The following is a 1,129,393-nucleotide window of genomic DNA, read 5'->3' as shown; positions in this document are numbered from 1 at the left end:
ACTACAATTCCTTTTTAACCCTTTTTGTTCCTCAAATCCGTCTGCCCCTTTTTCGTCTATCGGCCTTCCCCTTCGCCTCCCGTATTCTTTCACGCCAGCTTTCTCTCCTCTTCCCCTCCTTTTTCTCACCTCTCCGTTCTTCTTAGACACCCTTTACTTCTCCGATCGTCTCCTTTTCCCCATTCTCTTTTCTTTTTTTTTTTTTCGTCCAGCACTCCCGGCCAACCAGCGATCCCATCGTTCGACATCGATTCATTCGTTCCGTTTCCAAGCAGGCGCATCCTGCTCCTCTTCTTTCGACGTCGCGGTCAAATCTTGCGCCCAAAGTGGTTGCAGGGCATCGGTCGATCGTTCCAACACCGCGTCTCGGAGGAACGTCAGCCTCTCTCGATAAACGAATACATTGTGCGAGGCCGCGTCGTTTGTTATTCGGCTGTCAATTAAAGATAACGGTAACCGCGCAAAGGGCCGCCCTACAGACTCTGCGGTTCCCGGTAGATGCCGTGAAACCGGCAACCTGCAGATGCAACGTCCTCGCCAAAGATCGTCGAGTCGGTTTCCCAGTCCGACCATTGGCAAACACTCGAGCTCGCTAATTTAATAAATAATTCTCTCGTGGATCGATCGACACGTTCGTTACGGAGCAACCGATACAACGATCGACCGGTGCAAACGAGGTCCCATAACCGTTTTAGTACGGCGACTCGAAAGAAATAGCGGCGACGATCGCTTCGAGGAAGTAATTAACGCTGCTAGTGGCCAGCAGTCCGTAAAAATCTCGTCTCATCGAGGCGCGCTACATTTTTTTACCGAAGTAAAAAGAACAAACAGGCCGATCGTTTGTTTCGCGATCGCGGCAATGGCGGTGACGGCGACCTTCTCTCTAGACCGTTTTAGAAAATTGAATGTTATCCGGCTGCCCCGTTGACGATGAACGCTCTCTCTCCCTCTCTCTCTCTCTCTCTCACACACACACTTTCTTTCTTTCTTTCTTTCCTTCCCTCTCGTTCAGTTTGAATAGGAAGAAAATGTAACGATACGCGCGCGTCGGTAAGGGCATGAACCCTTGCCTCGGCGTAGCAACGATCTCGGTCTGGGAAAAAAAAAGGACGTTTCAGAGCAGGAACTAAAGGAGGATGGATAATCGCGATTCCCGTTTGAATTTATTTACCCTACAAACGCTACCTCTTCAAGAAGAAAAACACGCGCTCCTCGAGGAACGAAAGGTGGAAGGGAAAGGGCTCGAGTGTAAGGGGCGCCCGGCCGCGCGTTTCAAAGACAACTCGATCGCTCGGCGATAAAACCGAATTTGAAATTTTCCAATGAATTATGTCGGTCCTTTTCTCATAGGGTAGTCGACGTGAAAGCAGCCCCTTCTGGCCAGGGTGCATTCAGAGGACCATAAAAGTACGGAACCAATGCGTGCACGCACGCACTCACGCACGCACGCACGCACGCACCTATGCACGCACTCTTTCACTCTTTCCCTCTCTCTTTACTCCTCTCTTCGCTGCTCTTCTCGCCTTTTTCTGTTTCTTTCTCTTTCTCGCGATAAACATCTCGCTTCATCTGTAACCGGTGACTCGATTGCTCGCACCCGCTCGCACCCGCTCGTCCCGAGTATCTTTCTTTGTCCGGCAAAGGCGCGGAAAGGGCAGAGAACGTAGCGAACGATCAAATAAAAGCCCGTGTTTTCCCCGATATTGAACCCTAAGCTAAGCCTAACCTGCCCCAACCTTCGCCTACCGCAACGTGGCCTGGCGTACAGCGCGTAGGGCAGAGTGTAGAAGGTGGAAGAGAGGGGCTTGCAGAAAGAGGAACGGCCCGAGGAGGAGGGAGGAGGAGGTGTACAGGGTGGCAGGTAGGGGGAAGCCACCCCAACTGCGGTCGTTGACCCCACGCACACCCCCAGTCCAGCCCGAACCCACCCCTCAGGGCCGACGACACTGGTGCCGTCTCACGGAAAAGTATTGCACTCGCATTGCACCCCCCTTTCAGAAAGTCCCTCTGTCTCCTCGCAATCTGCCGTTGCCCTTCTCCGTTCTTCTTTCCGCCTCTTCCTCTTTTTCTCCTTCTCGCTCGTTCCTACCACTGCATGCATCCTCTTTTCTCTGACGGGAATCGCCAGGATTTTCCCTCCTTCGTTGCTCCGTTTCACGTGCCTCGTTTTCCGTCTTTCTTCGACGAGGTCCACCCCGAATCTTCGTCGATGCAGTCTCACTTGTCGGTCACAGGAAACGAACAACTCTATCGATCCATCGATTTTTCGATCCACGGCCGGTAGAGTGGAGAGCAGAAAGGAAACCACTTCGATCCAGGATAAATTTATAGGGACGAGCAATCGATCAATTTTTATATTTCGATCTTGCGCTAATCTTAACATTCAACGAGGAATTGCGACGATGTGCTAAGATATCTAACGCGATGTTGAAACGGCAAACGTACCATCAACGAGTTTTTCATACTTTGTTCGAACTTGAGATATTTTTTAACGGTAAAAAAGTGCAACTCAATTGAAAATGACTGAAAGAGAGTTGGGGTTAATTAAAACGACAAACAGAGATCACGTCGGGTTAAAAGGGTTGAAGAGTTAAGTAAGTTGGAAAGTTAAGGAATACGCGTGACTGTTGGGTCGCCGCTTTCCATCTACAAACGGAAGAATCTTTGTTCGATCTATCTGTATAACGGGTATTTATCGCTGAGGCAGAACGCTACGGGGGTGTCGTGGAGGCTGCTAGTCTCCATTAACGCAACAGTTTATGTCGGCGGCTACAAACGCCGCTGCGTCCGGGATTTTTTATGGGGAGATCGGAAAAAGTTGAATGAACGATATCAAAGGACGCCGTTACGAAAATTCACGAGCGAAGCGCCGCTGCAGGGAGAAAAAAATGTTGCTCGTCGATGCGCGTGCATTTACGTCGCGTAATAAAGTGAAACCTAGCGATTCAATGACCATCGGGCCGCGTATTGAAAAAAAAGAGGGTATTATTCGAAACCTTAAAAAATGAGAATTTACGTTCACCCCGTAAAAATCTTGCGCGATGCCACCGCTCGTAAAACCGCGGATCAAAGCTTTGTCCAGATAACCGGGAAGCGAAGAAAATCTTTCCAGTCGTGGGAAAGTGTCGCGTTCAGTCGCAAATCTTCTTTCGACTTCGCCTTTTTCACCATTTCCCTTCTGTTTTTCTTTCCATACATTTCCCTCCATTTCGTTCTATTCCCTTCTATCTTCTTCCCTCTCTTACCCTCTTACGGATGACCGTGTGCGTGGTCAATTTGCAGATACATGGAAGCGTCGCGTGTGACAAATCGTTGGTTTCTATCAGCGAAATTAACGTTAAACATCGGCCGTTAGCCGCGCTATCGATCCCGAACGTAAAAGTCGTGTCTCCAAGCAGGCCGAGTCGCGTTCTTCCAGCTGTCGGAACGCGTTAAACGTCTTTCGTCCAAAAGTTTGCCGCGGTGATCGAGAGCGAGCGGAGGGGGCGATCTTCGATCGAATTTCCCGCGATCGTTTGAAAGAGAAGGCGTCGTCGACGGTGATGAGAACGCGCGGCGCGGCGTGGCGCGGGTGGCGGCGTCGGTGGCGATGAACAAAGCGTGCTGCGGTCGGCTCACGGAGAGAGGATTATCAATGACGTACTAGAAAAGTTGCGAGGAAAAGTTTTATTGTCTAGAGCCATGGCCGATTTGTTATCCAACCGTGCGGATGCGTACGCGCGCTTTTACTTCCGGGTTAGGGCTCTGCAGGGTGTTGTTCAACGACCTGTATCGGTACACCTTTTTTTCTCCACGGCATCGACGCGCAGCGGGGACGTTCTTTTTCTTCGTCGGCAATCAAGAACTCATCCGGAGCGAGCCGGCTCTTCGAGATTGCAGGTGGCACACGCCAGGTGCATATTTTTCTATGCCGTCATCGTAATCGTCGTAGCCGGCGGGCGCGCGCGCTCGTTTCGCCGTGTCGAAAAATAAAAAATAAAAAAGGCAGCCGCCACACTCTCGTTGCATCGTTGGAGGACAAAACCCGACACCAAAATTGCTATCCTCGTAGCGTTCTCCGTTGCTCGATTGTTCGCGATCTGAAAACACGCCGAACTACTATCTATGTCGATCTCCGCGCGAAACACTTTTGTTCGAAGGAAGGAAGTTATTCGATTTCGAATGCACCCTCCGCGGCGGCCCTCGTTTTCATCGACAGCGTGAATCAGGAGCGTTCTGCGTGACGGTCTAACCGGTGGTTAAAAATCGATTACGATCTCGAAAATCCAAGTTTCCGCCCCTTTCGCCCGGGAAAACAAGCAAACGCGAGGGTTAAGATGGCATCGGGGATATCTAAACTCGTCGGCGTTCCAACTTCTGCGAGATCGAAAGTTGACACCGATAGAACCGATAGAATCGTCTTTCGAGTAAAATTGATGCCAGTGAAGCGAACAAACGAGTGACGAAAAACTATGACGGCTAAACGTACGTATAATGATTTTTTCCCTCGCTTTCTGTTTTTTTTTTCTTTTTTTTCTTTTTTTGTCGTACGTACCACTGCCGGACGCGTTTTAAAGGCGCGTACAAGCCAGAGAAATTCACGCGAAACGTGCGCGGTTTACGAAGGGACGACCCACCCTAAATTTGCGTGTCTCGAGCGGTGCGGGTCGCCTCCTTCTCCCCTGAAACTTTCAACCCTCCGAGGATAACCCGCACTGACCTACCCCTACTACGTGATTTATGTACGAGCGGTGTACGTAGACGTAGGGGCGTCGAGACCCCTCTTTCCTTCTTAGCCCTTTCGAGAACCACTTGTCCCGCCGAAGAGAGGGTTGAAAAATTTCTCCCGCGATTATAGCCAAGCCGCGACGACACATATTTTTTGGCTGCGAATCTTCCTTCGTCTCGACTGCTTCCCAAGTATTCCTTAATTTTTCCTTTCCCTTTCGCACTCTTCTTTACATCGTATCGCGAACAAAGGACGATATACGAACAACCAAAATCGTTGCGTCCATCGACCAATGAAATGCAACATGTATGCATATGCTTATAAGGGTATGGTTACAGTGGGTGCGTGTGACGAATAAAACATCCAAAGATCAAAATGCATGCTCTCGTAAGAATCTATACATATGTATACGAGTCGTCCCTCGATTTATGTCATTTCGCACTTACGTCGTTTCGATGACAGCATTGACTATACAACGATAGTAATATCAAATACCTATGCATTTTAATCACTTTTATGGTAATCAAAGGTAAAGCTGCAGTGGTTGCTCCAATGAGGCGGGGTTTTTTTTTTTTATCAGATTCTAGATTTCGTTTACATAGTAGATATGACATTTTTGCAATCACACGAAAGTACCACTAATTAATTAATATGCAAATGGTATAATAAATACCATGGTGCGCAAATATTCGTATAGCCATTGTACGTTTCAATACAATGTACATCCACTATATGCGTGTAGCAAAAACATCCATATACAATATATTAAATATTAATTTAGCCGTATAACCGTGATACCGGGTGTTCTAATATTTATGAAGAGGAACGTATTCGTGAGAACGCGCTAATCACGTCCGACCAAGACGTGCATACGACGCGTCTGTAGCTTCATTAGAAAAAGGTAGGAACGTCGACGTTACCGCAAGATGGGCCATTTCGTCGCGACGAAATCTATTAATTTCATTTCGCAGGCGTGGCGTGCAAACTCGCGGGCTGCGACGTCGAGATCGCAACGGCACGGTGTCTCGGCTGCGCCCCTTTCCCCGAGAGTTTCGGTATAATTACCGACACTGCCGTAGCAATCCCAGGTGATCTAAAATATCCTTCTCTTAACTTTCCCGCTAGGTCCACTTAATTCCGCGGAAGTTAATTAAGAACGCGGCTTCCGCTTTAAAGTAGCCAATTTAAATTACTTTTACGAGTCCTTGGGCGCGCGCTGCGTTCGCCCCGAAATCTATCGAGCGGCTCCAGGCCCCTCCAGAGGGAGAGGAGGCATCCTTCGAGCTCGAGGTTGCGCGCCGGAAAGGAGAATCTTTCGAAGGACTCGTATTCCCACCCTCCCCCCGGAACGATCGATCTACTCGAAATTTCAACTTGCAGCGCACGCGATACCCTGCCGTACAATTGTCCCAGGTAATCAATTCCCCCGACGTCCTCTCTTCTCAACGTCAACTAAATCGAATCCCCCTTTGGGGTGCACCGGGTTCGTGCACCGACCCTCTTCCCGGCCAGACGTTCGACCCTGCTGTGCAACTGAAAAAGTGCACCGCGATCGAGTGCTTTTTTCTTAAAGCGTGCACACTTTTGGATCTCGAGAGAAGCGAGAATATAGCGAGAACATAGCCAGACAGCAACGCGCGCATCCGCGTTCAATTCGAAACGTACGTGCCGCTAAATTCGAATCGAGGCGAGAGTATGGACAACTCGATACAGCCGTCCACTCAATGATCGCGTTATTTCACTGTTTTACACGCTGATCGAAATACTTTCGTGTCTGTGTTGATTTTTTCCATTCGATATCTATTTGGTTTGCTATCGATATATCTAAATTGATGGATTCGTCCCGCCGTCTCCTCTCGTTAAATTACCAGCGACGGTCAGCGAAATTGCTTTCGTCGGTGAAAGAAAACCGTGGTCCGGCCCTTACGGTCGATACAGAGCCGAAAAAGAAGGTCGCATGCGTCTACGTACGTACGTACACCTCGTTGCTCGTTCGTTACACAACGTGCGCCAACTTACGAAGCCGCGTCCCCTTTTTTTAAAGCCAATGTCGGGAAAGATGTTGTGGAGTCACCTGCGCGTGAGCTTCCGTCGAATTTTTCCGTCCGTTACGGAATTAGTAGAATAAGGTGGCGTAAAATAGTGGAACACCTGGAAACCGCGGTACACACGCTCGTAAGAATCTACGCATATGTGAGTCCTTCAGAAGCCAAGCTGATCAATTCCACTTTTCATAGATATCTTAATTTCATTATGCGTATACGGGATTGACGCGCAATTAACGAATTCCGAAAAACAAATAACTACTTCTGTCATTTTGCACATGGCGAGAAGATCGCTGTAAACAATTGCAAGTTGTGAAAAATCTTCACAAAGATGACGAATAATACGATCATCGCTACGTTATTTTGTAATTTATACGGTTGATTCGCGAACGGCTTGCGTCGTTCATGTCTGATTGCTTTGACGTATAAACGGCGCACAACGACAGCCGGCGTGCACAGCCTAAAAGGAAGAGCAGCATCCTTGGAGGAAAACGAGATCCTAGGGATAAGCGAACAGAGAGTGGACGCTGGATCGTTTAGCGGCAGATTCACGTACTATCGGCATTAACCGCGATTGCATCGTTAGAAGTAACGCGGAGGGTCGGGCGGAACCCGTTCGCCGCTTTAATTATCCCCGGTCGTTCGCTCGCGCGCTCGTGCGCGAACCGCGAGAGCAGCAGCCGCCACGGACAATCTCGCCCAGCCTGGAATTACTTGGGATTAGCGAATTTTTCCGGCGGCTCGTAAACCAAGATACATTTTTGAGCAGCGTGAGGACGTCGGTCCTCATTAAAAGTCCCTTAACAAAACTCATTAGCGAAAATTCGCTTCAGGGAATGGGTTACGACAACGACGCTCGTCGCAGCACCGCACCCCGTAAGTTTGTTCGAAAAGCTCGCCAGGTTATATACGCGTGTTTTTGTTTTTCGAATCGTCGGATGGCAAAAAACGACTCGCAGTCCGATCCGCGCCTAAACGACCGCCACTCGTGAATTATATAATACGCAATCGCGAGTTGCTGGCGCGCTCGTTGCAACTTTGTTCTCCGCTCCCTTCGATGTCTCTCCAACCGTAACGTGCTTCACAAAGGGACTGTAAGTACTTGTTGCTCTCGAAATACACGGAATCGTAATTCCCTCTCTCGTCTTTGCCTCTGTCCCTCTCGCCGACAGGAACGCGGTCCACGAAACGTGGCCTGCAACCGACCACAACTATAATACGCGAAATCGTTCAACGTTCGACTATCGATCGGTCGATCGATCGATATTGCCAGTTTGAAGTTTCTCGTGGTTTCAGGTGAATTTCGGAAGCTGGATTGTCGCGTTGCGAAACAACAGTCGACAGGGGAGGAGCAAGACATGGGGAAGCTTTATGAAAAATGTTTCGGCTCCGCAGATGCATCTTCGTGTTAGCCTGTATGGCGAGACGCGTATGCGTTACACTTCAAAGACAGCCGGCAAAAAGTTGTCGAACAACCGAACCGAGTTCTCTCGGTCTCTTTCTTGCCAAGTTCGTCCGGCTCGTCCTCCTTCTTCCGTGCGTCCGGCGGTACAGGGATTCCCGTGTCCGGGGCATTTGCTCGCCCACGAACAACACCAGCCGCACCTAGACGCATCTCCATCGCGAAATTGATCAACCCCTCTTCGGCGTTCCCCGGAGGACATCCCGGAAACTTTGCGTATTCCGGAAGCGAACTATCCTGGCTACTATCCTCTCTTCGTTTCCTCATCTCCAGAGAACAGTACGACGAAGAGAAAGGGAAGGGAAATCGAGAGAGGTGAAAAAAGAGGGAGAGAAAGAAAAGGGAAAAAAGAAGGAGAAAAAGGGAAAAGAAAATGAGTCGTAGCGCGGCGCGGCAGAGGGAGAATGGATGAGAGACGGGGGTGGTCGGTGGCGCTGATGGCAACGGGCAGCATAGCCGTGGCAGTCCTCGCGGAAAATTCATCCCTTAAGAAAATACAGGCAATAACCTCCGGATCCTCATCGGTGGCGCACGGAGGAGGAGGGGGGCGGCGAAGGGAAAGAAGGGATGGGATGAGAGAAGGCAAGGGGGCGGCGTGTGCACGGAGTCGAAGGCAAAGGTGGATGTGTCGGTAGGACAAGGAGGTAGGTGGTGTCGGAGGGGGTTGGGGGATGATGGTTCGGGGGGTGGCAGCAAGGCACGGCAAAGAAGTTGCTGCGTAGGAGATCGGAGTGTTGCGGGAGCGCAGAGGGCGGCGGTGGGTTGCAGAGCGGTAGGAGGGGAGGGGGTTGGAAGGGGCAGCGAAGGAAAGAGAGCGGGCGAAGCAGTCGCGGCGACGGCCTGAGCGGTGGCGCGCGGAGGCGGTGTCGAGGGACGGGGCCGCGCGGCGGAGGAAAAGGTGAAGGTGGAGAACTCGGAAGGGGCGGTGGGTTAAAGGTAGCGGGCCAGAGCCTCACTTTATTTTTATGCAGTTATTGATCTCCGTAGAACCCGACACCCGCCGTACCCACCCTTCTTTCTCCACCTCCTCCTCCTCCTCCTCCTCCTCCTCCTACGCCATCTCCTCGGCCTCAACCTCCTGCCACCGCGCCTCTTACCGCCTTCTGCCGAGCCACCCTCCCGCCCTTCGCGAGAGAGCTAGCCTGCCGGCGGGTAACTAGCTTATCAAAAAATGGGCGTTGCCGCCTCTCACTGTCTCGTTCGTTCTCCTTCTCTCGCCACCATCTTCCACCTTTCTCCCTACCGACACCCTCTCTCCGTCTAGTTCTCTATCACGAGCCAACTTCGTCTTCCCCGTGGTCTCGGCACGCGTGCTCTCTCCTTCCCTCCACTTTTCTCTTTCTTCGTTTCCATCGGTCGTTTCCTCGGTTCTCGCGTTCTCTCGCCTCTCCTCTCTTTCCGGCTTTCTCCGTTCACGTAGCAGCCGTGCGCGCGTTCCCTCTCGAGACCAGGGCCCTTTCTCTTTCTCCATGGTTCTGCTCCTCGTCCGCCTCCGGATCGCGCGCGCCTTCCATTGTGGCCCGAACACACCTGCCTCGTCGCAGGGTGACCCTCGTTGCCTCGCCGACGACACCGATGAGCGTATCGATGGCCCCGCAAGGCTATCGAAAAGGGGTGCACGGGCAGCGGAAGCGCGTAAAGGCCCTCGCGTTATTTACTCTTTTTCCTCTTTCTCTCCTTTTCTTAGTTTCTCCGCACGAGGGATAGGTTTCGCGCTTACTCCGACACCGAGGCAACGAAATAAGATATCGGAGGGTGTAGGCGGCAGTCGGGAGAAGAGCCAGCCACCGGTGAGCAACGGGAAAGAGACGAGACGTGGGACTGGCTAAGAGAGAACCGGCCGAGAACCTGAGAGAGGATAGCGGCATCCCGTGTTACCCAGCCAGCGGTCCACCGAACCAACTGCTTTCCATTTTCTTCCAGGGTGTGTCCTCGTGCTTCTTCGATTTAGGACAGGTTCGCAACTGACCAAACCTTCTTGCTGTCCTCTCGTTATACCGCTCGGTTCTCGCATTTCGCGCCTTCGTCTATCATCCTTCTTCCCTTCGTTCCTCCCTTCGCTTATTTTTTCTTCACCACTCGGTTGGCGAGACCTCTCTACCACCCTCTTGCCCCCTCTCTGTCATTGCCCTCTCGTTATTCCGCGAAGGCTAGCCACGTGCGCGCGTGTTCAGCCGTACATGTGTTCACGCTCGAACGTGCGTTACACGAGATACTGGCCGGCTGCGCGTTTATACGCGACGAATCCGATCGATGTCTGCCCCATCCACCGGAGAGCCGCGCTCCAACCCTCTTGGTCCTTAATTACGCGAGGGGGACGTTACTCTTTTCTCCCTTTCTAGTTCCCGGCTAGAGCCGGCAGCTTCGACTTTTACCAAACCAAAACGACCTCGATCTTTGTCCGGCGTCCTAGGTTCAGCACGTATCCAACTTCTTCGACGATTGTACTTTCCGCACCCTCTCTTCGAAAGATAACAAGACACGCACCCCTGTCCATAAATATTAGGACGCCATGCCGTTCTTCTATAAGACGAGATAATTGCTTCAAATTGATTTACGGGGACTATTAATCGGTCAGAATTTCGCGTTATTGTAGAATAATCCAGAAATTTTCAAGAGTGAAACTTAATATTACGGAAATTAGTACCGTAAAAGGTTCGTGATGAATTGACAGTTATATTGGCCTTTGCAGTCCCCTGATACAAGTTCAAATCGACATTAGGTTGTATCTGAATCGACGATCTAACGTACCATTGTTTCGCAAAATTTTCCTCCAAAAGATAAAAGAAATTACTACTAACTTTAGTAATGGAAAATCTCAAATATTTTCGCGAGCTATGATGCATTCATCGCGATGAATTTTCGTCGGTTTCATTGTGTATTTAATTAAATCGTACGCAATGTCCGATATGTCGCGTCATATTGCTGTGAACGGGACGAATGATACCGCCTGGAGAAGAGAATCGCGAGAGCGCGCGCGGTTCAAACGTATGTAAATGGTTCGATCGAGTGTGTTACGGGAGAGAGAGCGAAGAGAAGAGGAGTGTCCCGCAATCTGAAAGTAACGGTACGCGCAATCGATAAAAAGGAACGCGAAACATCCGTCTCGTCCCTTCTCGTTGTAGACCCCGTGTTTTCCACCCCTCGGCTACGCCGGCGAAGGGTCAATGTCCGATCACGTGGTAAAAAGGGCGAAAAGCGTTTCCCGAAGAGAAAGAAGCCGAGAGAGACTGGAGAAAAAGAGCGAACTTGAACCTGCCAGCCGAAAACGTGGAGCAGCATCCGCCGGGCCGCGTAGCAACAGGCATCTGTTGCGATAGAAGATACGATAGATACACCCCGACACGCGTGCTTCATCCCCCTCTGCCATATCTATTACTGTAACTCTGTCCACTAGCTTAAAAGATACTGCTACTTATTCGAATCCTACTACGTAGCATTATTTCTTTTAATCTTCTTTCAGATCGTCTTCGATCGAATCGTATTCTTCTATCGTTACAACATTTTTTATATTTGAGAAAAATACGAAAGAGTCGTTATTGGTACGCGTAATGTTGCATTATTGATTGCAACGCCGCGTTAAACGACTGTTGTAAAATTAACTACGTGAAATCAAGGTCTGATTTGGTTAACGGCTGATTCAACGGTACTTCCACTCTCTTGTCTCGTGGACGTTGTCTCAGAGGAGAGCAAGCGATACGCGTCGTACATTCACGAAAAATAATCGAAGCACTGACGAGTCTTTATTTCAAGTGAAATTCGCCGCCTTCTTTACCCGGGCCAACGAGATTCAAAGCAAGACTATCTTTGAAAGATGGGAAAGCGCTGGGTAGGACACTTTTAGCTGAGGAAAATATTACAAGATCGTCGTATGAAAGTTCCAAAGTTAGAAAGAACGACAGATACCTGGAACCGTTAAGCTGGAAACGACTAACGATACTCGTGTTACGGTATACTATTGGTTACGTCAGTTTCGAGTTATAATCGAAATACACGGGTATGGACGCAACGATAAAGCAAAATATTTACGAAGCGGCGCGGAGAAAGAGGTAATTAAATAGAGCAAGATTTACGTGCAGGGCTGATGTTCTCGCGTGGTTTTTCACAAACATAAAATCGAGCGGTGTCAAAGCGCGCAACGCATCGCGCCGCTACACCTTTCGTTTAATTAAATCGTACGGCGTCCGAGACGCGTAAAAATAAATTACGCGCGCTACGTGCTCGTCGTATCTCCTCTCCGCTTCTGGCTAGCTTTCGATCCTCGCGCGGCTGTGTCCTGCAAACAGAATCGGCATCGTAGCTTCTAATCGGTAGACGGAACGTAATTCAGTCGCGTATCGGTTTGGACGACGCGCGTGTCATCGGACGCGTCGCGCGGCGGGCGAAATCCCGGCGCGCTTCGCCGAATCGTCCACCGGAAAATAGGCGTGGACGCGGCGAAAAAACGTGCCAGCCCATGCATGGAAAATTGTCCGAGTGGAATTGTCTCTGCGCGAACAAAGAAGGGAAGTGTGGTCCGAGGAGAGCGACAGAGTTGAAAGAGCGACCGAGACCAGCGAACGGAGGGAGGGACGAGCAAAACGGAGAACGGAAGAACGGGAGAGAGGGAGAGGGATAGTGAGAGAAATAGCAGGAGAAACAAGCAACGAACATGACAAACAGACTGACGTGGACTCGCTGAAAGCATGAAAGGATAAACGAATAAAACTAGTATATTAAGGACGATAAATCTGTTTTTCTTCTCTTTTTTCCCCGACATCGAGTAATTAAAAGTGCTCGTCCGGCGGGATTAAACGCAAACCGTACCAAGTCCTGTAACAGCGCTGATAGAAAAACTGGCTTTGTTTCGCTAAAATGGTAATTAATCCGTGCTCCATGGACAAATGAGCCGGCGAAACGTCGAACAGTATCGTTTCGCTGGCGTTTCCCGCGATTCAACCGCCAAGAACATCTTTTCGAAAAGATGTCACGATTATGCGATCTTTCCCATCACTTTCGACTTATAAATTATTTGTAAATCACTCGTAAATAAGTATCGAAAGATCTATCGATTCGATATACTCGCAGTTACTCGCGCAACTCGTCAAATATTCCGTATATTCAAATCCGTAACAGGACATGGTTTTATCTACTTATCTATATATCCAGTTTTATCTACATATATTTTATCTAAGACGTGTAATTATTTGTATTACGAAAGCACGGTGTACATCACGGTAAGAAATCAGTTAATTATTGATATCTGGTTATTCACGCAGCGATAGTGCGAAGGAGATTAAAAAAAAATGTTAAGGGATTTTGTTAAAAAGCCTATAGTAAAATTACCTAAAGTAAAATTATCTTCGATCAGAAAAGAATTAATAAATTAATTGGTACAACGTAATGGCAACATTGATCGTGCAGTGAAAACGAAATTGCCTCTTAAAAGTACAAATCAGAAATTACGAAAATTTTACAAACGCTAATCGAATAAAATAAAATTATCTTCTCCGTTGTTATTGGAAGAATGTTCACGTTAAGAAAATATTTGATCGATTTTCTGAGCCACTGTATATCGGGTTAGAAAATATAGCGGTAAAGTCAAAACGAAGCGGAGGTTCGCTTCGAAAGGTAACCGAGGAGTTGTACTGGGCCGCAAACCCTTTCGAGTTTACACTTTATGCTCCTGAAAATCTGCTCTATGCATTATGTAGAGCGCTATACACCTGTTGTGCCGGTATTCCTTCGAGGACGAGATCTATTCGACGAGCTAAGTAAGCACAACATTCCTGCCGCGCGCTTCTTGGGGTAACGAAAGCGCGGCGGAAACGCAGAATGCCAAGTAGCTGGGATAGAACGAGACCGATTCGGCTGGAAAGTTACGGGGTTGCATCAAATTACGGCGATAATTACCTGTATTAAAATTCATTGCTTGTTAGAGTACGTTTTCTGCAATTTATGCGAGCCCTCTTGGATCCGTTTGTTTTTCCACGCTATTCCAGCGATATCGATTCTATCATATTGCCTTTTCTTAATTCCATCTAGCTACGAACAAATTAACTTCCCCGAGTATAGTAACGACTGTTCTAGCCAAATCCTTCGTCATATTTATTTTATATCGAATGCTCGGCGGATTACTTAATCTTTAATTTGATAACCAAAAGTTTTCGCTCGGATACGCTCAACATATTTCTTCCATACTTCAAATAAAATAGGACGATCATTTCATTTTCATACTTCTGTAAAAACGGTTAACTTTCCGTTTCTGTGATCCACTAGGAACAGTCATAAACAATTCCTGCCAAAGATTATACGAAACTACGTAATATATGGCGGCTACAAAAAGTATTTGCATACCATTGTATTTATCATAGCATTAAACCCAAGTATATTAAATTTCGTATCATTTAACGCTACTTTCATACGGCATACAATACAATTTCATACAATAGCAAAAACTTTGACGCTATAAAAGTGAAACGTAGAACCAGATAAAAATGCGCTTTATTGAAATATAAGAGAATATGGAAATAATACTTTTGCCCCATGTACACGTGACTCTTCTACCAAGATTCTCAACTTTTCGTCTCTATACGTACTCGTGAAAGATAATTGCTTTTGTTTCTCATCCTCCTTATGATTTTGATTAAGAACTTGTCTATGCGTCTGTTCATAAACCATCTAATTACTGCGTCTCACACATATGGATAGCCCCGTGATCGAATCAACTCATAAATATATTTAAAACTTCCTCTTTCGCAATTTCATTTTCAAAATGTAAATCGACGTAAGAATAGCCGAGAAACGTATCTTGCCGTGTGTTAAGAAGAACATAAAGGAACACACAAAATTTCGGCAATAACACAAAGACTTTTATAACGTAGCAAGGCTTAAATAGCATAATCCTTTCGCTGATTATGATTTTGCCGATAAGAAAAGGCGAACTGTGTGACAAAGAAAGAAGCGAGAGTCGATTTTGTCTCGGACGACGGGAGAATTCCCCGGAAGTAAGATTGCACAGCGCGAATTCACCCTGTCCCTATGTGCTACCTAAGACACACGACCATCGTCGACACGATGGAGTGTTATCATAACCTAGTAACGCCAAATATTGATTTTGACACGTACACGTGACGAGCCGCTAGACGACGTTCGTATATAATGCGGAGGGTAGGAGAGACACACGCCTACATTTAAGCATACATATTGGTGTGTGCACGCGTCTTCGGCGCCTCTGTCGTGTCTCCGTGTACGTAGGTGTGCGTGGTACGCACAACCACGTGGAGACAGCACACACACCAATCACGTATCGTCGTATTCGTCGTACACACGTGGCGCGAGAAATCATTCCAATGTCCGTTCGATTCATGCACGCTGTCGTATGTGCGGTGCGCGCGTCAAATTCATGTACCTACACATTGTTAAGACGAAAATTCCCGCTCCCCTTGTGCCTCTGTCCTACGCGACGCCATTTGAGACGCGTATCGAGTGTTACAGAACAGCGATACGCCCGTCCGTATGCATTCGCAAGAGAAACAATACCGATTCCCACTACCGTAAACTCGAGTAATTGCAGGCATTTCGAAAAAATACGATATAAACGAATGATGTCGTTTTCCAAGATAAAATTGAATTCACCGAGCGTTTTGGCCATTATCTTTGTAATTTTTGCAATCTGTGAAGAAAGGATATATCGATATGATATCCTTGCGAATGGTGAAAATGTTTGAAACATCACCGTCGCTAATAAATTTATAATCAATCATCCGAAATTAAATCATTATCATTTGGTTTTCGAGGCGATGTTTTCATAGGCGGTTAGTATAACTGCATATGCGCCATGTAAAAGGAGGTCATGGTACAACCAAATAGCAATAATAATGCAACTATAAGTTCCGTCCCACCACACGACATTCTAAAACGTAAAATTCATAGAAAATGAATTGTTCGCATTCGAGCGACATCTATTCGTCCTTCATCGAGTGGACAACTGTGCGATTGCAGGTTTCTGCATTTTTTATCCCACGTATTGGGGGCTCCACAGTCTCCATACCATTTTAGCGTAATTTTCAGCATTACCGATTCGCCATAAGACAAGACTGGTTTACCTGTTTTGTACTTGACCGATTGGCGCGCTTCTCTACTATACCGACTATCAACTTTATCCCAGAACCGATTTATCCTAAAGGCAGGAAAACATCAAACGAATATTTTAGTATATTATATATATGCGTATATAGTATATTACATATATAATACTATATATATTACTAATATAGTATTATATATACTATACTATATATACTATATAATACTATATATATTACTAATATAGTATTATATATATATAGTATATTATATTATATTATTCATACAGAAGAATTACAATATTAATCGTGGTCGGAATTAAAATTAAATCTTGTAACTAATATATATGTGACGATATCAATAAAATCTCTACAAGATTTGTTCATCCTAACACAGACTTAGATGTAGAATTTAATACATATACAATGTACTGTAGGTTGAACTTCAAGAAACCTTTTAAATTTCTGAGCGCGATACTTTATTCAAACGATTATGAAATAAAAATTAATATTTATGCAGAAATCAATGAAACTATTCGATAAACTTTCTAATCATATAATACAATCGCGATCGCAGCCAATTAACTCGTACTATTTGTTATATAATTAATAATTGTATCACGTACAGTAATGTGATTAGTAATTATATATAAAATAATGCCGATTACCCGAGTCTCGCCGCGTGAAGTTTGCTGCGAGTAGAAACTCTCCCTATGCACGATCCCATCCACCACTCCTATTGACTAATTTTGCATTAGAAAGTTTAAGGAAATTCTCTTTTTGATGTGCGTTTACAAAACGTTCAAACCTTTGACCGTTGTGCAAAAGGAACATCAAAAAAAAAAAAAACATTTAAAGAACCGACGCGAATAACTAAACCTGACAGTAAAAAATATAAAACTTAAATACTATTACTACTACCACTACTACTACTACTACTACTACTACTACTACTATTATTATTTTAACTACTATTATTTATTAATTTTGAACGTTTTACCTTTTGCTTTAAAAAGCTGATATATACACATAAACGAACGATTCCTTGGAAAAGCATTAAGTGATATGAGAGAAAAGAAGAGAAAAGGAAGAAGAGAAAACAAATGAAAGGGAAAGGAAAAAATGAGAGGGGATATAAGGAGAGATGGAGGAAAATAAAGTGAACATATCCAAACCTATATTATACTAACGTCGATAAGGTTGCACGTGATGTGAAAATGGTGAAGAGAACAGGTAACCTTTAAAACGTGGGACACGAAGAAGTATTGTATGTCACGCCGTTATCCCATCCTATATCTTGTTTGTGGTCCAGCAACATGTATATTTATATCCGAATATAAAAGAGAATCCTCTTACATCTAACATTACTAACTTCGGTGGTTAAATTGGATATAAATTTCTAAACACATCGCTCTAGAGCATTTAACATAGACTTCGCATGTGTTTTTGATTTTTTGCGCAGTCGATATTTCAGAGGATTGGGTACGAGGAGCTATAAAGAATTGTATATATTCTAAATCTCAAATATCCAACAGTGATATATCAGATCGCTATTTATAGAATTGATAAGATAAAAAATATTAAAATATATTTTGTGTACATGGAAAAATATACGCAACTTACGTTCAATTTTCCCGCTACTTCTCACTAGAGTCTACAGTATCTTTATCTGCTAATAGGGCTGAAGTGCATAATACGACGCTAGATGGCGAAGCAAACTTATCTGTAGCTTGAAAATATCAATATTTTCGAGACAATTCTGCAATCGTAACCTGAGTTGCATGTAAAACAAACAGACGGCAAGATATTTGTTTGTTTATCAAAACTCATTTTTATAATACATCATTAAATATTTGATGAGCATTTATAAGTAACAAACGAAAAATTTCTCATAATAAAAACAATATTGTTGTTGTACCGGAAATGACAGAGATTAGGAGGGAAAACAATATATTTTTGGCGAAAGTTCATAATTTTATCAATTCCTGTACAAATAGTTAAAGTTGTTATGGAAAATATGATCAGAAATTTATTATAAGGTTGCACAGCAGAACGAAATGACTCATTACTATAGAACAATTAAACCAGTGAATAATGATAAATCGTATTCTCGAAATGATTCCGCGAAAAATGAAACCGCCATTTTAAAGCGTTCAAACACCCGTGGCGGCATTAAGTTTCGACGTGTCATCAGTAAATATATAATCTAGGCTAAAATAAAAGAACTTAAACGCATAGAACGTTTAAAAAAAAAATTCAATTTATTTTGATGATGTTTCTGAAACAAATTTATATGGAATTTTATCGAGAAATTCGTCTTTCAACGAACCTGCCAGATAGGGTATAGTCGCCTTCAAAAGTATTTACGTCATAGCTGCCATAAACTCTAGGTACATGTGTTAGATGATAAAATCGAGCAAGGCGCTTCCTAAGAAATATTTTCCTCGTAAAAAACTGATACGATTTTGTAAATACAACGTCCTTCTAGGATCAACGGTTTTAAAGTTATGAATTTTCCAAGATCATTTATTCGATGCATCCTTTCGAACGTGTTGGTAGTTACTGTACCACTAAAGCGAGGAAGAAACCGAGTGGTCGCTTCGACAGTCGCGGCCTATTAAAATATCGCACTGATTGGATGCAATTACACGTGAATGTATCAATTTTTAGAGATGATAAATACACATTTGTTATATAAACTTATTACATATGTAATATAGTACAGATCACTTCATATCGTTAAATATATCAATATATAAAATTCCTTGTTTCGTAAACAAAATGTTAGTATTGTTATAGATAAAGATAATGAAGTTCACGATATAGATGATACGAAATATGCAAAAAAAAAAATAAATTTCCATTTACAACAGCCATTGTTCATATTTAGTTTAGCCTAATGAAACTGGAATCGAAACTGATATTCATAGAACTACTAGTTTTTATGACATATCGGTAGAATGTATACTGATTGTCATATGATGCGACTATATGCCTGACGCTATGAATCTCGAAGTGGTCGCTTTGTACAGTCCATTTCGATAAAACAGTCCGAAGGATTGAGAAAAATCATATTTCGGTGTATTAATTTATATACATTATTAGCCATTGGCTGTTATAAGAAATTATAAAGAGAAAAAAATTGACCCAGTTTGATATACATAATATCTTCCCGAAATTTTAGGTACCATTGTTATAGGTTATTGAGAATATATTTTCTGGAAGTGAAATAGTACTAGGTATACGAGTCGACTGTACTGTAGACGCCACCGGCAGCCACGAGCGGTCGCTTGAAGTATAGTTACAACCAAAATGTTTTTACGAACGTATTGGCGGAACGTCAAAATAGGATCATTCGATCGCAAAATTACGAGTGGGGCGTCATGAGAAACTTGTAGCTCGCAAAAAACTAACACGATTTGGTGTATATAGTATTCGTTTTTAACGTATCCCTGCCGAGATATCTGTTTTTGAAGTTTTGCAAAGGTAACGTATTTTCGACTCACTGTATAGGGTGACTGTACCAACGGACGCTACGGGAGTCCGCAGCCGGCAGAGGTTCAGTTGGCAGCAGTACGCACAGCGAGAAGGTTTACCATGGCTGATATTTCGAACGAAGAGCTTCGTAAAGAAATCACCGGTAAGTGGCAATATCCTTTGATTTACCATATTCTGATCTACGAATATGATAAAACTAAGTTAGTAATCATTCGTGGTGCAAGTTATTGGTACGTTTGCGACTAGGAATATGTAGAAAATCGGGCTCTTTGCTCTTGCGACGTGACGACTTTAGCGCGCACGATGTGACGAAGTGGCGTGCCCCACGCCGGCCATTACAACCACGATTCATCGTATTTCCACTTACGCACAGCTTTATTAGAATATTGCATCTCGGAACCGTTTCGTGTAATCTACTATTAAGATTTTTCTAAAATTTTTCGATGTCTTGGGAAAATTTGGATTCTTCCTTGGTTTTCTAGAAAATGATAGCTTTCCCTATTCTATCCTATAGTATACTGTATGACGCGTCTGACTGTGGTGGCGCGCGCCTGAAGCCATCGCATGCTTCATATCTCGCTCTTTCTCTTGTCTCAACGTCTTTTGCACCGTGAAAAGCGATCTCAGCATGGACCGTGCCCTCATTTTCTAGAATATTTCAACGGATCCTGCTTTTATTTTTTATTTTGCCAGGCCAAATATAGCCTCGTTCCTCGAATTTTACTCGCTTGTTATAGTTGCTGTTACAACGTATTTCGTTGTCATATTTACTCGATAGCTTTTACCTTTTCCCGCCGCCTCAAAATGGACACAATGTCCATCGATATTTGTTAATGCCTTTTTTTTTTACTTTGAATCTCTTTTACTTTAGCTGTTTATCGCCTTAAGTTTCAGCTAATAAATTTCCGCCGGAATTGTGAATCACGCCACCGATACGCTCGAACCTTTTAGCTATTTTCCATTATTCCAAGGTCCAATGTATTCTACGATCGATCAGCCGATGTAATGAAAGCAGTTTTAGAAATACAACCGATTTATTACATTTTCGTAGTAAAGTTAACTTTCAGAAATTTTTTTTCTCTATGATATAGAGAAGTCAGCAACCGGCACAATGAATGGTTGCCATTTTCGTTCAATATTTACTAGCACTCTGACGCGGGAAACTACAATACGTTACACTAACTTTCATGAAATATGCCACATTAAAAATTTTTAGGTTACTTAAATAATTTAATAGTATTACGATAATTGATCTTCTATTGATAAAACTATTTTTTGTTATATTTCATAAAATTTCACATACTTAACTGTTCATGAATAATGTACAGAATATGAAGAGTAGATTGAGAGTAAAGTCTGCATAAATAAATTTGCCTACCTTTTATCAAATTTTGAATATTTGAGTTATCAAAACAATTTTTTACGTACAATACAACGTTTGCATTTTTATGTTTAGCTATCCTTAAGGATGCGGATCTTACCACCATGTCTGCTAAAAAAGTAAGGCTACAGATTGAAGGAAAACTTGACATAGATCTTACTGAAAGGTAAGAACTCGTTTAAAATGTATCGTCATTATTTAACATATACATGTCTTTTATAGTTGCATTTATAACAAAGGAATCAAATTTTCAAAGATATTTATTAAAATTTATAAATATATACATATATTGTTTGGATACCACAGGCACTCTTGCAATTAAAATAATTCAAGTGTGAGCTTATGTGTATCCTAAATAAAAAGAAGGGTCTCTGTGTAAAACTGTTTTCTTAAGTTTCTACCTCGTTCCTCCTTCAACATTCTCTTTGAAATTAAATATATTTTTATTAGCAAGTTTTATTTTGTGTTTAATGTGGATTGTGTAACAACTTCATTTATAGGAAAAAGGAAGTAGATACTTTAGTTATGGAGTGTTTGCAAGAAAAACAAGATGGAGCAAAGAAAAAGAAGAAGACTGCTAGCGAAGAATCCGAAGATGGAGAGGAAGAGGAAGAAGAAGGCTCAGAGGAAGAAGAGGAGGAGGAAGAAAAGAAACCAGCCAAAAGAAGTCCTGCAAAGAAAGCAATGAATAAGCGTAAAAAAGGATCTTCTGATGATGAAGAGAGTGCAAGCGATGATGATGCCAGCGATGAGGAATACAATCCAAAAAAACCAAAAGCTACCCCTAAAAAAAGTAGGTAAATCAGGAAAATTTTTGCATATGTACATGTTCATTGTTCTATAGTTATAACTTGCTATATTTTTGATAGATAAACCTGGTAAGAAAGGAAAGAAGAAGGGTAGTGATAGTGATAGTGATGAAGATTGGGGTAAGGTTAAGAAAGCCCAAGGTGGAGGAGCGAAGAAAGGTGGCGGTGGTGGTAAAGGTGTTGGAGGTAAGGGTGGTTATACTCGTGCTATCACACTATCGCCTGAGCTTTCTGCAGTTGTTGGTGCTGAACAAATGGCTCGACACGAAGTCGTAAAGAAGATCTGGAGTATCATCAAAGAAAGGAATCTTTATGTAAGTGTTACTTCTTATATGGTCTTTTTTATGACATACTTTGTTTCTAGTATTCTAATAAATTTTCTTCTTTTATAGGATCCTAAGAATAAGCAATACGCAATTTGCGATGATGAATTATTGAAAGTAATTGGAGTAAAACGTTTTAGAACTTTTGGTATGATGAAGTACCTTAAAAATCACTTTGTAGATTAAATCATCCTTGAACCACAAAATCTGACAGGTTATAAACATTGTATAACGTATTCCAGGATGCAAAGTGCATCTCTCCATCTTTCTCACACGATACATACATAAATATACATACATACAAACACAAACATATTTCTTGCGACTTAAGACTTTAGCCATGTTTACATCATTCCGATGAATTCTGTTGTCCATGGTAGCTGCTTTGTCTTATTGAATGTTCGCAATGTAGCATCTTAATTTATGGGCATTATTAAAGATGTGGCTCGTTAACATTGTTAAAAGCTGCCCAAAATGTGTATGCAAATGATGACTCACAGGTAGGAATCCAAGTAGATTTGGTCAATGATATAACGGTATAAAAAGGAGGAAGGGTCAGTACCATGGACGCGCGGATGATTTCGAAATGTGGAAAACATTAAAATGGCCGATAGTCAATAAGCTGGTTTTAAGTCAATGTATTCAGAGTTAATGTTCTATCGTTTACCTGGTGGTTCTTGTAAACAGTCCCTTTCACCAAGTATGAAAATACGGTGTGCCATTGTGGCAGTGAAAATAAAGTAGGGAGAACGACTTCAAATTTTTTTTAACAATAAATTCTTTTTTATTTTATTACGTGACAGTCAATATCTGAAGAAAATTAAATACAAAGGATTACAATAGCAATTATTGCGTTTATATTTATTTGGATTTTCTTTTAATCGAAAATTTCCGCCCGAGTATCACACAATATTTTCATCTTTTTATTTTTAACGTTGATTACTTTTCTGCAATGGATGTAACAGAGAGATAAACAGTTTTGTCAACAAAAAGAGAGAGAGAGAGAAAGAGGAGGAGTAATGACATGTGGTAAGGCTAAAAAAAAAAGTGCGACAAAAATTAAGAGAAAGATAATGCAAAAAAATAAACATCCTCTTCTGTATAATTGTTATATTATACACTGAAATTATTACTAAGCGAAATTTAATTGTATTATCATGTAATTAATAATTATTGTCGTAATATAGGTTTCTTGGTGTAAAAAATTGACCTAACTCTTAAGATTTAATGGTAAAATAATGTATTCAGTCAAGGTACAATGTATGCATATTAAAAGTCACAATATGTGCAGCATTATGCAATGTTGAATTGTAGAAAATAAGATAGGTTGATGATACGAGGTATAGAATTAATCCTAGTGCGGATATTCACACCTCGTTGTATGGAAAAATTTGTGTATTTTGAATATAAATTAATGAATGCTGGCCTAAATTAATGGAAGCCACAAAGAAATCATTGCAAACATTTGACGATAATGAAAACACTACATTGAAGATAAAGATGAACGTGTACACAGAATAACAAGTTATAATATCAGTTTGTTTTTTAAATGAAGAAAAGTACAGGTTATGCCCTGATATTTCGTGAATGTATTTGAAAACGTCATTAAAAGATATTGCTTTCATTTTTTTTTAGAGTGCCCTTTGTAGCTTCATTCTATCGTAGATGTCCTCGGACAATCCTATCCAATTCGTCCTTTAAACTAATATAAAATTGAATACATATCTATAAATGTTCGAGTTCGTCTTCTAAGAAAGATAGTACGTGCTGATTATCATCGCGCCTCCCCCGCAAGCCAAAGATATAAGTTAAGAGTTTCTTTGTGTTCATATAATTATCTCTCCTCGTTTGAACTTCTTTATTTCGGGGCGGAGCTGCTTGTACGTAAATACCGTATCGGAAGTTGGATTTATATGTTTGCGTACTGCGTGTTGTGCATCGGCTTATAGTTGCCTAGAAAGAAGAGAATGAAATCTTCCCCTCTGCTTTATACTGTTTATTAACAGTACTTACTAAGTGCAATGCTCTGTTTCTTAGTTCCCAAAGATTCGAAGAATAATTTTTGTCAATGGAAGGTGGAAGTATATGCAAATCTGTTTGAACCATTTGATGTTGACAAGTTTTTAATTGAGGTCCTTCTTCCGACAACCTTGTTAATTAATATTTATGTTTTAATAATTTCAATATGTTTCTTTTTAACTATTTTAAATACTAACACTTCTTGTGTTTGTAGAGCTCGAACATCATCGTGTACTTGAAACAAATACACATATTCAACGTGATTGCGTATGTAATCAAGAGCCTCATAAATGTACCTGTGAAAACTTATTATTTATCCATTTATTTATTTCGATACATTTATGTTCTTATATTTTGATGAAAATACCTATCAGGATCTTGTCCGAATTGTTGGGCTGCTAAAATCGAGCAAAATACGTAATATTTTCCTCTCCATTTAACGATACCGTTATTCGGATTTCCCGGGATCAATGCTCCGTGTTGACTAACGAACTTCCATGCGCAAAATCCTAGAAACTGATGATGAATTTATTAACCTAGGAAATGTTGTTTTGTACAATCTGTCACTTAGCATATCTAGTTTACATAGTATATCTTACGCATAATTTTACCTCTAAATTTATATTTTCAAAATCCTTAGTTTCATTAGGGTGATAGATAGTGCACTCGCCGCATTCCCCTGAAAAAGAAATTTATAATTTAATTTGTAGCTTTCTATGTCTAACCAATGTTACAATGTTAATTTGCAATTCATCTTATTACTTATTGGTTCACCCATTGATTGCTCTAGTCTTTCAGCATCCGTGAGGACTTCTTCGTTAGACAGCATATCGGTCAATAGCGGTTCGTTGTATACATCCACGGTCTATTGAATGTTTGGTTCGTTGCAGCTCATATACATACATAATTATATATATATATATATATAACAATTACCTTTGCACTCAGAGCTTGAAGTTCCCAGAAAAAGTTATTTATGCCACTTAATATAATCACCTCATCTTGAAGTCCCATCCATATATCTGCCAAGTCGATAAACTGTGGCTGAAAAATTCAGGCATAAGACGTAACGTTTTTAAAATGAAAAATCATACAAAAGACGTATTCTTACATATACTTGAACAGTAGGAATAGCAGTCCTATATCTCACGGTATCGTGAAGCTTAAACAGACGTCCTTGAAGACGTTCCATATAATTTTGTATCTCTGTTTCGCTTCGCTCTACATCGCTTAACAGTTTCCTATAACAAACAGGTTAGTTTTCGAAATTATCATCAAATTAATGTTAACAAATCTTAAACGACACACCTGACGTAAATTTCTTGTTGCCGACATGCAGTTAACATTTCGGCTGCCCAGTTTACATTCTCAATTGTATAAACGCCAAATGGTATTAATTCTCTAATGAAACATATTTTTTCGATGGTTGCAGTGAATTTATATATTTTTGTCATTAGACGTTCCAAAAATTCCATAATACAGTCGCGCGTTCTTTTAGTAGCTTTTTGCAAAATAGCTGGCACTAAACAGATGTTTTACATTAATGATCTGTTTCTCCATAATGTAACAATCGTTCTATTAGTCGCCAAGGACTCACAATCGTCGATGCCTTCGCCTCCGCGTTGGTTATCTCTATTAAATAAACGTATTCCTGCAACTATGCACATTAATTCCATTAGCTGTTCTTCCTTCTCACGTTTAGACATCTTTACATACTGTTCTAATTCCGAAGGTTGAAAAACGCTTTGCAGTGCCACCGATACTTCCCTAAAAAGGTAAACTTTTACCTCCAATTAATAATAACCAGTATCATGAGAACGTGTTTTAATATTGTTACTTGAGCACAGAAGATACAGTAGGATTTCCAAGACCACTTAAGAAAGTAATAACCACCAACATCTTATGGTATAACTTTTCTGACTCCTGTTTATTCGCAAGTTTTTCAGTCTGACAAATTTCCGCCACTAATGGTCCAGTTTTTTGATGTAATCGCAACCTATGGCGCTTAACAGTCTCGTCTATACAGATTAAACATACACATATTTCATTGTCCTATATTGATCATTTTGCATTCTCAAAAATTATGTTCACCTCTATCATGATAGTGCTTCGCAAAATATAATTGACTTTTCAATATCGTTAAACTTGGTTTTTCTTGATCGCATATTTTGTCAACTATCGCTTGAATAATTTTTTCATTGTTTTCCTCATCGTCTACCTTAATTTCGTATATAGGATTTAATTGAAACAAAGTGAGCTGTAAACATGTAAGAAAAAAAGCCATGTCTTGTGTCAAATTAATAATTATTTAGGTTAATTTAATATTGAAAGTTCTCGCATAAAAGATACATACCAAAAAGGAAATAAAATCTTCAGTCACGTCTACCTCGCGTTCTTGACACGCGATCATTATACTACATATTAATTCCCTTCGCAAATTTTCCATGATTAAAATCTAAATACAATGATGATCACATGAATTAATATTTTAAGTTGTCGTCGACCGACTGTATTGGTTTGCTTTCTAAAGTTTGATCGATATCCCAAACACGACCTTTTACATTCAAAGCTTAGTGCACGATTACTATTTTGTCTATAAAAAGAAATGTCTTTCTTTTTTTAGAAATTTCATATCGAAGAACTGAATTTCTGTTTAGCTTTTCTATCCTAATCATTGGACTGAAGATAAAACGACTTTTATTATATTTTTGTGATTTATAATAGTTTATTAGTTCCTGCGTATTTCTGTCGTTAATTGATTGGCAATTCATATCTGCAAAGGTCAAAAGAAAGAACTCGTGAATAATAATTATTAAAGCGGAAAAGGAGAGAAAAAAATACAATGAAAAACATACTGAAAGTAATAGACGATTTAAATGTGGCTGTAATCGGCGCGTTTCGAGTTCGGTAAAGTTCGTAGACGTTCGTAAACTTCGATGGCTCGATAAACGGACGAGGTGGGGGCCGAAGCTCCGTCAGAGGTGTCGCAACAGTCCAAACCGACGGAGCAGTCGGGTTGGGTGGCCAGTACGGTGTGGTGTGTGCGTCACGAAAGCAGATAGAGCACGGAACGCAAAAACGTGATTACCGGTTGTCATGACGTTCGCGTAAGCATTGTGCATTGCGATTCGCTGCCCAAGAAACATGTTGAGTGATATCCGGTGGTCGAATTCGCTATGTACCGTCAGTGGTGCGACGGTGCAGTGCAAATTAGTGCTGGTTTTGGTACTACTCGCGATTCTACCTGACGTATACACCGAGAGCCATGGTAAGTCGTCAAAATTCTCTCATCTTTGTAAAAAAAAAAAACAAACAAAACAAACAGTCAGTCGAAGTAACCGTCGTGTGTCTTGTTTTCAATGGCGCGATTATTCCAACCTCCCTCTAGCTTTGTTTGTTTGGATTACTTTACGTCTTTGAGAGTCAAAGTTATCACGTTTTTGCCTGTAGCTACTCACTAAATCTTGTAAACATTTGTATCTGAATTGTAATTAAGCATGCAAATTGTACATGATATGTGTTTGTAATATTTTTATGTGACAGTAGCGTACCGTTTACTTCGATTGATTATCATATATGCACGTTTATGCCTATACATAGACATACCTATATGTATCGAAGTTACACTGCTTCGATACACACGTTTCATTGTGGATCAGACAAATGTTTCTTCTAGTTCGTATCGTTGAGACAAAAGCTATCGAAGTAAAATACGAAAGGTAGGTCGAGAATTGTTTCGATCGTCGAATGTTTGGTTTAGTCGAAGTTGACGTTTATTTTTTAAATAAAGTCGATGGAGAGGCTTGTGTATATTCAACGTATGCGCATATTGTAAAGCGCGCAGGGGGGTAGCTTTCGAATGGCCAAACAATGCAAACCTTGCTAATGCGAATATAGTGTATTTTAACGCATACATTAATGCGAACGCGTTATTCGATATTCCCCCGATAAAATACAACCAACTTAACGCATTATCGTATTATATATTATAATAATTGACATTAGCAACAAAGAAACGTACAAAGTTATAGCGGCCAGAAAAACAGGTGAAGAAAATCTTCGTTGTGTTTCGGAAGAAGGATGAGCTGGGTGACGTTAGACGGATCGATGAAGATTTACGAGCAAACCATACACCTAAACAGCTAATACTCGCGATCGTACCGACAATTTATAGGATATTCGGTTTAATTATTTATCGGGATAAGATGCATATAATAATATATAGTATATACATACCTCTGTATAACACAATATGAGACGTCTAATTTTCTTCTCCGATTCGCTATCTAGCACGGGTTGAAATATTATAAATATTAATATTCGTATTAGTCTAACGTTAGATTCCACATTCGAAATCTAAAGAATCAATATTTGAGAGTTTGAAATCTCGAAAGTTGGACTGGAAGATTTGGTCATTATTATCGATAGTTTAACAAACGTAAGTGGATTAAATCTTTCAGTTGCAACCGACCGATTTAAGAAGCATTTCGCGTTATATTAGGATAAAAAACGAACGCTATGAAATGCACCGTCGCGTCGAGGCCATATATAAGAGAGTAAACGGTTGACTCGTTGCAAGAGGTTGTTACAGGCTCGCTGCTTCCGTGAAACAATGTACGCTAACGAATCTGCCGAGCCCTCTCGAAAAACCTCGTCCTGGTTTTCCTAGCAAAACAATATTTTTCGCGTTACGTTTCCTAAACACAAACGGTACAGAAAACAGGCTGCGGATAGGCGAAGAAAGCAGTAGCACTAACAACGGTTTAATTATTCGTGGCGGCGCACGATCTTGCGTCGTGTGTTCGTTATTTTCTCGTCCTTCTCGGAACGCTCACTAGTCCGTGAAGGTACTCGTAGAAAATCCTTGAAAGCGTGCCTATAGTCGGTCGGCTCATCAGCCGCCGTAGACTTTCCGCGGTAATCCTGTCCATTCGTGAAACGTTTATCGATCTGTAGCCTGTTGTTTTCATTCTCTTACATTCATACGGTATGTGTTATAAAATAGTTTTTTGAAATTTCATTAACACCGTAATGAGACGCGACTGTCATAATTGTATCGGCGAAAATTGAAACCAATGTAAAAATGTACATGTATACTATTATTGCAGAACGTTTACAGCATCAAACGAGATTAACGAAGATTGAACGTACATATTACTTTGTTTATACGTCGTGAAACGTTAAACAACATACATCCCTCTTTTACGTAGTTACGTTCATAATTGCTCTTTAACGTAGGCTAATTAACCGAGTACCATCAATAAGTATAGTATTACGAAGCTTGTTCGTCGAATGTTGGAATAAAATAACTGCTGTATAGTAGAATATCGATGCAAATGATAAGCATGGAACATTGACTCGAATGAAAAGTCAATAAAGACAGAGAAAGTTCGTAGGCAGTGGACGGATGTCTGGGACGTCCGGTGTGCTCGTATGATTCATTGGACGAGACGAGCTTCAGCTACACTCAAAGTCAACCCGATCGTTTGCCTCTAATCGATGATTAATCCATCCTCCTTCAAGGCGTCGACATGGTCGAGTGGTTCTTCGAGTTGACGAGGTGTGTACGTGTATACCATCTCGTACTATTTGGCTTGCGTTGCCCACGTTATCTGCAAGAAGTTCGAATCACCGTGATTTTCGTTTCTCCTAACGCGAAAATATTTTTGAGCGTCGGTTTCGAAAATAACAACTTGCAGTATAAACTCTCTCTTTCTGTTGCACTGTCGTTTAAAGGTATCCGCACACTGTGCCTCTCTTTGACAAGTTTATGGAAAAAAGATTTACTTAATTATTTACATAATTTACTTGATTCATGTATAATATTCTAATCTTTGTTATTGCTACAGTTATGCATGATAGAATACTATAGCGCAATGGAATTGATTTTTATCGTAATTTTTAATACTAAATATGGTATTTTGTTCGAAAAACTCCTTACCTGTAGATGGCTCGATTTTTCAAACTGCGAATTAGACGAAGAAGATTCTCTTTCCCATAACAAGCAATCATTTAATTGGAAATTTATAGGAAATCTCGTTATACACCTTTTTGATTTGAAGATTTGAAAAAATTCAATACTACTCAAAACTAATACAAACCTACCAAATCTACTCAGGAATGGTAGTCGAAATAATTATGCGTTTCTGCGGTAATGGTCAGATTTCAGAGATTAGCGATGCGTGACAAATAACAGAAAGAACGTCTCATCGTCTGTTTCTCAATCCATCGTTCCGCTTTCCAATCGAAGTGATTCGAACGAGTTTGAGAAACTCATTGAATCGTATTTGCGAATCCGTGATCTTCTACTGATTAATCTCTCCTTTCCGTTCGATTTTCGATCACGTTTAATCAGAAGTCGCTTGTCTTTGCTCTTGTCTTTGCTCTTGTCTTTGTTCATTCTCAGAGAACTTGCTGCGATTCAAAAACGCGAGAGTCAGGGGTTAAGTAGAACGAACGATTACCATGACCACAACGCTGCGATCGAGTCAAGCGAGAATGATTCATGAATAGAATCATTCTATATTTACTTGGAACGAATTAACGCAATTTCCATGATCGTCAAACGACACAGTATATGCATACGAATTGTATCGGTGCGGCGCGACGTTCATTTAAGTGGTTGATCATAAATATAAGCGGCGTCTAACGGGGAAGGTCGATTCACCGCGACTTCCGCTTATCGGTGACTCCGCTTACTCTCCAACCAGTCGATTTATGGGCTCTCTCGTACTCTCGCCACTCGCGACGTATACTACTGTTCATAAATATGTAGAAACTTTGGTCGATTTGGATTAACGATATATGAATGTTACTAAAACATATGGTAATTATGCGGTTTAATGGTTTTTCCCAATTTTCGTTATTTGACTCGCGTCTTCTCTTTAAAAGCTCTACTTAGTTATTTAAACAAGAAATTAATCGAGGCAATACGAGAAACTAACGTACCTCTTATTATTGTTATTATCAAGAAAGCGGCAGATTGTAAAATTGTCTTCTTAAGTGACAAAGGTGGTTCAGTCTGACACTTGCAATTTTTGTAACTTTCCGTTGGTAACTTTTTCTTTTTATATTTTACGACGACTCCAATAGAGTGAAAATCGTTCTGCGACTTTCTTACACTCTGTCAAAAAATAAGCGTCTATATACTTTTGAACAGCACTGTAGAATTCCGAAATCGTTTTTCGTATGCCGATCGTGCGTTTCCTGTTCCCGGCGACCGATATTAGGATCCATACCGGTTTACACGTACCAGAGTTAATCAACGCCGATGATTAACTGTGATATGCGAAAAAAGCAATGTCGTCTAACTGTAAACCACGAACACGAGTTTCTCCGTTATATCGAGAAACATTCGCGCACGTGTTCTCTGGGTGGAAAGAAGGAAAAGACTCGCAATTGCGTAGTTCCATTGTCGTTGTTCTCTTGCCTTTGTTAACAGACACGTATCTGCCAATTTGCAAGAAGACTGTAATTAAGAATGAGTTTACGGTTGGTACAGTTGGTGATTAGGAAGTCTTATCTCTGCCGGGTCAGCGTTCATTCAAGATCGCCATAGCTTTTACATTCTGTTTGAAAGAAGAACACTCGAGATGTCGAAATTAAAACGACATGATAATTTCTCTTTATGGATTAATTCCCATAACCAATAATTTGTGAAATTTCTTTGTAAAATTCATTCGTTTTATTTTCAATTTTATAATTCTGCTATTTATATACAAAGACTTTAATCAAGATTTTATTAGCGTTAATAACTTCTGTCTTGTAAAATATTACTAGAAATATTAATTTACATATGCAAGACAGCGTATGAAATTAGCTGAATGTAATTAACCCGTAGTGTTTATCTGATAGGTATTGTCATTTGGCTTTGAATGTTTGCAGTGGATAAATAATTTGTTTACTCGTTTCCACGAAATCGGAGAGAATACAGCATTGAAAGCACGTTGATAATCGATGTGTGTATCAACGAATGCGAAAACCGTGAATAAATAGGAGAACAATACCGAATTCTTGCTTCTACGCGCAGTAATAATTAATCATGCGTTCTCGCCGGGGAAAATGAGTATATCGGGCCATGTCGATGATTCACTTTGTGTAAAAACATATTACCTGGATTTAATGACACGGCACTCGACATTGCAAATTAGCGATATGTATGTTGCGCAATTCGGGATTACTTGTCGTGAATTCTACGAAAATGTTCATCCATTCTCTCTACTGAAAATAATTGAATCGAATCGAGCCCCGATAATCCGATCCAGTTCTCTTCGTTTATTTGAAAGTCCAACGATCTCGTCGCGTGGATCGAAGCGAGACGATGTTAAAGAGTCGCGTGGAGCGTCCAACAACGATCGAAAATCGTTAGAATGAAATACCGACGATTCATTGGACAGGGGTGATCGACGATTTTCATTTGCACGAGTCTTGATTAAACGTTCCCCGGAGCGTCTGTGACGGGGCAACAATGCGGCTGCGAGAAAGGCAATGGAACCTCGCCGCGCCACTTTACATTCTTCTTCATTGTCTGGCCGTTAAAACGAGCCGCGCCGCGCCACGTCGAGATCACCTTTGGGCAAGGAAAAAACTGTCGCGGCGTCCGTGACGAGGGTGCGACACCCCTTTACCCTATCCGGAGCCCGAAGGAGAAACGCGTCTCCACAAAAACCACACGCTTTGGATGTTCCATTTTTTGACATATATTGCCACAAGTATTAGAATATCTCTTTGTTACATACTTCAATCATACACAAACCAAACTGATCAACTCCATCAGATTTCATCGTTTGATTCTTCAGAATCGAACGATGATACTAATAATTATTAGTATAATATATGGGCTATCCCCCCGGGGTTTGATAGAGAAATATGTTCTATGAATTCTAAGAAAAAGATATTGTATCAATATCGGTCAAAGTCTTATTTTAAAAAATTTGTAACAAAAATACGAAGAGAAGGAGGTAGCAAACTTGCAGTTACTACGCTATGGGACAAAAATAGGCTTAAAATTAACATAATCATAGCTGTGTTAAAAAATATTCCTCGCTCCTATCTATACGAAAATGACTTCATCATCTAACTATCGCCATGAAGCTCGTACTGATTTTATTTTCCCTTACTGAATTAGTCAACCTTTATACTCAACTCAACACATGTATCGATATTTTGTGTTTGATACGTTTTTCTTGTTGAACTTATCGACATAAAATCCAATGACGCGTTCTAGTACTTATGGTCGACAGTCTATGTCGCAAATGGAGATTCTATACGTTTTCGATCGAGTCACTGCTGGACATTGCGGCTGAAGGCTTAAAACTTCGTCGGACAAGGCTTTTAGATAACGTTGGAAAGTTTTACTTCGTGTCCTGTGCTCCGCAACTCTTCTGCTCCTTTTTTAAGGAAATCCGGTCCGAGAATCGATGTTCCGTGGAGGCGGAAATCCGATTAATTAATCCCGGCCGAAATCGTCTTAGATTTTTTTTTTACAAAGTTCAATGCCTCTCCGAGGGATTCAGTTCTGTCAAAGATCGCAAACTTTAGTCACAGTTTTTAGTCACAGCGTATTTATTTGTTCTGCTTGGATCGATGATCCGGTCGTGCTTTCACGAGCAAACTTATTCTATAACTGTGTATGTACATTCCATAACTGTTAGTTCTTTCACAGAACATGATGAATTTGTCATCTATCAGTGAAAGTCTTATATCTTTGCATCGAATAGGTTTTTTCCATTTTTCACTCGATAATATTAGGTCGTGCGGAAAGTTTCTTTCGTTTTATAAGGAAATAATGGACGCACAACGTTTTTCCTTTCACGTTATTTTGTCGAATTACGTATGATCCATTTTGTTCTATCAAAATAAAGATCACAACGTTCGACAAATTAGATTTCATGTTTGTATAAAGATGCGTGGTTGTAAAAGACGTGTCTGTAAAAGAAAGACACTTTTCGGACAACCTAATATTAAAGTACAAATTGTATTTCTCGTATCTTTTCCCTGAAATCTTCATTTGTGAATGAAAATTCAAGTTTTCATGACTATACACAATTAAGACAAGTAACAATTTTACCTACCAAGTATCGCCAGATTAGACTAGATATTCCTTATATTCTCGCGTATTATGAACATTCCGTGTATTTTCGCACTTTCAAATGTCCCATAATTGCATAAATAACATCAGTCTATTTATCGTAAAATGTTTGCCAACACCGTACTGACACCGTATTCAGAAACATGTTTTACGTCTACGTGCTTTAACAAGTCTACTATATAAAAACATATTCATCTTTATAATACGTACAACTACGTGCGACGACACGATAATTTCCGCTATAAACGTCTCGTTAATTGTGCGGCAAGCGTAGTTAGTAAGAAAGGATAAGTCGATTGTATTTAAATTGCCGCTGCTGTATTTTATTCGTTGATTTTCTATCGATATGGCGCGTCAGTGTCTGCCACGATCTGCACAGAAATAATCACGCAGCGAAACCTGGCGTATGGAAATTATTCACGGGACGATCGTAGGAAATCTCAATTGCTAGACGAGGATTTAAAGCAACGGGACGGGCGTAGGAAAGGCAAGCCGTTAAGGCAGGGCTCGGCAACGGGTCAAGAGCGTTAAGCTCAATGAGACGACGATCGAGGCGACGAAGAGGCTCGTGCCACGTGTGGGCAGAATTTTATAAACGATACGTGCCAGCCGTGGGCGAGCCGTACCAGCCGACGCATCGTTCGCAACATCCGCAGATTATCGCGATTTCAGTTGTTCGAAAAACCCCACGCTTCTTTTCGAACTATTCTGTCCACGATTTCTCCACGTTCAAACTAACTTTTATAGTTTCATCTTGAAAAAAACTTTGCTCGAGATCTCTCGAATCTCGGAGAAATCTCAGGGAAGCGCTACAAACTGCTTTCGTCCTGTTCAAGTTGATTAATGCCACTATCTGTAGTTCGCAACTCTTAGAATTCATGCTTCTACAAAAGTATTTAGATTCGAGTAGATTCTTATAATCTATCCTCCCGCATTGTTACGCGTAGCATGCTATTTGATCGCCTAACGTAGTTTAATATTACTTTGTCATGTTCTATGCTTAATTACGTTTGGGTCCCGGGGGTCATTGGAAAAACAGAGTCGAAATATCCCGAACAGCGCGATAGCGCTTGCCGTAATCGATTGCGCAGAGAAACAAGCGGCGCGATAGCGCTCGTCATATTTGTTACTTTATGAAATACGTCTATATTATTATATATGCGTACTATTAATTTATAAATATCTCAAGTTTTGTTCAATAAAAATTACTGAGAAGATAACAATGAAGTACAAAATACCGTCAGTCGTCCGTAGCGTTCAAATGTACCGCGACTTTTCCACACAAAATCTAAACAGCGAAATCGCACTGCTTGGCACTCAAACGGTTAAATCTACATTCGCGGATCTCATCATTTATCATCAACAGAGAACATGTATTAAATAAGTAAATAATAATAATAATAATTTTAGACTATGAGAAAGCGGAAATGAAGTTCGTCCTTAGTCTATCTTGTGATTCAGACAAGTAGTCGACGTTATTTTTGCAATCGTTAAAATCGTGCCACATTCGATCGGTTCGCTCGATTCGCCGACGATGAAAGTTTCATCGATCGACCTTCGAGACTCCGGCAATGGGCAGAGTCCTAGATTCCTCCGCGGTGTTGGTGTTGCCAATGTCGGAATTGATTTTGAAACGGGCGTTCTTGAAGGAAAACGGGATCCGGTCTGCGAACGAAACGGTGTCTCTTAATCTCACTGTGTTTAAAAGCGCGTTTCTCTACGTAACATACGGACGCGGACGTTTACTGCGAGAGACGATCGTAAAGCTTTCCGCTGGCGAAGCGTTGAACGGATAGAACTAAAATAAAAGTCCAGCTGTGGCATATGGGCGCCACTATCACGGTTTAAATTACCATCAGTTTACTCTTTCACCCTTTCTCCATGGCTGGAGTTCCCGCGAACCGAACCGGTTCGACGCCCAAGTAACCCCGTCACGCACATTTGAAATTTAAAACGAGTTACGCGAACGTTTAAACGTACACGGTCGAGGACGATTCTACTTTCAATTGTGACGAAAATACCGCTTCTTTTCCTTCTTTTCTTATTCTGTTAACCATGGCAACAAGATCTCGACCAAATGCAATACCGCTAAGTTAACTAAGAAGGCTGAAACTTATCGCCAAAAATACATTGTACACCTTTTTGTCGATTCTGTTCTTCTCGTTGGCGAGTGGTTACATTTTCATCCGAGGCTAAGAAATAAGTTTTCTTCAAAGTCCCATTGTGGCCTGATTTCTAGAGTCGGGAGTTCGTCCCGGCATCTCAAACGTTGCACGTTGTATTTCGGACAGTAGGTCGTGGCAATTGACACGAGGGACTCTCCTTGACTCCAGCCCTGTTTAACCATCCAGCCATATTTTAAGGAAAAACAAGTCGGACAAAGCGAATCGCGATGAAATGTCTGATTTATTATTAGAAGTTTAATTATCCGATTTCTCGAGCGTTGTTATTGCAATTTTTACATTGCTTATTTATTCGCCACAGTCCTTTTATATTTGCATTGAGATATAAAATTAATTCATTTCACTTTATATTTTTCTAAAAATATATTAAAATTTTGCCACAAACCGAACAGGCAGTTTCTTTCATTCAATGGTTTCGTTTTCGAAATTGATTCGAAGTGTGGCTTCTAAACAATTCATATGTACTCTATAATTATTACTGTCCACGAAGTATGAAATTATGTGTCGATTAATTAGACACGATACAGAGGGTGGTGTAAACAAGCAAGCGAAATTATACAGATGGGGAGAGAGAGGCACGAAGGTAATGTTGACGATGCAACAACGTGGCCAGGCGGCAATCATCGAATCCCCTTAGCGAGTGGCGTTCATTGTACTTCCGAGTCTCATTGAAGCCCGGCTATTTCCGTCGAGGCTTTCCAAACACGCCGACCATTGGAACGAAATTATGCGACGCGTGCCAGCGGCCGCCATATGCTCTCGAATTAAGCTCGCTTTGCGAACTCGTGGCTTGGACCCGTGAATGCCCAGGAAACCGACGACCCCCCCTGTTCCAATTCCACCTAGAGGATAATTGCGCGAGGAGACAATGGCCTGGTTCACAAACTTGACGACTCGTTTCGAGTTTCGAGTCGGTTTACGACTCGACCGTTTAATCGCTGCTCCCAACCGATTCGCGCCGATGTCACGTAGCGTTACAGATGTTCTTCGCGTCGACAAACGTTCGTGTCCTTCGGCAACCCGTTATTTCACGCTCCTTGTTCACACTTGTTGCTCGTCGGATGATCGTCATTCGGAGTGGACCAATGTTGCTGAAACACACATTCCATCTTTCCTCTTCCATGTCTATTTATCTCTTTTCTAACATTCTCCATGCTTTGTGGATTATTTTCGGTCGAGTAGTGTCTTTTCATCGTCAGAAAATCCTTCGGCTTATACTTGTTTGCGACTTTTGTACTTTGAGGAAACAGTATGCTATAAAGAGTCATGAAAGTATCCGCATTATCCTCCCTCAATTAACAACTTTGAATAATTCATACGTTTTCGCGAAACAAGTTTCATCATTTTGAACAACGAGAATGTTAATTAATTAAGCTCCATTATTCCAACATCCGCATCATTGAGGAGAATTTTGAAATTAGCGCACGAATGTCTATGATTCATTGCATTTTCAGGGACGTTATACATTTAATTATTATTACATAACTTTGGCGTATTATTTGATTGTTCGATCCTCTGTGAGGTAAATCTGTTCTATAAAAATGGAAAATTATCTTCCTTCGCTACAAGCTTCGTTCTAAAATGTCAAGAAAGTAGGTACAACACAGATTGCGCTACAATAATCACGAAGTTAGCAAGGCGCGACGTCACGTTTCACGTTCATCACATTGCGGTTTGAAATAATTGTATCCTATTGCGTAATCTCATTTGCATTCGAGTCGACTGCTCTCCAGTTTTGCGGTGACGCTTCTTATTTCCGGTCGAGTCTCCTGCATATTCCTTCAAGGTGACATTACCAGTCATCGTGATCGTTCGAATGTTTGATTGGTTGTTTGCAAGCGTTGCATCCAGGCCGCGGATTTTCTTCTCGTTGAACGATTCAGCGGTCAATTCGGATCGAGCCACCGGAACAGAGTCAATCTGGACCAATTATGCAAATGGCCGTGTTACCGTTAAATTGCATCCGCCGAGTGCGACATTAACGTCGGACTTTTCATCGCGAACGCGAAAATTATAGGACACGTTGATTTTTCTCTCGCGTTGTCCCACGCTTCAAAGTTCCCTCGGCAAAAATGGATATCGTGGAATCCGTTTTTGGTCGAGTTCGTTCAGAAAATCTGACCACCTCGAAGACATTTCCTTTGAGTTCTGGTTCGCGCCTCTGTCGAGATAAACGCAGGGAAGAATTTTTACGAGAAGAGCGTTTCACACGTTTATGAGAATGTAGCGCGGTTCGATTTGTCGTAAGAATCAAATCTTACTCGGTATAGTAGCATAGGGTTATTTAAGCTGCTCAGAAACCCATACTGCTCTAACGCCATAAATCGAAAAGTATAGAGAATAAGGATTATGTTATAAATATTAGTTCGTAGAATTTATTTATTATTTGGAATTTACCGTTCTTTATACCATTTCCTTCTGATAAATATAAACTTGTGAAATCAAGTAATATTCATCCTTAAGAAACCAGACAAACAGGTAAACCGCTTTTTGACAGTTTTGTCCCACTTTTTTGAATTTCTTTAAAAATTGAAGGAAATGTTTGCGACGAATCATACGAAGTTACTGTACTATTAAATCGACAAAATACGTAAAAACAGGCCACCCGTCACTTTATAAACGATTTACTAAGTACGTCTAAAAAAGATTCGTGCGTTTAATCTATTTAGCACGACTAGTCGAATATTCAGTTACAATTTGACTCAAATAACTTCAGTAATTTAAGAGAAAATAGGTCATTGAGCTCGGCAACTTTTAGGTATAGGTAGAATTTGGTTGAGAATTCTCTTAAGATCACGAAAAGACGTTACTACAGAGAGATAGCTACCAGAGAACAGTGAAAGATACGATCAAAAACGATCGAATTGCACCATTTCGTATATTAGCTAGAATTCCGAAAAGCTGGATTGTTGAAATCTGTCAGAATCACAAGTAGCAATCTTTATACTTTGAGTCGAGTCAATGCGAGAGAGCTGGCTTTTCAAAGCGTTCTTTATACTTTAGCAACACCACTTCTTTTAGATTCTCGTATTCATCGTTGAAACTTTACCAGCCAAACATCGACCAGATTCCACGAATCTTTCTCCTCATCAGAAGTCTATCTTTACTCCGTCTTTATAGCTCTCGTAAAGTCGAACCAGTGGTCGATGTATTTGTTTTCAAAAAGATCGCCTTTCCTAGTGAAAAAGTTGTCCCTTGAACTCTCTATAAGTATCATTGCTCTCGACGATGCATTGAATACATTTGAGATACTTTCAACTCTCCGACTATTAACGAGCTGCATGTTTGATCAATTTCTTAATTTCATTAAACAAGTACACGGCTAATGTTCAATTTAAAAAAAAATCAAATTGCCTACCTCCGTGAGTTGATTTATTACAAAAAGATTACGATTACGTACGATGGTAGCAAACTACGAGACAAACTTCTAATTAATTAAAAACGTATATTAAACTTTGTACCATTTAATAATATTTTCGCATCGATACGAAAATTTGATACCATAAAAATAGAATGTAGGACTTGATACAGAGTCTATATTTAATCACTCCGCTTTGCTTGATTCTGGTTCATCAAACGATGATAATGCTAAAGCTTGAGGCTCCTCGACAGTGTTGTTTAATTTCTATGACCGTGACAAACTGAAAGATATCGAAATCGTAAACATAGGGGTTACGGTCTGCAACCCCTACAATCTTACTTCGTCAATGAATGTTAGTATCGCGTAATGATAAAAATTCTTCAACTCTTCGCCTTATCCATCGAGTAAAATATCGAACACTCGTGACGATGATGAGCAGAACCTGTGCCAGATGAGAGTGAAATAGCTTTCTGACGTGCTATCTCTGATTAGGGAATTCCAGTAGCGTTCTATGTTTCAAGATCGTCCGTTAGTCCGGAACTCGAAGCCGTGTTGCGGATGTCCGATGTCTCGAGTAGTTCTCGGAAAGATTCTGAATTACATATTCTTCTTCCTCTCTCGACCACAGTTCTGCTCATCACGCGTGACTAAAGATACAATAAGTTTCACGTTGCGTGAATCATCGCACCAGAGGTCACGTTCTTTCTTCCCAGAATCATTTTACGGTTCGAATAGTACTTACATCGTCAAATGCGTCGGAACACCTCGATGTGTCATAGAAAAAAGGAAAGAACGAACGTTCAAAGAGGAAACAGCGTTTGTCAGGAGGACGAGCGTTTTTAAGACGCGTGGAAACCCTCGTTACTTTTCACGTTACTTTCGCTTCGCTGTCGCTTAATTCGAGAAAAAAGTAAAATAACCAAGATGTTTATGCGTTTTTGAGAACTTTGCAGGTGCGTTAGTGCATAAAATTCACTAGTAAAATTTACATATTTAATTCGGTATATTTATTATATTGTTAAAATGTCGCTGTATTAAATATACGACCCACCTTGGCTAAAACGTTTTACCTACCATTTCGAAACTTTTTATCATCTGTTTTTCCTGCTTCTCAATTACGTGAATTCTGTGCATTTTTGCAGCTTTGGAATTTTCCAAAAATGCATAAATTTTCCCCGTGTAATATTATACTTTCCTCGCAGATGACAACGCAATTTTCTCTGTTGCCCAGCTTTCGATTCATATCGTCGGATAAAATGAAAAGGACTTTGCTACCAAGAACGTCGAATGACTTCTATGACTCACACAATATGTCGTCGGATCGTTCGACGTCGGATCTTCGTATCGATCGATCGATCGAGATAGTTTTTGTAATCCCACCGTCGTGCTCATCCGTTTGTGGTAGCCACGTGTCCTCCCTTGGTTTCCCGATTACTCCTCAGTTCTTCACAAAGAAAAGAACTGTAGAAGGGTGTGGCGTAGCCTGAGAGGAAGACTGGCGTCGCCACGTGATCCAAATCTATTCTCGGCTTAACAATGGATCACATTCTTAAGGCGACTGCTAGTCTAGACTGTATCTTGGAAATCGTACTACCGAAACGTCTCTTCTTTTTTCGTTTCACCAAGGTATCCGACTGCAAGTCTTCCATCCAAGCGTGATTCAATGTCATAAATCGAATCACTCTATTTGTTAGCTAGACTATTTGCTGAAGACTATTTGGATGTTCGATTCGATTTTCCGCGTTCGCCGTGTTTATAGAAATTGCGCAGGATTGTGTTCCTTGATTCAGAAAATTGGGAAATCTATTGGAAAGCAATCGAATGCAACCTTGAATCTGGTGTGACACTATTGTTATATACACGTGTATAGTGGTTATACATACATGTATATACACTATGTTTCTCGTCTAATTCATATAAAACATTCTCGGTGAAGTTCGTGCTAGAAGATTTCTCAGACTAACGCGTATCGTTCTTAAGTACAAATGGTTATTTTACGAAATAATGCAAAACCGTGATCGATTAATCGTTTCTTTGGTACTTTAAATAATTATCATATTTTATACGAAACTAAAAGACGTCGTAATACTTATGAATTGAGATTTACGTATCACCTCCGGTATCCATTAAGAGCTCGTTTCAATTCATATCAGATATGCGCACTATTGACGTCGATATGTTGGTTGCACGCTGTACAGCATCAAAGGATGTACGACGAAACGTTGCTGGTTCGATGGCTTGCTGTTGAGTGGGCGATAATTTTTATTCGTTTTCGATGATAAATGAAACGACGAGTATCTATGCTCTCATTCGAGCATAGATACTCGTCGTGTCGCAAGAATAGTAAGTAGAACATCGAACTAGAATAGGGGTCGATGAATCGCGAACGAACGCTTTTCCATAGATCCGTGGCCAGAGCATCGTCGCGTCTGTTTCTTCTGTCAAGTTATTCCCGTCGTGACAACGATCGTAGTATTTCTCGCGGGGTTGTTCGCCTAAAAGTAGATTCAGTAGGACGCTTTTAAATTCAACCGACTGGATTCTAACCGCTGCAGGATGTCTCGTGGTTCGAAAGCTTCCGTTTTCCGCTCTCCGATACCACCTTTTCCTTAAGAAAATTTTCTCCAAAGGATCCGGATGATTCAGCGAGCCATAGGTTTCTGAGTATAGAAAGCGTTTGATCGAAAGCTGCCGCTCTATTTTCATGTATATCGTAACTCATCGAGTTACAGTAGAATCTGAATACGAAAATATTAACGCGATATTAACTTATCTTCCTAAATGAACGCGTTATACGTAATGTATCAATTGTATTAGAAATTACACTCAAACATTGAAATTGTAACAATTAAAACATATTGTATAAGTTAATAATAAATGTTGAAAAGGCTAGCGAGGATCATCGTTTTCACCCGTTAGATTGTATTCTCTGAACGAAAGATGATAGTCCGCTTGAAGGCAGCTTACGAGGAACGAGAGAGGGCAGATGTTTCGGAATCAAATGGCTGGCGATCGAATTAATACGAGTTGAATTTTAGCTCTTCTTCTAAAATGTATCTTCGATAACGATATTTTCTGTCGCGTTGGCCTCGTACCAACTTGATCGATTTTTGCTGAATTCTTTTCAAACGTTTCACTGCGTTCCATGGAAACTTCCCTCCGGGGTTTACGGATTCGCACCTGGACTCCTTCATTTTCAACGAATTGTTCGGTTTTACCTGCATCCCTAGCCGCCCTCGATCACTCGTAGCCCATCTGTCGATCTTAATCGGAACGCACGTTTAGAAAAATGGTTCTCAACTCGCTGTCCCCTACAGAAGTTGTCCCGAAAAAAAAACCAAATAGCTTTAGCGGTATTGTTTGATAGAATATTATAAGGAATAGCCAAAAAATCTCATTTTTTTTTTTTTTTCAAGTACATTCCTTTTAGCGACGATTAAATGAAACCTTCGTATAAAAAAATTTGATTCCTCTAAATCAATAGAAGCGCAAATTGAAACGAAAAGTTGATCTTACGTTCTTATAATTGCCATAGTCCTCGTGTGTGGTGAATCAGTCATTCTCGTAACAGCATGGCAAGAGGAAATGGGAATAGTGTATCACGGATGACGAGGGAGTAAATTTTCGTGGCACGAGCCTGATGGCCGACAGCTGGACAAATTATGTAGATCATTTTTCGAAAAGTCGAAGGCTGGTGGCTTGATCTGACACGCTTCTAATGTAAAACTGTATCTTTTTCTTTCGTTAACGTGATCGTTAAAATTTTACGACCAACACCGACTAGACTTTTTATTCACGTGTTAGTAGGTCACGCACTACTTTTATACTCCCAAACAAGAAAATCATTAGGTACCTAGAAATAAATCCAAAATCTTCTCAAATATAATGCTATATAAATAAAATCTTGTAACAGTGTAATAATTAATTGCAAAACCCTCTTATCGTCAATGAAGGTTTTCTTTTCAGTTTTAATCCTCTGCTATTTCTGCATGTTTGCAGTGTACGACGAATTTTGTTAACATCGTTTTCAACCTCGATTTTCTACCTGAGCAATTTCACGTGATGCAAAGTACTTGGATGATAGTTGAATGCGGAGAATAGAAACTCTTTTATGGATAGAGACTGTGGAAAGTCGTACAAGCAGTTCATTTTCACATCATAATTACAAATAATCTTTCAATAGATTCCAAATAATTTTTCTTCACAGATTTTGCAATTTTTTAAATTCATTAGCTTCATTCTTCCAACTTACTCTTCATTCGATTTTTTTCTTATACAGAACACAAGAGAAAGTACGTACGGCGAGCAACGTCGCGGAGAATAACGAGAGAAAATGAATAGTAGAAGAAAGTGGAAAGGAAGATTATTATTAATCGCAACGTCTGTAACGGTTGTCAGAGGCGAGCTTTGCCAAGCCTCTCCTCGAGTCGCTTTCAATTTGCCCGAATTTTAAGGGAAGCAAAGGGAATCGCGGGCTTTGCGTTTCCATTCGCCGAAGCTGCAATATTCCCTGAAACGGTGAACCGGTTAAATCGCGAAATTCATTGCTATTGCCCGGCAACAGTTGAACGAAGCCTGTTATCGTTTATTGCGCTATAAATCAGGACGACGGTAACAATAATTGAATCGTTTCTTCGCGTCGATATTTCACATTTTCCTATGTCATTTCCGGTTTCATTTGTTTCACAGTATAGCTCTGCTTATTAATAATTCGTTTCTCGAATTGATAGAAAAAGAATAATTTTCTAAATAGCTAGAGCTTTTCCTATTTTACATGTATATCGCCATATAAGTCATGCTTGTTGCCGACAAAGTTATTGTTAAAACGATCGATAGACACGATTTTCTCGATTAATTTTATTGTTTATCCGTAAGTTACGCAGTCGAATTAAAATATGTACAATTCTATAGTATGCGATAAAGTTAGTTTAGCGAGGTGATATTAAAATTATGTACGTTCCAATGATCATTTCGCCCAAAGTAGGCAAACGTTCGCTCACTTATGAACCTTCAAAACTATCAACTCTGTTTCTGGCGATAATACGAAATTGATACTTTTCCGTGTGGATCGTACGTCCCGGAAGCTTCAACCGTTTTATAACGTCACGTTGTTCTCTTTTTTCTTTTTCTTTTTTTCTCGTTTTCTTCCACGTTATCGTAAAAAGCAGATGCGGCTTGGCTGCTTTTTCCCGGATTTCTGTTCTCTGCTATCTAGCCCGGACACACTCCGACCGGCTGAAATAATAGGAAAAGGTCGTGGCTTTACGGAAGCGCAGAGTAGCTGCGAGCTTTTCGTCAAAAAATTCACATTTTAATCTTATTCCTTTCTTTCCTCGTTTTATCTCTTTCCTTTTGATAAGAGGAACAGACTCTGGTCGAAAAAATCCGACTAATACGGACAATCGTTCGGGGGGCCGTTGTAGAAGCGTGAAATCGCTCGTTAATCTCGTTTCTCGATTAAACTCGCAGCCGGTTTTTCATACTTTCGCAGATGAAAGTTCTGTTGTTTCGAGACGGTCTGGCGAAACTTGCTGACAAAAGCGGGGCCAATTAACTCGAAATTAACAGCGCCGCGATGAATTTAATGGGAAAAAGACTAGCTGAACCGTTAAACTTTTTACCTATCGCGAGTTCTGTTCTCTTTTTAACACGTTTTATCGTTCGCCGCTCCCTCTAGCATTTCCTCCCATTCACTTCAGAACATCTCAAATAAAGTTCAATTATTTCGCGTTGCTGACTTTGTTAACAGCAAGCGCACGGTTCTTACTGCCATGAAATTCCAATTGAATTTCGAAGATGCTGAAGACAATACGAGGTCGTGAAATTGGTCAGTAGTTGAAGTTTACAAGCATCGTGGCCGAAAGAGATAATAATTTGACACGTTTAGGAAGGAAAGTATTTACGCTTGTAAATACCTTCAATGAATATAGTACGTGCATCATACGAAACATTTTGACATTTCATCAGCACTGTCGTGACGCTCGACTATCATGATGATATCGATAAAGTTTGAAACGAACGTGGAAACGTACGTAGAAGCTGCAAGATATTGAGCGCAAGTACAGTGGCGGAAGAAAGTTTAAAATATGTGAAACTGTACCTACATGAGTATAAGTAAAACTTGTATTAAACATCTTTTTCGTGCTAAACGCTCATCTATCACAGAACTATATCGCAGTACATTCATTTCTCTCGTCAATTATAGTTCAGTTTTGTGAAATTATATCGTTTCTACCGTTTTATTCTTTAAACTGTAAACTTTCTTTTCGCCATCGCTGTACATATTTCTGAACGATCGTAAAGGTATTTTTAAACGGGCAAAATATTTAACGAGATCCCCTTTAACGCTTATTACGTATATGTTTTAAGGTGACTATTCATTCACGCTGTATAGAAAAAGTCTTGAAACATTCTGTACTTTTGTCCATTCCAATCCAAATTGTCACATCGTCTGGCTTATGAGCCAATGTACGATTTAATTTCGGGCAAACGACCGGTCAAAATCCACTGGCCACGCTATGAGCGGCCGATTTAACCGGGCTCTCGGTTAGGTGCGAGACGACGATGACTCACGTGCCAGGTTCGTTGGCTTCGCCGACGTTTTATCGACTTTCCATCGTCGACTGGATGTGCACGCAGGCGGCGCACGGTTTGTTGTTCCGCTAATACACAGGAGGCGCATTTAGGAACGAGAAATAGTGACTGGCAAGTGCCAGGTTCGCCGAACGACATCGATTACACACACGCGCTTCTGCTAACGGTACACGATCGCAATAAAACGAGAGTAAACGTTACGAGCGGTTTGGAGCCAAGAGTATCGACGCGTCACGCGTGACTCGCTGATAGTCTGCGGGAGAATGTCAGGAACCACGGAATGCAAAGTAAAAGGAGTACAATTGTTCTCGCTAACGACAATTGCTCGAACACGCTCGCTTCACGTTCTCGCTAGTACCTTCTCCTCCCTTTCTTTCTCTCTCTCTCTCTCTCTCTCTTTTTCTCTATCGTTCTCTGCGATTTACGTTATGAGATTAAAGTAGGAAACTTGGCAAAGCGGTGGCTGGTGGTTTCACCACGATAGTGGGATCGAAAATGGCCCTCGACTATTAGAATCTGTAACTGCGCGAAGATCAAAAGCAAACGAGATTACGAAGACTGATGGATGTGGTGCTTTATAGTCTCTGGTCATCGAACTACACACGAAAGATTACAGGAGAAAATCTTGATAAATGTCTTTACTATTTGTATTGATTTCTTTGATTTAATGGCGCTTTATGACAATGTGACACGGTTAAAAATGGAAAGAAATAGAAAGACGTACCTATATGTTGTACATTGTCGAAGCTTTGCAGAATCAAAGATACAACTACATTCTCCAAACTGTGTTTTAAAATTGCGAGTATGGTGGAAAAATACACCGTTCGCTCTCAAAGCCATGTAGCAAGATAATTTTGATAACATGCTATCCCACGAAAGGTAGAAAATGTGGTTTATCGATTTCTTCTGTATCTTCGCAATTTCATTTCTTTAACTACTAAGTATATATACTAAGCATCGTTAAATACGTTCTACAAAAATACACGAAACAAAACACGATTTCCAGCGGTCGTTTAATTCTACTTCTACTGTGGTAGCGAACGTGGATCAAAATTGTAATTTTTTCGCTATCGAACAGCTACTTTAAAACGCTATGCGTCATGCCCAATAACCGTCGCAATCATCACCGTATGTAGATCCCTAAAGCGAACACGAGAAAGGCGTCGTAAGTCGGAGGGCTTCGTAATATCTTGGTCGACATCGGTCGACCGGCTTACGTGTGCGTCTTACCTGCGTCGTGAGTGTGCTTTTGTTTGACCTCTTGGCCGCTCCATGCTGCAACTTCCCGTTAACCTCGTCCAATCGTCGACTCGTTCCTTCGAACGAAACTTTCCACGCGATTTTTCAACACACATAATATCGTTTCGAACGAACAGAACGAGTTGTTCGCGACGAGGATTTAAAATATTCGAATAAGACGTTATTTCCGGTGGGAACAAGACGATAAAAGGCAGCGTAATCTCGGGTCAACGATATCGTGTTTGCATGAGTGTCGTATTTTTTACCGACCTGTTCTATCGACGTAGTAAAGAGGAAGACTTACGGCAAGCGGCAAATACGTGATCGGAAGTTCTCGAACCGAGTCGCGGTTACATCCTCCAGAATCTTGGGAAACCAACCACGTGATCGACCGGAAGCGCGCCTAAGAATTGACAGTGAGATAAATCGTTGTACGTAATTCGATAAGTTTCTAAGCTGACGTTAATTATGGCAAAATTTTACGCCTATGTAAAGTCATATTGTTTAACGAATCGTTGACGGAGGACAAAAATCAACGTCCTTACTTTTTTGTAAATCGAGGGGGCGGGAGATCCGAATCGACGTTTTTCGTTTCACCTAATTCGACGTATTTTCCAAAAATGTACGAGAACTGAGGTAAAATTTATTTTACGGTACACTGTCAACGATGCGTTCAAATAGAATACGACCATTGGAACGTGAATTTAGCGATATTTTTGGTTACGAATTTACGTACAGCTAACTAATCATGCATTCTCGCGTTTGTTCCTGCATAATGGTCGATATCTCCCATCCTTCTCGTTTGGACACTCTACGTAAATGGTGAAAACGCAGCTATACGAATATTATCCAGAGAATACATATATATGTAGAAAAAATGGAACTTTAAACAATGGAATGTTATTCATATGTAAAATTTGTCTATAAGTAGCATCGGTCCGAAAACTTGCCGAACTTGTCGGTGTCCACAAGTGACCCGATCGTTGGGACAAACTTCAGAACGATGCAAAACTTCGATGGCCAAAAGCTTACATAGTGCAGCGTGCCAAGTTCTGATTGGCCTTCGAGTTAACCACGTAATCTCTTTGTTCGATACAAAGTTGTCGAAGAGCACCTGCTCGAGGAAAGAAGCTCGAACGTCACAGCGAGTATTATCTTTGCGTGACTCGAAGAATTTTATCTTTTCTTAGCTTAAGCGCCGATAGCGTGGAGATTTGGTTAATGTAGTGCATCGATTATTCAATTATCACGCGAATGTCGCGCGCGGTGAAGTATTTTTGCTGGCGACGCGACGCGTGGACATCGGGTTCGCCAGCGTTGTCATAATTACGCGCTGCGTCGTCATTAAGGGACATTCGCAAGAAGCGCGGTTTAATTAAAGTCGTCGTAAATAGGCGGGCTCGCGACTGTGTCTCACAGACGTGCGCCATCCTCGCTGCAAAACTCTGTCGGGACTTTCGTTGATTAACATGCAAGTAACGCGTCGCGACGACTCGCGTTCCTTAATTATCGCGTTCGAACCGATGTTCCGACGTCTCAGAGACCTTCGCCATTCGTACGCCAAGTACGTACTTGTACACAATTTCCCGACTGCGTTTTCGGCTGCGTGAAAACGCGAAGGCGGAAATCACCTGTAAAGAGGATCGTCAAGAGTCGGAGAGAATTGCCGGCAAACGAGACGATCGGCCTTAAGTCTCCTTCGGATTAGACAAGTTACGCGAGTTCGATTCATTCGAGTCAAAGTAACGTTCGAGCGTCGATGTTTAATGGAAAACGATATTAGGACACCTGCTCGTTGTATTTATCGGAAAACTATATAGCAGGTTTCAGTTTATGTAGAGTTTTATTACGAGATGCGGATATTTTATTATCATGCAAATAGAGTAACAGATTTATAAAAAAAAGAACAATTAAAGATTGAAATGTATAAATATATTAATCGTCGTTTTTAATAATATTTAGTAACTTTATCTAATATTTACTATCAGTGTATGTGAGATATTAATTACGACGTTGATTATAATTAAGAATATTATGTAAATGAAGATTGAAAGGAGAAGAGCATGGATATTTTTAGAGGAAAGCAGTTTTAGAATTCGCCACGGTGTCAATCAACTGCATTGTCTTTTTATTTGATTTCGAAGCTAAATATGTTTCTCCATATTAGTATTCACGTCCTTCTTTTAATTCTGACGAAATGATATATATAGCTAATTTATTTTACTTATATTTGTCAGTCATGTCGAGTTTATCCAACTTGCACGGCTTATTTGATTGCTTGGTTCTTAATAGATGAACCGCGGATTTTTATGCATTTATGGTACGTTGTAAAGGTACAAAAATATACAGAGTTATATAATATTCAAGAATACATCAAATATTCAGTGTGCAGCGATCTTTGTCATTTTTACTAAGCGAAATAAATCTCTACACACGTTGCTTTCATTTCCTTCGTTTCGCTTTTAAAAATACGAAATTTACATAAAAAACCGCAGTTTATCAATAGATTAATTCGAGCGGTGCTCGTTAAAGGGACGTGTGGCAATTTCTGCTTGCAATCGACATCTCTTTTCCCCGGTGTTTCGTTAATTGCGTCAATTCCATATATCGTTCATTCCTTGCCAATTCCATATTTCGTTGCTCGCGATGGTTCGATGGGGAATTTCGTAACTTTCAGGGGTCAGCAGTTTTTAAAATCTCGACCGTACGTTTTCAATATCGGTCGATCGATCGATCGGCCGGAGGAAATTTCGGATCACGTGCCGAGTGTACGTGCTCAAAAATACGGCGCGTGAAAGATCGTACATCTAATGGAAGCGCTTCCAAATCCTTTTTACGACGATTTCCACGGAAAAACCGAGATGGAAACTTGACGAGCTGTTTTGAATGTTGCCGTGTATAAAAGCTGAGAGGAAATCGAATTGAATTGAATCGTGGAACGCTAATAAAATTCAAACCGGCGATGGGATATTAATTTCATCTTTGTTTTGTACGCGAACGAAGTTTGTTTAATTAAACGGACGTAAAAGTACGCGGTACGGCGATCCTTGGAGAAATTGCAGCATGAGTCAGAGAAATCCCGAGCGAGTGTGTTTCGGATCGATACTCGCGGATACGGAAAAGTTGCGAGAGGGAGTGGACACCGTTGTGTCTTTCAACGGTTCTTCGAAACTTGAAAATGCTTGTCCCGGTCGAAAGTTAAGAAGAAAGTTTCTCGTGCGACGCTTGTTTTAACAGGAAGTATTTGCGCTTACGTTTGAATTCGTTGGTATTGCGTAGCTGGTGTTTCAGTATTCTCCGAAGTAATCCCTGTTTCTTAACTATGGTCCTCAAGTTTATTTCTATTACAAATTCATCGTTTAAATACTTAGAAAACTATCTGCCCGGATGTTGAATGAAAATTGAATATCTGATATCATATGTCGTGTATTCTTTATTCTTACTACGAGTTACAAATCCTTTTGCTATATTTAGTTATTTTAATGTAAGGTAAGAGAATTTAGCTTCGCACTAAGAAAACAATTGGAAAATGAACTTTGCGAGTAAAGTTAGCAATTAATATTATTGAACATTCATAGATAGAGGACTGCATAGAGTACACCAGAGCATATACAAACTGTTAATTTGTTCATGTTGAAAATAAACGAAAGGTGTATACATACATATAGATGCCTATGGGAAGTGGAGGATTAAAGATGGCTGAATTCCGTGCTTTCTTTTCATGTATGCGCAACATGCATCGTTACATCTAAATACGCTTTTGTCTTTTTCTTCTTTTTTCTTCTTCCGGTTTAGTATGCGAGAATGATTCAGTTGACGCGTGATGTTGAACGGTTTTTCTTTCCTTTGTGCCTTTTATTAACACGTTAAGTGCCGTATCACTCACCAGCGAGCAACAGTCAACTTTCCATGCAGGCTATGGTTTGTTAGTAATCAGATTCCGATTTCTTTTTCGGCAACGTACATAAATTCATTCATACGCTGTTCGTTTTACATATCAAATAATTCTTCGCTAACAACATAATTCTCTATCAACCAACGTATAGTGTAAAGAAAAAATCATCGATATCATCGAAAATTAAATATAATAAAATTATATAATAAGCAATATATAATGTATAATAATCGCAAATCCATGTTAATTATCGTCGACCATAATGATAACGAATTATTATTAAGTTATATTGTAAAAGTTACATCAAAGAAGGATCATTGATCGTCGTTCTGCCATGATTCTCTGCACATCCGTCTTCGGTGGGACATCAAGAGGCACCTATTAGTAATTTAGCTGCAAGTTAGCCCGCATCGCGTGTAATTGATCATGATTCATGACTGCCAGCCAAGGCCTCTGCTTTTTCGCCTCTCCGTTTGAAATCGGTCTTACTTCGGAATACTTTTTCACATTCGATTCCTCTTCTCCTTTACTTACGATTTCTCCGTTTTCTAGGATTTAACGAGGAATATATGTCAGATAGCCAGTAAATAACGAGAAATAAAGTACGTTAAACATTTGACAAATCGTATACCGTGTTAGGATACTGGAACACGTCATTCGATAATTTCTCGTACCTGATACACCGCATATCCTAGACTCCTGCACACTGTAACAATATATTACTTTATGATACGATAAGGTTACTAATTACTACTAGCTTGTACCATCGGATTTTAGTTCAGTATTATATCAAAGTAGTTACATCAAAGATTAATTACTTCTGGAGCAGATCGTATGCGATCATGGGCGAGGCCAAAGAACGTGTAATTCCATTCATAACGTCACAAGTTCTCGTGACAGAGTCACAAAATCTAAGGCCGTTTTTAGTACTGTCGACGTGAAAACTTGAGTGGCAGCGTGGTGGCCTACTAACATCGACAAGACGAAGGAAGGGAGAAGCATCATAATGTGATCGTTAATGGTGTTACACGTATATCTGCAATCCTATTTATCCTACGTATAGAAGCGAATCAGTGGTCATACCGAATTTCGTTGAAATCCTTAGCGAAGGTCACGTCTGACGTAGCCCTTGTAAGGAAGGAAGTCTCCCTGGAGAATCGGAAGAAAAGGGAAAAAGGGAGGACACGGTGCGTAACGGGACTCGCGGGAAAGCGGGTAGTTTCCGGTGAATTGCATGCAGAGAAAGAGAGAGCGAGAGATCGATACAAGTCGCGTTCCGGCCGATTCGAATCCCCGAAATTGTCGGCGGCGCGGCGCCGGGTTGGGGCCGGTCCCCATTCGGTAACCTCGAGCTTCCACGAAGTGTAACGCACTGCGTGCATCGACACGTAGAAAAAGAGAGCCAGGCCAACGACTAAAGAAAGAGGGAGCAATACGGAGGGATGCCGGCTGCTTGGCTACTTGCGTAGGTGTGCGTGAAAGTGCGTGCTCGCACGTACACCATCACGTTTTATATTGGGCGTGTGTCATCGCCCCGCTCTCGCTACTACGCGTCCTGAACGCATAAGAGCTCTTTTCAAGAATCCTGGAGCACTTTCCTTCGAGCACCGTTTCGCGTTTCCCTCCCCTCCCCTCGCTTTTTGCTAATTAGCTTTTTTAGCGTCCTTGCGTCGTCCGCCAACTGTTTCTTAATCTCGTGAACGGCGTCCTAACCGTAGCTTTAAAACCGCCCTTCCAGACACCGCCGGCTCTTTCATCTCGTCCTCCCGCATTATTTCTCCTCTTTTATTATTGCCGTTTTGTACTTTTTCGTTCTCTCTCCCTTTTGATCTATCGCAGGGTAAAATTCAAACGAAAAATCACAGCTCCCGTCCTATTAACGTTATCAAAGGCGTGTAGAACGCGTCGCTTGTTTAATCAAGCACGGTTTCCGTGATCATACACCGTACCGAGTTTAAAACACGCGTGCCTTTGTCCGGTGAAAAACAACGCGAAAAAATATAAGGTTAAATATAAAGTTACCCGAGTTTGATTATTCGATCATATCAAAGCACTGGTTGGCGGACCTTTCGTACCACGAATTTAGCCAGGATGTTTCTATTCCGATAAAGTGTCCCTCGACAGACCTCGGTTCATAAGCGTCAGCAGATTACTTTACGGAAAGTCATTAAAAATTCATTAAAATATTTCTGATTATACATCTGCTTTGGAAACGCGTGGGCTGCGCAGAAACTTGATATATCATATCATAACAATTTGAGCTTCACGCGGTATCCTATAAAAATGTTAACTACTGTTAGATAAAACATTAAAGAAAGGCAACAGATGCTGTGAAGAAAATGTTACGAATGTGTTTTCACGTTACATGCTTGAACAATACGAAACCGTTTTCAATATATTAGATATAATATCGGTGGCTTTGAATCTTTTCAATCACCGAGAAAATACACAGCAATTCAGACTATATGCTTGTCACAGCATATGTCGCGATAATAAAGATCTGGTGATTGATTAATTCAATTAAATATTTTTTCTCGATCCATAAAAGCTATCGTTAAAGAAGATGATATTTATGTTATTATAAAATGACACTACATGTCGTTTCAATACATTTTTCTTCATTTTAAACAGATAGACGAAGGTAAATTAATTTCTATTCGGTCGAATTTATTTCTTACCAGTGTAAATACGATATCATTTATTTTTGAGAGAAGACTAAAAGTAGAACGTTAATAGAACATTAGAAATAATTGTATCTAAAAGATTATTAATCCAAAAGAAGAGTTCACTCGTTTTCCCCGGTAAACAAGTCAGTTTGTAGTCGTAAGAATATGAATTTGTATGAACATCCGCAGTCTTCATTATATATTGGTTCGGTTCTGGCGCGTTTCTTTTTTCCAATAAACCCACCGTTAACCATTTTACCGTGGATTAAAACGACGATGCATCGCGATAACCATGTTGCAAAGTTAAAAAAAAAAAAAGAAAAAGAAAAGAAGAGGTTGTTTCATCTGCATATTTCAGATATAATTATTTACCTAATTGGATAATATGCAATCTCTATATGGGAGATTTTAAAGTAGCATACACATAATGATTAGTGTATCGTCGTAATAAGTATAAATCGTAACAATTTATAGCTTTTCTTTTCTTTCCTCCACGATGGATGGATTAGAATCGTCGCCCATCTTCCAATGGAACGAGGCGTGACAGCGCATCGATACGATCGAAATTAATAAAATCGAAAATAATTATACCGCGACACTGAGAAACGAAGAGCGATGATTCTGGTCTTGTTATCGGAAAGCCATTACTCGAGCGGAAGCACCGCGTTTCTCGATCGCTCTCATCCCGCTAATGGCTGCTAGCCGCATCCTCGAAACTTTACTATTCCATCGTCGATCGGTGTCGTCGACTATCCGTCGCGAGGCTTAACACCGCCTAATTACCATCTCGATTAATCACTCGCTTGGGCCATTCACGATCGTCGGACAGCTTCTGGCGCACAGAGTTTCTCAAACAGCGAATCATTTTCGTAAGAAACGTTGCTGCAAGACCGGAAGCGTTCATCGGTCGATATACAAACAGACACGGCAATAACGAAGATACGTTATCCGAGGTAAAGTAGATACGAGAGACGAGAAGATAATGACGAGGACAGTCCACCCACGATTTTCCTGAACGTGAAATCCGCTTGAACTCTGTTTTCAACTTCAACTCTATCTTCGAGGTTCGTCGTCTTTGTTTCTCGTTAATTCGTTGGTGAAACGAGATCGAACAACTGACCGCATTGTCGTTTAACTAGAAACTTGTAGATAATTATGAAATTAACGAAATCTCGTGCCTCATCTAACGACAATCTTAATTTAGAACGCTCGACGACGTTGCATGAATTTTAACAGTTGTTCGTAAAGACCGTTATTCGATGAAAATCGTGCAAAATACGAAGTTACGTTTGTACTTTAAGTAAAGACGTTTACGCGGTAAGAGCTAATAATACTAAAGACAGACGAATCTCACTTGAAACAATCGAAGCGTGTTAAATCAGTAACATACGTGTATTGCCAATATATTTCAAGAAGCGAAGAGAGAGCTTCCTTTAAAATTGAAATTAATCGCACAATGTAAGAGTTAAACGACCCGGAGGCAACGAGTCGAAGTCTCAGCGTGGCTCGAAGGTTACGTGCAAGCGATGGAACGCTCGTCGAATTTGCCAAGAACGGTCGAACGCGCGAATTCAACGTGGAATCGCGGCAGACGCGGAAATAATTAATCACGGGCGTTGCTCGTCCGGTATCTGAGAGAATTTTCAGCGAGTCGATAGTACAAACGGCCAGAGAATTATTATCCGTGGCAGTCCATTAATACACAACCGAATTAGTCGGATCCTTTCGTTCGAGGTGCTCCAGATCGAACGAGTTGCGCGTCTTCGGATAGCTTTCCTTATTATTTCATTCGTCTCATTAAGAAATCTGCTTCCGTTGACGCGCGCCGTTGAGTAGAAAGTGAGAATTAACGGGGACCAGAAACCGGCACGGAAATAAAGGGAAAACGACGAATAAAAAGAGAGAGGAAGAAAAAAAAGGGAAAAAGGGAACGTCGAGGAGTAGAGACGAGAAACGCGACGTTATTTCTGGAGTAGGAAAACACCGCGTCTGCCCTGCTCCCGTCGAGCATCAGAAATATCGACGCAGCCTCTGTGTATGCGTGCCGACCCGATTCTGAATATTTCGTGGATATAGGAGAACTCCGCTGCTATATATCGTCGGGAAACAAGCAATTTATATAACTAGAAATCGTACGGGGTATTTGAGTATGGGACAACCTGGTGGTACAACTGGAAAAGAGATCACGAATGTAAGTATATTAGCCGATAGCCAAACCTTTCCATGATACGAGTCATATACAATGGCAGTGAGAAGCAAGTTGATAAAGTAAGAGATATAAAAAGACACTTTAATTTCACGAAATGGATTTATATTTAACAAGTACGGTGAAAAGTATGTAATATAGGACAGGAAAGGGATGTTCGTTACCAACATGGCGAAAAATCTTTAGTAATAATAATCTATTTTTATTTCGGTCTATAGACGAATTTGCCTTCTTTATACTCATCCGTCCGTATTTTGTATATTTACATAAATCATTTATACGCTGACCTAGCCATAAATTTACTTGACCTATTCTTTGCTTAAATATACTAATACGATCTATTCTCTTAACGCGAGAAATGTTTACTGGTAAAAGTTGTTAAAATTCATCGTGTATCGATAATAAACCTTCTTTTATTCACCACCGTATTTGCAATCATTTGGAAGAGTCCAAGTACTTACGGACGATAGTTTATATCCACAAAACACGAAGGGATTTTGATTGAAAAAGATCTTTATACGGAAGCTTTCCGATTCCTTCTACGGCTTCCACCCTCTTCTACTCGGCGGTATTACACGCTCGAGTGAATACAGCATATAGAGGATTCGAAAGCCCAACATTTACGTCCCGTTCCTATTGCATTTGAATTTTTTCTCCTTTCCAACATGGTGTATCGATTCATAGGAAACTTTCTGCTTGATCTTGGAACACAGAGAGCTTTGAAAATCCCACAGTATGATTTCGTTCGTCGAATATTCGATCTCGTTTCACTTTGTTCACCTGTGACCGGTATATGTCGCAAACCGATTCGTTTCCTTTTTCCTTTTATCCGTCTCATTCTCTTTCGCCAGCGAAATTGCAGTCTTCGATAGGCGTTTGGGAAAAAAGAGTGCGTCCGATTGCGCGGTAGTACATGTTCGTATAAATCCACGTGCCAAGATTAATCGCGTGTTCGGTCGGCCAGATTTACGCGCGCTTTGACAGAGATTCGTTCGACTGTTGAACGAACAAGGGGATTCGTTGAAAATTGATTTCACCGAAATCAACCTCTTTGTAACTCGGCAATCAAATGAAAGGGCTTTCGCGATAAGAAATAAAGTAACAAAAATTAATTAAAAGTACGGCACTTTTTCCAACGTGTTCTTTTAAATATTAATGCTGAAGATGATCTCTCTATATATCGCAGATTATTAATACAACGAATAATTGATTATTCTTTGCGCGCTTTTAGTAAATATCTCTTAACTGTTATATAAATATATTTTCAGGCTCGTTTCAAATTTGACCTATATTATATTCGCGATAACCGTGGCTCGTTAGTGCTAATGAGATTTCAGAATGTTTTTTATCATGTATACGTAGAAGATTTGTAAAAGCGTTGGAACACTGTAGAAGTATGTCATTCTAAATTTTAAATAATACTCTTTTATCTTTAATTTACGCTGCTTATCTTATCTTAGGAAATTTTCTAAATTTGGAAAAAATCCTGCTTATCTGATCTGTATCTTAAAGGCTAGGTAATCTGTGAATAGAGAACTTTCCAGGAATCTTGTTTTCGAAACGTCGTTGTAATATCGTAATTACGTTATTTATGTCTATCCGGACTGCGGATTTTTATTAACATACGTAAAGAAGCGGAATCTGTATAACAATTTATTTCACTCGTCAAGTCTCATAACGAGTACTTCGTTTCGAATATTTTACATATTTTAGCATATTGCGTGCGTTTCATACGTTTTTGCTTATCCTTTAACATTTCCCATAAATGCATGAATATCTGCACTGGTCTGCGTATTTCGCTTTTGTACATACACGCGGATGCCGGTCTTTTAAAATCGATTCACCGTGTAATCACGATAGGAAAAGAAAGTCGAGAGAAAGAGCAAGAACACGAAACATTGACCAAACATCGTTAGCGAACTAATTTCTGTATCCAGAGGGTGGTAAAGAAAGGAAGCAAAAACGAAGTATACAGAAGGGATCTCGATGTTGTAGGAGATTTCCAGTGGAGGAGAAAAACCTGACAAAGGGGATTACGGAACAAAGGAATTAGCGAATTAAAAACGGTGAAAACAGGAAAGGACGAAGCGCGCCTCGGCCATTGAGATTCCATCCGCGAGCGCATTAGCCGTAGTTGCGCCAGCGGGAAAGATGCGCCGAAGCTGAAGGAGAATCGTTGGTTGCAGACGGAGGCCGATAGGGGAGAATGGGTCTGATAAATCGATTTCACGCTCGCGTTGCTCGGGCGCAAATTAATCCGGTGAATGCGACTGAATCGTCCCCGGAAAACGCTTCGACTCGCGCGAAGAGAACCAAAGATCTATGAGATTCAACGTCAGCATCAAAGAAGCTTGACTCACACGAAAACAAATACGTGATTCGTTTATATAGTGTAATATATAATATATAAAATTGTGTGTCATAAATATTTCTTTATAAATATTAGTGTCAATGCCACTGATAATTAATGTCAATAAATCGGCGAAACGAGCACACGCTATCACGACACGCAGATACGCACGAACGTTTCACACGAGACACAATAACCCCTTATCTCGTTTGATATAACGAGACGCAAATAACAAAAGCGTGCGGGATGCGGATTTAATTTTGATTTATCGATGCGAGGGGCAAGTGAATGCAGGCGAATACTATAAACTCCCATTCATAAGCGAGTCGTGCAAAAGCTACGCTGATCAACTCCATAAATTGAGATATACTGGAAAGTAAGTTAAGTGGAATTAGTGTAAACTGGAACGGTTAACTTTGCATTTTGATAAGGAAAGTCAGAAAGCGAGAAAATCGCTCGACTCCACCGACAGGTATCATAGATAGACTTTAAAGTATAAGAAAGTGAGACCTTCTGTCGAGAACAGGATTTGACTACTAAGGAAAATATAATCGATAATATCCTTCCGTTATAACATCACGCTCGAAGGTTCGTTGTAGCCTTTTGATTTTATTAGCAAGGCTCGTTCGTTATAACTTTCATAACGTTTCAGAATTGTTTGTTAGAATGAAATCCCATTTATCTGGATTTGTCTGGGGACAAACAGTTTATATAATTGGAGTTTATACAATAAGAGTTTATCAATCTTCTCCGCTACCTATTATTTTTTGTTCTCGTAACAGGAGCTAGCGTTCAGATAAACGAACTCAATCGACGAAAGTTGGTTTAATACGAGCATTAACTAAACTTTCGTTGCAATAAGTTCCAATAACTGTACTCCACTGTACAGCAGAAAAAGCATAAAAGACGTAATAATTTTACAAAACGCATTTATATTTAACAAGAGCGACGAATAAATATAATACACGCGACAGATTAGACGACGGTTACCAATGTGTGGTAAACAAATTTCAGTGCAAACGTTAGTTTAATAACGTTCTTTTATCCGCCACTGTACTTGGAAGAGGCATTGTATTAATATGAACATGAACGATAGGATTAACAGTGGATATTTGCGTAAAATATCCAGCAGTTTGTAACATCCGTCGTGAGTCATACTACGTCACATGCCTTTGCCAGTCCCGCCGAACCTCCGTACCAACTATAATTACGAAGTTTAATTGACTAACGAGTGCAGACGGGGATCGGCGAACCAGTGCAGAAATGGAGCTCTGATTGGTCCATTCACTAAACCCGACTTCGTTCATTCACGTAGCAATTAATTCGAAAGCGTCTAGCTGCGGGAGTCGAGTATAATGTTCCTCGTAGAAACTTCTCTTGCCGCAATAAAAAAAAAAGAAAAAAAAAAGAAGAAGAAGAAGAAGGAAGGAACGAGCCAGAGAACGTATCGATATCGGCAGTTTCACGACCGAATCTGCAAGTCGACCCGGCTCTACCAACGATATTCCACGGTATATTTCGATCAGTTGGCGTAACTCGCCTGCAACGAGAAAAGAAACCTCACGAATTGAAACCACTGTATAGACACTTTATTTCTTTCGTTTGAATTATTATTCAGCAATGAAACGTTGGGATAATACAATCCTTTATCGATTATCGAATTAGAAGCACTTGAAACTTTTAACATTCGTTACTTCTTCTTTTTTCTTTTTTTTTTTTTTTTTTTTAAGAAAATTAAAAAACGTAAGTGAATTCTATTAGCAAAGTTTATCAATTATTGAAGTATATTTGATATATATATATATAAGGACGTTTATGGAGAAAGTTCATGAAATAAAATGATAAATCGAGCAAATTGTTGGTCGATGAATTGAGAGTTTTAATTCCATTTTTTAGTACTAGTTACGTTTGTATCGATAACCATAGTTTCAGAAAGCTTTGTTCTGAGAAACACTGTGTTTATGATCGTCTACGTTTCTATTTATACATATAATAAAACGCCAGAAGTATCGTGTCTGTGCATTCAACAAAGAGGATAAAACAGTCATCCAGGAACAGCTCATAAGCCACGGAATCGAAAGATCCAATCTTTGGAATTTTTGCCTGCCCGTTTGTTCCTCTATTTCTTCTCGCATCACGTACAAACTGCCGAACGAATTTTTAATCTTATTTTCTCCTTCTTCTTGTGCGTGTGTAGCTCAGCGTCCGGACAAGGAAATCAGAGTTACGTTTCATCTCGATCTCGTTTTGCAGAAGCCGGCAAGCTGCTTCAGCAATAATTTGAACAATCAAGAACAATTTACCATCTATCCAATAACAATACGCGCGCGTATATAACCCATTCTTCTAATCCTGTCTGCACAACCAATTCACTTACGAAACTGAATTTTCCGCGTCCTAATTCGATTCAACCAAGAACTATACCGAGACGACCGAAACCATCGAAGCACCAGCTTTGCATTGTCGCTCGGTCAAATCGCCTGTATGTTTGTCAAATATCTACAATTGCTCGATTTATGATGAAATTTAACAGCGGTTTAGTCGGCACCTGATAAAGTTGATAATTTCACGAGGTCGTTGAACGAACGGATCGTCGAATTCAGTGGAATCTTCTCAGGCTGGCGCAAGGTTTCCCTCGCTAACGGACATATCCCGGTGCCACGGGACACATGTGAAATCGGGATAGTGGGCATGGGAACACACGAAATGCAGATCCGCCTTCGCATATGCCTTAACGCACGCACGTATGCGCGCCGTACACCGAATTAACAACGACCTAATTGACCGTCGCTAATTCCCTCGCTCTCAACGCCTGGCCTCCCCCTCGTCGGTTGCGTCCACGTCGCGTTTTACGACGGACATCGTTAACGCCGACAGCGTCTCTCAAACTTTCTTCCCGTCTCTACTCGATCAACACCGAGAGAGCTGCAACTAGAAACTTGGTCGATGCAAGTTTTCTACTCGACACCGTTCTTTTCTATCGCGTGTTTTTGCGACCGCGAACCCAATTTCTCGGGGCTCCACTTTCCCACTAAAGTATTGCACGTCGATCATTATGTATCGTAATTTCATAATGAAACCGTGTCGTTTTTCGAATATGCCTGCCATATTATGAACGTGTCGCTTCTTCGAATAATTTTCAACGCGCAGTGACTCACGAAAGTATTCGAACGCTCTTAGGAACTTTCTATGTACGTTCTCGCACGAAAGTTTGGAAAGTTAATTATATCGGCTCGTTAGTGGAAAAAATTGAATAGCTAAGAAAAGAAATTACGCAATAGAGACATGGACGAATAATAACTATACAACGAAGAAATTGTATACTAGTGATATATTAATGGTTTTATTAAAACTCGCGTGCAATTTAGAACTCAATTTAGAAAATTGTATCAAGATCGGAAGATGCCCTAATTATTTCATCGTGATTATATCGAGGATATTTGAAACGAGTCTGAAAGAGTACATGAAAGTTACAAAATATTTATTGGAAGCGCATACACTTTGCAAAAGGTCGAAGATATTTGTACACTCAATTATTCGCTACGTAGCGAGACTATCGTTAGCACTAATTGTATATTCGTTCAACACTGTTTACTATTTTTACTGTCTTCCAATCTTTTGCTAGGTGTGTATGTTTGCAGCGTACGTCTCGTAGCTTCTATATACATTTCTGAATTCGTTTCAAATGTTGTTATTATAATCGCGGCAATCGTGTTCCGTTACAGTGCCAACAAAATTTCGAAAATTTCCATGCGATGCGATTAATATATTGATAAAATAATTCCGTGATAAGCGTCCGGATGCTTTCGGCCGAGCAAGCTGTTTTCCTGAAAAGCTTGACGAAGTTGTATCACTTTTACACACACACACACGTGCAATGTCATGGACGTATCGCATCTTCAACGGGTTTTCAAACTAATTCCCGTCGTGCAGCGTCGATGCTGATATTTTCGTCCCGTGTTCTTGCAACTTTGACCACCGCGATGGCATTAAAGATAAGCTTCCTCTTTAAACGGAAGCTCGAATCCCGTACACAGAGTCGCGAACTAAAAATATCGTCGGGAAGCATCGATCAGAGGGAACCGGATTCGGACGCCAAAGTATTCGGCCTTGATCAAGTCGACCTGCGTTCAATTCGTCTCGATCGGGCTTCGTTTCCTCCGAAAGGGTCGGAAAAAAATTTGCGCCTCAAAGCCAACGAAGTTGTGCGTCCCAAATAGAAGAGGGGCTTGGCTCGCGATTCGTCATTCTGCTGAGTACGAGCGTTGGAGCGTGGGTCGCCCGAGCGTAGGTATTAAATGAACTGTAATTATCATTTATGCTTTGGCAGACTTCACGCTTCGTGTTTTGTTCGTTCCCGGTGAACGATACGTGAAAAACCCGAGCGAGAAACAGCGCCGAGAACGCGACGATGGCTACAGACTTGCCCTCTTTTGTCTGCTTTTCACGCAGGATACGTATTTCGCAAAGATAGTGAAAGTATTTAAGGAGTAAATTATCCATCGTATCGGCCAGCCAAGATATTCAATGGAGCTGTATTTGACACTTGTTATATAACACTACTAGTTTTCTGTTAAATATATGTTTGCCGTAAATAACTTCTATATTTAGACTGGTTTCAAATTTTTGATTACTATACTCGTGACGATTGTGTCTCGTTATAGTAGATGAAACTTCAAAATGCATACGGTATACCGTTAAATACTTGGCATAAATGTTCGCACACTTTGCAATGTTAAATTCAATGATTTCCACGGTATTTGCTTTTTCAATTACTTTATTATAAATCTCTTAATTCGCCCGTATCATACACGTGTCTTACAAAGTAAAATAATAAAGTAAGATTCGTTAGACTTTCATGATAATCGCAATAGGTAGATATTCTGGTAATTGTAGCAGTGTAATACATTATACAAAAGTTTTTCTTTTTACTGGAAAGTGTTGGAATAATTCCGTGCGCGAATAACCCTGTAAATGATACGACATTAAACTTCGGTTTAAAAAAAATGGATGCGCCCCTTATTTTTGCCGCAACAAACGTCAAGCGAAAATATCGCTTTCGACGGGGAATTCGCGAAGAACATCGACAAACCCTCGGTGAAACTGGGCTCGCGCAAATAACTCACGTTTCCTCGCCAGACAAAGTTTCCTCGATGGTTGGAATTTATCAAGGAATTCAGTTAGCTCGGATTTAACCGAGCAACCGTAATTTCCATCCCCCGAGGAGAGAAAGAGTTGGTCGAATTACCCGACAGTCGAAGACATTCTACTATTCCTACTGGGTACTGGAGAGGCGAGACGAGGTCTTTTTTCAAGTACGGTTTACCGAGATTAAATATTTTCAGATTACCGAATGACGAGCCTTCCACGCCACCGTGAACACAGGTCGATTAAAACCATGAACCATTGCTTTCTTATAACACAAATTTAAAAAGTCGTAGAGTACGAATTCGTTGGTCAATTTAAATGATTTCGATTGCGGATAATCATTATATGTGATTAAAATCTGTTTGGCTGTTGGTGGTTATCGACGAGGAAGATTTGTTTGGTTACCAATAACCATTATGGATGGTGAAAATATCGTGTGATTTACTAGCGACCATTATCGACACCGATAAACTTCTTTTTTTATCGCTTTCCATCATCTTCAATCTCACAATGCTATTAGTAACATTGAAACTATCAATAATATTGATCAAAATATTCGACGATGATCGACAATAACTAAGACGATAGATCGTCATCGATAGTACTCATCAAAAAATGTTCTCATCATCAATAATGATTACTCGTAACTAAAACCGATTTCCATCGTCGAGATAATGATTACCAACAACCAAACAGACACGAATCATCTGTAATGGTTATTCGTAATTAGGTGCAACATGAAAAATCGATATTTTCTAATAATTTCACGTCTTCGAACATTTGTTATAAGACGCGGTATTATCAACGATAATATTGACAATAATATTAAGGTTATCGAACTTGAGGTTCTCAACAGAAACCCTCAAAGAGACGCTCTAGACGATCAATATGTTGCAAATACAACGTTGAAGCCCTTAAATATTAGCGATAATACTGATCGTCTGCGCGCTCCTCAATGATCACCGCCTTGGATTCATCTCTCCCGTAGAAATTTTAAACAAATGACCATTATTTTTGGTGTCTGATTGAAACGGAAAGGTGACGAAGCAGGCAATCGATGTAACGAGGTGTCCTGTAGAAGCTGGATTATCATTGATGGAGAAAAATGTGGGTCATCGTGGAATTTTGATCGGCCGTTTAAACCGCGTAGAGTCGTGGCGATGCCGCGAACGGAACCGTCATAAACATGCGCACATGTGCGCTGTTTATGGGAACGAGATTGACGTCAAGGGTGACCAAAGGAAAAAAGGACGGCTCGCAAAAAGATCGGCCAAATGTACGCGCGAACAAGGTCCCTTCGATAGACCGAACGGCCAACTTTATCCCTTGACGCAAACGATGCTCGAAGAACTTCCAACTTTCCTCCCCTCCTTTTTTTTTTTTCAGTTTTTCCGCTTAACGCTCGTTTAATCGCGTCTCAGAGGCGTCTTGCGCTATTAGTTGGCAACTAATAACGTTAGCGAACTCGCAACAAATCGTAGTTCGTAAAGTTCACTTGCGCAAACAGTTTTTACAATTTTGCGAGTTAGGTAACTGATACGTCGCTTGCCAAAATAAGCAAAACCTTAAATACGTGAAATCGCAAAAGAAGTGTTGCAATTTCCTCCGCGAGCACCATATTATTAGTGCGTTTTACAAATATTTGTAGCAATATATTATTGTGCAAGCTACGGCTTGTGACTTGACTCGATCGATAACAAAATTAATAATATTATTCACGTACATATGAAATTTCTCGTATAATTATTTATGACTCGCGTTATCTAAAAGCGTCGAATATGAGAAATATTACCATCAACTGACATTTAATCCGTACAATTTACTCGCGGCATTTTATCCATTCTATTGATTCTATCGCGCAAGAAATGATATTAGTGTCGGTAATTTGTAACTTTCAAAATTTCACTAATAATTGGTTAGATCGTGCGGCATCTTTTTTTTTTTTTTTTTTTGCAAACGAGAGCCTGCGTAGGGTAAAGCGTGCACGTGCACGCAGCAGAGGAGATTAATAATGGAGCAAAACGAGATTTCCACAAATCAGTTGGACATGGCGTAATAAACGTTTTCGCATTAGCGATAATTATATCGTACATGGACGTTCAGTAGCGGATTGGCCGCATCATTTTGCGAACGCTCGTGTAACGCATCGGCTCGTGACGAATATTAAATTCTGGTGGCACTGGTCTGTCGCAAATATTTCGTGCCGAGGCTGCACCTTGTGGCCGTAATTGAATTCATATAACGCGGATTATGGCACGTAATGCGGCCTGAAAATCATCCCGACCGAGAGCTTTGTAACTCGTGCGAGTATTGTAATAACTATGCTGCGTCACATGCTATCAAATTTTCAATTGCTTATAGATAGATTTTATTAAAATATATTATACTATAATATAATATAAATTTCACTAACACTCTTATGTGACACATTTATCACGATTTTATCGTTGCAGTTTGAAACAAACTTGAAAATATATATAAAAACCGCAAGACGTTTATTGAAAACATTCGCTTCGTAGAAATTCGCAAGGTATTTAAACGGTCGATTATCCATTAATAGTTAATAAAAAGTTAATAAATTTCGATATTCGATGGGGCTATATTTAACGCTTATTATATATTTGGTGTATGACTATTTATAAATAATTCTCGTCTTGCCTTAAACCCAATTAGAATCTTGATATCGATCAATAACGACAGCCACGTGCCGTGAAGTTTTCGTCTCGCCGTCTATCGACGTGACAGCTGTTTTTAAAGGATTAAAGTACGACTTATCGAAAGAAAGCAAGCGTTTGATCGCAGAACGAGTACGCGATAGCACATGAACGGCAGCGTAATCGCAAAAAGACGTGACACAATAACAATGAGATTACATGGAAAAGAGAGCCTGTAGCGCGTCAACGTCGGAATGATTCATTCGATGCGATTATAGTCTTGTCAGAATTCGCACGATTCGGCCAGCAACGTCGTAACCGGTTTTGATTTCCGGCTAGAACGTCAACAGGAAATTAATGACAAATCGAATGCCGTAACAGTCAGGTGGATAGCTTTAAATCCGTTAGACAATGGGGAAGTAATTATGGCTTTGAATTTGCGTCGCGTCGACCCAATTAGACTAGCCTGAATTAAATGCATTTTCCGATCAATTCGCAATCTACCGTGGAATTCATCGGCCATTGCGATGCGCGCACGGAAGGAGAAGGTAATCGTGAAAGTATAGCACAGAACCGGTTGCAATGGAAACGTAACGAAATTACGTTGATTCGCGTGCGTCCACTGAAATCGTCTGTCTGTAAAACGTACGTATTACAGACGGTACAATACCTATCTCGTAGCTACGAAGCCAGTGAAAAATTTTCAACGATAGAAGCCCCTTAAAAAGCAAATTGATCGACTCCACTTTCTAGAAAATTATTAATTTCACACAGGTACTCGCCATTATCTAGGTACATAGATGTCTATACTACATACAGTGGCGGATAAAGGAAAGTTTGAAATTGATAGATTTCGTACTAAAGATTGTTTACTATATTGATAACAGTCGTTTATTCGTTATCTCTTATTAGGTATGATTTTGCGAAATTATGGTGTTTTTCTTATACTTCTTATTTTATACACTTTCCTCTGTCCGTCACTGTAATTACTATCCAACATCACGAAAAAGAAATGTTCATCAAGCTGAGAGTAATTAGTTTTAGCGAATAGACTTAGGTTTCTAGATTTTGTAGCTTACGTCTCTGGACATTCGCATCTTCCGTCATCGAAGAAGCGATACAACGTTGTTGGTTACTCGATACATTCAACCTTTGAGAGGCTAGACGTTTTAGCAATTTCTTTATAAGTTAAAACTTATAACTAAAGATTCTAACAGCTACTTGCCTACCTGTTGTAGCAAGTAGAACAAAAGTATCCATGAATTCTGTCGAGTAGCGGGATGGACATTACGGTTGGGACGGTCGATAGTTGGGAAAACGGAGGCAGGAAGCAAAGTTGGTGGCGTTTGTGAAAATTGAACTAGAGTTGGCCCTAGAGGCAGCGAGCTTGCTCATTGTTCGACTGGATGTCAAGGACCTCTCATTCTCTCTGTCTCTCGATGTAATTAGCATCGAAGCACGAGAAACGCGGACCGCTGTTTGTCGGACGCGTTTCCCGCGGGCAAATTTCGGAACAAGGGCATTCTCGCGGGACTCTTGCCAGCAAACTATAATCCTCTGCTCACCACCGCACAGAGGGATCGATTTTCCTTTCGAACGCCGCCCGCTCGTTAAAATATGCGCAACAAAGGGAAGAGAATATTTCTCTAACGATTTCCACTGGTCGACTCTGTTGCAGGACCGTCCCCAGATTTCAGCAGGCACACGCTGGTTAGACCGCGAGTCTATCACGGCAGGACCAGGCGGCACATCTCCTCCACCAAAGAGAACGTAAGTTGCATTTCTCGATGCTTCGTCACTCTCTTCTTATATACGCGATATATCTACGTTTATCGTATCTTCTAATACAATATATAATGTAATATATATTATATTTAATCCTTCGTATACTCGGAATTTGCCATGACACGTTGTGGCATGAGTTTCGCAGGCGTATTCAGTTGTCGTTTATTAAATTATCGAACATAAAATTCGCATTCAAAGATATTGTCTTTCTTCTGATTAGAAGATAGTCTAATTCGTGCGACCATTTGAAGCATTTTAGAAAAAAATAAAACAGCGGTTATTTTGATTTCGTTGAGAAAATATTCATAAATTATCTCATCCTAGAGACAGACTCGTTTTTAGATATTTTAGAACTTTTTTTTAGTTATCGATTTAACGCAGTCTACAGTACATTCGAAAAGGATGAGCTTCTTTGGATAATTACTTCTTTCAGCAATTATTCGCACGATCATGTTTTAAACGTTAACATCGACGTATAGATAACAAGCAGGGACTATCGTTTTTTAATAACTACACTTACCATGTACATCGTTCGAGTAATTAAAATTCCAGGCACGTACAATTTCTAAACTAACGACACAATTAAAACAGCGTTCATGGTTCGATTGTTGTTAACAATAGCAACGGTTCCTTATTTAGATCTTACAGTAAAAGCGCAGTATATCGTTCGAATAATTATGAGCGATAATCGCTCATGTATTTATATCACTTCCTTATCAATTCTATCACGATTGCGAAGTCGTCTTATTTGCATTTCTATTACACGCTTTACGCACATTACACACTTATTACCAAGTATCGACAACCATCGTTATTTCGCCGTTACCTATAACAGCAGCTACAAAAAGTATCAACGATACCATAAATTTTCCAATAGAGAGTTTTTTTAACTCAACATTTCACTTACATGGCAAGAAATTTCTGTAGTCGTACGAAGCACCGCTAAATCATACAAAGATTTAACTGAATCTGATTAATTGCTTATACAAATGCCATGAAAAGTACAACAGCGGGTCGATAGCTTCCGTAGCCACTGTATATTCCCATTTAGAGACACTTGGTTGCAGGAAAAAAGTGGCTCGTCCGCATCGAACCTTACCATCGCGGCGAGATTTCTCGTGAATTATCTTATGCGCGGGGAAGAACAAAAATCGATGAGTAATTAGCAAACGCTGCGACTGTCTCGGGCACATGTCTGCATTTACGCAGCCGACTTGGAACGCTAGATACGAACCGCCGCGTCGACGCTGCAACAATTTCGATGCAAATGTCGCGCCGCACTGCGAATACGTAATCCAGAATAGCAGCATTAACTGTGACCTACCTGTCGCACAGAGACGAGAGGTCGCGGCAGAAATTTCATCGATGACACACCAGGGCGAGGATATTCGACCGCGACGAAGCCGAGCCTGGAGCTTCCATCGCGTCGTAAGCTCCATCACGGACTTCATCACGGTTTTCGTTCGCGCATCATGTTCGCTCCGAAGCTGTTCCGGAGATGTGTTTTGTGCCGAGCTATTTTTAAGCCGATGAATCCTCTTAACGCGAGATGCGTTGAAAACAAAATAAACGAAGCGGCTCCGTAGTATTTTCGACGCGAGGTAGATGAACGAGGATAGTCCGTGGTTGAAACCGAGCGAAGTATCGTCGAATCCCTATCAAACACTATAAAAATACTTGCAGCTACTAATTATCAGAGTGCAGCAGGTATTTGCGTATTTAGGAGAATTTTGACGGTACAAAGAACGCGTAGAATGCAATTGACAGGCAAAAGTGCGAAGGGTACGCGGGAGAAAGTAATGTGAAATTTTAATATTTCTCAGAGAACGAACATTTATTCTTCGGTATAAGTACAATGTGGCAAGTTCGTATTTTCTCGTAGATATTGCGTGAAAATGAAACGTTTTATCCTTCGTTTTGTTGTTCCGTATCATCCTCAACTCTTGTAATTTTAGATAATATATGGCACGTTAAACCGAAATGTGAAATGAAAAACGCCGTGTGCAACTCAATTTCTTATAATTATTGTAAAGCTGGGAAAATTAATGCGATATAACCAGCGGTGAAGAGCACACACACAGGAGCATATGGAAATATGTCGAACTCAAAATGCATTAAAATTCCTCGGTTTTTCCCTGGACCCTTCGTATATAAAATATTCAAAGTAAATTCTTTACAAGACCGACAGTTTACAATTTACTTAACAATTAAGTATTTATAACGTATCAACGGATTAAACATTTTTGTATCTGCATTTTGTAAATTACAATTACAAAAATACGAATTTGCATAAATACCTACGGTCGACTAATGATCGATGCAAATTTTATGCAAATTTATACTTTTACGAATATACTTAATTACGAAAGTAGATCCTCGATAGAAAATTATTTTATCCATCAAATATTATATTACAGAAAAGACACTGTCCTTTGGATATTTTATCGACGCTTTGGCGTCGTCAAATTTTTCACTGTCAAATTTCCAATAATTATTTCAAAATCCACTGCCTGCCAATGATGTTTGAACGCTCGATTACGAATACCGATACTGATTTTAACGAATACTACGTGGTACCGAAATTTGACCTTTCGGACCTGTTACGCGAAAGCTGCTTAATCGGTAGGAAAAAGCTCGTGGCGCGGAAGTTGCAAAACGGTTGGAAGGAGAGAGAACAAAGATAAACTGTGTGGCTATACGGATGGTGAAAGCCAGAGTCGGGTGTCTGGTTGATCGAAACATCCACGTGCACCGCACAGTTCGAGAGTTACAGCGATTTCACGTTACACGCGATTCCGGTGCTTCTCGTCGAGCAAAACGATACGCGCGGCTGCAGGTAAACACAGCCAATAGAAGCGAGAAGCAAAGTTTGTCCGATGTTCCGCCGGAGAGAGAGAACTACTTGGATGCGCGTGCACGTTGCCTCGCTGTTTGCCACCAGTTTGAAAACATTAGCATAGACAGCCGAGATAAATAAATCGCCCGGTGCTCAAACATGGCACGCTCTTAGCCGCTTCCGTTTAATCCTTGTGCGCTATGAATCGGTTTGAAAGGATCGCGGAATGCCACGATCCGATGAAAAAGTAGAAGATACAGTCGCGTAAAAGTAGGCACCGATTTTATCTATGGAGTTTATGAATCCGCGAAACACGAATGAAAGGCAGATTGAAGAAGTGGACAGGAAGGAAATTGATTTCGAATTTATTCGCTCGTTAAATCTTTATTTGCGCGTTGAAATATGTTAAACGTAGTAGACCGTACGTTTCTTGTTACGTGTTATCGGTGTCTAGGACAGAAAACGAAACGTTGGAATTATACGAGAATTTTGTTAGCACAATATACGAGGATGCTACGGCAGTAAAAATAATTAAAATTCCGAACGCTCGTTGGTGGTCTCGCGATTTCGTTTCCAATATAACGAGTAGAACGTTCTTCTTAATATTACGATTAATGCCGATTTTACGGCCGCGCTATATCGTGTTCATCGACGATACGATATAGACAATTGCCATGGGAAAACCGTTGAAACAGTTTCGGACCGTAACGGGAATACATTTGTAACGGGAGTGGTTGTTTGAAACGGCAATCGAAAAGGCGAAGTGTTAGGATTACTCGAACGGAATCAAAGTAGCCGAAAGTCGTCTTGCTTTAATTCGATCAGAAAGAGAGAGAGAGAGAGAGTATAAGAAAGGGGGAGAGAAGCGAAGAAACGCGTAGAAATTGAGAACAAGGAAACAATCGTAGAATCGATTCGTGTATAGCGGCCGAGGCATTAGAAGAATCGCTTCGTTGCCTAATGCTACAGACACTAAAGTAACAGCGATCTCGCGGCGTCAACGAAGTAAGGCAATTGACCTCGTTTCTCGTTATCACGGGGAAGAATGAACGCTATCAGCGCGTCTGTCCGCCGCGACGAATCTAATTTCCTGCTACGTAGGGTCGCTTACCATACGTCGCAACTCGCAGCTGATCTCTTCGCGCCAGCATCATTCGATTCACTGATTACACGCGATCTCGATTTTTCAATGATTCCCTGGAGAAAACGATCGGATGCGCGAGACTAATTCGTAACGGCTTGTTGATTATGCGGCCCAGCGTAATAGAGAAACCCGGTGACTATTTCTATTCTGCTTTCACCGTGGCAATTTCGTTTTAATGCTGTCGATAATAAAGCTATCGATATTCGTGGTAACATTTATTAGGTTGTCCGAAAAGTGTCTTTCTTCTACAGACACGTCTTTTACAACGACTCATCTTTATACAAACATGAAATCTGAAACCTGTCGAACGTTGTGATCTTTAGTTTGATAGAACAAAACCGACCATACGTAATTCGATAAAATAATATAAAACAAATGAAAATGTTGTGCATCCATTATCTCCTTATAAAACGAAAGAAACTTTTCGGACGATCTAATATTTTCTGTCAGAAGTTGAAGGTCTGTTTCGTTTCGCGTTTTTGACACTGGAAAAGCAGAAACCCCCAAGGACGACGATATCATTATTTTCCAAACTTATTGCCGATGTTCTTCTAATTTTATAAGACTATCGAGGCATCAATACGTATTCCTATAAAAGGTTTATATCTCTTGCCTGAACAGCGAGAGGCAGATGTATCGGAGGATTATTGTCGCCAACTCCGTGGTCGTTGCAAATTGCAGCGAAAATTGCCCTTCGATAGAAAATTCTTCGATAAACTCTTCAACCGTTTTCGTATTCTTTATCGTTTTAACTGTGTGCATGGTTCGACCGAATTATTAATGCGATCGAATAGATTTTGAAATGTTTTTTATCATTTAATTTCTCTTATCGCCGTAATCCGTTAACTTGATTGTCGCGCCGCGTATAGTGTTGCTAAATAAAAAGTATTGCAAATACTTAAGGATAAGAAGCAGCGCAAAGATAATAGGCGATGGAAAGAAATTTCCGGTCGAACGTAATATACAAAAATGTATTCATAGCCATAGAATGGAGGACGCTCTTCGGTTAACTGTCGGTGAATTCTGTTGGTTTATCGAGCTTCGATGATCTCATCGACGATGCAACATGCCAAGAAGAAAGGCGAAAGAGAGAGGCAAACAGAGGTAAAGGGAGATCGTGTATATACTTAGATTCCCTTTATGCGGTTCGTGAGTTTGCAACCGCAAAGGAAAATAGAGTGGTTGCTGTGCCGTAGCGTGTACACTGAAAGCAACTAAACTCTTCGACTAAAAAGTGCATCGATAGGGGAAATTCGCCGTGCTGATCTCGTACGAGTCGCGATCATCGATCAAGATTATCTGGAAAATCCTTTCAATTTATCGAATAACGCACACAATATATACATATCGAACACTTTCGTAAAGTTAAAGATCCATTGGCAAGCTAAGGCGATCCAAGGGCATTTGCTTCGATGCATTTATACGGAACCATTTCCGTTGGCAAGCTAAACTAGTCCAATCACTTGAAAAATTGATTCTCTACAAATATATAGAAGCGTTTTCACCGAAGCCAAGTTCAAGTGCCTCGAAGGTCCATTTAGCTTGGCCTAGCGCGAGATTGCCTCGTGAACAATTTTTCGCAGATCTTAGGCGCATCGTGCAGCACCAGGTCCTCGGGGAGTTCTACCGCGTCCTTCTCAACATCCTTTTCTCGCCTGCCGTCACAAACGAAAGAACGCCGCTCCCAATCAGCTGTATATCGTAAAATCGACGACGCGACTTTTGAAACGGATACGTAGAAAGAGTCTGCGTGTCAAGAACTTTTACGATTTACCGTGGCGCAGTTTGGATTAACTTAGTCTCAGTGAATCTCCAGCTTAATCCACTACACACACGTCAGGGTATTTTCTTTATAGGTTTATCTAAACTACACACACGGGCCTTGATATTCACGAACAAGGGTGTCTGTGTTCATCCATCCTAAAGGAATAACGATAAACTGGTTCGAAGCTATCTCTACAGTCGTGGTTTATAGTTATCGATGATTACGAGTCATTGTATCGTAAATGCAAACAACTCGTTGGCAACCTATTGGCGCGATAATTATCTGCCACCATATAACAACCAGAGGAACAGGTTCGCCTGCAGCGGAACCGGTGAACTATCGGCTAGCTTGCAACTGCGATAAAGAAAAGTGTACAAAGTGACCGACGGAAAAACCGAGAACGTTTGCTAGATCACAATGGAAATTTCTTTGTGGATTACGTTAATGATTAGCGGAAGCGTAGAGCGGTCCCTTTGCCCCGGTCTCAGGAGCCTCTAGGACACGGAAACGCCAGTTCCTTCATCCTCTATGTTCTTCTAACCGTCGACCTAGTCGCCGAGGCGAGATTAAAAGATGCCTTTCATCCTATACAGCACCTACAAAGAGCCCCTCTGTACGTTACGTACATTGTGCACGCTCGCTACGAGCTCGTTAACCAACCGAATTTCCAAGAAACCCGTCAGTTCGAATAATTAACGCGTCTTTCGCGTGGCTTATCGCCGTAACAATTAGCAAGCGCCGGCCACGATTCACCTTCGAATTATTTTCGTTAATCCTAACGTTAACTCTCCTCCCTAATTCTTCTCTCGCGTTTAACCACTACGGTAACCGCATTCGGGATTACCCACGCTAATTGCAATTCCTCTCGCTACCAGGTGTTTATTTCAAAATTAACGCGATAAATCCGCTTTGGTTATGGCGTGCTTCCTGCCATCGCGGTATCGAATAACGTGCGTTAATATCGACGTTTTTCAGTGGTACGATGAAAAATTGCATATTTCGGATTTCCAGGTTTCGTATCGGTAGATCGCGCGCGTTAACGAAACCACGTTCTGCGAATATCTCAGTTCGCTTGTTCAGGCCAGGCCTGAGAAAAGAATTGAAAGGTTCGCCGAGGGAAAAACCGAGGAAAACGTAACGTACTGATATAAACGCGATTGAAATTCGAAGAATCGCAAACAACGGCGTCTAATCATCGTGGAAAGTGATTAGAATTTATCGTCATTCGTTGATGATTTTCGAGAGTAACGTTCTCCTTCTTCTTCCCGTTTGTTCAAACTAGCTTGTTAAACGACAAAGCCTCGATTTTAAGTATAAATCATCATGGTCATATATGATCGACCAGGGTTTCTCCTGTGACGCCACGGTGGTCATTGGTGACCGAAGCGCTTGAACTTCTTAGAATTGTAAAAATTGTATGAAAATTGACAGTTGGGGCATTTTGAGTATAACCGATAAATAGAAGAGAACAAATCTTGCATCCAACGGTGCACTGTGTTAAAACACTTTAAACATAAATATAGCTCATCGATACAATCTGGACAATAGGTGGTCACCTATTTGGTCCGATTCTTAGCAATTTTTGATCCTAACTGTTTAACATTTTTTTTATACCACGCTCTGCAAAATTTTCGTGCCAGGTACGTTTGCCCTTCTTTCTTCTGCATTTCGTGTCGCGATCTTTGTCGAATAAGTATATTTGGCGGCTCTGGTGGATAGCACTGTGTAAGGTGCCATTCTAAAATCTGGTACCTTGATTTTTGTTCTTGTCGCTTGTTTATAGAGTATCATCGCGTTTGAAATTGATGTATTTAACAATAACTGTAAAACTAATTTTATATACCACTCGACGGTTCTTCTATATGGTGTAGAATATGCTATCATTTGATCTGATAAATCTACAGCACATTTTCCTCTCTTGTAATCTACCACTACCGTTGGTTTATCACGAACATAATTTTCTTTGTGGACCTCTACCATTTCAGCCTAATATCTTCTACACGTTTCAACAATATATTCTGCACGTTTTGCTTACGACGAAATAACAAATACGAATGGTTTGTTGAAATAAACGAAGTCTTGCTATAATATGTTGCTATCAACTGTTACCAAAGCTCACCAAAAGGTCACCGGTGACCACCAATAAGATAAACGGTGCATCGGGGAAGAATGTTGTCTTACATCGTCAATTTATTATTATTTTGCCATTATACGCTCCGAATAATAAAAATACTCCCGTGGCGTCCTGAGCGAAACATGCGATTTCGGCGTGGCAGTCAAAGTGTTAAATTATTGCATTACGATTAAGACGTACAATTTGACGTTTTACACGTTTCTAGATTACGTTCAGCCTTAGTTTTCAATTAGGCTCGGCTCTTCGCGAATTTCTAAATAATAGTTACGAAACTGTTGGAATACTTGCGGTGCAAATATAGCTTCATAATGTAATAAAGGTAAAATACGCGCATGAAACAGAATCGATCCAGTCTTTGGCTTCCAAAGGTTAACTGTCGATAAAGCAAGTCGCACGATAAAATAATGAGACATTTTTCCTCGAGCTTAGTTCCAGACGATCGATAAACAGATAAAGACTATCGGTTAACGCTTGCACCACGGTAATCGAAGAAACGAGACGTCGCGTGATTAAAATCACATTGCGAGTCATTAACGTGTTTCAATGACCACACGCTGACTCTGCTGCATATTACACTGTCCACTGTCGCAGTTACGATCGTTATACTCTATTTGAAAAATGTTACACAGCCAACGATTAAAGAAGGTTTTTATAAAAATTACGTAACAGAAAATTAACAAGAATTTACGCATCGGTAGATAGAGTTCGCGCGAGAGTACGGACGCAAAGTCAACTTGTTGGTTTGGCAGTTGAACGCTAGATAGTTGAAAGAAGAATCTCGTGGAACCACGTCCTTTGAGGCGGAAACGCTGGAAACAATGGGACGGAACGGCGCTCCTCGTGGCAAAAATACTTTGGCAAAAGGATCGGTCACGAGACCTTCCGTGTTCCCGGCTCGTTTCCTGCAAAACGAGAACGCAATCAAGGACAGCGTTATGGAGGACATTTCGTGGAAACACAGTTCCATGACAATAGTTGGGTGGGCGCGGTGGACGAGACGCGAGGATCAATTTTATGAGAATCTCCACGAAATCTCTCTCTTTAACCAGCTTTTGCGATTTCTCCCTAGGGACTCCTTTTTCCTGCTCCAATAATACAAGTTACCAAGAGGGTTCCCCTTGGTAATTTCGAAAGAGCTATTTCATTTCTTTCTTTCAAATTTTTTGCTGTATAAAATATCGTGCCAACTATTTTCACGATCTTCTATTTTCTCTCAGAAAGACCTTTCTCTATCCCAGTAATACGTGCTGCTAAGGGAATACGCGCCGATGGTTTCAACGAATCCAATTCCTTTCTTTTTTAAAGCTTTAAGTATTTTACTAGAGTATCATACTTAATCTTTATGACTTTTTAGCTTCCTACTTGCCGTTTGTTCAAAATTCCTTTCTATATTGTTTTGACGCTGCGTGATGTCTGCAGGTATTTGCTTCATGTACACGCACATGCGTTAACTTCCTGTGTATAGGTCAGTCGCATGTATTCGAATACATCGAAGAGCATAGAAAATGACAATTTCTGCGATAAACCAACCGTACGAATATTTTCGTCTCCTGCACTGCCTTTTCCTTCTTCGGGTTTCGTTACATTTTTATTCCTCTTTAAAGTTATGTTATTCAAACTCTTAGCGACTTGAATTCGAATAAATCGGCCAGCCTGAATGAGGCATAGCAGCGTAAAGAGATATTGAGAAAATCGATCCGAGCATTGTTAGTTTTACTTGCTAATGGACCGGTTAAAAACGACCTGCGCCGGCGAGAATCGTGGAAAAGGCCTGACCCGTTTGCACATTAGTTTCTCGATATCGACAGGGAACGAGCACGGGTCATGGCGGTAGAGCAATTGGAATATCGAGAAATGTTTCCCAGATTGGCAATCGGCCAGGTATGGATTGCTAACTGTCCAACGACGATGATAGAATCCACGCCGGTAGAATTCCGTGGATCATCTATCTTCGATCCAGGCTGCATCCTCCGACCGTGCCCGGAATATCTGAAACCTGAATAGCCTGACCTGGGAAAGGGTTTTCATTGCGCTCCATGTTGCAAAAAAGAGCACACAAAAAATGAGCATTAAAATACGGAGAAAAATGTAAGAAATCATTTTCGGACCATTTTTATTTTCCGATTTTTCCAAGCATCCATTATAATTATCCAAGTTGTCCTGTTTTTTAAACTCGGGTTTAAAGCACGTTTCCTTAACGCGTTCTTCAATACCATCAAGTGTGCTAACAAGTTGATTTATTCAACATCGTATTCACGATCAGTTCGATGTAACACGTATTGAAGCACACACCTGTATTTGTGGATAATTTATTCCCGAACATAAATTTACTATTCGACTTCAATAGAACAAAATGAATTCTTGAATGAAAAACCGCGAGTCATAATAATTTATTTAAATTTTATACGTTACATCCATTCGTATATATATTGTATACAGTGCATAATTTCCCACTGTTTTAGCTTCCTAATTTAAGACCTCTTCGCGTCGCTCGTAGCATCTTTGTTCGTCGTGGTATTCTCATTTTGTTTATAAAATTTATTCATATTCGTTGCAATATCTTGGGAAATTGAAATGTAAATATAAACGTTCGTACGTTGTATTTTCACTGTGTCTTCCGTGATATCGATCGTCGTAATCGTGGCATTGCTCGTTTCCGAAACACGTGCGCTGTATCAGATATCATATCTAAATATTCCCTTGGCAATTACCAAGCGAAACAAACAAAAGTACGTAGAATAATTTATCTCGCTTTTCTTGCCACTTCTTTTTTAAATCGTTTTGATTTTCGTAAGACTACTTCCGTCCCATCAGCATGTCAACAATGATAATGCGCGTGCCTTCGATACGAAGATAGGATATTTCCTGTTCGTGGAAAAGTGAGCTGTCACGCATTTCCTATGAATTAAACATGGGATGGATTGGAGCGAGGCACGGTGCAAACAAGATTCGTAAATTCATTTGCCTAGTCGACGCGCGCGTAAACACTCGCCGGAAAAAGCTCGACGCGCCTAACCCCGTCCAGTCGACTTCGAGCCCCATCGCTGCAGAGAATATAAACTTTTTTAACCGGTCGACTTTTCGCCCCACCTTCAACCGCGAATTGGTCACAAAAAAAAAAGAAAAAAAAAAAGAAAGAAAGTTCGAGCATGCAACGGAGATCCGACATTTGACGCTGGTGAATAAAAATCAATTTTTAGTCAGCCGAGGGTCAACTGCGGAATTACGTTGCGTTAAAAGTATAGGATATTCAGATATTGAAACTTGACAATTTCCGTCATCTCTATTTCGATGAATAAAATTTAATACGAGAAGAGCGATCCTTCTATTAGTTTGTCCGAAAAGTGTCTCTTTTACAGACACGTCTTTTACAACGACGCATCTTTATACAAACATTTCTTTTTTTCTTTTTTTTTACTAGACTTTTTACAATCGATTCTCATTGAGAATTGTAAGTAAATTATTTTGGCGTGGTACTGTAACTTGTATTGTAAGAGTTTATAGTACGTTCGACTCTAGTTGAATGTAATGCTTAAATCTAAAGGGTATTGTCTTTTTAGTCTGCGGATCTGATCCGTCGTGTCAAGTGGTTGTTAACTCTTATATCATATCTGTTACTAAATTTGGATATTTCTTCTTTAACTGTGGGTATCTTAAAGTCGGGATGTTTCGTTGGTAACATACCAAGCTGCATCTATTAAGGATCTTGGAGTTTTTGATTGGTTTATACAAACATGAAACCTAATCTGTTGAACGTTACGATCTTTATTTTGGTAAAGCAAAATGGACCATACGTAATTCGATAAAATAATATAAAACGGAAAATGTTGCGCATCTACTGTTTCCATATGAAACGAAAGAAACTTTTCGGACCACCTAATACTATTCGAAAATTCCGTTATCTGCGTATTTTTGCCTGCTCGTTAGATCGGATATAGGAAGCTGTGTGTTATATTCTCGCGTGCCACGAGAGGAAGTTTCACAGTTTGAAAAAATTGCCTAAATTAGCATGAATTACGCGAACTGTTTCTGTTGCGTACAGATATAAATAACGGAAAATGTTAATAGCAAGAAAGAGTAATTTATGCGAGATCGTGGCGAATTGAGCTGTTTGTCGTATAGGCCGGGGGAAATCTGGCTTTTAGAAAGCAAAGTGGCGCGTGCAACGTCGAAATAATAGCTTTTTATCGTCGGATCGTTGAATCTAGAGATCGTTAACGGGGGAAAAGCATTTTCCGGCTAGGTAAACCGGTCGGTCAGCGATCGAAGCTAATTGGCCCGTTGGCTCGGTTTTCCGGCGGATTCCATTTCCACGCGATCGCGATGTGTTTCTTCTTTTATCTCGATCCCGGTAGCTCTCGACGTCGTGCCGCGCAACAGGTGCATAATGTCGAACTTTGAAGCGATTATAATGCGTTCGAATAAGTTCGATTCGAAGAAGTTTTATCGCGTGTTCGCGCGGAAACGCGCGGTTTCGCGATAGGAAAATGCGCTCTGCCATTACGCTAACTTGTCCTTGCCGCTTTGCTTCCAGGATGTCGAACACGCTGACGTGCTGACGGTGGCTTTCGAACTAGACGGTGTGCAACGTGTCCTAGACCTGAGATTGAACACCGATCTAGTACCGGTTGGATATCAGCAGCGTCATCAGCATCGAGGCACGTACGTGGTGCACACACCCTCCAAAGTGGTAAGTGTAGTTCTCCCATGTTTCACGCTTTTCCATACGGTTCCAGGATCATCGTAGCTCCATCGAACACTTTTGATATCTCAGTTTCCTTTCTTCTTTTTTATTAAACTTGAAAGGCGTGAAATGTAATAATGGAGTTCATCTAATTGCTACGTTGATTCGTGTCCCTTTTCTTTGCCTTCCACTTCACCTTGTATCGTCGCAATTTTCTTCGTATACACTACCGTGTCATATATTTCGCGTTCCCATTATTTCGCTAAACATTCTGAATTCTTATCTGGAAATCGGTTAATGTGGTGCTCGAGGATAATTGCACGGCTGATGTTATCAGGCTGCAGATACTTTCGACAATATCCAAGCCAGGTGAATCTACTAAACCACAGGCAACATATATAATATCCTTGGATGTTATATAATGATAATTATATACAAGTAATAATCTTTGAACGACTAAGAACAATTTGCGACATACGTGACATAGTAAAAGTAAGCAGAATCTCGAAAAGTATCCCGTTGGAGCTTACGAATCACAGATTCAGCGTCCATTCATCCGCAAAAAGTAGTTTCTGTCGAATGGAAAGCAGACACGATTAATCAGCTCTTCGATACGTTGAATCAGCTCGAGAGGATCGGAAGAGATAATTAAGGGCGAACTATGTACAACCGAATTTCAAGGAATGTTGCTGGAAACGAGATCGTTGGCCAAGTATACAGGTGCAAAGAATGTTGGAATCGATAACGTTGACTCACTGTCCAACCATACGGGACGCCCTGCTATAGACGGACACGGTTTCGAGAGTATCGATCACTCTTAAATAACGTTGACGAGTAGCGTACACGGCATAAGCGAATCCAAACACTGTTGACGCTTGTCCTTTCTTTAAACATTGCCGATTTTAACTAATCTTCACGACGGAGCTGTCTACTCGACGATCGTGTTCGTTTAGGGGCAAATGCTCGGGACGATGCTGTATTTTACGATGTTTCGATATGAAATCAACCTTTTTATCGTTTATCAGCGAAGCGCGTATTTCTATGGAAATTTATATTTTTATGGGCGCAATAAAAGAAGATAAATAGAAGTTAAAGATTCGTTTTACTTGTTAGAAATCGTAACGAATATTCTACTGTAGGTATGTGATATAGTTTTGTCGTATATTGTATGCATTTTTGCTTCTTTGGATTTTTCACGAATGCGTAAAAATCTACGGTTCATCTGTCGGCCTTTGATACGATCGATCTCGTCGGCAAACATTCACCGTGGCCATTGCCTGAGCGTAAAAAGTTTTTATCTAATGTTTCGTTACAAAGATCGGTTAAAATAGTTCGGTTGCTTTTATAACGGTTTTAACGGCGCATTATCAAAAATCGTAAAAAGAAAGGAACGTTTTCTCGAGGTAAACGTTTTCCTATTCGTTCGTTTCGAAGAGAGCCGTAACTCTGCCAGTTCCGTTAGGATCGCGTTCGCCTCGTGAATCACGCGAGGAAAATAACGGCCTTTCCTCGATATACGATGCGCGGAAAGGAAGAAAAATGGCTGTCGACATTTTTTAACGATTCAAACACCCGACATTGATATAAATTTTTTACCGTGTCACGTTATTTACGGTTAATGAACGAGAATAAAACATCGGTCGGCCGCGTATCGTCGAGTTCGTTGCGCTGCGTGTTTTCGTCCGTTCCACGTTTTATGCAATTGAATAAATGAATTGGCACGTCCAGTTGCCTCCCTCCCTCCCTCTCTCTCTCTTTCTCTCTTTCTCTCTCTTGCACTATATGGTTTTATTTGCCCTCGCAGTCGCAGCCAAACGGACGAGCTAATTTCGGTCGTTTAAATGGGGGAAATTCTGCGAATTCAACTAGTTAGAACGCTCTTCAGAGGTTTCGCACTCGAAACGCCAGTAATTATAGCCCTTTGTTCTTGTCTCGCTTCTCCACCCCCTCTCGCGTTGCAAAAAGAAACTTTGGCGAAATTACGTTTGCACTGGATAAAATTTCGCTTTTCAGAAATCCAGCTTTTCTCTCGAAAGAGGAGACGCCAGTCAACCTACGCTACTCTACCTAAGAATCTAGAGGCTTTGATCGATTTTTAGCAATAGTACACCCGTCTCTCAATTTACCCGCAGTATCCGTTCCACGTGGATTCGTTTTACGCGAATGAAAATCGCGCAAATATCGCCTGTCAGCGCGAAAGAAAAGATAGCGCAACGTAATATACTTTTACCCTTATCGCATACAGCACTGACGTGACTAACCGCGTAAATTAAGATCGCGCGTAAAAACTGCCGCGTAAAGAAAAGACTGGCGTAAATGAAGCGCCGCGTTAATCAAAGGACCGGTGTATGTGTATTTCCGATGTGTACGAGTGAAGGATAAATTGGTATTTGCAAGCTACACCTGCGATCTTTGTATCGTGAGATCTGCGTACCATGAACCTAAATTTTCTTTTAAAAGACGATATATTTTACTATTTATTATATCTAGTGCCACATTCGTAGCAGATGTATATTAAGTCATTTAAATATCACTGATCGTGCTGACGCTTCCTAATCCCACTTACAATACAATGAAAAAATGACAAAATCTGAGGATAAATAGTTTATCGAGCGAGAAAATAATTCACTGGCCTGGCAGTTGCGCACGCCAGTTTTATTATTCCGTGTGGATTTTCAAAAACCAATTAACGCTATTATACGTAGCTGTGACGATTATAAGAAGTAAAATGATCGCAATTATATTATCTGCGCAATTTTGTAATTGAAATACGACTGGTCGGAAATAGGCAAACATCCGGATGCTTTTGCACGATAACAGCTCGATAATTTCATGATAATCGTCCGATAAATCACTTTTCCGCGAGAGGCATGTTCCCGATGACGCTTGCTCTTGGAATCGCGCGCGCGCGGCGAATTCTTGTTTGGAAAGTGGAGATACAAAAGGAAAAGGAAAAAATGGCTGGTCCAATGGGAATCTGGGCCAACTATATTTGTACCGGTCGGACGCACGGCTGAACACCGCACGTCCGGGATATTCGTCCGGACCGACGAATGAGAATCCTTCTTAGGCGACGGTCTAACTTTTCGCCTTTACTTCCTGCATCGCTAAAATGTAACGCCCGCGTCAACTTCCATTCCTTTCTTCAGCCCCTTTCTAGTCCCAGCCTCTTCCCCGTCGTCGTTGACAAAACTTTGACTGAAATTCTTACCCGTTCGCATTTGCATCGCAGATCTTTTTATCGCGACGATCCTTTGTAAACGGTAGCCGGAAGTTGCCAGCTAACTCTGGGCCGTTCGTGCCAATTCGAGAATTTGAACAGTCGCGGACAATCGACGAGGGCCAACGCTAACGAAATCGATGTTCCATTGAAATTCGCAGGAACTGTGCCACTATCAAGGTAGCGTTCGTGACGTTCCTGGCTCTTGGGTAGCGGTGTCTACGTGCAGAGGGCTGCGCGGTGTCGTTTTCGATGGCGAGAACCTGCACCACATCCACCCGGAACAGGAATCCTTGGACTCGCAGCATTACGTCTACAAGCACAGCGATCTGGTTGCCAATCATACTTGTGGTAATTATCGCAATCTTAATGCAATTTTAATGGTAGATGAAAATGATGGATGATAGGCGAATGATGAAATTCATGTCCATTATGTACATTCTCGTTCGCAAGTACTAAGACACCTATAGGGAAAAGGGGACAAACCTGGCAAACTATTAGGGATGCATGTACGTATGTAAACACACACACATATATATATATGCTACCGCACGTGTATAAGTACTTGCACGTTCTCAAATAATAGGAAATGTTTAAAGCTCACTTCGAATAAAGCTGTTTAATCTGACGATCGCCTCTGGTCTTAGCTCAGGCAACGATATGTAGTTGGTCGATAATGCCAAAAACAATAGTTGACGTTAATTAGTTTAAACAAAGGAGCTATAATCGAAGATGGATGAAAATCGTTCGTACGGAAACGCCTTAAAGTTAAATGACTCGAATCGTCCATCCAGTGTTAAAGGATCTTAGAATGTTCGGAACGTACGTTTCCAATCGCCCTCTAAAAGTTTATATAAATTTCAGCTATTTATTAGAAATAACTATGAAATATTCTATCGATACAGGTATATTCCCTTCAGTTTCAAGTTTCAGTTTCAATTTAGCTGAACGTTTGATCGCAGTTAGAACGAGAAACAGACAATTGACAATAGAAAAACATTTTTCTATCGTAACGTCGAAAATGTAAGAGAAACGTGAACGCTTTGATCGAGTTGCACCAGGTGTACAAATACTTACGCACGGTAGTGTACGTGTACGTACACGTACGTCACCGAACAGACAGTATGTTGAACATTTCGGTTCTACATAACAGTTAATCAGAGTAAAGGTTCTTCGTAACCGTTTTAAAGTCCAACACGTCGATATTGCGACACTTTCCAAGTCCTCTGGTTTAAGCCTGCTCGCGATATATTTCAGCTCGTCGCTAATCGACGACAAGGAATTCTCGCGAGAATTTCGCGAATTCGTAACACGGATATCTTAAACTCGCTCCATACCCATATCCTCGTATCCTTCGATGCTTGTCCTTCCTAGCTCTCGATAGGAAGTCTCATGGATGATGAGACCGGTTCGATCTAGAGCTACGTTAGCCTGGTTCGTTGCAGCGCACGCGCTCCTTTCCTGGCCTGGAGGACCTGTCTCGCTAAGACTGGTCTCTCCTTAACTGTCTTAACGAATGTAGGAGCAAGATTCTGCCGGCTCCCTCCTCTCTTTGTCCTTAACTTTACCGAGAATCCGACCGAGACGATGATCTTAGTTTTTTGTTCGGTACAGGTTACGAAGGAACGCCGCACCATGTTCTCGGCTATGAACACCGCGGGATCGTCAACAGAGCCACGAGGGTAAGATATGTTGTTCTAAGTTCCGTTGTTCTAATCGTAGGATTACTTTGGTTTTTTTTTTTAAACTGCGAAACGTTCGTGAATACTCTTGATCTTCGCACGCTCGTGTCCAATTGATTCTTCTTCTTCTTCTTCTTCTTCTTCTTCTTCTCTGTTTTTCTTTCATTTTCTTTTTGCCTTTTTTTCAAGTGTACAAGTAGCTTTATTGGCGATCGTAAATTGTTAGGATATTAACGGTTTCCACTGTTTTTATTTTCTATTTATTTTATTATAAATCTATCGTCATAGCTTGTAACGCGTAAAATAGTAAATAAATTACAATTTGTTAAAGTTTTCCAATAGATGTAACCAACAATGTTCCAATAGTTAGGTCAGCGTAGTTTAACTGTTAGACGCTCGATCAATGTAACTTCCTGGGTAATTGGCCATTTTCACTGGAAGATTGCTTGTTTGTACTATCATTGCGAATGAGCCTTTTTTCTTTCTTACCAAATCGTATTTCTCTTTCATTAGAAAATTTCCGAAGATACGTAACTTTGTGTTGATAGTATCCTTGAAACATTGAAAATTCCTCTCTCGATAGAAGCGAATGAAAGTTCGATCGGAGGATAAAAGATTCGAAGGAGTGCAGCTGCAAGATCGGCTGAATCGTTGTACTCTCGTTTAATATCTCGAATTGAATTTTTTTTCTTCCAGCACAAGAGAGCGGCTGAAGCGATTCGAGGACCCTACAACGCTAACAGGCATTCCCGATACGTAGAGTTGGTCCTCGTAATCGATAAAAAGGAATACATTGCTCTCGACGAGAACGTGGACAAAGTTTATCAACATTGCAAGGATATCGCGAACATTATCAATGCAGTTAGTACACTTTTTGAATATACTACTTCTTGATACTATACTATACTATATACTATACTATATAGGTACTATATTATATAATACTTTCTGAATATTTGAATTTTTTGAATGAATAGATGAACGTTGTCAGGCACATACCTACGTACAGGCGATAGTATAGATTTTCGCTAAAATAACGCGTCGATTATAAAACGAGAATCCATCGTGTTTCAGTTGTACATGCCACTGAACATATTCATCGCGTTAGTCGGCGTACAAGTTTGGTCTGACGCGGATGAAATAGCGCTGTCTCCGAACGGGGACACCACCCTCTCGAATTTCCTTCGGTACAGAAGGGAGAAGCTAGTCCAGGACATGCCGAACGATAACGCCCAGCTGTTGACGTAAGCCAGAAACGAAAATATTTTCTAACGACATGCTTCGAAAGCTGCTGTGAAAAATATAAAATAAGGCACTAGCTGTACATGCGTATCGTATATTTGTCAAAATATAAAATATATTTTTAGCCGAATCACTTTCGAAGGAGGCGTGGTTGGAAAAGCGCTTAAGGGACCAATATGTACGTACGAATTCTCCGGTGGTGTCTCGATGGATCACTCGAACGTCGTGGGATTAGTAGCAGCTACGGTCGCTCATGAAATGGGTCACAATTTCGGTATGGAACACGACTCGGCTGATTGCGAGTGTCCCGAAGAAAAGTGAGTTCATTTCGGTTGTTATTTACCGTTTGGTATTCTTTAAACATCTACTTTGTATATTTTGTTTATCTTCGCATACCGTCAACTTACGTTCCACGTATTCTTGTAGCTTTAAATTTCCTACGAAACACAAACATCGACAACCTGTTACTGCTGCGCAAGAGGAGTTGTCTTCTCCTTGTTCTTTGAACTCAGAAGCCGCAAATTCGCTTTTCATTTCTTTAGCTTCATCAGATAAATACACGATCAGAATGAGATTCTATTTCGTTTTCGAGAAACAAACGACCTACTCTTAAGACGACGTAAATAATAGTAAATTCCAAAGTAAATTTTCAAGTGTTCGCAACACTGTTCGTAACATCGCTCTCTGTACTTTTCAATTTACGCGGTTGACCAGTGGCTCGTATGTTGAAACGTGGCCAATTTTCTTTTATTCCGCGAACTATACGTTAGAGCGAGTAACGTGGCAACGACGCCAATGGATCTCAACAGCGATAGAAAAAGTTTAAATAAAAAGGAACGAGTCAATCGGGCAACGAGTATGGTATAGTTGGTGTTCGAATCTCGTGATCCCACGGTCCTTCGTCGGTCCTCTGTGAAACAAGGCCATCGATCTGCATTCGCAGGATGGCGTCATTACGATTACCGTCATTTTCGCTAGAGTAACATCGGGGTCTAAACACGCTCGATTGCATCTGATTACAGATGCATCATGGCATCGTCGAGCGGCTCGTCGGGACCAACGCACTGGTCCACTTGTTCTCTGGAGCATCTGGCTCTGGCGTTCGAGCACGGCATGGATTATTGTTTGAGGAACAAACCGCAGAAGCTGTTCGATAGCCCGATTTGTGGTAACGGGTTCGTGGAACCCGGGGAACAGTGCGACTGTGGCCTGAAAGAGAACTGCGACAATCCCTGTTGCAACGTAACCACCTGCATGTTGCATAGTAATGCGAGCTGCGCCACCGGCGAATGTTGCGATTTAAAAACTTGCAGACCGAAATCAGCGGGCACCGAATGCAGAAGCGCCGAGCACGAATGCGATTTGCCGGAATATTGTACTGGCCAGAGCGAATATTGTCCGGTGGACGTGTTTAAGATGGACGGTGAACCATGCAGCATGGGAAAAGCGTTCTGCTACCAAGGCTCTTGCAGAACTCATAATGACCAATGTAAGCTGCTATGGGGACCTACTGGAACCTCTTCCGACGCACAGTGCTATGACATGAACAATAAAGGCACGAAGCATGGCAATTGTGGCTACAATCGAATCGAGTCTAGCTACGTCAAGTGTACCGACGAGTAAGACAAGATGATTTTTCTTTCCTCCAGTTTTTCGTAGAATTATGTTACGTTCTTCGTTAAAATGTCTTATCTGTTTCGTTCGGAGATGAAAGGAAAGCGAGGTCCGTTCTCTTTTAAAACACAAGTGGCACGGAAAAGGAAAAAGAAAAATATAATAGGACCACGCTTTTCTTGCGACTCGAAACGAAATAAATAAGATATCTCTGTAGAATGCCTGTAAGCAAGGAAGAGAGTATGGACTGTATCGGTAATAATGAAACTTGGTTTCTCCTTTATTTTAGAAACCTTTTGTGTGGAATGCTACATTGTAAGCACCTGAACGAAAGACTAGAATTCGGTATGGAATCCGTGGCGATTCTCAGCCATTCGTTTATCAACACCGGAGGCAAGATCATACCCTGTCGTTCGGCTATTGTGGACCTAGGATTGAATCAGGTGGATCCTGGTCTCTCTCCTGATGGCGCAAAGTGTGCACCTGGAAAGGTAATAGAGAACTTATAATACGACAAGCAATTTTATGTAAAAGTAACGGAATAACTGATATTATGAAAATGAAAATACCTTCGAAATATTTAGGGACGTATAGACAGCAAAGGCATACATTTAAGCCCTAAATCAAAGAATGTTTCTCCCCTCTATTTCTCATATATAAGAACACGTCTCATACATGTGATAACAATATTTGTAATTACAAGAGCATTGCAAAATGGTGTCTGTTGCTAGCAGACGTTCAGTCCAGATAAAAGAAAGTTCGAATAGCAGAAGATTGGAACATTGGAGCGTAGTGAAAGTTTGGCTTACCGAAGACTATATTATAAAATATTTTCCAACGTGAATTGTAACGCTGAAATTTCGTGATTTCGATTTAGATGTGCGTGAACCAGAAATGTATGCCGGTAGCCGATTTGCGTGCTTCCGTATCCGGAGGGAAAGCATGTCCTAATAACTGCGGAGGCAACGGAGTGTGCAATAGTCTCGGCCATTGTCATTGCAATCGTGGCTTCCGGCCACCTGATTGCACTCAACCTGGCGTGGGTGGCTCCGAGGACAGCGGTCCGGCGGAGGATCCGAATGGTGAATCAATTTTATTCAATTTATCGCAACCGAGTACAATATCATCGACCTTGCCAGCCATGAAAACTAATTTGTTTCGTATCGTGTATTTGTTACAGCGAGAAACGACTTCATAATGGCCCTGTACATTATCTTTTTGGGGATCGTACCGATGATCGCTCTGTCCTCGTTCGGTGTATGGTACGTGAGAAATCCTGGCCAGCACTGGAAGAAGAGCATGATGTCAACGTACGTATCTAGTCTCGACCGTGTTACAGAGAAATGCAAACCGCATGCCTTTTCGTCGCGCGGTGCTCGCAGGGCGAATTCGAGTCACAGGCTCGGTAAAAACTTTTACGAAAGGGTGGTCATTTTCTTTTCGCCTCGACAAGAGAATTCTCGTAACTCAGATAGAATATTTACGATCAGCGACAATCTGCCGCCGAAAGAGAAGCTTCAGATAACTAAAACCGATCTGATATCAACTACTAACCCAGACGCTATTAACTGCAGCAACAGCATCGCGAAGAGAAAGTCGATGTTGCTTAGCAATATGGATCAGAGTGTGAGTAATAAGAAACCTGACATCTCTGAATCCGATCAATCTGCTCAGCCTTCGTCTGTAGAAGGTCAGGCAAGGAAAAATTCCATTAGGACGGAATTAGGCACGAAAATAGCGGAACGTATTCAGCAGATGCAGAAAAAGCCCACGAAGAATATCAAAGGGCTCACGCTTAAAACGGAAGTAAAGTTCGAGCATTTAAACGAAAGCTCGAGCGGTAGTGTTGGCGTTACGCCAAAGACAGGTGAACCGTTGCTGCCCGATGGGAAACCATATTCGAAGGCACCTGCACCCTTCTATAACAAAAAACCGCCACCCCCACCGGCCCCAGCACAAAGTTTAAAGCCAAAGATCTGATCTTTTTCCTATATTTCGCGGACACCCGTTGAAAATCTTCTCTCAATTTTTCTTAAACCTTATTACCGTAGGTATAGCCCCTTATATTTTTTTTCTCCCCCACTTTACTATATTCACGCATAGTATAGAATATATTTTTTAGTGCGAAGGTCGCAGCAAAATTTTCTCATAAAAGCTATGACCTTTGCATTATGCAGTACAGGGTTGAGAATAGCGGTGGCGGTTAATGCAATTTCATTCTTATCGTTGTCAAAACGACTTTAAGAAGTACGCTGTGATTTTTATGTTGTAACAATTCTGTTGTGGCAAACAACGAATACTCTATTCTACTCGCAGAGCTTCTTCCTTTAAGGATTCATTATGTATTTAATTTGTCAAATCTCCGGGCACCGCGCAACTCGTAAGGAAAAGTCCTGCCGTAGCACGTTTGCAGTGCACCTTTTAAACGTTATTCCAATTATATTTTTATAAATAATATAGTCGAACGAAAGGATATAATTTTTTTATTTGTAACGTAAATATCGAAGCGAATAGATATTTCGCGTGTAAGTGATTTATTTATTCATTTGGAGACTATAGAGGAAGAACACGATAAGACAAAAGAATGTCGTCAAACAATACCAAATTATCTTTTCCTTTGGTTCTCCAATTAGACATTTTTCCATCCGGTTTTTCGTACATTTCAACATTTACATGATATTGCTCCTTACACCATTCAAATATTAAAGACGTTAAAATATTTAAAATATTATTTGCCTGACCAAGTAGGCGTCTGATTTTCATAAAACTTTTGATCAGTTTCACAATTATTTTAAGATATTCCTTACACGTACATGTTCGAATCTAATAAGGTTGATTTCATTTTCAATTAGTCATTATCACAAGGTAACGTAAAAATCGGAGAATCAGAGAGGTATACTTATCGTGTTTTTCTTTTCTGTAATCTTCGCTTACTATCGTTATTTCATGCTCAAGCAATGATATATACATAAGTTAATAAATAAAAGTATATATGACGTAATATAATTTTCAACTATTATATGTAAATGCATTTAAAGGACGCATATTACGTCATGTGGTAGTATTACCAAAAACTGGGTGATAATAAAATAGAACGAAAACGGCTCTCTACTGACTCGATCAACGTGAATAAGGATCTATGGCTAGTCGTTGGCCTAATTATTTATTCGATTAATACCTCGACGAATGGAAAATAACACGTTCCAGGGAAAAGTTGAGAACCGTGATTTAGAGCATGCATAGAAAATGAATGTTAAACGAGCATGAGCATGTGTGAGTTTCTTTTCGATGGCTTTTGCATTTTAAGATTACTGAACGGCTCACTTACAATGGAGTCGATAAATCAGTATTAACGGGGTGACTCGACGTTCATAACGACTCTCGATTGAATAACTTACGTATAACAGAGCTGGACGTTTGATTAATTTTTAAAAATCATTCAAATCATTCAGGTATATTTTCAATATCCCAAAAATAAAAATCACACGGGGAAAACACGAGAAGCTGTTTTTCGTTGACTTTCTGATTTTCATGCCGCTTGACGACTGAGAGATAATATTTGAACGTGATGCATATAATATCGAGATGGAACATCTGTCGAATGTAAAGACATAAGAGACTTTTAAGACGAGGTAATAAATATAGGAAATTTTGTAAAAAAAAAAAAAAAAGAAGAAAGAAATTCGAGAGCATATCTAAACAAAATATTAAATTTAAAGACGAACACATATCTAATCCAAAAACGAAGAAAAAAGATAGGCTGTGGGTTGATTGGAGAATGCAATGAATCTTAAAATGGCTCTCATTGTAAAAAGCAGAAAGTATGACTTAAAATACTCTTCCCTCGTCGTCCTCGCATCGAAATTGCTCATACTTGAAACGGATCAATTGTATAAGTTTATTGAATAAACGTAGTGTTTCATACAAAATCTACAGAATTTTCTTATGTAATCAAGAATTTCCTTCCTCCAGAGGGCTTGCTACTAACACTTTAATCTTTGACTAACTTTCCCTGCAACTTTCTCGCGGTTTGCATGCGTTCGAAAGATTTCTGAATCTGAATGACTGCGTTTGTCGCGCACGAGTTTGTTTCCTTCTCTAAAGCTGCATGCGTCGATTGCATCGTTCCGCGATCAGGCTACGACATTTCTAAGAAATCGGAACCTTGGTTTGGTTGCTGTAGCATGTGCTTTGAACACCTCGATTCCCTCCAGCTTACGATTGTGCTTAAAATTTCAGGACCGATCGTGGCCACAACGGACTGTCCATCAAAACGATCGATCGTTCCAGTCCCTTGCCTCGTAACATCGAAACGATCGATTCTAGTCTCAGTCAGGATCCAGCGTGCGCGAGTTTGTTGCCGAAAGCGGATACCGACGAGCGTTACAACAATAATTTGTTCGGCCAGTTCAAAGGTTTCACGATCACGCCGATAAAAAATCAACCGAAGAGCCCCGAGCCGACTAAGCCAGCACCTCCTCCGCCCACGATTCCAACTGTAGCTATTAAGACTAACATCAAGACAGTTCCCAAGTGCAATCCAGCGCGCAGTTCGCTGCTCAGTTCCACTACCAGTTTCAACGAGGTGCAGTCAACCGCACCAATTCTGCCTCCACTGAATCCAGGATGTACAGCTCGTCCTCTGATCAGCAGCCCGGTATTGGCTGCGACTACGTGCACATCGGTGGAGCTAGTGGCTCCTAAAATTTCTAACAAGTCCACTATAGACGGTCCAACGAGACCAGCACCGGCCCCGCCGATCTCCGCCGACATTCAAAAGCCACAGAGACCAAGCAGTACACCTTTAACCAATCTACTGGTGCCAGAGGCTGAAAAGAAGCCAGAGAAGGGCAGCACTTTAAATAGAATCGCCTCGATGCTTCGACCCAATTCCGGTATCATGAAAGGTAGCCTACAGATGTCACAGAAGGACGAGAAGACAACGAATTCTCTGCCCAGAATACACCATCATAAAGCGAACAAAGTGATAGATAAAGAAATTTTGAGAAACTTGGAGATTTCCAATCCGATCCCTCAAAAAGAGATTGAAATTCCTACACCAGCGATTCCTGTGATCCCCGCGGCCGATGCAGAGAAAAAGAACGTCGTGTTGCGCGCCCAGTCCATGAGAGACAGCAAGATCACTCCGAGACCCGCGATTCAGACGTTCGGATCGATGCGACAGACGACACCGGTTAAAAGACCCACCAGCATCCCTGCGAGCACGAGGCCTACGGCTCCTCCACCGGGACCCCCTGTTCCTACAACGACGGACAAGATGAACGAGAGTGGAAAGATCCCTGGACTGCCTGGATACCAGACACCGCAAGTGAAGAACCCGCAGAAGGTCGTGGACAACGCGTACGACGATTGCATGAACCTCGTCAGCGAGTCGTCGCTGACCAAAATAACGGAAGAGTCACCCACCAACGACAATATATACGCGGTCATAGAGGAGACTCTGCCTGAGAAGAGCAGGAAGAACATGGAATCGGAGAAGCAGGTCGACAACGAATACAAATTACCGAAACGCGTCGATCCCACGGCCAATTCCGGCGGATTGGAAACGATGGGCCTGTTATCGGAGATCGTATCGGAGATATCAAACAGAAACTTCGACTCCATATATTCCACCGCTACTTTGGCCAGAAAAGCGCAAGAGAACGAGGGCGCGTCGAAAAATACCGAGGACTTGGGATACAACAATTCTCTTGGCACTTACATGAACTCGAGTCACTACAAATCGCCGGGCAGCATTTATTCCAATTCCGCGTCTGGGAAGTTTAACTCGTCCAGTTCCACGACGAGCTCGGGTTACCTGAATCCGTCAGCGTTAAACGTGCCGCAACAGGAGCCCGAGAAGATCGCCGACGCCAACAAGCCTAACAAAGGGAAACTGTTGTCGCTGAATCTAGCGAATCCGAATCTAAACGACGAGATTTCGAAGGAACTGGGGATGAAAAGCACAGCAGAGGACGCGGGGCCTCGGAAACCGATCATGTCGATGAAGAGTCGACCGACTCAACGCGCTGTTACTCACTCGAAAAACGACGAAGGGACAAACGACAGCAAAGAGCCGTTGAAACCGCCTCTTGGAAGAACGAAGACTCCGCCGAACATCGCGAAAGGTTCGATCACGAAGGACGCGAACTCTGGCGCCAGGCAAGCTCTGGACACCGCGTCCAAGTCTAAACAGTATTCTGACAGTAGTTTAAAGAAGCAGGGTTCGAATGCGAGCGTGGACTCAACCGGGCAAAATTCGGATACGAAGGGTGGCAATGCGAATCAGTCGAACGGTAGCCTAGAGAAGCAGGATTCTCACACGAACGTTAATAGATTATCTCTGAAAACTGTGCCTTGTAGTCCTAAGGATAACGGGGGAAAGTTTAACAGTCCGGACCTAGTGTCGAGCTGTTCAAATTCTAATCAAATCAGTACAAAGTCGCCGGACGTTGTAGGAAACAATGCAAAGCTTAACTTTCAGTCGAAAAACGTTCAGAAAACGCCGACATTGTCACGAGGCAGCACTACGAAAGCGCCCGCCACCCCGATTAAGCCATTGAACATTGCGTCCAAAGGAACTAATCTCGCGGAGAAAAAGAAGTCTCCAACTGGTAACACGAGCGTGACTAAATCGTTATCCGCTAAGGAATCGGCTACCAAAAGCGCACAGTCAAAGCCGAGTCAAAAGACGGAGACGAAAGATTCAGGGGCGAAGACGAACCCGGTGCAAAGAGCAGCGAGCAGTAAATCGAACGTGGCCTCCCTTCAACAGAAGTTCGAGGCAAATAAGAACGTTAACGCGCCAAGAACGATACCCAATGTACATAAAACGCAACGTACAGTCGGCAAGACTGAAACCTCGGGTGTTAAGAAATGAGCGATCAGAGCACACTTGCACAGTAATATACCGATTAATGATATTAGTAAATTGACAAGTCACACGTTATAGGATGTAAACTTATCTTGTATCGTTTTATAATTCTCCATCAAATAAGGTAATCAGATATTTTGTAATCGAAGACTGCAGAGAACAAACATGATAAATCTATAGGAAATCTGTATGTTATCACGACTAATCCTATATTACCTAAACTGTCTTTTTTCATTTAGAGATTGTATGTGTCGATTCTGGAATATTTGTCATTACATTAGTTATTCGTTTGATTTTCTACCAAACTTGTTGGTTCTTTTCGTTACCTTTAAGAGATAATATGTAATGATATGGCGTTTCTAAGTCGTGTTAAGATACCACCAAGTGATGTTAAAATAGGCTTATCATGTTCTCCCGTGTTGTGGTCTTTGACTTGTCAGATTTATTTGGAAAATTTCATTCGTTCCATTAGCAACTTGTTAATATCATTCAAGCGTATTTATTGGCAGTGACAGCTTGTAACTTGTAGCTTGTAAAATTGCACTAATGGTTTAATTGTGCAAGACAGCTCGGATGGACGAATAGGTGGCCAATCATAAAAAAAGAAGTATGTAGGATTTATTTAAAATATTCTAGTCTATCGATCATTCGGATGAGAACTTACGAATACTTCTGTTCAAATATTTCTACGATATTATTTTATTTAAATGACCAGCCACGAAGAAGTGGAGTCGTAATAGTACAATGATCAACTGTTCGTTCGGGAAACCGAATGAAAGAATTGGTTGATCGAAAGCCACGCTAACTTGTATTTACTGTCAGAATACTGAAATTAGGTTGTACCGACCGCGAGACGCGCGACGCAATATTATCGCTGTAAATAGTAGTTACTTAAAAATTCTAATATTTTTTGTAGAAATTATCCATTATATCGTAATATTCGGATGTACGCGAAACATTAACGATCGTCGAGGATATTTATCTTAAGAGCATTTTGTAAAACGAGATGAACAGAATAAGCAACAATTATTTTCAAAAGTTTCGCTCGATGCCGCAAAAGGAACGCGTAAGAAATTATATTGAACTCTGTGATATACATGTAACGAGAGGTAATACAGTAACATCGTATCGTACATTATTATAAGTAGCAGATTATAGATGCGACCAAATCTATCATTTTATAATATCGTCTCACGCGAAGAAAAAGAAAACATTGTGAAACTTCGAGAATATAAGAAATTTTCAAGAGGACAAAGATTAGTTTCGAAAGGAAAACCATATCCAAGAGAGATAAAAAAAGAAAAAAAAAAGAAAATGGAAGAAGAAACTCTATGGAACAGTAGCTCTTTCCAAAGACTAACTAAGCGTCGTCGTTAAAGTCCGTTTTCGCGAATGCGATCGTACCTTCGAGATTCTAATGCGAATCAAAATTTAGGCGCGATTTAGCTAAGAGAGCTTAAACGGTAGTGTCTGCTAGGGTTTTAACGCTGTGTTCGAAAACGAGGCAGAATTTCTTCTACGATAAGAAAAGTACATTAGGGTACAATGGTAGAGATATTTCGTTCAATGCATCAGCGCCACTACGATTGTTCTTTTACTTTCGCACGAATTCTTTGCATATTATAGTAAGATACTAAGAAATTCGGACGTTGCCGTTCGATCGCTAATTACTTAGCATCGTTAAATACGCAAAGACTAAGAGGAAATATTTATTTGACTGATCGATGTAAATATGTTTATAATGTAATAGGTATAAGTAACATTTTGTACAATGTACCTTCGTGCTCGCTAAGTTATAATTCGCGAACTATCTTTAAACGCATACATGCGACTTCAGCATTTAGCTTCTTCACGGTGTCTCGTTCGATCTGCTGTAAAGCGTAAAAAAGTTCTCCTGTATAAAGAAGAACCAAAAAAAAAAAAAAAAAATAAATAAATAAAACGACGAGAGAAAAGGTTTTATTGAACGATATGGTTGTAGCGTGTTTGTGCATTTATTATTTCAACAAAGCTATCTTTCGCTATGTACGTTTCTCGTGTATAAGGTTGTTCGCTTGTACGTCGCTTGCGATGTTTTAATTTATACAGTTCCTATGTACAGTCGCCTCGATGTATTAATTAAAGCATTTTAGGGACCGCAACTTAAGTTCAATAAAGCTTTTCAATGACTATTATTCGTTCGGACATCGTTTATAGTCGTTTATCGCTTTTCTTTTTCTTTCCACGCAATGATGTCGTATGTATGGCTCCAGTGTAAAGACAATCAGACGTTTTGCACGGCATACGACTGTAAAATAGAAAATAACGCCCTTCGACAGAAACTTGGCCATAACTGATAGATAAGATTATCATATTTAGGCGTACGATTCCTTTTTTACATACAACGTTTAGATATGTTAAACGAAATTGTTTACTAAAGATGACTTGCAGCTAGAGTTAACAGACATCGTTGCATTATCCGTTCAATACCAAAGATAAGTTACGTTCCACGTGTTAAAGGGCCAAGATGTACGTTATCGTAACTACTTAAACGTTGTCTCATAACTTGTACATTTCCTAATGCATAGTAACGTTACAATAAATTCTTTATTCCATGCATGCGTTTTATCTGTCATTAACGACGGACCAATAAAGAGGTAGGTGATTATACTATAATAATAAACTCGCACAACCTGTGTATGCCTACAAGCGTTATAACATGGGCTAAAGAATTTTCGATACAAAAGATTTACTATTATCTATCTAATTATGTTTATATTTCGTATTCATTCATAGATAGAAACACTGAATAGATAATAGTGAGTTTTATGTCGCTATTTATTATTTACTTTAATGCAAGGGGTACGGAGCAATATGCTTCTATTATTAACGGTGCAAATAAAATTCAAATCTTTCGATCAATTAAAAATGAAAGATAAAGGAGTTAAATAATTATATATTGTCAAAACTGAACTTTCGGTTTTTATTAGCGTAAAACAGATAGTAGATAATGGACATAAAAAAAGATATAAATGTCAAAAAATCAAAGTATCTCGAGTGAGAGGCATCTTCCCCTTGTATCGTTTCCCTCCAATAGGAATCGTTTGTGCAGACCCGTAGTTTACAAAGAAATGAATTTTGTCAATAAGTTTCACTATAATGTTGTAAACATCATTGTCCTTGGAAAACTCTAAACGTACCGTTTTCTTCGTTATCGTGGTCGTTCAGGCAAAATATGTTTATTATATGCACCAAGATTGGCACTGTATAAAAAAAAATTAAGTTTCTCTATATTCAATGTGTCACGATGAAACATTCGATTTCACGCGATTATAAATTTATGAGTCGCGGGAGTGTTGAATTACTCGTTTATTGATCGCTGTCAGTGACAATAATCTAAGAAACTTGTGAGTGTTTCGTTGCCAAATGTTATCGTACTATTCCAAACATTATGTACTTCTCTATATTAAAGTACGCTATTGTGATTTGTCGAGGAACCGATAACCTAACAACTATATCGAAAAGTTAGAAAAATTTCGCATAACATTTCACACATGAAATTGTAACGACATTTAATGTTTGGCAGCTTATTTCGAGTTTCGCGTGTGTATTACAAAACAAAGTGTACACGTATGTGACGCAATGTTGTAATTCAAATATTTACGGAATTGTTACACGACGAGAGGAATTAATCGTACTTTACAGAAGATTGCAAAATTGTATATTTTTATATAGTGAAAATGGCCCATGCCTCGTTACCGAAGCTTATTTGCACTCCGATAAATACGTCAAGAATGTGTCCATCAGATTTCACTACTACTCTATCTGATGTAAGTTTGACATTTACGATATTTGTGTATTTTTGTTACGTTATATTTTCATTTTATTATTTTGCAATAGGTGTTACAATCGGATCCAGTAAAAAGGTTACTCAATCAACCAAATATTATTGTTAAAAGGATACCTTTAAAAATAAATGCAACATCTGTCTCCAACGATAATGTTTTAACAAACAAAATACATGATGTAGATTCAAATGTAAATAGAACAAAACAGTCAGAGTTGTCAGTAATACCTTTACAGACAAATCAAGAGGAAGATACAGAAGATAAAAATTTCCTACCTTCTAAGAAGCATGGTAAATCAGAAATTACATTAGTTCCTGTTACAAGAGAAAGAAAACCTTGTGGTCATTACGAACCTTGTGAAAATATTATATGCGATGTGATAGTACAACAATATGTAGATCGTGATGGATCATCGCCTATGTTAGCCATTAATATAGAGGAAAGTGAAATAGATGCACCTGTTTCAAAACATTGTGCAAATGAAATGTGTGATGCATTAAGTATTGATCATGATCGTTGTCGCAGAGCTATAATTAAACTAAATAGATGTAATCAATCAATAGCTTGTGATATTTGTGGTGTTACATTACAAACACAAAGATCTCGTATATGTCACAAGAATTGTATAAGAAAAAACGAATACAGGCATAATGAAACAAGCAGTGCCAAAATATTAAAAGAAAGAATGAGAGAACGAGAAGTTCAAATAATTGAAGCTTCTAAAATGAAGAGAAATGATTATACAGATCCTATTACAGGGTATAGCCTTGCAATGGAAACTTTAAAAAATAACAAAGAATTAATTATTATTCCGAAATCAGTTCCCTTACAGCAACAACAACCACCTCCTTCACAACCACCACCACCACCATCACCACCACCACCACCACCACCACCACCACCACCACCACCACCAACACCACCACCAACAACAACAACAACAATTACTATAAATCCTATGTCCACAAAACAATCTACTTCACAAATAAATAATGTAAATAATGTTTTTGGAAAACTTTTATCCAGTATACCAATTGTATTACCACAACAAAGTATAGTCCTCGGCAAAACACAGTGTTCTAATGAAAATAGTATATCTAATCCCATACAATTAGCTGTATCAGAAGCCTTAACTAGGTCATTCGTAACAACAACCAGTACAGTTTCTTTACCTCAAAATCATTATATTACATTTACAACACAAGCTAATACACATCCGATACCAATAAATGAATTACTCTTGCCACACTCACAAATTGTCACAACACCCATTCAGCCTAAACCATTGTTAACACCTATACGCGTTGTACCTATAACTAACTTAATAACAGAACCATCCTTACTGCACCAAACACAGGGTATACCAAAGTTTTGTATCATGCCAGATGATACAGCACCATCATTAACTATAACGAATTCACAATCTATTCAACATTTAGCACTTGTGCCAAAAGTTGAAATATCAACTAATTCAAAAGCAGCATCACGGAAAAAGAAAAAAATAGTAAAGAAGAAACGAAAAAAGAAAGTTTTCAAATGTGACTATTGCCTTAAAAACTTCAGTACAGATTGGTATTTCAAAATGCATGTTGCTATGCATACAGGTGAAAATCGGTTCACCTGCAAAATATGTAAACGATTATTTAGTAATCGATACGATATGAAGAAACATATATCGAATGATCATAAGAGTCAAAGCATTAGTCCTAGTATATGTAATCAGCAAATTACTGAAGATTCACGTAAGTATTTAGATTATATGTACACATGTAGTGTATATGCATTTGCTGATCACTTAAAATATCACAGACAAAAATATAATGAAGATATAAGAACAGATATTGTAAAAATTCCTTCTAATGTTATAGAGACAAGCAACCTTGACATACAGCAAGAAGTAAGAAAAGAAGATAAAACAAATGGATACATTATTATGCCTACTCAAGATATTGTCAAAAATGTCAAAACAGAACTGCGTCATGAAGTATAAATCATTCCAGATTAGCAACTCATTGAAACAAAGAAACAATTGTCTAGATTAAAAATACGTCTGTTATAAATTTCGAGTAAGTTAATTTGTAAAAATATGCATAAAACGTGCTTAAATACTATAGTTAATCAAATGTTAATCTTTTAGGAGAAAATTTTATGTTACGCTGTACAAGCATACATGTGTTTCATGTAATTGTTTATTTTAATTTCTGAAGAAATTATTGCAATATTCTTAAATTCTATAAAACAAACGGTAAAGAAAAATTGCTTGATATATATTTGGTTTATTTATAAAAATATATTTACTTTATTTATGAAACGATTCTAAATATTTTAATGAATATTATAGAAAAATGTATTATATGACTGAACAAATTTAATATTTTTTAAATGAGAACAATTACAAAAGTCGATGAAGATTATATATATAATATTATGAAATTTTTCAAACTGTGATATATGGCCATCTTTCCACTATAACTTCTTTTCAAATTATCTAAAAATGTATCGTCCTTGATTGCATATTTAATATAACTTTAAGCACAATAATAACTTTTTATACACTGAAATAAAACTATGATTATGCACGTGGACGAAAATAAAATAGACATATCTTAAAACGCACAAAAGAATAATTCAACAGAAAAGAGCTACGTGTATATTTTAGAACTAGAAAATTTGTTATTAAATGTAAGAATATTTTATATGGAAAGAAAGTTAAATGCCATTTCTAATACGTAGATACATGTAAGTTATGTTGTGTTCCTTTTATTTTCAAATAAGTTGTTTAGTTGAAAGTATTCATTCACATAGACTAAAATTAATATACGATGTATATTTATCTATACTTTTTTTTATTAAATTATTTTTCACTTTTACTATTTCCCAACGAGAACTATGGTAACTTTTACAGAAAATTAAACGCGTAAATATTTCCTTGCTATTGAATAAACTTAGTATTTAGAATAGGATATCAATATGAAAGAATTTAAGATTTTTATATCGTTATAGAAGCTAATTTGAGCTTCGTAATTTATGTTGAGATTTTAGTAAATGTTAACAGAAGAATAGACGAAATATTTTGCAAAGATATAGTTCCTTGGTAATAAAAATGAATAACATGTGCCTTCAAAATTTTAATGTTCCTTATATAAATAAGACAGTTAATTCAGAAAAATAAATGTTGATTATAAACAACATTAATTTAATTAATTCGTTCTATTACCTTTAACTGACAATAAAAAATACAATTTGAATACAATCGTGTAGTTAAACAGAACACTTTTACTTCAATATAAGTGTAATAAAGAAAAATATATGTGTATTTAATATTCATAATACTCAGTGTACAAAATTCAATGTAATAGTGAAAATAGAATTTAAATGTTTCACAATTATGCAAAGAAATGATGTTATTAATGAAGGATATTAAGCAAATTATTTTTGAAATCATAAAAATCACTGAAATGGTACATTACATAAAATATATTCTGAGCAAAATGTCATAAAAAATTGCCTGTTGTATTGTATTTATATAAAAGGTTTTAAAAGAATAAATCACTATTTAATATGAAAACTATTTATTCAAAATAATTGTCTTTTCAAACTGAAAATACTGATCAAGAATTATATTTCAAAGGCTGAATAAATATGATATTAATATTGTGTATGATATAAGAAGTTATTTAGTTATTTCCTTAAGAATACATATTACATTTTTATATTTTTAATATTTCGATTCATATCCTGTCTAAAGCCTCTAACATTATTACACTATTTCCACGTATTACCTAAAATGATAAGATGAATTCATTAATTCAACAGAAATTCATTTGTCACCGCAAAGAGAATCCACTAACTTACCACCATTCCAATATTGTTCTTTGTACCATCTTTGCATTCTTCGACACTTTCATCTATAACCATGTTCATAAACGGATCAAAGCCACGTAAAATTCCAATAACATGCCTTCCTCCATTGAGTTTTACTAATAAAAAGGATACATTTTGAAGAAATAACATCAATAAATATAATATACGATATTATGATTCCAATAAAAAAATATTGCGTATAAACATAACTGCATAACCAATAATATTTAAGATATACTTATATACTCACATGATAATCTTTTATCCATGTATCTAAAAAATAAAAATAAAATTTTGTTACACTTTGTTACATTTACAATGTACAAGAATTGAAATTCAAATAATTTTAAAAATTAAGAAAGAAAATTAAAATTTTTATAACCTTTATACATATACTACTTGGAGATTTATACATTACACCTACTTTTTAAGCTCTGGAGGATGCGCCTTACTCATTTTTAAATTGGTTTTTCTTTTAAAGAATACTAATTATAAATTACTCCCGCAATTATGGATATGTACTTCTTCCCGGCTTTTGTCTTCCTTCACACTATATGATATCAAAATCAGCGGCGTGCCAACTATAGCCAATGCATGCACATTTACATCGTTTTTAGGTTACATGAATTGAGGTACCAACCTTAAAAGAACAATTAAATGCTTTGTTGTGTCAATTTAAACAAATATATAATTATGGTACATTACGGAGTTGAAATGAGGTGCAAATAAATTTATGTGAATGAATTCTGAAATATAAAAAAATATAGAATATATTTTTTGCTTTAACAAATCCTATCCTATTCTGAATCGACTGAATCGATTACTTTAATGTACTTTGCAAGCCATACATATTATTTTAAAAAGGAAAATTCGTGTGTACGCACATATTGTAGAACGATAATTTTATTTTTCTTTTTCTATACTAATACATGAAGTAAATGTGACAATATAATATACATTTGACTCAACAAAACAACATAACCATCATTTAATTTTGTCAGTAGATTTTGGTCACTTTTCAAGTCAGAAGTATTCCTATTATATAACGTTTATTCGTAACGTACATCATACATGCACATGTAATCTCATTATTTAACATATTATATTTTTGCAAGGTACTGTCAGTACAAAATATAAGTACATTCATATTTATAAAAGTACAACGTTTACTCGCCGTCGGAAGACGGAAGAAATAATGTTTCTCTTAAAACATCTCATAAAACATCAGAGCAAGCAAGAATTTCGATAGCGTACTTTGCATTTCAATCTAATCTCAATTATCATTTGTTGACTTTAACTTTTTATCTATTTATTACTTTTGCCATTTCAATTACTCAAACTCTTTCTTTTATTTACCGGCTTGTAAACAACTAGCTTGTAAACTATGAAGATATAGAAAAGCATTAATCATCGATTTTTATCGATGACAAGGTAATTAAACGTATGTGACAATTCTTTTAAAAATCTTCTCGAAAAACTTGCCCGCGCGGAAGATCCTAAAACCAGTCTGGTAAAAGCGTCAAATCCTTAATCTTACATACATGTTTATACGTACATCCAGTTAAATTACTGCGTTACAGATAAAGTGTACAATTCGACGTTTTATGCATTTCCAGGTATTGCACAGAGTAGAATACAATATTGTTTAATTAAGATCGTATCGAGCATTTCATTAACTTAGGAAATACCCAGAAATCCTCCATAATAGATACGAGAATTGCAGTGTACTTTATACGTTGGTCAAAACAGATCAGGTACCTCATTAAGTTTCCAATCGACGAATTGTACGTTTTACCTTTAATTATCTTACGTCTATTTCTCAAGGAATGGCTTACGATTATCATTGACATACACTTCGAAAACAGACATTTCAAATACCAATCGCCACAACAATCAAGAAAATGTAGCATAACCATCTAATTCCCATAAGCATCAACAAGTGTCATCTTCTATTTATTCTACAGTATAAGCAAATTAGTAATTTGCATATTCAGATGACCTGTAAAAATTCTAGTGAGCAGTTTAGCATCTATTTCAGTGTGTTGATTCATAACAATTTTCTATCTACGTTCCATCCTTTTGATTATTTTTATGAAAATATGAATTTGAATGAACATAGTCCATAGTCTAATAATGAAATATGGTAAGAAATTAGTAACTTTAAATAAAAATAGCAACTTCTTGAAATCTGTTATTTCATCCACCAATAGAGATAAAAATTAGTAAAATTTAGCATGTTCTGCATCGTAACCTGAGCGATGGGAATTGGAGGGTTACAACAGTAATTGAGTGCATGTCATAGCTTTTCGTTAAATGAGCGCGAGGACTTACTCAAGGTACCGATTAGCTTCTACGATTCTTGCGATGGCTGCTCGTGCTTACTTTTATCACTATCGCTATACATGCGAAATTGTATGTAAGATGGAACGGATTTAAAAGCAGTCGTAGGTAAACGTCTCGACTTGTTCGAGATATAGTAAACCTTCATATAAAATAACTAACCTTCGCTTGCACCAAAGGCGAAGGCAATAATCAAGGGCCTCATGACAAAAACGATCCTTGTTCAATTTATCAATATTTTGCAATAATACTACGTGTATAATAATGCATTTTAATAGTCAGAAACAACACTCGCAACATGGAGGAATCGACATTATAAAAGATGATTTATATCTCGACTTATTGTCGAATGAAAATTGTTCTTCTATAATTTCATAATTTAGATTGTGTAATATAAGGAATATTTTGCTTGAAAAAATTGCTATATATTGAGCCAAAGTTAAAGATATTAAAATATTCAACATTTTTCTGCAGAGAGGACAAACATGGACAGTGATCGTTTTTGATAGTGTGAAATGAGAAGTGCGGTATTGGCGAGTTTTCATCGCAAGGAAGTATGGTATAACAATACAGCATCGCGTTTAAGTCATTCGAATCATCGCTTTCGCGTTATCGTATCTAGAGTATAACGGAAATCACAAACGAAACGAATAAACATAATCCATTATACTTTATGGACACTATGATGTTGGTACATCCTTATACATATTTCCATATAACATCAACAAATGTGAATTCAGTGACGTAACCAGGAGGCAGTGGAAGGATTTGAAGAATTTTTAAGTAGTGACAAACATCCGCAATGGGATTATAACGAGTGTACATTTATCGTACGCATGTCGATAGAGGAATATAGATATGTTTTGCGTGCAAATACATACGATCTACCACGTCTAAACTTTGTATTTCCTATATTAACGACGTTCGAGTACCTGCCAACAGTTTTCCAGAAGCTTTGAGTTCCCTAGCTAGTGGTTACGCTAATGGAATGTACCCGCAAATTTAGTCCAATTGGATCGGATTAAGATACTATCGTGAATCGAGTGCTTCAAGTAAATTCCATCAGAGATTAGTAATAGTTTGTTTGAGCGTCGAAAATAATGCACTTACTGCTATTCAACACAGTAGCGATAAAATAATATAAAAACAAAAAAAAAAAAAGAGAAGAGAAGAACGGCGATACATATTTCGACACGAGGAATTTTTCTCAGTGGAACTCGACGCCAATGTATGAGTAGAAAATGCCGTGCACATTATAGAGTTGCAATGGAATTATTACATACAAAATTTCAAATGGGAATAGGTATTTTTCATTTTTGTACGTAATTATTCTTTCGCAAATGATTCTCATTAACTCTTTGCAACGTAATTCAACGAGACAACGCGTATCAATTATAATTGAATCACATTGTAAAAAGTGAAGTCGAATTGATATTGGCAGCAATCGTAGCGCAATACTCTTCTTTCAGCTTTCGCGATCTCTAACAATGGAAACCAACAAAAGTGAGGTACCACGGTAATATCACATCAAACGATCTCTCATGGAAACGTTTTCTTTATCCTGAATCTCTGCTCGTCTAATTATACAAATCATTTGCAAGACTCGCAGTCTTGGGAAGAACTGTCTGAAAGAACGTAGCGTAGGAACACCAAGACACTTAACGAATAAAATGCAATAATCGTCATACACGCCATTGTATCAACGATTTCGTCACATTAACAATTCTCAAAAAGATCTCGTCTTTTTTTCTCTTCTAACATCTCTATTGTATAGTTTCAACAAGAAGTATTTCGAATTTAACACGTTCACTGCACACGATGCACATTCGAGTCGGCACATACTTTTGGATTATGTATCGTATCGACTTGAATGTGGCACATGAACTAAAAATCCCGAAATTATGAAAAGGTTTTTCGTAATAATTGGTATCTATTAAACATATATGTAATATAATGAGAATCAAATCCGCAGTGAATACATTAATAACTTCGAAATTACTAATAACGTATCGAGTTTCGTGTAAACATACCCAAAGCTTTTCGTATATGCGGGCAAACAGCAGTTCACACCGAGAGCACGCTCCAGTATTAGCGGCAATCGTCGCACGTCCGTCGTCGGCAAAACGGTTCGTAATTGCAGTATTTTGCTCTGATTCAATTTAACGAATCGCGCAACTTCATCCATACGCGAGTGCATGAGCGATCTGCGATTATCGATTGAATGATTGGACGTTACCAACACTCTAAAAATCGATAATCGAATAAAATTGAACATATTCGATTATCGGGACATTTCGAAAGAGTCGCGGCGAGATCTGCGCAATGATTAGTTTGCCGGTAAAACCGTTAAAATATCTCGCAACCATAAGCTTATGAAACGTTATTTCACGTAACGTGAAATAGTTAGCTGTAGATGGTAACCGTATACGAATAATAAATTCAATATCAGACGGTCGTTTCTCGAAAAATCTTAACCGACGAGTCTGCGTGTTTAATGTGAATATATCTCGTGATGGTAGTCGCGCCGTTGTTATTGTTGTTGCTGTGGTTGTCGTTATTATTGTTGAATATCTCACGACTGCTCAAGCTGGACATCGTACCCGATTCGGACGTCTCGTTCATCACGTCTGCAGTCAAGAATCAATCATTGACCAACTGTTTCGGAATCTTGGCAGAGCAGATGAAGGTAGTACATGTGTACGTGTATCTCTTATACATGTTTCTAATTGCTATAAAATATTAGTTGCATATAATATATCTCTTTCGTGGAAAAAAGTTCAAGTATTAGTTCAAAACTTTTTGTTTCAGTCTAACGGTTTATTTAAAAATAAAACTTCAAACTTACGGAGCCTCGTGAAGTTGGCTCTGGGAAAAGCAAATGGCGGGAGGTCATAATAATTCAAACAGATTAATTCCTGTCACGGTTCTTTCTATTGTTAAGCAATTACTGTTTCAGATTAGAAATTTTAAAAGTTTCTTCTTGATTTTACTTCGATCTGCTCTACCATATAAAATAAGGTATTAAGGGTGCATTACGGTGCAACGTGCAAATAACAATAACACGTAATCACGTAAATCAAAGGATATAAATAAAAAAAGCAACTGTTGGTTGTATTAAAAATAAATTTATATTTACAAGCGAGGAGAAAATAATAATTACTAATAAAACGCTTTATAAATCGTAAGCACAATGGGACCGGAAACAAATGCATGATAAATCGATTGTTCGAATCTGCGATATTTATTACGATCAGATTCAAAATGTGATCTGGAATACGTTTTGCAAAATAAACGTTATAAATTACCTTTTACTAAGTACCTATGAGCGTAACGTTTTGAACAGTAAACGGCCATTAGTATTGCCTGTTTCTCGTATTATGTGCAATTTCTTCTTCGGCAAGACACGGAACACAAGACATTTATTTGTATGCAAATTATTTTACGGTTAAACAGTATCGACTTGAATTGGCTTGAACCTTCCATGGGAACGTTAAGAACCTCATTGTCAATTTTTTACAAAATTGTACTTGTAGATACTGCCACAAAGAAAACTACTTGCAACTTGTAACGAAACGTATATAGGAAATTAGGAAAGATAGCATTAAATGTACAACGTAAAGACATATGACTAACAATTTTACCGTATAAGTTAATATCTTCCTTTCTATTAACTAAAACGAAACTAACTTTGGCAGTCGAGTCCAAATAATGGACTACGTGCGTGTCGCGTCTACACGTACGTTTCTAATAGTTTATCATATAGGACACAGTAAATTTGGCAAGGGTTACGATGCACATAGAAGCACGCGTGTTCTTGTACGCTGAAAATGCTGTGAATGGAATTCTTGCGATAGCAATAGAACGTAAACGTAAACAAAGAGATAAAATCGAGACGGTCGAAAATTAAGTCATTGTAACAAAAAAAAAAAAACATTGTAACAAAAGATTACGAAAAATTACAAGATAATAACTTTCTCGAGTGACGCCCGATACATACTTGACTGGAAAACATATTTAATAAATTAATAACAAAATGGGAAAACGTAATCGTTAGGGATTTTTACGTATCTATTACATATACTGGTAACACTGCTTAACAGATCGTACGTTGACACAGTCATCTGGATATTCCGACTCATTAAAACTCTACATCATATAACGTAACATATCACTACGTAACAATGATATACTGCTTATTCAACTGCGCATCTAGAATATGAAAATTTATAGTACGTAACTATATCGTTTGAATATACGCTAAAAAGATAGTTGTTGACGTGATACGATATTAGAGTATCATGCTCATGCAGAAGACACTTTGAACATGAAAACGTCTTGCAACATGCATGTACAATAGAAAATCGATGCTATCGAATAGAGCGTCAGCAGCATATTTTAAGTGTTCAAAAATATAGCCTTTTCCTTGCTTCTTATTTCTCATCTCTTATAAAGTAAATCTTAATAATTGATTTTTTCGACTTCGTTCTTGCGATAGTTTCTTATTTCGAGGAAAGCGAGAATCATGACTACAATATACGAAGGCTAAATAAGGAACGTGTGTGAAGATTTTACGTTTTCACAATATAACGCAGCAACACTTTTGACACTTACTTTCCTTTCCAATGATATTGTCCTTATAATTTTCTATATCAGAGTTACATGCTTTGAGTTTGAGTTTAATGTCCTCTGTATTATCATTGCTACTTTGATTTTGTACAAAATCACTTCTTGTAATTTGTTGTGTAATTATCATTTCATACTTGCTACAACATCTTGATATTTCTGTTTGCTTGCTACTTGCATCAAAATCTTCTACATTTATACATACATTTGTCTCATTACACTTGTTCTGTTTTGATTTTATGTTCTCCGCCTCCATATTCTGCGATCTGTCTTCTCTTTCACTCCTACGGTGAACTGTCCTTTGTTCTGTTTCTGCAATAACCTGTAATACTTCAGAAGTTCGTTCATCTGCTAAAGTCGTCTCCGAAATTATACTTCTACTTTTAATACTTGTCTTATCAACTAGTGCATCATCCGTGAGTGCATGTTGATTTTTACTATTATTATCCTCCGTGCTCTCTAATGTATTTATAATTTGATTTAAGCATTTCTCTCTATTTTCAAGCATTCGTTCCTCGCTCATTTTACTCTTCTTATCGTCAGTATTAAAGAGATTTGTACTAACCACCATTGCACAAGAATTCTTGTCTGGTTTCGTTATTAGCTCACTTATGTTTTGCAAATAAACGCTCTCGTTCATTCCTATTTTCTTCGTATTTAAACTCAGTCTGTTGCTCTCGTCGTCTGTTTTATCGCAAAGTTCATCCGACTTTCCTGAACTGAACGCCTCGCCGCTCAAGCTCTTTGTTCGGTCGTCCGAGTAAGTGCTTAATTTCTTATCCGAATAATCGCTATACTTGTCGTCGTGTAAGTACACGGAACTCTCGTTTGATTCGAAGTTACTAGCATTTATTATTGATATCCTTGGTATAATCAAATCGGAAGGCAAACCCTCAACACCGTTCGGCGGAGTTGAATCCAAGGACGATCGTTTGATGAAATCTCCAAACGAATGATATCCTTGTTGTCCTTTGCTCTGAACCCATGCTTCGGTTAAAAGATGCGATCTCTGCCAGGACAGGTCGCTGTTACATCTGTTCGTCCTTACAGACCATACGTTTTTACACTCTTCATCATTGGGCCACGAATGTAAGCAGCAGTCGCTAGGGCTTCTTTTGATATCAGCTGTATCTTGATCCGCGTCCATCGCCTCTTGTTTTTTGTTCCGAACGATCAGTTCTAACTTGGATTTTAAGAGAGCAGGCGACACAGCTGTGTCTAAACGTCTGGCGAAGTTCGACGTCTGTACAAACTGTGCCATGGACACGTTGTTCATGTTATCTATGTCTACGTCCGGGAGTTCACCCGTGGCTGATATTATAGCATTTGGACTCGGACTGTCCATGCTATCTGGGGTATAAGGATCATGCTTAATGGGTGCTGCGTGCAACAGATTAGTCGAACGGTCCGTGTAATTAACCTGTCCACTAGCGCAACTACTGTAATCAGGCAACATGGATAACAATTCCACATAATTGCTTGGCACTCGAAAGCAAAACTCAGGTGCACTCGGCAAGCTGCAGCAGTTTATCATACCTTCGTCCATGATGAGATTAGCCCTCAAGTAGACTGGCTGCAAACGGGAAAAAATGGACGATCCTTATGTAATATCGTGCATCTCTATGAAGAAATGGAGAGGGATATTCTTCGTATGGTAGGACTCTATAAAAAGTCTAACTAACATTAATGTAATTCAGGGAAACGATATGATAACAAAGTACTTTTGATACGATACTATAGAAACATGGTGCTAAACGTTTGGTAAAGTTCATCGAAAAGTATTTCACATTGGCTACAAAAATGGGTATCAAACTCTTTTCAATCTTATGCATGATCTTTCGAACGAAATTTCATAGTATTGGGGCATTATAGCGATAGAACGCATACCTGTGATGACCACACAAAATATACTTAACTCTTTCTGATGGCAACGTGTTCAAAATGCTATATACAATTATGAAATTGGGAATCATTAAATAAGTGATTTTCAAAAGTGTTACTATACTGAAACGAACTACACTGACAAGCCTCTATGTAGTCATAAATAGAGGAGTGAAAAATATCAGTAGAAGTAGAGGATATATGGAAAAACCAAGATAAAAACAGGCAGACAGTTGATAGATAGGTACCTTAGTGCTTAGAGATTCATTCGAAACTCCAGAAAAACAGGCTGCACCATAATTAAAAGAATGAATCATCAGAATAATAACTAGGAAGTGTGTAAATATATTCACCCAGCATAGTAATTAAAAGAACTAGTACCTTTCTTCTTACATTAGAAAAAAAAGACTCTCTCACCTTATGATCACCCATACAAGTTGTTGGCCCTATTATTCCATATTCCATGGCATCCGGCGATGATATCTGAAAAATGATAGTAACCGCGTTGCATAAAAGACTATTTGTCTGAAAGATACGCTTTTAGAAAAAATACCAATTATATTTCGTACATCTTGGACTAGCATTTTAGCGGTAGGACTCAGCAGAACACGATCGCACCAAGCCGGTACTCTTGTTTGCATATAATTTGATCCTTCATTGATATCTTCCTCAAATGGGTAACTGGGTACAAATTTAATCGGAAATTCAAATAATCTTCCATCAAAGTCTTCCAGCTCTCTGTCATATTCACGTAGCTACATAAATATTGGTAATTTCATTATGGTCTTCCTAATCGTCAATGCAATATTATAAGTAACGTTATACAAAGTAAAGTCCGAACAACGAATTACTTACCCATTGTCCACTATTTTGCACAAAAACATTCTGATGCTCGTAATAAGAAAATTCTTTTTTCCCTAATGTTAATATGAGATCATCGTCTTTATTATGAAACTGTAGCTTCGAAATACTTCCTTTGCTCGATAACCTTCTTTCTTGAGTATCTTCTGTAAGTTTCTGTGTAAAAGTGAGAGTACAGATTATTTTTATTCCTTTGTACTTCTACAAGAACAACACCATTGTCGAATTTTCTCGTACTTACTTTGATTACACCGGCTGTGTCCGTTCTAAAATTAAAGTCTCCAAATAAAAAGTATGGTGCATTTGAATATTTATCATTATGAAACCTATCTAATGTATGCTCGAGCGCTCTTCTACGCGTCTTACTGTATACGGATGGAAACTGAAAATATATTATCAGAATAGGTAAATCTAAATAAAGTTATCTCATAATATAAGGTAAAATCACTTACTGTTTCCATAGCAATGAAATTACTGGCATCATGAAATAAATGTATGTTTATGAGATCAAAAACTGTTCCACTAATACTCCATCGTGTTCTCAGAAATCCTTTTCTGGACCATTTACATTCTGGAAAGAATTCCTGAGGGAACTTTGCTTTTTCTTTGGTCGTGACTGCTTCTATATTACCAGAATGAATCTCCTTTCCATCCACTGGTATAAAAGTACATTCTAAAATTATAATAATAACTTGAGTTACTTTAATTCGCTCAGGCACTGTAATATTAATCTGTCAATCACTGTACCTTGGAAGTCCCATAATAAAACTTCTTTCAAAGATTCATGCACAAAGTACAAATTTCCAAGGGCCTGAAAAATTTTAATATTAACATAATTATGTATAATTACTACTAAGAACCATATATGATAATATATATTTGATAAATACATAGTCTTTGTATTTTACCTACCGTAAAATGTTCAGCAGATGAATAATCTTCATCCAAGAATACCCTAATTTTGTCAAACAGCCTTAATTCCTCCGATGACATTAGTAACCTGCAACAAATAGCTATATTAAACTAAATTAAGCTTTACAAGAAACACAGAGATCTCTCTATCCTGAACTTTTCATAGTAGCTTAAAGATCTGTTATATTTTCAAACACTTTTTTTACATTGCTCCCCTATGAATATCATTCGATAAATTCATCTTTTGAAGTAGCTCACTCAACCATAGAGTAACGCGTGATCATCTATTTTTATCCCTTTCTGCCACTTATGCGTTAAATCATTCAATATCGTGATCAGAAAAACCTATCAGTCTTGGTATAATTTTTAAAAGGCATGTCTCCTACTACATTTTACTCCATACATCATACTTCATAAATATTTCATATATAAGCCAAGCAATAATATTTAAACAAATATTATCGCATAGACTAGCAACTGTTATCTCATTAATCTGATTAAAGAGATCAGTCAATGGAAGCCTTTCAAGAGGCTTTACCTTAACAAGATTTTCTGGAATATCTTTAACATCCTTAATACAATATACGTAATCATTGCTGACTGTGCAGTAGACAAAGCTCTAAAAATACGAAAAGAGATAACAAATTACCTAACGAAGTCTTCCACCTGCCTGGTGCTGTGCTCATAATTTTTTCCACCTACTTCTTGGCAGTGCAGTGCAATAAATTTTGGATCCAACCTCAGTATAGTCTGAAAAGCATTCTCCGTGAATGTAAATACCCGTTATATTTACGCAATGACAACGCATGTTATCTGTAATACTTACAGATAAAAATTCTTCCGTCCAAATTTTCAACATCATGCTAGGCTGTAAAAAGGACACACTTTCGTAATCTCGACCAAAATTTCAATCAAACAAAGAGATGCTTATCATTTATCAATAAAAAAGATCGAAAGAAATTTAAAAACAAATCTTCATCCATATATCGCTTGTATATACGCGCAGAAGATCAACTTTAAATCTTAAGCAAAAACCCGTGTAGGGCTAATGTCATCGTTCTTATTATCGCTTAATGGAAAAACGTAATTCGGTTCGATCTACATTCACGCGACTAACAAGAATCTATTATTATGGAAAGTCGTTGATAATATCAACGCGATTCTGCGCGCGTTAGCATTACAATTAATACATGCGGGATTGCGGACAAAATCGTGAAGCTTTACGGAGCGAGAAAAACAAGGGAGAAAACTGATGAATGAAGGAAGAGTAGCTGTAAATAGCGAATAGGAATTAGTAGTGTATTATCATCTATTATCGTAGCGTCGTACGAAAGACGCGCGAAGCAGCTAACTTTGAACGGGCGAAAAAAAGACTGGAAAAAGAAAGAAAAGACGATGAAGGAAGGAGACAAACAGGCCGTGCCGCGTTTGAAGGTAAATCGCGGGGCACGATCGATCGATCGTTCAGGGTCGGTGGAACGGCGGAGAGGAACGCGAGAAAGGAGAATGCGAAAGAGTCCGGGAAACTCACCTCCTCGAAGATACTGCCGACGTTCGCAGTGACCAATAAGACAGGAACGCCGTTACCCGCCATTCTTCAATGTGTCAAGAAGGGAAAGTTTTGAATAAAGCTTCGCTGTTGCCCTTGAAGAGAAAGAAGACGGATGTCGGGTGGCGTAGGACGATCACGAGGAGAACGTAAACGTCGTAAAATAGATGTAAGATCGGTGCAAACGACTGTCAAAAAGAGATCGACACACGAGTCGAACACACTGCACTGCTTCGAGAGTGTCGCGAGACCGTCGAGCACGTCGATTTTGGGTTTCCCGTTGACACGAGCACTCTGATCGAGTAGTCAGGTTCGAAGAGAAGTCACCCCCGGCCAGGAAAGGTCCGCGTGTCCGGAGGAATCAACCCCTGTGCCGAGGAGTGGCCACGGTTTCGCGCCGTGCACCGGTCGCATCAAACCTCGCACTGCAAATACACATTATTAATCGAATAACGCGAGGCTCGTTCGCGCACCAGAGGGAAAAGTTGTGTGTGCGGTAAATATATCCCTCTATCGGCCAGAGCGAAACCACGCCTACTGCAGACGTCAATAGGCAGTGCCGTAACGTAAGTCACAAACGCCGGGCCCCGACGTCTAGGCGATGCAACCACGTTACTATTTCTTCGTCCGCACTTCCGCGATTCACTCTTGGTCTTCCCGTTCGTCAACACGCTGCTCTACGCTATGTTAAGCCTAATGCAGATTGAGAGACAGTTATCCATAAACACGCGTAGTATCTATCCACATGCGTTGAAAAATCTACAAAAAAGTGCATGTACATTGTGCCTGACGATATCGTCCGATCGTCAGCAGGCAATGTACATACATATTAGGCTTAACCATGAGTATCGAGACATTGATACTTGGTATAGATCGAATGCTATTCGGTATAATAATTTATTACAAATTCCTTATAATAAATTAAAATATTAGAAGTAGAATTTATTAGGTTTTCCCAACGAATGTAATCAGTAGGTGTCTTAATACTAGCAATCTGTCAATCTGGACTAGGCTTAACTCTACACCATATAACGCCTACGCTTATAAGAAATCACTCTTCCCTTTAGAAGCTTTCGAGAAACTGGTCGAACCTCGCCGTGTTTCCGGATCTCCGATTTCGTGAATCCGCCTGATCTAGATTACACGCGGATCGAGCAACCGGTTTATTCGAATATTTCCTCACGATTTAGCCGGAAGGAATTCCGTCATTCTCACGTATGATAGTATTTTTTCCTCAAGTGGCCTATTGATTCTTTAACGGAGAGAACCGTGATTTTCGTTTCGCACGGTAGAATAAACGATTGATTACGATCAGGCGATTACCGAATTAATCCGCGACCGAAAGCTTCGAAGAAGTAAATGATGTACAATTAGTCGAAACCAATCGGCGCGAGTTCCGCGCAATCGATAAATTTGTAATTGTTTCGCTTCGTTTTCTGGCAGTCCTTCGCTCTGTGGTGCGCGTGTTGAGTTATCGAGAATTGCTAAAAGCGTCGCGATAATCAACGGGACGGAAGTTCAGATAAGGGTACGCGTGCGCGCGACTCGATGCTGCAAGCTGTGAACGTCGCTGGAAACCTGTGATTCTATGATATCGCGCAGCTGGAAAGTCCCATTTCATTTATTCAAGCTTCTTAACGTTATCATGCAACAAATATAAAACTTTGGAAAGCGCGATATATCTGAAGAATCTCGCAGTAAGAAAATAAATCAAAGAACCGGGGGAAAAATTCGAGAGTTTGTGAGAGTGAAACGCAAAGCGATGCGCATTAGACTTGTACGCTCCTGAGAACGATTGTCGGAAACGATGTTCCAGCTGCGCATGAGAAGGGCGAAACGCACGCGCTCTTATGCTCCGTTTACGCTTACACCTTTTATTTTTTTTTTTTCTTCTTCTCAATTTTCTTCTCTTTTTAGGGATCTCGAATGCTGTTCGAATGCATGGATAGAACAGAGAACCGACGTCAGAAGACGAATCGAGGCGCGTTCGTCGGATCAACGAAGCGTGTGCGTTTAACTACGAAGAAGGGACGAAGTCAGGAGAACGGAGAAAGAGGAGACGTTCAGTTAATTACCGCTCGGCGTGTGGTGTTCTCAGCAATTATCATACGAACACAGAGTTAGAACAAACGCAGTGTGTCGCAGCGTACGATTCGGTTTTCGACCTGACGCTGCACTTGCATCGCGTTAACCTGCTCGTCGACAGTGCGTGACGCCCGCTCCGCTAGAGTATCAACACCGCGAGGCGGCAGCCAGTTTACGTCCCGTAAGCCGATCCGCCGCGCCGTCAGCGTGCTCCCCTCTTGTAAGATTCTTGCGATTCGTTTGTTGTCCACGGCCAGACCACGAAATTATCACGTCTATTTTCATCGCGAACGTCCGCGTCTCCCGAATCGACCAATTGTCGATAACGGGCACGATATTCTCGAGAAAGCGAAATCTCTGCTTTCCACGTTCTACCTTGGAAAATTCGTTGAACGTTGGGAAGAGGGAGGAACGCAGAGAGGATCGATGACACCATCGACGACCACAATTGCGCGTGATTATGAGAAAGATCGAGGGATAGACGGGGTTGTGGAATTCAGAGAATCGAGTATCGATATTTGATTTGACTGTCCATTGGTTGTTAACACGGTCAACGCGGTATCTGACACTGGTGATCGATAAAAGATTTTCCGTTCACGTGGTGTCACACACCGATGATCGTCGTATAGAGTATAAGAGGGCTGAGAATCATAGTAGCGTCAGGGTTTTGAAAATTTGAATGTACGTAATCACGTACAGCGACCCACAAAGGTATTTGAACGCTTATAGAAATCTTTTAACAATATGAGATAAGTTGCACAAAAAAGAAAAAAAAAAAATAATAGAACACGCAGATATATATTTGCTCTATTTATCGTTACGAGCTTGTAAAATTTTTATCTAAAACAATATGATCTGAGCGAATGGAAAGTCAGTCGAAATCGGTTTCGCGTTAGCGTTAACCCGCTGAGAGTCAGCTTTACATTAATGCAATATTTCATTTGTAATTTCCTCTTAGTCGTTTAACATTAGCGAATTCTATCGAATTCATATCGTGACTATGAAAAACAATTCCAAGAATTGCCTCGATATTTATTTCATTACATTCTTCCATTAGGTTCTAGAATTCTATGAAGCTTGAGGAAATTAATCAAGCATTTTATGACACTATGATAAGCTCTATATTTTGTTTTCTTATCAAAGAACTTTTTCTTACACCTCTGGTTTACGATGGACTTCTGTAACACGTCTGTTATTCTGACGCATCTTGCATAATTCTTTCACGAGACAGCTTTATTTACACGTAACTTTCACGCATTATTTAATTGCGTGGTTCTTAATGGATTAATAAGCGGGTGTCGTTTATTGTCACTTTTCAGATATGGCCATGGTCGTGCTATCGTTCGTAGTAGCGTTGTCGTTGATGACGGCCTTCGCGAACGCCGAGAGCATCTTAATGACAGAGGTGTTCGTCATTCCGATCAGACCGGAGACTTTCGACTGGAGCGGCGACGGTAAGAAGGTTACTCGATCGCGAACAACGACACCGATGAGAGTTTGCATAGCGTTTATATTGCGCTGTTACGGTTACGCGCAGGAACCGTGAAACGACGAGCATACAGAAATAACCGGCTCGAAGAGGGCCAAGCGAACAGAAAGCAGTTTTCGGTCGTACACCCGTTAACTTGGTTCATCAGCTGAAAGTTAACGCGCGCCATTCGTTTCCTGTTTCGAATAGCAATCGAATCACGGCCTCAGAAACGCCGAATATCGTGTTATGACCTCACAGCTGACGTTGTCACGTGTGTATCGGTACTTTTTAGCGCGACGTCATCGGAGAATCGCGACCTGTACGGAGCACACCAAGACAGAGACGAAATTTAGAGACTCAAGACATCCCTTGGTTTATCAGTGAAAATTATTAAATCTTTATAAGATACAAGTAAGAAAGAAGGACTTCAAAATGTTGAAGCTTAACCATAGTGAACTGTTAGCAAATTATGAGCATAAAAAGACAATTTTAATACATAACAAGAGAAAAACATGCCGATTTATTTAATTCTTTATTAAAATCACAAAAGAAACTTTATTCCATCAGCTCAAAAAGATAGTTGTAGTGTATCATGATAAATAAAGAATGTATTCGATGAAAGCCATCCCAGGCCATCAGAAATAATAGAGCTTTTCAAAGAGCAATATAAAAGTAGTACAAAGAGTGAAAGACAGTAGGTCATAATTTGCTGAAAAAAAAAATGGGCTATTGTATATCTAACGCAAATGGATATACAGTATGTATATATTGCATTAGACACATAATGAGATTCACAGTGAATTCAGAAAGTTTCTGGTAATAGTCCGTTAAAATATTTAGCTCTAAAACGTCGCGAAAATAATCAAACTTTGGAACTAAAAGAATCTTAAAACTACATTCTCAGAACCACATTAATAAGTTTAATGATTAAACTTATTGGGAAATCGGAATCTATAAATCAAAGATGCCTTCAGACAGTGAATAATATTGCGAATATTTCAAAGTTGGCAATGTCATTATAATATTAAGAATATTGTATTGACAATACACATTGATCCTTTTAAAAAACTTCGAAATATTGACAAATATTGGTAGCCCGAGTCATCCTAATGAGTCATTGTTTTACTAAATTGCCAAATTTAGTAAATTTCGTTTGTAGTCCATTTTTATGATTCACCATTTAGTCATACTATTCGTAAGAATCGAAGTGTTTCCCACGTCCCTTCCCGGAAAGTGCGATTTGTCCGATCGAGGATGAGCGCATCGTGCGCGTGATTACTCGGAATCGAATTATTCAGAGGCTATGAAAGCCGAGTAGGCACTTTAACCCACAGATATTTCCGAATGACTAAGAAATCGTACGATTCGTTTCAGCACGAACCGACCAGTTTTCGTATCAGCCCTCGTTGCTAAATGCGCCTGATCTTCCTTCCTGGATTCATTACACGTACAGCAAAAGGGATCATCACGGCTTCTTGTACGGTGTCGCACCCAAGGATCGTAAATACTTCCAGGTGATTCATCGCGGAGAAATGTCAGACACGTGTTTCAAACTTTCGCTGTTATTCAATCTAGTTACCTTCAACTTTAATATACCTTTCTTTCATCGAAATTTGCGCCTAATTTTATTACTAATCGTTGTCTGAATAAATTGATTTCAACTTGAGTAAGAATTTATTCGGATAAGCATTGATTTATGTTATATCAGATACATCGCACGAAGTAAGACTATGTGAATGTGAAATATGTTTTTAAGCTTCATTGTTCAATCGTTATCGCATGAACTTATGCTTCTTATTCCTTTTAGCTTATACTAGATAAATATTTAGTCGAAGAAATTCTATATACCGTTGGCCATAAAAGTATTACCGATGATTTTCAGCTGGAGATCGTAGGTCTGAACAAACACACCTACGAAACCAGGTATAAGGTTCTGGATATGAACGTCCTTGAAAAGGAAAACCTGACCAAGTACGAAGTCCATTTAAAGATCGATAATTTAAACGTGGAGGACATGTTCGACCGCAATAGAACCGAAGAGCTCCTCGATATATTTAGGTTTGTCGATAAAACTCAAGGAAAGACGAGCCTCGATACTATACTATTTCCAATACGTTCTATGAAGCGCCTGGTCAAGCTTTCCCTTCCCATTCTTTTTATTTACAGAAAGAGATTATGGAAAAACGCGATGGACTTGTACGTGACTTTTCTAGCGTCCGCCGTCGAACTCGGCGCTCGTTTGCCTCTGAAACCGAGCGAAGGTGAAGGGTGAGTTTTCTTTGAAAAGCGAACAATTTTCGATGAAGGAGAAACTAAAGCCAGATGCAGACGAACGATTTTTCCTCGCGCGTTTCCGCAGCGAGCATACAGCATTAGTTATTACATATGTAGTAAATCGCGGATTTCTATGGAGATTCGTATCTTTGAGAATATAACTAAAATGATCCTTGGTGGAAAATTTATTTTACCTGTCAAGTATTATATTATAAGAAGCACTATACTATGAATATTTTATATATTTTACAGCAAAATGTATCGGTACATAATCTTGTTTTTCAATAAAACGCTCTTAATTTATTTTTTATATTTATCTCATTACTTGACAATCTGCCAATATTTTTTCTAGCTATCGTATATATATTTTTCTACGATATCAGAAATTTAAAAAACGATTATTTACAAACTTTCATAGATTCGTCATTTATTTTATAAAGACACGTATCTTTGAAGGTGATAAAAATTGTCTTTGTGTATGTTAGCCACCAAGTGACATCAATGTCAGGAAATTAATAAAAATTAATAAAAATAGGCTTGTAATGTTTTCTGTGACCTTTGAATACTGAACCGCAACTTTTATTTCCACTAATACTAATACGAAATGCACGTACTTCCCTATATAATCCAGTGGACTGTTGAAACTCGCTCGTCTGCATCAAGCCGAATTGCAAGATTTCGTCACGAAACGTTTACGCGATTGCGTTACCGTCGCCATCATGATGATTATCGAACAAGTCAATGGGATTCAGCGTGCTCGCTTCGATATCGCTGACGTATAATCGGCCGATCAACGGAAAACAACATTGTGACGCGCGTCCCACACATCCTCCGATTTTTTTTCAAATGGGTAATTGCCACTTCCTTTGCCACTGCATATCGTTCAATGTTGTTATCGTGACGGCAAACATTATGCTCGATCCAAGGAAAATCTTTTATAGCCTGCCGCTATGAAAAATGCACGCGTCATTAGAGATACTCATCTATGGTAGCATTTGAAAGACCGTCCCATCAGATATTCGCATTTTCAGTAGGCTATTGCGTAACGACTTCAAATTGCAACTGATTTTGTTTGGCCAGTGCAATTCGTTTCATGATCTTTTGTCGTAAATACATACACTTCCATATATAAGTATTAGGACACATGCAGATCTTATAAAAAGACATGATAATTCATTCAAATTATTAGAGAGGCATGTGTTCGTGCAAGATTCGGCGTAGAAAAAAATTTGTCCAAGTTATTTGTAAGAGAATTATAGGAAAATAATGCATTAATAGCCATAATTCGTTGATTCTAAATTTTATTACGCCATTAAAATCCGACGTCTTATTAGCACAACGTTTCATTTGCAATGTTCTTTCAGTCAATTTACATAATATATTTCTGTTTTTTGATATCATAAGAAGATATTTCAAGGATTTGATGAATATTTTCCTTTTTATCGCTGCCCCTTTGTATATTCGTTCTTTTACACAACTTTAAGCTGGAAAAAATTGTTTATGACGTTTAGTCCGCGTTTATAGCCTTCTGATAAACTGTATCTTTTTTGAATATAGAAATATTTGTCCATTTCTGATTTCTGTAACAAGTTTCAAAATCCGAATCTATATATGCAACAATAACGCGCATGGTGTTGGAATATTGGTGCGAGTTACTATACGTGGAAAACTAAACGAGCTCGTTCGTTCGAATTAAAACGTGAATCGCGAGGAAGCGCCTTATCGCTATGACAATCGGCGATGATTTCCAAGAATTTTACATGTCACTGTCATCGTCTCTTTATTCTTTTCATCTTCTCGTTAAATCCTAATTATCTTGCACGTTGTCGCAAATAAATAACAACCGCTACTTACTTCGTCATCAAATAATCATTTATTTATTTCTAATCAATTACTCGAGTAACCGCTAAGCCTCTATCGCTTCTCGTTCATTGCGGTATCATTTCCGTATTTTTATCTCACGCAAACAAAGAGATTTTTGGTCATAATCGCGAGGCTACGTGCAATTATCCAAGGGACAACTTCCTACAACGTGTTAAAGGAAATGGATGATATTTGTAAGGTGTAACGTAAACATCAACTTAATTTTACGCCAAAAATACGCTAGTAACTTTTGAAATCAATACTTTTGACGTGAATATTTCTAAGAGAAAGACAGTTCTGACGGCAAATAATAAACACTATTCTGCTAGTAAATAAGATATTTCATAATTTTAAAGTAACTCTCATGTGAGGAACAAAAAGTGCGATGTGACATACCTTGTCCGCGTGTTCTTCGTTTGATTTCGTTCATTTACCTCATACTGAGAAACATCTGAGTGAAATGGAAAGGAATGTTTGTCAGCTGGTCGGCTGATCTGTATTTCTATATAGCTATCAGCGTATTTCCAGCGTATTTTAAATTGAAAGATAAGCCTGAAACGAGATTTTTCTACATAAACTCTCTTCATTGTCTTAATGTTCGGAATCACACCTTATAAATAATTTTCTCTCAACAGATCGTACACGTGACGCATCGAGATTCTCATAATATATCAGCAAACACTTACGAATCTTCAAATCGCATTCGAGGCTCGTGGAAGTGGAAAATGAATCGAGTTGGTTAATTGGGATCGCATCATAGATTCAACGTTGCATTTCGTCGATTCCCTGAAGCAGCCAGTCACTTACAAAACGTGTCCTTCCCGCGCTGCCAATCACTCGATCACTCGCTTATTCAATAACAGTACATACACACGTATACACATTTATGAAAGAACGTACGGATAAACGAACGTGGTTGGTGGAGGCTACGAAACGGCGTAGATTAATCGCGCGAGTTTAATGTTGTATCAGCTGTATACCCGTTTAAGTAGGTTGGTAACGTAAGTGCGCCGCGACATCGTTAGCGCGCTCGCTCGAGCTAACTGAATGGCTTCCGGCCTGCTTACTGCTCTCCTCCATCGTGCTCTCAAGTCTCAACCTTAACTTAGACGTCAACCGCGCCATGCCTCCCGCTGTATAATGCACCGCGGTGAAAGTTCGTCATTGACATCCTTCCTATAAGAGAATTATGTAAACGGATGCGGTCAAAGAATCATTCTGTATCGTTCTATCGTGTTTTGTAAAATACGAGCGCATCTTGTCACGCGTCGTACGTCGAGGTTGAGGAATCTAGTGCGTGTAGTTTTTATTAGATTGTACCATGTGAAGACCACAGAAGAGAAACACACATGTCCACGCTACTCCACAAAATTAGCTCCGTGCGGTCGGTATATTTTTCCGTTGGTACTACCAACCATCGAAGCAAGTTTATAGCAATACCTATATTAAATATCTCGAAACATTGTTGATTTTTGAGCTGCTGTAACTTTTTCGAAAAAGATCGTACAACAGGTCTATCTGGACTCGTTTCAGTCGACCGGATTCTTTTCGAACGCTCGTTTATATTAGATAGCACGATGTAAGTTCGTGCACGGTTACGTGCCGTGCAAAGGAAAAGAGAACATTTTCGAGAAAATCCTTCCTATAATATGCGACGTAAGGAAGTTGCAAACGATGATTCGATAAAATAGTTGGCAAAGGAAAATCTTTGTTTCATTGATTTTGAATCGTTAGCTTTCATCGATCGCGAGACGACCGAACGACGATTCGTGGAAAATAGTCTTTTAATTTAAATAGTAAACAGGAAATTTGATCTTAATTAAAAGCGTATTGCGGTGTCTTGGGGATCATCGGCCGATTGCGATGTATGGAAATTACTGCTGTTAGCAGGCGGGACTATCCCCGACTTTTGACCGAGATAACGGATAACGGGAAGCTATGCATAGCCAGGAAAGTCGTGACGCAATTTGAAACGCTAAGTGTACGACGTGTCGTGGAACACGTACACAAACCTCGCAGGTGGTTAACCGGGGAAATGTAAAAAGACTTAAAATCATCTTTGACGTCATATAGTTGCAGTGCGTTACAGTGGATGTGTGTTCCGATGACCTGTCGTTCTGACGAATGTGTCGGAGTAATCAGATAAACTAATTCACGAAAATATTTGGACATTTATTGTACATATGTTCTGTGTATGTGCCGTATGTGTTATATAAAACATTTTGACATTTCATTAGACGCTGTAACGAGACACGATTACATCAATAAGATTTGGAACCAATCTGACGATGTACATACGTTATGAGCTGTTCAAAAACCATATCGATCGAGTCTATAAATTAAAAAGTACAGAAAGCTGACGATGTTGATTGAAACACTAAACTTCCCTTGCAATTTACTATCTTCTAATTATTATTTACTTGATGTAAAATCATTGCGGTAGTAAAATTAAGAAATTAACAGAAAGTACAGTTGATTGTAAGTTTAAGACCGACAGACACAACGAAAGTAACAAATCTTTGCTTGTGGACGCTATGTGCAACTGAAAGCATCCAGACACGAATGTCTGACGCTCGTAGGAAATTCCATTTCAATCTGCAATAAAACGTGTACTCTTTTCTTCTGGTGTCAGAGTCGTCATAAGGCTAGGAAGTTCAATGCCATTCTCGCAAGAGCTAAACGAACTCCAGGAAGAAGTGAAACCTCTATGGAAATTACCGTTTTGTCCTCGAGATTTTAAGAGGACCAGCGTCGAGCGGCTTTTTAGAGAGGCGGAATTTGCGCTGGATTGGTGCTCGTTCAGACTGGTAAGTTTGGTTTATCGTAGTTGAATAAGTCACGTGACGCGTCAGAAATTCATGAGATGACGAACGTGTATCTCAGGTCGAGCAGGAACAACAGAGTTTGCAGCACGAAAGCGCGAGACGAGGACCGAGCATGAACGTATTGGATTTACCAGCGTCTGGTATTTCCGAGCACACGGAGTGGCGTTGGGCCAGGTCAACCAAAGCTAATATTCCCACGAGAAGCTACTTCGAAGAAATTGCAACCACGATCTTCGTCCCGGTGATCCTGCTCCTTGTATTGGCCGCTTTATTGAGCACGGTGTTGTGCCTCGACAGAGAAAAAATGTAAGATCTTCTCATTGTTGAAGGTGATAAGAAAATTTGGACCGCAAAAAGTATAAAAACTAAAAAATATTCTTTAGACGAGTATGAAAATAAATTTCTTATTTAAGAATGAATAAATCATTCAGATAAGCAGATACGGGAAAGAGGTGGTTAGGATCACCGGTTTTCCCCGTGAAAGCTACGTTCGAAATCTAGATAGTCAAATGCTCGATATTCATGCTCCTTCGTTTTTGACGAGATCGATGGAAACGCGGGCTGTATATCGGAGGAATGTCGGCTGAAATATTTGTAATTCTATACGAAGCACGTGCTCGAGGAATAAGTTCCGACGTATAGTTGTGCGAGCAACGAGCATAAGTGGTAGGGGCGCCAAGAGCAGTTAGAGGGGGCTGCTACTACGACTGGTTTCATTCATAAACAGCTACGATATCTGGTCAAGTAGTAACGTGCTGGACGGTACGATCGAAAATACGGCCACGGCGAATCGCGTGCCCGATAAGCACGAACCACGCGTGTACATTCGTATATTCCGTAAGTATCGTTTCTCATACACGAAGGTCAACCGATCAAATATATTTGAATAGCTATGTCAATTATCCCATCAATCATTAGTTACATTTTGCTCTAGATCCAAAGGTCGAAGGATAAAAAGTGAAAGAGACAGGGAAATTTTCAATGGAGGTGTACGCGAACATTTGCGCAACTGGTTCGATAAATAAGGAGAATTCGCGCGAGCCAGCGTTAACGAGATGTTTTTAAACAGAAAGAAACAAGCGATTTTTCGCTGGAGCGTGCACGTTGTAGCAGCGACGAGTATAAATAGAAAAAGGTTCAGTATATCGCGACCCGTGCTTCGTGGCGTACATCGATTATTATGTACACAGTTCACTTATCGTTGAAGTATACCAATGGCGCGTATCGTTGCTCCAACGAGCTCTCAGCCACGGTTAATCATTGTATGTCAAGCCACGGAATCATTCGGGGCAAGAAGAACACACGTACTTGGTACGTGATGTGCGTCGCTAATGCAATAAAAGCGACCAAGCTATATACATAGCAGGCTTGGGCAAATTCTATTTGAAATGAAGATGAAAAATAACGTTTAATCGTTTCAACTACGTACTTTAGAGACTTCAGGGAAAGTAAGTTTTCTGTTGACGCATTGTTGCCGGGACATGTTTTCTCCGATTTGGCCCTGTCACTACCTCACCATGTAGCGTTAAGATCGAACAAATCATTTTCAAATAATTGGACAGCGATAGAAACTTACCTTTCTGCAATGGCGTTCCACTTTCCGTTCGTTCGTTTTTCCTCGACATGTAAAAACTGTCCCTTACGAAGAATTCTTTCGACATAACGAAGAACTTTGAATATATCGCACTGATTCTATTTTCATGAGGAAGTCACGATGGACCTATTTTGCTCCAATTACGAGTATCGCGTGTTCTTAGATAAAGGGATGTGTTGCGCGGGTAAGTGATAGCACAAAAAAGGAAAGAGAGAAGGAGATCGTTCCTTACGCGACATCTACCATCTACCCGTGACGCAACGGAATTACGCGTTGAATCAGCTTTCATCGACCAGGAAATCGTCGACTAGATTGTTGTTAATTAGTTGCGCATCGCCTCGTTTAGTGGTGCGTTGATAACACTTCCGTTCGAAACTGAACGTGCTAATAGGCGAAAATCTAACGCCATAAAGACACAAACTAACGGGATCTATTTATAAGCGGATGACCCTGACGATCGCGTCACCGATTATTCGCGCTTCTTGCTGCAATTGCTCTCTCCCTATGACCTTTACTCGGCTGAATTTAGGTTTGGTAAAATACATTTCACGCACTTTATGTCCAATTGTATATCGTAGTTTCGAAGTTCCTAATGGCCACGCGATGATAAGGCAAATGATCAATCAGACTGGGCGAATGATGAAACATTGTATTCTTAGCAAACGATTATTGTTAAAATTGCTAATCATTCGCAATTATTATACCGCAGAGATGTACACAAGTTGATACTTTAATGAACACAACTGACGTAAGTCTCATACAAAGTGATTTGAAGTAATTTGAAATCCTTTTATTTATGGAAATCATTTTTAGTTGAAGAGATCGCAGCAACAAAGTGCTAGATCTAATCGTTAAATTGCATTTATTGAAAGAGAAAAGCTCTCAGTTGGTTTTCGTTGGTTTACTTAAATTAGTAAAAAGCGAAACTGCCTCCTTATTACATGCCACCGTCTCTTTGATTGATAACAAACGTGGCTTTCTTGAGGATTACCATTCTTCGTCCCACTTCTGATATATCTTTTGTAGTGTCGGGATATTGTCGTAAAAAATATCGTGCCTGGAATCGTAAAACATCTAAACTGCATATTAGTATTCAAGGGTGTCGCAGATCGCAGCTAGTGATCCACGCGCGTGATCAAGGTAATTGCCATCAAACTACAGATAATGCGGGTTATGTGAAAGCAGTAATAGGGCATGCACGTCATCGTAGATATGACTCACAAAAAAAAAAAAAATGCTCCGATAATCCGCGGAGTTTACTGAAAACGAACGTTAAATCAATTTGTTCGATGTCTACACGATTTTCATAGATCGCTGAAAAGCGTTCCTTCTCTTCTCTCAATATCATACACCGCTTCGTATCGATATTAGGCATTGGGTTGTAGCATAAATTTATTTTGTTCTTATATTTATTATATGAGCGGAGAAAACGTGACGAAATGTACGATAGCAAATAAAGTAAAATTTGTTAGAATCCTCGAGTAAACAGAACGATAAATTTTTTTATAGGCACGATCCTGAGTCAGAGCAATATTTTCACGAATTGTTTAACATCTTTCTTCTCAAAAAACAAAGAACCAGGTATCCCTACCTCAATTTCAGAAGGTTGATTCATACTAATGAACTCATACTAATGAACTTATCAGTCTTATTATAAAATTTCTTAGTAACGCTTGTCAACTATTTTCTAAAATAGTATTATCCTTAACGTAGCATACTTTAATAATCCATACTAACAGCTTATTCTTAACAACTGTTCGTTAAAATCGTATTACCTTCAATAAAAGATACTTTTTCATCTGCTCTAACGATTTCAAATACTCGACGCAGCTATTAATTAAAGTCGTAGTAGTTTGTACAAAGTATACTTTTATGATCCACGCTAACAATTTCAACTAACTATGTTAAACGCGCCTTTCCTTGATCTCATAACGCAGTATAAGAGTATATTAAAAACTCATTTAATGGATAAGTGAAACATTCCTCTTGTTTACTTTTCAGCGAAAAAAGGGAAACTTCGACGGGGGAAGGAGTTAGCAACAACAACATACAAATGGTCCAGTACGCTGCCATCGAAAGGGGTACCTTAAAATCGCTCTCTGCTCAACCATCCAGCCCTAATGATTCCTTGATACCAAGCCCCAGGTACTCGTTCATAATTTAAGATAAGAAATATAGTGACATGCGAGATAGATCTTTCATTGTATGTTTCAAAAGCAATATCTAGAAGAATTTTTTAACTAATATTGCGTATAAACGCACAACGAGTGAAAGAAAATGATACATTAAATAAACATTATTATATAGTTATGTAATATTAGTTAAAATTCTTTGAAATATTGGTTTTGGAATATAAAATGAAAAGTCTATTTGGCTGGAAACTCACATTTTAAGGTTGCCTCTCATATGTTAGCCCCAAATTCTATATTTTAGTCTTTGTTAGCCTTAAATCCTATCTTAAAATGGATATATATTTCCAGGATTTCCAACGAACGTTGCAATCCATACATTCGACCAAATCCACCACCTTATACTGGACCAAGTAATTTGTAAATATCGAATGCTTACTTTGATTCTTATTGATATTGATATATATATATAATTATATTAATTTTTCAGAGCGGGAATTCGGGCAGATTTCTGACTACACGAGGAGCCAGCAAAAACGTGGTTTTGCTGAATTAATAACGATTTACAGTCGTGACTACGAAGAAAATCGCAAAATCATTGAGACTGGCTCCGTATTATCTGTTGCTTCATAATTTGATATGGGTAACATGTATTACATATATTGGTTTAAAATTGCGTAGATTTGATAAATTGCACAAAATGACGATAGTAACAACATATCTTCTATTATATAAAGGAATCTCACTATTAGTATGGCACTAATTAGCACGTATGTAAACTTAATATTTATTTATGAGAAAGTAATGTATATATATATATATTTAATATTTATATTCAAAGTTTTAGCTAGTTTTCATGCTAATCATCTTAAGATACTTAAGTACAACGGTGCTACAAGCAATGTTAGTTGATGAAACATTTTATTAACATTTTATTTAATAACCCAGTCACAGAACTACGATATGTACTTTCATTCAAAATTTTCCATAAAATAAAAAGAATTTGCGAAAATTCATGCATTTCATTTACATACATTATGTTCCTATACAAAGTTTCTATGTAGCTGAAAATTTCAAGCAAGCTTCGTAACAGTAAGATTTAAAAATTCCGGGAAAATAGCGTCAAAATCCAAAATTTGTAAAATGGAAAGGAAAAGCACGGTATTTTATTAGATTAGAAAAGCAATATGCAGATTTTTAATTACTTAAAAATAAATTATGAAAGACTTTTAAAAGGCCTATAACGTTATTAGATAATATAAATACTTAATGATATTTCGATAATAAAATATAGATACATACATACATAAGGTATATTAAAATGCAATATGATAACCAGCTATGGGAGCTTGGTAATGTATAGAGGCAACTAATTGTTCTGACCCATTAATCATAGCTAGTAAACAGAGTATTGAATGCATCATTAAATCAAAGTTATTCTTATTTCTGTTATATACATATATTTGAATTATCCTTTACTCTTGACGAATTCAAAATTTTCGTTTGCTCTTGACGTTTGTTCAGCAACCTAACCTTAATAATCGCGCGTGCGCAATATGGAATCATGCCTCAATGCTAATTTTTTAACAGTCGCTTTGTCAAGAAATCTTGAATGTATATTGAGAAAGTAGTTTTTGATATTGGATAATTGATTCGCGTGGCACAACTAGTACGCAAAGCAAAAATATTTTAATAGTGATCCTCTCAATTTTTGGAGCTATGGCTGGCATTGTACCATTATCCGGAAGATCTGGTAGAAAACAATGGACATTGCATGGTAACGCAGCAATTTCACTTTCTATCTGTCGCTGAGATTTATGGTCTCTATTTTTTTTTTTTGCAATTCAATAGCGCTATAGACTGATTTGAATGAAATTATGGTATTTTCGTAACGATGATGAATAACGAATAATCTTTCAAATTTTTTGCAAAAATGTCAATTAAATGTTTTTGCTCTTTTACAAAAACAAAATTTGACAGTTGTCAAATCAGAATAAACAATGATTAATAATATGATTTCAATGTGCAATAATGTCAAATGATTAAAGTATGTAAGAACAAATGAGTAACACCCAATTGATTTCTTTTCACTATAAATAACAAAAGCATTTTTGTTTTATTAATTGAGTAGCAGAATTATAGTTCAATTGCATAATTTTAGATGGACCAAGAGGATCTCTTAGAAGATTACGGTCTCAGCTGGCTGAAGATGGTTGTCCGGAATCTCAAGTAGTTTTAGCAAAACAACTATTGGAAGAAAGATGTGGTAGCAATGCACATTCTTATTTGTATTTCATTGAATACATTAATGTGTACATTACTTCATAATGTGTTGCAATATAAATTATGCATTTAGATTTAGATGTTGACAAAGAAGAAAATGCAAAGTTGGGTGTATATTGGCTTACGAAAGCTTCAGAGCAAGGAAATTTGGAAGCAACAGATATTCTTAGAAAATGCTTAGCCACTGGTCGTGGTATCACACAACATAACTATTATGATGTCAAAAGTTGTCTTGATATGACCCAAGATGAAAAATTAGCCAGAAGAGCAGCAAGAGAAATGTTTACTAGGTATAAAGAATTGAATTATAGAATTTAATAAAGTAATATATTTATGTGTATACGTATAATGTATTTGATATTATACAGTTTGTCAAATGGTGAGGATTTTATTACAACAGAGCAGTTACAAAAACGTATGAAAGATATAGCATCAAATTCATCTAGTGATAATTATTCTTGCTCGAACAATATAATACATAATAACTTACAAAAAGATATAAATGACATTTCAACTGATAATTTCCCTAAAAATGGGCTTCCTGATGAATGTACACCTAAAAAAGATGAAGACAAAGAAAATGATGTTCATGGTAAGGAAATATCTACTATCTATAATATTTGATCTCTATTAATAATTTATTTATTTATGGGATTATATTTTCTAGATTGGATGGATCATCAAGGAGAGAAAATTACAGAGGCAGCTCTAGTCTCTGCTGCTGCTAGCTATGCTCGTGGTATGCTCCCAATAGTGTCACATGCACTGTGTATGGTAGATCCATCTCAAATGGCATTAGATACTATACCGTTACTACAAAGGCCTCTCATCCATCCCTTTGCATCTTTGAAACGTTTGTATGTGTGGTTAATTGAAACGTTAGGTCAAAGGGGAATGTCAATTAAGAAAATTTTTTTCACATCGAATATACACATACTATTACTTCTCTTACTGTACTCATTATTTGGTACAGAAAGTCTCATACTCTTTATACCAATGGCTCTATACTATTTATCTTTCGTCGTTATGGTTATCGCTACTTTTCAAATGTTACAGCGAAAACGCGAATTCAATAATTTTCGTATTTGGTCCGGGTTGTTTCTCAGTTATTCGGGCGGGAATTTAAACCCCGATGAAGCAGAGTACCAATTCTGCTGTAAGAATCTCAAGCCTTATGGCCATTTTTTCCTTGCTTTACTCTTAAATTTAATGATCTATCCTGTCATAGCTCATCAATGGACACCCCAGTCAGAATTCACTATCATAGCGGTTGCGTTAACATTGATTACATTGTTGAATTTTATATGGAAAGATTCATCCAAATTTCCGGATTTTTTAGCTCTCTTCAGTTTCGGTGTTCACGTCTTGGCAAAGTATCCATACGAAACAGATATCGTAGTTGCTCAGGGCTGGAGATTTCTAGATATAAGAGTCCCAACATTTGCTTCGTACGTTGTTGGTAACGGTATTGAATTTTGTTTGAATTTTCGTGCAGTTTTTTACCTCCTAATTCCAGCAGTTTTCGCAAAAATGGCTGCTCGGGATAATTGGCGAGGAACATATCAAACGTTAATACCCCATTGTGTTACTTTAAGTTGGTGGCAGATAGCAATCTTTAGCTCTCAGGGTGCAACATGGTACGGCTTAATTAGGGGTGCCTTAGCATTAGTTGGTATGGTTCTCTTCTTACCACTTGCTGGATTGGCTTCTATCATATTACCAATCGTAGCTGCTACTAAGTATTTGTCAGAAAGCGATTTGGCAATGAGAATAATTGTAACTACTTTACTGGGAGGAATGCCATTTCTTGCCTCTTGGTATTTAAGGAAAACTCGAACACCTAAACTTAATTGGGTAATTACTGTTGTTCAGGTAAGCATATCAACATCAAACAATCAAAGAAAAAACAACATACAGAAGTTTTATTTGCTATATACATTTTATAGTTGGTCATGGGTATTAGTGCTGGCATGTTCTTATCATGGCCAATGATAATGGAGTACAAACAAGAACCAGATACGTACGAAGGTGTTTCATCACTTTCATGGGAACAATATCAAAATCATTGTCATCAGCCTGCGTGGGAAGAGCTGTCGTCCAAGGCACAGGTGCAAGTTGAATGTGCTAATTTGGAAGGAATATTAGTTTCATGGGAAGGTTACGTAACAGATATTAAGTTAAAATCAATAAAAAATAATATTGCTGCAATATTTAACAAACTACCTAACAGCATTAGAGACACAGTTAGTTGCATGTATGGTGAACCGTACATAAACAGTTGCGATTCAAACGGCGAATTAAGACATGAAAAATGCAAACATTTTGCAAGTATTCAAAGACGACGAAACAAATGTCACTTCCCTGCCTGGAATAAGTATGAATTTGAGATCTCGGTTAAAATGAAGAGTGGTATGTGGGGAAGCAACGCGGTAATTTTATTGAACGCGGATCACTCCTTCGCTAATTTTAGTTTAAATATATATCCAGGCGATAAAATTTGGTTTTCTGGTACATTCCTGAACAATGGTTTAGAAGATGAATCGTTACTCGGCGGATCTGAGCCTCATATTGAATTAGAAGAGATTGGTTGTCTCGCATGTCATTCTATTGATTTAAAATCTTACAAACGTTATAAATATCATATAACAGTTAGTTCAATTTTAAGTGATCTTTGTTTAGGTGTAAAAACAACTTTGAACTTTTTGTTGAATCCTATCGTAATGTTTAAATAGTTGCATTTTATGCGATCTATAAAATATACAGTATCAAATGTTCTGTGAAGTGTTAAGATAAAGTTGTTTACAACGAGATAAATTTCGATAGTATCTTGAACTTCTTTTCAAAGTATTATTAAGAGCAGCTAAGACATATTACTTGAAAGACTTTATAAAGAAAGGAAACAAATACAGGAAAAAGACAAAGCTAAGAATGTAGAAGGAAAGAATTTACAGTGTTGTAAATATTAAGTCTCAGCATTTTTCCCCAAAAAGATGTGAAAGTTTGGTTAATTATATAAAAAGAATATTCTCTCTCTCTCTCTCTCTATAGTTATTTACTTTTCTATGATTAAATTTGAAATTATTGTTTAAATAGTACATTAGATTTTTAAAAATATATTTTTTAACTACTTTTATCTATTATCTATAAAAGAAAAAACATATTTTGATGTTACCAACACCTCAGGCATTAGAATTTCATTAAAAACTCATCAGGTATTTACGTCAAAGAGTACACTTATATGTATATACACGTATATTTTAAGATCGACATATTTTCATAAGTATTACTGCCAGTAATAGAGATAAATGCGCTTAATATTTTTCTATTCCGTTTTCGAAAAATCGAGAGGTGGAACCTTTTCGATTTTATTTTAACTTAATAGTAAATTATTGCAACTCTTTTTGTAATGCTAAATTTTTAATGGAAAATATCATCCGCATCTACATAATGAATTCTATCAACGTCTAAAAACGATACTATTAGTATAGTAGTATAACAAATGTGATACGTGTACCTATATTATTGTTTCATTTCTTAGAACTCAATACCTTCACATAGATTTATGAAACTCGACGATGTTTCGAAATCAATTTAGTTGTTGAAATATCTTTACTTGTGTAAATGCTATGTGAATATTAATATGTATTTGAAGAAGTAGTAAAGATATATACTTGTACGATGTGTAGGAGTTAAAGATTGTTGTTAAATTGATGTTAAGTGTCTAGACTTTAAAAACATAAATGGTTAAACAGTTTTATAACTGTCTAAAAAGAATGACAGTTACATTATATATCATATCAGGACAATAGTAAAAGATTGTAGCAGAAACAAAAGACAAATATAGATGTGCCTTGATGTTTTCTGTTCAAATAAATATGATTATTTATAATAAAATATATTTTAAGAAGCAAAAATATTGTCATATTAAATGTTTTGCTTGAGTCGCTTATAAACTTATAGGGAATATATTTTGATACGAAATACATATTTGTTTTTATTTATAATTTTTTATGTTTCTTCTAAGATAATTGTTTTTTTACACGACTTATTACGTATTTATTTTTCGTATTTGGCAACAAGTGAAGTACATTATTTTCACAAATAATAACATTACGTTTCTTAACAATTGTTTATTTGGAGATTTTGGTTCCCTTTATCTTTTGTATAAAACTGAGTTGTACGACACGAAATCACTCTAATCTCACATATTGATAATGTTGCTTTTTTATGTACAAATATAAAATCTACATCAATAAAGTCATTTCAATCATACCGAATCCACAGATATAAAGATAGGTCAAAGCGAGGAAGAACGCTTTTGTAGAAAGGAATAATTCTTTCAAAAATTCATTTTGCTATTCACAATATTGCAGTTATGTACGATGTTTCGCAGTAACGATGTGAATTGTGATATTACTTCAATGAATTTATTCTTTTAATTTCGTCTCCTGTGATTAAATTATTGTAATTACTGCATTTAAACTGCGAACTAAAATTCATTTGAAGTGTAAAATCGGTATGTTTAATTCTTACGCGAATAATTAAACTTATTTCTATAAAAAATGCATTGCAGCAACTGAGACAATGACATGAGAACTTTGGTAAAGGAACTTTGTATTGTTCATGATAAACATTATTGAAACTAGAATAGCGGATAGCATAATTCAACACGTCTTATGATTGCTGTAATCATTTATATATTATTACGATCCTTTGCTGTCGTTTTTTCATCAAAATACCTCTGGAACGATATTCTCAAAATCAGAGATAATATGTATGGATATTGTGTTTGTTATTCTAATATTAAGAGAAACAGTCTTATGAACACGTTATGACTACATCTTGTTTTTTTTATAGAAAGAATATCCGATAGAAACGAGAAATCCAAAAGTAGAATAGTTTATATATAACACACTGTGATTTAATAAAAACGTTTCCTACTGTTTTCTTGATGCTTCTGATACCACATTATACCTATTACTACACAGGCAATTAATGCGAGCGCTATTACGAGCATTAAAAGGAAAAACATTATTTTACTTAATGCAGATTGTTTTGGATCATCCACGTGTTCTGTAAAGAGAGAATTGTATGATTAAAATGAATACAAGAATATTTCATCAAGTACATTTTATACAACATTTATTACGTACCGCGGGGTGCATCAAAATACGCAGCCGATGGTAAAATATTGGATCTATCTTCTTGATCTCTTGGCTGGAATTGAAATGTGATGTATCGTCATAAATAATCATACACATTTAAGAATTGTTTAAAATACTTAAAGAATACCACTTACATCATCTGGTAAATCTAATTCAAATAAACGAATAGATAATATATCATGATTATCGGATAAGTCTCCGGTTGTTGCCGAAATTCCAAAATAATATCCTGTAGGCAGCTTTATATCTTTCACAGAAAAGCACTCCTTCCATGCAGCTTTGTTTGAAAAGTCTGTGGAAACTATAATAAAACAACATGTTGGAAAACATTTACCAAAATATTAGTATATATTATATTTTATATTTATTCTATGCATATTAAGCTGGTTTATTCCATGCTTATTATAAATAAGGAATGAAAATTATATAAATTTAACTAAATACATATAATATATAAGCAGATATTTTTTTATATATTTAGTTTATAAAACTTCATGCAAATTCGTCGCTAGTTTAAATATAGGTATTGCAGGTATAATGCATTTATTACATCTAATTATTTACTTGCAATATTTTCAATGATATGTGAAATGAAGTAAACTGAAAAGATGACAAATAATATATGAAAAGATGAAAATATCACTTGCTGAAGTGGAGGCACTCCATGATGTAAGCCACAAGGCTTCAGGGTAAGACCTTACTGTAATGTCAATTTGTAGAATACCACATAAAATGATAGAATACATAGAAAGCATAGCTATAAACATCTATTTTAAGAAGAGTAAGATGAATATTATTAACATTGAGGATATTAGTTGAGTACAAATGAATGAAAAGGTTCATTTATTAGTAAAATACAGTATTGAAATACTCTTTTACTTAATATATGTATAATGGGACGCTATACACAGTTACATGACAACATTTTTGTCATGCCCAAAAATATTTTATACTAATATGTACTTACCAGTTAATGTATCCCTTTCATATCTCATACTAATATGTGTATCATGTTCTAAATTTCGAAAGTTTGCTTCACAACCTGCAATTTGTGTATGTGTTCCATCACGATCGTGATCATAATGCAAAGAACCATTATTGACCATAGCAGAAATATAAGGATGTTGATGCTATAAAAACCAAAATAGTTATCATGATTTTGACATTTTTAATTTATAATGTAACTAATGTTATATCTTGTACATACATTGTGTGGGCCATTGTGATTGCTATATGTATCCAAAATTATAGCTAATCCTTGGAAATAATCTTGATTGCCAAAAACAGGACCCGTTTTCATCCTTTCTCTCGCATACCAAATCACAAAACCGTCACCAAATAAATCTTTTCCTTTTCCATGAACTTTAAAATGAACTTGGAGCTCCCAATTTCTTACATGACATGGCTAAATAAACAAATGTCAGGGAAGCATTTCTATTAGGCTTCAATTGCACCATCTTGATAGTTTTAACTAAATAAAATCTTGTATGAATTTAAAAATGTGTGGAAAAAAATTGAAGCACAATTTTCTACGATTTTGCTTTGTTAAATTACGAAAAAGCTTGAAACTTACAACAGAATTCCATATGGCACCCTGTTTACTTTGTGAGTCTGGAGTTAATCTTATATAGTTATTTGTAACCATTGTACTACCCATAAAATCCCAATAAGGTATTGTCATTCCAGATCCTAAATACGTAAAATATTTACATATATTAACATCAGGCTTTATCAATATAATAAAATTACATTTTGTCTTTGTTATTGTTTATTTTACTAATGTAACCTCAAGCTTGCTATTATTATAGCATACATGTACATTCGAATCATATTCATCTCATTATAAATACAAAAATATGCACGTCATGACACGTCGTACCACAAACCGTAATCTCAACAAAACTATTCAAAATTCACAAACCTTGATATGGTCTGATCAAACAATGTTCTCGTTTCATATAGTCTTTTGTGTTCCATTCTGCTGTTACTAATTCCAATACACTAATTAATATCCAACACGATAATACGTTCATTTTATACATTTCATACGAGCACAATAGTACTTCGAATACTAAACTTGCAGTTATACTCTTCGATAATTATGACGCGTAATCTGTAAAACCAACTATCGGGATCATCAATTCCATGATTTTCGATATCCTGAAATTAGTCACTGAAGCTATTTAGTTAACAGTCAAAGTTCAAATATTCCTTCACTATATCTAGATACTTTTATCGGTAAAAATCAGTGTTGCCATGTAATTCTAGTATCTAAAGGTACATGAAGACTATACCAGAAAAGCACATAGAGATTAGTATCATGTATTTTTGCATTTTTTGAGATTTGAATATCTTCATACATATCTCTTAAAAAACGTTGAAATTTACTGCTCATAATTATAAGTAATTATGAATAGAATGTATTTGAAAATAATAAAATTTGTTTACCTTCGGATAGACAGAATATTTCTGCATTTATGGGAAATTAAAAGGTGCAAATATTATATTTATTACATGAAACAAATCCTTATTTAAGTTTCACTTTTTAAATCATCTGATAAAAAAATAAATGGATGAACATCCACAGCCTAATAATCAAGTATCAATGAACATTCGAAATAAGCAAACGTAGTCAATTTTATCCTCTTATCAAGTTGTACTTTATGATCTGTATAGTCTTCGTTTTTCCTTATTTACATATTTATGTAGTTAAAATTAGAGAACAGTAATTATAAACATTATATATATTATATAGTTGTACAAACTTTTTCTTAATATTATAACATTTTTCTATTTACGTGTATTACTTTTTACCATCTACTATTTACATGATACGTTTTTATAGTAAGTATAGTTAATGGTTCTTAAATTAGTGTTTTTTTAACATATTATAAAATAATATTCAATATTCTAAACTATATATAATATAATATATAAATATAGAAAAACATACTACATATTATATATCAATCGATTAATTTTAACTGATAAATTACGATATATACTACGTAGAACTTCATGAAATATGACTTTGCCATGTGTCGTGTGCCAGAAATATGTCTAATCCTTTCATTCGATTGTATGTTTTATATAAAACGGTACCAACGCGGCAAACGACAGCAGCGCTGCGCCATACTCGTGTCGGATTGCGTTATTTGTCAACGGAATTTACCGCTAGTATCGAAGTAAGGAATAAAGTAGCCGGTCGTGAGTGTGTGCACGTGTATGGTTAGCGTACGGCGTTGACACTTTCCTCTGAATACGTATCTCCGCTGGATCAGTTACGTAAAATATCTTAATCCAATTAAGAAGATCCAGAGCGATAGTGACTCGAAAACTAGCGATAAATTTGTATTGGTTGTCGAGGTGGCTGTTTCGACGTGATCTTGGCGCGTACATTTACACGATCTCGAAATCAAGCGGCGTATTACATGGCGTCTGTGTGAATCATGTACGCTAATTCTTAAGTTACGATATATTATTGCGTCTTGCGATGTGCTTTCCGAATAATATTCTATACTCAAGTACGTAATGTTATAAGTGAACGGGGAACAAAACTAAAGACACAGAAATAGAAAAAAAAAAGCGATCGAGATATATATCTGTAGGTAAAAGGCAAAGTAAAGGCACAGTTAGATAAACTCGGTCTTCCGTAACTAAACGACGGGGGCTTGTTGCATTTACGTGGGTGAGGGTAGACCTACGAAAAAGGGCGTGGAAAGATTAAACGAGTTAAATAGCCAAGACGTAAACGTACGCTAACATTATGGGTAAGACGCCAAAGAAGGCGACACCTGGGGGCGATGAGAGGAATTTGTACAATCGGAGACTGAAGGCAACGACCGCGCCGCCAAATCCTTCTGAAACTAGCTTGCGCAAGAGACAGCGCAAATCCAAGATTTCGAACAGGTTTGTAAAACCAATCAGCCCAGCGAACAGCAAGTTTATCCATAGTTTCTCTGTTTAGTCTTCTCGCTTGTTAGTACCTTCTTTTTCTCATTCTGTCTCATTCGAGTTATTCGAGTTAAACGCGTCTCGAGTACAACAAATCTTTTTTTGATCGTCTTTCTACACACGTCGCCGGACACACTGCCGCCTGTGGATAATCTTTCTTTAATGCTACGTGTTTTTTTTTCTTTGAAATATCCGAGACAAGTGTTACTCAATTTTGTCAGAAGATAAACATTGATATCTTGCAAACGTTTCATAGATTGAGACTTTTTATATTTTCTCATATATTTTTTCGAATTTCTCAACTCTCACAATCAGTTGATTTACGTATTATGTAAATTAAAATACACAAATTGCGAACAAATTTATTGAGAAAATTAATGAAATATGTGTTGTATGACTATAAGCTAGAAATAATTGGGAATAAATGGGCAAATAGGCGAAAACGTATAGGTCCAAGGTTTGTTAAATAGATGCAGGGGAGAAACTTTGGTTTAGCTGCTTTGTCAAGTTTTTTTTTTTGGATCAGTACCTCTCATCACCTCCAGAATTTCTTGCTCTGTGGAGATTGATTATAAATATCCGTATAATTCTTTTCTAATGATTTTGAACATTGCAATACTTTTATTTCAGATCTAAATTGAGTACCTTAATAAAGAGAGTACCACATAATCAAAGGAAAAACTTTAAAGTGAGTTTAATCATTTTTTATCTTCTTTATATTCTATTATCTCATATCTAACATTATTTCTTTATATCTAATATCACTTTAAGCTTTATCATTAATCTTCTAATTTTTAATCATTTAAAAATCTTCAAACGTTAACTCGCTTGCTAAATATGTGGAATATTATGTTTGTTATAGAGCAAAATTCAGGAGCCAATGAAAGTTGAATTAGAGCGTTCTGCAAAACAGGGAACAGGAAATCCAGATAAAACAGCTGGAAGCTCTAAGGAAAAAAAATCCGTTGTTCCACAACAAAGTGAAGAATCAAACTCTGCAAAGATGCAGCCAGAATCAGAAGAAGCAGATCCAAAGCTAAATCCAACTGTACAGGTGGAATATACTAAAAACGATAGTTCTAAAGATACACAGGAATCTGATAAGGAGTATGCTAGTCATACTCCTTCTGAATCCATTTCAGTGTTGGAAACACAGGATGATTTGGAAAACGCAGAAGTAGTGGTTGAGAAAGAGCAATTGGAATGCCAGAAGGAAGCGAGCAATTCCGATAAAAATCAAGAAGATTGCCAAGAGAACAATCTAAATTTACATTTTGAAACAGAAAATAATATTGAAAACACAATTACAGAAAAGACAGACAATGTAGATTTAAAAAAGGAAAACAATGAAAAATGCCCTCCTGAACAGGAGATGACAAAAGACGATATACATGAGAAGGAAGATTTGCAAAGCGAATCTCAAACCGACACGGAAAGTAATTCGGCAGATGTTATAGAGTTCACAACGTCGGAAATATCTGAAGCATCTGAAATTTTATCACAGAATGATGTCGAGAAGGAAAAGGAAAAGGAAATGGAAATAGCTGAGGAAAGCATCGGCAAGAATATATCGTTCGTTTCGTACGATCCTTCGATAATGTTGAAGGACGTGCAGATTAAGTTGAACGATTGCTTGAAAGAGAATTCGAAGTTATTCGACACGAGTAACGCTAGTCACAGTATGTCGAGCCAGCCGTCGAAGGATATGTCCTTCGGGAAGACGCTGAGAAGCATTTCTGGCCGGCGTTCTCTCAGCAGAATGCGTCATGTGACTTTGCGTGAGTACAGGTACTCACCGAGCGATTCGATGTTCGTCAATACGTCGAGCACATCGTTGCCGCAGGACGAAGCAGTGGATTTTAAGATTCTTCGTTATAGTACCGATTTATCTGACACACTTTCTACCACAAATGGTAGTTCGACCGAAAGAAAACGAAAACTTGACACTGAAGACTGGAATTCTATGAAAAAGCAGAAAACGGAAACTGAGAACAGCTTGTTACATAGTCCTATCAGTTTATTGAAAGGGTTACGCAAGCCTATACAAGTCTCTACCCCGGTTTCCGACTTGAAATTTAAGACTGGTAGATTGGAACTGGACGAGAATAGTAAACCAGCAAACGAAGGTAGCAAAAAATGGTGCACTATCATGTAAATTACCATCGAATCGCACCATTGATGAAAAAGAGTTTTAAGAGTCTTTTCACGCGAAGGCAGCGGTTCGTGCCATCCCATGCGCCTTCACAAACATACTAGGTACATACATGCGTTAACATATTATCGAGTTATAACGCTGAATTATTTTTCTTCAATAGCGTAAAGAGAAATTTTTTTTCATTTATTCGTATCTGTTTCTATGTTTGTTCTTCTTCCTTTTTACGGAAATATATTTATAGCACCGTACTTTTTCTAAAGCATTTTTACTCTTCATACGAGTTACGTATAATAGACCGTGCAATTCTACACTTCAGAGGCTCATGAAAAGACATCGCGTTCTTAATGAATAACCTTTTAAACGTTGACTATATATATTATGTGTATATTATTAAGTCTTATATTTGTAACTAGCGGTCGAGTATATTTTATACAAACAACAGAATGTAATTATAGGAAATATGTAATGGTAGAATCCCCATTCTCGTCACTTGAAAAAGCTATTTCATCGAATAGGAAATTCACGGTATTACGGTATATAATCATACAATGGATAAGATATATTTTTCGAATATGCTATATATCGTTCGCGTGCATTAGTTTGATCGCATCGATCGATTCTCGTTTATGTACAAGATAACATTGTTCGCGAGTCAACGGAAAAATAAATCGCACTTTTTTTTTTTGTCCGTTTCGTCCGCTTCAGTTTACATATTATAAGAGATACGATGCAACAAATTATTTTACTTTTTGACCTTATAAAGTATATTTTCTCACAGTGTAGACGTAAGTCGATTAGCATCAGAGAATACACTTTTTAGAAGGAATAAGTTTACGTTTCGATGAACGAGGTAACTAAGTCAATTGGAAACTTGAGAGTATCGTATAAAATACGTTTACCTTGTGCGTCAGTTTGTCGAAGCAATTCTAGAGCTTACATACTTTTTATCGCGAAATTCACGAAAATCTCAAACTAACGAGATTGTAGTGGCAATTTTACATATTTATATAGGATAAATCATTGTTACGAGATAGCTCGTATTTTATGGACAGCGCTTGCCATGTTCAGCGATGAGGCTAAAAATATTTAAAAATATTAGATTTGTCAATCAACGTCGAATAAATTTCTCTATGAAGGCCACAATTGAAAACATCATAAGTCACGTAATTCCTTTCTTTTATGCAACAATTTTAGGACTCAATCTATCTTCAATCAATTCTATAGAAAGATTTACTTTTGCATTTGATTTTAGAATTAAATGTGTTCCTCTTTTGAACATGTAAAAAAGGTATCAACTATGTTAAGACACAACGGCTAAATCAAAGATGGAAATAATCTGATAGAAGATGAAACTAGATGATAAATCCATGATGTTTTTCGTAATACATGAATAATACTGAAGTATTCCATATCAAAATACTTTTTTTTTTATTTCACTAAATGGGATAGAAATCAGAAAATCAAGGAACATAGATTTACTATGTTTTTCCTGTGTGGTCTTCATTTGGTAGATCGAAAGTCATGGTAGTATAAGTCAAGATTTTGGAAATTTGGGCCTGTTTCAATCTTTAAAAGTGTCATTTCTCTAGCTTCATAATTAATTAAATATTAATTTTATTTTCTAGAGCGATGACTCGATACAATGTGAACCTCTTGCGAAAGATAAATGCGACACACGTTATTTTATTTGAAAAGTAGCAGTACATTGACTTATGCTGCGAAGGATTCGAAACGATTTGGAAGGAAATCGCGTGCGATTCCACAGCTCGTCGCTGTTCGTGAAGCGTGCTCGGTACTGTTCTTTGTTGAACGATTGATTGCCGATTGTTATGTAGATGGAACAACGTGAAACATTTGAGATCGAAAGTTTATTAAATTCGATGTAAATACTCGAGACTCGACAGAGCTCGCGTTATTACGTGTTGCGAGTATGAAACTGCCGAGTGTTTCGACCAAAGCCGTAAAGCTCACTTTTTACCATTACATGTACGGTAAACACACAGAAATACATAGATAGATACGTATGACGTATTTTTCAAACTGCTCTCCATGACATTTTTTTGATCGAATAACAGAGGCACATTCATCTTCTACGTAGAAATTCATATGCTCATACTTCAAGTGCAACTGTTAAAATTCATCAGGGCCAAACACGTAATCTCTCCATGCACTTTTCTACATGTTACATTAAGCGAGAACACAAACAGGAAAGATTGAAACCATGTATGAATAATGTATATAGAAAATGAGATTTATAATAAACCTTGGAAATCTGAGAGACTAGTCGTTACGGTACTTTAACCTCGGCTCTCTCCGTATACCATGTTTTCAAGTACACGCGTTAACTCGCGGGAATGCAACCTGACAGCTGCAATCGTGTCAGTTACTTCGATACTATACGCTTAACGCGTTCACTGCCACGCGAATTTCATATATTCTGTTCTGGCAGCCTCGATAGATCAAAATATGACAACTCCACTTCTTATTAATTTCTTTATTTCGTTACTTAAGTGAACGATTAATATGCAATTTTTAGGAAACGAACGATTAACTTCCATAAGCTCATTTATCGGAGAAACCGATAATGACAAATAGTGGTAAATTTCAATGTAAATTTCAAAAGACAGTCATTCATTATCACATAGGTATGGTCAGTATTTTGTACATTTCAATTTATAGAATCGATCAGCGTGGCTTGTGAACGACTCGTGTACTGCGCTGTGACATTGCATTTTTTCCAAAATTATTATTAATCATTGTATTTGCACCCCTTCTATCTAGCAATGTTATAAGTCATTCGCGTTGTTGATGTTGTATTTTTCGCACTGTGAGATTCATATTATTTTAATCGTTTTAAAAAGTTCAGAGAAGCAGGCGAGTCATCGATAACCACCGTGGCAGCCAATCTGTTAAAGGATAACTACGCTGAGCCTTAAACCAATTAGCTCGCATTCCTTGCGAGTTTGCTCGGGATAATTTCGAAATGTTTGAAACGCACGGGCCCTCGTATTTGTTCGAGAACTTATTGTACGTGCTTGCAGGCTCGTTAAGAATTTATCGCAGCTCGGCGTTAATCGTCGCGTTAATCGCCGACTTTTAGGGCCACCGTATATTTCTCCGGACTGCTTTCTGTTTCGTGCTAATCGTGTTTCAAACGAAACTTTCTTACGTAACTCTTAATCGCCAGGATCGTTTCCGGTTTTTAGTATTAGAATGGAGGACAAAGTATACCACCGTCCGTAAGTATTTCGACATTTGCTGCAATACAATCGAAAGATTTATATTTTTATTATGTTTCCGAAGTTACAATTAGATCGCCGATTTTTATAACGATTTTATAAATTCATAGGATTTTTCAAATTTCAAGAATGCACATAACACGCGTCGATATTCAAAGTATAATATTTTTGTATAATACTTGGTGGACGAGGTAAATTTATACGTAGATCCCATTTGTTTAATTAGGTTTATAAAAGTATGCATTTTCATAAAAATCCGCAGCCTAGTTATAACAGAAAAGACGACACTCTACTGTTAATTCTCTAATCCTTGTCATAATTAAGATTATAAATGTTCTATTGAATTTAATCCTTAGAACAATCGAAGGAAATTACGTTAATATTATTATTGCAATTTCACGACAGAGAGAGAGAGAGAGAGAGAGAGAAAATACGATATTTCTTACTTTAGAACTCAATAACGTTAAACAAATGTAATTAAAATTATTGACTGTATGAAATTATTATTTGCAATGATTACAAATAACTTTTTAATGGTTTTATTACAGAATAACGATATTAAAACAAAATTCCAGTGGAATGAAAACTAAAGTACACAATATCTGTATTTATTTATAATGAATGGATTCCCGAAGTCCACATAAACGTATAAAAATATATGCTCGTGGCGTTTCGAAACTGTTTTAAAATCGCTGAACTTACGCATCTGCACAGAATTACTTTTCATTCAATTACGCCTTTTTTCTTCTATTTATACTAATTAACATCAACTATCGTTTTCATCACTATCTACCAACTATATATATTTGACCGAGATAAGATGGTAGGCCAAGATTAGATTAAAGAGTTTTATTCGCAATAATGTGGAAGTTTCGAATACTTATGGACATCGAATTAGGCGATCGTTAAACGCTAATCCAATACAGCTTAAGTTTAAGCAATGGCGATATTCATTAAAAGGCAAAAGCATTAACTTTCTTATACGAGACGGCGTATTCATTTAAGTACATTAACCCACTAAGGGCAAACGTTTGCGTTAAGTTTTCATTTAGAACGCCTCTTCTGTCAATTTACGTTGTTGAAGTCTATTTTTCTATTCCTATTTCATTTTCTAGCTACATCCTAGAATCCTTTTGAATAAATCGAAGTACAGTACAAGTTTGAGTATCCGAACTCACGCTGTCCGAGTAACATTTTTCTCGTCTTTTCTATGAGAAAAGATTGCTTATTTTCGACGAATTTATTGCATAAAAAATAATACCAAAAGTTTGCCAGTATAAAAATGCAACAATTTCTTGCATTTAGAATTTTTATTTTTCAATCATCTTTACGAAGGATCCACATTGTTATACGCATATTCGAATGTTCCATTAATGATGTTCCAACAATTGATCGTTGTATAGATTTGCATAGCTCTGTACCTTTGTACATTCTTCAATAATATTCCGTATACGTAATTTTTACACTTTCTAATGGATTAAGTATCCCCAGAATTACTATGCTCGACGTATAACCACTCACGAAATGATTTATCGCGAGATTTAAAGCGCTTATACGATCTGGTTACTCTGGCAAAAAAATGGACTGCCCTACGCGAAGAGGATCGCAAGAGAGACATTTTTCCTCGAGTTTTCTCCGCATTATATCAACGACGAGGGGAAGATATCGTAGCGCGCTCGTGTAAAGAATTCGAAAGTCCAAGAACCGACAAGTTTCACCATATGTCTGCTACCGACTTGATACATCGATATTTCCAAAGCATCTGTGGCTACTATTCCTCGTCTAATACGAAATCTCAGCGATACCCCAGGGCAGTTACGATCTCTTTCGAAGGTGGAGCATCTGTCGCGAGAAAAGTTTTACGGACAGTTTTCTGGTAACTTCTGATTCTCGGTGGAAGTCACCGTGCAACACGACTCGATGTCGAAGTGCACGACAGATATTTTCGCGCGAAGTGTAATTATTTATGGACTCATCGACAACATTGACAAAGCCACGTTTCTTTTGGACGTAAGTTTGAGTTTTGAATTGAAACATACTCGTAGAGTAGTTCATAAAAATGTATAGGAAACGTTTTGAAATTTCATTAACACTGTGACACCTAACTGTGGCACGACGAATTTCCTTTGTGGGAAGTGTCAATTTTTTGTGGGCTCTTGTGGGAAATTGTGGGCAACGAACATCATTTTGTGAGCTGACGAATTTTGCTCGTGGGAAGCGCCAATTTCTTGTGGGTTTTGTGAGAAATTTGTGGGAAATGAATTTCGTTTTGTGGATAATTTGCGGGAACTCACTTTCATTTTGTGGGGATAATTTTTCTTTGTGGAAAATGATACGATGTTGCATGTAGGGTATAGAATATGTATGTATAATATCATGATAAGTTGCTATTTATGAGTGTACTTACCTTATTGGGTATGGAGAATGAAGTATTGGTTGCAGGATGTATGATATAGGATGTGAGATGAGATGTATGATGTATGGAATATAGGATAGAAATGTGAACTATAGAATGGGTTTGGGATAATGCATATGGGATAGTGAATATATGATACAGGATAAGTGTGTATAATAGTATGGAAAATTTCAACTTATGAATGTACTTACCTTATTGGGTATGGAGAATAAAGTATTGGTTGCAGGATGTATGATATAGGATGTAAGATAAGATGTATGAAGTATAGAACATGGGATAGAAATGTGAACTATAGAATGGGTTTGGGATAATGCATATGGGATAGTGAATATATGATACAGGATAAGTGTGTACAATAGCATGGAAAGTTTCAACTTATGAATGTACTTACCTTATTGGGTATGGAGAATGAAGTATTGGTTGTGAGATGCATGATATAGAATGTGAGATAAGATGTATGAAGTATGGAATATGGGGTAGAAATGTGAACTATGGAATGAGCTTGGGATAATACATATGGGATAGTGACTATATGACATAGGGTAAGTGTATATAATAGCATGAAAAGTTTCAACTTATGAATGTACTTACCTTATTGGGTATGGAGAGTGAAGTATTGGTTGCAGGATGCATGATATAGAATGTGAGATAAGATGTATGAAGTATGGAATATGGGATAGAAATGTGAACTATAGAATGGGTTTGGGATAATGCATATGGGATAGTGAATATGTGATACAGGATAAGTGTGTACAATAGTATGGAAAGTTTCAATTTATGAATGTACTTACCTCATTGGGTATGGAGAATGGTTGTGGGATGCATGATATAGAATGTGGGATATGAGATGTAGGACGTAGAGGATGGGATAAAATTTGCCAGGCAAGAATCTGTTAGTGATTTAGTAGGGCGACATTTTAAACAATTTGCAAAGAAATTTTTAAATAAATAAGTCGTTGGAACAGAGCGAGTTGATTTACGTTACCACTAAAAAATATTCGGACTGTAGTTTACACAGAAAATTATTCAGTTTGTTGAACATTGAAGTTAATCCATTTTTGCTCTCAATGCATTATTCTGTAGTAGATTCTCCATTTTAATCAATTGAAGTCGCTATTGAAAAAGGTTGGTAGCAGTTAATCCATTAAGGGCAAGCAATAAAGAAATGTCCAAAAGTTGTGTAAATACAACGTTAACAATTTATTAGAAACCGTAAGTAACGTAATATAAGGTAAGTTATTGTTTTATCAAGGTACAAACAACGTATTAGGATAATATATACATTACAGATGCTATTACGCAAATCAAAGGCACAAAAGGAAAAACTAATTTATGTAATAGTTTAATTTCTTCAAAATGCGTATTATCGTATAATCTAGATAAAAGAAGAAATAGTAACGAAAAAGATATTCAGTAAATTCTTGAGATTTCTTTTTCTAATTACAACGTGAAAGATTGATAGACTTTATTAATGTGAACTGACCAAAAGGAAATCACAAATGAAATATCGGGTTTACAATATCCTTGATAAATCATTCGTCTCTAATAGATTGAATAGCGTTAAAAAGATCAAAACGCGCGTAGGTAATTGGTATTCGTTTCTATTTGCAAGATGCTCGCGAAGAATCTTCGATTGTGCAAACAACTGCGACTTGTTTAGCAACGAGAGCACCGTGCGCGAGATCGTGTGACATTAAAGAATCTCATCACGCCGCTAACGCTAAAACCCTATCTCGCTAGAGGGTAAAGAGTGCGACGCGTTTCTGTTACATAAGACGGAGTATAAATGTAATTCCAGTTCCCCTTGGGAAATTCAAGACTGCGACGAGGCACGCGTGGAAATTGGAGCAGCCAGTGGCGTACATCCCACTCCACATCGTCTGCATTTCCTCTTCATGATCTCCACGACTCTAACTTACTTTCTGATTCTATCCGTTTATCTATTTATCATATTTTACTTTATCCTTTCACTTAAAAATCAACTTCTTTTTTTTTCTCTCGAATTCGAAGCAGGATCGTAGAAGTTTACGCGTTTTCAATCGAATTTCCCAGCAAGAATTCCTTAACCGCACGTATCTCAAAGGACGTTGCTTATATGACGCTATATGCCTAACATATTTTAATCCATTAAGAACCAACGTTAACACAATATAATACACTTGAACTTAATAAATTCTACTACATAGAAAAATGTTACAATATATAGAATGGTGTGCGGATACTTTTTGAAACCACTTTATATAAAGGTGACAATGATAATTGATATCGCATTTGCACCTTTCTTCTGTCTTTTTTAACGTTAATTTTACCATTACATTTTTTGCATCTTGAACGTCGTTACTTTATATTTATTTTGTTCTTCAACTTCTATATACCGTGTACTATTTCACTGTGCCTGGTTTTCAATGGATTAATACGCGATCCAGTCATGCAATCCAGTTGATATTTATCACACATAAGTAAGAATATTGCATTTGCATAACCATCTAGTTGCAACCGCGTGTGTCTCACAGCAGAAGTTAGACTTCTTAATGGACGCAAGTATTTTGACACTTGGCGATATTGGGTACCTTAGATCGAATGCCTTCCACTGTTTTATTATAAATAATTCATTCTTTATCATCGTACCTTATGCTTTATAATATAAAATATCGAATAAAATAAAATTCCTTAAAGTTTTGCATGATAATTGTAATAAGTACGTAATACTTATGGCCAGTATACTTACGTATTTTACGTATATCTCGATTTAAAGTAAGGCGATTCGCGTGACTGGAAAAGTCAGCCGAAATCCACATACCGGTAAAAACGTGTTAATGTTAAGAAGTAAGAACAACCGCCTTGCGAAGGCAGGGACCTTGACAGCCTTCCCTCAAACCGGGCCACAAAACTGTCTTAATTCTCGTACCATTTGGATCCGGAGAGGCGTGATGCCTCAGGTGAATCTCTCGTCTGAATTCCAAAGCTTGAGCCACGTCGAGGACCAAAGGCGTGACACGGGCCAGACAGGCCCAGGCCAAACTGGAACAAGCATCGGCGTAGTTCTTGACCTCTACGCATCCCCGTAGACACGGAAAGTCGTACAGAGTTCTTTCCAGCTGGTTGACCACCTGTTCCGCGACCTCGCGGGAACCGGTCCGCGCACCGGAAGTCGCCAGCTGTCGCTTCACGCATTCTTCCAACTCCGGTGTCGCCTGTTCCGTGGCCGCGGTACCGTTCAGAATTTTCATCGCTTGCAGATACCTCGACGTCTGAATTATGCCCGCCAGCCGCCAGGAGAGCTACGGATCAAAGTGTTCAATTTACAAATATTTGCTTCGATGCGTGTACAATCGAGGAGAGAAATATAAGTGGACAAGCAAGTGACAGCAACGTCGATGAAGTTTAATCGATTGATCGAGATGAAATTTAGAAAATAAAGATGAAGGGTGAGTTACCTAGGAGTTTAAGACGAGATGTTTTCGCTGTTATTAATTACATGGAAAAATGTTTCGGATAAAAGTTGAATGGCTTCAAGGGGGGGGGGATATTCTCATGCTATTTGTTATTTTGTAGATGGACGCGCAAAGGCGAAGGCGAAGGCTAAGGCGAAGACCAATTTTTCTTCTTTAAATGGAATTATATATTTCTTAATACATTGATCAGCTCTATAAAAGATTCTCTATAAAAAATGATCGAGCTACTTATGTCAAAAAGTTACTAGTTCGATAGATGTTTCAACTTTTACTTTGTGAAACTTATCGTATGAAAGACGTAAGGCACCGCTTTTTTGTTTGTTTTCAACAAATAATTAATCTCAACGTTAATCGAATAGAATACGCGATAAAAATACCTGTCCATTTATTTTTGTCTTCGGCTGTATACGGAACCGTTTTCATCAAAAGTTAAGCTAATGGTACAGCTTTGGTGGAAACAAGAAAAAAATGTTTCAAACAAAAGTTGCATTGTTTCCTGGGGGACGTACAGTGCCGCAATCGATTTGTTGTTACTTCGCTTTTTTTATCGCCAGACCATGGTCACCATCAATCTTTTAAATTGAACGCCTGACGTTTCTCCGCGAATTCGACTAAAGCGTCAAATTTTACTCAGAAACACATTATACGAGATAGTGTCTAAAATGCAATCGTTTTAAAAAGTATCCACTTTCTTCGCGTTCGTTGCAGTATTCCCATCGAAATCGTAAGATTATAATCGTAAAGAACTGTTCGTTAATACCGTTCATTACTCGTAGAATCGTTCGTTGCAACATATCCAATTGCAGACCGTTAAACGAAACTCGTAGAATATCTTCGTTCTCTGCTTGCCCTCCCTTAGTTCCCCGTAAAAATCGAACAAACTTGCTTTCGATTTCCGGTTAACGAGTTCCTTCCACGGTCCTCGAAACGCGGTCGATAGACGACAGCCGGTGCAACCGTCGAGTTTTACAAGCTAGGAACAGCATCTCCATTTTCTTAGCGGAATCTTCCCTCTTTTCTTCTTGTAAGAGCACGAAAGTCAGCCTGAAGTGGCAGTAACTTACGTGGGATCCGTGCTGATAATCCTATGATTTATTCACGCCGGAGAATGGATTTCGTTTTGACGCGCGTTGTTTACGATATCGTCGCGCTCGGATTTTGCACCTCGAAGCGCTCCAAGTTTGTGAATTTATCGCCTCACCACCTCCGGTGGCAAACTTAACGCCGTCGCGAGACGAGTGAATTTTTCAGCTGGAATTTTTCTTCTCGCAATTGGGAAAGGAAAGACGCTGTCGTTTTCATCTGTCGATTATAAGAATCTCACCGGTGACCAGATCGTTTCCACGGAGCAACTTTGGAACCTTTCAGCCAGCTTATCGCTCAATTATCGCGATAGACCGCAGCGTTCAAGGTTGCGAGATAGAAATTGGGAATTGCATTTTTTACGTCATATCCGGCACGATTGCGGTCACCTACGCTATGGCAGATATATTTTGTCGAGCAACGCGGTGAATTATCACCACGCTCGCGTATATATTACGTCCGCGATTATAACCGAGGACATTGGACAAGCGTTGAAAATATTCCTTGCCCTTTCTACCATTTTTTTTTTTTTTTTTTCAAAACATTCCGCGAGCTAGCAATCTCGTTCCATTCACGTCATTTTGAAAAATCTTCCATCAACTTTAAATTGATTTTTCAAATTGAATTTTTCGATTCTGCCATTTTACGCAATTTAAATCACCGTTTATTCGTTCTGCGTTCAGTTTCTATGCGCGAATATAAGTTTTAATTTGCTCGAATTTAAAATATTTCGAAACTGTCGTCAGGGATCGTTAATCCAGCGTTCCATTAAATGTTGCAGCATCATTCTGACAAATTTGTTATCGATGGAACTAACGTCTCGCGTATCGTGAGTATTCGTAAGTGAAATTCGAAGAGATTCTCTCGAGGAGTTAAGTCACACCGAAAATGTTACCGCATTTCTTGTTCAATTAATTTACTGCAGTAAAAATATTAGTTTTCTATTGTAAAAATGTTCATTCTCGCGCGTATCGCAAATTGCACGATACCAGTTATACGTAAGCTGTTGCGAAAAACCGATGGAAAAATTGGAATCGACTCGATAGAAACAATTGAAAGCCTTCCCTGTACAATTAACGATAAATATTGGCAAGTTGGAAAGGTAGAAACCGTAGCTCGTAAACCTTCCTCTTATCAGTATCGTCAGTATAATCAACAATTGAGGATTTCCACGTTTTCATCACCTGCGCGAACGTATATTTGCAATAAATATCTCGCGTCTTCTATTATATATAGTGGCAGTCGATAAGAAATACTGCCTCGGATGATACGTTATTCCTTGCTTTGATCGGAAAAAACGTGTTAAACGAGTTATATTGCGTTTCAAGGCACTAATCGGTCTGACGCAATTTTATTTTCTACTGTCTTGTATTTTCTGAGATGTCAACGCGTCTCGATACTAAAACTCTAGTTTCTCGAATGGCACCGTATATTTTTTACGACGTTGGTACATGCAGCTGGCCATTCTCCACGAAGAAATACTAACCTACTCGTAAAAGCCCTAAAAGCCATTAATTTGATGCTTTAACTTCAATTTGTCGAAATTGACGCTTTACTGACCGCTAGCGATACAACGGCATACGCACGTCCGACCGGCAACTCGGGCGCGGATTCTCCCTGGCGCCGGCTTTGTTTCCGTTTGGACTCTCCAATATCGTCATTTTCGTTCATCGCGGTTCATCGGTAAGTTTTTCAAATTGCTATAAAACTGTGGCAGCTTGCAAAGCAACGCAGCCGACGCAACTCAGCAAGGTACCTTGGTACCAAACAACAAATTGCTGCTCAAATAATGAGAAAGATTGTCGATGACAGAAAGCCGATTAATCGGCTATTGGTCGGTAAAGTGTTAATGTACGAGGGACAAGGCGAAACGCGAAGCGGCGTCCTCGCGTTTACGCCGTTAAGTTTATCCGACGTTGCTCCCTGCACTGTGTACGGCTGTACGGATAGAAAATGAAGACAACGAGCATAATTATTTCATAATGGAGAAATACGCGGGAGAAAACGAAATTCAGCATTAGCCAACGGACAGGAATTCTGCAAACTGGAAATTACCATGGAGCTAACTTCGTAACTAGCGTTAAGCGCACACCAGCCGCCAGACGCGGCTTCGTCGGACTAAAAATTATCCCGTCGTCGATAAAGACGAGGCGTTGAATCGAGACTAGTGTTCCTGTTGGCCCGGTTATCGCGTAATTATACCGTGCGCCGTCTCGCTACGTAATTGCAACTGACTACAATGGAATCGTGAAATGGCTAGTCCGTCGACACGTCTTCCATTCCTCGAGTCATTTTCTCTGTGAGTCGTTACGCGCGTCTACGTGGCTGTTGCGGCGATTCTGTTACCAGTCGAAAGGTTCACGCACGCATGGACCGTGTTTCACGCTCTATTCGGTTTATCGTTGTTTTTCCTCGTGGCGGAAACTCGTCTGCCTTCAGTTCGCCGCCTCGGACCGTAAATCGGCCGCCGTTATTCCTCGTTCCGGTCGAGCAACCGCGCTGGAGGCCAGAAATTTCACGATAATTTATCGAATTAGTAGCATGGACGAATTGACAAGCACGTGCAAGTTGCGAGTTGCGTATCGGGTCTTGCGAATAGATCGCGGATTTCTGTGCATTTTTAGTAAATTGGAAGCGATCAATGTCTACCGTATAGAATGCACCTAATACGGCAAAATATATCATATAAATTATTCAAATTTATTTATTACGTAAAACATTCGAATCGTAACACTCTTGTAATATTTGGAAGATAAAATAGGCACGATAGGACGCAAAAGTATTTTTCGATATCGTTGTATTAGGTGGTCCGAAAAGTTTCTTTCGTTTTATAGGAAACTAATGGATGCACATTTTGTGTTTTATATTTTTTTATCGAATCACGTATGATCCATTTCGTTTTATCAAGATAAAAATCACAACGTTTGACAGATTAGGTTTCATGTTTGTATAAATTAGATTCAGCTAGAATCAATCATACGATAATCACTTATTATTCACGTTATAGTACCACGCCAGAATAATTTACTTGTAATTCTCAACGAGAATTGATTGTGAAATTCTTCCAAATAAAAAAAAAAAAGATGCTTCGTTGTAAAAGACGTGTCTGTAAAAGAAAGACATTTGTCGGACAACCCGATATTTACTGCAACATTTATTACTAATTAATTGGCTTAATAGTGTTGTAAGTTCAAACAGAGTATCAAATTTCCTAATATTTTCACGCGACTACAAACTATTGGTACTGTAAGAACGAACTGTAGCTAACAAAAGGATTTACTAAACGAAAAAAGAACCCTTGGAAACTCCAAATTATGGTACGTGGAAATAATTTTTCTAGCCACTGTAGAGAGTCGTTTTGCTTTTCTGGAAAAATAAAAGAGCTGATAAGTGTCGTTTTTAAAATGAACTTTTCGAATTAATAGTAGCAACTCGCAACTCGTGGCGTGATTAGTTCAATTCTGTTGATATGTTAGCTGCGTGAAGAGTCGAGGAAATTGCAAGACAGACGATGAAAGAAAATCACGAACACGTCAGTTCCAGGAATATTTGCCGGGGAACATTTTTATGATTTTATAACGTACGTTGTACGAAGCTTTCTGAAATTTCATTAGCACCATAGTGAGTCGCGTGTCTCGTAATTGTACCGCTGCGATCTGAAACCACTTCGAAATTGTACTATATAAAAGTTACAAGACGCTCGTTGCGACAATACACTCAGTGAAAAACTAGTATACATGGCGAACACAAGTCTTCAACGTTATACGATTATCGTTAAAAGATGGTCTCGCTAGATATATTCTGATCGATAGATATCATCGCGGCTTATTAAATATTACTTTGTTCGAAAAGTATCTTTGCTTTACAGACACGTGTTTTACAACGACGCATCTTTATACAAACATGAAACCTAATCTGTCGAACGTTGTGATCTTTATTTCGATAGAACAAAATGGATCCTACGTAATTCCATAAAATAATGTAAAACGAAAAATGTTGTGCATCCTTATAAGGCGAAAGAAACTTTTCGGACGACCTGATACAACGAGCAATCGAAATGGGTCGAAACACCTCGGTGTTCTTCGCGAAGTTTACGTTCCCAATAAATATCCTGTAACTCGTATACACGTTTCCAGGTTCATTTCCAATGTTATCCATATAATCAGGACAATCGTGTCTCGTTACGATCGTTAACGAGATGTGAAAATGTCTGGTTAAAATACACAGCGTTAAAAACATTCGAAGAGTATTCGATTTCTTTCGTCAGCCACTGCATACGTATACGGAATATAAATATACGTTTGATAGAAGAAATAGAGATTAAACGAAGAGAGGCAGAGGAAACGTAGGAGAAACGCCAGGCAGCAAACTGGTAGACAAAGAGAGAGTGGCTTTCGTCGCAGGTATTTATTTTAGTTCATCGATTTCCAAGCCTAGCGGTGTATGGAAGGCTACCTGTATGTATGCAAAGTAATAGCCCCAGGCTGACGGACTAGCGCCTCTGCCACTTGCCGGGTACACTTGATCGCAAAAGTGCACCCTAGTCACCCTCGTTTCCCTCGGCGCCCCTCTAGCGACGGCTTTGACGTTAATGGTCGATCGATCGGCTGGGAGACAGGTGCGTGGTAGTGGTGCTGGCAAAAATAATCTTCGCCCGTACGTGTATACGTTATGCACATAACATTTTCGACTATGTTTCAAATTCGTCTATTATCTTCTATTTCTTCGTCGCCTATGGACAAGCGGTTTTGCAGAATTTCATTCGCCTTCGAGAAAGATTTCAAGAAACAGTCTAAGAACGATTGAGTTAGACACAAAGGCGAATAAGAAATTCTCTAAGCGAATAACATTGTATGGATCATTCTTGGCTGTGTTTCACAGTCGTCTACTATCTTCGATCTCTTCGTCGTCTAGGGATAAGCGGTTCTGAAAAATTGCAGATACTCTAAAAACGATCGAGTTCGATTTGAGGCGAATAGGAAATTCTCTAAGCAAATTGGTAGCGAATAACGTTGTATGGATCATTCTTGGCTGTGTTTCAAAGTCGTTTAATATCTTCTATCTCTTCGTCGTCTATGGATAAACGGTTTTGAAAAATTTCAGATACTCTAAAAACGATCGAGTTCGATCTGAGGCGAATAGGAAATTCTCTAAGCGAATTGGTAGCGAATTACGTTTATGGATCATTCTTGGCTATGTTTCAAAGTCGTTTAATATCTTCTATCTCTTCGTCGTCTATGGATAAACGGTTTTGAAAAAGTTTCACAACTCTAAGAACGATCGAGCTACATACAAAGGCGAATAAGAAATTCTCTAAGCGAATTGCTAGCGAATTACGTTGTACGGATCATTCTTGGCTATCTTCTATCTGTTCGTCGTCTATGGATAAGCTCACTCATTCGCTAGTTTACGATCTGCTATTTATCTGTTGAAAAATTTCATTTGCTTCTCGAGAAAGATTCGAAGAGATACGATTCAAAAACGATTCAGTTGGATGCAAGGAAAATATAGAATTCTTGAATAAAATCGGCGATTCTCTTCAAGTCATGTTTCAAACTAGTTTACTGTCATCTAATATCCGTGCTGATCACGAATACTATCGGAAAACTTTATTCGTTTTTTAACGAAGGAAGGCTCGAAGAAGAACCGAGTTCCATGCAAAATGAATAAGAAATCTTGAAGCAGAATGGACGACGAGTTACGTGCATCCTTTTCGATCGCGTTTCAAATTCATCAACGATTTCCTACCTATTCGTGCATGAATGCGTTCGAAAAATTTCATTCGTTTCTTGACCAAGCGAAGTTCGAAGAAAAGACTGCGCCCCGTCTATGCAAACCGAGTGCAAAATTTTCCTCTACAATTAGCACGAATCACGCTGCCGGAAATTATTAATTACTCGAGACGTTATTAGGAAGAGGAACGAAAGAGAAGATGCAAATTTTGCGAAATAGAACGCGGAACAATGAAAACTGTAGCGCAGGGGATGCAAGAAAGTAGAGAAACCTGGAAAAGATCTAAAGAGAATACTTTACACGAGACTGAAGAAGGGTACACCTTACACATGAATGAAGCAGATACTGGAAAAAAAGGAAGATATTAGATGGGAGTAAAGTGAGGGAAATAATCACGCGAGGAAGGAGACACGACAGGAAACAAATATAGGGCAAGCACGATAAATACAGAGCGGTCGAGCTAGATGGAATCACCGGATAAAATATCTGTATTACTTGTTGCCGTATAAAGATAACTTCTCGGGAGAAAGTTGTACTGTTTCGAGGAGCGTATGTGACACAGGAAATAGCTTTTTCTAATGATCATTGCTTTACCATACCTCGATGGCTGTGATATATTTCTGTTAATAACCCTGTACACATCTATTTCTGGATATTTTCGTGGAGCGTGAAAGAAGGAAAAGAAGAAGAACAAATTCAACGACCTATAGAATCATATCATCCTGATCATTTAGTTTTGAGATATTTCGAATTTTCTAAAAATTCCTTGAAACAGTGCAACTTTCTCCTTCGAAGCTTTTTTATACGACTTTCTATACAACAAACAATGCAGATATTTAGACGATCCTATTTAGCTGCTCTGTCTTATGCATACAATATGCATATAAATAGGTTAATAGTAATTAGAAAAATATGATAGAGAAAGTAAAACATGCAAGGTGTATGTAAAATACATTGTACACTTTGCAATAGCAAAAGACAAGCAAGTAAATAAACAATAATAAATAAAACTACTACTACTACTACTACTGTCACTATTTAGGATGTAGATTTTGACAATGTATTTCGGAATGATTAAAATCCAAAAGCTCTATGCCGCGTTCTACCAAATTAACAGCGGATTTTTCGTCGATTTACCATCAAAGCTATCAATTTGCCAGTTGATAACAAATTTACACGGTTCCTTCGCGGAGCTAACTTTTCAAAGCGTTAACCACGCAGACGAGGTTTCGCTGGCTCGGGCCAATATTCCGGAGACTGCGGTTTTCCGACACCTTTGACGACAGCCGTTTTCGCTCTACGACAAGAGCGTACAATACCAGGCAGCAGGACGAAACACGTTCGGTCTGGCTGGCTCGTGATCGAACTACTTTCGAGGTGAATAACTTAATTGCGAAACCGGTCGATCTCGCGTCGCGACACGTTATTTCGATGGTCTAATTAGAAATTTCCTGCCGACGGATTCGTCCTGGCAAATTTCAACGTGTTTCAGCGTCGATCTCTGACGATCTTCCGGGTTAAAGCGTTCCGCGTACGTTTCCAATTACGACCATTTTGTCAACCACGAGAAATTTTGCGCAACACGTTCGTTCCTTGTTTACGCGATTCCAAAACGAGCGAAACCGTTTCTCTTCCGCGTAACGAGCTTCGTTTTCGACGTTAAGGGCTCCAGGCGAACAAAGGAAAATTTCGACGAAATTCTGTTACCAATTTTCATCGCTTCGTTTCAACGCAAACAAAAAAGTATACAACATGGAAACGATTTTTCACTATTTTCATAGACGCAGCTCTGTTGCGAGTGAAATTGACGGAGGAAGAGGAGAGGCGCGAGAAATTACGGACACAAAACAGCAATTCTGGAAAACCAGACCTTTTTTCGTTCCACGTCACTGCTCGAAAATACGAAGTCCCATCATCTTTTTGTAAAATGTAATTTAGCTCAAATAGGAAGATTCAACACGATTTTATCCTTCGTCAATGAGAATCAAATTCTATTTTAAAATATACTATACGCCATTCGAATGATTTTAATACAGCGTTAAGAAGAACAATTTAAATTTCATACAGCATAGGTCTATTAATTTCACAAGAAGGTGTTTTTAACGAACTAGTTTATCTTCCGAAGTATTCGTTATCGTAAAAGATATCTCAAGTAGAACTTGTTCTCTTTCAAGTAGGACGTCTTACGATGACCGACAGATTTGCCTAGAAGCATCTGCAAATGTTTAATTTAAAAGATATTTCGATCTTAATTACATAAAATCGAGCGTATGAAAATCAAAGGAAGCACAAAAGCTCTGTGTTATCTTGCTTCTTGCCGTAAGTTTTACAACGTCGGAGTTAAAATATCTTTTAAACTATTCATTCGTCGACCCAAGTACCCTAATACGTTTTTGTAGGGAACTAAAAAACGCATGGAATGGTGTGCGTAAAAAGATATAAATTCCATGTTAAACAGCAAAGTCATCTTGAAATCTCGAAGACACGTTCATCTAGATAAGATGCGTGACCATCACGAGATGTGTTCCTCGAAACACAGTAGGTTTTACTTCAAGCAGTTTTTATCACAACGAATACCTTGACAGATAATTCTATGGAAAAATCAAAATGTACATGTACGACGCTCTGTATATTTTACAAGCAGTAACGTTCGTATATTATAAATCGATCAAATTGTTAACGTAAAATTTATAAACGACGCGTGTACCTTCGTTTCCAAACGATAATTATCCCTCATTTACTTCTTGTTAATTAGTTTTCCATTAACTCGGATATTTTTTTAATACCATTCACGCGTTATTTTAATAATTTTACCAACGTTCATGCATTATCACTAATTTTATATTGTATATTTATAATTATATCGTATTATAGTTCGATCAAAGTGTCAAGGTACGTATGCGTTCCTGAACGGGAATATACGTTCGCTGCACAATTTTAACAGACCGATTCCATTCTACATAGATGGGCGTTAACCGAATGTGTGAAGAATACCACCATTTTGCGAGAATTTTCTCGCGTGACTTTTTTCTATTTAAATGACACGGTCTAGCAAGCGAAAATAACGAGACACGCGAGACTACGTTCGTAAATTCATATTGCTCGCCTGGATTCGTTGGCAATTTTTATCAAACGCGCTACCTTTAAAATTCAATTTCCTTCGTCAGATGTTCGTAGAGCGGCATCTTTGGCTTCGTGATCGCATTTCCTTCTCACAGTTTCCCTGTTCCTCGGCTACTACTATAAACGCTTGTCCACGAAATTACTCGGCGAGACCGGTCGAATAGCGAACATTCGAGAGAAATAGAAAGAGAAACGAAATTGGTTTGGGCAGCGTGACAAGCATTGCAAGATACGGACCATTTTTCTTTCGGCTACGGCTATTGTAGCTATCGAGTTTGGTGGGCGGTCTGAATTTTACACGATGAAGTATCATTTACACGGAATAATCCATTTTAGTAGCACGCGGAGAAAAAGATAATAACGTGGAAGAGTCATTCGACCGATATGAAAGAAGCGTAGAAGTATTTCCAAATTTTTCAGGACCAAACTCTCATCTGGATCGCTTGTTTACTTTCTACACGGTTCGCGACTCGATGAAGAAATTACGGACAATTTTATTCTTCGTGGACGTCAGAACTACGAATGATAAAGCGAATGATAAAGTAAAATTGATCTTTAAAACGCGATAAGAAGACTGACGTACGTAGTTTCCGAAGGTTGCGAAACTATCGTATTTTGCTATTTAAAGTGTTCTTTATCTTCGAATTGCTCAATCTTCGGTCGACATAACGGCAACGACATAATCGACGTAAAAATAGAAATTATATCATTGCTAAGCGTTTTTGATAAATGATACAAAACAGTCCACGTTTACAGTCTGCGAGCGCACGATCTAAGTCTACATGTTGTTAGCGGCATTTGCTGCCAGTCGTTAACACGAATCTACATTTTCGTTAACGCGATTGAATAAATAAAATCCGGACAAAAATTTGTTCCATACGCTAAACATCGTAATATCGGTACTGAGATCGTCTATTAGGTCGTCCGGAAAGTTTCTTTCGTTTTATAAGGAAGTAACGGATGCGCAACATTTTATATTATAGTAGAATTACGATCCATTTTGTTCTATCAAAATAAAGATCACAACGTTCGACGGATTAGGTTTCATGTTTGTGTGAAGATGCATCGTTGTAAATGTCTGTAAAAGACAAACACTTTCCGGACAATCTAATACTCGAGAACATCTCTTTATATCGTCGTGCATCTCTTAAAAATCTCTCCAGCGATGGAAAAAAAGACAATTATATTTTAATCGAAAATGACCAAAAGGACACAGCAGGGTAAATGGTCTCGCTATAACAACAAACCCATCCCTTAAACCGCTTAACGATACATCTTCCCTCTTTCGCTGTTCGCCTCGCTGGCTAGTCATCCCGTTATTAATTTGTCCCTAACTAGGGACACTAACGCTAACGACTAGTACTCAACGAGTGAATCAGTCTCTTTGACGAGCACAGATGCAAGCGTATTAAGGGTGGCGCGGCATGATTATACCTACTTTGCATAAAGTGCCACTTACCACGACCACCGAATAGAGTATCTTGGCTTTTAAGTCGGTTGCATCCTTCAGAGGTTGCAGAGCGTCCAGAGCGTCCAACGTATGCAAATGCGCCTGGTCGTAGAGAGCCGCGTATCTTTCGGCCAGTCGTTCGGCGGTCGCGTCGTCGAATGTTAAATTTGGAAAAGTCTTCTCCACCCTGAGAATCATACATCCGTTTCTGACCGATGGTTCCGGAGTCGGGCTGCAGCTCTCGTCCGTGTGATAACCAGCGCTGCTGCTGGATTCCTCGTCGTAGTCGTCCGGCAAATTTTCGCTCGGCTCGAATACCTGCGCGAAAATATTTCATGGGTTCGGACTTCCCGTACAAACTCGCTATCACTCGAGCTGATCCTCTCTCCGACCGTGCAAATTTTTAACGAATTTCGGCGCTCTTTCTCCGCGCTGTCCTTTCATCGTTCGCAACTCATCGGTCGTTTTTTAATTCGACTTTCCGATCGGTTTCGTTGCGCGGAAAGTTGGCGCGGATTACGGCCAAGTAAAAACGACAAATGACAGTTTTGCGGTGTAGGAATACGCGGCGTTTTGAACTTTCCAGTTCTGTGTGAATAAATAAGGGAGAGATATGTGTGCAATGTGATATATTACGTGGCTATGTATGTTTCTTGCTCAGGTTCTATCAATTATCATGCAATTTTAATATGGATCGTTAGACGCCTCAATAACTTGTCACTATGGCAAAAATTCATTATCAAAGTCAGTCGTCCGTTGCGCAAATATGCTTATGAGAAATTTACGTGTCGTAGACACGTGCCAGGCGAAATTCTTCGCATTATTAAAAATTTCTGAACTCTCTTTACCGTGGTTGACAGACCACAGAGTGGTCGTCCTTCTAGTGCATGGTCAAACCGAAAAAGAAAAGAAAAAAGAATTAAATTTGCGAGGGATAGCGTTGCTGAAAGGGCACACGCGTTTGTGAAGCAGCTAACTATGTAATATCTTTCGCTCAGAATTTTGGCGAAGTTTGCCGATTGAGATACGAAACACCTTGTACAGACGACAAGTACAGGGTGTAACACGAGAAAATTTGATCAAAAGTATGCGAAAACGAACGATAGAATTTCTAGAAATTAATATTGCAGTATCATTTTGTATCACGTGCCGAGTACAATTTTTGTAGAGTAAAATATTCCACCATACACTGGTTCTGTTCTATGAAAAGGAAATACGCCCCGCTTCTCTGCTATTTTTCTCTTTTTCCGTCTCTCGTGTATACAAACTGAAATATTTTCGATTACCTTTCAGTATCCAGACGGAGAATGTTAAATAGTTCGTTTGACGTTCTATCAAAAACTTATAACGATAATAAGAAATACGAAATAGAAAATACGAACAGATTTACAATTACGATAATTGTAACCACCAGGTGTTCAGATTAATTTCGATGAAAGATTTGGGCAGAAATAAAAAATCGAATTTGTTAGAAATCCTACGAAGCACGTTTCGATTTGGTTCCTACCCTTCCTGCCTATTTGTTAAACATTTTACTGTTCGAATTTCAGAATACGTCTCTTTTCAGAATTAGTCACAACGATACGAAATAAATAATAGTTTATACATAATATAAATGAAAGTCTAGTGATACGAAGTCAAACGATATCATAGGTTTAGGTATCGTCCTCCTTGTATTTTCCATTTTCCTCGCAACAAACAAACGATATTGCAGCTCAAAGTATCATTCTCCTTGTATTTTTCATTTCTCTTACAACTTTTTTACAACTGCAAACGATGTGATAACGTAACACCATAGAATATACCAAGAAAACTGCGAAGATATGAAACGCCCTATATTACAAGGGATGAACAACAGAAAATTGATCAAAATACAGAGAGAATTGAGAAAAGTGATATCGATCGCTGTGATATTAACGAAACCAGCCACATGTGGTGGGAAAAGTGGCTGATCAGAGATGCTACGAATCCCGAAGATCGTAATGTTGTATCCCTTCTCGAAGACGTGTATCGACTTTCTACGAAGGAAACTCGACAGGAGGAAAACCATACGACTGATTGTATTCGTTCTCGTGACTTCTGAAATTCCAGTGTACCATTGACGCGATCTTCAGAATCTCCAACATTTTCTATTTCAGACATATCCTTTCGTGACTATATCCTGACGTGGATATAGCGAGCTATGAATCATAGCGATCTAAGCGAAACTTCGGTGAATTTCAGTGTTTTTCAATACTTCAAAGCGTCGTTGGATCAACTAACAAAAAATTTCCGATTCCGCGCTACAACTCGCTATAATATTGATAAATTTTTTATCAAACGATGGCAATGATCGAAAGAGGTAAGCTTTGGCCGAACGCTTTTTTCCTATCTCTTGCAATTCGGAAAATCGGGAAATATTCGAATTTTCAGCAGTCAATTTCATGCCTTTAAAAAGCGAATTCACGCAGCAACAAAAATTACGTAACGCACACCTATATATCCTCTGCGTGTCCCCCAAAGTTTCGTATTTTCTTCAATTTACATCGTTACAATTCTCTATAATTATCTACGTAGTATAGTTTTTCCGATTATGTTTCACAATTATCTAGGAGAATATAACAATTCATCGGAATTATCAAGCTTCTAAAAGTAGGTACCAGGTATCAAACAACTGAAATACAAGTGTCAAATACTGGCAGTGAACCGTGAACGATCAATTTTTTCTCTACGTGTAAACCTACGAGTCACCGAACGAATCTGTAGCGACACTTGATGCTTCGATTAGATAGCTAACCACATCGCCAAAGGTATATTAGCATTCAAATTTCATTCGGTGTCTCAAGTACCTACGTACGTTCGATGATTACCGGCGGGCCACGGAAATTGATGGAACCGTTTCACGGAATCCTGTATTATTCATGGTGTACGTAACGAGGTCGTGTCCTTCACGGCATGATTTATGAGAAATCTGTGCACAACGTCTTCCAGCAAACGCTTCCGATGAATATTAAGTACGTAATTGTTTGTAATTAGTCGGTAATTCCGTGGAAAATTGAATCAAAATTAATAAGAACGACAAAACCTTTTAGATTTTCTTCGTTAGATTCTTTAGATTCGTTTAGATTCTTCGTTCGTTACGGTTCTACTCGGAAGAGTCAGAAATTTCTCAATAATAAAACTATACCTAGAAGCAAGTTCTTTTTGCAAGTTGCACGCAACTGGCGTGCCCTTCTTCGTGCAATTTTGCGAAACGAAAAGCAGAAAATATTGTAATATTGAAAATGTGTAAACGACAATGTGGAAACACAAAGGTTATTTAAAAAATAGAAATAGTTGCGAAGGACGAAAGAAACGTGTAGTTCCGGAGGCCGTACTGTTTCACGAACAATCTGTTAACGCGTGTCGTCATTAAATGTGTAATTTCGATCGATAAGACGAGTCTGCATTTTATTATATAGGAAGATATCGCAAGTGGCACGGTTACTGCAAGTGAACTCGCGTAATTCAAGATCGCGAGAGTGTCCTTAAGGGACGATGCGTGACCGGAGACTTTGTGCTTTGTGGATTCAGCTTTGTCCATCAACTACGACGCTGCTGAACTCGCTTCTCGTGGGACTGCTTGCGGTTACAACAGTTCCCGTGAAACTACGTTATATTATCTCCTTGGCGAATATTTCTCTGGCTTTCGGGCTAAATATTAGGGAGACCCGCATAAAATCCTACGTTGAAGATTCCACGTCTGTAACTTTTCTAACTGGACCTACGTGTGCATCGAGCTGAACGCGACCTTTTGTTTCATTCGACTTTACTTTATTTCCACGATTTTATATTATGTTAACATGTGAAACGTATTCTTTCGCGTTGTCAATTAATTTAGTATAAATATGTCAAGGTAGATAATAAGTTGGATGGATAAAATTTGCTTTGAGAATACGCTCGAATTTCTCGAACAAAATTGCGTCTGTATAGTACATACACGGTGTCTGCTCATCGTTGCATTTCACATATTAATTACAATAATTAGATATATATAGAATATAATAATTAGGTGTCTACGTGTTTAAACAGATGTAAATTCGTTGTACAGATACAATTTTTCTTGTATATGAGATTTCTTCAGAGCTAACTGCACCGATATCTTTCTCCAGGGTAATTTAATTAATAATTAGGTGTCTACGTGTTTAAACAGATGTAAATTCGTTGTACAGATACAATTTTTCTTGTATATGAGATTTCTTCAGAGCTAACTGCACCGATATCTTTCTCCAGGGTAATTTAATTAATAATTAGTTGTCTATGTATTTAAACAGATGTAAATTCGTTGTACAGATCCAATTTTTCTTGTATATGAGATTTCTTCAGAGCTAACTGCACCGATATCTTTCTTCAGCGTAATTTAATTAATAATTAGGTGTCTACGTGTTTAAACAGATGCAAATTCGTTGTACAGATACAATTTTTCTTGTATATGAGATTTCTTCAGAGCTAACTGCACCGATATCTTTCTTCAAGGTAATCGATGGACTTTCGCCAGTTTCAAAATTTGCGAATCGTACGATTTATTAGATTTTAATTATTTAGAATCGACGCATTATGCCTCAGTCCGGTCTTGGTTACAGACATCTATAGGACATTTGAAAAATGTAAATGGAGCTCAAATAGATAAATTAAAATCATTATACTATCATTATGCTAGACGACTGCAGTCAACACGTACCTGCACCACTATCACACTCTAACGTTAACACGAGGTTATCCATCGAGAGAAGAAAGCAAGGTCACAGCAATTTCTTCGATCTTGGATTTGCACTTTGATAACAACCCGATATACATGTAAAACTACTATTAATTTAATAACACTTTAAATGTAATGGCAACTCATTATCGAATCGCATTTAAACAACTCGTTCACATCCGCCCGTTATTCGATATTATTCGCTGTCATTTGTTTTCCATTATTATCGATGCCTCGACTGTTTCGACAAGCTACAGATTTGCAAATGGATCTTTAAAATGAATGATCGTGCGGTTCCGTTTATCAACGAAATTTCAATCGATCGAAACATACAAAAATATTTTAAGATCTAAATTGTAAATCGTCCATAAAAATGAAGAGATCGCGTCAAAATTTGTGGTTTTCGCAATCTCATTCAAAAATGGATTTACATCGTTTTCGAAATAAACGCTGCAGATTAGATAATTTTCGTAGCCGCTGCGTGTATACGAATCCAATATGATAAATTTCTGTGTTGCTGAAAGCTAACGTTCGAGGGAAACTTACTTGTAGATTATCCTGGTTCATCAATTGTAGTGCTAGCTCGCAGCCTCTGGAGAATTGCAGCAATCTGGCGGCTAGCGGTGGATTCTTCGTATTCCCGCCGAAAGTGGATTTCCTCAAGGCTGTCCATTGTCTGAGAGCTTCCTTGTCCTGTTCGACCCTTCGCTTCAACTCGGATAACAGACTTTCTAAGCTACTTGGGTCGCCAGCTTTCTCCAACGTGTTCAACAAACTCTGATTATCGATCAGCCTCTGCTGAATCTCGCTGTACTTGAGCGAAAGTTGCCTCTGATGCGACGCCGCCTGTACACCTTGGTCCGCTGAAAATGTCAAACGATTACTTTCCTTCCAATCTGTAATTTATACGAGAAATCTATGACGCCGTCACACCACCATCGAATAGAAGTATAGCTTACGATTAACCCGTATACTTCGCCATGTTAAATTGGCCTGTGATTCGACGAGCAAATTAATTAACGATTTCAATGAACTTCAACGCCGGTACTTATTCGACAATTAACGCGAATCGAGCGAAAGAGCGTCGGACTTCGTATCCATCGTTCGATACGTTATTTGTCTCATTGGTTGCTATTTCTCGTAAACGATATGCACAAGGCTTTCCAGGTTTCCCCTGGCGAAGTAAAGTTCTCAGTCAGTGATCTCAATCGCGAGCAAGAAATATACGAACACGGGTGACTGAAAAAGTTTCGTCAAAAGCTCTTTTGTATTTCATTTCGTATTCCATGTTTCGATTATAACTCGCTGGTAAGGTTCCAAGCGATCTATACCGGAATTTGTCGCGTAATAATAACAAAGTTAGTAGTTGAACAAACGAAGCTTCCACAAATAAGCGTTACAGACTACAAAATATCTAATTATTCTATTTAACGTAACACTGTAAAAGCGAAGTTTTGCGAATAAATTTTACAAAGTACGCGTCACCTAGTTCTTCTCTTCGACGAAAAAGTGCAAGAAAAGGTGGCCACAGATCGCACAAAACGAAGTGAACTTTGAAAAATGCCGTCAATCCAATTTTTCAAACCGATCTTCACGCCGCTCAGAGATCAGAAAACCGGTGTTGATGACTCCACGCTGGTGTCATTAGCCGAGTTGTTCCCGATAGCGGATAACGCCACTCGCCATTCAACGTGTTAAGGAGAGAAAAATTGCAGTCAAATGGAATGGCAACGAGAACACGACTAAACAGTCAACGCGTTAAGGACGAAGAAGAGCAAAGAGACAGGTACAGGGTTGGAAACGAGTACGCATCGTGTTTTACCACGTTGAGGCCCGCAACGATGACAATGACGTGGACGAGTAAACGTGCTTTCGTGTAAACGCATTAATGTCCTATGCATCGGCGTATTTGCATTGGGAAATGTAACGTGTCCGGTGCAGCTGCGTTAAAATCCAATACTTCACGGTTCAGCGGGCCTCTACACGGCCGGATATCGACGCGGACATCCGTTGCCAGCTTTTCACCGAGCAAAAGTTAACTACTTTTGTGCACCGACGCAACACTTTCGCGCACTGCCGCGTCTTCGTCGTCGCTGCCTTCCACATCTCGACTCGAGAATGCAATCGTTTTCTTCTCGCCGATGTCGTCCCTCGAACGGTTCTGGAAATTGAATCGAAACCATTTTTCGCGCCCGTTCTTCGCGATCGATTCCTGCAATCGTTGAAAGCAAACTCGCAGCGTGTCGTTTCAGATACCGGCTGACTGTAATCGGATCTGGAACAGCGTATCGCGACCCATTCGATCGTACAAACTTTCAGACTTTCTCTCGTGAAGTGATCCGCGTATCTATAATCCACATCGTCCGACCACGTAATATATTCCGACCGAATAACACGTGAAAGCGTGCACGGCGCGACTCCTCGTGGAAAAATAAGGGAAATATATGGAATAAAATTTGTTCATTCTCGGCTTAGTTTTCGAGAAAGTCGAGCTCGAAAATTTTCCCAAGTGCAAATATACTCGGAGCGAACGTGGCTAATTTCGGCCTGGGCAGGACTAGGTAATCGACAGGAGATTATTCTACGCGCGAAAACGAGTAGAAAATGTAGAATAACGTTTTCCCGTTTCAGGCTTCATTTTCGAGAAAATAGAGTCTCAACGTGTTCGGTTAATAATCGGTCTGGTACACGCGCATGATGAATTTTCGCATTTATCTTTCTTCCGAACAAAGCGTCTTGCGAAAAGAGTTCACGCTATATTTTCGACTTGTCTTCGCACGTAGGCTGACCTCCTGCCTCCTTGTTCGTACGGTGTTTTCTATTTATCTTAATGCGTAGCTTCGCTCTTTGAAGTATCATGATCTGTCTTGTATATACCCTGTATACATATATATATACATTACAATTACCTTAAACAATTTCTGTAATTTAATTTTTCTAACATTCTTTAAAATGTATATAGTAACAGGTGAACGAACTTCTCGACACATTGTTACACGTACATGTTTCACGTATACGTACACGCGTATACATATACCCATGAAATTACACCTACCGCGTTAAACCCTAAGACACCTTGTGCAATATATGAGAACCGAATTCTACAGCGGCACTACCACGAGATCGTAACAGCGTCGTCCAGGCTTGTCTGCACCGGGTCTAAGCCCCCGACGTGGCGTTAAAAAGAATTGCCCGTTCCCACGCAAGTTCCCACTCGCGAAACGATATTTCATCATTACCCATAAAGAATGCTATCAGTTAAAAATCGCCATGGATTACCTCTGTGAGTTCTCGCGTGCTTGCCGAAGCTCTCGATCTTGTGCACGGCCAACTTGTACGTCTCGATTCTGTTCTCCAGCTGCTCCTTCAGCGCCACGGGTAAAGGCACCAGATTCGACGCGCCGGCGTTTTCCAAATTGCTCGGATGACAGGATGCCACCAATCCGTGCTTGCCCAAACCTTCCACCGCCCTGTCCAAAGTCCTTTTCTTAGCGGCCAGGATGCTCCTCGCGTTAGGGGCCAATTTGTTCAGGGAGATCAGCAGCTTGCACCAGATCCTCAGACGGAAATGGTCCTGGCTGATCGAGATCAGATGGACGATCCTCCAAAGGACTGGCTCCACTTTCAAGATTTTCGCGTCGTCCACGTTCAACTCGACGAGCCTCGAGTAGAGAGCCTCCAGCAGGGACAGGCTATGAGGAAGCGTTTCGATCAACAGGTCCACGGGAATGTCCGGCAGAGTGGTCCTCAAGGTATAGTGTGGCAGTTTCATGAGAAAAGCGGCTGCTTCTCTGTATTGTCTTCCCTCGTACAATCTAAGGAGCCTGTGTTACACAAAGACCGTGGTATTCAGAGATCGTGTTCAAGCACGGAGCTTGCTTTCAGATACGTAACAGTTTGCCCGGTATTATTGGGTAAACGCCGCGTGTCTACGAATTTAAAGGACAATACAAAGTGGCTAGCTTCAGCATGTTTCCCAGATAATAGATCACCTGGCACGTTGGTATTTCATTGAAATTTCCACGAATATCTCTACTACGTCTTGCTGTAATCGATGACCCTGTCTCCCTGTGTATCTACATATTCTATCGCGACGCACCGCAGGGATGCAATAAAGCCGTTCCGTTTGTCCAACCGATCAATATAACCGTAATCGTAGCGGACTCTGGCACGCGCGATAATCCATTTTAGACCGCGAAACGAATTCCCTAGATATGCGAATTACACGGCCGAATTGATTACACGCGAAGCGATCTTTTGTTTCCTCTACGAACCAGTTTAACTCGAACCCTGTTATTCTCCTCGCTTCCCATCTGCGTTTATACTTTCTCGCATGTTTTCTTTTTTAATGCTGGTGCACTGTATTTTTGAAGACCGTGTATGGGTTACGCAAAAAGTAAAGTTGCTAAAGCTCGAACACTAAAATTCATTAGTTAAGAACTGCCTGTATTTTAATATCCTTTTTGTGGCAAGACACAAATGGTAATCTCGTATCTCTTTTGTGCCTTTCATATTCGTTTTTTCGCATTTTCAGCTTGCATTGCGCTTCTATCTTTTTATCTACTTTACAATCCTTTCGCACACTAATGAGAATCCGTATGCTCGTATATAAAACAAACGATAGTAATAATTACATAGAAGAACTTCAGCAAAGGTTTCGCAGATATCTCGGCTAATCTCTACGAACATGAATTAACAACGGATATAATATTCGTATTATATACCTTCTTAGATACCATACCTTCTCAGAGCCATTCGTGGATTCGATCCCTCGTCCTCCGGCAAACCAGCTTGACCAACTAGAAACTGAGTACCAGGACCCCACACGAGTCTCTGAATAGGATTCCTAAGTCTCTCCGGTCTTATCCTCTCGCAAGAATTCAGTCCAACCAGTGGCATAGTTCTTCTACTCATCTTCGCTTTCTTTTATTCTTCTTCCTCGCGTCTCTTCCTATTATTGTCTGTTACGAGTAAAAATTATCATTCACAAATTACCGCTACAAGATCAATGTTGCCATTACAATGCAAATTATCCTTCGCACGATTTCAAATCCAACCACACAGATGATCCGCCTTCTGCGATCGATCTTCTTCAACCTCGTTCGTTCTTCGAGATTCTTCTTTTCTAAATTTCGCTTTCCAACACTTTCACGATATTCTTCGCGTTCTATCGCGATACGATTTATACGCTCGACTCGACTGTAACCTCCGACCTGTACGTTCGAATCGAAAGGATTTTCCTGACTCCTCTCCGCAATCTCGACTTCCAATCGAACCTCTCCGTTTCACGCGTTTCCTCGCCTCGACTTTTGCGCTCGTGCCGCCACTTTCTCCTACGTCCGTTCGGTCACAGTGACTCTGTCCATTGAGAAACGAGCGGATGAGTCACCTCTCGCTGGTCCATGCTCGTTGCTTTCTTCGCCACTCGCCGATCTTCGTCGATCTTTCTCGCTCGTCAACACGGTTTTCTCTAACGACCGACCTTCCTGCACGAAACTCGGGCTGGCCTATAGCCTCGAGGTTGACCGACCCACTTCTTCTCTCTCGACGGACATGGACCTGCGAATGGAACAATTTCGGTGAGCCTTTTCCGACCTTCGCCGACCCAATCCACTGCGTCAAAATATTTTACGCTCGCCTCGACGAACGATTTTCACGGACGCGTTCTATTCTCTTGCTCGAAAGGAATTTCTTCGACTCGACTGTTTCGCAAAATATTTCACTGGAGAAAAATCGGCCGACTTCCTCCCGGTCGCGATGTACATCATTCTCGCGCGTCAGTTTCTTTCGAATTCCCCTCGCGTGGAAGAAATTTCACATCGGTTGCGATCTCATTTGCTGGATAATTTCGAAACATGGGAATTCGCGCGGGTGTGTGCGATGCATAGTCATGACGAGCGGAAAATAAATAGCAAACTCGTGATAGAATGTTCGCTCTTTTTTCAGCGAATCGCGAGTTTATTTTGTCTCCCGGCTTCGCGCTTTTGTATTGTATTGCTCTGCGGGGAATTCTTTGTTATTTTTGACGGGATATGGGATGGCTTTCATCAAGTACGTTCTTTAGTTAGCATCGCGTAGAGCGCGGATTTTTATGCAAATGCAAAAACCCAGAGAGGATGCGCGCGAGACGCAAAAATATACAAAATATCCAAAATAAGCTTGATATTTTGTAGATAAAATTAATTTCTCCTTAGGTTCTGGTGCTCATAAAAATAGCAATAATCGCATAAATATCCGCAATTTAATTATCATTTCAAATATCGTTTCGAATAGAACGAATCAGTGTCTTTTTCTGATGATTTTAACGAGCAATTGAATAAATCTAAATGTTTCTTCCTCGTTATATAATGAGTTGGCAACTAAGTGATTGCGGATTTTATCATTAGGTGGTATTGACAAAAGCCGCAATCACTTAGTTGCCAACCCAATGTATCGCAGCTTTTCTTGTGCACATAATTCGCTATAGCGAAGCTTCAACATTCCTCTCACACTTGTTTTTAACATATGTACATCTACATTCGCTGTATGAGCGAAGGAAAATTACCTCAAAATAAGATGTTAATCAAATGTAAAAAAATCGCGTCACCGTATAGCTTTTGGCAATTTTGAAATTTTCGATTTTGAAATTTTGTCGAGTACACGCTAACTTATACCTGTCCGGACATTTTCGGCAATTCGTAGCGGAGATACGTGTATGAATAAACGATAAACTAACTCGACAGCAGCGTTCGCTGTCGTTTTATAGAATGAACAAATAATTAATCGTGACGATGTTTCCAAAAATTGACCGACAATATACGAATACTCGAACAACTTTGCTTCTCATCGAAACCGAAATCGTTGGAGCCGATCGTCTGGAGAAAGAGGAAGAAAGACGAGAAACGATTTGAGAGGCAGCATCACGAACAGACATAAATTAGGATCTTTCCTAAGAGAATCATTAAGAACAGATTAAAGCGAGTACCGGTACTCGTTAATCACGGAACAGATGCGTCAAGAGCCCCGATAGGATTCGACGCGTTTTCACGGCAGCTGTCGTAACGTGGCATTAAATTCGATTTATCGGCTGCAAAGTGTATTGACAAATACAATTTACTAGCAAGACCGCATCCGCCGGCTCGTGCAAAATATACCTTCTATGAATATCCTCTGATCAATTTGCGTAACGCTATTCGGAAGCAAACGCGAATTTTAAACTGACAGATACGATATACAGATTGAACGAGATATACTACAATTCTTCACGTTTTTCTTTTTTCCTTTCTTTTTTCCTTCTTTGATAAGGAAGAGCGACTTATTCTCATCAAAGTTAGGATTGGACACGCTCTCGTCTTATAACTAGAAACGAGCCAAATAAGTGAAAATTAGTGATTGCTATAACTATATCTCGTCGATAGCTCGTTCTCCTGATCGTAGTAACCCAATAGAAGTTTAAATTTCGTCTTGCGAATGAGATGCAGACTCGTCTAAATCGTAAAAAACACTGTAACGCTATTTGCAAACGAACGTGAATTTGAAACTGACAGATTCGTCGTTGAACGAAATATACTAAGATCCTGCGCGTTTTTCTTCCTTTGATAAGAAAGAGCGAGTTATTCTCATCAGAGTTAGGATTGGACACGCTAAACTGGCACGCTCTCGTCTTATAACTGGAAACGAGCCAAATATGTGAAAATTAGTGATTGCTATATCTCGTTCTCCTGATCGTAGTAACCCAATAGAAGTTTAAATTTCGTCTTGCGAATGAGATTCAGACTCGTCTAAATCGTAAAAAACACCGGGAAAATCTTCTTCAGCTGTGATATCGTAAGCTTGGCCCTAACGCACACTGTGTCGCGTTAACTTAAGTTTAGGCTAATGATCATGCTGTATCGTATCGTAACTGTATCTGTACATTGTATGTGTTCGAAATATATAGATACTAATGTTATTTCAAGAAGGAATTATTTCAATTTGTCACCTGCTTACTGTATTTTACACTTCCTTTTGCTGCTGTACCTTCTTCTTCCGTATTTTGTTAATCGCGATAGCTGATGACCATAAAGAATGATCGACGCGACTTTAGATAAAACAAACGAAAAGAAAAAAGAAACTTATACGTGTGTCTTTGTTCGACCGATACACACAGCCACTGACGTAAGTATCACAGTTCTTCTTTTTATTCCAAGGCGACTGTTTTCTCGTGAAGGCAACCCTCGAGCGTCGAAAGCACTGAAATTCCCAAGGAACTCTGCGAAAGTTCACCGTGGTTGATCGACACGAGACGAGGACACCGAAGAACGAATGAATTTTCGGCGGCCGTGAAACTCGACTGATACGACATGTCTGCGAGAAGCGCTGGCAACGAAATCCTTCGCCGTCTCTCGGAGGATACACGCGGGCCCAGTCTCAGCTTGGCTTAATGGAGGTGGAACTCACAGGGAGAATCGCGTGGATGGATGGCTCTCACGAGAGAGATCGGTAACTCGTGCTGATGGAGTAAACGGCCTCTTACTCTTTCCTGCGTGTACCACTTCGTGCAAGAAATATCGCGATGCGCCGGCAAAGTGTAAAAATCCTCACACTTTCAGGTTGTTAGCGAACTGGTGGGAAAGTAACGTCTAGACTGCAAATTTTTACGCATTGTTATGTCCTAGGAATGGAAGCTAAGTAGAAATTTGATCTTCTTTCGGTCATTTCTCACCGAATCGTAGTCCCTCTGTCGTCGGAAGATTTCTCAAATTTAAGGAAAAGAGGAGAGAACGGGTGTCGAATTGGCAAGTTTCGTGGTAAAAATGTCCTTAGATCGTTGCAAGTTCTCTGTCCGATTCGAGCAAAGGTGGGATCGAAGAATAAAGAACTCGGTGGTCGCAGCATGGTTTGTCTCTCGAAAGTATATTTTTACATATTACACGCGTTTCTGTGCGTTTTCGCATCTTCAAAGCTCCCACGAGCACATGAAACTGCAGCCTGGTAACGTGGCGGTTGGCAGTGCGATAATAATACGCTTGAAATATCGCTTCGATGCTTCGTTCGTTACTAGATAGGTAACGAACGAGAAAACAAGGATACTCGAGCTTCATAGAAATGCTGACTCGAGTCCAACGCTGGCCTGAACAAGAGAAAATGGAATAATATGTCGGGAATAAAGGAAAAAGGGGGAAGCGGGGAGAAAAAAGGCTGGAAGAATGGGAAAGCGAGACGAGCGAGCAACGACGAACGAACGAGCTGGGCAAATGAAAATAATGAACGCCTAGGAGAACGAGGCTAAAGTAATAAGAAACAAGCGCTGGATCAGGATGAGAAAATCTCACGAAGAACCGAGAAAATAAACGAAGGGAGGAGAAGGTAGGCGATAGCGGAAGGGCAACGCAGAAAAACGAAGGAAACGTAGAGAAGAAAAGTCTCCGAGGAACGGAATTACGAAATAAGCTTTTTCTCTAAAGAGCAACTCTGTCGAGATATACAGCGTGGGCTCGAGTATAACTAGATCAACGAACAAGAGAAATCACCGGAGATCAGAAATGATCAGGCAATGTCAGAAGCTGAAAGGCAAAGTAAAGGCGCGTACTCGCAAAGCAAACACGTTCCCGCTAATTCTTCCTGCGGATTTCTTTATTTTTATCGTGCATTAAAGTATTCGCTTTGTAGTAATCGATTTTTAAGTATACGCTCGAATAAAGCAACCGTTAAGTTTTGCTTTTATCATTTTTTATTTTATAAACATTTATTATGTATTACGTGTAATCAATGTTAACAAGATTTGTAATAAATATATCGGAATCTTATAAATTCGGTCGTCGTAATAATCAGAATATTCGTAGGATTTCCTTACGCGAGAGTTTAAATCCGGAAAAAATGAAAACCGTGCGAACATTTTTTTCCCCCGCCAACAACTTCCTCGCCGAGCAACAGTAAGGACGCGCCATAAAGTTACTTTAAAATAGAGCAATTCACGTGGGACTTGTGACGAAACACGGTCATTTCGCAAGTTCTCCTGCATCCTACCAGTTACAGTTAATATGCAAACGGGGCAACAGACTCGCAAAACGGTACTGAATTTATACGAGGCCCTTAGTATGTACATTTGGTGGATATCTTTTCGATCAAAGCGTCCTTTGGCCGGCGCTAATAACCGTTTACGTGCGGTCGCTGCATCATTAAAATATTACGTACATCGTACGAAGGAGAAAAAGAAAAAAGGCCAGACGGAAGAACGAGACTTCAAGTAAGAGGCCGAAAAAAAAGGAAAAAAGAAAAAGAAAAAAGAACGCCAGCAAGAACCGGAGACGGGATTGTCGACCTACTGTCCTGCATACCACGAGGGACTACCTGCTACGAAAAGACATGCTATACGCGGTCGAAAACCCAAAGGATTCCCTTTTTAACCAGCGATCGCAACAGTTGTAACAAAAATTTCAAAAATTTTTATTATTATTTTTAGAAAATAGCAGCTTAAGTACTTTGGTTTAAATGGTTCTGGTTACGGATAACAATTAGTTAAGTGATCGACATTCTTTTTATTACCATCATCCATAATGGAACTTATTTTTGGTTACCAACAACCGTGATCGATGACAGAATTACTTTTGATCACTCAATTTTTATCAACATCGCCGATAATCAGTACCTCGATTATTTCCCGTATGTACAACAAATCCGTAATCCAATTGATAATTAGTCAATTATTCTGCAAAAGGGACCGGCTCGTTCCACCAAATTGCTTTTATCGGAAATTATCGATCGTATTAAAAAAATTATTATGAATTACGTGTAATCAATGTTAGGAAGATTTATAATAAAAATAGCGGAACTTTATAAATTCGGTCGTCGTAATAATCAGAATATTCGTAGGATTTCCTTATGTCCAGAGTTTATTCCTTGCGTGTTCCTTGTTGAACGATTGCGAGTTCTTTCGATTTGGTTGAGCGAACGACCCGAGCAGCTGAACGTTGGTTGACAAAGATTTGTCCAACGTCAACGATCTTTCATCGTTCGATCGCGTACGACAAGCAGAAGCAATTAACAGGGTGCAAAGGGGTAAACTGCGTAAATATGGAGCCGATAATTTGTTAATCAGTTAATTCAATCGGTGGATTATTAACTCGTTAATGACGGATTGCGTTGGTCAAAAGCTGTTTTCAATTGTCGACTACCATCGGGTCCGAGGCCAAATTATTTGCCAATACTTCAACGTTTCACCATCGATTGCTTGATCGATTTGAGGATTAAAGCAAAGTCTTGGTCAACCCTAAGGCGATAATTTTCCAGATTCAATATGCGTTCGCCTCTGAGAACCAATTATTAGAAATTAATATCCTTATTAGGGACGAGTGTGTGCGGGCAGAGGCAGAGGCAGCGCTGGATACTGAGGAAGCAGTTTCCACTCGCTGGAAATCGATAAACGCTCAGGTTCTTCAAATTAATAATACAATTAGATATGAAACAATGCTTGAACGTTGTTTGTTTAATTTTCATACGACAAGGATATTATTATTCTCGATATACGTGGCCAATAAACGAGACGCGGTTTAACGTTCGAAATTAATTCTCATATTTTCGCGCAGGCAAAAACCTTCGCGTTTCGCGTTGTGCAATATTCGTTCTATTTATCGAAGGCGCCATACATTCTGCCATGTTCGCAAGATAAATGGAATGTTCACTCGTAACGTTTATCGTCATCAATTGGTCTTACAATATTTGGCAAAAGAGGACATCCGCGATATTCGTAAGAAAATAAGACGTTTACTCGTAACGTTCGTCGAATTAGACTTTTGATATTTGGCGGAAAGAGAAGCCCGTTATAACCAAAGGAGAATCGACTGTTTATTCCTAATGTTTATCGAATTAGACAAAAATGTAAATGTTGAGAAATATTTGGCAAGGGATAAAATCAAAAGTAAATATTTTATTTCCTCGTGACATTTATCAAATTAAACTTTTAATATTTGGTAGAAGAATGGGACGCGTAAATCACGGGAATAAAGTTTGCCAAGGGTATAGGCGATTTTCATGTACGAGAGATTAAGGTTGATGGTTGGATGTGGGTGAAATGGCCCGGAGTGGTCCCAGGCATCCTATTATCACTATTGGGTTATCCCATAATTTTCATTTAGCTACTTGCGGCAAATCGGTTAATAGCCATGACCAACCAAAACCGATCTATTACCATTATAGTTAGAGGTAGGAAGTTTATTTTTCCTTTGCCATTGACAATATTAGAAAAACAGGTTAATTGAGATGCCACGCATATTCACAGACTGGTACAGTCTCTAGAGTTTAGAACGGAAAGTTTTTCCAAGGCTATCTCCGGCCATTATTTCCATAAGAATAAAGCAAAGCGTAAACTTTTAATTCGCACCGCATTTTGAAACTGCTAAGATCCAATTTGTAATCTGCTAAAATTTATTTCAGTGAAACAGTAGCGTGTAAACTTGCTGAGATTCTTTCTAATTCTTTTTTTTTTTTTATATATATAAAAGATCATCGAACAACAAGTGAAACAACAAAGTAGTATTTTCGTTTATTAATTGATGAATTTCCTGTTTATTTTTATTCAAACGAGGTGTATCTAAGTACGGTTGAAACAAATACGATGAAATATACAAAAAGGAGTAGAACTAAAATTTCCAAAGCAATTTACTCGATCGATCGTTTTGTCTTACGGGACTGACTTTTTCCCAGATATTTTCTCGATTATCCTACATTATTGAAGAAACGCCTAAACGAATTACAGAAACAGACGTGTTTCGGCTTCCATCGTGAGTGCGGTTCCTTAAACTTCGTCAGACGGTGCGACCCTCGTCGAATCGGAACCCCTTAAAGTCGACACGAAATCACAGACCTATTTCGTCTCTTCCAAAACTTTTCTTGTCATCGATATTTTATAGAGCCCTCGGGACGTCTCTCTCTCTCTCTCTCTCTCTCTCTTTTTCTCTGGCAAAGTCGATCTGAGAGCGATCGCCAAAGAAGTATCGCGTTCGAAACTTGAAAATCGGATTTCTGTGTGGATATACATTTTTTCCAGCCACTTTCAGGGAATAAGCGAGAGCTGTCCTAATCGATTCAATATAATATTTCACTCTGTTTCAGGCAAGTTACCGGGAAGATTTTTACGGCGACCGCGTACCAAATAAATATTTCCTTTGAAACGCGCATTCCCTTGCCAATCGAGGGGAGCAGGGCAGAATTCTGAAAACGTGAAACCGCATTCTTTCTATTTGGATGCAAATTCTCTGGGGACAGAAACGAATTTCGTCTATCAATGGGACCTCGTACAGTCTTAAATTTTGAAATAATCGGACAGATTGTCAAAATCTTCTACTTTATGCCAGAGAATAAAACATATATCAGGTGACTCAGACATTTTCCGCTTACAAGTACAAGTAACAAAAGATGTCGATAGAAAAGGAGACAGACTCTTAATGTCGATGTGTGTTTGGAAATCATTGAGTTTTATTCACAGAATGCGCTGACTCTGTATCCCGGAAGAAGTCTGGAACAACGTATATAACGGGTCATAATATAATCAATTAAGTATATCCTTATAAGTTATCTCGCTACTAAAATATTCCTGAATCACCGTATACATAGTACATTCTCTTTTATCTTTGTATTATTATCGTACATAATGTAATTCAATTAAAATAGTGTATTTATTACATGGTAAAATGGTAATATGTATCTATATGAAATCTCCAGGTACGCAGGAAAATACAAGAAAACACATGCAAACCAGCTGGCTGCTGAAGCGAGCAAAATTCTCATAGAAAGAAGACCAAAAAAGAAAACACCCCGCTGACCTCACTAAAGGAATAAAATAGTCAAACTCGGAGATGGTATCCCGCTGGGGGTAGCCATCCACATATTATTTAGCAATTAAGTCAGAAAAATTTGCCAAATGTCCAGCTGGACAAATTGTAAGGTAGAAATTAAATAATAAAAAAGAAAAAAAAAGAAAAAATATGTATCTATATGTGAAACTTTATGTATACATAATGTGTGACTTTAAATAAATGAACAATCGATAAATGAATATTTTCTCTCTCGTATACTCGAAGCGCATTGATCTCCCGAATTCCTGTTTATACAGTTGGAATAGCGTTTCGCACGCGTTTCGTTTCTGGTAAGCGAATGTTATTCTGGTATATTATACCGCTATTCAATTCCGAAGCTTGCCTCGTGTCAACGCACGTCTATTTTGTAACGAGAGTTAGCTGCAAATTTATTTCACCAAGCTCAAAAACGAGCCTCTTTTATTTTCATGAGCGAAACGCGAATAGATTTGTGAGGAACGCCAATAAACATGCAAACGAAGAATATAAATAACGAGAGAGCCGTACAAATATTCTATCATTCTATAGCGATGCATCGTTGGAAAAGTTTTTTCATCTTCAATTGTCATAGGAAAATTCTCCGATTTAATCGAATTTTAATCAAATTTTCAGACTCTCGTAAGCTGACTGTGGATTGTGGCGAATATAACTAAAAGAGAGAAAAGAAGATGGAATTTAGATAGAAAATTATTTTATCTATTTGTAGAAGGTACTACACACTTTGAATATTTCATGTACACTTTTACATTAAATTTTGCATCTTCGAGTTTCTCACAACTGCATAGAAATCATGCAGATTATTTGCAAGTAATATCTTCCTCTATCATTTGAAATAACGAAGGTATTACAGTCATACAGACTTGTTAGAACAATCAAATGCACACTGTGTAATATACCGAGAGCGTTCAACAGCATTTACCTTCGTCCAGATACATATCTCTCTTAAATAATTAATTTCACATAAATGGACCGTTTATTTCGAAAATGGTATAGGCCCATTTTTTGACAAAATTGAGAAAACGAGAAATTTACATGAACTTTAACTGGAACTTTTCATTTATGAACAATTTACCATTTAAATCTTACGATATCTATCCGTTTTAATCAATTGAAACTTGGTTAATAAGTGGAATCGCATAATCATTTACTTTCAAACGTGGCGTAAGCCTATCCATTAGCCTGAAAACAAAATATCGTTCTAGTTAATTCTCAAGAAAACTATGCGTACAACGAATGTACAAACTGCTCGTACACAGCGAGACGCGACCAAACCAGGTAGACTTAATCAGCATTTTTCCAATCGATGTAAGCGCCAACACTTTGATACTTCAAAACGAAGAAAAATGGACCTACGATGTTTCCAAAATAAACCGTCTGTATCTCACTTTCTAGCGTAATTGTCAAACTTGTTTCACACAGACCCTTAATTTCTCGAAGAAAGAAGAACAAATACGAAATAGAAAAAGGTCGGATCGGAAGGGTTAAGATAATTAAGGACAAAACAATCGGCCAGAGGGAAAGTAGCGTAGAATGGCAGAAGTGCTGTCGGCTATTCTTAAAGTTGGTCCGCGTGTAGCGTTTCAATTCGGCGCTATCTTGGTACGAAGGAATTTAACCGTGTGCGAAAACTCGAGTACGTATGCTCGTCGCTTATAGGAACGAGGCACGAAAACCTGATATCATCTTGATGTCGCCTCGATATTCCTGGAATGCACCGGCCATTTACGAAAATGGCAACCTCCGTCCTCCCTGTCCTCCATTGTTCGTTCTCTTAAATTCTCTTTCCATTGACTTCCCTTGCTTGACGTCGCTTTTTTATCACCGGCGCGCCGTCTTTGTTGCCCCTTGATATTTTCTTCTCCTCCATTGGAAGCCTAATGGAAATTGCGTTAGCCGAAACCCGGTAACAGCTTCCTCGAACCTCTCGCTTTGCATCTTCGAGCGATCGATCGGCGCAGCTTGGTCGTTATCGAATTTCTACGTTACCTTCCGCGATAGCTCAAATACACTGCCACCTTCCTCGAATAATCGCCTGCGAGAGAATGGCAAGAATCTGTTACAGGTTGCAAACTTGGTAGAGAAGTTCGATCGTTTTTCCTCACGCACTCAACTTCCCACGTGTATTCATTTACGTGTACGCTATAGTATACTGTACTGTGTACACTGGCGGCCAGAAGTGTTAGGACACCTTGTGGTTTCATAGGAAATGTAATAATCGATGTGATTTAACGTAGAAGTAATATGATAAGGTCAGACGTAATTTAAAGTACCTAGTACGATTTATTATTTATATGTAGAAAGCTGAACATTGTTGAAATTATTTGAAAGGATTACTGTAGCGTAGTTAATTATAATAATTATGTGTTGGTATATCTTGACTATCGGTGAGAGCGTAAGATGAATTAGGTAGGACATTCCGAAAAGTTTACTCGAAATTTCAGTTTGTATCGTAAAATCATCCGTAGCGTGTGTCCAGACATGGGAACAAGTAGCCAAAAAGTAGCAAGTACTGTAATAATACGAACGACGATCAAAATGATCAAAAGAAAACAGATACAAAAGGAGAATTAAATTTAATTTACGGGAAATTGTAACGTTGAATATATAGGGCGTGTTTCACGAACTTTGACCACCCAAAATATCTTCGGGTCTACTCGAAATTTGAATTTGTATCGTAAAATCATCCGCAGCATGTGTCCAGACTTGGGAACAAGTAGCCAAAAAGTAGCAAGTACTGTAATAATACGAACGACGATCAAAATGATCAAAAGAAAACAGATACAAAAGGAGAATTAAATTTAATTTACGGGAAATTGTAACGTTGAAATATAGGGCGTGTTTCACGAACTTTGACCACCAAAAATATCTTCGGGTCTGCTCGAAATTTGAATTTGTATCGTACAATCATCCGCAGCATGTGTCCAGACTTGGGGACAAGTAGCAAGAAATATCGTGATAATACGAACGACGAAATTGATGAAAACGATCATCAAAATGATTAAAAGGAAACAGATACATATGGACAGAAGGAGAATTAAATTTAATTTACGGGAAATTGTAACGTTGAATATATAGAGCGTGTCCCGCGAACTCTGACCATCTGAAATATCTCCGTTATTTACCCGAAATATTTGACTTTGTTCATCCTATTAATTTCGTTATGATAATAATAATAAAAATAGTAACGATGCGTTTCTAATGTTTATAATATCAACGGGTCAATACCATTTGTTACGCGATAGAGAATTACAATCCGTGATTGTACAGGATAGCGTTAACGATTGTAATTAACGTCGAGCGAAATTAAGCTCGCATAATACGATTTTATGAAACAAGCTCGACGTGTCGACAGCATGCACCGATACAAAGTTGTAATCTTTGAACCGTTATAATCTTCGAAGCGAATTTCTTACTTCTCTTATCGTCGCGGTGACTGTTGTAGCCGATGCAGCCATAATTCGTTGCGTCACATTCAGCGCAGTTGTTGATAAATGTGGATATCAAATATTTTTCAATGTTGCTCGCAAGAAACACGATCTAATGGTATCAAGTCCGCAGATCTAAATAGTTGGCTAGGAAGCAGTGCCTCCATGACCTATCCATCGATTTCGTCGATGCACACGGCCGACACTTGCAACATGTTTCGTAAGAAAGAAAGCAACAGAACGAACAGAGTGGAATATCTCAGAAACGGTGACTTTTAGGACGATAGGTACCTTGGTACTTGTATACTCGAAATTCGCTGTTCTATCGAAATCAAACGTGAAAATCGCCCATCCCATTTAAAGAAATTAAATCGACCTGTGTATCTCCGCTACGTATCCACCTGCCAGCAGACCATTATCGCCGTGTTATATATTTCTTTAAATCCTACAACTTTAATTAGGGACATTTTTACATATTGTTTGAGATAACGAAGATATTTCAGGCGGATAGAGTTCGTGCGTCATACTGTACATACGTGAGTCGTTTGTAGTCTGTGTATCAAACGAAATAATAATTGCCACAGACTTTAATAATTTGTTAATTATTCCTCCAGAGGTCGCGCGGTATCTGACGGATACGGTAACATACGATATATGCTGCGATGCTTATTTTTCAGACTGTACAAATATATGAAAAGTGTATAATTGTGTCAAAATAAATACAAAGTATAATATATAGATATATTTACAGTATAGATAAACTGCATAATTATCGATTTAGAATAGAGGATGGACATTTACAAATATTTGAAATCAGATTTTACACGTATTTGCCAGGTTTGTCGTTATAACTGGTGGTCGAAGAGATGTCGTAATGCTTGTGAACGGAGGTCTGTACCTACTCAAATAGCTTTGAACCGGATTCCTGCGATGCCAGATGCATATTGGCTTAATCCAGTTCTTCGATGGTTGATTGATCAAGCCTACGATCCGTATGACAATCGTATTTAATCGCTCCTACGTGGTTTACCTGAACGTACATACGTTTCGTGGCTAGCTATACACATCGTGCTAAAGTAATCCTGATTGACGGGAATTGGAATCGATTGGAACGGTGGCGAAAGCAACATCTAATTATGGACGAGCAGCATTTGGATTCGGCGGAGCTGGCCTCGTTCTTCAGCCGCGTTTCACGCGGCAAGATTTTCCCAGCTGTGTGCATTCCTCCGTTAATATCAGCCTCCGAAACGTTGCTCTTCACACTCGACGCAATTATTCCGAAATCAGTTAACGTGGCGTGCACCGTTTCCTCTGATTTATATCGCGGCTCGCAAATTCTACGTGGTATTAGTATGCGTATGCGACGTTACAAAACGATGAGCCAGAGTTTCCGACCTTTTTCGACCAACAATTTTCATTCCCAACAACTGGACTGCGGATTTTTCTGCGAATTTCTATTCACATAGCGGAAGAAACGGGAACCTCGCGATACATAAAATTTTATTTCTCCTATTAAACGTTACAACGAGTACTTCGTTTCGAGTGTTCTTTGCACATAACGCGCATTTTATACATTTCTCCGCTTTTCAATTTCCCACAAGTATGACGAACGCGTTCGGTCTAATAATAAGCCAACAACTTAAGCCTCGTATAAAAACAACGTCGAGTTCCGAACAATACACTAGCGATTTTCTCGAAACATTAAAAATTCTCTTTTCGCTCGAAACTAAGACGACATTGAAAGATAAGAAAAAAATCGAAGAACGCAGCGAGGTAAAATCAACAAACGCTACAACTCTTTAATAAAAAATAACCACAACACACCTGGTAAGAATTTCGCAATTCCTTCGGGAGATCCACGAGTTGGATACTCACGTTATAGGCGGATACGTGGAACAGAACGTCGTTTATCGATCCACATTAGATAGTCGACGAAACAAACAAGGAACAATTTATAAAATCGGCCTTTGCAACGTTTCAATCCTCTCGTTAACGATCGTCGACTTCTTTATCGCAATTTATCGGACCTTCTCAGGATTTATAATACATTTTCTAATGGCAGTGAGCCGAGAAATTGGCTCGAGTTCGTTACACTTATATCCGCTGCTTATGATATTTACTCTTTGGTCACAAGCTTTGCGCAGTTAGGAATTAACTTGCCTGTTCGAGTCGTCGAACTTCGAGAGGTTGCATAAATATTTGCGTTACGTCGAGATAGAAGTCTTCTCGGTTCACTGAAGCGAGCTGTAAAATCGCAAAGCGTGGAACATCGTAAGGAGACGTCGTCTTACGTACTCCTCGGTCGGGGATCAAATATACTCAAAATCGCGAGTGCTTTAGACGGTTTTATAGATGGAGGAGGAAATAAAACTTCTTTGTTAAAGACGTATGGGATCCACTCAATGGACGTGGATAAAGATAGTTGGCGAACATTTATGCGAATCTACGTTTTCACAGACGCGATTAGAGGAGTGGAACCCGAGCAGAAATTTATTTTAGTAGATATTATAAGTCGTTTATCCCGCTTTGAATATTTGTTATATAAAGGAGATATTGTTGTTTAATTTGTTTTAATTTGGATGTAATTTAATCAGGAATAAGAGAAGGATTTAATGGCCTCTGCGGTATTACTTAGAGTTTAATTACAAGTGAGAGAATCGAATCGACGTATACAGAGTGCCCCAAATTTAAACGAACAAACTGCGAGCAATTGATCTACGGACAAAAAGAAGAAAAAGTGCTATATAGAGTTCGTTAGCAGAGGCTTTGTTACAAAGTTACAAATAAACATTGTACGCGTGAAATAAATAACGAGACGTATTTTCCATCACAGCACGTAGAGGTTGACTGTATTATTGTATCAGCGTAGTTACATGTTTTCTTTTTTTTTTTCTTTTTTCTCCGTGTCGTTGACAGTCAGAAAATGATACAATAAAAACGATACAATAAAAATAATTACTTAATACTCTGAATAAATTTCACTTTTAAAAAACGTGCTCCTTTCAAAATATTGCCCTCGTGCTCCAATACGAGTTTTACATCAAAGAACAATGGAATTAATGGCGCTAGAAAATTGTGCAAGCAGAGTTTCGATAATTACGTCGTTACCTATTTTCTTGCGTATAATATTTCTCTATAATTTTAGCGTTTATTGACAAACTTTATCGTCTTTTTGCCTTTGTAGATTACAGACAACCTGTACGTTGATAACAGCGAGTAAATACGTTTAAGTATCGGGAACGAATATTTATATTATGAAAAATCAGGTTTCTACTTAAGAAGCTATTTAGTTTAAACTACACTTGTTCTGCTGGCGTTAGAGCGATAAGTCAAGCAAACATAGCAAGCAAACGGCTCGTTCTCTGCTGATCGATGGTCTGTAACTTGTCGTGCTTCTTGCCTTTAAGATTCTTCGCACCCATCGTTTCAAAATGGGTCGCACGATAACGTTATCAGAACGATATTAGCTATCTTATTCGACGTACGTTTCAACAATGTCTACGACTATCGCGTACTACCCTGAATAATATATGCATAGTACTGTTCATATTCTTAAGTATTAGGAAGTTCGCACGGAACACGATAATTAATCCAGATTGTCGAGAAAACTATTAATCAAATAGAAGTGTGTGTTCGACGATATAAAGTGCATGCAAAAAGGATTATGAAAATTAGTCACGAGAGCCGGGCAAAAATAATGAACGAGCAAACGGCGATCTAAATCCTATTAAAAATTTTGACTGAATCGACGCTGTACAATTGAACAACGAGATACAAAATGCAAGAGTACAGTATAATATAAAAGAAGAACAATGGAGTATCTAAAATGAATATAATCGAGAACGTAATATCTAATATCTTATTTTATTATATATAATTGACAAGATTTTTGTTGCTAAAGTCGCAAACCGGATAGCAATTGTCGAAAGTTTTAAGTTGCTGTGTCCTAATACTATGAACAGAGTTGTACATCTTCCGTGCTCCGATTGTCATTCACGTTTGCTGGCCGCTTTAATCTCGAAACGTTCGCGTTCCATCGAAATGGTTTCGTTTCGCCGAACTGCCACATTTTATCAAGCTGTTACACGTTCGCGAACCACAACCGCGTTGACCTTTCGTCGAGCGGGCAAATTATTCGACACAGTGACAGCCACGTGTCCTTCTCATTCGTTTTCCATCAAAGAAAACTTAGTTGTCGGAGATTTAGTCGGACGACGGAAGTTTCCACGCAGAATGGAGTTTGCAAGTCGGAAAGTCCGTGTTTTCCCAGGATACCACGACAGAAACGAGTATTTCTACTTTCGACTTTCGCGGAGAAAAAGTTGACCTTAGCATTTTTTCGCCGATCGATTGTTCCTTTTTGTCGTGGTTCTTCTGGATTTACGATTCTCCGAGTGTTCCTCTCGGCCCACTCATTTCTCGTCGTATTCTTCTCGTTTTATTCGATTTATAGTTATTCTCGAAAGAAGTTGTATGCTAAGAAAATTTGACTATAGCGTTGTACAGTTGCCTGCGTCATCCTTCGACGATCGATGCCACCCTTTCATCGTGGTTTCTGCAGATTCCCGAGCTGTTTCTCTTAGTCAACTCCTTTTTCTCTTTACTCGATTTGCTTTACGGAACTTTGCAATTCAGAAAATTATTTCTCCATTAAATAAACGCTGCACGTAAAAAGTTCTGCCCGTAACCTGTTAACCGAGGGAAACGAGTTAACTGGCTGCTCGAACCGCCAATTTCATTGAAATAATACCATTTGATACGATTGTCGAGCAGTCGCATATTTTTGTTAAACACAGTTTCCCTTCGAACAGAAACTGTTAATCGTCATTCGTATTTATATTTGCAACAGCTAAGACCGATCTAACTGGGACTGATTTGTTTTCATTGTTACATCCTTCGATTCTGTGATTATCGAAGCTAAATCTAACGATAACCAAAGGAAATGGTTAACGGATTAAAAAATAATCTCACGCGTAGAAGTAAAGTTTGGCCGCCTTGTAAGAAGCGTTAACGCGGCTGTCGTAAAAATAAAATTCTAAAGCTCTCGGTGTTCTCACCTTATTCTCGAGCAACGCGACGGTCTCGTTCGTCTGGAAAGATTCTGTTTTGCCTTTAAACACTTTAGACGGTGTCATTCTTCGAGGCGTTTTCCTTTCACGATCCTCGAGAACGCTACGCCATTTCCATCCCCTCGATTTATTTTTCCTCTTCGTAGGAACTCGTAGAACGTGTACTCGCGAAAATACAATTACCTCGCGAGTTTCGTTCGTATCGAGACACACTCTCTCTCTCTTTCTCTCTCTCTCTCTCTCTCTCTTTCCTGATTCGATTTCCTCCGACGGCGAAATTTCACGTTCGAAATCCCCGCTGACAATTGCCGTTCCGAGCGGACCAGTGGGCAGCAGTGACGAATCGAGTCAACGAAATTGGCGAAAACAAGCGGACTAATGGCGAAGGTATAGTCCTCGAACGCGACTCTTCCCCTTGCTGGGTTTTAAAGCTGCAGAAATAGGTTGCGCCAGTCAGGAGGGTTCGTAGGCAGGGGCTCGTGTGCCGTGGACGAGGCCTCGTTGATCGATAGGGTCTAACCCACTACTACGGACGCGTCTCTTCATTCTCCGCCAGCGTACAGCCACACGTACGTTTCTCTGTTTACCAACACTTTTCTCAGCTCGTAATGCGGCACAGGTAAATACAGGGGACAACCGAACATCCCCGTCGTAGGTGCGAACAGGCTTTCTTTGTGTTTGCCGACACCGACTCGTTAAACGCAACTTCTGTCTGCGTGTACCTTCGACCGAGACGCCTGCCTCTCTGTGCTTTGCATTTGAGATTAGGTGCCAATTCGAGTAACGCGTTAGAAATACGTTGAAGCAGATCGAAGACGAGGCAGCTTTTCGTGTGATTATATCACAGCAGAGCAAGAATTTTTTACTTTTGTAAAAATAGGTGGAATCCGATGGCGAGCTTGCAAACAATCGTATATTCTATATAAACAAAGATCATTTCAAATTCTATCCAGAAATGACTATAACCGCGTTGTGAGCATTTTGCGCATTTCAGAAATAAGCTTTTTGCAGAGAACAGCAAAGTCAACGAGATGCACAGAAACAGAGTAAGCTTTAATTCTCCGTTTTTCTATCAGGAAAGAAATTTGAGACGGTAGAAACTTCTGTTCAGAGATGTGAGCTCCTATTACGCGAATAGAAAATAATAGGCACACGGAGGAGACAATTAGCGAGCTCTTATTATACGAACTCCGATTATACGTATAAAGAGTCCCCGGAATGTTCAGATAGATGAAGTTCTATCGTACTAAAGTTTGTTGATGCTTTCGTAATTGGTTATTTCAGAGATTAGAGAATAATTTTCGTGTCAAAGATTGATAAAATATAAAGAGAAGAATATGACGAGTCTACCTTCGTTGACTTTTTGATCTTTATGTCACTTAAACATTATTTGCAAAGTTTGTTAGTTTTAGGGATACACTATCGGCCTTAAGTGTTTCTACACATCTTCTACTACGATAAAACTTGGCATCCATTCGTTAACATTTATCGAAAAACTCTATCAAATTTTACTATAATCAGCATTTTATTAGGTCGTCCGGAAAGTTTCTCTCGTTTCATAAGGTGATAATAGATGAACAACAATCTCTGCTTTATATTATTTTATTGAATTAGGTACGATCCATTTCGTTCTATTTCTATTATTATGTTCGTGCATAATTCAATAAACTAATATAAAAGAACAAATATTGTGCGTTTATTAGTTCTTTATAAAACGAAAGAAACATTTCGGACAACCCAATACAGAAAGATACAATAAATACAAAATAAAAGCAATGAAAAGTATGCGATCTGTATTAAATATTAGCAGTTGTCCTGACACTTATGATCAGTGATGTATATCGTCTCACGTAAAATTACCATACTGATAAAAAGCAACTATTGCATAGCGCAACTACATAGGAGCCACTAACATATCACGCGACTGAAATATATCGTGCGTCTAAAATGTACCAGAAATGTCTTAATTTATGGCACCCTCACCCACCCGTCTACCCATTTCTCTTGCAAAATTTGAAAATCACAGGCCATTCCAAGCGCTTAAAGCTCTACGTTTCCTTATCAAATTATCATTCGTTCAGAATTACAGCTATTTTATTGTCTCGTTTTGATTTCTTAACTACAAAAACTCATACGAGCCTTCACCGTTTTCAGTACACTTTTGAACAGATTTCTGCGTATTTTATGCTTTCGAAGAATGTAATATTCCTCCGTCCTGTGTTTCAATAGCGACTTACACGATCGTAACAGAAGACACGCGATAGTTAGGAACGACAGAGGTGACTCTTCCCGATAACTGTGACAGCAATCTCGGCAACAATAGTTGTGCAAGTGTCACGTCGTCAAAACGCCTTTACAATTCTCTCGTTTATATTCGATACATGTACATACATAGGGTGTCCTTTTCTTCATTCTCTGTTACATATTGCCGTTTCTCTGTAATATTTGAACAACTGTGGGCGTGTCAAGGTCATTCGGTTCCTTCCTACAACTGGATTTTTCGCCAGTGATATAGGTCCGGGTTGTTGTCTCGTACGTCGTCAGGCTTTCGTTCAAACGTAAGAAGGTTATTTTAACCACCTCTTGCGAAGATAAACAGGTACAACGCGTTAAAGGGGAAATTCCTTATAACTCGAAAAGAGTATCAACTTTTCTTTTTTATCGTTTCCGTACGGTAGATTCGTCTACCAAAGCGGTTTCCCGATGCGACGGGACACCCTGTATATATATATATATATACATAAACGATATCGTTTATTCGATCTATACAGGCAGATTCAGAACATGTAGGAAGCAAGGCAGGGGCTGATGTAGCACACTAAAACAAAAAGAACAGTTCGCACGAAGATACGCTCGATATGACCTTCTTTTCCAGTTACAGCTTATTCTGTATCGTAATACTTGCTTAGCCGTATCCTCAGTGAAATTGCTCGAAATGACCAGGTCCAGGATCGATAGAACCGTGAACGTATCATCTCGTAGATCGTCCAAATTGTTCGGGCAGCTTAGACGGATTTGTCGACAACTTTGATCGTCACGTTGACGACCAGTCTCGACACTGTCAACCGACCTTGTATAAGCAAGAGATATTGAGAAACGCCGCCGTAACTAATCATCGGATGGATCCAGATCCGGAGGCTGAGGAAATAAGGCCAGAACGATCTTACAACTTGCCAGTAAATCGTTCGTCCGAACAATGTCCATCATCGCGGAATATGCTGTAGCCGGAAAACGAGGTCATAACGATCATACGTTTTTTTTCGAACTTTTCTTCTTAATTCGGTGTGTTGGATCGACCGCTGCCATATCTGCCACGTATTCTGAACGAGCCTGTATAACAGCTACACAAGTATCCACGTATCTCCCGCGTATCCGTGCATAACGTGGCTTCGTGGCAGCTCGGAGAAGGCGAAAGAGTTGCACGAATCGACGCGATCCGTGAAATCGCCCTTCCCGTTTATTAAATAAATTCTTTATCCGCGACAGCAGCTCGTTGTAATGCCGGCGTATACGCGTGTGGTCGAGAGCCTTTTTCTCATCGATGTGTATTATACATATTAATGACGTAACGAAGTCATTTGCGCGTACACGGCTCGATGTAGTAGCATCCAAGTCAATCGTGTTTATTTTAACGCGATAACAATAGCTCGGCTCCTTTTTTTATGCTACGTCGCTTCACGCTATCGTGGCTCGGTCTATCACTACGTTACGGGGACAAAGGATCGTCCGTGGAATTCACCGAATCGCCCCATTTTCAGAGGGATACTTGCGATGATTTTCTAACAGGTAGTTACGTAGAAGCAGCGTGCACGATCTTGGGATCGGCCGAACCGCTGCGCTTTCCGCCTTCAGAATCTTCTCGTTTCGCTTTCTTGAACTCAGCTTCCAACAAACTCACCTTAGTGCGATACTTAATGGATGATGAAGAAGAGCGTTAAACTTGAAGCTTTTACGATAATCAAATGACATATTTCTGGTTCTACGTGCTTTCTAAGGCCACCCTGAACAAACGAGCCACGAACAACAACCACGAATATGGTTAACGAAGAGGAAGAATTATTAGTAATTAAGTTCTTTCAAATATCACTGCTGTGTCTATTTTAGGAAATTAAACAGCTCGAGTCGCAAGCAACTCGACCGATCCCAACGATTCTGTTGCTTCCGAACCAATGTTAATAATAAGATAATTTATAATAATAATAGTTAATAATAATCCTAGAGTTAAAAAATTGGGCGAATTCGGAGGAAATGTCAGAGAGAGCTTATCGATTCGCACGGGTCTCGTTTCAAGCTTTCTGAAACGTTAAAATCCTTTTTGTTTGCTGAAACAAACGCAGATAAGATCGGGGCATGAAACTTCAAAGACTCGAACGGACTTAGATTCGTGTAATCTGCCTAATCAGAACGAGGCTCTGCGACGCGTTGTAACAGCCGGTGATGGACTTATTTTCGACGAATTCGAAACACGTCACTAGCCCTACCCCCCAGTACAACCCTGTGAACACGATCGTGTTATATTTCGATAGTTTATCGCCTAGCAACAATTTGTATCTCGATCACGATTACGCCTCGACGTACAAAGGCGTTGAATCGTGCGTACATTCCACGCAAATAGAAGCTTCGCTGCCAATACACCGGCCAATAAAACGCGTCCAATTGTCGAGAGTTTTGGAATTGGTAGCATAGTTGATGTTTAATTGGCAGTTCTTTGGCGATTGTTAAAAGAGGAGCGCGCAAGTGTCGACGAAAAACAGAAGCGAGCGATTCGTTCCATTCACGTTGGCCGTGTTCACCGGTGTATGGTGATCGGTAAGGGAGGCAGGGAGGTTGTGCTGCAGAGGCGGCTGTAGAGCATGCGTGATTACAGGGCCAGCCAATGCATTCAAGATTTAGCCGGCGCAGCTGGTGTTGTCGTTCAAGCGGCGTGGCTAACCTCGTTCTGAATCAAGTTGTTCGGTCGCCGAGCACAGCCAATCGAGAACGTTTGCGGTCGGTGAATGACTGGTTCGAACGGTGTGCTTGTCAAAGCATACACCCGATATACGAGGCTACACATGGCCGCCTGTCTGAGGGATCAGCTCCTATATAGGCCGGCAGCTCTTACACCCCGCAAAAATCCTCGTCACTCCACCGGCTCTCCTCTTCTACTCCCTCGTTCTGTGTCCCGCTATCAACCCATTAATTTACCGTTATCGCGTTTCCAGATAAGAAACCAAACAGAGACCAGCATCTCGACAACTTCTCAACTAGCGTTTAAGGGAAATCGTCGTTCCGCCTAACGTCTAACTAGGAGGATGAAGTTTTAGTCGGAGCACGGTTATGCGAGCATCAATTGCACAGACGCTGCGAACAACGTTTAGATTAGCCAAGTTCGAATCAAGCGACTTGGATCGGGGCGAAACATCTTCGTCCAAGCTAACTTGTCGCTTTGAAACATCCTTTCGAGTTTTTCCGCTTGTTTGCGTTAGCCGAATCGGCTGAATTAAATAGCTCGAAGCTACTTTACCAAATGTAAAGTGGGTGTACTTTACTTGACTCGAAATATTCCTTCAAATTCGTACGTTTATTCGGATTACAAGTATGGTTAGTCAAAACGTAGTCCTTCTTCAAACTTACATCTTTTCGTTCTGACATCTTGTTTTAACTGCAGTCAAGAGAGAGTGAGAAATACGACCCGTTCCAGTTACTTAAATTACTGCGTTTAGTTTAATATGGTAAAGAAGCTGAGAATGATAATAGCGTAAGTCAGTTTACCGCTACTTTTCATAAAACAGCGTCCTGCGTTATTAATATCATAAAAAAATTAATCACATTCCCCCAAGTCATAAAAACGCGTCGAGGCAAAGAATGAACGAAGTTAACGTCTTAATTAATTATGAGACTAAAAGGACGAAACTCTCGAGAGCCTGCACCTTTTCAATAATTTCCAAGTTTCCCCGTAGACGTATGAAAATTCACATTCTATCTCATTAGGTAGTCCGACGTCCAGCTACGTGACCGAGCTTCTAATCATCAGCGAGTCATCGTCATGTTACGAAGCGACGATGGTTTGTGAGCTTGATCAGCCGATACACGTCGAAACGCGTAAAGTTTCAGACGGAAGAGAGAAGATCTGTGGATAGGCGGTTCGCAAATCACCCTATAGAGACGTACACGAGGCTGGCATCACGTGCAGCGACAGAGAGAGCGAGGGTGTACAGGTGAGAAGGATCCGTAGATGAGAGAGCTTCCCTCGTTGACTGGAGGCAGTTAGAGTGTGACAGATTTCACGGGACAACGAGCTAACGAAAAACTAGTCGGCTGTGAGGTGAGAGGGCAGAAACTACGCCGCGCTCTTCTCCTTTCGCCCCTTTTTGCCACCCTCTAACGGTCTAACCGACCACTAGACGCTTTTACATGGTATTCCAACCGACCACTACCGCCATGACGCTACATAACTAGACACTTTGGCTAACGTCCCGATAAACGAGCGACAAATAATTCGTGAAAAATGCACGTCGCGCGAGCGAAAGCCGAATGTTGATGGCTTTCAGTCGGTCCGCGGGCGGATGTGATTGTTTTTTGAAATTTATGCATGGCTGAATATCGTTGGATTTTAACATTAAAATATAATATGAGAATACAAAATATCGCTTTACAGTATCCACTCGTCTAATCAGCTGTTTGAAATTGATGAAGATTTTGTACGTAACGAGCGCAAGTTGAACAAGTCAAAAATGTATGAATATGGAAATATCAAGAATGGAGAAGCTTTTTACATTCGACGAACATATTTCGCAGAAGGTTACGTGTATAATAATTTTACATGGCAGTGAAGAATGGAGATCGGTCTTCAACGAGACACGCGAGAGGAGAACGTACACAGACAACAAACGATGGGAATACAATTTGCTCATTGTATTCGAATATTTTTCCGGCTTCAAATTTCATCGTTATTTAGTTTATCATCGTTTATTACGCGAAAACTGTGCGCATTTGATAGATTAAATTTCGTTAGTCGCTATAACTTTCTCTTACTATGTTAAAAAACAAAAGCATTCTCAACGTTACTCTGATCTAATCTTTACAACAACGCACGGTTACTTATTTGTATTTAGGGCAATTATAACAGCATTTATGGTTACTCGTCAAGGTTACAATTAAGTCCGATTATTTTAGTTTACCGCGCATAATACATAGAAAGCAGGAGTCCGCCGTTGGACTTCGTCTCACAAGCTTTCGTGTCCCTTACAGGGCTGCGCATTATTCTGCATCCTCGCGTTGCGAGCGGCCACCTGACGCACTCGACATTTTCCGAGAAATAATTTCGCTTCGTTTACGTTAAATACGCAACTCTAGCATATGCATCCATCGCCGGAATAATCAAATTGCGAAATTATTCTAATGAAATGGCACTATTTTAACTGCAGTTTTCACCCCTCCATTGTGCCTGATCTTATCCTCTCGAGGTCCTTGGTATCCAAGAAAAATGCATTTTACTTTACAAACGTAACGAGTGAATTATCATCAGAGAAATTCTTAAAAAACAGATCAACCACATATATATCGAAAATGCAGAGTAAAAAACGTTCGTTGTAATTTATCAGAGAATTAATTTTACTTCATACATACGTAAATTTATTTCATTTCGACCCTCTTCTCCGTTTTCAATAAAGGCAGCGTCAGTTGAGTCAATAATCCCAAGCCTCAAAAACTTTAATCCGGTGCTGTCCTTCATTCTCTTGTCCTTTTGACGCGGAGTTTCACTCGCCGACCTTTTCTCCGTGAAACGTCCAAGACTGCAACGTAGAGCTGCTCCCTTTCATCCCTTAAACCGTTCGCCACGTTAAGTACGAATTAAGACAGATCTCGTTTGCAGAATGAACGATCTACCTCACGGAGGATGCCATTAATCCGACCGTTACACTCTCTTCCTTGCAAAGAGTACCTAGTTTACAGAAACGGAGCTTCTTTTTTCGATGGAAACTCGGCTTCCCTCTCGAGTTTCTCCACAGTTCTCTCTCGTCTCTTGCGCTCGTAGCTGCTCTACTCGTCCCTAAGAGCGACTCTTTATATCTCGTCGAGCCCATATTTGCCTTTCGTTTCATCGCGCTTTGCTTCTTTTTCCGCTGATCGAACGTAAGAGCCACGTTCTCAAACGAAACTACTTTTCGTCTGACAAGGACCACTGTCCACGAAGCGTCGTTCCCCGAAACGCAAGCGTAGTCTGTTTTAAGCTAACTCTACACTGGCAAGCAATTGACAGCAGACACGTGTCGCAGCAAATCGGCATCCGTCTTTCTGCCGATTTTCCACCAAAATCTTTGCGTCTTCGTCTTTCGTAGAAAACACAGACGCTTACTGGTTGCGACACCTGTTTGCGAACAATTGTCTATCAGCGCAGACATAGCTGTAGGTGTTTGATCTACGAAACGTAGAGTAAGACACATTTTGTCTTTTCATCAAAATGTGGGACGACGAGGGAGACGCTCTCGTTCTACGTCGCTGTACGCAATAGTCTGAGTCGACAGAGTAAACAGGAACAAAACACGGTTGCTACGGTTCCAGCTACTGCTTGCAGACTAGCGAAGGTCGTATACATTCGTTTATAGCTGCAACGTACGCGTACGCCTCGCTACTGACGATGTTAACGTCAGTCGTCATGGCGGAAACGCGTAGCGACGAAAACGGTTCGCTGCAGTTTCGTGGACAGGTGCACATTACTTTAAAATGACTGCTGCATGGAAGCGTACTGTAAATCTGGCTTTACATCGGTCCAGTAGCGCTTCAGTTCGCTGATTCAATTCGGCACCGAATCGTAACTGGAATAACGTGAACAGTGTTTCCATTGCAATAAGTAATCCAGTAATAATATTTTACTATTCGTTTGCGTTGAAAATTTCATTCCTCTCGGAGGTAATTACGGAGCAATTAAGAGGATCACAACGAAACTGACTTTTGCTCACGTTCGTTTTGCTCCGGACAGCGAAAGCATAATCCATCTTCACCTATTTTTCTTCGTCCACTACGTTTCGATCGTTTTTCTAGCAAAACGTCCACTACATAATTCTTGTAAATATATCTTTTATTATATTATATCGTAGGAGGATCGTATCTAATTAAATTGTGAAATTGTAAACCTTGCGGCAGCTTTGCAAATTTATATGCTTCGGCATCAATTACGATTTCTTGCAATATTCGCTTAACGAAACACGCTTGCGAGTGTAGAGCACAATTTTCATACGATTGACGTACGTTCTACGTTCGTTCTTCGTACAATTGACGTACGTTCTACGTTCGTTCTCTTCGATAATTCTACGAAGAATGACAATCAATGACCGGGTACTGACAAAAGCCTAATTGATGGCAGCCTCGAGTGTTTCTACTTTCTCTTACTATAGTTTGACAAATCAAACTGCCGTTCCGAGCGTTTCAAGCTTCTCGTTGTCGCGTGTCCGGAACACAAATATTTGAGCGCAGCGTGCTATCACAGTAGCGTGTCACCAGGAGCCAGAGGACCATCCCTTTACGTATATGTTGTTCCTAAATTTAGCTTCGCGACATTTACGTATCGTGTGCCGCCACAGTTCTTGTCAAGTATAATTTAAAAGTCTAAGTCAAGCAAATACTTGTATTGTATATAGAACAGTATGTTAACGACTGTTTATTTATGCACCACCAAAAAAAAAAAAAAAAGAAAAAAGAAAAAATACTCCTTTTTAAATATCAATACACAGTGGATACACGCCTATCGTAAACGAATATAATCAGGCGCAGCTTTAGCATTTGGCGAAAAAACGCCGACCGGAGAAACGAGCGGTGGATTTCCATAGTAAAGGTTCATTCAAACGCTCTTGTTTATTAATGGCGTATTTCTGATCTTTCGCAAACACGCAAGCCTTTTTCAAGGGTGGGAAGTTAAGGGTTCGGATAAAAGGCTGATAATACCAAGGTAAATAGATTAAAGGTGAAAGGGTAGTCGTTGGAAAGTTTTGAGGGAAGATAAGTACGTCCACGTTGACGAAAGAGAGCGCTCGCGCAATACAAACACAAGCCACTAATGACGTTGGAAAGGTTAAGGGTTCTTAGAACGGGTAGACGAAGTTGAGGATAAGTCGGCAGAGGAAGGATGAAGACTTGATGAATGCCGGTGAGCTATGGATGTGAAAGGATGGCGTTTTTCTACGATTCTGCTTCTCTCAAACGTTTCAAACGCTGACAAACAAATAGCCGAGCAGCAGATGCAAACGGATTCGAGGGACGAGCCCAGAGTTCTGATCCAATTTCTTCCGCCCCTGAGCTTTCCAGTAATTTTAATCGTTTCAACCTCTTACCCCTCTAATATTCTACGCGAGCGAAAATATTTGTAAAACCAAAAGAATTTCACAAATCCATCGTAAACGGATCGAGGTTTTATCATTCTTTTTTGATTTCTTCTTTATAAGATTCCGAAAGTCCTTTCGACTTTTCAAGAAGGAAGGATCGAGGGATCGCTGCTTTCAACCCTTGTGCAGGCAAAATTGTTATTCGAAGAGTGCGTAAGTTAGAGTTCAAAGCTTTGCCAGTTCAAACTTTTGTATGTTGGTCGATGGACGAGAAAATAAAACGTTTCAACGTCTATTAAGTCAATTTCTTGCAATTTTCTATTCATTTTCATCTATTAGGTTGTCCGGAAAGTTTCTTTCGTTTCATAAGGTGACAATAGACGAACAACAATTTCTGTTTTATATTATTTTATTGAATTAGCTATGATCCATTTCGTTATATTTCTGTTATTACGTTCGTGTATAATTCAATAAACTAATATAAAACAAAAATATTATTATTATTACTATTATTTCCTTATAAAACGGAAGAAACTTTCCGGACAACCTAATACTTCTTACTTTATCTTACTTCACTCCTACTATAAAAGCGAAATGAAAGTTCTTCACTATCATCGGCAAATACGATCCAAATTGGAGTAATCAACACCGGTTCTGATCGGTATCATTGGTTCGAAATTGTAGGTGTCTCGAGTTTCCATTATTCGAGCAACGTCCATCGACTATCGAAATCCTAGTCCTAACCCACAGTAGCTGTAAAAGATACTTGCATGTGCCCCCCTCCCCCCGAAGTATCTCACAGTTTTTACGTTTCGTTAAAATTTGTTGTACTCGTATGAAAAATACACACTACGAAACAGCACCAAGTTTGATATACTTGGGCTTCGTTAATTACTATACACGCGCTACTATAGCTACGATAGTGTACAAACATTTTCTGTAGTCACGTTAATCTTCCAATCAAACCTTCCACGAGACGCACGTGCGACCAAGTGTGCATTCAAGAATTGCGTTATTTTTTAGAATGAAAATTCATATTATCCGACGTACACATAACGTACGTCTCTATTATTAGAATTATTTAAAAATTCAAATGTTAATATTAAAATAATTTCACGTCGGGCATCAACCCTTTAGATATTTGCCACATATCTCGCGACATCCTCAACAACATTTTTCCTGACTGCAGTTCGGAGCTATTGGGTTGGCAACTAATTATCACCTAATGACACAATCCGCAACCACTTAGTTGCCAACTCAATATATACTCCGATCGTAGATTGCGTAGATCGCACGATGATACGCGTCAACGAAAATAATTATTAGACAACTTTTGAGAATCGTGTGACAAGTTTGACAGGAATGGGAGCCATTCTTCCAGTGATTCGGCTCCATTACCTTACTTCGGCTCCTGTCAAGCTCAGCAGTGCACATATAACAGCTTCGCATACAACGGGAGCTCCTTAATGATCTCGGAGTTCCGAGAGCTTTTGAGTTTACCGATCGCTGATGGCGAAAGCTCCGAAGTAAAGAACCTTTGTGCTCTAGCCCGGATTCTTGAGCTTGAGCTACCGACGATCTCTTATCGTTACTGCAGTCAGCCTTTCCTTTTCTCTCCCGATCCACCTCCTTGCTAAGGTATCCTTGTTCTTCATACACCTAGAGCTTTGTTCTTGAGCTTTGATTTCGTACGACGTCGGTGGTCGCCTGCACGCGAAACTCACTGAAATGCCCGCCAGATATGTTCTTTGGTTCGTTGCTTTAACGTTCACAATGCTTGTTAGAGTTTCCTGTTGCACTTTCGCGTTTTTCTTACTTCGTACCGTCTCTTTTGGTCACTCGAGACGTGTCTACGATACGATGTATATGACGACGATTGTATTAGTTTCTTTCGTTTCATAAGGTGATAACGTATGAACAACAATTTCTTAAGTTTTTATATTATTTTACCGAATTAAGTATGATCCATTTCGTTCTATTTCTGTTATTACGTTCGTGCATAATTCAATAAACTAATATAAAACAAAAAACATTGTGCGTCTATTATTTTACGTTATGGGGCGCGCTTTTGGGCAAAATTTTCCGTGCATATTAAACAAAAAGTAGGAAATTTGAAAAGCATCATCCATTTCTGAATAGGAATGAAATTTCTAAGTTGGATAAAAGTTGTTCAAACGACGCCAGAATTAATTTATTTCCTATTTCTTCTTTGAAGATTGAAACCTTGTTGTCCTTTGGTTCGATTTCATTGGGAAATTAAATGATGATATACAGACACATGGTTTTTGGTTTCGTCCTGTGTGTCTGGATTTGCATAAGTTTTGCGAAAGAATCAGCTGCGCGTCTACCACTTAAAATATTACGATCGATGCTTTTCTCAACCTTTGTGATACCACAATTTGTAAGGATAAGGTTAATACTTTTCGAGGCACAGTTGAAAGCAATACTCTTAGAAATATTTGCCGGGAGAACGCGGTGAACAAATTTAGTAACGAGATTTTAAAGAGTTTCAGTAATACGCGATCGGTCGACAAGATATTGGATTTTTAAGACGATAAATAAGAGATGTGACGTATCGTGTCCTTCCCCTGTGGTCTTCGTATCTATCGAAACTTTTAGCGAGACACCGAGTTACCCTTACTTTCTTTCAAGTTTTATCTCATCAGCCTGAACCGCTAACCTTTGTAAATCATAGTTTTTAAGTTACATAGCACTGTAAGATAGATTTAATATCAATCTTAACGTCAGTTCAGTGGATAGTTCTTGTGTAGCCAACGCTTTTTACTTGTCAAATTTAAAAGATTGTTGCGAGTATTTGACAGCAAAAATATGGAATGTCAAAGCCAATGTGAACAGCGGCAGAAAATTAAAGAAACGGTCGGTTTTTACCGATATCTGAGGTATTGATGGAATAGAAAGAACAACGAATCGTTTGCGAAACCTCGAACCGTACAACACGTGTCCTAATAATTCGTCAACGTTTTTAATTCTCAAAAGTTATATTTTATTTAAAAAAATTAGATAAAAGGAATCGAATGGAGGGCAACAGTGAAGAATATTTTTTACAAATTTACGGGGAAACTTTGTCTGTACCGATACATTTGTTTAGGAAGGGAAAATAAGCGCGAAACTCTTATGGGAAACGCACATCGGCGAAAAACTAGAAGGATTCATGGAAGGAAGTCATGGAAAACGTTGACGGCTGATTGGCAAAAGGTCACAGCTAGCAATCTACAGCAAATTGCCGATGTGTAAAACTATTTTCAAACCAATATGGACGTATGCCTGCCAATTATAATTATGGACACAGCCTGGGACTGCAATATCAAACCAATAGATGGGAAAATAAAACACTGAAAGTCATTTTCAATGCAGATTGCTACATCCCGAACAAACAAATCAATAAAGAAACCGGTACACCCACTGTAAATGAAGACACAGCAGGTTATATCAACAAATTGAGCTGAAGATTTAATCCAACAACCTGGTCAAAAAATTGTTGGACACCAGAAGAATGCGAAAGATCAAAGGGACATCATTTTCTACGTTTACCGTTTTAGATTTTGGCGACATAAATTAAATAATATCATAGCGACGCATCACCGAGTCCACTCACGTTCCTGTCAATTTCAGTTATCACAGTCTGTACTGATTATCATTGCATGATAGATCGCAGATTGCACATAATTATAGAGTAGAATTATACGAAGAATTATACATAAAAATATACGCATGAAAAAATACATGATCGAGCATAATTTGCAATCGTGAGTTACAAACTGAAGAATCAAAAATTTCGCAACAGTTTCTTATTCCGACGATCATTTCATGATTCTGTCTGCCACGTTCGCGACCAGAATGGCCATATCACAGTATCAACGACAACAATTCCACGCAATTCTCCTTCGTCTTATCCTTCTACTCTTTTAGGCCATTAGGTACATCCGTTATGCACTCAACTTTCCCAATTATCCGAACGATTTGCTTCGAGCGAGTAGATTTTAATATCGTTCGTGCGACGCGAGGTAACGAACTTTTCAAACTCTGCTCGAACATTCAGCCAACCGATTGGAAATTTTCAAATTTTCACAACGTAAAATTAAAAACTAATAAGAATTGATCGTCAACGATAAAAGAAAGCTGTCGATACGTGGTGGTTGGTTCAGAATTCTCGGTTCAGTCGCACCTAACATAGTTGATTAGCACGTAAAGTATCGAAATGCGACTAAAGAGCGTTACTGGCAAGATAAAACGCGAAACATGGAAATATCAAGAAGCAGCGGAGAAATAACTTCGTCATTGGCACAGTCGTGTTTAAGAACGGCTATTCGTTCTTTTTTTTTCCGCTTGTGACAAGCCATTGTAGCGAACGAGGCAGAAGATTTTAAATAAATTGCTTCCGTCCGCTTTGAAGAGGTCGACTTCGTTATCGGCGATTCGATTGCACGTTCAAAGAGAGTAAACTTCGTATTGTAGCTACGATTAGGCTTCAAAATCGATATCGCCGAATGTGGAACGAGTCGCTTACAATATTAAAAAAGAAAAAGAAAAAAAGAACGGGGAGAAAAGGAAAGGGGGAGAAATTACGTCCAACATCTTCGTCAAAACGGGATGGTGAAAAAAATGTTAAATTTGTACCCCTTCGGGCACCTAAAATTCTAATAAAGCATAAAGAGTCATAAAAAGTAGAATCATTTATGAGAAATGTGATGGGAAAGTTGTAAAAAAAAAAAAAACGTAAATGAAGGTAGCTCCAAGGGCGAATTGGAACTTTCTCGTTTCAAACGATCGTAGGCTTCGAAATGAATGCGTGAAATGGAAAAATTCGAGCGCTATTTTCTAAAGGAAAATCGATATTCATATAGTATAGTAAAAACTATGTATCGCTCAGACCGTTAATCGACAACAATAAATGGCAAATCAAGGTAAGCTATCACGATGCAATTATTCTATGAAATATGTTTGTTATTAGAGTAAGAGACCCTGTACACGTCTAAATAACAAATTAACAAATTTACATGTGAATTTTTTATAAATCCATCGTTTCTCTTCTATGCACACAGTTTTACGATAAAACATATTTCAACCACGTGAAAGACGAATAATACGAACAATTGTAAAACGCACGCTTTCGCATATATATCTTTCATTCTATTTGCACGAGCTTTTATGAAACATCGAGTAAGTGGCAAAAAGGCTTTCAGCGGACGAAATTTGAGCGTCTCTTGCCGGTAATTTACTTCTAAAACAAGATCGAGCGTATCGACTACGAACAATTATCGTTGTACTTTTCGATAAAATCATCGTCGACGACTCGTCGAGTGTAAGTGCCGCGATGTACAATGCCCTGTTCGAATAAGGAAGCACTTCGTTGCTTTTTCATCAGTTTTCATCTTTTTTTAGCGAAATTCCGCGTTCTACGATGCAACGCGTCCACCACGAAATATCGCGCTGCGTTCCTTCGCGAAAGTCCTTTCGCATCCGTGAAATACGTTGCCACTGCTGCATCTCGTGATTTTCTTATAAACGTAAACGGAAAAGTCAAAGAGTTAGAGCGCGCTGAAAGTAAAATACGTCAACGTGTAACGATTAAAGTGGGCTGGCTCTTTAGTACGATTTTATCGTTCGTTGCGCAGCCCAACAAAGAGGAAATTAATTGACAAACGTGGCACGCGTAAATTTACAAGTGGAATTAAAGCGTTACATTTAACAGGGATAAACAGCGGTGCAACGATTTCGCGTTTCGCTACAAAGAATTACGGTGCTGTATCAAGTTCGGCGCAACGCTTGAAACGACAAAGCAAGGGCCTATTACTCTCTCGGGTCGTCCCCATTTTTCCGAGACACGTAAAAAGATACAGCGAAATCACGAGCAACGTGTATCCTCTTCGAATCGTATATCTCCGAAAGGAAGCTCGTTAGTCGAAGTAAAAACCACGTTAGATAGTTATGAATCACCATTAGTGGACAAACGTGCTATTTAGAAGCGCGAAAGTATCTTGCTAAGCCCTGGAACGAAGCTCTTGTTTCGATGATTCACAGGAAACCATAAACAGCCTTCCGAGAGGATACTCAAGTTCGACATTTCTCTGCGTATTATTCGTTGAATTTCAAACGAAGACTACAAACGAGCAAGACGATAAGCCGAGTTTCTCGTCTTTTATGGAACTTTTTTAAGGAAGCAGTTTTAAGATTCGTTATGAATTAATATTACAAGGTTTAGCAACTTAGTCTATGGACGGTTACGAAAGGAATTCTAGGAATATGCTTAACATCTTCTTTCACCTAAATTCCATAATCTTACGGACAAATCAAAGAATTTCTGGCATCGAGATTAACTGCACGTTTTTCACGTAACAGAAACTTCTTTCATTCGTTTCACGAAACAACGTCGTGCAAGTTACTTATGGTTTTAGAATTATGTTACGTTTACACGATTTTTACGCGTTGCTTCGTTGCTTGCTTGTTTAACGGGTTCATTCACCGTGTGACAATTTAACCTTTTCTCCGCTTGAAATTTCCCGAACAGATTTCTCGTCCCTTACTCGACAAGCTCGCACTCTCATGCGGTAAATTCGAGACGCCTGATTTAGAAATGTCACAACGGCGTTAGAAAACGAGTGAACGGAGTTTTCTTCGAAACGAAAACGTAGGGAACCGAGGAACGGGAAGTGCAAACAAAATACACCGGCAGCTGAAAAACTTTCGGCAGAAATCACGCCACGTGTATAATAAAATTCTCTAGCGCAACGCTGATTACTCATTCGATTACTCATTCGATTACTCATTCGATTACATTTGATTGCGACCTGGTACCGCGTGTATACTGCCATTCAAAAGTATCCGGACACTTGTTTTTTGGCAAGATGTATTTTCATTACACGATTGCTGATAAATTGCAACGATTTTATTTTCTACGATCATTACAGCTACGTAGAATATTACGTTCTGTAATAACAAAATCGTGCAGGATGTTATATTTTGGACAGTGTTATTATATTTTGACAGTGGAAACAGCAAAGTGAAAAAGAAAAAAAAATAATAAAGTCGTAAATGTAGTTCTTCTTAGTTCTAGTTAATGAATGGAACAAATATTTGCTGAAGCTCTATTTCTTTGATTGTATCCATCAAAATGTAAATTTGCACAAACATCTGCCGTCTATTTGTCACAACACGCGCCAGATTACACGCTGCTTTCGTCATACCGTAAAACTTATTACAGTTTTTAAAAATAACAAGCAACGACAGTTAACCAATGTGCAAATATCGTCGCGAAAAGTATTCGAAATATTCGAATACCGGCACAAACGACCGTACTTGTCAATGATTTAATTATTTAACTGTTCAATTGCAGTAGCTCTCCGCACGTATTAATTAATTGGGAACTATGCTACCCGTTCTGAACGATGTCAAAGACACGTACAATAGATGTATTTTAAAATATTACACTAGAATAAAGTAAAATAGGATAGAATAGAATGCAATGTAAATAATTTAGCAAAATGAATAGATCAATAATATATTTATATGTTTATATAAATGTTTAACTCATCAAAGATCGTGAAATTAAATAAATGTGTAAAAGATGAGTAAACACGAAACAATATATAAATGCATATGAAGTAAATTATTGTGCTATCAAGAGAATTAGAGAAAAATTTATCGGAATAACAGATATAATAAATTACAGAAAGCCGTTACTCGAATCGTATTTGAAACAAATAGGATTTTTATCATAGTGGTATAAAATATACGAATTTCTCTTTCCATAAAATTGTAGAATTCATATGGAAGAGGGAATATTCGATTGTTCGAAAAGTTTGCAGCGTTTTTATCCTGAATTTCTATCGAATATTGAAATGTTCCAAAAAGTACCGCTCTTAGTTGGATACGAAAGAGAATCAGGGAAGAACATTGAAAATTCTTTAGTAAAACAGGTTGCTTCTCTCAGCGAGACAATGTATGACATAATATAACGAATATAATACACTCTCGTTATTATTTATCGTGGTTTTCGCGAAACGTAATGATAATTTTCATAAAGCTAGAAGATCTAGACGAGAGAAATAGCGATGAAAAAAATATCAAGAGAAACCTTGGAATTTTCTTTTTGAGCCATGACGTTCAAAAGATGGAATTCGATAGCATAAATCGATCTTTAAAAAAAATTTCAAATGAAATTTTTGTAGTGACGCGATATTAACCTTCAATGGGCTAATACGTTTTAAAGTTCCAGTAAAATTCAATCTTAAGTTTACTTTTGCTTTTAATTTCAACTTGTAGTGAGATTATAAGAATAGGAAGGAAGCTTCTGTAACGAGAACAGTGCATAAGATAAGATAAGACAAGAGACAGTAAATGCAGATGTGAGTGGAAGTCATTCAATGCCGGAAGGCATGAATAACAAATAAATAGAAAAATTATACTTATGAATGGCAGCGTACACGCAAGTGTCATCGATTGATGGCGCGGCAGCGAAATGAAAAAGAGAGGGAACAGAGTTCTCGCTCTGTCTATTATTCGTCGTTGTTATTGCATTCGGTCACGAGCTCGTTTCATTTTATTTTCCTCTCTCATTTTTCCTCTTTCGTTTCAACGCCGGCTGAACGTTAAATAAAGCACGTCGAACGCGAAAATCCGCAATTTAAAAGTTTCTTTGTTAACGACCTGTCGTTGCTACTTGTCGCGTTAAAGGTAACGCGACGAATCGCGATCCTCTTTTGAAAGTTTCCAAACTGCGCGACTACCTAGTCAAACGAGAGGAAAGCTTACCTTCTTGTCTCTTTTCCCCTCTTCGGTTACAAAATCCAAGCTTTTAAAAAGGAACACTAGTCGACTGGATAAAGTTTAACTCGAACGAATCAGAATACCGCGCGTAACGTGGCAAATCGCAAACACTTTCACGCACGTATCGTGTTTTATTCGATCGCGTTACATTTGCTTTCGATGGAATCACTCGCGTCGTACAACTGTCACGAAGCTGACGTACAAAATTCGATATACGAAGTTCGCTCAAGAAAACGAAACCGCGTATTAGTCTCAGAAACGGCCAAACTAGTTGAAATGATTCGCAGATTTAGATTTCCTGTGTTTGTCGAGATAGAAACGTTAATTACATCGTACGAAAGCAACAAGTGAGAAACATGATAGATCACGCTTCGAGTGTTTCGTAATACAACGATTCTAGGAATCGATTTAAAAAGCAAATCATTTTTTCAAACATACCATAAAATCCTAATCAACTGGCATTCGTAATAGCGAAAATTTGCACTTTCCAATACCACCGTATCTCTGTATCTATCTTTAGCTCTCGATAAACATCATTTAAATATCGAGGTTGCTTCCTGATTGCTGTAAACTTTGATCGATTCGTTAGTTTCTCTTGGACGTTGAATCTCAGAAGCTACTAACGGAATTGAGTACACCTCGTGAAAAGTTACATATGTAGAAAGTCCTTTTACTTTTTAAATAGTCACTTTTATTTTTCACTGAACATCCGCGTCTTTCGCCACATCCCTTACTTCTCTCACAGGCTTTTAAACTCCTCGTAATCGAACGTTTCACTGTAGGCAGAAATCGTTAGCCAAACAGGCCTGCTAAACTAAAACAATGAGATTGCCCGATGAAATTAACGGCTATTTCTTATTACACGTTGTTCGAAGCCCTGGAATTGCCAAGTTTAATAACAGTGCCGCTTGCGTTTCACGATATTAAATTCCATGTTTAAAATCGTAGACGATATACGTATCGAGATCCTGTTTTAGCAATTCGTCAAGTCTAAAAACTACCGTTTCTAACCAGAACGCATGAAAATTAATATTTTTTAATCAGTCAATTCTTCGGAACATCTCTCAGATCTTTCTCGATGTCTTTCATAAGTCAAAAGGAGGATGTTAAAAAATGTGGGAAAAAAGCGTCAATCCGAAACGTGATGAGAAAGAGTTGGGGAAGAGGAGCGCGAAGATGAAAAAGTGGCACAAGTCGAACTTATCTACGCGTTACACGTAACCTTAATTTTCTTCGCATTTCCATTCAGCTACGGAATAATTATTCGTCCATGTCGACGTAATAATTCTTCGGGAATTCCGCTGATAAATCGGTGGAAGTTTGAAATCGAACAAAATCCGAAGTACCGGCAGATCGTTGCTACGTGAGAACAATAGCCAACAACGATCTCGTGGTGCTTCGGATTCGTTCGGCTTCAAACTTCGATTGATTTATCACCAGAATTTCTAAAGAATTGTTTCCTAGATGAATCCGTATCTGTTCGCTGTCACTTTCTCGTCTCCGCGCTCGTTTGTTTTCAACTTGCCCGTCGCATTTCGGATAAACGATAACGTGCATTTTTCGTTGCTCGACAGATGCTCTTGAATGTCCGACAAGAATATCTCGTCCGCGTGGACGCTGAAAAATGCCAGTTTTCTAATATTCTCCTTTGATATCATTGAAACGAACTTCTAGTAACGGATTTCTAGCAACAGAAACGGAACAGTGACAATTTGAACATTTCCTCGTGGGAAATCATTTCATTGTTAACGAAGATGTGTCAACGGACGAGCGCATAGATCCCGTGCAGCTCCCTCGATCCTCGTTTAATATCTGGATCCGAGCACGCCAGTAATGTCGCTTCAACCTCGTGTCATGTTGATCGTATCGACAAATACGACTGCCGCTTGTCGATAGCCAATTCCCACTGCTGAATATTCACCAGGCTTAGAGATGACTCAGAAAAATATTTAAACGCCTATAGAAACTTTCTCTGCGTATATTTCATACATGTAATACAAGATATTTTGAAGTTTCATCATTGTAACGAATCACGAAAATCACAATTATACTGAAAATGTTTGAGCAGATTCTGAGAGTGTACAGACGATATTTAGTGCAAATATAATATTAACATTTAAACAATTGATTATCCATTGTAATTGGTAAACCTTGTTGAGGTTGACTGATAGAGCAACGAGTGGATGAATTTGTAATAGAAAAATATATTGATATAAGTATAGGTATAGGTATAGTGTATGCTGATACACATCCTCATTCTTACAGTGTTACAATACAACAGAAAGAATATAATATAATATCACAAAAGTATTTAAACAACCGATTATCCATTGTAATTGGTAAACCTTGTTGAGGTTGTCTGATAGAGCAACGAGTGAATGAATTTGTAATAGAAAAATATATTGATATAAGTATAGGTATAGGTACAGTGTATACTGATTCACATCTTCATTCTTACAGCGTTACAATACAACAGGAAGAATATAATATCACAAAAGTATTTAAACAACTGTAATTGGTAAACCTTGTTGAGGTTGACTGATAGAGCAACGAGTGGATGAATTTGTAATAGAAAAATATATTGAAATAAGTATAGCTATAGGTACAGTGTATACTGATCCACATCCTCATTCTTATAGCGTTACAATACAACAGGAAGAAGATATGATGAGAAAAGGACATTACCAAAAAGTTAACGTTGGTGTGTAGCTCTAGCTGCAGGCTAGAAAGAAGAAACAGCAATAAAAATCTATTTATGGCTCTTTTGTTTCTAGACCTTGTAATCCAAAACAAAATTTATATTCAATAATATGGACCTCTCCTTATATTTTCTTCGTAACAGCGGTCTGCAGGTCACGAATATACAAGAGAAAAGGTTTTTTTATTATTTAATTTGTACTTTACAATTTGTCCAGTTGGACGTTTGGTAAATTTTTCTAACTTAATTGCTAAATAACATGTGGATGGCTACCCCCAGCGGGATACCACCTTCGAGTTTGACTATTTTATTTCTTTAGTGAGGTCAGTGGGGTGTTTTCTTTTTAGTTTTCTTTCTATGAGAGTTTTGCTCGCTTCAGTAGCCAGCTGGTTTAAAAGGAAAAGTGTAGAATTTTTCTTCAAGTAATTACTTGAATAAAACTCATCTTTCTCATTTATTGTAGAGTATTAACAATTGTCTTAAACATGCAGATATAACAGAAATAATGTACAAGTGATCGCTGGACGATTCCCTACCAAAGAGTAAAAAAGAAAAATATGAAATAAAATTTGCTCGTCCGAGGCTTAGTATAGGAGAAAATCGACTTTGAAAATTTGTTCGATATATATAAATATGTGACTATGACTAGGTACGAGCGAACAATCACATGGAGATTATTCTACGTGCGAGTATAAGCGAGAAACGTGGAACAGAACTTTCCCGTTTAAGAATTCATTTTCAAGAAGATAAAGTTGCTTCATGTTTATTTAATAGTCGATCTAGTACACGAGTATGATAAATCTTCAATCTTACTTTCCTCGAAAACAAAACGTCTTCTGAAAAAATATTATTCCACATCTTCGACTTATTTTTACACCTGGAATAATATCCTATCGATTACGTTCTACTATTTAGCCTGCAATTAGCCACGTTCAAGTAGACTTGATCAATTTTCAGACTCGATTTTCCCGAAAACTAAGCTTCTCGAGGAATCGCCTCGTGATCGTTTGTACGTGTTACCAACACAACTGTACATTATTATACGTATACCGTACATCAATATTTCAAAAAGCTGCTGGTTGCGATGAACGTCCGTTGTAACTTCTATACACATTCCAAGACTGATTTCATATTCTAGCTGTATAATCGGGTCAATCCTGTCCCACAACGGTGCGAACGAACGTACAAAATGCCTCCTATAACGCGTATAATAGAAATTTTCTCTGGCAAGTGGTCGAATATTAATGTAAGTCACTGTGTATCGTACAACCCCTATTCTCTGCTGCTTCCCATTTCTTGCAGACATACAACCCTTTCTACTACCTCTCTTTACACCCTCTCAATGTTTCCCTCAAGAACCATTGTTGAACTTGTAGCCCCTCGCTTTGATATCTGCTTTCTTGCTGAATCACTTTCGAACGCGCACTTGGAATTTTATCGCTGCTTCTCTCCCTTTTTCCTCGACGTTCCCCTCGCTCTTCACTTTCGTTTTCCCGTATGAGCCGTACCATGACCATCTATCAACTATGAAAGCTTAATTCGATTCGACTTCGCGCTCAACCGTACGAAATTAGACGATCGAACAACGCCGGCTTCGATGTATCTTTTTCGCGATTAAACGCTTCTGGTTTCGGTACGGCCACGAGCTGCTTGCGATCCACCGTTATTCCGTTATTATCATAAATCATTTACTTGGTCGTCGCTTCCGCTCAACTTAGTTTCGTTATCCGATAATCGTTCGCAGTCAATCAATCTCTCGTCTTTTCCGACATTATTAAATTATGACGATTAGTGATCGATACGGTGAATTTAGTACGAACAGCAATAATCACGTCCAATATTTACGAGCACGAAAAGAGAAACGAGAAACGGTTCGCGAATAACTTTACGATCTGATTAACATCATCTGTGCAAGGATATTTGGAGTGACGGTAATACTTCCTTTTAAATTCTATTTATTTATCTCAACTCTACTTATAACTCCATTTATTTGAACGATATATCGGTAGCCGTTTAAATGAAGTTTTGCCAAATTGAATCCACTTGCGGGCATATCAACTCTTACTATACGAACGAAAAATTATAGTTAGTTGTATCTACTATCCGGTGTCCGGTATTTCGAACAATTTATTTATACTCTTGTCTTCCTTTCTTTCCATGCCTCGTGTTTCGTAACATTTCATCGATCGCTCTACCGAAGTATTTCCTAAAAGTCTGTGGCGCGAGAAAGACTACGAACGAGTAGCGCAACTGCAAGGAATATGTAAATATTCGTTTTTAATATAAAATAAGCGATCACGTAGTTGTCATTACGAGACCGCTATCACGCTCATTTTGCATGGTATTGTACCTCCAAACAGCTACGGGAAAACGAAACTTGGTGAAATTGCACCTCAAAGTATGTAGAGAACGAGATCACGTACCCGGGCTTTACGTAATTACGATTTGAGTTAACTCTGTTCGAAAATGCAAATTATGCGCACCGATTCGACAATCCTCGACCGCCTGATTCTAGAGTTGCAAAGCGTGTTTATCAAACGAACGCGCGCTTAATACATTGTTTGCTGCAGTAATAACACTGAAGATCCGCGATCGGAATGCAAATTCAAGCAAACCCATTTTACTTTAATATCGAAAGCGTCGGATCAACATTCGCCCTCGCTAGAGTCTGATTCATTCTGAGACGTTTAAGTATCTCGTAGCTTCCTTACTCTGTCACTATGCACATGTGCGCATTAGCAATTACATGGCAAGAAAGCAACAAGACCAGCGAAAAATAAAATATATTGAAAGTTCTGAAATAATCCCAAAACGATCCAACTTAATTTTTATTTCCAAGATATTTCTTCGAAGCGGAGATTTCACGCAGATTATTCCAAGAAGCATCTCTGTCACATGTTTCGCATCAGACGCATTCCAAGTCAATTATTTTCATTTCATTACGTCCAATTTCCATTTCACAATGATATTTATTAGAGGCGAGTATCTGGTACAGATCATCAAAGTATTTGGACAGCCGATTATTCGATTATTATACAAATATATGTAACTTTCATCTAACGGTAAATCCATGTTTCCGCTATGTAATTTACCGCTTCTACATACAGAGAGTTCACGCTATTAGTTTGCAGCGTTGTTCTCGTAAACGATAAATTATGAGGGAAAAATGAACGAGGAAAATTGACGAATGCTTCAAAAGTGGACTACGTGTTCATCGTAATATCTTCTTCGCGAGTGCAAAGATGTAGGTGCGCAATCTTCCGTTTAATGGAAAGCTTCCTTTTTCTCTTCCTTTATACGTATCGAATCTTTTCGTCGGTTTGCGGAAAAAAGTATCAGCATAACATGGTCGAAAACTAATTAGTTTACAGGATATTCGAATTCTAACTTTGTAGAATATCATATGAAAAACAAGGAGAGACGTAACGCACTACCCCTGTATTTATATACTTGCTCTGTCTTGCATATGATAAATTCTACAAACTCTGCAATACGACATGTTCTATTGCAGAATGCACATACATTTGCAAAGAGTATTACCGCGAATGTACAACTCAGTTCGAAGCGTTCGTATTTTTTCCTCTTTCATTTTTCCCTCGAGCCTATCGTTCGCGAGAGAAACGCTGAGAACTAACAGCGTGAACGTCGTGTACATTTTCGGTGAAGTGCTTCGGAATTCCACCAACGTAATCATAAAATTTCGTCGAAATGAACTTTAGAAAAATGTCGTACAACAGCGTTCGGTGTTCAAATACTTTATCGCCGTATTTCATCGAACATTTTCTATAGCCTATCGTTCGCTATCTATCGTCGCTTAGGGTTCGATAGACACCTAGGGGACTTTCCCGGGTGGAAACACGGAAGCAACGATAAGTTGTTACGATAAGATAAAGTTAAAATATCCTCTGAACTAATCAGTTTTCGAATACGTTGCCCTAATACTTTTTTGCGTAGAACGAAGAGAGGATTCGATGTATGCGCAAAAATAGAACCGCAAATCGCGCGCGTATTTTTGCACTTGCGAAGAAATATTATCGTAAATACGTGACTCACTTTCAGCGGTTCGTCCTTTTTCTCCTTCGTGTTTTCCTCACGTTTATCGTTCACGAGGAAGAAACGCTGGTACCTGATAACGCGAACACCCTGTATATTTTCCAATTGTTTGCAAATTCCACCAATAACCGCCCGTCGATGTTAATATATTTCGCGTTGTTTGCCTTAAGCTCGCGTAATACTACGCTTCGTTCTCCTTCGTCCCGGCTATTTTCTTTTCATTAGCTACAAGTCTCTCGTAAAAGACTGAAATACTCGATGATATTGGCATACTCAATTTCAAACTCTCGAGTTTACCCATTCTAATTTTTCTAATAATTATCCTCGCATTTGACACCATTTTATATTAGTTGAATATTTATTCCTCCGATATAATTTCTTATTGATACATCTATTTCTTTCTATTTATTGATATATCGTAGTATATCATTTTATTCTCACATACCACACGGGTATTTCTTTGCAAATACGTGCTATACATCGTCGTGTCTCGTAGTTTTTGAAAACTTCATACAACGCACAAAACACATTCGTAAAAATGACAAGCGTTCAAAAACTTCTGTCGCTATATTTCGTCTCTGTGCCTCGTCCAACATTTTGTTACATCGTTCGCGTATCGTTCGCTGTCCATCGTTGCTTATGGTTCGATAAGCAGCTGGGGGATTTTCTCGAACGAGAATGGAAGCAACGACGAGTTGGTGGATTCCGATCGGCGAATTAACGAGGCTCGGAATCACGTTCCGTGCACCGTCCAGGGATTATCAAATAGAGGCTGGCATGTTTGACAAGTAGCGTTTTAATTTAACGTTGATTAGTGGATCGCTGCTAGGGATTATGGGTCCGGCTACACAGGCTAAACAGTTACATCGCGCAGCAACGAGCTCCGACGTATTGTACGTATCCACTCGTGGTAAAGCTAGCTGCATACTTGCTTTGCCCTGCGTCCTTGCTAATTGCGTTCATCGGCCGGCTGCAACACGACGCACCAGGATTACCAGCGATACATGCCACCGATAAAACGGACCAACGCGTACGCCAGCGTGAACATGAGCGCGGCCATCGCCGCGACTAAACATTATCGCGATCTACTTCCTCGAGCGAAACCAATTAAACGAAAGTTTCAGTCGCGAAACGTCGAGCCACGTCGATGATTAGTTGCGTCTAGACCGAGCATTTCTACGCCAATTCGTGCTATCGCCAATAGAAATTGAACAAGTAGAATCTCGGTAGAAAATTGCTGCGTCTGTTAATTTCAACTTTGCTTCGTCTCACATATTTCATGCGGTATCATATGAAAATCTTCGCCACTATAATGCTACATATGCTATAAACAAGATGTTACGAACGTGTTTTTACATTGCACGCTGCAATAATACGAATATAGTCGTCGATATATTAGACGTAATATTGGCCGCTCGGAAGGTTCGTTCTGATTTTTAAGGAATTTAACGAAATAATAAAATTGTTACTGTAATAATAATAATCGTTACCGGAAGTATCAGTAAATATGCTGATTGATTTTTGATAAAATGTTACACCTGTTACATGCTGCTCGGAAAGTTCGTTCGGATCTTTAAGGAATTTGGTCGATATAAAAATTCATATTGAAAAGTTCGAGGGATTCTGAAAGGATGGAATGTTCAAACTGCGTGAAAGACGGAGAAAGGCTGCGGAACAAAATGGCATCTACATAATTCAATAAATGTACATCGAATCGAATCGAATTCAAAAATACACGGGAATTCAGGCTGTACATTCGTTCATAATAATTTTAAGCTTGTCAATAACGTTATATCGCCCTCAAAGTGTTAAGTATTGTAGAAAGCATTATTTTTAGACATTTTATATGTATCTTTTTCTTATTCGATGCATCGTGTGCAACATTGCTCTTTCAAATTTCCCATAAACGCATCAAAATCTGCAATCCGATTATGATTAAAGTTCGAACGAGATCAAACAATCAGAAGCCAATGCGTCCACTATGTTTCGTCAAACAACACAGTGATACCGGAATCATAGTCAGCAAACGTTTATGCAAGTTATTTCTCTTTCATGAAGACGGCTAAATATTCTAACAAATACCACGCTATTTTATTTTCATCGTACCATTTCAATAACAATCATCTATACATGCAAATATTATATAATTGTAATTAAAAGTACAATCAGAAACTGATTCTTCTAGTGTTAGTTCCGACTGCTGATTGACGCAATCGAAAAAAAGAAAAACCCGAGGAACCACGAACACACACGTCGTCTAGTTATCCTGAAAGTTTAAAACCTAAAAGGAAAAGAACTAAATAAATAACGAGAGAAACGATTTTAGATCGAGGAATCTGCATACTACGCACGAATCATAGATATCTTTGTATCACAATCGATCAACCTTCTACCATTCTATGTTATCAACTGATTCAAAATTTAGCATTCGATTCCTATGGCTGTTTGATATGGACGATGGGCAAGAAAGATCGATCCCATTCAATTCGATATCGATTTCAGTATATTGTTGTAGTAGGAACGGTACCTCGTCGTGGTTCCATAGCTTTTCATTGGCACGGTGAATATAACAGAGTTCACCTCTGTGCAAGATAAATCGATGACAAAGCATACCTCTTCGACGAGTAATGGAACGACTAAGATGTGGACGATATGAAAACAGTCAAAACACAGAATTTTTCATAATCATCGATGCGTTCTACAACGCAGCGCTCGTCGGTCGTTCGACGAATGTTACATTTTTTTACAGCTTCGTTAACGACTTTCCTTATCGTTATAGTAATATTGTGAAAATCGATTGGATCTTTTAATTACCGAACTCAGTCAATTTCTCGATTTTAATATAAAAGATGAATAATATCGCTGCGTTTACGAACTCTTGATTACTGCCTGCGGGTTCTTCGTAAAACCGATATAAAATGTGAGAAAATGCGCAATTTGAACCTTTTACCAGAGCGTTCGCCCTAAATTCGACTTTGTCCGAGTTCGTTATTTCGCGAAATAGCTTTTTTTATGGATAACTGTAAATAAAATTCGAATAAAAAGAAAGAGAAATATATACGGAAGTAATGCACACGCGTATTTATGTATCCAGAGAATGGAAATATAAAAGAAACTTTATGCTACTCCAATTCGCATAGAGGATTCGCGAAATTAATTATTAAATTAATTCCAGTCATAATATTTTTCATTTTCAACCGTGCGTTCGCCTTTTCTCTTGTCTTTTTGTTAATATACTGTTTGGAAAATGTAATCTCTGGCAAAATCTCTGGTAAATATAGGTCACAAGTATATTGATAAATACCAAGAGAAAACTAATCGAGTCGCATCGTCGATGCATGTTTTACGAGATCATATCGAATTTCATATACTTTATGCATTTTTCACGCAAAAACGTACAGAATACACGTAGTATGCAAAACTATATGAAATATTCAAAGTGCTTGCGATAATCGCACTGGCGATTTTCATATATTGTCATATTTGTATAAGAAAAACCAGTGAGAAAAGGAAACGTACGCAGAAATTTGTTTCGTCTATTAAGAACTACAAAGAGTATCCAGCTCTAACGTTTAACGTATAATATTTTGTATATTTTTGTATACTACACGAAGAGTCCATGGAGAAAAGGGGGGAAACTTTGGTCAAAATCTGACATTTCTCACAAAACGAAAATTTATCTCTCGATATATAATGTCACAGCCACATACTGTCTCACACATCAAAATAAAACATTTTATGCCTCATTTTTCTATTTATTTTATTCTGTTTCATGCTCGACTTTCGCGAAACCCGAAATATTCCCGCTTCTCGCACTCTTCCTTTTTAACATCCCCCATTTTTCCCCATAATACACTTCGATCTCTTACAACTACCGTAAAACTGGGCAAATTTTCATCCTACTTAACGCGACGTACCGAGTGACGAAGAGCGCGCACAAGAGCAGACGAAAAGAATGTTAAACGCAAACTTCGTTAAAACTGACATTCCCCGTGGACTTTTCATATGCAATCTGTGGACTTCTGTACCTTCAAATTTATTATAAATGCAAAAAAATCCGCAGTCCGATAATTATATTCGGCACGTGAAAAAAAACCTGCATTTAGGTTCTCCAGTTAGTTTCATTCTACGCATATAACTATTCGCGAAAATATAACATAGGTAGTCTAAGTCTTGATATTCCACTTTACCCTACTTATTTTTATGGTTTATAGCTGAAGCAGGGAAAAGCCATCAAAAGTAAAAGACATAAACATGAGCGTAAATTGATCGTCAAAAATACATGGCAATCGTTTATATCAATTCACTACTCGTAACTCGATGTTAAATTCACCGCACGCTGGACAAGAAAAACGAAATCGAGGACGGAATACTGTAAACGCCAGCGTCGATAAAATAAAGCTACAAATATTTACCGATTGCTTTGAAAGGGGCAAGGATCGTCGTAAAATATACCATTGCTTTTATCCGATATCCCGACGTCGTTTTTTGTATGGAAAAAAGGATTGAAGGCTTTAAAAGCACAAATCAAAAGCATTTCACTGTTGGAAAGGATCCGTTGTGTACCGTAAATCGCGTTACAGCCAATCGATGAGGAACGAAGGAAGAAGAATAGAAGAAATTTTTGAAACGAATGTTTTCACGTCTGAATTCCCATTCTCTTTGAATATTCCCGATACAACGCGAAGCGAAGATATTACGTTCGCTGATACAAAACGTTTCTCTTATCGCTATCGTTTTAAGATTTCCGTGTCGAAATGTTTATATTCCTGCATACGCGATATTTCAGAAAGTTGGAATTTCAACAGCATGTAGCATTCAACGGGGCAAGCAAAGAGCCTCAAAAAACCTGAGCATAAATATGATAAATATGCAAGAAACGCATATGGCATTTAAGCAAAATGTGTCGGTGATGTGTTTAATATGAATTTAATACTTTCTACGGGAAGATATTTGGTCATAAATATTAACAATATTTTTGCAATGGTTCTGGTACAGTTACAGTTTATCTTGTAATAGAGTATGAACAACCTTTTCACATTTGCAGTTATTAACGTATGCAAAATATAATGTTTGTCTGAAATTTTTCGTAACAGTGTTTCTTCTTCAACGTGCGATTCGCGTAAAACACGATAAATACGAAATGACTGTTCGAATCGGATAACCAAACCAAAAGAGCGATTCAAGACGCAAATTACTAGATTTTACGCTTAAGCAACGTACTACTCAAGTTTGAGCCCAACTTCGTGAAACGCCCTGTATATTCGGTGTTACAGAAATTTTTATTTTTCGATTTCTCGGTCGAAAGTAACGAGAGAAAAGAAAGTGCTACGTCTTCTTTCTCGTAACACCTACTTTCCCATCGTAATAGAACGTTATTGCGTTCACGCGCTCGCCTTCCAACAATTTGCTTGAAATTTCTTTACATGCAGACGCTTAAATCCTAATTCGAGACGAGCGAAACTTTTTTCGTGGCAACTCCGTGGAATCTACCAGCGGGTAACGAACGCCATTCGTCAATTGAAACCGTCGAAGCAATTTAGTCGAACGACTCTACTTTGTCAATGAGTTACGGTCGGCTGACTATTAGTCGTCACGTGGTGATACTACTGCAAGTAGATGAGCTGCATATGCAATCAGACCCCAGATGTTTACTCGGTTCGCGAGCCACCAGCTCCGCTCTCCTTTCCTCGATTTCTGCGTTACACGCTTGAAGGACGATTCGGAAAGCGCATTGAAATTCAAATCAGCGTTTCCAATTCGCCTAATATTCTGCACGAATTAATTCATCGCAGTATCTTTAGCGTAAATCGACTTCCTTCCAGTTTCTTTGGAACTTTGACGGTACGTTATTTGGTTGTGATTTAATTTTCAAACAACCCAGTCTTAGCGAAATGAAAATATTCGTCTACGAAGTTGAAAGTTTTGACACGTAATCCCCACAGTAAGCTGTTTCGCAAAGACCACCTTTTGATTAAATACAAGTACCGTTTTTACGAAGGTGTTAAAAAACTAATATGTTGCGTAGAATGGCTAGAAGAATCTTTCGTCTCGTCGTTTTCGAGTAGAATGTAACGTGAAATATCGCTGCTTGGCATTGACAGCGACACGGCTCAAAAATTGTAACTTTCAGAGGATAGGTTTTCCAAAATTTACGAGGAAATCTTCGCGAGTCGTTTCAACTACGTTATGAGGCTGATTTGATACAAGATATGCCATCAATTGCGAAAGTAACATAATCTTTCACCTGTACCGTCGCAAAATAACCGAAATAACCGATAAAAGGAAATCTTTTCCTAGATGGAGAATCTCAGACATACGCCAAGGATATGTCTTTCGAGTCTCGGCGTGTTTTACTTCCGAGGAATATCGTCGCGTTACGCCTTGAGGGACAAAGTTGCGTCGACACAACATTTCCTTTGCAATTTTTCTCCAACGATCTACGTGGTGAAAATCTGTTGCTTAACATCGTGGTTACAAAAGAAAGGTGCAAGAACTTCGCTTAACACTTTGACTGCCACGTTGGTCTAATATGACCGGCCACGGTTTCTCCTGTGACACCACGGTGATCATTGGTGACCGGAGCGTTTCAACTTCTTACAATTGTAAAAATTGAATGAAAATTGACAGTTAGGGCATTTCGAATATAACAGATAAATAGAAGATACTTTGAAATAAAAAGTTCCCCATTGAACAATAAAACATTTTTATTAGAACATCGATAAAAAAAATAGGAGAACAAATCTTGCATCTAACGGTGCACTATGTTTGTATCCATATCTTTGAGGGGTAATCTACGAATATCATTATAAACACAGCTTAAAAAAATAATCGTAAATGCTGCTTTATAATCATATAATTGAAGTTAGAAGTGTAAACATACCTTACTATTATATATAGAACGAGCAAATACTGTTTACTAATATCTCCTGCACGTTTTGCTTACGACGAAACAACGAATGCGAATGGTTTGTTGAAATAAACGAAGCCTTGTTATAATATGTCGCTGTCAACTGTTACCAAGGGGCCACCACGGTGGTCACCCGTGACCATCGATAAGACAAACGGTCCATTGAGGAAGAATGTTGTCTTACATCTGTAGGATCTTACTACAATTAGTTTATTTAAAATGGATTAAACAGGTGTTGGTTAAAGAGGAAACGATGGTTGTTTAACGAGAACTAAATACGATAACGTACTATAATTAAGACAACTAAATAGTTAATTTGTAACTCTCGTCACCACGGTTCTAACGCACGCTCTCTCTCTCTCTCACGCGGACCGCACTCTCTCGACAACACAATTCGTACTCCCTGACTTCTCGATTAACGCTCTCTGACTTCTCAACTAACACTGACTGTTAATTCGTCTTTCTCCCTTAGCATCCCTTTGTCCTCTGTCTTAGCCCCACCACGCACGTGTTCCGCAACCGCTCGTAGCCAAGGTCACACAGGCCTTTTCCGCGTAACTACTCGATCGAAGAACCGACGATACATTGTTGGGCTTGTCGGCACTTCGGCTTTCTCGCGACATTGTTTATAGTTCGCCCGATATATCTTAGGCCTCTCGTCCACGATACTACACATCATCAATTCATTATTAATTTTGCCATTATATGCTTTGAATTATAAAAATTCCTTTGGCGTCCTGAAACATACGATTTCGGCGTGGCAGTCAAAGTGTTAATATATTTTTGGCATTCTTTCTAGCTTCTTTCTTCTAAGCTCTCTTCTTCCAGGATCTCTTTTCTAGCTTCTACACGTTCTTTATGAGATTTAATCGAATCGAAGTATTTATAGCATGACGATAAATCACTCGTTCGTCCGTAATCGATCAACGCGTCAAAATTTAAATCTTTCAATTGTACTTTCTCACCGCGTTCTTAAGAGGTGGTATGAAATAAGCAAAATTCAATTTTGTCAATGACACGCGAAAGGTGATTTCATTGGGAACAGGATAGAGAAGTTATAGGAATGTTTACACGCCGTTGCTTCATATTCCATATGTCCTGCTTTAAAGTATTTTTTCGACCGATTCCAATCTCCCAGTCTCTCTCGCTTTACTCGTTCCAACGGTGGTATGTTGAAATCTATTCGACCAAATGTTCACAGCTGTTACGACCGATGGATGAAATCACGTTTATCTTCTTTACAGCCTATCCTGTCTAACTGATTAAATTTAATATCGAGTCTGGATTTTCGACCAAATTCAAATAATGGAAATTACGTCACACAATGTCCACTGCCGTCCAGAAGCAAACCAGCACAGCTATGACGAATTTATGTTATAATAAGAATTTAATAGATAATAAAATTAAATATTTTCTCATTTAAAAGCACGATGCAAAATCTAATCGTAGATGATCGCGCGAGTGACATTCATATTTTCACAGACTTCGTGGAGTTTTCTAGCTAATTGATGGAAAATTTAGCCGATGAATTTTGGATAAGAAAGACTGTCGATTCCACCTTTCCAACTACAACGTAACATCATAAATTATTATTCAGAAACCAATTATTATTCAGTGCGTAGACGCTTGTGCATATATTCTACGTATAGATAGTGTCTCAAAGCCAAAACCATCGCAGAGTTGTGGTAAAGTTAGTTTCATCGAATAACGTTCGCTGTAACTCTCATAGCCGGCTGATTCAACCGATTTGAATATCATTGGAAACGTCTAGAGCTTGTTAACGATTATTAAAATAACAAACCTGTACGGAAGCTTGGTAATTAATCAACCTCGTTATTACGTGTAACGATCGCTCACGCCTTCCGATTGAAAACTATCGAAGATCTTAGATCGACTTTATTAAATGATAGCAAACTGTGATGATATATATTGTATAATTCTTAATTCATTCTTCGTCAGTAAGTGTAGCAAATGACTTTTCAATATTTCCATTATGTAAGCTACATCGTTACTTCGCACTAACAAATAATTCTCGTGAATTGATTATTCCTTTAATAATGGAAATTAATTATTTTAGACGAAACCAACAGATGTGCTAACAACTGCAAACGACAAGAAACGATGAAAATTTACATATCGATGGAAAGACCTGTTCGAGGAATATTATATATAGCCGGAGCAAAGTTTATTAATTCAGCTCGATAAATCGTCGACGTGCTACGACTTTATATCGTCCTCCCTTCGATCACGTCTGTTCTTCAAATTTGTCAAAGAAACAAAAAGAAGAAGAAGAAGAAGAAGAAGAAGAGGAAAAAGAAAATCCATTCTCTTTTCAATAAATTTTAGGACATGGCCAGAATTAAAGTCAGATAACTTAAGCTAGGAAAACGGCACAGGCTGTGGGGTTAAATTAGTGGCGGAGAAATTCAACGGGTGACAGTTTCTCAGATAAGGGATTCCCCGTCGGGCATATAACCGGTCATAATACGCGAAATAGGGCAAGTATGCCTGGATAAACTGATTATCTGCACACACGGTCGCCATCTTTTGTCCGCATGCTCGAAAAACGCACGCTCCTCCGATGGCTTATCGAGAAACGTGGCTTGGGAAGCTTACGTTCTCTGAAGAAAGCTTGGAAAGTAGAATTTCTGGTTGCTCGATCAAATTCCATTAACCTTCGTTACTTCGTCGATCGGATATCGCCCTCTGAATTTCTATAATTACGGAAATTATTATGATATTTCTATAAAGCGAAATTGAAGTTCGTACAGTTAATCCGAAGCATCGACTTATCATTCGGAATGGTAATAATCCTTTTATTTATGAATAGGCCGCTTTTCATCCGTCATTTCATTTTGTAAAACTAAAAGTTGATGTTTCCGCATCTAACAGGCCAATTCGATCGACTACTACGCTTTCTACAATATTATCGATTCCGTATTCGATTTCAAATACGTAATTAATATTCAACGTTTCGAAAAAGAAATCTTATTTTCATAAATTCGTTTGTCAGAAGTGAATGCCAGAAGTAATGGAATATCTATTTAAAAAAAAAAATTTGTACTTTTTTTACGATTAGTTTAATTTACAGAGTCGATGAACACACGACTTACACGTTTATACTCGCAACGCGACGTTCTGAAACGAAATGAGCTAGTGAAATGATGAACGAGGTAGCTGTCAAAACAATTAACGAATAACAGCTATTATTATATCGTTAAAGCAGTCTCTTTTTCAGTTGAAAAGCAAAATGGAAATAACAAGTGAAAGGCTATACGTATACGTTAACAGCAGTCAAGGGGTTAACGATCGAATTATACTATTGCGAAAAGAATTTCTCGCTACAAAGGTGAAAAGATTCCAAGTAAAAAATCGCAGGTCGCAGCTTGCGGATGTAATGTACGATTGAAATTTTATCAAGCTTCTTGATCTTGATGTGCTTTTAGATCGATCGGCTGCCAGTAAATAGAAACTCCACGTAACATTTCATCGAGATAAACCGTAACAACAGCATTTCTTTCTCGCGACTCGAGTTGCTCTTACGAGCAAATAAGAAATAAAGAAGAAAGCAGAGATAATGCAGCTTTTAGCCTCTGTGCCTTTGATGGATAGCGTACTATTTGTCACGTTGCAATATTTCCCCGTTGCATTTCGACAGAATTGCAGGAAGATCGATTGGAATAGTAAATGTATCAGGTGACAATACGCAAAGCCGAATTCTCCAGAGGATTTCGTACTATCTCAGCGAATATAAAGGGCGAGTCTGAGAAAATGTACATCGACTTTACGTCAGTAGTTCTCGCTATTCTTATAGACGTGCAACAGGTTCAATGCATTTCTCTCTTCGCACTCAGCTTTTTCCACGTTTTGTCGATACTGGATTTTATTTAAAAACGACACATTTCTCTTCGATCGGATAGTTCCATGTCATTCCAATCGTAGAGACGGGGAAAAATGGATAAACAAAAATTCGATGGTCGAAAAACGTGTTTCAACGTGAATTAGGTTGGGAGAATCCTTTTTAACTCCTTTCACCGCCGTATGCTATACAATCTCGTGCTCGCTTGACTTTTTCCTTCAGCCATATCGCACTTACGGAATCCGAGTATTTCGATGGAAACGCTTCCCCTAATCCGACCGTACTTAACTTACGCCCATTTCGCAATAAATGTTTCACGCGGGAAGGGGAATTTTATTGAAATCCGAAAGAATCCTGCTTTTGTCACGAATGCTAAAACTAAATAAAAACGAGATGGCAACTAAAGACAGACGACGACGTTTCATTTGGGCGAACCGCCCAATCTCTTTCAAACTGTCGTGCCACTTCGGATATACTTTAAAGGCTGAAGTGGCGTTAATTTTAGATCGGGAAAACTTCCGTGAAATATCCGACTTGACAAGGTCCGCTAGCCAGCCCTGTTATCGTTGGGACATTCGTTAGTAACGATATCGACGGTTTCCTCCTACTTCTCTTAATCTCGATTTACTCCTGCAATTTATTGTTTAATTGAACGAAAAGCTGGCGCGCTTCGTTAAACTGGCTCTATCTATCCGCTAATCGATCGCGTTTCTCCCGATTCTTCGTACTATTTCTAATTTATCGGTTGCACGGTTTTAGATTCGCGAAATAACGAGCTCCCACTCGAAAATAACCGTCGTTATTTCTCCACCGTTTCTTATTACACGCGGAAGAACGTGGCCTATTATTAGCAGAGGCTCGAGTCGTATAGTTCGAATCTTAGGTTAAAAAAAAGAGTTGTCTTAAAAAAAGATTCATTAAAGCGTTTTTTACATTACACGTGAGTGAAACGCGCTCACCCTCGGATCTGTTCGCTCAATTTCGTCGCTTGCCCCTTCTTAACCCTGCGAGGTCGCGGTCCTAAAAATTCCGTGCTGCCGATCGTTGGAAACGACGCGACACGACGCGACCTGACGAAATCGATGAAACGAAAGATCCACGAAATTACGCCGCCCCCGCGAGGACAAAATTTTCGCTTCCCCGCTGATCTTTCGTCAACGAATCTGTCGATCGACCGTCCATCTCGTTTTTCTAAGAGCATATCCGTGTCGATACGTTGGCCATATTTATTCATGGCGTGACAAGCGGCCAGTGGTGATTCAGAAATTCACACAAACCGACCCACGTATATACGTTTATCGCTGATGATACGCAAAAAAGGGAATGGAGAAAAAATTTACACGGTCACGCTTACTTCCACAAATGTTTATCGCGAGCTTTCTTTACCGTCTCGCCCCTCGAATCTTAAATAGTTCGAACGCACGGCACGCAATCCGTTTCAGCGCTAGAATTTATAAGAGCAACTATGACCTTTGAAGAGAAAAAAAAAAAACAGAGGACAAAGACGGTATAAATTTTCTGAAAGCGTTCATGAATCGCTGCGTCATTTCATTCTAGTTGATCGATTTGCAATTACGATATATATGTGAATTTTGCCACGGTGTATAAATTAATGGCGAATTGGTAACTGGAAGCAACAAATTTATCATTTGAAATATCAACAGCTCGTATCAACGGCCGAAGTTTTCCCGTTAGCTATCTTATGATCCAAAAATTGAACAAAATAATTCTACAAGTTTTTCTTCGCATTGCACATCTGTCTCTCTTAAAATTAATTTAATCGCGTCGCAATATTCCACTGTACGTTTTTACCTTCACAAAGAACGAAATCATTTTAGTTGCAGTTCGTTTTCTAACTACGATACATACTGTCAAAAATTAAGCAAAAATCGGGACACTTTTGAGCGATAGTAACATTGCAATGATAACTGCGCAAGTGCACTCACCCTCTACAGCATGATGTCCTGTGAATGTCGCGAGCTAGTAGTGTCGAGACGATACGTCGATAAAAACAATCCAACCGAAGAGGATCACTCTGTACGTTGCACTATGCACTTCACTGTAATAAGGTTACGTCGTACTTGTTACGAAGATTATCCACGCGGTACTTATTCCCTTATATAAGTGATTCATTAAAGCAACATGTCACTTTCGTCTTATCGATTCGATCGTCGAAGCACGACTGTCGTTCCGACACGTGCGATAAGTCAAAATCGTCAAGGGTACGACTAATAAACGTTCGTGGTGTATCGTCGATCCAATACAATGTGCTAAACAGCGCGAGCAAACTGGTGTTTATTATGACCGAGCATTTTTTTGTTTGTTTCTACTTCACGAAAGTACTTGACAAATGTTTACGATAGAAATATCGAGCGTGTTATATTATGAGCGTTATACGTTAGTTCGATGGATGTGAGATATTACTCTGTTTTATATATCCATATTATATAATAATATTATATATAATGATTTTAAATATTATATTAGAACTTTTATGCGAGTTTAAATTTGTCGCACCAGTATCGCTCATTAAATTTTGTCGTGTTGTTAAGTATCAACCTCGTTAAGGAAGAAGACGTTTACTACGAATGACGTGTATTGAACGTGTAGATGATTGATAATGAAGGTACCAAAACCTCGTTATTGATCATCAGGGATAGTCAGAGTACTGCTGAGTGTTTTTCGAGAAAATGTCGAAAATCTAGAATAAAGCGTCGATGCTCTTTCTGGGAGAATCGATTTTGAGAATTCATGGAAAACGTATGGGTAAAAGAATTGAGCAAACGTGTAAAAGCTCCACTTTCTTGGAAACAGAGTCGATCGAAAGAATTTATTCGAAAGGACACATTTTTTGAAAAACTTATTTTGCTCTGTGACGCAGAATAACATCTCGCTGAGGGTCTACTCGTATTCAGTTAGAAATTAGCCAAGTTTACGCGTCTTTCACAAATTTCTATAGCCAATTTTCTCGAAGAAATTTATATACCCGATTTTCTCGGCGACAAAGCCTCGTACGAAGAAACTGTATTTTATAGAATCACTGTCTCGCTAATTGTACGCGATCACTGGGACACTCTGTATATTTATGACTCGTGCTGCCTCGTTGTAATATTAATTAATAAATAATAAATAATAAAAAGTTCCATGCGACAAAAATTTTCGTACAATACGTTCAAACAAATTTTCTACAAATATTCAGATACCTTCGCGAGTCACTGTGTATATCGTGGCTGACCATAGAGATCGTCTATCCTAAATTTCAGTTGTTTCCGTCTGAGATCACAAATTCGAAAGATTATCAAAAAGATGAAGCTGCGATCGCAGTCACGACTGACAAAGGAGGGAAGAAGCTAATTACGTATTCACGCGGGATAGACTGAACGTGTACGGTTATGATGTTTCGTTCGTGCTTTGATTGCTCACGAAGCAGTTTGTAAAGCAGATATCAGTTTCGGTATGTGAGGCTATAACGAACGGAAGTCGAAATAAATTAATCAGACAACGAAATTATATCGTATTTACGCTTTCCATAATTTCAGTGTCAATTGAGTGGTAGACGCGTCGAATAAAGCGACACTGGGAAACCTGTATACAGAGGATCCACGAGAAGCTGTTTATGCGCCTACTTTGATATCCAGTGAATAGAAGGGAGCAGAAGAATTAATCGAAGCCAGTTAACGAAGCTCTCGTGTGTGAATATACCTATATCATACATGCAATCTTCGGTGAATAATAGCGATCGAATAATTCACGAGCGCGTTAGCCTTCGTAAGGTTAGTTCAACTCGGCGTCCCTATAGTCACTTGATATTGGAAAACTTAATCGAATTCGCAGCGATTAAACACGAGCCGATTATAAGATAACTTGTATACGAGGATATCGGGGCAAGTCTATATATTCTATGGTGGAAGAAGAAGAAAAGAAATTCCTTCCCATAATTAGACATTCGACTGTGATATTCACGCGCCCCGGATGACGATATACGAATAATTCACTGGGACAATGAGAACGACGAATGACAGCGACGAATCGATAATAGAAATGGGCGGTAAACTCCATAGGGTAAATTCGTAATTGAACCACTTTATACGTTGTATTCCTTTTTTTTTTTTCTTTTTTATTATTATTTTTAACTAGAGCGAAAAAACAAGCGCAGTCGTCGCAAAGCGGCAACAGGAAAATGCAAAAATCCTCATTAGCGTTTGGCGGGACAAGATGAAAAGTAACGAGCGGCGGCTGCTCGGAATAAATAAGCTAAGAGAATAATCTAAAATGCGAAGAAGAATCGTCGACGAAAAGCAGCAGGTCGTTGTCGAACGCGGTTGCCCGATTCGCCTGCTTTTTCGAGGCAACAGGACTAAAGGAGGGTAGAATCGGGCAGAAAAGAGGGTGGTGGATGCTGAGTGAGAAAGGAAGCGAAAGGGAGAAACAGAGCGAGAGAGTAAGAGAGTTGGAGGGAGGAAAACGTAGGAGGGGGCGAGAGGAGGCTGTGCTCGGGGTGCGGAAGAGTCAGTGCGCGGCGAGGCGCGCCAGCTGCCGCACGTCATGATTCTACCCCAGGTGAGCTACGAATTTACCCAGAAACATCACAGCACGCTCTTCACTTCAAAACGGGACCGCCAAAATTCGTGACTATATACCACTAATATATACATATGTGTATATACATCTTTGCGTACAATTATTACAAAATGATTGTCTTTCACACCAACCCCTCGTGCATGAGACCAGTGTGCTCGATTGAACGGCGTACATCTTCACGTTGCTCGATTTGCTTTCAATCTGTCCAAACACCAGCACGATACATCAACCAGCATGATTAACTACATCGCTCTCTTCGTTCACGTTTCTCTTTCTTCTCTATCTTCTACCTGTGCTTTCGTATCCTTCGTACACATCGTGCATCGTGTGGCAAAGAGATGGCCGCGACGTCGGACGAAATTATAAACGAACGATCCTCGAGCATCCGTCGGGACACGGAGAAACCTCGTTTACGGTACTAGACGTAATATCGGCATCGTACTATTAGCGTATCGTCGAGTGAAACGCCGGGATCACCAGATAGACCAAGTGGCTGCGCGACACGTCGATCGAGGATTTCATGGGAATCGATTCGCTGCACTGAGAACAACAGATCTGCTTCTCGACCGCTCGTAACGAGTGCCGTGTAGCAAATAAAAATTGACGAAAAGGCAGGCGAGGCTCTTCATCAGACACATACACACACACACACACTCTCTCCCTCTCTTTCTTTCTCTCTCTTTCTCTGTATTTCTCCAGTCTAAGGACAGTCTTTGATCAAGCTGCTATTGTTTTCCAATGATGGTCACTCGTCCGATTGATCTTTTTTAACGACTTCGTTTCGCTCTTTCTCGCACTCTTTTATGGTGAACTGCGTATGAAACCAGCGGGGAATATCGTGACAACGCGCACCCTATTGCCTTCTACCAGAGGAAAGCGTAAAGTGATTTTGCACCGTGCAAACAAACTTTATTTCTCGATTCATTTACGGCGGACGCTTTGTTTGCCCGCGTAATTGACAGCCCGTCGAACGTGAATTAATCTTTTGCGCGCAATCGGGCGTGATAAATCTCCATCGGCGAAAATTTCAATTTTCACATGCGAAGACTCGGCTCCGCGTATATCCAAGTTTCTTAAGCTACCTCGAGTGTTATACAGCTACGGTTTTTCTATCCCATGCTCTTCTCCTCTTCTCGATCGATCGATTGCCAGCGATTTGAATATCTTCATTCGCCGGAGTGGCGTTCGACCAACGCAGCTTGTTGGAACAGGATCGCAACAGGTTCTCTCCAGCACCTCGATCGTTATCATCTTAATCGCACTAATTTATTCCTCCGGACTGTTCATTAGATTTTTCGCTCGTTCCCTCCTAATCATGTTCGCTCGTGACCCCCTCGCTTTTTCTCAATATCCTCAGGCAACGATTATTTCGTGGTTTGCACGACGAATTAAAGACTCAGCCGTCAAGCCAAAAGTATTATAAGTGTCTTCTGCATACTACGTGCGACGGAGGAAGAAGAAAGGCTGTGCGCGGAAAATGAACGCGCCTTCTCGACGGCGGCAACTCAATTTCGTGGCAGAGCAATGAAAAGGGAAGTGTTACGGCGAGGCTGCGACGAGGCCTGAAACTTATGCATGCTACGCGACAGAATTATGCCGCGAGTCGACCATCGAAATCTTTAACGTGACAAGAGACTCGTATCGACATAATAGAAGAAAAGATGGACGAGGAGAACGAACCGGATCGCTTTGTGATTTTACACAGTCTTTCCATAATAACGTTTATCATTCCGAGTCGTTTGTTCTTTTACGGAGGACTCGAGTTTCTCTTCGACCGAACAATTTCCTGTGCAACTTCGAAACGCATCTTGAACATTCCGCTCTCAAGGGAAGTGTCAGCCAGCCGGTTCTCGTCGAGTTTTTCATTCCACCAGACGGAGGGCCTCTTTCATCTTCGAAATTTTTTCCAACCGCTTTCGAATAGCGATGTTTCTATCGGGTCAAGATCAAGGAAAGTTTAATTCGTTCGAGTGTTCGCCATGAAAACGTCCTTTAATTCTTTTAATCATCGTTTATGGACGCTCCTCCTGCGCGACGATCCTTTCCGTTTTCGACGATTTTAGACTTGAATTTGTAGAATTTTTACGAGTGTTGTGGCTTTTGCAACGATTCTCCGATCATTATTCAGTGAGATGTTATCGTAATTTAATTTCGTCCGCGGGATTTTAACGAATTAAGGAAGCTGTCGATGTCAGCTTTTGATCAACGCTTCCGAAGAGGAAAAATATCAATTTTTCCAGGCAGATCCACGAATCGGGAAACGCTGACTCGGGTTAATCTCGTTTGTATGAATCTGATTTAGCCGGCGATTTGATTCAAAGAAGCGCCGCGAACTCTATAAAATAAGGAGTACGATTGCGGTCTGTCAGAATGGAAATATTTCCGAGGGTGTAACGACGTCTGAGTTTCCAAGAGGGTGAAGAGTTTATTCCTGGCCCGATTATGGCATCTTTAGCTGCTGGTTCCAGCAACTTCAGCCGAGACACGCCAAAGATTGAAGAAAATTTTCTATCGATGACGAAAAATTCCCTGTCTTTTATTCCAGTAACATCGTTCGAAGCTTCGATATTATTTCAAAAATATTCGATCGAACGATGATAGATCGAACGGTACAGGTGTACCCCTCGAATGAGAGGAAAGAGCTCCTTCGGGCGATATACGCGGAACGCAAATGGTATCGCCGACAAAAACGTTGCTCGATTTAAAAAGGACAATTTCGATCGATCCGATTTGATCCGACCCTCGAGAACGCCGAACAGGGAATAGAATTCAGAAGGAAAATCCCAACTCGATATCGGAACTTGAATCGTGGGTCCCCGTGTCATCGTTCAAAACGGACTCTTCAATTTTTGTCGGTGTGCCGAAAAAATATTTTCCCGCTTCAAGTGCCCCAAGTTAACGCTCGACTTAACGATCGAGTGACACGGTGGTCATCGATGGCTCACATTTTTCTACGTTTCTTAGAACGAATAGGATAAATTTCACGTACCAACGAATCTTCAACGGTGCGAATGACTCAGATAACATTGACGGGGAAAAGTGCTCCGATACGATATGGTATTTTGCAAAAATTATTTCTTACGGTGTATATCTATGACGGCGAGATATCTGAAACACGCGTGGCAATCAGCGTTTTAACGCGATACGTTAGAGACGAGAGAAACGTAACAACGTTGTCAGGAACGCAAGTAATCATTTTTCCGCTCCGATTGCGAGCAAATCGTTCGGTTACCGATCGTGCGAAATATGTGATTTAATCTACAGGATATCGCAATTGACTCTGATGGTCGGAGATTGAAAGTTGGTGCGCGAAATCGAGTGTCAGGTGACGGCTGATACATCCGCGAAACGTCTACGCAGGAGCAGCAATCAACCTTTACCCATCCAATTTCGATGGAAACAATTTGGAAGAAAGTCGAAAACGGCTATAAAGTTAACCGAGCAAACTCCACTTTCTTAAAGCCCGATTTTCCCGAGGGTCCGAACGCCGAGAGGCGTGACTTGATCCCTTATCCCAGGGTAGGAAACAATCTCTTTGTAATTACAGAGCAGCTCTTCGATATTTTTTATGGAGCATGCTGACTCTAGAAAGGTCTACCCTACCCTAGGCATCCCAATCACGGTCGGTTTCCTAAGGATTTACCAGCTCGGTTCACCTTACGTCTTCGATGTATCCTCTCCATCTTGGGTTGGTGGACAACAGAGAGAAGACTATGACGATACGTCCTAACCTAACCCCAATCGATAGCTCGTAATGGATGGTTTACAATCTGTCTCAATGTGACAGCGTTTCTTGCATTTGCTTAGAAAGCCTGAATTCTGGCGAAGAAATTTTGTGACAAGTTTCAAGTACGATCCATAACTCTTCTTGCTTCTCACTCGCGAAAGTATCTCGACAGTTCCCGCAGAACTTTGTTATGGACTTTCTTACGAATACATTTTGCCGCAAAAAGACAAACTCGTCGTGATTATAACAACGAGACTTGAAAGCAATCCGAGAATCTACGTAGAAACAAGCATACACTCGTTGAAAGATTAGTATACGAATGGTAGTCTTATATGTACAATTAGCGCTAGAAATGGTCTCGCTAATTGATATAACGAATAATTGACCGTTCACGTACTTTGGCCATCTTAACGAAGCCTGTCGCTTCCATTAAACGTCATGCAACTTCTGTGTACATTCTCAAATCCGTTTGAAATTTCACCGATATAATGGCTGCGGCCGTGTCTCGTTACGATACTAACGAGAGTTAAAAATACTTTCCCGAGCCACTGTATCTTGTAGAATCTGATGGATTATCTGGCTGGGCAGCGATTGCACGCAAACTACTTCCGGTTAGAAGGGCAAAGGGCTTGCTGGGTACGCCTGTTGCGCGTTAAGGCCACAACTTTGCTATCAATTACCGACAATGATAGATCGACGTACTCCGGCAAAACTGCTTGATGAGTTTCTTTAATTACAATCCTCTTCTCGTGTTAAGCTTCTGTATAATAATTTTATAGATAAACACGGCGATAGATTAATACAATCATCTAACTTTCTATCTTTCTTCTTCCTTTTCCTCCGCTCTTTCTTTATCTCAGTCACGTTCCCATTGAACATTTCCTAAGTACTTGGTTCTTTAGGGTGTATCTAGGTTAAATCTGAGTTAGGTTCGAATTAAGTTTCCACTAAGATTCTATCCTTCCTTCCAACTCCGCCTAATAAAGCGCATATCTACGTCTCTACGTCTATTTATCTCCATACTTTCCAGTGTTTGCCCATCTTATGTAAGACGCAACGCTGTCCTCCATTCAACGAATATCGCGTTCGGAATATTTAACTCGAGTTTCCTGTTACATTGCATCGATTGTTCCAAGTTCAATTTTCCACGCGTTATCAACGCCATAGATAAGCCAAACGTTGAGAGCGAAAGTGCAGTGATACAGATCTTTCTTCGTGCGAGTTTCCGATGACAATTTATTCCTACGAGCCGCGTTCATCGTAAAAGAAAATCGAGGAATTCGTCTCTTCCAAACGAAACAGAATCGGTTGTTACGCTATATAGTTTTTCTTGTTTCCTTATTACGAGTCCGACAAATTCGACTCCAACATTCTTAGACACCCTGTATGCATCTACTATCTATCATCGTTTCTATTAACATTCTTCCGTTGGTCTAAAAGAATTTAGAAAAGTCAGTTTGCTCGGATTTCTAATCCGAAAACACAGAGACTGTGAAGAGGTCCGATAGTTCGATTAAATTTACAATTAAATGCAAACACTATTTCGATTAACGTATATTGTTTTTGAAAGCCAGTTAAATCGTGTCACAAAACTCCGCTATATCCAGCTATACCACGAAGAATAAAATCGTTGCAGTTTCATTCATCCTCAATTTTATTCGTTTAATTGTAATTAAGATACAATTTGTGATAGCTGGAAATGACAATTTTGAGCGATAACGTACGTGTATCGCAATCTCCAAAAAAAAAAAGAAAAATTGCATTTTCTAGGAGAAAATTAAATTCTATTCCTGAACGTTTGTAAACATTCCGTTCTAGACGTAGAGTGTCAAGTCGATTTCGGATTATCAACCGATACATCCGATGTTAATACCGTCAAACTCCCTTTCGAGTACATAAGCCGAATAAGGCCGCAAGTATAGAATTACCGCGGAGGTTAATCCTAATTAAGTCGGATGGCTCCTCGAAAACTTTCCGATCGAACTAGTTGCAACCATATTAACCACGTAATATTTTCTTCTGGTTTAAACGCATCGAGCCTGCAGAAGATACACGGAAATACGGAAAATAAAATGGTCATCGATCAAATGATCAAGATCGAGTTAATCAACGAACAGTTCATTAATTCCGCTCGTTATACCGCAGCCGAACGATGGATAAATCTTCTACAATAAATAGCGGACTATGTTTCTCCATTGTTTCAATTATGACCGCTTCCATATCAAACATATTCCTCGTAAATGAATCAGAAATTTCCATTAATTTCATCAACCATCTAAAATTTCACCGTGTCTTCTACGTTTAGGCTAAATATACTTCTAACTTAAACAGATTTAATGTATTCCGTTGAGAAATATACCGCTCAGAGATTTTGAAAAGCTTCTAACTGCTTCAAATTGTTATCGTTAATCCCATCAATGATCTAAAATTTCGTCCTCCTCTGATCTTTTGTGTTTTACGTTGATCGAATTTTGTAACTTATCTTCGTTTAATAAATTCTATGGTTCACTGTTGAAAAATTTGTTAATTCGTTGGTGAAGATTCATATCTTGCACTGCATGCCGCATCGTGTTTAAACATTTTCGTACTGCACAAGCACAGAGTTGCTGAACGATCAATTAAGATGGACAGCTTAATGGAAAGCAAAGGGTATTCCTTTCAGTCAGAAAATTCGTGGAAAATCGGTTTCGATCATTAACATTTTAAACAACAAGTAATATCTCAGAATTATTGCTTTAAAAGTTAATGTCTTTTGTATTTACCTTTGCTACGTTTCGTCCAAAAGCAGAAAACATATTACAGACCGCTTTATCAGAACGTTACATTTTACTGTAATTTTAAATTACAACATAAAGCGTTCACAATTATTCGAAAGTAGAAAGAAACTCGTTTTACCGTGTTGCGAAATTTACCTTTCTTCATAGATGGACAGTAATTTCCTGATATTTTGTGTATGTAAACACCGCTGGAAATCTACTCGATTAACTTTGTCGTACCGATGAAAATCACATCGCTAGCCGTAATCATTTTTTCGTGATGTCAGGTAATTGAATTTTCAATTGAATTTCAGGGCTCGATTTCCAGTCGCCGTTTAATTTAGGCGACCTTTACATTCGCTAGATTCTGTACTCGAGGCTAGATCGATATATCTTCGATCAGTGGCGAAAGCACCGAGTTGGAGACAGCCATTGAACCTGCTAACTAAAGCCCGCTATTACACACTGCGGTGTATATTCTGATACCAAGTGCAAGCTGTTGTGCTCGGTCGAATCGTACAGCTCCATTATTGATACTATCGAGAATTTCGTCAATCGAGAACCCTCGACAGATCCTCTTTGTTTCCCTTTGTGTCCCATCGATCATCGCTTGATCGACAAACCTTTTTATCGGTGTATTTAGCAACCCGGAAAATAACTACTGGTCGGCCGTATATCTCGCGATTTCTTATCGTGTGTAATCTTTTGAATAATAACACGTACTAGGAGCCAGGAATCAGACTCACAACATGATGGGATTGGAATTGCGATCTATGTCTCGATTTATAGGATTAAATTATTAAGCTTTCGTAATTTCATATTTTAATCGAACGTAGGTTTCCCGCGATATAATCGTAGGTTCATTTATGCTAATTGCGTAGCATGATGAATATTTTGCTACAAAAAAAAAAGGTTGAATTCATCGAAGGGAGATTAAGAAATTTTTGCCGGAAGAAGACACTTGCGAACAATTTTGTTATCGGCTCTTCGATTACATTAGGCGGTTGCATGTGAAAATTACAATGGAGCAACGCGATGTAACGTTTTCGCTCTTTTCTTATCATCGTAGTGTATTAAACAAATTTGACGCGTACGTTTAAAATAAAACAATTTTAAAATAAACGGTATTACCTTTTAGTCGGTTTCATTAGATTTATATCTTTCCTAGTTTACTGAACTTTCGGAAGTTTCATTAGAAACATCCTCAGTTTTCTACAAAATCTCATAAATTCGTCGATTATTCTTTGATCTTTTACTTTTTCGAATTCGGCGAGTCCACAAAATCTACAAAACCAGACCTGTCACGTTTATCTCCCGTGGATTCGCGCGAAACGTTACAACCGATAATCGAATCGAAATTAATCTTTGCACGTTTGAAATATATGTGTTTAATGCCCATTCTTTAAACCTCCACCGTTATTTTTCGAACATTTTATTTCACCGAATAACAATATTGACATAAAAACAAATAGTTACGTATCTCATTCGAGTTATGGAAACGAAATGTTGCGATTTATATGCTCGTCGTCGTACCATTGCTTTCTGATAATTCCAAACTTCGTATTTCACCGTCATACGATGATCTTTCTGTTGGTTTTCCAGGCACATCTTCGTAATTCTAAAGCGAAATACGAATCGAACTCGTAGCACCTCTTCCTCGAACGGCATTCTTCTTTTTCTTCGGCTTTTATGCTCCCTTAATGATCTTCGTGATCCGAGTAACTGGCAATGGAGCGAGAGGCCGGTACGCTCTTTGAATCCGAGTAATTTACGCTCCTTGCGAATTACATATCGAAATCCATTGAGCCGTCGATATCGTTTCGATTGATCGGTCGAAATGAACGTTCCGGATGCAGCTCTGTTAACGCGTTAATTTGCTTTAAATCGACGCATATCCCTTCCCCTCTGAAAACGTTGATTTGTCTCCGATTGAAAAAAAGAAATTCAGGAAAAATTCCTCCATTCGCGCACACTCGATACACCCGCTAGCGTTTTTAAAAGTAACCGGACATTTGGTTCTTTTTCACAGAACGAAATTCAATATGCAAAAGTGCATAGAAGGCGTAAAATTTGCAGATGTACGTACACAGGACGCGCGTAATCTGCAAAAATATATCAAATATTCAAAGCACAGTACTCGTTATATCATCTAGTAGGTGAAATAAATCTCTACCTACGTTCTACCCCGTTAATTATAATAAACCCTGTAAAAATATAAATTTACGTAAATATCCGCGGACCACGATTATGATCATTACAGTTACGTAAATATCTTGCAGATGCTTAGGTATTTCTGGGAAATTTAAATGTCCAGATATATACAACCAGATATATGTTGGAGATGAAAGGACACCGGAGCCTTTCCTTTCGAATTTTGGGAAAATCCTCTAATACTTTAGCCTAGATTCTATCATAGCCGTAATTGAGCAATTGTTGTCGTTCAATCCGATTATAATTGTTCGAGATTCGTGATAGTGAGATTGGGCTCGAGGTGACACAACCGGTCGCCGAACGTAGCCACGGTCACGGGATGGACGTTTTGCCTGACGGAGGTGTGCAGTGGTTGTATGGTTCTGCCTAGAAATGTGGTTGTGGCGGCATACGGCCTCGAGAACGGGCCTAGCCACGTGTGATTCTGCCTCGCAGCAAATTATTATTATTAATAATCGTCGTAATATTATTATTAATAATCAAACTCCAGGCAGAAACTGCCTAGCAACGGCGATTGGAACTTTCTCGATGCTTCCAACCAGTATATAACAAGCATATATAGTATAACATATATAGTATATATAACAAAACTCGTAAAGAGAGGAAAATTTTCATCGGTCTATTATTCGTGCGATCGTCTCGGAAAGTTACACATCGAGCAGTATATACCGAGCGTCCCAGCAAACGTATTTTGTGCTTCAAAGTATTCTACGTTTAGTAAAGACTTATCCCGTTGACCGTGGATTTGTTATTGAACCCAAGAACATTGTCAATAGCATCTCGCGTGTCTAAACACCACGGTTGTTCGTGAAACTTTGTAAAAAGTCATATTTATACCTGTAAATGTAATCTCTGTTGTACAAAACGATGGCTAATTCAAATGAAGAATTGTTACGCGCCCTAAATTCTAACGATAACCCGACATATATATACGTAGTACGTAGAGATGATAAGTAGCCTAAAGGTTAATAGACACTTAAAATTTACAGTCTCTATAAAAGGATAATAAATATCTGCTCACTCTGTTCGTTAATTCGCCATTAAATTTAGAAGCTTTCTAAGAAGGAAACCTATAGGTCTGTGATCAATAGATGACGAATATGTATTTTCTTATCGAATAGTTGAATTGCTATGAAATTTTTCTCTAAAATCTATGACAATTATCGATTCAAACTAATATCAAAAAGCTAGCGCTAAGACTTCTTTTTTATTTTATGAACCCTACCTACCGGATAACTTCTCCGTTGGAACTTTTTAATAAAATTCATACACTGTTCGCACAAATTCACTTAAATGTCCGAATGTCTATACACAGTAGCATATCACGAACATTTTCTTTCGTGACGATTTTACGAAGACACATAAAAAGTACGTGTATCTTCTTGCAAAGGCGAACGTATCGATGGAAAAACTTACGTCGTGATCGTTCTTATCGCTCGTTCTTCGACACACAGATAATTAAAATTCGCAGGCAAGATACACATAGCCCCGGTTTATTTTTGCGCAATGATTATTCGGAGAGAACGCAGGTTTTATCGAATCAACCCTTTCTCTGTGTCGTGCTTGATTTCTTCTCGTATCGCATCGCATTCCTGTTCGTCGATCGATCAATTTTTTTCTACGTCGAAAGCTCTCCACAGCATCGACGATTGTCAGTCAACAACACTGTCGTTGTTCACGAAACTCTTTCGAATCAGCAAGAAAAATAACGATGTTTACGTTCGATTCGAACGTCGATAAACCGCAGGTCAGCTTTTATAACAATTTACAATTGCGCTGTGCAATTAGCACGCAATTTACCATTGTACATAAATTACAATTCACGATCAATTTACAAATATCACGATCCTCGTGATATATGCAGCTGCGATGGTCCTTGAAAGGTGCAGCGAAAAATACAATACAATCGATGGCATAACGATGGATTCTGTATAAATTATTTTTTATTACTATTAATATTAACGTATAAAAAAATGACGTGACAGAAACATTTTTCGTAATTGATGCTAATCTAGACGGTTTTTTAAGCATTTCTTCAAGGTTGTAAACATTTCTCTATCTGCGCAACAAGCAACGTTCGTTGATTCAGTTTTGTTTCGTATTGTACGAAAGAGATCTCGTTAACTCAGGCACAGGTCAAAATCGCTTAGACGTGATCCAACGAGAGCATTCATAGTAGACGGTGCGGTCAGGTCAAGTGAAAATCTGTCAACCTTGGCGTCGGTTTACTAGCGATCGAGATCTCTGTCACACAGTCGGAGAGGAACATGCAGGACGAGCGTTTAATTGATCTTCGTACGAAATTACAGCGAGCTATAACGCGATTTTCATTAAAGTATACTTGGAAAACAACATTGCGCCTACATTCGAACTACAGTGAACGAATCAAAATGAGAAATAAAATCCTAGATTTTTTATCGTAGTCCGACCGTACCTCTGACCGCTAGTGTGAACGAAGCTTAAGATCGTCTTATTCGAGGAAACTTGAATCAACGAGCATTTCTTGTTACCAGTAAACGAAACAACATGGGACAAATGAAGAAAATTAGCTTTAATTCTTTAAATTACGTAAAATGTTTTTATTCTATCTACTTGTTGTGTGTCTTAACGTTAATGGTAATAAAAAATGATCGATACAAAACCTGTCGTTCAATAAGTTCAATTATACTCTTCACTGTAACGTGATTAAAGTAAATGTTAAGCAAATGTTGATCGCGCATGCACAGAAAAATTATTCTCTGTCTCTCGTTTAATGGCGAAGCTGTATTTCAAGTGGTCTGTATCTCGGTATCTCGTGTGCCAGCTTGCACATGAATTTTCCTACCTGTAACCGGCGCGGTAAATCGTTTACCGAGATATTTATTGGTATCGTGAAATCAGAATCCAATCAGATCTTAAATCGGGGTTGACGTTCTCTTCAGCTCAAATTCATTCAGCTTTCGAGCCGATCCACGGAATTAGAATTTTGCTGATAATGGCGAATCTTGCGGAACGAATTGAATCGTTTACGAATCGCTACGCGAATTTCCCCATGATTCGTCGCCCTTTCTTTTTCCTTTTTTTTTCTCCTTCTCATCAGATCGCAATCAGGATAAACGGGATTTAATTACGACGGTCGTGGGTAGACCGGAACTCTTTCATTCTTTTTCCCATCCACCGCCTGCGACTGCGCTTGCCATTCCCTCGTCGACATTTCTCTCGTCCTTTCTATCTCTCTCTCTGTCTGTCTGTCTGTCTGTCTGTGTGTCTTCTCTTGTCTCTCACAAACCTTTTACGACGGAAATTTGTTTCGACCTGTTGGAACAATTTTCGCGATCCTGAAAAACGCGTTGGTTTCTTTTTTTAAAACCGATTGTCTACCAAAATTGTCCAGGAAGGCAGAAATTCTGTCACCGAATCGTTCAAACCGAGCGACACTTGAATTTCTCCACAGTCTATTTCCACGAGTCAGACACAAAATCGAAACTCTTAGTGTTCCGGAGTGTTACGTAATAAAATTGTAATAGGTAGACTGACGATTTTTATTCGTTTATAGAAAATTTGAAGGTGCAAAATCGCACAGAATACGCAGAATATGGGGAGATGAGGAGATGTGAGGAGATAAAACATCCGGAGCATGATACTTGCTATAATACAATTTGCGTAAAACAATTTTCTACCGAGACTCTAGCTTCTTAATTATATTCTCAAAAATATGAATTTAATACATGACAATAACATAAAAATCCGCGGTCTAATGATAAATGTCATTGACGTTTCTCATTTCATTTCCATTTAATACTCTCGTACGGCAGAACCTCGTTTGTCCGAGACAAGGCAGTTCGGATAACCGAACAGTTCCAATAACAAGGATTCAGCAGCTATTGCCTGAAACCTGTCTGAAACCAACGGCAGCTAAAAACAAAAATTCCACAAAATTTCGCGAGCATCAAAGTTGATGGCCGTGTTCGTTGGAATTGTTCAATTAATCACCGCGCGGATGGCAAACACCATTTTCGTAGCGCATTAAGAACACGGTATTGTTTTAAGCAGCGAATAGTAATACAGTTTTGCATTACCATGAAACATTGGGAACAAAGGACTTTCGACCTCCCTGCCATTTGTCCAATTGTTTGTCGTTTAATTAAATGGCATCAACTTGGGCGAAATTAAACGAAGCAATTTACTGAAGCAATTCATGAGAATACGCATTGCACCGATGAATCTATCATAACCACGGAATTGAAACCGGATATCGTGCGGCCTGTAATACCTGGCATTTTCTGCAAATTTGTATTCAACGTTATTTATTCGATGCGAAGGATGCCACCCCATTTTTACATTATGCGCTGCACGGGATATTGTGGAATTTTATTAACAGTGTAACGCGACACGTCTTTCGCGGCTATATAAAGTTTGAACAAAACCCTGGAAATATATGTAGGAATCATAAAACATTCACTGCGAATGTATATTTAGTAAAAAATTAATATACAGCACAAATAACCACTTGAAGTATACGTACAATGAGTATTACGGATATTGCCATTAAATATTGAAGCTTATTAATGTAATCGACGATTGACTGTTTAAATATCTCTGTGATATGTGTAAAATACATATATATATGTACCTATTTGCGCGAAATATCTTGCAGCTTTGATTGAATCTCACCAATATGTTGCCAGTTAACCGTAATAATGTGTTACATCTCGATAGATCAAAGTGTCTCGTATAACATACACAATATACATTTATAACAGATATCTTCATGATACATATTTACAAAGGATATCAGGTATAGACAATTGTACAGGTATTTTCGTAAGCCACTATATATTTTTTAAGGAAATCACGAAACTGAATTAGTGTAGAGAGAGAGGGAGAGAGAGAGAGAGAGAGGATCGATGAACATAGCAACCGAGCGGACTATACCGCTGCGAAACTAACGGCAAGTGAGGTAGATAGATTGTTATCGAAATGTCCCCGTTTGGCTAATTATTTGCCTATCGGTCGCAGGGTAATCACCAACGTTTCGGATCGAACGCTATATCTGCTCATAAGCTGATATTACAAGCTCGATATAGCTCCTATATCACGAATCGCAGCTTCTTCGTTGTTTGCGAACATCATCCTCAATGCCGGATAATTAATTATCCGTGAAGTCTCGTGTAACAATTAGACTTCCATAAATATCATTTAACCATAAGAAAAAAAAAAATGACTAAATTGAGGCGATTAAATAACATTAAATTTCTAGTGCGAGCTTAGCGGCGTTTTAACAACAGAAATTTCACAGGTCTTCTAGCAGGGATTAACTCTATGCAAATAAGATGAATCCACTTCGTAATCCACCTTAACCAACACGATGCACACTTAATTCGAATGCATATTGTTGTGCAAATACGTATTTATACAACGTTAAGACGCTTGCAGAAAGTCAAGTTACCTTGAGCAATCGTTAGAAAGCTATTTAAAAATGACTATCTAGTTTGAAACTCGTGTGAAAATGGACGAAGACCAGAGTTTCAAGATGTATGAAGAATTCATGCATCGAACGTTGCAACAAGTATCTCGTCTTTATATTTCAATCGATAATACGCAGAAATATATAAAATACGTACAGTGAATTGGTTAATAGCATTTGATAAATCTAACAAATCTCTGTTTAGGTTTGATTTTGTTTAATTATGAAATTAACGATGGAATCATAAATGATACTTATTGGTAGCGAAATTATAGAATTGAAATAGCACAAACAGTCGCAATCTAGGCAATCAAGTGATTGTTGCTAATAATTTTTTAATTAATTTTCTAAAGAATCTACTTCGCTTAATTGCTCGGTGAACAATATTACGGATATTTTCCATGAATTTCATTTGATAAACCGTAGTCAACAAGTTATTTGATCGTCATTTCCACCTGCATTCGAACAAATATTATTTATAATTTAATGCCTCCCTCGGTGTATCAATAATCAAGCGATGAATGGATCGAGTTTCTTCACTTATTATAATCGTATTATCTCTGTCATCATGAATAGTTTATGATGCTCCAATGAAACTTGAAATCACTCGAAGATCATAAGTACTAATTGAGGTCGTGTCAATAGCGTTCGATATCGGTCGAAGGTAGCAGGGGTCATCGAGGTCATGGATTAGCGTTCGCATTATGGGATACTATCATCGATAGATACTCGAGATCTTTCAACAGTGATTTCGCAAATAAATATTGAAATTCATCGGTGTTTCTTCGATATGAAATGGATAGAAAAAATATTCACACACACTCGTATTTATTGTAGCAATTAATTAATTAACTAGGTTCAAGTGTATTAAGTTTTATATCATTTGGTAATACGGTGATATGAATAGAAAAATTGTTACTATGAAAATGAAATGGAGAGTCTGATAAAAAATGCTATCGATATTTTGTGTAGCCATTGTAGGAGGTTCGAAAACTGTTACGTTTTTCAAGATGATCTGACAATCTTAAAAGAAGTATTATACGTGCTACGAGAAAGTCTGAGAAGCATCCATTACTGGCTATCACGCTTAAAGAAACGTCTGCTCGTAGTTTCTGCCCGACGTACAGTGTTCCACAAGAGTACCTATTTCAATATTTACTAATTTCTTTACAAATGTATTAGGCGAAAATAAAAAGTCATTCGCTCTTTCTCTATTTCCTCATTTTTTATTAAGTGCCCTACTTTTCCATCCTAATTGTGAGAAACTTCCGTGGTGTAAACAGGTTTCATTATTTCCGACTTGGTCCTTAAAAATTACGGATTTACGTTCAAACGACGTTAAACATTATGAAGTTTGAGATCATTCTTGGCTATCCGCTTCAAACACCTTCGGCATTCTCTGTCATTTTCACAATGTTCAGACTACACGAGGTGTCTGTACACGAGATAGAACATCTTCTAGAAACATCTTCCAGAACTATCATTGATACAAAGGTAACAATTGCGATTAGTCGTAATTCTGACCTTCTGGTTTTACACAGAAATTAATGTTACGATGTTCCCGCACTGTCAAAATTCCGAGAGAACTCAGTCGAGTTACCTAATTCGTTAGGACTCTTGACATCTTTCGCAGTGAATGATCGTGCGGATAAATGAAGGCTGGCGTGTTCTCGCGAAATGAAACTGAAATTTCTAGTTTGCTTTCGCCGTTTCTTTTTTCTTCTATCTAATGGCGCATAAGCGCGGGTTACACGGGCCAAATGGAATCCTTAATAAGTGGTCAACGTTTCCCTTGTTCAAAGATACGAGTATCTGCCTTTCATTCGGTCCTGGCGAGTCGCTTTGATACCGTTACAGCTAAGGTGAATTAAAAGAAATCTCATGGCGAACATTCTCTTCCTTCGGATAAAAGAACCACTCCCGGTATTTCTTCTCGATTACCTTTGCTCCACCGAAGATGCCACTTACGAACCGACCACACTAAACGAGAAGATGCGCTATAGCCGTGTTCTTTTGTAAAGCACTGAACACTATAACAGACTACTTCCTTGTTGCTGTTCTAAACGGTATCTTCGTTGATTGGAAACTGGATAGGTTCGACCCGCTCTTCCATCCCATCGATTTATTCAACGTTGTATAATACAAAAGCAATTTCTTTTCTCTGAGAAAGACGAATTAACTCGTCACTCGGGTTCTGTTATTCCATATGAATTATATCTACATTTACAAAGACTGGAATCGACTGAATTGAAATTGGTTTACCTTTATTACGTATTTGCTAGAATAATAAGTTTGTCTCTTTCACTATTTTATCATTTCGGAGGATGTTGCAAACGAATAACGTTTGTAGTAAAATTGATGGTATTTAAGAAGCCTGATCGGATAAGTACACGTTGATTTTTGAATATCTTACATGTGCGTAAATATAAGCGATTAAAAAATCAAAATACACTTGTTCGGCCAGCATTTTTAAATGCAATGAGTTTTAATAATTAAATAATAAAGTCAATAAACAACGAGTTATTTCAAGTGGTAGTTTTTACCGACTCAGCCCGCATATTTATAGAAGAATGGAATAAATATATTATTACGCCAATAGCTGCTAGCCCGCGGCTTCCCTCGCGCAGTATTTGCTCCTTTAACAATTTATGTTTACCACATTCTATTTGAACGCCCTTTAGAAGCTGAATTTCAAAAGACACTCGAACACGCGTTTGTTTATCTTTAATAAAGAGTTCGTATCGCGAGTTTCGTACTTCCAACTTGATCAACTCCTCGGATATAGGTGTCCTTTTAAGAAGAAATGTATCTCCTTTTGACCCCTTTAGGGCAGATATTTCGAAAAATCCTTTCTTGACTCTTGTCTGCGTTATAGAAGAAACATACTGTTCAAATTTCACGTTTCTAGGTACAGCGATTTGAGCTGAACGTTGACGAGTGAGTCAGTCACTTTTCCTTTTTATAGGTATCTATATAGAATACAAATTTAATCAGACAAATTTCATATGAAAGTAATAACTCAGGAATTATTACTCGACCTACGCTTCCGATTTCTGACTTTTTTTTTTTTTTTTAATGCAGTAGAAGTAGATAGTTCGATTTCAATACCAACGAATGTGTTAAGCGAAAAAATTGTTCCAACGCGTTTCGAGAAGGATCACATTTCGTGTTGACTATGACACGCGTAGCGGGAATATCACGAAAATCTGTGACCTCGCATATCGAATGGTAATTAGATAGGAATATAAATTGCACGCGTGGTTTCACGAAATATTAGGATATTTGTGCGTTAGCATAATTTATCCTAATGCATACTCATCAATGGCCTCCCTCTCCTTCGTATTTACTAATTGCGTGATCGAATGCAAACCGTACACGAATTAATGTAACATGTTGCTAGCAGAGCAATGATCAAAAGAGAATTTGGGAAATGGCAGAGATTTCAAGAAATTTCTACGAATATATCTAAATCGTTTCGCCTCGAATAATGATAGTTATCAGTGGAGCGTGGAAATTTACGCATTCAGAATATATGAAATTTGAATGTGTAAAGATACATATAATGTACATAATATGCAAAAATGTATAGGACATTCAAAGTATAGCACTCGTTAAACTGCAGCATCTCGTAACTGTAAAACCACACTAAAACTTTTCTTCTTATACAGGTGCAGGATGCAACACGAGAAAATCAGAGTAGAAAGTTCGTAAAATCGAAAAGTTAAGGCTATTATTATAATTTCGTTTCATTGTATCCTGCATTGAATTTTTAATGAAATATTCTGTTACGCTAATTTTAATCACTGCAGAAGAATAATTTTCTACCAACTTTTATATAACGCAAAATATAAAAATGGAAAAGTTTCAGCGATTTTATATTTATGAGACGCGGCGTATTATTTAGTGAATGAAACAAATCTCTGCTGAAGTTCCATCTCTTTCATCGTATTCTCAAGAATATCAGTCTGTATAAACGTTCGCTGTATAGTTATCGTTATTTGAACGCAAATAATAATTGCAACGCATCGCAACACAGATAAGACGCTGTGAAGTTAACGTTAACGTAACGAAGACGAAACGAAATTCAGGATGAAAACTCGTGAGATCGAATTACCGAAAATAATGCCACAGAATCTTATCTTTTGTGATTAAGACAACCCTTACGAAGTTGCCGCTTCCCTAAGATAGATAAAATATTATCTAAATCAGGAAATGCTGAGAGCATTAAACAAACTTGCTCCAAATTAGTCCTCGAATATTCACGATCGAACGAAAGTCAATGTTTCGCGATTGCCATTAAAATTAAAACGATTCGCTCGATCAAATCTCGTTTGGTGACGTTAAAACTCGTCGATACCTTGGTACGAGATTATAGCAAAGCGGTAAGTAGCGAGTGTTACGATCCGAAACAGTTGCAATTAGTATCGTACATGTAGCGACAGATTCGAATTACTTCGAACAGTATTCGAAGCTTAAAATTCTTAAAAGTCTTGACTCCTAATTTGAACATTTTCAGATCCTATCGCTACTCACCGCTCTGGTATATTCGCAGCGTTACTCGACGCAAATTATTTTGGATTAATTCTTTTTAACGTTTCCACTAACCATTGCCCTGGGACTATAATATTAAGTCGTGTAATAAATTCGTTGGTATTTTTTAAAATGTGTGTGTGCTATTTTTATGCATATACGATCTATTTAATCAGTGTTGTCCATTACGTTGTTCTGTTATCCTCGGGCACGGATTATCTCTTAGCTACTATCGAAAGAAATAATATTATAATATACCATCATGGATGAAATTTCATCTTGCTGCGTTTGTTCTTATCTCAGAAAGCAATAAAGTCAAACAAATGCAATGAAATTTTGTATTATCGCTCGCTATCACGTAGAAGGTAGAAAAGTTGTTTGCTGACGATATCGAAGCAAAATTTTCACGAGGTGAAATTTCACCTATAATAGCCTTTATGGGTTAAATTGCTTATTTACCCTGGCACCTCAAGCTTTTTAAAAAGTGTGGTAGACTTTGATATTCTTTAAACCAGTCGATATTTGAAGAAACAATTTTTCCAAACACCGAAACGATCGATTATATTCGGACGGTAAAAGTATAACAAACAATCCAGTAATTTGAAACATATGTTGCACTTGTATAGTAACAAACAATTCTCTTTTACGAAATATAATGTTTGCTTTTCCTGTCGTTAAATGGCACAATTATCATTAACGTGTAATATGTTTATCCATTGCAGTTAACATTAGTAAGGTTTCTATAACACTTCCAAGATGTAAAACTGAAAAACGAATGAACTTCGTACATAATTTAATATACGAAACAAAAATATTGTCAGTGGTGCACACTTTGCATACTTTTCGAAACTTTCGGCGCTATTTAGGATGAGCTTAGTTCGAGGATACTGTAGTTACTCTCTTTGGCTTGCAAAGCTTTCCATTATGAGCTTCCATTATGAATCTTTCCATTATGAGCTTTTAAGGAGGACCATTAAAAATGAGTAAAGCCGCCGAAACTTTCGCTAGACCCAATGAAAAATGACTTAAAGCGGGAAGGTTTACTTCTGCTACGAACAAGTAAATACGCGTCCTTACCGTAACTGTCGAGTTGCCAAAATTAATATCAGCCGCCGCTACTAAAACTTAGTGATAATACATGTTGCATAGCCAATTGTTTGTTCTCCGTAGCTAAACATCTTGATATTCGGTTCGGCACTGTTCTCTAAAAATATTTTGTTTTTCATGCACAGCCCATGAAGAGATTGCAACGAAAAGAAAGAAAGGAGAAAATATCGCGCTTTTGCGGTAGCGTATAATTAAAAGGCTTAATTGGAAAAAAATCACGAGCTCGCTTGTTAATAAGGTTCCGACGAGCTACGCTGCAGTAGAGCTATAAACGAGAATTTGCTGCCAACACCGTGCATCCTTATTCATTAAAATGAGACGCACGTGATTAAAATGGAGTAAACGCGAACAATGAAAATCTATCCGATGATCTTTAGGTTTGTTAATATTTCGGCATTTAATAGTCTTCAGATTCTTGTGATCTTCAAACTCTAAATTATTCCACTACGAGAATTATACAATCGTAGAATAGAAATTTATATCCTTTAATTTGTAACTTGTCAATTTGCTGATATTATTGCTTGGGAAATTATCGTGCAATAGTATAATTAAATATAAATTGAACAAATTTTTAAAACATCGTTCTCTTCATAAACGCAGTAAAAAGTTAAAAACAATCGCAATTGCGATGCGTGACTCTTGTGGGACGTGACTCGCCTGAATAAAACCGTGTGCGCTCTACCTATTGCTAAAATGACATCAATCGACAATTGATCATGTTCACCGTACTGAAGCATCAATTCTCTCATTCGCGCGTAACGTTTAACACGCTGCAACTTGCATAGGTTACGTTGCCTACCTATTTAGTAGGTTAGGTTGTCACTATCCATTTCGAGGTTAGGACGATACCTATCCTAACCTATCATTGCATAACATTGTGACAGTGCCTCTAATTACAAGTTGCAGCGAGCTAAATTTCGCGTGTAAATGAGAAAATGAGCTAGTACAGTGGGCACGAAACCCGATTAATTTTGGGATTGTCGATAGATGTTACTTTAACAATAGATAGAGCGCCCACGGTTTTATTCAGGCGAGCTACGCCTCACGAGAGTCACACATGACAGAACATAGATTATTCCTTGCTTTTTAGTGCGTTTATGAATAAAATCTTGTTCGTAAATTTTTATTTTCTACTGTTTAGTGAACTTTTAAAACAATTTTTAGATTATATTGATCGATTTGAAGACAGACACGGAAACAGACATATACAAGAGGAAGCTTGTAACGTACAAATAAGAATTGATTTGACCCAGTTTGTAAAGGAACATCGAATTGAATAGAATAACTGTACTGTCGTCTACGATGAGTCCGGACGCAAGAAATCCGGACAAGTAGAAACGTGTGGAAAAATTTGTCAGCTTCAAACGTATCGAGTTGGGCGAAATCTTGCAATGAAATAACAGCTAAAAGCGTTTGGGGGAAAAAGGCAGGCTATCGATAGTTGAGAGAAAAGTGAGGACGTCGAAAAGATATCTATTGCGTTTCTTGCCTTTCTTAGTTTCCTCTGCTAATTTTCCAGCCCATTACATTTCTATTCTGTAACTTCAGCCGGCGGCGTATCATTGGAAACCCAGTGACTGGGACAGCCGCACTTTGTTATTTTCTGCAATCGGAACGCGCGAATCCATCGGCGTAGCGCTCAATAGCAGCTGCACGAAATCGCATTGGAAAATGAATTTCATTCAGCTAAGAACAAACACGAGCCTCGCGCCAACGATACTTGGAAATTTTCTGATATTACTTCCTACGGGGATACTGTAGTTCCAGGCATTGAGAAAATTTCTTCTTTTCTTAAATATTTCAATATTACGCAAAGAATGCATGAATTTGTGACTACATCTTGCAGAAAATGGCATACGCTGTTGCCCGGTTTTCTTTATCATTGTTTCAGTGCCTGCTATCGACATCCATTATTCATTGTACAATGTACATGTACAACATACTCAAGACGTAAGAACACTTTGTACCTGCACCTTTGTACGTGTAGAAATCGAATTTTCTACTCTCTATTAGAATTACTCCGTGAAAAATATTCGCCAGTAGTATTTCGGGAATTACAAACTAAAGGAGATCGTATCGGAATAAAGGAAAAAATGGATAAGTTTAACATCTCTTTTAACAACTTCCTTCCAGCAGAAAGTCAATGATTTTCATCGAACCCACGCTTTTTAATTAATATCTAAATATAAAAAGTCAAGCCCCGATTTCATTGAGGTTTCCAAGAAGAAAGATATAAAATTATTCAAGAGAGGAAAAAATGCCATAAGCAGGTCGATAAATAAATAACGGATGTTTGAATATTTGATTTACAGCTACGGTGTTCCATTGGTTTGGAGTTTATGAAATCGAAGTAAACAATTGCAGCAGCGTTCCTCCGACAATAGAAGCGGCTTTAATATTCATATTTTATATCGCGTCGCTGTAGATATCACGACTATTAAAGTGATTTTTCCCTTTCTGAGAATAGAAGACGGTGGAAACGACACGATAAAACCGCGCTTCTTTGTTTGCTTTCGTCTTCGCTGGAAAAAATATCCGCCCCGAAGAATAAACAACCGCCGAGAGGGTAAATCTAATTTCGGGGGCTGAACTTTAAAACTTGGCCTGCGGGGGCTCATTTATTTATTCATCTCTTCATCCAGGCATCGCATTCGTTGAGACAGTTTTATTGTTTCTCGCGTGTTTCTTCGACCTCCGTCCCTTATCGTCCATAATTTGTAATTCGCAGCGATATTTCCTCGGGTTTACAGCTTCTTTTCTTTCAAAGCTGGCAAATAATATGAAACACGTTTGGCGTATGAAAAGAAATTACTTTCGAAAACGAAGCGCCATCCTTCAAACAAAAGAAACCGAAAAGCCAATTCCGACCGATTTCACGGATGTTCTATCGAATTCGTTCGGCCTTTGTAGCAGATAGAAAGCTCCACTCGCTGCATTTCTTTTAAATTACACTTCCAGAGAAGTGCAGGATCTTCGAAGCAGACGTTAAGCACACTTCCTCTTTATGTCTGTTTCAAAGCTCACGGTACAACGAGAAAGTAACGAGACTACCGCTCGAGCTTGTTTCTGACAAGACGTAATTCGATTATAAAGGTATAGAATGATCAACAAAATGATTTTACGTTTTATTATTATTACACCTGTGTGTGCTAGAATATTATGCCGCCCTCCTTAATTAAAGTATTCCTTCATTTCTCAAGATATCGTAAAATATTTGAAGTTCTCTGTGTTTCTGGCTTTTAAGCGTAGCTGTAGAAATGATCTAATTTATTCGTCGTAACTATACTTTTCATATAGCTCTATTAGTTTATAATTTTCTATTGAACGATCCTGAAAGTGTTCGCGCACGAGGTACAGCATGCTCGACATAAGCTATCATTAATGCAACGTGTGTAGTTTAGTTATGATTTTCCTAATTCTACGTGAAATTGATGTAACATTTCACGGCCATTAGCAAAATCCTCAAACCATGTAGAAACGAGATTCGTAAGGCATCGTCACAAAGTAGAAATATCGACTGACTTTCTAGTTTCTTTCCGCGGTACAGTGTATCCACTGATAAGATGTACCGCTATTTAGCAAGTTGCATCGAGCAATTTTCAAGTGAATACGAAGCTTAAACACATATTTCGTAGGCAAACTAGTCGGCTGAGCAAAAAATGTCCTGCAGACTTTCGAAGGAAAATTACTTTTCGCTCGGCTTCGTGGCGCTTTTTATCGCGAAACGTAACGAATTTCTTTGGAATCGAAAGAAAAATTGCTCTCGAGTGTCGTTTTAATAGCTACCGCACCGTTTCCTTCCAACTACGGAATAATCTCGCGACTCTTCCGACACCCGAGTACTTGACCGAGAATGCAAATATTACGATGCATCTCGTAAACTCGATATTCTTCTCTTTGTGGTAAAAATAAATATCCCTTTATTGCTCTGGTTTCCTCTAACGGTTTGCATTCAGATACCAGAATTCCCAAAGTAAAATATGGAGAAGCGCATCGGCTGCATTAAATAATAGATTCTCCATTGCCTGTCCGCGGCAGTTTATCTTCGATTCCGCAGATTTTATTTGCAGGCATCGTAACTTGGTTCCCAGCACAATGCTCTTTTATATCCTTCCTCTTTTCGAAGATCAATGGCTCGTTCTATCGAGATAATTAGATTACGTTTTTAAAAGGTTCGGAACGAATTGAATCCCGTGAGCAAGCGGACGTTTCGTCATCTCACGGAGAATGCAAAATCGACGATTGGCAAGATCGTGATTTCTTTAGCCTCGGGATTTCTTACGTTTTCTGAATTTTTATATATTAAGATCTCTTTAACGAGTTCAGTCGTTATCACAATTAATTCTTTGAAAGAACCTTCATAAATTGACGGGTCGCGAGTCGTAGCTTGTAGAATTCTGTTATACAGCTTTTACAATTCTACAAGTTGCAAGTAAAATCGCTGATATTCCTGGTATACCTTGCAGGCATTCGTAGCGATATCATTGCCGTATTACATCGATTGTTTATAGAATTTATCAATAATCGTATAGCCTGTAAAATTTTACTAGTAGATACGTAATATCAGTTCAATGGCGAACAAAGAAGAACACTCCGAGCATCAGATACGTAAATTTCTCGCTTGAAGCTCCTTCTAGGAAATGGATATTGATAACTGTATCGAGCACGATGTTCTCTTCTCACGTGAAATTTATACATTCGCTGTCTGATAACATTGTTGAAGAGTTAATCGATCGTTTTTCCAAGATAAGTTCAATATTGCGGAGTTCAGCTTGAGCTCATTTGTTCCTCCACAACGAATCCCTTTTTGTATCTTATTCTTTAAATTACGTGGAAAAGCGCCTATGGCGAACTACTCGAATTCAAGATCAGAACAATTCCTTATCCAAGATAGGAGCCCGTTTCGCCCTAGGTCGCCCTACAAAGCCGACCGTACTTACGAACTTCCTAATAAAATGTATTCCACGATGAAAAAAGTCGGTCTTGTAGACAGAAAAACAAAAAGAAAAGTGAAAAATTGCCCGCTAGGTCCCAGAGCACCGTACGCTCGTGTAATACGATCTTCCTTCCACCTCTTGGTTTTTAAAGAGAAGAACCTGATTTCACGAAATATAAACGCCACGAAGGAGGGTTCTTTCAATCGAAAAATGGAGCCAACGACGCTGCAACCAATGGAAGGAAATTGATTTTTCTTAAAGGCGAACGTCCAGCAACTGTTATTGTTTCCCATATTATCGCAACTTCTTCCATAAATTCCCATACGCACGATTTTCATGCGATTGATAAATCTTCGTGTCGTGCGTGCTGTTACATACACCAGGGAAAAGCGACACGACTAAAAAGCAACACGCTCGCGATCGATATTCCAATTTTGCAGCGCGATCGATCTGGCTCGAACCAAAATAGAAGTCTTTATCGGATGGACGAGAACGTCCATGCAATAACCAGTCTTCCCTCTGTGCTACTGGTGAATTCGCTGAAGACGGCCGACGAAATTGAAGCTGATATACTCTGCGTTTCTACGAAATGCAAATCACAGGAATCTGCGAGTCCTTTTCTCCTCGGATGTCGCGTTCTCATTATCCCGTTCGTTAAGTCTTCCGTCTGTCGCACAGCACGACATTTGAATAAGAAACCAGGATACTGAACAAGAAGCAAAATTCACCACGTTCGCAAGTTTTCGCAATCCTCGGCGCGTCATTTGAACGAGGATTCGGGAAAAGGATAAAGAAATACGTACAATGGGCAGTTTCCCTGAAATTCGATATAAAGGAATCCGACGCGAGTAAAAGCCTGTTTATCGAATATCTTTGTGTTTCCCTTGCTGCCTGGCTCGGTTGAAATATCTCGAACATTTATTTGTCTAACCACGCGCGATAACTTTTCCCATTTTCTCGTAAGTGTCATGCAGAAATCAGAGTTTTCTTAACTTTTCTTTGGGAAATTATTATTTACATTTATATCGCTTGCTGGCAGACTGGCGATATCGTCGAATAATGAGATCGAAATCGAACAATGATTACTTTGATTTTTGTTCACCGTATGTGCCACTGTGCGCCGCATCGATCCTGTCGAATAGAACGTTCGCAATGGATTTGCCAAGAAACATTACCCATCGTGAATGTTTTATCGACATTTGAAATTCCATTGTTATAGCCTGTAAACGGGAATTGCTCATCCATTGGGCGATTGGAAATGGAAACGGAAGCGCGAATGTCCTCCATTGCGGCAAGTTTGCGCGTACGATCATCTATATCTTGCATCTCCTGCGGGACACAGGCACGAATAAAGATACAACACTGTGCAAAAGTTTAGACGATCGATAGTGATTTCGTAATGGCACCTAACCGCTAGACTGCGGATGTTTATGCAAATTCATATTTCTACGAATACATCTAACGATATACAGCTACAATATATAAATATACAGCTAAGCTCGGATTTGTTTCACTCGCTAAAATATCATAACATATGTCGTACTTTGAATGTGTTATATACACTTTTATTTAGATTGTCCGACAAATCTCTTTTTTTTTACAGACACGTGTTTTACAACGATGCATCTTTATACAAACATGAAACCTAGTCCATCGAACGTTGTGATTTTTATTTTGATAGGACAAACTGGATCATTTGTAATTCGGTAAAATAATATAAAATGGAAGAAGTTGTGCATCCATTATTTCCTTATAAAACGAAAGAAACTTTTCGGACCACTTAATATTGTGTCTGTAGATTAGTCCGTGCATTTTCACGGTTTTAACTTGCCCAAAAATGCAGAAAAATCTATCTATTATTAAAATATTATTAAGAAAGAAAGAAAACAAAGTAAAGAGAATAACTGTATCGAAGGCTTTTACAATTAATGTTTTATTTATCATTAACGCATTCCTCTGCTGAACTGCGTTTCATACTGTTACGTTCTATTTAGTTGCGGACGAGAAGGTAGCATTAACTGACGTTTAATGCAACTGGCAATAAGCTCCACTTTCGGCTAACTTGCTATATACGGGAATACTGGCACGGCAGAGGATTAAAGTTGTTCGAAAGTAAATTTACAATATGTAATGATTTATTCAAATCTTACTCGATTTCCATATTGACAATTGACTGACAGACTGACGGATATAAATTCTTCGATTGATGGTAATCCTTCGGTTGACAAAATGATAACTAATTCTTCGAATGGTAATTATTCGATAGACGAACGGTAATTATTCCTCTTACTGACTTCTCCGAGTCGCTACACTTATATCCACTGGAGATGAAAAAACGTCGGGATCTTTCTTTTGAAAATGTTTGGGAAGATCCCCAACGTTTGTTCAACTGCCGACTTTGTTTACAATTTAAATTGTCTTAATATTAATATATATAATATAAAATATATCTTTTAGCGGCTTTAATTGCCTCTCGCTTCAAATACTGTAAACACTGTTTCAAATAAACGTTTCAAATTACCTTGATTTGAAAGAAATTATCAATTTTACTTTCGCGCTACGGATCGTGCGGGTCGCAGGACGTGACAATACAACACGTTATTTCCGTTTGCTTTTATTCTTTCTGTTCTTTGTTCGCTCCTCCCTAAGTGGTAATCCTTCGTAACATGCGCCTCTTATCAGCCCTTTAGGAAATTAAAGTAAAGCCGGCTAAAGTGTTTCCCGAACCGACAAAAGTACACTATACGTTAGAGGGGGCAAGAATAAAACGATAAATCGAGTTCATCGGCGATCAGGGGATGTTGATAAACCCCCTTTGGCGTAGAAGTTGCCCTTCCTTTCGGGACACGAGGGAGATCGATCTCTGCACGTAAGCGAAATATCCTCACACGGAAGTTTCTAAACCTGAATATCAACGAACAAGGAACAATGGTAAAGTTTATTTAACCTTTCGATTTTACTTTTTATTATCCATTATTCGAGGAAGAAGCTTTACCCTTCTGCGAGACAAGCACGCGCTATCGTTCGACAGTATATGGAAGCCTGCTTATTTTTAACAAAATTAAACTAAACTAGAAAAAATGCAAACAGGAAGCAGAGTGAGTACGATTTTATCGTCTGTTAGAGCCGTCGTATCATAACACGATGAAATTTATTTTTAAAAATTAAAACCATTTGCCATCTCTGTGCAACGTTATGCAGCAGTTTTGTTATTTAAGGAGTTCGTTATTTTCAGCCGATTTGCGTCATTCGATCAAACTACTGACAACGTAGAGAAGAGGTTATCGTAATATTTAGAACCCTATTGAAATTTTAAATTTCAATAGATCGTGCATTTATTTGGTTCGCGCGTATAAAATGAAATTCATCGAGGTTTAAATTTGGCGGTTCGATATTACTCATGAAATCTGGAAATTCAAAGCGTCTACAGATTAATGAGCGGTATTTTATCTACATTTATGAGCGGTACTTTAACACAGACCTCGTGACAGCACTTCGCGATTATTTATCCAGCCTCTGTCGCGCAGCCTGCATTTAGTATTCCGACGTTGCACGATGAAAACATCGTGACGAGAGACCATAACGTCCTCTCCTAACGAAATATTCCATGGGATAATCACTAGCTGGTTAAAAAAGTAATCTCCTTGTAACACAGCCATTTTCTCTGGTATCACAATCTCCTTTTCAATTCAATCGAAAAACATTTCCGCTTCTGCCTTGGGGGAAGATACCTTACGAAAAAATTCGGTCCAAGTATATTTTCACTTCTACCTTGCGGGAAGCTATCTTACAAAAAAGATTCGGTCGAAGCATATTTCCACTGCTTCCCTGCGGGCAGATATCTTCCGAGAAGAATAAGAAGGTTGAAAAAATACGCATACTTGGCGATAGCGACATAGTGAGATCGTAAAGTTGGTCGGCGTTTAATGTTTACAATTTTCAATGACCGTAACGAGCAATTTGAGATTCATTGGAAGTCGTCAGAACACAGAATCTCATTCGGTGCTGCAGAACGCAGCTCAGAGCCAGTTCTTTCTTGCAAAAATTAATTTAAAAAATTCCTCAGAAAAGCGCGCTTTTAACCAGAACGCGTATAGAACGCAAAGCTATCCGAAATAGAGTACACTCCTTGCAACATGCAATGCATAAAACGAATTTCAGTTTAGGTTCCATTATTCTCGATAATATTTATAAAAGTATCAATTTGCATAGATATTCGCAGTCTAGATATAACTACTCAACGTTGAACTTTTAATGATGGTAGAAATTAATTTAATACAATTGTCGCAGGTGTCTTATAGCTGCGGCTAAATCTCTTGAATCGACAAATCTACTTGACGCTATATGTACAAAGTGCCGGACAAAATGACAGTTTCATATAATTGAACACTTGGTACAATTGAAAGAAAAGAATGTACATTTTGCGTACCCTACACACTGCATGAGTTCTTTAAACTTTAAAGCGAGCATGCTAAATTTTCTAAAATCTGTACGTATATAAGAAGAAAGCTAGAGAAAAAGATCTAAGCACGAGCCATAACGAATCTAAGCAATATTTATGTAGTATCTTCAATGGAATATAATGTTATTATATCCTAATATTTGTAGTTTATTTACAATGAATGGATTGTACAAATATAGACAGAAAAACGATGGTAGTTTAATATGAACTAATCGCAATAACACGCTACAATCTAGACGATTCTCGATACAACGGATCCAACGTTCTCTCTCACGCGGACCACACTCTCTCGACAACGCAACTCGCACTCTCTCTGACTTCTCGATTCACCGTCTTCGACTTCTCAACTCAAACTGCCCTGCTCTCGCATGTGTTTTGTCTTCCCGTAGACCCACCACACACGTGTTCTGCGACCGCTCGTAGCCAAGGTCACGTAGACCTTTTCTATGAAACTATTCATTTGAAGGACCAATGAAACATTTACGGGCCCATCGGCACCTCGGCCCTCGGGACATTGTTTATGATTTAAAAACGCCTCGGCTCTCGCGACATTGTATGTGGTTCATCCGCTAACTCCTAGGTCTTATGTCCGCGATACTACATTTATATATATAATATATTTTACAATTTCGCAGTATCGTACTCCGTTTAGCATAAAATAGACTAGACAAGTACTCAGTATAAAGCTCCGCATCTTCGTTCAGTTTATAGATCGAATTAATTCTATGGCACTGGAACGACACAACGTCGAAGAGTATAAAACGAGCCATTCGACCATGGAACCGCGAAATCTCGTTGGATTTCGAGCACGAATGACAGGGCAGAAGTATTAAATCGTTATGGGATTTTGGGATTCAGCTGGATGAGAAATGGCCGGGAATTACAGTAAAATTATTCGAGCTGTCTTCGCCGCAGGCAATTAACCACCTTTCCCTTTAATATCGCCTCTATTTTTCGCTGCTACTAGCAACGCCTCAACCGAGAACGAATTTATTGTAATAATTATCGCCTCCACTTATTTCCCGTTTATCGATAACAATTATTGCCTGCACCTGACCGCGTCATTCTGATTCAAAGAAATTTAATTCCGTTTTATAGTAGCCCCGCAGCGCCGTTTCTATGCATCTATTAGCGCGATGAAATTGATCGATTAATTTTAGTCGATTTATCGGATACAAGAAAAATGATTTGCAGTTGATCGATATAACGTGTAAAATACATTGTCATTGCGTATACGTCTGATCGAATATTCAGAATGATTTTTAGTCACACTTTGCCAGTGTATTCTATGAGTATAATTAAGCGAAAAACATACGTTCCAATATACGCTTGTAAACGTTAATTAAAGCCTTACCAAGAGATTATAACGAAAATACGTGTGTACATCCGATGGAACATGCAGATGTTTGTTAATCATATTTTGTCATATAAATACAGGTCATTTAAAGCTTTATGAAGAGATTGTAGTAAAAATACGACACGCGAAGAGAACGGTACTTTGGCCTTTGATAGCGTCCCGATTTCACATCATTGGACTTTTGTATGTGTATCGTTCTTAATTAAAAAGAACATGTCAAACAACTATTAATACGAGCAATGAATTGATACAAAGAGTTGATTGGTTCATCATTGAAGGCGAAGCAAATTTAAAATGAATGTAATAAAAATTCAATCTTTTATTATTGTCAGTTTGATAAAAACGATGAACATTTCGAAATGTTAATTGTCGATTGTAAATCTATTGCCTTGCGACGTAATAACCGCAACTCCGCTGCCGTTCTCTTATTTCGTATTTTTAATCAAATTTCGAATAACCTGTCTTTTTATATAACAACTTTTACTCAATTATAGCCATAAAATGAGAAAGTTTGATTAAATGACATTACATCTGTACGATATATCAAATGTATCCTTCTTTTCCAAAATCTTTCGCCAAAGCTAATTGCAATTAATCCTACCGGGATTACGAACTTTTCAATTACATTTTGCTACGGTGTCATCGGAATTTCGATTTTCAGAACTAATTGGAGTACGCGTGAAATTGATTCAAACTCATATAAAGATTACCAGGGTCCGATTAATTCGTGTCTACGTACACCGTAAGTCTCCTCTTGCCTCGACATACATAAACGACATATAATTCGGGAAAACGAAGGGTCGAAATTCATGAGCAAATCCTTCTGATTCGATAGACAATTGGACAAGGACAGCTACCAACACTTTCCTCTCGTTTTCGTCACTTTGATTGCCCCAGCTTTCTCTCATATTCTCTCTTTCACCACAGCCTTTCTCGCTCTCGATCCCTTCTTGTCTTTCCACGAAGCGCACCCTCCGCATGTGTTATCGATCCTCGCGTACATACTTGTCTTCCATCGTGTAGCCTTGACAATTTTCTCCACGAGATCCTGCAAGCAAAACCGAGCGTTTGCCCGCAACTTCGGACACCCATCAGCCAAGTTCGGATCTTGGACCGCAACTACTATGGCTCATTTCTGTTTCGTGCTACGTCCTCGTAACTTCCAGCCAGCCGATTGAATTTACAGCGATTCATGCGGCACGTCACCTCGCGTCCCCGTAAATCCAGCTTCGACTAACAAGTTTTTTCATACTGCTAATTACCAGCAAGTTAACTCGATAGCACTAATTTACAACTCGCTACAGTTTCGCTGTGTATTCCGCGAGCCGATCTTAATCTCCGGCCACACGCGAATTCCTAAATTTCGCGATCATTCCACGTGGGACAGATATTAATCGTCCATCGAAATTTCGAGCGTTTCCAGGTAGTGGACCGATAATAATACGCGATATTTGGGTACGCGCGATAGGATGCAATTCGAACGAAACCATCGAGAGGAATTAATACTCGTGTTAGAAATTGCTTGAATTCGTTTCGAGAACGACGTTCAAACTTTTGTTTCATTGTGCGCGTACATTGGGCGCGAAATGACCAGTCGCTGAATACGCTGCCAGATAAAATCTAGCAGGAGGATAATAAGGCTTTCGAAATGGAAACTTTTTGCTCGTGAATGGCAAAACGCGGCACGGTATTTGTAATATAACCCATCCAATGAAACATAGGCTGTCGTAGTTTTGTGAAAAACTTTTTTAAATAAACTTGGCCGTATTAAAGCTAGAAAGCTGTGTTACTCGTGTTCGCGATATAATCGCTCGATCGAGAGATTATTAGTACGAGCTGCAAAGGCTGTAACGAGGATTAGACAATCTCTGTCAACGGTACGTGAATGTTAATAAAATGCGTAAACTAATGAGAAATTAATGGATAACGTAATATTCATATTCTTGTAGAATGAACAAATAACTTTAATTACATGTTTAATGATTGACCTACAGTATATTAAAATTTGAAACGCGATTCATCGATGGTTACCAATATTACTGCTCGAATTAATTAGAATATATAAGTTTGCAGACTACATCGATAATCTGCAGATAGATACTGTAACTTTCCCAGAATGTTTTATTGGCAAATAATTAATAAATTAAATGACACTTTAAATTGCATTAACCTCGTAGCAATGCACAATTATCGCGATTATATTGGAAAAATTTGAAACTAATTTGGAATCATCTTAAATATAATACGAACGTTAAGGATATTCATTGAATATTAAGGTACATTAATACGATGAATAAACGATGAAATACGTAGTTTCATTAAATATCTTGCAGCTCCTATATACATTTTGAGAATTGTTTGAAACTTTCCCAACACAATTATGATAATCGCGTCTCATTGCAATGCTAATGAAATTTCAAAACGTTTCGTTGAAAATGTGTATTTTACGCACTTAATGTATTCATAGAAGATTTGTACAAATCTTCGAATACTTTTGTCAGCCGGTATAAACGGTAACAGCGCGAATAATTTCAAGGATTATTCTGGTAGGGAAATAGACGCGTTAAGCGATTATTTAACAGACCAGATGGTTGACATTGTTGCGTAGCATACCGGTTGTGGCCAGTCTCTAAACCGATATTGTCGCATGAAAATGAAACGCGTTTACGTAGCGTGGAGAGGTCGACGCGAATGCTCCTCTCTACCGTGTGATTAATATTTGTAGGTAGAAAGAGGAAATTTACAAATGCGTGGTGGCAATCCGAGTCGGCGTATATTATGCTCGTGCTGCGCTACTTTCGCAAATTACAGTTTACGACTGTCGTTGTTTGTTTGCAACTTACGCTTGATTCGCTAACGAGATCAGTCGTTAGACTGGATATAACTATACATGCACCGTATAGCTCAAAAATATCCGGACATTCGTTCGTTTCTATCATAATGTAATTTCATCGCGCTATCATAAAGCAGAACTTACGTGTCAAACCACGTCCCAACTCTGCGTTTACTACGTACACGTAACATTTTCATCTCGCTGTCAATCGTAACAATCAACATCGACGATTAACGTGTTACATACCCACATGTGTCTACAGGTCAGAAGTACACGGACGATCGGTCGTTTTTAACGAAACGTAATTTCGTTGCACACAGCGACGAGTAAAACTTATTCTCGTTTAGAGTCTCGCGTGGTTTTCGTAAAATGCCGAAAGAAAAGATATATATTCTTTATCGGTGGATATGTGTAATTGTTGAAGGAACAACGAGGAATGAGAAAGAAGGAAGAACGCAAGCAGCGTGACGTTCGGTTGTATATTTGCAAGTGTCCATGCATTATCGGGATATCGATTTTAAGCATGGCGAACGGCTTCGATAAAAATATCGGGAATTCAGGCTGAAGCAAGGGACTGGAAAAACCGAAAATAGGCGGCGATGGTCGTAACGACGTTGCTGCAACGACATCCGTTCACGATCTATGCCTACACCCTCAGACAAGAAGCTTAAAAGCTATGCACACGTTGCCCTCTATTAAATCAGGGCGTAAGCATTTTGCCTTCGAGATGCCCGAAATAGCGCTAATCGTTATAGCTACTATTACAAATTCCAACGCTGAATAGAGAACAACGCGTTTCTCACGGAACCTCGTTTTTCACATTACGGTCGATCTCGCGCAACTTCCAAATTTAATGCAGTCAGTGTCTATCGAACCCATTAAATCGTAAAACGATTTCCTGCTCGAGCCAGATCGAGCTTCGCATGCATAATTCAAATTAGATTGTAATCACTGAAATGCGGTGGGTTGTTGATTAGTCGAAAGTTTTGACGCGTTTGTTGATTGAAATGTCCATTTATAAATTTTATCGCCATACTCATTGTTACAATCACGAATGTCCTTTATACTTTATTGCCATCGATCTAATGTTTTATTAACGAGTAGCTCTCTCTCTCTCTCTCTCTCTAGGCTCTTTTATAAACCTTTTACGAGCCTATAAATTTATGGCAAATATACCGAGTACTTCGTTTATATTCGAATCTAATAATCTAAACATCTTCAAACAAGAGACCTGAAAAGAAGCAAACTATAAACGTAAGAATAACGCTGCGTGTCTTTCCTTGTGATTCAAATAGAGAACTGTGCTGGACATTTAGTTAAAACATTCTGTCGTTTAAATAACGGTAAAATAATAATAGTAACAATAGTTGATTGAAATAATCTTCCAAAAACAGCTTTCACATGCTGAGATTTTCCCCATTAGGAGTTTGCTAATGTAATTATGCCAGAATGCTAATAGACTCGGAATTATTTGTAAATTTCAGTAAGGCAGATCCCTAAGAGACGAGCATTCATGAGATTCTAATATAAATTCCACTGGTTCGACTACGAGCCATATAAGATAACGCTGTAATGTTGCTTGGATTATCCACGAGGGATCAAATTTACATTATTTGAATATCGATCAACCATCGATTGCGGTAAAATTGTGCAATAAATGCTCTGAAACGAATGCGTCTGACATGAATAACGTATACGGATACGTTGAAGGTAAAAATAAAAAAATGATTCGGAAGAGATGAAAATTCCTGAGAAGAACGATATGAAAATATATATGTGTACGTATACGAGTATACACTCGTCCCAGTTGTTGTTTTCATTTTAATGCAATTCACAAATGCAAGACGCATATCGGCGTTTGGTCACTATGCATGCATAATATGCACAACGGGCATATGCAGCTTTATCTATCCGTGGGCATGGCTTCGGTCAATGGCTGACATTGGTCGATATACTCGCACTAATCCAACATATAGAGTCAAACTTTGCATACTCATTTCCACTAGAAAATGTCCACCATATACAGAGCAATGAATACGTTCCAGTAAATCAGACATGAAATAGATATTAATCAAAATAAAACAAATCTAACCAATTACCAGGTAATTTTAAAAAATTAATATTAAAGAACATGGTGATTTCGAGAGATAGAAACGTCGAAAGGTAGATACAGATGCAAGATGAATGAATTTAGAAGATAGAACGAACGATATGAAAACATAGCAAATTCGAGAAATAGAATAAAGCGTAGACAAGAGTACAGATACAAGGCGAATGAATTCGAGCATAAAACAGACCACGCAAAAACGTGGTTAATTGGACAAATAGAAACGCCGATAAACAGATACAGAAGAGGAATGAATTCAAACATAAAATAAAGGGTAATTAGTCAAATATCATGCGATTGGGAAAATAATATTAAAGAATGTACATAATGAACAGTCAGGAAGTAGAAGCATCGGCAAACAGATATGGAAACAGGGCCGATGAAATCGCAATTCAGCAATAACGATGTTACAATGATTCAACGTAAAATATAAAAGAGACATTAGACAAAATGAGGCGTGCCTAACGAAAGGAAACTAACGAATGCAATTTGGAAATGTGTTCGCCAACGAATATAACAAAACATTTGGGAGGACTCGTCTAGACCAACAAACGAAACTAGGAAAACTAGAACTGGGAAATTAAATTAAGAACCCCATGCAATTTAGGAATGCGTTGGGTCGGTCAAAAAATACCGACCAACTTGCTGATCTTATAGTTGATTACTATTAACAAATACGATGAAACATTCAGGAATCTTGATAAACTAACAAACAAAACTAGGAATAAACTGGAAAATTAAATTAAAAACACCATGCAATTTAGGAATGCGTTGGGTCGGTCAAAAAATTCCGACCAACTTGCTGATCTTATAGTTGATTACTATTAACAAATACGATGAAACATTCAGGAACCTCGATAAACTAACAAACGAAGGTAGGAATGATTTAAGAAATTAAATTAAAAACACCATGCAGTTTAGGAATGCATCGTGTCGGTCAGAAAATTCCGACCAACCTGCTGATCTTCTAATTGATTACTATTAACGAATACGATGAAACATTCAGGAACCTGGATGAAACTAACAAATATGAGTAGAAATAAACCGAGAAATTAATCTAAAAATGCGATAAAATTTAGAAATGTATAATTTATTGACGTTAATGAATATGATAAAAGATTGGGAAATCTCGACGAGCAGGCACAGATCGGTCGAAGATCTAGCGATTAACTGCAGGTGCGATACCGTTTCATTTTCGCAATAGCGTAGTTGAGGCGCGACGTGCGTGCCGCAATGAAATTCCAAGTAGGCTGTTTGATTACGTCTACCATTGTATCTAGCGTAACATCTAGCGTAGCATCTAGCGCTGTATCCAGAGTTTGCGTCTAGCGGCGCGTTTAGCGTTGCGTCCACTACGCTAGATGCGTCAGTCCATTTACACACATCCACACTTACAATAGCCCGATTATACAGCATGTTACTTGCTGCTACGGATTAATGCGTCAGGCATTCGATCCACCCTGCCGTGAATCGCATACACTCGCCTAAGATATATAAGTGTTCCTGTCAGCCAGGTACCAGCAACATACTGTCGGTTAATTAATTCGAGGATAACGAAAATCCATTTCTATCCCATTATTATCGTTCGCTCGACTCGGAACAACATGTCAACGATCGACAATGCGCATGTGATAGTCGTACCGAAGTCATCAAGCAATCGGTACTGGATAGAAATTTCCCCTCAAAGTTCTCGTAAAGAAGTCAGTAGAGGAATTTGTAAAAATATTTGGATATTTATCGTACAAAACGTTGATGTCCATATCGTGTGCGTGTTACATAAAGCATTTTGATAGGTGAATGTAAAAAATAGCCGGTTCTGGACCCCCTTAGGGAGGAAAAGTTCTCTTAACGACATCTCCCAAGGAAGAAAAAATGGCAGCATTTACCCGAAATGCGATGGGAAAGTTGATAAAAGTGACAGCGATCGAACTTACCCATGCGTTACACTTAATCTTCGTCTTCTTCAGACACTGAGAAAATAATTCTTTAGAAATTCTCCTGGTAGATCGATCGAAGTTTAGAATCGAGCAAGTTCGAAGTACAACAACAAGATCGTTGTTGACTACTGTTCTCGCCTGCCAACAATCTGGTGGCACTTCAGATTTGCTCGGTTTCAAACTTCAACTGATTCATCAGAAGGATTTCTGAAGAATTATTATGTCGATACAGATGAATGATTATTCTGTAGCTGGATCAGAATGTGGAAAAAAATAAAAGATAAGTTTGTCTTTTTCGACTTTCCCATCGCATTTCGGATAAATACTAACAATATTTTTCCTTCCTTGGCAGATGCTTTTAAATGTTCCGATGGGAACCTTTTATTCGCAAGGAGGTCCAGAAATGGCCATTTTTTTGACATTCTCCTTTGTCAGCGCTATAACGAATAGACCACACACTCTTAGGCAATTTCATAATTTTATTAGCACAACTAAATAAGTGGAACCTGCATAAAGATTTATTTTATCCGCTAAATCTTATAACAAATGATTCACCTTGAATATCCTTTTGCGCATTATGTGCATTTTATACCTGTGGCATTTTTAAATTTCCCTTAAATGTACAAAAATCTGTGGCCTAATAATGAGACGCAACTGCCATTAATAAAAAAAAAGAAAATGAAAATGGAACATGGACAATGAATTCATTAGACGATCCGACGATTACTGATAAATGGTTTTTATGGATCTTCCGACCGAACTGCACCAGCCATCCAATTACTTACGTTAGTGTACCGTCCACTGTATACTCTCGATTTGACCCAATTTATGATTCCTTGTGTAAACAAGTTAGTTTATGTTAAAGCTTTCGCTCTGAAATTGCTTAATGCGCTTTTTAATCCGTCTTCGACGAGGCAAAAAGGTAAAAGTGTAAATCTTATTGCGGCACGGGATACAGAGTGAATTTGTAACTTAAAGAAGATCGAGGCAATGAGATTTCCGCGCCACACGAGCAACTCTCGATCCTCTTAAACGTCGTTATTTCACGCTTCCTCCTTCCCGTCTACTTTGCATGAATATTCTGCGTCAAAGAGCTGCTCGTAATTTTTAATCAAATCAAAACGTGGCCGTGAAGGAGAGGAATTTCGAAAATTGTAAAGGAATTCATGAATCTCAAATTCAACATTCGACTATAAAAATATAAAAAAGAACGACACCTCCGCCATTTGATTTCCATCGCTCGGATCGTGATGCAACACGAGGAATTTTGTCAATTTCTATCTTCATTAATAAAAAAAAAAACAACACATATCGATAATTGATTGAGTGAAGAATACGTAGAGTATTCGTTTTCCTTATTCTTATTACAAATTACAAGCTATCTTACTGTATTTCTATGGACGGTAGAAAATTGAATTCCGTGAAAAAAAGTACGCGACGTATTGCGAGTAGCGACGCGCTAAAAGCACACCAGGTATCCATCAGTATACAATGTGTTCACACCCAAAGTTAATGTCAAAGCTAATCAATCAACACAAGATAAGTTCTTTCCGCACAGACTCGCTAAAAACAATTGAGAAACGAAGAGAAACTAACGTGTTCGAATGGAATCTATCGGAATCTATGAATTTTCTATTTACTTGGATTATAAAATAAAGGAAAGCAGTCTCCTGTGGATACATATGGAATCTGAAGCGTCAAAGAACATACGACGAATCTCTGGCAGTTTAGAGAACGTGTTGCATATATATAGTGATTTGATCAATTTGATTTGATGAGAGATTTTATCTTTTCTCAAAAATGAACGTGGTCCGATGAGCGACGTATGTGAATCATACGTACACATTACGTATAACGCATAGATTGCGACCATCTCGAGTTCGTAGTATTTTCTGTGCAATGGAGTTATCAACCACTTTACGAGATGAATCGTAGAAATATTATGAAGTGGACAAACCTGATCGAGTCGAAAATGTATCCGATATGAAAGTGGGGACTGTGTGAAATAAAACCGATTCGCATGGAAATCGATACGTTTTCATCAAACAGGAAATATATGGAAACATGTAGAATTCATACGTGCAATTTAACATCTATATGTAGAGAGTTTTATAAAACGCTGAAATTCGAGGATTATTACAGAACTGAGCCTACATCAACAGATTTAAGTATACTCGTAAATCGTGGCTTATTACAATCGACGTTAAAAAATACGCAGAACATTTTGCATCGTTGGTGCTAATCCAAACAATTTGTTAAAGTTGCGAACGTTTCTCGTTTGCCTAACAATCCCTCGATTCAGCTTTATTTCGTATTGTACACGTAAGGTTTTCGTATTGATATTCGCCTAGTTTATCGAATAAACGATATAACGAAGCAGCACGATGAAAATACGTTGCAGAAAGATTAGTTACGTGCGGTTAAAAATATACCGTTTCGTGAATAAACAATTACAGTCTCGATAGGTTCGAGATCCTAATACACGCAGAAAGGTACGCAAAATTGGTTCAAAAACTGTCTTTTGGATTTTTCTGCGTCGGATTGTCTCATATATAATGTCCATCTTAATCGTAATTGAAGGTTCGAGAGAATTTTTAAAATGAAAAATACGAAACTCTCCTTCGAATCCACACTGACATCGATTCTTGGAGAAGAAGATTGAAAAGCGATAGGATGAAATTAATCTTGGTTATCGCTAAAATCTCGTGCAAACCTTGCAAAAAGCGTTAAAGCAATTCTAAAAGCTATAGAATTTTTGACGAAGTTCTAGCAAGTAAAAAATGAAATCAGTGAATGCTTCTCGTTACGGGCAAAACGAAAAACACCGAACAAACACCTGTGTACCTCAATATTCATGATTTATGAAAAAATTTGTTATTACAGATACAATTACGCTCTTCACCGTAGACGCTGTATCGAACGAACGGAACAGATAATTTTTTCCTGTTTCAAGTCACGCTGCGCAAAGAAATTTCCTTAATTAAGATTCTAGTACAGCGAATTTATCGTTGGATAGAATCCCGTTCGACCCTGAACGAACGACATCGCGGCTGAAATCCTGATAATTAAAATTCTTTAATTAACATACTAGGAAGTAAATTGCATTATTTTTCACGTCTGGCCAATTATGCCGTGTAATTACCGAAATCTCATTGTTATAAAAAAAAAAGAATAGAAAAGGAAGCGAAACAAGGTGTTAAAGTGGAAGGAGGGAAACGAGAGAGCATCGGAGAGAATGGAAAGCAAAGAAGTGTTAAGTTTCACGCGAAATAGACAAAGTTTCACAACGGTCGATCCGGCCGCTGAACAATTAATATTATTACCACGGAGAAAGCTTCCGATCAAAGTTCTATCGAACTCTCATTACATCAAGAGGGCACAATGAAAATTGGATTGCTACGAAGTCCTACTTCTCTCCGGCGAAACGTTCCTACGTAAGCTCTATTGTTTTAGTACGTGTTACGAGGATATTCGGAAAAGTCGCGATCTCGTTATATTTCTCAAACGAAAACTACAGGCAAGGGATATAATAAATACAGGTATAATAAATTACACTTTCTATCTTTTACAGGAAAGCAATTTAAAAATTCCATATACCGTACTTCTATATTACCTGAGTTGCTTTTCATTTGCTGCGGGGGTGAAATACGCAGACTACAGGGAGAGAACGCGATGAGCGACTCTAAAATTCAACGATCAATTCAATATTAATCGATTCGTTATCAAAAGCGTCCTTTTACTCGATTGTGTTTACTTTATTGAACTACCTGGAAACGATTGACTTAACCGTTTAACAAATTTCAGAAATTTACCACCTACTTTTAAAACGGATTTTATCTGAGTCTAAGAAAAATTCGAACCAACGTGTTGGATTTATCGCGTATTTCTAAAAGGTAATATATTTCTTCGCACATAGCGAAGTCATTTTTCGCTTCGACTAAGTCAAATGCCCTGTTTTAGTCTCCAGATGAAGCAAAAGTAAAATGAAACCAATAAATATAGATTTATATTTCTGCCGTGTCTTCGGCTATAAATGACACGATAAGCGCGTTGCCGTGTTCTTCATTAATATTCGACCTGTAAATGTCAGCCGGTCTAACAATTTGCACTAACAAGATGCAAAGACAGTTCCATTTCTAACTCGCTATATCACGTTCTTATTTCTCCACGTCGCGTCTCGTCGTCGTGGTTCACATCTGTCATTGTTGTAAAAATCCTTACTGCCAAGCCTGCTGCTGTTTTAGTAGAATCTAGACACGTAAAGCTTTTTCTGGCCCCGTGTAACCGTCAAGTTTTTACAACGCCAGGACACCAAGTGCGACCATTCTCTTATTACGACGCGTGCATTTGATAATACAAGGTGCGCACACAGTATAAGTAAATTTTACAGTATTGTACGTATTGGTTCAACAGTTTGATTACTATTAAGCCAGTAGTTACACTGGTTTGCAGAGGCAACTAACAAGGACAGAATCTCAATTAGCTGACAGCAATCCATGGTAACAGAGCAACCGCAATTGTTGACCCGCTATTAAACGTACAAACAGCTGAAAATTATCGAGTTAGTCCATAAGTAACGTGGTCTCCCCTACCTTACACCTGGAATTTGTAAAACGAAATCAAATGGTGATTATCGAGCTAACGATTAAGAAGAATACAAATCAATACGGAGATAAACGTTGTAACATTTATATTTGGAATTTTGTACGGTTACACGTGCACAATCTGAATATTATTTTTATTTGTACGATTTATTTCGAATATCTTATATACTTCTGTATATTGTACATTTTTACACCTTTGAGTTTTCCATAAATGCACGAGAAATCAATTAAAACATCTAGTAGGAGGAACAAATATTTCGCAATTCCATTTCTTTGGTTACGTTCACGAAAATACGAGTTTAAATAAATATCTGCACTCTGCTGATGATTAACATAATTCCATATCTAATTAAACTAAATTTATGAGAACGCCGTTGCGCAAATATTTTCTTCCTGAAAATCCTGACAATCGAATAATTTGCGATTATTCGATTCGCATTATTTATGCAAACATTTCGAAAGCGCAGAGTGCACGCTCGAAAGCTCAGAACAGAACGTAGCAACGATGATCGTAAATTATAAACGATACGTTGTACGCTCACAACTTGTTAATGAAAGGTGGCTCACGTGCCACTTGATAAATTCATGTTATTCTAAACCGGCAAACGCATAATGTACGTGCCAAAACCCATTGAAACTTCGATATTTCGATCCGTTCGCTTGTTTATTTATTCAACTATCGCGGATGCCGTGCAGCGGCAACACGTTGTATCTGAAAGTTAATAAATTCTGTTTCGAGCCCGTGATCGGACCAATGGCCAACTGACTTGGATGAAAAATTCCCTGCAACCAATTCCGTTTTCAGCAATACCAAGTCGATATCGATATTTTCCAGCGATATGTACGTACGTACGTACGTACACATATATTTAGAACAAAGCAATGGACATTTAAGAAATAGGACAGGTTTAAACTAACCCAAATTGAAACCAGTTTTGGTACGGCGAAAACTAGTCCTGTCACATCGATCGCTCTGATTACGAGCCTCTCACATAATTTTAATATGCCAACATCGGAAGACGTGTCACACCTGACAACCTATTCAATCGACGATACAATTCCTTCGACTTCTTTATACGAACCGAAGGAGTACGAAAATCTCATAGAAATAGGATACGTCGAGGCAATTTGCATAAAGGTAAATTTCAACATTTTCAAATTTGTTACGGTTACGCGTGATTTATCGTTGATCTTTATGCTAAGGATCTTCTTAACGAAACAACCGAATAATCTAATTGAAATATTAAAAATTAGGAATATCTTAGAATAGAAACTAAAGTCGGACGATAAAAGAGATTGGAAGGCTTCGGCAGGTTCGAAAGCAAACAACAAAATATCGAGGAATTTAATTTAATATAATTAAAAGAACGGTTTCACAGAAAATAAGCAATGGCGTATCGCTGAAATCCAGACATAACATTCTCCCGTTTATCCATTAACGAAATTAACAAGCGTCACTGTGCAAATTCTGCCTTTCCAAATAGCATCTGCCTTTTCCCCTCGGCGCGTGAATTAGACAGAACGAGAACGAATTTCAGCCGGAAGACCTGCCGAAATTGCTTCCTCGTTATAACACTAGCGAGCTGGCTATAAACTATCGCTACATGATATGAATTTACTTGACAATGCACCTCAATTTTGACAATAAAACAGGAGAGCAGATAGACCGTAATTCGCCTGTATATCGTTTAAATCACATTACCAGACGTCAGATGCAAGTAAATTCAAATTTCCAGAATTCTATCTTGGGAACGTAGAATATCATATAGAGTGCTGCTGATTGAATTAACATCGTACGGAGAAACATATGTACGTTGAAACTTATTTAATATATCAACATAGAAATAAACAACAAGCCAAACATTGGGGCGTTGAATGAGTATAAAAATGATTTTTATTTAATTTGAGGTAAATTTCATGTGATTAACTGATATAGGATAAAGCGAATAACCTATGTTGATATATCAAATACTAGCCTATATATATAATCTAAATATAATAATATACGATATACTTTTATTAGAAAAATATATATTTGTATATAAATATAAAATCTACTGCTAGAATTCACTTACGCCTCACAATTTTACTAAAAAAAAAAAAAATGAAAAATGTTGAAAGTTTTGAGAGGTTCTATAATTATTATAAAGTCAATGATTATCATTACAGAATAGTTGTAGGAAACGCGTTATTTTCGTTGCAGGTTGTCTATCGATTCGACTTTCTTCGATTGTTTCGGTGCTCGCATTCCTCCGCATAACACACGTGTGCACCAGCTGCGAAATGTCAGCGACTGTAGCTTTCACTGAACGACGAGAGATCTTAAAAACTTGTTCGTACAGCGTTAGAATACAGCGGTTACCGTTCATAAAATCAAAAGTGACAGTATCTCCATGTCGTTGAGAAAGTATCTTTTTTTGAAAAGCCTCGGCAAAGACTTTGAAGGTATCACAAAGTCGCGAGTCAGATAAGAAAGAACCGAGTAAATGGGGATGAGCTACATTCCCAGAAGATGAAACGGAAAATTACATTTTTCGCACAGAAGAGATGGAAATGACTTCGATAAGCGCGGCGTAGCCTTCGGCTAACATTGCTCCCATCGCACTCATCAAACGTGCTACCTGCAATTTTTCTAGTAACAAAAAACTTGTTATCCCTCGTAGAAACTCGTGCCTTGACAACAGATGATAAGAACGATGTTATAAGATGTTACAATAAATGACACTAAATTATGACTCGTAAGTAACCCTAGTTATGGCAAGAGATAAATCACAATAGCTAACAGTAGAGAAACGAGAAGTTTTTAGTCATAACGTTTATTTATTATTATACAAAACGATTTTGGTAGATTTAAAAAAGAAAATTTTTATCTCAAAGATCAACCACGTTCCTTATGGAAATATTAAAAACAACCGTGGACAAAATCTTGACGAAGATGAAGTTGAAATTTATTGGCACAACAGGTGTCTAAAAAGGACGATAAATTCCAAGCTTAAAACGTCTAAATAATAGAAAAATGAATATTGAACGATTAAATAAAATGATAAAAATATCGATTTTTCGGTCGAATTTTTCGATACCTGTGTTTAAATACTTATGGGCTAGTACGGTGCATCGATGAACGCTTTCTCGCATTTAGTTTTTGATCGATAACGTGTAATGTCACGACGCACAGAATTTCAAAATGCTGTAATAAATTTAGTAATAAATTACTATGGGCAAGGAAGGTAGATAGAGGTCACCGAGAGCAGGGCATTGGTCGATATGCCAACGTCTCCTGCCTGCAGGTGCACCTGAGGTCATACGCGACCTAGCGCAACCTGCATTCAGCGTTGAACGTCGCGTGCGTGGACTTTTTTCAATTTCTATGGAAAAACCACTCACGTAACGCTGATTTCGCTTTCGCATTTCGAGGAAAGCAGCTGCGTAGATAGATCTCACAGACGATCCCGCGCTTAAGCAGAAATTGAATAAAAGTTTGGCCTTTGAATTTGTTAACTTCACACTACCACGACCTGTGATAAATCGAATGATTTGGACACTTAGGTATGGTAAAAACTTTCATCGGTGTATTTTATGTGTGCCATATAAAAAAACACTTTGGAATTACATTTACAGGAAACTTGAAGATGCAAAGACGCACAGAATGCTCGTAATATGGAAAAATAGAATTTTCCTAGAATACGTATTACTTTCATACAATTTTTCTACCTCAAACTAACAAAAGTATCTCCAGAAGTTTACGTTTGTCAGTAATGTTGAATACGCGCATAATTTTTATGCATTGTACGATTGCCTGATCTTAGACGAATGAAAGATTTCCGGTTGAAGTATATTTTACATATTTGCAACAATTTGTTACAAATACTAGTGAACGACAGCGTATATGGAAACGTTCCTTCCTGAACTTGCAATAATCGGTTTCAATGGCGGACCATCGAAAATCAATTTGAGAGTACAGTGACAAGAACGTAATACCATAATAACGATAAATCTAACGATTAATCCCCGGCTTTACGAGATCAAATACGGCAAGACATTAGAGTTCACTTTACAACCGACAGCCGCTTTGTAATCGGCTCGTTGAATCCTTTATTTCTCTCAATCCCTTTATCACTCGCGCCCTACCCTTTAAACAGTTTAAACGAAAGAACCTTTCGTTCCGAGAGCGACGGTATTAACGTGGCGAGACGGAACGACAAATTGTTCTCGATCACGTCATTCGAATCATTGTTTTCCTAATTTACTTTCCCTCTTATCCCCTGTTCGTTGACTTTAACCAACCGATGTAATTAGATTCGAACGGATAAAGGATCGAACTGCAGGAAAGCTAACCCCAGCTGCCTACGATAGTGCTTCGTGGTGGGCACAATCGCTTCACCATAATTATAGTAGTAGCTACACCATAGCCGTGACAAACGAGCTCGTTAATGCTCTAATTAGCGCAGACATGCGCCCTTACACGCTCGAATCCCTCCAATTCTCCAAGCAAATTCTACATTATTGCATCTAACGGATGCCTGGAACTGTATAAATGTAGTTTGTGCCAAGAAACTGTACTGACCACTTGAGCCAAATAGTTACCAAGAAATGCTACTATCAGCTACAGGTGTTGCAAAGATACAGACTCGCGGATTACCAACTATAACCATCGAACTGGCAGCATCCTAAATTTTCCACATTTACAATAGCGTAATTTAGTAATTACAAAGGTGTACGATAATAATTCTTGTTCCATAATTTGGTATTTCCTTCGTCCACAAATTACTTGGCGAGAAAGGGTTATTTGGCTCAGTTAACTGCTAGTTAACAACAAGTTAATTAGTTAGTTAGTAACAGCTAGTTAATTGGCCTTCACCTTGGTTCAACAGTATTGGCATACTTGTCAACAAAATGATATAAGCGAATCATTAGGAATTTAAAATTTCCAAAAATTGTTTTCTTCTTTGGGACTTTGTTTTGTGCGGCCGTATAACGCGTACAGGCGGACATGGAGTGATTCTTTAAGAAGAAATAAAAAGAAAGTGTAGAATATATTTCTTTTCGTATGATGCTTCGTTTTCGAGGAAATTAACATGGCTAATTCTAAAACGAACAGGAGCAAATGATCGACAGGATGTTATTCTACGTGTGAAAATAAGTGGAAAATGTGGAATATAATTTGTCCATAAGATGCTTTGTTTCTGAAGAAAGTCAACTTGAAAATTTATCATACTCGCGTAATGTGTCGAGTACAAGTACATACACTTTTTCCCACCTACTTTAAACACCGTTACATCATATGAACACAACCATCTGTTTGATTAACCGCATTGACTGGATTAATTATCGCGTCCCGTACAAGCCAACAGATCTTCTAACATATTTGGACGTGGTAGTATATCGGACTATCTTGGGATTTAATCGAGAGCTGTTAGCAAGGTGTGCCAGGCATTTGAGACTTTCGTTAAATTAATTTCGTCGAATTAGTTTCGTCACAAGGAGGATGAAAAGTGCTACACGGTTGTTAACAAGCAACCCCTACGCCTGTTGACGAGGTTAATTCGATCATAACCGGCGAGATTTCCAAATAAATTATGTGTCACGAGCTTAAGCCGTGGATTCGAAAATTCAATTACGTGGAACAATTAATCGTACTAATGCATGCCCGTCTTTCATCGAGCATGGTTTATGCGTAAATAACGCGGAGAAAATGAATGCAGAACGTTACAGAAACCGAAAATGCGTTTAATTAAAAGGGGGAAACTTAATTGGAAGCGACATTATTGTATACATATACGTACATACGATATTTCGTCTTCCGGAATTAGAATCCACCCACGTTTGCTGCTATATAAAGCCTGCCAGCAACCACGGCGCATGAAATTCCACAAAAATACGTGAAGAAAGAAATAAAAAACATAGAATATAACTTTTACTCGTACTATTAGTTTCGTTTTCGAGGAAAATAAGTTTGATAATTTGTCAAATAATATACGAGTAATAATTGAAGCATCCTAATTCAAGCTTCCTCGTAAAAGAACACAGTAAGCACCAAAAATACAATTTTTTCAAGTGGAAGAAAACAATTGCTTGACTTCAAATTATTTACGAAATCATATAAGAAACCTGTTATTCCATATTTTCGACGTATCTTTTCGTACAGAATTGCCATCCTGCCAATACTATGACTAGCGAAACGTCATGTATAGTACCAAATTTTCCAAAATGCGAAACAAATCGAGTACAAATCGATCAACCTTTCGATAAACGATAAAAGATCTTGCTAAATTTTATTTTTCGTCATGTATCCGATGACTGTCGTCGTTGGCCTCCTATCGTATCACGCGGTAGCATGCCAAGTTTTATCCAAAAATCCATCAGTATCATGACAAGAGAACCGGTGTGTCGTGGATTTTCGAATTTTCTACAGATAAACCTCCGCGTACACGGTCCCCGATTCTACACCCGTATCGTAGCACATTCATCCGCTCCATTGACTACCGCTTTCCGCTATGTCATTTCTGCACGTTCACTTTTGGAAAAAAAGCACAATACCGCCTGTCAGTGGCATTCAATATCTGCTGGTTGAATTTCGAATGTTGAATTTTGAAGATACCGCGATTCGCGACCGATTTATCAACCAAAATGCATTCCTCTTTGTGTTAGCGCCATAAGAGTTGCGATGTATAATCATAAAATGTATAATCATGAAACAAGATATAAATAAGGGAACAATACAAGTAAATGTACGCTATGTTAATCTAAAAAATACCAATTTTTGCATAACAGGTACATAAATACTTCTGTTAGTACTGTAGTGCTTTTTCTTTTTTACTATTGTCATTGTTTCAAATATTACCGCTTTGCATGTTTTGTATTTATTGCTATTTTTAAATCTATTATTATTTGTGCAAGTTCGTGAAATAGAACATATTATAAGGAAATATCTAAACTAAAGTTATGTGAAAATAAATCCTAGGAAATAGTATGAAACTGAGAACGTTGTTACGTGAATTATACGCTCACGTATCGACACGGTTTCTGACCGATTTTGCCATAATTCTCGTATTCGTGGATCGAATAGTAGAAATTTCAATTTCATATTCAACATCGCGAATTTATGTATTACACTGTAAGCCTCTGACACGCAGTTGCTGAAACGGCATAGGTATATCATATTCGATTGTAAAACACGTATTGCTAGTTAACACTTTCACTGTCACGTTGATCATATAGAACCGGCCACGGTTTCTCCTGTGACACCACGGTGGTCATTGGTGACCGGAGCTCTTCAACTTTTTACAATTGTAAAAATTGAATGAAAATTGACAGTCAGGGCATTTTGAATATGACCGATAAATAGAAGACCCATTGAACGATTAAACATTTTTATTAGAACATCAATAAAAAAAAAAATGAGAACAAATCTTGCATCTAACGGTGCACTGTGTTTGTATTATTATAAACACAGCTTAGAAAATAATCGTAAATGCTGCTTTATAATCATATAATTGAAGTTAGAAGTGTGAACATACCTTACTATTATATATAGAACGAACAAATACCGTTTACTAATATCTCCTGCACGTTTCAACGATATATTCTGCACGTTTTGCTTACGACGAAGTAACGAATGCGAATGGTTTGTTGAAATAAACGAAGCCTTGTTATAATATGTCGCTGTCAACTGTTACCAAGGGGCCACGGTGGTCACCCGTGACCATCGATAAGACAAACGGTCCATTGAGGAAGAATGTTGTCTTACATCTGTAGGATCTTACTACAATTAGTTTATTTATAATGGATTAAACAGGTGTTGGTTAAACAGGAAACGATGGTTGTTTAACGTGAACTAAATACGATAACGTACTATAATTAAGACAACTAAATAGTTAATTTGCAACTCTCGTCACCACGGTTCTAACGCTCTCTCTCTCTCTCTCTCACGCGGACCGCACTCTCTCGACAACGCAATTCGTACTCCCTGACTTCTCGATTAACGCTCTCTGACTTCTCAACTAACACTGACTGTTAATTTGTCTTTCTCCCTTAGCATCCCTTTGTCCTCTGTCTTAGCCCCACCACGCACGTGTTCCGCAACCGCTCGTAGCCAAGGTCACGCAGGCCTTTTCCACGTAACTATTCGATCGAAAAACCGACGATACATTGTTGGGCTTGTCGGCACTTCGGCTTTCTCGTGACATTGTTTATAGTTCGCCCGATATATCTTAGGCCTCTCGTCCACGATACTACACATCATTAATTCATTATTATTTTGCCATTATATGCTTTGAATAATAAAAATATTCCCGTGGCGTCCTGAATGAAACATACGATTTCGGCGTCCGAGTTAAGTGTCAAAGTGTTAAGGTCCTAATCGTCAACTAAATCCCGTTCAAACTACAAATTTTCTAGTTTTCTCGTTACGGAAGTATAATCTTTCTAATTGAGCTGTAACAATTTAAGGAATATTCCGGAAAATGGAGCAAATATTTGATCTGCTTTTATGACTAACTCGATTATATTGGAGCAATTTGACAAGGGGTTAAATGAAAACTATGAAGTCGATAAAGTTTGAACGAATTATTGATCCAGAAAATCTGAATAATATATTTCATTTCGTTTCCGATTTAAGACAAATTGATCGAACCGTTCAATCCGTACAATTGACTCGATTTAACGAGATATCGCCGAATCGTTTCTTTCCCCATAGTCTTTAAATGGACATACACATATAGTGGAAGATACTGTTACGATGTTTATTAATAGCTAATTTAAAATAGTCCTCTGTTTCCATCAAAAATTGCTCGCTGGCTACGTAAATTCGCATAACTTTCGTTGCGAAACGTTGAAATTCTGATGACACGTCACCGCGTTTTGTCAAACTTTTTCATCTTCTTCGAAAAACAACGGAGCGATCCAATTCGCCGAGATTTCTCTTTGAGATTATTTGAGGAACACGGTTCGTAACTGCACAAGGCCAAGCGGATGTCGGAAATTCAATGGGGCGAGCAATTAATCCTCGACGATGGAAAAACAAGGAATCGTAAATCTCGAAAACTTGAAATTTCTTCATTTTTTCAAATATTCCTCTCGTCGTCAGTTGAATCTCACATATCTTCTTTGACACGTAAGTTCTTAATATTCGTTTCTTTCGCCTCCTTTTCTGCAACGTGAGCGTTACATACTTTTACCAAACGCGCGTTTACGCGTCAAAATGCCGTCTGAAAATGAACCGTTCTTTTATTTCGCTACGGCCACGTAAATTCTGTACGTCGCTGAAATAAACGCGGCAAAGTTCGCATAAAACGAGAAAAGAGGGGACTCCGACAGCTTATCAAAAAAATTGATATTTATGAGACAGGTTTTTCTCTTTCTGCAAGAGTAAACACCTTTCTTTGGCAGCCAAACAAAAAAAGAGGGGAGGTTTAACGAGATTTAACAGAATTTTAACGTGTTAAGCAAGAAAGATCAGTCACCTCGTCACACGAATTGATAATCTCTTGGGCATAATAATATCTTTGCTCGGATGTTTTTCACTCGTCGCGCGTCGTTTCGTTTCTGTTAATTCTTTAACGCTCAACCCGCATAATCGTTATATAAGAAATATAAAATCCATAAATACGTTGTATTTTGTTGGTTTGAGATCAAAGAGATCAATGAACCAATCTTTAAGTTATTCGCAACAGGCACTTTCATTTATAAATTATTTCTATATATGATATGTATTTGAAACAACTTTACAACATATCTATGCGCTTAATTTAATTTCCAACTGAATATTATAGCAAAGATTTTAAGGAAATTGCTCTATTTTTTCAACGATTTGATATGGATGAAAAATGTTCCACGAATTGAAACGTAAAGACCTACTTCATCGGAAGTGAAACAACAGAGTTTTGTCAGAAGAAGCTAGTTTTTAAAGACGGATCATATCGTATGTAAATTTGCAAAACCTAAAGCCGACTCAACTAAAGTTGTTCCGACTTTATTAGCTATTAATTTCGTGATTAGAGAAATTTCCAAACAAGAAACGACCCGGTTAACAGGTTAATCAAATAAAGCGTAAAGTGTAATAGCCGTTACGTACACGTTCTATGGGAACGCAAACGAAGTAGAAAATGTGAAAAAGCTAACAAGCAGATAAAGACGTAATTCCGACGAGGGCCTCTCTAATTATCTCCGCGACAGATGTAACGCAATTAATATAAATAAAAGTCGGTTTAAGTGGAAGCTCTGCTGCGTTACGTTAAAAGTATCTAAATACAATCTCGAGTGTCGCGAAGGCAATTTTGTTTCACGTATAAAGTAAACGTGAGTAACAATTTGCTTTGTTGATGGCGTCTATCTTTTTAATTAAGTAATAAGTCTAAAAAAGGGCGAGAGCAGTCTATCACCGCAATGAAATGTTTCCCTTTGCATATGCATGCGTTACACTACGTCCAGAAAATCAATGCACCTGCATACAAGCGGTGCGGAGGTTTTTTCCAACAGGACAGTGGAGAAAAAATACGAGCGCCTTAAAAGCGAGGGCGGACCACGGGAATTTCTAGCATAGCGGTTAAATACTGCTCGGTCGACATCAAAGAACGGGAAAAATCGAGTGGCGTTAGCGTTAAGAATCATTGCTGTATCGAGATTACAGGGGAACAGTACATGTAACAAGTACAATTTCGTTGATTTCCCCATTTTTGTTGTTGTCTGATGTTGTTTGGTGGTTACAAGAGCGTACTTTGATATAACGTGATTAGAAAAAAAGATATTCGATGCAAAAATATGAACCTTCCAGCAACAGATGACAAATTCATAAAGTTTCGCGGAGAAACTAACAGCGTTCGTAATATTTAAAATGTAACAAAAGATATTTTCCATGTAAATATTTTTCAAAATACCCGCGTAACGAAATTTAATAAACAGTTTTGGTAATATATCATTGGTTTGACAAGGTGATGGATTTAAAAATGTTCTCGCGTGAAAAATGTAACTTATCGTATCTTTTCTCCGTGATCATCAATATGAAATAGAACGCCGGTTTTATCCGTAAAAAATATTAAATATTAGCCTGAAACATTAAATATGATGCTGTTGTAATATTATATGTCGTAATATCAAAGAAACTACCATAATATTGTACATGATAATGTTAGAGATCTAATCCATTGATTATTTATTCGATGTTAAATACACCTTATGAATACTAATTGACAATTGACGATGACATTATTTGAGAAAATAATTACAAAAACCGGTATGAAAGTTCGAATAGAAAAGAAACATAAAACCTGAAGATGGAGAAAGTTGAATTCAAATGTCGAATTTCGCCTAAACAAACACGCGGTCAAAATACTTACGTGGTAGAAAATGAGAGGAATGATCGGAGCGTAGCTCATTAACGTATGTTAATAAGAAGAAAGTGAACTTCTAGAAATGTTACCGACAGACTATTCATAGAGACATATACCTACGTAGCAGAGGCTTTACCCTGACACCCTTCATCTCACGATATTTTTATGTGTCTTCGAGATGGGATAGGACGGCTTGACAGACAACGCGTTCAAGCAGAAGTAAAGAGCCTGTAAACTCAACGTCATCTTGATCCGTCTGTAGTATCGATTTTCCGTGAATACGAATCTCGAAAGTATTCCCGGTGTATCTACAGCTTTGGCGTGAAATATCGGGAAAATATAAAGAGAAAATAGAAGTAGCGGCGCGGCGTGTACGTGCGCGCCACAGTATGCCATTTTCAGTCAGAAACCCGTGCTACATTTTTAGACGGGCAAGAGACTTTCTATCCCAGCGTATATGAAGAAAAAGATGCGAGGGTAAGAAGTAGTAAGAAAATAGGGAAGAACTGCTTTTACGCCTTCCATATAATTCTCCAAGTAAATACTTTTTACCTATTAACATTATACATGGTGTAATTCAACCGCAGAATTTAACCAAACTTCATCAATATCTATATTCTATGTGTGTACTCATCTGCTGAACAATCTTAAGACAGTTACTATTCTTAAGAACTGGAAGAAGTTTAGCGATCGTTAAAATACAAAGTTTGGCTGTTAGGTCGTGAAACTGTCCGCATATACATTAAAATTAAAAAGAATCGTTTTGTACATCGTTATAATTTACAAATTATAACGCACTGCAAGATTTAATGTACATGGAAAATGTGTTTGCCTGTTTACAGAACAACCTGACAGACGGGGAAGAAGATCTGCCTGAAGACAGTTTCTCGCTGTTGTCGGTGCTTCTAGTTGGTTCGCTAAACTTCCCATTTGATCGATCGCGACTCGCCCCTCGAAGACAACCCTCTGGGAGGCCCTTCACTCGAAAACTTTGATCTAAGCTCGCTACATGTATCCCTCTGTTCCCTTTCCTGTTTCATCCTCTGTTCCATCTCTTACTGCCTTCTGTTTCGTTGTTTCTTCACGCCTTTCGTATTTTCTCCCACGTCAATTACAATTTGTTCATTTTTTATCTTTCTCGCTTACTTTTCGCAAAAATGAAATATCATCGGATCGTTTCTATATCAAGCATTTATGAATCTCCCTTTTGTTGCTTTTGTATGGTAAAAAAAAAAGCGTCCGATACCATCATACATTCGATGCACCTCGACTCAGCTCTTCGAGGGGTGAGTGATACTGTTCGAGCAAGCACCATCGATTCTCCGCTAGTCCAGTTTCTTCGACCCATTCTTTCAGGATTTCTCTTTCTGGTCTTGATATTCTTATCCGTGGCGGGCAACATTTTAGTCTGCGTGGCAATTTACACGGACCGCGGTTTACGGAGAATAGGAAATTTATTCCTGGCCTCCCTCGCTATCGCCGACCTGTTTGTCGGTTGTCTGGTTATGACATTTGCCGGGGTGAATGATCTTCTCGGCTATTGGGTATTTGGACCGCGATTCTGCGACACCTGGATCGCTTTTGACGTTATGTGCAGCACTGCCTCTATTCTGAATCTTTGCGCAATCTCTCTCGATCGTTACATACACATAAAGGATCCGCTTAGGTAAATATTCTTTCTTATGTTTAACCGTTCAAATATTGTATCTCTCCTTGATGATTTAAATAACGTTCACTTACCGTTTCGCGGTCAGATACGGTCGTTGGGTGACAAGAAGAGTCGCGGTTGCTGGAATCGCTATCGTATGGTTGCTCGCAGGACTCATATCCTTCGTGCCGATCAGCCTAGGCCTTCACCGAGCAGATGAGCCCGTAATGTATGACGATGGTAAAGAGGTACGTACGATAAATATTAGGTTATCGCATGAATTCTGTCTGCTTCTTGATTCGTATCAGTAAGCCATTAATGTTATAAGTAAGTAACAGTGCTATGTATAGTAAATCGATCGAGATAGTATCGATTTAAACAGTCTAGAATTTCTAGAATTTACAGAAAATAGGTTATCGAAATTTCCTATTTTTTTTTTTTTTTTACAGTTATTGAGAAGCAAGACAGTTTAGTAATTTATTTTTTGCTCGTTAAAAATCTCTATATCTGGTATGATGTATAAAAAAGGATGATCCTTTGTTTAAATAACTGCGCGCCTACTCTTCGATCGTTTTATCTTTCAGGAACATCCTACGTGCGCCTTAGACCTTACACTCACCTACGCGATAGTTTCCTCTTCTATATCTTTTTACGTGCCCTGCATCGTAATGCTGGGGATTTATTGCAGGTAAGCTCGAAATAATTTTGAGAAAATTTACTTGTACAATTAGACAAATGACGATCAGAGGGAAAAGACGTGATATCTTCTGAGTTTTAAAAATAACTATTGAAATATGAAAAAAAAATTGTTGGCTCCAAAATACAATAAAAAGGTAATTTCAGTAACATAAGGTTGATTGGATATGTATCGAATTTCAAAATAGCTTCCTTGGAAGAAATAAGAAATTTATAATGTTCCTCCCCTGCAAATATGACAAACTAATATCACGAACTTTCTAAGACATTACAATTTTTTTTTTCATACAAAATAATTAAAAACAAAACTTGAAACCCGTTAATTATAAATTATCAAGATATACCATTCAAAGATGTTCTCTCTTATGATATGATTTGGTATTTCCAGGCTCTATTGCTACGCACAGAAACACGTAAAAAGCATCCGTGCAGTAACAAAACTGCCGGATACCTCAATGGCCAAGAGTTTTCGTGCGAAAAGTACTCGCAACAAACCACCAAAGCCGCAAACAAAAACGAAGCCGACAAGTCCTTATCATGTGTCTGATCATAAAGCCGCTATAACAGTGGGTGTAATTATGGGTGTTTTCTTAATATGCTGGGTACCCTTTTTCTGCGTAAATATCGTCGCTTCATATTGCAAGACCTGCATATCAGTCCGAGCATTCCAAGTATGAATATGTCTCTTTCTTTTCTCACAAGATATCGTTTCGAAAGAAAACAGATAAGCACAGAACCGTACTCGAATGGATTTTTGAATCATTATTTTAAAAAAATGAATATCTGCTTTTTCTGCTATTTCTCATTAACTCACTAAGGACCAAAAATGCATTAAGGTAACATACGTAATATCTTTTTAGTCATATCGAATTATTGAATCCATTTATAGTCCATATCGCAATTGTGAAAAGAAATCTCAAACATTTGCTCAATATCGTTACAGTTATTAATTTCTTCTTTCATTTAGATCCCACAATTTTATGAAATTTAAAGAAATTCAAGTATTTTATGTCGCTATGGTAAACTATTTTTGTTCAGTTTCGATTTGTGTATGGACTTCTGTAATATACCTACTACTCTAATACATTCTTATAACTTAAAAGAATAACTCATTTTATTTATGTTTTGTAATAATGTCTTAATTATTTCGCTACATGGTCCTTATTGGATTAAACCACGCCATCATAAAAATATTTTTCAAAAACATCTTTTATCTGGACGTTCACTATTTTATATTAATTAAAGCATTTTTAAACGACTCTTAACCTAATACGATCGAACTTCAGTAACTCGTATCTCAAGCGAAGAATTAAAGAATTAAAATCTTATAAAGGTTTTCGAATTATAGAGACTCGATCGAAGTTCGACTGTATTATGATCCTAAAAAAGATGTAAAAAAGAAAACAAGAAACAAAGTTTGATATGTAACAGGTACTCACTTGGCTCGGCTACAGCAACTCGGCCTTCAATCCGATCATCTACAGCATCTTTAACACAGAGTTTCGAGAAGCGTTCAAAAGAATTCTTACAAAGGGTGCGCGAGCCCGAGGAAACCAACCGTCGACTAGCGAATGCGGAGAATTTCGATCCGTGGTTGTGCAAAAACGAAACGGATCTATGATCGAATGTAATATTAGTCCAAGATCAAGCGCGGACAGTTGTCAAGTCGGAATGATGGCGCAAAGACATCGCGATACTATCGTCAGTGCGATATAATCAGACTCGAATTTCTCCCTTCAGATTTATCGATCTTCCTATCGAACGAATATTGCGCTTCAGCGCATAAAAGCGTGCATTTCGCCTTCCCGCGCATTTCGCGAATTTAAATACAGTTAAAAGATTTTCCATCGCGGTCATTGATCCTATGTAAGTGATTTTATTAATAACACGTAACACTTTAACACGTTGACTGCCACGCGAATTTTATATATTTTGCTCTTTAAACATACTATATATTTAATTTTTGTAAAATATTGTATTTGTGCATTTTTTATCTAACAGTGTTATCTAAATTATTCATATTGTTGAAAATTTCTTAGTTCCTAAAATTTATCTTATTTCAATCATTCGAAAAAATTTGGTAACATGTCATCGATAATCATCGTGGCGATCAACATGTTAATAAAACCATATCGGAAATATTACATCCCTCCTGTCGTCAGTCTTGCGCGTGGCACTCTACGTTCTTGGTACGAATTTTTCGGTCGAATCGAAGAGTGTTACATGAACATATCCATATATAGTAGTTACAAAAAGTATTTATACATACCTTTATTTTTCATTTCCATTTTCACAGTATCATTTTCTTTCTTTTTTTTTTTTTCTGTAGTCATATGAAAGTACTATTAAATGACACGAAATTTAATATACCTAAACCTAATTAATTAGTATGTAAATGCTATAATAGATACAATGGTGTACAAATACTTTTTATAGCCACTGTAATTTTTCAAGTTCCCATAATGGTAACGGGTGGAATAAAATTTACAACCATCTACAATAGTAATCGTAACCGTCGTTGTCAACTTCAACGTTAAACTTCGCCGTTTCATTATACAGAAAATGTATTACAAAATCTGCAAATGCTTTTCGAGATATCGAATTCGTTGACTTATCGAGTTCTCCTCGACAGATATTCTACGTATTTCTCGTATCATCTGCAACAAACAAACAGATTTAAACCACGTACTTCACGCATAAAATATCTCGAAATAATATAGATTTTATCGCCATGAGCAACAGTCACCAAGTAACAGTACGTTCCCTTTCTTTTCCTTTCCCCTCTCACCCCAAATAGAAAAAGGTTACATGTGGATTTTTTTTTGCTGAATATTTTTCTTTCATCCATGGTGAAAGGGGAAGAGAATTTATCGATATAAATGGACGGTTAAGGAAAAATATTTACTTAAAGACAATCACCAAAAGGTAGTTCAAAACATATCCGTGAGACATAATCTGCTCTTACACTAAAAGGAATAAACACGAATTATCAAAAAAGAAAAAAAAATCGAACAGGAGGATATCAATTTAAAAGTAAAAAAAAGAACAAAAAAAAAATAAGGATTAAAATTCGTGGGTAGAGAAATTCGAAACTAGTATTTAGGTAACATTCTCATAAAGCAATTGTAATTATAAAATCATGTTAATAGCGCATCTACGATATGAAGCTGGATGTTACATTGAAGTACTAATAGTAACGTCTATCGAATCGTAGCTTATACATATTAGTATTAGGATCGCGGTGGAATCCGCACAGATTCATTTTCCATCTTGTAAATAGTCATTTATTTATTTTTCTATTTGACGGGACACCAACACGCGATCCACGTATTTTTGCATTGTAAGCGATATTTCGTTTAGGTGCTAACGTGTGGCAAAACTGTTGCGCAACCCGTCGAATCTCAAATCTGCGTCACTTATCTAAACGAAAAAAATCCTTGCAATATGCAACCGACGCTCATTGAGTCTCTTCCATCATCTATATCAGCGATTTGCAATGTGTACTGCATTCCGACAAGAGAGAGACTACAGTTAGGGTATCGTAATAAGATAAAAAAAAAAATGCAGAAATCCTACGTTTTTTCTGTCGGAATGATACGTGCACGAAGTCGATGTATACTAATGATATATCTGAATGACCGTTCTCTGTAAATATATTAACGTAAGACTTCCACGCGAATATTAAATTTGCAATATTTTATTACATCCTTATCATCCTACCTGTTTATTAATAACTCAAATATTCAATGTTTTCTCAATTTTTTATTCTTTTAAAAAATAATATATTCTGCGTCAAAACGTGTCTTGTTTCATTCGAAGCATTTGTTAAGTGAATCGGTTTTGTATCTTCCCAAGTACGACTGCTTTTTGAAACTTGAAGAACATCAAGAAGATTAGACGCTGACTTTGGTATAATGGGATACAATACTAAAGCAGCTACTCGTAAATTTTCCAAAGCTAAAGAGATCACAGCTTCAAGTTGCTTTACAGAATCGGGGTCTTTGGCTTTGCTTAATTCCCATGGCCGATGATGTTGAAACATTTGATTAGCAATGCGCAACATATTCATCACAATATCCACTGTGTAATACAAATTATATTTCTCATAATATTCCTTAGCTTTTTCACTTAATTCTTCCAAAGCTACTACATTTTTACGAGCTATCTCGGATTTTAAAATATTTGTATATTCGGCTGAATTATATATTATTCCGTCTGGATTAATACTTTTACCAAAACAACGATTAACTAAATTACCTAGTGTATCGGCTAGCTCAGAATTTAGTAGATTCTGAATTTTTAAATTGTTATAATCTACAAAGAAGAAATAAGATATTAGAAAATAAAGAAAGGGCGATATTTGAAACACATACCACACATTCTTTGTCTTACTTGCATCTGTGTGCAGCACTGCTTGTCGTAAGAGAAAATATCTTAGACCATCTTGTGTAAAATTATGCATTACTTCAAAAGGCGATATTACATTTCCTTTGGATTTTGACATCTTTTTATCTTTAACAGCCCAATGTCCATGACATATAAGTTTTTTTGGTAATTCAAGACCAGCAGCCATTAAAAATGCTGGCCAATATATACCATGAAATTTCAATATATCCTTTCCTATAACCTAATTTAGAAATATTCTTAGATTTGTATAGTGACATTCTCAATCTTAAATACTATTCTATATTAAAACGAAGTAAAGACATTCACTTGTACAGTTGGTGGCCAAAATTTTCTAAATGAATCATCTGGATACCCCACTGAAGTTAAATAATTGACTAATGCATCCAGCCATACATATACCGTATGAGATTCATCAGAAGGAGTAGGAATTGCCCAAGGCACTCTCTTGATAGGTCTAGAAATACTTAAGTCTTGTAAATTGTCTATCCACGGAATCAAGCTCGTGCGATATATTTCCGGTTCTATTACATTTGCTAAATATAATTTCAACTATTAAAACTGCAATTTCTTTTAATTAAACTAAATTTGTTAAATCGAATTGTATATATACCATTTTTCAACCAATGTTTTAATTCTTCTTTAAAACAAGATAATCGAAATTTATAACACTCTTCCTCCATCCATTCTAACACATCCCCTGATTCCGTATATGCTTCATTAATATTTGCGGAATTCTTTTCTACTACATCTTTATCTGGGACAAATGCTTCTTCTGATACATTATACCAACCAGAATATTTTCCTTGATAAATATATCCATTTTTTTCTAAACGATTCTGCAAAATTTTAACTTCATGTATTTCTCTATCCAATCTTATTAATTAACACTTTATAAGTTTAACAACCCAAAAGTCAAGAACTGCTTCTTGGTGTCGTTCTTCAGTTGTTCTAATAAACCTTGAATATTCAACATCAAACATATCACACATTTCTTGAAATTGACGTGAAACCCGAGTACAATATTCAGGAATAGGTAAAGTCACATTACTTGCAGCTTTCTGAACTTTCATGCCGTGTTCATCTGTACCTGTACATAAAAACACAGAATGTCCTAGCATAGCATTGAATCTAGCTATGGTATCTGCCAAAACTGCTGTATAAAGATGTCCTATATGTGGTCCTAAGGAAAAGTAACAAATCAATGTTTTAATATTGACTGTCATAATGTATATTTCTATGCATTTATAAAACAAATTCTTCTATGTTTATAATAACATACCAGCATTAACATAAAATATAGGTGTAGTAATATATATGCTTTTCATTGCATGATCACTAAAATTCCTTTTTTTAACATAATTCCATGGTTGTGTTCTTGTCATTACGAATGGAAACATCCATAAAGACTGAATATGACAAGATCTTGACAGATGAACTGTAACTAAAATTAAAATTAATGTATATTAGAACTCTTCAAAACAATGCAAATGCATAAAATATAAAATATCTGAAAATCAAGTGTAGTTGTAATTGTAGTTAATAAATAACTCAATATAAATATTTTACTTCATCATTTATTTTCAGAGCACTATATACAAATTCTGTATATCCACAGTATCAAATAAAATATAATTACAATAAATTTTATATGCAAATATTCAATTATTGTAATTCTAATTGTATTGATTCTAACTGTGCTACAAGATCCATATACTTAAATTCATCAGGCTTATTAGTAAAAGTTTCCAATAGTTGTAATCTCTTTGTATTATCTGTACAATAATATAATTGTAATTCATTCACTAAACACTGTGCTTCTTGCACGTTAATGCATTTTTTATCAAATTCGCCACGCATAAGAATAATTCCTTTATCATCTCTTAATTCTGTATAATGAACCAAAGTTAGACATTCTGGTGCATTCTCTTTATGCGCTTGATACCACAAAAGTGGTGTCATATGGATCTCTAATCCATAGAATTGACTAACAATAAACTCATATCCTTGTTTCCTAGGTAATGGCAACAAAAATGTTGTATGACGCTTGCCACGTTCAAACATTTTATCAAATTGCTCTGGTGTTAATATACCACATATGTAATCTTTATCTTTATGATAATCTTTCCAAATTTTTACAATCTCATCCTTTGATTTATCCTGAATCATATCAACTTTCATTATGGTATTTAACTGAGCTTGCTCAGGTTGCTTGTTCTGTTTCAAATATGGTTTTGCTTGACTTTGATAGTACTTATACTCGTCTTCCTGTTTCTCTTTAATTTAACAATATATATATATCAAAGAAAGCAACATATAATACTTATTTATGAATAATTATTAAAAAGTAAAAACAATTATGTAGTGTGTTGTTATATCACTCACATATTTTTTCTATATTTTTATATTTTCTATATGTAAATAATAATAAACAAATAACATACATATATAATAAAAAAAAGTATATCGATTTTCATTTAATACATTAATAATAACAAATATTAAGTATTTGCAAAATATTATATAGGTTATTATACCTTTCCTTCCCTGAATCTTCTTTTCTTCATTTTCGACACGCTGTAAGAACTCTTCTGGACTAGTTTGTTGAAATTTCGCTATTTTATTAGCATATTTCTCAAAAAAGGGATTTTTTTCAAGTCTTTCCAAAACTTTTTCAAGCTTTGTACAAGTTGTCATAATGTATCTCTTATTGCAATTGTTTGTACCAAAAAAAACGTTTTTCGTAGATATTAATATTGGTAGTCGTATCGCTTGTGAAAAAATTGCCATTGATCATTCAATATTTGTTAGTTATTAATTCAACAATGTAAACGTAAAAAAGTTTTCGTTAAACGTTCATCTTACTGTATATACATATATAGCATACATCTTAGATGTCGCTCAGTACTTTACAAAATTCGGAGTATTTTGCGCTGAGTACCATTAAAATCATAAACGGAAAAGTGCTTGTAACATTTTCTAATCAAATTTTCATTCAATTTAAAGCAAACTATAAATAAGAAATGCAAAACACATTTCATATCAATTTCTAATAAGTAGCACAAGGTTCCGGTACGATCAGTAATGTATCTATGTATATACGAATATACATCCTTAAAAAAGTAATGGTACTTTTGACCTATATTGCTCTGAAGTACATTATATGTGTGTACAACAAAAATTATAAATATTGTTCACAGTACTATATATATTTTTTACAAATTTCAAAATTCTTACTTCTACGTTACTTGTTTCACAAAGAAATTATCTAAGAGTGTAATTCCATACCCTTAAAAATAAGTATTACAAGAGTATGCCAATATCAAGTAAAAAGAACCAAATCTTTTTAAATCGTTTAATTTACTCGTTTTACTCATATTACTTCTCATGTAAGCTATAAAAATATAAAACTATCGAAAAAAATATGAAAATATAAAATATTCTTGCTTGTTCTTTCTTAGTTTTCATTTATCTTGCCAATGAATATCTTTTTCTTTAAATGCTAAATAACTGTGACAGAAAGAAAAATGTGACTCGGGAGAAAAAGTTCCATTTTAATAACACATGTTTCGACTTATATAGACGTCACTGTAAGAAACGGTGTTCATTCGAGGAATCGCAATCAGATTGATACAGGCCTGGCGAAAATCTAGTACCGCGAATTCAAGCGAGTCATTTTGTACGATTAAATTTTGAGACAGTGGTAAACTCGTAGCTGGGCCGAACGAAATTTTTCTCGTAATTAAAATAGAAAGTTTCCGGATGGTTCGATCGAAAAGATAGTGTGGTTAATTAATAGCAATTCGTTAATAAGGACTCTGACTTGAACGCCGCCCGTCGTGACGCATCGTTTCCGCAACGTCAGTTGCTCTCGTGCTTCTAGCGAAAGGGAAAATGTCGGCGTATTAGTGGGGTTTTGTTGTGCCACTAGAGAGTGACTTTTGGGCTACCTGAGCAGATTTTTATCGAAGAAAATCGTCGATCGTTGCGGCTTTGGGAATAGTCAACATCGTCGAGTTTGCCAGTAAATGGCGTATAAGTCCTATCGGGTACGCTTAGTACTTTAAATCAGGTTCGAGTCCGACGTGAGCCAGTCGTAGAAGTCCGCCGTCGGTTCTAGCGGAGGAAGGATAGAAATAAGGAAGCCAGGAGCAATATGTCGATGCAGTTGGCAATGTCAGTAGCAAAGAATGAGTTTATCGTGGGTAGCAAATACAGGCTGTTGAGAAAGATTGGCTCGGGATCCTTTGGCGACATTTACCTCGGTATCAACATCTCTAATGGTGAGGTAAGGAGTACCGTTTCACGTGAGACGACCTGCCAGCACATCTTCCACTCCTTGTCTTACTTCTTTTCTTTTTTAATTTTTCATTCCATTCGTAACAAGTTATTCGACTATAAGTCCGTATCGTGACAGAAATTTCTCCTTATGATACTAAACGTTATTAAACTTCTTACGAAATATGTTTTTTTTATGATATTGTTATTGGTTACACGAAATATCCATTGTTTTCCCTTGGAGAATTTGCAACTTGTAAACTTTCCGTTTCGATAAAGTTATGTCTATTTAATCGACATACAGAATTACAATTTTTCAAAATTTCATGGCGTTTATTTAATTGTAAACGATCATCCAACTTTTTGCAATGTGATTGACCTCTATATGTAAAAAGGAACAGTATATTTATTGTTTATGTGTGTAAATCGTAAGACAATGTTTGTTACTAAAATACATATATCTGTAGTGTTTGTCATAAATTAGATAGTACAAAGCACCAAATAAAAAATTGCACCTATATCGTTAAAGTTCTTTTCTACAGCAAATAAAGTTCACATTTAAAACCTGTTTTTATCATATTTATACTGTTTTATTCTTTGTGTTTATGTGAAATTGTTCTCAACAAATTTTATCCTACAGCAAATATGCTGTATTAACAATGTAATAACATTTCCTACTTTACATAAAAGTTTTTGTTATTATATTTTTTGCTTATGAATATTGTGTGTCATCGAATTACATTTTATTTGTAAAACAATTGTTTTTGGAAATAAAAATGATACAAAATTAATTACTAAGATGTAACAGTGATTTCATTAATGATATACGACGACAAGTGTTAAATATTTAATATATAACATATAACAATTATTTTTATATTAAATACAGATTGGTTATATGTATATGTATATGTGTGCAAATTTTAATACAGTATTAAAGTAATAAATATAATAAAAGCATAATAAATTATGTAACTTTCTATATGTACTTATAACATAAATATTTATTTATTTAAAGAGCGCTAAATGAGAGTAATTATGTATGCCATGCAATAATGATATAAATAGTATGAATTTAATTGGTAATATGTGACTTATAAAAAAAAAATAAACATTTTATATAAAGACAAGTATGTATAGAAGACAAAATATTGTAAACCTGTAATAGTTTATGTACAAATTATATTAGCTTGTTTTAATAATAAAACATGTTAGGTATATTATGTATTATTCTAGGAAGTTGCTGTTAAGTTGGAAAGTATACGTGCTCGACATCCTCAACTGCTATATGAGTCAAAGCTATATAAAATTTTGCATGGTGGTATAGGAATACCTCATATACGTTGGTAATTATTACCTTTAACAGCTTTTCTTATTTGTAAAGAGATATCTAACATGTCATATGTAATTAATTTATAAAATAGACAATTAAGTTTGTTTTTTGAATAAAAATACAATTTTACTGTTATTTTCTTATTAAATGTAGGTATGGACAAGAACGAGAGTATAATGTACTTGTCATGGACCTCCTTGGTCCATCTCTTGAAGACCTTTTCACCTTTTGTACTAGAAGATTCACAATAAAAACAGTCTTAATGTTAGCAGATCAAATGATTGGTAGGATTGAATATGTTCATTGCAAACATTTTATTCATAGAGACATCAAACCAGATAACTTTTTAATGGGTATTGGCCGTCACTGTAATAAGGTATATTTTAACAATGTTAAATCGTAACACAATCTACAATGTAGATTGTATAATAATTTTCATTGTAATATCATGATAATTGTTTCTGAATTTTTAGCTCTTTCTTATTGATTTTGGATTAGCTAAAAAATATAGAGATAGTCGTACAAGACTGCATATAATGTATCGAGAAGATAAAAATTTAACAGGCACAGCAAGGTATGCTTCGATTAATGCACATCTTGGAATAGAACAGAGCCGCCGTGATGATATGGAATCACTTGGTTATGTGCTTATGTATTTCAATCGCGGATCTCTTCCTTGGCAAGGACTTAAAGCTGCTACCAAAAAGCAGAAATATGAGAAAATAAGTGAAAAGAAAATGTCCACGCCTGTGGAAGTTTTATGTAAGGTAAGTTTAATATATTTATAAACTTGTAAATTTTCTATTAAAACTAGAATATGTTGTATTATTTAGAAAGAAACTTATTTATTTGTTTTTTTTAAACAGGGATTTCCTGCTGAATTTGCGATGTATTTAAATTATACACGAGGTCTACGTTTCGAAGAAAGTCCAGATTATATGTATCTTCGCCAACTTTTCCGTATACTTTTCCGTACATTGAATCACCAATATGATTATACTTTTGATTGGACAATGTTGAAACAAAAAAATTGTCTCCCTACTTTAACATCTGCAACTGGTCCAGGCCAATCCGCACCAAATGCTCAGGGGCAAGGACAAGCCCAAGCTCAGCCACCAGCTCAGACCAACGCTCAACCAGGTGTTTTTTGCTATATCATCAATTATACTGCATATTACATCATCTTTAGTTTCTATACATACATAAAAAAACAACTCCATGTTATAATAGCGACATAATAATTTATACAAATATTTTCTATAATGTATAATCAAGAGCATAGTGAAAATTGATTATCTTTTTTCGTTTTAATCTCTCTTATTATTACAAAATTTGATATATTATTTTTCATTTATATAACGTACAATGTACTGTTTGTTTCAGAAAGGATAAAACTATAATTCCTTGTCATTGCATCAATCCTATTTGCAGTTATTGAAGTGTCCAAGACCAGGTACTCAACTTTGTATGAATGCCATGCAAAGAGTCAAATCAATCAATCCTCTAAGTTTGCATTAAGGAGGAGATTTATGGTTACAAGCGTATCGTACACGAGTAAAGGACAATGCCACGGGTACACGTTTGTGAATTCGCTAATTAGTGAAAACTTCAATGTATTCTCAGTGCTTAGAGTTTTGGTTGATCCACCTCTTTGTGCTTAAAATCCAAGTGAAATCAGCCAGAGGTGGCTTGTTCTTATTTTGTTATTACCTATTTAATTCACCGTTGATAATAATTGAAATAAAGGTTTTGATGCCCCGAAGACCTTTGTAAAAGATTACACGTAACGGTGTAATGTGTGATTTAATCGAAAATCCGACAAACAATTTTCATAGAAAGAAAGAGAGGATGCGGTTTTGACTACTTTTAAGCATTCGGGGTAATTAATTGAGTACATCGTATAAAATTTTATATCTATTCTACAAATAGAAACGCAAACGTGAGGACGAGTGAATGATTATGCGAGAGTATGAAGGAAATATATGTGTACTGAGAGATAAATACAGTTTGTTGCTTCCTGATTTTTGTTTTATTCTCAGTACAATATAATATAAATATAACGTGTGCAACTTCGAGAGAAATGTTAATATTTTTCTTACATAAATTATCATGTCAATTGTATCAAAGATTTTTCTTTGATGCTATTGACACTGTGGTAACACTTTTTTTCTATATGAGTATATATATATACATACATAAATATGTATATATATACACACACAACATAGCATAAACACATACATGCGTATGTACGAGTAAGTGGAAGTATCTTTGAAGTAAATACTGGAAGTAATATTACTATTAAGGCAGCAATTTAATTTCTAGATACGTTGTATCGATCAAGAAACGAACAAATTATTAGCTACTCTGACCTAATAAACTTCACTTTTTACTCTCTTTCTTTCTGTGAGTATATTTAGTCGATCATGATAAATAAAATGAATATTAAGCAGATTTCTCTGTATTGGAGATGGATTACAGATTGCTTTACATTTGAAGAAAAGAATATATACAAATAGTACATAAAATACTTGATGCATGGAAAGCAACTCTGTAACCAGTTCCAGCCAAAGGACTTCCTCCATATAGTTTTAATGGCAGAGACTGTGCAGTAGTATTTCCCGCGCTATTGCTTCGATATTAAGTTTATGTTACGTGACTTACGGGATCTTTAACCGATCGGGCAGTTGGTTGTTAATATGCATAATGAAATCTCGTACACGAAGTCACCTTAAACACAGTAGAAGTTTTAAAAAAATTCGTTTCTGTCATTGAAAATTTTTGTTTACATCAACCATTCTAGTTGCGTCAATATTCACGTCTATGTTCCAAGCACTACTTCCAAAATGATATATAATCAATAATGTTAACTCATGTCCTTACTATAAAAATATTCTTAAAAAATAAAAAAAAATAATAAAAAAATGTCCAGTCAACGTTAGTACGAACCAAGATACAAGGGATAATGCGACTGGATCCTGTGTACCGTTATATTTTGGAAGGACAATTTGTTTGATGAAGTTTTTAGACAGTAATAAAAAGAAAAGAGATATAATCATTAAATATCTTTGAGTGAATGTATGGTTTATTATTATTATTAATATTATTATTTTTATTATTTTAATATTATTACTATTACTGAGAATTAAGAAAATGAAAAACAAAATTAATGAATAAAAGTGTGTACTACTATGCAGCGAGAATGAATGAACGAGTAAGTTAATGAATAATTAATGATATAAGCACTCATTACTATCTGGTATGTATGTATGTATATATAGGATGTCCCGTGAGGTATTCAACAAATTTTTCCCACGTGTTCAGTAAATCATTCTGAATAAAAAAAATGTCATATACTCCATAGATCTATTTAATTTCGTTATCCATCAAAAATAATACACTGGATGAATAGTAAAAGAACAATTCAGTTATGTTTTTTACATAGGCAATCCTCAAATCATGTATGTGATGCTAATCGTTATTTTTAATGATCTTACCACCATATTTATATGATAACATAGTTCTTATAAAATAAAATAGTTATATGACAAGATAAATAAACGAAATGTTGATTGCTATTGATAACTTGTGTACTCATAAGAGTGAATTTATACATTTTACTTAATGTTGTATGCTAATTTTAATGATACTAATATTTCTTATTTTCTATATTTTAATCGTGGAAAAAAGGGTGGTACTTCAAAAATCTTGTATATATGTTTTTAATATATATACAATATATATATACAATAAATAAATAAATAAATATATATATATTTATATATATGTATGTGCGTGCGTGTGTGCGTGTGTGTGTGTGTGTGAGTGTGTGTATGTGCGCGCGCGCGCGTGTGTATATTCTTTCCTATTAATATTATAGTAATAGAAAACAAGATAACATTTGTATATGAATTTGAGATCAATATAATCTACATCAGATTGGAAATAAGGAACTGAACCATTATACTTGAAACAAAACTAAACATTTATTGGCGGTTACGAAACAAAATAGAACGTGACGACCTATAATGTATATTCTTTTTATTCTTAATGACGTAGCAAATACGTAAGAAAAGTTTGTTAAATACCTCACAAGATATTCTGTATACAGATAATGCTTTATATATGTGCATACATACATACATGTGTGTATGTATAATAAAATTATGACAGTAATTAAGATATACGTTATTTCATAAATAATGAAAATCATCAACAGTTTATTGCTCCTTTTATCGCTATAAATAAAAAGTGGAACATTGTATTATAGTCTCTATTTCATTAAGTGTCAATTTTGATGGCAATACACGATTATCGTTATCCAGAATGGTAGTAACATGTTGTTCAAAATGAACGATATACTTGCTCCCGAGAACTGTGTTGCGATATTCTTGTCACATGGGATATGTAAAGGATATTTATGTAAATATTTTTAAGTCATATATTTGACAAATCTCAAAAGATATTACACAGAAGCCACAGAGGCGCGTAACTTTATCGTTTAAATTGTTAATAGTAATAATATTTGAGTTTATAAGGTAACAAAATGTGCTGCAGACTACCAGCTACAATGCACCGGTCATCGTGCTGTAGTCAATTCGAAAATAAATAAAAATCGCACGCTCCAAAATTATGTTATCGCTAGATTCAATGCGTTCCTTTCATCGGATATAAAAAGTCAATTATTGGTTCTTTTGTACATATAAAATAGATTAACTATGTGTATAAATATAACAGAACATCATTGGCTACCACAACTTATGCGTAAGTGACCAAAAGGCAAACACTATAAAATTAATATTTTACAAACTTATTGCACTTACCACTGCTTTTGTGGTAGCATATTTTTCCACATTAATATGTTATATTAAGAATTAACAAATGAAAATTAATAGCACAGCAAAGTATGAATTTTCCTAAGTTCCTGCGTTCCTACGTTAACAGTAAAAACTTGTTCTTGACCTTGGTGGGGAATAGCGATTTCGGCAGCAAGTAGTTGACTTTCATGCATTGCTGCAGTCATTTCACGATTTGGGAATACTGCAAAATTAGCTTCAGCCATTCCACCTACTGTTCTTTGTATAACTTCTTCAAGAACTTCATTCTACAAGAAAAACACAAAAGTTTTAATTTTGATTTACAAACAACTATAATACTGTATATTTATAATTTCCTACTGATTAATGACTTACGATCAATTGATCAGTTCGATCTTTTAACTCTTTCATGACTATTTCCCGTTGTAACAATTGATAAACTGGCATTGCCTTTTCTAACACTGGGCCCTCCATATCACGTGCCTTATTACGTCTTAAATCAGGAACGATAGGGAATGTCATGACTTGTTTAATATCCTGGAAAACAAGAAAAAAATGTTGATTAAAATTAAATAAATATGAAATAATATTTTTTGAATCTTTCATTTATATAATAATTGTTTTGTAAGTTACTTTAGTAAGATCATTAGTTTTTTGTTTCAATTCCTGTATTTTAGCATTAATTGATCCCTGTCTTAAAGGAAGAGGAGTTATTGGATCCAAACTTTCTAACTTTTGACGTAATATATCAGACATTAATTTCTTTCTTTGTTGATTTTCACTGTTTAATGCTTCTTTAAGAGCAGTTATCTCTTGCATTAAGAACTTATTGTCCATTGATTGCATTCCAGATGCTGCTGTAACGCTTCCAGACATATTGTCTGCTCCAGATGCAGACATCATCGTCTTCTTTCCAACAGATTTTAATTTTTCCTTTAACTGGCCTCTCTCCATTTCCAAACTATCAATATCTGTCTGAAGGTGATCCATCGTTTCCTCAAATTCTTTTTCCTTTCGTTTCAATTGATTCATTGCTTCTTCCAACTTTCTCTTCAACTTTTCTACATTCAATTCATGTTCATGTTGTTGAGTTGCAAGTTTTTTCTCTACAACATCTTTTCTCAAAATCATTTCACATAATTCTTCTTGTTTTTCCCTAAGAGCTAATCTCGCTTCAAGTATATCACTATCTCTTGCTTCTAATTTCCTACTAAGTATCTTAATTTCTTCAGCTTCTTTCTTTGCTGCTTGTGCTCTTACTTTGATAGGCTGTAAAGATTCACTTTCCGCATTTTGTTCTCGTTGTTGTGATAACTGTCCACTTATTGCTAATTCATTTTCACACTCTGCCATTTTTTGTGCGAAATTGGCCGCTAACTGTTGGATACTTGATAAACTTCCTTTAATCGTAGCTACGGGTCCAACATCTTCCGTATCATAAACTTTTTCGCATGCTATAGAAGCCATCTCCTTCAATTTATCTGCACCAAGTCCTGTATCTAAGTCGCCATTGGTAATAATTGCTTGCACAGCACTCTTCAACAAAATCTGTAATGTTTTCATCATCTTCACAGCATGTTGGTAACACGTAAAAAGCTGTTCACTACAGTCTTTATCCAATCCTAAATTAGATTCTGCATTATGAATTGCAGCAGCATGATCTGTCAATACTCGTCTTCTAGCTGACTTTAGGTGTTGTTGAATTACTTCACACGTTGTCTCTGCATGCTGACAAAGGAGGCCTAAATCACCACTGTCTCCCTGAATCAAAGTTTTGATTGCCGCAGCATCAGTCATAATAGCTTCACAAGAACTGTCCAACATCCTCGTACCATTGACTACCAAACGAGCTTGGTTGATGGTTTCTCCAAATAACACAGAAAACATAGTACAAAAATATCCACAACATTTCTCGATAGCATCCATTGGTAGATTCTCGTCTAATTGATCTTTTTTAGCTAGTTCTATCAAGGAATCCAAAGATTTTTCCTGCGCTGCCATTTCTGGATAAACTGCTCCAGCCTTAAGTAACATTTCAGGATTACATACATTTAATGCAGATTCAAAACAACCAAGGAACGTTTGTAATGCATACATGTATGAACAAAGACGCGATCTGAAGGTATATTGTGCTACCGAATGACCCTTTAAGATAGCTGTTCTATCTACTTTATCCAATGATCTATATTTTTCTCGTACTTGAGACATAAGTATCTCGGTTTTTTGTATCATCCTTGGTATAAGTAAAAGTGTTAGAATAGCATCGTGATCACCGCCACGTGCTAAGAATGCAGGAGACATGAAAGATAATAAATATTTCACATGATTTCGAGCTTCTTCGGCTTCCAATCGTCGTAATTCAAGATCAACAGCTTTTGTTTGAGCACGGGTTTCAGCAAAGGTTTTTTGGAAATCTAAAATTTCTGCTAATTGTTGCTCTGCGCCTCCCATTCCAAATTTAGAGGTTTCAGTTGATTGCACACGTTGTTGTAATTGTAAACATTGATCTTGTAATTGATGAGTGAGTTCGCGGAACTTTGTAATTGTAAGTTCACGGTCCGTTAATGTTTCCAAAGCCGCATCTCGATGTCGATAAGCATCACGCGCTGCTCCAAGCGCTAAATCCAATTCTTCTCGCAATTCTAGTTCTAATTCTTTCGATGATTCAGCAAGTTGATCAGACATATCCTAAACAAAAGGATAATTATTTAAGCAAGAATTTTTTAAATAATGTTTAGAAAAGACTTTACGTACTTGTAAGGCTTCCAAATCTGCAACGGCTTCTTCCAATTCTGCAACTTTCTCTTCCAATGCCATCTTTTTCTCACCAAGTACTTCAACCATTTCTTCAGCACCTAATGCTGCATCAACCTATTTGATGAAGGAACAAGTTTATATGTATGTCGAGTTATCATTAGGGTTAGGGGCGTGTAACGAATCTTCACTCGAATTAGCCATCGTTGCGGGTTAATCATTACTCATAAGTTGTCGAGTCGTTATGGGTTGTCAAGTCGTTGTGATTTGTCGAGTTGTTGTGAGTTGTTAGTTGTAAATTGTAAGTTGAGTAATTATTAAACAAATTTAGTTGCCCTAGTTATATCACATTACTACGTTAAGTTCAAATTAAATAGTTATACGTCTGTTTCAATCACAATAAATAAATATATATAATAAATAAAGATTACTATAATTCTCGCTATTATAATATTAATAAAAAATTACCCATTAACAATTATTAATATTTCTTACTTGTTCTTGTAAATCTGCTATCTGATGTTCCATTTCCTCTACTCGTGTAGATAACTTTTCCTTTGTGCGACCTAGTTCTAATATTTCTGACTTCTTTTGATCTAAATCTTTCTGAAGTTTTTGGAATTCGTGCTTCTCATGGGCAGAAAGATCTCGCATTCTAACAAGAGTTTCTCGTAGTCGATTGTTTTGTTGTTCCAATTGTTTTATTTCGTAACTTGACACACCACCAGCAGAAACCCCTCCTGCAGCCTACAATAATTATACAGCCATCTATATATTAATAATCTGTATAAAAAATAAGGATAGGGTAAGAATCGGACGATTAAATCTAGGTATAGATAGTGTAAGATAGGATAAGCTAGTTTCTGTAGAGATAAGGAAATACAGAATAAGAACTATTGTGTAAGTAAAACCAGTGAAACATTACAATGCTAATGTCCGAATACACTGTTACAATAAAATCTACCCGGAAGTTCGTTCATAGGAAAATCCTTCATTTAAATCTTTCTTCTACTCGTTTTCTCTGGCACTTAGTTATATCGCCTCTCTTCAATGCTCGGGGGTTGCGCGATTTTTGATGAGCCTTGCCAACATCATACGAGCGATGGCGGGGCACACAGTTAGGTCTTACCTCTCCTTGGCTGGATAACTATCGTTGCGTCGTGTAGGTACCAAATATTGGAACAGCTAACTTTCCTCAAGTGTCGCTGGCGACTAATAGCCCATCGTAAGTCACGCACGCACGCACGCACACACACACAACTACTACAAATCATAACTGGATAAACTATGAAATACTTTACCCTTTCAGATACTTCTGTTCGTAATATTTCCAGATCTAATGTTTGTTCTTCAAGTTTTTCTTTCAATTGCTCTAATTCAATTTGTAATGTTTCAGCCTTTTCTTCAGCCATTTCTTTATCTAATGTTGCCATTTCTACGGTTTCTGCAAGATCTGCCATTTCTTCTTGAAATTGTTCTCTAGCTGCATGTGCTTCTCTCGCTTCTTGACGCGCGCGTTGTAGCTCTCTTTGAAGACTAGCCTTTTATCATAGAAATAAATAAAAAAATGTTAAAATTAATGAAAACTACGAAACTTCATTAATCTAATTCAAAAGCTTCCATTACTTGGCTTTCCATAACTTTCGTTTTGAATTCAATAAGTTGTTCAAGTTGAAGCTTTGTTTTTTCAAAGTCTTTCATTCTTTCTTTGTCTTGCATTCTTTTCACCCGTAAAGTTTCTACTTTTTCAGTAAGATCACGAACCTATAATAACATATATAAAACACATTATTTTGTATTTGTTTTGTATATCAATATGCAAATATTGAAGTATTTTATTTCAAACTGTGAAAATATCTTGGCAATAACCAAGCAGAATTTCACATAAAGTCAAAATCTAACTTGCTGAGAAATGGCTTTAACCATTTTCAATCTTTAAATTGATTAGTCATTGATAGGAAATAAATTGGTGGTGGTGACTAAGGGAACATTCAACACTTTAAGTCCATTCAACAGTTAAGCAACAGAAGTTGAAAGAAATTTACAATTTAGGGGGCTAGAAAATCTGTCTAAAGAAGCTGTAGTGTCTTTAAGAAATAAATATAATTTGAAAAAATAGAATTAATTTTATTAATATGATTTACCTGAGATTTCAGATTTTCATTTTCCTGTTGAAGTTGCAAATGTGATAATTTTTCTTCTACTACATTTGCAGCTGCTGCAGAACCTGCCATTACTTGACCAGGTACAAACTGTGGTTTCAAAGTCTCTACAAAACCTGTCTAAATTGCAAAGAAATTATAAATGAAACTATATTTTAACATTGGGTGTTTTTTTTATTATCGCGTTGGAAACACATATTTTACTAAAGAATTGCATTAGGTGCTTCAGTTTGAGGTAATCTTCGAAATGCTTTATTTTAATTAATTTATTTATAAATGATATAATTATAAATGTAATTTTCTATTGACGGTAATGAAAAAAACACCCTATATTTCCTATACAAAACATTATGTTTCAGAAAAATGTTGTTTCTGTATGTACATTCAGTAGAATTAGTCTATTTCAAAGTGATTAATGATATTAATTGTGACAAGAGACACCAACAAGCTACACCAAATATTCTATTAGTTCTAACAAGTGTAGGAAATTCAGTCAATGAGTTGAATTGTGTTATATGACACTGCAGTTTACAGTAGGCATAATATTAACTAAGTCATCTATCATGTCCTAACCATTTATAAATATCAACTGCATTTATATCAGGGATATAAGGCTCTTGGTAAACGATGATTAAATAAAAAGAAAGAAACAGGGTGTTCCAAGTATGGATCACAAATTTATACCGCAATGCTGTTAAATTCCTATTCATAGGAAGGTTGTTATCATTACCTCATTAATATAATGCTAAGGGGAATTCAGTATCTAATTGTTAAAAAGAAAAATGACAATTGTACATTTGAATACCCCTTCTCATGAGAAATTTTAGACTAAGCATCACAGAACTCAATTAACAAAGCAGATCCTTAATGGAACAGTGAAAATAGTGAAGGATAAATCAGTTCCACAATCCATTAAGAAGAAGTAAACCCATCAAAGTGCAGTGATGCTAATTTGAAGTCATGTGTTACAATGCTTATGATCAACAAACAACTAGTATGAGAAGGTTTAAGGTCAGATGAGAAAATTTAGATATTACAATTAATGAGTATTAATTACATTATTGTGATCATCTTGGGCCTTTGGCTTTTTGCCGGGAGGCGAGCTCGTGCTAGGGGACTTCTGAAACACGTACGTGCATTCCCATATGAATCATTCTGTGCCAACGGAATTATTTAACATGTGCTCAAAGTTTAAAGTTCACTACTCTGCGTTATTAGCTTATCTAGCATTTTAAACATTTCTCTGTAGTTTTTTATTTAATACCGAGTCACAGAATACGATTCTTTGAATATGATAGTAACAAACATATAAGTTACTTCAAATTTTCAAAGATTTAAACATAGCAAAGCCAATCTTTTATCACATTTTTTGAGAATTTATCACATATAGAGGTATATTCATATTTTATGGAAAACTTCATCTCATGTACTCATGCCTTGTTGAATCCTCAGAATAATTCATTCACTGTGTTCACATAAATAACTGATATATCAACTTATTAAAATTAACTATATAGAAATAATAAAAGCATGACCAGAACAACAAACAATACCTCGATGAATGAAGCTCCTTTAGATGTTGGAACTGGTATAAGTGATTCTCCTCCATCTTTACGTTCATGCTGTGATCCAGACAAACTTTCTGTACTTGGAGCACTTAAAAGTGTCCTACTACCAGCCAATGAAAGTCTTGAACTGTAAAAAACACAATGTTGGTATCTCCTTAGTAAATGTAAATTAAGTTCAATTTAGATGTACATCATCAATTATAAATACATTAAATTATTTGATAGCATAGTTTTAAAATACTTTATTGATATGTAAAGTGCTATAATATTTTTCCAAAAGTAAAAAATGATATATCAATTGCAATTTTTCATTCATATTCTTATTTATATTCTACATACACTTACTATAATGAGAAAAACTTACAAATGCATAAAAAGTGAATAACAGATATAATTCTTAGCTGCTTATATATATAAAAGCATTTAAGGACGATATTAAAAGACAAATTTTTCGGGGATCAATTTTCATAAATTCTTACCCAGATAGCTTCTCAGATTGCTGCCTAGTATGGGCAGGAGAAGTTTTTCTCCGTACTCTTTTATGACCAGCATATGAATTTTAAGAATTTATTAATTATACTTGTCTCAAAGTACCTATTTTTTATTATTTAAAAATTGTACAATAAAATTTAGCAATTTATATCTTATATATTAAAAATTATGATTTATCATTCAATGTAATAACTTACGCAGTAGGTTCATTCCTTCGACGTGTACTTATGCTAGCATAAAAATTATGATAAGATAAGTTAATGCCATTGTCACATGTAATATGCAACATTATCTCAATAAAAAAAAGGAAATGCGACGTCTGAAAAAATTTAAGATAAAAAAGAACCACATTACCTATTCAATCTACTTCTAGCACGTGCCGCACTGGTCTCGTCTGGTGTAGTAGCACTACTACCTGCTGAAGATGGACTAGCAGGTTCAGTTCTATTGCCTGCTTCATCCAACAAAATAAGTTGTGACTGCCGTACAAACATTCCATGATTTTCAGCACACTAGTACGATAAAAATGTGTACAATGTAATTATGTGATTGCTATATTTTATATATACAGACAAATATAAAATAACCTACTTTAAAATAACATTGCCCTTTGATAGTTCCATTGTTCTTTCCTTTTGGTTCATCAAGTATGACTCCAATCCATTTTCCTGAAGCGAAGCTTGGATGACCAATATAAGCAATTACTCCTTGACAGTCTTTGCCAGGAACTTCGACACGCTGTCCGACTTTATACGACATTTCAGCCGTGGAAGATTATTACATCTAGTTTCATACAGTTCATTTATTGTAATAGGATCTTTTATCTCTTGTTCAACTGTTCAGCTTGTCAATTATATATTTGAATTTCGTTACAAGCAGTTAAAACGACATAAATTCTCAATCACACTGACACATACGTTGCTCGATTAACTATAAAATTATTCGGCCACTTATGTCAGTCAGCTTCTGCCAGCTTCTTTAGACCGCTTCTATCTTATGTGCTTCTATAATTAAAGAATTTTAATTTTCATTTCTAAACTAAATAATTTTTATTGTATCTTCAAATTTTACTATTCTACTAAAATCTAAAATATTAAGATTCTGATTTAGTTATTCAAAATGTCATCATTGATTCTTACTTGATTCATCCTCTTCTAATGAAAACCACCATAATATCACTATAATAACTTCTGTTACTATTCAGCTAGATTTATTTTAAATATATTAAAAAATTAAAAAGTACATATTTTTTACCATTTCGTTTTTCTTGTCATTCTAATCAGTAGTATATTGCTTAATTTCCTTTAAAATATTTTCAACAAAAAAATATATGATTTATAAACCTGAGAATCCGAAATGAGAACACTACCCGTATGTACGCAAAAGAATACTAGGATAGTATCAAAATAAAAAATTTATTTTCTTATCATTTTGTCTGCTTTGTATTACAATTTTATTGTTTTAAATATGAAATAAAACATGTAGAATTAGTTATTATGGCACGAACATATGTTAAAGTTTACATCAAAATTTCTTCAAAATTTTCATTGATATACCCGGGGCACTAAGTTACTTAATTACGCCTTTGAATGATATATATGCCTATATGTATATGGCATCAAAATAATACCTTATGTTAAAGTTGATAAAAAATAACTTTCTTTCAGGGTGCGTATGTGCCTACTATTTATATTCTTTTAAGAAATATCCATGATATATGGAATGAAAACGGAAACAATTATGAAGAATTATTATAAAATTTCATTAACGTTTTTTTAATATGACGTTCTGCTATCGCTGACATCGAATGTGTTTTCCTGCCCGGTTAATTTCATGTCCATTTAATAAGAAAGAAAATTGTTTCAAAGTGGTGATGGCTAATCATTACGAAGTACCCAATTGGTACGTTTGAAAAATTTTTATTAGACTGTACCAAATAGTTACTTAACCTTAAGTTAAGTAGATACAATATTACTATCTAATGTTATAGTATATTTATAGCATAAAAAATATTATCTTATACATATATTATGCTTTTCAGGGCTGGGAAGCCACCAGTTGGATTACATTTAGATGTACTGAAGAATGACAAATTAATTCAAGTAAGGAAGTTATATTTTATTTTATTTATTCTAGTCCGTGCCTTTCGGCTTTGGACGAACTTTTGATTTACAATCCTTACATTTCTTGTATTACACTCCTTAGCATATTCTTACCTTTAGCATCTAAAACTAATGACTACAAACTATTGCAACTTATGACTACACATTATTGCCACTTTGGTTTTTTTTGCCTCCTTGCTGTGCTACCTTCCTGTCATTCCATCCCATCTTGTATTGCCTTTGCCCTTCTTTTCTCTATTATTGCTCTTAAATCCGTTAGTCCTTCTCCAGTCTCATTCAGTGTTTTTTCCATGTCCTTTGATCCTCCTGTTATTTCACATTCTTCTATTACATGTCTCAGATCTTCTTCTTCCCTTCTACATAATCTATATCCTTTTTCTCTCTCCTCTTTCCAGTATTCCTTCGCTTTGGTCTCGTTTCCAAGTAAGGAAGTTATATATTAAGCCTAAAGATTTTGGTCTCTTTTAGAGATACATCAGAAATATTATTTTGTTTCAGAAATTAATGGTTGATGAGAAGAAATGTTACTTATTTGGCCGTAATCAACAATTAAATGACTTTTGTATAGATCACGCTTCTTGTTCTCGTGTTCATGCTGCTCTTGTTTATCATAAACATTTAAATCGTGCATTTCTTGTTGACTTGGGTAGCAGTAAGTATTATATCATTATTTTTAATTTATAGCATTTTAATTCATAACTATTTATTCATAACTATTATATTTTATTATACACATTGATTTTTAATTATAAGAAAGAGATTTGTAAGAATCTAATTAAGCAATATGAAATGAACATTTTTAATGATTTAAATAAATATGAAACTTTGTTTTTGAACAAAATATTAAGATTTAAGTTATAAATATTATAAATTTTGACTAATTTTTCAGCACATGGAACTTTTATTGGTAATCTTCGTTTGGAACAACATAAACCCACACAATTACCAATTGATAGTACATTTCATTTTGGGGCTTCTACACGGTATTATATTATTAGAGAAAGACCTCAAACTGGCACAAGACCAATTATAGAGGAATTAGAGAAACTATCAGAAGATACAGATGCTGGTGGTTTACTAGGTTTACCTGAAACAGAAACAGAACTTGATGTATGTCTCAAGTAATATTTAAGTATATATATTCAAGTATATTTAAATTATATTATTAAGATATAGTTTAATAACTGTATTGTTAATTACAGAATTTAACGGAATTTAACACTGCACATAATAGACGTATATCTATGCTAGGAATAACAGACGATGAAATTCATAAACCAACTAGAAAACGAAAGAAAAAAGGAATTACGTTCAATGATGATGAAGAAGTAATAAATCCAGAAGACGTTGATCCATCAGTCGGAAGATTTCGTAATCTTGTACAAACGACAGTCGTTCCCAGTAAAGTAAGGGTTATTCCAAATCAACATTATATATTATTTATATATGTTTTATAAATTTATTATTCATTGATATTTTAGAGAATGCGTATGGAAGGAGGTTTAATATCCTTATCAGAGGATCACAATCCTTTAAAGCATCTTCAACCTACAACAACTACACCTCAACTCTATCAAGATTTACCACCAGAACAATTTACTCCATCGTCGTTATCTCTTAATCCATTTTCTAGTGCACTATCTTCATTATCATCTCGACTTGGTATTGCATTACCAAATCCAGCTCCTGAGGTAGAGATGACACCCAATCAAATACAAACAGAAACACCACATGTACCAGAGATACCAGGACCTACTGATACACGAACGATGGAACCAAAAAAGAAAAAATATGCCAAAGAAGCTTGGCCTGGAAAAAAACCTATTCCAACACTTTTGGTGTAATAATTAAACTAAGGAATCTATTTTTATCAGATAGTTTTATTATTTGAAATTTAGGTATTAAGTTATATAAGGATTTATGCATAAATTGTTCGTATGAAGGTTCAGGAAAATATTTGGTTAATAGTCAATATCATTATTAAATTTATTTTAACCATAACTATAAAACTGTATTTTATATAGCAATTTATTCTAATATATACCTTTTTCATCCTTCATTAATCAATTACAATTTTTTATCTTCTTTGTAAAAATCAAAATTGTAATTAAAATTTCCTGTAAGATAAGCAAACATAAATAAATAGAGATTACTTTAGCATTAAGAGAAATATAAATATAATAATGATAAGATGTCACAAAAGTTTTTTTGTGATACAGTACATTATCATTAAAAGAAAGTTATTTTCGTTAAGTATATTCGGTAAAGTTACTACATTTACTTGTGAATGTTGTATATATATAAGATATATTCTTTACAAGTAATAACACGATAATATTGTCTTCAGATAATTTAAATATCTTGTTTTGCGAAAGTGATAAATCACTATATCCACGTACTTATTGTTAGTGCAATAATTATACTGATTTGGAATTTTGAATAAATTCCACTTCTACTATTTACGAAAACAGAAAGTATGTTATAATTTATGAGTTTTATTTTTTTGAGGTAAAAATACTGTTTCTAGTACATAGAAATTTATTTTTAATTTAATTATACATCACCCAAAACTTCAAAGCTAACTGGGGGAATATATTTTTGTTTATTTTATTAATATATTTTTTAAATAAATGTTATAAAAAAATAATTTTATTAAAAAGATGAAAATAAATAAACAAATCACAAGACATAAGAAGCGTAATATAAAACACCAGTCTCTTTGTACATACAATTAATTTGATCATGCATAAGTCCTTTTGTTGGGTAGCTGAAAAATGCCGAAATACTTGCACGGATTACGTGCATTTATATGTATTAATATTCCAACGAAGCATCTGGTGTGGTTGACGATTCGAGTGCGACTTCTTCGTAGTCTCTCTCTAATGCGGCAAGATCATCACGCGCTTCTGCAAACTCACCTTCCTCCATACCTTCTCCGACGTACCAATGAACGAATGCTCGCTTGTGATACATAAGATCGAACTTGTAATTTAATTTAGACCAGGCTTCCTCGATAGCTGTTGTGTTCGACAACATTGAAACCGCCCTTTGAACCTATATCATATTTAACTTTGTAATTGCATTTTAAAAATAATATATAAATTATCTCAAAAAATGTTTAAATAACTGAATTAGTGCTTCAACTATAGTATGTTTAATCCTTTAATTACAACGCATGGAAACAATACCGCGAAACATTAAATTTTGCTCTTTAATTATTACTGATAGTGACAGACATATTTATGTAATAATTGATACCTTGGCGAGGTCTCCACCCGGAACAACAGTAGGTGGTTGATAATTGATGCCGACCTTAAAACCAGTCGGACACCAATCAACAAAACGTATACAACTTTTCCTTTTCATAGCCGCAATTGCCGCGTTCACATCCTTTGGTACCACCTCCCCGCGATAAAGCAGGCAGCAGGCCATATATTTTCCTTCTCGAGGATCGCATTTGACCATTTGATTGGATGCCTCGAAGCATTCGGACGTTATTTCTGCTACGGACATCCCTTCGTGGAAAGCTTTATCAGCCGAAACCACCGGCGCATAAGTCGCCAGTGGGAAATGAATCCTAGGATATGGTACTAAGTTCGTTTGAAATTCCGTTAGATCTACGTTCAGAGCACCATCGAATCTCAAAGAGGCAGTTATCGATGATACCACTTGGCTGATAAGGCGATTCAGATTCGCATATGAAGGCCGCTCGATACCAAGCTTCCGTCTACATATATCATAAATCGCTTCGTTATCCACCATAAACGCGCAATCCGAATGACCGATTGTAGTGTGAGTTGTCAGAATCGAGTTGTATGGTTCTACGACGGCGGTAGACACCTACACATTATTTTTCTTTACGTAAGGATACTGTGTTACCCAACTTCCTATCATATATACAAGGTAACTATAGATAAAACAAACGCGAAAAAAATATCTATTTATTCTTTTTCTTTCTTTTTGGCTTTGCATACTTGTGGTGCTGGATATACGGCAAATTCTAATTTGCTCTTTTTTCCATAATCATCGGACAGTTTTTGCATAAGCAACGAAGTGAATCCCGACCCGGTGCCTCCTCCAAACGAATGGAAGACGAAGAATCCTTGAAGTCCAGTACATTGATCCGTCAACCTTCTCACCCGATCCATTACAGAGTCTATTACTTCCCTACCAATGGAATAATGACCACGAGCATAATTGTTTGCAGCATCTTCTTTACCCGTGATTAATTGTTCGGGGTGATATAATTGCTTGTAACGTCCTATCCTTACTTCGTCTATAGGGAGTTTTGAAATATTCGTAATTTTAACATCACTCGTTACATCAGCCTTCCATAGAGTTTCAAAAGATTTTACGATTTATATAGTTGAGATTTTCTTTTTATGGAAATTAAACTAACCAACGACCGTAGGCTCTAAGTCAACCATCACAGCACGCGGTACCATCTTGCCAGAACTGGTTTCATTGAAAAAGGTATTAAAACAATCGTTTGTCCCGGACACTTTGTCTGATGGTATCGTTCCATCCGGTTGAATTCCATGTTCCAAACAATACAATTCCCAACACGCATTACCCATTTGAACACCTGCTTGACCAACGTGCATTGAAATACACTCACGCTGAAGCAAAATTTATAACTTCCGTTAACGATTAACAATTGAATAAAAATAGTCTTCTGCAATCAAAAAATGCTTTACATCGTTTGAAACTTGAAAATAAACATATGTAATTCATTTTACATTGTACTGAACATTGTTAAAAAGAGATATATTGCTTGTGTAATAGAGTATCATGAATTTCATTTACGTCATACCATTTTGATTACTTTAGAATAACACGTATATCTTGAAATATTATTTGAAATTTTCTTGGATTGTCGAACCGAAAAAGAATTAAAGATTTTTCTTAATTACAAGAAATTTTGGAAGTCAGTCATCCGCTACCCAAGAAAAATCCTGTGACAATTTACTTCAGTTGTCTGGACAACGAAATTGTGTAATGAAAATAACAAAAAAAAGGAAAGTTGAAAGTCATCATATATATTCTTTAATTGATATTTTCATTGAATAAAACACGAAAACCTTGATAAAATGGTAAACATATGTTCATTACATTATGTTCATGTTACATTATATTAGATCACATTATATTACACGATAAGCTTATCTACATAGTTATAGAAGTTTCATAATTTTTTTCATTTATTGCTTTTATCTATCTTAGTTCCTTATCTTCATAAAACATTATTCATTGTAATTTTTAGTTAAATACATGATCAGCGCTTGTAAATATATTTTTTTAATGCAATTCACCTTGTTCCCATATTATATATGATCCATTGCATGCTGCGAATAAAAAAGGAAGGATATAATTCTTCCTCCCCTTTCATTAGTACAATTTCTAGAAATAGATAGGTAAAAATAACCTATTAATGTTTGGGATAAGTTAATGCCCTTGACATTTTCATCACATCCTATCTTCTCACGAATACTATGCATTACTGTGCAATAGTTTGTGATCTCGAGAACCTTATGTAATTACATACGTTCAATCGATCGTGCGCGTGTTGTGCACGTGTCATGATTTGTTGAATCATTTCTTAATAGGTTCCTTACTATCTCGTAACAGAAAACTCCTACCAATTAGTTGAGAGGAACGGAATTGTTACTCGTGACTCCTTAATGATGACGCGAAGAATTACTGTTGAATTAACGTAAATGTACTTAATGCTTTTTAGAGTGACTACTCAAATTCTTTTGTGCGGCATGGTTTATTCTTGTAGAAATAGCTGTACTATGTGTAAAACGATCGATCATGGATTCTAGTAAGAAGTATGACAATCCTAATCCAAAATTAACGGCGAATGTTTTTAGTAAACTGATCTTTTGGTAAGTTTTCTATGTCAATTATAATAATTTTTTTTTAAATAGAGCTATTGTTATATAAAAATATTTATTATTATATTTAAGGTGGCTGAAACCCCTATTTTGGTATGCTAAGGATCATGATCTTGAGATTAAAGATATCTACAATGTCATGCCAAATGATGTTAGTCAACATCTTGGAGATAAACTCGAGAGGTAATAAGCATATGTACATAAGAATAATATCAATATTTTGAATCTGATAAAATTCATATCATGAACTATGTTTGTATTGTCTCCATTCTTGCTTAGGAACTGGATTAAAGAAGTTAAGTCCGCAGAAGGAGCAAATAGAAAACCTAAATTTTTTAATGCTTTAAAAAAAACATTTATGTGGTCATTTGCTCACTATGGAGGATGGCAGTTTTTTTTAGCAGTTGTTTTAAGGTAAGAGCGTGAAGTTTCTTATGTATCATTGCATAATTTTTATCATTATAATATATTATAATATTGTTGTATAATTTTTAATCACTATGGAATTCTAGGGTTATTCAACCATATGTGTTAGGTCTTCTTATCTGGCACTTTGATCCTAGAGCAACATCCACAGCCAATGAAGCATACATTTATGCTTCAGCTGTTATACTTATAGTCTTATGTGGAGCTTTAATTACTCATCATTCTATGTTAGGTTTAATGGAAGTTGGAATGAGAGTGAGAGTAGCATGTTCCTCTCTAATGTATAGAAAGGTGAAACAAATTATCATCCATAAATTTATATTTATCAACTATTGTTACTTAAAATACCATTGCTTTTAGATTTTGCGTTTGTCAAGATCTTCTACTAATGTTACTACTCCTGGACAAATTATAAACATAATGTCAAATGATGTAGCAAGATTTGAACAATTATTTATAGCGTTGCATTATATTTGGATCTTACCAATTCAAGGTGCTCTGATTACTTTTATGATATGGGAAAGTGTAGGAATCGCATCTTTAGCTGGTGTTTTTCTTATAACTATGCAAACTGTACCTGTTCAAGGTATGTATATATGTTATCATGTATCGCTATTACAATTTTGTTTGTGTAATAGCCTTTTAAATTATAAAAGAAGAAACTAACTAATGTGGTTTTATTGTAGGATATCTAGGAAAATGGGTATCAAAATTAAGATTAAAAATCGCAGTTAGGACTGACGAAAGAGTAAGATTAATGTCAGAAATAATTGGTGGAATTCAAGTCATTAAAATGTATACTTGGGAACAACCATTTGAAAAACTTGTTAGCTTTGTTAGAAGGTTTTCTTCCGTGTTTTGTTATGTTATTATTATTATTATACAAGTATTATAAATTATTAAATGTGTTTAAAATGTATAATTACTTTTTAGTCAGGAGATAGACGTACTAACAGTTGCATCGTACTTACGAGGTTTTACCTTAGCTACTTTTGTGTTTACTGAACGTACAACATTATACTTTACAATTATGGCATATGTACTTCTCGGCAACACTATATCTGCCGATAAAGTATTTTCGATGGCACAATATTTCAATATCCTCCAACTTACTATGGCAATATTATACCCGATGGCTGTATCTGCTGCTGCAGAGGCTCATGTATCTATTAAGAGACTTGAAGTAAGATGAATAATTATCATCGTTTTGTTCTATGTGGATTTTATATATGTAATTTATAACATAACATTTTTTTATTAGAATTTCCTTTTATTGAAAGAAAATAATAATATAATCCAGTCACAACAAACCAATGGAGATGGTAGTATTATGATGAAAAATATTACAGCATCTTGGACAGAAAACACAATTGCAAATACGTTACATGATATCAATGTTCAAATAGAACCTGGTAAGCTTTATGCTATTGTTGGTTCAGTTGGTGCAGGAAAGGTAATATATCCTCATATATATATATATATATATATATATATATATATATATATATATCCTTAAAAAGTAATGTCTTCATTGTTTGTGATACAGAATACTGCTAATCTTCATGTACATTTTCAGAGTTCGTTTCTTCAATTAATTTTAAAGGAACTACAACAATCACATGGAGAAATAAAAGTAAATGGTACTGTGTCTTATGCTAGTCAAGAAGCGTGGTTATTTTCGGGTACAGTGCGCAATAATGTACTTTTTGGGCAGTCTTATGATAAAGAAAAGTATAATGATGTTGTTAGAGTATGTACTCTCTTTAAAGATTTTCAGCAGTTTAATTACGGCGACAGAACTTTAGTTGGAGATAGAGGCGCATCACTCAGTGGTGGTCAACGAGCAAGAATTAATTTAGCTAGGTACATGTCGACAAGAAATAAACGATATTATGTTGAAATATTAACTTTAAGAACCACTTTTTATTCAAATGATCGTTACAACAGGGCTGTATATAGGAACGCGGATATTTATTTATTAGATGATCCACTATCCGCAGTCGATACTCACGTAGGAAAACAATTGTTCAATGAATGCATCAAAAATTATCTTCGAAATAAAACAAGAATTCTTGTAACACATCAGGTTCAATATTTAAAAGATTGCGATTACATTATTCTATTGAATAACGTAAGTAGTAATAATCAAAACTGTCATTATTATATTATTATGCTATTGTTATGTTATATTATTTTTATAACATTGTTATGTTATAAAGTAATGTTTATTTTAGGGCAAAATCGAATGTGAAGGTACATTTGCAGAAATTCAAAGCAAACGTACAGACTTTTTACATATGCTTTCAACAGAAGAAAATAAAGGAGATTCGGAAGTCATGGAAATTGATGATAATACTAATCCTGATTTATCTATTAATTATGGTAATGGTAAAGATGATGATGAAACAGAACCAAAAGAAACTGAGGAATTAATGGCAAAAGGAAACGTTTCTAAATCTCTTTATTGGAAATATTTTCGAGCTGGAGGATCTCTCTTAATGATTCTGATTTTTGTATGGTCTTTAATTTTTGGACAGATTGGAAGTAGTGGTTGCGATTATTGGGTTGCTTATTGGTTAGTATCTATTATTATTTCCTTTTAGTAAGAGTTATCTTGTGTTTTGTTCTCTTTTCTTTTTTAGGACAAAACAAGAAGAAATACGCATTAAACGTAATAGTATTAATCATACAGTTCAACTATCAGAACAAAACCGCACAGTACCGTTTTCCGCTGACGGAGATACAAATAAATCAACAAATGAAACGGCTTTATTGGAGATGGATGATTTTAATAGTACAATTTCAAAATTGTTCCCATTAAAAAATGAGAGTTTTGATAATATTGTTAGTAATTTTACTTTGCTTCTTTTCCATTTAAGAAATAGAGCCGAATCTTATTTTTTATTTTATATGTATAGACGTGGACTATTAACGCGAGGTCCAATACAGTTTACCTCCATCGTGACACTGCTTTGTGGATTTATGGAGCATTCATCCTTACAAGCATTGTATTGACATCCACAAGAAATATTGTATTTTATAAAATATGTATGAATGCTAGTAAAAATCTTCATAATCTCATGTTTTCGTGTTTATTAAAAGCGCCGATGCTATTTTTTGACACACATCCTTCTGGTAAGTATTTAAAATTATATAAAATAAAATTATACAAAATAAAAATATTATAATGTTAAATTTTAGGTCGCATTCTAAATCGTTTCTCAAAGGATGTTGGATCAGTAGATGAAATTTTACCAAGAACGATGATAGAATCCATCCAAATATTTACAGTAATGGTTGGAATTTTAGTTCAAGTTTTCATTATTAATTGGTGGACAATATTTCCAATGTTTATCATGGGTTTCTTATATTGGCAAATACGAAATATTTATCTTAAAACTGCGCAAGATATGAAACGTTTTGAAGGAACTAGTAAGCATTTTGTAATTTATTAGATAAATATTATTCAGAATGATTAATGTGATATTATTAACAATTCTCTATAAAATTTTAGCCAAAAGTCCTGTTTTCTCCCATGTTAGTTCTTCCTTATTAGGACTAACAACAATTCGTTCTGCTTGCGCGCATAACATGGTTCGGAAAGAATTCGACGTTCACCAAGATCTTCATACTAGTGCTTATTACTTGACAATAGCAACAAGTACTGCTTTTGGATTTGCATTAGATGTTGTGTCTATTTGTTTTATTGCTTTTATTACCTATAGCTTCATCATATTGGATGATGGTAATTTATAAATTTATGCTGTCATCAGAGAAGTAATTAACACTATGTCACTAAATATCTATTTACATATTTTTAGGAAATACATTTGCGGGAAATGTAGGATTAGCCATATCTCAAGTATTAATCTTATGTGGAATGCTTCAGCATGGAATGCGTCAAACTGCAGAAACAATATCGCAAATGACAAGTGTAGAACGAATTCTACAATTTACACAACTCGATAAAGAGGGACCATTTGAAAGTGAACCTAATAAAAAACCGTCTGCACAGTGGCCTTCTAAAGGAGAAATAAATTTCGATCATTTATATTTACGCTATGAAGATTCCGCACCACCAGTTCTTAAAGATTTATGTTTTGCCATTAAATCTGGAGAAAAGGTAATTTATTATTGTTTATCAACAAAATTAGCATATTATCTATATATTTAAATTAACCGTTAAGTGTTGCATTTTTAGGTAGGAATAGTCGGTCGCACTGGTGCTGGTAAAACCTCTTTGATATCAGCTTTGTTTCGTTTGGCTAAACTCGAAGGTGCTATTTACATAGATAAATTAGATACAAAACAAATAGGTCTTCATGAATTACGAAGGAAAATTTCTATTATCCCACAAGAACCTGTATTATTCTCAGCGACGCTTCGAGATAATCTCGATCCATTTCATGATTTTGATGATGCTACTCTTTGGGCTGCCCTTGAGGATGTAGAATTAAAATTAAGTGTTTCTTCTCTAGACTATAATGTCGATCAAGGTGGAGCTAATTTCAGTGTGGGGCAAAGACAGTTACTCTGTTTAGCTCGAGCGATCTTAAGAAATAATAAGATTCTGCTTCTTGATGAAGCTACCGCTAATGTCGATCCTGCGACAGATGCCTTAATACAAAAGACTATTCGACAAAAATTCAAGAGTTGCACAGTATTAACCATAGCACATAGATTGAATACAATTATGGATAGTAACAAAGTGCTAGTTATGGATCATGGAAAAGCAATTGAATTTGATCATCCCTATGTTCTACTTAAAAATGAGCAAGGCCATTTTACTAGTATGGTCAAAGAAACTGGGAAGCTAATGTTTGAACAACTCAAAAAAATTGCAGAAGAGGTATATTTATATTAAATATTCTCTTACTTATAATATCTGTTTATAACAATTTGTTATAATTTGTATAAATTTTTATCAAATTTTAGGCTTATAACAGTGTCTGCACCAATGCAGAATTGCAGTCACTACCACAAATTCATAATGGTGAAACAGTGAAAGATAATTAGAATTTTGGTAAATACTAATATTGTTCCTACTTACATAATTATTTATTTTATATTTAATGTATAATGACACTTCTTGCAATCAAAACTTCTTTGAAATACTCCAGCTATAATTTTTTAAACTTTGTTTAATGTAAAAATATTGTCCATACACAGTGAAAATGTTCACAAGTAAATTTGCATAAGGAGCATAAGTTTGCATCTGCAAAGCATTGTACTTCATATATAATAGTATTTTTGATATTGTTTAGATATTTTATAATGCAAAATATATTTTATATATGTTGGAAAAGATTACTATATGAAATTATATGTAAATTCAATGTACAATTACTTTTTAATAAAATATATGTACACAAATGTATATATATATATACATATACATATTGTCTCAACCTTTTCTATAATTTTTCATAACAGATTAATTACACAGATCTATTCTAATACATTAATTTTGTATACTGTAAATAATAAGACTTCATTATACAATGACTATAAAAAGTATTAGATTTCTTTATTCAGACTATTAAATTGTATAAGATATTAGATTAATTTAACAGCACCAGTTTTAACTAAATCGGCTACAGCACTATATTGTATAATATGTTGGGAACCTGGTTCAAGATCTATTTCTTCGTCCATTGAACCAGGAAGTAAGATTCCATTAATTCTATCATTAGCCCTTAAAAATACATATGCTTGCATATTAGGTTTTACAGCTAATGTATCAACTTCAAATGTCTGAAAATTTCCAGGCATATGTTGCAAAGCAACTGTTTTAAAAAGTGTTTCGATACTTGCAAGAAACTCTTTCGCAAATTGTAGCTCTGCAACTGATAAGTAACAATCCTCAGAAGATCTGTTAGCTTCTTGAGAAAGTATGTGAATAGTATATTTCTCAATTTTCTCTAATCGAGCCCTGAGATAATTACTTATCACATATTTAATCCTATCTAATTCCATTCTATGTATCATTAATCTTAGATCTCCTTTGTCTAACCTCTTCATGTTTTCTTCCATATGTGTGATTTGCTGCAACATGCACTCAATCAAATCAGACCGGTGTGGTAAAATCTCAGGAGCGAATTTTTCGTTTAGCCAAGCTTCCTCTATCGCTAATAAAACACTTTGAGCAGTTAGTTCTTCCTCTTCCTGATCACTGTCCTCTGCTATTAATTGTGCTCCTGCATCAAGTTCCATGTTTTGTATCGTTTACAAAAAGTTAACGATCTTATGAACTTTTAATAAATATATTTTCACTGGAATATTAATTGCTTTAATAATAACTTAATTACTACAATATCGGTTAATCACTGAACAACGTACAAAAAATCATAGTATTATTTTAACTCCCAAAGTACGGACAAGTCCGATAGCGGGGTTTATCGAAACGCTAAGAGGTTACATTTCTCGAACAGGTGTTCTGTTATTTATATTATATGATTCATATTCTATACAAAATATGTTATATATAGTTAATATTTCCTACAAATACTGTAAAAGCTACTATATGTAATAAAAAATTGAGTAATAAAATTGTAAATTATAAATGAGTGTGATTTAAATATAAAAAAAAATGAACGAATTAAATATTGTTATTTATTATACATAAAATTAAGACCACTTGTCCATATAGAGACATATATTACAAATACATATGTATGAAAATAAAACTGAATGCAAGAAGGATTTTTTCTTATCTTATACATGTTTTTTCTTCAAAGAACTGTATGATACTGATTTGTTCATCAAATCATCAATTCGTTTCTAAGTCGATTATCATTTTATGGATAATATAAACGGTTCTGCCAGCGCGTGTGTTATCGTTTTAAATTCAGCGAGTCATAAATAACTTAGCCCTAAGAATGGGAAGATTAAATTACCTATGTATTATGCACCATGTGACTGAATTCGATATTTCTCATTATTTAAACTTGAACCGCGAAATGTATTTTTAAATTTGAAATAGATACATATGTACATGAATGAATGATTATATAATGATTATTATTTTTATATTATTTCTATATTTCGATTTAAGTACTATGAAAGAACGTGAATGATATTACGTAATCATGATATATATGGATTTATGAAGAAGTTAATTTCTGAGAAAACCACATAAGGGTGGTTTCTCGAAGAATGTGACGATCCAAGTTAATGAAAAAGAAGAAGAATACATTACATACGCTATTATAATAAGCTTCTTATAGCATGAAACCATATTAAAGTTTAAATCTACATAAAACTTATATAGATACCGAAATCACGAGTTTACTAATATATTCACTTAATTATTGTATTTCATTCTTCGAATCGAAGGAATAGACGAAGACGAAAGAACGAACAAGAGTCTCTCGTTTATTTCTTTGAATGTATGTCAAACAACTAAGGATGCAGGCAGATATTACTGTAGGGATTATGGTTCGAAATTAAATATAAAAGATGTAGGAGAAGGGTATCAAAAGGATATGGCGATTCTTCGTGTTCTATTCCTACTTTAGCGTTGTAAGGTTTCTGTGTGTGGCACTAAAGATACACCAAAGGTATTCTTAAATCCTCGTTAACTTAATAAAGTCCTTCTTAAGACTGTTTACCGTCTTAGATCGTAACAACATATAGAAAACTAAACGTAGGGGTACATATGGCAGGGTCGAAGTAAGACGTCGGTTCATATTTAAACGAAAGTCGAACGGCGGTGACACGAGCCGCATCCAACAGTGGACCTAACAGCCTACCTACAACCTTCTGTTAAATTTCAAAAACCTATCGCGGTCAACCGAAATCGAACTGAGACGTGTACTTGGATTAGTTCGTTCTACCACGATTTTCTCCAAGTAGCCTAAAGGTGAGAAACGGAAACGGAGTGATGGTGTTTTGTTCATTTCAAGTGTTCTCGGAAAGTCTGTGCATTAAAATTTTCTGATAATGTTACACAGCTTATTTATGGTGACGATAGAACCCAGACTCGGGCAAATTTGATTTGAAATGATAAGTCTATTGTACTTTATCTATTGTTGAACATTTTGTATTTTGAACTATTCATTCGAACTATTTGAATGTTTAAGTAGTCAAAAGGAAAGAAGGAGGAAAGAAGAAAAGCACAAAGTCTTAAGGGGGTGTTTGAACGTTTACAGATTCAAGGATGATTTCTGTTTCGGGACCCAGTTATGAAGCCTACACATATGGAGCCCAAAGGTTTGCAAATCAAACGGTGGTTGACAGGGTTCCACCTGATATGCTCCATCTAATCGACGCCCACTGGTATCAGTTTCCACCATTAAATCCGATGTGGCATGCAATCCTTGGATTTGTAATAGGTCTGCTTGGTTTCATCTCGGTTTCGGGAAATGGCATGGTCGTCTATATATTCCTTTCGACGAAGAGTCTTCGCACGCCAAGTAATTTGTTTGTAATCAACCTTGCTATCAGCGATTTCCTTATGATGTTCTGCATGTCTCCACCTATGGTGCGTAAAAAAGCAATTTTTATTTTTTCGATCCTTGAAATAATTCCAATCGAAAAGCGATATACCGATTAAAAATATCCTTGTAACATTTTGAGATATGAAATAATCTTAATCGGTTATACAAATGATATTTCTATTAAAAATATTATCCAAATTGTATAGTATGTAATAATTCCAATCGGTTTAAAGATAATATCACCATTAGAAATATTATCGCAACTCAAGCATATGGAATAAATTTGATATAACTTGTTGTTTAACAGGTGATCAATTGCTATTATGAGACATGGGTACTTGGGCCTCTCTTCTGTCAAATCTACGCAATGTTGGGCTCCTTGTTCGGATGTGGCTCCATATGGACGATGACGATGATTGCATTCGATAGGTACAACGTGATCGTCAAAGGTTTATCTGGTAAGCCATTGACCATTAACGGAGCTCTCCTTCGTATACTGGGCATATGGTTGTTCTCCCTGATTTGGACTATCGCACCTATGTTCGGCTGGAATAGGTAATTTTGTTGATCGCGATAATATTTTGATAAGTGTTATTAACATTTCATTCGAGGATCGATTACGAGTAACGAAACTTGATTCTCTTTTTTAGATATGTACCAGAAGGTAACATGACCGCGTGTGGCACTGATTACTTCAGCAAAGATATAGTATCCGTCTCCTACATCCTATTATACAGCATCTGGGTTTACTTCTTCCCACTGTTCCTCATCATTTGGAGTTACTGGTTCATTATCCAGGCGGTAGCTGCCCACGAGAAGAATATGCGCGAACAAGCCAAAAAGATGAACGTAGCTTCTCTCCGATCATCTGAAAATCAAAATACTAGTGCCGAGTGTAAATTGGCAAAAGTATGTAATAAATTTCTAATGTAACGAATATTTGATTTTAAACTTTCCTTACTTATAACGGGATATTTTATAATGATTCTAGGTTGCCCTTATGACAATCTCCTTATGGTTCATGGCTTGGACCCCGTATTTGGTCATCAACTGGTCTGGCATCTTCAGTCTCGTTAAGATCAGTCCGCTTTACACAATTTGGGGTTCTCTATTTGCCAAAGCCAATGCAGTTTACAATCCGATCGTTTATGGAATTAGGTAGCTATATTTACATAAGTTTAAATCAATATAAAATTAAACTTTTCTTTTTCTTTTCCTCTCCTCTAGCCATCCGAAATACCGAGCTGCGTTGTTTGCAAGATTCCCATCATTGGCATGCGCCGCCGAACCAGCACCCACAGACGCTACATCTACTGTTTCTGGTACAACTACTGTTGCAGACAACGAAAAATCAAATGCATAAAACAATAATATATGCCATGGCTGCACCTTACTTATATTCGAACCGTGACGCGGGCAATCAAAAGAATATAGATTAAAATATACCTAACTAGGTAAGAATAACAGCAAATTTTATTACAGACACGGTTTGTAAATATTAACACCTGATATAACATTAAGAAATATTTTTTATCGATAACAAAACTATCAATGTGGTCAATTAGACATTCAAAATTAAAGCAGTTTAAATCGAATATGTCGAATATGAAATCAAACATTCAAAAGTATAGCCTAATGGCCAGCACATCTAATTCGGTGAGGAACAACTCCAGTATACGAAGTCATTGTATACGCGACATTAAATGATCAATATTTGAATCGCCTGTGATTGAATGCGTGATGCGCATCTCACCACAATGCGGATCATTTTACATCAATTCATAGGTATGATTTTAATTTTCTACATTTATTGCGTAACAATATACATGGTCACTTTGGTACACCAGGTAACAGCTCTATGTTTACTAGATTAGTAAGCACATCACATTCACCATGAAACATGAAGGGAACATCTGTACCTTAATTTTATAAAAGCAAATAAATTCTGCAAGCAACTGTACCTACAAATTTCATTATTTCCTTTAAAAGTGCGAGCACCTCCTTCTTAAATCAATTTTCGGATAATATTTAATTTACAAAACATTCTATGTATTTACAATAAAATAAAATAACATTCAAGTTATCCACCAGCTTCTGAAGTTTTCTCCCCTCCAGCGGTTTGTTCTTCCGTTGAGCCACATACTAAGAACGGTAGCTTCTCTTTTAACGCGGCTCTGTATTTTGGATGACTATATGGTATATTTATAAAATAGATCGTTAGCATTATTTTTTTATTAATTGTCTTTTGTTAAGGTGGCGTTAATGTATTCGTAAAATACATACCTAATTCCATAAACGATCGGATTATATATTGCGTTCGCTTTCGCAAAGAGAGAACCCCATATTGTGAAAAGGGGTGTGATCAGAGATCGATTAAATATTCCAATGTAATTGATCACAAGATATGGTGTCCATGCCATAAACCATAGCGATATTGTCGTTAGTGCTACCTAAAAAATATATTTATATTTCATAGAATTAAAATTAACACTTTAATTAAGTTAAATACATAATACGGTACCTTTGCTAATTTTGCTTCAGCACTAGCACCTTGATTTTCTCCAGACCGTAAAGAAGCGACATTCATTTTTTTTGCTTGTTCTTTCATCGCTTTCTCATGTGCTGCAACAGTCTATAAAATAATAAGGAATGTATTACAGTTACACATATATAACTAATAATTAACATAATTTCGAAATACATACTTACTGAAACAATATAATAATAGCTATAAATAATGGTGAATAATGGAGTGTAATAGACAAAAAAAGAATAAACTAATATATACGACTTGGAAACCCAATCTTGTGTAAGGTAATCTGTTCCACATGCTGTCATATTACCCTCTGGAACATATCTAATTGATAAATTCGGTATGTTAATAATTAAGCATACTCACTAGTTTACATATATAGGAGATACATTTTCATAATCAAGATATTACCTATTCCACCCTACTAAAGGTAAAATTGTCCATATTAAACCAAAAGACCAGATACCCAAAATTTGAATTATGGATCTTTTGATGGTAAGAGGTGTTCCGGACATTCCCTAAGAATATTCCACTTTCTTATCATATTATTCTTATTGTAATTATTAACATACCTATTTATATATGTGCACATGTGCATGTATACCTTCACTATAACATTATATCTATCTAAAGCAATAGCTGTCATGGTCCATATAGAAGCGCATCCACATAATGATCCAACCATTGCATAAATATCACACATTAAGGGGCCTAAATAAAAGTTTTAAAACATAAAATTTTGTAAAATTAAGTTTTCCAAAATTATATGATAAAAATTTCTTACCAAGAACCCATGTTTCATAAAAGCAGCAAATTACCATAGGTGGACACATGAAACCCATCATAATGAAATCGGAAAAGGCAAGGTTTACTACAAGAAGATTACTTGGTGTTCTTAGAGATGGTGTTATTATAAATATATAAACCACTACACCATTTCCACACCATCCCATAATACCTAATACTATCATAACTAAACCTAAGACTTTATGCCATAATGGGTCCAATGGAGGAAACCGATACCTATATTTCAAAATTTAATAAAATAATATCAACATACATTTCATTGCTATTAAAAATAACAAATATGCTAATTACCAATATGTATCAATTAAATGTAACATCTCTTCAGGCACTTTACTAACAACTGTTTGATTATTGAAACGCATTATTTGCCTTGCAAAATGTGGTTCTGTAGTAGTTGTTAAAATGGAAATATTTGGAGGTATGGCTCCAATGAAACAAGGAGTTGTCGCATTGAATGTATACATCATAAACTGGCTTTACAAACTGAATTTAAATTCACACTAAAATATAATTTTGGGTAACATATTTCTTTTAACTGCTCACATACTACAACTGCAACTACAAGTAGACTACTCTTCTTTTATATGCTTAATATGGTGAGATCCAATAAAGTCATCCAATAAAATATTCAAATGAATTTATCTATAGTCTTAATAAAGGCATTTATATTGCTCTTACAAAGGTTTTAGAATAGTACGATGTATGAACATTACCGTCATTTCAAATTTAGGATAATCTAATCAAAGTGAAACTTTACATATGCTCTTAAGCGTAAATTGGAATAATCAATATAGATTCAGTTAATACATGATGTCTTATTATAATATACAGCTAAAAAAAAAGTGACTTAAATATATTCTATGTATATAATTCATATATTTTATTACATAAAATATAATTATATTACAATGTCATCATTTTATTGCTCTTGAAAGTCTACGAATGTGTTGACTGTAACCTTCTTGAAGAGCCTCTTCTAATTGTTGTGTTATGTGTGATAAATTAACAGGATCAGTTTGAAGTAATACATGCTCAATGTTTTCATCCTTGCTAGAATCCTTTATAGATAAATCCAAAGTAATGAGAGGAGCAACTTGTTTCAATAATGCTCTTGAAGCAATCTATGAAAAAATACATTACATATAATATAAAAATATGATATATTAAAGATGCAAAGTTCAGGGATGAAATAATATAATACCTGGACTTCAAATCTCCATTCCATATCATGGTATTCTGGCAACTTAAATCCAATATCTCTGAGCGTATCCAATATTTCATCTTTTTTAACATTGTATAATTTGCTTAATATAACTTCTTGTTGTTCCGAGAAACCTAAAGATATTATTGAATCTCTGAAGTCCTCAGAATTTAGCTGGAAAAATTAAATATTAGTTAAATAATATTTTATGAATTAAGAGAAATACAAATAAATTAATAAAATTTATGTTACCTTATATCTACAACTCTCTATTAATAAATTAACAAGCCCTTCCACTGAATTCTTAATTACACTTACTTCAACATCCAATTTCTCTGGAAAAAAACAATTAAATTTTCAACACTAGACTTTCTTTTTAATTATTTCATATAAATAAGTAAAAATGTGTTTACTTACGAGCTGCTGCGTTATATAATTTAATATTTGGCCCTTTTTGCAAATAATCTAGAGCTAATTTGCAAAAATCCTGTAAAACTGGAAAAGATACGTAATTATTATTTTATAATGAAGTAAATTAGCAATAAAAATAATTTTACATACCTTGCGGTGTATGTCCTATAAGAAGTAATACATGTTTTTTATGATCTGGTTTTAATGTTAATAACATTATTTTATTTTATTAAAAATAATACTATATAACTATTTACATTAAATTTGATATGTGAATGACGGAGTTGTTAATCGCAAAACTTGCAAGCGATAGAAGAATCGCCATATTTACGAATGTAGAACGTACACTATGTTTGTATTCTGGAGATATAAAAAGTACTGAATTTTCCATTCATACCTGTTCATATTAAAAGTATGTTATAAATTTTGTCTATAATAAATTTAATATATATAATATATAGGAATATATATTCGAATAAGTATTCAATATAAACACAAGTAAAGTTAGGTTAAATAATTTTAATATTTCTTTAACATCATTACAGTATTATTTTCAAGCTTTAAAATAATTGTAAACACAGTTGCATAAATAAAATAATGTAAAAGCTTCCCAAGAAATTTATTAACAAATTTAATCAGAAATAGGGATAGTGACATTTATGGTTATATGATCTTTTTTCTTTTGTGATATTGACATAACAAGCGACAATATATAATATTTTTTCATGTATAAAATTATGCTTTAGGTTGAGAGAGGGATGCTTTCACTTGAGCTTGTTGAAACATCTGTTGATATTTCTCCAATGTTTCACGATGTGTATCTTGTTTCTTATCTAATGTCGTTATTAATTCTTCCACTCTTTTCCTAAAATAATAAAATAATTATTCTTGATCTTATATATATGATATTCTTATATCTGGTTACTTACAATTCGGAAGAGATATATTCCATTCGTTTAGCAACATTTTGTTTTGCTTCTTCTACATCTTGCTTAATGAGAACAGGTCCAATTAATTTGAAAACATCATCCTCTGATTTCAAAAGATCTAATTCTTTTTTGACAGCAATATTCTCATTTAATTGTCCATCCAGCTGTTGTCTTTGATTCAATGCTTTGTGGTAATCTGATACAAACAGAATCTATGTGTAACAGGATATTTAATTAATTATAATTACATGATATATCACATAAAATATGATATATGTACAGAAATTAAGAATACCTTTTTGAACCTGTTTGTACTTGTCTATTTCTGTTTTTAAATTTTTTTGAATTTCTTCCGTCATATTTGTCTGGAAAAGAAATATATTAAGAACAATAAAGAAATGTTATACGATAATGAGGTTAGGTTACATAAAGCACAAATATCCCATTATATTTCAAATATTAAATACATTTTACTACAAAAAAAAAAATAAATAAATGAACACAATTTTTTGGGTATACAAGTTGCAAATTACAATTGTCTTAAATCTTAATTTCCTATTTTAAATGTATCGTACCATTTTGAGATAGCAATATTCTGTAACCCGTTTTCTGACTAACTATGCGACAAATATTTGCTAATAAAGGATAAAAGAAATAAGAAATTTTATATATATGGACAGATATTCTTTCTAATTAAATTTCTTTAATCTATTTTGTTTCAGCTCTTCCACTAATTTAAATGCGTACTACCATATGACACATGCATAAACACATTCCTAGGGATGTACAAATTAGGAATAAAAATCAACTATATGAAGTTATTTAATAACATTTTGATTGTCATACGAATTAGCTTTATTAGAAATGATATAATTTTTTATGTTTAAAAAATAGAAAATTTTTATAAAACACGAAAAAATTAGGAAAATGGAGAAATGCAATTTATCAATCTCTCGAAAATCTAATCTGAAATTTAAGATCCGAGTAATGAAATTTGAAACTTCATAAAAAATAAATAATCATTTCCTTTTTTAAAAAAAAAAACAGCTTGATTATTATAATTATTAATCAAGTTTTTTTTCAAAGATGTAAGAGAGAATGTAATTTTAATATCTGATTTGATGAAATTTGATATTTATATGATTAAAGAATTGATATGAATTTTTAAAAAATGCCAACAAAATATAATAAGTAAAATCCATTTTATGTGGGGTGGATACAATACTATCTTATATTTTGTTGATAAAACAGTCAATTGTATAATGTTCCAAGAATATTTTGTCAATTATATTATTTATTTATAATCATATTATATATTTTATGTTTGTTGTTGCGTGGCCTTTCCAAGATTTTGGCAAATTTGGCGCGGTTACAGCCCATAAAATGCTGAAGCACTCTACTCGCGTAACAACTTCAAACAATTCGAAAACTAACTCGACATTTAAATGAAGAAATACATAACGAGAAAGATTAACATGAACAAAAATTTATATTTAAAACTGATTATATTTAAAATTGAACATTTATAGTAAATAATGAAATTTATTTAGATTTTGAGCTCAGCGTGACGGTTCTAAAGATTCAACAATTTTAACGATACTCACTTTTTTAGGTCGCAGAGTAGTCCATTTATCTGCTCGAATTTACATGACAATATACGATTTATTTTTTATCCAATAAGACAAATTCTAATAACTAACATTAATTTGATTGGAGTTTACAATATTAGAAGGCGAGCGATTTATACCTTGGCAATTTTTTCCTATAGTAACGAAAGTAAATGCAAAATTTGAGAGTGAACGCAGTTGTTACTGATAAATAATTTTAACATCTAATAAATTGATTTGTTAAATAACTTCTGTTCGTTGCCTCGGCTGCGCTGCTGTACAGTTAAATTCGCAACACTAGAATTTACTTCATTATCATATAAGATATTCATGTTAGAGAAAGCTACATGACAAAATCAGTTCATAACACTATATAGTCTTCTATAATGGTCGCTAGATGGTGACACAGTTAGTAGTATAAATTTTTCACCATGATATGATGTCTATATTGAATTGTACTATAATTTGTATGTAATCGACAATTGTCGAGAAAGAGATTGAAAGCGTTGAATGCGTACGACTCGAAAAAATGGAAACAATATTAGAACAACAACGACGTTATCATGAAGAAAGAGAAAGATTAATGGACGCGATGGTCAAAGAAATGCTTTACAAAAAGCCAGGACATAGAGAAAGTATAAATTCGGAACATCGGTTAAAAATGCTGCTCGATCAGTACATGGATAGTACATTACATTTGCAAGATTTGTATGAAGACAAAGATGGACAAAGAAAAGAAGAAGTAAGGTAGATATCTTATCATTTATTTACAATTTAATAATCAAATTTTTATTATTTAGGTGCAAGCACTTTCTGGTCCAAATGAGTTTTCCGAATTTTACTCAAGATTAAAGTCTATAAAAGAATTCTATCGTCGACATCCTAACGAAATAAGTATTCCAATGTCTGTGGAATTCGAAGAACTAGCCAAAATGAGGGAAAACCCAACAGAAGAACTTTCAAATCTTGTTGAATTTACAGATGAAGAAGGTTATGGGAAATATCTTGATCTCCATGAATGTTATGAAAAATACATCAACCTTAAAGGCATAGAAAAAATAGATTATATTACATATCTATCCACTTTCGATCATTTATTTGACATACCAAGAGAAAGGAAAAATGCTGAATATCAAAAATACGTGGAGTCTCTGTTAGAATATCTAACTGATTATTTAAGTAGAGTTAGACCTTTACTTGACATAAATGCAGAGTTGGAAGAGGCAAATAACGAATTTGAAACACAATGGGAGAATAATACATTTCCAGGATGGCCAAAGGAAACTGGTAGTGCTTTAACTCATGTAGGGGCTCATTTAGAACTTTCTGCCTTTTCTTCATGGGAGGAGCTTGCATCTCTTGGCTTAGACAGATTAAAGTCTGCATTAATGGCTTTGGGTTTAAAGTGTGGCGGTACATTGGAAGAGAGAGCTCAAAGGCTTTTTAGTACAAAAGGTGAAGCATCTTTGGATCCAAATTTATTAGCTAAAAATAACAGAAATAGAAAGTCTGGAAAAGGAAGAAATTCTGAGAAACAAAAAGAGATTGCACATTTTGAAGCACAGGTTTACAAACTTGCAGAATTGGTATCAACTCAACGTGTAGCCACAAAAGAAAATGTTCAGAGAAAACAAGCTAGAACAGAAGGTGAGAGAGGAGATTCCGATGCTGAAGCTAGTGCTAGTGAATCAGAAGAAGAAGATGACAATGAAGTACCTTATAATCCTAAAAACCTCCCACTTGGTTGGGATGGTAAACCTATACCATATTGGTTATACAAATTACATGGCTTGAATATTAGTTATAATTGTGAAATATGTGGGAATTTTACATATAAAGGACCAAAAGCTTTCCAAAGACACTTTGCAGAGTGGAGGCATGCACATGGTATGCGTTGCCTTGGTATTCCAAATACTGCACATTTTGCTAATGTGACACAAATAGAAGATGCTTTAGCTCTATGGGAAAAATTAAAAGCTCAGAAACAAGCAGAACGTTGGCAACCAGAACAAGAAGAAGAGTTTGAAGATTCTCTTGGAAATGTTGTTAATCGTAAAACATATGAGGATCTAAAAAGACAAGGTCTTTTATAACGATATTTTATCGTATTACAATGCTCCATACACACACATTTCTATTGTATATTTATTACATGTCTATTTTAATTCACACTATATTATTTGTAATATTATGTATATTAAAGTCAATTTAATAAATATATTTATAAGAACTCAAAGAAACGCATTTTTGATCTACGCATATTTGAGTTCGATGTACACACGTAATTTATTCATATTAGATTATTTAAACGGAAATATCAATTTAACAAAAACTCATTTTATAATAGTAAAATTATTAAGTGAGAATTGTGAAGATGATTCAAAATTAAATTATCGAAAATATTAAAATATTTTATTGTATATTTTTTTCTGAGGTCTTGAAAGTTGTACAATGCATTTAAATTTTAAGCCAAATTCAAATTTTCATTTACTTTTATTACTAATTTTGAAACTTATATTCCTCTATGGTAAAATTATTACAGGGACTTTAAGGTTCTTTACATATTTCTTCGACCAATGGGAATGCAGTAATTTTATACCCAGATATTCTAGAGTACGAGCTTCATCGTCTTAGAGATGAATACCATATTACCCTATAACGTGCTTCGCAACAGTAAGTTTTGCGATCTTAAGAAGAAAATATTTTAATTTACTTTGTCAATTCGTCCCGCGATTATATTATTAACAAAATTAATAAAGCACGATTAAGAAAAAAAATTAAGCAATTCTATGAACGTATACTTTTAAATGTAACTTGTTATTATATCACGTTCGGTTCGATCGAAAGCACGATGTTTCATCGGTATGATTAAAACCACGTGCTTCGAGAGACCGACCGTTTTTGTAAAAAATGATATATGATGTGAGCATTTTATTGAAACAAAATTACTATTACGTTATTTTATGTCAATTATTTTAACAATTATTCTTTTTATGGAAGAGGTAATCACGTTATATGATCGATTTGTGAGGGAATATTAGAGAACAAAGATTTTTGCTATTATCGTAAAGAGGCATGCTGAGGCAGAATGACGGAGTTTGTAGATGGTTGGATATTTGGACACACTCTAGGAGAAGGGGCTTTTGGCGAGTAAGTTCCTATATTTTAAATTTATATAAAAATAATTCTTGTTTCAGATTAATAAAAAGTTTTTGTTTTAAAAAATTAAATATTTATTTTATTAAAACTATTCTTACTACTAAAAATTGTTACTACCATTAAATTTTATTTTTATTTTCAGAGTAAAATTGGTTATAAATAAGACTACAGGTGAGGCTGTTGCTATGAAGATGGTAGATTTAGAAAAGCATCCAGATGCTCATCAAACTGTTCGTAAAGAAACTACAATTCACCGTATGCTTTCTAATCCTAACATTATACAGTATTTCGGAAAGCGTAGTGAACCTACTATGGAATATATATTTTTAGAATATGCATCAGGTGGAGAACTTTTTGATAGAATTGGTAAAATATTATATTGTTTATATGAAGCAAAATTCTAAAAATTGCAGTACTGTTAGTGAAACTTTCTTTTAATTTGAAATAGAACCGGATATTGGTATGCCAATTTGGGAAGCACAAAAGTATTTCAAACAATTAATTTCTGCTATAGAGTATCTGCACAGCAAAGGTATTGCACACAGGGACTTGAAACCAGAAAATTTGTTATTAGATGAACATGATAATTTGAAAGTTTCTGATTTTGGTTTGGCAACAATATATCGTTTACAAGGCAAAGAACGTTGTTTAGAAAAGAGATGTGGAACATTACCATATGTTGCTCCAGAAGTATTATTGTGTGCCTATCATGCAGAACCAGCTGATATATGGTCATGTGGTATAATTCTTGTAGCTTTACTAAGTGGAGGTAATCTTTATAGCAAAATTTGTTTTAAAATTTTTGTAAAAAACTAATTTTGTCTGAATGGTAAATTTCAGTAGATACTAACATGCAAATATGTCTAATTAACTAACATAAACAAGTTCAAAATATTAAATTCTTCAAATGTAATTATAAATACATTGTGTAAATTACTGATATAAACAATAATCCATGATGATTTGTAAAATGCAGACCTCTGTAATCTGTAGTGTAATGGTTTAATTCTAATGCATAACTTACATTTCTTAGTTTTTAACTGGTCCGTATCTGAACTATAGAACTGCCTTGGGATCAGTCCTTGGCAGACTGTCCAGAGTATATGGCATGGAGAGATGGAAAATATATGTCTCTTACACCATGGAAAAAATTGGATAATTCTTCGTTGTCTCTGTTAAAAAATGTTCTTATGCACTCACCAGTAACCAGATATACTATAAAGGATATTAAGCAACATAGATGGTTCGTCAAGAAATTCCAGGAAGGTATGCGCCAATTTGTGCATACACAAAATATTATTTTATTTTATAATATATAACATTTTATAAAAAGGTCTACTATGGGTATGATCAAACAAATATTTACTTAGTCAGGTACTGAGTGACTCTGAGTACACATTAAATTACTCAAAGCAACTTGGTACCTAACTGAGTGGATATTGAATACAACTTTTGACATAAAAAGTAAGTAGGTAATAGCTTTATTTTTATTATTACTAAACATTAAATATACACAATAAAATGCAGTCAATATTATAATTATTCAAGATAATCAAAGCTTTTGCCTTTACTTTGGTAATACAGCTCTATGATTTTAATTAAGGATCATAAAGCTAGATTACCAAAGCAAAGAGCACTGGCATTATGCATCCAAATAAAATATTAACTACTTCCACTGATGTGTATGTGTGTAATATATATACATATATATACATTCTAGATAAAACAGTATTTTATGTATAGAATTTTTGTATATAGGAAGTGAATGTATCGATTTATTTTTCTTTGTGTTTTTATGATACAATTTCGAATAGCATATAAATTATAAATAAATATAAAAATAATAGTTAATAAAATTATTAAATTTCTGTATAATAGCTGGAAGTGTAGATGGATACATTAGACCTGACGAAACAGATTTTGAAAACAGAAGACAAGCAATACAAGATGAAAACTTAACAAGATTCTGTTTATCACAACCTGAATTGCCTGGGGTAGAAAATGCTAATCCAGTAGAAATTAATTTGGAAGAACGACCTGGATTTTCGTTCTCACAACCTGCGCATATAGAAGATTTATTGTTATGCACACAAGTACAAAATAAACAATTTACTCAAGCAAGTCAGGTAATGTACCTTTTTGTTAGAATTGCTAATGTATAAACATTAAAATTGCTTAAAATTCATATTTCATCATCTATAATTTGATTTTACATTTACAGCAAAATACTTTCCAACGGTTAGTGCGACGTATGACAAGATTTTTTGTTAAAACAGACCTGGAAACAACTGTAAAACGTTTACTGAATTATTTAAAAAATGAAAATTATACGTGTCGTATTAATAATTTTGGCACAGTAAGTTATGAAGTTATCATTTAAATTGAAGTTATGTATCGATATACCAATTATAAATAATTAATAATTTGCATAATTATCTTTTTGCAGATTACTGTAACAGCAAATGATAGAAGAAAGATGCCTTTAGTCTTTAAAGTAAATGTGTTTGAAATGGATGGAAAGATATTAGTTGATTTTCGTTTGTCTAAAGGCTGTGGTCTAGAATTTAAACGAATATTCGTAAAAATTAAATCTTTATTAGAAGAAATCATATTGAAAGGTCCTATTACATGGCCAATTGCCGTGGCAACTGAATGCATGCCTTAATATTGTATACAATCAAATTTTTTAATAAATTTTCTTATACTCTTTTAAAACTTATTTTCTTTATCCCGTTTTATATGTTATGCAAATTTGTAATTTCTCTCGACATCTGTCGCAACCTTGTCACACAATAACGTAATTTCTAATATTAACAATGAAAGATACAAACAAACGAGTTTTATGTACTTTTTTATGAATTATTATGTTTTGTATATTTTTGCTTAACAACAATTTTGTTGCTTCATTCCCTTAAAAACTACACATTATATCGAGAGAAAACATTCCAAATGTTCCCTAACCTCAATTTTTAAGCGTCATTATAATGTTCTTATTTTTACACTTTATTATATTTTCAATTACTAGTTTAATTGTATTTATGTTCTCTAACTACCTCAATGTTATATATTTTTTTGATATTTATAAACAGTGGTTCTTTAATGACATCCATGATTTTCAATTGTATGATTTTATTATTGGTAAGTAACGTATAAATATATAATATATATTTTTTGTATACGTTTTATACTAAACATTCTAAATATAATCATGTATATATGCATAAAATAAATTAAACGAAAATAAATCTGATCAAAATTGTACTGTACAAGTTAAAATTATGATTTTTGAATTCAGTTGGAGCTGGTACTGCAGGTGCAATTTTAACTAAAAGATTAGCAGAAGATGGATATACAGTATTATTACTTGAAGCTGGAGGAGCTGCACCACCTTTCTTAGATATTCCATTGTTAGCTCCTCTCATTCAAAACACTCCATATGATTGGCAATACATCACTGTACCACAACAGAATGCTTGCAAGGGTTTAAAGAACAATGTATACTATATAATTAATCATAATATGATATTAAATAAAATATATTATTAAGAATTTATAACAATTACTAATAGCAAAGCAAATGGCCAATGGGTAAAATCCTTGGTGGAACTAGTAGATTAAATTATATGCTCTACGTACGAGGACATCCTTTAGATTATAAGGATTGGTTTCCTGATTTTATTGGTAATTACCAGGGCTTGTTAGTATTTTGCATTTACTATTGTTATTATAGTTTGAAAACATTTTCAGAACCTATTAAAGGAAATGATGGCCCAATGCATATAGTTGATTTAGGATGGAACACTGGTCTTGCCGACATAATTTTAAAAGGATTGCAAGAATTACATCAAGACATTGGCAACATCAATGATAATTTAAAAACTGGTAATTATTAATAAAGAAGTAACAAAAATGTATGATTTTATCGTTTTATTGATTTAGGTTTCATGAAAACACAATTATTTATGGAAAATGGAAAACGGTGGAGTACAGACAAATTATTGTACGAATATCTAGAAACTAAATTGTCCATTATTACTCATGCTCATGTGGAAAAAGTATGTTTAGAATCAAATTTATAATCATTCTAAATTTGGAATTATCAGTATCAATTGTTTTAAGGTATTAATGGAATCGAACAGAGCAATAGGAGTGCAGTTTATTGCATTAAATAAAACATTTAAAGCAATTTCAAAAAGAGGTGTTATTCTGTGTGCTGGTGCGATTGGTACTCCAAAATTATTAATGTTGTCTGGTATTGGACCAAAAAAACACTTGGAAAATTTAAAAGTAAAATTTGTTTATTGAATATCGGTTTTTACATTTTTTTCTCGTAATAATATATAATAAATAATAGGCTATGTTATTTTCAGATAAATGTCATTAATGATTTACCAGTTGGTCAACATTTAGTTGATCATGTCCTTACTGGAATTGATCTAATTATGCTTAATACCAGCATAGGTCTTAGTATGGCTAGTACTTTAAATCCAATGTCAGCATTAAATTACTTTTTTTTTGGAAAAGGTAAAATTCATTGAAAATTAAAAATTTTCAATTGTCACTATTTATATTATATCTTTGTGTGTTTTATGTTAGGACCTTGGACATTTTCAGGAGTTGAAGTTTTGGGAACATTTCATAGTTCTACTCAAAAAAATAAATCAAATATACCAGATTTACAAATAATGGTAATGCCACTTGGGCTATCAAGAGATAATGGTGTTGTTTTAAAAGAAGCTATGGGAATTTCCGAAAAAGTATATTACATAAAAATCTACTATTACATAAATTTCTTATAGTACTGATTAATATAACTGAATACTAATTTTATAGGCATATAAAGAATACTTTGCTCCTAATTCATATAAGAACACAATAACAATTGCTCCAGTGTTATTACATCCAAAAAGCAAAGGAGAAATCAAATTGAGAAGTAATAACTCTCTTGACCCACCTTTAATTGATCCAAAATATTTGTCAAATAAAGATGATATTGCAACTCTTATAGATGGTATCATATTTGATTAATTACTGTTACATACATGCTATTTATAATAAGACTACACAGGTATTCAATTTTTCAGGGTTGCAATTTGTAAAAAAACTTATTGAAACCAATGCAATGAAAAGTGTTGGTGCAACTATTTATAAAAAACATTACCCTGGTTGCGAAAATGAAATATTTGATAGCACAAAATATTGGGAATGTTACATACAACACTTAACTTTAAGTTCATATCATCCTGCCGGTACATGTCGAATAGGTGATGTTGTTGATGAAATGTTTAAGTAAGTTATTCATTACCCACATAAAACAGTTCTTTACTTTATATAAGCGTTATGTAAATTACTTTTTATAGGGTTTATGGTACAAAAAATTTATATGTAGTTGATGCATCTGTATTTCCGGTTTTACCAAGTGGTAATATTAATGCTGCAGTTATAATGATTGCTGAAAAAGCTGCACGTATAATTAAACATAATACAAAAGTTTACACGAGTCATAGAGAATGTCATAAATTATATAATTATTATTATATACCTAATGATTAATATATAAGAAATATAATTCTTTTATTGAATATAAATTTTAATTTAATTTAAGTAAACAAAATTAAATCATAAGAAGTACATCTTATATTGTTGTCTAATATTTAACATCAGTGTGTATAGTATATATCTTTTATTTTAGTAAATTAGATCTAAGATTGTAAAAAATTTTCCATTTTTTTATAAGAAAATGATATTTGTTATTATTTGTAAATAATGAAATTTATTTGTATGTGTGTTTTATGAAATATTAATAAGTACGTCTGCTATTTTTATAATTGTGTTTGGAATAGTGATTGCTATTATGACTGTTACGATTTCTAGAAGAGTCCATATGATGACTACTATGTTTATGTTGATCTCTATGATAAGGATGTGTCCGTTGAGATCTTCTATCATTCTTATGAGAACAATTGTTTGTCTCTTTCATCTGTAAATCTGAGTTTAATATCATATTTGTTCCAAATGAATCTTCTTTTAAATGGGACATATCATTTCCTAAGATCATTTCCTGGCCTAACTGAAGCCAATTATTGAAATTTATAAAACTATCCTGCGAGTAGTTTGTTTGTGGTAATTCTACATTTTTCCGATGGCTTATATTCAGAATGCGATTAAATAGAGATGTACCATTGAATAGTTCTAAAGCATATAACACAGAATTAATGTGTTTATATGTTACAAAACCAAATGGTCTTTGTTTACCATTACGATCCTTGGGAATAGTGACGTTTTGTACAGGGCCAGCCTATAAAATTAAAGAAAATACTTTTGTCAAGGATCAAATATAAAAATGAACTATGCAATATAATAGCTTCATCCATTTTTGCAGTTAAATAAACAATCAAAATATAGAACGAAATTTCAAAATAATATTCTGGATCCATGCACTTGCTTGGTGTCATAACTCCATTGTCAGTGCAGTTGCATAAAAATGTCAAAGGAGAAAGGTGAATGATTCAAAGAGTCTGTAGAAGTACAATGGTGCATGTGCAATCAACAATTGTATTATTTTTCTAAATGAAAATGCATATTTTTTTTGTAGATAGATTCCTCTTGTCATTCTATGAAAAAAGTATTAGAATAATATAGTAGAAAACTGATTAGTTAAGATATTTTATGTGTAATTTTGTGGCATATCATATGAAAAACAAGGAAAGACGTGACGCAATACTTCTATTTTTTTTTTTTTTTGTCCTACATGTGATAAATTTTGCAAAATTAAAATTAACCATTTGAGTCCTAGGGATCATTGAAAAAACAGGGTCAAAAAATCCCGAACACAGCGCTTGTCTTGATCGATTGCAAAGAGAAACAAACGACACGATAGCGCTCGTCAGATTTGTTACTTTAAGAAATACATCTATATTATTATATATGCGTACTATTAGTTTATAAATATTTCAAGTTTTGTTCAATAAAAATTATTGAGAAGATAACAATAAAATACAAAATATCATCAGTCGTCTGTAGTGTTCAAATGTACTGGGACTTTCCAACACAAAATCTAAACAGCACGATCGCGCTGTTTGGGACTCAAACGGTTAACATATCTAGATAATTAATCATTTTTCCACCATTGTATTTCAACCATTCATCTAACCATTCATCTTTCTCTGAGATCTTTCTGTAACTGTACTTGTAACAGAGTTATAACATGAAGTAGTTGCGTGAAACATTCTATATATAGTTTAGATTAATTACGTTGTCACGTAGTATCAAATTACATACTTAAAAGTGTACGCGAAGTCAATATAAAACTATTGTAAATAACCTAGAAATTTGTTGTTGTTTACTAAAATATCAAATACTATAGGGAAATGTCTTCGATACATACCTGTAAAAATAATTCGTATAGAATTTCTTCCGTTACTTTATCGCTTAAATTTCCGCACCAAAGAGTTTTCACATCTTCACTCATATTGTTATAATAAGGTAGAAATTGATTAATCAAATAATTTCAACAATAATTAGACGAAATATGTTACGCAATATGGTGAATGCGTTCTAGTTATAATTCCTATATTTGGCACTAGAGGGAGAGTTAATGTTTGAACAATACCAACTATGCGAAGTCAATTCATTTAAACTACTTTATGTATGGTTAAAAAGATAAAATTGGCGGTACATATGTACTTGCAAGTATTATTATAAGAGTGTTTTGTAAAATAGTGTTTCTGGATCGTTTTCATCCTAACTAAAACGATAAATGCTACGAAGTTATATTTATGTAAAACAAAATAGGAGTATATTTACTTTATGAAAATATATAGAAAAATGTATAACGGAAACAGAATTATTTTGTCTTGATACTTTATGTCCGATTAAATATGTAAACAAAATATATTAGAGACGTTACAATTAGTAAAATACAACTTGTTAAAAAGATTAAAAGATCGAAGTAAAAAGTTAAAATGTCTATAAGATTAAATAAATGTTCAGATCATGAGATAACAATCATTCTTGATACAGAATCAAATTCGGATAAAGAACAAGAATCATATGATGATATTACAGTAGCTAAGATACAAAAAAAGAGAACAAATGTTATAGATATATCTCCAGATACAAAAAATGTCCTAAATATATCTTCAGAATCAGAAAATGTATTTCAAAAGTTTAAGTATACGTTGCCAAAAAATAACATCTTACAGAAAGATCAAGTTTCTCTTAAAATTAAGCTTAGGAGATCTACAGAAAAAAGTTTATATAAAATTGATACAGATTCTGAATATGAAAATTCTATTCGTAAATCTCGCAGCCGACTTCAAAGACAAAGGAAGAAATGTTATCCAGAAGTAGAGAATAAAAGATCATATATTGACAACAAAGATAATTCTATAAAAAATAAGGCAAATGATGATAGCAAATTGATACCAGAAGAAATTGATGGTGATACATCGAGGAAAGGTAGAAATAGAAGACCACCTCTAAGGCTTTCTTATTACCAGTGTGATACAATACGTAGAGTAAATTCCCCATCTTTAAGGGATAGAAAAGCCATTAATTATAATGAGGATAAGTTATTTATCAATTCCATTGTGTCTAATATGAAGAATAACAAAAAATTATTAAACCAGCAAAAGAAAGAAACTTCAAACAGTTCTATTGACAAACAGAATTTAGAAGTTAAACCTGTATATTTAAATACAAGAAATAATAAAAGAAATCGTATTCTATCTAAAAAAGATGAAGAAAATGATAGTAGTACAGATTCTAAAATATCCAAAGCAAAGTTATTAAAAAAATCTAATAAATCCAAGAGTAGATACGATAAGTTGGATCATGATCCAACAAAAGATGAGGAAGATGTTAGTGATATAGATTCTAAAATATCCAGAGCAAAGTCATTAAAAAAATCTAGTAAATCTGAGAGTAGAAGCGACATGTTGGATCATGCTCCAACAAAAGATGAGGAAGATGTTAGTGATACAGATTCTAAAATATCCAGAGCAAAGTCATTAAGAAAATCCAATAAATCTGAGAATAGAAATCATAAGTTAGATCATGCTTCAACAAAAGATGAGGAAGATGTTAGTGATACAGATTCTAAAATATCCAGAGCAAAGTCATTAAAAAAATCCAATAAATCTGAGAGTAGAAGCGATCAGTTGAATCATGCTTCAAAAATACATAAAACAACAAAGAAACAAGACTCATCAACATCTACAAATAGTACACCTGTTAAATTAGTTAAACAAAAAAGAGTAATTTGTCAAAATACACCAAAACAGATTCAATCTGTTGGTAACAATGACAGTAGTACTGAGGGAGAATGTTCAGCCGATATATATAAACGTATTAAAATTTCATCAGCAGTAAAAAATTCTGCTAATTCTACTGACTCTACACCAGTTAAAATAAATAAGCAAAAAGGAATAATAAATAATAAGAATAACAATGATGCAGAGGATGAATATTTGTCTGATATGTATAAACGTATTAAAATTTCACCTGCAAAGAAAAATATCTTAACTCCACAAACAAGAAACAATATGCAGAATAGCATAGAGTCATGTCTAGAAAAAACTCATTTAAGCACTCCAAAATCTCGCCCAAAATATAATAATTTAACACCATCATTGATAAAAAGAAAAAGTGCTCTATTAAAACCAAGTACACCATTACAGGAAGCTAGATCTAGATTACATGTTAGTGCTGTACCAAAATCTTTACCTTGTAGGGAAGAAGAATTTAATAATATTTTTACATTTCTTAGAGGAAAGTTAGAAGATAAAAGTGGAGGGTATGTTGAAAGAATTGTTTCTTAAAAAATTAAATTATATACTAAATTTAAGAAATTTGCAGATGTATATATATAAGCGGAGTACCAGGGACAGGTAAAACTGCAACTGTAAATGAAGCTGTTAGATGTCTGCAAAAGTTGATAGTTAAAGGTCAGTTGGATGATTTCGACTATGTTGCAATTAATGGGATGAAACTAACTGAACCAAGACAAGCTTATGTGCAAATTCTAAAGCAGCTGAATGGTAGAACAGCTACATGGGAACAATCATACCATACACTTGAAAAAAGATTTCATAGTGGTACTTCTAAAATGACATTGCTTCTTGTAGATGAAGTATGATTTCCTTTAAATGTTTTATATCATTTATAGGTATTATGGATATTTATTGCTAATATATATCATTCTTGTAGCTCGACTTGTTGTGTACAAAACGTCAGGATGTTGTATACAATTTATTAGATTGGCCAACAAAATCAACAGCACAGTTAGTTGTTATCACTATAGCAAATACTATGGATTTACCTGAGAGAGTTTTGATGGGTCGGGTTACATCGCGTTTAGGCCTAACACGATTGACTTTTCAACCTTATAATTTCAAGCAACTACAGGAAATAGTCACGTCTCGACTTAAGGACTACGATGGTTTTAGAAGTGAAGCTGTACAACTAGTTGCAAGGTATCACATTACTTATGTTGTGGTATCATACTTATATTGTTATTGCTTATCAAATATTTTATTTTAGGAAAGTTTCTGCTGTATCTGGTGATGCTAGACGCGCTCTGGATATATGCCGTCGTGCTATGGAAATCGCGGAATTGCGAAATGCCGAAACGATATCTCTTCAAGATGTATCGGAAGCTGTATCCGAAATGATTGCATCGGCAAAAGTTCAGGCTATAAAACACTGTTCAAAAGTGGAAAAAATATTTTTGCTTGCTGTATCTGCAGAAGTCACGCGAACTTCGATCGAAGAAGTATATTTTAAAAATGCATATAGACAAGTTGAGTCACTGTGCTCTTTTGACGGTTCGTTTGTTTAATTTGAGATACTAGCTAATATTTGAAAAGATTAGAAGTTTATTTATTGTTTACTCAATTGTGTTACAGGTATTGAAGTACCTACCATAACGGAAATACTTGCTGTATGCGCAAGATTGGGTTCCAATAGATTGTTAATATGCGAACACTCGAAAAATGACATACATCAAAAGATTTTATTGAACGTTTCTACGGATGATATTCACTATGCAACTCAGGAATTAGATTTAAATTGAAAATAGACTATAATTTTTTTAATAGATGCACGTTTGTCGCGCGCACGGGCGCGTGTGTGTGTCTTTGGATAATATGTTATGTGCTTCCTGAAAAGTGCCTTAGTATATGAAGTAATCTATCAAACTTTTAATTTTTTACTCTATTGCAACTAACATTTATGAATTTTTGTAATATAGATTATTATATTATATTATTTATTAACGAAATAAATTTTATGTCTAAAATACATTAAGTAGTAATTTAGTAATTATTATCACTATTAACGATATATATACGGAAATCTATTAATATACATTAGCGAATTACGTAATTTAGGAATCTCATCTACAAATTTTACTGACTATTAGTAAATAACGAAGATCTAATACATTCTGAATATAAGCAGTGTTTATATAATAAAATCATGGTTAATGAGAACATTGAAGAACAAATTTTAATGTTTCACAGTGAACAAAAGTGGTCGGATATTGCTAATTTAAATTGCACTTTGACTAAATTAGATAAAAGCAGATTATTTTGGGTCTTACCAACTATTAATGATTTACATTGGATAAAAGAAATAATTGATAAACACGAAGTGGTTTGTTTAGCAAGCATAGGATGTGGTTGTGGTTTATTAGAATGGTTGTTTGAAAAATATTCTGGTAAGATATTCGTAAGGTATATTTATAATTTCTAACTGTTAAAAAAATTTAAGTATTATTCTTGATCAATCTTCGAAATAAAATTTCGCATCTTTAATTACTTTTTTAAGGTTTAAACGTGACCGGTGTAGAAGTAAATCGCTCATGGTGGTGTAGTAAATATTCACCGCCCTTATTTTTAAAAAATATTGTTTTCATTAGTGAAAATAACAAAAACAATTTTTTTCTATCGGAAAAATATGCTCTTTTATTTTGTTATTTTAATAATTCATCGGCATTTTGTGATTATATCGAAAATTATAAAGGGAATCTTATTTTTGTCATTGGACCAAAATCAAACGAAAATCGTTGGACGGATCCAATGCCATTTGATGAAAAGTTTAATGAGTATGGTTGGAAATTAATAGGTGAGAAAGAAATGGATCGAACAAACGATTATATTACAGTATATAACAAATAACTAAATCTTATATAAAAATAAACTTTTAAAAGACATGCTGATGTGAGTACTTATCAAAAAAGGTAGATGTTTTATTTTAAATGGTTTGTAAAAGCTTTTAGGATATTTACATATAATATTTTTATAAAATTCAATAAGTTGGAAGAAATTTAAAATATTTTCGAAGAAGATTAGAACAGATAAGAAATAAATTTGGCGCATTGCTTTGAAGCTATCTTCGATAAGACAAAATTTAATTGTTCGATTATCGAAATGTCATCGATTATTTCTGACTATGATATTAGACTCTAGTCAGACTAGTACATTTTGTTTCAAGTGTCAATATTGTTAATGTCAAATAGTTGTGTGACTAATATTTATAAGTATCAAACGTCTAAAATATAGAAACATGTCTACGAATAAGGATATCAGCACATTGAAGGATCAAGATGAAAAGAACAAGACGAAAGTTTATTGCACATTTTGCCCATCTAAAATGCTTAATGCTGGTGCAGCTCGGCTAGTCAATATTGAGGTGAATCATTTGCTTTTTTTTAACACGAAGCATTAGTAAAAAAGTTAAATTACATAGAATTCCAATATTCGTCAAAATTTCATTAAGCGTTGTACGTTGCGTTAAGTCGTTTAGATATATCTGTATTTGTTACGGACCTAACCTAAAAATCTATATAGTTTGTAGTTTATTTTTTGGTTAGTGTTGTGCTGTTATACAAACATGAAACACAATAGAGTAGAAAAATGTTTAGTAGTTGAGCTAAGGTGTGTCATATAATATTTTAGTTTAATCTACCCTATATACATCGTAAGGGAGAAGGTGAAGCTGATCAACAGGAGCTGATAACCAACTATTGGTTGGTGGAGGATATGTATACGTTTGAAAATATTGGTGTTTCGCATACAGTAGACAACGTAAAGTATTTAGCATGTGCAGATTGTGAAAGGGGTCCAGTGGGTTGGCACGATTTATCTACAAAGAAATCATACATTGCGCTAAGTAGAGTTAAGCACGAATGATTTATATTGAATAAAGTTGTTTTTTAATTTTATATAAAAGGTGTGGCCAGATCTTTTATCCCAAAACTATACGTTATACCATGAAATAGAAAGAAGGAGGATCTTAAAAGTTTGGAGGAAGTCAGTTTTTAAAAAGAACCACGTTACTATTTAAGTTGATAATTTAATACTTAATCACGTACGTTACAAACACAGCCGATAAATCAGATAATCAATCGTCGTTACGATATAATAATTAATAAATTACGCTTACGATTAGAAACGATTTATTAATGCACTTATTAAGTGTGCATTCGCGATTTTATCATAATAATGTATTGATGTTTTATATCATTGCAACCGTTTGGTCGCAAAAATGATTATTCATTGTGCATATTGGCGTAATTATTTTATGTAATGCGTTGGTAATGCGTGAGTAAAGTCTACGTGTACGCATTTGTTATGTGTATTTGTATATGCATGTAAATCAATATTTCCCTTAAAAAATAATCACGATAACTTGAATTTTGCATTTTTGATGTATTTAAGAAAATGTAAATAGGAAACGAATTTTCATTCATTATTCATTGTACATTGTAATCTTTTTACGACAAAGAAGAGACGCTTATATGTATGAACTGTTTCTATAATTAATCAATCTTTTTTTTTCTTGATTTTTTCTCATAATTATCGCAAAGAAAAAAGATGTTGCGTGTTTGTAAAGCCTTTTGAAAAGATTCGCTTATAATTAATTCATTTATGTATTTCTTTATTTCTCCTCCCTCTAGTCGCGTTATATTTGCGTGAAATGCTGCAAAAATAGTCGTGCATACGTTTCGCCTTGTAAACAACAAAGCTTTCTTTTATTTCTTTCTTGTCTATTTCTTGCTTCATTTTGTCTTTATTATCGCGCGCGAGTTTCATTCAAGTTGAACGTGCATAATATGTAATCGTTAACTAGTAATCGATTGACGGTAATTATTAATAACGATCGCAACGGTGAACATTAATTATCATATATAATCACGCGATGTGGCAACGATGATAAAATTCCTCGGTACGATGAATAAAATAGTGACGAATAACGATAAAACCTAACGATATAAAGACATTCATAGAATAGTTGAGCTTGTAATAAATAATAAAATATCGATAAACAGTAACGGTGAAAAGTATTGGATTCAACGATGCGATTATTAATCCTACGCTAAGAGAACTTTTTTTTTTTCGAAAATTGCATATACATAATACTCGAATGTATCGATCTGTAATATAGTAACACTGATAAGGCTCATCTAATACGGTTTCCTCGTCTTTCAGAACTTGATCACCGTTTCTCCTACTGCTTCACATCTTTTCGTACACGTGAGACGTGCACATTTTTTTAAACATGGTACAATACATATTCTAATATGCAAAATCAATCGATAAGCGATCACCGATATCGTGTATCGAAATATCTATATCTTACTTTCGCGTTACATAAAATCCGTGATCTTTGTCCATGCCTTCGATAGATGCAGTGGAAAAGGTACAAAAATAAGAATAGAATCGGATAGACTAGAAAATCGAACAAATATACACGTGGACATTTATGCTATCATAAAAGTCCGATAGTAGTCGCTGTTGTTCACTCTTTGTCTTTGTTTGTTTTAACCCTTTTGAGATTGCGTGTAATTTCTCTTTTAAAACTAAAGGCAATAATATAACAGCACAGATTACAATTACAGTTAAGTTTGAAAAGACATAATATAATAATAATTTTTTAAATGAGATGCGTAGTTGCGTTCACGATAGAAATTTACGTTTCAATATGTTCCAATAAGTTTTAATGGCATCAGAAAAGTTAGAGAAACTCAACAATCCTCCTTTTAGTCAACTGACTACCATTAGTCAACCGTTCGTCTCGTAAGGGTTAAAAAAGTTGCTCGTCATTCTCATTTATTCACCATTCTACTGTACGATCTTCCAGTTCGTCGTTGCCTAAAAAATCAGTTCAACTAATTGTAACTTTCTACCTTGACTAATATTTAACTTCTCATGGATCAATGTGTTTCGATTTGGCTAATCACAAAGCGCTTGCATTATCGTTTACGTTTATGAGAACGCAGATCAAAATGAATCTATTAGACAGACTTTCGACGATACAGTCTAATGGCTATACATTAAAAATCGGGTAGAACGCGTCGGTGAAAGCTGCCTAAACTCCTGGAAAGGATCAAACTGTCGAACGTGCGTCGATTGGTGTTTAGAGAATAAATCTCGTGAAATTTATCGACCACGACGACGAAGCTCAAAATGTATTCGACGATGATTCATCCTTCGCCTTTCCCCTGTATAACAAGATTTTCAACACTGTTTAAACCTGCATTATCGACTGATAGTAATTATACGTACGAACGAGCTTTCGTTGATTTCATCGTCGAACAAAATACGCAAATAAATTATAAATACATTTTGACGAAATAAATAAACTTCCCGCAGAAAATAGACTCGTCTAATCACTCAAATGTTTGCAAGTTGCAACTTAAAATTGTAAATTCGTGAAAAAGAATTCTATTATCTACAATTTTTGCAACTTATCAAATTACTAACGTTACTAGTCGGTAAATTATTTTGCCAGGACGTGCAGGTGTCTTTAATACTTGTCAACTAGGGTGAAGATATAGTTCGACGAAAATAGAATCGCCGAACGAATCGATGCGTAACGAAGGATGAATCCGATGCTATGCGGTCTCGTAGGAGGCGTTGCACAAGTGCAGCTAATTATATACGACGCTAAAGATTTAGGATTACGTGTTTTGGTCCGTGGAGTATTATAAACATTAACGACATTAATTAATTAATTAATTAATTTATCAACGCATCCTATCATCTAAACGACTGCTTGTTCACTCACGGCAGATGACAACGCGTATGAAACAGCGATAGGTAGTCAACGATCATCCTTTTTTCATCGACTCGTCGCCAACCTCGGCAAAATTTTCCGACATACGATCTTTGTCTCTTTATTTTATATTCTTCGTCTTTCGTTTGTATCTTTCAGATAAGAAAAGGAGAAAAGAAAAAAAAAAAGAAGAATTTCACCGAGTTTGGACTGAGCGATACTTTCGTCCCCCGACAAAATATAATTTCCAACTAGATGAATCGAATCGTTCGTTCCTTGATCGGCAAATTCGGCCTCTACGCAATATTCGTTGTGTCGATTACTCTTATGTGCCGAATACTCTTAAGTCGGCGCCATAATAATAAGAGAAGCTTATTTTCAATTGTTTTTACGATGCCCGTAGACACTTGTAACGTTAACACCTACGATCCTAATTATCGGTAATTGTAATAAATATAGCGATACGGTACAATTACATCGTTCGCATAGTGTCGCTATAAAGTGTCACGTATTACTGGAAAAAAAAGCAGCTGTCTCCTCGAACTTTTATTAAACGAACGAACGCCGTTGTCAAACGCCGTACTCGCGTGTACATCGTGATACTTGGCTACGAACGGTCAATCGTAATGTAAAAGATGAAAATCAAAGTCGAGGACAAGGTGAGATGGCTGGTTTGCGATCGATATAATTATACAGAATTGATTTTTGATTATTCTAAACACGTAATACGCAATACGTTCTCCTCCTTTCTTTTTTTTTCTTTTTTCTATCATTGTTTTCCGTGCAACTTCTCTACACGATTGAGCTTGGTGAAATCGTTAAATTTCTTCTTCCTCTTAATAATCCTTCGCTCGAAGAAAACTTTCTTTTAACGATCGGCTCGCGATTACCTGGAACACGCGAACGACCGCGTACTCGACTAAATTCTGTGAAAGCACGATAGGCGATGGAATACTTTGGTCTGCGGTTAATATTGCTGAAGAATCAAGTGGCACGTACGATTCGAAATCGGTTTAACGATTTTTCGTTCGATGTTTTGCCCGGCCACGTTTCTCTCGTATAATCTCACCGAAACTTCGTAATAAGAATAACGCTTACAAATAGCGGTAACGATATAGTAGCACGATAGTAGCGGTATTTAATAATAGTAATAGTTATTCTTTTAATGATAACAATAGTAATAGTAGTGTGGCAATAGTAATAATAATGACGTTGATGGCGATGGCGATGACAAGGATGACGACGATGATGGTGACAATTGATAATAATAAGAACAATAACAGTAATAATAGTAATTGTATATCTAAAGATGCGCAGATTACTCGAAGAAACATCGAATGTTAACTCTGGAATTATATTCTAAAAATTTCTTTCAGCCGCTTCGCTGTTTCTTCCACTGAAGTTCATCGTTTCAAAAAGTATCGAGCGGCGTACTTGATTTTTGTTGCTCTTTCTACCTAAATTGTATCTTTCGCGGGCAAAGCATCAGCGTCGCTCGAGCATCGAATATCGGCACTTCGTTAAATCTAAGCTAATCGCAAGCTTTACCCGTATTAAGTTAATTCCTCCCTGTGTGTGTTATCGGTTTGTCGTTAATACGATCATCATCTATCATCATCGATGAAGTTTTGTTCGTACGTTCGAATTTCGTTTAGAACGAAGAGAAATTAAAAAGAAATTCGGAAGATTAATTCCTTCATGGAATTCAATCGGTCAATTTGAATCTGTTCTTTTCTATGTCAAACGAGTCGAAGGTCTCGTAACAAAAGCTACCCCTATTCGTGTTTGTCTTTTTCCAAGAAAGCAAAAGAGTACTCTTCAATGCGTAAGCTAAATGTGTTATACATGTTCCATTAGAATGAAAACAGTGTGACAAAAATAGATAAGTAAACATCAATGTTACCAAAAGCACCTTTAGCAAATTTTACAAAACCAACGAATCTGATACCAGTCGTCGTGACTGGTTTGGTAGTCCTATTGTAATGTTAATTTCTCTTCGATATATCCCAATTTAATTAAACAAAATATTCATCGCGTTACATAATCTCTTCGATCATATCACAGAGGAATTATACTAAATTAAATCATGAAGTTCTTGACCTCGTAATAACAATTTTTAAAGAACCGATTCGACGATAAAGCAATACATATATAGTTAATTTTACAATACTGATTCTACTTAATCTGTGGTCAGGATAGCTCGTTATTACTTGAAAGTTTCAGAAAAATTCTACAGGACTCGTTTTTGTTACGACCTCATCAATTCGTTTCGCTTTCCTTGAACTGCACTGATCGTACAGATAGAATATAAATCGTAAAAGCTATTTATGCGAATGCTACCCTGAATGATTGAGAAAAGGATACATATCGTATTATAAGTATACGTATGTACGTACAGTGAAAAGCTTCGATGAAACGACGATTGATTAACTATATTTATGTGTGTAGTGTGTGTAGTGTGTATAGTGTGTTCGTGTATATGTGTGAGAGTGTGTGTATGTGTGCACGCGCATGTTTGTATGTGTGTATGTATATATATCATATATGTATATATATATTTTTTCTTTTTGTACAACGGAATTGTATGCTTCGCAGCCCTGCTCCCTCGATTGAAAGCGAACGTCTTTTTTTTAAAGGTCTACGAATATAGAGCTAACTTGCGATCACGTTGATTTTTGCCACGGTATCGTAATCACGATAAAGTACAGAAAAAAGGTCGATATTTAAGTAAAAGGCGAATCACGAGTTAGCGATTTCATGGACGACACTTACATCGACCTTACCTATTTGTAGTGAGATTACAAGTAATAACATTCCTTAATTAAGTAAATTTGATTTCTTTTTTTTCCTTTTTAGCTAGTTTTCAGAAGCATTCTCGAATTAGCGACGTCACTATATCCGATAGTAGAAGAAAGATTTTTAAAGAGTGTGTCCGCGTTTTCGTTCTACCTCTCGCTCTCGCGCTCTCTCTCTCTCTCTCTTTCTCTCCCTCCCTTTCATTCGCTTTTTTTCTCGCTCTCGTACCCTATTTTTCTTCGTATGTATGCCCTTCGTCGATTATTCACCGGACCCAAGCTTGCTTTTCGCTTTTTCGATAAAGAGTGCTTTTAAAGAATTATCACATGTGAGAAAAGATGAGGAAGAGGCGAATCCACCGATTTCTCTTGCTCTCCCCGTTTCTTCCCCCTTCGAAGCCAAAGAAAAGACAGCCTAAGACTTCGGCACGATCTTCGTTCGATCACGCGCCGATCGATACCGTTTCGTACGTTATATCGTTAGTAAGTACATTCTTTTTTTTTTTCTTCCACGGAATACCACCTACGTATAGACGTGATCATTTCTGGTTTCATGCATCGACATCGAAACACACTTTCCCGCGATCCTTTTTCCGACGACGATTCGCTTCTTCGAGCGGTGGAGAGATCGCCGAACACTTTCTTCGACCGTCGAGTTTATCCGACGAGTTCGTCCCTTCCGATTTCGATACACACTTTCCAGATGACCTACGCGTCACGTGTCTGCTCCCTTTGCTTCTCTAGCTTCGACGCTTCTCCTCGACGATTGAAATTCGACTCGAGATAGAGCCACGCCGAGTGACGTGGCCTTCGATGATCAACGGTGGAATTCTTCTGGACTGTTGCCTCTGGTGTTGGTCTACGAGGTGCCTTTGTAGTGGATGAAGAAAAAGGTGAGGAACATGAAATAGGCGACCGGAAAAGTGATTCTTGCTATCACGTCGATCGTCTTTGCCACTCTTATCGGATGCGGTGGTTCCTTTTTTCTCAACTGAAACAAAAGGATCGTTAACGATAGGTGTTTCCGGTGCAGAAGAGGATCGTGAGACGAAAGCACGCGGAATGGATCTGGTCGCGTATACAGAGTGTCTTGAAAACTTTCGAAGAATGTACCAATTTTGTAATAAGTTGGTTCGCCTTTCGGCGTTACATCTTGACAAATATTAACCAGTCAGCTGTTGCGATCTCTTTGCAAAGTTTGTACCTAAAATGTGTCGCGAAAACTAAGCGACGACGAGTATACTCGTCAAGCACAGAGTATGTGTAGCTGTTATAATATATTTACAATTAAGAAGTTGTGAAATGATCATTTTACCTTTTAATTTTACTACTGACAGGGCTCGTCGTATCACCAAATATTGCCATTTCTTCGTGACGAGTATACTCGTCAAGCACAGCGCATGTGTGGCTGTTATAATGTGGAATTAAATTGCAGTTAAATGATTGTTCTGATTATTGACAGGGCTCGTCGTATCACCAAATACTGCCATTTTTTCGTGACGAGTATACTCGTCAACAACAGCTAACTGTTAAAAGAGTGTTTCAACTGCAGTGGAGAGAACGGAGAACGATAAAACATTACTGACCGCTATCGTTTATGGTTGCACCATTTAATGACAGCGATGGGGCAAAATGAACATTACGAGTCTTTGACAAAAGGATTGTTTGTTAGAGACAAGTTATAAACAGCAAAGTGTATAAAATATCTTAGAGATACAGTGGCCACAAAAAAAGCTATTGGCACATTATTTTATAACGAAGCGTTTTTTTATCATTTTTCTACGTTTCATTCTTAAAATATAGAATCCTTGTAACCATGTTAAAGCGCTACCAAATGATACGAAATTTAATATACTTAGACCTAGAGTTAATTACTCTAAACGTAAACGCTATAATGAATGCAACGGCGTAACGTTTCACCGATGAAAACGTCTTATAATTTCCAAACTAACGATATTTGTCCCCACGTTTACTTTACGACCCTTTTTGCTTATTTTAACGAATACCACACGCTCCTGGAGTTGAATACAACATATTGGCACACTCTGCATACTTAGAGGATAGGAAATATCGATTGTCGAAATCAGGAAATGGGGTATTTCGAAGTTACACAACAGTAGTACAGTTAATTAACATACCTCGGCTGTGCATCCATTGGTGGTCGTGTGCGTGCAAGGGTTGGGTCCACAATTGGTGCAGGTTACGATCTCGTTCGGTCCTGTCGTAGCTCCGGTCGGTGGACCGCCCTCTCGCTTCTTTTTACCCTGCGACAGGGTCTCCGTAGAAGAAACTTATATTCTCACGATCTTTCGTGTAAACAACGATCCATCCTTCGACCAATTTTTCTATTCCTCTCCTTTTTCCGTTATTCTATCTCCTTTTCCTTTTCTTTCGTTTCGTTTCGTTTCGTTTCGCTTCGTTTGTCACAGCAAAGATGACCGATATGTCGACGACGATTACGACTCATTGTTTAAACAACGGGAAGAAGAGAAACCAGTTGCCGTCCAGGATATAATATAAATCAGATATAAATATAAGTCCATTTAACGGTCGAACAAGCTGATTTTCATTGCGAGATCAACGCAAAAGAAATTAATTGCGAAATAATAAGAATTGGAGCAGAATCGCTATTTTAGTCGCATCGTCTTAGGGAAAATTTCGTTAGACGGCCAGCTTTGTTCAGCTTCTATCGATAATCGATCGTTCGAGACGACAAGCACGAGTAAGTTAAGCGTGACGAAGGCTTTGATCAAGATGAACAAGCTTGCACGTAGAGGCGTGAGAAATTTCGAAAGTCTCGCGCGGCACAGACACATCGGCCACCGTCGCTTCTCGTTCGAATCATCGTATCGATTACCAAACTGATATTCGCGCAACGAAACGTCCTTCTTATCGCAAAGCAATCCGACAGTTGGAATGCGTGTTGAGATTAATCGAAAGAAAAGCTCGTACACGTTCCCCCTTGTACAAATAGAGCGGGAACAATGTTTGTTAGAAAATAAAAGCGAGAAAATTATCATACGTACAATAACAACACCTATGGACTGCGAGTTGAATCGGATTCGATCGAACTCTTTCTATATTAAGTGGGTTGTATTATAATAAATCGATACTTTTTCTTGCCAACTGTTTTCACTATAAAAAGCAAGCGAGTACCACCACCGAGGCACGCGAGAAATCGTCTCCATCGCAAAGTCACCGTTTTCAGCGAAAACGAACTCTCGACGCACCACTTTGGACACGTCTGATGTTGTTTTTGATCGAAAAGCGAATCGTTGTTTTCTCTTAACGGTACATCTTGTACGTATATGGATCAATACTTTCGTGCCTCTGCGTATAACTTACGAGTTACATGCCGTATAACATCTACGTATTACACTGTCGCACATCGGACTCGAACTTTTTCCACCTTTCTATATTATCTTTGCTATTAATTATTTTCTTTCTACTTCTTCTCTATCTTTTCTCTCTTTTTTTTTTCTTTCTTTCTTTCGACAATAAAGTATCTCGATTCCGATGTGAACAACACTCTCTCTTGTAACAACTGTACATATCTAAATCGTTTCGACGATATCTTTTCTCGAGCACAGGTTCTCCGCACGATGAATCGTCAAAGATTTTAACCAAGAATTCCCTTCGCGACTTTCGCGCAGTTTAATGCCTCTCTTCGTTTGCTCTTTACTTTTCTTTCGTTAATTCGTTTCAGCTAATTCTTGTCATTAAACTGGGCGAACTCTACAGCGGATCTCTGTACCGGACAGTTGCGTTTGAGAAAGGTATTTTATGTCAAGCTTATGCTACATGTCAAGCTTCAATCGGGTTAAGTTCAATGGCAAAAAGCGATTGTTCACGTCACAATCATATTATTAATAATATATATATATATTAGAAAAAAAAATAATAATATACGGCTGATCATGGTTCAATGTCGATCACGGTTAAAAGGAAAGAAAGGTAATGTCGAATAAATAGCACAGAAATGGTTATGACTCGTCGTTTCGCGTTATTCTTTCATGTTTCTTTCTTTTCAATTACGCGTCATTCCGATCGTCATGTCTTTACCACGTCGTTGATTCTGCCAGCGAATATATATACATACTTTCGGTATAATGAAAGGGTTTCGGGAAGAGAATGATGAGCCTATTGATAATAGCGGCTAACTATTATTTCATAGTCCGATCGGTTCCTTTCTTATCTTTGCTACGTGACATTTCGATGAGTTTCACTAAAAAGAAAAAAAAAAGGAAGATATTCAAGTGCGACTAAATTTGTTTTGTTTGTTGTCTTTGTTTCGTCGAGTTCTGATGAAAAGTTACGGCCGTTGGTTCGTCAGATGGTAAATATGTTTGTTCGGTTGATGAATGATTTTGCAACGTCGAAGCGATCGAGAAAAATCGTACTTGTTTCCACGTTTTCTAGATTTCTTTTCTTTTCTTCTTCTTCTTTTTCTTTTTTTTTTTTTTTTTTTTTTTTAAGCCTATTTCGTTGAGGTGCAGTCTCGACGAATATATACGATCGAATCGTTTCTTGGAAAAGCACCGCTCGCAAATCAAAGGATACAAGCGTATCGTGAAAACTCTGTCGCTACTAATCTAAACTTTCTGCCAAATCAACTCTTTACTCAAGCAAAAGCTTTACGCAGGGAACGTTGAAACTCGTAACGCGTCTAACGTTCTCCGAGTTCTTTTTGGCCCTTCGATCTGCAAGCGATTCGGTGAATGTTCGACTCGAGTAATCGCTTTCACCGGATTACTTTCACGCTCCGTTTCACCGAGCAAACGCGCGACGAGCGATCAAGCGACATCGAAACGTACAGAGGATGGAGCGGTATTACACGCGGGAAGCTTCGTTTCGAACAAGCGCAACGTTAGAAGAAGAAGCGTTAATTGCCCCGACAGTATGCAATATATATATATATATCCCGTGAATTAATTGATAGTTCGTCGAAACTCACGGAAGACAGAGGAGCTTTCAAGATCTTGTTACGCGGTGGTAAACGATACGCGCGATTTTCTCTAAAGAAACGGAACTGAAGAGTCGTAGTTTCGACAAGGCAACAAGGTATAGTGTGATCGAACAAAGTATCATAGGATGTTTCGTCGTGCGCATGCAAGTTACGATCTTATCCCATGCGATCATGCGTTTCATGCGTAATACGTACAGTTCAAGGTATCCCCGTCGTTGATTCAAAATGCGGATTCATGCACGACGCACTCTCGTTTGGATTTACAAAGGAACGAACATCTGCGAAAATTGCTACATGTCCGTAAGAAGCAAGTTTCGTCGAAACTTCCAGCGACGCTTGAGAGGAAATCCGGCGATTTTTGTAAATCCAACGAGATGTCGAATATCTCGTTCGAAGAGACATAGGAACTAGCGCGGAAGGGTCTAGCACAGATTTCGCCAAGATCAAGCTATCATTTACTTCTACCTTTCGTTATACAGATTGCTCGCCAAATTCATCATCCCTTGTGATCATCGTCGATACATTTGGCCAAAGGTATCTGTGAATTTTGCGGCATTCTGTAAAGCTTCTATGCAGTTTCATCGTTCTATGCAACACACGCAAGTAGTTGATCGTGCACCGTTTCAACTGTACGGAACAACGGCTACGTTTATGCTAGGGACAGGAGGAGAATAGAAAGAATGACAGAGAGACGCAGGAGAAATTTTCTCCTACGTAGCGTTTGTGGGTGGGATGGTTGGATGGGAGAGAAGGACCTCAGTGTGTCCAAAGGACAATAGTGTGAGAAATAGAACAAGAAAGAAGGAACAGAGGCAGAGAAATGGTACCAGCATAGGCGGTAAGAGTACAGTCACCAAAGTAGAGATTGGTGGAGGTGAAGAGAGGCGTTCGTCGATGAACATTGACGTTTCCGATTAAAATATACAGCGTGGATTTCCTCCTATCTTGGATTTCTTAATACCTCGGTGATTTTTGTCGGTACAATGAACTGTATCAAAAACAGAGTCGCTTACTTGGTTTAGAAAGACGAACATTGTGATCCGATCATTTCGATTTCCTTCCTTCGGAGTCATCTTTTCCGAGTTTCCGAAGATATCGACGTTTTTTTTTTTTTTTAGAAATAGGACTACGTATCGTTTATACATCGATCGACGGGTCCTTTCATTTCCCTCGCGGAAATATATCAACAAGTTTGCGTATTTGAAAATAATTAGTTCGAAAGATGTGTGGTTTTTAATCTTGTTTACATTTATCATAGGAAAACTAAAAATACACGAAGAGTATTTATAGTATTCTTGCGTCTTCCAGACGGCAAGTCCAAGAAACGTACAGTTGAAATATCTTTCATGGTAGATACACGGAGGGTAAAAGAAGAAATGTATCGGTACAAAAATACGCAATCTCATTTTAAGGAAGATCAACGATCTCGAGAAGTAGAAAAGAACGACCCGGAGGATAAAAGCTCATGAATCGAAATATTAGTCGTTCCGAACCAACCGACTTTATCCCGATCCAATTTTTCGTACCGGTAAAACCATCGAACGTGTTGTACAACCCAAGACAGCGGAACACTCTGTACACTAATTTCTTCAATTTTTAATTCCCATATATATGTATATGTATGTATATATAAATGTATATACATAAAGGTAAAATTTAAATTCATCGAAACACCTCTGCTTGTGAAAAGCTGTTCTATAAAATGCGTAGCGAAGGGAGGCTAGAGAAAGATAAAGGTTCCTCCCGTTCTCTCGAATCCATAGCAGGAGAGAACGAGTGCTCGTGTTACGGTGTGTAAGGTATACTCGAGAGTGTCAGGTAGGCGTGTACGTATATGTGGGTCTACGTGGTTCGTCAGGACGCGGTTAAGACCTTGCACGTGCACACCACTTTTTCCTTTGCGGATGGTGATATCACCAACGAAAGAACGAGAAACAGAGAGAAAGAGAAAATATGGAGAAAAAGAAAGGTTACACCGGCGTGGCACGGTTTTGCCCGTATTTCGAGGCAATACGAATTCGAAAGTCATCTGTTTCGGCGGACTCCGAGACGAGGACCGGTGTCGAACCGTGTCGAATCGACGGCTAAGAAAGTAATCCGTAAGGGTGAAACGCGATAACGCGCGAAGTCGTGACCGCGCCCTAATGCTATGGGGGGTCTTACCAAGGGGCTGGCCAATATTATCCCTATCCTGCTGAGCACCGCTGGGAGCCGCTGTAACATCACAGACACCAAACAAAGAGACTTACTCACCAACATTTCCACCAACCAAATTCTTACTAATCGTGTGTGTGTAACAACGTGTTTGTCTTTCTCTTATCATCGCTTTTCTCTTTATTGTTCGTTCTTTGCTTTCTTTTCTTGTCTTTACTTTTTTTTTTTTTGTTTGTTCTGTCGTTTTTACGTTTCTACAGGACGGGGAAGGTATCGTTCGTATCTTTTCTTTTTCTCGGTTTTTCGCTTTTTTTTCCTGCTCCTTTTTTGGTATCTCTCTCGTTCTAGTCGTATCTTTTTATTTTTTGTTCTTTCGTAGTTTCTTTCGTTATCGACACGCGATTACCACGCGACAAAGTTACTCGAGAAGCGTTACTCTTCGACTCTCCGACGTGAGACTTGCGACTTTTACGTTCTTACGATCGAATACCACCGTGTGATTATCGTCGTTCTTCGACGTCCAGTTCTAGTCTAATCGATCTATCTTTATTATCTGCCTCCTCGACAGCCTGTTTTATAGCGCTCGCGAAAACCTCTACCGCGACTCAACTCTCGTTAACTGAATTCTCGTTAGCGCGTTACCTCCTTTCTGTGTTTCTCGTAACCGACCGTTTTTCTTTTTTTTTCTCGGAAAGTCAAAACGATTTAAGATGCACGAGACTGATCTAAAGATGCCCGTCGTCGATTACTATCGTCACGTTAGCTTTGTTTCTTCACATCTAGTCCATTTACGATCACGAATCGTCGATCGATTGTATTGTACATGCAAGAAACACAAACACAATACGATCTGCCACAGCGGAGTAACAACCCTGGTCATTGAATTTCTCGCGATCCCGACAGAACCGTAAAAATGAAAAGAGGAGGTAATTGGCTGTACGATCGTTGCGACACGGCGATAACTCGTGCGTGTGTATGCGTTACGAACGTATGAATTCGTTTTCGAATCTTTATTGGATCGAATTTTTGTTAAATGGAATCGAGAATCGAATTAGAACGAAATTGATTGCTCTGTACAAAGTTCCGCTAAAGTGCACAACGTCTGTACATAATATACAGTTACATATATTTGAATATATTCGATGATATAGAAAATATTCCTCGTTTTATGTCTGCATTCCGAGTGTACAATTATTCGTATGTTTCGTTGTACGTATAAAGTGACCGACGAATATATTTCAACATCTGTCATTGGAAACTTTTACGAATATATTACGAGTGTTATACGAAACTCTATGAAACTTCATTGGTACTGTAACGAGACACGATCGTCATAATTACATCGGTCAAATTCGAAACTAAACTTCGAAAGGTTGCATAGAAAACGTACACGTGTTTAGTGAGACATTAGTATACGGCACGAGCAGTGGTTTCAAACGTATGTACGCTCGTACGCTTTGAATAACTTTCAAAGTATCAGGACATTTGCTTCTCTTCTACGAGGATATGCAGCTGAATAACCAGGAGAGAAAATTTCTAATTGTTCTTGCTTTTATCATAGATGTTATAACGTATGTACGTTACGATTATGTTACGACATGATGAATAATCGTGATAGTTATGCCTCGTTACAGTACTAGTGAAAGTCCAAAATATTTCGTATAACATAAATGACCTGTTCTCCTCCATCGAACTATCTTACGTAGCATTTTTTCATTCTTCAAGACAGGTTGGAATATTTAAAGTTGCACGTTTCCTTTATCTCCAAAGTAAAGTTATATCGTACTGTTCGATAAGAAACGACGATCAAATATTTGAAATCGAACGAAGAAAGACAAAGACGATGGAAAATGGAGAAGAGGATGGACGAAAAAAGCTTCGATCCTCTTCAGTTTCAAAATGGTAGATAAGACATTTTAATCAAGGAGGGCAGGATTATAAAATATATTCATGAAAAGTTTCATAGAAATAGATCTCGCAGGATGTTCGATAGTTTCGTTAGTCACGATATCTCGCGATCGTAACACGCAGACACGCTGGAGAGAAATTTTCCATAAAATGATCGAGTATCGGAGACGATGGTGCGCGACTATACCCGGGAAAGAAAAAACCGTATCGCTGTTCGGGTCAAAGATTGTAAGAATAAAGATTAGAAAATAGAGAAGATTATATAGAGAACAAGAGGGGGGGGGGGCAAAGAGTGTGAAATTGTTGGAGACATGCAAATACTGCAGCCTCGATCGAACACGACGAGAGTACGAAAAATTCTTGAAAAATCTTACACGAGACCGTCATCCTCCTTTTAAATTTCACGCTACATACCATCGCGTACTATTTACTATTTCATACTTACGATTCAGGTTTTAATCTGAACAAACGAACCGTGGATTTTTATGCATTCAAGGATAATCTAGGATAATCATTCAAGGAGCGTTCAAAACGCGTATAATACGTTCAAGTATATGAAGTATAGAAAATTTGACACCCGTTGCGATACGTAGTAGGCAAGAGTGAATTTCCATTTCTATTCTTTTATTCGTTTTGCAGCTAAAAAGATTGAATTTGCATAAATATCCGCGGTCTACCAATAAAATAGAATTTCCAGAAATTATATTTCGCTGTTTACTCGTGTGCCCAATTTGTCAAGAAGATTTCCTACTTTTCACCGTGTGTTATAACGCACGAATCTCGTCGATCGTATTGCGAAATTGGGAAGGAAATAAGGTGTAAGTCCTTTTGGGAGAAAGAGACAATCGAAAGAAACTATATATAGACATAGGCGTAGAGTTTCGAGAGATGCAGCGATTATTGAGTAACAAACCATACCGTGTCTGTGCAATGTTCACGCCAACGAGATCACATTGTGCGAGATCAACGCGATGCGAACGCGATAAAAAAAAAAAGAACGTTGTTTATCTTAGCGATTACTCGATATAACGCGCGATATCTTCAAAGCACGATTCCATTTCTGCAAAATCGAAGCGATTTAACGGTCGATCCCTATTCAGCAGATAGAGAAAGATCGTGCTTCGATGAATTTTTATTGCGTTCACATCAAATTACGCTTTCGTTCTTTACCTGTTTTTTTTTTCCTTCGTTTCTATACTCGTACACCTCGCGCGTCTCGCGACAAAATTGCCGACCGTCCGCGACGTTCTTCTTTAGACAGTTCGGATTTCTCGACGCATTCCACGATTTTCCAGAGACGATGTAGAAATGCATTGGCAAAGATCACGAGAGAAGCGAGCTAATCTTCTAGAACGTATGGTTACGTGTCTGGTTACGGTTATACATATATTATGCACATTGTGCGGGAGAAATTTATGCCACAACCCGGTAGATAGCTGCATTATGTATACCGGTTTAGAACGATATTCTTTTAGATATTCTTCGAGATGTTTTGCCAAACAGATTTTTAAACCTTCTATACCGATTTGTTGCATGCATATTTATTAATATTCGACGGATATTCACCATGTTTTTAAAGCGAAGAAAATGAAAATCACGCGAGTTATACATAATTATATTAAAGCTCCTCTAAAACAGAATGTCTTTTACCGGCTGACACGACGCGGGCTATTCTACTTATTCGAGGAAATTTTACATAATGGCACATAAACGGCGTAATTTTCATTATTTTCGCTTAAAAGGAAGGAAGAACGGTGAATATTCCACAAAAGTTAATGAATATGCGCGAGACAAAAAGCGATACAAAGAGCCTCGTAATCTCTCCGGGGAAAGATCCCGAAAATTCGTGAAAAATATCGTTCTAAAGCAGTATAACCCGTTTTAATTACGCTGCGTGGCTTCCGTTAAATTTTTGTTCACCGACGAAACGCGACGAACGATCTGCTCGCCCCTCTCGTTACGCGTGAAAACGAGAAAGTTGAATTTTCGCGTGGAACGAAAAAGGTGCCGTCCGATCATCGACGAAGAACAAACTCGGTGTTAATCGAGTCGTCGAATGGAAGATGCACTGTGGTCGACTATTGCGAGTGTGTGTATCGTCGTCGTCTGCCGAGATAAAAGAAAAGTCTATGGTACTGGTGATTACTGCGCGAAAACGTAAATAGCGAAGGATTTCGACTGTTCGGTGTCAATCGCGCGATCAATTCCCTCAAATGGAACTGGACGCGCGTTTCCTTTACCCCTGGCATCCATCGAAGATGCTTTCTCTCGTCCAAGTGTCGTCGAGGAGAATATCTAAAACTCTTGTTCCACTTCGAATCATACGTACGATAAAAAGATTCCGCGATCCCAGCCACAAGAGTATGAGATTCGTCGATTTGTTTCTCGTTTATTCTCGCTGGCGATCACTTGGATTGGTTGACGAGTCAAATCGAATTTTCATCGGTTTACGAGAGAAAAGGTTCGCGATACTTGGAGGGCTCGCGTTATGTAGCGTGAAGGGAACGTAATAATAAAAACGTAATGATCCTAGAAACTGAAAACTCGGAAGGGATTAGCGTGGAGTCGATCGAAACGGAATTACGAAGTAATAAAGAAGCGTGGGTTCGTCAAAGAGACGGAGACAGAGAGTAAATACTACCTCTGGTAGTACGTTCTCCATCAAACGTAACAGCGCCAAATCGACTACGAATATTAAAGTAATGCGAAATGTAAAACTCGTCATCGTACGAGTAGAAAATATATGGGAAAGTTAAGTACATCCGACGCGAAGTACACTGATGCGCGAAAATATCGGTTTGCAATATAGATTCGTCCTGTTTTTATATTTCAATTTTATCACGACGTATGTAACATAACGTGTAAGAACAGGATGAATTTACGTTACAATCCGATACTTTACTTTCCTAAATAAAGTTCCATCTGTTCGTTATCTCTTACCGAATAACAAACAAAATTCGTTTTTTTATTTTCGATTGATATGATATTTATACGTATCTTCTCGCATATTCGTATCGTAACGCTTCGCATCTCAGAAACCTTAATACCTTTAGCCGGCACACTGTTATCGCGTTTCCGTGGAAAACCTACTGCCAGACGTAGCAAGTAGGGACGAAGGCGCGATAAGAAACGAAGAAGAAACGGATGAGATCGGATGTGACGAAATCAAACGCGGGGAAACAAGAAACGACGAAAACCAAGAGAAGAAGGTACAAGAACGGACTGAATCAAACGAAAGAGAGAAACGACACGGACGAAAGTAAACAGTGGACACAGTGGCGAATGATTGGAAGATTGTAAACGAGTGGTGGTGACAAAACGGCAAATGTCAGGAATAAAACGCATAGACAGAATGATGTAACAAAATCGGAGGAGGCGAATCTTAAGACTCGAGGGCATGAAGCGTCGCTCGTATGTTTCGGTTAAATCATAGTAAACAATAAGAACACGGAAAATAGAGATAGCCAGAAGGAAAGACGAGAAAGAAAAAAGAAAAGGGACAAGAAGAGAAACAATAAAGACAGTGGGTCGAAAACGTACGAAACGTATAAGTGTGGGAAATAGAAATATGCAACGTGGTGTCGGCGTGGTATCGACATCGCGCGCACGTCGCTGAGCAAAAGTACCTGGGTGACGGGATTCTCTCCAGGACGATAGACGACATTGTGCATCGGCCGTTTACGGCCGACGTAATTCACGCAGACGAACTCGAGCAAGCTGGCGTAGATGAAGCACATACAAACGCCATCCCACACGTTCATGGCAGTTAAGTTCGACACGACGGGCAGCGTCGAGCGGAAACCGTTCGACGTCGTGAAGAAGTTGAGCATCGTCGTCACACCTGCGAACAAGTTCGTTCCCGCTTTTTTGTTTTTTTCTTTCTTCCTCCATCTCTTTCTTAACGACATCGGCTTCTCCGCCTTACTTCTGCGCAATACCAACTTTTAAGATTAGTTTCTCTCTCTCTCTCTCTTGAGACCTAATTAAAGAAAGTACTTCCCTCAGATTCGCTTCTTAAAAGTCGAACAAACGGATAGAGTACTTAGTCGTAGGGACGAATTCTCTTTCTCTTTCATTTCGCAAGACAGCTGTAGAAACCATTGGATATTTAACGCGTCGACTGCCACGCGAATTTGATTATAAATATATATCTTACCCTGGAAGCCGCGATACATGGAAATACAGGCTGTAACAAGAACATGCGACGATGATCGTACACCTAAAGGCAACGAGGAACATTCGTCCAAACGTACGCTTTGTCCGTCTTCGTTCGCGAGATGCAACGAATCTTCTGTTCCGATTTGGCGTCGTCCAGTCACCTTTGCAGAAGATGCTGAAAACGTTGCGTTTGCATTTCCAGGTAAATCTGTGGACTTGTCGTCGTGCACCCGGTTACGCTCTGAACGGCTGCTGGCGTTTCCCCAATTTCTTGAGAACTTTGCTCTATCCTGGACTGTAATATTTCAACAATTTCGATAGGTGCTGCGTACACAATAGATTCGTTATATCTCAAAAACGAAGAAGACACATGGAGCGTACGTTTGTACGAGAAGCTTTTCCATTGTTCTAGTACAGAAGTGTACAATCAGCTGCCGAAGTGAGTCCCACATGTTCTGGTACTCCCTGTATATTCGGATGTCGGATAAATCTGAAACCTTTTCTAGGTACGAAAAACAAACTTCATCCCAATAATTTGCAATGATATAATTAAACCAAATATCCATTCTATCTAATAATCTTCTGCCATTTATCGGGTGATGTCATTGTTCCGTCCGCTGATATAGAATTTCTGTTGTTTCTGAGTAAAAAAAAAAAGAAAAAAAAATGGAAAGATTTCAGAAAGAGCTTCGAGATTTATCCGACGACTCAACGTTTTGTCCTGGAAGCTGCAATACATTAAAATACACTGCACCATAACGATTAATTTTCTTTCTAGTCCTTGAAATGTATCTTATCTTAATCGCGATGCGGGTCACCGATGACCACCGTGGTAGTCAACGTGTTAAAAGACATAGTCGAGCTTACCGATCATTACTCGCGCTGGCACCGCATTCCATTCAAGCCAGAAGGTTATGAAGGAGCTGGTCACCAAAATGATACCCGGGATGAAGACTGTTGTGAAGTAGAAGGCACGATCTCGCGTAAAAATCAGATCCACCTTCAGGCAGCTGTAGTTACCTATTGTGCGTTACATTCACATTACGATTCTATCATTGCGCTGACGCGAACAGCGAGCAATTAGTTCGATGGCGCTAAACAAGCGATTAGAATGTGAGATTATCCTTTTAAACGATATGGTTAAAGATAAGTTTAATGGAGAATCAAAGCAGATGCTTTTTAAAGTATCGAATTATTTTCCTAGATTCTTTAAATTCGTCGTGACATTATCTTCAGTCTCGTCTTATTTCAGTTTTTCTCTTTGCTTGGTAAAACACCGTCGAATTTCGCACTAACAGTGAGACGACCGTAATCGACGCTCCAAAAAAATGTTCGCTTTCTCGACGAGTTTCCTTGGCTTACTTTGAATCGGTAAATAGTTCTGTTTGCGCAATGCCGCAGGTAGGCTGATATCGGCATTCGTGGATCTCCCTCGGAGAACTCAGCTTCGTGACAAGGGGGACATAAACGAGAGAGAGAAAAAAAAAAAGAGAAAAAATAGAGTAGGAACAAGAGGTCACTGTCGTGTCGCCAATCTTTCGCAACGAAGCTCCACATTCGCGAAAGCGTTTCAAGCCGAGCTAGATCCTAACGCGTGAACAGGATGAAAGTTTAAGGGAACAGGTGAACGTGAATCGAGGGACAACATCCAAGTCTCAAATAATAATTTATATCGAAATCAACGCAACTGATAAGACCGAACGTACCAGGAGAATTGTTTCAATTATTTCGCATAACCAATCGTTGACCATCGACAAAAAGAATCAGGAAATGGTGACGTGCGTAGCGAAAAATTGATCTCGTCGATTGAAATTCAACGGTCCAACGATGCTGTACGATCTCTCTTCGTGGTATGAATAAAAAAAAAAAGAGGAAAAAAAAAACATGACGAAGAATGGAGCAACTATAATGAAGCAGAAGCGAAGCATAGGCTAAACGATTGAAACAAATACGGTTCGAATCACGTCCAGCATGTAATACTCGTATTTGGAACTAACGTGTAGGTTGAACGCTAACACGACTTACATACGGTTCAAATACTAATCTTTCGTAACGTTCTAAAGCACGATCTTCTGTCAAGCGATTAACAAATCAAGTGTGACATATCCCTATTAGAATTGCTAGAAATATCTCGATGTTAGAATTTTTAATCACTTGACAAAGTCGCAGGCGATAAGACGGTCCGCTTCGATCCTTTGTACTCGTACAGCTATCTGTTGCCAGGGAGATCTGTGTAGGAAGAGTGTTTGAAAATTCCTTGTTTGTGCAACGTTTAATTGGATATACGTTCTCGCGATTTCATTTACGAAAAGATACAGTGGCTCGCGAAAGTACCTATTTGAACGCTTAGCATAGGATACTTTACTTTTACGTGTATACATATATTTGATGTGCTATATAAAACGTTTTGAAATTTTATTGCCACTATAATGGGATGCGACTGTGATGGTTAGGTATATTGAACAAATTTAATATCAACGTGAATATGTATGTAGAACGTACATACACGTAAGTATATAAGTAAGTACATAAACGTAAGATGTTTATTGTAGACATTTGTTTAGTAAAATGTTATTATGTAACACGAGTAGCAAACGTGAATTGCAAAGATCCGCTAAATAATTGAATATCGGATTATATGTATATAAATATTGTGCCATAATTTTGATAATTGACTTTGAAAATATTTTTACGGTTTCCGTGTTTCCAGGCTTATTAGCTGACCATCTTCTTATTTCCAACTTGCAAGAAAACAAGATTCGCATCGATGCTTTTCATTTAATCATTTTCACATTTGCTTGAAGCTCGATCAATATTAACAATCAGTCGGGTTTCATTCTACTAATGAACTTTCAAATGTTCCCTATCGCATAATGTATCCATGTATCATTTCTGTAAGTGTTGGGGCACTTTCGTGAGCTACTGTACGTACATGGCTCAGGTCGGATGCAAATCGATGTTTTTCTTGTGTCCGTCATAAAATAACGCAAAACGAGTACAAAAAGTTAAAGCTACCGTGACATGACGTTCATAATACGTAACACATCGGATCTATTACTTGGGACAATGTTTCCCAAATTCCTCTATCGTGGACAGTTCTTTCTTTTTTCCTATATTAATTTAAGCGAACAAGCAAAAAAGAAAAAACACCACAATTTCCTTCCCCGTCCAAGGAAGAGGACGATTTGGGAAGCAGCAACTCTGAGTGTCTAGGCCTGTCTCATGAGTTGGTAAGCTTGGTCCTGTCTCTCTCTCTCTCTCTCTCCCTTTCATAGCTTATCTAAATCTCTTTCGCGCGGTCTTCTTTTTTCTTGTGAATATCATCTCTTTTTTTATTTTTTTTTTTTATAAGAAATACCGTTCATATCGAAGGGGAGGATTTTACCTTGCTCCTCAAATCTGCGCTGGCACAGCGAACACTTTGCGTCCCCAAATTCATCGAACTCGTCCTCGTAGTCGACCACGATCTGTCCCTCAGCTGCAACAGAACAGCCCACGATCTTCCTTCCTCTCTTCTTTCTATCTTTTATTTTATTTATTTTTTTTTTACTTTTCCTTCTCTTGTTTTCTATTTGCATCTCATTGTCTTTATCTTTTCTTTTTTTGCTTTTTTTTTTCATATCGCTGCCGAGGGGACGGATAAATCTTGATCTCGAGAGAGGCTCGATCGATATGGCTCTCATGGAAAAGAAAAGAAAAAAAAAAACTCTGGTATTTCTTGGAAAAGAATTTCGTGTCAGGAGCTCCAGGAGGGTATCGAAATGTCAAGGATAAGTGGAACGGTACTCGTACCGTATGGATTGAAGCGCGAGCTGAGAATTTACTTGCTACACTAAAACGCGTACCCTCTTGATACCGATCAGCGAGGAAGGTTGGAATACCAATAAATGCAATTAACAAGTCGGTAAATTATCGGCTAGATCTTTCCTCCGCGTGTTCTTTTCTTTTCTCTCTATTCCTACAGTGTGAAAAGTGAGTCGTATTTTTGCGTGAACAACGAGAAGACGAAACAGCTGATACGTGTGTAAAGGCTGTACGCAAGTTCGACTACAGTTTGATTTCGCGATGTGTATGTGTGTGTGTGTGTGTGTGTGTGTGTGTGTGTGTGTGTGTGTGTGTGTGTGTGTGTGTGTGTGTGTGTGTGTGTGTGTGTGTGTGTGAAGCGTTGACGAAAGGCAAAGACAAATTTGGCGGTGAACGCGGGAAAGTGTAGAGATTCGAAGGTGTGGCAAGATCTATCCGTCCTCCTTGTTCGTTGTCACACGCGGCCGATTTTGATTTTCTATTCTGCGACGATGAAAATTCCGGCAACGATGTCTTCGTCGAATACGAAATAAATCGTGTCTGAATTGAGCGGGCACAGAGGAAATTTAATCGTTGGGCTAACTAGACCAAGCATTACCCGCATACCGCCATGGTTGATCCCTTTAGGGTAAAGGAGAAACGCGAGATAAATTCCTTTCGGTCAAGTCTTACGACGTCAACCTGTCCAATCAGTGACCGCTCGTCTTAAGAGCATCGAATTTAGAAAATTTGTCTGGATTAGGTGAAAGAGAAAAGCCGCTCTCTCTCTCTCTCTCTCTGCGACCTGAAACGAAAACGATCTTTCACCTTGTTTCACGTTAATGGTTAGAATAGGTCGATTTCTCTTTGGGAAAAAATAGAGGCGAAATGGTGTTCTGTGTGGTTTTCACTCCACAAGCTGCAGGTATCACGCTTTCGACAAAAACGTTCAAGCTTCTCACTAGTTGCGAAAGCTGTTTAAAGAGCTTATAAGCGACCAAAGTAACGATTACGAAACAATTAGCTCAAACAAGATATCTTGAATCGTTAATTACAGAGCTATTAGCGACACATTCCTTTTTCATTTTTGCTTTTTTCTTTTCTTTTCTTTTCCTTTTTTTTTTTTTTGTTCTTATTGCAATAGGAAAAAGTCGTATCCGAATGTCTAGTAAATGTCTAGTAAATACTAGTAATCGTCAAAATTATCAAGATCATTTGCCCAGCAAAGCAACGAGAGGCTGGTGTTCACGAGTAAGATATATATATGTGTGTATTATTCTATAATATGTATATGTATATAATTTGAAGAAATTCGCGACGACACGACGGTGCGAGGAACAGAGCATAGGAGAAAGATGGCATCGGTGAGGGCATTAATGTATAATATTAGGTCACTGAAAAATTGAAGGCCTCACCCCAAAAGCAAACCACGGCGGGCTCGGTTATAAAGCGAGACAGGAACCAAGGTTGCCAATATGCACTTTCTAGAGGACTATGTATATTAATCTAGATAGGTATATATTCACATCTAAATATATTAATGTACAAACATATATATAAATATCTGTATATACACACGTAAAGAGAGAGAAAGACAATACGTGTACATACAAGAAATGTATCTACGCCAACTAGAAAGAAAGGTAGAAACAAAAACGAACGTTTCTTATTTTTTTCTTTTTTTTTCTTTTCTTTTTTCATAGTTCCGCTACGTCGCATGCAGAGTTCGTTGTTTCTTTTAGATTTTTCCTTCTTTTCTTTTTAATTCTTTTTCGTCGTTCCAATTAATCGTTCCATACGCGCACGAATCTATCATAGAAAGTTAAGCATACGCATTCTCGCGTTCGCTCGACGCACCGCTTAATAAACGTTCCATAAATTTTCGGGTCGTATCGATCCCCGCTTTTCCTTCGTTATTCGAACCTATACTGCGGGATAAGCCAACAAACTCACGAAAACATTTCACGGTCCTTCGTTAAATAAAGCGTCCTATCGTAGTGTCATTCCGATTGATGCAGTGCAAACAAGGTCAGGCATCGGGTAGAAATTAGCAACGTCACATCGATGTGCACGGCGCATGCATTGCGACTTACCTGGCGATTTAAGGAACGATCGTGAACGCGGTGTATGGAGATTCGTCGTTCTGATGACCGTTGGAAACAAAAGACAGACAAATGAAATGCGAGCAAAGGGGATGAAGAAGAAAGAAAGTTGGCAAACAGGCCGATGAGCAGAGAGGGGCTGACGAGACAGCGGAAACGAGGAAACTTAAACGATTGATAAATCCGTTTTCGACTGAAAAAAAATGCGAATCCGAAAGAAAGAGGACGATAAGAAAAGCTCGAAAACGGACGCCGTTGAGATTCCAAAGGGGAAGATAACGGTGAAATCTCGCCTCCTTTCGAATCTCGAGACGAAGAAATTTCATCCCTCGCGCGGCGCCTGTATTTTCAAGAGAAACGAGAGCTTTCGCGTGGATCAAGCGCAGATCAGACAAAGGCGACGTTACAGGAAATGGCCGATAGTTAGCAGGTTGGATAAAGGCGAGGGTATCGGAAAAGACGCGAATAATACTAGGAATCATTTTTCGGTAATGCCAGCCGGATTTATTGATCCGGTGGCGTAGTCCTTGGAAACGATGCTGGAATTTTCCAGGAATGCAGCGAAGGTTTAAAGGATGCAGCGCTTCAGGTGCATCGACCTACTACTAACGAGCGATTGCGATTCTTCCTTGAATATTCCATGGGTATTACGGTTTCCAAATTCAGCTAGAAGGTATACGACTGTACACTCTTCGTCTTTCTATCGCCTTTTTCCTCTTTTTTTCCATACGATGTCTTTTCATCGTTCACTTCTCCCGACATGTTTTCTAACGTAGCAAAACTATCTGGTCAGGCATCGGATTCAAATCGTTTAGGTCATCCTGAAAATTTCCACGATTTTCCAAGCATTGAAAAGATATTACGCAGCACCTCGCATGTTGGATTATATTTCTGGACATTAAAAGTTTCGTTTTTATGACGTATTAACAATCCTGAAAGATCTTTTACGAGATCGATAGATCCAAACAACTTTCGAATTACCTTGTTTCACCATCGAGAAACCTTTAGCGACCTTTGTCCTTGAATACCCTTAGAATAACCTTTAAACGACTTTAATGATCATGTATCTATGGCATCTTCTGAAGTCACTTTCGTTCCATCGGTTTCCTAAATAATTCTGTTAAGGACCTGGTAAGAACACTTTTGGGAACAGCAGGATCCCAGAAACGTTCTGCTTCATGTTTATGTTATCAGTAGATTAGGTAGGATAGAACCGTTTAGAAGTGGCAATTTGATTTTAGCTCTGGGATGAGCGATATCAGAATTATTAATGAAAAGTGCCAACGAGGAAACATATTGCAACATTGTCCCTTAGCTTCAAGGAACGTAAGATACCTGTATTCAAAACTAAAGGAAAGAAGTTAGAAACAAATTACATCCTGAAAAAACGATACAAATTTTAGATAATTAAGAGTTGCTTTAAATTTATCACGTTTGCACGAATATATCGACGATTGTGCCTCAATTAGAGCTTTCTCTTCTTTGCGTATCGTGCACGATTTCATTATTATTCAAATTCGCGAAACTTTTCGTTTAATTCAGCTCGATTTTATCAATAGCATTCGGATTATAAAATTACGAACTTATCGTCAGTATATCGTTATGAATTTGTTATATCTCTGTAACTCTTGCAAGTAGTTTGGACAAATTTTTCCTCTATGCTAATATTCGGAAACTCTTTGCTTTTACGTTTAAACAACCGGACTGAATTTTAGCGGAGGTACACAGGTTGTTTCGAAACACGTGGTTCAAAGTCGCGAAACTTTCAAGATGACCTATAACGATAATATAAGTAGGCATAATCGCGCGTCAGGTCGTATAATAGACAGTACGATAGTTCAACTCGAGAGTCTTCGAGTGCGTACACAAGCGACACTAAAATCGTTTCCGTGGACTAACGAAATGGCCGTGTTTGGTGCATTGCAACAGTACAGAAGCGTGTCATTTAAGGATGCAGTAAAAATCATAAAAGAGAACTGATAGCGAATAGAAAATGGTATAGTCTCGGCGTCATTTTTTTTCTCTCTGATTGGTTTCGATTATTTATAATAATTCGATGATAACTCGATAGACCTAACGATGCATTTACCATACTCCAATATCAATAGTATCATCGTACAGTTTAAACAGCTGCCTCGGACGACGAGTCAATTTAATTTGTCACAGTTAATTAAGTTACAATTTTATTCTCCATCGAGATATTTTATTTCAACGATATGAGAAGATACAGTGGATTTCTCATAATGATAAATAGGCGAATGTCCAGGCAAATTCACATTCTTATCAACTGAATGAAAGAAACAAATATACTATAGTAGAATAATAAATATATATGACAGCGAACGTAGATAAGCGTAGAACGTTGTTAGACAAGAGATAGAAATGAAGGAATTCACGTGGCTGAGCCAGTTTCTAGACAGTTACATCGGATCTTGAGAATCGAAATACGATACAATTGTCGAAACTGAACGATGATACTTAAAAGATTCTCGTGTTTCAATTATCATCGCTGCCTTCTTTTATCCTAAGTTTCTTTCCTTAGTTTCAAATATTCACTTTAATAGAATAAACCGTTGGTTCCACAACTCACCTCTCCAGCTTACTTTGATCGGACACGTGATTGTCTGGTTCTTAATGAGGTATGCGTTCAGCGACGTTAGACTAGGACTCTTCCGCAACGTACCCTCGTCATTTTTCCACACGTACGTGATCGCCGATTGCTCGTACGATACTAAAGAAGAAGGCAGAAGATTAAGACAGGCTGCACAGAGAAAAGGTTGTTCGATCAATTTTAAGAAACGTATTCTTGTAATATTCACTTACTGCTCTCGATCGCGAATGAACACAGTGGGTCATCGAAAGGGAAGATATTGAGTCTACCCTGGCAGGATAGGATGAGATGACGCCTATAAGATCGAAAGTTCATCGTGAAATCGCGGATGTCGAGCCTGACAACACGTTTAACAAGATTATCCAAATCGACGAGTTTTAGACTTCGTTTTAGACTTTGAACTTTCATCGCGATAACGTGATAGTCTGCGTTATCAGCATGTTGTGCTTCGTTAAGGACACTTTCTCAGCTTCGCTTTCTCAGTGCGGATAAGGAAAGACCTTCTACTCACTGAAACACTGAAATTCGCACTGAAAACACGAAGCGGAATATTCACGGAGCATTGGAACAAGGCACAACGTGTTAATATTAGGTGTATGCAAAACTTTTAGTCTTTTTCTTTCGTCTCCTTCGATTTATATATGACACACGCGTTACGAATCGACGTTCGAAATATTTTCCCTCGTCTCGTACGACTTTCTGTCAAGTTTCGGATTCCGCCGCGGGAAGACTGACATTGCGACATTTTCCGCAACATTTCGAAAGTGCTGCTCGACTAAAGACCGACTAAAAGCGATAATCCGTCGGTGTGAGATCTGAAGAGTACGCCGAGTGCGGAGGAATTTCCCAGCCCGTGTTAACACTTTATCTACCAATAGCCGATTAATCGGCTTTTTGTCGTCGACAATCTTTCTCATTATTTGAGCAGTAATTCGTTATTTAGTACCAACGATTAGGTACCTTGCTAAGTTAGGTCGGTTGCGTTGCTTTGCAAGCTGCCACAGTTTTATAGCAATTTGAAAAACTTACCGTTCGCGATGAACGAAAAGAACGGTATCGGAGAGCTTAAACCGAGACAGAGTCGGCGCCAGGGAGAATCTGCTCCCGAGCTGCCGGTCGGACGTGCGTATGCCGTTGAACCGCTAGCTAGGTCGGTAAAGTGTTAAGCAGAGCGATTCCAGCCACGTGCGACGCTAACGTAACACTCTCGTCATCGTTTATCTTGCTCAAGATTGTTTCGCGCGGTTATTGTCACCGATCGATCATCGAGTTGGCGTTTCAGATGCGTCAATACCGATCAGACAATTGAAAGGAAAGGTGGCGAATGATATCGGTCGAAGGTAAAATTTTACACGAACGCCCGATGAAAAGACTAAAACTTTCGCGTACACGCAATAACGCGATCGAAAGCCGAAGAATCAGAAATATGCTGTTGCAAATAATCACCGTAAAGCGTAGATTCCCTTTTAATATAGAAACGCATCGGCTTGCAATAGAAAATGGAGATAAATACCGCATAAGGTAGTTGACCGTGCCGTTGCGATATATCCGAAGGGCAAAATGAACTGGTATGAGCGGGTCCTTGAAGTCTCCGTGCATTATGAAGTACGTGTCCGGCAACCAGATATCATCGTAATGATGAATCGCATTCAAGTACTCGTACTGCGACCGATTGCTGTATCGTAATCGCGGGTCGTACCACTGTTGTTGCAGCAGGAATTCCACCTCGTATTTCTGTCGATAAAAGAAACGCAAGGACCGTTACGAAATTCCAACGATCATCGTCGAATGAAATATGCAGAGGGGCACGTGCGTGTCACGTTTTAACGGCCTTGGTGCACCTGGTGTTCACAAAAGATTTACGGTGACGCGTTTCGCTATTTCTCTCGTACGACGATAAGTTTCGACGAGCCAACTTATCTCATCGAAAGGACGAAAAATATAAAACGAACCGCTCGTCCCGCGATGCTATAAAATCAAGGTATGGAAATTACGCTGGTTTTCATGAAAAATGGATCTTTTCGGGAAATTTTAAGGTACAACTGCTATTTTTAATCGCTAATACAAACGTAGCGATATTTAAATATCTCTATTGCCCTCGGCCGGCGAAATTGAATATGAAATTGAATATTTATCTCGTTGGAAAAGACGCATTTTTGAGTCTACGGAATTAATGGAGAACGTCAATTATTTGACGATGTCCCACGCGAAGCCAAAAATCTTGCTCTAACTGTACTTTCACCGTTCCCCATTTAAACAAAAATGAACAATTTTCCATAATTTTTTCGAGAAAATTTAAGAAGTAACTGTCACTTGTGGTCCCTGGTATAAATGCAGTTATAAATACAAATTTGTCATCCTAATCTTTACACGTATAATGATCACTCAAGAAGCTAGTCAATTCTTACGCCATTGTAGTTATCTATAGATTGTTTAGCTTTAGTTTTGTTTGACGTTTCTAAACTATGCGAAACCAAGTGCAATTTTGTAGGCCATCAGGCTGAAATAAATGAATATGATACAATAGGAACGTCGAATCTGACAGACGCATGACGTTCGTACGCGTGGACGGATTTAATGAGAGAAAATTGATGAATTACCAAACTGGACTCGTCGGGAGAAGCCAAACTTAACAAGAGCACGCTCACGTTTACGGTCAAGGTTCCTGAAACACAGTGTACGATTGAGATTAAAGGCTCCACCGGGCACTTGTTCGAAGCAGTCACCAGAAGAGCACGCTAATTCGAAAAAGAACATTCTTCGGAGGGGAGACATCTCGCATCGGGAAAGGGAATCGGCATTACTCAGAAAGTTGCTGGCTAATTTTTTAACTTCGACATAGTCTCACTTGCAAACATCGGTTGAAACGTGTTTGACATCAAGCGGTGGCAAAGCAGAAATAGTCTCGGTTTCCCTAACTCGTGCGAGTGACTTGTAAACCGATCGATCGATCGAAGGTACACTATGGTTTACGAAAGCGTTTGAACCTGCTATGAGACAACTTTTATGCCGCGTATCGCGTGTGCTCTATAAAACAACACATTTTGAAAATTCGTTGCCACTATAACGTGACTGGCATGATCACATCGAGCGAAAATTTCAAAGCGATTCCAAAATGTACATACATACAAGTTGCGACATGTTTATCGCAAATATATGTCGGATAAAATATTAGTACGCGACATGAACAGCCGTCTCAAGTATACAACAAGTGTCAAACATCATCTTAGGGAATATTTTGTTAATGTTTATCAATGTAATGGATAATTGGCTCCTTAACGAGTTTTCTGATGAAATATACAGGGTGTATGGTAACGTTTCAAGGGATTCATCTCAAGAGTGGACAGCAGGCACGAAAGCAACGAAGGAAGTTGATGCGAACACGCGTTCTGTCCGATCTACTTCTGCGTTTCGATAATCCGCAATCGTTTACCCGAAATGGCTACTCTCGGTTTGTACGCAAATATTATACGTTTGTACGTCGCGTCTAAGAATTTCTCAATCTTTCAAACATTCCAGGTATACGTCGAATAACACAGACCGAGTGTGGCCGTTTCGGACACGTTGTCCCGAAGAGAAGCGCAGTTTCGGGTCGTTGAAACGCTTAAACCACAAAAATGGCCATAAATTTGCAAGAAGATCGGACGAAACACGCGTTCGTACAAACGTTTTTTTATTATTATTTCTACCTCGTGTTCGCTGCTGCAGTGTTACCACATTCTCTGTATACTTGTGTCAAATATCTTGCAATTTTCATACGTTACACGTACGTATATCTTCGAATGTATTTCAAACTATATCGATGCATGTATAATCACGCAAGTCTCGTGACGTGAAAAAGCAAAGGAAATTGGAAAATGTGCAAGTATGACACACGTAATACTCGTGCATAAAGCACATGTACGAGTCTTGGAACGCTTTCGTGAGCCTGTGCACGTACGATCATTCCGATCTCGATACTTGAAACTTCGATCCCGAGTCTCGGTCTGCGATCCCGAGATCGACATGTTGCTGTTCTTCTCTTTCTCTTTTCCTTCTCTACGCCTTGCCAGAAGCCGTTGCTTGTTATCGCGAAAGCGTCATTAGAGCCATGCTGTGCACATGCTGCGACTAAATTTCGTGTTTGTATATTGTGTGAAGCTCGTAGTCGGAGAGTTAGGACTCGAGAACCGGTCGTCGAGAGGCGCGATAGCACGGCGACATTCGATCGAGAAGAGGATCGCTCGCAACGGAAACGGAAACGGAAACGGTAACGGAAATGGAAATGGAAATGGAAACGGAAACAAAATGATCGTTGCAGCGATGCTCCGCCGGGCGAACGATTTCATTTTCGCTGCACGCCCTTGTCTAATCAATGATGTGCCCGATGCGCGGCGTTTCTCAGCATGGAACGGCCAATTTGCACCGGCACTGTTCGCGTGTCACGCGTCTAACGAGTCCTAACCACCGATCCGATATAATTGCCAACGCATTCCACTACGGCAAAGACACGGCAAAACGCGATTGCGTTTGATAAGTTACGTAGTACGGTGTCGTGAAATACGGATGGAACATGGGGCAAGGATGGAACGTGATGATATTTAGAAATCGTATCTCGACGATCGAGGAACAGCCTGTTGGCAGCGGCTCTCCGCGACGAGCTGTCGTCTTCGGCGATAGAAACATTTTCGCCGATATCAACCGCTTAAGAAAGTGTGCAGGATGTGTCAGGCAGTTGAGCCGGGTTGTAGCTCGACCTCGACGAGAGATAGCAAGGAACTGTAGAGGGGAAAGTTAAACGGCGTGATAAGATCTCTATGTTCGTAGGTGCTTTTCCTAGTACGCAACGATGCATCGGCAAAGCACAAATGCGCTCTTTTCTTAAACGACACTCTGTAAGTTTTCGTTGATCGTTCGGTGGCAACTTTGAACCGTCTGCGAGAAGCTATGAAGATACTTGGGTCGACGAACGCTTAGTTTAAAAGATATCTCGATTTTAACTTAGCGAAACTGTGTATACGAGAGACAAGGAAAAAGGGCGGAGTGGTTGCGTTCATGTTTCCCTTGACGTTCTCTTATACGTTAAGTTCGGTGGAATTGAAATTGAAATATCTTTTGGATTAAGCGTTTCTCCATCCAAGTGTCCCGGAGTACTCTTTTGCAGAGAATTAGAAAATACATCGAAAATATTACGGAGTTTCGTTGAAAAGAAGAGCGCAATTGCGATTTCTCGGTGAACCGTTGCATACTAAGAAGAACCGAGATTGCATCATGTCATTCAACTTTTCCCCGTACTGTTTCTCTCTATCTCCCACCAATTTCCAGATATAACTCGACCCGATTCCGTGACGCATCTTGTACAGTGAAGAACATAATTGAACCTGTTTTATGAACCATTTTTTATTACCCCTAACATTGCAGGTATACAAGAAATTCATACGATAGATATATTTCGCGCGATTGAAGCTAAGCTAAACAATTTTTGTCCGACGCCTAACGAGAGATATTCGTGGATTTAAGCGTGTTTCGTACTGTACAACCATAGTTTGATCGTCGTTGGATCGTTGCGTCGAATAGGCCGCGGTATAACAAATCAGCATTTAATGGTGTAAAAATATTTAGCAGAAAAATCGATTAGATTACGAGACTCTTACGAATCTCCACTGGTAGCGATTCTCGAATTGCAGACGAGAATCGAAAAGCGATAGAACGAAATTGATCTTGAGCCAAAATCTTGTACAAACTATGGCAAAACGCATTGAAACAATCCTAAGAAGCTAAAGAATTTATAATAAATGAAAGACCGACTAAATATAAATATTTCTTATTGCAAGCAAACGAAAGACATTGGACAAATTGAAAAATCGTTTGGCTAAACATTAACCATGCAAAATATTTCTGTTACGTTTATTTTTCGTATACCTTAATGTCGATAGTAAATAAAAAATTGTTCGTAGAAAACTCGTGGTCGTTACATCGTAATATCGGTACAGTTATGTTCTACACTGCATACCAGGATTATGCAGCAGACAATATAAAAAAAAAAAAAAAGAAATCGACGCGTTATCGAATCGTGAACACGCCGGTTTTCCTGCTGGTTTTTGATAACAGCCGCGCTGTTATTACGCCGATGAAACGAGCAACAATCGGCGGGGCACATCGGACACGAACGTTGCCAGGCTCGAAAAGAATGTCGGATACCGTGATCGGTAAGCAACGCTTTTACGTCCTCTTAACACGAATGTCCCGTTTCGAGCTTCGCGTCTACCAACAACACAACTTTTCTAGTCTTTCTTGTTTATGCTGTTCGAATCACGAGCCAACGTTTTACGAAGTAACGTGGTAACGTAAAAGGTTTATTCAACCGAGTTGCCGCGAGTATTCTGATTGTGCGTGTGTTTAAGATCGAACAGTCGAAGGGTTTAGGTCGAACAACGTTTACACGCCTCGCTCGAATCGCCCGTGTCTCGCAACACGTCCAAGATCACGTTTATTCGAGCGAAAAAATTGCAACTCGAGCTCGATCGAAAAGTTTTCTCAACACTAGAACTATCTTTGATGTCTATTTAAATAAATACGTGGCGCATGATCGGTTGCAATTAAACTGCTGTTACAAAGCTAAACCGATACAATCGCAGATATTGGCACGTGTCGCTTATATTACTAAACCAACACAAATTATACATAATATATATATATGTAAAATAATTTTATACGCGGTCAATGCTATTTATAATCACGTTTCGTCTCGACAGAAGCGAACATTAATATGACGAGAAACAGCGGCGTGTTTTTAACGATTCAAAGAACGAGGAATCAGTCGCTTTGACCAGAGTTCGGTAGTTCTAGTGTTTTAAAAATATAGGGACCGAGAACCGAGAAAAGCTTTCAAAGAGCAGAGTCTTGTTGCTCTTGCCAACAAGAATATACATGGAAGCAGAAAACCGTAGTGGTTCCACTAAAAAATCGATCGACCTATAAACCCTCGTACGGAAATTCGACTAGCAACCCATTCAGGATTCCATATACGCCCGTACGTTTCAACAGTGTCCTCCGTTATATACAGCTATACACGGTACACACTGTTACCGATTATGTTCGCCGGAGAATCAAGGGCTTCGTTCAATAAAATAATAAAGTCGAAACGAATGAACAGAGACGGACGAAAGAGGCGGCAACGAGACGCGAAAGAGAGGAGAGAACGCGGCGAACTGAATGGGTCGGGTCGGAATGAAAGTCGTGGTTGCCTTAATTATTTCTCTAGACGAGGTTACGAGAGAAGTAAAAGCAGAAGGACGGACCGCGAAGGTGGGTGCGAAGGTGTTGGTGCGACGTGTAGTGGTTATTGTTCTGGTTCTTGTACTGGTTCTTGGGGTCGTTAGAGGAGGTCGACGACCGGTTCGACAGGCCGGTGGCGTCACCAGGCCATCGCATTCCGCAGCAGAAATCCGCATCTGTAACACCCAACAACCCCTTGCCCACGTCTCATCCTTTTTTTCGTGTTACTATCGGTCAATGTAACTGTTCGATCCTGCGCTCGCCGTCTACTTGTTCTTCCTCGAATTCCGCATTTTTCCTTTCTATTTCTATTTTTTCTTTTTTTATTTTTTTTTTTTTTTTTTTGTCTTTTGCAGCACGGCATTCCAGTATACGCGATGGAACGACAATAACAATAACGACAGCAACGACAAATTACTGCGGTAGAAGAGAGGGTAGAAATACGAGGTGAAGCTCCGACGTACATAAATCACCGATATCCGTGTAACGACGATTACGAGTACTATCACGAAGATTCTAATATCCTCGCCGAAAGATTGTTGGCTTTTTGTTCGATCGATGATCTTCTTGATTTAAATTACGACCGAAAGGTCTGCATGCGCGTACGTCCACGTAGCGTATAGTAGTAATTTGATTTATTTTGCAATCTTCGGATGATCTTTGAACGATCTTCGATTTCGATCGCGATACAACGACAAAAGTAGGAATTGCGAGTTGGTATAAATACGAGACACTTGCTAGTTCTAATGTTAATTTAGATGAAAAGTCGACGAATCGTTGAACGTGTTGAAAAGTCTAATTTATAGTTATTTTTATATACATATTTATAATTTAAAGTTATTTTTCTACTACCTTCCCTCTATTGTATTATTCCGTTTTCCCGAAGTTATTATCCTTAGAACAATAAAATGGTTATCTCATATTTCCATCCTCTCTTCCGTGCCTCTGTTGGGAAAAAACATTTGAAAAAATACTCAGCTTTCCGTTAGGTTCTTGACAAATAGCTTTTCTACGAGCGATTCGTTATCCGATCGAACAGCAAAAAGAATAGCAACGGGAATGTGAAGGTTGTATTCATTTCGTAAGAGTCTGAGTGTGTGAATTTCTGTGACACCCAACAACTCTTGCCCACGTCTCATCTGGTTTCTTCGTGAACCTAGTTCCGCCTAACGATGTCAACACCTATCACGAAATCGAGTATTTTTGGGGAGGGGGAGCTTATGAACGTTCCACCTCGATCGAATCGATAGGAAAACAGCACACCCCTATCGACAACACAAATATTTTCAATGTTGATTTTACCATACAAACACTGGTCAATTTGTTCAAGTAAACGATAAGGGCGTGCCGATGGATTTTCAATTACCGGACACGACCAATTGGCTCGCGACCTATTTAAGCTTCCCTTGCCAAATTCTTCGCGAAAACGTAACCTCGAAAGCGTTAAACACACATTCTACTTGACCTTATTTGTCCCTTTCTCGGACTCGGGATGTTCGATTAAATTGGCAAGAAGAAAGTAGAAAAGAAGAAAAAAAAAAAGGAGTGAAGTTTTCTTTACAAAAAATGGTAAACAAAGTGAGAAGCTTTGCAGAAAATCAAAGTGACGGCATGAAAAGCATAATTGCACCAGTGCTAGCAGCCTTTATATAAATAATTCGTTATTTGCCACTAAAATTACGGCGTAAAGAAGAAATAGACATAACAGAAACGTTTTGTACGAATATTTACCGTACGTTCTTCTCTTTTCTTTTTTTCTAATCTGCAGAAGAGTATCGGCAATCGTTCGAGCGAAATTCGTTCGATCACTGGGCCAAAGATCTTGCACGAACTATGCCAAAACGCGTTAAAACGATTCCAAGTGCAAAGGATTTCGCACAAGATTCTAGCAGATTGTTCAACCTAAACGTTCGATTGGCAAAAACAAAAACGACAGAAAGTCGAGTACTTTGTGTTGCAGGTAAACGAATTAAAAAAATTCTTTCGACTAGCTTCTGTTATGTGAATTTTTCGTGAATGTCTAATTTCAACGGTAAATAAGAAATAATTTATATAAAATCTGTTGCTCTTGTAGGTTCAGTTACGCTCGTCGTTGCATCTCGAAGAAAAGTCAGGAAGCTGCAGAATTGCGCCGCGTCAACTCGTTCCGTTGAACTTCAAATAATGCAGTTTCCATGCAGTTCGAGTTCGTATCGCGTTCGTTTTGTTAGCGACGCGACTCTTCACCCTCTGTACTCGTCGCCGTTTCATATTCGTCTTCTACATACTTTGCTCTTCAATTTTCGTCGCGCAGTTCGTTACTTCCTTTCGAACTGGTATCTATCTAAGTTACGCGTTTGAAAATTTCTTCCTCTTTCTCTCCCTCTCTCTCAGTCTGTCTCTGACATCTTCTCTATCTTACCGGGATGTTTGCGTTTATTCTACCACGAAGAAGAACACGAAGAAGATGTGTACTTAGCACGAAACAAGCAATCAACGCGTCTCTTTTGTCGCTACAATTGAAAAATGTTGCGCCAACGTAGCAGGGAAAACTAGAGGGAAGCGATACACGCGGCTTGTTTTCTCCACCGATTCTCGAGACTCGTCGCCATTCTCTTTTCATCTTGCATCTCGCACTTTTGCGAGAAAGCGTGCTTTCTTTACATTCGCTGGCTGAACAAATGATGCCGGTGCTCGAGGGCGTCGTGGCAACTTCCCCGTTCCCTCCAATGCACAGAGAAACCGTCCTTTTGTCACGCCAGACTTTCTTTCACAGGGTAAAACGTTGTCTTCCTGATAGGCACTTTACCGAGCCTGGCGTGGAAACCTGTTTCGCGCCTGTACCGTGATACCGCTACATCGATCAATTACCGATCCCTTTGTCGCTTTCGAGATTCTAAAAACGGAAATCGTAGAGCGCAAGGTGGAAATCGGAAAACGAAACTCGTCGACACGCGATAAGTAATATTAGGTGGGTGCAAAAATTCTGTCGGTTCTTGCGTTGTTTCTTGGTACAATTCGCGTTTCTTTTTCTTTTTTTTTCTCCTTTTAGATAAATTATAAGTCATTTGAAGGAAGACTATCCATTTTATTATTTGTTTAATTCTTGCATTTCGGCTTCGAATGGCTTCCGGTTACCAAGCTTGCAAGAATAGTCAGCGTCTTTACAATACTTTAATCCTATCAGAACGGAGACTAGTTTCGTGTAATAACAATCGATGTTGCATGTCCGAAAACGTTTTAAACCAATGCTTTTCTATAATTATATCCGTTGACATATACAAAAATACGTAATCCATTCACAATTTCTGTTCTTCTATTTAAGAAACGTGCAGATGAAAGGAATTTCACGTAACGTAATTTCATGTCTATGAGTATCTTCATGGACTCTAGGGGCCAAGAATTCTTCGCGAGAGATATCAGTGAGTTGAGATAAACGAGGAGGAGCGATAAAATTAAATGGACACGACGCGATAGACATACTGAGTATAAACGAGATTATTGAAAGCGTTTGTGATATAATTTTCATTGCGTAAGACCGACGGAACTTTTGCAATCAACTAATACCAACAAGGTGATTCACACTGCACGTGTCTATTTTGAATATGTATTTGCACTTAAAATCCAGCGACATTTGAACGTGCCCATCTTGATCGGTGGCACACTTTAACCACGAGATTTGGCACAACCGACGTAGTTTCTCACGAGATACCAAACGCAAGCGTTTCAGTAGATCAGTGCCAAATAAGCAATCTCGACGAATGCTTAATTAATATCGCCAACCGAGTCACATCGAAGTCACGCGTTCGCCGACATTTGCGCCGGTAATTACGAAAGCGACCCGAGACAAGAATGTAAAAAATGCGAGCTTGTCGCTTATTTTGCGTCGTTAAACAGGATTCAGCTAACGCGTCAAACGCGAAACGTAATACACCGAGCGAAATAAAAAAATATATGACTCGGGCCATTTTCATAATCAGCGGTGCAATCATCGTGCGCAAAAGCGTGTCGATAATTGAAGCATTGGAGACGTAATTGTCAAGTACCACTGCTAAGAGAAACGTTTCGGAAACATCGTACTTGTGTTATGTAAATGTACATTTTTCCATATAAAAACGCTCACCAACTGTATCTGTTTGCTAAAAATTAATAATCAATTTATTTTAATTTAATTTAATTTTAATAGAATTTTTGTTCGTTGTAATTCAAGTATTGGAGAACACCAGATCGTGTGGTCGACATAGAGAAAAGAGGGTGAAGAACGCTTGAAACGGAAACGAGGCATATCGCGAAACTACTATAATTATTCCAAATGAGTTTGCTTACGCGTAATAGCTGCAAACTACTAGCTGGCGGTTTATCGCGGCATCGCAACGATCTTTTGATATTTCGCTCAATTCGATAGAAGCTTTTCTCTGCAAAGCTCGTTCAAGCGGAAGATTTTTGTTGTAGAAACGAGTGGCCGAATTCGGCGGATCCGTCTGACCGCATCCTTTTCTACTTACACGTTGCGGGCTGACATTACGACACCAATCTTCGTCGTCTTTTCCAAAGCAAACATTTCTGTTCGTCATCACCTTTTAATTAATAGGAATATCGCGGATATTCTACCATCGATATATTGGGAATTTTGAAAAATGTAGAAAATTTTCCTGAAATTCCTGCGGTATATTCATTCGAAATCACTTAATTTTCAAATAAAATTTTGTTCTTTTAACGCTTCAAGGCTATCGGTTCGCCAAATTACACAGCGCGACCTGTTTCTTCTTCGATATCTTATTTCTTGAATTGAACGGACGAAGAATTAAGAATTTGTGAAATTTCTTTCAATCTATTCAAGCTATACGAAGGAAAACGATTTAAATGGCATTGCGTTTTCGTGCAAACGACGTCTATTGCGTACTTACGCTTGTTCTCGTAGCATTCGTAGCACGAGAGCATTATAATTGTAGGAAATAGACGCGTTAATCTATTTCGGGTGACGACATGGTCGTTTCGCTATAGAGGCGGAGGGACCATTCTTTAGATCGATGATTAATTTGCCAAGAGGTAAGTAAATTTATATTCGAATAAATCTGCGCCGTGTAACACCGGCTCGTATCTCGGATTCGTATAAAGCGTGACGTAAATACCTGGTGACGTCTGAAACCACTAGATTTTTTATTACGTTGATAACATTGCTTAATTTACGCGCTCGTCTCATTGAGATGAAAAGAAATTAATTAAAAAACTCGTTAATGCAGCTTGAAGGACGCCGTAAATGTAATACAAAGAATTTCATATGGATCTGTTTTACCAATCCAAAATATCTCGTTCAGCGAAATTTCGTTCAGCGAGATCGACAGAAGGAAGAGAAAAGAAAAAAGAAAAGAAAGAAATAATTCAGTTACGAGAAAAAAAATTTCAAGAATGTTCAGATTCGTTCCGTATAGCGATAAAAATGCTAGAAAGTCTGGTCGAGATGATTTCAATCTCAAGAAGAATTCCAATCGCCTTAGCCGAGAGACTACAAATTTATTACTGACTTGAATTGGATTTCCAACGGAGCAGCCGTTCGGCGCGGCGTGGTAAACAGCTGTTGGCAGCGAGAGCCTTGCAGCTAGTGATAGAGGGCCGACATTGGTCAGACGGGTCGGCCGATTCGGCCAGTTTGTCGTTTCGACATCAAAAGAAACCGATTATTACTTTCTTGCCATTCCGATTTCATTCGTGCTCTCTATTCACCTTTCCTTTTCATTTCATTCCCCTTTATCCCCACATTCCTTTTCCTCTCCCCGTCTCGTATCCTTTTACACGCCACTCTAACGTATTCATCGACAAGCGCGACTCTTTCTCTCCAATTTCATAGCGATCCTGCCATGCGTACCGTGATACCTTCGCTCAGATACGTAACCGTGAAAAACGCGCAATCTCGCGCAGCACGTAAATGCATACGACAAGCACGCAACGTGCGAACTGACGATAGGAAGGAAAGGGGACACCGTGGAACGTGAAACGCGAATATGAAAAAGTAGAGGGCAGAAGAGGGGAACGAGGACGAAGTGAAATTAAAGTAAAACAAAATAAGATAACCGAGTTCCACTTTCATTCGTTCTCGCGTTTCCTCTCGTTCTTTATACTTTGTCTTTTCTTTTTTCATTTTTCCTTTTCCTTATGCCGATTTAGCGTGATCAGATCGATTTCTAATATAGAGTACCCTTTCGACGAGGGGTGAGCAGTGAGCTGTGGTTGTGTAGTGCTGTATGGTGGTAGCGGTGCCGGTGGTGTTCGAGGTGCTCTGGATGATCAGGGTCATTGGGTACGAGGTAGTCAGGGGTGTAGTCGTCTTGACGGGTGTGGGGCGGGGGCCTCAGTGTACCTTGGACCGGGGGCAGAAGCCGCTTGTCGTAACGGGTCGACAGCAGCAGGTTGTCCAGTATCTCCTTGTCCGACTTGCCCTCCTCGAAACTGCAACACAACGTATTGTAGCTAGCCCCGAAACCACCGGATCCACGACGGAATTTTTCCTTTCCTTTTCTTTCTCTTTCCTTTCCTTTCTCCTTTCTCCTTTCCTTTCCTCTTTCCTTTCCTTTCCATTCCTTTCCTCGGTTTTCACCCCCGATCATCGAGTGTTCTCTCTCTCTAGCCACCCCGAAGGTCGATCCGCAGATTAACCCGCAGTTCGCTTTGTCGCGAGCCTCGACCTTGACCTTCGAGGTGTCCAAGAAGATCGGTTTTCCTGAGAATGCGCTTGTCGCACGCGATCTGTACGAAACGCGCGTCGTTCTCTTTCGAGTGAATTCGTTATGGCTACACATATTAAAAGAGAAACTCACACGATCTACGAATTATTCGACGAATATTACGCAGAGCTCTCTAAAACGCACTATATAATACGTGTATATATATATATATGTATATATATATATGTATATATAATATATATATATATATAATGTATATGTATAATGTAAAAACAGCTTCTACCTTCGAGCGTCATCGAATTAGTCTGGAAATTCGCTAATTTAACGATCTGTTGCTTCGATCGTTGTCTACGTCGCGATCACTAGGATCCAAACTTGTCTACACTTGGCTAAACGTGTACGATGCAATCGAACGACTTTTGGGACGCTGGTCGAGCGAAAGAAGATTCGCGATAAGACCGATTACCTGGCCGCTTTCGTCTCTCTCAAAGTTCAGCCCGACTCTATTCCGATTTCAAGACTATCGGCAAGCGTTAGACATTGAGAATTCGCTATAAATCTTCTCTCGAGCCAACATCGGTGTCACGCGATTAGACGCGTCCGTTGCTATCAACGTCTCAGTTGCTCTGTAGCCATCCCGCATCGCCACGACCACGACAACGGCAAGTTTATGGCCGGTAAAGTAAGTTCACCAGCGTAAAAGGGTAAATAGACAGCGAACAAGCCAACTCCCCACCCTTCGACCGGCGTCCCGGTTAATAACGAGACAAGTTTGCGCAATATTAAATGTAAAACAAGTATAAGAGCCTTTGAACAAGAAACGAGGCGACATTAGCGACGATTCTCGATATTCCATGCAAAATAGATTTGTTTCGTCTAATGTCAAACATCGAGCGAGTCTAGATTCATCTTCGCATATATTCTGTACCGCGTCGTCGCCACAATGTCGCTCTCTCGATCCTATCACAAGCAAACACAACAGTGTTCTACTCTAGTGTCCCTCTCTTAGCTTCTCGATGCGTTCGGATCGTTAAACTTTAGCAGCCCCCTGGCCGAGTAAAAAATCTCTTCAAACAGAGGAAGATAACGCGACCGTTATTCCGGTATCATACTTTCGTATCGGGAAGTTAAGAGCAGATCGATGGCTGAAGAAGGTGTTAATTATCGTGTATTCCATAATACGTACATGTCTTCGGCACGCACGAGAGTGACAAGAGTGAGGGCAAGTGTGAGGATACAGAGGATGGTGAAGATGAGGGAGCTTGCGAGGGAGGTGAGAGACAGCGAGAGGACGGACGAGAGGCGGCCGCCACCACCCGCACACCGCCCTAGCGCCACCCAACCCATTCTATGTCATCTGAAACAGAAAGCACATTTTCCATTATTATGTATTCCATCCGCAGTGCAAGAGAAACGAATGTCATCCGCTAACAAAAGCGATACCAGGTCTGGAATATTTCTACGGCTCTGTCTTACCGTCGTTGCGAATGAACGCGCTTTTCCATGAAATATATTCCTTATAAATCAGATAATAAATAATTCAATTAGCTTGCCTCTGAGATATTCGCATACGAGAAATATCGTATTTTTCGATGCACTTTGGAAGCGAAGGATAAGTAGGACGACTGGATAACGGCACGTTCGTTTCGCGCAAAATGCGAAACGCACGAGAAGATAAATCAATTTTATTCGAGTGGCGATGCACGGTGTTTGGAAACGACTGTCTGACAGGCAACGATTCGTAATTTTCTCATTAATCTTTGTTGTTTAACACTGTAACTACCACACCAGTCGAAATGACTGACTCTGCAATTTTATAAATGTGTCAATCCTCGTTTAGAGATCCCAGATGGATTGATAATACCAAAAATCTACTACGTAACATGGAATTGCTTCTGTAAGAAAGTAATAAATCAATAAATATAAAAATATTCCGTTATTACGTATTTTTTAAAGACCAGTCATTTTCACTGGTTTTGGTAGAAATAGCTTCGCGTTAACCATCTTCCCTTTTACTTTAATCTTACTTTAATCGTCTTAAAGGATATGACACGCGTTTACGATAAACACCATTTACAAATCAACGGTCTTCCTTCGTAGAAGAAGTTGATGTTTGAGAAGGTAAATCGTCTCGTGTGTTATAAATTTTGCAGGGAAAGTTCGTAATACCCAAGTTTAGCAAAACGATACGAATTTTAATATACTCGTCTGTGTAAAGCCTGTTATAAATCATTATACATACGTTCAGTAAAATATTGGTAAAATGTTCGAGTTAAAAAGCGAACAAGATGAAACAAAAATTTGATCAAAAGCAATCGAATGCATGCGATTTTACTACGCGCGATAGATATTATTTCTTCTTTTTCCATTCGCTGGAAAAACTCGATGCAAAACCGGTTAAAAATGTTTCATTTACCGTACAGATCATCGCTATATACCACTTTACCCCGTTGCCGAGTGTATTAAAAGGGAGGTGCAGGATTACCTCTCAAAGACCTGTGGATACACTTTTGATCTACGACCTTTTGCGCGATTCTCATACGAACACACGGATTCACGGAGTCTACCGACCCTGCCAGACGATCCCTTTTAACGGAATTCGACGGATAAGGCTGAACCTTCCAAACACGAGTTTCAAAGCTCGAATATATCGTGGCTACCGCCGTGAACTTGTTTCATCTCGCTTTTATACCGCCTTTGTTCCACTGGATTGTCTGCAAGCACGAAATCAACTGGTTCGACGGAAACTAATATCGCCTTTTTGCCCCCTTCTTACACTCAGAAGCATTACGTACGCTTTCTGGTCTCGTACAGAACGTCAGAACTAATCTAAGAAACGATTCATACTGCTGCATCTCTTTTTTCATCATTTTTCCCCACTCGATCGTATTTCTCCAAGAGATAAAGATACTTTAGGTTTAGGCAAAATGCGAACATTTTCTTCTTCTCGTTCTTTAGCAATTAACTCTGCTGCATTTGTATTTTTCCGAGGGGAAAAGATCTCCTTTAAGTTTAAGTAAAAATCTGGAAATTTTCTTCTTCTCTCGCTCATGTATTCGCGATTATTATATTTTGTTTAAAATTGGAAAGAATTATGGACGAATTATGTAATGACTTTTTAACCTCATACTTTATACGACGAGGGAAGCTTATAGAAATATATTTAACAATTTTATTTAGAAAAGCGATTCACAATTCACAGTCTACATCAAATATCAATGTTTCATTAAAAGAATTTTAAGGGCGAATGTACAAAATCTTTATAATTTAAAGTTTCCAAGAAGGTTTAGTAACTTTCTGACGGTTTGTCATGGTTTTCTGTAATTCTCTTAATATTTAAATACGTACATTCGTACACAATTGTGTCAACTGAATTACGGTGTAATTTAATTACATAATTTAATTACGTAATTCAAACCTTTCCGTTAATTTATCTGCCAATTGCATTACAATTACAACGTAACTGGATTACATCCTCTCCGAACAAGTGAGATAAATGTTAATACATTTATCTCTCGTGTCTCTACGGCGTATCTTCCGTTTCCCGTACATATCTGACTCAATCTTACGTTTATGTTTCTCACTTACCTATGATCGTACCTTGTGATTATACTCGAATTACATTTACGAATTTCGCTGCAAATTTTATTGAACGAGAATTTATCGAATTGCCAATGAAGCACAGAAAAATTGAACGCCATTGCGGATGAATTACCTCGCAATTTAATTGCAATTTTCCCACAACTCTGTGTCCATATTCCTTTTCCCCTGCAGTTCACGTATTTTTTACTTTTCAACAAACGACCTGTTTTTAATCTGTTCGTGACACGCAACGATATTTCATTTTGAAACGTAAAATTTGCACAGACGCTCGCGGATTACCGTGGTGCCAAGCTGCGACGCATTAAAGTCGTCGCAAAAGGTAAGTTGACCGTAGGAGAAGGTCGTCTGAGTGAGTTGCGAGTCGACACTCGCGTCGTGCAGGCACTTCTTGAGTAGGTTGTTATGCAGGACCATTCCGAGCAGCTTCGCGAGCGTGTCGAGGACCATTTTCACTCTTTCTGTCTGACCCTATAACTTGCAGCGGTCCTTTGCCACGCCATTCACAGTTTCCTTCCGCCATACGACGCTCGCGTTTCTGCTTCTCTAGCAAACTATGCATGACAAAAGATCGCGAGTTTTCTAGTAGTTTTCGTCGCTCCTTTATTATGCTACACTGTGCACGTTTGTGTCTGTGTGTGTGTGTGTGTGATATCACATTTCGCAAATATTTAGTTACGTGATACTAACTTTGGCTTTTCCTGCATCCCGATATAATAATGCTAATAAAGATATGCGAAGGGGTCACGAGAAAAGATGGAGAATGTACGTTTTAACTAATTTGGAGTGTAGCATTTTTTCGTACGCTCCTTTCGTACGTGCTCTTTACCGACGTTTATGTCGCGTTAATTTGAATTAAAATTTCCTGAGGTTTACAACAAAAACTCAGGTGTAAAGATACTTTTCATTTTCTTTTTTGCGATTTAATGCACTGTATATTATTTATAATCGTAAGCAATAGTTGAAAACGATACGACATAAAGCGAGTAAATTGTTTTACCTCGTTACGATACCCGTGAAAAAATATGGAGTTGCGACATTATATAATTGAGAAATAAACGTTCGTCTTGTAAGAAATGTTAAAACTTGACGATACTGCCCCTTTGAACGTGCACCTTTCGTAGAATAATATTTACTAGCCAATAACATTAACGAATCGGCAAGCTATAAATTGCTGGAGATCGCAGACTCAATTTCTATGATTTTATATCACATGGAATGATCGAATCATCGATAATTTGCAAAAATTAATTAATTCAGTCTTCTTCGTTCTTCAGATATCTAGTGTACTGTATTTTGCATTGTATTATAATATCATTTTGATATTATATTTTCGCATTATATTGAAAACTCCAGGTTTGATCGTTCCGTGCCAAGTCAGCGAATGTTTAAGCTTAAGGTGATTCAAATCAACTGAAATAAATTAAAAAAATAATCAAAGTATCTTTTCTCATCCTTTGCAACACCCGTTATATCGAATTTTCATATTATACTGAGAATTCATGGTTTGATTGTTCCGTGCAAAGTTCAAGATTGGATTCTACAACGTCAGAGCTTATGGCGATTCGATAATCCTATGTTACTATACCTAGGAGGGTTCGTATAGCAGAAAATTTTGCATGTGTCTGTCGAATAAATCTCAACCCCTGCAGAGTTAAACGCGCGGAATCGAGCAAACGCTGAACGATCACCGATATCCTTAATTTGCTCGAATCGCATTAGTACCGCGAGCCGGTAACGAAAACTCTTTTTCCTCCTTGCAAATTGGCGATTAACGTTGTTCAGCATTGTGGCTTCTAATCCAACGTAGCTAAATCCCTGAACAAAGTCCACGTTTAGAATGCTTCGTCTGTATCGAAGCTCCACTCAATTGCAACATAACGATCTCTAGCTTTCTTACATTTAGCCTAATTATTTCTTCTTTGATCGATTTTTTCTCGAATAATTTGCTTTTTAACCCACGATCCTCGAAGTTCTACGTTGCAATGTTGTTCTCGTTTTAACAAGCAAAAAGGAAGGGTGTAACAGCTAGGATGTAAAGAATAATTTGTTCAAGCAATATTGATATTCTCAGATATATTAATACGAAAGAAATTTCTTCCAAACAATTTCTATATTATGTTTCTTTATGGCGTATTCGCAAAAATATAAATTGGCACAGTCACGCGCAATAATCCAGCGACAACGACGCGGACTAATGCCTTACTGCAAAGTGTACTATCTGCGCGAAGGATCGAAACATTTTCCACTGGAATGCACAATAACTGCAATATCCTACACTCCACAGTTACTGTGTATGCACGACGAGCTGAAAATTAAAGCATTGCTCGATGTAACCGCGGCTGAGTTCCGCGCTCGATGAATATAAGAACAGTGTTAATTAGCTTGGCGAAGTAGAAACGTAACGAGCCACGAGGGAGACGTTCTTTTAGAAAAGAAGAGACCGAAGAAGTTAAAGATAAAACTCCGGTCTTCCGTAGTTTATTAACGAACGTCGGTCGAGAGAAAGAACGTACCGTGCGGGGCTCTTCTATTCGTTCGGAGGACTTTGTTCGACAGACTAGAGTAGCTGCAGGCTGGTTTACAGGCCGCTCGGTCGGATGAAGAAGAGTAACACGGTTTAACGTGACAGGTATGTGCTATGTAGCTTGCTTAACCATTAACCAGCCTCGTCTTTTCTCGCGTAGACACGATCGGCCTCTTGAAGCTCGCCCCAGGCTCCTCCACAAGTGTTTGCAGACGGTTGCTCCTCGACCAGCTTAAATTGCGCCGGTAGAATCACGCACCGTGGCTTCGCACGAATCATCGAAAATCAACCAGTTGCACGCGTCTCCGCCTCCAACTTTGCCGATGCCTCCGCCTTTCTCGCCGCACTCGAATGGATAACATATATTCTATGTATTGATATATTTCTATTTTACAGTGTCCGGCTATCGTATCCAAGACCATCCTCAATTTTCGGTATTTCACAATTTTTCTAGAAAACTCGCAGGTCTGAGCGGTTGCTGGTTGCTTGATCAAAGTGTCATGGATATGCAGCTCTTGGTTCGTAAGTAGATTAGAACGTCTTCTGGTTGCATAGAAAACGTGCCAATCGGTGGAATTCATCGAGCGCAATTAATCGGTAATTTCGCGTTTGTACGAGATAACGACGCAGGAAATTGTAAGAAATATTCGTACGAGTTGCGTTAAGAGTTGCAAACTGGTAGAAGCTTCTTTGAAGTAAATAAAGATACTTGCGACGTTAGCGCAAGCAACGATATTTAAATAGTAAATCTATATAGTAGTATACGTAATAAATAGTACAATATATCACCGCTACGTTTTAGCCTGGTGGTAATTCCATAAGAAGGTAGGAAGTGTTGCCTCTAATTATTAATTCGTCACTCGCACGAGCAAGTGATTTTCAAAAAAAATCTTCCGGGAAAACTGAACCTCGGGCGAGCAAATTATCTCTTACGTTTTGTTTCTCGTTCCCTCGTAAAGAGTCGTCTCACGCTCGCTTGTACATATCATTCGGTTGGATCCTTCATATTACTTCACTTTCTGTTCGACGTGGTATTCCATGATAAAGCCGATCTCCTTAATTACGAGGCCGGACGAGCTTGCCCGAGTAGAATTAAAAAGGAATGCGAACGCGAAAACGGGACAAGTAAACAAGGGCAAAGAGGGAAAATTCATTTATTCATTGGGCTCTACTTGGCCGTCCAAACAAAAAGTCTTTTCATAAAAGTTCTTGCCGCGGAAAAACTGCCGGGCAGAAGCGAATAAACCGGGGTTCACGGAGCGCGATTTTTAACCGCAACAGTAAGCGGTTAAAATTGCAGAAAACGTTTATCTGTGAAAAACAACAAAATAAAATAAAAGACTTCCGATCTTCGTATAATTACCGATATTCGCTCGATGAAAACCGATATTTTAACGCGTTCGCAATTCACTGGCCGCGATACTTTGACAGCTTGATCGTTTCTACTTTAATCGCGAATATCAGCATCGCGCTTTATGCGCGTACATCGTCGTCCACGAGCGTTCGAATAGCCGGCGCAATTCGATCGAAACGTTGATACCCTTGTTACGGTAGTTTTAAATTTACGATCGAAGAAGGTTTTCTTACTGTTACTAGCTCTTGAAGTGCTACTGGTAAACTTAAACTGAAACAACAACTATATCCGCGTTGCTCTAGTTCTATGTTTATCTCTAATGAATGACTGACACGTCATAAAGGCTATAGAAACTCGTAGGACGTGACTAGAAACACATCGAATCGCGCTGTAATCCTAACTAACGAAACTGCATAGACTTGGAGCGCTTCGAGTCGCTTACTCGGTTGTCTTCGCAAGTCCGATTTATTTTTATCTATCCTTAATCGCTTCTCTATCGTCTATATCGATTAATATCAACTATCGTATACGTACACGGGTTGGATAAAATGACGGGAACACCCTTTTACGTGTCATATACGTCATATATGTATATGACATGTACGAGCTGTTTCCATTATCTCGTTCATACACAGACACGTCATGCTCGTACGTGTATGTGACTAGTAAGAGGTGTTTCCATTATTTTGTCCATATACATATATGTCGTACTCGTGTATGTATCTGATATACGTACGAGAGGTGTTTCCATTATTTTGTCCAAACCCTGTATATAGTTAAGCGAGATAAAAATCGAAGATTAAATTTAGATTTCATTGGAAAGAGAGATAGAGAGAGAAGTATATTCTGTATATTTGCAATAACGTGAAGTTTTAACAAAATGTATTTTAAAGAGGAATTTCCCCTTAGGAAATTGAAATGTTCAGATAATTATGAACGATAGCGCATGTACGTTCAGCGTGTAAAAGTTCACGGCGATATTCGAACGTCAGAATCATTAAATCGTACGACGAATTGTTTTACGTAGAATATAATAACGCGTTACGCGAAAAAGTGGCGCGACCTCGTGCAGATGTATCTTAGCTTACGATTTCCCCGCTAGAAGCTCGTAGCAGTTGCGGACATAGCAACCCACTTACGGACAAAGCTGTCGGATCATCCATACATGGCTGCATGTTAACCATGCGCTTTTCCTCCGCTATGAATACCCTGCTCCTCCTCTGTTGCCTCGTTATCGCGAGATCGACGTGTATTCCTCATCGAGGAAATCCTCGATACGTCATCGTATCGTCAGAAATACCTCGCGAACGACGTTCCACGAAATCGTAAAAACTAGCATACACGTAAGTTAACAACGTACTCTTCGGGAACGTAACGCCAATACCACCGTACCATATTTCTCAAAGAAAAACACGAAGAAATCCCAATTTCAACTGAATGTACGACTTGCATGGAAGATGGAAACGGAAGATTCGACAAGGGAATAGGAGAGAAAAGAGCAGACGCAGCCGCGAGTCGATGGTACGAGTGGTCGTGGCCAGTGCTAGTGAGACCGGCAGGCGGTAGGTACGAGTAAACGCTACCAACCATACAGCTGATGTTCGTTCGATCAATACGGGGCGTTGCGGCACGAAACGCTATAGAGTATGTCACGTGGCTTAGCCCGTCCCATTCCGAGTCCGCGGCTCCTTTCCACGCTATACTCCCCTCTATCTTCCCCTCTTTCTTCTTTACCGATCCTTCTTATTTTTCTTCTTCTTTTTCTTTACCCTTTGCAGGATACTTTTCCCAGCCCGATAGCCTCCTTTCCTGGCCACGAAAACCGCCACGGAATTTTCTCCACCGACTTTCTCCCTTTGCACGAATACGCGCGCGCGGACCGCAACAGGCACGCGCCTCCTGCCTTTCCTCGCAATTTTACCGATTAAACGCTTATCTTTCTGACGGAGACATATACCGCGCGTCGCCTCGTCTCGTCTCGCTGTCCTCTTCGTTCTTCGTATTGGACCACGTTCGCTGTGGCACTCGGACGAATTGGCGTTCCGACGAACGAACGAGTGCGACACTGCGCTTATAAATAAAGCGCGAGTTCGTACGCATTTGTTGGGGAATTCGAAGAAATGTACATGGGATTTGCATAAAATATGTAAAACGTAGAGAATAAGGGGGAAGAGTATTCGTCGATGGACGAAGCGAGTCTTTGCGAGGCTCCCGCTTTCTCATTTGCGTTTATGAAAACACGAATTTGCATACGAAATCCGTAGTCTACTCAGAAAAATCTACATATACATGTTTCATTGCATCGACGTATCGAATTCGTGCGAGCGTCCGTTCGTCCAAATATGTATTCGATGTACGTAACCATAGCATTGAACGGTTGTGATTCGATTCGAACGAGGAGCGACGTCCTCGATTTAGATTGAAACGTTTGGCGGCGACGCCGGTCGTTAAGTTCGCGAATCATCGTGACCAATTACTTCGACCCTCGGCGAAATTCTTCCTTCGTTCGTACGTAGTCGTGTGCAGAGCGCGGATCAATAACGTTCCCGCGAAAGGATCTAGAAGCAGAAGGATGCTCCTTCGGAAATTACCGAGAGACAGTATCTAGCACAACAGACACGAAGACGCCAGCGAAACTCCCACACCTTTCCGGCTCGTCGCCCGATCTGGGACGGTCGCGTAATATTTTGAGTAACGCAATTTCTACGAAAGCTTTCGTTCAATTCCTGTAATTACGGAACGGCGAACTGCGTGATATTCAAAGACGAGACGAACGAGAACATTCTCTCCTCTTTCGCAGACTGTGTTTTCTTTTTTTTTTCTTCTTTTTCGCTTCCCTAACGAGGCTGCGCGCAAATAACGCGTCTCCTCGAGCTCCCTCAACATTTCCCGAGGAGATGTAAAAATACTTTACCTCTTCGTGTTTCTACGTGAACAAATCGCAGAATTTGCGCTTCATCGTTGGTTCGATGTGGTCGCACGACTTTTTCATACGAAATTAGAATCGCGCGCAGAAATTCCACTTCTTCGAATGCAACACGCACGCTACGATATGGCACGTACGTGGTGCAAGAGAGAACAACTCCGTGCGGACCCACTTCGGGAAATGTACATCTAAAAACAATGAAAAGAGTTCGTACGCGCGTGCAGTTCGGAACGCAAGTATTGCTGCAACTCTGTGAAACGGAATGACTCCTTTTTGTTCTTAAATTCGACCGAAGAACTTGGTTCCTTTTAAAGTTAGAAAGGATCAGTTCGTTAGACGAGGTGGAAAACAATTTGTGAAAAGATCGCAGCTGGTCGGAATCGCGAAGAAAATAATGCAAGCATACTTTTTATAATTGTTCTTTACCCGATTCTACAATGAAAGTTTAAAAAGTGCACTTTGTACATTTATGTCAGTCATATACACGCTGAAAATCTCATCGAAATCGGTTGTTGCACGAACAAGCAACAGGCATCGAAAGATGAGCAGAACGGAAGATTTATTGCAGCTATAAACCAGAAACCGTAGAAAACTGGCATTTTCGTCGTTTTTAACCGATCGTAGCCCACGGCAACGTTAACCGGTTTACTAAATCTGCGGTAATTAAATACTTCGTTATTTGAATACGCCCGCGTCTCTCGATTTTACTAAAGCGTAAAATATCAAAAGTCTCGAGCGATTCTAATTCAACGAAGAGACTGTAACAACGCGATAAACATTTCACGGCTTGTTTCTTTTCCTCTGTCAGCGCCGTTTGTTGTTACAACATCGCCGATAACGTCACAAATAGCTTTCGCCTATCGTAGAAATATATGCACACACGTTGTGCGCCAAGTCTGTAGGGAAGATATTCGGATCTTTACGGTGCGCCAAACTCCTGTTCGAAAAGCAGCCTGCGGGAACTTGACGTTACATTTTATCGACGACCACTTTTTCCCCGATCCGCTTAAACACGGAATCTCCTATATTTTGCCAGCTACAAGGAAGTCGATAACATCACGCAAAGGTGAAGGTGCTGAATTAACTAGCTGGGTTAAGGACGAGATTTTAGCTTTTCGAAAGCGGGTCGTGGCAATTTCACCGTGAACCACTAAACCAGTTATTCGTTGAATTTTTTACGCGATAAACGCGTTCATTTGTACCTTACGGCGCGGTCAGTTTCGTCACGATATCGTTTATTAACACGACAAACTTTCGCTTTGCCTCGAGAGAAAGATTGCTGGAATTTCTATTAACTTTTTAAACGAGGAGAACATGTTAACTCGCCATTCGGATTGCTAATTTCTTCGAGGTAATATTTTCTCTATTTGGGTTTCTTTTATCTCGTCGCATCTCGCGTCGCTTCGTTTCGTTCATAAATAAATTACGTCGTATTTACGTTGGAAGGCTACAAAGTCGAGAGCACGAAAAAGTCACATTTTCTATTTTTTTTATTTAATTCGGAACGTTTCAACGGTCAAACAATTTCATGCTATCAGAAAATTGTCTTTACATTTCTTAAAAAAGTATTGAAACCTCGACGTAATACAAAAACGTTACTCGTATTGACAATTGTACGTTTGTTATAAAGTTTCATCGGTTTATCGAGCCTTTTTGAAAAGAATTACATGTTTGAACCTATGCAAGAAGTTCTTCTCGCCTTTCACCATGTCATATTAAAATATAACAGAATGAAAAATAAAATTGAGGTATAAAATAAGATTAAAATCAGACAGGCAACGAAGATCTACATATCAAATTTTCTTCTTATGATGTGCATTTATAAGAACTAAGACTGACTCGAGCCATTAAGCCTTAACGTCCTGTTAACGCGGCATTTCGTTTTCAAATTTCCAGATCTTCGAATCTTCGAATTTCCAATCTCGCAAACTCTCGAACTTTCAATCTCACGAATTTCCAAATTTTCAGACCTTCGAATTTCTTGCCGTGCGCTAATATCGTGTTCCACATATTTCTCTGTCTCTTCTTAATGGGTTCAAGGAAATCGATTTGTCTTTATTACCTTTTAATTCGATGAAGTATAGGAGCCTTTGCTTAAGGGATGACCCAGTTAACAGATCAACACGTTCGCAATGCATAACTCTACGACCACCACGGACCTATTGATTGACTTTTCGCATCATCAAGACGTTCGTTCGAGGCGTAACTTCCTTCCATGACTCCCGCTACTTATCTACGAGCTGCCTGGTTTCCTAGTGGAAACGACGAAACGGACAATTTTCACACCAACAGGCAATCACCGTCGTCGTCGCCGATCAATTCCATCGACACACGCAATATCATAAAAATGGACGTCGAATCAAATCGACCGTCGATTGATCTTATCCTGTGATACAAAACAGACCTGACCACAGGTGTAGCTTCTTGTGTAACTTACCGTCTTATTGCCCGATCTAGCCCAGAAACTTTCACGTCGAGTTTGGAAAGTAAGGAACGAACCGATAGAAAAGAAGCGCAACTTAAAATACGGTTTTTCTAACTTTCTTACGCTTCTCGCGTCACGTACGATTAACTGGCTACTGAGATTAGTTACGAAGCTATTTGTCGAGTAATCACGCCTTTATCTCTGCTAATTAACTTACTGTAACTTTTTTATTACACTTTATAATTGTAAATTCGTTAAAAATTGCTATGGCAGGCTCCTAGGCGTTTTCATTTGAGTAGATGCTCTGTAGGATGAATTAAAAATCACGTTCATAGCTCGAACAGACGGAGGAACGTTCGATCCATCTTACAATTAATCCTGCTGCGCTCCTCGAATTGTTACGTTTCATTTTACTTCGAATGTCTTAGGAAAGAAAGAATGGTCGGAGATGTTTGGAGAAATAATAATTTCTCGTAAAGCTGCAATTGATTGATCGTCAACGTCTCCGGACTTCACGGCCCCCAATTTTGTTTTTACGAGCTTTCCCGGAAGGAATAATGTATGCGAGTAAGCCTCGAACGACCCCACAACTGTGGCACAAGTTCCTGCAGAAATTAGAGCAATACAGTCGATAAATTAACTGCCGTAATGGAACACCCTCGTGGAAAAAGCTCCCCTTTATGAAACGGAAAATGAACGACGTCTAAGAGATGTGTTGTTTCGTACATAGCGTCGATGAATCTCCGAGATTTGTAGTTTATTGCAAAGGAAAATAATAAAATAAATATGAACCCTGGTAGTGTAATAACATTTGCAAGAATCGCTGTGAAACACCTACCAATCGAATATGCAAAATTTCAAAACTCAACTTCCAAGCAACCTCGACACGATCCTATATGAAGAGGGAGAAATAAAACGACTGTTGCAATTTCTAATAGACACGCACCTTCCCAACTAATTTTGCTGCACTCGCCACAACTGACACGTGTTACAAGTATGATAATTATTATACAGGTATATAAGTTATGTATAAGTTACAAGCATATAAATGTAAAAATTAATACAATTTAAATATTCTACATATTTATGAGCAAACTGTATGACGTACCATTACGATATAATATATTGTAGTATGATATTATTCTGTAAGTCTCTGAAACGCAATTGTACGCAAGCTAGTAATAGCGAATGAAGCGAATGAGACCCCAAATAGATAAATAAAAGAAGAAGCTGAGTAAAAGATATTAACAATGGAAAAAGTTGTTAACTATTTGAACGCTCATTCGCGACTCATGAGACACCCTATAGAAGCTTACCTTAACGTGAGATATGTGGCTGGTCGCAATGGACGAGGCAGGCTGTTGCTATTCGTTGTGCAGGTTTTTACTTCAACTCTCACGGACTCTCATCTTCCTGCTTACCACTTCTCGTTCGCTTTCTCGAGCAAAGGATCCTTTCGGTGGCTCGTGTATCACTTTAACGTCCACCGCTGGCAACTGTCATCTAGAATAAATGTAAAATGTCGAGGTGTAACATCTTTAAGAAACTTCGCTGCTTGCAGGTTTAACAAGTCTTCGCCAAGCGTGAATTAATTGTTCGCACGATATAACGTCTTTCTCGTTCGTCGAGTATAACAGTTACTTATGTACAAGTAAGAACAGGGAAAAATAATAATTACAGGATGGAAGTTGGTCGTTTCCGATTCGCTGATTTTGGAAACTTTTGTGTCAACGAACAGCCTGTGTACGCTACTGTTCAACGCTATTCAGACACTTGCTCGTTATCTTGTTCCTTTAGGCGATGTATTTTAACCACGAGATTACGAACAAATCAAATTGCAATGGTTTTATTCTTTAGAATCGCCGTAGTATAGTATATGTCACAACACCATTGAATTGACCTTTCAAAGTCAATGTAATTAAATTGACGTTTACAAGTGTCAAACTTTATACAAATATTTTGTTACTCGATGAACTTGTTATTCTTGGGTTTCTTAATTTTTTAATTAGAAACCGAAAAAAGATTTTTCAAACATATAGAAAGATAAGATAATATATAATATTAGGTTGTTCCAAAAGTTTCTTTCGCTTTATAAGGAAATAATAGATGCGCAACATATTTTGTTTTATATTATGTTTTACAAAATGGATCATACATAATTCATAAAATATAAAACAAAAAACATCGTGCATCTATTATTTCCGTATAAAACAATAGAAACTTTTGGGACAATCTAATATAATATAATATAATGTATACAGGGTGGGGTAGATAAATTCACAAGCCGCTTTCTCTAAAATTATCGCAGATATCAACTTGAAATTTTCAGATGCAAAAAGGTGCAGAGGTGGTAAGATTTTAGGCTGCAAAATATTGCGGGGTGAGTTTATTAAGAGTAGGAAAGATACCAACCCCACTTTTCTTTCCTTTTGATTGGATGTTTATCTAAAGCATCGCTTTTTTACTTTACACACTTAAACAGAAAATACCTTACGCAAGGGGAGCTTCATGAAAGTGTCGGGAAATATCAAAAGAAATGTATTCTGCTTCGAAAATTATTTTATTAGATGTTGAAAAAGTTTGCTTCCAAACACATATTTATTCCTGTGGTAATAGTTTCGCGAACATTCGATAACATTGCTGTAGTTATGGATTTACACGCGGCGTGAATTCTTCTTTTCATATCGTTTCTCGTAGTTGGTGCCGTTGCGGGCACCTTTTCCTTTACGTAACTCCATAAAAAAGAATCAATTTGTGGTAGACCAAGTGACTTACATGGAAAATAATTTCCACAGCAGAATACATTCCTTCTGATATCTTTCGACACGTTCATGGGGTTGGCTCGCGTAAAGTATTTCCCGCTACAACTCCTCGGCTAAGCAAAATGAAAAAGAATGTTAACAGCTAAAAGTTTGTCAGCTTTGATAAAATTTGTTCGAACATCAAAAAATTAATATGCCATTCTACTAAAGAAAATATGGGATTAGCATGCTTTGCACCCTTAAGAAACTCACCCCTACAATATCTTACACCCTAAAGTGCTAACCCCTCTGTACCATTTAACACCGGAAAATTTCTAGTTGATATCAGCAATGGCTTTGGAGAGAATACGGAGTCCGTATAACACTTTATCTGCCCCACCCTGTATGCAGGGTGTTCCACATCTCAATTGGCAAGCATTGCCAACATGTTTAGAAGGCCATTTCGAGCAAAATATGTTGCGTGCACCATAGGTCGATTCGTGTTCGTTTCCGAGATATGGAAAGGACAGTGTACCAGCACAAATGATCAGATGCACTCGAGTTACTTGGTTTTTAATGTTAATCATTTATTTTCATTTATGTTTATTTTGATTTATTTACACAAATTGTTCAAAATGATCATGAATATATACCCATGGTGTATATAATAATTTTTGCTGTTGCTCTGCCCCCCAAAACATGTTGGCGAAGTTTGTCAGTTGATATCTGGAACGACCTGTATAGCAAACGATAAAATATATTATCGCTATGCCTTTAAGGTCCTTTAGATCGATAGGCTGGCGAGTTCACAAGAAACATAGTAGATGTAGCTGCCAATTATTAATATTTCGTCATTAATCTTTGCGAAGATATACATGCTATTCCTATGAGCTGATTCTTATGAGCAACGCGGTATAGAATTGCTTTCGGTTTCGGAATATCGCGACGCTAAGTCGCGCCAGCTTTCTCGGAATTGCCACTGACCAGCCATCAGGGTGTTGCCAGCAACGTTAGTAACAATCAACGTTCAACCTTGGCCCCGTGGCCCGGTTCGTGTACACTGCGTGCTGAACCATTCTAACTAACCATTCGTTACGTCTTCCTAACCAGAAGATTACGAACAATAAGACGATTCCTTCTTTAATTTCTCCAATTTTACTGTTCGAAATGGTTCCATCCTTTCGAGAAATACAGAAAGCCCGTTGAAAAAAACGGCCGTCTTTGTTTCACAGAAGGCTGAAATAATCCTCTTTAGGGGAGTTGCAAGTTTGTCGAATAATTACTCCGTTGGACAACCTATTTCCCTCGGCTAACTCGGGTCAAACAAAAACAGGACGGCTTTCAGTCCCTTTCGAAGTCGGGTCGAGCTGTATTCAAAAAGCCTGACAAAAAAATTTGTCAAAGTTTTTTCATTATACTAAATCTCTCGCAAGTCAGTGTGAGAAGGACTTTCGTTCCTGCCTGCAGAACTTTCTCGGCGTGTTGTTGAGGAGCTCGAATCATTTAAAGGATTTAACGCGAACTCAGTGGAAATGAAGGTTCGATCGAGTCAGTTAGTCCATAGCAAAGATATCGATGTTGTTCGAGGTAAATTTCAACTTTGTGGTAGGAGATTAATATTTACACCGCATCGTAGACATCTGTTTTCTCCGAACTTTCTCGAGAGATAAATTTTAAAATAACCGAGAACTCCGTAATCTTCTTTCCCTTGTTGAGAACCGAATCAGTACACTGCTAGTTTTCATAAAATAGTGCGATCTATGCGAAGCTTAAATTCCACAAAGGTGTTATCATACTTTCAAGGTAAATACAAATTTCATAAAAACGAACGTAACTATTCGACCAAAGAAAATGTACTCGAGACAGCGGCTACAAAAAGTATTTGCACGTCGTTGTATCTACTATAGCATTTACCACCTGATTAATTAGGTCAAAGTACAATATATTAAAGCTCGTGTTATTTGTACAAGCTCGTGTTTCGTACAGCTACAAAATTTGATACCACGAAAATGAAATGTAGAACACGATAAAAAGACTGAAAACTAAAAGAACAATACTTTTTGTAGCCATATACGTGTGCATACGTTCGCCACAGATCTATAGGCCCTTTCTTTTTCAAGGAAGCTCGTCAATTATTTACTAAAGTCCAGCGACAACGCGGTGGATTCTTTATCGCGAGAATCGAAAAAGCGACGTTAAAAGCGCTTGTTCGCATCGGCGAATAATAATTTATTTATTGGCCAGTTTGAACGGATGGACGTATAAAACGCGTACTCGACGCGACGACGGCGACAGCATCGGTGTTGGACTCGGCGTCGACGTCGACGTGTCACAAGCACGTGAATATTAAACGATGGACAACAGAGTCACGGAACATCGTGGTGTATTAACGTCGGCCTAACGTGTTCGCGTAGGAAATATCGCGTGTACCAGGACCATATGCGTTGATGCCGTTAAAGGACTGGGAACTCGGATCGCTGGCTGATCTATGCTCGACCTCCATCCCTAAAAATTCCTGTTCTTCGCAAATTCAGTTTGATATATATATTTAATCCGTATTCTGATCTCGCTACAGTGAATGACGAAAGTGTATGAATGCTAGGCTATAGAGAACTTTCACGTATGTGTTATTTACATTGTATGTGAAACATTTTGAAATTTCATTGATTCTATAACGGGACACAGCTCTCGCGATTGAGTGTCGGAAAAGTTTGAAAATGTACATAGTAGTTAGGAGACATTCATTGGAAACGTATTAACCGATTTTATACGCGTTTATTATTATACGTATATAGAGGGTGGGGCGGATGAAGCGTTGAAGCTGTTTCCGTCGAAGCCATCGACTTGAAATTTTCAGACGCTTGAACGGTACAGACGGACTAACATTTCGGGACGATAAGACAATGTAGTGGTGAGTTCCTTGATTAAGCGTTTTCATGTTCGGACAGATGTTATCGAACTTGACGACTTCTACCTGAGGCATCGTATTTTTCTTTTCTTTTTCCATAGTTAAGAAGTACTTTGCGCAAGGGAATCTCCATGAAAGCGTTGAAAGATATCAAAGGAAATGTATTCTGCTTTGAAAATTATTTTAATGGATGTTTAAAGACTTCACTTTCACGTACACATATTTATTCTTGCGATAGTATTAGGTCGTCGGAAAAGTTTCTTTCGTTTTATAAGGAAATAGTGGATGCACAACATTTTCCATTTTATATTATTTTATCGAATTACGAACTATCAAGATAAAGATTACAACGTTCGACGAATTAGATATCACGTATGTATTAAGATGCGTCGTTGTAAAAGACGCGCCTGTAAAAGAAAGACACTTTTCGGACAATCTAATAGCTTCGCCGGCTATATTTGATAACACTGATGATATTGCTAATTTACATGTGGCGTGAGTTGCTCCTTTCATATTCTATTTCGTAGTTGGCGCCGTTGCGATCACTGCAAATACTTTTTGTAGCCACCGCGATTCTGCAGTGCCATGAATACTTTGTTGTACATGACGTCGTATATGACGCACATACCGTATGCGTAAACATTTCTATAAGCGTTCGAATAAGTGCTTTCGCGAGCCACGTACATTGCGAGGGAAGTATTATCTCTTTTTCTGCGAGATTCTAACGTTAGTTTTAGGACATCCAGTTGGTTCGTGTCGTCCAGCTGGGAAATAAGGTTAACGTGTCGAATATAAAGTAACTTGCATGGTTATTTCTACGAGAACTGTACAAGTAGCGTAATAAACGTAAACATAGCTTTGCAACTTTTCCATAGAAGAAATTGAAATGATTACTACTTATAGGCGACTCAAAGTTTCCCGTCTCGCCTACGATTTACATTTGCCTACTCTACCGCCACAAACGCTATAGTTGAAACCGCGAAGATTAGCGAATGCGGTATACTTATTATATGAAAGGAAAGAAAAAGAGAAAGTATAATAAGCGTTCTGCAACCGTCGTAAATTTAATTAAAATATTGTACGATAGATTCAGGGATGAATAATACGAAATTGTTACAAACAATACGTTACAAGGGTCGATGAAATTATATGGTGGAAAGGAGAATCGTGAACCAGTGGCATCGATCGAGCATGCTATTTTTGCATATGTGTCCCTTTTCCGTAATAACGAGAATAATGTTATGAAAAAGCATTCGTCTAGACTCTGGACGTTCCGTGTAGATCGATGCCATTAAGTTTTCAAGCTCTGCAAATGTTTCAAATCGATTCTTTCAAAATACAATTCTCTATCGTCTGTTTATAATATATTAACGTATCGTAGGAATATCGGTGGTAGAAATACGTAGATAAACGCAGACGTACGTGTGTTAGTAGAAATACGTAGCGCTATGCATACGCACTATGCGACAGTTTTGTACCTTGGCACCGTTTCCTCGTCACACGATGCACACGTACACGCTTACGACACGAATATCGTTCGCGTGAACAACCGTCCAAAGCCGAGCAAACTCGAGCATTTTCGAGTGTACTAAAGTTGAAGAATATAACGCGACTTTTTATCGCGCGACGACTCTGTGTTCCGTCGGCCAGTAGCAACGGAGTTTTCGTTGGAAAACAAAGTGTTCCATCTTTTTCTTATTCATGCTGATTTGAAAAGCATTTGATCGAAGTGCGTATAAAAGAACAGGGTAGAGCATACAACTTCTCAGAAAGTTGTTAACGATGTGCAAAACTTTCCAACCGGGTAGACTCTTTATCTTACATTCCAGGGACGATATTTTAAAGAATTTTTAAATAACGTGCTGTGGCTAGTCGTACCGTGTTGCTCTCGCTTTTCGCGCTCAAAATATCGTTCTTCGGCGCGTAAATTAATTTAGCAGAAGATACGATATTCCTACGTAGCGAATCTGTTTGGCAACAAATTTGTCCACGAATCTGTACGATTACGGACGCGTGTTTCGCGTGTTCTTTGACACGAGCGTTCCGCTCGTAGTGCACAGCTGCTCGGAAACTACACGCTCGTATCGATAAAAAGAATGAAAATTATAAGGATGGAAATAATGTACCTTGAGCTTAGAACGTTATGATTTACGACCTTACGCAATACCTTAGAAATGCTTTGAAAACGTAGAAACTGTGGGAGACACACGCCGGAAACCTTTGAAATCATATTTGTAACGCAAACTCGATTTCAATCGGCTTTAGCAACTCCTTCGATGGAATTCTTCGTCTTGTATTCGTGAACTTTGCAAGTCCGGTCAGCTCTCGATATGAACAAGCTCGATACACGACTTTTCCGAGTCTCTGAAAACTACCAATTAACCTCGACGTCTTTCCGTCGCTGTCGCACAAAGTTCCGTTCTCGATCTACTTCGACGTTCTAAGCACGCGATTCTCGTCAGTGTCGCACAGTTAATCGATCTTTCCAAACAATCCCACGACGAAAGCCCTACTCGTTACTTTAATTATTTTATTATGTATTAATTATTCGATCTGTTTGTCCTTGGTAATAGCTACACTTTGTTCGATTTCTAGTAAATAATATTTGAGCCTGACCAAAGTGTACGAATTAATAATTGTATTATTAACAACAACAATAGTACGAAGAATAATACAAAAGAACAAGGTGTATTAATTAATAATTAGAGGCTGTACCTATTACCTTTTTGCAACAGACTGCAAATTTAGATCACTTATTAAATACAGCGCTAATATATTTCACCGTTTGATGTATATACTACTTCTTCGTTCGACTTATAATCGTGTCGATGATTATGAAAGCGAGCTGAGTCGAGAAATGAGTCTATCGCTTATACTTTGTGTTACGTCTGTTTACGTTACAAGCTGAGACAATGTCCGCAAGATGGTGGAAATTGAATCGTTGGATCGAGTTGGCGGTTGAGTCGTTAAAAAGAATTCAGTTCGCGTAAGACTCGCCAAACGCAAAACTGTATATATCTCGAAACAAAAAAGATATACGACTTTCGTAATCACTGGCACGAATCAAAATTTAAATCCGAAGATAAAGAGCATATTAATAGCATACCGGCTTGCAAAAATCGATTTAATCGTATCGCGATATTATATTGTACGAGTGGTTGTTGAGTATTAGAACGGTGTAAGTTAATTCATTGTTTCTTTTAAATAAAACAATATCGTGCCTTATTGTCGTAAAAAAATCCATCGTATCGCGCCGGAGAATAACGTTACTTAATTGTGGAACTTAATTATTCATTTATTTATACACTTATTTATTTAGATGGAAAATAATAATAAACCCTTTGGCGTATAAGATAAGAAAGTAGGAGAAGGTTACAATTAACATGTATATATAGGTTAAAGTTATAAATATAAATATAAAAATAAATTTAAGTATACGTTCCAACGAGTGTTTTAAAGAGACTAAGGTTTACCGAATAGATCTATCTTGTGGCTGTGAGGAGCTGGAATAATCTAGCACACGGTTAAAACAATTAATGTAACGACAAGTTGCGCGGTATCGATTAGCGTGAAACAAATTATTATTCCAAGACATTCGAGCGAACACAAAGAGAGAAGTGCCGGATGATTAATGTAACTAAAGGGAGACTTTTAAAAGTTGGAATACGCGAGCAAATTCAAATTCTCAGAATCTTGATTTATGTATCTATTGGGTTGGCAACTAAATGGTTGCGGATTTTGTCATTAGCTGGTATTGACAAAATCCGCAACCACTTAGTTGCCAGCCATCTCTATAATTTGAATGTAAAGACAGTTTAATGAAAAATAAACGATAGAATCTTTCGAACGATGACGTATATTAAAAAAAATAGGAACCATGATCTACGACATTGATCAAACCGAACGGAAGAAGCAATTTAATCGTGAGAACGATCGCACCTGTTTGACCCTAGCTAGCTTTCCCCATCAGCAGGATCCACTAGGTCTCTTTTCGATTCGACATTGTTTTCCATTGGAATTCCATTTCTAAGCTAATTTTAGAACAGTAGGCCATAACAGTTGGGTGTACGAGCTGTCTACCCACGATGCCAATAGTCCACTGCTCGACTTACCTCTATTAAGTTCCGCGCGCTGTTCTTCCACCAACTGGCTTGCCTCGATTATTTTCTGATCAATTGCGTTCTGATAGCGACGGTAGCCAACGATTCTCAACGATTATCCCGAGCCGCTCTCTAGATCCGCTAAAAAATACATCGAACCAACACACGATCATAAGCAAACACGAGCAACGCGCAAGCTACGATCTGAGAACACGTGACGATAACGAGCGATCGATGATGAAATTCAATTCTCGGTTCAAGTGAAAGTGGGAGCCATGCGTCTGGAAAATGATGCGACGGATTTGCCCCAGGGAACCTTGGATACATATAGCTATGTACGTGTTACACGGATATAAATACACGTTTAATCTAATTTCGATCTATCGATTTTCAACTTTGTTTCGCGACTCTGTTTCATTTTATAGATTGCGATACACGGTGTCGATGGTGATCGTATAAAAAGGGGGATAAGAGGAAGAAAAATTCGGCCGACTTTAGGTTCACGTGTCGCGGCCGTCGCGTTTTTCACCGCAATCTTCAACGATCTAACTAAGAACCTCTGGAAAACTGATAAGGTTCGAGCCAATATTCCGTGCATATTATGATTACGGCTGATCACGTGAAATATCGTTTAAGGTACGATTATATTCGCAATGAAAATTATTCAGCAGCGCAATTATTTCCCATGTAATTTATCATTAAGATTATCCCTCCGAGAAAGAATGATACCGTTATGGCATTTTAATCGAGTTTTAATTTCGCGCAACAATTGGAAAAGTCAAGGGAACAGGAAATTGTCTGGTTAAGTACAGAAAAAGATAAATTCTTTTAGAACCGTGTAGCTTTACGATCGACGCTTCGTTGAAAAGTAGGCGAATAATATGGACGGTCAACGATGCAGATAAATTTAATTGAGAAAATTCAGATTATATTAAAGTACCGAGCGTTCTTTTCGTTTATGAAAAGGAGATCAATGTCCAGCCAATAATTCGCGAGTTAAACGATCCACGTTCTAATTCTAAACGGATATAAATTATTTATTTTGACTGAATATCAATGTCTGTCTCCGATAACGCGGGTTTAAATTACGATATCGAAGAAAACATCAAATAGACGGGAAAGAGGCCCTGGAGAACGCTAGATTTCATCGAGATCGACTTATTCCCGATATAGCCGAGTCTTATTGAAATCTTATCAAGTTAAAACGATTCGACCGATCGATCGATAAATTCTGTAATTGCGATATTAGTGACGCATCAATTTTAGCCTGATGAAATTCAATTTAATTATCTTTCGATAATCAATAATCATTCACGCTTTTTATCGAGTGTTTTGACTGAAAGATATACGTATAACAAGCACAACCACATCCATTCACGAAACCTGCAAGCTTAAAAGCAATCTAACGTCGATCAACGCTGCGTCCAATAATATTCCATTAAGCATCGAGCGATGAAATAATTGTGTAAATGCAGGGAAGATGCAACGTTATTAAAAAGGGAAAGTACACGAAGCAACTTATTGTTTCGAGCACAAAAAATGTATGCACAAAGCGCAAGAAATGTATGCGATTTTTAGCGATAGAATTTCTGTAATTTGAGAAAGAATAATTTACTGCAGCGATATGGAAAAAGACGCGTCGATTTCCTAAAATTTCTTCAAATTCCATCTATCTGGATGTATATGAAAAAAGAGATAATAGCGAAAAAATATAAAATTATAATACGATAGAAGTAATGTAATGAGAATTTAATAGAATTTAACGCGTACGAATTCAGTGTAAATTAGCTACGAAGTAATTATAAATGAAATATCGTTTTAACGCAACTTTGGCTCTTAATGGGTTAAAAGACACCATATTACGTAGATGTAGCCACCGCTTGCTCACCGCTTTAATTAACGCGGAATTTAGTGTGGAAAGCATAAAAAGAAGATTCTTTCTTGTTAAGGGACCAAGCTCGAACGCTTTGTAATTTATGGACCGTTGGACCTTCGTGTTATGCTTAAGGCTCGTTCTTTCGCATATATTTTATCGAGAGGACCTTCCATCCCTGACAAGTGCCCACTCGATCGCACGAACCGATACCGTAACCAAGAGATCCGAAGATATTCTTGTACCTAGAGCATCTCTAACTATTCTCGTTCTTCACACTTCACCTCAGTCGCTCGTTTTACAAATCCTTCCGACGTAATAATCCAACTCGACTAATCGCTACTACATTTACAAAAACTTGTGCAAACCTGAAAGATCATTTGGCAATCGTCAAAAATTTTAGCAATTATTATCTCGTTCGAGATATATATTAACATCGTTTAATATATAAGAATGGTAATCTTATCAGTTTCATGTAAGAAAATTAGATATTTTTTAATCTACATTCGTCGCGTCTTTCGATCGCTATTTCCAACAATTCTGAGATTCGTATTGTTATTGCACTCGTAGATATTCGATTTCACACATATTATACATTGTTTTGCGTTAGTAATTCAGACTCGGAGCAGATGTTTCGCAATCTTTCGTGCAATTCGCTTCAAACACAAACTTAGGATAGAAAACTACGATGGTTAGCGTAATCATATAACTGCAAATAGTTTCAACGATTGTTTGCCACGCTCGTCGCAATCCTGTTCGATCGATCGTTCTCCTGATACCTTGGATTAATTGTCATATTTCAAACGAAACCAGTGGATGTCGTAAACACTTGTAAAACCGGTAGTTTATGCTATAGAAATATCAGCGAAATAAACGAACGGAAAGAAGAAATATTCGGTAAAATCGATGAAATAGATGAAAGATTCGAATATACGGAATGGCCTGACCTTCGGCGAAGCCATGACACAGTAGTATCTTTCCGTGCCAGTCAGACTAGCTTCCACGGGCATTTTCAATCAGCCTAGCCTAATATTTTTACAAAGACTTTTGCAAGCCATTCATACGCATCGTTGATCATCTCAAACGATTTCTAATGCTTTCTGGTCATTGAACGATTACGATATACGAACTCGCTGCATGTAGGCCAAGGTTTTCTGAATAGAGCACGTTCAACTAAATGTGCACCAGGTGGAAACGATATAGGTAGGTCGTAAAGTAAAGTGTTAAGTAGGGTCGCTAATTGATCTAACTGCAGCAGGGGTTATACGCGCTACACACGCATGCAGGCACCTACGTCAGCCTTTTAAATCAATTGAATACCCCAGGGTAGAAAGCACGATATGTCACATTCCCACCTTTTTTTAAATAAATGCAAAAGAGACCGTAGTCTACTTATGCTTAGAGTGCTTTAAAATAGAATAGCAAAGCGAAAGAAAGTTTATAGTTAACTAAGCAACTTACTTGCCTATATGCGCGTGTTGGTATAACTTTTGCGTTAGATATTTTACACCATGTTGCTGATAGCTATCTATTCCGAAGTATATGTATCATATACAGTGGTCGAAGTTTTCAACGAGCCACTATATTTTTTGATAAAATCTTATCTAATTATCCCGTTTTGATGACGATGGAAATTCCGACCACTGTATCTATTCACCGCTCTTGTTTCTGTACTTACGATACGATCTTATTTTGGTACTTACCAAATTCGCTAAACACGCTACAGAAAAGAAAGACTCTTGCGAAAAAGAAGTTCTAGCTTTCCTGAACGATATATATTGGTCTTTACCACCTACTATAGGTCGAGCGTCTGTCACGTTGACTATTCACGTTACGGTCGCTAATAAAGTTGGAAATTTCATGCGACCTTAAACTTGCAATTAAACGAACAAATTTTCCTCTGTAAAATTACGCAGCTTTTCTCGCCGTTCGTATCTAAGCTTCCTTTTGTCGACTACCGTAGCTCAAATTAAGAGTCTCGGTCTCTGAAGCTTGTAAACTTCTACTATTGGCCAATTTTACGATCACGCTGTAAGAAACGAAAAGCGAAACTTCGACATCGTGTACGAGTGGCAATTTAGCGTAATAAGGGGCAAGTTGACTATAGAGAAAGAAAATGGGGTTAATAACCCGCTTGAAGAAGCCCTGCTCTACCATTTTACGTGCTTCTTCAAAAACGACTATCCCGTTAAAAAGCAGACATTACGAGATGACACTATAGGGCGGAGATACGTCCCATTATCCCCATAATTGTCTACTCGTAGTTTCCTACTCTCCTCTGTCTTACGTCTTAAAGCTTATGCCGTATTTCTATAAAGTGGGACAATTACATGTGCATATATGGATATCCTACGTGTAATATGTAGGACATCTTTGTTTTATCGCAAATATTGTGCAAAAAAGGCTCGAAACTGTCTTTATCTTTCGTCAGAATTTAACCAGCGTTCTGGACCGATACGTATTTGCATAAACGAGAAAACTTTGTTCGTACAGTGGCGAAAGTATGGGTGGGGAAAACCGCTTGCTCGGAAATTTCATTGTATTATAGAAAATTTGGTTACTCTTTTCCTATAATGTGCGATGTAAAAATACACTTTTGGAGGACGTTTAAATTTTTATTCTACGCAACGGTAATTACAAACTAAATTACACTGAATCTTTCCACTTATTAAGACTTTCCTCGTTTATGCGCTCCTTGCTGTATGTTACTCTAATTTGAACAAATACTTTTTTTTAAGAACGTATCGCAAAAATATTCGATTTGCGAATCGAGATAATGCTTCGAAAAGAATTGGCATGTCCAATTTTAGAAATGCCAATGTGATCGAAATACAATACGTACGAGGCTATATCGAAATCCGTTGTTCTTTACCGGTACAGTTGTACGCATTTTCAACTTAATCTCGACCAGTTGAATTTTTCTTCAGATTAACTTTTATCTTATTTATATAAAAATGCCACGTAAATTTTGCCTCTTCATTCGTGTAAATAGACTATCACTGTTGTAGTATATATAACGTTGCTGTCTAAGTTGATTGCAACCGATGCTTGCAAAGCTTACCGAAGATAGCAATAAAATATTTTCATTGTTCCCTTTAATGAACAAACATTTAGAAATTAATGACGGTCGCTATAGGCGAATGTTATAAACGTGAGTTGTAAAATTCAATGAACAGAATGGATTAAAACGTTTTCGTTCTTTTTTTAATGATCGAACATTTAAAAATTATGACGATAGCCACTGTAGATGAATGTTATAAACGGAAATTGCAAATTTCCATGGACGCAAGTTACGTACAATAGCAACGATATTTTTCCCTATAAATATGCCGATCAACGTTACGAATAACAATCAGATAATCGTCACTCTGTCGATTCATTCGCGCGTATCGTCTGCGTGGAAATGTCGCGTAGATCGAGCGAATGGAAAAGAATCCTCGCACGCCACAGTTTCGTAATCGCGTCAAGCGTATCAACGCGTCAAGCTTATCGCTAGATATTTCTGATTAATTCCTTAATTAGACGTACGAGAGTACTCATCTTCGCAGATAAATAAAATTAACGATCGATAGTAATTTCCAATTACATGTTACAATCCGCACGTACTGCTTACAGCTGTCTGACGACACGAGAACACAAGTAACACAATCGTTCAAATTTTTCATTTCACGCTGATGATAAAAATCTTGTTTCGTTTAATCGCAACGACGGAATTTCACCGAGTGCACGCTCGAAACACCGTTACTGAACGCTATAATTAATGGAGCAATTGGTAACCAGGGCGATAGCATTATTATACGGAGCAAGCGAGTTGTAATTACGATTATAATCCCAAACGTGTTCTCGTTTTGCACGTGCAGCATCGATTAACGCGTAACGATAACGCAACCTCCGAGTAAATTGCATGAAAGATCGTAGCCTGTTAGAAATTTCAACGCCAAAACCGAAGAGCTCTACTATGTCACCGATTAATCGAGAGCGAAGGAAGCGTCGAAAATTGTATTACGTTGCTCGGAAAGTGTTTCGACAAAGAGAGACCACGAGACTGTTCAAAAAATAACCAAAGCTTATCGGTAGAAAAGGTGCATATATATCTTAGCGATACATTGACCGTTGTAAATACTTTAAAATGTTTCCGAAATTTCGCAGCAATCCGACATATCGAACAATTTCTCGGACAATCTCGTTAAATCCTTTTTGCTTCTAGTTCTCGCGCAAGAAGTTACGATCACGTAAAAATTACAATTCACCAGGATGAGAACTACGTTTCGACGAGAACGTTCAGCCGTTTTACGAGCAGTAATATTCATTTTTTAACGAGCCAATGTTTAGATAGCTTAGCCTCGTACTGGCTCCGACTGACGCGATACTTGCTTCGAGAAACTTTACTGCGTGCAAAAGGTTAAAATTTGCAGTTATTATAAATGAACGAGATGCATATTAAATGGGCGGCCTTGACCCCGTAAACAGTATTTTCGTGATTTAGCTGAATGTCCTTCGTACATTCTTAAAATAACTCACAACAGAGAGACTCGCACCGATCCCAACAAGACTTGGCACAGTTGTACCGGCATTGGTAATTAAATAACGAGGCTGATTTTCCATCTGAATATCAATTCCTTCGTCGCCTGCTAATTATTTACGCTTGGTATTCTTGAACAACCTCTGATACAAACGAAAGTCGATCTTTCGCGATAGGAAATATATGATCGCGAGGTATCGTGCCGTTCTGCGTGCACTTACCAGTTGTTGTTCGTTAACGCGACGGCTCGCCACGGTATTTGAAACGTACAGAAACTTTTACGATCGTGTTATGCGCGTTATTATAGTAAACGTTTTGAAATTTCATTGGCAGACCTTTTATAAATTTTCCATAATTTGTTTTATTAGCAAAATTTCATTTAAAAATCTTCTGCGATAAATGTTCCATTACTTTTACCGATCATTCTACACATATGTAATGTGTTACGTACGTACTCGTGTCTTTAGTTTCGAAATTTGTTTCAAACTTTAGCAATGTGATCGTGATAATCGTACCGTGTCGCGTATTGTACAAAGTCCTTTGTACAGCACGAATAACAAATTGAGAAATCATTTGTATAAATATTCAGATACCTTTGCCGGCTACTGTATTTGATCAGCGTGACAGAATGGACGTCACACGCTAATTACATATTAATTGAAAATTTCGATCGCAATGGTACGTGTAAACGTTAATTCCGATTAAAAGCTAGTGGTAACCTGAAGCTCGATGAAAATAAGGATAATGCAATGATTTATTTAGACGAAAAGCTCTCGAACCTAATAGCTTTCGAGTATTTCTCTGTATCCTTTCACGAGAATCATGGAGGCTAATACTCCTGGGCCAAAGTGGGAACTAAAAGCGGTGGTAAATGGGGTCGGTCAGTCTTCGATACCGTTATACGCAGCAACCTTCTCCCTCTCCTACTCTTTCGCTTTTCCACCCTCTGACGTCACACGGTAGACAGAGAATCAAGCTCTCTCCCATCCCCTCCTCTTAGCTTTCATTTCGGGTCAACCGAGGTCGAGCCATAATACCGTGTTCGACTTACGTTCTCTTTCTCTTCTTTCACACTCGACGAACAATACGAACGGTCCGTTCCTTCTGTCGTCTTCCTTTGGATCCGATTCCTTCGGCGTTCGCGTTCGCAACGCTTGCGTTCAGATTTTCAATCCGAAGTCCAGCGGGTCCCACTGATCACGGTATCGTATAGTCGACAGGGAAGCGATTCTGCGTGAAGAAATAAGTCGAAAATACAAAAGAAGGATTTCTCGCGCGACGTCTCGTTCTCGAGGAAATCGAGTTTGTTAAAATTTGTCAAGTACAGCCGCGGACAAAAATAAATGGACAGTAAGTAGTAGTGGCAGTAAGTGGAAGTAGATACGATCGAGGTTTAATCAAACTATTAGTAGTTGGTGGGTTCTCATACGTTCTCACAAGCATCCAAATTCTGACATTATGCGAGTCATCCCTTGAATATAATAGATCGATAATTTCATTCAGTGCTTCTTCTCGCTACCTATTCAAGCTACCTACACGCTACCTACTCTGGTGACACAAATAGTACTTACTCCCGTTAGCTGTAACAACACAATGCAAGCTAAGAAGAATGTTGAGACGGGATATGTAGAATTTTCATTGGAAAAGTCTACCAGATACTATGCAGCAACGACGGTACTCCAGTGTTATGTGTACTTGATTCGTATTAATATTTAGAATCTGTATTATAAAAATACGTATTTGACGAAACTTGGTGGATAGCCGTTCCCACTACCTGCCAGCTTATTTTTGTTCGCTTATTTTGTATATATTTCACATAGAATTACTCTTTCGTCGATTGCGCCATCATTACTCTGTATATCATCCTACTTGTCACATTGTCAAGACGCACGTCGTTCCGTAGTCTGAAATGAAATTTGTATATCGAACTCGTTATTTCGTTAGCTTTAGGGATTTCAGTCCTGACACCGCTAATTTTATTCGCGTCTCAGTTGCAATGGGTGCACGCTCGACAAGCGGAAACGAAATCCAGCTGTGTCATTGATAGACCGGAAACACGGTAGAATGGCCTGACTCGTCACTGGCAGCCTCTGACAGCTCTCGATAAAACTTCTCTCACAATCGAGGCGAACGCCGAGAAAATCCACGCTCTACCCCCGATGGTTGTTGCCGCAACATTTCCCATACAGAACCCACCTACAACGTGAGCTTAACTTTTAAACGAGCAGCTTTAAAAACCGATACAAACTTCGCCGTTAATCCTACGGAAATTCTATTCATCCCATCGTTTTACGTGTCGCGTTACGCGTAATAGCCATGAAAGGGAACGATACGCTTGTCAGAATCACCACTCGGGTCATTCTCCTTCTTCGTTCACTGAATGATTAACACAAACGCATAATATACAGGCCGTTTCATAACACGCGGCACCCACTTCGGAAATGGACAGGGAACGCAAAAGCAATGTAAAAAGTCCGTACAAACGCGTGTCCTACTCGACCCTGTTTCAGGCTTATAGCCACCCACTTTCGTGTTACAGGAATCCGCGACAGCTTATCTTCGTGGAAGGTGCTCGAAATGGCTACTGTCAATGGTTCGTCGTGTCAAACAATTTCACAATCTTTCGGAAATTCCACACGTACGTCAAATAATAGGGATGGAAGATAGCCACTTGGAGTGTGGAGTTTATCGTATAGTTATCGAAACGCTCAAGACACAAAAATTGCTATAATAATGGCAAAATTGGTAAAGATACATGATGTTGAAAAATCAGAGATATTAAAAAACATGATATTGAAAATTATCTAAAGCGCGTATAGATCCCTCAGATATCTGGGTAACAGAACGCTTAACTATAGAAAAACCTTAGATATACTGATATAATAAAATGATATCATTGCGATAAAGACAATAACGACGATTTTATAAAAATGGGAAAAAATGGAAACAGCAAACAAAAATAACGAAGAAATGATGAAGCATTCGTGACACTGGGAAAAGAGCTTTAACGGTTCGAGGTACAAAAAGAACTCTAATCTAACTCTATGCAGTTATTTATCGCGAAGAAATTATGTGACTTGGCAGGTAAAAATCTATAAATATTTGATAAATATTTCAAGAATCTATCAATCAATTCTGATCTGTATATGACTAAATAAAATTTCGTATCAGAAAAGGGATTCTTCTATCATCCGAACGCTTTTGTCTCCCTCTTAGTTGTGATAAGGGAGGCTCTAGTGTACCAGGTTATCTGCAGATCTCATAAAAAAACACGGTAATTAACCTAGATGGTCAAAGCTTAAACAGTCGTCAAGACTTCGAATATGTAGAAAAATGTTTCCCTACGATACATGGATGTTCATAATTCTGTGGTTTCAACCCTTCGCGAGTAAACTGGATCGTTAAAAATCGAAATGAAACTTCATCCTTGAATTTCTTTCTCGTAAATGTTTGCCTCGATCGAAAAATAATTGCTTCGAATTTCTGCAAACGTTTCATTGAAAAATTCCAACGTATCTTAGAAAACGTAAAAGCTTTAGGTAGGACAGTCTAAGTAAAGAGAGCAATATTAGATAAACTCTACATTGGTAATTGATAATAATCAACGATGTATTTTCTGCCTTTCCTTATTTTCCATCTCCATACTTATGAATGCAGAGGTATACGAGAATATGAAAAATGAATGAAACAAACGAATGAAATATCATTCGTGAAAGAAAGAAAAAACGAACAAATGCCAGATCAAATGTGTTAGAAAATATTTTTTCAGTGAAAAACAGGTGGTTTATTTTTAACTGAATTGCCCGCTTCAAAGAATTTCCTGTACGCACAACCCTGAATAGTTGACGAACCGACTCGTGGTTTTACGACGAGCAATGTACAAGAGACAACGGTATCGCTCAAGATTAATTCAAACATTTACTGCTGAACCAACATAGCCGAGGTTCTTATAACAGCGTTTCGAAGTTGAAAGAAAGAAAATTCTACCGACGACGATGAAATATCATTTCATCCTGTCATACGACACAATATGGAACAGTTTGCAACTTAAATTACGTATTCGTGTATTTAATTTACGGGACAAAGTCGCATTAGTGTACAAAGTAGCGTTCAAGTGATTAATATTATTATCAACGCTATTGTCTATATTATTGTCAATATTTAAAGTTCTTAACATTGTATCGATAATATATGTACATTGATTATCTAGAGGATCTCTTGTGTACAGTAATGTTGAGAACCTCAAATATTGACAATAATATTGATCGTCCGAACGACGCTCCTTAAGAAACATTCGACGATTCCACGTTATTGTCAATAGAGAAAGTAGGTTGCTAATTTTGGATATTGATTTTTTATCTCGGGTATACAGGCTGCAAAGATTAAGAGTATGCAGCATTTTCGTGATATTTTCAATAATCTCGCAAAGAGATGTTTCAAGCAAAAGTTAAACAAACTCGGAACTTGGCTACAAACAGCAATAAAAAGAATTTTTCGAAAATTTGCTTCTTCAATAAAAAGTCACCTTGATTTTTGCACATGGCACTGTGTATTTTTGACTCGATAGGGTTGTAGCTGACGCCAGGACGAATTCAACGACACGCTACGCTATCGCCTTCGCACTCCTTTTTTGCAATTGGAAACGTTAACATGGAAAATAGTTTTATTTCGACCAAGTTACGTATTTTATTATTTATAGGTCGTAATACAGTAAGTCGTTGAATTCGTCTCGGGGTCAGCTGCAACCCTATCAAAATCAAAAAATACACAGTGCCATCTGCAAAAATCAAGGTAACTTTTTATTGAAAAAGTCAATTTTTCGAAAAGTTTTTTATTGCAAATTCGAGGCAATTCGAGGCTGACTAACTCTTGTGAGATTATTGGAAATGCTACAAGAATGGCGGATGAAATATTCCGCAAAAGAATCCCTTAAACCCTACAGTCTGTATACTTCATAAATATTGTTGAAGAAAAATAGTTGTTATTAATTAATGTGAAAGAAAATATACTTTGACTATACAGTAACTGTAACTGAATGAAAATTCATCTCATATAGACACCTGCGTTCAACGTAGTTAAATGTCTCGAAGCCGCGTCTGTTCAAAATGTATAAACGTGTTAGAACGATTTTTAATTGGAATGATCTTTGTTTGATTAAAAATCGAGAAACGATCATTTGGTTAAGCAACAAATTGTACCAAGTATGCAAACACCTACGGAAGTTTGAGAATGGGAATTCTGAATCGAAGAAAAGGTTTGACACATTGCCAAACGTATCTGCAACTTCACGCGAGCGATTAATAGAGCCTGAGGCAAAGAATCTTGAATTATAACAACTTGGTACACGTGTTAATGTGCTGGCAAACTAATGGTTCGTTCTTTTGTTCGCGATAACCGACGGTACGTGATAATAATTTTCGCTTGTATCTTACCTATGCTGCAGCAACGGTGACCTATTTCTTGGAATAGAACCAATCGTCTTCGTGTCTACCCAAATATTTAGAATTTTAAGATGAGTTCTGCATATCTCGCATAAACGCGATGCAGTTGTTCGTGCGTCTTCTTTCCGGAGAAAAATGATCGTCCTCTTCATACATAGCAAACTATATTTCTTAACGCGCCAATGAAAAATTTCAAGACAGAACCTTCCGAGACGTAAGTATGGAAAAATGGGATACAGTAGAAGTTCATTTATCCCAACACCGAACGAGCCAATTTTTGTTTACTGTCGGTTATATGAACTCTCGTACCTGAGCCTTTATTATCCGAACTACGCTCGTGAGTACTTTCAGTTATTCAGTTTTAACGCGTACCCAGAAGTCGTTGTGTTTTGTCCAAGCTGATATATAATTTAACACAGTTTCCGTGAGAAAAGTTGCCCAACATCGGTTATCCGAACGTCAACCTCTATTATCGAGACTCGTAGCAGCGGTTGGTTGGGGTTTGCGAGCGTTTCTCTATTATCCGAACTCATCGGTTACCCGGAACATTTTGCCAAACGAACGAACTTGTACCGTATTTTATATTCGGTGTAACTTTTTTCGTAATAGATTTCGTTATATTACCCACATCTGATTTGCTAAAGGACGAGTTCCTTCACTTTTGTACAGTTATCTGATAGATACAGTTTATCGGGATGAACTAGTAGAGTCTCGTTTACGGAAAGAACCTGGCTTGCTTCTCTTTTGCTATGGACGATGCTCGTCATGTTCAGTAAAATGTACGTTTTCACAGAGATTCGAGTTTGTATACTCAAGAGAGTTCAGAACGCTCGCGTCAATGTTAGCGATCTTCGTTCGACAAGCCAGTCAGCAAGTTCGGCAAACATCCTTCGCGAAATTGCGAGTGCACACAGCGATATGGCGCAAGTAATTTCCTAATTAATGGAGAACGAACGCAGGATAATTAAAGATATTGGGTGTTCGAGGTGAAGGAAACAACGAAGTTTTGTTTTGATTTGAACCGTAGAAGGCACGAAGAAAGTAAAGAACACAGTAGGATTATTCCTCGGCGTAATACGTAAGAGGATATTTATTATTTATATAGCTGTTGCAGAGTTTCATCCTCTTAGCTGGCCAAGCAACGTTGTTACTCGTAAAAAATGTAAAAATGTCAGCGAGCTTACTGCGAAAGCGAGAGAGAAAGAGAAAGAGAGAAAACGTATTTTCGAGTATCGTCATCAACAGAAAATACTCGTTCCATTTCCCTCCTCGGGACATAGATTACATAGAAGAGCGCTGGGTGTCGAGCAAGATAAGGAAGAAAATTCATAGAAAAATTCATCAAATGCCAATTCGAAATTCCATCACGATAGAATACGCTCTAAGATGCGGACGTTTTGTAGAAATTGAAATTTTTCTGGCAACGAGTAGAGAAATGGAGGCCAAACAGAAATTTGTATCGTTCTTTATAAATATTATAACGAATGCTTCGTTCTTGCAATTCTGAAGCAAAATTAAATACAGCAGCCGAACCTCTATTACCATTCATTTCTCTAGAGTAAGGAACATAAACTGTGAGTGAAATAGGCATTTTTTTCAACACCTTCTACGAGCTTTTTTAACGTTTTATGCGTCCGCAAACTTCAAAGTTGAATTATACAGAAGAAATTGCAAAATATGTAGCATTCAATATTCGCAAGAACCAAAGTACCGTGTCTGCGCCGCGAGGCAATGCGCGACAATTTATCGCTCTCGCTCGCATCGATCGAAAGTTCAATTTCTTCTTTTCCTAACAACAACGAAATCGTGCTGCAGCCGCGTCGTCAAACGCGCTATTATAAAACATAAACTGAATGTCCTCTTCGTAAGCGACAAAATTATACGGCGACAGATGGTTGCCAGTGAGCCCATTGCCTTGTAGCGCAGACACGGTACTTTGCTTAATAATACAAGTCGAATAAACAATAAGTTAACGATAAGTTGATACCAAGTCGATACTAAAATATTTATCGATCCATACTACATTACGACATTGGTTTATCCGTATAGCTTTACTTAGGAAACCTAGTTACATGCACTTATCGCCAAGAGTATAGGGACGTAAGGAAGCCAGGAATTAAGCGACACTGTGGTGACGATACAGAAAGTGATTTAAAGCAAAAAGAATAACTTTGACGGCGATTGACCGTCTATAGCAGTTAGTGGTACTTTAAGCTATTCGGCTTAGGAAACCCTGGCGATTTCACGCATCGTTCATCATCGCTCGACAACACGCGATACTCGCCACCGCGGTTAAAACTTCGATATTTTCCACTTTGTACAACCTTCGAATCGTGTATGTATGTCGCGCGTCAACGTGTACACTATCGAATCGTTACCGTTCTATTTTCCGATCGTGTACATGTACATGCAACCGTTCAACATTCAGAATACGTACACTAGGAAGATGAAATATTAAACCGGCTTGATTTCAGTCCAACGAATATCGTGCGATATATTATATTACAGACGCCTCGAAAGAGCTACTCCTTCTCTACATGTTCCAATTCCTCACTATCGATCGAACTATATCGACCCCCTCCATATTCATCAACACTGTACAATGCTTACGTAGAAAGGAAAGCATCGAAGCTCATGTAAAAAGAACGGACGCGTTTTATCTTTTCAAGAGTATCAGGACTATCTTTAGTTCGATCGAACTAATATTACTATCGAAATTTTACAAGCAACGAATCAGAAATTATCGTCGTTAATCAATTTTTCTTGCAAAAAGACAATGGTAAGTATAAATATGTAATGAATAAAATGAAATTTTGCAAGAAAATGTTACAGATTAGGAATCGTGTGATTATCGTGGCGTGATCGTAAGAAAAATTAGGGAACGTATAATATAGAAATATAGCAATATAATATAGCAATTTGCTGATATTGTTAATTCGTAACTGATCGTTTAAGAGGAACACGATGTTGATGAAAGTAGCACGGTAAGCACCAAGTAGCAAGTCATTAAACCGCAACTATCCGCTACTATCGTTGAGATTTTCCTGGCGAACGTGCACTTTATTTTTATCAATGTAGGTCAGTAACGAAGGATAAAGGATTGACACGCAGGGACGAGTTGTAAAATTTCACGCGTCAATAAAATCTGTCACAACCTGGAAACGATTTAAACCCTTTTTTGGGTCGTTTTCAACCAGATTCGTATATTTCTATCGGTGAAAAATCTTTTTCGAGTTTGAGATAGAATTCTTATCGACTCGACGTTTCGTTAGAACTTTACACCGAGGATTTGCAATTATTGTGCGAAATTGGAGGAAACGCGACAAAGTTGACTAGAAACATCGGAACGGTAAAAATAATTGTGAAAAATTACGGTTATCTGAATCAAAATAAATACACGATGATAATTTTTCCCCCCACTTGAACGAACGTTCGGTGAGATACAATTAATCGATAAAGAAAAGTAATAAGCGAAATATTTCGAAGTGGTAAGATGATCAGATTTGATCGGCAGATTTCGACAGATTGAAAATTAATCGAGAAGCGAAGGGAGGAACTCGAATTGAAACGGAAAGACCGTGATGACGTTTCGGACTCGCCTAGTGACACGTGCGTAATAATTGAGCCTCAGCATCGATTGATCGATAGCTCTCTCGAAAACTAGATTAAAAGCCATCGATAATAGTTTAACTGCGCGTCTCTTGACCTCCTCTGCAACGCAGAAACCTATTAATATCGAATGAAAAAGTGATTCGAGATAAGCTCATCGGACGATTCAAGAAAAAGATTTCAGATTAGTTTCGAGAGTGTGCGATAGTCTGTTTTAAAAGCCACTGATTTTCACTATAAAAACCCGACGGATATCGATTCTGTATCGCACATCAAGCTCTGTCATTGACCAAAGTGGAAGCAACTCTCAGGATGCACAGGCTCACCGTGCTTCTCGCTTTTGTTGCCCTAGTGGCCGGTAAGTTAACATGTACACTAGTATTAGGACATTTACCTGTTACATTTACTGTAATAAAATACCAAGGAATTTTACTTTATTTAGTCTTTTACCTTATAAGTCAACTAAAACAATCGACTATTTTGCGACTCTTGCGCAATAATTTGCGAATTAATAATATTAGCAAATCGACGAGCGACAAGCTGTATATTTTCATGGGTTCGATTAAATGATGTATAATTGATCGAATGATGCTATAATTTGCACTTTCAAATTTCTCACATATACGTGATCGAAAATTAATCCATAAAGACTTCTGCCACGAGCTTCGAAACTTGACTATTAATTGTGCAATAAGATTACTCTACTCCTCTCCTCAATAGGGATCACATTTGTCACGAGCTCTTCCATCGACAAAGATCAATTACACAGCTCGTTATAGTCTCACCAAAGCTCTCTGCCTCTGTGTTTCAGGGAATCCGATAACAAACCGGACGGTACATCACTTCGTCCAGCGAATGGACGGTCGCATCGTAGGTGGCGAGGAAACGACCATCGAGGCAGCGCCGTACCAAGTGAGCTTGCAACACAATGGTCACCACTTCTGCGGAGGTAGCATAATCGCTAAGAACTGGGTAGTAACCGCTGGACATTGCACAGATTTCCCAGCCAGCGGCTACCTCATACGTTCCGGCTCGACCAACGTCAATTCCGGTGGTTCGGTGCACCGAGTTCAGCAAGTGATCAGACATGAAAAGTATGGCAGCGATCGTCATGGTATCCCATCGAACGATGTCGCCCTGCTTCGTGTGGTGGACTCTGACGCGTTCCAATTCAACAACGCCAGGAAACCTATCTCACTGTATCAAGGAAGTTCCGATGCTCTTGTTAACAAATACGGATTGATCACCGGTTGGGGTACCACCGAATCCGGTCAGCTTCCACTGCGTCTCCGCAAGGTATCGGTTCCTATAATCTCGAGACCGTCGTGCAACGCAGCGTACAAAGAGGTCGGAGGAGTTCCTCTGTGGGAAATTTGCGCTGGAGTTCCGAAGGGAGGCAAAGACTCTTGCCAAGGTGACTCTGGTGGTCCCTTTGTTGTCAATGGCAAACTCGTGGGAATCGTCTCTTGGGGTATGGGCTGCGGAACTGCTAAGTATCCAGGCGTTTACACCGACGTTTCCCACTATAGCTCATGGATCAAGCAACACGCTCGTATCTAACTCGCCAACAACCCTTTTCTAGATTTAAAAGAATACTCGACAAATCGGTGCACAAGTTATGTTGATACTGTAGATACGGTATACATGTATGTGCAAATTTGACTTTTTTTCTCTCTATTTGTCTTTTTCAAGATTTGTTATTAACGCGCGGAAATTAAACGGAATTTCATATGTAACAGAGCGTTTATTTTGTAATAATATCCATCAACCATGTAAATAGCGACTGTACAGAAAATAAATGTTATTTTATTATCGTAACCTTGCTTCCTTTTATTCGAGCCCAACAATGTAGTAGATATAATGACTGGTGAAATTACTTGAACGTTCAGAATAGAAGAGCTGATAAATATTAGGTTGTCCGAAAAGTGTCTTTCTTTTACAGACCCGTCTTTTACAACGATGCACCTTTATACAAACGTGAAACCTAATCTGTCGAACGTTGTGATCTTTGTTTCGATAGAACAAAATGAATCATACGTAATTCGATAAAATAATATAAAGCGAAAAATATTGTGCATCCATTATTTCCTTATAAAACGAAAGAAACCTTTCGGACGACCTAATATATCGAGTGTGTTAACCTACGAAATTTCTTAAAATTGTATCAATTGTACTGAAATACTAACTATCGTGGTGATTATATTGATAAAATGTTAGATCAATCTGAAAATCTATATGGAAATCTCATAGATTTGTTTTCGACAAACATAACGTGTGTAAATGAGACTTTCTTCCTTTTGACATGTAGAAACAGTTCCAATCAAATTAATAGAGTTATGCCGACTAGGGTTTTAGCCAACTAACCGACTAGGGTTCTGGCCGAATAACCGACCAGGCTTTTGGCCGACCAACCGGCTAGGCTTTTGGCCGACTAGCCGACTAACCGATTAATCTGCTTCTAAGAAGCTGACTAGTCGGCCGATTACTCGTCTCTGCTTATCAGGCAAGAAGAAACTGATTGTTTAATATTGCTAATCCAAAGAGACATTTGTTTATCATTGTTTGTTATATTTATTTTATTACGTCTAGTATCTTCGTCCGAAAGTCTTGATGATTTTTGTTATGATAAAATTAAGAAATAATGGCGCCTAGTCTCTAATTATTATTTTACAATAATTAAGTTATACATACTCCTTAATTGGTTAACTTATTTAGTTTATTTCAATAAAAACAAATAATTATTTTTTATTTCTTAATGTAACAATCATGTTACATATCTATAAATAAGTATACTACATTACTATATATTAAAAAAATATTAAAATTAGACTAATGACAGTAAAGAAAGGACATTGTATTGTTATTTCTACGCTGTATCAAGCTAGGAGTAAATAAAAATCTAAATCATCGCCTAGAAAAGTGGCCGGATAGTCGACTTAATCGATTAGTCGGCCACTAGTCGTTACATCTTACAAATTAGAATATGCAGTCAATCCAGGCGATCTACGATAAGATTGCTACTCAAGCTCTTAGAATCTTCATCGTATTATTCGTAAAGTCATATCAGGATTAAGTATCAATGTAACTGTCACGATTTTAATACCGCTCACGCGACAAAACCAATAATTTATATAGCGATTTCCTTTTGGAGATTAAGTATAACGAACGTGCATAGATCGTATCTATGACAGAAAGTATTGATTTCGATTAATTTGATCTTTATTTATTTTATTGATCATTACGTGAAAATTTTCACAAATCTAAAATATCGTTAAGAAATTACTAAAACATTTAAGTATTACTATTTCGTTTGAAACGTTAAACCACAAAGAATCCGCGTAAGGATCATAAATGAAGAATTTGATAAATAGCTTTAAAAACGTAATTTTACTTGCTAGTAAAATTAAAGCTGTATTTTTATATCGTAGTGAACTTTTCAAAACTGTCGATTATCGTAATATTAAACATACCTTTGGCCATTTACGTGGGATTCGTTTATTTTTAAACTGGCGTATCCTTCTGAAACGTATAACACAGAAGCATATTTTCTCTTTTCAACTGTATTATTAATTAATTAATAACAAGCGACATGGAAATAAAAAAAAGTCAGCAAAAATCCAATTATCACCTTTGTCCCGTATGTTCTTTGTACTCGATATTATAACGATAATCTCGCGCCGGTATAATAAAATTAGATTTTCTTCTTGCCTGTATCTACTGCGTCTTACTCTATCACTATTGTGAACAATGCTGTCTATAAACGACTAAACACAGATTTAGATTTTGAACGGACTTGGAACTTTTTTTATCAAATTAATCTCAAAATTTTTATCGGGATTTAGATTACAGTTCTATGAATACCAAGATATATTTGTTAATAGACTACAGATGCTTATGCTATCATTTTTCTATTATAAATTTGAAATACTTGTTACATAGCGGATAGGACAAGTGTCAAATTTAAATAAATAAGATAAATAAATTTTAATAAATTTACCACTTCCTTTGTTATGCTAATAAAGATGTTAAAAAATATATGGGTCCACAGCCCATAATAATTTATAACGAATATGTATACATCGGTGTATGCATGCGTTATTATACCTTTTTAATGAAAAAGCATAAATTAAACGTAGACAGGTAAAGCGAAACCAAAAAATTAAGAAGAAAGCTTACCGTCAGAACGATAAATTTTGATTGATACGACTGATTGACACTAAATCCGCGTAAAGTACGGTGGCTTTACGAATTCTCGTTCTTGCTCTTATCGACACCACGCATAATACCCTTTGTCCGATATATCTATTGTTTGTGACTCATTTTCATATAAATACAGCACAAATTTTGTAGGAAGGCAGACAAACATTGCAACTCCTTGGCAAGCAAGATGTTCACACAACTGAGTTTACTCGCCTTGTTGGCTGCCGCGACAGGTAAGTTCTTTATTCTCAACGATACCCATTCACTTTTCGCCATCTAAATACTCGTTATTTACCGAAATGTTTGATTAACTTTGCGATGCTTGACTCGATCACTTTCTGCTGCTAACGTTTACGTACAAAATTGCAACTGAAAATATTTGGTAAAGTCTTCCAAGCCTCTGATAAAGATATTAGAAATCTACAAAGTCGACGCTTCTTATAACACCCGGACGCTTTTCTACTTAATTCGGCTATTTATAAAATCTCACGCTATTCGTTGAACGTATTTAAAATCCACTCCTTTAACCGTGCTCATAAAAATATAAGTACCACGTATATATAAATATCCGCGATCTACCTATCGTTTCTTTAATCGCGTTCATAAAAGCGTGAACCTGCATAAATCATTTTAATCGTTTTCCGTACGCTTTAAACCGAAGATAAAATTATTATTCCACCAGCGACCCCGCCGCTGCAAAGACCGATCTTGAACTCCCTATTTCCAACCGGGCAAATCATCGGTGGAACGAACGCAAGGATCGAGGATGTACCGCACCAAGTGTCCCTTCAAAGTTCCGGCTTCGGCTTCTGCGGCGGTAGCATCATTTCGGACGAATGGGTGATAACAGCTGCTCACTGCATGTCTTATCCAGCCGAATGGATCACCGTGAAAGCCGGAACGGCGATCAAATCCATTGGCGGAAGCACACACAAGGTAGCTGAAATAATCGTCCATGAGAACTATACGACGAATTGGCGCGGAGTACCAATGAACGACGTGGCCGTGTTACGAGTTTCAAATCCTTTCACGTTGGACAAAACGCGTAATCCTATCAAGATCTTCAAACAAGACGAAGAATCCGCCGTGGGAATCACCGCGACGATCACCGGATGGGGTGCGACTAGAGAAGGCGGTAGCTCTGCCGAGATCCTTAAAACTGTCGATGTACCTATCGTGTCGAAGAGCTCCTGTAACGAAGCCTACAAATCATACGGAGGGTTGCCCGAGGGACAAATCTGCGCGGCGATACCAGAAGGAGGAAAGGACGCTTGCCAAGGGGACTCTGGCGGTCCCATGACTATCGGTGGACGTTTGGCTGGCCTAGTGTCCTGGGGTTACGGCTGCGCCAGACCTGGCTACCCCGGTGTTCACACAGAGGTTGCTGCCTTCAGCGATTGGATCATCTCCAAGACTGGAGTTAAAGCGTAAAGTTTCCCGAAACTGGATCTTCCTCTTTTATCTCTAGTAAGAGTTATGCGTAAATAACGCACTTATATGGCACGATAAATTCAATAAAATTCCATTTCTCTGACGAGTATAGAACGCTTCGCTCTGTCGGATCTGCTGGATCCTATTCTGACCTATTACAAATCCTCTCCGCATATTTCTTCCTCTTCTTTCCTTTTAGAAAAGTCGTGTACCTTCGTGACACTAATAAAGAAACCGATAAGCTATTCCAAAATACGGATCTGGTCGACATATCGAAGTTAATATACGGTGAACAACTTGGCATCTATAAGTGTTGTCATTCGAGGGATTCGTTAATTCGTCGATTTTGAACTCGTTTGATTGTCGAGCTACAGGTAAGAGAGAATTTATCTCTGCAGAAAGATTAGAAATTGATAGGCCACAAATTATGCGAAAACTAAGAATCGAAATTGCTAGGTATTTTCTCGCAACGCTTAATAATCGCTATTACCTTGCTATTATCGTCGCACTTGTGGATTATCGAATCACATGGATATAGATCTGTCGTTTGCATCGATTTGTTACCAATAAATAATAGATAATGTTGCCAATGGAACAATAGTCGACAATGGCTTGTTTCCTCTGCGCTTGAGTGATCCCATAAAAGAACAGTAAATGATGCTTCCAATTGCCAATTCATCGTTAATTCGTACACAGTGCTTAATACTCACATACTGTTACTACAAATCGAGCAACGTCATCGGATGCTTATGAACATATTGAACTTGGTGCTGTTACTAGTTATATCTCGGTACGCGTAACAAAGCAACCTTTTCAAGCGAACAATTCTCGCGCGCTTCCTACGAATCCGGTTAAAGTCAAAATTAATTCTCCTTTGGTAGAGCCAACAGAGTTTCTGATTCAATCTCGGCTAATGCTCTAACCTTATTCCACTTCGAGGCGGAAACTAAGGTAAAGTGCGACTTTCATTAACAAATTGCATCGTATCGTTGAAACAACATGGAAACGCGACTTCTATGGAATTCCAGGTTGTGCTCCGTCGCGACTGGGCGAAAAACCATTAATAAGATTTCGGGAACGTTGGCCAAATAACCCGAAATGTTGTCCTCGACGACAAAAAGCTCGACGTTATCGATGGATTAACGACGACGTTGTACAACAGTGCATCGGTATCACGCAATTAACAGTTGATTTACGTTATCGCGTCAAACGATCGGACTTTGCCAAAGTTCCTTCAATTCTGCCAGCGACCCTGTCGCATCGATACGATTTATTATACGTTTTATCTTTAATTCGTACAGCTCGCGCGTTCAATATGCTGAAACAAAGGCGCGGATGAAAAACACGATGAATCGCGTTTCGTTTATGAAAGAGCGAATTTTTTAATAATTTTTTAATATTTTTAATATATCGTCAAATAATTCCAGCTCAAAGCTACCTTTTCGATTGAGTTTGCAATGAAACGCGTTATTAATTTAACGTTACACTTAAAAACGATAACTCGATACCGTGTACTTTTAACTTTTTGTTAGTTGTATGTTCGCAGTGAACCACTTTTATATACATTTTCAGATTAGTCCCAAATTCTATCAGTATGATTACAGTAGTCCTGACTCGTTGCTAATAAAATGTCGGAATGCTTTGTTTTACACGAGCCGCTGATCCGGCTGAAATTAGTTAACTCCGCGGAAGACAAAATTTTCAAAAAGTGCAGTCGATCACTTTGCTCTACGAACAATTCGTATATATACAAACAGCGTATATCGTAAAATATTTCTGTGGTATATATTCAAATAGCTTCGTGAGCCATTGTACTTGCAATATTTTCAGTTTAAGCGTTACAAAGGGCCTGCATACATGATATTTTGTCGAGTTTATCGAGGCAGAGAATCCTTTTGTGCAAGATGCGTATTCTTCGCGGCTAAAGGGCTACCGCAGGGAAAATCCAACGTTCAAGGTAAACGTATCGTTTCCTCGCAGGTTAATCGCGACTGACCTCGATCGTATCGTCCTCGTTTGCCAGGTTCGATCGTTAATTCCGCGTTGGCCAAGCAAACGTTCTAAAAATAATTTATCGACTGGGTCCTTGTTCGTGCGTTTGGCTGTTTGCGTTCTTGTCTTCTTTCTCTCGTTCGTCGAACTTTGAACGATCGATCATCCGGATATGCGATAACTGGCAGGTTGACGGATAACGAAATATGCATAGTCAGACAGGTAAGTTAGAACGGCTTGGTCTCGCGAACGGCGGAAACAAAGCGAATTGAGAGATTAAAATATCGAACGGAAGATTGGAAGGTTCACGGATCTTGACAATTTTCTCGATTCCTGATCCGATTAGCGACTTCTTTGAAGGGAGATAGAATTTAGATAGGATTTGCAAAGTTTCATTCTTACTGGCGAAATTCCACCGTGTATCGCTGTGCATACAAAGCGATGAAACGATGCACATGGATGCATATGGTCGCACGGTCTGAGAGCGTCGAGTTACCACAAATGCAAATGCACTTACGGTGCAATAATACACTGTGCTTTATGACTATAAAACTACCCTAAAATTCTCGGTTCTTGTAGAAGAGAGAATCGAGGAAGAGAGGGAGGTTACTGCATTGGTAAAATGTGAAACTAATGTGAAAATGTAATAGGTAGAAATTACGAGACATTTACTGCAAACATATATCTAAGAAAAAATTAGTATACAGCATGAATAGCAGCCGCCTTAAGTGCGTAATATGTAAGCGTTAAAGATAATGCCACTGAGCATTGATGCCTATAATACTTAAAATACCTTTATCACCTCTGTACTTAATTAGAATCCTCCTGCTCTTTGATCATAAAATTATTTTCTAACTTTCACCAAGACGAGAATTTTACATAATGAAAATGTATAATGATCGAATTAATATTCATCTTATAGTTAACATTTCGTCGACTTTCCTTCTTCACAAACAACTGTCTGCAACCTATCGAGTATGAGAAGCCTCAATTTTTTAAAGAAATCTAGTTCTATATTTTCCCAAACCGGTTTTCCCCCAATATTTTTTTCAAACATTCTTTTCACTTCATTCGCGAATCAACGCTTTTTCGTGTAAGTACATTTAGCATTACAAGTGTCTGCACGTAATGTGCAACTCTACAACCTCCAATATATTGAGAAAGAAACGTCTAACGAAGATGACGATCAAAATCTACTCTATGGCAATATTTTAGGCCTTACATGGTTCTTTTATGGGAAAATTCAATTATCTCATTGACCGTTAAGCATGATAATTTAGCACGTACCCATACACTTTTAATCGATATTTATAGAAGCCACTCAATATTTATAGGTCGACCGACTTGATATTTATAAAGCCGATGGAAGAGCGTGACATTAAAAAAGGGAAAATAGGGGAAGAAAGAAAACACAAAAAGAGAGAAGAGAGAAAAAAGGGGGGAAACAGTCGCGGAATAACATTTTTGCCGCGAAAATTTGTTCCGTTCGAGAGTTCGGAAAAATATACCGACACCCTTTAACGTTCCTAGCGATGATTATCTTTGATTTACTCTCGTACCCAGCAGAATCAGAGAAAACAGTAGGGAACAGCAGGTGAAACGTAGTTTGGCCACTCGGATAGCGCGTGAACTTTTGACCTCGACTCTAGGAACCCGTGCCAACCCCAATCGGACCAGCTTGTTCGAAATATTCCTGTCAACCCTTTAATCGCAGTTGCTATCTTAATTTTATTCATACTACATCGTAACCGAATTATTCACGAAAATAAAGATATCTCGCATCGAAAGGTTACCAGAGAATAATAAAGAAACCTCATTGAAAATCGAACGGAACTGCATTTACCGGTGAAACGAAGAAATGCAACGATCTAAATGGCTTTCCGTTTCTAGAAAGTGGTTCGTTTTCTCGCATTATCAACAATGCAAAGGCAATCCCCGTTCATAAGGTCATAACATACGTAAGACACCGATAAAGTCGACGAAGCTGTATATGCATAAATGAATATGCATGCAGGCGGGAACATCGACGACTCACTCGAAAGCTTCATCTTTGAAAACGTAATTAACCGCATACGTGCTTAATACCGAAGGAAGCGAGGCCTGCGTGGTTCGAGCGTCCTCGGGCATCCTCGAGCGTCCTCGAGTGTCCTCGAGCGCAGCTCGATCGCGTGTTTTATAAAACTGCAAATATAAAGCGTGTCCGTCGATCTTCGATACACATATGCTTATACTGTTCGCTCTTTTTCGCAGCTTGTTAACTTGTATCTTACATATCGTTTTCAACGAGACGTGCAGAGCTTTCCTAGAACTCTTAGGAAAAATCTACGCTTGAAATAAACCCAACCTACTAAACGCTTCGCAAATAGTACAGATTGCGGATTTTTTCGCATTCGTGAGAAAGTGACAGATATAGCTGTGCGTAGGATGTACGTAATTTGCAAAATTATATGAGATATACGGTCTAGAAGTCGCAGAAAAATTATAAAGCTAAATTACATCCAGGTGGAATGGAGATAGGTTAACTTTCCGCTAGGATTCTAAGGTGCCATTGAAAAATTTTAATATCGATTTGTAGGTTATGATTACAAAGCTCTATCTAACTGAAGTATAGTGAGATGTTATTTCATGCGTTATTTTAGAGCAAAATTATAGCGATCTTTATAAACGTTTTTTCTAGAATCTCATACTAATAGTTAAAGATTAAAAATACAAAAATACATAGAATACATATAATTTAAGAAAACATATAAAATATCCAAGGTACAGTTGCTATTCGTTATAATATTTAGTGGATGAATAAATCTTTGTCTAGATTTTAATCTTTCCCTTATTTTCACGAGAATAAAAGTTTGTATATAAATATCCGCATTTTAATAATATATAATAATATCAAAAATGCTTTTCATACGCACGATGAAAAATCACTTTTCGATTGTACAATGTGAATATTTCGAACACCGAAACCTAACCACTGTAAATAAATTTATCTTTTGTAGGATATCATATTCTAATTAGTAATTCTAGGAAGAAATCGATAATATTTCTTTGTCGCGTTGTTTACGGATCAATGTTAAACAGCGTATATGTTTGCCGTTTGCCTTTGAATTCATTTCATCGAAAGTCGAAACAAGTTACAAAAATGCGATACCAAGAAAGAGTGTCGTAACCTAACCCTTCAATGTTTGCTCTATATATCACGATCGTGTTTGTTTCCGATCATTTTAGGTTAATCGTTCGACCGATTTATTCGTAGCAAAGATGTCACAATCGCAACGTTTGGAATTTATCTAGAAGCTAAACATGTTAAAAAAAGTCTAAACAAAGCTCAGCTGATCTTATTTTTGGCACTGAATATTTATCGGACGAAAATATAATCGTCTTCGAATTTCGAGAACGAAATCGTCTTCAGACTAAGATATCGTTTTTATGAAAAATTCTGCGATGGTTCTTTGCGTATACATATAATGAACAAAGTATCGCTATATATCGAAGCTTAACATCCGATAAACAATTCAATAAGTATCGATCCAATATGGTGGATTAATGGCGAACAAATGGAAGGTTTCGATCGAAAGATTCTTCGCATGACAACTGAATTCGATCGAATTAGACGAGACTGACATCGATTAAAAGAAAAAAGAACTAGCTAGTTTCATTTCTAATATATTACGTCGTATATATCACATATGTACTGTTTCTACGTGCCTAACCTGCCTATCGCACAATAAACAGCGTCGAATAACATTAACAAGACGTTATCCAAAAAAAAATGTTAAACATCATTTTCATTTACTACACTAAACATTAACATTCAAAAGTCATGTGTTTACTTAGCAGCTTAAATCAAGAACAAATAATAGGCTCCTTCATCGCGCCCAAACACGCTATATTTTATTCTGCGTTATAAAATATACGCCCTACATTTCAATGTCGAAGAAGACGCAACTAGAGTGAAAAATTCGATATAAAAAGCGATAGGTCATGAGGCAAGTTAATTGTCAATCGAATACCTACAATGGCTACAAAAAGTATTTACGGATTATTATATTCATTATAATACTTATATAGTAATTTATTAGATTCAAGTACATTAAAATGCGTGTCATTTAAGTATTTTTATATGACTGCAAGAACTCGATACTGTAAAAATGGAATACTTTTTCACAGATCGAAGACTCGCAACGATTATCGATCTATAACAAATGTTCGCGTTTCCGAACAGAAATTCCTCAAAGACTCTCGTTATGTCACTGGCGAATGCATATCTGGCACATGATCAAAAGACTCACCGAAACGATGATCTCTGGTAACGCGTCCGTTTAGATACTCCTCCGCTGATTCGTCAACTCGCTCCGGAAGTTAACTTGACCTTCAATCTGTTGGATCGACAAAGAACCGCACTATAATACTCGAGTAGGGCATCCGAGGTCAGGTCCAGAACAATACACAATTAAGAGAAACGTAAATGGACGTATGCGGCAGATAATCGCGCAGAAATACGTCAGTAAAGACACGCACCCGACCGCGGTAGCTTTTAGACTGAGGGTTGTTTCGGCGCGACACTACCGCACCGCCACCCCTCGACCAGCCGGCTCACTAGACGCCAGACCGCCGCACCGCCGAACTAACGCGAACCAACCAAACTACAAAACCATTCGATGTTCTTTCCTGCCAGCTATTGTTTCGCAAAACGATTGGCTCGAATCAAACTTTATGAAGCTTCTCCGACACCCTTTATAGCTGTCTACGCTTCGTTCCTTTACTTTTTTGTAATTATTAAACTATGTACTTTGCGCGAGCTCTTATGTTTCTTTGAAATCAATTTCTTTTACGTACGCATACTAAAAAATTGTTGTAATTGTAATTGTTATATAATTTCTTAAAAGAAAGGGAAAATGATCAAAAAATAAGAAATAATATGTGTTGTTAGATATTTATATACATAGTTTAATTTTCGATAAATATTTCGATAAGTGTTATTACGTCTGTTTTCCACGAACTTACGAAACTAATTTCTAAATAATCGCTCATTTAACCTGTACGTGTAACGATAACGATACCGACCGCCCCTCGCAAACAGTAATTTTACGAACGTTACAACAAATTCTCGTATAATTACGTTAAAAACATTTCATTTTCCGATAAGCTTCGCGGATAAATTGGGCAATCGGTGCGTAAAACTCATTTTACGCTGGATAAAGCAAAAGCAGTCACGAATAAGCTACGTTCAATATGAACGAACTTCTTTTCTCTGCAATTTCCCTTCTACTGCTCGGATGTAAGTATGCGAATATAGATATATTTTTCGGTATGTCGAACAAGACAGATTAGCATTCCTATTTTCAACACTTCCATTTACAAAGTTTTTATACATGTCTTTTTATACGCTTCTGTCATTTTATATACATACATACATATTTCATTCTTGCATATCAATAAAATAAAGTCTTAACTTTATCCCGTACATAAAATGAATAATAATGATAGACAAATAAAACTTAAAAGACATGCTTCTGACGGGGCTTTCGAATATCTGTAGCGAAGACGAGGGGAGAGGAGCTGCCAGCGGTAGATCGAATCGTCGATGGAGCACCTATCGATATTACGGAAGTTCCATATATGGTAAATAATTATATCGATTATTAAATCTCTTTTTTCTTAAATTAACTGAAAATATTCGTGCATTTGAAAGATTTACATTCACAAACTTATGTTAAACTTATACAACACGTCTTTCTACGTGTCTTATTATACTAACCTTTATACAATAACAGCACTTTCTTCCATCTGAAATGAATAATAATAAATAATAAAATTCGTTAGAGATAACGAGTAACTGACCAAACAAAACTAACGACGTTAATAATGGAATGATTATCTGCAATAGTTATCGTACAGAGCAAATAATGAACACGCATGCGGTGCTGGTATCATCAATAGGGAGTGGGGAGTAACTGCTGCTCACTGTGTCGTTCCGTAAGTAAAAAAACCTTTTTCAAATTCGATTTTGAATTTCGTTTTTTGTGTTTAATATTGATCCGATTGACATAGATTTATCGACAATCCCGAATTTTCGATAACCGTCCGTAGTGGATCTAGCAAATTTGATACTGGTGGTGTTATTCATAATGTAACGATACTTTCCTACCACGAAAATTACGACGAAGGAAACAACGATTACGATATTGCGGTATTCAAAGTACATCCACCGTTTGAATTTAACAACGCGACACAACCTGTCAAGTTGCCTGAGGACAGTGAAACCGTTGACACAAATTGGGGTTTAATCGCCGGTTGGGGCTACTTCATCGTAAGTTTATTCGTAGAAGGTCTATCCTCTGTTCAATATTAACTTGTTAATCGGGTCATCCCTTGTAACCCAGAAAGAATTAAATAGCCGATATCTTGGATATAATAATATTTTTATTCAAGGGCTCTATATTTCTTACGTTGAATTGTAACAAACAAACTTTTAGGATTTCGATCCTGTATTATCGGAGACTCTGCAATACGTTATAGTGCCGAAAATGAAGAGAGAGAAATGCTTGGCTGACTACAAAGGCAGATATGAAGTAACAGAGCGGCAGGTTTGTTACGGATTTTCAGAAGGAGGAAAAGATTCGTGCAAGGTAGATCATAACATATTTTATAACAATCAGAGATATTAGAATCCAACTCTGGAGTCTAATTTACTCTGAATATCATTGATTTTTTATAGGGTGATTCTGGTGGTCCATTGGTTAACAAAGGTATCATGATCGGTATAACCTCGTGGGGCCCCGATTGCGGTGGATCACATGAACCTGGCGTTTACACCAACGTTATCGGGCTAGTAGAATGGATTAAAAATAAAACTATGTGATCATTATAAATTGCACAATAATTTTACTAAATTTGCTTCACGGTTTCGAAACCGACAGTGGAATCAGAAATTCTAAATCGATCAAGTCATTCATCATCGGCTTTGTACAATATCAGTATCATTATTAAATTCAATATTATGAAAAACTTATAAAGCTGTATTATTATATTTAACAGTATTATACACTTTCTTTCGGTATGACTAACTCAACAGTTTCTTGATCTTTGGATAATACAAATCTAGCCCTCTTATAGTTCAAAAGATTCGCTTTCCTTTGCACTGACCACGTTTCGTATCCAAGTTTATAGAATTTTGGCAAACGGTCGAAACCTCCAGCATCAGCTAACGCATTGTTGTAATCCCATTGTTTGTCACTTAATTTGTGTGCATGTCTTTTCTTCGAGGTTTTTAACTTCGACTCTTCCAGCATAATTGATCTTGTTGGTAAGCTTGCTCTTTTCTCTAATAATGCAAGGAAATATTGTATCTGGAAAATTTACATTTATTTACCCGCTACTTGCATGTTTAATAATATTTAATATACACGTTTAATATAATATTTAATATATCAATCGTATTACTTGCATGTGAAACATAGGAAATGGAACAACGACAGTAGGCACTCCAACAATACACATTGTAGGATGGTCAATATTAATTAAATGTTTGTATAAAGGAGTCACAAAGTTACTATCTACTCGTATTCCACAGTTTTCGTCTAGAAATGGAAAACTGTACCGATACCCCGTACAAAACATAAATACGTCCACTGTAATGGAATTTTGATCTTTTAAAAAAATATTCCCCTCCTCTATCTTTTCCACACCTAACACCTCGATTACGTTTGGTGGTAAGGGGCTATTTAATCTATATACATTGAAAATATCATGCTTTAATTTCTTCACTGAAAATTAATTAAGTAACTATATTCCAAAATTATTGGAAATACCTTTCATTATTATGGCTTAAATATATTCGAAATGCGTGATTAGCCAAATCAAGAGCGATGTCGACTCCGGAAGCAGCTGCTCCCAAGATTAAAACGCTTTTACCAGAAAAATCTTCTGACTTTCGATATGAATGACTGTGTAGTACCGTGCCCGGAAATTTTTCGATTCCTGGTATCATTGGTATGTAAGGATCGAAGTAATGTCTAAATCAAATATGATTAAAACAAAATTAATAAAATATAATTGAAAAATAATTAAATTAAATAAAGACCAAATTTAAACCTATCACCAATTGAGTTACGATATTTAATATTTATGAAAAACGTACCCATTGCAAATCATTATAACGTTAAAGATACTTTCTTTCTCTTCTTTCGTTTTTACAACTTTTGTTCGTACAGCCCATTCCTCTTTGCCTTCTGCTGAAATTTGCAATCGAACGGATTCTACTCGTGTTCCAAACTATAACATTATACCTTTCATAGCAAGTCAATGAAAATTTTCTCACACAACAACGAGACTTATTCCCGCTTACCTGAATATGTTTAAGTAAATCAAAATATTCCGCGTAATTCTGTAAATAAGTCCGAACTTCCTGATGTGTCACACAACATGGTTCTTCAGCGTTCAATCTCTGGTAATCAGGGAAATTCATAATTTTCGCCGGTAAATTAGTTCTACAATGACAAATTCAGTATTCTGTTTCTAATTTTAACAGTTACTCGATAGACATAACATAACGTAAAATAAGTTGAAACAGTGCACAAAATCAAACCTTAAGTCTCGATACATGCTCGAATGAACGGGCAAACCATTTTCGTCGACTTCAGTTGCTTCTTTGTAAACCCATGTACCGCCGACATCATTTGTTTGCTCGAAAACATTCAATTCGAAATTCAAACTTCGCGCAAAGTGTCTGGCTGCGCAGAGGCCAGCTGCGCCAGCTCCTATTACACATACTTTTCTCTTTTTCATCAATTCAGCCATTTGCAGATTCGAACGTAACCTATGCGATAAAAAACATTGCGTTGATTGTCAAAGAAACAAGTATATACATTTATATAAGATGTTTAAATTTTATTTTAGGATGAACTTAGGATGAAGTACTTCGTTTCTTTATAAGTATCTATCATAATTTCATATATAATCATTTCAATTTTAATGTACGAAATGTCAAATTACTTTTAAAAAGCGTATAATTTAAATATTTACATTAAGAAACGAATAAGCGAAGATATTCGTGTATACATCGTTAATTAATAAATTAATCGAATTTCAAGAGTTATCTTTGTAAGTAATCAGAAACACGAAAGAGCTTTTGCTGGATGTTCGATAGCCGCTTGTAACTTACGCTTTATTATATATTTAAATGACGATATATCCTGGCACCTAACACGAAGGTTCGCACTTGCGTCAACAAAATTGCTGCTTTATTGCTGCTCCTGTCCTATTTTATATCCTTCGAGAAAGACACGAAAAGGAATTTAAACAAAGACGAAAACGGACATAATAAAAAGCCACATTCTTATCAGCGTAATAATATCACTATTTTGCTCCTGCACTACGCGGTTACGCGCAGTTGACAGATGACTACTTTGATAAAGTTTTTACGAACTGTAAACAAAAATATCTTGTTGAAATCTCGTAATTAAACTATTCCAACTGTAGAAGTAAAATATTTATTGTAGTATTTTTTATAACATTACCATGTAAATGATCATAACATTAGTCTTACAATCTATATTAATGCTCGATATTGAATTCAATTATATCTAGTATTGAGCAATTAATTGTAAAGACTCTATGTTACAACGATATATCTCTGCATATGGTTTTCAGTCGATGTCGCATCAATTAAGTGAGAATTATCATATAAAAAGTTATCTCTCTTTTTTACTCGTTTGTTAGAACTATTGTGTGTATATATATATATACCAACTGGGAACTCTTTAGCTCGCACAAGATAGATAAAATTTACTTTAAATAACTATATCCGTCGCAAATTACTTTCATTCACATACCGAATAAAACAAACAAATATTAATCCGGTATACACAACATTAAAACAATCGATTAGTTTGACGTTCGTTAGACACAAATTCAAGAAATTTTGCGTTATGCCTTGTTCAGATTAATCGAGCTGTTTATCGATATAATCATAACGATCGTGTACCATTTCGTATAACGCGTACATGATATATTTATAGAAATTCTCTGCGACAGGCGTTGAAGTACATTCGTGAGCCACTGTATGTATGTAAAATTATAATTATAATTATAAACATAATAGAAATATTGTATATAGAAAATATGACAGAATATAAAATACAGAAAAAGTAGAGGTTTGGGGGAACCAATTCATCAGCAAGTACGAAACTGTAAATAGCAGATGAAGGAAAGAACCTCAACTTCATTTGAAACTTGGAAGCATGTTTCATGTCAGATCAAGTAACATAACAGTCAAATGACTCGATTAATGAGTATAAACGTAGAAACTTGAGAAAATATTTCAAGAGAACCAAATAAATGAAATTTTATGCCGATGAAGAATTTCGAATTACTTTAGATTCGTAGAAAATTCAAGTGACTTGACAAATCTGAGCAAGGCTTCAAGGTCGCTAAAAAGAAAAGCCAAAAGAAGGGAGAAAGAAGCAAACGATCGTAGTAACAGGTAATTTGAAAAGCACAAGGTGGTAATACGCTGTTGAATCGTGCAGCAGCTTGGCGCGGGTGACGTGGAAGTAGAAATCAGTAGCACGAATGTAGAAGTAGAAATCGACCGAGGCGCACTGCCTTTGTACGAAAAATTGGTAATTCCATTTTTTTCTCAACGAACGTTTCCCTTAATGTTATCTCTAGATTCAAATTGACTCCCACATTTTCTCCTTAATCAACTACTTCGGCAAGTTTCTACATCTAATAGTCCACTTAATTATATCAATCTATCTTCAAATTCGAGAAAAGCTAGTACGAGTCTGTTCCGAACGTTCATCACTGTCAAAATGGCTACTCACATTTGGAAAGCGGTTACGTTACTGTTATGTTACTTAGTTGCGCGTAATCAACTCGTTTGTTGCATTCTGAGACGAATTTTAAAGATCTATAAGATCACACTCCTATTTCAAAAACATTCTTGCATATCACTCGTTTCACTAGCTTAATTTCTGTCAAACTTTTCTTCCCGTAAATCGCCGAATCAAACTCTCTATCCTAAGAAGTACGAGTGTGAAACTCGTAACAATTTTTATTGCACAAACACGCTTATTCAATTATAAGAATGCGTAGATATCCTAATATCTTGGATCATTACTTGTATATATATCAACTGTTGTATCACTTACATTCTGAATTCAATTTCTTCAACTTAACAACGAATAAATTCACTTACAATTCTTTATCTATGTAAATCATTCTATTTCCTATCTTTGTTAATAAAATACGAATTCATTATTTTTTTCTTCGCAAGAACGACCGTCTTGTATTTCTTAAGGATCAGCCATGAAATCGATTGCTGACGAAAAGGCTTAATGTATACATGTATATCTATGTACGTTGTATATGTGTAAAATAAACTCAATTTAAGATGAATAAACACACAGAGGCGTAAAATCGATCGAATACATACAATAAGGTTTAGAAGTAAAAAAAAAAAAAAATGCTCTGTTATGAAATCATAAACGAGAATTTCTTTGTATACCGCTTACATAAAAAGCTTTATATTACACAATAAACGTTCGAGATGTTGATTCTTCAATTTCTTCTGAAATGTAAGTTTCGGAATAATGGTAAAATTCGGAATATTCCTGATCGAAATTAAAATAGATATAAATATTTAATGTAGATAGATATAAATATTTTTGTAGAGTAACCGATTAATACGTTTCATCTAAATCAGAAAATAAAATGTGGTATTACTTTCTTTCGTTTGAAAGACAATTTTTAGCAAACTCTGTTTCTTAGTGTAAAATAATCTCATTTTCCGATTTCTTTTCCTTTCACTTGTTCTCAGTCTATCGATTTCTTATGTGTAGAAGTATGCGCCTGCATGTCAGGTTGCGATTCAATGTTAAACATATTGGTAATAACGAAATTCTTGTAATGGATACAAATTTAAAAGAAAATCATAACAAACAGTTTCCTTTGCTTAAACACTGTACGTACAATGATTAAGAACGAAAGAAGCATTGGGCAAAAAACAAGAAATAAAGAGAAAAACAATGCTAACGGTGACTATTCGCACAAATCGAAACAATAAAGTCGATTCCGACCCTCTTTACATTACATCATACTTTAATCGTCGTAGTATAAATATTTTCAATCGAATATACAACGCACACGACAATGGCTTCGTCCTCTTTTCTCTTCCGTTTGTTAATTCTTTGCAATAATTTCCACGTACAATGCACACGTGCTTGATGATTAGAAAATTCATTAGCCCTATATAAAATTCCCATATAGTCACTGCTGGAACTTGCGCTATCGATCCCCCGTTCGTTTATAGGTAAACGAATCTCCGGTCTACTTCCGTAGTTTCGTATTTTTCATACAATTGATCCCTTTTAAGAAGAACCAGATGCATCGTCCTCTCGATGAATAAAAAAAAAACATAAAATCTTTGACAGAATAGGATCCAACAGGCACGATTAACGAGTATTTTCTAACAATTGCAGCGCACGACACAAATTCGACAAAGGGCAGTATTAAGATTTTTTTTTTTTCATATCATGCCTCATACTTTTCTTTTATATTCCCAAAATCTTAACGTTTCAAGAATACATATATGTACATATGCTTTGGCAAACGTCCTCTTTCCTTTTCCTTTTTTTAATTAAACGAACTACTATGTTTTTCGTACTTCATGTTATTTACGTCATACGTAGCATCATTTCCAACCAAGAAAGAACTCAAGCGAAGATTGATCGTAAAACACGCGGTCAAATTTCACTTGAGTTAGCCATAACATCGCAAAATCATTTTACCCATGTGTGATATATATCCACGGTGAGAAGGATCATCCGGAAAGAAATGTCTTTCGCAAGAAACTGGGTAAATGAATTGCTCACAAAGATTCGTCGTAAATATTATTCTCGATAGGATAAAGTAGAATAATCAAAATATATCAAACAATTCATTCTGATTCTCTATATACAAAGATCCTTAATCGATTATCGTACTAATAAGCACGATACCAGATAGATTAACGTGAACAAACAGAGATATAAAAATTAATAGTACTGTACAATTAAAGGAAATAAAGAAGATAAAAAGGAAAAACGAAAGGAAATATTTTATACAAATATGCTTCTTTACATCTAGGACGAGCGTTAGCCACACATGCTCGTTTTGAATACGCATCAAAGAAATCCTCTACAATGTCCTCGGACTATATAGACGCGCGGTAAGCAATCATACATTGTATATATTTGGCGTGAACCTTTGATTCGTATTGTTGAACGTTTATTTACTAAAAATATATCCGTATCTTGATAAAAAAAAAACAATCTATCAATGGAGATTTAGCGTTTTCTTTACAAACAATACAACTCGTTGAACATTCTAATAATGAAGACGCGACGATTGCACGTTTGTTCAGATACGACGGCGCTTCGATTCGAAAGTGGCACCTGAACGCTGCGTGCATCCGTTTAAAACACGCGCGCAATTACGATCTACATTTATACTTGCTTCAACACCGAATCCTCGCAAATGCCTGTATCCTGACATTCGACAGCACAACAAGCATATACATGTATATACATTCGACAATCGAAAATATACTTTTTCCACGTGTGCATTATGTACGCATAAAATCGCTAGATATTCTACGAACACACTAGACACTGTCATGTGTATTCTCGATAGGATGGTAAGTTGTCCTCGAATTGTCTCAATGACTCTAGTTCAATATGCATGCGTATATAAGATGTAGAAAAAATGTATTTATTGTAGGATCACGTACACCATTGATCACGAGAACACGTTTATTCTTCAAAGTTCTCAGGAGAAATGATCATCGGGCGGATTGTATGGTCTGTATGTATCCAGTATATTTTCGACAAGATCGCCGTAAGAAATTCATCTCATTTATATATAACAATTCATATTTGATATATAAAATATATCTTAAGAGAGAAAACCGACTTTCTAATCTCTTCTTCTTCTCCTCTTTTCTTGTAAACGTTAAAAGTTTGTTAGTTATTTCGCAGTTCGGTCACAACATATGTATGTATGTATATCATTGCAAAGCGATGCTCCGAAATCACAGATGTTCACAATGTTTTACATCGTCGTCGGTATTTCATCGAATTAAAGAAAATAGTTCTTCCATGTATAACCGATCGCTGAATAGCCACACTTTGCACGCCAAGCATCGCCCCTATCGTGTGTTTCATGTTATAGATCTTATTACAAGCAAAACGAATTACTCGCCGGTCCTTGTTCCAAAATTGAAGCCAGATCGAATAGCCGTGCAAAGAGGTCGCGTAACTTGACCTTCGAATTACCTCGACATTTGGAGCTCTGTGATTCATTTGTTATTCTTAAGGGGTAAGAAAACTTCATTTCGGTTCGACGATAGAGATTAACTAGACATTAACCCTCGCTCACCGAAGAAAGCGAACTACGTGTAGAACCAACTGTATGATGCGTCAAGTCGGTAAGATCTGCTGGTAAGCACAATGGTATCGCGCTTGGCCCGTAAATCGCCTCTTGTTCCTCCAGTTGTAACGCAAACTGTTCTTCCAATTTCTGTAAAGGAAAATTTCACATATTCAAATAAATAGATAATACATAATGTGTAAAATAGCGATGAATATAAACGGTGTTCCCTACGAATAACTTTCAACAAAACTAAATCGCTCAAAACTAAAATTAAAGAGAAATGTATAGATCTCGTGGAGCTAATCGCTTAATTGCTCTTAATCGCTTATACTATATCTATGCCTTATTTACTCTATATTCGCATCAACAGACGTTTTTTAGACTGACCTTGTTTATTACCTAGTAGACCGTTCTCATATCCAGTCGTGGAATCTCTTTCCCGACATGTTGCGTGTTGGATTCTTAATGAAAGAGGTACGTAATAAAAATGGGAATAACATAATCTAACGTACACATTGGAAACACTTATATGAGAACCCTTGATATGTATAAGCATTTACCGCACATTTTTACTACGTCCGGTAAGTATACAACATATAGCCCACAATTATCACCGATTCACCCTGTTATGATCTTTACTTAACAACCATCGAAAAGCTGCTATCGAAACACGACACTTGCATATATTATTATCGATAATACAACGAACGATAAACGTCTAATTAAACATAAAGTCTGCATAAAGTACCATTCTATTTTGCTAATAATAGGTATGAGTGCTTGTTAATATTCTGTGAACACTAATGATTGTCAACTGGAATATCGCGTGGAACTTTATGTTCATCTGCGATCGAAACTACACAAATGTTCAGCACATGAACAATAAATCTACGACATCGTAATATAACAATGACATTTCATCCATAAGTTAATCAATACCAGCAACTTGTTCTTTAACATTTCAATACTTAGAGAACCATAGACTTTTACCTAGTAGCTAACAATGACACACTCTTATCGATTTACGAATACGTGTTTTGTTGATTTTTATACCTTTTTTTAAGAGTCGCAAACAAAATTCATATTATAAATTAATTATATTATTTCCTGACAATATATTACTACTCGTTCAAGTGTTATTCCGTATAAGCCCAAACAATATACAATATTTCCTTGGAATTGGTTACGCAAAAATATATTAAAGATATATTAAATGTACATATATATGTATGTAGGGGAAAGGGAGAAGACAAATTCATACGTATACGTATGTACATATACATATATATAGTAATGAATGTATACAGCATTTAAACAAACGATAAATATTGCGAAATAAATGAAGCAACGGTGAGTAAAGCGGGCATGTTACCCTTAAATGCACAAAGCATAATTCAACGAGAGAAACTTCGAAATAATAAAAAGATAGGTCTTAAGAAAATACCTATGAAAATGTTGAATGGAAACGCAAATTTGTTTTCTGAAATAAATGCTAAATCAAACGAGACGTCAAACGAAAAACTGGATTACGATAAGTTACAAGATTATTTCGAAACTTCTCTCTCAATAACGAAAACATTTGAAGGGAGACACAACAGAATATTCGGAGTATTTACTATCTACGAGACGAAGGAGGTGGTACCAGATCTGGTTTGGATCGACTTCGTGATAGCATGCCATTAATGGAACCGGTGTCCGAACTACTAACTCTTAGAGACACCCTTGGAATGGTAAATGGAGAAGGAGACGTTGGAGTAGAGCGGGGCAAACGCGGAGATTTCTTCCAACTTTCGAAATAAAAGAGAGAATAATCTATACATAAAAGGGGAGAAGAGAAACCACTACGACTCGAGGGCAAATAGTCTCGGTAACGAGCTTCCAATGCTTCCATTTCAGCCGTCAGCTCAGCTTCTAACTTCTATAACAAGTACATTAAGCTTATTTCAGTATAACCATGCTTGTTTCTATTAAGCTTACTTAAAAATCGCGATTGATTCATATCTCTTCTCGCGCTGGTCATCGATCATCGTATGAGCCACAGGACATGGAAACCTATGACTTCGCTCTACGTATAATCGTTATCAAGAAGATAAAAAGAAGAAAACATGAAAGAATAGACAAGTAGACAGAAAAAGAGAGCAAGAGAGAGGAAAGGAGAAAAGAAAAGCTTCGCGAAATATAAAAGGCAAAGTAACAAGGAAAATTAATATTAATTTACCTGTTTTCGTGGCTTGAGTTGCCCTTTCCATTCACGAAGCTCTTTACCATACGCCTCTTCTAATTCCTTTAATTTCAATGTCTCGTGTTCCATCAACATCTTTCTCTTTTCGTTTTGCAACTGTTCCAGTTCTTTGATTGTGGCATCGCTTTGCGCTCTTACCTCTTCCAACTGCCGTGAATGCTTTAGTTCAAATCTTTGCTGCTCGGCTCTATATCGTTTTTTCTCATTCTCTTGGAATTTTTTCAATTTCTCTCTCTCAGCATCAGGATCCGGCGCGATAATCGACGACATGGAAATCCTCATAGATTCTCTGAACATCATTTCACGTGCCTTCATCTCATTGCGAATTCTTTTCGGCAAATTTCTACGTTCCACCGTCTGTCGTTTAATCAGTTCCTCCTCTTTTCGTTGATTCATTCTCTTCATTTGTTCCAATTCCTTTTCATGACGTATCAGCATCTGGTGTCTTTGTAAAAAGAAAATATCCTTCAGCTGTTTCTTCAACAGCTGCTGTTTCTCATGGATGTGCCGTTCTTCTTGCTCCCAAATCGCTGCCTCTCGAGCTCTCATCAACTGTTGTTTCTGCTGCAAAAATTGCCTTTCCATTAAAGCAATTTTCTCGCGATGACTATCAGATAATCTTCTCAACAATAGTTCATGACTTTCGTTGAGCTTATCTAAAAAGTGTTTTTCCCTTTCCTCGTGTTCAGCCTCCAATTTTTCTTTGCGTATCTTAAATGCACTCTTCCTCTTATCTTTCGGCATTAAATCTACTTCATGCTTAAGTAACTTTAGTTCCTGTTTCAAACCCTCACGGAACTGTTTCAATTCCCTTTCTTGCTCGCTACGAATCTTTTTCGAAGCGAGCCTAAGATCGGCCTCCTGTTGCGCTTCCGCTCGTTCGATTTGTTGCCTCTGTTGCCGAGCGAGTGTTTCCAGATCAGTTTCGGCATTTCTTTCCAAAAGTTGTCTCTCTTGCTCGAAACGTTTCTCTTGTTGATCTTTGTTAAACTGTGCCTTTTGCGATAAATCCTGAAACTGTTTCTGCTCCATTTTCTGTAGCATCTTCAATTCCCTTAACTCTTGCTTCCTAAAGATTTGATCATCATAAACTTTACCGTTTTCATCATCGCCGTAAATTACCTTCGATGTCGTCGTAGTAACTACGACACCATCGATCTCAAACTTTCTAGTTCGCTTTCTCGTCTTTTTCTTCAAATTCATCATTTGAATGTCTTCTTTCGTTCTTGTTGGTCGTGGTATATCACGATTATAATCGGGCTTCCGTCGCAATACTACTTCCTCGTCCACTTCCGCGGATTGTCCTTGACTTAGATGATTTTCCTTACTGGATTCCCTACTATCCTGACTTATCGTGGTAGAAATGGATTCAGCATCGGAGCGATCTATGCTCTTACTGGGCGTATGCGACCTTGTCGATCCAGATTCACTTTGAGATCTAGATCCTTCGAAGCTATCCGGAGATACTCTTTTCTCTTTGTACCCTTTATTTACTTCTTTTTGTTTAAGCGTTTTTAACGTTTTTTCGTCCATAGGAGTAACCATAGCAGACTTATCGTTCTTCAACAAACCATTCATTTTCTTGGAACTCCTTTCCACTTCGTCGATATCTATGGATTCTATAGCCGTCCCAGCAACTATCATTTTAGTAATTTCATCTCCGCTATCGCTTTTTGTACTCGACATTTCAATTAAGCTTGCGTCACTGTGAGAAGAAGAAGTTCGTACGGCTTCGTGTTTATTAAGTATCGAGGAATCTTTCACTTGTTCCTTATCTTCGCCGACGGTAACGACAGAAACGTGACTAGTGTCCTGCAATTCGTCTATGATCGGACTCACAATGAGAACCTCGGATTCATCTAACTTCTTGCCAACTCTTTTAGAAACGTCTGTAAGAATTATAGGTTGCTCCTGAGGCATGTACTCTAAACTATCTAAACTAGGAAAGCCGTCATCGTCGGTTGAACTTTCATTCACTTGTGTTTTGTTTAATTCATTCGCTACAATAACAACTTCCGATGTTGGAGGAGGTTGGCGACAAGAAGGATTCGCTGCCAGTGACACAGCATCGACAAGAACCGGAGGATGCGTCGTTACTACAGTTACTTGACTAACGTTGCTCGCAAGACTATTCGATAAATCTGGACTATCTGCTGTGATCCGGACGGTTGATGTATTTGGACGTATTTCTTGGTCGGATTTACCTGAAAGTTCAATACGTATTCCTTTATTCCTATAAGTATTAATAATCCACTTCTAATCTTATAATATCAACTAAATATTTACGACTATTGTTATAAACAATAAACTAATTGTACAATGCAAAATGATAAAGTAACTTTGATTTTACCGGTAATGACAACTACATTATCACCGCTGCTTCTTCTCGAAGCATTTCTAATGGGAGTTGATGTAATTACTGATACATTCACTGAAGAACCTTTTTTCTCACAGTTTACGTTATCGCTGTTGCTCGTCATATTTTCGTAATTGTGTTCTTTACTTGGCCATTTTTTATCCCGTTTCCCGTCAAATTCGTCCGAAAAGTTTTCTAACGAAACATATCTGGAAGATCCTTCACTATGACTTTTGACAACAGATTCTGGTTTAGATGTTCCATAATCAATTTTAACATCTTCAGTAGAACATGCTTTAACGATATTTTTTTCGGATGCGCTTGCAGTTAGATCTCGTTGAGACAACGTCTCCATAGAAGAAACACTCATTCGCATTTCAGTATCCATCGAAAACCGTTTCTCTAAAACTGCATTTAACTTTTGCTCTACAGATTTTCGTTTTTCTTGTAAACTCTTATAATTTTCTTCTGATGAAGATTGTCCTTTAACTTGTATATCACTTGGTGTTTTCTTTTCAATTCTGAAATTTAATGTCCTTCATATAAATAATTAATATTAAATTAGATATAAATTCAAAGAAATATGTGCGAATATGTCGATGAAAATTTAACACAACTAGAAATAAGTACCTGCTCTTTTCTTCTAAAGACGATTGTTTATTGAATACTGGTTTCGTCCAGTCTTCGGCCAATTCTAATTTAACTGGTGCTGATTTCCTTTTCTCTTCTAATGATAACTGTGTTCTCGGTGATGAATTCGTCTTATTATCTACAGATCTTTGCCTGATATCACCTTTGTTTGCATCATCTATCTTATTCTTCTCTCTTTCATTATTATCTGCTACATTCTTTTCTAAACTAGGTAGTACGCTTGTTTTCTCGGAGAGCGCGTCTACACTTGTTTGTTCCTTACCTACCATTTCCTGAGCAGACTGAGACGATTCATTTTTGTCTCTCTGTTGCTTATCAGTAATCTTGCATTCATTTAATACTTCTGCATCGCTTTGTTTATCAATTATTTTCAAATTATTTTCCTTATCTTCAATTTTACTATTCTGTCGCATAAGTGGCGGAGGAGGTGCAGGCCCTTTTTCTCGAGATACCCTACGTTCGTTCGTTTCATTTGTACTAGGAGGTTTAGGTGCCTGAAAATCAAATTACGATATTATTGCTATTTATATAAAAATATCAACAATTGATTAAAAAGAAATGTACTTGTTTTTTCTCAACAGAAACAGGTATGTTGTCTTTTGATTCTGCTTTACGTAATTTCTTGTTTCTATCCTCCTTTTCACCATCCCTGTTAATTTCTCGTTTATGATTTTCTTCTTTTTTCGCTGACACAGGTGATGCAACAAGATTTTCCTTTTCAGAAACTGAAAAAAGAAATATAAACACAATTTATAATAATTTTCATCATTACCTAAACGGCATTTAATATAGTATAAATCATATTTACTCTGAACATCAGCGTCACTGCGCATAGACGCAGAGTCATCTCCGAGTTGATCCAGCTCCAGAGGAAGCTGAGATGTACGTTGCTCCTGAAATTTGTATGTTTCTATTTTATTTACATATGATTATATAATTCATACACACGATACAATTCACAATTAAAAATATCCAAACTGATACAAAATACGAAATGTAACTTCTAAGAATAATAAAGTATGCAAAATGGAGGAACTATTAAAATACCAAAAAAAAAAAAATAGGAAGAATTATTACTTTACATGAATATGAAAAAAAAATAGTAAGAATAAAAATACATAATTAATATATTTTTATAAAAACTGTTATCATATTAATTATAACAAACATTATGATCTAATATGAATAAATTTGATGTAAAAATAGCTTATGCACTACAGTTGTAAAAACAATAAAAATAGCGAAGAACTGTAATAATATGTACAGAAAATACATTGAAATCGAGTTAGACAACACTTATTGCATAAGCTACTGACCTGACAAACGCAGGGATGATGGGGCTGGCGAGGCCCAGGAGAGCCGCATGCACAGCCAAATTATCCAAATTACAATACCATATTTATTAGGATATCATTAGATTAAATGTTACAAAGAAAAAAAATGAAAAGTTTAATAAAATTTTTAAAATTATGATGTCAAATAGTATCATATGTAACAAATAATAAATGTAATAATAATTCAAATACATATTTATAATTTTTATGAGAATAAAATTACCGCATTAATTTGGCAAATTAAAAAGAAGCATACTTTTACAACGCATATTACATGCATGAATCTGCCTAAGATATTATGCATGTTCATCATGCATAAGTATAACAAAGAGTAATTATGTGTTGTATGAAACTGAGATGGAATTTATTAAAGATTTACATAACCGCATACAAAAATACTTCATTACAATTATAAACTTCCGGAATACAAATAAATATTTTTCATTTTCTAATCGTGTAAGAACGACTAATAAATTTGAACAATTCAATCTATGTGGTTTGTTCAAAAGCAGCTTACCAATCCGTTGATACTGTTCTCTGTGCTTTTTCGCTTTTTTGGCCTTCTATCAAAACGAAAGCGTGTAACAACGTATATATATGTTAATGCCGTTTATAAAGCTCTGTACATCGTTACGAATTAAAAGATCGCAAAGTTATAAAGCGTTTAAAGTTATTTTCACACAAAGGTTATTCGAATAGAAAATTTTCATTTTTGCATCTCTTCTTAATTAACAAAATTAAATTAACGACAATTAACAACATAAAATTAAAAACTACCTCTGTTTCTTCATCAACCAATTCTTCCTCAACAACGTCAGCTTTATATTCCAATAACAAATCTCTGATTGGTTTTGAATCCAAATTACGATTTATAAATGGATGTTTCAACAACTCATCAGCTGTAGGTCGCGACGTTGGATCCTTTATAAGGGCTTTTGCAATAAAATCATTAAAATCTTTGCTCCATTTTCCGGGTTGATCAAGTTTTGGTGGATCGCTTTTTTGTATTTTAAGAAGAACGCGCATTGGAGACATTTCATGGTTTGGTGGTTCCATTTGCGCAAATTCGATTAAAGTAATACCAAGTGACCAAATGTCTACCTGTATATGAGATATATACATATTTATATATTTATATGAAAAATATTAACCCTTTGCGGACGTAACGGTTCGAAGTCAACCGTACCGTGGGGTCGAGCCACTGCCGCGACGGTCATTTAAAATTGCCAGCACACATTTCTGCTTAGACGCGCTTTTCGTTCATAGATGTCAAATTCTAGACATATATACATGCACAGATTCTCCACAGGATAAATAAAATAACACACATGAGTCTTTTGGTTCTATCAGTTGTTTTCGCCGAACGCGTATATGAGTTCCTCAGCCAAATTGATGGCTTATGCAGATCACATATATGCGGCGGTAGTCCGCAAAGGGTTAATTATAAAATATAAACGTAATATCAATATTTAAGCACAAAAAATGTATAATTTAGAAATGTGCTACTCACTTTAAAATCATAAGGATTATCTCTAAATGTCTCACATAACACTACTTCTGGAGCCATCCAATATGGTGTTCCAATAAATGTGTCATGTTTCTGTAAAGTATGCTTATTTTTTGCAGATACTCCAAAGTCAGCTGTGGACAGCAGTAATTTATTAATTTTTCTTTATATATAGAATACAAAATAGTAATTATATATGAATTTGGCAAGTATGAGGATTACCTAATTTTACTCCCCCTGCCATTGTTAATAAAACATTTCCTGCCTTTAAATCCCTATGGATAACTTTAGATTTGTGTAAAAATGCAAGACCTTTGGTCATATGTTGACATATATAGGCTATTTGTGGTTCTGTTAAAGCTTTTGCCAATTCAACCATTATAGAATCAACAGCCCCACCATCACAATATTCTATTAACATCTATAAATTTATATTAATAGAATTATACAAATATAAGTTGAGAAATATAAATATTAAACTTATAAGTATTATATAACTGTAAACATACCCATAGTTTACCCTCAATAAAATATGCTTCATGTAATTCAACAACATTTGGGTGTTTACACTCTGATAAAATATCTATCTCGATCATAAAATCACTAAGATCATCTTCTCCTTCCAGTGCACACATTTTTGCAGCAGCAAGCTGATGAGTTTGCCTGTGCTGTGCCTGAAATATTCAATACTTGTTTAATAAATTGAACAATTACAACTAGAAGTATTTGATTATGAAATTATATAAACTATGTATTACCTTATAAACTTTCCCAAATGCCCCATCTCCCAATTCACCTATCATTTCCCAGAATTCTTCTGGGTTACAATCCATTTTAATATTATTGTACAATTTCTTTTTCTTCGCGTCATTTCCACCGAAGTGGAATGCCTTTTTTAAATTTGATAAGAATGACATTTTTGTGATTCTTATTTAATATATTCGCATGTATAAAAATTATATTTCTATTACATTATGTCATAAAACTCAATAATGTTTATCATTAGCAACAAATATGTACCTTACATTTAAACATAAATCTTATGTAGCTCTTAAATAATTCATCGTTATATGAAATCATTACAAGATGCATAAAATCATCTTTCCCTTATATATACTTTTGCATACTTTCCATTATTTTAACATATTTTCTACTAGAATAGAAAACATTCTAAAACATATATTTGGCTTATATCCCTGTTTTATACCAGGGGATTGTACCAAATCTCTCCCACATCTTGACACCATATAGTCAATATTCACTAATTAGCAAATATATTGTTTAAATAAATAGTGATGCAAATGTAAAGAATGAAACCCATCATTAACAATTTTCTACTTTTACTCCTAATATATATCAAGCTGAAATAAAGAAAAATTAAATTAAAAATTACAATAATATATTTACAACATTGTCTAATATATTTAGAAGTGATGCTACAAAGATGATATTTATTACTTCTTAAATTTAATTTAAATGAACTAAGACGTTACACATATAAAAATCATAAATATAATATGTATAAGGGTATATCATACATTTTTAGGAGAAAAACATATAATCAAATGAATAGATTTTGAAAAATACATATTACAATATAACTGATATTAACAACATTAACATAATATTACTTATTCAGTAAAATGCTTATGATAAAACCATTGTATTATATATACATATATATATATGTGTGTATATAAAAAAAATAAGTATAATAAAAGTAATGTTACTAAATGCTAACATTCAATGCAAATTCAACAGTTTCTTATTAATTTTAAAAGCTCATACTATCTGATTAGTATACTTAGTTGCTTCACTGATAAATTGTATTAAGCTACACTTTTTAATATCTATTTACTTATCTATGAAAGGTTTAAGATGTACATATAATCAATTTTATCTATTTATTCAATAAGAAATACAAATTTGATTGATCTACAAATGAAAAAAAATAAAGAAATTCTTTGAACTATAAGAGTAAAAAACTACGAGATCAGAAAAGTGCTGAGAATGTCAAAATTGACGGTCACGAGGTTGACACAATTTTGACAAGTAATCTACAGCCGTATCTGTCCGCCATCGTTTTGTAAATACACTTTCTCCGTCTTGTACGTGTTAGAAATCTATCAAAGATGAAATTTGTGAAAATAAAACTACATCAGAATCATCTAAATATTTCAGATGAAAATTATAATAGAAAACAATGTATCTACGTATTTTGAATACAACGACAAAATTTCTCGTCATCTATGCTGTTTGTTAGCTTGGTAAAGCCGACGTATTTCTCTCGATTCAAGGTTTGAGAAATCGCAAAAGAACGTTTTAATCTTAGTCATACGAAGCAGTGACACAAATACATCATTAATATGATAATGATATAAAGAATTTCTTGGATTTTTTTTCTTGAAAAGTATGATTTTTTAAAAAAAATCTGTAGACACATCCTCTGCTCACCTTCTCTTTTAATGATCCACCACGAAATAGGCACACTTCGTCTCGACTAATATCACCGATGATCCACTAAAAATCTTCAGATTCCACTGTTCACACTGACTGCACGTATCATCAAGAAATCCACCGTTCAAAATCCAAATATTTGAAAGAATGTGAAAACTATCGTGCGTGAAATCAGTAAACTAGACGGACCCGCACGTACGGCCATTTTCAGTAACACACGCACATCACACATTCTACTGTACCACGCCTGGAAGTGACGTAATCAATCGGCAAGTGTGCCTGTATTCTGTAAGAGGTTCTCTAACTTACGAATGCATCTTAAATGCATTTTTAACAGACTATGCAACCATTTCGCAAAATATCTCTTATGACAGTCAATGTATATATAGTGACTACAAAAAGCATCTGTACATAGCATTATTTCCAAAATTTCATTTCCATAGTATTAAATTTTTGTAGTTCTATGAAATTATTATTAAACGATACAAAATTTAATATAATTAGACGCAATTAAGTAGTATATAAATACTATTATAAATACAATGGTGTGCAAATATTTTTTGCAGCTATATTTCCAAATCAGCTACAATAAAACAGTAATAATAAAATCTGCGCTTTACCTAGGTGATCATGGGCACCAAAAAGGTTATATATTCTATGATTCTAGCATAAAAATTTCGTTTCCTTTTTACGATAATTCAATTTTTACAGTAGCCTCACATACTGAATAGCTCTGCACATATGAAAATTAAGCATTCGTTATATTAAGTTATAGAATTGATTTTACGACGTGTCATTGTAGTTACGGAAGCCTTCTAAATATATAATCTTATTAAATGTTGTGAAACAAACTTATTTTAGCACAAAATGTCATCAAATTAATATTATGCTGAACCATAGTACTATTATATTATAATGCTTCATTTACAACGTATTTAGAGATAAAATTCTTTCTATAAATAGTATTTACCAGTTGTGTTAGCTTTCATAATAAAAGATAATTATTCTATATTCATAAAATTTGTTAGAATACAAGAAAAGAAAGTTTTAGAAAACCAGATACGTACGAAATAGAAATAAGAATCTTTCTTTTATTAACATGTAAGATTATTAATATCTAAGTAAAATGTCTTCACTTTAAAAGCTTAATTCCTAAATGCATAAAGTTAAAATATGATATAAAATTAAAAAATTCAATAATTCTAAATATTATCATTGTCAAGGAAAAAACTTCGTTTACAAATTAGTACTAGATTAGAAATAAATAATACAGTATGTAAATTTTTCATGGACAATTTCTATGTCCATGAAATTTTCGGACTCAAGATTACCAACATAACTCACAGAAATACCAGTTTATAATATTTTCACCTTGGTCATATTTTCATTGTACGCTGTGCGTATGCACAGCAAACCGTTGCAATAATCGATGTAATCTTTTTCCATTGTTTAATTTAATTAAGTACTTATTTGTATTTATCTGAATAAATATCTCTACATACCCTGTGGAAGATACTCTTTGTTTCTATGTAGTTCTTCACACTAAAAAACTGTTTGTGTATATAAATGTTGTACATAACTATTATATACGTTCCTAATTAACTGTTGCTTAATGAAAGCTAAATTAAAGCATTACTTGTAGTTATTTAAATAAAGATATTAGAAATGTATGATATAAATATCATCATTTTCATTAAATAACGTTTTAACAGCTTTAATTTTTGCAGTGTGTAAAGTGAAATTAAAATGTCTGGAAAAGAAAGAGGTTTGTTGCGAATTATTTTAAAAAATTTTATTGCATCATTTAAACCAACCCGACATAAGCTAATTGGTGAAGATTATTATGGTACAAAATATTACGAAATTGAAAACCCAAGATCAAGCAGAAAGAACTCATCTCGATATTTTGTACCTGTAAATGAAGACGATAACACGCAAGAAGTACCAGTAGAATGGGAGGCATGGTTAAGATATCGTCGAAAAGATCCACCGACAAGAGAAGAAATAGAACAAAATTATCAATTACAAATGATCAAAAAACGAAATGCTGCGGAAATAGAAGCAAAATATGCAAGTAATGGATTACAAAAGCTAAAGCAAACTAGTGAAGGAGAATATACACCATTTCCAATTTATGAGGAGTATAAAAATTATGGTCAAGATTATAAGATAAAATATAATGAAAAGAAGCAAAAAGATAAATAGACATAAATAAAATATCTGAGATTTAATTTAATTATATATACGCTTTTAGGATGTTAAAATTAATGGAATATCTAGTAAATATGTACAAACTTTATTATAACATATACTTGTGGTATGACATAATTTATATGTGTATATCATTTGTGTATAGTCTATGAATAAAACAATTTATTAATACCCTATATTTTTTGCATATGTACTTATATCCTTCTGTAAATTAACCCTCTCTGAACAAAAATTAGTCTGCTACTGAAATTAAATAAAATATCCGTTTTATACAGAAGTAATAATAATAGTGATCCAACTGCAAATCTTCCATTGAGCAAAACTATTCAATAGTTACTTCCAACTTATACTTTAACATTTAGCCAACCGAATAGGGAGAATCTGCGTGACCGAACGGGAAGATCTCTCTTTCTGACTTTTGCAACGCGTTTTCTCTTTTTTTTTTTTGTTATTATTAGTTATTATTTACCTGGAATTGTTCCCAATTAATTACGCCATTTTTTCTGCTTTTATAAAATACAGTATATAATAAAATACACCAATTTAGTGGTATTAAAATTAATTAAAAAGTCACAGTAACCGTTATGACTACATAAAGTTATAATCGAACGATACTACATTGTGAAAAAATATTAAAATGCATTATGAATTTTTAATTTCACGTTCAAGTTGTGTTATTTATTTTTAACCCTTTCGCTACTACGGGCGACTACAGTCGCTCTCCGTAAAATGCCACTGACATACTACGGGCGACTACAATCGCTCTGCGTAAGATGCCACTGACGTACTGCGGGCGACTATAGTCACTCTGCGTAAGATGCCGCGTATTATACATAAAACAAGTATTGTACATCCTCAAGCCTTTTATTAACAATAAAACGGTGTGACAAGAGGGCAGTGTATATGTTGTCCTCTTTCCACAATGAAGAGTTTCGAAACGTCATTATCGCACGCAGAAAATGATTTAAAAAAAAAAGCCGAAGTGTGTTTTCAATTATAATCGATTGATGGAAACTGTGGAGCGAATCGCGATACCAGTGCCAGATTTGCGATGTTGGCCAATGTGTAACACCATGTTTCGAAAAATACCGCACGCAATACCATTATTAAAAGCTATTAGTATCATATCATGTTATATTATATTATATTATATTATATTATTATATTCTATAATATTATTTGTTACCAAATTGTAATTAAAAGTGAGTGTGTTAAGAAGTTATAAATACTCTGTTTTGAGGGAAATTTTTTTTCTTCGAAAAACACCGTCAGAGCAGCTCGGTTTGCAGTGAGATGTAAACGCGGCTGCTGATGATCTCTCTCGCGCACCGTGCTCTGTTTTGACGCGGCGACTCGTTCAACGGGAATGCCGCGGCGGAGAAGCCGCCCATAGCGAAAGGGTTAATCAGCTTTAATGTTTTTAAGTTTACCTATATTTTTTTATACTTTTAATATATAGTTTTAATATATGCTTTCAATTTGATGTTTTGTATAAACAATATGTGAAATCGCCAAATAAAATCATTACCGCAAAATATAATTAACTACTTAAATAATTTTTACACTTCTTTGTTTTTTAAATAGTGAATATTAGTCCTTGATACTTGGAAACATGCGCGATGAACAGCGTATAGGTTAACTTGTTCGAGCGCGGTTGAGAAACGTACAGCTCGCTGTGACGTGCGCGGTTGGCTAAGTGTTAAAACGATTTTTTAAAACTATTATCTTACTAAGTAGTGATAATAGTTTTGACTGACCTATTAATTTAAAGTCTAGAAAAGTGTAGATAAACAAAAATTAAAAGCTAGACTTCTTAGTCAAAAGATAGACTATAATTGTTGAAATTTCAAAAAATGTATTATGTACTTTCGATTAGACGCACGGAATATCACTCAACGATAAGTATAACTTCTTTTGTTCAAAAGAAACTGACGAATTCAACAGATAATAAGTATCTTATAATCAACCAGAAAAGTCACTATTATCAAATAAAGCTTGATCATATAGTTCTCCCTTCACTAAACGTCCACCGAAATAACGACCATTCAAAGAATCCCTTGCACGTTCCGCTTCTAAAATGATTATTTAATATCAATATCAAATTAAAATTCATACTTAATTAATCAAAAAACAATAATTCGTTATAAACTTACCACTCATTTGAGAAAATTCAACAAATATTTTTACGATAACTTCTGCATCTTCATCATCCTCCGATTGTCGCTCATTATAAATAATAACTCTTTCTACAACTCCAAATTTAGAACATTCATCTTGAATTTCTTCTTGTAAACTTTCATCTACATCTTCTGGGGCTACCATGTTTCGTAAAATAACAACACGGGATTCAACTTTGCGCATAAGTTTCTGCATAACAAGATGACGCGCACTTTGTCCTTTGATCGACATATTTTCTTGTTGCTGTAATGTTTGGGGTTCTGTCTCCTCTAACAATTTCTTCTGTAATTCTTCCTGTTGTTTTTGATGAGCTGCTTGTTCTTGTGCCCGTCTCATAATATCGGAGTTCGTCGTAGTTGTAACAGGTATCTAGCCACATTTCAAATAATTTAAATATTGTAATTTCTCAACGTGTGAATATAATAATAAATAAAAATCTTACGACTGGAGTTCCTACTATTGTAGGTGCTACAACAGCTGGAGGAGGTATAACAACTGGCTGCCCAGGTATCGGTTGAATTATCGCAGGAGGCCGAGTTAAAGTTTGCGGTATAGCTATACCAGGCGGGGGTATAACAGGTGCTACCGTTGCTATAGTCGGCGGTGCCATCATTGTCGCTGGGGCAATAGTGGGTCTTACTATACCAGGCAAAGCTGTGTATAAAATTCATGTTGATAATGACTTCAAAGAAAATTTCAGATTCTAAAATTTCCTCAATCACTATTAACTCATACCTTGATTCAAAATTGGCGGGGCAGCTGCTCCAAGCTTGGTCAAACCAAGAGCAACTGCATTACTAGCTACAGCATCCATTGCTTGAATTTTTGCAGTTGCAGCTGCAGCTGCAACCGCAGCAGCGGTAGGCATCATACTAGTTCCACTTGGCGGACCCATAAGAGCATTTGGTGGAGTAATAGCTCTGCCTACTCGCAAGTATTGCCCACCCAAGTCAAATAAATTCATTGATGCGATAGCTTCTAACGCGGCCTGCATTGTTTCGTATTCAATAAAACCATAACCTTTATGTCGATGGGGCGAACTGCCTTGTGCCAATTTACAATATGTAATCGGTCCAAACGCTTCAAACACGGATTTAATATCATCCTCGGTTAAATCTTGATGGATTGACGCAATATAAATTCGATTATAGTGTTTACTTTCTTCCGTAATTTCATCAATAACGGACTGGGCTTGGGGCATATTCGACGGACGCCCCACAACCTGAAGAAAAATAAAAATTCATAACTAATACTTTCGAGTATTAAAAGAAAAGTATTTGTAACGAATCTGTCAAATATTAATATTTTAATTACAAAAAGAGAAGTATGAAAATAGGATTAGGTCCAGGAACTATATTCTTTATTCGAACACAACTTTCGACGTGTTAATAATAATTTTACTAATCAAAAATATTAATTTTTATACAAATAAACTTTTCCTACCAAAACTTATATTTGTCTAAAATAATGCTAGAACTCATTGTTATGTTTGTAAAAATATCAAAAAGTAGTATCATAAGAGATTTTAAAATCTACGGTAAGAATCTAATGGAATCGTTAAAGAGTTTAACAAGATTTTTTTGACCGAAGTACATTTTGTAAATATAATGCAATTCAATCAAAAGGAATTTCAAATTGGATAAGGCTAAATAAAAATTTGCCGACCTCCGGCGGGATGATAGGATTGCTGGGGGACAGGAAATTCGTTATATAGGTACGTCCTGCTACCTTGATGTTACGTCCACCAATCATGACACCATTCATTTGTTCCAAAGCAAGTTGTGCTGCTTCAGGTATCTCGTATTCGACGAATGCGAATCCTTTGTGCTTCTGCGTAACTGGATCCCAAGACATGTTGATTGATTTTATAGGACCAAAAGGCAAGAAAGCTTGCCTAATCGTGTCCTCTTTTAATTCAAAACTGATGCTGCCCACATATACCCTGTCATATAGGAATTTTATTTCAGGTGATAGTCGCCCTTCGTTATATTAAACCGAGACATTACTGTTCAATTATATCCTAATTCACTAAGATACTCACAATCGTATCCTATCATAATCAAATAAAAAGGAAAAAAAAGCAGAACAAATTTTTGAAAGTTCTTCTAAAAAAAAATGTGTAAAGGAATTGTTATTTAAAAAAAATATTACCGATCTAAATATATATATACTAAATAAAGCACAATACTTCGACAATACTCGAAATGCAAATATATCATATAAAAATATATCCGTTATAAGTGACTATAACATGATTTTACTAAACAGAAATTTATTCAAAAGCTTGAATTTCCAATTTGGGACAGTATATATATATAATTGAAAGAATTACAAATGAAGTTCATAATACTGTACTCAAGTGATTTAAATTTAATTCTTAACAGTAGAAAAAACGTATGTATAATTTTATTCTAAATAATTGAAATTTATCAAAATCTAATCTGAATGACGAATGGAAGTTTTTAGCCTATGCACAATTAAAGTTAGAATGTATTTTCTATTTAAAACGGCGAGTATCGAAGACGAAATTTGGAGGGCTAAGACAAAGAACAAACAAACCTGCACATGAGGGCGAGAGCCTGCTGTCTCTGCACCTGATTCCGTTGACTAGCCATTTGCTGTAACACAAAGGACCATAGGCCTTCTATTGATATCCCTCCCCCTTACATACACCATGTCTCGTTCATCTCAAAAATCCCCCAAGCTCTTTTACCATTCCACCTTCGTTACTCAACTACTCTTACCTTAACACTGATTAAGGAATTTAAAATCTTGATACTACATTCAAAACTCCGGATCAAAGCAACATGTAAACTGCAAGTATTTTCATAATAAACTCATTGAATAATAATCTAAATGTAGTATCTTCAACAAAGTCAAGTCAAAAAATAATTCAAATTTTTAACATCGTATTCTAAATATAAGTACAGTATCTTTACAGTAAAGAGAGAAAGAATAGTTGAGCTCGAAAGTTTATATTGATTATTTTTCTCAAATCATCCAGAGATTCATGCACAAAAACTTGTCCTCCTTCGCGCTGGTACAGCTCTGCTCCCGCCGACTACTATCTCAAGATATCTAACCTTCGCTTACAGTAGTAACTCAGGAAAACGTTTAGGAGTGTTTGATCATAAGGCGGTTTCGTATCGTTTCTGTCTTGACTTGGTTGACACTAACCTGCACATTAGCAATAAAACTTGCTGCCGCAGGACCAACTTATTCTTCTGCGGGGAGAAAAAATCAACCGATCAGAGTTAGGTTCCAGTGTTCGTTTTTAATTTCTGTTATATTTTTTTACTTTACTCGCTCGTCATAACGAACACAGGTTAATATATTTAGGATCAAATTAAAGATTACTCGGCGGGGCGAGCTAAATTGTAAGGACAAACATCAGCTTAAAACGCTACAGACATATTTCTCTCAATTTTTGTTATATAACTGGCAAAGAGCTAAGTAGAGGAAGAAATGTAAATCCATCTTTTAATAAATAGCATTTTTTGAGACAAAAAAGAACCCCATAATTTTAATGTATCATTTCATAAATGTATACATTAACTCCATTGTTCATTCCTATAAAGTATAAACAATCAACATTCAATTAAATATTACAAATTTAATAGAACATTGATTTACTATATACCACTTCCATTGTTGATTATATAAATGTTAATTGTTTTATTAATTCTGTTGATATGAATGGAATTTTTAACACATTACTGATCATTCTTATTCAAACAAATCAATGGTAATAAAAGAATAGATAGATATTTTTTCAATATAGAAATCTATGAATGTACAATGGAATGTAAAATGTATGTTAGGCGAGTAAAGTTTGTTAGCGTCATGTTAAAAAATTACCTGCTGTTGATGCGCGAGAGTCTGCTTCATTAAAACCATTTTGATGCTTTGTTCCATTGCATACTTTTTTGCTCTATTTACTGTATCCTGTTGTTCAGATGTAATTTTTGGAAGACCCGCACCTAGAATGCCAGGTAATGTAAGATATTTAGCTCCGGGTCCTGTAACAAAATAAACATTATATGTAAAATAAGACATGCTTCATTAATACACGTTTTAAAATAATAATGTTCTTTCAGATCTTATCAGCTATTTGTTCACTAAATTATTATTGACTCTCAATATAACTTTAATTGGAGCAACAAATTTTAATTGTCACAATTTCTTTATATACATCATATATAAATCTTAAACGTTTTATTTAAATTACTTTAATAGCTTATATTTTTTCTAAAAAATGAAACAATATTGTAATACTACATACCAGCAACAACTTGTTTTATTTGATTGAGATCATATATAGGGCCGGGCAAGAACTCTGATGCATTCCCTACGAAGAAAGTTGGCATTAGACAAAGATGAAATATAATACATATTACATTCAGTACTTCCACCATCACACACACGTACGAACTTTTTAAAAACTGTTGTCTAATATTTGCTTTGACTCTTTTTTACTTTTTTTTTGCGATGATAGAGGTACCAGAACAATTCATTTGATTCGATTTCTTAATTTTTAGTCTTCTTATTCGTTAAAATTAAACAGAATTTGAATTATACATGTAACTAATATTCAATTCAATATATTTAATATTTGGTATACAAGTATACTGTATAATTTTTTTAAGTTTTATATAATCTCTATAAAGTCTTTAAAATGGATAAAAAGTGAAAGAAATGACTTAAAAAGAGACGGAAAAAGTAACGATGTCGTACAGCAATTCCCACTGCGGTAGGATCGTCCTCCAAACTGTAAGTTCAAAGAAATTAAAACAATCAAGAACAGTAACGTTATCCTTGTATATAAAGTAATGTATGTACACAATTACATGTATATACTCATACAAATGTATTTTGAAATAGAAATACATTTCCTTCTTTTTTTTCACGCCATTAAAATAAAAGTTATTTTATATTTTGGAAGAGAAATAACGTCAAGAGTGTGCTAAAAACAATATCAAAATTGAAGAGAAATCATTGCAATTATTCAATTAACAGAGTTTTCACATTTAAATTTCATTACTGTTTACACTATCAGCCCCGAAAAAAGACTACCAATAACTAGATTAGGTTTCGTATGATCATAACCAATTTGGTCTGCTAGTCTCTGAAACAGAAATCAGAACACGTTGAAACGTTTCTTTTTCTCTTTTATGACTTTTGCAGTTTCACGAATTAATACTATTAGCTTTGTTCAATCATTTGATTTACAGCTAACCGTGTTCTGGGCTGAGCAATGATGGTTGTGCGCATACTATCCGAGATTGAGGCGACGCACAAATCTGTAAGCACAAAGCAAAGGAGAATACTCTCAGTGCATTTTCTGCGCCATTTTCTTACAGTTTGCCTTCTCCAACCTATCACGTAATTAACCCTAACATGTTCTGTATAGCAATGGCGATCCTAATTAATAAAAAAAATTTATCGCGATCGACCTTCGTAAAAATATACTTTGCTTGTGATGTGCACCCTGTTCTAATAACATTTTTTTTTTTTGTTTATAACAGGTATATGTCTCTTCTTTAATAAACAAACAAATTACCTCATCTTTATGTAATAATATAAATGTGATTAAGAAAATCTTAAAAGACATACATCGCCATTGCATCTCCTATTTATAAGCTTCCGCCTTATTGTTTTGCACTTAAAAATTAAATTGGGGATCAAAGAAATTACTTACATTATAGAAAAAAAAAGGACATTTAAGTAAAATGGAAAATATGAAATAAAACAAAATTTAGTACATCAATGTTTCAAATAAAATATATTCAAACAATTATTTTTATTTTAATAAAATAAATTAGAAGCTTATAATTAGGATGAAAGAAAATTACCCTAAAATGCTGACCTATCTAACATACGCATCATATTTGGTACTCGACAATAGATGCTGTGTCAGTGGGAGTTTGCAAAACTCTGATTTGTTCTGTTCAACGAATGTAGCGTTCTCTTTCTTTGTTTGGCGCACGCTCATGATCACAGCTCAGTCGTAGGCCACAGATTCTGTACTGTCTCTCCGCTGTAACATCTCAGAACAGAAGGACAACCATACATTAGTTTTATTGAGGGCCAACGATCACCTATCACCCTAGCCTACCAAAATATATTCTGAAACTGCAATAGACCACTCAACACTTATAGCTTGCCAGCAGTTTAATAGAAAGCTAGCACCTGATTGTCCTAAGTAAATAATATATGTTTTTCTTCATCATTTCCTTTGCTTAGAAATATATTATGCTTGCTGTTGCTTCTGTGTTCACCGTCTTTTCCAGTTGTACGCTTAATTGTATAGTTTATTAGTGTACATTAGAGATATACATTTATTTGGGAATATTAGCAATGTACCTTCAACTCTAGGTTTCTTGTTTGGAGGTTCCACATTATTCTGGGATGTTGGTGCCTAAGAACATATAAAACATTTATTAGATTTTACGATAAAAATTAGTGATTACTAATAAAAGAAAGTTTTTACAATGCTTGTTTATTGAACTACTATCATATCATTTTCATTAGTTCTAATAATATAAACATAATAATATGATTTTAAATATAATAACATCCATTATAGTCATTATAGTAAAAGAAAACATATTTTACAATTATTACATATGTGAAAAGGAATTCAAGAAAAAATATAAACGTACCTTTAATGAATCTATATTAAAATAATATAACTTAAAAATAAAACTAAAAAGGAAAAGAGTTAATAATTGTATTCATTATATATTGAATTATTATTAACAACATGTTAGTAAAATACTATAGAAATATGTTACTATCATACATTTTATTGAATACTTCGAAAGTATTAATCATAAGTATGTACATTACAAGCATTTTACAACCGCCATCATGATCCGAAAAATTTGTTACTTCTATCAATTCAATATTTCTTGCAGAAATAATAATTGCAGAAGTAATTAACTTACCATGGCCATCGCTCCGTTCATTATATTTTGTGATCCAACAAAATGAGTCCAACTTCTTTTAAATCTACTTTACCAAGCAAATCTCAACCGATTCAGAACAAGTAACTTATATGCAAAATGATCCGAAGCTTGCCTTTACGGAAGTGTTATAAGTACTATGTAAGTCAGTAACAATTTCATGTTGAATTGTATAATAATCGTTTAAATGAATAACAAAGAAATTTCAGTTTCAGACTTTAAATAAAAATACAATCAACCCAGAGTCACCTCAATGCATAATATTCTTTACTATTATAAATAACTGTTCAGAGTTTCTGTAATTACAATTTGACTATAGTAGTGTCATTGTAACAGACGTGCATTTAAAGGTTAGAAATTAATGTGATTTCTTTGTCAGCGATCAAATTACAATGGATTCCAATGACTTTCAGATCAGATTAATTAACAATGAAAAGGTATAACACAGTACACATGTAATTAATCATTATTTTATATAAAAATTTATGCGTTTCTAATTATTAACTTAAAAGGGAAAGATATATGAAACTTTCCTTACATTTATTAATATAGAAATCTAAATATTGATTATTATTAAGAGTAAAATAATTATAAATGTTTTACAGGGCAAAGGTCTTTTTGCTGTACGTTCATTTAAATATGGAGATACAATTTTAGAAGAAAAACCTATAATTTGTTGTCAATTCTCATGGAATTTAGACTATGGATACTTAGCTTGTGACAATTGTTTAAAACCTTTAGAAACTGCTGAAGAAAATGTACGTAGATTGACTGGAAACTCAGCAATTATTTTACCTTATCCAGAATGCTGCGAAACAAAAAAAGATTTGATTACAGAATGTCCTGAATGTGGCACAAAATATTGTAGTATTGAATGCCAAAATGATGCTTATTTAAGGTAATATTACAATACCATAAATTTAATATTAACATTAAGAACATTATATATAACAGTATGAAATGTAAAAATTTTAGATATCATAGTACAATATGTTTACAATCAAGAGAAAAGGATGAGTCTCATCCCTTGGTGCAATTAAATGAAACATGGAAGCAAATGCATTACCCACCAGAATCAGCAACAGCGATGTTATTAATTAAAATGGTAGCTCTTGTTAATCAAGCTGATAATAAAGAAGAGATGCTTTCAACTTTCTCACAATTTTGTCATCGTACAGTTAATGATACGCATGAAATTGCACACAAATTATTAGGAGAAAAATTTATTGGACAAATTGAAGTGCTCAGACAAATGATGCAGAAAGCCATAAATACAGAATTTACAGAACATGTATGTACCATAAATATAATTCAAAATATGCTATATTATAAAATAAGTTGTTTAAATTTTAATTTACAGTGGTTTACACCAGAAGGTTTTAAAAGTCTATTAGCTTTAGTAGGTACAAATGGTCAAGGAATTGGAACTAGTGCATTTAGTCGTTGGGTTAAAAATGTATCTGCTTTGGAATTACCAAGAGAGGAAAGAATCCAAGTTGATAAATTAATAGATCGAATTTATGATGATATGGAAGAAGGTAAATTTTTCTGATTTTAATATGAATTTATGTTTGTTACATAAATTGTACAAGTATAAATTTTATTTTATCATTAATGTTATCTTTTTTAGCGGTAGCGTTTTTTTTGAACAATGAAGGTTCTGGTCTTTATATTTTTCAATCATCAATAAATCATAGTTGTGTACCAAACGCAGTTGTGGAATTTCCTTATTCAAACAATGTATTGATTCTAAAAGCTATACGTGATATTCATCCTGAAGAAGAAATATGCATAAGTTACCTTGATGAATGTTGTCTAGAAAGAAGTAGACATTCTCGACAGAAAGTCTTAAGCTCTTTATATTTATTTCATTGCTATTGTAATAAGTGCTTATCACAAATTAATGATCCAGATTTAACATCAGAAGATGAAATAGATGATGACGACATTTCCAGCTGAAAATACGAATTTTTATAATGTATACAAATAAATTTTTTAATACTCATATATATCATAATATAAACACTTCAATTTACTTGCATTTATATAGGAAATGTTATTTTATTAGCTATAATAGCTATAATATTAATACGTATAAATATTAATTACGTATAAATATTAATTATAAAATCGGAACTATTTACAAATATAATTCTTTATCTGGTTTTATCTCTTTCTAAACATATTTACAAATAAAACAACACATTTCGTTACAAGAAATCAATTAGTGGACAGTATTTCTATGTACTAATTCTCCATAATACATTTAAAAATAAAATATTTAATATTTAACTTCGATATTGCTTATATAATTAAGATACACATTATCTTTATCCATAAAAGCTTTTTATTTATAAGCCATTTTATTGTAATAAAGTATCAAATAAATTGTATGTATATGAAAATATTCTATCTTGATATTATATATTGTAATATACGTGTACATACATATACATATATAAATGTAAATATAACTAGTACATTAATATAATAGTAAATTAATATGACTAGTATATTAATTTAGAGAATTTTTTAATATACTTTTATTGTACTTTAAATAACATCTCGCTTTTCACGTATACTACATCTTCATAGGCTTTTTTTTAATCTTGTTAATTAATGAGACTAATATAAAACGTTTGAAATAGAAAATGAAAAATGTACTATATTTCTTTATTTTTAGACATATGAAAATTACATTTTATTATACATAACAATTATTTAAAGATATTAAAAAATGTGTAATAGTTAATAACAAAAACACTAAAAAAAGATATATTATGTCTTTATATATCATGGTAATATGTATTTACTAATTCGTCCCTTAGAATTTGAATAATTACAAGATCATTAAAGTAACAGGCAAGCTTTGCTCGCATTAGCTCTATACCAGTATAATATGACATTTAAATGTTAATTATTAATCCTTCTTAAGTGTTAATACATTTCTTCCTAATGTCATTAAATTTGATATATAATGCGGCACTGGTGTAACCAATATACGTCGTTCTATTAACTTTGTTAAACATGCAACAATGTTGTGACTGCGAAATTCCCATCTGAAATACATTTAAATACATAAAAAAATAGAATTTTGTTATAACTATAAAATATTAAATCATATGATTTCATTTAAAAAGAACTCACGCTATTTGTATGTTTTCATTTGGTAATTCTTTTGATACACCTTCATGTGACAAAGGCATACTAGGCCCATTTACAACAAGTACTTCTAAGGTAGGAGGATTATCACCAAAACATTTTTCTGCATACTTTACTCGCTGCTTTTGTTGAGTAAAGTCTATGCCCGTCTTCCTATAGGATATATATGACATGTGTATTATGTATTATTTTTCTTTAGAAATTTTAAGTTTCATTTTACATATAAATTTTTGAAAGATATGTTACTTTCTATCAAGAACACCATCTTCATATACCACAGTTTTATTAATATTTTCAGAACTTATTGTTCCTTCTTTCCTCTTCCAACATAATTTGCTCAAAGATTTAAGATCTCTACCCATCAATTTAAATCTTTTAGAGTTTTTATAACCCAAACTTCTTACTACAGCATTTAAAATATCAGATGAAATAGCTTTTTTGGTAGAAAAGAAATATTTTTGACCCATAAATAAAGCGAAAACGTGTGAAATTGCACGTCGATTTTCTTTTCCTTTTTTATTTTTATATTTCGTTGCTGTTAAAGACATATATGTAATATCATTATGTGTATATATCTTTACATTAATTTTCATATTTAATGAATCAAAATTATCTTGCATATTATTTTGAATTTCTCTGTTTATGAAATAATTAACAGTTTTATCAGAACCTATTAATATATAGCCATACCACATTTTTTTATTACTGTGCCAGCTTATATCTGAAATATAAAAATTTCATTACATCAATCTATAAAATAAATAAAGTCGATGATTGAATTTTGTGTGTCTTACCAACTAATCGTAGTGTTGATAAACGATCTCTTAAAATTTTCTCCGTAACTTTTTCTTCCTATAATAAAAAATAAAAGAAACGCAATATATAACAGTAAATAAAATTAATAAGATTATATGCCTGTACATAAAACTTACGATGACAACCATTTTAATAACTTCTGCTACATTGCGTGATGTAAAATTTTTGTGATGTTTAATTAATTCGGATCTTATATTACTCCAGGATATTTCTGGAAAAACTGGCGCTACTGATAATTCTAATTCCTCGAATTTGAATCTCTTAATAACGTTAACTATCTCTTGTACAAATGTAGGCGTTGCTAAAAGATTTAAAAGAAATTATTAGCGCAATTTTAACCCAACGTTACAAAATAACCTCTTTGAATCATTAATGACATTTTAAGATATTAATTTATCAAAGAATACTAACCGGTCGGCATTATGTACAGCAAACACGGAATAAAATTTAACAATAGAGTAACTTTATAATAGCGTCAAAATTTATGAAACTTTTTTAAAATCCATTAGAGTCTAATATCAAACATTTCACGCATTAACAAAACATATACGCAAACGTAACTTATTTCCCGCCAAAACAGAAAGATTATGTGGCGCCCCCTCGACCAACTTCACAATCAACCCACGAGTGGCGCCACGTCACGAACTACAGAAGCGCCTCCAAACCTCGTCAGTTATAAAAGCAAACCCCAACCGCGCGACACAGACTTTCCATTTGCAATCTTTTTCTCCAGAATAAACCACATCTTTTTAGCGTTAGCATCTCGTCATCTTTGTAAATTCGCAAACACTAAAAATAGGAGAAAATAAAACTTTTAACTTATTCCAAAAATGGTATGTCAGTTGATATAATATTAACCCTTTGCGGTTCTATATGTGAATGAATGAATCGTCGAGTATAACTCGAGATATTATATTTCGTATATGATATAATATAATATATCATATAGTATATACATATATTCATCCGTATATAAATATGTTATTGTGTTAGCTTGCCGCTAAAATATTGAAATAGCGGATACTAACTTGGCGACAATAACTGACGAAAATAACCAAAATGAAAGTTCAAAAATACCGCGAATCATAAACGGTTAAATTCTATAAGATGTAAAATCTATACTATGGTTGATCTGTGATAATACGCAAGCGTATTGTGACGATACGAGATTATAAATGCAGTACTAACTGAAGACTGTATGAAGTTGTCACGGTGCACTTGTCGCATGATGGCGCAACATGTTGTCTGCTCAAGCACACCGGCAGCTCTTTTATTACTTGTTTTTGTGACATCCAATTTAGTAACCGTTAATACATTTACAAAAGTGAAAGTATCTGATAATTTAAGTGTCAAATCGGTGGATGTCTTAATCAGGAAAAAATCTTTTACGGGAGAGAACGTGTCTTCTAGTTCAGGTTTCTTGATTGAAATTCTTGGCACCGGCCTCGAGAATAATGTCTCATTACTCTGGTCACGTACAATTGATAACTGCGATTCAGAAAACAAATTAAGTGCAATTTGGATCTCACCGAATGGCAGTCGTGCGATATATAAGTTCGACAAAGTTCCTAATTTTAAGGTTACTACGATCTATTTCTGTCTAAAGATCGTCAGCATATTCGGTGAAATATGGACCAATCTTGGAAGCAATTTTACTATCAGGTCTCCAATACAATCAAAGTAAGTTAAATATTAGATAACTTGTCTTTATCCGAGCATCATTAAAGAGAATTTTCTTGCCATATAAATAATAGACATTTATCGTATGACTTGACACCATTTTTTACGAAAGCGGAAATCCCGATATTATCGACGGCAAGAGACTTCTCCTATAATGCTATAATTATATGTACATATGAAACATCATTATTTTGCTACTATGTAACGTTATAAAGGAACATGTTTGCCTGATTCTATTCACAATTTCGTATTTAAACATTCAAATATAAGCAAGTTTAATTAATTGTTTGCATAAAGGTCAATTAATTCCAAAGATTAATTAATAATTTTAGCTCTGCTTATACATCAGATATGTTAAATTTATAATTCTTTTAATTAAAACATTAATTTTACTTTTAAAAAGACTAACAAAGACGTTTCTTATTAAATAAACTTTGGAACAATTCTTAAAATTTCTTCTTGTTAATTCTGATAATTCTTAATTTTTTTTCTTTTTTTAAATAAAGATTAATTTAATCTATTGTTTTATGTCACTTATTCCCAGAAAATATTTTCGTACAAGTCGTGACACTTTCAATTTATTACCCACTGTCAATGATGACCCCGAAAATCTATTTACTCGGCAAATCCATACAGATGTGTTTATTGAGGGTCTGAGAATAGAGACATCAGCAAAGGATCCCAGTTATAGGGAAGATGGTATTCCAGAGATACTTGCTGGCAGTAAGGCAGTCATAAGATTATTTGGTTTTGGTTTCACAGAAGGTACTTTGATTACTTTTACTGATGAACCAGCCAAAAGGGGTAGTATCTGCGATAAAATTAAAACCAATGAATTTTTAGTAAGCATTTCTATCTTACGCGTTAGAAGATGTTTATACCATAAATAATTTTTTAAAAATATGATTGATACAGATACAAAATGTAAGAAATAACACTGCAACTATTGATGTGGTATTACCTCTTGGTTCACCTTTCTTCATATGTGTAAAACAACCAGGAGAGGCAGATCCAAACACTTTACTCTTTAGACATCAAGGCACTGAATCATGGCAAACTGTGAGTAATAAAATATAATAAAAACAAAATACCATTAACCATTAATCAATATATTAGAAATATTTATTAAAAAATATTTATTTTTACAGATATATACATATGAAAAATTTTTACCACTTTGGCTTAGTATTGTAATTATTTTCATGTGTCTTACTTTTTCTGCTCTATTTTCTGGTTTAAATTTGGGATTAATGGCAATGGACAGAACTGAGTTGAAGATACTTTGTAATACTGGAACAGAAAAGGTACCTTACTTTCTACTACTTGGAGTTATTTCAATTATTTAATTTTATAACAATTACATTCAATAATTCATATATTAAAGGAAAAACAATATGCAAGAACAATACAACCAGTGAGAAATCATGGGAATTATTTGTTATGCTCAATTTTATTCTCCAATGTTTTGGTGAATTCGATCTTTACTATTTTGTTAGATGATTTAACTTCTGGATTAGTTGCTGTTATTTGCTCTACTTTAGCTATTGTAATTTTTGGTGAAATTTCGCCACAAGTAAGTATATTTGTAAGAATATATATTTTATTTTCAATAGAAACATTAGATGAAAACATAACTTTTAAATTTTAGAGATAATTTAATAATTAGGTAAATTACTTTATACTTTTAGGCTATTTGCAGTAGACATGGATTGTGTATTGGAGCAAAAACTATTTACATTACCAAATTAACTATGGTATTAACATTTCCAATGAGTTATCCTATCAGTAAACTTTTAGATTTCCTTCTTGGAGAAGAAATTGGCAATGTATATAATCGTGAGCGGTTAAAGGAACTTGTGAAGGTATGGGATAACGAAGCAACTGTTACAATTTTTTCTTTTAGCTTCCTATATTCTGAATATAATCTTTTCTGTTTGCAATTTGAAGTATATATTATCAAAACTCCTTTTCAAATTTTTTCCTGTATGGATCTTATCAGAATGCGTATGGATAGGACAGATAATTATACTAACATCTAAATTCAATCATATGTAGGTAAGATATAGATCTACTGACGTTTGTTTGGAGTTTTTATACTGTTCAGCGTATATGTTAGATTACTTATCATCATGAAACTTAAATAAGATAACCTTACACTCTTATACTGTGCCAATTTAAGTTGAATTTATCTTCTATATATATGTGCAGTAATATAAAGATAAATAATATATTTAATTAATATCCATTAATTTTATCGAGTGTGTTATTCATGTAATCTAATAACATTATCAAAGATTTCATATCAGTATATTGCGAATTATACGTATAATATATAATTATGTCATTCTGTATTGTTATCTATAGGTAACAACAGGATATAATGATTTAGAAAAAGATGAAGTGAACATTATTGCTGGAGCATTAGAGTTGCGAAAAAAAACTGTTAGGGATGTAATGACAAAAATTGAGGATGTATATATGTTGGATTATAATGCCATTTTAGATTTTGAGACAGTATCAGAAATTATGAAATCAGGTTTAAATTTTACATTACTTATATGTTTATCAATAGAATATAGAATATTGTTTTTACAAATAATAATACATATACATGTACAGTTTACATCATTTATTATTGTTACTTTTTAGGTTTTTCTCGTATACCAGTATATGAAGGTGCAAGAACAAATATTGTTACAATGCTTTATATTAAAGATCTCGCATTTGTTGATCCAGATGATAATATGCCATTAAAAACTTTATGTCAATTTTATCAAAATCCATGTAACTTCATTTTTGAAGATGTTACGCTAGACATTATGTTTAAACAATTTAAAGAAGGTTTATATCTTTCGAACAAATCTATGTCATTGGATCGTTTAATGTATCTCTTTTAAAAGTAAAAATATATCTAACCTACACTTATTTTAGGTCATAAAGGACACATGGCATTTGTTCAAAGGGTTAATAACGAAGGCGAAGGCGATCCTTTTTATGAAGTAATAGGATTGGTTACATTAGAAGATGTTATAGAAGAATTAATTCAAGCTGAGATCATGGATGAAACTGACGTCTTTAGTAAGTTACCTGTATGAAAAATGCACTATATTGTATATGCATGAATGCAATTAATATTAATCATGTTTTCTTGCAGCGGATAATAAATCTAAGCGCAGAAGACAAGCTAGACATAAAATACAAGATTTTACCGTGTTTGCAGAGAAGAAAGAAAATCAACGAATTCATATATCGCCTCAGTTAACATTGGCTATGTTTCAGTATTTGTCTACAAGTAGGAAGAAGTGTTTTGATTTAAGAAAATATGAAATTTATATAAAACATTATTTTAGTGCTGTTAAAATGTATCTGAGTGTAATATATGATCCACAGCTGTAGATGCTTTTAAGCCCGATACAATATCGGAAACTATTTTGCGTCGTTTACTTAAACAAGATATTATTTATCACATCAAAGTGAAATCACGCGAAAAAGCAAGAAATGATCCCGTAGCGGTGATTTATCAACAAGGAAAAGCGGTCGACTACTTCGTCTTAATCTTAGAAGGTCGAGTTGAAGTTACAGTTGGAAAAGAGAATATGATGTTCGAAAGCGGCCCGTTTACGTATTTTGGTTCTCAAGCACTTACTGTCAATGTTGGAATTGGTAAAATTTATATTAAGCTTGCTCCTTATGTCTAAAATATTCAGGATGTTCATGGACTTATATGTAAAATTTTTCAGCCGAGTCACCTACCAATACAAATCCTCAAACGGTGGGAAGCATACAATCGATCAATTTAGATTCTATGTTACGGTATACATTCGTTCCTGACTATACGGTACGGGCAGTCACGGAAGTGTTTTACGTCAAAATTAAAAGATCTTTATATTTGGCCGCGAAACGAGCCACACTTCTAGAAAGAAGTCAGAAAGATTCATTACCCGGTCAGGAACAACAATTTGACGACGAAGTAGAAAAGGTTAATTGCATGATACTAATGGTCTTAAAAATATGATCAAATTTATATTATATAATAATTTCATAATTCTTAGTTACTACATTCTTTGGATGAAGATGATCGTAGTATGCCAGAATCTCCGATATTACCTGTTGACAAAGAAAAAGAAAGTAAAAAGGAGAAGGAGAAGGAGAAAGAAAAAGATAAAGATAATGTGCAATCTCCTATTCATAGTGCAACTGCTCCAACTTCACCTGCTCCAGTCAGTGCTAATCCAATTACACATTCGAAATTCATCTCATTATATAGTGATCATAATGGAAAACTTAAAAATTCACCAGTAAAGGTTGACTTTTTATTATCATAATTTCATTATTTTAATTTTATAAAATGTAAAAAATTATACTAAAAAGTAATGACTTCATACATGTATTCTAGACAGCAATAATCAGTCCTGGTCAAGCACAACCTAAGTTAGATTTAAATACAGAGATTCTGGCTCGTCAAGAAGCAAACAGAGCTATATCAGCAAAAAAATTAATCGAAGAAGAAGAAAGAACGAATCTCCTGCCTAAGCAAGAAGACTCTTAACGTTCGGAAAATAGTCGACAGCATTTAGTGAGTCGACATTAACACTGCAGGTATTAAACAACGAAGAGCAGGAAAAACCTCTATGACATACAATGCTATCATGGCATTAGGTACTTAACAAATTACTTAAATATTTATCGCGAAACAAATTGATAGTTGATCTTGTGTATTTTAAGTTTGAAATAGTTGGGTTTGTGGAAACCACCCACTATGTTCTATATCTATAAAGTTAGTACGCTCAGGGAAAGTTGCCAAAATTTCAGATACTCATATATCTACATTTGACTCTTCTTGTAGTCTACGTAAACAATTTCATACGTAATTAAAATTTAATACACTTTTAATCAATAAATGTTGCATAATTTTTTATAGATATTTTATATTTTAAAAGAGCGGAACACTTACTGAAGATTGTTTATTCTCGTTATTATAGCAAACTTCATTTTCTATTGTTTATCACAAAATGCATATATATTTTTCAACTATTCTTCTTGAACATTTGTAAATATCACTATACCATGCATTTCCTCATAAGAACGATACTTAATGATATGTGCATTTCATACTGATGAAATACACATTTATATGACATTTCTTAATGATTACATATGAATGATCCTGTTGTTATGCTTATGCCCCACAAAGCAAATGAAGTTTTTAAAAATTTAAAAACAAAGTAGCCAAATTTAAATGCAGTTGTATAACTACAATTAGTTTTTTTTACATTTCTTACACCATCAAATCAACAAACTTTATTCAAGGATGTATTTGATTAAGAACGTGTTACATTAGAAGGTTAAAAGAACTCTGAATGTATAATTTAATATATTCTTCAGACACAGAGTTCTTTTTTCAGTTATCTTGTATTCGTTAAATCATATTCCTTACACAAATGTGAATAGTGTAAATAGAAGGAACAAATTGTTCCCATTTGTAATGAATTATGAGACTCTCGGTATATATGGTATAAAAATACTATGTATTTTTATTCAGTGCCTTAAAAAATTTATAAACTGTGTTTAATCGTATTTAAAAAATTGCATTTTAATAAGAAATAGATATGATTTCTATAGCAAAATTCAAATTATATGTTCATTTAAATTTATTTGCTATAGTAAAATGCAATTAATTTAACTTTCAGTTTGAAACATGAATTTACTTTGTTTATAAATCTTCTTTCACTTATGATGTATGTACAACACGAATAGCTGTGTTTCTTAGAAAAAAAAAGAAATGTTGAGCGATAACACAATGGTACAGTACAATCCCTGTAGACAAATAGTGAATTGCAAAGAGTTCGATATTTTAACGATATATGCCTAATGTGTGCTTTTATTCCATTTTTTTTCTCAATTACTATATTTTTATTATACAAAAAGAGTGTGTGTCAGATATAAAACTTAATGTTCAACATTTGTACATATCTTAAGTTTCAAATAGTTAATAGTTTAAAATAGTATTTTACGATTAGAAGTTTTTCTAAATTTCAAAAAATCTCTAATAAAAAAATCATAAATATATAATCAGCCGTTAAATGTGCAAAGTAATTAGATATTCCAAAAAGAATTTAGTATTGGTTTTCTTGACAAACGAAATTCAATTCATGTACTCACTCTTAAAAGCAGAACAAGTCTACAACATAGAATTACTTGGATAGAGTGATCAAATTTATAATTCTAGATATAAATTATTGCAGCTTATCGTTATTTTTTCTTAAAATTTAATAGATAGACCATTACTGCCATATTTTTTAAACTTATAAATATTTCAATAATCCTTTCAAATAGCTTTTAAAAATACGTAAGAAATTGAAAGCAATTACTACCATTATTTGTAAATAATTAATTAATTAATTATTCGAAAACTGAATGAGATACTATAATTTCAAAGTACGAAATGTAGCTTATGCATTTTCATTACAAAAGAATATTCATTTTAATGTAATATAAGCTTCAGATTTAAAAGAAATCATTCAGATTTTAATTTTTATATAGGTATATATTTATTATTTAAGGAATTTTATGTAAATATGTTTGAGTATTTACATAAAATATGTTTAAATGTTTTGGGCAATTTTATGGAATATTTTACATTCGTACGAAATATACAATATAATTTTAAGATCCATATACTCATATTAACACATTATGTTACAATTAACATTAATGTATTTAGACAATGCATACCTTTAAATTACAATAGATAGACCATATAGTGTCATGTATTGTGTAGCATTTATTGTTCTTTTATTGTTTTTTTTTTTCTTTATTGCTTAGTTCTTTATTCCCAATTTATTTTTAATTTTCGATGAATATTACAGACAATATTTTTACAATCCATTTAGTCATTATGCATTCTATTAACAGCAATTTAAAGTACTTATTGAAATTTATTTATATTTACAGTATTTTATAGAAATTATAGATATCACTAACTGTGAGTTTATACCCATAACAATTGTATGTTATTTTCACAACAGAAATTGCATCTTACTAAGTGAAGATATAAATATTAGTGAAGCATGTGAAAGAAAAATTAAAAAATAACAACTATTTATGTGCGTTATATTTGTAAACTGACTTTTAGTTGATTAACATTATGTAATAGTGTGCCTATAAATAAAAATAAGTGTATATTGCTCACATTAATAGCAAAATTTTGCCAAAATCATGATGCAGAAAAAGATATTCAGTTATCTCTTTCTGCATATTATTCCTTGATAAATCAAAATATTATCCAAAAAAAGGCATACACATTAATACTAAACCAAAATGCTCTGTATTGGTGTATAGCAGGGAACTGCACATTGCACATAGTTTTAGCAACATTGTATAATCTATATTGTATAATTATAGAATTGATAAAAAGCATGTCGATAAAAATGTGTATCCAAAAAAAGAGTCAAATATTTATCAACATATTATTATATCCGCAAAATAAAGATACAGTTTTGTTTTCAAATGCATTCGATTTTTTTTGTTGGTTTCCTATATATTCAACTTGTATTTCTTATATAAATTTATATTATAAAAATATAACATAAATATGAAATTTAAAAAAAAACCGTTCGTTTTGTATGTTATTAAAATTTATATATCACTAAATTCTTTTCTTAGACTTTTCTTAACTTCAGATAATTTTTTCATATTAATGTTTCCTTCTCGTATACAAGTTTGAAGTATGGCAATTTTAGAATTTATAAAATCGACATTAAATCTCTTTTTCTTCTTTCTTCTTTCCAAATAATCACTGATTACATAATTCCTTATTAGACACCAAGGATATCTTTTATCTCTAAAAGCTATTAAATCTATTGCAATTTGTGATGTATCTGCCATTAAATTTTCAGGTATATAAATATCAACTATAGTCTCCCGTACTACTATTTTCTTCATACAAAACAGATTTCGATATCCCAATTTTACATTAAGGATGACCCAACTATTTTTTGGCAGGACCTCGTGAAAATTTGCTGTTAAAAATGTCCGATTTGCTATGTAATTTATCATCATTTTTGGCCATAACTGTATCTTGTCTTTATGTGCATATAAATTTATTCTTCTTAATTTATCCTTTTCTGCTGTTAATATTTCATTTAAAGTTTGTAATTCTTGAGTACTTTTATAAATCTTATCCATTATAAGTGACACACCATCTAACATATTGGAGTGAAGATTAATAAAAGTATCGTTTTCCATTGACAGTGTTCTTTCTACTGTACTTATAGGAAACTCTACTAATTGATTATCTTCTGTCAAACCTAAAATTATATTAGAGTCATATGATTGTAAACAAACAAAGCTTTTATCTTCGACTTTTACTTGATAAATATTATCAATTAGTAATTGTTTCTTTATATAATATAATTTAGATTCATATGAATAAACAATCCATAATATATCTTCTAGGGATTGGCTAAAAGCAGCGCAAATGGCTTGTATCTGTGTTCTTATATAAATTGTTTCAAAAACAAGCACATTATCTTTTGAATGCATTAAAATAATAACATTTGTGTTTGTAGTAAGAAGTAATGCTGCAATTTTGGAACTCTTTCGTACAGGTATTATATTACTAATGGAATAAATACTGCTATGTATTATTTTTACATTTTCATTGATTAGCATTAAAAGTTTTAGTCCATCTGCAATTATGCATAAATTTTTTATAGTAGAATCATTATTTGTTAAAGTTTTCATAAAATATTCTACAATGCTATCCATATTTAATGGATAAACATACAGTTGACTGGAATTAGTTTCTTGGGAAGAAAGCTTAAATAGCAGTTTATTTGTCATTTCTCGCTTATTATCCAAATAAAGATACTCATTTCTCGGTATTAATACTTCATGAAAAACAGTACCCATTCCAATCGCACTTTTACTTAGAACAGCAAATTCTCGGTCCCTTGAAAGTTTGTAAACGCCGTGTGGAATGCAAATTAAAAAAATTCGACCAGTAAAACATTGTATAGTTTTTATTGGAGCTGGAGCTGTTAATACTTTAACAGATACGTGCTCATTATTTGTATATGGAAATATTATAAGTTTATCCTGATTCCAGCAAAAACAAGTCCTTTCGTCGTAAAATGTATGAATAAGAAAATTTTTTGATAAAAAATTAGTATCTGTCGTAATATACATTATTATTATTGCAGTTCACGATACGTGCTAAACACCACGTGTTATTTTTCTTTTTATTACGCAATAATATCAATCTAGCAATATACGTGTAAATAATATTTTATAACAAAAATCCTCCTGACATTTTTACTTGTATAAAAATTACAAATTAAGAAGAAATGTTCGAATAGGTTAATTCTCCTAGAGACAAAGCGCACCATCACACGACAAGTTTAATAACTAAAGCTTTCTTCTTACATTTTAATCATTTACGTATCTGGTACAATTTCTAATTAGTTACTGTCAGAGAAATTTTAACCTTCTCCTTATCTTGAGTCTTGAAGTAATTATTATACAATCAACGTGAAAGTGATATAACCCTTACAACATTATTCAATTCGAAAAAATTTTACTTGAAATTCAAAGCTTTACTAAGAAGCAGAATTTTATCATTTAAAGCGATGACAAAAGACCCATCTTTTTTGTCGTCTTTCCTTTAAAATCTCGTAGTACAATCTTCGTTTTATATATATATCTTTATTTTAATACATGATTTATTTCTTTCAATTGTTAATACAATATATCCACGTGTTTAATAGATCATGTGGAATTCAAAAATTAGTGAACGTGATGAACCACACATTAGAACTTATGCCGAGATATTAAAACAAAAACAGGATGATGAAGGATATCAAACAACAAGTTCAATACGACAAGTATGCTTTCAATATCAGTAAATTAATTATCTACCAGATATACCTTTCTTTTTCTGTATTGATAATGTTCTTTAATGTTTTGAGTTTAGGATCGTGTTGAAAATGATATACTGAAATTATATAAATTAAGTAATGAACCTGTTTTAACAAGACAGAAACATATTCAGTTCTTAAAAAAATCTTTGTTTCATCTTACTGAAGCTTACCAGGTAAGAATATCTGGATTGTATTTATTAGCAATCTATGTTTTAATTACACTTAAAATTGTTACATATATTTTTTCGTAGTGTTTAGATTCTAGCAGACCGTGGCTATGTTATTGGAGTCTACATTCTCTTCAAATCCTAGGAGAACGTTTAGAATATGATGAATATTCAAAAATTATTGGTTTTTTGGCCAAATGTCAATCACCAGAAGGAGGCTTTGGAGGAGGTCCAGGGCAGCATCCTCATTTAGCCTCTACATATGCAGCAATAAATGCTTTATGTACTATTGGTACTCCTCAAGCTTATCAAGTAATTGATAGGTATATACATAAAAGAAATGAACATAGTGATCGAAAGTGCACATTTTAAGAGATTTTGATTTAAAAATTCTATTTGTAAGATTTTGTGTATTATTTTTAGAAAAGGGCTTAAACAATTTTTAGCATCTTTACATGGAGAAGATGGTTCTTTCAGTCTACATAAAGATGGAGAAACAGATATAAGAGGAATATATTGTGCTCTTTCTGTAGCAAAACTGACAAATGTATATACACCTGAAATATTTAAGGGAAGTGAAAGTTGGATAGCTAAATGTCAAACATGGGAAGGTGGTTTTGGTGGTTCTCCTGGCATGGAAGCTCATGGAGGATATGGATTTTGTGGGTTAGCAGCACTTATGCTTCTTGGAAAACCTCACTTCTGTTGTTTGAAATCATTTCTGGTATTCAGCTGATATAGTGAATTTTATAATATGTATACATTAAAAAAGCCATTCTTCATATCTATTTATTTTCAGAGGTGGATAGTAAACAAACAAATGCGTTTGGAAGGTGGATTCCAGGGGCGCACAGAGAAACTAGTAGATGGCTGTTATTCATTTTGGCAAGGTGGAGCCTTTCCACTGATTCATACAATTTTAAGTATGGAGAACAAAGTGTTTAATTCCGCATATTGGTTGTTTAATCAAGAGGCCTTACAAGAATATTTATTAATCTGCTGCCAACATCCTCATGGGAGTCTTGTAGACAAGCCTGGAAAGTATGAAACACTGTTATTACTTATTGTAAAAACAATTTTATAAATTATTATATTTATTTCAGAAGTCAAGATGTATATCATACATGTTATGCACTTAGCGGATTGTCAATTGCACAGAATTCCCCATTGCCATTGATCATTGGATCGCCTAATTTAAATTTAGTGAAAATAATTCATCCTTTGTATAATTTAGAAAATTCTTGTGCAATTAATGCATTGAAATATTTTAATACGCTGCCGATACCTGACTGAGCATATATTTAATATTCAAAATAAATTGATAGAATATAAATACTTTTATTTCATCTTAGTAAAAAGTTCAAAGACAGATTCTACTTTATTTCGTAAAAATTGACCAACAAATGTAAATATAAGATTATTGAATAATAAAAGTAATAATAATTATAAATTATTGAATTAACGATTTTTTAATTCCAATGTTAACCAACATTTAATTAACATTATTTTGTTAATGTTGCTTTAATCATAACCTCACACGTCCTCTGAAAACGAAAACAGCCTATCTATCTAATATATATTGCATCTTTATGTAAAGTTAGCGTTCTACAAATTTGTTTGATACTGTAATATAGACATCATTTTTTAAATTAGAAACTTCATATACAGACAATCAGTAATATTAGAGTAATATATGTATTTCTATATAATACATGTGCGTTTTAAAATGGTGCAATACGAGTATGAGACGTGCAACAAATAAGTTATATAAAGAAACCATCGTAAAAATTTGAAAACAGTGATATTACTATTTGAATATCATAAAAAACGAATTTTGTTTAGTATAAATATTTTCTGAAATCTAAACCGCAAAAGAAAAATATACTGCAAATTATTTTGACAGCTATTTTCAATAAGAAGGAAGAGGTTATGGCAAAACACTTAGTACAAATAATTATAATGGGCACACAAGTCGTTGCTAAAGCATTTGCACGTGCATTACGACAAGAAATTGCAGGAAGTCAAGCTGCTGCGCATAGAACAGGTGGTGGAGCACGGGGTACTCAACACGTTGCAGCCAATTATAAGACTGGTATTTCTTTGGAAGAAGCACTACAAATTTTGAATGTTGAACGAGTGGATGAAGTAAAAGCTATTGAACGTAACTATAAGCATCTTATGGAAGTTAATGATAGATCGAAAGGTGGTTCTTTTTATATTCAGTCAAAAATTGTACGTGCTAAAGAACGTATTGACGAAGAACTAAAAACTATGAAGACTCATCCTTCGAACAGTAATTCTAGGCAACAAAATGCTTCAAAAGAACTATAATACTAGAAATTTAATTGATATACCTTTGAAGTCTGTATATATAAATGTAATGACATTTTAGTCACCAATAAATAATATGGAACATCTATTGACAAAATTGGTATACTTATATCTTAGTAAGGTTAAAATGTTGAAATAAAATAAAACGTTATTTAAAGTATCACAAGTCTCTGTTTTTTACAAATTAAAGGTTTTTACAAATTGCAACCAATCTTATTCATCAAAGTAAGGTAGAAAAGGAAGAACGTTATCAATTCTTATGTACATGTGTGTAGATGTAAATATATAAATAATATGTATATACATGTATATATATATATGCACATAACCAGAGATATAAATTTGTGTAACAGTCTTTTAATACAAGTACTCGCTCTTATACGAGTCCTTTAGGTACATAATATTTAAAATTCAGTATGCCAAACCAGCTACCTTTGCATCCTCTGCTTTAATTCTGTTCTGTGATTGATGAATAATTAATCTTTCTTGATTGTGATGAACAGACCATAGATTTGGTAGATACTTTGGCTTCATAGTCAGAAGAAAATGTTCCCTCCACATACGTTCCAATTCTACTAAACCTCCTTCCTTTTTATGAAAATATTGAACAACCTGAAAAATAAAATTTGTAATATTTTTATAGAACAAAAGAACATAATAGATGTTTAGTGTCTATCATTCATTAATGATACCTTTAAACCATGAGGTTGACATTTAGGTTGATCAGGATTGGGTACTGATATTGTATTCTCTAATTTTTTGTTTAATACATCAAGCAGAATTGGTGTAACTTGTTCCTCATTTGTACATTCTAAAATATAATGTTCTAAATCTTTGCGTCGTGCATCAGGCAAAGTTGTTCTTTCTCTTAAAGCTTTAACAGCTGAATGTAACTTCCTCGAATTATTTACATTTTTATTACGTATATGTGTCAATGGACCAACTAAAGGTGCGTCGCACATGTCTGCTAGCTTTCTTCTGAGCTGCAGATCGTGATAATTGCTTATTTCATGACAAGATGGACATAATAATAATATATCGTGAGATTGATGTGCTTTCATCACCACTAGAAAATATTTGGAAATTTATTGATAACTCATTTTACTATACGTGGAGTTTAAATAAAATTTTATTTAAAAGAAATTTAACTTACATGGAAAATATTTACGATATTCTCGAGGTACAACGTTTTTTCTAATAAACTTATCTGATGTTCCACAAACCACACACTGATTGATTTTAATTTGTGTGTAATACTGTCCAACCTGTCCTAAAGCTCGCCCAGAAGGTTCAAATTTTAACCTGACGGTAAGTGGTTCCTTTTCAATTACTTCTCCTAATCCTTTTGTAAGATACCATTCTGCTTTTTTACGATCACATGTACATAATATTTCTCCATCTGGTGCTTGTAAGTAACAATTATGATATAATGGTTTATTTCTTGTAGGTACATTATTTTTACGTATAGTGTTATTATTTGTTTTGCAATTTCTGGTAATCTTGCCAAAATAATTATTTTCTGTGTTTTTCTCATTAATAGTTGTGTGTTCACGTTGAGCCTTGAACCTGGAATTCAAAATATTTTTAATATTTGATATTTATAACATAAATGTTTTTAATATATTAAACATATTACCTCGTATTAATTACATCACTAGGAACACAATGAAAATGCATATTTAGATTTTTATTACACATATTTTTTATATAATTTTTTAAGATTTCCCACAATGAATACTTCTCCTTCATTTTCTGTGTAATCTATAAAATATGAAATTAGTTATTAGATATATTTTTCTGTAATGAAATTATTTAAAATGCATTATAGATTATATTTTACTTGGTCATAAATAAGAACAGATGCAATTGCATCACAAGCAGCATATGCTACTTGCTCGTCAGTAAGAGTGCCAGCATCCCAATTGCTACACCTAACTTCTATTAATTTATCCATTTCCAAGCCTAAATATTGCAAACTCATTGCAGCTAAACTTTGTGGGCTTGGTAACTTCACTCGTGCTGCTAATGTCCTTAAATCAATTGTACTGCTAACTCTACATCCGTAATCTGCTAATATCTTCTGTCCATCCTCATATGAAGCAACTCCTACTTTAAGAATATCTTTATTAGCTAGTAAATCCTAAAAAAATGTTTGTCATATTATTTACATAACCATTTAATTTACATATTGATTTAAATTTGTGAAATATTACATACTTTCAATTTTTGAGGAATATATCCAATTTTGCCAATGCGAAAAAGGCCACATACTCCATTAAATGTAGCAAGTTGAAGTAAAGAAACAGATCCTTCATTGACCCATTCGCAATCAAAACCCAGCACATCATTAGACAAGTTACTTTAACACAAAAGATATTTATTCCAAGATAAACAAATGAATAATAATAATGAGGATGTTTAAAATTATACTTCTATACTTTTAATTATGTATTGTCATAGAATGTATGAAAATCCTAATTATATACTTAGGACCATTATCAAACAAAAATTTATTATTGTAAAAAGATATATGTATAATTAAAATATATGAATATACTCTAAAATTCTTAAATAGCAGGAACTTATTGAAGGAAAACTAGTAAGTAATTAAAAAAATATATATCAACATAAATAACATTCTAAAAGTCCATAGTTAGGTATACAAGAAAAAATGTAAATAGAGCACTAGTGTATACTTTCTATATATAGCATTTAGAATATGTAATTTAATATTAAGATAAAAACAATTGTACATCTTACCGATGAATACGTTGAATAGCATAATCACATTTTTCTGGAGTATCAGCTAAAATGATTTTGTCCAATGTGATTTTAAGATCTTTCTTCTTATTATCACTTTGCTTACAGCTTTTATTGTTTATACATTGACAGAGATGTCTAACACTTTGAAAGACATTTTTGTGGTATTTGGAGGCCAAAAGTACAAGGCCCACAGTTACGCATACGAGAAACATGTTGCTCCTTACAGGATGCATTAATTGCACAGATAAACTTTTATTTTTGAGAGAATTAGAATTAAAATTTCGTATGTACAATTTATTTTCCCTCCTTTATGTATATTTGTGTATGTATGTACATATATATATACACACATATGTAGATTTATATATATGTATATATGTGCATGTAAACACATATATAACTTTTTTAAGATATAAATATTTACATTGATAATTGGTAATTAAATACTTTAAATAAATTATGTTAATTAAATTTGTTATCTAATTGAGCTATAAGAATTATAAATCATGACGACCGGTAGAGGAATAACGATAAAGATGAAATGTTCTGCGTAATCGATACACGAATTATTGAATTATACAAAATAATTAAGTAAGTACGCAAAAGGCACATCACGATTTTAATTATGAAAGAATAAGTTAATAACCGGACGAGGTTCAAGGGAAACCGAAGCTACTAGAGCACCGGCTCACGTTAGTACACGGATACGAATATCACACACGACTATTATTCTAACGTTATCTTCCTTGTTTATATTTCAGACCGTTCTATATACTGATTGGTTGATGTGACTTTCTAGACAATTTTTGTGATGAATTCTATGTATATATTATGTTTTGTAATTTTATCCGTTAACATCGTTTATTATATAAACTAAAAATAAAATGAGATTTTATAAATAACATCATACAGTTTTGAGAATTTTAATTGTATCTACAAAATTTAAGTTTTTTCTATGCATCTTTAAAGAAACTTTTAAGTTTCATACTTTTCAACTTCATGGTATGTATATGTAAATAAAATGTATTAACAAAGTGTAACATTTATTCAAAATTATATGGCAACTTTATTATTATTCACTATATCTGATTTGAAAAAAAAACTATAAAATACGATTAATTATATTTACTCTGTGTGGACAAATTTATGTAGACAGAATATGACGAATATATCTATATAATTAAATATGTATTTTCTGTATAAATGGAAAACTATAATTTATATCTACATGCGAACATATACAACAGTATAGAAAAAATTAAGTATGGCGTTAATCCTATCAGCTGATATCGTCTGCTGGAATGACGAATCGTAGATATTAATTAGTTACACAGTGCTCCCCTAAGCATCATAAACATATGCCTTTATTCTATGGATATTCTCATAAGTTAATAAATTTATAATAATTCAGAGTTGTTATTTTAATGACGCAATGATCGCTTTAAAATTTGTAATGGCGAAAATACTTGTTAAACACGAGTTCGATCGTTTGCATCATTGACAGGTGGGAAAGGAATATGGGGAAATAGATAGGATTATTTGTGCAAACGATTTTTTAAACAAACGGGTGATAAAGGGATCTGCCAAATAACTAGCAGATTCGGTTGTAATGAGCGACTCCGAACAGCGGCAATTACACGTGCCTTATCGAGAATATCATAGCCAGAACAATACTAATACTTCTGCCTTAGTGGAAACTGATGCATTGGTAGATCTTTCAATCACATCTAACAATTGTTTACCAGTAAATGAGTGTTCAGAACTAATACCAGACGTTGAATTTGTTCCCAATCTGAGCAACGAACAAACCATAGCCATTGATTCTCCTGGGATGGACCGGGAGAGCCAGCCTCTCCTTGGTCGACTGGAGCTGGATGTCACCTTTAATCGTTTCCCTGGTTTGTTAATATCTATTCTACTAGATTTATCTTTTAATTCTTTATCTCTAGTCAAATCTGTTATATCTTATAGATGATCCACAATTCTCTGAGTTAGTATGGCAGGCTGAATTGGCAATAGACAATGGAATCTCCCCCGAAAGGATATACCAAGGTTCTAGTGGCAGTTACTTTGTAAAAAATACCACAGGGGTAAGGTATAACTTCATTTTACATTTAAAAATTACAATCTATATAATAATATCAACCATTCAGAATCATAATTTTATAACAATAACAAGACATTTTGTCTTATAGAAAATAATAGGTGTTTTTAAGCCAAAGGATGAAGAACCTTATGGAAGATTAAATCCAAAATGGACAAAATGGATGCACAAACTTTGTTGTCCGTGTTGTTTTGGGAGAAGTTGTTTAATTCCAAATCAAGGATACCTCAGTGAGGCGGGTGCAAGTTTAGTTGACCGTAAATTGGGTCTGGGTATAGTTCCAAATACTAGAGTAGTCAAACTTGTCAGTAAAACATTTAACTACCCACGCTTAGACCGACAAAAAGCTCGTATGAAGCAAGCTATCATGGACCAGTTTCCTACAGTGGGATCTCATTTCAATCGTATTGGTTTGCCGCCAAAAGTTGGTTCTTTTCAAGTTTTTGTAGATGGTTACAAGGATGCTGACTACTGGTTAAGGCGATGGGAAAGTGAACCTTTATCACCACGTCTTAGTAGAGAATTTCAACTTCAATTTGAACGCTTAGTTATTTTGGACTATATAATTAGAAATACTGATAGAGGTATTTAACATTTCATAACATTTTTTTATTCTTATATTTAAAGCTAAACTATTTAATGACACACTGACTTTTTTTAAGGTAATGATAATTGGTTAATTAAATACGATAATAGTAAGGGAAAAAACGGATCAGAACAGGGTGAAGTAAAAATAGCCGCTATAGATAATGGTTTGGCTTTTCCTTTTAAACATCCCGATTCATGGCGTGCTTATCCGTATCACTGGGCATGGTTAAGTCAAGCGAAACAACCATTTAGCGATGTGACGCGAGAACTTGTATTACCACAACTTTCGGATCAAAATTTTGTACAAGATCTTTGTGACGATTTATATCAATTATTTAAAGTAAGTCGTATAAAATGGCGATTATTTTATATAAATATATATAGTACTCTACAATTATAACTACAGTAAAATACATTTATTCTTATAGCAAGATAAAGGTTTCGATCGACCTCATTTTGATAAACAAATGAGCGTAATGCGCGGTCAAATCTTGAACTTACAACAAGCTTTAAAGGATGCCAAAAGCCCTGTGCAGTTGGTACAAATGCCTGCTGTGATCGTTGAAAAGTATTTTACATATTTTCTATAAATTACAAGAAGATATATGAATAAAATTTGGTCTTACCAATGTTATTTTACAGGGCCAAGGGAAACGGAGCACCAAGACTATTCTCATTCTCTGATACATTTACACAGCGCTTCCAGAATAAAAGCCCTTTCTTCTCTTGGTGTTAAAAAGATCTTGAATGCTTGAAAAATAGCATTAGCCCTGCGTCAACTGAGAAGAACTTATTCGATGCATTACAAATATCGCATCTTATTATTTGTGCTGTCTCTCTTAATTTTATCACGCATTACTACCTCTTTTTTCAAACGCTAGTTTCTAATCTACGGTCCGCGTAGATTTATCGACAATTACATTTAATTTATCTTGTGTTTATACCATTTTCTTTTAATTCGACTATATTAATTCGAATCATAGTATGATTATATTGTATACAGTAAATATATATAATGTTAACACAATGTTTTTCGATATGCTTCGTGGAAATGTGAGACAAATGATAAAACGAATTTGGGCACTGTTTTACGACTACGGATATACATGACATCCCCTTAAAATGAAACGTGATCAATTACACGTAATTACATTGTATGTTTTCTATGTCTTCCATGTACTATTGTCTTGAAAACACATCGATTTACATGCATTTTCGCTAGATGCTGTCGAAAAGGAATATTTATCTAATCTTAAAAATTAACTGTGATCTAAAATAGCAAAAAGACATATTCTTATTGTTTAAAATAAACATTCTACATATTCATATTATATTTTTATCCGATACGTACGAGAAAATAAATTTTCTATTAGTAGATAAGACAGAAATTTCTATTACAGTTACTATTAGTAAATCATTTCGGTCTATAAAATATCAACAAATATTTTTGTTCTTACCATTGCTATGATTTGAGTATACAAATCGATCATCGACACAATCGATTTTATCATTGGCTTTATTTTGTTTCCATTTAAATAACGATGACATAACAGTAACTTTGAAGTTTGCCTCTCCAAATTGTATGTCACTGAAGTCATAAAACGGAATGTAGAGATTCGTGTTCGCAGCTGTACCTTTATTGTTTTATATTGTTATACTTTATATATTACGAATCTTTTGAGAATCTATATTTATTGACTATAAACACGTCTTTCTATCTTATTCATAAAAAGGGAAATAGTTTTTGATTGTTATTATTATATGTAATAATATTAAGTACAAAATGGAAGTAGTGGAGATACAGAATACAAAGAAGCAGTTTCAACTACCATGCCAGAAGCCAGCAAAATGCCCCTGTGACATTAAAGTAACGAGCCCACTAATTTTTCTATTATAATTTCCGACTGATAAAATGGGTGATTTAATATTGTGCATATCTAGTGCACAAGAAAATACGTGCAACCGTCTCGAGCAAAGTCATTCGCTCCGGTGAGAACGTATAAGCCTCCTTCGAAATTATTCGAAGATAATACCACATATCACTTATCATATTTAAACGTGGATCATGCGGAAATGCGACGCAGCCGATCTCAACCTATCCGACCCAAACCTGCTCTTACTAAATCCGATGCTCGATTTCTCGGTGAAACGACTAATCAATTGAGTTACAAACATATTGGGAGTATTCCTAAAACAAAACCAATCATACCCAGGCAAAGGTAACGAGTTTAAAGAATTGAAACGAATGAAATTAAGAAATCTGTTAGATGTCACTCTCTGATGTGTTAGGCCGATGATCGGATCTGGTCGAATGGAGTCTGTTACCACAATTCGTCAGGATTACCCGCGTAAATATGTGGACAAACCAGAAATTATAATACCTTGTGGGAACATTCGTTTAAGTTCCGGCAAGCTGGATGCTAGTACCACAGCGAAACTTTCTTATGCGGACCCAGGCTGTACAGAACCGACATTGAACTTCAAACCCATAGCGATTTACTATCCACCGAGTGAACCGATTCTTACTGATACTACACAGAAGTTAAGTTATCAACCTGTTCACATTCCAGAAAGAGATACGTACTCCTGGCAGCAGAAACCAATCTACCAGTATATATGTATTATATTTGAATACCACAGGGGAAAGATATGAAAGTCATACTTTTTGTGTCTTACAAGGGAGGACTTTTATTAAAATACAATATTATAGTATTTGCTAAAATATAATATGCTGTCAACTAGTCTTATGCTACCAAACTTGTTTCTTTATTTTTGTATTAAACATCTGTTTTACTACCTTCTTAGACATCTAAAAAATATTGATTGCCATAATTAAACCCTGTGACTTATTCGATTTAAATAGATAAACCAAAGGGATGTTTTTACTGTAACGTTTATAGAGCTCCAGATGTTGCTATGTGCGGAAAGACAACGTACTCTGAAAGTTTCTTAAAGAACGAAGAGCCATGCATGGAGAAACCTGTACGGCCGACTGCTGCCAATGTCTTTCCTATCGGTGGTGAATTTCACTCAGATACTATTTATAAACAAAGCTATTTGCAATCGGCTATCGTTGAACGAGTGGAACCTGTTATTCCTTGCAATGCTATCTCGAAACCTGATGGCAAAATTTCAACAGATACAACAAGCAAAGTAAATGTGTTTCTGTAACATCTGAAGACATCACAGCAAAAAGAAGACAATTCCAATATTTAAATTATATTTATTGGAAAAGAAAAAAAGTTATAGATTACATATTTAAAGCTTTCACATTCAGAAGTTCAAAAGTTTATTATTACAAATATTAGTTGACTATTAATTTATAGTATATATCAAAAAGTGCTTTGATTTTGAGTTAGTTTATTTAAATTACTGAAAAATGAAACTGTCTCTTTATTCTAACAACCCTTAATTTACTAATAGCATTTGCCATCATCTCTTCCTGTGCATCTCTTATTACTACTCTTTGTTTCCTTCTATATTAATTCTCCTACAGTTGAGTTACCTACCAGTCCAAAGCGAAAGACGTTTGCCGATATTACCCCGAAGCAGAAACATGATAGGCGATGGTCTAATGCAATCCGAAACTACCAACCGTTGCGATTTTGTGGAAAAAATTACATTACGACCGGATCTCATTATTCCATGTGATAATCTTCGAAGCCCGGATACACCTATTGACGACAGAACTACAACGAAACTATCTTACGCGAAACCTGGGCCAGTAGAGTGGGTTAAAAGCTTTAAACCTGTTGTTCAGTATCAGAGGTAGATCAGACATTTCTTATTAGCCAGGCATATTGGGTTGTTGTATACACTTCCGCTCCAAAGTTAAAGGATATTTATTTATATTCGTTCCAAAATTGAAAGAAATTTAACAAAAAAGAAACAACTTTGAGGCCGCAAACAACTTAATAAGTTCTTCTTCCTTTATAAAAGAGACACAATGCTATATGCACATAGATGAATGTCATAAATTGTAATTGTCATTAATTATATATGTATTCTTAGCGAACAGAACTTATCCAGCAACCTAATATTATAACATATTGCGCAATAATTCCTTGACCAACTTGACTAACCAACATACTTTTTACTAAACTGTTAGATCTGAAAAAATTGAATATGACACTATAAACAAACTATCGTATCAGTCTTGGACTCCACTTCCCAAGGAACATATACCATGGGCGTCTAAAGAAAAATATCAGCCACCTTCAGATCCTATGTGTGCCGATACTATTTACCAAGTCAGTTATCCCGCACCCGGATATTACGAAGATACTTGTATGCCAGCTGATTGCGAATGTTTGGATTTCAAATACGACGCTCTCCCGGCACAAATATGTGAAACTGTGACGTGTGAATGAAATACGAACAAAAATAGTTGCAATCTGAGTAACAAAACTTCTGTATAACTTCTCTATTTTCCCATATATAAATTTCTATCGTATATTATAATAGATATTTAGAGGAAAAAAATATTGAATTGTTTAAAACTTGAATAAAAACAATTTAAAAAATCGAATTAAAAGCTATTTTATTCGGTATGTCGATTCGGTATGCGAACACATCTTATATTTTACGCTTATATAATAATAATTATTATTATATATAGAGGAATAAAGGTAATAATAACGTATATATTTTATAAACAGTAAAATTGTTCTCAATAATAAAATAAACTCTAATCTTTGATAAAAGATAATAGACAATAGATTTAATAATAAACAGTATTAACGCACTAGTCTTTCAAAATTTAGTTTATCTTTACATACATCCATACATACACGTGTACGTACGTACACGCATGTACACGATTAGGTACATGCATGCACTCATACATACATAGATACGTACGTACATGGTTTCATACGTACATATATATAATATTATATAATATTTATATTATATATATAGTAAATATAATTAGGATAACGACGACTTCAATCCTATTCAAAAATTTAGCGTATATCGATGTTTTATATACGCGCAACAATTCATAGCTTTTAATAGAGTACATAAACTATAGGGGAGGGAACGATTATTAGAAAACGAATATATAATTATCTATTTTAACCGATAATAGAAACTTCCTACGCTTAGAGATCTAAAAGGTTCACCGAAAAGTTTCAGTTACTTCGGTAACAATTGAAAAATATAAATTCGTCGCATGTCGTACGTCGCACTAAAAATATCACGCACCAAACGGAAATATTCAATTTTAATTTCTCCAAAAATTGTTTAAAGTTGAATTTCAATATAAAAGAGATTTAAATGATAAGAAACATAATATTTCTTCGTTAGTTAAGTTAAACGGCGAGTCGAAGACAAAATTTTTTGCTAAAAATACATGCAACTTGTCTATAAGAGTTTTCAAAAAATATAATGAGCATTAATTCGAAGATTATAAGGCACATATTTAGGTCACGCTGATTACACGTTACACATACTTCATATTAGCGTTGCACAAACCCCGTTTCTCATTCCGGCACGCTGGCCCATTAGTAAATTAAAATTCTTCTTTTTTTTTATTTCATTATTTACATGACTGGACGTGCAAATGATTGTCTGTATTATATTCTACGTATTATCATAGCAATTCTACTTTCAGCTGACATCTAGATCTCATCATTACCTGCTACCAGTTTCTCTTGTGCATTTTTTCCAATTAATAACTAAAAGTTTGATCAGATAATGTAATTCATCTTTTACTTAAGAGAAAAACACAAAGTTCATTTAATCTTATACTTGTAAAACAATTATCGTTACCCTGTATATATAGCATTATAATTGCACACTACACATTAATGTTTCCCTGGTCATGGTAAAGTATTCGTGCACAATATTCGATATTTTGTGGCGAACACTGTTTCTTTTCGAATAAAATCTAAATGGTAGAATAAGACCAGTTTCTACAATCGTGTGTCTCGGATACTTTCGTTCGAACAATATCACTCAATTGAACACTCCATACATTAAATTGTACCGCCGTTACGTAGCAAGCATTTAGTCAAAATCGAAAATTAAGTATTAGGTTTATAAAGCAACATACAGTGTACCATTGCACACGGTACGATCAGGCATACGTAATTTCAACTCAACAATGTTACTACATAAAGACCGATTTCAATCATTCGTTTATAATAGAACTAAAATGTAATAGCTCTGAAACATATTGCACTCTTATATGATGAAAATCAAAGATATGCCACGTTTCTTCGAAGACAAACCTACTTAATAGGTGTGTGTGTGTGTATATATATTTAAGATAATATATATTGCAAACGACGAAAACATTTTTACATCCCTCCCCTATAAAACAACGATAATAACGCATTACATTCGTTGTGTGTACGATTAAAAATATAATTGGGATAAGAAATAAAGATAATTGATCGATAGATAGACACAAGAAATATATCACGCCTGACATACCTATTGTGGCTTAGTGTTGTAGGATTGTATGAACTCGGAGAAGGTAAAGTGATCCAAGTTGAGATTTTCGTCGATCGAGGGGAGTTCGCTGTGACCCATCAGCTCCACATAGTCCATGTCCGGATTCGTTCGCCCAACGCTTGACTGGCCAAGGCCCGGAGCGTAGCTACCACAAATTAAAAGCACAACTCCAATCACTGGCATAGTAATGGACAAGAGACTCTTACTGAATCAAAACGTATTGCATGTGATACGAAACCGATTCGATCCAATTTTGTTCTTTCTTTTTCTTTTTCCTTCTCTCTTGATTGACTACTTTAAAAATTCAATTTATCGCTTATATCATACATACGAATCATTAAGAATCGTCTATTTCGTCGAAACGTGTGACCGATTAGCCTGATAGCCGGTACAACACGGCAAAGGAAATACAAACAACCACAAGAAATCCCCAACCTAGCCAAGATTGATCGGTCACTTGAGAGCTATTATCCCCGATTTCTACTCTATTATAATTACACCTACTGTATGACTCTATTTAGACGAATTTTTATTAAAATTCTAGTGCCACTGCTTCATAACAATTTTGTAATAATGTTTAAATACACTCGATTGCCAGTACTAGAATTGTAACTGTGATTGGAGTTGTGTTTTTATCAGGAGTAGCGTTTATGCATTTAATTTTCCGTTGCTGTGGTTGTACCGGCTTGCTCCAGGCCTATGCCTTCGATTTTTCAAAATTTCGTGTATTACTTTTACACATGCATAGATTCGTAACACATTACTCTTTCACATGGATTTATATATAAAAAGATATATGTATATGTACACACATGTGTGTGCAACACGCACATGTGTATATGTATGAGAGAATATATATTTATACATATAGAATACTATTAGCGATACAACAGCTTTTTCACTTTTATTTGTTTTGTTTTGTAATGCCATGGATAAGCCGTTTCTCTTTAAAGAAAGATAGAGAGAAAAAAAAAGAAAATTTATAAAATTTGGCAGTCTGAGGAGAACGCATATGTTATTGGTCCTTAATCTGTTATTTTTTTATATTCATTATTAGTGCTACAAATTACGTACTATAATTTATGATAGAAACAAAGGAAAAAACAGCGAAAAACTTAAAAAGATCGATGATGTTTACGCCACACATCCAAAGATCCTCCGATCTACTGTATCTACTTTATCCGTTGGACGGATTTCATTACAATTTGCTTTACAAGCAATTTTATATAATTTGAAATATTATAATATAACTGTATTATCCTCTGTACTATAAAGTATCGCGTAAATCTTCAAAATAAGCATGAAACAGTCCATTTATCAACCATTCTATTAAGAACGTATTTCTGTTCTCTTTAAATAGTAGTAAAAACATTCTTGTGGAGGACTTTGGAAATTTAATAGAGGCATTATTGAATTATATCGAACTTTTTAATAATGCCACTTAATACTAATCATATGCTTATTGATAAAAAATTATAATATCAGCATAGAATACTGGATAACATGAAGGTTAACTCTTTGCGGACGGGACCGTTCCGGACAAGAGGTATTGATGCGCGCAGTTGAGAAAATATACACGTTGAACGTTTGCGTTATTCATTGTCGAGGCTTATATTATATTCATTCAATATTTAGTTCATCATCGCTGTCACTATCACTAGAAATATTGAAACTTCTGAACCGATTGCTTGCTTCTACTGCCTGAAGCACTATCGTCGTCTTCTATCTTGTCAAGTTCAAAATAATATTCGTCATCACTACCATCACTATCGAACATGTCCTTTCTAGATTTTGTAGGCATCGTGTATAAGGTATTATAAAAAATATATAAAATATATAAAAAGCTTGCTGATTCGTCTGGTAATGCCATTGAAAGACTGAAATTCGTTTTAACTCGACCATCATCCTACATCGCAAGTTTACGTTAAACGGAAGATAAGGTCTCATCGTTAAAGATCTATAATTTTCTTTCATCAAAAACATAATACTGTTTAGTTTACTATACTTATGCGTAAATACGCGTAAATATTTCAGAAAAATAGACGTACGCTAGCCACTTCAAAATAAGTGTCTGGAACTGTGAACAGATTCTGGCGGCTATTTGCCGATACTCGTCCTCAAAGGGTTAATTTAAAGCAAAATCTAATTGTAATCGTCAGTATCGTGTACATAATAAAGTATGCTTTTTCTCAAAATTGTCTTTATGCATCCAGTATTCTTCAGTATACAATTTATTTAATCGTAAATAAAATTGTTTGATAGGGCTTAACGTTACTTACACTTTCATTTTACGTTATAGTAATCAGATATAAAAATTTTCAAAATTTCATTAAAAAGTTTACAAAATTTGAAACTACAATATTATTGTAAATTATAATATTTGCTAAATGTTCGCAAAAAGAAAACATACAAAAAACAATACTGACATTCATCTGCACAGATAGAATATAAAAGACATGCAAAGTGTTAGTTGTAGGAATGTGTCGTTTCTGCCTTTTGGAATCTCTTCATTAATCTATTTTTATTGATCAAACATTAAGTACTCAAACATTATATCGATTCGATATGTTATTAATAAACAGTACATACGATAGTCGTATAATATTATATAAAATAATTATTGCAGTCGCCGGAAACGGTATGTTATGAGTTAAAAAATTCAGACACACTTCTTAGAACATATACTTGTCCGATATTTAAATACATTGCACGAAAGAAACAAAAAAGAATCTTTGCATATCTTATATTGAAATTTCTATGGCAGCTTATATTAATTAAAAAAATGTATATGATACGATTGATATTTTAAATCCAGGGGACTGACCTGGAAGCCACTGATGGAGTATCACGCGTTACAGAGGGGTCTGGACTGTGCGCTTGAAATATAGTTGATGGTGTTGCTGGATAACTACCACCGGGACCACTTTGACCGCTACTTCCTACTCCTACTACGGAGGAATGCGACGGTGTTTGACCACCAACACCAGGCCCACCCCAACCAGGTACGTGCGTTACCAAAAACGGTTTCACATATCCATTTGCCGATGTAGATTGATTTTCTATGATAAAATATATTTTACACAATCTCAATTCAAAGTATTACGAAAATGAATAAAAGTGAAGAAACGAGAATAAAGGATATTTACCTGTAAATGGCGTGTAATATTTAGAAAATGCTTGATCTTTCGATATGTCTGGATAGAGATAAAGCAGGTGTTGTAAATCGGACACACGGTCAGCTAAACTACGTATCGCAAAATCTTTGCTCGTGAAAGGTTGTAACATGAAAACTTCAGTCTGATCTACAAATATTAATATAAAATTAGAGAATATTGACTGAAAGAGAAAACAGTAACGACTCTAGTTCAAAGTAGTAAAATGTATAGATATTTACCTCCAACCCAAGCAATAGTAACACCACCAAGTTCAGAATCTGAAAAACGCATTAAAAATGTTCCTGACGCACAACTCGCCAACATTTCTTCTGCTTGTCTCTTTCTCACAAATCCCAATATATAACCGTCCATCCATTGACTTTTTAAATGCTCCCTGGTTAATTTCATCACAGCATAAAACCATTCCCAAAACGTAAAATTTCTTTCTGGTAATGGCTCTTTGCAAAACTGTGCCCAACTCAAAAGCAAACTAGAGTAGTCTTGCCCACTTGCATTACCACCGCGAAACGCTTTTTCCGCGAGAAATCGTAAATTATCTTCCGTTAATGAACGACCTGTCGCAGATTTAAATTTAACATTTAATGCTTCAGCTACTTGACCCCATGGAACTTTATCAGGCACTGCGAATGGTACTCTTCCAGGTTCAGCAAATGCATTATCCCATGTAACTGTAGCCCATGCGTGTGGTTCTTGATTTCCATGTACAATTACTACAACTGGTAAACTTAGAGTCCAAACTGCGAATACCAATTCACCTCCTCCAACGCTAAATTGTGATTGAAAGAGAAGGGAAAATTTTTCATCCATCACAGATTCCGTTCCTTTTTTTTCTGCTCTTTTGATCTTTTTTAATTGCATATTACGAAAGCTTACAGAGAGTTGTCTTGTTGCCTAGAAAGCAAAAGCATGATGGTTCATGTTTTGTTTAAGCAATATGGTGAATTATGATAATTTTATTTTCTTCTTCTTACCTGATGATATTCCATCGTCCCCGTATTATTTAAGATTTCACCGCTAGCTTCTCCATTCTTTGCCATTTTATCGCTCTTTAATAAAGCATTTGCTTGAGCTTCACTGATAATGCTCACCTTAACTTGAGGAGGAGTCATGTGAACATTCAATTTTCCGCCAACAAGCAAGCGTACTGTACTTGTAAAACGAGTATTAGTTTTCATTACTTGCGGCGGTTGTTTTTCTATGATGAATGTACTTGTAACTAACGAACTAAGTAACTGTGTAATTTGGGCATTTAAAGTAGGAAGAATATCTTGCATTCCTGGTGGTTCTAACGAAAATTTTTGCTTTAAACGTTCTGCTTCTTTAATTTGTTGACGATTAAGCCAAATTAATTCAGCTAAGCTTTCACACCATTCTTGAATAGAATCCAAATTGCTGTTAAATAGCGCGCCATTTCCTGCTAGTTGTTGATCTCTTTTCCATCTAAATAAATATGTATTTTTATCTTTAGAACTTGCACAATTATTTGAAGAGAAAGAAATTGAACAAGTTTTACCTAATAAGTTCATCGTCTAAGACTCTAGATTGCAAGCTATTTAATCTAGTAATAGTATCTTTCAGTTTGTCAGCTAATGTCAGTCGTAATTGCATTAAACCTGCTACTTTATGGTTCAGTAATTGTTCTTGCTGCTCTTTTTGCCTATAATAACATTATTTTCATTATTTAGGTTTTATTATTATATACATCTATAAGATAGAACACCTGATATTATTTTAATTTAGATCAATATTATTATCTATAGCAAAAAATATTGCAGATCAAAGGAGATTAGTAAATTAAGATGATAATATCAAGTGCCTCATCCTACAGTAGATATACACTATATTATTAACCCTTTGTCCTACCCGCCAACTCCCGATTGCTCGGGCCACAATGAACAAGAAGGTCGATCACGCGTCAAGCCAGTTAGCTGTTTAGCCGTGTGCTCGAACTTGCGCAAAATGTATGCACCTTATGACATGTATATTTCGACGCAACGAAAAGAATTGTGAAATAATAAACATATTTGGGCACAACTAATACTTTTAAGATGTCTGGGAAGTAATTATGATCGATTCATCAGTAAACTAAACTAAATATTAATTTACAAATTGTTACTGATACATTATCCACTTTCAAATAATAAATCATTTTTAATTAATAATATTTTGAGAAAACTCGTAGAAAATTAATAATCTTCAACTGTGTGATATTTTCCTAAACAGTGAAACACAATAGGAAACACAATATTATCATCATTATCAATATCAGAAGAATCTACCGAATCACTATCCACAATAATAACATACTTCTCACTACTATCATCAATATTAGATTTTCTTTTTACTGACATGATAGGTATAAGGGTTGTTTAATTCTTTCAGGGAATTATAACCTAAGCGTGTGAACATAACAAAGAATTACACGTAACTAAAGTAAGAAAATATGGAGCGCAACTGAACCACGAGTCTGACTCATGTTGTTTACATTTGTCCTGAATGAAGTATCGCGAGCCAGGCTAGTGTTATTTACATTTGGTCTGCTTATTGCTTTTGTCCCAAATATTTACTACAGGTTTCACTCCTTGTTGTAGAACAAAGGGATAATTATATAAATATTTAAATACCTTCTAATTTTTTTCTCCATATCTAAATTTTGTTGATTTTGTGGTTGTGTTGCAAGATGTTGAAGATGAGCATTTAGCTTAGTACATTCGTGATAACTAATAGCAAATGCCTCCTGTTCTTGCTCCATTTTTCGCAAATCTTCTCCAGTTTCTTGAGTTCTACGTCGCAAAGACTCAACATGTTGGGCTATTTCAGCTATAGCATCACTAATCAATCCTACTTTCCCTCCTGCCATACTCATTAATGCACCTCCTAAATTCTCTACTTGAGATACTAATTTCATTTCTGTACCTAGGCAATGTCTAATTATTCTAAATAACGCTGTAGGATTATGTGTATATCTCTGCTGCATTAAAAAAAAAATACATTGTGTAAAATTAATATGGTTCAAATTAATTATTAACGCTTCATTACAAAACTTACACGAAAATTTTTTGCAGCTTCCATTAATTTTAATTTTGTTAAAAACATGTCATCTGTGTTTAATGAAGCTGCCTTAGTTTCTAATTCTTGAATTAGAGATCTCACAAGAGTAGCTATATATTGTTCATATTGTGGATTATCAGGTTCTATATCAGTCCTATAATAAAAATATTGCTCCAAATACTCTATATACATATATATATAAATTAAAAGATAGATGAAAGCAAATATATTTAACTTACCACATTTTTTCTTCTATCCAAGAAGATAAAAAGTGTCGGACCTCAATCGGAAAATGTTCTCCATAAACTGAACGTACTTCTTGCAATGCATCTTGTGGTAATTGTTGTGCTTTTGCCCACAGTGACATTTTGATTGTAATTATAAATTCTTTACCTTAAACATATTTAGTTGCATTATTATTTTTCACTAATTAACATCAATGTTTTCATTAAGAACATTAGAAGTGTTTGCTCTAAAAATAATATAACCACAAACTAACAATCTATTTGATATTTGAAAGTATTACATTTTCAAATTTATTAAATGATATATTTAATAAAGATGTATTCATTAGATATTTCGTCTATATTTATTACAGAATGTGTAGTATCAGTATTAGCTGATAAAACGAAATGCTCGATATTATCAGAAACCGTACATTCTTTTAAAGTGGATATATATACTTCCGAAACTCAAGTAAGAAAAATTACATATATTTAATATTATGTTTAAAGATATTGAATAAATTGAATTAAATAAAATAAGTTTATCGATTATTCAATTTTTAATTTAATTTTTTGAATAAATTAAAAGAAAAGAGTATGATATCGAAATTAAGAAATAACAGAACGTAACGTATTGCAATAACGCGTAAATAGATAAGCGGGAGGGGCGAAAGAAAAAGATGTTCACTTTAAGAATTGGTTACACTCACCTGCTGCTAGTCCGCAGACAGAAGCAACTAGGATTTGTACTGTATGATTCCGATACCTTCAGTTTGCTTCGATTTGTTGAAGATGTAACCTTTGAACTGATCAAACTCTGTCTACCGCGCAATAATTGTAAACGTAATGATTGAGGGACCGGTCGCACTCGTGAATCGCATCAATAACTCTCCCCCTTCTGTGTTACTCACATCAACGCGGACGTCGACGAAGTCCCGCGAACGGAAGAATTCCGAGAATTTCTTACCGTAAATGGCGCGACACAAAAGGGAGAGGGTAGGGCACGTGACGAAGCACCAATTACGCATACGCAAAATCATGATTTTCTCAGGGACGTACCAAATGGGAGAAAATATTTTTATCTTTGATTTCAATAATTTTCTTTGTGATTCTTTTACATCAATGAAATATATCTTAGTTGTATTTTCCTTATAAGTTTATCGCAGGAAAAAACACGTTATATCACAGCACCATTAATTTGATAACTTTTCGATAAATCAATAACTACTAAACATGGCGGAAAAGGAGGGAAGAGTAAAGAGAGAAAATTTGCATATTAAAATGTACAATTATTCACTCTCCATACATGATACAAAAAGCGTATAAAGAATATTTTCTTAAATGTTTACATAACGTTATAAAACATTAGAACAACAAATGTTATAAAATGTGTAAAAATACTGTACAAATATAAATATGTAATATTTATATAAATACCTTTGTTTCCTTTGTTTCAAAATGACTTAACAGTTTGAAGAATTAAAGGTGGAAGTATAAGGAATACAGCACCAGTAAGATATGTTGCCTTACTACCAATACACCAGAAAGCTGAAATAATAATTCTATATAAATTACTGAATTAAATGATTCAATATTTTATCTTTACCTGAAGAAGCTACAATAGGTCCACAAGCTCGTGCTAATGCTCCAAGAGAACGAAAAACACCTGTTATTGCACCTTTTTGATGATCAGGACCAATACGTGTTACAAGCGTCATCATACATGTAACAACCATGGCAGTTGCTATAATATATGAAAAAGATATAAAATTTTTATTTATTTTAATCAAATATGATGAATAATCCATAGATATTTGTTGTATTTCATATACATAAATTTATGTCACAATATACTCACAAATTGCAAACAGAAATACTCCAACTGACAATGTCAATATATCATTTGCTAAACCTACACAGATAAATGCTGGAATAATCAGCCATAAACCCTAAAATATTTAATATATAATAATATAATTTAATCAATATAAAATTAATAATAGCAGAAATATCTGCTCTGTATTTTCAAAATATTTACCAATCCTGCAACAGACTTCGTTTTATTAGGTGGAATTGTTCGTACCCAACTTCCCTGCAAAATTGCCATAACTAATCCAATTCCCAAAAACATCCATCCTTGTTGCATGCTTGTAAATTTAAACAAATAATGAGTTAAGAAAGTTAAGGTAAATTCCAAGCCACTATACACGAACAAATATATGAAATATGCACAACCCAGTGTTTTTAAATCCTTTTTGTCTGAAATTGTATATATATATGTATATATATAATTTTTATTGATTTCTATAGAATTTATAATATGCTAACTGCTAATATGTTAACTTTACCTTGCAAAGTTAACCCAGACACTCCATTAAATTGGAATAGATCTATAGGATTAATGTAAGTAAGAATTCCAGAGACACCAGTTACAAAATTACTGGTTCTACAATTCAACGGTAAAGATTCTTTTAAGTAGCAAACAGTAAAAAACAAATCACTCGCTGCCAAGAAAAGAGCAAATACTGCAGGTATTATGTACCAAGTCCCTTTTCTATTATCACTAGAAATCCATGAAAAAAATGCTCCTATCATTGGACCTGCTACAAAGCCTATAGAGAAAGCTATACCAACAAGTGCCTGAAAATAAGGAAAGATTAACTTATTTCTTTATTTACATTCATCTGTCTTCAATGTATGTTGTATTTATTCATATGTTTATCTTAAACTTTACCATTGCTTTTCCCCTTGTTTTTGGAGATGTAACATCGCTAATGATAGCCATTGATAAATTAATATTCCCTTTACTAATACCTCCAACAAATCTTGCTAATACAAATATAGCAAAATTACAAGAAAATGCCCATAACAGGTAAGACAATGCAATACCTGTTAAACAAAATATCATCAATGGTTTCCTTCCATATATATCCGATAACGCTCCTACTATCGGAGCACTCAAAAATTGTAGGAAAGAATACATAGAACCAAGAAAACCTATAAGATAAATTATACACCTATGTTAATACATATTAATATATCAATAACTTAAATAAAATGAGGAAAAAAACTAACCACCGTAAAGTACTGTATTGACTTTATCAGGAGCATCAAAAAATTTTCTTGCATTTTGTATATAATACAAAATTTTAAAATATATTCCTTGATTATCTTCTATTTCTTTATAATAGTCTAATAAAGCTGGTAACAATGGTAATATCATAGTAAATGCCAAAAGGTCCAGCAGTAAAGAAATAAATACTATCTGGACAGTATTATCTTTTATTTTAGCCATTATTGAATATAATATAATATAACAGCAAAAGTACTTAATATAAAAACTTTTAAATAATACTGTAATTTAAAACATAAACTATGGTCCACTTGTATCAAATGGACCATTAATATTTTTAATATTTCATAGCTTCCTCTTATTAATTATCTGCATAGTTGATAGGTGAACAATTTCACTTTGACATTTTACACAACAATCTTTGTAGCAGGAATTAATTCTTCTGAAAATGTGAAGCTTTGCTTAGCTGTGATACTTTCTATTTGTGTCATCATAAATACTTTGAAGAATTAATTCCGAGTGAAAGGATTTGACCTACTTTTCCTTGTATCTCTATTTCGGTAATTCCTTACCGACTGTTCGTGCAATCAATAAGAAAGAAATCTGTTTTATTATTGGACCAAAGCATTGGGGAATAAAATATTTTTTATTGTTCTATCATTCAAAGTAGTTTACAAAATTATTTATAATTATATCTCTATATATACTATGGTCTTTAGAACTTTTATATACCAAAAAATAAATCCTTCCTTTATTATGATTTACATTAACATATTAACTGCCGCAATAATTTATAACTGCTGTTATGTTAAAAAATAAAATTGATAGGACGTGTATAATTATATATAGATTATATATTTCCGAAATATTTTCATTTCTGGTATTACCAAAATAGTATCAGTAAATGATAATGATATAAATAAAAAAGAAATGGAATAAGTTCCCAAGAAAATTGTCCGAAATAATAAGATATCTTTTATATATATTTGCATTGTAATAATGAATATTGTATTCATCAAATCATGATTAATCAGTAGTTTGTTTTTATTTGCCAGTGAAGCGAAAAATAGCACAAACAGGCGCACCCAGAAACATTATGTATGTTCAACTTCCGGTTGTTATAGACGATATAAAGTATTTGTATACACGGACACGTTTGAATTCGACCACGGATTCACTTCCTCGATACGAACAAAGATCTTTTGAATTTCGTCTCGAAGTGTAACGTCGCTCGGAACGACCGTTTGTTAACTCAATACGTTATTACGAATAGATAGATCATTATGCATAAAATCTTTTTCATTTAATGTAAACGCAGATTAAACAGATTACAAAAAATAGAAACATTTGTTTAACATCACTAATTGTATTAATGGTAACACAAACATTTTTATAGAGTATAATATTAAAAATAAGAATTTCTTTATTAATGCAGGGTGATTGAAAAATTGGTCGATCTATACTTTACACATATACATACATAATTTAGATAGCGTACATATGAACGGCTAACAGATATAAAGGTTCAATAGTTTGAAAAAATTAACGAAAATAACACATTTTTTTCTATTATTATATACACTATTAATTCATATATGTATTTGTACGTAATGTGAAATTATAGGAATAGCTTCAAACTACGCATAGAACAGGTGGTCTAGAAGGCAGTATGTAGTGTTATATCGTGATGAAAATTTAAGCAAGGGATTCAACGCTTGCCATCTGGGCCCTACGGTGTGAAGCACATGCTGCACATTGATGCCATTCTCTGACATGTGTCGATATACTTCAAAACTTTTCTTATTTAAAGATAAGATAACAAAAATAACATTGCAGAAAAGAAATTCTAACTTTCTACGAAATTGATCTAGCATTAACCTTAGCATCACGTTAAACATTCAAGAAATCGCCTTAAATATTATAACAGATTTCAATTTTATTCTTCACTAGAGATAAGAATAATAGATGCATTTTGCAAAATTAAGTGCTGATGATAAATTTTCTACTAATATTCTTTCGTTCCTGAAAATAAAAGTAGTAGATGAACTCAGTGAATTTTGAGAAAAATTTAAACGAAGCATACCAATAACTACCGCATCAGTTCGTTTCAACGAGAGCAGGTATGCAAAGGAACAAAAGAGCCGAACTTAAAATCCCGTGAGGGTTTTCGTGGATAATAAAGAAGAAAAAAAGAAGGAAGGAAATAAAGGCGGAACGAGGTAAGCAGATGGAAAAGTCCCTGGGTCGAGAAATTCGACAATTTTCTAAGGAACGTAGCTATAGTAAAAGTACGGTGGAAATTCGCTGAACAATGGGAACAAAGAAAATTTTCGGGTACCACGGCGGCCTACGTACCGGCTGTATGGCAAGCTGCATCGTGTGCTGTTACACACCGTAGAAAACCCTATTGCTCGCGTAAGCTCTGTATTATGAACTAGGTGTACGAGCCTTTCGAAATCAGACAGCCATCGTATATGCCATAAACACGAGTAGACCCTCTCTTTCATGGATTATAAATCCTTACCCTGAACGGTATTAAAGGGAAGACGATGGTCCGTCAACCCCCAATACAACGAGAAGACGCATTTGCTAGAAGGTATATTGAAAACGGGATTCGAATGCTGCGATGTCGCAGTTTGAAGGGTGAGAAAAAAGAAACCAACTGAAATGAACGAAGGACACAGGTAGATAGGAGGGGAAGGAGGAAGAATGAGAAGAGAGAGAGGGGGTGAGGAGAGGGGCAGCGAATGTTCGGACAAAAATAAGGAAAGAAAGGGAAAAGGAAAGGACTAGCGAAAAAAGGATGGAACAACACGGTAGAAATAAAGAGAACAGAGGAGTACCGTATGCGTTCGACCCGTGTACATCTATATAGAGTGTATAGTACCAACATAGGAATAAGGATATGTAAGCGCGCGTGCCCGCGCAACCGACAGCAGATGCGCTCGCTGCGGCAGCTGTCCTCCTACAAGTGGTTCTCAATCACTCTCTGTTTTTAATCTTCTTTCTTCTTTTGCGTATCAACGCGTGTCAACGCCAAATCAAAGAATGACACTAAGGTAATGTCTTACTTGAAAACTTACAGCAACTCGATCAAACGATTATATCATCAAATTATACGTTTTTCAATTAAACATGTCGCGTACTTCGTAGGAAAATATTTCAGTTTCATTTTCGAATTTGTCTTTGCTACTTCAATCCTATGCGTTTACATGATGTATTTATGAATGTATACTAAAATGACAGAACCAGGTGTTAAATCCAATTCAATTAGTTTACGGTCAAATTAGTTGATCTCATAAACTTGCCAAAAGTTTAATTATTCTATCCCAAATCTATTAATTAAGTTATATGTATTGGAATCAGAATTATAATTGATAACAATGTTTATGCAGTATAATTGCAGCAATTTAACTTTGCAGTTAAGGTAATCGTCAGATATATATATATATATAATCTAGAAAAAATTATATTTTATCATCGAAGAAGATATTTAACCATCGATGTTCCTTTGTCCAAGTTTTGAATGATATATGTTCAACGTTCGCACGTTCAATCATTCGTAACTGTAACTACGTAGTACAAACTGCAAGGGTGCTTTGTTTCTTAAAACAAATATGCAGAAAAACTGAAGACTTATTTTAAGTAAAAATGCATTTTTATTTAAAAATAAGCTGTTACGTATTTATGCATATTTAGTATGTGTTATGCACGATAATTTTGAAATGATATTTTTAAAACGTCACGAAAAGTGTCACTGCGCAAATTGTAATAGCCTTACTATTGTAGGATTCGGCTGACCCTTTTTTCCCATAGGACACCTAGCTAACAAAAAGACAGAACAAGAAGAACCGTATACGTCACGTACTTGACAGGCGGAGCAAAATTCAGGACAGCTGATACAATTTTGGCGGGCTTTAACGATAGATCTGCGCTACAAAGTGGCCCAAGAAGGACGAGGAAGGAACGTAAGATAGAAAAAAAGAATAAAGCCACTCGAATAAATAGGAGAAAGAGATAGGTAACAAGAAAGTAGAAGGAAGTTGACGGAAGGGAAAAGAAAGGGAGAAAGAGAAAGGGATAGCAAATGGGAGAAGAAAAGGGGAGGAAGTTGGAAGAATTGAAGGTAGAAACTGACGGAGAAAGACGGAGAGTAAAAAGAGATCAAGAAAAGGACACGAAAAAGAAAAAGAGGGAAGCTTTAAAGTTGGTTGTTGCTGGTGTTCCTGCTTCGTTGCTGTTAAATAAGAATAAGCCCCCACCATCGACCCTTAGGGGTACCTATATAGCTGGGGGCTTTCATGTACTTGGGACCCAAAAGGAATAAAGAGAAGAGACACCTGGTCACGAGCAGCAGTTTGTCGAGAACTCTCTGGGTGGGATGTTGTCACGTCTTTCGTGCTTCCTTCTCGAGAAACACGAGCTCAACGGAAGAAGTTTACGTCTTGTTATTGTTGTAATCGCTAATATTAGTATTACCGTTGTTGTCGTAGTTATCGTCAATATATTGTTCTAAAATAAATCGTGATACATGCGTTGTATTTTGTCGATAGTGTCGTGCAGTGGACGAATAAACTCGGATCGTTTGGTTTTCTACGTCGATTTTATGACGTTTACATCGCACTTTCCAACTAGATGAGAAACGAAACGGGACAAAACATTGGACGTGACGAGGGGTAAGGAAGAGAGGATAACCGTAGCGCGGGATATTGGCAACCGGCGAAAGACGTCATTTATTTTGATTTGGGGGTTAGGGTGTACACCGGCAACGTGTTTTTCTAAAAATGTGTATTACTCACTGCAATACGTCTGTGACGGTTACTGAAAAGCGGACTATAAACACTGTCTACCTGCTATTTTATTACCGTGTTCGAAAACAGGCAAGATCGAGGAAATGGGTTGTTGAAAATTGTAGTTACCAAAAACGGTAGAAAGCCGTTTGATCGAATGTGCGTCGTAGGTATGTGCGTGAAGATTAACCAAGAAAATTATAAGGGCTTCCTTTAAATTTAAGTCTTAATATTGAACTAAAGTGTTCGAATAATGTTTGACTTAAAATTATACGGCGCGTACCTTGTATGTTAATCGTACCCGGTTTCTACGTAATATTTGTGCACGAAGCTGTAGTGGACCAAAACTCGTGTACAAAATAACACTAGCACACGATCTATCATAATTCATAACATAAATGAATTAAAATGGATAGTTCTCTTTGATTTGGAAATGACTTATTTGAAGACCGAATCGAAGAGATTGTGTGAAAATACCTGATTGTAAATAGGGGTTTTCTCAAGAGCACGTGTTTACACAAAGATTCGATGAAGGCTTTTGTTTCCAATCATTGCACAACTGTTCTTATAACCTTATAACCTTGAAGCAAATGTTTTATATAAAAAATTTTTTACGTAACCTCGCTGTACATATAAATTTCATTGTTCTATTGTAATTTATCTTGGCACGAGAAAATCTGTTATTTTGCATAGAAGATAGGCCGAGATTTGTGACAATATTTTATAATATAATTCTCAATATTGCACTTGTCCCGGCCTATCGGAATGCATTATATTTCATCGTAGAAGACAAAAACAAACAACGATCGATGAATATTGATGGAAAAACAAAGGATTAGCAAGAAGACAATGGTAACCATTTTACCTGAATTCGTCGAGGATACTAACAGGTTGGGATGTGGGCATTATTTGTCGAAGGTTAGATCAAATTGCACTCGTCCCGGCCTGCTAGATCTATTCGACCTATCATCTGTTGCGCTTCCGATACCGGACTAAAATATCCTCCAGATTATTCATTCTTCGAAAAGCTAATAATGTACACAAAATCTTTATCTTTTGTTACTATAAAAATATACTGTTTATTTATGTGTACTGATACTCGTTTTATTTAGAAATAAAAAAGGACAGGACAAAATGCCCTCAATTCCTTATGTTACGTATGGGTATATCCAAATAAGTTGCATGTAACATCCAAATATATTAAATTTTAGTGACAGATGTCAAATTTTACATTACAAATCTCAAATGTACATATTCTTTACACTTAGATAAAATTTATGTGTGAAATGGAATAATAAAAAACATTGAAAAAATTAAGTTCATTTTATCTTAAATTTATCATCCTAATCCTAATATCGTAAAAATTTCTTTCTCTTAGTTTTAAAGTATATTGCAATAAAAATTAAAGATCGATAAATAAGTTGAGAACTTTTATTCTATTAATTTCTACTCATGTCTATATATTTACTAACCCATATCATTGTTTCGTTCAGTAAATTTCAGATCATATACGTAAGCTTCTAGAAGTTGATAATTATTGGATGATTTGAGCTTTAGTTCCGTTAAAGATCGTTAAAAATTTATTTGCAATTGTAAACAAAAAGGAATCAATTTTCCTTTTTCATAGTATCATTTTCTCACGATCGAATTCGTTAAATTCGCGAATGATTCGACCAAGAATAGAACAGAAGAAAGTAATGAACAATGATAGATTCGATATTTCTTTGTTCATCTTCCGAAGTAATACAAATATAATATGATATGTATTGTTGCTTAAAAATTCATACTAGAGTACGGTTTGATTCTTTTTACTGTAGTGAAATACAAGGAAAAGAGGAAATTAGCTGAAAAGAGAAGACGAGAAAAACGAGAGGACTAGGGGTTAAGTTACGTTCGATCGAATAAGAAAATACAATGAAAGTAGTCGAGCTGATGTCGTTTCTCTTGTTGGTCGGTGAAACACGAATTTTGTTTTTCATTCATATTCTTCAAGTAGAAGACGTGGTGTAAGCATCCCCTTTTAAGAGTCCCACGGTTTGAAATAAAACACCTGGCTTCTTCCCTATGCGAGCACTATATAGTATACGTACATGCACATACGATTACACGTTAACACGTTTACGCGCGCGCATATTCTCACGGCAGAGAACTGCTTCTCTTCGCGGACTGGTTTTGGCTTCCTTATAAACTTTATTCAATTCTTTGTAATATGCCAAAGGGTATACTTCAACATCCATATGTATATATGTACACGTATACGTGTATTTACTATTCATATGCTAAACAATAAATGCGCTGAAAGAAATGAATCTCTATCTTGTAGATACGACGGTGCAGCTGCCATATTCATCTATTACATATACATATGTATATGTGTATATATGATGTTCTTATAAAACCAGAGATAAAAATGATGCGTCGAAGCATTTAATAAGAAAGGGTTGAACATATTTCTTAAAGAAATTTTTCTGTACACGTTCCATGTTTTATTAGAATGTTCCATGTTTTCTGCAGTGTCAGTTTTACGATCGATTTTGCTTTATTTTGTACATTATTATTTTAATCACAATCTAAATATATCTATGCTGTTATTCATTTACAATCTTGTTTATGTAATCTTTCTGTATAACAATATTTAAATAATAGCAAATAGTAAATTTGCCTATTTTTCATATTGAAGTTCTGCAAATCTTATTCATGAAAGATTACTTTTGAAATGTTTTACAATCAAAACAATCAATGTCGATTGTTTCGTTAAATATCAATTAATATTCGATTTGTTTTATAAACTGCATCATTATTTGATCAATTTAGTATAAGAAAATTTAGAAATACAAATTATGGTTATAAATAAATACGCACAATCAATGTTCTAAAATCTACTTTCTATGAAAAGTAAAATTTTTTAATATTCCTCTATGTTTTACTATTTTATTCAAAATTTTTCTAATTTTATATTCAAATAATTGATTTATTTTATCATAAGGATATAACTACAACTAAAAGATCAAAATTCAGTGGTGTGATAGAATATTAAAATAGTATTTCGTAATATATAATCTAATGCTATTATCGAATTCAAATTCAGTAGAAATTTATAAAATTGTAAAAATTTTTCGATAAAACTTTTATAACATTCTTAATTTACCTAATTTTGTAAAAAGAAAAAAAGGTAAAGCCTGCACATAGGCAACCAAATAGATGTCCAAGTCAGTTCAAGTAGAAACGATAAAAGCGTGTCGTGTAAACTTCGCTTTCGTACTACACACATAAGTGTACATATTTTTGTTGCAATTATTTGAAGAGAGATACAGTACACAGAATTTCACAGACAAATATGTATGTCACGTCTTAACTTCTGCAATTTTCAATTACATTTTATATAATATTTAAGTAATAAGATTTTGTATTATAAACAGTATTTAATCAAAGTGTTCATAATGAATCGCCTCAGATATCTTTTAGATAGGTTAGTAACGTTTACTACAATAACATAATTTATTCAAGTTGGTAAAAAGATTAAGAACATTATTATTTGTTAAATAATACACATCATATTATTTTTGTCCCCTAATATCAATAAATTGTTTGTTTCACAGGACTTCATGTGTTGAGTTAAAAAGGTTACAATCTTCATTATCAGTATCAAATTCTAAAGTTAAAATACCAGCTAGAATACAACGTGGTCCTACGGATATTTTAGAGGTAAATATAATAAAAATTTACTTTTGTGGAAAATATATCAAGGGAAATATATATCAACTTTGTTATTTCCACCTTTTTTAAAAGGCTCTTGAACGGACAATACCAAAAGATTCTAATAATATCAGTTATTTGTACCATGATGATCCTTATTTATTTCCATTGAGGAAAACAGAGTATCGTTCTTTTGCATTATCATATGAGGCAGGCAAAAAAGCTGCAAAATGGATTCATAATGAACACAGAGATTTATTTCCAAAACATCTGTCAGAGCCAGAAATTGAAGTATGTTTTATTTAATATTGATATAATATGCATATATTATATTTGGTGTATTAAAACATAAGTAATTTTTAACTTATATTTAAGGCATTTACACCACTTTCAACATATACTGATAAAAATCAAGTATCAGAAGAAATACTTCTACGTATCATATCCAAGCGTATAGTGCCTGATGCTTTGCATATCTATAAGTTGTTAGACTATAATGTTTCTAATGATACAAAACAAATACTTTTAGAATTATTGTGTTTTTATAATGATGAAACCAATTCACAGAATAATTCACGTATAGAAGAGTGGTTTACTACAAAGCAAGATAAATATGCTTGGCAGTAAGTAGTAAAAAAAGATAATGAAAATAGAGAATCACACTTATATTTTACTATTTTCAATAGTTTCATATTTTAGGTATGTATCAGAAATCAATGAACTGTTTGAATTTTTAAAAACGCAAGATTCTTCAACAGCAGCAGCGGCTTATAACACTATGATATGTGGTTTAGCAAAACATTCAAGAGTATAATAACTTTAATTTCTGAACGAATTTTTGTATATTTTTATCATACAGTACATTTATAATTTATGTTCTTAGGTAAATGAAGCCTGGATATTGTATCATGAATGCAAAGAGAAAGATATTGCATTAAATATTACTACTTACAATTATTTATTGGCGCTGATTCCAGAAGTTTTTGGTTATAAGCATGAACTGAAAATGGAACATTTTTTTGATATTCTTAATACAATAAATAAGAAAAGGGTTAAACCAAATGTTAGAACTTTGAATGCTGCCCTTAAAGTGGTTAACGTATCACAAATGAAGAATGATGAAGCTATTGCACACCGTTTGCTTATGGACTTCAAACGAATGAATATAAAATTTTCGCTAGCAACGTATTATTATATTATGCTTATATTTACGCAAAACAGTAATTATAGCTTATTAATGGTCTTTTTTTTTAATTTTATTTATTTACAATAGTTAATTATATTCCTCTCTTACAGAAAAAAATGCGCATGCTAATTTCGTAGATATTCTACACTTAATAGGAAATAAAAGTTTTAGTATTCAAGATCCAATGGATGATAAATTTTTTAAACATGCTATGTATATAGCTTCTACTTACTTCGATAGAGAAGCTGGTGATATGATTCATAAGCTTCTTCTAACAGGAGACAATTATAAATTCATTTCATCTGCTGCAGTAGTATGGTTTCTTTAATTTAAATATTTATATTAGATGATACAATTTAGTGCCCCTTTATATTAAAGTTTTTTATGTAGGAAAACAATTATTACATTTCGTATATGTTACTAGTATTATCAACAAGTACATTTGATGAGTTTTTCGAATTTTACGAAAAACTTGTTCCAAACATATATGTGCCAACAAAACGCACTTTTCTAGAAATCGTAAAACATGTAAAACATCATTCACCAGCAATTCTAATGAAACATCTACCGAGATTATGGTCAGACGTAAATACTCTATGTTTCTCAGACCTTTCATTGAAACTTGAAGTAATATCTTTAATGAAAATGAATGTTTTACCTGCTGATTCACCTTTAAAAACGGTTTTTATGGATGCAGCTTGGGATTGTTGGAAAAGTATACAGGTTGGTTTGTTTATAATAGTAAATGACAAAAAAGTACATGTAATAAAAATAAACAGTTTGCTATTGACAGAGAGAGATCAGAACAAAACGAGAAACATATACTCCAATTGAAAATGCCGCGACAGCTAATATAGCAACAATGTTATTGCAAGGTGGTCGTACAGAAGAAAGTATTGAAGTTTTGATATATACTATTAAAGAATCAGATTTATTTCTTCCAACAATGAATGAAAGACAAGTGAATGAATTATTTGAAAGTTATATTTCAAAAGAATGTATTTTGGGAGCTTTTGTACGTATATTCACATTTATAATCTCTTTAGTTTATTAGTTAGTTTGTTAGAATTAGTTTAGCTTCTTCGAATTTAAAATGTAACTTTAAGGCATTTATCTTTACAGCTTATTCTCGAGTATTCTGTAAATTCAGGATTTCCACATATTGATAAAATGGCTACAGAATTATATAATCTTCCACAATTAACGGATGCTTATCGCAAGGAATTGATTAATTTAGTTGGGACGGAAGCATTAAATTCCTCTGATATCGAAAAATCAGATTAATTATGAAAAAATTATGTTACTTATGTAATTACGTACTCTCTTTCTTTGTTATTGTTCTTGCAATTGTAAATCTAAATGTTGCATTGAGCAATATAAAATTTATAAAACTAACTCAATTTCTTCATTGAATTTGTGTTATATGTGTAAGAATTTCAATCAATTTGTCATTCAAAGAATAGAAATTACATGCGTGATTGATATGTATTAACGTCCTTGCCCCCCTAGCTAGGGTACTTACGATTAATAAATTATGCTGTGCGACAGTGGGAGGTACCATTCTCTCGTCACTCAAATACTTATTTCCTGCATCGTAGCTTAACATCGTAACTCATTCGTCCACGTTCAAAGGCTAAAGTGTTACGATATTTATTGATTCAAGAATCTTATAGATACACGAAATTTCTTCTTCTGATCTCTTCTTCACACTTTTTAAAAGTTATAACTTTTATCCTTAGTACCAGAGTGATGGATGAGGAAGGACACGTGAGTCTTACGTTAGAATCTGTGCGTGAATTAATAACAAGGGATGAACCTGATGTGGAAATTACCAGTTTGGAAGAAGAACTCGGTTCAGGAAGAGGTGACAATTATACATCTATGCTATATCGTATTCGAGCAAAAGGTCGAAAACAAATAAAAAATCGTGAATGGGTCAATTGTGAACGTGCGATTATTTACAAAGTTTTACCTCGATCAAGAGAACATCGTGAAGCTTTTAAAAGCGAACTTCTATTTCAAAACGAAGTAGCATTTTATACGCATGTGTGGCCTGCTCTGAATGAATTGCAAACAAATGGTAAAGAAGTTTTTGGAGGAGTCGCAAAAATATACGCCGCGCGAATTGATCTTATTGTTATGGAAGATCTACGAGAAAGAGGCTTTAAAATGGAAGACAGAAGAAAAGGATTACAACTTGAGCATTTGAAACGAACGTTGAAAGCTTTAGCTGGTTTTCATGCGCTCAGCCTAACTCTTAGAGAAACGAGGCAAGTTAAATAATGTTATCTTTTCCTCTTTTTTTATTATTATGTTATATTATTATATCTTTATATAAGTGTGTATATTAATGTGTACGTATGGATGTACAAGGCCGGAAGAATTTGCAAGACTGACAGATCCAAATAGAGGTCAAGGTATACAAGAAGCCCTTTTTCGAATAGAAAATGAGGATTGGTATCGTCAATATTATCATGTTGCTGCTAAGAATGCCATTAGAATGGTTTCTGATGGTTTTCCTCCTCACATGGAATCCAAGAGACTCGAGATAATGGAGAAATTACGAGCATTTCTTAACGATGATGTATTTTTTCGTACCATGAGCGAAATTGCAGCCATGCAAGGTCCTCTTACAGTTTTTTGTCATGGTGATTGTTGGACCAATAATTTTTTATTTAAAGATGATTCGACTAATCCAGATGAAGAAGTAAGTATTATATGTAGATAATATTTAATATCTTATTTACATATATTGTTGTATCAAAATGTACAAAAAGTGTTGTGTGTACACGCGTACGTTGTATAATTCTACTATATAGGAATCGAAAAATCAAGAAATAATGTTTCTCGGTATAATTTTATTACTCATTAATTTATAAGATTTTTAGATATTACGTTCTTTCCGCTTCTTACCAATTGCCTTGTACAAGTAGCATTTTAATAATGTTAAAACAAAAATTCTTGTAATTCATAAAATTTCTATTTCATAAAAGCAGAAATTATTCAGATTCAGTCAAGTCAGTTATCATACTTGATGGTACAACTAAATCATGTTTTGCCATTATTTATATAGTTGGGATTTTTATAAATTCTATTTCTATACTTACTAAAATTTATTAAAACAAGAAAAAGGAAAGCACAGGCATAAGTATAGTGTAAAAATATTTATCTTAGTTTTTTACTTCGTTTACGAAGCAGAAATAATTCGAACATGAATATCAATATTGATTGAATTTCGATTAGATTAACCTAGGAAATAGAAATCGGACATAGTACAATTTAAGTGGGTCAAATCTTAAATTACGATTAATGCTATGACTTTACAGGATGTCTATTTAGTTGATTTTCAACTATCTCGAGTTGGTTCACTTGCTCTTGATCTTGCGAATTTGTTGTATTGCTGTGCAAATGGAGAGATTAGACGAGCGCACATGACACAGCTTCTTCAACATTATCATTTCCATCTAATGTCTTCGTTACATACGCTTAATCCAAAACAGCCACCAATAGATCCATCTGTAATGTGGGAACTGTAAGTAACATCATACCCAATATGTCCATAAGTTGAAAAAGATAACGGATAAATTTTGTAAACGATTACTTTCAGTGCATCCTCTAATCTCCCTGTTCTATTTATCATGTACAGATTAAACGAAGAAATGCGACGATGCGGCCGATTCGGTGCAGGGCTTGCATTGGATATTTTGCCAATTAGTACGTGCGAAAGCAACGAAGCTCCAGATTTATATGAAAAATCAGAAACAAGTAAAGGGAAGCAAAGCGCTCGAGTACCGCCGCGAGGAGGAGCCGAATGTGCGCGACTTATGACTGATCTAGTTTTAGAACTGGTTCATAATCATGCTTTATAGATTGAATCATACGAAATCTTTATGAATATTATTCGAATATCTTTCTTACATGGCTACAAAACAAATGAATTGCAATTGTTATCGCGTAATCTTATGTATATGTTTATACGCGATTAAATTATGTAAATTTCGATAAAAATTGGCATTTTTATGGCACGAAAGTCTATAAAAATATCTAGTTATATTAAATGAGAGGAAATAAAATGAACTTTATTCTATATTGCAAAAATACTATACTTGAAAATTCTATGTTCATACTTTCTGTCAACATACGATAAAATATTACACTATTATGCTGGTCAATAACTAAAATTTATAAATATGATATGTAACTTACAAAAAAATTATGCCTGTTGCGGAGGTGTGTGCGGTGGTGGTTGTTGAGCCGGTGGTTGTGGACTTGGTGGTTGCTGTTGCTGTTGTTGCTGTGCAGTAGGTTGCCATGTAGGGTGTTGATTTTGTTGTTGCTGTTGCTGTTCTTGGGCTAAACGCTGATGCGCTTGTTGCCTAGCTCGGAATTCTGCGGCTTTTAATTGTTCTAAATGAAATTGTTGTCTTTCTGTAATGAGTTGTTGTCGTTGATATTCGAGACCTTCACGTTCTCGTTCCATCGTAGTTTCCAGCTCCTCAAAATGACGTAATTTAATTTCCAATTTTTTCATTTGTGTCTCAACAAGCAACGCTACTAAAGATTTAATTTTACGTTCTTCTACAGCTGCCAAATGCTTTGCTTTAACGGCAGCTGCCGCTAACGCTGCTGCGGCTGCGGACTGGAGTTGAGCGTCTCGCACCACCTATAACAAAGAAAAAAGTTGACAATAGACAATGCATAAATATAATAATATTTAATAAAGATGACATTATAAAATAATAATTTACCTTGTCTTTCTTTTCTTTCGCCTCCATAGTTTCAGCATCCATAGTTGATTTTGTATCTTCTTCGGTTTCCTTTAGTTCATCTTCCTTTTTAGTTATATCTAATTGACTTTGCTCAATTTCAGATTCTTTAGGTTTTTCTTGTTCCTCCTTTTTCATTTCCATAGAAGCTGCTGTTGCCGAATGTGGAGATGTGGCCACTGTTGCTGGAACGTTTCCAGTAGTTGAAGGTGGTGTTGTATCGTCTGGGGGTTCGGGTGGACCTGTTCCAGCTATACCTGATTGTGCTAGTCCTGCAGCTGGATCAAACTTACCTAAATAATTGAAAAATAATTATTATTTCAGGATATTACTCAAAGTTATTCAATACTCTGTTGTGATAAGAAAAGAATAGGAAAAGGATTAATTACCATCAGAGTTAGCACTAGCTTGAACATTCCTCAAATGTTGATCTAATAAAGCTGCTGGTACTTGGTCCTTAATGGCTGCAAATTCTTCCATAGCAGCTTTAGCTGCACTTGCTGCAACTCTGGGATCAACGACCGAAGCCAAAAATGCTACAGTACTCATAACTGGATTGCCAGCTTTAGAAAATGGTACTGGTTGATAAGCTAATGGACCCAAGCCTTCTGGTCCACCTTCTTCTAAATATGGATCTTCTATTGGAAGTCGTAAGAAATGTAAGATACATTCATCCTGCGTTCTCGAACCCACATGTTCGCAAACTTTGTTCCAATCATCTTTGTGTAATTCTAGTCCTTCTAATAGTAAAAGCGTTTCTTGTTCTGTCCAATCGCGAGTAGCGCCAGCAGCTTGTTTGTTTTTCAAAACTGCTGGTTTTCTCGAATACTGATCGATTTTTAATCCAAAATTTGCCATCACACCAGCTGAGGCTTTCTCCTCTGTTCCCAAGCTGGATGACTTTTTTTCTAAATCGAGTAATGTCTTCGCAGCAGAAGGCTGTGGTGTCTTTGGAGGATTTGGATTAACCGGGGCTAAACCTGATGGAGTATCTGATAATACATGGAAATGTGATGTCGGAGGTGGTCCCATAGGTGTCGGTCTTGATTCTGCGTCTACCTGGTAGTTAATAAGTCCCCATTGTTCCAAAAACGCATGCACACGCATAATTGCACAAACATCGCCTGCTAAGTTACGTCTACAAGCTGTCGATGTAATGTACTCTGTAGGATTTAATCTGTATGTGTCAATCATAAAATTTCTGTATGCAAGATAAATTTCCGGAGTTTTAGATTTATTTTTACCATTAAAAAACTCAGATAAAGCTCTCTTTTCTATAGTATGAATCGAATTATAATCAAACCAAGCAGAATAACTAGGGACAACTATATGATGTGTTTGTTCAGTAACATTGTCTTCTGGTTCGTCTCCTTTATTTCCTTCTCCTCTTTCTTTGCTTGCATCTCGTTCTTCCCTATCTTGAGTACTTTGAGAACTTCCCTTATCTCCTTCCATAGGTTCGTCCAAATCTGCCATATTACCAGATTTGAGCGGCTGAAGCTCGTTGTCTTGTTTTTTACTGCCTGTTGTAGTCAAAGTAGTGCCGCTTGTTGGAATGTTACCTTGACCAGTTACAGGAGGATTTGTAGGAGTTGCAACTACTTCTACAATCCGAGGTTCCGCCGGTGGATCTTCCATTCCTTGGGTGAGATCATCTTCCTCTTCGCCGCCGCCGCGTGATTTTTTTGGAGCCGTAAGTGACGACGAAGACGAAGTACTCTGGACACCTGATGGCCCTCTTGCGCTTTTACGCTTTCCCGGTTTCGGTGATGGGCTAGGAGATCGTTTTCGTTTTGGTTTCTTTGCTGAAGGCGGAGGATGAGATGGCTGAGCCATTAAATCTTCCACCGAAAGTCGGTATTTATGTATTTTTTTTTGACCATTTTCATCTATTTCATAGTCTTCTTCGTTCATCCATTCGTTATATTGATCTAAATCTAACGCCCACGTTGCCGATACTTTGTATATCGATTTCATGTTTGTATTTGTAAGCGTACCTTCTGGAAAATCCCAAGGAAGATCCAATGCAGTCCAAGAATCGTAACTATCTGGGAAATAATACCAATGAAGAAGAACAGATCTTTCTCGTCTCATGCAAGGCCGTGCATACTCTTCTTCCATAGGATCAACTGGGGGGTAAATTATGTGCGTTGCATCTGCTTCATTTTCAACAATACTACCTTGATGTCGACGAACTGCTTCTTTTACTTTCGCAGCAGTTGATTTGTCTACATCAGGTCTAACATATACACTTGGTATAATCATACAACGATTTTGTACCAAGGCTCGTTCAGCTGCCATTAACATTTCCACTGTTCTGTCCATACGAGATCCTGACTAAAAAACAACATTTATTTGTATGTGTAAAGAATTGTTAAATTATGTTTATAATATAATACTTACCTTTCCAACAGGGAAGTCAAATCGACGCCATCCTTGTTCTTGTTTAAAACGATATGCTGTAGCAAGAATATGACATAGTCCACCTCCAGGTTTAAAATCTAAGAAACATTTCATCTGAAAATTTAATAAATGATTTGGTTAGTTTAAAAAAAGATACATTCCATTGTATCAACCATTAAATACATACAGGAAGTCTTGTCATCGGAGGTTTTGAAACATTCTTTCCTAAATTATCTTCTTGAAATTGCAGTAATTGTACTATCAATGTAGCTAAACTTTTATTAGTAGGAGGATCCGTTTGAACGTACTAAAAAGATATTTGAGAGAGGTATAAGGCAAATATCAAATGATGTTCAAACAATTATATTTATATTCATTATATATATACACACAACATTCAATTAAGTTAAATATGTATAAATATCATATATATATATATATATATACACATTTATGTGTGGTTCTACATATAATTTATAAAATAAAATAAAATATTCACACGCTACATTATGAAAATAACATTTCCGTGCATAAAAGCAATATTTTATTAGAAAATAAATATAACAAATAGTTAATCTATATATGATATTAACCTTTATTATTATTTTTACTATTTACATTAATTCGAAAATAAAAATATAATCGTAATAAATTACAGATGGGATAATAGAATAATTAAAAAGTAAAGTAATAGATTGTTAATATAGCACATAAATGAGTAAGCAGTTGACCAAATATTTCGACGCCGGGCGTTTGGTTGTACCTTTTTGCAGTTTTTCAAAAGCCATTGTTTAACTCCATCAAGTTGTGTAAGAATTTCTTGGGACTCAAAAAACTTCGTATTGGGTCCACCGTCCTTTTTAGGTCCTAACGCGAGCATCCTTTATGAAATATTAACTTAAAAAATTGTTGAACGCACTACAAGAAAGAACACCGCGTTTGTTGCAAACATGACACACCTCTGAAGTTGGTTCTAGCCATATTATTCCAATACAGGAATATTTTGATTTACGTTCGTGAATTTTTTCTTCAACATCAAATAGGCTTTTACAGCCTATGAATAAGTATTTCCTAATAAAAATTCAGAGATATATATTTGTTTTTCGTTACTTATAACCTTAACCGATCTGATAATAATTACTGTTAACCACAAACGAAACAGATAGTGACTTTAAAGGTTGGTAGACATGCTCGTGTATGCTCGGAATTATTCGATACGTATTTACAATTGCTCCCATACTTACATCTCATATTATCATCTCATAGTGCTGTGATAGTACTAATTATAAATTAGAGCTAGGGCAGTTAAGAATCGTATTTAATTTTTTTAATCAAATTAGATTACTCAATAGATACATAATAGTAATTATGTCTGATAAAGAAGATATAGACATAAATAAGAAGTTCGAAGATTTACTATTTGTGGAAGAAAATGCCCAATCCGTAGGTTACGAAGAAGGTTTTGAGGTTGGCAAAAAGCAATTGGTAAATGGGTTTCATTTTGGATATCACAAGGGTAGTTTGTTAGGTGCACAATTAGGATATTACAGTGGTATTTTGGAACAATATTTGACTACCAATAGATGTAATTCAGGGAAAGCTGTTTCCATTGCAAAAACACTTTTGCAGGATATTTATAATTTTCCTAAATTTAATGATGAGACGGTGGATATATTGAAAATTGTAGATAATATTAAATTTAAATATGCCAAGTTTTGTGCATTGGCAAAAATATCTTCGTCGTACCCAGAAGTGGATAAACTCAATTTTTAATTGTATGAGAATATTATATTTAAATAGATAAGGAGTGGAACAATATTGTAGAATTGTATCTGGATTTCATAATATTTTTCATTTTTAAAAATTATAATAAACATTGTTATTTGCACAAATATTAAAGTCATGTATGATAAACATTTTGATGAAATTATATATTTCATTAACACATATCATAAGTTGGTAAATTGTCATATAGTTGATTTTATTACTGAAAACTTATGGACAACATGTTTACCAGAAGCCTTAAGGTCAGAATTAGAGAAGAATGAACTCAGTTGGGTTGATTGGACAGAAAATGATGATTATCCTACACTGAATAATTTTATAAAGTTGGCGAAATCTTTATCTTTGCAATCATGCTCTATAGAAACAAATTCAAAAGATTTTTTAAACACATTACCAGATATAAATAATCAGAAGAAATGTATGTGTGAAAATATTAAGATGGAATTTATAAATACAAAGAAGTTACACGAGGTTGAATCCCTTGGAAACATTATTGGGGAAGTTGCTGCGAGAACAAATAATCTAGTAATAGATGCTGGTGCTGGGAAAGCATATCTGTCAACATTTTTAGCAGAAAATCATAAAGTTCCTGTTCTTGCAATAGATTCTTCGCAATTATGTAGTAATGGAGCAATCTGTAGACAAAAAAAATTACGGAAGAAGTTGATACTCTCTCCAATGCTGGTAGTAACAGTGTATTAAATTTTTATAAAATACTACATTCGAATACATGAACCACAGATAAATTGTACTTTGTTTTAGGTACGCTATGTAGTTGAAGAGATTAATGACAGAACCGATTATATAAAAATGATAAAAGAAAATTTTTCCGATTGGGATATAAATAAAAACATTATATTAACTGGTTTACATACTTGTGGTTCGCTCACTGACTCAATTATTCGAACATTCTTAGCTACAAAAGACATTAATATTTTATGTATAGTGCCCTGTTGTTACCATTTGACAAATGAAACACTTAATAAAAAAATTAATTTTTCTAGAAATGCTAGAATGCTAGCCCAACAATCTGTTGAAAGAAGTACAAAAAACAAATCTGTACCTTCATCATTGTTCTACAGAGCAATATTACAAGTCATTCTTCATTCCTTGGGTATATTTGTTTTTATATTAATTTAATTTTAATGTATTTCATATAGTGTATACTATTGTTTTTCTTTTTTAATAGGTATTTATAATGCTAGAGTAGGTCGCGGCGGACCATCACACGATTTTCCAAGTTATGCTCAATGGGCATTTTCAAGAATTGGGGTAGATTTGGATAAGGTATAGCAATAACATTATTATAAATATTTTAGTTGAATATTTTTTTAAAGAAAATTTTTGCATCCTTAGATACCATCACGAGAAGCACTGACAAGAACGTTTCAAGTTTATGCACATTTAATGGAGAAATTTTACATATTTCAAATGTTAAGGATACATGTTGGTCTTGTATTAGAAGCAGCCATTATGTTGGATAGGATAATATTTTTACAGAACAGTAATCAGTGTTCTAAAATTGCGATACTGCGTTTATTTGATCCTATGTTATCTCCAAGACGTTATGGCATTATTGCAGTAAAATAGCGACAGGAAAGAATGTTATAAACAAAGAAGTATACGACGTGAATACAGAAAACAATTTTATTATATTTGTTGTGAAGTTTTCTCATACATAGTACGATCAATAAAAAAATATTACATTCCTCGGTAAAAAATTATTTGTTATGAGGTTTAATTATATTATTATAACTATAAATCTTGTATCAATGAAAATTATGTGTTATCTGTTTCGGCAGATTGAAGGTAATCCATAACAGACGAAAATCCTTCTTCTTTTACAATAGGGGCTAAAATTCCAGTTGGGGGTAAACCACTTCTTGTTCTACATATACTGCAGTTACATAAACCACGGCAAGGTGGACAAACCCAATTCTGCAAAATTTTTGCACCAAAATAAATAATTATGAAACAAAAATGAAAAATAAATATTTATATGTATTAATATATGGCATACAGGATCTTTTAATGCATCAACGGCGCTTTCGCCATATCGTCCTTTTAAGCAAGGTCCACAAAATTGTCCTCTAAGTCCAATACATTCTCCTGAACGACATACAGTTTTTGTATCTAACGTTTTCTGCCTGCACTGATGACAGCATGTTCCATTAACTTTACAATACTGCTTCGAAGTACTTTTGGTTGCAATATTATCTAGCATTTCGTCCGTAATTTCACTGACGGACGGTATGTTATTTGGGTCATAAGGAGCTCTGTTTACATTGTACATTCGCTTTTTAGTTATATCATACAAATCATCACTGCTCCCGTCGTCACTGCTCATAGATAGTTGCTCTTCCTCTTCATCTACATCGCACACTCCCATCTTCATTAAATCGATCGATCGTTGAAATGGCTTTGCCCATGGAAATAGAACTTGGAGTTTAGGTTTATTGCTTTTAAGGTCAATTATATCATTCTCTTTCTCTTCTTCTTCACATTGGGAGATATTCCTTGATCTACTTCTAGTATTATACTTCTTACGAAATTCGAGCTTTACATATTTCATTCTAACACGATCGTTCTTAGAATGAGAAATAGTTTTACGTCTTTTTTTAGGCGGTTCGTTTTCTGAATTCTCTGTATCATTATGTATTTTTTTCAGTTCTTTTATCTCGTTCGTTTGTTCTTTTAACTCTTTGAAAAACTCGGCAAACTGCAATGTTGAATGCAAATAAACACACCGGATAATTATTGGTTAGAAATTTAAATCAAACAAAAATACTTACGATAGCGTTTCTTTCGGCTATGTTCCTTTTTCGTAAATTGTCGTAATCATCGTTTTCGTCCATATTAAAGATTTAATCCTCAAGTAATGTATACTCACGATAATAGTATATTCTTTAGATAAAAGAATAGAATCAAAAACAAACACAATGCTCGTGTTTAAATCCACTGACTCTAAAAACTGACAATCATGGCGAGTTGGACAGTTGGACTGTTTTGGCGGGTAAAACCGACACGGCATCTATACACTATAAGTTGCAAGAAGTATGTATATATACATAGTGAATGTATTAATTGAAATATATTACATTAGAGAATTATTAGGAATTTGAGATTACTGAATTACGATTATTAGGGAATTGCTATGAAACATAAAGGTATATATAACATAATTCGTAATTAAAAATATCGTTCAAAAATGATTCTTTTAGCATGTAAATTATAGTAATCAATATATATAAGAGCATACCTTATATGTACTTTTAGTGTCTTCCACTCGAACACATTGTAATCTATCTTTTATTAACAAACAATTGATGTTTCGATAAAAAGGCATTTGTTGGATACATCGAGCAAGGGACGCACATGTCGAACATTTACGGTAATATGTACAACGTTATTGTATATTATGTACTAATCACATACTATCTGTAATGTTCAATTGTATATGTATCATTAATGTTTGCATGCAGTAGCTAACAGGACAGAGTATTCGATAAACTATCATTATCATACCAAACTATTGTGTATAGTTGTATATAGTCATAAATATCTTTCCATCATTCATTGTTACTTAATTAAAAGCAAGAAGAAGGATAAGTCATAGTTTTTAGTGTCGTGTTTATCGTATATTGAAATGATCTTTATTCATCATTCAGATTATACTATCTACCATAATATTCATAATACTCGATGTAATTACTGCAATTATTGAATCGTTTGTAAAATATGATGGAAATATTACAGAATTGCTTTGTACCGAAACGAACTGTGATCCGATGTTACTTGGTGAAAGTATATCAGCTTATCATATTTACTTTCAAATAAAAATAGTCGAGAATTTTGGACTTGGACAAGACGAGCTGCTTTCACAGCTGATAGGCTATATAATTATATCATTTTTCTTATCTCTGATACGAAGAACTGGCGTGACGCGAGCGTACGTATAATGCGATGGAGAGAAATAGCAAGCCGCGCAACAAGACTAGCCACGTCAAGGTGTATTCATTATACCGTATCTTTTAGAATTTGACAATCTTGGAAAAACCTAACGCAAACCAATTGTTACAGATTAGAGAGCGAGAGAAAGAGATAGGGAGAGAGGGTATTGGTTTGAAGCAGATTCGAGCACAGAAGGAAAAGTAGTCCCGAATAGTCGGTCGTTGTATTCATCGATTACTGGTAGCGACGCGTAGATCCCGCTAATACGAGTGATCACCGGTTCCTGTAAAGGTAAAGATCTACCTATAGTTCAAACAAACATTCCGTTGATAGCCTGTTTTGCCGCGCCGATAACACAATGCAATCGTGATAATTTTTCTGGCAAATATTAATATCCTTGCTGATAATGTTACTTTTTTTATTCTCTCATGCTTAAGAAAAACCATACAGCTTGAAATCACCTTCTTAAGTGATTATGTAGAGACGATAATGCGTGGCTGTCCGCGCATCTGCTGTTAAATTGGTGTGTTCTGCGAGAAGATGCAGTTTAACGCTATTCTACATTGCTTTGTAATGTAAAAATCACAGGAGGAGAGCATGGATAAATCACATTTCTTGTCTCTTGTAGAAGAACAATTTCTAAATTCTGGACACGCTGTCTTTTAATCCTGTATTACATAAATTATCTGTCTACTTGACTTTGAATGTATTTTTGGTCATGTTAAATCATATTCAGGAATTAATTAAAAGATAATATGATATAGTATATTTAGATCAAAAACATAATTAAATATAATACAGTATAATGTATTTGTCACGCACATATAATGTAAGGATAATTTTTGGTTTTCTACACGCTTTCACATTAACTATTTTCATTAAGGGATCGTTCCTTTCTCACCAGTGTCATATTAACTCTGGTGCGATTCTCCAATTTTTTATATTTTAATCCTGCTTCTGTTCCAATTGGAAAAAACCTTTCAATTAATTACGAAGAAAATATGCTATATGTTTTTGTCCTGATATATCTATGTACGTAACACCGATTTTTTTTCAATCAAATTTTAGATTAACGCGAGATCTGGATTATACGGCTTAAAGAAACTATTTACCGATCGGTGAATTATTCCTAAGCAAAAACACGCGAGGAAAAATATATAGACATGATGTTCAGAAAAGTCGGGATGATATCTAAAAGAAAGGGATATCTTTTGAATCTGATCAGTCAGGTAATAAGCAGCGTTAAATCTGATACATGGTTTACCAAACAATATGCAAATGGGCTCATAAATGACTCTTGTCAAATTCTTTAATTTTTTAAGCAATAACCGAGATTCACAACATGATAGAATCAGTACTATGAAAGTATAATCAGATCTATCATACGTCTGATAATTATAAAACCAGTAGACTCTGATTTATTGTAGAATGAAGATTAACCGTGTCTAGGAACGTAATCCTTATCATGGTTCTACGATTTCACGACTTAATTAGACAAAGCTTTTCCACGATATGATTACAGATACACTTACAGCAATTAAGTAATTATATAAAATGATGAATATTTTGTACAAAAGATCGAAATGTGTTGAACAGAAATCAAGGACATAGAGTACTCGTATAGTATTTTTCCACTTTCCTGAAAAAGACGCAGACAAGCCTCGTTTTTGTTAGGAGCCCTTCAATTTTGCAAAATTGTCTACATTTTAACTCCGATCGTAGGCCGAGAAAAATCATCGAACTATAACGTCACAAGAAATTTTCGAACGCGAATCAAAATACGGTGCTCACAATTATCATCCACTCCCTGTTGCGTTATGCAAAGCGGAAGGAGTTTTCATGTGGGACGTCGAAGGCAAACGCTACTATGATTTTCTGAGTGCCTACTCTGCCGTTAATCAAGGCCATTGCCATCCAAGAATTTACAAGGCTTTGGTCGAACAAGCGAAGGTTTTGACATTAACTTCGCGGGCTTTTTACTCGGATGTATTGGGAGAATTTGAAGAATATATTACGAAACTTTTCGGGTGAGTAAGACTACTCTGCGTGATTATATTCCTCTTGCCCCTCCTTTTATTTGTTCATTTACACGTTCTTTACAAGTTGTGATAATGCGCTCTTACATGCGTTTACACAACGTCTGCTCTCGCATCTGGCATCAGATAATCGACATATTTTCTTATAATATAGCGATTGTGGAAGAATTCCAATTATATTGCCGCTCATAAATGTACAGAATGTTGATAGAAAATTGATAAGAGGCTGATGGTTAAAATTGATACATATTTATTATCTTTTTATTGAACCAGCAAATAGTAAATTTTAAATATTCGTTTGAAAATTGACCAACGGTATATCAAAAAAATCATCGATATATCTACTGGTCTCAAATATTATTGCTTAAATTAGTCGCCACATAAATTAAAAAAAAGCCTTTCTTATCTGATATGTATTTTAGATACAATTTAAATAGTTTGTATATCCATTGATTATTATTTAAATTATTATTATTAAATTAATTAAATTATATCCTATTAAGAATAAGTAAAGGTTCAGATACTTTTGAGAGTGTATCTGAATTCCATTCATTAAAATGGAATTTTCTCTAATACCCCACTTATGCATCTGGATGTGAATACTTTCGAACACTTCGAACTACATCGAATACTTTCAAGCAGTATTATATGAATGAGTTCAGATAAATCAAGGTCTACTGTATGTATGTAAGAAGTATGTCTACTAACATAGTAAAGTATAAATGAAATTTCGTTTCCCTTATATCTTTAATAATCGATATCATAAATAACGGAACGGAATATCAAATGTTTAGGTACGAGAAATGGCTTCCGATGAACACAGGAGTAGAAGGTGGCGAAACCGCTTGTAAGCTGGCACGCAGATGGGGTTACGCGTGCAAAGGTATACCGCAGTATCAAGCGAAGATTGTTTTCGCGGAAGGCAATTTTTGGGGCAGAACAATGAGCGCGGTATCCTCAAGCACGGATCCAACTAGTTACAGTGGGTTCGGTCCATTTATGCCTGGATTCGAGCTCGTTCCGTACGACGATCTTACGGCGCTTCAACAGGTTTTAGCCGACCCTCAGGTTTGTGCTTTCATGGTGGAACCTATTCAAGGCGAAGCTGGCGTCGTCGTACCGAAGGTATCATAACTCTCGTTTAATTATCAAAATATAAAATATTAATTGCACCACTCGGATTAATGTGACTTATACGGTAGAACTTTGATTATCCGAACCGATCAGGATACGCGCTAATAATTTTGATTTATTATAATATGAAGATTGCAGGAAAGAATACGACAAATCACATTTTTTATTTTATACGGCGGAGTAATCTTAAAATTCAGTACGTTGCCTTTTATTTGGTATTCGTACTAAACAACCAGATATCGTTCCATTCGCTTCATAATTTCATTTCAAAATATTGCTTATTATAATATTAAGACGTTGCTTATCTTAATAACTGTTTTTATACAACTTCGTTAACTTGTATATTGTTTCTTAAGGACGGCTATCTGAAGGGTGTGAGAGAATTATGTACGAAGCACAACGTTTTATGGATCGCCGACGAGGTGCAAACTGGTTTGGCAAGGACAGGAAAACGATTGGCAGTAGATCACGAAAATGTAAAACCAGACATTTTGATCCTTGGAAAGGCCCTGTCCGGTGGTTTCTATCCAGTTTCTGGTGTATTCGCCAACGATTCGGTGATGTTAACTATAAAGCCTGGCGAACATGGCTCGACTTATGGTGGCAACCCTCTAGGATGTAAAGTCGCCCTTGAAGCGCTTCGCGTGCTCGAGGAAGAAAAACTAGCGGAAAATGCTGAAAGGCTCGGACATATTCTCAGGAAGGAGCTTGGAAAATTACCAAAGGATGTGGTTACTCTTGTTCGCGGAAAGGGTCTACTTAATGCTATTGTTATCAAAAAAGACATCGATGCCATGGATGTATGCTTGAAATTGAAAGAGGAGGGTTTACTGGCGAAACCAACGCACGGTCATATAATCAGATTGGCACCGCCGTTGGTCATCACAGAATCGCAAATAAGAGAATGCGTCGATATCATTTCTCGGGTTATCTCTCGATACGTTAATTAACACCATACATTCTACATACTTGGAAAATCCGCCTCGAACCCGTTTCCGTTCTAATTTCTGAAAAATGTTAATAAAGTCACATTTTACTCTTTTCCTGTTTCCTCATTTTATAGAAAGTAACAGTGAGCTAACTTTCACCACTATGCGATCGCTACTCTCAGCCGTCCACATGATCCAGATAGACCGCAGATCGACGAAGCTAAACACGGTAAAATTGAACCAAGAACATGTACCGAAAGCTGTCGAAGCTGTTATCTTCCGCATGCACCGCATGTACAAAGGAAAAAATATTGCCCGATTAGTTATATACTGGTTATTAATAGCTATACGTGATACGGTTCTATCCTGTACTGTCACGAGATCAGTGTTTGTTCCGACGCTTGTCAGACATCGAATACTGGCTCAAACTCACGATAATATCGCGCTTGAACATTGTGGGTCAATATTGGCAATCGCTTGTTTTAAGATACAGTCGCATTTGTCATAATTTGTAATTAATTTCCTATCGGATGTCGACTCACAAGACCTTAGAAAAAACAGTAAATAAACGGAAACGAAAAATAATGCCACGACATATATTTTTTTTATCAAATGATCCTCCTCTTATTCAAACTTCGTAATCCTTGTTATTGGTAATTGTACATATTATGACTATAATTGTTGTTCTCGATTCGTTTCACGCTTGCGAAAGAATCGTAAAACAAACGAGAGAAAGAAGAGATGGTACGTTAGCGTTTATTATTTCTCACTAGACGTGTGCAAGTACATTGTCATTCCGAACTATACAGGCAGTTTCAAATTATTGCAAATATATAAAATTTACATTAATTTATTTTTTTTACTACAACTTATTCTAAACTGTTCGATCAAATTTTGATCTATGACCTTATCTCAGGTAACCATATGCAGTTAGTAGATATTGATTAAAACAATAGAAAATATTAAATAAAGTATAAATAAAAGAGCAACAATTGAAAGTGGATGAAAATTGATCCTGCAGAGACATCTGTTTAGTTTAGTTTAGTGACTTTAAAATTCAATGTTGGAATCGATTGAAATATGTTTGTAACTACATTCCTTGTCTGGATTTAAATTTAGCAGAACATTTGATCCCAGTTATGACAAAAGGTAAAGAATTAACAGTAGGGAGACGTTCTTTAATAACAGATTTACTACTCGACAGTAGTGTGCATCTTCTCAGATACATCGTCTCACGATCAGATTATTATGATATATGTTGTTTGCAGTTTCTCATTTGATTTAGAGTGGTGGCGTCGTAATAAACGATGTCCCTCATTATCAGATACGAGTTCTTTAGTTACGCTACAGCATTTATTCTAAATCCCGCCGACATATGTATCAATTATATACAAAAACATCCCGAGTAAATAAGCAGTACACATCACCCCTACTCTTTCTCGTTCTCTTGATATAAATGTAAGACAGCCTCTGAAATTAAACACAGTGGCAAGAGATTCTTTTCTTCGAACGATTCCACGAATCTAAATTAACTGTGATACTATAATTCGAAATCTTTAAAATGCAGCCGATCACGAGATCACGAATCTTCGGTTTAACGAAAGAAGTAGAGCTGAAGAGATTTCTGAGTTCGCAAGAGTTGATCGATCGTGATAATATGTATGGTGGTAGACATTTCAAGCCACTTCCGGTAGTTCTTTCAAGAGGCGAAGGCGTCTATTTGTGGGACGTCGAAGGGAAACGATATCTCGATTTTTTGGCCGGTTTCTCAACAGTGAATCAAGGTCATTGTCATCCACGTTTGGTGAAAGTAATGAGAGAACAAGTGGGAAAGCTCGCTCACACGTCTAGAGCTTTTTATTCGGAGCCTCACGGTGCACTAGGAGAATATCTGTCGAAGCTTCTGGGGTGGGACAAATTCTTGCCGATGAATACTGGTACGAAAAGAAAAAACGAAATACATTCAAAGATGGAGAAATTAAATAGAAAAGAACAGAAGGCGTATTAAAAGTAATAAGCATCCGGACACCTTGATCGATTTATAGTAATTATATAGTATAGTAATCTGAATTTGACTAATATGTACAAATCAATAATGAACTAATAGTTAGAAGCAATATTTTCTATCCTTTTATAAAGTATATAACAGAGTATACACTTAAGTAAGTTACTTATTAAAATATGTAACAATTATATGAAAACGTGTTTCCTCAAAAGTAATCCTGTGTTCGGATACTTGCGTATATTTGTCAATAGAAAATCAATTGTCAATCATTTGTCAATAGAAGCGCAAAATACGTAGACGCGTCTATTATGTGTTGTATTGCAGGAGTCGAAGCAGGTGATACTGCCATTAAGGTTGCTAGGCGTTGGGCTTACAGAGTAAAGAAGATACCTCCGGAACAAGCAACCGTGGTCTTCGCGAAAGGGAACTTCTGGGGACGTTCTATAGCCGCGCTGTCTGCATCTACGGATTCAAATTGTTACACCGATTTTGGACCTTACGTTCCTCGCTTCGACAAAGTACCGTACAATGACCTCAACGCTTTAGAAGAAAAATTTAAGCAGGATCCAACTGTTTGCGCTTACATGATGGAACCAATTCAAGGAGAAGCGGGTGTCATAATACCTAATGTATGTTATTTTCATCTTTCGTCAAACTTGAATAGACAAATGGTCGAATAGATAACAGACAGATATAATACCCATTTTGGGTCGTATAGATCTGTGAAGAATAGTTTCAGTAATTGGATTTCCATTTCTCGTCTTTCCAAATCCTAAACTTTCATTTCCATGTAGGATGGCTACTTGAAAGGTGTACGAGACCTGTGCGACAAATACAATGTGTTATGGATCGCTGACGAAGTACAAACTGGTTTATGCAGAACGGGCAAACGATTGGCGGTAGATCACGAAAATCAACGGCCGGATATTCTCGTGCTAGGAAAGGCATTGTCTGGCGGATTGTATCCTGTTTCCGGTATTTTAGCGGACGAACAGGTAAACATAACTGCAGTGGAAACAATAGCAGCGCGTTATTGATCCTTTCAAGACCGAATTCTTATTTAACCTGTGAGAAAAATGGTTTTTGTCAATTAATTATTAGCGATAGAAACACATTTTTCTAATGTTATGTTGATCTAAGCCAAACCTGCTATTTCCTTAGATAATAATGTGCCTAGAAACTGGATCTCACGGTAGCACTTTCGGTGGAAGTCCGCTTGGTAACAGAGTCGCTATAGAAGCAGTTAAAATTTTAGAGGAAGAAAGTCTTGCAGAGAATGCGAGTAAGCTTGGGGAAATTCTACGGAAAGAATTAGGAAAACTTCCGAAAGACATAGCGGTAGAATTTAGAGGTCGAGGTTTATTGGCTGGCTTAGTAATTAATAAAGGTATTGACTCAAGTCCGCGATAATATCCTGTAATAATATATTGTACGTTTACTTTGCTTCTTGTTACATTTTGTAATATCTTCCAGACTTCGCCGAAGGATGGGATATTTGTTTAAGACTGAAAGAAGCAGGTTTGTTGTCGAGACCTGCTCATGGTCAAATATTAAGGATATCGCCACCACTTACTATTACGAAAGAACAACTTGAAGAAGGTCTCGATATACTCACCACTGTCCTCAGAAATTACAAATAAATTAGTTATCGTTACATGGATAACTCTTCTATAATACGAGAGCTACCCTATAATACGAGGAAAATGTCGTGTTATAAAAATCGCATTATGCCAGACGCAAAATATACGCAAAAAGTGAATTTATTTTCTAAAAGCGATTCCTTTAATTATTCTTTCGAATTAATCTTTTAAAAATATTATGATAATAATTTTTTTAAAAAAGAGTAATAGAGTAGAGCCTTAGTAATTTAAATCTCTAAAAAATTAATATTTTATTCATTGCTTTTCTCATTGCTTAAAAAAGCAATAAGTTTATACATATCTACATCTCGCAATGAAAAATCGTATCTCAATTACTTTCTACTAATATTATCTATCGTAATACAATGTTTACCTGTACCTCTTTCAGAATGTACAAATATTAAATATCTTCAGTCGCTTAAAATGGAGAAAATTAATCATTGAAAATAGTATAAAATACTTATGTACATAGAATTGTATATTTTTAAGATGATGTATGTATGTACATATAAAAAGACGTGTACACATCGGTTAAGTATGCGAATCGTGCCTTTTCAAGTGCCTGGTGAGACTAAACGCTTGAGAGAACAACTGATTACACTGATGACATTTATATGACTTTGTACCATTGTGTAAAATCAGATGCCTCTTCAAATGATTCGCAAGTTTGAATCGTTTCCCGCACAGTCGACACTGATGTTGTCTAACAGTAGTATGGGATACTTCATGATTCTTCAAGTGACTTGACTGCGAGAAGCGCTTTCCACACGCTTTACATTCGAATGGTTTTACCTTCGTGTGAATTCTCATATGTTCGGCGAGATTGCCTTTTTGAACAAAACATTTGTTACAGTACTCACACTTATGCGGTTTGGCTGCTTTATGCGTTCTCAAATGAATCTTTAAGTTATAATTTCGACTGAATGTCTTGTCGCATATTTCGCATCGCATCAGACCTTTTCCGGTGTGAAGTCGTTCGTGAGCTTTCAGATTTTTCAATAAACGGAATCTTTTCTTGCAGCTGACGCATTCGAAAGCTTTGTTCTCTTCATTTCTCGCGTTGCTGTTGCCGTTTCGTCTGTGCGTTTTTAAATGTTCCTGCAGATAAGAAGGATATGCAAATATTTTATCACACATTTTACACGGGTGTACATTGGTTTTCGTATGTAGTCGCATATGAGCGTTTAGTTTGCTCTTCGATGAGTAACCTTTCGCGCAATTGGGACACTTGAAAGGTTGCTGACCAGAGTGCGAGAATCGATGCGTTAACAATTTAGATTTTTGAGAAAATGACTTGGAGCATACGTCGCATTTGTACTTTTTCACCTGTAGCTGTTGCACATTTTCAGAATGTTCGCTTTCGATCTGCTGTTTACTATAATTAAGATTCGAAGAGCACGATTGATATCTATCGATACTCTCTCTGTTGTCCGTACGTTCGAGACTTTTCGCAAATCTTACACCGCGATAGACAGCTATATTATATGTATCTGAATCAGACATCGCTGTGTTTCTTACACGAGGGCTACCCTCTCGAACTTCGTCTCCCAAATCCATATTTTCTGGAAATTCCAAGTTTTGTATTTCGTTATTATCGTTCGTCGTTGACCTATGATAAGATAAGTTTTGGATAGTGTTCCCGACGGAATTAATCGACCTCTCGTAACTCAAGTTTTGAGGAATTTGATTTGAATTCTCGCAGATATCTATATGCTCGTTATCGCAGGGCACTTCTATGCTTTCCGAGTTGTGCGTGATACTATGACTTATTAATTGTGTTCTATTGGTGAACGTGCGATTGCACAAAGAACAATGTAGCGCGCAAGCGGCTCGGCTAGGGTTTTCCCCGTTCGTTGGTATCATTTGCATCACGTTTGACCTAATCAATGGAGATAATTGCGTGTGTTGAATGCTCTCGTTGGTTAAATTAGAGCTCAGGTGACCAAAGTTAAGATTGAAGTATGGATTTTGTGATTCTACTATGTGCATATGTTGCATAGGTATATCGTCTTGGACAAAAGGTAAATGTGACCTGTTGTGGGCACAGAGCTCTTGGTAGGTCGTAAATACTGCTCCACATTCTATACATTTCAAAGTCTTATGGGGATTTTGAACAGGCATGAAACCCTGATTTTGTTGATATAATTTGTAACCTGCTGCGTACGAAGCCAGACCAGAAACCTACGAATATTCACAGGTTCACGTTCCTTTTACAAACAAGGCACATATGTGCACTGATGAAGTGATCAGCTTTTCTTCTAAAATCTCGTGTAGAGTAAAAACATATTTCTTTATTTAATTTTTTTCAATCACATGGGAATAATAAATTATGGATTGTAGATTTTCTAATTTTGCTATTACTTGAAAGAGCTGCTACAATAAAGTCTGAAATTCACTGAAATGCTAAGTTAAATTACGATGTGCTATGGTAAGTTGAAATATATGTGTTTTAATAATATGTATACAGAGCCATTCCCATCAGAAGCTGTGCTATTAGCATGCTTATACATGGTTTTATAAGAAAGTCTGATCTTTGTCAATACTTCTGTTCATTGTTTTAAATTTGATTACCTTTAAAACTGCTTGTCTTAACGCTCTGTCAGCTGCACGACATTGTTCCCTGTATAATAAAGCAGATTCCGCTCTGGTTACACAACGGTCGCACATTTTTTCTGGAAGACCATCGCCCTGCCATACCTAATGAAATAAGCATTTCAGACGCAACAAAATCAGATTTCGTACTTGGGCTAATCAAAAAATTGCGAATTTGAAAATGTTTATTACTTCGAGACACGAGAGAGATCGTAATTTAGCAGCGAGAGACGACTCAGCCGGTCCCACGAACAAACAAACCATTTTGTCGCCATCCTCTCTTAGACAAGTACGGCATAATTTGCCAATATTTTCGCTGTCAATTTCTTTCGTAACGATGAACATTATTATACTTTGACAGCTAACCTCAAAAGTTGATTTAAACACAGACGAGACACAGAGTAGACATGATATGCAATGCTATTTCGTGTTTCATGTTTTGGCGGTTATGGTTACCTGTCCACCTTACCATTTTCACGTCACACGCTACCTTATCGATTCAATATAGCAGCGGCTCTAGTAGCGGTTTAAATTAAAACTAAAGTCTTCTATGAAATTATAACCAAGATATAGAAAAGATATTTTATAATCATAAAAGAAGCATAGAATTTTATACTGATACATACGTTTGCCTCGCAAAATCACAACACAATTTATGAATAATTCAAACAAATAAATTACGCTCGATGAAAAGGGTAAAAGGACCGACGAAAGGATAAATATATCGATCAGATACATCGACTCATAAATACACTAAAACTAAGGCCATTTATTCTGTACTTAATTATTTTAAGATTATAAGATTTTATTAAGAGGTTAAGACTTGTTTTAGCGTTTACAGGACGCGCCACCTATTCAGTGATTTGTCAGCAAGTAATAGATGTCGCCAAACGATCAAAATAGTTTTTACCTGGTACGTACGTATTATTTTACAGACAGGATCGTTTACCGAGGTCTGATGTTAATCTTGTGGTTAATGCCGCGCCGTTATTGAATGTTATAAATTGTATAAAATCGCTGTAATTGAAAGGTGTAGAATATAATCTATGTAGATTCTAATATAACCTATTGTAGAAATGGGAACGAAAAGGTATTAATGTTAATTTTTATGATAAAGTTTAAATTCTATTTGTACACAATCGATAACTTCTTCTAAATGAATTGGAATAAGCTGGTTGCACGGAAAGGAAGAAGTTTACGTGTACGATATTGCATCGAAATCCGAGTAGGCAATGATTTGAAAAGTTTCGATAAAAGTAGACGGAGAGGAAAACGACGCCGGGTCGATTGTACAATCGTGTGTGATTTCCGTTCAAAGCCGTCCAAAGCAATCAATGGAACACGTCGATAGTGAATACAGAGAGTCAACTCTACTTCGTTGTTCTTGCTAGAAGAAAATCTAATATTCCGTTCTCATGCTTGTCTGCTGTAAACTATGTGTACGTGCTACAAAACAAAAGAATTTTCATAGACATCGATCACAATCTACCGCGCACGCTATCGAATATTTTTCTCTCCGGTTTGCTTGTTCTTTCCCGACCTGACATTTTTCTATTCAGTTTTTAATCTTCTTTCTTCGACCCATTGTTGGGCGAACGTTGTATTAACGTAACATTTAATTTATAATTTCTTTTTAGTTAATTCATATTTTGATTACGAAAATATCATCTTCGCTACTACCTTTTTTCTTCCATCTAAATTCAATATCTTCGATTATTTAGTGGGCTATTTTCTAGTACATATCTTTTACATAATATTTAGGCACTTTCAAATTAATGCAAATGTATAAAATATGGTTCGAATTAAGCTCTTCAACCTAACCTGATCTTATTTCAGGCGACCATACACAATTTATAGACATTGGTAAAACAATAGTTAATATCAATTAGTCTAAATGGAGAAACAATCGAAGGTGGATGAAAATTGATTCTGTATAGACATCCGAGTTCAGTGATTCTAAATGCATCTGTTCTATATTGGGATTTTAGAACGAAATAAATGTGTATTTTAGCTACGTTCTAAAGTGCATATAGTCCTTATGTAGATTTTAACTGTCAGCCGTTTATTGCAGTTAAACATGGAATTATAAAGTTCCATAAGTATTAAAGTGTGTTTCTAACTATGTTCTAAAAGTTTATATAAATTTTATCACGTGTCGGTCATCCATTACTGACACACATGGAACAAGAGCGATACAGGTATTTTCCTTGATTTAGTTTAAATTTAACGGAGAATTTTGATCGCCAGTTATAGCGTATAGCAAAGAATTAACAATGGCGAAATTTTGATCGAATTGCATTAATTGTAGGTGTTCAAATACTTATGCACGATAGAGTATATATTTCTCACTAGAGACGAAAGGATTAAAGAAGTCCGTTCTGCTATGTTTACTATATATATAATTCGGACGAAAAGGTAGAGTAGAGAATTGTGGCAAATATTTCCGTAATTTGCTTTTCGGATTACCCCTTCCGATGATTTCAATCCTCGTCCATTAATTCTATCGTTAACGAAACGCGCGATTTAATTACCTATATTGGCCTGATAGAAATTCGATAAATAATATTACCACTGATGAAATATAACCAATTAAATGAATAACATGGCATCGCGGTGCGGCGTGACGCGATCATAGAAACTTTGCAATATAGGTGATCACAACATGACGCAATGAAATCACCAATTTATAGATAAGTAGATGCTTATTACTTGTACATTGTATTCATCAAGGGGATCTTTAACACGTTAAACTACATTCTGGTACCCATATTTTTATAATGCGATATTCTTCCGTTTCCTTTTGTTTCATTGATGAAGATAATTAGAAATCTTTTCATTTATAATTTTCTAGTTACATTAAATCACGATTAAGCAAATGTTCAAATTTTTGTCTGTATCTCTGTCCGAAATTGGAAGAGAAAAGGCAGTTTGGCGAGAAACGAACGAAATACAAGGCAAACGAGTAAACTGATATGCTGAAAGCTATTAAAAAGTTTACGCGCGTAATTGTAACGAGATCCATTAATGATCGGTTTTTTCTATCTCCTCACGACCACCTACGACCTACGCTTTGATCCTTGCGCAACTAATAACAGCCGAGGACACCAAGAAATGAACCGCGAATTGGATAACAAAGCTCTTATCGAGCTGGATGAATTCATGTTTCATGCTCCTATGTAAACAGGAAGGAAACGAGATCAGAAACAGGCCAATTAACAATTGCAGTTACAGTTACAGATTCTAGAATTCCATGCACAGCCTAGAACTGATTAGTCCGATAATTTCGTTCCGTTGCCTGATCTGATGTTACAAGTCGTTTGGTGCCCCTTCGGCCCAGCTAAAAAGCTAACTGTGCAATACATAGGCGAAGATTGTTTCACGGTAGCTAGTGAAAGATAGCTTTTAGAGAAAGCGAGAGGCTTGTCGAGCTTTGGCTAGTCTTGTCCTTTGGGAATACGAGGGACGATAAGTTTACGGGTCGATAAGCTCGGTATATCCATTGTCTATCGATTAACCGTAGAATAATCGAAATTGGCGATAAATGCAACACTGCCGTGATGCGAATAATTATCATCGATCATACTTTCGAAACACGAAAATGAACGTTTGGCGTAGTTTCTTCCCTTTATGATCCCTGTGTTCTTTCACTTGTAGTTCTTGTGTAATGGTATATACATAAATAATAAATATATGAATAAGTAATCAAATATATTATTGCTATGTCTTTTGATAGACAATTTAGATCTATAGGCTGACGATTCTATAAGAAGTTGGTAAGTGTTGCTTCTAATTACTAATTTGTCATTAATTTTTACATTTTGGTAAAATTCACATGTTGTTATTACAAATCGTCCAAAGTGCCTGGATAACTATAACTATAAGTATAAGCGGTAGTGTATGCACGTATATACATTCACTTCAATTGGTTTTCAGGTTGGAATCGATGAATCTTCTAGATTGCTTTATGCCTTATTACTCTCTATGCGAAAAGGTGTGGCCCATTATAGGCCAGCTAAAGAGCACTCTTAATGTTTTCTGCAAATCATTTCTTACGATCCAGTATTACGGTAGATGGGAAATTAGCTTCCTTCGATCGTGAGGGGAATATTGATTTTTTCGTTTGCGTAGGAATGTTATACCGATACGTATGCAGATAAAAATTGCGCAAGAGAGATGTGCCTGCTCTCAGAGTATTTCCACTAGCAAACTATAGATTCTTATGTATTTATGCGCTTAACATGGCTATGGTTGACAACAATTTTAAAACTGCATCCCTATGTAAAACAAGAAGGTTGATTTAACCTGCTTTTGTCTTGTAGTCCGCATATGCAAAAATGTATAAAATATTCAAAGTAAAGCACTCGTTATGAATCATATTAGGTCATCTCGTAACTAATGCAGCTTCTCTGCAAAGCTGAACTTAAAGCAATGAAGGTCGCTATTATTGCAGTTTTATCAAAGTGAAATAAGAAAGTTAAGAAAGATACGAAGGATTGTTGAAAATTTTGTAAAATCCAACATTGATCAAGTAGCAAGTAATTTTTAATGTTCATCCAGTATATGAGAAATAGTCACACTACTTGTGGAACGATCTAATGTTTAAAGCGTAACACAATAAATTTAATTTAAGTTCTACATTTAACGTAAAACAAATTAAAATTCTATTTCTTTAGTTGTTCTGATAGAAATACGACTTTCCGAAAATCGAAAGTATTCGACAAAAACCATAAGCAAAAGGAGAATAATAGTAGTAGCAATATTTTATGGCCTGTGCTCTCGCTTACGTATTGATATGTAGGTAATATTACAGAGAAAAAAGTACTCGCGAAACTATCGAGTTGCAGACATCGAACAATTATGATTCACACCTCGTGACATTCTTACACTTTTCCAACTGAAATGACGTGGCAGCATCTTTTTATCGTGGAATTTCCACGAACAAAGGCAACATCCGGGCAATCTTGCACAATAATTTATTAACTATATTATATAATATCAGTGAATGAATAAGTTACAAGGTATAAGTTATGAACTTTCTTTTTACAATTTCATAATTTTTTGTCAAATTGGATAATCGAATGATTCGAAATTTGTACAATTTCATTTTTCTCTATCAACAAACTGTTTATTACTATTCAAAGTATCTATCAATATTGATAAACTTATTCTAGTTATGCATACGAGGAAACTTGTTAATGCTAATACCTTATAAGTTGTGACTTGTGAAATTTCATGAATAATATTAGTTTAATTGTGCAAGTGAGCGTGGAAGAATAGAAATATGATGTTTGAGGAGTGTTTAGCTTCTTCGAGGTGAATCTGTACTCCAAGTAAGAATCAACCGTGCGACCGTCGTTGCGCTATGTGGGAATGCAAAAAGTAGATAAGAATGATACCGAGACTACCTCTTGTTAGCTCTAAAATCGTTACGCAGCTCAACTATACGAGATAACCTCACCTTTGTAGCGAGAGTATAAGAATATGGCAGTGGATGTGACACGAGGTGTTTAAAATCAGACATCGAAGCGTGGACACTTGTGAAGCTATATTTCATTTACAACTTTTTTTCGTGGCAATTTGCGTTATTACTTTTGACTATTCTTTAATAGATTGTGATTATGCAAGGGAATCCTAAAGATATCTCTAATATCCTTTTTGTTCTTATTTCTTCTCTCACATTGATTCCACAGTTTCAAAAAATTTGAATATTATGACTATCTTCTCTCAAATCATTGAAATTCTTTCGTATGTTCGATTTGTGTCTGTAGTGGATTCGCAAACTGGATGTTAACTGGATATTATTGTAAATACATTTTGTATATTCCGTAATACACGTGTAGGTTGTTTACCTTGTTCAATTATGTCGTATTTTCGTATTACGTGTTTCACTGTTTCGTCTTTGATGGATTAACTTTGCTGCAGTTCTTGATTTTTTCATGTTCCAACCTCACTTTATACGCAGCTCAAAAAGAGATTTGTAGTATTTTAAGAATATCTTCAGCGTAAAACTCAAATAAAAAGTCATGCATATCAGACAATAACGATTCTTTTACGTTTTCCTTAAATTTGAAATGTTTCCTAACGATAGAAAAATATGATTAGGTTAGGGTTAAAGTCACGATTAGTGAACTCAAATTATTTGACATGCTGTGGAACAATATTTCCTACGAGGTACTTCGTGCATGAGAATTTAACAATCAATATCGATATTTACTTACATCGATTCGATTCGATTCAACGTTCTCCGTTTTTCATTGATTTTTATCGCCTTTTTCTATCCGTCATACACCACAGAGCGTTCGATGGCCACGTTCGCGGCAACAGGTAGATAACTGTACAAATACGACGCGCCGAATTTCTTCGAAAAATTCGGTAATTATCGAGTAATTGTATTATCTCATCTAGGTATAACAACCTGACGATTCATTTAGGAATGATGCAATGCTGTATTTCCAGAAATGTATTTCAAAGAGTTGTTTCATTTCGGTCAAGCGTAAGGTGCAATTAAACAGAACAAAAGGTAAATAAAATAAAAGATAAAGAAGCACACAAAGGTAACAGAAGAAATAATAATACACTAGAATACCATAGTAAGCTCGTGTAATTTCTTCAACGTAAATGTGCAGCGAATACAATTATGAATTTCTAACATTTTACTATACCCAAGATACTTACATTTCGTGTCACAGGTATTACGTTAAATCGCATTTTCAATAAATCTATGCATGCAAATAGAAATGGAGCAAAAAATGAGAAAAAGTAAAAGCACGAGGTTCGACGAATCGTCCATTCGTTCCTGGAAGATCAACAAGTAGTTAGCAAGTGGTGGGGGAAGGTCTGTTTGTATGCTGGCGATGGGATTGGCAATGCGGGGTCGGAGGAGAGGGGTTTGATCAGCGGCGAGTCGGCACGAACCAGTGGCTAGCGGGGAGGTAGGGAAACACTGGAGAGGGGAATTGTTAAAGTGGGGAAGGGGCGCGAATGGTAGGGACGGTATTCGGGGCAGGCGAGCAGGCAAGGAAGCAAGCAAGCAAGCAAGCAGGCAGGCAGGCAGGAGGCAGGCAGGCAGCGAGTAAGCTGGAAAGCACAGGGTACCGCGAACGAATCGCGCGTCCTCGTCGTTCAGTCGGGTAGGCGCGTTTCTGCGGCGTCGGTCTTGCGAGGGTAGCGTTCGCTTGTGTTGTCTTTTGGTTTATCGTTTGTTCCTTCGAGTGCAGTGTGTAACGGGTGTTTTGTTCACCGTGTGAAGCGAAGAAACGCAGAGAGGGAAGAGGGGGAAAAGGAAACTAAGGATCATGAGAACCATGTGCACCCGTAGTGATGTACTTTAGTGATCGTTGAAAGTTTTCAGCGATCGAAGAAAGGAATTCGTATTGGTGGTAAACGTACGAGACAGACAAGACGAAAAAGGAGCGACAGCGTGGTTGCTCCGGCCGGAACATCCAGCCAGGAAGCCAAGGGAAAGGACCAACGAGAGAGGAAAAGGGAAACATGCCGCGACAGCATGCTAGCAGGCACGTTATACGGGCCTGGGCGAGGCCTCCGCATCTTTTGCTGTCGTTTCTGCTTCTTTATGGAGCTCTCGGTGAGTAGATCGTGTCTTTCAAATACTATTATCGTGATGCTTTTCTACCTGTATATACGTGCGTGCTCGTACACGCTTGTGTGTGTACACGCAAGAGCGTTTGTGAGTGTAGTACTCGCGTGTGTCGAGAAAACGAGAACGGTGCGTATGTTTATAACGTTTTGTCCTGCAGCGCATGCGCGGTTATTCGTAGTCCGTCGACGAGGCCAGCCGTGCAATAGAGTGGGGGGAACTGGGGCCTTAGGCCGCGTTCATAAGATAAGTATATCTCTGAGAGGGCTCTCGACGCTTAGAAATAACGTAGGAATCGGTATGCGTTTTCTATAGCGATCTCTCGTTTCCTTCCAATAGAGACTACTCGATTAATATAATAATGTCGAAATGTTTAGGGCAAGTCAGGTGAATGTATCTAGATATCGATCTTCTCGTACATTTTTATCCACCGACAGGTTTAGTTAACGTAGGGAATGTCTGGGAACGTGATAAGATGTTGTCGGTTCGCGTCGAACGCTCGAACCATGTCTTCTTTCCACTTTCGTAACGCAAAACCAGTAGCAAGGTTCTGTTTTTCTTGGTTGGAGATATCGGGTAGCAAGGTATAGCGTCGACCGATACGAAATGCGTACCCTGAGAAAACTGAGGGAACCAAGTTACACTCGTAGCGATACTTTGATAGAAAGGGTGCGCCTTTGCCCGTGAGAAGCTTCCAATATTTCCTCAACTTCTTTTTTTCCTTTTGCTACCTTGCGTTCTCCTTTTCGATGAACAACATCCACATATCGCAAGATTGTAAATTTATAACTCTGTCATTTAACAAATCGAAATAACACAATAAGCAGAGAAATGGGATTTTCGACGAATCGATCTCCTGTCGATACGTTATTGCGTGTGACGATGAGACGAGTGGGGAGGTATAATTGAATTTAATTGTAGCAACGGGAGGAAGCGGAGATGAGATGGAACGCAAATTCTTATTGTCGAGGTCCATTGAAAGAAGCTGATCGCCAGGTCGAGAGAAACACGTTAGCTTTTTATTAAGTTTAATCGATGCTAGATTCGTTTGAACGTGAGACGTCGGGTTGCGCGGCGGCAATCAGGGTCGCGTTCCATTTCGCCGACTTGGCCGCATAAGGATTCGGTTGGAGGAGATTCGAGAGAGGCCTTCGAGGAACCTTACTCGGCGTAATCTTAAACCACTGCCAACCGATTTCAAAGTGCTCTCTTGGTACATTCCTCGGATTTTTCCCTCCTTATCCCTTCCCCTTCCATCTCTCTCTCCTCTCCTCTGCTCTCTTCTCGTCACCATCTCCTTGTCCCCGTCTGTCAACCCTCTTCTTCTCCTCCCCCACACTTTCTCACTCTAACGTTTCTGCTCTTTTCCTTCTCACGAAAGAATGCAGCTTTAGCTGCAGCAGTAACAGCAACGTCGTCGCGCGCGCCACGCAGTATGGCTTCCCTCTTTTTTTTCCCTCTCTTGTTTCCCTGCCAGTCCATTTTTTTCCGTCTTTGTTGCTCGAGATTCTCAAACACCGTCGTGGACCGTGAACCGAAGTAAACAAGTCGATTCGGATTATGCAAAATGTCAAACGACAAAAACTGATTCGTGAATTACCGACACCGTTGACGCTACCAACGATACCAACCACCGATGCTACCAACCTGTACAGCTTTCACTTTTCCTGTTATTCTTAGCTTTAAGTTTTCGCTGTGCTACTCTAGGAACTAAAAGCACTTTGCTATGCATGTAGAAGAGGCACGTTTTCACGAAATATAATATATTACATATCAATAAATTATAGCAATATATATTATATAGCGATCGATTCTTTTAATGCGTACATTACGAAAATGTCAAAATTATTCTGTGACAGATTATCGTTATTAAAATATTTTATTATAAAAATATTTGTATTTTTCAACGATGACGGACAGATATGTATCGATTGCATTCTAACCAATGAAACATCATATGAAGATCGCAAGAGAAAAATATGATAAATTACAGTTTAAAATTCAATATGTGTCATTTAATTTTACATTTATTCAACTTTGGTATTAAATATATATCTTTGTCGTTGTTCCGAACATTTCGAAAATATTGATGTAACACTATGCCACTGGTTTATTATGAAACTTTGTAGATGTATAATACCACATATTTCTAAAAGGATTTGTCACGTTTTTTCTGCGTATACTTCATATTAAAATATCTACGTAATTTGATATAATAATCGATTCCATGCGTTCTTATCAAGAAACGCGCTAATAGTTTTATATCCAATAAAAATAAACAAGGGAAATGAAGGTTAGTTGATGTGGATCAATTTCTGGCCAACAAAGGTAGAACGAGATAATTTTCGGCGAGTCGATTTTTTCTAATATTTTTAATGCTTGAATTTGAAAATAAATATAGTATGAATATTACTTCGAATAATTCAAAATTGATTATCAATAGCGTTTTAAGAGCATGTTGGTTAATTTTAGAATTTTTCATTGTTTATTTTCCCAAGATTTTTCCACTCATTATTACAGCGAATTGATTGATCTGTAATATATGATATTTCGTAGAACGTGGCTTTGTTGGAAATATACTAACTATTTTTATGCATAGATCGTAGCAGTGTTTGCTAGTAAAAAATATCTAAACATTTATATATTTGGTACCTCGATCCAAACTAAATATGAGCTACGTTCGAATAATCGAATAACAGTGTTTTTATCTGACAGACAATTTATTTTCGACTATCTTATAGAAATCGATATTAAATAGAATAAGAAACGTAACGCTTTATTTCGGTTTCTACTCTTATTTCTCCATCTTCCTTATAAGCGGCTGTCCCCAAATTTTCCATCAATCGATTGTCTCGTCACTCGACGGTTTGATAATTGATCCCCTTCTGTATAATTGCTTAATTAGTGAAATATAATAGAATTTATTCAAGTGCTTTTAGTAAGTGACTGTTCTATATTTCTATGTTCTTTATATATATATATATATATATAAGATCCCTTTTTATTTTCGTATTTATTTTCATTGATTTGTCCGTACGATGCTTCAATTCCGACTTGGTATCGTTTTGATTGCGATTGTATCGAAGTGATTTCGAAACGGCGCGGGATTTAAATTGGAAAACGTACATAAATATTACATTCAGAATTTGTACTACGCCCCGGCTTCTATCGAGTTCCGTTTCGTTCGAGCCTCTGTTCGCCCGAAGGAAGTCTGCGTAAAAACGAGTACTTTGAAGAACGTGGTTTCCTTATTTTGTTCTGTCGTAGAAGCGCTTTTAAACTAGGTTGAGATTACGTAATGAAAATCCCGCCTTCGACTATCGGACCTTTACGTGCCTATCTAACTGATGAAACGGGTTCGCCCGTGTTTTGCATATGTACGTCGCTCTGTGTTCGTACCTTTACGTTGAAAATCATCGTGTGACGTTTGTACGAAGGAGAATAAGAAGCATTTTAGCTTGAGAAAATTGGCGATTTTCTGAAGAAACTCTGCCAAAGAAGCGAAGAGAATAGTCGGCGGATAAAGTAGATTTAGCAATGTAAATAGGCAAAGAATCACGCGATTCGAATGTAACTCTCGGTGGTAGTCAGTTCACCATCGATTAGATTCGAATCTTCTGAGATTTGTTTATCCTCGACACATTGGTTGGGCAGCCAAAGTTTGTCACTGGTCATCCAGTATGACCGAGATTCCTTTCTCTCGATACTTTAATGACCGTTGAGTCCACACTGGCGTTCTAGAAAAAATCATTTGTTGTCGATTATTGGAAAAAGGACCAGTCACTGATGGAAATTACTCGAGCAACTACTCTGACTGTAACGTGTTAACTGTTAAAACGTTGACTGCAGATGACGCCAACGTGGCGTCACCCGTCTCCGGGATCAACCAGGGTATGACACTACCATATAGTCATCCTCGCTCAATGACTCAACATGTTACCGTGAGCACTAGAGATATCTAGATAATAGTGCTCGTAGCTATTTGAACAACGTTCACGAACATGTACAACATGGCTAATTGCTGGGGAACAGTAAGCAAACGATTAATAAACAAGCGAAAAATTGTTCACGAACAGCAGTGTAAAGACGCACCTGTGCAGACTAACAGCGCCAAACAACAATTTTATTTTTGGTTGGTAAATTAAGAAGGATAGTTTTTTGACTGAAAATAATATATTTGAACGGTAAATGAATGGCGAAGAACGGAGGAGGGTAAAAGGAAATAACTTGCAAGGAGCAACGTGATCGGCGAAGAAAGGACCGGCTGTTCCATGGTACACGAGGAACAATAAAGATGTAGAGAGAAACGAGGAGAATGGGGGGAGGAAGAGAGACGCAGGATCACGGTTGGAAGGAAGGAAAGAAAGGGAGCGAGGACAGCAAGCAAAGAGGAGAGAATCGAGAGGACAAAGAGCGGTGCGTCGGGGTCGCCGGCCGTTTCTCGTAGGTGTGCAGCTGGTACAGGGAACCACCGTGCTTTAGCGATCGCCCACTAAATTTTTCGACGAATCTTCAATTCCTTCGCATCGACGAATCAGATTATAAGGTATTAAAGGAGATTGTTGTACGCACGGAGACAAATGGAAAATGTACGATAAAATTTGTTCATCAGAGATGCTTCGTTTCCCATCAGAATAAGGCAAAATGTTGATCGTAGACGCGTACCAGGTCAATTCTTACCTAAACGCGTTCCTACTGCATTTTCTTGAAAATGAAGATACAAAGCGTACGTTGCCTCTCGCTGTGTACATGGAACGAGAGTTTCAGTTTCGTTCAATCGCGAAACATTAAATTTTTCGTTTCTGCCATCCATCAAATATTGTTATGGTATATATAATAGCATATTTGCGTGTAAATTACGTGGTTATAAAATGTATAATCAAATATGTGCATAAAATGTTCGTATCAAATATGCTTGTAAAATGTTCGTAGGAAAAAGTTCTATGGAACTTTGGCATAGTCCAATACGTACTATATCTCATGTACAGCATATACACGCATGTACAGTAGTATTCGTAAAAACTCTAGATTCTCTACTTTTCGGAAATTGCTCTCTGAAGACACAGCTACCGTAACACGAGTTGTAAATAAATTTTTTTTAAAGACCTTTTTTTAAAGAGTTTGATTACAGACTCGTCTACGTTTTCGCTTATAAAGCGTCTAATTGTTGCGCGTATTATACGGGTAGATTTCTATTCTGGCAACATAAAAATCAACGTAAAACCGATTTTCCGACTATGCAGAACATAAAAAAAACGGGATGAGATTGAGGAGACTATTTCTTGACGCGTATTTCCAATCGAAAAATTTCTTGATCGCAGCCTAGTCACCGCTGCGATCGATTTACAATCGTTCGATAATACAGTCGCGAAGAATGATTGCAGGCTATCGTTAGTAGTCCCTCGATAGTGATAAGCTACAAATATTGATAGTGATCTGTGATAAAATGGAAACACCATATACAGGGTGTCTGGTTAACGTGCGATGCCATTTCCAAGGCCTGATTCAACGTGTAAAGAAGAACGAAAAATTTCATACGTCCTGCTTTGTTTCATGATAGGCGGCGGATTTTTTATTGTAATAAGTACATGATTCAGCTGCATGAGCCCAACTCTCATTCAATTTCAATTTATTGGATTTTTATTTGCCGGCGATATTTTGAACTGCGTTGTGTACGTGTACGCAATTCCTGTCGGAAATGTTAAAATACTCCGATACAAAATCGAACAAGTATTTCAACAAATTTCAGAAATATCAGCAGATATCGGAAAGAGTAATCAACAATGATTGGAGTGTAAACAGTGATGCGTGAATGTTTATGTATTTATGGAAAATTTGGTTATACGGAATGTGGGTAATACGCAAGGATTATAGGAAACGTCAAAAATAAAATACCCGTAATATTTACATTTAAGGGACGAACGATTTTTATCTGCGTTCTATTCTTTTTCCCTTTCTATTTTAGCGATTATCGTAGAAACAGAAATTTTCGTAAACATCGGTAATCGGATACGGAATAACAGAACGGAAAATTTTGTTATATTTCCTGAACAAAGTCAAATATGAATCCTTTTTGTATAATCGGTCTTTGAAATGTTGCCTGTAACGTTACGAGACACCCTGTTGTTGAGCTTTCTCGATACTCGCCAACGCTATCTCAGCTTATCATCGTTAAAAAAAAAAAAGAATGGCGTAAAAAGGTATCGGTGTTGTTTGTCTAGTTACGCTTGCTCGATAAATCGATGCTCGTAAGTACGAAGAATTAAAGAGACAATAAGACGAGCAACGGCAATCCAAATTCCAACTATATACGTACATACTTCCTGGAAAAAAAAAGTTTCGTTCTATTTCATCGTGCCGCGCTTCGTCACTCTTCGTACTTTCTCTCGGATGTCTCCATCGTTCGAGCGTCGATCTGCAAGTGTAGAAGGAAATCACACGTTTGGGAGCCGTGTTGCGCCACTTTGGTTCTCTTGACCTGGTCGTAGCCAAAGGACGAACGCGTACATGTTCTTATTCCAATTCGCGTAATATCGTTTGGACGGTGGAACTTTATTTGTCTAAAGCCATTGGGAGCAAACAGTTGGTATACTCGAAGTTCATGCAATAAAAATTGAACGGGCTGTTGCGATAAGAAGGTAGCTTCGTTTTCCAATGATTCGGGTAAATCAAAAATCGACGTAAAACCAACTGGAATTACTCTTTCGAACGTGCTATAAATTAATAAAGCAATAGTGTTGATTAAACGCGCTTCAATCTCACGCCCCCCAAAACGATCGTGCAACTCTTACTTTACATTTCCAATTCGGTTTCGCGCGTGGAATAACCAGCTCTCGATTATCTACTTCCGTCTAGATTAGGTTTCCAATCTCGATTTTTTCGAATATGCAGCCTCTAACGAAATTTCGTTGTTCTTGCCTCTCCGTCGCATTTCGAGTCATGGAATCATCCTGACCTAGCCGATGCCGCGAATTTATGCCCGCCATGTACTCGTATAATAGCAATTCACATTCAGATTAGCTGATTCAATTAGCAGGAGTCCGTGGAATCGGGCAAATGCACGTTTACTTGACAAGTTCTGAAACTCGATTTTCTCGAATACGTAGCGACTCAACGGAATTTTATTGTTCCAGACTCTCGTCTCATTTTCGGCTACGCTACATTTTAGTTAATTCGCTGCTCGTCTCGCTCATACCACGAATTTAGCTTCGCTATGTTTAATAGCCATTCGCATTCAGATTAGCAGATTCAATTGGCAGCAATTCATCGAATTGCACGCAAACTAAATTTTCATTCCTACAAATGGAGTACCACCGATATAGTTGATTCGCCGTTAGATTATTTCGATCGGCTTTGATAGGAGGGGAAGAGGCAGAAGAAAGGGAAGACGGAAAAAATCGTGAACGAGAGGAGCAGACACGCGAAGATCAGGCTGTTTCGATGCACGGCCGGCATTAATTCGTGTCACCCGTATTATTATCGCCGAATCCGTTCTAATTGGCTGGATTTAGAGGTGGAGGCTATCATGTTTAGAACTGTACTGGCTGGCTGCCGTCCGTCAGAAACGACCGCTCGAACGCGACGATGACGTCCATTCGCCGAGCGAAATACATTTGCATTTGAAAATCGCTCGGCGTCGACTGACAGTCGTTTATGATGAGCGTGATTCGTGACACGCGCATGCAAGCGATGTGATTCGCGTGTAGATTTTCGGTGCGCGTGTCCCGTTTCCCATTTCCCATTTCCCGTCTAACGATCGATCGTCCTGAGCCGTTGCCACGTCAAAGCATACAGTATTCTTCGTTCGTTTGATTTTTCTCCTCGTTCCTTTTTCCCCAGAGGAAACAACGAGAAAAGAGGAGATTGCGGCCACAATCGATGTGCGGCTATCAGAGATTATTTCTTTTCGTTGCTTTTTCTTTTCAACTGGAAAACGGAGAATACGCATTTAACGTCGCAAGTAGCGAGTAATTAATTTCGATACGCGATATTATATCGAGATTTAGTTGGATAATCGTTGTCGAGCCGCGAGATAACCGTCAACGATAGCGATAAAACGTTAAGTAAGTTTCGCTGAAATAGGAACACGTTTGAGTGGAAAACTCGCTCAAACGGTTTGCTTTAAAACGAATTTAATATCTGTCCGCGTTGCTGTTATTCTCGGGAAATGGTTCGCAGTTTGCTTTATTGAAATTTCTTCGCCTTTCTCGTATGTTTGTTCGTTGAACGTTTGATAACCAGATGATACAATTTTGCTGTTGGTATTTAACCAACGTTACGCTCTTGGATTGTTCGCCGCCACAGAAACATTCTGCTTCCATTGTCGTCGAGGATCTTCTAACCGATCCATCTTCCCACTTAATCTTCGAGTACACGTCTCTACAAATTGTCTCTTCCCCGGCGACGTTTCATCGGCAACTACGCAAAACCGAGCGATAATCAGCTCGTGGAACTTGTTGCACGCCGATATTTTTATTAATTATTCTAACGGCTAATCGACATTTCAAAAAGAAATCCACGTAAAATATGAACTACCACACCAGTCGAATCGACTGGTTTTACAATTTTATTTTAAAATTCCTACTTCGTGTTATATCTTTTCCCGCAATGATGTAATGACTCTCGCAACGATACTCAAAAGAATAATATAATGAATTTTATTTCGTTTCTCATGTATTCAAACTGAAAATAATTTTGCATCAAGGATACTTATACCAATACCAGTGAAAATGACCGGTACTTGTCAAAGTGTAAAAGGGTCCTGCGATCTGTTTATCGAATCCCAATTAACCAGTTTCCTCGTTTTGTACAATTTGCCACACGTTTTCCAAATTTTTACCGCGTATCGTTCGATACGATGATATCGGTTATCGGGAAAATTCCCGATCGATCGTTGGATCGCTAAATGCCAACGCTATAAATACCACAGCAGTGAAAATGACTGACTCTGCAATTTTGTAAATGTGTCAATCCTCGTTTAGAGATCCCAGATGGATTAATAATACCAAAAATCTACCGCATAACATGGAATTGCTTCCGTAAGAAAGTAATAAATCAATAAATATAAAAATATTCCGTTATTACGTATTTTTTTAAAGACCAGTCATTTTCACTGGTTTTGGTAGAAATTGCTTCGCGTTAACTATCGGTAGTTCCAGTGTTAAATCCAGGTTGCTCGGTAATCGACTCTGTAACCCGAAATCAGGAGACGAAAATTCACATCTAATTAGAGCCAAGTTCTTGAAATCTACTGTTGTTCCACGATCAACCGTTTACCTCTCTTTCTGTAACGTTATTATTTTAAGAAAGAAATAGTTGCGGAAATCCTGACCAAGTCGAGTCTTACGTCGGTTCGTACTGCAGGGAATTTCCGTTCGATTGAGTTCGAAGAAAAGCTTACGATGGACCGGTCGTAGAAACTCGTAAAACGAATACTTGGCAATGACGCGAAGCCCGTCTTCGGCGTTTTCGTAGCGCGTCTCTTTTATTCCGGGCGCGCGTTCCAGAAATTCGTCTGGGAGAACGTAAATGGGATTAGCTCGTTTCGACTAAGATCACGAAGCTGCTATTTCGCAAATGCTCGCGTTATTCTGACGCGATGCTATTACTCTTGCGTGCAATTACCCCGCAACAAGTTACGCTTCAAAAGCGGTTACATTGTCGTAACGTCGCTCCTTTTTCTTAATCTTTCTTGAGAGCAACCGCGTGTACCAGCAACAGAGTACAGCCGGCCTTTGAGCAATGCGGATTTCAACTATACAGCGCCAGTTCTACGTACATTCTGTTCATTTTGTGAAGATCCGAATTAATTGGCAATCTGTTTAAAAGATATACCGCGACAATTCCCATCTTTAGAAACTGTTCTACCTGATATTTCTACAAAATACAACGTCCAAGGTGTACTCTGTCGTAGAATGATTTATCGATCAAATCTCCGCGTGGATTTAAATAACGCGATTATCCAATTATACGTCGTTTTCCTTTTAGTTTCGCGTCGGTTAGCTATTACAATAATGAATAAAGATATTGACGAGTCTTACGAGATGTTTATCGATCGGTCAATTTCTCCAGCAACGATGTATCCTTTTTTTTTCTTTTTTTTTCTTTTTTTTTCGATAGCTTATATTAAGATCGTTAGATCAGCGAATCAGAAATGTATTTACGTATCACGTTCCTCGTACGAAGATCGCATTAAATCAGGTTTCTCGCGTTTTACAGAGAAACGACTTGAAAATTCAATGTGTTGTCAGGAAATCTGGCATCGCCGGTTTCTATCGTTTTATTTGATTTTCATTCTTCGTATCTACGCGCACGCTATCGTACCATTGGCTTGTTATCAAATTTCTCAGATTTATCATGCTACTTCTATCGCGCTTCTTCCCAACTATATAACTGTGTTTTAAAATACTCTCTTCTATCGGATAATATCGAAATTAGAAAATAAAAAAAAAAAAAGTTATCGTTGTTTTTCCCCTTTGGTCTTCGCACGGTGTACGATAGGACGAACAATTTCTCATATACAGGATATAAAAATGTGAAAAATGGTTGGAAGTTTTGGAACAGCCGAATAATAGAGAGGCTAGAAATTGAACGCATACCAACGATGGAATACACGGCTACCGAACGTGTCGAGCATCGTAATTCTGCCTAACGTTTTCCGTGTCGTGTCTCGCCACCTCGGTGCATCAGGCTCTCCTTACAATTAGTAGATCCATTACTCGGTGTGCTTAGCTGACCTCTTGGCGCTTGGATCAGGCTAGCTTCCCCGGAATATATTACACGAGCCACGTATTTCGCGTATCTCGCGTTTAACGAGTAGGAAAACCAAATTCCAGTTGACGGTAATTTATTGGATCAAAAAGGCGGACGGCCGCGCGTGTTTACCCGGCGTCTTATTATGTAGCTTATTAGCTGTGCGGCAGTTATTCGTGGCAACGGGTTGCCGGCTTGCAGAGCACAGCCAGCCAGCCAGCAAGAGTTCGGTAACTAGAAATTAAAAAGTTGCAACGAGAAAAGAAACTTTTTAAACGAAACCAGCCGCAGATTTGCTGGAGAGTGCTTTGTGCACCTATTAATATCGTACGATCTCCTGTATCTCGTAATTTCGCGGTCCGCGGCAAACGAACGGGGTAATTTCTCCTGCCCCTTGGTTCTCGATTATAATACGATTAATCGGTTTTAGAACTGCGACGCCTGGAAATGAAAAATAGCGGCTGCGACCTGTTCACTGGTCACCGCGTCGCAGAAACTTTACGCGGCTCCAAACTTCTGCACGCTAATTGTCCGGATTAATAAAAATGGGAAATTCTGTGTCCGCTACGTTGTCGGTATAAATTAAGTAGTAATCGTGGCTGGATACTTGCTCGTGTCCATAGTTCTCCGAACGTACATTTATAAGATGGAATCTAATTAAAGAGTGTATGGCGTTAGCCGAGTAAAAATGATACACAACGAGTATTACATTTCGATGTTTTGCATATTTTTCCATATTATGGACAAATATTCATAGATCGCATAAAAATCAGCAGTCTAATTATGATAATCGTGTTTCACGACGACAAGAATCAGCAGATACACAGTATATTCGTCAAAATGTGTTGTACGGCGAGCGCTCGAATACTTGAGCGATGTCGATGAGACTGTTGACTCGAGATCTATTGGCTCACCGACCAGCCACTCACTTGTGATCTTATTGTACTTTGACGGGACTTTGTCCCGCATACGAGATAAACGAAACGAAATGTCGTACGTAAGATCGGTAGGAAACTTTGCGACCGATACTCAACATCGAGAACGTTGCACCCGGTTAGAACGTAACGATTCGCCGTCGTAGGAGTATTCGATGACGCCTACTCGAAGCTCTCGTCTTACTCGACGCCTAACCGCGAATATCGCTTGCCTTGCAGAATTCCCACGTCTTTACACTCTTACCAGTCTTCCTCTTGCCAGTTCCCAACTTTTCTACTCTTTTTCCTCCTGCCTTTCTTTCTTCTTTCGAGGCTCTTTGGTACGCGGTCTCGAGCAAAAATCTGTCTGCTGTTGCCTCGTCACATTTCCCATTTCTTGATACCGTTGCTAAGATCTCGGCGTTCGAAAGTAAGCGGAAGGTCAGCTCGTGACGTAGAGCTCGCCGTAGTACGCGAGCAGACAGAGTGGGTAGCGTAGTAGTATTCTGCTAAGGCGAAGAACAGAGAACGACGCAACTGGAAATGTAAGGTAACGCGGCCGCGGTGAACGGGCAACGTTGCCGCCGGTATCGGGCCACTTCTTCCAGCTAGGCTCATCGCGAACGATTCGATGGAGCTTGCGTGAGACGATTGTGTCAATATTTCACCGGTTCTATACAGCTACGTACCGTACAACGAATACGAATATTATTACTTGCGAATTGGACGATCGATCCAGATTTTTGGAGCATCCGGTAGGTAGACGTTGTTGCCAAGGTATCGCCACAAGCTCCTTTAACGCTAGAGCTACCGCACCAGTCAAATTGACTGGTTTTACAATTTTATTTTAAAATTCCTACTTCGTGTTATATTTTTCCCCTGCGATGATGTAATGAATTTTATTTTGTTTTTTACGCATTCAAACTGAAAATAATTTCGTATCAAGGCTACTTATACCAATACCAGCGAAGATGACTGGTACCTGTCAAAGTGTAAAAGGATCCTGCAAGCTGTTTATCGAAAGCCAATTAACCAGTTTCCTCGTTTTGTACAATTTGCCACACGTTTTTCAAATTTTTACCGCGTATCGTTCGATACGATGATATCGGTTATCGGGAAAATTCCCGATCGATCGCTAGATGCTAACGCTAGAAATATCACAGCAGTGAAAATGACTGGCTTTGCAATTTTGTCAATGTGTCAATCCTCATATAGGGATCCCAGATGGGCTAATAATACGAAAAATCTACCGCATAACATGGAATCGCTTCTGTGAGAAAGTAACAAATCAATAAGTTCTAGCGTTAATCCCTCGCGGAGAATTTAACAGAGTCTGTGTCAGAGTATCGCGCGGTTAATTCGCTACTTCTCGCATACACGTTCCACGTGAGCACGACTGTTACATGCTCTTGAAGATTGACCTAATCTTTTTGACGCACCCTGTATATACCTACGTACACCAGCTGTATTATTTAACCCTGCGCCGGCATAATGGCTCGCCGAGTTCCCCGCGAAATTTTCATTGTTAATTTCACCGAAACGAAGGTGTCTGACACTGCGGTTGCCGCGGATAAAAGAAGCTAACGCCTACGAGGCTCGTCTGCTCCAATACTGTTTACTCGGTTCAATTCTGTTCTGAGTACTACGAAGGTAAAACGGGCAATGTGTGCCTTCAGCAACCCGATTTGCCGGGTTCCAGTCTCTTGGTAAGTGACGCTGTTACAAAAATCCTGCTCCGTAAATATTCCTTATATCTGGCAACTTACTTACAATTTTAATAAATTACCGTCTACGATGTTTTAAATTCATTCTTGTAAATTATCCTCGATTCTATCGTTCAAAATGGTGTCTCATTTTCCGATAATAAATAAATCCACTCGAAGATATAATTAAACAGAAGTAGATTTTGTAGAAATTGCTTTATATCTTTCCGAATGTTCCGCAGTCCTACGAGCAAAAGATCCCACGAAAACCATTTTTAATGTTTGCTTACTACGAGACCGTTCAGACAAATTTCCATTTTCCGCTTAAACATTTAGCTAAAGTATCATTGCTATAGTAAATTAGGGATTGTAATCACAGAATTGCTTCGGATTGTTTTAAAGACCAGAACAATAAGAAAGCAGGCCACGGAATGAAAGAGCCGTTATGCAGGCCGCGTTAGTGAAAAATCATAATGCCGGCGGCGGGTTAAATTGTATAAATCTTTAATAACTTTATACTACGGTTACGTTTTGTACTTCCGTTTTCGCGTTCCTCTCTATTGCCTTGGCTTCCTATTTGGTCTCCTTTACTTTCGTTTCGTTCGTGCGCTTGCAGAGTTCGCTCGGTGCCTCTATACAAATAGAAATCGCCACTTATTCCCGTCTCGATTTGCCTCGGCTCGACGTCACCGGTGCTCCGTTTTCACGCGTTTCGCATCAGTGGCTGCTTCGTTCATAAACCTTTCTATGCTTATTCGAAAGACGAAAGACGTTCGTTGAGAACGGACCAAGCCTCTGTATTGGCAACAGTGGAGAGGATTGTACGGTTCTGTACGAGAGCGCACGTTTGTATCGCGCGGAGACTAAGTGTCGCGTGCAGGGAGGAGAAGAAAAGAAGGAGACGATGATGAAAAAGCCGGTTGTGCAGGGTATGCGGTTACCGTAGAATGCGACTCGCTTTGGACGCGCAATCTTCATGCACGCGTTTATCCGTTGTGTTTCGTACGTGCGAAAACGAGCGAGAGGAAGATAAAGAAGGAGGGACGATATCGACCTTCCTTCCTTCCTTCCTTCTTTCTTCCCTTCGTTTCCCCTTTTGCTTTTATTCTCACGTTTGACGAATCGACATTTACACGGTTCTTGCCTTGCTTTTCCTATCCCGTGACCCTATGATAATGGCGTTTTCCCCTCGGGCAAGTGGAAATCTAGCGCGCCAGCAAAATAAATACGTTCGTTACCGCGGAGAATTGAAATAAATCGTCCGTCGTAGATCAACTTTGGCGTCTCGTATTTTTGTACAATAAGGTGGAAATTTTCTTCGGACTAGTGTTTGTATCCGATTTTAGCCGAATTGTTGGCAGAATGTTACGACGTTGGTACGAGCTTCACGTGGGCTAATAATTTTGTACAGGTTCTTAGCTACTACTTTTGCCTGATTACACCGTTCAATCTAGCTTTGTACAGGTTCTACCGTGTAACGCAATATGCTACGATATACTTTCCTTCTGTACAATAACTGTCCGAGAATGGTTTATGTTTTTAATAACACGTGTCGGCTCATATATCAAAATATTCGTGTGTATCGCAGCGTGCAATTAAATGCGAATTAATTTTTAAGCATCACGAATACTGCTGTTATTTCTTTATTCAGAGGTAGGATTACAATAGCTGTTATTTCATTCTTTGGATAAATTTATCACACCGTTCTTAGCCAAACAAAACCTTTATCGCACTTTCTAGGGATAAAAGCAAACTAGGGATAAAAACAAAAGAACATCTTAAACCTATCGATTAGATCTATCGATCGTATCTGGAACTATCTTCTAGGTACTATTTCTTGTAACTAACGCATCTGCATATAGATGGCGAGCACGAACTCGCCTTGTCACTTTCAACAAATACCATAGCCTTAAAATTCTAGTTGGCGCGAGTCAAGTTTCGAAAATTCCAAATTATCGTCCCATTAGTTGCCTGATTGATTATGTCAATCCTACGATTTGAGGAACTACGAACTTTGTGTAATTATTTTATACGAAACAATAGTGGACAAATTTACGTTAGTATAATCGTCGCTCCTTCGTGTCTAACCAACCATTTGACAACGACCCTTCGAAGACTGCGAACTGCAAGTACATAAATACATATATATATATAAATATAGCAAATACATAAATATGTAACAAAGATAAAGTTCGCAGTGCCACTGCATACGAATCTTTATATCGATTACTCGCTACAGACATTTCTTGAAATGTCAAAGTGTAATGGATTCGCGCGTTTCCTTCGGTACAACAGTGTACCACCACTATCGCCGCAGCGCCTTAGCAACGTTTCTTCGACTCGCGTGCTTTCCCTGTACACATCTTCGAGACTATTATTCTACCCCCATCGTTCGTTTATTCAAAGCGAGTGGTAGGAAAGAAAAGGCGATTAAAGCGCTGTAGCATGATACTCACAGCACAACACACACTCCACACCGAAGAAGAGAAGAGGCGTTTGTGTTAAGACGGGGCGAAGGCAGCAAGGGGAAGTGGACGAGGCGAGCGCCGTGCTTTTCGAGCTCGTTTCTTCTGACAGTCGAGGCGAACGAATTTCCTGTCCCCGATGAAAGGCCCTCTCGATTACACGATGACTAATCCAGGAAGGCAAGAGCGATTCATCGATGCGTTTGAGATCGCCGTCGTCGTTACTTGCTCTGGCACTGTGGCTGTGGCTGTGGCGCCATCGTACGCGTCATCGGGCGTTATTTCACGAGCGTATCTACGATTTCTCTGAAAAAACCGCTGACAAGGAAAGGGGCACCGTTTATGGAAGACGGTGAATATTAATAGTTGAACGATTAGGGACGCGCCACTAACGTCAAGCGGCTATTGATTGTTAATGCACGATATTACGTATTTACGTTTTGCCTCTTTGCTTTGCAAGCCTTCCAAGCATATTAAATTTTCCTGCTAAAGCGTAACAACAATAACGTTTTGTTAATTCCGGATATGAAATTTACGAGATTCCTGGATATGAAACGTTCGAAACGTCCGGTTATTGTGATATTAATGCTTCGGGGAAAAGGGGAAAGCGAAGGTAAAGACGAAGAAGAAAGAGAGAATCGGCGTTTTGCTTCTTCTGGTCGTAAAAAAAATTTCATCGTATTTTGCGCGGAATTAAAAAGAAAGAAAAGTACGTAAGAAAATTGTAACTTGCTTCGTTATCAAATTAAACGGATAATTTAGAGGAGGATGGTAACCGGCGAACGCGCGGCATACGAAAGTTTTTCAAATTTTCATCTCTATCGTTATAAATCGTACCAGATAATTCTCAGTCCGCCGTGTGTGTACATGTTGGGTTGGCAACTAAGTGATTGCGGATTCTGTCATTACCACCTAATAACAAGATGCGCAATCACTTAGTTGCCAACCCAGTATATCGAACAACGTGGTTTCTTAGCGACAGATTGCGTTAACTCGCTTTCGACGAAGGATAAAGGCAACGAAGAAAACAGCAGGCTGTTAAAATCGTCGGATTTCCCTTGATATCGTATCGCTACAACTGTTCGTCATAGCGAGCGTTAACAGGTGTTGGAAACGTTTTTTCAAGAATCACAACCGTTTGTTCCCCTCGATCGAACGTAAATTTCCTGGTTTTACGGTTCTTCCCGCCTCTTTTGTTGTCGTCTCCGCTAACAATGGTGGCACTAAATTTCTTTCGACTCGAAGCTACTTCAATTTGCTCTCACGCGACAATACCGATAAGAGTCTTCGAGCTTCGTGTTCCTACGATAGGGTTATTTGAAACCTGTTAAAACTGCACTGTTTGAAACAGTATCACTTTACTTCTTTGAAAAAGAAGCATACGCGTAACGCGAGGAACGAAATTCTGTTTTCATTCGATTCTATTTTCATTCATATTCGCGATATGCCCAGTTTCCACATAAATAAACAGTTTTATATAATAGACACAACGAAACAAACACTAGTATAACACGAAATAACATTGTTTCCGTTTATTTCATTTATCTGGATTGGTTTATTTGTTTCGAGTGGCATTCTTTTACGATTTGCAACTCTATTTTCCAATTTAATTTCTTATCGATTACGGTAATGCTCGTGGCATTGTACGCTAATAGAAGGTCTATAATCGATATAAATAGTGTCGTCATTCAAAGATTAGATAGCGCAAATGAAAATTTGAAACGAACGCTGCCGTCAGACGAATGTTTCTCTCGTTGTATTTATTTTATTTATGCATTTCTTTCTATTATTAACATTAATATAGTACGTGTATAGCGGATGTAGGCAATCGCGTAAAATATCAAATACACAAAGAACGTGATATCTATTTTTTTTTTTTTTTGCCGCGGCTCTCTAATTAAACCAGTCGCCAGATTCCACGTTCTGCGCTGCGAGAATTAAAGAAACGAAAGTGGCGAAATTCAGTTTTCCATTTGTACTAGAACGCGATGTATTAAACTTAGTCGACATCCGTTTACCTTTGTACGAACTTATCGCAGGCGGTTTATTATTAGCCAATTAATCTTGCTCTTTTATCTGGAAGAATTTCTCGAAAGTAAGGGAAGATTCCTTCAAAGAGAAAGCCAGGATCACAGTCGGTACACCATCGCCGCTTGAAATGAAAATACGACGAAATAAAAAGTTCCAATAAGAACGTGCGAGTTTGCGTCAATTAATCAAACGTAAACTTACAATTTATAGCGGTGTGTACTGTCGTATCAATGATATCTTATCGACACGCATATCGAAATACAGTTTCTTCTCTATTTACGCGATCAGTTCGCGTTGGCCCGCCGCAAGTGACGCACGTCGAACAAATAATCCATCATATTTTGATGTCGCCGATAAGAGGACCTCCGGTCGAAGTTTGCAACAGCGAATAACGTTGTTTGACTCCGGATAAACTGGGAAATTATCGCGCGAGTTTATGCGCGCAGAGTCGAAGGACAAATGAAAACGCCTTGCCGAAGGAGAAATACATGTTCGGTCATAATATCGGCGCCTTTTTTCGTCGTTCTCAGTTCTGGCGTGGAACGGCTGTTTCTTTGCAAGCAAAGGCGTACAAACTCGCACCGGTATCGTCGTGTTTCGTTTCTCCAAATGTTTCCGTCCGTACGTGCTAACACGTACCGCGTGTTTAGAACGTAGACGTGGCTCGCACCTCTAACGAACCGTCCCGCGAGAATTCAGTATTTTGTCTCATACTTTTTAACACGTTTTTCTACGCTCAAATCGCATTTCTCTCTCTCTCTCTCTCTCTCTCTCTCTCTTTCTGGGTTGGTCCAGTTATGTACTTGACAGGTCGATGCACGAAGGTAGCTATTTCCAGTTGCGAACGAGAAACTCGGCTAAAAATGGAAAGCACAGCGAGCCTAGCTTCCGAATGCGTGATTTTTGCAAATGCGAGGAGAAGATCGGTTTGCGTGTCAAAGTTAAAAAACCTCCGCGTTAAAACGTGGCAGATCATTGACCTCTCGGAAGCCAAACCGATCAACTGCATTTAATTTCATTATCAAACAGATCGCCTACTTTCATAAGTTCGTCTATGTCTAAAAGGACGATGATAAATGCCACGATGAATTTCGAAAGGCCATAGCACGGGTGGCACGGTCGCTCCTCCGCGTTCTCCAATTTACCATGTCCGACCGATGTAGCTTCCGAATGGCGCGTTTCCCGTTCCCGGCTCTTTGCTCTCTTACGACATTTAAAAAACCAACTCGGACGAGATAACAGCCGACAATTTCAAGATGTGAACCTCCGTCGATAAGGCGTTTAGCCGGCGCCCTTCGAGCATCTACGAAAGAACACGCGTGCACGATAGGAGGATTTGATCTCCGGAAGGTATTTAGGGCGACGAGAGGAAGAAAAAAGAAGAGACGACGTCGCGCCGGATTATTTTTAGACGTTCCTAAAATAATGGAAAATTATGGTCGAGAAGGAAGGAACCAGATGTCCATGCTGTTGCAGTAAACTAAACGCAGCGAGTCTTCGCTCGAGATGTTAATGGTAAATCGATACTCGTGGCAGCGGTTTCAGCTAGCGAGCGTACACCTCGACGTGTATTAGCGAGCAAGGTACAGCGAGAAAAGCCAAGATAGTTCCGTTAGATTCGCGGTGATTCGTTGGCGGATGCTAACCCATCCGGCAGATGTTCTCTCGAACGTTATCAGTTCGGTATATGTGTTTCTTTTGCCATCGCATCGTTTCGATACGCTTTACCGACGCTCAGCGTTTCCAAGAATCGCGTTGGTCGAGTTATCATCGATGAAAGTTCGCCTTCCTCGAAATACCTAAGTACGTTCGACAGTTTCGACGTTTTATCATTTTATCATACGGTGGAGTAGGAGAATCGTAATTCCAGGTGTTTACACGGAAACGTACGATACAAACGTACGATAAAAATCGCGCGACTTTGTTTCCGTACGCGAGATGCTTTGCATAATCGGTAACTAGCAATTAGCAATCGAAGAATAGCACAATAGTACAACATTTCGTTTGATCGTAAAAAGAAACTTGGGTCTTCTCTGCTTAACGTTTTATTATCTCCTTGCTTCTTCCATCGAAGATAAGCAGTGTACTATCGAATACCATATAATAACAGAAAGTGGAAACTAAAATCGAAGCAAGACGTTTAAATATCTTCTCCGATCTTAACGACGCGAGAAATCCTTGAAAGACGATTTCAATCGTTCGGAAGGAGGGATACAAGGAGAGGAGGAAGAGAGGTTTTTAAAATCAAGGCCACCGGTATTCCGCGTAACTCATTCACGCTCAATGTTCTTCATTCTGATCCGAAATTCATTGAGAAACGAGCGACGAATGACGAAGGAAAGGCGATCGACGATTCCAAGAAGCCACCTACCCGGATAGTTGCGAAGATAACAACCCAGCTGCAGCTAAGCGGGTACTGTACTGTATCGTGTAATACTATGCGCTATTAAATGATAATAACGAAATCCGATCGAATTTTCCCGGCTGCATCGTCGATATCGGTGCGGAGAATGGCAGACGTGTCATTTCGTTCGAAGCCCTGCCGTTTCTGACCGATAACGCTGTACCCGTCTTTTCACTTATCTGTTCGACGTTATGTTCATGGCAGTTGGTTCGTTCGAATCCCACGTATTTATTAATAGATTACTCAACGAGGCTTTGCTCAACCACGTACGCATCGGCGTGTGTGCGTGCACTCGTGAGAGATAGCCACGTTTGCGACGATAACGAAACGTATCAACGAACGGCCGAACGGAATGGATGCGTAATAGGTCGGTTCGTGGAACTTAGCTTCGGAGCTGACTCACACGAGTTACTTACCTGCGGCGAGCCGATGACGTCACCGACATTCTTGTCGGTCTTGTCACGCGTACGATCGTTAAGCTCTTGTACGAGTTCCTTCGCCTGCCTCTCTCCGGTACTATGCATACGGATTCTCGAATACGCCTCATCCTACTCCCTTTCAACGAACAAAGAAAACCAGCACCTTTGTCACGTGTTTCGTTGCTCGCCGTTTCTGCGTCGTTTCCACTCCAATCGACCATTCCAACAAAATTTCTCTTCTCTTTTTTCGGTCCAGCCTCTGGCCTGAGACAGCAGGCCCCGGACCTCGCGCGGTTGGTTTAAGGTCCGAGCGGAATTCGAAACTGTATTTTACCGCTGGAAAATACGCGGTCGCTTCGTCCACGTGTCCATCGACTTGCTCGCAAGAAGGACGTGGAACGAGTGCGATCGATCCAGATAACGGTGGAATCTAAACGATAAGAGCGCAATCTGTGCGAAGCAAATGTGTTGTGCTGGTGGTGTAACGCGCGTTATCCGACCTGCGATCTCAACGAGGCGGTATTGTTTTAACGAGGAACGATGTTGGCTTAAGCCGCGGAAACTCGAGGATCGATCGACTGCCGTAATTCATCGTTTCTCAGACGTAAACGAATTCTTGAATTGTGCGCAATTGCGAGACTCGAACGACCTCTCCGGCAGAAAATCGACCGAGATGATCGTGAAAAGGGACAGGCCGATCGAACAGGCGGAGACGAGGCGCGCGCGACGCTTCTGTTACGGACTGCGCGCCTGTATTCTTTCGATTCGTTAACGAACATCGATCGGCAAACAGACGTTGTATCGAGTGGAAATCTTGCCTGAAACAACATTCGTGTCGCGTCGCATGGGTGCTGCTTTTTCAGCGGTGATCGTTTATTCGAACGGTTGTTCGATCGCCTCGAATAACCAAAATCGAATGGAACGCAATGGCCTGCGATCCGACTGGCAAAGTACATATAGGCCGAGCCAAGATATAGATAACGAGATGGTAAAGTACATAAATCGTGGAGGATCGGTATCGATCGATGTCGCCGTACTCGGAGCAAATGCTACTCAATTTTCTAAAAGTCTCTGCATCTTATTATTTACCGATCCTAATGCAAGCTACGCAACAATTTCTGTCGTTTCTCTTCGCAAGTAAATAATTAACCTTTGGAAATTGAATTTGTCTTTTTTTCGATAGGATTCAGCGAATATTTGGAATAAGAGCGCGAAGCGCGTTTTGGGAAAAGCTGTTTTTAAGTTACAACACTGTATTCGGTATATCGCGATGAATTTCTCCCGTGGCTTGGACCTTTATTCCCTTGGAACAACCAACAAACAGCCAAAGGCTGTAGTGATTTATTTTATGTCAGTATCTATTACAATGTAGCAAAGTAATTAAGGAAGACAATGAACTCCTACTTCTAAACTGTGCTTTAGACCCCTCTTCCATAAATTTAAAACACCTAACGCGTACCTTCTGATGAAATATTTACAAGCTGTGTATACTAAAACGATCAACACGGACTGTACAACCATACTTTACCGTTAATTGGCCGAAATTTACTACAGACCCTTGTTTCAGATTTTCATTGAATTTCGAATGTATTAATTGCTGCAGAAAGCCTCCTTTCACACTCGTTTTCGTTTCTCGAATCTCTGTTACTCGAAGAGATAAGACAGAACCCGTCAAACTCGAAGATCGTTGCTTTTGCTTGGAAATCGACCGAGATTCCATCGTACGTACCGCAATTTCCAGTCGGTCGGAAGCTGATTGATTTTTGTCGCAAACATTTTTTTGTCCGATTATGCAAAGTGGAGATTGATTTTTAGACCACGCTGTATATAGATTGGTTACGCCGTTATTTATTCCACGTGTATACAGCGCTTACGCTGCTACAGATACGTATAAATAAATCGGTTCGAAATAAACGTCGCAAAGAATCCGCATTTAATCGAAACCACGTTTTTCCACGCAGCGCTGTGCATATTTATGGACGTGCGTGTGCAGCTTTTGGCCCGAACTATGTACGGAACTACAGTTACGATCGAGAGAAAGTTCGAAGAGAAAAATGAGGAAAACGGTGCATAATTTTGCGAAACTGAATTATAATCGGCAAGAAAAATTTGTGCGTAATATAATTACGCGTCTTACAATATGCGAACGTTTAGTACGGATAAAATATTTGGTACAAACTTTACTTATACCTATATAGGGTGTAACAGAACACGTGGGACTCTCGCTTCGACAGCTGATTGTACGTTTAAAACCAACGAAGGAGAAAGTTCGTACAAACTCACGTATGCCCTATCTGTCTTCGTTTATGAGACATAATCTGTTTTCATTTTGCGTTATCTAATTACCTTTGCCGAAGATGATCGAAATGACATTTCAAGGTAAGTCTGTAGACGTCTCGCCATGCATCCGGTTACGTTCTGAATGGTAGCTATTGTTCGACGAAAAGCGAAGTTCCATTCTAGACCTTAGCGTTCCAACATTACCGATACAGTAGAGTTTGCTCTGTTTCCAAAATTCATTTTCAAAACACGTTTGTCCGAACCTTTCTCGTTGTTTTTGCATACGGTACAGCCAGTTGTTGAAACGGGGATGTCACATGTTTCTGTTACACCTTGCGTGTTCGGGTATCAATTTTAACCAGCCAGTCGTTTTCGACGAGTGTACTAACAAAATTAAAAAGTAAAACAGTCGTTTCATTGCTATTCAATTCTATATTATATGAGCCACGCATGCTCTGTGTTTGACGAGTATACTCGTCGTCGTCGTCGTCGCTTATACGTTAGCCACACATTCTAGGTACACACTTTTCAGAGTTCTCAAACAGGTCGCAACTGGTTAAATTAACAGAAATTTGAAGCTTTCTTCCGTCCGCTGCCGTAGTTAGAGAAACACAGCAGTGGCGAGGAAAGAAGCGGCGGCCGTTGGTGCGCTTACTCACCTGTAGCGTGTGCGTGGCGTTCGATCCGGTTGCTTCCCATCGACCGACCAAACGATGAAAATTAAACGTAGAACCGAGGCAAGAGACGAGTCACGAGATAGTTGGCGCGCTTCGTTTCTCGCGGCTTCTCCACCGATAGCCCCTTGGCCGATGCTCGTAGGGGAGTTGCTACGCTTAATTGTCCCTTGGTCCCTCGGCGCAACGTGAGAACGAGGAATACAAAGGGCTCGGCGTTTGTTCGTGAGAAACGCGTTCGATGCACCGCTTTTGTTGGCTTCGAGCCGTACGACTCGCGTGGTCGTCGTCGGTGACCTCGTTAACGTCGCCAGCCCGGTGCATCGGACTCTCGAACCGAACGTCGTTCGGCTCGTTTGTATTCTACGTCTCTTTTCTCGTCTTTATTTTTGCGCCACGTTATAGCGGTAGAAGTTGGCCGTTTACCGAAAACGAAGCTTTTACTGTTATAACGCACCGACGACCGGCCGCATACCTGGTCGATGGCAAACGAAAAAAGCAGATTTATGAACGCCTGTTCGGGTATTGAGCGGGGCAGAAACTAGGAATCGCGAAGAAACTGACTAGACGCGCTATCCTAAATTTTCCAGACTGCGGAATGTTTATTCGAGGCTCCTCGTTGCACATTTTGAGTAAACGCACAGTCAGTCACGCGGTATTGCGCGGTTAATTCGTTGCGCGTTTTGTCGAAACTGCGTTACAGCAGGATTGTCGCAATTTTTTCACCGTGTTGCATCGAAACTGTGTTTTCAGAGTACCGTGCTATAACAAGCACCTGGGCAGTACGTTATACACAGGTAGTGTTAGGTTAAATGTTTTTAATTGCACGAAGAGAATCAAACACGTCGATGATAAATAGAACGTTTTACCCAAGGAAGATTTCGTTGCTAACAGAGGAAAACTCTCGCTTAACACTTTGACTGTCACGTTGGTCTCCTGTGACGACACGGTGGTCATTGGTGACCGAAGCGCTTCAACTTCTTACAATTGTAAAAATTGACAATTAGAGCATTTTGAATATAACCGATAAATAGAAGATACTTTGCAATAAAAAGTGCCCCGTTGAACGATTAAACATTTCTATTAGAACATCGATAAAAAAAATGAGAACGAATCTTTCATTTAACGGTGCACTGGGTTTGCATCCATATGTTTCAGGGCTAATCTACGAATATTATTATAAACACAGAAAATAATCGTAAATGCTGCTTTAGAATCATGTAATTGAAGTTAAAAGTGTGAACTATTATATATAGAATGAGCAAACACTGTTTACCAATATCTTCTACACGTTTCAACGATATATTCTGCACGTTTTGCTTACGACGAAACGACGAATGCGAATGGTTTGTTGAAATAAACAAAGCCTCGTTATAATATGTCGCTATCAACAATTAGCAAGGCGCCTCGGTGGTCACCCGTGATAAAGATAAACGGCGTATCGGGGAAGAACGTTGTCTTACATCGTCAATTTATCATTATTTTGCCATTATATGATTTGAATAATAGAAATACTCCAGCGGCGTCCTGAGCGAAACGTGTGATTCCAGCGTGGCAGTCAAAGTGTTAAAAGTAGCCCGCTTTACGATCGTACTACGAACTTTGCCGACAAAGACCCGAAAGCTGATGTGCACGAGTCCTCGAACTCGATTCTCGATGATTCAGATTGAAACGATTTGGATATTTCTCATAATCGTTCGACAGTTCGTAACATTCACTCCGTGGAATATACCAAAGATGTGAACGAGAGGCAAAGTTGTTCGGAACTTCGAGCGTCGAGTACAAAGTCTTGTCTTGAGACAACTGCACGTGCGTGCAAAACCCAAGGTCCTGATTAAGTGTCCCTTCCCCTACGTTGCAGTAGCGATGCGGCGACCCATCCTCGCGACTGAACTTGTCAAAGTTCGCTTCTCGTTGAAATTAGGTCACCTATAGAGCGGTAAGACGCATCAGTGCGAAGTACCGTTACACGTCGTTTCTAAAACGAAACCAGATTTCAATGTCATTAACATTCTACTTCCGCTTTTCTACCTTTCAAAAAACGATCTTTCGTCGCGATGCCACTGCGACCTCCGCCCGAAACACTCGACGCGTTCTCCGCTGTGTCTGGAGGCGAACAACACACGGCGCTCTTTCGTCGTATCGACGTCGTTCGAACGAACCGTCGACTCATTCAGCACGCGTATAGATTGGATTCGTCGCTAGCGTGCTACCTCGAGGTTACGATGATAAAAGCCGAACGATCTCGTGGATCGTCCGTTATAGAAGAAGAGAAAAGAGAGGAGTCGTAGAGAGGGTCAGGTAAGGCGATACTCGTGACGCGAGGTGCACATAGAAGCTTTACGGAGGCGGTGTCTGCTGGCAGAACAGCGTAACGAGGTAAAGTAATGGAGATTGGTGTGGACCGTGAGCTGCAGCAAAAGGGGTTGCTCGTTTCTCGTACGTCTAGTAGCTGTCGCGCTCGCGCTATGTAAGATGCGACGGAAACCGCGAGCTAGCGCGGCTGCTCTCGCCATAGCTAGCTAGCCAACTTGCCCGTCGACTCATTAACCTAAGTAGCTACCGGAGAAGGCAGAGAGGGAGAGGCACTAGTCAGCCAGTCGACTCTGCTGTTCGAAGAACGTGGCTGGACGTGGGGGCTGACGCGATCACCGGAAAGCAGGGCCTAGCTATTGTGAGTCGAGAGGTAACTCTATTACCACCGGAGAGATGTTCGCCAGCAGCCGGACGGCGCTGCACTTTGACTCGCTCTCGCGTTCCATCGGCCATTTGGTGTATTCGTCGCTCAATAGACGCGCGTTCGTCTGCGATATACGTACGTCTATTATCGAGATAGAATCGTAGAAATTGCTGGCTGTTATTTTCCTCCGGCTCGCTTCTTTCTTAATTTCTTAATTTCTTTCGATGGCGTGACTGCGCTGAAGCGAGTCTCGCAGGGGCGGCGATAGACCGCAACTTATACTCCGGTTCAATGGAGTATAAATACGTACAATCTTCTATTATACCTTCATTTGTACATAGTTACTACTTGTTCCAGATGTTTGATCTTGATATTTTTAGGTAGAAGGGTTGTAAGCTCGTATGAAACGTAAGCGAGCCCAGATAGAGGTCAAATGGAGGCTATGTAGAGTGCAAGTACCGTGGTTTGATGGAGTATAACTCACTGTTGTTCGTCGTTGTTCGTTCAAGATATCGAATCTCAATATTTTTATATATAAATAAATGCTTCATAATTGCAAATACTTCGTCGTATCGTTCGTACGACGTAAAATATATTCAGATTCAGACTTCAGCGACAAATGAATATATTTAGTGGGTGAAACGAGTCTCCGATTACGTAGCAACGTGGTTCTACTTTTCTAGTGGCATACATAAAGGTATAAATTTGCATGAACATCGGCAACGTCTACTTGGAAGGGAAATCAGCCAAACGTGACGAGCCTCTTCCCGTCATTTTCTCGCGACGCTAACGTTCGATACGTCTCTATAAAGATATACGCGCGCGCGTGTGTGTACGCACCGTGCGCGTCCATCGAAATCCCACGATTTGAAAAGTTGGCAACAGCCAACGATCTTTCGTAGAATCGTAATTTCGTTCGTTTGCAGCCTTCCATCGGAGGGAAGCCCTTTTCGAAGCGGAGAAAGATACGATCCGTGATTTCATCGTTACGCCTTAGCGCGCCGACCAATTTCCCTCTGTCCTTAATTGAATTTCATTCAATCCGTTTTCCAATTGGAAATTTGCCCGTTTTTACGTATTACTTTCTTTGTTTACCGAGGGAATTCGTTGCTGGCCGTTATTCTTTCCGCTATCGCGTTACCGCGTCAACGTTCACCGCCCGTTTTTCGATTCCCTGCGAATCGAAGAGGTAGCTGCGGATTAACAGAGCGTTTTCGTTTTAACACGCGATGCACGGCATCGTCTAAGCAGGAAATCGGACGACGTCCGTATCGACGCCTCGCACAGCGACTGATATGCGTTCGCCTCATCGTGTAAATACGTTGTCCCTTAAATATTTACCCGTCTTATCTATAGCGTCCACTGACAAACTTTAGACGTGCTCGTTGATAAGCCGAGAATTTCTCGATTCTTTTGTCGTTTTGCCGGCAGGACGCGCCGGGAAGTTGGCACAGGCTTCGAACAATCGTCGAATTTCAAATAACAGTGTACTATAGAAATAGCGGAAAAATTAGTATCCCTTAAGCAAACTAATTAGAGGCTCCATTCTTCTAGCCTTAGTCGAATGTTGTGAACAGAAATTTTAAATGTCGGTCGAGTGTGACCTCGAGGGTCTGCGGCGTGTCTTAGTCAAAGATGATTCAACAGTGAAATACGATTATACAGTGCCCGTTGATCGTTTTAGTACACACAGATTGCGGCTATATCGACGGAAAGACGAATCAACGTTGAATACACAAAGCGAGTTAAGTTAATGGGTGACTAAAAATAGACCTTAAATCGGTTAAAAATAGACTGGATATTTCAATATCCAGATCAATTCTCAAGTTTCGTTTCCTCAGAGACGGAGTATCCTACGAACAAACTTGCTTCCACGTTTACGACTTATTTTCGCACGTAGCTGATTACATTTTCGCAATTAGCTGAAAAAGAATTTGGAGCACGTTCGACGAATTATCAAACTCGATTCTCTCGTCAAAAAAATGTATCTCACATTTCCGACTTGTTGTTTCACGCAGGGTCATCCTCGCCTCGTTCGTATTGTCGATACTGGGACACCCCGTAGAACCTCGTTATGTTCTCGCGATCAAATATACTCCACTTTTTCGGTATCACCGAGGATCTCCATGGGGAGGTTACGAGGTCGGTCGTTGTACGGGCACAGCTGATCGCGTGGCTGGCACATTCATCGAACGAACGCGAACACGAACACGAATACTGTGCCATGCTCACAGCCCAGTCGCAACATCGTAGGAATTTCCGATACAGCACGAATAAATTTCTACTATTTTCCAACGCGCCCGTGTTCTAGTTTTCCACGGCCTGTCGACCGTTCGAGCATTATCGTGCGCTTTAATTACATTCCCTGTGTAATGGTAATCACGCGTTTCCAGAGGCCATCCGTCGCTGAATGGCTGCAACGCGCGATAAGTGTAAACCGGCGCGGCGTTTCGACTTCAAGCAGGACGTCGCGAGTTTTCCAACCGACGAGAAGCTCTCTCCCACCTTGGGATAATTGGACTCGTCTTGGTTTTTCCTCTTCGTTTCTACGTGGAAGGTCTTTGAACGAACTTGTTCCTGCACGGCCGAGGCGCAAAGTTGGACGCCCTATTGCTGAAACGTGACCCACGAACTACGACACTTTTTTTCCCCTCTCGGAAAACGTGTCCCGGGTTATTAATTATGTGTTCGCACATAAATCAGTGCGCGTCGAACTACGATATCGATTTCAGTGGAGCGGCAATTTTTCTGGGTATTTTCCTCCGCGTGGCGATTATCAGTAATGTTAATAAAAATTGCCGATGATGGAAGGCGAGCGAGAGAAAATTTCGTCGTCGATAATATCAGGTTGTCCGGTTTTTTACAACAATGCACCTTCGTGCAAAAGGTGAAACTCCAAGTCTGTGAAATGTCGCGGTGTTTGTCTCAACAGAACATATAATTAATTAATTCGGCGAAATAATATAAACTAAAAAACGTTGTGCGTCTATTATTTCCTCGTGAAACGAAAGAAAATTTTTGGACGCCCTAATAGCTATCGGTTTATCGCAATTCCTCGAATCTTAGTTTCTCTTATGATTTCCACCTTCTTATTATCACTATCGCGGATACTTCGCTCTTACATAGTTGAACACGTATGGTTGGGTCGCTTCGATCAGTTTCGATCCTCACGTGTTTTCCTAACGTTTGAGAATATCTCAAATTGAATCGAACGGAAAAGAAAGAAACGTGGAAAAATCGTTATTAGTATACGTGATTTCTCCTCTCGATTTTATATCGAACGTTCTCCTCGAGTACGTATCAGAGACTTGTTTCGTTTGCTAATAGACGTCGAATCGAAATACAAAAGTTGAAGTAGCTGCGACAGGGTTTGAGAAGAGAAAATCCGATCGCTGTTACTCGTCCGTTAATTAACGCGACGAATTAAAACGCGCACGCGCATCGTGTTTCGCAGTAAGCAATTTTGCGATTCTACGATATTCTGTGCCTTCTGTGCGGAATCGAAGACTCGGGGTTTGTCAGATCGCGTAAATTCGATCGCCGAAGCCGAGGCAATCGCGTCCTATCGCTACGATTCGATCAAACTTTTACGAAGGGGAGCCAGCAACTCGCAGGAGCCGCGTTCTCTTCTCCCCTCGCTTTGATCTTTCCATTCGAACGATCCATCCCCGACGCATCGCCGAAAATAACACGGGCCCCTGTTTTTCTCCCTCGTGCGCACAGGGCTGAAGACTATTAAGCACAGCTGTTGCATGATAACCGAGGTACAATGCATTCATGGGCTGTTTTTCTTTTTTTTTCTCTCTCTCTCTCTCTCTTTTTTCCTCTTTTCTCTTTTCCTCCTTCTCCGTGTTCCTTTTGAATGGCGCGCTTCTGGCGGTCTGGGATTTTCCAGGTTTCACTCCGGATACAAAAGCGCCGGAACAAAGTGGAAAATCGTCTTCCGGAGAATCTACTTTTTCCACGTCGATCCTCTGATCATTTTTTACAAGCTTCTTCCATTTAAGTTTTGCCAGCGTTCGCTGTAACTACGCGTAGAAATGCTGAAAAGACGGTCGATTGTTTATGCAGCGAATTGTTTCTAATTATCGTACGTAACCCAGGGACACGTACTTTTCTCGCGGATAATTTAGTTGCAAGTCGTCAAATAAGACGAATAAGAATAAAATGCAGCCAGTTGCGTCAGGCCGATAAGTTTTAGATAATTAAATTGGCGCAACGTGCACGTCAGTGGCAATGAATGCGTCAAGATGTGAATGGCTCGTCTATTCCCGGTCACGCGTATCAGCCAGGATATTTGCTTGTTCGTATTAAAGCCACGTTCCGTGGATTCGGGTTCGTTTAGACCCGGTCGCTTATTTCAAAGACGCGGACGTCCCATTCAGAGACACCTTATCTCGTTCCAAAGATAATCTTTAAACGTACACTTCTAATTCGAGGAAATTTAACTCGATCACATTCTTCGGCTCACTTCCGGACGAATCTTAATTCTTTGTTATTAGAAAGAAAGTTTGTTAAGCTCGAGGAAGATAAGAACGAACCGATGTGCGAAGAATGCGAGTTTTCGTCCCGATGTTACGCTAAGGGTGCTTTCTCGAAGCATTCAAGCTAGATACTTTTCCTGGCCGTGACGAAGGAAAGATCGAGACTCGAGGAAGATAAAAAATTCGCGGATTTCAACGGGGCTGCTCGCTTTCACCGCTTTCATTTCAGCGAGAAAAGCACGCTTTCAGATTCGAAAAAATCTTCGGTATAAAATTGAAACGAAAAATATACGCGCACTGGCTACAAGAAGTATATGTACACGCCCCTACTTTCCATTCAGGAGTTTCCTTTCTTATCACATTCTATACGTTTCATTTTCATAGTATCAAATTTGCATAATCGTGCGAAAGTACTGCTAAGTGATACGAAATTTATTACTGCGATCTATCTTCATAATAAATCCAACGAATATTTTTCTCGACAGTCGTCTTCGTATTTTCCAGAAATTCCGGATATTTCCAATCCTCGTCTGCTTACGTCACAATTTTCCTCCCTCTAAGCGAAAAGATTTCCCGAGAGCAAATAAACGTTCGAAGGAAGTCCTTAAAACATACGCCTAAGATCGCGGATCGTTCGTCACGACAACCGTTTCTTTATACTTTTCTGGAACCTTAGGAATTCGATAAGAAGGGAACAGAAAACACAGCATTGGGTCAAAAAATAAACGAGAGAACGGTTTCACTGGACGTCCGTTTGGATCCAATATCCATCTCGTACGTACGTACGCGTAAGAATCAGCCTGTCCAGGCTCGAAGGGTTAATCCTTTTCAAGTTCGTTGGGCGATGAAAAGCGATTTGCGAGAACGTATAGACGCGATACAAGACGCAGGTCGAAGGGTTCCGGATGGGCCAACAACGGTGCTCTACCCACCTCGTCTAAAAATATCTCTCGCGTGTGAAGGTGGCTCGATTAGAGCTCCTTTCGTTCTCGTACACGCACTCGTGCAAAGTTACGGCGATATCCGACCACGGTCTCGTGCACTCCAACTTCCCCTCATTATCAGCTCACGTATTCTTCAAGTTCCAATTTTCATCGAACCGCGCTACCTTTTCGTTGTTCGACAGATTCAAGCATCGAGTACGGGCGAATGATTCGTCTTAGAACCGGCCAAGCGCATCCAACGCACGTACCCTGCCGTTCATAATTATTAAGTTGGCAACTAAGCGATTGCGGATTTTCTCATTAGCTGGTATCGACAAAATCGCTTAGTTGCCAACGCATTATTTTTATATTTCGACGCTCATCCGATTCGTAATCGTGCACAGATTGTCATAATGAAAGTCTGATGGTCAGGATCGATGCCTGTTACGTTTTTCGTGGAATCTTTCGTAGAATTTTGCAGAATGTTCGTTGAACAATCGAAGGACGGAAGTACGTCGAAGTTGGAAATGCGATTCGCGGATCTATGTACATTAGCGCGCGTAGGTTCGTACGTTCGGTCGAGAAGCTGATACGGTTGTTGTATTTTTGTTGTTACCGTGGGGCAACCTTCTTACCTTTTTACGCCTTGCCACGATCAGCGTGAAAACACTCTGCTTGTAAACGGAAACGAGGAATTTACCTTAACAGTAACGTTACCAGGACCGGTTTAACGACCGGTTTCAAAATTTAATTACAAATTCTACATTCATTGTTATCGCTTTCCTTCGTCTAATTTTACGCAAACTGTGACATCGATAAAAATTGAGAAATTGATTGATCGGAGATAACATAGGCGTTTGCACGAAGTTGAACGAACGAAAGAAATAACAATGAACGTAGAGCTTGAAATTAAATATCGAAACCGGTCGTTTGACAGGACCTGCTATGTGTAACGAATCGATCGACGCTTCGTGAAGCGTGTACAAACTTTCGGAATGTTTAATGTTTCAATCGCTGTAAGATAGCAAAATCGCAGAGGCACGATTAATGTCACTTAACTGATCGTTGGACGTCTCCGCAGGCTCGATTATTTTTAGCCCTCTTGGATTATGCTGTTCTTAGTTGGATCGAGGCTTTCGTTAATTTTACGGGGCTACTCGGTGAAATTTTAATGCTTTCATGCGTATATCGCTTAATAACGATACAGATACCTCAATTTCCTTCCATCTAATCTTAAACGCCATCAAACTGTACAATCCGTTACACAGACATAAAATGAAGAAACGCGTAATAATGGGAAGAACATTAAACAAATTCTGCCGTACCATACAGTTCCATAATTACAGCGTTAGCAAGCAGAATTCGATAACGCGAATCAACCGGACAAATTTGCAAAGGAAATGTCGCGTTGGCGCAACACGCAGCTTCAACGAATTTGTGGTGGATTGTTCGTGGGTTTTAAATAACGAGATCGAGCGTTATTGAAACAGTCGAATATATTTAAAATAATAGATGAATATACGACCGAATACGGAGTCGTTGATACAAAGATATCGCTCGCTGACTAAAATCGCGGAGATGAAAACTCGTTAGATACTCGGAGATACTTTTTGATACTCGGTGCGATACGTATCGGTGTGTAATATGTCCGACTGTTTCAATAACGCTCGATCTCGTTATTTGAAATCCACGAACAATCCGCCACGAATTGAAACAACCATGCAACCGCATGCGCGATCCGAGGTGCCAGATTTTGTAAATTTCTAAACGTTTCTGTCCACGCGATAACACGGCCATCGTGCTACTTACGAGTGAAATTACGTGTTGTCAAAAGTGATCGCGTGTCCGGGTGCTTTCGATCGGCAGCGTAAATCGTAATCGGGGAACGTGAACAAGTCGAATGTGAACAAGCCCCTTTGATACGAGGCTGATGCGGGGCTAGCGTTGAGTAAAAGCAATACACGTAGACTGGTATATACGGCGGGCAACAAAAGCGACGAGGATCGTAGCAGGGACAGGGGGAGATTCGAGCAATAGAACAAAGTGGATTCTCGGTCTATGAGTCATCGGTGCATCGAGAGGTGCGTGCGCTGCGCACGCGTGTACGCACGGTTCCGTGCAAGCGCGAGAACGGAACATCCAGCTGCTCTGCCGTCTCTTCTGCTCTTCTTCTTTCTCTTTTCGCATCGTTGGCCGTGCAATTGAATCCGAACGCAAGCCGAGTGCATGGGATAAAGTCATGTCGCGGTGCTGCAACGAGGGTAGGCGATGCTCGAAAGCGAGATAGGTTGGCCGATGTCGGAGAGCAACAGGGACGCAGGACTCGATTCCCTTCTGCTCGAATCACGTTCTTACATGCTCTTAGCGAGGAAAAGGGGAAAATACGAAGGGAAGGTTGGTCGGTCGAGTTCCATCGACGATGTTTTTCTCCCGCCAGCGTAACGTAAATTAATACAGAAGTTATTGGACCGTACAACTGTGAACTAATTGTAAGCAACTTGGAAACCACTTGCTGATACCAAGCGACGATGCGCTATTTGGGAAATATTGCTCGTATCCAATGATTGCTTATGTCCGCGATACATTCTTCGCTCTCTTCTTGCAAACGAACACCTCAAATCGATCTTTTAATACGAATACTTGTTTCGTTTTTGAGCAAATAGATAGAGAGGTAAATGCACCGATATCGCGAGCAAATGATCTCAATTTTTGGTTTCTATGTGTATTCGCTATCGAACAGCAGTCGCGAGAATATAAAATAGCCTTGTAATTATCGTTGCAAATATACAGAAGGATATAAATTCTGCTGCAAACGGCGTCCTCCATGTCCGACGAGATATTCTCCGTTGCTCGTACATACGCTGCGGTGGTTCGAGACAAGTCCGGAGAAAAAAGAGGAAGTAGGCGATTAGTGCGAACCAAATTCAGCTCGTGGTTATTTCACAAGCATCCGTTTGGCGGGAAATTAGTTGAAATTTAGAGTTTACGAGTGACATTGTTTTCATCGCCGACGATCTCGATACGATCCGACCATGCAGTTAAAGATATAATAAACTAATTATACTTTGCCCATCTCGGTAATCCCATAGTGGCCAAATTATTTACAGTTAACGGTAACCTGTCTGCGGTCGACAGTTGCGAACGGTACTGGAAATAACTCGAAGAATTAAGATTCTACCGCATCCTACCGCACGATCGAATGGCGGAGCGGCAAAAGCGTGCGGATTCTAGATCTCGTTGCCAACAGGCGCAAAAATTTCAACACGCCGTGTTTCTATATCTCTGAACTAGTATGAAACGCGTAATTGCTTATCCGCGAGGTAGCTACAAACGTTACAAACGATAGCCGTAAACATCGAGACATTCCCATCCTTAAAACTCAGCCAATTAGTATATTTCGACGATTCTCTCTTCGGACGCTAATTTACCAGCGAAATGATCGTTCGCCGTTGAAATTGTTGGCCGGTAGCGAAGTCTGAGATCGAGCAATTTCTTCCTTCGCCGAAGACCCAAATTACGCGTCCAAGTAAGCAAGAACCTTGACTTTCCCCGCCGATTAAACATCAAGCGAGAAAAGTTGCGCGTTCGCAAATTACCCCGAGTGAACGAGAAGAGATCTCTCGCTTTGTTTCCTCGTGACGCGTAAACGAGCAACGAGGCTCGCGTCAACGAGCGAGTTACCCTAGGCGCTTCGCCGCCGCCGCCGCCGCCGCCGCCGCTGCTGCTTCTGCACCCATCGCCCGCTCCCTCGCTCGGCGCCAGCTAAAAATAAACCCACCCCGGTTCTCTTCTTCTCTCTCCTCCTGCTTTTTTTCTTTCCTTTTTCCGAACCTTGTCTCGCTACATCGCGCGTACATGTACGCGCAAAGCTCTCTTCCGTTTCCGGCAAAACATCCCGCTGAAGAGAGGAGGAAGGGCCTCACCAGCAGCGCGAGTGGAAGCTTTGGGGAAAATTCTGTTCGTCGACGGCCACTCGGCTATATTTTCGACGCAAAGTCCGCTCGCGTTCGATTTGCTTCGTGAATATTTATGGGCTATTTATATCGAGTAGCAGTTAAATCGGAAATTAGGAGTAATTTCACGGTAATCGACGCGTTCGCTCCGATTCGCTTCGCGGCTGTGCATCGCCAGAGAACGTAAATTACCGCCGAACGTTCGTGGAAAAATGTTTGTCGGTTCGCTGGCTGCATCGATGGGGTCGATTGGACTTTTTCGCGCGCGTAGGCGATCGTAAGGAGCTTGTGCTTACGAGCGCGAACTTGTGCAATTGGCCTGGTTGCGCAAGTCTCGAAGTCGCGTGTTTCTACTGACACAGTTTCGCGGTCAACACGGACCGTTGATGATGGACAACCGTCGCGCTCCTACTTTGTACATAATCCGTTCAAGGCAAAGCAAACTTGCGTATAATAGATGCGTAAACGCAGCAGCGTTATCGCCGAACCTAAACGAAGGAAGTTATTGTTTTTGTCGAGTAGCGAGATATTTATTGCGATAACGAGTACATCGTGGAAGCTTACAGCGCGGGTAGGAAATGTTTCGAAGCGACGAATTCTTGTTATTCGAGAGGAGCCAGCTTCTTTTTCCTATCGTAGTAACGTAAGGTACTTTGATTTCTTCGAAGTTTACGAAGAATCCTACGAATACGAGCGAACGGCGAAAACGATATCCGGAAGATTCTCAAAGTTCTCTCTCGTAATTACAAACGTGGATTCAACGGACGACTCTAGGCGCGAGAGTCGCACGTGTTGAAGGTCACCGCTTTTAAGAAAACTCTACATCTGGTCTTTTGAGCTTTCTAAAGCACCGAAGCCATCGACAGCGTATAGACAAAAGACTGGGACGAAGGCAGGCCATAAACAGTCGAAAGGCGACGTTGGCTTCGGGGTTTTTCAGTTATAGAGTAACACTGCTAGCGTGCTGATCTGGACCAGCTCATGTTATTATTTCAATTTTTTTGTACTTTTCACTTCCGTATTTCAAATATATTTTTCTACCTTATAATTTATCCACGCGTCTCTCTCATTATACATCTAATAATCTCAACAGCACGACTGTGTATATCGAGTTGGCAACTCAGTGATCGCGTGTTACGTTGGGATTAGGCTTGTCGTTAGGTTTTGTCATTTTGTCATTAGATGATATTGACAAAATCCGCGATCACTTAGTTGGCAACTCAATAAATTCTCGACGACCGTAGTCGAACGAAGATGCGTCGTCACAGGTGTTGGCGAACACTTGCTCGTCTTGCTCTCGTTCGTCACCTGTTTGCATATATGGTTGGCAGACACGTTCGTGAAACATAGTTGAAATGTTTACATCGAACGTCCGGCGATAGTGGTATAACGGATAGAGTGGTTTGTAAAAGCTTTTAGTCGAATAGGTTTTTTCCGCTTGATATCCCAAAGCAGATAGCTGAAAGAAATTTTACCAAATCCCGGCTACAGAGACAAAGCGAGCGTAAGAGAACGTTGCAATAAATAAACACGCTGTTTAGTTCGAATCCGTTAAATCGTCAAAGACCTATCCGACCCGAAACTTTTGCATCCGTGTACGAAACTTCCGCGTTGATTTTGAGAAAACCTTGCCAGCACTCTTCTATCACTGGCGAGCATATTCGCCGACGAGTATACGCGTCTTTTACTTTACCAGTTTAATCGAATCGAACAACCTCGGACCGTGTCGTTTTCAAGGAAACGATACGGTTCGTCCCTATCGTTTCTCTTCCCTTTATGCTCGGTAAACTCGTCGCAGGTATATGCGCAGCCATTTTTTTTCATTTTACAACCACGTAGTTATCGGCTATCGCTATTGCTATCGTTACGACCGCGTTATGCCGACCGATCAAATTTTACGTTTACTACGACGCGATATCTTTTCCGTGGCGCGGCCGAGATCGCGAGTAAAGTTCAATCGCACAGGGATTCCCGACTCCTTCCACCTTCCTTTTAAAATGGCCGTTTCATCGTGTTTGGACTTGCAACCTGGATCGTGAATTCGCCGCATTTCGCGTCTTTTCTCGTGATCGATCGTCGTCGAGGTAACGAGGGCGTCCATAGCCGCCGGTGCGTGTCGTTTCGGACCACCAACGATCGCGAGGTTTTTCCTTCAGCTTCCGTTTCCGATGAACCGCGTGCTTCGCGTCATTTACCTACCACTTTTCCCATTAACCCATGGCGAACCTGTTTCCAGCGTGACTCGACGCCGCGTTTCGTATACGAAGAGCGAGGGGGAAGAAGGAATGTCCACTTTCCATCTTGTAACACGTTTCCCGTGCGAAAAGTCCAACTGCGTACCCGTCGAATCACAACGATCATAGTAGCGTTCGAAATATCTGCACGAGACAGCGTTCAAGCGAGTTGCTTAGAAACGGAGAATTTCCACCGTGTAGTGCATTAGCGCGAGGATAAAATTAATTGATATTTTACCAACCGCTATTTTTCACGGTGTCCAAGTATGGAACAAACTCCATCCTGTGAACGATACGGTTCATCTGATCGTTGAATTTGTCCTACTCTCCTGATTCTCTCAAATTTTCCTTGTTCTTTCCTTTACTTACTCTTCGTAAAATAAGATAGGATATATATATTCTCGAAAAAGAAGCTTCGTACGAAAAAAAAGAATTGGTTCTATACTCTCTTCTTACTTTTCATAAGCAGTCGCGTGTTATTTGGTCGCACCCTGTATATCCACTGCTGCAGAAATACGTTACTGGAAATAAAAAAAAAAATTACGGTTTATTCCGGTTTATACGAAAATTCGACTGAATTAAGAAATGAAAACTCGGTTAAAAATATGGAAACGGCGGCGGACTATACGACGACCGACCCGAAGTCGATCGGGCGAATCGAGCGGAAGAAAATTCGAGAATACCTGCAGCGGATAAGGAAGGGTTAAACCGTACGCTGCGAGAAAACACGAAGATTAAAGGAAGACAAGGACGAGGCGAGGTCGCAGAGACAAAGTGGCATGAAACGTAATCCGACGGGAAATTAGCTTGGAAAGCGGCGCTTCGCAGCGGTGCTTCCGATAGTTTGTGCGCTCGATGATAATTGACGTAACGAGGACGCGCCTCGAGTTCAGGCGAGGGTTGCGTCCGATCGAATCGGTTGCGATCGATTCCGATCAACAGACAGATCGGTATACGTATACGCATTCTCGCGTGATATATTCCCTCGCGACCATGGCAACTACTATCTGCGTTAGAACCGCCGTTACTATTGCGTTCTAAAGCCACTGGCTATCAAAAAGAAAGAAAAAATAAATGGTAGACGTTGGAAGAACGCACGCATTTGGAACGCCGACCAACCGCATACTTGGAAATCCCGTTTACAATTCTTAACTCGTCGAGTCAAAATTCGACCACGATAATCTACCGTTTCATGGAAAACGATATTTCCTACGTTGCTTGCTTATGTCAGTTCGAAGATCTTCGTAGCTTGCGCTCTATCTATCGAGCGACGACATCTTTCTCCGCGACATAAAGAAAATTCCCAGTAAAATTGTCGGTAAAAATTCCCAGTTGAAGCTGCTACCGAGTTAGGAAAGAGACCGGGAGAGAAAGAGATAGCGTGTACAACGCAACATCCTTAAATCTATCGTTTGTAACGTCCGCGAAGAAATCTTTTGTAAACTTTGCGGAAGAATTAATTTTTACCGATTGACGACGATAGACAGTATCTTTTGTTAATATTTCCGTGAAGATGATATAACGTACTGAAATTTTCATACCAACGTTGCCCAGAGCAAATACGTTTCTTTTACTATCTAGTTAATTAACAATTTGCAAAGTACATGGAATATCGAGCGTGAAGGGGATTTAGAAAGAAACTGAGCGTAATTAGAACCGCGTATTTCAGATACGTATTATTCGACAGTCAACCGTACTGGTAAAAGTAAACTCGCAGCTGCAAGAGGAAAAAGTTAAGTCGACCTTAATTTGGAGATTTCCACGAATAGTATCCAGTTAGCACGTATGCACATTTTGGTCGCAACATAATCTGCGAAGAGGCGGCGTGATATTTTATTGACGTTAGAAATGACGTTGACGATCCGATCGATTTTCCACATTGTCGCGCGGATAAAGCGTATAGAAGGATTTTCCATGGCAGCTTTCACCACCCTTTTTAAATAGGCCGGTAATTGTTTCAGTTCTCTGCGAAAGGAAAAGATCTGTGTACAGTTGGAGTTGGCGAGGCTCAAATCTGCGTTATTCAAAGGTCGACAGTAGCGTTCGCCATCAGCAGCGGTGCTTACGTTTCGCAGTAGCGTGCTCCGATTTGATTTGTCTCCTCCATTTTCTTCTTTTTCCTTCTTTTTTTTTTCTCGTTTTACCAGACTCTTGCCTCTATATCCGCCACCGAAAAGACTCTTTTTCGACGTTGTAGCCTCTGACCGAGAAACCGACCCAGTTAAGACGATCGATCGCTGGACGCGTTTCGTCCCTTGTCCTCGAGGACCAAACGTATTCGACGATGAACGAATCGAGCTTATAGAGAAGAGTAGCACGATTGGAAAGCGCGTCAAGCTCGAACTCGACGATCGGTCCAACACGCTGTTCCGTCGATCTTTCGATCGAACGATGGAAACGGGCGAAATTACCGTTCGATAAATATATTATGTTCGATAAATATTCAGCTTTTAATTTCGTGGATTTGCTATGTGAACGATTGCATTTATTGCGTGAAATTTTCTTTATTCGTATAATAAATATAAAAACAGGAGGAATTTATGTTACAACGTAATAATTAGTACGCATTGTATTTATTATACGAAATTTCCTTAATTCGTGTAATAAATACAAAGACAGTAGGAATTTGCGTTAGAAACTTTCGTGTAACAAATATAATCATTCGTATAACGAATATAAAGAGTAAATATCATATTATATTATAACTAACTGTACTGTTACATTATATACGGTTAACCATTAAACGTAGGGAATCCCTTGAATTTAATACGACGCGTATAAAAACAGCGCTAATTTACGTTACAGCCTAATAATTAACGCATTGTTTGCGTTTTTGAAATCGCCTCAATTTTCATCAACGCGCGCACGTCCGCGCCTATACATATGCAAATGTGCCCGATGTGCTATTATCATAAGGGACGAGGAGGAGGCGCCTCGGAATTAATTCGAATGGAAATACAGTATTGCTCGCTTAATAAGCTCGTTTTCACACCGCTTAGTAGACAGGATCGGTTATCTAATTTCTCCGACTGTTTCTCCAACGGCCGAACGAAAATCGATGAACGACGCGTGGACAGTGCCTACTAAAAAGCGAGGCGATCGATGGAAAATGGAAAGCGGGTCATCGATCGTGGCAATTTCATGCTGCGTATATCAGGTTCGATCCATAGGCCCAGACTATACGTACAAAACCGAGTACATCGAAGAAGTAGACTAAAAACCGTGGGAAAGAGACGAGATCGTCGCATCTTTCGCGAGTTTCAAACTTATTTAACTGGCGAGCGCGACTAAGAGTAAAAGAAGGAGGCTCCTCGCGTAGCCCGGGCAATTTCTCGCTCGTAGAAAACAATGAACTATAAGAAGATAAGGAAAGAAAAGGGATGGAAAGAAACGCGCACAACGACCGCGCGCGGGGACGCGGTAAGCGCGCTGAAACTTTCTACTTGGCCAGATTGCGATTGTTTTTCGTCGGTTTCCCAAGTAGGGCGAATGTATGTGGCAGAGACGGGGCTCGTCGCCTACGAATTGTCGATCGCAATCGAGATACGCGCGACGCATTTCGTGGAAGGAAAACAGATGGGGTTGTAGCGGTAGGTACGGGCGAAGCGCGTGACCGTTGCAGAGGGTGCGAGCCGAATTGTACAGCCGTAGGGCCGTAAAGGCGGAATTTCCTGCAGATAAGCATCTAAACTGTTCTCCTTAGTTAACGTTACGACTGCGCCTCTTTCGTCTCAATCTAAATATGTTGTGCGCGATTAATTAGAATTAAACGTTCCGCCGTGTATCGGAATAGCGTGCCGCGGTAATTACGTTGTCAAATTAAAAAAAAAAAAAAAGAAAAGAAGAAAAAAGAAAGAGGTTCTCATGTTGGTCTCGAATATAATTACATTTAATTATTGGTTTTAGTATATATACATGTATTGTAACACTGCAAGGAAAGCGATATATCTACCATATGGGGAACACATATTGACCAACATATTGAGTAATATGTGTGTGGAAACGAAGCATCGTGCTCCATATATATATATATATATATACGATAAGTCAATATGTATTTCCCATATGGTAGATCTTACGACAGGGAACACATGGTGATTCGTGTATCGCCCGGACGATTATGAATCTTAAACAATTTATGGTTTTCGATTCGTATTAGTATGGGTACCTCGGTGAAAGAGATAAAGCAAAATGATCGACACGAGCGAGTAAAATATATGGCGAGTAAGGAGAAACGAGGCTCTCAGATATCTGGCGCTTATAAAGCGTGGTAGGAAAAATCTTCTGAGAGGAAAGTTGCATTATTTTAAGGGGTCGCGCGCAGCGGTGGGAAGGGATCTATTCTAAAGGCAATTTTCTTAATGAAATCCCAACGTCATCGGGTATTTTTTAAGCGGAGCCATATATCTTGTTATTTACGAATCGACGAGGATTTTCATCCTCTATTCATTGGCCGTCGGAAAATAGTTCATTTCAAAGATATTTCAATTTTGTTAAATTTAGTACACTCAAGGCAAGGGAAATGTCTCGCTCGCGCCAACATTCACGGAATTAACCATCCGACTGCAACTTCATTTTTATTGACGTCGTTTGCATATTGCATATACCGGGTCGCTGAAATCTATGCGGTACTTTTTACGTGTTCGCACTTGAAAGTATCCCCAACATTCTGGAACGCTCTTTCGAGCTTCTAAAACATCGTTCGATAATTTATATTATAATTTCTTCGAGCAAAGTAAAGTTCGCACGAAGGAATACTTAAAATCGGTGTTGGCGCAAAAACCGATGCAGCGCGCAAATGGTCGAAGCTAACGTCGAAAACACAATAAGAGCGCGTGAAACGCTTATGGGATAGTCAGTTGGAAATGTATTCCATTAAACTTGCATCCGCATCGAAAGGAAACAGAGATTTCTTTGACATTTGTTAAATACGATCGAAGGACACCGCAATGCGCCTGCATTTGAAAATAAAAGAGAATCCTGTTCCTTCGTCGTAGCGGCATAAACGTATCTGAAACACGAGCATCCGATACTCGTAGGAAACGCAGCTTTCAGGGCATGGTGCGTGCATAGTGGAGTTTTGGGGTTCGAATAGGCTTGTATTTGGACGGCGAACACCCCACGGGAAACAGCAGGGGTTCTTCCCCTCTTGTTCTCCCAAATCGGGATTCTGCGGGGCGTAACAGCGTGTTGCAGTCTGTTTTACGATATTAAATCATACCGTCGCTGCCTATCCGCCCTTGCGGCCATTTACTTTTTCTCCACGTTGCTGTTCCCTGTCTGAGTTTCCATCGCGTAAAACTCATTTGCCAAGAAGAAGCCGCGAGTTAGCAGGAAACGCGAGGCACGAGGCCAAATTCGAAGGGAGACAATAGGGTGGTGGTCGGCTATCCTGTCCACGAACCGGCGACGCCCACCGACTAGCAAATTGATTCCATTTGCATAGCATACGTCCGTTCCAAAGGTCGTGACGCAACGCGTCGCGACGCTCACCGTCGCGTTCTAGGTGCTGGTTACTGGCAGCTGGGAACGATGTTGCGCGGTTGTAAATTAAAGCTTCGGAAGGGGTGATGCATCGACGCAACCGCATCGAGGACCATATGCGTTTCGTACAGGCAATTTCAATTTTCGATCGCAAAGATTACTCGTAAACCGATACTCCGTTTGCCAGTTATTAGTTTTACGCGGTGTCGTGTCCCCGCCGATCGTCGCTCTGCACAAAATCGATTTATAATTGTTACAGGTCACGACGTATACTTGCGAAAAAGGACGGGACGAGGTGATTTTAACGCGATGTAATATCGCGTTCTTGTTTCTTTCAGTCGACATTCGAATTGCATCTGTGAAAAGATGGCTGGTAAGACGAATCGATAATTAAAGTGGCCCTCGAGAGACTTCGCTCTCGTTATATTCACAAAACGAATAGAGAAATGGAAGATACACTGGACACATACGTTTACGTACGTTTTTGTCATAGAGGTACGCTTTATTAGGTCGTCGGAAAAGTTTCTTTCGTTTTGTAAGGAAACAAAGGATGCGCAACATCTTTCGTTTTATCAAAATCAGGATCACAACGTTCGACACGTTTGTGTGAAGATGCATCGTTGTAAAAGACGCGCCTGTAAAAGAAAGACACTTTTCGGACAACCTAATGCTTTGCTATAGTGTTTCTCTAAGGAAGGTTCTTAGTTACACGTTTCTGCGTTGAAAAAGCGCAAACTTCATTTTCTATCGACCTGATGATCACGGCGATATTTCAGCCGCTGTATTCGTCACGATCGTTCCATTTCGTATCGCATGTTCCAGCACCTTTTCTTTCCACTGTGCTAGCACAGAGTTCCGACTATTCCACGCATTTCGCCGATGCGGAATAAACGCGCGCGGATTACGACGTAGACAAACGATAAAAACGAGACAATTTATATTCGACGGGCCGTTGGCGAGCAAAAGCCACACATACACACGCTTACGTACAGCAGTGGATTGTGGGTCGGAAAAAGAGCGTTTATCGTTCGGCATCTCTTTGAATTACGAGCTGAATGTTCGCTGGCGGTACGCGCGCGTGGTCCGTTTACGAGATCGCGATATTCCGCCACGAATCTTTGTTGCGCGACAAAATGCAAATGAAATTTTGTTTCGTTTTATAGGTACGCGCCGCGATACCGCGCATATCGTCGCGTTCAGATTTAATCTTCGCAACGACAAATCCGTCCAGCGGGAAACAATTTGCTTGGCCGATCGTTGCGCGCCAAACCAAATTACCGTCTTCCAAAGACCGCTCCGACAAACTGTTTCGACGTTTCACCTTTTACCTGTCCGTGCAACGCACGTCTGTACGTTATCGTTCACGAGACACTTGCGCACTTTGATCGGCTTAAACTCGCGTAAGAAAATCTCGCGAATGTTCTAATTACTCATAGTGGCCAGAAGGTTTTCGTATTTTCATTTTCTTCGCGGATCTTCTCAACGGCGAATACACCTGATTTGCGACTTCTCCTTTTTTAACGCGGCTGATGGTGGAATTGACGATAGAAAAGTACTTAACGGACGACATAATTGCGACTTCTCAAGAGCGAGATACGGAGCGAGATAACGGACGATACATGGAACGTTGTAAATTAACAACAATAGCGCGAGAGAGGCGACATTAATCTGACTGGGAAGATAATAGACGCGGCAAGCTTCCGGTATCTCGGCATATTTTGCGAAATAAGAAAATGTTAGCCAAATAGCACGCGAAATGAACATTTTTGACCGAAAGTACGACTCTGTTTACAGTCTGTCGGCGGTCAGCTTTGTTCCTTTTCATCGTTTCGTTCCGCGCTCGCAAACAGCTAACGAACGAGCCAATATGAACGCGGGTTAGCCATGGAAGGGGCACGATCGTACATCTGGCGTAGAATTTTTCATTTAGAAAATGTTTATCTTGTTTTCTCTAGATGCCTTGATACTTACGACAGGGCCGTGTTCCACGTTCTCTCCCTGTGGCCCTCAATTTCCATTGACAGTTCGATAATTAAGTTTCACCCCTGCGGATCGATTGCGCTTGATCTGACGGATACATTTTCCAATTCATAATTGTTCGTCGTCTATGTTTAAATCGATAATTACGTAGTTTATATGCGTAAATATACCTGTGTATTCTATTTTCTGTTAACTTTACAAACTTTTCGTATATTTATACGATCGTTTCGCGAGAATAAACACCGCGGCGTAGATTTTCAGCTGCTGTATCTTTCGGATCACCGCAACTTCCGACAGAGGTTTCGCGACCTCGATCTCCGCAGAGTTGAAACATGGAATACGTAATTTATCCTCGCGGCTATATAAGCTTTAAGAGTTCCTACTCTTCCGTCGTACGACGTTCGGTCTCCACGGTGAAAGGGTTGATCTATAGCGAAAATATTAAGACGACGCACCGCGTGCGTCTCTAGCAGCGACCACGTTGAACGGGCGCGGTACAACGCGAGGTCACGGCAAGAAAATGAAGAGCCCGATTGATCCGCGATATCGAATCGCAAGCCTCGACCAAGGCTGAATCGTGACGGGAGGGGCGTAATTCCCGTACCTCGTTACCAACCCCCTCGGTCCTTCTTCCGGTCGAAGGAACGGCCGTGTATTGTGTTACGAATATCGTTAAGCCGACTTGAATGGTACAGGAAGGGTCGTTCTAATTTCTGGTTGCCGCGTTTCATAGAATCTCCTTTAATTCCGTTCCCCATATTCTTCTCCCGCAACCTATCGCATCCTTCGTCTCTCCTTCTCTCGTACTTGGCGTGCAAAGCGACACAACGAAAACGTCGTCGCCACTAAATGGCACTGGAAAGAGAGAGAGATAGAGAGATAGAGAGATAGAGAGAGAGAGAGAGAGAGAGAAAAGAGGTTCTTCATCGACTGGTGGCTTGCACAGAGCGCGAAATTTCATCGTAGCGGAATACTCGACGCACGCAAACGTCGCAAACAAACAACGTTATCGCGATATACACAATTGCAAGCGCGACGAAGTTACAGAGTTCGCGATTCAACGCGGCCATCCTTTCGGATAAACGACGACAAGTTTTGCGCCTGTGAAAGCTCCGTTGAAACCGACCGCGCGATGATACGCCGCAGAGATGCAACATGCGGGTACTTGCTCGAACAAATGTACACGGCTCCAAGCTTATCCGCACGACGCTCCGTGTAACGCGATTTCCATCGACTCGGAGATTCCGTCGATCATCGGGCTTTTAGCAGCCTGTGCTTCCTTCTTTTTCTTAACCGTGCACGCTAATAGTATCGGTAATGGCGTACACGGTTTACAGTGGCGCTCCTTTAGATTCCAATAAATCGGGCTGCGATTCTCGCGGAGCAAGTGGGTGGAATAATTGTGGAAAGAAGCGGCGAGAAAGGCAGGATATTTCAGAATATTAACTCCATGGCTATTTACTGTCTCTAGATCGCTAATAGATGGCTAATAGGCTGCTAATAGATTTTAATTGCGTCGAGCTTGAGACGTTAAATAGCGAGCAACGACGAGGATCGTTCGAAACGATCGTATCGAAATTTCATCGAGTACGTTGTATTTCCTCGTGTAGCGAGAGTTTCGCCCTCTTTTTTTTTTCCTACCCTTCGAACGTATTCGCGTCCGAACGTAACGACAGACGCAGAAACTGTTTCGACCATGTTCTCGCCTATTCGACAATCCTATTTATCAGCCACCCCTCTCGCCCGTTGTCGCAAGCTCGCCCCTTATAGTCGACGCGATTCAAACTCTCTGGCGAAATTAAATTGCGCGCTTCCGTTGCCACCCTTCTTTCCAACCTTGCAAATCACTCGCGCCACTTTCTCCCGTCTTTACTCGCGTCGCGTTGCGCCGATGAAAACCCATTAGCGCTCCTTTTGCGAGTACGATCATCGAATTACGTCGTTATCTCGTTCGCTCGTCCCGCCCTCTCCCCCTTTGATAACTCGCTCGAGAAATGTTACAGCGTTTCGCGTGGCTCTGGTCGAGTCGATCGATCGCGAGCACGATGGCTCGATCAGCGAATTAAAGCGGGCCAGCGGCGAAGTTTTTGCGGGTCATCGTACGTTCCACTGCGGTAGAATTGATGCTGGCTGGGAAAAAAGCGACGCGTCGCGTCGCACTTCCACCTGATTATAAACCGTAATGGAATCTGTATTTAACGTGATCGAATATCGCATGAAAACTAATTGTTGGTAAATTTGTCGCTTGTAATACGATTCTCCCTGCCAATTATCACGCACGAGACCAGCTAGTCTATTCCGATATTTACGAACAGAGGGTTATCACAGGTACACGATCGTTTTAGTCTCATGGCCGAGACATGGTCGATCGGTTTAATTCGATCGCGATCGAAGTTCGTAACTCGTTCGTAAGTGATTCGTTACGAAGTAACGTTGCCAGGTATTCGTAAAAGCTTGTTCGTGCGAGTTTGAGAACGCGACGAATACGAACGGAGAATCGTACGTGGACACAGTCGTGTGCGATGTAGACAATCGTGACGCGTATACACGATCCCCGAAACTCACGAATCGGATCGTATGAATTACAGACGGGCGAAATTCGCAGCTGTTTACGTACTTGAAATGTCAGTTGAATTTGCAACAACGATGGAAAGTTTAATTAACGCGAGTGTTAAGATTGGCTAACGGGAACATCGCGAGACGCGATTAATACACTTTTATACAGATGCAGCGAGTCGCGCGAGTTAAAAACTCCGATTTTTGTTCATGGAAATTCGTATCAGACACGTACGCGAAGTTTCGCGTAATACAAAGACAGGTATCGTATAGAAACTTGTTGACAATTCTGGATCTTAATCGCCGACATAAAAGTAAAGCAACACTAGGATCACACTTAGAATTTATATTAAAATAGTTTTAGATTTATTTAATGAACGATTCGCAGCATCTTCGTCGATATACGTCTCAGCACTCTCTTTGTCTCTTTCCATCCTCTATACCACACCGCCAACGGAGCAGTTGCATTCGTCTGTTTCAGTAGTGTGTCACTACTACGCGGCTAATCTAGTCTGGCACACAAAATCGTACGTATCTCGATCAAACTAATACCACTTTACCGACCGATAACCGGCCGATTATTCGGATTATTCGCTTTCCCCGTAATCAGTAGGAACGCATAATAAACCTAAGGACTGCTCCAGGGACCATCCATAAACCGATAACACCAACAGGAACAACGATTCCTTCAAGGTTGATAGAAGTTAGCGATGAATACTAATACGAAAGGTAAACTAAAGCCTAAGTTTATGGCGGGTCCTTAGGTTTATCGGGGTGTGAATAGCGGCGCAGACCCTTGGCGACCAAACAACTAGAAAAATCGCGCGGACCGTTTCACGCGACGTAACAATAGCTGTGTTTATACGTGGTAGAGTTACGTTCGAAACTAATAGCGCGTCCCAGTATCAGGACGAGGTTCCTTACGTCGAGAATCGTTTAGAATTAGAAGCATACAACGGCAAGACTCCTTTTGTATCTCAAATGCGGCAGAATTATGTTAGTAGAAACTAGACGGCGAGCATGAGGCGTCTTACGTCGAAAATCGTTTAGAATTTGAAACGACAAGGCTTTCGAGGTTCGTACGTAAAATGTAGCAGAGTTCTGCGGGAAGCTATTGGATTGGCAACTGAGGGATTGCGGATTTTCTCGTTAGGTGGTAACGAGTCGGTCAACCTTGTGTCAGGATGAGATCTTTCACGTTGAGAATCGTTTAGAATCGGTGGCACGCAACGACGAGACTTTAGATTTAAAACACGCTGGAGATACGAGTATGCGTGGTTTCGTTCCGCCATAACGCGATCTAACAACTCGCGTTGTTAGATCGTGTCGTTAGATAACAACGCGCGCAACGAACGACTGTCGCGATGAAGCGCGTTATCGCGAATTGCTTCGTCATCTTCTGTACGATACGAACCAATGAGATCTCGCTGCACAGAGACCGTATTTCCGTTTAATCGTCGGCTTTTTTGCGGACAGTCAATGCGTATCGGTCGTCGTCTCGTCTCGGTTCGATGGAAACGGGCTCGGCCACTCGTGGGAATTCTCACGAGCATAAATTATCGTAAGTTGACGCGGGAAATTGCGTGTCTCGCAAATTTCGAACGTATGCCCGTCCAAGCCGAAATCGGCCGATGTCGAACATACGCGTATCTCGTTACCTGCATCGCTGGCCAAGCGTAGATTCGCATGCGCGTTTGGATATCTATGGTAAAAAGCAGATCTACATGCGAATCTATGAATATAATATCATGAACCACTGTTTCAATACTGCGCTCGCATATCGTATCGGTTTGTCACGGATTTGCGTAAAGCCAGAATGGAAATTCGACGAGATGAGCCAACGTTAAGGGGATAGGCCATCTCGAGTTGGTTAAATTTGTCACCATCTTTCGCAATCTTTTCTTGCGAAAGGACCACGGAAGAAGCTGGAACGAGTCCGATAAAATAATTCAAAATAATCGTGCGTATTTTTTTGATTTCTTTCGTTCTTCTTTCTTTCCCTCTCGTTTGTTTAATTTGAACAATTTTTTATGTAGATTACGGTCTCGCGGTTCGAGCCAAAGAACAATCTCAAATACCAGTTTCTACGTAACGTTTACTAGGAAAGTACGGAGGATTTAAAAGAGAAACTTTGATCCTCGTAGAAAAAATGGAGACTCTCGAACGAAAAAGTTTCACTTTTCATAAAGCGTGTTCCGGAAAATGTGATATTTAAACACGGGTGGCGCGCGTTTCTTCTACAATTTTCATCCGATTCACTTCAAATTTCACACGCAATCTTCCTTTTTGCATAATGCACGGAAGCAGGAATTTTTCCACGAAAAATGAAACTCTCTGTTCGAGAGCGTACAGCTTGCGGAAATATCAACATTCTTTTAGAGATCCTGCGTACTCCTCTGGCAAATGTCGCGTAGAAACTAGAAATATGTGCTTTTATTCTTCAGTTGAAACCGCAGCGTTCGTAATCCATGCCACCGCGAACAATTCCTGCTGCATTAATAAGATCCCAGTCCAACCATCTTACAAAGGAAGAAAAAAAGAAGGAAAATACACGACTATTTCTTAAGACTTGTATCACGATGGTTATATTCCAAATTTTTCTTTAATTTCATCCGTTTACAAGATGAAGTCGCGAGGAGAGATGGTCGTAACCTTAACCGACTCAAATTGGCCTTAAGACGAGATTTCTTACACGGAGAACCGTTGAAAATTAAAAGCGCGTACCAAGTACGTACGTACGTTCTCTGCAGAAGATCCTTTGAAAATTTCTGAAAAGCACGATCCTTTGTAGAATTTTTTTTCTGGGAAACGTAACTTTCGAAATATGAACATCGGCAACATCGATTCCAATCATCGTTACGACAGTTACGTACCTTTTAGTTGGAATAAAAATGAGCGTCCGCTTATGCAAGATTTTGCAGGATTTTGCGGGGAAATGCAAATGTTTTCGTACGTCGCTGCGTACACTTGTGCTCGGTGTATCGCGATCAAGACGACATCGTAAAATATCGTATGGTAAAACGAAGAAGATAAAAAGAATATCACAAAAATGTCCATCTCGGTTAACATCGAACGTGTCTGCTTGCGCACGATGTTCGTTGCCATCGTTGGCCAAAGAAGTTTATTAAAAGGGCAACCGACTCTCATTTTAACACTTAGGCAACCTATACGCTGTCCACCGTGCATTTCTCCAAGTATCGACGATTAATATTCGCTACTTAAAAAACGAAAAAGTCTAAAAATTGTTTAAGTGATTAATTATACTCTGCGGTAATGATTTTATTCGACGATTTCACATATTGTTTGTACAAAACATCGAATCAAAGGTATACAAAAATATAGGTAAAATTAAAAACATCAAACATGATCAAAGATAAATAACACGACTTGAACGTGAACTCTGCGGTAATGATTTTATTCAACGATTTCACATATTGTTCGTACAAAACATCGAATCAAAGGTATACAAAAGTATAGGTAAAATAAAACCATCAAACATGATCAAAGGTAAATAACACGACTTGAACGTGAAATTAAGTAATTCATAATGCATTTTAATATCTTTTTTCAGTGTGGTATCGTTCGATTATAACTTTATTTAATCGTAACCGATGGTGTAACTTTCTCATTAATTTTAACATCGCTAAATTCCTGTATTTTATTATATACTGTGCCTTATAAAAGCAGAAAAAATGTCGCAATTAATTGGCAATTCCAGGTAAACAATAAATAACAATATTGAGAATTGTGGATCTTAATCGCCGAAATAACGCGTCAGCGAGAGGCGTAAATTCTCGCTACGATTCTGATCCCCTGTTTCGATTAGGATAGCAAAGGTAGTTCAAATGATTGTAACACTGAATTAACAGGGTTAACATAAGCTTCTATTCTTTAACAATATTTAAAATTATAATTAACACGTTACAAACGATTTAACGATGATACAACTAGTTTATCATTATAATTCGACTCGACTTTGTAATATTTCTCGACGTATTCGTTTGACCAGGCGACCTTCATTTTATTTCTCTGAATCTCTCGATGCATTCCGTTTGAATCCTCGTATGGTACTGATTGCCTTTCGATCTTTCCCTTCGTTTTCTCTTGGAGACGATCCCCGCCACGCTCGGGTCTCGCAACCGTTCTGCCACCTTTTTTGCGTAGGTAAAATAACAAACCGAAGGCGAGTCGATGTTTTTTAGAACTCGCTGCTTGACGACAACTATGCGCTTATCGCTATATTGTGTATATTTCGTCGGTCATGTAAGACGATCTGTCTACGACACTGTAGTACCAAGGGAGACGGTTGGGAACACGGCTTATAGCGAGCATCGGGGCGTAACAACTAAGGTTACACTTAGAATTCATATTAAAATAGTTTTAGGTTTATTTAATAAACGATTCGCAGCGTCTTCGTCGATATACATTTGCACGCGCCTCAGCACTCTCTTTGTCTCGCCATCTTCCATACCACGCTGCCAACGGAACAGTTTACATTCGTCTGTTTTTCGAGACGTCGCGCACACGCATACTTCCACACATTCATATCCACATACGTGTGTCATTACTACCAAAATCGGCCAATCTAGTCTAGCGCACGAAATTATACGTATCTCGATAAATAATAACGACAACAAAGAAGAAAACGCGTTGCTAAAGTCAAAAAGGGAGATCTCCTTGTTCGGTCACGCGGCGATCTTCTTCACAGAGGGGAGATCTCCTCGTTCGGTTGGCTAAGCGTTAAGGAAGCAAAGCTTCTAAACGATTTTGTCAGGTGTCGCATGCGTCGGTCGTAAGTAAGTAGGTGTCTGGAGCGTGCTGCTGTACGATTAAACGCATCGTCGGAATCGCGAAATTGCAAAGGAAATTGTGCAGCGGGTGCTTCCGTTCGTTCGTACGTTCGCGTATGACACCTGTATAAAAGTCGGCCAATTCTAGGTTGTCGTGGATCGATGGGTAATTGGAATGTCGAAATTAAAGGCGCTCTCCGAGACGAACGACCAGTACCAGGCTACTAACGATCAGCTATCGTTGATAAGCGACATCCGTTTCCTTCGATTCTTTACCTGCTTCTCTTGCCTTCTTCGGTATTCGCAGTGTCGCTTGGCGAAAAAGGTTGCTCGTTAATACGCTCGCTACGGTTCAAAATTGGAAGAAATAAAATAAACGTGTACAGAACGACTCGCGAAAGAGAAAGAGCGGTTATCCATTAGGGCTACGTGAGCGATATTCCAACTCCTTTTAACGGGGCTACACTGTCGGCCATTACTAGCGGGGCAGCGGCTGATGTACGGCAGATACGAATTAAATACTTTCCGTTGCTCCTGCTGCGTAGCTGTTTTATTGTGCGTCTGTCGTTTCACTCGCGTTACACGTGGCTTATGATGCAAAAAAGGTTGTATGAAATAAAATTCGTTGAGGTTATTCGGTAAATGCGACGGGTAGGTGTTTTAATATTTGTGGCTGGCGGTGTTTGTGTATTAGGTTGTCCGAGAAGTTTCTTTCGTTTCATGAGGAAATAATAGACGCACAACGTTTTTTGATTTATACTATTTTGTCGATCCATTTTATTCTGTTGAGTTAAACAGAAAATGTCCGCGACATTTCACAGAATTGGTTTCACGTTTGTACGAAGGCGCTCTGTTATAGAAAACGCGTTTGAGAAAGAAAGACAGTTTTCGGACAACCTAACACAAGGTATCGCGAAATAAGGATATTTCAAAATACGAATAGGAATATTACGTTACGAATGGGAATGTTTATGGATTCGATCCAGACGTTAGAAACGTCGTTTTATTCTTCAAGCAGTTTTCTTCCAGTTATAAACGATCTCATCTCATCTTAATAATCATAATACTAATACCGGAATCGTTGATTTTTCTCTCGCGTTTCTCGTTCAAAAGCGATCTCTCTACAAGATGATCTACTTACGTCGAGACATAGCTGCAGATCGGCTCTCATGTGCGACCAAGTGGGTATCGCAGTAGCCACTTACGATCGTCCTTCGATCGCTTTCGAAGCAGTTGAAACATCGTCTTAGCGTACGCAGCAAAAAAGGATCGCAATACGTAGATACACGAGTTTCTACGAGCGCAGATAAAGCGAGAGGACAAGTACCGCATGGAAGAAGAGGATGTCGAGAAACTAGTTAGGAAACCAAGTATCGACGAACGACAAGATCATTGCACGTCGCACAAACGTCCGCGAATCTACGTATTTCGAAAGTTTCGGAAAGAAGAGCAGCACAGCTCTGAAAAGGTGCGCAACTCCGCTCTGTTTTCGATGTGCCTGGTTCGTGTGGCACGTTCGAGGAACACCACAGACCACCACGACTCGATAAGAGCGGAGCGAAGTTGCGCGGTGCAGAAGCCAAGAGTTGGAAAGAGGGTTGCTCGCGTTAACTTGGACAGGCGACCCTACTACTTTGCGAACACCGTCTGCTAACTTGCACCACACTCTCCACGTTAGCGTTCGCTTTTATACTTGCGAATGAGAGCCGTTAGAAAAGTACAGAGAAGCCCGTAACTCTGCTCTGTAATTATTCGCCAACTCTCGGCCGACTGCGACGGCCCTGTCATTCGGAGTCGCCTTTTGCAGCTCCGCCACACCGCTACACCGTCACTGTCGCTGGTACCTTCACCGTGGCAGCCACCGTGGCCGCCGACCTAACCGCTGCCTTCCATCGTCGGTCGACTTTCGCGGATTCGAAATAGCCGCTCGGTCCAAGCTACGGTTGACCCTCGAATTATTCGCGTCATTTCATTTTCCCGCTGCCTATCCTTCACAGCGCGAGGATTGCAACGGAACGTGTCATCGTATCACGCGCGCATCTCCGCTCAGACGCCCAAGGACAAGCTTTATACCTTTTTAATCGTTTTAGCGCCACGCATCCCGATCGCGCTGTTCGCGTGCTCTGCCGAGTTTCTGTTTAATTGTCTTGGGAGAAAGGGGGAGATGGTTCTCGGTTCGATACGTGTATTTATTCGTAATGTGCATTTTTTCAACATGTTCACGTAATTAGCGTAACGCGATATGATTAACGAGCGATAACTTCTCGGCTGATAGATTACTCGCGATGCAGTCTGACGGCGAAGTCTGCAGGTGTATAACGAACCTTTATTGCACAGTATCGTCGGATTATTTTCGTAATTTGTTTCCTAAACTAAACAGGATGTCGACGCGATACTTTGCAACGATGTTTAAGCGACTAGAACAGTCCAAGACAACTTCTACATGTTGGATTTTCAAAAAATGGGCTGGTTAAATTCGCTTTCTCCAGCCTTTCCAGATAATTTCGTTGTTTCTTCGGGACGATGTAGAAGAAACGTAGAAACGATAAGACAAAATTCGAGATTTAAAAAACGACAGGCTAACTACCTGCGCTTTTCCAGGACTTCCGAAAGGAATTTTAAAAGGAGGATCGTTTTTCACGGATATGAGACGTAACGAATTTCGCTCAGCTCGTTTTTCAAATTCGCAGCTCTTAACTTGTTTAACTCTGTACGTGTTCGAATTAGTATCGACGAGTATCGTCGGATTAAGTTTCGGTTACTTTTTATTTTCCGGCTGCCGTGCTCACACGGACAGCTACAAGCGATAAAATTGGCATTTGAGGCAATGGCATTGGATGCGCCGTCGTATGTTTTTCCACTCAACGCTTATCGCGGCTGTATAATCGCGGTCTTACGCGAATTTTTACAGCTGAGGCTTTTCCGCCGACCAAACGTCGACGAGGTGGAATTCCCGAAACCGTTCGAATTTCCATGAAAAATGGTCCTTATTTTTGACTTTAGCGACGTAAAATATGCGCAAAGGCACAGCCGGATAAAAAATGTTCCACCTGGGATGCTGTACTTTATGCGAGTTTTGATACAGTAACACTTGAGGTACTTTCTTTACCATACAAAGTACCAAGTCAATTATCTTCTTATCCTTTTTGAGGATTAGTTAACTTGTTTTAGCTTTGAAGCGATCTATCTATCCTAGGACCTTCGAGCTGGGTTATACGTCAAAGAAGAGAAACGAAAAGCCACGACGTTAGGTTCCCCTATTTTTCCACGACAGGACTTTTACCTGGAAATATTCACCCGTATCGTTACGACGGTAGTCGTACGTAAACACGACGAAATTGAGTCTGAGAAATTGAAAAAACGTAGAAAAAATATCTCGTAAAGAATTACCGAAAGCTGAGGAAATTATCGTGCCGATACATGCGGAAAGTCACGATCCGAGAGAGTTGCGTTTAAAATTGATCAATGTTCAAGCCATCGAGTATAAACTTCAAGTTTCAAATTTATCAAATTTCATTCTAGTTGCACATATACGCACCTACGATTTTATTAGCAATATGTATGTATTTTCGAGAAAAAGTAGCAAGCATTAGGTTGTCCCGAAAGTTCCTTTCCTTTCATAAGAAAGTAGTAGATGCGCAACATTTGTTGTTTCGTGTTATTTTATCGAATTACGTTTGATCCATTTTATTCTATTACTACGTACATCCATAAACTAATATAAAATAAAAAATGCATCTATTATTTCACTTACGAAAGGCGAGAAACTTTTCGGACAACCTAACATCTTCATCGCTCGATAGCAGCAATGCGAGAAATCGAATATAAATCGTTCATGCCGAGTTCTTCGTTTAATTTTCGCTATTTCCTAATCAAATTTTCGCGGAACGTGCCTCGCGCTTGTATACCCACGTACCCAAAGCAAAGTCAATGAGAGGAATCTATCTTTAGAAACTCGCAGAGAAGACACGTCCTCCTCCTCCTCCTCCTCCTCCTCTGGCCGCTTCTTAACTCGATTAAACACGTACGATGATTGTTTCATCCTCGTTTCGACTAGCGCATTTTCCTCCTTATATATATCTTTCGTTATCCAACAAGGAAGATTAAAATTCTTGACCAGGCCGATGGACGAGCGTAAAGAAAAAGAATACGCTTGTTCGATACTCGACGTTTATGCCTTTTAATCTCGTCAATGATGTCTTCTTTTTTCACGCGGAAATAGCTTCTCTGTTGTCTCTAAAGCCGTACGTAGCGTCTCTCGTTGGCCGCCGCCGTGTTTTTTTGCCGCAGAATAGCGTGTCCCTGTTGTCTGGTCGGTTTTCAAACGAGAATGGGAAAAGTAATACAATATGCAACGACCGACTGTAAAAGCTTGATGAAAATGTTACTTGCAACGTGGCTTGATCTAGCTTGGCCAGCGCTGAAAACACAAAAGGAATGCTCTATGCCGCGTTATTAAACCTTTGTTGCGAGCCATTTACCTTTTCTTTTCTCGTCGTGACAAGGATTAAGCTGTCGTTGCGCGGCCGAGCCGAAGTTTTTTCCGGCGTGAGCTGGTGTCGTGACGCAGTCGCATGCACCCGCAGTTCCAGCAGAGGCGATGATACGATCGTGCTCGCGCCAACCAACGCGGTACTCTTTGGCCGATCTCGCGGATTAGCCGCAATTCCGTTGCGTCGTGGCTTTTAACGAGCCAAGGAATTTCCGCCAACGAAGGCGTTGTACTCGATAAGTGCTCGAGAAGAGAAGAACGCGCGTCTACCGTTTAACCCCGCAACCCAGCGATGGGATCAAGTAGGTCGCGCGAGTAGGCTCGAACATTGACCGACCGTAAGAAACAACGCGTAACGTTGCTTTAATTTTAACAATTGCGATACTTCATTTTCATATTGCGCGTCCTTCCGAATCCTTCTCGATCACTTTGAAAGAAAGCAGGCCAGAGTAGGAACCTTAACACTTTGACTGCCACGGTGGTCATTGGTGGCCGGAGCGCTTCAGCTTCTTACAATTGTAAAAATTGTATGAAAATTGACAATCAGGACATTTTGAATGTAACCGATAGATAGAAGATACTTTGAAATAAAAAGCGCCCCTTTGAACGACTCTTGCATCTAACGGTGCGCTACGTTTGCCTCTATATGTTTCAGGGCTAATCTACGAATATTATTATAAACACAGCTTAGAAAATAATCGTAAATGATGCTTTATAATCACGTAATTGAAGTTACAAGCGTGAACATACCTTGCTATTATATATAAAACGAGCAAACACCGTTTGCCAATATCTTCTACACGTTCCAACGATATATTCTGCACGTTTTGCTTACGACGAAACAACGAATGCGAGTAGTTCGTTGAAATAAACGAAGCCTTGTGACGATATGTCGCTGTCAACCGTTAGCAAGGCGCCACGGTGGTCACCGGTGACCGCCGATAAGATAAACGGTGCATCGGGGAAGAACGTTGTCTTACATCGTCAATTTATTGTTATTTTGCCATTATATGCTTTGAATAATAAAAATTGTCAAATCGCAAGCAGACTCGAATATCTGGCAATGTGAGCAGGCTATTTTGCGATTTAACCATCCGAATATCTTCAATTTCGATGAATAACGTGACTTGGAGGAGCAAAAAGATAGTAGAACGAAATGGCGAACAAACAGGTGCGAAACTCGATGACCACCTCGTCGGAGATTTTTATATACGTCGATATTTATATTTACGTCGAAACTCTCTGTCATAATTTTTGTGCACGATATAATTGTTCATTGATCATCTCTCTCTTTCTCTCATTTCTTCGAGAAGACGATGTTCCACTTTGATCGTCCGTCGATATCCAAGTTACAGCTTCCAGCAATTGTGTAAAGTGGCTGGAAAAATCATGCGTCGACCATTGTATTTATTACTGCACTTTCGTGCCGATTAATTAGATTGAAATTTATTAAATATATTAAATTTCGTTATCGTTTGGTAAGTATTTCCATACGACTAGGAAGATGAAAAAAGAATATTTCATCGTAAAATGAATTTTTGCAGCCAACTTGATCTCTCGATCGCGTGGCACTCGCCACGCGTATCTTTCTCGCGCTTTTTCCCGCTTTTCGTGTCTCATCCGCGAGTTATCAGCTCGCCTCTCGCAGAACTTACGAAGCTGCCGCGGTTTTCGTGGTATGCGCCAGCAGCCGCTTACTCGTTACGATTAAGCAGAACCGCGCGGCTGATCGTTGGCGGATCATCCTGAAATACTCGAGCTGATAGGAGCGGATTAGAGGATATAGAGGATGCGACTAGCTGCTTGCTGCGGAAACAAATGAAAACGCAAGCGCTCGTCCGCTTGGCTTAGGTTTTAATCGTTATTTGAAACATCGAGGCCAAAGGGGTGTGCTAAGCTGCATTTTTTTCTCTAGATATGAGATTATAGCGTTAATTTATTCGAGCAAGCTTAGCGTGTTAATTATACGAAAGTGATAGATGACAGATAACATAATCTAACGAATAATAATTGGTCGCTGTAATAAAGATTTCGTGTTTGGTGCTGGGAACAGGGTGCATACGTTCGCTCTAAAAACGAAATTTCCACGAAACTCTGCAGTAACATTTCTGTATATCTATGGAAATTTGCAACGATTCCGTCATTTTCCGCTGATTCCTGAATATTCGTTAATATTTTCATAATTAATACGCTTTTATGGAATTCCATCTGGAAGCTTGCAATCACTTTCCGTAATTTGTAAACGGTTCGATCGTGAAGCTTGCCAAATTTATCCCTGTTACATAAGAAAATTCACTATTTTCGTTCTTTCGCCATTGTTGCAAAACTAAATCAATTTTTTAATCCGAAAAAGAACTCGTATAATCAGCTCGCAAGATCGGTCGAACGAAGATCCGTGAACAATGTTTTGTAAAAGTTGATACAAACAGAGTGAAAAATGTATATGTAAATGTACGTGTGGTTTTCGGTTGTTAAAGAAAATGTTTCTAATTTCGCTGTCTCGGTTTTAGCGAGAAAATGCCCGTACTATTCGCCTTTTATGCGCTTGAAATATGTTTGATCGTAAAGCTACGTATACAAATATAAGGCAAATGATGATTTTATAATTCGCGATATAGACGAAGCACACGGATCATCCAACTCATTTTCCGACATTCGGAAATCGATCGCCACATATAAAACAAGTGACATCTTGTGATTTTCTTTGCTTTCGCTCGGTGACTCTACTTCTGACAAACACGTTCCCAATTTCGTCGCCTGGTATCTACGTAAGGGGACGAAATTCAGAGCAGAAAGCTATCTTTCGCTATGCTATCTTCTCGCAAAATCTAATCCGATCTAATCGACAAGCGACGAGACGAGATCGCCAATTCGAAAAACGAAAATAGGAGCAACGTACCGCGACATGAAATACCTTGGTTGCTGAAACGCGACTTTAAATATTTAAGAAAAATAGAAAGAGCGAACTCCTAGCTCCTGCTGTCACCTAACTAGCTGCATTTCTATTTTAAATTCCATTTGCAAAGCTCGATCAGGTGGCGAAATTTCGGCCGCTTGCCTACTACTACTTGCTACTCGAGATTTGCAAAATCCCCTTGACGCGCGAGCGACTCGCATATTCGAGCAACGGTCTCACAAATGACTGAGATCCGACTATCGATTTGCCATTCGTGACTGGTAAAATTTCGCCGATGATACTACTTTTTAATCGGTCGAACTTCGAAACCTGCGAACGATTAAAATCCACCTGGAAAAGCTGCGATTTACCTCTCGTTGGATAACGCGCGCGTCATAAGCTCGCGATACCCGCGTGAGTTAGCTCTCTGCGGGAGCAGCCGACGAACATCCGTGGAGGATTATTTCGTTAGGAAGGATCGAACGTGTTGCGTACGGCGACGTATCAAATCCGATATCGCTCTGTACGTATGCGTTTGCGTATTGAGTCCGAGGTGAGGTAGGGAGCAAGAGACGCAACGGATAAAGAAGCTAAGCTACTTAACAGGAGTTAAATCCACGTGGTAATCCCTCGTGGTGAATCCGAATGTGATGAGTTCGTTGCCCGTAAACTGGGTGAAATCGCGAAAATCGGTTGCTTCCACCGGGTGCGCGTCTCGGTTCGCCTCGGGTTAGTCGCGACGAAGAACGTACCAGCGAGACGCCAGCAGTTACGGAAAGGGTGTGTATCGTATTCTCCGTGAGGATTAGCCGAAAGTAGGCGCGGCTCTCTAACGACCGAAGGGAACGCGACCACGGTATATTAGGAACACGCGACGTTTCGACCCGAATGAAAAAAGATTGGCCTTCTCGGCGGCGAGACGAGAGGATGCGAAGCTTTTTCGGCTTTCGCTCTCTATCGGTATGGTAATCTCGGGCTGGTAATAGCGTCTAACGTTTGGGGCGAAGTAGAGCCGGAAGTCGTAGACTACCGAGCCAGGTTTGGCGTCTTGAGGCAGATATTTAGGGGTCGAAACGTTTTACATCTCAGACTGTGTGACAGACTGGGGGATGTGGCCGCTGCTTCGTGTTCAGGATGATTCTACGTTTTCTGGTTCAGACGTAGAGCTGATGATACTTAAATAGTGGATATGTATGTACGTATAAGAAGCTTTGCCATTATTTTTTCCAAACTGTACGTACAGGGTGCGCACGAATAACACGTACAAGAGGGCACGGGATGATTCGTTGTGAAAAAATAAGAACAAAATACGGAACAAGATGTCCTCGAAGCTTAGTTTACGAGAAAATCGAGTTTGAAAATTTATCGAATATACTTGAACGTGGCTAATTCCAGATTAAACGGGACTAAATAATCGACAGAAGGTTTATTCTACGTGTGAAAATACATCGAAAATGTGGAATAAAATTTCTTCTCAAGACGCTTTATTTACGAGAAAAATAAATTTGAAAATGTATCATACGCGTGTACAAACATGTTCGAACTTTATTTTCTCGAAAATGAAACCTCGAATGGGAAAATCTTATTCTACATATTCGGCTTATCTTTACACGTAGAACAACCCATTGTCGATTATTTAGTACCGCCCAGTCCGGAATTAACTATGTTCGGCTATACTTGACAAATTGTCAAACTAAATTTCAACGAAAATTAAACTTTAAATAAAGAAATTTTGTTGCGTATTTTCCTCTTATCTTTTCACAAAGAATCACCTTGTACGTGCCTTGCTCGTAAGTGTTATTCGCATCCTGTAATTACACGCAATGCGATGTTCCAAGGTGATCCTCCTCTTTCCTCCTCTTCTTTCTTTCGCGTCGCTCATATCTTTCCAGGTATTTGATATTTAATCTGGAAAACGTGGCACTGCTTAAGCCCATTTTCGGGTTGTTTTACCATCGACCTAAGGCATCGAATGCGAATGCAGCAAACTCGTTCGAGATCTGGCGGTTCTTGCCATTTCCTTGTCACTGGAATACGCGTTTCTAGCCACATTCTAAATGCTTATGTAGGTTTTTGTAGTTTCCGCCATGTATCACAGATAAATATATTCCTTGTTTCAGTTGCAACACGTAGCAGAACGTTAGATCTTAATTATTATTCGCAAGAAGGCGAATACCTGAGACGAGACAGCAGAGGAACACGTCCTCTGTCAAAATGTCGATAATACTGAGTTGGCAACTAAATGATTGCGGCTTTTGTCATTACCACCCGATGAGAAAATCCGCAATCGCTTGATTGCCAACCCAATACGAGAAAATATTCATATTTTTCCTACTACGTTCGACGCTGCTTGTAATTGTCGGTTCGTACGTCTTGGTCGTTCGATCGAAAAGCAAATGTTTCCGAGTCTGTCAAAATGTCGATAATATTAGACTTTGTCATCATCATCCGATGACAGAAGCCGCAATCACTTGGTTGCCAACCCAATACAAGAAAAATATTCATATTTTTCCTACTACGTTCGACGCTGCTTGTAATTGTCGGTTCGCACGCTTTGGTCGTTCGATCGAAAAGCAAATGGACCATAAAGGAACAGCACGCGTTAAAGAGACGTTACGGTTCGCCGATGAAACTCACGAAAAGAAGATTCCGCGCGGTCCATTATCTCGATTCTATCCTCCTTGCGAAAATCTAACAATAAGTGACAGGATATATCTTAGAGGCAGCGAGTGGTTTATGCGAGCCGTTGCATCGCAGCGGAATCGCCGTGAAATATCATTGTCGACAAAGTTCTTGCTTGCAGCCGGGGCGTCTCGCGTTTCCTGTAATATCTCTCGACGCAAAGTTCACCGTTCCTCGCGCTTCCGCCCTTTCTCTACCTATCCGGGTAAATACGCGTGCAAGAGGTTGGCTTCGTTACTCGCAGAGTTTGCGCAAATTGTTCGGGTCGAGACATCTGGACGAGATTCGACGGGAACGTTGATCGAACGATCCGGTTGGATCGAGCCCGATCGTTTGCATTGAATTATTCCAGTTTCGCCTTTTCTGTAATTTCAATTTCGAAAATCGCGTAACTTATCGTAGGGAAAAGACGCGAAGTCGAACGGAAAAATATCACGTTACGTTCGTTCTTCTTTCTAGTCTTCCTTGCAGCGAGTCTAGAAAATTAAAGTTGGAGTATCTTTCGGATGAATCAAGTTTCGATCATGTTTCCTCGATATCTTCTTACGTAGAACGAGCAGGTGCCTCGATTTATGGAGTAAAACACCGCGTGGCAGGCGTTTCTTTAAAATGGCTCGGCTGCAAAATGCATCGTTGCGTTTCTCATAAAAATGAAAACTCAGTCCGTGCATTTCGAGCCATTCATCTTTTAACCGTTACACGTACGCATTTCCTTTTAACCGGAGTTAAAAAACACACACGACTCGTCCCAGTCGTATTACACACGTATTTTTATATTTTACATTTACGATACTATTTTGGAAGTTACTGTTACATTCAGATGCTTCCGAGCGCAAAGAATCGAGGGAATTTTTATGAATTCTTTTCAGACTAATTACTAGTTGTAACGGACTGTCTCTTCGAAAGTATAATCTTGAGAAAGAAATGTAACTTCTTTCTTTCTTTTTTGTCTCTATTAATTTCGTTTAATCAATCGTTCGTTAATTTTCTAAACCGCCACGTTTAATAAACTGGCGCGCACGATGAGCGGAAAACTAATTGATTAATCGACTTCGGAGAAGGCTGGTTCGCTGGTTCACAGATTTCACCAGCGATTTGCTCGTGTTTCATTAAACTTTTGCTCGATTATTTACTTGTAATATCTCTTGAAACTATACTACAAACCGAATCCATGTGGCGAAGAAAGTAAATTTTTCTTCCAAACTCCCAAACTTTTCGATTCTTCGTGCTATTCTTCCAGAAAAATGGGTTCAATCCCAGCGTAAACCGATCGAACTGGAAGAAAATTTCTCAGCCTCTGCATTCCGACGATTACGACAGATGCTAGGTCGCGCGCCAGCAACCGTTACGTTGTCGAAGATGATCGCGAGACCGCATAACGCACGACAAACAGTAAAAAGAAGCGAAATAAAGAAATCACGCTCGTACCCTGAGACTATCTATTTACACGCGAGAAAGGTCAACTGCCGTACAACGAACGGTTAGTTTGACAACAAAAATTCATAAAAACCGGTCGCTTTTATCGTCGTTAGACGAAAAATCTTCTCTCGAGAAACGAGCGTGCTATAGAGAGATAGGAATCGACGATTCCTAAAATGTCACATCTCTCGATAGCAGCCGCACAGCGAACCAGAATACGCGACTGTTAAGCGAGGAATAGCGTATTATAGTCGAAGCACACACCGTGCCATCATAAGAGCATTACCGACAGCACTGCGCGTACCAAATCATCGACAAAGGCTGAAGGCAGCCGAGCAAAAGTCACGCTTCGATTTCGATAATGGAAATTGCGTTCGATCGATTCAGTTTGCTATCCGTTGGTATCCGACGAACAACCGCGAAACCGAAAATACCACGAGCTCCTCTTTTCAGATATTCTTGCCGCGCGTCGTTCGTGCAACGAACGAACCATTTTCTGAAGGACATTTTGGCGCTATCTTCGGGACACGGTGAAACGTGCCTCGTGACGAAAGAACGGAATAAAGAGAAGCGAAACTGACGGGCCGAAACGAAGCGATCGAAGTGGTGCTGTCTCGAACGTTTCTCGTCTCAACGACGAAAACCGAGCTACAAACGGAATTCGGTAAACCGATAATCCGAAGAAAAAGCTCCTTAACACGTCGAATGCCGAATAGTTTTCGCGTGACTCTGAAAGGAGAGCGAGACCGCGTGGCTCATGGGTGGCCCACGGTGTTGTAGTCGCACTGTACGCGATAATCACGCATCGATCGATTCCAAATTCTATTGTATAAATCGTTTGACGATCGAGTTTTGTTTTACACGGAAACGCTATTACTCGAAAGAGCTCGAAAGGAGAGCCACTGATGGCCCATGCGGCATTTTGCGTGTTAAGAACCATTATGCGATATAGGACAGGCTGTGACACGAGGGAGATACGGTTATAATATGAATTTCACTTCGTACGAGATCCACGACGTAATAATTAAAATAGATTCCTTTTTTTTTATGTACCAATTATGTATAGAGATAACTGTCATCGGATACGTAGAATCTCCGTCGTCGTAGAAGAGCTAACGGACGAGTATAAATTTCCAGTCAGTGAAAGAATATATGCGTTCGTGTGTCACGAACGAGTCAGGTGTGCGACAAAACACAGGAACAAACGCGGCAGATTAATTCCAAATACATACAAATACTGTTCGTTTGGATGTTATCGCTATAGCCATTGGCCCTTAATCAACGTGCATATAACTGAATATGGTGTACGTGGTGTATTGGAATCAAAAGCGGACCGATGAATATTCCCGAATACACGTAATCGCACTTCTATCGCGATAAAGGTAAACGTCGTACGATGAGAAAGGTTCGCATGTCTGCAATGATTGCAAGAATTAAAAGTCCCGTACCGGTCGTTTCGACTGGTTCGCTAACAAGTTTCCACGGTGATTACCGAGCAAGATATTTCTAATATGCCGCGTTTCCATCGCGTTCTAATCGCGCGTTGTATTTCACGTTGCTTTGCATCCGGCGTTTTAAACTGGCAAACTTTCGTTCGCCTTGTCAGCGAAGCCTCTGCTCGCTTCTTCAGCGCAGCAGCCCGAAACCGATGTTTTCCAAATCCACCGGCCCAACGTCGATCGATGGATGATCCCGTGATGACGCAAGGGACCGTGTACGGAGTACGTTGCCTTTTCGAAAGCCGGTCGGCCAAACGCGTTATCGACGTCGAGCTAAAACTGGCCGTCGCGACAATGGAGGCTCTTTGATGCGATTGTCTGCCTTTGAACGCGCTCGATATCGTTCGATAGGGTGCGTCTGCGCGCACGCCACGCACGATAATCCATCCGCGACGCGACCTCGCGAAACACCAGATAATTACCAGCTTCGCGGCATGGAAATCGCTCTACCAACGCTATTCAGTCGAATCGACCGTTACCATATGTATGTCGTTCGATCGCGGCTTCTATAGAGGAAAAACTCGCAACGAGAGAGAGAGAGAGAGAGAGAGGCAAAGATCGTGAAAGCTTGCAAACGACGTTGTTGCCTCGTTCGTTCCCTTTCGGCAACAGGTGTCCCGTTTTTCTCTATTTCCAATTCGGGAATATATTTTCGGCCGCGAGCTCCGCGTCGCGATCGAGCATTCGTTTCATCGGGTTACGGCGTTGCGAACATGTGTTTTCCTTTTTTTTTTTTGTTACAGGTAGATTACGAGCGTAGGAATTCGTAGTACACGCGTAATATAGAAAAATATGTAAAACGGAGGAGAGTAGCGCTAATCGTTACGATACTTGACGGGAGAAGAAGAAGTGTGCGTAGCTTGCAAGCTCGCGGAGATTAGAATTTACATAAACGTTCTGTTCGTAGTTACGGCGGAGTTTCAAACAATTACGGTCAGAAATCGAATTGAGCGAGCCCTGTTATGCACGATAATTTGCTAATTACCAGGATATCGAGCGAATTGACAAATTAGTAGTTGCTGTTGCACGTTCCGCTCTTAAAATGTACAATTTTAGGTCATGCCACGTGATCGCGGATGATTTATAAGTTGGTGAAATTCACGCTCGCCTTGTTATCAAATTCTATACATTTAATTAAATTAATTACTCCCATACTATGGGATTTATTGATACTAATAGCTCGTAACTTGCGATTAATATTCAGTGATATTATATGTATTGCATCGCGCTCGAGAATCCTAGAAATAACAGCGTGGCCATAAAGTCAACGGATAGTTAAAGTTTGTACGTTTCCCATTATGAAAGCGCACGTACGGTAGCGCATAGGCTGCGGATTTTCGCTACCTACGCTCGTTATCTTTTTGCTAATTGGTAGATGGAAAATTTGTATTCATTTATAGAGAAATTTGGTGATACGAAAAGCGTACACGTATCGGCTGATATCGCGAAATTTTTCATTCCACTTTTTGTTAGAAATTTGATCGAAACGCGGGATGTTCGTTTGTTCGTTAAAACGATTCAGACGCGAGAATACAACGATCGCAGCTACGAAAAACTACAAGCAGGATATTGATTCGCAAGTAACTTTACCCCTACAAAATATGTACAGCCCTGGGTGTGGTTACGTCAATGGGTCCTACTTAAAAGCTGTAATTTACGACTGTGCTGCATCGTTCCCAGGTAGTATACGTCGCTGGAAAATCCATTTGCTTCGTCTCGAAAATTCATCGTTCCATCTTTTCATCGATTCGATCGTTCAACGAACGGCAGCTGGTCACGAGAACATCCTTTAATTTCGCTAGGTACAGCCTCTTGATTTTGGAAATTGAACGACTTTCCCAAGGATTAGATCGAACGACGAATCGCACGGAAACTTTTAGTTTCAGTTTCCAGTTTCCTTTTTTCCTTCTTCTTCTTCTTTTCTTTCAAATATCGGCCATTTAATGGCCTATTTAAATTAGTAATTGCAACAGCTGTCAGGCAACTTGGTTCTCTTTATATTTGCAAAGCGAACAAAACCCTCGCGATATAATTCGATTATTCGATCAGAAAATACGCTTGCTAGAGGCTGTCATGTACCAAGCCGATTGACTTCTCGTTTTCAGCAACGATTCGTACTTCGTTCTGAGAATAAACGAACCACGGAAATTGGAGGGAATCAACGGATAGTTCGGTGGCAGAAATTCAATTTTTGATTACATCGTCGTAAATATTCTTGTTCGGCGAGCTCCCCGATTAATCTTTTAGCGGGAGACTGAAGAGAATGGAAATTTCAGCGACCGATTCGTACTCCTTTTGTCGACGTCGTCGCGTTCTTTAACGATCAACGACAGGAACGACACTGCGATTGTCTGGATCGTGGTCGGTTTGAAACGCAGAAAATCACGCTGGAAAAGCAATCGTAAGTGTACAGTAATGTATACGGATCGCAAGATCGATAATTCTTTGGAAAGCGGAGCAGCGATGCGCGCTTGAATCAATTAATCGTCGTCGAGTAATTTGGAGGAGAAACGCGGCGCGCTTCTTCCCTTATTTCCACCGACAGAGACAAAGAGGGTGGGACGCGAGCAATGAATTTTCGGTAAATCGTCGTGTGCTGGTGTTTGCATTCGCGTCTCGCATTGGCGCTCGCCTCGGAAACGAATACGCTCGGCGAGGGTGGCGTTCGGCTAACGAAAATTTAATCGACAAGCACGATGATCGGTAGCACAGTCCGTTAATCTGGAAAATGAAATCACCGGCAGACTCGCGCGCACCGTCGTCGGTAATTATCCTGATAGAAAATGCATTCGCGGTACAACGTTGCGAACGCGTCCGATCGCGAATAACAGCGACGACCGTCCAATGGATGGACGATCGTGGCGTTGCTGCCTGATAGAATCGCAAGGAAGCACGCACCAGGCAAACGAATAATTCGAGCGAACGTTCGATTAAACGAGTTCGTCGCCAGAGGGTTATCGGCAGCCTGCTGCTCTCTTCGACGTCGAAGCGAAGATCGGTAAACCGGAAAGCTGGAAAATTGAAAAGAGCGCACTATGTGCAGAGAGACGATGTTCGTCGTGTCTTTTGCGGAAGAAGCGCGAACGTTAGCTTCTCAACGTACGCAGAGACGTGTGCGAGACGCTGTTTCTTTCGTTGCGTTACTTTGCACGTCGACGTCTCGATAAGACGCCCCAGAGTCGTACACCGATTTTATGCCGAGCTACCTGAAATCAAATTTTCAGTGCGCATCGAGTGCTATTCTATTTGTATGTCAAGAGGTTAATACCCGTATAAATCGGCGAATTTCTCGAACCGAAGAAACCAGTTAAAAATTTATCCGACAAGGAACGAGGCAGAATAGCTGTGGCGAAAAATATTTTGAAGCGCGAATAGAGATCGATGTATTTCAAAAAATAAAGTAAACGGAACAGACTAGAATAGACTGAAAGAACACGAGCGGGTTAAGGGGTTAAGCGAAGGCTGTTGTACGTCCGTAGTTTACACGCGTCAATTGCCAGGAACGTTCTGCAACGAATGGCAACGGACGCGATCTTTCCACGTTCTCGAAGACCGTAGATTGCATCGGGCGTCGTCCTCGTTCCACGACTATAGCGATGTTCGAAAGACGCGGCCGATTACGTGTCCCGAGCGTATCTTGAGCACGATGGAAGCGGAGTGGTAATCGAATTAAGTACTTACATTATCGGCGTCGAAACGGTGCGATTCGAGTAGCCGAAAACTGTTTGGACGGGTTCGAGCCTCGTCGTCGCCTTTCTCTTTAACGGTGCGCAGGTCGTGTCTTTAAAAATCATACGACGTAATTCGAAAAATCATGGGTCACCATTCTAAAGATATCGTGGTTGGCGATTCCAAAAATCGTAGGTCGCGGCGATTTAAATTTACGCGCTCTTTTAATTGCGTGCGAATATTTTCCATAAAATTTGTAGGAGGAATGGCTTTTAAACTGACTTAAAAAAATTCATTTTTTGTACTTTGAGACGCTTACCAATATGTAGTGGGAGTAAAATTTTGATCGCGAACGAGTATTATAAAGTAAATTAAATAGAATTTCGTGCAGGAGCTTTCCACTAAGCAAGTATCCTCGCTACCGTAGGTATAATATCTGTAACTATTGTAAATTCAAAGTATTCCTTTGTGTCGTGCTAACTCAGTTTTAATCTGTTACAAGAGGAATATAAAAAACGATCGATTAAACGAAGGATTAAAGGAGTCACGGATACCAAATATCCTACTACGTTATCCATAAGCCTCTTTTCATTTTATAACAAGTTTAATAAAACTTTGCATACTTTCAACTAGCTTTATGCAATAATCCGTACAAACTTAGTTTTATTCTTCGTCGATAAACCTTGCGGTTTAATCGTTTAGAAACCGTTTCTCAAAAGATTTATACTCAAAAGAGAAAGAAGAGAGAAGTACACTCGTATCTATCGGATCGATCGTAATCTCCGCGGAATAAAATAACGCGGCTCTCTTGGCCAATAATCGTTACGAAACTTGGGTCTCGTCTTTGCTTTGTTTTCTCAAACTCGGATCGATCATATCGTCGTTTCCTTTCGTCCGAATCGAACGAATCGGCCGAAGTAGAGAAAACGCGGACGCGTGTCCGCTCGGCGAAGCCTCGCGTTCCAAACGAACCTGTGAACTCGATCGAAATGTAGGTTAACCCCCGCGTAGGAAAAGCAGGCTACTCCCCCTGAGGGAGGTTAGCGTGCCGCTTACAGCTTTGCCAGCCTGTACACACGTTGTCGTTGCTCGAGTCACGATTTTTCATCTTTTCATCGTTTTCATCGTTCTCGACGTGGTCCAAAGACACGACGATTTTCTTCTTCTTCATCGTCGATCGGTATATCGATTATCTATCGGTGTATCTATGTTATCGCTTGTGCCGTTAACACTTTGACTGCCACGCCGAAATCACACGTTTCGCTCAGCACGCCACGGGAGTATTTTTATTATTCGAAGCGCATGATGGCAAAATAATAAGAAATTGACGATGTAAGACGACGTTCTTCCCCGATGCACCTTTATCTTATCGGCGGTCACCGGTGACCACCGTGGCGCCTTGCTAACAGTTGACAGCGACATATCGTAACAAGGCTTCGTTTATTTCAACGAACCACTCGCATTCGTTGTTTCGTCGTAAGCAAAACGTGCAGAATATATCGTTGGAACGTGTAGAAGATGTTGGCAAACGGTGTTTGCTCGTTCTATATATAATAGCAAGGTATGTTCACGCTTCTAACTTCAATTACGTGATTATAAAGCATCATTTACGATTATTTTCTAAGCTGTGTTTATAATAATATTCGCAGATTAGCCCTGAAACATATGGATGCAAACCCAGTGCACCGTTAGATGCAAGATTTGTTCTCATTCTTTTTTTTTACTGATGTTCTAATAGAAATGTTTAATCGTTCAAGGGGGCACTTTTTATTTCAAAGTGTCTTCTGTTTATCGGTTACATTCAAAATGCTCTGACTGTCAATTTTCATACAATTTTTACAATTGTGAAAAGTTGAAGCCCTTCGATCACCAATGTGACCAATGTCACAATGTGAAAGTGTTAAGCGCGATTCCAAAGCAGAGTATTCGTTATAACGTGTACCGAGTAGGTGAAATAAACTCTGTTTAGGTTCCATAGTTACATCCTTGCGCAGCTGTGCTCCTAAAAATATGAGTTCGCGCGAAGCGATTTTTGATAGCCAATATGCGACGACGAAAGTGTAATTTGTAATTATCGAGCGGGTAATTTGACGAACGTTCTATCTTCGGATGCTTTTATTCGCGCGTTACAAGCCGCACCGAGCAAACTTCCTCCGAGTCGACATAGAACGACTTGCGACGTTAAATCAGAACGCGATACATAAACTTGAACACGCAAAACACAGTAAACACAGTATACATGGTAAATAACAAAATACATGATCACGTCTTTCAACTTAAGCCTTAACTTCTTTACTCCGAATGTATTTCTGGGTCGTTATCGGTAATTCTTTACGAATAAAGAATAATACTGCTCAGTGAGTTACAAGCGATCAGCAAAGACGGTCAGATCTGAACCCGTTTTATCGTAAACCCATCTTGTTCTTTTGGCCACCAGAAACAAGCGTAATAAATGCTTCTATACTTTACAAGATTTTTCAGGAAAGGAAAAGAGAAAGCGGTTTGTCACGCTATAAGTTTGTCAAATTATTGGTAAGTCAACTCGTAAGCAACTTTTGGAATAACAACATTGTATGGCAGGCCTCCTGGAACAGCTAAGGAACGCCGTTTAGATGGGAAACTGCGTATAGTAAATCAGTTGGCGAAATGAAAAAAAAAAAAGTTTCTCGTTTGGTCACCAAAAGCAAGTAATGCGGTAAAAAAAAAAAAAACAAACAGTTTTCCATTGTGAGACCTGTGAACGCAAACCCGCGGCTTGCATCGCAATGAATATTTTGAAAAATCCACATATTACTCGCTTATAATTAATAGAAATATCGTAATCAAAATTGTATCACTTTTGAGACGAACAAACGTTGTTTTCGAACCGCTTTAACATTATTATTTACACGTCGTCGTAGAATTTAAAATCTGACGCTTTGAATCTTGCAAGTCGAAGTATCATGTTGTCCGAAAAGTTTCTTTCGTTTGATAAGGTGATGATAGATGAACAACGATTTCTGTTTTATATTATTTTAGTGAATTAGGTGTGATCCATTTCGTTCTATTTCCATTATCATACTCGTGCATAATTCAATAAAATAATATAAGGAAGAAATTATCGTTCGTCTGTTATCAACTTGTGAAAGGAAAAACATTTCGGACAACGTAATACGACGAGAATAAGTTGGAGTTGCCTGTTCGATATTCGCGATTAAAAGAATCGATAATTAGTTAAGAATTGATCTACGCTCTGTAATTTCCATCCGTATTCCACTTATTCCGTAAACCGACAGCAGCAACGATCTCCAACTATCGTTAAGCCATCGTTGATTTGTATCTCTCTATGAAATTCCAACGCTGTTACCGCCATGAATCGACCAAAATGCGCCCGAAACGTTTCTAAGCTCAGCTCCTTTGGCTCGTCTAGCCGAGAAGCAGGAGAAACGAAACGCAAGACGAAGAGAACGAAAGGGAAAAGAAAAGAGGAAATCGAGGGCAACGACGATAAGCTCGCGAGTTGAAATAATTATTAGACAGTTTGGAGGTAAAGCGCGACGTTGATTCGGCTTGCGTAACGTTCCCTCTCGATTATTTATCGCTCTCGCGATATACCTCTTGGCCGGAGTGGCGCGTTATCGCGTAAAATCGAAAGCTTTTACGGGGCCATGTTCGCGCGTACCTAGACAACGGCAGAGGAAGCGGAAACGCGGCGCGCGAACCGTGGAAAAAATACGATCGCCTACATCGCGCGCGTGTCTGGTCCAGCGAGAAAGAGATTCTGATGGATGTTTTATTTTCTATTTCCCTGTCTCTGTGTTTCAGCCGACGCAACGAGATTGAGGCATTCCAGACACTTGGACGCGAGATCGCAGTTTCCTAACGAGGAGGAATTTCAGGTGAGTGCTTTTCGATTATACCGCTTTTATTCCATCAACCGATTCTCCAGTTCGATCGATCGGCACACTTGGATGACGTTGTGAAATATTTCTACGACGTTCAATGATTAACAGAATCGAGGTTGTTTAGTTAAAGTTAGATCGCAGGCATCAGGGCAACCGTGTTCGTCGAGCGGAAGGCTGAGATCTAAAACGACTTCCGATCTTCTACGCGTTTGCCTTTTTTCGTAAGAACAAACCATTTCCGTATTTTTGATTCCGCTGTTCGACATTACGTTCCGATAGACGGCATTAAAATACACGTAGCTCGAAGGATATTTGGATTTAGTATTTTATTACGTTTTCTGTGTTCCGAGCTTGTCGCGAAAAGAATACAGCGTCGCGAGAGAAGCAGAGCTACGAACGCGAAAAAGAATATTTGACGTGTAACTTGAATTAAAAGAAAAATAAAATATACATCGCATCACACCGCTGTGCTAAAGTCTACCTGTAGCTACGACGCGGAGAAACTGAACGCGTTTAATTAAATCAGCAAGCCGTGGAAGTCTGAAAATTGTTTTCGTAGAGCCAATTAATTTTCCCTTGACAATAAGTCGAGATATAATCACCTTTTATAGGTTGCTTCGCTTCGTACCACCTTGCGAATCTCTCGTCCGATTTCTACCACGAGTTGTTATTTACAAAATCGTAAAGCCGAGCAACGATCGTTCTTGCTACGAAGCGTACAATTTTCGTGGGCCACGGTTTTAGCCTATTTATACGATAATGATCTCGCGATTCCTATTAATCCTGTTACTTCTACGCGTAAAAAATATCAACAACGTTGTGTGTACAGAAACGAACCTCTAATTGCGAACTCTATTTTTCGAAGGAAATAACGGTAATAACCGAAATTGTATCCGTTTCGCAGATGCAACTGAACGAAAACCACAATCACAAGCCAGTGTTTTCGAATTGCTCGAATTACGCACCAGTAGTGAAAGAGGAAGAGCCAGTGGGCACGGTGGTGATCAAAGTGCACGCAGAGGACAGAGATCATCCGGACGATGGAGGTACGCGACGTGTCAATATCTCGCATTGTGAACGAGAGTTTCACCAATTTTCCCGATATTTCAAATCCAAGAACGGAGATACTCGAATCGCGTGAAATCATTCTCGAACTTAAAGTAGAAAAATTCATCCGGCCACGTTGCTCTCAACTTGTCCATTAAGCACGTGGACTTCCTTTGACCAAATTCGAAATTGTTCGAGGGAACGCTGCATTTTCGCCTTTTAAAACGTGTTTTTCCTTCGCGCAGGCACCATCACTTACAGTTTCGTGACAGCTCCCGGCGAGAAACTAAAATTCGAGATCAACAACAGGACCGGATTGATCAGGACGACGCAGGTGCTGGACAGGGATGAACCGGCTCGTGAAAAGGAAGCCTACCTGACCGTCCTTGCGACCGACAACGGAAGGCCGCAACTCGACGACGTGTGCACGTTCAAAGTCACCATCGAGGACGTGAACGACAATGGGCCCGTTTTTGACAAAGTGGTAGGTGCCGCGTGACCACCTCGAGAACCTTCTTCTCGACTCGAGCGCTCTCATGGCTCAATATAGCGATTTACGCTACACACCCTAGTCGATAAGTACTCGAACATTCGCTCGGATCTTCTAATAGAAACGCGGTAATTAGTTTCGATAGTTAGGCAAACGATGAAAATAGGAGAGTTCGTGTTCGTAGGACGATTCGAAAGGTTTCTGAATATTATCTGGAAGGGTTAGAAGGAAATAAGGAATTAATAACACGATCTTCCGATCTACTGGAACAATTGAAAATCATTAGCTTGAAATATTTTACGTTATGCGTAATTAAACAACGATATAGAGAACGTAATAGTTTCAAAGTCCAGTACGTTCTCTTGTACTATTTACAATTTTACAAATATCACTGATCGTAATACGAAAATATTGAACAAATGACTTTAGTACGCGTAATTGATAGAACAAAATTTCATGGACTTTAAGGTTCTATCGACTTTCATATTTGCCAGATTTACCTGATTTTTCTTTAATCGTAAATGTGCTAAATATTTACGAACCGGAGTCTCTACGTCCGATACGGTTTACGTATCGTCGCGTTTGTCGCGCTCATCCTCGCTCTATGCGTCAACGGAAACCACGTGCCTGTATACGCCGTCGAAAATACTACCCTCTGGCACGAGTTTCGTCTTTTTTCCATTTCATACACATTTTACGGACCAATCGAATTTCCCGTAACACGGGTTTTTGCTTCGTCGAGCAACGAACGCAGCGGCGTATTTTCTCTTACGCTTTACGATACGATTGTGCTACACTAACCACCACCTCTTGCTTCGATTTCTTTCTTTTTCTTTTTTTTTTTTCAAACCTAGGTCTTTCGTGGATACGTATGGAAGGTTGGTCTCGAATTTTCCCGGTGTATATATCTATTTCGATGTTTTTTTATTTTCTTATTTCTATTTTTCCATTCTCTTTCTATCTATCTATCTATCTATCTATCTCTCTCTCTCTCTCTCTCTTTTCTATTTTCTTTTCTATTCACATCTTCTTTTTGTTTGTGGGAATGCGAATGCCTACGTTCTGTTTTTGTTACGCAGTGGATTACTACGCTTGCGTGATCGATCGAAAATCTCGAATGATCTGAAGGCGGAATTTCTTATATGCGTCGGATGTTCGAGTTTGGCTCATTTACATCGGTCGTAACGAGGAGACGCGTTTCCCTCGTCCCACGAGCGATTTTCAAACGAACAGCTCACGATCGAAACGATCTTTCCTTCCACGTTTATCTTCCTCCGAGAAACCATTTTTCATTTCCCTTCATCTCTATATATATATATACGTGTCTCAGTTTTTCAAAGTAAACTACTCGTCGTTACGCAACTCCTTCGAGCGTCAAACGTAGCTGTATCGTGCAAGAATTGTACGTCTAATTGTGATAAACATAAAATGCACTTGCTACTTTCGAGAGGGACGAAAGTTTAGAGAATACGTTGCGAGTCATCCAGAGAGGAACGACAATAGCGATAAATAGCACGAACGATGTTCGCAACGAAAGGAAATATCATATGGTAGAAATAGCAGCGAAATAAAGTTTCAGCTGGTTTTAAAATCATATTTCGCGTTCCCTCTAATCTTCTCTTTCGCCAGACAATATACCAAACAATGAATACGTAAACAGACGAATGCGCGACGCTCGTCATATCGGAAATGATGTATACGTCTAGTACGAAGCGTACCAGACACGCGCATTTGACGCTTATAGGACAGAAAATCCCACTTTTACCGCTCGTATCGCGGCTTCTTTCGTCGCGTTTACTTTATATCTCTGGACGCATGCACACGTAGATTTGTTTAGAGAAGGGGAAGACAGACAGGCTGGTGGGAAGTAGAGATTTCAGAAATGGATCGATACCATGCAAACGTATTTCGATATAACGTTGTTTGTTTTTCCGGCGATCGTGGTCTCGCGTATAGGCGTACACCGAGTCGGTGCCGCAAGATTTGCCCCTGGGACGAGAAGTGATGAGGGTATCCGCCACGGACATCGACGATGGCAACAACTCAGTGGTCTACTACAGCTTGTTGTCTAGAAAGCCCGAAGACGCTGTGTACTTTCGTATAGATCGCAACACGGGTGTGATATTTCTCAATAAAACCATCGATGTAAGTATCACGCGATTCGTCTGAAACGTTCAAATATTAACGAGATTAATTCGTTTTAAGCCTTCGGTCGTGATACACGTGGCCGACGGTACACGCTTCTCTTTCGTATACGAATAAACAGTCGATTCCACGCTTTACGCAACGATCGGATTTTTCTAGCGTCTAATCGACGCATATGCTACGTTAATTCATAAACATAGACGGATGCCGTGTAAATATCGGGCTGGCAACTATAAGCGATTACGGATTTTCTCATTACCACCTGACGATCCAATCCGCGATCGTTTAGTTGCCAAGCCAACGTAACGCGTAGTACGAAATAATTCGCCCGAGTGTCGGCTACAACGTGTCGCTGAACGAAAGGCTTCAAATAGATCGAGTAAACCTTTTTTTCGTACAAATAAAGCAACGAATTTGGCGAATTTGGCGATTCGACCGCCGAACGAATGGGAAAAAGTAAAGTAATGGTAAAGGCAAAGAATGGGAGGAATCGAAACGATCGTGAAATATTTGCAGAGGAATCCGGATTACAAGTTCAGCATGACAGCGACAGCCAAGGATCAGGGCGACGTTCCAAAATCGAACACGATCGATCTGGATATTCGAGTGGTGGAGTCTCACAAGAAGGCTCCGGCTTTCTTACCAAGACCTGCCGAGCCGATTCGATTGCAGGAAAATTTCAGCGACTTCGACGCCAGTATCATCCGACTAAAGGCCGTCTCGAACAGCGGAGACAACAGCGGTCTCTTGTTCGAGCTGGTTCCTGGTAGAACAGAGCAGACCAACAAAGGAAATACATTCAGGTAAATCGAATCTTTTGCGACTTGTTACGATTTGCCAACGTCGTTATCCCGTTTTGCCAATTGCTCCAGTTAATCGACATTCGAGCGACGACTGATGTGAAATTTCTATCGAAGAAATGGAAATTGAAAGGCCATGCGAAAAGGTATCGAACGTAAGGAGGAAAATTAGCTTTAGCTAGTTAAATGTATATTCTATAAAAAGATATCGATGCGCGTAAAATTTCTATAAGAAATTATAGACTGGCCAGTCTGACTGCTCTGGTAATTCTGTTAACTTTTATGCGCTCTCGAGCTTCAATTTTCCTCTTTCTCCCGTGTCGATGTCGTTCAAGATTGTGTTTCACAAGGGAAATCGGCTAGACGTTAACGCTTTGACTGTCACGTTGGTCATAGACGACCGACCATGGTTTCTCCTGTGACGCCACGGTGGTCGTTGGTGACCGAAGCGCTTCGACTTTTCACAATTGTAAAAATTGTATGAAAATTGACTATTAGGGCATTTTGAATGTAACCGATAAACGGAAGATACTTTGAAATAAAAAGTGCCCCCTTGAACGATTAAATATTTCTATTAGAACATTAGTAAAAAAAAAAAGAATGAGAACAAATCTTGCATCTAACGGTGCACTATGTTTGCATCCATATCTTTCAGGGCTAATCTACGAATATTATTATAAACACAGCTCAGAAAATAATCACAAATGCTGCTTTATAATCACGTAATTGAAGTTAGAAGCGTGAACATACCTTGCTATTATATATAGAACGAGCAAACATTGTTTACCAATATCTTCTACACGTTTCAACGATATATTGTGCACGTTTTGCTTGCGACGAAACGACGAATGCGGATGGTTTGTTGGAATAAACGAAGCCTCGTTATAATGTCGTTATCAACAATTAGCAAGGCGCCACGGTGGTCACCGGTGACCACCGATAAGATAAACGGTGCATCGGGGAAGAACGTTGTCTTACATCATAAATTTATTGTCATTTTGCCATTATACGCTTTGAATAATAAAAATACTCCCGTGGCGTCCTGAGCGAAACGTGTGATTTCGGCGTGGCAGTCAAAGTGTTAACATTTTTAATACCTTGATATTGTTTTACCGATCATCGTTACTGTGTTTAAAGCGAATACTCTCGTCAATTATCGTACACGCCCCAATATTCCTCGTATTTTCTAATTGACAGATTGGAGTCGAACAAGGATGCTGCCGACATCAAGCTCTCTCAGCATCTTGACTACGAGAGCAACACGGTTTACACGTTGATCGTGCGCGTGCAGAACAAGTATCAGCTGGCTGCCGAGACCGTGATCGATATCGAGGTGTTGGATGTCAACGACAACATTCCAGTGTTTCGAGATCTGAAGAAGGGTAGAGTACTCGAGAACGAGCCACCAGGCGTCCCGGTAATGCAAGTGCGCGCGATCGACGCCGATGGAACCTCCGCCCATAATCAGGTACGTCTCTTCTTCCTCTTCCTTTGTCTCGATTAACATAGATTGGAATGCTTGTATAATTGGAATGCTTAAGTAATTCTCTTCCTCAAATTTATTATATTTTTCCCTCAGTGGCGAGAAATTCAAAATACGTTTAAAACACCGACACGAAACATTTAAAAACATAACGCGAGCTACGATGTAATTTTTCGTTCGATTCGTATGATCCAGAGAGAAGAGCAACAGCGGCAGCGAGCTTAACGATACAAACAATGAAAATCATAGACGCATACAACTATCGGCGCGTTCTCACCGTTTCGCATCCTCATGTTTTTCTAGGTCACGTACGAATTGGATAACTTTCGGGATCTTTTCGCTATCGATAAGTATACCGGTAACATCACCACTCTGACCACGTTCGATAGGGAGACCGAAGACACGTACAACGTGAAGGTGATCGCCATGGACAATTCCCCCAGTGCGCTGTTCAAGACGGGGGAGCACAACAAAGGCCAGCAAGTGTTTCGCATCGAGATCGCGGATAAGAACGACAACGCTCCCCATTTCACGCAAGCTGTTTATACCGCGAATTCGATCCTGGAAAATGCTAATATCAACGCGCCTGTCACCGAAGTGAAGGCCAATGATTTGGATACCGCCAGTCCGGTTACCTACAGCATTATATTCGGCAATACCGACGACAGCTTTTATATCGAGAACACGACCGGAAAGATCCGCGTGAAGAAGCCGTTGGATTACGAGAAGATCACGGAATACAATTTGACCGTGAGAGCTTTCGACGGCGTGTACAACGATACCGCTCAAGTGAAGATCTTTATTGAAAACGTAAATGACAATCCGCCGGTCTTCGAGGACTTTAATAAGAATCCTACTATCGAGGAAGAGAAGCTGGTGGAAGGTAAGCAAGACGTATCCCGTTTAGCGTTACTTTCATACGAATCGTAGAATAAGAGTTCTATAGTCCGTAGAATACGTTTTGGTCAAATCTCGAGAGATCTGCAATTTCTGTTTCAAAGATCAGGACCACGTTGCAGTCGTTTTCTTCTCAATAAGACTATGTTCAAGCTTTTGTTATAAGCGAGTTTGATTGCTATGCGCTGGTTACAGGTTGCATCACTACTGTGGTCGCTTACGATCCCGACATCAAGGACAGAAACGCTGATCAGCATATCGCCTACTTTATCGTAAAAGAAGACCAACAACCTCTCATAGGTATCGACAAATCTGGTTGCATGACCTTGAAGAAACCTCTCGATCGCGATGGCCCCTTGGGGTACTCCATGTGGACGGTAAGTTTCATTTCGGCTGTACCTTTCATTTTAGTGCCATCAAGCACTTCGTCGATCGGTCGGTGCAAAGCTGAAAAGACGATTAATCGAATGGCAAGGAGAGAACACTGTTCTCCATTGCTCCAGAGATTATGCTCCACGTAGTAAACATCACGATGAGTACTTGCTTAGATATTTCATACATTTTGTACATGACGCACGTTTTCTATCTTAAATGCATAGAGATCGGCAGTCGTTCGGTTTTCGAATTCTTGTCGAATCGCGACCAATTAATCGCTACCGGATTTCTTCGGAAGAAACAGCGAGATTAATCGTAACCGATTGGTTTCAGGTGATTGTTATGGCGCGAGACGAAGACGGCTCCCCGACCGCGCTACGAGAACTCGTAATGGTGAACATCACGTTGATCGATATAAATGACAACGCGCCATTCCTCGACATGCCCTATCCCGTAGTATGGGGCGAGAACAAGCCTCCTGATAAGATCACGGAATTGAAGGCTCGCGACTGGGACTCGGACGAAAACGGACCTCCTTTCCAATTCGAAATAGACAAAAATACCGCCGACGACGAGATTCTAGCCAAATTTGCTATTCGAGACGCCGACTTGTTTGCTCGTGTCGAGTTCGATCGAGAAGAACGAAAGAGTTACGACATCTCGATTGCTATCACGGATAGCGGAAAGCCACCCATGACGGGAACATCGACGTTGACCGTAATCATCGGTGACGAGAACGACAATGCTATGTCAGAAGGTTCCAGCTCTATATTTGTCTACAATTATAAAGGCAAGGCTCCAGAAACAAAAATCGGACGAGTGTATGTAAACGACGCTGACGATTGGGACTTGCCAGACAAGCATTTTGCCTGGGCATCGACTCACGAGGGATTTGATTTAAATCCGAAGGACGGTATGATCACGCTGCTTCCAGGAATCACGAACGATACGTTCGTCCTCAAGTTCATAGTCACCGAGTACAGCATTCGCATCCCCCGGCATCAAGTGAACGCGTACGTGAACGTCACGGTGAAAGAGCTGCCTGAGGAAGCGGTCGCCAGGTCCGGATCCGTGCGATTCTTCGGAATGACAGCCACGGAATTCGTCGCTCCTGGTGAATCTGGCGTTAGTAAGAAGGAAATATTTCAGGAGAGAATAGCGAATATGCTTAATACTTCGGTGGAGAATGTGGACGTGTTCACGGTGCTTCATTCGCCGCATCATAATAACAACAGTTTGTTGGATGTACGGTTCTCGGCGCATGGCAGTCCTTATTATGCCCCTGAGAAGCTGAATACGATCCTGGCGCAACACACGGAAGAGATTGAACGAGAGCTGAAAACAGATATCTTGCTGGTGAATATCGACGAGTGCCTTATCGAGAAACAGCATTGTAACAATACTTGTCGTAATTATTTGAACGCAAGCACGGTCCCGTATCCGGTTTATACGAATATCAGTACGTTCGTTGGAGTGCGAGCTGTAGTAGATCCACAGTGTACTTGCCATGTTGCTGAACCGATCGTTTGTCTGAATGGAGGCACACCGTTGGCAGATAGGTGCGAGTGTCCTCCGGGTCTTGAGGGGCCAAGGTGCGAGCTTCTTGGCATTGGTTTTCATGGCAACGGTTGGGCTATAATGCCGCCACCTGGTCAAGCTTGCGATGATTCTCATTTGGGTTGGTATATTTCCTTCTTCGTTCCTTACTCTAATATGCTACGTGTTACAGCAATGCTAGTTTAAATTTCAATAGAACAGTGTCTCCGCGATTCAAGCGTAGTAAATTCTCCTTACCCACAAGGAAGGTCGTTTAATTTACAATGGAATTGCATACAATTGTATACGATTATACGTATGGAAAGAACGTGCCACAGCATTCATAAGGACGTTTAAGGATACACATCGTTTATCACAAAGATGGACATCTATTATAGCTGCTAAACTAATTGCTAATAGCATTTTCCTTTATACTCCTGTATGAATATACTCTGTCAAGTCCTTGCGAGAAAATAATTATTTATGGATTTGTGGGAAATTTAAACATGCGAGGATACGTAATACGTATATAAAGTTTCGAAAAAAAGGTCCATAAAATATCCATTTATTTAGCGAAACAAATCTCTGCCCAGATCCCACTCTTTTAATTGCTTTTTAATGTAAATTTACACAAATATTTGCAGTTTACTGATGACAAAGCTAGAGTAAATACAGCGACAGTATCTAAATACTGTTGATATTTTTCTCGCTTATTTCCGCCAGATCTATTCTCCTCCATTCTCGCGGAAATCTAGAGTACTGCTGCAACAAATTTATCGTCTGTTCCACGAGAATTACAATCCGGATCCTCGATTTATTGGAATTTAAACTGACCACTATTGTATCCCTGCAGCAGCCGAATGTCAATATCCATTCATCACGTGAATCCGTTTGCGTTTCAGGTCTCGAGATAACGCCTCACATAGACAACGGTCTGGTATTTTACTTTGGTCCGATGACGTATAGTTCAAAGATCAGAATTCAAGACTTCATGGCCCTGGAGCTTCAACAGGGATACGCGGTTCTCTACATGGACTACGGGTCTGGCACTGTGAAACTCGATCAACCGCACATTAAGCTCACTGACGGAGAAAGACATAGGATAGACGTTTACTTTACGAAGAACGTAAGCGCGATTGGTCTTTATCATCGTAGAATCATTGCGTTCTAACTTTTTCCATAACTCTTTATATTGTGCGTTACGGTATCGCTCTTGCTTTTGCCATAATCTTCGTTTGAAGTACTTGATGATCGTTCAAACCACATGTATGTACTCGTATAAATATCTTTCATCATTATTAGGGTATAAATACGAATACAGAACATCAATAGCGATATATTAACACACTGTTGACCAGCTATTTTATGCAAAGATTGACTGTATTTCATGCATCGTACATAAAGTTTACTCGTGACCAGTTAACAATGTTGTGCATGAATAAACAAGTTTATTTGCGACCTGTCAACAGTATGTTAATAAATGGTACGAATAAAAGCAGTTACCCTTTGAACGTAATGTCCAAACTCTATGTTAAACTCTATATTTTATGCGCTGCAGGCGATAGAAATGAAAGTGGACAACTGTGGAATCTCCGCCTGCATGAGCTTAACCGCGCCGCAAGGACCGAACGGATTTTTGAACGTGAACAGCCCCTTGCAGATTGGCGGAACTCTGACTAATCTCGCGAAGATGGCTTCGCAACTAGGATGGGATTATGTACCTACCGACAGAGGATTCGTCGGATGCATACGCAACATGACCTTCAATGGAAATGTAACGCCTCGAAGATTTTACTTTATGAATTCTCTTATCTTGTTTTCTTTGCCTGTCGTGAAATGAACGTGACAGAACTGTTATTCATAAACGTGAACATTCTCGTGTAAATTGTACGTTAAAATCTTTCTCCCGAGTTGAAAGCAAACGGTGAGACTGAGACGTAGAAAATTAGAAAACATGTAGCACGGCTAACAGCTTGGCCAGGCAACTTCTCTCAAAATTACCGAGCGGAACTCGGCGAACGTGATAAAATCTGTAAATTCAGTTCGCCCAATAATTTGTAACCGCGATATATCTTCTTTGCTATTCTATGTTTCAGACGTACAATTTGGGTATGCCATCGCTCTCTAGAAACGCGGATCCTGGCTGCGATCACGGAATGGCAAAAGCCGTATCCTTCGGCATCGACACCAACTTCCTTGTCGCGATCTTAGTTTGTATCGCGATTTTGTTGATACTGTTGTTCGCGGTGGTGGTGCACAGGAAAAAGACCGACGATCTCTATAAGGATATGGACGACATTAGAGAGAACATTATTAATTACGAGGACGAAGGAGGCGGCGAAGTCGACACGGGCTACGACTTGAACGTTCTTCGAACGATTTACGACGCACCGCCTATCGATTCGAAAATTGCGCCCGTTGGCTTGCAATCCAGAGGTACGATAAATTGAATAAGTAAGCCAGCAGCAAACGCATATTATAGTCGTAGTGTAGTTACACAATTTGTTATGGTATTATGTGACACAGCTCTGTAAGACGAATCAAGAGATAAGCGTTGTTTAACACTTTAATCCACTAAAGGATAATATCGCATTATCATCCCATCAGCAATCATTTTCATTCGATTTATATTATCGAATTTATTAGTTTATTATATTATCGAATTATTTTAACATTCTGCTTACGAAAAGCTTTTGTATCTTGTGCGTAACAATGCACATGTCACTGTATTCTCATGTTTCAACTTTTACTACTTGTTCGTTATGCTCTCAGTCTTAGACACGTACACGTATTTCATGTTAATTACTGTCCGAGCTAATTAATTTATCAGCTGTGTTATTATTCTGTCAAACTATATGAACGATATTACTTTTCAAGTAAATTTTATTATCGCGTAGGGATAAAAATTGTTCGGTTCCGCTTTTTCGCTCTATCGCTATGAAATAAACCATTCGACGCGCTCCTGATAACGATGACTAAGCCTCTGTCAGAGGGTTAAATCTCGTTCGAATGACATGTCGCAACGAACAAAAAGACACTCGAACGTCAATTTATACACGTCCACTTTCTTTTCTCGCTTGCCAGGTCCCGACGAGGTGCCGGATATTTGCGGTTTCCTAGACGGTAAGAAAGAGAGCTGCGACAAGGATCCTGACACGAATCCGTTCGACGATGTCAGGCACTATGCGTACGAAGGAGAAGGCAATTCCGAGGGTTCTTTATCATCCTTGGCTTCATGTACGTACCACTGAATATGTATATCGTTTAATTAACGGAATCGGCGGAAGTAAATAAAATTATGCGACCAAAATCCAGGGAAACTAGAGCGGAATTTACAGTCTGAAAATATCGTAAAATGGTACAAAACATTGTACTGGTCAAAATAGTAAGTAAAATTGTAGAAAACATTGTGAGTGCAACAGTTGAAAAATTTTTTATTGCAAAATATGCTACGTGTCAATGAGAATACTGTAATATAGAAATCAAGTGCAATTTCTCTTCCTCTATAGTTATTAATAATTCTGGAAGATATTATCACGATATATAGAGAAAAATGTAAATGCTGTTGAAGATTAGTTAATCGTTTCTTGACGTTTGACTATACCATCTGTCTAAATGTAAATGGAAGGAGCATTGAGCTTTCCTTGCAACTAACTGTAAGAGGTGGCACGTACAGAGGTTCTACACGCAGGTTTCCATAGATACATTTTCCTTTTTCATGAATTTGGACTACGTCGATGCATAAGTTCTTTTTTCTCCCGCAAAACTTGTTTCTTGGCAGTTGCAGTGTTTTCTACCAGACACTCTCCAATTCGCTATGGACTGTTAGCCAATAATGGTAACTGGGACCGCAGCCGTGTAATGAATGAAAATATATAGCGAGGAAGTAAAACGTTAAATAGAATCACCGATCTGTCATCATCAGCAGTTCAACGATGAGTCATGAAATCAGGGCTATCAGCGTATAAATTAGAACAAGAGTTATAAAGCGGGGACCGTGGTTTTATGCGCTTCTATCTATTTACGAGAAGTCCGAAGATGTAGAGATGCACGGTAGCCAAAGTAGAACGCGCGAAGCAATTTTCTATGTGTACCTGGGTTCTTCTATCTTCTTAACGACAGGCTGAAAAATACGGATTTGCATAAATCTTTCTTCACAAGCAGACAAATTGTTCTCGATTTATCGCAGAGCTGCTGCGTTGACATCGTACAACCTTGAACGAAGCTCTACATCCTTATGATTCCCAACGCGTTTTAAATTACTTGCTGCGGTCATCGAAAGTTGTTAACTTTAATCAGTGGCTGATTTTACGACCTCGTACTATCGCTACCACTTATTATACCGCGTAATCAATTTTCTTTACTCTGTTATACAAAGGATATAATATATACGTACGTCGAAGTTCTCTACTGGCAACTATTTCGTAAGCCACTGTGTATTGTAACGCGAAGTAATCTCAATCTCAGAGATCAAAACCGCTCTAATAAGAAAAGAAATAAAAAGTACACTCGACTCTGTTGGATAGACGAGATGGAATCATCGACTAGTTTCTACGATATTTCCTTTTTCTTCTGCAGGTACCGACGACGGAGATCTCAAGTTCAACTACTTGTCGAACTTTGGCCCGAGGTTCCGCAAATTGGCCGACATGTACGGAGAAGAACCCAGCGACGAAGAAAGCGACGGCGTCGGAGAACGGGAAAGCGAGAGCTGGTGTTGAGTCTCGCGCGACCTTTCGACTTTTCACTCGAAGAGTTCGCGACATTAAACTCGGTAACTTCCGATCTCCTCGACGAAGCAACGACTCTTTTTCGCTTCGTCGCCTCGTGTACTTAACTCGAACTTGAGGATACCTGCTGTACTTTTGTACCGAGGACACACTGCCGAATCACGGCATCGGTAGCCACATATCGTTTCGACAGAGCGTAATCGAAGCATGGTATTTTCCTTTCTCTCTTATTTTCTGTTCATTTTATCCATTTTTACGTCTTTCCTTTTACCCGAGCAAACTGCTCTCGCAACCAATAACGGAGAATAACATTCGGTTAGAATTGAATTTTCAAAGGAAACAACGGATAGCTCGTAATGCTCTCCGAGTGACGATGTAACACGCGATCTTTAAGAATAGACGGCATAGCGGCGAAAGACTAAGAGACCATGAAAAAGCAAAGATAGTATTCTATTTCCTATTGACAAGAGAATATAAAACGAAGAAATAAAAAAAAAAAGACAGGTAACAGTGAATAAAAGAAAAAAAAAAAAAAAACAATCGACGCATCAGCCGAGAATGACTTGCTACGACGACCGTAACTCGGCTGTCTAGCATCACGACAATGGACGGACACCACGCGCATATTCGCTCGTTGATATGCGTTAATTTCGCGCGTGCATTCCACTAGTAACGAAGGGAACGATGATTTATAGCGTGAAGAGATCGCGAGAGAATCTGACTTCGAACGAAGATGCAAAGAACATGGTGAATTCTTTTGGCAATCATTCGAGTTACGAGGACTGGACTTATTTTTTTATACGTACATTATAGAAACGAATAAATATGTATGTATGCATGTATATGCCTGCGAGGACATCGCGGGCAACGAGTATATAGAATGCAGAGAGGAAACGAGACGAATGAATGATGGCAGCGTAGCAATAGACGAAACCCGAGACGCGATAGGGAAAAGTATAAAGATGGAACAAATGGCAGCGGGAGAGCCTCACCGCTCCTCTATATTTAACTTATAGACTATTTTATTAAACTATTATGTGCGCGAGTGCGTTTAGAAACTGTGTAGAAGGTGTGCGAAACTTTACATATGAGAATACACGAATAGATGTAAACCTAAACACCGAATCTACTATGCTGTACACAGATGCGTGTGTGCATGAGCGTGCATGCGCGCGCGCTTAGGCCAAAGTGATTGGGAATGGAATATGTTACGCGTGTGAATCGGTGTGAGAAGGGATCCGAGTGCCATATCGTGTGCCCGAAATCTGAATCTAAAATCGATCCACCGAATTGTACATGAATACACGAATGTATGGTCGCCATGCTTACCAGCGACGAACAGTTGCAACGCGATTTTCTGCCTTTTCTTTGCCGCCGATTGGCGATAATCGTTTATCTCGACATCCATTTTATTCCATTCGCGAAGACCACTTTGCACGCGCGCATGTGCCTGCGAATATTTCCAAGTATATGTATATAGATATATATATATATATTATGTATGTATGTATGTATATCCGTGTACCTATGTAGGCGTTCGCGCACGTACGTACACGTATATATGTGATAATAATTTGTAAGCTTTTTGTACGATACATCAATGGCGATATGCATATGTATAATAATAATGGTAATGATAACGATAGTCGTAATAAGAACAACAGCATCAGTAATAAAAGTACGCAAATGTTTGTTGATTCAAAATTGATGTTGATTCAGGTGGACTTTTAACCCTTTGCGGTCGTATCGAGCTTAGATTTGGTTGCCGGAATTCATTTTCGTTGAACTGTAACAATTAGATCGCGCATCTGTATCTGTTTCTAGAAGATTTAAAGATAGAAAAGTGCGTAGGAAACATATAAAATGTCTAAAGCAGAGTACTCGTTATAATGTTTAACATGCGAAGCGAATTTCTCTATCTACGTCCTACACTCTTAAGTGTGTTCATAAAAATCTGAATTTGTATAAATATCCACTGGTTACATAATTAAGGAAGATGTTAAAAAGATCAAACTGATATTCGTTGCCGCTACTTTACATCTACGGCTTTCATTTTGCCAATTTAGAACAATTAGTTGCTTATGAAATATTTTAAGAAATGTCTACCTGCACCAACTTGTAAGTCTTATTAACTCATCGAGGACCAATGTTGCGTCAGCGCGATATTTCATTTACAATTTCTTCTTAAACAATTTACACTGTGGAATTCTATCGAATCCACGTGACAACTACGAAAGGGGATATAAAAAATCTACCGAATATCAGAATTTCTTTTCCCATGTAAAGATTGTACGAAACTTGGAGAAACTGGATCTATTTTGTATCGCCATAAACTGTTTCTTCTTCAAATTATAAAATTCTTCTTGTACCTTCAATTTATGTCACGGCCTTCCGTAACGTATTTATTATTCTAATACATTTTTTAATCCGGTAAAACAACAACTCGTGTCTAAATTTTCTAATAATATTGCGTTTATTACGCTTTGTTTCACTTGGTCCTTCGTCGGATCCTACGCAACCTGGAAGAGCGTCGGTAATCAGTGCGACGTACGATCAAAATGGTTCTTTACCTCAGTAGCTGAGAGTATACGTACGATCGAAGTACTAAGAGCGTTTTGACGGCAGAGAGAAGTCGCACGACCGCAAAGGATTAGCAAACTCCGTTTGGGTAAACTTACCTACTGAATCAACTTCAAAGCGCCGTCGAAAGATTTAACGTGTAATTTATACGATAAGAAACGAATGCGGTTTAGGGGAGAGCGCGTGATCTCAGATGCGTAAGAGTAGTTGGTTCGTACGCATCGATATCCAAGAATGAACGTTTTATTTCTCATTTAGATGACGTCTGTCACCGAATAATTACGATTGCACGGGCACGAGTATCGAGATACGTTATCCGAATAATAAGATATGTGTTAGTAAATCACCTGTCGTATCATACAGGTGGGCGTCTTTTTAACGATACACTCCGTCGCAGTACAAAGAACGTCTCCGTCGGCAGCGGCGAATAAGAAACGTGAAACGATCGCGACTCATCGGCAGAGTTCGGCTCGATTTTGCCGCGTCACACTTATTTATCGCGCACTGACTACGCTACGAGCGGACTAGTTCGCGATACGCTACTTACGCTATATACTCGAACACTGCCCTTATGTACAATTAAAGAGAAGAGAAAAGAATAAAAAGAGAAACGACGCGACGGTTCTGTTCCACGACCAAGCATCTGGCTGGTCAAGGTGTGAGAGCGGTGACACCTAAAGCTCCGTTCAGATTAGTCGATTACATATTTGAATTGGAGCTGTTTTGCGGGTGTTTTGAGGAATCCTGATTTTAAGATAGATAATGAAAAGTAAATTGCGAGTAGTTATGTATGTCTGTAAAATGTTCATCGACAAATATCACGCATAGCAAGTACGACTAAGAATATTAAGTTGAAAGAAAGGTGAAGTTGGTTTAGCACATGAATATCGGTAAATACGCGAAGCTGCAAATAACACGATACCTATCGCCTATACCGTTCCATTTCGAACTTGCCTGTGTTCCAAATCCAACAGTGGATTTCTCCACCTTGCGCCTTTTCATTTTATGTAGTTCCATCTCGAATATTAACGAATTTAAATAAAAGTCTCGAAGGAAAAGCGACGACGGCTGCAAAGAGACCGGTAAAATTCTTGAAAGAAATACTCGAAAGGATATTTCGAATCGAGTAACGTAACAGAGATCGACGCCAGTAAAATTATTTGAAATCAAGCGACTTTTCAGCAACGAAGATACGCGTGGAAATCTAAAAGGATATTTCACGAGATTTCAAGTTGCGAGTCAAATTTATATTGCTTGGATTCAGGTAATTTATCTAATTTGAACGAAGCTCTATTGTCAAAGAGGCGTTCCTCTTTCTCAGTGATGTTGGCGAAAGAGTCGCGAGACGAACACCCTAGCCACAGGTATACGCATATACAGGCTTCTTGTAAATTATATTCCAGGACACGCGAGACCGCAATGGTTGCCCGCGTGACCTACTCGACATGTGATAGTTGATCGCAAGATATACGCGCAGCACATCTTTCATCTTTACTCGCGAGATCCATCTATCGTCGTCGGAGATACGTGTAACTTCGTGTTCTTCTTTTTTTTGTAGCAATAATAAAAGACGATGACATTGGAAGTAAACGTGGTTTGCGATGTTTAAGGAGTTCCCAGACCGATACGAAATATTGTCGACAGTAAAATACAGCCAATTAAACGGCAAGAAATAAAATAGAAAGATTAACGATACGAATGCTAGAATCGATCCACTGATCAATAGACTTAACCTCTTAACCTACAATTACGGACCAAACGTGAATATTACGGGCATCGCTCGTGATACGTACTACGCAAGTCGTGCGAATGGCTCGAAGACTGCGCGAGCTTTTTTTACGTTTTCGGCCCAAAATTCTCGAACGTAAATAGTAGGTTAAGAGGTTATTAGATTATTAGAAATCGTAAAGACGAAATTTTCGTTACAGCATTCGATGTACCTTTACAGGAAAAGAAAGTTATTAAAAATATAGACAGATACCGTAGAGATATAAATTCGATTTATTTCACGCGCGTTATTAATGCTCAGTTTTCTGCGTAATAAGCGATAAACTGAATATTCGCATAATAAGTTAACGTCAAAATATATTAATTTCATATAATTTAAATACACTGAGTATACATCGAATATAGAGTATTTATGCATATAGAATATGCATTGAATATGTATGTTACATATATGTTATATAAAATTAATGCAATTTGCTCGTCGTTCGAATCACTTTGCAATTACATCGGGCAAAATCCATTGCGGGAAAACGTTACAAATTCCTCACGCAGCGCTGTTACGAGGAAACACATAAGACACCATAGACGATCCAATCGCAAATGCATCGCTCGGGTACATTCGCTGCTATCGTGAATATCTCGCATTGCGCTTTGGGAATTCCTTTTAAGCTGGAAATTTCCCGAGTCACTGGACCTTGGTTAATTAATGGAAATCACGGCAGGCTTCGTGGTGACGTTTGCCGAACGAGAAAAAAGAAACCCTTGAGTCGTTCGATTGCGACACGATGTCTTTCATAGATTTCAATCGGAAAAATTCACCCCGGCGCCAATCCGGACGTTTCACGTTGTAAATTGCCAAGAATCTCGAGAAGGGGTTGCTGAGAACCTATAAAAATGTCCTCGGCCTGGTTACCCTCTCGCAGTCGTGTTCACTTCCGGCGGACACACAATCTCGAGGACCAGAAACGAGCAGCACGATCCTTTCGAATCGCGTTGGTCGCTTTAAACGCGATTCCCACTGACGACATGTAAGTAGCCTATTGTGCGCGCGTGAAACGTACTATTAGTTACACACAGTGGCTACGAAAAATATTTCCACCAATTCTTATTTTCAAACGAAACGTTTTCTAGCAAGTCGCGCGCTTCGTTTTCACAGTATCAAGTTTTTCCAGCTATACGAGAATACCGTCGAATCATACGAAATTTAATACACTCGAAGCTAATTGGTCGGAATATAAACGGTGAAAAAAATGAAAGAAATTAAATATAGAAATTTTTAAGCGAGTCGTAGAACCATTTTGGCTGCGCAACGGTTTTGCCACATTGTGACACGTTGCTTGAGACGCATAAATTAAACAAGAGTATTTCATTGTTAAAAGAAAATTTATTGACAGAAATGATGATTTCTAAATTCAACCGGACGTTACACTTTGTCATTATATCATGACGTTCTTTTTTCCTAAACATAGGATTTCTTCTTATCTTTAATACGCAATATGCGAATTGACAGAATTTTCTGAATTCAACCGTAATCACAAATACAAATGGTATAATAAATACAGTGATGATAAACTTATCACAGAACTTTTCTATATTATTTTCTATAGTACGCGCGTTATACGAAACTTCGCTAACACTTTAACGCGACACGACTATCGCGATCGTCATAGTAAAATATCGTAGCGATAGGAAAGTGCACATGAAAATTACAAGACATTTATTATACAACGCTTATTTATACATTACGCGAGCAATTTATTCCTACAGCGCGAATAATATTCTTAACAGGATCTTTGTGTTAAAAATAGTCTCACTACGAATTGTGGCTTATCGACATACTGAACGGTTGACTGTTCAAATATTTCGACGATTCCATACTATCAATAAATATCTTGTTCCCTTTACCTACATTCTCAGATTCCTCTCAGATGTCACCGATACAATCATAGTCGTGTCACGTTATAGCGATAATGAAATTCCAAAATTTATAATATGTACACAAAAACGTTTCCAAAAGTGTCTAGGTACTTTCATGAACCGCCGCGCAGTCTGTATGTTTGAATTGTTATGAAATAGAAAAGAATAGAGCGGGTCAGTACGGTGTAATTGTAATGGCACGTTATCAGCAGAGGTTGTACATATCAATTTGCAAAATAACGTTTGCAACTTGCCACTCGAGATATTTGCATTTCAGAACCCCTGCAGATCGATGATGCAGATTGGTTTGTACGCGCGCGCACATGGCTCTAACTATGGCTAGATCAATCACCGTATTTACTTAATTCTTCATTTATGACTTTAATTTATCACCTCGCTATATCTCTCTCGCCAAGAGTACCTACATACATTTTCATATTGATCGAACGACGATCGATGCATTCATCTCTGTACAGTGTAATTATCGCAATCGCTAATTTAGTTACGCAACAAGCTTTATATTCGTTTTGTTTCGTTCCATAGGCATCGTAAAGTTCGACTCGAGTTTCTCGTTTTCTCTATAATATTGCTATTATGCTTGATCCTGAATTCTGGAGCCGAAGCTCAGCTAAACTTTTCGACCGGTTGGGGAAAAAGAAGCCAGAAACTGGAATGGAGTGCCGTTAGACCCGAGTGCCCTTCGCAGGCTAGACCTTCGCTCGAACAGCTGCTAAACGTTTACCATTTGATACAGGTACGCCTTGCATCGGTCTCCCTTTCGCGACAAAACCCACGAAGACAGGCATCGTTGCTGTTACAATTCGAATTGCAAAATTTACAGTATAAAAATTATGTATCTTTTGGTCAGTCGTTGTAAATAGACGGAGGATGTTTATGCATTCTTGAGAAATTTAAGATTCCAGAAATCTACTTGCATACAACAGGATGTACACAACGTGCGAAAAGAAAGATACAAGCTATCGAAAGTAGAGCATCCATCGTGACATCTAATAGACGAAGCGAATTTCCATTTAGATTGCATTTCCTTGATTATCCTCGTACAAATATGAATTTGCATAAATATTTGCAATGTAATTATAAACGACCAAAGTTTGTTTAGTTATCGATAAGTATTATCGATGATGGAAATTGCTTTTTATTAACATTTATGAAAACTTTATAAAAGCTCTCCTCTTTAATTCATGGTATCTCTTGTACAATGATCTACCAACTAATGGTTGTCCACAATCAAAAATAATAGTAAATGATCACTTTCATTTCCTTCCTCCATAATTCCTGAAAACATACGGGTATTTTTGTTAATTTGTATCTACATAAGAGCACAATTCTATCCATGTATTTGCCTCGACTAATTATACTCTTGTATCATTTAAATTATATTTGATATGTGTATAGAACACATATGTAGATATTATAGAAACATAGTTCTACTGTTCAACAAAGACGATCTTCCTGTCAACGTCTTCCTTCTTAAGACTATCAAAGGGTAGCTGTTACTTTTGCTTTCTGGAAAAGGGAGGCGAAAGAAGCGTTGCCGATCAAAAGCGTTTCTTTCTTGCGTTTCGTTTGCAGATGGAAGCGCGCAAAATGTTGGAGTGTCGGAAGCTGAACGAGTAAATTCGGAAGCGGATCTGATGCGACGTTAGAGGAAACACCATAGGCTAAACATTGGACCGTTCGAGGGAGCCGTTCGAACCGTATACCTTCAACGATTTGCAACTTGTTTGGAAGCACTGGACTCTGAAACGAAGTATCCGGATCTATCGAACAAAGCTTGCTTCGATACGGTTTTCGAGCCCGCTCGAACGTGCCTTGTAAAATCACCGATACGAACGATAATACAAACAATGAGTAGTAAAGGAGAAATATAATTTTCTTTCGCGTCTTCCACGTTGTCCTTCCTTTGTTCGTTTTGTTCCTTCATACGTCGACAGCTGTTCGATCGCTTTTTTACGTGGCATAAATTCGACCGGTTATATCTTATCGACCTTTCATTTTCTATGATCGCACCCTTTAACGATCTTTGCCGAAACTACATAAATCTCGCGCCGTGCACGATTTGCACGTTCGTCCATCCAACGTGTAACGATATATCGGTAGCAAGATAGTTTCTGTCATTTTTCTTTCTATTTAGACGCGATTAGAATTTATATACTAATATGGACGATATTATATAATGTGGACGAATATCTGTGTGATTGGCATTCTGTCTGTGATTGGAATTAGTGCACATTCTGTTTCCGATGAAGGTAAGTGAGAGTCGAACACTTGAACACGAAAATTTGCCAAAGAACATTATCATCTTTTTCACCTAGATTCATATCCATGAACTTTTGGTTTTTAAATAATTAGATTAAACGTTACACTTCTGGCAATCACTGGTATTTCATACACTTTCTGCTATAAATTGTTTCTTTTTTTACTTACTGTTAATAGAGCGGTTTCGTGAAAAATATTCGTATATTCGAAAATGGTCGTGCACTTGACACCGCTAAAATTTTGTTCGTAATCTTTTTCTTCTTTTTTTTTTTTTTTTTTTGATGCGTGAAAAGTTATGAACGCAATTATTAACGCAAACACGTCGTAGGTGACAGTTCACCATAGCAGATTTCATTGAAATCATCACCGTCCATATCTTATTTGCCATCCACATCTCTCTGAGACAATTGGCATCTTCATACAGAGATTATTTCATTGTACATTTTTAATGAAATTTCAATTACAATTACGATCTACTATTTCCTTATTTGGTTATACTACGGTTTTAAGAAACGAACACGTAAGTAAAATAATATTCCACGTATGATGACGGAGAAGAAAAGCTCCGTTTCTATAGTAAAATTGTTCTAGGCTATTTTTTGTTGCAAGCATCTCAAATTTTATCGACTGTATGCTTAGTACCTAGATATATCTGTACAAAGAAAGAAAGAGAGTGATGCTTCTGACGCAACCTGTGTCAGAATAATTCAGCACGCTGCTAGCAAATATCCTTTCGATTTCACAGTTTTGCCATGGTCCTTGGGAAAAGCCCTGCACGCGAAGAAACTCCCGTATGCGTACCATGAATCGTATAATTGCAAAAATGTAGGCCATTTCCCCGATGTCCACGACTGCAAGCGATTTTATCATTGTAACAGCTTCTTTGGACTACTTTTTGTTCAAAATGTTTTCGAGTGCGAGAATAATCTGGTATTCTCGATCAGCACAGAAACCTGTGTAACACCCGAACAGAGTGGCAGATCGGAATGCAGCGAAAGAGTTGCACCACCTGCAGAAAGGAACCCACAACCGTCGGCTTCGCTTCAGAAACCACCAAACCAGGAAACTAAAGCAGCAACTCCAAAACCAAAACTGAAACTGAAAGCAAAATTAAAACCAACACCGACACCGAAACCACAATCACAAACTTCTAGAAAACCGTTGAAGAAGACTGCTATACCACCGTCCCCACAACAGTCGCCGTCATCTTCACCGCCATCTCCAAAACCGCAACCGCTGGATCCATTAATTTCCCAACCGCCACAGGATCCTCTAACCCCAGCTGAACTGCAACCGAAAGACGAGTCAAAACCGGGGCCGAAACCAGAAACATCATTGCTCAGTGTCACTGAACCGCTCGCACAATGGCATCAAGGTATAGTAATCTTCAGGATATACGTATCAAGGTGGATAGCCGTTCGATGCACATTTTCGTACTTTATCATCCTTATGTATCATACAGTGATTATAACAACCGTTTATATCGTTATAAAAAGAAGCTCTCTGTCTGTCGACACGTTAGAAATAATTAAATCCAGTTGACTATGCAAATGCGATTCTACTATGTTTGAGATTAAGATTTTGGTCAATTGCTGAAAGAAATTGGTCATCGCCGACTGTGATGCAAATTTTTCTAATTCTTTCGTTGATACGTATAAACAATGGTAAAGATAAAAATTTAGCGATCCCGATAGTTTAAAAAAAAAAAAAGAAAAATATCTTGAAAAGAGAAAACATCGGCAAACAGTTCATAATTACTAATTATGGGAAAATATTATACACGGCTGCACTGCATCGTATCGCTGAACGGTATGCAACAATGATATAATACGAAAGTGTGCAACAAACGGATACTAAACTAATAATCATGAGACAATATTTTACATTCATCACTACGGACTGAACCAAGGATAAGATATGCTTCATCCCGTAATCGAGCTTTCGATCGATTCGCTTACTCATGTGCATCAATTTTAATTTCTTTTGTAATATATGATCAATTTTAATATTTCACTACGTACAGTATCCAAACACTAGATTTGTGGCAACAATATTTGAATTTGAGCAAAACTAACAACGAATTACAAATGGGAAATAGTATATACTATCTTTTTTACAGAATCATCGAACTAGATAGTAATATAATTCCAGTTGCACTTTTATTAGAGCACATTGATGTTTATAAATCAGGTTAATTGCCGAACTAAAATACATCCTGCGAGAAATAAATGTCGGAATACTATTGAACGGTAGTGTATCTTGAAATTTATCTCGTAATCTCGTATTCGATGAAACTATCGTGACGCATCGCGACGTATGTGTCCGTAAGTTCGTACGACACAATCAGAAATACAAAGATTTTTATCGTTTATAGATTATTATTATGACGATTCATCTCAGTGTAATTCAAATTTTCACAGCTCCAAAACCCAACTCTGCAATTTTGAGACCCAACGGCACAGCTCTGGAACTCAATGCCACAACTGTGAAACCCACTGTCAGAACTTTAGAATCCATCACCATAACTTTGGAACCCAAACGCCTAACACCGGAACCTATTGCCACAACTTTGGAATCAATCGCCAAAACTTTGAAACCTACCACTACGATTTTAAAACCCAACATCACAGAACACACAGCTCAAAAAGTTTTGCAAATTAACAAATCTATGGTCGGAATTTCGAATCCAAACATCACAAAAGACATACCGAAACAAACTCCTGAAATCGAGAAACCTGTCATTCCTGATATGAAACCAAACGTGACTAAAGGGCTATTTGGACAAGATTCTAAAACTGTGGAAGCCGTCGGCGTAATGTCGCAACCCAACGTCACAGAAAGCATATCTGAACAAGTTTCTGAAACCGAGGGATCTGTCGTCGGAACTTCCAAACCCAACATCACAGAGCGTATAAGTGAACAAAACCCTGAACTCGATAAACCTGTCATCGCAACTTCAACACCTACAATCATAGAGAGCATATCTGAACAAATTCCTGAAAGCGAGAAACTCGTCATTTCAGATATGAAACCCAACATCACGAAAGGGCTATTTGGACAAAGTTCTGAAACTGTGAAATCTGCCGTCAGAACTTCGACGCCTATCATTACAGACGAGCTACTTACTGAAGTAATTACTGAAATTGAAGAACATACCACCGGGACTTCGAAATTGAACGTTACAGAGAGCGTATCTGAACAAATTCCGGAAATTGAGCAACTTGTCGATAAAACTTCGAAGCCCAACATTACACAGGGCATACCTAAACACATTCTTGAAATTGAGGAAGCCGTCGACGAAACTTCGCAACCTAACATCACAGAGGCCATAACTGAACAATTTCCAGAATCTAAGAAAGCCGACGATGGAACTACGATTCCCAACATCACAGAGGGAGTATCTGAAAAAATTCCTAAAATTGAGGAAGCCGTCGACGGAAATTCGCAACCTAACATTACAGAGAGAATATCTGAAAAAATTCCTGAAATTGAGAAAGCCGTCGAAGGAAATTCGCAATCTAACATCGCAGATGCCATAACTGAACAAATTCCTGAATCTAAGAAAGCCGACAACGGAACTACGATTCCCAACATCACAGAGGGAATATCTGAAAAATTTCCTGAAATTAAGGAAACCGTCGACGGGAATTCGCAACCTAACATCACAAAGGGCATAACTGAACAAATTCCTGAATCTAAGAAAGCCGACGACGGAACTTCGATTCCCAACATCACAGAGGGAGTATCTGAAAAACTTCCTGAAATTGAGGAAGCCGTCGACGGGAATTCGCAACCTAACATCACGGCGGGCATATCTGAACATGTGCCTCAATCTAAGGAAGCCGCCCATGAAACTTCGATGCCCAACATCACAGATGGAATGTCTGAAAAAATTCCTGAAATGGAGGAAGCTATCGATGGAACTTCGGAGCCCAACATCATAGAAGGGCTAATTGGAGAAATTGTTGGATCGGAGAAACCTGTAGTCGGAACTTCGAACCCCAACATCACAGAGGGAATATCTGAACAGAGTCATCAATCTAAAGAAGCCACACCTGAAACATTAATCCCCAACATCCCAGAGGGAGTATCTGAAAAAATTCCTGAAATTGAAGAAACTGTCAATGGAACTTTAGCACCTGACATCACAGGGGGTATATCTATACAGACTCCTCAATCTAAAGAAACCGTCGACGGAACTTCGAACCCCAACATCACAGATGGAATATCTGAACAGACTCCTCAATCAAAAGATGCCGCCCATGAAACTTCGATACCCAACATCACAGAGAGAATATCTGAAAAAATTCCTGAAATGGAGGAAGCTGTCGATGGAACTTCGGAGCCCAACATCATAGAAGGGCTATTTGGAGAAATTGTTGGATCGGAGAAACCTGTAGTCGGAACTTCGAAACTCAACATCACAGAGGGAATATCTGAAAAAGTTCCTGAATATGAGGAAGCTGTCGATGGAACTTTAGCACCTAACATCACAGAGGGCATATTTGAACAGACTCCTCAATCTAAAGAAGCCGACCACGAAACTTCGATGCCCAACATCACAGAGAGAATATCTGAAAAAATTCCTGAAATGGAGGAAGCTGTCGGTGGAACTTCGGAGCCCAACATCATAGAAGGGCTATTTGGAGATATTGTTGGATCGGAGAAACCTGTAGTCGGAACTTCGAAACCCAACATCACAGAGGGAATATCTGAAAAAGTTCCTGAATATGAGGAAGCTGTCGATGGAACTTTAGCACCTAACGTCACAGAGGGCATATTTGAACAGACTCCTCAATCTAAAGAAGCCGCCGAGGAAACTTCAATCCCCAACATCACAGATGGGATATCTGAAAAAATTGCTGAAATTGAGGAAACTGTCAATGGAACTTTAGCACCTGACATCACAGAGGGCATATCTGAACAGACTCCTCAACCTAAAGATGCCGACCACGAAACTTCGAACCCCAACATCACAGAGGGAATATCGGAACAGACTTCTCAATCTAAAGATGCCGCCCAGGGAACTTCAATCCCCAACATCCCGGAGGAAATATCTGAAAAAATTCCTGAAATTGAGGGATCTGTCAATGGAACTTTAGCACCTGACATCACAGGGGACATATCTATACAGACTCCTCAATCTAAAGAAGCCATCGAAGGAACTTCGAACCCCAACATCACAAATGGAATATCTGAACAGACTCCTCAATCTAAAGATGCCGCCCATGAAACTTCGATACCCAACATCACAGATGGAATATCTCAAAAAATTCCTGAAATGGAGGAAACTGTCCATGGAACTTCGGAGCCCAACATCATAGAAGGGCTATTTGGAGAAATTGTTGGGTCGGAGAAACCTGTAGTCGGAACTTCGAAGCCCAACATTACAGAGGGTATATCTGAAAAAATTCCTGAAATTGAGAAAGCTGTCGATGGAACTTTAGAACCTAACATCACAGAGGGTATATCTGAACAGGCCCCTCAATCTAAAAAAGCCGCCCAGGAATCTTCGATCCCCAACAGCCCGGAGGGAATATCTGAAAAAATTTCTGAAATTGGGGAAGCTGTAGATGGAACTTCGCAATCCAACATCATAGAAGGGCTATTTGGAGAAACTGTTGGATCGGAGAAACCTGTAGTCGGAACTTCGAAGCCCAACAACACAGGGGGAATATCTGAAAATATTCCTGAATATGAGGAAGCTGTCGATGGAACTTTAGCACCTAACATCATAGAGGGCATATCTGAACAGACTCCTCAATCTAAAGAAGCCGAGCACGAAACTTCGATGCCCAACATCACAGAGAGAATATCTGAAAAAATTCCTGAAATGGAGAAAGCTGTCGATGGAACTTCGGAGCACAACATCATAGAAGGGCTATTTGGAGAAATTGTTGGATCGGAGAAACCTGTAATCGGAACTTCGAAGCCCAACATCACGGTGGGAATGTCTGAAAAAGTTCCTGAATATGAGGAAGCTGTCGATGGAACTTTAGCACCTAAAATCACAGAGGACATATCTGAACAGACTCCTCAATCTAAAGAAGCCGACCACGGAACTTCGATGCCGAACATCACAGAGAGAATATCTGAAAAAATTCCTGAACTGGAGAAAGCTGTCGATGGAACTTCGGAGCACAACATCATAGAAGGGCTATTTGGAGAAATTGTTGGATCGGAGAAACCTGTAGTCGGAACTTCGAAGCCCAACATCACAGAGGGCATATCTGAACAGACTCCTCAATCTAAAGAAGCCGCCGAGGAAACTTCAATCCCCAACATCACAGAGGGAATATCTGGACAGACTCCTCAATCTAAAGATGCCGTCCAGGGAACTTCATTTCCCAACATCGCAGATGGAATATCTGAAAAAATTCCTGAAATTGAGGAAACTGTCAATAAAACTTTAGCACCTCACATCACAGAGGGTATATCTGAACAGACTCCTCAATCTAAAGATACCGACCACGAAATTTCGAACCCCAACATCACAGAGGGAATATCTGAACAGACTCCTCAATCTAAAGATGCCGCCCAAGGAACTTCAATCCCCAACATCGCAGATGAAATATCTGAAAAAATTCCTGAAATTGAGGAAACTGTCAATGAAACTTTAGCACCTGACATCACAGAGGGAATATCGGAACAGACTCCTCAATCTAAAGATGCCGCCCAGGGAACTTCAATCCCCAACATCGCAGATGAAATATCTGAAAAAATTCCTGAAATTGAGGAAACTGTCAATGAAACTTTAGCACCTGACATCACAGAGGGAATATCGGAACAGACTCCTCAATCTAAAGATGCCGCCCAGGGAACTTCAATCCCCAACATCTCGGAGGGAATATCAGAAAAAATTCCTGAAATTGAGAAAGCTGCCGATGGAACTTTAGCACCTGACATCACAGGGGGAATATCTAAACAGGCTCCTCAATCTAAAGAAGCCGTCGGCGGGACTTCGAACCCCAACATCACAGAGGGAATATCTGGAGAAGTTCCTAAAATTGAGGAAGTCGTTGACGGAACTTCAAAACCCAACATTACAGAAGGCATATCTGAACAAATTCCTGAAATGGCAGAGCCTGTCATTGAAACTTTGCAACACACAGGAGTACTACATGATGATGTTGCTGAAGCGGGGAGAGAGAATCCTTCTAATTATACTGACGATCAACATACCACGAATGTTGTGTTATCGATAACTCCGGTTTCCTTGTCCAAGGGAATCAACGAACAACAAAATTGTGTCAAAGAGGGATTCTTCCCTGATTCCGAGGATTGTTCGAAATTTTATAGATGCGTACTATACGGAGATTCCTTGGTTAGGTACCAGTTCTCTTGTCCCGTTGGAACGTTTTGGGACGATCAGCTGGATACTTGCAATTTCCCAAAGAGAATTAAGTCAAAGGGTTTATGTAAACGCCGGATATACGGTGCACCGCTAGTACCTGAATTTTCAAAGTTCAAAATTGAAGACAGTCCTGATATTGGCAATCTAAGCGTAGATAGGTTCTGTATCATTTGTCCAAGTGGTTTTCGGCGACATCCGAAATATTGCAATATATTTTATCAGTGTGTTAATAACGGCGATATGATGGTGAATATCATGCTGTTTGCGTGTCCAAGAGGCTCCGTCTTCGACGAGGAAAAATTGTTGTGCTCATCAGGAACAGACGATTGCGCGAAATTTTCACTTCAAAAGCTGCCTGATTCGATTACAATCGTAAGCATCTCTATTTTGCTTCCCTCTTTTCTCTAAAATATGCACGATAAAATATGATTCACAAATGTATTTGAACACTTATAGAAGACTTTCATAAACATATGTATATGTATTACGTTATACATGAATCGGCGTAATGAGACCTAACTATTATAATTGTATTGATAAAAGTTGAGGTTAATCTTCGTTTTGAGGCACATCGAATTTCCGTTTTTTTTAAATCAAAATTTGTATCTCGTTTCTGATGTGTAGAACCCAAGAATACTAGTTTGGAAGCTTCCTAGGGCTAGTTTGAAAGAAGTTTATTATTTTAAAAGTTGTACGCATATAGGTTTATCCATATTGCATATAAAGTTTATGCTATTGGTTTAGTCGTATCTCATTATTAGACTGCGGATTTTTATGCATTTATTTTAAAGTACAAAAGTGTACAGAACGCATACAATATGTTTAAATATATAAAATAGCCGAAATATAGTATTTCATATAATACACATAATATATACATAGATATGTTCTATGGTAGATGTTTAAATACTTTTGTGAGTCACTAAATGTATTTCTCGTACTTACCACTTCTCTTGTTTTTTCAGATGAACCGCTTAAATGAGGTATTATGTACAAGCGAGGGTCGGTTCCCATATGAAAAACCTTGTTCGAGCAAATATTTCAAATGTATACGTAACGAACATGGAGCACTCGAAGGATATCTACTAGATTGTCCGTCGAAATATGCGTACTCACCAGTTTCGGGTAATTGCGTACCTTCAGAGACATATCCATATTGCGCGAACTATTATCAAATTAACGATAATATTGAATCTTAATTACTTTTTAATTTTACACTCGTCGCAATTTGGTGATTGCTGTAACGTGTTGGAGTTTAAAAATATGTACTTTTTGACTCAAATTTAATAGTTTTTATATATTTTGTCCACTTAATATATTTTATGTTATTTTATTTTTACGATTACGCTTGCGTTGCGCTTAACGATATATCGATACACGCACAGTCGAGGTATCGACATATCCATAAATCTATAGCATTAGATACATGATTTCACGTAGTTGAATACTTACCACAACGTCAACATGTTTTATAAGTTTCATGAATAATTTATAGTTTCTTAAATAAAAAATGCAATAAACACGTTACCGTGAGATTTACTGAAATCAATATAAAGAGCGATGACTTCTAATTAATAACTCATTTTAACAACATAGAACATAACCTATAAATTGTTGCTCCAAGATAATTTAAGTTTATAGAGATTAAGTACGAAATTGGTTGATAGCGGTCACCTTTATATTCCATTGTTCGAAAGAATTTCTTTAAGAGGCATTAAGCAGCAGGAAGACTAACAATGTATGTGGTGCAATGTTCTGGTTTGTTATCAAAACAACTAAGTTCGAATTGCATTCGAAATGGAACCAGGTTAGCATCTTCTTTTGGTCAGTACGAGAACTATGGAAGATTTTGTGAATATCGCAATAGAGTAGCATTGTGGTTGAAACAACAAAGCGGTCAGGTAGCCAAAGCTTGTGCCAGGCAGTTTGAATTCATTGCTGCACAACGTATTCGAAGGAGCTTGCAGATATTTCATTTATATACACGAATATGGGACGAGGTAGCACTTAAGGAATTTATGAAAAATTGGAAACGTCGTACAATGAGGAATGCTAGACATTTTCTAACGAGCAGCATTGGTGTAACAGTGTACAATTGGGACCGTGAAAGGATAAACGAAGAAGAACTCAACAGGTATAGTAGATGGTTCTTTGCAAATTAATAGCTTCGCAGTAATTAGAAGGCTCCAATATGTATATTATATTTATTGAGAGTAAAAACAGGTATAGGTTTCATATTTAAAAATGCAGAAATTTATTGCTGAAAATATTAGTTGATTATAAATTTACAACACAGTTGAAAAAGTGATCTGATTTTAATTAATTTTTAGTTGATTTTTGTTGTTAGTCTATCAACTAATTGAGTGGAACTAATTGTTTATTGCAGCTGCTTTTCAGTTTCTTTTTCCTCTTTTATATCTATTTTTAAGTTGTTAATTATGAAAAGCAAGTTAATTTGTTACTAGAATTGTTATTCTCTTAAATATAATAACTATATTTGTAAATCCCATATATCTTATGTATTATTTGATTTGTGATAAAGATAAATAATCACAGTTGATTTTATTAAGTTTTTTTTACTAACTTATTAACTCTGAACATCAGAACTTTTAAAAGAAAACTTCATTAACAGATTAAGAATTACAAATCCATCAAAATGTTCCATTAACATTGGTTATTTTATCTCTTATGCTTATTAGCTGTAGACGGGATATCGAAGAAATTCACAAATTAAAGGACATTACAGTTATTTGCCCAAAATGTCACCTAAGAATTATGATAGATGCTCAGCAACCTGGCATAAAGTATTGCACATGCTATGGCAATAAATTTAGTGCTACTTCTAATCAAGATCGTACGTAATGTTTGGTTCTTTTGAACATCAGTCTGTCTATTGGTGAACATATCTGTAACTGATATACTCCTATTTTGGTTTCAGCGGAGGGGTGGAGACCGTACATAGAACGGCAAGATATGCTCATTTGGAGGAGGGAAGAACCAAACTCTGGAGGATTATTTGCATATAAAGTATATGGTACATTTTCGGATGTTACTGCTGAAGACTTTCTGCAAACCCAGATAGATCTGGATTACAGGAAGAAGTGGGATTTAACTGCCCGAGAATTAAAAATTATAGATACAGACCCAAAATCGGAAAAGTCTATTGATAATGGTACTGATGTTATATATTGGGAAACGATATGGCCGGTATGTAATAACTCACGTAATGTGAAAACTATTTATAACACTGATCTCTCAATCTTATCGTTTAAATTTTAACACTCTGTTATGTTTGATTTTAGAGATTATTTACAAACAGAGACTATGTATATCAACGACGATGGATTATGGACAAAGAAAAACAGTTAATCGTAATTATAAGTAAAGTAACAGAACATCCTAATGCACCTACCAAACCAGGAATATACAGGTATCATAAATATTTTGGTCATTTTTGCTCATTTTTTACAACATAGATGCTACATATATAGATTAATATATATATATACACACACACTCGCGCGCGCGCGCGCGCATGGTTTGTATACGATATCGTTAAGTTACTTGATCGGTATTTTTTAGTTTTATATTTCATTATGGAATCACCTAGCTCGATAAAAGTACATACTTGGATCGCCAATATTATAGAAGTAAATGTAAAAGTAGGAGAAAAGTCTTAATGGATTCTTTGCTATTATTAAATAATTTGAACTGTGTATACGTAACAGAGTCACAACGTATTGGTCGTACATGGTGATAAGGCCTTATACAGAACTCCACCAACCAGGCATCGAATTTGGATTGACGTACTTTGATGATCCTGGTGTGAATATTCCATCTGCTATCACTGCATGGGTTGCAATGTCAGGTATTAGAGAAAATAGAAAAACGAAGACAAATTCCCCTTTCTTAAATTACAACTTATCTTTGTATTTATAAATCCCTAGGATTGCCAGACTTTTTAATTCGTATGAGGCAAGCGTCGAAAAATTATCAAAGTTATAAATCTGCAAAAGAGAGTACAAATGTTTCTAATGCTATTCATATTTCTTCGAGCGACGAGAATGTTTCTAAGCGAAACGCGGAGGAAAATAACACACAAAACGACAAAGAGACTGAAATAGTGAGCAAAAGAGATACGATGGAATGTCATCTTGTTGAAGAAGTCGAGACTCTGACGTTCCCAGAAACGCAAGAATGTGACGAGAGCGACGAAGATATAGATAGTACAGCAGATACAACCGACGAAGGCAGGAGTTTATTACGTTATTTTTTTCTTACAAAGTTATTTGTCTGACCAATAATTGCAACATATTTGAAATAATGAAATTGGTTTTGACCAATAGAAAGTCTTTAACATGACGTTGTACGGGCAGAATGGTAATGTAACGACCGCGATCGCGATACAAAGATACAGGTACGAATGAGTGGATATATTGGATCACCGGGGTTGCATCGAAGATGATACCGAGCGCGAAATGTGCTTTTATCAAATTAGAAGAATTTTGGAAATTGACAAGTAGCATTTTGTTTTTATGGTATTCTTTATTGCAAGAAACACGAGACTGATCATATTCGTAATTAGTTTCATTTACGCTATTCATTGTATGGTACAAAAGAAAAATATGGGAAGAAGAATGTATTCAATAGTAAAAAAATGTAAGGTAAATTACAATTTGTACATGATCTTTTTATCTACATAATTTTACACAGCCAAAATGCTATTGTTGTATTTATGTACAGTGGGGGTAGTGAAAATATAAATAGTTGCACAAAATATGGAGAATTAATTTTCTACAAGTACATATGTCTGAATTTGTTATGTACAGTTATATATATGTGTATCTATATAATGGAATCAATTGACATTCATTACTTATATAAATTGTAAATAATCTGTGTAATGTAACACATCTTAATGTAGTACACATCTTAACATAATACACAATAATCTAGTATATTATATAAGACGTTTGCAATATCATGCAAGAAAAAAGCATGTAAATGTTTTATATTTCAATATTTCGTACCAATCTCAGGGAAAATATCGTGGAAACAAAGCTTTGTATTGTGTATTTGAAATTGTTCAACAACTTTGTCCCCATCTGTGTATTACCTCCATCTAATAATACTGTCTTTCAGATATTTCTTCCTCAATAAAACTTTTTGATATTAAAAGGACTAGTCTTCTACACTATGTCCTCTGTTATAGCATTGCTCAAAAATGCATCACCTTCCTCGTCGATTTGAAAATAAACTTCCTCTGGTAATTGTTTTGGTTGAGATTTAAAACCAAAACAGTCTGGATCATGACATTTCTGATATATCATTTTATTTTTTAAATTTACGATCCATAAAACATTGTTACTTTTATGACATCTGCCAATATTTTCACAGTACCTATTAACAAAAAAAAAAGTAATAATTGCTTTTTACGATTATCATTGCACAACCGAAGGGGGGAGGATTTTTTATGTAAAAAAGTAGATCAAAATATAGAATAAAATGTGTTCACATGAGGCTTCCTTTATAGGAAAATAAAAATTTTTTAAAAATTCGTTAAGTAAGCATGCATTTATATAGCAACAACCCACTTCTTTATTTCTGCTCAATCTGATGAGTCACCACTATTACTATTTATCGTTATAAACGACGTCAATCAAGACTTGGTATCATTCTAAATACATACCATCATAAATAATTTATTTATATTAATTATTTACACAACACTGAAAATATTGCCCTTGATATATATAGAATTGAATCTGTAGACTACTTGTATAGTGAATTACAATTACATGAATTGATAATAATTGATGTGTTTAAATTCTTCATTTCTTCCAATGCTTGTGTGATACATATTTATTACTTAATGACGATTTCAGTTATTTTTAAAATGAGCTATTTTTATGACGATATATATAAAAATAAAGAATAAAACGGTAATACTATGCTTATTTAATTCACCGAGTAACAATCTGGCTGCAACATCATGGATGATATTTCCAGCACTTTGTAAGTTACTAGAATAATTTAAATACTGAAACTTATGGCATGAATTGAAATTATACTAATTCTATATTTGCATATACTGTATTTATAAATACAAAAATGAATAAGCACAGCTAATCAGAATTAGTGAATGAAATAATATGTTTCTAAGTATAGATATTTAACAAATTTCTAAATCTTTTTTGCCCAAAAATAGAGCCGTATATGAAAAAATTTTATTGTACATTTTTAACTTACTTTTTTACTTTTTTTTTACCATGATTTTAGAATAATTTGATATAAAGAATTCTAAATACCTGTATCCCACAGTTTCATAGACCAATATTTTTGCAGATTCATAATGTTTGCATACACGTATTTTTCCAGGAGATATTAAATTGTTAACATATTTATCTAACATTGGAAAATTTGAACAGACACTGCCACTTTCCTGATAACTGCATTGTTGTACTCTATCCTTAAAACAGTTCGTATTTGGTACACAGTTTTCAGACCATTCCAGTAATATCAAGCCTTTCTTCGTAGCAAAATACGATATCAAAGAATCTAGAAATATGCTCAATTCGTTATCATTATATGCACTAGATGGAATATATTTACAATCATTTGAGACCACCAGATTTGATTGTTTCCCCCACTTGGTGGATTTATATATTCTAAAATGCCTATTCTTAGTATAAACTGCAGTGTCAACAAACAGTTGTTTTCCTTTCTTTGTTTCAACAAATAACGCTTCAAGTTGCATTCCATCAAAGCAGGTTAAAATATCGTGTTGCTTTTTCTTAGATGAAACATAGTCCAAAATATCCATACATATAGATTTTACCAATCTACCAACATGATAATTATCTCTAAAGGCTACATCTCTAATATTAAATATAATATGTCTGCTAAATTTTTCGTTAGTACTTGAATCTAGATTGATTACGTTGTATCTATTGCATATTATACGCCAGTGCTTAAGCAAGTACATGCAAAAAATATCAATTAATATATTTGTCATAGATGGTCCATCATGTTCCGAGTTTAGTTCGATCGAATACTCTAAATCCAAATATAATCGACAAGGCTGATTTTCTGGAATTATCTGAATTTAAATGTAAATTTATTGCATCGTTTCTATGTGTATCTTAAATACCTCCAAATGCAACGAAACGTTATCGATAACATACCTCGTAAGAGCATCTTCTTTCTGCCGGCAGATGCTCATAATGCCACCAATATATTTCAGGATGAGCTACTATGAATTTACGATAACCATTACATTCCTGATAAACAAACGTGCAAAGCATATTGTAATCGTTACTCTCTTTCAAAGCTGTGTTAAGCGCATCCACTTGTTTATTAAATTTCATCCAAAAGTCGGGCGGCCCTAAAATGCTTGATGGCATTTTTCGATGCTTTTTAACCCACGTTTTAAATACCTTCCTCTCACAATTTGTTTCTTGTTTTTCCACCTTCTTGACCGTTTCGTTGTCGTAAAATTTCTGAAAATCGATTGCGCTCATGTTTAATTTTGAGCCAAAATTTTAAGAGTACACAACATTTAATCATAGACGCGTAATCATTAATCAGTAGAGATGGCGGGAACTGCTACTTGTGAATTTATGAATGACAGTGATTCGATCACAATCATTCCCAATCACAATGATTTTCCACAGTAATCTGTGGTTTTTTGTGATCGCTTCTGATCGACATGGAGAAATGTTTTTAGCACGCATCACATAACCTGTATATTTTACATTAACGACGGAAGGATTAATATTTTACTCTTTAACATATAAGATAAAGAAAAGGAAATTGAATTATTTTTAATATCAAATAAAGCAAAGTTACTTATATGAAGAAAACGTAACGTAAATTTGAATTAACATTATACGCAAGCTATATTGGAGTATTTTATAAGAAATAATTTAATCAAGATCAAGAAATACTATCGCATTGAACAATATCACTCAAGATCAAAAAATCGATTGTGAATAAAGTTAGATCACGACCATGATCGTGATTTTGTGACCACTGCAAGAAGCTGATAAATAACTGTTAGTGATTTTGTACGCCATCTTTATGCGCAAGCGACAAAGCATTGTTTGGCGCCAAAATATATCCATAAATTAACCCATCCGTGTGATACGAAACTGTATGCTGTTTCTCGTGGCTTTTCGTCTATTATTAAGATAGACAAGTAAATTAAGAAACATTAGTAACGGAAATATTCTATGAACGCTTCAAATAAGAAATAGCAATAAAATGCATAAATAAATATTTTGATATGTGCAACTTTCTACAATTATCGTCCCCTTTAGTACATCTATAGGAAAAAATCGCGGCGTTAGTTATATTCATAGAAATCATGTTGTAAATATTTGAAATACAGAGTGGCGTACGACGTGCCGATTGTTTCAGTTACGGAATAGCGATACTTATCAGAGTCTGAATTGTTTCAAAATAATTCGCATTCTCATTCAGCGTACTTACTAAGGTACTATCTCCTTTTTTTTTAATTTCATCGTCATTCGTTCGATCATTACTATAGAAGAAGAAGGTTATGTACAAATGATAACAGTTTAAAAATTTAAGGACCTTCGCAGCAGGTAAATAGAAGTTCATTTTACTTTCATTTTGCAGTTTTTAGGGAAAGTACGTTAAAGCCATTTGAAAAAGCAAGAATTCGAGTTGGTGTTTTATTTACATTGAAATATCAAAGTTGCGGTTAATTAACTAAATACAAGACTGACAAGTAAATGTATTCTCGCTTGTGTCTCGAGAAAGGAGTACAATAGAGATAGTACAATTCATTAGTTACAAAATATCGTATTATTTTTCAATATAATCGCCGTTAACTTGGATACATTTTTCTTAACGCGTGACAAGTCTTTTCGTCCTGACAGCAAAGGATTCTGCCAGCCTATTTTTGATAAAGGCGTATTTCACCGTTGCCTTGACTTTATCGTTTATGCTGAAGCGAATACCTTTCAAGGTCCTCTTCAATTCTGGAAAGAAATGAAAATCCGAAGGTACCAGATGTGGGCTATAAGACAGTTGCGGAACGACTTCAAATTTCGAACTCGCAAGAGCATCAGGTGTTGTGTGTGCGGTGTGCGGCCGAGCGTCGTGTTGCAACGGTATCGTCTCAGTTGAATTCCGAAACCGTCATGTACGTGTTCGCAAATGTTTCATGGTCTTTTGATATCGTAGCACACACAGCCGGTAAACGGCGATCAATTTCCATAGGCTTAACGTTTTTCGTCTTTAAAAACTCGATCACTGCACGTTTCATGAATCTCATTGACGTCGCATCCATTTTCAATCTCACTTGAAACAATACTGTTGGTGACCGCGTCAAGCAAACTTATCGACACTTGGCATGTTTATAAAGGAGGGATGTAGCTATAAAATAAGTGGTCACGCAGAGCTGTAACTCTTTTCTCATTCTCGAGATACAGACGAGAGAGTGTGCATTAGTTATCATGCGACCCTCGTAGGTGTTATCAAGACAAGTGAATTGTTGTCCATACCATGATACGGAACAGAAAAGCCAGCTCGCAAAGAGATCGAGAGAGTAGAATTCAGATATTCACATTTGAGATGAGATCCCGCGGTTCTTGTTAAAAGATATCAGCGACGGAAAGAAAAGAAGCATACGTCATGGTGGAGTTGTATACACGAGAAACAAACGGCGTTAGATTATTATTAATCGAAACTGTCGAAGAAAATGCGAGAGGAGGTGAGCGAAGCTTTCGATAGCTATTATCAATCGACGCGATAGAAAATCAGCGATAACACGACACGAGCGTACGAGAGGTGTACTTGGGTGTTTGTGACTGGCTAATGCGGTTCAAGATCATCCAGAGTGTCAGTAGTACTCCTTTCGTTCTCGGGAGCTTGTTTCTTCTTTCGTATCCTCGGGCGGATCTCGCGTTGTGCCACAAGGGGGTTGAAACAGGGGACGTGTTAGCGGCGTGAGCCGCGCGAAATCCATTTTCAGCGATCGCTACTACTTTGATCAATGAAACTCGGATTCTGACTGGAAACTCGGATCGAAACGTATCGTTCGTGGGAATCTTATGGTAGGTACGGAGGGGTTAGCGCCGAAACATTCCAGCAGGAAACATCCGAGAATAGTTGGAGAGAACTGGTAGGATAGATCGCGTCGCGGTTTCCTTTCTATTAGGGTTAGGTTGGGGTTAGGTTTGAATCGAAATATAAAAATATCGAATCATCCAGCATTGATTCATTTCGATTGACAGCGCAACGACCGGAACAAGAAATTAGAGTGCGAAACGAAGACTTACAAGGAAAAGGATGGATTCGTGCAGGAGAGGAATCGTTGGTCGTGATATTCGCGAAACCGTAGTAGCGAACAAGGGCTCATCGTCGTCGAAACGTTCAGAGCGGTTCACCGATCTCGTTTGAAGGGAAAAAACGTAGGACGTCGCACATAGATGGATACCAATTGGATCGTTGCATTGACGATCGCCTGGCTAATTGGCTGGTGTCCGGTGAATGGAAAAGTGAACTGTCGCGAAGTACAACTCGCTCGCGACTGTGAAGCTCTTTGCAAAAAGAATCAAGACGGTGTGAGTTCCTGCGAATTGAGAGTAGCGGTTCTTCTGCCAGCGGATCCTAGGTTCGATATCGCGTTGCCGAAAGTCCTTCCGGTTCTCGGTAAGTTTTCCTTGTTGCAGAGAATCGGCATTGTTCCTTATGCGGCAATAGCTACGGCATAAGAAAATGTTATTGTAATTATTGTAAACGTATCGGAACAATCTAGAGAGCTTGTCGGTTGTCTGTTGCATTCACAGATTTGGCTGTCTACGAAGCCAGATCGCGAGGACTTCTACCTTACTGGTTGAAATTAAAGTTTCTTCCGCAGGATGATCACTGCGATGCGATGTACGCTCAAAGTGGCGCGATCGATAGCTTCTTGAATTGCGTTCATCTGTTTCTCGGACCAGCCTGCGATTATTGCGTGGGTAAGTAACGCAGCGATCTATCAGCAGTTTCATAAGCCCACGGGGTTTCGTACGTTCAAGGTTGATGTTTAATTTCAGCGTCTGTTGGCAGAGTGGTGAAATTCTTCGGCTCGCCTTTAATTACCACCGGTGGATTCACCTACGATTTTACGGAAAAGAAGACCGAGTGCAAGGACGAATACTTTATGACAACTAGAATCGGAAATGTGGCCTTCAGGGATCTCGCCAACTTTTTCGTAGCTTTAATGAATCGGTAAATGAAAGTAGAATTAGCGAACGATTTAATCAACGACAGAATATGTTTAAAAGCGATCTAGGTTTAACTTCGACTCGACTAACTTGTAACGTTACCGTAGATACGAATGGCACAAGGTGCATCTGGTGTACGCGACCAGTGGACAGAGTCAGCTCACTGGCAAACACACGTGTCAGTTAATGATGAAGTCCATGGTAGAGTTTATCAAGAAACAGCCAAACTTTACGTTCGGTACGTTCGATGTCGAAACTACCGTTCCCGAATATTACGCAGAGGCGTTGCAATCCCACGTGGGGAAGTCGTACAGTGGTAAGTTTTCCAGACATTTTCGATATTCGCTTTCCATCGTTGACGAGTCCCGCCAAAACTAACCGTCGCTTCTAACTATAAGTGCAAATGTACACGTTTTGACGTGCCTGGCGAATCCGCCGGTCGACGTTATAAACGTTTACGCGAATGATCGCTGAACTACCAATGCGAAAACCATTTCTGCCTGGCTCTTACCGCTGCGAGTAAACAATAAGTCGATTTTAGATGAAATCCTACGAGAAACAGATGCAACGAAAAGAGACGCGTATCACGCGTTTCCGCGTATACGCGGTAGCCTAGATAAAAACCTAATTTGACGCGCATTTTTTATCTCGGCGCTTCGACTTTGAGCATACTTTACGTTATCGTGATCGCTCATCGGGGGTGTTACATCGATGTTGTTAAAAGGGAACGTCAACAGTCTCTGCATGGCAACGAAGTAATTTTACCGAAAACTGTTGAACCTATGCCAAGATGAATATGTACGCGATCGTACCTATATGATACGGCAAAACGCTTCGATCGCGTACCTTGACTTTCATCTCGACAAGAAACGTTCTTCTTGTCCTCGAGAACGTTTTCTCAGAAGGTCATCTTGTTTCGTCGTGCATTGTTTTCAGTTGCAATTGTTCGCAGTTGTTAGAATTTCTCCATGTTTGATGGAGGATCGAGGAAGGCAGGAGTGCGATCGCTGATCTAATTGCCCGTATCAATTAACCGAAGTCACTGTTATCGCATTGTTTCCTGCGCGTTATCACAACTCGTTATCACGAAGCTGAAGCGTTTCTATTATTGCTCTGTTACGGTGCGATATGCGATAGACGCGTCGCAAAGTTTATATTTAAACGTTTTCTTAACAAATAATGTAAAAAGTGCACGCGATCGATATCCATCAAAAGTGTTACAAGGTTCCAACGATCGATTGCTTTTACTCTGATCGATACTATCTTTTTTCTTCACCATTTGCCGGTTCACCAATTAAATCTGTAGAGATATGCGAATTTGCCGTTTCGCGTTTGAACGACGCGGTATGAGTCAGCGAATCCTGTTATGTCCGTCGATAACAAGCGTACCTTTTGTCGATAATTTACGCGTTGTTCTTCGTCCGTCGATAAGACGAGTTGTCTTCTTACTTTCATTCTCTCGTTTTCATTTTCTTAAAATTTGTTAATTTAAATTTGTCGCTAACCTTTAAGTAGATCGTTTAACGTATGATCTATCTGCGCTATTCTAAAAAGTCGTTCACAAGCGATTCTTCAGGGATCAATTGCTCGAAACCAGACCGATTTCATCGATGGACTTGGAAATGGAGATTTTGAGAGAAGAAAGACTTTGTAACGAATGCGCTACGTGATATACAGTGACAGAGTATGATATAAAAAGAGATCTTTTATGCATATATTCTGTGTGTTATACGAAACATTTTGCAATTTCGTTAGCGCTGTAACGAGAGCAATCCGAAGATGCATTTAAAAACATAGAAGTTGCAGGACACAGCAAACATACAATTAGTATAAACTTAATTCACAGCATGAATAATTGTCTTTAACATACATGTAATTAGCATTAAGGATGCTAAGGATTAGCATTAAGGTCTCACTAAATATGGCTCACCTGCATGTCCAAATATTTTCATGATCTCTGTCAAGTGTAAGTGGTTGCAATGAATACAATTTTACAATTTCCATATATAACTTTGCAAATTTTAATTCGGTTTTAAATTTGACCAATATAATGACATTACACGATAACACCAATATAACAACAATCGTGTCTCATTACAGTGCTGATGTTTCAAAATACCTCATACAGCATGCACAGTATACACGTACAAATTTTCTATCGTCGCTGTACCAAGTTTCAGATCGAGACAAAGAAAGAAAGCCTTTGTAACGACTGTACCATACGATAGTAATACCAATTTTGATTATTAATGTTCGATACTGCGAGCGAGGAGAGCGAGAGCACGCGGAAGTGAAGGGCAGGAGAGGGCGATTGACAGAACGTGGAGGATGTGCAAAGTTCAAACGCATGCGTTCCTACCGTTCTCCTACCTATCTTCGCGATCGGCGCAGCAAGGTGCACGTACGAACTTCTATCCTAGTGTTGGAGGGGAAAAGGACGGAAGGAGCGAACAGAGGAAGAGGAAAAGGAAGAGAACGATCGTCCGGCATCGGTGGTGGTCGCGATTCGGAGTAAAGCGGGAGAGCTTTGTAGATTGGCTTGTCAGTTTCATTCGCGCGGTCCAAGCTCGCTCTTTCCGCCCGCGAAGCTTTCCTTTTTTTTCGAAATAACACGCGGTTTTCATTGCGATTCTCTCGAAGACGTTTTAAGAAGATCTCTCTCCCTTTCTCTCTCTCTCTCTCTCTCTCTCTTGAAACTGTTTTAAAAAGAAAGGAAGAAAGAAAAAGAGGGAGAACAGTTCTTTTTTTCTTAAGTTCTCGCTTCTAGTCGACGTTTCGCGATTCGTCCAATTCTCCGTAAACTTGAACTTTTTAAACCCCGTGAGTTTCGTTACAACTTGTCATTAACGTTGTACAGAGATCGAGAAATGTACAAAAGAGGTGGTACCGTGGATTATACGTACGCTGGTAGTCATTAAGTTACGCAGTGGTTAACGTTATAAAGACGCAGCATACACTTGTCGAATTACCAGAGAAATGAAAATTCGTAGATAGTCTCAACCGGTTTATGGATTAAATCCATAGACTTTTCTATGATTCGAATGATGGAACTCGCGTTGGCATGGTTGAATTTCGAAGACTCGGCTCGGCACTAATGCGCGCGCAATCGCTACGACATACAGAGTAGGGGTTGTATTCTGTGCGAAAGGGAACGCATTTCTGTTCGCGATGACACGTTGATCACCATCGATTCGGTGATCAACGATCTCAACACGCGATCGCGAAATTGGCGCCTGAAAATCATACCGTCGGTGGGACGTGGACACCTTTATATCTCCGAGCGAGAAGTAAGAAAAGAAAGGGGGTGAAAATGCACGGTCGATCGGCGCTGCGAAGAGACAGCGCGCGAATTCGCGAACAACGAGATTAAACGGACTGGGGCGTGTTGCGCGTCGCGTGCAGGGATGACGAAATTGAAAAAGTAGCGATCGAAACGAGATGCAAAGGCGCGGAAGCGTTCCATCGGTGAGGCTGACGCTGTTTTTGACAACGATATGTGCTAGCGCGAGCGCAAATAACACGGTAATCATTCAGTCTGCGAAGTGTATTGAAACGCGACCACGGTTCGAAAAGGAGGTGAGACTGGCAGTGATAGCGCCGGCTGATCCTCGACACGAGCAGAGCATGCCGAGGATACTGCCAGCTGTTCTACTCGCGGTGAAAGCAGTTAGCTCTGCGAAGGGACTTCTACCAGGATGGAACATCACGGTCGATCATCGGGACTCGAAATGCTCCAGCATCCAGGGACCCTTGGCCGCATTCGACTTTTACATCAACCGGACCGCAGGTCGTTCGTCGTTATCTTTCTTTCATTTCCGTAACTTTCTCCAGTTTTCCGCCGTACTATTTCACCAATTCGATATCTCTTTCGGCCCGTTCGAATTCGTGCCGCATTTGCCAAGCGACTTGCTCCGTTCAACAGATCCGATCTTCCTCTCCTTGCCACTCTCTTCTATTCGATGAATTCCATTCCGTCCGGAAGTTTGTCTAGCCAAACTAAAGTTTGAATTGGATTTCTCAAAGAAATACCGGTCTTTGCTCCGCTCGACCGATTCGCTTATCGCGGATTCTAAAATTAGAATTGTTTACGCACTCGGCCGTCACCACGTTTTCTCGTACACTCACCGATCGTTTTATCGTGGAACGCGTTATCGGATGACAACGATCATCTCACGCTGTTCTACAATGACTCGATTCGAGTCGTGCCGGCGGAAATCGAGTCGCGCGTCCGCTGCCTCCTCCGTTGGAACCATCGTTTGCCGTTAATCGTCGCACGTCTCGTCGTAGACGTTTAGGGTCGTGGCGAACCGCAGAGCGGAAAGGGACCGAACATCGTGCTCGGTTGACGTCATATTACTATAGCTAATTATCAGCTACATTCGCGCGTTTAACCATCGACCATCGATGAAACAACAACCGAGGTTCATCCTCGGCCACTCAACCGAAAATCTCGCTTCTCTTCCCTTTGTCGAGCCGTGTAATTCGCTAAAGTAAAATTCTCTGCACAGATTGGATACGTCATAATTTCACCGCTGCCGTGCAATTTCGATCGAAACCTTTGTTGTTTGTGAAAATCAAGGAACTTCTTGTGTAATTTGATTTTAGGATCGCGAATAGTGCAATTAACATCACTTGACATTTAACTATTCCAGTTAGTAGATTGCACTATGTGTGGTCTACATAGGGTGTCCCACGCAACTTGGCCGAGCTATAACGCGAAAATGGTAGGAGGTGGGAAAAGATTTCAGTAGAAGAAGTTAATTAATTTCTAGCGATGTATCAGGCGTACGTGTGTCTTTTCCGAAGGTGGAAGCGTTTCAAAGATTTTATGAGAAAGATTTTCTCTCTACGAAAGAGAGAGGATATTACGGCACTTGGGTTGGAAAATGATTAGTTTCAAAGATATTTCGATTTTAATGTTTGAAAACCTATCGTATGAGAAACAAGGAAGGACAAGTGTCTTTTAATCTAATACACCTTTTTTGTATTTGTACTTCCATTCGAAGAGATAGACGAGACCGTAAGATCCTTGAAGCGCTTCCACCTTCGGCGATAAAAACCTGCATGCGCCACTCGAAACCGCTTAATTTTTCTTTAGGAATCTTTCCTCCGTCTCTTACCAATTTAACGTTATAGCTCGGTGCAGTTGCCCGCTCGATCCAGTAGAACAGTATAATCGAAAAGATAAACGTGTTTGGCTATAAATACAAAAACTTTGGCTGCCAGCTGATTGTAACGTTACACAAGTCGCGCAAGAATTATCGCCAAATAAGATGGATGTTCGCGAATGCGAATATCGAGAGAAGATAGAGGCGTTTCAGAATGTTTTAAAAATATAAATTGGCGGGGAAACGCAACAAAATTCCGCAGGAGGAATAAGAAACTTTAACGCGAATAATCGCGTGCCCGCCGAAATACACAGCGCGAAACGCCGTTGAAAGTAAATACGGTAACTCGAATTTTTAAGCAGTCGGATAGTCGTTTCAAAAGACAGCGCATCGTGGTCGTTAAATACCTTCTCAATTCCGTTTAATTACTTCTCTTCTGGTACAGCGATGCCTTCCTCCTCTCTCCCTCTCCATCTGCTACCGCAAATTTAACCGAATCATTGTCATTCTGTGCCTCGAATCGCGATAACTATAGAGGATGAGTCATTTTCTTCTAACGTTAGCTGGTTTAATACGCTGTCGGTCATCGGTGTCCGACAAGATACCTTTCGTTTAGAACTCTATTTCGAAAGCACGTTATCTCACGATGGAAGTTCTCTAAGCCGGCAATTCGGAAAATTATGACAATTATTTTCTAATTAAACGTTGCGAGGAAACGTTTCTTTGACGAGATGGCCTGAGAAATTAGTACGAAGGGTAATAGTTAGTACCAACAGTTTGTACGTGCTCGACGTATCTCTTTTCGTAATTTCTGAATTTCTGGCTTGAGAAATTTCCCCTGTCGGCATGATGTACAATCGGAATGGCTTTTTGCTTTAGCAGCTGAGAGTAGACATACGACTGGAACGATAAAAGTGCTTTGGAGTTTGAAGACAGATATACGACCGCAAAGGCTCGATCTAGCGCGTTCATTGCGGCAAAAATATCGAAACAAACTATTTTTACTTGCTTTTCTTTCAAGATTATATTATATGTAATTAAATATTATAAATGCTTTAAAAAATTAAGAAAATGAAACGATGTCTATGTCGTCAAATTGGCTCGACACCTAAACGTGTCGAAACGATACGGAAAATCAATCGAAATCGGTACGGAGGCAAACGTGTCGACGGTTTCTTTTCTTCTACTCGATTTTCAGTGCGGCATTTGAACGAGAATTTTTGGGACAAAAATCAAAACTCGTTGAATACGTTCGTAAGTCAAATTCGCAGGCCACGTTCTCGCGTTCATATTACCGCATTTGAATGAGAATTCCGGACAAAGGTAGAAAAATGCGTACAATGTGCGGTTTTCCTGAAACTTGATACATGGCGACTCGTTTGTCTGACCACACACAGTAACGTTTAAGTAAATAGCGTCGATGTCGGGTACCAATCTTTCCATTCTTTTCAGCGAAGAAACACGAAACAGAGTTTTTCTGCAACTTTGAAAATCTTCTTGGAATCAGTGTGATCGGATGTCCAGGCTTCTAACGAGTCGTGATTTCACTAAAGAAAAGAAATAAAAATAGAGAACATCCAGTGTAGCAGCTTGTAGCAGGACGAGATTACGTAGCAATATAAAACAATATGTTTCAGTATCAAATAAAAATCGCAGGATGATTTGAATCGTTTTGTAAAGATTGAAAAGAAAGAAATCTTTTAATTGGAAATTAGAATTGTAGTATTTTAGATCAAATTCCCAATATCGAAAGCGTAACAAACACCATCTGACGAAAACTGACAAACGATCTTCGCTACTCCTCTATCGATTTCTTCGGTGAATTATTGCTCGCATTTGTATCTTTTATTTAGTAATCGTTTCGATCATGTCTAGTCGGGTTTGAACAGGCTTCCAACGAGTCGTGGTCTCACTAAAGAAAAGAAAAAAAAATAGAGAACATCCAGTGTAGCAGCTTGTAGCAGGAACAAGATTACGTAGCAATATAAAACAATATGTTTCAGTATCAAATAAAAATCGCAGGATGATTTGAATCGTTTTGTAGAGATTGAAAAGAAAGAAATCTTTTAATTGGAAATTAGAATTGTAGTATCTTAGCTCAAATTCCCAATATCGAAGGTGTAACAAACACCACCCGACGAAAACTGACAAACGATCTTTCCTAATCTTCTATCGATTTCTTCGGTGAATTATTACTCGCATTTGTATCTTTTATTTAGCATTCGTGTTTATCATGTATAGTCCATTCATGTTTGAACAGGCTTCCGAATTTACACTGTTTCTCTGTATTCGTATCATTTGCCTACAGACTGACGATATCATCGAACAAGAACATCAAAACCGAACAACGATCGTTTTGATTTTTATCCATTGTATATGGCAGTGTGCGGCCGGTCGTACGTATCACGCAGCGGTCGTATTAGGCTGTGTTTACGTGACGAGCAGCAGTAAAACAGTCTCGATCGAACAGGCGGAAATCATCAGCAGCGACCATTCTTTCCGCTGCGTGTACACGTTTTAGTACACGTATTCGAGTTCACATTCTGGAATACGCGGACTGTGCTTGAATTTCCGTATCGGAGGTAAAACGCGTTTCGTTGGTCGCGTCGTATCGATCGAACGAGACGTTCAGAGAGAAAAACACGGTTTTACCACGTAGCGGTGACCGCGTTATGTCGTACCGCGTCGACGCGTAAATTCCCTCATTATTCGTCACGGTGGATACTTGCTAATACTTAGGGTTGTTCGAGCATCGTACGCACCTCATATTTTTTCTCTTTCATCGCCTACGAACATCTTGCGATACGATATTAGAAACTACAGCGCGCGATGACTTTTTAAAACTTTTCCCATAAACCGAGTTGTCGATATTAAAAATGTGAATAAAAGTCAGGCGAAACGTGTGTTTATCTTTCTTTACGGTGCAGCATGAAAGAGATTTCGATAAATTGGCAAGGATAGCAGAGAGGAGAATAGGTATACGAGATGCTTATCCTGTTTTTTTCGATCTAGCGATTTCTAGAATAATTGTAAATAAAAAATCGGGGGAACTGCTTTAGGCAATTTCCAAATTAAATTTATATCGGGCAAATTTATAATACGAAGCGTATTTGCTACCTATTTATCGAGTCGGAAGTTATATTCGTTTCGATTTTCGATTTTGTTTAAAAGATTAAATACATTATATGCGTGCATTTTACAATCAAATTACGGTGCTTGCAATTAATTTGTAACTAGATTATTCTCGCTCGTTGTTTGAAACAATATCGATGCTCCTTTTGTCAATAGAGGAGGAATCTTCTTCGTTTGACTTAACACTAGAGAAAATTAAACGACCCGAAGATGAAGAGGTTTTCAAACAATAAAGTAGCTTCCACAAGCTTCGACGATTACGAACACCAATTTTGTTAATGCAGTTTAGTATTTTAAAAATCCACTTTCTTCTGTTATGGTATTCTATTAGAGCAAAATAATAGCAGATATTCCTTTCCCAAACTTTCCGATCGAATTACCTTCTGCCGGAGAAAAATAATATTATAATAAAATATTATAATGAAATAATATTACATTTACAACGCTTTTATCTTATCGACAAAACGACGATTCCTCCGTAAGTCTTGAATTTTATAATTTTGTTTTCAGTATGATTTTTGCACATCGTGAAAGGATCAATCGCGATCGAACTTACGTTGCGTGCAAACCGTCTGCCGATCATCACTCCTTCGACAGGCCACGAAATTCACGACCGCTTTGTAGCATTAATCTTCTGCCGTTTACTTACGTAGATACCGAACCGTCCTCTAACTATCTCTGCGTCTTGCCACTATGCTCTTCGATCCTTTTATATGCATTCTACGATAACACGCTTTCGCATCTCAGCTCGGATCGCAAGCTGGACGAAATCTCTCGTAGAATTACCGTTGATAAGAAATTCCTTCGTAAACTGCAAATGGTATTGCAAGACCATACGATCGAGGAGATTACCGTTTCACTCGGTTATACAAGGAAAGATAAAGACGAATATAAAAATAAATGTACGTAGCTACATGTAGATAGGTATAAATAGAAAAGGAGAAAGAAGGGAAGGGAGGAGAAGTAGAAGCAAAAAGCTGGATGACGAAGTAGAGCGAAACTTGTTGATGAAATTATATCGCTGGATCAGGCGGTTCACACACGTGACAATGTTTGTAATTCTGAACAACGCGACCTTCAACTTCGATTGCGCCATACGAAATCCCGTCTAATGTATAGGCGTTAAAAAAAAGTGGGCGATAATTACGAGGCGCACGAATCTAGATCGATATCAAGACGATTAAGAAAGCGAGGCTTTCTATTTCGAAATTTATATAGAAATTCATTTCAGACTAGAAATACTCTGGTACTCCCACGACTTCTCTCTATGGGCAGGCAAACGACCACGGAATTTCCGCTCTTACGTTCAATTCCGCTCGTTCGTCGGAAGTGCGAGTGAAAGAGAAACGAAGGTTGATTTGATTTAAGCGTTACGCAATTATAACACTGCCACGTCTAATATCGAGGTTTCTCTGGTCCTGAGCTGATGCCAGTAGAAACGGATTCCCGATGTTTATCTCCGATGAAGCTAACTGCAACGTCTTTCTGTTCGACGCGGCTCACGTCCAATTCGCCTTTAACGGTATTAGACGAAGCAACGTTTAAGCGGAACGCTACAAAGTGTAACGGAGGGCACGCGATAGGATACGATCGCATGTTTATCTTTTAACAGCCCGTAAACGTGGACGAACCGATCGGTCGTAATTTCAATGACGATTAAGAAGAGCCGATGGCGAGAAAGATAGGGTGGGTTTTGAACTCGTGGACGTTTGTGAACACAGATGCCTTCCTTGGTCCTGTTTGCGACTACGCGATCGCGCCAGTAGCGCGATACGCTGGCGTATGGCGTATTCCTGTCTTAACGGCGGGTGCTCAGGCCGAGGCATTCCGTCACAAGGGCGAACACTATCCAACGTTGACCAGAATGATGGGTTCCCATCGACTGGTAGGCGAGGCGCTCAAACATATCTTGAAGCGATTCGAATGGAAGATCGTCGGACTTCTTTATCATAATCACGAGATGGCGAGCAGCCGCGGCAATTCCGAGTGTCACTTCACTCTGGGTGCCATTTTCACGGCCCTCAATCAGACACCGGTTCACAAAAACTTCAACCAGGAGTCGAGTACCGTCGAAGATTATCGAAACTTGCTCACCTTCCTCGCAAAGTCTGTCAGGAGTAAGTTGAAACCTATGCCTAAGGCCTGTCGTTCAGATTGCTTCGAGTAACGTCGATCTCCTTTATTCGTCTGACCGTCTTATTCGTTTATCTTGAAACGTTTTTCCAAATTTCTACTCTTCTGTCGCAGCAAATTTATACGCGCGAGGCAGTAGAACTCGCTCGTTACATTCCTACCGTTCGAGGATAAACTCGTTTTGAAATTTGAAAGAAAAATGTCTGAAGATATAGAAACAGAGCGATATGAAGTTAGAGTACGCGGGTTCGTAAGTCACCGTGTAAGTGGCTGCGATACGGCAATATGAAGAGAACGCTGCGTGGAGGCTCCTTTTGCCCGCGTCTAATCGTCGATCGTTGTTATACTTACGTATTTATTATACTAAGCTGTATGCGTAAATTAGACGAGGACACAGGGGACCTTAACGCAGCGTTCTCTTTCTATTTCTATACGCGTCGTTTCTTTAATTCGCCCGCGCGCTCTATCTTTGTATCTTGACGTATAAGAACGTGAAAAGTTGAAAAACGAAGGACGAGCACTCGTGTCTCCCCTATTCGTTGAGAAGAATACCTATCTTTGATATTGATAAAATAATGACATTGTAAATAATGGTGCGCGGGATCCTATGGGGCTAAAATTTTGAATGGACCTTATTTCGGTGCGCGAAATACGATGGTTGGAATTGGTAGAGTGTCTCGTCACGTAAATGGCACAGCGAAGACGATGGGAAAGTAAAAAGGTTTTTCTTTGTTTCAGTTGTAGTAATGTGTGCCAATTCGACAACCATCAGGGAAATTCTTTTAGCTGCCGAGCAACTGGGAATGGTCGATTCCGGAGAATACGTGTTCTTCTCCATAGAACTTTCGTCCAGGTAAGCTCGAAGAAACAGAGGAAAGTAGAATAAAATGGAACGGCCGGATAAAAAGGAGCATCAACGTTTTTTTATATCTCTACGATACTATTCAAAAGCATCCGGACTTTGGTGTCGCAATCGAGATCGACTGACAGGGTAAGGGTCACGAACGGACCGACCTTACCCTTAACCTTTCACCCTGAAGGTTTGGGCGAAGCTTTGGGTGACGTTTCGAGCGAGGATTTGTTTCGAATTTTGCAGGGCAATTTCACTTCTTAATACGTTCGAGACTTCCTTTTGAACAAACTCTGCCGAATAATGAAGAGTCTTTTCGCGTTTATAATAAAAAATAAGGGAAACTAATCGATGGAAGAATAAAAAAAGACACGATTTAGGGGATTTTTATTGAAAACTACGTTATGACATACACGGTATGTCATCGAATATCCGCGATAATCTTGATATTGGATCACCACGTGACGTAACATGTATGTCATGCGAATAAAGTAGCGTTTTAACTAAAATTTCAAAGAGATAAACACGAAAAAGGCACTAATGTTTGTTTCAACAGAGAAAAAATGATACAACGTGTATATAATAGATACAAACATTATTTATACTTACATAAACCGGAACAAACACGCGCAGGAAATATGACATTTTTACCGAAACACAAAGATACATTTGAACATATAGCTAAACGAAATACATTTTTTTGGGTAATATAAATCATTCTCGAAACACTCTACCAAGCATAAAGCTGGATTATCTCCGCAGCCACTGCAAAAATAATTAGCACTTTTCCGTCTCCCTGTCGCGAAACATTTCCTGCACCTCTTTTTTTTTCCACTGAAAATACCAATGACGTATGTGTTGTGGTCCATCATTGCTGTGAGATACTGCATGGCGTATATGCCACGCCATCGGTTTCGGATAATTTGTCATTAAACTCGATTTATCGCAGTTAGGAAAATATGTACATATATGTCGGAGATGAAAGATCATCGGGGCCTTTCTTTTGGAATTTTTCGGAAAATCCCCGATACTTTAGTCTAGACTTTTTATTATGGCTGTACTTGAATAATAAAACTTAGAAGTAGTTGTTTATGATTTAATCCGAGTATGTTTGCCCGAGATTTATGACAGTAGGCTCGGGCTCGAAGTGACATCTGGTCGCTAAACGTAGTCACGGTCACGGGATGGACGTTTTTACCTAACATAGGTATGAAGTAGTTGTACAGCTCTCCTTCAAAATATAGTTGACCCGAGGGGTACAGAGAGGTACAGAGAAAAGTACATGAGTGAGTTCCACTTGGACTGTGGACAAGTAAGGGCAGTTCCACTTGTACCGTGGACAAGTAAGGGCAGTTCCACTTGGACTGTGGACGAGTAAGTTCAGTTCTACTTGGACTTTGGAGAAGCAAGCGCATTTGCCATCCTGTTGACCGTGGATTCGTTATTGAACCTAAGATTATTGTCATTAGCATGTCGAGTATCTAGTCGCCACGGCTAATTGTCAAATTCTGTTCGTTAAACGCCCCTAACTGCAACGATAACTCGACATATATATTATTTTCCAAAGTTTCACCCAAATCGAAGCCAGACCGTTTGCTATCTTTCTTCGAAACGATGTCTCGGTAATCAAGAATGACTTAAATAACAGTGAATAAATGGAAAAAAGCGAAAGAAGAAACGCCATTGAGCATTGTTCGATCGTTTCAGCGACAACAACTCGAGGGAACCATGGAGGGTAGAAACCGACACGGAAGAAAGGAACGAGAAGGCCCGGAAGGCTTATCAGTCGCTACTAACAGTCACCGCCCGAACTCCTGATAACGCCGAATATTTAAATTTTTCGAGGGAAGTAAAAAGTCTCGCGCAAACCAAGTACAACTTCACGTTTGGAAATAATTCGGTCTCGACGTTCGTAACAGCGTTCTACGATGCAGTGCTCCTTTACGCCCTTGCACTTAAGGAAAGCTTGCCGGAATATCCAGACGGAGTGAATTTGGATGGCGGTAATCTTACCCGAAGAATGTGGGGTAGAAGCTTCAGAGGTGCGGCCGCGATTTTCTCTTACACTATCTTTCCGCTTCGCACGTTTCCATCTTATCCAGTTTTCTCCACTCACCGAGGACTAAAATGTTGATGCGTTCATACAACATTTTATTTGTAATTTCTCTCTTCTTGGTTTACATCATTGAATTTTATGAATGAATTTTCTTCCAACGCTTAACGTTATTTTCGTTATTAATCCTTTATCAAATATCGTAAAATTATGGCGTGTTGATTCTGATATTATAGAAACTGCGTTCTCTGTAACAGAGCGAACCTTCGTATAAGGTGGTTTTCTTACGTTCGTTTGTAAATTATGCTACTATAGTTAGCCCGAAAAACAGTTTTCTCTCTTACGTTTTTCTAATAATGCTACGTTTACGCAACTTTTACGTGTCGTTACTTGATCCTTACTGACTTAATTGTTACGTATCAACGTTTATCGAGTCACACGATGGACGCGGATCGCTCGGTTACAGGTATAACCGGAGATGTGAACATCGACGAGAACGGCGATCGAATAGCGGACTATTCTCTTCTCAACATGAACCCGGAAACGTCCAAGTTCGAGGTAAAATATTTGGCCGTGTAAGACGCCTATTCGAAAACGCGGTCACCGAGAATATTGTCTGTGTCGTAGATTGTGGCTAATTACTACGGTGCCAATAAGACGTTGCAATACATAGCCGGGAAAAGGATTCACTGGTCGGGTGGCCGATCGGAACCACCACCGGATACACCTACCTGCGGCTTCGACGGCTCCCTGTGTCCCGACAACTGTAAGTCATTTGCATCTCGGTTCATAACTTCGCGTTACTATGTTAAAGAGATACATCGCTCTGATTTTGTTAAAGTTTCAGATGCGTAGAATATTCTACCAGCTTATTAAAATTCAAATTTCCCATGGAGTTACAGGGGTCCATTATTCAAATCTATTAAAGCAGAATATTATCTCGAATATTGTCTCGTTTTCTTCTTGCGACTATGTTTTCCGACCTGACCAGTTTCGCCGGGAAACGATGATAGAACTGTACAAATTTCGAGGAGACATTCTACACAATCTATTCTACGATTTAATCCTGGAGATCTTTCCATCTTAGTAACTTGACTTTTTGGAAAGCTTTAAGATCGATGACGCTTTTGGTAAAAGATTTCTCCTCTCCGATCTGCTGCCATTTTTGTAATCACCGAAATTTTTCAAAAATTCTAAGCTGTGTTTTAGGTGATAGATTCTAATCTGCGAATCGGAGAGTAAATTCAAAAGCGACATTAGTATCGTTAAAAAGATCCGAACTTCTCGTTTTGTAATTTCTCATAAAAGGGAGTGGGAAATTTATTTTTAAACAATTCAGGATGGATATATCTCTTTAAGCAAAAATTTCCTTTAAGCGTCAGACGTACGTGTAAACATAGAGATCTTTATTATAATACGAAACGTATATGTGCATGTGTGCTTTACATCTCAAGGCGTTCCGAAGGAAATAATATCGTCCGAGCTTTTAATATTATTCATGAACATTCTGACGTTAATGGGAAATTTTACATCTACGCGGTTCTCGTGCTTCGTACTTTTCGATTGCTTCTCTTCTTTCTCCGTAGCTCTACCAGGACACGCTATTCTCTCGATGGTGTTGAGCTCTATCGTCGTCGTTCTCGCCGTTGCTTCGGCCTTCATTTACAGGTAAGCGCACCATGATTAATCGATCGCTTTTCTATCTCCGATCACGAAACAGCACTCGCCCTCGTTCTCCTACCCTAGTAATCCTATTAATTTCAAGATCCCTAGAGAAATCGCGAATTAGCAAGCGGCTTAGAACGCCTTTAAACTCTCACATACTAAACAGGGTGTTAAGTGGATCAACTCGCGAGCTGAAAAGCCAACGAGTTTCCCTACAGCTCTCCCCAAATCGACTATCCGAATCGTTGCTCAGCAACTACGTAGCGGAAAACGTATATCTCTATTTCTTTCCTCTTGCAGGCATTTTAAGCTCGAAGCGGAAATAGCCTCCATGACGTGGAAGGTGCAGTGGCACGACATTATCTTCGTACCGAATGCAAAAACGCGAGGATCCATGTATTCGTTGATTGCGAACAAGATGCGCGGTAGTCAACTGGTGAATACGAAATATTCTATTACTGCATTATATTTGTATTATGACGAAACAGCGCGCAATTCTTATCTACCGTTGTTCAGGAGTATTTAGACATTTATTCCAAATATTCTAAAATACATGTGGCAGATACTTGTAGAATCGACTAGACGTTAAAGTGATTAAAAAGAAAGTAGATGTATAAAGATTTTGCTTGCATACTTTTTATGTTATAAACAATTTTATCTTATACTGAAAATGTATTGCTATTTGTCGGTCAGCCGACATCTCGTTCATACTTTATAGTATTTTATATATATTTTTATATATTTTATACCTTGTATATGAATATATATGCTCGCTTTGATGCAACAATCGTTATCTATATGCCTTGATATTAATGGTTTATTCTGAAAGTGGTGAAAATACATCTTCCTTTGTTTCGAAATATTGAAGTGTTTGCGTCTCCGACGATTGAACAATTCTGATGAGATATTCTCGGTTTGTCTGCGTCTCTATCTGTTCAAGTGGGTGTAAATTTATCGAACAAATAGTTTCTTTGGAGACTTTTTTGGTGTCAGGGTTCAGTTATGTCGGACTCGCATCATCACTTTTTCAAAGTTGAATCGTACGATTCATTAAATTTCAATTATTTAGAATTCACGTTTTACGCTTTAATTCGCTTCTGTTTATAAATGTCTATACGATAAATTCCTACTTCGATACCAACTTCCGTATAAATGTAATTAATTTAATAATAATTTAAACGTAATTACATTTAATTACAACAGTCTAATTCAATAATAAGGATGGTTCAATAAATGCAATAACAATTTACTAGTATATCGCTGAATCGCATTTAAACAACTAGTTCACATCCGTACCTGCAATCATGCGTTAGATACAGAAGTTAGGATTACATTCGCTACACCATTTGTTTTTGATTATTATTACTACCTCTACTGTTTAGTCTCTGAACAGGCTGCAGTTTACAGGAAATGGATTTACGCCACTTTCAAAATAAATGATTATGTAATTCCGGATATTAACGAAATTTCGATTGATCAAAGCACACGAATATTTTAAGATTTAAATAACAAATTGTTCGTAAGTAAAAAGTTCGCATTAAAGCGCGCGTGAATTTTTCATTCTGTTTTCATACTGTTTTCGAAATAAACGGCCCACTTATTTCAATTCGTGCATCCTTTAGAGTTTCCACGATTTGAACGCGACTTTCATCGGAAATTGAAGATCTGGAAAAAAAAAATATTTTATGCTTCTTCCCGCCCGTAATACGGAAGGGATGCAGCACTCTGACGAGAAAATTCTTTTTATTTTTACACTATCTTGGGTGGCAAATAGGATTTTCCTTCGTGTCAGAGATATTTGAGAAATATTCGCGGGATGCGTCTGCACCAGATCCAACTGGAAACGAATCAAACCAAAGCGAATATCTTTCTTTTTCATTACAGACTATATACTCGGATGAGAACGTCAGTTTACCAGGTGGAGTAGATAGAAACGTCTATGTCCCAACGGGAATTTACAAGGTTCGACCTTACTGACGGTAAAGCGACGCGTCTCTAGATACTTTATGCGTCACCTTATCCGCATATATGTATACACAACCTTTTATTTTTCACTTTTCTTATTTTCTTTCTTCCCTTTCTCTCCCATTTTTCCCATTCCTTTCCTCGTTTCAGTTCTCTTTCAAACTTCTCGCTTTAAAATTATTAACGCGTTCGCTATCACAGTGTCCTCGCATTATATTTTCGTCTAACGGAGAATGCAGTTTACGTAGGAACGCCTAAATGTATCTGTTATTTATGGTCTTACTAAATATATCTTTGTGGCAAGATTGCTTCGTTTAAAGGGACGCGTGTAACAAATGTTCTTTTCCCGATGATTATTTCATAAGATGACAAGGTTGTTGATATTTTTTAACATCGAACTATATATTTTTCTATATACCAATCGAGGTGTTTCTTTATTCTCTATACGACAGTGTGAAAGCATTTGTGTCTGAAAATGCCTAGTTTCAAAGACTTTGAAGATTAGAACCGAGTTCAAGTAATAAATAAGGTAGCATGAAAGTTAAAAGAACGCACAGACAGGTATTTATCTATACTTTCTTTTCTGTGACCTTTGTGCGTTATGCTGTTAGCGAACGTGTTAATCGCAGGACTATAAATCAAAATGCGCGTAAAAGTGAATTATCTTTGAAGATAATACATATGTGTAATACGATTCGTCGCAGAACTCTAAGGTGGCCATAAAATTGATACCGAGGAATAAGGTGGAAATCTCGCGGCCTCTATTGCTCGAATTGAAAAGGGTAAGTACTCGTTTCCACTGGGAAATTTCTCGAACTTGCAACGAGATACGTGTGGATTGAAAAAACGAACAACAAGTTTGTTGAAAATCGATTGATCTCGTTGCAGCTACGAGTATTGAAACTTTCTCTGTCGTTTCGTTTTTCAATCACCGCATGTGACATAGTTTCGTAGCACAGACGATAACGCTTCTGTTCTGTTCGCACAGATGAAGGACCTGCAGCACGATCATCTAGTACGGTTTTATGGCGCTTGTGTCGATCCTCCGCATTGCTGTCTTTTGACCGAATATTGCCCAAAAGGATCGCTTCAGGTTCGTCTTAGATTTATATTATTCGTATTAGATTTGTAGATCTTACGAATATAATGCACGCGTATCGCGTTTTTCATTCGGTAGCCATCGTATCGAGACATTCTGTTTGTTCCATTATCTGTCCTGTTATACTGTTTGAAGATAAAATTTGCACTTTGATGTTTCCTCGTTAATTTGTACATGGTAGGTTCCATTGAATAGTTAAGAATCCGATAATACAAATAGCAAAATTGACTGAAACAACGATCGAGAGATACGACGGTTGTAAACAAAGTAGATACATTTCAACCTTGTTAAACGATCAATTAAATCTTCATTGAATACTTTATGTAGAACATGTGCAGTTCTTTGCAGTTTACGGTGCCGGACAAGCTTAATAATTCCTTAATGGCCTGTCAGATATTCCGTAAGTCTGGTAATACTCGTAAACGGCAGTTCACAGGGGCGTAATAAAAGCGTGCGCGCGGGCCGAAGGTTATTCGATAAAAGAAGTTGGCCGTTAATACATGTAGCTATCTGATAGCGGATATTTTCCGTGCAATTGGTAGGAGGCGATTAACTTAGTCGAGTCCGGTGGAGCCGCTCATCCATAGCATGCATTTGTTATCGAGCTCGATTAAAAATTTAATCAAAGTGCCGAGATTAAAGTTTACTTCTTCCCCTAAACCGTTCGACTCGACCCGACGAATAAATTCCGCTCCGACTTTCAACGTGTGTTCGTCGATCTTCCGCGACAGGACATATTGGAAAACGATCAGATCAAACTGGACCGCGTGTTTCGAGGATCTCTCATCCACGATATCGTTCGAGGAATGGCGTATCTTCACGCGTCCGAGCTGAAGAGTCACGGCAACCTCAAGTCGTCCAACTGCGTGGTCGATTCGCGGTTCGTGCTTAAAATTGCGGACTTTGGACTGCACGAGCTGAGAAGGGCGAATTGCGGCGAGGAAGTGGACAAGGATAGTTACGCTTATTGGAGAGGTGAGTGCTGCAACATCGTATCTACATAAGCTGCGAATTTTTACCAAGAGAACGAGAGAGATGGAACCTACGTAGTAGCAACGGTAATTTCTTTCGTCCATTAAAAATTACAACGAGTACTCCACTTTCGGATATCTTGTACCTTTCTGTTCGTTATATTCTGTGGGTTTCTGCATCTTTAAATTTATCGTAGACGCAGAAAAATGCGCATTCTGGCCATACGACGCGAGAGTTTGCCGATGCGCGCGCGAATCAACTGGAAGAAAAAGCATGTTTCTTAATGTCTCGGTGTTTCTTTCTCGTTCCATCGAAAGTTTGGCCGCGTATTACGCTGAAGCAGCTTACGTGCGTGTGCATTTGCAAGCATATGTGTGCGTGTGTGTCAGTGTCACGAGGTCGCACGATCGTAAAATAACGTTGTTTGTACAGGGCAGCTGTGGACGGCTCCGGAATTATTGCGAATAGAAAGGCGACCACCGGAGGGTACTCAGAAGGGCGACGTGTACAGCTTCGCCATAATCGTTCACGAGATCGTGGTACGCCGAGGACCGTTTTACTTGGGCGACGACCGTGATATCTCCCCGAAGGGTAAGTATTTCGTCCTCGCAAACGACACACGCGCTTATACTGCAATTATTCGCTAGCTTTCCACAAGTCGAAAAATAGAGAAATCAAAGGGCTGATAATAAGAACGACCCGTGTCAAATTTCTTAACTTTATACGACAGTGTTATTTCTTTATTTTATAGGGGTAACGCATTAGACAGAAGTTAGATTTATGACGTGAAATGGATATTACGAAAACCGTTCTGTGTATCTGTTACGTGCCGTCGAATAAAAACTAACCGATTCTATGAAAATCTCCGTGATAAATCGGCAGCCTGATGATTTAATTCGATACTCGTAAGCTTATCAAAGCTTATCGATCATATTATGAAAACATATCCCGAATGCGGTATATGCGTTATGTAAAACATTTTGTATAACACACGACGTGATATAATTATCGAGAGATTATACAAGACATTTATTGCAAACATATAATTCGCTGGTTTGACAAAATTGCTATACAGTCGATTATCCGTTATATCGATAATACGCGTATGGCGTTAATTATATGTTTAAGGCAATTATTTATATTGTATACTGATCGTTTATTAGGCGTCGTAATTTGTATGTGCGTTACGGGTCGATCGGCTAGTACGTCGTTATTCATAATGCCCGGTCGTTACGAATAATAACTGAAACGGCCGCGCGGCCTGATAAATATTGATTAATTTACTAGATTGACGGGACATTTGGAGGAAGCCATTAGGAATTAGAAAGACATTAGGATTCTCTCGGGGCGCTTGGCTACGAACAAGAGAACTCCGCTCTCCATCAATCATTTCCAAATATTTGAAGAACAGCACGTTCATGCTGTACGTGGCGTATCAGCGAAATAACATGTTTCCAACGAATCAGCAAAGTTTAACGATATCGAAGTAAAGTGTTGATTATCCAGAGTAACGATTAGCCCAAATAGACGTTTAAAAAAACAGTATAGTTGTTAGGCGATATAAATACAAATACCCTGCCGGCAATTAGACAACGTTTGGTAAACGTTGCGTTGAAATAAATTCAGATATATCGGAACAGATTCAAAGGTACCCTGTTCTTAGCGGAACAAGTATTCTCTCGTTCTGTCGGAGGCAGATAAGCATAAACGGACGTCGTTTCTGTTATGAGCCCTTGGATCGTTATTACGAATCATAATCGACGCCAGTGACCGATCAACCGGTAAGGGAGTTCGCCATCGCCGCGGCCGGTAGGGAATAAGAGTAATTCGTATCGACTGCGATGCGTCGCGACGCTGTGCGTCGGTTGCACGTCGTTGGTACACGAGGAACGACGAAAACGACGGGAGAGCTCGTAAGAGAAGGGGGAATCAGCGGTGTGGGCTACGGCGCGGCGTGCGCCGGATCGATCGGTAACGAAGTTTACGAGGTTTCGCAAGCTCGGTTTCGACGCGAGCGGCAGGATCGATGAAAGGATGGAACGTGCCACAAGTAGGCTGGGAACGTTTCGAGACCCGGGTTGAAAGCTCAGTCGAAGCTTTCACGCGTCCTGGAACGTACACGGCTCTTGCACGCGCGCTTCCTCGTCGTTTCTCCGTTCCTCCCTCTTCTCCCATTCGTTGTTCGCGTTCTCTCTTTCTCTCTTCTCGATCTTCGTTTCTCGTCTCGTGCGTGTACTCGCGACGAGCGGAAGATCGCGACCGACGACACGTGAAATCGACGCGAGAATACCACTGCGAATAGGATCGAGGGGCCTTCGGTACGCGAAACGCGGCTAGGACTCGGTTTCGCCGGTCCCACCACCGTTTAATTAACCGTCTCTCACCGACAACCCTTCGGGGAGAAACGTGTGTGCGCGCGTGCCTTGCTGCGTGCTGCGTGTCCCGACAGTTTGCGTGTCTGTACTGTGTGGCTGCGTGCCTACATGCCTGCATGCCTGCATGCCTGCGTCTAACTCGGTACGTGCTTGTGTTTACCAATCGTTTGACCGTCCCATTTACGCGGCCCGATTTTCCTTTTTGCTCGATATTCAAACCCTTTACCCCTCTAACTAACCCCACTTGCCTCCCTCCTTCTACCGCCTTCCTACTTCAACTCTTACCTACCCTATTCACCCTCCCTTTTACCCTCTTCCTCGCTCTCTATATTCCTTCCGAATCTCGTCGTTCGTCTCTCTCCGTTTCACACCGTTTTCATTCTTTCCTTCTTGCCAGCCAATTACCCTGATTTCGTATCCGAGACGCGGCAATTAATTGATTATTTCATACGGGACGAGACAACGATGAAAGCGCGCCGATGGCTCGCGAAATTGCTCGTTTCCATTTACAAAGAGTGGAGTTACGATCGAACGAATATCGCTAGTACCGGTATATACCTTTAGACCTATATATATATATATATATATATATATACCTACGTGCCTTTTGTTCGATCAGGGTCGCGATTATGTGGACGGGGCTACGATCTTCCCATTCGTCGGACTTCTTTCGAACGAGAGATAACGTCGTCGAAAAGTCAATGTAAACAGAGCGTTGCATAAGCGGAGAATAGCTTGATGCTTGTTCTACTAGCTTCGCTATCGCTAGCTACTACTACTACTACTACTAGCGTAAACACGAAATTTCGTAGTGCCGAGGTTTCCTCGCCTGGACATGGCGGAAGGTTCAATTTTTTGAAAACGTAACTCTCGCAGGGGAATAGAAGATACGACCTGTCGAACGAAGAAACGAAATTGGCCACGAAAGAACGTAACTGGAATGTACGATTCCCGCGATGACTGTAAAAAGCTAACTGGGTAGGAAGTGAAATTAAATTCAGATTGAAACTTTAATTTTCCGAGAAGCTAGCAAGCACCCGGGTGGCTGGAAGGCGAGGAAAAATGTAACGTCGTAAAACAAATAAACAGTTCTTGTATTAGATCGGATAGAAAGCAATTATTTTCGCATCTCGTTCGCGAAGCAAACCGAGCAAAAAGTAATTACATCGAGGTTGAAATTCAATTTTTTAACGACGTAACACGTCGTAAAGAAAATGGGGAAACCTAATCCGTCAAGTAGAGAAGCAGCTCGTAAATCGAAAAGAGCCTAACTTTGACGTACGGTTTCCGTCGTAACTGTAAAGTTAACTGGGTAGCGGATAATTGGATCGGGATTGAAATTTGAGAAACGAGACAATTCCTTCCTCCCTTCCTTCCTTCCTTCCTTCCTTCCTTCTGTAATTGATAGAAATCACTGGTGTCTTCGCCGAGTCTTCGTCGCCACGACAATTTCGTAATTTTCGATGCAATGTCAAACGTAAACGATTCGTTCGTAATTCAAACACCACTCTTTGTAACGACGAGAAATACCGATACGACGATCGGAAGCGTTTAGAATCCGTTCGTGATTCAAGAATCGCTTCTTTCTTATCGCGGTGAAAATTCCTAAATATAGATCGATGCGATGTTAAAAATTCCGTGAGAAATTTAGCTTCGACGTCGATGTAATATCGGAATGTACGAGAATTCGCTGGTAATTCGAAATAGATTTCATCGCGAGAACCTGTAACGACGATCCACGAACTCGGAACGATCGCGTTTACGTTCATACTCTACGTTTCGCGCGAAATTAGCTTCGAACGATCGTATCCCCTATTTGGTGGCGCAAAGATGCGTGTGTAATCGCGTGAATGAAAGGGAGAAAGGTGAAAGCGAGCGTGAAGAGCGACAGCGTGAGCGAGATAGCGGGGTGAAAGAGAAAAATGGTGAATTCGAATGGGTCGTTGATAGAGAAATATAGCGATCGGGATAGATGAGAAAAGGAGAAGAAATGGCAGATAGAAGCAATACGTCGAGCACGAGTAGTTTAACGTTACTGGCGATGCCGGGCGCCAGTCCCGACGGTGGGGCCAGTCCTCGAAGGGCCGTCAGTCCCTTGCTCGAAGTCCGTAGGCCTCACTGCACCCTCAACTGCGAAACTTGCAACGCCTTCTTGGAGGATTTGTACAGGCACAGTAGGTTCAATATTTACCATTCGCCTTTCGTCCTTCGTTGAAATTCGTTAACTGTTTTCATCTCCCTTGATGATTCTATTCGACGCGGTTCGCTTCTCGAACCTTTCCCACTGTTTCACGCGTTACTTGCACCTTTTCTTTTGCCTCTTTGGCAAGATAAATACATACATATATATATATACACGAAGTCATTCGGTTGTAACGACGCGAGCTATGGCGAGAGTCGTTCGACCAAGGAAGACTCGTTTCACTGAAACGGACAGCTAAGTAGTAAGAGGAGCGATCGAACCGGCACGACGGTATACTACGCTGCGTGTCATAACTACAACCATCGAAAAGTTTCGACTTTTGCGTGGTGTGTACGTACAATGACTGACGAAGGAATATTTGAACACTCGTTGTAGAGAAAATTTTCATGTACGTACTATGCGTGTTAAGTGAAACGTTCGAAGATCGCGCAAGAAAGGACACGATTTTTTCTTCCTCGTATGCGAACGATTTTAAAGTCCAACATCTTATCGATCGATCATACATCATCGAGGCGGACTTTTTATCAAACTATGGGGTGACAAGTGTTTACGTGAAAGATGTGATTTTCTCTACTCTTTTAAAAGATATTCTTTCCTAAAGTATCGACTTTGCGTTTATTTTATTCATAAGAGGTCGGACTAACCGGATTCGGTCGCATCGTATCCATGCACTTTTATATGGCAATAGGAATTGAACATTTTAGCATGGTTTTACGGTTACCGCTTTGTACGTATTGTTGCATCCTAAAAACCATCCTAAAATTTGCTATTCTTACGACGTACGAAGTACAGGACGCAAACGAGACCAGATCTGACTAGAAATATATTCGATCGACATTTTCAACAAGAACAACGATTCTCCGTTGGTTTGAGTAGTTATGAGACGCGGCGTGTATAAAGTCGCGACCGTGAATGAACGGAAACGAATTGTTACACGAATAATTAACGTGGACGAATCGATGCCTGCGTAGATAAATAAACCGAGCGAAATTGGAATTTGCGATCGCGTTGATGACCGAGTTGTTGTCGCAAGCTTGTCCCTTGCTCTGTTTCAGAAATCGTGGAAGGAGTGAAGAGAACCGGAGGTTCTCCTTTGAGGCCTGCGATCGACGAGTCTGCCGTCGAGGAAGAAGTAAGCGAGTCCTTCTCGACTCTTAAACTTTCCAAAAATTCCAGCAATAACGCTCAAACGATTCCGTCGTATAGGTGACTACTCTGATGAGGCGATGTTGGGCGCAAGATGCCGCGGATAGACCTGATTTTCCCGCGCTCAAACAAACTATACGGAAAATTAACAAGTGAGTATAGGACGATAAGAGGATGTTCCCATTGATAATTCTTTGTTGAAGAAAGCTCGATCCGAACGCAATTGAAAATAGAAGATCGCTAGACGAAGGAGGCGAAAGGAAACGAGAGAGAAAAATAAAAAGCTGCGCGGAGGAAATTTAATACGGACATAATTGTGAACTTAATGAGACATGGAGAAGCGTAAAGTATTTACTTGACATTAATACAGGAATAAAATATCAACGTGATGGTAATATGAAAATCGACTAAAACAGAGATCAAGAGATAGAGTAGATATAGACGAGGAAAACGTTTAACTTTATTAGATAGAGTATGTATGAGAAAGTGGGCGCTGCTTGCGAGATTTATTCAAAGCACGAAGACTAGGAGACGTTGAGACAAGTAGTATAAAGTTCTTAGTCGAGGATTATTTTTAAACGTACAATCAGATAAGTAAAATTCTACCCTGTAAGTAATTTAATCTTTGCAAGCTGTGAACGATAATTTTTTAACGTGACATTTTTATTACGACGTTGAGCCTGTAAATTCTTTGCCAAGAATGCGATTGTAAGTGTAAAGAATCCGAACGACGCGATTAATAATTCTTGAGAATTTTAATGTTTGTCTAATAATTGGACAGATTTATCTCGTTCCCTCTGTGTCTTAACGCTTGTGGACGGGGCTGTACGGTCTCTGGTTTTTCTCGCCCTCGTCAGCTACTCTTCCAATATTGACATAATTGTCAGCTCTCGTGTCGAATCACGCTACAGTCTTTTCCTAAAAGTGTTTGCCAATTCGCATAGCGGAGATTCTTGGATACAAGAGTCTTTCTTTCTTTGGCAGGAAAGAAGTAAACGAGGCTGGACAAACGATCAGCATTTGTCGCGGCAACGCGTTAAAATAAGATAGGGATTATTTGGGTCAGCTAAGATTCAACTTTGAACTTTCCACAGAATAATAAAATCCGTTGTATATCACCCGACACTACTAGTCTGCAATAACGAAAGAATGACAGATATATCGTGTATTTTAGCTTTAACAAGGAAAGATATCAGAAGCGAGACGATAATTCAGATAATTCTATGATAGAATTCTGTAATCAAAAAGGTATTATACAAGGATTAGTAGAATAAGTGAAATAACTTCTAAAAATACACTCTAGAAGTAACACACACGTGCTCCTGAATATTATGATAATTGCAATTAAGGCTACCAACATTGATTCAACAAACGTTTTACCTTCCAACAAATATTTTCTATTGAAATAAAATTCTCGTAGAAAATGCAATATATTTAGTCGTTTATCGCGTCAAGAACAATTAATTAAACGGACTATCTTCGAGTATGCATAGCTGGAAACTTGTTCGCGATCGAATGTAGCGAACTCGAGACAAGTTCCAACCCGGCGCTTAAACTTCTCCAAAACTAGCGATACTACAAAGTCTATTTTGCAAAATACATTGTTTTGTTGTCACTGCCTTATCGCTTGCTCGGGCAACGAGATAACAATTAGGGGCTTGTTCGAACGACGAGCAGAGAAAGAATTCTATCTCGTTGCAGAGACTACGAGAGCAGCAACATCCTCGACAACTTGCTCTCTCGTATGGAACAATACGCAACCAATTTGGAGACTCTGGTAGAGGAACGTACCGCGGACTACTTCGAGGAAAAACGTAAATGCGAGGAACTGCTGTATCAGTTGTTACCAAAGTAAGTGGAATTGTTGATATTATTCGCGACTCATGGACCGCGTGCACGTGGCATGCGTACAGACAGGAGGTTGCGCTTAGATCAATCGGTAGCCTTTCATAGCGCTCCACTTTACGATCTCGCTTCCATCGATCGCTTCTATCTGCGGTACTCGTAGATTTTTTAAACGAAATTTCCAGATCCGTCGCGTCCCAGTTGATACTCGGCCAAAGCGTAATAGCTGAAACGTACGACCAAGTGACGATCTACTTCAGCGATATCGTAGGATTTACGAAGCTCTCGGCGGAGAGTACGCCTCTTCAAGTGGTGGATTTACTCAACGATCTATACACGTGTTTCGACTCCATCATCGAGAACTTTGACGTTTACAAGGTGAAGTTACAATTTTCTAGTACATTCTGCAGCTTAGAATCTCGATTAGCGGAAAATCTAAACGGTTCTATGCGGAAGACGATTCCCTGCAACAAAAAGATCCAGCAACGAGAATAGAAACTAAGAAAACTTGTTGTACTTTTAGCTTTTTCTGTCGTTCGAGATAGATGACATTTTCACACGTGGAAACAAAGTTACTCGATTACCCGAGTTGCGATTAGTTCGGATGTTTACCATTCTGTACACGAGGATATCGTTATCGATCGTCCTTTCAATGTCGTGTAGATTTGTACGTACGACGATTACTATCGAATCGAATCATGTAATGAGACACGACTCGATACATCTTCTAGGTGGAGACAATTGGCGACGCTTATATGGTAGTGTCAGGATTACCGGTGAGGAATGGAACGAATCATGCCAGAGAAATCGCGAGGATGAGCTTAGCCTTAAGAGATACCGTGATGACGTTCAGTATACGTCACAGACCGAACGAGCAATTGAAACTTCGAATCGGAATGCATACTGGTAAGATCGAGTATCTCCGTAGCTTGTCTTTCTCCTTTGCTGTTCTCTGCGCGAGACGAAATTTAGCATTTATTTTACAATACCGGAAAATATAATATCGGCCGTGCATTCCTTCGTTCGAAATCATTTTCAGACGTGTTACCATATCGATGAAAAATTTCTCCAAACTTCTTATTTGCTTTCTTATTTCTTATTTTAAGCATAGACACGCTAAAGTTTCTCTTAATGTCTTTTTGCTCGTTTAAATAAGAGTAACATTGAAACATACATACTCTAGGACCGCAATATGGCCAGTCAGTATTCATAAATTAATATGCCGCAAGTTGTATACTGTGCACGTGATTGCATGTCGTCGCAACTCGCATATTAAACATTCGTAGATGCGTGTATGAAAGACTGGTCGCAATTTCAGGACCTTGCGTGGCTGGTGTAGTCGGCTTGAAGATGCCCAGGTATTGCCTATTCGGTGACACTGTCAACACTGCATCTAGGATGGAGAGTAATGGAGAAGGTAATTCACTGGTTGTACCTTTTCCCAGATGTCGATCAACCCTTTCGAGACGCGTTTCTTTTTTTTAACTAGAGAGGCAATGATATGGTATAAACTGTAATACGGATAAATTTGGGAAAGAAGAGAAGCAAATACATTAATTATAATTTCAACTCTTGCACGGTTAAACAATTACAAAAAGGTTCATCCCAATATTAATACGTTTTCTTTACTCGTAGCTCTAATGATCCACGTTAGTCCAAAAACGAAGGAAATCCTGGATACCTTTGAAACTTTCGAGCTCGTTTGTAGAGGCGAGGTTACTCTGAAGGTAAGGCTTTCGGCTAATCTAAGAAAGTGAGAAACACGCGTCGAAAAACACCGAGAGGTCACGATTCGTCTTTCAATTTTCAGGGTAAAGGCACGATGACCACGTACTGGTTGATCGGCGAAAAACCGGCGAACAATATTCAACAGCCAAGCGTTTCCTTATCCTCGTCGGCAACAACAGTGACAGCCATGACAACGATCGCGACGACAAGCACTCCGATCTCAACAACGATCGACCCTCCGCACGAAGATATTACAAGCTTGTCGTCGCGTCGACCTGATCCAGTAGTACAACCAAAGATACAAGACATTCGATCCTTGCAATCCTCGCAACAGAATTGCCAAGATCAAAATCGTCGCGCAGTTCAGAAAGGTCTCCAAGAGCAACAGCGATCGCAAACGAACCAGCAGAAGAATCAACAACAAATTCCTCATCGACAGCAAATTCCAAATCAACGCGAGGCTTCCACGCAAAATCGTAAGGGAGGCAGCAACGAGGGAAATGGTGGCGACAGTGGTCGCGGTGGTAGCGACGAAGGTGGTGGTGGTGGTGCCGGTGGAGAGTGGAACAACAATAATAGTGGTGGAAACAACAGTGGAGGCGCGTTTGCGACGGGAAACGGCGTGGCGAGCCGGGGCCGTACGATAGGTAGCGGTTCGTTCGCGGATGGTTCGCCGTCTCGGAATCGTTCATCCGTGAGTTCGACATCGAGCAACGTCGTGTCTCAAGGGCGGCGTTCTTATCAAGCCGGCGAGAGCGTGCCAAATCACACGGAAAGCGGCCCAAACGCGCCGCTCCTCGTACCCACGACACCTCCCTCGCGAGTCTAGTTCCCTTCCCCTCGATTCTTGTACCACACTTTGCGATCTCTCGTCGAGAAGTCGACTTCATCGTAATACGTGTATCATCGTTTCGTGTAGACTAGCAGCTAAGCATCCTCCTGACGATCGGCGATTCCGATCGAAATTTGGGTCCACACGTTCGAAAGAATATTTTTCGAAGTAAAAATGAACATTACGGGAACACGATCGTTATTTATTACGTGGAGGGACGGAGGGAGTTGCGCGGAAGGATGTAACGTAGGTGGAAGCGATATAGTAGTAGTAGTGAGCTCGTAAAGCGAAACGTTAAGTAGGGGGTCACTAATTGATCTAGCCGCAGCCGAGGTCGTATAACTTGATTGTACAATTGAAATCAATTTCTATTATCGTTAGCAGTTCACTTAGAGCTTTTAGAATAGAAGTTAGGAACGAGTTACAGTAGAACCTCGTTTATCCGTATTTCGTTTATAGCTGCTAGTTAGTGCTCTGCTAGAGATATACAAAGCTATAACTTAACTATTATTCGAACTATGGCAGAGTATAAGTTTAGTTATATATGCGTGTATTCCTATAGTGAACACAATTATGCAATCATTTGTTTGTATTCATAATAAATTTTACGCGTCAAAGATGGAACGCGATTCCTGAATTCCGAACATTAGGGCCGTTTGAAAGGAAATCATAAGTCACGTGATCAGGCTATTTGCTATAACATTAACAAATTCTACGAGAGAAGTCCCTAAGCTATAACGTGTAACTTGTCAATTTACAAATATTATTAGTTATTAAATTATCGTCGAACAGGGTCCTGCTTCTATTATAATTATCCAACTAATATCAAGGACTGAAGGGAGGAACGGCTAGTAAACTTCTATCACCGGAACTATTGGATTATTTAAACTATTTCAGCTTCTGATCCATTTCAATAAATTGGGTTCTACCGTATAAGCATTCTTCTTTTCAAGGAGACAAATTACCATTAAAATATATTAGGAAGGAAGAACTGATTTTGAGTTCACATTCTACGGCCTAAATAAGGCACTAACAAGTACGTGCTTATATCAACGAAACTTGAAAATTTTATCTACTGACCGACTTTGCTATATCGCTTCCTTTTACTATACATACATACACAACATACTATGTATACTCTGTCCTCCCGATGGAAAAGCGAGAACCATCCAGTTCCTCGCGTGTGAAAGTTCGTCTCTCTCCCTCCCTCTTTTTCTGCCATCACTTTCCCCTTCTTTCCACCCTTCTCCTCCTTTCGATCCTTCTCTTTCACCCTCTTCCCATTCTCTCTTTCTCTCTCCCTCCCTCCCTCTCTCTCTCTCTCTCTTTTTCTCTTTTCCAGATATCCGTTTCGTATTTCGACGGATAACGTCAACACATTTCAAGGACCAGCGCTTTCAATAGAGAAACCATTAAAGTCTAAAATGCGAGACGCGTCGTAAAACGGATTATGTTTGCGCGTGCGCGGAAATCGATCGAAAAGCCAAAAGAGGACAGCAACGACAGAGGGGAGTGGTCGTGAATTTTGAATTGAAAAGAAATTACGAAAACAATAGGTACGAATGTAACATTGAATATTAGAAAAATCGATCGAATACTTTGTCTTCCGCGTTCCCTTCAGCGTAGCATGTATCCTATCGCTATTGATTTTCGTCGATTCGATCGAAACACGTCCCGTTAGAATGTAGTAGGCACCCTCGGATCGAACATTACGGAGAAGACGAGCGATCAGAGTGGAAAATAATGGAGGAAGAATGTTAAAGTATAGACATAATGTTATACGTTTGCAAAAATGGAAATTTTACGCGCACATGTTTCTATGTTTGATGAAAACGAGCGTATATATAATATACGTATACGGTATGCCCGATTTGAAACAGGCCACCTATTCGTCTTCCGGTTTCTTAATAAACTTCGTGCGCGTCTACGAAGTTTGACAAACTCCATACGAACTCCGCGAAAATAAATTCGCAATACCGTATAGAGAGCATTCGTCCTTTGATACAAACTTAAATTATATTCACGTACACTACTGGCCATAAGTATCAAAGTATGTATTCGTTACGTTTCTTGGAAAATTCTAACGAATAGATTGCCAATTTTTATATATCTATGGGAATTTAAAGGCGTATAACATGCACAGTGTGCAAAAATATATAACATATACGTGGTATGTACTCGTTATAACATTTAGTGGCTGAAACAAATCTCTGCTTAGATTCCATTTAATTGGTTTCATAGAAACGCGAATGTTACATACAAAATTACCAACGCATTTTAATCCATGTACTATTTTATATTATAACGCACGTATAACACGAATGAATGACTAAACACAGTTTGTACTAAATATCAATGGGATGTTTTAATATTTATGACTGGTAGCGTAATATACTCTTTGTATGCTCTAAGATGCCGAAGATAATCAGGTGACCTGTTTTAAGCGTGACACTCTATGTATAACGATTCTCACACATAAATCTACATATATAGGGTATCTCAACGCTTCATAGCTGAGCTTTGTGTAACATTTTCTACTGGATTGTATCCATAGAATACACTGACAAAGTTTGGTTGTTAAACTCTGGGACACACTGTATACGTACGCATGAGCGCGCATTCACGCATACACATATATACATTTATGAAGAGTTGAAGTTATAAGTATATCGGTGTATATAAAGGAAAAGAGAGGCTGGACCTCGTCGGAAAGTCAGTTATCAAATAATGGAGATTCAATCGTGGAATCTTCCAACGCTTACTCGTCATGCGAAAATCGGTCGCATAGCATCGTACACGCGCGTGGCTGCTTATATGCGCGTCCACGCCATAAAAGAAAGTACATACATATAAAAATTGCGGTCTTGACGCGACAAGCGCCACACACGTCCTAAGAATCGAATTTCTCTCTATTCGTGTCAATCTCTTTTTGAACGATGTAACAATCGATATTCGGAAAATAAAATTTCTTCGTTTCCACGCACGATACCCGACTCCTCTTCGATTCGTCTCCCTGTACGATGGAATAAAAAAGCCAAACGAGAAAACACGATATCTGTCCTGACAGCAGCAACATGTTTCACCATTTCAAAACATCCAAGGTAACTAAAGTTTTATCTTTCCCTTCGTGTGGTCTTGATAATTAATTTGCTATCCTTCCGTTGCTTTCCAACGTTTCAAAGTTTATTGATACAAAAACTCTTAATTATTTCAGCTATTTAGAAACCTGAGCCGCTTAAATTTCGATTTTAACGTAGTACGCAGCGACGGTTCGCATCGTTATTCACAACAACATCCGAAATTTTACGAGTTAAGTCGTTAATCTTTTTAAATTAAAATTTCTGTGACGTGATATCCTTATCTTAGAATCTTCTATTTTTTTTTCTTAAATATCACTTAGATCTTAGATTCTAGATTCCAGATTCCAGATTCTTAGATCTTAGATTAGATTAGGCTTCTATCGGAAACGAGCCATTTTTACATTTGCAAAAATTAAAACCGACCAGACTGAAGTTGCTTCGTTTTTCGTCTGGGCTTGTCCTAACCTTTAATAGTTTTAGTAATTTCGTAATTATAAGGGGACACTCGCTTAACAAATTAAGCGCGATTCTAAGCTTAGAACACAGCATTCTCGAATATCCAATCAAGATAGGAATTGACGCGTGTGTATATTCCAGGACGTCCAGGTTCTCCGCATCGAATACCCCAAGATACTATTCCAATATTTACCCATCTGCCATTTGCAAGCTGATGAAGGAGTGGTCCACCGGAGTCACCCTGTACACGAACGTAGTTATTGGCCGGAATATTAGCTTTGTTTCTGATCGTATTAAGGTCTCTTACACACCTGACAAGCATCGCCTCCGCCGTTGTAAGCGCCGGCGCAAATCGTCGTATTAGCAATTCGTCGAGTGAAACTGCTCGTACATATACTCTGCGGCCATACTGGAACCTCGACTTCCATCAGAACCGTACTATGGGAGCCTCCGTAGTAGCGTGCGCCCCAACCTAAATTTTTAACCGTCAATCGTAATCCTGATGCGTCTCTTGTATCAGCTTCGAAAATAATCGTATTTTTTTATATTCTCTATACTTTCTATATTTTTGTTAATCTGACGAGGCGATATGGTTTACTTCGAATTATTTCGAAGCTTACCCTCGACATGAATTTCTATGATTTTTTTAATACGTTGCAAAACTCAACATTTGCAACAACTTTCTGCTCTCACGAAAATGTCCAACTCTCTTCAGCAACAGTTCCTAAGATATTCGCGAAAAATTATCGGTACGACTATAGCGAATTCAGCATACAATTGCGCGTCCGCAGTAGCGTAGTATTAGGCGTCAGTATTGGTGGCACTTAAAATGACACTTAACCCAAGCCTGTATAAACTATAAAAAAAGAGATAAGAATTAAGTTTGAATTCACTGGGATAAGAACTCACTGTAGTGATACCGGCAGTTCTTCGCGAATATCTCGGAAACTGAGAGAGTCCGACGTTTTCGTGAGAAGGAGAGAGTTGTTCTAACTTGGACTTTACAACATATTCAAGAATCATCGAAACTGGTGTTTCGAGAATAACGTAAAATAGTGTCGAGAACAGCTAACGGACACAGCGAAAATGGAAAGGATACCTGTTATAACTGCGTCCTTGTACTCGAACGTTTGACCAATTGGTGGCAGACACACGGGCCAAATGTAACTGTCGAAGACGGTCGGTAGATACAGTTTGACTATCGCTATGTCATTTGCGAACGTGTCCAGAACAAAGTCTCGATGTATACGTATTTCGGAAATCGTGAAATCCACGGCTCTCGTTTCTTCGCTCGTCGCGAAATCGTATTCACCGAGCCTGACTTTGATGTCCTGCGGTCCAAATCTGACCAACAAAAGGGAAACTTTAATTAACATTATAACTTTGTACTGAAAACCAGGAAGATGAAACGCCAGGGAAGAGGTAAAGGAGAGAACGTTCCGTTCAGAACCTGCATACGGAGAACTGGTCAGGTCCTTGACGATCTTTAGGTTTAAGAAAATATGAGATCTTGTATACGCGATCGTAGCAACCAACTAGTTGCCGAAGATCACCAAAAAACACGAGTAAAATTAGCTAGTTTCCTATGATAAACGAAATACGTTGAATCGATATATACGTTCACGTTACGAGCAACTGTGCCGCAGATCTGCCGCGTAAAGGCAGTAAAAATAAGTTATTGATGATATCTCAATGCATTCATAAAGTCGTCAAATAACGTGGCCGACATTGTTATAACATCGAAGAAGTTATGTTTGTATTTTCTTACTTCTTTAAAAAATATACGGAACGTTCCTCTTTCATGGCAATCTTGTAAGATATATTGATGGTCTTCACAGTACCATATTGATAGTAAAATTCCTAATGTACGGGACGAAAATTTACTTGTAAACGCAGTGGGCAGCGGTTAAAACGTGTCTATCGGTGACGAGCACACCACCACAATAGTAAGCGTTATCTGTTGTAAGAAGAGCCACCATCCAGGGCCATTTCGTGGGATCGGCCGGTCTACCGCCCACCAACTTGCTTTGACTTTTCGATGTAGTTCCGCATCCTCTCAATGCCGGATTTTTAGGTCGAGACGTTGTCGTTCTATGCTCGCCCGACCAAACGATTCTCACCTCATTTTGTTTCCTATCGTCACTGGCTGAAACGAATAGCGGGCTATTTACCACTCCGTCCATAAGCTATATTCCAGTAGAAACGAATTTGTTTGTCGTTCTCTTAATAATTTAAATTATTAATTTGCATATTTCATATGAAATCAACAAACGTCCTAATGCTTACGATACGACGCGTTCCCTTTGTGCTCGATCAATCGTTACATACGTACCAGCAATCTGCGGAAGAGTGTCGGCAAACTCCTCGTCTACCATAGGATTTGTACCCATTTCGTTCCCATGTCTCGAGCAACAAATGCCTGTGTATCTGTTTCGATTTCATTTGATTCAATCCGATTCAAACTTTCACGCGGGCAAATGAATTAAACACTTACGTTTGGTCGATTACGCACGAGTGATTTATAGCCAGCGTAAAGTTTGAACCATACTCGTGAGATAAGCACCGTTTCAAGTGCTCGCAGTGACCCGATTCGTTGTTCAATCCGACACACTTCGAAGACGTCGGTACCTACGTAAATGCAAATTCTCTTCTGCTTAAGCTATCACGTTTTACATTTATCTTATGTCTACACTGCGGATATTTATGTATTTGCAAGAAATATAAATAGTGAAAATGTACAAACTATATGCAAAAATATAGAAGATTTACAAAGTAACGTATTCATTATAATATTTAGAGGATGTAGAAAATCTCATTTTAGAATTCATTCCTTTAGTTGTGTTTGCGAAAACGTATGAAAAAATGCATAAACGTCCGCAGTCTAGTTATCGTTAAGTTTTACGTACCATTCCAGTTGAAGAGGCTCTTTGGTGATGGATATGCCCTGCAAAATCTATCAATGACGGAACAAACGATCAACGATAGGAATCGGAGGATGTCCAGAACAGATAAATCTATTTGCAACCAGTGCTTTCCTTTATGAACAGAACAAAAAATTTTCTCTCTGGCACACGAATCTATGTTAAGCATTTATGCTATGAGCTTTCTCGTTCGCCAACTAGCGTGAGCTGGGACATACACACGGTTCTTTCGTAGAAACTCGTCTGTATCCGTATCAATTTTTTAATCGGATCACCGTTTAACTAGAAAATGTTACAATCTCGAAATGTGAAACTAATAAAGTCAAATTAACTTTAATTTGATCGAGTACGGTTCTCGCAAATATAATATAAATAAATATAATATAATTTATTATCGTGAGATGAAACCTGAAACGATGCGAGACAGAAAAATTTAAAGCATTGCTAATCGAAGAACTTATTATGAGAATAAATATCAGGTTAAAGAAATATCATCAAAGGAAACAGTGTCTTTACGCGAAAAAGGTACAAAGTAACTTACCTGTCGTGCTTTTGCCGTAGCTGGAAGATCGAGCAAGTAACAATGCGCAGGAAAGGCAAAAAAGAAACGTTGATTGCATTAACTTCTTTCGAATTTCCATCTCTTAGCTTCTTCTTAATTACTAACTACATTGACGAAAATGGTTTGTTTGCTAGAACGTCAGAGAGTACCGTGGCAGAGGTCGAATGAAACAGCCAAAACGAATAGCAAACGCTCTCTTATATACACGTGTATATTGTCTGGGCATGCAACCCGCTATACACTTGAGTCTCTCGTTTGTAGAAACCGAGGCGCTACGCTGTCCTGATATGATTTCTATCAATTAACTTTGATGATAGATATTAGACCGTATACATTTTGTATTACAATTGTGGATAAGGTGTGTAAAATTTACTTTTCTTTTTTCCTCTTGCCTTCCTTTTCGCTTTTCTTTTCATACCGCCTGATGTTGTTATAAAGTTAAAAGCAAAACATTCAAAATTCCTTATACCTATCTGGATTAATAACATTTTAATTTAATTACGTTGATGATTATGAAAATGATGTAAGTCTAAAACTTAAAGAAGTTCAATTTTTAATTTATTTTACGTTATATCAACCTACCTTACAATAATATGCAAGAACTTTTACGCAAAAGATACTTGACTCCAGTCATATTTATGGTCACTGTCACAATTAGGGAAATGTTCACAGTGTGCGATATTTTAATTTCTCGCGCCGACTTTAATTGAAACGAAATCGTGTCTCCTCGACCAATCAGAAGTCAGCTAGGCGAGGTTTTGGCGGGACGAAACATTAGTTCGATACCGGCAAGCATGACGGTCGTACGTGTTATTCCGTTCGAAATGCGTGATTTCAACTTCGTAATAATTCTTCGCCTTTTATAGACTATTATCAGGTATGTTTAACGAATACACGTTTGTTTAAGAGTTTGTCAGACAATGTCATATCGAAATTAAACAATTTCTCAAACTCGTTTCGTTCGTGTTACGTTGATTTCTTATTTGACTGTCAAAATCACTAAGAGCTTGTATTGAAACCTTAACAAAACAATTTGAGTTTAGATATTGTTTTATTTTAATATAATATAACTATAATTACAATTTTCCGGCCAAAAATATTATTTTACGTCGAATTAAAAATTATCATCTATATGCTTTCTATCTATATATTAATTTTATTTAATCGTATTAATTTATCACCCGTATATTAAATTTCTAAACACTTGATTCATTCTTAATTAATTCTAAATTAATTCTAAATTGATCCTTAATTCTTAAATTTATAAATTTCGTTCAAAATTTTATGTAATCAAATAAGATTATATATTACATATATTATTATATATTATATGTGCGTACATATATTAAATTTCTAAGCGTAGGTATTTATGCAGGTTTTAAATTAATAAATCTACGTCGAAATTATATTAGCTCGCACGTATTTACATCCTACGTGCCTTTCTTACCATCTACTCTAACGTAGTGCGTTTTTGTTCGGAACATAAACATAGTCTTGAGGTCAAGCTTTATCAGGAATCGGATAAACGTCATCCTATACGTGCATGCTTGACTGAGCAGCGTGTCTACTGTTCCCCCATCCTGTGTCAGCCCAAATTCGCTAGGTAAACCAGGGCGCGGGGTCGTTCTCGCATCGTCGATCAGAGAAATCAGACGTGTTTAGTGTCACTTCGCGACAGATATCAATTTCTCTGTAACGTATCGTTTTTCTAACCACTCTTTTGCTGTTTGTGCCATAACGCGACCCACTCTTCACACACTCGTCTATTTTTTCATCCGCAATAACCTTTCGACGATAACAGTTTCTGGTATTCTAAAGCTGCCATACACATTTTTTTACTTTAATTTCTCTGCCTATGCTTTCCTTAACATATTCACTCGGACTAGCAATAATTTCCAATTAGTCGTTACTGCCGTGTCGAAAATTAATCTTTATTTTCACTGATTTCATCTGCCAGCCATTAGTTTTTGCTGTCGAGTCCCTTAGTTTCACGATGCATTTTTGAAGTCGAAACGCTCCTTGGGAATATTAACGGTAACGGTTAAACAAGGGTACGTTCCGTACCTGCGAGTAACTGTCAGTTTGGGGGCGATCAGTTTTTACCTTTATCAGTTTTTTTTTACCAATTAGCAGCGATGACCGGATGTCCCTACTTCCTTTCCGAAAATTGCAACTGCCGATTCCGCTCGTCCCACGTTCTAAGTGCGCCTATCTCAAGTTTTCATCTTTTCCACATGTATCACCGATACTTACTTGCACTCAGTTCTCTACTTAAGAAATACAGAAAAACAACATCGTTCCGTATACACTTAACATTCACTCGTACACTCAGCCTTCGAAGGCGTTCTTTGTGAAATATATAGTTTAGAACCCTGTGTCAGATTCTATCTAAATATCCCTATTGTCTTAGACAAGATAGGGAATTTGGCTAATTCATGAACATAGCATTTTTACGATCATGACTTTTAAACTCTTTAACTCGCAACTCGAGAGGTTCCTTAGAATTATTATTCAGCCCTGTAGATTATTTAATGATATTAAATATTTCGTACCATATACAGCACTCGGGCGCCATTTTTACCTGCTAGCGACTTTCAATAGGGGCGGCCAGCATTAACCTCTACCCATCAGTTTTTATCCAATTAAAAGCGATGGTCGTGACCTTCGCTTCCTTTACGAAAATCACAATCAACGAATCTGCTTGCCTTGTGCGCTGGACACACCCATCGCTAGTTTTTCCCCCAAAATTTACTTGCTAGCGACAGTTCTGGCTAAACATATCTTAACTTGCGATCAAATCTTTGTATTTTCGCAACGATACACGTGATACATTCGCAGACTTGACGTATTCGAAGTCGTTAGAAATAAAGTGTTATTTCAATTGTTAACCAAGTGTTAATATTAATCAACCACTTTTATTCTCTTAACCGAAATAGAGGATCGACTGAATTCGTGGCGTCGATTGTCCAATCGTAACGGGAATTTATGCCTCTCGTTGGCGCGTTATCTCGCGATCGCCTCTCCTCGAGACGGTCGAACAATCAGCAACCTCCTAAATCGTTGCACTGGGATATGTCGGCCTTCCATTGTATTGGACAAATCGCGATTTTTTTTTTATTACTGTTGCGAGAGTTTCGTTACGATTTGAATTAGAGTCGAAAGAAATGATATTCGTGTTGATTTTAGTATTGCGAAATATGACAATCGCGATTGTCTTTAGCAATTTTAATTATAAATTGTCAGAATTTCTTTCTTAATACTGTTGAGGTTATTAGATGTATAATGAGAGAGACGCGTGGATAAATTATAAGGTAGAAAAATATATTTGAAATACGGAAGTGAAAAGTAAAAAAAATTGAAACAATAATATGAGCTGGTCCAGATCCGCACGCTAGCAGTGTTACTCTATAACTGAAAAACCCCGAAGCTAACGTCGCCTGTCGACTGTTTATAGTCTACCTTCGTCCCAGTCTTTTGTCTATATGCTGTCGATGGCTTCGGTGTTTTAGAAAGCTAAAAAGACCAGATGTAGAGTTTTCTTAAAAGCGGTGACCTTCAACAAATACATATTTCGAGTTTCTTGTTCCCTTTACAGTAGGATATGGAATTTTATCGTTGACTTACAGTATTGAAGTTTGTAGTAGTACGATATTTCAATCAGCTTTTTCCTCATGTTATAGATATTAATTTTACTTTTGTTTTCGTCGCGTTTATTTTAATTAGTTGCCTAATTAAAGTTGCGTTGATGAATGATCGCGTCTTTCAAAGTAGTGTTGCACCTATATCATGCCCATCCTTCTCCCATTTGACTGTGGAAGCACGTTGCTGCTCCTGGGTCATCAGATGCAGTTTCACCAGTAGCCCCCTATATGGCTACACCGGACCGTTATTAGTGTTGCGAACATGTAATTATGAGTGCATAGATTAATAGTTACTAGTGTTGTGCAAATAATTCACACGGGAATTTATCTTTTTCTTTCCTTGTCTCTTCTTTCAATCAATAGTAAGTTAATTAATATTGTAAGAATGATAAAGCACTCGTCGAGATTTACTTTGAGAATTTTCTTTTATATTTTATAGTTCCATATAATAAATTAGAATGTTCAGTTCATTTTTTTGAGAACTAATAATCTGAATGTTCGTTATTGTAGTCTTCATCTTAAATAGTAAATGTGAATTGGTTCTAGATTAGTACGATTAATGAAGTTAGGTTTTTCATCAAATAAAAATCGACTGTTAAAAAATAAATCATGCGATTGTAATTCTCATCTTGTTAGTTTAGTTCAATTTAAGATCAAACTAAAATTTCAATTCAACCTGTAATAATATTTAGATTCTAGTCTTGACAACATTGTGCCTATAATGTCGTCTTACGCTCAACTGTCTTTTTTCTTTTTTCTTTTAAGTACTAATCCAATAAATAAGTATGTTCCAGATTTATTAATTTGTAGGAAGTATAAATTATACACAAGGGATTCTAATAGCATCTCCAATATATAGAAACGAACGACTCAAAAGATATGTGCTGAAGAAAATGGTTAAAAGAAGATACGAAGGAATAATATTTGAACCTCCTGTATCGGTAACTAATTACATATACCTCATAGAATTGTACTAATATTCTTAGAGTTTGAGTTTATTTCAGGATGCATCATGAAGTCGCTTGATCAACACTGGCACACCATACAACGCCTCATTACAATTTCATATTCCTTCCCGTTACAATATTTAGATCTTTATATAGAATCCTCATAAATATGTCTTTAAATTTTTCCAAATAGCCCTGCCCTATATTTTATTTAGGTATTTGCATAAGTATACCTTATAAGTATCTATGTACAGGTTTTTGAAATTAGTAGTAATTTATTGCATACATGCATGATTAACGGTGATATGTAAGTAGACAGATGGATAAATAGTATAATTCTTTATAAGACTTATTTTTCTTTTTCTTAATACTTTTGTCCAGTATCAACCACTTTCCACTTTTATAACAACGAATATCGTCTCACAATGTAATTTGTCTTTAGTCTAAGATCTATTGTAATATATCTCTTACTTTCAGGTTCAGCTTTTCCCGTCGGTTCTCTCAAAGTTCCTTTTGATGTTTATTCTGCGCAACGATCGAATGTTTTGCAAGCGCACATCAAAAGGAAAATTTATCCTAATTTTTTTAATACAAAATTAATAAATTTGTACGTAGTGAAACTTGGACACTCGGTATTACTTCAAACACAATTACTAATCGTATCGTTATACATGATAGGATTTTGAATCGTATTTGAAATAATACGTGCTAATTGTCTATGATCGCTATTGTCTTATATAGCTAGAAAATTTATCAAGTAGTTTATCGAATCGTAAATCTAAATCGTGTTGCCGATTCGACTTTTCTAGGTGTGATAAAATCAAGGACAATATAAATTCTCTGTGCATAGCGGGAAAAGGACAGGGGTGAAGAGAAAGAGGTAGGGAAATGACGAAAGAGGGCGGGAAAGAGGGAAAGGGGAATAGAGAAACGTGTTGAAAGAGAAGGCGAGAAGAACGCGAGATCGAGGACAAGCCAGGGGCACTTCCATTTAAGGCACCCCGCGTGCGATCTCTCGTTTCTCTCGGCGCCACTTTGACACGCATATTCGCGGAACATTTGCCATTCAAGTAACACACTTTTCGTATCGAGCAGCTTTCCTCTCTCTACAAAAATTTGGATATAAGCCGCATTGGCGACATTGCAATCGGGATGGATGAAAATTCATCGTGCAACGAAGTTTCTCGTGGCTTTCTTGTTCATGCATTTATTTATTCATATCGTACTTTTACATACATAGTTGCGGACGATTTCGAATTACTGCAAGTACTGTAAAACCTCGATTATCAGAATACGGATTAATAAAAATCGTCATCAATTTCATATCAAATTTCAGCGCCTATTTTTAGAAGAGTTACCATTGAACCTGATCAGTTGTTCTCTTTCCAATAATTTTTGCCATCAAGTGACGCCAAAATTAACAAAACTGCACTTGTCGATTTGTCCTATATGTATCCAATTAAAAAATGTCTTGAAAGATCCGTTTAATATTCATATCTATGGAATAATTCAAAAAATGTGATCTCTCGAATGGAAACAAATTTATTCGATTGTTCAAACGATATGTCGTCATAATCGATGTTCTACCGTAAAATATATTGTATTGGAATTAAATATAGAATTACATATATTGTATCAGGTGTCTCTGCCGATCGGCAGAAATCATCTTTTCTTTCCATCGGTCGTCAATTGTTTGTCGATTAAGCAAATTCGCTTATCGGAATAGGCCTCGCGTCGGGATCCTTCAAATCCAACGTGTAGCCTAGCACCTTTGAGGTATTCATAGTAGGATCGTAAATTCTTTCCACGTGTCGAAGAATGTCGCCCACGATTTTATCCGTGCTCTCGCGAACGTACGGTTTTCCGTCCGAGGTGCGACCAGAATGAACGATCTTCATTCCATCGTTGTTAGATATAATCACGTTATTGCCTCCAATTTTGTGCACCGAAGCTGGACCATGAGCTAGAACAGTTTCATTATCTGATTGAAGAGCACGGGGAAAGAACATGATATTGCAATTTGAAGATTCAACGTGCTACAAGAACATAATGCAACGAAGAGCGTAACTGGATCAATAACGACAGATTTTATACAATACATATTTCATCGTCGTTGACATTAAGACATAGAAACGATAATTAATTTATGCGATTGTTTAAGTTGCGTATATTTTTCTGTTTTTCGCTAACTCGATTAGAAATTATAAATAGATGTAATTTTAGTTTTGAACATTGGAAAAATGTCGATGGCTATAATGTCAAATAAATGTCTAAGCTTTCACTATGTGTCATAGACGTATCGCTTACTTAATTAGGAAGATATTTCAAAAAGTGAAACGATTAGACGAGCGATGCAAATATTGCGATTAGATAAAAAATTCGATCGCCTTGAAAAGCGAAGAGAGAACGGATCTCTTTGTCGATAGTGAAAGGAACGTTTACGTTAACGTTTAACTGTAATTGGTGTAATTTTCCAGCATTGAGTCGAAGAAAGAACTTAAAAAGGTCGAGTAATCCGTTTATCGCGTACAGTAGAACTATATCCATCTGAATCCATTGGGGTATTATTAATTTGCGTGTCTAGGGTTTATAGATGTAAGTAGGAGAAGTTTACTGATTCCTCCCACTACCTGATTGCTTGTTCACGTAGTAGTTCACTTTCAGGTAGACATAATAGTCATCATCAGGGAATTACTCATGCCTATTACGCAGGAAATCACATTACTCATAGCTGTGAAGACTAAATTATGTACCGAATGCATTCGTGGCAAGTATTCTTACATCGTTTGAGAACTATGCGTGTACAATGCCTACAAAAAGTATTCCTGCGCCAAAAGTATAAGTACAATTCTACTTACTGTAGCATTTACATACTGTTGCATTTAATTAGATGCAACTATATAAAATTTTGTATCATTTAGTAGTACTTTCATATCGTTACAAAAATTCGATACTATGAAAGCGCAATGTAGAATTTGATTAACAAAAGCGCTCCGTTGCTTCATTTGCCAATACTCTTTGTAGTGCATTGTATAACTGATTATGTACTACTAAAAAAAAAAAGAAGACAAAATGTGCAAAAGCTCATTTGATGGAACACTAACTAAAATTTTGTCCCAACAACTACTTAATTTAAGTGGAATTCCACCGTACCTAATTCTTCGTTCAGTTTTTCCGTTACCCGATGAATCTGCGCCGAGTTTGCTTGCACCGTTTCTTGTATCCGTTGATTCAGTTGCATTACATTGTGCTGAATGTTTCTATTCAGCGCCCCGATATTCTCGTGGAGACCCCTCAGCCAATCCGTTCCCGCGTATACTTGTCCACTGGACCTGCTACCAATCAAAGTGCGCGTTACTTCAAAATAATGCACGCTGTGACCACGTAATTTCTCGCACGCACGAAGAAAACGCCGGAGAAAGTTGGCTTTAACAAAAACATACATTGCGACCAGAGTTGGGACTAATACACCGCATTGACACTTATGGAATCTTCACGAATTTTGACGCTATATCGTATGTGGTATTTTATCCAAACACGTACGACTTCACTAATATAATCGTGATAGTTGGCGTCCGTTATAGTACTAATGACATTTCAAAGTATTTCGCATAGGAAAAACACTCTTCAATGTATGTATATTCATAAAGTTTCTAGAAATGTTCGAAGACATTCGTGAACGGTTGTAGGTATCGATAAAAATTGGTAGCTCTTTGATATTTACACCAAACGCTTGGTTGATACTTGTACGAAAATATCCACAGGATATTGCATGAAAGTGTCGACGCCAATACGAAGTTTCAAAAATAAAGATAAAACTTTCGCAGCTTTCAGATGTTTCTAATTTATGAAATCATCTATTTCGATATTCTTAAAGTATTTGATAAATATTCGGTTGCTGTTGGATCGATAGATAGATTGATATACCTGTTGCTCCATCAGATATCGGTATCGATACTGAAAATTAATACTAACCCGCGAGTTCGATACCTTTTAATGGACTAAGTATTCGGATATTGAATTATTCGAGCGTCAATATGTATCGTAATAGTCCCACCGCTAATTGCGTCCATAAGCCGCTGAACCGGCTATCGATCGACTAACCTGCACAACATCACCGTAGCGACCATCGCGGCGCAAAATACGCTGATTCGTCCTCTCATCTTTGCTTTCCGGTTTTTACAGTCTTTCTTCTGGTTCTTCGGTTCTCTGGTTATTCCGTATTGTTCGTAAGAGCACAAAGCGATCAGTGCATCACCCACGCGAGTTAAAGCGAGAATCGCGTAATCCTGGGATCACGGAAAGTAAAGCACGACTGTGAGGCGCGCAATAGAAGCCTTTCTTTCCCCCTTCAAATCTCTATCCGTGTTAACGTCCAAACCATTACCTTTCGTTGGCTGTGCGCGCCGCGTCATCAAGAATTACGTATTTATCGACCGCGATTCTACGCGCATCATCCACTGTCGACGACTATGCGCGGTATCGTGGTTGACGGTATCGACCAGAGACATCGCTCACAATCAGTTAAAAAAGAATCAGCGAATCCATTCTATCTGTCAATGCTGAGCTAAACTGAATTCAAGCTCGACATTGACGTAACGCGAATCAAGTACACTCGTATCCGTAAGTTACTCGACACTCGCTTATTTCGGGGAAAATTATTGTTAGGAATACGACTTTCTCAGTTGACTTTATTCTTCGCTCGTTGTTTATTCGTTGTTTACTCGGTCAAATGGAAATATTCACGATTTTTATACTGTGAAATAACCTATTGTATACTGTATATTGTATATCGTATATTGTAAGATGAAGTTAGCATTTACGCGAAATATTGAAACTACGCAATGTCAAAAGTATGTATGCTTCTTAACAATCGTTTTGCCTAAAATACAGTAAATTAACGAGCTTATTCGCAACAAGCTCGTTTTCCTTCTATCCTGCTCGTAAGTTGCAGCGTGCATATAACGTTGCTTCCGCTCGTGCACAAATCTGGTCAGTATGGACTTGGCATAAATAATAAAAATCGATGAACTGAAGAAGTGATTTAATTTATTACTTATAATCATTACAGTACACGCTGACTGTACTTGTTCCTCGAATCGCGAGGCGATGCAACCAAGTCCTTGAGAAGATCGCGTTATAATACTTATGTGTATGTCTCTCTGTGAAACGTCCGAGTTGGATAAGAGGGCATAAGGTTATCTACGGAAATGAAACGTTCGTCGAAAAAACTCATAATATCGACATAATAGAATCGACGGGAGAAACAAACATTACGCTGGGTTCATATTGGCCTGAGCTACTTCCTGAATATTTTCCTGAACCGTTTGCTAGTTGTTCAGGCAGCTCGCAGGTAGTTCGCGTACTGTTCACCAACAGAAGCAACCATCGTATCCCCATTTTGAAGCTCGATAGTTCGCGAAAAGGACGCGAGCGGATATCGAACATTTCGTAAGATGTTGGCAAACAATTTATAGTCGTTCTACGATTCTCTTCTGAATATTGCATGTAACAAATTCCTAAAACCTAGAAAAATATTTCAAGTACTACACCGTGTTCATTCGATGCAAACACTTCAGTTAACCATTACGTTTGACGAACAGTTCTGCTTATCATTTATTCGCATACCGCGCGAAATATGCTTGTGTTACGTAGAGTGGACATGAACATAACACGCCTACGAACATCTTGTCTTCGAACACTGTTCATCAACTGTTCACTAATTCTCACGTCTTTAAAGGACGAGAAAGAACGTTTCGTAGGTATCGCATCGACACAACAATCAGGACTTTTCTATTATTAGATCATCGTGATCGGTCGATGATGGTTTGAAAACGTCAGAATGGAAAAAATACGAGGTGGTCACGACGATTCGGAAGAAAGGAGATATATTGCCGTGATAGAAAGAGGGAGATTCGGTTTGGGGGAGTGACGAACATGGGTCGAACGCGGTGGGAGACGACGTTGAAGAGGAGGACGGGTCTGGTTGACCCACGGGGCAGAAACTGGTTTCGGATTCGGATTCGGATTACGCGGCCGTTCCGAAACCGTTCTCGCGTACACATACGCTCGAGGCCACGACGCATCGACCCCCCACACGACCACTCCTACGGTAAACGCGCTTCTTTCATCCTCACGACCTTGAACCTTCTTTTCCATCTTCTTCTCCTTTTCCCCTTCCCCCATGTTTCTCCTTTCTCTGTCCTTCGCTCGGTCACGTTAAAAAAATATAAACTACGTTTGTTCTGGTGCATTCTATGCATCTTTGTACACGTTGGTATGCACAGTTATCCGTCAGGCAGTCTGAGACAGCGTGGCTGTTCCCTGTCGATTTAAGTGGTTTGTTAATCGTCCTTCTTTCTAAGTTGCACTTCGTAACCAACAAAATTTTATAATGCGAGAAAAATTGTATCAATTGCGAGCTGTCAGAATCAAATTCGAAGTTTACTGGTCCCGATAGTAAAGCAGTACTGTTCGTGTTTGCACAGAAACGTTTAATCTAAAAGATTAATATGTCGGTGAATTTTCCCAGATTTTATTAAATTTCCGAAATTTGACTTATTTTCTCGGAAGCCTCGAATCGACTTACTGATATTCGTCCATTAAAAATTAAATCCAACCAACATGGTACCCATATCTCTGTTTCGGTATGACCACAAAGGGTTAATATCTCGTTCCCACTCCCTTCCTCGTTTCTCTTCGGACCCTTGTCCATCTCTTCTTTTCTTTGCTTACAAACGAACGCTTCCCGACCTCTTTCATCCGTCCGTTTTACGTCCGATGTCATGTAGGCAGCAGGTAGCAAACAAACTCGAATCGTAAACGGCGTAATCGTCTCGTTCCTTCCTCTTTCCACTCTGTCGTCCCGATCGAGCAAGCAAATCCACCGTCCGATCTCGATGCAAGAGAGAGAGAGAGGAAAGGGTGAGAGAAGGAAGAAGAGAAAACTCGACCGAGCCGCTTCGTTGGAAGGATGATCGACCTTGGACGATTTGGCCTTCGAATAGGGTGGCTGGTCGTCCTTTGTCGAGGACGAGATGGGTGCCCTGGTGCGTACACAAATGCGTTTCTATCTCTCTCTCACGGACGCTTGTTTCCAAACAAGGCGAGTATAACAAGAGGAGTTTGCAAGATCTGTCCAGTTATTTTGAGGCAAAGTCAAGTAAAAAAGTGTACGATATCTGCAAAAGTAGAGAAAAAGGGAGAAAAGCGAAGAAAAAGGAAGAAAATGACAGAAAAGGAAGGTAAAGAATGAAAGGAAATTCTAGAAAAAATATGGAAAAGGAAAGCAAACTGGACAAAAGAGAAGAGAAAAGAAATGGGAAACCATGGGGACAAGGAGGAAAAAGAGAAAAGGACTGGAAAAACCGGGAAATATGAGAAAGGAAGGAGCGATAGGGCCGAAGCAGAGTGTCCTACGATAGAAAGAGATCGACGGTCGAGAAGTTCGGAAGCAGCGCTGCTGGTCTGTCGGCCATCTAGGGAGAATCGAAGAAAACTGCAAAGTGGTCTTTCCACTGGGGACCTCGTGTATACTATACGCGTATGGGGTTCAAAAGAACGAGCCACGGTAGTGGGGAGATTGTACGACGAACGACGGTGCCTCAGTGTTCTCGCGGCAGTCGAGACGCATGGGTGTTATGTAATGTGAAGTTATTGTTTGTGTTTCCAACCTAACCTAATATACATTGAAACCCACGTTGCTTTTCTCCCTTTTCTCCCTATTTGCCATAAAACATTGGCGCTCGTTACTTGAATCACAAACTGCGAACTGAAAGAGCGCATCTTTTATGAAAAGTTTCGCGTCCAAATCTTCGAACGCGAGATCAGACTTCTTCTCGATAATCTGGAGCTCGAAACGAATCACAGGACGACTTATCATGTGGAGGACGGAAGAGAAGGACATGTCGGTAGAATCCATGGATACGTGATTGGTTACCTCCCCCCGAAATCTGTGTAAGTATATATATGCATGCGTATAGATTGTACGGTTTAACTTGACCACTTTACGAGCGACGCGAGTATATATTATTATTTGTCACGCGTTAATCGTCCCGGTTAACGGCTCGTCTATTCGGGTCTCGTCCTCTCCAATGTCGTTCTTACCGTACAGAGTATACACTGTGGTATAACTGCATCTTACCATGGAACAACCATATAAACATCTAAACACTATGCAAATACAATAGAAAAGCTTCTATAGGATATCTCGTTCTTATTTTCATTTGATATCTCAATTGCTTTGATCGATATTGAGGATTGTGCCGGAATAAAATTAATCGGTTCAAAAAAATGAACAATATGATTTCTTCGTCGGTCAAATTTTTTTCGAATTTTCAAGCTCGTCGGTATTTTTTGAAATGGGAGTGTTGTATATATTTTTGATGTATTAGTCAATCCATAGTTTTGAGTTGTACAGTGTGTACACTGTGCAACGAGGAGTATGTTGCTTAAGTACGCAAGATTGCTTAAGTACTCGTTTCGCGTTTTTCCCTGCGATCAGTATGACGTACACCGGTATAATTACTTTTCGATGATTCGAGATTAACCTAGACTTGCCTGTTACGTACTTTAGGAAGCACGCATGAATGATCGCAGAAAAATTTTTCTATCTACTTTGCGACATTTTTTAGTTTAATAAGCATGCAACAGAAACGAGAGATCGTGCGTGTATCGGTAACAACGAGTATCTCGCAGTTCCCTCAAATTAAAAATCTTTCCCAATGATAAAAAATGACTCAAAGGACGCTGTACCGTTGAGAGCCGGGGAAAAGCTTGAAAACAGATTACGCGATTTCAAAGTATCGGACGTAAACACGATACGATGGGACGAGACGAAATTGAAAGGAAAGAGGAGAAAAAGAAGGAAGAAAGAGGGAAAATTGTGTTGGGCCCGAAAGCCGGAGGAAATTCATATGTGTCGCGCGCACAAGAGAGCGTCGCTGTCCGCTCACGGCATGAATTATTTATTTATCGAACCGCTTGTTGTTTTTTAATTTTCGTTACGAAAGCGATCGTCAAATAAGAAGAAGGATAGAATTATAATAGTAATCGTAGCAAAAATTTCTTCGCCTATTTCTGTATTTTATTCATTTAGATTTATCCATTACTGTAGAAAAAAAGTAAAGATAATAAGAAATAAAAATACATAGTGCGGGAATTTTACAAAAGTTTAGGGACGAAAGACGCGTTTAAAAAAAATCGAAGAATGCGAGATGTATTTCCAGCGTAAGAGAAATCGAACGCCGACCTGATTTCTTGCGAGAAGAAAATCGAGGAAAAATTCCACGTTAACACGTGTTCGATAGATTCGAACGAATCGTGGTACATGGAACGCGCGTCGAACGCAGCTTCTCGATTCGATGGGTTTTTTCGAGGTCGAAGAAACAGAGAGGTAGTTTACGAGGCATTTTAACGATTCGTTGCATCTCTCGTCACGCATTGCCCATGAAACGCACGCGAGTCGTGTCGTTTCGTTTCTTTCGGTCACGTACGACGCGTTGGGTCCTTGTTTCTGATAATGTTTTGTCCTGGCTCGCCTACCAACGACTAGGCTCGCTCGGTAATTTGACGATATAATTGAAGAGGAATAATTTTCCTTGCCGTTTATCGAATCCTGTTTACGAAAGTCAACGCTGACAATAGATAAGACTTATGTTTCTTCTAATGGAAACATCTCGATCACTTCGGAGAAATCATTACATAAACGTACGATTAATCCAAAGTGTATAGCTGCACATGTCAATTTAAATTCACGGTATATGCAAGTGAAACGAAGGCGATTCTATCGCACGACGTAAGATGAAAATCACAGATAGGAAGATTGCGTTGGAAGATGATTCGTTTACGAGAAAATCGAATTTGAAAACTTGTCGAGTACACGTAAATTTGCTTAATCTCCGGACAGACGGTATTAATCAACAGAAGGTTATTCTGCGTGCAAAACCTAACCCCAACCTAACCTCAATCTATGAAAGTATTTGAAACGTAACATAGAAAACTGTTGTTCGTATATTATGTGTGTTTTCATTTTGAAATTCCATTGGCGCGTGTAGTAATTTATCGCGATTACGTTGGTAAAATTTGTATCCGGTGTATATAGAAGTTAAAAATTAGTACAGAATGCTGGTTTTAACTCGCGATCAGTCAGAGTCAACGTTACAGGACAAATGGTTCGTTTGCAACCTTTTCTTCATTTTCGATTAATTTACATCCTCCAATATCGTTTCTATCTGTTAATTAAGAACAATATACCGGTTAATAATAATAATAACAATTTGCTAAATATCTTTTCAATTTCGTGAAACTCGAAGAGATCGAAGTATTTATAACGTTCTAAAAAACTATTGCCCGGTCCTCGAGAAATGCTCGATTTCCGTCATATCTCGAGCCATAGCATCTCCCGGACTTGACGCGCGTAGCACGTGAGATTAGGCTGACGGTGTACAACTACACCGTAAATATACTCTTGGAAGTTTAAAATATACATTCAACCCTCGAGATTATCGAGTTTATCCAAAGGTTTCGAAGCACGTACGCTCGTTGACGAATGGAAAAAGGGCAAAGGTTCCATCGTTTGAAACGAAGCGAAGGTGCGGGTGAGAATGTCCGTTTTCGCGGCAGGGTACCCACTCGTTTTGGATGGTCAAACGGATCGGAGCAACTTCTCCTCGCTCGGACCGAAACAACGATCCGTATAAGGAGCTGGCCCACTACCTCTCTCGTGCTCGTTCGTTCGACGTCCGGTCGAACAAACACACACACACACACGGTACTCTTGCGAATCGTTTCTCCGCGAGTAAAAGCTATCCACTTGGGTTCCGTGTCGTCTGCCGTCTCGTCTCGTTTCTTCTCGCGCTGTTTAGTATCAAGTGAGATTGGTTCACCATGTATCTGCACTAAATTACCATTCGAATCTTCAGGTCCGCGTTCCGTGCACGCTCGAAATCGCACTTTCTCGCCTGCGGCAAGGCAGCGCCAATGGTCACCTTGCTGGTGTTTAATTGTATATACGTAAGCTGATTTAACACGTCGACGTTGACCATAACGTCGGAAGGAAATTCTGTTAAGCAGAGATTGGCTTTCATTTAAGTTTGATAAATGTAAGAATTTATGGCTAGCCTGTTTAGCATCCAGTCATTTCTTTTTTTCTTTTTTTTTTTTTCTCTCTCGATAGCGGAGAAAATTTCTGGTTTTGTTAATTATGTCGGAAGTTTTGCTGGGTAGAATTGCCTGGTAATATAATTACATATATTTCGCATAGAAGTGTCACGTAGTTTGATACGCATTCATCTACGTACACTCGTCGACTAATGCGAGAAGAAGAAAGTGGCTTGTCGCGATTAGAATGGTGTTGTATATCAGTTGTAACTAGAAATGTCGCTGTTATTTTAATTTCGTGTCCTGATTCATTTATGCAGCAAGGATTAACTAGTTAAGTGTTGGTAAAGTTAATCTCAGATTTGAATGCATTATACTCTTTTTGCGAAGATACCAGAGAACATTTTGTTATTGATTGCTACGGAATATTTGGCTCGCAATTAAAAAAAAAAAAAAAATATTCGTGTCTGAAAGAGATAACACAGCGAAGCTCGTAAAAGATTTAAGGAAGACATTAAATATAAAACGTCATCGGATATAACGCAATTAATATCTAATTTTTGTTTGAATTGAAATTGAAAGTATGTATCTTTCCGTATCTGATATTGGAAATGCAGAAAGTGTGGAAGATAAAGAAGTAAACGAGAAACTTTCTGGAAAAAGTACCGATAAGACGAAAGTGACGGTGAGTAGATTCAATTACTTTGGAAGCTTTGCTTTCGGTTATTTCGTAACAGCTATCTGTGTATAAATCTGTAATTGTAGTAATCCTGATACAACTTGAACCGAAACATGAAAATATTTTAAAACATTCAAAATATACTCGTTATAGCATCCAACGAATGGGATAAATCCCTCTTTAGGTTTTTCTATCTTTTATTTACGTTTATAAAAACATGAATTTCCACAAATACCATCCGCGATTTATCATACAGCTATAGACTCTGTCTTTAAAAAATGCGTCAGTTATTTTCTAATTCTCTTATTTCTAATTTTTCGTCATTTTTGTCAGTCACCAAAGCTGTAAAAAACCTTCGGTTAATGAAAGACTGAGTTAAGTTTAAGAGTTTCGTAATCGAAAGAAGCATCTGTAGCGAGACATTAACAGAAATCCTGACGAAAAACAGGTGAGGCGATCGCGTGACAGAGCTGTCATCCAAATGAACCACCTTGACGCCAACTCGACCGATTTCTTTCAAAGTTTCCCACCCTCTATGAGAGAGAGAGAGAGAGAGAGACGGAACAGACGAAGCAGCAGAAGGCAAAAGATCGTTGGAGAGGAGTGGTTGGTTGCCGTGAATGGCTTCTTTGTCGAGTTCTTCTGCTACGCGACTCTTCAACCAGAAGGAAGAACAAAACTTTTCTTCCGTCGAGTTGATGAAGCTTTCACGAAGTTTTCAACGTACAACGAGCCCGATATCTGCCTTTGCGTGACATTACACATAATTTGCCCTTATCGTTCTCCCTTGACCGTTCTATCGATGATTTCCCGATAAGCCGTGACTTGACTCGATAACTCTCCTCGATAAATTTCCTCGGCAGACAGCGATCGAGACAGTAGAATGCCGTGGAAATTGTAGAGAGAATACGTTTCGATAATCTATTCTGAAAGCGAGGTGCGCAATCCGAGGGAAATTTATCGCATGGCCAGACTGTTTGACGCCGTTTTCCATTTATCGATCCGAGGAGACGATGGTCAGTTCACAATATGTTTTTATTCGTTTTATATCTTGTGTTCGTGTTGCAATGCTGTGAGATATTATAAGATGAAGTTTCCATAAATTGCGCTCCATTTTTTATTCCTCTAACGTCGATTAGCTGAGCTCTTGTGAAACTAGACTAAACTTGTCAAACTAAACCATCCTACAACAGACAGTTATTATATATAAAAACAAGCGACGAAAGACGCGAACAATCGCGTTTCTCGATTTTTCCGAGTCACTTTTATTATTCGATACGTTGTAAAGCAATCCCATATCGGAGCTGATGACAGTTTCCCGAACGTTTCTCAGAAAACATTGTGAATAATTTATCTCCTGTCTTCGAAACACGTACGTACATTTCTGAATCTATCGGGTGATTTTCTTCTCCAACTGTTTGGTATTAAAATGCTTCCTTTTTAGCTGTCAAATGATACAATAGCGAAAAAACCAACAGAAATGGACTTATCATTCTTTTTGCGTGTCATCTTCCTATAGTATCGTTTCTTTAATCATATAGGTCATCCCTACTATGTGTTTCGTTTTTATAATAAATTCCTGAAATATGGAATGAACGCAAGATAGCGAATTATGAATTTCGACCGACATTTTCTAATTTATCGCGTCTCGATTTATCCGGGCTATCTCGGTTCCAGCGAAGCCGATTATCAATCCAGGTCTCTTTATATTTCGCTCGAAAAAATCACGTATTTTTGGTAGAAATCGCATTCAATCGCTTCGGTACGGTATCAACGAGAAGCTGTATACGTTCTTTCGCACGACACGCGATGTTGGTAACCGCAACCGTGTAGAGGTCGAGTCGATAGCACGCCCTCGTGTTATCTGCAGTGTTAAGCGAACGACCGATCGTCGAACCACCTGTTTCCACTCGATCTCAGAGAGCCACCACCCTGAATGTTGAATCACGATAATGGAGAAAATCTTAAAAATCAGATGCGACGTGATAATGGCAAGGTGTGCGAAATTAAACGAAATACAGTGGCTACGAAAAACGTTAGCGTATACCTTTCTCCTTCGACGAAGATTTTACACATCATTTTCGTAACATGGCACTTTTGCAGTGATATAAAACTGCTAGATGGTATGAAATTTAATATACTTGCACCTAACAAGCGGTACATATGCAAAAATAATTTAAAGCAGCGCTTTTTGAAGCTTTTCCATTCGCCACTCCATTTTGCCCGGGAAAATTTTACGGTAGACTTTCCAATCGTCAATGATGAAGATGTCGTTTTGCGATCGATAAGTGCGTTTAGGGCTATTTTAGAAATTGCCGAGAATCCTAATTTCAAGCAGAGACTCGTTTAAACGATTTTTTTTTTTTTAATAACTCGGTGAATTCTACACACTTCTCACCCCATATGCGATCACGATATGCGATCACCCCATAGTTTTAAGAAGCCCTGATTTAGACTGCGGATTTTTATGCAGCTTCCTACTTTTATTAACGTAATTAAAGAAATGCAACCTACGTAAACATTTATTTCTCCCATTAAATAGGATGAAAAGTATTTGGAATATCTTTTATATTATGCGCATTTCTGCGTGTTGAAATTTTCGTCAATAAATACGTAAGAATCCGTAGTCTGGTTAGAATAAATACAACGACAGCGTGCAAGTAAGAAAACCATAGAAACGAAACGAGATTTGCAAGGAACCCGCGGCTATAAGGTGAAAATTGGAATTAAAATTGGAAATTGAGATCGCGGTCTCGGCCGTGGCCACTGAGATGCCGATCTCGGAGGAGAGCGTACCGACGATGCGGCAGCCTCCGTCGAGGTAAGTCGCGACCGTGTTACCATGTTTGGCGACCCGCTCCCATAAAATTTCTCGCAGGCCGGTCGCGCGCGCGTCCGTCTACACGCAGCTATGTACGCTTCGCTCCTCCGACTAGCAACCTACTCTACTACCGGCTCGAGATAAATCGCGTCCGAGTAACGCGCTCGCGCGAGTGCGCTAGCCACCGCAAGCTTCTATCCGTGGTACTAGGAAACAAGACGGTTCCACCGAGAGAAAGAGACGAACGTACTGTGCACGAGCCACACCCTGCGAGGAGAGTCTCTGGAAAATCGGTAGAGTAAAACGCATCACGGATTGAGGCGAACAGAGATTGATGCGCCACGTGCTGCGTCGTGTACACGGTCTAGTCTTTGCTCTTCTTTGCCATTCCTCGACGATGCTTCGAAGAGAGAAATAGGCACGATGGTGGCAATCGTTGGATCTCGAACTGCTACGGTGAAATAGAAATAATCTCGTTGAAAAATTGTAACCTCAACTTGTAGCTTAGCGCCGTTTACGTTGCGTGTTATTTTTGGAGCTAAATCGAGCCTCTCAGACGCCGAACGGATCAACTCCGCTTTTTATGTAGTTATCGATTTCACATTATCCAGACACGTCGTTACATAATATCCATCGTCCGGAGAAAGAGACCTCGTCTCTGAAAAATTTTCTCTGTATTAATATTTCTGTAAATTTAAAAGTGCAGTGTCTGTAATTGTTGTAATTTTTCTGGATTCCGGTTTATGCAGTTAACGGGCATGTCTTCGAAGCGACTCAATCGCGACGATGTTCGTTACGACAGAGGTACTTAACGCGGTCCATACCGTCTTTCTTGCGAAACAGATTGCGATTTTATTCCAGGAATATTCTCTAAGCTTGTTTGCGTTACATACAGATAGCTATATTTATTCGCTATCTATATCAATAAGTTTAGACTACGCTTCTAGTTCGAAACGCTGATAGTGTGACGAGGCTGTGTGTCTGTATAGTGGTTCAAAGCGAAACAATTGATTGGCTCGATCTAACTTATTTTAATAAGACCACAGCTATGCACGACGTTATAGGTGCTGCTTTGCATCGAATAGGAAAATGCAATTGGATGGAAAATGAATTCAAAGAAGGCGGTATAACTGAGCACAGAATTATCGCATATATTAGGAAAAACGGGAAACTTTAGAGGAGAAAATGAAACGGCCTGGTAGGGCTTTAGGGTTTAGGGAGTCGCTTGTAAACAACAGCTACGAATCGAAAATAAGCTTCTAATCTCTTAAAAACTCGAGCGCGTTTATCGCCTCCATTCGACCGTCGTTATCTCGAAGGTAATCGGAAGAAAAACGAGGCATCTCGTGTGCGATACGAAAGCTCCGGTTGCATCGACTAACGGTGCTCGTCACAGACATTCCGGCCATACATACCTAAGCATACGTTTGAGAAAGACAGGACGACACGGCATGACAGCACGGTATAGCGCGTCTTTTTCTCGTCACGCGCGCATAATCGATCGATCAAGTACGCTTCCGCTAAACGGACCAGGAACTCAAGAAGGACGTCGATCTATCCGTCTATTCTCGCTTCTCGCGATGTCTATTCTTCTTTATCTTCGCGTTTCTTTCCTTCTTGAAATATTTTTTCGAGTTTCTTTATCTTTATCGTTCGATTAGATCATTTCAAATGCCCTTTTTTTCACGTTGTTGAATCCCGTTGATACTTCTATATTGGACAAGTTGCACGATTTCGAGTCATCCGTTCGATCGAATCGCTTGAATTCGTGCGGCTCGTCTAACACGAAAGAACCTTGAACAACGTGGAAAACCTTTTTCTCATCTTCTCCCTTCGACATCGTTTCCTGATAAACCGAGCTCGTTCTCGCTTGATGGGAGATAGGCGACGACACGTTAAGTCTTCGCTCCACGTATCTCTTCCACGTGATAATTAAAGTTTACGTTTATTTATTCGAATCCTGTTATCTGACACGAGCAAATAAAAAATACGGAGCTAGAAACGGAACGATATACATCGAAAATGTGACGAATTTGATGTCTCGTAGATACGAATTGAGCACAGTTGAATGTCGTTTATTTGCAGGAAATGTACAAAATATAAGACCGAGTAGAATCGGAAAAGTAAAATCAACTAGCGAGTCAATGCTTGCGATTAAACGAGATAGATTCAAACGACGATCTAGTCAACTAGTTAAGCAACGATCGCAACGAGTTTCATTAATGCTGCAACTCGTAACTTGCGTTCAGACGGAAAAATGAATGTTTAGCTTCGTACCAAGGTACTCGTTGCCAACGAGTATTCCATATTTAATACATTCCATATCGTTCCGTAGTGCCACCTTCTTCGATCTCGAAACCGTTCGACGTACCGTATGCATGTACCTACATGCATACGCGTGTTCGGGACAAATACGGTAACTTTGGTGCTCCTCGTTGGCCTTATTCGTGGCGATGTCACGGTACACCGTTTCTCCTCTGATATATCTCGATATATCCGCCTCTCTGACTCCACCTCCAATTTTATAAGTGTCCAAACGATCGATCGTAATACACGGAGGACTCGAAGGGACGACAACGATAAAACAGCGAAGCGACGAAACGAGTAACAAAAATTGCCTGCCGCGATATTTATATTCGAAGAAAGCACCGTATCCTGTTTAGGGTTTCTCGAGACCACCGTGACGTTCGTACCACCCTAGTATCGCGCAAGCAACCATGGACTTTTAAAAAGTTTACCCTACCGAGACCACCGCAACGTCGACCGGAATATTTTATCGTCGATCAGCAGGAAGGGGATACTCGGAAGAAGAGTCCGGAATTTCGTGCCTCTGTTCTTCCAACTACGCGTTACGTCACGTATCTCCCTCGTCCTATTAATTTGAATCGTTGTTTACGCGAACTTGCACGCGAAGCTTCCTCGAGAATTTCCACGTGTTGCGATCGAATTTCCTGCATTTCCATAATATCAATCCATCGTGTCCATTGCGCTACTTTATCCGTATACAGCAGCACCCTCCGTAACGCGAAATATACGTTCCGGGTTAGACGGATTTCGCGTTGTACGAATCCAAGAGCGCGAAGAACTGTAACTAAATAAATATGTATTCTTTAAAAACGTTATAAAACACTGTAAACAACGCCTTCTTGTCGCACAAGGGTTAACGCAAAACTCTGGTTCGAGTGAATTATATATTTTCAACAATTTGTTAATCGCAATTTCTAAATTGCACGCGGGGGTAGTGGCGCAATTTTTAGTCCGCGTTACAGGGAGTCCGACTGTAGAGATCCTTGGGAAATATTTCCACGCGAATCTTGGGCAAATATATCCATGCGAATCTGTGGGAAATATATCCGCGCAAAGTTTCAGGAAGAATTTCCATGCAAACCTCTGCAGAGAATTTCGCAGCACTTTGTTTTCTTATATTTATACCGCATGTTTTCTCTATTTCTCGTCACACTTCCGAAGCAGACAGAGTCTGTATATACACATATCGTAACCACGTGGGTCCGTCGACGTCTCGGGACGCGTCCTCCTTTATCCCGCTATCTATTCATAGACGAGAAAGCGAGCTGTCACCGTGACACGGACGTTCAAAGACAAAGAGCGTGCAAAAGAAGAGATGTCGGGCCGTAGCCATTGTCGGGAAACGCGGGGCACATCCAAATAAGCATCCGCGGCCGTACGATAACAGCTTGGTTAGGTGAGAAGTTAGAAACGTTGCGATCGATGTCGAATTTGACGGACTGTTACCTGTAGTTAACGTGATTGCACGTACGTGATCCGATGTTGTTTTCCCTTAAATCAACGTTCGTACGACGTACCTCTAACACACAGTAGTAGCGCATTGGCCAATCGCCCACCGTTTGCAAGTATCTGTCACAACTACAAATACAAAGAACTTTTTCATAATTACGTGCAACGAGGGAAACGGCGTTCTTATTTACTTTTACGATCGAGAGGAAGTCAAACTGGTAAAGAAAGAAAGAAAATTGTACAACATAGAAAGTAGTCTGTGAAATAAATGACATAGCGAGACGAGAATCGATAAAGATCTAGACTTTAAAATTCGTTATTCGTCACAGTATCGTCGGCAGTTTCGACGCTCGTGTGACGGAAATGCGACTTGGCGTTGCAAACGGGGATCGCTTTTTCTTTTATAAAAAGCCGGACAAATGAAAGTCGAGTATCGATCTGAGGCTGCAGATCGATCGATCATTCGCTGATCACGAGAATAAATGCGATCTGGACGCAAAGAGGTAGTCGATACGGAGACGCAGGCGAGGTCGTCGACCTTGCGCGCGCTCCCGGTCGTCCGCTGTTTGCCGACTTTCGTCCGCGACGCCTTCTCTCCGTATACGCGCGTCCCATGGCGTCCGCGAGGCTTCTCGGCCGCCTTAGGGACACAGCTTTCCCGGCGACGCCGCTCATCGATCATTTCTACGTTTCTGCTTCCAGGTGAGAGAACACTCGAGAGAGGGAAAAGGAGGACAAAGCCCGATCGGGATGGACCGGTGGCCGGTGCGACTCGCGATTCTGGGCACGCTGATCGCGGGCCTACGCGCCACCGACGACTTTCGACGTATCTCCTACGAAGGTAAGAACCGTATTATCGCACTCTTTTTTAAGATTATAGTCCAGTACGCGATAAGAGGACGACTGTACACGTGACTTTTCGCACGTACGACGCGAACGTCGAGTAAACTTATGCTTCCACGAGAGATTCTTTCTTATCATAGACGATTAGCGCAAGAAAAATCGCGAATGTTTCTTAAGGCTCGATACAGACGAACCACTTTTTCACATGCGTTATCGAGAAAAGAGGAATGTACACGGGGAGATACAACGCTCGCTGCTAGGACCCTCTTGCACAATATTAAACCGATATTGTCAGTAGACTGCGAGTGCTTACGCAAACCCACACTTTTGTGGAAACGGTTAATGAAACGGAATGCGAGCAGAAATCTGCTTCGTCCATTAAATATCTAGCGCAACGTGTATTATATATATGTTTGATGTTTCATGTTTTTCCGCGATACGTGTATTTTTACATTTTCAGATTTCTTTTCTGAAATGAATACACGCGCACAGCCTGAATTTCGCCAATTGCGAGACGATAGGAGGCCGTTCAGAAGCCACTTTGATCAGTTCTGTAAATAAGCAGAAGAGTTTCATAAATAAAGCGACGATCGTAAAGAAAACTATCTTAGAATCTGCTGTTATCTACGTTATCGTAGTGTAACAAATAAGCTCGTAAAAGAAAATAACATTATCGACGATTGAACATTAATCACGTACTTATCTGACGAAATCGAAAAATTGATGAATTGATCAATTGATAATAAATCGAAGATGTTGATCGATGTAGCTTAATTCTTAATCTATACAGATGGCAGCTTTGTTTTAGACTATTTTTACTCCCACACTCTCGATAGTCTTGAATCATGCATCCACGTCAGAGTAATTTTGAGAATCTCTACTCTTAGACGAGATAGAAAATTATCACGAACTATCCCACGGATCGCTCAGAGTCGCAAAGTAGTTTGCGCAAGAGTTAGAGAAGACGATCGTCAACTCGTGGGCGTGAAGGCGCGTTGGTCGCGTGGCGATTCGACCGCTTCGAAGTGTCTAACTCCTTCGCCAATTTATCCATCGTACTATAGACGAGAGAGAGAGAGAGATGGTGGCAGAGAGAGAGAGAAAGAGTCGTTGAAAGTTTCGCCGCGATTTCGAGCGATTCGTCCGCGAGGTCCGCACTTGGTTTCGACTCGACCACGCTGACGCGTAGGCGACGAGCGTGGCACGCGTCGCCACGCGCGCGTGTTCTCGCTGCTCCTGCTTCGGCTCCTGCGTCGATCTGGCGACACCCGTTTCGAATCCACGTCCTCTTCTCTCTCTCGTAGTTTTCCTCTCTGTCTCTCCCCGCTGCGATCGATTCACGGATCTTTACGGATCCTTAGCGCTTTATTATGTCTGTTGTCTCGCATAGCATCGCGTTGCATCGTTTTTCCTTTCTCTTATGCGAGGTCGCGGACGCGTAATTTCACGACCTCGAACATCCTCCTACGTTACGGCGTGGAAAACCTTTTTGTCGCGCCTTTGTCGAGTTGCGTCACCGTACGATCGTTACAACGACGATGACGATGGATTACGTGTGCCGTTGATAACGCGGCCTCTTTTACTCCGTTTTTCACGAAACACGTAAATACGTTCCTGCCGATTTTCGGATTTGAACGAAAGATCAAGCGATAGAACGAAGGAATTTTAATACGTATCGATAATGTTAGAAGTGAAAAGAAAACTGGTTTAAAAAATCTGTGAAAAAGAATCGCCGCTGATAAGTCGAGGACGAAGTTGCGTATAAGAAGGTGAGTGTTACTTTAATGTCTTCGATACATCGATATCACGAGCGATGTATTTAGGATTTTCTCAATGTTCAGCGGCATTCCTTTACCGGGCTCCTGTACATTTCATTTTCATAAACAAGATACGAAATTTAATATACTTGGATCTAATTTATTACATTCTGGAGAATTACGATCGGCCTGTTTGAAATTGATTTCTCTTTAATAACCACTAACTTCATGATTATATATGTTTATCAGAAAAAAGATATTTCGCATGCATCATAAATTAAATCACCTAATAAATTAAATTCCGTAAAAAAGGAGGCAAATGTCCTTTGTACGACACAGTGTGTACATGAACCTGTTTGTCCATCAAACACGGGCAAACAGTGTGTTCTCCTGACCGTAGATCGATAGGTGAACGCGGACGACACGATGGATGGAAGGAAGAAAATGCGAGGGAAAAGAAAGAAACTCGTCCTGGGGAGTAAAAGAAGTGTGGAAGAAGGTGGCGCGGGGAGGGTTTGGGTCCGCATGGAAAGGGAAGTGGCAGGGAACGAGAAAGAAAAAGAAAAGGCGGAGAGTGAAGGGAGGATACCCGAGAGGCCTTCGAGATCAGGTTATGCTAACTGGGGCCCGTTCGTCCCACACGTATCTACTTATAAGCGCACGTACGCGGTTACACGGACCCTGTTGTCGTACTTGTGTGCGTAGGAGGCACGCGCGACACAGGCAAACGCGTGCCCGAATACGTGGAAACGCGAGAAGTACGACGAACCGCGCGGAGCTACCTTTGCGGAATCGTTTCGCCGCGTCCGCAAAACCGGCTGGAAAACAATAAAACGAAGACAAGGAGAAAGAGCAACGAGAAACGGAGAGAAGAGAAAGCGACAAAGATGCAACTATTATATATAAAAGAGCATAAGAGCTGATGAAAAATATTCGAACGCTCGTACGGGTTATGCGAAACATTTTGAAATTTCGTTGATGCTGTAACCACACCTGACTATTCCCATTGTATTAGGTCATCCGAAATGTTCCTTTCGTTTTAGAAGGAAATAACGGATGCGCAATATTTTCCGTTTTCTATTGTTTTATCGCATTACGTATGATCCATTTTCTTCTATCAAAATGAAGATCACAACGGATTCGACGGATTAGGTTTCACGTTTGTACAAAGATGCGTCGTTGTAAAACACGCGCCTGTAAAAGAAAGACACTTTAAAGTTTGAAGACATTTAGTGCAAGCGCTATGTATTTCGCGGATGTCGCGAAAGTGTGTAAACAGTCGATCGTTCGGTCTATCGATAAACCGCAAAATATTACAGTAGGGCACCACCTAGTTTATATATATATATATATATATGTTTGACACCATTTGTTATATATTTAAGACGATAATTCTTTACTGATTACATGTTTGCAGTGAATGTCCTGCAACATTTGGGTTGTGTATATTTTGATTGTACACATAGATTGATTCTTTATTTTACCAATATATTCACGATAATCGTATCTCACTAGTGTGCTAATAAAATTTCAAAAAGCTTCTATGTAACCTATATATATATATATATGTATATGCAATATGTACATGAAAGTTTCCTCCGGTAAGTGTGCAAATACTTTGGTTCATTTTATCTAGAGACACGTGAATATCTTGAAAATTGTATGCGATAAGGAAAAATGTTTCAGACACATGTTTTGCGATATCTAGGGGCTCGTACGATGTCGATATTCATCTTAACCTGCATATATATTTACTAACTACTAAGTGAACTGCACATGTACACAAAGGGAGAGAGGAACGCAAAGCGAGAGAAACTCACGATATCGCGAATGAAACGCGTCCGCTTTACGCGATGTTCTCTTCTCGAGCATGGAGACGAGAAAGGCCGAGCGAACGCGCCAACATTTACCTACGCGTTGACGATGGCACGAGAAAAGTTTTCCCGCTTGAACAATTTTTCATCGATCGAAACTCCTCGATGTGGGGAACGATACTTTCGATCTGGAGCCCGCATCGAGCACGCCAAAAAAAAAAAAAAAAGAAACAAACTGGAAAATCTGCTGGCTAGGAAGAAGATGCTATAGCTCGTCGCTAAACTAGTTTGTCCGGAAGCGAAAAACGACTCCGCTTACATCCTCTCGTTCTCGGAACGTGGAAACGATCGCGATTGCGATGGCGACACACGCAGGACAAGAAGCGGAAGAGCAACATCGATGGAATTCGTTGAAACCAAGAGAACCTCGAGTTTTTCTACGTACTCGAGTTGCGTCCTTTATTCTTCTTCTATTTTCCTCTGTGTGTACAGTCTTTTCTTCACTTAACGTTTAAAATCGTATGGATCGCAGCGCTATCGGGGACGCCATAAGACAAAGCGCAATACGCTACTTTCCATTATATCGCATAGTTCGTTAAAATAGTTGGATTTCTTCGATAAACTTTGCTAAGTCGTGACTCGATAGTCGTTCGAATTCTGACGTGGGAACGCGGAACGGGGAAATTGCACTTACAGCGATTTAATTATCGTTCCAGATCTGGCGGATGCTAGCCAGTTCCAGCGAGAGGGAGTCACCACGTATTCTCAGCTTCTGTTCGATGTCGCTAGACAGCAGGTCGTCGTCGGCGCACGGTACGTATGTTGCGACTGGATGCCATATAACGAACCATATAATCGTAAAGTGAGGCGTTAATTCTTCGAGTAAACGCATGATCGAACACGGAAACGCGTTCGCGAACGTGTCGCGAATGCGAAAAATGGAAACCGATCGCGAGATCGACGTACGATTTGGCTATCCGCCGAGCCGTCAACCGGTTATTTTTCTCGACGACCGAGAAGCGACCGGTCTCGTCGACGGGGCTCCTCCGAGGATCGGGATAGCGTCCTGGCCGCTCGCCAAATTGCTCGCGTTTCACTCGACTCACAAAAATACGTTTTTCACCGAACTCCAATTCTCGAGAGTCTCTAGTGCCATTGGAATGGGAATTAACGAGACTGAAAGCTTCACGATGATTTCATGGATAGGATACAGGTAGCACACAGTGATATACGAACAGCTGCGTGTGAAAGTATTAGATCATTTACGATAATGTTACCTTAATGGCAATTATGTAATCGTATATCTAATTGACTGTGAAATCCTGGATCATTCTATATATTATTTCTATGTACACTTCCAACCATCAACGTCAAGACGCTTATGTTCGCTACGTCCATTGAGAAACCGTAAGAGATTTTACTTCATTCGGTGTTTTACATTAGAAGGCACGAACGAAGTAACAGATTTATAAAAAGTGAAAAGCGCACAATTTGTATTAAATATCGGCCGACGTTGTGAAACTTATAACCGGCAGTGTATATACGCGATTATCGGACGTGTATTTTCTTTGTATATATACGCGCGTTGCTCCCTATTCGCTATCGCTGCTACGATGCACGAAAAAAAAGAAAAAAAAAGTAAATAAATAAATCGCTCGTCCGCACCTAAGGGTACAACGAGATAGCTCGGATAGCAGCCGCATTCCAGCTACCCGACCGGCTGCTCGAAATCGTCGAGGAACGCGCGAACGCCGGTGATCGATTTTCGCGATCGAGTACCGATCGAATCGAGCGTGGAAAGGAGCGTACGCCCTCGTGTTACCTTCTATTAATAGAATGCTAGTTATTAACCGCGACCCACGTACGCGCGCGGCCAACTGGTCGAAGAAACGGTGCATGTACGCTTGTCTCGTTGCTGAAAACAAAAAAGAGAAGAAAAAAAGGAGGAAAAGAAAAGAAAAATCCAGCAAATCCGAGGTCGTTCTCTGACATATTTAAACCAAACCCAAGAAACATGTGGAAACTAACACGGTGAAATCGCGTTGGTAGAATCTGTTGCAAGACGAGTCGCTTTCTCGCGAATTTATCGCGACTTTCGAAGATCGATCGAAGAAAACACGAGCGTGGAAACGCGACCGAGTTGTGGAAATAGCAAGAGGAGGGAAAGGGTGTGCTCTGGTCTAGGTGCGTGCACGCGACACGGCGCCACGATTTGCATTCTTCCAGTTCGATTCCCGTGGTCGACAACCGTGACGTCACTGAATAGTAGATTACCAAGAGCGTGTCGCACCGAGATCGCGACAGGTATGGCAGAGACGTGTTTTTCCCTCGTCTCGTTGTTAAAACCAGCGGTTCCTTTCTAAGATAGGACTAGCTTTACCCGTTGTTGAAACGTTTCTTCGCGTCATCTTCTCGTAAATCAGAAACGATCGTATTTCCAGGACGAAACACGCTTTTCTCGTCTTTCTTCCTACAGCCTTGTACATTTCGCTCTACCCGATTTATCAACCTTGTGGCGATTCTAGAATTTTTTACAGCTCAATGTCTCTTCAACTTGAACCTCGAAGAGGACTTTCGGTGTTTCGAAAGAGATTCCTTCGCATTTTCCACGAATATAAGAAATTTCCCAATCATAGAGAAGTTCGGTTCAGAGAGCTAACTCGCCTGACGAAACGCCATCCTCAACTTTTCATATTTACATTCGCAAATACCGAGACGTAATTGGAACTGATTTGTTCTTATTATTAAGCTTTAATTTCTTAATTTCTTAATTATAGAACTTTCTGATTAGGAGATGACCTGGTTAACAGGTTGATAATTAATGGATTCATTCTGAATTTCTGTCACGCACTGCTGCTGCTGCTTTATGCTCTCCTCGTACGGCCATCGAACTCCACTCTAGACGCGTAACAAACGCGAGTCGTTGGACACAGTTTCGTCGGACGAGAACGAGGTCTCCGAACGATCCATCCTATTCGTTTAACGAACAGGAAGCAATCTGTCTCAATAGGATTGCCCGTGCGCGTCGTACTCTTGTTCTACTACACTGTTCATACTCGACCCTCGAGTCGATGGTTCGTGTCCTTTCACGTCTCCGCCTCTGGTTTTCAACCCTCGTCTAACTGATACAGGATTACATCCGATACACGCTACGGCGTTCCAGGTCTGTTTGTCTACGTATCATCGTAGACCGCGAATATTTATGCAAATTCATATCTTAACAATAGCGTAACAAATGGAAGCTAGAAAATGATTTTATTGGTAATTGTCAGATTGCAGATTCTTCTACGATTTTATGTTTCTCCGGGAACCAAAGAGGTGGAATGTACGTAGTAACTCGTTTCGTTTGCTGAAAACCATGACGCGTACTCCGTTAAGTTTATCATAAATCAGCTGATATAGCCGATCTTTGGCCGGAGTCTTATAATTTTTGTTAATAACATGGCTGACGATTCTAGGAATTTATTGGCTCTGTAAACATTCTGTAGCCCGTGAAACACCGATTGTCAGGCAACGAAGCTTTCGACATGCCGCACGCTGGAAAGAGAAAGATATTGCTCAGTGGGGAGATTATATCGCTATATCGTGGCAGTGATTCTAAACAAAACACGACCGCGGGAAAGAAGGTCGCTGTTGCGTTGCCGATATCCGTAAATTGTTTCCAGCTCTTATTTTCGATCCCTGTGATTCCTTTCGTCGACTTTCACGCGCCTAACGCTTACTCGGCAAACGCTCCTTAAGATGGTAAAAATCTCGTCAAAATCGGTTCAGTGGTTCTCGGGATTAGCTCGAACATACGGACGCTTATCGGGAACTCTATTTCATACCGTATAATAGATGTATAAAAATCCGCGGTAGAAGAGAAACATCTTATCGAGATACAACGGTGTCGAATAGTTTTTCCCAACACGTGTAATCTCGCTACTCTTTAACGAGTTGCGCTGTGTAAATTCAATTTTACCGACAAATAATTTTCATACAATAGCCGTCTCGTTATATCGTGAAACTCGCCACACTTTTCCATAATTTCGAGGCTCCTAGTTCACGTGTCACATTCATGTCGATACGATACACGTGCAACGCTTCGCTGTTGCGTTAAACAGTCGATTTTGTATTTTTATACAGCGAAAGTAAAAGGAGTGAGATACAATGTCGAGCCTAACTGGACGTAAGATCGCAAAGGGTTAATCGGCCCGTGTTCGATACCCAGGCCGATCGCGGAGCCGCTTCGCTCGACTAACGATCGCTTTTGGTGCGACTGTCGCGCGCGTAGTCGCGCATAGTTGCGGCGTGCGCCCACGTAGGCGCCGTTTATGCTTCGTTGCGAGTTTTCTACGGCGTGATTGCGCGATCCGCACGCTCTCACCGTGCCGCCGCTTGCGAGCCACGGCTTTTTACACGCGTCGCGACCCACGCGTACTTTAAGCCGAGACTTTTAGACTCGCCGAGCCAAACGAAAACGAATCGTTGCGATTCCAGAGATAACCTGTACCGGTTGACGTTAACCTCGTTGACGCCGCTCGAACACGCCTCCTGGCCCGCGCCAGAAGATAAGAGCAACACCTGCCAGAACAAGGGTCAAAGCGTCGAAGACTGTCGCAACTATGTGAAGGTTCTACTCACCAACGGAAAGAGCCTATTCACTTGCGGCACGTACGCGTTTAGCCCTTGGTGCACGTGGAGAGAGGTAAGTAACCGTACGAAGTAGAGAAAGCGCACGAGATTATGAGCATATCAGGCGGAAACGATATTCCAGTATCGCGACTACTAGAGTTAGTTTATTAATGACAGGTAGATCGAACAGGTGTTAATTGAACGGAGAATAATGTTCGTTAGACTAACCAACTAATCGCAGCAAACGCGCAATAATCAGCACAACTAATTAATTAATCAACGATTCGACTCTCATCGACGCAATCCGCGCTCTTTCACATCTCAACTCGTACTGTTATTAATTCGTTCTTTGTCCCCTAGCAACCCCTTGTCTTTCGTCCTAGCCTCGCTACATACATGCTCAGCATGTACATCGGCAACCGCTCGTTTATAATTCACGCGACAACACACCCCCCCCAGGCTTCTCATCCATGATACTACAATATACGTAACTAGATTGCGAACGTTGATGCATTTATGGAAAATCCGAAGATGGAAAAACGCGAAGAATCCATATTATGTTCATATAGAATTCGCGTATGAAGCATTCAATGTGTACGAGATGTAAAACTTGGCGAGTGACACAAATGTTCGCTTAGATTCTTAGATTCTTTGGTTAATTTGCGTAAACATCCGTAGTCTGGATATATCGCAGCTATAAATTAACGCGCGACACCCATTGATATACGCGTAGCTGTATCAAGAATCGCGAAGGAAATTTAAATCTTGCACCTGTTTCCTAGAGGAAATCTAAATCTTCGACTGTAAAAGCTATTTGAAGATCGATATATCCTACTTGCGATATTTCGTTCAGACTTTCGTCTTTCGACGTTCCGCGAACATTTCTCAGCGTGCACCTAGAAACATTGGGGCAGGAATAGAAACGTTTACGGAACGCTGGAACAGTTCATTCGGTTTACCGCTGTTATATTTGCTCGAGATCTTATTGGCAATGATAGTACGATGTATCTTTTCCACACACCTGCAGTACGTGAGAACAGGGTCGATTGGATTATTTCACAGATCGAGAACATCAGCAGCGTAACCAGCGAGATGTCGGGCGCAGCAATGTGCCCTTACTCGCCGCGTGCCAACGTGACTGCGTTATTAGCCAGAGGTCCAACAGGTGGATTGTTCACCGGGGCGCCAACCGATTTTTCCGGCGCGGATCCAGCCATATGCAGAACGCTTGCCTCGCCAAATCTTCGAACGCATCAGTACGACTCCAGGTGAGTCGTTTTCCCAATTCTCGGCCATATCTCTCGCAACCTCGGTATCTTCAACGTCCGTGGCCGCTTTCAGATGGCTAAACGACCCGCAGTTCGTCGGCAGCTTCGAGACGGAGGATCACGTGTACTTCTTGTTTCGCGAATCGGCCGTCGAGTACATCAATTGCGGCAAGGTAACGCGTTTTAACGATCGATCGACCGAATCGTTGCACAATGATCTGCAAAGCTCTATATTTTATGGTTAAAATTAAAAGAAAAAGAAAGCCACTCTTTTTGTAGATTTAGTTTTTACGACACGAGATAATTCGACCATCTGCGGTAAATTATTTGAAAAATTTGTATTATTTTGCACCGTGCAATGGATTCGCCGATCTCGTTCCCTCTTCCTCTCTAACTGTCCGACGTCCAAAGATCTCTCTGTTTTCGTTGTTTTCAGAAAGTCTACTCGAGAATAGCGAGAGTGTGTAAAAACGATCGCGGGGGTAAAATTATGATGAAAGAGGTCTGGACCACGTTCAGCAAGGCGCGATTAAATTGCTCTCTCCCCGGCGAGTTTCCTTTCTACTACGACGAGATTCAGGGCGCGGTCTATCATCCGGAAGAAGGCATCGTTTACGCGACGTTCACCACGCCCATGTAAGTCTCAGAGTCTCTGGATGTGTTACGTCGTAATCGCATTCCGCGTATCATCTCACGTTCGCTTAACATTTCTCCCCATGTCTGTGCCGGTAAGAAGCTCACGAAGAAACGAGGAAATTGGTATGTACAGTTTCCCGAAATTTCTCTCACGAAAGGGTGCTACGATGAAGAGGAAGGTCCGCTTTTCCAGTAATTTTAGTACACCAACGAAAACAGACTGAAAATCAGGATATCTCGTTTTCAAAGTGCTATCAATTGATAATCAACCAATATCGGTAGTAATAAACTTTTCGGCTCCCGCGATAAAATGAACTTGCAGCGACAACTTTTGTATTGGGTCGTCCGAAAAGTGTCTTTCTTTTACAGACACGTCTTTTACAACGATGCATCTTTATACAAACATGAAACCTAGTCTGTCGAACGCTGTGGTCCTTATTTTGATAGAACAAAATGGATCATACGTAATGTAAAATATCGTGCATCCGTTATTTCCTTATAAAACGAAAGAAACTTTTCGGACGACCTAATAAGTTCAATTGTTCGATTTTGCGTACCTCTGATCAGATTTTATCGCGTTGTATCCCCTACCTCGTATCTGCATAAGAATAGAAAGTTTTAGGGCGGTTTTATAGTTGCCAGACGCAGCGTATTTTTTCGTTTCTTAGCATACTCTTCTTCTGCTTTGCTTTTTTCGTTTCTTGAATGACGAAGAAGGGGAGAAAGACCGAAACTCGCTAAACTCGACGTGTATTTTTAGCAATGGAATTGCCGGGTCGGCGATATGCGCGTTCAACATGTCCGCGATCACCGCGAGCTTCAACGGACCTTTCAAGCACCAAGAGAATTCGGGCGCTGCCTGGGAAAGAAGGCCATCTCATCACAATCGTCAAAGATGTGGTTCAAACGCGAACGTCGCTCCTCATCAGATTATAGACAATCAGAGGTACCAGCTGATGGATGATGCGATCCAAAGCACGACACTGGAGCCATTGCACACCGCTTTACTCGAGAGATTCACCTTGATCGCTCTCGATGTCACGCCAACTAAATTGCACCGCGGTGTCACCGTCCTGTATGTGGCTACTGATGTTGGTTTGATCAAGAAGATCTCGGTTTTACCGCGTACGCAGGAAACTTGTATCGTAGAAGTTTGGGGTCCCTTACCATCTACGCCGATGACCATGCAATTCTTGAAGGACACGCAGAGTCTGTACGTTGGTACAGAACTCGGTCTATCGAGGTACGCGGTACCACATAGATTATAGATAGTAATGTCTGTCGTTGGGCCCACATTGGTCAGATTCTGTTCGAGAACAAAAGGAATATCGTATTTGCAGAATACCCGCTGCCCAGTGCCATAGGCATCGAAGCCGCCAGGCTTGTCTCAATGCCCAGGAGCCATATTGCGGTTGGAACGAGCATCTGATGAAATGCGCACCGGCCCCGAAGCAAAACCATCTTGCCAATCACTGGCATCAAGAAGTCACCAAGTGTCCTGTCCTCACAGATCCTGTGGATGGTGGCTGGAGTGCCTGGAGCTCTTGGTCTCCGTGTCAACACGGCACCACGGATCATGGGCATTCTCATTCGCACGCGCATTTGCACCTTCACGCCGAGACGGTAAGCCAGTGGCACGCTGTCGTTCATGTCGGCGTAATGCACGAATAGATGGCGATAAATCAAAAGCGAATCCTTGCTTTCACCAGGGCTCAGACACTTGTCAATGCCAGACACGGGATTGCAATAACCCGCCTCCGCAGCATGGCGGAGCAACTTGTTCAGGAGCTAAAGTGAGAGTAACCAATTGTACGGTTCATGGCGATTGGACAGCTTGGTCATCCTGGTCAGCGTGCTCACAAACCTGCGGCTTCGCTATGAAAACACGTCGACGCACGTGCACGAATCCGGCTCCGGCTTTTGGAGGGCGAGTGTGCGTTGGTCACGATCACGATGACACCGTCTGTATAAATCTTCCACCTTGTCCTACTCCAGCGAAGGTGGCACCGCCACCACCGCAGACGTTTGGTCAGTGGTCATCCTGGAGCGCTTGGAACGCTTGCTCTCGACCTTGCAACGGTGGTAAGCGCGATACGAAGATTTCACCAGTTCTTCTTCTTTAATAAGAATCTCTTGATAAATGATCTCTCGTCTCAATGACTTGTAGCCTGTCTCCTGGTGACTGACTTTTAATCGTCTGTTTGACAGGAATACGGATACGAAGAAGAACGTGTGAGAGTCCATCATCACGAAAACCTGCTACCGTCGAATGCAATGGATGCGACTTTCAAGTAAGAACAGCACGCGTAATAGCTGTAGTAGCTTCGTGAAATTTCATTTATTCCAACGTGACTCCAGGGAAACTCCATTTTATTTAATGCCCGATTAAATAAGCTTCGGCCCATTGAATTCATTTAAATGACTTTTAGACAAGATTTTCAATCTTTGTTATATGTAGTATTATATTTGTTATATTTTATTATCACGGGCTCGCGTTTCTATCTTCTACAGGTCGAGGAATGCAACTCTCATCAGTGCGTAGAAACGAAAAGGTACTCCGGATGGACCCCATGGCTAGCAATTAATGGCAGTCTTCAAAGTACAAACATCGGTTACGTAGAAAAACGGTTTCGATTTAGTTGTCGTGCCCAAACTGACGATCCATCCAGCGTCAGGGTGCAACTAGCTAAAGAGGAAGAGCGCTATTGCAGAAATGACGGTTCCTGTCTAAGAGGAAACGCGAATCCAAATCCGTATGGGGATCTCGGAGCAGAAGCCGGGTGGGGAGAATGGTCCGCATGGCGGTCTTGCGATCGACCTTGCGGCGGAGGTTCTCAGCATAGAATGAGGCAATGCGAATCACCGCCTTGCGAAGGTCCATCCGTGCAAAACAGATTGTGCAATGTGCATCCATGTCGGTCGAACCAAGTTGGAATCGCAGGGGCTGGAGGCCAGTGGTCTTGTTGGACTGACTGGTCCGATTGTTCGGTATCGTGTGGCGTTGGCGTCCGTTCCAGAACAAGAGAATGTCTAGGACCGGAGGGTTGCGAAGGTCCAAGGCTAGTTAGAGAGACTTGCGAGATGCCCAGCTGCGAGTCTTTGGCCGGTTGGGATTCATGGTCACGTTGGACGCCTTGTGACGATGATCATCAACAACATAGGAAGAGACAGTGTCTTCAACACGGTAACGGACTCTGTCAAGGATCCAGCAGAGAGGTGCGCGACTGTTTACCCGATTGCATGGACAATGGTGAGTATGGTCGAACGAAGTCTGACTTATTTAATTAAAATTACCTAGGAGAACTTTTTCGCAGACGCTGAAGCGAAAAAGTTTACTATGTATGGTACATGCATAGCGTATGTTATATTTAAACGTAATTTTTCAGATATAAATGCACTAAAATCGAGCGTAGAACGCTCGGGTGTATCTATCGGCGCGGTAGTAGGCAGTTGCGTAGCCGGATTCCTAGTTGGCTTGGCCGTGACCGCGGTTTTGAGCTTCTGTTACCTGAAGCGACGACAGCAACGAATTCCTGGTAGTCCTCACTATATCAGCAAACAAAACTCCTACGTCTCGGTTCCGTTGAAAGATGTGAGTCGACAGTCTAATCGCTCTATGCTGTAGATGAACATATAATACATAAAAAAGATGTAAAATATCAATATAAAATATCTTCTTTCGATCTAGGTAAACGCCAAGCGACAGCCTAGCTTTTCCGGTAGTACGAATGGTAATGGAACTCTTCGTGGGAAGAACAATCCAAACGTGAACGGTCTCGGAAGTCCAAAACTGTATCCAAAGAGTCTGGACTACGAGTCTGCCACCTTGAAGCGCAATAGCCATGGCCAACAACACATTCGAGTCGATCCTGATCAAGACAAATACTATTGAACGGGCAGCGTGCAATTAGAAATGAACGAATTTATTTCACTGCCAGATGGCTTCTGCGTTGCGATTAAACGCGAAGACCTGACACGAAAACCTATGACGAAGAGACATCGCCATGAAGGCGCATAGCGAGAACGGCGAGCAAGAAATAACGAACGCAACACAACGTGGCTATCATCCGTCTCTCCAACAATTTTGAGCTATGTATGCGAAGCAGCTTAAACGACGACCGCTTCCAAATGGACCGAGGAGAGATGCAAACGCGGACAGATCGCCTATACTAGAGATTCAGTGATATTCACCCCATATACTATATTTGTTTACTCAAAACTATAGAGACGATCAACTCTGGTTTCGCGTTGAACGATTCAGTGCCATCGTTACGTCGCGAACGCGTGCATCGCTTCGTAATCTCGTTAAACATGAATGACAAAGGACGAGCATGTAACGTATCGAAACGTACCTAATTAAACGTGTGTGGATGTGAATATGAGTGCAGCTATGTGTGAGAGATCCTGAAAGAGAGAGAACGGGAGGGTGTAAACGAATGCGTATGTATGCATAAAGATTCGAGTCATGTGATTCGCATACTTTTTATTATTGGCTCACATTGAGTCGCGGTCACGCGTCGACTCGTACGCACGACAAACGATAGTCGAAGAGAGAAGAGGAAAACAGCAACGATCGTCCGTGGGATTGCGTATCGTGATTCGCCGCGAAAGACGATCGAGCTTACGGAAATCAAGATTATTTAGTCGTGGATTTGATTCGAACCGTTTCGGGTCGACGAGTTACGCGCGGCAAACGAGCGTACAAATGGACGACGTTCCGTCATCGAACGGACTTGAAACGCTTCACCTCGTGTAGTATCCATCACGCGACTGCAATAAAAGGAACGATAACGCCCGCAAAAATATTGTCCTTGAGCGAATTCATTTTTTCCCCCGAACTTTTTTCTTCTTCTTCTACCCTCTGCGGCGAGTGAGGATGAACTTAGTCCGTTTACAAATCAACCGACAGCTTTTCTATCTTGTCGATCACGTAATCCATGGAAGCTTTGGTCGGTGGCGGTTGACATGTGACGACCATGCGGAAAAAGTTGCCAATATTCTTGTACGATAGCGGCGTGTAGCCAACCATCAGCGTCCCCTCGAGCATCATGCGTTCCTTGATTTTAGCCGTGACCTCGTACAATTTGTTCCACCATTCCTGAGTCTCCTGTTGAGCTTGCATACTGGGTGGTATGTACCTGTTACGAATCGAAAGAAGGAATGAAAACGTAACACAAATATGAATTATGAACACAGAATCGAGGGGATATGACGATACACAAAGGAACAACGATACTCACCAGAAGCAAATGTTACAACCTTCGTACCGGGGAAGTACCAAACGAAATCCTTTCCGGCTTTTAATTCGTTCGAAAAAGTACTCGACCGCGGACATAGCGAGTTCCACGGATTCGCGAAGTCCTTTGGTCCCTCGTGCTTTCCACATCAGCCAAAATTTGGCTCCGTCGACCTACAACGAAAGGAACGTCACATGCAGAAAATGACGATGTGTATTATGGACATACTCAACCCAGAACGTTTACCTTTCTCCCACATTGCAAGCTCTTGTCGCCGGTGTCCCAAGATACGTCATAATGTTTGTCCTGCTGGAACAAATACCGCGCTCCCGCGCAATTCGCTTCGTGCAGAGCGTTTTTACCCTTAATCAAGAACAGCGAGCATTGGAACGGTGCGCCAAGCATCTTGTGTGGATTCCACGCCACGGAATTCGAGCTGCATCGATCGAAATGCGTCATAATATATCACGATACATGGATCAATCGTGAAGTAGAGACAAAACAATACATCACTGAAGCAAGAAAGACAAAAAGATCGAAGATAATTACGTACAGTTCGATTCCTTTCAACCGGTCTCGATATTTCTCCGAAAGTAACAGCGCACCACCGAGACATGCCTGTAACACAGCGACAATCATACGAATTACAATGGGAAACCTTTTTCATTTGCCGCTCGTTGTAATCATCATACTTGTACGAACGTCAACATGTAACCATAGATTCTCCTCGCGGCAGATGGCCGCGATTTCCGGCAGCGGATCGAAGGAGCCGAGGACCGTGGTGCCGCATGTAGCGTTCACGAAGAAAGGTAAATGACCCTGTTTTTTGACTTCCGCTATGGCAGCCTTTAATTCGTCTGGTCGCATTCGTCCAAATTCGTCGCATTTGACCTATCGAATGAATGGATCTCCTGTTAAACCTTTAAAATGCAGCGAAATTTACGCTACAAACGGTGGTTCACACTTTCCAGCAGCAGTATATGCATTCAGTTATCATACGGGGTTAAAAAACATCCTTTTTATACGAATCTTCGATTTATCGCTATAAAATAAAATGTTCGACGTTCGTGATAACGATAATCCAGTTTTCTCTTTACCAAGATAATAGACGTAACGATAACGATTAATAGAAATATGTCAGTACGTTATCCAATATGTTATTGGCTATAAAAAATATAAAATGCAATTTGCTAAACGACTTCTAAGAATAACTTGCTGACTACGAGTTAGTTAATATTGTACGATGTATATGAATACCCAATGCTGCTTGCAAAGTGTTAACAAACGAGGTGAACGCGATGATCCTCTTCTACCTTATAAACGTGATCGGTTCCTAGGCCCAACCAGTGGGCTCCTTTAGAGATTGAATAGTGGCCAGCCTCACTGGTGAAACAAACCATCGGCGGAAGACCCGCGAGACCTTTCCTCTTTACATCCGGGATCATTTTGTATCTGGCCATCACCATACCATACATATTTGATATACTACCACCAGGACAAAGTATGCCATCTCCTTCGGGTAACGGAGGATACCCGACCAGTTCCAACGACTTTTCTATTATTTGTCGTTCCATCACGGTGAACACGGGAGCCACCTCGTACGTGTATCTAACAAATTAAAGATATAAGATAGAATTGTCTGGGTCAGAAGGCCGTTTAAATTAAGCTATGTAATTTGCCTCGCAATTCGTCAAAGTACAATTTTTTTAGCAGTCTACGTTTGAAAGCAAACGCGTTACAAATAGAAACATACGATAAACTGTTTGCAAATAAGCGAGAACACGCCTTCCAAATCAACGAATCAACGTCACATAAAATATCTTAGATAAAAGCTTACTGGCTGGTATTAAACACATCTGTCAACCAAGAACCTGCCAAGCCATATTCATCGATACCAGCGAACAGCTGATTATGAAAATGTGGACTGAACGTCTTGACAGAGTATCGAATCGTTTGTCGTATTGCTGTCTCGATTTCTCCTTTGGTAGCTGGTTCCTCGGTCAGTTGTATCGATAATCGTTTCTGCAAAATATGATCAAAATACATTGAAGAGAAATTTCTGCAAACTTGCTTAGACTCGATACGACGAACGAGCGATGCTATGTTATTGCAATTTCGTAGCAATGACGCTGTACGATTTAGCATTTTTATATCTTCGATAACGTAATAACACGTGCATTATATCGCATAACGCTTTGAACGCTGAATCTTTTACAGCCTATGAGGAAAATTACTCGATCTAAAAAACTTCTCGATTTTGTAAACAAGACATAATATACTGTGTGACCCGTTTTACATAAAACACAAGTACGTTTATCGTTTAATTAGTTAATGAACATTATGAATACGACAATAGCAATACGATTAAGAGCAAAATCCTTTCAAATCGCACAGCGTCGCTATCGTAATATCGCAACAAAATTGCATCGCACATGCGCATCAACCCACAACTTGCAGTCAAAAGGCTCACCTGTAGCTCTTCCGGATGGACGAAGTGTAAGACGGGTTCGTTACCCGTACGATCGAACGCATTTTCCTCCTCAAGAATTTCCAGTAATCGTCCTAGCAGCTCGGTCATCGCCTCTGTGGATGCTGATGCGACTGCTGTATGTCGTAGACTACGGCTGTTGAAACAGTTAGGTCGACGGCACCGAGGCAGCGACGTTCCCCTCCCCACGCTGTCGACTCGACCTTCCTCCGTCCATTCGTTGGTTTAGGTCGGCCTGTCTGCTCAATCACTTTGGTTGGAGGTGCGGCGTCGAATCGTTGCAGATTGTGCAAATACATACAACTCTCGATTGACATATCGACCGGAAATTTTCGTGTCGTATAATCGGTCAAACAAATACGGTGAAACGAGTCGGTGAGACATGAAAAAAGCGCAGTTAAAGAGATACGGTGGCTCGCGAAAGTGTTTGAGCACTTATCATAGAAAACATTTATTATTGTGCGTGTTATGTAAAACATTTCGAAATTTCATTAGCACTGTTATCGTTATTACATCAGTAAACTCTTAAACAATATTTAGCGACCGTTAGCGCGAGCTAGATGGAAATTTAATGAAATTTCATAATGTTTTGTGTAGCACGCATAGTACATTCATATAAATTTTCTATAATAAACGTTCGAATAGTTTCGTCAGCCACTATATGTATATCTGGTTTGAATTATTGTCCGGCACAATTTTAAAATCTTCCTCTAAAACAAGCTTTCAAGCTTTTTTTATTCTTGATAGTTAGGGAAGAAAATAATTCATAAAACAATAACAGTACACGTATACGTTTAAACCATAGCGAAAAAGCTTCTTTCTTTTTTGGAGTCCGACAGATGAATACGTTTGTATAGCTACTTTGATTTTATCGTTTTCGGCAATTCAGTTGAATGTAATTCCTACGTTTGCTGCAGAAAATCGCAGAGGGCGTAACAGGTACATACTCCGATCTTTTTCATGTCAGGTTTGTCTTGTATGCGTTTAATCTATGCCCATATAACGTTATGTCAGAGATACGTACACTTTGTCTGCGGTCATGTCTGTTCTTTTCTTAGTATGCCTACACTTGACAAGTGCCTTAATCGCTGCTTTTTTCTGTGCTTTCATGATCCATTTTATACGATCGATAAAATCGTACGATAAAATACACGTATTGTACATACGAGAGAAAATGACAACATACGTAAAAAAAAAAAACAAGCAACAGATGGAGAGAAACTTCGTTCGAGAGTTCTTCGATAACAGCGAATATATACAAGTAACGCGTGTCGAGCTGTTTCCTCTTTAAAAAAAAAAAAGCTGTTATCGTTCCATAGAGAGAGAACGAGACAGATTAAACACGGAAATAGGTTCGTTTCGCGAGAACGGATCGTCCATGGAAGCTATGACTCGACCACCACCACTACCGATGCGATCGACTGGAAGTCGAGGAACCAAGCCCCTCATCGAGGCCCATTGACCCTCGCACAGCTCGTGAAACGTCAGATGTAGCAGTAATTTGCCACCGAGTGTGCCAGGACCTCTGCAAACCGCTCCAGCGCCAAATTCCCAAACGCCCAAATCTTCGCCTGGTTTTGTCTCATTTACTCGCGCTAGGTACATTTTTTGCAACCACATGGCCAAATAGGAAACCGCGCAGTCACAGTGCCATGGATTTCTAGCAAGGCGAAGCTGCTCGATGAACTGCACCGTGTCGAAAATCCGAGGTGGCAAAGAAGATAGATAATTTGACTCCAGCTGCCTAAGCATTCGGGATCGCTCTTGTAGATAATAATGTGTCTTCCTTAGTGGCTTGTTGACGTTAACACTTTGACTGCCACGCCGAAATCACACGTTTCGCTCAGGATGCCAGGGAAGTATTTTTATTATTCAAAGCGTATAATGGCAAAATAATAATAAATTGACGATGTAAGACAACGTTCTTCCCCGATGCACCGTTTATCTTATCGGTGGTCACGGGTGACTACCGTGGCGCTGTGGTAACAATTGACAGCGACATATTGTAACAAGGCTTCGTTTATTTCAACGAACCATTCGCATTCGTCGTTTCGTCGTAAGCAAAACGTGCAAAATATATCGTTGAAACGTATAGAAGATGTTAGTAAACGGTATTTGCTCGTTCTGTATATAATAGTAAGGTATGTTCACGCTTCTAACTTCAATTATATGATTATAAAGCAGCATTTACGATTATTTTCTAAGCTGTGTTTATAATAATATTTGTAGATTACCCCTGAAAGATATGGATGTAAACACAGTGCACCGTTAGATGCAGGATTTGTTCTCGTTTTTTTTTATCGATGTTTTAATAAAAATGTTTAATCAATGGGGTAGGTCAAAGTATCTTCTATTTATCGGTTATATTCAAAATGCCCTAATTGTCAATTTTCATGCAGTTTTTACAATTGAGAGAAGTTCAAGCGCTCTGGTCACCAGCGACCACCGTGGCCGGTCATATATAACCAACGTGGCAGTCAAAGCGTTAAACTAGGTTATCACTGAAGCAACGACGAGAAATATTTTGTTTGTGTTCCGTGTTCCTCCGTATTTATTCGCGTTTCTATTATTAGCAAGAAAAGTCTCCTGCTCGGAGCAACAAACAATTTTTTTTTCTATATAAACAGGCGAAGAAAAGTTGAAAATCTAATCTCAATATCTTCGCTATCTCAATCGCGTAAAAATTGTTTATCGAGGAAAAGCAGAAAACAGCCGATAACACGTCGCGATAGAAAAACACGTTTTCTTCAGTGCGTACAATTTACCAATAATTTCATAATGTATTGGCGCCTGGACAACTTGTTATTAAAAATAAACAGACTCGCTGTGTAACAAAAGTAACAGACAAACGTTTCTCTGATCGCGTTGCTTCAGGCTGGGCAATATCATTCTCCAGGCTGATATTTGCTAAACAGCGTTTAAAAGATGAAGCAACAACGGTCAACAAAAAGAGTTCCTCGTATTGCTTCAGTGAGAATATTACTCACAGTTTTCGCAGACTCGGCGTATCCTCGAACAAATCGGGATGCAGATTGCTCAGGTGGTTCGAGTGCAGAAACAGAGAAGTCAAGTTTGTCAAGCCGTGAAACGCGCCACGTGATAGGCTTTCTATACCATTTGCATACAACACCAGCCTCTCCAAACCAGTAGAATTTGAGAATAGTCCCGGTGTTAAGTTTCGTATACGGTTGTGTCCCAGTTGAAGTTCTTTCAACGCTACCAAACCATGAAAGGCCAATGAATCGACCTATGGCGAGCAAACGGGATTCGTGTGAACCAGCGGAAAGAAGGAAACGAAGAATGAGATCAATGAACGATATTCGCTAGTTACATCCGATATTTACTCTGGCTATCTTGTTGTTAGACATCTCGAGGGAGCGCAGACGTTCGAGCGGAGCCAACAAACTCGCGGATATCTCTGTCAGTTGATTGCCCCTTACGTTCAATTCCTGAAGCGACGCTTGCGCTCGAAACAACTCGTCGGGTAATTCCTTTAGCCAGTTCTCTTCCAAACCGAGATACTTCAGATTCGTCAGATCCTTGAACAGGTCTACGGGAAGGGTTGACAGACGATTTTTTCCTAATAAGAGCTCCTCCAGCGTTGATAAGCCGCGGAACGTTTCCGACGCGAAGCTCGATAGTTGATTGCAGGACAGATCGAGCAGTACCAGCGACGTGGTACTTAGGAAGAGACTTTCCGGTAGAGTTTGCAGCCTGTTGGACGACGCGTCCCTGCGTCGTGACAAATATGAGATGCTGTCTGTATATATTTATATCTTATTTCAGAAGTAAGATGCAATGCAGACGAGCGAATTTTATCACAGATGTGAATCTCACGCGTGTTTGAGCAGTCTGTTGGATCGTACGAAGATCACAGAGGAATAACAGGATAGACTGTCGATTTTTATGCACTTATGGAAAATTTGAAGGCATAAAAATGCATAAAATAACCAAAGTAAGACGAATCTCTGTTTAGATTTCATTTCGTACAAGTACGAATTTGCATAAAAATTTGCGTATTTTAATTTCTTGCAGGAGAGCAATTTTAAAATTCGATACTGCCAATCCTATATTATTCTCCCTATTTAGGTATGAACGAAAAATATTCTTGCCGATGTCTTGAATATTTTGCAAATATATTTTAATCAGCTATCAATATTTTAGAATACTATACTTTATGGATTTATCGTAATATTCATTTTTATCAACTCGTCTACAATGAGCGTTACTCCGTGGCTATGAATGTTCCTTCTTCAATGATACTGCATGTGGATTACGATAACGCGCGAATAATCAATCGCTCGTCTGCATCGAGTCTGGCTGTAAGAAAAGATGGAGAAATAGAAAGGTGAGATAGAAAAAGAAATTATCGATACTGTTACGTCGCGCCAGATGGACCGTGTGACGTCGCTCTGGGTCTAAACGCCAAGGCCCCACATACCGTAATTCCGACTTCAATAAACCTAAGGACCCACCATAAACCTAAGCTTTTAGCTTAGCCTTTAACATTATGTTTAATCCTGTTAATGTTTCGGTTTATAGCTGGTCCTTAAAACAGTCCTTAGGCTTATTATACGCTCTCAAGAATAGGATACGGTCAAGCAAACTTGAGCTCCAATTCTCTCCACTTGGTTCGCTGTCTCAAAGGAAAAGCTCAGCCGGTTCGAGGATCACTCACAGAATACGAAGATTTCGCGTGCTCAGAAATTGAGATCGATGCAACTCGCCGAGCAAATTTTTGCTCAGCCTGATGCGCGTGACAGCGTGCAGCGAGAAGAACAAGTTTAGAGGAAGATGCTCGATCGAGTTGTCGCTGATATCTCTGAAAAAAATACAAAAAACGACGATCGTCGAGTTTCGAACGCGGCGCACAGTGATCTGGCAAGCGGTGTTTTGCCAGCAATGTTAGAGGATTCTCCGTAAATTTTGAAGTTGTATCAGTTTATAGAAGAAAAAAGTATCTTTTAACATTAACCGTTGCAGACGCTGTATCATCTTCGTCACGAGCATATTCTACTTTATGACAATAGAACGAAGAGTCGGCTGAAAATGCAGTAAAGCAATAAAATCGTTAATATACAATAGTCTTGATAGAATAATGATGTAATTTTCCAGACGACTGCGTAAGTCTAACATGAAAAGTAATAATCGTAAAATATGTGCACGAGTCAGAGTAAGAATTTGAGCCAGCCTTCGTCACTCGCGAGTTAAAGTTGAAAAATTGGATTTTACACGATCCAGCAGAAATTATAAATCACGCAGTTACAATTACAATTATTCATAACCGTAAATAATTCTAAATCGCTAAATGTAACTTTCCAGACGACTGTGCGATATTTCGAAACAGGGAGAACGGCTTCAAACCTTTCTATACTCACAGATGATTCAACCGTGTCATGTCCAAGAAGGTATCCCTGTGAAGCGCCGTCAGTCGATTGCCAGCCAGGTCCCTGAAAGCACCGTTTTTCCAACGATTTTCTCGATCGGATTCCATTGCCTCTCTGTTCGTTCTTTGACAAAGATACACGACGAGGGAGGAGAAGCGAGAGGAAGAGACAGAAGGCTTACAATTTCAACACATCTCGGGGAACTAGTTGCGCCGCGGGAAGATCCAACAGATTCTGCCTCCAACAAGACACCGATTTAGTTTCCGGTTGACACCTACACGGCCCTTCCGCGCAAATCTCCCAATCTTCCTCGGCGGAGCTCATCTGCCAAACTGCGAACCATTCGTATTTTCGATGTTCTTGGAAACGATTACGCGAATGATACGATTGACAAAAAGGAAAAAAAAAGAAGAAAGCTCGGACGAGATAAAAAGCTACGCTTACCGGGTTGCTCAACCGCCCTGAGTCTTCTTTCCAGACGAGATAAACGATTCTCGAGCTCCTCGAGAATCGTGATCGCGACGTTACCATCCGCCGAAATCGTTCCCGTTACCATTTCCGACTCCGTTTCCGTAGTTGCGGATCGTTCGAAAGTGGACTCTGAATGCGCGCAATCGCGAGAAGTGTCTGGTCGCGGCTTACAATTTGCCCGAGAAAGAGTGGCCGAGAGCACGAACAACAATCGAACGACTAGAATCATCCTCGTAGGGAGCAAAAGCTTCTTGTTTCTCGAGGCACCCGGTTCGTTCGACTCGTCGCGCCAACTCTCCTCGCACGTTCGTTCCACTATTCGATCTCCTCTTGCTTCCCTCCATCATTCTCGTAAGGGCTTCCGGTTTGTGTTCCCGTTAATAGTTGCAGATTTTCGCGTAACGCTCGAGATTGACAAACAATGGTGGAGCTTCTAAGTAAGCTGACGCGACCTCACGATCGCCTATCTACCACTTATCGTAATCGTTGGTACCCCGGCACCCCGACCTCCTGCTAATGGCCACTCGCCTTCACTTCCATTACGAATCTAAACCTACTGCCGTGCATGTATCGTTCATCGAAAAGAAAGAATCGTACAAACGAAGACCAGCGATTTTTGTCACGGGAGAGTTTCACACGTTTTACCAGTTAGCGGATGACATGGTAACAATAATGAAGTACACACGAGCGTATTCGCTGTGGATAAAAACCGATGCTATTAAGTACATACGTTAAGCGTAAATATATTTATACGTGTTACGTTTATATTTACGCGTACATACAAAACTTTCACCCTCTGGGTTCTTTTCTGTGCGATAGTTTACCAAGTATTAACGAATTTAATTTGATAAGGATCGTTTTCATTATGAGCACCTCGATCAACGTGTTACGAGTTCCAGATCGTAGACTTGTATTTCGTAAGTTTATATTAAACAGAACAATCAAATAGTTCGTAATTTGTGAAATTTTCTTTGCAGAATCACAATTGTTTTATTAACAAATTTGTTACTATAATGTGACAAAATTTATCGATACTAACATTTCATGACTACTTGTGATTTGTGATATAAGGATGAAGAGTGTGTTACATTGTTGCTGCGTGTACTCCTTTTAACGACGACTGTTGTGTGCGCCCTTTGCGAGAAAAAATCGCTCACCGGGCGAACTTTTACGAACTCTTTTATTTTCATCTTCAGTTTCATTTTCATTCGAGTTTCTTTATTCTCGCCGAAGCTAAAGCTGGAGCTAAAGCCCAAGCGCGACGTCACATAAGCATAAGCGTTGCAGGTGTTTTCCCATTAACGTGGGCGAAGCAGACGGTTGGTGCAACGAAAGATCCGTCCGTCGTTGTTTAAGAGAGCCTCACGCCGCCAGCTCCGGCACACTCGCCCTTGTTCTTCATTACCAGCTCTGTAAAAACAAGTCGAAGGGAAACGTAAATTGGCGCGTTGAACGGTATTTCCGGAAAACACCGGTACTCGATCGAAATGAAATCTCGGAAAGAACGATGAATCTAAGATATGAAAAGATTTGACAACTTAGAATACAAAGTATTCTATGTAACTGAATTATCAAGATATAGCCTTAAAATAGTAGAAAATCGAAAAAAATATCGTTAGCCAAAATTATTGTAAATAGCTCCAAATGTATGTGCAATGTAAAGCGAAGGTGCTTCAAAGACTTTAAAGCCACCGCTATCTTTTTTTAAAGAACCGCAATAATCTTTTTAACGGAACTATCAATCTTGATTGCTATTAGATGCTGCGTTCGAAAATTGCTGCAAATATAAGTCAGGTATATAATTGAGGGATACGTATATATATTGTATTCAGCTCAAAAACTCTGAAAACGCTTAATGATCGAAAAGAACACCAACTCCTTTAATAGAACGATATCGGCGTTGGTTCGACTGGTTATACTTCAGATTCATCGTTCCTCGTTACATATATATCCGTCAAATTCCATCTCGATCTGTCACCGATTTCAGAATATAGGTATATTCGGAAGGACATGCGCGCGAATCACAAAGAGACTCGGACAAAGAGACACACTCACTTGTTCCCATTTCGCAGTTGTGAACGTCCATAGCACATTGGGTACCGAACGTCCTTGGCTTAAAGTTAGCGTCGTTCGGATCATGGGCGCAGATCGGTTCGTACGCAGTTCCACATTCTTTCGCGCAATCCTTCTTATTCCTTTTCGCCTCTTTGGCCGCCTCTTTAGCTGCCTTTACGTCCTTGGATGCGGTCGCGGTCTCCTTGATCTCCTTAGGCTCTTTGACCCGTTTCGTCGACACGGTGGTCGTATCCGTGGGCAAGGCGCTCGTCTCCTCGATAAAAGCGAGGGCGCATACGACAACCAATGCTAAGTGGCGAAATTATGCGACGACCAACATACGATTATCGAATTGTGAACAATGGAGAAAAACGGAAGAACGTTCGCGATCGACGCGCAGTGTGTGACATTTCAACGATTGCAAGACAAAATTATTCGTTTCTTTTACTATTATTGATTGATTATTATTGATTTAATTATTGATCTTATTGACCCAAGGAATTATTAATATTTCACTTAAAGTCTATCGAACTAATTGTCGATTTGTCGATTTTATAAGCTTTTCCGTCAATGTGAAATGCGATAACGATAAAAATAAACGTATAATTTTCTTGCGAGATCGATCATCAATTTCTAAAATGATGTTTTGACTGTGATTCGCGTGGTACGCGGTGAACGTATTAAATAATCGACATCCTTTTCCTCCTTCGCGCATTGTCAAAGTCACGTGTCTGATCGAGATATCGTCTTACTTTTCAGACTATTTTTCTCGGTCTGTTACTTACCCAATAAAACGATGGACTTCATGACTTCGTAATGGCTGTGTGAAATTCCGTATGATTAATCTTCTTCGACTTGAACGACAGGCGATACTATACTCATCTGTCAAGACTAAACGACTGGAACGTTGTCGCCTGTAGCGGTCGCGTTTATAAACGGACACACCCCCACCGTGCTCTCCGCTCCGGAAAACTCGAGAAGACCGAGAGGATCACGTAACGGCAATCTTCAAAATTACTCGCGCCTCCGCTCTTTACCAACGAAATTGCTAAGTGTCGCGATTTCGCTGGAAATGGAACAAAACGAGTGGAAAGAAACGAAAGTGTATCTGCGACGCGTGTCCAATGTCGACGATATACGTATATTTATTCAACGAGAAGACAACGAGCGAGTCACGTACATCTCGTAATACACATCATATAGATAAATGAATGTACAGTCGGAGAGAAAAATAAGAGTGGGTAGGTAGAGGAAGCAGGTACATATGAACGAAGCTTAATCGAACTACACGCTCTATTAGTATTATACTTAAGATTTATTCGTTGATAGACTGCGGATATTCGTGCAAATTCATATTTTTACGAATACAATTAAGAGACATGGATGTAAAATTGCTTCGTCTATCAACCAGTTAGCTGTTTCCACCTCTTTGAGAAATGTGTACGTAAAATGTGTGGCAGAAAGTAAGCGGTGACGAGTATACTCGTGAAGCAAAGAGTATGCGTGACTGTTATAATATAGAATTAAATTGCAATGAAACGACTGTTTTCTTTAATTTTATTGCTGATATTATTGCTCGTCGATATTATTACCGTTTCTTCGCGACGAGTATATTCGTCAAGAACAGCTGACTAGTTAAATATGACAAAGGCTACTATAATTGAAATATCTATATGTATCTTTGCATACGGTGTACATTCTCCGAACGTGAAAATGCGTGAAAATCCGCAGTCTATTTATTATATATCCTTATAGTACATACATACGTTTAATACATAATAGAAATTAATATTTACACGTTTGTGCGGCAACAAGCCATATTTAACGAGATTTGATCGATACCTGTCCACTTATTCTTATCCTCGACTATACTAATAGCTAGGTAACGCATAAATACGCGACATGAGCAATGTGATCATGGATGAATCACTGAGTGCGGTCGAACCGAAAGATTTCCATAAGTAAGGACAAATCAACAAACAGCTAACAGGCTGAGACTTGGTTTAAAGGCGCCGCGTTTCCTCCATAATATAATTCTGCAATAGTTGCTCATAATCGGGCCACGATTGGTCGTTTTTGAAGGCTCTACGAACTTGGCACTCGAGCGTGGAGCATTCACTGGAGCTAGATTCGTTGGCGATCTCGTGTTGTTTCCATGCCTCGTCTACCACCAAGGTCAAGAGATTTAGTCTATCCCATACTCTCCAGTTAGCTGAAAGAATAAAACGTCGTTAGCATTGAAATCGATTTTAACGCGTTTGGTAAAGCCACGTTACGTAAGGTAACCCATGGTCGACAGATCAAGTCGATTAATTTTAAATCGTTCGGCTTAAAACTTTACACCGAAGTTTCGCTTTTTTTACCGATATTCTGTCATTCACGATGCGATTAATACGAGGAATATCAACGTATCGAGAATTTGTATTATTCATGTGACCGCCCTTACTTGGCATACTGGTCGGCTATCGGATATTCCTATCGGCATTATCTTTGTAACGTGCTCCAAAGTACACAGCATCAGCTTTTTCCGATCGGCCAACCATCGAATGGGCTCACCGCTGACGATATACGATCGCGACTCGTCGAATATGCAAAATTTATTAAGTTTGCTTCTCGATTGCAGGCAGTTTATACATATTCAACCTACCGACAGTACGTAAAATACTAAATGACACTGTCGTGTGTCTTCGTGTTCCGTATCTTTCGAAGTTAAATACGTCAGCGTCGTTTAGAAAAAGTCGTGCTGTACTATATCAGGAAACTCGCCGTACGTCCTTTAGCGAATGCGCTAAGCGCGTAAGAGTAGCTGATAAATTTTATCATTCGATAGAAATCTTCGAATCTTTTCGCAATCCTACTTTGCATGTAATATTAACAGGACATTGTCATCCTCGAATAACTTGCAATTGTATACTAAAGCATTATATACCCGTGAATAATAACAATGATAATAGTGATCTATATGTGTAGCTCGCGAATATTTTTGGAAGAATTTTTATGATTATGTAGCTTTATCGTACAATTGTATAGATATATTGTAGAAAATTAATTAATGTAATTTTGAAATTTTGTTACCATTGGTTATATCGCATAATCATATCGATAAGATCAGAAACGAATGTAGAAACGTATGTATAAACTGCAAGTCGCAAGATATTTATCAAAAGCGTAAGCACGCTTCGCAAAAACGTTGAGAAAGATTTAAAAAATGTTACTGCGCCGGACGTGCACGAGTAAGCAACTTTTTGTAAGCCGTTCCACACAGCTTCATTAATATTGCGCATGTACAATTAATTTGAAGTAGCTCGAAACTAATCAGTCAATCGAGAATTCCCGTTATAAATACGTTCTAAATGTAAATCTGAAGAAGGAACATTACCGTTTCGCAAACTACGGCCTTCGTCCTCATCGTCGTCGTCATCGTTGTTACTCTGCATATTCACCTTCTTGATCGTCTTTTTAATCTCCAGCTTGGGGATGAAAAGCAGCAGACAGATAACAGCGATAAACTTAACTATCATCTTGAAAATAACCAATTTCAAAAGTATCTTGGCCAGGGTGAAGGCGTTCAGCTTGAGGGCGAAGGGCCAAGAGAAGTCGATAGATGGAAAACCAAGATGCACCGATTCGGTCATTCCATGTGGCACTCCGTACGCTGCAATGTGCATCGTGTATTACTATCTTAAATCATAGAGGAAGGAAACGTGACAAACTTAATGGGAGTTGCAAACGATCAATCATATGAAAAATAACGTCCGTACGCTATTGTTCCTGGCATATAGATTGAGAAAAATAGTGGAAAACCACTGGAAATGAAAAGTACAAGGATACGTTTAATCGACAAAGCAGAGATACGTAGTAACGAGTAAACAAGGCAATGTGGCAATAAATATAGAATGTGGTGCACTACGAATGCGCGTTCGTTACCGTCGCAACGAAACTGAACTAGCATGACTGCGTACATCGGAAAAGTATTTAAACATGCAAGCATGCAAATAGCTGCGATATCGTTCAATATCTATATTCAATGGAGCTATCTTTAAAACCTTATGTGTTTGATATGGCATTCGTGCCGTATACTCTAACTTCCATCATTGATTCTATCTATTCTATAATGCTAATACAGTTTCTGAACGCTCGATATAACACCCACCCACACACATACAATATGCGCATAAACCGTTTCAGTACCAGCTTCCGGAGCAAAAAATATTGAAATTACCACACGTCTCGATCCTTATCGATTTTTTTGCCAATGATATTGATCGTGCGCAATCCCCTGAAGATAGAACGTACGCGAAAATAATACAATACCTCGAGTCTCACCTTGCTGCGGCTGAGCCGGATATGCGCCAACGGACGTGTATTCTCCCCCGTAGGAAGATTGATCGTGATAAGGTGGTCCGTATGTTTCGCGCGGTGGTCCGTACGTTTCGCGCGGTGGTCCGTACGTTTCACGCGGTGGTTGCGATCGGGGAGGTCCGTAAGAATTTTTGAGGCCCGAAAAGTCACTGGACGATCGTGTCGGCAAGGAATACGAATCGCTTGGTACCATGGAGAAGGAATCTCTGTCCGAGCCGGTTTGGAAGGATATCTCGGACCTTTTTCCTGCATAGACTGGTCCCACCGATTGTTCCTTTCTTCGTTGAATAGAGCTACCCGACGTTACGTCCACTGCAACTATTCCTTCGCGAGGATCCGTGCTAGTTCGAGAATGTCTTAATGCGTCCAAATAGCTGTCCTTCCTACGAGTAAATGGACCGCTATTTTTCCACTCAACACTTCTCGTCGATGGTTCTATCTCCAGCAGAGTCTCTCCTTCAGATCTCGCTTCCATTTTGTCCTCGCGGCTAATAGACGTCGGGACGGCTGCTTCATCGTTGATGATCGTAGTCGCGTTTTTGGAGATTTCCTGAGCGTTCGCGACTACGATCGTTAATGAAAATAACAGCCCAAAGACGCGAAAGATTCGCAAACTTTTTCCGTACGTCTCGATCATCGCTCGCTCTAGCAGAGTAAGCGGAGAAACAGAACTCGCGCGCGCGCGCGTACGTTTACGATAAAGTCGGAACTCTCGATGGAACGGTCCTGGGGACTCGAAGTTTTCGAATGACGATAAACCAACGACCGAGGAAACGTGCACACGGTTCCATCTTCTCCCCTCGAACGATAACACCGTCGTTGCATATTAAGCGCGTAACGGTGTTCAAGTTCTGTATTCGTGGTTCGTTTTCGCCTCGAACGCTCGAATTCGAATCGCCACCTCCGCCGCTTTACGGTGTCGCCTTTTCATGCTTCGCCCCGAAACGACGAATCGAAGGGAGCGAAAGAGAGAATAGGATAAGGCGTTCATCAATTGTTATGCATTTGGTGACGTTTTCATAACGGTGTTGCGATTCATCGAACCTCCGACGATCCACTGGCACACTTGTTGCCACACGTCGTACGGAAATCGGCCACGTTCCAATGCGTTCACTCGCGGAAAGGGAAATTCGCTGATCGATCGATGTGCTTCGGGCGTCCCTAGGCAACCAGAATAAACGCCTCGACCCGAAGGCCTCTAATTCGTTATTGGCAAAGTCATGTCGCTTGTAAAAGTTCGATCATCGTAAGTAACATTAGCCGAGTGGCAAGAAATTTAACAATTTGAAATTCGCACGGACATGCCCCTCGGTATTGTTAATCGAGTGACGAATAATTTAGTAACTCGACGCGTGTAAATACCGAGAGTCTTTAGTCGAGTAGTTTTAGTAGAACGTGCGCAGTCGTTTAGTCGAGTGGCGAGTAAGAAAGTCGTGTGCCTGGTAATTTAGTAATTTAGTAGCCCGCTGTGTGTAGGCGACGAGAATTTAGTTGAGTAGTTTAGTAGAACGATTTAGTCGAGTAGATCTGTTTCGTTAAATTTTTTTCTAGTCGACTAGGGTTGCCCCTCCACTCGCTACTAACCAAGGAGATTCCTAACTCAATTGTACTAACTCCGGACGCTTTGTACGCGCTAAGTAGTAAATGGCTATTCGTCACTCGTCGAGATTACTGGACGTGTCTGTTCTGTTTTCATTAAAGGAAAATCGGCCGGTACCTAGCTAGCTTTCTACCCTCGCTACGCTAAACGAGTGATCGGTACTGGCCTTACCTTAATCTTCGCTTACAGTCTCAACCATTCGATTGCTAGCTACTTTCCATTTCTTTGTAGGTGGGCAAAGTTTGGAAACTGTCGCGATTTTGCGCTGATCGGAAACGACACGATCGCGATGGCTTCTGGCATTTATGTCCGTTTCCACGACTCTGCGAGTGAAAAGGCACGAGTAGAACGATTCGATGGTGGCGAGAGAGGAGACGGCGCGTGCTGTCTCGCGGGACTTTCGGTGAGTTCGCATCCTCTTTAGGTTTGGATCAAGTTACTATGATTTATGCCATTGTCCTAATATACGTCCTAATAAATGAAATACGTGCAAGTAGGTGTATACGCGTGAAACAAGCACCTGTGCATCGTGAGTTAGAGAACCAGCAAAGGAACTTTTACGTGTCCGTACATCGTACAATCACAGTATTATATCTTATTTTATGTCATTTATCCTATTGGATCTTTATTAACTTTATCGAGCGTTTATGCAAGGTCGCGCCAATCTTCTCCGTGACTGAAAGGAAAGCCAACCCAAGGATCTCGATATTCGCTTATCCTACGATGCGAAGAATCGGTCAGTGCGCCGGAAGTCAAGAAGCGAATGGCTACTTGTGTTGCGCGTTCGCTGGCACCGAATACCTGCTCGGTCAAGCAACTTTCCCAGACTTTTGCCTGACGGTTTGGCAATGGAAAACCGGTGAACGACTGACAAAAATCAACGGAACGGATATGACGATGTTTGACATCGATCGCACGAGACTCGTGTGAGTAGAATTAGTAATATTTTTCAAAGGTACAGTATTATTTATGATTGTTTGCTACGGTGCAAGTGAAAGGAGAACGAATTAAAAGCAGTGTTCTGTAACAAGTTTATTAAATTCTTCGGTACTGGCGCTACGATCTTGTCCATTTAGTTTGGCATTTTCGTTTATACTTCAAGTACATACATTTAAGGATTACGTAGAACAATGAAAATTCTGGCATTCGTAGATCGATATGTTGAAATATGCGTCTGTCAATTTGACGACTACAGCATAGATTTCTCAGATCTGCTGCTTACTAGTTGGAACAGGAAAATACTGTTGATGATATTATAGTCCAATCATGAACGAACCTAGCATGAGGTCTCTTAGCTATCGGAGAATTGCTGCAAACTACTCTGGTCCCGTTCGAGCTGGTTAATAGTACTGTTTGTCGTTCACAACTCCTACAATTGATTAATTTTTATGCCCCTACGATCTTTACTCCTACGTGGCTATAATTCAAAATATCCTCTCTCCGATTCTGTTAATCGCCTGTGCAATTTCATCGACTCGTTTCGCACACTATAAGACTCTTTCACAGATTCTACTAATAATGCGAGCAGAATTTTCGTTTGAGAACTTTTGCACACCCTCCCCACCATCTCTAGGAAATTCACGCTCACAATTCTTTATATTCCAAAGTGTTATATAAGCACCTCCGAACCATTTGACGCGTTTCAGAGAAAACAAATTGTAACGCTTCGCGTGGTTCACACTATGCATGTAATTTAGTGCAACACAATATATCGGAATAAAACTATTTATCGATTTTCGGTAGATGCTCGACCGATTCGACCCACCTGGTAGCGCGATTTCTGCCATCCACCGGCACGCTTTCAGTGTACCGCGTGTTGACTTGCTCCGATACCGTTCGACTCTTTCCGATGGAAGTCCACTCGGAGCGCACTGCAGTTTCCTGTTCCTGGTCCACGGACGGAACTTTGCTCTGTTGCGACGAAAGCGGCACCGTTTGGTCCGTCGATTTCGAGCAGCAAGTGGACCCTGGCGTTCGAACAATCGTCCGACGTCTTGACGAAGATGATGGAACGATTTCACCGCGAAGAAACCCCACGTTGGTGGGTCACGGCGATGGCACGTTGGTCGTCGATGGCGCGACGCACGGTCGCGAGGTTCGAGCAACGGTAGGACGCGTGTAACTTGGGCCAAGATACGTATATCGAGATCGTAAAAGATAAGATGTCAGAGATAAGTCAGGTTGATAAAAATGTAGGGAACTTGACGAGCCGAAACCTCGGCAAGAATTATGTATAAAAAAATAAAAAAGTATTGGGTCAATCGATAAGTCGTAGATAAATGGTGTCAATTTTGAGGAGATGGTATTCCGCTGAGGGTAGCCATCCACATGTTATTTAATAATAAAGTTAGACAAATTTATCAAACGTCCAGCTGGACAAATTGTAAGACGTACGGTCGTAAGACCGTAATTTGGGAAGTAGGTTTAGTTTCGATACGGTATGCACGTACCGCTTTACTCAATGATGTTTGTCCATCGTCCAATCATTTCAGGATCCCATAGCACAGCATGGCATTTGAATCAGGACAAAAATAAAAATTCGTGGACCACGTTCACAGGTCACGTTCACACGTTCCCAGATCACGTTCGAGGGTCACGTTTACAAGTTGCATAGTGCGGCATTTAAATGAGGATGCGGGACAAAGATCAAAAAATGCATACATACCGTGCAGACCTAGCTGAAACTTGAAATCGGCCGATCCGAACTGGTTAAAAGTCTGTGTATCGAGGGTTTATTGGTATTTCCCCTATTTCTTGGCTCGGTTGAGATATCCTGAGTATTTATTTCTTTGCATAACGACGCACGATGACGATTTTAACATTTTCCACGCGATAATTGAATGCTAGAGTCGATGGTGGTAAGTGATCCACTGAAAATGTTTAATTTACGATCTGGCTGTATCTTGGTCTGGATTATGCATTATGTGGCGTTCGCGAGTCATTCACGGTTGATCTATCTGACGAAGCATTGCCAGTTTTACAGGAAACTTTGGAAAGATCAGAACGAAGAATGGCGCCCGGCTTGGACGATTTCGCTACCGTCGTACCCGAGACACGCAGAAAGCGATCCAAGTCAAGATAGAATCTTAATGCTTGGGGAGGACGGCGATCTCTTTGAGATAATCGGTTTGCTGCATCATTGTCCCCCTCGCCTCGAGTTTCTACTACGAGATGACACGGGTTATGCAAATATAGCTGCGTTACATGGCCCATATTTAGGAGCTTTAGACCAAACTGGTCGTCTGGCGGTCATTGACGTTGCAACTGCTGAACTTGCCTCTCCGACTATACAGTTAACACATCACGGCAAAGGTCGGTTCAAAACTGGAATCGAAAATTATTTATCAGACTGCGAATTTTTTTATGCAATTTCGCATTTTTTGGAATACACGTAAGAAAGTAGAATCTTGGTAGAGAATTATTTGAACTCATGGAAAATTTGAGTTAAGCGAAGTATACAATTGCACGCACGTGTTTCAAAGTCGTCCGCGACTAAATATGATTAAGTACGTCTTTTCAAATACCCACTTTTCTGAGGGGTCACGGACATATCTCGTTGGGATTAATGAGCCATGGCAACTTCTCATCTCTTCTGACCCGTTAGCACTTTTACTTTCTACCTGCACTGTAGTTCGTACTCCTTGCAGGTTGGTCATTTTCTTCAAATGATTATTCTACGATAGAGTGCTGAATACTCGGAGCTTATGCCATCCGTACGAACGGCACGCTACCCGCGCTGACGATCGCTGTGGACTCAATACTTTTTCGCTATACTGAACTCTGTTGATTGACTATTCAAAGCGTAAATCGTAATAAGTTATAGTATAGAAATTAAATGATTCAAAAGCGTTATTTTTTAGTATTAATTATTTATTATAAACATTGAAATTTACAATAAACTAGAATTTGGGTAGTAAACTAGAAAACTAAATTTAGTAAATATAACACAAGTTAATAATTCAGTTGTGCGTGAAGAACTTCAAAACAATTATCGATACATAATCCGACATCGCATTTTCTGTCGTTCCTTCTCTTATTTTTCACACAAACAACACATTTTCTTCTTGATAATTGCGTTGTGCCGGCACGATTATTCTACCAAATGTCCAAATTGGACAAATTGTGAATGCAAAGTATTAAATAAAAAAAAAAAAAAAAGAAAAGACAGTTTCTTCGAACGCGGCATTAACATTGAAATGCATTTATATTTATCTCACAGAAACGTAATAGTATTACTTCTGCGTAGGTGCTCGGAAATATTGACAAACGCAGTCCACAGCGATGGCTTTCGCCAGACGCATATATGCGTCCTTAGTCCACACCGATGACTTTCGCCAGACGCATATATGCATCCATAGCACTCTAAGGGTTAACCCTTACATTCATTATACCATATTATATTATATATTTTTAATAACGCTATCACGTTTCCTTTTTTTTTTCCTCATATACTTACGTAATCTGAAAGAAACCAGATCCGCTTAAACAACAGCTGCTCGATGCTACTACGCAGTTGAAACGGAAATATCGCGGATTTTAACGCTTGTTTTTTCCGGCTTCTTTTCAATCTGACTGAAAGAATTACGAAAGAGACAAATAATAATCAATGTTAATCACAGTTGCCGATTTCGTCTCGCATCCCGTGTTACCGATCCTGGTAAGCTGCAGCGTCACGGGAAACTGCCTTTTCATCGAATGGTATCCTACGTTACCTGTCCGAAAGCATTGCGTTCATCTTCAACGAGAAGCTTTGGATCGCGTCAAATTTTCTAACAGAGGTCATTTGCTGGCCGTTGCCTCGTCTCAAATCGGGCGGCTGTTCCTCTTATCGATGAACGTCGTCGAACTCGAAGAACGTGATTATAGGGTGCCAGCCAGCAAAGTCGCGGCCTGGTTGAATCTTGGACGAAAGGTAACGTAAAACGTTGTGTAAAGCTCGAACCTATTTGATCGTCCAGTCATATTAATTCCGTGCTAGGTGATCGACTTTTTGATCTACGAAATGGACCAAGATCACGCGAAAGCGTTGCTTCTAGTCGCGAACATCGAATCGAGCGACTCTCGAGCTGGGGACGAGATCATCGTGTACTCGTGCCGACTCTTCGATCGAGATGTCCACGTGGAAAACGCGGATTGCTCGATAAAACTTTTGTCTTCCTTCGAGCACCTGCACTATGGAAAAGAATCGAGCTACGAAATAATCGGTGTCCCGTATCTCACGAAACAGTTGCATCGGCTAGAGTTAAAGGTAAAAAGAGAAAAGCGAAAATCTCGAGAACGTACGTAAATAAAATAAAATCGCGATATCTGACGTGCCAAGCGGAATACGTACAGTAGAAGACAAAAGAAGATGTTTAAACGCAGGTGGTATATAAAGTATCATAATTTTACGAAACAGAATAGTATTCGATAAAGAACGATACGAACAAATGCAATATTATCCATACTTCAGAATATGCGACTGTCAGTAACACGGTAAAAATATAATATGCGTGCAAAAGTCGCAAGATGTATCTAATACAAAGGTCACTGACATAGGTATGCATAAATAAGTTAAACTCTCTTTTGTCCGTTACTCTATCATTTCTATCGCCTGGAGAAAGATTAACAAATAAATCAATCATCGTAAAGATATCATTAACGCGTTCGTATGAATCAAACTGTACAAATCTAATAGGAAATTCGCAATAATAGAGAAGAGACGGTCAATGCAAGACGGGGAGGAACGACAAGAAGGTAGCGCAGCAAGGAGGCAAAATCCCAAAAGTGGCAATAGTTTTTAGTCATAAGTTGCAATAGTTTTAGTCAGTAGCTTTTGGCTTTTAGAGATAGAATAATTTAAGGGAGTGCAATACAATACAATAGCATGCAAAACCGACAGTTCGTGCAAAGCCGAAAGGCACGGACTAAATAACGATAAATAAATAAAATAACATAATAGGAAATTCGAAAAATGTACGTAAGCTAAGAAACCGAATCTACAGCTAGCATAGAGAACGTATGAATCATCGAATCGATCCGCAGGAAGATTTCCAAAACGCCTTACTCTCGGAAGCTCTACCATCGCTGCACCAAACCAGAAGCATCAACATCGCCGTTCATTACACGAAATCTGGCGAATCCTCGAGCCTGTTCACCTGCGGATTCGATGGGCTAATCGTGTGGAGAGACTGCACCGAGCTCCGACGAGTATTCGCCCTGTTCACAGCGCACCATCGTTCCGAAGGTGGTGGTCGACGCACAGTTCTCTTCAACAACGTGGTCGTTTCTTTGGGTAGAAACGGCGATCTGGTCGCTAATAGATTACCGAACCGGTTACTTCTTTTTCTTTCTGTTTGCTCTTTCCTTTTCGCTTATTGCTTCGACTGATCAAGTTGTTTTGCCACGATCAGGATGGTCGAACAGAAGGATAGTCGAGGTTCGAGGTCAACCGAATCCTATTGTTGGATTACACTGGACGACCGCTTGAAAACGAGAAAAAGCAAACAGGTGGATGCGACAGAGAACGAGGAGACCGAAGGGACGGAGACGTGGATGGATATGGTGATTCGTCAGCGGTCGATGGCCGAGGAGAAACAAGCTCTAGCGACTCGTCTCTCTCTTCTCGATGATTGGAACAAGCTGAAACGCCGGGTAAATAATTATTTATCACGTATCCCGTTTCTAACTGACGCATTTTATGCGATTGGGCTGTAATCACCGAAGCGCAATACGGTAAAACCTCGTTTGGACGAACAGCGCAGGAAACAAGGTAACTTCGGTAATTGAAAAACTTTGATAACAGAAATTTTTTAGATAAGGAAGTTCTTGCTTCCAGCTACTCTCATTAGTGTCAGTATTGAAATTTACGTGGGTACCCTCCAGCAGCGACTTCTACAGCCAGCAACTACCATCATTACGGACAATACTTGCGCCTCAAGAGTTTCATTTGCTCTTTTTTTTTTGATATATAGAAATAAATAGATACAGAAAAGAATTTATTTTGCATGGAAATGAGGCAAAGGATGAGTAGGGTGTTATTAAAGTAGTCGGTGTTTATTGACTTCAACAATGTTTATTTCAATGACTAGTGCCCGTCGTTTCACAGGTCATGCGGCTAACAGATGCGCTTCAACCTTGAAACTTACTCTACGGCCATGGCCACTACATCACCCCAATACATCAGTTGCAACGCTTTCTTTTGTTTTACAATGGTTGTCGCAGATAGATTTTACATTCCAAGCTTGTTCCATTGACTTACCTATAGCCTGTCTCGAATCGCTGAGGAAAGCGGACTTTCCCGCCCGCGCGCGTGATATAACTATTTTTTGAATTTTCTTCGCTCCGAACTGCCCGTCCATCGTTTCCATTGTTTTGGTTTTCGGGTTGAATTAACGCGTCGCAGGGGTCGGCGATGTTTTCGTGATGTCGCTGGCACTCGATGTCGTCGGGTACTACAAAAGCGGCTTTCAGTCTGTCTATGGAAACTGTTACGTTTTTGTTGTTGATTTCTATTGTAAAATTTTTATTTCCGCCTTGCATCACCTTATATGGCCCGTCGTAAGGGGCCATATAATCACCGACCCCCGCGCAGCGAAAATACAGCGCATATAATCGCGAACTATTAGGTTGCCCGACAAGTTTCTTTCGTTTTATGAAGAAATAATAGGCGCACAACGATAAACAACTATCGAATGTTGTTCTAGAAACTCTGGAAGGGTGTCGAAGAATTTTGGGGAGAAACACAAAAACCTAAAAAGATACTGCGCTTAAATGATCCATTGTGCAAACGACATCGGTAAAAATAGGGTTGCTGACGGAGCGTTAATGTCATTTTATTTCATTTAGCCGCTCGCAAGTTTTCACAGCTTCTAACTCGCACGAGGTATCAAAAATCTGTACAACAAGCGCAAGTTTCTTTCTTTCCTGGTAGATTTTTTTCTGCGAGCGGATCAGCAGAGGGGAATCGACAATCCCCCTTGCTAGTTTGAACGATACAAGGTCAGCATTAATTCGTATTATCTGAAGCCACTTAGAGCTCGGTATGTCTTGCTGTGTCGCGAAAAAATCGCAAAGTGGTAATTAACGATGCTAACAAAGAGCAATTTAACAACGATAATTTTGAGAGAACGCCGTTTTCCCGACGACAGGTAAAGGCATTGCTCGACTCGAACGAGACGGAACCACCGAACGCTCGACTGCCGATTTCTGCGTTCGATCTGGATCAACGTGGTAGAGAGCTCGCATTAGCAGCGGCCAGGTCAACGGAAATCGAATTGACGAAGAACGCCGAGGAAACAATCTCGCGCCTGAATCAATCGATACTCTACCTGCGCCAACGATTTCTAGATCCCTTGATCGTCCGACCGAGGAGCATCTTTTCCTTGTTCGGTGAATCGAAGGTCACCAATTATCCTCTCGATAAATTCGTACCTCGGGAGCAGACGTATATTCCGCCTTGGTGTCAATTTTCGAGAAGAATGAGAGAACTTGTGTCTAGGTAATTATTATTGTCTTCCACTGTTGAAAGGATTGTTTTGTAACTGGGATAATTATTGATAAGATGTCGCATTGGCAGAGATGTTATTTAAAGAGCAAAAGGAACACAACAGATCTATTAGTCCTATGCAGGATAATTTTCTCGTTAATTGACTCGACGATTTATATATGTATATACGTACAGTGGCTCACGAAAGTATTCGAACGTTTACATATGCAAACTTTAATCGCCGAAATAACGTGCATTAAAGTAATTTGCTTCGACAAGCAGATGCCAATAGGAAGATGGAAGTCTTAAGATTATGTCAGTAAAATTTGAAAAGGATTCAACAAACGTAGGTAGAAGTTACGATACAAAAGTGTTTGAACGCTACATATATTATTAAATTATTTAACATTAACATTTTGTTGGATCACCTTTAGCAGCAATAGCCAATATCAATTCTTTCGCAATTCTAGCAGTATGCTTAGGATCATCATCTTGTTGGAAGCGGAAATCTTTCGATAATCCTAATTTACGGGTACTTTCTTTAAGGTTTTTTTTTTTTAAATATTTAAATTCCATCAACAATTATCAAATTTCCGCTACCACTGGCAGCCATGCACCCGCTCACCATGACCGATCCACCTGCGTGTTTCACTGTTTAATGTAAATGTCGAATTTCCGATTGAATTTTCAAAATTGTGCTCATCTCGTCCATAATTGTCTCAACGGGAGGAGATCGTTTGCCCGATTCATTCCAATATTTACGTATCGTATGCAGATTGGAGGGCGAAGAAAATTCAGGAACGATCGAGAACCCACAGTCTCGTTGCCACGGTTTTGTAGACGTGCTCGAAACGTGCATTATCACGGATCACCAAGAGCGCGAGTTAAAAGTAAAGTTCAACGAACTGTTTGAAAAGACACGGTCAACGAAGCAAAGAGAGATGCGAGCGGCGAACGAACGCTCCAAGGAAATGCGTCGGCTCGTTCTCGAGCTGAAGCGTGTGTTTCACGTGGACGCGAGTGCGAAACTCTTCGAGCCTCCACAGTGGCATCCAAGGGAAATAATCGAGGACGAATTCGAGCGAGACGCGAACACCATCGACGATGCACGATTAAATGGACCCGAAAGAAACAACGAGAACGAGAAGAACTTAGTTGAAGACGAAGTAGAGATCGAAACGAAAGTCGATGATTTTCGTGAACAGATGCTCGACAGGATGATGGACGGTGTACTGGAAGTTAGGTAATCGCATTTTATCATATACTATGGATGATACACGATATAATACAGTGGAAATTTAAAATTGAGGAATTTTTTAAGAAAGAACCTGTATACAGTAAATGTATAGGTTTTTTTTTTATATTATATCGTTTATTTTTATTTTACAATTTGTCCAGTGGGATATTAGGTAAAATGTTATAACATATGATTGAATAGCATGTGGATGGTTACCCCCAGCGGGGTGCCATCTTCGCGTTTGAATGTATAGGTGGCAATTTTAAATATATAGATGGTATATTTTCTAGTCAAATAATAATAAAATTACTCTGCAGCGTTTGCTTATTTTGTAAATATAAAAGGAATTATCGTTTAGAATGCTCGTTTAGAATTATCGTAACAATGATTGTAATTATCGATTGAAACGTAATTAATATTAAGACCAAACGCGGTTGCATCGATAGACGTCTCTTGTCAAAACCTTAATTTGTCGTTTTCGTTTGTTACGTGCTCGATGTGACGGCGAGGGTTGAGTTTTGAACGCGATCTCGCCTGCCGTAGATTGGAACACAATGCAAAGAGGAGCATTCCGAAACCCGACTGTCTCACCCGGAAAGATGCAGCTAGTTACACAGAGGAGGACATTCGGGCAATCGAGTCGTACGAGAAGAAGATTCGCTCTAGAGAAGTCGATCGGCAGAGGTACAAGTCGATGCTGGAGGCCGAGATCGAAAGGATCAGTGGTATGACCAAAGAGCAAAAACGTAATATTGTTGCTACCTCTAAATTAGGTGACCATCAGTTAAATTGCAACTGTTCGCTTGGAGTCACGAACCTTGGACGATATTAACCCCCTTGCCTTTTACGATTTAAGTTGCAACAGCACGCGCCGTAACAGACGGCAGGGTCGGTCAGACGTCGAGCCATTTCACGGTGTTCCTTTAGATTTAAACATTAGACTCAGGTAGACTCAGGTAGAATCAAACGTACGATAATCATCTATTATTCATGTTATAGTACCACGCCAGAATAATAATTCTCAATGAGAATTGATTGTAAAATTGTTCCAAAGAAACAACAAAATTTCACGGTGTGGCTCGAGCATTCGAAGTTGTTCAAATCGCACAACTAATTTTATGTTGCAAGATGTTTGATAAATAATTACTACCAATCGATCATTGAACAAGAAAGATCTATTATCTCGAAGCGAATAATAAATAATATTTCGATAACATAAACGTAAGTTTCTTTTTTTATTTATTTAACTTGTCCAGCATTCGATAAATTTTTCTAACTTTATTGCTAATTGACATGTGTATGACTACTCCTAATGGGATATCGTCTTCGAATTTGTCTATTTTATTTCTTTAGCGAGGACAATGGGGTGTTTTCCCTTTAGTCTTCTTTTTACGAGGGTTTCGCCCGTTTCATCAGCCAGCTGGTTTGGATGCGTTGGCATTGACTCGCTTCTGATATAACCATGAAGCGTTGACTATTGTTCTGAGTATTTTCGATCGTAGCGACTCTAGTTTATTTACGTAACTCATTGCTACGTCCCCTATACTGATATTCCGTACGTCCAAATTGGTTTTAAACCTAAGTTGAGCGTAAGTTCTTTCTGGAAGAGTGATTTTTATATCTTAGGTGTCGGTTTAGACGGTGGGTTATTGCCAAAGTTTCCAGAAGTAACAACCTCTGTCCAATTATCTAATTGTCGAACTATCGTGGATGTGTCCCGAGTGTTGCCTCTTTTGCATACCTGGCCGAGGATTCGTTGATGTTCCGTTAGCGATATTGTTGCATGGCTTATCCGTCGAGTTTTAATCCCGAAATTTATGACACGTCGTTTACTATTGAGCAGATCCATTGAGCGCTTAAGATACCAGTTAAACAATGAAGGTGGTCCGAATAATGGACTTTAGAATGTGCAATGTCACAAATTCCAATTTCTTAAAAATAGCAGACGCTGCTCCTGTCGTAAATTGATATCCTCCTACCCCCTATATCCTCAACAAACATAAACGGATTGACTCTATTGACCCGAGAGTGTTATTACTTACTAGATGCGAATACCCTTTGCATTGCTGCACTTACAAATTTTTCGTAAATGCGTAAATGCCGGAAATCTAGCAATGAAAACTGGGCTCGAAAATAGACCTATTGTTCTGCGTATTTCATTTAAAACTGGCGGTAGATCGATACGAATCACCCCATTGTCCGTGTTCCAGGAGAATTCTCGAACAGCGCGAAGTCTTTCCACGACGAATTGAACGAACTATCCAAAGAAAAGATACAAATCGAACGATCGATACTCTCACAGAGATTGAGCAAAATGCAGGCGATCCTACACCATCGAAAAATCGTTCAGAAAAGACGGCAGATACGACGGACTATCGAGTTGGAACTTGTACCCGCGACGAAGGAGGCTGACACACTTGCCGAAGAACGAGATTTGTTCGAGGCAGGTGTTGCGGAACTAAGAACCAGCTATGAGAACGCGCGTAAACGAGATAAACAGCTGGAGACAAAGTTTCGATCGGAGTTTGCCGAACTAAAACCATCGGTACCGGAACATCTGTTCCGACAATACCGCAAAAGACCGAGATTATTGACCGCGCATGGACCCTGCGGTACGTCGGCTGCGTTTCTCGCTGAACTCGCTGTTTGTATCATTGAACAGCGAAACTCCGACGTCTTGCCTCGAGAATGTTCAAGCTATCTTCGAGCTATGGATGAATTAGACAGATTACCGGAAGAACTGCAGAACCGATTGCAGCCGGACTATTGGCACCTTCTTTGCCGTCTTAGGAGACTCAAGGTAGAAGCGGAAATTAAGGTAAAATCATGCTAGATGATATCGTCTACGTAGTAGTAAATAGAGTATTGATATATGAAATTAGGGTAATGTCAGGTTCTTTGAGTTGTTTAACACGTTGAATGGCACACCAGTTTTACGGGGAGTACCCCTGGTGTCAGGATGAATTTTTCATTGTGCGATACATATAACGTTGAAATATTAGCTGTCATAAACCTCGGGCATCCTTACTCGAGTTAGAACAAAATTATTTCTCAGTTTTACTATTTAATTGTAGCTATAATAAAACTAATGGACTAATGTATTGGGGATTTTCCCAAACGCTCCAAAATGGAGGTTCACGATGTCACTTCGCTTGTTCGCTTGATTTTCATTTGTTGAAGTGATTCTCACTTCCGAGAAAACCCTGCATCTTTTCCAATTTCTTTTTCATTATTTAATTAGTACTTTACAATTTGTCTAGCCGGACATTCGGTAAATTTTTCCCACTTCATTTCTATTGTTTAGTTTTCTTAATCCTCTAAGCCATTGAGTATTGTTCAGCCGTAAATGAATTTAAAGGACCTGTTAGCGTCAGAACCTTTATTAGGGTGCCATGTACATATAGTGGGGGTTAGGTCCGTTTTCGAAATCATATAAATAGGCACAGGCCCATGGCTTGGAAGCTCTAGTGCAAAAGTGACAGTGCCAGCGTGTTAACGTAGACTGATATACATTTTACTAATTAAATTGAAATTTGAATTAATTATTAATAAATTGCTCTAAGTGAAATTTCGAGATTTCGAATAGAATTCCAACATTTATTGCCGTGTGTAACTGAGAATCATAACTCGTTCGAAGGTGAAAAGCAACGCGATCGAGTTGGCGGAAGCGGAACAGAGTTTGACATTCCTGCGAAACGCGTGCTACATCAGTCGAGACAAGGTCGATCAGTGCAAACAGAAGATAGAAAGATTAGAGGAGTGCATAATGGATTGCACGGAAAACATAGATACCACGTTAGCTCTAAAAATGGGTCAAATGTGTATTGAACCGAATGACTGTCCAAGAACTTATTGGAAGGATAGGAAGGAGAACGCAGTTTCATCACTGAACAAGCCAATGATGCGCGTACATCGGACGATTCAGAAACTAAAAATTAAATCGGTTAAAAAAATAAAATCGTCCGCCTTGAAAGAATTCCAGATTATAAATAACGCCGGTTTGTATCAAGCGCATCACCGTGAATGCGTGAACAGGGTGCAGAATTTGCAGAAGTACAAAGGAAATGTACAACCGAAAAAGGTAAGAGCCTGAGAAGATTTCAAAATATCGTTCGTACACTATAGACGTTTCTCCATTTATAGAAAAAAGGTATGTCAAGAAATTGGCATTTTTCGGCTTCTTTACGAGTGAAAAATTCTTGCACGACATTCAACAGCGTCTCTCAAGTAACAGAAAATGCTCTTGTCATTTATTCGAAATGCAATGAGAATTTATTTTCTTCATATTTTGGTCCACTTGCATAATAACGATTCGTCTATATCGACATAATAATTCTTTGGAAATTCTGCGCCGATAAATCAATTTGCAATCGAGCAAATCTGCGGTACCGTCAGATCGTTGCTACGCGAGAACAACAGCCAGCAATGATGCGGTGGTACTTCGGATTCACCCGTTTTCAAACTTCGATTCATTTACCAACAGATGTTCTGAAGAATTATTTCGTACATAGATCGGTATTTGAGGAAGCTTGCATTTTTTAAATTATATGAATTTCATGAAGATGAATTTTCATAAAGCGGTAGTAATAATTTATTCGTTCCAACTTACTAGCGCAAAAATTGAACTTGGTTACATAGATTGTAGTATATACATTATTTTCTGTCACACGCTGTTGCCGAATCTGTCTCGCAATAATTATTTCTTTGATGATTCATTCACCGTTCCTATTCTAAAACTGCCTTTGACATGCATGATATAAAGTACTTTTGCGCCGTGAAATTACTTAAAGCTGTTTCATCATCATCTGTTTTCATTTCACACTTTGCACAGTAGCCCCCTTTGCTTTGCCTCCCCTCCGCCTCTTTCTCCTTTCTCCTCAGCTAACGTTCCTTTCACGCTCAGACTTGTTTTATCAATTTCTATTGCATGCTTTCCAGAATGTCCCTTGGCTGTTTCTAATACATAAGCGTCTCTTTTCTTCCCCTTTCTGACATATATGTTCCAGGTTTTCATGTTTCGCTTAAATTTTCATAAATTAAATAAAAGCTTTTCCGCGAGTTCGTTAAATCTAGTTCGGTTCTGAAAAATCAAACGTTTGTTGTTTCACAGTCGAGCACAATCGCTCACGAACGTTACCAACGCTTTAATAATCGAATGATGTCCCCAGAGGAGACGAGATGGATTACCGAATATAAGGTAAGTGAGCGTTTCGAAATAAATTTACCTTTTCTTGCATTGAGATGAAGCGGAGAAATACAAGGTATTTACGTTTCGTGTTACAGTCGGTTTACGACACTGCAAGCCGAAACAGAGCCAAGCTGAGAAGCATCGAGGAAGAGATTAAAATCTGGAAGCAAACACATAACGCGGCGGCGGAGAAGTTGGAAGAATTGTTATTAGAAAAGGAAAGTACGATTGGCAAACTGAACGATTCTCTGCGTTTACGCCCCTATTATTTACCAAGATACAACATGCAAACAATGATACAAAGAAATGTAATGCAGAACGTTCGGGACTATACCGAAGAATAATCACTTTCCGAAGCCAGTCCGGAAAATAACTGGTTACTAACTTATCCGTTTTCTAACTGTAGATATTACTGTCTTATTGGAATATCCAATCTACAATCTTTGTTTCGATTCATTCAATTCATATCGTTTCATTCAATTTAGAATGTTTTAGTCGTCATTTTTATTTCATACGAAGCTTCTGGCTAATGTACATATGTGCGTTTTTATGATCGTGTTGATTGTATCAGAAATAATCTATCAAAATGATCGCGTTCAAGCCTAATTAATTTGCCGACATCACTGTATCTCTTCGATCGAGAATATGCAAAACGCTTCCAGATTTTCCCAAACTCTGCCAATATATAATATATCAGGCGATATGAATATGAATGAAAAACACGTAAACGTAGGTCGTTAAAAAATTAATCAGAAAATTCCAGGAAAATTTCTATCTGATATTTGCCGTTAGATTATTGTATCAATCTTTCAATGGTAAAATAGATTTTCATTGTATGAATAATATTTATGTGAACAAAGTTCTGTTTTTTATGGAATCAATGAAATAAATTATTGAAATATACTCGTACCAATGATTACTACAAACATGCCTGTTACAATCTTTTGCATATCATATGTAGTTTTTGCTTTTTTGTCGTCTTACAATTTTTTACCGATCGATAAACATACACAGATTTGTTATGCTTCCAAGGTCAGGTCGAGCCTCCCGGTAAGGTCACAGTTCCTGGAATTTCCCAATGTAAAAGATACGCGTGGCGAGCTTTTCCGTCTAACTTTTCCTCTTGCTCAAGAATTTCCTGAGGATCGACGATAACACGTTAACTGTTCCGCGATGACAGAACGGCAACGATAATTTGAACAAAGAGCAAAGGTTAACCCGAGGTCACGCTGCAGGTTATATTATCATCGAAGGCAGATGTTTTCGCATTTTCGCATCGATCGAACTCGATGCGTCACGTCGCCAAAGGATGCAGAGACTCTCGGTGGGTCGTCGTAACCTTGACGCGAGGGGAATCACGCGTTCATTCGAAAACATACCGCGACGCAATCGACCAATCATGGTACATTGTTGATCGCAACTGTTAGCTGTCCTCGACCGTCGTCGATTAGCTCGTAAGCCGTGCCGCCTTGTAAGACGTACGCTTCGCGAAAACAAGAAAAGTATGGGTTTTATAGGGGTGCAGGAAACCGCAGGAGGATCAAACAGACGAACAGAGTGGATAGCAACGAGGCGTTCAAATATCAACAACGAAGCGAAGTTTTCCAAGATCACGGAGATCTCGAAGCTTAGAGCTGTTAGATCGATGTCTTGATAAATTTCTTTTTTATTCGTTCTTTACGAACTTTTAAGATTTGAATACGTTTCGAAGGTGTCGACAGGGTCGGAAGCAAATGTAGTTTAACACGTACAAGTTAAAATATGGATGGTTATATAAACGATTAATACTTACTTGTATTATCAGTTAAATTACGTTACAGTAAGCTCATGGTTATTCGATGCCACTTTAACCGACCGCATCTTTGCTGAGATAAAAACAATTGAAGAGAAAAGTTATCGACTTGTTATCGTTCTTTCTCGTCCGACTAAACGTAACCTTTATCTTTAATCAATCGCGAAAGCTAAAAGATCCCGAATTCGACCCCGACGAGTTATTAAAAGTAACAAGTTTGCTTGCCAAAAACATGATGATGCAAAATCGAATCAGCGAGCATTTCTCGTCACAGGCAAACAAAATGCGATTGAACCCGTTTCGACGATTATTTATTTCACGTTTATTTTTTCTCCGCCTTGACGATGATACGAAATCTCTGGTTACTGGATCGGACGCGCTCCTCTTCGCTGTGAGATCCAGGTTTGAAGTGTTCGAAATCCCGTGGCTACCTGCGCGCGCGAACTCGCGCTATGCAAATGTGCCGGCGAATATCCGCTTCGACGAGGGGAAGAGAAAAAGGGAAGAACAGAAAGAAACGAAGAAAGAGAGAGAAAGTGTTATAGCAACGTCGCGATCATCCATCTCCGTCTCTGATTACTCCCTCCAGATCGCAGGTATTACGCGAGAACACAAGACGAGGAAAAAGGCGCTCCTCTATATAAACGGGCTGAGCCGGCTCTGAAAGCAGCTCGTAGAATCTCGCAACAGTTTATCGTGTCTTCAGTTTTTCTATCCGGTTGCGCATCTTTCTTACGTTCGATATTATATTCTCTTCTCTTAACGTTTTACTCGAGATAATTTGTGTACGCTGACGGCTATGATCTTCCGTCGTTCTGCCCTCGCGGCTCTCGCGTTCCTCGCGAACGTGATACTTCTTACCACCGCTCATACTTCTGAACGAATCTGTAAGTATAAGAATACGGTTACATGTTCCAATGTTGATTAACTGTCTTTCCCAGCGATGAAACGCAAACATCCGAAAAGCAGAAAACGTGCAATGTAGCTATAGGTAGTCGTAGGTAGATCGCGGATTTTTCTTTCGTATCTTTGAGAATATTATTAACACGTCGACTGCCATGGGCGTCACCGGTGACCGGCGACGCAGCAAATATTAAAAGTACATAATTATAAAAAAAAAAGGACGATCGTAATAATTGTCTACGACGCCGCGGAGGTCACCGGTGGCCCTCACCACGAAAAATGCTTCAAGCATGATTTTATAACTCGTTTTATTTGCTGCAAATAATATTTCAACGTAATATGCATGGCATAATGAAAAGTTCACGTCGGCGCCTTGGGCAAACCATGGAAAATTCGTCTGGCAGTCAACGTGTTAAAAGAGTAGAATCTCGGTGGAAACTCGCTTTACCTGCCAAGTGTTACGGAAAGCTGTTTGAACGTTCTAAAATAACGAAACAAAAATATTCTATTTTTCCATGTTACGTGCGTTCTGTGCAATTTTACACTTTCGAGTGCCTTACGGACGCATAAAAGTGCGCGGTATCCGAAAGAATTTATGTCAGTGCGGTAGAATCCTCCTATAGCGTTGCAAGTGCGTGCGGATGTTTGCGAACTTCGTGCGAGAAGAATTAGAAAAATAAAAAAATGTGTTTTTTAATATGAAATAGAAGAAGCATGCATTTTATCTTATTGGACGTCGGCTGTGTCTTCGTTTACAAAGTGGCAATTTCTTATGATTATTTATCATTGCAGTTACAATATGCGTCCCCGAGGTGTATTGGAAAGAATGCGCGGACATGATCAAAGACTCAGCTGTCAAGGGAATTCCAATCTCGTGCATCTCTGGTCGCGATCGATACGAGTGCATCGAGAGGGTTGGTAAAAAGGAGGCCGATGTGGTAGCTGTCGATCCGGAAGATATGTACCTGGTGGCGAAGAACAACCAGCTGCAGGAGAAAGCTGGCTACAACATTGTCGAACAGGTGAGAAAACGTTAATTTACGATTTGTAAACGTACAACAGGAATCGATGGAGGATTTCTTTAATTTATTTTACGATGACAGTGTATGTTAGTTTCGTAAACAATTTCTGTACATTTTAAATCTTTATAGTTTCTAGTAAGTAAAGCGATTGTATATTTCTTTAATTATATTCCTAAAAGTCACTTGCTATCCAACTTCGTAGATTTAAAAATCATAGGCAAAACTCGCTGTAGCGATCCGATCGTTCTTTACGAATATCTCGGAAGTAAGAGAGTCCAACATTCTCGTATTTCGAAATCATCGAAATCAGGCAGAAGATAGTTTCTTCGCAATTTCACCTGGGAATTTGACATTTTGCATGCATCGCATCAGGTGAGAACAAAGGAGGAGCCGCACGCGCCGTATCGTTACGAAGCTGTGGCCGTGATACACAAGGACCTGAACATCAACAACGTGCAAGGCTTGCGTGGATTAAAGTCCTGCCACACCGGTGTGGGCCGTAACGTTGGTTACAAAATTCCGATCACCAAACTCACTGACATGGGAGTACTGAACAATCTACACGATCCAGAATATTCAGCGCGCGAGAATGAGCTACGTGCATTGAGTTCTCTCTTCTCCAAGGGATGTTTGGTCGGCACCTGGTCTCCGGATCCAGCGATCAACCGCAGACTTAGTAAGTTTCTCTAGCTACAGCGACAACGATACCAGCAATACCCATAGTAACATGGAACAAATTCTATTTAAAGTCGCCATCTATCTAGAACCGTAGCTGAGCCCCCGCTGAAACGACAAATTTTTTTTTTATTATTTTTAATTTGTGCTTTACAATTTATTCAGCCGGACATTTGGTAAATTTTTCTAACAAAGCGACAAATGAGAAACTTTTCGTCGCATGCTGTTGCACCTAGTTTCAAGCAATAACTAACGAGTATCATGGCGTATAGATTTTTAGATTGATTTCACATTTTTCTATCGATATAATTCATGACAGTCGTATCTCGTTACAGTATTAATGAAATTTCACAAGATTTTGTGTAATATATTCGTAATAAATACTCAGATACTTGCGCCACTCATTGTACTTCGACGGTATTAACCTGAAGTTGCGCGCACGTATTGCACTGTTAAAGTTTTTTTTTTAATTTAATAATTTCAATTCACAATTTGTCCAATTTGGACATTTGGTGATCTTTTTTAGCTGTTTGATTATCGTGTGGGTGGCTACCCCCAGCAGGGTACCATCTTCCTGTTTGTTAGGTTATATCCTTTGTGACACTGTTAAAATGGCTACAAAAGATATCTATACATATTCTTATTATTATCCTAAAGCGTTCTTTTTCTAGCAGGCTCTTTATTTTCACTGTATCGATTTTGTATACTTACATGAAGGTACTATTAAATGACACGAAATTTAGTCTACTTGAATCTAATTAAGCATTACATAAATGCTATAATTAATACGTCTGTGTATACTTTTTGCAGTCACTGTATATTCATTCCTCCATTGATCACATTTGCGTTCGATTTTTCAGAGGAAACCTATTCGAACATGTGCGCTCTTTGCGAGAAACCGGAAGTTTGCGACTACCCGGACATTTACTCTGGATACGAGGGCGCGTTGCGATGTCTCGCGCATAATGGTGGTGAGGTAGCCTGGACGAAGGTGATCTACGTGAAACGCTTCTTCGGCTTGCCAGTCGGCATGACACCTGCAGTCCCAACCTCAGAAAATCCTGCTGACTACCGATACTTCTGCCCGGACGGTAGCAAAGTACCGATAGACGCTAACACGAAACCTTGCACCTGGGCTGCAAGACCTTGGCAAGGATACATGACCAACAACGCAGTGAATGACGTAGAAGCGGTTCAAAAGGTTCCCTTTTACTTCTTTTAATTCCCTCCTTCTTTTTTCTTTTTTTCTTTCCTTTCTTTTCCTTGCAGAAGAATATGTATATTACTAACTGATCAGTACTGATTCCGAGTGTTGCATTATTGGATTCTGATAATTGTAAATACTGCTGGGAGTTTAGTAGCGATCAATAATGACCAGTAGCGCATAATAGTATCCCTGGGTCATATTTCTAAGTTATTAGAACTTGTAACTCGTAGCTGAAACCTAGCAGCGGGATACCAAATCATTACCGGGGAAGTACTAACAGTCGGTAATATCGGGTACTTCTTCGGTATTATTATATTTTTTAGTACTTTTCAGTAGCTTTTTTCTGCTCTTTCTTGCCTTTTTTCCTTATAGAAAAAACTTACTGAGATCTACTAAGAAGTATAATATTGAAAAGGCATTCAAGAGTACTCACAACTACCGAGTACTTTCTCAGTAATGCTTTGGTCCGATCAATGAAATCTGCCGCGATCAGTTTCAAGCTACTCAAAGTATTAGTATATTAGCGGCTAACCAGAAATATTTCTCTGTAGGGGTTCCTTTTATGAGAAGCTCTCCTTCTTCTTCTTTTTCGTATTTTTCTTCTTGCTCGGCAAATCTCGTTGGTTAACATTTGAACACATTGTCGATCGTGCAGGAATTGACGGATCTTGGTAAACTAGGAGAGGAAAAAAAGGCAGCTTGGTGGAAAGACATCATGCTACTGGACGAAAAGACTTTAGCAGTCTCCGCGTCACCGGTATTGCCCGCGAACCACTTAAAAGACGCAAAATATCTTGATGTGATCGAAAGAAACTCTGGAGCTACAGACAAAAGTGCTCGATGGTGCGTCTGGTCCAAAAACGCTTTTGACAAGTGCAATGCTCTTGCAAAAGCAGCGTACTCGAGGTAAATCACGTTCGCTCTTCCGCTCTTACACGATAACTTGTCGACTGATAATATCGGTAAATTGGTAGGTTGCGAGTCGTAGAATATCAACGTTGTTGATCTTCGAATTTTATCGTTTTCGTCTGAAATAGGATAATTGGAGGATTTATCGTTGTTCATTTTTGTGTTTCATCAGAGATGTCAGGCCAAAGTTCGAGTGTCTGGTCGAAAAGAGTCAAGACGACTGCTTGAAAGCCATCAAGATTGGTAACGCGGAATTATTGGTTATCGAAGGAGGTTGGGCTTCTTATGCCATGAAGGAATTTAACGTGATCCCCATAATCGCGGAATCGTACGGCCCAGGTTCCACAGACTTCGGCGAGAGAGCAGCAGTGGCAGTTATCAAGAAATCTTCTTCGATAAACAAAATTGGTAAGAAATAAGAAGCGTTATTCCCAGGTAGTACCATTCGATCTTAAAAAGCGTCGTTTCTCAAAAATCTCTGTTTTATATACGCAGTATGAATGGAAAATATTATCCAATAAACAATTTGGTTTCTGAATATAATAATAGAAAAAGATTTCATCGTTTCATCGGACAATAGGTTAAAAGTTACAGGTCTATTCAATTTTGATACTTCACTATCATCACCGAATCGAATGAGAAATTTTCTAATGGATTAGGAATAACAGTAACATATAGCAATGTATCACGAATCATGATACGTTTATGAGATACGCATACAGGAGTAAAATATAGCAAGATATAATAACACGTGACATAGTATCGATCTATGCGATAAGATAATCGACTGTACTCATTGTCGTTTGTAAATTAATTTCAGAGGATCTGAAAGGCAAGAAATCTTGCCATAGTGGATACAAGGGTAACTTTGCCGGTTGGACAGCACCGTCGCACGTATTGAAACATAAAAAGTTTATATCCTCGGAGGACGATCTAGCCAATTTCTTCACGGCATCGTGTGCCCCTGGAGCGCCAATCGAGTCGACATTGTGCCAACAGTGCGTTGGAAACTTGGCGAGCAAGGACGATCGAATCCGAGAAGCGAGCAAATGCAAGCCAAATGAGGAGGAAGCGTACATCGGCGGCAAGGGAGCTCTCGCGTAAGTCGATAAACTCCCAAACTGATTGATTGCAATCGCGAATAAACGTACGTGCATAGAATACGTGTCATTTTAAAATTCATAGTCTACACGAAATATCAAACATCAAATTCCTGTTTTTCATTTCTTCTTCTTTTTTCTGTCACATTTAGTTGCTTGTTAGACGGCAAGGGAGATGTCGCATTCCTGCCATCGCCAGCTTTGTTGAGCGACGTCGATTCCTCAACGATAGAGTTACTTTGCCCGAATGGAGGACGCGCTGCCATTAACGAATGGCAGACATGCAACTTAGGACTGGAGCCACCAAGGCTGATCGTCAGCTCGGCTGCTAAAACCCCGAACGCTTTGGAAGAGCTCACTCATGGTATATTAGCCACCAGTGGCCTGTACTCGAAGCGGCCCGATCTTCTGCACCTGTTCGGCACTTGGTCCGACCGATCGAATATACTGTTCAGGGTAATTAACTTAAACTTAAACTTAAATGTCTTATTTCGTAATTTTTTGTTCGCGTAATTTCTCCCACGACGAGTCAGAGTACTTGTTCGGTAGCGTGAAAACGACGCTTTTATAAAATCCGTATGAAAGCATGTGAAACGTAGCGTGCAACAGAAAATACGAGAGATAAGAAACAAGCGCTAGAGTTTCGTACAATGTCACCCGTGTGCTGTTGACAAAACGTTTATGATACAATTGAGAGTACGTAGTCTTACGTAGTACTTCTACGTTAGGAGAAGAATCTAACCAATTTTGAACTTTCTCGATTTCAGAACGAGGCAAAGGGTCTCGTATCAGTGAACAAAACGTGGAACAAGTGGGACGATTGGCAACAAACGAAACAAACCTACGGCATAGCATGAAGCTTCAGTGACACAATTCCTTGTCGCAGGTTTCAAATGGACGCGACGCTGTATATTTAACGATACAATAAAATAGCAAAGCAAATAATTCATTTTATTTGTTTTAACAACAATCTGCATTTCTCCTCTTTGTATCAGAAAGTTACAAATATGAAACAAAATCGTGACACAAAATCATTAAAATCGAGAACAACGTAAAGCCGGAAGTTTGTCCTACGCTAATAGGCGAGGACCACATATAAAAAATAATAACAAGAATAAAATGAAGTAAATAAATATACAATTAAATTCAAAGTATAATCAAAATGATTAAAAAGAATAATCAAAGTGCTAATTAAAAATAAATAAAGATCAGTCTTACCAATAAAAATCAATTCTACGGATCGAAAATAGTTTCTGTAGCAGGTATCCTGGTAACCTGCTGCAGGAAAGATTTTGATATCCGACCGTATCTGCTGCGAGTGTATTTTTTATATATCACATTGAAACTATCCTGCTGGCTTTCCGAATCTAACACGCGCCGCAATATCATAACACGAAGTAAATTGATCGCCTTGTCTTCGAATCTGAAAATAATCGCCTGATATTATATTATTATTTGTACATACAACTCCAATTGTATAAATTATTCTCTCTCTCGACAAGTTCAGATAAATGGAGTTGTACCGTATAAGAAAGCACAATGTACGATATCTACAGGAAAGAAAAAGAAGCGATGTTAACCTTTGAGGCAAACTAAGGGCGGCGGAGAGTAAACCTCTCCAAAACAACCATCGGGGTGCAATATTGTCCCTTGCGACGTCCAAACCGATACCGAGCACCAACTCTAATATTACTACGGTGATCAATCTTGCGGATGTTCTACAAAATTGCTCGTCCAGAAGCGTGATGTCGATCTGAAACATTCACGAAGAGAATACAATATGCGTATATTCATCACAACTGTTACAATCGCGGTTACAAGTTATGACTCGCTAGTACGTGTTAAGTAAAATTCCATTTAGAGCTGCATAGAGCCATAAAGGGCCTAATAAAATAAACTCAAGGATCGAATGAATGAGAAACGAAATAGTAATAAGAAAAGATTTTCACCATGTAGCAGCCGCAGTTGTATAGAAAGGTCACAATTTCCTCGGATATGTTGATGTAAGGCTGGCAGCTGATGAGATGATGCGTAAAAAGGCTAAACGTATCGGCGAACGTGATGTTAAAATTAAGGACTTCCAAAATCTTCCTCTCGCAATTGATCAACAAGTCCTCTCTTCCTGTGTAAAGATCATTGGCGAGGGACACCATCTTCGCAGCCTGCGAATAAACAACCAAAGCGAAAAATAAAAAAGAGTTTGCGAGGAATAGTCCCATTCGCTTACCGACGGAATCTTCTGGAATTTCTCTTGTCTCTTGAGCATGATCCACAGACTGGCCAACGCGTTCAACTGGATCAACGTCGTATCCACGGGAATCTTGTCCATAACGGCGTCGAACAGCTTCACCGATTGATACACAATACGCGACGAATATCGGCAGTGTATCTACCAACAATAACGAGATTTGTCGTTGTATGTGCAATGCTACGCAGAGTTGTTTCTATTAGAATAAAACCAAGACGTTTTAACGAAGACACGTGAAGATAAAATGGAAACGGCATGATGTGTCTGGATTAGGATTTTGTAATTTCGATATTGGTTCGTGGCCGAGAGGAAGTAAGGAGTTTTATTGTTCAAGAAAGAATAAGAATGCAGATAATAGGAACAGTGATATTCGAGGGAGATCATGGAAGATGCCGAGGAAGATCCTAGTACGAGATTAACGCTCTATAAGACGTTGACTGCCACTCAAATTTTATGTTATTTGCTCTAGAAACCGCGATAGATCGAAACACGTACTACACCATCGGTTCTTAACTCGTAGTCCGCGAACATTCTGCTACGTGGCTACGAAGTTCTCGCACATGCAAGCTATTGTTATATTATTAGACTAAAAAATATGTACTATGTGTATTTATTTATTTGTAACGAATGTTTTCTCTTCAGAAAGGACGTTGATGAACGCGGTAGTCAACGCATCTTCTAATTATACATATTTGGCATATTTTACGGGTTTAGATTTTGAGTGGTTTTCAGAATTTCACTCAATATATATATAATAAAAAGAAATATAGAACAGAGACAGAAAATTATTTAAAACGATAAACAAAAAGTTAAGAACCGCTGTACTATACCATAAGATTCAATTTTTGTAAAATATTATATATTATTATTGTAATGTTATTATATTTGCTTTTTATATACTTTTTTCTGGAACTGGTAAAGGAGTGCATAAAGGGAAGAGAGAGAAACTGAGGAAATGGCTAAGAAGGGAAAAGAGCAAGAAAGAGAAGAAAGGGACTGGAAGAGGTGAAAAATGGAGAGACACAGATGGAAGCAAGAGAAGAGGAAGAAAGGATGACAGCAGACCAAATTATAGAAGAAAGAAGGAAGAGAGAAACAGAAGAGATGGGGGAAAGGATAAGGGAATCCAAATAAAACAGACATTATAGAAAAATAGGCAAAGAAGAGCTACCAAAGTACTTAGAAGGGAGGATGAAGTGGAAGGACGGAAAAATTTTAGCTAGATTCAGATGTGGGAACGAGACCAAAGCGAGGGAATACTGGAAAGAAGAGGGAGAAAAAAGATGCAGACTATGTAAAAGGAAAGAAGAAGACCTGAGACATGTAATAGAAGAATGTGAAATAACGGGAGGACCAAAAGACATGGAAAAAACACTGAATTAAACTGGAGAAGGACTAACAGAATTAAAAGCAATAATAGAGAAGAGAAGGGTAATACAAGACGGGGAGGAACGACAAGAAGGTAGCACAGCAAGGAGGGGAAAAGCCCAAAAGTGGCAATAGCTTTTAGTCATATGTTGCAATAGTTTTAGTCGTTAGTTTGTAGCTTTTAGAGATAGAATAATTTAAAGGAGTGCAATAAAGTAGATAAGAGGGGAGATAGATATATAAGAAGCGAAATAAGTGTAAGAGATGTAAAACGGAAAGTTCGTCAAAAGCCGAAAGGTACGGACTAAATAATAATAAATAAAAATAATACTTTTTTCTGATAATGTTATAAATTATATCGAACTAAATTCTCTCCTAGTTTTTCAAATTTCTCATTCTACAAAATTGTATAACGACCACCGTGATGACTACAGTGGCGGTCAACGTTTCAAGGTAAAAGTACTACGTAGCATTAGTAAAACCACGTGTTCGTTCATAAGTTATGGAAAAATCGGTAGAATCATCGAATACACGTGCACCATCTTCCCTGTTCTTGTTGTTTTTTAAGTCATTTCGTTATTAAATTATTACTCGCCGGAAGACGAACAACGACACTGTCGTTGTGCTTAAGATAGTTTAAAAAAGAACACACGAGAGTACACGTGCGTTCGACGAATACGCCATTTTTTTTCGCACTACTCACTCCAAGACGCATTACAAAAACGACGACCAGCCTCCTCTGCTCCGCGTTGATATGCTTCGTTAAGAAATCATCCGACAATTGCGGTGCTTTTTGCTCCCTTTCACCCTCGACCATCGGCAATTCATCGTGATATTCTCCATGATACAGAAATTCGGCGGGGAAAAGATCGATTTCTTCTTTGAAATCGTTTGGACGTTCCAGTAGCTCGCCCTTGTTAGATGCGCTTGTGTTATATTTACTCCGTTGAATGACCACCTTGAAATTTAAATTAAAAATAGTAGACAAATAGATCGAATCTTTTAGATCGAGAGTATTTGTGAGAGTTGAAAAGTGAGTATATAGCTGAATAGTAACGATAACCGATCGAGGAAAACTCGATGAGTGGGGTAGGGAGAGATGAAGGGTCGAAATGTAAATAAACAGGAAAAATCAGGGGTGAGAAATAGCGTGTCATTCTGAAGACGCACCAGCAAGCACGGAGATCTGCGGACGCTGAGAACAAAATTTCGACCTTTTACTATATCGTTCATGTGTTATACGTATAAATTATAGGTATTTAAATAATAAATATTATGTACGAATCCATACGATTTTAATTTAATTACGAATATGGTCGAACGTATATACACTCGAACAATTTATTCGAAAATAAAAGTTTACGTAAAAGAGCGCCACTTTGCATCCTTAACTTGTCTTTTTTCGTTTAACCCTTTCGCTTCGGGTGCCGTTTATAGGCGACGCCCGCTAGATAACTTGTAGGTACAAGCGTCGCTTATGAACGACATCCACGAAATGACCTGTGGGTGCGAGTGCCGCATGTAGGCGACGACCACAGGACGACGAATCCTGGGTTCGGCAGCTCATATATCGGGCATACACCAATGCCATCTGTAGTCAATAATATATATTTTCGTTATCGGCAGAACATTTTCTGTTGATTTTATTGATATATTGGATTAATCATTTCTTAAAAGTTACTCAGTGTTGAAACAGTGTTGTTATATATTTCAAATATATGTTGATGTTGATGTTTGAAATATATGTTGTTAATATATTTCAAACATCCAAACGATCGTATACTGTTTCGTGCTAAAAAATCTGTTAAATCCATTGACAGTGAAACGATATCTCATATACGGTTCTTACAAGAATTATTGTTATTTAAGATTTAGGAAAACGTATATACAGCAACCACGCACACTGCGCGCATTTCTGGCGCACGCTTCCGTTCAGTGACAGTACTTCGACGGACTGGACTGCCGAAGCGAAAGGGTTAAATTATTGTGTCTCGAGTTGCGCGCAACTGTACGTATCTTGCGAACACGAACATAACCAAAACTGAGATTTCGTGCGTTCGATCATTGACAGCAAGTTCCATTCCGATCGGACAGGTGTTATTTGAAAGAAACATTTAACGATTGTCTACCTTGATAGGAGTCTTTGGCGGTGGCGGTAGCAATAATCCGTCGGCAGGCGTCGCTGTTTTTATAGTCAGCGACGTTTCCTTTACTCGAGGGATCTTCGATGAGTTGGTCGAAATTTGTTTTCTGTCGGAAATAAAAGGACGCGTCCATAAAACGTGAACGCGTAACGCATGAGCAAAAAAAAAAAAAAAAATAGAAAAATCGCATAGTCGTACCTTTTGTCACTGATCTTGTTTCTCGACTCTAGAGATACAGTTACTTTTCTTATTGGCCTCGATGCTATTTTATTTAGAGTCACGCATTTATTAACCGAATCGAATCCAAAACTTTTCCCGCGCCAATCGGACGAAGATGAACGTTGTGACGTGTTGCAGATGACGGGTCGCACCGGCTGAACGGAACGAGATCTGCGACGGGGTATCTTAGATGGCTGAAGCTGTTTGCCTATTCGTGGCTCCTCTACCGAGTGACTTTTTTCAAACAATTCGTTCGAAATTTTAGTCTTTTCTGATTCAATTCGACGAACAGGAGGACTCGTTATCTTGTTTACCTGTTTAGAATCATTTCTTCCACAGGGTGGCGTGACTTTTGACTCGATTTTCACGCGGTACAATACTCGTTTCGGATTGGGATTTGTCCTCGGAGCTAAACTCGACCTTGGAGCTGAACCCGACCTCGGAGCGAAATTCGACTTCGAAGCGATATTTTTCTCGTCGAAATGTACATGAAACGGCGTCTTCTTCGCACGCGCGTTTCGTTCAAGCTCGCTGCTCACGCGGCTACCTTCGTTTTTCGAAGCTGTTCCCTTTCTTCGCTCTTCTTTCGAGCTTAAAGCGAGGCGCGTATCGCGAGAGATCGATGGTTTCTTTCTACCAGTTGCCACGTTTTCCTTTTCACTCGATGGAAAAATTTCCTTCGGCGGAATCTTCGTTTTTAAGAAGCGCGCGTTTTGTCCCACGTGAGACATCTATGCCGATTTTCTGCAAAATATTCTCAGAATTTCTTCTCAGAAACTGTTTTCTGTTCGATCTTATCCAACCGTCATGGAGAAACGCGCACAACTGTGGCTTTGTTTATATTTGCGCACTAATTTGATAACGCGTCGGCGCGAGAGGACGATTCGCGCACGGTCCGATAAATATTCGCCCGACTAATTTCCCGTAAACCGTTGATCGCCGCGAGATCGTTGCTCTCGATTGCGACACACTATTCGTTCGACTAATAACACCAAACAGGTGACTAAATAAGACAAGATCAGAAAGAGAAGTAGAGGCACTGCGTCTTCCAGTTCTACCGAAGACCAGCCGGATTTTGCCTGAAATCCCAAGAAGATCGTTATACTCGATTTGGTACGATCGTTTGTATCTTGTCTACAAGGTTTATATCTTGGCAAAGTGTTTCACGAAAGTAGTCGAATACTGTTAGAAACTATTTACGTGGAATTAAATGCGAGAAGGAGAACAGCGTTCTCACGATACTGTTTAACTTGTAGCGGCCATGAGTTAGAGGACAATTCGAATCATGTTGTTTTTTTGCCTCGGAGTATCAAGATCGTTAGGATACGCGTAATGTGAGAATAAATAAACTCCGATCAAAACAATGTCGCCGCTACGTGCAACCGTCGAACAAAGACGAATTTGAATTTTCCGACTCTCCCCCGACCGGTATAAATAAGCGGACCCTGATCAAGGTGGCCGACAACATCCACGGAAGGCACCCGGATGCCGGAAGCTCCCGAGTCGCAACAGCCCGGCCTCTGTTACTTCCACGCGACGTTCCAGGGCCGCGCGAAGAAGTGCCGTTCCCCAGGCACCTGGAATCAGAAACGGGACCTACCACCACGATGAACACGAAACGGCGTTTCACGGTGGCGGACGTTAGCATGCCTTTCATCGGCGTGGACTTCTTAAGCCGCTACGGGTTACTGATCGACCCTCGAAATCGACACCACAGCGACAAGACCAGCAACCTGTCGACAACACGACCCACGGACACGACAGAGGCTGTATCGAGCAAAGCAATCGTCAGTGAGTCGACGTATCACCGGCTTCTCGTCGAATTTTCGGCCGCGACTCGTCCACTCGTTCGATAGCGACAAAATACGTCGCCGACAAAATAGTCGTCGATCAGTTACCGACCAGTCATCAACGAATTATCAGCGATCTAATTAACGAGTCATTAGCGATCCTACTTTACAACTTATACACTGTCTTAGCGAATCGGTTAGTACGAGCGTCTGAGGCAACTGAGCAAGGTACCTTAGTACTAAATTACAAATTACTGCTCAAATAATGAGAAAGATTGTCGGTGACAAAAAGCCAATAAAGCTATCGGTCGGTAAGTGTCGGCGATAAATGCCGATTGATCGGCTATCAGTCGGTAAAGTGTTAAGGAGAGCATTTAATAATGGTATATTTATTTTAACGAAGAGCAACAGTTGATACCTGACACTGACGTATCAAAAACAAACACTATATACTCTGTCTGTATATTGTTAACGCTGTTATAAAACGTAGTGAGGACAAAGAAGGTGTGAAACAAGACAAATGAAAAAGACCATTTAGTTCAAACGGTGAGCGAATGAGTCATTATAGTGAGCCACTATAGTGGCGCATCGTACCTAAGTGGTTAAATCGCAGAGCGACTAGGTTTACGAATAATAATAATAATAGAAAAATTATAAGACATATGATATAATATTCATTAAAAATTTCCGTGTTAAGTGTTCGAATACCTTCGTCAATCACTGTATCTAGCGAATAAAATAACTTCCCCATGCCACAAACTTCCTTTTCGTTAATGCGTTAAAATTCAAACATCTCTGAAGCAAGTGTGGCTTTTTATTCGCTTTAATCCTTAACGGAATTTTCGTTAAATGTAATTAATTTCCAGTGTATTCTCCCGCTTCACTCCAAACGATATACTAATTGCAAGTATGCAAATTTTAAGATAGTTCACAATGACTCACCCAACGCACTTGGCTCGACCATTCGAGCTTAAGCAGCCGCTGAAGGATGCCGCTATCCCGTAGCAGAAGAATGCTAAGAAGGAAAAGTTACCGATAAGAGAGAAGAAAGAACGACGCAACACTATATTTGACTCACTTGGTGTCGATAATGCCACGATAAGGACTATGACTCGGGACTGCCATAGCTATCGTAGTCTGCATTATCGCATCCAGAGGTTCTACCGCGCACTCGACTTTTCCTTGCAGCACGGTGGCCATATTATCCAGCGTCATGAAAGCGTATTTCTTCTCCTGACAAACACGATTCAAACCGTCGAAATAATTTACCGGCAGATCAAATTCCCTGGCCAACAGCTCCTCGAACATGACCGTGAGCACAGTGTCACTGGTGTTCTATTTGTGCCCGAGAAAAACCAACGGAATATTTTCAGAGTAAATTGCAAAAGTACTCGTATGTTTGTAAATTGTAGAAATCCAACGATCATAATATTCTTTAACGATATACATTTCAACGTTTATTAACAGGAATATTTTTTGGCTTTCGATTGATATATCGTTTATTGAAATATATCGATATATCGATATTGTAATCAAGCTGCGGATTTTTCCGCACTTATAAACAAATTTTAACGTGCAAAAACATATAGAGTGTTAAATGAAATATGCAGTTTCCCAGGGAAACTTTTAATTGTAATATTTGAAGGACGAGGAAAATCTCCCACTTAGATCGCATTTCTTTAGGCACACTTATAACATTATGAATTTGTAGAAATATTTATTTATGATAGATTATATGCAGTACGAATGGGAAATCGTCGCAAATCTATATCACAAAGAGTATTGATCGTTCGAATTGAATAATTGGGACGCGATGTAGTTGATGGCGGATGGTGGATGTAGAAGTACGATCTCTTACCTGGAAGAAACTGTAATCGGCCGAATCACCAACCACGGCAAATCGATAGGTACCATCTTTCAGCAAACCCTCCATCGTGGTAAATGGCATCACAAACGTCTTTATGGCCAAGAAGCTGATTAACGCTGCCGAATAAGCTGCAAGCACCACCACGCCTGTCAAGTGAACGTTCAGATGCACCAGTCGCGTGGGATCCAAAGGAGACGGTTCCATGCCTGTTCACAAATTCGAAATTAAGTCTCCCCGTCCTTCGACATTACCAAAGTATTTAAACTAGATTTTTATGCAAATTCATATTTTCGGGAATATAGTTGGAAGAGTATAAGCTAGCACCGTTTAATTTAGCTTCTAACGGAAACGGTTTCGTATATACATTCGTGTGCAACGAAGCAAACGCTTTTGAACTTAGTAAATAGTTTAATGAAAATAAGTTTAACTTAGTTTAATAAAAATTAACTCGTAGGTTTCCTTAGATGGCTTCTTCGCTTGTAACTGGCGCGCCAAATTTGCCAAATTCGATTGGCCTATCACTCACCTTGTCCACAGAACGCACCAAATACGAAGAAGAGGATCTCGGATAAGGTGGACCTGGAATCGGGCCTGAGATCAACCGGAAACCAATTCACTTTTCTCGAGAGAGCATCGATCCCGGTGATCGTCAGCGCTACTACCACGACGATCAGACCGATAGCGTTCCAAACGTTGAATGCAAATGGTGCCAAGTACGTGTTCCATTTCACTGCTGTTGTGTCCGGTCTTCTGATGTATGCGCGGCATCTGAATGAAAAGGAGGCAAGAAGAAGGCAAGTAAGTTGTTAGAGAAATTGCAGGATTGATTTCTCGGATCAGTTGCTTGCAGGCGGAGGTAAAAGATGACTGTTAATTACCATCAGGTTGCAAACTTTTATCGGTTATAAACGATAGTAATAGCAATAATAGAAGAAAGCTGTTGACTCTTAACTTACTTGGTCGAGTAGACGGGAGTGGTAAATTTAATGGCCTCCAGTCTGTCGGACGACATCATCAGCTCAGTTGCCGCGAGATCTGCCTTGTCTTCTACCAACATTCTGATCGAACCTGTCCACGTGCCATTTGGTAATCGGGTACCCCATGAGCTAGCCTCCATATAGGTAAACCTGAGACCCTCGGTGTCGCGCGAGTCATTTGAAAGAGACATAAAAAATTATGCAAATGAATACTACTCTTTCTCATTCGTACATGTATTAAGTCTTATATCGAAGTATACTCTTTTTTATTTATGTATTAACTCTCCATAGATTGACGCTTTGGAACATGCGACGAACGATTTCGTAAATTACACCACTCGCGTGGTGGTCGAATGGACCTAGGACCTCATTGAGATTAGTCGAATTATTTGAATTCGAGCGACTTAAAATTCAAGCGACGACCCAAGTAAATTACAGATTCATAGCGGTAAAGTGGGGTTGTCAAGCCGCTTGGATTCAAGTAGCTTGCTTGATCATGCTCCGAACGTCAGACGAAGCTCAATTTAAATCTTCGAGAGTCACCTCCCTCGCGAAGTTGTCGACAAATCGAGCCCGATATCGCGATCTTCGTACACGATGGACTGTCTATTTGATAAACGAGAAAGGGTAAGAGGAAGAAGGAGAAGAGGAAGAAGAAGAAGGGCTACGGAATCGTCCAACACGGAGAGCATGCTACGAGGCTTCGCATCGAAATGTCTAGATCCCATTAGTCCAAGAAGAAGTTCCTTACCGTACGTAGTTACATGCGCGTAAAATTAAAGAAAAATTGGTTTAACCATTTTTCACAACATAACACGAGAAAATCTTGAGAAGAGATAGCAGTGAATTTACATCTGATATTTACTACTTACTCGTTGTTACTAGACTGCAAATGTTTATGTAATATTTCTATGAGATTTATTTTTCATTCTTTTTACTCATTTCTAAATTTATTTCAGCTACAGAAATTTATTTTGCCCACTAAATGTCGTATAATAGATGCGCGATGGTGTTACGCAGCACAGCCGCGACTCCGCGGCGATATTTTTACGAAAGATATCGACGAAGCGGTGACGGCCGAAAGAGAGAATGGTTCGAAGAGAGATCGGCCGCTAATCAAGACGAATACTTTCGGAGGGAAACGGCCAGGCAGCTGAGAGAACTTCGACGTGCCCTCAAGAGGAAAGCCGAGCAAGAAGAAGACGCGACGAGTGTAAGAAAGAAAAAGACAAGAAGGCACGACGTAGCATGCTCTTGCGATGAGGACGAAGAGACGAACTTGAAAAGATGAACGAAAGCAAACCGATGGAAACGCTTGATCAATGGTCACATGGTACAATGGTTCGCGAACGCTTTAGAAACCTTTTTTGAATGTATTAACGATATGTGTCGTACGAAACGTAACGTTTCATTAGGAGGGAGGAGTCTCTCCCTGAGAAAGAAGATTCTTAGTTCCAATTTTCTGAATATTATGTGTATTGTAATTTAAATTTGTTTCGATAAAAGTAATAGTAGTACAAGATAGATATTCTATTAACAATATCTATCCTTAAAATAATCTTCCATTAGAAAATTCGAACGTGATTTCCCAAAATATGTGACAGCAGCTCTCCCATAATTACCCTATATTCATAAAAGTTTTCTACGATAATTGAATCGAATCTCACTGTATATCATAATCGGTATAGTTTCTGTAAACGCTATACTAACGTGCAATTCATTCCTTCTTGCAGCAGTTGAATCACTTCACCGAAGAAACCGCCGATCCTAGAAGGCTGACCAGCTTTATCGCGAATGATCCGCGAAACTGGAGGATCCTGCCAGTGAAACAGTTCATCAATACCGATCGATAGCTCCTCAGATATTTCTATTCTTATGTAAGTATCGAGACACATGCAGAAAACAAGTCGTGCTGTTAGATTAAATTAAATCAATAAAGTACAATGGCTGGCAAAAGAAAGTTTATAAAGTGAGTATGGAAAGACACTATAATTTTACAAACTGCATTTCTATTTAATAAGAGCAGTAAATTAATGTAACGTAGTATATATCTTTATGTATAATACATGATTGTATATATACAAAATTTGTATATGCCATAGAATAGCTGACTATTAGCAATACGATAAAAAGCTTTTAACACGAAAGCTACTGAAATCCATACCGTATCAGTTTCAAACTTTCTTTTATGCGCAACCGTACAACCTGCGTACGAATGATCGCTGTAACTCACGTGAACGGAAACCACTCGTATGTTGCGTCCATTTAGATCGTTTCTACGTTGATATAATCCAAGCTGAGGTCCCTGGAATCCTTCTCTCGCATTCCACTCGCCAAACTTCATCGATCTCAGATTATCCTCCTTGCTGATTTGGTACACGTCCCGGACAATCTCACCTGTTCCCTTCGAATTTCTTTGAGTCACCATCAGAACGCAGTCAAATGGTACGTAGACGTTCGACAAAAATTCGTCGAATCTAGTGCCGTCCCTCAGGAACAGCAACCACGTCGGATAAGCCATCGCGATCCATTTGGAAACCTGTTATCGTTTCGTTTGGATTCGTCGACAAGCTCCGTTTCTTTTCTCTGGTATTTCCTCTTACCTGTCTTTATTTTCACTCACCGACGTGAATTGCTCCCTGATCTCGTCGAGATCGTTCAATAACACGAACAACGGCCTTTTGATGTGATGATAAGTCTTCCCTACCTGAAATGAGACACGATAGCCGATTGAGTTACGTCACAAGGCGTTAAATAGCGAATATCGAGACTCACGAACGAGCGAACACATTGACTCTAAAAAGCTGATCAGTGTTGAGGTTTTTGAATTCATTAAAAGATACAAGACGAGTGTCTTTCTTTTTCTTTTTTTTTTAAATGTTTTTCGGTAGATGATTGAAAATATACGTTTTGATAGCAGATATAACAGAAATGCAAGAAATCGTTCGTTCCGAATTTTTCCTCCTTTTATTGTCTTTTTACTGAGCTATAGTCAAAAAGTTGAAAACTTGATCGCAACATCGCGTCGCTGATATACGTAGCACAGAATACTGGAATATACTTAAATGTCGAATCCGACATTTCTTGGTAAACCTACTCGAGTCTTGAACATGCTAAAATCCATAATCACAGTCCGGACGTTCAGAGATCCACTTAAGTACCTTTGGAGCGCCAACAGCCCATCCATATCTTCCAATCCTAAAACGATCATCCACCGTTCGATCTTCAACGATACGTTCTTACATTCATTGAAACATCACCGGCTCACCTTTCTTTTCTATCACGTTCATCGTGCCGTGAAAAAGTATGACGCAGGTGTTGTTAAAGTGATCGTGAACACCTTTGATCAAACTCTCGTAGACTTTGAGCGGTCGTATCAAGATAGGTTCAGCGTCTGCCAAGGACGCGGAGAGGCGCGTGCTTCTTGAGACGCACAGTAGCAGCAACGTCGCACAAAATTCCCGTGTGAACCGAAACATGGTCACCTTCTTCCTTAATAATTTTCTAGCAGCTGAAAGAGCGTAAGTGAAAATTATTAGTTTTTCAGAGAAGCTCTCCAACGCGAAGCCATTAGATTTCCAACATATTGGGTTGGCAGCTAAGAGATTGCGGATTTTGTCATTAGGTGGTATTAACAAAATCCGCAATCACTTAGTTGCGTTCATTTGCGATTAAAACAATCTGCAGTTGATCTCGGGAATATTTCTCGCTGCGTTGACACTGACTATGCGATCACTTAGCGATACGGATAAAGAACTATCCTCGAGAGCAACTCGCGATAGTTTTACTATCAAATGAACTTAGCTTTGGAATCCCACGGGTTAAAAAGCAGGATAGGAGCAAAATTGAAATTGACTCGTACTGTTAGAATCATAAGCAAAAGACAACGACATAGAAAAATAGCAGCGTACTTATCCTGTTGGCCAAAATCTGGCTTATACTCCTTTGCCCAGAGAATTGTCTCGTACAAAGTTTGTCGACGGTCGATTAGTATCACGACGATTACTCACTCGTTCGCAGCTGTCACGCGACTGATTCTACCTTCCCGATTTCCAAGTCTGAACATACCTACGTCCATCTAAATTAAACTAGATAGTGATGTATGAAATTGCTCGATCATACGAGAGCGGAACGTCGAAGATAGTGAAGCACGTTGCACGTCTTGTCAGGAAATTGACAGTTGGTCGATCGAATCGCATCGGATACGCTCGATTAATCTGCGTCCTCCTCTTCTTCCGATGCGATAGTTGCCTAGCCCGTTGCGTCCGCTAAAGCACAACAAAGTTACATAGAAATCGATCGCGATGACGTGGATCGAAACGGTCGTTCCTGACGATACGTCAGAGTCAGTGACTCTTCCAATTCCGATACTCCGCTTTGTAGCATCTTCGCGCGATCAAAGTTTGCGCGTCGCTTACTGTACACTGTCGTACATGATTATCCGGAGATTTGTAGTGTTTGGTAAATTCGTGGCAATAATATATGAATTTTATCAAATCTGGTACTTGCGGTACTTGGTAAATTTGCGATAATAATACCATAATATCTAGCAAGTTTTTAAACTGATGATTAATTAACGACCACGGGTAGCAATTGCTATCTTCTTGCGGAAATTATACATTTAAATTCTGTTAGAAAAGACGAAAATGTCAGACTTGGGAAGCGTAATAATAGTGAAAGTGTAATAATACTGAAGAAAACTGGTATGAAATTGTTAATAAATATCGGTTAAGTTCTATATATAATCGTGACGATCACTTTCTTCTTTCCTCGTAAACTTATAATCTAATCACGTCGAAGAAGAGCAACTGTCTGGACACACTTATAGCATATTTTATTCTGTTCAAGTTGGTTCTCATCTACTTACGATGTTTGACCAGCTTCGTAAACACTGACTTTCCCATAACCATCGCGTTTTCGTGATTCTCATGAAAAAGAAATCCAAAGGGGTCGGTCGAGTTGGTCGCCGACAATATTCCCACACGAATGATACATCTCGTAGAAAGAAGAGAAAAAAGATCGATTGACTTTGTTCATAACTCTTTTCATTCCTTTACATTACGTTCCGACCAGGGCAGGCATGAATTATAGCGAAGGTAAATCTCAAAATCATGCAGCATCGAAAAAGATGTCGAGTGCGAGAGACAAAAATATTGGCACAGTGGGAATGTAGAAATTAGAGGAGCAATATTCTCTACATATCTAAATATACTCAATCACACACGTATGTATGATATCTAGATCCTACAAGTTTATGAAGAAATTCAAGTTTTTTATAAAACTGTGATAAACTATTTCTCTGCATTCTAAAAACTGGACTTGACAAAAAATTTCTTCTCAAAAAATTCAATCGTGATACACGATCATTGGCCACGATAATCGATCATTGAATCTGCAATAATGAAATTCGGAAATTTTTTACCTGCATCCTTGATCTTTTAAGAGGTAGACGACGAAGTATGCGGAGTATGATTCTAAATGACGTTGCCGAATTCGATTCGGTGTCGAACACGAGCAGGAAATGGCAACTCGTGATAAAAACTATTTGTGTAAAAATGAATAACAAATTGCTAGAATTTTTCTTTGTGAAAATTCGAAATGATGCGATAATGTCGGATATAATTGCCACGGCTCGCAATCAGTCCACCCGCTCCTCCTCCTACATTTCGCTGTGTAGTTCGAGGTGAGTCAAGCAAGAGGGTTGCCATTTGGCGATAAGCGCCGATTTGCCCGCGATAAACAACAATAAATAATACTGAAAAATATTCGACTGACGCAATTTTCCGTTAGGCGATACATCGCGTGACACGTAAAAAGCATGCAAGGTTGTAAATTAGCATCGATAACGAGTCTAATGACAGTTTGACCGTGTTGGGAAGTCGATAAAGGGTATAAGCAGATCGCGATTCCGATGGTCGACCAAAAGTCAGAGACCAAGTTTCCAACAACCGTGATCCACATCGAACCAGCGCCATGAACACCGTTACGATTGTCTTACTGTTGTCGATGTGCTTTTGTGCACTGTGTGCGGCTACTCCTGCTGTTTCATCTCTCGATCAAGGTAAAGAACGGCTGTGATCGATCGATCCACTGCTGCACAATCTTGCGCCATCGAATATCTTATCATTATCGAAACTTTATAAGTCGGTAGCTACAAGACATTAGTATTAATAAATTGTAATAGTAAGTCTGACAATGAAATATTAAAGGCAAAGTTTACGAGTTATGAATTATCTTGTCATCTATCAGATTACGAATTAAATAGAAGAACTATCGCGAATACATTTTTCTTCTCTGTTTTAAGGTCATTAACAACTACATACTTTTACATTGATAGACTTCTTTTCGTTTATTTATTCTTATTTATTCCGTCTTATCAATCTTAATTCGTATTCACGCCTGTTACGCGGCACCCGGCTTTTCAACGTTGACGCTTTTAAGACTGACTTTCAATTTTCTGATTCTATCGCTGGAATAAATTCGCAAGCTCTTGCAAATAAATTTATCCACCGGTCGTCTTGACCTGTTTTCTGCTCCCATTGACAATTGCAGATAGTAATTAATCTTCGATGCAATTCTTTATATAAATACCAGTGTGAAATCGTGAAATTGTGAAAGAGAATTTCGTAATCCGGCATGTAGTTTGTCTATTTACCAATACAAGATATGTTGATAAATTGCCAAGTTACAAGACTCCATATCGCGTCACAGATGTGTGTTACGTTACGTCTGTAAATTATAGGCTTGTGTTTTACAATTTCCCAACTTTTTATCACATAGCTTGTAACTGTCGTTAACTTTACTCGTAAACTTTCCTTTTTCGTTGATAACAAACTTATCACTCTTATTCGTGGTTTACGTATATCTGTAGCTTGCAACTGCCGTGACTCGTCAAATTTCGCTAATAACGTTAATATGAACCTTCGATTGCGCAAGAGGCACGTGTTCAAGGGTAGTACAATTTTATTAACGGGATCACGTTCCAGTAGAACTTGTCCCGAGCGAGGTTGCTACAAAGTTGCAGCGCTTCACGCGGCAGTCCTCTCCACTCAACTTCATCGAACAAATCGCATCGGGACTTATTAGTATTCCGACCGACCTGGTGGCCAACATCGTAGACTTTATCCTTTCGATCATCCGCAAGATCAAATCAACGTTTCTCTCGTGGATCGAAAACATCGAATCGCTCCTCGCAAACCTGCTCGATAACAGTCAGAATTCTAATCAGAGACGACGAAGATCAAATGTGTCAAATGGCCTATCAGATTTAATTAGTGATTTGCCGAACTTGCTACAATTGCCGGTAACCTATTTCCAACAAGCGACAAGCTCGATCGGAGATTCTGTTGGCGGACAAATCGAACATATCATAAAAACTATAGTGAAATTGATATGGAACTTTGTAACCACGCGAATATTACCCTGGCTCCACGAGGTGCTCAACAAAATGCAAGAGTCAAATGTTTTGCCATCCTTTTTGAACGATGCGATTGTAAATGCCAATTCTCTTTATTCCCTTTTGCGCCTGTTCACTGAAATCAGCTCGAACGCTTCATGAATCTCACGTGGCATCGTGATATAATTTTGGCTCGAGAGGCTGGTCGAAATTATTTTCTTGATTTCAACGCTAGAGCCGTCAAAGAGGTCATAATGTTTGGTATTTATGACTTTCTGTTTCTACTTTTATCTCTTCCTTTTTCCTTTTCGTTTGTTACATGTTAGTATCTAATGGTGTTTAACTTTATCGAGACAAAAATACGAAATTGTATGAGCAAGTGTACTTATTTCGTTCGTCACGTTGATTTAATCTTAGTTAACTGTTGTGTAATATATTTAGATACATATTAAAGATTGATAATACGCTCTAGTGTGAGGAGAAGAAAATATCAAATTGTGGACGCAAGACGTGTAAGAGAAGAAGCTTCGAAAACAATTTATTATTATTATTTATTTCATGATAATGTTTTTGTATGGGTATTTTTAATTTGCGTGTTAAAATGCGTGTAAGGGAAATAAGATTTCTCCGCCGACTTTTCTAACGTGGTATATCAAATAGGGAGAAAGACAATGATGAGCTGAATAACGGACGTACGCTCGAGAACTGTTTCTCGATAATCAATGCGGATAGATCAATTTATTAATTGTTATAATAGAGTTTATATGTATAATAAAGCGAGTGACAACAAATTTTTAGCCGCTGTCATTACATTTCGTTTGAAAAGATCGAAAAAAGATAAAAATCCCCAAAAAAGATAAAAAAAGATAAAGTTCTTATAAATGTTACATTCCACGTTGTGAAATATATATTTAATCTTCTACACGGCATAATTTATATATCCTTGTTCTTCCTCTTATCAGTCATTGCGCTTCTTTCACCATCTTTATCTTTCTTGTTTTACGATCGTCTTGCGAAAACGCTTGCAACCAGAACAGCAACGAGTGTAAAGAATAACAGGAGAAATCTTCTCCATTGTTAAGGAGTGCGGGTGCAAGATACGTTCGCCAATTACGTGCCTATACAATTACCAGTAAAATCGGTTCTGAAAATGCAATGCGGGACATTTGGCATGCAATCGATTCTTTCGCCATTCTCTTTTTTTTCTTATTTTCTTGGAAATAGAGATATTAGTTACCTAGACTTTAAACTTACACGATGATTAGATGACATATTTCGTAAACGTTCTAAATCGCTTTTTCCGTGCGGCTGATCTGTAACGTCGAGACAAAACGCAACGTGCTAACAGTAGATGTCGGTCTCTTTTCGCGACGTATCGGTTCATTGATCGTTCGTCACGAGACTTCGTTAGGGATTAAACCGCGTATTCCAGGAAAAGCAGAATGACTCGAGTAAACAACGAAACCGAACGCGTGTAAAATCACTGTTACGTAAGTCGAAGGACGCCTCTAATCATGCATCGCGTCATCGTACTATTCGCCGCGACTCGCCTCTTTCCCGCTGCTCGTACACAAAGTGCGAAAACCATGAAATCGTCAGTGAAATCCACACGATCTAACGTCAGCTTCATCTTCGAACGTTCAACGTCACAGCGTTCTCCATTCACCGGAAATGAGCAAATTTGAATCGACATACAATAACCGATAGCTCACTGTCGCTTAGTCGGTTTCGCGTATTCTATTTATAAAATTCGTCAAGTCGTAAAGCTTTTGAGTCATAGAATTTCCATAACCTCGAGTATACCGCTAATTACACGCGAATTGCCCACGGTATGTGGTGGAGCGATAAGCACCGATGCACCGGGATGCGCTGCGTCGCGACCAAGCCTTTGTCGTTGATGACCGTAAGCGTCCGTGAACGCGCCCGCCCATCCGAAGTCACGTTTCAACGCCGACCACGGCCGTTAATTTGCACTTCTGGTTCGCCAAATCGAACGTCAAATCCACGCAAGACACATAAGAATTATACGATTAGGAATCTATGTATAGACGGACTGCGTGTTTAATCAGTATGATGAAAAATAAGAGTATAGTATTTCATAGTTTATATAATATCGTATTAAATTGTATTAGTCGAAGTTCGTTTTAACGACACTCGATTCGCGTGTCTTACAATCCATCAAACATCCGTTTACGAGTTTACATGTTATCGCGTTACAACACACCGCGATTATTCGTTTGTGGACCATCGCGAGCGCGCGGGCGGACGTGCACACGCTCGTTCCTATTCGTTTCTCGCCACAATGCAGGTGAACGCGTACGCACCTCTACCAGCGTGCATCAGTTGCTCGCGAAATTGCAGTTGGATCGCGTCTTTTCCAAACCGAATCCCTAAACCGACCAGTCGTTCGCAGATATTCGTTCGATGACGATCGTCGCGGCAATGGATCGTTTACCGCGTTGATCGATTCCGATTCCGCTACTTTGCAGCTTCTTTCGACCATTATCCTCGTTCAGATTGATTCAAGTAACTTACAACTCCTTCGTCTATGTCGCTATCGTTCAGTTGCCTTCAAATATTCTGTCAAATTTCTCTCGTATAAGTATCCGTAATTTACATGACTCATACTACATTAAAACTCCATTTATCTGAACTTCTTCCATCATTTAGCGACAAACACGGTCATTAGCGACGGTTATCTGACCTCGTCGAGGAACAAACAATTTATATGGAATAATTGGAATTGGCGTAATAGGTGCTCGCAAATTTTCCTCATTACTTTATATTTTTGGTGACGTAGTAGCAGCTCGGAAACGTTCCGATACGTGAATGAATCAACCGGCAAACGTTCACTTTAAACGAGCTTCGACTAAAACTTCGTTGCGATAAGTGGAATTCGTTGTTCGAATAAAATAAATGGAACTCTACCGTATTAGGATTATGACGTCGAAAAGATTTTACCAGCGCAATTAGCAAACCGAGAGCAAAGGGTTAAATATCCGCTTGAAATCGGATTACTCGCACTGAAGCAGCTTAGATTCAAGTAACTTGACGAATTTCAACGAGACTTAACAAGAATCATGACTTACTAGGACTCGTAAGCAATCGGATTTCCCCGGGGAAACGTTTGAACTTTCGTCCCGACTATTTTTTATCCAACTCGACTCAGGGTAGTTACGTAAGCGAAGCTGATACATCGTCGTGTACACGACCGCGTGCGAGGCAACGTTCGCGAAAATCCTTGGCACGATATCGAAGCTCGCGGACCGATCGCGCGCCTGCGCTGCTTGCGCCATGCGATCGATAGACGAGCGATAAACATGACGGCGATCGCTCGTCTTCTCGCGGGGGTCGTGATATTCGGCTTTATCACGAGAACAGGTAAAAATCATCTAAAATTTCGTATGTAGACCGTTTGACCGAGTCGACTGGTTTGCCTCTGGTTGCAGAGGGCCGCTGTTCGCACAACAGTTGGGAGAAAATCGCTGGCGTTAAACCGGAAACCATCGACGCGCAAACAGTTCTCTTTAGCGCGGTCAACTCAAACGGAATAACGAAGCGTTGCTTCGAAAGGTAGGCGTGAATCTTACCCCCTTCGCTGTGTAGTAAAACGGGGAAAAATTCAAGATGAATTGTTTAGAGAATAATTTCTTACGGATCTCTTAGGTTTTTGGTATATATAATGCGAATTTGTATATCGTGGTAGATATAAAATATGTATACAGCTTACGGTGTATATCCGTTATGGTTCTCATAGAATGTCTAATATAATATAATAAAATAAAATCGTCAGTTTTATTTTACTCTAGTAGATGTTTATTTTTAAATACTACATTTTATATGTTACGAACTATTTTGGCAATTTTTTCTCCGATTGCAAGATAAATCGCTTAGTCCGAAACAAACCGAATGATCCCATCTTCCTGTAAAGTCTAAATCAAGTAGTAGTAACAACCAGTGAAAATGTCGGAAAAGACGTTTCTTTGACCAACGTCTTCCTTCGTACTTCAGGTGCGAACGCGTAAACTGCACCGCGTTCGTGGTAGACTTTGGTAGAAGCGTCTGCTATAGCGTGCGAATAGAGGACGACGAACTGGTACCCGAACCGAATTCCATCTTTTACCACCGAGTTTGCGTGAAAGGTAAGTTGAAACCGAACTATTTATATCATTTTTTATTTTTCGTCGAAATTATTTTCGTTTGCCGTCAGTGCCGGTAAGCTGCGCGAGACGAAAACTTTGGCAGGTGGAGAGGAGTCCAGGAGCGGTGTTCATCGATTCCAGCGCGTTCCATCTATCTGGTCCGATCACGAGAAACCAATGTTACGAGAAATGCATAGAGACAGGTAAGCGCGCTAGATCGAGTCGAGATCGATCGAGTTAACTCGAGTTTGCGATTTCCTTCCAGGTAGAAGCTGCGAATCCGCGCAATTTCGGACTTCGAAACCCCTTTCGATCGACAAAACAGCGTTCGGACGATGCTCCCTCTCGTTGCACGAACGAGGAACCAGACCGAGAGCGTACAGGGCGTCCATGTACAGAGACGAGTACCTCAGAGATCAATGTCGAAATCTGTGTGAGTAGCAACTTTCTAGTAACTTGCAGAAACTTGGAAAATCGATCAGTATCGATCGTAACTGAATCGGACACAATGGTCGATAACGAAGAAACTCTGTGTTACAGCCAAAGACGAGTATTGCTCGTACGCGGAATTCCAAAATGTCTCGTTGCCGTACTCTGACGTCGCTTTGATGGACCTTGACGAGAAGCAGGTAAATTTTTGGTACTTTAGGAATAATAGGAATGACAGGAATAACCGGTCGATCCATCAAACTTATAAAACTTCTCTTCGTTCCTGTTCATTTAGCTCATGCAACTGAGTTGCAGATGGCGTTAATCATCTAATTCTGCTTTGTATGTCTCGTATGTGTTCCTGTTGTTTCGTCTAATTTCGTTCGACGATCAAATCGACGCAGTGCGAGAAAAGATGCGACTCGAGCGTGGATGGTTTTATCTGTCGAGGATATACGTTTGCCAATTCGTCGGGTCAACCACTTTGCCTACTGCACTCGGAAGACACCACCAGTCTAGGAGTTAGCTCGTTGATCGACGCGACGAACGTGGTCTACAGAGAGCGAGAACCTTGTTTAGATCGTAAGTGATCTTGTCTTAGATTTAAAAACGAATCGTGCGGCATGATAGATTTCACGCTTGATGTTTCTCGTGGTCAGTGAAGGTACGATGCAACGATTCGACGATGACGGTCGAGTTGAAAACCAGCGACCCCTTCTTTGGCCGGCTCTACTCGAACGGATACGCGGATACCTGCGGCGTTCAAGGTACAGGCAGTAATCAAACAATATTGACGTTACCTATTCCACCCGTTGACCAGATTCGCGAAGGTACCCTTCGTTGCGGATTGCACCCTGCCTTTTCCGTCGACGATCAAAATCGGTAAGATATCATAAATGAAAGCAATATAGCACAATCGTTAAGTCAGCGAGCAATTAGAGTTTATACGGTTCGAATATCGAAACATTAATTGGAGAAGATCTTGAAGGAGTAAATAGTTCAAACATCTTTTATAAATTGCAAACTTTCTTTCTGCTTGTCGTGTTTCTGATTTCTCGGGAAACTATCGTGTCGCGAACTTTATAGTTTGCTTTTTAAGATCTACCCTGAAGACGTCACAAAACATTAGCGCAAAAAGGTAACTCGTAACTGGATTGTCTGCCAAAGAACCAAAAGCATTGTAACAAAAATGAAAAAAAAATGATATTGTCATTCGTAGAACACGACCGCTGGTTTGGGCAACGATCGTGGTACAATTCAATCCGATCGTTCAACGACTTGGCGATCAAGCAGTTAGGATTGGATGCTCGTTAAACGATCAAGCACCTCCGCAACCAAAAAACGTCACCGTTCAATCTAGTTTCAGTTTTCTCGATCCAAAGTGAGTATCTATGTCTTCGTTTTTTATCGACAATGTGATACTCGCGATACGCCATTTTCCATTTTCCATTTCCTATATTATTTAGCGCAGGAGTGCCGCCGATCTCTTCAACGATCGTCAACGCGTCCTCGCAAGCGCCGATAGTCACCATGAGGATATTAGACGAGAACCTGGCAGTCGCTATGGTCACGCATTTAGGACAAAAGCTCACTCTGAAGATTCAGTTGAGTCCACCAGATGGTAATGGAATGCTTTTACAGTAATTTTCGTTTCCTTATCTTTCTACACGCTCCAAATATAATTAAACTTAAAATAGCTTTTAAACTAATCGTTAATATTCTCTTTATCGCTTTTTGACGCAAAATATTCCAAGTGACCAATGTACGTTTAAAAGTTATAGATACGCTCCTCCTAAAAGTGTATGTATATCTTTTCAATACATCGTTACACATACGAAAGAACTGTACTTGTAGAATCATAGATCTTACGTCTTTTTCATCAAACAATCGCTCTAACCCTAACCAGAAAACAGATACAACCTGTTCCAATAGTAAGAATTATTCTGTACATGTAATTTCGTACAATTTATGGCTTGTAGGTCCTTATGACATTACTGCTGGACACTTAGTAGCGAGCAGCGCTTCCGGCGATGCCTCGTATCTACTACTAGACGAACTCGGATGTCCCACCGATCCAACCACCTTCCCTGCTCTCTCGAAGGATCCAGCCGATGGTCGTTCATTAATCGCAACTTTCACAGCCTTCAAGTTCCCCAATAGTCAACGAGTCCGTTTCAACGTACTCGTCCGATTCTGCTTGGACAAGTGCATACCGGTGAGTCAAATGCACAGTCGCATTTATCACTACGATCCTTTTCTCTCGGTACCCTCGACGGGAAGAATATGGCGAAAGTGTAAATGAAAACATTAAGGGACAAGAGAACATCAATCGATTTAATCGCAACTAAGATCGTATATCTGCATCTTTATTAGTTTAAAGGCGCTGCACAGTGAAAATAGCTTGATTTTTAAAAAATTGAATTACTAAAATGCTTACAAATTTAAATTTGTAATTTAATTGATATTTAAAATTTCTAATTGCAAGCTTACTTAATAACTGTTACTTAAGATCAAGCTGTAAAAGTAGCATTGGTTCTAAATTTACATTTTATGCTTCTAAAATTATTCTTATGAATTCACAAACTACGGTTTCGAAAGTTTCAGAAGGTTTTCGTGTCCTTCCAAGCCTATTCGATTTAATATTAATTTAACGTCACTACATATGTCCTTTCCGCCAAGAATACGTTCACGACGATCGATTCACCGTGCGATACATGTTACAGACCAACTGCAACGGCGATAAACCTTCTTATGGAAAAAGGAAACGAGCTAGCGAGTCTTGGAGTACGCAGACAACCTACCACACCGAAACAACGCCAACGTCCAAGGACGAAACGCCGGACGAGTTATTGCTGGAACTCTCCATAATCGTGCAAAATTCCGTCGCGTCTTCGGCTGATCGTTTATCTTCGAGGGAGAACTCGTCTCCTGATACAGTCCTAATCGCCGGAGGAAGTGAGTTTCGCAAACTTTTGCAATTTCCAAACCAACTCAAAACTTTCTTTTTTATTTCGCGTCCGATTTTGCTCGCTTATTATTTCTGTTCTATCTTGCCCTTAGATTCTGTGGACGGACTGCTCTGCGTCGACGCTAGTCTCGCTTTGAGTTTACTGATCTTCTTGTTGATCGTTCAAATAGCGCTTATCGTTGGCTGTCTATTGACCGTGGCGCAATACAGAAGAACAGCCATACGAGCGGAAGAAGACAGAGCGAATATCCTAGCCAGACATCTCTACGGCATTCACGGAGGAAACTTGGACGTAGCGCGGAGAGTCAGATGGGCTGATCACAATCTTTCCTCCTTATCTCGTGACTGACTCAATCTGATTGCATTGCCCACATAGCTACATTTCTTCCCCCCTCTCTTTGTCATTGACACGTTTCCAATCGGATTCTTTACGATGATTGAACGGATAGTAGAAAAGGACGTGGGATACAAGGCCGCAGAAGTGATTATTTTCAACCAAAACTTGTATTAAAGAAGGAACAACGATGAATAGACAATTACATAACTATGCGGTAAACTAGTCTTATGTGAGTAATATTCGCGTATCAATATTTTTGATCGGTAATATTCAGTCATTAAGTCATCTATCCTCTTATCTTCGTAGTCTTGCATTTTCCGTAGTGTATTAACGTAACATCTGCAACAAAGAACAAACGCGTTTCATTGATAAGTTTTAGATAGACAGGGAATGAGATGGAGACTTACACACGTCCGTAGGTTATAGGATACTTATCAATTTTGAACATAATCTTAACGAATAAGATCGCCGCTACATAGTATAATTCAGTTTTCCTTGTAATACACGTTATAATGCGTAGGTATCAATGCCAGTTTGTAATTACAAAATGACTCTAACGCTCATTAACCGCGTGTATTACGAGGAAAATTAAATTCTCGTTCCAAATGTAACAAGTAAATTGCGGAAGTTTATGCAAAGTGCATACTTTCGTGAAGTGATAAGCAAAGTAAAGTGAAACTTCGATAGGAGTATCAATATCTTTTGTCAAATTAAAGCATCTCAAAAATTATTTTCTATTTTGCTGTCACATTCCGTATTTAACTTATCCGTCCTGCATGTACTTTGCATACATCTTTTTTTCTTTTTTATTTAATAATTTACATTCACAATTTGTCCAATTTGGACATTTGGTGAATTTTTTAGCTGTTTGATTATCGTGTGGATGGCTATCCCCAGCGGGGTACCATCTTCGTGTTTGTTAGGTTATATCCTTTGTGATTTGCATACATCTTGAACATATTTTTCGTATTCATCTGCATATCGTAGTTGTCTAAACTTCCGCAATTTAGTCATAAATATTCCGTGACGTATGGACTAACATCGATCATTTCTTACCTTTTCCACATGCCGATGCGCAGGTTAATTGTCCTGGATTGGAATACTCAACGTCGTCCGAGCCGCATACCGGATTGTATTCGCTCGTCGTCTGAAAATTTGATCGCTCCTTCTCATTTAGTGCAACGAATCGCGTTTCACTTTTCAGCTTTTGAACCGATAAGAATAGAATACAGGATTTTCTATAAGCGTTAGTCGCGTGTTCTCCTTAATTCAAATTCTATTCTTCTTCGTTCAATTTAAAATATTTAGTCGTCGTTTCTTCTACTTCTATCCTACTTCTGTACAATATAATTTATAAGGAAACAAAAATTTCAGTCACGCTGAGCAACCCCGCGACGTCAGTTTCGCAATCAATGTCTCGAAAGATAAAAGATACGAGAACTGTAAACATCTCAATATATTTTGAAAAATGAAAAAATACTACATAAGACGTTTCAACTAAGAAGAACAGCATGCCCCTGGATTGTTCTGGTTGAAATGTATCTGACTTAATGCGTATAGGAAATTTCGTCTTTACACAGCGTCAGGAGTGACGCGTCATTTGGAAGTTCGGCAAGTTATAGACCAAGTTAAACCAGTATGACCGGTATAGCGAATAAATAGCCATGACCTTCGACACGTTTTAACAAACGTCCGCGATAAAATAGAAGAAAGGAAGAAAAAGATCGAAAATTTCAAGGACTTTCATGACTCACCAGACACGTAGCTATACACTGGTCGTATTGAGAGTTGGAGGAAGCACCCCTCGTGGTCATCGAAGGTGTTGCAGAACTAGTGGTACTTGTCGCGGTTGCGACATTTCTGCCGTCTGCAGGTCCGTCGAAAACGAATCCGTCCACCGAGAACGTACTGGGTATTGTTTGAATCTCGACTTTGCCAGGAGCCAGCCCATCGTTCTTTGTACGACACCAACAGTTACTTAATTCAAGATCCAATTGATAAAACGTATAAAACGTTTTAACGATTAAACGATTTCAATTGTCCTTACCTGTGGAAATGCGATCACGCTTCTGCTCGACGCGATAGCTACACACAACATGCATTTCCATCGTTAGAACGTAAATCGATCCTTTATACGAATCTCTACGATCCTCTTATTTCGCGAGACATACTCACCTAATACTAGACAAAGTTGCCACATTTTGGTTAATCGTGCACCTCTTTTCGTAAATTTATACGCATACACAAATAAACACACTTTGCGGATTTTGCTTTCCTTTCTTTTCCGATCTTTATATTCTTGCACGTTTGGTTGATACACCAAGATCGAGAGTTTACTGAACGGAAAGAAGTCGTCCCCGTACTTTTATAGCTGAGTCAAACGAGCCGAAAGATTGAGGACGAATAGTAGCAGTAGTAGCCAACCAGAGAGAATTGTTGATTAATCTTAAAAATCCCCGCGCGAACTACTTAATACATGCAAATACTGGATTTTCCTGTTCGGTCATTATTCTGTGCACTGTTCAGTTTCTTTTTCTTTTTTTAACGCCTTCGAAAATAACAACACAGGTAGTAATAAACGACCATTTCTAGAATTACTAGTTTATGCTTCTTCTTTGTTGTCTCATTATGCAGAACAAAGATAAATGATACGTCTTCGATACGTGTCTCGTATATATTATACATGGTATACATTATAAATACATAATGAATCGCCTAGCTTGGAAATCTCACTTTCCGTGAGATTTATTCAAGGCTAGTGACGAGTATTTCATATTAAAGATACTCTTTCGGCATAAATCAATAAAGTCAGGACAAAATCTCGAATCACGTTTAATAATCATTAATTACAAAAATAAGGAGGTATAAAATTGTATTTCTTAGTTTTCAATAAGATAGTAGTTTATTCATATATTTTAACAATATACAATTTATCTGTTTACATAATATTTGCCTAAGTTACAATGACGACTAAATATCAGATTAGGATTTCTTTCAACGTAAACATGACGTAATCTGTAACTAGAATTTATACAAATTCTTTTATTATATATTTATGTAATATGTATACATTCAGACATCTTAATTTTACGCTGTGTACGCAAAAGCGTGCACAAAATACATAATTTTCACAAATATGTTCTAAGTGCAATTGCAATTGTACAATTATGTACGAAAACCATCGACACCAATATAAAATAATTATATAGATACCGACGAAGTTTGGATCGTACCGGTAAAAAATGATTAATACTTAGGTGCAATATGCACTCGCTATTACTAATATGTGTTACTCATGTTTCCTTTAGAAACCACCCATCTAATTTAAAAAGATTATGCTCGATTCTTATTAAAATGAATACATTCGTTCGAATTCTTCACTAATTTTCTTTATACTATTTTAATATTTTACAAAACAATCTACACTTTTCCTCACACATTTTTCTCTTGTTATCGTATTTAATCATGTTTACACGTTATCAAACTAAAGCATGTATATTTGAAGCAATACAAAATTTAGAAATTTTTTCGGAAAACAAATATTCCGACCTCGGTTTTGTCAGCTTTCCGAATTTAGTGAGATATACACGCATAGCGATATTGCCACGTTCGCGCAAATCGTCAGTAATTGTTATCTTTAAAAATGTTGTCCCGTTTATCACAAAAATATTTTAAACGAATCTTAAAAATTAAATATGAGTTGGCAGTAAACAGGAATGACAACGTGAAAATATTATACAGAATCATTACAGTGAAGTGGTTCAAACAAAAATTTCTTTTCACCTCCCTTGCTTCATCGACAAACGAATCCTATTTAATCAACTATAAACATGAATATTGACAATGCTGAACAATTACCAACGATTTCATCCTATTCGCTCGGTCGATTTGCAAGAATTATCTTTCGACTCCATTTCAAAACTGTTTTAATTTTCATTGTTTCTGTTCCCCAAATACTTTAAATCGTTGTTCACATCAATAATGTCGCTTTATTTACGACTGTTCAGATTGGTATGCAGCATAAATCGTTCCAGCTTTTTTCTTTGCCAAATCTGTTGCCTTTTTAGCTGCGTCCTTTACTTTTTCCGCTCTACCCTGTAACGACTGTTGAAAATCTTCCGCGAGACTAGTCCTTGCCCCAGCTCCTTCATCGACCTGAAATAAAATGAAAGAAACATGTAAATATAAATTTTTTCCTTTTGACGCTTGGATTATGTATGTTGTTCTTACTAGATGAGCAAAACCCATTTGTGAAAGTGTTGGATTCATATACTGTGCTGTATGTGGAAACATATGTGCTAGGACATAATTAAACCCGTTATACATCAGAGTACAATTCTTTTTAAATCTATCCAATCCAAATGCTTGAATAGCTCTACCAAATCCAAATACTTGGCTGTCGATCCAAGCTGATCTTTTTGCAACTGTCCAATTAGGATTTTCTTCACACACCTTATAAACAACTTTCTCCACAACAGCCTGTGAAACAGGGAAAGCATAATAAAAGTTAATTTTCAAGTAATCACAATAAAACAGCTCCCATAAACTTGCTATACCAAATTACCATGACTTTAGTGTAACCTAAATTTCTTGTATATGTTGTTAAAGTTTTTGTTTTAGGATCCACTGTGGTCTCTTCAACAATTTTTACAACACTTTTACTAATAAATCTCTCTCCCCATTTTGGTACTCTGTTAGTTTTTGTCAGAAGTCGTGTGGTATGTAATATACCATCTTTAACCTTCCTTGATACAGTATCTTCTGTAAGTACATGGGTGCTGAAAAAATAATTACACTGTTTCTTTTAAATATTTATTAGTAAATAATAATATAGTTTTACATATTTCACAAATGCATTTGGAGTTTGATACCTACCTATTAGGATTTGGATATCTTTGCCAAAATCCACGTACTACTTGATCCCAATTAAATTGGTAAATTGTATTACTTTCATAATACTTCACCATTTTGTTGACCAGTATAATTTACACTGTCAAAACAGAATTATGACATTTAAGCAATTTCTTTGCAAATTGCGAACTTATTCATATGTCAACAATCCTTAGTTTTAGCTTGTTTCTTTTAATCCGAAATTGAACCAAATGAATACATATATGAATACACATATGAAAGCATATATGTATATAGGGAATTCTCTCCCTTTCAAAGAGGAGAAAAGAAAATACAAAAGTATACAAAAAATCAATTTGTTTAGAAATAAACTTTTGTAGTTCCACAAATTAATATCACGACATTAACATAACGCGAAAAAAATATAATATCACAGTAATAAAAATAATATTTCTTGTAGATGAATAAGAAATTCGAGGTTTATGCAATAGTATTAAGCCATTATTGAGGACACATGCACATGTTGTATATACTATATTACATATGAAGAGCATAAAATTCGAAAACGTATTTAAAAGCAAAAGAAGATAAACTCTTTATACACATGCATTAATATAATTTTATCAACTTAACACGAAAACGAATTAATTATCATTAATTATCCGATCGAGAGAGAATGAAATTACATAACCCTTTCTGATATTCGAAAGCTTACTGAATAGAATTATTAAATTATCACTTGGATGTATTGAGATTTGTAATAATTCCAAAATATCACGAAATTACAAATATGCATTGATAATTACAATTTTTCTAAAGGATTACAAGAGAGCCTATACTAGAAAGATTAATCCACTCCGAAAGAATATTTTGATTTGAAATTTGATTTATTGTGAACGTACAGCGCTTTTTTCTCGAAGACTATATCGGTACTTGTTTAAAAGTCTAAGCTAACACAAAATCATAACATAGTTATGTTACTTACATAGTTACTTTGTTAATAAATTACACTTTTTTCATATCCAATTGTCAGATAATCGTTGTGTCATATACTGAGTAACTGGTAAACGACTTGTTCCACCGTCGATATTATCGAACTGTGCCTTACCGTGTTCCAGGCACGTTTGTTCAAATTCACACACGTGCAAATGCATGCTTGCATATAAACTAGGAGTCAGTATGGACAACTTGAATTAGACAAAAAACAAAGATATATTGTTTGTTCAATTCCAGAAAACTTGGTCCACTGGAATTTCTATGAAAACACACGTGTTTAAAGATAAATTATTCCATTTAAACACTCACTGTACGTAAAAAAATTTCAAAGAAAATTTTAAGCGATTGGTTATGTGCCATTTTTCAGTATGAAATGTGGTAAGACCGTAACAGTTCAAAACATCAACGGATTATGCTTTTGTTTTGTTATGGTGGTAAATTAAAAATCAATTAATTACTATCTTCATGTTGTTTACAAACAACCAAGAGTTACGAGATTAGGCCGATCATCGTTGATTGTTTAAAAAATAAAAAGATTAAAAATGCCTATAAAGACAAAGCAAATAAAAGGGATATTAATACCCATGGAGGAACAAGTAAGAAAAATATAGCAGTTTTCTAACATTCCTGTATTATTCAATTTTGTAAAGAGTAGCAAAGTTTTAATGTATTCTTATCTTATCTTATCTTAGGTAAATAAATTGAAAGAACTAATAAATGCTAACCCTGTTACTCCAAATGGGTCTATATCAAAAAACTCATCTCTTTTCGAACACTTGGAATGTTTGGGAGAAAAATTTGATACCTTGGTAAAAGGAGAAATTAGTGATTATGAAGAAATGGAATCAAAGATTATTAGTATTGTAGAAGAATTTTGTTCACTAAAATATATGGATGAGTCTGTATGTCGAAGAACATTATACATATTAGTTTATTGTCAACCATTATAAAAAAGTTCCTTTTAGATTGAAAGCATAGACAAAGAAATGGCAGTTCAAATTTTGTCCACTGTGTTAGATAAATTTAAATTAACTCTTGAAGGTCTAGAAAAATTGGAATGTTTGCCGCTGAAACAAAGATTGACAGAATGCCTAGATTATATTAAGGAAATGGGTCAAGCCAATGAAATTGAACATTTTCAGAACATCAAGGTATAAAAGATACAGACACAAGACATTCTGTATTGTTTTCTACAATTATCCTAATTATATTATATTAAATTATATTATCAGGAATTAGGCACTTCCATTCTGGAATTGCTTGGACCATTACAAATATATAAAAAAAGCTTAGTGTGTCAGTTGTTAGCTGAAAAGATCAAACTATATTTGTGTCAGTTGTGTGCAGCATTTAAACTGTTGGTACAATTAGTACAAGAACAACACCGGCTAAATGCACCAATCTATGTAATAAAATGTTTTATGATCTCTACATTTTAAAAGCACACACAAGCTTACTCTAATAGGATACTTATGCTTTTATTCGCATAGAATTGCAAGAAATATGTCTGTGAAAGACTCTGCTTTTGCTTGAAGATGATAATAGAAATATTGGATATATCAGATTCATTACCTGAGGATGAAGCATTTGAACAAAAAAATCATTTTGTTTATAGGTAATCTAACTAAATAAATTCAATTGCTTTTAAGGAAACAGCATTTTATATCTCTTTTATCAATTTATTTTATATTTAGGATGGATTTGGTACTGGATATCTTGTCAGAGATTCCAAATAAATCACAAAAAGATCAAATATTGGAATGCAAAGACTTATGGCTTCGAATAGAAGATGTATTCTCGTGTGCGATGGCAATTGCACAAGTCTGCAAACCTTCCAATTTTAAAGCGATAACCGGAACCTGTCAGTCGATTATATCTGAATATGAAAATTTGAAGTTCCAATTAACGTCCGAATCATCTGATACAGCATTGAATAATTTGTTCATGAACAGTTTAAGCGACGCGCTTTATCGATTAGAACGTAAAATTAATGTGTCGGTATTGAATCTTGTTATGGAAGTTTTCAGTGATCCCTTTCACGCTCTGAGAAAGCTTGTTACAATCTGTGGCAATTCATTAAGCGCTAAAAAGCGATCTAAGAACGATTTATCCAATGCTATAGAGGATTTCGATCAAATTATAGACAAATCCATGCAAATTGGATTGTTTGCTATTGCCTCTTGCAAAGATAAAAATCGTAAGTCAAACTCTATTAATTAATACAAAATTCGCATCTGTGTCTTGTTAGTTATTCACCATTCTTTATGCTGTATTATCTAGGGATTAATCAAATACGAAACTGTTTGGCAAGTCTCGAATCTTTGGAAACAGAGTTGATTTCTGCCATTACCACTTTTTATTTGCATCCAGAGAGTAAAGAAATGCGAGAAAATGTAAAACTGTTAACTGGACAGTGGCAATTGGAAGTCAATAAGTTGCACGATGCGATTAATCTAATTATAGATTCGGGTGCTTATTGTCAGGTATTTTATGACAATGTCTATTCTATGCACATCAAAGATACATCTGTACAAAATTTCCACGCCATTATCATTATTTTTAGGTAGTATTAGACGATCTTCAGGATCGTATTTCCGTAATGACAAATTGTCTCGACAATAGGGAGCCTGTTACTCAAGCGCAAGTACAAAGTATTGTACTTCGATCCTTGTCGCTCTCCCGCCAAATAAGTATCACCATAAACGATATTGGAAGCGACATTATTGAAAGGCAAACAATAATGATGATTAGAGAATTAAAAGCTGGTAAGTATAGTATATTTATTATGAAATCATTAATTTATATTTGGTTATATGTAAACCCGTAATCGATTTTTTTTTTATTTTAAAGCAATATTCGAAGCTGATGCTGCCTCGAAAAGTCTGTTAGTGGATAACGCTACGGAACCACAGCAATTGCGAGTGATAAAAAGATGCGAATTAATTTTAAACGTAGTAAAACGATTACATCCCGCTTTAGTTGCTATTATGAATAATACAACATTGATGAATATAAGTTATGGAAAAAGCAGTAAGGGACAAGGTGATACTATTCACGGTAGGTTATTCTATTTTTAATTACCAATTAATTGCACATAATATTTCGATATACGAATCTTTCCTTCCTTAGACGTGAGTAGCAAATTGGCATCTACAATTTATGGATTATCTAATGATAATCATCATCAGAAACCTTTAGCCTATGTAAGAACTCCTTATACAGGTAAGAATAGTATATTGTGTATCATTAATTTTCCTATATGCTTCGTTACTCTTTATTCGGTACATCTTTCTAGTGAGCAGTTGCAAAACACCCTTATCTATACAGACTGCGAATAGTATTTCTAAAACACAATTGAATTTATCATGTTTGATTCCTTATATCAAGAAAGGGCGCGAGATGCGCACCGAACGTTCGGTCATGTATAAAACACCACGCAAAAATGACTCTGTTGATCGATCCTTGACCGACATTAGGTTAAAACCACGTAGTTTGACTAGTATCAGACAGCATCTGTTTAGCAGGGACAGTATTAGTTCTCATGATGATATCTGTTTGTCTGAGGAAACTATGAATCTAACAGGTAACGTTAGTGAGCACAAAAATATTTCAGTTTTGAATTATTGCATGTTATAATTTTAATTAACCACTAATTATTGGTTTAATAAAACTTTCAGGTATTTTAGAAAGATTTGTATTTTCCTGTACAAACCTGTGCACAACCTCGTCGAAGTTTCATCATGTAGAAAAAACGCAACATGATACGATCGCTGAAAAATCTGATAAAAAGTCTGTTAGATGTTTAACAGAATCGTTGGTTGAATGCATCGAAACGCAATCTGAGATTACAACTGGTAAAATGGATCAATGTTCTACGATCGGCGGAGGCGACGGGCCATCAATTGTGGATATGTCGAAAAGTTACGATGATACTCAACATCCGAATAAAAGTACAGAAATAACACAAGAACGACTATTTGGAGATTAAATGTTGCCGTTACGATTTATGTTGGTGAAGGAGAACATTGATCTTCATTGAATTTGGAGTTTCAGTATATCGATTAGAAAATATAAACATTCGCTGTTGAAATATACTACCTTAAAGTGGTTTCTATTAAACACATCAACAATACTTTCAGAGCGAGGAAATGAAAAAGAATGAGAGGAGGGAGATAAAGAATAGGGATTTTACTTATATCTATGTTCTATTTCAATTTTTTCATGAATTTTAAGATTTGTAAAATTTTCATTAATAAAGGAATGTTTTTGAATTAGCCTCCACTCCACTTTAATTTCGATTATATTAATCAACTTTTCGATTGTCAATCAATCGCGAACTGCGTGTATCGTATCGAATAGGTTATGCGATATATCGTATCTCGCTATTCTCGTTTGTGAAACTAGTGTGTGTATTTGTTGAAAGCAAATCGAGATATTCACGTGACTCCCATTTACATCAGTAAATTGGTTGCTCGGTGGGTTCAGCCCATTTTTAAAAGACATAAAAAATTTATTTATTACAAAGAAAATGGGAGCGTCAATAATACCACTGTTACTTTTTACGGCATTATGGGCTATAGTAGGAATTGTCTTACCAATCTTTGTTCCAAGAGGTACTAATCGTGGGTACGTGTTTTATTACAATTGATAAGTATTCTAAGCAAACATTCTAGATGTTTAAAAATTGTTTTTGTTAAAAACAAAAGTGAAGTACTAGATTGTTTAATAATAACCTGAGTCTTCTTTCCTTGCAGGATCCTTCAGGTTATGCTTATGTTGACAGCATTTACATGTTGGTTATTGTAAGTTAACAAATGTCAAATGAAGCATTTAACTGAATTTTTTTATTAAATACCATGCAAATTATTATTTATTCTTACAGCTGGTTATGTTGCTATATGGCTCAAATGAATCCTTTAATCGGACCAAAATTACCTAAAAATACGATTCTTATGATGGCACGAGAATGGGTAAACATGTTTTCTTATTACAATAATATCATTATACATATACTTGCTATAAATTACATAGGACTAATAACCATGATTTTTTCTTGCATCAAATGTATTTGTTACAGAGCCACGTCCAATTTAATCAATAGTAGAATAATCATAGGAGGAAAATGCATTTATTATGGATATATCAAACTGTTTCTAAAAGTTTGTGTAATTAGTGAATTGTATAATAACCGCAATGAAAGTGAAACAAATTAGGCTTTTGTGTATATCGGAAGTTTTAAAAATGTAAATCAAGTATTAAAGGAAACATTCTGATAAATTAAATTAATATATATATATATATATATATTTTATGACAATTGTATATTTTCATTTAGTGTAAAATATTGTTTTAGTATAATCTCATACTGTGAAAAGGACGATGTATATTATGTAACAGGGATAATAATGATAATAATAACAGCGCAACAATAATAAAACAATTTATGTTCAAATGAAATTCGTAACATATTACTTGTTCATTATATGTGATTATTTCATTTTATTTTTTTAACACGACCCTTGTCTCATCAAATTTTGTACTAATAAATAAGAGAATCGATATCCTACATGAAAATAAATTTACATGTGTCTATAGATAAAAACCGCGCGCGCGCGCACGTATACAATGTCACGTTCGTGAATACGAAAGGTATGTAACTATATTACTTGTACATGCTCTTATGTGTGTAGGCGAGATATACATCTACATACATGTGATTCGTGTATAAAGCAAAAGTGACAAGCAGTGACGTGATATCACTAAGAAAAACAATAATGGAGGCGTGTAATATCGTTGAACGTGAAGTTGACAAGATTTTATTAAAATTTGGAGTGGTAAACAAGCAGGCAGAGACAGTACTGCAGGATCTAATAAATCATATTGAATCTTTAAAAAGGGAATTTACTCAAGGTAAACTGAAAGCTCTCCCGCTACTTACAATGTCATCGTTCGTTGACAATCTATGAACAAAAAAATAACATTTTCTAAAAATTGTGGTAGTAGAAAGTGGAAATGGGACAAGAAGATTTCAATTTTCCTATGTGAATATGTAGATCTCAAAAAATGTAACCTGAAATATATTTATATTATCCATTTTCCTCTTATATTGTTCCATCTAGTTCTAACCTCTTTTATTGCAACGGTTATTTAGAACTTTCCTTTGTTCAAGATATCTCTCGTTCGCTTACATTTTTGGATAATATTTCTACATAGTTTTAATTCACGAAGTATTTGAATGCACTTTAATCTTGTATTTATCATTAAACGTATATGATATCCCACATAAAAGGATTGGATTTTTTGTTCACCAGCACCAGACAATCATGAGTTAACCCCAGGACAAGTGCAAATATTAAAAGAGGCGATGAAAAAAGTTTGTGAAACTGTACATTGTTTAACCACAGAGCACAGAGATTTACACGGTTCTGTTTCAAAAGTAGGAAAAGCAATCGATAGAAATTTCACTGCAGAATTTGCAAGTACAAGCAAAGAAGATGTTTTCTCAGGTCCAGAAAAATCACATCTTTTAAATCAAGTTATTTGTCAGCACTTTTACCGTCATGGCATGTTGGATATTGCAGCAGAATTAGCAGCGGTAAGTCTATATAAATATATTCATATATACACTTGTGTATACCATATAAATTTTTAACTATATACACAATGGATCTGTTGTTACAGGAAGCTGGAATTAAAACAGAGGAAGGTACAAAGGAGCCATTCACAGAATTAAATTATATATTGGATTGCTTAAAGCAAAGAAATCTGGAACCTGCACTTGAATGGGCTAAAAGACATAGAGAAGCACTTCTAGCACAAGTATGTACAACATTATCCATTGCCACTGTCCAGATAACACTATTTTGATACAAATATATCTGACATTAAACATTATTTGTAGAATTCGTCTCTTGAGTTTAAGCTTCATAGGTTACATTTTATAAGACTGATTCAACAAGGACCTAGCAAACAAACTGAAGCAATAAATTATGCTCGTCAAAATCTTACGCAATACGTCGGACGACATGGAAAAGAGGTGCAGGCATTAATGGGCACGTTATTGTATTTACCAAATGGAATACAGTCCTCTCCTTATAGTCATTTATTGGATCCTACTTTATGGCTAGATATTCACGATGTATTCACGAGAGAGGCTTGCACATTATTTGGTTTAAGCGTAGATAGTCCTCTTTCTGTGTGGTATGTTTCTTCATCGTTTCTGATATCGTAAAACGCGTAGAAATAAATGCATAAATGATAAGAAAATCTGGCAACGTTATGTTTTAGCATTAATGCGGGTTGTACTGCGTTACCAACGCTTTTGAACATTAAGCAAGTTATGCAACAAAGGCAAGTAAATACCGTTTGGAATGGAAAAGATGAATTACCTGTAAGTAACTGGATAAATAAATGGAAAACAAATATTGCATTATTTAACCGATACTTTCCTCCACAGATTGAAATAGACCTCGGCAAAGACGGTCGTTATCATTCTGTTTTCGCGTGTCCAATTCTAAGACAACAAAGTACAGAGAATAATCCGCCAATGAAATTAGTCTGTGGACACGTTATTTCAAGAGATGCGTTAAATAAACTTACTAACGCAAACAAGTATGTATTTTAATAACAAGGCGAATGTTAAATTATAAATTGAAACCACTTAGGAAAAACATAATAAAAGGTAAGAGGCATTAATAGAATATAAATAAAAATTGAATTTTATTTTCCAGATTGAAATGTCCATATTGTCCAGTAGAACAAAATCCAGAAGACGCTAGACTTATCTACTTTTAGATTACTGTGATACAATAATGTGAACGATCTATAACGCTTAAGCCAACGGCAAGGACATACATATATTTAGATCAAATCATTGTATGCCGCGAATTTGGTAATCGTTATTTTTTATTTGGCTTAGTACACTGATTTGCGACCTTGTCGTCAAAACGTGAAAATAATAATTAGCACATTTTACTATGGAAAAGTGCTGAATATTTGGTAAATACTTCGGTGACGACAATCGACACTGTTTTATTATTTTAGTGTCTTTTGAGAAGTAAATATCTCAACGTAATTACGTATAAATTGAAGTATGTTAATTTAATTGTAATTGTTTGAGAATGAAATATAAATATAAATAAATATGCAAATATATATATATATATATCAATATAAATAAATATGAAAATATATAAATATATATATATATTTATTTATTTATTTATATTTATATTGCACATCTTCACATATACGCGAATACGATAATATGATTATAGTAGTATTAAGTAATATGTTTTTGTATATACTGCTGTTGAATGTTAATTATCAATTAAAGTTGTTTGTAATGATAGCTATCAATGAGAGATGATATGTGAGTTACATAAAAAGTCAGTGTGTATTAACGCAACCATATTATAGTCTTTTCGTTTGTAACGTAGGATCTGATTCATCCGTCGAAAATTATTACATAGTCAGTCATCGATACGTGTTCTTTAACAAAATATTTTTCTACCCTGGATATCTAGAGAATAAATAAATTTAATATTGTGTATATATGTGTATGTATATTATATTATATGCACACATATAGATATATATATATATATATATATATCTCTATTATAATGTATTGAAAAGTACAATGCACTGTGACCAGAAAAAGATATTACCTAATCTAACACTCATAGAATATTCACGAGGCACTAATATTCTATTTTTAATTTTCCCAGACATGAACATATATATATGCAATGATTTTTCACGTTAAACACGTAAATGTTTATTTAAATACATATTATTGAACAACATACACGTAAACATATCATGCTTTTCAACGACAAATAACGTCGAATAACACTCGATTCATTTGAAATAAGGTTGTCTCGTGTTTGTAGCGATCTTATGAGATAAAAATTTGAAATGTTTTGGAGCATCGCGTTCGGACATCGATATCGTTGGGCGAAAAACTGACGATTTTCAGAGTCGATTTGCGTGCGCGTTCTAATTCCCTTGCCATATAATATTCCCTTCGCAAATACATGCATTTTTACGTACTTCAAAAGTTCGGTACAACTTTACATAAGTACACACACACGTACGCACACACAATACAATTGCATCGCTTATCAAGAATAAAAAATACCTTTCTCCTTCTTGAGTCTCGCTGTTTTTCGACGACTACACAGACAGATTAAATCGGACCCATACACCAGCTGGTTAAATATTATATGCATATATGTATATACGTTACAATGACAGAGGACAGGAGGAAGGAAAATGTATTGGTAATTTATTGGCTTATGCCTGCACGCAATGCCCGTTGGAGATAGAATTATGCACACTTAGATATATGTGAGACGTCTGTTGTTCGTTCTGGCTTCGTCTAAATTCAATGAAACCCACTTTCAACGACATTTAACAACCTGTCAAGCCCAAATGGATCAAGGACGCATTATTTATCAAAGAGAAGGTTTCATCAAACAACGATTAAAACGATCGTTTGTTTCCGCGATTTCGTGTGCCAAGAAACTTTCACGTTTCATGATATCGCTTATTGTCTGTTTGCAATAGCAGCAATCACTTTCAATTCATCCGACATGGAACGCTAAGACAAAATGTTGCAAAAGCGAGATAACATCAGATGAGTGTAATAATAGATCATAATTACTAGACTGTGGATTTTTATGTACTTATGCCAAATTTAAAGGTACAATAATGGACACAGTACATATAGCATGTGAAAATATATAAAACATCGAAAGTAGGGCATTTGCTATGATATTTAGACAATAGAACCATTTAAGCTCGATTTTCTAACATGTACATAGTCATAAAAATATGAATTTGCATAAATATCCGCAATCTAATAATTATACATCATGGTCGAAGTTCTATCGTACGCGACAGATCTTTCATGTTGGTTAAATCATAGTCTAGAAAAAGAAGAATATGGAAATGAAGAAGCTGGTAAATCGTTGTTGATTAATAATGAAGTTGACCCGTAAATGTTAACTACATTCTGTTATAATTGCTCCTTAAATACATACGTACGTTCTCTATATTTACAGAAATGTAAAGAATCCTTAACGAGAATATATGTTGCATTGTAACATTAATACAGATAATTTATAACGATATATCAATGCAAGGATGACAATTCGTACGTTTCTTTAACCTCTTTGGCTCGTTACACTCGGTTCTGGAAATCGTTCGAGATCTCGATCCACTTTTGTGAACACGATGCCCCTACTCTGTTACCTTTTCCTCTCGAGTACGCCCGGTCGTGGCAAACGTTCGCGATGAATTTGCAAATCGAATTGACTCGCGTTTCATATCGGGAGTAGGTCGGCGTTCGCGTGACAACGTAACGCAACCTCGAGAATTCACGGAATTCGCGATGGAAAACTGTCTCTCTCTCTTGAATAGAATTCAATTCTATATATGTATATGTATTTCATATTATATTTCATCTCGTTGCAACCCTTCTGCTATATATATATATATATATTATTATTATTATATGTATATTAACATAATACCTACTTTTGTACAGGTTCGGCAACATCATGAATTCAAACGTTCTACAACACTACTACAGAGATATATAATATTTTTCTTATCGGAAAATATGTATCACGAAATTCAATCGTGGTAACCTCGCACTCGAGATTCATCTAACATGCAACGACACGATCCGTATTTTTGTTAATTTCCATACGCATTCGCAGTAGCTTAGAATCCAAACATATTTATAATCATATAACTTTTGTTCGTAACGATTTTATGCATTTTTCACGAGCAAACAACAATTATACAATGATCAACGAGCTTTACCATATTTTGTAGCGATATAAGTAAACGATATATACGTTCTATGATATATTTCTATAGATATGCCCTACCTATAGCTAATATATTATACGCGCGCGTGTATGTATGGATTGTGTATTGTCTACATAGAATTATTAGAAGAAAGAACGTGTTATATACGAGTTTGGTTCCTACGTTACTATATTTTAATTCGTTTGATACCTATTACAAACACGCACAACGGAGAAAAAGGAATCGACTTGATCGTCGGAAAGCATTACACGCACAGAAAAAGGAAGCACAAACATTTTCTTGTTAGAGTTTTCCGCCGCGAACTCACATAAAGTTTATCGTGTAATTTGCAAATTCGTTGAACGCTGTTGACTCATCCTTCGATAATTATAGTTTCATTTTGGTTTGAATATATTTCCTCCGCGTCGGAGGAATATTTCTCTTTGGTTATTGGCGAATAATCTATCGTAGAGCACAACGAAAATACTCGTCAGCGGATCGATCTGACGAGTATCATGCATCGTGCGAAAGAACGTGTCGAAATTCGGTCTTTATCCTAACTCGTTAAACACAAACTCGCGAATCTCCAATCCTTAAGGCATTACATGCTTCGTAAGTATGCTTACGTAAAAGGTAATCAAACCACTTCTCATGGTCGATTCAATGCTAATTCACAATTCGATCCAATGTAATTTCGAGAACTCTTCATCGTGCCTGCTCGCCATTATCGCATGGTTTCCCTGCAGCCATTCAGGGAATCCAAAGCAGGCGGTTCTCCGAGTAAATAATTTTCTTCTTTCTCTAGGAAATTGATACTCTTTGAAACATCGACAATGACTCGAGCGGTTGAAATTTCGCATAGCTTGCGTTTCACGACAGGACAACATCCCAATCTTGGGCATCGTGCGTTTAAGCTACACACGTGTTCGTTATATCGATGTATTTTTGCCTCGGTGCCTCGATCAATTCGACGTAAGTGTAATTTATCGACGTTAGCTACGTGTCATCAACGTATACGATTCTCTTGAACGCACACACTTATTCTTACGATCTAATGTTACGTGTATATACAGTTTGCGCTAGACAAAGGGATACATAATAATGTTTTGCCTATCTAGATTTCTCGGAACGTTATTAACATAGAGATTTTCCGTATTACATTTAACTCGTTGTTCCATCTTCAAGAATGTAGAGAACGAAATGCACGCCGCTATCCTGTGTTCAGAAATATCCGTCCATTTACTGTTCCTCTTCCTCATTCTGGTACGTTACGTAGCGCACAGACGACTTCTCGCCAATTATCAACGACTAGAAGGTAATACATCATTAATACGACGATCGAACGAGCTTTCAATTACGAATTTTTGAACAAATAGAAGCAGGAAATTTCGTCTTACCTTCTGTTCCTCTTTCGTTGGCGGCGCCCGCAAAAAGTACATCAGTGGAGCATAAATAAAGTTCAAAATGGCAATGCCAAATAACATCCATTCAAAGCCGATACTGTTGACTAACGTACCACTCAAAGCAGGTCCTGACAATGAACGATTAATAATCAAAATATTACAAGTAACACAGCTTTTTTGAAATTTAATTAAAAATTAAAAATAAAACTGACAGAGTAAAAAGTTCGTCGCATGTTTAAAATTTGAATGCGAACGAATGTTTAAACGACGATTGGAATGGAAATCCGTGTGAACTAAAATATTTGAAGAATCCGGAAATTGGTGTTCTATCAGATTTAAAAGAAAGCAAGAAAGGAATAACAAGAAAGAAGTAGTAGAGATTATTAATGTGCTATACAAGTGGTTTGATTCCTGACAATGACTCCACATTGGCGTCACGCGCAAATTATTATTATTATTATCAAAAATTATCGGAAGGATTGATAAGTTTAAAAAAAATTTATCAGTCGTAGTAGAACAATACGCGACTTCGTTCCGCTGTCAACCTGTTAATCACGTGTCTAGGTTATGAAATAAAAAAATGTAAAATGTAAAGTTAATCTATTTGGCACCTAGCATTTGGCATTCAATGCCTCCAGACTATCGGTATATGTTGTCATTATTTCAAGATTTTCAACTAGAAGGATCAATATGTATTGTCAATACGATATTGTCAATATTTATTGACAAATAGTATCTTGGTTGAGAATCTTACAATATTGACAATATTATTGATTAGGTTCAATTATCAAGCAGATTTTTCACATATACACGTACCAACGGCAAAACCTAAACAAAACGCAACATCTCCGATAGCATATACACTTCCGTAGACAGCGGTGTGTCGTATGTCGACTAAGTATCCCAATTCCGGCATCATCGAACTATCCACCATTCCGATAGCAAATCCCAAGCCTGCGTTAGGTACGATCAGATGATGAATACTTTTAGCCAGCGGTATCTGTGAATGTGAGAAAACTAATCGTATCATTGTTTAAGAAAATAATAATAAAAAAATGTCGTGCTCTGTAGTTTGACGATGATTCACGTTGGTCCGTACAAGTAAAATAGGAAAAAATGAAATACTTACGCACATCAAGCAGATGCCGATCACGACCAACCCGATCAATGCAGCTAACCATCTATAATAAAAAGGAAGAGATATTGGTAGATATACGAGAAAATAGTTCGAATAGAAGGAATTGAAAATAAGTAAATTGCGGATATTTATACATTTATTGTATAAATTTGAAGTATAAAAAAGAACGGAATGTATATATTATACAGGAGTATGTAAATTTATTTTTATTTTCGTAGGTAAAACGAATCTCTAATTGGGTTTCATTTCTTTAATTATATTCGTAAAAAGCTAAATTTGCATAAATATTCGTGGTTTACAAATACGGGAGAAAGTTATTAGGGAAAGAGAAAGAAGAAAAAGATATAAAAAAAATTAAGCCGCCCGAACAGGGACTCGAACCCTGGACCCTCAGATTAAAAGTCTGATGCTCTACCGACTGAGCTATCCAGGCGATGATAACCACGTGTTTGCTTATCCACTGCTAGCAGAATTAAATTTTTACAAAATATAAAATATTCAAAATGTTTGACATTTACTGGTGAATATTAGAAGGAGGGCTTACAGAAGAAGATATTTGTAATAACATCTACTAACCTGCCCATTCTATGTCCGAGTGGTCCGAAAAGATTAGTACCGATCAGATAACTAATGCTTGCCGGTAGAAAGGCAGCACCTTGCTCCCATCTACTCGCATCCATCGTGTCCATCATCCAGATAGGAAGACTGGGTTCTAGCATTGCGATACCCATATTGGCGAATGTAATAGCACCTGAAGAATAGATTGGTCATTGGCAATTGAAAGGGTAATGATACGTGTTAATCTAAGGTGGAACAAATGCAGTTTAGCGGATGAAAGAATTCTATAAAATTGTATTTGACAAGAGCAATGAATAAATACAACATACACGACAATATGGTGAAAAATATCTGGTACAAAAGTTGCTAACATGCGCATATACAACTAAATTACTTGGTAACTTTAAACTTTCTTTACAATATGTTTGGCGTAAATCTATAATACTTAATATCCCGTATATTGGCTAGGTTTCTCGCCCTTATTGAACATTTCATTTTTTTAGGTTAGTGGATGGAAAAATAATAGGTACCAGCAGCTAAAGAGATGTAAGGATCGGTGACCAGAGATTTGAGAGACGGTGGTTCCGCTTCGGTGTACACGACAGACGGTTGAAGCACCAGAAGTTGCAGAACTGGGAATGGTATTATACAAAGTACAATCGATAAATGTAAGATAGAATGGAAGTAAATGGCGCGTAAGAAGAAGATGAACATGGAGAAATACTCACTTCCGTCGCCAAGGGCCAATGCCGAAAGTACTAAAAATGGAGCAGATTTTCCGACATATTCGTACATCGCGCCGCCAAATGGAGGCCCGATGAGAACACCAAGAGCCAATCCACCGAGTGCAATACCCATCGCGTTACCACGTTCCTTGTCGTCTTGGTATCTTTCGGCCAACATTCCCATACCTGTGAATGAATCGAACGATCGATCGAAATTCGAACAGAATGAAGTCCAACTATATTTCTTTAACGTTAAAAAATATCTTCGGTTTGGACAAAATACGAAAGAGATCTTATTTCTCGTTCTCCTGTCAAACATCTCTTTAAAACGTTATAAATTTCTTTATTTGCTAGAATGAGAGCAGGGTTAAAGTATATATAGAGGATTGTAACAGGGTTAATAATACTCATAAAAAGACATTTAATACATTCGCTCTGCTGGCATAATACATTCGAGACCGGTGATCTTGAATAAAACTCATCCCAATGACCAAAATCTTTTTTAAATTTGTTATAAAAAGCAAGCGAAGGTAATCAATATAGGAATAAAAAAAAACACATGTTAGACAATTTTTATTTAAAAGTAAAAGTCATGACATACACGGTACGTCATCGATCATCCGTAATAATTTTGATGGATGACTATGTGATATGCTATGTGTGTCATCCGAATAAAATAGCGTTTTAAAAACAGCGTCTCAAAAAAAAAAAAAAAGAAGAAAAGGAAATACGCAGAAGATAATAATATTTAGTTCAAGGATTGGAAAACTATATAATATGTATATAATGAGCAGAAACATTATTTATACTTGTAACTGTTTGAGAATTGACCAAAGAGACTGATGACATACATATGTCGTCGTCGGTCATTGCGGCGAGATACATCTGTCTCGAATGTGTTAATCATCATTCTCGACCCCATTGATACGTATTCAATATTCATACGTGGGTTGCTTCTCACGAGCGAAACGTTAGACACGTGCTTCGTATTTATGGGGTTTACCTGAAACGCTGGAACACGAAGAGCCGATTCCCTGAAGCGCCCTTGCTAAGAAAAGAATTCCGTAGCTTCGTCCAAACGCAAATATTAGTGTAGAAAGGAACATAATGATGAAGCCAGTGAACATGGGTATGCTATAACCGATTCTGGAAAGAAACACAATGGTGTTGGTCAAATCAGACAAATAACGAGTTCGTTTCTGTACTTTGACGCACTATAAATACGCGTGAAACGGCTTTCACATTTTTATTTCGAGTAACAATCGAATAATTAAGCGGAAGAACGATATACAGATCCAACTTAAGTCGTGTAAAATTAATGTTGTCTGTCTCGATATTTAGAAAATTAGGAAAATCATTAGAGAAGAATATAATGGTATGCAATTTTTTGAAATTTTTAGACCAGTGAAAAGAAACTTAATCCCATTGCAAATGGTAACAGAACAAAATAACAAACAAAAACAATAATAATCTTATATAAAAGGAACAAACGAACATATTATACAACTTAATATACATACATATACAGCGTACATTATGTATGTACTCGCTTACTTGTGGGTAAGCGGACCGACGATTGGATTTGCCAGCAATTGAACGAAAGCCTTGGAAGCGAACATTAAACCAACAGCAGTCGTTTCTTGCAGCAACTCGCGATGTCGTTGCGCCTTTTCATCCGGATCTTCCGTTGGCGAACTTATTTCGCCGCTATTCGTACTCTCTGGGACAAACGCGAGCCAATAGCGATTAATCATGGTATACTAATCGTATTACAGATTTTCTGCATTCATCACATGGAGATTTTCCATGGAAGATAATTTTTCGCAAACAAACAGAATATTCAAGTAAATTATATTCGTTCGAAATAAAAATTCGATAGTTGTAGATAAATATTTTCTCGAACACAACGAAACATTGGCACGCTCTAAAGCAAGTGCAAGAGGCTCACAATATCACGAAATAATTTACTCTTACCAAGCAAACCGCTTGACTCGATGCTAGAAGGCGTGCTCACGTAAAGAAACTCCAATTGAGAATCATTCGACTTGGTCACGGCACAAGGACATTTCGGCGTAGTTGTTACACTCGAACTCGTAGACGTGATGATATTAGCGCTTGTTGGTTGAACACCGGTGAACGTTCGACGGGGACCACCCTCATTCAGATGCTGACTCAAGGTTGCGTTAGGATGTTTGATGTCGTATAGAAACTCCGGTATAATGGGCACTGCAGCACAATCATTGGAAACGTACAGAGCATAAGACAAAGATAGAATGGAGAAGACAAAATCTATTTAGCATCAGCAAAGAATCTATTCGACAAAGTAATTCTACGGTATAATACTAAATTAGAATTCAAAACGCGTGTACGTTCTGGCTTCTGTGACGAGGTGTTCCGTTGTTGCATGTAACAGCTCGGGGGTGTAACTCAGTGGTAGAGTGTCTGCTTCGCATGCTGAAAGTCCTGGGTTCAAATCCCAGCACCTCCAACAACCAGAGCGTTATCAGTTTTTTTTTTTTTTAATTTCTCTTCGCGTAAGTCGTAAGTAGAAATACGCCGAGACTCGGACATGTAAATTCGCGATGCTCCAATCCCAAACTTCGTGACGTCTTGAAACTCTCGTAAGTCTTTCTTTTTTTTTTCTAATTAAATGATACCTTTGTCAGGAAACAAGATCTTAACAAATTCGTTTTCAGAAAATGAAATTATTTGTTGGTGAATCTGTCCAACGTACAGAGGTCTCCGTGTATGAATAGGCGCGCGCGCGCGCGTGTATGTGTTCTCCTTCGTAAGTATCAGAACACCTGCTGCTATCGTGTGAAGCGCGATAATTGACACACATTGTTAGCAACATAATTAATTCATCGAAGTTTAGTATTTGTACAAGGTAATTATCGAATCGTCGGAAACTTGCAAAAACACGTCGAATTGTAAAAATTATTTGCAAGAAATTCAGAGAAACATTCCTCGATGAATTTAACGAGTACGTAAAAATGTTCGAAGCGAGACCATATAGAAACACTTGCGATTGTTAGCGATGCGACGAAAGAAGGAATCAGTGATGTAAACTGATAAACCGTTACTTTCTAAGGGGAAGAGGAAATGGTAATAAGAAATCAGAAACGAAGGTACGGTGTTAAAAGGGCGACGAAGGTTCACGATCGTTTTATCCATCGGAAGCGCGTTTCCATAATTTGTTAGCGCGCGTGAGAGCGCTGGGAAGCTGTTTCGTATACGCTACATAAATGTATGACCACTTATCTGGATTGCCGGAACGTCGTCAGCCGTCCCCTCGCGTATATTTCCTGGCAGCTTCTAGCTTTCCGAGCGAAGAATCGTGTGGGGGTCATATAGACGCGTGCCTCGTGAATTAAACATCTTTCGAGGGCACGATAAAAGAAAGCCAGCTCTCCACCTCTACTTGACCACTATCGGTCAAGAGTAAAAAAGCTAAACAACTGGAAAACCCGAGTAACCATTCGCTAACGTCCTATCCATTTTTTTAACCATTTCCTTCGATTTTATTTCCCACATTTTATTTCCTATATTTTATTCCCTGTATTTTATTTCCTATATTTTATATCCCGTACTTTCTTCCACAGCTAAAAACCACATATATAACGCGCTCTCCCTTTGGTTAAGAACTTGATCGTGGACATTTTGGTCGAACGAAGATTCGAACATGATCGCGAGTCTGAGAATCCAGCAAGCTGGAAGAGTTAAGAATAAATGATTCAAGAGCGAACAAAACGAGGAACATTCGTGTGAATCTACCTCAACGTTCAAAAATATTTTCCGGCATTTTCCGGGCTCTTTCACTTTTATCAGATAATTTATTGATTAACATTGTTAGTCAAACGACGAGTTACAAATCGTAGATTATGGATTCCTTTTTCTCGTACTCTTACGGAGAGAACTAAGGAAATGAAATTTACATAGTAATTCGTTTCGTCTACCGAAGATTACGACGAGAGTACACCGCTTTGAATATTTTATATATCTTTGTGTATCTTTAAATCTTTAAATTTGTCATAAACATATGAAAATCCGCAGTTTGCTAATGGCATTAGTTCGATTACAGTTTGTTACTAGTTCTCGATGAATTAATGTGCATCTTAGCAATCGCGCGTAATTCGTGAATTTGCCCGCGAAGCTAGAATTTCTGACAAAGTATACGTAAAGCAAACTTATCGCTAGACTGCGAATTCGAAGAGGTAAAAATGCGTTCATAGTATTTGGCAAATCTTTGCTCAAATATTAGAAATTATATATAGAATTATATATAGAATATAGAGTAAACCGTAACACGTACAAGCTCTACGAAATAATACTGTAACAAGAAGCTACAATATTCGTGGAGTGACCAAAAGACCGAAGGGGTGGTTTGATGACGCTTCCCTCGAGACCGTCTACAAACCCGTACAGTTTCAAGAACATTAGAATTTCTGAGTTATTAATGTTGTCTTGTCAGAAATAGATAAATTTGAGTAGCTAGCATAAATTATATTTCAATTAAAATGTATCTATGACTTACGATCTTTGGCATATTGTTGAAATGTTAATATGAGAGATAAGATTATTAGTCTAATTTTAAACATGAGATTATCGTTTTGACTTTAAGCCAGAATGTAATTAGTTTGTCCTTAAGCATCGGTACATATCGTTTGTCTACCGAACAGTGCTGATCGATAGTTCTTTTTTCTTTTAAATCGATTGACATGAAATGAATCACCCAAAGGATACCAACGAATTCATATAAAGAGGAATTAACCGAAACGGTCGCAGTAAGTGATTAATAATAGTTAAAAATTATATACGTAATTATATAATTACGTAATTATAGGTAAATTTAGATTTTTACGAATATAACTAAAGAAATAGAAATAGAAAGAAACGATAAAAGAATTACAATAGAGATTTCTTTCATCCTCTAAATCTAAATCTCTTATAATGAATACCTTATATTGGATATTTTTTCCATGAAAATATAAAGATCCACAGTCCATTATTGATCATAGCAAGATAGTAATAGAATTTTAAAGCAGTCGAAGAAATTGATTAATCAATTGGTGAAAGGAATCGAATCGTCCGTTGCGAATCGACGCTACTCACCAACCGTGGTCAGAAGCATATTGTCTAAGAGCAGAGCGATGGCAACGATTATGAGAACCAGCTTTCGCGATTCTCGACATCGTTGCAACCAGCCGCTCCATTCTCCACCACCCATCCTTGTTCTACGAGTCACTCGTCTTGGTTCGTTGGATAATCTGTAAAAAAAAAAAAGAATAGATAAAAAATAAAGCTATTTAAACAGTTGGAAAATTAAAAAAGAAGTTATTTATACGCTGTGAAATACGCGCTAAAGCCAATTACAAGCTATCATTACAGTTCTATCTTTACTTTTACTAAACGCTTGAAACCTCAATGGAAATTCACCTCCGCTTACACGAATACATTTAAACGTCTATAAATTATGTTGTTAACTTCATCATAGATAATTTTCTGCTGTCCATTATTACCTATTACGTAGGTGGAAGAAATATGGCGGGGGCGTAAAATCGGTCAGTGGTTAAAGTTTCCAACTTTCGACAAAAGCGTCGAGTAGGGTCACCGATTGATCTAGCCGCTAATTATGGTCCCGCGCTTAGGGGTGTATTCCGCACGTCAGTTTTTCCAAATCGACTTCTCTTGCTTGGGCAGTTTAACGACGAGTAATAAAATCGAAACTTGCAGAAGTTAGAATTATAATTGTCCTCCTTTACAACAAGACAGTTTCTTTTAAACTACAAAGGAAGAACTAATCCTGAATTTACAAACAGTTTTGAACGAGGCTCGTTACGGCCATCAGGCCTGTAATATGCCCAATTGTTGCCATTATTAAAAGCTGTAAAGCTTCAACCATTGGGCCGAATATACGACCTGCCTTCCAGCTCCCTTCGAATATGTTTCGCTTCTGTAGAATTAACTGCGACACAGAAAAATCGAAATTTGTGGCGTTCATGGCTACGAATGTAACGTGGGTATTTATGCATTTATGAGGAATTCAAAATTGCAAAAATGCATAGAATGCATGAAATATGTAGAGATGTATAAAATATGCCAAGTATATGCTCGTTATAATGTTTAATGGGCAAAAGGAGCGAAGAGTGAAAGTAAATAAAACTGCAAGCGCTGAAGTTAAAGTTTTGTGGAAAACAACGTCATTGTTATTTACACAAAATGTTATTTAGTGTTAAAATATAAGAGAACTTATTTGTTGCATGTACTATGTATCGCTTTACGATATTTTTATTTCAATGTTTCAGACACCTGTTAACTAACGATGAGATTTTGCATTTTATACTTTGGGAACGAACGATTTTATATTTTAAGAAAGGATGTAGATCCCCATTATGTAGTTTTCTTAAAAACGCTGTAAGTGCCAGTACAGATTTTCTTATTTAATGGGATAATTGAAGCAGATTTATCTACGTACATGTCCAAGTACGAGGAAAGGGGCTCGCTGGCGCATGCCACTTACGGTTTAATCTAGAAAACCGATCATTAGACAGCGGATCTTTATGCGAGTTCGTGTTTTTCTGAATATAAATTTAAAAAATATGACTTGCACAATTGCTTTACCTACCAAGTATTATAAAAATCATTGTATCTTGAATATTTTATACGTTTTCCTGTATATATGTACGTATATTATGTACCTACATTCTGTGCAATTTCGTACTTTCAAATGTCCAAAAAATCGAAAATACAATAATACAAAAATCCGCAGTACACCGATCATGCAACGTGTACATTCTATATCGCATACGAAATACTAACAACTGTATGAATTATTACCATATTGCTTCTCTCCATATTCACCGATATTGGCTTTCACATAAACAACCTTTTTAAGGAAAAAGAAATTCTTTTTAAAAATGCCACTTACGGCCTCTTTTACTTCTTTCGCTCTTCGAATCTCTGCTCGAGCTTTATCTCTTCGGTTGTGCCCATAAAAATATAAATTTACATGGAAACCCCCACTCCATTTACTAAAATTTCTTTTCTTATTATTATTTAATTTGTACTTTACAATTTGTCCAGCTGGACATTCGGTGAATTTTTCTAGCTATTTACTAAAATACAGGCAAAAGAAGGTTTGTGAAGCTTTCGGGAAAGTCGCACATAAAGAAATCGCTTGTAGTGAAGTTGTATTTAAGTTACAGCAAAGTCATGTCGAAGAGAGATGCCGACCGAGTAAACTAATTAGCGGACCAAAGGTGTCGTTGTGTGTGTGTGCAATCGATGGCAAGTTCTTTTAGCTACGTTTATTCGTTCCATTCCATTGTTCAGCACGTTTCCTCGAAAGATCTTCGAGCGTCATTGAGCGTCGAAAACGCTAAAATCAAGTTTCGTTTCTCTCCGCTCGGAGATTCGTCGATTTACGCGGCGAAAGGAACTTCCTATCGAAAATGGGACAGTAGAAAGTGGTAGAAATAGGAAAATCTTCGAGAAAGGGCATTTGCTGGCTCGTGATTCGAACTTCCGGCACTCGAGGTACTCTTTGTCGAGTACAAATTCTTCCGACAAAATTTTACGCATTCGACGATCGAATGGAATTTCCACAATTTCTACCCGTGTCTTTTATAGATTCTACAACGCATTAGAAAATTGACATTAATCAACGTGTACTTTAGGCTGTGGGCGATACTAGACATTAGAACAACGAAGAAAGTTGCTGCAGAGAAATGTCGTTCGCGGCATATTTTCCAGCTTATGTTTTCACTTAAAAATACACTGACAATTGCGTAGCCCGATAAATCAGCCGATGAACCTTCCGCTTTGTTTCATTCACGCTTCGTGTTTCTCAAACTGAAGCAAACGAACGTATAATATGCAAGTATGGTATAGAGGGTGTAGCATAAGCAATGTATTGGTTTTATACTGCGAAAGATTTAAAATACTTTATCAAATTTATAAAAAAAAAGACTCGGAAATATCGTCTTTGCGATCTAAAGTAAAAAATCTATCCGACCAGAAACTTTTCCACATCTCATGCACATTGGCGACTAATAATCGAACGTAGGTTCGCGTTAGCAACAGAAAGAAAATATTTTTCGGTTCGTTTATATCGTTTACTTTACCGAATGTCCAGCTGGACATATTGTAAAGTACCAATTAAATAATAATAATAAAAAAAAGAAATGTACATCGCTTTTAGGAAAAGAAAGTAATTTACGTGCTCTTCGACCTTCTACGTGTAAGGCTCTCGATAGCTATACGTCTATTTCGAAAATCTGGAATAATTTCTCTCTGAAACACGATCAAAATCGTTCGATGCTTGGGCTATAGAATTAACGGCATTAATTGGTCGCTTTTAACGGTATCTCCCATGAACTGTCGCGCAACCATTCCACAGGCGATGCCCTCGCCGCTCCTCTTTTATTCGTAATAACTCGATTACTCGATGCTTTTAGCTCGGCTAATTTTCGCACGCTCCCCGTGAATAGGAAACCATTAAGGCCGTCTAAAGCGGTACCTGGCAACGATTCCTACCACTTCCCTCCTTGTCACCTCATTAAAAGGCGCTTTCTCGATTTCTCTTTTTTCCACGAAAGGGCACAAAGAAGAATCCGCGAAGCAATCTGCAGAAACTCGTGCAGTCGATAGATCACCGACCAACCGAAAAGGTAGAAAAAAGAGAAGAGAAAAGAAGAACTCTATTCGGATATAGAACCCGTCGTCTTCGAGAGGGTTGCTGGCGCGAGATAAGCCTCCTTTGGCTTTCGCTCGTTTCTTTCAGCGTAATGTACACACCTCTCCATCATTCGATGTTCGATCGTTTATCCGTCTAGTCCACCTGGTTGTCTCTTCGGATAATTTCGTATAATAGATAATTCGGAATTTCCTCGTACGCTGTCCTCCATAAATATTTAGATATTTCCAAATTATCGTAACTTTACCATGGCTGCGAAATGTGTTTGGATATTTTCAAATTATTGACAAAGAATAATTGTATACCAGTGCATTCGTTAGAGCATTTCCGTAAGTTTCGTATTATTTGTTTAAGTAGAATATACCTTTACACGATGAAAAGTAAAGAACACTTTAATGAAAAATTAAGATGCGGTCTTTTTCTATTTATTTCATTTGTACTTTACAATTTGTCCAGCTGGGCATTTGGTAAATGATTGAAATACGTGCATATGCTTTTTGTAGTCACTGTATAAAGAAAAATTTCCGAATGTCCAGCTGGACAAATTGTAAAGTACAAATTAAATAATAAAAAAGAAAGAAAAACTGTATAAGGCACGTATACGTCGCGTTAGAGTAATATTTGGAAAATTTTCTTATCGCGTATCTTTTCTATAGGCAATGTCCTTCCTCTCTTATTTGTCTGAGATAATAATTCTTAAATAATTAAATCCTGTAGTCAAGCTAGTGTTAAGTTAATTTCCTGTAGTTAACCTAATATTTATGAACGAGGATGTACGTATGACATTTCTATCGGACAATGAGTGTGAGCCCAATGAAGTTTGCACACTCAATTTCTTAACAATAACGAAACAGACGCATACAGAGAAATCACGTTTTACGTCGATACGAACTTCCTGCGTAGCGCGGGAGCACGACTGTCACGAGCCGGAAAATCTCTGTCATTTTGCGTCCTTCAGCAAGCGAAGGTAGGCGAGAAGAAATAAAGAGACGGTAGAAATAAAGAATAGGAAGGTGAAGCGAAAATTTGGGAAGTCTATTGTTGGTGCATCCACTCGGATCTGGTGGCCAAATGTGCAATGTTGACTTTAACAGATAGGAGCAAACCGTCGAAAGAGATCGGAGGAAGGGAAGAAGATTGCAAGCACCTGGAAGAGAGAAATTTAGGATTTTCTGTCTGTTGGCAAGGGACGTGGTGATAGTGACATAGTCAGGTTATAATAGTCCCGAAAATGTAACACCTACGGACTGAACAAACTCAACCCAATACCTTATCAATGGTCAAAGAAGAAATCGGCAAATACGCAAAAAAATAGAAGGGAGGAATGTCAACACGTCCAAATCTGCTGGTTGCTGAAACGCGCAAAATCCATATAAAAAGAAGACTAAAAAGATAGCACCCCACTGACCTCACTAAAGAAGTAAAATAGACAAACTCAAAGATGGTATTCAGATGGGGGTAGCTATCCACGTGTTATTTGGCAATAAAGTTAGAAAAATTTATCAAACGTCCAGCTGGACAAATCGTAAAGTACAAATTAAATAAATAAAAGAAAATACCAGCGAACAATAGCGTGTGTATCGACATATATATAATGGGAAAACGGTTAGTTCTCTTCGCTACTTTCTTCGCGTGGATATGCATATTCGCGAAAACGAAACGAAAGTGGATGAAACGAAATGAAGAGAATAGATTCTACACGAGAAAAGGCAGAATCTCGTAAGAACGAAAAGCCGGTAAAGACTTCTCGCAGGTAGAGACGGAACTGCTCGCGGTCATTCTTCGTCGTAATTACCGAACAGATAAGAGAATGAAACACGACGGAAAGAGAGGAAAGCAAAGTATGGGAGCCAACCAAAGTGGTAAGAGAAAAATCTTCTTCGGTCTTTTCCGAGAATAATGCACGCACCCAGGGGACCCGGCTTTCAGGAAAATGCTGATTGCTTCTCTCCCCATCCCCGTCCACCACCCGCCACGCCCGGCTGTCATCCCTCCCCTGTTAACTCTTCGCGATTTTTCCTTGCCAATTCTTTTCTTCCCTCCGATACCCTCGCTTCTCTATACTATTCCTTGCTTCAGATATCTGTTTACCACTTGGTTTCTTCCTTCATTTGCCAGAACACAGGCGCGCACACCCTTGTCTTATCAATATTTCGCTCGATCCTGTACACGGTCATCCCTAACTAAGGCACATATCTATTCACCTAGAAAGACATACATATATGCATGTCTCCGCTACCTCCATAAATATTTGCACATTCTACATTTGGTAGCTACCACTCTGTCCATTTCGTATCATTTAATTTCGTTTTATCTTGGCGGATATGTTACGTCAACGAGGTAGCAAGAAGAGTTCACGAAACTGGTTTTCTCGATAAATAATATCTGCGTAATTCCACTATCCTTTATATCTGTTTGGACACTCTGCGCTTGAAAGATCTTCTTTTCACTTCTTTTCACGTTTCCATTAACTTTGTTTTATTTCATATATACAGCAACTACGAAAGATACTTGTGCATACACACTGTGTTCTTTTTTACTTTTCTTTTCCTACATTTGATTTTCACAGAGTCGATCTTTCGTACTGTGTTCCTATATCGTATTTCTATTTTACATTTACTTTCTTCTATTTTGTATTTCTATAATCGTACGAAGACGCTACTAAATAGCAAGCCTAATTAATTAGTACACTAGAAATACCATGATAAATACAACGGTGTACAAATAGCCGTAGCCTGTTGTATTGCTGGCTATTGTTATCACTTCGTTTCATCCAATTTCGCTTCATCGTATCAAGAAGGTATCGAATACAGTTAACGACACCTGTTTCCCCGATAGACGTATATGCACCTCTGTGTTATATAGATCGAAAGACGGTTCGTTTCAATGGTTAATCGAGCTCGAATTGAATTTTCGAGAAGTCGTATCACGTGCAACCGCGGACGCCTGGAATCGATGCCTGAAGTACAACGCGTTATCGACGAGAATCTAGATGCTGTCGAAAGGGTTTGACATGGTAGTGGCTTTGCGATTGACAGTTTAGTTGGCTTCGCGTTGATGAAGTGACTGTGGAACCAGCAACTCGTCCGACCTCGTTATCCCGTTTCGATGAACGCGTACGCGCTTCCACGCTGCTCCTTCACCACCATCAACCTCCGCGCCACTCGACCACCCTTTTTTTCACACCCCTGTTCCCGACCTGAACTTAATCGACACCGGACCTCTCCCCATCCCCACTTTCACCCCTATTCTGCCTCTCATCTCGTCCCACCTATTCTTACACCCATTTTCTCTTTTCGCTCGTGCTCGTGCATCGACTCGACGCACGTTGTGAGTGATTATTCAGTGGCTCGCGAAAATATTTCAACGCGTATGTGGAAACATTTTACGGATATATCTCACGTGTGTTAGTTGAAACTCCTTCGAATTTCTTTAGAACTGTAACGAAACACGATTATCACGATTTTATTGGATGAAGCTACAGAAGCCTGTAGGAGTTCTGTGCCATTTATCGTGAACATAAAGCTCGTAGAGATCGCTAAAGTATTTAGACGGTCGATTATTAGTTGTATTAATTAGCTACAATATTTAGCGAGACTATTTTAATACCACTATTCGTACTGTGCTTGCATTAAATGGTCTTGTCACTATTATATTTATATTCGGATTGATTTTACCAATATAAAATTGTGCAAATTGTACCAACGTACATCTCGTTATATCGTTAATGAAACTTCAAAGTATCACTGTTCTTGCTGTGCCCTAATTTTCTAACAAATACATGTTTGTAGTAAATGTTATACTCTGGTTAGCGATATAAAAATGTACAAATTTGACCAATATATAACAGTGGAGATTTTAGCGATATAAAAATGTACAAATTTGACCAATATAAAACAGTGGAGATTTTACCAATATAAACTTGTGCAAATTTCACCAACGTACATCTCGTTATATCGTTAACGTATCACTGTTCTTGCTGTGTCCTAATTTTCTAGCAAATACATGTTTGTAGTAAATGTTATACTCTGGTTAGCGATATAAAAATGTACAAATTTGACCAATATAAAACAGTGCAGATTTGACCAATATAAAATTGTGCAAATTTCACCAACGTACATCTCGTTATATCGTTAACGTATCACTGTTCTTGCTGTGTCCTAATTTTCTAGCAAATATGTGTTTGTAATAAATGTTATACTCCGGTTAGCGATATAAAAATTTACAAATTTGACCAATATAAAACAGTACAGATTTGACCAATATAAAATTGTGCAAATTTCACCAACGTACATCTCGTTATATCGTTAACGTATCACTGTTCTTGCTGTGTCCTAATTTTCTAGCAAATACGTGTTTGTAGTAAATGTTATACTCTGGTTAGCGATATAAAAATGTACAAATCTGACCAATATAAAACAGTGGAGATTTTACCAATATAAAATTGCACAAATTTTAGCAATATACATAATCGTGTTAGTCGTAAGGTTAATTAATTTTCAAAGTTTCCTACAACGTAGTAACGTATTCATAAAAATGTGCTACGATAACTGTCGGAATATGTACTTTCACGAGTCATTCCTACAGCGAGAAAGGCGAGTTAATAGAAAAATCGTGTCGACCGTCAACCAGCTCGATTTATCTTACGTTCATGCCAGCCTCGTACGTTTTATTCGCTCCCTACAGACTGCTCCTTCGATTCCCGATTCTTTTTCACGAACCACGAGTCATGGTAGAACTGACTAGCGAAAGACGTATAACGTAATAGAGTATAGAGGATACGCACGGTAACCGGCTAACGAAAATCGTTTCCTTTCCAAGAGACCCAGTCAGATCGGATTTCCGACAGGCGAACCCTTTGCACGCGCCGCGGTAACTCCTCCTCTCTCGTAAAGTTAGTTTCCACTTTGAGAAGCAATTAGTACTGCTGCTGCTGGTGCTGCTGCTGCTGGTGCTGCTGCAGACCGAACAACCGGAATAGCACAGTTCCGTCGAATGAATAGCTCGATCGTATCTTCCAGACAACTTAATAACGCGACTCTCGCAGCCAACAGACAGAATTACTTGAGTAGGACGCGATTAATCGCGACGAATGTAATCGACTTTCCTCGAACCGTATTACGTTAACTATCTTTTCAAACCTTGCCGAGACAGATCTGGCACAACTGGAAAAAGAAATTTTCTGGATGAAAAAAAGAAAAAAAAGAAAAAGAGTAGATGGAAATCGAGGAGGATGGAAGACGAGGGCGCGAGGAGACGCGTTTAAAAGGCAAACTGTTGCTTCGCGCCTCAACAAGTTGGCCGACCGAGGAAGCGATTAGCTGACAGATCGATTCACGGTTCCGTCTTCGACACACGGTTAGAAACTCTGCAGTAATCCTGTCACACCTTTCTTTTCCTTTTTTTCTCCCCCTTCTTACACTCGCGTTTCGTCGAGCTTTATCATCTGCCGTTAGGTCGTTAGGCTTCGTACTTTACGTTTCTTTACGAACCGTAATTAAGAATACGTAATTTCCGACTAATTGAGAAAGCTTGAAGCACATTTGTCTGTAGCAGATTTTGCTCAAAGTTGAATCGATTCTTTGAATGTCTAGTTCGTATATATAGTACACATAACGTGAAAAGCGCTGTGATCACTAGAATCAAGTCAGATTGTGGTATGATACATGGACTTAAATCAAGTAGGATAAATGTCTGTTTGAAATTTTGAATTTTTACATTACTTACAGAAATTAAAAGTCGCAACAAAGTTGCGTCTTTTCGCTATATTTGCTTATTTCAGCGAACGCTCGAAAGGTTAACTGCAAAGTATGGTTCTACGGTTCCTGTCGATCGTTCCGGTACACACAGCTTGATAATTCGTAAACAGAAGACGATGTAATGATAATGTTGAACGCAAGAGGCACAGGTGGTTGAAATTTACTCGACAAAGGCCTAAAGCACAGTTTGCATAAAAAAAGAATACTGAAATAAGAATGGAATACATCACTGTGTCCTGAGTAATTATTCCGCTGGTTGTTTCAATGGAACAACAGCCTGCGGCACGTGAAAATTATCACAACTTACCAAATACCGTGTGTCATTTAAAAACTATTCTTTCATAGCAAAATGTGCTAAATGTAGCTTACACCGATACCCGAGATTTCCACTGAATCGCAAGACGCGACATAAATATCCGCCTACTATGTTTCACAAATTACTTTACTCTTCTTTTGCACCTAACGCGTTCGTCTTCTTGTTTTCGCCAATGTTCGCGGAGGAAATCGCACGGTATACTGAGATTACACGTACACAAATGGTTGACCGTTTACGCTGCTTACGTTCAAAGTGAACGAAACCTCGCGTATAGTGGATGTTTATGCATACAAAGTGAAAGATAGAGGAGAACAAGAGACGAGAAAGACGATCGTTAAGCCGGAATAACGAGCTTAGACCGAGCGCCGAGACGATCTACGTAGAACGATCGCCGTCACAGCTGCATTTACTGCGAGTTTCGAAAATCATTGCACCCTGTTGATAGACAATGACCGGTGATCGGGAATTTTCCGATCGAAAATATGGCTTCTTTGATAACAATATCTGTGCAATACACTTTCAGACCGTTTCCATGCACAGGAAGAACATAGTATGACAGAGGAGAGGAAAGAGACACAGTTCATGTGAGGAGGAAAAATGATTCTGTTGTCTACAGTCTACAGGATAGTGTGTGTACGCACCAATCTTTTTTGACATTTATTTTCACCACTTATGACAAATAAAGAAACCCTAATTGATTCTCTATGTAGGAAGATATTTTTTAATGGGATATAATTGATCTTTCTTCGATGCATATTACCGTTCATAAACGTGTAGTCGGCCACTTTAGTCAATTTGTAGTAACGTTATCTGAAATTGTATAGAGGTAAACGTGCTAACCGGACATTAGTATAATGGCAAAAAGGCACTTTGCGTCTTTCTATGAAATTAGTATATTATAAATTCAAATCAGCCGTCGGAGGACAGCAGTGATATATTTTGCTATCTATTTAATATCAGTGACTGCGTTAACACTGACTTATAATCCATAAATTATCGGCTCTAACGATAAACCGCTTATCGATCAGCAAAGTAATTTTACAGGGATCGGCGATCGAAAATGCTAATTTTATTATTGGACGCTGCTTCTCGAAAAGTAATTCTATTCTATCGCACGTAGGTATAATAATTATAAGAAAATGAAATCCTTGCAAATCGGCGTTCAGCCGTAACTTCGTAATTAAAATACAGCTTGACAAAAATAAACAGCTGTCTTTTGAATTTTTATGTTTTGAATGCTGATATATGTATGTGTAATACGTAAACTGCTGTGTTTGTGCGTTTATGTGAAGCGCAAGTATGCAAAAATGCATAATGAGCTCGTATACGACTGCTAAATATAAAACTATCAAAAGTGAAGCACGGTCGTTTAATGGGAACTCCTTACGCGTATTTGAAAAAATATGAAATTGCCATAACCACGGCAATTTATTTTTAGATAATACACGTAACATACGATGTAATTAAAACGGGTGAACGCTAAAAAGATTCGTCGAAACAAACGGCGATTTATTCTCGTTTAGCATATTCAATATAGAATGGTCTATTAAATAGTATTAAAATAAATAAAACTAGCAATGTTTAATTGAAACAAATTACGGTAATTTATTTCTATACTTAATAATGTAACACACGATGTAGCGATATTAAAATAGATAAATGTTAAAAAGCTTCGTCTAAACAAGCGGCGATNTTATTCTCGTTTAGCATATCCAATATAGGATGGAATATTAAATAGTATTAAAATAAATAAAACTAGCAATGTTTAATTGAAACAAATTACGGTAATTTATTTCTATACTTAACATATGTATCGATGTAGTGATATTAAAATAGATAAATGTTAAAAAGCTTCGTCTAAACAAGCGGCGATTTATTCTCGTTTAGCATATTCAATATAGAATGGTCTATTAAATAGTATTAAAATAAATAAAACTAGCAATGTTTAATTGAAACAAATTACGGTAATTTATTTCTATACTTAATAATGTAACACACGATGTAGCGATATTAAAATACATAAATGTTAAAAACCTTCGTCTAAACAAGCGGCGATTTATTCTCGTTTAGCATATCCAATATAGGATGGAATATTAAATAGTATTAAAATAAATAAATACTAGCAATGCTTAATTGAAACAAATTACGGTAATTTATTTCTATTATTATATATTCATTTCTATTTATTTCTATTTCTATTGTATCTAAATATATGTAACACACGATGTAGCGATATTAAAATAGAAAAATGTTAAAAATCTTCGACTAAGAAAGAATCTATGTTTATTTAAAGTGTACATGTAACGTATCTAGAACATGGCCACGTTAAAATACGATAAATAAATGTTAAAAATCCCCAGGAGAAAATAGCCGTGACGATTGTTTAGAGAATAATTCGCGATCCACGGGTTCGGTACTCGTCGTAATGCACGTAGTACACGTAGAGCGCACTATGGGCACGCGACTCATCGAAACAATCAAATCGCCAATACGCATCTATATCCTGGACATTTTTGATCTCGTGGGGATGTTATAGGGTGCGACATCGTGAGTCAGCAATAGGGGCAATGAAAAAAGGAAGACGTGGAAGTAGCGAGACTCGACCGAAGGAATACGATTGAAGGGAAACAGGAACGCGAAATAAAATTACGGCTGTGACGTCGTTTAAACGAATTTACGATATCCTCGGATACGTATTACGAAACTCATCGGCCGTCTCGCTATCTTTGCATAGTATGAAAGGGCGCAGAGACTGGCTTGCTTTTTCAATCGATACAAACTCTAACAAACCGTCATAAATAGGCAGATTGAGAAGACGTGAAATTATCAAAGGGCCAAAGGGGCAAAGGGAACGTGAGAAAGAGAAATGAAGAAAGAAAGAAAAGCAAAGGAAAGAAAAGAAACGGAGGAGGAAATGAAAGGTAAAGAAGACAAAAAGAAAGGAGAGCGGAGAAACTGCTTTCTCCGTTACGGCGAGACGCCTCCGTAGACAGACAAATTACAAAAATAAGAATTATTAACGGAAAGAGAAATGAAATCACTGGGAAAAATGAAAAAGAAAAGGAGAAATGAAAGGGAATGGTAAAAGGGTAGGAAAAGAGGGAACTGCGAGAGAAAGAGATAGATAGATAGAGGGAGGCAAAGGATAGAAAAGGCGAGGAGAAGAAAGGACAGAGAAACTGCCTTCTACGCTACGGCGAGACATCTCGGTCGAGACAGGAAAATTGCAAAAATAAGAATTATTAAAAAGAAAGAGAAATGAAATAATTGGGAAGAAGAAAAAAAAAGAGAAATGGAGGAAGAAAAAAAGGGGTAAGAAAGAAAGAGACCGAACGAGAGGCGAAGGATAGAAAATGCGTGGAAAAGGAAGAGCGGAGAGTGAGTTCGAAGGAGAAACTGCCTTCTCGGTTACGGCGAGTCTGGCGATCGAGTAATCGCATTATACCTGGTAATTACAAGACCGCTCGCAGTGCTACGAGACAAGCCTGTAGCTCGAGCAAAGTACCGAGCAGGGTTATGCAGATTGCTTTATAACCTTGTTACCGATCTATTAACCTCGCGAGCTTGATACCGGAAACTGTTTTTCTTACGAACCGTTATCAAAAACGTCTCGTCCCTACTAAACATTCAGAAATGCGACGCTCGAATCCGAAAGAATATCGGCTAGATCCTCAGGCAGCACGATCAACATTTCTTCCTTACGTTCTAATTTTAATCGTTATGGTCGTAGCCGACGAAGTAAAATGTCAAAGCGGAGGACGAAGATTTCGCAACCGTACGGTCGAATCTAAAGCCAAAGCTGCGTGAGACACGCGGAAATGAGGGTACAGCCTGGAGTGTGAATCGAAACCGAGCTTTAAACTCGACTGGAGCCTCGATTAGAATGCTACGCGACCCCGAGCAATCGCGAGAAACAGGCGAGACAAACGGAAATTTAACCAGAAAAAGGAAAAGCCGTGCACTTGCCTTGTTTTAGCGAAAGAGTGGAAAAAGCAGGAATACGAATCGAACGCGAATCTGATCTTTTCTCTTGTCATTGATCGTCGTTCGGAGGAGGAACAGGGCGTCGACGATCAAAATTCTTGCTCGTCCTTCTCCTCCTTCTCCTCCTTTCCCGTTCGTTCATCGATCCACTGGTTCGCGATCGTCACTCCGCTTTTATCTAAACTTTCGCGAATCTAAACTCTTGCGGAACGAACAACGTGTCGATCGTCGTTCTCATTCGCGATCGGTCGCCACTCTATTTTTGTCGAAATCTTCGCAAATCTAAGCGTTTTTACTGTAAAAGGAACAACTCGTCGATCGTTGTGTATCGTACTGTATCGTACATATCGTGGCGTAAGTTTGAAAAGAAAGTTTGAAGTTGATGCTTGTGTGTAACAACTACGTTACATTAGCGACATATTTGCGGTACTGAACATTTTTCACCATGTTGATGACAGCCTCTGTATTATATCTATTCGTCGTTTAATCGTTCTTGTCGATAATAACTCCATTTTCTAAAATGATGCTTTCTTTTCGAACTGTCGTTCCTTCGAACTTTCTTTTCTCCTTCGCTGCATGCACAGAGAAACAAAAACGAAAACGAAACTGAAAAGGGAGCCGATCGAGAGAAACGCGAAAGCGACTATACGGAAGAAAATATCGATGTCTCGCTGCAAAAATATCGTATGCCCGCTCCTTGTCAAATTTGAGCTTTTACATGCAGGACATTACGCTGTACAGAAATCGCATTTACATTTACTTGCCAAATATTTCTGTTTGCTACACTTACTCTCATCATCGTGTTCATTCCTATTTGTCATTTTCTATTCAACAAAGAAATCGCGACATTGTACAATTTGCAACCAATTTTACAATATCATCGACGGGAACAAACGCAACAACGCAGAGAGTATCCGTTTAACTTACTTTTCTCGAAAATGCCAGAGACGGACGCACGATAGTTACGCGGCAAGCCATCGATATTACGGAAAACGATGAGTGAAATTTCTTACCTATGGCGTTGAAGATTGATCGGTAGGGCAAAGTGGATCGAACGTGCGTGCAGACGATAGAGAAGTCGGCCCCTCGGAATTGATGAATCGCTGGTGAACGAGACGTCGAGCCGGTTAGCGTGGAGTAGCCGTGCTTCCAGGTGGAAGCGTCGCGGCCGATTGAGAGTGACGATGGTGGCGAGGGTGCATCTCACCCCGATTTTTCCGGCTCGGGGCTCGGTCGCACTCTCTGCCCACCGTCGTCCGCATTCGCTTTCGCGTTCGCGTTCGCGATCGCGGCCACGTCCACGTTCGCGCCTCTGCCACTTCTTTACCCGTCACCTCTCTTCTCGATCCTCGAAGATCCAAAGTCCTTTCGGTCGGACGCGAAAGCGCATGGTCCACGGTGCCTCCGGAAGCCCCCACTGTTCTCCTTCGCTCCCGCCCCTTTAACGCTCCTCTTCGCCCTGTTTCGAACGCTTCCGCGTTAACCCTGTCCCTACCCACACACCTCATTCATCCCTCCTTCGAAACCTACGGTTCTCCTCGCCACCGTCGCTTCTCCGACTTGTCATTTCATCTTTTCTTCATCCACTTTTTAATACTAGTTATCCTACTATTCATTTACGGTAGTTTAGTCTTTTTCTTTTCATTTTCATTTCATTTTCTTTTCTTTTTACAGTATCTTGCCTTCGATCGTACCCTTCTTCGTTCTCTAATCGTATTGGTTAATATTTCGTTGCCTTTGCTTTTCTCCTTTCCTCTTCATTATTCTTTTTCTTCCTTCTTTTGTGTATATTTTACCGATTGCATTGTTTTTCTTCGCTTTTTAATTACGCTAGTTATCATATAGCGTTTGTTAGGTCTTCCCATTCCGTTCTTCCGAGTATCTTGGTGATTTATGTTTCTTTTCGTTCTCATCGCGATCCGATTCCACGTACGCACACCCTTGCGCCGTTTCTAAACCTACGCACCAAGTATATGTACGTGCGTGTGTACACATCGGTGGTTGTTGTTCGCTGGAAAATCGCCTTAACGTGTCGATCCGAAGTAGAATCGAAACCGCGTAGCCACCGAGAGTTTTTTCTTTTTCCTTAACACGTTACGCGCTGGCGTCATCCGCCTCCGGGAGTCACTGTACAATCATCCGCCATCAGCACCCTCAACGTGTTAAACTGGTAAGCCGCTAAGCCATCGTTCCAGAGAAATATGTGTTCCGATGAAACGTCCGTCTGAAGAATAAAATATCCAAAGACCAAGATTCACACTCTCACGAGAATCTTTTGGGCTGGCAACCAAGCGATCGCGAACTTTGACATTAGCTTGTATTGACAAAATCAGCGATCATTTAGTTGCCAACCCAATATCACACGCACGTACAATGTGCATACACTAAACACGCGTTATATTTGACTATTTCGCCCTATCGAGTTTGTCAGAACGCGTATCCTTATAAGCAGACTGCGAATGTTCGCGCAATTTCACATTTTCACGAATACGCATAACTAAAGAAACGGAAGAAGATGGGCTTGTCTCTGCTCTCGAATCTACCCCGTGTATTTTATGTACTTTCGCCATAGTATGCATATCGTGTGCTGAAATTTGCAGAAAAATGCGCGGTCTGCTTACGAGTATGTGAATTTCAGTTTTCAGATGCTTGGTCCGTCCGAACGATAATTTGTGAGGCAGCGTGTCCGCTGTAATTCGTGTAATTGTTCTGCGCGGTTTCAACGACTAAGGTGAAAGAAGAGAAAGCTGGAAGCATCGGAGAAACAAGAGAGAAAAGTTGTGATATTAGCGTATTAATGGGCGGTGACTGAAAATAAAGGCAGACGGCGAGAAACTCGTAACGAGAAGAATCGAAGGCATCGAGGGGGAAAGACGAGGTATTCGCCGAGAGAACGCTATTAAGATTAAGATGCAAGGGGTGTGATAGAGGAATGGAAAAGCGGATAGTGGACGATGGGAATGCGGGCCGAGGTCGAAAGGAACGCCAAGCCTTCGTAGAATTCTCGATACGTGAACGCGTAGAAGCGTCGCTTTATTAAACCGGCTTTTATCACGTTCCAGAAACGGAGTCTGCAGTCTTTTTTCAGCCACGCGAGGCTCCAGAAAACGCGATCGATCGTTTTGTTGCGCCGTGGCGTTCGTGACACTCGGCTGAAAAATTCGTCCGCGTAGCTGTGAAATCGTAAATCTGCAAAGCAAGATAGAAGAAGATCAAACTCGTGCTCGTTCGGTATAAATTTAGAATAAAATTTAGTATAAACGATGATCGAGTAATCTGTTCGTAAATTCATTTACAACGATCGAACAAGCATTTTGGAGCCTTTCGTGGTGCTACGTCTTCGATTTGTAAAGAAATTTCGTCCGCGTCGAAGCAACGCGATTAGCAGGCAGATATTTGCACTTTGTTTCAACTTCGGGAGCATCCTGACCAGCGATGCACCGAACATTTGTTTCCGTCGCAGCGTGTTGTGGCGCGTGATTTCTACTGTTCTTCGATCCTCACCACCTCGAATGGAAACGAGCAACACCTTCCGTTGAACTGGCAACGGAAACACGAACGAACATAGAAGAGGAACGTTGGAGAAGGAACAGCATCATCGACGGAAAAGTTGCTCGTTGTTGCTTCAGCGAGGACGCAGCTTACGAAAGGTGGCGAGACTCGGTCGTTTGATAGCAACGGTGAACGACGCCGATTAAAGTGGCGTAGCTACCGTGCGAATCGCGCCTCCCGTGTTACCACCTGTGGAGCCGAACGAGAAAGCGATATAGAAATTCCAAGCAGGAAAGCGAGTTCACTTGTTGATTTTAGGAAACTCTAGGGAAAACGCGCACCAACTGCAACTTGTTGCTAAACCGGCACGCTTGCACGAGCAACTCGTTCGATCTTCTGCTGCTGCTGCTGCTGCTTCTCGGTCAATTCCTATTCGTCTCGACTGGTTTGCACGGTTGCTCGATTGGAGCGTCGACAACGGCCAAAGACATTTCGCACAGATAGAACGAAATAGAAAGCCTGTCCGCGACAGACGCCCCTCTGTCTGCCTATTCCTATCTACTGTGCGTAATTAATTCAAGAAGAACGGATAGCGACACCAGTAGAAGGCAGCGATACCGACGATCGTCTTTTACACAGATTCCTCGTTTTTCCCTTTAGCCTGTTCGTCGATCGTTTTCGTCGGACCAGCGGTTCTTAACATTTTGTTCACCACCGGAGTATTCTCATGAAGGGGGCACGCGGTTGTGTCGACTTCGAAGGATTCGAAATTCTTTTTGCGCTTTTTTTAAAGCTCGTAAAACGGTGTGATAGAGATGGTATTGCGAAATCCTGGAAAATGCCAATGTTTTATAACGCTGAATACGAATGCGTACTTTTATTTTAGGGAAAAATTAACTGAAGACATTACGCGCCTCTCTAGAAACTATGTTTTTCAACGCCGCAGCCACTAAATTTTCGAAACTCTGCACTCGATTAACTTGAAATTTTCGCGCACTATTCCGCTTAACGTTACATAGAACGTGGCGTGATATCTTTTTTCTTTTTGATATCTTAACTGGCAAGCGATTTTTAATACCCGAGAGATGTTGAAACGAGGTGACGTTCAGGACGTTGAAGCTTAAGCAACAGACGTTTTGTAGCTCCTATTTACGTTCTCCGATTCATTTCAAATCTTAGCATTGGAATAGCGACAGTCGTGTCTCGTTACTAAACCGCGGATTTTTATGCAAATTCATATTTTCCAGCGTACAATTGCACGAGTAGCGAACCTCGGTAGAAAGTCGTTTTACCTTGCAGGTATCATAGGGAGCACAATACTTTGGATAATTTTATCATATTATGTTCGATCCTGTTAAAGTAATACTATATAACGTTTTGTTAAATACAACATTTATTTACAACGGAATAACTATTTTATATATGTCGGGTTTAGCGTCAGGTTTAGGGGCGTGTAACGAATCTTCACTCGGACTAGCCATCGTACTTGTACAATAGAAATTATATTTACTGGTTTAAATATGATTTTTACAGAGTTTGACAAATAACCGTGGCGATTAGGCACTCGAGATGTTAAAGACAATGTTCTTAGGTTCAATTACGAATCCACGGTCAACCGGCTAACTCTTTGTTAGCACGAAGTAACGTTTGCTGTGACGCTCGGTATAATACTGCACGTAAAAACGATGTGGAAACTGTCCAAGGTGATCGCAAGAATAAAAGACCGATGGAAACTTTCCTCTCCTTACGATCGCGTTTGTTCGTTGCATATTGACCAACAAAATTCCAGCCGCCGTTGCTAGGCAGACCCGCATAGAGCTGACATTGCTCCTGCCCGCAGTTTGATTGTTAATACAACGTGTGTCCCATAATATCGGCACTTCTGTTACCATACCATGTGCCATAATATTGGCACTTCTCTGGTAGATAAAAACGACCATCTCGTGACCGTTCAGCGACCAGTTGTGTCAGCTTGAGCCCAAGCCCACTGTCACAAATCTCGGGCAAACATAATCGGATTGAATCGTAACAACTACTTCTAAGTTTTATTATTTAAGTACAGCTATAATAAATAGCCTAAAGTATTGGGAATCTTGCGAAAAATTTCAAAAGAAAGGCCCCGATGTCCTTTCATCTCCGACGTATATAACGTAATAACTTGAAATATCAACGAACAGCGCTCTATTCTATTGTACTTCTCAAACAGAAATGAATTTGTCTCATTGTACGTTCATTCATTCAACACGTCATACGCGATGCGCTCGTCTCATGGTGTTTTCCTTTTGTCCTCCTCTCTTTCATTCCTCGCTCCTACAATACTTATGTACATACATCTATTTTCTAACAAATCTTGCATTTTTAAGTTCCCTAAGTTGCGAATTTTTATTTCGCAGTTTAATCGTTATAGTGGTATCGAAATTTTTAAAAATTACGTATAACGTACGTAATACGTACTCACGTATCGTACGCACGTGTTGCATATTCGTAAAAAAGTTCTATGGTAAATGCATCTGGCGTGAGAAAGGTCGCGAGTGTGCATCAGACCAACTGTACAGTCGTCTCGTCCTGACTCGTTTCTTCTTCTCCAAACGCTCTCTCGTTCGTCTTCGCAATCTGTCGTCGGTAGGCGAAGGTCTCGATGCGATTCAAGCGACCCAAGTCAGGACATCAGGTTGACAGTAATCGTAAGAACGATGCCTCCGGATAACAATCTCGTCGAAATCCTAGATATCGCGGGATTACAGAAAAATTCACTTAACTGGTAATTGACGAAGAATTCGCCCATTTATTTATTTCTTCTCTCTTTTCTGTCTCATCTATTTCGTTTATTTATTTATTTATTTATTTATTTGATACCCTGCATCATCGTACACACGAGAACACGAAAGTGTAAGTGTAGTGTAAATGAAGTGTAAGAGAGCGAGCACTAATTTCAAGTTACGACTTTTCGAATTTCATACGAGTTGTCAGCGCGGATGCTTTAAGCTGCGTTTACATTGATGCGATAGCATTGCAGCGCTCTCGTTCCAGTAAGCAATCCAATCGAACGACAGGATCGAAAAGCTGGGTTTACGTTAGTCCAGTCGCTGGTTCCAGCGATTACGTTCCACGATGGTTTGACTGGAATTCGTCGATGTCTACTTTGTTCTAGATTTCTTTGAACCGTTTCGTCGAATGTGGTAGACTACGGTAGCAGTGGATTCGCGTAAAAATCGGATAAAACAGTAGATGTACGCCTCAGCCGGCATTGGATACTGAGCCACATTTAGATTCCAGTAACGCTGGAATGTCGCATTCTCGGTAACGGTGGGGATAAACGCTGGATTGAAAAGTAGACTTTCCGTGCAGTTGCTGGGCTGCATCGTTTATCGGAATGGTAACACGGTCGGCGAATTGATCGAGGATTTGAAAAAGTAAGGTTAGGTCCGCTATTCAAGACGAACAAATTATCGTTGTTTTTTATTTATTTGTTTATTCGCGTGGATAAAATTCCTTTGGTGTATACGATGCAGAGAAATGGGAGACATAGACGAAACATACGATATAAAAGTATAAAAATGGAAGAAAAAGTAAACGTAACACTTAGACGCATGTACCGACAAAGCTGGCGACCCAAGGACTGTTCAAAGCGTTAAGGCTATTTTTATAATTATGGAAAGTTCTGACTGCCGGTTTATTAATTTCAGAGGCGACGTATCATGGAAATTCTCAAGCAGTTTTCTTGTTGTTTCCTCGCCTTTATCTCTTCTATCCATCCTTGCGTCGAAAGCAAAGCAGAACTCGGCTTAACGATCTTTCGAAGACGTCGCGAGTAACGATTCGCCAGTAGCCAAAAACGTAGTAGTCCAGATCGAAGAAAAAAGTAACAAAAAGAAAGAAAAGAAGCAAAATAGCGAACGATAAGATAGACGTGATCATCGATAGGGAGGCCAATAGGGTTTCTCTAACGCAGCTTCAAGTATCGTCGACGAACAGGAACGTGGTTTTCTTCCTTCTGGCCAATATAAGAAGCAGTGCGTTCGTTCGCGCGTACCTGACCGCTAAAGGTGCATTTACACCAAACGAACAAGGATATTCGCTCGTCCGGTTTAGCTAGCGTAAACTCGTTGGGAACCATAACAATTTAGGTTTAAATTACTTAATTTGGAATTTTTCATTTACTTTAATTTTATATATATATATACCTAAATTAAATTACCTATATAATTATATTATAATGAATATAATAATAAATATAATTTATAGCGTAAATTACTATAGCCTAATACCTGTATCTGTTACCAAAGATTTGGGTACTAAATATTCTTCATTATTGTACTTATTGTTATTATCATAGTTGTTATTATATAGTTCTTATGATCTCAGAACATGTAGTTCCTTTTCTAAGATAATAATAAATCAATAAATGTAAAAATATTTCATTATTACGTATTTTTTAAAGATTAGTCATTTTGACCTGTTTTGGCAGAGATAGCTACCTCTCAAACGTCGGTAGTTCTAGTGTCAAGGGTTGATAATGTTAATTGAAGGATATTATATATGCTATTATTATTATGTAGAGGATGAATCAGTAAAAACTTGGAAATAACTCTTCGTTCTATGTATTGACGTACCATCGGCAAATGTTTGAAGTGAAATTTTTTTAATACTTCATATTTTTTTGGATATTGAGGCAACCTCGTGTCTCTCAAGCGACAAGAACGACGTAAACTCAAGAGAACCGTTTTTCATGCATTAAATTTGACAAATTAAAGTTAAGATACCTCTGTTAGATCGATGGCTTTTCGATATAAACAGGTCGATACTTTTACACAGAGAATGTTCAACCGGATCGACTAATGCCGTAAAAAATATACGATGCTGTTTAAAAAACTCAAGGTCACCTGGATATTTCGAAAGATGTGAGATATTGAAATATTAAAATCTACTCGTCGGATCGGGTACACTAAAATTTCATTTGAAATATTCTTTTACAAAATCAGTAGATAACGAATCATTTCGTGTAGCAATTTTTACTGACTTGCATACAATAATTTAAATAATAAAAATAAATAATTATAATTAATAAAATGAAACATAAGAAACTTCCAGTTCCAAGTACAAAGGTACAACATATTTCAATACCAATTAAATCATCGTCAAAGAGGAGACTCTGTCTGAGCCAACAGCTAGGAATAAGAAAGCTCGTGACTATAAGCGAGCAAATTCGTGGCCAGATATCCGGACACTACTGTACCACGTTACATTACAAGGAAGTACATCCCGAGCAACGGAACGAAACATCTCTCTGCTCACCTATAGAGATTCGTCTTGCCACGAATCAAAACGAGAATGGAACGCGCGAAACGTTTTAACTCGAACGATCGATTACATCGAAACCCTTTCTCCCGTCTACTCTGCACTTTCCTCTTATTCTTCGCACGAGTTGACTTTGCGTCGATTATCGTCGTCCTTCCCTCCTTTCATCCACAGCATCGTCTGCTTCTTTCCTTTCGCTCGGTGTACAATTAGAAATGAAATTTCGAAATCGGTTTCTCTTTTCAGTCAGAACTATTCAATCGTCTGCACGCTCGTATGGACAATTAGTTCAATGATGTTGTAGCTTGATGACAAAAAGTATTGCGATTACGCAGACTTTTATGCACATACGTATTTCCGAAATATCGTTAAAAGAGCAGGGAAACTCGCTAGAAAATTGCTTCACCTGTCAAGTAGCATAGAAAACTGTATACTTTGAATATTTTATCTATTTCTCCGTGTTATGCGCGTTCCGTGCAATTTTGCGCTTTTATTTGCATTTTTCATAAATCCGTAAAAGCTCGCAGTCTAACGATCACTGGATGAACGGACAGAAGAGGAAAATAACATTCCTCCTCGTCGCGACTCGTTGACTCTGTCGCGATCTTCGAATTTGTACATTTTGCTCTTACTTTAGCAAACGAAAACGTATCTTAACATTGTAGGAAAAATATTTAACACGAAATTGAAGCAAAAGACGATACGTACCAACAACAATTTTTCCATATTTTATGGAACTCTCAGATATTGCTTAGCGTTAGAGAAATACAGTTGGGTCGAAGATGACCGAAAGAAGGTAAAAGGGGGATTAATGGGATTCCATCGTCAGTGTTTCGCGAAACGAACGTCAGTTTCGTGCTTACTCCCTTCGTGCTCTCCCTTTTCTCTTTTCGCCTGCGTCTCGCCCCGCTCCTTTGATCGATGAACAATCGGAAAAGAAATTCTGTGATCGATTTGTATTCTCAGTCAACCGTGTTTATTCCATTAATGGTATTCGCTGGAAATACTCGAATGACATCTAATACAATGATTATCGGACGGGCGTGAAGAAGGTAACATTCTCTTCGTATCCTGGATGGCGTACTTTCATGGTCAGTGTTTCACGAAACGAAGGTCAGTTCATGCTTCGCATCATGGTGAAGAACGAAGCAGCGGTGGATATCATCTGAAAGAAAGGGACGACAGAAAAATAAGAGAAGCAAGGGAGAAAGTTTGGGGCAAAGAAAGTTACAGAGGCAAACGTTTCCAGCGACAGCTCGATGAATTTCCCGGCAGTCAAGCGGACCGGTTTTTGACCTCTGACCATAAGCATGTTCACCGGATTTTGTAAATTGCCAGGATACCGATACCAAGGCATCGAATAGCCCGCGTGACCAATAGCTTCGCTCTGAAAGAGAGAGATAGAACGAGACTGAGGGAAGAAGTTGAAGAAATCGATGCGCAGGCTTTAAGTAGAATTTTCTATAAGAGTCAGACGTCGGTTGAAAATCAAAGACAGCGAAGCAGCCGACACGCGAGATTATATCGGATACAGTGTAGTAAAAGCAAGCGATAAGAATAGCAAGTAAGGCTAGCAATAGGAGCAACCAAACCAAATAATCTAGAACTGATCGTAAGTTGGACGAACGCAGTATGAGCGAGATAAAGAGCAAACATAAGCAAGTCCGCTGCAAGGCCAACCGGCTAAGGTTAATAAATACACTACTATGCTATTATTACTATAAGCGTCAGACGCATCTAGATTTTTTTATCGGACACAGCAGCTACATGGAAAGATTTCCTCGTCACTGATAGGCCGACCTCGGGTTATCAATGCACGTACATCGTCAATAATTTGAGCTTCTCGACTAAAAGGATCGATATATATATATATATATATATTCAATACAATATCGTTAATATTTATCGGCAAACTGGATTTTCGTTGAGAATCTTAAAACGTTGATAATATTATTGATTGCCTGAGATTTATTATAAAGCTAATATGTATCGATACATCGGAGTAATACGCGCCCCAGATGTATAGGAAATTAGAGTCATACGAAGTAGTACGGAGTAGTACGAAATAAAGAAAAATCTTCCCAAGATCTCCGGTAAAAATTTCCCAAGCATAGAGGTGTCGTTAGCGGAACGTCGTCTGCCACTATTTTTATGTAAACAACTCAAATTTTCCGTACACGTGTACATACACCGAAGATACTTTTCTGTTCAGTTATACCGTGTTTCAGGTGCGGAACACGAGTTATTTTAACACGTGAAATTATTCGCAAATGAACGTAGGTGGATCAGGTGTCGAGCAGCTTGGATGAGGAACGCATCCGCCTTAAAAACTCGGCACTTTAGTATGCGCGATATATCCTTACTATGAAAATGATAAAAAAGATTGTTTCTCTCATCTTCAGTTCTTAATCCGAAAAGATCCTAAGGGATGAATCATTCAATTTTTTTTTTTTTTTGAGAACAAATTGGAAATTTCTTCCAATATGTTTCCCAAATTGTGTCACTTTTGCGACGCAAGGATGTGACATATTTTCCTAACACGTAAATGGCAAGAATCGATGACCATGCCTCTCGCTAAACGCAAATTGTAAATACTCTGTCGAGCTAAGTTTCCAATAAATATAAATGAAAATCAAATCTGATAATCACCTGAGAGAGTGATCTATCACTCGTCCTTGGTCTGTACAGACACCCCTTTAACTCATCGACTTGCTTCTTCATTTTCTGTGAAACAGCGTTCCGACCTTTGTATGCCCAACATTTCTGTTCCAGTTCTGCGTTTTTCCTCAATTGAGCCTTTCTTTCTCGAGTAGCTCGAGTTTTTACACCGTTGGGCGATAGTTTTCAGCAGCTGTTGCTCCGGTTCTCCTACTTTCTCCCGTAGCGACTCAATGCCTCGCAGGCTCTACGCATCCAACTTTCCTCTGGAACGCGTCTCAGCCTCTAAACGTCGTTCTCTGAATTCATCCCGTTCACTGTCGAGTTCTTGCGCTCGGATGCGCGATCTTCGTCCAAGCTGCTCGTCACCTGCTCCACCTATGTTCATTTGCGAATAATTTTCTGTTAAAATCGTTCGTCTTCTACGTGAATGAGAAAAGGTATATTTTTCAGAGAGGAACACCGCATTGCCTCGCCGAATTTTTAAACATCCTGTTTGCATTTCATGCAACGTCAAGAAGAACATCGTTGCAGACCAATCGGATATTATCGGACTAACTCGTACGTTACGTCTGTCGCGATTAAAAGTGTGCGGCTGCGTTTATTGCGGTCGAATGTCCATGAACTGCATATTCCTATTTCTACGTGCTATATCGAAGATGATGGTAAATGGTAATGGTAAAATTGTGGCAAGATAATTGCGCGGCTCAATATCCCTGTCATAACGTTTAAAATTAGGTAAACGTGTTAGGTAACGTACACTCGTTTGACTGATCGTAGCTACCTGGAAAAATGAGAAAATCCTCGAGAATAACGCGATTGACACGAGGAAACGACAGCAAACGTATTTATATATTTGCTTCTACTATTTCCAAGTAGAAAAACGATCGTTTCTCTACTTTATCTTTGGAATATCGACGACATGATGATTTATGAAGCTGTAGCGTATTATCCACAATTATCCTGAATAATTTACCTTCGATCGAAGAAGATCCGGTGGCCAATTGCAGAGAAAAAGCTGAATAATAAAGATGCCAAGTTGCGTGACGAACTTGACCTTGCCGGGATTGTCCTGTTTGTCAAGTATCGGCCAAGTGTATGTCATGCAAGGTTATCACGCTATTGAAAGAGAGGAGGAGAAGAAAGAAAAGGGAAAAGATTCTTTGGCTAACTAGCTGAATACTTGCCTCGACTATTTTGAAGCCAATCAATGAGATATTGTACGTGCTGGTGATCAGTTGTATCAGAAACATTATATTTGTCAAGTTTTCGATATCCTCGCACAATCTAGCGGCATAAAAAACGGCAATTAAAGACGCAATGTTGAGAAAGAATTATACGTATACGTATACCATTTGGGCAGCGGCATAGTTATTTTTAATTAAAGACTTGGCACTTATTTTAATATAATTACATCGTCATGGTCTATCAAGCCCGTAATTGCACAAGGATAAACTGTGCAAACGTGTGTAAAAGTGGTCAAAGTAATAATTATACAATTCCAGTGAATTCAGTAAATTTTATAGCGAAAGAATAATATAGAGTGAAATCATCTAATATACAAGGTGTTTCTGAAATCGTGGCACAACCAGGAAGATGGCTATTCAGGGTGTAAAGGTAAGCCAAAACTATAGGATACAATTTTTTCACATACAGCTCCGTTTTCGAGAATGTTGAGTTTGAACACTCGTTGAGTTGAGCACTCAACTAGCCGTAAGCCGTTGAGTATAGCCAATATAGCTAGATATTTCGTTACTTTTGTTTATCCCACATATCAGAAACACTATCCCACGAAACAAAATTCGTCGCACGCATAATCCACAAGAAATCGACACATCCCACAGACTAAAATCGTAATCCCACGGAATGAAATTCGTTTGCCACGAACTTCCCCACAAAACCCAGAAGAGTTCGACGCTTTCCACAAACAAAAACCAGTATCCCACGAGACGAACTTCGTCGCTCACAAAACTGTCGTTTTTGTCGATCTTTTGGAAAAGTTGTGGGAAACGAAGTACATTTTGTGGGATAGCGAATTTCTCGTCTGGGAGGTGTCGATTTCTTGTGGGTCTTGTGGGAATATTGTAAGAAACATTTTGTGGGCCAGTGTCTTTGGTTTGTGGGAAGCGTTGATTTCTTGTGGGTTTTATGGGAAACTCGCAGGCAACGAGTTTTGTTTCGTGGGATGGCAATTTCTGTTTCTCGGAGGTATCGATTTTTCGTGGGTTCTATGGGAAATTTCTGGGAAACGAATTTCATTTTGTGGGACAGTGTTTTTGGTTTGTGGGAAGCGTTGATTTCCTGTGGGTTTTATGGAAAACTCGCAGGCAACGAATTTTGTTTCGTGGGATGGCAATTTTTGTTTCTCGGAGGCGTCGATTTCTTCTGGCTTTTATGGGAAATTCCTAGGGAACGAATTTCATTTTGTGAGTGAAGGACATGGAAATATTCAATATAACAAATGGAATGTAGATAAATGCTACGGGAATTAAGATAGGAGCTAGGGATACCGCGGGCAAATGGTGAACATGAAACATTAAATGTGGGATTAACGATGCTGTATGCGATGGATACAGAACATGAAAAATGTAATATGAAATATGGAAATATGAAATGGAGAAATAAAATATGTGAGAAGTAAGGTGAATGATATGGATTAAGGTAATAGTTATAGAATATAGCGTTTGAGCTAAGGAGTACGAAATATAAAATATGCAGCGGAAATTATCCATTTAGGATAATGGACACGATTGAAAAAAATCGCACTCACTTTAGTAACAGTTGATGATGATTCAGGCATGTTCGCAAATTTTTCATGCCTATATTCCTTGACGACGATTCTATTCTTGTAACCGACGTGGTTTCCGTTGCGGTCTTCGTCTTTGTTGCAATTGATAACGACGCCAAAATCGGTGACGATGACGGTGATTCAAACGAATAGGAATTTTTAATTCTAGATTGAATCGTGTCGAAATACCCACACGCGATCAGGATAAGCAATGGCCCAGTTGTGTCCACGCCGACACAGGTCAAACCGACGCTGATCATGGAGCCAAGTTGAACAAAGTACGCGATCTCGTACCACGGTGTTTCTTGCACGTCGATAAAAAACGCGTATGGTAAATATCGTCGCTTATCGTCCGTCACTTGCGGAGATTTCACAGCTTCCGACGGAACAAAGCTGCTATTGTTTCCATAAACCGTAACATTTGCAAAATGCTTCGGTTCGCTAAATATCAAAGAGCGAAATTCTATCAACAGCACGTAGAAGAATATGGTTGAAATGCAGCTAAACAAGTAGCAGCGACTCAATAGTTTCGCCTTGTTCGTGTAACTTTGAACGATCTTCTTTTCGTGCGAATTTAAAGTCGACCAGAAAGACTCGCAAATGTTCAACATTGTTTGACAAGAATCGCGCAACCACAAGAGAATCACGAGTCGCGTTTGTCCTGCTACGAGTGGGATGATCATCGCAAATGATTCCAAAACTGTGGCCAGAGTGTACGAACTCGTTGCAAATTCGTACACGTACGAAATGGTGTTAATTGTCATGCAAACGAACGCCAAGCTCGCCAACGTATCTCTGCTCGCTCTTTCGCTCGAAACTACACCGGTCAATCTCAGCAGAGTCAAATTTAGATCGATCGTTTTTTCGAATTCACGTTTCGTTTTGTCATCGCTCATGTCTACGTAGCTTTGTTTGCGCCAGCTTTTAAATATGAATTTTCCACTGAATTGAAATCGGGCTCGAATTTCTTATTGGTAGAAATATAAATTGCCCGAAGAACAGTTCACTTTGCCGCGAGTCCCGCGAGTTTTCGTCGTGCCGGCTCGGTCTGTCTATATTTGGCGATTCGTTTTTCCACCTTTCTTCCCCATCCTCCTTTTTCACCGTCATCGGTTTTATTAAAGTTAATGCGACGCGTGAGAATCCGCGCGTTGTGCTCGCAAGCTCGATGATCAATGTTTCAACGCGTGCAGAAGTATCTCTCTTCGGACACCTATCATTATCGGCAAGAGAGCAAAGTTAAAGTCGAAGTTTCCCGACTCCGCGAAATTTCACGTAAAACACGCGAGATCGCGTGAACATGGCAGACGATTTATGTTTTTTCATCCTTACAAGAAAAAAATAACTGAGAATCGTGAGATTGCGGGATTTCGTGGATATAGGAAGATCGGAGGACTTGTGTTGTCCCGCTGTGGATAGAAAATGGCATCGATTCCAAACCGAACGAATTGCAAGCAAGATTTGTATCATTTTATAGAAGAATACGGCGCGTGCTTGTTAGTTTTACGTAAGTCTTGCAAATGTTTGCAAATGAACATCCTGAATGCATCGGTAGTACCAAGGAAAAAGATTAATACGTTTGCCAGCTGAGCATTAATTAATTCAAGATCGTGAAATCGCGAAGAGATTTTGTTTTCTTACATATCTTATTGTATAACTAGCATTGTTCGTACGACAAGATTCTGCTCTTTTAATCGCCTTCATAAACGTGCAAGTTTGCATAAATATCCGCAGTCTAGTTATATAACGAATATTACGTATCGACATATAGAATCATTTATTCGCGTGGAAAGTAAATTTCAAAGAAGGAGCAGTTGAGATCTTAGCGGTTAAATCTTATTACCCGAACTAATAAGAAGCGCTAGAGTTGATAGCCAATAAACCTCGATTATCGGAACTGCTCCGGTTGTCCGAGCTGTCTTGTCCATCGGTCGTTCATCGATAAACGAGATTCAACCGTGTAGTGCGAATACAATAGAACCTGATTTACCCGCACTCCGTTCATACGTACAAATTAACGCTGTGCCTCTATTATTCGAACCGCGATTCAGCGTAATTTCGCGATATGTGATACGTACGATATTTATTTTGATTTGATATTTGATAAAAGAAATTCTACGTGTTCAGAAAAAGAACGATTAAAATCGTGACGCTTGAATGCCAATGTTCGAACTAATAAAAAGAACTGAAGAGAATATCCATCTAACGAATGTTTATCGCTAGAGCCACTCGAGTGTCCCTCAGCCTGTTCGGATGAACGAGCCTCTATCGTATAATACGAAACAGTTTATAGGAATGACGAAAGTTGAGGCTGCTGTTACGCAAGCTCTGGTGATCTTCCATAATTGTTATTTATTTAGAATGCACGACATAGAGGCGCGATTCAGGCACTCGTGCAAGTTCCACGGACGATTCTCTACTTAATCGACATTCCGGATATCGTCGAGGATCGATCGCCTCTTCTTGATATTCTGCCGCGGTGTGCGTTGACTTTGACGCTCTACGCTGTGTCCGTCAAATACTCGCAACGCTATCTTCGACTAAATAATCCAATCGCTATTAATGTATTTATTAAATCGGTCAAATATTTGTTGCATAGAGCCCTCGAATATGTCGTGCGACTCGATGGTCGAGGAAGCAAGGTCAGGGTAACAGGTAGTGAGGTGGCTGAAGGAATATCAAGAAGCTCGTGGAAATTGGAAGGAAAGAAAGCAGAAATCGTAGGTGCGAGTGGCTCCGCCGCGAGAAAAGCGAGCAAAAGCGTTTTACCCGTGGAGAAAGGATAAACGTGGGTCGTAGTTTATCGACGTAGGCGTCTATGTACAAGAGAGCAGTGGCGCCGGAGCAACGACGTCCGTTGCCGTCGAGGGATGGCAGGACGGAAAAGATCGATCGGCCGTGGCTAGAAATCGCATCCCCGTGTGGACGTGGCCGCGTGGAACGAGGGCGACGGTGTAAAGTGGTGGTGCAGACGGGAAGGAAAGGTAAAGCGAAGGGTGGGTGGGGTCGCGATCGCGCGGCCGCGCGCTCGCTCTCCTCTTCTAGGAAGTCGATGTGATCGCAGTTTCGAGCGAAAGTCGCGCGAACGGTGACGGAATCTACGCGAAGGAAAGAAAGGAAGGACGAAAGGAAGGAAGGAAGGAAGAAAGACGCGAGGAAAGGGAAATCGGAGTGGTGCATCGAAACGAACGGAATACTGCGACAGATCGCGATGACTCGCCGCTGGTTCTCCCGCCTCGCATTTCTCGCGATCTATCCTGACAGGCTCGTCGATACGTGATCGGTTGGAACGCGAGTCTCGTGCGGTCGTGAGATTTATACGCCGATCCTGGGGCAACTTTTCCAGACGGTGGACCTACGTAAGTAGAAGAAAATAGGAGGCAACGATGCCGGCAGGCGCGCTGATACGCGCAAGAAAGCGACATTGCCCTTTCCAGACGATGGCTGCCGACCTCAAGCTCGTGCCCGAGCCCGAGCTTTTGTCCCGGACCTGCCACTCTGATCGATATTTCACCAACCCCGCTGCTTTTCTCTCTCCCTTAGTTTCTCTACCCCTCACTCCTTCTCGCTTTCCTTTTCTACGTGTATATGCGCGTAAGCGCACATAAAACCCCTTCCATTCTCTTTGTTTCTCCACGAGGTTTCACGTCATTCGCCACCCTTTCTGCCTTTGCCGACCTTCTATCCGGCCAATTCCCTACTCTACTTACTCTCTACCTCTCCCCCCCCCCTCGCCTCTGTAACACCGTTGTTTCACGAGCCGCTATGTTGTTTTCGCCTTTCCGTTTCACCCTTTTCCATACTTCACGCCATTCCATCCTCCTTTCCTACCATTACCTGTATTCTTCTTCTCCACATGTGCGCCTCCCTCCAACCGTGTAATAAGAAAAACGACGGCAGTTAAGAAACTGCACGGCAGCGCGAGAAACAGAGTTTTCCGGTTTACCTTGAAAGCGACGCGTGACCGTCTCGAGTTCAGTCGTTTGCATTTGCGCGTCGAGCGAATTAACCGTCGCAGGAAACGTAACGGAGCGTGCGGGCGTGTTCGTTAGCGGCTCGCGTATCTTCGTTCTCTCGCGTGTGTATATACCCTGCACGCGAGCGTTCGTGTATCGTGATTTTTCTGCCGGCCACACGATAGTGAACAAGACGACGATAGTCGGTCGCGGATGAGCCAGCGACCACGGGAACGCTCGATCTCGCCGAGGGTAAAAAGTGGCAGAAAGTGGCAGCAGAATCTCGACGGTGGCTCGAGCGCCAAGCTGTCGGACGTGCACGGGGCTTCGACCTTCGTTTCGAGATTCTAATCTGAAAAGATAAATACAGGAGCAACGTGAAAGCGAGAAAGAGAAGTGTAAGGGACATAATGGGATGGAGAGGTGAAATACGGCAGGAAAGGGGAGAGACCGCGGTGCGGAGGTGAAACGTCGAAGACGATAGGCACGGACGAAAACAAAGATGCGGCGGAAGCAAACGTGAAGGGGCGAAAAGAAAACGGCAAGGTTTAAGCGTTTTATCGCTGCGCTGCTTCTGTGTCGAGTGTCTTACCGTCTTCCCTCTTTCCCCCTTTACGTCATTTCGCTGCTTCGCGAGAAGAGGATATCGCTATTAACTTACCTCGCGGATATCCGCATTGTTTCGCGTCAACCAGCCAACTCAGCTGACCTACATTGGCCAGGCACCAGGCAAAATGGGATATCGAGCCACTCGATGCTCATCTACGGAAAACTACTCGCGGTTCCTACAGGGCGACCCAGGTGCCTAGCGTCGTATTCGTGCTTGTCACTGTGGTCGTCGTAGTCGTCGTTGAAAGTACTCTTTCATCCAGCACGGTTCGATATTTGTCGCAACGTCCACGCCACGGAACTTCTCGCTCGTTTTCCTATATTTCTTGTTGGCACACGTGGATCGAACTCGTGGATTCGAAAAGAGAAGATTGACTCAGCCGAGCTCGCTGTCTCGCTTCCCGTAGCGGGATATTCGAGGACGAACTTGATATTTATGTATCGCTAGAGACGCGCGCAGCTCTACAGAACTTCGATCTACGATCGACGATCCATGCAACTGATTAACAGTCAAGTAATGCGATTCGTCATTGCATTTACGAAGGCACTTGGGTGCACCTCCTCTTTCTCCTCCTTCGAGCGCGTTAAATATATTCAATCTTACGCCGAGCACGATCAAAGTTATCGGAATAAGACAACGACAGTGTTCGAGAGCATAGAAGAGCAGCCAAATACAATGGAAAGTGCGTGTTGCTACTTTACATCGCGTTATAACGTTGCGCTTTAATAGTTGGAATCGTTTGAGTCGCGTAACTAAATCACAAGGCACGCCGATTAGACGATAATCTATGGTAATCGTCGATCAAGGCCGATCGCATAAGCTGTCCAGACATTTGGTACGTTTTTGATTGGCATCATTCACTGTTAATGCAACTAACTGGCTGCCCCTGCCCCTCTCACACCTTCCACTCCTCTTTCTTCTCTTCCTCGTTTTCCTTCTCCTTCTCCATCGTGCCTCCTTCCTCCTCTGTGTTCCTTCTCCTTCTCCACTTCCTCCTTTACACTCCCCTTCCAACTTTCTATAAGTCCGCGTGCCGTACTAAAAATAAAGTTAATGCCGAAGCATCGTCTTTCGTATGCGCCGCCACGAAAAGAAGAAAAAGCGGCAGAAAGAAATTGTCGACGGGTCGGCCGAACACGAGAAAACGCGTTCTCCTCTGTTACTTCCATGACGTTCAGTGAAACGGATCGCGAACCGGTGTCGATCGCCGGAAGCAACCGATACACGAACATTCGAAACGAAGGAAGAAGAAGAGGGAAGAGAAGCAAAGGAAGAGAAAAAAGACAGAAGGTCGAATAGGGATACTTAAGTAGCTCGATTGGGAGATTCGTGTGATCGAAACGCGATTAGTTTCTTTTTTCTTCTTGTTATCATTCTTATTATTATTATTATTACTATTATTACTATTATTGTTGTTATTATTATTATTGTTATATACCAATTGATATTAATTGGAATTGACAACAGGTATTACTGTCAAGCGACGAACCAACGAAGTTGACGATACGATACCGCCAGATTGGTCCAAGTGTGCTCGATATCTCTGCAAATTATAGCTTTTCCACGCAGAGATGCGTGTATCGAGATACGTGGCGTATGAAACGAGCGAACAGGATTAAAATGCAGGGAGAAAGACAGGAAGATACGCGACACGGCATGCTCCTATAAATATGTAATAGGGTAGGTGGATGTTATTTGTTTCTTCGTCAGAAATAGATATTCCATTCTAATAGGTATTAGAGTTAGCATTCTAATAGACATTAGAGTAGATGTTCTCGACCATGAAACGAACGAATGGAAACTGAGCAAGTTTGCTGCGCGAACTACACATTTTCGCACGAAGACCCTCTTTGGGGAAGCGGATGAGATTGAAGCTTCCTCTTCTTCGCTATCGGACAAAGAAGCTAAAAGAAGGACGAGGAAACTTTTGGGCTCTTTATAATACGAGAATAGAAGAATAATACTGAACGCGAGAGAAGAAAGCGATGCCTCTCGCGTATTATTTAAGGAAATTGCAAACGGCTTCGGGAAATTCTTCGGTCGTTTCCACCTTATTGCCTCTCGTTCCAAGAATTTCTGCCCGATACAACGTACGATATAGTATCCAAGAGTGATAGAAATATGCGTAACGATATATCAAGACAGCAGCTGACGGAATGATAAGAGAGAACCGTGCGATGTTATAACTATCGCGCGAATAAAACAACTCTTTCCTATGTTTTGTCTTCGTAGGAAGAGTCGCCAGTCTGACGGCTCGATGCACAAAATTAGTATCACGATACCTTATCTCACGGAAGTCGCTGCATAAAGGTTTCTATGTGTCATTAAGTATCCATTACATACGTCATACCACGATAGACGTATCAACTATTCGGAAGCTGTATCGATCAACTTTGTGAGTTCAAAAATGTGGGAGAAAAGCGACGATGTTTTAAACACTGTTTCTTAAGCTTACTTCGCTATCATTTGTGTCATTTGTTGATAGACGAGCTAGCCGAAGTAAATCTTTTCTTCTTCTCAGCATCGAATATCGATCGCGTATATCGATAAAAAATAAAGCTTGAACGGTTCGGCTTGCGAGGGACTCGGCGTACGAAGGAGAAAACAAAGCTTCGATCTCGTTCGATTGTCCAAAGAAGATCTTCGTTCAAAAACGTGTATTTCGCGCAAGAAGATCTCCTTGAACGAAGAAACGAATGATCAACATCCAGCTATTACATTAAATAAGTATGTATTGCATGTGCACAGTGTTTTTCTACGTTTTACTCTCGGACACGTATCTCCGCGTGTATCGCGATACACGTATCTCCGTGTGAAAGAAGATCTGTTAAACCGTAATTTCCAGTGACCGATAGCAACTGAGATTCCAATACCAATCGTTCACGCCCCCTGACACGATTTCTTTTTTTTCTTTCTTTCGGGGGGGCCGACATACGCCTACCGGGCTCGAACGATCATGGACAAATTCATCCCTTCGTCGTCGTTCTCGTGATCGTAGTCGCGGTTGTTGTCGTGGTCGTAGTCGCGGTCGAAATCGCGATCTCAGCGAAATACGAGAAGAGATACAAGTATAAATATATGCAAGAGATGCTACTCGTTTTTATCAGTGCTCGTATTCGTTTCTTTTTTCGCAGATTTCGTCGAAATGAGGGACCATCCGTCGCGCCTTTTCTCTGATACGAGGTAAGACGGTGATTTACCTCCTATCAAATACAGTGGCTACGAAAAGTATTCGAACCCTATTTATGTACGCACTAATTGATTTTATTTTGTTTTAAATGCCAATTAATTAGGTCCAAATTCTTACATTCGTCGTATCGTTTAATGATATTCTTATTATTCGATTATCGCGGATTTCTATGCAATTTCATGTTCTCTGTTAGCATAACTGAAGAAATGGAACTTGCATAGAAATTTATTTCGCTCATTAAATGATACAACAGACGTGAGAAATGACGATTTAGTCTATTAACTGTGTTATACTGTTGCAGAACGGACGCGTAGAAATGCCAGAATGAGAGGTAAGAGAGACAATCCTATCCTTTGTCGAGTACAAGAAAAATGATGAGTACCATCGTTCAAAGATTATCCTGGCACTCTGATTAATTAGTAATAAGAACATTTAAATTTGTTCGAAGTAACGATTCGAATTAGAATTTATTAGCTTTTTATGGGATCAACAGATCGACAGTTCGTCAGACCTCTAATAATAATATTTATCGATATAGACTGCTATTTACTACGTTTGCTACTTATTACATCGATGTTACAATTACTATTTGCATACGATTTACATTAAACTGCTCGCATTAGATCTTGTTTACCGTGATTTATCATTCGGATACTAAAGATGTCAAAGAGCGTATTAAGTAACAAAATACTTGCACAAGATTTAACAATTTAACACCCGTTTTACAATTTTAATAATAAAAATAATTTATTAATAGAAATAATAATAAAATTTTATACTGTACATAGCCAGGATGATTGTAAACCTTTGTAAAACCTTTGCAATTTAATGTATATTCGTAATTTTGCAATTAAACATGTTGCCAAGGATAAGCGATAATTTTCAAGTATTTTTAAACGATGGTACACACATGCTGCTTCGTTAACGCCTTCGTTGATTAACGAGACTGCGGAATAACACGGTATTCGCAGGAGTGGCGTTTCTGGGGACGGTGAGATCGGCACGCGGAACTTTCCTGAGGACGCTCGTCTTCGTCTTCCTGGCGACGTTCCTCTGGCTTCAACTTCATGTGATCAGCCTGACCGGCCGAGATTCCGCTGGACAGGCCTCGTCAAACGAGACGCTGTTCTCCCTCGTACCGCAAGAATTACATAGGTAAATCAGGCCGTGCAAATACGCCTTTTCACCATTTTCAAGAAAAATCCTCGTCGCCTGTACGTACGATAACACGTACGAAAATTAAAAAAAAAAAAAAAAAAAGACAAGCGAAAGAAAAAAGATAAGTAAGACGTTGGCAAAGAGGGATAAAGAAAGAAAGAAAAAGAGTTGTTCTTCCAGGTTTCTGAAAGATCGTCGAAATGGTTCTTCCTCGACGTTAACGAACGCGAGCACAGAAACGTTAACCGAGTTCGAAATAGCGGAGATTCGTCGAAACATAGAAAGGGCGAATGCCGAGCAAAGAGTGTACAACGAAGAGTCTTTCGGTCCTTTGGCTAACGACGCTCCCGTAATAGTGATTCAAGTGCACACACGGCTCACCTACCTCAGACACCTGATCGTGTCGTTGGCTCAAGCGAAAGGGATCGAGCAAACCCTTCTGGTCTTTAGCCACGACGTTTGGCATCCGGACATCAACTATCTCGTGCAAAGTGTCGACTTCTGTCGTGTCATGCAAATATTTTACCCTCACAGCATACAGACTCATCCTCGAACGTTTCCCGGCGAAGATCCGAACGATTGCCCTCGAAACATTCGCAAAGAACAGTGAGTAACCCTCTTCTTTATTCAATGCGTTAACCGCAGTGTTCTTAAGGCGGGATTTTTAACGAGCGTTAGATTATGGGAGGGGGGCCATTGTGCGATCGCTACCTGGCATATAATCGAGTGAAACAGTTTTCGATCAAATAAATTGTTCACTTTATATTCCAAGAGATTTGTCAAAGAATGTAGGGCAGTTCGAAGAATATAGTAAACTGTTTACCTGATTGCAAACTTTTACATATTATTGCTGCATGCGGTAGACGTATTTGTACCGATGAAACGAAGAAACGTGCTTCTGTTTTCTTAGTAGTAATTTTCAAACACTTGTGTGCCTGTTAGAATAAAGGAGAGAATTGTAAATGGAAACAGTGCAATGAGGTCGTAAAATAAAGCGCCAAGTAGAGTCACTAATTGTCGTCGCTACATTCTATGTGCACGCACCTGCGTCAGGTTCTTGTAGGTCAGATGCGTCAGCTTCTTTAGATCGGTTTCTATCTTCCTTTACAGGCAAATAATTACTTTACTTATCCATTAAATTTCGTTCTATAATTACAGATCATTTTTTAACGTAGTGTAATAGTTTGTCTACGTTGTAACAATCGCTGATCATTTGAAATTGAACGAGCAAGAACAAAGACAACTCCAGTTTTCCCGAATATTTCGAGATATGAAATATCATAGATACAACGGTTAGAATTTAACTAAAACAGACAGCGCGAGCGTCTTATTTCCAAAATTTCGCGTCTGGCACTTATAGAAAATCCTGTCTTTATCTACCTCGAAGACGGCTCTCGCTCAAAGATGTTAGGACATCTCCTTCTTCTGATAAAATTTTGCGTTAATTGGTGTAAATTATGAATTTCAAATTGCCGATAAAATCGTTAATTTCTTTATCGCGTAAATGTTACTTCTTCGTACCATTATCATTCATAATGTATTTTAATCTTTTCCAATTTTGAGCCAATATAATAAGAACTGTCCCAAGACCTTTGAGCGATGGTGTACGTTTTCTCTGCGCATGTTCGCCGCTATAACTCGCAACTCCACAGAGCTCTGAATCTCGGCTGCATCAACGCAAAGCATCCGGACCTCTATGGACACTACAGAGAAGCGAAATTCACGCAGACGAAGCATCACTGGTGGTGGAAAGCGAACCGCGTGTTCGATCAATTATCGATCACGAGAAATCACACCGGCATAGTTCTTTTCCTCGAGGAAGATCACTACGTCGCCGAAGATTTCTTACACGTTCTCCGACTGATGGAACGTACCTGTAAACATAGCTGCAAAAGATGCAACGTCCTGTCCCTGGGCACCTATCTCAAAACCTACAATTATTTTGCCGATTTCAGTCGAAAGGTGAGAGATTCACACGCGTCGCACTAATCGCTCCGATCGCTCTAACCGCTCTGATCGCTCTAATTGCTCAAATCGTTCTAATCGCTCTAACCACTCTAATCGCTTTACTCGTTCGGTGCGCGAACTCGACACCTCCTTCCCTAACCAGATACGCAATCGAAAAATCGTGCTTCGCGAACCGTTAGCTTGCGCGACCTTTTACTTGCTTCGACGATCCCTATTCCTCGCTACTCGATCACTGTGATCTCTCGTTTCAACTGATTTCTCGCTCGACTCGAAGGCCACAGGTGAAGAACACATATAAGCGACACTGTCTGTTTGTTGTAGAATCATTTCAAAATTCAATTCATCGTCCACTAATATCACGTGAAAGTTATCTCTGCATTTTTATTATAGGATTAGATAGATATGCGTTGCTGTCATCATCTTGAGAATTTGAAAGATTTCTCGCGAGGCATTGTCAGCTTATCATCTACTTTCGAAACACTTATATATCCTCGAATCTATCAGGTTATTCCCTTCTTTAACTGTTTCGTATTTAAAATAGTTCTTTTTAGTCATTAAGACGACACATACAAACCAGAAAATCAACAAACATTAAACGAACAATATTTTTCCCGTGTGGTCTCTGTTTGATTCTATTGTGTTAGTTGTTTGACTTAACAGCTGCACTCTCTCTCTCTCTCTCTCTCTCTTTCTCTCCCTTTCTTTGCTCTCCTCTTTCCTCCGCTCTCCTCTTCATACCGCCGCGTTTGCGACAAATCGTGCTTAGTATTAAGAGACAAAGAAGGGAAGGAGAGTTAGCTAAGAATAGTGATAGATAAAAGGAACGAAGGAACGAAAAGTTAGGGCGCGAGAGGTAGGCAAATTCGAGCCGATCTGAATAAATAAAGAATGTGTGGCGAGAACGCGACCGCGTAAGAATCGTTGGACGATGGGTGCATAACCGAATTATCGTCGTATCGAATCATCAGCTCGATTTCAGTATGAATATCTGTGTGTCGATGTTTCACGCACGCCTCGTCCGTTAGTTCCTTGGCGTCAACAGCGCCCTGCAAAAGGAGCTACTGCGTGGATTAAAAAGATGGGAAGCATCGGCGAGGCAACAGTCGGCTAAAGCCGAAGACATCATCGGTACCAGTGACAGCGGAAGAATCAACAACGGAATCCCAAGCAGCAGCAGCAACAGCGGCAGTGGGAGCAGCAGCACCGGCAGTAGCAGCAATAGTACTCCTACTGGGGCGAGCAACAGCAAAAACAGCAGCGTTAGCGGAAATGTCATCGTTAGCAACACTGGCGCTGCCGCCATCCTACCAATCGCACGCAACGCACAGATCGTGCAATCTGCCTCCGCATGGGCTTTCCAACTCCTACCCGAACTCTACAATCATTATCAAAAGGTTGCCGACATCTTTCGACGACCCTCGTTACGCGTGCAATTCTCTCCATCCTTGCCCCTATCTCTACGAAGTCGGGCGCGCACGTGCGCACGCACGCGTCATTTTCTCCGATTTTCCCGAAATTTGATCGTCCTCCGATAGACTCGTGATCGATAATTTAACACGCCGTTGCGCATGATGCTAAAGCAAGCTTCGAGTAATCGTTCAGGGTATATTGGTAAATCACAGTAAAGAAAGCTCGTCGACGTTGCTAGACAGCGATTAATGAGAGCTATGTATACAATAAGTCGCGTTGTATGAGATTTCTGTAGTATATTTAATACACAGTAGCATGCACGCGCGTGCGCGCACGCGCTCACGCGCACCGATCGTCCCGCGATCTTCCTATTTCGTTTTATCCTCGCTATGATACTGTAGTTGCATCTTAAGAACTGCGTTCGTGATATTTCATTCAGGCTGAAGTGATTCCTTGGATCTCGAGCAAGCACAACATGGGTATGGCGTTTAATCGCGTCACTTGGAACAAATTGAGAAAGTGCGCCGCCCAGTTCTGCTCGTACGACGATTACAATTGGGACTGGAGTCTTCAACATATCGCGCAAACTTGTATGCCACCGAGCAAAGGACCCGGAATCGCGCCCCGTACAGAATCCGGTTTAATCACGATGATGATGCGGGCGCCCAGAGTTTTTCACATCGGAGAATGGTGAGTCGGAATAATTCTTTCTTTCCTACTCACCTTCTAGCCTCCTCCTTTAAACTTATGCCTCCTTTATGCCTCCTATCGTATTCCAACGGATATCTAACGATTATAGGAAATATACCTCCCTCTAGTGAAATACTTTTATGATCGTTAAATCGATGATCTATGAATGTTACCAATACCAGCGGAGTCCATCACAAGAAAACCAATTGCGAATCGACCGCTGTGATAGCAAAGGTTCAAAACGTCCTAAAGGCTGCCCGAGACCATCTTTTTCCTACTCAACTGACGCTTACTGTAGCTGGCACTGCGAAAAAGACGAAGCTCAGGAAGGGCAACGGTGGATGGGGCGACACACGGGATCATCGGCTTTGTTGGAACATTACCGTTTATCCGGATCTCGTTTTACCTTGAGACCAAACTCTCGAACGAACGACATCGAAATATCCTTTCAATTTCTTCTTTTTTCTTCGCAGACCCTTCTCTATTTCTCTACCTGCCTTGTTCTTTGTCCCGTTGTCCAAAAAGTCGCATCCCGCTCAGCCCGTTTCGTTCCCGCCTCGTCCTGACTCATCCAGTTTCGTCTCTCGTGGAAGATGCTCGTTTAACAAGTTCCTTCGCGTCGACGAATTATTGTATCGATCCCACGGTCTGTTATCAGATCGCGCGGCATCCCTAGCGGCGTACTTATCTTTATATTCGTGCTGAACTTAGCAACCGATTCAGGCGGCGGAAGCACATTTCGCGCTTAGCGACTCAGCTCCTTAACGAATTTGCGTCTCGACCGGTCGCCGAAGTCCCAGAGAAACACGCTTATCACGTATTCTAGTCATCGTACCCAATGATGATTAACGATAAATGGGTAACAAAAAAATGGTCGTTGTCTGTCTACAAATTGCTTCCAGTAAGGTAGCAAACAACGTTAGACTGACAATACTCGCCGCTCGAGACGACCCAGACTTTTGAACTTGGAGTGACTCCGAGAGCGAACCAAAGCCATCCACGAGTCGCGAAATTTACATAGGATACGTTTTATATTTGTAACGAGAATCAACGAAAATAAACGAATCGACCGATTTTCTCGTATCTATTATCTTCTTCAAACGTTTATTATCTTATTTCACCGTCCTCATTGTAAATCGAGTATATCGTACCTCGGTTGGTCGGCAGTCGTATTTGTACAGGCAATTAATTGTTTCGTACCATCACCTATAAATATCAATGAAAAGAGTATCCTTCGTAAGCCGGGTGCACGACTTAAAATCGTCTATCTTAAAATCCTAAAAGTTTCGCGTATGTCGGCACGTTATCGTCGTACTCCACCCTCATAAAGTTTCCTGCTATTGGTCCTTCCAAGTTGTATTTTTCTGCGAACTTCTTTATGTTGAATCGCTTTCGTTGAGGGCCATCCCTGAAATTCGTATCAACCGATAATTCGCTTTACCAATAACACGTTATTAGCTAGTAATTAATAGAAAGCAATTAGTTCTTTGGGGTCGTATATCTGCTCTCAGCCATCAAAACCAAGAACCAGTCAGATTGTACATTATACTGCCACATGCTTTGGAAATATATAAGATTTTTAACCTATTAAGGATCAAGCAAATAGTTTATCATAACACATACTTTATTGTACATAATTTATTATACGTACTATAATTACTATAATTTCTTTAAATTATGTAAGATTGTAGAATTTAAGTGTAAAAAAATAGCACCGAGAAAGATAATAAGCGATATTTTATTACAATCCTTGATATTGTCTATATCGAAGCTCAATACGACCACAAAGGATTAAAAAGCACGCAAGTTATTATATATCTACTATGCACGCTCGACTTTACCTGTTGCTCAGCCTTCTCTCGTCGAATGTAATGGATCCTTGATTCTGCTTGTAAACGAGAAAGACATATCGATGTTTCCCGCTACCTTTTGGCGGCGCTGGACCAACATACTCCGCTAGTACCTCTCCTTTCGCGACATTTTCTTCTGGAATATTTCCGACCAGCCAATGTCGAAATTCTCGATTGTATCCCTTCCTAGTCGGTACGTCAGGATCTGCGCATGAGAGAACGTCAGGATCTTCATTAGTAATGGCTTTAACGAGCATCAAATTATGAGGCATCGAATCATCGATCGATCAAGAGTCATGGTAAAGAAAAAATAGTGAACGAAAGAAACAGGTTTGTTCACGTCGACTCGGTGAAAGTTGTCGCGAGTTGCACGCCTCGAAAGTTTCACAAGGATAAGGTAATGTATATAAGGTCGCGTTCTTCTCCATAATTAACTTGAATCGTCTCTAGCCTCCGAACAAATTTGCACTATACGAGTTTACTCTCTGCTCACTTACCTGTCATTACAAGCGTGTAAAGTACTCCCCCTTCGTGCTTGTAATGAATCTCTGGAATCGTTTGCGTCTCCGTGGGAGTTAACTCATTTCCAAAATCGATCACTTTGTCTCCGTACTTGACCTAACTCAGATCCATATACACGTTATTACCATAAGATAAATATTAAATAAAATAACTAAATAATTTCATTTAGTTATATAGAATAATTTATTCGATACTTTTCATCCTTTAAACTATTCAGACACACGCATCTATGCCTATTAGATTCAGCTTTCTCCTTACGATACGCTTGCATTTGCACTCCCAGACTCACACTAACGTTAAGTACAATTATTCAAAAAAAACTACACCTCGATCTTCTCTGTTGGTGCCGTGTCTAGTATATCGGGTACGATTTGTGCTTCCTCAAATTTTGTACGAGTATCTGTACCGGTGATAATATGGATACCGCAGACAAGAATTCCTGCAATTTATTTTGTATCTCATATTTAACACACAACAATAGTGAAATTAGATACGTAGTTGTATTCGCGATTCGATTTTAATTAAAGATATACACGTACCTATTATCATGGAATACTTCATCTTTATCTCGTTCTGTTGCACTTAGCCTCGACAGACTACACACGCTCGACTCTGTAGAAACGTTTTATTCTACCGACTACGTCCCCCACCCCTTTCCTAGCTTATAACCTGACAAGAATTCCTATTGCATTTAACTTTTCTTTTTATTTGGCGTCGAACGACCATGATTCTCCCCCTCTTTTCGCGAATGTTCGTGTCCTCTTATTTGCTACTTGACGCTCCTTTCCTCGCAACTTCTTTTCTTTTCAAAATCCTCTAAAGAGGAAAGGAGAAAAACGCTAATCATTCTATTAAATCATTGATCTTAAATATTAGATAATACAATATATATATTACATAGTTGATGGAACAAATGTGCTAGTGGATCGAATATTACGATGATACGTTATAACTTCATTTATTTTTGTTCATTGTGTACAGATGTTACATTACACAATGTAAATGTGCTTGTACTACATGAATGAGTGTTTAATATCAAATTTCATACAAAATATAACCCGTCTCCAATGTCTATATACCAGGCTTCATATCCCTCATATTCTATCCGTGCTATGTGTACTTAACCTCCTAATTGTTTATATAAAAGTGGAACATAATCGTCAAATTCTGCCTGATACATGTTTCCAGCAATAGGGTCTCCCAGTTTGTATTTTGCAGCAAATTTTTTAATAGAAAAATTTGCTCGATTATCTCCACTGCGATTAGTCAGACGAGGTTCATTGAATGTAATCTTTTGAGGCTGTTTATACAAAAGGAACACATAGCGATGAAGTCCAGTGCCTTCTGGTGGACCTGAACCAATGTACTGAGAGAGTACTTCACCTTTGGAAACATCAGAACCAGGAATGTTTCCTACCAACCAGTGATGCCACTCGCGAAATTTCGGTTCTTTGCGGCTTGGTGCATCTGGATCTGGAAGGAAAATATAATAAATTAATCTAACTGTTAATTAAAAACTACTATTATATGTGCAACCTATGCAATTTTACACTTTCAAATGTCCTATGACTGGATAAAAATCTGCAGTCTAATTATAACATTTAATGACAGGAAGAAATTTTTACATAGATACCATTTCTTTAGTTGTGTTAACAAAAATATGACATTACATTAAAATCTGCAATGTAATTACTATAAAAATTACTATTCTTTCAATACGTACCAGTCATACAAAGGGTATAGAAAGCACTTGCATCGCCGTCCCACTTAACAGAAGGTGGATCTTTCACCTGTGTCGGAGTCAACACTTTGCCAATTTCAACGGCAAGGTTATTTGGATAAGTGACCTGTAGTACATTTTGTGGGACCTTGTCAATAACGTCGGGTACGACACCATGAGTTTGCAACGCTTGAGCCATGGAAGATAAAAGACGAGTTCCAATTTCAACGAGAGGTTTTCTTGCAATGAATGAACCTGAAAGTACACCAAGTAATAACAGACGACAGACTACGAAACTAACAAATAACCCATTCTTCGCAATCGTGACAACCCAAAAATACAGCGAGGTTATCGCAAATGGTCAATAGACAATTCGTACAAACAATTTGACCGATACTGAGCAACCGTTTTTGCATATAATCGATAATCTTTTATTAACTCGCAAAGAAAACAAAACATACAATAAAAAAAGAAAAACGCAAACGAAGTAAGGTGAAAAACAGAAAAGATCGCGTATTCTACGACACTAATTATTACGTGCAACATTGGGAGGAGAGTAATATGACACGCTTTGATCAATTTTTCTAATAGATATTACTTGCGTTAATTAAAAGCAGCATGACACCCAACACGGACTTTAACTCATAAATAAAATACTTTAAACTTTAAAGAAAGAATATTATGGAAGCTACGAATACAACTGACTTTGTAACAACCTTAAAAACCGGCACACTGTAGTCGATTCTTGTCCTTATCGTCCCCTCCTTTTGCGAACGTTTGCTGTATATAGATCAGCATACACATTATATATGTAGTACATTGCAGAAGCCTGTAGCGCTGGCCAATCACGAGCACGAAATCATTTTGGTGAACATCGCTGTAATACACGCCATCTATCGCAGTTCAGGTATTGACAACACATTTTTTTAATTATTGAATATTTATTAGAATATTAACGTATCTGCTGAATTATTGCAAACATGTACATTATATTTCAAATGGAAATCTTTAATAATTTTAAAAATATAACAGAGATATCGACCTTTTGATCGAATTGCATCAGATGTTCTGATACATGTATTATAAAATACGAATTTCAAATAAAGAAACAGAAATGCAGAAACAAAATTATTTTAATGCTATATTATAATGAAATAATGCACTGTACACAGACTAAATGGAGACATATTTGATTTTTCTACATATCTTCCTACAAATACGCATACGCGCACATGCGTTATGTACATGTATACACATCATACGTACGTCATACAACATAAACTATCCATATACAACATTCGTACAAGCTTGCACATTTAAAGATATATTCATTTCATCATAAACAATTGCTCTACACCCTTCTTTAATCAATAATTTCTTTACACCGGTGTACACATACGCGTTAAACTTTGGCGAACAAGAATATCAGAAAACAACGACGATGTTTGCAATCAGTTTTTATGCGAAAACATTTCAAGGTCGTGCGAATCTGATGAAAATACTATATCGAATGGGTATGGATGAGAATCCTATCCGAGAGTATTACGATACAATTTTGTTCTACGATTGTTTTACTTCAATTTTCGTATTAATACTGTTTTGGTAATGTGACCTTTTTCGCACTAACTTGATATTTTTGCTGTCGTTGTCCTTTATCATACACGTGTACATGCTCTTTATATCATTTCTTTACAACTGATCAACTAAAAGATTAAGCGTATTCGCAAATTAAAGAAATTACTATTATTTACATTAATATGTAGGAACGATCGTACAAATTTCGCGCGCAAAAAGGAAAACGTTTTCCTTTTTCCTATTCCACTTTGTCATTATTTTAACTTTTAAATTTGCACCTTTATACAATTTTCTGCAAATTTATCTCGAGCGTGTTAATTGCTAATTATAGGAAAACAGAATAGAGATAAGAGGAATGAGGAAAGATAAGAAAAGTGAAAAGAGGAGAGAGGTAAAAAAGAGGAGATCAGGTAAGTGACAGAAACGATAATGAGGAAAATGGAGACTTATCTAAAAACCTAGACGTTTCAGATTACTACGAGTTGCACAACCACTAAATCTTAATCTTTCACCTTGCCAGCTTTTACTTTTGCTTCGGAATTGTCTGAGATCGGCTTGATGATCAGGATGGCTCATCGGTCGATAACCCTGTGGCGAACACAATTCCTTCTGTTCCCTGTAGAATTGCTCATATCCACCGTGCAGCAAATAAACTTCCGGATAATAGAGGGCGGGATAATGTTCCTTGTTACGTTGACGATCCAAACTTCGTAGAAATCGTGAGAGATTTGGACCTCGTTCCCACGAAAATTCACAATGAAACACTAGAATATTTCTTTTACTCGTATCTGGTTCAATTTCAGGCGTATTTTTCAGTGGATCTAATAGGGATTGCTCGATGAGATCTTTACTGTAAAGATTTAGAGCACCTTGAATGTGACCAGCATCGAACTCGTACGGATAACGGCAATCTACGATTTCGAACGAATTAATTCTATCGTTAAATTCTCCACGTATTAAAGCGGCTAAGGTATCGACTGAAATTGATTTTAAGTCTTCGTGATGACCAACAGCTAATGGCAGGACGCATGGTTTGCTGAAATCTCCTGTGAGATCGGTATCGGTGACGCTGCGATGAATAGCTGATTTGATGTGCGCGTGTGCTTCCAATTCTGAGGACACTTCTATCTCTGTGCCAGTTTCCGTTTCTGTCTCCATTTCTACGTCCGTTTCCATTTTCATCTCCATTTCCATTTTCGTCGATATCGTTTCTATTACAGCTGCCGTCTCTATTCCTGATGTAGAAAAGCTTTTCTGTAACGTCCTACACTTTGGCATCTCGAACATCATGGCTTCACCACTGCTACAATCTTTGACGACTTCAAAGAAATTGTTGGATCTTCGTGATTTCTTGACTAGTCTCGGGCTCTCGTTTATCAGTGGTTCAGGCCGTTTCGAAGCTCGAGCAAACGGCAAATTGAAAGTATCTGCGTCGGTATTCTCGTCGGCAATTTCAGCGATTCGTCGACGTCGTGCAACGGGTATAGTCGTCGCTAGTGGGCTACCATCGTCGAAATCTACAGTCTTAGTCGATGAGTTCGCATTCGGAGAACGAAACAAGCAGGAACGTACTTTCGAAAGCGACGAGATCTTTTGATTTTCCTTTTCATATTGCAATGACAATGAGCGTCTGAAGGTTCCGCTTGTACCGCGGTAGGTACGCGAATACTCGGGCGTGCTCTGATTACTTGAGTCAGGATTCGTTGATGTATTCGCGATCTCGGCACCGACGATACTGCCGCAGAGTAAAGTGGATATACCATTCGGTAATTGCGTCGCATCGTCCAAATTCTCGGTATCTACCAGATCGTTGAACCCATCGTCCATACTCTCGTAACCGGACGAAGTGCTTCGAAAGAGGGAACATCGCGCGATTCGCGCTCGGTGTGGCGATGATCGTACCGGCGACTCCATCGGACTCCGAGATTCGACAGACATTCGACGTGGAGCAACGGCCAAGGGCTCCGCAAATCGAAATCTATCTCGCCTCGATTTTTCCTCTCTCTCAATGAAGCTCGCCCCATATCCGCTGTCTTGGCTATTCGGATCGCAATCTTCTAGAGGATGACGGATCCTTTTTGTACCGACGATCTATTACACATTAAAATACATTAATTAGACTTGAGTATTTATCACACTCTATCGAATTAATTTTGTCTTTTGACGTTTATTGTTTGACCATGTAAAAAAGAAATTTTAAAGACCGACCCGGTGTGACGCTTCAGAATGTGACACGCCGGTTGTTCAAAATACAGATAACGAAAACTAATTCAGTCCGAGTCTAGATTAATCGACAGATTAGATTCGATTTAATTCAATTCAAAATACAAGAGAAACGGAAGTGTCATTTTGACGCGCACCCCCGTATGTGATAACTATTTTAAATATATTCAAGATGTGGATAGTGAGCGATAAACAGCCACGAATAATGTAGGAACAGGTGCATATTTTTCTTAACGCGACGATATGAAAGGTGATGTTTTACGCTTGTCCGTAATTCAATGAAAGAGCACTAGTTAGAATTAATAAAGGTAACAAAAAAAAGAAGAAAAAAATGAAAAAAGAAGTCGAAATATGCAACATATGTATTGATAGCAATACCTTTTGCGGGCTAGTACCATGCGGGCTGTTATTTTCTTTGTCGATAGATGGCGAGACTGGCTCTGGACTGGAAAGACGTCGCGTAGCCATGCCAATTAGCCGGCGGACTTTTGGTTTAGGTTTCACTGTGCCATTCGAGGTATCTCTAATGTTAAATACATCCTTGAAGAGGCTGTAAAGAAAATAAATAATTATAACATACCTTTATACACACAGACACAATTGTATATGCAATTACAAAAATACGATATCAGTTCAATGATAAACCTAACCTCTATAACTAGATCCCGATAAAGATACGTATTTTAGAAATTATAATTAAGAAGAAAAGATTTCTCGAACTGAAGAAAATCACGCACCTTGAATTTCATTGAACACATCTTTAGGAATATTGTCACAGATATTATCGACATGTTTTACACGCAATAATATTCTACTGTGAATGAATGATTAACTTCTATAAGTCACCTCGAAATTAATCGCATTTCTTCTTTCTTAAACACAGTTACACAATGTTAAAATAGAATTTTACGCGATTTACAAAGCTGAACGATACAAAAGAACACGTTGTCGTTAGCACATTGCCGTTTCATTAAAGAAATCTACTGCCAGAATATTTTACATATGTACAACACGAGGAAATATGGTAGAGCGAGAGCGCGCCAACTGAATGCGCTTGCGCGCGAGTACCACATGCACTTAGCAGACGCGCAAAACTGATTTCACCGGTATATCTATTTTCGCAGTTTAGAAATCACTGATCCATGTATAATAAGAGCGTATAATACGTAAAAGACATAGGATAAGACCTAATATAGTTTTTAGTAGGTGAAATTATGGACATGTTACTAAGAATTCTTTACGAACATATTGGATTCCAAAAACACGTAGATGCAATGTAAACAAATTTCTCCTATGTACATATACTTCACTGAATTTGCACTGAATTTACAAACACAACATATTCACACGCGCGTTCACACGAAAAGTGCGAGACGAAAGAAACGAAAAATCGACATTGCTCGGAAGCAGAAAATTAGCGTTATCATGATATATACCTTGTATATTGCCACACTTCACACGAATTAGTAACATCTTGCCAGAACATAGCGATCAACGACGAAACACGAAGTCACAGTTAAAGCCTAACGAACGAGAAGAAAAAGAATTGTGCGAGCCAGGAAACCACAGTACGGAATGGCCGTTTTTATCAAATTAAAGAATAAAACGATGGTACGTAAAAGTTCGGACGACAACCCGCCACTCGTTACGCCGAACGCGGACTGTGACCAACGCACGGCAACCCGCAAAGTCGCGCACTATCTGAGTGGCCTGGCGGGAAGTCTGTCTTTATATGTAGCAGCCTGTTGTGGTGGGGGGAAAGGGCCGACCAATCGGTAACTGGGAAAGGGCCCGCCTAAATCTTCTCAGGGCGTACAGGGAGAACGGAACGCGGAATCCACTCTTTAGGGTAACCGCTATGGGGGGCCCTTTTCTGCCTCTTTGCCGCCGTGTTTCGTTACATCCGTTTGTTCGTTTACTCGATCGTTCGCCGATATTTACCAGTCGCTAAATCTATATGAAATGTATATATATATAGAAGCACACTTGCGTCTGCATATGTTCCCTTGCGACTTTGTAAACTTCGATCTAGTTTCGAAATAAAAGTCTATTGATAAAATTCTTTAACTATTTAAACCTTGGTAACTTCAGGTTTCTTCACACATGTACGTCCGCTTACTTGTTGGCTTTGAAAAATGTTACGTCTTCAGTAGCTCACGAAAGTATCTGAATATTTATAGGAAGCTTCCATGAATACATCGCGCGTGTTACAGAAAACATTTCGAAATTTCATTAATATTGTAATGAGGTACAATTGTATCTCATATATACGATACTTGAGTATCGTGATTACGTTGGTAACATCTGGTACGAGTCTGTTAATGTATATAGAAATTACAAGATATTCATCAGAAGCATACGCTCCATAAAGATTATCGGAGTATCTCGTACATGAACAAGTTAATTGCTCGTTATATTAATAATACATAATATTCTATTTTTGGCATAATTATATGTTTAAAATTATTATTCATGTTCCAGCCTAATATTTTAATGATCGTAAGCTTATGATTGCAGTAAATTACATATTTGCAACGTCTGTACATATATATGTATATTATCGGATTGGTCTTAAATTTTTAATTTAACCAATATAACCACGACGTGCCTCGTTACAGTGTTAGAAATTATAAAATGTTTTATATAACGCGAGCAATATATACGTAAAAATTCTCCACGGTCGATCTTTAAATTACAGTTCGAAAGCTTTTAAAGAAAACCGTATCTAAGGCACTCATTATCAATGTTAATTAATATAAAAGAGACGGCGTTTTCAAAGGAATTATTTAACATATCCAGAGTTATCAAACCGACATATATGTTATATTCAAAGAGGAAGGAAAAGGATAAGACGGAGGAGAAGACGAATAAAGAAGAAGAAGGAGAAGAAAAAAAGGAACATTTAAATCTATGCTGCTTATGTTCCCTTCTTTCTCGCGCTCGTGCCTATGTGTATACTCGGTCATTCACTGGCTAGCTCACTTTCGATACCAGGCCGGAAAAGGTTGCCGACCGTAGGAGTTGTTGCTCGCACTGAAAGGGCCTGTTCTCGTCTCTCTCTGTTACTATGCTCCTCTTTCCGTCGACTGATGCACCGACCATTCCGAAGGATGCAGCTCTCAGCAGGTACAGCTCGGTCCGTTTTTTCATTCTGCCGATCACAATGCTTCACCTGATCTCCGATACCACCCTCGCATTCTTTAAAGATTTTCACACGGACACGCCAGCTATGCGTTCAATCGCGCAAATAAGTTCGAAACGTATGTTTGCGCGTACATATGAATGTCTTATCTTGTTTAATCACAGGGATAAATAGGGAAAAGGGATAAATAGGGGCAGCAGATAGTAACTTCGCCACGCTAATTTATGCATTGCTCTCCTTGTCGTTAATGAAATTCCATTGGTACCCATCTCGTGCTTCCTGCTTCACATTTTATTCCACATTTTTTAACAATGCTCTCTTTTTTTTTCTAATTAATATAAATATACGTGTAGCTTTAATAACAAAGATTCCCTGGTAATTTATTTATGTTATCTTTTATTGTTTTATCGTTTATCTGTTTATCTATCTGGTCATTTATTATCAAAATCATTTAAAATCTAAAGTATAAATCTTCTAACTTCTTCTGTCTGGGTTGTAAAGTTGCGGTCACTGCTTTACGCTTCTCACTTTGGCGTGGTAATCACGTATTGAAGCAATAAACGAAGGTTAGTTAGAAGACAGACAAAGTAAAAAAAAAAAGAGAAGCGGAGGAGAGAAGTCGAAAAGAGGGTGAACAAATAAGGGACCGAAGGAATACAACCAACGATCCATCGGTCTGTTCCCAGCAGTCATAAATGCGAAGATTATTCGCTATAGGGCATCGAACGCGCGTAACGCACAGTGCGACCATGGGGGTAGCTCAGCTGCTTACTTTGCCATATATCGGGGGTTGCAAACGCACCCCTCACGTACAGCTGGCTGATCGTGCACCTTCTCCACCGTCGCGACACGTTATACCCGTACACCGGCTTTAGAGACAATCTCTAATCCAACTTAGATAGCTAACTTGCGGAAAATCGTTAAAAAGCATACAGACCTGATATGAAAACTTGAATTCTTATCAACATATCAGTGCTATATACGAGTTAGTTATTTGTTTTCCGGTTAACTGCACGAATGAAGAAGTAGAGAGAGATTGATAAAATTACATATGAGATAAGCGTCGATCAAATGCTTTGTCATGAAAATTTCAGAAATTTCAAAAACTGGTGTTAACCACATTGGCCAGTGAACGGCCTCGTATCATACACTATATCATGCCATTCTTCGTTTCATTAGATACACGATTAACACACAGTTCTCGAGAAACAAATGACCTACTTCTACAAGTTCATTCGTCGCGAGAAGGTGACTCAGGTAGGTAACGATAAACTTTAAGGTAAATTTAAAAAAAGCATCGTCTTCGACATCGTCATTTTTCTTTACCTGTCCATTTATGCGGCCGATTAACATGGTTTCTGAACGTAACATCGAAATCGAAAAACCAGACTTATCACGTTTTTTCTTTCCTGTGTGTGCGTGTAAGTACACACTCGGTACTGGTCCAGAAACCGTCTTCCACGGGAAACGAACGGTTCGAACGTATAACGGACTGGAAGGGAACTTGGAATCGGGCAAACGCCTGGCTCCCTACGACTTTGATTTTTCTATAAGAAAGAGTGCAGATGGTCGTATCCATTGTGATGGTTGGCACGTGCCAACCATGGGTACCCTGATGGTGCACCGCTAAGTGCATATACGTGTGTACATGTAACAGACACTTCCCAAACGAGCGTGTGCTGTATGCACGTATGCGTGTACGAGATATGATCGTGTACGTGTAGATACATGAAGATACGTGTACGGTGGGTGAAACGTATATTTCTACACAAACGTATAATCGTGACGTTGTCCCATTGACGTTCCATTAACGACACACACCGGCACGAAAACGTGATGAGCCATTTACGTAATACCTGACGGGAGGGCCTTACACTTTCAAGATTCTCCGCATTTTCGAGTATACGCTATGATTATTTACTTTTAAACAAATTCCTTGACATATTATTATACATCGTACTGTGTACTATAGATCGATCAGTTCGATTTTGCGAATAAAAGCGTAACATAGGAAGTAAAATAATTTGTTAAGTACGGAAATAGGAAAATTATTCTGTCGTAAGTTGCGTTTGAGCGATACTTCATCACTCTACCGATACAGGTACATGATGTATATGCACCTTATGCTCGTTCCGCGAACGTTTCACGAGAAGAAGACGCGAAATGTTTCGTAAAGATCGCACGTGATCGATAGACGTATAAAGATTGGATAAACGTAACATTATCGAAGAACGTAACAGAAATATTTTTACATTCGTATAAAATGATGTATGAAATCTTATATAACAATAATAAATAGTTTATAGAAATTTACTACGGGAAGGAAAGTGTAGCGGCACGTGAATCATAGAAGACAAAAGTTCAAATATCGCAAGATTCTTAATATATTAATATAAAGGTTAATATAAAGGAAATAAGCAACAAAATATAACTGCAAAGGATCTGTAAGTTAGGCAGATCTAATGCCAAATGTTTTATTGGCCTTTAAGTTCGAAGGATTTATGGAAACTTCTTTTTCTCTGTTAAAAAAAAACTTAAAACGAATATAGTTCGGGAATCGTATTAGGGTTAAATAAACCTAGCTTTGAAATAATAATCTTTGATACTCTTGTGAAGAGATTCGAACATATTTCATAACCAGAAGGACGAGAGATTGTTGAAAAAATATGCTGATTTTAATTAGCAATTAGACAGTTGGATGTATTAGAAGAGTGCCGATGATAATGACCTCGTGAGCGTAAAGCATTCTAGAGAACAAGACGGCTTTACAGCTTCCTAAACGAGATCATCATCTGTTCCTTCGGTATCCTGAAGGGTGTAGAAGACAGTCTGGTCGTTCTTGCTATTCTTCCGATACATGCAGCCGTCGCAGATGCACTGTACAGGAGATCGAAATTCGCAATATGCCGAGAAGCAGTCGAAAGAAAGAAAGAAAGACATATAGAGGAGGAGAGGAGAATAAAAATTGCTCGAACCCCTCGCTAACAGCTATCAAAAGTCCCCTCTTTTAGATGGATAGATGAAGACGATGGGGAAGTCAGAAAAAATAATCACCCTGGGAAGTGAAGAAGCGGCAGAAACGAGATGGACAAGAAGAGACGCGACGTGTAAAGAGTAAAAGGAATGAGGAGGACTGATAAGGTGAAAAGAGGAGAAGTATGGAAGACGAAATGAAGAAAGAGGTACACTCCGGCCATCAGTATCAGGACATCTACTCTTTACATTTATTGGAAAACTCTAACAATGGAAACAAGAACAATGGATTGCTTGCGAAGATCTTTAATTCTTCATAAGGCGCGTATGGTTTAAAGAAATACAAATTTTAACCCAAAATATTGAAATAGATGCCTTAAGATATATTGTCGGAAAATAATAAGTACCTTGACATTATGGTCGACAGGTATTGAACGGTGCGTAAAGGTACGAAGCAATATAATAGTAAACAAGAAAGGTAAAAGAACTACATTAAGACGGTAAACCGAGAGGTAAAATTTGAAACTTCATAGATTTTGTTTCTATTCATCGTCATTTGGGATGAAACTTGCCAATTATAGACGATTTTAAAGATTCTAGAATTGCATTTAATTACTCTTCTCATCGTTGTAAAATCTATCGTTTAGAATCCTTCAAGAAATATCAACTTTGTTTCAGGCAATATCAGGTAGGAAATAATACCTGTGGTGTACTGTTAATCTGGGGTCGTTCAATTACCTGTGGTATTTACCCTCAATTCTTTGTAAAACTTGTCAAAATAACCTGCTAAGCTATTTTAGAAGACAAGTTACAATGAAACAACGGAAAGTTGTGCATATGGTTTAAAGAAATACAACGTTTAAACCAAAATATTGAAATAGATGCCTTAAGATATATTGTCGGAAAATAATAAGTACCTTGACATTATGGTCGACAGGTATTGAACGATGCGTAAAGGTACGAAGCAATATAATAGTAAACAAGAAAGGTAAAAGAACTACGTTAAGACGGTAAACCGAGAGGTAAAATTTGAAACTTCATAGATTTTGTTTCTATTCATCGTCATTTGGGGTGAAACTTGTTAATTATAGACGGTTTTAAAGGTTCTAGAATTGCATGGAACTATTGTTTCTCATCGTTGTGAAACCCATCGTTTAGAATCATTCAAGAAATATCACGTATGTTTCAGGTAATATCAGGTAGGAAATAATACCTGTGGTGTACTGTTAATCTGGAGTCGTTTAATCACCTGAGGTATTTATCCTCAATCCGTCGTGAAATTTGTCAAAACAAGCTAGTTAGCTATTGTAAAGGACCGGTGATGGTGGAATAATGGAAAATCCCGTTGTCTTTTTAAAAATAGAATTCTATATTCTTTTATATAGCGTAAGACGGATTAAACTGGACAGGGATACAAAATAGAAAAATAAATTATAGTACAAAAGAAAATAGTACATACTGATATACGGCGTAGAAACGATGTACAGGGGTTAAGCGGAAACTGGAAATCATTCGAAGCCGAAAGGCAAGAATTAAATGAATAAGCAAAGAAATATATCTTTTATGTTATATAGTTTTTATAATATAAATAGTTATAATAGTTTTTAAATATTTCTTGAAATCATTCGAAAACATTGATAAAATTCATTGCCACTTACTTTACATTTTGTCTATCGTGTTCGGCCTTCTACCTCTATTTACACAATAGAAGAAGGTAAACCTAAAAATTTCTCAGCGAATTGATCAAAGGAAGGAGGATCACTCGGCTTTCGGCGCCGCCTACCTGCTAAATAGCACAAAATTCCAACCCCCTGTCGAACCGCTACCCATCTATTCTTTATATGCTATTTTTTAGCTATAATCTGGTATCACCTTTCCACCTTCTGCCGGCGTGTGCTAATTCCAAAAATTTCCCAAAAAGTTGAGAAACAGCTCGTCCAACCGCGCTCCATGATCATTACACGGATACCGAGTAATTAATAATACTCTGAACGTTTTACAACTCCGTGGAAGAGTTGCTCCATCGAAAAAATTGCTCATTTATTGACATTTATTGTCATTATATGAACATTTATAATAAATGTCCACAGACGATCTAACGAAATATCATATTTTATGGCCTCGTGCAACACCCGACAATGTCATATACTCTTGCAAAAATGAGTTAATCCTGGTCTCGAGTTTTGTAAGCAATTGTACACTCCATACAAAGAGACGACAGTATCAAATTCTGTCTAGGAATGGCTATGCTGGAATTTGTTCTTTTATTTTGATTTTATCGCGATTCTCATCAACTTTTATTTTCGTAGATTGTAGAAATTTCTGTTTAAGATATAACTCGCTTAAAGGATTAACGGTATACAACAAGCTAATATATGGAAATAACTATAATGTATGGAACTAACATACGAAGAGAATTTGTCATACGAGTTAAACGGAGAAACACATGAACAGCTTGGGGGCTTGGCGCGCTTCAAACAGCTAGGTTTCTGAGAATAGCCATGCAACGGTGCCCGCAAACCCAGACCTTGGGATTACCACCAACTCTTATCGACGCTTAACCGCAACCGAAATATCGCGACGATATCTTCCTTTCTTCTTCCTCGTTTCGCTCATCTGAACTTTATCATTCGATCTCTTTTACTCTCCCCTCGTCCTTCTTCTCTTCCGCCCCCTTCTCCTGCGCGCAATCTCTCTCTCTCTCCCTCTCTCTCTCTCTCTCTTTCTCTCGCTTCTTCGCACTTTTCTCGCCTTTCTCTATCACCCGTTTATTCGCTACATCTTTCCTCTCTCGTTTATCTTTTTTAGCATTATCAACAATCTCGCCAATGCTAAACTGATGCCGACACGCATATGCATGTGTGTGTCGGGGAAACAGAGAGAAAGAGAAAGAGAGAGAAAGCGCTGATGATACAGAAGAGATAAAGTAGGGAAGAAATTAAAAAATAATCACTGGAAAATTAGAAAAAGGAATATACAGAACGATCTTGAAATTTCGATACAACCAGAAAAACATGCGATTCTCCGCGTTAAAAGATGTAGGATACAATTTTCTTTATACACATATAAATATCGTTGTATGTTTCGCGTTCGTAATTGTTATGCAGTGGCTACAAAGGGTATTTGTACACCACTGTTTTAATTTATTATCGCACGTATAAGATATTGTTACCACCGGTCAATCAAGCATCCGCATGATTTATGACAGTATAGTATACGACTGATTACGTTTCTCTCCTGTGATCTACCTGCGAATACGACTTATGGAATACCCCGAATAAGAACGTTGGTGGACGTTCGATACGAGCCGATTTATCCCAGCGAGAAAGTCGTTTCGCGTTCATCGATTATTCACGTGCGAGTAAAGCTCGTGTAACAGCTGCACCCGTATAGCATATCGCAAGAGCCAAGCGTTAGACAATACGGTACACAGTGCCCTCATGGGGGAGGCCGAAAGTGTTATATGGGGGCGTGTAACGCTTCCTACTACCCAAGCGAAAGTCGACTATGATCGATCACGTAAACCGTACACCTCCCCAACTAGCCGGTACGCGAACGATCTAACGAACTTCCAAACGATCAAATCGTTACGCGTTCCACGTGGCTCTCAGTACGCGCCAACTGAACTTTGTCGCTCGAACTGAACGCATGTTAACAGATAACTTTAACAGAAATTACTTCCTGCATGCAGATATACTTTACGCAGTTGCTCGATTGAGATCAAACTTTCTCGCCGACTGTTTTCAGTAAACCATATATCTTGCAAACGTATAACGGGAGAAAACGTGACAAGAAGATAGGACGTTCTTAATTTTTTGTGTCCCATGGACCCCTTGTGGCGTGGAACCAATCGTGTGTCTCATTGTCGAGAAAATTCACCAAGTTCAAGGAGACTAACAGTCGTTGTTAATATAAGTAAGAACTTTCTAGTCAGCTTTATACTACGTTTTCCGATGTTGACCAGTTAAGGAACTTACTCTTATTGAAACAAGAGGCAGGTTCGGAGCATAAAAATTGAAATTAAAATTTCCTGCAAATATACGTGTGATGAACTGTTTTCACAGGAACGTGTAAAAATTGTCAATGACGATCGGAATTTGTAATTATTATTACGTCGCAACCGCTGGAAATGTCGAGGTGTTTCGTGTATTGAAAATTCCGTTCATCCAATTCGCTACGATCGTAGTCAGATCGCAAATCACTGCATTCGAAGACGCACGAATGACAATGATACTTGCGAATTAAAAGAAAAGCCAAATTTTATCTACGTATCACGCGACAGTTAACGCACTGTCTACCGGCTATTTAATGGAAAAATCAAGTTGCGCAACCGACTATCTTATACAGGAAATAACAGCATTTATCCATGAATATGCACGTTTACTTGCGATATATCAACGATATGTTAAGAAACACTGTCATTGCTGTTCTACTGGATTTTCAATTGAAGAAATACGTTCGTACAAATGCGTCTAACGTACGTTTCGCGAAACGGCGGCCGGTTGTGAAAAACACGCGAAAGAAATAACGCGGAAGGTGTAACGAATTCCCTGTATCGCGCAATAGTTAAAAGGACCCGATTGTTGCTGTTTTACAGGATCTTCAATTGAGAAAGTACGTTTATATATAAAAGTACGATTCGCAAAACGGGCCGGTTCCCAAAAACACGCGAAAGAAGGAATGGAGGGAAAAACGACGATGACCGAACGGCGTAGACGGTCAAAGCGGCGAGACGATGAGTTTCTCCTCGTCCCGCGCAGGAAGGTTGCCGCCGTTCCCAGGCCGGAGACTCTTCTCCGTCCACCCAGAGAGGAATTTAAATCTCAACGGTCGGTCGTGGTCTTTTATAGTGGGGAGAGGCGACACCGCTGAGGTTCGCGACGGTGCGACGGGAACGAAGAAAAGAGAAAAAGATAGACCGAGACCAGGAGGTAGGGAAGGCGAGCGTTCTCGCGTGTACAAGTGTGTGTACATGCTGGAGAGAGAAAGAGCGAGAGTGAAGGGCGAAGAGGAGAGAAGAGAAGAGAAGGGGAAAAGAGAGCGTGCGTGCACGCGCGCGAGAGAGAGAGAGAGAGAGAGAGAAGAGAGCAACCACCCATGGAACACACTGTTTTGCCGTGTCTCGAACTCGGCTCCGGATTCGGTCTCGTTCTCGATCTCGGGCTTCGACGACCCCGACACGACTTCGGTTCCAACCCTGGGGAAAACAGACTCGACATTGAACCAAGCAACTAGCGTACAAAGTAGACATGAACAGGCCGCGATGAAGAGGGCAGAGAAATCAACGGATCTGGAAACGGGAATAGGGAATAGGGGCGAGAAGATTCCGGTTAAAAGAGCGAAACACTACTGACAAGGGGATAAGGAAAACAGAGTGTTGGAAAGAAGCGACGATGTAAACATGGTAGGAATGACGATAAGGGATGGAGATACAGAGAAGGTACAATAGGAAAAAGGAAAAGATTCCTGTTTTCAAGGAGAATACTGATAGCAGTATGTAGGCGAACATTTCGAATAAAAAACAGATTGCATACTAGCTTCGATTTATTCGAGACGTAACGGGTATTAATTCCCGCCTACCTATTCCCGCCAACTCCCGCTAACTCCCGCCGACTTGTATATCGATGCATTGTACATGCCTTGCATCTTTCTATGCTTGCTTCCTCTATACCAAACGGGAAGAGTTACGATTGAAAATCATTCGGTTGTACAACGTATTTGGAGAAAATTATTTGTATAATTTGTATAATTTGTATTTAAATGCGAATAATAGCGACAGTACATAGGGAAAGAGGGAAGCGATGCTAACGTCGTTTTGGCCTGGCTCCGACACGATATATTCTAGCCCGTGTTTCGTTTAAAACAGAAAAAGAGTAATATCCACTTGATCCAATCCCTCAGCTCCAGAGGATATTAAACCGACGTTAAAGCACGTTGCTGTGACCATGTCCCAATTAGCGTATTTACAGTCCCTACGCAACCGCTTCCCGTTTAAATGCTCCGGTTACTCTTATCTTGCGGAACGCCTCTGGTATTTTGTGCCAGTCTAAACGATACGATTGATATCGTCGATGGTAATATTCAATCTTTTACAGCCCTATTTTCTATCAGATATATATATACACACGTATCGTTTGCATGTAAAACTTCCAGTCTAATTGGACCATTCACAGATCAAAGTTGGAGATTTAAACATTTTTTTTTGGCGTCGATACACTTGATCGACATCGAACCTCGTCTCGTATAATTCCGTCAATTTCCTCCACTTCTTGGTTCGTGGAGTTAGCCACAAGATTTGGCAAATAAACAGCTCGATCGTCGTCTAGTCACACTCGATTCATTTTCTCATCCGCTTGTATGATTCTGAACAATGACAACGACGAAGAGGGAAAGAGTACGATCTGTCACGATGGTACGATCACTTTGGTATGCTTCTAACGCGGCTCAACTTTTCTCTTTTTCTCTTTTTCAACTCCCCGACAAAGCGATCTACCACCCATGTACCGTGCCAGCCAAGCACTACGGAAGTTCAAAATCTTCTTTTAATACCTCCCACAGTTTCCCATTTTTGAGTTTGCTGGCCTCTCTTGTCGCTTCACAGTGAAATCTTAGTTTCTTTCAAGACGACAACGACGTTCCTTCGGACCTGTTCCGCACCGTTCTCATAAAACGACCTTCCCAGAAAGCCGTTCTTTTCTATTTCTCTATACTGGCCGCGTATCGTGCAGTCTCGAATATTTCACTCACAATGAAACTAGTTGCAACAGGTTTCGTCTGCATCAAGCAACGAAACAATAAGCATCAATCGATATTCTTCAGTCTCGGTCTTAACCTGTTAACCTGGGAAGGACGAATCAACTCGCCGATTAACTCCGATTCTTAATCGCTTAAATACAGGCCGTTAAAAAGAGCGTTTGGATGCTTAAACAACTCATCGAGAGGAATAAAAAACGTCTAATCAGCGTAGGTCCTATGAGCAGCCCTTTCGATATAAAATCACCTTTTATTATTTATTAGACTATCTAATTTTTTCCTACTCTAGGCTGTTAAAAAATCTGAAAAAATGCCCAATATGCGATTAGTTCTTGTACGAAACGAAAATACGCCTGGAAGAAATTCACGAGTGAAATTTCGCGCGTAAACGACTCAGCTCGTCTACAGAGAAGTCTGTGGAGTTACAGGGGTTTTCCCAGCCAGCTTTTCACGACTCACGAAGAAACGAAATTTTTTAACAGATGAAAATCTGTGACCAACGTCGTTCATCCCCGGGGCGACTTTCTCACGCTAGCTCGGTTACTAAGTGAGGATGTGAAAGACCACGGCGTTCGAAGGTCGTTCGTTCAAATTGCTCGTTTTGCGCATCGCACAAAGCCACCTCTACCAGGACGTTAAGATCTCGGTACACGAATACACTTTATAACCGATTACATACAGCGAGGCTCCAACGTTCGACGTTACGGACCGTTCGAAATATTGCGCGAAGCTAGTTTTTTAAATGCTTGTGCTTATGTAAGCACACGATCGATTGGCGCGTGAACGAACGACAGAGCGCGATAGAAAGCACGAGAGTGGGGGGAGACAGAGAGAAATGGAGTGGGTGGTAGGAGGCTTAATGTAGGAAATGGAAGGGAGAGAAAAAATTGGTTGGAAGGGCGCTGTTGCTGGGGGCGAACTCCACCGTTACGAGTGGAGTAAAAACGGTTCGAAAAAGTAACGGATAAACGGAGAACTGAGATGGCAGAAGAATAGTAAGAGAACAAACGAAAAAGGAGTGGGAGAAAAAAGGCGCGCGAGAAAAGAAGAAAGAGAGGAAAAAGGGTCGGAGGGAGGAGAAAGACGAAAGAACGAAGTGAAGATTGGTGGGTGGGGAAGATATGATAGAAGGAAGAAAAGGAGGAAAGAAAGCAAAGAGATACGGAAAGAGAGAGGCGAAAGGAGTGTTTGAGAGAGGGGCGCGAGAAGCGTGGAAGATGAGGCGGATGAGGTGACGGGATGATGGGGAAACGAGTATGGGTAGACATGCAGGCATGCAGACAAACAGGCACCGAGTGGATACTGGAGAAAGAAGTCGAGAGGAAGGAGGAAGTTGCGCAACGGTCAACCGACGCGGCATTAGAGAAGCGCATCAAACCAACCCACGTAAATACTTCTTCCGTTTATTTAAAAATATAAGACGATCCAAAAAGATGAAGCCGGAATAAAGATGAAACGCGCGAAAGGTTGATAACACGCGCCCAAGAAGAAGAAAGACGAAGGCACTTATCGATTGATACGATCTGAACATAACGATCTCTGAATCTTGGAACGAGTATAAAAGGAAAGAGCTATAAGAAGGGCATAATAAAATTCATCCCCCGGAACGAGCCGCCGAGGCATGCATCCGATTTCTTTCTTTCTCGACCAGCTCTCGGGTTTGGTCCAGCTCGTTGGTTACCGCCGCTATGCAGCTACCTGTGAGGGAGTGAATCGTATAAGTACGAATAACAACCTGTTCCCCTCTACCTGTTCGGAGAGTAGCTACGTGTATGTGCACGGATAACAGCTCCTTTCCTTTGATCTCGAATGACAAAAGACATCCTATGACCACACGTATACTCGCTAATTCGCGCTACTTCTACCTCCTCGCTTCCGCCAAATACGCATATACGCTTGTTTCAAATATTTATAAATACACCATCCTATTTTAACGTGCTCCTTCAATACCACTCGCTTCCAATCCAATCTTGCATTTGTTCCACGTGTGCACAGGTAATATGAGAAGAAAGAACGGAGTCCCCGATAACTCTCGGTAGGTAGTACGTCGGAAAGTTACAAACGGAAAATCTCGTATTGTAGACCGTTGAAAGCATTAAGATAGTATTCTTGGTCGTCAATGTGTCCGTCCTTCTTCTATACAAATCACGGACTGAATAAGGACACACGATAAATAGTCTGTATACAAAGAAAAAAGCAATTAACGGCGCATGGTATTGGGTCGTTTCGCGGAAATGGTCAAAACCACCGAGAATCTCAGTCAGTTTCCCTCCAAAACCGGTCAGCTGATGGTATTTGCCCGACCAGCTGAAGGGACGGCTGTCAAGGGTAGGCAGACTCGGCCATTTTTAAATCCCTCGTAGCCGCCGATTTAAAAGACCACGCTTGTTTTCTGCTGCGCGTCGGCCTACTCGCCTCAGCCCCAGTCCCGGCCCCGGCCCTGGCCCCATCTCCCACCAGCTTTGCCTTTCTGACGACGCGACGCGACGTACAGTGGCTCACGAAAGTATTTAAACATTTGCAATACAACTTTTTTTTATGAATACACTATGTACATTGCACGAGATCTTCGGAAATATCGCTAACATCGTAACGAGACGCGATTATCATAATCGTAATACTAAAATTTGAAACCAATCCGAAAATCTATATAAAAGTTACAAGACATTTATTGCAAACATATATTTACTGAAAAATTAGTATACCTCGTGAATAATAGTCTTATTACAGAAGTACACAATTGACGCTAATCATGCTTTCGCTATATATCGCGGCTTGCTAGCATAGCGAATAGCTGACTGTCCATATAATTTGGCGATATTTGGGAAGCACGTGCTTTCCATTTACTGGAAAGTAAACTTCTACATAGATTTTTAGATTCCGTTCAAATTTTGCCAATGTAATCACGACGGCCGTGTCTCGTTACAGTGCTAATGAAATAAAACATTTTTCGTGCAATATATAGAGAAAAAGTTTCTTCAAGTACTTTCGTGTGCCACTGTAACTTCGTCCTGGCCTGTCCCGACCCATCAGCTCTCGCCTCCTCTCATGTTGTCTCCTTCTCGTCTCGTTTCTTCTCATCTCGCCCCCTACCTTGTCAAGGCGTAAACACCATTCCGTTCCCTTTACATTCGTACCCTTAGACCGACGTTGGTATCGCGGCTACCTTTTCCCGCGCTCATTCCTACTTTCCTCGTTGTCTCGTTTCTTCACGCTAACCGGTCGAGTTGCAACGAACGTCCACGCACGTTGTCCGCGCATCCAACGAATCGCGCTTGTTTTTCATTATCTCCGCTTCACCGTTTTAGCCTCCAACCGTTACGACGATCACGGTTCAAATAATCAAACGCGAGTCGGTTGATCGCCGCACACTTTCGACATCGAACGACTACCTTCGGTCTTTTCTTCTCATCACAATGTTGCACGTTCGCTGGCTGAATTTCGTTCTGAAGTACTTGCAATTTGTGACTTTTGTTTATAACATGATTTTTTTATAGGATAATGATCTTCCTCTCTCTTTCTCTCTCTCTCTCTCTCTCTCTCTCTCTCTCTCTCTCTCTCTGTTTCTCTCTGTGGTTTAAAGTACCCAGAAAGTACCCATTTATTTGTAAAAATGCCTTTTATGCCAGTACTATACAATATACTAATTTTTTGCTGTATTTACTGTATATTAATCTTTTCACGCTAAATATTCCTGTACATACATACAGCAGCTCACGGAAGCGTTCGTGGACCTGTAAAAACCTTTACCTTTCAACGAAACATTTCGAAATTTCATTAGCACCGTAACGAGACCGATTATCACGATTGTATTGGTAAAGTTCGAAACAAATTTGAGAATGAATATAAAAGGTACAAGATATTTCGTGCAAGTATATATATATATATATAGTCTTCACTGGAATTTTGATTCAAATGGTTCACCATTAGATCAACTGTCCCAAGTTCGCGGTTCGCTCTTTGGATTTCGCTATTTTGTAAAGTGGGGAAATTTAAAAAGAATGACGATTAACAAAACGCTTAAATTAGTAAGAAGCTGGTAGAAATCTCTCAAACTGCTTGGCAGTCTGTGCACGCCAATAGCTCAATTATTTCTTGTAACGTGGTATGAGAAAAAAAAATGCGAGACAACCGCAGAAAATGATCTGTAGTTTGATAAATGGAATTCTACGGTGGATTTATTCGAAGGAAACTTTATAAATAAAAGGCCCATGACATCAATAGCCTACGTTCTAACGACAGGTCCCACACGGCAACAAAGCAAAATAGACCAAAAGAACGAAATGTGCCGTTTTTCCTTTCGTGGGCTCTTTTCTTGAAGGTTTCAGGTAAGTATAACGATCCTCGTGACCGCGAGACACAGGTACTACACAAAGTGTTCAACATCTTCTCACACCTACCTGAAGACTCGATTCAAAAAATACTCCAATTGAGACTCAATTTAGTTTTTCATATATTTTTCAATATATTTATCACGAGTCTTTCGAATTTCTCTCCTTCATTCTTCGACTACTTCGTCGATTCTACTTTTTTTCTTCCTTTGGTTTATTGCACGGTTAATTCGTAAAATCGAACATAAAGGTTAAGAACGAAGTAGAAGAAAAGAGAGGAAGAGAGAAATTTGGAGGGAAGACTAGGATGGTGGTGGAAAAAAAGCGGGAATGTTGCGGCGATCAGCTGAGAAATATTCCAAAAGAGGCTGGTCGGTCGGCCCTTTCGACAAACCGGTTAGCCTGGCGTGGGGCATCTTGGCGGGAAACCTCCGCCAATGACAGTCCGTTGCTTTATCTCTTTCTCACTTCTTCCCTTCCTCCTTCCTTCTCTTTCGCTCGTTTGTCTTTCCCCTACCTTCCAGTCGGCTTTCTTAGAAGGAACGCAAAGCATTTGCATTCACGAGGGAGACCACCGCATAGATGCCCGGCCTGTATCGCGTACACGTTTTATGTCGTTGACGTGTATCTATGAAAAATTCCTCTTCTAACAATTCTGAACAATTGTTCGTCGAAAGGAAATAATGGCGATAAAACGACCGAAAACGTGGTTCACGGTAACCTCGATTAGTAAAAGCAAATAACGAATTGTAAATAGATCTCGCTTCGTTGACAACGTTACTCCTCTTCCCTTTAACAAACTTTTCGGTCGTAGAATATCATATGAGAGTTGGTATCTACTGTATATTACATCGAATGGTAGATGCCTGTGAATATGTCTAAATACGATATTTCTTTTAAATTTCTGTTACATGTGATAGCTAGTGCTGTCTATGTATATGTACAGTAGCGTGCAGAAGAAGCCTCAATTCAGATTAGTTCAAATAACTTGCCACCACTTTATTGAGAAATCATTATCATTTACTTAGGCTGGAATATTTTTTCAAATTTCTACTCTCGTTCTTGTTAATCGATCCACGTGACTTCGAGCAGTTCGAGTTTGTTGAGCGAGATTGTTATCTGATCTGATTATTAATGTCGTATTAGAAATGATTAATGTAAGCTTGTTATAGCTAATTAAAAATTTGTGTTCTCGAGTTTCTAAATAAAATCCAACTGTTATTGCTTTCAGCTATATCTTGACTAAAAAGAAACAACTGTTGCTAGGTTATGTAATGCCATCCCAGTTTCGTACTTGCCAATGTCGGTTCCCTAGATCAAGTCAATTTTTTCTGAACTTCGCGCTCACAGCCATACTTCGTATACGTGATATTTTTGTTAGACGTTACCAAGTCATCGCTACAATTTTATTTCATTGTATGCTGAGTTCAATTTCTGTGTAATGAAACACGCTGTTACGCTGGTTCTGTGGTTATGACATCAACGGAAACTAGTTCGTTACCATCCTTCCAATGAACATAACCTATCCTTTCTGCAGAAAAAGAAATGGTATACTATTTCATATTTTACGATCTCAAACACGATGTATCTCGTTTCTTATCGTACTAATCGCAACATGGTAAGAATCAAACATTTTTGAATAGTTTTAGAGTGACGAGATACAGCGAACGATTAATTGCTGTTACAAAATCGCCCAAGACTTTTACAGAGTACTGTACGCAAACGTGATCGACGGGAGTAAAATTGCTAGAGACTTAGTTCACGTGTGGTCTCTCGTGTAGCAAAGTTGAAACATATACACGACCCAAACGCACCCGAACCGTCTACGAGCTAAAGTGGGCGGCGTTATTCTTAGCGAGTAGGGATACGATGAACTTGCTTGCCCGAACCGTTTTGCTTGATTTTTTAACGGTCGCGTCACGAGAGCAACGAAGAGAAATATAAAGATAAAATATCGGCTACTGCAGCAGAAACTTGCTGGAATGCGAACAAATGTAAGTAGACGAACTAACGCATGATATAATTTTAACAACAATTGCCGTCTGATGTTTGTCTATTTGTTGTACAAGGAATAGAAGGAGTCCAGAAGGAAGAAGAAGGAAAAGGAGGGAGGATGATATCGAATAAAGCGTAGGAGCTAGTTGAAGCGTGAAACGGGAAAGAAAACCGACGAGTACGGCGCCGAACGAGATGGATAGGCTTACCAGAAACGGTGGGAACCGGCGAGTGAGGTAGAAAGAGAAAGAAAAGACAAGTGAATCTTCCTCGCGATGAATGGAACTAGAAAATATGAATGGTCTTGGTCAGCGTTTTTGAGCTATAGCGTTCAACGAGATATCCAGTATATGAATGTGTATATATTGTCCATTTCAAAATATTTCAAACGTCGAATAATTTGTAAATGATGCGTTAATATGAAATGTTAATTTTGTTTATACATCGTTGATTTGTTAAGATGGTCTCGAATAATTCGTAAATAACAAACGAATGCTTTGTCGGTACAATGATATGACGAAGAGACGAAACAAAATGACGAAGGACTTAGAATAAACGATTTAACAAATGATATCTCTATATTCGAGATTTCGGATAAAAAAAAAGAGGTACATATTGTCAACTTGTTATAAGAAATATTAATAATAGTGTTACAAATGATGCTATGTTAAGAAATATTAATAATATTGTTATAAGAAATATTAATAATAGTGTTAGAAATGATGCTATGTTAAGACGTAAAATTTGTAGTACTACGTTTGACGAGTTAGTATAAAATGTTACTCGACTATATGAATCGAAGCCAAAAAATACACTCACCGTTTGTTGTTGCTATTACTGGATTGTTCATGGTGATTCGAATCTGGAATTAAACAAAAGATAAGATTAGTTGGTGTATAAGAATAAAATACATGTATAGACAATTAAATCAGACAATAGATACATATATAAAGATAGATATTCTACATGCATACATTTCTTCATTTTCAATCAGTCGAACGATCTGCAAGCATTGCTTCATTTGTAAATACCCTAGATAGAAGGAGTTCTTATATCAAACGCTATGCTGACCGGATAGTTAGATATGAGAAAAATATAAGAACATGAAATTGAGCAGTAACGAGTGTATTTTGTGTAAAAGGTAAAAGAAAAGGTGACCGCAATACGAAAATAGGGTCGCTAGAAGACCGGAACGCCTTTCCTCCTTATTGCGTTCACTGTACAGCATTTCCGCAGGAAGTTGGTGCAGTGTCTGTGACGAGTTCGTTCGTTTTACTGGTTACCAACTTCTTACTAGTACATTTATCCTTTTGACTATTATTTATAAACAAAGTATATCTTCTACTTAGAAATAATCTATACTATACTATATCTTTTATAAATAAAGTAAGTCCTCTTATATAAAATATTCTAAATGATTCTTTTAAAAATACACTATTTACTTAAAGAAAGAAAAAGAAAAAGAACAGAGGAATATTCTGCTCTGACATACTATCTTTATTCCACCTCTTAGAGTTAACTCAGGTAGTATGTTTTTTCTTCATTAACGATTCTTTTCATCTTGTCTTTCCTTTTCCTGCGATGGCACGGTTAAGATGGTTACGGTTACGGTGGTTACGGTTACGGTTGAGGCTATGCGGATACGGTTACGAAAACGAATAACTCTTTTTTCGCGACTGACCAGTCTTGTCACTGCACCAGCTTACATCAGAATTGTCAAACAGATTCCGAGGCAAGCGAAAGACTTAAACAAAAAGCAACAGAGAACAACCGTTCCTTTACTACTGGACAAGACTGTACAGAACAGTTTTCTTTCTGAAGTCACGTGTAAATTTCTTTGAAGGATATGATCCTTCGCTAATTTTTTTTGTAAATTATTAAGCTTCAATGGATTCGCGGTTTAATTTCTTTAGTACAGATTTTATGCTTTAGTCGTCGCTGGTGTTAAAAGGGAAAGGATGCTGAAGGTTTCGAAGATGAGACATAAGCTGAAACATGGAAAGATCTGACATAGACCGTTGGACCGCGTAAAAAACGATGGTGGTTAAATATACACCACACCAGCAAGGAGAAAAGGACGAGGGAGAGACTTTAGGGTGGAACTGCATTTGTACATGTTCATGTCGACTTTTCGAATAACCGCCCTCCTACTAAAATCTATTTTCGACGTGAATATCTGTGTTCTATAAATAAAGAATAAATACAAACTACTAGCGGAGGAACTAGTCACAGTCACGCGGACCAGACCAGCGAGATTAGGATGCAGATGTCGAACGTATGTTCCGTAATCATTAGAATCGTACGTGCACACATCTATGAGAGTATACATGTCTGTACATGCTACCGATCGATATCATACCAATAAAATTCAATCAAATAAAAATCGAATTTAGACAAACGTCTGAACTAACGTTGCGATAAACGTTTATCACGTATTGTTTAATATAGCTAATGTTTATCTGTTTATCCACTGTTATTTGTATTTGAAATATAAAATAATATGTTAAAAATAATTGTCGAGTAAGAAGGAATCGGTTGGTGTTAAAGTAGATGGAATAGAATGATTGTGCAAACATAATGGTAATCATCTGACCCAAATTATAATAGAAACTTATCGCAAGTAGTCCGTACTACGTACAGTTTATTCATATCTCTTAGCATTTCTATTTGGAATGAAGATTATAGGAGGAAAACATGACGAGTCAATATTTCTCAATTTTCTGACTGACCACTTGGTAACCAAAAGAGTGACTTCTCGTTACTTACATTGAAAAATCACTCGCTATGCGCAAAGACATATTACGTTGAAAAAAACAGGCAAAAAGTCCTAGAAATTTTATATAAAACCACAGAACAATTATACAATTACGATAGCCACGAATAATGTGCAGCTAGTTACAAGTGTATATTGGACTTTAAAATTCCTTTATGTAGCCTCCAAATATATGAACAAATCGTTAAGTTAAAACATACTCGTTGGTGTACGAAGCAGACGTAGCAGAATAATCGTGCAAATATAATGAAACGGTGTATGGTCGCAGAGTCTAACCGTTTTCATCCAACAGACTGTCTTCGAGTCGATAACCGAGAGAAGAAAAGCCTACGACAATGTACGGTGGCACGAGCCAAGTGGAGGGTTGGGGTTGCAACGCGTTTCACTCGGGTACCCACCATTCGTACACTCGCGTACGTTCGTATATTCGCTCAACGATGGTAAGCATTCGACTACACACTGCCAGGTGGTGACTGTCGTCCCATGTGTGCTCATATGTCTGCCCCCTGAGCCCTTACCTTCCCCTAGTGGGGTAAGTACCGACCCCTTGGAATACCAGGAGACACCAGAGGCACACGTTAGCGCCCCATCGTTTTCCTGCGTTCAACGCTCTAGTACCCGACTACACCTAATTGCTCCCGTTGTTCCTACCGTGGATCATATATTCTCTGTCTCATTCCCTCCCTTCTCTTTCCATTTTCCTCATCCTTTCGCTTTTCATCCATTTTCTTTCCTTTGGTACAATCTAATTTTTTTGTCCTATTAAGAAAAATAACAATTATCCAAACTACAGAGAAAGCTAGTATATTTTTATTGTATTTATATAATCGCATATCTCGGCTTATCTATGCTCATTGCAACCGTAATACGTTATATATCATACACTTAAGCGCACAAGTTCCCTGTGCTGTAGTAGCGTTCATACAACTTGTACAATTTCGTTGATGAGAAAAAATTCGACGGTTGACCAGTAGAAGTATCGATCGGTTAGCAAAAAAACGACAGGAGATATATATAGGGCGCGGGCTACCCTCGCCAACTGGATATCATCGAATCCGATTGTAATATTTATAAATAGCTGCTTGATGAACATGAAATATTTCATTTTACTAATATTCTTCTAACGTGTAGGCTCCTTCAATATTAATACTCTTTCTTTAAGCAACAATGATATTTTGCTTCTATTTCTATCCTATTTAAATAATAAAGTTATTTTACAATGAATAAAAAGACGAACAAATTGGATAACCAAATACATAGCAAGCGAATAAATAGAAGCTACTAACAAATAAGTGATGAACCGTGGAATGAAAGAGTTATATATCGCTCGTTTACCACACAGGTGCAACCCATTGCACCATGACCGTCATCGAATCGTCAAGGTATCGAACTGGAACGTTTCGTACGTCTACAAAGTGACGCAAAATTATTGCAGAATTAAAAATTATCGCAAAACAATTTCCGCTAACATGAGACAATTTTGCTTATTAATTGTACATTCTTACTCCTCTTCTCAACGACCTTCGATGAATAACATACTTGAAAAGAGGGTAGCACAGGTAAAAAGGGAAACCCCTACCTATGGTTGCTTGAAGATTTGAGAAAATTAACAACGTGCTTTATTATCTGTGCTCGCATTCTCTTACGTGTACTTGAACAAGTGATCCAATATTATTAGTGAAATCTGAACAAATATTTTGTAACAAATCACAAATTACAAATTGACAATATCAACAGATTCTCTCACATAATTGGAACATGTTTGATAATAAAACACATGAAAATTTACGATAAAATTGTACAAATTACAAATAATCCAATTATCTTATTTGTCATACAGTTATAAAATTATAGCTTACTTCTATAACCCAAAATTTGTCACTTAACAATTCATTGATAGTATTAATTAGTGCAGAAGTATTCTGATTGTTGCCCTTTTGTTTACTGTACAATACTAATAAAAAAAGGGAACCTTAAAAACACAGCAAGTAAACAGAGGGGAAAAAGACTATACGTTAAATAGATATTTCTGATAATGTGTGTGATTATACACGCGCGTGCATCAGCGCGTAATATATGATAAAGCACAAATGGCGATTAAACAAAGGTCACCGTTCAGGGAATAACACAGCTGCTAACGAAATACGTTTCACCGCGCTCTTGCTCTTCCGCATCGCGAGTTGCGATAAACGTCTGTCTCCAACGTTTCAAACTGTCTCAAACGCTAACGCGTCTTTACCATAACTACGGAACGAACAATAAAAGCAAATGTCAAATTAAAATATTCGAATAGATATAAAGTCGATCAAGAAGAAAAAAAGTGGAGCGGAGAAGCAAAAAAAGATTATAGGAAGGGGAAGGCGACGTGGACGTATAGAGTGAAAGAAATTAAAGAAAGAGGGGAAATAAGAGAGAAAATGACGAAGAGATGGTAAAGGGTTTCGAGAATCTATAAGGACCTATAAGGTGTGAGGGGTATCTCAGGTTTTTGTATTCTCGAGGGTTTCTGCGTATTAGCATTTCTCGTGGAGCCGGTAAGGCAGGTCTTGCAATCTGAACCTCCAAGTTTTGATCGGCAACCTTTAACGGTTATAAACCGAATTACTAATCAGACTTTTTTTGTCAACCCAAACAGCTTTCCTTCTGATCAAAGAAGTCAGTCATTTCGTATTGGTTTTCACCATTAGTTCTACCACGTAGATTTTTTCAAAATAAACGGAAAAATAAATGTATATTAGAACATTAATTATGTATTCAAGCAATCATTGCAAATTGCTCTGTATTAATTTGCTCTTTGCGCGAAATAACGTATTTATTCCGTTATTCTCGTTCCAACGTGAATAGCTCACTTCATATCCCCACCACGTTGCTCTTCATCCCCACTCCATTCCACCTTAATCACACTCCCCTCCACCTGCAGTTTTCTCTACACAACTTCAACATTTTTTTTATTGTCGATAATTAACCAAATATGAGTAATTTATGAAGCAGAAATGAGACTCAACTCATAATTACTATGGTGGTCATTTTTGTAAATAGAAATATTTAGAAACTTATAAAAAGTAGTATTGCAGGTAATTCGGGTAATACATCGCTGTATAGTGGTTAAGTTATACATTAATTAACTACGTAGTGCTAGGAGAGGGTATTTTCCAAATTATCGTGAAAATGAAAATTACTACGGTTTTATAGCTCCCACCTTATCAATTATACGTTAGAAACGCGTGTATACGAAAAATTATTCTTTATACAAATCTGATGACTAAAATATGCCGATGTATTTTTTGAGACACTGTACTATTGTAGTTTTGCAAGTTTTCATTCTGCTTACCTACTACATTCTCATCGATTACATTGTTCTTGCGATTCGAATAATTGCGCGGTGAGAGCGCGGAGTTCATCAAGCTACAAATAATTCCGGAAATCGGTGACACGAGTGTTGCTGTTTGCTCTTGACGTTTGTCCGGTGAACATTCGTCTATTTCAGTAATGCACGATAATACAGACACACGTTTACAACCAGACATTGTATCTCTTGTACGTCCAATTTTTTCAACACTCTCAATGCGTCTAAACCAATAGGTTTTACGTGCCCTTGCAAGGACTACGAATCAAAAATAATAATCTGCAAACGGAAATATAGAAGAGATGTATATAGCATCTACGTGAGAATTTGAAGAAACACGAATTTAATGATAAAGTGATAAATAATGAAGGGCGAAGAACGAACTCAATATTATTTTCTAAATTACAACATTATTAAATTATATATAATATAATATTATTAAACTAAAATATTTTTTAATTATTTACTTTGTTCCCTCAGTCTAAATAGCTATCCAATCAAACTTTCGAGTAAAAACTGTTTCACGAGTTAATGTGCAGTATCTTGTAAATCTTTCTTATATTTAACTTGCAATTAGAATTAGAAGCAATTAATTATACGTTTATCTCTTATCAGTCGTAAATATCAAATCTGACCGATATTAACAATAAAAGGTTTCAGTATCTTACTTTTTACCTCTTTAATATACACACATGTATGAGTCTAATGATTCAATCTTGAACGCATCGAAAAACACTTTGACAATAAAAGATTTGAATAGAGCAACACACGTGTTCCCCTTGCTTACTCCGTCGATACTTTTAATACGCATAATATAATAGGGAATATAATATTAAATTTCACTAATTATATATAACTCTTTTGTATTATATTGTAGTTATTTGATACACGTAACGAATGATAAAAGATAAAATCTTCAAAAAGTAAAAGCTAAAAGTAAGAAATTTTGAAAAATTTCGTAATAACAAAACAGATTTCACACTATCGATACAAAATGTGTTCTATTGTATTTTTAATTTAATAGTTTAATTATTCTTGTATACAAACAACATTATATCTCATTTATAATCATTGAATGAGAGAGAATCGTCTTTGAACAGTAACAGAACGAATGGAACAAAGGATAAGAATCGGATAGCGTATTTACACTGTGTAGGGTTAGGTGATAATAACATCAAATAATTTAAGATGATTTCTTATTATCTTTTATAGGACGAAACATTCTGATTTAATAGTAACTAAGTAATATTTATGGGAAATAAAATAATCTGTAAATATATCTTTAAATTAATCTTTCAGTTACTTACCTTTCTTTGATCAGACTTTATTTACAAGACTTTTGTACAAAAGTTTCCAACTTGAAATATTGAAAAATCAAGTTTTTTACACTTTGTACTAATTAACTGTAACGATTCTCTTTTAACATGGTAGAACAACATATCAAAAACTAACGTCAGATACATATATAATTTTGCTGGTCGAAACACGATTATCAAATCGAACTTCGTTGACTCGTATATCGAGCTAAACAAACTGACAATGATGACAAGCCCGCGTAAATATATTATCATTGCATATAACGCCACCTACAAAAGCGCAAGGAAATAAATCAAGAAATCAAAAATACAAAGGAGACAGAAAACCGTTGAACATATATTCCTATATGCGCCGAACATAAATTTACACGACTATAAAAATTTTCCTCCGCTATTTGTATCGGAATAAATATCGAATTAACACAAAAACAAAAGAAACGCTTCTATAAAACAAAGTTTATATAATTTATTTAATGTGCATAAAATCTCAAACATTTTTTCCATCGTTTACGTATAACAATATTCATTCGCTATAAATTACAATAATAAAATATATGTCCTGTATAACCAGGAGAGTAACAGCTGTACTGTAAAAACATCATAAATAAGTTTAGACTACAATTTTTTTTATGATTAAAAATACGTTGTAAATCGTTATCGTTAGAATAAAGGCATCTTTGAGGATCGGGCACCTTACCACCGATCGAGGCGAAGTGGTACGATACAAGATCGTAATCGTAATGGTAATAAGTTCTGAATAATACTACAAATACAAACTTTTTCGCCTTATTACCATTTTGCTTCAAATATGTAGCAATGCATATGATACATATAAAATTGATTAGAAAGCACTTTCGCTCGTTTTGTTGTATATTTTATGTATTCTAGATACAAAAATATGTGAATATCGTTTCCCTAATGCAATACGTTATAAAATATTTTTTCGAGTAAATTCGGTTGGACTTAAAGAAACGGCACAATTTGACTTTGGTAAAGGTTTCGAAGACATGATATACCCACTTTTTGTTGCGCATGTTACAAGATTTTTTGGCTTCGGCGGAAGGGGTGGAGGTTTCGATGATTTCATTACACTTAACGAGTTGACTTGAGTATCGAAAGAATCCAAAGCAGTACTTCGGGAGCAAGATCCATTCTCTACAACGGTCCGATCTCCGTCCGTCAAAGTTGTATCTAATATGAACGAACTATCTGATGACTTACTCTGCAATTCCTTTCCAGTAGCCAATACATGGAATCGTTTATCAAGATCTCCATTCTTTGCTGAAGCCAACGTCGTCGTTGCGGTTGATGTTGTTGTTATAGGTGTTGCTGTTGTTGTCGTATTTTGATCATGTCCGCCACAGTTTTGCCGTTCGTGAATCGAACTGTAAAACTTGGCATTTGCTTCGCAATTGGTAGATATTATCCTAGGTCTTCGAACTTTGTTGCGATCCGTCGGCTTACCATTTTCCTTGTTCTGATCAGTAATTTCATAGCTTTAAGGGTCGAAACGCAACGCATAATAAAAATTTCAAAAATGGAATGTATTTAAAAACGTTACTACGATAACTGACAATATGCTTTATGAAAATGTTTGGTACCATTAAAAAAATACGCATTATTATACCCCAGAGCATATAAGTTTCGTTTTTTGTTTACCTTTAAAAAGTCTGGCAATTCAAAATTGATCTCTGTGCCTCTCTGATCTTCTAATCTAGATCTTTGTGCCCGTTTTAAACCTTCGTATAAATCTATAAATATAAATATAAATATTATCCTATACTTGGATAAAGAATTGCAAATATTTCTAATTCTATTATTCCAATACTATATTTCTAATACTATTCACGCACTATGATATATAATTTACCTTCACCGTCGAATTTTCCCGGTAATTGCAGTTTTACCCCGTTCCGCCATTTTGCTATTAAAGGAGGATGAGATTTGGCAGTTTCTTCGGAGACATAGTCGTTCGCATTGCTTTTTTCGTTCATATTACATTTAGGCTTCCCTCCCTTTAACATTAAAATATATGGATATATAAAAATCGCTCTTCAAAAGCAACATGTACACTGAATGTAAGTAGACATATAAAATAACAGGCATGTACCATACCTTCTTTTTTCCATGCATTGTAGAATCTCGAAGAAAAAATTTACTCGGCAAGATAGAGGAACCCTCAGAACGTTGATCGTCGGACTATATCCCAGAAAATAAAATAACCCATAAATACAAAGGCAATTAATTTTTTCAGATAATTATTTAGATAAATAAAACATTTCTTACCTTGCATGAACCATCATTATAATGATATTTACTCGCGCCTTTGCCCACCAAAAGCTCTTCAAATACTCTATTTGTGATTTCGTCTAGAGTGGATTGAGAATTTGATCCATCATGAGTGTACTTAACTGTGTTCAATTCTTTCTGTGGATCTACAAAAATGTTTCCCCTCAAATTATTTCAACAGTTAATGTTTTACCAATTTCTTACAGCTTATTATATCCCAACATTTTTATTACCTTGATCCTTTATGTTGGTCAAAATTAGCCTTGCAGGAGCATCAATAGCCTGTACATCCGTACAAACACGGTGGTTCTCACTCCATACAGTAATAGTTTCTAAATTAAAACCATACTTATTTAGAAGTGGCCTTAGTACATCTTTAAGAGTTCTGCCTTTATGTGCAATCACAGTTATCACTCGACGGGAAGGTAGATCGACTTTCAATATTTTCGTTGGTACAACTTCCACTTCTTGACCAGCCAGTACCGATGATGGATATTTTGTATCTATAGTCTGAAAACACAAGAAATTTTTTGTCATTTTCAGATATTAATACTGTATAGGTAATAACAAGTACAACAAATAATCGTTTCGATTGGATTGTTTATACTAGATTATAAATTATTCGTGTACGGCATACATAAAGTACGTATATTTTACATCAAGTTTAATGCAAATGTGCCCAACTACAAAAGCTACACCAGAAATGCATGCATAACAATTCTCATAAAACAAAAATCTCCTACAATCGTTATACCATTCAACCTTATCATTTCATTCAATCAGACTATGTGCAAGAAAGAAGCACGTCCTATACATAGCATGTATAACATTAACAAATTATTTTATAGTTTTATTATTTATTAGTTTTGAGCGATAATCTTAAAAGATGCATTAAATAAATACAAGAGATCACAAACCTCATCTGTGGCAAGGATTAGAACGTCATAGTTAGAATATCGAAGAGCTCTTTTATCAAGGAGGCGTGTAACCACATCTTTAATACTCTCCATTTGGCTAGTTGGCACAACCGTAGTCGATCCATCGGGTAATATTACCCGACATAACCCGGTACATTTGGCACGAACTTCTTTCGTTTCATTCGACTGTCCTTCGTAGGACGATAAAGACTACAAGTTATACATACAACAACTTTGTAGATTCGAAATTAAATGTGTGCTTAATAACACTAACATTAGCTTTCAACAAACATCTGCGTATAGTTGCAATACCAAAATATCTACTACACACTTGCATTACAAGTAAAACTAACACATACAATGGTTATACTTGCCTTCGATATAATTGCTTTACCAAACAAAATAGTTTCTAAGTTTATTTTTAATCACAACGTAAGAGAAAAAGAAAGAATACTTACATGTTTGTGGAATGATTGTCTTAATGCCAAATCCCATGATGCTAATGAAGACCTGCTGCTAGATATAGAAATACTGTCGTCGTTGTTATTACCTTCTGCTTCTCTTTTCATAGTTGTAAAGCTCTTATATATGGTCTCATTTCTATTAGGGCCTTTATTATATTCAGATTCCCCACGATCTTTTGATTTAGATCTAAAAAGACATTACTATGACGAATATACACTGATAACACTTGTTTTCAATTAATATTTATTAAATACTATTTATTATCAGTACCTGTTTTTTCTATTCCATGGAAGAATAGATTTTCTACATCGATCTTCTGCATCTGAGTGACTCTTCTTTAGCTTTACACTAGGAGAACTGGTAAGATTTAAATCACAATCTTCTACTCCAGTTATGGAATTTCCTGTTTCTACACAACGACGATATAAATCAGATCTTAAAAATCTTGGATAACTATCAAACTTCATTAGATTAAAAACCTGTTTTTGAGCCTGAAAATAAAATACAAACTAACGATTTCTATTAATACAGAACAACTAATATAATGTTAACAATGGTAATAAACACAATTGCAGAATTGAACAGAAGAGTAAAAAAACATGTCATGAACACCTGTAAGAAAAGGTCAGCAGGTGCTTCACTAAGAAGTTCTTGCGTTATTTGGCCAGTTGCATGGCTATCAACGTTTACAGGTTCAGCTGCTGTAGTGGACAAATGACGTTGGTAAATTTGATTTGCCAACTTACGTCTTGTAGTAACATCTTTAGTATCTTTGTATCTCTCACAAGCAGCCCAAAAGTAGATATTTTCATGGCTAAATTCTTTTTTTAGAAATTCCTAAATTATGAAAAGAAAAAGGTATTAGAAAAATATGCAATGTGTATTTATTTAGTGAAAATAAAATTTCATTCTTACCGCAAATGTTTGTAAACCTTTTGGATCTTCTAGTAATTTTTCGAAACCATTGGCCCATGCATGTATGTTTTTACAATCGGTATTCTTATCGCATAATTGTGTACTACCGTGCTGTGTGAAAGAAGCATTAAAAAAAATTATATTTTATTGATAACGTCGTTAAATGGGATTAAACGAGTCATAGGGGAAACGACCAAGCGCGTGCGCCTTCAGCCTTATACGAACGTTACGAATATTACGATTATTATATACAAGTACTGCAAACATAACAAATATTACAAATATTAGTTAAGAATAAATCAAGGAACAAAAAGAACGGTATGCAATAGATATAATCACTAACTTTATACGGTCTTTAATAATTGTTATTATGTAACATTTAATTTACTTGTCAATAGAACTTCATGGTCTTTTATACATTAACTCGAATTCGTGTAATAGTCCATCTAATCCATTGTACTACAGCTATAATTAAGCAACTGTATATAAGTCGTTTTAAGAACTTTAAATATTTATAATTATGAATTCAAAAGTAAAAAAGAGAGAGAATAATGATATCTTATGTTTGTATACTTCTATGTAACAAAATATACTAAACAAGGAAAGCTAACATAAAAACGAAAAATACTTATAATTGTACGTAATAATAAATAATTCTTAATACATCTATTTCCTCCCTGTTTCGTAACATTCCCGACAACAAAAATATACAACCATAAATATCTGAGTCACTTATTTAATATATATCAATCGTTGATAAGATTTGAACAAGTACATCATAATCACAAATGATTAAAATAGAATTAAGGAAAATATAATTGTAAAAATATTGAAAAGGGCGCGAAATCATAATTAATTTCAATTATTAGAACGATAACAATACGTATCGGTGTAACAGTATAACGTATCGACGTAACATATCGATTTGACGTTGTCGACTATTGATCATAGATCAAATCATTAAAATTTCATTTTCTGTTCTGATTTATAAAATAACAATAGCGAGAATGCTCTTCGATTTCACTTTGTCACTTCTTTAATGTAAACAACTGATTAACTTTGAAAAAATAAAGAACGTCGAACTAGAATCCATTAGATGATCTCCTAGTAATTCCATAAAATATTGACCGTGTCGTACATACCGATTTCACCACGGTATCCATGTCGTGATCGAAGATCGTATTCCTTCGTGTACACACGTAACGATCCCATTTATCGAGGGAAAAATAAAAATACTTATATAAACATAATACAGTCAAGGAAATAATTTTCTTTGGTATTAACTATCAAAACAAGATTGCGGTATGCTCGTAATAATAAGGGCTCCGCCCAACTGCAGCGATGCACCCGTTGACAATTATGATTCCACACACGGTGTCTGTTCAACCCAATGGTCAGCCGAACACGACGTACACCGACAGAACCGACACGATCGACCGATCGATTTCTTACAATCGAACCGATAATTTACACGAACGATTATTCAATTAATTTTTCTAAATAATTAATTCAACCATGATTCTATACTAATCAACATTGTAACTGTTGCCCGACAGCGTCACGTTCATTTTGTGTGTAACATGTCACTCTCATGTGCACTACCGCTACGGGTATATTCGCTCGTACTTCATTTCCTTCTCTTTCTCTTTCCCTCTCCTTTCCAAGTTCCAAGCTCAGTCGGTCGGTCGGTTTATCCGTCGGTACCTTCATTTATTCATACTAAATATATCTTCTTTGCTATTTCTATCTACTTATTCGATTTCTTTCGTAAAATTATTTTCGTTATTTCATCCAAAAATTGTAAAACTATCGAACCGAAATATGATACTCTAATTCCCACCATTCCCTCTTTTTCTCTTCTTCTTTCGCTCGCTCACTCGCTCACACATACTCTCATACTCGTGTATTATCTCGCTCACTTATTCATAGAACTCGCTCATTTACTCGTGCTTCCCCTCTGTTCTCATATTTCTTTTTCCCTATTTGCAATTTTAGGCATTATTCTTTCATTTAATGCAAATATTTAAATTTTTTTCCTCCTTTTTCATTATACTTGTATTCCATTTATTGCAATAATCTCAAATTGTAAATTTATAACTCATTTAAGAACCAATTAATCTTCCGTGTATAACGTGAGACGTTTATGCCCCCAATGAGAACAATATCGGACCCGGTATTTGAGATGAATATTGAACATTTTGAAACTTATTGGATATTGTAATAGAAATGTTATAATAAGTATCCATTAACTTTCTTAGATTTTTTGAAAACCCCAAACAGGCCCCAAACACGATCTGATCCTGAATCTCCCACATTATAGACCGCGTTAGCAAAAGTAAGTATTAGAAATAATAAATATAAATCTTACCAGACAGATATTCTGCGTACAGGTCCCAACGTTTCTAATTTCTTGCAAGCTTCCCCAAGGACGTGAATTATCCGATTTATCTGAATAAGTTTGGCACAGTGGTCGAACGTAATCCATGCTTGTATTAAGGTCTTCAAAACTATGCACTAAAGATTTGGAAATACCAGAAAAAACTTTCGGGCTAAACTTGTCTGGTACGTCGATTTCTTTTGATTCTGCTAGTCTCGTAAGTCCCAACAATTGCGATTGCGACTTAATTGCGGCATCACCGGGCGTCTCAACAGGATCTTTTAAACCGTGCAGCATTGCGGTGGTGCAAACGGACACAAGAGAGCCAACGGACGAACTAAGCAACCCCTGCTTAACTGTTGAAGCAGATGGCAATGGACAGGTGGGCAAGTCCCCCCTCTTCGTTCCCTTTTGTATGTCGGAATTCATGTCGGAATTTTCTATCACTTCCGAACACGTACTTATGCCATTGCAAAAATCATTAAACATCACACTTTCACGAGGCAATTCCAGACTATCTTTGCACAATTTATTTGTTTCGTTCCAACATGTTTTCGATACAGCTCGTACCGTTAGTCTCAAATCTACAGCTTCGTTACCGTATGATCTTGACGAATATTCACACGCATCCTAAACACATATCATGTTAATTAGAAGCAGATCTTTATTTATTAAGTAAAATGGAAACTGTACAATTTAGAATAGTTATGAAAATAGTTTAAACTCTATCATATATTTTAAGTATTTTTTTTATAACCACAATGGATTGAATAATACCCATATTACAATCATTAAAATTTCTTTAGAACTCAGATAGATAGAATGACAAAATGTAACAGGTGTATCCATGAAAAACTTTATATTTTAAATAACAAAAAAAGGACTACATACATTTCAATATATATTTACTGGCTAAGTAACAAATATTATAGAATAGTATTATTACAATGTAAATCCTACAATCCATTTAATATTAACTGAGTTAAGTGCTATGAGCATTTTAATCAACATACCCTATATTCCAAAGTTGGACATCTTCTTCGGGGAATATTTTGTACAATATTTTTATCTGATCGACTTGTACAATCATCCTTATAGCCAATTCCAGAATCACTATTACTCGAATGAGCTGTTGATGTACTTATATTGCTTGGTTGCGGAGAAGCAGTTTCTTGATGTCTCCTCATTTCATTATATGGATTTGTGTCAGTAGCTGTTGAATCTGATATGTACAAAGTTTGTATAGCACCAATCAGACCATTGCAACTGTCTGGAAATTCCTGACATACATTTAATTCAGAAGTTTTGGTGCATGTAAAACCAAATATATTGCACACGCTAGAATGTACTATATGATCAATTAATTTATAGTATATTGTAAAAACATGGCAGGAATTGGAAACAATATTTTCTTTATCTTTAACAGATTTAGTTAATATCCCAAAATATTGTTTATCTTGTTCAGAAAAGGAATTACAAAATATTATCCTATAGGATGGATATTCTGCTATAACACGATTTTCTGAATTGGTGAGTTTTATATTTGCTACATGTATTGTTAACAATACTGTGGTTGGATTTCTTTTCTCAGCTTTCAACCGTTTGATGCATTTTCTTAATACCTAGAAAAATAAATATGAATTAGTGAAATCATATTAGATCAAATTCAAGAATAACCTAGTGTTTACACGGAATTAAGAGATAGTAATGATAGAGTTATCAAAATTACCTGCATCATACAAGACGGATGCAATTGATTTGGAATGTCTATAGTTCCGAGGTAACCAACAACTGTTCTATGCACTATTTTCTCAGAATCTCTTTTATGAGATGCTGGCGGTGGTGGTGGTGGAAGAGGACTAGACATATCCCAGTGATAATGTAAATTACAGTAAGTTCCATGGCTTTGCAATTCAGGTGGTGTTTTTCCTGCTACATCAAACATAGCACCACTTTGTAAATCTCGTACAACTTTGGCAACTCTACATTGTAATTGTAGCGCTCCCATATTACTTGCACGAGGTTTATGAATATATTTGGGCTTGCAGCGTACTGCTGTTACTCCTTCTTCATCAGAGGAATCAGAATAATAATTTTCAGCTATTTGCAACTTTAAAATACCCTTTGAACGACCAATTAATTGCACAACATCGTCATGGGGCAGTTTACTAACATTGTGGCCATTAACAGATACTAAATAATCGCCGGCTCGTAATCCAGCGATATCCGCTGGACTTCCTGGAACGATGCAGCTCAATATGCAAGGTTGTTGTCCCGAGATCGTAAAGCCAAATCCCTTCATTCCACGCAATACCTCGACTGCCCTTACACCGTAATTCACTCGCTTTTTCTTTTTTCTGTTTTGGTGCATTCTTAGATTTTCTTTTCATCAATTCATACAAGTTTCAATTTATCTTTCTAATTTGTCAATCAAAGACTATCGTTCACCTAACACTTTCACGATCCAAAAAAACTCCCGAATCATCTTTCCCTAAATTCCATCAGTTTCTTTCAATTCTTTCAAAGAATAAGTGAAAATATGAAAGTTGAATGATTTTTTTATTCTATCACTCGATTGACTCTAACTAATCATCTATAGAGGATCTATAATCAATTTCTATTTTAAATCGGTTTTCGACCGTTTACGCTTGCGGTTCGTGACGGCGTTCTTTCTGCGCTTTTGCACCTCTTTCTCTCACACTCTATTACTTACTGCATCACTAAACTTTAAAACAGAATTTTTCAAAATTTTTTTACTTGTGTATATAGCATCCTATCTTTGTTATTACCATTGAAATATGTACTAGTATTTATCTCATACATCTAAATACACGAACAACTATAAAATGTTTTGGCAATCTCATTATTCTTTTTCTTTTACTTCTATCCTTTCACTCCCTCCACTTTTCTTTCATTTACATCATTGTTTGTACCTATATTCATCGATCCATACACTTCCGGTATACAAATGCACATTCTACTAGAAATTTCATAACGAAACACTTTCTTTCTTCGTATGGAATCCTATTTTCGTACAACAAAAATTCTATTGATGTTAAAACCCTGTATGCCTCCCAAGTAATTTTATAGCGTTTTCTTTCCACTTTTATATGCCGGTAATAAAAATAAAAAACTGTTATGCAAAGTGAAATGAACTTTCTTTATTATTCATTTTTTTCTTTAAATTCAATTCTATTTCGTCATGTGTGATCCATTCAATTTACATACTCATTCATGTATACGTGAATGTATGTAATAGTAAAAAATTAACCGAGTACACGCGTACTAAACAAATTTTCAAATTCGATTTTTTCGAAAATGAGGCTTCAGAGGCTCGAAAAATTGTATTCTACATTCTCAACTTAATTTCGCATGTAGAATAACCTCTTATCGATTATTTACTTCTGTCTAGCCATGAATTAAGAAAATGTAGGTGTACTTCGCAAATTTTTGAACTTGATTCGAAAAAAAATTTCTAACGCAATTTTACTTTTTATATTCGTTTTATTTTGAGCCATAGAATCTCTTTGGTCCCATTTGCAGCATAAATTACGGAGTCACCTTGTATTTTTGAAAAACGTATATAAAATAAATTGTGATTGATATCAGTTAAAAAATTTATTTCGCTAAATTTTAGATGTTTTATGAAAGCTCATATTAATTTTAATAATTATATTGTAAATTTGTCTACCTTTTTATTTAATTTTGTGATTGACTGATGTATAAATATGGTTTTGATCACTTTTATCACAACAATTGAAAATGTATTTTACGTATAGTTTTTGGAAGGCTAGAAAAGTGTTTTTAATCAAATATTATATGTAAAGGAATTGTATGAATTTATTAAAAAAAATGTTAACGTGATATGGAGTTTTAAATTGCATGCATACATATGTATGTATGTTACATGTGCATAAAGTTTCCTAACCTCTAAACCCTAATTCATTTCATTGGGTTGTACTTGCGTGCCAGCTTTATTTGTGAAGTGATACGTTTTTTAGGCTACATTGTTGTAAACTGTAATTCAAGTAACCATTTTTCTATATCTATTAATTTGAGATATCGATTATTTTTAAATGTAATTAATATTCTATAAAAAATATTCTATTGTTACAGATATTAGGTTAGTGAAAAGCTACATAATGGAATCTGATGAAATTACATGGAATATAGTACCAAATACAGTTGCAAACAGAATGATAGATTCCTCTTTGTTACACAAACTGGTACCATGTAGAAGATTACGTCGCAAAAATAAAGCTATGAATGCTGCAATTAAACAGTATCAAAGCATAAAGACATATAGCCAATATATTAAAATGAAGACTTCAGTTCTTCGAAATGTGGCAGATGACAGTGAAACAGATTGCAATGACACTTTCACTGAAGATGATTATAGTATTCTATACAAATCTGATGTATCTTTATCAAATTATATAAAAGAGACGTTAGAAAAGAATAGAAGATATTCTTATGAAGTAGAATCTGAGACTGATGAAGATGATATTATATCTAATGTAAAATCTAAAAAAACAATCATAAGATCTGAAAGTACGTCTCCTATAAATTTAGGATGGCGAAAGGTTGTTAAGAGAAAATCTCAAAAAGCTCTTTCTTTGAAGAAAAGGATAGATGAAAATAAATTTACATGTGATAATGATGATACTAAAGAAGCTTTTTCTGTAATCACTGATAATGTTCAAAGTAATATACAAGGTAAGACAAACACACCTCATAAATATTTTATAGATTGTATTAAAGAGAATGTTTTAAATTTAGAAAATCAAGTGTCAGTGAAAGATGAAACAAATACTGCTACTGTTGAAGATATATGTGACACAGCTTCAGATTCAACTGAAATAACATGCAATGCAACTACAGTACAAAAGGTAACAAATAATAATGATAAGTTAGAACAATCAGATCCTACAGTGAATAATATCAGTGAAGAATTCCAATCAGATAAGAATTATTGTTATAAAATGCTTGGAAGTCCTAATATAAGAGCACAGAAAAGGTTGTCATTTTCATTATATAATGTTAATGAAGTTTGGGATACTAATTGTGAAAATATGTCTGCAGATCGAAATTGTCCTAATCAGGTAGAAAAAGACCTAAATATTACAGAAACATTTATGAACATGCCCCCAGTTATTGGTAACACGTACCAACTAAAAGACTCAGGTATCGATGAAGATACAGAGGAAGAAATTTTAGAACATGGAAAAAAGCATTATAAGAAATTTAAAAATAGCACTCAAAAAGAAGAAGAAAAAGATACATCAAATACTTCTTCCATAGTAAACTCTAAAAATAATTTAATAGACAATGATGATAACTTGAAATCTAATACTTCTAAAGATACAATATTACTTGCAAATGAAAATATAGATACAAATCAGGTGAAATGCAAACAAAAGATACAAACAGATAAATTGCAACCCAAAGTTACTCATACAGAAGTTGTTAATAAAAAGTATAAAATAATGTGCGATATATCTGTGCTTAATGAAAATATTGAATCAGAAGAATTAAGCATAAATGATTCTTATGATGAAAAACCTGAGGTAAAGGAAATGAAGCTGATAATGAAAGACAGTACTTCTCCAATAAGTGAAAAACGATATCAACAATTAAGGAGATTAAATTTAGTAGACAGTGACTCTAGTACCAGTGAGAATGATGATAGAAATTACAATGTTGAAAATATGAGAGACAAGCTATTCAAACGTTCCTCAGAATTTTCTGATGTATTAGATAATGAAAATGATAACGTACATCTTAACCATGAAATTTCAATCCAGCTTCATACAAAATTACAAAGAAATGAAGACTTTTCAGAACAGACTAACTATTGCTTGGATGATGAAGATAATATTTTGAGACAATGTTCAAACATTGATGAAGATTCATCTCCAGATACTAAACAATTATCATTTGCTAGTAATAAATCTGTTCAACATAAATCAGATTTAAACTGTGCAATAAGTCGTAATTTTGACGAAGAAAAACATACGAAAGCATCAAGTGAAAAGGACTTAAAAATTGAAGATATGATGCAGTGTGAGAAAAAGGAATCAACATGTAGACCATACAATGTATATATAAAAATTTTGTTTTTTCTATTTTCTCTTATATTACCTCTATATTTTGTTAATCTTTTCTTATCCTTTGCCCTCTTAAAGTTACAGGAATTTATAGAGAAGGAAAATTTGTTGGTTGAAACAACAAAGCCTTCATTTACACTCAAAGATGTAGAAGAAGATGAAGAAATCTATATTATAGACATTCCATCTAAGGTATGATATATGTCATGATATAATTGTCCAATCCAATATGTAGTATATTATTGAAAAAATTATATTTTGTTGTATCTAGCTACTTGAAAATCAGTTACTGCAAAGTAAAATAGCTTTCACAGAAAACACATTGAAACTTGGAAAACAAAAGTACAGAGTTGAATATAAAAATATAGATAATGTGTCTTGCTTTCTTGGTACTAGAAAACGAAAAAAACCTTACAAAATAGGTATGTAATGAGTAAATTGATAAATACTTAAATTAATATTATTAAAAAAATATGCTTCTTTTATTAATTTATTCTCTTCTCATTTCAGTAAACATTAAACCAATATCGAGAATCGTAGTACGAGAAAAAGTTACAAAAAACTCGCATGCAAAATTCTCAGATCAGTGTTCTAATCACAATATTGATTCTTCTGATGAAATCAAAGATGAGATGATGTTATGAAAGAGACACTCCCAAACAGAGCAAAATCTATCACTCAAAAAAAGGTCTTTAAATATTGACGAATAAAATATTTTATTAGGAAATTATGAGTTTCTGTTATTTTTAGATTAATTAAGGAATTTATATGTTGAAGTAATATTTTAGAAAGAACAGAATTTATGTTGCGATATGCAGTTTATAGAATGTATAAATATCGGACAATAGCAATACATGATTGTTTTCTTACGTATAAATGTAACAAGCATTTTATAAATATGTGCACTTTTATTTTTTACCAAACATTTGCTTTTATACTTGTATTTTATGCTATAAATATAAATAAGGTATTTAAATTCTAAAACACCTTTTAATGTATGACTAAGAGAATTAAATGAGTAAAAGGAATATTACACACAGATTCTAATATTAATGTTTTTATTTAACTTTATAAATGAAATTGACTTAAATTTATGAAGTTTCCATGGCTGCAGTTGAGTCTTCGGTATATTTTCCTTTATCCTTGCCTAATGCTGCAAGCCTACCTTTACTCCTCCTGTCAATAATCTTCTTACGATCCTTGTCCATCTTTAATTTTACAATCACTGTCTGTAAATCACAGAAAATTTAAATTAGAAAACAGTAAATATTTTTTAACCAGAAAAAGAAGGTGGTTTTATAATATCAGTGCCAACTTTTCTGCAGTAAAAAAGCTAAACAAGTCAAATTCATAGACATAAAGGAGAACCCTTGTATATCAACGAAACCAACAAGCTTTGTGCTTTGATCTATGTGAATGGTTTAGTTCATCATTTATCAAAATTTAATAATACATATATACCAAAACAATACAAAAAAATAGCTGTACCTACCTTGGATGGGTCGATACCAACATATACATTAGCAGTGTTAGCTTTTTCACGTTGAATTCTTTCTATGTAAATAACAAACTTTTTCCTGTACACTTGAACAACTTTTCCAACTTGTTGGCCTTTATAATGCCCACGAACAACCTTTAAACAATAAATAAACAAAAATGTTTAATGAATGAGGTTCTATAAAATAATTACTTACTTATTCTTAATATGTTTTATCACATTTAATATAAACACTTTTCAATCTTCAAACGATTTATAAAATATTATTCTACCTGAACTTCATCATCTTTACGAATTGGCATAGAACGAACGTTATATTTTTGCCGAAGTTCTTTGGAAAGAGGAGCTGACATAAGTCTCCTCCGAATGTGAGAAGGTGCCGTGAAATGCCTCTTTCGGTTTTTTCGGCGTGAAGAAGAAACAAGTTTATTGAATTTCATTGTTGTTGGTTACCTGTGCATGCAAAATATAACTCTGTATTAATTATAATAAAGTACAATTATGATAGCTCGTAGTAAAATCATGTGGTATGTTAAATGTAAATAACAAACAGTTATAGGTTAGTTACTGTCACTATTTCAACTAAAATTATTATTCGTTTTCAAAACATAAAGATATTCATATTTATATATTAGAGAAAGAGTAACATGATTTTAATATAAAATTTCTGCCGAGATTATTTTTTTAAGTACGATTGAAATCGATTCTTATTTCAATGAACTTACCGACAACAGCCCAACTCAGTAGCCCCAACCGGAAGAACGCTTGTTCGGCACGAAAGAAATACAAATTTATCTGTATAATCTAGTGAAAATCTATCTCACTCCCAGTTCACACATAGTAACATTGTTGTAAACTCGTCTTAAAGTTTTAACATGTTTATGGTTCCGTGAATTTAACTGTACAGCAGCGTAGCTGAGGTAACGAACAATAGTTATTTAACAAATTAATAAATTTCATCTATTAATAGATTAAATGTCAAAATTATTTATCAGTAACAATTATGATCAGTCTCAAATTTCGTATCTATCTTTCATAGATATCTTTCGCTACCATGGAAAAGAATATAATTTATGCCAAGGCATAAATCGCTCTCTCTCTGATATTGTAAACTCCAATCAAAATAATGTCTATTAGCGTTAGTTAATGAGAATTTGTCCTATTGGATAACAAATTCATCGTAGATTGTCGTATAAATCCGAGCAGATAAATGAGCCACTCTACGATGCAAAAAGAAAGAATCATCAGAATCGTTGAATCGTTAGGACTGTCATGTCGAGCTCAGTGTCTAAGTAAATTTCATTAAAAATCAAATCCTGTTAAAGCAGTCAATCTTTTAGAAATATTCAGTTTTAAATATAAAATATGCAAGTTAATCTTTGTTGTTATGTATTTCTTCATTTAAACATCAAATTAGTTTTGGAATTTTTTGAAGTTGTAACGCGAGCAGAGTGCTTCAGCACTCCACGGGTTTCAATCACCCTAAATTCCCCAAATCTTGAAATGACCACGCAACAATATATATATATATGTAATAAATTAAATTTGAATATGTAATAAAAAGAAACAATGCGATTTCCCGTTAGTGTTTTCAATAACAACGTCAATATTGTTTCTCTTCATTTTTCCTAGTTCCTTTTGTTAGCCTAGTTAATTTTCATTTGTCCACGAATAGGAGTTTTCCATTAGATAAAGTAGCTGGTACTTCGGCATAACGAAGCTTAATACATTATACGAGTTTCTGCCGTAGCAAATGGTGGTTAGCTGTTCGTCAGTCACGATATTCCGAAGCTCTGCAAAAATATTGCCGTTATGGGGTTATTAAATGTACAAAAACATTCAAAATATCATAAAAATCGAGTAAGTAATCGATCAATATACATATTGCTGTTTTGTTGAGTGAAGCGTGTCTGTTTATACTCGTACTTCAATTTTGAAAGTGATATACTCTAATGAATAAGCACGAGGAACGTAATATAGTAGAGACTATAAAAATAATTATCTTTTTTATATTTATCAAATTAAGTAAATTTTTGTCGTTATGAATTTTATTCTTTCTCTTTTTTTATTTCTTGGTATTGTTTCGATTACTTTTTTGTGTTTACATTTTTTGCCATTGCTTTCGAAATACCCTGATTATCTGTCTTAGCAGATAATACAAAACAAAATGATTTGCCTTTTTGTAAAGAAATACTTTAATGTCGATATCCTTATAGACGTTGTAATTTATAACAAAAATATACTCTTGAGGGGAACGGGGGAGCAAGAAAGAAAGAAAGAGACAGAGACAGAGAAAGAATACAAAAACGTATGTATGTAGAATATACTACTAGTTAATCGCAAAAATAAATACAAGTCCAACAAAAGCAAAGATAAAAGAGTATATAAATAGGAAACCATTAGTGAATTGATATTTTTTACAAATATATCTTTGGAATAATCAAAGTTATGTTTAGACGGGTCGAATATTATAAATAATGAGTCATTTCATCTCCCTCCTCATTTCTAGAGAATCTGAAAGTATAAAATTGCGTAAAATGGACATACATAAGATGAAGAAATGTATAAAATATACAAAGTATATATAGTGCTTTTTATAATATTTAATACATAAAACAATTTTTTACTAAGATGCTATTTTTTTAATCATGTTCTTAAAAATATGAATTTGCAACAAAATGAGCGGTCTAATCATGAAATATAATGTGTTTTTTCTTCTTTCAATGCATTTAAGTAGACCATATCTAGAATGGAAAAATGCTTAACCCCTTAGCCTATAACGTCGAGGGAGACTCGTTGTAAGGGATACTAAAGAATTTGTGCCATAAACGGAACTCACGAGTCTGACGCGTGATAAAGAATTTGTGCCATAAACGGAACCCACGTGTCTGACTCGTGGTAATTTACAAATTGCTAGTGACTTATTATCCACTTTGAAATAATAAATTGTTTTTGTTAACTGATCAATTGATCATCATTACGCCCTAGACGTCTTAAAAACACTATTTGTCCTTAAACGTTGTTCATTATTTCACAATTCCTTTTGTAGCCCCTAAATATACTTGTCATAAGAAGTATACATTTTGCGCCAGTTCGGGCACACGGCTGAATAGATGAATGGCACGGCGCGCGACCGAACTTCTTGTCTGCTATGGCTCGCGCGATCGGCAAATAGCGTGTAGGCTAAGGGGTTAATAAAATCAAATTTAATCATGCATAATCAAACACGCCCATCCATCATTTTATTCATGTTCTAGGTCAGTAAAACAACGTGCAGGTCAATCCTTTAGGAGAATTTGTTTTTTTATGTAAAATTGTTAAAAGATTACGACTTTGAACTTTTGGATATCTTTTGAATCCAATGTTTCAAGTTGTGATCTATTAAAAGAAAAAAAAGAGAAAAAAAAGATATAGGCAAGCTTAAACGGAACCAAATCTTATTTTTTATTGGATTCAATTCGAAAGAAAGGGAAAGTTTGACGAATTATAAAAATGGGCTCCACGAAACAAGAAGATAGATTACTCAACGTTGGAATATCTTTGCCACAGTGGATCAAAGGCCAAACCAAGAATAGGTTCGTTTCTTTTCAAATCCTCTGTAGAATTGAAGTGCTGTAAGGTTGTTAAACTACGACTTGTACTGAGTTGCAGGCTTGTGATGCCTTAACATAGCATTGTTCTTTGCTGAATATAGAAGAAATTTAAACCAATTGCAATGGTAAGAGGCAATTTTTTAGATTGCTGGCAGGGCATCTCTGTGAATCCATAAATACTGAATACGAGTAGATTTAGCATTAACCCTCTTAATATGACCGTCAAATATATTTGTTATGCAAAAATTGTGTTGCCAAGCCGGCGGTTGGTTTTTATCTACTTTCACGTAAAACTAAGTCTATGATTTATGATAATGGATGTGTATTTTGATGAATCTAATATTTGAGGAACAATGTAGCTATTCTTATAAGAATGCATGTATATATTTGACTGTTATCATGTGTCTGTCAGAATGTTCTTTCATCAGAAAACACATTCATTATAATCATAGCCTAGTGTATAAAATAGAAAAACAATTGATTAAAAACAAATTTAGATGTTGCAAATATGCTTAACTCTCAAATGATGTTACAAACAAGAAATTGTTACATTGTAAAAAAAACCGGTGCATGCCATAAACAAATTTTTTACTCGGAATAATTATTATTATTTTTTAATTAAAATCGTTTAAATTATTCTGTGTTGTATTTTCAAAGTTAAGTTACTTTTACTAATCGTAATTGACAGAAATGATCCGGTCAGGTGAACTAATTTTTCCTTTTACTAAGTTTTATGGAAGAGTTGATCTCAAAATTAATCACTGAATATATTATAATCATTCACATAGAACAAGAGATTCGCATTGTTTAAGTCTTGGATGTTCAATTCATACATTTAATAAACGATAAGAAATATTTATACATGAAATTTGGCTAACGCGTGATACTACACGAATAAGCAGTTAATCGCATGGGCATTGTGCCCGCTATTCTTAGACTCAAGACACTCTTCGCAAGAGTAGTGCGACCTCGTATAGTTTACTGTGTGCGGTACATAACGGTTGTTATACTCTTTTCTTATTCTCTCTGGTAGATCTATGTCGATTTACATTAAAACATCGGATTAAATAACGATTGTTTGTTCACGCATGTTATGAGTAGTATCGAATTCAACAAAATACTTATGTCAGGCATTGAATTATTCGTTGAATTAGTTGACGAGTTAGCATTCCAAGAAACGCATCGCTATAGGACTTAGAAATTTATAGACGAACTGTTGGTAGTAAAGAGAACAATATATCAATGGTAAGAAGATATCTAAAGCTGAAAGAATCTTCTAACAAAAGACCATCAGTCGAAGAGCCTTTATTTATCGAGTAGCATACCCTTGTTTGCTTCATTAACCTTACTTTCTTCCTTTGCAACGTGTAATTACCAACTTCTCGTCCTTTCTCTTTTATGCAGTTGTGATTTCAACGACACCACGTTTAGTCCACCATCTCACGACGACAACTTCTTTTACATACGATATCCGAAGACACAAAATCGATCATTGGTTTCGCAAGAATATCGGCCGATTGACGAAGTTTTTGGCGAACAAAATATTACTTCATCAACGAATAATGTGAAAGTACAGGATACGCAACAACAACAGTTTATTGAGAAGAAGAAAAAAAATAAGGAAATTGATTTCAGCAAGCATCCCTTACCTTGTCAACCGTTTATACCATCAACTTCAACAGCGAACAAAGGTAATTTACAATTGACTGTTGCATGCACTCTTTGTGCAGCTAGTAATTATACGAATTGTCTTTTCATTATTACGACTGAAACAACGAATAACAAGTAAAATTTCTTTCTTACTCTTTGTGATTCAATGTTTTTAATTTTGCTCCTAGAAAACGGAATTAAATCAAGTCCGAAGGTATTACTGACCGATAATACGAAGATTACAAAATCACAGGGAGTAGATGATGGATTTCACGGCGAGCCAGCACTTTGTGGAAAGTCAATTGTTCTTGTAGCTAATCAGATGATGTCTAACAAATTTCACGAGACTATTTCGGCCGAGCAGGCCGCCAGTCAACCCAGAAGAGGAAGCAAATCTTTACCAGTCACTCCAGTCGCTTCGCCATCAGGCAGTCCAAGCGGTTCGCCTAAGGCTCGTCGTCGTGTTTCTTCGAATCGATACTTTGCAGGAGCATCCCTTCTTGATCGCGAGAAATATCAGGGAGGTTGGATCTTGGCAAGCATCTTCGGACAATCTAGGGAATTCGTTACTGGCAAGATCGAAGAAGAAGAGGACGAAGCAAACATCGAAGCCGCAACTGCTCCACTTAGATCGCTTGCTCGGAAGAAATCCATTTCGTCGCAAAATCTTACATATGTAGGAAGCGATGAGAAATCAGAAAAATCAGCTGCCTACCCAAATGCATTTCGAGCAAAATCATCGCAATTAAGAGAAATGAATTTCTGGTCCCCAACATCAATGTAAACCAATGTAGTAAATTGTTATTGGTTTACATCTTAAGCTTAGTTGATTAATAGTGATTAATTCGGAAAGAAGGATTTTTTAGAAGAAAAGCACGATAGGAATATATATATATATATTATCGTCACTTTCTGAGTTTTTTAAAGTCAACGAATGAACGCATTGATAAAACGAAAAATACACGAAGAAGAGGAACAACTTTTTGCTCTTTACTTTTCATGTATTCTTAACAATGTGCTTATTATAGTTAGTACAATTAATATTTAATAACGTATTTGTGCCTATTCTTTCTTTTTTCTATTTTTTCGGCTTTTAATTAATGTTGTTAAACAAAAATGTTCTTTCTTTAATAGTCTTTCTTTAATAGTGGAATCCTATCATAATGATGATGACATAGATCAGGAATACAAAATGAAATACTCATGTATTGAAAACTATGGTTTTCTTATAAAGCCTCGAGGAGCGGGGGGAGGTACTTATATTCCGTAAAAACGAAACATAAAAATTATTTTTAAATGACCCATCACTTGACAAACTTAACTAATTACTCAAGATGTTTCATCTTTAATTTTTAGAGAAGAAAAAAAAGTGAAGTAGGGGAAAATGTTATGTCATATGTATACGTTTATATATTATTTTTTATACTTATAGAATGCAAGTAATCTTGGAAAAAATAAAATTACTTGAACGTTGACCATTGTTCGAAAAGCCTATGTTTTAAAAAAAAATAGATAAAATGAAACATGTACAAATATATACAAATTACAGTGCGCGAAGTCTGTGGATGTTTTGAAAATAATGACTATCGTGTAGTACCGAGTAAATAGTTCATTGATAGTAATATAATATTTTTCGATCGCGATAACATAATTGTTAACAAACATACTGAAACACTGAAATGGAGATGCTTTTATTACGCATTCGAGAACATGAGGTCTATTCGAATATGAAAATTATAGTATCAATTAACTTGTTAGGATAATGTAAAAAATGGTGGAATTATTAATTAATGATCTCGGCATATTATTCCCGACATTCCTACAGCTTGAGATGGAGAATTGTTAGGTAACTCTATCCATATGTACGATCTATGTAATCGATATGACAAGCGGTGACATTATTGGTGTTAATGATATATTACGGGAATCACCTCGTATGCTGTTGCAGTACAATCAGCCAACAAATTGTTAGTATGTGTTATTAACAAGAATATGTTCTACTGTATTTTACAGAGAAATAATAAATAAATAAAACCTATTGTATCGATAATGTTTTCACTTCTTCGACGCGACCGAATCTGTTAAAACCAGTTTATTAAAATACTTTCTCTAATTAAATATGTTTTTATGTAGATATTATTATCCTTATATTTCACGGTATAAGATATGATTTATAACTATTTGTCGAAGTTACAAAACAATACAACAATTTCGTTATTCCTTTTATTAGAAATTGTGATTATCATGTTGAACGCGGGAGATACATATAAATCATTAATGGCTAAAGATTTAGATTAGAAAACGAACAAGTCATTTTGCTACGTCATCTTACCAAATTATAATACACTCCTTCGCCTCCGGCGTGCTTATGAAATCTCGAAGTTCTTGGCCGTGCTTGTTCTGTTACAATTTGCCAATGTCAATTGCGTAACAACTGCAACCGGCAGTGGTCGTCTGATCGCGTTCCCTCTCACTTTGTACTTGTTTATTCTTTCCGTTGCGTCGCCTTCTACCCCTTCTACTCTCCACGCCCTCGTTTCCCATTTTTGTTATTTTTGATCTTGCGAAGCTACTTACATTCACGTTTTCGCTGAATTTTTTCCAAATTACTTGGAATCAAATATAACTTTATTAACGGATTCAAGACAAGGTAACTTAATTGAAATAGACAAAATACTTTACATCTTTATACATGCAGTAGGGTATGTTAGAACGAAATAATTGATTCTTGAGTTTTATTCATTGTAGCATCAGTTCTTTCTAGTATACATTGAAATGCGCACAGGTGTTACAAAAAGTATTGACACATTATTTCCCAATAAAGTGCCTTTGGTCGGGTTCTTCGTTTTATTTTCACAGTATAAAATTTTTGTAATCATACAAAAGTACATATGTACTACTAAATAATACGAAATTAAAATTTGTAAAGGGAAACAAGTAACTTTAATTTCCTACTCTATTTCGCAACAAAAAAAAATCTTCGACAAAATTAACATTTAAGGGCGTGAAAGTAGACGATTCGTCCTTTGAAACGAGCCCAAGTAGAGTATTGTACGATTCTTATTGACAAAGTTACAGTGGTTCAAATATCGAGTTTGAAAGTTTTCGATCAAAATTTAAAGATCTTTTCATTTTTTGGCGTAGTGTATACGTATATATTCGAGGATCGTAGCAGGGTTGACTTGAACGTCTTTGAAATTTGGAAAGAACGACGAATGAATAGCATTAAAGTCAGTTTGAATTTTCTAACAGTGATATTGTATATACGATCCTGAATGCAACCTAACCCTAATCAATAGATTGAGACACGAACCGCTAATCATCAGCCATAAAGATTACAACAATCTTTTCAATAGTTCGCTATTATCCATGTATATTTTACACGATATTTGTCAAACCTACGATTCTTTATACGATGGCTAAACTGTAATTCTATAGTATACCTGGATACCAAGACATATCGGTTGCAATTTGAGATACATTCACATTGAGTAATTGCGCAGGGTATCTGTCTGTTTTTTACTTTTCAATCGGTGTATATTTACATATCGGTGTTTTGTTATAACACACATTTAACGCGTTCTCTAACGCGTTTAATTAATATTTTTCATTCCACCTTCCCCATTTCTTTGTCTTACAGGTGGTTTGGTTATCGATTTGGTTTCGTGCTAGTCGAATAGCAAAAATCTTCTTCAGAAAGATCACAGTGCAATCTGCTACTTGAGTTTTACGATATCAAATTTTCTCTAGCCATATGTATGTGTTGCAATGCCGGTTCGTTGCAAACCTTCTATGCAATACGCTGGTCTTTGGTCGACGGACACTTGATACCAAGTTTTTGGTGAAAAAATGTTTCAAGTTAACTATCTGGACAGGATTACAAGAGGTTACGTATAAATAGGCTGACAAATCCACTAGATGCATTCAATTCGTTTGTTGTTTCCAATCGGTGAAGAAAGCAGCTCCTACCTATCATCATCATGTTTAGAGTAAGTAAAAGATTCATATACGCCGACACACGCGATGGTCCGCGAATTAATTGCCACAATTTTCGATCTGGTTCTGATAATTTAGTAAAAAATTTGTCCAACAGAATTTACTGATACAATGAGCTTTTCACAAAAGTGCGCTTCGCAAATTCGTTTAAAATAAAGTTTAAGTAGTATCATATATTTTTTATAATCTTAAACTACAAGAAGTTTTCTTTGTAAGAAACGGAACTGTCGAGACAAACGATATCTGGATATCTTTCAATCTCTTACCATATCAAGCGACGCCTCTAATGTTACGAAGAGTCTGAAAAAGCCCGCCGTTTAACTTCGAAACCGAATGAAAAAACAATGTTGGCATGACGGTGCACTGAAATGATTCATCGTTTTCTTTCCCTGTAGTTTTCGTATAAGATACTTAACTTCATTGTACCATTTCGATTCTGGAATCTTCTTACGTCCAAACAAAGTTTTAAGCAAAGCGACAAATCGGAGAACAAAGTCGCCGAGTAAGAAGGAAAAGCGCAATGAAAATGAAACAGAGAGTGACGCAGCGAAAAAGAAGAGAAAAAGAGAAAGGGAAAATTAACCTTTGTTTTTCAGTTCTTGGTGATTTGTGGTTGCTTGCTGGCGGTTGGACAAGCTGGCGTGATCGGCGGTGGTTTGCTCGCAACCGCGCCCGCAGCGGTCGCGGTGCAGCCAGCGGCAGCAGCGGCTCTTCCTCTGTCCACTGCAGCAGCCCTTCCCCTGCCCACAGCCGCGCTCGCCGTACCAACTATCGCAACATCGACCTCTAACGTGATACGGGGTATCGGTAACTTAGGTGCCATATCGGCCTACGCGAAGAGCGTAGATACGCCGTTCAGTAGCGTCAGGAAAGCGGACGTGCGCGTTAACAATCCTGGAATCGTGACGGCGACCGCTGTGCCCGCGCCGGTAGTTGCGGTCGCAAATACCGCTCTTGCAGGTACCTGATTAATGGGTGCCAATTTACAATTAAATTGTAACTCTCTAACATCCACAACTTAGTTGAACTTAGCCTATACGTTAGATCGCTACATATATTACATATATCGATAGTGCGTCACTGTACAGCGACGCTACCTTATACGTATCACACGCGTGCACCTTTACACGACCTTTTCTAACCGCAACGTACTTAACGATTAGAATATAGTCGAATATCAGACGGCGGTCGACTCGACGATGTCGCGAGGAAATCGGGCGCTTGGCATTCGCTTGCCGGCACGCTTCCTTTATGCCTTAGAATCGATATTTTATTAGTCCGCTTTTCTCGTGTTCATTTTCCTTTTTATCGTTTCAGTTGTTGCCATAATTCCTTACATGTTTCATACCTTTCATATCTTCTTTTTATTGTTTTCTTCTTTCTTCCTTAGTTTCCACTTCCTTTTTTGTCTTTCGTTTTGTCTTATTACTTATACATATATCGACTTGAGTAACAAGTTCATTCGTCTCTTACGAAGAACGTAGACGTACGTGCACCTGAATTTTTTACGAAAGATAGTATATTTACAAATCATTGCTTGATCGGATACGTAGATTTTGTAGGAATATAGCAACGTGTCTATGCACTCTTGTAAGAAACAAGCGAATGAACTTTATTTTATTACTCAACCTGATACGTACTATTAATATACTAAGCGTACCATGCTTCGTCGTACGATATAGTGAAGTAATATCGTCTCGCGTGTATTTCGTGCGGTCAATTATTTAACGAATAGGCGTATAAGTAGAAGCTCAAGTTGAAAACGAACAGTGGCGTGTCATTGTTCGCTAACGAGGCGAACACTAGTATGCCGATCGCTTGAACGATTCTTTAACTTTTGACTCTGATTCGATTGTAGAATTTGATTATTACGATTGTTTCGTGCGATGATTTCAGCTCCAGTGGCTACAGCAGCTGTTGCCGCTCCTGCGCTTCTCGCACCTGGACTGACCACTGCAATCGGAGCTGCACCCGCTCTCACCGCTGGTTTAACTCCTCTGGGGCTTAACGGGCTTGGAGCTTTGCAGGGATTAGGAGCCGTCAAGGTTCTTTAAGGTCCACACGCTGGAACCACTACGAAGCGGCGGAGGACTCGACTAAAACCACGACCGATTATGAAACACGTTCAGACATTCGTGTCGATGGCGAATCGTTTTTACTACCTAAACGATCAACTTTGTCACAGAATGTAATAATCGAATATTCAATAAATCAATCGTAACTCTATACGAAGCTCGGAGACCAAATTCGTACTCTTGTTCGCTCGTTCTCATCGTTTCAATCGAGCTCATAACAGGAACGTTTCACGTTGAGTTTTATGATTTCTGAAATCGTTTTAGTCAAGACTATCGAGTATTTTACGATGAAGATGATATCAAAATGATATGATTATAATTAAATTAACTTCTATTTCCTAGAAGTACATAGTGCGCTCATATGTATACATATTGTAGAAATTCTGAGATGCACTGCGCTCTGTCTCACTCGTTCTTTTTCAATATTCATTTTCAGGCCTAACGTATTCGCGAATCCAAGTCAGATAATAGCGATTACTTCGTGGGAATAGACCTATGCCAAGTGGTAATCATATATCTGAACATTGTTGTATGATTGCAATGGATTCTTCGATTTACGTACTATGTGTATTCTCGTTCAATAGAAGATATAGCGAACATCTAGCAAGATATAACAGAATTAACGCTAGCCGAGAATACCTAACAAATATGAAATTAACGGCGGAGGGGGAAGGAAAATATAAGGCGCAACTTGTTACGTTTCAATACATATTGTATTTAATAAATAGAAAGTAAAAGAAATTTTTAGTACAAACATAGTGCGATGAAAGTTATTCCAAATGATTGTCAGAGCAACGGTCCAAGAAACTCAGAAGGAGAAACGATTACCAGGAGTAAGAGACACCGATGGGGCTGCTGTAGGCCATGTGCGAAACAGCCACCGCTGGAGAATAAGCGACGCCAAGGAGTGGGCTCACGGGTGCTGCCAAGGGTGCTGCCAAAGGTGCGTGGGCTGCGGCGTATGCCACTGGAGCAGTGTGAGCATAGATGGCCGGGTTGGTTACGCGAATGTCGGATCTGCTAGTGCTCGAGAATGGGGTGGAAATTGTCTTCGATTGGGTCGCAATTTGTGCGAGATTTCCCGAGCTGCGAAGAATATTGTCCGATGTCGACGTTAAAGCCGCAGGGGTCAGAGTATATTGTCCAGCTGGTGCCAAGATACCGGCGTTGCTCATGGCAAGAATGCAAGCGAGTACTATGATCTGAAAAAGAAAGGAACAAAATTAGCTCAACGATAAGCTATCATCTTCCTTTGTTTCAAGTATATTACACGTGTATTTCAAAAATTTCTGCGACTCCCAAATAATTCAATCCTGTGTTAGAACAAGATCGGAACAAAGAGGCAGACAAAAGAGAACCTCAAAACCTGAGAATGCAAAATTACAAAAATAATTAATGAATAGTTTTGTTTGTAAACTTGCAAATAATTTCCACTCGTTTGAGTTGAGTCACATTTGGAATACACGTGAGATATATTTCAAGTATAGCGCAGAGTCGTATGATACAATTTCGATGTACGTAACAAATTATTCTGCATCGCTTACCTTCGAGAACATTGTGAGTCTGAAAGAGAACCTTGGTCGATTCGCTAACAATGTACGAAAGCAAGTGCGTGCTGATCCTTTGGTAGCCGAAATCTTATATAGTCCGGTTCGGTTAGGTGAATGAGATACGCGAAATCAGGTGGGGTACAAGGGCGTGTTTCGAACGAGCACCGAAAAAGACTTTCGCCATAGGAACATGCGTAATCGTTTGTATACTTTTCTCTGCCACGCCCGAATCTCCTTTTTCTCTTTTTCACTCTTTCAATAATATATCGTTAACTTATCCCCCTCCGACCTTGGACTAAAAATCCAAAACCTTCGACTGGTTGCCGTCAGAGAAAAAAATGACCGCGATCCATTTATTCTATCATTTTATCCTCTTGCCAAACCTCTGCTTGAAATCTGAAATACCGATATAAATGATAGCGTATCATTCGAACAGTCATTGTTCTCACTTTCGAAAAATGTACCTATCGTTTACCTCAGAAAAAATCCTTTCTATTTTTTTACATAAAACGACATGATTACAAAATACGCTTCGTCTCTGTACGTCTCAGACAAAGTATATTTTTATAGAAGATATATTTATAGAAAATAATTTCGATGAAAATTCTGTTTATTTGATAAGGGGCAATTGCAACGCTGTTTACAAATCAAATTAAATATTTTATACAGCTTCTACTTCCCAAATCACATATATTATAATTTTCAACCTGTTACATTTTATACATAAATTTCTATGAAATTGTTAAACTTGTAAGTTATTTGGAATAGCGAAAATTCATAGCGAAATTGGAGTAGTAGTTGAGTAGTAGTTTGTGTTTTGGCTGATAGGCTCCATATCGGGGAAGTCGCGATTTTGTATTATCGTTACTAGTGAGTAAAATTAATCTGTATTAGAGTTGCGAAACAGTCAAAATTCCACGTTTTAAGCTACAGTGGTGAATGAATGTTAATTTCACGCGTTGAATTAGAGCCGTTATAATTCCTAATACTCCTTTCTGCTAATACTAAACATGTAATCTTCTTCCATCTTAACCAAATATACAATAGCAGTTAATACTAATTGTCAGAAACGTTACGAATATTTCAAACTAACATGTACAATAGGTTAATTATTGAGTGAAAGACGTTTCCCGCCTTTTTTTTCTTTAAATATCAAATATCAGAGATATACATCTCTGAAGATACGGCCTCTATACGAAGCTTCGTCGAACTTGTGAATAATATAATACTCGCGCACATGTGTTTGTATTCTACAACGATTTGAAATCTTACATTCTTGATAGATTGAAGTCAATCAGTAACGAAGAAATTGAAAATTCCGTGAATTATATTAAATTTATTCTGAATAAGAAAGGTAAAAGCGACAAATAGATCTAAAATATCGAAATATGAGTCAACGGTTTGAAAAATTGAGAGAACGTGGCAATAAATCAGAAATATGCGCATTTGTTCAAGAATCGAGCGTGGAACAGGTAATCATAAATATTCCATTTCAACTATAACTTATGATTTTATGACTGACGTATATGGTGGTAACATTTAAGATTAAAATGTAATTTCATTAGCTTACGCGATTAATACATAGCAGTATTTGTAAATCGAATGGAATAAAAACATTAGATGACCTTCTGCAAGCATTTTCCAATTCTGAAGCCTGTCAAACTAAGCGACGAAAAGTGATTGAATCTACGTTAAAAAATTTGGAGGAAACAAACATATCTCTAGGGCAGGCAAATGCGATCGTTAGCCGAATAATTTCTGACTTGCCAAGCTATTCAAAGCAACATCTTGTCAAACTTGTTGACTTCTGTCTCACAAATATTCGCAATAATGATAATGGGCTATGCAGGTATAGCAATTTGTTTTTGCTTCCATTTTCTTCTCTTCTTTTTCTTCCTGCATGAAAGTTTTTCAAACCACTTTCTTCATTTTTCAGTTGGAAGGATTTATTACCTGCATTACTGGAGGCACTGGAAAATGAAAAATATATTGTTCATGCAGATGCTGAAGTTTCTGGAACTGAATATAAATCACTAATTATTAAAGCCATATGTAATTATCATTGGAACGTCAATCTTTTACCATCTTTGGCAAAAATGTTTGGGTAACTGACTTTTTGTGTCTATATGATTGAATCTTACGTATATGAAATTTTAGAGATAAAAGAGTTATTTGATTTTACCCATGTAAAGGGATATGGTACTAGATAAAACAGATCGTAATGAGGTTTTGAGGACATTATGTTCTGCTCTTCCAAATCTCCCTCTGGATCAAGTACCCTCATTCACATATCAGACATTAAAATTATGTCCAAATCAAGATAATAGGAAGCTTTTGAACGCCTTGTCCAAATACTTTGAGTTATGTTATTCAAAAACAAGTTTGTCTGATGACAGTAATAGTCTTGAAAATATTGGTATGTAAAATATGTAACTAAAATCTGTGTATATTCATTGCATAAGTTTCTAATTACCATTTTTGTTTTTATATGGATATTTATAGATATAATTAATTTAAAAGAGGTACAAGACATTGAAAGCACTGTTTTGTATCATGTGTACCAAGCTGCTCAGTTAAATCATGAAAACATGAAAGATTTTATCCGTTTCCTTAAACATGTGTCTCATGCCCCAGAATACGTACTACAACCCTTTATGCTCTCTGTACTGATGTCAGTTTCTACAATATATGAAGATCAGGTAGTAAAAATTTTTAGTATGAAATCAAAAATTTGTATTTTTACTTTATTATTCTGACGTAAAATATTCTTAACAGATATTTGAGATATTAAGACTGGCTGTGGTTAATAATAGCCTAGAAGAAGAAAAACGACAAAACAGTGCATGGATGAGACAACTTTTACCTACACCTTGCAATATAATTGGGATTATTCGACAAGTCATTAATAGCAGGTCAATTCAATTAATATTTCTTTTTTCACATATACGCTTTATTTTACTGTCTAATTTTAATTTTACAGCAATAAAGATCGTCATTTAGTACTAAGGGGACTTACAAATTTAGCTTTTACGTTAATGAATGCTGATCAAAAATCCAAAAATAATGCAACAGCTATGTGGCGTATTGGATCCGAAATAATACGAGAAATAATTAAGAAACGTCATGAGACAGTTCCTATTGTGTTACAAGAGTTAATTAATAAAATAGTAGCAGGTGGTATGCCGACAACACACTATACAGGTAAAAAGGCAATAATATTCTCAGAGAATTGCATCAAATGTGACTCTATTCTTTAATCCTACTTAAAATAAATGTTTTCTAGATTGTTTAAAGTATATGTGCCATGAATTGTCAATAGTTGTTTTGGATCATCAAGTCTGGATTATAACTATCCTCGAACGATTGTTATTTTTACACCCTACAGTTGCTAATCAAGTTTTGTATGCTATTTTTCCATTGGCACGTGTTTCACCAAATATACGAGAAAACCTTTTATTGACTTTGAGAAAAGCTCTTTACAGGAAAGGTGCATTAAAACGACAAACAGCTGTGACAGGATATCTTGAAATGTTAAAATATACAAACATGCATTCTCAACTTAGCTTTAGACTTAGTCAATTTAATGATTCAATGAGCGCTAGTTCTAAGTCAACATTAACTCAGGTATATATAAAGATCATAAATAAAAATGGAAAGAAACTACTTCCACTTATCTTTATGAAAAAAATTTTACAATTTTTATCACTCGATCTAGGTAACTTTGGAGTATAATTCGCAACGAGGAAAATCGGTGACATACTGCGATAAAACTTTATATTATGAAATATCGGATATATTAAAAAAGACCTTTACTTATGAGTATGAAACCAGATTACACTTGTACGAAGGTATGGAAGATTTGTTTGAACGACCAACAATTTGTTGTTTGATATTGCCATTTTCTTAATCTCAATTACGTTTTTAGGCCTGTATGGTACTGTGATCAAAAATCCCGAAATAACAGAAATTCTAGTAGACATGCTCCTTTCACATTTGAATCTATATCTTCATACAGATGATAGTGCCTTGCCACCTGTAAAATTGGAATTGTGTACAGATGTCCATGGAGTGGAAGTAGTATTACAAGAACCTATTGCTCAATTGATATTTACGTTACAAAAGACATATATTAATACAGTTGTAAAAAATACACATACTCTTGAAAAATTACATGATATTTTGAAATCACTGTGTAGGAAAATGGCAATTACAGAATTGGAGCATTTAAATTTGGTAATTAAAATTTAGACGCCAATATAGAAAGTGGCGTTGATATGTCAATGTAAAAGTAAACCTCAATAATTTTAGGAACCTGGAACTGACTTACTTCATGGAGACTTTCCAAAGTCAGAGATCAAGTTAAAGAATCTTGGTATGGTCATTGGGATATATGAGGCTTTAATGGCATTTCAAATTGGAGAATGGTCGAAAGGGAATGAGGAAAGCTCTCATGATACTAACAATTTGTTCAAAGGATATACACGTTTGATAGACTTTATTAAAAAGGTAGAATAATTTTTCTTTACATAATATAGTTTATTTTAGCTTCATGGCCGTAAAAGGAACTCGGTTTACAACAAAATTATTCTCCTTATTGTCTTGCATTCTCAGTTTACACACACAACCTTATGCTACCCTTATTTTACTATCCCTTTTCTACTGTCTACCATGTAACACTTAACTATTATATATGTCTATTATCTGTTGCATAAATCTTTACCTCCTTTGCTAGATATTCCCCTCTCTTCGCTCTTTCGTTTTTCTTGTTTTTCAATTTTCTCATCCAGTCTATGCCCTTATTGTTTCCTTTCTTACTGATTATCTCTCCTATACTAATCCCCTACTCTTTTACCATGTGCTCTTGATTTCTGTATTTGGATTTTATTTACTTAGCTGTTGTATTAAAAATCATGACATTCGCTATGAATTTGTCTAGCAATCCACAAAAACGAAAAAGAGTGATGGTAATAAATCTAAAAAGGACAGAGATCCCAATAATACAACTAAAAAGCCGGCTAAATCAAATAATATCAAAATACCAAATACTATTATGGATTTGGATGTAATTCGTCAAAGTTTACCGCTCTTATTTTCGTAAGTACCATGATGATTGAAATGAGTGTTGCAATTACTAAACCATTCTGAATGTTTCCATGGCTTTAAATTGCTTATTTTTATTTTAAAAATGAATTGTAATTCATAAATAGAAGATCTTCTACTCAAAATGATGTTGCACTTAGAAGAGACCACAGCTTTTGTTGCTATATATTACAAACATGTGAACAACTCTTGCAACGCACAAAGTCATTTATACAGGATACCTCTCAATTGCAAAATCATAACTATATAAATACATATATTGATGTTGGGAGGTAAGTTCTGAAATGGGATAATAGTGCCAATAAAAGCATAATAATAATAATGAAATCATTTCTAGATTGCTTTATAAATATTTTGTACAAAATCTGGATGATGCACTTATAAATGATGAACAAGTAACTATATTGGCTTTACAATGTTTCAAGGAAATTTCTTGCTGTATATGTACATTACTCTCATCTGAATTGCCAAAATTTCTCAATTCAATTTGTATGTATTTATCTAACAGTTTACTACGTTATTTCGACAATTTAGATCACAATTTTATTTACTGTTTCAAGTTGAAGTACAATCCAAGAAGGAATCAAAATCTACAAATGTCAATTATCAATTACAAGAAATTATTTTTTCATTGAAGTCGTACCTCAAGAAGTTTCTTACAGAAGAAACACACAATGATGACAGGGAGAAAGTATCACTTCTGTTATTACAAACAATAGAACAATTTACATATAAGATTAACTTTGAAGATTACAATTCTGAAGAGGTTAGTATATCTTTCATGAAAATTATCTTCTTTGTTTATATAAATCCCTTTTTTCACTAAAAAAGATGCTCGAATATATAAAAGAAATTATTCAAGTAGAAGATATTCGAAGTTCTATTGTTCCTACAATCATACAATTCTTCTTGAACTTGGAAAAACATAGTCAAGAATGTGGAGATACATTGAATGAAATTTGTATGGAATTATGTGAAAAAGCTGGAAACATTGATAACGTAAGTAATAATTTTTGTTACATAATATTCAAAACGTTTATGTCTTAAATTGATTGTTATCCTTACCTAAATGTAGGTAACAATTGAATTAGTAGCAAATGGTTCATATAAAAGTATACGTGAAGATACTATACTACAAGTTTATAATGTTTTGAGTGGTCACATTAAACAAAAATTGGATAGTGCTTCATGGTTATTGATGCGATTAAAGGCAGAAGACACTATAGCTAGAGCACCTGGAACAATTGATGAAGCTTGTAAATATAAATTTGAAATTCCAAATCAAAATTTTATAATATTCACAAAAAATGATATTGTTTTAACAGGGAATAACAGTTTAAGAGATAAAGAACGAAATCTATGTAGACAATTATCTTATCTTGCTCAAGCACTTCAAACATTAGCTAATACATTGATCAAACCAGGTCCATCCACTGACTTCACCTTCAAAAATTTGCAATACTTGTATCATTTACTTGGTAATCTTACAAAATACTTTTATGCTAAATCGAATGATCAGAATGCAGCGTTTCAAGCAGTCAAGTATGTGCTGCACATACATATATCACTTTGTAACTAATGATTTATACGTTTACCGAAATTGACAAATCTCACTGGTTATAGATTCATTCAAGTGGTACAAATAGCTGGAAAATCATTAAAATCTGCTTTCTATAATTTGGTAACATATGTAGAGGTATGTCGAATTCGAATTTTTCATACATTATAAATAAAAATCGATGTCATCAGTATCATTATTCATTATTTTATTTTATCATAAAATATCTTCTGAAGGAAAATCAAAATAAATTGAAATTAAAATCCGATTCATACGCACAAAGGAATAAAATTTTAAAAGAAACCAAAGTAATACCTCGGGTAGTATATGAAATCGAGCAATTTAACAAAGAAATATTACTACTTGGCAAAAGAACAGGCGTAAGTATAAAATACAAGTATTAAATATTTTATTCTTCGTTCCTCTTTATATTCACAATTTTTAACTCGCATAAATCTAGATACCGCTAGAAAATTACTTGAAACGAAGTATAACGAGAGATTTTAGAATTAAAAATCCACAACTGATAGAGGGACTTGAGGGAATGGATGTCAGTTTAGTAAGTAAAAGAAAAGATATTGCATTATACATTATTTTTCACAAAATTGTCCGTACTGTAATAATACTAGAATATCTCTAAACTTTATAGCTCAATACACAAGCTCCAGAAAACCCTGAGAGTGAAACATCGAATATGAATGATTGTGACAGCAATAGTGATGATGATACATCTCAAAGCAAACGACTCAGGGTGGATGATTGAAACATTATTAATTAAAATATTTAATACTGTCTTATTATTAAAAAAAACTTGTATTTTAAGTATTTTTATATAAAAATTGTTTAATAAATTTAAAAATGAAAAATTTTACGGATTTATCTTTGTCAACTTATATCACTTGTTTTGTCTACTTATATTTTCATTTATGTAAACTATTTTTTGTACTATTATTCGTCTTATTATTCTGATTAGATTTATGAAAACAATAGAACTTGCACAGGTTAAGGAATCTCTATCAATAGTAAAGAATTTTATGGAATCATCACATTTATAATTTTTATGCTACAAAATCCAATGGTCTATTGAATCCTCCTTTTCTGTTCATGTATTGTCTATACTTTCGTTTAAGAATAACATGTACGGCTCCTACATCATTCCCTTCAACTTTTTTGCCTTTAGTAGTGTCAAAACCACAAAAGCCCATTATTCTCATCATTTCTTGTTCCTCTGGTGTTTTTCCTTGAAGATCGGCTTCTACAAGATATTCATTTAAAACAGTCAGTTATTTTATAATTTATATCGGGCTTTACTAATATTAGATTTACATACCTGTAATCACAGGACGTTCTGTTGTGGGTTTTAATTTGGGTTTAGGTCTGTCCCTTTCTCTTGATCTAGATCTGCTATATGAACGTCTATGCCTGTCCCGTTCACGATCACGATCTCTTTCTCTATCCCTCGACTTTACTCGATCTCGTTCAACGGATCTAGGATTATTTAAAATTCATGCAATCTTTATATCATTTAAGTCTAATAGAAAAATATAGGAAAATACCTTCTTCTTCTTTCACGAGAACGTCTTCTTCTTCGATCTCTATCTCGTTCGCGTTCTCGATCACGATCTCGAGACCGATCTCTTCTTCTTCCTGGTGAAGGTGTACGGCTACGTCCCATACTTCGTATTACTTAATTATTTATAATTAACTTAATAATAACGTGATAAAGGCTGTCGAATGGACATATTCATATATGCACGTACGTTTTTATATCGAATATATAATTGATATAATGAAGAGGTTATGTTTACATAAATTGAACCATATCAGGTTATGTTTAACACAGTTGTAATATTATGCTACATAACTTATAATATCTATATTTGGTATGCTCATATCATACACAAAATAATGGTAGGTAAGATCTCCAATTATAATATAGGAATAATATCTTGTGGTGTAAATGATTTTTTAGTATGTATAGCAAAAAACAGTATTATGCTTCGTGACGTCCTTTATAGCTGACGACTCATCGACATTTATTGCCATGTTTGTATTCGTACATAATATAGTTAATCCATAATATCGATATAATTTAATCATTATTGATCATGCTTAAAATACGAAGAATTAAATTATTTTCATTCCAAATTGCTTATTCAGAAAATTGATTAATTAATAGAGTTCATATTATTTCATAGCGGCTTAAAGAGCTAAGAAATAATACATATTATTTGTATGTATCAGTTATTGATATTTAATCATTAATTCACTAATATGAACTTAAAATGTTACAAATTTGCATGAGGATATGTTGTAGAAAGAGAAGGGTCAGTAACAAAAAGACAAAAATAAAGAAAATTTTTTAAACACGAATATATATTTTATGTATATAAGTTTATACAAGCTTATACATCTTTTATATGTGAAAAATAAGAAAATTTAAGAATATAAAGATATTCCATACATTGCGAATGTAATGATAGAATACATATGTATTTTTATATGTACTATATGTACATAATGATCGAATTGCAAGTGTCAAAGATGTACATATGTATGTGAACAAAAATAGACCACAAGAATGTGCATCACGAACTTTTCGTTCAATTGGCTAGTTACGACTTGGCTAGCAAAAGCTAGTTTTAGCTAAGATATGCTATTTATATTCGTTTATTAGATTTAATCTTAAGTGCGACGTAACTGAGAGCGGACTTGTCAAATATAACTTTTTATATTCACTCTGTTACTCTTAAATTTAAAAACGATACTTTGATGAAAAAAAATTCACAGTTTAGTACCAAGTTTAAACACAGTTAATTATGAAAAGTACCAAAATAGGAAAATAGCTTTTCCGATGAATACTTGCAATTAACTTGAGTACATTTCGAAATGATTCGAAGTGGAGGATATAAGAGGCCGACGACCGTTCTTGTGTTGCATCATTAAGTTTCAATCGTTCAAAGAGGCGGCACCCATCTTCTGTGTAAACGTGTTATTCGTCAGCAAAATATTCTGTGTTTAATAAAGTTTTATATTTCTACGTAATTAAAATGGTAAGAATTCACAATTCGGTCCAAAGTGACTACTGTAGTCAAAGTAACAGAAAGAAAAAGATGAAATAAAAAATTTAACTAAATAATAAATCATTAATACATTAATAGTTTGAATAACATTCTATTTATTATTAAACGATGTAAAAATTAGTTTCCTCTATTTTAATTTTCTTTGGAAAAGAAGCGATGGTTCGATATTTTGAATTCAAAAGGGCAGTTGTATATGCGATAAGAGCAAGGGGAGAAGAAAAAGATCTTTATAGAAAAAATTTTTACGTTTCAGCGTGAGTGTATATCTATTCATGTCGGTCAAGCTGGCGTTCAAATTGGAAACGCTTGTTGGGAGCTTTATTGTTTGGAACATGGAATACAACCGGATGGACAAATGCCATCAGATAAGTTTGGTGGCGATGATAGCTTTAGCACTTTCTTCAGTGAAACCAGCTCCGGAAAACATGTGCCCAGAGCAGTATTTGTTGATTTGGAACCTACAGTAGTTGGTAAGAGAAAAAAGGAGTCATTAAATCATTAAAAATTTGATATTCAGAGACAGTATTGTTTATGCGAAACGATATTGTTTATGCGTTTGTAGACGAGGTTCGAACTGGAACGTACAAGCATCTTTTCCATCCAGAACAATTGATCACTGGCAAGGAAGATGCAGCGAATAATTATGCTCGTGGTCATTATACAATTGGTAAAGAAATTGTCGACCTGGTTATTGATCGAATTCGTAAATTGGCAGATCAATGTACCGGATTACAGGGATTTCTTATCTTTCATTCGTTCGGCGGTGGTACTGGATCAGGATTTGCTTCTCTATTAATGGAGCGTCTTTCTGTTGACTACGGAAAGAAATCTAAATTAGAATTTGCGATATATCCAGCTCCGAGAATTTCCACGGCAGTTGTTGAACCATACAATTCCATTCTTACCACTCATACAACTCTCGAGCATTCAGACTGCGCTTTTATGGTCGACAACGAAGCGATCTACGATATTTGTCAACGTAATCTGGATATCGAGAGACCAACTTACACCAATCTTAATCGGTTAATCGGACAGATTGTTTCTTCCATAACAGCTTCGTTGCGATTTGATGGTGCTTTAAATGTAGACTTAACCGAGTTTCAAACGAATTTAGTTCCTTATCCAAGAATCCACTTTCCTTTAGTTACATATGCTCCTGTAATATCCGCCGAAAAAGCATATCACGAGCAACTCTCGGTCGCGGAAATCACCAACGCATGCTTCGAGCCAGCGAATCAAATGGTCAAATGCGATCCTAGGCACGGAAAATATATGGCTTGTTGCATGTTGTACAGAGGAGACGTGGTTCCAAAGGACGTAAATGCTGCAATCGCTATTATTAAAACGAAACGAACGATACAGTTTGTCGATTGGTGCCCAACAGGATTCAAAGTTGGTATAAATTATCAGCCACCAACAGCTGTACCAGGTGGAGATCTAGCTAAAGTACAACGCGCTGTTTGTATGTTATCTAATACAACAGCTATTGCTGAAGCTTGGGCTCGTCTTGATCATAAATTCGACCTTATGTATGCTAAAAGAGCTTTCGTTCATTGGTACGTTGGAGAAGGCATGGAAGAGGGTGAGTTTTCCGAAGCTCGTGAGGATCTTGCAGCTCTTGAGAAGGACTACGAAGAGGTTGGGCTAGATTCGGTTGACGTAGAAACAGATAATGCCGACGAATACTGAATCGAGCTTATTTTTCTCACAGTTTTTAGTCCTTTGGTCTATTCTTCGCTAACTTTCTCGTTTCACCACTTAACTCTGATTTTCACGCTTTTTCCTCATCTTTTTTAAAACTTCTACTGCCGGGAAATCTTGTCAGGAACAGATATTTTTTATCTTAACATATATAGTTAATAAATTGATATTGTAAAGTATAATGATGTATCATAAAAAGAGAAGATTGAAAAATAGTATGTAAATGTGACACATAACGTACTTACATACAATAGTTTAAATAGAGGCGGCACAAGAAGGGATAAGGATATACATATTTGGAATAAAGAAATTGAAGATGAAAATTATAACACGACGAGGAGTTATCCCACATATTTTCTTGTCAATCAGAGACGTATTTCGTTTGTTTCGTTTTATTGCATTACACAAACGGGGCTGGGGAGGCAAAATTAAATAGCGGATTAAATAGTTCAGCGCGACGCTTTAACAAATTAAAAACGTAAAAACATTAACAGTACAATATAGTTTCTTATCGTACGTAGACGTAATGCGATGGCAGTCTTGAGTCCTGGAAAGATGCTGTGATTGTTGCACGGTTATTTCAATTTTAAATTTTCTATGTTCTATTTCCTATTTTCTATTTTCATTCGTCTCCGGTATATGCATTTTTTTTAACTCGCTTTGCGATCTTCGACTCTTCTCTGTCTCGCGGCTTAATCCTCATTCGGTAATAGTTCTTTTATTTGCGATAAGCTTTTGCTCGTGGCAGTGTCTGAAAATAAAAAATCGAAGGGGAGACCTTCCATAAAGTACGATCCAATAACAATTTATGTTTCCATTATTTATACTCGTGATGCATGTTGAAACAGACATAGATTAAACAGTATGATTTTCAGAGACTAGTGAACAAAAGATGAGTTACACGCAATCCCGAATAATAACGTGTGACCGTATAAACACCATCATAGCAATCATGATTCTAACTGGCGACTATAGGATACGAAATCTAAGATTGCTGCAACTATGCGAATTACATTAGCATCAATAGCTCTTCTACTCTATAATAGTAATAACAATAACAATAATGAAAATTAAGAAAGAGAAGGAAGACATATTCTCACACAGAAATTTCTATCCTACCTTTCTTCTTTGAACTTCTTCTTACGATTAGTATTTCCTGGATACAAAATATTTGATGTAAGTCGCGGTATAACTATTCCAATTAGCAAGAAGATAAGTGGAAGTTTCGTATGAAGTGACAATTTTATTCCCGTCATCAATCATAACATAACCTTTTAAACAAATATCTGCTAAAAATGCGACATTGATCTACGCACAGTCAACTGGTTAGAATCAATAATTGTAAAAAAAAAAAAGAGAAGAGAAAGATTAACGCATGTATAATCGAGAATAATGAATGAGGTGGATATGAATAAAGATACCAATTCCAATATTGTGTACTTTGTACATACGTACCAAAGTTAGGACTACCTACGCCTCGACTGGCTTCTTCTTCTCTTTCTTCTTCTTTAGGAAAGATGGTGTCCTAAGGCCTTTCTTCTTCTTCTTTTCCTTTTTCGGTGACTCCTCGCTAACGCTCACATCCTGCGACACGGAACCCTTAACACGGAAGGTCCCAACCGTAACCATAAACCTTTCTGCATGCACATGCAAGTAGCCAATTCGCCTTTTCCTTCTTTCTCCCTACAAGCTCGCACACGCGCGCGCGTCTGCTCTTTCTTCCTCGGATCTTTTCTTCCATTATGTATCGTTTTATCAATATATATATATATGTACAGTACTATGCAAAAATGTTAAACCATTTACGAAAAAGGAAGTATTTCATTTTTATGAACGAGCATAACGATACTTGATGTTGTTCGAACTCTGTTATTACTTTCAAGAATATAATTCACGAATTATCAGTACAACTGAATTTCCCCTAATTCGAATTTCTATAATTTTATTCTGTAGTATGAATCCGCTATGGAAATTTTTACATATTGAAATATAAACTTATTATAGTTCGAATTATTTGTCATATGACTAGACGCGTTATTTTACCCTCATAATTCGAATTCGAAGAAACCTAACCTTCGCAAGTAAAAGTTTACTAGCTATAAGTTGAAGTTTGGTCACGGTTATTTTTACGATTCGAAATACATAATATTACATATATATACATTACGGCAAAAAATTCTATATCAATCTGTACTCACTGTAGAGAATATCTAAAGGTTCGTTTTTATTTGAATCATAGTGGTATAAGTCAGACCAGTGATTACACAAAACAGTATTCTATGTTTATTATTATACAGAATTGATTATATTTTTGCGCACCATAAAAACGTACTGTGACAGAAAATGAGGTTATAGTTTGATTAATTATAAAACTAAATAAATGATATTTAAAAAAATTCAAGTTCTCAAAATCTTGACTTGTACCACTATGACTTTCAAAATATCATATAACACTGTATGGTATGGAAATATTTCCTAAAAATTACCTGCAATTATGAGATCATCGTCGTAGATGGTCTAAAACGTTTCCATAGTATTGTACATACATATGTGTATAAATACACGCGCACGTGTGTCCCATTTTCTTTTCCTTCGCCCCTTAGCGTTTTGCATGATCTTTATTGGATCCATAAAAATCGGTCATTCTTAGATTCATGCAAGCGAACACTATTGGCGTACTAGCTTATTCCTAGCATTATATCGCAGTTAATGACGAAGCAGCATTTGTGTATGATTCTCAAGACTCGTTCGATAAATTAAAGATGAGATTGTGATATAAAGATTCGTAAAAATTTACGATTAGTTTAAGATAAAAGATAATCGCGACTAATTCTTTCATGTATAAAAAAACGATGCGACGTAGATTCGTTAGAAATAGTAAAAGACAAAAATGTGTAGCTTTATCATTTTACGAAACATCCTTATATGCAAAATGTGTCACGCAATTGGCACTGATCTTTAAATTGTTATAATAATGATTTAATGCATGATAAAAGGTATGTTCCAATCTTGTGACTGTATGTATATATGCGATATATATTTCATTATCGCATATATACTTTGAGAATCCTCGAGCTTTTCTTTCGATAATTCATCGCTCCCTTTTATTTTTGCATTTTTCAAGTTCTATTAATCGACAATATAGCATGATAAAGATTAAAGTTATATAAGATATTATTGCACATTTGTGATAAAACTCGAGGATAATGATAATATTTAAGTTAAGATGACATAAGAAACAAACCTCTTTACTACTTTGAGAAAATGTACTGTGATGCGCATCAGAGTGATCGCCGTTTACGGTATTTTCCCCTGAAACAATAAGGTGAGAAATATTACACGTTGTCTAAAAATTTTGCATATAAATGATAAAGAAGGGAAGCATAATATCATGTAAAATCTATGTTTACAATTAATAGAGAGTGTATAAATAAAATTAGTGTATAAGTTAGAATGTCAGAAGAAATTGGCGAAGAATAGTCAAATGTTCACGCTTACCTCGAAAACGAAAACCAAAGTATAATTCTTGTTTGCTCTTCAAGCATTTCAAATATGCAGTCACATTATAACAACTGATAAAGATGTTAAAATGGATATTAAAATGATTTGTTTTGATCTCTGTATCTCGTTACTTTTAGGAAAATTATTTATTTCATAATCTTAATATATTTCGCATACAAAACATGTACTCGATACAAATAAAAGAAAAAATAAATAAAGAAAAAAAGAAAAACTAAAAAGACAAAGTATGCAATATCAGAACACGAACAATGAGCATAATACAACTGCAAACACTAGATATAAACAATAAACAAAACGAGCACTGTGTAAAAATAAAATACAAATTAACATATCGTTTTATACCTTTGATAAATAAAAAAATTTCTTTGGTTTGTAGCAACAGAAAAGGAATATTTTTGTGGATATTTGAAAAAGTATTCTTTAAATAATCCTAGGAACTAAATTCTACGATGATGGTTCTACTATTGGTTTTCTCAAGTTATTAACTTAAAGAAACTCCACTGAAGCAAGTGTTACATCTTTGAGGGGATGAATTTCTGAAAAGGACGATGTTTGATCGTTTGATGAAATCATTTTAAAGGAATACGTTATTGTTATTTTCTAAGTTATGACTAGATAATTCTTTGTCATTTACGATTTCGTCGGAATCACAAAATGTATAAGTATCATTAAGTCGTTTTCCTCCAATTTCTGCGTTTAAATCCACAATCTTCTCGTCTGATTCTTCTTCACCTATGGTCGATAACGGAGAATATTCTTGATTGTAATCCATAGGACAGGAATTCATACAATAAATACAATCAACGCACGCTTCTACAGCTTTAGTAGTGTCTGATGTCATTGGTTCTCTTCTTCTTTTCTCAATTTCGAACAGATCATACGAACCTACATTGCAATCCATTTCAACGAGTTTCTCTAAACTTTCAGATAGACCAGGCTCAACTTCTTCCTTATTTTGTCTGTGCAATATTTTATTTTCAACACTGCTCTCAACATCAAAACTTCTCTCTATTCGGAAGTTCAATTCAACTGCTTCTTTATCAGTATTTATTGGCTTTGCTTTCACTATTGTACGAAACTCGAAAATTGCGTCTGCTTCTGTTTCAACAGATTGATTATTCTCCTCGTCTAAAGCCAAATTCTCAAAAGAAATCGATGTAACTCCCATACTTCGATCAGAACCTTTTTTTGATTCATCACTGTTTATCATTGTTGTCAAATTATCTACCTGTTGCTCGATTTCCTCTTTCTCATTGTTACTAGTATTACTGTCTTCTTTTTCTTTCAGCTCTACAGCCTTAGAAGTCTCTGATAGTTTTGCTAATTCTTCTTCCCTTGTATCAATTTCGGATAAATTATCCGAATCTATATTCCAATCCATCTCAGCAAGCTTCTCTAAACTTTCAGATAGACTGAGTTTAACTTTTTCCTTATCTTTTTTATGAAATCTTTTATTTCCAACATCTGAATTTATATTCCAATCTATCTCAGCGAGTTTCTCTAGACTTTCAGATAGACCGGGCTCAACTTCTTCCATATTTTGCCTATGCGATTTTTTATTTTCAACACTGCTCTCAACACCAAAATTTCTCTCTATTCGGAAGTTCAATTCAAATTCTTTTTTATCAGTATTTGTTGGCTTCGCCTTCACTAGTGTATGAAATTCGAAAATTGCTGCTTCCGTCATGTCATCTGCTTCTGCTGCTGTTTCAGCAGACTGATCATTCTTCTCGTGTAAAACTAGATTCTCAAAAGCGGTAACAGTCGGTGCAACTTGTGCGTTTCGATCAGATGTTTTTTTTAATTTGTCACTGTTTATCATCGTTGTCAAATCCTTCTGCTGTCCGATGTTTTCTTCGTCATTGCTAACAGTATCATTGTTCCCTTTTTCTCTCAGCTCTATATTTGCATAGGTTTTTGCTTTCTTAATTTCATCGCATGCATCGATCACATGGTGAATAACTTCATGTATAACGATAACAGGTGTAGTTTGATTGGTCTGAGTCTTTTCGATTTCTTTCGGCGTGTGTTCATTATCTTTTACGTTCAAACATAATTTTGGAGTTGAGAATTGCCGAGAAATGGTTGATAACGGCGAACTAGATCGATCATTTAATTCTATACTCGAGAGAGTATCATAAACTTTTTGAAAAATTTCATTTACTAGACAGTAAATGATCACATACGTGTCATTTCCATTAAGTTCTGCGATAATTTCATTCGCTATATTGCTTATGTCATTTCGAAAATATTCACCGGTAGTTTCCAGCAATTCTAAAGTCGTGTCAGCGAATAGTTCCAACATATCAGATCCTTCGTTCGAACGAATTTCAACTTGTCCATTATCAAAACATATATCGTTATTTATAGTCTTTTTATCGTTAGAAAGCTCACACTTTTCACTGTCGGATAACGAATTGAACCAAATATAATTATCAGTTTTATCGTCTACGCAGTCTTTTTTTTCCCATCGTTGTTGTTCGTTTTTAGGACTTTTCTCTTCGTTTGATTGCAAAAAGCAATTCTGCTCCAAGTTATTATTGGGTTGAAATGTAAATGTTAACTTCGACGATTTGTCTATCATCGTTTTATCGATATTTTCGTGATCATTTTCTGAATTCATACATGGTGTCAAACTGTATATTAAACTCATATCGGACGGATCTAAACTATATTTCTTTGAAACTTTAAGTTCAGGAGAAGATAAAGCGATTAGTCTTGTTTTCGTTGGCGGTATGTTTGAATCAATACAGCTTACTATTTCGGTAATCTGTTCCATAGAGCTTGTATCGATCGACTTCAAATTCGTTTTATCATTTTTATCTTTTTCTTTCATTTTTTCGTTAGAAGACGGAACGTTCAATGAATTTACGTTATTTTTCATTTCCAATGATCTACGAACTTTAGATTTTCTTTTCTTGGTCGATTCTTCTTGTATTTTTTTGTCTTCAAAGTAAACCGAATTTGGAACTTGTGCAAGACCATTGTATTTCGTGTCACCCGAGCAATTTACTTGCTCACCAGTTAATATAACTGGAGGACAAGGACGGTAGTCGATTAACTTAGTTACTAACCGCTCTGCGATTATGTCACCTCGGACAATTTCTAAACGTGGTTCGTATCGATATAGTTCAGCAACTGGACAATGACGGTGTTTATTAATAACGCAGGCACCATTTTCAATCTTGTTCTCACATTTGTTTTTGCATTGACTGCAAAACCTGCTCGGTGAACCAAGATCTGCAACCATAGTGTCCCATAACACCACAATTGTATTTTAATATTTGCTCCTTTCGTTTATCTTCTTTCTCAGAAGATATTTATTATGATCACGGATGCTCACACCTGCGTATCTGAGAAATTTCTTGTATTCGCAACAGCTGACAAGATGAAAAGTGTAATATCTTAAAATCTTTCAACTGTGACATCAAACAAATCAAACAAATTGGTCCGAGTATATGCCGGGACAAATTGATTTCTTAAAAATCGTGTCAGTCATTACCATACTCGAGTTGTGCACACAACTTTTATAAATTACATTTACTATAATTCGTAATTCAAGGAAGAAATTATAATGAAAGTAGAATATTATTTATTAATGCGATGCAAGGTAGTTAACGTGCAATCTAGGACAAAAATTAAAAAAAGGGAGAGAATATGGAGGAAACACTTATACTCCTGTACCAAACATAAATATGCAAAATGTTTATGCTAATGTAAGTACATCCATGCAAGGTGCAAGCGTTAGTGATCATAAATAAAGGTGACAAATTAAGGTAGGGAAAAAATGTAATGATAAATTGCAACACCTTCGTGCTTATGGAACAAGCCTTGCGATCGTTATCATTAATTATACGAAATTTCATTTAAAAATGCAATATTATGAAACACATAGAAGACAGTGAGACTTAAAATAGAAAATGTAAAAGTAACACGACACAAGACTCCCCATATATTATATCGAACATGCATACTGCACGTTTCTTCGACCATTTTCAAAATACCTCCGCCTCTATGAAAATAATCGATTAAGTGCATAGGCTCTGGAAACTGAAAATTGTAAAAAGTAGCTTACCGTCGCTCAATACAACTTCAGGTTGACTTGGTGCAGGCACTTGTTTCGTTTCTATCCGTAGTACTCGGGGTTCTGAAAGTAATTGAGACACGATGCATTGATCGATTTATTTTTCAGTTCTGAGATAACAATAAAATACAAGAACATATGAGAATTTGTTGTTACTTACCATCTCTGCTCTCTTCTTCTGTTTCCGAGGTTACAGATACCGGCGATTGAATTGGACTTTTGGCAGTGCTTGATTCGTGTGTTGCCCGACTAACATTGAATGATGATAATGCTTCCGATTCTGATTGTGATTCATCATCTGTAAAACAAGAGAAGATCAAACCAAGATTAAATTTACTCGCTATGTAAATTTTCAATTGAGGGCAAATTTATATGCCATTTTGCTTACAGATATCTCCTTTTTGTTTGCGTTCAACTTCTCTCTTATACTGATCGAGTTCTTGATCAGTAATAGCATCAAAAGGATTTTTGGCATACGGTGTCTTGTAAACCATTGCATTGTGTTGAAACCCTCTTTGAATGATACCTTTACTGGCTGCCCCTACCAATACTACTTGTTCTCCTGTTCCGCTAATAGTGGCATCCTTTCATAAGCGAATGTTCTCATCAATATATATTTTACCAAAAAATAGGATGTATAATTTAACAAGATAGTAAATTAATAAATTATTATAATCTTAATTTCGAGTTATTACTTAAAAACGTGTCACATTACCTGCATTTTTTTGGCTTCTTCCCATGTAACTCCTTCTAATATGTGGGATTGTGGTCCAGCTGATATCTTATCTGCCCTACGGTAATCCTTTATCTAAACAAAAAAGCACAGCTCCAAGAGTTTAATCAGTTTGCAAATACAATAATATATATTTATATATTATTTCATTGAAATATTTTAAGAAATGAACGTAAACTGAATCAATGCAATTTCATGTTACTTACCTGTTGTTGTAATTGTTTAAATTCCTTTGGATTGGTATTTTTCGGTACAAATTGAAGGGCACCGTCGATCTTCACCGGTGTACTGCTATGCGTCGGAGATCCGTCTGACACCCACTGCACACAAAACCAGAACGTTAGTCGACCCTTATCGATAATTCGACATCCAACACAGCATTATGAGATACCTATATTCGCATTGTCTGCGTATGTTATGTGTGCCTGCTTTGCTGGTGATGTCGTCTCGTTATCATTTCAATCAATTTGCGTGCGTAACACATTATTAATGTTGCAACATTTTAGACTATTCATTTGTCAAATTCAAGTACAAATTTTTCGATTAATTTACCTACGATCTAATCTTCTTACAGCATTAAAAAAATTACGTCTATGCCTATTTACGCCTACTATATACTACTGTCATTAACAGCGAATATTCTTCGAGTGTTTCATATCTACCTCCCTCTGATCTAGGGTCGATCGATCTGGTTTTGTAAATGCAGTGGGACGAAGAGTTGAATATCCATCCCTTCGACGACACGATTTTAACAGGCACACATTCATACACAGTTTTGAATGTGAATCAGTCAAATAATGATATCCATGCGCATCATATGATTATCTTAAATTCGATGCTCATACAACAGCGTTAAAATGCCATAAACTCGACAAAATGCTCGAGAATAAGGCTATTATTTGTTCATCGAATCGATCATTGAAATCCATAACAGATCCATAACACACTTCAATAAAATTCTTTCTATTTTTTTTTTCATTTTATACATGCTGCCATGCCGTTGTAAAGTAAAGAGAAGGGTTCTATTTTTTTTTCGAAAAATTACCTATACACGATAAACAGTAGACATATATTTATTTATATATTAATAAGCTACAAGAGAGAGGCGCGATAAAGTCCCATTATAATTTTAGTCAATCCACCGAAAGATACACAATATTATAGCAACATTTATTTAGGACTACATTTTATATTAATCATAAGTAGATCGTTGAGAATTTATTAGATGTATTAGGTTGTATTCCCTTTTCCCCTCTCTCTTTTCTTTCTTTTCACATGTATTTCTTCACAATGTATTTTCTACTATAATATCATAAATTGGAATGTATCGAAGGTACGCAAATATCACTACGGAGATTATAAACAACGAACAAATGTAATATAATTGATCAGGAGGATTCAATGTTCAGAATAATCATGAACTTTTACTTTCAGTTACTTTCCATATGAGATCTTTTCTCTTTCGCCGTGTCTTAAATGTATGCAATAAAGTATATTGAAAGAGAATAATGGACAACATGAAATATGATTGATTTGTTTTCTTAACTCAAAGGAACTAAGCAATATTTTTGAAAACTTGTACGATCTCTTTTCTTACAATTAACGATGATAATTACGTTTCGACAAATAACTTTATAGAAGATTATAAATGTAACAACATGTGCATGTAAAATATCAATCTTAATATAAATGCAAATCTTGACATTGTCTTAATAGTACTTTTTTAAATAATATTATGCAAGATCGTCTAATTCTTGCGCAAATTTCATCTTCCTTTCCGTACACTGTTTTTTACTTTCTTCTATTATTTTTTTTTTATTTATCTTTTACTTTAGAAGCACGCCGTTACATCTATTCAGTTTTGTTCTCAAAAGTGATGACTTCTACCTTTGTAATTTTCTTCGGATCAGGAGTTCCTGTTTCAAGTATTTCGACCTTTTGATATACATTGGGCGAATTTAACCAACGTGACCTATCCGTGCCTTTACGGCCACCTTTCCAGAGCCTATAAAAAAGTGGGAACGTAATAAGTTTTCTTCAATAATTGTGAAGCACCTTTATGTAACAGACATATTTACCCCTGTTTATAAAGTTCTTCTTCTTCGAGTAAATATCCCAAAGACGAGACTGCCGGTGGTACTTCTACATCGTTTCGAGGCCGCGGAGGTTCTCCTTTTACTAGTGGATTTCTGTATATATAGCCAGTTCGGAAACCCTGCGAATGACCCAATAGCTTGTTAGCTATTACAGAATCAGTAATAAGCGAGAACGATGCAACGTTCCGGAATGAAAGAAAAAAAAAACAAAAGTACTGAGGGAAAAACAACGGAAGGTCTATATACTTACTGCATTATCGAGCATTCGCATAAGTGCCTCAAATTCAGTTCCACCAATTCGCCAACGCTTTTCGAGTTTCTCAGCAAGAGCAGTGGTTTCGGTGATTTGAGCCGTTTGTTGCGGTGTGGGTGGTTTTCTCGAAGCTTCGAATATAGCTTTCTTAGACTCTTCGGAAATAAGATTTAAATTATCCAAACCAGCAGGCATTAGTTTTAATTGGGTCTCGCAAGCTAGGACCATATTGTAAACATTGAAGAAAGCTTCTTCGACAGTTTCTCCGCAGCAGAGAGCACCGCGATTCGTTAAAAGCATAACTTTATTCATCGGTCCAAGATTTCTTGCTATCTTCTCTTTTTCTTCTGGTTCAAAAAATCCACCTACATACTGATGCGTGCTTACCTCTCCTATTACTATACTTTCTTGTCCAATTGGCAGTAATCCGCACTTTAATGACGAGATCTGAGGAAATATATAATTAACAGAGACGCAAAATGTAAAAACAGAATAAAATATGCATTTCTTTACTCACAGCAGTAACGGACGGAGTGGTAATATGAACAATGCATTTTATATCGGGTCTAGCAGCGTGGATCGTTGAATGCAATTGAAACCCTGCCACATGAACACCAAAATTGGTTGTTCCCTGTTCCACGACCGTTCCTTGCATATCAACTTTAATCAAGCTTGAAGCAGTAACTTCGTGATACAACAGACCATACGGATTAACTAAAAAGTGTTCTTGATCTTGATTTAAACGTGCTGTAATTTGTCCACCAACACCTTGAGTCCAACCATAGAGATCAAGCAGTCTAAATACTGCTGCCAATTTGCAACGCAATAGTTTCTCTCCCTTTGCATAACCCATACTTTCGACACCTCGTATATCGTTGATAGGCAATACACAATTAGAAGCTGTAATAGAATTAGTTAGATAAGCATTTGATAAAACACAACTGAATAACTGGTATTTAACGAACTTACTTTTAAAAACATTTGCGTTAAACCGAGCACCTTGTGCACCCATCATATCAGAGATTTGCTGTAGTAGACCTGATGGTCCAGCACCATCTTTCATTTGTGTCTCAATAATGCGTTCTAATTCCTCGCGAAAAAGTCGAGAATTCATCATCATTTCAACTCTCTTCCTTCTCTCCATCTCCCTCATATCCTACACAAAAAAGTAATGGAAAATACAATTTAAAAATATTTCTTAGATATGCAACACTGTTGTGCGATTTTTCATTCGAGTCACATATACCGCCTGATAGTGGACTATTTTATATATGCCTAGAAATCTCAAAGAGATGGCTAAAAAGCGCAGTATGTATCGAAAACGTTACACGTAGCACAAAACGTAAGTACAAGATAACACAAAAATTCTTTAAAAAATTTTTTTCGAAATCTTACCGCATCGATATCTGCAGGCCGCATTTTACTCTTCTCTTCTTCTGTCAAACCGTCCATCACCCCATTCGTATGTGGTTCAGTCAACGGTTGTTGCTGACTTGTGTCTGCCATTCTTGCTAATTACTGTCCTTTCTTCCCTAGATTATATTCGTTTTCCTCGTCGTTTGTTTGCTTTTTCGTATTTTTAATCACTGTTGCTATCACTATCACCGCCACTACCACTAGCTACGACACTACCACTGTCACTGCTACCGCCGCCGCCACCACCACCACCTCCACCGCCGCCACCACCACCGCCGCCACCTCCTCCGCCACCTCCACCTCCTTCCACCCCTGCCGTTGAATGCCGACTAAAACAAAATGTTTTATATCATTATTAATAACTATTAATACGTTTTAATATATTTTAAAAAATTAAAAGGAAAAATAAGGGACTCGTTTCTCGATTAGATATAATTCTTATCTTTCTAGTTAAATAGAACTGATTTAACACATTATCTTTCAGTATTCTTTTGATTCTGACATAAGGGGTATATCATACTTCGTTATCTATAGGAAAGATAATTTTCAGGCGTTTCTCTGCTCATTTCGAATGTAGAAACCAATGAACACAAGAAAAGCGACAGGAGACAGCAAACGATCAATAAACTTCCGAGTAACAGTCAAGTAGAGTAAGGTGCGTCGAACGCGTAGATGGTAGGGGCAAATTACAGGAATCCTTAGTGCGACTGAAATCGTAGTTTCCTTTTTTCAAATTCTTACTACGTTTATTTATATCACGTGTTTCCATCGTCTTCCCCTATGGTCGTATCCTAATCCCCCTATCTTAACGCTATCTTTCATTTTATATTTTCTGTATCTCTTTTTGTTCAGTTTTTAAATATACTACGACAATAAATGTATCTACATCCTGCCATTCTACTATCAAAAATAAAATATTTAATCTCTTATACTCTAGATTATGTCTCTTGATTTTTTGCCGCCATCTTTATTTCTGATATTTCAAGTCTGTTTAAAATAACACGTATGATAAAAATAGATACATCTTAAAACCATTGGAGCATAATTGCGACAAGAATAATACTTATAAATGTCGTCAGACTTCTAAGAATATTTGGTCAATAAAAGAAATTTAATACGGACATATAGAATTAATACTGTTGAAGATTACATATTTAATGTGTGCTTTATTTTTTTTTATACTTATTCAATCAACGATTGCTCAGAAAACATAGAAAAATCTAAGCACTGAATAACACGAACTGTTTCTACAATACGAATTTATAATACAATTATAAAGAACAGAAAAGGTTGCTTCGGTATATTATTATTTAAGTTAATTTGCACAGTAAAAAAATAAGTATATTTTGTATTACACCTGTTCATCGTTAGATGTGTCAAGCACCATACACTAGAGTATCGCTAATAACCTTGTTTAACGGCTCTTGATAATTCGGAAGCGTATGCTTAACCCAAATTCTCAACTTCCGCAAATTCTACTCTAAACAGGCAAATTACAGAGATCGTTCTACAAATTCTTTTACTGCTCATACGAAATATCTTTGCCACTATGTCTAGAGCGATTTTCTATTCAACTGCTTTTTTACCGCTCACATTATCGATTTCGTTCCAAACGTTATCGTACACATAATGGTGGAGAAAAGGATTTTATTTAACAATATCCTCATTTCTTTTTAATTTCGGTAAACGTAATTATAATTTATTATTTCTACATTTTTAAAAAATAATACTACCTATTTTAAAAATACGAACAAAATTCTGTAACTATATGCCACGTTGAAACAAATAAAAAGTACTGCAGTTTAAGTTATTGATCGAATAATGCACGTTGTTTAATATTAAAGTCATTGTATTATTTTATAAAAAGCAAATTGTTATATTGTTATACCAATATTTGAGATATATAATAATATAAATTTTATTTCTCATACGTTTAACAATAAAATTTGCTTTCAAGATTAATTATAAACAGTATATATATGATATAACAATAGCGATCACTATTACAAAGTTCTATCCATATTTACATTATTATATATTTTAAATATTAATATGATTTTTCTCTTGTATCATATGTATTCTAACTTGGTTAACTTTTACATTAAATTTTATCGATTAGTATGTAACAGATAAAAGATATAATATAATATAAGATATTTATATAAGATATAAATTTATTAAATTATTTTATCTGAATATTTAATTAGCGGAAAGAAAAAACCTAAAAAGGTTTCTTATTTTAAACAACTTCTTTATCTTACGTACGTACATAATTCATTATGACCAAGTAATGTCATTCCTTCAATTAACGTTCGTCAACGAACGTCCAATTGAATTCTAGCCATTCACGGTTAATCGACATTACCTTGCTATCATTTATCTGTATTATGACGATATCAATTTTTCGCTTTCTCATATATTTCATAAGAATAATTATTAAATTTATACGCCTGTTTAAATATATGTTTTTTGAGAAAAATATAAAAACTGGTCAAACAAGTTACGAGACCTGTTAGTATTTCGTGGAAAAGAGCCAATTAGGATGAAAAACGTAGATAATGTATTGAACTATCGAGATAGTGAACTGAATGCGCGTATTGCGCGCGAGATACTTAATGCGACGCGTCCGCTGTTTCTCGACGCGATGATGTCATAACTTAAAACGTAAAGCTTACTATCGGTGCTCGTTGGGCGATACTACGTTTGCCCGGGCATAATGAAAGGCACGATCGTTGTAGTCTACGTCAATATAGTACATTCGTAGAACAGATCTTCTAACGAAATAACGAACCATTTGTTATTATATACGTTTTACTTAAATTCGTTTTCCATTATTAATAATAACATTATTTTTAATGAAATAATATTTCGAATAGTAATACTGTTCAAAAATATGTAATAAGATTCAGAAGAACGGCAAATTATAATTACAGGTAAATTCAAGTGAAATGCATTTAAATCAATCAAAAGTTGAAAAAAACTGAAGGGATAAATCAACACACTAGCGAACGTACAGGTGAGCGTGTCTACTATAGAATCGAAACTCGAGAGCAGCAAGTTTATTTCCAAGCGACGATAGATTGCGCGCGGGCGGTCTGGAGTTTGTAACACAAAAAAAAAAGACGTCAACGATTATGCAGCAACCTATTGGACCTACGTGTTAAATAATACTTCTCACGGTAAAATTGGTGATGATTTAAGATTTTTGTTTAAGACACTTGCCTACGCGAGAATATCCCCGTTGCATTGTTATTTTCTCACCATTTACGAATTCGATCATAAGGACGTTGAGACGAACTCAGCGTATGGTTATTCGTATGAATACGCCCAAATGACCACTACATGTATGTCAATTTAGTCCTCTACAAACAAACGCGAGCAATTTCGTGTACACAACCGTGCGTGCCCGCGACATTCAGAAGTAAATTTAATAGCATAAAAGAGAATCAACTTGTACACTGGTTACACCTTGTCGAGCTTTTTTGTCCTGACACTACTAGGCGGAGCAGTGTAACCAATTGATTAAATACACGTAGAGAATAACGAAAGGAAACTGAGTCTCGCCTGCTGTTCAAATAATGACACACTTATTTATCATTGTAGAGACAACCTCCATATAGAACACTAAAATAATATCAACTTTTAAATTCACGAAATAAAAACCTGAAATGAATATAGTTTTTAGTTTCATCTGAATGGTTCCCGCCGGTCATAGTTTACGCAATGCTGTGAAACATTATGTTAAGTGAAAGAATGGAGTAGCAAATTGTAATCGCGTTTAAGGTTAAATTTTCATAAAAACTGTATGTTTAACACGAATATAGAAATAAAAGAAGGTCAATGGTTTAACAATGCAAATGGCGATACAGCAATGGTGAGTAATGGGTTTCAATGGCGCAATTATGACAGCGAGTATCTTGACAGTAATTATCGACGTACTTTTACCGAATATTCTTAAACCGATGAGAAACACGACTAACGAAATTGTGAGACAATGCGTTGTCGAAAAGTGTCTACAAATGTAGAAAAAAATATCCAAGATTGCCGCTCAATCGACTCGACTCGACTCTACACAACTCGGCACGGTACGACACACCCCTTACGCTACGTCATTCTTGTCAATTATTTCGAACCACGTTCTCTCGTACAGAGTGCTGGAACTTTCCGACCGATTCATATTTACAATGATATTTTTTACTATTAGTTAGTGAAGTAGTGACTTACCTAGCGCAAAATCGGCAACTATCGTCAATGATCGATATATCCGTATTCGTTTGGGGAACCGTTCGACTCGCTGTTCGTATCACCGAGCGGTCGTTCCGTTCGGTGGACAGCTTCCCCGCCCCCGTCGCCGTCGATGCTCTTCCGGCGGCTGGCGAACCTTCCCCAAGCCTCCTCCTCCACCTCCTAGTAGCTTCGCTCCTACTACCACCACTACTATTCCTACCACCACCACTTCCACTTCCACCTCTATCTTCTGTTCACCACTTTCGTTACAACCACTTCGAGCTTTATATCTCCTTTTCTCCTTCTGTATTTACTTTTCCAACCAGCTCTACTTTTTAACCTATGCTTTTATAATTTATTTATATTATATAACATGTATCTATGTCAGTCAGAATACTCATACTTGACCCCCTTTTGATTGTGTACGATTCTCCTAAACGATGTATTAAAACTTGGTTATCAAGTGTGAATATTTCGTCTTCGTCTCTACACTGCTCCGCATTCCTGCTTTTTTCCTCCAATTAATTGTACAATGGGCACGCGGATCGTGCGCACAATACTGCTGCGCAACTGATCTGAAAGCGACCCAATGAGAAATCGCTTCTCGAAAATGTACCGTCTGATTGGCTGCCTTTCAAGTTACCGTCCAATCAAAACGTTCGAGTTTTGTACAACCAATGAAATATTACGTACAATACGTATGTACCAAAAATCATCGAAAGTCGATATGTTACGATTAATCGATAATATTTTTTTGCTGCGGCAATATAAAATACTTTAAACAAGAAAAAGTAGAATCTTTGTTATTTATTAATAAATTGACAATGCAGATTGAAATATTGTCATTACAAGTTAATATTTCCTTCCCTACATAATTCTACATAAGAATAGTTATATCGAATAATATATCGTTTTATATCTTAATTTTAATGCAACATATACTTCTCATATATGTATGTGTTTATCCATTCACTTATCTATTCAATTCATTTCTCTTTCCTCACATTCTATCAATGCAAATATACATATATATGTGTACACCTTCGATATACATCGTTCGATTTGGATTGCGTGCTTTGAAAATTTTAAACAACGCGCTTCACAAAAAAAGTACCTATTGCTACTAATAAGTTACTAATTTGAAATAGTTACAATAAAATAAAATGAAATTAATTTTATCAATGAATGTTTAATATGTTAATATGATTCGTAATATTTGTATTATCGGTGATTAACATAGAATAGCTGGATTAAAGCGGTCCGAGCATAAACAAATCGGCAGGCAGTAAACCGGGTTTCGTAGTAATATAACGGGCAATGTAGTAGTACCGTAGAACGGATCGCATGTCTTTAAAGGTACTATATTATACATATAGTCAGTTTATAGTTTAAGCTATACGAGCCTATAGCATTACTCCCCACTCAGAATGATAGTCAAGTCAAGTGTCACTGGCCGTAACTGGTTTGAGCATCGCTCGAGCGCTTATCTTCACCAAACGGCGGGTTAAATAATACTGACAAGGAACACTATTTAATTGATGATATAATTGCATAGCTTCTTTAAAGAAAAATATTTAACAAAATGTTATTAACAAATAGAAGCTAGATCTCTTGTTGCTTACTGTATCTTTTTTTGTAACGAATCAGAAGCGATTCATTTAAGCAAACAGTGCATACTTAGTTTTATTACATAATTCCAACATTAAAGAAATTTAATATTATATTTTTTTATTTACATACTTTTTCACGTAGAACTACTCTCTTGTTTATTATGTACCACGATGTATAAGCGATATTCTTGCGTAGTTCAGAAAACGTAATTTCCTACGTTGTTTGACGATCAACAAACTGATAATTTTAAACAGACAAACAAGCTTACCAACGATTACGAATGTTTAAAGCTTGTTGGTTGTTTTAAAAAGAAATAGATCTAGCTAATTAACAACTAAACTAATTGCAAGTGACATTTTTTATTAAATATTTTTGTGAGATTTGTAGAGTACCCTGTCGAACCATATACAAGAGTTTACATATATGATTCAACCATAAACTGAATAATATTCATTGTGAGCTAAAATGTTAAAGTACATCGATAAAAACAGGATATGATCCCATATCTCGATTTAACGAGAATCATCGTTAAACAGAAATTTAGTATTTTCATATATGATTCCCATCTTTCTTTCCATATTTTCTTTATCTTTTAGATTCAATTTCATATTAAATTTTCAAACATTTTCGCATGCGATATTAAAAAGGTATGGAAACATTGATATATAATATAAAAGTTTCATGTTAAACGATTCTAATACATTTTACATAACTCCGACGAGTAATAAACAATATCTTCAGTTGAGTAATAAATTCAATTATCGCAATCTTTTATTAATAGAAATAATGAACAATAAGTTGTAAAAATTTTATGAGATCTTCTGACTATTACTAGATGTGAATATCCTTGATTTATTCATTCCTTATACCGAAGTAACACACATTCGTTACAGCTCATTTTGTATGTCGGTTCTTTTTTCGTTGTTGTAACTTCTTATCGATGTTTCCAATGCTGTACATTATATGATACTTTTTTCTTATCTTAACTTAGTCTCAGAATGTACTAGCAATGTGTGACAGTAAATATCAGGGACATCCCGTATATAATATGTATGAGCAGGCAATGTTTTATATTCTACAACAAAAGTATAGGAGGACAATAATGTACTTAACCTCGATTTAGAAAACATAACTATATAAGTAGTAATTGTCATGCCTTTGAAATTTCTTTGGATAAACTCAACATAAATTTGGATAAAATGGACAAGGATTTCTTCCTATTATTCCTGTTACATAAGAACCTGTTTGGAACATGTTTATGTGTTGTGTATAGGAACAAGTGGTAACAGATACGTAGGCACAGTGTTACAATCGAGTCAATGATACAGTCCTTCATCTGCTATCCGAACTACAACATACTGATTTACGTTCCTTTTCTTTCATTTGAATTACTAAATTTTCTAAAACAGTGATACATCGCATATACACAGTGTCCAGCTGGAATTTTCGTGAATATCATCGAAATCAAATTGTTATTAAAGAGTGTTTTAGAGTATTATAAAATAAATATTAAACCAAATATGAATTTATTTACATCTTCAATTAAGCAGGTATGTATGTACGTGTATGTTTCTCAGAGATTTGTGGATCTATCATGCGTTCCTAACTAATGACTATGTAATTTTTAACTAACAATTTTGATAATTTAAATATAGAACGAGAGAAAGAAGTAATTTCGATGACGTGGCATGTAAAAATTGGAAATTTAATAAAACTTTTAAAGAAAAAAACCTGTTATTTAATGAAAATTTTCATTTATTGATGTTCCTAATGCTTTCTTATTTCGCTATATTTTGCATTTTTTAGAACGCTATAGATTTTAACGTTACAAATCAAATTCTCGAATCGATATTTCCATTTATTTTAATCAAACACCTTTTTTTTAAAGAGATATACCTTATAGTAGTTTGGAAACGTAATTTCAAATATTCGTATTGTAATATATATATATACATATTCAAAATTAAAAGAGGTTCGATGAAATCAATTTTCAGATATCACGAAAAATGTATAACAATAGGCATCTGACCACTTGTATAACACAATTACATCACTGTCCCGGTCCTTTAACTCAATTTACAGAAGAAGAACTTTTGATGAAAGAAAGTGGTAAGATTATTGTTATTATCGAATATTCTCCGCATTTCATAGATTACTCATATAATCATAGATACCATATGCTTCTTCATCTTTTACTTGATTAATTATCACAAATTATGCTTCTTAAATATTTACGTACGAAATATAATTTTTGCAAAATTTCTTAGTTGCTAAATTGGCTAAAGAGGAAATTGCTCCGCTTGTGCGAAAAATGGAAAAAGAGGGAAAAATAGACGATGCTGTAGTACGAACACTTTTCGAAAATGGTGTAAGTTTTTTATCTATCTCTGTAGTGAATTAATATACATATATATTAATATAATATAATATAATATAATATATTAATTTTCGAATCAACTACTATCAATTAATAATTAACCCGAGACATTTATTCGCTCAAACTTTTATTCGTATTTTTTTACTAACACATAATATAACACACATTTAATCAATCTATTGATAGTTAATGGGCATCCAAGTACCGGAGAAATACAATGGTTCTGGGTGTAACTTTATGACAACGGTTTTAACTGTTGAAGAAGTTGGCAAAGTTTGTGGAGCTGTGGCAGCTCTGGTCGATATTCACAATACTTTAGTGAACTCGTTAATTGTGAAAGTCGGCACGGAGGAACAGAAAGCAAAATATCTGCCGAGATTAGCACAAGAACACGTAAGTAAACAAATTAAATAAAGTAGTTAAATAACAAATCGCAATAAACTGATAGCATCTTATAAATGATTTCAAACAACAAAAATGTTTTTCATCTTTTACATTTTCTAGGCGGGAAGTTTTTGTCTTACGGAGCCTGGTTCAGGATCAGATGCCTTTTCTTTGAAAACCGAAGCAAAAAAGGATGGATCTGATTATGTTATAAACGGAACAAAAATGTGGATTTCAAATTCTGATATTGCGGGTTTGTTTCTTGTTTTCGCAAATGCAAATCCTTCTGCCGTAAGTTTAATATTCTTATTCTATTAAATTATGTTTGTAATTTAGAATCGTGAACACAGAGGAAGAAAAGATAGAAGAAAAGAAGCGATACGGACTCGACTCATATTGTTTGATCCTGCAATATGAATTATCGTTTTGATTGATACTTAATAAAATCGCATATAGTATTTAACGTTGTTTACCAATTTTTAATAGATTGAATCAGACTATGGTATACTTCATGCTATCTTTATCTTCTCAGATTTTTGTCAAATACATTCTTCCAAATGCTCGAACTTTCAACTCTGGCCTCTGACCGATTTTACGAGTTTATTATAGAATTTTCTATCACAATCACTTATTTTTAAAAATACAATTTTCTTGTAAGGGAATAAGTAATATTAAATCAAGTAATAATAAAAAATCTTTTAAATAGGGATACCGTGGCATTACAACATTTTTTGTAGAACGAGATACACCTGGATTAACAATCGCAAAACCTGAAGATAAGCTAGGAATTAAAGCATCGGGTACATGTATGATTCACTTCGACAACGTCAGAGTAAATGAAATGATTTTTTGAATGTAAAAATAGTTCGAATATTGCTCGTAGATGCTCACTTTTTTAATGTTTGGTTCTCTCCTGAATTAAGGTTCCCGAGGAAAATATCTTAGGAGAACTTGGACGAGGGTACAAATACGCTGCAAAATTTTTAAATGAAGGACGAATTGGTATTGGAGCTCAAATGATTGGTATAGCACAAGGCTGCTTCGATGCTACTATACCATACACATTAGAAAGGAAACAATTTGGAAAAGACATATTCTCATTTCAAGTATAAGATAGATAAATTATTTCTAATATAATGAATATCAAAACTGAGACTTAGATTGTATAATTTCTGTGTGTAGTCTATGCAACATCAAATTGCTCAAGTGGCCACTGAACTTGAATGTGCCAGGTTACTGGTTTACAATGCGGCCAGATTAGTCGATGCCAAAAGAGATGTAATAAAAGAGGCTGCCATGGCAAAACTGGTTGCTTCCGGTAATTAATGTTCTCTTTCTAGTTTTTTTAACGGCAATCGTAAAATATTAAAATATTGATCGTAAAATTTATTATATATCTTTTTTCAATGCAGAAACGGCTTTACATGTTACCGCAAAATGCATCGACTTTATGGGTGGAGTAGGATTCACAACAGATTTTCCTCAAGAAAAGTATTTTAGAGATTCGAAAATTGGGACTATTTACGAAGGCACTAGTAATATGCAATTATCAACCATAGCCAAATGCATCCGTCAACAATATTCGTGAAAATATGTAGTTATATTCGTCTTTTAAATCAAAATTGTATACTTTATTTTTTATAATTATAATGGATATTTTTTACAATTATCTTCTTTTATATTCCATTAATAATAATAAATATTTTATTGATAAATTTATATTATTTTAATCAAAACTAACTCCCATTGAATTCATTTCGGATCATGAGGTAATTTAAATCCGACGAGATCTGCGGTTTCTTTGATACTTCGTTCTCCTTTACCAGCATATCGGATTTGAATTTCTTTGCATACTCGTTGAGAGTTTAGGTAACAAAGATATGTTTCTGCTAAATTTTTTAGCTCTTCTCGTGCTTTGCACAAAACTTCAGACGTTTCTCGATGGGATCGTGCTTGCTCCAAAATGTATTGCGTCATATTATTTTCTGATTTTTGTTGAGATGAAGTTCGTCGAATTTCTTGTATAAGTGTACGAAGCAACTTGATATTAGGTTTCATCTTGCTTGTTACCTATAACAGACAGAAAAAGTTATTTGTTAACAAATATTAATATCTGTTTTAAATTTTTAATCTGTTTAATTTACTTTTAACTTTTTCTTGCATCATAATGGTATTAATTTATACAATTTTATAAAATCTTATGAAATAAATGTAATAATTACTTTACTACTTAAATTGCTTTGCACATGATATATCAATACACACACAGATATATATATATATCTCAATAACTTAAATTAGCAATATTAAAAAATATCAGAGTTACTTAATAATACATTTAAAAGACATAATTACAATTCTTAGCATCTATTTCCTTAGTTTGCTTAGCAGTCAAATAATCAATATCTATATCTTGATAGCAAGGTTTTTCTCGTGTACTCCAAAAACTCTCAGGAATTGCATTAATATTTTGTTCAAGAAATGTATGAATACTTAAGTCATTGAATACTTCTTCATATATGAAATCATTTCGTAAAGCAATTTCTGTAACGTATGGTCGAATACGAAAGACATAATCAATAGGACTAGACTTATTTGTTTTTCTCAAGTCATCAGCAACTATTGAAAAACTATTTGTCAAGAGGATGCACTTATTTAAGTTTTTACACCAATTTGCATAAAGGAAATTGTTGATTAAATGTACTGAACAGTGTGGCATATATACCAATGTAACATTATCACCTATAATGCGTTTGCATTCTTCATTAATTGTTATAACATTAAAATCAAGCTGTTTCAGAAACTTGATTTCTTCAGAAGAAAAAACTGGGTCATAGACATAAATTTGAGGGTTATAATGTTTTTTCAAAGATAAGAGTAATGCCAATTGATATTTAGAGGATCTGTGAGTAGAAAAATGGCCCAAACCATAGCACAATATATCACAAATGCCACTGCTATTTAAAGCAGTTAAAGAATCTTTTAAGTAATGAAAAACATTGTCAGCAAATGATGAATTTTTTACTTCAACTTCAGCCTCTAGTAGCTTTCTGAAAATTATTATAGAATTGTTGTTAACAAAATTTGTATACACACCTTCGAGAATCGCGTATGTAAAAGATCCTTACCCAAACAGTGTTTCGTAATTAATGTTCAGATTACCATCATCGTCATCGTTAGTGGTTAAAATTGTGCTCGTATGGCATATATTTCGAACACGAGGTATACGTTTCTTTCGACGAGTTACGAGTTTAAATTCCCCACTGTCTCGCATTTTATATGTGTATACATATATATATGTTCATAGTTACAAAACGGCAGATGATTTGTTTTTATACTTGATCATTTTATTGCTTACCTAAAAAATTCACCTATTTTATAACTTGAAATTGCCATAAAAGCTGTTTCACAACATTGTCACGATTTCGTAGTTTGAGGCAGGTGAAAATATCCAATAAAAACAAGTAGTTATATTAATTAAAAATAATGAATGATGAAAATGACAAGTTTCAGAATTTCTTTCGACAGATAACCTTATATGCTACTTATGTTACATAGATGGCGTCACTTTATTATTAGATGGAGCGAATTTTGCTTTATCAATAACCATAATCAGCTATAATATTTTTAAAATATATATAAAATTGTGATATATAATATTGCTAAAACACAGATTCTTTACTTTTGCCTTTTCTACCGCTTTATACCAATGCTTGTGTCAATGTCTGAAATTTTTCTATTAGAAAAATTTGTTTAGATAACTCATAATTTTTAGAAATTTGAAAATCTGAAAATAAATAGTTTGTCAGATAACAAAATACCTCTAGAAGGTTCAATAATTAAAAACGCTCGCTTTACTATTACATACTGGTTTCCAAAAAGATTTAATCACATCATCATATAATATATACATATAATACTATACGTACATAGTTATAAAGATTTACGTCTGCAATTAAAATACATCTTATCAAAAATAAGCAAGTGTTTGTATATTTTTGAAAGATAATGTATGCACAATGATAAATTAGCACTTTATGACAATATACCATTTCGTGTATACTGCATCATAGCGGTATATAACATTTACATAAATTTGGACAGCAGAATGATGTGCTGCAATTTCGCTTATCAATTTCGAATTTAATGAATAATTTTCCTTTCACTCAGAGCCAAGTATCTAATCAAACTTTCAATAACATGTAAATTTCCACGATAAACGAATTACGAAATCTCACGGTCATCTTGTACGATTAAACTAATATTATTATTGTGAAATTTTACAAGTCACAATGATATTCAAATTTAAACTTTTATGAAGGGATTTGGAATGAGATAGAAAACTTGAGAAAATGTGTACGAATCTATCTTTTAATATCAAAATTAAAACGATGATCCAATGATACAGTGGATATAAAAGTAAAAAAAAATTTAATTGTGTTGTAGATAATGGAAGAATCATATCCTTATAAACACAATTGAAGACATGGAACTTAACCAAAGATTTCTTCTACTCACTAAATATTATATTGAATGCTACACTTTAGATATGTTATATATTATTGTATATATAAATGTATAAATTATATGTATATATAAATGTATAATTATAATGTTAAATATTCCGATTTTTGGATATAATCTAAAATTCTGAATAAAATAGTAATTATTTCAAAGTTCTAAATAATTTCTTAATGATTTTTCATTTTACTTCGCTTTTTTTATAAACATGTATATTTTGATACCAGAATCACATTGTTATACAAAATCCTTTTAATTTGTTGACTTTGCAAAAACTGATAGCTAACAATGACAATTGCTAACAATGAATACATATACATGTTATGTAATTCCAGAACTCAACGCTTTCAATCATAGAGGGCACAAGAAAAGCTCTAATTTTTTGCACAATCGGTACTTCAGTATGGGACACAAAGTCTTGTAAAGTGATAGGTCTATCCTATACCTTGTCTGTGGTATAGCGTATGACGAATGCATTGCTCCTTGATGACAAATTGATCGAACGATTAGCCGATCTGATGGCTAGAGCAAGCAATTAAACGAGTGTGCAGCCACAGTTATGACCGATCGGTATAAATCGACACGGATATATAAGGAATCTATCGTAATGTATTCGTGCCGATCAACTTTTATCAACAGCGTTTTAATACAGTGCCTTATAGGAGAAGAAACGCGATACGTAAAGGTAAAAAAAAGCTATCGGACTGATCACGTCCAACAAACCAACAACGAATATGCGCACCGTAATAGAGGGAGAATGGTGAAAAAACATTCTTATTAGTCAATTTTTCTATTAATAACATAGAACTACAAGAAAATTAAATGTTATCAATACAGCTGTTCTTTTCTTTTCATTACGTATTTATAACTAAATTATCTACTATGTGTTGCCATATTTGTTGGATATAATAACGACTCTGTATAACGGTACTAAAATAACTTCACCCGCCATTTAAGTAGGATTTTTCAATTTATTTGCAGTATTAATGAAATTCTTATTCGATTATTATTTAAAAATCGTTTATTTATTATTCATCTAAAATCATTCTAAATGTTGGCAACGATACGATTACAAATATATTAAAAATGTTATTTCTCTCTTGAAGACATCTTAGAGATCCCTTCAGAATCTAAACATTTAGTGACTTATAAACACCAAATATAAGTTATCTTTATTTAAATCATGAAAAAATGTGAAGTTCATGTTATAAAAAGTTAACAATAGTGAGATAATTTTATTATTTCCTTCTATCATAGTATGTGTCACCTTATTGACTTTTTATTTAATGATTCAGGCGCAAGCGGGGCCATACGATATCTACGGGAGACATTTTTTTTAAAGATGCCTTCAAATATAGAAATGAATAAATGGGCTACAAAATTGACAATCATCTTTCAGCTGACTATCTGGAGTATAATTGGATTCATATTTCTACAAAAAGGTGTAATTTCGCTATGTGAAAAGACGAAAGCACGAAATGATACAATTAACATGCAGGTTCGATATTCTAATCGATTATAAAAATATACAATGCTATATTTTACGCCAAATAATTCGATTATTAATGTTTTGATAAATATTACTTTTGTAAATAAATACGCAATTATCTTTTTTTAATTGAAGTAAATACTTAATAGCATTTTTAGTTGATATTTAGTTAAAATTGATTTTTAGTTAATACTTGAATGATAATCAATCGCATTTCCAATGATAGAAAATTATCGAACTATATATAAAAAAATTTGCATGTTTCAATATTTAATTAGTATACACATATCATTTATATTTCTTGAGATTTTGTACATATTTTTAAATAAGAAAACTGAGGAAACATTCGAGGATACTATTTTCACAGGAAAAATTCTCGAGATGGAACAAAGGTGAATTGTTTCGAGAATCGAATGTCACAGAAAATCGTTTTAAAATTGTAAAATTTCAAATCGGAACTCAGCGGGAAGACATCGCTGTTGATCATTCTGGTGATACTACATCAGATGAACAGTGGGCCCGCGAATTATTTGCTTCCGATAAAACGGATAGTATCGGCAGCGGAATATCTAGAACGATATCAACAATCAAAAGACGTACGACGATTCATCGTAAACAAGATGCTAGAGACGTACATTCGACTCAAACTTCGACTATTTATTCAAACAACAGAAATGAAGTAGAAAAAGTAAATCACAAAGTGAACGTTATTTTACCACTTACTTCCAATAAAAATCCTTACGAGACAGAAGACGCTGTAATAAATAATAGCACGCCAAGCGCCTCGTTTGAATCGAAAGACTTTGGTACGACTAATTTGATCAAATTGACTGAAAGCAATTTCTTCGAGCATGAACATAATAAAATATCCGACGAAAGTATAGAAAAGAACAAGAATGAAACAAAATCGCGACGCCGCCCGGTAAATCGAGTCGGGACGGCTATTGCTATAACCATGCTTGTGATCGGCGTTGTTATGTTACTTATAGGACCGCTTATAGTTATTATTCGTACTTTTAACAATAGAAGGCGAAACAGACAGATGTTAAAATCAAGGTGTTATAATGATCAACCGCCAACTTACGAAGAAGCAACACTAATGGATGAAACACCGAGATACTCGACACTTCAACTGGACGCAACCATCGATTCCTTTTCTCCTTAATTTCTTATATTCGTTGTTTCATTTGCTTCCTTTTTAATTCGCTCTTGATGCATCTCCGCTCGAAAGTCTCAAGACAGTTATATTTACTTTAAAATTAGAAAATATTAAATAATCGTTAAAAGATATAAAGAAATAATTTAAACGCATAGTTTATAGGACAAAGAAAGTAATTTATGCATAAAGTGTTACTGTATTAACAAGCTTTAAAGATGCATATAATCTACACTGAATACTGAAGTTTTGTTAAAAATGTATAAATATATGTCCTAAGACCTTTGAGCGGAAGTGTATATTATATTTTCCATCAAGTCCGTTCTCCATTTCTATATTTTTCATCTTCAGGATTTTTCATTATCCGTTTTATTTTATTGCCTCAAAAGGCGGTAAAAGTCTTTAATCTAAGCGTAAACAAATAATTTTATCTTGTAATTTGTATTTAATTGAAAACTATATATATATATATACATACATACATACATACATACATAGATACATACATATATATATATATATGTATGTACGACATAATTTTTAATATGTACACGCAATATTATTTTTTCCTCCTTCCCATAATATCATTTTTCTCCATTTCAGCCAATGATTATTGATTAACTATATTTATTTTGAATACATTAATATCTGAAACTTTTCGTAAAACATACAATCAAGTAAATCAAAAAGGTAAAACGAAACGGAACGGAACGGAATGAAATGGATCGGGACAGAAAATTATCTGTAAATATGACAGAACGGAACGAAATGGAATGAAACGATTTAGTAATTCGAACCAAGATGGTACTGGAAAGTACGATGATATGGTAAGCTTTTGATATTTATTCGTTGTAAGCTTGCAAGAGGCGTTACATTTTTTCCGTTCTTAATTTATCTTCTTAATTTTCACTGAATTTCATATCATTATATTTCTACGCTTTCTAACGGCAACTATTTTGGCAATTTGTAAACGATAGGATGAGTGACAGTGCAAAGTTGAAATACTTCATAGTATATTCACGATTAACTTTTCCTTCTTGAATTAAATCTAGCGAAAGTAAAATTTAATTTTAAATTTAATTGCAAATGAGATATTTGCAATTACAAATATAATAAGCGATAAGTAAATTGCGATATAAATATTTCGTTTTGTATAAATCAATCGAGTACAGGTTATGTGACTAAGATAAAATAGTTTCCTTTAAATCTGTTCACGAAACGTTTATCATTTCGTTCACACATTTTGGAATACTTATAGTGTCGACAACAGCGATTATATGAGAAATGGAGATTTTTTACCGACACGACTGCAAGCACAACAGGATGCTGTTAATTTGGTTTGCCATTCAAAAACGCGCTCGAATCCTGAAAACAATGTTGGCTTGATAACACTAGCTAAGTATGTTAAATCATATCCTATATACCAGTGGTATAAAATATTTGTTATTTTTTCATTTAAACTTTATTCTTCTAAACAGTGTTGAAGTGTTAGCTACACTTACTAGCGATGTGGGCAGGATTTTATCGAAACTCCATCAAGTTCAACCAAATGGTAATCTATGTCTAATAACAGGAATCCGAATTGCACATGTGAGTATATTAATTATCCTTATGTTATGTTGTACAAAGTTTATAATTGTAATGTCTGTGAACAAAAATAAATCAACAGTTGGCACTGAAACATCGTCAAGGTAAAAATCATAAAATGCGTATTGTGGCCTTCATTGGTAGTCCCATAGAAATTGATGAGAAAGAACTTGTGAAATTAGCGAAAAGATTAAAAAAGGAAAAAGTTAATGTGGATGTGATTAGTTTTGGTGAAGAAAGCATTAATAATGAAGTGCTGACAGCTTTCATCAATGCTCTGAATGGAAAGGATGGAACAGGGAGCCATTTGGTCACAGTTCCACCTGGGCCACATTTGTCTGATGCATTGATTTCTTCTCCTATAATTCAAGGAGAAGATGGAATGGGTGGCACAGGCATGGGAGGATCTGCTTATGAGTTTGGTGTTGATCCAAATGAAGATCCAGAATTGGCATTGGTTTGTTATTTTGCAACTGTGCTCCTTAATAAAACTCCCACTCTTTGTTTTATTTATCATCTTTATCCTATGTATATAGGCATTGCGTGTTTCAATGGAAGAACAACGCCAGCGTCAAGAGGATGAAGCGCGACGCGCACAAGCTAATGAAGCGGCTACAAATAAACCGCCAGAAACGATTAAAGAAGTACATAACGAAGAGGCAATGTTAAAGCGCGCACTCGCTATGTCACTCGAGGGTGCAGAAACTTCGTCTTCAACTGCTGACAATACTGCTACTCCTGCTAACATAAATGCACCGGATTTTGCACGTATGACCGAAGAGGAACAAATTGCTTTTGCAATGCAGATGTCCATGCAAGATCAACGTACGAAAATTATCCTTATATAACTATTTATATCTACGTACACATGTGTGCACATTATTATTATCTATTTTGTTTTATAGAAGAACTTGAATCTCTCAAAGAGGAAGCAATGGAAGTTGAAGAGGATTATGCTGCTGTTATGTCTGATCCAGCATTTTTACAATCAGTTTTGGAAAATTTACCAGGTGTTGATCCTCATTCGGAAGCCGTCCGCCAAGCTGTTGGGTCTCTTCAACAGAACAAAGATAAAGATAAGGAAAGAGAGAAAGAGAAGGACAAAGACAAGGACAAGGATAAAAAATAAAAAAATTATGCTCATTATTCTACATCATTACAAATACCCTTACTTTATATTAATTGCTGTTCGAATGTGAATATCTACATATATACCAAATATAAGTTTCAGATTTTCCACAAGTTTATTTAACATTTTTTATACCTTATACTGAACATTTTTATAGTTTGGTCAAATGATTTTTTGTGCGCAATAATTTTTTCTGAATTTTCCCTTCCCTATATCTTTCCTTTACATATTTTTGCAATAGCCGAGAGACTCTGAAACCATGGTCATTTGAAACCGCTGACAAAAAAAAAGTAATGAACCTTCAAAATGGCGCCACGTAGAAAAAGTATTGGCTCTCTACGCGTTCCACTAACTGACAGTTTAAACAAGGAAAATAATTATTTGCGTTCGTTAAGTGATTTTCAAGCACGAGTTCGCAGACGAGAAAGTATTCGAAATTGTAAAAATGTAGCTGTGAGTAAATATTCGATTATCTATAGAATTTTATTATTTACTATACGTTATGTCTTATAATATTTTCTATTTTATCAAGATTTTATTATTAAAAAGTAGAAATTGCTTTCATTCATCTTAATGTTTTGAAACAGGCTATATTATTGACATTTGTTAAATATTATTTTGAAATTGTTAATTATCGTTAAGAAAGCATAGGTTATGTTTGACATTTGAAAGAGCCGTTAAAGGACTAAATGTATATGTATAAAATCTAAATTAAAATAAGATATGTATTCAATTTTCTACATAGTCAATTTTTTAAAGATATATTTAAATATTTAATTATAGCATTTTTAATAAATAGAATTCTTTCTTATTTATTTATTTGTTTTCGAAGGTATTTAATACAAATACAAATAATTTATATTTCTATTGTCAACAAAAAGAATGTTGCAGTTTTTAAATTATAGTCGTTCATAATTAGCAATTGTCACGTTAAATAATCTATAACGCGCGTTTTAATTTTAGCGTAATTGTTATTTTAAATGTTACCTTGAAATAAGGTTGACGAATGGAGAAATTTTGAAAACTAATCTTTTGTTTCATGTCTTGTATAATAATTTATTGAGATTAGAATTTTTTAAAGATACGTAGATAATATTTAGATATTAGTATTCTTTACTACCATGTACTAGTATTTATATATTCTCATGTATGCATAAATAAAAGAGATAATTTACGAAATAAAGTAACATCAAAAAGTTTTCACGAGGCATAGTTATTTTAATAATAGAAATCGTTATAAAAATATAATGTTTTCCATTTTAGGAATATGATTTGGAGCAAAAAATTAAATTGGAAACTAAAATAAAAGAAGGCTCTTCCAGATTGTTGGCTGCTGCGCGGCATCCTGCACAAAGTTTGGAGGCTGCACGTGCTTTATTTACTTCTAACAAACGAATGTCCGCCTATATGGTTGAGTTAGAAAACCGAGGAAAAGATGCGTCGTTGAAAACAGGGTACTGCTCTGTTTATAAAAATATGTTGTAAATAGGAATACACGGAAATATGTATAATACTATTTAACTTTGTATGTTTCAGCAATTCAGATAGCAAGGGCAAATTATCTATCTCGGATCTTAGATTTCCTTTGATGTGGAGAGATTCTGATTACTTTAAAAACCGTGGAGATTATCGAAGATTCGCGATTTTTTGTATAGTTCGAATTGGCGCAGAAGTTCAGGACACGAGTTTACTTTTTCCAATCGATAGAAAGCAAACGGATATTAGCTTTCCTGACGTTTTATTATTCAATAACGTATCAGCTGAATTTGAATTATCTTTAGAAGTTTATAGTCATATTTTGCAAGAGGACCTTAGTATTGCCAGCACGCCGAGAAAGATCAGAAGAACTATTCATTCTTCAATTTCGAAAACAGTAGGTCGAAAGTTTGCAGCCGCTCTACGAAATGAAAATGAGTCTAATAAAGCACCACAGTTTGAGTTACTGGCTTACGCAAAGATGACCCTTAACGATACCAATGAGAATATACGTTCACATGATCTAATATTAAACAATTTTGGTAGTAAAGCTAGTGCATTGCCGCTTTTCGGACATTTTTGCTGTCGTTTAGCTATTCAACCGTATTACATCGATAAGGAAGTTTGTGCTGGATTCGCAATTATAAATAATCGACGATGCTGGATACGATTACGAAGTTTTCAGATTGAAGTTTGGAAATCGAAGAAATGTTTGGAAAAATTAGAAAAACCTACGTATACGATTTGTGTAAACAAGGTAAAATGAAACTTTGGATTATATTTTTTTTAATTTTCTATCGATATTGAATATGATTATAATATTGTTATATTTCAGGAAACTATTGTCCGCCGATCGAAATCAACGAAAAATCAATTACGTATGATCAATCACCTAAATGGTAACGAGATACGTGATGTTATAGAATTATATTCAAACGAAGATGTTCAAGAATGGTTTGAAAAATTGGAAACATGCATTAAAGAATATGTCAGATGGAAACATGCAGCGATAACAGTTCAACAAATTCCACATTCCGAGTATTCGAATGAAAATATAAATATAATGAATACTTTTAATGGAAGGAACAGACGACACCGATCTCTTTATGACGAAACTTCTTTAACAGATAATATTTGCAGGGAAGAAAACATACTTTGCTCTACATAAAAGTTTTATTTCAAGTATATTAATATTTGCTAAATAATAAAAATTATAGTTATTAAAACCTGTGAATAATATAAGAATAAAAATTGTAAAAATTTTAATATATAGAAATGCCAATTTTATTTTTAGAACTGACTTACCTATGCATTTTTTCGAGAATAGGTATTTTAAATATATCACCTAAATTTCTCTTTAAATATTATAGTAATGCATCAATGATGATGGTATACTCTCATACCATTATTCATTTCATTAAAATCTTATAGGCATTTCTTCAAAAAGATTTGTCATTTGACATTTGTGTAAATGAACTTAATAAAATCATTCATAATATTGGATTGTTAACTCCTAACAATAAAGAATAATTTTTAAACAATTTCAATAGTTCATAAAACTTTCATGTTATGCTTTCCTGATGAAATAAAAAATGCAGTTGACTATAATTGACTACTACAGTTTTTACATGATTACTATTAAATAAATCTTTGTTTAATAATTATACATCAGTACTTGTTTTTTTTCCCATAACTACGAGTCCACCAACCATGGCTATAATAGTGAAAGCTTGTGCTGCAACTCGACTACGCATCATATATTGCGCCATTTGACTATTTCCTATAAAAGTATTGTACAAGCCATAACTCAGAGCAGCTACAGTTGCCGTAGCACCTGAAATAAGATATTTGACATAAAATTTTTAAATTGTAAATATATAAATCAAATAATGAAGTTACATGTTTGGAGGTTATAGTTACCTATAGGTACTAAAGGATTCTCTTTGAATTTTTGTATTGCTCCTTTCGGCTCTTTGACATTATCATTTTCATTCAGCTCAGTACGTACTACTTGAATCCATTCTAATTCATCTAACGTTTCTTGATCTTTTGTTGTACCTGCCAGCATTTTTTATTATGTGATAAACTGCAAAGAATCAATTAATTTAGTATATAAAGGACAAATGTCAAGATCGAACTTCACTCGCAAACAGAAGAATATATTTTATGTAACTGACAAACTTTATTGTATACGTTATTTTAAACTATATAGCTTTAAATACATGCTTTACCTATTAATTTATACAATTTTCTAATTAAATGTGGTAGTACTATACTGCTGTAAGGCGAGTTTATAAAATGCGTGTTCATAGAAATAACCAATCAGACCTGCATTCCTTTGCCTAGCCAATTTCTTATCTGTAATATGCGTATGTAATTACTTACATGGGTTTGGAATCCCCTCCATCAATATGTTGTCCCTACTATTTATAACGTGCCACTTCTTTTTCACTATTGTTTGTGCTATTCCATGATATTTTAAATTGTTGAATTTATTTTAATAACGGAAGTCGAAACATGGAACAAAATATGAATGTGCAGGACACAATAGAAGAATTGATAGAAATTGGTATGGAAATCGCCAAAAGTCAAAGTTTAGAATTGTCGATTAACAGAAAAGAGGAATTGGTATTACGGCATATCAAAGCGTTTTCAAAGAAGGAAGCGCGGATCACCGATTTTCAACCAGGTTAATGATTTCACGTCTATTTTATTACTCGATGTTGTATAAAGTGAACATTTCTTGTGATATGTGTATTATATTCGAATATTAGTTGTATTAAGCTTATTCAATTTATGAGACTTGATTACGATGTTCGTTATTTGTGATCTGTAGTTTCTAAACTTTGAAGGTAATTCTGTATATGCATATAAGATCCTTATACTAATACCTTATACTTAGCTAATTTGAATATGTATTTTATTTAGTCATATTAACTTATTTATCGATTTTGAAATTCCCATATCGTAAAGATTTTATATAACTTTGGTTTTCGTCAGGCAAAGAGTATTGTACGTGAGAGTTGTAAGTGAAATGTTTAAGAAATCCAATGAACAAAGTATGAAGAATATTAGGGGGGTAAATACGCCAAGATCGAATCAGTCATTACATTCGAATAATGAGAACATTTTGCTTACGGAAGAGGAGATACGCGAATACTTCAAGCTCGTAGAATACGAAAAAATGCTTGATCAAGAATTGTCCAATTTGAGGATGGAAGAGACAGAATTTCGTTCAACTCAAGAAACTATGGATTTATTACATAAATACAATGATATTAAAGATGTAACTCAAATGGTTCTAGGTGCAATAGCTGTAGCAAATAAAACTACGATTAGGAATCTGTATAAACAATATGATTTATCGCTGGAAGAAGATTAAAAATTCACATTTTCTCATATATGACATATATGTACCTACACTATTTTTTTTCTGTTACCCACCCTTTTATATATGATTTCTTTATATGATTTTTTTTTATACTTAAAATTTAATATTTGTCATTTGTTATATTAATTTTGTATATTAATATTGTTATAGTAATTTTGTAATAAAATTTCCAAACAAGTTTCTTGTTTAAATATGCTAGGTTTGGAATGGTTCAATGTCGCAGAAGGATTATCTATATATCAACATCTTAAAGGAAAAATAGTTATTTTGGATTTCTTTACATATTGTTGCATCAATTGTATGCACGTTTTATCAGATTTAGATGTTCTTGAGAAACTGTTTTCAATTCAGGATGGCCTTGTTATTGTTAGTATATACAAGATATACTATAAAATATGTAACAATTAATTACATAAGATTAATAGCCAAACAACATAATACCATTATTTTCCTACAGGTTGGAGTACACAGTGCAAAATTTTCAAACGAAAAAAATTCAAGAAAATTATTGTCAGCAGTACAGAGGTATAATATAAAACATCCAGTTGTAAATGACACTACAATGTCAATGTGGCATTACTTAGGAATCGTATGTTGGCCAACATTAATAATGTTAGGTAACGATCATATATTTACATCTATAGGTGACAATTATCTTCGGAGACACATCAAATAAACAACTTATTCCCCTACTAGGTCCTACTGGTGAATTACTTGCAGTTTTTGTAGGAGAAGGACACAGAGATGAATTGATAATACATGTAGGCGTAGCATTAACTTATTTTAGATCATTAAATAAAATTCATACAAATGATATTCCTTTGCAATTGGCACAACACTTATTGCCTGTTGGAAATGGAAACATTTTGTTTCCAAGTAAGTTGGAAATCCTTCAAAATGGGGAAGGAGAAAGTTTGGTTATTGCTGATACAGGCCACAACAGAATTTTAGTAACGGATACTACAGGAAATGTGCAACACATTATTGGTGGTCCTAATCCGGATTTTAAAGATGGAAATTTTGAAACTGCAAAGTTTAATGCACCTCAGGGAGTGTCTACGTTAGACAATTTGATTTACGTAGCCGACACTAAAAATCACGCAATTAGAAAGGTAGTACTTTAAACTATCAAATGTGAAATTGTCTTTTCGACACGATGTACGTATAATTAATATTTTTTTTTAGATAGACTTGATAAGAAAAATAGTGATTACCATTGCTGGTACCGGTATTAAAGGTCACGATTACGTCGGAGGTAAAATCGGTAAAGATCAAGTTTTATCTTCACCATGGGATTTGGCTGTTTATAAACACGAGAATGGTAACAATATCATACCTGTATTGTTAATTGCAATGGCTGGTAATCATCAGATTTGGGCACTCTTCTTGGAAGATACTATTTGGTGGAAAAATAAGTAACATCAAAATTATTTTAATATGTATGAAAGTTCTTTTTTCATCAATGAGATTCATATATTTTGCTCGTAAATTTGTCTAGAGGATACAAAGAGGGTACTTGTCTGGCGATAGTAGGAAGTGGCACGGAGGAAAATCGCAACAATACGTATCCTTACTCGGCTGGTTTAGCGCAACCGTCTGGTATAACTATTGCCGAAGAACTAAAGATTGCCGTTTTTGCCGACAGTGAAAGCAGTACTATTAGGAGCATAAATTTACAAAATGGACATGTTCTCGCCATTTGTGGTGGAAGTAGAAATCCATTGGTATGTTTGAATGCATACGAATTAATTTCAACGATTTCCGATAAGCGAAAATTCTTCTTAATTAATCGAATAATAACTATAATATTGATAATCATGATATCACAGGATCTGCATGATTATGGAGACTTAGACGGTGTAAACTATGCGGTAAAGCTTCAACATCCTTTGGGTGTAGCATGGCATCCGAAAGAAAACATTATTTATGTAACAGACACTTACAATCATAAAATCAAGATAATCAATGTAATCACTAAGCAATGTAAAACCATATATGGTTATGGAATACCAAATGAGAACTTTTTTGTATGTTGTCTATAAAATAAGTTTTATAGTTATCAATTTAATCATGTATTTATGCATTCTTTATAATTTATAGTTCGATGAACCTAGCGGTATTGCCATAAGTCCAGAAAAAGGTTTCTTATACATAGCTGACACTAATAATCACGCTGTGAAAATGATCGATACGGAAAAGGGAAACATTACTACGGTAAATTATTACACATTTTAGAGCACAGATGTTAAAAATAAAACTGAATGAATAAGTTTATTCATTACGTTTTAGTTGCCGATAAATGTTCCAATAATCGAAACTGACAATAATTACAAGAATGTTTATTTCTTCGATACTACCATCAGCGAAACAGGCGGTAAATTAAACGTCTTGTTCAGTATAAATTTTTCCGACCGTGATTTAAAGTTAAATCCGGATGCACCACAGAAGTGGGCTATAAATTTGACAACGAATAGTTCTGGATGGGTAGGTGTGGAAAATTGTGGAGAACTTTCAAATCCAGTATCTTTAAGATTTTTCAAAGGAAATGGAACACACGAGGTGCGTGTAATTTTGGATATAGTTGCCTGTAAAAGTACCGAGTGTATATCAAAAAAATTGTTAATAGTGTACCATATACATCAAGTACCAGATGCTTCCACTATTGTAACAGAAAAAAGAAAGGTTGTTGTTAAATAGTAAATACATTTTTATTTTCATTTCTCTTTTTTTACCGAATATCAAGTATAAAATGATTAATCATATGTTGTAATTTAACTGTGCATGTTCGTCGCAGAAATAAAAAGGTACAAACGTTTATTTACAAGCCCAAGATAGAGTTGAAAACGTGATTTCTTTCTGAAGTATCCTTTACATTCCTGCTTTAATCAATGAAATTCAACGAGACTCTTAATAAGATTTTGGAAATGTTCATTTTTTTCATTAGTTAGAGTCTTCTCTTTGTAATCTGAACGAAAGGTGGTCAATCTTAAAGGAAATGGAGGTAGGGATGATTAAAATTGATGTTTGAATTATTTAATTTTTGTGTATTTTTGCTTGTACCTCTTCCACCAAGGTTCGAAAGACTCATTCGAAAATGGCAATAATGTTGAAAGGAACTTTGTGTCAAATTTGTCGGGAAACCAATTTTCGTAAAGGTCTTTTCGATTTCCGGTTGGCTCAGACCACGCCTTCTGACAGTTCTTCTGTATCCAGCGAGCGAATTTGGTATTTGGTATTTCAAGTACCTTTGAATATTTGGCAAATTTAATAAATTATTGTATAACAGACTTTTCTTTTCGACGTAGGTACCTTCTTCGAGTCTTGGTGGGATACAATATGATATTTACATGGATTAAAAATTCCAATGCCTGCATCGTAGCATGTAGGCGGAATAAGAAGTTCGTTTCGATCGTTTGTGCGTAATGTTGCTCCACCGGGTCTCAATCCGTATTTAATGCACGTTTGATATCTAAAAGATGTTGGTTTAATGAAAGACATTTTTCCTTCTTTCTTAGCCCTTTCCCTTAACAAGTCAAGTAAGTCTTTTAAGATAATTTTAATATCCGTAGTACTTTATTTTAATCAGTTACTGCAAATTGCATGCAAATTAGTTTCTTTCAGAAGAATAGTTGGGACATAATTGAATGGTTTCGAGAAGTACGGATTTAATTAATTTTTCTGTACGTGAATACACCTTGTAAACAATATATACACGTTACATTTATTGGAAAAATCTAAGGAACTTTACTTTATTTAATATTTTACGTTATAGGACACATATGACGCGAGTCAAATAATGGAAGTAACGAAAAGCATTCAACCTGTATTAAATCTGTGTATCACCAAGTTCTAATACGCGTGGCTATAATAGCGTAAATGTTTAAATGAGATCATATATTATCCATGCGCTAATTGACGCAACTGCTTATCCCCCCATAAGAAAACGTGTTAATTCATTCATGTTAAAAAATTAATTTACTAACGACCTTCATTGACCGATGCACTAAAAATTATTATATTCCTATCAAAACAAAATATCGGTGATCTTCGCATGTGCTGTACGTGTCCACCTGCAAACAGATGATTTACACCAAGATACGACCCTCTTTAAATCATTCAACCACTCTTTCATACAGCAAATTAATAATCTATGACTGATCTCTAATAACAGATCAAAATGGGACAACCTACAGATCGACGAGCTTTATCTTTATCCTTAATCTCTAAAATATCTTCAGGAATGGAACGTGTTTTACCAACCGTCTGTCAGGGAATCTGCAGTACTCCCAGTTATGGCTACGAAAAATTGATCCATCGTTGAAGGTATATCGTTTGTCCCTACATTCACCTTGCGACCAAATTCCATCTATTCTTTGTAGGCGAGGGAAATATAAGCTACCATGTCCATGAAATGTACCATCGCGAAACTCTCCTTCAAAGATGGCATCTATTACGAGCAAATAGATTCGGTTCATTTACTGAAATGAGGCTGAAGTGCAGAAGAAGGGGACTAAAGGAGCAAGTGACCTAACGGTAGAAAAAATAAGTTATATATATATATATATACACACACATATACATATATATACGTATATATATATATATATATAGAGAGAGAGAGAGAGAGAAAGACGAAGCGAGAGAAGAAGAAGAAGAGGAAGAATAAATGTGTGCGAATGTGTATGTATGTATGTATGATGTCGGTGAAATTTGTATGGTGAATGTATGTATTTTAAGACCGGGATTCTTAAGCCTATGGGTAAATGAAAAACGCGTACAAACTCTAGAACACGAAGCGACGAAAATGGTCGCGTAACGGTACGTGTCGACTTACGCGCGAGAAATGCTCAATGTCGTGCTCAAAAACCAGTACATGTGCTGTACATACATACTTCTTAGACACAATTATTGGAGTTAGCATGTACATCTTAGAAGAGTTAATTCCGAGTTCCGGAAAGGATAACATTCGTATCTCGCACGTACGCGCACCATACTCTCCGGTTCTTGCTTTTTCTTTTATTATTTACACTTCACCACCTGCATTTTATTTCCTATTATGGTTGCTTCTTTCTTTTTTTTTCTCTTTTTCTTTACTCTTCCTATAATGCCTTTCACCTTCTGCTTCTTTCTTTTCCCGAACGATTCATAGAGCAAAGGTGCAAAGTAATGCATTCGAGATCCTTCTGTAATACTTCTTGGTAGTTATACTAACTGTGCGGCAGAACGAATTTGCCAATTCCCTCCATTCCTAGTACGTTCCAAGTGCCCCTGTATTCGCTTCCATCGATGAAACGCGTTTCTTCTCCGGAATTCTTCGATTGCACATTCATGTTGCGTGCGTTCGGCATCTTCTCTGTCTTGTCTTGTAATTTTGACGCAATATTTGAATAATACAGATAATACAAACGCAAACCAAATACTATAGCGTTGCCATAGAAAAACGTGTCAAATCGAAATGTTATATCGTTTCAATTATTTCCACGATATCGAATATGACGCGAATTGCCTTTAGATCGATCCAAAGCATTTTTCATTTGACCATTTGATTGATCGTCGACACTAGTGCTTTTTCATACAGTTGTGTCTGTTACGTTCTCTCTCTCTCTCTCTCTCTCTGTATAATTTAATCAACGAATTACGTATATCTTCTCAAGGTGGAATTTGGAAAAAAGAGCAGAACAATAAGAACAAATTTTTCTGCCACCGCGAAATTATTTATTTTCAATATTCGTCGCAACCTGTACGCGTTAAGAATATCAAGTTATCCTGAATTTCAACTATGCGATAAACAATTACGGTTTCTGCTATGATCGTGGAATTTCAACTCATGACCGATGACGAACGATCGAGGTACCAGAGGCAAAATTACATGAAAGAATTTGTAGAATCTCGTTTGTATTTCCTATATGTCATTCTACTCTTGTGATACTTTTGCGATTTTTGGGCAGCAGGTCAAGTCGGTCGAATATTTCTTAAAACAGTTGGAGAACAGAGTGGAAAGGGAAGTAGAATAAACGAATACCGTTAAGCGCTCGTCACTGTTTCTCATCGTAGAATAGATAGAAATAAGATACATGCACATACATAAAAACAAAGTATTTTCCATCCTTTGTCGCAATATGGACGTACAACGTTCGTACAGGCATTTATAAACGAGGAAAGAAGAAATACCAAGACAGTGACGCGTGTCTATATACTTGGACGAAAGTGGCTTGTACAAAATTTCTTTCGTTACAAATTACGTATCATCGTGAAGGCAACTTATTCAGTCGATGTACCGTTAATCGCTGTTAATTTCTTCCGGCTAAATATCATTTTACTAGCTTAAATACAGCACGATATTACATTCGCTGTAACGAATTACGAAATTAAAGATAAAAGAGAAGTTAATGTCACTTTCGTAGAAAGAAATGGAACTTTGTAGAAGAAACGCGGACGAACGGTGTCACGACGTTATTACAAAATATTATAATATCATAGCAATGATCGATCGGTCACAAGCAAATCGTTAATTCATTTTTCTTTTTTAAATAAGGAACACGCAGTTTTTACGTGGAAATGGAAAAATGATGCGTCGAAGCATCGGTTCCGATCTTTTATTCCACCTTCGATTTACATCTCCTTTTACCCGCGTAACTCAGCTCTGCACGTTGGTCCTTCAACTTCATACTATCCCTCCTTCTTTTCTCTTTCTTCCTTTTTCTTTCGATATATATTCCCATGTATTCCGACATTCGTCTGTCCCCCCGCGTAAACCGTTCCAACCAACATCTCCACTCTCCAAGTTCACCCTTTCTCCATCTTTTCGTTCGAAGACTATGTTCCCCCTCTTCGATCGCTTTTCTTTCTCAGTCCGATGCACTCGTCTTAACCGAGGATTCAAGCACGTAGTACGCGCTCGTCCAAGGTAGAAGACAGTAGAGACGGCAGGTGATACGGGAAGAAATACAGATCTGCGCGCGCTGTCAAGAAGACACGGCAAAGGATAAAAAGAGAAAAAAGAAACGTGTAGACAGCGAGAAAAAGGAAGAAGGAAAAGTCGAACGCACGCAGTGTTAATCTCCGGAAGAGTATTCCTTTAAATCACGTTTTTCATCGAGGTAGTTAAATTTATTGTCTCGATATTTACCCTTGTACAGAGGTGCATAAGTACGTCGATCGCTCGCTGTTCGTTAAGCGCTAGAATATCGTCGCTGTACTAGAAACAATCGTCGATATAGATACGACGAATGTTAGCCGAAGGGAACACTCAATAGGCAGGATATCGTCGAACGGCGAAGAAACTTACAATTAACGCGCGATTAAGAGCGCGAATAACGCAGTTTTCATTCGACGAAACATCTCATTTGTTATATTCTGTAGATTTTCGGGATTGTCGTCGACGTTTCTCGATTGTACGTTTCCTCGCAATCTCATTGTACGCTCCTTTCTTCGTACGGCACACGCCGGTGTATCCCGGTGTATCTCAGGATATCCAGATATTCCGAATCGAGTGGAACGAGTTTCTTCCTTTCAACGCAAACGATCCAATATATATTTTACTTTCTCATTTTACCGCTTTTATCGCTGGTAGCTACACGTCAAGATTACCCGCGAGCAAATCTTTCATTCAGTTCGAAAGTTTACGTGCTTACGGTTAAACAATTAAATACGATTAACAATCTGTTCGGCGATTCGATCGATAGGTTTCAAGTGAATTTCGATAAAAGTCGTTCACAAGCTGCGCTCGAGTAAATCGCGATTTACTCGGCGATTTATAACACGACGGAGAACCGGTCGTCGTGTTAAGGCGATGATCCGTAAGAGGGTAACGAGGAACCGTAGGGTCGTTCACCTAAAAGAAAACAGACTCGTCCCCCGTTTATTTCTGCCGATCTATTTTCACGATGATTTTTCTATGATGTAGATGGTGTTTGCCACGATCTGGCATACACCGGTCTACCGTATTATCGCTAGTCGGTCTTCGTTTTTTACGTGGACGCGTAAATCAGTCACTCGATGATTTGTCCTTTATTGATTGCAGATCGCAGGAGAGGAGAAGCGTTAGAGATATGTCGTTGGAATCGTCTCATGCTACTTTGACGACACTTGTGCTGTGGGCATGTTTGAGTTTCAGCCTGGCTTCGGAACGCCCACTTCCACAAAGCGCCACAACCGTATTACTGCCTATGAAATATTTGAAATCTAGGTCAGTATTTCAGTGTTTCGTGCACGAATCGAACGTTCGACCAGAAGCACAACGATAAATAACCACGACGAGATGTAACCACGAGCGTCCTTGCTTCGTAGAATAGCCGATGTATCGTTGTTCGGGATCGTTATTGGAAAAGAATCGCGCGGAAGCTGGAAACGAAGGAGTAAAAAGCTCGTAAAGATTGCAAGGGGAGATGCGAGAGATTCTTAACCGAGTTTTGCAGCCGACGTTGCAAAATATACATGTCGTGAAGAACAAGTCGTAGATCGATTAAACGATAGCGAAATTACCGTTAACGTTTCCTCTGTATTTTTACATTACTTTATATGTCCGTCTTTCCTTTCTCGTTTTGATCGTGTCTTTAGCTTACTTAGACGTACAGTCGTTCGTAAAAATCCTCCTCGTGGATATTAAGTCGAAATTGCAATTTTGTAATACGGTAAAAGCCTGATTGTACGATTCGATCGTGACACACATTCTTCGCATACTGGAATAACCACTTTATAAATATCAATATAAAAGGGAAATAAGAACATTCGAATAAAAACGTAACAAATTCTTCCAATTTCTATTTCCGTATCCTAGTTTCTCTCCTACGAGAGAACTTCCGCGTTATCCAGCATTTTTACCCTACATCCAAATTTCGCGTCAATTAATATTCCGATAATCGTTCGTTCGTTCGATCGGGTAATCAAGAGTCTATTGTATTTCGTAGGTACGAAACGTACGTACGAAGCACGATAATGACAAGTTGAACTAATTGGCATGCACGATCCTCTGCCAGACGGTCTGCCGATGGTCTAGTATACATCGCGTTTAACTCGAGAGGAATCGGTATTCCAATGGGGTCCGACTCGTTCGATGATTTTACTTTGCAGAAGTTTCACGTATTTATAATTCCCTGGAATTTCTAGGGCGGACACGTATCAGGCAATATCGGGCATATCGAAAGAACCGAAAGATACGAGGAACGAGGTTGTTCGCGCAACGGGAAACAACAGGTCACCTGGTTCGGTCGCAGTCAATTTTCATCGACTGCCACCGTCTCCGGCGAATTTGCTGAAACCCGATGGATTTCAATTTTACACGTACAACGAGAGAGGCGATATGATCACGAGGCAAATGACTATGCAAGAGATTCAAGCTTTAATCGCGAGTGGAGGTCCGGATCATTCTAACATGGAGATTCAAGAGCCCCAAAAAGCTGAGGATATACTTACAGGAGGAAAGAAGGTAAAGTAAGATCCGAGTTCTTGGAATGAGCGGTTGGTTAAGCCGAGAAAATAGAAAATTCGGCTGCCTTGTAAGAAAGATTGCAGTGCAAGGGTGAAAATTGAAAGAGATCACTCAAAATTTGTTTAAGATGTTTTCGTTATCCGTGCGGATTCTAAGATTTATATTTTTCTTTTCGCTTCTATGACTTACGCAGCATAGGCTTCTAACGAACAATCGCCTATCCCAATGCGTATTTTACATCGACGAAATAACATTCAACTTACTTTAATTACGTCTTTCGGTGCCTAATATCGTGCGTTTGCGCCAAGTTTTATGCATTATCTCGCCGCTTGGTCTTTAAATGTATTATCGTTTCTTAGCTTCGCAGAAGTAACGAGGTAACGTTATGTTAAAATCTTTTCTAGGTAATGGACGTCGTGGAAAAAGTGCAAAGCGTGCTAAAAAGCGCTATGGATAAACCGTTATCGACGCTGTCCGGCTCGCACCCGATGATCCCAGAAAACGTGAACGTCGAATGGAGCAATATTTTACCAGCTATTTTGGCCGGTGACAAATACGGAAATAAGGTCGAAGAAAGCCACTACGTTGAAAAACCAACATCGAAACCGTCATCATCTGCCAGCTATGTCATACATAAGGAGAATGATTCGGTTTCCGATTCGTTCAAACATGACGTAAGCGAAACGGTTGCACAGGCGAAACCCGAAGATACTAACAAATATACAAACGAACGAAACGAGCAAATCAAGAAGAACGAAACGCTGCCGACAATTGCTACGAAACCTACGACTATCTCTTACACGGAGAAATTAATGATCCCTGTATCTGTCATCACGACCGAGCAAAATGTCGAATTGATGGCTCACAATCGTTATACCACTCAGAGTTCCATTTTGCATAAGGTGACTGGAGCGATACCGTTGTCAGAAAGTACTACTACTTACGGATCTAACGTTCGGGACGAAGAAAACCTGGCATCCACAAGTGCTGTTACAAAACCAACAACAATCGGCGCTTCTGTTTCGTCGAACTTAGGCGAGTCTATCAAAAACAATTACGATAACATCGGTCTCACGACGAGTGAAACGTTACAGGCAAAATATAATACATCGCAGATTGATGAAACTGTTACCGATCAGACCGATTCGTTGGTAACACAAACGAAGACGAAACCAACGACCGATATTTCGAACCAGGAATACGATAAAGTTCCATTGAAAACGCAGACACCGTCCATGATGGAAGCGAATCAAGTTCAAGACACCAACGAACCGTTCAGCAAATTGCCATCACAGTCTTCTCTACCGTTTACCAAACCGCCATTACAATTTTCTGTATCTTTTACGAAATTGCCACCGCAGTCTTCTGTATCGTCCACGAGTACTCCTGCAAGTACAAATAAATATAGAACAACGACATTGGTACCATCGACGACGATACACGACACAGTAACCGAACCAAGCGATCGCTTAAGCGAGCCGATCGAGCCACCAAAATCTTCTCCATCTATGGAGCTGGTGAATTCTTTATCGAACGTGATCAGTCAAATCTCCAACGACGTTTCTCCCGTGTTATCTTCCTCTTTCGGGTTCCAGTCGATTCCCAGTGAAAACGAGGGAAAACGTAATGACAGCTCTGAAATTACAACGCATCCTTCCACGACCAACGATGACCGACTAGAAAATGCGAATAATACGTCCGAAGAACGTATACAGGAATCGTCTAGCGAAATGACGATGAAGTTCGATCCTGATCAAGAGAAGATTTCCTCCATTACTATATCCGCGCCGATTGTTTCGATGAGTACGACAGAGCTCGATAAAACGGCAAACGTTTCGGATATTTCGACGAAATCTGATAGCATACATGTATCGAGTGTTCAGACAAATGTGACAGAGTCAACGACGGATATTAACGAGACACCGGTTACTAGTTCCAACGTTTTACAAGCGATAGCGCTTATCGAGAATATGCTTCATACCGCCTCACCTGCTACGAATAGACCCGTTATCCAGTCAATCACCTTGCCGAACGATTTATCGGGGAATTTGTTACCTAACACTGTAGCAAGCTCGCTGATCGCTGATTCTTATTTATCCAATTTGAAGACAAATAAAACACAAGCTGTACTCAAGGAGACAACAGCGTCATCTCTTGAGAAGCTCGACTCAACAGAAACTGTTACGTCAAATTCGGAGTTGTCTACCTCGGTTAACGAGGATAGCACGAACGATACAACGAAGAAAGATTCGACGAACGAGAATGAAATTTATCGAACGTCGACAACAAAGGACGATCTATTTACCGACCAGCAGAAAATTGAATCTTCGCTATTAAAAAACGAACTGTCCACCGCTTCGGAGACTACGACAGTAGCGTCGTCTATCCTTGATACTGCTGCAAAAACTACCGTCGCGGATGGAATATCAACTTCCTTCGCGAATAACGCGTTTAACGAACAGGCATCGACTTACGAGACGACAATATCGAGTAACGAGGATTCGACAAGTACGAACACAGGAACCATAATTGCAAATGCTGAAAATATTACTGAGGGAGCATCGCAGAACAATGATAAAACTTCTACAACATACCTGGAATACACGACAGAAACATCGTCAGAACACGACAAACAAACATTTACGTATCAGACCATGATAGATGAATTGTCGACGAACTTGAGCGAATCTAGCACGGTCATCGCGAATTTATCTAACGCAGAGGAGCGTCCAGTGGAGAGTTCGACGGACAAAATCATATTGCAAAGTCCTTTAAAGAAGACCGAAGAGCAGGCAAAGAATGATACGGTTCACACGATCGTGAACCAACAGAAGATCAACATTTCGGAAAACACAACCATGAACCAACAGGAGACTGACATCTTGAACAACGCAACTATGAATGAACATAAAATTAATATTTTGAACGACACAGCCGCGAACCAACACAAAATTAACATTTTGAACAACACAGCGGTAAACCAACATAAAATGAACATTTTGAACAACGCAACCATGAGTCAACATAAAACGAACATTTTGAACAATACAACCGTGAATCAGCATAAAACGAACACTTTGAGCAACACAACCGTGAATCAACATAAAACGAACATTTTGAGCAACACAACCGTGAATCAGCATAAAACGAACATTTTGAGCAACACGACCGTGAATCAGCATAAAACGAACACTTTGAGCAACACGACCGTGAATCAGCATAAAACGAACATTTTGAGCAACGCGACCCTGAATCAACATAAAACGAACACTTTGAGCAACACGACCGTGAATCAACATAAAACGAACATTTTGAGCAACACAACCGTGAACCAACAAGAAACTAACATTGCGAACAACACAATCGTGAGCCAACATAAAATGAACATTTTGAATAACACAGATGTGAACGAACATAAAATTAATATTTTGACTAATACACCCGAGAATCAACATAAGATCAATATTTTGAATAACACAACCACAACACCTCTCAGCGATACGAAATCTTCCGTTGTCTCGTCTATTCCTGAATCGACAACCACTGCTATAAATTCTATCAAGGAGGAATCAAACGAGATCAAAGGTAGTACGATGAATTCGGTAGATTGGAACAGATCGGAGAACAAAACAAAAATTCCCATTGAAATGTATTCGTACAATAGTAATGTCAGTATGAATAACTCAATAGGAACGCAGTTGTTGGGAGCCGCAAGTAAATTACACAATAACGAGTCGCACATAAATCAGAAGATGAATGATTCGCCAAGTTCGATGTTACAGAGCAAAACGAATAACACGAGCATAAATCAGCACACGTGGCAGCGGATATCGTTGCACCAAGTAATTCCATCGTCGACAGAATTCACCACGGGATCTACCACGTCAACGAAGCACTTCGAGGCATCGACATCGACAATGCCGACGATGGTGGACACGAGTTCGGCAAAATATCCCTCAAATTATCAGTCGACTCCCGTGAACAAAGCGGAATCGACTGTTTCCCTAAATGCCTCGAAAAGCATCGGTGGATTGGACACCAGCACGAGCAATGCGAGTGCCGATATTGTCAATTTTTCGAGGCTTTGTAACGAACTAGCAATTAAGTTTTGGGTCGCGGCGAACAGCGGGTTGAGTACTGGAAGATCGCTCGTTCTTTCACCGTTTGGCATGACTAGCCTGTTGGCGATGATCTTCCTCGGTGCTCGAGGATCAACGTCAGACCAGATGAACGAAATACTTGGACTCGACAATGTGGCCACTTTCAACCCGCATCTTATTTTCCAGAACGTAACGGACACGGTGAGCTTGGCGAGGCACCAAGGTATCGCGAACGCGGCGTTTGTCCGCGAATTATTTGCGGATAAAGCTAAGGTGAGAAGATTGTTGCCGTTTTATAAGGAGCAAGCTCAACAATTTTACGAAGGATTGGTGACCGAAGTAAATTTCGCTACTATCAGTGATCTCGTGCGTCGCCGAACCAATCTGTTGATTAGGAAACAGACTGGAGGTAGAATAAAGGATTTCGTGAAGAGCAACACGGTTCCTCTAAGATCACCGCTGGCTACAATTTCAGCAAACGTGTTTCAGACGGATTGCAACACAAGTTCTGCGAGTACAACAGGCCGAGACGGGGAATTATACTTCGCCGTCTCAGCTGCTCATAGATTGAGGAAATTGATCCCCGTTCCGGCTACCGTTTGGCGATCGAACGTTCTTGCCGGTTATGAGCCCAGTTTGGATGCGACTGTTAGTGCTATTGGAAGTGCGGATAAGCTCGTTTCGACCATATTTCTCGTACCAGGTCAACAAGGTCACGCTGCACCCGGTGATACTTTGGATCGACTCGAACAAAGGTTTATCAAAGAAGCTTTTCAAGATGGAGCTTGGGATAAGCTACTGAAGGTTCTTATACCTAGACCGAGCCTTGAATTACAAGTACCCAAATTTAGTCATCGGTCCATTGTGAACGCTACTGCTGCTTTGAAGAGGATGGGACTCGATCAGCTGTTTTCGACTAACGCCGACTTCAAAGGGATCAATGGAATTGGAAATCGTCTCTTCTTGTCCGACGTTTTACAGGTAATTCTACAGGTTACTGGTAGATACACAGGGTGTCGCACACTGTCGAACACTTACTCTGTCGTTCGTAAGTGTCTAAACACTTTAGTCACTCTGTAATGGCAGTGCGTGGATTTTACCAAAGTTTACAAATCAATGACAAATTAATAATTAGATGCACTAGATCCTAAGTTAGTTCTATAAGATCATCAGACCATAAGCCTAAAACAAAAACGCAATACAAATTCATTAATCCAATGTGTTCAAAAAGTTCTTGCGATGGAATATTTTCAAGTTGTTTCTCTAAATTTTCTTAATTCACGGTAAACATATTCTATATATGCTACTTACTCTATAATTGGTCATTTCTAGATGAATCTATTCAGTACGTGCGGCGATGAAAACATCGCTAATGGACGACATCACATGGAAATTTATCCAGCAAGTCCTACTTTACGAAATTCTCGACACATCGGCGAACAAACATTCCGTAGAACAAGACGGGCAGTCAATATGGAGCCGGCAAACTATCGTACAGTTTCGTTGAAGGAAAGAATGAGGACTATAGAAAGATCAGAAGAGAAACCGAGATTGAAATTGGACCAGCCGTTCCTTTATTTCGTACGGCACAATCCAACGGGTCTCATACTTCATATAGGCCGTTTCAATCCTAGGTTAATATAAAATTAGGACGTAATGCTAGGTTCGCCTCTATGTAATACTTGTGTAGTTAACCTCGCGTATTCTTATATACATATTCTTTCTTATATACATATGTATAATCGCATTAGATATTTCACGCGAGTGTTGCCACATTTATTATCTTTAACCCTCTGGTAGTGTAGTCTGAGAGAGATTCAGGCATGCCGTCGAATAACGCATTTATTAATATTTATTTCGTCCAATGAAAATCCGAACGTATTTATCTTTTTGTATTTGATAGAATAGGGTAGGTCTATTTGATATTTCAGTCAAGTGCGAAATTCGGATATGAACAATTTTTAAGCGAGTGTGTCACTTTAGTGTGTCATTTTAGCTAATTGTTATTAGCTTAGTTTTAGTGTTTTTTATTTACAATACGTTCAATCGACTGATTTAGGGAGACAAGAATTCCAATATAAGTGACGAATGTTATAGCCTAATGTTGCTTATATTATTTACTATATACAGGATGATTTTGAAGTCGCGGTACGCCCGGGAAAGTGAGTTAAATATATAGAATTGATCTTTTACATACGGGGGTTCGTTTTCGAGAAAACAAAATTCGAAAGTTTAAGTATACCTGCACTTCGGAATCGTCCTGTATAATTAATATAATATCGTCGACGACGATTTAAATAATAATCTATGAAGCAGTATCACAATTGCTCGTGTGTTACCATCAGGAAACTTAGGAGTTTCATATCCAAATCGCAATTGCAAACTGATCATATCCAAAATGCAATTTAACCAAGTTTGAACAATTCCTTTGTTGGCAAAATTCTTGTAAAATCTTTATTGTCACGATATGCATATGTTTGCCAAGTCATATTCATTAAATTAATTTAAAATTAATTCAGAAAGTGCTCTCGCGACGCATTATTAATATCATTGTTCTCATTATGTATATAACGTATTCAATTTTTATTGCATTGGATACCTAACCCTCCTGCGCTTTTTAGGTTATTTTCGACTGAATCTTATTTTTCTATCGTTACAAAAATTCTTAAGTGTGTAGGAAATAAGAGACAATCGTCGTTAATGTACGTAATTTCAATCGTATTCTAATTATTTTCTTAAAACATTAAAAGTTCTTTTCCGATTGAAACGAAAGCGACATCAAGACATGAGAAACTCGAAGATTGCAGCAGGGTTAACTTACGCGTCTATATTGATAATATGACGACAATAACAATTATGTTTTAAATGAAAATTTATTTCATTCACTTGAATTTCGTGCGCTAGGACAAAATTAAATACAATGGAAATTATTTTTAAAAATAAAATCATTCAGTTAAAAAGAAATATGTATTACTTGATTACGCACCATTAGAAAGGCACAACCTTCCACAGGAAACAAAAATTTTTTCCTGAATTCATCATTAATGGACCTCCTTTTGAATCTCATAGAGTCCCTCCACTATTTCAAAGTTTTCTTCGCTATCAAGCAATGGTCTTCATAAAAGAAAACCAAAGCATTAAAATAAATACGTAAAAAGAATACATTATTTGAATGTAAAACAATGGTCAACGTTAAAATAGTCCTGAAAGCTTATTATACGAGCTACCAGGAAATCTGATAGCAAAAAAAGCAATAAAAAAAAGAATATAATCAAATAATACATTATTATAATAATAATGGTAATAATTTATTTATTTACACTCAACTCTCCATATTTCTTATACTTAAAACATTTACGCACTAACCTAATCGTAATTTACTTAACCTAGTAGATCATAATAAAACATTAAACAAAAGAATACCTTAATTATACGAAGTTAACAATAGAGTAGTTTTAAGCGATGAAGGAATGACTACGAAAATGCCACGTAATGGGAAGAGAAATATGCATCTGTTACGGAGTGACACAAAAACACACCTAATCGCTCTGATATTCGACACTAAACTAGCACCCCGCGCGGTAGGTTAGCCAGTGAATTTCGGTTGACGAGGAGTGGGGAGAGGAAAACTCGCAGGTAAGTCAAGCGTGCACGAATAAGAGTCGTCAAATTTCCAGAAAAGATGTGTTTTCAATAGCGAGTGTATTATGTTTCAAATAAAGAAATAAGAAATAAGATGTGTGTGGAAAATAAACGCTCAATGTTTACTTAGTTTACTAATACTAGAAAATAACACTCACAATAATATAGTTACCATGGAAACAATTTATGGATTTAAAAGATAGAATATCTACGCTTAGAAATTTAGTGTATATACAGTAATAATTTTATTTGATTAAGTAATGTTGATTTAATAGATAGAAAGATTAAAAATGATACGCGCGCTCAAGCCTGTTTCAGTTTCTAATGTAAACTTATACTAAAATACTATTTTAAATCATTTGTATTATTTTAATTGATAAAAGAGGAACATTATATCCATTACACTTAATTACTGCATTAATGATAAAAAAAGATTAGCGATGAATTAAATCTCGTTAATAAACTGTCAGTGTAAAAATGAAAAGGATAGCAAACTTGAAAAAACTTCTTATGGGAATTTGTTCTGAAATTGTTATAGTTCGTTGACCAAAACGAATTTCCCGCTATAGCATTTCAATTTCGCGCTCGATTTTAGACGAATGAGAAATCATTCCGTTCCAACCAATAAGGGGTCAGCTAGGCGAAGATTTGGCGCGGAACTTTACTGTAATGTTAACCTCTTAGGTACAATGCGCCACTATAGTGGCTTTCGCGGATGTCATCTTATATTACGACGCGCCATTATAGTGGCTCACTCTACTACTCATTCGCTCGCCATTTGAACTAAATGATCTTTTTCATTTATCTTGCTCTTTCTTCGTTTTCTTGTCCTCGCAACGTTTTATAACAGTTTTATACAGAAACAATTTTGAAAGAATAGAGACATATGCATAGACGTTAATACAACTTCTAATTTGTCATATTGCAGCATGGGATTCGATGATATCTTCTTGATGACTACCTTGGTGATGACCTCCTCTGAATTACTGCAGCATCGATGTCGCATACTTTACCGTTCCTCTGGTCATTCAATCATGTCGTAGGACAGAAGGTCCGAATCGACACGAATGACTAGTTGTATTATTTAGAATTTTTTACGAACGTAGTAACGTCGGATATTTATTATACCCATGAATAGCAACATACTTTTTACGTGTCTTATTTATTAGTCGAGGATAGGTCTTCTTGCACTTCGCGATTTTTTATATTAATGAAATGATATTGATTATTAAAGTTCATCACTATAATGGGCAAATCGTGGATTTATATTAATGTTCCGAGAAACTAATTACGGGTTAAATCTCGAAGTAATTTAAGTCGCGAAGTAATTTAAATTTTGCGTTTTCGTTTAAAGCTGGGCACAGATGTTTATTTCGGTTTGAAGTATTGATTGTGTTTACTTTAGTGTTACGGTTTATGAGATATCGCGATTGTTCTTAGCTTTGACTGTAAATTGCTGTAAATTCATAGAAATCAACATTAGAATTTATCGCCATTCTATTTTATTGAATGGAATAGAAAATAGAATAAAAAATGTATTAGGTATCTCTCTTGCATTTATACGTTTAACAGATTAATCTTTATCGCTTTCAAAAATTGAATTTTGAATGTAATTCGTACGTTCGCCGTAGCAGATCGGTATTTCAGAAAGTGAGATACAAAGTTTCATATTGTGATGTCTATTCTATAGGTATCTACTTAGTCAATGATATTGTTTGTCGCACACTGCTACGGCGCCGTCCACCGGTTCACAACTTGTTACGATTTTATCATGATTTCCTGTAATTTACTACAAGAAATTAATTAAATACGCAACATAAAACATTTTTAACAATTCATTTTATCTTAATCATTATGGATTATAAAGATGAGCAACACAATGAGATCGAAGCTTTGGAGTCAATTTATTGTGGAGAATTGGAAAGTATGCATGGAATGTCCAATAACCTACAAATTTGTTTGTATATTGTAAAATTATATTACTTTATAAAGAATTACTTATAATTATTGTTTGTTTGTTTCTTAGTTAATTTATTGAAACAATAGATTTATGTTAAATAATGTTCTGCAATTGCAATTTTGAGATTTTTATAAATGGAACATTTCTTCAGTTTTAGCTGTAGAACCATTTTATACATTTTCCATACCTATTAAAACTGAAGAGTATGAACCAGGTACTGGGAATGGTCTCAGTTGTTCATTGGAATTTACATATACTGAAAAATATCCAGATGAGTCACTTCTTATATCGATAGAGGAACATGAAAACTTTGAAGAAGAAAATGCTGAGAAATTAAAGGAACATCTGATGGAACAAATGAATGAAAACCTTGGAATGGTCATGGTATTTACTTTAGTTAGTGCCGCTCAGGAGTGGCTTAATGTACAGTGGGATAAAATTAAATTGAAAAGAGAAGAGAGTGCAGCACAAAAACTCAGGGAAGAGGAAGAAGCAGAAAGAGTAAGATATATCTAACATTGTAAAGATATTAACATAAGATTAATCTCATTGATCTTGTAATGTAAAAAGCTCTTACATTGTCATAGAAAAAGTTTGAGGGAACACGAGTTACGGTTGAAACATTTTTAAGTTGGAAAGAAAAGTTTGATGAAGAAATGGGATACACAAAAAGAAGAGAAATGGCTGAGAGAGAAGGGAAAAAATTAACTGGTAGAGAATTATTTATGACTGATAAAACATTGGATCAGTCTGATCTGAAGTTTTTAGATGATGGTATTGTTTTAAAATGTTTAACTTATTTAATTTAAGTTGAGCTATGCAAAATATTTGTAAGGAATATAATATTGCTTTTTCAAATTCTTAGATTCTGTTAAAGTAGACGAAAGTCTGTTTCAAAATCTTGATGATTTGGAACTGGAAGATGATGATGATGACGATCCTGATTATGAGCCCAACGTTTCTGACGATAGTGCCTAAATAAATATGCTATAGTTCTCCACTATTATTTATAAAATAATTCCTATTCATTGAGTGTTTAAATACAAACTTAGTACTTAAAAGTATCGTTTAAGTACTAGAGTTTAGATGACAGATTGTCATGTTTGAAGCAAATCTACTAATGTAAAATGAATTCATTAAAATTTATAGCTGCCGTTTGCATTTTGTATAATGGCTGAGATTTTATACATATATGTATGAAAGGGAATAGATATATTTAATAAGGAAAATAATTTTTATAATTATGTACATAATTGAATCTTTTTCATAAAGCTTTGTTTAATGAACCCAAAATGAACATTTTTCTTGCACTTATAAATGTCCGAAAGTATCTTCATTCGAATATCGGAGCAAGAATATAATGAAATAAATACACATTAACGACCATAATTTAACATTTATTCATAGCTTTCTTTAGTGTTTAATGTACACATTCAGTAACAAATTCTAATGAGCACATAGTTGCATTTGAATAATTTCAATTCCTCCCGTTCTAGGTAATATGCATACATTAATACAGAGATGAGAAATGGCTAGCGGGACGGCACAGGGGCAAGGGAAGTACATACTGGTCTTTATTGTTCGCTGTCACGTGTTGCTATATGGTCTTGATATGTGACGTTTTCCACCAATAAGCGTGTTTGTCTTCGTGATTGTATTAGGACTACTAGAAATAGTTGTAGGAAATAATGTGAAAATATCCAATCGGACCCGTATTCATTTTTTTAGCCATTTTTCACCTTTGTAATAGTGTAATCTGATATAATTCAGAATAATTTAGAAGAGAGGTGTTTTGTTATATTTGTCACGCGATAGTAATAATCAAATCCATGTTGTTCATCAAAGTTTCTATTTCACGGAACATATAGGAATCTTGTGACAGAATTTTTACTTTTGTATATTTACTTAACTTAAAAGTGACAATTACAATATAGTACAAAAAACATGGTTTTTACAATGTTGCCTTTCTATCTTTTTTTCTTGATGACAGTGTTTGTTAATGCAATATAAAACCATGATAAAATCGAACAAACGAAGTGACAATTTACATACATACATATGTGGCCTTACATAGTATACCTAACAGAACAGAATATATCTTCGTGTTTAGAAATTTTTACTCTTTTGATGATTATAGATATCGCCTTTTTTAGAATATAATATGTCATACTAAATTTCACACGATTACTTAGATTGCAATTTTTGAAAAAAATTTGTTCATATATTAATAGAAATTCAAATGATAGATAATATATCAGCAATATATTGACGTAATTCCTACAAGCAATAACTATTCACTAATTTCTTCTTTAAGTGTTCAAAAAGAAAGTATCACAATATAATAATACTTTTTGATTTACATACATTAGTCATTCAATTTAAATACAAGTAAAAATAAAAGTTACAAATAAATAAAATAAATAGAGATACGGATCTGAAATTAGTGAACAGCCTACGTAGATATATAAAATATAATTGTGGCTTTAAATTAATAATAAATAAGTACAGATTATCAGCACTTAAAAAAGTTGGATTAAGAACTGAATTTCCTGATGTATCAGAATAAAACTTTTGTTTAAAGGATTATAGGAGTGTAGCCATCTTTTGAGTCATTTTGTTTGAAATTTGACTCGAATTAACTTAAAACGACTGTATATACGTCAGAGCAGTCGTCTTGTCTTTCAACTCGCCAACACGTCATAATCTGTTGGGAGAAGAACACGGTTAGTAATAGTGTAATAATACTTTATTAACGTGTTACGCTTAACTAAGTGACGATTTGCGACTGTATTCAGCTACATACATAAGAAATTAGATTGGAACATGAATATATCTCTTCCAATCGCTGCTCTAATGTACTATTACTCGACACCGAGATTTCGTCACTTGGCTAAACTCACTGTGACATTTTAAAGTGTAAAAGTAAACAACGAAATTCGTAGTAGCAAACATTCTCACGCATTGTATCCGGGCTCAATAACCGGCATTTTGGCTAACTAACGATCAATTACATGTTATATGACACATACAAACACATTTTATGCATGTATAGTATACGTTTCGTGCGGTTTCTCGGAATTTTATATCGGACAGAGCATGCGAAACTCGACAAAATATATCGTTACAAATCTAGAATAAAATATTGATATCTATATATAGCGCGTTTTTAATACGTCTTCGTGAAAATAGACACTCTTTGATACGTAGAGAAAAATAAGTCGTTCTATTTGATTTGTATAGAATTGCTTTATACAACAATTGCCCGAAAAGTATAAACACCGAAAATATTTCAGGAACAAATATGTAACTGCATGTATATTTTAGGATATGAAATACATATCTAATGATCTCATTATCGTTTGTAAAATACTTTTTACATATGACATGATTTATACAGACATCCAAATAGCAAACTCGAAACCAGTTTCCGATTATATCGGTATGTGCTATCGGTAGCTTTAAACATTACATTATTTTACCCGTAAAATGTTATTCACTTACGCGCGAATATATTTGAGCAAACCTAAGATAAATTTGTCTATAATTTGAAACGGATACTAATTGCAAAAGCAACGATCAAACGTGTTGTATTAAAAGTCACAAATGACAGTTGTTTTGCACAATCTCGCTACTATCTTTTCCCTTTCTTATTTATAGAATGATGTTTATTTATTAAAAGTATATATAAAATATGGCAAAATAAAAATGTGACAGCACTAAAGTGTGCTTCAAGTGCACCAATCATCTTTGGACCGTACATTTGTTCAATTTGATTGGGATTTCTTTTGGGGAAGTAGATTGACTCTTCAGGGTGAGAGGAGATTGGGACATATTGGCATCGTCCGAAAAGGAAAAATCGGGTAACCTTAAACATACAGTACAATATGTATTTGATTTTTACAAAAATTCGTTTCTATGTCGAAAAAAATGTTATTTATAAAATATCTTTCAGAGGGAATCCCTCGAAATATAAATGAAAAAAAAGAAAAAATGAAATTTCTAGTCATACTTAGAAACAATCGTATGTATTCGTGAAATTTTTAATTTTATTTGTTATCAATGTTACGATCGAAAAATTTCACTGTTCAAATATATACTTAATTTTATTACGTTATGTTTGTTGTATATGTATACTTAGGTATGTGTGTGTATAATATAAAATCATAAACGTACTATGCAGGCGTACCGCCATGTGTCATATCGGTTTTTGTGTCTTTCTTTTATGCAACATAAATGTAGGGCATAGAGGTGAATAACAACGTTATAAACTTTCTTTAAATACTTTCACTGGTTAATACCTAGTACGGTTTTGAACGATAAACTAGCAATCCTAATATTGCATATGGGATGAAGGAGGACGTTAAAATACTGCAATGTTAGCTTACTGAGACATTCGATGCTGTAATAATAGCACTATGTAACTGTTTCTCGTGCTTAACACCTCGTGCAAGTTATATGGTAAAAGCACTGGCATTAGTCACTGACAGAGTAACAGTCCTTACAATTAAAATTGTTTTACAACCGCACTGTTGCCTGTACTTGTGTCACGACCTGTCTTATAGTTTCAATACAGGATACAGCGATATTTTTATTGATAATGGTAATAATGATAGCTTCTGAATATTCCGCCAGGTGAAATCCGCTACAGATGTTTTAAATCGTGGCGGATTTCTACAGTGTCTCTGAAAAAGATTAATTAAGCTTCAGCGGCCTGCACCGAAGTCAGTCACTGATGAGCAAGGAGCATACGATAACGTAAAATGCTAAAGAAATAGTTGAACTACGATTTATACAACAAGCGTTTAATATGGAAGGTAGCTGCGCAGAGGAAAAATATTCCTTTCGACTTTTTTAAGTTTTTAGAAATTAGAAATTAACAGATAATATTCTATAGCCTTTTCTTTGCAGAAGATAATGAATATGTGCTAGCTAAATACTGAACATTTATGATTAACTATATTTGTGGTTAATTGCAACAACGAAAAAAAGTTTCAGTATCTAAGTGATATTAAATTTTTGAAAGAAAAGTATTAAACGAAACTAAGAGAAATAAAGCAATGCTACATTTTAAGCACTTCTGCAAGAGAGATTAAAAAGCGACATGCATGTTAACGTATTCACTGAGTTGATGTTAATTTGCCTACTATTATATCTTTAAACTTACTATTTCTTGTATGCACTATTGCCTTTCTAAACAAATTCTAATACCATTAATTCCTATTAGTCTACGCATCCCTACATTATTTCTAAAACGCTTCCTTTTTTAAACAAAAGTGTTTCTACAATAAAATGAGAAATGCTAGATGGAATTGTTGATTTCATATCATACTTACTTATCTGGCAAAACACGTGGTTTGGCATAATCTCCTGGCCAGTCATAAAGATTTGGCAGTGGACTGTCATAGTTAGCATCGTACATCTTACTTACAATAAATTCGCGTTTGTCTTTTGGTTCTGGATACTCACTTGCCAGGCCAGCTGATAAATGAGATAAAATTTGAGATACATCGCTCAAAACCACATTTAGAAGTTTAATATCATTATTATATATCACATTATAACAGGGTGCTCAGATAAAGATGCTAGAAGATTTAGGAGCCACTTATACAAGCCAAAATACAACGGTAATTAAGGAAACAAAAAATCGAGACTTTTATTAATTAATGATATTTAAAACTCAACCAGCGAATAAATGTAACAATCAAAGTCTCGAACGTAATTCTTACATTCTTCATTTTTATCTTATTGTGGCTTCTAGAAGCACCTTCAATGTTCTACAATCTTTGTTCGGACACCTTGTATATATTGTTGTTGATTTGGAAAATTAAACTTAAATATACGTAGTCAAAGAACTTACTTTTAGCGTAAGCGTAGTCAGCAATTCGTACGGCGATATCAATTGAACATTCGCGAATAGTGCTTAACGGTGGGTAGAGACTGCCCACTTCGAGATCTTCGTCTTTCACGTGATCAGCAACAGCTTGAGCAGAGATCAGGAATAAATCTTCTGTAATGTGATGACATCCAGTCATGATGACGCCCAATGCGATTCCAGGAAAAATGTACGCGTTGTTTCCTTGTCCGGGTTTATATACTTTTCCGTTATAGTGCACTTCGCCAAACGGAGAACCCGACGAGAAAATGCATTTTCCCTGAGATACAAAAAGATATCGTATTTTTCTGCACGCTTCGAATAAAGTTTCATTAATACAAATAATTTCCATACATTTGTATGATCGTAAGCTTGTTGAGCCGTGCACTCTGCTTTGATAGTTGGATTACTCAATGCAAAGATCAAAGGTCTTTCATTGTTTTTGGCCATTTCTTTCAAGACTTCAGGAGTGAATGCTCCTGCTGCTGCTGAAGCACCTGTACCAACATTCCTACTTTAGATAGAGATGAAAGCATGTCGATAAATTAAGGGTTACGCACCAATTAGAACAGTTGGTTTCACTTCTTTTACAACTTCCAATAGTGATTTCATTACTTTGTGATCTTTCGCATACCAGATCTTATGACCTTCCAGGTTACCTTCTGGTCGATTTTTAACGAGCAATCCATCAATATCCATCATCCAAATATTATCACGAGCTTCCTGTTCGGTACAACCATCTGCTTCCATCGCTTTAACACAAAGGTCAGCTATTCCAATAGCTGCCTATATTAATTAGAAGAGATTTAAGAGCCAAAATAGGACTTGACTGTAAAAATAGTGATCTGTTTTTATGATATATAAAACTATTGCATACCTCACCGGCACCCAAAAATACGAATTTATTTTGGGACATAGATTTCTTGGTTATTCTTTTCGATGCTAAAATTCCAGCAACCGCAACTGCGGCAGTACCTTGTATATCATCGTTAAACGTACAATACTTGTCACGATATTTATCTAAGAAACGAAAGGCATTGTGATTTCCGAAGTCCTCGAACTGTAACAGTACACTAGTATGAAATATTTATTACATGTAACTGAATCGAAGGTAAAGAAACGGCATCGTTTGTAAGCGTACTTGAATGAGAACATTTTGGCCATATTTTTTCACGCAAGCAGCCATAAATTCATCGATCAATTCATCATATTCAGCGCCTTGACTTCTGGGTTTGTTAAGACCAATATAATGAGGATCGTCTCTCAGCTGTTCGTTATTTGTGCCGACGTCGATAGTGATTGGTAGGCATTGGTGCGGTTTTATGCCAGCCAGGGCGGTGTAAAGAGCTAATTTTCCTACCGGAATTCCCATCCCACAAGCGCCGAGATCACCGAGACCAAGAATTCTCTCTCCATCTGTTACGCAAATTGCACGAACCGCTTGCTCAGGCCTAAATATAATGTTACGTGTTAAATTATATTTGTGCAAATTAATGTAAATTACTGTGAATTAATCTATATTTTACAAGAAGAGGAAATATAATTTAAAATATGTTATTTTATAAAATTGATTTATGGTTTAAAAAATTCAGTGCGGATATGAAAGATTTTAATCTAATTTTTGCATGCTTTGTAAATCATAGAAACACGTTACAAGGTTTTGAGTGCTAATCTATCCAATAATTTATTCCATTAGCTCCCAAAAGAAAGTACATACTTATTCATATCTTCGAAATATACATTTCAAAGATAGGAATACATGAAACGTAAATACGTATATTTAATGTAAAAACAACGGTAATATAATTCAGGACTCAAAGCGCTAATTTGCACTTTTATGAAATACGAACCAGTTGTTTAAGATCTCGTAAATATGACCTTTATCATATATTGTGATAAATAATCCACGAGGTCTGCGGTAGATAACGCCGAACTTCTGACAGGCTAATCCGACGGTAGGAGTATATACGATTGGCATCATCTGCTCGATGTTTTCACTTAATAGACGAAAAAACAATCTCTCGTTTCTTTCCTACGAATTAACCGATTCATGAATCATCACTTCGAATTTGGCAATTATCGATATCTTATCCACTTCAGCGACTTCGAAGATTTTCGGATATGTCGTTAGAGCTATAATACTAGGCAACTTTTTCTTATACATGTAACCATCGATCGGCCTTAGTCAAAAGCTATCGATACCACTTTGTGAACTTTGTTTGTAACTGTACGTCCGTGACAGCATGTGAATCGGTACCAGCTGCCTCGTGGCCTAACCCAAATCTATATAAAGTGTAATCAAGAAATAAGAAATAGGTTTTGTTCAGGCGTCATTTTATCTGGTCGCCTTGAGGACGCCGCCTATCAAGCTGATGCATAGTTAACCAACGCATAGTTAAAACATAGATACCGACAGTTTTTTGCGAATATTTTGGAAATTAAGGCCAATCGGGAGTTACATGTATGGGTGTATAAATGGGGGAAATGTTGATCTCTTCAATGTATCCAAAAATTATCGAAATCGGCGAAATGGGTGAGATATCGATAATTACCTTGAATGTTATATGTTCTTAGAATTGAAAATAATTTCTTATTTTACCTGCAATTCCACGAGATAAAGATACCGATTTAAATCCTCGGTATACTTCATGACCGAGGCCTTGCACAGAGCCAATTGTTCTTCCTGAGTTTTGAATCTTGGTGGTTGCAAGCCGTGTATACCTAAGGATATTCTTTCTTGCAAAGTAAATGCCAATCCCTGAATAAGAATATCAGATCTTTGAATATCTGAAGAAGAGGTACACCTCTGTGATAAATATCTGTTTTCACAATGAGGGAACTTTATCATTTGATTGATGATAAAAAAAGATTATTTCTTTCTTCGGTTTTTCCTGAGACTGCCCTCTGTTCGTTAGATTTAAATTACAGTTTTAAACAAAGAATTAAAGTTTATGAAAAAAAAAACAAAATGTAAAGATATCTTATAAGACATGGCAGCTAATAGACATGAATTTGAAATACCTTATTAAGTCGAGGGTCCCTCAAATGGCCGATACCTTTCACCATATTGATAGGTATGACATCTCCAGACACTTCGTGGATTTCTCTGTATATCCTTTGAATATCTTTTGCAGCAGGATGTGTAGGTGGCAGCATTCGCGCCCATGATCCTGCACAATTTCTGCTGCTGGGCGATCTAGTAATCATCGTAAGTAAATAGTCATTTCATCTGCTTTTCTTTTTTTTTTGTGTAAATTATTTTTATAACTGCATACGATGTTGTAAATTTTCAAGTTCGATTTCCTTGGAAACTTCGAGCTCGTGACTTCACACAGAAAATTTGATATCTTCGACTTATTTCAGAATAAAGTTAGGGTAACCTTCTATCAATTGTCTATTCCTTGCCAGATGAGAATTAGTTAAACACGCGTGTATACACGTTTTCAAATTAATCTTCTCAAAAACAAAGCTTTCAGCACAACTTTTCTTTTACTCCTGACTATAGAATCTCTTATATTCCATCGATTTAATAATAATTAGTTATTACGTTGGTTGGTGTGCACGATTGTACGAAATATATGCAATGTTTTGTCAAAAAAGGATGATTTATAAGAGGGATAAGATAATTCTCTTTTAAGAGTTTTCTTATCTCTGAAATGATAACAAGCGCAAAAATAGTATAAAAGTTGAAGTTCCTCGTTTCTCGTAACGTAATTTAAGTAATTTCGGGAGAGGTAAATTTGCCAGAAATAGAAGCTTAATATTCTTCTGCGTTTAAATTGAGAACATTTCCTGTTTCGTTCATAACACCATGTTCTAAACATCGTATATTATTTGTTCCCTAGCTATTAGCAAAATTGTATTTGAAATTAAAACATCCGTTGGTTTACGAATCTTCAACACAAATGCTTGCCAATTAGTACGTTCAACTGAATGAATGAATCATTTACGTAACGTTCGATGCGTGAGAACGAGTTAAAGCTTACTTAGCTTTTCTAAAGACCGATTAACGTCACTCCGAAAATTTCTGTTCAATTTTATCATGATCGACGGCTTTTTCTTTTTAACGACAAACGCTTGTTGCAAAAGTAACTTGTTGAGGAAACGATAAAGTCTGGAAGGATTTTTAAAGGAAAACGTTTGAAACAAATCGAACGAAATAAACTGACAAATCACGACACAACAGACAGCCTTTTTGTGCAATTAAACTAGTATTATTAGTGTAATTTTACAATTTGTAAATTATCAATACCAGTTTTTCTATAGTGTAGTCAGAGCAAATATAATATGACGAGTATTTTATTTAAAAAATACGTATTTCTCCTGTTCAGTACGTGTTTGTTCTTTTTAGCAAAAAATTAATTTCATTTTAATTAATTCCCCATATGTTTTACGCTTATATCGTAATATTTTGCATCTGACACACAAAGACCTCGGCATTTTCAGTTAGCTCGGAACTGCTGCGTCGGAAACTTAATGTCAGGGATAGTATAGAAATCGATTTTAACGATTGACAGATATAACTATGATTATATTCGTATTCTTCTTTTACGTAATCGGACGAAAGAGCCGCAAGCGCGTACAATCGATTTGTAGTAAATCGAACTATCGACAGAGATCGAAAATGTCAAAGTGGAGAGTTCGTATCGATTAAGGACGCGTCGAAAGCATTGTAACCAGAGAAACCGAGCGGAATGTGGATAACACGATACCCTGTCATTTAATCGTATATTAGACTTAGAATAAATTCTGCATAAGTAGTAGTTTGACACGTTCACACATTCGTCACTGGCTATGGTCTTTCAGACACTTTCAAGCTAAGCTAACAAAGAGTTGCCTGAATAAAAATTGCAATATTACAAGTTGGTAAAAGACATTTTTTTAAACCGGAAATCGGAATTTGCTTTGTTAGTTTCGAATGTAAAGCAAATGAAGTAAATTATGTTCGTAGGTTGACAATATAATTTGTGATTTTTAAGGTCGAGTGATTATCTGACTATTCGGTAAATTTCATGGTCACTTGATACGAACAATAATTATGAAAAGTGACAATCAAGTGCATTTATCTGTTCGTTTGAATTCGACAAGATTTCTAAGTCATAGATAATAACTGGACATTGCACAATAAAACCTTATCGGTTTGATCTGGTTATAACTAAACTATGGAATTAAAGCACGTGACTGCAATTGATTATACATACTTCATGGGTCGAGGTAGGATGAAGACGTCTGTTTCTAGCAGCGCTACATTTCATACGACCAAATTTCCTAGTAGTAGGCGTGTGTAATAACACGGATACTTTCAAGTATATGTAACTAGGTGGGAAAAACGTTATTGCATTTCTGTAAAGAGAACGGGCCGATCTATAATTATTTCAATGGCACGTTGCCAAATTTAAAGAAATAAGTCTGAAAAATATGTTGGTGGAAACGTTTATGTCCTGGACGAAGATCTATTTCATAACGATTATCAGTCGTTTCAGAGAAGTCGATTGTTATATTTTATCGCTATTAAGATAATATTATCGGATCGTTATTGAGAATCATACTCTCCAGTTCCGGTAATTTACGGATTCAGAAGAAAAATATTTATTCGTTGTAAAACGTAGAAACGAGCGTCCATGGGATAATATTAGAAGATGCATCGGGATGAACAATTTTGCGTATCAAACTCTCTTTTCAATCGAATCGCAACTTCCTCCTGTACGCAACTCATTTGTATGATCAGCTTTGACCTATATCAGCTCTATCATATGCTAGCTTGGTCATTACGGTTTCCTCGGTATTAGCTGGGTGCAGCTACATGGCATAGCGTTGACGTCATTTTCTGCAAGCACGTGTGTTTGTAAAGACTATTTGTTATAAAACCAGGAACAATAAATATTTGCATATGTAAAATTACAATGTGTTCACTAGCTTTGCGAAATACCTGCATACACAGTTTACAATTTGAAAGTTAAACAATAAACACGGGATCATCTTCACAAATATTGCACGACATGGCTAGAGTCTGCGAAGATAGATTCAAGCATATTACATTTACGATTTAAAATTTACTTTGTAGTATATCTCTTTCGTGGAATACTTTTAGAAAGCACGTGATAGACAAAGCGTGAGTGAATAATATCACGATCGAGCGATGCTGAACGTGTCAAACCATCGATTAATTCTTTCCCTTTCTTCTACAAATAACATTCATAGTTAAGAAGATATCAGTCATACGATAAGGTATACAACCAATAATTTAAATAACTATGAAAAAGTTGGTAAGTTATCTTTTCACCGTTTTGTAGCCATTAATTGTTATATTATCTTAAAATATTTTGCTAATTTTAAAGAACTTGACATTTAAGTAAATTCTGTAAATTTTTCAGGACTGAACTACATCCCACGTACAGAACGATTGTTTACGCGCCTTACGTAAGTTGGCCGATTTAAAGTATTATGTAAAATACCAATATAACTTTATTGGTATGGAATGGCCATGGTCAATGAGTATACCGTAATTTCCAGAGATTAATCTGACGAGCAATCGCTTGCAATCGAAGCAAGAACATTTTTCTGCATGATTGGTTTTGTGATTGTTCCTTATTCACTGTTGGAGAGACGTTTAAAATATGAAGTCTGAAACTTTGAATATTGAAAGGTTAACGCATGTAATAACACGGATAAACAGAGGTAAATAAAATAGTTGTTAAATGGCGAGGAAGCTTGGAGGATAACCATTAGTATCTTTTTTATTTCAAAAATAACGTTGACAGATAAAAGTGTAGAAACTAAGAATTTAATCTTTATTGTTTCTAATTAAATTGAAGAACTTTTTAATAAAAATTCTTCGGTCTCAGTTACGTTAACATGTAATTTCATTTTTCTTCGAACGATTAATATTTGTCTATGAACGAGTAACACTAAAACGCAAATATTTAGTATTCAAATAAGAAACGACGACTTAGACAGCTGTTAATTCGTATTTATAGATTACCTTCCAAGTTTATACTAAACATCTATTTAAGCTCCCCTTTATCTCCATTAACCTTGTATTACTTGACGATGAAATTTTTTTTTATGGAAAAATAGCGTTAATCTAACGAAATAAAATACAAATTTAAGACAACCTTGTAAATATAAAAAGGAAATATTGTTAAGAATTTCAATACCATAATAAAAATCAAGATATAATAATAGTTTTATATTTTAACTTCTCCCTTCGTTCAATAACGTTAAATATTTTAAATATACAATTTTGTTGCATATATTTCATATAATATGCAACATGAAGTCACGAATCGTATATCACGCTTGCAAAACTGGTAGTCACCAAATATACACAATCAGGAATGCATTAAACTCATGTAAACATGTATATATATGTATAAGTTCTAGATGTCATAACAAAAGTATTGGGGATTGTTTTTTTAGAACGAAAATAGAAAGGAGAAAAACAATTTAAGCAATTCCTTTTTGTATACATTCACTACAAATGAATAATAATAGATACGTGTCGTTTTTGAAACACTTTACTAGGATGTAGCGAAGATCAATAAATATGGCTGGAAGAAGAATAAGAGAGGTCAAACGAAATGCAAAGACATTCAACTCAAAATTCGTCGACACTGTTTTCCACGAAGACATGATATTACATATTTCCAAGAACACCTCAAACAACGTCTAATATCGTTCGGTTATAAAAATAGATTAATGCAGAGTATGTATATGTTCGTTTGGGAAAAGATGAATACAACGAGCGAAATACGAATACCAGATATACATATGTATCTGGTAGCGTAGCTTGCTGCACGTGTTACGATCGATGGAAAACTTCGTTGAAACGATAGGTGCGCCAAAGGGAATCAAGCGAGCGAACTATTCCGTACAAATAAATGATCACTCATTCACAAATAAGATTTAAAGAATGACGATAAGGCAGGAGTAGAAAATTCCACCAGAAACGAAGCCCTATTTTCTCAAATTTTTCGACGAGTATCAATCAACACGTCCACGAGTCGATGTTCCGAGAGGAAGGAAAGACGAAACAGGATGCGATGATAGAGGGGATAAAATTACCGGCCCTTGCACACGTTGTACGATACCAGCGGAAATTAGATGCTATAGGATGAAGTACAGAGGAAACAAAGAGCGTGCGAAATGGGAAAATTTGCGAGTTTATCCGAACGTGAGCACGATACGATTTCGTTTGGCACTGTCCCACGAAACACACGGTAACCCCGTATCGATCGACGGATTCCCAGCGCGTTCCTATTTTCAGCACTGCATTGCGGCAGAAGCTAGGTTACGGCGGCCCTTCTCACGTATTTCGCTACTCTTTTCCGCCTCTCTCGGCGATCCGAATCGGTGCGCACGTGGGCTCCTTATCGTATACCGGTGTAGTAAGGTCGGGCTACGCGTTTAATCGAGATCCGTCGCTTCGTGTACGCGGTTTGTTGCAAAAATTTTTCATACTCACAATATAGACCTCTGCAGGACGAACATTTCGCTCCTCGCGTGCTTACAGCTGATCGCCTCCCACCCGACAGGATCACCGCGCGACTGCGCGTTTTCGGCTAATCGTGCTCTTGCTTGCTTACCAATGCTGACCCGCTTGCCCGCGCTCGCCGCCGCCGCCGCTCTGTCTACTCTCGCACAGCTTCTTCCCTTTCGACTTCAAGTTCGTCCATATAGCCGGTTACGCATACGCACGGCTGCTCCTTCACGCGATACACCGCACTGCACACGCGCGCGATTCACGGTACACAATCTGCTGTCTTTCTACACGTCGATCGCACACCTCTCTTCCTTGCCAACCTCTTCGCGTTTCCGTGTGCTCTGCGAACGCTAACTGTACTGTACGAGCAACTCAGTGTAAGTGAATCGATGTAAGAGCACGGATGTACCTCGTCTGTGGCGAGGGGCGATCAAACGTCACGAGAACACCCGAATTCTCCCGATCAGCGACTCTCACGTATTTGCTCCCTGATAGCATATCGCAAGAAGCGTCGCGACGCTCTGGCAATCGACCTAATTTCTTTCATATATCGAATTGATTAAGAATTTTCGAAGCGCATTTTCGAATGCGCAAGAAAGGAACTTTAGAGAACTGCAAGTGTTTTCCGTGTTTGTCACAGTTACAACTAAGTTGTAACGAGATTTTCTCTAGTTGATTTTTGAGAATATTCGTCAAGCTGAGAATTAGGCATTTGTTTTGAGTATTTTTTCTAATAATAAGAGGAGAAGAAGAAGAGGAAGATTTTTGATTTTAGATGTTACTTATTACGGATAATTTTATATTTATTTGTCTGTTTCGTGATTCTCGTGAACGACGGTTGATACCACCACCTGCGACACCACGAACTTTGAAATGCAGGTAACATCTGTGATACGTGAAATGAATATCAAACTTACAGGCGCTCGCCGCGGTGTGCCGCTACGTGTTTAGGCGAAAATGGTCTATTTCTGCATGAGGAATAACGAGGGTATCTTATCTATGATAACATCGCACGATAACAAATTTGTCAAATAATTTAAAAACAAACATTGGTGTTTAAAGTGTTTGTTCAATCAATTAAACATCATAACAGTATCTATAAAGCTTGTTACTCGCACTGATAATTTAATTGAAGAAATTCCGTTTTTACAGTATTTATCAGTAGATCTATTTTATCGTCTTTAAGGTATTATCACACGAATATAATATTTATAAAAAAAAAAAGGACATCTTTGGTTGTCCCTTTGCAAAAATGTTTTCGGAAATCGAAAATAAGGAACGTGACTCGTTTCTTCAAATAAACCGACGATACCCGGACACGGACATTGGCTGCATAAAAAAGTACGTTGAATCTAACGCATTTTATTCTGACGCAAACGGCACACGCTCTAACATAAAAATAAAATGTTAAGGAGATTTAATGGCGACAAACTTTTCTTTTTTAGTGTAGCCCACCCGCACGCGTTTCATCCCAGTTACATCTACGTGCATCTGGCAAGTGACCAATGCCGTTAGAAAAACGGAAGGCTTTCAGCGCGTCCTTTGTAGGTTACTCTCACGTTCTGTAGTTGAAAAAATAATTTTGTTAAAGAATAGTGACGTTTTACTGTTGTACGAGAGCTTGCACACCGTTTGTCCGCGTTCTAATTGCTACAGATAATTATCTCAAACGATTTCACTCGGACGTTTATACAACGTGAACAGGGTATTCTCATTTCATAGCACTTTAAGCTCAAGTGGTGAGATCTTTCCTTGGTTAACGATCTTGCAAAGTTATGGAGGAATTTAACCGGCGTCTCCAGAACCATAGTGGCTTGTTTTCAGTGTAAAAAGAACACCGTAAAACGAACAGGCAACGTAGGACGTGAAATTGATGAACAGGTTTTCGTGGTAAATCTACAAAGGAGTTCTCTACGTGGCGAACATCTGCCGGAGTTCCTGTGTATTCGATATTCTGGTCGGTTAGCGTTTTCGATACAAACAGCTAACGTGATGGCTAGTATAAGTAAGGTCGTTTCGCCGCAAACTTTTGCGAATGCGATATACGTATCCGCATTCTTCAAATACAAATACACAGTTGTGAATGCGGTTAATAAAGCGGATGACATAATGTTGAAGAATTTATTGCGCAAATTTATTGTGTAATGACATAAATCTTCTGCGTTGAAAGTAAAGATTCAGATCTCTTCACCTGTGACACTGCGCTATTTGCGTGTGATATCAAAGGCCAAGAAAGAAAAATAGAATAAAATCGTGTAGGGACAAAGGATTAAAGTACGTATATACGTATTTTTGTAACATTTTATTAATTTCAGTTCAAATTGTTCCCGCAAGAAAGAGACCGTTTCATCGTGAAAACTTCAAAGTGTTTAAAATTATTAAAAAATTGTAATTTTAGGTAAATTCTTTTTATAGTTTACACGAGAAAGTAAATTCTTAATATTACAGGTATGTTATTACTTTTGTATCTCCTTTTAATAAAGTCTTTTTTCTGCGGAATATGTATGAAATATTTTGTTAATTAAAACTGAACGAGGATTACTTGGAACAGGAGAAAATGTGGTCATTTGAAAGCAATTTAAAATAAGAATTTTTATTTTGTATCAACGCTGTATGTATCACTCCAAAGTAACTTTTTATTCGAACTAATTGTTTAAACAAATGACAATAAAAATTAAGTTTTAATTACGTTTGACACAACTGTTCCATGTCTTTATGAAATTTCCGATATCTGAAATGAGAACAGAGCAGCATATCCTTAAGATCGATAAGTTTCGACAAGTAAGGAATAAAGTAAACAGGTAAAGATATGCACCAATTGAATCTACAAAAAAGATGCAAAATAATTGTTAATAATGTCAGTTCCATTTAGGAATACATTTGTAAAAAGCAGATTTTTGAAAATAAATACAGCTAGTTACGTATATAGCTATTTATAATATAGCATGTATTTTTATTTTCAGTATATATTTGACTTGCTTTTAACGCCATAAATATAAAATGTTATTTAACATCGTCGTAATAATTCATTTTAGGATGAAACCAGAAGACATTCGATTTTGCTGTTATATGCATCTACTCGAACGTTTCCCAAACAGAACTGAAATGAACAAAATCGTCTCTCGTTGTGACGCAAAGAAAAATTATTAGACGTCTCGTACAGAGTCATATGTTAAGGTTTATTAGGACAGTAACGATGATTGCATTACAGTTTAGTAACTTATGCGTGAGATGTTCCGGCAAGAGCCTCAAAACAGAATAAGAAAATACATCCGCCACTAGCGGATACCATAGTCGATGCTCCGATCAATGATCGCGCTTTGTCCGGAGCATGACTACGATGCTTTTGAACAGTTTTAACCGCAGGACAAAGTTTTGGAGCGCCCCAGGCGCAACTTTGATAACTTACAGGTCCCAGTAATATGCGGCGTGTAAGGATAAAAGTTTATTTTTTTTATTTCTCTTTTGTTTCTTTGGACTCAGGAACTTGCTGCTAGGCCGCCCCTGAACTTCCTGCCTAATTACGGAGCGCTCGTTGAGTCGTAAATCGCAAGAGATTGAAATTTTAATAACTATTCAACTAGTTAAGTCGTTCTTGTACACATAGATCCTCCTTTAACTGCATACAAGTGCACTAATCTTCGCAAACTCAACTAGGCATTTTCTTTTTTTCTTTTTTCTTTTATTGTAGCAAATTAACTTTATAGAACGACGCAAAAGTATAATCTCGCCTACGTTTAGAAGCGCGCACGTATATCAAATTTTCTGCGTTTAATACGTAGCTCCTAATAGAATCGATAAGTGTCGTTTTAATTAAGGCTTTAGCTGCAACGCGAAACGAACGAATTCGCCTGTTTATCGCTGTCTAAATCAATGTAGACGTGAGATTGAGTGCGTGAAACGGAACAGCAAAATTAATAGACCTCAGGTTCGAACCACCAAAGCTACGACATATATCGTTCTCGTTTAATTCCGCCACGTACCGAGCTTTATCGGTACGGAATGAAACAGCTTGACAATATACTGTTGTTGACAGCAACTCGAACGGATTAAATATAACAATATTTACAACGTGGTAGTTACATAGAAGCATTTCATAGTGCCAATTCGGGTGTACAACTTCCTAATAGTGTTTCTGCCGTATTCATCTCTTCATAGACAACATATAAATAACAATAAACGTAAGTGATAACTGCTCATATACATTGTACAGTCCATCTTTTTACTTTCTCATGCGCACAGAGACGTTCAAATCGTAATACACAGTCATACTCCTCTCTTTTACTCCTCTCTTCTTTCTTTCTTTCTTTCTTTCTTTCTTTATAAATCAACTAGAAACTCGGGAGAAGTAGTCAACGCATTATAAACCTATTAAAAAATATCCACAGTAGTCTAACATACACAATGACAGTATTGCTACCTATCCTTATGTATCATTGGATACATCGATGCAATGTTGAACTCGCGAGAGTTTGACGATTTTGCCTTCTTTCGATGTATCCTTGGCGCTTTAACATTTTCGAACATCAACGATGATCTTTGCATTCTGCTTGTTCGCTCGTTATAGTTTATTTGCTTTTGTCGCTCGTTACACGATATATTTGATCGACGTATCTTCGAGATTGACGGTCACAATGATTGTATAAAACCACGTTTCGCTTCTGTTGCTGGCTATGCTTAACGCGAGAAGCTCGAGGAAGCGAGCTTGATTTTCGGTTTACAGTTTGGCCGGTTTATAGTTTGAAATAATTTTCCAGGAAAGTGGCGGACCTTTGTGCGAAGTACCGCGAAACTATCGTTAACTTCGACGATAATGACTTTCTGCCTCGGCGTGGCGATGCGCCGATGCATTTCTCCATTGTCTCTCCTTCGTCCCTCTTTCTCGCATTGGTCGTTAAACATTTGCCTTTATCGATTATACCTGAAGTGGACGAGGTTCGAACATGGAAGTTTTACGTATCGTGTTTTATCTTAACAGCCTCCGAGCTGCAACTTCTTACTCCGTTGTCTTTTCATTAAACCGCCACTGTTTGCACATTTCGTCAACTATTCGCTCTTGTTTCGGTTCGAAACGGAATCTAACTATTGTTTAAGTGCCGTTCATCGTTGCTTCGAACGTGGCTTATCAGGGACAGAATTGAGAATCAATAGGTCAAGCGATGAGAAACTCGATTACTTTGTTCGTTAAAAATATCCGAATTATTCACGCAAATATATCATAAAATATATTACAAATTGTGTATCACTTGCTGTTAGATTACACAGCTTGTTATTCATATATTCATATAACTAGAGCATATAATAAAATGATTCTTCCTTAAGAACGAAATATCCCTTCTCAGTAACTCGGCTTTTGGTTCCAGTAATTTGCGAAAATCAGCCCAATTTACATATATACTTGGTAACAGATAGAATCACCTTCCTATAGTATTCGAACCGTGTTCGGAAAATTATTTCAAACTTTTTCACCAATAACCAGCGTAGTCGTAATTGTCCCGATCGATTATTAAAGTTAGGTATTGCTCTTCCCTCTACTGTCTGACTATACTTCTCGATTTGATAGTCACCCTTATGATTAGTCGTTTCAATACTCGAACACGTGCATACATTATTAGAACCCCGGTTAATTTCGCTTGCCAGCGAAACTCGTATCGCGCCGGTACTTCTTTCTCCGCTTGTTTAAATCGATTCTTCGAAGATATCGAAGCTCTGATAGCAAATCGTAAATCCGTTCGTTTTTTTTGACTTAATTTGAGCGGCGGTTCGTAACCGTTCGATCAACTATCGTTCGCGTTACGAACCCCTCTATGATTTGTTCGCGTTATATCAGACTTGTATTCGTTTTTCTAACGAACTAAGAAGGAATGGAAACATCACAGTCATATAGAGGATGTAATAATAAATACATTCGTAGTGTTACTTAGGAAGGCGAATATTTCGTGTTTCTCTGTTCACTATACGTACGTATGACTTTCAAATAAATTCTTCGGGCAGATAGTTCATAGCGATTTAATAAATTCGTTTCCGTACGAGGAGAAAAACATTAACAATTCAGCACTTTGGATACGTCATTCTACAACAAATTATAGACTTGTATCGTTAGTTATACAACTCTCGTAATATCCTCTCTTCGTACGCGTTCGTTAAGTATCTATACTAACAGGGAACGTTCTCGAGTTTGTAAAGATAAAACGTTATGAAGTTTTTAGCAAGTGCACGCGGCGTGTTGTTAAGCGATACACGAGCTCTTACTCTTACTCTATAAATTTGTTAAGAGACGTAGAGTAAACTTGATCGTTGAAAGAGATCCAGCGAATCTCTCTCAAGAATCGTATTTCATCTATGTCCGAAATAATGCGATACGTTTGATTTTTTAATAAAAAAAAAAAAGAAAAAATTACGTTGCTTGTAAAACTCGATTGGCCGGGAAACTAGTTACTCGCATCTCCGGCTAATCGAGTGTAATAATATTTTTATTTGCCAATCTCTCATGTTTCCGTCCGTCGTATCGATTTGTTAAAAATAAATCATATTCAGACTTTTCTAACGACTACAATCCATCTAACTGGAATTGAATATTGAACGTTCTTTATCAACTTTTAATTGCACACGATTACTCGAAATTTCTGAATGAAGAAATCATTCGGTCAAGAACGCGCGAGGAAAGAACGTTCAATTTTCCAATTAGTCCAAGCTCCGAAATTTATTAAGACGAAACCGCGTATGTATCTCCGATCAACACGCCGTTATAATACGCTCTTCTAAAACTTCGTAGTTATTTCGCATGGCGAATCTTCCTTCGGTAGGTTCGGATCTCCTCTTATTGCCAATAATACTCTTTCCCGTGATAGTTACACGTAGTAAAACGATGGAGAATGAACGGTGGCGAATTAGTGCGGCGACGTAGATTTAATAAATGAGTCGTTAATGTCCTGTATGTATGTATCTTGAGGGAGATCGACTTTGGTATCCCTTTGGCAATTTCACCGATGCAAACGGTGTACCCACTTTCCTTCGTACGACGAATAATGGAGGATTTTGGATGGCTCCTGTCTTCGAAGTTATAGTTCGTTGTAAATTGAGCCAAAGACCCGTCCAAGTTACTGATCGTGATTAAAGCGAAACTCGGCCAAAGAGAAGCAGGCTCACGAACAGCATCACCAGCGCCATTCCACCTTTAACAAAAAATAAAGTAGCGAGACTTGTGATTACCTTGACGCGATCAAGATAACGACGTTCTAAAAATCTTTTTACGTTCTAGCAGCGGGGTGGCTGACGACCAAGCCAGCACTCGACGTAAGAAAGAACGGACGTAGAACGCGATAACAGGCATTTACGATAACACAAATAACTAGTGCTGTGTGGCATCCGCTTGCCCTAAGTCTTCCCGTAAATACTCGTTTGCTGCAACGGCGGCCACCATGGAAACGGGGAAATATTGTCTGTATAATTATCCGCGCGAATCTGCGTACAAATAATGTCCATGAAATGATTTATGCGAGAATAATGGCCCCTGGCCGATATTTAACTCCGATCATTTACGTTTCCAGCGACTATTGTACCTTCTCGCTTTTATTTCTCTTGCCCACCATGTTACCGTTCATATCTTGCGGTCGTTGGTCGTCGGCGTGTGAAACAAAGAATTTTATAAAATAGCAAGTTTGCAATTTGATGGATCGGTTTGTCGTGTACGCGGGATATTCAAGTAGCTGCTATCCGATGTTTATCACGCGAACGATAGCTTTGCGAAAGAGGCAGAAGAAGACACAGAATTTCGCTGTCGTCTTCGATAGGGATCGTAATAAGAAATCGCCGATATGAAGCATCGACCGACGTTTGCTGTTGCGTTGCTTTCGAAAGACGTTGAAACTTCCACCTTCTCATATTTTCACGTTTCGCGGGGAACGTTACCTGGCCGTAACTACGCGAACACCCTGTGTATACAATTTATTTTGGAAATAATTTAATCACTACGTCGCTTTGCATCGTTCGTGTGATATAACCGAATCGCGGATGCGTTTGATTTATTTAACCCCACGTTGCCAGCACACGGTTAAATAATTAAGGAAAATCAGGTGAAAACTTTAACAAGCGATGCGACATTCGCGATAACGTTAGAAACATTAATTCAAACGTAACTGACGGCTGCTACCACATAATAAAACGATTAAAGCTAACGATATTTAAATATCGCTGTGTAATTTCAACGCGCAGCGGTTGCACGTCCGATGGTAAAAAAAAATTTCCCGATCGGAAATTACATTTTCATAACAAATTCAATTTCCTTTTATCTGTCTTAATGAAAACTGTAATGAAAAAATTCTACTTAAAACTTGGTTAATTGTATCGCGCCTCTCGCAGGCGCGGTGGTATAAAAGGAAAAAGCCTATTCTTAATCGTTCGTTTAAACCAATTATTATTGCTCGTTATTATCGTATCGTCACCATTATGTTCGTAAGTAACAGCTCTTTCCTATACTCTCGTTCCTTGCGTCCAATCATTCGTACAAGTTTACACGCGCTGAAAGCGCGTTTACGATCCCCTAACAACACGTATAATGCGATACACCTTTACAATAGGCGAAAGGATGGAACGTTTCTCGCGTTGATTTGCATCGCAAACGAGTTGCACGGATTTTCGTTCCGTTGTAATACAGATATTGGGAAAAATCCTGTATCGGGGCACGCTCCGAGGGGCCACTTGCAGAGTAATTGCATTCGAAAGCACGGTCGATAGCAAAAGAGAGAGGGGGGGGGGGAAATGAAGAGGGAGGGAAAGAAATGCCGGTCTCGAAGCGAGCAATACAGTGGCTCGCAAAAGTATTCCAACGTTCGAAGCTTTTCTTTGTACAGATTATAAAAAATATTTTCTTTCGTTAGCGCCGTAACGAGACTCGACTGTCGTCGTTACATCGATGAAATTTCAAACCAACGAAGATGCGCGTACGGAAGTTACGAGATACTCGTTGAAAGTGTACGTTTCGCGAAGATTACCAAAGTACTTGAACGGACAGTTATTCGCTAGATTATCTTTAGCGCTGGTCCTATGTTTAAGACTTTTCTATTAAGATTATTTTCTATCATTATTCGCGCTGTATGCCGATTTTCCAGCGAGCGTACGTTTCCAATGAACGGCGTGTAACACTTTTATGTACAGTTTCAAGATGCTTCCAAATCGTATCGTTGCAATCATCGATAGTCGTGTCTCGTCGTAGTGCCGGCAACCTTTGAAGAAGCTTTGAAGAAGTAGAATGCATGTAATATCTAGATAAATGATACATTAGGTCGTGCGAAAAGTTTCTTTCGTTTTAGAAGGAGATAATGGATGCACATTTTCCGTTTTATATTATTTTATCGAATTACGTACGATCCATTTTCTTCTATCAAACTAAAGATCACGACGTCCGACGGATTAGGTTTCACGTTTGTATAAAGATGCGTCGTTGTAAAAAACACGTGTCTGTAGAAGACAGACGCTTTCCGGACAACCTAATACGTTGGCAAAAGCAAAAGTAGTAAATGCTGGAATACTTTCGTGAGTCACTGTACCTTCGCTTTGTAACGAAGAGAACGTTACGCAATCTTGTGCTGTCGCGTCGCGGTAAATATCGAAGATCAATGATATAATTAGGGATATCGAATCCTTTAAATGCATTCTGTCGTCTTAAGGAACGAATAGCCGAAGAGAACGTGACGCTATAGACTATGGTATATATAAATACCATGTGTCCTATTTACAGTTTGTTCCAAAACAATGGCGTTCAATTCAATTGTATCAGTCGCTCTGGAAACGCGACGCGCGTAATAATTGACTCTGTTTAGTTTCACCGAATTCTCTCTTTTTTCTCCCCTCCCCCCCCCCTGTATTTTCCTTTTTTCCCGTCTCTCTTTCCCCTAACTTCTCTGTCAGTTCCATTACCAGCCGGAGTCTGTGCGAGGATATCGGGTTGAACGCATTAATTACTTTCATGATCGACTAAATTGCACGGACTGATGCCGGCGAATTGTATTGTTTTGCTACCGTACTCACGCCATTGCCGCTGCACTCGCTACATCCATGCAATTTTCCTTTTAATTTAGCTTGCAATTTCTTTCGCGACCATTTTTCCCCGATTCTTATTCGACTGAAAAATGTTACTCTCTATCGACAGACAAATAACACAGTTCGGCATTGATTGCTTTCACTTTTTCTCGCAAAACCGCTGGAAATAGTTGAAAATGAATTTAACGTTTCAGCTGTTAAGCGCTTTATGTATGTGCCGTTTCAGATAAATGAGAAGAACGTTTTAAAAAGACAGTCAATGGCTTATACATATGCGCTCTATACGATTTATTACACAGACAAATTGATCAGTATATTGTTTCTTATTATACAGGGATACTAAATATCGATCTAATATCTGGTAGAAATAATCTTCCATGTGCATTCAATCGTTTTGTAGTCTACGTACGTAGTAACTTGTATTATTTTACTCTTCAGCAATACGAACGTCGTACAATGTTCTGCTGTCTACTGCGAATTTTAGAGTACAATTTCTGTGAAGAAGGTGAATTTACGCAACGACTATGTAGCACAGTTTTAAATGGTAAAAAATGGAAACAGGAGCAGGAATAGGAAAAATTGTACAATCACAATTTTCATTGCACGATATTGAAAATTAAGCGATATTTCGATATTAATAGAAGCTGTTCACTTTAAATTAATACGATGCTGTACACGAGAATCCTGCCCGATGCATATCCATGAACGTCAATACAGTGCGCGTTTCGTATTTAATTGTATATCATTATATAAATCAAATTCGTTCATTTAATACACAGACAGACACGCTATACCATTTAGAACCCTTTGATCAGATACGCCATTACTGGCCATCAGTTTGCTATTAATTCCACGTTTCCTGCCATTGCCGTTTGAAAATTCTTCTGTCCCAGTTGTTCGTTAAGGTTCACTTGTTGATCTTCCAAATATTTCTTTACACTTTTTTTTTTATTTTTTTCTTTTAACGACATCCTATTGCGAATCGTTCTTACGCAAATTTAATTAGTTTTAACGGGCGAATGGCAAGCCAATTTCGCAGATTATACCGTAATCCTGTTAGAGTAATATCGATTCCATTTAACTTTCACGGGATTCAATTGTACAACCTATTTCGATTTCTTTCTGCGATTAATACGTTCACCGATTTATTCATAACATTCCGCATTATGGGACGTGAACGAGAGCACGTGAATTATTACGCGCAGTAATGAATACTGTCTGTTAATCGCCACTGATTACGCGGGTAAACCCGAAAACGAATTTTACGCGTTCAATCGCTTAACAGGGAATTTTCATAACTGAGAAAGTTTGCAACGTAGAAAACCTAGTTAATACGCGTGGATGCTCGTACGTTCATAGGAGATTTACAGATACAAGAACGCAGAGAATTCGCGTGAAACGCAAACGCTCGCGGATATATTATTATTATTATTATTACTGCGCTTAGTCCGTGTCTTTCGGCTTTGGACCGAATCCCAAAGGTTTCACGTCTCTTTTATCTAATTTCGCTTCTTATACATCTACCTGCCCTCTTATCCACTCTATTATATTGCGCTCCCTCAATTATTCTGTCTCTAAAGACTAAAAAATCTAATAACTAAAAACTATTGCAACTTTTGGACTTTTGCCTGGTTGCTGCGCTTCCTTCTTGCCGTTCCTCCCCGTCTTCTATTGCCCTTCCCTTCTCTATCATTGCTTTTAGATATAAACAGATCGATGAGAATAATTTTTGAATCGTGGAAGATAACTTTTTGGGATATTTGAAATATCGGAAGAAGGTCTGTGAGACGGGAAAATTTCCAAGTGCTAATATATAATTCGACCGTTCGATATGAACGACAAACATTGATGTGAATAAATACGTGCGAGTGAATTTCTCCGAGGGAATCGAAGTAAGAGAAGAAACGAGGGCCCACGTAATTTCTATTATATCATCCCAAGGGTTTCCGTAAGATTGTTCGGCTTCCTTTATACCCGGGAAACTTGATTCTTGTCTTTGGTATTGGTCTGTGTTCCGTGTGCTTCACATCGCATCCGAGTTTAGAGGAAGCGCGACGAGTATATTCCTCTGCTTTGACTTCGCTGCTCTTTCTATTTGGATTTTTTTATCAAGTGCAGACACGTATAACGCGTGTGTAATATCACGAAAACGAAAGAAGAAAGGCCTTTTGTGTCGTCCGTAAGGGAAACTTTGTAAAATAAAAATGCGCGTGCACAACGTGTTTCGAAATGTAAACGTTGCCTCAACTCGAAACTTTTGTTCCATTGATATTCGGCTGTTATCTGTGCAAAACGCTATCTTTACAGCGCTGTATTGCGAACGACTGTTGCCTATACATTTTCTTCGCTACAATACTGATAATTATTTATGCGCTTTAATGCACTTTATGCACGTATCCTACGTTTTTGTACGCGCATAAATGACTTTCGTAGTATGCAAATTGACTGGATACGAAGGAAATAGAATAGAGACGGTTGGAAAATTCGAACGATCGAATAGCGATCGAAATTTGTCGAAGTTAAAGGGGAAGCTGTTGGGTTGGCAACTAAGTGATTGCGGATTCTGTCGTTACCATCTAATGACAAAATCCGCAATCACTTAGTTGCCAACCGACGATACATAGACGAGGTGTGGCGGTACACAGGAGGGACGCGGGAAAAACGAGCGAAGGAGAAGAATTGCGATGAAAATAAGCCGAGAGTATTTGACTGATTCCACGTTATTGGAATTCGTTATTAGAAAATTGAAATTTAATTAACTGTATTAATTTATACCGCAGTTAATTTGTGATTTTGTAATATCTGGTTGTTCGATCCAATTTTACGGTTCAACGATAAACATTGTTATAATTTCCATAAAATTTACTTCACCGTTTATTTATTTCTATAGCCTATAGTATATGTAAATTTTATTCGTATTTACGTTTGGAAAATAATACATTTTCTCTTCCACGATTCGACGATAAAACAGGCAAAGTTCCACAAGTATATTTTACCAGCAAACTGTCGATTCCTCCGCATCTATGAGAAATTTAAAGATACAAAAATATAGAAAACGTTCAAACTAATGTACTCGTTGGTGAAACAATTCCACGCTCAAGTTCCATTTGTTTAATCGTGTTCATAAGCCTACGAATTTACCAACGTTAAAACTATCTATAAGTTGTACGTTATTTTTCCTATCTGATACAAAATTCTAAAATTGCAAAAGCTATTCGTGCGATTCCCAAATTACGAAAGCTGTACGTTCATACTACTGTCGTTAATAAGTTATCGTGCAAGACGAACGTTCACGTACCGAATTGTATTCTTCTTAAGAAACATTTCAAGCTCGAGCAAAATATGAAAAAATCGTACGATTCTTCGTATCAACTTCGTACGAAATTCCTATTAAATTTCATACGAAATATTTGTTTAAAACGTTAAAGTACTTTTTATTTTTTAAGGTAAAGCGAAGACGAGGTGGGAATGGTATAAATTGGAGAATCGCAACAGGATTGAAGTTTTGGAACATGAGGATCCGGTATCCGTTTTCTATTCCACGTATCGCTCTTGATTCGTTCGATTTATGTACGATTAAAGCAAACGAATCCATCTTCCGAGTGATTTAATAATGGAAGAAAGTACACAAAAATTCGATTTCCTCTATCAATATCTGCAGGGCAACACTGGTCGCTCGTCTATCGCAAATCCTCTTATAAATCGTGTATAATCTTTTTTACACTAACGCATGCTTCCGCTGTTTCGGATGTAAACTGTCGATTATTCATGGGATTGCACGATAAACCGGTGAGTGTTTGAATCCGATGAGAGGTTGAACTTTTTTAAACCCATAACCAATGTAGCCTTTCGTTTCGCGAACACGGGAAACTAGTATCAGAAAAACTACGGAACGAAGAAGCTTAAGCATTGGCAATTACGCGAATAACAAAAAACTTTAATATTATCATTTGTCTGTACGTAATCCTTGTCTCGCGGCTTAGGATGGCTTCCGGTTTGTACATCCCCCTTTTCTATTTTATAAAAAAAAAAAAAAAAAAAAAAATTTGAATACGTAGTACGGCAAAGATATTTTGATTTATTTGATTCTTTATTAAAATCAAACGAGATAACGCTTCGGATTATTTTATTGATTCAAAACGAAATAAAAGCTCGCTATTGTTTCTGATGGCTCGGAAAATACGTTCTTTAAACAGCAATATGTATATAAAAGTGATACGAAAGGGAGGAGACAATAAGCTCGTAATTCGTTAAAAAGGAAAACAGAGGAAAGTTCGTCGAACTTGCGCGTTTACCTGCTTTGCGTATACGCATGTGAAAATATTAAAACGCACATTGCACGCATCTCGTGACGCGTAATCGCCAACGTATTATGTATGTTTGCATTGGAAACTACAGCCTCGTGAGCCTTGCTAGCTCGGCATCGCGTTTCTAAAGTTTAACATTAACGATACAGAATCGATTGCTTCATTAGAACGTGTGCGTTGATAACGCATCGTTAGGAGGTTTTGTAATGCGTGACTGCGTTATGTTTAACCTAGATTTTTTAATCGCGTCGCAGTAAATACATTTCACTGATGTAATGTTAATCTTACTACGTTTTTTGTGTCATTTTCGAACGAGTCGTATTTTTCTTATAGAAATTGCAGATTATGCAGTTGAAGATATTAGGTTCGTACAGGTTAGGAAAATTTCTTCAATTCGAGAAAAATAGATAGCTATGAAGATTGTCTTAGAACATTAAATGTTCTTCTTTCGGTTGAAACGAAAGTGAATAAGTTGATATATACAAATTTCGAGTTGTATTTTTCTTAAAGAAACAAGAGATTATATAGTTGAAGATATTAGGTTCATACAGGTTAGGAAAATTTCTTCAATTCGAGGAAGATAATGATAAAGATTGTCTTAAAACATTAAATTTTGGTTGAAACGAAAGTGAATAAGTTGATAGATACAAATTTCGAGCCGTATTTTTCTTATAGAAATTATATATATAGAGATTATATAGTTGAAGATATTAGGTCCGTACAGGTTAGGAAAATTTCTTCAATTCGAGGAAGATAATGATGAAGATTGTCTTAGAATATTAAATTTTGGTTGAAACGAAAGCGAATAAATTGATATATACAAATTTCGAGTCGTATTTTTCTTATAGAAATCAGAGATTATATAGTTGAAGATATTAGGTTCGTACAGGTTAGGAAAATTTCTTCAATTCGAGGAAGATAGACAGCGATGAAGATTGTCTCAGAACATCGAACGTTCTTCTGTAGCTGATCGTAGCAGCTTAAGTATAATGATACATGTAACAGGAAATGGTATTTATCGTAAACAAACATTCTGTTGAATAACAGAACGTTCGGATATACGGATAATGTATGCACCCATATTTATTTTTTAACGAGTACGTCCTCGGTTAGATACTATTATTTATCGTGGAATATAAATAACCGGGCAATGTTACACTGACATTCATTTCTTATTTTGTATATTTCTTGTAGATAATATTTTTATATAGAATTTTTCGCATACAAAATCGTTACGTTATCTTGACATTTACTGTTTTCACGTCGTTTAATATTAAACGCGATTCGGTCGCATATGCCGTATCTGTTGCGATCGTTCCGATACGAATTGATTTAAAAATATTTAACAGGCAGCCGGAAACACCGAACAGTAGTTATTTGTATTAATTTTTAATTAGAAGTATTTGCCCCGTTTTATAGATAAACGTCGAAATTGTATTATTTGAAATGATATTCGACTCGATTAAAGGTTTATAATTATTTCAACGCGTTTTTATTGATGTTACTCCGCGTACACAAATTTCATTACTTTTTACGTATAAACGTGCAAACATACGAACCGAGTTTCCATATCATCTCTGTTATCTCGTGCATACATATATTTGCAAAAATTGTAGAATACGTTTTTCGTTGTAAAAAAAATTTCTTGCGTTTCTTATGCCGTAATTATATATTTCGTACGAAGCAGGGAAATACCATGCGCCTTCTCTCTTTCTCGTGTATGCTTTAAACAAGGCGTATTTAAATTTCCTTTTGTACAATCAGAATGACGGGATTACATTAATATTTTAGAAATTTTATTTTAATTTCTCTGTCGTCGTACGGAAATTAACCAGAATAGAGTAGAGAAAAAGAAAAAAGGGAAAAAACGTCCGAGCATTGTGTAGGGAACGTAAAAATTCGAGCACGAGAGAAAGGGAACGAAAGTTGCTCGTCGAGAAAAAAAAGGAAGTTTAGTTTTACCTTTTAACGTTGACGCGTTACTCGGCGGCTTTGTTGTATAATTTCCTTCCTCGTCCATAAACACATAGCTAGCGTTAAATCCTGTTCCATCGTATCTGCCGTTGCTTTTAAAGGTTACGCGAAAGAACTTTCTGTCGCTCTCCACGTCGAATTCCTTTTGTTGACCGCAATGCCTCGAATACTTCCGGTCCCTAGACATGTAATTCGAAAATTCGACGAAGTCGCTCGCAGACACCGCTTCGCAGCTGTAACATTAACATCGTTTATCTTAGAGATAAAAAATAGACTCTTGCGATAACTTAATTTTAAGCCTGCTGTACCCCTCTCTATATGACCCGAAATGAACCTTGTATTTCGATAGAAAATTATTAAAATATACACACATCGTTTTCGAATATTTCGTTCTATCGTTTCGTTGTTTTCCTACCATTTGTGTATTCCACGATTTTCGCGAATAAAAGAGTTTCAAAAGCATGATATCTGACAAGATAGAAACGCGAAGAAGAAGCGAGCAAGACAGTAGGTTTCAATGGAAAACAACGATCGCTAAACGTTATATCAAAGGAGGTTTAAAAAGACAGAGGGGATTAGAAAATAATAATTTAATGTTTGTTTTACTTTAATTTTAAGGTGCATTACGAATGTCTATGATCTGTTTTCTTATCGGTGACCAGCATCGATAACGATTATTGACGGTGACGATATTTTTCAATTACCGGTAACCATTCTTGGCGTTGAAAATGTTTCTCAGCTGCCAGTAACCTGCGTTATTGGCGGTGAAAATGTCTTCCAGCTGCCAGTGTCCAGCGATATTGGCGGTGAAAATGTTTTTCAGATGCTAGTAACCAGCATTATTGAAAATGTTTTTCAGTTACCAGTAACCATTATCGATGGTAAGGAGTTGTTTCTTCGAACAGTCATAGATTTTCATTGACATTACTGACGATTATTCGTATCTAGAGGAAAGACGTCAAAGTCGGATGATGCGCAATTCCTAATTTTTCCCTACGAAGCTAATTATTCCTTGAAAAATATTTTGACAGTGAGAAACTAATTGTATCGTTAACGTCAAGGAAGTTGTATTAGGTTGTCCGAAAAGTTTCCTTCGTTTTATAAGGTGACAATAGATGAGCAAAACAATTTCTGTTTTATATTATTTCTATTATTATGTTCGTGCATAATTCAATAGACTAATATTAAACAGAAAACATTGTGCGTCTATTGTTTCCTTATAAAACGAAAGAAACTTTCCGGACAACCTAACGCATAAAAGTCGGCCAAGCGTGTCCATATAGCAGTTGCATATAATCAACAAACAAATCGTGCAAAACGTTGAAACGTTTTTGCTTGTAGGGAAAATACTGGAAAATTCCAGTATTTTCTGCTACCGTGAAAATTCCCTTCGAAATCGCTGACCTGCGATATTCTGTCCTCTTAAAACGTCCTCCATAGATCGGTATAATCTTATGAATTGGATAGTAATACAATGTAGCAGGGGATGTTATTGCGTTCGATATTATACCGAAGAAACGACGAGGAGGAGGACAAGCGTATCGATGTCTGCGTATAAAACTACACACAATACGCGAGCACAATACGGAATCGAAGTTTACACAATTTTCAGAGTGTTTTATTACGGAAGTCTGCTTCTTTCGTTATGTGTCTATACACTTTCGCAAGTTATCAGTTTTTTCAACGCTATCGATCGGCTAGGATATTTGATAACGTATACATCGAGTATAATTTAAACGCATTATTTGCTTCTAATTTCGCGTGCAATCGTATCGATTAATAAATATTAAACTCGCCTGCCTTCTGCAATCGCGATAGAAAATCGTTTCTAAAATACCAGTGCTAATTATTAAATCTTCAATGAATATTTTATCGTCGTATGGTTTGTTAAAGACCGCTTTCAATAATTCATCGCAGCGGGAGTTAACGTTGCAGTAGAAACGAGTAATTAGTCATTCGAATGAAATAAAAACTGCGATTGACATCTTTCTCGCCCTAAAAGTATCCCATTTCTCGTTCTTCGTTCATGTTATCAAAAATGAAGAGTAAATGCTTTTGCGATCACTGTGTATATCCGTTGGTCTCATAAAATCATAGGGAATGTCGGTTTTCATCGTTAGTCTCCTATTAAATCCTATACTTTAATAATATTCGCGTTGTTGTTAATTGTAAATGTTAAATAAAATTGTAAAATGTAGAAAAAGAAATCAAAGTGTCCAGATTCTTACGAACGACAAGCGTATCTTTGCAGTGTGCAGCATGGAAAACGATCCACGCTGGCTACGAAAAGTATTTGAACGTATCCCCTTGTCTAATTCTTATCAAAGAAGCATCAAATTTTCGTAACGATATAAAGGTACGTATCGCCAAACGGTTCGCAATTTGTGCGATCTAATTAATTACAGCGATGTACAAACACCTTTTGCCTGTCACTGTACACCAAAAAGACTAATCACGCTGGAATGATCGAAACGTAGGTTTATATTCCGACGAGGAAATTCATTTCTTCATCGGCGCATACAATCTCACCGGATAAAGCACGTATTTAGTAAGCTCATAAAAGTTTATGACATCACCCATTTCAGCAAGGATGACCGGTCCGCCGTATAACCGGGGCGCGCGCTTCTATTACGTATAAAATACAATTGCGGATGTATTATTCAGCGGTGTCCTAAGTTTGTCGTTCGTCTGGCAAATTTATATTTTCGGTAAGGCCGTGTGTTACGCAATCACCGGTAAATTGATATACATGGAGGACTAAGGACGTCGGCGCGTCGCTGAAATATTCACCTTTCGTGGCGAATATCGAGGAGATCCGAATGATTTTTCCGGGCGCGCGACGCGTCGCGCTTGCTCGTAAATTGCTTCGGTGGCTGCGTGGGCCGGCAATTCCATAAGTAATTCAATCTTGGCTCTTGCCGCGCATAATTTCGATATCTGTAGGTGTGTAAGTGCGCGGTCTCGTCTCCATCCACGGTATTTACAGTGGGAATATCCTTCTGGATATTCTGTTTTCGGATATTCCGGGGTAACCGGCCTTCGTGCTCCATAAATATTCGCCGGGGGTTTTCGCCGAAGTCGACGAATTCCCGATTACGTAACCCGTGATTAAAGCTCGGCGGAACAGAGGCGGTCAGAAATAACGCTTTATTTCTGCAACGGCGAAACGATTTGAGAGCGCACGGCCGGCCAACGGTGTGCCAAGTTCGAGTTTTTGTTTGCCACGACCGCGCGAAAATAACTTTAACGGTAACGTGCACAGGTCGGTACCAGCAACGTCACGTCACCACCGTCTGTTGGATTGCGGCCGCGGAAATATCAGAAATATTACGAAGCCGCGGCCGAAAATACTACGACTCCGCGTCCTGTAATTAAAGTCGGAAGGAAACGGCGATCACGAAGAACGTACGACATTGATAACGACGATTTACGCGACCGTTTCTTCCGTGCAAGAATGCATTCGCTGCCTGCAAATAATATATCGCGCTCGTAAGAAATGTTGATACGTGAATGATGATGCTATTATCGTCGAAGCAGAGATGTATAGCATGCGAATCGCCCCCTCCACCGATGACATAAGTGGCAATTCCCGTGATAGATCATCATTCGATTTTCACGTTTCCCAACATATATTTCGTAGTGTTTACTCGCATCCGGATTTACGGATAGGGATGTATCTTTTCTTCGCGAGACGGCAACGAAATGAACGCGCGCGCCCGAAGAATCGCCAGGTTCGCGTTGCGCTTCGTCTAATTCAAGTCTTGTTCGAATCGCGATATTTACGAACGCGTTGTTTTTCGAGCGAAAGAAGGTCAGACAGAAGCGAGGAGCAGAAACGAAGCCGTTGTGCTGGTGATACGTGAATTTACTTTATCAGTAACAACAGACGCAAGTACCTTCTTCCAAGGATTTTCATATCGGTCGACCTCGAATTATTAAATTCAGGTCGTATTTCTCCGGGGAGAAGAGAATCGATGGAGTCACAGAGGAGGCCTACTTCGTGCTTCCTCTCGGTGTTATTGTTCAAAAGTTCGGCAGAAATCGGCAAAACACGACTAATTAGCGGCTTCCAGTAACGAACGATGCGGTGTATTACAAGGTGGTTATTGATGGCGATTTAATACGACCCAATTAGGTTATTACGTAAACATCTTTTTTTCCCTCGTATCGCAAAGCTACTGCTCTGTATCGGCCGTATTACGGTTTGCGATTAATATCGAAGGAACGATCGAGCATGTAAGGATTTGCCGCTCCGGCCGTTTTCCTACATTTTAGATCGCAATTAACTTTTTTATATTTTATTGTTTACTATACGTACCATTACATGCACTCTCTATTTAAATAACAGCGGTTGCATTAACGTTGAAAGTCCCTCTATAAATTTAGAGGATCCTTCTTAACGTAGTTTGTAATTTAGGAACGAAAGAATCTGACGATGGAAGGCTCGCCAAGTGACAAAATAGCGCTACAACTAGTGTTCCATATGTTAATGTGTTAATGTTGAAGGTCACCGCTTTTAAGAAAACTCTACATCTGGTCTTTTTAGCTTTCTAAAGCACCGAAGCCATCGACAGCGTATAAACAAAAGACTTCCACGAAGGCAGACCATAAACAGTCGACAGGCGACGTTGGCTTCGGGGTTTTTCAGTTATAGAGTAACACTGTTAGCGTGCGGATCTGGACCAGCTCATATTATTATTTCAATTTTTTGTACTTTTCACTTCCGTATTTCAGATATATTTTTCTACCTTATAATTTATCCACGCGTCTCTCTCATTATACATCTAATAACCTCAACAGTTAGAAACACCAATTTTATTATTGCACGTTGACGGCAAAGAAGGCGAAAATCTTCTTTTGAGAAACAGCAATTGCGGCAGTTGTTGAAACCATCTGACAGACAACCACGTAGCCGTCGTAGCCCTTAGCAATCTGTTCTAATATCAGATGATGGATTACATCGAGCTTTTCCGTCTCTCATCACCGATAGTCGTTAATCAGCTGTGCTTGCTAATTGGTCAGCACGATGCAAATACTCTACGTTCCGATGAGCTTTTGGCCTATCGGTTACCGAATTCTCTTTGCATGTGAAGTCTTCGTCCCCGATAAGCAGCTTGAAACTTTGTCCGACGTAGTTTGATTTAGTGGAACGTCGAACTACATCAGGAAACCCAATCGAACTAGCATCGATTTGCTTCCAGTAGCCTTCTAGTTGGCTAAGGATACTCACTTTGTCTCACCTAGTCTCGTTGAGTGACGAGAAGGAAACGGAGAAGGATCGATACATAGAATTCTAGTCACGCTCGAATAGCTAGTTTATCTGTCCTGTCTGATGTTCGTGTTCCTTCCCATTTACGCGATTCGAAGGATTCCCCTTATGTGACTTTTATTGCCGTTTCTGATTTCGCTAGTATATACATTATTGATTTCTGTGTTTAAATATTCATGGAATAAATAATAATAGAAAGTAGATGCGCGTTGTAACGGTAAATTTCATGGGAATATATGTTTCTCGTTGTTAGGAAAGATTAAAGCCACGATCGGTTGATTTTATAGTAATTTTATAGAAAAATCTCAGCGAGGAAGTCCCTTGATTTTCATAACTGACAGGATAAAATATTAATTTTAGCGGAACGAAACGTAATGCGTGCCGTTCCATGCGCCGTTTCTTCGCATTTCTTTTAATCTCACTTTTCACTTTTCTCCCCTTTCTACCGTGCGCTTTAAGTTTAATATTAAACACAAAACGTATTTTAAAAATTGAAGTAGTAAAAGTATTATCTAAATAAATTGTTACAAGCCTCCTTCTTTGTCGAAATTGTTATGGATACTAGCTGATTCTTTTCTTTGTACGTCGAATTAATTTGTGCAGTATTGTATGACGAATAGAATACCGGTACTTAAATCCGTCTCATCCGGATGGATAATTCTTTTCAAGTTATTTAAATGAAATACTACGGTAACGTGTACAGTCTTGAATAATTCTCTCCGATTCTGAATTCTTATTTAATTTACACGATCGGAAAATTATGTCGCAAAATGGTAGGCTCTGCAAATACAGCCACGTCATAATGAAAATCAAAGGGCGTCTTTAATGTTTACAAAATTAAAAACTACTATATTATTCGCTCTAAATGACATTCAATTCCTACCAATATTTCCTATATTTTTAAGTATCGCGTTAGATATATGCTATAAATACGTAAGTATCCAGACACTACAATAAGAGATATTTGAATATACCTGAACAGCACGAATCAATGAAAAATTAGCAATTGGAAACAGCAGTCGCGGGAACTAATAATAAACAGTAAATTGAAAATATCCATCAAAAGGGGTAGTAATAATATGTAGCATTTGCCAAGCGTATAAAATTACTACTTACGTGTCATTGTTTGCGTTAACATCGCAAGTCTCCCTTGCAAAATCATTTCCAAGCTCTTTTTAACGATATCAGGACAAACAATTTGCAATTTGTTACAGTTGTAACCAGATATATAGCGAAATATCCTCCACCCGCGTAACGCATAACAATCATTAACGCGTAATGATCATCTTGAAAGTTTTAAATTATAAATCTAATATTCTACAGCTATCAGGGAACGTGTAGGTTAAAGCATTGTCTTATCGAGTTTCTTTACTTACGGCGACACGCCCTCCACGTCGAAGAAGTGGAAGTGAAGATGCACCCGCTCGTTTAGCTGGCCATTGAAGAAATAATGACATTCCGTGTCGCGTGGGTACAAGCCCGGGTAATTGGGCGAGGCGAACGTACCGTTTCGTGTCTCGTTGCTGTTGTAAACAAATGCACAGGGGTACTGCGCCTCCTGTCGGCCTGTCGTTACGCCGAAGTCTAAAACACACGTTAGAATACAAAATGTGGCGTTAACGTGGCTTAAATCTGCTCGCAGCCGAGAATAAACTTGGCGCTCTAGTAGAAGCAGTCTCCGGCTGAGGCGCGACCAATGGGCGCACGTTCCTCCGCACGGTAAATATGACGTTTCTGAAGCTCGTTAATTAAATCGCACCTATTTCAAGTATTTAATTGCGGAAAGAAGGAAGGAAGGTAACTTTGAATCGGTCTTGGAATCACCTTTGTTCGACCTTTCTTCCTCCGTGGTTCGTTCGCGTAATGAGAAATCGCTCAAAGAGTGCTTTGAATAAGCGAAATAGCGATTCTTCGTCGGACACGGCTGTTTAGCATGTTTCGACACGGCTAGAGACAATGATCGAGCTGTCTTATTACGGATTTGTATGTTTGGCGACTGATTAATGAAGTTGTTGAAATGGCAAGTGATGTACAGTCGACCAAAAGAGTTTCCCCCACTTTCCTTTAAACAGAATAACAGACGATTTGAGATTTTTTTTTATTTTTTGAACTATTCGAAGAATTAACGATTTCCCTCACTTTCCGAACGAAGGCATCTCTCCACGAATCCGATGATCTCGTGTCCTTAGACACACTCCATTATAGTTTTCCTTTGCGGCATCATCGTGACGGAAAGTCATTCTCTCGTGAGGTCTTATTAGCGAGTTACATAGCGTCTTTACGCTCGCTGGATATTCTACGTTTTAACAAAGAGATAGTTCAGTAACACTTGTACCTTAGACAAGCGAGTTGAGTACGACCTGGACTTTGCAAGGACGCGCATTTCGTTATCCCGCTGACCGCGGATTCGTTGTTGAACCTAGGATCATTGTCGTTAGCTTCTCGAGTATCTAATTACCACGGTTACTTGTCAAATTCTGTAATAATCATGTCTGCGCTGGTAAATATCTCCTCTGTCGCATAACAACAGTGTCTAATCCGAACGAAGATTCGTTCCCTAATCCCTAAACCCTAATCGTAATGTAGTATCAAAATATGGCCTAGAGCAAGGACAAGAAAGGATGACTTATTTGAAGTTAAGTTCAGTTTTACCCGTACGAGCAATACCCGATACAAAAACTGACTACAACATCTTCGTACGTCTTACCCTGACACTGGGCTTCCAACTTTTGTCTTCTCAGGTCAAAAATAGCCGATCCTCGATCCTCGCATCCTTCTCCTACTCCTTTACTCATTTAGCTTTGACGTCACCAAGGCATACACTCTTACTTACACTCTTTCTCTCTTTCTCTCTTCCCCAGCACTCTTACGATCCTTAGTTTATACCTTAAATTTACGACTTATACTTTTTTTTTTTATTTAATAATTTACATTCGCAATTTGTCCAATTTGGACATTTGGCGAAATTTTTTAGCTGTTTGATTATCGCGTGGGTGGCTACCCCCAGCGGGGTACCATCTTCGTGTTTGTTAAGTTATATACTTTGTGTACGACTTATACTATCCCGAGAAACTTAAATAGACCAGGCTTATACCCCCCTTTTTTCGATATTACAATAACGTGAACCCGACATGGATGAGGTGTACGAAAAACTGTGGAAAAGATCGCAACTGATCGGAATCGCGAAGGAAATGCTAAAGGTCACCTTTTTCAACTTCTTATTACTTTTTTATCAGAGAATTTTATCTGAAAATTATCATGTTTCGAAGGGTGTACGGAGACTTTTTCCACTGACTGTATATTACCGTTAAAATATTACGGCAACGTACGCGGTTGTGCTCGTCTTTCACAGTGTGCGATAATTATATGTACAATGAATAGTACGTTTAAGAGTATACCACTATTATGTTAGTGTAATATAAGTAATTTATATGCTACAGTATAGTAATTCACATCGTACGTAGATGTAATAGACGTTAAAGAAGATGTCAAAGTTAAGTGTCGTTGGAATATGTGCGGTAGATGAACTTTTTAAATGTTTAGTGTGATTAGTTGGTGGCAGATGTATGTTTTTGTGTGTTTGATGGCGAGAGCACTTTTATTGGTCAATAAACGTTGAAAGTAGAATACAGCGAGAGTTGGAAATGGAAGCTTTTAAAGAGGATATTGCGGACGAAATATCGCGGAAAATATCTGAAGTTTAAGCAATACAATTAGTCTGCTTGTAATTACTTTATCTCAAAAAAAAGAAAAAGAAAAGAGAAAAAACATATAGAACGGCTACGTTAAGCAAGTTACGAATAATTACACAATTTGATCGATATAATTTGATCCCACTGTCTTGATATTGATACTGTACAACTTTTCAATTGTTATTTACTATGATATTCCTTAAAGATGCATCTTATAAACAAAAAAACTAAAACGTCCAGCATCGTTGTTTTTATAACGACAGGGAAATTGAATTACAATAAAACGTAAACGTCGTATTTGTTGCTTTGGATCGATGTCAACTGTTATTCTCGTTGTTCGAAATATCAGCAGACGATAAATGGCCCATTGATCGTAAAACTGCAGGAAAATTTTCCTATCTTCGCTAATGAGAACGAAATCTGGTCTGCTTTATTCAGAAAATAATTTTATCCGGTCTCGTATAATCAAATTGCAGGTCAGGCTAATTTCGTTTCATAGAAACTCTTATTAGCCGTTATTTACACATTATTTGATCACTTCGTGATGTTTGTGATTGCCTGCACGGCATTGCTATCCATCTGGTACGCTTAATAAATATTGACGTTCGCTAATGAACAGCCACGCGTCGAAATATAAAGCACCACTGTCATAATCGCTATATTGTAACGATGGGCATCAATAAACAGAGGCATAATTGCTTACGTATTATTAACTAGATGTCCGAAAACCAAACGGCAGGGCAACTGCTTCAATTTGTCAATAAATATACAACTCATGGGTGATTCTGTGTGTCTAAATACGAGAACCTGCAATCTAGCTCGATGTGCCAATACTTGAGCGCATAAACCACGCGTACCAGACATATTTAATATATCACGGTAAATATTGAGGGACATTTTCATTGTTAATCAATAAGATGGTTTTAATATCACGAGTTTCTGACAGGCTAATGGTATTAACCGTAAAACGCCATCGGTAAAGAAAATCACGTTAATGCTGCCGTAAAAAGCGGCTGAAGTCTAATCCTAAAACGTTCTTTTCTTCGCAAGTCAATAAAATCAAATAAATGCGATTATTTCTTTCAAATATAATTACGAAATTGCTATCGTGGATGCCTCAAGATCTTTTCCAGGTAAACATCCGTTCGAAAGTTTGAGTTACCCTTTGCCCTTTGCGCGAAACAAACTTTTCCGTACGTTCCTCTAGGAAATAAGAATATTATAACTACAACTTTTATCTTTAAATACGATCAATTGCGATTGAAATATAATAAGAAAATATTATCGCGACTAAAATATTTATTTACTTGAGGAAGTCATTTTTGTTTCTTTCGGGATTCTAACATGCGTCGAACTTGTGATCGGAAGAGCACATGCGTCATCGAAAGGCGAACGAATTTACTAGTTCATCAAATATATTAATTGCAATGCATTTGTCATTCGCGTGGTTAATTTAGAATTAAAGGTGAGGACATTCGTTGCTTTTCGTAGCCAATGAAATGTCGGGTCTCTCACGGTTTTTCCCTCTTTTTATACGCGATAAATTGCGTAAGAAAATAATCGTTTTACGGGATTTCACGCCGCCAGAACCGTTTCATCCGTCGAAACGATAAAAGTTTCGCGACTGCCGTAGTTCAGCGACGCCACTGTTACCGAATCGCAACTTTTGAATCTCGGACGGGCGACCGAAAATTAAAGCTCCACGGCGAAATGGGTTAATTATAAGATCGGGAGGTCGTCAGGCCTCGTTTGAAATCGTTCGGAGTATGGCCGGCAAAGTTCTGCGGCTGAAACTTCCCTGTCGAGTTCGTAAAGTGTACTCCGCCGTTATGTACGCCGACCAAGTTTCTTCGCGATTGTAAACATCGAGTAATAAGCTTTCGCGGACACCGCGTACTTTTGTGCTTAGTCGCGTTTGTTATAACAGCCATGTGCTTCGTCTATTCGTTCAACGTGAGCATGCGAGTTCGAGAAGAGGACGACTGCGTGATAAAGCGGTGTAAACGCTTCCGGCGAACTGACCTCGTTCGAACGTAAATGCCACATGGGATTGAACTTTTCCCGTTGCAATGTTCATCGTTAAACTAGTGTAAAACCGTGGACGAGAAGATATCGATCTTCGCCAAGAGTGGATTGCAGATATTTTTTCAAGTTTTATCGATGGATGTAAATCGTAATACCGTTGAAACTTTTATTTGTCATCGTAACAGTTTCCAATCAAACATCGGTGAACTATTGCCCTTCGATTAGATACATTAGATGATATCGTATCGTTGCTTTATTGTCTTGTGCGTGATCCATGCCTCGCGGCTTTGCGTGGCTTCCGGTTACGTCTCTCCATTTACATCTCCAAAAGTAAACTTAACACGGACCGAAGCTTGAACTCGACTGGGACTTAAACGTATTAAACACAAACATATCCTGGACCTGTTCTTTTTGATACATCGTATTTTAATATACCGTACGTATCCACGGTATTGTTGAAAACGCGATCCCATAGTTCTCGATTAATTAATCTCTGCTGATATCGTGTTAAATATAAATTATATTTTCCAATACGTATTACTATGTCGCTTGATATGTTTTGCTGTTTCAAAGCTTTCGTTTTCCCGATAGCGTATCCTTTTTTTCTAAATAGCGTCACTGCTAGCTCTGCTACACGACGAAGTAAATGAAAGAATCACGCTTGAACAGCTAAATATTTATATCGTAATTTCAATACACTGCGAAAAGGTTATTCTGATCATTGCACATGTTTATTACGTAGCTATATATTATGTGTAGATTGAAGAGTTGCCACAATTGAAATGTAATTTTTCATCGTACGATCAACTAAACCAACTAGCCAATGTTCACGATACATTTAGAAATATTTTACCTCGACCTATCTTTCTCTTTAACAGCGTACGAAAAAGATTCTAAAATAAATCCGATCACCTTAAAATAATAATTTTTGCTTCACGTTAACCAACAATTTTTATCATCTTCCTTTCGTTTTAACTCCTTCGTCCTACGCATCTATTTTTCTTTCTTTTTTTTTTTTTTCGGAGTAGAAGATAATTTTCCATCCTTTGAGGTTTATTCTGTTTTAGAAAAGAAGCAAAAGACTGGTTTCGAAGCTCTATTTCCTAAACCTAATAGTCTTTCTCGGCATTAATTTTACAGAGGCGTTGTGTGTCGTTTACTCGTAGCTGTGTGCTTTGCGAGAAAGGAAAGAAAGTGACTGCATGATAAAGTGTTCGGAACGCTTCGGGCGAAGTGGCTTCACTCGAAGTAAATGCTACACCCAACTCTTATTCATCCAAAGATACTTTCCTCCTGCATGTTAATGTAATTTTTAAGACGCTGGCGAAAGAAGAAGAGCCGCTGAGAAAGAAATCATCGAAAAATAAAACGACGACCTTTCAACGTCTCTTTCGTTCCATCATTTATGTAGTATCGCGGACATAAGGCCTAGGAGTTAGGGGGTAAGTCACATACAATGTCGCGAGAGCCGAGGCGTTTTTAAACCGTAAACAATGTCCCGAGAGCCGAGGTGCCGATAGGCCCATCAATGTGTCGTCGGTCCTTCAAATGAATAGTTTCATAGAAAAGGTCTTACGTGGTTTTGGCCACGAGCGGTCGCAGGACACGTGTGTGGTGGGTCTACGGGAAGACAAAAGACATGCGAGAGCAGGGCAGTTTGAGTTGAGAAGTCGAAGACTGTGAATCGAGAAGTCAGAGAGAGTGCGAGTTGCGTTGTCGATATAATGCTGTTAGCGTTGTCGAGAGAGTGTGGTCCGCGTGAGAGAAAACGTTGGATCCGTTGTGTCGAGAGTCGTCTAGATTGTAGCGTGTTGTTGCGATTAGTTCATATTAAACTACCATCGTTTTTCTGTCTATATTTGTACAATCCATTCATTGTAAATAAACTACAAATGCTAGGATACAATAACATTATATTCCATTGAAGATACTACATTTAGGATCGATGTTGGTCGCGTTGCTATTTACGCAAATTCATATCTTTACGAAGCCAATAATTAAGGTAATGAAATATAAATAGAAATTCGTTTCACCTATCAAATATCGAGCAATTGTAATCAAGATCGAGATATTTTATGTATATTCTGTAAACTTTTGCATGTTTAAATGGCCATTAGGAAAAACACAGGAATAAAGTACAAATAACAGCATTCAGATGGATACAGAGAGCGGCAAATGTATACGTTTCTGATTAATTTCCTGTGCATAGTAGAAAAATGTTATAACAGATGTACCATATAGTGTGTATTATTCGAACTAGCGAATAAACGATAGTTCTTGCACACGGAAGGCACAAGTTTCGTTTAATTACTGAAATTAGTGACCAGACTATTACTTAGATACGGTTGGCGATTAAATTAATGACCATTTGGAAATTCGGTTTGCAGTTAGCTTTAGTGGTTGGAAACTCCTACAACAGTAATCTGCCAGCTAAATAACCAGTCGTTATCAATTAAATGTCAGAAATAAAGAAAGCTTACTCAGTTCTCGGTAAACTACCCAAAGTAGTAAATTATAACTGTTTAATATCGGAACAATTACAAAATGAAATTATGTCTTGCCTATTGTGGCCAACTTTCTAACCAATAAATTAGTCTCCATTATTAGAATTATTTACTTCGCGCGTGGAAAATCAAACGGACCGAAACAAATGAAATCGCAAGGCACGCAATTAAAATTGTGACGCGTACTCCTCTTCGTTTAAAGTTTCACGAGGCGCAAACGATATCGATGTAAAATGTTCCGGAATATTTAAAGAAGTAATGCTACATTTTAACGTACGTCAATGTTTAATTCACGTAATTATTATATCGATTATTATATTAATATTGATATATTAATTATACCTATAAAAGCGAAAGTAATAAAACAGAGATTTAAATCAGACATTAAATCTATGTATGTAATAAAATAGTAGAACAGCAGGAGGGTCGTGTCCGTGAATTGCTACAATTGCTGTGGGAACAGCTTATAAGCTATGAAATCGAAGAAATTAATTTTTCGATTTTTTCTTTGTTTGTTTGTTTGTTCGTCTGTTTGTACTAGCATCACGTAGAATCTACTGAACGGATTTTGATGGGGTTTTCTCTGCTGTATAGCTTAGTGCCCGGAAAAGAAAAGAAGGTACGTTTCATCTCGATCGGTTCCGTAAAAGCTGAGAAATAGATTGGCATCGGAGTTGTATGCGCTACCATGTTTGAACAAGCTCAAGCATCGATGGTTATTCGCGTTTGTTCTGAAATCCAAGCTTTTTATATTTTTCAGCACGGAGAACAAATTAATCGTTGGTATGAAAAATATGCAGGTATTTCATTTATAAAAATTCATTTGTGTATATTAGAGCAGCGCGCGCGAACAAAGTCCGTGCCGAAAGATGGTAATTAAATCAAATATTCCTTTGTTACATTTTTCAATGTTATGTGTCATTGTATGTTTAGATAGTATTTTATTCCTTTTTTTAAAGCGTTTATTGCCAATATTTATAATACAAAGAATATAAAGAATTAATGCGGCCACGCACGGGCGATATTTTATTTTAATTCGCTGGTGTACGTACTCATTTTACAGCTTGCCGATCGAAAATTACCGTTCTGATAAATTATCTATATAAATTATCGATATAAATAGGTATCTGTAAGCGCAGAAAACCTATAAAAATTTACCTCTGATATTTAAATATTTTATTTAGCAATGAATTGTTCACTTTTGACAGTTTTTAGTACAGCATGAAACGTACGCTTTTGTATTATATTCGCTGGAACTATTAATTCGTCTCACTTATTTTATACGTTTTATAGCTTAACAGACGTCGCATAACCATTTGTAGTTATTTAAAGCGTATAAGAAACTTCGTGAAATAACATTTTAGGTATAGAACTGGACGGCTCAAGTTTTTACGATATTCCTAAGAAGGTTATTATTCCAGAACTCTCGTATTCGAGTCTTAAAGTAACTACGAGAAGTACTTCTACACCGTTGTATTTATTATAGCATTTGGATATTAATTAATCAGGTTTAATAAGAAGATGGCAAGAACTATGAACTCTCGAATGAGTTTGCTGCAATTGCATTCGATGCCTTAGTTTGATGGTAAAATATCGCTAAAAGGATTTCAGTCCATGGTCCTCTGTTTTCGAGAAATTAATCAGTTTCTCTTTATATGTTGCTTTCTAAATTCTTCTAATACTAATATCGTATTTCTTTCTAATAACAGATATTTTTACAATCTATCCTGATAAATTTTCGACTATTTTTATTCGATATAGTACTGCCGCATATTCTTACCATTTTGGCGGTGCAAATTGCGATAAAAACATTTAAAACTTCGTTGTTGCTTCAAGAACATAATTTCTCGATTAATTTCTCGATTAATTTCTCGATTAAAGAGGACCATCCACTCGAACCTTTCGGGGACTGTTTTATTACCAATCTAAAGCATCGAATGCACACATTCACACAATGCACACAAGCATCGTATTGAGATATGTATATTGGACTAGGTTAGACGCGTAATAGAGATATGTGAGTATCAGTGTGCGGAAGTATGTGTGTGCGTGGCGTCTCGAAAACAGACGAATGTAAACAGTTCAGTCGGAAGAAAGTGGCGGGACGCGTGCAAGTGTGTATCCATAAATATCTTAGAAATCGTCCATCAAATAAATATATAATTATTCTAATATTGATTCCAAGTGTAAATTTAGTATTCCTATAACGTTATTTCGGTTAACAAGATCCACAATTCTCAACACATCGAATGTATATTAAATTCCATATCACGTAGTAGTATTGTTATATGTGTTAGGTAGATGATACATTTACACTGTACATGTTAATGTGCGTGCAAACGTCAGAGGGCGTTCAGGTCTCGGTTGAGACAAAAGGCGATTGGAAGCTGTTGGAAGAATCTAGAAGAGTCGGTTGACAAGAAGCGTAGCTGTAAGTAAGCTATTTGTATTTCCGAATCCTTTCTACATCTTAACGATATGACTAGAAAAATTTCAAACTACGAAAACGAAGCTGATGCAGAAACGCTTCATCAGAAAATAGGGCTATGCAGAGATTCTCTTTTACAGCCGCCGAAGATTTAAGACACTTATATTTTGAGACTAATCAATTTTTAAAGAAAAAATCAAAAGAAAATCTACTTTTTGTTCACCTTCGTGAATATAGCTGGATGAACCATAGGAACAACGTTATTAATGGACCGTTGAATTCTTCATACCTTTTTGCTTCGTTATTCTATCTCGTTAAAGAAACTCTTTTTCATACGAGATTTATAAAAACGTTTTTTTTTTTACCTATTCGAGTCCCTTAACACTTGCGTAACTGTGATCTCGTTCGAAACACCCTTCCATAGACGGTTCACTTCGTAGTTATTTATGATTCAGGGCAACACGCGGATTCTCCGCAATTAACACGCAAGTGTGCGAAACTGCTCGGAGACTTTTACGACTGCAGCAGAGGTTCTGAAGAAATTTCCTGAGCGTCGCGCAGCGTTGGGACTGTCGCGAGTATTTAACATCCGGCATTATGTCGACGTACAAGCCTATAGTCTGCTGAATACGCACACGGTTTTGCTGTTTCACGTACTTCCGTTCTTCCTGCCGTACTTATACGTGCTTTTGGAAACAACGAACTTTGTCTCTCGTTGCGTTCTGTGTCTTTTTCTCTATATACGCCGTACGACTAGTTTCGTCCCTTTCTCAACCATCGTTGTCGAGTAATGTCCTGATTCATGAACCGTGTCGCAGTTGCACTGTTCGTTTGAACGTTCCTCAAAAATTTCGTCCGAGATGCACGAATAATTTAAAAGTCGACGATAATGGAAAGAGAAACGACGAGAATATACCGCGGCTCGCGAAGATATTCGAACGCTTTCCATGGAATTTTTTTTACGAATATGAAATTTACGAATTTGAATAATCGTGTCGCGTTTACATGCCTGCGCATTCGTTTTACTATTTACCGTTTTAATTCTTACATCATATACGTTTCAGTATGATTCGTAAAACGCGATAGAATTATTTGCCAAGGTTGGTATACACAGTCTGTTGAAATTACCCAATGTCATGTCCGTATTTTTTATTTCGCTCGAACGTGTATATTAACGTAACGAACGGATGCAGTTGGTGATAATCACTGACGAGGTAAATCGACCACAAAGCACGCGCATCATCGCATCTGCCTTCGGTAAATTTCGTTGTCGCAAATCACTGGATAGATCGTAAATATTTACGCATAATATACTGCATATTCCGGCGCGGAATACACCGTGGAATAACTGCGGACAGTGCAGAAGCGGCTGATTATTCTTGATGTGGGTAACTGATAACGTCTAAAATCAATTCCATAATGGCTCCGCGGTCTGCGATCACCAGATTGTTGCTACGGATAACCGATAAGACAGTTTTACCGTATTATCAGTCAACCGATTGCTAATTGATAGTTGTTCGTTTTTTCGACGCTAATTCTTCGATATTTTTCTCAGGCCTGTCTCGAAGAAGCGAACTGGAACGTTCAACGAAACGTCGAAAGAAAGCGTAATGACACGGTTGAAACCGGAAAAATCGCAAACACGTCAGTTAGCCGGTCGATTAACCGATCGCTAATGGAACATTTTTCGTTAGCTCGACGCTAATTTTTGAATCTTTTTCCGTATCTATCCTGAGAAAGTAGACGAAATAGATGAAACTAATAATGGAAAATAACGATGACAGTATAATGTAAATGATATAAAATCATTGGTTGAAAATGCTCGCCGACTGTTTCGCTCTACGCGTTAATCACTGTGTTATGAAATGATGTTTGTTCCGTTTCACGCTCGCCAATATGTGATATTACTAATTAAAAGTTTATTTTCTCGTCGCGTTTCCGCCTGCGCGAATAAACAGCTCAGCACGTGACGCTTTACGATTTCCTGGGACTTGAATTTTACCAGTTCGCTACTTTGAGTACTTAATCGACTTCGCTAATTTATAAAGACACCCGAATTTCCATGTACATCTTTACACAGTTGCGAAGGTGTATAAGTTATATCGCGTCGCCTCGCCGATGGCAAACGTCAGAGTTCGCCTGTTACCCTCTGTTTCGTGCAACTTTAATATTTCGCGCTCTGAACACAGGCTCCTTGATTAAAAGACTGAAAACCTTGTGCTGATTTATCGAGAGAGACTTCGTTTCATACGTCGAGCAGAAAGTAAAATGATTTCGTAACGTGACCCGTGATCCTATGTACCTTTATAAAAATGAATTATCGATCTACAGAATGCACTGTATCGCGAGAAAATGATTGCGAATATCTAATGATATTTTCTGTTGGAAACTATATAATTTAAGGTGCGTTGAAAATTAATTTCATTTTATGGTGAAAATAAAATTAAAATTAAATTTGATTAAAGGTAGAATTCGGTTGAGAGGGAAATAAGGGTACCTCAAATGGAAGAAACATTGCAAATGGCATTTAGACGATTTTTAATATTACGATTTTTCGTATTTAATTTTAACTTTAGGTTCATTAAATGTCGAAAGATTTCGTGACTATGCTCCGCGATACATCTTCGTTATCGATTTTATTACGCGCAGATAACGTTCATTGTTATTCTTTCGAGATTTAAATAATAATTAAGCAGTTGTTTAAAAAGTCTAAAATAATATTACAGATTTATTCTTAGCACAAAGAATGTATATATATATATATATCGTGGTTATTAAAAGCTTTTGCTCAGGCTATATTACTATTTTCATTAATTAAATTCCATTATTTATTTCTTTCCTAATAAATAATATATTTTCTGCCTTCAACAAATTAGTCATTTGAAATTTGCAGGTGACTGTGCCAGGTAATGTATGTATTAGAACGAAAGGATTTTTCAGTGAAGCGTATCTATGATCTTCGAAATGCGTGGCTCTTTGGACGCGCATTTGAATTTTAGTACAATTGCATATGGTTATACGTAAATATATCGAAGAGGAGAATTTTAGGGACGAATAGGAAATTCGACGCAGAAATTTATAGGAAAAGTTCACAGGGAAATATTTCAACGTGTTTAAAGTTTAATGCAACGGTATTTTCATTGTCTGCCTTTTTCATTTGGTACTAAATGTTTATACCATATATACAGTTTGTCTATGATACTCGTGATAAATTGTAAAACTCTTAAATGATCATTCAACTTCAAAATAACGTTTTATAATCATCTTCGCCATTGAGAACTACAATTCGAAAGAAGATCATAAGCTGCTATTTAAAGAGTCTAGAACAATATTACAGATTTATTAGTAGAAAGATATTACAGATATTACAGATTTTTTAGTAGAAAGAATGTCTTTCGTAGAAACTGGAAACGGAAGGACATGAAGTTTTTAAACGAAGATTAAAAGTATTGTATAATTCAGGAATTATAAACTACCTTCTAGTACAATCGAAAGTAACAAAGAGCCGTCAAATGTTTGAAAATTTCACGGTTCCATTGCTATGAAACTTGAACGCGTTTCAGGTATGGAACACACTACTTGAAGCGAAACGTTAATAGGTCAACAGGTACTCCAATTTTCGACGTCGACTGGAATATGTAAAGTCGTACTATGAAAAATTAAGGAACGTCGCGCATATGCTACGGATCTTAGTTTCAAGCACTATTGAATATGCAAAGTTGCTTTAATTTACTTTTCACTCTATATGCTTTCTTTAATTTAATTGCGTTGAATCACGAAAACTCGAATTAAGGAAACGTTTACGCGCTTAAAAACGCGATCAGAATGAAATACTTCAACTCTTTGATCCTTACAATTTTCACTTCGCTATTTAAAGTCGCTTTTCCCTTTATTCATACAGAACGTATTATGGTCGTGGAATAACATACAGCCATTGAAGTTTGAACATTTATACACATTTTGTTTGTGAATATATTACATTACACAAAACATTTCGAGCAATAGATAGACGACAGACAGTAGTCGTGCAATGTAGTAAAAGGAGGGTAAAATAAAAGGTTGAGTGTGTGAGCGGATGTATATGCGTGTAGATGATTGAGCGAGAATGAAAGGAAATGGGGAAAATAATCGTAAACAGAGTACGTTATATGGTCGGGAAGCTGAAAATGAACTATACCGCTACAGTTAGAAATTTCAATTACGATTATACTGGTAAAATTTGAAGAAAATCTAAAAATGTATAACAATAGTTTATTGTTTTCTTTAAAAAAAACTATTTAAACAATTGATTATCAGAGTTCGTAATTTATGTAATTGTTACACGAGGAAATTATCGGAGAAGGAAATAAATGATATAAAAATATGAATAAAATATAGTAAATACAGATGGTATAGTTATTAATCAAGAGATGTTATTGCAGGATGTTCGCATGAACACGTTAATTAATTTTCCTCAATTACACAGAGCGCTTGTAATTGGTCTATGTACTTTTCTTGGAGGAACATACATACGTGTGTAATGCGCAACTCGTTATAATGAATTGTTTCGTTTACATGAAAGCACAGGCGAACGTGTTTGTGCAACAAAATGTATATGTATTTTACGCGGTGTACTTTAAACAAAGTAAGGGGTAAATCGCGTTCATGTGAAACATAACTCCTGGGGGATATGCCATGTATTCGTGCAAATATATTTATCGTCGTCTATTTACATTGGTAAAATTACTCAAGACACTTAAGATCTTAACGATATATTTCAATATCATTGAAATCCGTAAGCGTATCACACACTATAGTCTACGTATAATTACCAGATATCTGACACGAGAAAAGGAACAGATAGAAAAACAAGGAAGGTAAATGTGTTGCGTGTTACGTCGACTTAGGAATAAAATATAAATTGCCCTGTTGTTATCGTGAAATCTTTTACGCAAATTACGACAGATACGTTCCATGCAAAATATAAAGAAAAGTGCGACGCGTAATATATTTATTTTTTAGTTTAACAAAAACCGTAGCGAATGTCGTTTTCCAACAAAACTCGTGTACGTGTATACGGAACGACATAACGCAGCGATACGTACAACTGTTGCGAACTGATCTTGAACGTGATCAAACATTCGCATTAGTCGGCGTGGTACGAGGGTGATCGTTGAATTTCGAGATTTTGAAACGACCATTTGCGACAGAATCGCGGCCGATTTTATGACGTTTGTCGATAGCTTGCGGAAGATAACGCACGATTAAAGGTATCGCTGGATAACGGATATACGTACACACGACGAATCCTATACAGAGGCAATCGGATATTCATTTGCGGCCAGCCAAATGGGAGAGGTTCGCGAACCCTCAGTTGCCCCTGCGCGTTTCTCTCCGCGCTATACTGCACCATCCCTTCTCTTACCCTTTGCCACCCTGTTTCGGTGATTCACAATGGCCTGGGAAACGACATGTCGCGCTGTGTTTAAAACATTGCTGCCCGACCGGCGAAACATTGTAATTCTGATTGTTTTTTACTTAATTTCTCCTTTCTTTTTTTATTTCCAAATCCTTCGCCATACGTAATTCTTTAACCGAGCAAAAAGATATTCTTCCCCACTGATCGACGTTTCTATTTAACATATGGGAAAAGTAGATTTAAAATCACTTATATTTATAAGTAATAAATGAGTAATAAATGTCATATTTCATTTTGAAAAGCGAGCTGCAGCACGTCAATTCTACTTCTTGTGGAATTAACATGCACCGGGTACGGCTCTTCCTCTCCACGTTCTTCAAGGGCCGCCGACAGAAACTGACGACCATGGGAGTGCAATAAAAAGCCAAAGAAGATTCGAACATGTCCCCATACGACGTCTAAAATCTATCGAGGAACTTTGAAGCGACTATCTCGTGTATTGCTAATAGACGATGGGGGCGGTTAGAGGGTTAATTGGAATGTCGTTTACTTAACTGGTCAACCGATCGATTAAATAAATTTTGTCACCGATCAATCCGACGTTGATCGTCACGACGCGAAGTATCGCGCAACAGTTTTAAGTGCGATAATTCGAGTCGCCGAAGCCGCAAGACTATCGCGTTCTCTTTCGTTCGAATCGCATTGCGACACTTACGTTTGCTTTGTACACGCGTTCGCGGTATCATTATGCGTTTCACAAGCTTGTTTGCGCGAGAACACGCGACACGACGAAAGGAACTGCAGACAGCGAGATTTCGAAGCTGGAAAGTTATCGTTATGCGAACGCACCTGTTGTCAAGATAATTGGGATCGTCATTATTCAGTAGACAGTCGTGTTTCGAGCGATCGCACGATGCTTTATTATTCCTCACGGATTATTACGTTGTTTTTGCGTCAGCGAGCGTGTAGCGGTGTATAAATAAAGGCGGGAGCAAGGGGGATCCCTTTGAAAAGCTTGGAAGGGTCGACAAGCAACCAAGCAATAAATATTGATCCATGCATCGGTTAAATGCGATTTGGTGCTATTTGTAGCGGTCCCTTTGCAATCCGATCATAATGAATTTATAGAGATTGCTTGAACACATTTTGATCGAACGATAAGAATATCGTAGCGATTGAAAGGCCGGCGATAATAGGGAAACGGATCCAAACATTAAATTGTATTTAATGGAAGAGAATTCTTAAAATATGTAACCGCTTGATTATTTAGTCAGTGGCACAAGCATCTTTCCTCTTCGACAGTCAGATAAAAATAACAGTAGTCGTTCGGTACGAATGCCCTGTCTCGAACCAAATTATAATATATCTTTTCGTGTGCAAGATTTTAGCTCGTGGGTTGGAGGATGGATTTGTTATCCAGGAGGCAAGAAATGTCGAAAAATCGCTGGTAGATGGATACATATGTCGACAAGAAAGGGGGAAAACGTAAGAAAGAAATTAAGAAAACTGTACTGGAGGCGTTGATAAATGGGATATTGAAACTAGGAAGAGACTCGAGAGTAACGTGAAGGAAATATCGAAGTGAATTGCAAGAGCTTGTATTCAACTTGTATTCGATTATGATTACTTTAAGATAGAGACCAGGTGAAACGAATAGGTTTGATGATTTTCTTTCTCTTTTATATATCTTCGGATATATGACATATTTTATACTATTTATAAAGCCGAATGGGATATATCGTTCATCTCTTTAGTACGGAATAACAAAATATAACTGTTTCCATAACTTAGTTAACTATTCACGTCCATTGGCAGATATCTAATGAAGTCGTTGATTTATTCAGCGATAATAATGAAATATTTCCTACGTAACAGACAATTAGCGAGGCCATTAGAGCGTTGGTTTGTAATGCTAGAATCATTGTGAACGATTTTGACTAGATAATTAATCAATAGGATATCAAACTAGTTGGCGAGTCGTTTTACATTAAAGCATACGTTACACGAATCGATTAAATTTCGCATCAATTGCACATTTTTCTCTATTACGAATCTGTTTCATTGCGATCTAAAATACGATTTACCGTTTGAAATATATCTGTATCGTAGATCCTCCATATATGTTACTATCAAATCTGTACATCGCATACACATCCCCTAACGTAAAAGAGAACAGATGCGAAACAAACATATACCAGGTCCACAAATTGCGTTCCACTATCGTGGCAACGTCGATTGATAAAATTCATAATAATTAACAAGCTGTGTACCTTTACTAGAGAGAATTGTTACAAATACCGATGGAGTTTGTAAACACATATTAAAAATTATTCCTCTCTGCTATGATATTCGCCTTGTTCTTTTATTCGTATAGGTAGAAAAATACAAGAGAAATAAATTATCCTTGCGATAACAAAGATTTCAAATACGTAAGAAGCTAAATCACAAACTAATATATTCGATATCGCCATTCGTGTTACCAGTTTCACCATCGATACTCATCGATACATTCGTCGAATCTATAAATTCAATTTTATTTTCAATATTTATACTGACCACGAAATATCTCACTTGGAAATATCTATAGCAATGGGACGAACGCTTAAAAAAAAAAAAAGAAAAAAAATGATGGAAAACCGCGGATGGGAATTAGGCACAGCGGTCAGCGTTATATCGCTTAACGTTTTTTTCGCTCCATTTCGTTTTAACGGTAGCGTGCGTCGCGGAGGCACGCACCGAGCAGGTTGGCCGCGTTCTAAATTAGAGCCTCATATTGCCGGTTTCAAGCCGGACAGTTCGATGTAGCTGGTTTTTTGTTCAGCTAGAATTGCGGACTCGTCGCGGCCCGGACGAGTTTTCATTTTGAAATGACCCTATTTGCATTACCGGCCGGCCCTTTTTTTCGACACCACCGGTTGTTTTACAGGCAACAAACAGTGTCCTCGATTACACCGGCGGAATGGTGGTTTAAAAGTAACGAGATCGCTACGTTTCCCGACGCTTTGTGCATTTTTACGGAAATTACAGGAGGTTGTTTGTACGCCGCAACATGGTTTTCCACCATCTGACACTATGACCTGACTCTCCACTTAGCCACGTTAACAAAGTTTTTAGCTTTGACGCCGCTATGCGTACGCGTGGTTTTGGCTTTTGTAGTATTATTAAAAAGGAGGAGGGGAGAGAAAAAGCTGCACGAAGAAAAGTACGCATCACTCGAATTACGTAACTGAACGAATAACTCACCTTCGATGTTGTTAGAACGATCTGCCGTGTACAGTAGGACATAGCAATTGTCCTTTCACCTTACGATCCACAGATTCTTTCATTCTCTTGTTCCGTCTATCTGCTTTCTTTGGTTTGATTTTAGGTTTGTTGAAACATTGCGCGAGAAAAGAAGCGAGCGAGAAACGCACGATCGAATAAAATATTTGCAATACATTGCAAATGGATGATTTAATAGTGACACAACCGTTCGCGGAGAGACGCGGTCGCGAGTAAAACGCGTCAGCGAGAGGCGTAAATTCTCGCTACGATTCGGATAATGGACGCCGCGAACTAGTCGTTCCCCTGTTTCGATTAAGACAACAGAAGTGAATTAACATTGAATTTAACACTGAATTAACACTGAATTAACACTGAATTTAACACTGAATTAACAGAGTTAACATAAACTTGTATACTTGACAATATTTAAAAATAATATAACGAACACGTCACAAATTATTTAACGATTATACAATTAATTTGTTGGACTTTATAATATTTCTTGACATATTCGTTAGACTAAGCGACTTTAATTTTACTCGTCTCGATCTCACGACGCACAACGTTTGAATCCTCAAATGATACTGATTGCCCTTCGATCTTCTTTGTTTCTCTCGGAGACGACCCCCACTATGCTCGGGTCACGCCATCGTTCGCGCCTATGATCACGTATGCCACCTTGTTGTGTATATGAAATAACAGACCGAAGGCGAATCGACGTTTCTAGAACTATGTCCTTGTCGCTACATTGTATATATTTCGCCCGTCCTATAAGACGATCTGTCTGCGGCACCGTAGTACTACGAGCGACGGTTAGAGACACGGCCACGGTAAGCCTCGTGGCGTAACAATTAAGTTTTTCGTTTTCTGCTTGGTGAAGAATGAATAGCGAACGATAAATGGACTTTAAGGGAAGCTGCTTTATTATTTTGAAAGTAAAGTACGTGTTGTGTATAAGTGGATGTAAAAAATGGTCATTTAACACTTCGACTGCCACGTTGGTCATATATGACCAGCCATGGTTTCTCCTGTGACGTCATGGTGTTCATTGGTATAAGAATACGACTGTGGTGTATCAGTTGAGGAGAAATACTTATTGAAAAGATTCTTTCTTCAGATGTAAGGTAAAAATGTTCTGATTTTATGTTTCAATTCTAGCCGAATAATATTTCCTATACAAATTAAGTTCTAGTTGTCAGTAATCTCAGAGATTTAAACGACACACATATTTCAATTTTACCAATATTTATTGTCATCGTATTTTTTCCATTCATATTTATTTTTAAGATTTGAAATAAATTGTATTTTTTTTTATTAACGCGTAAAAACAGTTTGCAGCAAAGATATTGATTTTTTTTCGAAGGTATTTCTTCTTTCGTATCAAATATTTGTATGTCGTTAACAAATAAAGAAAAATACGATAGAGCTTCTCTATCGTCGATAGTAGGCACTGAAATACTATTTCAATAAAAGTTTCTTTGAAAATGTAGCAGCCATATGTTCCAGTAACATTTTGCCAAAAATAAAAGATAGTCTTTGCCATTCGAAATTTTATATTTATAAAAATTGAGCAAAAATTGTAGGTTCTTTCGTTGGATTTTTTGGCTTCACTGATGAAAACCGTATTACGTGGCAGGTATCTTTCATCTACCTACCATTTGTAACTATAAATACACGTCTATCGATAATAATCTTTGTCGATTGCGAGTGCCAATCAAAATGAAAGTTTTCGAGAATAGACATGTATACACATATAGCTGAGAACGTCTTTTGAATGTTTTCGGCATTCGTTTTATTATCTTCATTCATATTGATCGATCCAAAAATATTTCGCTCTCTTACATTATTCGCTTAAACCGTAATTAATCTTTCAAATATTTTATTCAACTAAATAAACACTTCCTCATTCTCGAATTGTAGATTGGAAATAATATTTATTACAAAGACTTTCGACTATGTTTCAACGATAATCAACAACTTTTCTATCGTTAAATATAATCGTCATTAAATATAAAATAATCGATTATCGATAATTACGATTAATAGCAACGATTAATGAATAAATAAATAAATTTGTTGAACCAAGCCTCTGTAAAATTGCGTCTCTATGTAGCCACTGAATACGAGTCACGCGTATCAAATGTTATTTCAACGTACGAATTCAGATGGGGCCACGTGATTCATAATTCGAAATCGGCAGGCACGATTTTTTTCCACAGGCAATTTACGCGGTACAATAGGACTCTGTTCGCCGTTTCCACGTGTTGGTCTCGCCATCGAGATTTGTGCATGGTTACACAACCGCGTCTGGTATTTGTAGCGTGAACGATCCAATAAAATGGTACGTTTAGTAGCCCGTTGGGCCGATAAAACCGAGCCGGGACGATCCGTGGCATCAATTTTTTAAGATCGTTCCCTGAGAAAATTTCGTTTCGCTTCGCGGTATCGGTTTCTTCCGCGCAAAACCACATATACACCGTCCCAATCGAATTCATACACGGGAAAGTACGTCAGTTTTCTTCGTGTAACATTGCGGGATGAAATGGCTGGCTGGTGTATCGATACACCGGTCGAACAATGACGTCTCCGCTTTTGCCTTTGAAATATTTATCGTAACCACCCTCTGTGGGAAACATCACGTGCCATTTTTACGTTATTGACCTGCGAGCTTCTGCGAATACGTCGTTCCCTCCTGTTTTTTTCTCAGCTTTCTTACGATATCCCCACGATTTTTGGATAAGATGTCTCGTGAGAGATTGCGCAACTGTAAAAAGGCCGGGTTCTCGTAAGCTAGCTTGTTATACAGCTGTACAGTGACCGAAAGGTCGGCCAAAGTAGGAATAGTTTTTCTAGACAGCCGAGAATCGATAGAACGTCGTTTTCTCGGTTGATAGTTCGATTTATTCGCGATTGATGGTGGAAGATAAAATGTGCGCCGTCGAGTTGGAATAACAGTGAAGCAACACGGAAGAATCCTTATAACGTGGAAAATCTTTTCCACTTAGTCACTGAATGGCGAAATCACGTTGCAGCTTGTTCCGTCGATTTCGGACGACCGTTTTGTTACTTGTAAAATGGAAGCTTTTCTCCGTTTATTTGAATATTTTTCTCGTCCAACTAAGTGTCCTAGTGATTAATTTTAGAGAAGCCTCGTCGGCAATTTTACACAGAAAAATGTGGAAATCGTCGAGGAGGGGTTAACCTTTCGATCTCAACAGTTCGGACGACGACTAAATATTCAAATTCTGTTAATTTCTAAGTCTGTATAACGAATATTTCCGTTCACGACGATCGGGTCTCTCCCTAAGCCCGCTCGGGGGGTAGCAACGTTCTCGCTCGAAACAGCCAAGTTTTTTCGTCTAATTTGTAAATTAAACAGCATCCGCGGAAAACACTGATTTGCATAATCACCGAAATCACCGCACCGACTTGCCCCTTTATTCCGTCCCTCGTAACGTCTGGCGTTTTTCAGCGGCGGTCGACACGTTTTCTGAATCAGAGACCGTACGTGTGCAGCCACTTGCTAGAAAGAGTAATTGAAAGCGGCGGGAAGTCAAGGGGAGGAGAGGGCAGCTTTTTTCCCTGATACACGTGGCGAATCCGTTAAATTGATAAAGTTTTGCAAGAACTTTTATAATACCAGGCTGTTGAAGAATGTTCAAGTATATACGAGCTGGCAATTTATGTTCTTCCATGTGGCAAGGCGGCCGCCTTCGAACCTCGAGAAGCGGTGGTTAGGCGAGGCAAGGTAAGATGGCGACCTGTATGCCCCGCAGCTTTGACCATCTCAAGTTTCTCGCGTCTATGCGGGTAGGTGCGGGCTGTTTATCACACTTTCGAGGAGCATAACCGTCGTAAAATCGTCCCGCGATCTACATTACAAAAGATCCGGAGCTGCCGTTGGTTTGGCAGTGTGTGTAACCGAGTTCCTGTCGAGGCCCGCCTTTCGTTTCCTTCCTTCCTTCCTTCCTTCCTGGCTGTCTGGCCGCCCGCTTTCCCAACTTTGCAATTGTAATCAACGATAACGATTCCGGCAGCTCGTTTCGTTATTCGCGCGGAATAATTCCCGCGAAATGCAAAACGGCCATTCGAACGTTTCTATTTAAGAGATTACCTTTGAGCCTGGCTCCGACAATTTTGTTGACTGTTTTTCGACGCTTTGGTCCCTCCAACCCCCCGTCGCACCATCGTATTTGTGGCGTCACAGCGAACGTCGAAGCCTCGGTTTAGATCTTTGCTGTGTTATTTAGCGTGCGGCGCGTTTCCATAGTCACGATCGCGAATTAATTAATTTTCCGGCGGATTAGTGCGATTTTATGAACAACGCGCGACATTATCGGTGAGAATAATGGAACAGTTAAAATTAATATTCGCCAATAGCACGGCAGCACTTTTAATTTGTCTAAATTATACAACTACCGGGTGAAACATTTATTTGAAACGAACGTTCGCTGTAACGTACAGATGTAAATTCAGTGTCGTGTATTACAAAGACATTTATATATGAATTCTATTTATTAGATGGCAAACGTAGATCACAGGTATAATCTAAATTAATTTTCCTGAGAAAACAAGTTGCCGAGCAAATTATTATATTTCAGATTGTATAGAAGAAGAAAGAAACGCGCGCCAAGTAATTGAATTGCCGAACCGAAATTGAATGAAGCAGATCTTTCGATATTACAGTTGTTTTAATTAACGAGGTTACTCGAATTATACGCGTATTTTATTATTAGAAAAATATTTCACTCTGTGATCGCTGTTCGAGGTAGTGGAAAAACAATTCAGACAAGTACGAGGTCATTGCCATTTTCGAAGATCGTAGCAAAAGAAACGATTCCACAATTTCATCGTACCTCGAGAATTCCAATTTTGACGAACCACTCTCTATCGCTGCTCATTTTACTTGCGTGCACGTAATAACGTTGGTATTGTTTCAAATCAAAGGCGAATATATAATTCGTTTAAATTTCAATCGTAAATCCAACGTATTTTATATAATTCGACGTATGTATGAAAACAGGTGCAATAATTCTTATCAATTTATACATGTTATGTACATGTCAAAGTATAGATGTAACGAGGAAACTTTGAAGTTTAATCTAAAAGTAGAAGGAAACTTCTTTGAATCTAAATCGATTCGAATATGTACTTTGGAAGAATGTCGTGGAAAGAAATCAAAGAATTTGATATATAAAGTTGAGAAGGGAGGAGGAATTTATGGGCAAGTTGAATAGCTTAATTTGATTAAAGCAGTCTTCAAACACGCGGGAGATGCGGGTACGTGTTCAAATCCGATTCTCCCTCGATAATCTCTCTTTTCTCGCAGCGAAAACGAATTTAAGGAACGTGTTCGTTGTGTAAACCAAGCAAAATACGAATTTGCAGTTTCCTAGTGTTTCACCGCCGTGGATATCCAAGAATAAAAGTTGAATAAAACGCGCGAGAAGAATAAGAGCGAAGTATGTAGGCAAAAAAGAGTCCGCAGTTGTTTTATCAATTCGCGTGAGAGAGTGTTTCGTTCGTGGGATTCGATTTCTCTATCGTCGTCCTTAATTAATTCCTTCGCAATTTTTTGCAAATAAACTCTGCCTTTCATACATTTTTCTCGACCTTCTCAGTTATTACGTCGCGCGAATATCCTCTGGCTGATTAATCAATCGTACGTTTCCCGTTTCGGCCAACAATTTCGATGGTTTCACACGAGGTTGGCAAATATGCTGATACTCGTAAAGACGAATGAACTTCGTCGAAGAAGAGATACTATACGAACGGTACGGATGAATCAAGATAGTAGTACTCGTGAAACACGAACGAGCGGCAAAGACACATATAGGATAGAGTAAAAATTCGTAGTGACGTCGCTTTTTACTTTCCCCGAAATATTAGAAGCAGCTGGCGAAGATGTATGCCTACGTACTGTTACACACACGCGTGTATCGACTTGGCCGGAGTAAGCCGGAAATATTGCATGTGAACCCAACTGCGCCAAGTTTGGAAGTGAAATACGCCAGGTTACATTAAAACCTTGCTGCGGATATGGATGCAAGTTTTGAGCATTTGACACTGGGGACGGCGTGTCGAGGTGTACACGGCCACGTCGAACTCGCGTGTACGTATACACACGATATACTTTATCCCTTGTACACTCGGAAGGATCGATAAGTGCGCGTGTATCGACATACCACGGGCACAAACGCGAGTATTCCGTTGTTTTCGAAACTCTTGGCATACTTCTCGTTGGCAGGGGTTCGTAAATCCGTCAGACCGTTTCCCGAGGAGTTTTCGAAAAACGTCGGGAAGAATATGTCTGCCGGTATCCGTTTCTCTACCTACCTCTACTGTTGCTATCGATGCTATCTAACTCGTTTCAGCGAATTCCAAAAGTTTCACGTCGATTTCGTTCGACGTCCGTCCCCGACGACGACGACGACGACGACGTCATCCTCCTCCTAGTGGCCGTACGTATCAGCCATTGCCCTATGTATGTAAGCGTATGTGTGTGTCCGTGCTCGTCGCCTCTGTTCCGGGATTCAACGGGTGTGAACCCGGCATACCGACGACTTTACCTCCCTCTGAAAATGAGTCATTCCTTTCCCGACACGACGACGTCCGCGCCGACAGGAATGCGGAATATATCGTTGATCAGATAGGTGAAATGGAGTTTCACGTTGACGAGGAACACAGAAATGCGGCGTGATTTCTGTGATTTCGAGTCGGTGCACCCGGGGATCGTTCTACGGAGCGATTTGCGTTCGAAAGCCGTTTCGAGAAGCAGCGCTGGCCGAGGAAGCACGCGGTCCCTTTATTCCTTCCAAACCCAGCTCGGATCGCACGACAATAAATGTTCGTTCCGTTATGGGGCAGCCAGTAAAAATCGTGCGACGAACTGTAACTTATCGCCGCGCCGTTCCACCCATCAATTTGCATAATTTCGAATCCCTCGATTTTGTTGGTTTGCTTGCTTTGCAATTAATATAACATCGTAGATCGTATTGTTCGCTCGTTTACGTTATTAACTCTGCCGAATACTTTGTAAAAATTCTTTTATCTAAATGATATCGTAGAAAACACTGTACTTTGCGTACAAATTTTGTCATATTGCGCGCATTTTCCGTAATTTCGCACTTTTTAATTTCCTATAAACGCGTAAAAGTTCAATCTACTCGTAACAGTTATATCTCGTTACAATGCTAACGAAATGTTCAAAAGGTTATACGACACGCGCTATACTCACCATTTTTATACCATTTTTATAGCGACTGTTCAAATATCTCCACGAGTCTCTGTAGCGAATTTGGTTTTTTATTATACACAAGACCGAAACAATTGGAAAAATAATACAAACTGTAAACATTATTGCGGAAAAAATATCTCACTCCGTGTTTACACGCAAACTCCATCGGCTTTTTTCTTTCAAACAGTTGCAAGTGCATTAGCAATTCCATTGGTGCAACTAGGAATCGTACTTTGAAACTGTAGGCGAGGCAATAAAAGTACAGAGGAAAGAAAACTCTTTCAGAGGTGCAGGGGACAATTTCGTTCGTTTTTGCAGAAATCCGTCCACCGACCAGATTTCCCGCCGACGGAAATTCACTGGCTTGAGTGGCGTCAATTTACCGAAACACGAGGAGACCGGGTTCGTTTGAAAAATTGATTCGTCCGACAGCCGGCTGCTGTTGCTTTGAAGTGGCGCGCGTCACGCGCGAACGCGGCTTGCTTATTTTAACGGCTTTCGATTTTAAAACGCTAGACACCTGGTATCTTAGAAATAGTAGAAGATTCGTTTATGAATGGCTGCTGAGCGCGTAACCGGCAAGTCCGACCTTTTCATGGACGATATCCAGCTTTGAAGTTTCCCAGAAGGATATCCTACCATAGCAATTAAAGCGAAACTTTTTATCGTTAGCGGGGCTCGTTTCGGAAAGGAACGACTTGCGCTCAAACGAAGAACTTTGGTGCCGCAGATTCTCCTTTCTGCCATTGTGAATGGCTCGAAATCCGTTTGTTCGCGTTTCAATTACGCGATAATAGGAATCCTGTCTACTTGCCGGAACTTGCCGAACAATACGCTGCTCACACATGAGCGATAGAGACAGATGGTGGTGTCAGTGTTAACATGGCAAACTTGTCTCTTAAAATTAACAGGCACCCGATATGTGTATGTAGAGAGGGTAGGAATCATCAGGCTCGAGACATCAAGCTTTTCGTCTGTACGTCGTAGTAGCGGTGTTTTGAATAATTGGAAGATAATAATGGCAACTGTGTTCCGCGTTTGTAGTTTCCCCTTTGAATTTCGTACTTTTAGTCATGGGATATGCTGGCTTCGTTTCGTGGAAAAAACCCTAGAGCACCCTGTATATGCACGAATGATAATATTCTTCGTTCAAACACTTTATGTTACTTTAATAGCTATATAGATAATATAAACATGAATATTACTTTAACGTTAGAACTACCGATAGTTAACACGAAGCTATTTCTACCGAAACAAGTCAAGATGACTGATCTTTAAAAAATACGTAATAATAGAATACTTTTATATTTATTGATTTATTACTTTCTTACAGAAGCAATTCCATGTTACGTAGTATATTCTTGTAGTATTATTAATCCATCTGGGACCACGATCCCTAAACGAGGGTTGACACGTTTATAAAATTGTAGAACCGGTCACTTTGACTGGTGTGGCGTTGCTAGTGTTAGCACCTAGCGATCTAGCGATCGATCCGGAATTTTCCTGATAACTGATATCGCCATGTCGAACGACAGGCAGTAAAAATGTTAAAAACGCGTGGCAAGTTGTAGAAAACGAGGAATCTGGCTAATTGGGGTTCGATAAACAGATTGCAGGACCCTTTTACGCTTCGACAGGCACCAGTCATTTTGATTGGTGTTGGTTTAAGTAGCCTCGATACAAATTTATTTTCACTTTGAATACATAAAAAACAAGATAAAATTCATCATATTGTTCTTTTAGTTATCGTTGAGAAAGTCGTTACGTCGTTGTTGGAAGAAAACTATAACACGCAGTAGGAATTTTAAAATAAAATCGTAAAACCAATCAATTTGACTGGTGTGGTAGTTCCAGCGTTGATACAGATATAATATTTCCTCTCGATATACATATATACTTCTTGGGAGTATAATTTATAGCGTAATTTAGTTTAAACTAGTTTAGTTTCATATTTCTCCGCGTATATATAACGGATAGAGAGTATTTTCCTTTCTCGACTGAAAGTGGTATGCGTATCTGAAATTTGTTTGCCTGAAATATGACAATATTTCTCTAAGAATCGCACCTCCATACTTATCGACTACCGTGTCTGCTTTACGTGGCGAATATCGCATACTCTTCCCTTTTATCCAATTTCAAGCGTTTCTTCCGAAAATGGAGAAAGTTGAAATATCCAAGTACTAAGTGTTTTACAATTGCTCGATTCTCGGATTCGCTAGCGATTGGAAAAGTAAAACCATTTCCCTCCAACTTGCGGACAGACGTGCGTGCGTATAATTTTTTTAGCAAACTCGAAGTTAAATGTCCGACTAGATCGGAGTTGTTAAATGAGAGGATAAAAATATATTTGATTGATTGGCGATTATAATTTCTATGGCAAATAAAATTTATATCTTCGAACTATAAATCAACTCGTACAGCTGAAATAAACCTAACACGAGGTTTCCAACGTTTAATGAACAAACAAGCTAAATTTTGATCTCTTTTATTTTACACCAAGGTATGAAATCTACAATTTTAATCTCCATTGTTCGACAAATTCAATTTCAGTTGTTGAGACTCTAGAAGCCTCATCCATTTCATTGCAATTATTAATATAATTCAATCATAGAACAGAAAACTTGGTTTATAACGCACAAAGAACACAGCTCGGTGGCGTATTGTATGCACATTTGAGATAATTTCTAAATGTTCGAATGCTTATGGTCGACCAACATCCACAACCTTCCCCCTTTTCCCTATTTCCGTTCGACTTGTTCCTATCTGCTGTCTGCAACTCTAAACACTGCAATCTTCGAATGCTTTCCTCCAAACAGGAAGAAAGTTTCGGTATGAAAACGCTTCCGCAGTCAGGCAGAAATATTCGCGATGCGGCAAACTTGTAACCTCTTGTACTTTAATTCCATCCGAATTTTTCGCATCCTCTTTTAAATTCGACTGGCCGTGTTATCGTCTATCCTATAGTTTCCCCTCTCTTCTTACTTGCCCTGACCACCGCAGTGGATGGTCCGACGAAAGAACGAATTTTTGAGTATCACGGAGGCGAGTATCGCTTCTCCTCTGGCGAATCTGTTCTCCAGGCGAAAGACAAACACACTTTGCGATCCATTTGTTCCGCAGGCCGGGCATTCCAGCCGTGTACGCTGCAATCTGAACCTCGGCTGTGGATGATGAACGGCCGCACGAGGAGAGACACATTGCCATCACGATAGAATGCTCAACGGAAATTGAAATTTTGACGGGACATAGGCGCGCGGCAGAAAGGACCGGACCCACTGTGGCACAGACGCCGCGAACGCGTATAAGACCGTACGTCATGCGCCGACGTTACGTCTCGAACACGTCCCGTACCAATAACTTATTCTCAATGATGCGTATCGTCTATCTTTAACCGAGCACATCGAACCGATTTATGGTACTGACAATATCTGAATTTACTAGACGCGAAAGGGACGAGCGAAGGGAGCGCGGTTGCAGCGACACAGAGGTAGCTAGGGAAAAGATAAAACGAACGTGCGAAAGGGAGGTGGAAGCGGAGAAATGTGTATGTAGCGTGGCGAGGGAAAAAAAAGAGAGAAGAAAGGAAAAAAAGAAAAATGAAGAAACGGAGGACGATGTGGAAATAGGAAGAGAAATAGCGGATGGAAAAGGAGTAATGACGCAGGGAAAGAATTTGGCAGAAATGAGTAAAAGTAAAATAAGGGGAAGTTCCCTTTATTCCTCTTGAGAAAAGTCGAGAGCCAAAAAAAAAAAAGAGAGAAGAAGGAGAGATCTATGAAACGTATAAAAAGGCACGGAGGGAAAGAGAGCGTAAATAATAGAAGGGATATCGAGGGGAAAAGATAAAATAAAAAAATCCTAGGAATTTTTCGAATCTTACGCTAAATGGTAATTGAACATACTTATACCTAGTATGTTACCTAGAGGTCGAATTTCGTTCAGTTATTAAAAAATATTTCTAGCTCGTTATATATCTCGCTATCGTTGCGCTATAAATCCTCACCTAGCCCTCTGTAAGATGGTTTTCCCTGCACATTCAAATCGTTCGGATAAAATGAACGAAGGAATCGTTCCCGGTTTATTTCTCCTGATATTGGACATTCCTCTTTAAAAACTTAAAGCGATAGCTTCATCGTAGACAAACTACAACGGTAACGTTGAAAGTATTCCAGTGGATTAAATTCACACGTAACTTCCGCGACAAAAAAAAAAAAAAGATAACTCCAGAAATTTAATGTTTCCACAATTTGTACGTAATAACTTTCGGCTCGCAAAGATCTCTATTACGTAATACAATTTATCATTAAGAAAAGCAGAAAGAGGAAAATAACACACTTTCTCAGCTTCTTTCCCCCTTCAGCTTAATCGAATCGTCGCGGCGTGTAAATCAAGTATTATAGATAGAAGGAACGTTTCGACTTGTTCCGCTTTCGTAGTTTTATAAACGTCGATTTAAACGCGTCGAAGCACCAAGCACTTTTTCTAATGAAACGCTCCTTGATCGTTCTCCTGACGATCGACGAGATTCATTCGTGACCTAGTGATGTAACCGACATCATCGTATCGCCTCTCGATAAATTTAATATTATCGTTGTTTGCGGAACGTGTTCGATCAAACGAATACAAATGACAGTTATTATGGAGCACGATTTCGCGTTAATATTATCATAAAACTGAATTCGCTACACGAATGAGTGACCTATGACGTATCGATAGAATGCACTCGCACGTTTCACATAAAACGCGTTTGTTTATTAGGAGTTTGAATAACATCGGACAAATCACTATTTCGTCCGAAATAAATTGCAAATGCGAATTATTTTATCAACAAGGTTATCGCCAGAATTGCGCGTACTAAGTTTCAGGGCGTTACGGAGAAAATGTAAATCGTGAAACTTCTTTGGGCAAAATTTATCGCGTCTGTGGAAGCATAACTTCGTTAATTCTAATTTCGTTAATTCTAATTTAAAGGCAGACGTCAAAGTTACAAGTTTTATCAAGAATTCGGTCATTTCGTACGCGACGACTTGACAAGAAGAAAGAACGAACGTGCTACTTACTTTCTATGAAGGAATACACAGCTTTGAAACCTCGTGATTGGCGAGATGATGTGATGCCATTAAATTCCAAGGAGAGCCGTGGTCCGTTACTCATGATAGGCCGTGCTGCCTTTCCACTGCAAAACGAATCTATCTTCTCCTTCTTCCTGTCTATGTGCACGTACGCCACTAACGAATCTACGCCCTCGCATCTGAAATTTACAACAAACGCAACGTTAAAAATTGCACTAAAAAGTGTACTAATTTTAGCGACAGTTCCCCTTATTTGACGTTTCGTTCGTGAAATTTCGTACTGGTAAAAAGTATCTCGACGTTTGACGTAGACAAATTTTGTAAATGTATCACGCGCGTTGTATACAACTCGTTAAAACTACTCTTTATTTTTCAACATACTGTTTAACAATATATTGATACTATATCATTTTGTTAATTAATGCTATATAGGATATGATATCTTTGAAATATTAATTACCGTTTGTTCGTTTATCAGTACCGTAACGAGACACGCACATAATAATTATATCGATAGAATTTGAAAGCACAGTGATGGAATTATTATTCGACTTCTTAAAGAGCAAACAACGAATAATAGTTGCTCGTTGTTGTTCTATCCACGAAAATACGCTCATCGTCGATAGTATGATTACATTGGATTATTATTATTAGTAAATGACTGTAGCTCGCGATACATCATCAGGGTAATAGTGTCAACATTCATTATCATCGATTAACGTAATTGGGTAAATTGTGTATGAGACAGGACGATGATACGAGACAGCGCAGGCTACGCAAAATAGTTCTTGTTTAGTTTTCGCAGAGTGGGGGCAACATATGCGCAAATTAGCATCGTAAAATTGCGACAAACAAAGGTTGCAAATTGGATTCGCAAATGTTATCGACGACATCCGTGAAAAACTTAATTTATGGTATATTTTCTATTTTCCTTGATTGTTGCATACGACATATTTTCTGTTTCCCGTTTACTACTTTAATTTGTCCTATTGATCACAGGAATTTACTTTCGAAATATTTGCATACGTTGAACGTTGCATCGAACGAGTAGGAAATAAAAAGCAGCGATAATTAAAATCTTTTTTGCGATACCTAATGATGTTAATAAGACAAATTATACGTACAACTTGTCTGAATGTATCTAATTAAAACCATTTTTCTCGATTCTTTTTATCGATAGGTAAACGTAAATTGCATTCGTTAATTGTGAGAAAAGATACCAGCGTTTCATTGGTATCATGGTCGTTTCGATCCTTCGTTTTCATACGTGAAAATTATATTGCCTCGATAATTAATGTTATTAATAAACAAGAACACGACTTCGGCCAATATAGAAATACGTCTGCATACGAACAACCCGTCACTGTTGTTTTTAACATTACAAATTCTTACACCTGTATTATGTCTACGTGTGTTATTACTATCTTGCTATCTAATTCCAGCTTAGAGGATCTGAAATTTTAATTAGATCTCGGATTTTCATCAGCACATTGTAAACTCGTGTACACCGGATTCGAACAGATCTGATCAGTAATGGGTTTTAGGACTTGTGGCAACGGCTTCCCCAAAATTAGGAACATGCACAGCCATCCTAAATTGCGTGCTCGTACACTCCACGTAATACCAGTTTGCGGAAAGCATTTAGGAATTAAGAAAGCTTCCACTTTGCTTCCTTTGTCTTCGCGCGAAATACCTTTCGGCAAGTTTTAGCGGAGACTGCGAAACTTTTCTTTCTACATGACGATTATCACTGAAAACGTGCGTGAATTTAGCCAGAGAAACTGCACATCTTAATTACAATGTGTTTGGAATTCATTAGGATATACTTGTTTAGATTTCAAACAGTATCTACGGCATTAAACAGCTTTCAATGGTTTGTATATCTATGTACCGATGCGTCGCATTGACGTTTTACTATGCAAATCATAAATCAAATTGATGTTGTCTCCCTAAATGTGTTAAGTGCAATCCGAGTTCGTAGGTATTTGGATGCTTACGGACAATTAAATAAATGTGACAAATTGTTAACAGATTGCGAATGTTCGTGCATTTATGGGATGCTTAGAGGCGCAGCAATACACAGAGTGCACACGCTACACAAAAATGATGAAACATTCGATGTAGCATTCATCGCGATATCCGTCCAATCGTTAGGGACCTATTTATTGGAAACTAATCTATATCCAAAATATAGCCAATATTCGAAATACAATATTCTCTTCGATATCTCGTGATATTTGGAACAAAGCAAATACCAATTTCGAAGGAAATTTAAATGAAAATCTCCGCAATAAAAATCAAACTTTCTCTCCTTTCTGACAGACGTATCGTTGTTTAGCAAAATCTAACCAGTTCGTAAATCTGTCTCTCTGCTCACATCGTCGTCGCTGATGATCAGCGGTTAGATGAGTTTAGCGTGACGTTCAAACCTATGTACTATATATTTAAAAAGGAAGAAGAAAAGAAAAGAAAGAAAATAGTTACGTTCGTAACACTATAAATTTACAGAAACATCCGCAGTCTGTTTGTCACGTTAAATTTTAAACGAAATCCATTTAACTATCTGAACTGTGTGATCATCGAGGCACCGAGAACAGAACCAATCTGTTACCGTTTAATTAATAAAGTTGGACCTTTCGTACGTTTGGAATACGGTTACCGTGTGCCAGGAAACTGCCGATTTCGAAGAGAAATACTCACACCTTCGCGTCGAAACAACCGTAAACCGGTGTAATATTTTAAAGTACTCGGCTTGAGCGCCGTATACAAATTGCTTTTCGATACGTTGCCGAAACAGGCCAGTGGCGTTGTTCGATCGATCTTTTTCATATGTATTGGCAGTGCCACGTTTTGCTTTCCTCGCATTCGCATAAATGCAGAGTCTATCGTAAAACGCTGGACATCGCTTTAGGGGACTGGCAACACAAACACGGTAAAACGATACAAATAAACGGATATTCTAGTTCGATTTATTTCTACGTTACCGTTGCTCTCTAGAGTATTGTTAATTAAACAATGTCGAGTAATGAATTCTATTTAGCTAGCTGATACTGTTTCCCGGCAACGTTATACACACTGATATTTACACGAAAATTCTTCCCATCTATGTGCTTGCATATCATTGCAATATAATCTTTATACTTGAGATACGTTTCTAGCGAAAAAGTGGATATAGCCCAATCTCTATGAAGACACATCTACAAGACTATAATTTTGCTCATACCCTTTTGATATTTACAATTATCCTATAAAGTATTTCGTCACACGTATGATCGTTCTTCGAATGCGAAAAGACCTGGCAAAAGATGCGTCCTATTTATTGTCTCCGCAATAAGTTTTCCTATCTCGATCTCAACAACTATCTTTCAATGAAACACGCAATAGTGGCTGACGAAGGTACATCGAACATATCTGTAGATACCTTTTTTGAATATATTACGCTCCATTGAAAACTTCTACCCCATGGTTTCATTCCGTTTCATCTTCGTCGAATGGAAGATTTGCATTACGCTTTCGTTCGATCGCATAAACTTCTTGAAAACATCGATTGCTGCATTGCCATCGGAACAGAGTATCGATAAAAATGATTTCGTAACGAAAATCAATTTTAACAGACGAATTTATAAATCTACGTCAATTAACCTTCGTCTCGTATCTTCGACGTTTTAAATCTGAAGATTCTCGAATCATCTCTCTTCGACATTCCACGTAAACTAACTGTCAACTTAACTTAATCACACTATCCAAACATTTGCACGATAGTTCGCTGGATTTGCAATAATCAAGCGACGCGCTGACGAAAATCACGTCGCCGACACATCGGCTGTTTAATATTAATTTATCGTCGAACATCGTCGGTGAATTCGTTAAACGGAGCGACCGAACGAGCAACGAAACGGGTACAGCTAGTATTTGAGTCATATTCTGAGAAGTCACTAAACTTTCGCATGCCGCCCGGATCGCTGAACCGACTATAATAAGTATGAATGTTGCGCAATGCCCTGTGCCCTGGCAAAAACGACGATACAAAAGATATATAACTTCTTTTAGAGAGTAACGGTGGATTTATCATGCCGTTAGGAGCAACGTATTCAAAGATATATATCGCCTAGCTGCAAGTATCTCTGTGTTTTTCTCTCTTTTAACGATACGATTTATATGCACGAAGTGAATGTCAGGGGTGCATTAATAACGAACGTTAAATTAAAGACGAAGAATCGAAGTAATTTCACTACAAGCTAATCGTTTCGTTTTCTTCTCTTTTTCGTTGTTTCATCAGTTACGCCTCGCGAATATTAGGATACTGGTTTGTTTCGGTTGTGATTGATCAGAGATTATGGTAATATCGAATATACGACTTGAAATGAGATAAGAATTTTTCAGATACAATCTTTCCTAAGGGATAATGTATCGTCGATTTCTTCTCTGCGTATCGAGAAACAATTATTTACTCGCGATCGGTTGCAATTGTAATCTAACGGCCTGAGAATTCAAGGTGAAAATTCGCCATTCGATAATAGCACTCGGATAAAATTCTGGGCAAAAGATCACGCGCTCGAGAAATTCCAGTACGTCCGTTTTAACGAAGAAGCAACACGATCGATAAGTATCTGCTGTAAATTACAGCGAACCTTCGATGCTCCAAATTGTTCGTATCTCCGAGTCACGCGTTAATGTATATCCACGAAAGTCTGTAACTTAAAAGATACAGCGCTGTGTAGAAAGCGAACGGGAGGAAAACGTAGAATGAAATTGTCTGTTCGTTGAATTATCCGATGCTTTGTTTTTCTTTTTTTGTTTAATAAAATCTGACTCTTTAATTTCAACAAAGACCACTGACGATAACAATCGTTTCGCATTATATCTAGCGACCGTGTATGATTGTTTGAGATAAATTTAGAGGCAAAAATTAGACTAAAGGGTTGCATTTGAAGTATTTGAAGTTTTATATTTTGTACATTTGTAATAATTTGGAATTATGCAAATACTTATGGATGGTACTAATAAAGTCGCTGCTATTTGGATCCCGATAATTGTTAAGAGTAAAGTCATGGCATATTTGAATTACGATAATCATAACGAATGAAATCATTGCTATTTGAATTACGACGAATACAAAGAGTAAAACTATTGTGCTATTTGAATCACCACGATTACAGAGAATAAAACCGTTGCCATTTGAATTACGATGATTCTAAGGAATAAAGCCGTTGCTATTTGAATTACGATAACTGTTAAGAATAAAGTCATGGTATATTTGAATTCCGATAATTATAATGAAAAAAATTATTGCTTTATGAATTACAACGAATACAAAGAATAAAACCATTGTACTATTTGAATCAGCACGAACACAGAGGATAAAACCATCGCCATTTGAATTATAATGATTTTAAGGAATAAAGCCGTTGCTATTTGAATTACGATGATTTTAAGGAATAAAGCCGTTGCAATTTGAATTGCGATAACTGTTAAGAATAAAGTCATGGTATATTTGAATTCTGATAATTATAATGAATGAAACCATTGCTTTTTGAATTACGACAAATACAAAGAATAAAACCATCGCCATTTGAATTACGATGATTTTAAGGAATAAAGCCGTTGCAATTTGAATTGCGATAACTGTTAAGAATAGTCATGGTATATTTGAATTCCGATAATTAGAATGAACGAAACCATTGCTATTTAAATTACAACGATTACAGAGAATAAAATCATTGCCATTTGAAGTACGATGATTTTAAGGTATAAAACCGTTGCTATTTGAATTGCGATAACTGTTAAAAATAAAGTCATGGTATATTTGAATTCCGATAATTATAATGAAAAAAACCATTGCTATTTAAATTACAACGATTGCAGAGAATAAAATCATTGCCATTTGAATTACGATGATTCTAATGAATGGAACCGTTGCTATTTGAATTGCGGTGATTATAAAGAACAAAGATTCTGAGTTCTACTATTACTATACATTTTGTGAAAAATAAGCACGCCTGAAAGATAGTACGTACGCGGAAGCAATGTTTTCTATTCTTTCTTTCTTTCTATTTGGCCGAATCGTTTCTCGTTCGCTTATTCATACTGATCCACGATTCTCCGGCACGCAGGGCGGCTCGCACGTCAGCAGCGCGTGGCGTAAAACATATTCAATGGGGAAACTTTTCATTTCCACCGACAAAAGGAAGCCTCACCTGAGGGACCACCTTGTATTTCCATTCGCTACTGATTTCACGTCCCGTTAGAAGTCAAGATGTATTTTTCCTAGCACGATGGCCACGTGCACGCAGTCCAACGCAACGCACAGCACGTCTACTGTCCAATTTCATATTCAACGCCCCCGACATTACCACCTTAACTTCAGGCAATAACTCGGTCCAGGCCTGACACTCTTCAATCGCGATTTTCGTTTTCGTCCTGGACCCGCTACGATCCTAAAATTCCACCGTTCCTCCCTTCCTTCCGACTAACCACATTTCCTCGGACCCCGTTCCCTCATTACCCCCTTTTTTTTCCCCACTTCCTGTTCACCATCTTCTCTGCTCCCTGTTCGTCGTGCGTTTTTTCGCCACGAGAAATATCGCGCTCTTGATACCGGACGTTCTTTCAAGGCTCTCCCGTTCAAGAACTTAGTTTGAAAATTAATGGAGAGATTTTTTCGGCCGTAAGTGTAGCGCAGCGAACATCGTGGACGAAATAAACGGAAGTTTCGAGGCTGTGTGAAACGCCGAAGGTCGGACAGAGCGGGGTTATTTGTTTTTGAAGTTGAAACTTCGCAGTTCAGATTGTGCTCGTGCGAGAAAAAAAAAAAATACCCTCTGCATATCAGAGTTTTTGGAAAACATAGCCTACTTTGAAACAGACGAAGTTTACAACCGCATTGCGGATAATTATTGACTCGCCCTTGGTACGTATGTATTTATAGTAATATTTATATTGATATACACTTGTGTGTACCAGGAAGCTTCTCTTACTCCGATACTATCGTTGTGAAATCTCCAGCAAAGACGATACCGATACTGATTGGAGATGATGTCGATATCGATACCTTCGTTTGTTTTAAATTGTCCGCTTCGTTTCGCTCCACTGCGAGATCTTCCCTGTATTACAAGCGAATCTTATGTATTACTCGGCATTAGGATCCCTGACAGTGGACAAGTCTGATTTATACTCGGAGTCTTCCATAGCTTGTTTTCAAGTATCGTTATTTAGCGCGACAGTTCGATTTCCACAAGTGTTATATTTCCTACTGTCAAAAACCATTTTATTAATAACGTGCTCTTTTTCTTCGTTCCCTTGTTCACGTATAACACGGCTACGTTTCTCTATTTCTACACCATTGCTATACTATACTATACTATATACTATACTATAATAAATGCAATGTACATATATAGTATAGTGTAGTATATTATATATATTTCGGAGATGGAAGGACACTGGAGTCTCCCCGTTGGAACTGTGGGAAAATCCCGTAACATTGTAATCTAGATTCTACCATAACCGTAATTAAACAATTGTCCTTCAATCCGATTGTATTTGTTCGAGATTTGCGATAGTGGGATTGGGCTCGAGGTGACACAACCGGTCGCCGAACGTAGCCACGGTCACGGGATGGACGTTTTGCCTCGGAGGTGTCAATATAATGGGACACACGTTGTATTAATAATCAAACTCCAAGCAGAAACTGCCTAGCAACGGCGATTGGAACTTTCTCGATGCTTCTAACCAGTATATAACAAACGAACGCAATCGTAAGCAGAGGAAAATGTTCATCAGTCTATCATTCGTGCGATCGCCTTGGAAAGTTACACATCGAGCAGTATATACCGAGCGTCCCAGCAAACGTATTTGTGCTTCAAAGTATTCTACGTTTAGTAAAGTGTTATCCCGTTGACCGTGGATTCGTTATCGAACCTGGAATCATTGTCACTAGCGTCTCGAGTATCTAATTACCACGGTTACTTGTCGATATCTGTAACAATTATATTCGCACTAGTCAATATCTTCTCTATTGCATAACGTCAAAGTCTAACCATAACGGAGATTCGTTTCACGCCCTTAACCCCAACCCTAATCATAACGCCAGCCCGACATATATATATGTCGAATTATTATTAGAATTTTGTGTCGAATCATCATTTGAATTGTGGACGCGTATCAATTCTTCATTTGGATTTGCCATTGTTTAACTTAAATAAACTATATTACACTTAGATTGTATAACACGAATAGATATAACTTTTACAAGGTTTAACAATAAATAAGTTTAACGGACGCTTTTAACAATATTCTTGGGTTCAAACGAATCCACGGTCGACGGGAAACCCTTTGTACGATAGATTATATTTTCTCTGAGTCGCAAAATAACGTTAGCTGTGTCGCTCGGTAACTTTTGGATTCACTCCCCGATATCAGTAAGCTCTCCAAGGACATCGCAATAAAAGACTGACTGGATCTCATTTGTCAATTACATATTGATTAGGAATATCAACAAAATTCCAGGCGCTGTTGCCAGGCAGTCCTGCATAGAGCCGACATTGCTCCTGGCCGGGGCTTGTTCGTTAATACAGCGTGTCCCTCAATATCGGTACTTCTTCCGTCAAGTTAAAACGTTCATCCCGTGACCGTGACTACGTTCAGCGACCAGTTGCGTCACCTCGAGCCCAAGTATTCCAAAAGAAATGCTCGATGTCTCTACATCTGCGACATATATATTGATTAAGTGCAAGTATATTAAATTTCATATCGTTTGGTACTACTTTTATCGCTACAAACGTTTAGTATACGATGAAGATGAAACGTGGAACCTGTAAAGAAAGACGTTTCGTTGGAAAATAAAGTCAGGTAAGTAGAAATATTTTTTATAGCCACTGTTTACTACGTCTCATAAGTACAGCAAATCCATATCCGGACCAATATTATTCGAATACTCTAATATCCGAACGTTCCATTATACCATGGCAACGTTTTTCTTTCAATATATGCTCGCGGGTCGTGTTAGAGGCACATCATTTCCGTTTCCCGGCCTTACAATCTGACACTTTACGGGTCAGCATTACGGATGAAATGCGGAATTTTTTAGCGGCGAAGTAGTCGCACGAATGGACCGATATAAAGAATATTATTGCGTGTGCATTCGTGTAACGTTATGTGCTCGGCCGGTCGTGTGTAGCGATATGAATGTATTTGGAATGAATGCATCTAGCGAACGTTGGGGCGCGTGTGACGCTCGAGGAAAATTTCGACCAATCCACTCGGATGATTGGAAGGAAACTGGCCAGGAAAATCAGATGTCGGTTGCGGCGGCCTCCCCACCGTTTCTATTCACTGCATTTGAATGCCTGGCCACGCTGTGTGCATACCGGAATACGTATAATGTGAAACAAGGATATTGCAGATTTATTTCTACCGAAAACTTTTCCTTACGTGTGTTTTTCTTTTCGATAAATCTCTCATGCGAGCATTCTTCGACGTTACGATTTTGTTTTATATAATTTTATCGAGTATGAAGTGACAAGTAACGGAGAAGTATGGCGATACACCACCGTTCTTAAGCGTCGCAACATCTGTAAATCACACGTAAGATGCGATAATTGAGTCAGATTACTGCGAAGTAAAACCATTAGTCGATTCAAATTGTGCGTTCATGCGAGGCAACGATTTAGAATACGTAGAAATAATTTGTACAAGTTCTTTGCGTGAGTTGGACGAAAATAATGTTGATGACGATAAGGTCCGCGAGTGAGTGTTTCACGGACGTACCATGCCATTGATTTATCGCCTTAATGTAGCAATTTGTAAAGTACCTACGATAGTAATTCGAAAGTAATTCGAAAGTAATATCGAGCTTTAGCAAACCGCTGTTCCGCGAATGCAACAATGAAATTCAGTCGAATTTTTAACAAATCCTGCACCGTGCCACGACGTTAATTCTAGAAATATTCCACGAGAGTTATTGGAAGTTGGGTAATAAATAACAGGCATGTATACAGTTGTAATCTCGGTCTCTGGTCTTCTTTTTTAAACAACTGAGGTATTTCTCTGATAAAAATCCTTTCTTATCGAACGCGCGGATTTTAATCAATGACCTGTCACGCAATCCTGCTACCTGTGATTTTATGTAAAAGCACACAACGAAAATATATCGCAGCATTTTTCCACAGGGAAGACTCGCGTCTGAGTATATCAATATTGACAATTCATTAAATATGCGGTCTTTGTTTCAGTGTATGGTTTTATCATCCGTACCTTGGTTTAATGGATATTATCACAAACTGCGTACTTTTCTCGCAGCTCGTTTTTGTCCGTTAAATAATAGGAGATGGGAAACGGAATGGTTTCACGGTTAAAAATTATTTATTTTTAATGCAAATACTATCCGCGATATTTTGCATTTGGTTTATAAAGTCAATTTATCTTGTTGATTATTCACAGCGATAAAAGAAGATATTTCAAGGTTCAGGCATATGGAACAAATATTTAACTCTTCGACGTTGTAATAAAATAACGAAGAACTCATGACGAATGATATAGAAAAAGATACCTAAAGGTAAACACTTTGAATATTTTATGAGAAATAAATATCATCGTACGTAACGTAATTGTTAACGTTTGTTTTCAATAAGAGGTGCACTGTACTGAATGCGATGCAGAGAGAATTACGTGCGAAATCAGACATTTCCAAACGACAAAATGTAAGATATTTTGTATTCTGCTCGGTAAGGCTGTAAGTATCTGAACTTTTAGATTCGTTCTTCTTGTCAACATATGTTTGTAACAATTTCCCGAAATATCTTGCATTGTCAAAAGTTTCTATCGGATAATAATTGAAAATATGTTGCGGTGCTCCAGAATATCTGATATGCTTGTTGGATCGATCGTAAAAGCGCAATATCTTGACTATCACAGCCTGCGAACCTATCAATATAGAACCGCAATAACTCATCTGTGTACGTCGACGAGATTATAATCACAGACTCGCGAAGGAAGAAATATTTTTCCATATATTGCGCATATTTGAAAACAAAGTGCCAAGGCATAAAATATAAATCAAAATATAAAGTATAAAATATACTAGGAAATATAGAAATACAACATATAGGGGTATAACATAAAACTTAGTTACGTCGAGATAAAAACGAGAATCGTTTGCAACAATTTTTCCAGTAATAAATAACAATTTTCGGCTAAAATTATGCCTTTGTTTTATTGGTCATTTTTCATTATTCGGTATAACAAGCTCGAATTGTAGTACGTACGAATGAGCATATTAGTTTTCATTGATATTTATTAAACCAAGCTATAAGTAAAATCACGCACGTATAACTGCGCATATTCTCTCCATTTGTATCAGCAATTTGTACAGAAACGAAGCTTCATACGGGGGAAAAAAAGGTTATTCTATATTTTCGTTTTACCTTTGCCAGATAAAATTACTGCTTTTCGGATTTTTTACCTCCAGCTGTCCCATGTTTTATTGGCTTTGAAGACACACAATCTATTTTATATGAATTCGTTGAGCGCCTAGCAATAAATATTATAACCGTGATATTTTTCATTTCCTAAAATAAAATACCCCATCGAAATATCGAGGAATTCTTATTATTTGAATTAAAAACTCGTTAAAGGAAATAATGTTTAATTTTTCTATGGAAATCGGCTGAAGGATACGGTCGGAAAAGTAATTACCCGTTTCATAAATGTAGTTGAAAAGAGTGACGTAGGTAATTTGTAGAAATTTTCGTTGTCCGAGAAAATCGACTTTGAAGATTTGTCACGTTCGCTGGCAGATTTCGATTAACCTGGCCCCTCTTTTCGTTATTCCTTAGACACGCTGCCTTCCTTTGTCTCTTTTAATATTTGCAGCTGCGTAATTTATTTTCTGCTACAGTCGGCAATTCCAACTTCGAGCGAGGAGGAGCCAGCTAAAATCTTCGATTTACCGAAGTTTAGACTTCCGAGTAAAAGAGCTTTAACAAATGAAAATTCGACACGGAGAAGCTTTGTACGAAGTCACAATTATATTCTCCTTCTCGGCAACTTTTGGTATATTTTAAGTTTTCTCTTAGAACTCGTTTCATGCAACGCGAATAAATGCAAAAGTTAAAGATACGGCGGACCATAGGAATTATACGTTCGTCCGACGAAAAACGATTGACTTTCATGGATACGCACACGTGATCGAAGTGCAAAGAACTAGAGATACAGCTTGCGTCGTTTTATATTTGTCTTCTTATGTTATCCGAGACAACCCTAACAGGTGGAAGAGAGAAGGCGACGTCGAATAATTGGTTTCTCACATCTCGTGACACATAGCCTAGCTATAGGTACATTTGGAGTCGCAGAGGAAGCGGCGATAGAAGTTCGAGTTATAGGGGTAAAGTTCGACTTGCAGTGGCTACTCTAAACTCGAGTTACAAAGATAAAATAATGTATCTGGACACGTGGCAAATAATTCCAGTTAAAGTAAGTTTTATTGCAACTTTTGGAGATTTTCGCTTTGAAACGGAGAAGAACGAACAAAATTCTAGTGTTATAAAAGTTTCCGGAGGCTCGAGTTTGCGAGGTTCCATTGTATTTCATTGTTATTTTCCGCCAAATTAGCCTCTTAGGTACGTTGCACCACTACAGTGGCTTTCGCGGATGTCATCTTACATTACGAAGCGCCACTATAGTGACTCACTCTACCACTCATTCGCTCACCGTTTGAACTAAATGATCTTTGTCATTTGTCTTGCTTCACATTTTTCTTGCAACGTTTTATGACAGTGTCAACAACATACAGACAGAATCTTTGTTTTTGATACGTCAGTGTCAGATATCGATTGTTGCTTTCCGTTAAAATAAATATACCGATATTAGATGCTCTTCTTAACATGCCGATCCGATTCAGGGTGAAAATGTCGCTTCAAAATAGAAAACGAAGAGCAATTTGAAAAGACACTATCGCGCTATGAGTGTGAAAATTATGACGCGGGTCTATGTGTCGTACCGTGCTTTAAAATATATCGCACTCGATTGTATTATTAATTATCATAGTAAATTATTAAAGTTAAAGTACACGCGTCATACCTTTAAGACAAATTATAATTTAATTATCAAAAGCTTCGTTGCAATGTGCTTGCGTAGAGAACAGCATTATCCGTTACACATTGCAGTGCTGCGTCGTTTACGCGTAATTCGCGTCAGAGAAACAGCTCCGCACGAAATTCATATTTCCGCCACCATAGAAAATAGACTTGAAAGAATCACATCGATATCGGCGGAATTTTTCCAGCCGGCTTATACTTGAAGATTGACGATAATAATTGGAGTAATTCGTCTTCTTTAGTAGGTGAAGCAAAGTGTACGTAATAATGAGAGCAAGCTTATAAATAATTCATACAGCGACATAAACCAAGTGAATTATTATCGCGATATCCTCAACGCCTCCTAGAATAATGAATTACAGAATTAAAGATGAGTCACGAATACTCAAATTAAATAACCACGAACCTTCCTCTTGTTTCGCTAATTTCGCCCATAAAATTATTATTTCTTCTTTGTCGCAACATGGTTAACATCGAACGCGAGCACGAACGTTTCTATAAAAATTATTCAGTTCTGTGACTCGTTAATTCACTAAAGAGAGTCGTGTAACCAAAATTGTATTTATCGAATGGTTTTACGATGGACGAAAATACAGAGGAAATATAGTTAAAAAGCGTAAACACATTGCTCGATTCGTATTCCGTGCAATGCAATGGTATGCAACGCCACGCATCCTGTGCAATGTTGCTCATACAAATTTCCTATAAACAAATAAAAATCCGCGGTTTAGTAATCTTATATTCCAATTGAAAATCGCTTTAGGGAATATCCGACTCAAGTTGTGATATAATTTTCCGTATTATATCGCAAGTAACGGCGTCTGTCAAAGGGGCCTGTAATGTACAATGCATTAACGAGTTTGCAACAGCTGCCACGATTATTAACTATCTCGTAACTATATCAACGAAGTTGATATTAAAGCAATTAAGATCGTAACAAAAAGAGAGAGAGACAGAGGCAAGCAGAGAAAAAGATAGGTAGATAGATAGAGAGAGAGAGAGAGAGAGAGAGAGAGAGAGAGAAAGATAGAGAGACAGACAGACAAGCAGACAGAAAGAGAGTAATGAAAGAGAAGAACTGGGCAATTCTTTTTTGCCAGCAGTACGATCGATTCGATTTATTTCGTTGAAGTTCTTCTCGTTCTTTGCCAACGTCGGGTCGTATCGGTTCGTTGCCACGAACGATGTTGTTACACGCGATTATCTCGATTTTCCTGAAATGCAACCGGGAACAATTACATAGCCAGAGAAACATTACTCGAGTGACCGCACGATGAAACGTGCCAGCGGCAATTAAACTGCGTTTAAGGCCAGGCACGTGGAAAATGAACGAGGGGATGACCGATCGCAATTGCTGTTGTCAGGAAAGCATTGTTGTAGGCAGATTCCCCGAATACCATCCTCCGGTTGAGTATCTCCTTCCCGATCGGCGTTTCTCGTTCGCTTGCTTGCGAAGCTCTGCTTGCTCGTCTCACGATTTACCCTTCACAGCGCGACACGACGAACGCGCTCTCTTTTCCATTCCACGAGCACAATGGATCGTGAATCTTCGGCAGATCGGTCAAGACGTCGAGCGAGCAAATCTTGCGTCGAACTTAAATCAGATTGTAGAATACGGTAAATAAGATGCGCGCGTCCTTTTTCGCTGCAGTTGCACCTCCTTCTTCCATGGCTATCGTCCTGTCTCGACTGTGCTGCGTTCTTTCGTTTGTTATTGGTAGAGATGCACGTGACAACGTAGATGGACAGAAAAGTTCATCAAATATTGAAGGTAAAGAACAGTGGCTGAAAGTTTCCATACAATTTCCACTGTATCTTTCGGTGAAATCTGCTTCGGTCAAAACAGTGTCGTAAAATGTTACGAGAAAGTATACTGGATTCATGGAGATTTCGATCATTGTGCATAATGTTACAGCTAATTGATTGGTGATATTTACACGAGTTGATCGGATTTGAAAATTGCGGGCAAGACAATCGTACGACTAGCGGATTCGACGCCGCAGCATAAATCTGTTGGTCAGCGTGATTCTATTACAGTGGTTAATAAACTGACAGGTCAGTTAATGGTCGAATTTATGGCATGACCTGCCCCCTGCTTAACCAAGTTAACGAGGTTTGGGATAATGGCCGCTACGTGCTATTTTATTATCTTGTGGATAGCAACAATAATGCTCTATAGAGTAAATTTGAAAGAAACTTATAAAGTTATTTTTCACAGTCATTCATTTTACACGGAATTTCCTTCTAACGTACACTGCGATTTTTCACGTATCTCGTATTTCTGAAATTTACAGGATGATACACTCTCTCTTTCTCTTTCTATCTCTCTTTTGTTAGTTAACTTAAAGGTAGTATCGCTGATCACATCACAAATCACGCATTATCGTTACCATTTTACGCGCATACGATCGTCTCTACCGTGAAACAGAGGCAATAGCAGTCTTCGATGACAGATTACACGTACGGATATGGCGTTATCACCGTCATGTGATTGACGACGCTGCTTTTGAGTTAACTAGCCGGAGAATCATTCTGTACGTCACGAATATATTTACAAGCATGTCTTTTAACATGATTAGACTGCGGATTTTCATGCGTTTCTAGAAAATCTGAACATGCAAGGATGCATAAAATTCGTTATGATATTTAATAGGCAAAACAATTCCCTATCTTTTTAATTATATTCGTAAAAATATGAATTTGCATAAATAGCCGCGGTTTAAACCTTACTATATACATACAGAAGTATCTGACAATTCTTGCAAAACAAGTCGGTAATCATTTTACAGATGGTTACAAAATCGATTAGTAAAAGTTCAATAGTGAAACGAGCTTCGTTGATAAAGAATATACGTGCGAGTAATTTTTTAACAGATGATCTAAATCTATAATTTAATTAATATAAAGCAATTTCGTTAGAAAGGTAGAAAGTGCCGTTTCTGATTATTAATTTTCGCACCGCGATAAAATTCACGATACTGTCCCTCCATGTCGATCAATTAATGACGCGAGGAATGTGACTGGGAAATATATTATAAGATAAATAGTTTAAACTGCCTGAGGAATGTCGTTCGATTTACGTAATTTTAATTCTAATTTCGGATAGAATAAATATTTAAACGTTAATGTTATACCATGGTGTGGTTACAGTACGTTAAACAAATTAATGGAATGATTATCTTTGCGAAACAAATATACATAAATTCTAGATAATAGAGCTCTCCATAATCATAGCTATATGATAGAATACATCGATATAATAACTCAAACCAATCTGCGCGTAGCCTGTTTACCGTCAAACTCGTTTCAATTAAATTCCAAAGCTCGCAGTACAATTTCACTAATAAACCACAAACTTCTCATCTCTTGACATATTCGTGATTTTTTAGGCCTCAAACGTACCTTTCGTTTCAACGCTCTCTGAACATTTCGGTTCGCTTCTATCACGGCACATCTGACAACTAACAACACGATTCCATAGAAAAACGCATCTAATTATTGTACAAGTTTCGAAATCTGAAATTTCTATCTGTCGTTTCATGAATTAACAGAGAGAGAGAGAGAAAGAGAGAAAGAGAGAAACCGGCAATCCTCGCGGGTTAGTAATTGTCTTAGCCAACTGACGATTAGACAGCAATTAATTCTTTGCCAATCAGCGTAAGTGGTAAAAAAAAAAAAGAAAAAGAAAAAAAATCGCCAACAAGGTTGTATATTCGCGCATTGTCACGATACACGCAATCCCTTTACAGACGCTACACACGTGCGTTGGTGAAATCGATCACAACTGTCCGTTCCCGTGCTTTTCACAAGGACAAGCAGAATTCCAGGAACGTCCGATCCTCGTCGCTGGACAACGAAACGAACTCGTCGATCAATCGGCACGCTAATGGCGGAATTCGGCCATCGCCACTCGATGCACTTCGTGCAAATTGTATTTGAAGGTACGTGAAGCACCGTTTGGATTCGCAGTTGCCAAATTCTACATTGGCTTTTGATTACACACCGAAGACGTCACTGGAACACCGGTCCGCTCATCCGGCCCCGTTAGTTCTTTTCCGCCATTATCGACGTGATGCCGTTTTAACTTCAACGCGTTCACCGCCAAAGCCGTATTTTCACGGACCTTCTAACGGCGTTCCATGATAAAGAAATCGAATGGGGACTTTTGTCATTGTTGACTTCAATTTTTCAACGTTGGAAAAACTGCACGGAAGAAACAGAGAAAGAGAGAAAGAAAGACAGAGCTAAGACGAGGGATTATTGCGACACTCTTTTTACGCGACGTTGAATGCAGCGTTGAGAAACTAAGCAGAGGCCGTAGTACTTACTTTTATGTGTCTGCTCTTTTTACTATTCAGATTTAAGTCGTTGCAAACAGCGCGTATTATACTGTGTACTTTCGTATATTGCTTGGATTAGGTTCGATTCAGTTCGCTTTTAAATCAAAAGGCACTTCGATCAATTTTGTAAATGCCTTCGTTCAGTTCAAATTTTATTCGATTAGCATCCTCGCGGTGAAATTCATCGTTTTAGACGATTAAACTTATTTTATGTATCCAATACGTTTTTTATTCTCTGTACATCATATAGTTCAAGTCTATGTTTAATGATCTTTAGCAATATACTATGTACATTACGTATCAACATTTCTGCTCTTCCGTGTTTTTACAAACGTTTATAGTACTTTTTGCAAGGTTGCAAAATTCTCTTTGCTGGTTGTTGAAAAGCGCGACATAGTAATAGACGCATTTAAACGAACAATCGTTTTTTACTTGTTCGACAAATGATTCTACGATTTCAAACGCGAAACTGTTTTACAATTTCCGCTCTGTACGCGAATCATATGGATGTATTTTATTCGATATTTTCACGTTTCTAAAAATACCAAGAATCTGACGTGATTGATTGATTCGATGAATGATTCGCGCACCCATACCTTTTTGCACGTCTTTAATCCTATCGTGGACGTTGCTTTACTTTATTTCTCCTTCTAGTTTTTGATAATTTATTTATAATATAATAGATAGTTTATATCGTATAAGGACTATAGGTAGCCAGAATTATAACGTGTTGTTGGCTCTTTTAAAAATCCAATTAATTTTACTCTATTTCGTTATGCTAGTCTGTTTCACTAAAAATTATGGTCATTCAGTTTGGAATTTTCTCCTTACTACTACCTACTCATTTGAGTATCGCTCGTAGAAACGTTTCAATCTGACGGATAATCGTGAAAATCTTCCTTCGATATAAAGAGAAACACGTCGAAACAGACGCGAAAGAGGAATAAAAAGAAAGAAAAGTAATAATAAAACAATAAGAAAAATCAGAAGAGTCCGATAATTTTGGGCAAATTTCCTTTCTTCCGAACAATCGTATCTCTTCGAATACAAATTGCCATTTTATCACAGACATACGATAACTATAAAATAAAACACATTAGTGAGACATTATGAATCGTAGAGTTTTGTACAATAAATTTTTCGTAAAATTACAAACTAGAAAGATCATGTTTTACCGGAGGGAAAACTATGTCAGTTTAGTCATACTCTATAACATTTCTGGTTTTTAACTGACAAATGGGTCAGCTGTCCGAGCTTTTTATTTCGTAAAATCCTATCCAGGTCGGTATAACAGGTATCCGTTGAATTTCACAATTTTTATGACTTTCATGATTTTGTCTGCAGTGCAAACACGTGCCTGCAACGTATCTCTCCCAATGAATATCGCACAAGTGGCAGACGAGAGCGATGTTTGAAAAGCGAAGCTACCAAGAATACGTACAGATATTAGTATGACTAAGTGGCAGCTATAAGTACTATGTGCTCAGGAGCAGGTATTCCAAGATAAGTCTACAAACGTACAGTGCACGACGATCGGGGGTTATAAAGGACAGCTCCGAGATAAGTTTCAGAGGATATTTTGAGCACGCAATTATTATACCTGACTGATATTTAGAGATTCGTTTATATCGAATGGTAGCGTTGTTTTGTTATATATGTATATAAAATTGTTGAGATATGTATAATTTTCTGTGCTAGACTAGGTTAAACGCGCAGTAAGAATACTTGTATGCGAGTATCAGTGTGTGGGAGTATTTGTGTGCGCGGCGTCTCAAAAACAGATGGCTGTAAACTGGTCAGTCGTTAGAAGCATCTGGAAGAGTCGTCGGTTAACAGTCGGGTAAAGAAGAAAGTGCTGAGACGCGTGCAGGTATGTATCGATAAATATAATAGAGATCGTCCATTAAATAAGTGTATAACTATTCAAACAGCAATTAAAAATGTAAATTTTGTGTTCCCATAACATTATTTCGGCTTCAAAGATCCAAAATCTTCGACAAAAATATCGTGAAATTTTTAGCGGCCAGACATTGTCGTTATATTCCATGGGACTAAATAACAGGCAGATGTCATTACAGACATAGGTAGTTTTAAAGCTTCGTTTTAAATAAAAAGCTTTTATTTAAATTAAAAAGTTATGAAAAAAAAAAAAAAAATATGAAACACAAAGGGAACTTAGAACGGATAAGCGATATTTGCGTTCACTCTGTTCATGCAAACGTAACTAATTCTGCATCTCAAAATGGTGGATTCGTTGAAACGAAACAAGGTAGAAATGAGATTCGCCAGGGGTAATAAATTCTATTTTCGGCCGCTGTCAATCTTGTATTGTCAAGAACCGTGAACATTTCGAGATGAAGAATTAGTTACGTTTGCATAAACAGAGCGAACGTAAATATCGTTGGTGTATTCCTGTATTATATCGCAGTAACCGTGAGTCTGCTACTACCGTTCCCTCCGTATTTCATATCACTGCCATAACTTTCTAATAAAGTTTTCAACGACTTACGTTCATGTACATTTTTCTTCTTACTTCGACCATAACGTATATCGACAACGTTTGGCCGTTAAAATCAGGGACACCCTATGTGTACAGGGTGTTCCGTCTATATCGTCCACTTTGATATTTTCGTTACTTTTGCAGCAACAAAAGTACGCGCGAGAAAAAAAGCTTGTTAGTTTGCAACGACAAATATCGCGATTCACGTTAGTTCCCTTCAAGATCACGTCTTTTCCTTTCTCGATCTTCACGGTCATCGAGAATTTCTCAATAATAACTCGATCATTTTCATCGTCGTATCGTTGTAAGCTAATAAAAGAACGAATTTCAACGGGCAGATATGTTGCAACGATCTGGAGAGTAGACAGAGTATGTCGGCAACGATACAACGTAAGATAGTAAACAGAGACTTACTCGTTCGCTGTGTCCGATACAACCGGCGAATGATACAAGTTCAAATCCTGGAACACCACTTGCACTCGTTCCTTTCCTCGTCCCTGGAAGTCGTATGTACAGTGCGTCCTCGGTGGATAAGGTTTCGGATATCCTGGTGACATGACTATCCCTGTTTTCGTCGAGTCACTGTTGAAAACGATATCGCAAAGGGACGCTGAAAAAAGAAAAAAAAAGATAACAAAGCGCGTTACGTGTGGATACAACGAAACGCAAGATGGTTAAGCGACTGTTTGACCTTTTTCACTGCTGCTTTGTCGATCGGTATAGTTATCAAACCTGGGTCTAGTTTCAAATGGAGGAGAATTTAAAAAAAGAAAAAAGAAAAGAAAAACGAATATTACTAGTACACTACCCAATGACCTTGACATATGCTGTCAAGGCCAGTGTGAGTAACCCCCAGAAGATTTCAGCCATTGTTCGTTATCGTTTAAAAAATCATTAACGAAACAAGATCTGTAAAAAAACAACGTATACTATGCACATACGTATCATAAAGAAACACCGTACGCATTGCTCGCTCGCTTCCACTGGCTCGTAAAAATCTAGTTCAACCCGATACCAATTCCACACGTGAGTGAAACGGGCGAGCCATTTTTAAGAAAAAAAGTTTTTTCGTCGAAAATCGGCCCCCCTACGCTCGTATGTAGAATTGGTATTGGGTTGGACTAGATTTTTACGAGCGTGCGAGCAACGCGCGCGGCGTTTCTTTGAAATAAAAACTGTCAGATAAACGTGACTGCCGTATAGGTTATGTGCGTGTTCGCAGTCGCATATATTTGCGCATAGGTTGAACGCGATGCACGTAGCAATAATTTTGTTAAGAAATTATTGAAGAATAACGAGCGATGGCTAAGGACTTTAGCAGGTTGTTCAGCAGACCGTCCTTGACAACATATGTCAAGGTCAGTGGGTTCTATTTTGTCAAGATTCGCCACTAGTTGCATCATTATGTGAATAATTCGTAACTGTATGATGCAGCGACGTAATTAGCAATTATACATGAAATAATAGCAGTTGCCCAGGTCTCGTCACACCCCATCAACCCTTCTTTTACGCGCAAAAATCTCATAATTAGACTGTATTCTCTCTCCATATACGTATAAGTTAAAATACGTACGTATATATGTCAGGTAAAAGGTTCTATGTAGCTCGATGTATCCGCAGTAAATTTGGCACGAATATTCCTCATCATCCCTCTACAACCCCCTCTTAACTTACGGCCGAGAAATTATTTTTGTGGAGTAGCTGAATAATTTTCAACAATTTTAAGAGAACATGCGAAGAATCAATTTTCCTCGTACGATGGTGTGAGTGTTCCTGAATGGCATGAAAATTTATCGTGGAAATATTAGTTAAAAAGCTCAGCCTCTCAAAAGCCCGAGCAACGTAGGGCACGCGCAGCTAGTAATTAGCAATAACGATGCAAAAATCCAAGATCATTGGAGCTGGCGTCTCTTTTATTAACATTCGTCGTGAAACCTAGTGTTTAATGAAATGAAAATTACGAGGTACGATTGTTTTAATGCGAATTCTTCGCACAAAGAACTCCCTCGAAATGTTTGCGAGATAGCTGCCGATAAGTTGTCTCGCGGCAACGCTCGCGATTTTAATTAATTGGCTTCATGTTAATTACCAGATACAAAGAGTATTAATTTATTGTCCTTTTAGTTCATTGGCTTGTTTGCGTAATTAGTTGGCCACGCAGGGCATGTAACATAGACGCTTCAAAGGCAACGAATTATACGGACGATGATGGCGTGAAATCTGTTTTGATAGCAAATGTAAAATTTCGTCACCCAGCCTCGTATTTAACAGACTCGACCAAACGTTTTCAGCTTATTCGACGATTTGAACATGGATTTTACATATTCGATCAGAACATAGAAAAAGAGATACGCGTAATCGTGGAATAAAGCTATCTCTTCGTTTGTCTCTGTTATCATTTTTCGGTTTCTATCTGTCTGGTTTCCATCGTGTCTCTTCCGTTTCTTACGTTCAGACGTTACGCCGTGTTCGTGAAATCGGCACAAGAAAAAATGGGATTATAAAAGATAGAAAGGTTGTAAGGAGGTTCTTGAATGCTTGAAATCCAAAAGATACGATACGACGAGGATTTACCGCGCGAGAAGTAAAAAAGTGAAGTGATATGTACGATGGCTTATGAATTTTGTATGAGTGTTTGAATCACAGTCTTACGAACGTATATCTGGATATCGTTCTCGAGATTATTAGCATATCGAAAATATTGTTCACAGTGGCACATTCCTCGTTAAGACGATCGCAGTTGCTTTTTATTTCATTGAAGCGGCGCTACACTTCCAACAGTTTGAATAACAGCGTGATATACGCGACGAGACAAATTTTTCACAGAATTCCTAAAGAATTAAGGTACACGAAGCTCCTAGTAAACCGATGATATGGATAGCGTTATTATGTTATGACAAATAACTTTCAGCGACGTTATAGCCTATCACGGAATATCACGATTCGATCATTTAACTCTCTATTAATATTGATTGCAGTACAATATCTCCACTTCAATTTAACATATCTCCGGTACGATTTACGTCAAAATTATGTATTTTAATAACGCGTAGCTGACGAAGAAAATTAAGACATAATATATTGATACGTGATGTTTATTGATGTATCTGCTCGTAGAACCCGATTTATTTGACAATGATTACAGCTAAATAGGATACATACAGGCTGGTTTGTAACTGGCGGTACAAGCGGAAAGGGGGTGATTCTACGCGAAAAAGGAAGTCGAAAATATAGAATACAAATTTTTCGTTTGACGCTTTGTTTTCGAGAAAATCGACTTTGAATTTTCGCTCGGTACGCGTGCACTTTATCACGTCTATTCGAGCATCAAATCGTTCTTTATAACATTGACTTATCGTAGTACGATCGTATTGCCTAATTAAAATAGGCGTAAGCTATTCTCTAAGCCGATCGTGACGAATCTTTTTCTTTTAAAATTCGAAAAAAATTAGATCACCTTCTTACTAATGTGCATTGAAAAGAAACAGACCTGTTTCGTGATTTATTATGCGCATAATTGAACTTTTAATTATAATTCTACTTTTCTTTAATTTTCAAGCTTTCGTGCCTATTGCATTTGATTTATTAAACACTCGAAGAGGGATTTTCGTATGACAACAATAAAAGCAAGTGATTTTTATGATTTTTCTTTAGATTAACTATCGCTGGTTACGCGGAACTATTTGCACTGTACGTAGATAGTCTTCAAGTGTAAGCGCAATTTGTTCATTTCACTTTTTCTTATTGTTTATTGTACGTTGTACAAGCCTTGCGAACATTTTTGACGAAATGTCATTTGACATTGTCGGCGTTGACAGTACAACATCGGTTCATAGTCATGTAGTAAAAGAAAAGTAAAAGTTAAGGAATTTTCTTAAAGTTCGATAGATTATTCTGCGATTGAACCTATTCTTGAGAGGAAACCGTGAAAAATTCTAACGTTTTGAAAAAAAATTTACCTTTTCCGCCAGGTAAATCGAATGTATATTATCCAAAAAGGCGTTATAAATAAATAATGGTGTAAAAATTTGAGGTTTGATCCACGAACGGAAATTTGTAACAAAGTGAATGAGTTTCGTTCGAAGTTGATTGATCAATTACTTTTTCAATTATCGTACACGCCAGTTTAGAAAGCTGATAAACAATCGGAACAATTTAAATCAAAAATTACGTTTCTACTTCTATTTAGTATTACAATTTAGTAGTACTTGCTTCAAACAAAAATTCATCAAAATCACTTGTTTCTCTCGTTGTTACACTGCCCCTGCCCCTAAATCGAAAGTTTAGATATCCATAGAAAGTTTATATCAAGCTTATATCACAAGCATCGATATCAAACTCTATAAAAATGTAATTACAATTAAATACAAATTATATTTATATAAATACAAATACAAATTATAATTATATTTATATATACAATTATAATTAAATGTAAATTAAAAATCTATGCACTGCTACTAGCAGAATTGTTCTAACGTTGTATATTATCTTTGTATCGTTATGTATCAAAAGTTGTCACAAAATAAACGAAGATATTTTTACATCCGTTCGTAAATTCTTCGGTAACTGGGTTAGCAAGCGGCAGCCTCGCAGACTTGCCACGATTACGGTGCCGTTTCACTTCGTTAGTGGCCAATTTCCGCGGAAACGGCAGATTACATAAGCGAGAAACGAGCAATGCGACCAAATCCGCAGCGGTCAACAAACGCGAGCGTTGTCGAGCGATTCGTTAAATCGTACAATACTGCGCGGCGAAGGAAATTAATGAGCTGGTCGGGGTCTCCGCTTTAGTCAGAAAAATACAAGGAAATGGCCCGGCCACGACAAGTGCCCGCCCTAATTGAATAATCGTGCCGCGCCGGTAACAGCCATGCGATTCGCCAATTTTAATTCACTTTCGACGTTAATGCGGTTTCTATTTAACGATAGGAAAGACCCGTACCGAAATTAACGCGCACCTTTTTCACGTTTAAATCGGCGTAGCCAGTATAATTCAACAATTTTCACCAGCCGAATTTTCTACGCGATCTCAACCGGCTGCCTGATATACAGTATGATTCATAAATGCGCATCTATATATTTTAGACGAATGTAAATACTTGAGACGAGTGTATTCGAGACGAGTCAACGTTTCAAAACCACTTTCCAATAGAAATTCCTTGTTTATTAAGAATACACGTATGCAATATATATTTTCTTGGACAGTGAACGTTATATACATGTCGGAGATGAAGGGACATCGGGGCCTTTCTTTTGGAGTGATCGGGAAAACTCCCAACACCCTAGCCCGGACTTTTATTGGAGCTACCTTTAAGCAATAAAAATAGGAAATAGTTGTAAGACGCTAATCCGATTATGTGTACTCGGGGTTTATGACGATGGGCTTGGGATCGAGGTGACATAACGAGTCGCCGAACGTAGCCGCGGTCACGGGACGGACATGTAACAACAGAGGTATGGAATAATTATGCAGCTCTCCTTAAAAACAAAGATTGACCCGAGAGGTGGGGAGAGGACTATATAAGGGCAATTCCATTTGTACTGGGGGTTAGTTAGGTATCGAGAAAGTTATGGAGTTATCGAGAGAGTCATTACGATTCGCACGTTGAGTCACACCAGGATCGTGTATCATATCGGATTCGTCTTCCCGTGGCCGTGGATTCGTATCGAATCTAAATTCATTGTCATCGACCTCTCGTTTGTCCGATTGCCGTCATTACCTGTAACCTCTTGTAATCATCACCTGGTATGGTACCCATAACGATCGGCTGGAATACCTAACCACGATGGTCAATACGAGTGAAGGTTCATCAGACGCCCATACTTCAAATCCTTCTCCGATATATGTAACCATTATGAATTCTGAAAGAGCCTTCTCTATTTTATGTCCATGCATCGACAGCTAACCGAACTGACGATAACGTAATGTTCATCCGTTCTGAAACATGGACGCGCATTTGTGAATCGCGTTAAATAGAAGCTGCATAGAAGTTGCCAAAAATATGGCAGCCCGGTAGAAAGCGGAAAATTCAGAGTGAAAAAGGAGAACGTATAGAAGACCGGAAGAATGTTGAGCAAGTAAAGCTGTTTACCCGCGCATTCATTATTTAAGTCGTCTGAGGGAACCGCGGCAGCGGCTTATCGACTTTTGAACACCGCTTATAAGGCAAGTCAAATAACTGGAATGAGCAAAGAGGTGCGCGATAGGAGCGGGGTAAACGTTTTAATTTGCATTCATGAGCCGTCCTCTCAAAATTCTTAGGAGGCCAGCAAGTATTCCAAGTGCGTCTCTCCGGTTATATCCAAACGGCGAATTCACTTATGACGATCGATGCGTCTGCTTGCTTGGAAAGAATATGGCCCTGTTAGCCTAATGTATTCGTCGAGTAGCCGATGAAGACGGCAGATCTGAACCAGAGGACAAGAAAGCATTTTATATCGAGAAGTTAACAATCGGAAACGGACGGTCTATCGATTGCTTCGACGAAGATCGACTGCTTTATTTTCGGACTATTGTTGCAACGTATCGAAAAGAAGAGAAGCAGGTTCTTCGGCTTCCTCCCTTTATCGAGCTCGTAAATGCTCCAAGAATTATATATTATTAAGCGTTTTTATTTTCTGCTTATGTACGGGGAATGAACGAGGTACGAGAACGCATTGAATTGTTAGTCGAGGGAATCCTATCGACGATCGCGCTGTTCATTACACGAATTTCCTTATAAATAGACTACGGATTTTCGTGCATTTATAGTGAATTTAAAGGTGCAACGATCCAGAGAATGCAAATGAAAAGGGGGTAGTACTCGTCGTAATTTTTAGCAGCCGAAACAGAGTGCCACGCAACTTCCATTTCCTTAGTTCTCTTCGCGAAGATACGATACCGCATAAAAATCCGCAGCCTATTTATATCTCGTTTTATTCTGAAACGAGGTATAAAACGAGGGAAATGCGCGTCGCAAAAAAATCTGAAAATGTTCTAGCGCAATGTAAATCTGTTTTCACATTGTTGTCATTTCGGCAAAGAAACAACAAACAGACAAAATACGCGCAAAGTGTACAAACGTAAAGGCATAGGAGCTGGAAATTCCAAATTCCAAATTGATACAGACAAATATGTTCGTATGTACAGTGTGTGCTTCGTTTATCATAGATTTCTTGATACGGAAGCAAGAAAAAATGCAAAGTAGTACGCTTTTGTTCTTCGTACGATAAGTTTGATAAAATTAATTTACATTAAGGTAATAGTTTCCGGACTGATAGTCCAAGCCGAAGTATTCAACACTTTAATATAGTTTATAAGGTCTACGATGCACACAGTCTGGAAGTTATAGTCTTGTTGCTTAGGCTGTATATTCATTAAATGGATATGCTAAATAAGCTTGGCATGTAACACGGAGGTCCATTGCAATTTGTACAATTATGTAAGGGTAATTCCGTGATAGAACGTAGTTACTGTTAATTGTATTCAAAAGAACTTTTATTAACCCTCTGCTCGTAACACGCAACCCGTATTGTTCCAGCGCGGTACCCGTACTTTGATTAATTATACGAATTAAATTTTTCCTATTTTTTTTACAGATTTATTCATGAAAGTCGTGCGGCTCACGTGTTCGATCGTACATCAATATCGAATTATTTACTATACGGATTTACGAGTAACATTTGCGTGCTTCTCTTTTCAAACGGATTCACGTATATCCTATTTCGAAAAGCTTTTCATTCGGATATTTTTGTCTTTACCACGTTATATCCGATCCTTATTAACACGAGCATACGCGTATCGCTAATATAAAAAAAAAAAAAAAAAAACACCAGGTACATGTACAACGAGCCTGGAGAATTTTCAATTTTCTGGGAAATGTTAATAAACGACCTACAACATCTGCTTTAGCCTTCAATTCCACGGTATCTTTTGTTTAATAATATGGTTTTCTTGCGAGCAGAAAAGGTATGACAGCTTTATGAACACGGTAATTTCGGATCCTGTTGTGTTCTTCCCGTCATTTTCCAGCGAACCCTGTTTTTCTGCCGCTAAAAGCTTCTCCAAATTTAAGAAGAACGTCGCGTAAACGTATCCAATTTACGAACATGATTAAACCCGAACTTTGTATTGAAAAATATCTCGTTGATTAATTTCTGTAAATATTAGGTTGCCCGAGAAAGTTTCTTTCGTTTTGTAAGGAAATAATAGACGCACGATGTTCTTTATTTTATATTTATTTATTAATTATGTTTATTGAATTATGGTTTATTGAATTATGCGCGAACATAATAATAGAAATACAACGAAATGGATCGTATTTAATTCGATAAAATAATATAAAACAGAAATCGTTGTTCATCTATCGTCACCTTACGAAACGAAAGGAACTTTTCGGACAACCTAATACTATAGAGGTACGACGATTCGAGCGTAGTGAAGCATCGAATATGAATATGATACGATCGCTCGGACGATAAACGACCGTCTCAATTTTCTTTTAATAAGAAATTTACAAATTTGCTGGTAGAAATAAATTGAAACGTATCGATCAGATCTTACAGATGTACGAGCATTCTTTTGCTTTGTTGGAAGCAGACAACCACGAACAAGAGCCTGTTTTTGTTAGAATGTTTCAACTAGGCCCGCTACAGACGAGCGACTATTGTCCGTGCGATCGTATGTCTGTCTTCGTTGTTCTTAACCGGGGAAAAGGAAAGAAAGACTTGGAATCGCGCAAAAGACAAAAGTCGTCTGCGTAGGGCCTTACAAAGGCAGATCAAGTGAATATCGGTTCGAGTAAATTAATAAGTTTCGAGGTATTCGAATTAAACCGAGCGAGGCTCAATCTCGCGAAAGAAAAGAGCGAAGAAAAGAAATTACGTAGAAAGCTTGTTACGTAGAATTTTCTCGAAAACTAGAGAACAGACAGAAGAACGTATGAGAAATCGTGAAAGTGTCTCTCTCGTTTGAATACACGTCGCACAAAATGCCTCGTCGAACGCAAAGAATTGAAAATCATTGGAAATTGTAGTTCTCGGTATCATCGAAAGGGCGGCGATTAATTCCAGGCGCATAACCGAACCTTGCCGCGGCATCATGCACAGGGCTAATTAAAATCTCGTTGGCTGAAATTGTCATACAAACGTGTACACAATGGCCGTTGGCGTCCAACTGTGACTCCCAACACGCCGGTTTCCCGAAATTTAATCGCACCTCATTCCCATTTTGCGTTACGCACATCCACGCTTCTGTGAAACTCGTGCTTGGAAAATTTCAATTTACCAACAGAGTCAGTTTCGTAGGAAACTCGTCGAATATCAGCGGGCTATCCAACCACCAAACACATCTCTCCATCTGGATCGCTCGACGTGTGAAAAAGGAAGTTACGCAAAGCGGGCGGAATTCCGCTGTGTGTCAAATCGACTCGAGCGCGTAATTTCGAAAACTCTGAGCGCGTTACTCTCTCTCTCTCTCTCTCTCTATGGTAATTGCACGTCGACGCAACGCGCGACACGCAAGCACGAGTCGAAGCGACGCGTGGGAATTGTTTTAAGCTCGTTTCACTAGCCGACGGAGCAGGTCGTCCCGTCGCCTCCGTTGCGATACGGGCAATCTGTCGTCTGGTCGGTGGTCATCGCGCGAAAAGGTCGCGCCAGTTCGTAGAACCGCAAGAGGGTGAAAACCGTTGACAATCCACGCCTTGCCGCAACTGCGGATTTCCTAATTAAACAGCGTATTTGACCGAGGACAACCGAGTCAGCAGGCACCAACCTTCCGACGGTATTAATAATTTACTGTTGAGAAAGGAGAACGGGAGGGGGGCAGCAGAACTTTGGTGAAATTAATTTGAACGCCATTTGCTGGCCGCGTCTTGCCGAGTAACCGACCAACTTGGTAGATTTAAGCGACTGGCTTAGTATCCTCGGCTAGATCGCGGCCCGATGTCCAGCACTCGCTCAGCAGAATCGCCACGGCGGCGAAATATCCGCGTGAATATCCTGTTCCGTTTCGGTAATGCACCTTCGTATTTTCTTGCGGATTTCTGCATTATTCACGCGCGGATATTTCAACACGAACCGCGCGGCCACCGGCTTCGTCAGTTATGAAGGCTGCTCGCCACACACGAGCCGAGAATTCGCTATCGTATATTTTGGCCCCGGCCTTCCTTCCATCGTTTCCGGACCCGGCGAACTTTCCACCAGGAAATCTCCGTCGCTTCTTTCCGCACGACGAATATTTGTCAACGAGCGTCTATCGATGTTTCGGAATTCGACGAATGGCGCACGAGGAGACAGGATCGCACGGGAACGACGGACGTGGGAAAACACGCGAGCAGAAAAATTGTTAGCGCTGCGAATGTGCAGTTTCAATGGCGGTGAGGAAGTTTTAAAGTAATCGGTGCAACGATATCCTGGTACGTACTTATTTTTTTTACTTATATATATTTTATATATTTTACTTTTAGATATTTTCATCGTCGTTGCATTGCTCTGTAAGATAGCTGTCACAAGGAAACAGTATCTGTATTAGGTCGTCCGAAAAGTTTCTTTCCTTTTATAAGCAAATGATACGCAACATTTTTTCCTTTTATATTATTTTATCGAATTACGTATGATCCATTTTCTTCTATCAAACTAAAGATCACGACGTTCTACAGATTAGGTTTCACGTTTGTGTAAAGATGCGTCGTTGTAAAGGACGCGTCTGTAAAAGAAAAACACTTTTCGAACAACCTAATATTTTGTTGTATTCGCGTTGTATATAGCTTGATCGTGGATTAATAATGAAGTAATTACTTCATGATAAACTCTACAACTTTATTTTTGTATATCCGTGACCCGGACACCGCTATTACGCAGAAGATAAAATCTAGCGAAACAAAAATATTCTAAATAAGGAGAGGTCCATATTATTGTGTCCTTGAATATAAATTGTGTTTTGGGTTACAAGGTCTAGGAACAAAGCAACCAATAAATAGATTTTTATTTATGTTCCCTGTAGCCTTCAGCTAGAGCTACAAGGTTAACAACTTTTTTGGTAACGTCCTTTTGCTATAAATATATGAACGTGCTGCTCCCTATCGATTTTATTGTATCCTAACACTAAGAGAATAAGGATTTGGATCAGCATAAATTTATACGTTATACTTATACCTTTATTTATTTCGATATATTTTTCTATTACAAATTCGTCCACTCGTTCTTCTATCGGTCAGCCTGAACGAATACCGTGAAAGGTAAAGATTCAAGATCACGCAATGATAAACCGAAAGATTAATTTTAAATTGTCTTTGTCGATCGAATACAAAGTTGGTTTCGTGACTGTGCGAATAATTGCAATAATTGGATCATCTCGTATCGATTGGAATTTAAACTTTTTAATCATTGGATATTTTTAACATAAATGTAGCAGTATTCTTTTATATATAGGAAGAAGGAAAAAAACGTTTTATGCCAATAGAATTAAAATAATATGAAATTATCGCAAAGTGCACGTATAGTGATTCATGCGCGTCGATTTATTTAATTACACTCGTTTCCTCCGATCAATTTTTAATCAACCTATTTCCGATATTTAATTCTGCACTCCTGGAAATAACGACACACTAACTGGTATTTATAAATAATGATTAACAGTGAAACAAACGAATAATTATCAACGGTACATGCTAATATGCTTGTACAAATGAATCGAAGAAGGAAGATTTTTGCACGCACAATACGACGTAATAATTAATTAAAGATAGCGCAATAATGACAATCATTTGCTGGCAGTTTCTTTCGCTGTTTATTAAAACGATCGTATTAGCGTAATTCATTACTTAGAGTACGTTAATATTAATAGCGATTACCACTAATTGCCGCCGGTTGTTGTATTGTTAATTATTAATTTATTTCCATATTCAATTATTGTTCATTAAGAGTGATTAAATTTGTTTTGCAGAGATGTGATGATCGGGCAAGTTGGCGTGTAATGTGGTTGCGGTGATACAACGATTGAAAAGCGTAAATACAATGATTAGAGAGTGCGGAGAGAGTGCAGTTGAGTAAATTTGTGTCAAGCGGTATCAATAATTTGTAGTATAATATTTTGAATCTATTGTAACAAAACGTTTCCCTCTCCTTGCAAATTATTCCTGCATTTGCATTAATTTTGTATCATCAGAATTTCGGTATAGCTATCTGTGAATTATAATTACATAGAATATGTATATATATATATATATCTAAAAGTTTACTCAGTTTCCGACTTTAAGATCGCAAAAAGCGATATGATTTTCTAAAAAAAAGTTTCCTTCTAAAATGGAATCGCGTTATATTAATAATTTAGTCTAAAAGAAAAAAGTTACATGGATTCTACTCTGGGAGAAATTGCCTCTTTCATATTTTAAAATTGCATCATCGTTTCTTATACTCGCGTTTCCTTTTCTATATCGTTGGAATCGACGTTCGTCGGAAAGTTTATTATAACTCCGATATCGCTGGTTCAGCAGCTGGACTATAAATTTGCAGAACGATAATCGAATAACGTGTCACGGATATAATAATTTTGTAACGACGTACAAATTATATTTCGATTAACAACTTTATCAAGAAGCGAAGGAAGCGGCATAGAATGTATTAAGCTTTTAAGACACGAAGCTGGTAAAAATCAATTAATTGGCAATTAATTGCCTGGACATACTGGGATTTGCGATAGCATCACTCGATATGTTGCTAACTGCTGAACAAAAATGATGACGTTCTCTTCCTTCCAATAAAATTGCGGTACGTTCCATTCGCGCATAACACAGCACAGCGGCTTCGTACGACAAACCCGTAATTATTTCGTTTCACAAAGCGTTCATCGTCGGTAACGATATTTGGGAAATTTCATTCCGTCATTTCCCACTATTTTGTATTCGCTGCCTGCCATTTCAAAATTCAGCCGCCTGTTCGCAACATCGCGCCAACTTCTCAAGTTAATTAGCGATATCTCTCTAATTAATTTCTAATTTATCAACGTCTACGTACAGCGTTAGTTTTCTCAAATGATTTCACCGTTTCATAATTCGCGATCGATCGGAAACAGAGAAAGGACAAAAGTACGAGCAGGGGATCGTGTGACGAGGAAATTTCGTAGCGCTTAGTGAAAATCGAGACCAGCGTGAAACAAATTTATCCCGTGCAATATGTCGGCCGCTTTATCTCACGGTTTAAGGTGTTATATAATTTCCGATACAGCACACTGATGAAGTTCGCGTAGGGCCTCTTTCATTGTGCTTCCCGAATCCCTATTTTACGGTCTCTTGACTTAAACCGATTAACCACTGAACTCTCCATATAATAGTATCCCATTTCATAAGCGTCGTTAAGTGCATTTCAAAATGCTTTCTATTTCCCTTTTGTCCGCCTGTACAAACGAGGCCGGCATAGAGAGGAGATCGCCGCTCGTGTACACCACCTAGGAAATTAAAATACCAATTTGCGGTCAGCTGAAAGATTATCGCTCTACTTTCTGACGTCGTCGATGCACAGTTTGCTCGTTACGTTACCCGTAGCTGTATATACCAATTGCGATTATAACGCGGTTATAACGTTGCAACGAATATATTTTACATGTTTATACTGTAACTATCGCGATTATAACGCACAAAGAATAGAACGTCCATCGACTATGCATGTGACGTGGCTGTTAACGATGATACCGAGGATTTAAAATATCACGAGGATCGGATTCAGCCGCGTAACGTCGTGTATTTCAAAGCGGAGAAAACTCTTGAAATTTCTTTTCTGTCACTGACATTTCCATCTAGAGCTCCAAATGGTAATCCGACAATTACGAACATCAGAAGTTGGTGGGTTAGAATCAGCAATTAGACGAACTTGCGTAAACGTTCTGAATTTAGCAAATAGATTCGTCGATAAATCACTTTGTTGTACTTTTTTCCCTGTTTCGCAGATAAGTAATATTAAATAGCAAAGAATATTCGTTAGAAATGTTAGTAAAGTGCGTATTAAAATCTGATTTTGTTTCGTCATTTGTTCGGCAGAACTGCGTGACGATGGGACAAAGAATAAAATGCTGAAAGTTGGCCTGTACTTAAGCAGAAAGCACGCTTGTATCCTCAACAACGCGTTCACAAACGGGTTAATCTTCTTTCATTTTTTAAAAGCTGTTTTAAAAATCAAAACCTTCTCACTGCTCGATATTCGCGTATAATTACGCGAGCTTTCGCTTTTACGACTTAAAATCGCTACGTATAGTTTAAACGAATCGTACGACAGATACTTTTCGCGAAATGAAAAATATCACGATAAAATCGTAATTTTTTTGCGTTAATTTTAATAATAATAAGTTTAACGCTCTACTACGTTCGGTTCTAATATCTACAAATATCTAGCTTCTTCCAAAGTATCCAATGGGGTTTCTTTTATCGTGGGATACTTCGGAAGCTGGTTAGAGAGTCTGTACATGTTTGTAATTCATCGTGGTAGTTAAACAACTTAATACAACGTATTAAAACAGGTATTTAGGAGTTTGAATTTCGATACTTCGTTCTATGTGGTTTTTATGACAGTTTACATATTTACAAAGTACATCAAATTAAAGTGTAAGTACACGGCATACTACTCTCGGCCATGGCTGGTCATGTTCAAGAGATAACATTATCTCTGAACTTCCAGTCATCTGATATTAAAATTAGATTAGCTTCTCAAGGCGTAAAATAACTTTCCAGACAAGGTTTTATAATTTTCCAAACAAAATTGCACGGTGCATATATTTTGGAACTCACTGTGACATTAAGATGAATCATAGTTCTGTTATCGTTATTTCTGAGATCGTAAAAATTCTCACAGGAAAGCTAAAAGAATCGACCGTATTAAATGTATTACGAAAGGAAAAATTTATACCGCTTTGATATTCGTACGCGGCTAGTTTTTCAATTTCCAAATTATCTGAAGCGTTTTAAGTATGTATAATTAAGTTTGCGCTAATCATTAACCAATAATTAATCGTTATCGTACTAGTATGCTATTTAATATGATTTGCCAGTACGTACATACATATTGATTTACCTGTGAATTAATTGATCGATTTACTAATTAATTACGAGCTTGTTTCAAATTTTATGACCACAGAGTTAGGTAAGCTATGCTACAATTGATTTGCGTCTGAAAATTAATCGACGCACTAAAATCCTATTCCGGATAAAAAGAATTACCCCGAAGGTACGGTTTATTGGCGGTGAATATCGATCGTTGAAGAAATTATGCGTCGATGCTATTGGAATATCAAATAAAAAATAAATGATAAAACGATATATCGAATAGCACAGAATAGTATAAATGTTAATACTAGTGAAATGATGAGATAAGTAGAAAAACCGAAATCCGTAGCACATTCATCCGAAATGTGACGTTTGAGTTTGCAGCAGCAATTGCACGGTAAATCGAACTGCTACTTGAATCCGTGATGGGCAACGGAAGCCGAGATATATCATAGCAACGCATTTCGGTAATAATTTTACATCATTGTACTGACAGTGACTGGCAACGAAGTTTACGCGCTGAAGCAACTTGTTAAACGTGTGTCGGAAACTAAACGTGGTTGATGTAAATTTACACGCAAGCTTGCAAACAGTTCTTGTAACAGATTTGTGACAAACACACAAATTTTATACAGTGATCGCGATATATGACCAATTGAATTTTCTGTTAAATCCACAGAAATAAAAGTAGAAAAATTGCGCGAGATCAAGTGTTTGTTCTTGAAAATTTCACGCCGAACAGATCGAAGTATCAAGGATGTTGTGGAAAAACAATAGAACACGGAATTAACTTGAATCGAACGCCAATGTCAAGACTTTGTTAAAATATTTTTTCTCATTTTTTAACACATCTCTCTCTCTCTCTCTCTCTCCCGTTTAAAAGAAACGAACTCGGAGGTTCTTGACATAATATCCATTTCTCCACAACTAAATAATTCTTCGAGCAAACCGAATATCAAACTATAAATAACATACAACAGTGTCACTGCTAGCAGTGCCAACGCTTTAGAAATACACAAAGATATACACGTTGAATCGAAAGAAAATAGGCAATGAATGGCAAATGCTGCTTTTCCTCGACTCGGAGCGGTTTGTTCGGTAGGCGTGATGTATATCGCGTGATATTACATTTTCACGTTTACCGACGTGTCAAGGGGTGTGCGAAATCTCTCTCTCTCTCTCTCTCTCTCCCTCTGCCGGTCGTAAGGATCGTTGGTGACCTTTTATCAGCCAGAGACGTCGACTGCCGGCGTCAGAGAAATCACGTGTATTTCCAATCGTTGACGATCGTCGACGGAGGTTAGACGATGCCCGTGGGGTAGAAAGGGGGGATCGATAGAACAAACGGAGAGAGGGTGACGCCACGCCGGAAACCGACGTTGGTGTCTGGCAGCCCTGGAATTCTGGAAAACTGGCGAACCGTGGCGGTTGCAACGCGGTTTTGTCTCAGGGTGAAGCCGCGGATCCGGATGCCGCGAAGAAAAGGGGAGGAAACGAAGTGAGCTCGCAGACGAACCGAGAGGAGGGTAGATAAGGCCAGGGAACGGTAGTAAGGAAATCGAGAGGGAGCAAACGGGTGAACAGGGCGGAGACGGAAAGGAGGAAGGAAGAGAACTTACTTAACGTCGTGGCAAAATGGAACGGTAACTAATTCTGACTAGACTGGCTGATTTATCGGCTTTTGGTTCTTCATCGTTGCCTTTCAACGTCCCAGGCTCTCGCGTATCTCCAGTCACTTCCCAAAGTATTCCGCCGCTCTGTCAGATATTTCGTGTTACCCGTCGTCCTCTTCTTACCTTCCTCCGTGATGTCTTTCTTACTTCTTACGAGGCAACCTTCGGATCTGGTCCTCGCGGATATATTAAAATTAAGCGTGGGTGGGGCGGTAATCGCAGCGTAACACGGTTGTTGCCCGGTTGTTGGCAGGAGGTGGTTCTACGCGAAAAAACAAGTGGAAAATGTAGAGTTCACGGGACGATTCGTTTCTGAGAAAATCGACTCTGAGCATTTCTTTTTATTGATTATATTCTGCTCGATTTATATATACATGTATCTCGTGATAACGCAGTTGCAGCAGCAGATACTTTCGTTGTCTGTGGCTATAGTTGCAGGTTAAACAAGTATAACGTGTTATATAATACATGCAAACCAAGTCTACTCCTTGACAGCGAGTTTGATATTAAAGAAATACTACTACTTACTTAGTATGTCTTAATTTTGTTTCATTTATAGTGTTTAGTTCAATATGTAGTTGAACATTGTTACAGTAATTAAGCAGATTACATTTTGCCCTTGAGCATACACTATCTTTTATGAAACTGTTTTGACAATAATAAACGAAAGCCAATAATTTCTAAGAAAGTACGCTCGAAATAACCCAGATTTCCGTAACTGTAACATTTAACGTAATCGTTAAAATATCCAAAGTCCTTCACGCTCACCGCAACGTCACGGCCATTAACGAATAGCCTGATGCAGTACCTGAGTACCGCGCGATATGCAATTTTTTCAAGCTTTAAATGCAATTTCTCTTATAGTTGGACCATCTGAGGCTAAATTACAAATATGTTTATTTCGCATATAGATCTATCGTCGCGCGAAATTTCGTCAAAGTCGACGAGGATTCTCGACAGATTTGAAGCTTCCTTTGTTAGACTTTCTGCTCCTCCTTCTACTCCGCCCGGAAGGAACGTTTTTCTCCTCGTTCCCCGTATAATTCGACGACGAGGAAAAGCATCGACGTCGTCGACGCAACTTACTATTTTTCATGATACAGGTGCCCGTCGCCGGACTAATAATTTCTGCCCCTTTCGTCGCCCGAGCAACGTCCGCCTATCGTCTTTTTCTCCTCTTTCTATTTTTCTTCGCTGTTCGTCGCCCCCTACTTTCAACCTCCTTTCTTCCTTTAATTTTTCCTTTTTCCAAGTCCCGTTCCCTGCTTTCTCTGCCAGAGACAAATATTTTGATTGATATCGTTTTCATCGCTCGATCGCATTTCCATTAGTTGATGAGCTTCTCGAGCGGATGGTGCGCGTGGGCGGGAGTGGCCGAAGCAATCCGGGAGCAAGCGGGAAAAAAAGAAATCGAGGCTTTGTGTAGGCGATCGACAAGTTCGAACGATGATGTGCCGAGGCTCGACGCGTTAAACGAAATGAAATATTTAAAGCGGCCGTTCATCGCTGTAAAACTGGCGCTGTTGTCGAAACATATTTCCATCAGCTCTGTACACCGGTCCTTATCAGTTCATAGGTCCAATCACATTTCGGCTTGATCCTTACCTTTTCTCCCAGTCAAATTGTTCGAACGACGCGCCGTCTCGTTAATGCAATCTTCCCATTGTGGCCATTATTATGTCTGGCGACTCATTCTCAGTGGTCCCCTTTCCTTCCCGAACAAATGCATTCTTATTCCCATTCTTTGCCAAAACCATCGTGCGAAAGGGCGTTCTCGCGAGATCTGAAAGCAGTTATTACAGTTCCTCTTCCCTTCTATCGCGCTTCAGCGATCGCACTATCTCTGTAAACCAGATTTTTGAATATTTTTCCCAACGTAACTTCCTGTCTAGTCACCTCTGCTACTTTATAGTTGTAATCGACGTTATCAGAGTCTTTCGTAGCTTCCACAGCAGACTCTGTAATCTCTGCTCCACCCACAGCCCTGGTCGAGAGAAAATGCGCTCAAAAACGGTTAGTTCTTTATCTCTGCTCACACACGGACCCCTTATGTAACGTCTGTTCTTATAATTATATAAAAAATGGAAGAATTTTCGATAAACATTAATCCAAACGAACTCTCGTCCGAACGTCTCCGCTCGCTGATTTAACATGGACGTTATGGGTCAGCGACGATTTCACCCACCAAATACCAAATTTAACTGCGATCTATGAAACATCGGAACGGAGGGTACAGCTTCTTCTCGAAAGCGTCACCGAATCGATATCCCGGCGTTACGCGCTCATCGTTCTCTTAGGAACGATGCGCTGACCCACGACGTGCTTCCGAAGCCGGGACATCCATCATCTCGCAAGTCCGTCAGGATAGGGGAAAGCTCGTCTATCAAGGGACCGATTAGCGACGATAAAGATCTCGAAATGAATGGACCGTGCCACTCGACCGGCTCATTGTCCTCCCGACCGTGCAACCACCGCGCTTTCGACCATAGATCGAGTTCCCGTGCCGTTTTTTGCTAAACAACGATGCTTCAAATTATTAATCGTCCTGCTGGACAAGATCGGTCGTTCGTGTCTATGAATAATCGAACAGATTTTTCTCCGCTAATGTGTACGTTCGTACGTTGATGGGATAAACGGTCGCGAGACTTCTTTAGCCCGGATATTTATGGTTTTTGATTTCTTTTATTAAAAGGTAAATAACGTTGAAATATTCTGAAATATTATCATGCGCGTATATATATCTTATATAGGTATAACATTTATAAGATACAGTTCGTATACGAAACACGACGAATGTTGCTTCAGTATAATTTATTACAATCAAATACTACGATGTTAATTCCTACTGAATCGAAAACGATTCGAGATTCTCCGTAACGTTAGATATATCTACTCTACTAACAACATTCGTATAAATACCTTTAAACATGTACATAACAACAAGTTTCCAAATACGTTTAATCAAATAATTTTTCTGTCCGTCGGCGAAATTTATTTAGCCCAGTGATTCCGCGAAATGCATTCACGAAACAGGGCGAGTTGCGTTTTATTCAAGAATTTGCTTAACAAATTAGTTCGAACATCCAAATTAACGAACTCTATTCGTTCCGGTAAAAAACAAGTAGCGCAACGGGGACAAAAGGAACAACGAAAATCCAAGTTCTCGATTCCTTAATTTACATACGAATGCTCTCGATCGAGGTTAATCCCTTTATTACTGATTAAAGCGTTTTCCCTATTGTCAACGGGAAAGGGGAAATAGGCAGGTGGAAAAAGGAGCGGACGAAGCACAGCGGGTATCTCGGCAGCGCGTATCGAGAAAACCAAAAATCCGGTTACGCTTGCTACCCAGGGTCCTTTCATTTACATGCCATGTACACGATCAGGGACTGTAACAACAGAGACTCGGGTTCGCCTCGGAACGACAGATCCATTCCTCACGCCGTGTTGCGGCGTTGCTCTTATTTTTTCTGTCGGTCGTTCAACTGCAACACGAAACGATCGGTAATCGTGACAGCCAATCGGTCTTTCGGAATTTAACCGTGAGCGTGACGTTTCCGAGAGTTTTCTCTCTAGCTTTCTTCCAGCAAAACTTCTTTGCGCCGCTTTTATGTCCATTTCTCCGTGTGTCGTTTCAACCCCGCGTCCACGTCCTCCGTCTCCTCTACACCATTGGATAGCAATGCGCCGACGATTACAGCTACGGTTATAGCGTGTGACGAGGAAAGCGAACGAAATTCCCGGTCAAACAGGATTAAGAAAAATGTGACGAGGGAAATTGCACGGGTAATTTAAAGGGTAATGCACTGTACTAATTGATCTTGATGGAACTGAACTCAACTGCACTAGCTGTAGCGCTTTTTGTTCGGCCGAGGTGCATGGGGATTAGATTTTATAGAGTTTGCACGCTACTGTACGAGCTGTGGAACACTATGAAATAAATAGTATTGTTTAGGGCGGATGTAGCTCTCATAGAGAGAAGACTGAAAGGAAAACACCTCACTGACACCTCGCTAAAGAAATAAAATAGTCAAACTGGACGATGGTATCCCGCTGGGGGTAGCCATCCATATGTTATTTAGCAATTAAGTTGGAAAAATTTAGCAAATGTCCAGCTGGACAAATCGTAAAGTAGAAATTGAATAATAAAAGAAAATATGACTCGGAACGTTTATTAAGAATCGAAGGGTCTATGTACACATAGTCAATGTAAAAAGTGCTTAATTTTAATTAAATTATTGTGTAACGTCGTTTAGTAACTGAATTTTAGCAAATAAAAATAAATACATTGCTACGAGTCTTCAGAATAATATAAAAATATGTGATATTCCTGTCGTGAAAATATTAATAAATATTCGTCAAATGATAAAGATATGATAAAGATGCGTAATAGGTATTGGTACGGTTAGGATAAAATGGATAAAATGTGCATAGATACTCAGGAAAAATGGTCTGCATGAAGGTGTAGAGGAAAATGGGGGGTTTGAAAGACAATTTCGTCGTGATGCAAGATAACGACCCGAAGCATAGTGCTACTAATACGTGAGCGTGGATCTTGTATAATGTTCGGGAACACTTAAAAACACCTCCGCTATCCGCAGATATAAACATTATCGAAAATATATGGGGCCACCTAGGGCGAGAAATACGGAGTCACCATATTTCATGAAAAAATGATTTAAAGAGGGCTGTTTCAGAAGAATGGATAAATATTTCAAGTAGAGTACTCGTCAGTTAGATAAATTCAATTGCACGACCGGTTCAAGTCACAATAAAATCAAAGGGAAACCTCGCTACGTATTTAAAATAATTAAACCTAGTAATCTTCCTTTTATCAGGAATATCAGGCAAGTTTTATTACTTTTTCCTCCCATTAAACTGTAACTCTACGAATACTTATTACGCGTATACTTTTACCATCTCTTTTAGATATCTATTAATATTTTCACAAAAGATACAGACATCTCATCTTCCATTTTACAAAAATTATTCTGCAGAGTTGTAAGAATATGTACATATTTCTCATTTGTTAAAGTATTACTAACAAACGATTTTCCACGATATTTTCGTTGCAATTAATGGCTACTCTTGTATACTTACGAATTGACGTTCCGACCAACTCGATACGTCAATGTATAGATTTTTATGAGCGTACGCATTTTGATTGTTTCGTTTCGTAGAACGCCAGTTCGTCCGAATATACATCCGTTATAACCATGGCTTAATGCGCGCCGACCTGGTCGAAATGCGAAATTTTGCGGTCATCCTAAACATTTCAGGAATCTACGGAACGTTTGCCTTGACCAGGGATGAACTTGCTCGTTTATCATGTGCGGTACAGTGCTCGAAGACGCGATAGAAACGCCTCGCGGTTGTTGAAGAAATAGGTAATTAAACTGCGGTTGCTCCCTCGGCTTCGGGTTATCGCATGCTGTTTGAATAATATAGTGGAAATGATACATAGAAGCGTATAGTGGTAATAGTGACAGAACGCGACTGAAATCTCACCAAGAAATTCTCAGTAGTAATTGAGCTATGTCGTTTCAGCGAAATGTGTTCGATAATTATTTTGTACTATGCGCGTCTTTTTATTCCGGTTGCTGCCTTCCCTGCAGATAAATCAGTGGTTTCGAAAACGTTAAGAGACGGCAAAGTTCTATGCCATGTAGCATCAACCCTTTGCACTCGAGAGGTGACTGTCACTCACCACGGCGTTCCATGCTGCAACTCCGGTAGCGAGCGAGAAGCGACAGTTTATGTTAGATTTCGACGTCTGCGATTGACGAGAGTGCAATATTGGTTGGTAAATTGGTTCCTTGGTTCTTTATGTTCTTTGTTAGGAAGCGTAAAGCGTTAGACTTTCAAATGGAGATAAAATAATCCCATATGCCTCCGAAACTATGGTTCTGACAGCGTCTGCAAAGTTAGTTTGGATTCGACGATCATGGCAAAAGTATTGTAGTTTAGAAACCATTAAAAAATGGTTTTCGGAAGTGAAATTGGCTGAAATGAAGATGAACTTGATTTTGAACTGTTGAAAAATGAGATCAATTATATCGAAGAATGCATCTTGGTGAATGCTTTGTATTATTATTTATTTTAGTCCTTTCGGCTTTCGACGAACTTTCCATTTACATTTCTTACATTTAATGTATTGCACTCCTTGGCATATCCTTACCTCTAGCATCTAAAACTAATGACTACAAACTATTGCAACTTGTGACTACTCGTTATTGCCGCTTTGGCTCTTTTGCCTCCTTGCTGTGCTACCTTCTTGTCATTCCACCCCGTCTTCTATTGCCTTTGCCCTTCTTTTCTCTATTATTGCTCTTAAATCCATTAGTCCTTCTCCAGTCTCATTCAGTGTTTTTTCCATGTCTTTTGGTCCTCCCGTTATTGGTGAATGCTTTATAAATTATCGTCAAAAAGAATACAGAAATTAATATTACAAAATCATAGATAAATTATTAGAACATAATTTTTTTTCTAAGTTAATTTCTTAACGTAATTAAAAGGGTCAATATAACTAACGAAAATACCCATTCATCCGATAAAAGTCTAGAAGCTTGTCACAATTGTTATCACACTGGCAGTGCGGAATGCAGCATCGATTAATTCATTATTCTTCTTCATCAAAATATGGTTCGTTGATTGACAGATTCTCAAAATAGGTGTTCTGTAGTACTACATTGCGGATGTAATAGTCGATAAGGAAGCTCTATTGATATATCTCCGAGTTTTCTATGTTTCGAATTACAAGGAGTTTTAATTCGCGTTAATCGTAAGTGCTGAAAGTCAGAGACGTATTAGGTTGTCCGGAAAGTGTCTTTCTTTCGCAAGCGTGTTTTTTACAACAGTGCACCTTCGTACGAACGTGAAACCGAGTCTGCGAAATGTCGCGGTATTTATCTCAACAAACTGCAAAATGCATCGTACGCAATTAATATAATAATATTAAACAAAATAATATTAAACAAAAAAAGGTTGCGCGTCTATTATTTCCTCATAAGACGAAAGAAACTTTACCGACAACCTAACATCGCGGTACAAAAAGACTAATCGGCTGCTCCGTCTGTCGATCTGCTTATCGATCGAAGGATTCCTATCAAAAGTTATAACGCGTCTCGTCTTGAACATTTCGGAAGCCGAGGTAAGACAGTTTATACTTTGGTGCGAGTCAGCTTAAACTATGTACGTGAATGCACCGTTGAATGACCAACTTTCCGCCAATATTGATTCACTTGGGGCTCAGTCATAGGACAAACTACCCTGACGATGCGATGATAAAATTACTCGTCACTGCTCTCAGTACCAAGAGTTAAGTTGTTAGCATAACTAGGTATAGTTTGCTAAAGCGTATGTACATATTCAGGTGTATACTCTTCGAGTATAAACAAAAAATTTCAGAGTCCTTCTTTTACCTCTGTAAGTAAAGCTTGGTATTGTTAAATAAATAAATAAGTAAATAAATGAAATTATAAAAATGTGGGATAGCGTGACATCAGGGAAGGACGTGGCGTGAGGGTAATTGTTTATTGGCGTTGTTAAGATATGTCAATGTTGTCAAGGAGTGTTGTGAGCGTCACCAAGGTATGTCAAGGGGAAAATGAGCGTGGTAAATGCTGTCAGAGTTGAATTTATCGTAGTCGTGCGAAGATCGTTGTGTCGTCGTGTCGTAAAAGTAGCGAGAAATAAATACGCGAAACGGGATATTGTATTCGTTTTCGTGCGAGTGCAAACGATATTGTGTTTATCATACTGTAACTTACAAACTAATTTAATAACATTCCTACAAAAATATTTAGAATTCTATTATAAATATAAGGCTTTCACAAGTATTCGGTGATCGTATCTTCTTTAGTTAGCAATATTTTCATTGACAAAATTCGGCGAAGGTGGCCCTTTTTCTTATTATTAACGATAACATAAGAATAATATTGTCAAATTAATAATATTACCGATTGCTAATTTTGTATTATTTTCTAATTACGCATTAGGCGATTTTGTGGAAGGTTCTAAGCTGTCTGAAGCTCGTGATAACATCGTCAGCTCTCGTATCGCAAGTTGAACGTAACAGGCACAAATTACATAAGTGATTAGTTGATTTGCAGGCAGCGATATTCGAATACTATGCGAAATTTATCGGCAGCTCTGATCTGGAGAGTTCAATCGGTTGATTAGTTAACCGATAAACGAAGGATCTAGATTCAAATCTGGATTCAATAACCCGATTAGCTGCTCATCCCTTATTGATGTTCCTCCTCTGTGTTTCCTACATCTCATATCGTTAAAGCTTAGGTACGCGCACAATACGCTGCTTGTATACCTATACATGTACAAGCTGTTACAGCTAAAACGAGTTCATTATTTCAAATAGGCGATAAAAGATATTTTAAATAGACGAGAATATCGCTTATAAAAGTTACGCGTCAAGTGTAAAGGAATATGGTAACAACGTTCCCTTTACAGGCGGAGCCGTACAGTCTGCGCGAACCGTAAAAAAGTCGAAGACTATAGTTTGCGATGTGATTACGAGGCGAAATTTAAAAATTGAAAAATAGAGCTGCGTTTTCGTGCAAGTGCCTTGGTAAGGGGGAAAAATGGGGGGAAATTTCTCAAGCTATGTCGTTCAGAAGTTCGTTTCTCTTCAAAAAAATTTCGAAGGATAAATTAGTAATTGGTTGGTAGGAGTTTTGAAGAATAACCTGCGGGAAATTCAACTTTGTTGTCAAACTTCAGTTTATCTTGAAGATGGGAGTGGTACCGGCGTACCCTACATCCAAGAAGGGACGTGCTAGAAGTAACTATAATGGAAGAGTAACTGCCATGACCATTAGTGACACTGATTGATCGCTACAATTTTCAGCAAATAATAATTCAGCACCTCCTCCGTGGCTATACATAGATGCGCGGCATGCTTGAAAGATCGAAACCAATTAAACTGCGCAGATTATGTACACGAACGTAGCTAAAAGAGTAGAACCTAAGCGAAGAAAAAACGTCGGAATTTAATTTCCTCCGATCGCTTTTCTATCCGTCATCGTTTCCACGTACACGACCACTTTTCTAAACATCTTGTAGCTCACCCTGTAGAAACGTTTGAACGCAACAACGGCTCAAATAGAGCTATCGAGCGAGTAACCTTATCGTTTATCTCCAAATCCAATCTCTAATTAATCGAACGAAGAGGAAGCGACGAGCGTTGTAGGTGTAAGCAACCCTTCGATATCAAGTTCAGTTCGGTTAAAGACCAATTAAGTTTATTTAATACGTTCGATTTTACGTAGACGATGTGCGCGAATCGTAGCAGCGTGTGCACGAAAATTCCCGTAGTTTTCCCATGGTTGTTCGAAACTCGCGTGTCAAAGTATTACATTGTCAACGAGGTGTCGCGGAAACGCGAATAAATAATGTCGCACGAATAAATATCATGCGTTTCCGATTTTTCAGTTGCCCGATCAGATAAAGAGTTTGCTGTTCGCGTACTGTTTGTTTGACTGTTCGTATCCGGCGGCTGGATGCAGAGTAGCGTGCGAAAAGAAAAACATGGGACGCATCTAAAAAACAGTATTCGATACAGGTAATCGAATTTAGGTTGCAATCATATTTCGAAACACTGATACCTCGGATTTGTTATTCTCAGTTGAAATTAATAATTTCTTCGTCTCGCCCGCAGCTTCGTTCATCCCGCGAAACAAACTATCAGAAAAATATGAAATTTCGCGATATCGCGTCGATATTTATTTGTTGCCCAATTCTAGTCGTTAGCCTGTTATGTTCGTTTAGTGGTAATGTTCGCGTAACTGGAGCGGCGTGTAAAAATGAAATCTCCAAGCGCGTTCACGGTCGCTAATAGCTTCGATAGCTATTATTTCACCTACGACAAGACACGTGGTCGTTATATGGTTTTCGAAAATACAGTCAGCCACGCGAGTCTGCTACATGCAACCCTCGAATGTAACGTACGCATAGTAGAAACGTTAGCTCTACGAATTTTCTCGACGAATATCAAGACACGTATCGTTAAAACGCGAGGCAATTTATTTGCCTTCACCTTTCTTTAGGGAAAGAGAAATTAATAAACGTAAAAATGAAACTACAAAGATCACGTATGTCTGTTGCATGTACGTGAAATCACAAAGGCAGCAGACGTTGCGCGAATACTTTTTAGATTCTCAGCATCCTAAGTTATATCGGTATATCCTCGGCGTTGAATAAATTCAAAGTTTCGCAACTTCCGACCTGACTGTATCCCGAGGTGTTTTACGAATTGAATACGTTGAGTTCTCTCGCGCGTTCCAAAAATACGTCGATAATAATTGTATCGATATGCAGGAATAAATAATTTAAGGTTTATTTAATTTATTATTAGCTTCAGATTCGTACGTAAGATAATATTTATTCTTGTTAAGAATAAATAAGGATAATTCGATAGCACGCTGACTGTCACGGCACGCGTATTCGGGTGGCGCTTATTTCGCTACTTGCGAAGGATCGTCGTAGGTATTTGAAAAGATATTTCAGAGGAAATAATAAAACTGTTGAATCGTTATAAAAGTAATACGAAAATGGTTTATTAAAAAAATTGTTTAGAACGTAAAACTTTAAAGCATTCTATACATAGCTGGGGTTGGTCGGGACAATTTGGACGATAAGTTGTTTTCTTTAAATTCCTTCGTGTCTTTGTTCGGTCCATTCGACGTCTTTTATTTGCATAACATGGTTTTCATACGCGTCTAATGCTTCTTCCGCAATCATGTTACGCTGACTCCGTCGAAGACAAGGACTTTTTGTATTTTCAGACAACCCTAACAATTTTGCAGCTAATAATTCTTGTTGCAATTTTGTAAACCGCCAAAACGTTTACAAGAGAAATTCCCAGGAGGAGTTGAACGCCAAGTTTTCTGTACCGTTTGATTCCCCTTCTAATTGTGGCGGCGTAAGAAACCATTTGGTCGGAATAATCTGTACCACACTTTCCTTCATTATATTCAAAAACAGCTAGTGGTTTTAATGTTGCGAACAAACGAAGCGAGAGATCATTGTCGAGACCACCGCTTGAGCGATTCGCATTACTAAAATATCGATGGAAGTACCTAGCAGAGAACGCTTGGTACGGCACGCGTGGCCTGAAGGAGATTTCATTGAAAACACGCGTGGCAGTCAACGTGATAGGCGGATTTAGATTTCGGTGATTAACTGCATGCGTTCCATCAACTACAGTTTCCCCGAGAGGGGTAAACAATCTGCAGCTTTCGCAGCTTTGACAAACAGCAGTGTACGCGGCAGCGCGAAATATACATTTTTCCTGCTCCTCGCCAAGGGTCAGGACGCGGCCACCTGATTCATCGAATAAGAGAACATTGCGCAACGTGAAGCATTTTTAAACCAGTATACCATGATTACTTTCCCATTAACTCGATGCAAACACGGCGAATGCGATATAAATACAGAGCGAGGGTCATGTAACGTTTAATATTCTCGTTGCTCTCCCGTTTCATTTCATTCGAAAGCGGGCAGAGGGTGAGTCAGATGAGCGACGCCGCGTCTTTTCCTCCAACTTTAATTATAAACGTACGTCCAACGGTAACGGTAATTTTTCCAAGCGCAACGTTGAATTTACTTTGTGTATTTCCTGTTAATTGAAATACTTTTATATCCTGGCGGCGTGTCCCGAAGAAAAAAGATTGCGGAACGCCGCGGCGTACAATGGCTGAATTAATGCCCGGAGGAAGATGCTATGGTTTATTATTTTCCCTTGGAACCATTAGAAGAGGCGTGACAACGGTACGGTCGCCCCCGTTCCAGCACTTTAGGTCCTGCCATAAATATTCCTTAATACGCGCTGGTATAATGCGTATCGATGCGGCTGCTGTATAAACATAAATATGACTGCATGCTCAATAGGCGGCCTCACGCTTTCGTTGCAGCGTAAGTTTCCCTAATGCTGTGCTGCATAAGATCGGTTAATTTATCGTTAATTTATCGTTAATTTATCCTATTCCCCGAAATTAGTATTGTCCCACGGATCGGAATTCCAACGCGTCGTTTACGCGCCACGAATATTTTCGGCAACGATATCGCCTTGCGCGAAAGTAGACTAACGAGTAAATTAATAGCGATATCATTGATAACGTTCTAAACGTAAATACCGATGATAAAATGTTATTGACATTTCCATGTAGATACAGTGGGTCGTAAAAATATTGGAATATCTGGTAAACATCTCTCGCGAATATATTATGTGCGTTGTAGGGAACATTTTGAAATTTTGTTACGAGCATTTCAAAACATTTCCTTTTTAATATTTATACATATTTACACATCGCTTTAGATGTTTCTCGTTTCATATTTATACATGCATTCTGAACAAATACGACCGCAGAAACATCGTTATTTCTTCCCAGTCTTATGAAATTCGTTGCCGACAAAATCGAAGTAACGTCTGAAATTGGGAAATTTTCTCATTAAATTTTCTCAACTTGATTATCGAAACGTCATTTATATCGTCTTCGGCCAAGTCACGTTTGAAAGTTCTCCCTTTGGCGATACGATTTTGTCGAGGTTTATCTCGCCAGAGAACAGGCAGGAACGCGTGCACGGATGTATGATGGAAATATATTTAAGCAAGTATAAGCATATGCTGGCAGCGTTTACTTATACTACTTATTACTACTAGAACAGGCTATGAGGCTGAGAGGCCCTACGAACTGATTTGGAGCTAAACGATGCTCGATGGTTTCGAGGACTAAGGAAACTTTAAAACGCTACAGAAGATGCAGAGATATCCTAGAAGTGAGAATCGCTTCGACAGATCTATACAGCTATTGATATTAATTTAAACACTCGTGACGTTATAAACCGCTAAATTTTTACTAATACACAACCGACGATAAGATAACATACAAGTACACACCGTCTTACACCCCGAGGAACAGTAGTTCCGTGATATTTCCAGAGACGAGAAACATAGTCCCAGATGGAATTTAAGCAACAAATTACGATATGCACTGTGCATAAAGCAGCCTTTGGTTTGCTTTAAGACGTTACGTTCTAGCATCAGCGTCTTTGAGTCGGACTCGAAGAACGCAAGACCGTGACACTTTCCTTTTTTCACAATCGTCAGATGCGTGCCAAGGGATCCATGTTATCAGCAAGATAGAGTTTCGCGGTGCATTTGTCACGGCGTATAAGCAAAAGGATTCGCTCTCCACATTGCGTGATATTCTCTATATCGATCTTCCGTTCATGGTCTCCTTTTACATCAACAATTTTCTTGTTTCTCGCCTTCCTATTGTAATTATCCAACGGTTCGTTCCAACATCGCTGACCCTTTGACAACGTAGCTAACACGGCGAAGGAATCAGAACGAAGTATTCGGAATATAATTAAGTCCTTCTCGCCGCGTTTTCTTACGCGATTTTGCAAGGTGAACGATACGTTGTCTGCTTCTTAATGAAACGTAAAGCGCAACAAATACCACAGGGCTGTGTGTACGTAACGTCGTCGTAAAACACGCTGCTTAAAGAAATCTTCTTTATTCCGTGATTCGTCGAAACTTCAAACTTCCAAACGCAGTAAGAGGATTAAGCGTGAACGCAATAATTCTCTTTAATGCAATGAAAAACGAATTTTACAAAGGGAGCGAATGAAAATTACGAACTTCAACTTATATAAACCGGAGTCGCGAGGAAATTTCCTACGAACGGAGCGAAGAATTTTCAAAGCTCTTGTCTCGTAGCGACAATATGGATATTGCGAGCTACTGCGATCGTACAAAGTTTCTCAAGATGTCTTGACGTGGAAGAAAAATGTATCGATTACACACTTGTGAAACTTGACGTTTTTCACGGAACTCAATTTCGCCTTTATCGCGTTTACGACAGCTCTGTCTCTATTTACGATCTTAGCGTATATTACGAAGAATAGTACGCGAGTAGAGCATGCGAGTAGCTGTGCACGTATGGCATGCGCGATAGCGTTAATTTCAGACAGTCTCGAGAAATGGAATTATACAAAAAGGAAGAAAAAACGAGGAAATAGGTAAGGCGAGAAATTTTTCAGAAAATATTCTGTATTACGCTCTAGAAACTCTATTTCTACGTAGTTTATGCGTGAAACAATAATGATTATAAATATAGTAATATAGTAATGAGTAAAAATATAGCAGACGAACATTTTTCGAGGACGTCTCGTGTTGAAGAGACTCCCTTTCTACATAGTTGGACCGTATGCACCGCATACGCTATATAAATGCATAATTTCTAATTCTCTGGTTTGATATTAGGTTGTTCGAGAAGTTTCTATCGTTTTGTGAGGAAATAATAGACGTTTTTGTTTTACATTATTTCGTCGAATTACGTACGACGCATTTTGTTCTGTCGAGATAAACACCGCGACATTTCACTGACTTGGTTTCACGTTCGTACGAAGGTGCACTGTTGTAGAAGACACGTTTGCGAAAGAAAGACACTTTCCGGACAACCTAATACTATTTATAATTAGTGTATTTAACGATCATCATTATTTTCCATAATTTTACGAAGTCAACAATGTGTACAATTTTTAGTACACTTATAATTATTTAACCTACAGTTTGCTTTCTCGCAAAATCATGCCGTTCGCCAAAAGAAGGATGGAAATAAAAGACAGAGATCCCGTAAAGAGTTCTGATCGTTAAAGGTTAGGGCCGTAAAAACGGTATTATATCTTTAGCATTTCTTACACCGCAGGGGACTTTAAAGCCTAACGAGAGCCTCGAAGAAGAGGAAAGACAGGAAAGCAAAGAGGTAGACGGCGAAATTTAACGAATGAAAACAGTATCGAGTATACGGGATGTATAAAGAAGAGAAAAAAGGGGGGGCGGACGAGGGAAGATGAAAGAAGAATACGAAAGCCGAACGTGGAGAAAGAGTGGCTCGAAGGGAACTGAGGAAAAGGCAGGTTTCGTCGTTAATATTCGCAATTCACGAGCTTAATATGCAGTGAAAACAGAGGACGTAACAGGGGATACTGTGTCCCGTGAAAATGGAGCGGAAAAAAGGAAAAAGAGAAAAAAACGAGAAGGGACGAAAATAGAAAATCCAACGAATGAAATTACTCGACGAGGGGAAGCATTATCCTAGCGGGCAACCGAACGCTAAGAAGCAAGGTTTCCCTCGTGTTCCGGTTCGTGCGAGATTAATTCCCGGTTGTCGTCCTTTGTAAATTTCAGCCAAGAATTTCGTCGTGTGCCATGGCCGTGCGTGGCTTATATTATCTCGTTCCTGTACACTCTGCCTCGTTATACGATTCCCCAAGGATTTCGCGCAGCGATTGCAAGGTGGGCAAGGGGTTGGGCAAATAAAGAAAAAAGCAGCGACAATCGCGGCGGTAGATTCCTCAAAGGAAGGAAATTGTGTATCGCAAATAAAAGAATAGGCCGGTTCTGCTGCGAGGTAATTCGTGAAATTTCAAGCGGAAATTCGCTGCCGGTCTTTGCGCGCATACTTGCGCCGTGTTTCTTGCATGTGCCGTGGCTCATTATAATAGTCCCGGCGGAGATATCCGGCGGAGGAAAAGCGGATTAACCCTTTCAGTGTTGAGTTGTGTGTTGCGGCCTGGCGACATTTTACGGCAAAGCACACGCCAGCTCGAATAAATTTAAACTTTCGATGCAAAATATATTGGATAGTAATTGGCTTTGTTTCATTCCTTTCGGCCATAAAACGGGTGGTTAGCTTTGTTATTTGTGGAAGAGCGCGCGCGTGGGAAATCTAACCGCAAGACTTTAATTCCGCCTCTTCCTTTCCTTCCTAAACGCATCTATTTCGTTCTTTTTCCTCAACCGTGTTCCTGCTACCCCTTTATATTCACGCAGCACACGTTCCAATGACTCTCTTGTACATCCTTTACATAGTTTGCAGATTGTACCGTCTTTCTTCCTCCAATAAATATTTCACCTTTCTTTGTACCCACATCTGAACCCAGCAATCGTGCCTCGATCTCCGCCTTTGCAGTTTTCATTTAAATAGTTAGCTCTTTGATCGTCTGTGATTTCGTTATAACGAGTGTTATATCTGTGTTCTCTCGCCTTTTTCTTGCCATTGTAACTGAGCTACCTCGTTCATTTTCGCTACCTTCAGCAAGGTGTTTCCCTCTTATTCTTTCCATTACCAATTCATTAGCACCTATCATTTCTCTGTCCGTATTAGATGTCTCTCATTTCGTCCCCTTTCGACTTCTTATCTTCTCGCTTCGCATCTATTTCCCTGCAGCGCTGCTGTATTATTTCACTCTTGTTTAAACGTTTCGTTTTCTCCTCGTATATTATTGCCCTCTTTCCCGTCCCTATCCATGCTTTATTCGTTTTGGTTTGCTGCAGGACCAGATATGCTGGGGCGTAAAAGTCCAGACCCAAAGATTCGTCTAATATATTTCTCTCGTAGATCCTCTATTTCTTCCGCTTCCTACCGTTTCCATACTTCTGCAGCGTACAACAAAATACTTTCAACCACGCTACCAAAAATTCTCCCGTCGATGCTGTTTTTCAACTTTCCTCGTCCATGTCTGAGCCATTACGGTTCTTGCATTTCTTTGCCACTTGCTCAACACGTGACTCTCTCCCTCTATTTTTCTGCAAATTATATCCCAAACATTTGAATTTCTTCGCCTCTTCTACAGTTTGCCTCTGTCAATTCCGTTTCTTTCCCCCTTTTTCTGCCACTTTCTTTATAAAAGATCAGAACCTTTGATTTCTCTACATTTAACTGCAACTCCTTCCCTTTCTTGTCACGTGCATCAGATTCTCTGCGTCTCGCTTCCTGTTAACGCCATATCCCGCGTACGCTAGGGTCCCGATTTTTTCTTTCGCCACTTCGATCTCTGCTGCTCGATTTTTCATCGCGGTTTCCCCCAAATTCGCCGTACGACTGACGCCTTTTTGCGCGATCGATTCTACGTGAAAGTTAATCGACGCGCGATAAATGCACGCGGTAGACTCCGATAAAATATTGCGCAAGTGCACGGTGCGAAAACTAGCTTTTGTTACGTGTCCTGTTCTCATCTTTAAACGTCGAAGCATCAAACGCGCGATCGAGAGAAAGTTTAAAGTTGGCACTCGCGTACGAGCGATTAGTAACTTTCTAGCGGATACTTTTCACCATGTTAATGATAATCTACTTTGGCGCAGGTAAGCGTGGAAATGAATCTCAGGGTATTATTCATATATTAAAAGGACGAGGGAAAGAAAAGGGGAAAACACGTGTACACACACAATAGAATTATCTAGCCGGAGGCGGATGCGCTGATACTCTAGTTTACAATTGTAAGTCAACAATCGTCTATATATACGTTTATGCTCTCGAGGAAAATTCCAGGTAACTGGCTTTGTTTCGGTGACGGAAATGCCGGTTATATTTCCTTGTGAGGCATATGATAAATTAAGCTTATGGCTAAGGTACGGTCGAGAAATTAAATCAGCGCGTTACATCGTAAGATTTAGTAATTGTGAGTTACAGCAATGAAACGCGGAGAACGTTGAATCGAATTGATTTATGCGCATTCGTATGTACTTGACGATATATCGTAACATTAAATTAACGAACGCGTTATTGTGCCAAATATTTGACATATTTTTATACGACAAGCGTTACATTAAAAATATTTCGAATATAACGAGTATATAAATTTCGATACGATGATTGTATTAATATTACTTGGATCTTAACGATCGTTGGTCATATTTAACACACGTGTACGTATCTTTGACGTATTGCAATTTTCAGCGCAAATAACGGGAGTGAAATATTGCAAAATGGCTAGAAAACGTAAAACGAAAAGCCGACGTGTGTTTAATTTATCGAATATTTTCTGTAAAATAATCGCCTCATATAGAAAATTCACGATATTCTATAATGTCGTTATCAACAGCGAGTTTTGTACATAAAAATGTTTCATTCGAGTTAATTACTTTCGCTGCGTGTCGAAACAACGGCAGCAAGTTTGAAAGAAAACTCAATTAAAATCAAAACCGGTAAACTGGACTCGAATACAGCATCCCACATCGCGGGAACTTTCGGGGCTGCTTTTGAAATATACAAAAATTTGACTTTCTAAATCTAATCTTACGGATAACATATTTCCAAAAATGTCAAGAATCCCTTTGAAAATCACCAAAATACAGGAGACGCCAAATTCAACGATCCAAGTACTCTTGCTCGATTTTACGGAGGCTATTAATAACATTTGCTCATTACCTTTCACCTGCAGTATACTTACAAGCTGGATAAAAGGTCAAAGTTCTGACGAAAAATTCTTACGAATTACAATCCAGCCGATTGTCCTATTGAAAATGAAAACCGTAAAAATGCTTTGTACCGGGTCGTATGATAAATGTGTTTATATCTTTCAGGATGAGGATTTATGCTGGCGGAACGACAAATGACTGAAACGAACGAGCAGATTGTTTCGCGTGTCATGGACATTACGTGCAAAGGTATACTCGCATCGCATAGGTGCAATGTCTAAATTTTCTCGACGTTAACGATTTCAAGTAACAGAGAGATGAAGGAAATAAACGTAAAAAAAGATGGAGTAGAAAGCAGAGCTAGAGCGAAAACACAGTTGCTACGTAGATCCTATTAATGGAGCAACATCTGCCTCGAAAAAATAGTTTTATCTACGTTTCGCGTTCCTCGGCTCGGCGCGACCACAAGTGGACCAACGCGAAAGCTGCTTTAATCCCGGTCAGATTCGAATATCCATGTTCGGAAAATTCCATTCGAATCTTAACACCCGGTCCATTATCGTGGTCCATTGCGGGCGAGCGAAAAAAGGAAGAGGCGGAGCCCGTTGTTCGACTTTGAAATCCTCGGGATATTCCCTGGTGTGAGGCGAGCGGAAGGGTGGAAAAAGGACGGGCGTCAAAGTGTAGGCGAGGGAATGAAAAGGGAAGGAAGAGGGAGAATGGTATTCCGTTGGCGCAAAGGTACAATACGTTGTGCAAGATAGTCAGGTCGTCTTTGGCGACGGACGGCGTCCTAAGGGATAAGCCGAGAGTGGCTGGTACCGCTAACCACGTTCGATAAGCGGTCAGGTCAGATTCTACGAATCCTCGCGTTCCCCTTCGCCACTATCTTCCGGTATAGTCGCGGGCAACTGTGGCGCAGCATGCTCGTCGTCGAACTTTCCGAAACTGAACAGAGCGCGATGGAAGGAACAGAGTGCCTTCGACAAGTCCTCGTTTTCCTCCCCGCACCAGAAGAACTTGATTGCTTCGCTGCCCTGTCGACCTTTACCTATAGAAATGTTTTGTCTGTTCCCGTAGGAATGTAAGTGCCCGGTACGTTGTTATCGGTACACGTTCACTTGAACGTGCACTCGTCCGTATCTACGTATTCCATGCATGATAAGAATGTACACGATACGCACAAACGCGCACAGTGAAGACGTACATCTCTGTTCGTAAGTATTAGCTGACAGTATTTTTCGCAGACGGTATCATCGGTCTGCTACACGTTCGTATGGTAAATTTGAAAATTTACTTTTCACGCGGACGAAGCACCGTGTGAAAAATTCTACTCTACGTTTTTGATCTATTTTCACACCTACAGCGATATCCTAGCGATTATTTCCTTCTATTCGGTCAGAGGGAATTAGCCACGTTGAATCGTACTTGATAAATGCTCGAACCCGATTTTCTCGGAAACTAAGCCTTGGACGAAGAAGTTCCACATCTTTTTCTTGTTTCTTTCGCAAGGTATCACCTTCAACCCGCTTGGCACGTTATTCGGCCGCATCCTATGTGGACCTGAAAAAGCGCCGGCAACCTATTCAAATTCTTACGATTATTATCTCGTTTGGAACTACGGATTATAAGCATATTTATGAGCATCTCATAGATATCTACCTCCTGTCGTTCACTGTTTTAATCGATTTTGTATCGTCGGTAGACAGCAGAGGTTTACGCAATATCATATCTTTATGAATGAAATTAAGGAAACGAAGTTGCAATAACTAAGTTGAAAAATGATCATATTTTTTTACAATATATATTTTAACAATTGCCAATTATTCCAATTCCGATCGTTTAATCGTTCCTTCGACAGTTACGACCAATTATTACATTTTGTGCGATACCAACCGGCTAATATTCATGAACTGGAGTGTAAGTCCGTGGCCGTACACAACCGCACACAGCCGTACGTCACGACACGAGACGTCGTCCTGGACAAATGGGATTCGTGCCGTGCCATTGACTGCGCTCGACGTACGGACAGATTAGCGTTAATGTGTTTTGTTGACTCCCCGGTCCTGATTCCAGCTGGATGTATCGGGATATCGAGCATCTCCGTGTCCTACGGCCCTAGATGCGCGTATCCACGAGATTTTCGCTAGTGGACCAAGTCGAGACATCGTCCGTGAAATTAGACGAGCGGAGAACTGGCCGCGGATGCCGCTACTTTCGGAATTTCGCTATTGCACGGTCCCGTTAGCTCGAGAGGCTCGCAATCCAAGCGAGAAGAAGAGCGGAATTGGACGAGCAAAGATCTTACCGCGGATCTTTCGACCCTCTAATTTTATCTTTAACGCGCGCGTTGTTATTTGTCAGATTGGGTTTGTTGGATTATTAGACATTTAGCGTTAGTTTCAGTATTGGTTTTAGTGGTAAGATTGAACATGCCCGCTCGTTACATAAATCACATGCCACGGGGGAAGCCGCGCTCGCGCGTATCTGTAGTTTCCGCGAGAGGCTTAACAATGGGTATATAGTTTCAGCTGGTTAGAGAATCGTCGTAGCTCGAGTGAAAAGCGAGTGCCGTACTCTGTACCGAAGATTATAGCCTCGTTCGTGTTCAGAATTCAACTCGAGTCTTCTTGTTTCGTTCCTAAGAATAAAACCGATTTTTCTGTTTCATACCGAAGGAGTTGTGGCGGCACTCGACAACAGAAATTTCCAACGGTTTCGTCGGTACAAAATATATCAGCGAAGCGTAAGGCCGTCGATATGCCTACGGCCCTTCCGCCGAATATTTGGAAGAAGGCGTACGTGGCAACGAATCGGATCAAGAAAACAGTTGAGTTGTAACCGAGAAGTGAGAATGGTCCGTTGGAAAGCTGGAATTGTTAATAAATTTCTTTGGCACCCTACACGTCCTACACCAAAATCGCGTCAGAGTTTCTATTAAAACCCAACCGATTTACGTAGATATAATGTTAGAAACTATCTGTTGCGTTATACGTTTCTACATCTTTTCGACATTTCCAGTCTTATCGGCTACAGTTGCTGAGCTTATTTTCATCGAATCTCGCTACTAGACCGAACCTGGTAGATCGAGAGACTCTTATCTAAGCGAGAAGAAAAAGGAAATTAGGCGAGCGGGGATTTCGTCGCGGATCCTCTGACCTTCGAATTTCGTTAGTGGACCATCGGGATAGGTGGAGACACTCTTATCTAAGCGAGAAGAAAAGCCATATCCGTTATCCGGTGGTTGCATCGCGCGACCCAGTACACGTGTTTCTCTCCCCTTAGCTCACGTTGAACGATAGCAGATCCCGAAGGGTCGTCGAGTTTAATTGTGCCCAATGCTGCAAGCGCAACGTTTCTATTCCCATTGGCTATCGGCGGAGCCCGGATTAGAGGGTTATCGTATATTTGCTATTTCAGTATTTTTGCCCTGCGACCGGCAGCACCGCTGAATGAAATTGAAAGGGACGTACGGGATAATGGTTTCCGTCGAGCTCGATAGACGGACGATTTTCTGCCCCTCTGATATTGAATTCTTTCTCGGCAGAACGAATCGGAACGGTCTTATAGTTAGGACGTTCTTGAACAATAATTTCCCGGCTAACCATATTAAGGAATTGACAAGCGACAAGTCGAAAGTTGTAGATTTTCTTTCGCAAGTTCAATCTGACTGCGGTCCTCCGATCTTTATATTTCGAGCTTCCTTTGACGCTAGAAATGAAGAAATATTTCGGAAATTGAAAAAAAGCACTACTTTTAAAAGTAGAATTAATACGAACGCGCATTAACTCGTACAAATTGGTTAGAGACGACGATTGGTTAACTCAACATCATATTTTCGATAAATCATAGTTAATAATGAAATATTAAAATAATTATTCGGTATCAACGTATCTATAAATATTCGTTTGATCTGATCTCTCTCATAAATGAGAATTCATCGCAAAGAATCATAACAGAGAAATAAGTAATAAACAATAGATAAAATTCTACCCCGAAGCTCTTGGGCCAACAAATTCCCATTTCATATTACGTTGTCCGGAAAGTGTCTTTCTTTTACAGACACGTCTTATACAACGACGCATCTTTATACAAACGCGAAACCTAATCTGTCGAACGTCCTGATCTTTATTTTGATAGAACAAAATGGATCATACGTAATTCGATAAAACAATATAAAACGGAAAATGTTGTGTATCCATTATTTCCTTGTAAGACGAAAGAAACTTTTCGGACGACCTAATACTTTGGAACGCGATCGGAAGGCTAATCGAAACGAAACGTAGAACGTTAAATAATAGAAGATTATTTCTTTTGAACGCGGTTTAACTCCTTAACCTACAACTACGGGCATAGCCCGTAGTAGATGATCGGGCCAATCGTAAATATTACGGGCATCGCTACACAAGTCGCGCGAATGGCTCGAAGATTGCGCGACATTTTCTACGTTTTCGGCCCAAAATTCTCGAACGTAAATCGTAGGTTAAGGGGTTAAAAGGTAAAGAAAGATCGGAAGCTTTTGCCTTGTTGTTGCTCTTGCGGTTGTTGGAGCGTTCGCGCGGTTACAGAAAGAAACAGCAAGCAAAATTTTTGTTCCTAAAGAGCAACGGTTGTGATGCCGTGGCATGTACTGCAACGTAACTGCAACGCTGTGCAGTATTCCTCTATGGAGGCGAGGTGCGGGCGGATTTTTTAAAGTTTCGCAGCCGGAAGGAAATTTAAAAGAATCGTATCGCGCAAAAAGGCATCGATACACCGATATCCAAAGCCGACTTTAGCTGTTACCACGCGAAATGGATTCCTTGAGGAGAATTCTCACCCAAACGATAGGCGTTACGAACTTTACCTAGTAGCAGAATCAACGGCATCGCGTTCCAGTTCTGATATTACGAACACTGAAACACAAGTTCCTTGGGTCATGTCGTGGTATCGTATTGGATTACGATGCTAACGCCCGTTGACCGTGACGATTTCAATGCACTCGAGAAATCATCTCGATCGGTGATGCAATGAGAGCCGAACGATGTCCATATTGGAATATTTGTATAACGCTGGATTTAATCCTTTGCTCTACAGATGTATATTTGCGTCAAGCAAAATCCATTTTCATTACCTGTGAACAGTGTATTTCCCGTAAAGACAATTACCATTTGTCCTCAGGTATTTTCATTA

General features: G+C 37.8%; 112 protein-coding genes, 9 long non-coding RNA genes and 2 other non-coding genes across 383 annotated transcripts in view; 65 read left to right on the top strand and 58 right to left on the bottom strand.

Moving 5' to 3' along the window:
* Positions 1-19,779: 19,779 nt before the first annotated feature.
* Positions 19,780-23,916, top strand: LOC122575738 (upstream activation factor subunit spp27). Its single transcript, XM_043745104.1, has 5 exons — positions 19,780-19,921; positions 21,236-21,326; positions 21,661-21,953; positions 22,030-22,283; positions 22,362-23,916. Exons 1-5 carry the CDS (start codon positions 19,879-19,881, stop codon positions 22,476-22,478), a joined length of 798 nt encoding a protein of 265 aa, XP_043601039.1. The 5' UTR covers positions 19,780-19,878; the 3' UTR covers positions 22,479-23,916.
* LOC122575721 (cilia- and flagella-associated protein 206-like) lies at positions 23,489-26,884 on the bottom strand. The gene is made up of 13 exons (XM_043745066.1): positions 26,665-26,884; positions 26,403-26,568; positions 26,149-26,329; positions 25,909-26,078; positions 25,620-25,833; positions 25,423-25,552; positions 25,248-25,355; positions 25,074-25,176; positions 24,923-24,990; positions 24,679-24,827; positions 24,509-24,607; positions 24,306-24,441; positions 23,489-24,245 (listed from the first exon to the last, which is right to left on the bottom strand). The coding sequence occupies exons 1-13, from the start codon at positions 26,755-26,757 to the stop codon at positions 24,018-24,020; spliced, it is 1,845 nt and encodes a 614-aa protein (XP_043601001.1). The 5' UTR covers positions 26,758-26,884; the 3' UTR covers positions 23,489-24,017.
* A 398-nt stretch (positions 26,885-27,282) lies between these two features.
* On the top strand, positions 27,283-98,275 carry LOC122575704 (disintegrin and metalloproteinase domain-containing protein 12). Of its 3 annotated transcripts, XM_043745024.1 has the most exons (13): positions 27,283-27,579; positions 68,376-68,467; positions 80,896-81,051; positions 84,427-84,616; positions 85,880-85,947; positions 86,644-86,808; positions 87,022-87,191; positions 87,315-87,506; positions 88,212-88,808; positions 89,093-89,294; positions 89,681-89,885; positions 89,984-90,113; positions 93,043-98,275. In XM_043745024.1, the coding sequence occupies exons 1-13, from the start codon at positions 27,456-27,458 to the stop codon at positions 95,681-95,683; spliced, it is 4,932 nt and encodes a 1,643-aa protein (XP_043600959.1). In that variant the 5' UTR covers positions 27,283-27,455; the 3' UTR covers positions 95,684-98,275. The 3 variants fall into 3 exon arrangements, with proteins under 3 accessions (XP_043600959.1, XP_043600960.1, XP_043600961.1); XM_043745025.1 differs by lacking the exon at positions 68,376-68,467 and having other exon boundaries at positions 27,466-27,579; XM_043745026.1 differs by lacking the exons at positions 27,283-27,579; positions 68,376-68,467; positions 85,880-85,947 and having other exon boundaries at positions 80,918-81,051.
* A 112-nt stretch (positions 98,276-98,387) lies between these two features.
* Positions 98,388-102,621, top strand: LOC122575720. 3 transcript variants are annotated; one of them, XR_006319515.1, is made up of 5 exons: positions 98,388-99,486; positions 99,557-101,246; positions 101,373-101,570; positions 101,642-101,749; positions 101,846-102,621. XR_006319515.1 is itself a non-coding variant. In XM_043745065.1 (3 exons), the coding sequence occupies exons 1-3, from the start codon at positions 99,397-99,399 to the stop codon at positions 101,492-101,494; spliced, it is 1,902 nt and encodes a 633-aa protein (XP_043601000.1). In that variant the 5' UTR covers positions 98,388-99,396; the 3' UTR covers positions 101,495-102,621. The 3 variants fall into 3 exon arrangements, 1 of the variants encoding a protein (XP_043601000.1); XR_006319514.1 differs by having other exon boundaries at positions 101,642-102,621; XM_043745065.1 differs by having other exon boundaries at positions 101,373-102,621.
* A 535-nt stretch (positions 102,622-103,156) lies between these two features.
* LOC122575746 (probable small nuclear ribonucleoprotein G) lies at positions 103,157-103,972 on the bottom strand. The gene is made up of 4 exons (XM_043745119.1): positions 103,793-103,972; positions 103,619-103,641; positions 103,360-103,484; positions 103,157-103,286 (listed from the first exon to the last, which is right to left on the bottom strand). The coding sequence occupies exons 1-4, from the start codon at positions 103,822-103,824 to the stop codon at positions 103,236-103,238; spliced, it is 231 nt and encodes a 76-aa protein (XP_043601054.1). The 5' UTR covers positions 103,825-103,972; the 3' UTR covers positions 103,157-103,235.
* A 283-nt stretch (positions 103,973-104,255) lies between these two features.
* Positions 104,256-124,572, bottom strand: LOC122575710 (inositol polyphosphate-5-phosphatase A). Of its 5 annotated transcripts, none has more exons than XM_043745044.1 (12): positions 115,517-115,655; positions 114,812-114,853; positions 114,635-114,735; positions 113,986-114,073; positions 113,821-113,884; positions 113,526-113,746; positions 113,315-113,455; positions 113,068-113,229; positions 112,782-112,967; positions 112,630-112,695; positions 110,320-111,904; positions 104,256-108,335 (listed from the first exon to the last, which is right to left on the bottom strand). In XM_043745044.1, exons 1-12 carry the CDS (start codon positions 115,577-115,579, stop codon positions 108,154-108,156), a joined length of 2,901 nt encoding a protein of 966 aa, XP_043600979.1. In that variant the 5' UTR covers positions 115,580-115,655; the 3' UTR covers positions 104,256-108,153. The 5 variants fall into 5 exon arrangements, with proteins under 5 accessions (XP_043600979.1, XP_043600977.1, XP_043600978.1 ...); XM_043745042.1 differs by having other exon boundaries at positions 111,868-111,904; XM_043745043.1 differs by lacking the exon at positions 110,320-111,904 and adding an exon at positions 112,461-112,501 and having other exon boundaries at positions 108,248-108,335.
* LOC122575725 (epsilon-sarcoglycan) lies at positions 108,267-130,787 on the top strand. Of its 14 annotated transcripts, none has more exons than XM_043745083.1 (11): positions 108,387-108,405; positions 118,939-119,073; positions 120,465-120,604; positions 120,973-121,148; positions 121,257-121,358; positions 125,860-126,034; positions 126,111-126,358; positions 129,156-129,227; positions 129,648-129,791; positions 130,127-130,195; positions 130,266-130,787. In XM_043745083.1, exons 1-11 carry the CDS (start codon positions 108,402-108,404, stop codon positions 130,288-130,290), a joined length of 1,290 nt encoding a protein of 429 aa, XP_043601018.1. In that variant the 5' UTR covers positions 108,387-108,401; the 3' UTR covers positions 130,291-130,787. The 14 variants fall into 14 exon arrangements, 12 of the variants coding, with proteins under 12 accessions (XP_043601015.1, XP_043601018.1, XP_043601019.1 ...); XM_043745077.1 differs by lacking the exon at positions 108,387-108,405 and adding exons at positions 115,953-116,100; positions 117,452-117,839 and having other exon boundaries at positions 120,973-121,358; XM_043745078.1 differs by lacking the exon at positions 108,387-108,405 and adding exons at positions 116,876-117,062; positions 117,452-117,839 and having other exon boundaries at positions 120,973-121,358.
* A 122-nt stretch (positions 130,788-130,909) lies between these two features.
* Positions 130,910-135,972, top strand: LOC122575712 (wolframin). Its single transcript, XM_043745045.1, has 6 exons — positions 130,910-131,552; positions 131,937-132,041; positions 132,132-132,348; positions 132,427-132,650; positions 132,726-133,930; positions 134,005-135,972. Exons 1-6 carry the CDS (start codon positions 131,495-131,497, stop codon positions 134,788-134,790), a joined length of 2,595 nt encoding a protein of 864 aa, XP_043600980.1. The 5' UTR covers positions 130,910-131,494; the 3' UTR covers positions 134,791-135,972.
* Positions 135,973-136,173: 201 nt separating this feature from the next.
* Positions 136,174-139,386, bottom strand: LOC122575736 (vesicular integral-membrane protein VIP36). Its single transcript, XM_043745102.1, has 7 exons — positions 139,145-139,386; positions 138,797-138,912; positions 138,431-138,628; positions 138,191-138,353; positions 137,358-137,524; positions 137,212-137,275; positions 136,174-137,131 (listed from the first exon to the last, which is right to left on the bottom strand). The coding sequence occupies exons 1-7, from the start codon at positions 139,263-139,265 to the stop codon at positions 136,980-136,982; spliced, it is 981 nt and encodes a 326-aa protein (XP_043601037.1). The 5' UTR covers positions 139,266-139,386; the 3' UTR covers positions 136,174-136,979.
* A 960-nt stretch (positions 139,387-140,346) lies between these two features.
* On the top strand, positions 140,347-145,610 carry LOC122575578 (general transcriptional corepressor trfA-like). 3 transcript variants are annotated; one of them, XM_043744685.1, is made up of 3 exons: positions 140,347-140,674; positions 141,808-141,865; positions 142,040-145,610. In XM_043744685.1, exon 3 carries the CDS (start codon positions 142,058-142,060, stop codon positions 143,330-143,332), a length of 1,275 nt encoding a protein of 424 aa, XP_043600620.1. In that variant the 5' UTR covers positions 140,347-140,674; positions 141,808-141,865; positions 142,040-142,057; the 3' UTR covers positions 143,333-145,610. The 3 variants fall into 3 exon arrangements, with proteins under 3 accessions (XP_043600620.1, XP_043600619.1, XP_043600618.1); XM_043744684.1 differs by having other exon boundaries at positions 140,347-140,993; XM_043744683.1 differs by having other exon boundaries at positions 140,349-141,132.
* Positions 145,611-150,173: 4,563 nt separating this feature from the next.
* LOC122575575 lies at positions 150,174-229,615 on the bottom strand. 4 transcript variants are annotated; one of them, XR_006319466.1, is made up of 6 exons: positions 173,290-173,471; positions 171,828-172,372; positions 169,095-169,411; positions 163,841-164,149; positions 151,716-152,268; positions 150,174-151,621 (listed from the first exon to the last, which is right to left on the bottom strand). XR_006319466.1 is itself a non-coding variant. In XM_043744674.1 (6 exons), exons 2-6 carry the CDS (start codon positions 173,460-173,462, stop codon positions 151,807-151,809), a joined length of 1,806 nt encoding a protein of 601 aa, XP_043600609.1. In that variant the 5' UTR covers positions 173,463-174,107; positions 229,414-229,615; the 3' UTR covers positions 150,174-151,806. The 4 variants fall into 4 exon arrangements, 3 of the variants coding, with proteins under 3 accessions (XP_043600609.1, XP_043600610.1, XP_043600611.1); XM_043744674.1 differs by adding an exon at positions 229,414-229,615 and having other exon boundaries at positions 150,174-152,268; positions 173,290-174,107; XM_043744675.1 differs by adding an exon at positions 209,933-210,059 and having other exon boundaries at positions 150,174-152,268; positions 173,290-174,107.
* On the top strand, positions 154,885-182,297 carry LOC122575576. 2 transcript variants are annotated; one of them, XR_006319467.1, is made up of 3 exons: positions 154,885-155,208; positions 181,620-181,880; positions 181,993-182,297. It is a non-coding gene; the product is annotated as an uncharacterized LOC122575576 (long non-coding RNA). The 2 variants fall into 2 exon arrangements; XR_006319468.1 differs by lacking the exon at positions 154,885-155,208 and adding an exon at positions 174,012-174,127.
* A 2,369-nt stretch (positions 229,616-231,984) lies between the features above and the next one.
* LOC122576066 (dopamine receptor 1-like) lies at positions 231,985-291,419 on the top strand. 5 transcript variants are annotated; one of them, XM_043745864.1, is made up of 7 exons: positions 231,985-232,027; positions 286,232-286,301; positions 286,746-287,055; positions 287,144-287,285; positions 287,622-287,725; positions 288,122-288,404; positions 289,165-291,419. In XM_043745864.1, exons 1-7 carry the CDS (start codon positions 232,013-232,015, stop codon positions 289,447-289,449), a joined length of 1,209 nt encoding a protein of 402 aa, XP_043601799.1. In that variant the 5' UTR covers positions 231,985-232,012; the 3' UTR covers positions 289,450-291,419. The 5 variants fall into 5 exon arrangements, with proteins under 5 accessions (XP_043601799.1, XP_043601800.1, XP_043601796.1 ...); XM_043745865.1 differs by having other exon boundaries at positions 231,988-232,027; positions 286,232-286,675; XM_043745861.1 differs by having other exon boundaries at positions 231,988-232,027; positions 286,232-287,055.
* LOC122576065 (methionine--tRNA ligase, mitochondrial) lies at positions 290,259-295,369 on the bottom strand. Of its 2 annotated transcripts, none has more exons than XM_043745859.1 (8): positions 294,675-295,369; positions 293,420-293,581; positions 293,046-293,320; positions 292,751-292,976; positions 292,447-292,673; positions 292,126-292,360; positions 291,454-292,047; positions 290,259-290,390 (listed from the first exon to the last, which is right to left on the bottom strand). In XM_043745859.1, exons 1-7 carry the CDS (start codon positions 294,925-294,927, stop codon positions 291,488-291,490), a joined length of 1,938 nt encoding a protein of 645 aa, XP_043601794.1. In that variant the 5' UTR covers positions 294,928-295,369; the 3' UTR covers positions 290,259-290,390; positions 291,454-291,487. The 2 variants fall into 2 exon arrangements, with proteins under 2 accessions (XP_043601794.1, XP_043601793.1); XM_043745858.1 differs by lacking the exon at positions 290,259-290,390 and adding an exon at positions 291,248-291,378.
* A 622-nt stretch (positions 295,370-295,991) lies between these two features.
* On the top strand, positions 295,992-299,510 carry LOC122576067 (casein kinase I). Its single transcript, XM_043745866.1, has 6 exons — positions 295,992-296,425; positions 297,652-297,761; positions 297,902-298,124; positions 298,222-298,515; positions 298,615-298,888; positions 299,132-299,510. The coding sequence occupies exons 1-6, from the start codon at positions 296,294-296,296 to the stop codon at positions 299,146-299,148; spliced, it is 1,050 nt and encodes a 349-aa protein (XP_043601801.1). The 5' UTR covers positions 295,992-296,293; the 3' UTR covers positions 299,149-299,510.
* Positions 299,511-302,175: 2,665 nt separating this feature from the next.
* LOC122576063 (dynactin subunit 1) lies at positions 302,176-310,667 on the bottom strand. Of its 6 annotated transcripts, XM_043745853.1 has the most exons (15): positions 310,459-310,667; positions 310,133-310,324; positions 309,896-310,053; positions 309,739-309,771; positions 309,529-309,585; positions 309,035-309,176; positions 308,539-308,601; positions 307,464-307,601; positions 306,946-307,083; positions 306,621-306,860; positions 305,815-306,066; positions 305,320-305,436; positions 303,199-305,253; positions 302,941-303,102; positions 302,176-302,852 (listed from the first exon to the last, which is right to left on the bottom strand). In XM_043745853.1, the coding sequence occupies exons 2-15, from the start codon at positions 310,298-310,300 to the stop codon at positions 302,637-302,639; spliced, it is 3,939 nt and encodes a 1,312-aa protein (XP_043601788.1). In that variant the 5' UTR covers positions 310,301-310,324; positions 310,459-310,667; the 3' UTR covers positions 302,176-302,636. The 6 variants fall into 6 exon arrangements, with proteins under 6 accessions (XP_043601788.1, XP_043601787.1, XP_043601789.1 ...); XM_043745852.1 differs by having other exon boundaries at positions 310,133-310,667; XM_043745854.1 differs by lacking the exon at positions 308,539-308,601 and having other exon boundaries at positions 310,133-310,667.
* A 468-nt stretch (positions 310,668-311,135) lies between these two features.
* Positions 311,136-313,678, top strand: LOC122575549 (nuclear inhibitor of protein phosphatase 1). The gene is made up of 6 exons (XM_043744617.1): positions 311,136-311,443; positions 311,583-311,643; positions 312,163-312,316; positions 312,554-312,774; positions 312,867-313,070; positions 313,146-313,678. The coding sequence occupies exons 1-6, from the start codon at positions 311,349-311,351 to the stop codon at positions 313,506-313,508; spliced, it is 1,098 nt and encodes a 365-aa protein (XP_043600552.1). The 5' UTR covers positions 311,136-311,348; the 3' UTR covers positions 313,509-313,678.
* Positions 313,679-313,831: 153 nt separating this feature from the next.
* Positions 313,832-317,229, bottom strand: LOC122575546 (tubulin alpha chain-like). 4 transcript variants are annotated; one of them, XM_043744614.1, is made up of 6 exons: positions 317,090-317,229; positions 316,977-317,009; positions 316,064-316,283; positions 315,639-315,940; positions 314,923-315,504; positions 313,832-314,718 (listed from the first exon to the last, which is right to left on the bottom strand). In XM_043744614.1, the coding sequence occupies exons 3-6, from the start codon at positions 316,266-316,268 to the stop codon at positions 314,479-314,481; spliced, it is 1,329 nt and encodes a 442-aa protein (XP_043600549.1). In that variant the 5' UTR covers positions 316,269-316,283; positions 316,977-317,009; positions 317,090-317,229; the 3' UTR covers positions 313,832-314,478. The 4 variants fall into 4 exon arrangements, with proteins under 4 accessions (XP_043600549.1, XP_043600547.1, XP_043600548.1 ...); XM_043744612.1 differs by having other exon boundaries at positions 316,977-317,111; XM_043744613.1 differs by lacking the exon at positions 317,090-317,229 and having other exon boundaries at positions 316,064-316,339; positions 316,977-317,069.
* LOC122575541 (ATP-binding cassette sub-family C member 4-like) lies at positions 315,431-323,493 on the top strand. Of its 5 annotated transcripts, none has more exons than XM_043744597.1 (19): positions 315,431-315,567; positions 317,402-317,552; positions 317,634-317,744; positions 317,841-317,975; positions 318,074-318,278; positions 318,348-318,573; positions 318,674-318,830; positions 318,921-319,170; positions 319,249-319,440; positions 319,564-319,850; positions 319,935-320,118; positions 320,222-320,562; positions 320,630-320,831; positions 320,906-321,122; positions 321,189-321,419; positions 321,502-321,732; positions 321,809-322,110; positions 322,189-322,836; positions 322,923-323,493. In XM_043744597.1, the coding sequence occupies exons 2-19, from the start codon at positions 317,479-317,481 to the stop codon at positions 323,001-323,003; spliced, it is 4,074 nt and encodes a 1,357-aa protein (XP_043600532.1). In that variant the 5' UTR covers positions 315,431-315,567; positions 317,402-317,478; the 3' UTR covers positions 323,004-323,493. The 5 variants fall into 5 exon arrangements, with proteins under 5 accessions (XP_043600532.1, XP_043600535.1, XP_043600533.1 ...); XM_043744600.1 differs by having other exon boundaries at positions 315,549-315,567; positions 317,447-317,552; XM_043744598.1 differs by lacking the exon at positions 315,431-315,567 and adding an exon at positions 317,216-317,383 and having other exon boundaries at positions 317,447-317,552.
* LOC122575550 (DNA replication complex GINS protein SLD5) lies at positions 323,482-324,836 on the bottom strand. 3 transcript variants are annotated; one of them, XM_043744619.1, is made up of 2 exons: positions 324,708-324,836; positions 323,482-324,259 (listed from the first exon to the last, which is right to left on the bottom strand). In XM_043744619.1, exon 2 carries the CDS (start codon positions 324,198-324,200, stop codon positions 323,544-323,546), a length of 657 nt encoding a protein of 218 aa, XP_043600554.1. In that variant the 5' UTR covers positions 324,201-324,259; positions 324,708-324,836; the 3' UTR covers positions 323,482-323,543. The 3 variants fall into 3 exon arrangements, with proteins under 3 accessions (XP_043600554.1, XP_043600555.1, XP_043600553.1); XM_043744620.1 differs by lacking the exon at positions 324,708-324,836 and having other exon boundaries at positions 323,482-323,833; positions 323,933-324,515; XM_043744618.1 differs by lacking the exon at positions 324,708-324,836 and adding an exon at positions 324,327-324,509.
* An 840-nt stretch (positions 324,837-325,676) lies between these two features.
* Positions 325,677-328,385, top strand: LOC122575548 (rhodopsin, long-wavelength). The gene is made up of 6 exons (XM_043744616.1): positions 325,677-325,848; positions 326,138-326,469; positions 326,733-326,980; positions 327,076-327,334; positions 327,417-327,583; positions 327,653-328,385. Exons 2-6 carry the CDS (start codon positions 326,146-326,148, stop codon positions 327,786-327,788), a joined length of 1,134 nt encoding a protein of 377 aa, XP_043600551.1. The 5' UTR covers positions 325,677-325,848; positions 326,138-326,145; the 3' UTR covers positions 327,789-328,385.
* Positions 327,799-330,479, bottom strand: LOC122575547 (rhodopsin-like). The gene is made up of 8 exons (XM_043744615.1): positions 330,057-330,479; positions 329,743-329,981; positions 329,563-329,669; positions 329,370-329,476; positions 329,135-329,282; positions 328,947-329,057; positions 328,709-328,875; positions 327,799-328,614 (listed from the first exon to the last, which is right to left on the bottom strand). The coding sequence occupies exons 1-8, from the start codon at positions 330,230-330,232 to the stop codon at positions 328,506-328,508; spliced, it is 1,164 nt and encodes a 387-aa protein (XP_043600550.1). The 5' UTR covers positions 330,233-330,479; the 3' UTR covers positions 327,799-328,505.
* A 142-nt stretch (positions 330,480-330,621) lies between these two features.
* Positions 330,622-331,745, bottom strand: LOC122575551 (COMM domain-containing protein 2). Its single transcript, XM_043744621.1, has 5 exons — positions 331,528-331,745; positions 331,384-331,461; positions 331,219-331,301; positions 330,967-331,140; positions 330,622-330,886 (listed from the first exon to the last, which is right to left on the bottom strand). Exons 1-5 carry the CDS (start codon positions 331,592-331,594, stop codon positions 330,680-330,682), a joined length of 609 nt encoding a protein of 202 aa, XP_043600556.1. The 5' UTR covers positions 331,595-331,745; the 3' UTR covers positions 330,622-330,679.
* Positions 331,746-331,979: 234 nt separating this feature from the next.
* On the bottom strand, positions 331,980-334,129 carry LOC122575553 (prefoldin subunit 6). 2 transcript variants are annotated; one of them, XM_043744625.1, is made up of 4 exons: positions 333,911-334,129; positions 332,602-332,671; positions 332,307-332,502; positions 331,980-332,242 (listed from the first exon to the last, which is right to left on the bottom strand). In XM_043744625.1, exons 2-4 carry the CDS (start codon positions 332,663-332,665, stop codon positions 332,113-332,115), a joined length of 390 nt encoding a protein of 129 aa, XP_043600560.1. In that variant the 5' UTR covers positions 332,666-332,671; positions 333,911-334,129; the 3' UTR covers positions 331,980-332,112. The 2 variants fall into 2 exon arrangements, with proteins under 2 accessions (XP_043600560.1, XP_043600559.1); XM_043744624.1 differs by lacking the exon at positions 333,911-334,129 and adding an exon at positions 332,882-333,085.
* A 202-nt stretch (positions 334,130-334,331) lies between these two features.
* LOC122575544 (splicing factor 3A subunit 3) lies at positions 334,332-336,143 on the top strand. The gene is made up of 2 exons (XM_043744605.1): positions 334,332-334,655; positions 334,714-336,143. Exons 1-2 carry the CDS (start codon positions 334,443-334,445, stop codon positions 336,004-336,006), a joined length of 1,506 nt encoding a protein of 501 aa, XP_043600540.1. The 5' UTR covers positions 334,332-334,442; the 3' UTR covers positions 336,007-336,143.
* Positions 336,144-336,553: 410 nt separating this feature from the next.
* On the top strand, positions 336,554-339,787 carry LOC122575545 (serine/threonine-protein kinase grp). 4 transcript variants are annotated; one of them, XM_043744610.1, is made up of 9 exons: positions 336,554-336,835; positions 336,914-337,063; positions 337,215-337,327; positions 337,403-337,438; positions 337,587-337,841; positions 338,135-338,338; positions 338,951-339,198; positions 339,294-339,428; positions 339,519-339,787. In XM_043744610.1, exons 2-9 carry the CDS (start codon positions 337,002-337,004, stop codon positions 339,735-339,737), a joined length of 1,272 nt encoding a protein of 423 aa, XP_043600545.1. In that variant the 5' UTR covers positions 336,554-336,835; positions 336,914-337,001; the 3' UTR covers positions 339,738-339,787. The 4 variants fall into 4 exon arrangements, with proteins under 4 accessions (XP_043600545.1, XP_043600544.1, XP_043600542.1 ...); XM_043744609.1 differs by having other exon boundaries at positions 337,521-337,841; XM_043744607.1 differs by having other exon boundaries at positions 337,215-337,438.
* A 52-nt stretch (positions 339,788-339,839) lies between these two features.
* On the top strand, positions 339,840-342,626 carry LOC122575543 (alcohol dehydrogenase [acceptor]-like). 2 transcript variants are annotated; one of them, XM_043744604.1, is made up of 11 exons: positions 339,840-340,210; positions 340,368-340,567; positions 340,642-340,753; positions 340,832-340,954; positions 341,012-341,127; positions 341,192-341,359; positions 341,443-341,596; positions 341,669-341,829; positions 341,906-342,083; positions 342,157-342,361; positions 342,433-342,626. In XM_043744604.1, exons 1-11 carry the CDS (start codon positions 340,057-340,059, stop codon positions 342,623-342,625), a joined length of 1,764 nt encoding a protein of 587 aa, XP_043600539.1. In that variant the 5' UTR covers positions 339,840-340,056; the 3' UTR covers position 342,626. The 2 variants fall into 2 exon arrangements, with proteins under 2 accessions (XP_043600539.1, XP_043600538.1); XM_043744603.1 differs by having other exon boundaries at positions 339,843-340,210; positions 340,820-340,954.
* An 80-nt stretch (positions 342,627-342,706) lies between these two features.
* LOC122575552 (splicing regulator RBM11) lies at positions 342,707-344,681 on the bottom strand. Of its 2 annotated transcripts, XM_043744623.1 has the most exons (3): positions 344,460-344,681; positions 343,328-343,370; positions 342,707-343,264 (listed from the first exon to the last, which is right to left on the bottom strand). In XM_043744623.1, exons 1-3 carry the CDS (start codon positions 344,541-344,543, stop codon positions 342,873-342,875), a joined length of 519 nt encoding a protein of 172 aa, XP_043600558.1. In that variant the 5' UTR covers positions 344,544-344,681; the 3' UTR covers positions 342,707-342,872. The 2 variants fall into 2 exon arrangements, with proteins under 2 accessions (XP_043600558.1, XP_043600557.1); XM_043744622.1 differs by having other exon boundaries at positions 342,713-343,370.
* Positions 344,682-344,702: 21 nt separating this feature from the next.
* On the top strand, positions 344,703-348,367 carry LOC122575542 (origin recognition complex subunit 1). The gene is made up of 5 exons (XM_043744602.1): positions 344,703-346,868; positions 346,931-347,204; positions 347,282-347,547; positions 347,615-347,898; positions 347,980-348,367. The coding sequence occupies exons 1-5, from the start codon at positions 345,037-345,039 to the stop codon at positions 348,144-348,146; spliced, it is 2,823 nt and encodes a 940-aa protein (XP_043600537.1). The 5' UTR covers positions 344,703-345,036; the 3' UTR covers positions 348,147-348,367.
* A 140-nt stretch (positions 348,368-348,507) lies between these two features.
* Positions 348,508-349,270, top strand: LOC122576043. Its single transcript, XM_043745812.1, has 2 exons — positions 348,508-348,791; positions 348,902-349,270. The coding sequence occupies exons 1-2, from the start codon at positions 348,551-348,553 to the stop codon at positions 349,249-349,251; spliced, it is 591 nt and encodes a 196-aa protein (XP_043601747.1). The 5' UTR covers positions 348,508-348,550; the 3' UTR covers positions 349,252-349,270.
* A 220-nt stretch (positions 349,271-349,490) lies between these two features.
* On the top strand, positions 349,491-350,297 carry LOC122576046 (guanine nucleotide exchange factor MSS4 homolog). Its single transcript, XM_043745820.1, has 2 exons — positions 349,491-349,765; positions 350,032-350,297. The coding sequence occupies exons 1-2, from the start codon at positions 349,640-349,642 to the stop codon at positions 350,263-350,265; spliced, it is 360 nt and encodes a 119-aa protein (XP_043601755.1). The 5' UTR covers positions 349,491-349,639; the 3' UTR covers positions 350,266-350,297.
* Positions 350,298-354,408: 4,111 nt separating this feature from the next.
* LOC122576030 (glutamate-gated chloride channel) lies at positions 354,409-442,016 on the bottom strand. Of its 44 annotated transcripts, XM_043745743.1 has the most exons (17): positions 441,466-442,004; positions 421,555-421,733; positions 414,121-414,249; positions 405,676-405,862; positions 392,714-392,884; positions 391,041-391,633; positions 384,889-385,041; positions 380,209-380,273; positions 379,122-379,342; positions 377,821-377,903; positions 377,588-377,728; positions 372,498-372,590; positions 369,980-370,132; positions 368,581-368,795; positions 363,056-363,106; positions 358,065-358,190; positions 354,409-356,917 (listed from the first exon to the last, which is right to left on the bottom strand). In XM_043745743.1, exons 5-17 carry the CDS (start codon positions 392,872-392,874, stop codon positions 356,786-356,788), a joined length of 2,187 nt encoding a protein of 728 aa, XP_043601678.1. In that variant the 5' UTR covers positions 392,875-392,884; positions 405,676-405,862; positions 414,121-414,249; positions 421,555-421,733; positions 441,466-442,004; the 3' UTR covers positions 354,409-356,785. The 44 variants fall into 44 exon arrangements, 39 of the variants coding, with proteins under 39 accessions (XP_043601678.1, XP_043601679.1, XP_043601677.1 ...); XM_043745744.1 differs by lacking the exon at positions 414,121-414,249; XM_043745742.1 differs by lacking the exon at positions 421,555-421,733.
* LOC122576040 (trypsin Blo t 3-like) lies at positions 429,758-431,371 on the top strand. The gene is made up of 2 exons (XM_043745809.1): positions 429,758-429,911; positions 430,365-431,371. Exons 1-2 carry the CDS (start codon positions 429,866-429,868, stop codon positions 431,111-431,113), a joined length of 795 nt encoding a protein of 264 aa, XP_043601744.1. The 5' UTR covers positions 429,758-429,865; the 3' UTR covers positions 431,114-431,371.
* On the top strand, positions 433,921-435,293 carry LOC122576041 (trypsin-1-like). The gene is made up of 2 exons (XM_043745810.1): positions 433,921-433,986; positions 434,436-435,293. The coding sequence occupies exons 1-2, from the start codon at positions 433,941-433,943 to the stop codon at positions 435,182-435,184; spliced, it is 795 nt and encodes a 264-aa protein (XP_043601745.1). The 5' UTR covers positions 433,921-433,940; the 3' UTR covers positions 435,185-435,293.
* A 291-nt stretch (positions 442,017-442,307) lies between the features above and the next one.
* LOC122576042 (trypsin-3-like) lies at positions 442,308-444,188 on the top strand. Its single transcript, XM_043745811.1, has 6 exons — positions 442,308-442,454; positions 442,716-442,798; positions 443,064-443,152; positions 443,228-443,486; positions 443,653-443,805; positions 443,895-444,188. Exons 1-6 carry the CDS (start codon positions 442,409-442,411, stop codon positions 444,036-444,038), a joined length of 774 nt encoding a protein of 257 aa, XP_043601746.1. The 5' UTR covers positions 442,308-442,408; the 3' UTR covers positions 444,039-444,188.
* On the bottom strand, positions 444,039-448,310 carry LOC122576036 (flavin-containing monooxygenase FMO GS-OX-like 2). 3 transcript variants are annotated; one of them, XM_043745801.1, is made up of 8 exons: positions 446,695-448,310; positions 446,340-446,602; positions 445,764-445,994; positions 445,524-445,665; positions 445,317-445,450; positions 444,988-445,191; positions 444,620-444,905; positions 444,039-444,525 (listed from the first exon to the last, which is right to left on the bottom strand). In XM_043745801.1, exons 3-8 carry the CDS (start codon positions 445,973-445,975, stop codon positions 444,217-444,219), a joined length of 1,287 nt encoding a protein of 428 aa, XP_043601736.1. In that variant the 5' UTR covers positions 445,976-445,994; positions 446,340-446,602; positions 446,695-448,310; the 3' UTR covers positions 444,039-444,216. The 3 variants fall into 3 exon arrangements, with proteins under 3 accessions (XP_043601736.1, XP_043601735.1, XP_043601734.1); XM_043745800.1 differs by lacking the exon at positions 446,340-446,602 and having other exon boundaries at positions 448,003-448,310; XM_043745799.1 differs by lacking the exons at positions 446,340-446,602; positions 446,695-448,310 and adding an exon at positions 446,201-446,339.
* A 2,700-nt stretch (positions 448,311-451,010) lies between these two features.
* On the bottom strand, positions 451,011-462,580 carry LOC122576028 (serine/threonine-protein kinase 10). 11 transcript variants are annotated; one of them, XR_006319630.1, is made up of 16 exons: positions 462,133-462,541; positions 460,699-461,039; positions 460,437-460,605; positions 460,188-460,352; positions 459,901-460,099; positions 459,682-459,812; positions 458,949-459,272; positions 458,689-458,734; positions 458,154-458,209; positions 457,646-457,730; positions 457,402-457,562; positions 456,817-457,331; positions 456,181-456,707; positions 453,807-456,034; positions 451,976-453,506; positions 451,661-451,735 (listed from the first exon to the last, which is right to left on the bottom strand). XR_006319630.1 is itself a non-coding variant. In XM_043745734.1 (15 exons), the coding sequence occupies exons 2-15, from the start codon at positions 460,593-460,595 to the stop codon at positions 451,488-451,490; spliced, it is 4,767 nt and encodes a 1,588-aa protein (XP_043601669.1). In that variant the 5' UTR covers positions 460,596-461,039; positions 462,133-462,542; the 3' UTR covers positions 451,011-451,487. The 11 variants fall into 11 exon arrangements, 5 of the variants coding, with proteins under 5 accessions (XP_043601669.1, XP_043601668.1, XP_043601670.1 ...); XR_006319631.1 differs by having other exon boundaries at positions 460,704-461,039; XM_043745734.1 differs by lacking the exon at positions 451,976-453,506 and adding an exon at positions 451,011-451,507 and having other exon boundaries at positions 451,585-451,735; positions 460,437-461,039; positions 462,133-462,542.
* Positions 462,581-463,520: 940 nt separating this feature from the next.
* LOC122576044 (NADH dehydrogenase [ubiquinone] 1 alpha subcomplex assembly factor 2) lies at positions 463,521-464,402 on the top strand. 5 transcript variants are annotated; one of them, XM_043745817.1, is made up of 2 exons: positions 463,521-463,566; positions 463,863-464,402. In XM_043745817.1, the coding sequence occupies exon 2, from the start codon at positions 463,882-463,884 to the stop codon at positions 464,338-464,340; it is 459 nt and encodes a 152-aa protein (XP_043601752.1). In that variant the 5' UTR covers positions 463,521-463,566; positions 463,863-463,881; the 3' UTR covers positions 464,341-464,402. The 5 variants fall into 5 exon arrangements, with proteins under 5 accessions (XP_043601752.1, XP_043601751.1, XP_043601748.1 ...); XM_043745816.1 differs by lacking the exon at positions 463,521-463,566 and adding an exon at positions 463,573-463,687; XM_043745813.1 differs by lacking the exon at positions 463,521-463,566 and adding an exon at positions 463,573-463,802.
* Positions 464,403-464,415: 13 nt separating this feature from the next.
* Positions 464,416-473,627, bottom strand: LOC122576032 (poly(U)-binding-splicing factor half pint). 9 transcript variants are annotated; one of them, XM_043745787.1, is made up of 15 exons: positions 473,472-473,576; positions 472,888-472,942; positions 472,391-472,570; positions 471,761-471,824; positions 471,566-471,649; positions 471,372-471,487; positions 471,259-471,292; positions 470,807-470,872; positions 470,383-470,543; positions 469,084-469,142; positions 468,253-468,466; positions 467,260-467,746; positions 466,967-467,178; positions 466,500-466,893; positions 464,416-466,418 (listed from the first exon to the last, which is right to left on the bottom strand). In XM_043745787.1, exons 6-15 carry the CDS (start codon positions 471,411-471,413, stop codon positions 466,309-466,311), a joined length of 1,779 nt encoding a protein of 592 aa, XP_043601722.1. In that variant the 5' UTR covers positions 471,414-471,487; positions 471,566-471,649; positions 471,761-471,824; positions 472,391-472,570; positions 472,888-472,942; positions 473,472-473,576; the 3' UTR covers positions 464,416-466,308. The 9 variants fall into 9 exon arrangements, with proteins under 9 accessions (XP_043601722.1, XP_043601723.1, XP_043601724.1 ...); XM_043745788.1 differs by having other exon boundaries at positions 471,372-471,649; positions 472,404-472,570; XM_043745789.1 differs by having other exon boundaries at positions 471,372-471,649; positions 472,420-472,570.
* A 146-nt stretch (positions 473,628-473,773) lies between these two features.
* On the top strand, positions 473,774-475,787 carry LOC122576038 (SET and MYND domain-containing protein 5). Its single transcript, XM_043745806.1, has 5 exons — positions 473,774-473,926; positions 474,095-474,387; positions 474,465-474,780; positions 474,850-475,027; positions 475,120-475,787. The coding sequence occupies exons 1-5, from the start codon at positions 473,882-473,884 to the stop codon at positions 475,446-475,448; spliced, it is 1,161 nt and encodes a 386-aa protein (XP_043601741.1). The 5' UTR covers positions 473,774-473,881; the 3' UTR covers positions 475,449-475,787.
* Positions 475,788-476,217: 430 nt separating this feature from the next.
* Positions 476,218-478,788, bottom strand: LOC122576039. The gene is made up of 7 exons (XM_043745808.1): positions 478,656-478,788; positions 477,879-478,256; positions 477,584-477,768; positions 477,446-477,503; positions 476,898-477,372; positions 476,637-476,804; positions 476,218-476,548 (listed from the first exon to the last, which is right to left on the bottom strand). Exons 2-7 carry the CDS (start codon positions 477,886-477,888, stop codon positions 476,410-476,412), a joined length of 1,035 nt encoding a protein of 344 aa, XP_043601743.1. The 5' UTR covers positions 477,889-478,256; positions 478,656-478,788; the 3' UTR covers positions 476,218-476,409.
* On the top strand, positions 478,656-486,344 carry LOC122576029 (unextended protein). Of its 2 annotated transcripts, none has more exons than XM_043745740.1 (14): positions 478,656-479,147; positions 479,692-479,989; positions 480,063-480,206; positions 480,296-480,451; positions 480,532-480,720; positions 480,836-481,009; positions 481,512-481,683; positions 481,797-481,988; positions 482,079-482,225; positions 482,302-482,439; positions 482,538-482,810; positions 482,888-483,126; positions 483,200-483,367; positions 483,544-486,344. In XM_043745740.1, the coding sequence occupies exons 1-14, from the start codon at positions 478,666-478,668 to the stop codon at positions 483,694-483,696; spliced, it is 2,925 nt and encodes a 974-aa protein (XP_043601675.1). In that variant the 5' UTR covers positions 478,656-478,665; the 3' UTR covers positions 483,697-486,344. The 2 variants fall into 2 exon arrangements, with proteins under 2 accessions (XP_043601675.1, XP_043601674.1); XM_043745739.1 differs by having other exon boundaries at positions 483,200-483,451.
* Positions 485,949-488,351, bottom strand: LOC122576035. Its single transcript, XM_043745797.1, has one exon. It carries the CDS (start codon positions 488,334-488,336, stop codon positions 486,786-486,788), a length of 1,551 nt encoding a protein of 516 aa, XP_043601732.1. The 5' UTR covers positions 488,337-488,351; the 3' UTR covers positions 485,949-486,785.
* Positions 488,181-490,567, top strand: LOC122576037 (protein farnesyltransferase subunit beta). Of its 4 annotated transcripts, none has more exons than XM_043745804.1 (7): positions 488,181-488,283; positions 488,915-489,031; positions 489,121-489,240; positions 489,319-489,557; positions 489,658-489,958; positions 490,034-490,275; positions 490,338-490,567. In XM_043745804.1, exons 2-7 carry the CDS (start codon positions 488,918-488,920, stop codon positions 490,525-490,527), a joined length of 1,206 nt encoding a protein of 401 aa, XP_043601739.1. In that variant the 5' UTR covers positions 488,181-488,283; positions 488,915-488,917; the 3' UTR covers positions 490,528-490,567. The 4 variants fall into 4 exon arrangements, with proteins under 4 accessions (XP_043601739.1, XP_043601737.1, XP_043601738.1 ...); XM_043745802.1 differs by lacking the exon at positions 488,181-488,283 and adding an exon at positions 488,523-488,658; XM_043745803.1 differs by lacking the exon at positions 488,181-488,283 and adding an exon at positions 488,602-488,824.
* A 274-nt stretch (positions 490,568-490,841) lies between these two features.
* LOC122576045 (mitochondrial import inner membrane translocase subunit Tim16) lies at positions 490,842-491,725 on the top strand. The gene has a single exon (XM_043745819.1). It carries the CDS (start codon positions 491,164-491,166, stop codon positions 491,563-491,565), a length of 402 nt encoding a protein of 133 aa, XP_043601754.1. The 5' UTR covers positions 490,842-491,163; the 3' UTR covers positions 491,566-491,725.
* A 181-nt stretch (positions 491,726-491,906) lies between these two features.
* Positions 491,907-494,696, bottom strand: LOC122576034 (exonuclease 3'-5' domain-containing protein 2). Of its 3 annotated transcripts, none has more exons than XM_043745794.1 (7): positions 494,326-494,696; positions 493,783-493,924; positions 493,406-493,705; positions 493,202-493,326; positions 492,719-493,131; positions 492,258-492,631; positions 491,907-492,177 (listed from the first exon to the last, which is right to left on the bottom strand). In XM_043745794.1, exons 1-7 carry the CDS (start codon positions 494,559-494,561, stop codon positions 491,977-491,979), a joined length of 1,791 nt encoding a protein of 596 aa, XP_043601729.1. In that variant the 5' UTR covers positions 494,562-494,696; the 3' UTR covers positions 491,907-491,976. The 3 variants fall into 3 exon arrangements, with proteins under 3 accessions (XP_043601729.1, XP_043601730.1, XP_043601731.1); XM_043745795.1 differs by having other exon boundaries at positions 493,406-493,674; positions 494,326-494,461; XM_043745796.1 differs by having other exon boundaries at positions 493,406-493,671; positions 494,326-494,461.
* A 737-nt stretch (positions 494,697-495,433) lies between these two features.
* On the top strand, positions 495,434-498,047 carry LOC122576025 (phosphatidylinositol 4-kinase type 2-alpha). Its single transcript, XM_043745729.1, has 6 exons — positions 495,434-496,226; positions 496,300-496,418; positions 496,524-497,016; positions 497,095-497,360; positions 497,449-497,588; positions 497,663-498,047. Exons 1-6 carry the CDS (start codon positions 495,938-495,940, stop codon positions 497,754-497,756), a joined length of 1,401 nt encoding a protein of 466 aa, XP_043601664.1. The 5' UTR covers positions 495,434-495,937; the 3' UTR covers positions 497,757-498,047.
* A 462-nt stretch (positions 498,048-498,509) lies between these two features.
* On the top strand, positions 498,510-502,173 carry LOC122576027 (stabilizer of axonemal microtubules 1-like). Its single transcript, XM_043745732.1, has 6 exons — positions 498,510-498,887; positions 498,962-499,239; positions 499,310-499,630; positions 499,921-500,173; positions 500,517-500,788; positions 501,129-502,173. Exons 1-6 carry the CDS (start codon positions 498,804-498,806, stop codon positions 501,388-501,390), a joined length of 1,470 nt encoding a protein of 489 aa, XP_043601667.1. The 5' UTR covers positions 498,510-498,803; the 3' UTR covers positions 501,391-502,173.
* Positions 501,714-510,820, bottom strand: LOC122576024 (signal transducer and activator of transcription 5B). Its single transcript, XM_043745728.1, has 10 exons — positions 510,641-510,820; positions 509,946-510,099; positions 509,704-509,860; positions 509,280-509,626; positions 508,169-508,312; positions 507,627-508,095; positions 506,874-507,546; positions 506,626-506,781; positions 506,304-506,538; positions 501,714-503,624 (listed from the first exon to the last, which is right to left on the bottom strand). Exons 2-10 carry the CDS (start codon positions 510,071-510,073, stop codon positions 503,459-503,461), a joined length of 2,475 nt encoding a protein of 824 aa, XP_043601663.1. The 5' UTR covers positions 510,074-510,099; positions 510,641-510,820; the 3' UTR covers positions 501,714-503,458.
* LOC122576026 (major facilitator superfamily domain-containing protein 10) lies at positions 510,639-513,570 on the bottom strand. Its single transcript, XM_043745731.1, has 7 exons — positions 513,006-513,570; positions 512,665-512,927; positions 512,279-512,570; positions 511,969-512,189; positions 511,789-511,879; positions 511,537-511,674; positions 510,639-511,478 (listed from the first exon to the last, which is right to left on the bottom strand). Exons 1-7 carry the CDS (start codon positions 513,223-513,225, stop codon positions 511,384-511,386), a joined length of 1,320 nt encoding a protein of 439 aa, XP_043601666.1. The 5' UTR covers positions 513,226-513,570; the 3' UTR covers positions 510,639-511,383.
* Positions 513,571-521,013: 7,443 nt separating this feature from the next.
* Positions 521,014-524,235, top strand: LOC122575456 (protein PTCD3 homolog, mitochondrial). Of its 2 annotated transcripts, XM_043744412.1 has the most exons (10): positions 521,018-521,262; positions 521,393-521,498; positions 521,583-521,780; positions 521,865-522,112; positions 522,189-522,297; positions 522,373-522,709; positions 522,786-522,988; positions 523,066-523,398; positions 523,469-523,690; positions 523,798-524,235. In XM_043744412.1, the coding sequence occupies exons 1-10, from the start codon at positions 521,234-521,236 to the stop codon at positions 523,957-523,959; spliced, it is 1,947 nt and encodes a 648-aa protein (XP_043600347.1). In that variant the 5' UTR covers positions 521,018-521,233; the 3' UTR covers positions 523,960-524,235. The 2 variants fall into 2 exon arrangements, with proteins under 2 accessions (XP_043600348.1, XP_043600347.1); XM_043744413.1 differs by lacking the exon at positions 523,798-524,235 and having other exon boundaries at positions 521,014-521,262; positions 523,455-523,678.
* Positions 523,847-526,773, top strand: LOC122575475. Its single transcript, XM_043744479.1, has 5 exons — positions 523,847-523,983; positions 524,415-524,945; positions 525,049-525,382; positions 526,002-526,207; positions 526,322-526,773. The coding sequence occupies exons 1-5, from the start codon at positions 523,973-523,975 to the stop codon at positions 526,542-526,544; spliced, it is 1,305 nt and encodes a 434-aa protein (XP_043600414.1). The 5' UTR covers positions 523,847-523,972; the 3' UTR covers positions 526,545-526,773.
* LOC122575447 (SWI/SNF complex subunit SMARCC2) lies at positions 526,054-530,985 on the bottom strand. Of its 4 annotated transcripts, none has more exons than XM_043744387.1 (8): positions 530,804-530,985; positions 530,608-530,725; positions 530,032-530,151; positions 529,845-529,958; positions 527,831-529,778; positions 527,424-527,734; positions 526,882-527,338; positions 526,054-526,191 (listed from the first exon to the last, which is right to left on the bottom strand). In XM_043744387.1, the coding sequence occupies exons 2-7, from the start codon at positions 530,722-530,724 to the stop codon at positions 526,889-526,891; spliced, it is 3,060 nt and encodes a 1,019-aa protein (XP_043600322.1). In that variant the 5' UTR covers position 530,725; positions 530,804-530,985; the 3' UTR covers positions 526,054-526,191; positions 526,882-526,888. The 4 variants fall into 4 exon arrangements, with proteins under 4 accessions (XP_043600322.1, XP_043600320.1, XP_043600323.1 ...); XM_043744385.1 differs by having other exon boundaries at positions 530,608-530,711; positions 530,804-530,980; XM_043744386.1 differs by having other exon boundaries at positions 526,070-526,205; positions 530,608-530,711; positions 530,804-530,980.
* Positions 530,986-531,074: 89 nt separating this feature from the next.
* On the top strand, positions 531,075-531,756 carry LOC122575502. Its single transcript, XM_043744527.1, has one exon. It carries the CDS (start codon positions 531,213-531,215, stop codon positions 531,615-531,617), a length of 405 nt encoding a protein of 134 aa, XP_043600462.1. The 5' UTR covers positions 531,075-531,212; the 3' UTR covers positions 531,618-531,756.
* On the top strand, positions 531,600-533,646 carry LOC122575480 (methyltransferase-like protein 25). Of its 2 annotated transcripts, XR_006319441.1 has the most exons (5): positions 531,600-532,313; positions 532,392-532,743; positions 532,819-532,916; positions 532,986-533,342; positions 533,432-533,646. XR_006319441.1 is itself a non-coding variant. In XM_043744486.1 (4 exons), the coding sequence occupies exons 1-4, from the start codon at positions 531,747-531,749 to the stop codon at positions 533,217-533,219; spliced, it is 1,251 nt and encodes a 416-aa protein (XP_043600421.1). In that variant the 5' UTR covers positions 531,600-531,746; the 3' UTR covers positions 533,220-533,350. The 2 variants fall into 2 exon arrangements, 1 of the variants encoding a protein (XP_043600421.1); XM_043744486.1 differs by lacking the exon at positions 533,432-533,646 and having other exon boundaries at positions 532,986-533,350.
* On the bottom strand, positions 533,404-534,561 carry LOC122575488 (cell division cycle-associated protein 7-like). The gene is made up of 3 exons (XM_043744499.1): positions 534,422-534,561; positions 533,650-534,348; positions 533,404-533,567 (listed from the first exon to the last, which is right to left on the bottom strand). The coding sequence occupies exons 1-3, from the start codon at positions 534,482-534,484 to the stop codon at positions 533,409-533,411; spliced, it is 921 nt and encodes a 306-aa protein (XP_043600434.1). The 5' UTR covers positions 534,485-534,561; the 3' UTR covers positions 533,404-533,408.
* Positions 534,562-534,659: 98 nt separating this feature from the next.
* Positions 534,660-543,637, top strand: LOC122575478 (ornithine aminotransferase, mitochondrial). 2 transcript variants are annotated; one of them, XM_043744482.1, is made up of 12 exons: positions 534,660-535,020; positions 535,386-535,637; positions 535,710-535,871; positions 536,649-536,809; positions 537,303-537,607; positions 538,411-538,741; positions 539,107-539,490; positions 541,247-541,616; positions 542,009-542,313; positions 542,479-542,679; positions 542,846-543,071; positions 543,158-543,637. In XM_043744482.1, the coding sequence occupies exons 4-12, from the start codon at positions 536,744-536,746 to the stop codon at positions 543,322-543,324; spliced, it is 2,355 nt and encodes a 784-aa protein (XP_043600417.1). In that variant the 5' UTR covers positions 534,660-535,020; positions 535,386-535,637; positions 535,710-535,871; positions 536,649-536,743; the 3' UTR covers positions 543,325-543,637. The 2 variants fall into 2 exon arrangements, with proteins under 2 accessions (XP_043600417.1, XP_043600416.1); XM_043744481.1 differs by lacking the exons at positions 535,386-535,637; positions 541,247-541,616; positions 542,009-542,313; ... (1 more) ...; positions 542,846-543,071; positions 543,158-543,637 and having other exon boundaries at positions 534,681-535,020; positions 539,107-539,791.
* A 144-nt stretch (positions 543,638-543,781) lies between these two features.
* Positions 543,782-546,716, bottom strand: LOC122575458 (zinc finger protein 665-like). Its single transcript, XM_043744421.1, has 4 exons — positions 546,543-546,716; positions 546,109-546,464; positions 545,896-546,021; positions 543,782-545,505 (listed from the first exon to the last, which is right to left on the bottom strand). Exons 2-4 carry the CDS (start codon positions 546,259-546,261, stop codon positions 543,856-543,858), a joined length of 1,929 nt encoding a protein of 642 aa, XP_043600356.1. The 5' UTR covers positions 546,262-546,464; positions 546,543-546,716; the 3' UTR covers positions 543,782-543,855.
* Positions 546,717-552,899: 6,183 nt separating this feature from the next.
* On the top strand, positions 552,900-644,453 carry LOC122575442 (DE-cadherin). Its single transcript, XM_043744361.1, has 15 exons — positions 552,900-553,501; positions 626,701-626,774; positions 627,685-627,826; positions 628,073-628,311; positions 630,274-630,462; positions 630,979-631,265; positions 632,460-632,730; positions 633,049-633,628; positions 633,838-634,019; positions 634,351-635,695; positions 636,456-636,679; positions 637,112-637,327; positions 637,650-637,989; positions 638,638-638,790; positions 640,132-644,453. The coding sequence occupies exons 1-15, from the start codon at positions 553,408-553,410 to the stop codon at positions 640,272-640,274; spliced, it is 4,479 nt and encodes a 1,492-aa protein (XP_043600296.1). The 5' UTR covers positions 552,900-553,407; the 3' UTR covers positions 640,275-644,453.
* LOC122575518 lies at positions 635,532-636,448 on the bottom strand. The gene is made up of 2 exons (XR_006319453.1): positions 635,812-636,448; positions 635,532-635,733 (listed from the first exon to the last, which is right to left on the bottom strand). It is a non-coding gene; the product is annotated as an uncharacterized LOC122575518 (long non-coding RNA).
* A 538-nt stretch (positions 644,454-644,991) lies between the features above and the next one.
* On the top strand, positions 644,992-648,391 carry LOC122575506 (hypertrehalosaemic prohormone-like). Its single transcript, XM_043744537.1, has 3 exons — positions 644,992-645,619; positions 647,052-647,262; positions 648,102-648,391. Exons 1-3 carry the CDS (start codon positions 645,486-645,488, stop codon positions 648,144-648,146), a joined length of 390 nt encoding a protein of 129 aa, XP_043600472.1. The 5' UTR covers positions 644,992-645,485; the 3' UTR covers positions 648,147-648,391.
* A 138-nt stretch (positions 648,392-648,529) lies between these two features.
* LOC122575437 (titin-like) lies at positions 648,530-657,341 on the top strand. Of its 2 annotated transcripts, XM_043744331.1 has the most exons (4): positions 648,530-648,778; positions 649,534-650,163; positions 651,209-656,514; positions 657,108-657,341. In XM_043744331.1, exons 1-4 carry the CDS (start codon positions 648,706-648,708, stop codon positions 657,339-657,341), a joined length of 6,243 nt encoding a protein of 2,080 aa, XP_043600266.1. In that variant the 5' UTR covers positions 648,530-648,705. The 2 variants fall into 2 exon arrangements, with proteins under 2 accessions (XP_043600266.1, XP_043600265.1); XM_043744330.1 differs by lacking the exons at positions 648,530-648,778; positions 649,534-650,163 and having other exon boundaries at positions 650,331-654,036; positions 654,106-656,514.
* LOC122575516 lies at positions 656,411-657,400 on the bottom strand. Its single transcript, XR_006319451.1, has 4 exons — positions 657,259-657,400; positions 657,088-657,165; positions 656,631-656,800; positions 656,411-656,546 (listed from the first exon to the last, which is right to left on the bottom strand). It is a non-coding gene; the product is annotated as an uncharacterized LOC122575516 (long non-coding RNA).
* Positions 657,401-657,572: 172 nt separating this feature from the next.
* LOC122575468 (stAR-related lipid transfer protein 7, mitochondrial-like) lies at positions 657,573-660,919 on the top strand. Of its 2 annotated transcripts, XM_043744469.1 has the most exons (7): positions 657,573-658,276; positions 658,842-658,996; positions 659,081-659,349; positions 659,445-659,572; positions 659,871-660,010; positions 660,090-660,392; positions 660,489-660,919. In XM_043744469.1, exons 1-7 carry the CDS (start codon positions 657,879-657,881, stop codon positions 660,497-660,499), a joined length of 1,404 nt encoding a protein of 467 aa, XP_043600404.1. In that variant the 5' UTR covers positions 657,573-657,878; the 3' UTR covers positions 660,500-660,919. The 2 variants fall into 2 exon arrangements, with proteins under 2 accessions (XP_043600404.1, XP_043600403.1); XM_043744468.1 differs by having other exon boundaries at positions 660,090-660,919.
* Positions 660,668-664,212, bottom strand: LOC122575473 (DNA-directed primase/polymerase protein-like). Its single transcript, XM_043744477.1, has 3 exons — positions 663,327-664,212; positions 662,451-663,241; positions 660,668-661,542 (listed from the first exon to the last, which is right to left on the bottom strand). The coding sequence occupies exons 1-3, from the start codon at positions 663,660-663,662 to the stop codon at positions 661,332-661,334; spliced, it is 1,338 nt and encodes a 445-aa protein (XP_043600412.1). The 5' UTR covers positions 663,663-664,212; the 3' UTR covers positions 660,668-661,331.
* Positions 661,550-699,469, top strand: LOC122575443 (atrial natriuretic peptide receptor 1-like). 8 transcript variants are annotated; one of them, XM_043744362.1, is made up of 25 exons: positions 661,550-662,157; positions 666,405-666,822; positions 666,960-667,130; positions 667,209-667,383; positions 667,487-667,695; positions 677,341-677,736; positions 678,491-678,605; positions 680,310-680,644; positions 681,122-681,213; positions 681,283-681,421; positions 682,242-682,323; positions 682,621-682,756; positions 684,205-684,282; positions 684,990-685,067; positions 685,274-685,378; positions 686,116-686,359; positions 686,789-686,947; positions 691,990-692,066; positions 692,141-692,232; positions 693,782-693,931; positions 694,111-694,303; positions 694,657-694,831; positions 695,244-695,342; positions 695,561-695,652; positions 695,736-699,469. In XM_043744362.1, exons 2-25 carry the CDS (start codon positions 666,600-666,602, stop codon positions 696,480-696,482), a joined length of 4,362 nt encoding a protein of 1,453 aa, XP_043600297.1. In that variant the 5' UTR covers positions 661,550-662,157; positions 666,405-666,599; the 3' UTR covers positions 696,483-699,469. The 8 variants fall into 8 exon arrangements, with proteins under 8 accessions (XP_043600297.1, XP_043600300.1, XP_043600299.1 ...); XM_043744364.1 differs by lacking the exon at positions 661,550-662,157 and adding an exon at positions 665,175-665,881; XM_043744363.1 differs by lacking the exon at positions 661,550-662,157 and adding an exon at positions 665,957-666,224.
* Positions 699,470-699,710: 241 nt separating this feature from the next.
* On the bottom strand, positions 699,711-703,630 carry LOC122575481 (proclotting enzyme-like). Its single transcript, XM_043744487.1, has 8 exons — positions 703,484-703,630; positions 702,928-702,974; positions 702,516-702,649; positions 702,354-702,448; positions 701,906-702,167; positions 701,121-701,365; positions 700,333-700,493; positions 699,711-700,262 (listed from the first exon to the last, which is right to left on the bottom strand). The coding sequence occupies exons 1-8, from the start codon at positions 703,581-703,583 to the stop codon at positions 700,101-700,103; spliced, it is 1,206 nt and encodes a 401-aa protein (XP_043600422.1). The 5' UTR covers positions 703,584-703,630; the 3' UTR covers positions 699,711-700,100.
* A 5,653-nt stretch (positions 703,631-709,283) lies between these two features.
* On the bottom strand, positions 709,284-712,421 carry LOC122575496. 2 transcript variants are annotated; one of them, XM_043744519.1, is made up of 3 exons: positions 712,197-712,421; positions 711,246-711,424; positions 709,284-710,055 (listed from the first exon to the last, which is right to left on the bottom strand). In XM_043744519.1, the coding sequence occupies exons 1-3, from the start codon at positions 712,253-712,255 to the stop codon at positions 709,793-709,795; spliced, it is 501 nt and encodes a 166-aa protein (XP_043600454.1). In that variant the 5' UTR covers positions 712,256-712,421; the 3' UTR covers positions 709,284-709,792. The 2 variants fall into 2 exon arrangements, with proteins under 2 accessions (XP_043600454.1, XP_043600453.1); XM_043744518.1 differs by having other exon boundaries at positions 711,246-711,427; positions 712,197-712,413.
* Positions 712,422-712,672: 251 nt separating this feature from the next.
* Positions 712,673-715,321, bottom strand: LOC122575497. Its single transcript, XM_043744520.1, has 2 exons — positions 714,682-715,321; positions 712,673-714,591 (listed from the first exon to the last, which is right to left on the bottom strand). The coding sequence occupies exons 1-2, from the start codon at positions 714,877-714,879 to the stop codon at positions 714,307-714,309; spliced, it is 483 nt and encodes a 160-aa protein (XP_043600455.1). The 5' UTR covers positions 714,880-715,321; the 3' UTR covers positions 712,673-714,306.
* A 188-nt stretch (positions 715,322-715,509) lies between these two features.
* LOC122575446 (semaphorin-5A-like) lies at positions 715,510-741,697 on the top strand. Of its 3 annotated transcripts, none has more exons than XM_043744383.1 (14): positions 715,510-716,048; positions 727,151-727,289; positions 731,579-731,675; positions 735,342-735,549; positions 736,539-736,744; positions 736,818-736,917; positions 737,181-737,380; positions 738,141-738,623; positions 738,721-739,003; positions 739,090-739,462; positions 739,589-739,671; positions 739,892-740,630; positions 740,767-740,972; positions 741,069-741,697. In XM_043744383.1, exons 2-14 carry the CDS (start codon positions 727,199-727,201, stop codon positions 741,270-741,272), a joined length of 3,273 nt encoding a protein of 1,090 aa, XP_043600318.1. In that variant the 5' UTR covers positions 715,510-716,048; positions 727,151-727,198; the 3' UTR covers positions 741,273-741,697. The 3 variants fall into 3 exon arrangements, with proteins under 3 accessions (XP_043600318.1, XP_043600317.1, XP_043600319.1); XM_043744382.1 differs by lacking the exon at positions 715,510-716,048 and adding an exon at positions 720,759-720,887; XM_043744384.1 differs by lacking the exons at positions 715,510-716,048; positions 727,151-727,289; positions 735,342-735,549.
* Positions 741,698-741,843: 146 nt separating this feature from the next.
* On the bottom strand, positions 741,844-745,670 carry LOC122575467 (glutamate decarboxylase 2). Its single transcript, XM_043744467.1, has 8 exons — positions 745,088-745,670; positions 744,455-744,639; positions 743,931-744,225; positions 743,320-743,508; positions 743,171-743,235; positions 742,864-743,053; positions 742,621-742,790; positions 741,844-742,518 (listed from the first exon to the last, which is right to left on the bottom strand). The coding sequence occupies exons 1-8, from the start codon at positions 745,193-745,195 to the stop codon at positions 742,272-742,274; spliced, it is 1,449 nt and encodes a 482-aa protein (XP_043600402.1). The 5' UTR covers positions 745,196-745,670; the 3' UTR covers positions 741,844-742,271.
* Positions 745,671-745,810: 140 nt separating this feature from the next.
* Positions 745,811-751,766, bottom strand: LOC122575465 (leucine-rich repeat-containing protein 15-like). Of its 2 annotated transcripts, none has more exons than XM_043744459.1 (7): positions 750,937-751,766; positions 750,674-750,824; positions 750,484-750,555; positions 749,784-749,927; positions 748,450-748,837; positions 748,093-748,352; positions 745,811-746,849 (listed from the first exon to the last, which is right to left on the bottom strand). In XM_043744459.1, exons 1-7 carry the CDS (start codon positions 751,190-751,192, stop codon positions 746,411-746,413), a joined length of 1,710 nt encoding a protein of 569 aa, XP_043600394.1. In that variant the 5' UTR covers positions 751,193-751,766; the 3' UTR covers positions 745,811-746,410. The 2 variants fall into 2 exon arrangements, with proteins under 2 accessions (XP_043600394.1, XP_043600396.1); XM_043744461.1 differs by having other exon boundaries at positions 746,559-746,868; positions 748,437-748,837.
* A 143-nt stretch (positions 751,767-751,909) lies between these two features.
* Positions 751,910-753,964, bottom strand: LOC122575505. The gene is made up of 3 exons (XM_043744536.1): positions 753,804-753,964; positions 753,019-753,327; positions 751,910-752,373 (listed from the first exon to the last, which is right to left on the bottom strand). Exons 1-3 carry the CDS (start codon positions 753,823-753,825, stop codon positions 752,315-752,317), a joined length of 390 nt encoding a protein of 129 aa, XP_043600471.1. The 5' UTR covers positions 753,826-753,964; the 3' UTR covers positions 751,910-752,314.
* LOC122575483 lies at positions 753,948-758,017 on the bottom strand. 4 transcript variants are annotated; one of them, XR_006319443.1, is made up of 4 exons: positions 757,333-758,017; positions 756,398-756,673; positions 754,815-755,230; positions 753,948-754,084 (listed from the first exon to the last, which is right to left on the bottom strand). XR_006319443.1 is itself a non-coding variant. In XM_043744490.1 (3 exons), the coding sequence occupies exons 1-3, from the start codon at positions 758,015-758,017 to the stop codon at positions 755,022-755,024; spliced, it is 1,170 nt and encodes a 389-aa protein (XP_043600425.1). In that variant the 3' UTR covers positions 754,315-755,021. The 4 variants fall into 4 exon arrangements, 2 of the variants coding, with proteins under 2 accessions (XP_043600425.1, XP_043600426.1); XR_006319442.1 differs by having other exon boundaries at positions 753,953-754,084; positions 754,785-755,230; XM_043744490.1 differs by lacking the exon at positions 753,948-754,084 and having other exon boundaries at positions 754,315-755,230.
* On the top strand, positions 754,095-774,803 carry LOC122575439 (cilia- and flagella-associated protein 43-like). Of its 19 annotated transcripts, none has more exons than XM_043744343.1 (16): positions 754,095-754,221; positions 759,212-759,383; positions 759,635-759,906; positions 760,724-761,087; positions 761,956-762,292; positions 763,600-763,892; positions 763,959-764,228; positions 765,005-765,294; positions 765,373-765,613; positions 767,110-767,459; positions 768,223-768,690; positions 769,228-769,409; positions 770,895-771,502; positions 772,322-772,765; positions 773,795-773,881; positions 773,968-774,800. In XM_043744343.1, the coding sequence occupies exons 2-16, from the start codon at positions 759,270-759,272 to the stop codon at positions 774,214-774,216; spliced, it is 4,569 nt and encodes a 1,522-aa protein (XP_043600278.1). In that variant the 5' UTR covers positions 754,095-754,221; positions 759,212-759,269; the 3' UTR covers positions 774,217-774,800. The 19 variants fall into 19 exon arrangements, with proteins under 19 accessions (XP_043600278.1, XP_043600281.1, XP_043600282.1 ...); XM_043744346.1 differs by having other exon boundaries at positions 754,108-754,259; XM_043744347.1 differs by lacking the exon at positions 754,095-754,221 and adding an exon at positions 755,470-755,785.
* A 1,521-nt stretch (positions 774,804-776,324) lies between these two features.
* LOC122575452 (transferrin) lies at positions 776,325-782,425 on the top strand. Its single transcript, XM_043744401.1, has 9 exons — positions 776,325-776,551; positions 777,360-777,589; positions 777,962-778,265; positions 779,125-779,465; positions 780,127-780,377; positions 780,553-780,788; positions 781,201-781,480; positions 781,633-781,936; positions 782,248-782,425. Exons 1-9 carry the CDS (start codon positions 776,464-776,466, stop codon positions 782,335-782,337), a joined length of 2,124 nt encoding a protein of 707 aa, XP_043600336.1. The 5' UTR covers positions 776,325-776,463; the 3' UTR covers positions 782,338-782,425.
* On the bottom strand, positions 782,411-788,193 carry LOC122575459. Of its 2 annotated transcripts, XM_043744423.1 has the most exons (7): positions 787,439-788,193; positions 787,226-787,346; positions 785,800-786,054; positions 783,708-783,869; positions 783,430-783,642; positions 783,061-783,233; positions 782,411-782,903 (listed from the first exon to the last, which is right to left on the bottom strand). In XM_043744423.1, exons 1-7 carry the CDS (start codon positions 788,188-788,190, stop codon positions 782,714-782,716), a joined length of 1,866 nt encoding a protein of 621 aa, XP_043600358.1. In that variant the 5' UTR covers positions 788,191-788,193; the 3' UTR covers positions 782,411-782,713. The 2 variants fall into 2 exon arrangements, with proteins under 2 accessions (XP_043600358.1, XP_043600357.1); XM_043744422.1 differs by having other exon boundaries at positions 782,411-783,233.
* Positions 788,194-788,361: 168 nt separating this feature from the next.
* LOC122575457 (glutamate receptor U1-like) lies at positions 788,362-797,808 on the bottom strand. 6 transcript variants are annotated; one of them, XM_043744417.1, is made up of 12 exons: positions 796,005-797,808; positions 795,362-795,604; positions 795,191-795,291; positions 794,717-794,800; positions 794,327-794,632; positions 793,804-793,910; positions 792,073-792,243; positions 791,643-791,884; positions 791,108-791,322; positions 790,328-790,584; positions 790,192-790,264; positions 788,362-788,538 (listed from the first exon to the last, which is right to left on the bottom strand). In XM_043744417.1, the coding sequence occupies exons 2-12, from the start codon at positions 795,570-795,572 to the stop codon at positions 788,374-788,376; spliced, it is 1,932 nt and encodes a 643-aa protein (XP_043600352.1). In that variant the 5' UTR covers positions 795,573-795,604; positions 796,005-797,808; the 3' UTR covers positions 788,362-788,373. The 6 variants fall into 6 exon arrangements, with proteins under 6 accessions (XP_043600352.1, XP_043600351.1, XP_043600350.1 ...); XM_043744416.1 differs by having other exon boundaries at positions 795,362-796,361; positions 796,961-797,808; XM_043744415.1 differs by having other exon boundaries at positions 795,362-797,088; positions 797,516-797,808.
* Positions 797,809-797,950: 142 nt separating this feature from the next.
* Positions 797,951-800,280, top strand: LOC122575492. Of its 2 annotated transcripts, none has more exons than XM_043744507.1 (2): positions 797,951-798,154; positions 799,080-800,280. In XM_043744507.1, exons 1-2 carry the CDS (start codon positions 798,067-798,069, stop codon positions 799,649-799,651), a joined length of 660 nt encoding a protein of 219 aa, XP_043600442.1. In that variant the 5' UTR covers positions 797,951-798,066; the 3' UTR covers positions 799,652-800,280. The 2 variants fall into 2 exon arrangements, with proteins under 2 accessions (XP_043600442.1, XP_043600443.1); XM_043744508.1 differs by having other exon boundaries at positions 797,974-798,154; positions 799,083-800,280.
* LOC122575515 lies at positions 799,917-801,523 on the bottom strand. The gene is made up of 2 exons (XR_006319450.1): positions 800,744-801,523; positions 799,917-800,633 (listed from the first exon to the last, which is right to left on the bottom strand). It is a non-coding gene; the product is annotated as an uncharacterized LOC122575515 (long non-coding RNA).
* Positions 801,524-801,716: 193 nt separating this feature from the next.
* Positions 801,717-807,584, top strand: LOC122575451. Of its 6 annotated transcripts, none has more exons than XM_043744398.1 (14): positions 801,717-802,870; positions 802,939-803,062; positions 803,501-803,631; positions 803,700-803,834; positions 803,897-804,064; positions 804,172-804,260; positions 804,465-804,642; positions 804,720-804,942; positions 805,160-805,198; positions 805,280-805,441; positions 805,527-805,681; positions 806,040-806,275; positions 806,784-807,015; positions 807,121-807,584. In XM_043744398.1, the coding sequence occupies exons 1-14, from the start codon at positions 802,810-802,812 to the stop codon at positions 807,375-807,377; spliced, it is 2,190 nt and encodes a 729-aa protein (XP_043600333.1). In that variant the 5' UTR covers positions 801,717-802,809; the 3' UTR covers positions 807,378-807,584. The 6 variants fall into 6 exon arrangements, with proteins under 6 accessions (XP_043600333.1, XP_043600334.1, XP_043600329.1 ...); XM_043744394.1 differs by having other exon boundaries at positions 801,735-802,015; positions 802,160-802,870; positions 806,784-807,584; XM_043744399.1 differs by lacking the exon at positions 805,160-805,198 and having other exon boundaries at positions 801,729-802,870.
* Positions 807,514-809,752, bottom strand: LOC122575501. Its single transcript, XM_043744526.1, has 5 exons — positions 809,541-809,752; positions 809,413-809,450; positions 809,120-809,320; positions 808,422-808,512; positions 807,514-807,704 (listed from the first exon to the last, which is right to left on the bottom strand). Exons 1-5 carry the CDS (start codon positions 809,563-809,565, stop codon positions 807,652-807,654), a joined length of 408 nt encoding a protein of 135 aa, XP_043600461.1. The 5' UTR covers positions 809,566-809,752; the 3' UTR covers positions 807,514-807,651.
* Positions 809,753-810,248: 496 nt separating this feature from the next.
* Positions 810,249-813,348, bottom strand: LOC122575490 (PRELI domain-containing protein 1, mitochondrial). 2 transcript variants are annotated; one of them, XM_043744504.1, is made up of 5 exons: positions 813,202-813,344; positions 812,241-812,355; positions 811,930-812,143; positions 811,596-811,844; positions 810,249-811,520 (listed from the first exon to the last, which is right to left on the bottom strand). In XM_043744504.1, the coding sequence occupies exons 2-5, from the start codon at positions 812,330-812,332 to the stop codon at positions 811,359-811,361; spliced, it is 717 nt and encodes a 238-aa protein (XP_043600439.1). In that variant the 5' UTR covers positions 812,333-812,355; positions 813,202-813,344; the 3' UTR covers positions 810,249-811,358. The 2 variants fall into 2 exon arrangements, with proteins under 2 accessions (XP_043600439.1, XP_043600438.1); XM_043744503.1 differs by having other exon boundaries at positions 810,249-811,844; positions 813,202-813,348.
* Positions 813,349-813,618: 270 nt separating this feature from the next.
* LOC122575448 lies at positions 813,619-817,489 on the top strand. Its single transcript, XM_043744389.1, has 12 exons — positions 813,619-813,808; positions 813,905-814,114; positions 814,178-814,363; positions 814,445-814,618; positions 814,703-814,827; positions 814,907-815,409; positions 815,493-815,695; positions 815,776-815,977; positions 816,063-816,269; positions 816,342-816,434; positions 816,508-816,795; positions 816,890-817,489. The coding sequence occupies exons 1-12, from the start codon at positions 813,755-813,757 to the stop codon at positions 817,198-817,200; spliced, it is 2,556 nt and encodes an 851-aa protein (XP_043600324.1). The 5' UTR covers positions 813,619-813,754; the 3' UTR covers positions 817,201-817,489.
* A 126-nt stretch (positions 817,490-817,615) lies between these two features.
* LOC122575510 (V-type proton ATPase subunit e-like) lies at positions 817,616-818,669 on the top strand. Its single transcript, XM_043744542.1, has 4 exons — positions 817,616-817,838; positions 817,967-818,014; positions 818,095-818,182; positions 818,290-818,669. The coding sequence occupies exons 1-4, from the start codon at positions 817,741-817,743 to the stop codon at positions 818,311-818,313; spliced, it is 258 nt and encodes an 85-aa protein (XP_043600477.1). The 5' UTR covers positions 817,616-817,740; the 3' UTR covers positions 818,314-818,669.
* A 283-nt stretch (positions 818,670-818,952) lies between these two features.
* On the top strand, positions 818,953-821,763 carry LOC122575482 (E3 ubiquitin-protein ligase RMND5A). Its single transcript, XM_043744488.1, has 7 exons — positions 818,953-819,122; positions 819,524-819,807; positions 819,894-820,031; positions 820,114-820,412; positions 820,500-820,602; positions 820,669-820,823; positions 820,943-821,763. Exons 1-7 carry the CDS (start codon positions 818,987-818,989, stop codon positions 821,004-821,006), a joined length of 1,179 nt encoding a protein of 392 aa, XP_043600423.1. The 5' UTR covers positions 818,953-818,986; the 3' UTR covers positions 821,007-821,763.
* Positions 821,764-823,219: 1,456 nt separating this feature from the next.
* On the bottom strand, positions 823,220-847,928 carry LOC122575466 (synaptic vesicular amine transporter). Of its 5 annotated transcripts, none has more exons than XM_043744465.1 (12): positions 847,625-847,928; positions 832,970-833,124; positions 829,832-830,083; positions 829,412-829,577; positions 828,861-829,003; positions 827,861-828,043; positions 827,663-827,764; positions 827,151-827,325; positions 826,566-826,617; positions 826,253-826,436; positions 825,431-825,564; positions 823,220-825,341 (listed from the first exon to the last, which is right to left on the bottom strand). In XM_043744465.1, exons 2-12 carry the CDS (start codon positions 833,082-833,084, stop codon positions 825,273-825,275), a joined length of 1,575 nt encoding a protein of 524 aa, XP_043600400.1. In that variant the 5' UTR covers positions 833,085-833,124; positions 847,625-847,928; the 3' UTR covers positions 823,220-825,272. The 5 variants fall into 5 exon arrangements, with proteins under 5 accessions (XP_043600400.1, XP_043600397.1, XP_043600401.1 ...); XM_043744462.1 differs by lacking the exon at positions 847,625-847,928 and adding an exon at positions 842,280-844,179; XM_043744466.1 differs by lacking the exon at positions 847,625-847,928 and adding an exon at positions 841,339-841,573.
* On the bottom strand, positions 826,935-827,007 carry Trnak-uuu. Its single transcript has one exon. It is a non-coding gene; the product is annotated as a tRNA-Lys (tRNA).
* Positions 830,274-830,345, top strand: Trnaa-cgc. The gene has a single exon. It is a non-coding gene; the product is annotated as a tRNA-Ala (tRNA).
* On the top strand, positions 832,569-874,912 carry LOC122575461 (alpha-1,6-mannosyl-glycoprotein 2-beta-N-acetylglucosaminyltransferase). Of its 24 annotated transcripts, XM_043744433.1 has the most exons (12): positions 863,912-864,206; positions 866,881-867,093; positions 867,171-867,808; positions 867,899-868,140; positions 868,548-868,596; positions 868,905-868,934; positions 869,575-869,758; positions 869,942-870,367; positions 871,414-871,723; positions 872,755-873,123; positions 873,579-873,829; positions 874,012-874,912. In XM_043744433.1, exons 6-12 carry the CDS (start codon positions 868,928-868,930, stop codon positions 874,238-874,240), a joined length of 1,776 nt encoding a protein of 591 aa, XP_043600368.1. In that variant the 5' UTR covers positions 863,912-864,206; positions 866,881-867,093; positions 867,171-867,808; positions 867,899-868,140; positions 868,548-868,596; positions 868,905-868,927; the 3' UTR covers positions 874,241-874,912. The 24 variants fall into 24 exon arrangements, with proteins under 24 accessions (XP_043600376.1, XP_043600383.1, XP_043600374.1 ...); XM_043744430.1 differs by having other exon boundaries at positions 863,838-864,206; positions 867,171-868,140; XM_043744429.1 differs by having other exon boundaries at positions 867,183-868,140.
* On the bottom strand, positions 856,361-863,074 carry LOC122575470 (odorant receptor 13a-like). Of its 6 annotated transcripts, none has more exons than XR_006319439.1 (5): positions 860,830-863,074; positions 859,247-859,346; positions 859,036-859,131; positions 858,051-858,437; positions 856,361-856,566 (listed from the first exon to the last, which is right to left on the bottom strand). XR_006319439.1 is itself a non-coding variant. In XM_043744471.1 (5 exons), the coding sequence occupies exons 1-5, from the start codon at positions 861,741-861,743 to the stop codon at positions 856,516-856,518; spliced, it is 1,317 nt and encodes a 438-aa protein (XP_043600406.1). In that variant the 5' UTR covers positions 861,744-863,074; the 3' UTR covers positions 856,361-856,515. The 6 variants fall into 6 exon arrangements, 4 of the variants coding, with proteins under 4 accessions (XP_043600406.1, XP_043600408.1, XP_043600405.1 ...); XM_043744471.1 differs by lacking the exon at positions 858,051-858,437 and adding an exon at positions 856,633-856,788; XM_043744473.1 differs by lacking the exon at positions 858,051-858,437 and adding an exon at positions 856,643-856,788.
* On the bottom strand, positions 864,966-865,605 carry LOC122575514. The gene is made up of 2 exons (XR_006319449.1): positions 865,465-865,605; positions 864,966-865,155 (listed from the first exon to the last, which is right to left on the bottom strand). It is a non-coding gene; the product is annotated as an uncharacterized LOC122575514 (long non-coding RNA).
* LOC122575493 (protein D2-like) lies at positions 874,903-876,990 on the bottom strand. 2 transcript variants are annotated; one of them, XM_043744509.1, is made up of 5 exons: positions 876,741-876,990; positions 876,528-876,640; positions 876,177-876,297; positions 875,671-875,908; positions 874,903-875,237 (listed from the first exon to the last, which is right to left on the bottom strand). In XM_043744509.1, exons 1-5 carry the CDS (start codon positions 876,760-876,762, stop codon positions 875,099-875,101), a joined length of 633 nt encoding a protein of 210 aa, XP_043600444.1. In that variant the 5' UTR covers positions 876,763-876,990; the 3' UTR covers positions 874,903-875,098. The 2 variants fall into 2 exon arrangements, with proteins under 2 accessions (XP_043600444.1, XP_043600445.1); XM_043744510.1 differs by having other exon boundaries at positions 875,671-875,884.
* A 153-nt stretch (positions 876,991-877,143) lies between these two features.
* On the bottom strand, positions 877,144-878,775 carry LOC122575494 (protein D2-like). 4 transcript variants are annotated; one of them, XM_043744512.1, is made up of 3 exons: positions 878,638-878,775; positions 877,925-878,176; positions 877,144-877,674 (listed from the first exon to the last, which is right to left on the bottom strand). In XM_043744512.1, exons 2-3 carry the CDS (start codon positions 878,118-878,120, stop codon positions 877,322-877,324), a joined length of 549 nt encoding a protein of 182 aa, XP_043600447.1. In that variant the 5' UTR covers positions 878,121-878,176; positions 878,638-878,775; the 3' UTR covers positions 877,144-877,321. The 4 variants fall into 4 exon arrangements, with proteins under 4 accessions (XP_043600447.1, XP_043600448.1, XP_043600446.1 ...); XM_043744513.1 differs by having other exon boundaries at positions 878,627-878,763; XM_043744511.1 differs by having other exon boundaries at positions 878,520-878,668.
* LOC122575454 lies at positions 878,661-908,643 on the bottom strand. 9 transcript variants are annotated; one of them, XR_006319438.1, is made up of 6 exons: positions 908,340-908,643; positions 907,018-907,311; positions 901,733-901,775; positions 882,098-882,269; positions 879,188-881,587; positions 878,661-878,814 (listed from the first exon to the last, which is right to left on the bottom strand). XR_006319438.1 is itself a non-coding variant. In XM_043744403.1 (5 exons), the coding sequence occupies exons 2-5, from the start codon at positions 907,211-907,213 to the stop codon at positions 879,947-879,949; spliced, it is 2,052 nt and encodes a 683-aa protein (XP_043600338.1). In that variant the 5' UTR covers positions 907,214-907,311; positions 908,340-908,643; the 3' UTR covers positions 879,037-879,946. The 9 variants fall into 9 exon arrangements, 8 of the variants coding, with proteins under 8 accessions (XP_043600338.1, XP_043600340.1, XP_043600339.1 ...); XM_043744403.1 differs by lacking the exon at positions 878,661-878,814 and having other exon boundaries at positions 879,037-881,587; XM_043744405.1 differs by lacking the exons at positions 878,661-878,814; positions 907,018-907,311 and adding an exon at positions 901,123-901,198 and having other exon boundaries at positions 879,037-881,587.
* On the top strand, positions 893,040-901,726 carry LOC122575512. 2 transcript variants are annotated; one of them, XR_006319446.1, is made up of 3 exons: positions 893,040-900,466; positions 900,562-900,912; positions 900,988-901,726. It is a non-coding gene; the product is annotated as an uncharacterized LOC122575512 (long non-coding RNA). The 2 variants fall into 2 exon arrangements; XR_006319447.1 differs by having other exon boundaries at positions 893,040-900,536; positions 900,617-900,912.
* A 146-nt stretch (positions 908,644-908,789) lies between the features above and the next one.
* LOC122575444 (regulator of G-protein signaling loco) lies at positions 908,790-918,915 on the bottom strand. Of its 5 annotated transcripts, XM_043744373.1 has the most exons (15): positions 917,041-918,904; positions 916,325-916,933; positions 915,303-915,941; positions 912,935-913,045; positions 912,632-912,856; positions 912,290-912,528; positions 912,013-912,205; positions 911,555-911,764; positions 910,871-911,147; positions 910,635-910,783; positions 910,464-910,547; positions 910,219-910,363; positions 910,008-910,099; positions 909,570-909,825; positions 908,790-909,503 (listed from the first exon to the last, which is right to left on the bottom strand). In XM_043744373.1, exons 1-15 carry the CDS (start codon positions 917,680-917,682, stop codon positions 909,277-909,279), a joined length of 4,098 nt encoding a protein of 1,365 aa, XP_043600308.1. In that variant the 5' UTR covers positions 917,683-918,904; the 3' UTR covers positions 908,790-909,276. The 5 variants fall into 5 exon arrangements, with proteins under 5 accessions (XP_043600308.1, XP_043600306.1, XP_043600307.1 ...); XM_043744371.1 differs by having other exon boundaries at positions 908,790-909,825; positions 917,041-918,899; XM_043744372.1 differs by having other exon boundaries at positions 908,790-909,825; positions 912,290-912,510; positions 917,041-918,690.
* A 94-nt stretch (positions 918,916-919,009) lies between these two features.
* Positions 919,010-922,145, top strand: LOC122575449 (uncharacterized protein MAL8P1.12-like). Of its 3 annotated transcripts, XM_043744392.1 has the most exons (6): positions 919,011-919,339; positions 919,428-920,027; positions 920,091-921,409; positions 921,497-921,610; positions 921,690-921,840; positions 921,929-922,145. In XM_043744392.1, exons 2-6 carry the CDS (start codon positions 919,454-919,456, stop codon positions 922,060-922,062), a joined length of 2,292 nt encoding a protein of 763 aa, XP_043600327.1. In that variant the 5' UTR covers positions 919,011-919,339; positions 919,428-919,453; the 3' UTR covers positions 922,063-922,145. The 3 variants fall into 3 exon arrangements, with proteins under 3 accessions (XP_043600326.1, XP_043600325.1, XP_043600327.1); XM_043744391.1 differs by having other exon boundaries at positions 919,010-919,330; positions 919,428-921,409; XM_043744390.1 differs by having other exon boundaries at positions 919,010-919,339; positions 919,428-921,409.
* Positions 922,146-922,459: 314 nt separating this feature from the next.
* LOC122575500 (60S ribosomal protein L26) lies at positions 922,460-923,770 on the bottom strand. Its single transcript, XM_043744525.1, has 4 exons — positions 923,642-923,770; positions 923,189-923,369; positions 922,911-923,051; positions 922,460-922,647 (listed from the first exon to the last, which is right to left on the bottom strand). Exons 2-4 carry the CDS (start codon positions 923,354-923,356, stop codon positions 922,510-922,512), a joined length of 447 nt encoding a protein of 148 aa, XP_043600460.1. The 5' UTR covers positions 923,357-923,369; positions 923,642-923,770; the 3' UTR covers positions 922,460-922,509.
* Positions 923,771-924,624: 854 nt separating this feature from the next.
* LOC122575486 lies at positions 924,625-930,209 on the top strand. Of its 4 annotated transcripts, XM_043744494.1 has the most exons (6): positions 924,625-924,776; positions 925,133-925,224; positions 926,174-926,491; positions 926,611-926,634; positions 927,914-928,200; positions 928,348-930,209. In XM_043744494.1, the coding sequence occupies exons 3-6, from the start codon at positions 926,409-926,411 to the stop codon at positions 928,941-928,943; spliced, it is 990 nt and encodes a 329-aa protein (XP_043600429.1). In that variant the 5' UTR covers positions 924,625-924,776; positions 925,133-925,224; positions 926,174-926,408; the 3' UTR covers positions 928,944-930,209. The 4 variants fall into 4 exon arrangements, with proteins under 4 accessions (XP_043600429.1, XP_043600428.1, XP_043600430.1 ...); XM_043744493.1 differs by lacking the exon at positions 925,133-925,224 and having other exon boundaries at positions 924,626-924,776; XM_043744495.1 differs by lacking the exons at positions 925,133-925,224; positions 926,611-926,634 and having other exon boundaries at positions 924,626-924,776.
* Positions 930,210-930,637: 428 nt separating this feature from the next.
* Positions 930,638-934,808, top strand: LOC122575495 (pupal cuticle protein C1B-like). 3 transcript variants are annotated; one of them, XM_043744517.1, is made up of 4 exons: positions 930,638-930,809; positions 931,800-932,148; positions 932,752-933,115; positions 934,052-934,381. In XM_043744517.1, exons 2-4 carry the CDS (start codon positions 932,140-932,142, stop codon positions 934,207-934,209), a joined length of 531 nt encoding a protein of 176 aa, XP_043600452.1. In that variant the 5' UTR covers positions 930,638-930,809; positions 931,800-932,139; the 3' UTR covers positions 934,210-934,381. The 3 variants fall into 3 exon arrangements, 2 of the variants coding, with proteins under 2 accessions (XP_043600452.1, XP_043600451.1); XR_006319444.1 differs by lacking the exon at positions 930,638-930,809 and adding an exon at positions 934,667-934,808 and having other exon boundaries at positions 930,943-932,148; positions 934,052-934,343; XM_043744516.1 differs by lacking the exon at positions 930,638-930,809 and having other exon boundaries at positions 930,943-932,148.
* Positions 934,809-935,047: 239 nt separating this feature from the next.
* Positions 935,048-936,320, bottom strand: LOC122575507 (pupal cuticle protein C1B-like). Its single transcript, XM_043744538.1, has 3 exons — positions 936,245-936,320; positions 935,775-936,176; positions 935,048-935,432 (listed from the first exon to the last, which is right to left on the bottom strand). Exons 2-3 carry the CDS (start codon positions 935,784-935,786, stop codon positions 935,055-935,057), a joined length of 390 nt encoding a protein of 129 aa, XP_043600473.1. The 5' UTR covers positions 935,787-936,176; positions 936,245-936,320; the 3' UTR covers positions 935,048-935,054.
* Positions 936,321-937,012: 692 nt separating this feature from the next.
* Positions 937,013-943,484, top strand: LOC122575445 (Fanconi anemia group I protein). 6 transcript variants are annotated; one of them, XM_043744379.1, is made up of 22 exons: positions 937,021-937,252; positions 937,346-937,629; positions 937,717-937,884; positions 937,973-938,196; positions 938,283-938,479; positions 938,556-938,692; positions 938,761-938,981; positions 939,064-939,404; positions 939,496-939,628; positions 939,706-940,013; positions 940,089-940,286; positions 940,717-940,874; positions 940,991-941,152; positions 941,218-941,369; positions 941,441-941,646; positions 941,712-941,879; positions 941,956-942,136; positions 942,206-942,422; positions 942,504-942,576; positions 942,675-942,818; positions 942,899-942,997; positions 943,088-943,484. In XM_043744379.1, the coding sequence occupies exons 1-22, from the start codon at positions 937,169-937,171 to the stop codon at positions 943,199-943,201; spliced, it is 3,969 nt and encodes a 1,322-aa protein (XP_043600314.1). In that variant the 5' UTR covers positions 937,021-937,168; the 3' UTR covers positions 943,202-943,484. The 6 variants fall into 6 exon arrangements, with proteins under 6 accessions (XP_043600315.1, XP_043600312.1, XP_043600311.1 ...); XM_043744378.1 differs by having other exon boundaries at positions 940,988-941,152; XM_043744380.1 differs by having other exon boundaries at positions 937,013-937,252; positions 937,401-937,629; positions 940,988-941,152; positions 941,956-942,422.
* On the bottom strand, positions 940,296-941,117 carry LOC122575513. Its single transcript, XR_006319448.1, has 2 exons — positions 940,862-941,117; positions 940,296-940,753 (listed from the first exon to the last, which is right to left on the bottom strand). It is a non-coding gene; the product is annotated as an uncharacterized LOC122575513 (long non-coding RNA).
* LOC122575498 (U4/U6.U5 small nuclear ribonucleoprotein 27 kDa protein) lies at positions 943,441-944,478 on the bottom strand. The gene is made up of 3 exons (XM_043744521.1): positions 943,995-944,478; positions 943,769-943,926; positions 943,441-943,693 (listed from the first exon to the last, which is right to left on the bottom strand). Exons 1-3 carry the CDS (start codon positions 944,111-944,113, stop codon positions 943,497-943,499), a joined length of 474 nt encoding a protein of 157 aa, XP_043600456.1. The 5' UTR covers positions 944,114-944,478; the 3' UTR covers positions 943,441-943,496.
* Positions 944,479-944,863: 385 nt separating this feature from the next.
* On the top strand, positions 944,864-947,556 carry LOC122575472 (tubulin alpha-1 chain-like). Its single transcript, XM_043744476.1, has 3 exons — positions 944,864-945,491; positions 945,775-945,991; positions 946,084-947,556. The coding sequence occupies exons 1-3, from the start codon at positions 945,489-945,491 to the stop codon at positions 947,208-947,210; spliced, it is 1,347 nt and encodes a 448-aa protein (XP_043600411.1). The 5' UTR covers positions 944,864-945,488; the 3' UTR covers positions 947,211-947,556.
* Positions 947,557-947,598: 42 nt separating this feature from the next.
* Positions 947,599-959,548, bottom strand: LOC122575441 (protein hu-li tai shao). Of its 10 annotated transcripts, XR_006319433.1 has the most exons (15): positions 959,306-959,548; positions 958,880-959,066; positions 958,428-958,810; positions 957,908-958,357; positions 957,640-957,776; positions 957,449-957,566; positions 955,768-955,881; positions 955,544-955,636; positions 955,217-955,412; positions 954,989-955,126; positions 954,820-954,891; positions 950,467-950,534; positions 948,678-948,821; positions 948,342-948,378; positions 947,599-947,973 (listed from the first exon to the last, which is right to left on the bottom strand). XR_006319433.1 is itself a non-coding variant. In XM_043744356.1 (14 exons), exons 1-13 carry the CDS (start codon positions 959,414-959,416, stop codon positions 948,693-948,695), a joined length of 2,196 nt encoding a protein of 731 aa, XP_043600291.1. In that variant the 5' UTR covers positions 959,417-959,548; the 3' UTR covers positions 947,599-947,973; positions 948,678-948,692. The 10 variants fall into 10 exon arrangements, 5 of the variants coding, with proteins under 5 accessions (XP_043600291.1, XP_043600292.1, XP_043600295.1 ...); XR_006319434.1 differs by lacking the exons at positions 948,342-948,378; positions 948,678-948,821 and adding an exon at positions 950,721-950,794; XM_043744356.1 differs by lacking the exon at positions 948,342-948,378.
* A 1,971-nt stretch (positions 959,549-961,519) lies between these two features.
* Positions 961,520-969,631, top strand: LOC122575479 (short/branched chain specific acyl-CoA dehydrogenase, mitochondrial). 2 transcript variants are annotated; one of them, XM_043744483.1, is made up of 9 exons: positions 961,520-963,200; positions 967,159-967,273; positions 967,432-967,532; positions 967,728-967,934; positions 968,046-968,216; positions 968,632-968,757; positions 968,849-969,031; positions 969,108-969,243; positions 969,338-969,631. In XM_043744483.1, exons 1-9 carry the CDS (start codon positions 963,132-963,134, stop codon positions 969,511-969,513), a joined length of 1,284 nt encoding a protein of 427 aa, XP_043600418.1. In that variant the 5' UTR covers positions 961,520-963,131; the 3' UTR covers positions 969,514-969,631. The 2 variants fall into 2 exon arrangements, with proteins under 2 accessions (XP_043600418.1, XP_043600419.1); XM_043744484.1 differs by lacking the exon at positions 961,520-963,200 and adding an exon at positions 966,319-966,714.
* LOC122575489 (protein FMC1 homolog) lies at positions 969,556-973,025 on the bottom strand. 3 transcript variants are annotated; one of them, XM_043744502.1, is made up of 4 exons: positions 971,284-971,452; positions 971,054-971,188; positions 970,951-970,975; positions 969,556-969,995 (listed from the first exon to the last, which is right to left on the bottom strand). In XM_043744502.1, the coding sequence occupies exons 1-4, from the start codon at positions 971,319-971,321 to the stop codon at positions 969,678-969,680; spliced, it is 516 nt and encodes a 171-aa protein (XP_043600437.1). In that variant the 5' UTR covers positions 971,322-971,452; the 3' UTR covers positions 969,556-969,677. The 3 variants fall into 3 exon arrangements, with proteins under 3 accessions (XP_043600437.1, XP_043600435.1, XP_043600436.1); XM_043744500.1 differs by lacking the exon at positions 971,284-971,452 and adding an exon at positions 972,892-973,025 and having other exon boundaries at positions 969,914-969,995; positions 970,281-970,975; positions 971,054-971,283; XM_043744501.1 differs by lacking the exon at positions 971,284-971,452 and adding an exon at positions 972,671-972,753 and having other exon boundaries at positions 969,914-969,995; positions 970,281-970,975; positions 971,054-971,283.
* On the top strand, positions 972,992-975,570 carry LOC122575487. Its single transcript, XM_043744498.1, has 3 exons — positions 972,992-973,131; positions 973,742-973,944; positions 974,303-975,570. Exons 2-3 carry the CDS (start codon positions 973,789-973,791, stop codon positions 975,098-975,100), a joined length of 954 nt encoding a protein of 317 aa, XP_043600433.1. The 5' UTR covers positions 972,992-973,131; positions 973,742-973,788; the 3' UTR covers positions 975,101-975,570.
* A 137-nt stretch (positions 975,571-975,707) lies between these two features.
* Positions 975,708-977,920, top strand: LOC122575484 (26S proteasome non-ATPase regulatory subunit 4). Its single transcript, XM_043744492.1, has 6 exons — positions 975,708-975,918; positions 976,350-976,490; positions 976,570-976,681; positions 976,761-977,135; positions 977,215-977,503; positions 977,584-977,920. Exons 1-6 carry the CDS (start codon positions 975,893-975,895, stop codon positions 977,805-977,807), a joined length of 1,167 nt encoding a protein of 388 aa, XP_043600427.1. The 5' UTR covers positions 975,708-975,892; the 3' UTR covers positions 977,808-977,920.
* A 174-nt stretch (positions 977,921-978,094) lies between these two features.
* LOC122575471 (rhotekin-2-like) lies at positions 978,095-980,559 on the top strand. Its single transcript, XM_043744475.1, has 4 exons — positions 978,095-978,260; positions 979,071-979,261; positions 979,344-980,040; positions 980,119-980,559. Exons 1-4 carry the CDS (start codon positions 978,114-978,116, stop codon positions 980,449-980,451), a joined length of 1,368 nt encoding a protein of 455 aa, XP_043600410.1. The 5' UTR covers positions 978,095-978,113; the 3' UTR covers positions 980,452-980,559.
* A 110-nt stretch (positions 980,560-980,669) lies between these two features.
* LOC122575504 (HIG1 domain family member 2A, mitochondrial) lies at positions 980,670-981,807 on the bottom strand. Of its 6 annotated transcripts, none has more exons than XM_043744530.1 (4): positions 981,515-981,609; positions 981,204-981,341; positions 980,959-981,117; positions 980,670-980,796 (listed from the first exon to the last, which is right to left on the bottom strand). In XM_043744530.1, the coding sequence occupies exons 1-4, from the start codon at positions 981,591-981,593 to the stop codon at positions 980,774-980,776; spliced, it is 399 nt and encodes a 132-aa protein (XP_043600465.1). In that variant the 5' UTR covers positions 981,594-981,609; the 3' UTR covers positions 980,670-980,773. The 6 variants fall into 6 exon arrangements, with proteins under 6 accessions (XP_043600465.1, XP_043600467.1, XP_043600470.1 ...); XM_043744532.1 differs by lacking the exons at positions 980,670-980,796; positions 981,515-981,609 and adding exons at positions 980,825-980,860; positions 981,669-981,807; XM_043744535.1 differs by lacking the exons at positions 980,670-980,796; positions 981,515-981,609 and adding exons at positions 980,825-980,860; positions 981,669-981,752 and having other exon boundaries at positions 981,204-981,369.
* On the top strand, positions 981,801-985,504 carry LOC122575453 (NHL repeat-containing protein 2). The gene is made up of 9 exons (XM_043744402.1): positions 981,801-981,972; positions 982,874-983,040; positions 983,132-983,291; positions 983,371-983,786; positions 983,860-984,089; positions 984,173-984,398; positions 984,504-984,701; positions 984,775-984,888; positions 984,964-985,504. Exons 1-9 carry the CDS (start codon positions 981,801-981,803, stop codon positions 985,369-985,371), a joined length of 2,091 nt encoding a protein of 696 aa, XP_043600337.1. The 3' UTR covers positions 985,372-985,504.
* Positions 981,979-982,689, top strand: LOC122575509 (DNA repair protein SWI5 homolog). The gene is made up of 2 exons (XM_043744541.1): positions 981,979-982,135; positions 982,284-982,689. The coding sequence occupies exon 2, from the start codon at positions 982,318-982,320 to the stop codon at positions 982,663-982,665; it is 348 nt and encodes a 115-aa protein (XP_043600476.1). The 5' UTR covers positions 981,979-982,135; positions 982,284-982,317; the 3' UTR covers positions 982,666-982,689.
* Positions 985,505-985,544: 40 nt separating the features above from the next.
* LOC122575511 (MORN repeat-containing protein 5) lies at positions 985,545-988,022 on the bottom strand. The gene is made up of 5 exons (XM_043744544.1): positions 987,887-988,022; positions 986,935-987,121; positions 985,980-986,143; positions 985,735-985,915; positions 985,545-985,659 (listed from the first exon to the last, which is right to left on the bottom strand). Exons 1-5 carry the CDS (start codon positions 988,020-988,022, stop codon positions 985,560-985,562), a joined length of 768 nt encoding a protein of 255 aa, XP_043600479.1. The 3' UTR covers positions 985,545-985,559.
* LOC122575438 (mucin-3A) lies at positions 986,232-999,016 on the top strand. Of its 2 annotated transcripts, XM_043744332.1 has the most exons (6): positions 986,232-986,997; positions 987,054-987,207; positions 990,698-990,862; positions 991,783-992,101; positions 992,509-997,185; positions 997,537-999,016. In XM_043744332.1, exons 3-6 carry the CDS (start codon positions 990,726-990,728, stop codon positions 997,846-997,848), a joined length of 5,445 nt encoding a protein of 1,814 aa, XP_043600267.1. In that variant the 5' UTR covers positions 986,232-986,997; positions 987,054-987,207; positions 990,698-990,725; the 3' UTR covers positions 997,849-999,016. The 2 variants fall into 2 exon arrangements, with proteins under 2 accessions (XP_043600267.1, XP_043600268.1); XM_043744333.1 differs by lacking the exon at positions 987,054-987,207.
* A 2,376-nt stretch (positions 999,017-1,001,392) lies between these two features.
* LOC122575491 (RWD domain-containing protein 1) lies at positions 1,001,393-1,003,092 on the top strand. Its single transcript, XM_043744505.1, has 4 exons — positions 1,001,393-1,001,770; positions 1,001,958-1,002,307; positions 1,002,394-1,002,580; positions 1,002,672-1,003,092. The coding sequence occupies exons 1-4, from the start codon at positions 1,001,701-1,001,703 to the stop codon at positions 1,002,782-1,002,784; spliced, it is 720 nt and encodes a 239-aa protein (XP_043600440.1). The 5' UTR covers positions 1,001,393-1,001,700; the 3' UTR covers positions 1,002,785-1,003,092.
* Positions 1,003,093-1,003,182: 90 nt separating this feature from the next.
* Positions 1,003,183-1,016,516, bottom strand: LOC122575460 (NADP-dependent malic enzyme-like). Of its 4 annotated transcripts, none has more exons than XM_043744426.1 (11): positions 1,016,143-1,016,516; positions 1,010,700-1,010,874; positions 1,010,278-1,010,436; positions 1,009,529-1,009,710; positions 1,008,820-1,009,129; positions 1,008,556-1,008,738; positions 1,008,239-1,008,464; positions 1,008,033-1,008,175; positions 1,007,664-1,007,958; positions 1,007,140-1,007,284; positions 1,003,183-1,004,510 (listed from the first exon to the last, which is right to left on the bottom strand). In XM_043744426.1, the coding sequence occupies exons 1-11, from the start codon at positions 1,016,166-1,016,168 to the stop codon at positions 1,004,504-1,004,506; spliced, it is 1,851 nt and encodes a 616-aa protein (XP_043600361.1). In that variant the 5' UTR covers positions 1,016,169-1,016,516; the 3' UTR covers positions 1,003,183-1,004,503. The 4 variants fall into 4 exon arrangements, with proteins under 4 accessions (XP_043600361.1, XP_043600359.1, XP_043600360.1 ...); XM_043744424.1 differs by having other exon boundaries at positions 1,003,183-1,006,488; positions 1,016,143-1,016,515; XM_043744425.1 differs by lacking the exon at positions 1,016,143-1,016,516 and adding an exon at positions 1,012,880-1,013,505 and having other exon boundaries at positions 1,003,183-1,006,488.
* Positions 1,016,517-1,023,137: 6,621 nt separating this feature from the next.
* LOC122575476 (suppressor of lurcher protein 1) overlaps positions 1,023,138-1,129,393 on the bottom strand; it is a 299,608-nt gene continuing 193,352 nt past the window's right edge. Inside the window, exons 5-9 of the mRNA XM_043744480.1 lie at positions 1,089,720-1,089,915; positions 1,069,360-1,069,550; positions 1,039,128-1,039,335; positions 1,032,471-1,032,715; positions 1,023,138-1,023,335 (exon numbers count right to left, since the gene is read on the bottom strand). Coding sequence (XP_043600415.1) covers positions 1,023,274-1,023,335; positions 1,032,471-1,032,715; positions 1,039,128-1,039,335; positions 1,069,360-1,069,550; positions 1,089,720-1,089,915 — 902 coding nt within the window. The 3' untranslated portion in view covers positions 1,023,138-1,023,273. The remainder of the gene's footprint in view (positions 1,023,336-1,032,470; positions 1,032,716-1,039,127; positions 1,039,336-1,069,359; positions 1,069,551-1,089,719; positions 1,089,916-1,129,393) is intronic.
* LOC122575520 lies at positions 1,023,620-1,031,989 on the top strand. Its single transcript, XR_006319454.1, has 2 exons — positions 1,023,620-1,028,380; positions 1,029,648-1,031,989. It is a non-coding gene; the product is annotated as an uncharacterized LOC122575520 (long non-coding RNA).
* On the top strand, positions 1,048,292-1,056,144 carry LOC122575521. The gene is made up of 2 exons (XR_006319455.1): positions 1,048,292-1,048,403; positions 1,054,101-1,056,144. It is a non-coding gene; the product is annotated as an uncharacterized LOC122575521 (long non-coding RNA).
* Positions 1,057,889-1,129,393, top strand: part of LOC122575508 — a 116,642-nt gene continuing 45,137 nt past the window's right edge. Inside the window, exons 1-2 of the mRNA XM_043744539.1 lie at positions 1,057,889-1,058,186; positions 1,124,387-1,124,470. Of these exons, the coding sequence (XP_043600474.1) occupies positions 1,124,398-1,124,470 (73 nt within the window). The 5' untranslated portion in view covers positions 1,057,889-1,058,186; positions 1,124,387-1,124,397. The remainder of the gene's footprint in view (positions 1,058,187-1,124,386; positions 1,124,471-1,129,393) is intronic.

This window comes from Bombus pyrosoma, linkage group LG15 (assembly GCF_014825855.1).
Source record: "Bombus pyrosoma isolate SC7728 linkage group LG15, ASM1482585v1, whole genome shotgun sequence".
Classification (NCBI taxonomy): Eukaryota; Metazoa; Arthropoda; class Insecta; order Hymenoptera; family Apidae; genus Bombus; species Bombus pyrosoma.
The sequence above is the reverse complement of the archived record's forward strand: the minus strand, read 5'-3'. Positions and strand labels throughout refer to the sequence as shown.

What these genes read in the sequence shown, in the direction of transcription:
- LOC122575738 (XM_043745104.1), top strand. Translation starts at nt 19,879, where the DNA reads ATGGCTGATATTTCGAACGAAGAGCTTCGTAAAGAAATCACCG. An exon ending in GACATAGATCTTACTGAAAG is followed by an intron (nt 21,327 to 21,660) that starts GTAAGAACTCGT and finishes CTTCATTTATAG; the next exon opens with GAAAAAGGAAGTAGATACTT. An exon ending in AAAAGCTACCCCTAAAAAAA is followed by an intron (nt 21,954 to 22,029) that starts GTAGGTAAATCA and finishes TATTTTTGATAG; the next exon opens with ATAAACCTGGTAAGAAAGGA.
- LOC122575721 (XM_043745066.1), bottom strand. Translation starts at nt 26,757, where the DNA reads ATGGAAAATTTGCGAAGGGAATTAATATGTAGTATAATGATCGCGTGT. An exon ending in AAGATTTTATTTCCTTTTTG is followed by an intron (nt 26,569 to 26,664) that starts GTATGTATCTTT and finishes ACATGTTTACAG; the next exon opens with CTCACTTTGTTTCAATTAAA. An exon ending in GAAACAGAGCATTGCACTTA is followed by an intron (nt 24,246 to 24,305) that starts GTAAGTACTGTT and finishes TCTTCTTTCTAG; the next exon opens with GCAACTATAAGCCGATGCAC.
- LOC122575704 (XM_043745024.1), top strand. Translation starts at nt 27,456, where the DNA reads ATGTTGAGTGATATCCGGTGGTCGAATTCGCTATGTACCGTCAGTGGT. An exon ending in GGTTGCCAATCATACTTGTG is followed by an intron (nt 84,617 to 85,879) that starts GTAATTATCGCA and finishes TGTTCGGTACAG; the next exon opens with GTTACGAAGGAACGCCGCAC. An exon ending in GATAACGCCCAGCTGTTGAC is followed by an intron (nt 87,192 to 87,314) that starts GTAAGCCAGAAA and finishes ATATATTTTTAG; the next exon opens with CCGAATCACTTTCGAAGGAG.
- LOC122575720 (XM_043745065.1), top strand. Translation starts at nt 99,397, where the DNA reads ATGGCCCATGCCTCGTTACCGAAGCTTATTTGCACTCCGATAAATACG. An exon ending in TCACTACTACTCTATCTGAT is followed by an intron (nt 99,487 to 99,556) that starts GTAAGTTTGACA and finishes ATTTTGCAATAG; the next exon opens with GTGTTACAATCGGATCCAGT. An exon ending in GCAAATTACTGAAGATTCAC is followed by an intron (nt 101,247 to 101,372) that starts GTAAGTATTTAG and finishes CTAATGTTATAG; the next exon opens with AGACAAGCAACCTTGACATA.
- LOC122575746 (XM_043745119.1), bottom strand. Translation starts at nt 103,824, where the DNA reads ATGAGTAAGGCGCATCCTCCAGAGCTTAAAAA. An exon ending in CATCCTCCAGAGCTTAAAAA is followed by an intron (nt 103,642 to 103,792) that starts GTAGGTGTAATG and finishes TTTATTTTTTAG; the next exon opens with ATACATGGATAAAAGATTAT. An exon ending in CATGGATAAAAGATTATCAT is followed by an intron (nt 103,485 to 103,618) that starts GTGAGTATATAA and finishes CCTTTTTATTAG; the next exon opens with TAAAACTCAATGGAGGAAGG.
- LOC122575725 (XM_043745074.1), top strand. An exon ending in AGGATCGTAAATACTTCCAG is followed by an intron (nt 120,605 to 120,972) that starts GTGATTCATCGC and finishes GATGATTTTCAG; the next exon opens with CTGGAGATCGTAGGTCTGAA. An exon ending in TCCTTGATACCAAGCCCCAG is followed by an intron (nt 129,792 to 130,126) that starts GTACTCGTTCAT and finishes ATATATTTCCAG; the next exon opens with GATTTCCAACGAACGTTGCA.
- LOC122575710 (XM_043745044.1), bottom strand. Translation starts at nt 115,579, where the DNA reads ATGGCGGGTAACGGCGTTCCTGTCTTATTGGTCACTGCGAACGTCGGC. An exon ending in TTTATTATGGGACTTCCAAG is followed by an intron (nt 113,747 to 113,820) that starts GTACAGTGATTG and finishes TTATAATTTTAG; the next exon opens with AATGTACTTTTATACCAGTG. An exon ending in ATTTCATTGCTATGGAAACA is followed by an intron (nt 113,456 to 113,525) that starts GTAAGTGATTTT and finishes ATATATTTTCAG; the next exon opens with TTTCCATCCGTATACAGTAA.
- LOC122575712 (XM_043745045.1), top strand. Translation starts at nt 131,495, where the DNA reads ATGGCTGGCATTGTACCATTATCCGGAAGATCTGGTAGAAAACAATGG. An exon ending in AAAACAATGGACATTGCATG is followed by an intron (nt 131,553 to 131,936) that starts GTAACGCAGCAA and finishes GCATAATTTTAG; the next exon opens with ATGGACCAAGAGGATCTCTT. An exon ending in GCAAGAGAAATGTTTACTAG is followed by an intron (nt 132,349 to 132,426) that starts GTATAAAGAATT and finishes GATATTATACAG; the next exon opens with TTTGTCAAATGGTGAGGATT.
- LOC122575736 (XM_043745102.1), bottom strand. Translation starts at nt 139,265, where the DNA reads ATGTATAAAATGAACGTATTATCGTGTTGGATATTAATTAGTGTATTG. An exon ending in ATCACAATGGCCCACACAAT is followed by an intron (nt 138,354 to 138,430) that starts GTATGTACAAGA and finishes TGGTTTTTATAG; the next exon opens with CATCAACATCCTTATATTTC. An exon ending in GTATTTTGATGCACCCCGCG is followed by an intron (nt 137,132 to 137,211) that starts GTACGTAATAAA and finishes CTCTCTTTACAG; the next exon opens with AACACGTGGATGATCCAAAA.
- LOC122575578 (XM_043744683.1), top strand. Translation starts at nt 140,990, where the DNA reads ATGGGTAAGACGCCAAAGAAGGCGACACCTGGGGGCGATGAGAGGAAT. An exon ending in AAATCCAAGATTTCGAACAG is followed by an intron (nt 141,133 to 141,807) that starts GTTTGTAAAACC and finishes CTTTTATTTCAG; the next exon opens with ATCTAAATTGAGTACCTTAA. An exon ending in ATCAAAGGAAAAACTTTAAA is followed by an intron (nt 141,866 to 142,039) that starts GTGAGTTTAATC and finishes TGTTTGTTATAG; the next exon opens with AGCAAAATTCAGGAGCCAAT.
- LOC122575575 (XM_043744674.1), bottom strand. Translation starts at nt 173,462, where the DNA reads ATGAGTAGAAGAACTATGCCACTGGTTGGACTGAATTCTTGCGAGAGG. An exon ending in CCACGAATGGCTCTGAGAAG is followed by an intron (nt 172,373 to 173,289) that starts GTATGGTATCTA and finishes TGTGTAACACAG; the next exon opens with GCTCCTTAGATTGTACGAGG. An exon ending in GCACGCGAGAACTCACAGAG is followed by an intron (nt 169,412 to 171,827) that starts GTAATCCATGGC and finishes TGACATTTTCAG; the next exon opens with CGGACCAAGGTGTACAGGCG.
- LOC122576066 (XM_043745861.1), top strand. Translation starts at nt 286,547, where the DNA reads ATGAAATATCATCGGATCGTTTCTATATCAAGCATTTATGAATCTCCC. An exon ending in TGTATGACGATGGTAAAGAG is followed by an intron (nt 287,286 to 287,621) that starts GTACGTACGATA and finishes TTTATCTTTCAG; the next exon opens with GAACATCCTACGTGCGCCTT. An exon ending in TATCAGTCCGAGCATTCCAA is followed by an intron (nt 288,405 to 289,164) that starts GTATGAATATGT and finishes GATATGTAACAG; the next exon opens with GTACTCACTTGGCTCGGCTA.
- LOC122576065 (XM_043745859.1), bottom strand. Translation starts at nt 294,927, where the DNA reads ATGGCAATTTTTTCACAAGCGATACGACTACCAATATTAATATCTACG. An exon ending in AAAACATTGGTTGAAAAATG is followed by an intron (nt 292,674 to 292,750) that starts GTATATATACAA and finishes AATTATATTTAG; the next exon opens with CAAATGTAATAGAACCGGAA. An exon ending in TTTGGCCACCAACTGTACAA is followed by an intron (nt 292,361 to 292,446) that starts GTGAATGTCTTT and finishes TTTCTAAATTAG; the next exon opens with GTTATAGGAAAGGATATATT.
- LOC122576067 (XM_043745866.1), top strand. Translation starts at nt 296,294, where the DNA reads ATGTCGATGCAGTTGGCAATGTCAGTAGCAAAGAATGAGTTTATCGTG. An exon ending in TCAACATCTCTAATGGTGAG is followed by an intron (nt 296,426 to 297,651) that starts GTAAGGAGTACC and finishes GTATTATTCTAG; the next exon opens with GAAGTTGCTGTTAAGTTGGA. An exon ending in TTGGCCGTCACTGTAATAAG is followed by an intron (nt 298,125 to 298,221) that starts GTATATTTTAAC and finishes CTGAATTTTTAG; the next exon opens with CTCTTTCTTATTGATTTTGG.
- LOC122576063 (XM_043745852.1), bottom strand. Translation starts at nt 310,300, where the DNA reads ATGTCGTATAAAGTCGGACAGCGTGTCGAAGTTCCTGGCAAAGACTGT. An exon ending in CCCAAGATGATCACAATAAT is followed by an intron (nt 307,602 to 308,538) that starts GTAATTAATACT and finishes TTTGCAATTTAG; the next exon opens with ACAGGTTTTGTAGAGACTTT. An exon ending in ATCGAACTGATCAATTGATC is followed by an intron (nt 302,853 to 302,940) that starts GTAAGTCATTAA and finishes TTTTTCTTGTAG; the next exon opens with AATGAAGTTCTTGAAGAAGT.
- LOC122575549 (XM_043744617.1), top strand. Translation starts at nt 311,349, where the DNA reads ATGTGTTTTCCTGCCCGGTTAATTTCATGTCCATTTAATAAGAAAGAA. An exon ending in TCTTGTTGACTTGGGTAGCA is followed by an intron (nt 312,317 to 312,553) that starts GTAAGTATTATA and finishes CTAATTTTTCAG; the next exon opens with CACATGGAACTTTTATTGGT. An exon ending in CGACAGTCGTTCCCAGTAAA is followed by an intron (nt 313,071 to 313,145) that starts GTAAGGGTTATT and finishes TTGATATTTTAG; the next exon opens with AGAATGCGTATGGAAGGAGG.
- LOC122575546 (XM_043744614.1), bottom strand. Translation starts at nt 316,268, where the DNA reads ATGCACGTTGGTCAAGCAGGTGTTCAAATGGGTAATGCGTGTTGGGAA. An exon ending in CTTAGAGCCTACGGTCGTTG is followed by an intron (nt 315,941 to 316,063) that starts GTTAGTTTAATT and finishes AACTCCCTATAG; the next exon opens with ACGAAGTAAGGATAGGACGT. An exon ending in CGGGTGGAGACCTCGCCAAG is followed by an intron (nt 314,719 to 314,922) that starts GTATCAATTATT and finishes AATATGATATAG; the next exon opens with GTTCAAAGGGCGGTTTCAAT.
- LOC122575541 (XM_043744597.1), top strand. Translation starts at nt 317,479, where the DNA reads ATGGATTCTAGTAAGAAGTATGACAATCCTAATCCAAAATTAACGGCG. An exon ending in GTTCAGTTGGTGCAGGAAAG is followed by an intron (nt 319,441 to 319,563) that starts GTAATATATCCT and finishes GTACATTTTCAG; the next exon opens with AGTTCGTTTCTTCAATTAAT. An exon ending in ATGAGAGTTTTGATAATATT is followed by an intron (nt 320,832 to 320,905) that starts GTTAGTAATTTT and finishes TTATATGTATAG; the next exon opens with ACGTGGACTATTAACGCGAG.
- LOC122575550 (XM_043744619.1), bottom strand. Translation starts at nt 324,200, where the DNA reads ATGGAACTTGATGCAGGAGCACAATTAATAGCAGAGGACAGTGATCAG.
- LOC122575548 (XM_043744616.1), top strand. Translation starts at nt 326,146, where the DNA reads ATGATTTCTGTTTCGGGACCCAGTTATGAAGCCTACACATATGGAGCC. An exon ending in TCTGCATGTCTCCACCTATG is followed by an intron (nt 326,470 to 326,732) that starts GTGCGTAAAAAA and finishes GTTGTTTAACAG; the next exon opens with GTGATCAATTGCTATTATGA. An exon ending in CCGATCGTTTATGGAATTAG is followed by an intron (nt 327,584 to 327,652) that starts GTAGCTATATTT and finishes CCTCTCCTCTAG; the next exon opens with CCATCCGAAATACCGAGCTG.
- LOC122575547 (XM_043744615.1), bottom strand. Translation starts at nt 330,232, where the DNA reads ATGATGTATACATTCAATGCGACAACTCCTTGTTTCATTGGAGCCATA. An exon ending in CCTTTAGTAGGGTGGAATAG is followed by an intron (nt 329,283 to 329,369) that starts GTAATATCTTGA and finishes TTTATCAATTAG; the next exon opens with ATATGTTCCAGAGGGTAATA. An exon ending in GCTATTATTATATTGTTTCA is followed by an intron (nt 329,058 to 329,134) that starts GTAAGTATGTAT and finishes ATTATTTTATAG; the next exon opens with ACTGTTGCAGCACATGAGAA.
- LOC122575551 (XM_043744621.1), bottom strand. Translation starts at nt 331,594, where the DNA reads ATGTTATTAACATTAAAACCAGATCATAAAAAACATGTATTACTTCTT. An exon ending in TAGAGAGTTGTAGATATAAG is followed by an intron (nt 331,141 to 331,218) that starts GTAACATAAATT and finishes TAATTTTTCCAG; the next exon opens with CTAAATTCTGAGGACTTCAG. An exon ending in AATGGAGATTTGAAGTCCAG is followed by an intron (nt 330,887 to 330,966) that starts GTATTATATTAT and finishes ATTTTTTCATAG; the next exon opens with ATTGCTTCAAGAGCATTATT.
- LOC122575553 (XM_043744624.1), bottom strand. An exon ending in GTACAAACAGGTTCAAAAAG is followed by an intron (nt 332,503 to 332,601) that starts GTATTCTTAATT and finishes TGTTTGTATCAG; the next exon opens with ATTACCACAAAGCATTGAAT. An exon ending in GAATATATCTCTTCCGAATT is followed by an intron (nt 332,243 to 332,306) that starts GTAAGTAACCAG and finishes TTATTATTTTAG; the next exon opens with GAAAAGAGTGGAAGAATTAA.
- LOC122575544 (XM_043744605.1), top strand. Translation starts at nt 334,443, where the DNA reads ATGGAAACAATATTAGAACAACAACGACGTTATCATGAAGAAAGAGAA. An exon ending in ATGGACAAAGAAAAGAAGAA is followed by an intron (nt 334,656 to 334,713) that starts GTAAGGTAGATA and finishes TTTATTATTTAG; the next exon opens with GTGCAAGCACTTTCTGGTCC.
- LOC122575545 (XM_043744606.1), top strand. Translation starts at nt 337,002, where the DNA reads ATGACGGAGTTTGTAGATGGTTGGATATTTGGACACACTCTAGGAGAA. An exon ending in GGAGAAGGGGCTTTTGGCGA is followed by an intron (nt 337,064 to 337,214) that starts GTAAGTTCCTAT and finishes TTTTATTTTCAG; the next exon opens with AGTAAAATTGGTTATAAATA. An exon ending in CGTCAAGAAATTCCAGGAAG is followed by an intron (nt 338,339 to 338,950) that starts GTATGCGCCAAT and finishes TCTGTATAATAG; the next exon opens with CTGGAAGTGTAGATGGATAC.
- LOC122575543 (XM_043744603.1), top strand. Translation starts at nt 340,057, where the DNA reads ATGTTCTTATTTTTACACTTTATTATATTTTCAATTACTAGTTTAATT. An exon ending in ATTGTATGATTTTATTATTG is followed by an intron (nt 340,211 to 340,367) that starts GTAAGTAACGTA and finishes TTTTGAATTCAG; the next exon opens with TTGGAGCTGGTACTGCAGGT. An exon ending in CTATGGGAATTTCCGAAAAA is followed by an intron (nt 341,830 to 341,905) that starts GTATATTACATA and finishes CTAATTTTATAG; the next exon opens with GCATATAAAGAATACTTTGC.
- LOC122575552 (XM_043744622.1), bottom strand. Translation starts at nt 344,543, where the DNA reads ATGAGTGAAGATGTGAAAACTCTTTGGTGCGGAAATTTAAGCGATAAA. An exon ending in TATACGAATTATTTTTACAG is followed by an intron (nt 343,371 to 344,459) that starts GTATGTATCGAA and finishes TTAATTTTATAG; the next exon opens with GCTGGCCCTGTACAAAACGT.
- LOC122575542 (XM_043744602.1), top strand. Translation starts at nt 345,037, where the DNA reads ATGTCTATAAGATTAAATAAATGTTCAGATCATGAGATAACAATCATT. An exon ending in TTAGAAGATAAAAGTGGAGG is followed by an intron (nt 346,869 to 346,930) that starts GTATGTTGAAAG and finishes AGAAATTTGCAG; the next exon opens with ATGTATATATATAAGCGGAG. An exon ending in GTCACTGTGCTCTTTTGACG is followed by an intron (nt 347,899 to 347,979) that starts GTTCGTTTGTTT and finishes ATTGTGTTACAG; the next exon opens with GTATTGAAGTACCTACCATA.
- LOC122576043 (XM_043745812.1), top strand. Translation starts at nt 348,551, where the DNA reads ATGGTTAATGAGAACATTGAAGAACAAATTTTAATGTTTCACAGTGAA. An exon ending in GTTGTTTGAAAAATATTCTG is followed by an intron (nt 348,792 to 348,901) that starts GTAAGATATTCG and finishes TACTTTTTTAAG; the next exon opens with GTTTAAACGTGACCGGTGTA.
- LOC122576046 (XM_043745820.1), top strand. Translation starts at nt 349,640, where the DNA reads ATGTCTACGAATAAGGATATCAGCACATTGAAGGATCAAGATGAAAAG. An exon ending in CTCGGCTAGTCAATATTGAG is followed by an intron (nt 349,766 to 350,031) that starts GTGAATCATTTG and finishes ATAATATTTTAG; the next exon opens with TTTAATCTACCCTATATACA.
- LOC122576030 (XM_043745743.1), bottom strand. Translation starts at nt 392,874, where the DNA reads ATGGGTTGGGTGGCGCTAGGGCGGTGTGCGGGTGGTGGCGGCCGCCTC. An exon ending in GCTCACCCCTCGTCGAAAGG is followed by an intron (nt 385,042 to 391,040) that starts GTACTCTATATT and finishes TGGGTGTTACAG; the next exon opens with ATGCGGATTTCTGCTGCGGA. An exon ending in GATCAAAGTAAGCTGGAGAG is followed by an intron (nt 372,591 to 377,587) that starts GTGAGTTGTGGA and finishes GTTCTGTTGCAG; the next exon opens with CTGAGGGACAGATCGTGGTC.
- LOC122576040 (XM_043745809.1), top strand. Translation starts at nt 429,866, where the DNA reads ATGCACAGGCTCACCGTGCTTCTCGCTTTTGTTGCCCTAGTGGCCG. An exon ending in TTTTGTTGCCCTAGTGGCCG is followed by an intron (nt 429,912 to 430,364) that starts GTAAGTTAACAT and finishes TCTGTGTTTCAG; the next exon opens with GGAATCCGATAACAAACCGG.
- LOC122576041 (XM_043745810.1), top strand. Translation starts at nt 433,941, where the DNA reads ATGTTCACACAACTGAGTTTACTCGCCTTGTTGGCTGCCGCGACAG. An exon ending in CTTGTTGGCTGCCGCGACAG is followed by an intron (nt 433,987 to 434,435) that starts GTAAGTTCTTTA and finishes TTATTCCACCAG; the next exon opens with CGACCCCGCCGCTGCAAAGA.
- LOC122576042 (XM_043745811.1), top strand. Translation starts at nt 442,409, where the DNA reads ATGAACGAACTTCTTTTCTCTGCAATTTCCCTTCTACTGCTCGGAT. An exon ending in TTCCCTTCTACTGCTCGGAT is followed by an intron (nt 442,455 to 442,715) that starts GTAAGTATGCGA and finishes GAATATCTGTAG; the next exon opens with CGAAGACGAGGGGAGAGGAG. An exon ending in GCTGCTCACTGTGTCGTTCC is followed by an intron (nt 443,153 to 443,227) that starts GTAAGTAAAAAA and finishes CGATTGACATAG; the next exon opens with ATTTATCGACAATCCCGAAT.
- LOC122576036 (XM_043745799.1), bottom strand. Translation starts at nt 446,238, where the DNA reads ATGTATACACGAATATCTTCGCTTATTCGTTTCTTAAT. An exon ending in TCGCTTATTCGTTTCTTAAT is followed by an intron (nt 445,995 to 446,200) that starts GTAAATATTTAA and finishes TTTATCGCATAG; the next exon opens with GTTACGTTCGAATCTGCAAA. An exon ending in GTTATAATGATTTGCAATGG is followed by an intron (nt 445,192 to 445,316) that starts GTACGTTTTTCA and finishes TATTTGATTTAG; the next exon opens with ACATTACTTCGATCCTTACA.
- LOC122576028 (XM_043745733.1), bottom strand. Translation starts at nt 460,595, where the DNA reads ATGTCATTCTTATCAAATTTAAAAAAGGCATTCCACTTCGGTGGAAAT. An exon ending in ATAATCCTTATGATTTTAAA is followed by an intron (nt 459,273 to 459,681) that starts GTGAGTAGCACA and finishes TCTCATATACAG; the next exon opens with GTAGACATTTGGTCACTTGG. An exon ending in TAATGTAGTTGTCATTACCG is followed by an intron (nt 456,035 to 456,180) that starts GTAAAATCAAAG and finishes TTGAACTTTCAG; the next exon opens with GTAAATCCGACCAAGAAATA.
- LOC122576044 (XM_043745817.1), top strand. Translation starts at nt 463,882, where the DNA reads ATGTCTGGAAAAGAAAGAGGTTTGTTGCGAATTATTTTAAAAAATTTT.
- LOC122576032 (XM_043745784.1), bottom strand. Translation starts at nt 472,923, where the DNA reads ATGTGGAACCTCCAAACAAGAAACCTAGAGTTGAAG. An exon ending in TTGGTGGACGTAACATCAAG is followed by an intron (nt 467,747 to 468,252) that starts GTAGCAGGACGT and finishes ATTTTTCTTCAG; the next exon opens with GTTGTGGGGCGTCCGTCGAA. An exon ending in CCCGCCAATTTTGAATCAAG is followed by an intron (nt 467,179 to 467,259) that starts GTATGAGTTAAT and finishes TTTTATACACAG; the next exon opens with CTTTGCCTGGTATAGTAAGA.
- LOC122576038 (XM_043745806.1), top strand. Translation starts at nt 473,882, where the DNA reads ATGGATTCCAATGACTTTCAGATCAGATTAATTAACAATGAAAAG. An exon ending in GATTAATTAACAATGAAAAG is followed by an intron (nt 473,927 to 474,094) that starts GTATAACACAGT and finishes AATGTTTTACAG; the next exon opens with GGCAAAGGTCTTTTTGCTGT. An exon ending in CAAAATGATGCTTATTTAAG is followed by an intron (nt 474,388 to 474,464) that starts GTAATATTACAA and finishes TAAAAATTTTAG; the next exon opens with ATATCATAGTACAATATGTT.
- LOC122576039 (XM_043745808.1), bottom strand. An exon ending in TTATTAAAATGGTTGTCATC is followed by an intron (nt 477,504 to 477,583) that starts GTAAGTTTTATG and finishes TTTTTATTATAG; the next exon opens with GAAGAAAAAGTTACGGAGAA. An exon ending in ATCAACACTACGATTAGTTG is followed by an intron (nt 477,373 to 477,445) that starts GTAAGACACACA and finishes TTTATATTTCAG; the next exon opens with ATATAAGCTGGCACAGTAAT.
- LOC122576029 (XM_043745739.1), top strand. Translation starts at nt 478,666, where the DNA reads ATGAAGTTGTCACGGTGCACTTGTCGCATGATGGCGCAACATGTTGTC. An exon ending in AGGTCTCCAATACAATCAAA is followed by an intron (nt 479,148 to 479,691) that starts GTAAGTTAAATA and finishes ACTTATTCCCAG; the next exon opens with AAAATATTTTCGTACAAGTC. An exon ending in GTAATACTGGAACAGAAAAG is followed by an intron (nt 480,452 to 480,531) that starts GTACCTTACTTT and finishes CATATATTAAAG; the next exon opens with GAAAAACAATATGCAAGAAC.
- LOC122576035 (XM_043745797.1), bottom strand. Translation starts at nt 488,336, where the DNA reads ATGTATATTACGACAGATACTAATTTTTTATCAAAAAATTTTCTTATT.
- LOC122576037 (XM_043745804.1), top strand. Translation starts at nt 488,918, where the DNA reads ATGTGGAATTCAAAAATTAGTGAACGTGATGAACCACACATTAGAACT. An exon ending in ATCTTACTGAAGCTTACCAG is followed by an intron (nt 489,241 to 489,318) that starts GTAAGAATATCT and finishes ATTTTTTCGTAG; the next exon opens with TGTTTAGATTCTAGCAGACC. An exon ending in CTTGTAGACAAGCCTGGAAA is followed by an intron (nt 490,276 to 490,337) that starts GTATGAAACACT and finishes TATTTATTTCAG; the next exon opens with AAGTCAAGATGTATATCATA.
- LOC122576045 (XM_043745819.1), top strand. Translation starts at nt 491,164, where the DNA reads ATGGCAAAACACTTAGTACAAATAATTATAATGGGCACACAAGTCGTT.
- LOC122576034 (XM_043745794.1), bottom strand. Translation starts at nt 494,561, where the DNA reads ATGCATCCTGTAAGGAGCAACATGTTTCTCGTATGCGTAACTGTGGGC. An exon ending in AGTGATGTAATTAATACGAG is followed by an intron (nt 493,132 to 493,201) that starts GTAATATGTTTA and finishes TTTGAATTCCAG; the next exon opens with GTTCAAGGCTCAACGTGAAC. An exon ending in GTCAACCTCATGGTTTAAAG is followed by an intron (nt 492,178 to 492,257) that starts GTATCATTAATG and finishes TTTATTTTTCAG; the next exon opens with GTTGTTCAATATTTTCATAA.
- LOC122576025 (XM_043745729.1), top strand. Translation starts at nt 495,938, where the DNA reads ATGAGCGACTCCGAACAGCGGCAATTACACGTGCCTTATCGAGAATAT. An exon ending in TTGTAAAAAATACCACAGGG is followed by an intron (nt 496,419 to 496,523) that starts GTAAGGTATAAC and finishes TTTGTCTTATAG; the next exon opens with AAAATAATAGGTGTTTTTAA. An exon ending in ATTTATATCAATTATTTAAA is followed by an intron (nt 497,361 to 497,448) that starts GTAAGTCGTATA and finishes TTATTCTTATAG; the next exon opens with CAAGATAAAGGTTTCGATCG.
- LOC122576027 (XM_043745732.1), top strand. Translation starts at nt 498,804, where the DNA reads ATGGAAGTAGTGGAGATACAGAATACAAAGAAGCAGTTTCAACTACCA. An exon ending in CAACAGATACAACAAGCAAA is followed by an intron (nt 500,174 to 500,516) that starts GTAAATGTGTTT and finishes ATTCTCCTACAG; the next exon opens with TTGAGTTACCTACCAGTCCA. An exon ending in CCTGTTGTTCAGTATCAGAG is followed by an intron (nt 500,789 to 501,128) that starts GTAGATCAGACA and finishes CTAAACTGTTAG; the next exon opens with ATCTGAAAAAATTGAATATG.
- LOC122576024 (XM_043745728.1), bottom strand. Translation starts at nt 510,073, where the DNA reads ATGTCACTGTGGGCAAAAGCACAACAATTACCACAAGATGCATTGCAA. An exon ending in TGGATAGAAGAAAAAATGTG is followed by an intron (nt 509,861 to 509,945) that starts GTAAGTTAAATA and finishes TTTTTATTATAG; the next exon opens with GACTGATATAGAACCTGATA. An exon ending in TACTATTGCTTGGGTTGGAG is followed by an intron (nt 506,782 to 506,873) that starts GTAAATATCTAT and finishes TAATATTTGTAG; the next exon opens with ATCAGACTGAAGTTTTCATG.
- LOC122576026 (XM_043745731.1), bottom strand. Translation starts at nt 513,225, where the DNA reads ATGGCTAAAATAAAAGATAATACTGTCCAGATAGTATTTATTTCTTTA. An exon ending in CAATACAGTACTTTACGGTG is followed by an intron (nt 512,928 to 513,005) that starts GTTAGTTTTTTT and finishes TTTATCTTATAG; the next exon opens with GTTTTCTTGGTTCTATGTAT. An exon ending in ACCTATTGTAGCTTCTTCAG is followed by an intron (nt 511,479 to 511,536) that starts GTAAAGATAAAA and finishes TTATTATTTCAG; the next exon opens with CTTTCTGGTGTATTGGTAGT.
- LOC122575456 (XM_043744412.1), top strand. Translation starts at nt 521,234, where the DNA reads ATGAATCGCCTCAGATATCTTTTAGATAG. An exon ending in GTTTAGCAAAACATTCAAGA is followed by an intron (nt 522,298 to 522,372) that starts GTATAATAACTT and finishes TTATGTTCTTAG; the next exon opens with GTAAATGAAGCCTGGATATT. An exon ending in TCATTTCATCTGCTGCAGTA is followed by an intron (nt 522,989 to 523,065) that starts GTATGGTTTCTT and finishes TTTTTTATGTAG; the next exon opens with GAAAACAATTATTACATTTC.
- LOC122575475 (XM_043744479.1), top strand. An exon ending in CGACTAATCCAGATGAAGAA is followed by an intron (nt 525,383 to 526,001) that starts GTAAGTATTATA and finishes ATGACTTTACAG; the next exon opens with GATGTCTATTTAGTTGATTT. An exon ending in CCATCTGTAATGTGGGAACT is followed by an intron (nt 526,208 to 526,321) that starts GTAAGTAACATC and finishes TATCATGTACAG; the next exon opens with ATTAAACGAAGAAATGCGAC.
- LOC122575447 (XM_043744385.1), bottom strand. Translation starts at nt 530,825, where the DNA reads ATGGCTAGAACCAACTTCAGAG. An exon ending in GGCTAGAACCAACTTCAGAG is followed by an intron (nt 530,712 to 530,803) that starts GTGTGTCATGTT and finishes TGCTCGCGTTAG; the next exon opens with GACCTAAAAAGGACGGTGGA. An exon ending in AGCTAGTGCTAACTCTGATG is followed by an intron (nt 527,735 to 527,830) that starts GTAATTAATCCT and finishes TCAATTATTTAG; the next exon opens with GTAAGTTTGATCCAGCTGCA.
- LOC122575502 (XM_043744527.1), top strand. Translation starts at nt 531,213, where the DNA reads ATGTCTGATAAAGAAGATATAGACATAAATAAGAAGTTCGAAGATTTA.
- LOC122575480 (XM_043744486.1), top strand. Translation starts at nt 531,747, where the DNA reads ATGTATGATAAACATTTTGATGAAATTATATATTTCATTAACACATAT. An exon ending in TGATACTCTCTCCAATGCTG is followed by an intron (nt 532,314 to 532,391) that starts GTAGTAACAGTG and finishes ACTTTGTTTTAG; the next exon opens with GTACGCTATGTAGTTGAAGA. An exon ending in AGTCATTCTTCATTCCTTGG is followed by an intron (nt 532,744 to 532,818) that starts GTATATTTGTTT and finishes CTTTTTTAATAG; the next exon opens with GTATTTATAATGCTAGAGTA.
- LOC122575488 (XM_043744499.1), bottom strand. Translation starts at nt 534,484, where the DNA reads ATGGACGAAAACGATGATTACGACAATTTACGAAAAAGGAACATAGCC. An exon ending in TAGCCGAAAGAAACGCTATC is followed by an intron (nt 534,349 to 534,421) that starts GTAAGTATTTTT and finishes TCAACATTGCAG; the next exon opens with TTTGCCGAGTTTTTCAAAGA. An exon ending in TTGATGCATTAAAAGATCCT is followed by an intron (nt 533,568 to 533,649) that starts GTATGCCATATA and finishes AAAATTTTGCAG; the next exon opens with AATTGGGTTTGTCCACCTTG.
- LOC122575478 (XM_043744482.1), top strand. Translation starts at nt 536,744, where the DNA reads ATGATGTTCAGAAAAGTCGGGATGATATCTAAAAGAAAGGGATATCTT. An exon ending in TATATTACGAAACTTTTCGG is followed by an intron (nt 537,608 to 538,410) that starts GTGAGTAAGACT and finishes TCAAATGTTTAG; the next exon opens with GTACGAGAAATGGCTTCCGA. An exon ending in GTATTTTAGCGGACGAACAG is followed by an intron (nt 542,680 to 542,845) that starts GTAAACATAACT and finishes CTATTTCCTTAG; the next exon opens with ATAATAATGTGCCTAGAAAC.
- LOC122575458 (XM_043744421.1), bottom strand. Translation starts at nt 546,261, where the DNA reads ATGTTCATCGTTACGAAAGAAATTGACAGCGAAAATATTGGCAAATTA. An exon ending in GATCTCTCTCGTGTCTCGAA is followed by an intron (nt 546,022 to 546,108) that starts GTAATAAACATT and finishes TTATTTCATTAG; the next exon opens with GTATGGCAGGGCGATGGTCT. An exon ending in TAAGACAAGCAGTTTTAAAG is followed by an intron (nt 545,506 to 545,895) that starts GTAATCAAATTT and finishes GAATATTCGTAG; the next exon opens with GTTTCTGGTCTGGCTTCGTA.
- LOC122575442 (XM_043744361.1), top strand. Translation starts at nt 553,408, where the DNA reads ATGCCGCGACAGCATGCTAGCAGGCACGTTATACGGGCCTGGGCGAGG. An exon ending in GGCCCGTTTTTGACAAAGTG is followed by an intron (nt 628,312 to 630,273) that starts GTAGGTGCCGCG and finishes TCTCGCGTATAG; the next exon opens with GCGTACACCGAGTCGGTGCC. An exon ending in TTCTCAATAAAACCATCGAT is followed by an intron (nt 630,463 to 630,978) that starts GTAAGTATCACG and finishes AAATATTTGCAG; the next exon opens with AGGAATCCGGATTACAAGTT.
- LOC122575506 (XM_043744537.1), top strand. Translation starts at nt 645,486, where the DNA reads ATGTCCTCGGCCTGGTTACCCTCTCGCAGTCGTGTTCACTTCCGGCGG. An exon ending in GCGATTCCCACTGACGACAT is followed by an intron (nt 645,620 to 647,051) that starts GTAAGTAGCCTA and finishes TTCGTTCCATAG; the next exon opens with GCATCGTAAAGTTCGACTCG. An exon ending in ACGTTTACCATTTGATACAG is followed by an intron (nt 647,263 to 648,101) that starts GTACGCCTTGCA and finishes TTTCGTTTGCAG; the next exon opens with ATGGAAGCGCGCAAAATGTT.
- LOC122575437 (XM_043744331.1), top strand. Translation starts at nt 648,706, where the DNA reads ATGTGGACGAATATCTGTGTGATTGGCATTCTGTCTGTGATTGGAATT. An exon ending in GCTCGCACAATGGCATCAAG is followed by an intron (nt 650,164 to 651,208) that starts GTATAGTAATCT and finishes AAATTTTCACAG; the next exon opens with CTCCAAAACCCAACTCTGCA. An exon ending in TGCCTGATTCGATTACAATC is followed by an intron (nt 656,515 to 657,107) that starts GTAAGCATCTCT and finishes TTGTTTTTTCAG; the next exon opens with ATGAACCGCTTAAATGAGGT.
- LOC122575468 (XM_043744468.1), top strand. Translation starts at nt 657,879, where the DNA reads ATGTATGTGGTGCAATGTTCTGGTTTGTTATCAAAACAACTAAGTTCG. An exon ending in AACGAAGAAGAACTCAACAG is followed by an intron (nt 658,277 to 658,841) that starts GTATAGTAGATG and finishes TATGCTTATTAG; the next exon opens with CTGTAGACGGGATATCGAAG. An exon ending in ATTGGGAAACGATATGGCCG is followed by an intron (nt 659,350 to 659,444) that starts GTATGTAATAAC and finishes GTTTGATTTTAG; the next exon opens with AGATTATTTACAAACAGAGA.
- LOC122575473 (XM_043744477.1), bottom strand. Translation starts at nt 663,662, where the DNA reads ATGAGCGCAATCGATTTTCAGAAATTTTACGACAACGAAACGGTCAAG. An exon ending in AAAGAAGATGCTCTTACGAG is followed by an intron (nt 663,242 to 663,326) that starts GTATGTTATCGA and finishes ATTTAAATTCAG; the next exon opens with ATAATTCCAGAAAATCAGCC. An exon ending in TATGAAACTGTGGGATACAG is followed by an intron (nt 661,543 to 662,450) that starts GTATTTAGAATT and finishes TTTTGTTAATAG; the next exon opens with GTACTGTGAAAATATTGGCA.
- LOC122575443 (XM_043744362.1), top strand. Translation starts at nt 666,600, where the DNA reads ATGGATACCAATTGGATCGTTGCATTGACGATCGCCTGGCTAATTGGC. An exon ending in CCTCGCAAAGTCTGTCAGGA is followed by an intron (nt 677,737 to 678,490) that starts GTAAGTTGAAAC and finishes TCTTTGTTTCAG; the next exon opens with TTGTAGTAATGTGTGCCAAT. An exon ending in AGATGCGCGGTAGTCAACTG is followed by an intron (nt 682,757 to 684,204) that starts GTGAATACGAAA and finishes TTTTCATTACAG; the next exon opens with ACTATATACTCGGATGAGAA.
- LOC122575481 (XM_043744487.1), bottom strand. Translation starts at nt 703,583, where the DNA reads ATGGAAATTCGAAAGAAGTTAATGCAATCAACGTTTCTTTTTTGCCTT. An exon ending in GCTGCCCACTGCGTTTACAA is followed by an intron (nt 701,366 to 701,905) that starts GTAAATTTTCGT and finishes TTTGTTGGTCAG; the next exon opens with ATTTGGACCGCAGGACATCA. An exon ending in GCGGAGGCGATGCTTGTCAG is followed by an intron (nt 700,263 to 700,332) that starts GTGTGTAAGAGA and finishes GTTCGTGTACAG; the next exon opens with GGTGACTCCGGTGGACCACT.
- LOC122575496 (XM_043744518.1), bottom strand. Translation starts at nt 712,255, where the DNA reads ATGAGAGGACGAATCAGCGTATTTTGCGCCGCGATGGTCGCTACGGTG. An exon ending in GCTACGGTGATGTTGTGCAG is followed by an intron (nt 711,428 to 712,196) that starts GTTAGTCGATCG and finishes TTTGATTGGTAG; the next exon opens with CAGGTCCAGTGGACAAGTAT. An exon ending in AAAACTGAACGAAGAATTAG is followed by an intron (nt 710,056 to 711,245) that starts GTACGGTGGAAT and finishes AAACTGTTCTAG; the next exon opens with CTCATGGTCCAGCTTCGGTG.
- LOC122575497 (XM_043744520.1), bottom strand. Translation starts at nt 714,879, where the DNA reads ATGACATCGGACGTAAAACGGACGGATGAAAGAGGTCGGGAAGCGTTC. An exon ending in TTTTTAATGGACGAATATCA is followed by an intron (nt 714,592 to 714,681) that starts GTAAGTCGATTC and finishes TTAATCTTTTAG; the next exon opens with ATTAAACGTTTCTGTGCAAA.
- LOC122575446 (XM_043744382.1), top strand. An exon ending in TCGACGTATCTCCTACGAAG is followed by an intron (nt 727,290 to 731,578) that starts GTAAGAACCGTA and finishes TTATCGTTCCAG; the next exon opens with ATCTGGCGGATGCTAGCCAG. An exon ending in ACAGAACTCGGTCTATCGAG is followed by an intron (nt 738,624 to 738,720) that starts GTACGCGGTACC and finishes TCGTATTTGCAG; the next exon opens with AATACCCGCTGCCCAGTGCC.
- LOC122575467 (XM_043744467.1), bottom strand. Translation starts at nt 745,195, where the DNA reads ATGACCGAGCTGCTAGGACGATTACTGGAAATTCTTGAGGAGGAAAAT. An exon ending in TCCATCCGGAAGAGCTACAG is followed by an intron (nt 744,640 to 745,087) that starts GTGAGCCTTTTG and finishes CATATTTTGCAG; the next exon opens with AAACGATTATCGATACAACT. An exon ending in GATGTGTTTAATACCAGCCA is followed by an intron (nt 744,226 to 744,454) that starts GTAAGCTTTTAT and finishes TTAATTTGTTAG; the next exon opens with ATACACGTACGAGGTGGCTC.
- LOC122575465 (XM_043744459.1), bottom strand. Translation starts at nt 751,192, where the DNA reads ATGATTCTAGTCGTTCGATTGTTGTTCGTGCTCTCGGCCACTCTTTCT. An exon ending in CCCCGAGATGTGTTGAAATT is followed by an intron (nt 750,556 to 750,673) that starts GTAAGCCTTCTG and finishes CGGTGCTTTCAG; the next exon opens with GGACCTGGCTGGCAATCGAC. An exon ending in ACGCGAAATCTTCGTATTCT is followed by an intron (nt 748,838 to 749,783) that starts GTGAGTGATCCT and finishes GTCACGACGCAG; the next exon opens with GGACGCGTCGTCCAACAGGC.
- LOC122575505 (XM_043744536.1), bottom strand. Translation starts at nt 753,825, where the DNA reads ATGAAGTCCATCGTTTTATTGG. An exon ending in GAAGTCCATCGTTTTATTGG is followed by an intron (nt 753,328 to 753,803) that starts GTAAGTAACAGA and finishes TTCGCCACTTAG; the next exon opens with CATTGGTTGTCGTATGCGCC. An exon ending in CAACTGCGAAATGGGAACAA is followed by an intron (nt 752,374 to 753,018) that starts GTGAGTGTGTCT and finishes TTGTTTTTACAG; the next exon opens with AGCTGGTAATGAAGAACAAG.
- LOC122575483 (XM_043744490.1), bottom strand. Translation starts at nt 758,017, where the DNA reads ATGATCGAGACGTACGGAAAAAGTTTGCGAATCTTTCGCGTCTTTGGG. An exon ending in GCAGCAAGGTGAGACTCGAG is followed by an intron (nt 756,674 to 757,332) that starts GTATTGTATTAT and finishes TGCACATTGCAG; the next exon opens with CGTACGGAGTGCCACATGGA. An exon ending in AGGCCGTAGTTTGCGAAACG is followed by an intron (nt 755,231 to 756,397) that starts GTAATGTTCCTT and finishes TTATTCTTTCAG; the next exon opens with CTAACTGGAGAGTATGGGAT.
- LOC122575439 (XM_043744335.1), top strand. Translation starts at nt 759,422, where the DNA reads ATGATTTATGCCATTGTCCTAATATACGTCCTAATAAATGAAATACGT. An exon ending in GGAACAAGCTGAAACGCCGG is followed by an intron (nt 765,614 to 767,109) that starts GTAAATAATTAT and finishes TCCCGACGACAG; the next exon opens with GTAAAGGCATTGCTCGACTC. An exon ending in GAAATGTACAACCGAAAAAG is followed by an intron (nt 772,766 to 773,794) that starts GTAAGAGCCTGA and finishes GTTGTTTCACAG; the next exon opens with TCGAGCACAATCGCTCACGA.
- LOC122575452 (XM_043744401.1), top strand. Translation starts at nt 776,464, where the DNA reads ATGATCTTCCGTCGTTCTGCCCTCGCGGCTCTCGCGTTCCTCGCGAAC. An exon ending in TCATACTTCTGAACGAATCT is followed by an intron (nt 776,552 to 777,359) that starts GTAAGTATAAGA and finishes TTATCATTGCAG; the next exon opens with TTACAATATGCGTCCCCGAG. An exon ending in ACGTAGAAGCGGTTCAAAAG is followed by an intron (nt 779,466 to 780,126) that starts GTTCCCTTTTAC and finishes TCGATCGTGCAG; the next exon opens with GAATTGACGGATCTTGGTAA.
- LOC122575459 (XM_043744422.1), bottom strand. Translation starts at nt 788,190, where the DNA reads ATGTCTCACGTGGGACAAAACGCGCGCTTCTTAAAAACGAAGATTCCG. An exon ending in AACAAGATCAGTGACAAAAG is followed by an intron (nt 787,347 to 787,438) that starts GTACGACTATGC and finishes TATTTCCGACAG; the next exon opens with AAAACAAATTTCGACCAACT. An exon ending in TTTTTGTAATGCGTCTTGGA is followed by an intron (nt 783,870 to 785,799) that starts GTGAGTAGTGCG and finishes TATTGTTGGTAG; the next exon opens with ATACACTGCCGATATTCGTC.
- LOC122575457 (XM_043744414.1), bottom strand. Translation starts at nt 795,572, where the DNA reads ATGTTTCGGTTCACACGGGAATTTTGTGCGACGTTGCTGCTACTGTGC. An exon ending in TACGAGTGGTTTCCGTTCAC is followed by an intron (nt 793,911 to 794,326) that starts GTGAGTTACAGC and finishes TTTCACTGGCAG; the next exon opens with GATCCTCCAGTTTCGCGGAT. An exon ending in CCGATTACAGTTTCTTCCAG is followed by an intron (nt 790,585 to 791,107) that starts GTAAGAGATCGT and finishes GGGCACAAATAG; the next exon opens with AACACCAGTGACACTGTGCT.
- LOC122575492 (XM_043744507.1), top strand. Translation starts at nt 798,067, where the DNA reads ATGAACACCGTTACGATTGTCTTACTGTTGTCGATGTGCTTTTGTGCA. An exon ending in TGTTTCATCTCTCGATCAAG is followed by an intron (nt 798,155 to 799,079) that starts GTAAAGAACGGC and finishes ATCACGTTCCAG; the next exon opens with TAGAACTTGTCCCGAGCGAG.
- LOC122575451 (XM_043744394.1), top strand. Translation starts at nt 802,810, where the DNA reads ATGACGGCGATCGCTCGTCTTCTCGCGGGGGTCGTGATATTCGGCTTT. An exon ending in CGGCTTTATCACGAGAACAG is followed by an intron (nt 802,871 to 802,938) that starts GTAAAAATCATC and finishes CTCTGGTTGCAG; the next exon opens with AGGGCCGCTGTTCGCACAAC. An exon ending in ACGAAGCGTTGCTTCGAAAG is followed by an intron (nt 803,063 to 803,500) that starts GTAGGCGTGAAT and finishes TTCGTACTTCAG; the next exon opens with GTGCGAACGCGTAAACTGCA.
- LOC122575501 (XM_043744526.1), bottom strand. Translation starts at nt 809,565, where the DNA reads ATGTGGCAACTTTGTCTAGTATTAG. An exon ending in GCAACTTTGTCTAGTATTAG is followed by an intron (nt 809,451 to 809,540) that starts GTGAGTATGTCT and finishes TGTTGTGTGTAG; the next exon opens with CTATCGCGTCGAGCAGAAGC. An exon ending in AGTGTATAGCTACGTGTCTG is followed by an intron (nt 808,513 to 809,119) that starts GTGAGTCATGAA and finishes TCAAATTTTCAG; the next exon opens with ACGACGAGCGAATACAATCC.
- LOC122575490 (XM_043744503.1), bottom strand. Translation starts at nt 812,332, where the DNA reads ATGGTGAAGTATTATGAAAGTAATACAATTTACCAATTTAATTGGGAT. An exon ending in AGATATCCAAATCCTAATAG is followed by an intron (nt 812,144 to 812,240) that starts GTAGGTATCAAA and finishes TTATTTTTTCAG; the next exon opens with CACCCATGTACTTACAGAAG. An exon ending in TAGGTTACACTAAAGTCATG is followed by an intron (nt 811,845 to 811,929) that starts GTAATTTGGTAT and finishes CCTGTTTCACAG; the next exon opens with GCTGTTGTGGAGAAAGTTGT.
- LOC122575448 (XM_043744389.1), top strand. Translation starts at nt 813,755, where the DNA reads ATGCCTATAAAGACAAAGCAAATAAAAGGGATATTAATACCCATGGAG. An exon ending in AAAAATCATTTTGTTTATAG is followed by an intron (nt 814,828 to 814,906) that starts GTAATCTAACTA and finishes TTTTATATTTAG; the next exon opens with GATGGATTTGGTACTGGATA. An exon ending in ATTCGGGTGCTTATTGTCAG is followed by an intron (nt 815,696 to 815,775) that starts GTATTTTATGAC and finishes CATTATTTTTAG; the next exon opens with GTAGTATTAGACGATCTTCA.
- LOC122575510 (XM_043744542.1), top strand. Translation starts at nt 817,741, where the DNA reads ATGGGAGCGTCAATAATACCACTGTTACTTTTTACGGCATTATGGGCT. An exon ending in CCAAGAGGTACTAATCGTGG is followed by an intron (nt 817,839 to 817,966) that starts GTACGTGTTTTA and finishes CTTTCCTTGCAG; the next exon opens with GATCCTTCAGGTTATGCTTA. An exon ending in GCATTTACATGTTGGTTATT is followed by an intron (nt 818,015 to 818,094) that starts GTAAGTTAACAA and finishes TTATTCTTACAG; the next exon opens with CTGGTTATGTTGCTATATGG.
- LOC122575482 (XM_043744488.1), top strand. Translation starts at nt 818,987, where the DNA reads ATGGAGGCGTGTAATATCGTTGAACGTGAAGTTGACAAGATTTTATTA. An exon ending in GAGAAGCACTTCTAGCACAA is followed by an intron (nt 820,032 to 820,113) that starts GTATGTACAACA and finishes CATTATTTGTAG; the next exon opens with AATTCGTCTCTTGAGTTTAA. An exon ending in ATGGAAAAGATGAATTACCT is followed by an intron (nt 820,603 to 820,668) that starts GTAAGTAACTGG and finishes TTTCCTCCACAG; the next exon opens with ATTGAAATAGACCTCGGCAA.
- LOC122575466 (XM_043744465.1), bottom strand. Translation starts at nt 833,084, where the DNA reads ATGGGTGGTGGAGAATGGAGCGGCTGGTTGCAACGATGTCGAGAATCG. An exon ending in TCGGCATCTGCTTGATGTGC is followed by an intron (nt 826,437 to 826,565) that starts GTAAGTATTTCA and finishes TCACATTCACAG; the next exon opens with ATACCGCTGGCTAAAAGTAT. An exon ending in CAACGAAAGAGGAACAGAAG is followed by an intron (nt 825,342 to 825,430) that starts GTAAGACGAAAT and finishes ATTACCTTCTAG; the next exon opens with TCGTTGATAATTGGCGAGAA.
- LOC122575470 (XM_043744470.1), bottom strand. Translation starts at nt 861,743, where the DNA reads ATGAGCGATGACAAAACGAAACGTGAATTCGAAAAAACGATCGATCTA. An exon ending in CATCATCAACTGTTACTAAA is followed by an intron (nt 859,347 to 860,829) that starts GTGAGTGCGATT and finishes TTATGCCGCTAG; the next exon opens with ATTGTGCGAGGATATCGAAA. An exon ending in CGGATCTTCTTCGATCGAAG is followed by an intron (nt 856,789 to 859,035) that starts GTAAATTATTCA and finishes TCTCTCTTTCAG; the next exon opens with AGCGAAGCTATTGGTCACGC.
- LOC122575461 (XM_043744441.1), top strand. An exon ending in TTGCCGATTTCAGTCGAAAG is followed by an intron (nt 871,724 to 872,754) that starts GTGAGAGATTCA and finishes CTCGTCCGTTAG; the next exon opens with TTCCTTGGCGTCAACAGCGC. An exon ending in GTTTTTCACATCGGAGAATG is followed by an intron (nt 873,830 to 874,011) that starts GTGAGTCGGAAT and finishes TACCAATACCAG; the next exon opens with CGGAGTCCATCACAAGAAAA.
- LOC122575493 (XM_043744509.1), bottom strand. Translation starts at nt 876,762, where the DNA reads ATGAAGTATTCCATGATAATAG. An exon ending in GAAGTATTCCATGATAATAG is followed by an intron (nt 876,641 to 876,740) that starts GTACGTGTATAT and finishes AATAAATTGCAG; the next exon opens with GAATTCTTGTCTGCGGTATC. An exon ending in GAGAGAAGGCTGAGCAACAG is followed by an intron (nt 875,238 to 875,670) that starts GTAAAGTCGAGC and finishes TACGAATTTCAG; the next exon opens with GGATGGCCCTCAACGAAAGC.
- LOC122575494 (XM_043744511.1), bottom strand. Translation starts at nt 878,541, where the DNA reads ATGCTGCTTTTAATTAACGCAA. An exon ending in GCTGCTTTTAATTAACGCAA is followed by an intron (nt 878,177 to 878,519) that starts GTAATATCTATT and finishes GTGTACTTTCAG; the next exon opens with GTTCATTCATTGCAAGAAAA. An exon ending in CTATACCCTTTGTATGACTG is followed by an intron (nt 877,675 to 877,924) that starts GTACGTATTGAA and finishes TTTTCCTTCCAG; the next exon opens with ATCCAGATGCACCAAGCCGC.
- LOC122575454 (XM_043744403.1), bottom strand. Translation starts at nt 907,213, where the DNA reads ATGTCTGGTTGTAAACGTGTGTCTGTATTATCGTGCATTACTGAAATA. An exon ending in AATCGATGAGAATGTAGTAG is followed by an intron (nt 901,776 to 907,017) that starts GTAAGCAGAATG and finishes GTTTAATTCCAG; the next exon opens with ATTCGAATCACCATGAACAA. An exon ending in ATGGTACTAGCCCGCAAAAG is followed by an intron (nt 881,588 to 882,097) that starts GTATTGCTATCA and finishes AATGTGTAATAG; the next exon opens with ATCGTCGGTACAAAAAGGAT.
- LOC122575444 (XM_043744371.1), bottom strand. Translation starts at nt 917,682, where the DNA reads ATGCACCAAAACAGAAAAAAGAAAAAGCGAGTGAATTACGGTGTAAGG. An exon ending in AAGGTTTACAAACATTTGCG is followed by an intron (nt 912,857 to 912,934) that starts GTAAGAATGAAA and finishes TTCATAATTTAG; the next exon opens with GAATTTCTAAAAAAAGAATT. An exon ending in ATAATGATGGTTCATGCAAG is followed by an intron (nt 910,548 to 910,634) that starts GTAAGAAATGTT and finishes TCTGGGATATAG; the next exon opens with TCCGACGATCAACGTTCTGA.
- LOC122575449 (XM_043744391.1), top strand. Translation starts at nt 919,454, where the DNA reads ATGGAATCTGATGAAATTACATGGAATATAGTACCAAATACAGTTGCA. An exon ending in CAACATGTAGACCATACAAT is followed by an intron (nt 921,410 to 921,496) that starts GTATATATAAAA and finishes GCCCTCTTAAAG; the next exon opens with TTACAGGAATTTATAGAGAA. An exon ending in AAAAAAACCTTACAAAATAG is followed by an intron (nt 921,841 to 921,928) that starts GTATGTAATGAG and finishes TTCTCATTTCAG; the next exon opens with TAAACATTAAACCAATATCG.
- LOC122575500 (XM_043744525.1), bottom strand. Translation starts at nt 923,356, where the DNA reads ATGAAATTCAATAAACTTGTTTCTTCTTCACGCCGAAAAAACCGAAAG. An exon ending in GTAAAGATGATGAAGTTCAG is followed by an intron (nt 923,052 to 923,188) that starts GTAGAATAATAT and finishes TATTGTTTAAAG; the next exon opens with GTTGTTCGTGGGCATTATAA. An exon ending in TTGGTATCGACCCATCCAAG is followed by an intron (nt 922,648 to 922,910) that starts GTAGGTACAGCT and finishes TGTGATTTACAG; the next exon opens with ACAGTGATTGTAAAATTAAA.
- LOC122575486 (XM_043744494.1), top strand. Translation starts at nt 926,409, where the DNA reads ATGGGCTCCACGAAACAAGAAGATAGATTACTCAACGTTGGAATATCT. An exon ending in AATTTAAACCAATTGCAATG is followed by an intron (nt 926,635 to 927,913) that starts GTAAGAGGCAAT and finishes TCTTTTATGCAG; the next exon opens with TTGTGATTTCAACGACACCA. An exon ending in AACTTCAACAGCGAACAAAG is followed by an intron (nt 928,201 to 928,347) that starts GTAATTTACAAT and finishes TTTTGCTCCTAG; the next exon opens with AAAACGGAATTAAATCAAGT.
- LOC122575495 (XM_043744517.1), top strand. An exon ending in CGCAAATACCGCTCTTGCAG is followed by an intron (nt 933,116 to 934,051) that starts GTACCTGATTAA and finishes CGATGATTTCAG; the next exon opens with CTCCAGTGGCTACAGCAGCT.
- LOC122575445 (XM_043744376.1), top strand. Translation starts at nt 937,169, where the DNA reads ATGAGTCAACGGTTTGAAAAATTGAGAGAACGTGGCAATAAATCAGAA. An exon ending in CTACAATATATGAAGATCAG is followed by an intron (nt 938,480 to 938,555) that starts GTAGTAAAAATT and finishes TATTCTTAACAG; the next exon opens with ATATTTGAGATATTAAGACT. An exon ending in AGGGAATGGATGTCAGTTTA is followed by an intron (nt 942,998 to 943,087) that starts GTAAGTAAAAGA and finishes TAAACTTTATAG; the next exon opens with CTCAATACACAAGCTCCAGA.
- LOC122575498 (XM_043744521.1), bottom strand. Translation starts at nt 944,113, where the DNA reads ATGGGACGTAGCCGTACACCTTCACCAGGAAGAAGAAGAGATCGGTCT. An exon ending in TCTCGTGAAAGAAGAAGAAG is followed by an intron (nt 943,927 to 943,994) that starts GTATTTTCCTAT and finishes AAATAATCCTAG; the next exon opens with ATCCGTTGAACGAGATCGAG. An exon ending in AGAACGTCCTGTGATTACAG is followed by an intron (nt 943,694 to 943,768) that starts GTATGTAAATCT and finishes AATATCTTGTAG; the next exon opens with AAGCCGATCTTCAAGGAAAA.
- LOC122575472 (XM_043744476.1), top strand. An exon ending in TTTGGAACCTACAGTAGTTG is followed by an intron (nt 945,992 to 946,083) that starts GTAAGAGAAAAA and finishes ATGCGTTTGTAG; the next exon opens with ACGAGGTTCGAACTGGAACG.
- LOC122575441 (XM_043744355.1), bottom strand. Translation starts at nt 959,416, where the DNA reads ATGGCAGACACAAGTCAGCAACAACCGTTGACTGAACCACATACGAAT. An exon ending in CCACTCCGTCCGTTACTGCT is followed by an intron (nt 958,358 to 958,427) that starts GTGAGTAAAGAA and finishes ATATTTCCTCAG; the next exon opens with ATCTCGTCATTAAAGTGCGG. An exon ending in GAAGAACTTTATAAACAGGG is followed by an intron (nt 957,567 to 957,639) that starts GTAAATATGTCT and finishes ACTTTTTTATAG; the next exon opens with GCTCTGGAAAGGTGGCCGTA.
- LOC122575479 (XM_043744483.1), top strand. Translation starts at nt 963,132, where the DNA reads ATGTTTAACACGAATATAGAAATAAAAGAAGGTCAATGGTTTAACAAT. An exon ending in GAACACTTTTCGAAAATGGT is followed by an intron (nt 967,533 to 967,727) that starts GTAAGTTTTTTA and finishes ATCTATTGATAG; the next exon opens with TTAATGGGCATCCAAGTACC. An exon ending in TTCACTTCGACAACGTCAGA is followed by an intron (nt 968,758 to 968,848) that starts GTAAATGAAATG and finishes TCCTGAATTAAG; the next exon opens with GTTCCCGAGGAAAATATCTT.
- LOC122575489 (XM_043744500.1), bottom strand. Translation starts at nt 971,199, where the DNA reads ATGCGAGACAGTGGGGAATTTAAACTCGTAACTCGTCGAAAGAAACGT. An exon ending in AATTACGAAACACTGTTTGG is followed by an intron (nt 970,976 to 971,053) that starts GTAAGGATCTTT and finishes AATAATTTTCAG; the next exon opens with AAAGCTACTAGAGGCTGAAG. An exon ending in GGAAATAGATGCTAAGAATT is followed by an intron (nt 969,996 to 970,280) that starts GTAATTATGTCT and finishes TGTCTGTTATAG; the next exon opens with GTAACAAGCAAGATGAAACC.
- LOC122575487 (XM_043744498.1), top strand. Translation starts at nt 973,789, where the DNA reads ATGCCTTCAAATATAGAAATGAATAAATGGGCTACAAAATTGACAATC. An exon ending in ATGATACAATTAACATGCAG is followed by an intron (nt 973,945 to 974,302) that starts GTTCGATATTCT and finishes CTATTTTCACAG; the next exon opens with GAAAAATTCTCGAGATGGAA.
- LOC122575484 (XM_043744492.1), top strand. Translation starts at nt 975,893, where the DNA reads ATGGTACTGGAAAGTACGATGATATG. An exon ending in GGCTTGATAACACTAGCTAA is followed by an intron (nt 976,491 to 976,569) that starts GTATGTTAAATC and finishes TCTTCTAAACAG; the next exon opens with TGTTGAAGTGTTAGCTACAC. An exon ending in GATGTCCATGCAAGATCAAC is followed by an intron (nt 977,504 to 977,583) that starts GTACGAAAATTA and finishes TTTGTTTTATAG; the next exon opens with AAGAACTTGAATCTCTCAAA.
- LOC122575471 (XM_043744475.1), top strand. Translation starts at nt 978,114, where the DNA reads ATGGCGCCACGTAGAAAAAGTATTGGCTCTCTACGCGTTCCACTAACT. An exon ending in GATGCGTCGTTGAAAACAGG is followed by an intron (nt 979,262 to 979,343) that starts GTACTGCTCTGT and finishes TGTATGTTTCAG; the next exon opens with CAATTCAGATAGCAAGGGCA. An exon ending in ATACGATTTGTGTAAACAAG is followed by an intron (nt 980,041 to 980,118) that starts GTAAAATGAAAC and finishes GTTATATTTCAG; the next exon opens with GAAACTATTGTCCGCCGATC.
- LOC122575504 (XM_043744529.1), bottom strand. Translation starts at nt 981,593, where the DNA reads ATGAACACGCATTTTATAAACTCGCCTTACAGCAGTATAGTACTACCA. An exon ending in GAATCCTTTAGTACCTATAG is followed by an intron (nt 981,118 to 981,203) that starts GTAACTATAACC and finishes ATCTTATTTCAG; the next exon opens with GTGCTACGGCAACTGTAGCT. An exon ending in AGTTATGGGAAAAAAAACAA is followed by an intron (nt 980,861 to 980,958) that starts GTACTGATGTAT and finishes TTATTTCATCAG; the next exon opens with GAAAGCATAACATGAAAGTT.
- LOC122575453 (XM_043744402.1), top strand. Translation starts at nt 981,801, where the DNA reads ATGGAACAAAATATGAATGTGCAGGACACAATAGAAGAATTGATAGAA. An exon ending in GATCACCGATTTTCAACCAG is followed by an intron (nt 981,973 to 982,873) that starts GTTAATGATTTC and finishes TAAATATGCTAG; the next exon opens with GTTTGGAATGGTTCAATGTC. An exon ending in TTCAGGATGGCCTTGTTATT is followed by an intron (nt 983,041 to 983,131) that starts GTTAGTATATAC and finishes ATTTTCCTACAG; the next exon opens with GTTGGAGTACACAGTGCAAA.
- LOC122575509 (XM_043744541.1), top strand. Translation starts at nt 982,318, where the DNA reads ATGTTTAAGAAATCCAATGAACAAAGTATGAAGAATATTAGGGGGGTA.
- LOC122575511 (XM_043744544.1), bottom strand. Translation starts at nt 988,022, where the DNA reads ATGCCGAACGCACGCAACATGAATGTGCAATCGAAGAATTCCGGAGAA. An exon ending in TGCAGATTCCCTGACAGACG is followed by an intron (nt 986,144 to 986,934) that starts GTTGGTAAAACA and finishes AACATCTTTTAG; the next exon opens with ATATCAAACGTGCATTAAAT. An exon ending in CCAAGACTCGAAGAAGGTAC is followed by an intron (nt 985,916 to 985,979) that starts CTACGTCGAAAA and finishes ATTCAAAGGTAC; the next exon opens with TTGAAATACCAAATACCAAA.
- LOC122575438 (XM_043744333.1), top strand. Translation starts at nt 990,726, where the DNA reads ATGTCGTTGGAATCGTCTCATGCTACTTTGACGACACTTGTGCTGTGG. An exon ending in ATGAAATATTTGAAATCTAG is followed by an intron (nt 990,863 to 991,782) that starts GTCAGTATTTCA and finishes TGGAATTTCTAG; the next exon opens with GGCGGACACGTATCAGGCAA. An exon ending in TACTTACAGGAGGAAAGAAG is followed by an intron (nt 992,102 to 992,508) that starts GTAAAGTAAGAT and finishes AATCTTTTCTAG; the next exon opens with GTAATGGACGTCGTGGAAAA.
- LOC122575491 (XM_043744505.1), top strand. Translation starts at nt 1,001,701, where the DNA reads ATGGATTATAAAGATGAGCAACACAATGAGATCGAAGCTTTGGAGTCA. An exon ending in AAGAGGAAGAAGCAGAAAGA is followed by an intron (nt 1,002,308 to 1,002,393) that starts GTAAGATATATC and finishes ACATTGTCATAG; the next exon opens with AAAAAGTTTGAGGGAACACG. An exon ending in TCTGAAGTTTTTAGATGATG is followed by an intron (nt 1,002,581 to 1,002,671) that starts GTATTGTTTTAA and finishes TCAAATTCTTAG; the next exon opens with ATTCTGTTAAAGTAGACGAA.
- LOC122575460 (XM_043744424.1), bottom strand. Translation starts at nt 1,016,168, where the DNA reads ATGTTCGTCCTGCAGAGGTCTATATT. An exon ending in GGGACCCTCGACTTAATAAG is followed by an intron (nt 1,010,437 to 1,010,699) that starts GTATTTCAAATT and finishes ATTCTTATTCAG; the next exon opens with GGATTGGCATTTACTTTGCA. An exon ending in TACGAGATCTTAAACAACTG is followed by an intron (nt 1,009,130 to 1,009,528) that starts GTTCGTATTTCA and finishes CATTATATTTAG; the next exon opens with GCCTGAGCAAGCGGTTCGTG.